The 1153433-nt window shown below is 42.6% G+C and overlaps 1 protein-coding gene across 5 annotated transcripts; it reads left to right on the top strand.

The window, feature by feature from the left end:
• The first annotated feature begins 13069 nt into the window (after positions 1–13069).
• Positions 13070–925589, top strand: DACH2 (dachshund family transcription factor 2). 5 transcript variants are annotated; one of them, XM_029606589.1, is made up of 12 exons: positions 13070–13696; positions 418437–418552; positions 555479–555610; positions 684182–684337; positions 704883–705055; positions 748684–748819; positions 759833–759946; positions 872151–872296; positions 876850–876997; positions 889027–889152; positions 893528–893593; positions 924726–925589. In XM_029606589.1, the coding sequence occupies exons 1-12, from the start codon at positions 13224–13226 to the stop codon at positions 924761–924763; spliced, it is 1824 nt and encodes a 607-aa protein (XP_029462449.1). In that variant the 5' UTR covers positions 13070–13223; the 3' UTR covers positions 924764–925589. The 5 variants fall into 5 exon arrangements, with proteins under 5 accessions (XP_029462449.1, XP_029462448.1, XP_029462450.1 ...); XM_029606588.1 differs by having other exon boundaries at positions 13071–13696; positions 889027–889170; XM_029606590.1 differs by having other exon boundaries at positions 13072–13696; positions 759866–759946; positions 889027–889170.
• The last annotated feature ends 227844 nt before the right edge of the window (positions 925590–1153433 follow it).

Genomic DNA, 1153433 nt, shown 5'->3' on the forward strand with positions numbered 1-1153433 from the left:
CCACTTCCTCTTCCGGGCCGCGGGGGGGGGGGGAGAAGAGAGCACGCCGGTGCCGCTGACTCCAGCTGTCCTGCCGCGTTCCGCCCGGGCTGACAGCATTTTAAGCCCGGGCGGCGGAGGACCGGGGAGCAGCTGGGTCAGCGGGGAACCGCGAAGTATGGCGACACTTGTCTGCGAGCCAGATGCAGCCCTCAAAAGAGCCATATCTGGCTCGCGAGCCATGGGTTCCCGACCCCTGGTTTAGAGGAACCAGTGCTCACCTACGGCTCCTGTTCCTGAATGTACTGAAGACTCTCTGTGGCATAGAGACCACTGCAGACATCTACTGTTGTGAGTGTACCATCTTGTATCCAGTATACCCTGTCTACTCACTCCTTCTAGTCTCTCTCTATAGCTCAGCGACCCAGAAATTATATTCCAGTATCAGAAGGACTTCAGCCCTACCGGACACCTCGACTCACTACTGCCACCTCTGGTGGTCCAGCTTCCAGCTTAATAAAGAACTATTGTGTTTACTTCATATTCTAGCCTAGCCAGTGGTTCCTCTCAGGATCTCCTCCTGAGGGCGCTGTCATCTGCCATCGGCCCAGGGATTCACCATTTCCTCCTAGTGGTCATTCCTTACACTACTATCACTCTGTGGGAGCCAACCACTACAGACCACTAACACCGCTTACGGAAGATTTATAGCTACTTTCTCTTCTATGGGACTTGCCAGCAGCCTATATATAACAGATTGCTACTCCATAGCAGAAGCATGATAGATTGCTATCTCAGTAGCGAAGTACAGTATAACTATTAACTCCTCTCCTCAGAAGAGTGTCATAGAACAGATTGTCAACTCCTCTTCCCTGGGGAGTTGATCCATAACATTGCTATCTCCTTCCCTTACAGGAGCATCTAATAGCAGTTCGCTAACAGATTACTAACTTTGCCCTCCTGGCAGGGTCAGCACTACAGATAGCTAACTCCTCCCTTCTGGAGGAGCAGATCATGACAGATTGCTACTCCTCCCCCTTTCAGGAGAAAAGCAGAACAGTTTGCTAACTCCGCCCTCCTGGCAGGGTGAGCGACAGCAGATTGCTAACTCCTCCCCTCTGGAGGAGGAGAGTGTAACAGTTTATTGCTCAAATGGGTGGGGCAGTTTAAAACAATCTTGGCTGTATGTTTATTACTTTTTCTCTGTGTTGTACTTGTTTTAATGTGTATATTTGCGGTGTCAGCCAATAAAATTTTCAAATATTAAAAAAAAAAAAGTTAAATTTTCTACCTATTAGTTATCTAGTTCACCTGTCCTCCTGCAAGTACTCTCAACTGAAGCAAAAATACGTACAAATAAAGACTAATACTATCTTTCTGATCTATTGTTTATTGAATGTAGTGAATAAAAACAAAGCCCAACCACATATTGTTGTAATTCTGTATTTCACTTTTCCTCCTCTTTCATTCATATTGAACTGACTACATCTGTTCAGAATGGCACCATTCTGCTTATTCACATCTGTTTTCTTATGTTTAGATTTATTTGTCTGATTTTAAACACTTCTGATTACCCAAGAACAGAAATGCTTTGAAAGGTCTTGACCCACCTTTATATAGAAAGTTCATGCCCTGAGTTCTACACTGTGAGTCTATATCCCCCAAAAAGGCTGGCGGGAAAGCTGTTTTTTTTTAACCTCTGAAGATTAAAAATCAGGATATATAGCAACTGTTGCATAAGAAGCCTTGCATGAGATATTTGGCAATTAAAACTGGAACTATTTGTCACTGTAAGATAAAATGTATTTGATGCAAATAGGAGGAATTTCCATAGATGCTCCATTAACACCCCTCATGCCACTCACAGATTCACCCATAAAAATCTTTCCAGCCAAATATCTCTGTACTTTTTATTCGCCTATAAGAGCCCTCAGACCCAAGCACTTTTGTCTCTTTCTGAAGCAAGTTTGACATGTTAAAGCATTTCATCCCTTTTTGAAAAGTAGTAAAGACACATGGAATAAACCTCTTCTTTTCCTCCACCATACTTGGGAAATTGTAAATTGCCGCTGTAAATTACCATTGAACCTGTAAATAGTTTCTCCATTTCTCTATTAGTTGTAAGTTCTTGTATACATAGTTATTGTTCCCTGTAAAGGCATTGCCAGAAAGTTTTAAGTTACTTGTAAACCGATACGATGTGCAAACGGTTGTCGGTATATAAAAATTCTAAATAAATAAATAAATAAATAACTCCTTATGCCCTCCCCCCCCCCCCTCCCAATCTTCCTGCATGTTTAACCATTGCCTAAAATCCTGATTTTGGATAAACTGAGCCCTCAGGTAATTAAAAGCCAGATTATGAGAGCATCAGTCAATAATGTAGGACCCAACTAGAATTTCTATATATTTTCTGTTGAAATATCCATCTGTGTCTCATTTCTCATGTTCTCTGCAGCTTTAATTTTGAATATAATGAGTTAAGAAAGATTTTGAAAACTTTCTGAATTAGAAAAATGTGGAGAGGGAGGCCAGTAGATATAGGAGAAAATGGATGAAGAGAATAGATGAAGAGAATGGAAATGTTAAAACTTATATAAGCAATTGGGATAAATACTTTATCTAGAGGGAAAGGATAAGTATGTGGCACTTTTCTATATAAATACATTTTAATTTCTCTTTGGATTTACTTAAGAAAAGAATAAAATCTTATGCTAGTGCTAATACAGTCTGCTCATGGGCATAAACATAAGATATAGTACATTTTTTGTGACAAGACAAATGGTTATTTCCACAATTTACACATGCCAGTATAGCTCTGGTAATGAAATACTAGCAGTTAGTTATATTCTATTTGCTTTGCAAATTTATTGATAGTCTGTTTTAGAGAGAAGAAGATATTTTCCAATCACAGGATTTTGATCAGCAAGGTATACTTGTGGGCTGGGGATTTTTTTTTTTGACTCACAATCTTTCATTCAAATTTTTATGATTCACCTAAATAGTAGATAAGATGACAGATAAAGACCCATCCAATCAACCCAGTTAGTATGGTTTACACTGCTAAGGATATATCCCAGTTGATAGTCATAGAGCTTGACCAAGTATAGGATATCACTCCTTATGTAAGTCAAATTTGCTGTCTTTCTCCTTGATTCTCTACTATCCTGGCTAGAAGAGCATGCAAGTACCCGCTCCTTGGGGGCCCTCTGCTTTATTCCAGGTGCCTTACTGGGATCAGGTACTCACTCCTTGAGGGCCTGCTCTCCCAGCCTCGGTGCCAGTACCATCTACTTCAGCCTGGTGGAATCGCCAACCTACAGCTATCTTCTAGTGAGTAATCTAGCTCTCAGTCTGTCTCATCTACAGCATTGCCTTGCCTGGGAAACCTACACCAGAATTCCCTATACCAATGTGGTGAGACGGGTTCCCTCTGCCGTGGGTCCCAGGACTGTTACCTCTGGATCACCTCACTACTGCCACCTCTGGTAGTACACATCAAGCTGTATAATAAAAAAGCTAAAATCTGTGTTTGTGCGTCCTGAGTCTTGCCCAGTACTGTGGCTCCCATGGGGCCCCCTCCCCTTGGACGTGGTCATCTGCCACAGTACCCATGAATCCATCCAAACACCGCTAAACCATAACAGACACCAGACTCAGTTTAATCTTGTCTCCATCTGCTGCTACATACCACTGTTTCTGCTCCCAGCTTCAGCGCGGGAGTTTCTCGGATCCACTGCCTACAAACCTTTAGCTGCCTGTCAACGCAGCTCCCCCTAAGCCACGCTGGCTAGTCCCGCCTACCACCAATGTCACCAGGAGGCGTTGGCATAAGGGGCCCGCAGCGACACTAGACTCAGTGTAATCTTGTCTCCATCTTCTGCTACATAGCACCATTTCTGCTCCTAGCTTTAGCGCGGGTGTTTCTTGGATCCGCTGCCTACAAACTTTTAGCTGCCTGTCACTGCAGCTCCTCCTATGCTGCACAGGCTAGTGCCGCCCTACCTCCAACATCACCAGAAGGCGTCGGCTTAAGGTGTCTGCAGAGACACCGGAGGCGCAGCATGCCGAAGGAGTGAGACAAAGGGGCTCGCCCCTTTGTGCAAATCTTATTTATAACATTAGTAAATTTAATTTAATTTCACTTATCTTTTTTCAGTTCTCATCTTTCCAGAGTACCATCTTCAAAATGGACATCCCAGTCATCACAGGCAATGGAAGATATAGCTTGCTTCACCCATCTCGTCGTACATCTCAACCACAGTATCTAACTCCTTTACCCTCAGCTGTCTCAGCATCTAAAACCACAGCCCTTTTACTGACATCAATTTCAATTTTGTTTTTTAATGTACAATCAATCAGGAAGAAAACACCCATAATTTATGATTTAATCTCTGAACACACTCCTGATATTGTTCTTATTACTGAAACATGGCTATATGAACACGACATGATCATCTTAAACAATCTCTGTCCCGATGGCTACACTTTTTTCTCTCAACCACGTTTGAATCATAGAGGAGGAGGTCTTTTAGTAATTGTTAAATCAACCCTATCACCAAGCAAGAAGATCATTCCTCAACTGGATGAATGTATTGAAAGGCTTCTAATCTCTACTTCCATTATAAATATCTGTTTTGTGTACAGTCCGCCTGGTACACTTGCACATAATTTATCCTCATTCCTTGAAACCGTTGTTACCCTTCCTACTGAGCTAAACTAAAACAATATCACAAGTGACTTTAACCTACATTTTAATAGTCAACACACACAATCATCAGTCTCTAATATAATAGATGCCTTATCAGGACTAGATTTCACCAAACTAATCAACAATCCCACTCACAAACATGGTAATACTCTAGATCAAGTTTTTTACAACCCATCTTGCTTCAATTTATCTGCTATTTCCCCAGTACCTTGGTCGGATCACTTTATGATTAAGTTAACAGAAAATATTAAACAACACCCTCACAACTACTCCACTTTGAGTTCCAATAACAAGCCATTGACAAGACGCAAAAGAGTCAACCCAGACTCATTCATTGAATCCATATTACCGAGCATTAACTCTAACCTTCATAAAGATCCTGATTCCATGCTTCTCTACTGGAACTCTATTGTAGAAAATAGCTTGAATATCTTAGCCCTTCTGACACCTTGCAAGAATCTGTCTAAAATAAACTCACCTTGGTATGCTGATTCCCTACATCAAATGAAACGAAAACTATGAAACCTAGAACGCTGCTGGTGCAAGAATCCATTACCCATACACAAACAAGATTACTACACCTACCTACACTCCTATAAAAAAGAAATGACCATGCTAAAAAAATGTTTTATGCATCTAAAATTCATGCAGCCAACGGTAATCCTCATACACTGTTCAATATTGCAAAATTTCTTACATCCACATATCAAAACTCACTCATACCTTATACCAACAATTTCTGCAATAAAATAGCTCAACAGTTCAATGGAAAAATAGAAAATATTTCAGCTGATTTTGCATCACTCCCACTTCCAGCACCTAACTTACCTCAGGCAATCAACTCCTTCTCTGATTTTGACATGACAAATCCCAATACTATAATCTATATACTAACAAAATCCAAAGCTTTTAACAGTCCTTTTAATCCCTGTCCCAGACATTTACTTAAAAGCATTAAAGAACACCTTGCTCCATCTATATCTGATATAGTAAATGCTTCCCTCACTCAAGGTTCAATCCCCTCTACTCTGAAACAAGCATCAATTCTACCAATTCCAAAAAAGAAAAATCAAGACCCCTTAGACATTTCTAACACCCCATTGCCACACTCCCATTAATAGCCAAAATTGTGGAATCTGTCATACTAAAACAACTTTCTGATTACATACATGATAATAATATTTTACACCCTAATCAACACGGCTTCAGAAAGGTTCATATCATGGAATCCCTTTTCATATCATCCTTCGACACAATAATCAGAAGTTTTGATACCAACATGGATTACATTCTGGTACTTTTAGACATCTCAGCTGCATTTGATACTTTAAATCATGAAATTCTTCCTTCAAATCTTGAATGCATTGGTATATCCGGTTTTGCTTTACAATGGTTCCAATCCTTTCTAGCCAATCATCCTCAAAGAGACACTCTTGGTGATACCAACTCTAACTGGTATTTTACTAATTCAGGTGTACCCAAGGCTCATCTCTATTGGCAATCCTTTTCAACATATACCTCCTACCACTATGTCATTTCCTATCTGGTCTTGATCTGAACGTTAAAATTTATGCAGACGACACACAGTTTATAATCTCTTTTTCAAATTCATGGATGAAAATGCTATCTCTGCTGCAACTGTACTTAAAAACAATAAAAACATGGTTATCATACAATGGATTAAAACAGAATGCTTAAAAAATGGAACTGATTTTCTTATCAACTGTTCCAGACTCAATACACTGTCCCCCGGAAAAGTTTACATTTGAAGATCATACAATTCCTATAGCAAACTGTGCTAGAAATCTGGGTATACTCATAGATTCAAAGCTCTCTATGTCGAATAACATAGCCGCAATTGTAAAAAAAATGTTTTCAAATTACAAATTCTAAAAAAACTCAAACCACTATCTGCATCCAATTTCAGATCAGTAGTCCAAGCGTTGATATTATCAGGCCTCGATTACTGTAATTCACTGTAACTAGGATTCCCAACCGCAACCATTCGCTCTTCAACTCATTCAGAATTCTGCTGCTCGCCTACTATACAACATACCTCGCAAAGACCATATCATGCTAACTGCAATTTCTGCATTGGCTACCAATTTCATACCATATTAAATACAAAAGCCTCATCATAATACACAACTTAATCTACAACCCTTCATCAATCTGGCTATGCTCAATGCTAAGACTATAAACCAGCTCGCCAACTATGTTCAATGGAGAAATGCATACTTGAAGTATCCACAATAAAGACAGCAAGATTGGATCTGACCTGGAAATGTGTTGTTTCAGTCGCCGGTCTGGTTTTATGGAACTCCTTACCAGAAGAAATTTGTCTCATTTCCAATATTAAAGAATTTAAAAAAGCTTTAAAAACCTATTTTTGCACTATCGCTTACAACATCACATAGCCTACTATGTCCTCTTCCTCTCTAGCTACCTGATTATGTTATTTTAAGGCTAATTTATATATCCATATTGTTTTTAACTATATAATTGGCCTATCCTCTGATGTCTTTTATTCTCTTGTTTTATTTTGAATTTTATGTACGTCAAATCGTAAACCGCAGAGATCAACTAACCAATTGTATAAGTGGTATATGAGAACGGTTAAATAAATAAATAAATAAATAAATAAATAAATAAATAGGTTATTTACTCTCTCAGATAATAGAAGAACCAGGGGGAACTCCATGAAGGTATAAAGTAGCTTATTTAATACAAATCAAAGAAAATTCTTTTTCACTCAGCGCATAGTTAAATTCTGGAATTCATTGCCAGAGGATGTGGTTACATCAGTTAGTGTAACTGGGTTTAAAAAAGGTTTGGATAAGTTCTTGGAGGATAAATCCATAAACTGCTATTATGGTAATTAATAAGTAATAGTAGCTTGTGATTTATTTAATGTTTGGGTACTTGCCAGGTACTTATGACTTGGATTGGCCACTCTTGGAAACAGGATACTGGGCTTGATGGACCCTTGGTCTGACCCAATATGGCAATTCTTATGTTCTTATGCTCTTATATTTATTTTTTACATAAGTAGGAATAGCTAATAGCCTCATCAACATGAATTTACATGTGAAGAGCGCTATTAGCTACGTGCTGGTTTGGACGCGCGCTTTGGACACGCTAATCCCCTTATTGGATAAGGGATTATGGATGCGTGTCCAAAACGTGAGTCCAAGAGCTCGTTAACCTGTGTGCTAGGCTCAGCGCATGATATTGCATCAGCCTGCTTAAGCTCAAACTTGAAAAGGTAATTAAATCTAAAAATCCAAATCCAGATACTGCCATCTATTTCTTATCATCAAACTTTGCAACTGGGTTAAATTGAATGAAGTCCTTGACTGCAGTTCAGACTTGCTGCTACATTAAGATGAGAGATTACAATTGAAAATAAAAAAGGCTGACTTTTTACCTTCACAGAAATGCTTAGATCAGATTTTTGTGCATATGATCCAAACAATTGGCTCATTTTAAGGCTCTGTGATTTTCCAGTGGAGGCACATTCTATACAACTACTCTTGTCGCTGGACACAGACCTCATGTATAACCTTCCCTCCAAACAATATGGTGACTGTCGGAAACAATGTAGAAAGGAATCTTTTATAGGCAGAGAGACCATATAGCTGTATATAAAACACCCTCACCCCAATCCAGGGTTGCCAACCGGCTCCATATTTTCAGGACAGGTTGATCCAGTCCTGGTTTTACCCCATTGCATGCTAGGACTTATTCTGATTTACCTATTGCATTCCCTCAGAAAATCAAAACTATAAGTACCTGTGTGCAAGGGAGTACAACCAGGACTGGATCAACCTGTCCTGAAAATATGGAGCCAGATGGCAACCCTACCCCAATCTCCTCCAACTGCATACAGGGAAATATAGGGAAATCAGAACTACATATCAATGCATAGGACAGGGTAAACGTCAGGAGAGGCTTGCTGTTAAAAATCATGGCTGCTTTGTTCCAAACACAGTATGTTAACTAAGCCTTTCAACTACACAAAATTTTCATTTCAAATTATTTTTTCCTCTCTGCCTGTCTCTCTTAATTTGTAGAAATAGGATTTTTATTGTTGGTTGTGGTACAGTTTAATGGGCTAATGAAAGAGCAAGTCCAAGATGTTGTAATACAGGAAGGTATGAGACTACACAAGCCTCAGAATGAGTACAAAGAGTGCATATTAGCATGAACTGCTTTTTACATAACATCCAGAGCCTGATGTACTAATAGGGTAATCCCAGTTTTGCGTCTATGGGGAAAAAATGTTTAGTAAGTCCACAAAAAAAAAAGGGATCCATACAGCAAAAGTTTGAAAATTGTGAGCAATAAGAACATAGCCACAGCTAGTGCCCTTGTCAAGGACTATTTAATAATTATATTGTCTCTGAGGCTTAGGTGCCTGGGCTTAATTTAGTGCCATGTCTAGATCAGACACAGAGCTAAACTAGGTGCTTTCTATCCTCATCTGCTGAACAGAAATGTTACTTATTATTCCCATTGTTACTGACATCTATCAAAGAACTCCAGGGCTGCAAAATCTTTTCTTTAGAAATGCATCAAATATGCACTCAGAATTTCTACACTACAGTGGCCGGTGAAAGTATAGTGTGAGGGTAAAGGAGACAATCTGTGTCTGTATTTGGAGGCTGAAAGCAGGACCAGAAATACCTTCTAACCCCACTAGATGGTGGTGCCTCCAGGTCAGGGCTGATAGAGAGCGCTTGGCAGTGGCAGCACGAGAAAGTTTTTGTTGTACTTTGTTACCTTTCGGAATCGGAGCAAAGTTAAAAAAAAAAAAAAAGGGCGGAGGAGGAGGAGGAGGGGCAGCTAATAACTGACACCCCCTACACTTCCTGCGCTCCTGCACACGAAGATACTTTTCAAAAACAAACAAACAAACCCTACAACAGGGATAAGCATTGCGCTCCTTATGGAAGTGTTTGAACTTTGCTAGATGAGTTCGCGCCGTGCCGTCTGTGCAAACACTGACTAGCGTTAGCCCTTCTCCGCTGGGAGATAAGTTTAAGTAAGGATGATTGAAGCCGGATGGTGATGTAATCCTTTCACAGATAATATCCGTGCCTTTTATGAATAAGATGGGCTGGTTAGCGAAAGCTCACGGCACATTTCCAGTCCTTCAGGTTTAAAGTTCAGGTAAAAAGATAGTTTATGTTTTGGCTTGGATAAACATTTTTTTTTTAAATTTCGTCTTTACAACCGCACTTTTTTTTTTTTCTCAAGGCGGTATATAAGGGTTCACGTCCCCGAGGCGGGTCTACCCCCACCCAGCGGCGCTCATTATACAGAGACAATGTGAAAGCAGACTTAGCCCTACTGGACATTATCAGATCGCTGGCATTATTATAAGCACAGAAAGTCAGGACGTGGTTTGTTTTTCTCCGAACCGGGAAACCGGATTAATTTGTATGAATACAATAGGTCAGAAGCGGGGCAGCAATATTATTATAAGACATTTCCGTTTGTAAAGCGGAGGATCGGGGCTGCTCTGCCTTTTGTACTCCGGAGGGAGCACTGACCGCTCGTCCCGAAGCCACATTCTTGGCTCATCCAGAGATCGTCAGGCTCCTATCCTGGCACCACGTGGAAATGCCCCTCTTGGATCCAGCCAGAAGACACGAAGGCTAAAAACTGCTGATCATCGGATACCTCTCTAATATCTTTCTTTTGCTTAATAAGAGATACCGCATCTTTAAAACATTAGGAACAGATGTCACTGCATTACTTCACTGCTGATGTATGTAATATAAATGACACACTAATTAATTTAATGCAGTATAAATGTACTGATTATTTATCATGGCTGACAATAAAATTATGAAAACATTCAATTACGATCAGGAGTAATTCATTATTTATTGATTCCGCATTATGCACACATTAATACAATGCATTTAATTACACAGGAGAGGAGAATAATTTTTTTATTGATACTTAGTCGTTTGAAGTCATCAGTTTTATTTAAAACTAGTAAAAAAAAACTCTGAGGTGCTGGAAGTTGAATCCATAATTTCGGTATAAAAAAAAGCAATAAAGTACAGCAACACATTGGAAGATAAGACTCTGATACCAGTGCCTACGAGTGGACCGTTTCCAAACGCAGACAATTTCGCTCGGGCACCATGCAATATTGTAAACCGAATTACAGCACGTAAAGCAAACCAGATTTTATCTTCTGCATTTATAACCATTTTCTTCTCCAGCCTGCAGTAGCGCCTTCGCGTTATTCTAAAGTTGAGCAGGAGGCCAGTCCTAAACCTATTCTACTTCACTCGTGAGGAGGGATTGTCTTTGAGTTCAAATCCGTACATCAAACTGGGTTTATAGACAATTAATGATCCAACATATGCCACTACTGAACTTTCAGGTCAACTGGAAATAAAGCCCTCTTTCTTTATAAAGCTCACCCACTGTTTTCTAAAGAAGACTGGTAAATCCCCTCCTCTCCCCCTCGTTCTATTTCCCTGTGTTCTTTGCTCTCTTCCACCATTGGTTTAATGGTATTACTGGCTACAGCGACATCTGCCGCTTGTAAAATAGCATTGCAGCGGCCGCTTTCCGCCCGCAAGGGTCCGAAGTTGGCCGAGAAGGCGCTGTGGGATTCCCTTCCCCAAGAACTACTGCAGAAGTCAAAGTACTTAGATTTTCTTTTCAAGCTAGAAGTTTGCTGACAAATTAGTTTATTAAAAGTACACCAGAAATTTACCTACCCGAAATAATAAATCAACGGATTTACTTTCTGGGTGAAAATGGGAAAGGGAACAGTAATTAAAGAATTCAAACGTTATCATTTTCACACTGCTGCTTTAATTTCTGAACAATATGCATGCTGAAATTCTTTTTCATGCACATGCAGTTGCAATTAAATGTAAATTAACTGTATGCTAATAGACAAGGGATAGAACACATACTGAAATAAAAGTTTTTTTTTTCTTTATTTGTAATATTGCAAGGAGGAAATACTGCCTTTATCTAGGCATGTATTTTTTTTATTTTATTTTTTTAATTAGGGTTGCTTGGATTGTCAAAAATAAATTCTAAAACCTTGAGAGTTTTCCTACGGAAGAACTATTTTGTTTTTTTGTTTTTTGTTTTTGTCAAGGGTAGTCGCCTCTCAAGGCAGTCTTTACGATTTGATATTGCCTCCTGCCACTACAGCTCACGGGGTGACACGGCAGGCTTCACCCGGCCTTGCGGAAACAGACTTAAAGACCTATCGTGAATATGTTTAGCTTATGGGTGATTATAATAATAACATATATATGTATGTAGGTATGTATATAATGATCCCAGAGAGATGTGATTCCTTTACTGTTAACCGTGAATTGCCACCTTTTGTGCTAAACTAAAATAATGGCGTATTTGGTGACCTCACAGAAAGACATCTGTAGCACTTCTTTGCAGAGGCCCCCCCGGTCGGGGATCGGTGATTGCGGGTTAAACCCTCCGGTTTCCCAACTTGCAGTCGCAAAGACCTGTCTACCGCACAATCCGAAATCGCTTTCTGCTCCCTATGCACACGTTTCATTACGCAGATATTAATCACCGCCCCGCCAGACAGTCAACCACAGTGTCTGTCTCCTTTTATCCACAATAGTGAGGAGGAAGGCTTATTGTTTTCAGTCGCAAATTGAATTATCTCCCTTGAGAATTCCATCTCTTTTTTTTTTTGTCGTCCTTATTGGGAAATTTCTCAGATTACCTCAACTGTAGTAACCATCTGGTTAAGAGAGAGAAGATGCTGTTACAGTATTATTAAAATAGGTCTGCCCTTGCCTTAGGCTTTTTCTTTGAGTTTGCACCTGTCGTGGCGACCCATTCGCTACCCAGCGGTATTTGTTTGTCCTATAGTTGCAGATAGTCATTATTATTGTTGTAGCAATCATTAGTTACGGTGCCGGAGATCTATACCGAGCCGATCGGTCCTGACAATAATTACACTCATACTGCAGACGATACAAGCTCCTCGAAACTTTTGAGGAAGCTTTGGCTCCTTAAATTAAACAACAATTATAATAACCGCCCGACGGATAGGAAAGAGTGAGGAGGGGCTCTGCATTAGAGACATTGCTGCAAATAGTTTGAGGAAGTTTTGTTTTGGGTTTTTTTTGCTCCCCGTTCCCGGTCCCTTAGAATTTGCCGGTTTTCCCGGCACAGTCCCGGTTCTGTACTGGATTACCCTGCCCGCGTGTGCCTGTGCAGGCAGAGCGCAGCCTTGCAAAAACTCAGGTACTCCGCCAAAGCCTGCGCCCGCCTCCTTCGGGGAGGGAGGAGAGCGAATGGGGAGGCGCGCGCGCGCGGAGGGCGCGTCCGATTGGCCGGAGGGCGCTGTCAGTTTGGCCGCCGGGGGCGGGGACCTGCCGGGGAGCTGGGAGTGCGGCTCTCTCAGTGTTTGCTGTGCGGGACCGTGGAGCCTTCGCCAGCGGTGCCGAGAGCGGAGCGAGAGCGAGCGCGAGACCCCGGAGCCCGAGACCCCCCCGGCACGGAGCGTGTCACCATGGCCGTGTCAGCACCCCCCGCCATCTCTGCCGCCTCCAACCCGGGCTCCGGCGGCTTGTTCCGGGCCGATCCCATTTACACCAGCCCGGCCGAGTCTCCCCGGCTGACCAACAGCATGATCAACAGTTTTATCTCCAGCAACAGTGGCGGCGGCGGCGGCGGCTGCAGCGGAGGCAACAATGAGTGTAAGATGGTCGATCTGCACGGGGTGAAGGTGGCGTCCTTCCTGGTGGACGGGCAGGAGCTCATCTGCCTGCCCCAAGTTTTTGATCTCTTCCTCAAGCACCTGGTGGGAGGGCTGCACACCGTCTATACCAAGCTGAAGAGACTGGATATATCGCCCGTGGTGTGTACAGTGGAGCAGGTCCGGATCCTCAGGGGGCTGGGGGCCATCCAGCCGGGGGTAAACCGCTGCAAGCTCATCACCAGGAAAGATTTCGAAACTTTGTACAACGACTGCACCAACGCAAGGTTAGACAAACTTTTCTTTTCTCCCCTACCAACTTCTTACCCCCCCTCCCCCCACCTCGCCATTTATTCACCCAGATAGCTGAGCAAACTATTATTATTCATGCGCATGCAGAACAATGGAATCAATTTGTTACAGTTTATGCAACCCACAGAATTCTCATGCATAATAATTGCCCATAAAAATGAAACATGCCAGCTGCATAAAAACTTTGGTGCCTAGGGATTTTTGTTTAACTCTCATTTTGTTCCTTCTTGTTAAGTTTAAAATTCTTTCCGATGTTTTAAACGGTTAGGCCTGATGTACGAAGGAGTTTTCCCAATTTTGTATCTATGGGGGGGGGGGGGGGGGAAGCTTTGTACATCTGGCCTTTGTTTGCATTAGGATTTCAGAGCCGGTTTCATCTGTAAGAAAGATCCTGATGGATATTAGTCATGCCAGAGTTTACCTGTAATCAGGCTGCCCGGCTATAGTACCACACACCGCACACTCCAGGACTGGGCACTCAAGAGAGATTTTGACACAGACAGTCAAAGTGCAGCAGGGAACCCATTAACAATTTTCCCAATAGCTGTGTGTTTTGAACGTTCAGACTGTTGTTTTAGTATGTAGCTCAGAGAAATTCTTGGTTTATTTGTTGAGGAATATCACACTGGGAAAGAGGCCCCTGATGATGATCGCCCTTCACTTGAACAAACTGTAAACAGGTTTCCCTTTCCATCCTTATAAGAGCTGAAATCGGGGGGGGGGGAGGTCTGCTGGATAGTTGAAACGTCTTATTAAAACAAGATAAGCCAAAATCACGGCGCTGTTCTTGTAGAGCTAGTACTTGTGAAAAGAGTAATGTATGCTGTCTATAGTATGCATGAGCTCAGAAAATAAAGGTTAATAACTGACCCTGTCCCTGTTTTGAATAGCAGGGTATGGTGGCAAAATAAGATGATAAAGGCAAAAATATTTGCCCTGCTCAGTAAATTATCAGATGTAATGGAAATACATTACATTGAATAAAAACAATCTTGCTGTATATTAGGAAGTGTCCTGTAAACGCTGAAGTGCACATTAGAAGACATTTCAGTAGCATGGCATTGTCTGAAAAGTGGCAAATCTGTTGAGTCCAAAAGAAATAAAAAGAATGCAGCTATACATGAAAGGACAAGACAATTGAGTTTTTGTAAAGTTTGTTGGAAAACCAGGCAACTTCTTGAGCACACCCATTACTGTAAAATACAATTGAAAGAGCGTTTGATGTGTTAAATGTGGAAGCTATGGATTCATGTAGATTTTGTCAGATGATAAGATGGGGAGCAAATGAAGAGCGAGGGCCACAGAGCCCTTCAGTACCTCTGCTGTTGTTTTCAGGCACCAGTCACTTGGTGCAGGCTTGCAACCTGTGTTGCTACAAATAAAATAATGATTCCCAAATGTCTATTTTAAATCTTATAACCCGCCGGTTTCAAAATGCAAGGCTGGCATTTAGTTATTCGTGCCGCAGTAGAATATTCCTGATAGGACATCCTTAAATTAAGAAAGGCTTAACATGTTGGGCTCTTTGCAAGAAAATCACAAATACGGCAGCATTTCAAAAGCCAGGGACGATTTTCAATGAAACTTTGCCCTGCTGTCCTGAAGCTCTTGCTCAGTTTTTCTTAGTTGTATTGGTAACCGTTGTTTATCGCGGAGATAGATATTAGGAGTGGCGATTTCATAATCCATAAAAAAAAAAATCCTTGATTCTATTGTCCTTGTGGCATGATAGTATGATATCATCAACCCAAAATACGATAGAAGCTGGGATGGGAAAGGGAAGGAATATTCCCATTGATAACTATTTATGATTAATAATTAAACTATCAATTTTAGGGAACTATTCTGGGAACAGCAGTTAGGAAACTGTATAAATAAAAAAAAGCCTGCAATAACTCTTATTTTCTAACTTTACGTGAGAGTGTATCTTTCATATGCCGGCCTTAAATATTTTCGGGATGGGTACCATGACTCACTTCAGGCAAGTAATTAATCATCTGCTTTCCATGTTAGAAGACAGGTGGCTCTTGGTCATTTTGTGAACTCTGGTGAAATAGTCTAAGAAAATGCACTTGCTCAGTGTCCTCCGAAATCTTTTACTTACCTGATCCTTTCTCCTGTGCTCTTCCCCTAACCAGAAGAGCATTTCCGTGCCTTGAATTACTTTAATGTACAGTTAAAATGGAAAGGAAAGTGTGTGTGGTGGTGGGCATGCCGGCCAGATCTTCGGCACTGTCTCTGTGTTAACTGAGATCTGTTTCGCTTCTTGCCCACCTGCTTTCTCCAGCTGGTATAGAAGCCTGAGAGAACTGGAAACTGCTTCCACGCACACCAACCAGCTCATAGTCTTCTGCTGGTAACCCCTTCACCTTTCCTTACTGAATGCAGGCACTCCAGCTTACAAACAAATCTAGTGAGCTTTCCATGCCAAGCCTGCTTGTTTATCTTCCCAGTAATTAGTCATCTAGAGATAAACAAAGTCATGGAAGAGGATGGAACTGTAACTGTTGAACAGTGTTCCAGTCATGAAAGGGGATCTTGGCTTTATTTTGGTTCTATTCAAGTACAGGCCGCCAAATAGTTCTTGACTATAAATATAGATGTCCATGCGTCCCATTTATGTGCACACATGTGCTTTGGAGCATGTACTTTTCCCACTTTGAAATTGTATCTGGGGATACAGAGTGTTTGCATTGACATTGGCCTGCGGATCAGTCTGAAATGTTATCAACCCATCTGTAACGTTAAACCTCCCTATGCACCCGTACATTTATCTTGAAACGGGCCAGGACAGTCTAAGCTGTATGAAATATGTGGTATCAGGTTTATGTGAATTGTTCAGAGAGAAACTCAAGATGCAGCTTCAACTTGTTTCTATTCACTGGCCCACAATAATTTACAGCCCCGGTAACATACGATGAAGGGAAGTTGATGTGCAGCGGGGTCCATCTGTCCTTTTTGAACTTGCAGTGCTGTCTCCAGTGTCACGTGCACGCAGCATGCTTGGATGTACTAATACATTTAATTATTAGTTGGCGTGAACGGATTCTGTTCAATCTTCGGAGAGAGCTGAGAAAGAATAACTAAGTGTAATGCCACTGAGCCCTCTGCACATGCATTGTTCTTCCTCGTGACCCAGGGCTTCCATCGTGCTCTTCTGAAGCGCAGCGAGTGCCTTTCACTGCCGCTAACTTAAAATAAAACAAGACGGTTTTACAGCATTTTATTAGACAGACTGGGTGTTCCTTATACCTAAACCCTAGATAGGCGACTTGGGGGGGAAAAAAATAACTTGAGTCCAAAACTTTGAATTTTGCCTTCCTTTTCCCCACAGCTCTTGAGAGAGATTTTGGTAGCATCCTTGTTTCCAGTGATCTCAGGGGGGGTTGCTTTAGGGATGGATTAGAAAATCTCCCTCCCCTCCACAATTTCACTGGTAAAGGACATGAAGCAAATTCAGCTTTTAAGTGTGAGAGTGCACTGCTTTCTCTTTGGTGCGCGTGCTTGCACGAGTACGCAGGCAGATTTGCTCACTCGCAGACACACATTGCGCGCTCAGCCGCACAGAGACACCCACCTTGCACGGTGCGCTTTGTTGATGGGGGGGGAAAAATGATAGGAACAGAAGAGAGAACACAAATGAGAGCCTAATCAAGCTAAATTATTGCACATGTAAAGTGACTTGGAGAAAAGATTCTCCATTTCTTCCTTTACACCACGTTCCTGGACTTCTCTACCATTAGCCATAAATAGATAGTTTATGTTTTTTAATAGGTATAAAATCAGCCGCTCTAGTGCAACAGTTCTGTTATAGCATGGTATTTGTAAGTGTTGTATAAATAATTGTGTATTTATTGTAAGGTGCCCTGGGGCAGGGTGCCATGTAAAATCCAAATGCTCTGTTAATATACTTACTGTGTAATATTTTGAAGAACTGCAGCGTAAAGAAACGCTTTTGTATCAGGTTGTAAGAAATAATTCTATTTAGGAGTTTTAGAAAGGCATGGGCTGATTATTGAAAGGGTTTTTCTGTATTTTATGCCGACGGGGGGGGCGGGACAACCTTAATAAATCAAGCGCTTAGGACAAGTTAGTGTGTAACTGAGAAAACCGAGCATGCAGCTTTCAGCCTGAAAATGCTTTCTTCGGTGTTTATCCGAGAGAAAGTGGGAGTGTGCATCACTCTACCTGTTTGAATGAACTCTTAGTGAACACACTGTAAAGCTCTGGCAGGGGAAGTGTTTTTCAGGAATGCCCCGCTTCCTTTGAAGAGGTTACAGCTGGTACTCCTAGGGACTGTGAAGTTTTAACAAGAGGAAGGGGCCGTGCACAAGTTACCTCGCCCGTCTGAACTGGAGCCTACAGCCAAGGATTAGCTTAACTTTGGCTGGCTCCCAAGTCATAAAATAATTTAGCCCCCCCAAATTTCTGCAGGCAGGTCTTTTCTTTCTTGGTCCCAGGATCTTCCTGTCCTATCTGGGCACCGCAGCCCCATAGTCAACAGTGCTCGGTCTTTTATTAGCAGAATGATGTCAACATTGTAATTAAAGCAAACCAGTCATGTGCCATTGCCCGCTGCTTCCATCTCTGTATTGATTTGCAGTGTGTGCTCCTGGTTTTGCACCCCTGGCCTATTCTCCATTTCTCTAAATGAGAATTTGGTGTGTGGGTGTGTTTGTGTTTTACCAAATGCTTGCAGGCCATGGATATTGTATAGATGAATAAGAGGAAATGTTAATTTTTCCAGGGTGCTTTGAAAAATGCTTCTTTCAAAGGTTGTTTTTCCCTTGAGATTTCGTGGATGCTTTTCAGAGATGAGGGCTGACATTTTACCACTTTGAGAAGAAATTACTAACACCTGTGGAAAGGAGTTTAAGGTTATAGACCCATGAGAGCGAGTTTTTGCAGTTGTTGCTGGCTTAAACCTTGTTTATCCTGTCCCTGACCTTCTCACATATTAGCTAACAGTCCATTAGAAATGGTATTTTTGTTTTTCTGGTCGCAGTGCCTTCTGCAACTTAATGTGTGTTTTATATGCAAACCACACAGGTTCCATTGTCTGTCATTTCCAATTTCATAGTATCGTTTCTGTGTAGTTAATATCACACTGAGCCCACTATATGTTACTGGAACAAAGACAATGAGCCTTTACAAAAAATATGGATTAATGATATTCTCGTTGCATATTCAGAAGGTCTTTGCCTGCAGTTTTCCTCCCGCTTCCCTTTCAGCTTCTCAACCTGCAGAACTCGTCACTGTCAGTTCACATCTCGCAGCTCTGAAAAGATAAAGCAACATTTAAACACATTTGCTCCGGGAGGGAAATTGAGCATTTGCACCCAATAAGCCTGATTGTGGGACTGCATGCAAATTGTGTTTTGATTTATCTCTTTTGCACTTTTTTCCATTTGAATTGATCTTGCATTAATTTCGCCAAGCGGCTCTGTGAGGCTGCAGATGTTGCCCTGTGTTTAATAAATCAATGAGACAGATCTGAATGAATCACTTCAGATGGATTCTCTGCTCGGTTTGATGTCTAGATGTTATTCTTAGCTTGTTATCATGACAGATGCATTAATGTTCCCATACACTGCCAGCAATGTCAAAGAGACTGGAGCTCTTAAAGCGGCGGTGTTGTCTTTTTTTTTCTGTCTCACATTGGAAGGACCAAATTGTCTTTTAGCACCACAGGAAATATATGTACCTAATTAGAAAAGAATTCAGAGACCAGTGCAAATGCTTGAGAAATCCCTGTAATGCATAGTTAGACTATGTTGTATAATTTCACACACAACAACTAATTATTCCAAATGGAAGAAAGTCACTGCAAAATCTAAATGAAATGAAGTTCATTTATAGTGTAGCTACTGATTAGCAGTGACATTTCATTCTAACAGGAAAGAGCAGAGTATGTAATGTATGCGCCTGACACATTGCAAATGTTATTGACGCTAGAAGACTGGCATGGGATAACCAGAACACTCAACTTTCTCAATCTCTTTTAATCACTTTTCTTTTTTTTTCTCTGTATTGTGTTTTGCCATGAGATCCCGCACCTTAGGGTGGTGTAAAGTTGCAGTCTGCCTCTCCACGGTGCATCTCTTGCCGTTCTGACCCTCAGGACGCCCACAGAGGGTGCCCGAGCAAGCTTCTCGTAAGATGGGTGTGTTCTGATCCCCCAGTATTCTAGGTTCGAACCCGTGGACGAAAGACTGCCAACCGTTCTGTGGCTTTTCCTGCTTGCTGGGGGCTTCACCAGAATTTCGAAGCTCCAGAAAAGCACCTAGCAAAACAAGTCATGGTCCTTTTGTTACTGCATATGACCCTTGGCAATGCAAAGTTATTGTAACTTATCTCCAAACTGTCTTTCTGTAATGTTGGTGTATGTGCAGTTAGAACAAGGGAATAATGCAAGGCAATTGATAGCCAGGTAAAAGATAATAAATGCAAACTTCACTTAGTAGAGGTGATGTGGATCTAAAATGGTCTTTTACTCACTCCTGTTCCCGTAATTCCATGGCATTCTTAAAATTGGGCTGCCATCTCAATCCCAGATAGCCATGTAATTGCATTGATTTAACAATTTAAAGTCTACTTTTCAACTTTTATAATCAGAAGTGTGTTTCTGTTGGAGGACAAGAGAGAGTGGATGAGTTTGTGTGTCTATGGGGGAATGCAGGAGACCGTGTGTATTGGGGAGGGGAGGGAGAATACAGGAATTAGATTATAGGTGCATTAGGGGAGGTTTGCGACCGAATAAACGAGTGGGTTACGGTATGCAGAAGAAGGCACTGCATTCGGTGTTTGTTTCAGGTTTTTTTTTTTCAGCTTTTATTTTATTCTGCAAAATTACTGACTAATAGTTCACAAACCAATAAGAAAATATTTGAATGCCTTTAATTTCGTGTTGCCATGTGCTGCATCAGAGTTAGCTGCTGTGGATTACCACGAGACCTCTTGACAATTCAGATAGGTGAAGACACCCCCATATGTAGCAGAAAACTCCAGATTCTGAAAACGAATCAAGCAGACCAGTGAACGTTTTCCTATTTTTCTTTTGTTTTGCTGGTAAATTATGTCCAGGTAGAAGCAGGCTTGTAACAAAGGAGGCTTTAGAAAGTGCTGTTTCAGTCCCTTTGCCGTGCGCGGTAAGGGGAACTAGGATAGCCATGTAAAAGCTACTTAAAATAAGAGACCGCTGTATTGCAGCGAAACGAGGGCTGATTTAGCTTTGCTTTAACATTTCATTGCAGTTGTCCGCTAATTTTGTTTATTTCTTTTTATATTTCCAAACATTTGATATGCAGTCTTTTTTCCCCAAAATGGCCTCAAAGTGGATGTCCGTTGCATTAGGATTTATTTTATTTATTTATCAGGTTTTATATACCGTCATTAAGAAATTTTCCATCATAACGGTTTACAAAGTGTTCAAAATCAATAAAGTAATCATAAAAGAGGAAGATACAATAAAGATACAATAAATACATTATAATAAATATATTGTAATTACAATATTACTTGATAAAGAGAGTTTAAAAGAGTTGGAACTTAAAGTATAAAAGAGAAATAAAATATATATAAAATAAACACATGTATTAATTAAAGTTAAAATAAAAAATAAGAACATAATTAAGAATAAATTAATATCAACTCTGCTGTTCAATTGTTGCTGGAATTGTTTTTTTTCTACTTAATGTTAAGTGCTATATTACTGAGTTTGCTCATATTCAATGTAGGCCTTGTGAAAGACCAGAAAAACAAACCGGAAACCGATCCAATATTGCAGTAGCGACCAATGTTCTGTGCAGAATAAAGAACTCCTGGTGTTCACTGATCCTCTTTTTTTTTGGTCGCTACGGCCTTGTGAAAGAGCCATGTTTTAAGCCCTTTTTTAAATTTTTGTGTGTTTTGTTGGAGTCCTAGCTTTTCTGGTAATTCACTCCATATTTTAGGACCGGCTAACCTTAAAAGGTAAGCATTAATAGAAAGCTCGTATGCAATTCATTGAATCAAGTGTTTGAGCTCTGTGGACATTTCGTCCTCTCTAAGGATCATCCTGGGGGGAGGCCTGGTGGAACAGCCACACTTTTGCTTTATTTCGGGCTTTGAAGTCCTAGTTGAATTAGATTTTTTTTAAATTTGCCGTTTATTTACAGCACAAAAAGAGCAGGTGCGATGCCCCACAAATGATTCCTCCTTGGGGCTCTTAGAAGACCAAAGGCCTCGAGTTTGTTTTAAGTTTATAAAGTTGCAGGTTCTCAGAGATTGTCAGAAGATGGAAACAGAATTTGCTTTCAGTTTCAAACCATCGACCAAAATGCAGTGGCTCTTCCCGTTTTAGACTCTGATTTTTTTGGATAGTGGTGCTTCATTTGTTTGTATCCGCTCGTACGTCTTCTGCAGCCCAGAGATTTTGAACCGCCGGTGTGTACGGTGTAATCTGGAATTAATATAGTACCACAGTGGCAGTCACTGGAAACGCAAACTCCACAAAGGCCTTCAGAAGTCTGAGAAAGGACCGACCTGGCTCCAGGAAGACGAGAGCTCGCAGGAAGGAAAAACAAAGCTCAGACACAGCTGGGTCCATTTTCTACCGCACTCTTTGCAATAGAGTCTGCCGATCACGTGTGGGTCTTGCTAGCCACAGAAGGTGTGAGGACCATAAAGATCCATGGTCTTTTGAAACCCGAGAAGCCTTAGATGAGATAATACCACATATCAAGATATAATACCTCTTATAATAAGTACCATGGGACCAAAACCTGCTCTTATATCTATTGTATAGGGAAATGTATCTGCTATGTAGCGGAGAGAAGGGAGTACTAAGACTGATGTGTGTTGGCAGACTAGTCTTTGGACTTAACAGTACATCACAGATGAAATGAGTTTGTTGTCCTCAGTTTAGTCCTTAATGGACAGTTGGCAGTCTCAGTTTGGGATGGGGGGCCAGGCAGTGAAACAGGAGGCATGTTCTAGAACAGTGGTCCCCAAACCTGTCCTGGAGGGCCACCAGCCAGTCGGGTTTTTGGGATATCCTCAATGAATATGCATGAGAGAAAATTTGCATGCACTGCCTCCATAACATGCAAATTTTCTCTCATGCATATTCATTGTGGATATCCCAAAAACCCGACTGGCTGGTGGCCCTCTAGGACAGGTTTGGGGACCACTGTTCTAGAGGACTGGGCTGCAGTGCAGAGTGGAGAAATTTGGAAGGTGTTTGCCGGCATCATGCCTTATTCCTGCCAAGCACTTTCACTCCTGTCAGTAACAATAGGTAACCTAGCGCTTTCAAGAAAGATCAGATTCAATTAAGCTGGATCTCATGGGTTTTTTTTTTTTTTTTTTAAAGATAGGTGATTTTGCTGTGCCTGTGTTTATTCTGCTACTAATGTAAAAGTTTAAACTACACTGCTTGTTTAGTGAATAGAAAGCCTGGAAGGAGCTTAGCTTCTTTTCTCAGACTTTTTTTCTATTGAATTTTTATTGTAACAAATGTGACTCCAAATACCTAGGGAAGACGCACACAGTCCTATTTATCTTAATATTATAGCACAGTTAGCAGGTGCAGAAAAAACACATGGCAAAGCAACACTTTTTTTCTTAATCAAAATAGCGCTATAAAGTTGTTAAAATATTTACTTAGCACTGGTGAATGTGGAAAGACATTACAATCAAGATGTGAAAATGAATTGGGAAAAAGGTGGCAGATTTTCTTGGAATCAACTTTCTAAAGATGACCTGAAGCCACTTTGTTTCTGTGCTGCGCTGAAGCATGATTTATAAGCCCCAGCAAATGAAGTGCTGGAAATGGGGATTCGTCCTGGCTTGGGTTTATCCTGTTCGATGTTACGGCTGGCCCTGGGATGGGGGTGGGGAGCACTGATTGGGGCGTTCTCCGAGGGTAAAGCCACCTTTTATCTAAAGTGACTTGGCAGGATTGTGGGTTTCTCTCGGCACGAGTATCTGTGAAGTGGAAGCAGATTAAAAACTTATTAACTAGTTCTGCTTGCCAGCGTTTAAGATGCCTGCTTAAAGACTGCTGAAAAGTGGGTTTTGCCGGGTGTAGCAGTGCTCAAGTAGTTCTTGGTCACCCCTAAGAAGGGATAAACTGGCACACATGTTCTCCATTTGTCTTTTCTTTGTTAAACACGTGAGTATGCAGTTTCTCTCGTTTAGTGCTGTACTCGCTGAGCCAGGAGCAGGAAGTAAAAATACATTTATAGATGCGTTTGTGCGTTAGGTCAACCTTAGAGGAGAGGAAAGTGAGGAGGGATGTGAAGGAGACATTCAGATATTTTTTTGGCAGGGGTGGCCAACTCAAGAGCCACAAACAGGCTTGGTTTTCGGATTATCCATGCTGACTATGCATGAGCTAGATTTGCATACAGTGGAGTCAGTGCATGCAGATCTACCTCTTGCATTTTCATTGTGGATAGCCTGAATATCTGGCCTGATTCTGGCCTTTGAAGGCCGGAGTTGGCCACTCCTGCTCTATGGTACAAGTAATGCAGAAGAAGCAAACATATTTTCAGAGGAAAGTGAGGGGGATGAGTCTCAACTAAAGGAGGCAGATTTAGGAATAATCCAAGGAAAAGTTCTGTAACAGAAAAGGGTAGAGAATACACGGAGCAGCCTCCCAGAGGACGCAGTGATAGCAAAATAGTAAAAAAAAAAAAAAGAAGGATCCTTAGTTGCAGGAAATGAGGATAAAGTCTGAGATCAAGTATTGAGACCCTGGAGATTGGAAAGTGGGGGAAATCCAATTTCTCTCTCTACCCCTCAGAGTCCCAGAGCGTCACAGCAGTGTGCCTTGGAAGTGGGCGGCAGGAGCAGTTCTTGGCAGAGTTGTTCTTCTCTTTACCTTGGGTATTTGGGTCTTCAAAATCTGGCGTTCTAGGCAATTGCCAAGGTTGTGTGTGTGCCTAAAGTCAGGCCTGTCTCTGTAGGCTTCTTATCGCCTCTACTTTACTCATGCAAGGTTTTCTTTCCAGATCTTATTCTGTCTCTCTGCAGTCAAGAACCAGACATGAACAACGGTGATGCATGCATGTTTTTACTGCTGCCTGCTGGTGGTAAACAGGTCTTCCGGAAAGCAGCACGTCTAGTGTGTAGGTGAAGATCTCACACGTTCAGTTGCAGTTGTGATCTTTTCAACGTTTCTGGCAACTGATATCTAATATCAGCGCTTAAGCTCCATTTAAGCTAGCTGCTATTTGTGTGACGGGTTAAAAAGAAAAAAAAATAGTAATATTGATCTGCCTCCGGATTAAAGTTTGGAATCGGCAACTGCCTGAACTCAAAAGGCTCCTTTTATGATTTCTCAGCTGGCCATTGATCTCCCAGTTTTATTGCATTCATTATTTATTAAAAGAATTTGCAAGCTAAACATAACGTTAAGCTAGTGTGCACACAGGGACCACACTTAGGAAATTGAATGGAAATTGCATTAGAGATGAACATCTGTGCTGTTTTTCCACTCTTGTGTTTATGGGTTTGGATAAAAGGTGTATTGGATTAACAGTTATAACCATTATAGCTTGCAGCAATATGTTAGATCCTGAGCATTTAGTTCTTATTTAAAAGGATGTGTTTCGCTTGCTTCTAATCTAAAATATATGGTGAGGCAAATACCAGTCATGTAGTATCCCAGTTAAGAGCCCGACTTATTAATGAATTTATTTTGATATGCATGTGTATATGTAGATATATATATATATATATATATTTTTTTTTTTGAATGAGAATACATGTCCTTGTGTGACCAAATTATTTCATCTGTGATGCCTATTTTTGCTGCTTGCATATGTCACAGGCCAAAGCAAGTGAGGCTGCATGTCAGAAATCTGGCATTTCCATAGTTGGCTGAACACCAGCCAGTAACAACAGGGGAGCTTTCACAGCGGCTGATAGGCTGATGATATCCTAAACAAGTGTGCAGCATTCCAGTTGTAGCTGGGCTGGAACAAACCGCGACAGCTGAATTCTCCCTTTCCATGGCATGTCTAGAAATGTATTCTTAGTCCAATTAAAATACATCACTAGATATATATATATATATATATATATGTACATATATTGTTGACCTTTGTTTTTGTGCTTTTCCACTGCAAACTGAAGTGACAGTTTGACTACCAAAATGGCATTGGTTAAAGAAGACGTGTGGTGAAATTCAGAAAGGGTGGGGCGACAGGGTCAGCTACCAACCTGCATTTGAGAATCTGAGCTTTACGTTTTGCTCTTTAGCCACAGCCCCTGTAATCCTTCTCATTGCAAGGCCACATGTGAGGTCAGAAAGGCCATACCATGTCTGCAGCGGCTTGCCAAATCCCCTAATTTTAGTCTGGCCTTTGGATGTTCTGTATCCAGGAGTGACGCGGGGTAACTGACATTTTCATTTGCTAGGCTGCCCAGTGTTCTGTGACACGGGTTGCTTTAAACTGAGCTAACTGAAGTCAGTCCCCTCATGGCAGCAGTGGCTGCTGGTGTGGGCTAGTGTGAGTTGTAATGGGGCAACGCTTTCATAAAACACAATTAACTTATGTTTCTGCTGTATCTTGTATATATAGATTAAGGCAGGGATGCTCAAACTGGTCCTACGGGATCCCCAGCCAGTCAGGTTTTCAGGATATCACTAATGAATATGCATGAAATTTATTTGCATGCACTACCTCCTGTGTATGCAAAATATTTCTCACCCCTGGATTAAGACATGGCAATATAACATCTGGCTCCCTTACAAATGGTGAATCAGAATTCATGACCAGTAAGTAAAATATTTGCAATATTTACTATTAATTGGATACTGCTATCTGCCACTTTTAGCCAAAGAACTCTCAGATGGAATCAAATCTTAGTAACGTATACAGAGAATTGGGATCAATGACCTGAGATGCTGATCAGCCAGCTGAATCCATTGTTTTGTTTTTTTTCCAGGATAGGTTTTATCCAGTCCTGGTTTTACCTCTTTGTATGCAGGTACTTGTGGTTCTAGTTTCCCTGAAAAAAGTAGGACTACAAGTCCCTGCAGGCTGTGGGGTAAAACCAGGGCTGGATCAATGTGAGCCAGTTGGCAGTTCTTTGTACAGGATCACTTGTATTGGCAGCAGAAAAAAGGTGTGTCCATCAATTTTTCAAAAGGGTCCGCTGTGCCAACAGTAACTAAAGGTCCCGAGAAGAGACCTTGCAGTGGGTAACAGAGGACAAACAGTCTGAAACTAAAGTGCCAGAGACAGCTGGGGGTTTAGTGCTCACCTTCCATTGGGTCCCAAGGTTTGGTCAGGGGTTAGGGTGGCAGTCAGAAGGTTGATGTGGCTGGAAATGGAGACAAGCAGTGAGTATTGCATTGGAGAAATCTGAACATGACAGTAGGAGAGCATGTGTAAGTATAATATAAAACAGACTTAGTATGCATATTGGGATTGCTTACTGGTCCACAGTTCCATATAGATAACTTAAGGGACTCTGTTTTTCATATAGAGAAATGACTGAGAAGCATACCCAGCAGTGTACTGCCACACTGGAGACTTGGGTACGATGCTGGACCCGACTTCTTCTCTTGCAGCAATCATAGGCCCAGGGAGAGAGGACATCTTGGCTTTTGCTCAGCAGGGACACCTACTGGCTTGGTTCAGATTGCATGTGTACTAGGATTGGTGATTCCCGGCCAAATGTTGTCACTGCTGTGCCTGGAGTTTCGGGGTTAAAAATGGGTAGCTGTGAATGAAGGCTCATGTTATCACAGGCCCTGGAAAAGGCCAGTTCCGACTGAACTGGAAACCCAAAGGAGCAGGAGGAAACTGCTGAGCCAAGATAAAAAAAAAAAAAAAAGAATGAATCTGGAAGTCGATGGTATTTTCTAGGGTAATTATTTGTACATTGCTTACTGTATATTAACTCCAAAATTATGCTTACCACATGTGTATGTATGCATTACCAATGAGGGGTGGATTACAATTTATGCAGTGTTATAAACAGTGTTGTAAGGCAAGTGTTTTCATGATCTCTTATGTTTTAATTATCAAAACAGAAGATAAAGTGCAAGAAAAAGAAAAGCTTTCTTTACGAAGGTGGCTATGCACGAAATGTTAGCTGTATAAAGTTGTTGCTGTAAAATGTTCTTCTTAGATGGTAAATAATGACATTTAGGCTAATTGGCTGAGAATATACTGCTTGTGCTTCTGTTAAGATTGCGGTGGAATATAACTTTTTTTCTTTTTCAGTACAGTCCATGGCTATAGCACATCTTTACGTTTTGTAGGTCACAGAATTCCGACTCCAGGCACCACAGGGTTAAATGAGGGCACAGTATTAAAGCACTGTCTTGCTTCCCTCTTTAGACAGATTCCCTGTGCATTCCCCTCCCATGCTCGTTAATGCATTATCCATCTAGTCAATAAGCTGTCAGAGCCCGTTTCTAGTTTAAAGCTGCAGGGGATCCAAATTCCAGCTATCACACGGCCCGGTGCAGCCAAAAGTATTAGGCCTCAGCAAGGTGTCTGGAGCGCGCTTAGTGACTCGGTTGTCCAAAATGGATTTAGGTAATGCAGAAAACACCCAGTGTGGCCAATCCCTGCCTCTAAACAGAGCCCATGCAGTTCTGGCAATTAGTGGTAAACAAGAGAGCTGAACTTTCAAATCGCCCTAGGATTCCTGAAGCCCTCTCCTGAGTGAACAGGTGGCTTATGGCCAGCTCTAGCAACCACTGTGTGGTGTCTTTCTAGGCAAAAGTGGCACCTGGAAAGGGCCATTCATTACTTGATCTATTTTTGTGGAAAATTCTGCCTTGTTTATCATTTAGACTTTGTGACACATGTACCCTCCCAGGGCCTAATGACTTGTCTGCAGATGGGCTGTTATTTATTACAGTCATGTAGAATAAAATTGATTGTCTTCTAAAATTAATTTTTCATTTGCCTCTAGCTCTGCTTTAATAGAGGACACACATTTGCCTGTTCACAGAAATACTGTTTAATCACATTAATATCTCGGTTTCCCCCTCCCCCCCCCCCCCCAAGGCCGGAGAAGATAATTGTACAAACGAACAGCAAAATCTGTATCTTTAACTTCTTTTTATGATTAAATTATGCAAATGACTTATCTCCTGCCCTTCCAAGCACTAATCATCTAATTAGGAATGATGTGTTAAAGGGACGGCTGTGAATCAGGAGTTGGGGGGGGGGGGGGAGAGGCAGGGAAATGCAGGAAGCAGAAGATGGGAGCTGACAACGTGATTGCCGAATGCAGCCTGCACAAGATGAATCTGCGCGCTTGGTGCAGAAGCCGTGGGAAGCAGCAGTTGTGCTGTTTCCTAGGCTTGATGTGTGGGGCTTGCACCAAGGTACATTCATTATGCAGTCTTCATGTGCCACTTTTTACTACACTTAGCCGAAGCGCCGAGTCAACACACTGCCATTCATCCACATCTGAACAAACAGGCTGGCGGACCCCCAAGGCTTGTTTACTACGTTTACGTCGGCTCACCTATCTCATGGCAGAAGTAATCAATGCCACTTCTGTAATGTTGTGTCACCAGAATAATCGCCCCCCCCCCCCTCCTGGGAATTCTCTTGTACTATGCAGATTCCTGGTCAGAATGTCTGTGGTAGAAACTTGGTGGTTTGTAGAACTGGATGCATTGAAATAAATGCTGCCATGAATCCCGCTTGGTGTGGAAGACTTGGGCCTGCTTATCTTTCACCCCGGGGTGCAAAGTTCTTGCTCAGATTACAAAGTTAAGCGTGCGTTGTCAGTAGTATGTTAGAGGGCCTGCTCAGTGGGCTTGCAGAGGACCTGGGCTCGAGCCCCAGGCTTTCACTCTCTGCTCCTGTGCTGGCTGCAACTGGGGCAGCATTCCCAGCCCGTGGAGGGTGAGGGACGGGACGGGGGGAATCCTTTGGCATTGCTCAACAGCAGCACTTAGTGGCAAGACTCGGACATCACAACTGCACACTCCTAACGGATCATCACCACAAAGCGAGAGGGATATCAATTTCAAACAAAAAAAATCCATTAGACATTTTAGGCTCTATTGGAGACTAACTCTTGGGTGCTTTTTATTTTTTACAAAGGCTTGAGTGCCAGGATTAATTTGGGCTTGATATGTATTGCTTTCTCTCTTAAGCTTGCTTTACCTACACCACATTTGCTTGGCGCAGATTGGTGACTGCGGTAATTAAGAGTTTGGGCCTGCAGTTGTAGTGATGTGGCATATTGAATACAGGTAGCATTAAAAAAAGCCAATGAAGTTTTTTGGTTTGTTTTTTTTTTATTCTGATTCTCATGAGTTAAAAAGTGATCTTAATTAGTATGTCGAAAGATAAATAATACAAGCCCATATCTATTTATAGCTCTATCTGTATAGAACACCTTTCACCCACATTCCTAATGCCTGCACTACAGAATAGTTCCTAAAGGGGAGATGAAAGAAGGAACAGTGTCTTTGGTATTATTACTCAATTACAGCTGAGTAAATTGACTCACGGGCAAGAAAGTGTCTACTGAAGGTCAAAAAGAGAGTCCCTGGAAGGAGGAGAATATGAATTGGATTTCTCCTGGCCCAGCCAAATCTATAACCTACAAGCTGCATCTCCATGTTCCTCTCTCTCCCCATAGATAAATCCCTACATAGATATACGGGCTGGGCGGCTTTTACCTCTGGAGTGACCAGAAATTGACCCAGCCCCCCCTGTGCTAGGGCTAGAGCTGTGGCCACCGGGGGCAAACACATTTTGTTTTATTACTTCGACGGTCATGGAGGCAGCCTTGACATTTTAGCGTGGGGAGTGCCTTCTCTTTTGAAGTTGCCAGGAAGGGTTGTGGCCCCGCTATTTGAAGGACGGCCCAGGAAGGCTGGTGCAACAAAAGGCCCGGTGCCATTTTGATTCCAGCTCCTCTTTGGTGGTCAGCTGGCGGCACGTGCAGGCGTGTCCTCATCAGAGAGCCGTGCCGGGGGAGTGACCTGCTTCGTAGGATTCCCTTTGCAGGAGCGCCCCCTCTGGAGCCTCTCCAGGACATGCTCTGCCTCTCGCGAGCGTGAAACGGGGTCTGGGACGCACGTTACCCGGGCTAACATGAAAGACGCTGCTTTGTGGAGCGGGGGTGAGGGCAGGAGGGAATCGGAACTGCCAGCTGCATCGGTGGGAATTTCAATCTAATTATTGGCTGTAGAGAGAAGAATTGGGCCGTGGTGGGGGGGAGAGAGTGGTGAACCTGCATTCATCCTCATAAATCGCATAAGTAGACAGGTATCATTTAATTACTCGTTTTATTACCGAAGCCTTTGTCACTGTACCATTTTGTTTTAGAAATGACCATTTGTTTTACTGTAATGAGAGGCAGGAAAACGGAGGGGTAAAAGATACATGGTCCTGTCAGTGTCGTTTACTTGCAAACCATAGTTTGAATTAAAGTTTTATATGCAAAATTAAATTTGGGGTTTCTGTCACCAACAGATTCCCCTGTCATTCCTTCCCGTTTTACTTCATAAAAAAGGACAGGAGGTGGAAAGGAATCTTTTCCTTTGCGTAAAAAACAAATACATTTGTGACTAGCTTTCGAGAGCTATTGCTTCCTTCATCAGGTCACTAGAAAATACGTAGGAGAAATTGTGTATCATAGCTAAAGGAATAAAGAAGAAAATTGTGCTGTGGGGAATTAGGAGTCAGGTATTTTTAAGTAAAATCAACATGAGCTCTTCATTTCTGTTTGTTCATGAAATCCTAAGTCAACAGTGGCCCTTGAGTGCTGCAAACAGGTCTGGTCTTCAGGATATCCACGATGAATATGCATGAGATCTATTGGCATACAGTAGAGGCAGAGCATGCAAATAGATCTTATGCATATTCAATATGGACCTCCTGAAAATCCAGACCCGTTTTTTTCGGCACTCGAGGGCCAGAGTTGCCTACCCCTGTACCAACCCTTTCCTGTATTAATTACAAGGTTTATTGCTAGGAAAGGATCACTCCAGTCTGACTGTGACGAGAGCTTTACGCTTTTTGAAGGTGTTCATGCATCCAGTGTGCGACCAGTGCATTTGTGGTAAGTCCATAGCAGAGAGCAGTTTGCTTTGCAGCATGGGCAAGTGTCATGCTTCTGACTGAAGATCATCACAGTTGCCTGCTGGAAATGGGAAGCAGGACACATCTACTTTCAACTGGGAACAATGTCCTTTGTTGATTTTGTCAGCAGAACTGTAGCTGGGGGTCTAGTTGGGTCTCTCGTCTTCCTGCAATTACTGTACAAGACAAGACGGCAGCAAAGAGGGGCAACACCCGGAATTTACATTACATTGTGATGTAAAAGGAGATGGCAGGAAAGTGTGCATTTGGGGGTTGGGGAGTGGAGGAGAGGCAGGGTAAGGGGCCAAAGCCGGCCCTAAAGACACTAGGAACAATGAGAAGCCGAGGTGCTACCTCCGACCCTAGTAATGCATTAGAGAATGAAAACGGCAGTTGTCTATATTTCCACTGCTACTACCACTTATCATTTCTGTAGCGCTACTAGATGTAAGCAGCACTGTATAGATACACAGATGACATAGTCCCTTCTCTGTAGAGCTTACAGTCTAGTCAGGACAGACATATGTTGGTTGTCTCATGCGTGAATTGTCGCCCTTCTGTTCCATGTTAGTCTGTTATACCTCCGTGTGTGGGCTGAGAGGGAGGGCGTTAATTCTTTTCCGTACTGGCTAGGGTTTGTTGGCTTGGTTGTCTGTGATTCCACCATTCTGCCCCTGCACTCATGTTGCAGAACATGGCACACATTCACTGTCAAAACAAAACAAAGCCATGCAATGCCTGGCTATAAATAAATGTGCTGCCTTCTGATAGCTCATTGCAGTCTTGGCTCCAGTTGTTTTGAGGCACTGTACTTCTGTGAAGAGCCCACGCCCTTTTTTTTCTCTACTCCTAGTGGATTAGTTTGTTGTATCCTGTTTAACTGCATGAAGTAATCGGGAGAAAGCCAAAGTCTGCTGCCTGGGCACAGTTAATATGGGGCAGGTGTGCCCGAACCTTGGCACAACGCACACTGCCCCCTGCTGAGTGCACATAAATCTGAAATGTGAAAGACCGACGTTATCTTTGTGCTCGCTTTCGGTCATCGTTTCTTTTTGAGGTGAGCTGTGGCTCAAAATGGTTAACATTTAAAAGAAAAATCAGTACTCCCAAGGTTAAAAAAATTAAGCCAACAGACCAAAACAGTTGTATTGGATGTGTTTTAGCTCCCTTCATATTTGGTCTCCCACTTTAATTTTTGAAATCAAAGGAATGTAGCTGCCCTTCCACACATTCTGTCCTGGATAGGGGTGCACCATAAAATGGAATATATCAGGTCACCTCCTATTCTGGACAGGCCCTCGTATTGAGGACAGCTATATTAACAGGGGATGTAAATATAACCGGCACCCCAGGCTCCTCTGACTGTGCAGTCATGGGAGAAACCACATAATGAGCTTGTGGCCACATATTGACAACCTGCCACACAATCAGCATTCCACACAAGGCTGGATAACTTTAAAACATAACTGCTTATATTCAGCCATAGCCGGTTAGGTTTTTAAAGTTTTCCTGGCTACATGTATCCGGATAACTTTAGGCAAGACGAGAACGGTAAGGCAATTCAAAAGGGGCGTGGGACAAACACAGAAGATTCCTGTTGGCCAGAGAATGGAGATGAAGAATCGGGGTAACTTTTCTATTACACCCAAGGATTACATTTCCACTTTGGGGTAGCCTTGCTGGGCAGACCAGATGAACCATTTTGGTCTTTATCTGTTGCCTTTCACTATGTGAGCATATTGAGTGGGATGTTTAGGACGTGCTATCCAGCCGCTTACTGGATGTTGGTCCGTTATATCTGTATGTGCATGACCCAGTGCAGTTGCAAACTGTGCGGATGCCATTAACGCCCAGGCTTTACGTAAATTCTCAAAGAGAAACTATCTCTGAATTTGCTCTTTGCACGGGTAGCCAGGTAGGAGCAAAGTACATTTTAAAAAGATGCCCAATACACGCAGAGAAGCGCTGTTTACAAAGTGAGATAATATGTACAAAAGTCGCACGTACGCATGCCGTTTCTTTCCCTGCGCTAAACATGCCCTTTTCTTGTGGCCGGACGTCCCTTGGCAGCCCGCTTGTGCTCTCAGCTGCTCCAAGGAGGGCAATTTTAAGCCGAGCCATTTTCCCCAGGTCAAGCGCTGTCTACCCTTGAAATGGCGTTGAAAATTGCCCTCCTCGTGAGATCATTTAAATGGAGGTCTGGAAGAATCTCTCTGATTTGGGGAAACCAGGGCTTCCCAAATCCTGTCCTGGGGGACCCCCAGCCAGTCGGGTTTTCAGGATGTCCACGATGAATATGCATGAGATACATTTGCATATCATGAAGACTCGGTGTATGCACATTTATTTCATGCATTCGTTTGCTTTTACAGAGGGCGAATAGTTGCTGCAGATGAAAGCTGTTGTATTTTTTGGCATAACAGCAACTAAGTCAAATTGTACCCAAACGTATGGTTAGAAATGTTTTACAACTGGTGTAAAAGAAGAATAGCTTTATGGTTGTACCAAGTATGAAAACAATCAAACTATTAAAGTACGTTGCAGTTACGGCAGGTACTGATTTTGTGAATCAGTCAATGTCTTTGGTGAAAAAAAGTAAAAAAGCCTGGTAGAAAGGCCTCACTCTTAAAGGTGAAGATGCCTTGCTGATGCACAGTAAGATAATGCACACTTTAATAAAATAGAGCCAAGCGCCTGGTGTTACCTTCCTTGTCTCCTTCAGCTGAGGGGAAATGCTGCTTTTCTTCTGATCGAAGGAGTCTTCCTAAGCACCACAGGATCCCCTGGAGTAACTAACTGCTCCCTGCCAAAAACCAAATCCCAAGCAAACTGAGACCAAGCACAACAGAATACAAGAGTATTGGAGAGTGGGAGTGTTTCTACTTGCTGCGACTCTGCTGCCGTCTGTTCCCCCCCACCCCCCCCCCCATCCTCTCTGCCGTTCTTTGCTGTTTTTGAAGCTCTTGCTCTCCTTAGCTATTAGTTTGCCTCTTGATAATGTCTTCACCTGGGCCAGAAGAAAGAAAACTGGCCTGCTGCAGATGGCAGGGTCACTACCAAAAGGGCAAATCAGAAGGGTGTGCCCATTTGTGGGCGCTGCTAGGCTGGGACTTGAGCTTATAGTAATTTTTTGAAAGCATGTATTATGAATTATGTTTTATTTTGTATTTTTAGTATTGTATTTTTATATACTAATATTTTGATCATGTGTTTATGCATTCAGTTGTAAATTGCTTGGATTTGCTGTAAGCCACTTTGCACATCTTTTGACTAGAAAGGTTGAGTATAAGTCAAGAATAGAATATCATAACAAAAAGCATGCAGGTACACCACTCCAGAGAAGGGAATTCCCTTCCCCAAAGAGCTTACAAGCAGAGTTGATGCATCATTATATTCACTTGGTAGAAGTCATAGAGCTGGGTCACTGCTGGCCTTTTGATCATTTTACACAAGAACATCCCCTTGAAAAAAAGAGCAATACAGCTGATAACAGGCTGTTGAATTTCCCTGATTCCAGTTCGAACATATCATTGAAATGCAGTCTATTCAACAAAAAAAACCCAAAAACCAGTTTTAGAAATCCCAGGGTGGGGGGAGGGGTGAAGAAGGGAGGAATGGCAGGAGGGGTACAGCATTTCTGCCCAGGGAACTAATTGAGGATGTTTTAATTATTTGCAGTCCCACTAAGAGCAGCAGCGTGATCCTCTTGCCCTGGCAGTGACCTCAAACAAATCAGATCATTTCTAGCTCTTTCCCAAACAGAAACCTGCCCGTTACAGCAAGCCATTCAGGTATCAGATATAACAGTAATACCATGTGAGCTGGAACCCGAGGAATATACAGCAACACCGTATGTCCTTGACTTTGCGGAAAGCTGTCAATTAGACCTGAATAGTTCTCACTGAGGTGGAAAAACACTCACGAGTTTTTGAAGCAGCAGTACTGTCTAGTAGCCCTGTAGAAATGCTAAGTACCAGCAGATTGCTCCAAATATCAACTTTCCCATCTCTCGACCCCATTATGTCCTATATCGTCTTGGCATTATTCCTCCTCCTTGGCATTATTCCTCCTCGTTTCATTTCTAGCCTTTTTTTTTATGGTGGCAGCCCCCTTCTTTTTAAATATATCACAATGCGCTGTTCAGCTTGTGGTAGTCATTCCTTATATCTTTTTGTGTGCTGGCCACATGGGTCTGTGGCAAGGATCAGCATTAGGGGTGTGGAGGTCTCTTAAAAAAAAAACCAAAGGGGGGTTTGCCCTCCCAGTTCAACAAACGTGCAAAGAATTCCACAGATTTGTCAAATTGGTTCAACCAAATGCTTATTGTGTAACTTGGTTACCCTGAAAACCAGACCTGTTTGTGGCCCTTGAGGAGTTAGAAGCTCCTGTTCTAGAGTTACTTTATGCAGGCTTGCCCCACCGACCACCCCCATGGATTACTATATTGCTAAACTCATGGACCTGGGACTCAGTTTTGTCTTCTTTCTGGTTTTTTGTGGTTTTGGGTGCAGCGGTTTCTTTGTGCTGTTTTGGGCTTCCCGCTCAGTGGAATCTAATTCCGTGAGCTTTCCTTTGCAACTGTGCGGTGATTTCCCCCCAATTTAAATCTCCTCTCAGCTTAGTCCAGTCCTTGCCAAGTCATCAGTTCTTGGCTGGGGACCCCCATGTGCCGAGGCTCCTTCCGGAGCCCTGTAATCTTTAAATCCGGCCACTAGGTGTCGCAGTTGCACGCTGCTTCTGTGGCACTCCCAGCCCTGGCTGACCCGAAGAGTGGGAAACAATTCCAGGTCCTTCCACTGAGCCACACCAGCTGGCCCCATCTCTTCTCTGTGCTTTGAAATTTACTGGGCACTAAGTCATCAGTCCCTGAAAAAAAAAATCCACAAATAAATTCTCATTCTCAAGCTATTTGCAGCAAATCTACATTCTGACTGCAGCAGGATTCGGAGAACAACAGGAAACAAGCTATCCAGCTACCAATAACTATTGTGAAAATGATTAATTAAGAAGGGTAATTTAAATTGCCTCATGATTTAAGTAAGCAGTAAATCGAAGTCAAGGAAAACCTGCAGCATTAACTGCCGTGGGTCTGCACAGTTACAATGTCGAGGCTCAGTGAAAATAAAATAAATTCTGTTTAGCATCCAGAATGACAAGGGAAGTTCATTTAACAGTACTTCCATTGCAGTGTGACCAGCGGCAGGAGAAAGACTCATAACACACAGGGGCCCCTTCAAAAGGAGGTGTGGAGGACTGGCCCAGTGAACCAGCCCAGGGTGGCCCGACCTGTGTGGGATCCCTCGACCTGGCTCCATTTTCCTGGGCTTGCCAGAGGCTGGGGGAAGGAGGTGAGGAGGGGAGTGGGAGAGAAATGAGGGGAGTTCCCAGCCGTCACTGAAGAGCGACACCTGATGTCTGGCTTCAGAGTGCTGCTGTGCAGGTTTCCAGAAGGAACCGTGTGCTGCCGTGGTAACGGTGCCAGACGGAAGGGGAGCAGCATTAAAATCCTGGGGAGCCTGAGGCCTCCATTTTGTAGTATAAAAGACAGTAATTGGATCCGAAGTCTTAAGAGGTAAGAAGAGAATACCTGGCCAGAAATCAAGAAATCAAAGAATGTGTTTTCTTCTCATTGCAATTAATAATAGAAGAGGTTCATATGTAAAACCAGCTAATTGGAACAGACCAATGTAGTGTTCCATATTTAGCCATCTAGATTGTGTTCCTCAGGTCTGTATGCTCATAATAATCAGCTTTTATTTCTTTGAGCTGCTAAATTATGAGGAAAATGTGCATTTTCTCAAATATGCATCTCCCTCCCCTATGTCTGTTTTCCCTCCCTGGCGGGCTTGGCCTTTCACCTCAGCCTAACAGTGTTTCTGCAGGCGGGCAGCCATGGTGGGCAAAGTAAAGCCAGATGGGTTGCCCTAGCTGTTTAGTTACTGGTGCTGCTCAAGTCTGCATTTCCAATGTGTAATAACAAGTCATTAGGAATCCTGCTGGCTTTACACGGTTTCCGGTCAAAGAAGAAATTTGCACTCCAGATTTTTTTTTTTCTTGTTGTCTTCTAGAGTTTCAACATGTGAGGAAACCTTATATCTCTATGCAGGCCCAAAGGGTCAGTTCTGTGCTGTCTATTTGTGCCAGTTTCATGGTGTTGCGTTGGTGCCTTTGGTCATTGTTGAAGAATGAGTACTGAAAGTAGGTTAGATACTCCACTCTGACCTTGTTAATTTCCACCTCTTCACTTGTGCATGGCCGTACCAGCGCTGCCATGCAGTCAAGCTCACATAGGTGCTTTACAAATTGGTTAGTTCTCGGTCACTGCTGCCGAGTCGCCGATTTCATTTTGCTGCTGTCCTCACTAATCCACGAAACTAAAAACATACTAATCTATTAAAAAATATTAAAGTCTATGGATTACAGGCTTCGGAAGCAGGTACTGTATTACATGGCAATTCTTCAAAAATGTTTTCATGTCTTGTAACTAGAATACAAATCCTGTTTCCCTCTTAGCCTATATTAGCTCAGCTCTTTACTGTGATGCTTTTGATACATTTTTGAAGCTGAAACAGACAGGGGTCAGCAAATGAACTAATGCAAGGCCAGACCTTTTTCCATGTCAGTCCTTACTTATCCAGCAGATAAGAGCAGGAAGTGAGTTTTTGCACTGGCGGTAGACAGTTGCACTGTTTTCATTCAGTAGGCAGATTTATCTTGCTCATAATATCCTGATTGTTTGTGCCATTTGACATCCTTGGAAGAGCCATACATAATTTCCACTCTGCTGCAGATAAATTCCCTACAAGTTTCACCTTAGAATTGTTTCTTTCTCTTTCATGCTAGGGGGAGCATCCCTCCCTCCGCTTCTGCGTCATGGCCCAGCAACTTGGTGCTCTAGGCTATAATTTTAAAATCCAATATATTCAAACTTTGCTCTCTGAGCGCATTTCTGATCAGAACATTGGAACAACAAAGTAATAAATATCGAACTTCCATCAAGGAAAAGACTATTTCTTGTCATTTTCATATCGATGCGCAAACAGTGATCTCAAAATATTCACCATGCACTCTGCATTAGAAGGACAACAGAAGCCATGGGTGGTTCTTGTGTTTTTTTTTTTTTTTTTGTCAAGCCCTTGATTTTTTTTCTTTTTTTTTTTTTTAAGACTTCCAACCTGATGCAACTGAAGTGGTGGCACTGTGGGCCTTCATGGCTACCGAAGTTTCTCTCTGTACTGATAATCCTTCAGAGGAGAGGCACAAACAGCATTGCCCTCTAGATTCTGACACACGTGACTTAAGCCAGCCAGTAGGTGTCACCATTGAACAATGGTTGGAACTCCCTTCCTCCTGGGAGTGGTGAATGCTGGTTCTGCAGGGTCCCCAGGTCCAGGAATCAAATCTTTATCGCCTACAGGCTGTATTCACACCCAGGCCTTGCTTTTAAAGTAACTTTGCTTCCTACATAAGACTTTATTCAAATCAACTACAGAAAGACGGTTATCTTTTACTACAGTAAAGATGAAGAATCACCAGAGCATTTTTATCAGAAACTGCAATATTTTAGAACCTCCCCATCTCCACAGTTTTTCTTAAAGTAATTGGAGACTAAGAAAATGTCTGGATCCTCCCGCTCCTCTCTTCTTTTCACCATATTTCTGATGAGAGGTGAGAAAGTTCTGAGGTGGCACATAGACTGTCAGGGTTGTGTACGTGCATTTCTTTCCAGTGAAACTGTAGCAGCATCAGAGGAATAGGATTGGCTCATTCGACTGAGCTGGTTCCTCAGCTCATTCTGAGTTTCTGTTGCTTTGTTTTGCATTCTCTTCTGCTGTACCACGATTGTGACTATATGGCAGCCATTTTGTGCCATGACATAATGCAGCCTTCAGACCCGAACGGTGAATGGGAGTTGGCTAAACCTCAAACAGGGCTTCTCCATTCTTGCAGAGAGGGCATTGGAAGGGGGCATCCACATTCTTGTTTGGGGGATTAGGAGGGGGGTAGCCCCAGAGAGGCTTTCTTGAGTTGTTCTGTGAGGGTTAGGACTTTGAAGGAACAGTCGAGGTCTGCAGCAGAAAGGGGAAGGGGGTTGGTGGGATTAAATACTTCTAGTTGTGTCCTTTCACATCAGGCTAGTTAGCACGGGTGATTTTATGACAGGTAACGTGGACGCTACACTTTTTTGTGTTAACATCTACACTAGTACCTTGGCCATGCTGTTGAGGGTAAGTTTTCGTTTGCCCTTGGTAAAAATTATTACACAGCACATTGTGCATAAAAATGTTAGTCACACTCTAAATCTTTTTCAGCATGAGTTTTATTGCATAGGTCCCATTGTAACTGAAATATCATTGACACAAAGAAATAAGTTTTAATATACATCAAAGTGACTTGAATATTTAATATATACCAAGGGTGAGATCTGTTCCCAGTTTGCCGGTAATTTAATGCAAGCTAATTCTGAATCCTGCATAATGACTGCAATGATCTGGCATATAGCTTAGGGCTCGAAGTAATAAGACGCGAGTAAAAAAATGTTCGCATCTTCTCTACTCATGCACTAAAAAAAGAGCTAAGTCCTGGTTCAGCAAGCTAATGGTATGCTTATGTATCAGGAGTTCATAAAGTGCGCAAACCCCAAATTATGCGCACAAAAAATATGCTTAGCATGCATAAAACATGGTTTGAGTGCATCGTGATGTGCAGAAAGCATGCTTTTTATGCAGGAAAGTTAATAGCACAAAAATTGTACCCTTAAAAGTTAGGAAGTGACGTCTGTGTTCTTTGTCCCTGAAGAGTTCAGATCCTTTCTGGTCCAGTTGTGGAGGGAGTTGCCAGCGAAGGCGATCTGTATTGAGTGCTTTCCAGGTGAAATACATGCTTTTTCTGGGTTTTCTTTTCCCTTTTCTGTCCTCTTCGATTGTTGCTTTTATTCCCTCCCTTTTTCAGTTTTTGAGGTCTAGTAGAGAGATGCTTGTCAACTGATTTCTTCTGTTTTGTGGTTTCTTTGCCTCTGTATAGCTATATTGGTGAACTATCTAGATTTCTGTTATTAACAAGGCATTACTTGTGAATTTTAGAACTTGAAATTCCTATAAATAATTAAGAAAAACAATTAGGAGCACAAAATATGAGTTAGGAGCATACAATTTGTGTTCATAGAGGTTAATATTTAGTGATGAATTGAGCGACAAATTGTTCTGAGGAAATTATGTGCATAACTTGTCCCAGATATTCAGCAGCATTTTCATGCACAGTGTCTTTCTAAATATATTCAGATAAAGTTACATGCATGACGTTGTCTGGGTAAAGTTAGGAAACCTCATCCCACCCTGCTTCCATTTGATGCCTCTATTCGTGTGCATAAAATGTATGAATTTGCTGGGAAAAAAAATATTCAAAGCACAATTGTGGTGTGCATGGCTCGAAAAGTTACACACACGAAGGCTTTGGCTTGATCTCGTGCAAGTTGCGCGCAGAAAATCTGGATCCCAAACTCCAGTTTTGGGATCAACCTGGTATACAGCACCATAGACTAACAAATGCGAGTTAACTTTACTCCCTCCCTCTCTGACCAGGAGTTCAATTGTGAGAATTAAACAAGCAAACAAGAAAACCCCCTGCATTAAGCCTTCAGAGCTATAATGCATCCCTGCAGTGGGGAGCAATAGCTAATGCTTTCATGAACATGGGACAATCTTCTACTACCTCCTTCCCCCACTCCCTTCCCAACCTTCCTTCTGCCAGTGGGAAGTGGAGAGCAGCGCTTTTACCTGCTCTACCTCCTCTGCCCCTCCGTCAGGGCATTGGGGGAAGGAGGTTGTACTTTTTCTCTGGTTTCTATTTCGGAAACTTTCTTAGGACAAAATATGTACATGCTTTGCCAAAGTAATTTATAAATAGGTGAATTTTCAAAGGAGTTAAACGCATGTCAATGTAACATACTATCCTAGCAGTTTTCAAAAGCCATTTAATGTGGGTAACGTGCATATAACACCTGTAAAACCCCGTTTTAAGCATGTAAATGCTCTTGAAAATCAGCCCACAGTGATTAAAAAGAGAAAAAAAGGAAGCAAAAATACATAATAGTGCTAATAACTGTAATTAAAATTGCAGGGTACAGAATGGCTAATAGGATGGACAAGTTCTGGTGCCGCTCTGTATTCTCCCTGGTCAAAGCATACAGGACTGGGGCCCCAATCCTATTGGCCAGAGGCCTGCAGACAATAGCCCTCTGTGTCCTGCACTGTCTGGCCCCTCCCCTCCCAAGCAGCAGAGATCAGGAGGGGAGGGGAGGGGTGAGACCGGAGCAGCTACTCTGCTCCCTAATCCAGCCACTTCCCTCCTGACATTTCCCAGGGGCTGATGCAGAGGGAGAAGAAGGTGGCAATACTAAGTACAGTCAGAAAAAAAAGCCCTGGATTTAGCCGATTAATGTGACTAATTATTCATTTCAGGCAAATATAAACCGAGGCATATGGGCACATATTGGCCCAACACACAAATCAACCTCTACATTATTATGTAAGAGTGGTATCCTTTATGGAAGGATGGATAATGCAATATTTTAGCTCTCTGCTTCCTTTGGGAAACATTTTAATGTGGTGGCCATTTGCATTAATTATGATGAAGGTTTCTACTGTAAATATATTTAAATTATATGCTTATAAATATATTGCTGAGAAAAGCAGCTTTCATTTTAAGCAAAAAATACCTGTCAGATAATTGTTTATAATGAGAAGAAACTGGTAGAATGAAGTGCCATTTTTTGTGATGCAATTTTTCTCCTTTATCCCCCTATTCCCTACCTGACTTCTCCAAGCAGATTTGTTCCCTCGACCACCAAGAGCCAGAGGGAAACTCTTGTCAGAGGCCAAACTCCTCGGTGTCATTCTTTCACTAGGAAGGGTCGGTGCATCATCAGCAGCCGCCACCTTCCCTCCCTCCCTCAGAGCTGGAGTGCATCCTCTCTGGGTTACATTTCAGCCACACAGGTCCTGACACTCAGTCCCCAGTCTCCTCGCCTTGCTGTGTGCAGAAGCGACAGAGCTGGCCAAAATGAATAGCGTTTTAGTGAGTATACAAATCATGTACATTAGGACGCTGGCTTGGAAGATAATCTTCTCAGAAATACATTAAAATGAGTGAAAGAAAGGAAAATGGAGGGAATACTAATGAGATTAAAGAAAATGGTGCTCTGCTAATGGTAAAGGCCTTTCTCTCTCTCTCTCTCTCTCTCTCTCTCTCTCTGTTGTTTCCCAATCAATTTCTCTGATTTAAAGCCACAGCGCTCATTCAGCTGCAAGCCTCAAGCCATCAGCTTGCCAGGTCCTGTGCCCGGCACAATGCCGACCCGGGGTGCTGAGGGGGATCCGCGCGGTCTGCTTAGCTTCAGCATCGCGGCCTGGCTGCTAGGAGGAGGAGCTCTTCACAACTTTAAGCCCAGTATCTCAGCAATAATGAAAAGACAGGGAAATCTTAATGGACGCGCATTTGTTTCAGTTTGGATTGAAAACGAAGTGAAAGAAAAAAGAACAAGGTTTCATTAGATTATTATTATTTTTTTTTTTTTACTTTGTTCTGTTTTAATTTTTTTTTCTCCATTGGTGCTGCAGCCACCACTGCTGCCATCAAACAGCCCCTCTCTGTCAGTCCCGTTTTTCCATATTTTCTTTTCTTCACGGAGCGGGAGCAGTCCCCCGTTGCTCCAGGTCCACCAGTGGTGCACTTAGAAATGGCACCGACAGGCTAAGGTCGGTGCCTTTGAAAATGATTTTCCATACCAACATTTCTGTGCACATGATTTTGCTTGTCTTCACTAGAGGCATGTCAACATTTTTAACGCAAAAGCTAAAAAAAAAAAAAGGGAAAAAGCCAATCTTTCATTTAGAAAACTGTCCACAGGTCTGTAAGAAACTGAACTGCTAGTTGGCTACTGTGGCGTTTCTTCTTTCTTTCCCAACGTGATATATTCTACTCTTGACTTTGCTGAGCAATGAAAGTGAAAAGAGATGCTAATGGAATTTAAAAAAAGGATCAGGTTAAAAAAGTTTTCCACTGACAGTAACCAACTTCTAGCATCAAAAATAATGAAAGCTGCTGCTCTCTGCAGGATCCAAATTCTGGGGCAGGAAAAGGCGAGAAGCTCACCCTTGTGCCATAAAACCTTGTTTACTGCGTCCATCCGTCTTTGAAGAGATGTCCCGCAATGGGGATTTGGTAAAGCCATTACAAGGTGCCGTATGACTTCCATTTGCCTACAGTAAATAGAATGTCAGACGTGTCAGGGGGAAATAAATATCAGGCTGCTTAAAAGGGAGCAGAGATAGCTCAAAGCATCATTGAAGGGATTGATTTATCTGGCGGGCTGTAATGACTGCAGATGTGGATCTGTTATTCTAGATGAGCAATGAATTTGATGAGCTGATAACACAGGGCCGGAGAGGACTGGTTTTAATTACTGATGAGGAATTTATTTGTGAAGCAGGGTGATTCACTGAGGTTTGTTCTGTTATTGACAGGTGACCTTGGGGCTATTCTCTTTTCAGGAATCTAAAACAAACACACAAAAAAAAAAGTTTTTTTTTTTTCTCGCAAAGAAAAATCTGTGTGTTATCTATGCCAGGAGTACTGTGAGGTCATTTCAGATAAAACTTGCCTTTTGCTGTTCTGACCATGTAGTATGTAAAAAACACTTTGGCAATTATTGCAGGTTTCATGCTAACCTGAGTGCCGTGCACTGTTTTCTGGACTAACATAAAACTTCTTGACACATTTTTCTTTGAAAGAGTATTCAAAGGTTGAATTTAGTCCCATAAGACTTACTTTTTATTTTTCATCTAAACTTTATTTTTCATCTAAAGATGTGAATGGTTTCTAAGCTTTTATATATAATTTTAAGTTTGCTTCTTATTAGTAAGCTATTAGTACATTGCATTTTCAGTATTTCCAGCAGCTTAACTATTTTGCCAAGAGACAATGTGTTATACTATTACGCTGACTAGCAGTCACGATACCTGTAGATTATTACTGTTTGGGGAGTGCAGTAAGGTCACGTTATGAAAATTGGAAGCTGTCGGGCGTGTTCTGGTCCCACCTCTTCCTCCTGCTGTAGTGGTCCTTTTCACCCCCGTCTTCTGCTGGTCTGGGGCAAGGGGAGGACCACAGCAACAGTTCCCAGGAAATGCTGCTTCTGGGCTTTGAAGGTGAAAATAGGAAGTGCTGCTGTGGCAACTGTAAAGGCTCAAGAGTGTCACCGCACTTCCTGGTCCCCCGCTAGCCCTGCTGCACCCCCCTGCCCCGGCCCGATGCAAACTCTTCCTCCACCCGGCACTGAAATGCCGATAGCCCAGGCGGAACGCGGCAGGAAAGCTGGAAGAAGCCCTCAGTCAGCTTGGTCTCTTCTTCCCGCCCCCCATGGGCCCAGAAGAGGAAGTGGTGTGCAGCAGCTGCGCGCGTGGGAAGAAGAGAGCGTGCTAAGGTCAAGTGTGTGCAACGTCGGCCCGGAGTGAAAAGAGGAGCAACGTCAACCCCCCCCCCCGGCCAATGGGGGGGGGGGATGACGTTGCCTTTCTCAAGGCCGTGAGGGTTGGAAGAGGAGGAGGCTGTGGCTGCCACCAGCTGTTCTTCCGTGGGGGGCGGGGGGAGAGAGTGAGTAAGTGAGAGAGCATATATGTTTGAGACCCTGTATGTGGGTGTGTGAGAGAGACAGCATGTATGTAAATGTGCGATTGAGAGCTTGTGTGTGCGATTGAGAGCTTGTGTGTGAGAGAGAGAGCACCTGTGTGTGTGTGATTGAGAACTAGTTTGTGTGAAAGAGAGAATGCGTAAGTGAGAGAGAGCATGTGTATGTATGATTAAGAGCCTGTGTATATAAGTGAGGGAGAGCATCTGTGTGTGTGATTGAGAGCCCGTGTGTGTGTGAGAGAGAGAGCACATGTGTGTGATTGAGAATCTTTGTGTGAAAGAGAGCATGTGTGAGTGTGATTGTGAGCCTGTGTCTGTGTGTGATTGAAATCCTTTGTGTGTGAGAGACACAGCATGTATGTAAGTGTGTGATTGAGAGCTTCCATATGTGAGGGAGAGAGTATGTGTATGTATGATTAAGAGCCTGTGTGTATAAGTGTGAGAGAGAGAGAGCGCATTGTGGTGTGATTGAGATCCTGTGTGGGTGAGAGAGAGCATGTGTGTGTGTAATTGAGAGCCTATGTGTGTGAGAGGTTATGTAAGTGAGAGAGAGAGCATTATATATGTGTGTGTGACTGAGAGGAGAAAGTTGGGAGCAAACTCCCACCTCCCCCTTTCTTTCCCCCCCCCCCCTTCTAATTCACAACAATCTCAGGACACCTGGAAATCAAATGTTCCCAGGTATGGAGAGCAGAGCATTTTTTATCCTTATTATTTTTAATAATTGGATCTTTGTGTCTGCTGATTTGAAATATTTTATTGATGTCTGGAAATTTTTTATGTGAGTTTTTAATTATTGGATATTCCATTCATCAGCTGTTTTGAAATAATCTGTTCTTTTTATTGTTATGGTTTTATTGCTATTGATTTTATATTTCTTGATTTGTTTTTATGAAGACTGGTGATGTTACTCTTTTTCCTTTGTTGCACTGCTTACAGAGTCTCTGGCTTGTTGCGATTTCCAGTTCAGTTTTGGCCTGCATGTTTCTGTTTATTTTTTATTTATTATTTAACACTTTTTCTATACCGACCTTCATAGTAGAGACCATATCAGGTCGGTTCACATCGAATAGGGGAACTGAACCAAGAACAGTAACCAAAAACAAAAGGCTGAACATGAAAAAGCAAAGTTACATTTAACAGGGAAATTAAACTTGGAGGCATAGACTGCTGGAAGGAAGGAAAGGCTAGAGATAGCGGAGAAATTATTAGTATAAACAGAGCAGTCAGGAGGCTCTTATTCTGGGCTTAGGGGTCATATGGAAATCCATTGCTCCTAAAGGAAGTTCTGTCGACTATTGTGTGTCATGGGTATCTGAGAAGGCTTGGCGGAAAAGCCAGGTCTTAAGTTTTTTCTTGAATGTTGGTAGGCAGGGTTCCATTCTGAGGTCAGCTGGGATGTTGTTCCAGATAGTTGGGCCTGCTGTTGAAAAGGATCGGTCTTTAGTTGAGATGAGGCATGTGGCTTTTGTAGGTGGGGTCTGTAGGGTTCCTTTATATATTTCTCTAGTCGGTCTGTTGGTGAGGTGGAGATTGAGGGGGAATTCGAGGTCCAGATGCAAGTGTATGCTTTATGGTCTCTTTATTCTTTGCTAGATGAGGGTCTGCACAAGTACTTGAGGTGGGGTATTCTGCTGGCATGTAGTTTCTGTGTAGGGCTCTATAGCAGCCTGGCTTATTCTATTTTCCTAACAGAAGGAGTATTGGTGTTTAAGGCCTAGTGTATTATTTTCAGTGTTGCCTTTTCTTAGATAAGGTGGTTAACTGTTTGAGTATCGGAAGCTGGTGCTGTTCTAGTATGGGAGATTGTACTATTTATGTAATTTCTGTTCAGAGAAAGTACTTACCTTTCCCTTGTGTTATTCTTAACAATATAATAGATAATAGAAAGACTAGGGGGCACTCCATGAAGTTAGCATGTGGCACATTTAAAACTAATCGGAGAAAGTTCTTCTTCACTTAACTCACAATTAAACTCTGGAATTTGTTGCCTGAAGATGTGGTTAGTGCAGTTAGTATAGCTGTGTTTAAAAAAGGATTGGATAAGTTCTTGGTGGAGAAGTCCATTACCTGCTATTAATTAAGTTGACTTAGAAAATAGCCACTGCTATTACTAGCAACGATAACATGAAATAGACTTAGTTTTTGGGTACTTGCCAGGTTCTTATGGCCTGGATTGGCCACTATTGGAAACAGGATGCAGGGCTTGATGGACCTTTGGTCTGACCCAGTATGGCATTTTCTTATGTTCTTACGGGCTTTTTTTTTTTTAAATTTCCACCGTGGTTTGTAATGAGCAGTGTGTCACACATGTGAATGTTGTCCGTCAGGTGTGTCACAATGGGAAAAAAGTTGAGAGCCACTGTTTTAGACTACAGGACTGCGCTTCCTATAAGGTAGATTTTAAGAGCTGCATGAGGGCGCGCAAACATGGATGTGTCTATTTTATAACATATGTGCGTCTCTGCATGCATGTTATAAAATCCACTACCCGCACACTCAAGCATGCACATTTTTATATCAACGCGAGCATAATTGGGGGGATTTTAGTAGATATGCGCGATGACGCATTAGGGTCTGTTTCCCTTTTCCCTCCCAGTTCACCCCTGTAAAGGAGCAGACTTCCTAAACCTCCTGCCTAACCTGCCTCCCTTTTACCCTACTAGCCCTGACCCCTAAAACCCCTCTGACTACCCTACATTGTTTTATTTTACTACTTACCCGCAGTCCTTAGCAGGAGCAGCTTACGCAGTCATTGGATGCCGGCGCGCGCATGTGTGTGACTTGGACTTAATGGCGCTGTCCCGGCCTGCCCCTTTTTGCAAAATCCTTTCTAGTTCATGTACCGGGGAGATTCGCGCGTGGCTGTGGGCCTCTTAAAATCTGCGCAACTCGCGTGCGTCCCAGTTACGCGCGTATCTTCTGGATTTGCCGCGCGTAGGGCTTTTGAAATTTGCCCTTAAGTGAGCCAGGTTCTTTTAGAATGGGAAAAGGCAAGTTTCAAAAAACTTGGCTTCACTTTAGGTCCTTGGAGGGTTTTTACCATTAAGATAGTATTTTTGGTCGCAACTTGCTCAGCCAAGAAACTTAAAATCTTTATTTGTAGGGTCATCTCTTCTGCAGCTTTTCCAAAATTTTGTTCCTAAGGTTAACTCTTTATTTTACACAAAGGGAGGAAATAGGTTTTGACCAATTTATGTTCATAGCCAAAGAAGTGAAATTTCGCTTTCTAAATCTCCAAGGGCAATAAACTATTACTTGGAAAGATGCTAGGTTTTCAGGAATGAGAGCAGTGATTCACCTTGTACAGGGCTGGGAGGGAAAGATTACCAACTTCTGTCATCTTGCAATGTTTTAGAGCTTTTATGACAAGAAAATCTATAGAACTCCTTGGAGTTTTCTCTGAGCCCTCTCAACTAAAGCATTTCATAAGTAGAGAAGTTTTATTCCTCCGTGGAAGTGATATGCAAAGAAACAAATCCTTACAGAATGGAGAAATGGATATCCCTTGATGTGCTGTTTGGGAGGCAGGTTCTCCAAACTGCTGTAAATTCAGCCTTGTGCTCTATCCCACAGATTCCTTCTGCTGGGGAGCATGGCAGATTGGGAATTTTCCTACTATTAACTCTTACAGCAGGCAGCACCGACTCCCCCCCCCCCCCCCCCCCGGACTGCTTTGGGCATGTCTGCTAGACTGTACTGAACTGGTCAGTCTTTGATGTATGATACAGGAAGTCCTTAGGCTTAAGTCAGAATTGGTTCCTGAAAAGCACATCTTAAGTCAGAGCCACGTTTCCCATAGGAAATAGTATTTCATAGGCGATGGGGTTGCAGCTCCAAGGCCCAATATCAGATTTTCACCAGGTATCCCTGAATTTAATACAGTACCAAATGATTAGACACATTTTAATGCCTTAAATTGTTTGGCATACCTTTTCTGTGCTACTACCCTTTAAAGAACAACAACAACAATGGAAAAACTACAGTTGTGCAAGTTGAGGTACCTGGTCCAGCCTACGTCTAAGTGTAACATGCAGCGAAGAGCAGCAGGAAGGAGGAGGATCTCCTTGCACAAGCTGGCTGACTTCACTTCCTTCCCTGTCATGAATGTCTGACCTGAGGAAGAGAGTGAAGGTATCACCTAATTATATATATATTTTTGGTTAACCTTTATTTCTGTATTATCATATCGGACATGTCAAAGAGAGAGCAAGTCACTCTCTCCCTCCAGTGCCTCCTTGGAGCAGCTGCTCCTGTCTGCATTCACTAATATTTGTCCTTTAAAGACCCCACCCCTTCCCCGGAGTAGCGTTTCATGGTGGGAGCTGTCAGCTTTGCCTCCGCCACTACTTCCCGCCTCACAGCACTGACATCAGGACCCAACCTCTTGTGCACGAGAGCGGTAGGGGCCGGGCTGGGACACGCTGATGTCGTTGGACGGCACTGGCAGTGCTGGAAAGTGAATCCCCCATCTTAAGTGTGAAACATGGAGCTCCATGTTCAGAAGCATTTATAGCCGGATAACTCAGACGTTATCTGACTAAATTAATATTTGGGCCCGTATTCGGCTACATTCTAGCCGGATAACTTTTTATCCACCTAAAACTTTGCTGAATAAGTAGGAGCATTCTGGGGGTGCAACTGGGAGTTGCTCAGTTAGCCCAGATAAGTTATCCAACTAACTCCAATATTCAGAGTTAGCTGGATAAGTTATCCGGTTAAGTCTGTTTGTCCTGTAGCTCTGTTACAAAGATAGCCGGATAACATCCGACTAACTTTAGGATAGTCGAATATATTCAGTGGTGCTGCTGCGCCGCTGAATATGTAGGAAAAATTAGCCAGATAAATTTATGTGGCTAACTTGCCGAGCTGCATAGTAGCTGAGTATGGACCTCCTGGGTGCTAATTATAGGATGAGGTGAGTGTGAATTGTCGCAAGTTGGGCAATATAAGAGTGAGTACTTCTGTATTAAAGAACAATATAGAGCTGTGCATTTCAGACTAGGAATTGGTGGAGAAGTGCTCAGGCTAGGGTGGAAAGGATCACTGTAGAGGGAGGAGGTGGGAAAGGAAGTGCCATGATGACAACTTCTGGTTTTACACTATAATTCTATTACCGTGCCTGAGCAATGGAAACTCACAGGTCCAGACTGCTGGAAGAATGGACAGAACAGACAATGTTGCTAAGGAAATTTCTCGTTTGGCAGAACAGAAGGAGGTTGCTGCATTTTGACTTCTTCTCTTCTGTTTGCACTTTTTCTATTTTAATTTCTTTCATTTTTCAACTGTTCTGTACTTTCATCTACATTTGGAAATGGATTGAAAAGATACATCTTTGAGCACATGGTGCAATCACAGTGAATTAGAAGCAAATAGATTAGATGTGGCTTGATTACTGGATATGATTTACTCTTTACAAACTGTGTATTTACCATTGGTTTACAAAGTAGGTACTGTTTTGTTGCTTATAAACTGTTTACTCTTTCCAGGTAACAAGCTAGGAAGTTATTTGGCTTTGGGCTGTAGTTAGTGCATGTGATATCTACAACTGGTTTACATAAAGATTATATCACTTCCCTTCCCCCTCTGCATTCAGTAGGTGTTAACAGTTTCACAGGCTCTCCTTGTTCTGGTTCAGCCTGTTCTGCATCCTTCCCTTTACCAGGGGTCCTCAGCGAGCCTCACCTCCAGCTCTGTCAAGCTTCTCCTCGGTGCTCATACCACACTCAAGCTCCAGCCCTATTAACCCTGCCTTGCCAGAACTTAGGTGCCTTGGAGTCACCCTTGGCTCTCTGACCTGGCTGTTCTTACCTTGCTCCATACCTTGTGGCCTCAGGTCTTCTTGTATCTTGCTCCTAGTCTTGCAGCCTATCTAGGTCTTACCTTGCCTTGTGGCCCCCAGGCCTTCTGTCTCCTTGCACCTTGCTTTGTGGCCTGCTCAGGCCTCTCCTCACCTAGTGGTCTCTGGGCCTTAAGCGTAGCCATCTACAAGCCTTCTATATTGCTGCCTTCAGGCCTCATTGTTCTTTGTTTTGTGTTGTGTTGTCTAGTCCTTGTCTGGTCATGCCCTGCTCTGCCCAGTCTAGTACCTAGTATCCATTCCCTACCTTGCTATTGCCTTGCCCCATTTGTATCCAGTCCCAGTCTCTACTCAGTGTCTTGCCCAAGCCTGTGTTCATGTCCAGTCCCAGGCTCTGCTCAGTGTCCTGTCCACTCTGTATCCAGTTCTTGTCCCTGCTTAGTATCCTGTCCAGTCTTGTCCAGCCTGTTCCAGTATCCAGTCCTTAGCTTCCTGCCTGTTCCAGACTCAGACCTCTGCTTCCAGTCTGTCTCTGCCCACAATGTCCAACCTGTGACAGACTTCAGTCCCAGTTTGTGCCTGCCCTGCCTTGTCCAGCCTAGTCAAGCCTTGTCCAGCTAAGCCCCACTAGTCCCCAGAACCCAAGGACTCAGCTTGTGGGGAGGGGGCTGGTTAGGCAGAAGACCAGCCCAGCTTCCATCTTTGACCAGCTATGAAGTTCTGCCACTGAAGCCAAGCCCTACTGGTCCCAAGGGCTCCATCTGTGACCAGCCATGATGTTCTTCTATTGAAGCCAAGCTCTATTGGCCTCTAGAACCCAAGGGCTCAACCTACAGGGGAGGGGGCTGGCTAGGCAGAAGACCAGCCCTTGTTCAACCCTGCAGTCCAGTACCACACCTGTGGGGGTGTATCTTAACCCCAGCTAGGCACCCCATGGCAGAGCGGTGTGCTCTGGTGTTTATTGGTTTTGAAAGGAATAATACACTTTTTTTTCAGTATTGGACGTGCAATAACACTGTGATATGGAAGCTTTGTTATAGTTCCTTCTATTGCAAAAGTAAAATCTGTTATACTCATTGAAACTGAACCCCAGTGTATATTGAGTAACATATACATTACGATAATGAATAGGCAAAATGCTTGAGTCCTGGGGCAGCGTTATAATTAGACATTTGGTTTGCTTGGTTTATGTACTTCTGGTTTCTGTAGTGCATTATGAAGAGAGAAAAATCAACAAAGAAACAAATTGTAAGTGATCCCTTTGTATTGGGATAACTTCATATTTTTTTGTTATTAATTTTTGTGAGTTATACGCCCTTTTTAGGTCTTGACAGCAAGTCAATAGAAAGGCTGTCCAGCAAAAAGGTACGACTTCCAACGACCTTTACTTTACATAGCTAAATGTACTAACACAGCAAACATATGGCATTATTATATATTATGCAATTCTGAATCAAAAGGTATTGTATTTCAGAGATATAAACCTGTTATGTAATCTGTGAAAGTAAACATTTTTTCAGTGCATAGTTGGGTGTTCAGTAAAGTATTTGTTTAAAGGTGCACTTTTATATCAGTAGGCAAGGATGTTTGGAAAGATCTAGGAATCTGTTGTGCTGGGTATGTTGTAGTGTCTTTATCTAATAGGCCTGGTTCATGCCTCCGTCCCCCCTACAAATCCCAAATCTGAAACAATCACATTAGCACTAGATCGAAGTCTCACTAGGGTACCACTGGGTGGAGTGGTGGCCTGATGCATTTTACCCCTTGAAGAAAACGCCTATGTTTGGGTGCCCTACCACTGAGATGCCTCTAATTCAGCCCCTATGTCATGCAGTGGCTGCGACCTGAACCTTAAAGGACCCGAATGCCAGAACCATGTCCAGTTCCACTTGCAGGAAACCTAATATTTATGAGCTATCCGCTCTCCAAGAAGAATGGTCCTGCTTGACACAAAAGTTCTCAAACACTTGCCAACCCTGACATAGGCCAGAGAGGTGGAAACCTCCCACATCTTTAGCATAAGTTTAAATCACAGAGGCAGAGTACCCTCTCTTGCCCTAGCGCGCCCTCTCAAGGGCCAAGCCATAAGTGAGAATGGAGGCAGGTCTTCCATTGGTACTGGACCTTGTCAGAGAAGAGCCCTGCTCCTTGGGTAGAGCCAGCAGAGCTCTTCCAGCAGCCTCACCAGATCCGCGTAGCAGGGTCTCTTTAGCCAATCTGGAGCTACTAGGATGACCAAGAATGGATGGTTTTCCACCTTCTTTATTGTCCTGCCTACTAGTGGGCAATAAGGGGGAGAATTGGTCACAGTGCTCTGGCAGTAAGCTACTGGCAATGGACAGAACCACACCTCCCTTATTGCCCAGAGTGAGGTCATAAAAGAGGCGTGTCCTCTTCCTCTGTCAGCTGTGGAGGATGGAAATACCATATGTGATGACTGGTCTGGAAGGACAGAAGGAAAGAAAATTATTAGGTAAGAATAATTGAACCATTTAAGTTCAGACTCGACAGACCATACTGGGTTTTTTTCACTGTTCTCACTATAGAGCCCTGGTCCTCTTGGCTGCTAGGGGGTGGGCACTGGGGTGTGTATTATGATGCTTCTCCTTTCAAAGACTAGTTCTGAGAAAACCAAGGAGGGGACTAAATGCCCTCGATATATGCATGCACAATTTTGAAGTCTGTCAGTCCCATTGAGGGAAAAAGATGCAGAACATTAATGCAGATCCACTCACTCCAAGTGAGGTGTTTTCCTGTCTATTCCAGATCCCCCCCCCATGGTGGAGCTGTGCTGCCGCCAGACTTCCTTAGTGTTTGCGAGCCATGCAGCTAGCTACTTATCTGGAGATACGAGGCCGGCGGCACATTTGCTCAGGCTGCTCACAGGGCCAGCTCATGGGGATATTTGGTTCTGTTTCATGAAGATTTAGTCATGAGAATGATTTACATATCGCCAGCTTTCGCAGAATTGAGGCCTGCAAGAATAAGCAGGTCCTTTTTCAATGGTTTTTATTGCACTTTTCCTGTGCACTGTTCAGTATGAGCCCTCTTGGTATTTAATTAGACTTTCCAAGTACTGACCTGTACGCATCACATGTTCTATAACCTAGCACAGAAGATGATTCATGTTAACGGTTCTTTGGTGTGTATGGTTGCTTCCTTGACTGAACTATCCACTTGAATGATTTTTCTATGTGTGCGGATAGCTCACTATGCTCTGACTCCAAACCCCCCCCCCCCCTGAGACATAGTAAAGGGTCTGAATCTCTTGTCAACACAGAAGTATTTTATGGTATGTTTTGTTGTAAACATACCAGAGTTCTTCTGAGTATTACCCTGATATTTAACCGGAGGAGTGCGTAGGTGGTCCTCTTGTTACTAAGACTTTACTACTGCCCGTTTCATTTGACAGCAGGTTTTCTGCAGTTTTTTGGTCAATATCAGTACTGTTTGGTTAATGAAGGGAGCGCAAGGCCTGGAATTCAGCAAACCTCGAGGTCTCTCTTCTTCTGGCAGTGTGCCTGTTAAAGTGGCTTTTCCATAATTTCCCGTGAGAGTGAAAACTGGAATGGAGTCATAACCTTTGAATACATTTTCCTTAATTCTTTCCTATCGTTCTGATTCCCAGATGTCTTTCCAAATATTTGCTTTTGTGACTATTGTAAAACTCTCCACTCTACATCCAGTGCTGAAGTGCAGGCCGGAAAAGTCGGAGTACAAAAAGCTGTAGCACAGCTAAACGGGCAAATTTTCAAAGGCTTAGTTGAGATCTGCATTGGTAAAATAAAGAGTTTTGTGGATAGAGTGAACGAATGAGTCTGCCCAAGTTGAGTTTCAGCTTCCTAAAATTTTGCACATATTTTCCCAACATAGACCTTTAGCTGCATTAAACAAAGGTATTTCTCTCTGACTAGAACCTCATGTCCCCCTGAGTTTTCAAGAGGCAGAGGTTTGCAAATAATTTGAGGTCAAACGTGTGCCAGGTAAATTTGTAACCTGGTTTGTGTTTGAAGGACTTTTCAGATTTTCCCCAAGTTCAGCAAAACCTGTCAGAATTCCCCAAGTTCAGCAAAACCTGTCAGAATTTCTGTATCCTGGTTTAGTAGTTAGATATTACTTCTTCATCCAGAGTAAGACAATTGGCCAGTGTGTTCGCTTCTGGAAATCTATCATACGGTTTCCATCCACCTTTGAGAATATAAATAGGTGTGACTTAGTGTGCTTGGTGTCACAATGTGCTGGGAGGAGTTTTTCCAGTCAGGAAGCACAGGCCTCAGATTTAGATCAGGCTAATAGGCCCAACTCTGCTGTGCAGTCTCTCTGGTTACACAGACACACAAGATCTGTATTTTCCTTCAGTTTCTTTCATGAAAGTATTTGTGGAGCAGAAATAAATATTTTTCGGTGCTTTTGATATCACTATGGCCCGCTATATAGATCTCGCCCCGATTGCACCTTCATACAGATCTGTATTCATGTTCAGTGTGCAGAGTTACCAAGGGGGGGAGCACATTTTAAGAGGGAGATTTTCAGCCCATGGCATCCCGTGCTGCCACTGCCCCTTTCCTCACCTCCCCACGTCCTTCTGGTAAAATACTTATATTTACCCCAGTGATCAGAGGGCTGGAGGAAAAGGACAGATATCAGTTACCCTTTTATCCCACCCTTGACTCAGCTGAGCTGGTTAGCACAGAAACCCTTACCAGACGTTAACAGTTTTTCAACCTTTGCTGTTGTTTGATCTTTCCTTTGACTCTGTTTTCTCTTAGATTTTGGTTAGTTTCTTCCCTCATTCATTCTCTTGTAAAACCTTTCTCTTATTTCTTTAGTATTTCTGTTTGTCCCCCCTCCATGTGTACTCTCTATCTGCAGCCTGTTTCTCTCACTTCCTTCTCGTTTCACACTTTTCTGCCTCTCTCTCCCTCCCTCCCTTTCGCCCTTCATGCTTTTTCCTTCCACCATGACCTGCCTTGCCTCTCACAATCCTTCTTTCAGCTTACCTCCCCTACCAGCCCTCCTTCCAGTCTTACACAGTTCTTCTCCTAGATCCCTCTCTCATAGATGCTGTCCCAGACCATGTCCCCCCTCTCCTAACCTCTCGCCTCAGCTTCCACTTCTTTCCCCGACCCTACCCATGTCACCTCTTTCCTCTTCCTCTCAGGTCCTAACCTTCTCCTTGTCCATGACCCCTCTCCAGCTTCTGTCCACCTTATAGCCTGTGCTCCCTCTCCCAGTCCCTGTATCTGCGTTCTTCTTCTCTTCCAGCCCATGTCCCTCTCTCAATTCCTTGTCCCCTCTCTCAGCCCATGTCCTCTATCTTAGTCCCTTTTCCCCCCCCTCTGCTAGCTCCTCTTGCCCTCACAGCTTCTGTCCCCTCTCCTCCCTTTTCCCCAGCTCCAGTCCTAGACACTCTTCCCTTCACAGCTCCTTTCCTCCTCTTGCATTAAGTAGCCCCTCTATCAGCTCCTCTCCCAGGACCTGTCTCTCTGCCCCTCTCTCCTTATAGCCCCCCCCACGCCCTACGTCACTTTTCTTTTCCCCATAGACCTTCTTTCAGATCCTCTCCCCTTCATCCAGTACATTTCTCAGCTCTTCTTTCCCTTTCTCAGTCCCTCTGTGAACGTCTCTCCTGCTCTCCACCAGCACCACAGGGCAGGTCTGAGGCAGGAAGCATTCTCTCCTGCACTGCTACTGATGCCTTCTCCCCCTGCCGCCCATTGGTCAGATTTTCCTTTGCCAGTCAATAGGCTGTGGTGGGGGAGACAGGAGCACCAGCGGAGGAGACAATCTCATTCTGTCTTCCCTAGTGGCTGCACAGCACTCGGCTCCCTAGCCCCCCTCCCAGACTTAGCAAGAGTTTGCTCTCTGCCAATGGGAATGTGGGATGCCATCGCTGGAGGGCGGAGTCTCCCACTCAGTTCAGAAAATTTGTCAGGTCTGTTACATAGGCAAAGTACAAACACACGCTGAGTGGATTTGTGGAGGAGAATGTGTTTCTTTTTTCTGGTGATTTTGATAAATTGCCATCACTGTGGCCCGGTTTAATGCAAGTCAGCCTGGTCAGTGATCACAGATCTGCACTAACATTTTATGCATATCCTCCAGTACTATAAGCCTCGCATGGCTGATGGTACTACTGACTACACCAGCACCTCTCTGCTGCTGCAGCTTGTATGTTTGTATGACATGAATATTATAGAGTAATGTTTTTTGTGTTATGAGAGAGAGCTAGAGACAGTGTGCATGCATGAACATGCCACCAGAGGTGCCAGTGTAGACTAGCTTATGGTATAGTGCTGCTATATAGTGCTCCTTTCTGATGCAGAGTCTTTGCTTTTTGCATTTCACAGCTCTTTTTCAGGTTGCGGACACATTCCAGATATTGACTTGCATGTATAAATTCTGTCCGTGTGCTGTCTTTGCAGCTTTGTGGGTAAATGTTTTATGAAATGAGGCCCTTCGTGCTGTCAAGTGTCATTGTGGCTGCTTCAGAATAAGCCCCATGCAATCCAGTGAAATCCCAGGTATTTGTCAAACAGAAATCCCGAGCATTACATTTGGATTTTATTTGAAGTGAGTGATGTATCAATATCAAACCCTACCATGAAAACAGAAAGTTTAGAATTTCTAAGTACAATAATGTTGGAATTTGTCTATGACAAGACTTTGACAAGAAGCTCTTCTTACCTTGAAGCACCCCTAGGGAGGGCGATAAAAAGGATGAACACAAATCCACCGTGTGTTATTGTGTTACTAAGCTTGAGGTTTCACGACGGCGTGGGAATGCAAAACTGCTCTGTTTTGTAATCCTTTCACTCAGCCAACACAAAATTCGGTCTTACCTACCATGAACTGAAGAGAGAATATTTTGTCCTAACTTGACTATCACACAAGAATAATGCTCTTTAGCAACAGTTGAAGATTGCATTGCAAATTTAAACCTACAGAAAGTGAATTTGATACGCATTTTCCAACTTTTCTGCCTTAGGGGGGTTATTTTCCAAGTCGTGTTATGGCGTTTTCTCATGCGTTTTCATATGCGTTTTCACATGCGTTAAAGCGTTTTTGCATGCGAAAACGCCTCCTTCAGGCCATTGCCGCTCGCTCACGTATGTATAGTACCTTTTTTACTTGATTTTCTTGTTGCCTCATTTTGTTACTTGTTCATTGTAAAGCTTCTTGCTGCATTAAGTTCCCTGTAAACCGAGGTGATGTTCCCAACGTAACTCGGTATATAAATATGTTTAAATAAATAAAAAAAATAAATAAAAATGTTCTCTCAACCTAGGTAACGTCAAGCTAGGTTGAGAGAACATTGTACAAATCTCATTTTTGTGTGCTTTTCCTTACTCCGAAGGACATCAAATCTTCACAAGAGTGTACTGTTCTGTTTGTACGTCTCACTTTGCATGTCAAAGTGGCCCCTAACCCCTGCACTACTACCTAAACCTCACCTCGAGTTACTAGGTGGGCCTCCTATAGAGATAAAAATAGTTAACTACTAGAAGGCCTTATAGCTAGGTGCTCTCTCTTTCTCTCTCTCTCTCTCCCCCTCCCCCTCCCTCCCCCCCTCAGTGGTTGCAGGTAGGAAATGCAATAATTGTGGTATTACCGCAAAGTGCTCTTCCCATCGCACATGATAGCTTGATGAATCTAGCCCTTAGTCTGCTACTGATGTTTTAGGACCATCACAAGAGGTGCAGCGAGTGTGGTGGTCCCAAAGTACAGGCGACAGACTTAGGCAGTCTTGGCTTTGCCCATTGTCTGGACACTATTAACAAGTTACTATGTTTTACTAAGGAAAACCAAGCTGCAAGGCAACACCAGAACTGGCTAAACCAGTAACCCTACCTGAAATATAGGATTTGACCATTATCACATCGCAAGAAATGAAGTAAACCTTGTGTATGTGTGTGTGTGTGGGTGTGGGGTCAGTATCACACTAATTGTCGTCTTTCGCACTGCCACCATCTGCTGTTAGGAAGTGAGCGCCATTTTGAAATGCTCGCAGGACAGGGCATTGTTCCCGCCAGCAGACAGCAGTGGAGGAAGAGAAAAGCAGGGGAATCCTTTTCTGCCTAGGGGGGGACCGTATGGCTCTATGTCTGTTGGGAGAAGGGAGGGGCAGAATGAGCCCATCCTGGTTGTTTTACTCCATTGCTGTTCGGATTTCCCTATTGAGGTCCCCCCCCAGAGAAGCGGAACTCCATCTCTATGCATGCGGTGGGGTAACATGAGGGCTGACTCGGCTTTTCCCCCTGGAGGCAGAGCTAGATGAGCCCCCCTCTTCCTGCCTCATTCCATTGGTGGATCTGGTGGACCCGCCAGAAGCCACCTGCAGCTTAGATGGAGGCTCGCTGTGCAATTTAAGTGGCAGATTCGGTTTTTTGAAGGGGAGTTGGGGGAAGGTGGAGAGGGTGAAAAGGGCAAAGAAGGGAGGGAGGACATGGCAAAGGGGAGAAAATGATGCCAGGTGGGAAAGAAACACAAGAAAGAGAGTGCGAGGGAGAATAGGATGAGGGTGGGAATAGGGAGAGATGACAGGAAAGAGTAAAATAAGGAGAATTAAAGGCAGAAGATTGAAGAGAAAAAGAAAATGAATACAAAATCTAATAAAATGGACCAACACACAAAGGAGACAGAACCGAGGAGGGAAGAGGCAAAAAAAAAAAAAAAAAAGGGGCAAGAGAGAAATGTTGGAAAATCTTTGCGTGATCACCTTCTCTAAGTTTAAATTTGCTATACAATTCCATCTCTTGGCACACCAAATGATTCTTGGCCCAAAATCTGGCCTCCTCTGCTTATGCTAGGTAAGACTGCATCTCGTTGGGTGAAAGGAGTGTAAACCAGAGCAGGTCTGCCTTCCCACTTCCTCCATGACGTGACACTTCCGCTCCCCATGGGGGGACGCACAGCATTCCTGCTCACAGACCGTTTTCTTTCCCAGTTCAGCAATTACCTTTATGATCCCCCCAAAATGACACCTGGATGGGCACCTAAGAAGGGTGCAGTTCAAACATTTTTGTTTCGTATTTTTTCTTTTTCATTTCAGTGTGTGCTAAAACCATTGCTAAAACCAAATTACATTTCTTTTCTTTGTGTGCGTGTTCTTTCATTTTGAAAATGACAAAAAACGAAACAGCAAATGTCGACAGTGCCATGTCATTTCGAAACAGAAACCTATCCCTATCGGCACATAAAACCTCGGCAGATCAGCAGGCTTACTGTTCATGCAGTGCCCTCTTAAGCATGATTATGCAGCTTTCAGGATAAAGAAACTTTCTACTGAAATTTTGCAGCTTCCCCTAGAAGTCTCCTAGATGGATACGATAAGTCGTGTATTTCACTGTACCTATTGATTTTTCTAAGCATTTACTGTATGATTTTCACATAATTATATTTGTGTAGATAAGTGTACCTAAAATAATTTCTCCTGCTTCGGTCCCTGTATACGGTTGTTCCCCTCCTCCAAGGAAACTGGGTGAATCAGAATGGGCGGCAAGTGATCTCATTAGCAAAATACGTCTGTTGCTTTACTGTATGGCAGGGAAAGGAGAAAACCAATAAATAGCACTTGTCTGGCTTTCTTTTTTTTTTTTTACCCAGCTGTTTCCTCCTGCTCCTTTGGATTTCCAGTTCAATTGGAGCCAGCCTTTGTTGGGGTACAGTATCATCGGTCATTTTTCTCCACTCCCTGGGGGTTTTGTTCATGAGTTATTTGTCTTCATTTTATAATGCCCCCTCCTCCCCCATCTAGCCCAGCCATAGCATAGACACACAGACATTTTCTGGCCAGGGTACCCAGATCACTGCTCTTTCAGGCACCTGTACACATGCACCCTGCTTCTGGCCAGTAGGTGTCGCTGTTGAGTGATGGCTAGGACTCCCTTCCTCCTGGGGCTTTGAACACTGTATCTGCACCAGACATCTCGGAAATCGAACCCTGGTGTCCCGCTTTGGCATTATGCAGCGTTGCTTCTGAGCCACTGGACTCACCTTATCCAGCTCTTTTATTAAGGACTGGTTTGGATACACTCCTTAAAAGAGTGGTTCTCAACCTTTTTTTATATGAGGATCCACCTGAGAGATGAGGCTCACGTGCGTGACACACTGAACACGTGACTGTCATGGGACTAAATATGAGCATATGCTCTGTATCCACAGGAGTCCCCCACTTTTGAGCAGTGGATGCAGAGCAGAACCAAGACATTCCCTGTACAACTCACCATGCAAAAAAGATATTCAGATTCTGGTGTCATCTTAATAACAGCATCACAAACTCCTCTACTACCAGGTGCACTGTAAAATAATACAAACAAACCCCATTCTGTGCACGTCTATCAAACCTGCCATACCTCAGCAGCACTAACTCCAAGAAATGAATCAGCAATGGCCCTACCCATGAAAAGGCAGCAGTTCACCACCAGTGCAATATAATATTGAGAAAATACAACAAATAAGGCTGGTACAAACCTCTAGTAAAATATCTCATCTGAGTCACATACACACAGAACATAGACAGTCTTGCTTTCACCAAATCTAGAATAAAAGATCACAAATTACAAATGTGCAAACAAAACCTGGACTGGAAACCCCAAGAGCACCTTCTGCATGCAGTGCAAAACTGGAGACTAGAAACAAAAATAGTTCCTCCTACACTAAGCAAAGTACAACGAGAGAAGAAATGGATATTCTCAAAACTGACATAGTATGGCCCTTGACCCTGTCACACCCCTCACTTCTCCCAACTACTCAATCATCCCTTCACATGCTCATATCCCTGTCCAACATTCCTGACACCCCCACCTCACATCCTCTTCCCCATGGTCCCTCTCTCCCCTGCTCAACTCTTTCTGCCCTTCTCTCTCCCCTTCCCTACCCAGAATACCTCTGACCACCTCTTTCCTACCCAGCAGCCCCACACTTCCTTCTCTCTCTACTTCCAAATCTCTTCCCTGCACAGCTGCCCCCAACCCCATCCTCCTCCACCTCTCCCTACCCAGCAACCCCAACCTCCTTTCCCCCACCCCTTCTTATCCAGCAGGCTCCTGACTCCCTATCTTCCCACGCCTTCCTGCCCAGTACATGTCCCCCTCCTCCTGGCTCCCAGCCAGCAGGAAAGACTTCAGTCTATTCCAGAGTCTCTCTCCCTCTTTATCAGCAGCAGATGAGGGCAAGAAGCATTGAGGAGAGGAAGATGAGGCAGCAGCAGCAGTGGATCTATACAGCACGCACCTTTCTCCCTTATGCTCCTGCTTTCTCATCCAGGCTCCATGGGGTGAAGAGAGCATCAGCAGACTCACTGCCAGACCAGGCAGAGAAAGATAAAGTTGGTGTCCTACTGGGCCTGTATGAACAGGAGCTGGTGATATAGCACTCTGATCTGGGTGAAGGAGAAGCGAACAACCTCCCACTGGCCCGGAAGAGAAGGAGGAAGCAAGAGCAGCCTCCTGTCATACCCAGTAAGAAAGAAGCCAGCGAACTCCTGCCCAGACTGATGAGGAAAGATCAGTCTTCTGCTGGCTCTGCCACACACTGTTAAGAACTACTCCCTTAAAAGTCAGCATATTCTTCACATAAGAACATATGTTTGAGAGTCAGGCCTCACAAAAGCAAAAAGGAAGGTGCTAGGAGTCTTGCTGTAATACTCTTGTTGTGGTAACTCCATCCGATTTTACGTCTTGCTTACGGTTGGGCAAGCTTTGATCAAGACGCCTTGCGCACCGTAGCAATGATGAGTTATTCCTCTTAAGGAAGGTCCTTAAGGTCTTTGCGGCTCAGGACCTGCTGTTTTCATTTCTGAGAGGCACCTGGTGCAGAACTTGTCCACGTTTTTATTCCCACCCCCACTTCCCCATTCTCCTCTCTTTCTTGTCTCCTGGTCACAGAAGGCCTTGCCTTTGCAAGATTTGATTTGCAACTGCTCTGAGTGGCAACCTGAAGGATTCCCCCCCCCCCCCCCCCCCCAGTCTGGTTCTGAAACGATTTATCTTTTGCTTCTAAACAGATTTCCCAGAAAGAAAGAGAAAAGAATAGGCTGGAATTCCAAAGTAGCCCATTTTGCCTAAAACTTACTAAATGGGGAGGGGGGGGGGGAGGGGAAGGAGAAGAGGATGGTGCGGAATGTTAGGACTCATCTCTGGAACAATCAGCCTTTGTGAGACTTCATTCCAGGCTAATGGCTGGTGAAATTGTTCTGGATAGTTAAAATGAAATGAAATGAATTAAAGAACATGAGGGGAGAGCGAGCGGAATAGTTTATTGCTTCTCTTTGAAGGCACAACAGCCATACTCTGTCCCTTGCTGCTTTTCATAGTCTTATGGCACACACACATATTCACACATATTGGTGGCTAAACGAGAGCTGTAAATCCTCAAATTCTGGCGTTCGCAAACGCTGTAAGCAGAGAAAACAGGGGAAGGGAGTGAGTGTTTTTCAAAAGGAATATGCAAGTTTTTGCAAGTATTACAGAACAGTTAGAATCTTCACCCGTCTACCTTCCACCACACACATATTGATTTTTTTTTCTTTTAGTGAAAGTCACAAAAACTGTACCCTTTATATTATTTCAAGGTTAAAGATTGACATTATACAGTTCTTCCTACAGAGTGCTTCTAAATATATGTATATATGAATCATAATATCATCCTGAAAATGGATTTTTTCTTAAATGACTTTGAGTGGATTTTTTTTGGCCAGGCTATTTCTCTCTGCTTCTTTGTGACTTCCAGCTCCACTGAAATTAGTTTCTGTTGAGCTGCGGTGCCATGCACCTTCATTTTCAGCTGCCCAGAGTTTTCTTCCCCTGTATTTCTTTCCACTTCCCAACATAGATCAGCCATCGCAGCAGCAGTCCTCAGCCAGGGGGCTACAGACTGCAAATTTCTTTGGCATCTAGCAGACGTGGATCCCAAGTCTGGCCTTTAGGTATCACTGTTGAGCAATGGCTGATACTCCCTTCCACTGGAGGCTGTGAAAACTGCCTGGGTAGCATCCCCCAGCCATGGCCGACCAGGAAATAGAAGCCTAGCCTGGGACTTGAACCCTAACTTTACACATGGCAGTGCGCAAGCTATGGAGTTGCGCCAGCTGAAGTGAATTTTAATACTTAAAGAAATATATTTGATTGACAGAGCTCAGCACTGAAATGCTCTTTCTTTCCTGCAGAACAAGTGTGCAAGTCACAGAGTAAAGTACCCCCACTCTATCCGGTGCCATGACAAATGTGCCTGGAGGTCATTTAGGGGAATATAATACCAAGTAGTGCCATCGATGCTGAAGTCCAGTGGCCAACCAATCTCTAGTTATGAAACTGTGACCACCAACTCATTTCTGATAGATCAGCCAACAGATGGAAATGGCTTATGATCACTAAAAACCTGAGCCAGACTTGATTTGTTGATTGCTGTCCTTCTGCCAGTCATTCATTATTTTATTTATATTTATTTAAAATGTTAATTTACTGCACCCTATCACATGACCTGAGGTGGGTCACAAAAGATACAGATATAATTTAAAATACAATATCATATAGACAAATTAATCAAAACCAAATTGCAAGACACTGCAAAATAAGGCTAAAAGCCAATAAAACAGGGCAGCCATTGAATATAAAAGTTTGCTATAGAGTCCAAGAGCCTTCAGGAGCTATGATTTCATTGAAAGTCCTGAACATCCCTTCAAAAGGCTGTTTAAACAGGAAAATCTTTAGTGTTTTCTTAAAGTCTTTTACTTTGGAGATTGCTTGTAAATAGTCAGGAATCGAGGTCCAGAGTTTGGTTCCGGCAATAGAAGAGGCTCAGTTTCGCGTAACACCAAGTCTGGCTAGCCTGGGAGATGGAATATCTAGCAGATTTTTCTTGGCTGATCAACGTGGTCTTGAAGGCTTCTAGAGATGCAAGGTAATGCGTAGCCAAATCGAGTCCTTGTGAAATAACTTGAAAATGGGCATTATAACTTTATATTGTATCGGCTGCACAACTGGACGCCAGTGCAATGACTTAGCATTGGGGGTGATATGATTTCTTAACCTGGATCCAGAAAGAAGTCAAGCTGCGGAGTTCTGGATTGTCTGCAAAGGACAGGTGATAAATTGTGGTAATCCGAAGAGTAATGAATTACAGTAATCTAGGTTAGTTAAAACCAGGGATTGTAGTACAAGGTGAAAGTCTTGAGGTTCAAGAAGGGGTTTTAGGTGGTTTATTAGGTGTAGTTTGTAGAAAGAGGATTTTACAATGGAGGACATGTGGTGTTGCAGTGAGAGACTGGAATCAAGAAATATCCCAAGGCTTTTTGCTTTACGAACCATCGCCATCTGATGACCTTGGAAGTCTAGTGACACAGGAATTACAGAAGATGGAGAAGTAATACTGGAGAGCAATAATATTTTGGTTTTAGCAATGTGGAGCTTTAACCTGTTGTACAGAGTTCAAGCAGAGTGAGACCATGTTAGGTGTGTCTGACTAGGATGTTTTGTATGGAACCAGAAACTATATTATCTGCGTAGGTGACATTGAGGCAAGTGAGCAACTGACAAAAAGGAGCTAAATAAATACTGAAGCTAGTAGCCAAAAGAGTGTAGCCTTGAGGTTCGCCAGAAGAAATTACATTCCGATCTGAACAGATGGTTGTGCTCTTTCAGATAGGTATGAAGAGCACCATTTAAAGTCATCTTGCAGACCCTTGTCATTGTTTTTTATTCTTGAATTAAATATAGACACATGATGGGGCGCCAGTTCAGTTGCTGACCTAAAGACCTATTTAAGCCTTCTTTGACGTCAAATTTGTGATGGCCTGCATAATATGAGTAAAAGAACCGGCTCCATGAGATGGCGTAATGCAGCTCACAAAGCACCTGGGCTTCTCGTGTTGCTACACAGCTGAAAAAATAAGTGTCATATCAGGTTGGGGTCACATTTGTCCAAGAAAAACTAACAGGAGGATTTCTTTTGTCAACACAGGAGATGAGCAGTATGATAAGGGCAAATTATACTCTCTGATCTACCCTTCTGTTATAGAAGTGACTGGAGATTAAAGCTTCGGTCTGGAATTTCATTACTTTTATACATTTTTCATGCAAGGCAGTGTTTGCAAAAAAAGAAAAAAAAAAGTGATGGTTTAAAAAGGGGTCAGTAATTGTTTTCATAAAACCTCTGGCTTATTTTAGAACTGAAAATCTCCTTTCATTATCCTTTTGAGGACTGCAAAAATGTAATGTTATGTGCATGCATATTTTACAGAAGTAGAAGTGGATGTGCTGTTGCTTGTGCATCTGAGTACATGGAGGAAGAAACATCCACATAAGCTGGCAATGAAAGAATCACATTTTTCAGGGACTAATATTTCTGTATTATTTAGAGTAATACTTTTGAACAAAATATGTTCACTTAACCAGGTGCGCGCTGGTGGTGAAGCAGGAAATGATTTTTTCACACTCTGGTTCCACGCATGCTTTTATTAGACCTGACATTAATTACTTGCTGTAAACACAATTTTCCCTGTCAACAGTGGAAATGCATTTTACAATGAAACTAAGGAGGCTGACAGGTTATAGGCTCAATCCATGCCTTTGGTGCGGGTGTGTCTAAGGATGAGCACCCACAGCAAAGGTTAGAATGGAACCTTCTGCCATGTTTATGTGAAACATTGATCTTATGGCTGACCTGATGGCTCAGTTGACATGTGCTCTGCACTGCTATGCAGAAAGTCCACTGTTTGATCCCCAAGTCGGGTCTTCTCTGCGTGGAGTTAGCTGTAGCTGGGGATGGGCATGGTACAGAGGCAGCGTTTGCTGTCCTGGGGGGGGGGGAAATCACTGTCATTGCTTAATAGTGACACCTAGTGGCCAGATTCAGGGCCAATGATTGCAGAGCTCTGGACCTGGCTTAGGACTATCAATGCAGTGACTACACTAGGTATGTTGTGGGGAGGGGGTGGTAGGATGGAATATTAAATTGAGGAAAAATCCCTGGGTAGTTGCAAATGAAGGCTTCTAGTGTCAGATCCCAATTCTGGTTCCAACTGAGCTGGAAGTACCAAAGAGCAAGAGGAACATGTTGGGTCAAAAATAATTGACGTTGTGCAAAAGGGAAGAGTACAAGGTGGCCATTTGCTTCAAAAATAGTGAGAGATGCCATCTGGTGAGATCCCTTAAGGAACAGGCAAAGGAGTTGCTGGAGGAAGTGTTCAGGCTGAGTAGCATCTGGAAAGATAAAGTTATTATTGATAGGTTCATGATTCAGAGAAAGCAGAAGAAAAGGAAGAGATTGCTTCCCATTCACATGAAAACTGGATGATAGCCACTTCTAGCACCAGAGAGCACATCACCCCTGTACACCTATCAGTTCTGTTACAGAACCAAAATGCAGTCCTAAAATCACTGAAGGAAAAAGACATGCAACACACTGAAGACGGAAAGTTCTCTATAGGGCACTACAAACAGAACGAAAAGGATTCTTGTAGTTGATGATTCTTTTCTGTGTGGGTCACAGGGACTCATCTGTAAACAGACATGTCCAGGAAGGCGTGCTGTTTGACAGGAGCCCAAAGGTTGCCGTAACCAGTATGAAGTCTCGGGAATATGTAGAGGAATGCAGTGTTGCGTGTGCTGGCTGCGGCAGGCCCGCGGCCAGGCCCTCTTACCCTCTTCAGCCTGTTCCAGCGTCTGGCTCCACTTCCTTCACGGCTGTGGGCCGCCGCCTCCGACCTCGAGTGGTCTCCGGCACTCCTGTTTCTATGGCAGACACCTGTGCTCCGCGGCGGAGAGATGCCACCGTCCCGTTCTGTGCTCCTCCCTAGGCACACGCACATCTCTGTTCCTTTTAAAGGGGCCGCAGTGGGAATCCAACCCGTGGCCCCAGATGATGACGTCACTGGGCTCCGGTATATAAGGCCGGGCCCAGCTCCTGTTAGTTGCCTCCTCTGGTGATTTTCCTCGTGTTCCTGGTTCTTGTTCCTTCTGTGTTCCTGATCCTGGTTTCGTCTTCTCCTGGTTCCTGTACTTCGTCTTACTCAACTAATTTATGGACTGATCTTCTCCTGGACCCAACCTCTGCTTTGCCTGGCCACGCCATTGATCATTTCCTGGACCCGACCTCTGTTTTGCCTGACCACGTCATTGATCTTCTCCTGGATCCGACCTTTGCTTTGTCTGACCACGCCATTGATCTTCTCCTGGACCCGACCTCTGCTTTGTCTGACCATGCCATTGATCTTCTCCTGGTCCTGACCTCTGCTTTGCCTGACCATGCTTCTGATCATCTCCTAGTCCTGACCTCTGCTTTGCCTGACCATGCTTCTGATCACCTCCTAGTCCTGACCTCTGCTTTGCCTGACCGAGCTACTGATCATCTCCTGGACCTGACCTCTGCCTTGCCTTGCCACTACTCCTTGCTTGCTGCCTGCCCTGACTTCAGCCTGTTCTACGACTCCTCTACAATCTCAACCCTGGACTTGGCCTTTCAGGCTTCAGCCTGCTTTTACTCGGGCACCCCCTGTCTGACACTTGTTCCTTTTGGCGCCCAGGTCTCCGGGACTCCGCCTCATCCAGTACAGACTCTCCATTTCCACTGTTGCTGGTCCCTGGCTGACTTCCTTATCATCTCCTAGAAGACCTCGGATGGAGGCCCACCTAACTCCAGCCGGCCCCGGCATCCAAGGGCTCAACCCGCAGGGAACGAGGGCTGGTATTGGCGAAGCTCCAGCCGGCCTCCGTCAGTCAGCCAGCTCCGCCTTCCAAACGTGGAGACCCATAGGGTCTCCCCTACGGGTAGCGTCAACCTCACCTCAGCCCAAGGGTCCACCTCCTGCGCAACACAGAGTCCCCTCTGTTAGCAGTTGGATACACTGACGCAGTAGAAAATTGAAAGGCATTTAAAGTATTGGATGAATATTGGGACAATGTGAACGGGAGAGCAAGGGGATTTGTCTAGTAGCAGTGGGAGGATTAGTGAAATTTCTCAGAAGGAACAGATAGGGAACAAGAGAAACAACTTGTAAGTCAAGGCCAGGGCTACGCTCTCCCCACCCGGGGGGACCCGGCGGCGAAAACGCGGCAACAGCAAAGTAGGAACTTCTTGATTTTGATTTCCTGCAAAATAAAAAAACTGAAAAACCGCGCCGAAACGATAGCCCGCCCACCGATCCAGCTCCTCCAATAGGAGCAGGCCCTGAGGGGCTTTAAATCTCCAGTCAGCCAGGCGCCGCGCGCCGAGCGTTGCGCGCCGAAGGTGCGCGATAAAGGGGCAGGCCCCTTTATTTCGCCCCTTCGTTTTCGATCCCCGCTTCCCTGAGCAGCATCACACCAAGGCCGCACTAGAACTCAGCCAGCTTCCATCTTGCTTCACGTTCCTCCAGCTCTCACCCAGCAAGCAACTTACTGCACCCAGCCAGTGTCATCTCAGCAAGCTCTCAACAAGCAATTCCTCCTGCAAGCATTCAACAAGTGCTCAGCAAGCAACCATCCTGAGCAAGCAACCATCCTGAGCAAGCAACCATCCTGCAAGCATTCAACAAGTGCTCAGCAAGCAACCATCCTGAGCAAGCAACCATCCTGAGCAAGCAACCATCCTGCAAGTATTCAGAGGCCTGAAACAGAGCACAGGAACTGACGCCGAAATAAAATAAATAAAAAAGGTAAGCCCTTTAAATCAGGGCTCCTTGTGCCAGCCAGCCCTATGCTGCGGCTCACCTGCTTCCCTGCCGGTCTTCCCAACCTCTTCGGCGCCGCCCTGCCTGGGACCCAAGCCCCGCCGACCTTCGCAGCACCAGCCAATCAGAAGGCAGCTATCATCCCTTTAAATTTAAGCGCGCCCGAAGGAGCGCGACCTAAGGGGCCTGCCCTTTACCGCACCCCCTTGGAGAGCCTCAGGCCCAGGCCCAACTCTCTAAGCTGAAGCCACACACCTACCCAGGTGCCATCTTCAACTCTTCCACGTAAGGTGAATTACGCTTTTACTAACCCTCGTATAAGTGACAATCTCCCCTCTCATTGTTAGCACACCAGCACTCAAACAAGTTGCGGGCCCCGAGAAAAGAATACAAGAACTGCTTAAGTCTTAGAGACCCCCAGAATAGGAGCTCAAGCAACCACCCACGCCTACGGAGGACAGAGGACTCATCCAATCAATCCTACAACCTTACAGACACCCCTTCACCAAACATCCAAACCGCCCTTCATTCAGACAACCACCCACCGTCTTCAGACATTTACTTATATTCATACAGACTCTCACCAATTGGCATCCAGTCCCAACAAAAATATCTCACAGACTAAATCTCTTCCGGAACGTCACTCATCATGTGCACTTACAACATCCCAATCATCTACAACCAGAGGAGAATCTCCTTACCTAAACACACCGTCTTACAAAAAAGAATTATTCCAATCATGACGTCACCTCTGAACCAACTTCTAGGCCTCACGCTACTCTCAGTAACCCTCCTCAATGCACAATCTTTAACAAAAAAAACACACATACTCAATGATTACCTCCTGGACTCCAACCCAGACATCTGTGCCATCACAGAAACCTGGTTAAAAAACTCGGACATTGCCTTAACCAACCAACTACCTATCCAGTTATACGACATTTTCACCTTCCATAGACACAAAAAAAGAGGTGGCGGACTTCTTCTAGCCTCCAAGAAAGAACTAAGACTGACCTCTCACACCATCAAAACTGAGTCCAAATTGGAACTAGGATTAGTCAAGTCAAAACTTCTACAAATTTTGTTAGTCTACGCTCCCCCAGGAGTTCTAGAATCCGACCCTTCACCCCTCATAGAATCAATTGCGAAATATATTAACTTAGACCTACCAACAATGATTATGGGTGATTTCAACCTTCATACAGACGCTATACCTCGATCTGCGAACTGCGAAGCCTTCCTCACCTCCCTTACTGCAATGGGATTCTCTCAGACTATCAACAGCCCCACTCACAAAGCTGGTCACATCCTGGATTTAATATTCATTAACTCTAAATTCACATGCACAGTAGATCCCACATGTACCCCAATTCCTTGGTCTGATCATTTCTTGATAGAATCTTCCTTCTCCACATACAAACAGACACACACCTCTCCGCACCTTTCCACCATTCAATTCAGGAAATCATGTCCATCTGATATACTCAGCGAGCAGCTCTCCAAGGAACTCTCCAACCTTGACCTATCTAATTCCGACTCAGCCCTATCATCCTGGCAAAAAATTACTGAAGCAGTCGCAAACAAATGGTGCCCATTAACCTACAAAACAATCAATCCAAAAAAAAAGGGAAACCAACCCTGGTTTAGCACCGAACTAAAACAGATGAAACAGGACTTACGCCAGAAAGAAAATAGATGGCGAAAAACTCCCAACTCAACTACCCTTTCAGCATACAAGGGATTCTTACATCGCTATAGGACTTGCATACTACAAAAAAAAAAGGAATACTACGCCAACAAAATACATCACTTCCAGTACGACGCCCAGGCCCTATTTGCTTACGTAACGCAAATAACTAAATCAACCCCGCCACCTATCCCAGACGAACAAGCTCCATCCAAGGCTAATGAGCTCGCCTCATTTTTTCAACTGAAGATTCGAAACACTCTCGCCCTCCTTCCTCCAAATACAACACCTCTCAAACCAAATGAGAAATTCAATTCCTTTTTTAAACCCAAGTTTGACAGCTTCGAATTAATCTCCACCAAAGAGATTGAATCCCTTCTAAAAAGACAGAAACCATCTAGTCATCCGGCAGATAATATCCCATCGAGACTCCTGCTTCTCATCCCAAACACGATCTCAGGACCGCTGAAAAATATTATCAACAGTCTTCTAATGCAAGGAAACTACCCAGACAGCCTAAAACCCGCTTCTCTTAAGCCCCTCCTCAAGAAACACAACCTAGACCCTAATGTGCTAACCAACTTTAGACCCATCTCCAATCTACCATTCGTTGCCAAACTTACTGAGAAACTGGTGAACACCCAGCTTTCAGAATATCTAGAGGACCATAACATCTTATACCCGTCGCAATACGGTTTCCGGAAATCACGCAACACGGAGACCCTCCTCATCTCACTTACAGGCCATATTATTATGGGGTTAGATAAAGGACATTCCTTTTTACTAGTTCTGTTGGATATCTCGGCGGCATTTGACACCGTCAACCACACCATACTACTGGATTGCCTAAAGGATATCGGCATCTCTGGATCAGCCCACAACTGGTTCAAGTCCTTCCTCAGCAATAGAACGTTCAAAGTCAAAATCAATAATAAGGAGTCACCTATAACAAAATCTTCCCTTGGCGTACCACAAGGATCATCCTTATCTCCAACCCTCTTTAACATATACCTCCTCCCCCTCTGCCAACTACTTACAGACCTCAACCTAATTCACTATCTGTACGCAGACGACGTACAGATTCTAATCCCTATAACAGAATCCTTCTCAAAAGCTCTCACCTGTTGGAATAACTGCCTTTTATCCATTACTAATCTACTCAACAGCTTAAACTTGGTCCTCAACGCCTCAAAGACAGAGCTTCTCCTCATCTCTTCAAATGAAAACAATCTTCCTCCACCTTCACCTCACAATGCTCACATCACCTGTACGCACGTTAGAGACCTTGGGGCAATAATAGACAATCGACTAAACCTTAAAAAAATGGTCAACACAACTACCAAAGACAGCTTCTACAGACTACAGGTTTTGAAACGACTTAGACCACTCCTATTTTTCCAAGACTTCAGGACAGTCCTCCAGGCACTACTGTTCTCCAAAATAGATTACTGCAGTGCCCTCCTCCTAGGCCTCCCCAAATCTACCACCAAACCACTGCAGATGTTACAAAATGCGGCAGCGAGACTGCTGACAAACACCAGCCGTAGTGAACACATCTCCCCCATCCTCAGAAACCTACATTGGCTACCAGTAAATTTCAGAATCATGTACAAATCTATTACCCTAATACACAAAACCATCCACCAGCAACTACAACTCGACCTGGAAATCCCATTTAAACTCCACTCCTCTAACAGACCAATGAGAGATAATCACAAAGGTACTCTGAAATTTTTTCAATAGCAGGCCCCTCTATCTGGAATAACATCCCAGCAAATCTCAGATTGGAACCCTGCCTTTTAACCTTTAGAAAAAGACTAAAGACCTGGCTCTTTCACCAAGCCTTCCCGGATCCACCAGATTTTCACTAGTTTGAGCTTCACTTCTTACAAGGTCGTTGACACACTTCCTTTTGGACATTGGCTTTCCAGGTTAAAGAATAAGCTCTAACTCGTTAAACTATTCGTATCGTTATATTTATTCTACCTGCCTTTATCTTCCTTCCAGCTTGTTTTAAGCTTCCAAGTTCTTCCATTCCTTTGTTGATTGTAACTTTGACTTATTCCTTTTCTCCTTTGTTTATCTATTGTTACCAAATTGTCACCTCAGTTTACCCTTGTTAAAATGTAAACCGATCCGATATGGTTATCTACTATGAGGGTCGGTATAGAAAACTGTTAAATAATAATAAATAATGTGTACAAATACACATAGTCAAATTCACTGCTGGCGCTACCGTGGTAGAAGAGGACATTGATGTGATTGCAGGAACTGAATCATGGTTCAGTGGGAATCAGGACTCGGAAGTGAATATTATTTATTTATTTATTTTTAATTTTTATATACCGAAGTTCTTGTAGGGACTACAAATCACTCCGGTTTACATAAAACGAAGAACTGCTCAACAGAGAGCTGAGCTTTACATGGAACAGTAGAACATATGGAACAGTATAACTGGTTGACAATTTAACATATATATACCATATATATATATGAATATACCAGAATATATCTTCCTAGCTATAAAAGATGAATTTATTTAGCAATAAATAAGTAAATAAGCACGTATTTGATATTTTATCTTTTCCCAAGGCAGATTACATAAAGTAACAAGGGATTGAGTACATACAGATAAGATATACAGATATGGGGTAGATTGGATGTAAATATATAAGAAGTGGGGTTCATTAGGTAGAAATAAGAATGTGGTTGCATCAAGTATAAATTGCACATAATGTAGTTAAGAAGTAGGTTAAATACCAGCAGTAGAAGCGATATTTAGAACTGGTTGGATAGTGGTAGACTGGAAGTGGTACTCTTTTCAGAAAGGATGGAGTAGGTAAAAAAGGGGAAGGAATAGTTTTACAGTATTTGTTAGGGACAAAATAAAAGTCAGTGAGATACCAAAGGAGGGAGAGATTTCTTATTGTTCTTTTAAATGATGAGCTTGTGCCTGACTGGAGGGGAAGGAAAGAGAGAGGGCTGCTGTTTCTTTTTTTTTTTTTTTAAATGACCAACTGGTGGCTGACTGGATGGGTAGGGAAAGAGAGAGGGAGGGATTTTTTTTTTTTTTGCTGATTAACTGGTAGCTGACCTGGAGGGAGAAGGAGGTTTTTTTTTAAAATCTTTTCTGAGGACAATACTGTTGACTGGTGGGGAGGGAAAGATATATATATATATATTTTTTTTAATAAGAGCAACCTTTTATATTTAAACTCTTTATAATTTTCAAGAAACAATGTTCTTAAACTGGCTAGTTACCTTTTTAAAATGACTCAGATCAGCTGCAGCTTGGACCCGCGAATTAAAGAGGGGTAGGAAAGGGAGTATTGTCCTACCCCTCCCACGCTTTAATTTTCTGGGAGACCCCTCCCCTCTCCTCCCATTCGCTCAGCAGCGCTGCAGCCGGGTCATGTAATTTAAGGAAAGTACCGGTAACTAGTTGGTCCCTGGAAAACAAATGGTTGAGAAACAGAGCATAGGCTGTACTTTTCTGATTTGAAAATATGGTGACTTCTTTGAGGTAAATGTTAAAATAAATGGGCAGTAAAACCAAAGCTGTTTTTGTCTGTCTATAGTTCACACTTTTTAATTTTGAAAACATGGCATGCGGCCTCAAAAGTATTTATAGTCTGCTTGCTGAAAATGTTACATGTTATAAACTGAATGCACTTACATAGAGGAAACTACATTCAGACTCTGCTTCTGTTAATACAAGATGCTCCATGCTTTATACTAGTTGTATATTTACTAGGATAAAAGAGCATTCCTATATAAAATAATTGTTTGTAAGCCATAATGAATGAGCCTAACAGGAACGTATGAAGTTGATTAGAATGTACGATTTGTATTTTATTAATATTCCATTTGGTGTTTTCTTTGTTGAGCTTACTTGTTTCAATAACTAACATGACAATAAAATCTAATCAAAAGAATTTTTTTTCCATTTCTATTTTTGGGGTATTTTTATTAACCCATACTTTAAACAAATCAAGCACAATCCATTGCAGGTTATTTTGCTGTGAAGGGAAAGTTGCAATTGGGTGTATATTTATAGAAGATCAGCTCTGACTTTTTGGAGGCAGTGATATGTAACTGGATAGGGAGGCTAAGTGAGAACTCTTCTTCATGGCCTGTAATTTATTTTCTGATGGAATGAGTGGTCTCATGGGTCTTCCACAATAGAGTACAAAAAGTGAGAGCCTCGGAAAACAGCAGCTTTGCTAGTGCACACCCAGCAGTAAAGTTCTGTCCCTGAATGCTGTCCTGTAGAACCTGGAAGGCATCCACCAGGCAGCAACTGGTTTCATGAGCTGCATTTGCTGCTGGAAAAGGATCTCCCCCACAAGCTGCTAGGGTCACACTTTACCACTGTGGCAAATAAACTAACATCTGTTATATTTTCAGATTCTCCTCTGAATAGATTATATTTTCATGTTAACTTTGTGAGGTCCTAAAGCTATAAGACTGGCTTCGCTGTGTCAAACAAACATTCTCAGCTTTTCTTTTCTGTTCTCTGATCATAAGAAATTGCTTGAGGCCATTCTTTTAATGTTAAGAGGTTCCTATGGACCCTCATTAGCAGATAAAATCAGTGCTTTGTAGTAAATTGTTTTGAATGCTTTGTGAAGGCAAGGATAATAACTTCTAGATCGTTATTTTGTGTCCTGGGCTCTCTTTTTCTTTTCCTGCAATAGGGCAGCACCTATTAGGGCTAGGGAGGATAAGTTTCAAACAACTAAGCGCGCGGCACATATGCACCCCTATGGCCATACGTATCTACATAGAAACATAGAAACGACGGCAGAAGAAGACCAAACGGCCCATCCAGTCTGCCCAGCAAGCTTTGCACTTTTTTTTTCTCATACTTATCTGTTTCTCTTGACTCTTAGTAACCTTTTGGTTCTATTTCCCTTCCACCCCCACCATTAATGTAGAGAGCAGTGTTGGAACTGCATCAAAGTGAAATATCTAGCTTAATTAGTTAGGGGTAGTAACCGCCGCAATAAGCAAGCTACACCCATGCTTATTTGTTTACCCAGGCTATGTAATTCAGTTCTTGTTGGTTGTTGTCTGTATATAGATCCATTTTTCTTCATTCCCCCTGCCGTTGAAGCAGAGAGCTATGCTGGATGTGCGTGAAGTATCAGTCTGTCTTTCTCCCTTGCCGTTGAAGCAGAGACCTATGCTGGATATGCGTGAAGTATCAGTCTGTCTTTCTCCCCTGCCGTTGAAGCAGAGAGCTATGCTGGATATGCATTGAAAGTGAAGTATCAGGCTTATTTGGTTTGGGGTAGTAACCGCCATAACAAGCAAGCTACTCCCCGCTTTTTTGTGAACGCAAATCTTGTTTTCCACATTTCCTCTTGCCGTTGAAGCTTAGAGCAATGTTGGAGTCGCATTAACCGTGTGTATGTTTATTGAATAAGGGTATTATCTCCAGGTAGTAGCCGTCATTCCCGCGAGCCACCCACTCTTCATTCATGTCCTCTAGACTTTATGGATTCACAGTGTTTATCCCATGCCCCTTTGAAGTCCTTCACAGTTCTGGTCTTCACCACTTCCTCCGGAAGGGCATTCCAGGCATTCACCACCCTCTCCGTGAAGGATAGTATTTTATAACCACTGCTTATCTTATCTGCCTGTATTATAAAATTCATGTATCTTTACCTTGGAACATACATGCGTAGGTATGCTTACGTGTGAATACATGCAACGCATTAAATGTGAGTTTTTCAATGCATTGAACGCGTGTAGTTTTCCTATCTATTTAAAAAATATTCGTGCCTATATTTTCTGCGTGAAAATAAAGTAGGACTTACGTAAAACCCGACTTGTGCGCGGAAGTCAGCCTATTTTAAAACATTTGCACTTAGTTGAAATTAACCAGTTTACTGCTTTTGCTACCAGTTCTCCCAGTCCTTTTCCAGATCCTTGAAATCCTCCTGGTTCTTCAGCCTGAACTCACCTCAGTTCACCCAGACCTCCCATCCAGCCAATTCTACACAATAAACAAGTCCAGTATCAAATGCTAGACAATTAGCAAGTGTGAAATTAAGCGAGTAGGTTGCCAAATGTATGCATGTAAATGATTCTGCCTTGGAACGCTCCTAGACTGCACCTTTTTTTCGCATGTATATGTGCGCACGAAGCTTAAAGTACACTCATGTTTTTGACTTTTATAAAATCCGAGTACCTGCTTTTTATGCACGTATATGTTGCGGTCCCGACCGCTTCCCTTCTGGTAGGGTCCAAGCCCGCCTACCTCCGCTTCAGGGATCACCGCATTCCGCCCGCTCCGGACCCCGGGGGCTTCTCTCACTCCACGTGGTAGCCACCATTACGTGCCTGCTTCCCGTCAGTCTCGCGCGCGTGAGGACGTCATCTTGAATGCTCAGCTCCCGGAAGTCTGGCCCCGCCCGCGCCGCTGACGTCACGCCCAAGTCCCGATATAACCAGCGCCCAAACTCTCTCTCATCGCCTTGCAACGAGGTTCACAACTCCGTAGTTGTTCTTAGTTGCGTTACTGGTGATCTTCACGTTGCCTGCTTCTGACTCCGGTTTGCTTCTGACCTCGCTTCAGCCTGCTGCCTGCCTCTGACTCCGGTTTGCTTCTGACTTCCGCTTCAGCCTGCTGCCTACCTCTGACTCCGGTTTGCTTCTGACTTCTGCTTCAGCCTGCAGCCTGCCTCTGACTCCGGTTTGCCTCTGACTCCGCTTCGGCCTGCTGCCTGCCTCCGACTCCGGTTTGCCTCTGACTCCGCTTCAGCCTACAGCCAGCCTCCGACTCCGGTTTGCTTCTGGCTCCGCTTCAGCCTGCAGCCAGCCTCTGACTACGGCCTGCTTCCGACTCCGCTTCAGCCTACAGCCTGCTTCAGACTCCGATTTGCTACAGACTCCGCAGCCGCCCGTGCCCTGCCTTCAGCCGGCCCTCGGCCCTGTGCAGCCGGTCCCCTGCCTTCTGGGCACCTTGGACTTCCTATCCTTTCTACTTGCTCTGGTCCCGGCCTACGCCTATCTCAGCCTCTGGACTTTCTGCCTCAGCTCCAAGTCCCGAGGGCCCGGGACCCTAGGGGCTCCTCCCGGGGGGTCCCTGGTTCCTGGGTGAACTCCTCCAGCTTGTGGCTCCGCCTCCCGGCCTACCCTGCATCCCTAGGTAGGTCGGCCCAAGGGTCCACTTATCTCTCCAGCAGTGTCCAACTGCAACACGTATATGCAAATTTTTATGCTTATGACTGAAAATTCACCTCTTAATGTTTAAACTGTAACTCATAGTTTGCTACTAGGAACTTTTTTATGTTTCTGTTTTGGCTTCTAATTGAAATAAAATATCTGGTAGAAAAAGCGTGGCACTAGCAGGTTTTTTTTTAATTTGTTCCATTTTCCTCTTGCATATCCTTTGTTTGTGACTTCTGTTGCTACAACATTCTTTGCACTGTGGCAGGAAGACTGGGATACTAATATAGATTTCCCTACAGTGGATTTCTTTCAAAGCTAGGTTTACTGCTTAGGATAGTTCAGTGATGCCTGGACAATCATCTGTCCTATTTGTCTTTTAGCTATGAAGCTGTCATATGATGGTTGTGTGCAGTAGTCGTATGATTTAAATAACTGAAAGGAAAAAATGTCCACCCAGTACATCTCCTTTAATTGGTAATCCTTGCTGTTTTTAATTTGGGGAACCAAGGACAGGCATAAAATTCTTATCTGTTAAAGGCAAACAGTGTAAGATTTTTACATCAAAATAATGTAACAGCCACATGTGAGGAAGTAAAAAAACCCCCAACACTGATTGAAAAGCAAAAGCAAAAAAATGAACTATGGCACAATATTAGTATGAGCTCAAGGTATCATATTATAAGAGGGGTATACTATTCCACGACAAGTGGATGAATATGTGATGTTCAAGGAACGAATACCTCTGATGCGACTTCAACTCAGTAACCATTAGGAAATAATCAACCATTAGGCCTACGAATGATGTTATATGTGTAATTATTTTAAAGTTGTCAGACGAATCACATCTCCTGGATTAGCAAATAATTATGGATTTGCTAAGTCACTGAAAACTTCTTTCTAAATATCTAGATTTAATTTTAAGTATCCAAGAATTTGGATACTTAAATTTGGATACTTAAAATACTTATACAAAGATATCTTTTCATTATAAGGAGTCTGAATGTCAGGAACTGACTCCATTGATTAGATAAATTGTGAATCCAAATCCCCCAAGAATGTGTATGTGTGTTTTAACTCCTGATGGTGCAATATGACACACCATTCTCTCTTCCCATAGAAACATAGAAATGTCGGCAGAAAAGGACCAAACGGTCCATACAGTCTGCCCAGCAAGCTTATGGTAGCGTCAGCTACTCCATATGTGTCTCTCCCATGATAGTAGCATCAGATGGTGGCATCTGCCGCACCATTCAAGTTACCCCCATACATAGTTTCCCAAACTGTCAAAGTCAGGGCCCTTGTCGGTTGCTTTCCGAGTCCAGTTCCCCATTACCTCTTGCCATTGAAGCAGAGAGAAATGTTGGAGTTGCATCACAAGTATAAGGCTTATTGGTTAAGGGTAGTAATAGCTGCATCAGCAAGTTACTTCCATGCTTATTTGTTTTACCAGACCGTAAAATTCAATGTCCTTGTTGGTTACTGTCTGAAAGTAATTCCCTTTTCCTCTTTTTCCCCTACTGTTAAAGCAGAGAGCAATAATGGAGTTGCATCAACAGTATGAAGGCTTATTGGATTATAGTTACCCCAATGTGCTCTTGTCCTCATTTCCATCCTATAGCCTTTAGGGATCCACAGTGTTTATCCCATGCCTCTTTGAAATCTTTCACTGTTTTTGTCTTCACCACCTCCTTCGGAAAGACATTCCAGGCATCCACATATTTCCTGACGTTGGTTCTAAGTCGTCCTCCCTGAAGTTTCATTTTGTGAACCCTAGTTCTACTGATTTCTTTCCAACAGAGAAGGTTTGTTGATTGTGCATCATTAAAACCTTTCAGGTATCTGAAGGTCTGTATCATATGTCCCCTGCACCTTCTTTCCTCCAGAGTATACATATTGAGGTCCTTCAACCTCATAAGTCATTTGATGGAGCCCCCCCACCATTTTTGTCGCCCTTCTCTGGACCGCCTCTATCCTGTCTCTGTCCCTTTTGAGATACGTCTCCAGAACTGAACACAGTACTCCAGGTGAGGCCTCAACAAGGGCCTGTACAAGGGGATTATCACTTTCTTTTCCTTACTGGTTATTCCTCTTTCTATGCAGCCCAGATTCTTTTGGCTTTAGCTATTATCTTATCACATTGCTTTGCCGTCTTTAGATCACAAGACACTCTCACTCCAAGGTCCCTCTCTTGCTCCGTGCACAACAGCCTTTCACCCCTCATCACATACAGATCTTTTGGATTACCACACCCCAGATGCATGACTCTGCACTTCTTGGCATTGAATCCCAGCTGCCATATCTTTGATCAAACTTTCTTAAATTACGTTTCATTCTCTCTACTCCTTCCGGCGTGTCCACTCTGTTGGAGATCTTAGTATCATATGCAAAAAGGCAAACTTTACCTTCTATCCCTTCCACCATGTCGCTCACAAAGATATTGAACAGGACTGGTCCCAGCACCGATCCCTCTGGCACTCTGCTTAACACTGTTGTTTCTTCAGAGTAGGTTCCATTTACCATCACACTCTGTCTTCTATCTGTCGACCAGTTTGTAATCCATGCCACCACCCTGGTGCTCACTCCCAAGCTTCTCATTTTTTTCACAAGCCTCCTATGCGAGACCGTATCAAAAGCTTTGCTGAAATCCAAGTAAATGACATTGAGCTCTCTTCCTTGATCCAATTCCTTAGTTATCCAATCAAAAATATCAATCAGATTTGTCTGACAGGACCTTCCTCTGGTGAATCCATGCTTCCTGGGTCCAGCAAGCCTCCTGACTGTAGATAGTTCACTATTCTTTCCTTCAGCAGAGTCTCCATTACTTTTCCCACCACCGAGGTGAGGCTAAATGGCCTGTAGTTTCCAGCCTCCTGTATGCTCCCACTCTTGAGAAGCAGGACAACCACCGCTCTTCTCCAATCACTTAGCACCACTCCCATTTCAAGGATCTATTGAACAAGTCATGCAGTGGATCCGCCAGCACATCTCTGAGCTCCCTCAGTATCCCTGGATGAACCTCTTCAGGCCCCTTAGCTTTGTCCACTTTCAGTTTTCCTAGATCTTCCCATATATTCTCTTCTGTAAATGGAGTTTTGTCTACTCCACCCCATCCACTGTCTTGTTAACTAATGACAGTCCTACTCCAGGTTCTTCTTTAGTGAACACCAAACTGAAGTATTTGTTTAATATTTCCGCCATTTCTTTGTCTCTCTCTACACATTGATCCTTTTCACTTTTCAATTTCACTATACCACTTTGGACCTTTCTCCTTTCTGATATATCTGAAAAATGTTTTTTCACCTCGCTTTACCTCTTGGGCAATTCTTTCTTCCAGCTGACTTTTTACTTTCTTGATTACTTTTTTGTCTCCTTCAGTTTCACTTGTGTTCCTCTTTTTAGGATCCTTTTATTTCTTGAACTCTGTTCTTTTTGCTTTTATTTTATCTGCCATCTCCTTTGAGAACCAGATAAGTTTCTTATCTCTTTTGCTTTTGATTACTTTTCTGACATATAGATTTGTTGCCTTTGTAATTGCTTCTTTTAGTTTGGCCCACTGTGGTTCCACCTCTCTAATTTTCACTCAGTCTTTTAGTTCTACCTCCAGTTACCTCCCCATTTCATCAAAGTCTGTATTTTTGAATTTCAAAACTTGGGTCTTCATGTGACTTTTCTGTATCCTATTTGTGATATCAAACCATACTGTTTGAAGATCCCTGGTGCTGAGGTGAGCACCCACCCGACATTAGAGAAATTATCCCCGTTACTGAGCACTAAGTCGAGTATAACTCCCTCCCTAATGGGTTCCATTATCATTTGTTTGAACAGAGCCCCTTGCGGGGCTTCTATTATCTCTCTACTTCTATTAGATTCCGAAGAAGGGATTCTCCAGTCTACTTCCGACAGATTAAAATCGCCAACAATCAACATTTCTCCCTTCTTTCCCACCTTTTGGATGTTTTCTGTTGTGCTTGGAGGTGGACCCTTGTCCTGGAGCAGTGTAGAACGGCTCCCTGGTAGGGACCAGGAAGCACCTGCCCCCAGGGGGAGGAGCACTGGAGGAGACAGAGGCTAGGATGAGCTTCACCAGTGGAAGCCCGCGGTCCCCCCGGATGGAGCCCCTAGGGACCTGGGCCACTTGGACTTAGGTGGGTCTCGCAGGGTCTCCCGGAGAGGTAGTAGAGAGGCATGCCCATGAGCAGCAAGGGAGCACGGTCGGTCACTAGGCTGTAGGTCTGGAGAACCGAGGAAGGCCAGTACAGCGTAGGCGATGATGAGGCAAAGGACAAAGCCAGAATCAGGAGACGTGGTCAATGGCAGCCGGGGTCAGAATTCGAGGATCAGACCTAGGAGTAGTCAACGAAGCTGGAGTCAGGTTCCAGAGGTCAGACGAGGTCACAAGGCAGGCAGAGGTCAGGATCCAGGCAGTGAGCAGAATGGTCAAGGAATAGGCCGAGGTCAGTACCAGAGAGACAGTCCGAGGGTATTACCTGGGGAGACAGGACAGACAGACGCTGGAACAGAAGGACGCTGGACAAGGCTAGAACAGTAGGATGCTGGAACAAGACTGTGAAGGCGGAGGCAAACTAGTACACTTACAGTGCGACCTGATTGCCAAGGCAAGGAAGTTCAGGCAGGGACTTCCTTATATCGTACATTCAATCAGGTGTGCCGTGGAGCTAGGACCCGCCCCTGGCCCTACAAGAGGCCGGGTGGTCCGCGTGCGAGTAGGGGCGTGGCCAACACCATAGATGATGCCAAACTCTGGCGTGAGGCTTGGTGCGCAGTGGAAGGCCCGGCGATCGCTGTCGCTGGACGCCGAGGCCTGGAGGTGCTCGAGGCTGCCATTGGGGAGGCCGACCCGTGACCTGCAGAGGAGCTAGTGAGGTGAACAGGCCCATGTGCGGGACGGGCGCGCAACATTTTCAACCAGATCTCTGTCTAGTTCTTCCATTTGAGTCGGAGGCCTGTAAAGCATTCTAGTAAAAATGGATGCACCATCATCTTTTTTTGGGATGGTCCATAATGCTTCTTCTCTACCTGACATTCCTTGCAGTTCAATTGCTTGGATATTGTTTTTGACATCAGTTTTGAGCTAAAGATGTTAAATATGAAGAGTGATGACTGATCGCTTATCACAGTACTTAAATGTAGATGAGTTGTTTGTTTACTTCTTCTTATCATTGCACCTGGTTCTCCTCATTCCTTTGTGCCTCCTCACACTCTTCCTTTTTCTTGCTGTTCTTTATCATGGCTCCTCCTCTCCTTTCCCAAGTGACAAATCTCATTTATTGTCTTTTAAACTTGTTTTCCTTACAACTCTCAAACCCTCTTCTGAAGCAGTTCATCCATCCCTAACATGAGTTTTAATTTTCTCTACAAGAATTTCACAGAAATTCCGGAAATCTACTTTGTAGACTTCTGCCTTAACATGTGTTTTAGGCTTCAGCTAACATCTGATGTGTAATGTCTTTACTGATGAAATTCCATGATATATTAATGCAATGAATTCATAGTACTTTACCACTGTATAGAAGCATGTAGTATTGATCTTTCTGGATTCCTTCATCTGCTGCTAAAGGTAAATGAAGCATTAACCCATGAGACTACAGCTTTCACCTTGACATTATCACGGTGAAAGCTACAGAGCCACAGGTTTGCTGGGGAGATTATATCCAGAGTTGCCTACTTTTAAATCAGGCAGTTAATTTGCGTATATCCTTGTTGGAATTGAAAAGAAGGGGTTCCAGTGCTTCTGAGCAGAGATGGTTTTCACAAATACTGCCCTGAGAACCCTGTGAGGTTTATGGGAGTAAACTGGTTTTATTTATTTATGTATTTTTATATACTGCGGCACGTTCGGAACATCATCTCGGTTTACATGTAACAATAATGCAGCAACAGGCTTTACAAGAAACAGATAAGGGAAATAATATAGCAACAGGTTTTGTGGTTGGAAACCCATAAAAATTGACCTGTGGGTAGAAACAGAAAATAATGATGGTTGGTAAAGACTACAAGTCCTCTCTAGCTTGTTCATTTTCTCTTCCTGCTTCAGTACCAGAGATCCTACTTGAGCTCTGGCTTCACTTCCTGACAATTAAGAATCCTCTGGAGTGAATTTTCAAAGGAATTGAGCGCATAAAAGTGGCATAAATCAGCAATTTTCAAAAGCCCATTTATTCATGTAAAGTCCATTTATATACGTAAAACTGCTTGAAAATTCAGTGAAATTTCAAAGCAGTTAGGCATGTAAAAGTGGCAATTTGCAAAAGCCCATTTATGTGCATAAAGTCCAGTTAAGTGCATAAAACCCAGTTTCATGTAGATAAATCCTTTTGAAAATTACCTTCTCTGTGTTTGTCATGGTTTTTTTTTTTTTTTTAAATATGGGCCTAGACCAAATGATCTGTTAGTTCAAGATTTCCGCTGTCCTGAAACCCTTCCATAAAAAGGATTCCATATTAAATGTATCCTCTCTGTGCACATTTTTAATAAATAAGAAAGCCAAGCAGTTTGTGGTCTCATTGATCCTTGTGGTCTTATGTGCCTTACAGTGGGAGAAAACCTCTTGCTGAATCAGGCTTTTTGTGTATTATTTTATAGGGAAGTTAGACATTTGCACAATCCTCTATACCAGACTCTCTAGGGCAGGGGTGGCCTACTCTTGTCCTCAAGAGCCACAAACAGGCGTGATTTTCAGAATATCCACAAGAAGTATGCATGATGGTAATAATGTTAATATTTATTTTTACTTATACCGATATTAAATTAAACTGCGCATTGCATGCTGGCTGACAAGAGAGCAATGGGTAAATGCTTTCTTTTCATTAAATGCTTTCTTTTCATTAAATGCTTTCTTTTCATTAAATGCTTTCTTTTCAGTAAATGCACACTTAACTCCTAGATCAGAAGTGAATGTGTGCCCCAAATCTGGAGTAAAATGCGATAGAGACCTGCTGCAAGGCAAGGAACTCATGCACAGACACTTGTAGCGCATGTTTCATTGTATGATGTACTGTAATTGTGAATTATGTTCTCTCTGCTTTTATAATTAATTATGGCACTGACAAAAATGACTTAGGGCCAGATTTACTAAGGCTTTTTTGCTATTCTGTATCTGGGAGGAAAAAAAAAAAGCTTAGTAAATCAGGCTGTTAAGACTGATGCTTGCATTTTAGCAACAGTACTGAGCTAGAATCTTCAAAATGATCAACTTGATTTGCTCTCGACTGTAATTCTTCCTCATCTAATTGTTTTTTCCCCCAGTTTTTCTGGCTTCCTTTTTTTGCCCTAATATATTTTTCCTGCCCTTCATGTCTTAACATGCATCTGCCCCTTTAATCATGGCCACACTCTCAGTTTTAAAAAATATCCTTTCTTGGGTTTACTCCTCAATTCCTTGTGCTGTGCGTGTGCTGCACATGTTCTGAGAGCAGAGCTTGCATAGGGCTCTCATGAGAGTCAGCACAGCAATGGCCCCAGTTCGTACTGTTGGGATAAACTAAAATGAGAGACTTTTAAGAACTGTTAGGTACTTATAAAGCATATGTATAGGCACAAAAAGGGAGTGGGTTTGTAATGATTTTGTTTGCTTTAGCTGCCAGTTAGTTATTTAAAATAAATGTTATTAGCACTTGTGTGACCTCCGGTGATTTTTTTCACTGTTATTGCAGTTTTGCACCATTAAAATACATTGCAAAGAAACACAAGTGCTGGTAAAGCTCACCAGTCCAAGAAATTCAGTACAATAGGCTTCAACCTTTAGATTTTTCATAGAACTGTGATCCTTTCTGAAAGACAGATACAGATGCAAAATACAGACACCTATGGGATAAAGGAGTTCCAAACCCTTTTTTAAAATAGGTTCAATCCACAAGACTTTCCCATAGGGAGGGTAATTTTAAAGGGACTTCTGCAGGGGGAAAGTTGTGCTTTGCTGGCAGAAATAGACCTTGGGAGGGGGTGTTTTCTAACTATGCGCGGTAGGGTAAACTCTGTGAGTATCTTTTTTGCGAGGACTTTACCAGGAATTTTCAAAGCAAACTGTATGCACAGAATTTGGGTTTAAAAATTCATGCATAAATGCCTGTATATGTACACAGATGAATACACGTGAGCATAACTTATGTGGATAAACTTGCACGTATAATCAAAAAGTAATGCCTGTCAGTTTCAAGTCAGCCCCTGGAATGCCTCTCTGCAGGGCGTATACAGATTATGCATTCACTTTAACCCTCACCGAGTCCCAGGCTATTTTATAATTGTCATTTTCATGTATGAAACTGGGGTTTATGCTCATAAATGGCTTTGACAACCAGGCCCAAAAATTATGCGTGTTTAGAGGAGGTAGAGACAAGAACTGAACTGGAAACAGCAAGAAGCCAGACTGAGTGTATGTAGTGCAACAATGGAAAAACAAAAACATTAACTTGATGGTCATTTTATTCTGTATTTGGTGAGGGTCTGTCTGTGTTCTGTGTGTGTGACCCAGGTAAGGGTATTCTGCAAGCTTGTAGTTTCTGTGTAGGGATCTATAACAGCTTGGCTTGTTCTGTTTTAGTAATAAGAGGTGTATTGGTGTTTAGGGCTTGGTTAAATATTTGTGGTGTTGCCTTTTCATAGGTAGGGTTGTTACTATTTGAAGAGTTTCATAATGCAGATGTAACTTTTTGCGCATTAATTTGTGTACATTATTGCAGATCCTGGGAATCTGTTAGGTGCTATATTTCTTCAGTTTTGCACTGAATGCAGAGTGGCTTTTTGGGTTTCCATTCCAATTTCTGTCTCCATATTTATAATTTGTGGTCTTTCTGTACTTGGTGAAGGTTGATTCTATGTATGTGACCAAGATGAGGTATTTTACTAGTATGTAGGCATTTGAATCGATATTATTTTTGTGTTTTATCAATAGGACGTGTATTGGTGGTAAATTCCTGTTTTTTCATAAGGAGGGCTATTGCACCTGGTAGGAGAGAGTGTTTATGTTGCTGATACTGAGATGACACCAGAAATATCTTTTTTGTATGGTAAATTAAATGGGGAATGTCCTAGTTTGGTTCTACACCTATTGTTGGAGGTCGAGGGGTTCCTGTGGAATGCAGAGTGTTTGTTTACATTTAGCCCCGTGACGATCATATGTTCAGTGTGTCACGCATGTGAGAACCATCTGTCAGGTGTGTCCCGACAGAAAAAATGTTGAGAACCACTGCTCTAGAGAAGTCCGAACAAGTGGGTTCTGGACTGGTCTGGCAGGACTAAAAGAAAACAAATTGACAGGTAAGTTTAAATTTCACCTTTCTTGTATTTCCAGTAGGCTGTTCTGGTTTAATTTGAAGTTTATAAGCAAGTTCATTTTTATGAGAACAGGTTACCAGCCTGAAGTGCAACCCACAACTTTCATTGGTATAAACAGGAATTACTAAATTTATGGTTTTACTCTTTCAAAACTTGAGAATTAGTATTTTACAATCTGAGAATTCAGTAATTTTTTTACTTTTTGCAAATAGTACAGAATAATTAAGGAATCACATCATATTCTGCATGAAATCATAAACCAATAATAATCATAGTTACTGAGGATAATTTTATAATTGTACACGTAGAACTAAAGTTTGCGTGTGGAAGATTTTAGCCCGAATTTTCAAAGTGGACTTACATACATTTGCTTTGAAAATTAGGGCAGACTTACATGCTTACAATTATAGCTGCTTAGGAGCAGGCACAAATGTGTGCATGTACATTTATGGGCATACATCTGAAAATAGGAAGTATACACGTAAGTGATTTCCCTGCCCCCAACTCCGCTCCTGAAATGCCTCTTTTTTTGTGTACATAGAAATATGTGTGCAAGTTAAGGGTATACCTTTATGTGCACAACCTCCTGGGCAATTTTCAAAACCCTATTTACACTCATACAACCGGGGTTTACGCATGTAAATCCTCTGGATTAGGCCCAATATGTGTAAAATGTTACCATGAAAAGCAGATCCCTAGTTAGCTTCCCTTGGCAACCTTACATTATTCACACTAGGTTATATTTTATAACCCATTAGATACTGGCGACCCTGAGATCAAGCCATCTCTGTCCTTATTTTCCTGACACCTCCTCTCCCCCTTCCCCTCAGAGCAAGAAATCTCATCATAAAGTAAGGAGGATGCTAAAACTGGCACAAGATGCAGGACCAGCTATAAGTAACCTCATGCAAACCTAACCAAGAGGAAAAAAAAAAAACACAGTAGAAGCTGGATTTTAACAATTTGCTGAAGAGAAGCTGTAAAGCTCGGTGAGACAGAGCTGAAAAATGCCTTCGTGGGTAGGTACTGTTGTTAGCCTCCCTGTTGTGGCTGACAGATCAGCTGGGAAGTGGCATCAGGGCAGGGAGGCATCAGCCTCAGTAATGGGGAGATGTCTGCTGGAGAGATTGCTCTATCACAGTGATGGCTTCCTAGCATGTTATAAATCTGAGATTGTTTTTTCCCCTGCCAGGGAGATGAGCAGCTCTCTCTACTTCTTAGAATGAAATGTTGGACAGAGACAAGGAACAGAAATGAAACAAAGAAGGTAGAGAAAGTTATCTTTTTAATATAAATCTTCTGCGGGGATCATATCAGAACCATTAGTGATATGAAATACTGTATGCCTCTGTGAGTCTGTTGTATCTCCTTGCTGAAAAGAAACACAGTCTTTATAAAACATTTTCTGTTTCTGCACTGCAATAGAGGAAAAGCAATTGCTTCCATAGGAGCTAATCAAATTTTTGGAGTGCTAAGCACCTCACATTCTGTGATTATATGCAAGGAAGAAACATTTCTTTTAAAATAAATGTCTGTATCCCAGCCATCATGTGGATAATAATAGGGTCAATATAGTCCAGTGCATTTCTTATATGTGCACAGTCACAATGTTCTCAAGACGATTGCAAAGACATCTAGGTATTACATAAAAATAGAATATATGACAATGCATAGCACAATATATTTTAGCAAAGTATAGAACTGGGGCAGCCGTTAAATTGCTACCTTGAAATTGTACCGAGCAGACTTTAAATGCATGGAAGTTTGTGGAGGTTTGTTACTTATAGGTGACAGGTATTTGAAAGAGATAAGCAGAATACTCCTGTCGCAGTGAGTGCTAATGGAATACAATTTGGAGTCTGCAAAAGCAATTATAGACTGTTCAACATTAACATAACATATAATGTGATTTGTCCTTATTAGGTCAAGTGCAGGTACCATAGCTTAGTGTTAGATTATTGTTTTAGTTTTCAGTATTGGATTCTGCATGCGTCATATTGTATTAAGGACATTATTATTATTTCATGAAGACTATTGCAGAACCAAATGTTTACCAGTGGTGTTTGTTTCATATTCTGTGTGTATGTTGCATCTAGGTACAAGTGTATTTTGTTTCCCTTTTAAATAGAAACAAGATATAAAAGTACTTTGCAGTGCAAAATTGCATACAGAACCATAGGGATTAATGTCAGCAGTTTGATAACTCCCATAGTCCTTTAGTCATTACTGATGCAAATTATTATGTCTATGCTTGTATGTTTTTAAATACACTGGACATATTCTGCCAGTCTCTTCTTGAGAACTAAAGCCATCTGATGTTATAGTGAAGGGAATCCCACTCTCTTGTTCCAGTGCTAGCATTATTTTATGCTAATTCAGATTGTGTGCAAACACTGTGCATGCTTGAAAGGTTGGAAGAATTGTGGTAAAGGCCGAGGAAAAAGCTGTTTATACAGTTTACCATATTTTAGGTTAATATTTAACATTTTACAGTCTATCGTTTAATTAAACCAATTGCAGTTTGTTCTGTTTGTGGCATTGTCGTCTGGACATTTTAAAGCAGCAGTAGCAGCAGCAGCATCTCATATATTTTTCTTTCTAGATCAGCCACATTTGAACAAAGATCACCCTAAAATTTTAGCCCAACACCGTATTTCTTTTTAAAAATCTACTCCCATGACTTTTGGAACTAATGAGAAAACAAACAAAAAAAACCCAAAACCTCAAACCAAAACTTTGAAGTCTACTGGCGAGAGACTTACTTTGACTTACCCTAGCTCTCTGGCTTGAGATGTCTGTAACCCTGCCGGCCCTTCTGCACTGTGTAGCACCTGCTCCCATTCAGTAAGCTGGAAGGTGGGATGGTCACAGAGAAAGCAGCTCTGTAATCAGTGCCCCCAAGGGAAAGTGAGAAAAGAGAGGCAGGGAATAGCTCTTGAAAGGCCATGAGAAGACACCGTCAGAACTTTTCTAGACATGCTGTTACCACCGCTGAAGGAACTTTCGGAGAAAGCTTTTATCTAATCTGCTCACGGATTAGTGCTACCTTCTCGTGGGCAGCTGTTTTTTTGTTTGTTTTTAAATTAAGTAATAGGAGCATGGTAGGCTCAAGCTAGCCAGGGTACGCAGCTTTGAAGCTGAGAGTTTAATGGAATCATGAATAAATGGAAACAGATTTGTCTGTCAAAAATTAAATAGCAGTATTCTTTGATTAATATCAAAATCTAATCTAAAATAGTTTTAGCCATTTCATACAGGTGACATCTGTGCTTAAATGCAATTTTCTCTCCCTGTTCTGGCATGACTGTTAATTACTTACTCAATGTAGTTCAGCATTTAGTTAATAAATATGTCAGGCTTTTACCATGGTATTCTTTTTGCAGAGTTGTGAATTTGCAATTAGTTTTAGATTTACAACATGGTGACAGACAGTGCTGTATAAATAGAGGTTAAACACACAATTTACATATTAATTTCATGATCCATTTATTCAATGATTTATGTGGATATAGATTGTATTTAATCTCTGTGCTGTAGTTGTTTCAGGCATGACGAACAGAATCACTATACAGGCAGAAAGAAGTAATGATGTCTGTATTGAACTGCAGGAAGCTGAGAAGAAAAATAGGGAAGGTTTGGAAACATAATGATTCATTAGCCTTAATACTCTGTGAAGGCTAGTGAAAAGCAATAATGGATTTGTAAAGGGGCCACATCGGCAGAATTGAAGGAAATTCATACTCCTTCCTGGTTCCCTAATTGTTCAATTGCTGCTGGTTGCATGTTCATGGGAATACAATGGCATAGGGGTCAAATCATTCATTTAACATCTGGAACGGCATTTTTGGAACTTCCCCTCTGCAGATATGCTGTACGTATTGAATACTTTGAAATGTATGTTTCCTGCTCTTTTTTTTTTTTCTGCAGTCATATTTTCATAATGGGTGCCTTTTTACTAAAGGCTTTTTCCCATTTTATTCTTTGGGAAAACTGCCTCATAACTAGGGCCTGAAATATTTTCACCAGCTCGGCATGCTAGCAGTTAGTATTGTGTGACTGTGCTGCCGCAGTCTTTTCTTAAAGCTCTTGCTCCCTATTACTGATCTTATTTCTCAGGTTCGAAATCCTTGAACTTCAAATAATGACAGAAGCAGTAAAATTTTAGTGGAGCTGGTGAAAAAGAGCACAAGAACATTTATTTGATAGGTGGAAAGGTAGTTTGTAGGGATGCAACCTGGGAATGGAAAGAGAATTTAGTGGCTGAACCACACATAGGGTTGCCAACTGGCTCCAGATTTTTAGGACAGGTTGATCCAGTCCTGGTTTTACCCCATTGCATTCCCTAAGAAAATGAAGACTATAAGTACTTGCAAGCAGGGGAGTAAAACCAGGACTGGATCAACCTGTCCTAAAAATCTGGAACCAAATGGCAACCCTAACCATACAGTCTTAGCAAGACTCCTGATTACAAGACAGCTTATTATTTATTACTCTGTACTTGAATACAATGGATATTGCAAAGGGTACTTATGGTTCTTGATTTGTCTTTTAATTTTTTAAATTGAGTACACAGATATTGTCCCATTTCTACCAGCTTTTGCTTGTGGGCACTACAAGTAATCCAACATCTGCATCTGTTTGAGGACTAGAAGGGGAGATTGTTGGGAATGAAACCTTGAAATACTTGTCTTAATGATGGAGGGGGGTCTTCCAAACTATTTGTGTTATACATTCATCCTCCAAGGTTTGTATACATTGCCCTTGCAACCTTTGGTGCAGTTCGTTGATAAAAAAAAATGTGCATCCAAAATTACATTACATTTCTTGCAATTAAATTGCTTCTTTGGGTGGTTCTAGTAGGTAAACCATGCCAGTGCTTAGAAAGTAGTTGTGTGCGATTAGAGAAGGCTGTTGATTGAATGATGGGAGGCATAAAGGGATCAATTTTCAAAGACGTTAGGCTCCTAAGTCAGCCCCTTTGGAAACTGGCTAGGATGGAGTTCCTAAGTTTAGGAGACCAGTTTTCACTAGGCACCTAAATTTAGGTACCTTAGAAGTGGGATACCGCAGAAGTGGAGCTAGGATAGGGAAAAAGTTAGGAACTTGGCATTATAAGAACATAAGAACATAAGAAAATGCCATACTGGGTCAGACCAAGGGTCCATCAAGCCCAGCATCCTGTTTCCAACAGTGGCCAATCCAGGCCACAAGAACCCGGCAAGTACCCAAAAACTAAGTCTATTCCATGTTACCATTGTTAATGGCAGTGGCTATTCTCTAAGTGAACTTAATAGCAGGTAATGGACTTCTCCTCCAAGAACTTATCCAATCCTTTTTTAAACACAGCTATACTAACTGCACTAACCACATCCTCTGGCAACAAATTCCAGAGTTTAATTGTGCGTTGAGTAAAAAAGAACTTTCTCCGATTAGTTTTAAATGTGCCCCATGCTAACTTCATGGAGTGCCCCCTAGTCTTTCTACTATCCGAAAGAGTAAATAACCGATTCACATCTACCCGTTCTAGACCTCTCATGATTTTAAACACCTCTATCATATCCCCCCTCAGTCGTCTCTTCTCCAAGCTGAAAAGTCCTAACCTCTTTAGTCTTTCCTCATAGGGGAGTTGTTCCATTCCCCTTATCATTTTGGTAGCCCTTCTCTGTACCTTCTCCATCGCAATTATATCTTTTTTGAGATGCGGCGACCAGAATTGTACACAGTATTCAAGGTGTGGTCTCACCATTTTTCAGCACTAGACACCTAACCTAGGTGCCTGAATCTAGAGAAGTGAATTGCAGGCCTAAATGTAGGGGGATTTTCACTTGAAAACTTAGGTGCTGAAATTCAGCTGACAATCCTCCCAAATATAGGTCGCTACATGAAGCAGTGAACAGTTTTTGAAAAATGACTCCTAAGTGATTGAACCAAACACTTCAGATGCAATTCTATATTTACTTTTTTATGTAGCATATCCATTGTTAGTGCAAAATATGTTCTTGTGAGAGTTTTCACTAGCAAACTATTTGCAAAAGTATCAATAACTGGTGAGACATGCTTTCTCTTACTCATCTCCAGTTTAAAACTGCAAAACCTGGCATGCCACACATCCTATAGTATCAGCCATTGTAATGTTCTGCAATCCTGTGATATGCGACAAGCTGTTGGGGCAGCTTTCAGTGAAGATCCATTGATGTCTAGAGAATAGCAACTGGTGGGTTGGGATGATCGTGGCTTGCTGGAATATTTAAAGGTGCTTCTCCCACATTTATCCAGATGCCTGTGCTCAGGATATATATAGACTTTCTTCCTTGGAGCAGCGATGGGAGGATGTTCTGAATACCTGACCTGATTTCCTAATACAGAAGCTTTTATTTTGAGTTAATATACATATATGACCTTTATGTTGCTTATTAATGTGCATACTTTTTAAAATTTGCTATTTAAGTCTTTGTGCCCAGATTAGAAGGAAACATTAGAAATGATGCCTCAGAACTTAACCCATTTGTCAAATGTTGTAATAAGAAAAGTAATTTATTTCAGATTGCTTTACCGATAGAGCAATCTGTTACAGAATATTGATTGTTTCATAGAAATAACTGATAATTTTCCTATCGTGTAATGTTAAAAGAATGCTAATTGTATTTTATTTATTTATGGGTAGATAATCAAACTACTCACGGTCTAGGCAAACCCCATGGGTAGTTCTTATTGTTTTGATTATTGCTCCATGAAAAAGGTTCACTGCAATCTAAACCCACCCGGGTATTGCCCCAAAGATACGTGTGTAAATGCACCTGCACTGGTGACATACACAGATACTTTTACCCATGCAAAGGGAGGGCAGTAAGCAAAATGTCCATTTCTGCAGGTAAAGCAATATTTTACCTGTGAAAGGGGATTTCATTATTGCCTTCCCTCTACCTAACTATGGTTGCGTTGGCTGGCTTAAGCTCTCAGAGTCACATTGTGCAACATTTGGAGAAGAATTAATTGCAGGTACAGACTGGGATACCACTTTGGATGTTTGGGCCTGGTGAGGTAATTCTTTGAAGGAGAACAGGGATGATATTGAATTTCAGACGTAAAGCGATAAGCATTTTTTTCTTTAAATATTGAAAGCTAACAAAAAGTAATCTGTTCCTTTCCTCCCAAAATGACTTGTGTAAATCACGCCTCCTAAAAATAGGCCCATACTGTAGCCTGTAACTTAGGAAAACAATGCGATTGCACGTGACTAGTTGTTATGACTAGGTGCTTTAGCAAGCCTGCACTTATCCGATAAGGTGTGCTTTTTGAAGTGAAGGCCTTAATGGAAGCCTGAATTCTGGCACTAGGTGCCATCGCTTCCATCACTCAAAGGAAGTGGTTGTTGAACAACTGTTTTTAGTGAGTTTTGTGATGTAAGACATGCTCGTTGGCTGCGAGTAGAGCACATCAGGGTGTTACTTTTTTTCATTCTCTATAGAAAACAGTTCCCTTTTCAGTCCCCTTGAAGGTACTACATTCATTGTAGTAAGCTTTTTGCGCAGGGACAGAATTGATCCTCACGTGATACAGCTGCACAGACATGGACAGGTACAGGGAGATTCACTCGAAAGAGGCCCCAAATATTCTATTGTAACTTCCGTTAGGATGAAGCAGTCTGAACTAAAAAAAAAATATGCTACATACCTTGACGAATGTGTAATCTTTTGCATTACATGCGATGCTGGAAGTGATCGCCGTTTTCCGCCAGACACATTTTGACGAGGCCGCTCCATGTTTCTGAACGTGCCTGCGAGCATATCGGGGGGGGAATAGCAGCAATTTCACGTTGGATGTTTTCCTTCAAATCTTCCACAGTGCGAGGCCTTTTCTGATAGACGTTTCCTTTGAGCTTACCCCAAAGGAAGAAGTCTAGTGCTGTCAGAGCCGGCGACCGTTGTGGCCAAAGCCCCTTTGAAATTACCCTGTTGTCGAAAAAAGGACTCAATTTCTGCTATACTCTTTGCCGACGTGTGTCACGTTGCTCCATCTCGCAAGCGGAGGTTAAATGTCGCGATGGCTGTCCTGCATCACCTCATCGCTCCGACGCGGGGGGCATCCCGGCTTGTTCGAAGCTCCATATACTGAGGAGCACATTGCACGTTGTTTCGTTCAGATTGCTTCATCCTAGTGAGAGTTATTACAGAACATTCGGGGCCTCTTTCAAGTGAATCTCCCTGGATAACAGCTATGAGCTGTACAGACAATGGACCAGATCTTAAAAGATACGCGCGGGCGTAGATTTGTTCATGCAACCCGGCGTGAACAAATCTATGCCTGATTTTATAACATATGCGCGCTACCGTGCGCATGTTATAAAATCCGGGGTCGGCGCGCGCAAGGGACTGCACACGTGCACCTTGCACGCGCCGAGCCCTAAGGGAGCCCCGATGGCTTTCCCAGTTCCCTCTGCCACCCTCCACCTTCCCCTCCCTTACCCGTCCCCCAAGCCCTACCTAAACCCCCATCCTGACCTTTGTTGCAGAAGTTACGCCTGCCTCTGGGCAGGCGTAACTTGCACACGCCGGCCGGCTGCCGGTGCACCATTCCCCAGCACAGCCGCAACAAAGGAGGCCTCTGTCCCGCCCCCGGACCCCCTTTCCTCCCCCTTCCCGCCCCTTTTTTGAAGCCCCGGGACATACGTGAGTCCCGGGGCTTGTGCACGCCGCCGGCAGCTTTTCAGGGGTTACGTGCGTATCCCTTTGAAAATCTGCCCCATTATTTATAGTTTGTCCTCATTTTACAAACCCAACAAAACTGCTGTTGTCATGCTGGAGATTTAGGGGGCTTCATTCCCTGTATTAATAAGAGAGACTTAATGGAAATGTAAGTCCCATTTTAGACTGATTGCTGTATCTTAACATCTTCACTAAATTAGTCCTAAACTCTAGCGTTTTGTGCATACGCTAAGTGGTAGTTTCCTATAAGTGCCCCACAAGCCAGGCTGTTGAATCTCTGCTGTCATCAGAACTTTGGGACACGATTATCAGCTGCAAACCGCGGCACGGGCATCATATGGCAGGCAAGACTGGCTCCTCACGCTTTATTATACAGAACATGGAGTGGTCCAATTATTGAAATGGGAGAAAGCATTCTTAAGTTACTCCTCAGCATTTCTGTGATAAAACTTTGTAAAGCTGTTGTGTGGATCTTGGAAATATACAGTACATGGTTTCAGAATTTAATTTTCCACCTGCTTCTGTCAGGGTGATATTGTACAAGATCTCCTGCAATTGCTGTGACACTGTGATCAGTATCACAAGGCATCTTACTCTGTGACTCCACCGAGTGCTGCGCACTCAGTTGCCGTTCTTCTGTGTGTCTGAGTCAGCAGTGTTTGCGGTCTGAAGATTTCTCTTTTTTTTTTTTGTGTGTGTGTGCTCTTCTTCTCTGTTTCCTCTCCCACTGACAGAAGAGGCAGAGACTCCCCTCTCCCACTTCAGGGGGTCATTTTCGAAAACCCTGGTTTATGCATGTATATGGCCTGTTAAAAAAAAACCGTGCGAGGGTTGTGTGCACAGGCATTCCCGGGGGAGGGGGGCAGAGTTGGTATATGCTTGCATACTTTACACACACAGGTTGCGCCCTGTAAAGAGCAGGTGCAACTCTGTGTAGGTTCATTTGCACGCTTTGCATCCTTTTTGCGCTGCGTAAGCGACACAGGTCGTTATGCCTAGGGCGGCTGCTGCATGCCAATGCCTTCCATAGCCGAGGCACTGCTCTGACTGCTGCAGCAGGGCGAAGCTAATGACAGACGTAGTGAAGTTAGCCAGAACTGCTGCCGTCCCTCGAATAGTCTCATCGGAGAAAAGTGCACTGCTTAGAATGCACGAGCAAAGTGTTTCATTACTTTAAATGCGAGACGAATTACATCTTGGGGACAAATATTTAAAGGAAGCTCCAGTATTAAAAGGCAGATGGTGAAATCAGTAATTGTTTCCTGCCCCCAAGCCTTTAATGGAAATTTCTGAAGCAGCTGCAAGAAAATGCCAGTTGCTTTTGAGAAATGTATGGTTTTATTGTAGTTTGGTGCCATATGATATATCTGCATGCTGTCTTGTCTAGAGCATACACAAAAGGAACATTCCGGTGCCAATCTCAGCGAGCATGTCATTCGCAATTTGTTTAGAAGGAAGCAATCTTAATAGGTGCATAGAAGCAGATTTTGCATTTGCTTTTTAAGTAAATGAATTAAAACTTCATGAGTTACATGTGGCAGTTTGAGGCCACAGGTTCATAGGATATCTCAAGGATTTAAACTCTCAGCCATCTCCACGTGCATGGCAATGTTTCCTGCGTGTCTCGATGGGCTGGTGCACTCACAGGCTGCGGATTCAAATTCCGCACATATGGATTGTGGTGAAAAGCCATCATCATCGACAGCAGTCTGTGGCAGGCATGAAACAAGCTGATTTCAGCTCTGTTCTCAAGAGAGCAGCAAAGACTGTTGAATCTTCCAAAAATAGGCTCCTATCGGAAAATCTGCAGATTTCCCATAAAATTTGAAAAATCTGAAAATGTGGAGGATTTTCAAAGTGACAGACCGAAGACCAACCTATAAATCTTCTCACAGGTTAGTGGTCTTGTTTCCCTAAAAGTTCGCAATGGATGTAATGAGAAGGTCCGGTAGCAAATCTTCATGAGAGAGTCTGCCCCGGGCTCAACAAAACAAGGTATAGTTATCTTTTTTGCAAAAACCTGGTCTGCGGTGATATCTTTGTGTGCCGGTTTTTGCTGATTTCTGCGTTAAGTTGCTTTGCATAATATTGCATTACAGCTACTCACTAATGCAGAATTGTAGTAAACTTTCATGTATGGTGGACTGTGTATGAAAGCAAAGGGGTAGATCTTAAAAGCCCTGTGCGCCGGTGCGCCTATTTTGCATAGGCTGCCGGCGCACGCAAAGCCCCGGGACGTGTGTAAGTCCCGGGGCTTCGTAAAAGGGGCGGGAGGGGGCGTGTCTGGGGTCAGGGAGCGGTCTGGGGTGGGTCCGGGGGGCGTGGCGACGGTTCGGGGGTAGGCCGGGAGGGCAGTCCTGAGTCCCTCGGCACTGCGGTCTGTGCCAGGGGATGCCGAGGCGGCGCGTGCAAGTTACGCCTGCCTCAAGCAGGCGTAACTTGCACAACAAAGGTGGGGGGGGGGGGATTTAGGTAGGGCTGGGGGGAGGGTTAGATAGGGGAAGGGAGGGGAAGGTGGGAGGACACGGAAGGAAAGTTCCCTCCGAGGCCGCTCCGATTTCGGAGCGGCCTCGGAGGGAACGGAGGCAGGCTGCGTGGCTCGGCGCGTGCAGTCTGCCGATTTTGCGCAGCCTTGCGCGTGCTGACCCCGGATTTTATAAGATACGCGCGGCTATGCGCGTATCTTATAAAATCCGGCATACTTTTTAAAGATCTACCTCTTAATGTCCACAAAGAGGGTAATTGGCCATTTTTCACAAATGAGCCTTATGCAGATTAAAACAAAAGACTAATATGGCATTTTTGTATGTTTCGGTCTGTTTTATACATTTTTGGCCCCCTCCTGTGAAAAATTTGCAGCTGAGTACATTTGTCCATAGCTGTGTAAGCTTTAACTGATTTTAAAATTGCGAGTGAGTTGCAAAAGACTTTGGCAGCCTTTCACCAGATAAGTTTAGGTGCCACTTCAGATTCTTGTTTTCTTTTTTTTTTTTTTTCTTGAGGACCTTTGATTTTTCACAGAACTGCTGGATAGTAAAGTCTGATGGATTTTTCTGGTAGAAGTAGGTAAAAGCCTGTTTTTTTTCTGATGAGCTAGAATGAGTCTCCAAATCTGCCTGGCCTGCGTTCTACACTGAATTGTTCATGCATCACACGAGAAACCAGTTGTCTGTGGTATCAGAAGCACGGTTATAATTGGGAACTTCCACCCATAGCAATGACCACTCCCCTCCAAAATGGGGTTTGAGGCACATAAGGATAGAAAAATCCACCTGACTAATGCTCATTTTCTGCCTGTTCCTAAGGAGGACTGGCAGCCTTGTAGTTCACCTCCTCCGATTTGGCAGCTTTCATGAGCAGTAAGATGCACTCAAACACAATATATATTTTTTAAAAATGAAGTATCATCGTTATCTTTCTTTGTGGAAAATGACTTAGATTTTTAGCAGCCAGCTTTAGTAGGCAGAGAGAATTAAGTCTCTTCTTTACTGTCATTAGTGTATAATGTGCTTGAGTAGATAACTGCAGAGAGTAGGTGCCAAGCAATATTTAAATGACATTCCCAACAAAATAAATATTGAACTGCCCTGTCACTTCAGTGAGAGAATAATCTGCTAAAAAAAAAAAAATCCCATTCATGGTAAGGCCCAGCTGACATTTGTTCTTCAGGAATTATTTGCAGTTTATCTTCTGACTTGGAGTCCTTTTATCGGTGTGGCGGATGAACTACAGTGTTGAATAGAGAGGAAAAAAAAAAAGCAATTGAGTGTTTTATCAAACACTTCCAAGAAAACGGACTTTGCGAGTCAGAAATGAAGATTAAAGCCCACTGTTGGCGGGGACCAGCAAATTGGGAGTGATTTATTATCTTAAACATCAGTGCGTCGCTGCTGAGACAAGAACTACGAAATGGAGAAACGCAAAAAAAAATAAATTATAAAATAAAAGCAGATGAAGCTCTGAGTCGCAGCCAAGCACCAGCAAAAGTAAATTCACCTTTTAATTACTTATTCTAGAGAAGCAGCGAGGAAAAAAAAGTGACGGGAAAGAAGACATCATAATAATGGAACAGCTGTTGTGGGATGTTGCGCGAGGAGCAGGATCACTGATAAAAAAAAAAAAAAAAAAAAAAGCTGCTGGAGGAGAGAAGCTCTGCCTGGGCACTTCTTCACCCCTGATTACAGCAACAGGAGTAAATATGATAAGCGGGGCCAATTTGGTAAGTAAGGAGAGGGCAATAACCTCATGCACTTAACACCGGAGCAGCCAAAGCATTTCAAACTGACTTCTCTCGGTTAGGAAGGAGGATATTAGAATAATGTGAAGTTTCTTTTCATTTGCCTGCAGCTTCCCAGCTCTGTCACAAGCCTCAGGGTCTTTGGATCTTTGTTAATTTGACAGGAGATCTGTTTCGCCGGTGTCCTTACTTCAGGCGTGGTATTGTGTTGGCTGATTTGCATACCTGGTTGTCAGACCAGGGCTTTTGGATATTAGAACCTACCTTTACTTGGTTTTAGGGTTTCTGCTATGCTCCAAAGGCATCTTGCCCTTCCAAGCTGATTGCTCTGCTAATCGGCTGCTTATAAGTCCGTCTACGGGAAAATCCCACTTACTGAATGCATGCCGTGAAGCGGGGAGGAAAGGTGAGGTGGTGGAATTAAGAACACATCTCCTCCCCTCCATACTCGAGTTCAGCAAAACTACGAGAAGATTCTTCGCCACTAGCCGCGGGCTCCCTCAAACATGAGGTCTGTGTTTGTATCCACTGGCCTGGGCCGCAGCCAGGGTTGGTGCCCTAGGCAGGCCCTCAGTCTCGCACCTGCTCTTGCCTCCTGGCGGCAGCTCCAGCACAGCGCTCCCTTCTTTGGCAGCATTGGCTCTGGCACAGCATCCCCCTCGATCTCTTCCCTCCGCCTGTGACTTGCATCACCGGCCTCTTTCTCTTCCCTCCACTCCACGCCTAGCATACCAGCGTCCCCCCTAATCTCTTTCCACAGTGGCCGCATCCTTTGTCTCCACCCCATTCTGCCCACGCCCTCTCTCAGTATTTCCAGCTGCTCAGCACCTTCTTGCTTTCTCTACCCTGTCACCTGCTCAGCACAGTCTCTTTCTTTCCACCCGCACCCACTCAGCATATACACTTACCCCACCCCCACCCACTCAGTACGCTTCCTCCTCACCCCATCAACCTCCCAGGCCTTGTCACTTTATCTCTGCCTCCCACCTGTCCAGTACCCCCCCCCCCCCCCCTCTCTTTCCTTGCCTTCACAGTTACCCAGCATTCATCTCCACCCCTCTTCCCCTCCTACGTGGAAGCTCCTGGCCTCTTCCTGTGTTCTTCAGCTTCTGGCGGGACAAGCTCTCCCCCCAGCAGCCCCGCGCCTCTTTCTCCTCATCAGCCACCGGCGAGAGGCGCTGCCAGTAGCCCTGCCTCCAGAACGCTTCCTTGTCTTTAGCCACTGATAGCTGGGTTTGGCCAGGAGCTCCAGGCACTGCGCTGCCAGTGTTTTGCCGCCCCCAAATTTTGGAGCTCTGGGCAGCTGCCTAGTTCACCTGGCCTTGGCTGCAGCTCAGGTATGCCACTGCTTTCTGGATCTCAAACGAGATGTTTTGTTTTTTTTTATGCAGGAGAGGAAGGCTGAAAATGCTTGGGATGCTGTATTTCACTCATTTCACAGCAACGGATTAAGAGTGCTATTCAGTAAGGGGTCGATTTTAAAAAGGATGCGCGGTTCCCGGCGAGCGCACACGCGCGCGTGGATTTTAAAATCCGTGCGCGCATGTACGGGCGGCCAGCGACTCGCGCCTGCAGAGGGGGGGGGATTTTATAAGCTACGCGCGGCGACGCAATCGGGCCTCCCCCAGTTCCCGCCCAGTCCGCTCCAATTAAGGAGCGGACTGGGCGGGAACTTCCCTATCCCTAACCCTACCCTTCCTCCCTCTTCCCTTCTCCTCCCCGCCCCTAAACCTAACCTAACCCCCAATTTTTTATTTTCATACTTACTGCTCCTCTGGAGCAGAAGTAATTTCCGCGTGCTGGCTAGCTGCTGGTGCACACTTCCCCGGGACAGCGTTGAATGGCGCCGTCCCGCCCCCTCCCTCCCCTCCCCTCCCCACCCGGACCACACCCCCTCCCCGTCCCTTTCTTTCGGCCTGGCACTTTGGTGTGTAATGGGGGTTACCCGCGTGGCTGGGTCCTTTGTAAAATGCACGCGGTGTGCGCAAGGCCCAGGCACACACGTAGCCCCCATTTTTTACCCATGGCGGGCTTCTAAAATTTACTTGTAAGAATTTACCCCGCAAGTGAAACACACACGACTGGAAAATCCTTTGAGGATAAGGCCACCTGTAAAGCTACTGCACTGACTGGAATAGATACTGTAGCTCAAAATATCTCCTTGGTTTTGGGTTGCCAACTGGCTCTATTTCTGCTGATTCAGTCCTGGTTTTACTTCACTTCACTGCCCGCAGTCGCTTGTAGTTCTGATCTCCCACAGAAAAACAAAGCTACAACTTCATGCATGCACCGAATCTGCTTGACTTGTTCAGCAGGAAGGGAGTCCGTTCTTCCAACTTGCTTGTTTTTCGACTCTCCTATATCTGCTTTGATTTATTCTGACTGTATGAGTATATTTTCTAAGCTTTTATTTTTATACTTTTCTGGCATAAAATGAGCGCATATCTTATTAACATCACATACCCCGTTGTTAGAAATCTGCTTCCTACATCCATTCTTCAGCTCTTTCTGCTGTGTTCATGTGTTACACGCACCTGTCTGATACCCGCAAGGGGTTTTTGATGAGGATCACAACAGCAGTTTTGTGATGTACTTACATTCAAAATGGTGGGAGTGGCTTAGTAGGAGGAGTTTTAAAAAACCCCAACACGTGTTGACACCAATATCGCTACATGAATGAAATAAAAATCATGATGATGAATGGAAATCTTAACAACTTTGTTTTAACCGCTAAGATAATTCCTTAAAAGTGTATTTGCTAGTGCTGCTCTTTTAATTTTGTTTCTCACTATCACCAGAGTGTGTTTGGAGCCCCAAGGAATCCCAGTCACAAGGGTCAGTTCCCTGTTGATGTGAGTCACCATAGAAACCAGACTTTTTGGGTGTTTTACATTTGGCTCCTCTATGGTGTAAGGGTCATGTCTGTTCAGCTTTTGTGTTGGGGGGACCTTCTTTTTATTTTTTCACTGAGATAAGTAAAAGTGGAATACCAAAAGCACAGTAATCAGATTTTGCATTTCTCATGAATCTTTACTGTCTTCATTGTGCCACGCCCTGGAGTAGATTTTCCTTCCTACTGACAAAATGGTCCTATTTTTGATAGTCTCACCTCACTTTTTGTTGTTGGGGGGCTGGGAGTGGGGGAATTGTTTGTCTGAGGGGTTCTCAGGAATTCCACAATGCAAGGTAAACATTTTAATTGAAAGCACAGCTTTCTCTACCAGAATGTTTGTATGTTATAATTTTTTTTTTTTTTATAATTCTTTATTTATCATCATTTTCATTTTTAACAAACAATCGGTTTACCTACATATATAACCCACAATTCACATAGCAATGAAAATTATTAATAGCAAACCATATAATCTGTTTACAGTGTATAAGGAAAGAAATGAAGGGCCCATTACAGTAATTAAAATGGGAACAGTACTTTTCAATAGTATATAATTTTAAACAAAGAATATAACAGCTTATTCCTTTATCACCTGTTGGTTTGGTTATCTAGTTCCCTCTTTGTTGTTATCCAAATATTTTTCCATGTCTCGAGGGTCATAGAAAATATATCTGTTTCCTTTATGCCTCATTAGGCATTTACAGGGGTACCTAATGTTAACTTGGGCACCAATATCTCTAGCTACTTTTGCTAACCCCACAAACACTTTCCTTCGGATCTGAGTATCTTTTACTATATCGGGGTATATCCATACCTTTTGACCGTAATATAGTTTATTACGGTTCTTTAAGAAAATTCTAAGAACTAAATCCCTATCTGTAGGATATTTAAAGGAGACTAATAAAGTTCCTCTTTGTTCTATATATTCTTCTGATGGTGCTTCTATATATGCAGTTAAATCTGTTTCTAAATTCAAATTCATATTTACCTCACCAGTTTTTAACTCCTGTGTATTTTTAGGAATAGGAACAAAATAAATTTTTAATATCTCTGGTACCTTATCACCTGATATCATCAAAATATCCTTAAGGTATTTTTTAAACTGTTCCTTTGGGGAGATTAACTTAACACTGGGAAAGTTAAGGACTCTTAAATTTAGATATCTTAATTTGTTTTCCATGGTTTCGATTCTCCTTTTCATAATATTTTCAGATTGTATCATAGTTAATTGAATATCCTGCACTATAGATATTTTATTTGTTACTTCTTTGATTTGTTCTTCTTGAACTTTCACCCTTGGTTCAATAGCTTGTATCATATCTTGTGTTTTATTCATACTAGTAGCTAGCATTGACACTGATTTTTCTAAAATTACAATAGCTTGCCATATGGAGTCCAAAGTTATAACTTTAGGTCTATCTAACTTAGGAAGTTCAAAATCAGTTTTCACCATTCCTATACGACAGGCTTCCGAAATTCTACTAATTTCGCCTGCCGTATCATCCCCCCTCTCACGTTCTTTCGTCAAATCCCTGATTACTCGAAGGGATTCCCCAGTACTCTCCCCAGTTCCTCCCTCTGATTCCCGAGTCCCCTGGCCATTAGCCTGTTTCTCTTGGACGAGGTCCTGGATTTTTCCTGGATTAGGAGGTGGGGGGGTCACAGGTGCACCTGGGCTTAGAGATGTTTGGCAGTCCATAAGGTTTAGGCCTTGTTCCCCACCAAAAACCTCCGCGGACTTTTCACCCGGTGTTGAAGCTGTTACCGGTGAAAAAAACCCTTCTATTTTGAGTTGAGCGGGGGTGTTCGGGTCAGCAGCAGAGGACTCCTGTCTCAAACGTCCTTTCCGCTTTGTATGAGGCATTATACAGTCAGAAGAAATTCAAACGGGCTTACCTCACCTTTTCTTTTAAAATAACAATTACCTGCCCTTCGGGGAGAAGTGGAAGAGAACCGTCCAATTCTTGAGAAAGTCTTGGGCAAAGTTGGAGCTAAGTCGCGCGCGCCGAAGGGGCGCGCGCGGCTTAGGCGACGCGCCAGCGGACGCGATGCGCCGCTGGGATCCGGTTTTCAAGGACCCAGCGGTCGACGTCACACGGGAGGGCGTGGTATGGCAACTCCGTCGGGGCCAGGGACAAACCTTACCCCCGGTATGCAGATAGCTCTCAGCCTCTCCAAACAGTTCTCTTTCACTCCTCAAAGGAGTTTCGAAGTGCTCCGGCTTTCAAGGACCCAGCGGTCGACGTCACACGGGAGGGCGTGGTATGGCAACTCCGTCGGGGCCAGGGACAAACCTTACCCCCGGTATGCAGATAGCTCTCAGCCTCTCCAAACAGTTCTCTTTCACTCCTCAAAGGAGTTTCGAAGTGCTCCGGCTTTCAAGGACCCAGCGGTCGACGTCACACGGGAGGGCGTGGTATGGCAACTCCGTCGGGGCCAGGGACAAACCTTACCCCCGGTATGCAGATAGCTCTCAGCCTCTCCAAACAGTTCTCTTTCACTCCTCAAAGGAGTTTCGAAGTGCTCCGGCTTTCAAGGACCCAGCGGTCGACGTCACACGGGAGGGCGTGGTATGGCAACTCCGTCGGGGCCAGGGACAAACCTTACCCCCGGTATGCAGATAGCTCTCAGCCTCTCCAAACAGTTCTCTTTCACTCCTCAAAGGAGTTTCGAAGTGCTCCGGCTTTCAAGGACCCAGCGGTCGACGTCACACGGGAGGGCGTGGTATGGCAACTCCGTCGGGGCCAGGGACAAACCTTACCCCCGGTATGCAGATAGCTCTCAGCCTCTCCAAACAGTTCTCTTTCACTCCTCAAAGGAGTTTCGAAGTGCTCCGGCTTTCAAGGACCCAGCGGTCGACGTCACACGGGAGGGCGTGGTATGGCAACTCCGTCGGGGCCAGGGACAAACCTTACCCCCGGTATGCAGATAGCTCTCAGCCTCTCCAAACAGTTCTCTTTCACTCCTCAAAGGAGTTTCGAAGTGCTCTGGCTTTCAAGGACCCAGCGGTCGACGTCACACGGGAGGGCGTGGTATGGCAACTCCGTCGGGGCCAGGGACAAACCTTACCCCCGGTATGCAGATAGCTCTCAGCCTCTCCAAACAGTTCTCTTTCACTCCTCCTTGTATGTTATAATTTTTATGTATGTTTCGATGTGATGCGTATTAGACCTAATTGTGGATTGGCAGAATATAAAAACATTAAATAAATAAAAAAAATTGCCAAATCATTTGAATCATCTGTTTACCATCAAGAGATCATAAAGTGTTAACTTTTCTTTTAAAAAAAACAAGGTCAAACCATGTAAAAAAAAAAAAAAGTACTATTTTACCAAGTGAGTGAGCAGATATTAGCAGAAAGTCATCAAGTATCCATAGGTTACATGGGTTTAATTTTTAAAAATCAGATTTTATTATTGGAAACACAGACTAAATAAGAAAGTAAATGATGGTAGAAAAAATGACCAAATTGGCCCATCCAAGCTGCCCATTTGAGATTCTTCCATTTTGATTAGAAAGACATACACCTGTATGAAACTCAACACAAGTTTCCTTCCCATCTTCATATCTTACATTTTCCTACCACTGTCCTCCATAATCTGTTCCAAGCATGCCCAAAATCTGTTAATGACCTGGCTTCTGCCACCTTCCATTTCAGGCCTTGTTATCTTCTGCTGTGATTCTTACAAAACCAACACTCATGTACCCCTCCGTAGATTAGCATCAAGTTTTCTAGCAGTCCATCCTGCCACCCAAACCAGCAAAGCTGTTGTCCACACATATCTAACCTCTGACTGGTGGTCGCTCTCTGTTTCCCGTGGGATCCAAGAGCAAGTCAGGCTCTTTCCTAAGTCAACCTAAGGTGCAGCAGGGCTGTTTCGCGAGGGATTTATTTTGGATTCGATCTCCCCCATTGTACCTAGGGTTTCCCCTTCTGGGTAGCGAAGATTAGAGGTTTTTCCCGAGTGGGAGTAACACTTTTGATACCTGCTGACCACAATGTGTGGTTCTCGCGGATGACCGCTCTTGCCAGTCATTCTCGCAGGCGGGACCCTACCTCAGTGAGGAGGGTTCTGGTCCATTTGCATTCCAGTTGGCAGGTATGCCTTTCAACCTCTCTGGGAGGATGGGAATGAAGGCTCCTGCCACTTTTGCTGTGGTGGCTTGCGAGCTTTACTTCCTCCTTTTAGGGATAGCCCTGTCTGCGGGCAGGGAGGGAGGTCCTGGTTCATGCAACCATTGTTCCACTTACTGGACCGCATGGTTCCTTGGAGAAAGTATATGTAATCATGGCCTTGGGTATTGATACCTAGGCCAGATTATTGGTCAGTCTGTTCCGAGATCGGGCTTGACCCTGCCCTGGTACCCTTCGGGTTGCCAGGGCTGTAAAGAAATCCTGTTTCTACAGGGGTTTGCACTTGCGGCATCCCTGCTTTCTGTCTCTTGGTGGAGAGTTCTGGATTTCTTCCAGGGGAGGTTCGCTCTAAGTTTTTGCTATTCCTGACATGCTGAGAGATCTACCTCTGGCGGGGGTGGGGAACTCCCTACTGGAATCAGCAGTGAATTGTTTGTTGGGGTTCATAAATACAGCCTAGCGTTTTTTTCTTATCCCTTCAACCCTGGGGTCTACCTCCTTGTGTTCTTTGCTTCTTCCGACTTCCGGTCAGAATGTCTGGTAAGGGGAGAAAAGCTAGGGTATTTGTGGTAAAGTGTATACCTGCAGGGATCGGTACACCACCATTTCCCTGTTTTTTCACCAAGTTCTGGCCAGTACTGCTTTTCATACTTCAGTTGATTGACAAAAGTGCCTCCCTGCTGATCTGAGCTCTCCTGTACACAGGATGGATAGGCCTTCCCTTGACAAGTTGGAGCGTGGGTAAGCTTCAGGCCAGCTTAACTCCCTACTCAAAGGGAATTTTTGGATTAGTGATTCTGTTCATCCCCTGACACTCTTGATGTCTGTCCTGGGTGGTCAGAGCTGTCTGGTAACTTTGGCAGGTAAGTTCTGCCACAGACCAGGCCTCTTCTTCCAAGTTTTGCTGGGGCTTTTCTGCCCATTGTGCCTATCATCCAATCATTGGGTGTGCTTCTGCAAATATGTTCTGTCCTTCAGATGCTAGTTGATGAGGTAAACTGGAGTGAAGGCAACTAGCTATACCTTGGTATAAAAAAAAGCATAAATAAAAATAAATAGTGGCCTGCATTTCTTTCTGGAGGACTCTCTGGCCCCAGTTGGATTTTTCGGTGATCTTGTGACACCAAAGGAAACTGTGGTTTTCATCCAAGAGTTCTCTTGGTTGATTTTCTAGGCCCTTTCCTGTAAAAAAGAGGATTTAGACCTACTTTGCTTGCTGATCCGAAACCTTGACTGTAATATTTCTGTGAGGCAAAGTATGCTTCTTGCTGGACTTCACATCCTGACCCTGCCTTAGGCGCCTCTGCTGTGCATAGGGGTTTTGGGTCTCAGTCTGTTCTTTGTTTTTCTTTTGTAGAACCCAACTTCTTTTCCACCTAGACATGTATTAGTTATATCATGGACTGAGGGACTCTGCCTAGGGGGCAGGGTGGTAACTACAGTTGCACAGGCTCAGTAGGGCATGTTTGAAAACTCTAGAATCTTTGAGATCAAAGTTATGGGCTGGACTCCATCTGATGATGTTACCCATGCTTGAGTACTGACATCCTGCTTCCGCGGAAAGCAACTGTTACAGATAAGCAACTCTGCTAAACATGGTCACTCCATGCAGGTTATCCTAGTGCTTTTTAGAAGCCCAGTGCAGCCATACAACTTCTGTTAGGGTCATAACCGTCACTTTGTGCAGGTTTCCCCAATTTGTTCTTGGAAGCTAAACGCAGCCTTACCATGGCTGTTAGGATCATAATTCTTATGTGTGCATATAACCTCATTACTTTCTTAGAAGCCTGATGTAGTGATATCACTGCTGTCAGGATTATAACTGTTGATTTATGCAGGTTAGCCCTGTTTGCTGTCCGAATGGCCTATGGCCATCCTGCTTTATAATGTTAAGGAGCAACTGGCTGAAGAAATGACTTCAAGCTTATATATTTTGACTCATTTTATTGGCAAATTAAAAAGTCAGTATACATTTTGTGTTCTAGTATTATTGTGGGACTAAGGCATATGACCTCACAACTCATAAATATCTTTTGCCTGGTTTTATAAACATATTAGTCTGTGTAATCATATAAATGCAAGGAACATGAAAAAGAAAACCTAACAAAATAGAGAAATTTACTTAGACTACCATGGTGCTTTCCAAACATCTGGATCAGAACTTTAAAAGTAGATGGAGCCAAACTGTTAGTTGAAATTAACTGGCGAGTTCTAATGTCCTCATTATGAACTCAGCTGAGTCATGTCTGGGTTGCATGCTTATTTTTGACTTGCAAAAATATATTATCCAGTAATACTTTGCAGATAAACATTTTTTTTTATGTAGCTGATTACAGCAGCTGCATTATTAGGATTAAATGACTGTTCTCTTTAATCGCTTAATGTTACACTCCTGTTGACTGTTATTAAAGGTCATCATGTTGCCTCTGCTCTGAGATATGTGCAGTGTTTTCAAATTGATTTTGTTTTATAGCAGAGAAACTAAAGGAAGTTCTCCGCTTCAGTCTAGATTATATAAATCTTTCTTAGCAATTTTCAGTTCAGGTAATTTTGCTGTTCCTAAGAGTTATATTTAAATGATTTTTATCCATTGTACAGTTCATCAGCTGTTAACAAGTGTAGCATTACAGGAGGAGATGGATCAGATTAATTGTTCATATCCTGTTAAGTAAATATGGTATGCTAGACATTTGTCTGATATTTTTCTAATTAATATTGATGGAGGTGAGTAGTTAAAAATTCTTTAAAGATCATGTAGATTGTGCCATATTAATCATACAGTGTTTTGTAGCAAAATACCTATTTAATAAAATTCAGGTTTTAAGATAGATATATAAAAGTGAGCTGAGGTATATTAGCAAACAGTAAAAAACCAAAGAGTTCTAACCAAAAATCACTTCCCACTAATTATAGGGATGGGCAAGCCAATTCAGATTAAGTGCAAACTTTAGCCAAACCAGGTGTATAATTAGGATAATTAAAATTGAATATGGACAAGGCCATGGATCTGCTCGGAGAGCTCCAAGTCAGTCACAGCAAGACTTGAATGAATCTAAACTGTATTTGGCTTGACTAAAATCATCAAAGTCAGCTGGATTGGATGCTTTTCAGCTGGTTTGGGTTCACTCTTTTTTCAAGACCAGAAATGACTTTGGCTACTTTGAAAGTTCGACTTAGTGATTTCTTCACATTAATTTGAACCACTCCAAGTAAATTTGCATTTAAAAAAAAGCCTGAATCGTATTTTAACTCATCCTAAGGTGATTCTGATTATGGCCACACTTGAACCTGGATTCTGACTGGATTGAGGAGGTTCATCTTTCACTCATTAATTTTCATTAATCGTAGTTTGTTGTGATACTGTTCTAAGGAAGAAGTTCAGAAAAAGAATATTGAGGTTGATATTCAGTACCACTTAGCTGGTTTTTGAAATTTAGCCGGCTAAATGATGCTGTTTGAATATTCCTCAGCAACTGCCACTTATTTGGCTATTTATTTGGCCAAACAGTTAGCTGGATAAGTAAAGGGTGGGACGGAGCTACTTATCCAGCTGACTTACAGGGTCATTTATCATTTCGCGGTAGTACCCAATACGATACAGGAATGCATGATTTAGTGCCGGAAATACAAATCTACTCCCCTATTTATAGTTTTCATCCATTATAATGCCTGCAATTTTTTAGCGATGTCCATCTTACTATGAATACCTCAGAATGTTTCTGTAACACCATCCCCCTAAACGCCCCCACCTTCCGAAATCCACCCCGATTCAAAGTGCCACTGTACAGTATTAATCAGCATGTGAAGCGAAAAATAGTGCAGGTGCGATAAATTGCCTTTGTGATGAGCAGGGTAATTAGACCCAATCCTTTTTTTTATTGCAGGTGCTATTTCCGTTAGATTTATAACATTTTGATAAATTTAGGGGTTAGCCGGATAAGTGCCAATTTTCAGTCTTTTCTGGGTGTTAGGAGCGTGGAGGCGTGGTCCTGTCTCAAGGGGGGTTGTGAGCCCTTGGATCACGGTGCGGCTCAGGGAGGAACCCCAAGACACACTGCGAGAGGTGAGCAGGAATGAGCACGGGCAGAGCAGAAGCAAGGCTGGACTGAAGCCAAGGCAAGGAACGTCTGGAACAGGAACAAGGCAGGTTCAGCCCTCCACTGAACCTACACGCACCAATGAGACCCAGCAACGCAATGCTGGTCTCGAGAGTAGCCTTCTGGCCACTCGATAGCCCTTCCGGACCTGCTGTTTGGGAACGAAGAGTGCATGAGACCAGATGGAGGCTGAGGGCAGGAACAAGAAGACAGAAAAAGACTCAGGATATTCAGAAGACTCAGACGAGGACTTGGACAACTTAGGATAGTCGGAGGACTCAGGCAAGGACTAAGGATTCAAGAGAAATTATTGGGTGAGTGCAGGAACACAGCGCGCCCTATACAGCCGTCCATGTCTGGTTGCGGACCATGCTGAAGGCGAAGCAGACTCCAGATGAAGCAGTGGAACTTGAAGCCAAGACATGATGAAGATTCAGGAGAGATCTGCACCCGGGCGCGCCCTACACAGCTGCTGGTGGCTGGTCATGGACCATGCTGAAGCAGTGCAGGTTCTGGCAGAGTCTTAGACATGGACAGAAGCAGGCATAAGGAACTCTGAAGACCGGGACAGGATTCTAGACTCGAGATTCAGAAGCTTATCATTAAAAACAGGAGTCTTCCAGAGGCTTGCACCACTGACGAGAAGAAGACCTTGTACCACGAGGCGCCCTACACAGCCCCCCATTGGCTGATCACAGACCATGATGGTGGCATGCCAGGAAAGGTGATCAGACAAGGGACCCGGGAACTGGATAAAGAGCTGAAGAAGAGACGGACGGAGTCGGGAGAGGAACATCGGACATCAGGAACGTGGAACATGGTACCTCTGGACAAGGAACATCAGGACATCTGGACACAGGACATCAGGAGAACTGGACATCTGGAACATCAGGAACACGAAACAAGCGACGAGACCAGGAACATCAATGTGAAGAAGTTCAGGAACATGAAGAAAATGGAACGAAGATCCATCAAGGCACAGGAAAACCACGGAGGACCTGGATCGGAACGAAGACCACAGACCACTGTACTGACCAGATCTGAAGTACCTGAGAGACTGAAGCAGGGCCCTTTTATAGGGCTGGTCCAGGCGAAGACTGATGACATCACTGGTGAGGGCTTTTCCCGTCGCTGGCCCTTTAAAAGCTGTAGAGAGGCACGGCCACGTGCCTAGAGAGGGACAGGACCACAGACAGCGTCGGTGGCGTCCATGCTGCGAAGAGGAGCAGGCAGAAGCGGCACTAGGCCGCGAAACAAGGGCCTGACGTTGGCGGCTTCCTGCCGCAAGAGGAAATCCCAGCGGGGGCTTCCCTGCTGTGGAGGTGGCATCAGTGGCGGCGGCTCCAGCTGCGAAGATGAAAAGAAGACATTGGGCGGGCTTGGGCTGCCGCGAGGATGGCGTCGGCGTCGGCCTGGCTGGAGGTAAGGGACTGCCTGCGGATCCTAACACCGGGTTAGTTAGCTAAATAAGTCTAGGACCGCTATTTGGCTGTCCTATAAATAGCTGGATAAATTTATCTAGCTAGCTGTAAGATAGCTGAGAATATTCAGCGGCATGGCTGCTCCGCTAAATATCTTACCTGAGTTAGCTGGATAAGTCCATTTGAACATTGGAAACGCTATTATTTTCAAAAGTAGCCTTCTAACTATCCTTTTTTTTAGCATTGCCAGTACTGAAGCTAAATCTGATGAGTGCCCTCTAAATGAGTGAAAGTTTTCAGAGCACTTGTACTTAAAATTGTCTTGAGTGTTGGCCTTTTCTTTTGGATTAAATCTTATCTGTTACCAAAGACTGCTCATTAGTCTGTTGATGCAAGAGTGACATGATAGAGATGTTTAATATCACATTACACTCTGCTCCCTTGGGAAATAAGGTACTGGAATTAATGCACATGAAAATGAACAAGGTTTTAGGTGTTAAATAGTGGCACTACTCAAGAAATAGAGGTAGGTTATTTAGGAATTGTAGGGGCTGTTTATGTATCTGCTGAAGTAAATAGTGAATGGAAGCTAACAGACAACATTATTATTATTATTATTATAGCTTGGCTTTTATGTTCATTTCTAATCTGGATGGCTAAATTACATGTTTTTATGTGCTTCCTGCAGTGATCATTACTTTTGTACATCTTGCACTCTGAGTTTTCAAGGTCAGCATTACTGGGAGAATTGTAATAGCCCCAACAGAAAGATAAATATATATTGACTGAGACTGGAGCTTCAGTTCTTTTGGTTGCTGAAAGTTAACAGCCCCTCTGAGGTGCTCTCCAGCCTTCAAATGTTTGTAGGTTAGATCACTGATGACTTACTGCACTTTTCTAAACAGAGGGAACTTAGGAAAGAAAGAAGCAGGTCCTGATTTTGTGCCTGTTGACTGACTTTGAACACATCATGACTCCCCCCTTCTCTCCCAATAATTTGAATTTAGGCCCAATTCCAAACCTTTATGAAAATGTTGGTAGAAGTAGGAATTCTGGTTGATTTAGTAGAGGAGATATGTAGTTGTGTAGTCTGCGGCGTATTACAAAGGCAGTATAGTACCAAAGTGTAAACTATAAGGCACAGATTTAAAGCAGCAATATTGATGATCTGTCCACCAAAATGTTGACTTGTTTTGAATAGTCAAGCTTTGTACTCATTAAGCTTACTGCCTTTCCAGCTGGTCCCATTGCTTTGCTCTGGGCATTTTTTGACAATTGTTTAAAGCGTAGTGGGCAGAAGACCATCAGACCATGACAGCCATGGACTGTTCTGCCGATTCAATTCCCTTTTGAAGCCACATCCACATTTGAGTCTTTTCAAGCTTTGCGGTCATTTGGAACCTGAGGAAAACCCGCCTGTTTAAAGAAAGTCCTTTTTCTTTTTTATGGATGCAGATAATGTTGCATTGCAGCTTTACGTGCACAGCTAAACTCAATTTTCAGAGGAAAATCTAAGTGCAGCTACTCTTAAAGCAGCATTTCAACAGACGAGACCTGCCCTGAAAGTGGACTCTGTTGCAATGCTTTCTCAAGCGTGAACAGCATTAAAATATAATGCATGCTTTACACTTGCCTGGGGAGGAAATAACTTAGATGTTGTTTTCTCTGGGACTTTGAGAGTTAGTGGTGCAGTGCGTCACCTTGTGATAGAGCTTGTCAGAGATCTGATTAGGAAGCATGGAGCTTTCTGGTAGATCTGGTAATGCTTTACAGCACTGTGTGAGTTGAGGAGGACAGATGGGAAGGATAGGGTTCCTGGTATGTGCTAACACTCAAAATTATGATAAAAAATATTTTCTATGACTATTTTTCCAATGAAGGATATATCTTGTTCTGGTCATAGCACTCCATATCCTTGGAGAAGTATCTCCAAGTAGCTGACTTTAGAGCTGGATTTGTTGAAGTGCTAGAAATTGCAGATGTTAGAGCGACAATTGAGCATGAATATAAAATATAAAAGAAAGTTGGTGCTCATCACCCTCATTATCAGCCAAAACACTGTCCTCAAACATTCAACTTCAAATCAGAGTTTTGTAGTTTCCTGAGGTAGTGGTTATGGATCCTCTTCTTAGTGGACTTGGATTATAAGAGACATTTATTATTATAATTACTATTACTTTTTTTTCTAACTTTCGTTTGGAAGTATGTATTTTCTTTTGTCTCTTTGTTTGCAACTCAAGTGTTTTTCTTGAAATGTATATGGTAAAATTTAATTTAAAAAAAATCAGAGTTTTGTTTTTTCTCTCTTTCTGTATAGCTTTTCAGCTTGGACCCCCCAAGCTCAGACAGCATGTTAAAGCAGATGCAGGAGCCTTCACTAGCCTGGGAGCCTGGAGAATATCTCTTCGGAAGCACATGCTCCTCATTGACTTTCAGTGCCCACCATGGGTACTGGCAGTTATCCTTCCTTCTTCCCTAGACCCTGGGTGTGTTGGCTCTGCGAGGTGCCCAGACTTGAGTGATTCTGATGGCAAGTTTCTGATACACGGTAATCCACGCTGCAGGGTGCAGTGCGTTGGATTACTTTCTTTCTTTCTTTCTTTATTTATCATCATTTATGTTCTGCTGATCCCTAATAAGATCTCGGCAGAGTACAATGTGAATAAAAACAGCACAATACAATACACCAGTAAAAATCATAAAACATTATTTAGCTACAAGGGCCAGTCCAAATCAACAGTGTATAATTAAAGCAAAATATACCACAAAAATTCCAGTGTTTCAGTTCCAGCAACCAGAATCTACATCAGGGTGATAGATATCACATACTTGCTGATCACCAGCATGTAGGAGCCTTAGTTTGGTTGGCTTTTGGATAATCATAGCCTCACTTTGAAAATATCATCAGAGAAACAGTTAAATAAAGTAAGATGCCATCTTGAGACCCTGTGTTACTATGAGAACTCATTAAAATGAATATGAATTAGGCATTAATATTGGACTTTATATCTGTGCTGTTAATATCTTCTCATCATGGAGTTATATTTTGTTATATCGTTCCACTCATGCCCAATATTTTCACTACCAACTGAAGTGTGTCAAGTTGTGACATCAGGCACAATTTCAGGAGAGAGGGGGTGCCAGCATGGCCATTTGGCTAGGGCTACAATGTTCAAGGGGCCTACTTTTGTTGGGCAAAATTTTCAAAAAAGCTAAATATATCTATTTCTAACGTATAAATAAAAATTTAAATTGTAATCGAAGAATTTGCTAACAAAAAAGCTCATAAAGCCTTCTTAAATAATTATTTGGGAAATTTAGAAAACGATTTCTCTTATTAAGTATCACATCAGAACCTTACATAGGGGCCTACTTCTCTTAGCTGGCACGGGCCTACTTCCTGCTCTCTCCGGCCCTGTCAGGCACACTAACAAGGGCAGGGACTTTGGTTATTGACTTGTTGATTGTAAAGGTAGATTGCCACAGCCTGATGAAGGCTTTGGTTGCTGGAACTGAAACCTTGAAGTTTTTGGGGGTATATTTTCATTTAATTAGGTACTGATTGATTTATTGCACGGCCCTTTATGTGAAATTTTTTTAATGCAAGTTTGTTGGAAGTGGTGTCTTAAAGCAGCAATGCTCCTTTTTTGTTGCTGTACTTCCTGTTCTGGTGTGCTTAATTTCATGTTTATTTATTTTTATATAAGAACATAAGAGACGCCATGCTGGATCAGACCATTGGTTAAGTCTAGCCCAGTATCCTGTCTCCGATGGTGATCAGTCCAGGGTCACGTGGAAACACCCAGCAGATCCATTCCTTGAAGAAAGTGGTGGAGGCAAATAAATCTATCTGGCTAATAATTGTTGATGTTATTCTTTCATTTAATAAAAAGCAGTTTGCTGAGAACTTGAGCAGAGATGAATTTAGCAACTGTAGAACAACTGTTTGGCTCATATTGAAAAGAATTTTGAGTGCATCCTTACTTGACTTTGCATAATTTGTGTTAAGTTTAGTCAAAAGTGATCTAAGTTTTTAAGCAGCAGTTTAGGGTAGGTGATATAAAAGTTTTGTGTGGTGAAATACTTACAGGAGAGTACGTAAGTTACGTTTCTCTATTTTTCCTTAGAAAAGATCACTTAAAATAGGTTTTTTTTGTATTAATAATTTATTACATTTCAAAATACAACTTTAAGAAATACTCTTGAAAAGAAAACTTGTACATGCTTAAGCAAATATAGGAAATAAAGAAACAACATATAATCTTTAATTATGCACATTACAAGTCACAATCCAAAAAGCAAATAAGAAGTAATCCTATATATAACAGCAGAAACAGAAGCCTAAGGAACGTGCACAAAATTAAAAGAGAGCTAAGTAAACCCTTACGAGCTAATTCTCAAAGTAGTTGCGCGTGTAAAATTAGCATCTACGTGATTAAGGAGCTTGTACTCATGAACATGCAATTTTATAAACATCAGCCATGTGGATTTTCAGTTTCACTCGTGCATTTACCTGCGCAAAAAAGGGGTGTTCTGGGGTGGGGCTTAGAGAAATGTACATAACTTACTGTTTTACGAGATTTATGTGAATATATTAGGCAACTTGTACATGTAATTTTAAACCTGCTAATTATCTAGCGCAATTGATATCAGACTCGTCTCCTGTCTGCTGCTAGTGGATGACAAATCTGGGTGACCTGGGAGGAGTTCAGAGTGAAGTACTAGGCGGGTCTCAATGAGCTGAGATGGACAGAGAAGTATTGGCAAACTGATGATTTCAGTGATGCGCATATTTTTTAAAAAACACCTACTTCTGCATGTAAATCATACGAACAGGATCTATTTTTTGCCATGTAAAATATACATACATATGTTTATAAAATAGGTAGAAAAGTAAATGGTTTCAATGCATTGCTGATATTTATGCATACTGAAACATATGCATGTATGTAGGCTGGACATATGAGCATTTTATAATCTGCACAGACCAGATATGCGCGGGTTATAAAATATTATTGTTGATTGCCGCATGCCCATATGCGTGAGTATATGGGCAGGGCTGGCGGAAGCACTAGGCGAGCCAGGCCTGGACCTAGGGTGGCAACCATTAGGGGGCGCCGCTGCCGCTCGCGAGCCAATGAGGCACGGTGAGGTGGCTGCTTCAGGCGGCAGAATTTTGAAGGGGCAAAAAGTGCCCCTTCAAAATTCTGCCCAGCCCCTGCCTCACCCTGCCTTCCCCCCCGTCGCGCCACACTCCTGACTCACGAAAACCCTTGGTGGTCCAGTGAGGGGTCCGAGAGCGATCTGCTGCTCCCGGGCTGTCAGCTGCCACTAACTAAAATGGCGCCAGTGTTCTTTAGCCCTTACCATGTGACATGGGCTAACTTTGCCATTGGCTGGCCCATGTCACATGGTAGGGGCAATTTGGGGGGGTGGTGGCATGCGGGGTGGGAGAGCAGTGGCATGTGGTGCCCACCCCTGGAGCTAGGAGTCGGGGCGGGATGGGGGCTTTCGTCGCGACTGGAGGGGGGGGGGGGCAGCGCAAGGCAGAAGGTGCCTAGGGGGCACCTAATCCCCTTGCACCAGCCCTGTATATAGGACCATATGAAGTTGTTTGAAAGTTATCCTCTTAGTTATTTTTACCATTCATAGGACCTAGGGAGAAAATCCTAGACCAGGGCACCTATGAACTGACTCAGAAGTCAGAATTTGGTTGCTATTTCAAACTGGCGTATTTAAACCTTGGTTGAGTTTGCAAAAGTTAGTGGATTGTACCGAGGTATGTTGATGCAGAGAGATTTGAAGTTGAATTTGTATGATGTGACAGATATATCAGTCAACTGTGTAGGCCCTCCAACTAGTACCGAATGCTGCAGGACGGGTCTTCTCAGGGACACATACATGAGAACATATTACACCCATCTTATTGAAGTTACATTGGTTGCCTGTTATATGGAGGGTGAAATTTAAATTACTGATTTTGTTTTAAAGCATTAGATGGGCTGGATCCTAGTTGTTTTAATTCTGTTTTAAAAATGTATCAGCCTGTACGTCCTCTGAGATCTGCATTCAAAATCTTTTAAGAGTTCAACTTGATGAGTTTAGAAAGCATCTGTTTTATGGTACTGGTCCATCCCTCTGGAATACTTTACCTGAGAATGTGAAGTCAGAGACTTCTTTACCAGCTTTTTATAAGTCATTGAAGGCTTATTTCTTTTCTCTAGCCGTCAGTGACTTTGCCTCTTTTTTTTTTTAAAGGCATTTGAATTAATTTTACTCATCTGCAAATTTTAAGCAGGTTTGCTGAATAATTTTTTTTTTTTTTTTTTAATAAATTTGCCCAGCTGTACTGGACAGCACATGTGCTGAGTTCCAGAGAATACCACATTCTGTACCCCTCTCCTGGAGGATGGATCCTGCAATAATTGAGCCAGTTGAGACAGAGAGTGGGATCAAAAATAAGGAAAACCCCCCAGGCAGCAATGACTGAAGGCCTACGGACTTCAGCAATAGATACTCCCATGTCATTCTTTTTCTTTTCTATGGCTTAGGCAACTTATAGTAAAAAGGCAGGGGTGGTTAAAGGACTGTGGCACCCATAGGCAAAGTGCCACAGTGTTGCCCTTTTAAAGCTATGCTGTCATACTGCCCTAAAGGAAGTGGAAGCAAGCTCTTCTTTGGCCTGGATATTAGGTATCTTCATAATTTGGCACCCTAGGCAGTTGCTTGTGTTGCCTGTGCCTAAATGCAGGCCTGAGAAAGGTACAGATTAATGAAAGTTGTATGTTGAGGTTCAGTAGTCAGTTGATGTCATGTGGGCTAGCTAAGTGGATTGTTTTAGGTCTTCCATTGTATGTAAGTTTGTGGCAGGAGTTTGCAATGCGGCTCATTGTTCCTCTCCATGCATGCAGTTTGCAGAGTCCTTGATGTTTGTTTTGTTCAGGAAATAGGCAGATTGCAATAAGTGGCAGTGAAAGAAGTTGGGGCAGGTTCTGAGTGAGCTGAAGGCCCAAGAAATATTCTAAGGGGTAGATCTTAAAAGGAGCACGGGTGCGTCCATGTGCGCGTGGTTCCCGACGCGTCCACATGGATGTGCTGATTTTATAACATGCGTGCGCCAGCGCACACATGTTATAAAATCTGTTGGCCGTGCGCACATGCATGCCGGATTTTAAAATCCGCGTACGCAGGTGTGGGCAGCATGCGGGGGGGCGGCAAATGTTTGCTAACTACTCAGCGATGCAATCGAGTCTCCCCCAGTTCCCTCCCAGTCTGCTCCAATTAAGGAGCGGACTGGGAGGGAACGTCCCTACCGTCCTATCTATAACTCCCTCCCTCTTCCCCCTCCTCTCCACCCCCTAAACCCTTCCTTTCAACTTACGTTTTCTTTTGTTTTATTACTTACTGCTCCCCTGGAGCAGAAGTAGTTTGTACTTCCCCATGACAGCAGCTAATGGCTGCTGTCCCAGCCGGCCTCCATCCCGCCCCCACCTTTCCCCACCAGACTACGCCTCATGGACTGCCCCTTTTTCAGAACCCGGCACTTGTGCACGTATCGGGACTTATGCGCATGGCCGGGCCCTTTTGAAAGGCCTGGTCGCACGCATAAAGCCTGATTTTTGCACACATGGGCCTTTTCAGATCCGGCCTAAAGTCTGAATCTCTTCCTTACTCAGTCATATCTTACACCTCAACTACCATAATTTCTGGACTATAAGTTGCTCTGTTCTATTAGTCGCAGTAGGGAAAAAAGTAGGCTAAATTTGTGAAAAGTTAATATATAAGTCGCTGTGTACTATAAGTTGCGATGAACGGCTAGTCTCACTTCATGATTTTCTGGCACCTAAAGATATTAAATACTTTATGGGAACAAAAAAAATCCTTCGCCTGCCATATGCAACCAAAGATAACAAATATATGAGTTGAACACTATAGGCTGGTAAGTAAATATCAGTAAAAAATTAACAAAAACACATTTCGAACCACACAAGGACTTTTATTTGAATTGCTTATGCAACATTCATTCATCACTGTTAGATTCTGCTTCAGAAAATCCTTCAAAGTCCTCGTCCTCTGTGTAACTGTTAAACGATAAAGTGAAATATCCTTCACCCGCCATATGCAACCAAAGATACCAAATATATGAGTTGTACACTATAGGCTAGAAAGGACTTTTATTTGAATCGCTTATGCAACATTCATTCATCACTGTTAGATTCTGCATCAGAAAATCCTTCAAAGTCCTTGTCCTCTTTGTCAGTGTTAAAAAGTGTGACCATCTCTGGAGGTAGGTTGTAGTGATTGTGCTGTTGGCATCGTCGTCATCCTGGTCTTTATCTTCCTCATCGCCACCTGTATCCTCGATGATTTCTGCTTTTCTGAAACCAGCGGTTATTATCCTTGGGCTTATTGAATCCCATGCCTCAACAACCCATTGAGCAATTTCTGCGTAGGTTGTGTGGCGCATCCGACCAGTCGCTGTGAAGCTGAGCTCCCCATCACACAACCATGATTTCCATAGATGTCTCAAATTGGCCTTGAAATGTCTGTTGACTGCTATGTTGAGAGGTTGTAGAACCTTTGTGAGGCCACCAGGAATAATGACTGGAATAGCATTGAGGTTTCTAATTCTCTTTTTCACTTTGTCTGTGATATGTGCCACCATGCTGTCCATTATTAGAAGCGCCTTCTTGGTCTTAAAAAACCATCCGGATGCTTGCTGAAACATCGTTCAAGCCAAACCCCCATCATTTCTTCGTCCATCCATCCTTTCGCATTGGTCTGGATAAAACATTAGATGGAACTATTTCGTGGGGCATTGTTTTCCTCTTAAATTTTATCATTGGGGGGATCTTCTTCCCATCAGCACAACAAGCCAGGACAACGGCGAAGTGGGATTTCTCGTGGCCTATAGTTTGTATATTCACCGTTCGTTCCCCCTTCTGATGTTGAGTCGGAGGTGGACCCTTGGGCCGAGGTGGGGTTGACGCAACCCGTAGGTGAGGACCTATGGGTCCCCACCTTCGGCAGGTGGAGTGGGCTGATAGGCAGAGGCCGCTGGAGCTTCACCTATACCAGCCCTCGTTCCCCGCGGGTTGAGCCTTTGGGTGCCGGGCCCGGCAGGACAGGTGGGCCTTGAGATAGAATAGCAAGAGAGGTTGGTTCAGCCCAGAGACAGCAGGCGAGGGATGGTGTAGTCCTACTCTGGACTGGGTAAGGTTCTGGAACTCAGGCGCCAATGGAACAAAGGCTGACTGAGGGCACTCGAGCAAAGGTAGGCCGAAGCCTAATAAGTCCAGGTCCAGGGAGTAGGCTGAAGAGGCATCCAATGGTAGGCTTGAGTCAGGGCCAGCGGCAATCCAAGGGTTGTGGTAAGCGATGCTGAGGTCTGAACATGGATAGTCAATAGCGTGGTCAATCAAAGCTGAGGTCTGATCACAGAGAAGTCAGTAGCATAGTCAGTCAAAGCTGAGGTCTGATCACGGAGAAGTCGATAGAGTAGTCGGACAAAGTCTGGAGATAGGCTGTAGCGTAGTCAGGTGAAGCGGAGGTCTGGGTCTGGAGACAGGCTGTAGCGTAGTCAGGCGAAGCGGAGGTCTGGGTGTGGAGACAGGCTGTAGCGTAGTCAGGCGAAGCGGAGGTCTGGGTCTGTAGATAGGCTGTAGCGTAGTCAGGCGAAGCGAAGTCAAAGTCCGTGTAATCAATCCGAAGCATAGGCAGGGCAGGAACGAGGAAACAGGAACCAGGAATGAGGATCAGGAACGTAGGGTAAAGACAAATCTCTTAGCAGCAACGAGTACTCGACCAGCGAGGAGACCTGTTGCAAAGGCAACGCTATGGAGCGGGGCCTGAGCTTAAATACAATGAAGAAGTTGACGTCATTATCCGGGGCCGCGGCCAGGTTCCTGCCGTGGTCCCTTCATAAGGATCAGCGATGCGCGCGCGCCTAGGGAGGGGCGTGGCGCAGGTTGTGGCGTCTCTCTGTGGGCCACGCGGAGATGCCCGACGAGCAGTGGTATCCTGACCTGGAATGCTGGGGACTGTGGCAGAGCTGGAGGCACTGGAGGCGGCCCGAGGTCAGAGCTGGCGGCCCACCGCTGCTAGTGAGGAGGAACCAGAGGCTGGAGTTCTTGTAAAAACGTGAGGGGGCCGTGCCGCGGGTCTGCCGTGGACGGCACGCATAACATCTGATTGACAGTACGGCCAAGTGGTATGTCGAAGGTGAACGGTACCTCGTCCATATTAATAATGCGGTTAGGGATAACGCTGTATTTGTCAGTCTCTGAATGTGTGAAATCCCGGAAATTCTGGAGTTTTTCCTGGAAATCCATTGGCAGTTGGCACATTGTGGTCATAGCGTGAATGCTTAGTTGGTGCCGCTTCATAAACCGATAATACCAACTCGGGCCGCCCACAAATTCTTGAATGCCTTTAGCCGAATTTGAACTGTTGATAATCCCCATCCCTGCGCCCTCTGTTCCACACTAAATCTCAATAGACGGACTTCCAGGTCTGGCCATCTAACCTTGTGCCCACGGTTGGCTCTCTTAGTTTGTTTCATTAACAGAAGCTTGTGTTTTGATTTTCTCCAGTCTCTGACAAGCTTTTCACTGATTCCTAACGCTCTTTCAGTCATTCTGTTGCCATTTTCCACAGCGTATTTAATTATTTTCAATTTATATTCAGCATCAAAACTTTTTCTACCTTTAGGTTGTGACATGTCTACAATATTAATATAGAATCTTTAAGTGGAACAATATAGGCTAAGGAAATACCTTACATCTTTATTGTCATTAGCGTATCAAATTCAGATTGCTAAAAACGCAAATACAGTCACTTACCAGAAATTATATGAAATTATCGTTACATGAGTTTGATGACAAGTCCAATACAAACCAGTGCTATGAACGTTTTCTTTGATGGAATTAGTGTCAATTGCTTTACGTGGGGATTTATACAAGGTGTTCGAATTATGTTGGGTGTCATATTAATTAAGGAAACCAGAACCAGGCGCACAGTTCAGGCAAAGCAGCGACTTCCAGGTCTGTATGTTTACTCCCCATATTAAATTAAGGCCAGATACTACGTTTCATTTCTTATAGTTATTTCTCAGAGTTCTCACCTGTAGCATATCATCGCTGCTTCATTGTAAAGATCATAACTGTCAATTTGTTGCCAATTTCTTTTGTGACTGTTTCGTAAATTTTCAGTAAATTCCGTAATTAGGTCGCTCTTTTATATAAATCGTGCCCTTGAAAATTTGTGCAAAAACGCACGACTTATAGTCTGGAAATTGTGTTAGGTAGTGTCAGTGAGCCAGGTTCTCTAAAGTGCCTCCTGAATCAACCTCCTTGAGCAAGACATGATAGCTGGATTTAGGACATCTGGAACAGGCTCTAAAATTACACAGACAATTTTTGGGGCTCAGTAGTTTCTTTTTCTCCTTCATTCTTCTAGCTCAATAGGACCCGAGCCTGAGAACCGGTGCCATGGACTTTCAATTACAATAACTCAGGATATTTTACCCCTATTTTATATCCTTCTGGCTCCCTTTAAGCCGGCCATTGCAGTGATGGTCCTTAGACAGGAGTCTTGTAACCATGCTCCTTTTGGTGCATGGAGTCATGGTCCTGTATTCGGGTTACTAGGTTTCACTTTTGAATGATAGCTGAGGCTTCTTTCCTCTCGGGCTGTGAATTCTGCCTCCAGAAAAATTGCAGTCCTGGATGGCCCAGGGAGCAGACTCCTGGCTCTGTATTTGAACTCCAGTTCCTCTGCATGGCAATATATATGCCATTGAGCTTTTGGTTCAGCCAGAGAAAAAATGTTTACCTTTTTTTTTTTTTTTAAGCCACTAACATAACAACATAAGAAGTTGCCATACTGGATCAGTTCGAGGGTCCATCATGCCCAGCATCCTGTTTACAATAGTGGCCAATCCAGGTTACAAGTAACTGTCAAGTACCTAAAGATTAAATAGATCCATGCTACTAATGCCAATAATAACAGTGGCTATTTCCTAAATCAGCTTAATTAATAACAGTTCATGGACTTCTCCTCCAGGAACTTATCTAAATCTTTTTTAAACCCATCTACACTAACTGCCCTAACCATATCCCCTGGCAACAAATTCCAGAGCTTAATTGTGTGTTGAGTAAAAAATAATTTTCACTGATTGTTTTAAATGTGCTACTTGCTAACTTCATGGAGTGCCCCCTAGTCCTACTGTTATCTGAAAGAATAAATAACCGGTTCACCTTTACCCGTTCTAGTCCTCTCATGATTTTATAGATCTATATCATATCCCTCCTCAGCCATCTATTCTCCAAGGTTTACATTGATCACCCTCCAGTCTTCAGTTACAGTGGATGATTATAATGATAGTTCACCTCTGAAGAGTGCTTATCATATTAGCGCACTGTGCCTGCATAGAATAGCATTGCAGCATCTCAATAGAACATAGAGGCTAATATTCAAAAAAAGTTAGGTGCCTAAGTACATGATTCACTAAGGGTTTTTCCCATAGACACAAAATGGGAGAAAAGCCTTAATGCATCTGGCCCTATTTTCAACCAAACATAAAATCCTAAATTGGAAATTCATGATTTAATTCAGGAGAGAAACCTAAATATGGTTTTTGTTATGGAAACTTTTGGTTAATAAAAATCAGGGAATAGCCATTTCTCAAATTTGCCCAAGGGATACGATCTTATGTTATGTAATAGCGTAGGAAAATGTGGAGGGGAGGGGTAGCTATTATATATAGGAAATCCTTACCAATTAAAAGATTGGTTTTGGATCCTGTTAAAGAATGTGCGTGTTTATTGATGAAACTGGAGTTTTCTACACCAATTGTTTTTTTCTTTGTGGTATTGCCCTCCTGATCTCTTGCCGATATTTTATGAAGAAGTAGTAGAGGTTTTATTGACACAGGTGGTTAAATACCGTTATTTAATAATATTGGTAGATTTTAATCTTCATTTGGATAAATCCTCAGGTTTTCAAATAATGGAATTTTTATCTGCATTGGAGATCTCTGATTTGAGCCAAATTGTACAAGGGCCAACCCATGTAAAGGGTCATATGTTAGACCCTATTTTTGGATCTTGGATTGCATGTGAAACTGATAATTAGAGGTTTATGGGATCTGAAAAATTGACATAGTCACATCATTGGTTGATAACATTTAGGTTTTGCTATGCAGGGGATTTTTTTTTAATAAGGATAAGAAAGGTACAGTAGGTTTAAGTAATTGGGGGAGGGTGGATGAGGTTAAATGTAGAGAAGTTATGGACAGTTCACAGGATGTACTTCTGAAAATGTTACAGCTTACGGAGTCCAAACTTTGACCTAGATATATCATTTTGCTATAAATATATCAAAAATAACACCCTTGATAAAAAATGGGCGTGGTTAGGGTAATTTTTGAGGTACCTCAATGATTGCTGTTTTAGTGCATTGCATAGGTATTTTAGCACAACGCACATAGAGAGAGACTCTTTATAAGGCTGTCATGTAAGTAAACTATTAATACCACTGTAAAAGAGGCAACTAGTAACTCAGGGTGAGGTTTTTGTGGTGGCCTAGGTTTTGGGGGGCAGTTTTACATACACAGTCAGAGGTACAAACAACACAGTACACATCAATGAAAACTTGATGTGATTTGGAGTGATGAAAGGTACACAAAGATGACATTTCTGCATTGTTCTCTTGACCTAGCTTGATAGCAGCTAGGTAGAGAGTGCCCCTCTTACAGTGGTATAAAATGTTGACTAATATGTGTGCCTCCCAGAGGCTCTCTTTCTTTCTCTCTCTCTCTCCTCCCCATCCATCCCCTCTCCCCCCCCCATCCCTCCCTTCTCCCCCTCTTCCCACTCTTGCCCAAAACAGGATTTGCAATAAATATCGCAAATCCCATTTTGGGTATAATGCCAGGAAAAAAGGTGTAGTTATTTCTGGGGTTAAATCATGCGATAGCATATGCATTACGCTATCGCACGCAATGTTAAACACCCCTCATTTTCATAAACTCCACCCAAACTCCTCCCTAACTCCTCCTTCTTGACTACATTTTTAAAATTTGCATATGCATCTCGGGATATGTTATTTCTCGCATGCGTTATGGTATTATTGTGGGCGTTAAATAAGGCCCTAACTTGATTTGAAAAATGACCCTGTTTGATTGAAAAATATCAGTTAAAAAAGGGGACGAATGAGGCAACAGTAAATAGCTATAAGAGATCTAATAAAAAGAGAGGTTAATTCCCTTGGTATTCCCAGGAGTTAGCCGTTTTAAAGAGAGGTTGCCACTGTTTACAGAGGTAGTGGAAAAAAATCCGGAACATAGAAAGATCAAGACGTATGGCCTAGAGCAAACAAAGATTATTTTAAACGAATAGTACTGATGAAAAGACAATATTTTTCCAGTATTATAGCAGTGACTAATAATAGTCCTAGAGTTTTATTTAACATTGTTAAGACTGTTCTTAGGAATAGTAAACATGATCATTTGATTTTTTATGATCTTCCCAATAGTGAACAGTTTAGTACCTATTTTCAAAACAAGGTGGCTTTGCTCCAGGATGGATTGGTTGGGAGAAATTCAGAAGATGTTGTGATGGCTGGGAATTTAGTTAGAGTTTCATTGAGGGAAAATGATTTATTTTTGATAGATGCCTTTGAAAAGATTATTGTGGGAGAAGGTTTGGATACTTTGATGAAATTTCCTTATTTGAGTTGAACTTGTTAAGTAAGATGAAACCATCTAATTGTTTGCTTGATTCTTGCTTGGCTACTTATTTTTAAAGGTCTCTCAGATACAATTTTGGAGTGGTTATTAATTTTTATTAATGCCTCTCTGAATTCAAGTGAAGTATCAGCTCTTTTGAAGAAGGCAGTAATTGTTCCTTTATTAAAAAAGGAGAATCTGATTCCTAGAGAATGTAAGAATTATAGACCTGTGTGTAATTTACCTTTTGTGGCAAAATTGTTTGAGAAGTTGGCAAATAAGGATATGCTGGATGTAGCCCAAGAGGGCTTTAGAAAAGGATGCAGGTCAGAGACTGTAATGATTTCTTTCACTGAGAAGTTGCTTTCATATTTGGATAGAGGAGAATCTACTTTATTAGTTTTGATTGATCTATGCAGTGACTTTGATCTAGTAGATCATTCTGTTTTATTACATTGGTGTGAGCTTCTTGGTATTGGAGGTCAAGTGTTAAAATGGTTGACAGGATTGAGAACAATCTGTGATTTAAGGTTTACTGTCTCATCCATGTGAGGTGAAATCAGGAGTCCCACAGGGCCCTGCTTTGTCACCACTTCTTTTTTATTTATTTCTAATTCCTTTAAGTAGGTTGATTTATTTGATTTTATTTCTTTTATTTTTGCAGACGATATGCAGATTATGGTACATCTAGGAAAAAAATCCAGTGGAAGTAGTTTTAAGATTAAATTTGTGTTTATAATCAGTTGTTGCGTCCGTTGGTGCTAGATGGCTTTGCCCCGTTTGCCTCACCTTATCACGGCTTCTCCCGCTTACCTAGGAAAGATGGCTACCGCCGCGTCTACAAGCCGACCTCTCTGGCGTCCCCGGAATGGCTATGGTGCTGCCTCCCACCTTGCTCCTCCCAGGTACCTACTAGGGTGCGCGCGCGCCACCCGTGTCTTTATTCCAACCTTGGTGCGAACCTCGGGGGCGTTCCCCCTTGCTGACGTCACGCCATCCGGGTATACAACCTATTCTAATTTGCTAGCTAATTGAGTTAGCAAGGACTTGAATCTGGTCTTGAATCCGGACTTGAATCCATTCCTGTCTACGCTAATCTGCCATTTCCGTGCTGCCACTGGAAGCTCTCTCTCTGCCCTTCGGGGTAACTGTTAACCTGGGTACCCACTCCTCAACTTTATTTCAGGTGCTTTACAGGGAACAGGTACTCGCTCCTCGAGGGCCTGCTCTCCCTGCCTCGGTGCCTGCACTTTCTTCTACAACCTGGTGGAATCGCATATCTACAGCAAACCCCTATGAGTACTCTAACTCTCAGTCTATCTCATCCACAGTACTTCCTTGCTGGGAAACCTGCTTCGGAACCTCTCAAGACCAACGGGGTGAGAAGGGCTCCCTCTGCCGAGGTCCCTGAGATTTCAACTCCCAGACTGCCTCACTATTGCCACCTCTGGTGGTCCTCTTCAAGCTGTATAATAAAGAACTAACTGTGTTTGTGCATTCTGAGTCTTGCCTAATATTGTGGCTCCTCATGGGGCTCCTCCCCGTGGGCGTGGTCATCTGCCACAGTTCCCAAGGGTCCACCCAAACACTGCTCAACCATAACAGCAGTAATACAGTAGTTTCATAATAACAAAATGGTTACTAATCTGTAAAAAACAGAGCTACTAAAAGTAGGGACATGTGATATCCCTATTTTATTTAATTTGATAGGAATGGAGTTGACTCCTAAAGATAAGGTGAAATCTCTTAGGGTGTTGCTCAGTTTAGCTTGGAAAAACAAATCGCACAGGTATCATGTAATATCTATTTCAAATTGAAACTGGTAAAGCAATTGAGACCTTATTTGGAGATGTCAGCATTAAAAGCTGTGACCTATGCACTGATCCTTACAGTTAGATTACTGTGATGCAATCTACTTAGACATCCAGGGAAAATTGATTTGCAAGTTACAACTGTTCGAAAATACAGCTGCTCGTATGGTTTTGGGGAAATCTAGGAGATCATCTGCTAATCTCTGTTGTTACAATTCCACTGGTTACCTATAGTGGACAGATGTAAATTTAAGAACTTGGGGGGGGGGGGGGAAAGCAGTATCGCCGGCTTCCGCCTTTAAAAAAAAATTGTGATCATTCTTGTTTGTATAACAGATCTTTTTCAGCGATAATTCAAGGTTTATGGCATAGCCTTCTGTTGGAATTGAGAGAAGAGGTAAGTTTAGTAAAATTCCATAAAAAGCTAAAGACGTGGTTTATGTCTGTTGACAATAAGATCCTTTTGTTATATAGATCTTGGGGCTGAAATTCATCCTAACTGCAGAGTATCCTATCAATAATTGATAACTAGTCTTTGCAGTGGGCGGAGGATGAATTAGATGGGGGTTGGGATCAAATTGGTACTGTTATGTTTTTTTTAATTTTAATTTTATAATTATGTTTTAAATATGTGAATCTTGTATTTGGTTTTGTTGGTTGACTCTGTTCATCGCTTTGGGCAATTGTTTCAATCTGCAAATCAGTTCACAAATGCTGTTAAATAAATAACTAAATAAGGGCAGGATTCATCATTCCTCGCGGAATGATGAATCCCGCGAAAAAGGGGGCGGGGCGGGCTTGCGAAAGGCTACAGCCGTTCGCACCATGACGGGGCAATTTCACCGGCTGCAGTGCGGCCGGCTGTAGCCTTTCACACAAATAGCGCCACCATAAAAGGTGGCGCTATTTGCTGCGCTACTGCTGGCGAGAATGTTCCTCACACTATCGCCGGCAGCGGTGCTGCAGGCGACTCATCCCCTCCCCGCCCCGATTCCTCCCCTCCCGGTCATTTACCTCCTATTGCACACAAAAAGGCCCTTTTCGCGTGCGATAGTGGTTTATTGCGTGTGTTAGGGTCTTGTCACACGTGATAAGGCCCTAATGCATGTGATAAACCTTTACAAAATAACCCCCTAAGTCTGAAGCGGAAAATTCACCTAAATATAGGATCCTAGAATTCAGGAGCCTAAATTTAGGCCTGCTCTTCAGTTGACTAGATTTAGGTACCTAAGGCCTGGATTTATCAACATGCACTAAATATTGTGATAGGAAAAGGAGTGTGTTTTATGGTAATGGGCAGTTTATCACAATTTGCACTAATATCTATGTGAAGTGCTAAGTTACTGCAAATTGCGATAAATTTTTCACACTATGTGATAAGTGCCAGAGTTCTAAGCTCCTGGAGAGCCAGCCTAGCTGTCAGGGCCCTTCTACAACCATATGAGAGAGAGAGAGAGAGAGAGATACATTCATTCATTCAAAATGAGACGTACGAACAGAAAAGTGCTCTCTTGTGAAGATTTGATGACCCAAAGATGAGATTTGTGCAATGTTTTCTCAACCTAGCTTGATGGACTCTCTACCTGGGTAACATCAAGCCACTCACTTTTTACAAGCCTAAATATAAAAATAAAACAAGGATTCTAAATTTAGGGATTCAGCCCTAGTCAATTTTAAAAAGAACTACTTTAGAAGGATAACTCCCAGAGTCAGGCACCTAATTGCTTTGGAGATTTATCTCATAATGTATCTATATTGTAAGGAAGCCTAAAGCTGAACAGTATGATATAAGATAGTAAAACAGGGTAAGACTGTTTTTTTGTTTCTTTTTTATTTCACTACCGCTTTAGTACCACATCAGCCTTATTATATATAATGAAAAGAACAACCTGAAATCAGAGCCAAGGACATACACTTAGAAACGCCACCTCTTTACTAGCGCAGGATCCAGGCTGGAGGCAATCATATCCTATTCAGTACTTGATACTAGCACAGCAGGATAGAGTAAAACGGGATGAGACACTTGACTTTGCAGATTTCTCACTGGTAAGTCTTCCATCAGTGTGCTTGTAAATTCCTGACATCGTCAATGTGCCTGAAAGAAAACACTATAGTTACTGCAGGTGCAATGCAAGGAAACTAGGCTGAGCCAACCAGATACAGTGCCAAGTTCCGAGCATCAATAAGCGATGGTAACTAACGTAAGGCGGATAGACAAAAGAAGAGTTGAGTTGCAGCTAGGCATTCTGAATAATTATGGCTGCTTGCTGGCTTTTCAATAAAGATTGTGGGCAATGCACAGGACAACAGTAATGTAATATACCATGTTACTCTCACCTTGAGAATAAAGTAAGGGGACAAGATTTCAAAGAATATTTAAAACTCTTCTTTATATTCAGACATATTCAGCTGTATAAGCAATTAAACAACTGATGAACAATAGAAATTGAATCCATGCTGCATGCCACCCCCCCTTTTTTTTTTTTTTAAAGGAACAATCTGTTTATTGAGCAGAAGGGTTTAATAAAGTCTAACCCTTTTTGATGTACACAACGCTCCAATCATATTCATTACCGCCATAGTGCACAGCGAGAGCCAAATATGAGCCCATCAAAACATCTCGTTTTTTTTCCAAAACTAGTTTGGTCCCAGAAACTATTAGGGATAGATTTTAAAGGAGCGCGCGCGTCATACATGTGCGCGCGCTACCCAGCGCGCGCACATGTACGCCCAATTTTATAACATGCGCACGCATGTTACAAAATCAGGAGTCAGCACGCACAAGGTTGTGCACAATTGTTCACCTTGCGTGCGCCGAGCCACACTGCCTTCCCCTGTTCCCTTCCCCCTAGCCTGACCTTCCCTCCCTTCTCCTAACCTTTTCCCCCCGCCTAGCCCTACTCTAACCTCCCTTGACTTTTGTCTTATCTTTTGTGCCTGCCTCTGGGCAGGCGCAAGTTGCGCGCACCGGCAGCCTTCTGGCACGTGATCCTCCAACACAGCGGCCATTGCCGCTGTGTCGGAGGCTTCTGGCCCTGCCCTGCCCTGCCCCTGGACCGCCCCTTTATTAAAGCCCGGGAACTTACACACGTCCTGGGGCTTTACATACATCGCCGGGCCTTTTTTAAATAGGCCCGGCACACTTAACCCCCTCTATGCGTGTAAATCCACTGGATTTACACGCGTAGAGCTTTGAAAATCCGGCCGTATTCATTAATTTGCCCAGGGCAGACATCTCCTGTAGTAGATTACAATGTATGAAAACTATAAACCACTTTTTAGCTTATTTTATGAAGGAAAAAAAAGCTTGTGAGATTGCTGTGTGTGTATGGGATTGGGGAGGAGGTGGGACATGAGGCCTCTAACAGGGATGGGGTTTTTTATGGATCTGCTCATATGTGTGGGCTTTGGACACACATATATGAGTATCTCAGAAAGTAGACTCCTTTAGCTCTGGATGGAACTTCTTGTTATAGTACCTTTTTTTTTTTTTTATAAATTATTATTTTACAAAATTATTCTTGATTTTTTTGTTTTGTTTTACTTTTTGTTTTTTACTTTAAGGGTCTGAATTGTGTGGTTTTATTCACTTAAGAATATTTGTATATTTTTTCTCATGTTGGTTAATGCAGAAAAAGATTATTTTGCTCCTGAAACTATACCTTTTATTACAAGATGTCAGTCCTGAAGAAATTAGGAAAAATCCACATTATCTAATTATACTGTCATTTGAAGAGACTATAAGTCTGAATTCAGTCCATGACACATGTGCTCTAATTTTAAACAGGCAAAAGCTAAACACTTGGACTTATGATTGCTCATTCATTCATTCAGTCATTCATTCTGTGGCGACTAGATTATAAAAGAGTCCTAGCACTCTGGGGTATTGTAGAAATGTCACGTGTGGGTATCTGCAATTGATTAACAGAATTAAATCTGATAACCTTATAATACAAATTCATTATTTTTAAGGTAACAATTGTTTACACTTTTGTGAGGTAATCAGTCAGTTTTACTGTAGCAGCATAGGTATACAAGGTTTAATACGGTACAGATATTTCTTTTCTTTGGTTTTTTTTTGTTTTTGTTTTAGTTTGTTACAGTTTCACAGCACAAAACACTGTAATGAAAGATAAACAGAAGGTTTATGTTTTATCTCAAAGCCCAACTTTACACTGTTAATTATGCAATTGCCAGAACTAATTAACCCAGCTGAAAAGTAATTAAATCAGTTTTATCTCACCCTTAACCAGTCCAGTCACACTCCTGTAGGAGTCCAGGTTTCTGTCTCAACACACCACACCGAAATCCAGCAAACCTCGTATGGTGGATGACAGTAAGAAACCAAATGTCTCACAGATGTCTCCATGAGATATATGATGGCAGAAACTGGGTAAAGATGTTCCTAGCTTTACTTTTTTCAAAGGATAGTTGGCCAGATCCCTGCTTCTCAGTTATGGAGCAGTCTGCTGTGTATGAAACTCAGTCTCACTTGCAGGTTCCCAAGTGTAGTGAACTTGCTGCAGTCAAAGTTATGTAAGCAAAGCTCTTTGGGATAATCCTTGTGTAAATCCACAGTCTATATAATTCAGAGTCCTTTTCTCTGTTCGGAACGTTATTGCATATTCAGTTCCATAGGATTAAACATTGATCTTGATTGGATGTTACTACCTTCTGTAGACACAGGACTGGTGGAATGCAAATTATGTCATCTGAGTCCAGATGCATAAGAATATTCTCACTGTGAGTTAATGCATTTCATAAAGTTCATTAGCGGACATGTGCTGGACAATACCTATTTCATAACTGGTCTCATGGTTGGCTACAAAGTTTTTACCAAGGACATGTTCACAGTTATTGTCCAAGGTTCTCCTCTTACATTGGGCCGGATTTTAAAAGACTTATGCGCGTGAAAGGGCCTTACGCACGCCGGGCCAATTTTCAAAGGGCCCGGCCATGCGCGTAAACCCTCGGGACGCATGTAAGTCCCGGGGTTAGTGAAAGGGGCGGTCCAGGGGTGGGGCAGGGCTAGAGGCGCCCAGGACAGCGGCCATTTGCTGCTGTGCCGGGGGATTGCGTGCCGGCAAGGTGCCGGCGCGCGCAACCTCCTCCTGCTCAGAAGCAGGAGCAAAAGGTAGGACAAAGCATTTGGGGGGATTTAGATAGGGATAGGGAGGGGGAGGGCAGGATAGAAGAAGGGGAAGGGAGGTCAGGCTAGGGGATTGGGAAGTTCTCTCCAGGTCCGCTCCTTAATTGGAGCGGATCAGGAGGGAACCGGGGAAGGCCCTGATGCGTCGCTGCGCATAACTGCATATGTTTTCCCCCCCCTTGTGCACGCCAACCTGGTATGCGAAAACGCCATATAGCACTTTGATAAATAACCCCCTTAGCCAGCTAAGTCTGGTCAGGCCAAAGAGCTGTCCTAAAGTTAGCCGGTTATCTTTACGATAGTCTGCAATATTCAGTAGTATGGCTGCACTATTGAATATACAAGTTTTCTGACTATTTTTGCTATCCAGACAGTGACTAATATGGACTTCAGGGTATCCCCCAGGGTTCTATCCCATCACCTTTACTTTTTAATCTGTATCTGAGTCCATTGACTAGTTTGCATAGATAAGGAAAGGTTCAGTTTCATCTATTTGCAGATGATGTGCAGGCATATATTGTGCTAAGAAATGAAAGAATATAAATTGGATGATTTAAACAATGGTCTAGGTGCAATAAATGTCTGGATGATATGTAATCAATTGCTGTTGAATTCTAAAAAATGGAGATTCTTTATGTAGGGTTAAAATCACTAGATCTGTTAACCCTTTTTTGGTACTGGAAGATTTGAGTTTGCCAGTAAATGACTATATAAAGAGTTTGGGAATGTTCCTAGATTCTGAATTAACGATAGAACCACAATTATCTGGAATAATCAGGAGTATATATATTTATCTTTGTAAGATCCAATTATTGAGGCTTGTTTCATATCAAGCACATTTGGTCATTTCAAAGCTGGATTATTCCAACATCCTTTATTTAGGATTTCCATGTAACTCTATCTGTAAAGTACAGCTCATTCAAAGATGGAGGCTCATCTTCTTTCTGGGGTAAAATATAGCGAGCACATTACATCTGTGCTAAAACAGTTGCATTGGCTCCCAGTATATTATAGGATTTTTAGAACCATGAGTTTAACATTTAAATCCCTTCTAAAGCAGGTTCCACATTATCTTAAAGAAAGTTTGACAAGATACAGCGTGAGACAGAATCAGTTGGGAAGTCAGAACTAATTTAGATAAAGGGCCCAATATGGAGTCATCTCGCTGGGTAATGATGACCACAGATGCAAGCACTATAGTTTGGGGTGGCACTTTCCAGGGGCAGACAGCTCAAGGTGTTTGGGCCTAAGAAGGAAGAATATTTTCAATAAATGTCCTGGAGACAAGAGTGATCAGATTGGTATTGACGAGCCTCAAGCAGATATTAGAAAGCAAACTAGTAAGGGTCCTGTCCAAAACTGCCACAGGAGTGGCATACGTGTACAGGCGAGGGGGCACAAAGCGTGGACAAGTTTTAAAAGAAGCAGAGCGACTGATGCAGTGGATAGAGAAACAACTCACGACCTCTCTGCAGCATATATAGTGCGATTGGACAATCTGCAAGCAGATTTTCTTAGTCAACAGATGCTAGACCCAGGGGAAAGGGAGATATAGCAAGCAGGGCCTGCAATCAAATAATAGCTAGATGAAGTCAGCTACAGTGAGACATAATGGCAACACACAATAATGCCAAAGCAAATAATTTCTTCAGCCGAAGAAAGGCTGCAGGATGCAGAGGAATAGACGTGCTGGTACGAGTGTGGCCGCAGGAGGCGCTATTGTACATCTTCCAGCCCTGGCTAATGTTGGGCAGGGTGGTAAGGAGGATTGCAAACCATCCAGGGAAGGTGTTGCTAGTAGCCCCAGACTGGGTAAGGCACCCATGGTATGCGAACATGATCAGGTTCAGCATAGTGTAACTACTAAGGTTCAGTTCTGCAACATGTCTGCTAAGGCAGGGTCCAGTGATCACAGAGGATCGTACACCATTTTCTCTAATGGCCTGGCTTTTGAGAGGAAGAAACTGAACAAGAGAGGATATTCAAAACAGTTCATATCAACGCTGCTAAAAGCCAGGCAAAACTCAACTTCACTCACTTAAGAATCTGGAAGATCTTTAAAAGAAGGTGTGCCCAGCAAAGGATAAGGCAACACAAGACAGATTTGCCCTCGGTTCAGGCATCATTTGAGTCTCTCAAAAAGGCCTCTATTAAAGAACTTACTCTAGAAACAGCATTCTTGGTAGCAATCTGCTCAGTGAGAAGAATCTCAGAGCTGCAGGCATTATCATGCAGAGATCCATATCTATATTTATTGGATGTTCAAAGGATTTCTTTGAGATATCGAGATAACCAACCAGTTCATAAAGTCAGACACTCGATTTCTTATTGTTTGCAGGAGTCCGCAAAGGCCAAGTGGCCTACAAAGCCTCTATGGCTTGGTGGATCAAGGAAGAGATAGCCACAGTTTGGGAAAAGAGTCCCAGAGAGAGACTCAGAGCGCATCCACGAGGGCACAGGCAGAGTCCTGGGTAGAATAAAAGGCTGTGACACCTGCTGATCTCAGCAGAACAGCCACATGGGTATCGCTGCATTCATTTATGAAGCATTTTAGATTGAACCTTCAGGAAAAGAAGAATACAGCATTAGTGATGGGAGAAGCAGCTCTGGGGCTCTCCCATCTGGGATAAGTACTGCTTAAGCACATCATACTTGTCTGGACTGATCTGCAGGATGATGAGAAAGGCGAAATTATGTCTTACTAATTTTCCTTTCCTTGAGTCTTGAAAGAGCAGTCCAGAACTCACCCAAAATAAAAAAATAAATGGGCCATTAGATATATGTATATAAGAAGGGGTATGGAAAACCCAAGTACCTCTTATGGGAAATTGTCTCGAGGAGGGAGAAGAGGGGAACTAAAGCTCAAATTCTCTTTTTTTTTGTGTTATGCTGGATCAATCTTTTTCTTTTAAAAAATAACCAGGAAAAGCTTTATATTTTTTTTTTTATCTGAAGGGAAACTCGCACATCAGCTTGGGCAACAGACTAATGATGCCTTCTCTGCTGCACCATGTTATGTAAAGGGATAGCATCAGGTCAGAGAAATTGCCCTCTGCCTCCATTTGCTGGTTAAACCCACTTATCTGGACTGGTTTGTCTGGACTCAAGGAAAGGAAAATTATCAGGTAAAACCTAATTTCACTATTTGATTGGTATTTGTAATAGTGCTGGTATTGTTTGAGTGTGTTATGTAAGAATGTTAAATGGTATATGCCTGATTTTATTGCATTTCATTGATTTATTTGAAGTTGTTGGATATAAGAGATGTTTATAATTTTGATATGTTGTAAATATTTAGGCGTTATTGGCAGCAAGGCATGAACAAAAATAATTTTTTATTATTTAATGCTGCAAGTTTATCTCTGTATACTATTTTAGTTTTGCCTTTTTTATGGTGTTAGTAAATAAAAACATTAAACTATAGTGCAAAACCAAATATTTTCTATTGACTGGTGAGAGATATTTGGATTGACATGGTGTGAATTTGGCATCCATTACGTCACCTTTATCATTCTGAAGCCTGAGGACTCAGGTCCTGGTTTATCCAAGTTTTATCTTATAGGCACAGAGTAAGAAAAAACAGTCGATAAATCAGGCCTTGTAGTGAGAATTTACCTTCAAGAATATGTTGCTACAAGGCCAAGGGATTTATTGTTGGATTGACTTGAATGTTTTCTTTGTCCAAATTATATGTGGTCTAATTAATCAGCTATATATCTGTACCAGAGCTCTTTCTGAAGCCTTTTAATTATGGGAGCTGAATCTGGCCACTGGGTGTCACCGTTAAGCAATGACCCTGCCTCCCTCCTGCCTGAGGACTTTTAACACTGTGTCCACAGCATCCTCAGCCCCAGCTGAGGAATTCTGTGCACAAAAACTTAAAATTCTGCAAAATTCTGCAAACTTTATATTGGTCAAAATAAAACAATTTACATGACGGTCCTTAAGTAATTACATTTTAAATTAATACAAAAAAGTTATTACTTAAAGATGCAGAATTTTAAATATTTTGAGCAGAATTTCCCTAGAAATTCACTGTAAGAGTGTCCCTTCCACTCTCTCTCCTGGCCACTTTGCCCTCTCAGGCCCCAACTCCTCCACCTGCCAGTATCTCTCCCTTCCACTCTATCTCCATTCCCAGAGTTTGACCCTATTCTCAGTACTGTCCCTCCCTCTCTCACATACATGCTCCCTTTCTCTAGTGCATATACACATACCCTCATAAAAGCTCCCTCACTCTCTCGCGCGCACACACACACACACACACACACACACACACACACACACACACACATCCCCTCATACAGGATCCCTCTCTCTTGCATGCACACTCTCACAAGCTCCTCTCTCACACATACATCCTCACACAGGCTACCTATGTCTCTCTCATGCACTCCTTCACAGAGGCCCTGTCTCACACATACACAATCCCTTCACACAGGCTAACACCGTCACATACACAGGATCCCTTTTTCATATACACCAGCTCCCAATCTCTCACACACACAGACACACTCCTTCACAATCTCCTCATATAGGCTCCCTCTCTCTGGGACCCACACTCAAACCGCCCTGCTCTCTCACCCCCCTGCTTACCCTCGCTGGTCTCTACCACACTCCCCTGCTCTCTCTCACCCCTCCCCCTGCTCTCTCTCACACCCCACCTCATCTCTCATCCTCCCTTCCCCCTCCTCTCTCTCAAATCCTCCCATCTTTCAACCTCCCTCCTCTTTCTCATACCCCTCCCCTCTTCCTTCTCACACACACCGTTCCTCTCCATTCCCTCACACCCCCTCCCCTCTCTCACAACCCTCTCCCCCCTCCTCTCTTCCCTTCTTCCCTCCCCCCTCACACACACACACACACACCTACCTCTCTACATACATTCATGCTCACTGAGGCCTTCATCTTTGCCATGAGTGGAGTGCGTCCTGAGGCACGTGGAGGCCTTCACAAGTGCTGCGAATGGAGCGCGCGGTCCGTTTGTGGCATGCCGGGGCCTTCATGTTCATCACGACCGGCGCACCGGGGGCCTTCATCTTCGCAGCGAACGGTGCTCTCCATTCGTGGCATGCCGGGGTCTCTGCCATTTTCTGTGCAGAATTTGGCAATTCTGCGCAGGGGGGGAATTCTGCGCAAATTCTGCACTCCGCAGTAGCGGAGAATTTCCCCAGGACTAGCCCCAGCTGACCCTGAGAGGACCTTCTGCATGGCAGTGCATAGCACTTGCCACCAGAGCCACTGGGCTGGTACTCATAGCTTTATTTATTTATTTGTTTGTTTGTATTCCACAAATCTCTGAATTTCTATGCAGATTTCAACTGAAATACATAATTATGCATAGACAATATAAAACATACACCATATATAAAACACAGAAAAACATGCTGCTGCATAAGACATTTTTCTTCATCAGATACAAATACGTAGAAATCAATCAATGAAAACGTGATGTTAGATAAATTTATCTCTCTCTCTCTCTATATATATATATATGTAATTATTTCATTTAGATGTTTTTAATTAGAAGTAAATGATTAATATTGTACATTGCCGAGGAGAAGATTTGGGATTGATTCCTGGCTAAAATTTCAGTTGGAGGTCTTTATAGCATGAAATGAGAAGAAAGGGATAAAATAAAGTGAAATATTTCTCTTATGAATTCACTTCGTAGTCATAGAGCAGTCTTTGAGATTTTTCGTAGTAGCTGGAACACAGGAGGTCACTGGATTCTTAGGGGAATTGTGAGAATGACTGTTCACCTGGGTGCTGGTGGTGAAAACCACAGTAAGAGGATTTGAAACAAATTGTACAAAGTTCCAGTGCTCCAAGGTAAGGGAAGATGAATGCTACTGTCCTAGCAGTCGCGTCCTTACACGTGTTTGGCGTGCTTTAATCTGCAGATGCTACAATGCTGTCGTGTATAATTGGCAAGCAACATTTCTCAACCTTGTGAAAAATACAGCATAAGGCATTTCAACATTATCCTGAGCATAAAAATGGACCGTTTATTGATAAGATCAGCACTGTTTCATCGACCTGTGTAGGAGAAACAATCTTTCAGTTGGTTAACATCACTCTGTTACATTATTTTCCAGCTTGGGTCATGTGACTGAGATGGACTGGGTTTCTGAAGTTCCTCTTTTGTGTTCTATCAGAAGGATTTTTTTTTTTTTTTATTTTGCTAGAAAATAGAAATTTCTGCTTGTTGTACTTTAATTTTTTTTTAGGTCAGAGTCAAAGAAATTGCAAGAAAATTACTTGCCTGCTTTGAAACATCTGCTGTTCACTTCTGTTTCTAAGGCCAGCAGTCTGTATCTGTCATCCATATTAGAGCAACTGGAGAAAAACCCCAAGGACAGAATTAGATGAGTAAGCACCCACACTACCTGTTCTCTCACCATTGCATTTAAAAAATAAAATATGATGGGTTAAAATTATTTATGGTGTTAACTTATATCTCTCCTGTGAGCAGCAGGACATTCTGTAGGTGCAGAGTAATATTGATTTGGGCAAAGTCATCTTTTGCTCTGACCTGCTCATTCCAGTCTGACCCAGGGAAGGGAGTGTTAGCTCCTCAAAGCTAATCAAGAAATGTATTAAGTTAGTCCAATAAAAAGGTATCCTCCTCATATTGTTTTTTTTTTTTTTTTTGTTTAATGAACTTTATTTCTGCGATTCTGTATCCAAAAATGTTTTAAATTCTTAATTGTTTCCTTGAACAATGTTCCACCTTAATTTTCCCTCTGGCACTCCGTTTCTGCACACTGGAGTCATGAATTACCTTTGGATGTCACTTATCTGCATTTTTCAGGATTACAGCCATATAAATCTTTGAAGAGCTTTCCTGCGAGCCATGAATCATGAGTGTCAGCCATGACTTTGGGCTGTGTTTTCAGAAAGGAGCCAAACAAATGCACAAGCAAATGGCCCAGCGATGCACAGCGCAGTCGCTTGTGCTGAGCGTACAATTCTGTTTAATGCACGGGCCTGTCTGAATTAAGAAATTGTGCACTTATCCCAAAATAAGTGCGCAAGGGGCCGAGGGCACAGTTCAACCAATTGCTTAATTATTTGTATTGTTTACTTTTGAAAGCAAAGTCCTGGGGGCTAAATGTATTAAAGGATTTCTTTTGTTGTATGCCAATGGGAAAAATGCTTACTACATCTGGTCTTTTGTGTCTGGACCCTATGATATAAGCAAGTACAATACAGCAATAGAGCAGCAGATGGAGAAGGAATAATAATATCACATTTTTAAGTTTCTAATTACTCTAGAGCACTGATAAATTAATTTGTCCTAAGTAAATTAAATTTCTGTAGTTGCATATGTACCAAGCGTTAAAGGTGTATGCAGGGCTAAGTAAAGTCGTGATTTCTTGTAGCAGAGTTTATGGTGACGAATATTATTATTAATGTGTTTGTATGATACTTGCTTAACTATCTGAAACCGTGCCCTGTTTGAGCCTAAACCTTGGTGGTTCTTGTAAGCTAAGCAGCGTTCGGATTAGCAGGCCCATGAATGGGAGGCCACTTAGGAAGGCCTGGTATTCTGGGCTGCTGAAAACACTGGCAAACCATTGCAGTATTTTGCCAAGAACATCACAGTTGCAGGGTGAGGAATGATCACCAAAGTCTGTGAAAACAAGTGAGGCACATACCAGCGTTATTCATTTTTTAACAAAAAATACATGTTTCAAAGGAGCGGTCATATCTGAGCCTAGCTAGCTATTATTATCTTTAAATTTAGTAAACCGGGATTCCTGTAACTCTGAAACATGGGTTATTAATAAAGTTGTAGATGATTATATTCTTATTAGACCAATTTTAATACATTTAGGGTCTGATTTACTAAGCCTTTTTTTTTTTTCTTATAGACACAGAATGGGGGGAAAAAAACCTTACAGGTGAATTTTAAAAGCCTGATGTGACTATGTTGGGCTGGCACGCGCTGAGCGGATTTTAAAAGCCGCCCGGATACACGCGGATCTCCTGCTGCGCGCACAAATGAAAAGTTTTCAAAAAGGGGCGGAGCATGGGCATTCCAGGATTTTAACCTGAAATTTGCGCAGAAATACTTATGCGCACTGGGGCGCACCGGGGTCCTCTTCCACATAACTTTACTTCTGCTATGGGTGACGGTGTAAGTTGTAAAACAGAAATACCTAGGCAGATCAGCGGGGTTTTAAAGGTTGGGGCTAACGGGGGGGGGGGGGGGGGGGGGAGGAGGAAGGCTATTAAACTAGGGGGTTTGGAATTCGGCAGCACGGGTCCCTTTTAAAATCCCCCCACTTAACGCAGTGGAAGCGGGATTTGTGCACATAGGCGCGCGCGGCCAGGCTATTGTAGAAGGTGTGTGCATATATACGCGCATATTATAAAATAGCTGTGGCCTTGGGCGTGGGCCAATGAACATGTGCATATGTGCATCTGCTTTGAAAGTTACCGTTCCTGTGAATTAGGCTCTTAATCCAGTAAGAAAGTATTACCTACACCGTGTTTGTTGCTCTTCATTTCTGTGTATTTTAGTGGATTAACATGGCAAGCATACTACTTAACGCTAAAGAAATTGACCTCATTCCTTGCTGATGGCTGGCTTGTCGGGGTAGTTGCAAAAAAGTGAATCACTGTATTGAAAGACACTGGAATGTTTCAAGAGGCAAGTTGTGCTTCCCAGATTGTGACCATTGCCACAAGAGATTAGTAGATCTGACCTGCTTTCATCAAGTAAAACCCACATACGGCATTCCTTCTGTGCTCCTTTCTGGAATAATGGAATGCAGTCACTTTGTTAGACCACCATAACGCATAAAAATTAAAGGTGCACAAACATCCTTGCTCTATGAACTGGGTTAATTTGTAAATTTTCCTTACTTCTCCTTAAAAAGCTAGACCTGTTTCAGGACCTCAAGAACCAGAGTGCCAAGCTTACACTTTGTGGCTGGACTTCCAGAGCTGTACTCCTTGTATCAGATGAATTTGGTGGTAAGGTATTACTTGCACCTTGTTCACCAACCTTTAGTTCTACTTCTCTGCTCCAAAGAGTTTCAGCTCCTCCTGAAATGCACTAAAATCAGATTATAATGTTATTGTAAAACTTGCAGAATAGGAGTGTGGAGAAAACAAACCTTGTTGGTTTGAAAAATCTCTCATTATTTGTGAACCCACCCCTCTTTGTGTCGGGTGCAGGCGTTGAAGGTCTACTAACAGCAGGATTGATGGACACAATTTTCTAATAGCTAGGAGAAACGTCGTAGACAGTTGCCTATACCAAATCTATCTTCTTTTGGTTTAACTGCCTTGTCATGTCTCTAAGGTGTGCAAGGTTTCCTTGGAATTGGCTGCACTGTCTTGCCTATTCATGGCTGTACATATTGAGTTGAATGCTACAGCTGACTTAGGGCAATTCTCCTCAAATGGTGTAAAAGCAGTTGAAAATGTGCAATGAGGAGGACTAGTGTGCCAATGCGAGGCAAGTAGAGAACTTTTTTTTTTTCCTGTTAGGCATAATGAACGGCACACGATACTGTAAATGTTATCAAAACCAGACCTCCGCAAGCATAAGCAGAAATATTTATTTATTTACTTATTTATTTAAGCAGAAATGTTGCAGCAACCCAACACATGTTTAACACATGTAGAGAGCGGCTGCTTTTAGAGTTCATCCAATGGAAACAGGCTTTAACGACTGCAGTAAACACTGATTCTACAGTTGTTGGTGTCCTAACAAACGTGCATTGGTGAGAAGAGAAAGATATGACAAAGAATCTGTTTCCAGTTAGCAGAGAACGTCATAAAATTCCCTTCATCAATCATTTGAGTGCCAAGGCGTTGGTGAGAAGAGACTGCAGCTCTGCAGAGTCTTCATCGCTTGGAAGAGCCGAGTTTGGATTAATATATACAGTACTTCAAACCATTTTATTTTTTAGCTGTCTTGTCCTTTTCAGCGCTGGGAAATTATTCTTGAAAGAATAAAGGAACTGCCCCTGTGGTCAACGATAGTCTTAACTACCTGTCAGTCAAAAGCAGAAGTTTGTTGAGACATTTAATTACAAGTTAATGTAGTCATCAGAAAGTCGTGGTGGTAACTGACAGCTCATTTTGGACTGAAAAGCATACCGCTGCCTCCCCTGAGGTCAGAGATGTTTGGAGGTTAACTTAGTAATGACAAGTCCTTTATTATCACATTATGGCACAGAAAAAAAATTGCAATTATACTAATAAATTAATAACAGTAATAAAATGACAGTCATAATTGCATAATGTACATGTTGTCAACTGCATTTTTGTTACACGATTGGAATTTTTATTCTGTCAGCACATCTTCCACAGCACTAATGTGTCCTAAAATAGCACAGACAGCTGAGGGCTTTTTGAATTTAGAGTGCCTCGGACATGCAGAGCGTTTGCTCTGAACAGAGAAAGGGCCTGCTAAAGTCAGATTTCTGAGGATTGCAAAACCAACAGGATGCATGCTGCACTGGACGTAAGGGATAATCACTGCACCCGAGTTTTAAGATGCGTGCAGTGAACTCTCATATTGATAATGGTTGTTTCGTGGGTGTGCATGTGACATGAGACATGAGGCTTCAGGTTGCTGGCTGTCTAGTTCCAGTGCTCCTGCGATTTAAAGGGGAACCACCACAAAACTGTTGACAAAATATTTGCTTTTTTTGGCATGGACTTTAAACAGTAAAACTAACAATGTTTTTAATATGCAACAGTTTCCATGTTTATTTTCTTCAGAATGAATATCTAGTGTCACAGCCCTGGAGGTAGGGCAAGTGGACAAATGTATGCACTGAAGAGGATGTAGCAGCATGCTGGCTAGAGAACAGAGCTGCAAAATGGAGAACCTTGTTCTGTTCCTTCTCTACCACTTGCTGTGTGAGACTAAGTGAGTCACTGCAAGTCCCTTGCACTGAAGTGAAGGTCTTTCAGGCAGGATCCATGTAACCATGAGGAGTACTTTGTATAGTGCTAAGTGCAATGGTGGAACTATAGAAATAATGCATTATTTCAAAAGGCATGAAGGGTTAACTACAGGACTATTCCTAAGCAAATAATTTACACAATGCAACAGGATCAGGCCCTGCCCCTTCACACAGTGTTTCACTGATCATACACCTTTTCCTTATCTGGGAATATAATGAATTTTGGCAGTATACTGAGGGGGCAATATGCCTAGAAAGCCCATTTTTTGTTTTCTACTAAGTTTTAGACATTGTTTTGCAAATATTAGAAGTGATAGAATGGGAAACCAAAGCATTTTAAAAACAGCCAAATTTCACAATGAATTTCAGGACCTTTGTATTTATTTGTTTTAAAATTTTATTTGAATAGATTTTTAACCTGCTCTCTATAGTTTAGCTTAAGGAGACATATAGTAAAAACATTCACAGTTTTTGGCTTGTGAACAAATTTGATTGGCACTTCTATCCTATGCTATTACTTGCGTTAGGGCTGATGTACTGTCCAAACTTTAAGGAGTGAATTTTCAAAGGGGTTTCATGAGTTAAAAATAAAAGCATGTATGCACATGAACGTGAATATATGCTATTTTATAAACCTCATGAGTATACGTGTATTTGCAGCATGGCATGTACATTTTTCCGGGGAATCAAAGTTTAGGGGTGTCCCGGGATGGGATTCAGAAGTATGTGTACAGGTTATTGCTTTGTAAGGTATATACGTATACATTGACAAACTTGTCTGAACAATTTTGCACTTGCTAATAGACTTCTACAACTGAAATTGGGCTTAGCTTTTGGTGGCAGTTTTTGGGTGTGAGGTCTGGGTGATCTGGTGGGGATTCAGGGTGAAGTACTAGAGGATCTAGGTGAACTGGAGAAGGACTGAGCAAGCTGGGTGGAGCCTATTAGCAAACTACTGAGTTCAAGTACGTATTTTCAGAACGGTATATGCACAGACTTTATAGAATACCTGCTTCCTTTTTTAAATCAGGGTTATTAAGTGGACCTGTTATATATTTTTACGTGTGAAAAATATATGCACATTCGTTTATAAAATGGGTAGAGAATAAGCATTTTCTGGCATTGGAAATTGGCATTTACCTCAACATACGCATGTACTTTTGGGGCAGAAATACATAAACCTTTGCACACACAAATGGTGTACTGCAGACAGTTTTGAAAGTTAGGCTTCCTGTGTTTTTGTTTTGTGTTTTATTATATTTTTTTTGATATAATGTTTATGTTAATTTTGTTAACTGCCATGGATGATCTTCAGATCGTGAAGGTGATCTACAAGTATAAGTAAATACAGTGGACCCTCGAGTTACAACCGGCTTGACTTACAAACAACTTGGGTTACAACCAAAATTTTAGTTTTCAATTACAACCAAACTCTTGAGTTACAACCTGAATGCCGGCCAAGGCCATGTGTATCTGCTCATGCGTGCGGTTGCTTCTAATTAGGCGTTTTTTTCCTGTCAATCACGTTTTTTTGGGCTTGGTGGGTGGGACTTCTGCTCTGCTGTTGCAGTGATTGGCTGCTGCTGCTGCTGCTGAGGCCTGTCCATTTCAGGCACACCCAGAGCTGCAAATATTCACAGGCAGACCCAGCACGGCATTGCAGCAAGCAACAGCATCACTGGTGACCAAGGAAGCTTCTGTGCTCCAGCAGAAAGGGAGTGTAGCACTCAGCTGGCTACAGCAAGGTATCAGGAGGGGAGGAATGAGTATGCTGGGAGGGGGAAATGAGTGTTTGGGGGCCACAGATGTGCTCTGAGGGGGTGGGGAGGGAGGAATCCTCCCCCTCCTCCCTTCCTGCAAGCCAAAGATGTCAACTTGAATGGTGAGTACAGTATGAAATTGTTGTTTCTGGTAGGCTAGGCACATTTTATAATTTTTTGATGAGTACACTAGGAAAATTATAGGTGTTTCTGGTAATTACGCACATTAGACAACTCTTTTTTATTATGAAAATGTTAGGTAAGGGGTACTTTGGGAGGTTCGGAACGCATTATGGGTATTGCCATTATTTCTTATGAAAAAATAGTCTTGACTTACAACCAACTTGAGTTACAACCAGCCCTCTGAACGAATTGAGTTCATAAGTCAAGGGTCCACTGTACATTTACGAACTTTTATGCTGTATTGTGAAACTGAATCCTGACATACTTTGAGCTAGGAAGGAAGAATTGTATGAAAATCAATGGGTGGGGCCTTTATGTTTGTCGTGACCTCCTTGTATCATTCTCAGCAATCAGCAGAATTTAATTTTGTGTCAGGTTCCTTATTTTTCTGCGGTAGGCGTGAGATTTAATACAGATGGCTGCATTGAACAGACATGGCATGTGTTATATTCTACTGGGAAATGACAAGAATGTGCAGTGTGCAATGTATCCTTTGGAAAAGAAAATTCAAACTTGCTACACTGATGTAGTTGGGGATAAGGCAGTGCATAGCTAATTATAGATGTCACAAAGAGTATTGCAGTAAGAATTGACATAGATGCATGTTCAGAGATGACATTTCCATGTGTCTGCAGGGTGTCTGCTGGAAAAACAGAGAACATTGTACTCTAGCATTTGCATGGTATAATGCTCTTCTTTTACTTGTATTTTACTTCTAAGATGGTATATATTTCCACCATTTTCCGTATAATCTAAAAATGTATTGCATTCTAGAAACACTCAGGAAAGCTGTTAATATACCCGTCTCAATGTCACAGGAACGTTTCTCTGTTTCTGGTTTCCTGATAAACAAAGTAGTGGTAAATGGAATTAACTCTGATGAATGAGGGGTCATCAGTGGTGCGCCTCAGGAATCCATTCTGGAAACAGTTCTGTTCAGTTTTTTTTGTGAGTGATATTGCAGATAGGTTAGTAGGAAAAGTTTATCCGTTTGCATATGACACAAGATCTGCAACAGAGTGAAAACCTCTGAGGGAGTAGTCAAAATGAGGCGTTTGCTAATTAAGTTTAAGGAGTGGTCATATGATTGACATTTCAAATCTAATCCAAAAAAGTATAGGCTCATGCAGCTGGGGTTTAGAAAGCCAAAAGAGCAGTATATGATGGGCAGTGAGTTACTCCTGTCCACCATTCAGGAGAGAGACCGCAGGGTAATCGTATCTGATGATCTGAAAGTAGCAAGAATGTGCAGCAGGGTGGTGTAGAAGCCAGTAAATGGCTAGGCTGAATACGGTGAAGCATGACCAGCAGAAGGGAGATTATACCTCTGTACAGGTCATTATTGGGACCCCATCAGGAGTATTGTGCCCAATTCTGGAGGCTACACCTCTGAGATTGTTACGATCCCCCCTGTTGCTGTGCCACAGGTGGTATCTCACCTTCCACTGGAGGCCGCTTCGAAGCCAGGGCCTCGCCTGTGTTCCATCCAGGATTTGCTCCAGGGCCTGAGAGGCCTAGCTGTTCCTGAGGCCTGCCTGTGGCTTGCTTGGCTGTTTGGACTTCCTGGTTTCCGGCCACGCCCTTTTCCCTAGGGGCTGGCTCGCAGCTCTCCACCTTAGTTATAGGACCAGCGAGGGGCGGTCCAGGTAAACTCCTCCCAGAGAGTTACCCACTTCAGCTGTATAAAAGGACTTTCTTGTCAGTTCCTGCGGGCCTTCGGATTGAGCACTACAATCGTCTGTACCTCTTCCTCGATCCAGGTCCTCTGTGGTCAGCCTTGCTTTGATGGGTCCTTGTCCTGTCTCTGCCTTGATGTCTGTTCCTGATGTTACCTGATGTCTGTTCCCGTTCCAGTGCCTGATCCAATTCCTGCCTTTCCTTCCTGCTTTAGGCTGCCAGGAGTGCAGCAAACCCCGCTTTAGGCTGCCAGGAGTGCAGCAAATCCTGCTTTAGGCTGCCAGGAGTGCAGCAACCTACCCTGCCTTGACTGCCAGGAGTGCAGTACCCACCGCTTCCTCTTCCCTGCACGTGTCCGCTCCCGCGATTGTAGGACAGGGTGGTCCGTGACCAGTCCAGCCGTGCTGGCTGTGTAGGGCGCCTTGAGAGACAGTGCCTGTATCCTGCTTTAGCCCTGCCTTGATGTCTTGTTTCAGCCCTGTCTTGGATGTCTGCTTTAGCCCCCGTCTGATGTCTTCAGTATGCTAAGGACTCTGTCTGCCCTCGCCTCTGTCCGGCCTGCCGCCCTTTGCCGTACCCAGCGGCAGGTCCGAAAGGGCTTGGAACAGTCGGAGGACCGTTCATCAATCAACATCCCCGTATTGGTTGCCATGGGCGTGCAGGCTCGGCTGAGGGTCAGACTCCACTCCTTACTCCCTGCTTCTGTACCCGCCTGGCTCACCGTGCCTGCTCGGCTCACCTCCCACGGTGTGGCTTGGGGCTCCCTAAGTCTTACCGTGGCCCAAGGGCTCACCACCCGCTTGAGACGACCGTGCTCCGCGCGCGCTCGTAACAGAGATGGAGTGGAGGTGGTCCAGAAAAAGGCTATTAAAATGATACAGGATCTGCAGCAAAAGTCCTATGAAATAAGAATTAAGACCTAAGTATATATATTCGTGGGAAGAAAGGGAGGATATGATACATACATTCAGAGACCTCAAAAGTATAAATAACACACAGGAAGCAAACCCTTTCCATTGGATACAGTGTTCTAGAACAAGAGGTCAGGAGATGGGCATATGTTTTTCATTCGCCAATATGTTATATATTTCTATGGAGCTCTAAGGGGTAAAGTACAAGTGTAGCACCATAAAATATGACTTTACACAAAGGGTGGTGGATATCTGGAATGACTTTCTTGAGAGAGTGATGATGGCAATAACAGTGGAAGATTTTAAAGAAGGATGAGATAAATACAGAAGATCCCCTATCCACAAAGAAGTGAAGGAGAGCTTGAGATTCACTGTGTCATGCAGCAGACTGTAGTTTGGTCAGACTGGATGGACCCTGCAGTCCTTATCTACAATCACACTATGTTTCTTTTTTTTAAATTTGTTTCTTTTTCTTTTCCTGATAAATCTTCTCGGGGTCCATGGCTATACTTTTTTCCCTCTGTTTCTGCCCGATATATCTGTGCTAGTCCTTTATCCTTCTCCTTCTCCTCCTTATTTTTAGCCAGTATGTGCTCACATACCTTAAATGGGTGTAATGGTTAAAAATGTGCAAACCAAAAGAGTCTGAGAATTTCTGGGGTAGCTTTATTTCTAGTGGATGCTCCAAATGTATTTTTAGGAGCATTTTTCTATTAATCCTGAAAAAACGTGAAAGTCAACGAACTAGTATGTTGACTAGCTTCAGATTTGATCAAAACTGACATAACTTGCTTTAAAACGTGCAGAGAGAGGTCCGAGAGTAACAGAGCAAAAGGAGGTGTATTAAAAATAACTTAGAAGGTTATGTCTGTATTGAAAACATATTCCTGATGAAATCTGTTTCCATTGAGAGCTAGAGAGAGAGGTAGAGTGAAGCTCTGGGAGAGGAGTGGGAGAGGATAGAGCATAAGAGGGGAAGGTGAGAAACAGAGAGAGGAGTGGAAGGAATGGAGGACTGGGGGCGGGGGGGGGGGTGTGTGAATTGGGAGGGTCTGGAAAGAGTGAGGGTGAGGGAGATGATGGTGAGCTGCTGAGATGAGAATGGTTGAACAGGGGTAGGTGGAGGGATTTGAAAGATGGGAAGGTGAAAGATAAATGGTGATGGAGGGGAGAAATAGAGATGAGTCAAGTGAAATGAAAGAAAGAAAGACAAATGTCATAGAAAGATGCTGAATGGAAAAGAGAACCAGGATAAGATGCTATAAAAGGTGAAAATAGAGCGGATCAAGCACAGTAAGCTGAGAGGGAAAATAACAGAGGTAGAACATTTTAAATGTACCATTTAGGTTTTCATTTATGTGCCTACATTGTGCAATATGTAGCAAGTTGTCTGTGGCACCTCAGGGTTCCCAGTTATGTGGGATGAACACAGATGTTTTGTCTCTTTAAGCGGGTTTATTCTGTGAAAACAGGAAAACCAATTGGGAAAAACCCAAAGAGGAAATGATATGCACCTTGGCAGTTTCTGCATTGCCGGAAGCCAAGCTAAGCATATTAACTCCAGCAAAACCTCAGCACAGTTTAAACTCTATGAACAACCAGCACAGTTTTCAGTTCCCTTTTGGGCTTTACTTGCAGCCTTTGCATTTAGTTTCCTCTTCTCTGTTTAATTCTGTCACTTCCTGTTCCTAGCTCATCCTTTATACCTGGCCTCTCTGGACGGGGAAGTGACTCAGCAATCTCTTTGAGTCAGGAGTGAGCCCTCTAGTGGTCAATGGCCATGGTCCCAAGGACCGTATTCTCCAGTTAGAAACATATACTCTCTCACAGTGGTATATACATGTTACTTTTCATTATTTTAAAAAAATATATTTGTAATACTCAACAAATGGTATTTCTCTCTTTTATCTTTATCTCTTGCATTTATAGTCTGATGTCGATATAGGAAAAATACTTAGTCCTTCTGTCCCTTTATGTAATAACTACTATATGTAATCAACTTACACAACATGATAAGATTCTGTGATGATGTTTAGACTACATGTTGCATGATTCTGTAAATCATTCTGATGGCGAAACCGAATGACGGTATACAAAACATGTTAAATAAATTAAATAAATAAACTAATATGCACTAAATGCTATATTCAGAGGCCAATGTTTAGCGCTACTTAGCCGGATAAGTACAGATTTATCCAGCTAAGTGGCGGCGGCTAAATATCCAGTCCCATTCAGCGGCTGCCACTTAGCTGGATAGTAGTAAATAGCTAGCTGGGTAAGTTGTGGGTGAGTAATGGGTGTTCTAAGAAGGAACTACTTATCCAGCTAACTTAGGGCTTGATTCACTAAAGCTTTTCTCCCATTCTGTGTCTATGGGAAAACACTTTGATGAATTACCCCTCTAGCCGGATAAGTGCTGATGTTCAAACCTATTCAGTTAAGTTAATCGGATAAATTAGACTTGTTTAATGGCAGGTCTGAAGTTAGCTGGATAAGACTTATCCAGCCAACCAGTGACTTATTTGTTCATATTCAGCAACATAGTCGTGCTGCTGAATATCTGTAATAAGTTAAGTGGATAAGTCTTATTAGCTTATTTTTTCAGGGGAAGGAATGGGGATGACCATGGCATTTACTTTTTTCTCTCTCTGCTTTTGTCTCCTTCCCTGCCCTTCACCTCTCACCCCCTTTCCCTCCCATGTCTCCCTAAAATCTGCTTGGTAAACTTGTCCTATCTGCTTTTTTAGTAAATTTAAACCATCCAAAAGCCTCTGAAAAAAGGGGAAATCTTAGGTCTATAAAAATTGTTCTGGAAACCTCTCAGCAAATGGTCTCAGTTACAGTTCCGTAAGGAATCTTTTAAAATTCAGCAAGTTAAAGCTGTGGGAGTTTGATGCGGAACTGTGGAGAACTGTTCTAGAAAGCCATTGAAGTGTGGGCAAGGCCTGAGTGACATAGAAGATTTCTGATAGAGGGACCCAAAATGTATGATCCCTCCCTTCCATATCAGGTCAAGGAGTAATGCCCTGTACCGTTGTGGTTTTTCTTCACTTAGTCCCTGGACGCTAAAGACTATAGGATTTTCCAAGGTGCTAGTGACTATTTATCATCTATTGAGTAGATGAAGAGAGTTTCTTATTTTACTTTTTTATCTTTCATACTGTTTCTGGTATTAGTACACAACAGTTAAACAGCAAATTTAGCCTTTATGCACAATTATAAATCAGTAGGAGGTCTTATACAAAAAAACAACTCACAGTTCAAGGGAGTCAAAGGCATATGAAGAAGATAAAATTAAACATAAAATGATAAAAAAAAAAAAACAAAACCTAGGTAGAATAGTGCAAAATGTCAGAAGAAATAATTGCATCTCAAAAGCATTCATTTGTTCATTACTTCCCAAGTTAATTGCATTAATAATCTGATAGCCGCAATAAATCAAGCTACACAGAGAAACACTTACTTAAATCAACTCCAGTTAGGCCATTTTAAATAACAAAACAAGATCAAATTCTTTTAGCCTTCAGAGACCCACTTCTGCTGTTTTTCTGTTTTGAAAGAGAGTTAAAAACTTGAAGTGGTTTTTTGAAAGATAAAGGCAGAATACTACAATTTGTTTTGTAAGAGAAAATCTGCTAAAAGCAGATAAAAAGATAAGCCCTCCCACAATTGCATCAAGCCAGTGTGCTGTGGACTATGGAGAAATCATCTAAGATTTCAGACCTGGGTTCTCCTGTTGACTTTACAAACATTACAGTAATTATTTTATCTACAGACTACAGGCTCTTGGCGATTGCAGAAGGATAGAATTACATCTTGATTTTCAAAACTGCTCCTTGGAAGATTAATGCTCCTCTTTTATGTTTGGATTTCAAATGTATTTTCTTTTGGCAAGTTTCCTTTCAGATATCACTTTAAAACAATGGGAAAATGGAAGTGAAGGCTTTTTTTGTTTTTTAACTTTACATGGTTTTGGTGAGATATGCCCAGTTTAATTTTTTGGGTGCTTAGGGACTTATTTTCAGGAAAGAGACTTTCCCATTCTTGAGGTAAAGATTGCTTTGAATATGGGACCTATGGTATTGACGATGCTTCTATTTTATAATTAGCAAGTAGAAAATGTGTTTTCAGTCTTTCTGATTCTTATTTTACCAGACTTGGTTCTTCGAATTTACTTCCCTGAATGTGATTTCCAACTGTGTTGTTATGCATCACTGCATGGGATAATGCTAGCTTGGAGAGACGTAACCTGGTACAATTGAATGGCAGTATCTACCTTATAAATGGCCTGTGACCGACGGCCCGCAAATGCGCAGTAGAGACCAGCTCTACCGCGCATGTGCGGGCGAGCACGTCGCTCTGAGCCAGCGTCAGAAAAAAAGAAAAAACAATGGCGGCGTCCAGCGGCAGCGGCGGCGGCGTTGGGTGGCGGCGTCCGGTGGTAGTGTCCAGTGGCAGCGGCGGCGGCGTTGGGTGGCGGCGTCCGGTGGTAGCGGCGGCGGGTGGCAGCGGCATGGCGGCGGCGGGTGGTGGCGGCGTCCGGTGGTAGCGGCGGCGGCGTCCAGCGGCGGCGGCGTTGGGTGGTAGCGGCGGCGGCGGGTGGCGGCGTCCAGCGGCGACGGCGTTGGGTGGCGGTGGCGTCCGGTGGCAGCGGCGGCGGCGGCAGCGAGGGAGGAGAGAGAGAAGGAGGGACTGACAGAGAGGGAGGGACTGAGTGAGAGGGGAGGAGAGAGAGGGAGTGGGACTGAGTGAGAGGGAGAGAGGGAGTGGGACTGAGTGAGTGGGAGGGAGTGAGTGGGACGGAGGGAGAGGGGGGGGACTGAGTGAGGGGGGAGGGAGATAGAGAGGGAGTGGGACTGAGGAAGAGTGGGACATAGAGGGAGGGGGGGAGGGAGTGGGACTGAGGGAGAGTGGGAGAGGGGGAGGGAGTGGGACTGAGGGAGAGTGAGAGGGAGGGAGAGAGGGGGGGTAGGGAGTGAGACTGAGTGAGAGGAGAGGGAGGAGTGGGTGGGAGGTAGGGGGTGGAGGGGAGAGAGAATGAGGGGGAGGTGAGAGACAGAGGGATGTAGCCCTTTTTAACGGCGGTGGCAGCGAGGGAGGAGAGAGAGTGAGGGACTGAGTGAGAGGGGAGGAGAGAGAGGGAGTGGGACTGAGTGAGAGGGAGAGAGGGAGTGGGGAGGGAGGGAGTGGGACGGAAGGAGTGGGACTGAGGGAGGGAGGGAGTGGGACTGAGGGAGAGTGAGAGGGAGGGAGAGAGGGGGGAGGGAGGGAGTGAGACTGAGTGGGAGGAGTGGGTGAGAGGGAGTGGGACTGAGGGAGAGTGAGTGGGAGGAGAGAGAGGAGTGGGAGGAGTGGGTGAGAGGGAGGGAGGTAGGGGGTGGAGGGGAGAGAGAATGAGGGGGAGGTGAGAGACAGAGGGATGTAGCCCGTTTTAACGGGCTTAACGGCTTGTATAATATATACAATAATGTCTTTTTTAAGTAACCTTCTTATCTTTAGGGATGGGAGGATATTTAGAATCCCATGACTCGCATGTAGGTGAGCCATTTATTTTCCTGGATATGATTCAGTATTTGGATCGCATCTTCAAATGGAAAATATGCATTCTCTTCTTTTCTCCAAAAGTTGTTGTGACATCTATTTGCCATATTTAAATTGTGGTAGTGATTTGATTTCCAAAATTCTGACACTGTGAAGCAAAATCAATAAAGCCATGTCCTGCAGGGTTGCGATCCATGCCTTCCAAAAAAATCACCCATGCCCTTGATGACCCTATCCATTTCTTCCAAAATATTCAGCCCCTATCCCTAGGCCACGATTCATACAACCTCCCCCAATAAAAAAAAAAAGACAGTTTAGTTCACCCGGATATTTTCCTCATCTTTTTTTTTTTCCACTCCAACTCTCTGCAGCTCTCTCAGTGGCTGTGTGAAGTCAGCATACCTCAAGAAGAAAAACTGATTGCTCGCTCCGACATTTGGGCATTGCTTTGGAATTCTGCTTTACTTGTTGCCACTAAAACAGACCCTCTTTTTCCCAGCTGCATTGTGTTTGCTGCAGCCGAAGGACTGTGGCAAATGTAAGCATTAGAACAGTGGAATAAAAGTGGACAAAGCTTAGTACCACCAAACAGTCTCATAACGATATTAAGGAACAGAAGCAAAGCTGTCACGTGGCCCAATTTCTGTAGAATGAATTTTGGCCATTCATGGTTTCTGATGATACATTGCAGTGTGTTATGGTATTATAGTCTTAAAAAGTTTCTATTTGAACAGATAACAGGATGCATCAGGAAGGGGTATCTGAAAACCAGGGGTATCCTACTATCTTCCTCCAGAAATTGGATTGCTTGGCAGCTCTGTAATAGGACCGTGCGTTTCTGAGAAACAGAGCAGAAGCCTGTGTGGCCTGTGATGTCCACATGATACCACACCGTACCAGTAAGCTAGAGTCATGTAAAAAGGAGGGGTTCTTGGTGTCCGCTAATGTTTTCACTTTCACATACTCCAGAGCTAAAACACGTACAACTTTTTGTGATTTTAAACTTTGTTTTGTTAAGTTCTCTAAAATTAGAAGCATACATACACACACCAGCAGAAAGAACAAAACCCAGTCAGAATGAAAAATGGCCTATGTTTTCAAAGACCTGAGGCTCCTGCCTGCAAGCATTCTATTAGTTTTCTAATTGTTCTGCTCTCTGTGGTCTCTCTCCATTTGGGATGGAGATTGGAAGATTATGCTTAGGCTTAGCTTTCAAATCATTCACCTTTAATTTCTGAAATGCTATTAGATCTGTACTTTTCATTTTTTTTTTTTGCCCCTGCTTTCCCTTTTCACTTTTTTAAGGCTAAGAATTAGGAAGGGCTGGGCGAATAGGTTACCATTTTATCCATCTCTATTCCTCTGACTGATGGAGCTGTTAAATAAAGGCAAACTGTAATTCTTTATTACCTGCCTGCCTCAGTTCTGCGCTTTGCCCTGGAGAAGAGCTGCATAAAAAATCAGAGTGTTATTGAAAACTCCTGAACAAATATTGAGTAACTTTCCTGGTCATTTAATAATGATGAAATTCGTTAAAAAGAGAAAAAAAAAACCAGGCTTGTATTTCGCAGAGGTAGTTGGGGAGGGGGCAGAAGGGTCAGGATTTGTGGTTATGGTAGAAATTGTTGATACCGTATGCTGTAGTTCTGTTAAAGGAGCTTAGGAAAGTGAGGCTGAGGACATTTGGTATATGATAAATAAGTTTATAATTAGTGAGATCATTAGCATGGACATCATGTACTTTAGTATCCACAAAGAAGTCTTTAAGCTAAGCAGCAAGCTTCACTGAAGAACAGAAACAAAATGAATTATATACAGCTGAATAAGCCTTTCAGACTCTCCAAGGAGGTGACTTGTCTGGTGATGACCAGTGGGGGTCGAAGAGTGAAATAATTACTTAACAACGTGTAAACAATGTGAGATGTGAAGTGCATTTTTTTATTCCTTTTTCTTTTCTTTCCGTTTTTTTTTCATTGAGAGTTTCTTGTTGCGATGGCTCCGCTGGGACAGGCAGCAGAGAAATTTGATTAAATGGATGCCTGGGGTCATGACCCTGTCTAAACATGCTGCAGCTCTCAGCATTAATCAAAGAATGTTAAAAATTTCTGACCTTGCAGTGTGCGAGAGTTGGTGAGCTTTCAATTGAGTTTGGATGCGGAGAGGACTGTATGTGTGTGTGTGTGTGTGTGTGTGTGTGTGTGTGCGCGAGAGAGAGAGTGTGTGCGCACGCAGAATCTGTTTCCATAAAGAGTTGAAGAAGAGCCAATCTGAAAAAACAATAGAAATCGGTCAATGCTGTATTACATCTTCCTATGGGCTAGTGATGTGATAATAGCCTATCAGCCAGTAGTGCAGAATTTGCAGATACCATTAGAAGGTACTGTACAAGGATACTCTGTTATTTAATATCAAGTAGTGTGGTTTCCATATTTGTTCACCTGGTTACATAAAGGTAAACAAATAAGCTGTAGGTGATACCTGTTTATTGGACTAACTTAATGAGTTTGTGACTAGCTTTCACAAGCTGGTTTGTTATTTAATGGGAATTGTCCTTGGATCGTTAGTCAAGTGCACTTCAAGTGCAAAAGGGAAAATCGTCCATTCCGCCCTTGCTGATTATCTTTCCAGGCTTCAGAAGTTTAAACAGGTTTAAGCCCCACTCATCACTGGATATAAGCTCGCTAAAGATGGTGGGGTAGGAATAAGTCTTGATGGTTGAAGATGAGGCAGAACTCACACTGAGCCAGTTCTAAAGCAGTGAGGATGTTTAGAGATGCAGCCAGTGGTTGTCTACTGCGTGAATCTTATAGGCTTCATTTTATAAGAGGAGGGTTGTATGAGTGGTAGTGGAATATGACAAGTGGTCTGTGTTCTGTACTCTCACAACGTTGGTTGAATTTCAGTGGGGCATACAGTAATCTATTCTCTATGTAGCTGAATAATAATACTAATAATAATACTTTCATATCCCATGTTTCTCAGAGTTAGTGAAAAAATACCTATAAAAATAATTTTGGGGAATCCTTTAAACATGATCACCAATGTATTTCTTAGATTTTTTTTTTTTCCTCCCCCTCGCTCCTTCATATTATGGAATGTAAGTTCCTGTTAACTAACCACCAAGGATGAGAAGAGAAGTGGGGAGGATTTATCAGAAGCGTGGAATAGAAGCAGAAGACCATGGAGGCTCCAGATCATGGTGTAACTATCCTGAAAAAGAAAAGCATTCTAAAATTAAAAATGAGAAAAAATGCAAAAATAAACGAAATCAAGGAAGCATGGGAAACTTCCTGGGGGGGGGGGGGGGGGAGAAAACATACAGTTGCTGGATATGCCTGTCAGTTTGTGGATATGTCTGTCAGATGCATTTCTTTTGGAATCAGGGAGGTTAATTACAATACATTGGAAGAGATGTTCCCTGATCTTTCTGTGTATTGTGCTGATCAAATAATGTTTACCCTGGCCATCCTCTGTATTTTGTTGATAGGCTATTTAGCTTGTTTGTTCTCTGTGTGTTGTCGGCAGAGGATTTATATTTGCTACTCTGTAGGAAATGCTTCATGTCCTGTCCACTTGAAATTCCATGCACAATTCAGGAGGGAATAACGTCTCTTAAAAATGGGTCCTGTAAGGAAATGCAATCAGTGTTGAAATTTTTATCATGGCACTACAGCGTATAATAATTATGTCTTATATAGTAAGTTAAAACAATAAAACAGTAATGTGGCATTTCAGCTTGTAAACCTATTTTCCAAACTTTCCAGTTTACTGTGAGTTCACAAATGTCAGTGCTCACAGTTCTGCCTGTCATATACTGTTGATAAAAGGTTGGCTAAGCCATTGTAATCTCATGCTTTAGTGGGTGTTTCCATAGCACTATATATGCGGGCCATAATAAAGTGACAAAAATGCTGAATTTTACTGCTATGGGCCTCGGAAATGATACCAGAGGCAAGAGCTTCCATTATGTTTCCACAAAACCAACCTTTCTTTGCTTTCCACCACCTTTTGCTTTCACAAACCTTGCCATAACCTCTAACTTCCGAGCATTAAATACTGTGAATTGCAGTGAAAATCCCTAAAGAAGCGACAGCATGAACCCTGTCTGCTGACTGATAGCGACTTGCCCTTGTCCTCCAAGCTGACATTGCTCACGTGTAGGATGTTTTTCCTCCTTTTCCTCTGTATTCTCTCTTTATCTTTTTCTGCAACTTCCATTAGCTTTTCTAACTGAAGACAAAATGAATGCAGGTATAACATCAGGCTCCCAGTCTCTTAACCAGTTAAACTTTTATGGTAAAGCGCTTAGGGGATAATTGGATAACAGCCCACCTATATTAGGCAGCAAAAACCTCCGTAAGATGCACTAGTTTGAAAAGCGATGCACATAAGTCCACTTTGCAAATTATGCCACCAAATTTACCCACATGTATTTACCCCTGCTATTAAGTGCTTAGAACATTTGAGGGGCTATTTACACATAGACAAGGTAATTTTCAAAGGAAAATGTAAATGTAGCATACTATGGTAGCAATTTTCAAAACCCCATTTACTCACATTAGGTTTTATCCCCGTTAAGTGCATTTAATGTGGGTAAATGGCTATTGAAAATTGCTACGATAGTATGTTAAATATACATTTTCCTTTGTCCTGATACTTTTTAAAACGAAAATGTGTTCACATAAGTCCAAACCCCCTCCCCTGCTCTGCCACCAGGAATGCCTCTGCTCAGTCCAGGTAAACTTCCATGTGAACAGGCAGTAATGCGCGTAAGTTTACCCACATATTGGGTGGACAGTTTTGTAGAAGTGTTTTACCTCTGTAAATATCTTTGAAAATTGCCTTCTCAAAGGGATTTGCTCTGGGCAAATAGCTATTACCTAGGTGGATCGCCATGGTTGAAAACTCTTCCTCCACAGAGTGGCCAAAAGATGTAAACCACATGCTAATTAGTGATTGCATGCTATGACCAAAAATGTATCTCTCAATCCGGTCCACATGTTAGATACTGATTGCACAAATTATAAAATCCACGCTGGTCAGAGGCAGTTTGTAGGAGAAAATGGAGGCATTTTAGCTGCTGCAATAGGAAATGCACCAAGTATGGTGAAGAGATTGACAAGAGGGGAGAGGAGTAGGAGGAGAGAGACAGAAAAAAAAAGAGGAAAAGAGAGAAGGGAAGGAGAAAGGGAGTAAGTGGGAGAAGAGAAGGAGTTTGAGAACAGGGAAGGAGAAAAAGAGAGGGAGAGAGAGACAGCAAGGGAGAGCAATAAGGTGGGAGGATCCCTAGCTTTTCAGGCCCAGGACAACCTGCTGTTGGCAATAATGCCACCCATCTCCTTTCTGGTTCACACTGTGCATTGGCCTTTTCTGTTTTGTCAGATGTTCATAGGGTGGAAGAAGATGTCAAGGACTGGACCTCAGGTGGAAGCAGGGCAGGCCAGTGATTCATTGGGAAATGGAATGAATTCATTGGGTCCCGGAATACATTGGCCCTACCACCCGGCTGATGGCAGAATCATAAACACTTGAGAAGAAAGGGAAGAGAGATGGCAAGATCCAAGAGAGGGGAAGCAACCTCCCTTTCCATCTCCAAATTTTACACCCTTTCTCTTATCCTCCCTTAAGAGAAGTGGTGATGTGTAAGAAAGATCCCTAAACTCACTCAAAAACAAACATACAGTTTGGGCCGGATTTTAAGATTTAGGCGCGCAACCTGGTGCGCACAAATTTACGCCAGATTTTATAACATGCACGTGCAGCCACACGCATGTTATAAAATCCGGGGTCGGCACGCGCAAGGGGGTGCACATTGTGTACCTTGCGTGCACCGAGCCGCACAGCCTTCCTCCATTCCCTCCGCACCCCCTCCTTCCCCTCCCTTCCCTTACGTATTCTGCCCCCCAGCCCTACCTAAACCCCCCCCATACTTTTAACTTAGAAGTTGCGCCTGCCTCCGGGCAGGCATAGGTTGCATGCACCGGGCCGGCCCGCGAACCCGGGCACAGCAACAAATGGCCGCTGTGCCTGGAGGCTCTGGCCCCTCCCCGGACTTCCCCGCCCACTTCCCGCCCCCTTTTTCAAGCCCTGGGACATACGCGTGTCCTGGGGCTTGCGCACGTCGCCGGGCCTATGCAAAATAGGCTTGGCGTGTGCAGGAGGGCTTTGAAAGGGTTACGCGCATAACATTTTTAAAATCCGCCCCTTTGTTTCCAACACAAAACACTTGTAATGACAAATCTTATAGCAACAGTGTTGCGAATGTTATGCAAAACACAAATGACAAGAGTTAAACAAATAAGATAGGTAACATAACATGACTCTCATTCTCCTGTGGAATAGAACAGTGGTTCCCAAAACTGTCCCGGAGGACCCCCGGCAATCAGGTTTTCAGGGTATCCGCAGTGAATATGCATGAGAGAAAATGTATAAGTTATGGGGGCAGTGCATACAAATTTATTATATGTGTACTCACTGCGGATATCCTGAAAACCCGACTGCCTGGGGTCCCCCAGGACAGGTTTGGGAACCTCTGGAATAGAAGACAATCTGCAAGGAAAGCAGGCTATAGGTGGGATCTGCCAGTCACCAACAGTCAGAAAGTGCACATGACAAGTCCTAACTATTTATTTATCTATTTACTTAATAATACTTATATCCTGTCTATTGTGAAGCAATTGTGCTAGGTGGGTTACATTTTCATAAAATAACAGTCATAAAATACAACAAATAATTAACAATAAAAGATTAAAAACATTAACATACACCATAATCCTTGTTTCATGCCAGCTAGCAATAATAATGTACTTAAATGGCGCATCATGTGGGCTTGTCAAGAAGAGTTGGCCTTTTGTTCCCTGTGAATAGATGGCCAACTCTTGGCTTTCCTCCTATGATCCTATGATATTTAGGCTCTTGCAGGGCTTGGGTGATGTGGACCAAAAGGAAGTGCTAGACAAGGGAGTTGCTACTTGCTGGGTGCCAGCAGCTCACTGGAGAATGAGACAGAGGTCTAAAATGGTTTTTGTTTGTCTGTCCATGCACCAGTGTTTATGCATTATCTTCAGGGCTTTCATATTACCTGTCTGAACTGTTAGTTCCATGTGTTCTTCTCAAGCAGGACTTCTTTATGTCCCATTATCTTCAGTAATCCATTTAGAGTCCCCCAGAAAAACATCATTTAGCTTTCAAGCACCATCTCTTTGGAACTCATTACCTTTTGATATCCATTCCATTTCTGATTACTTAAAATTCAGGAAGGCAGTTGTTGCACAGACAGCTGTGCCAACACTGCTGGATGGTTAGGAAGCAGGAAGGATGTAATGGTTTTGTCCCTCACAACCGCTCAAAAAGATGATTGTCCAGGTGTCAGCAGAATTAGCGCTAGGAAAAAGTTGATGTGATGTGGGCAGCCATCTTGGTTAGTTACCTTGGGAATCCACTATTTAGCAGCATGGAATGTATCTATCTCTTGGGATCCTGCCAGGTACTTGTGACCTGGATTGGAAACAGAGTATTGGGCTTGATGGACCTTTCATCTGGCATAGTATGGCAAGTCTTATGTTCTTATCTCCTCTACTGTGCTGCTGCCAACATTTAATGAGCCATATGGTTGGAAGGACTCAAAGGACGAAATTCAGGATGGGGGAAGATGAGGAGGTATTGTGTGTACTGTGTGTGCCACACAAAGAGGGATCTGACTGTTCATGACCTGCATGCTGCCCATTCATTACAACTCTTCAAGGCTCATGCTAGGAAGGAGAAGCATGCATGATAACAACATGTTCTCAGAAAGGCGCACTAACATGTTTAAGAGCCAATGCTATTGATTCTTGCTGCTCTGCCAAGAGCAGAGCCCAGGTGCTCATCTGGATCGAGTATCAGGCAGTGCTGAATTTTCCGTGGCACATGTGATCAGATGTGAAGTCACAACAGTGTGCCATGAAACACTGATCTAAGAAACGTGGACAGCAAACAAAGCCAAAAAAACCCAGATAAGTTTGTTTTAAAGTCTCTAGCTTTAATATTTTCCTAGAAAAGAAATCTCAGAGTGGACAGGAAACTGTGCTTAATTATTCGTGAGTAGCCACAATGCTTGACAGAGGCCAAGAGGCTGCCCTTAGCTGAGTCATTTATTGGCTTAAAAAATGATTTAGGTATCAAATCTTTGAATTCCAAATAATATTGTTAAAGAATATCCATAAAGATGTCCCTGGAAGTATCACAGGTGTACAGCAGCAGGCTTCAATTTAATCAGTGGCTGCCAAGCATGCTGCACTCATGGTTAAGTGATGATGAGTCATCTACTGTAATTCATCACAAGGATCCATAACCCCCAAATGTTTAGTGTTGAGCTTCTGTGCTCTTAAAGTGCCTTCTGTAAAATGAGATATAGAGCTCTGTGAGCTAAAAATATTCTGTTATATGGATAACACTATTACCTTTAACACTCATTGATCCAGTGTCGATACTTTGCCTGCCAATAAATGGAATATTTCAGCCTATTACCGTAATGTGATGATCATTGTGTGGGACAAGCGCATGTAACAGCAATGCAGTGATGCCATGTTTAATATTCATTTATATAACATACTGCCAACTGATTGATATTCTTATGTTAACCAGTAAATATACTCTTTGACCCTGACCAATAGAAGAACGTTCAACTGAGAAAAAGTAATCCATGCACATATTACAATTAGAGCTTCTATTTTTAGTTGTTTATAAATTGCAAATATAGTTAATTAGATGTTCTTTGAGGGTCCTAAAACCAGTGTTTATGTGTGTTTTCATGGTGCAGGTACTATTGCTTGGTACCTATAGCAAATAAATCAAATACATTTTCATTGCCCAAATGTAGTGCCGTGACAAAACCGTGCTTACATTTCCTCAGCTACCAGCACATGCTTCTCCCACCTAGCACTCTCCCCCATAGTAGCCCAAGTCTTCTTATTCCACATAGCCCTGCCCCCTTAATCTCTCTCCCCACTTTTGTTTGCTCTGTACTCTCACTAAAAGCTCCAATGATTGCCATTGCGCACAGCTCTGTAGTGGAATTGGTGGGAGGAGGAAGAGGAGAATGGAGGTCCATCAGCTGCTAAAGCAAGGAAAAGACACCAAAACAGAATGGAAGATCTGAGGCAGAAGGGGTAGGGGTAGGAGAGTACTAGAGGAAGTAGTATTTTTCTGATATTTACCCAATAAACACCTATTATATTTTATTTTTTTGTGCATTGAGGGAGTTTTATGTTTATTGGTTAAAACCTAAAAACAGAAGCCCTAATTACAATTCAAGATTCCCAAAGCATTACAGATCAATATCATTTTCACTGCGTAAGTAACTTATTTAGAATGCCCCAAAATAATTTCATATGATCACTGAGACCATTTAGGGGGTTATAGTTTGTCTCTTGAGGGCAAGGATCACTTAAACTGAAGGGATGTGATGTAATCTGAACAGTCGTAGATGTTTGAATGTTACTTTTCAGCAGACTATCTTACATCAGTAAGAATCTGTATTAATTCCAGCCTTCTAACTTGTGTTCAATATCTCCGTGAGCAATATTGCGTTGGAGTTAGAAGGAAATCTGAGTTCCTCAAGTCTCATCTCATATGTCTTGTGATGCAGTCCTCGTACCACTATGGTTGCTTTTCTCTGGAACATTTCTTATCTCTATCCTTTTTGAGATACAGCCTAAAGAACTGAAGACAGTACTCCAGGAAATGCCTTACCAATGATCAATAAAGGGACCTCCTTTTTCCTGTTGGTTATGCTTCTTTCTGTGCAGCCCAGCATCCCTGTGGCCCTAGTCACCATCTTATCACATTGCTTCGTTGTCTTCAGATCATCAGACACTATCACCCCAATGTCTCTCTCCTGGTCCATGCACATCAGTCTTTCACCCTGCCCCACCTCGCCCCCAGCCCCCATCAAGTACAACTCCTTTGGATTTCTGCATCTCAAATGTATAACTCCACACTTCTTGGCAATGAATCCTAACTGCCAAAACTTCAACCACTCTTGAAGCCTTCTCAGATCACTTCTCATTTTCCCTGCTCCTTCAAGTTGTTCACTCTGTTGCAGATCTTAGTATCATCCACAAAAAAATACAAACAGATATACCCTAGAAGGGTAAGTGAGACAGGGGATATGATTAAGACTTCTGAAGACCTGAAAGATATTAATAATGCACATGAATCAAACCATTTTCGATGGAATGGAAGCCATAGGACTAAGGAGCACCAAGAGGGTAGACTCAGGAACAATGTCAGGAAATACTTTTCCACAGAAGGGTTGCTGGATGCCTGGAATGGCCTCCCAGAAGAGGTGGTGAGGACAGAAAACAAAAATGGAATTCAGAAGGGCATGTGAAAAACATAGAGGATCCCTAGTGGCTAGAGGGAGGAATTGAAGAACTGAGGTAACGGGGTAATTTTTTTGTAACATTTCTGCCGGGGGGTAATCTCCATGGAGCAGCAGTTACAACTCTGTCTTCTGGACAGACTGGATGAGCCTTTTGGTCTTTATCTGCCATCATTCATTATGTTACTGTACAAATAAAGTATATATGATGTGGAAGAATTACAATAGAACCGTATGATTTGTCTGCTTGCAATTTTGAGGTTTTGGGCAAATACTAAAGGTATATAAAACTCAACAGAACTAACAGCCCCATTGTGTATGATAAATACATTATTGGTGGTTATTTCCTTTAGGAAAGAGTAAAATCAGAGCAGCAGAAGCTAGTTGTGCTTGGCTGGCCATGACCTCTAATGGTGGCATCTTAGAACAAAGAATGTTCGGTGTATTTGGGCTTGCATTGTCATTTGAATATGCATTGATTTATTTGACCATCTGTTGCATTTACTTTCTTTGAGGAATGATGAGACAAGGAAATGTATCTGCCGGGTGGAGATTGTGTTCATGAGCTTTGGGATTATTGTGTTATCTTGATCCTTCTAATGTTTGATGAAAATGGAACTCCATTGATACATGAACTTTGATAAATTGGATCTTCCACCATTTATGTTGTGTGAGATAAGATATTTGAAATTTGGAGCACCATCTTTGAGCGCTCCATCCATTATTGTTTGCAATGGAACGCACTTGAATTTCATAAGAGAGATTGTTTCAATTTATTTTTGATTTATTGTCCTAACAGAGATGTCACGCTAAATATGCAATGTATTTTCTCCCTTGAAGAAGTTTTGTTAAGCAAAACATTTTGAGAGGGATGGAATGTTTTTTAATATATGTAAGAATGACAGTATGTTTAAATGAATTGGGAACGATTTGTATGTATGGTTTTGGGTGTGTCTTAGTAGGATAAGGGTGGTATATGTATTTTATGGGTTAGATTTTTGGATATTAAATTTATTATATTTGTATATTTTTGATTAAAAGATTTTTTGAATTTTGTCTATATCACTTTTGCATTTTTAATTTATTTGATTATATAAATTTCTGAAGCTAATTTTTGTATTTTTTTCTTCAATATTGCTAACCAGCATGGCAATTTCTATACCAGAATGTAGGTAATTGTTTGTTTTCTTATAATGCACGTTCAGCATTTTTGGCATGATGGTATGGTACTTAAAGTACATAATTGAGAATCTTCTCAGATTCTATTTTCATGCAATAATAACATTTATGTTTATATATATGTATATATGAAAAACATATTAGGGGTTGTGGATGAGCATCACAGTACTATACATGTACACATGTGATGATACTTGAAGCAGTGCGAGGGCCCTGAAGTAGCGGAGTAGTGGGATCCGCAGCCACAGTGATTCAGGCAGCAGGCTGGTGGGGTTTCCCAGACCCCACAGCGTAAGAAAAAGAGCAGCAGTGGCAAGGCTGGTGGGAGTTTCCTAGACTCCACCAACAGAAAATAATAAATGTGTGCCGGCAGCAGAAAAGCTTGTGGGGTTCCCAGCTTCCAACTGTGGCAGGGAGGCGAGGCCTGAGCCAGAGGGAAGCAGGAAGTAGGGGACTTTATTTATTTATTTGTCTATCTATCTGTCTATTTACTTATTTATTAAAACATTTTATATTCTGCATCTTTCATAAAAAATTCATAAATATATCAAATATAAACTAACATGTGAAACATAATAAAACAATTAAACATCCACAGACAGTATACATCACTCAAAAGCCTTCATGAAATATCATGTCTTAACCCCCTTCCTGAACAGCTTTATATCTCTCTTGCCTCTCAAATCTGGTGGCAACGCATTCCATAATCTAGGACCAATGTAATAGAATGCCTGAGCATGCATACCTTGCAACCTGTATCCACTGACAGCTGGCAATTGTAATAAGTTTATACCTGAAGATCGCAAGGTGCAAGACAGCTCATATCAGTGCAGCTTATCATCTGAAATACGATTCCCTGAGTACATCATTTTATGGATCGTAAGTAATACTCTGAACTAGGACCTCCATCTTATTGGTAGCCAATGTAATTAATGCAATATTGATGAAATGTGGCCTGTTTTCTTAAGGCCACTGATCAATCTTCTTGTGGCATGTTGAACTAACTGCAGGGCATGAAGTAATGTTGCAGCAAGCCCTACCAACATACTGCTGCAGTAGTCCAAATTACCTAACACCAAAGCCTGACAGAGTGTCCTCAATAAATTAGGCTCCAAGAAAAACCGGAGGCCTTAGCATCTTTAACTTGTAGAAAGAAACTTTAACTGCTGAATATTAAACTTAAATGTTAACTGCTAGTCTAAAATCATACTTGAATATCCGTACCTGGTTATGTAGCGTAAACAAAATCCCAGCATAACTAATTGTCATTACTCCGTCCATTGGGAATTGCCTCCTATGTGATCTTTGTTTTTGAAGCTTTTAAATAGAGTCTATTGTTAACAAGACACCCTCTAATTTCATCAAGAATCAGCCAGATTCCTAACCATGGTGAGACCCTATTGTTAAAGAAAGTAAAAGTAACTAAATATTTTAGGGCAGATTTTAAATGCCTGGCGTGTGTAAATCCCGGCCTTTACACGCGTGGCCGGGCCTTACGTGCGCCTGGTGAAGTTTCCAAGAGGTTCAGCCACTCGCGTAAAGGCCGGGTAGGGAACTGGGGAAGGCCCTGATGCGCCGCCGCGCAAATGTGGACAAAATCAACCCCTTCTTGCATGCGCCACCGCCGATTTTATAACATGCACGCACCGGCGCGCACATGTTATAAAATCGTGCGTCCATGTGTGCGCGCCTTGTAGTGTACACACATGGACGCGCATGCATAGTTTTTAAAAATCTACCTCTTTGTTTTTTATGAAACCCAGACTGATTTCTATTCAATAGAGAATTTGATCAGCTTTGTGCAAGTTAGACTTGGACATGCTAAGAGTAGAACGTTTGCCGATTTGGTCCACATTTAGAATGGTCACCACTAAGGAAGTATCCACTGTAGTTGGCCAGTTAAAGTCCACTTAATAAACAAACATGGATCCAAAATAAATAGTTGTTTTGAACATTTTATTTTTTATTTTTGAAGATATCAAATGTGGAGCTTCACCAGAATTTTTATAGTGAAAAACTCCACTCCATGTCATCATATGCAAGTTGTTTTTGAGGCTTTGAGAAAAGATTCACACATGTCAAGTTACAGAGCTCTTGGGAGAAGTATTGCCATGACTGACATTGGGGGCATCATTTTTAAATTATTTTGCAAATTTCGTTAACAGTTGAAAGCATTTTCACTATCATTTTTTGATTTGGAAAAGAAATGACATGGGGTGGAGTTTTCCCACTATAAAAATTCTTCTAGTGAAGCTCCATGTTTGATGCTTTCAAAACTTTAAAAAGTTTTTTTCAAAACAACTATGTATTTGGTCTCCACGTTTATTTGATCATTTAACACATGTGGTGTGGTGGCTCCTTAATATATTGGAAGTCCACTTATTTACAGTTAGACCCCTGTCCATTTGCTATTATAAAAAGTCTTAAGGCATGAGGGAGGGTTTTTTTGGTGTTTTAAAGAACGTTATTAATGCTTCCCTGACAGATGGTTATCTACCAACTGTGCTGAAAATGAGCACATTGCGGCCAGTAATAAAAGATGAAAAGCTATCAGTGAAGGATTTATCAAATTATAAGCCTATTTCAAATCTCCCAACCCATACCAATTTTGTTGAGAAATGTGTAGTACAACAGTTACAGGATTTCCTTGATGATAATTTGTGATTTGATCTTACTTATTTTCTCAGCAAAATAGTCCGCTAGCTTATTATATCCTAGATAATTGCACACATTGACTTTTTGCTTAGCTTTCAACTTCTGAACAACCTTATACGGTTCTAAAGGGCAATTTAATGACCTTTCTATCTTTTGTTTCAAATAATTAACTCTAACCAATTTACACTCTATCCTGTATTCCGGCAATTGTGTAACGTACTTCATTTAGTCCCTTCTCCTGGATATTTACGCCACTTTCTTTTAGCGCTTCTGAGCATTTGCCATTGGACCAATAAGTCATGCGTGAACCAAGGGGCACTTTTTCTAGGTTCCCAGACCTTGACCTCACGTGGTTTCATAACTTTGTTATAGGTTGTTGATAGGCTATCTTTCTCCCTAGCTACCAACATTTCTTTCTGTAGGTCCATGCAATCCTGGCCTTCAATCTCTTTTCTCCATTGGTCTAGCAAAACATCTGTAGATATGCTGTGCAAACAGTTTCCATTATACTTTGTGCAATTCTCTTATGAGGCATCAAAGACAATAAATTAAATAAAGACAGATAATGGTCAGGCCACAAAATGTTCTGAACTGTCAGTTGAGTCACAGATTCAGTCCACCCATCCAAATAAAACAGAAGATCAAGTACATGGCATCTCCTATGTGTGGGTCTCTGTATAAGTTAAGCATAATTTGCCACGGCCATAGATGACAGCAATACAGTAGCATGGGAGGAAGAATTATCCTCTCATTAAGAAAACAGAAGGGGGAAAGGGAGGGGATGGGATAGTGAGAGGGGCTAGGAGGTGAGTATGAGGAGGGCTGGCTGTCTTGAGGAGGGTAAGAGGGAGAGTAGTGTGGGAGGGAAGATGGGATGGAAGAGTGTGAGTGCAGGGAGAGGAAGACAAAGGAGACTTGTAAGGGGAACAGTATGAGTGGGAAGTGAGGGGTCAAAGGGGAGGTGTGAAAGAATAAGAGTGCGCATACATGCCACACAGCTCCCAACCCCCACATCTCCATGCTCCTCCATACACGTTCAGATCCACAAACCTCCCATAACACACAATCCGCCCAGTCTCATCTGCGCCATGTCCGCCATACTCACCTGCCTCTCATATACACCTGCTTTCCATACATCCCCTCACACTTACACACACACACACATACACACACACACACACACACACACACACTTGCATACATACCTCAACCCTTATCACACACTCCTCCACACCCAACCTACACCTACCCAACCAAACCTACCTTCCAAAACTTGCACACACACCCTCCCATAAACACCCCCCTACTCCTCAATACACCTTCTCTCAATTCTATATATATGGGAGTGAGGGAAGAAGTAGGAGGGGGATGAGGAGTATCCCCATACACCAAACTCACCCCCAACACACTCACCCTCCTTCTCCCTCACTGACACAGACTCCTCACACTACCCTCATAATACATACATAGCACCCACCCCCAGCTCCTCTACGCTCCAGCCCACACACACATAGAAGAGGGAGAGAAAGTGGAGAGTGCAAGGTGGAAAGAGAGCATACACACACACAACACTCTCCTCCAGTCTCTGCTCAACATACGTATACCTACACCACTTATACCAACTCCATAACACATATGCACACACCCTCCCTCACAAGCAGATGGAGTGAGGAATGGGGTAGGGTGGGGAAAGTGGAGAGTTGAGGAGGAAAGAGTGACACACAAACACACAGTCACATTTGGCAGCTGGTGGGAAGACCTGGCAAGCCACCTCTCTCTTACACCTGATGCTGCCAGCTCCTGAAATACTCCTTTGTGGTGCTGACAGTGGCTGACAAGTGGCACGGCAGAACAACACCACCACCACCACCTCCACAAGCTGCTCCCAATGGCCCCTCTAGGCATGTGTGCTCGATGTCACCGAACTTAAAGGGCCGCGGCGGGAATTGGCTGTGGCGCAGCTCGATGACATCATCAACTTCAGCCCTTTATAAGGGTCCCCCTGGATTCCCAGACCTTGTCTGAGCTTCAGGTCCCCTGGTGATTGTTCGTCCCAGTGTGTGTCACTAGACTTGCGCCTTATTCTGTGTCTTCATTTGTGCCTTATCTCTTGTCTTGGTCTTGCCTTATACCTTGCCTGCTTGCCCTGGCTGTCCCTTGTTGGTCTGGTCGTCCATTGCTCTTTACCCTCTAGGTTTGACTTCATGGAGTTTGATCTCGTCCTTGGACTCAACTCTGCTCTGCCTGCTACCTGCCCCAGCCTCTGGCCTGTCTTCTGTTTCTGCTGCCTGCTGCCTGCCTTGATCCCTGGCTCGTCTTCCATCTCAGTTGTCTGCTGCCTGCCCAGACGTACGTTCCACCTTGGACCTGCCTCAGGACTGCCCTAGGGACCCATCTAAGACCTGCCGGCCGCCAGAACCTAAGGGCTCAACCTGCGGGGAAGGTGGCTGGTATAGACGAAGCACCAGTCAGTCCCATCTCCAGGCTTTTCCGCCAACTGACAGTGTGGGCCCACTAGGCGCGCCAACCATACCTCAGTATCCAGAAACCATCCCTGAATACCCAAGCCTCTACCTACCATGGATACCTGCCCGGCAGTCACTTTAACGGGGCAACAACTCTCTTATGGCAAAGGACTCATTACCTCTTGTCTCAAGCAGCTGACTGTTTTATTGTAGGTGTTTTGGTATATGATTCATGGGTCATTTCAATAGTACATTTTTGCGTAAATGCTATTTTATAAACCTCTCACATATACATGCAGGTAATGGTATGTGAATAAATTTGCGGGCGGGTTGAGGCGTTCCAGAGTGGTGCCAACATTTACGCATATAAGTTGCTATTTTATAACCTGCCACAGCAACATGTATATATGTTACCTGACTATATTTATACCTGTTAATTATGTGGTGTAAGTGAGAATAACATTTTTATAGCCAAATAATGACTGGCTGAGAAGCAGGGTAAACTGGGGGAGGTTCAGGCTGAAGAACAGGAGGCTAATGGTGACCTGGAGATAGACTGGGCAAACTGGTGGACTGATTGGTAAAACTGGTAATTTCTTTTAGTCACACAGATTATAACATTTGATGACTTACATACTAAAAGCCAACAAATGCTAAGGAAAGTACACAAGGTAAATCTTTATGTGTAAATGATTAAAATTAGGAGCACAAATTCTCCTTAATTTTGACTTCTTCGGGTTTATGGCGACTTTTCCTGCCACTTAACATAGTAACATAATAACGATGGCAGAAAAAGACCAAATGGTCCATCCAGTCTGCCCAGCAAGCTTCTTATGGTAGTATCTGCTGCGCTGTGCAGGTTACCCCCATATTTCTCTTAAGGGTACAACTGCCGCTCCGTGCAGTTATCCCTAAGCCTTATGATAACCCATAAAAGATTTACTGCTAACAACATTTTTACTGGGTGAGGAGCCTTATTGAAAATTCAGACAGTGCTGCTTGATGTGCTTTGCTTATGGACCTGGCTGCAGAAGCAGTCAGTCATGTGCTTTTTCCATTATATCTGCATATCAGTACCCCAGATCACAACTGTGTTGGTTGTCGACTGAATCCATTTCCTCTTCCATTCTTCCATTCTTCCATCCCCACCCACCCCCCCCAGCGGTGAAATTGGTGAATGATGTTGCAGTTGCATTAAAAGCATCCAAGGCTTATTGGTTAAGGGTAGTAATCCCATGCCTTCTATCAAGGGTAGTAACTGCCGCTCTGTGCAAGTTAACCCCATGCTTGCTTTTTATTTATTTATTTTAAAATCTTATATACTGCAAAATCCAAAAATATATTTTTCAATGTGGTTTACAACATCACATACACAAATATATTAAAAAATCCAGATAAAAACAATATATAAATTCACTAATTAAAATAAGAAATCAACTAAACTCAAAAAGCTTCATTAAACAGTAGTGCCTTAATCTGTCGTCTGAATTCCTTGCTATTCTTCTCTTATCTCAACTGCTCTGGCAACAAATTCCACATTGTGGATGCAACATAAGAAAAATCCTTAGACCTGCTCTTGTGAATTAGGAACTTTTAACAAATGTGCTCCTGACAACCGAAAATTTCTTCCTGGCTTATACCAGCTCAAGCTCTGTTTCAGCAAATAACCCTTATTAAAATTCAACATTTTATGAATAATCACCAGCCACCGAAACTTTGTTCTACTCTTCACAGACAACCAATGCAGCGATTTTAAAGCTGGAATAATGTATTAATTTTGAGACAATCCCTAAAGAGCTGTAGCAGCAGCATTTTATATTAGCTGCAATACTTTAAATAATTTTTGTGGTAAACATGTTGCGTGTCCTGTCCATGCTCGGCCCGCGTCCGGGCCTACTCACCCCACTAAGACTCCTTCAGGACCTGGGTCGTCCTCCCCTGCTTCAGCAGCGAGCTCAGCCAGGCCTCTGCGTCCTGCGGCAGTGGTCGCTGGGCCTTCCACCTCCAGCCAGGCCTCACGGCGGGGCTTGGTGTCCTCCGTGGCATCATCCCTGCCCTAGGCGCGTGCGTGCAGACCGCCAGGCCCCTTAAAGGGCCAGGGACGGATCCCAGCTCCGCAGCATGCCTGATTGAACGCTGCTCAAAAGGAAGTGCCTGCTGCACTTCCTTGCCTTGGCAAGCTGGTCGATCAAGCTGTGATTTCTAGTTTGCCTCTGCATTTCTAGTGTCTGTTCCAGTCTCGTTCCAGCCTCGTTCCAGCCTTGTTCCAGTCTCGTTCCAGTCCTGTTCCAGCATCCTTCTGTTCCAGCATCCTTCTGTTCCTGCGTCCTCCTGTTCCTTCGTCTCCCCAGGTAGTACCTCTCGGACTGTCTTCCCGGTACTGACCTCTGCCTGTTCTTGACTACGTTGATCGCTGCCTGGATTTGACCTCTGCCTGTTTCCTCGACCACGTCTGCATGCTGCCTGGAACTGACCTCTGCCTGACCACTGACCATGTCTGACTGCTGCCTGGAACCTGACCCCTGCTTTGGCTGACTACCCACGGACTGACCTTTGGAACCTAACCCCTGCTTTGGCTGACTACCTACGGACTGACCTTTGGAACCTGACCCCTGCTTTGGCTGACTGTGCTATCTTGACTCTGGCCTTGATTCTTGCCATATATTCAGAGACTCTATTTGGGCCTTCTATGGCACTCTGGACATATAGCCTGAACATCGACTGCGCAACCTTGATCATGGTGGGCACACCTCTGAACTTTCTCTCAAGGAGATCCTGCGAGGCCCACCTAAGACCAGGCTTCCCGGGTAACCAAGGGCTCAACCTGAGGGAACCCCGGGTTGCTATTGGTGAAGCTCCAGCTAGCCTCTGTCTTCTCTTGTGCTCCGCCTCCTGGTGGCAGGCGCTCTCTGGGTCCGACCAGGGAGCCTACCAATCCTGCACTAGACCAAGGGTCCACCTCACGGCGCAACAAAACCTATCCATAATGTGCAACAATAATCTAAATGTCCTAAATCCAAGGACTGAAGCACTGTCCGAAATATTTCAGTAGGTGGGTAATATTTTAATGGGCGTAAAGGTTTGAATTTATAAAGTGCCATTTTTGCCAAATGACCAATTTGAGGTTTAAAACTAAGCTGCGAGTCGAAGATAATGCCTAGACTGCAAATTTCAAACACAGTCGGAAGCTGGTAACCATCAAACTCAATAAATTTAATATCATTCTCAGGACCTTCCTTCCCAACCCACAAAAGCTTAGTTTTCTTAATATTTAAAATTAACCCATTTCTACTTAACCAATCCTGAATATGTCTCATATGACTTTGAGTAGTGCTTATCAGTTCCCCACACCATAAAAGTCAGGGCCTTTATGCTACTTATCCAGCTGTGTTGAAAATAAATGCCATGTGTGATACTTCACACATATCCAGCATAGCTCTCTGCTTCAACGGCAGGGGAGAAAGTCTGATACTTCACTTTCAATGCATATCCGGCATAACTCTCTGCTTCAACGCCAGGGGGAATGAAGAAAAGTGGATCTATATATACAGACAACAACCAACAAGGACTGAATTACATAGCCTGGGTAAACAAATAAGCATGGGTGTAGCTTGCTTATTGCGGCGGTTACTACCCCTAACTAATTAAGCTAGATATTTCACTTAGATGCAGTTCCAACACTACTCTCTACATTAATGGTGGGGGTGGAAGGGAAATAGAACCAAAAGGTTACTAAGAGCCAAGAGTAACAGATAAGTATGAGAAAAAAACAAATTGCAAAACTTGCTGGGCAGACTGGATGGGCCGTTTGGTCTTCTGCCATCATTTCTATGTTTCTATTCTATGTGTCTTTCAGATTGGCGAACCTTTTGTTGGGTAGATTTAAGCATATTTTATGTAGCGTGACATGTTTGCGTGCACTCATCAGCACACTCGCACATATATTAAAGTTATCCTCCCTCTGTTGTCCACTTAGAACAAGCCTTTTGGATTGGTGGAATACATTTTTTTTAAATTAATAAATTGAACTGTGGTTGCTATCTCTAGCTAGCCCATTGCACTGCACACAAGGCAACTCAAGTAATCTTTTTGAGTAACTTTAATCAGATCTCTGGAGTGTTTCCCCATCCAGGATCATTCTCTTTCTGTGTTTTCCTCCTTTGACAAATGCCACTATATAAAGAGGAGCCCCTAAAGTTGCAGCTGTGAGGTTGCTCAGTTTATCCGTTAAACTCATGTTTTTAGACACCCTGTTATCGCAGAAGGGAAATGAAATAGGAAGTCCAGGATGTATCCTTTTCTGTGCTTAATATCATCAGGTCACTATTTGATAATGGAATCTAGCTGTCTGATGACATCAGCTGTAAAAAGGACAGTCCTGAGCTCAGCTGTGCATTTTAGTGCCTGTTTGTAGAATCTGAATTCGTACACACAAGGATTTTAACCTCCGATCTGTGCGGGTCTGAGCTGGAAGGCATAGAGAGGCAGCCTGAAGGACCCAGTTTAGTACAGTGACTTTAATTGTTAGCAGGACACTTCAGAATATTTTCTTGGACTCTAAAGTGTATGAGATAAAGCCCCTTTGGGTCTTCAGCCTGCTGTTTGACCATACAGTGTGATGGACAGGATATTGTAACGTCAGGAAGTGTGGATATACCTCTAATAAATAGACTGTACATTTTTTGCTGATAAAAGTAAGGTAGTGCTTTCTGTTTTTTTTTTTGACCTGGCAGGTCTGCTCTTTTGAGCTTCCAGCTCAGATGTAACCAAGACTGCGATTTGGCACCATGAGCCTTCGTTTGCAGCGACCTGCGGATTTTTCTCCTATTACTTTGGTCGGGTTTTTGCAGCGGCAGTCCTCAACCGATAGCTATGCATCAGAGCTCCTTCCAGACCCCTAAATCAGCCATTAGGTGGCATAGCATGATGACTAGTAATCCCTTCCCCCCACCGGGGCTGTCAGTATTGTGTTTGCAGTATGCCCAGCCCCTGCCAACCTGGGCAGGGGAAGACCCAGGCTGGTCTGCCCTGTAGTACTTTCTTAATACTGGAGTACTGTGATAGAAGACAAGAGCCCTGGTGCAGCAAACTGCGAAGAAATGCACAGAAGTGAGCCAGCACTGTGGGAAGTTTTTCTTGCGGTGCCGGCTCATTTAAATAGTATGCAAATGACAGTCCTGCCCTTCTTCATGTGAACTACCTCTCTCTGAGGTGTAGTTAAGTTCTGCTTTTGTGTGTGAAATTTTGCACCTCCTGCTTTGCAAATGGTAGGGATGTGCATTCGTTTCATCCATTTCATACGTTTCCTATACAAGCATGTAATATGAATGTTAGGAATTATTAGGAAGGGAATGGTTAATAGAACGGAAAATGTCATAATGCCTCTATATCGCTCCATGGTGAGACCACACCTTGAATACTGTGTACAATTCTGGTCGCCGCATCTCAAAAAAGATATAGTTGCGATGGAGAAGGTACAGAGAAGGGCAACCAAAATGATAAAGGGGATGGAACAGCTTCCCTATGAGGAAAGGCTGAAGAGGTTAGGGCTGTTCAGCTTGGAGAAGAGACGGCTGAGGGGGGATATGATAGAGGTCTTTAAGATCATGAGAGGTCTTGAACGAGTAGATGTGACTCGGTTATTTTCACTTTCGAATAATAGAAGGACTAGGGGGCATTCCATGAAGTTAGCAAGTAGCACATTTAAGACTAATCGGAGAAAATTCTTTTTCACTCAACGCACAATAAAGCTCTGGAATTTGTTGCCAGAGGATGTGGTTAGTGCAGTTAGTGTAGCTGGGTTCAAAAAAGGTTTGGATAAGTTCTTGGAGGAGAAGTCCATTAATGGCTATTAATCAATTTTACTTAGGGAGTAGCCACTGCTATTAATTGCATCAGTAGCATGGGATCTTCTTAGTGTTTGGGTAATTGCCAGATTCTTGTGGCCTGGTTTTGGCCTCTGTTGGAAACAGGATGCTGGGTTTGATGGACCCTTGGTCTGACCCAGCATGGCAATTTCTTATGTTCTTATGAAACGTATGAAACATATGAAACGAATGCATATCTAATTGACATATAATGGGAAACGTATGAAACGAATTAAACGAATAAAACAAATGCACATCCCTAGCAAATGGGCTCATTTACATGATTTTCAACCTCACCATACAATTTTTGGATACATTTTGTGAGCAGCTTCAAAACCACATTTTACATATTACAATGGCAGATAGCTTCCTACATCGACCTGTCAAATTAAAAGATAGTGAAACTGGTGGGATTCAGATCTTAGTGACACAAACATATGTGATAGTTCAAGAAAAATTGTGTGCGGTTTTAACCATATTGAACCAAACAGGACTATATTTAGCAAGAAAATCAGAAAAAGGGGAAAGATACAGAAGAAAAAAAGAGAATGTGCTTGAAATGCTGATATGTACTGGGGACATTTAGTAGTTTATATGTATTGGGATTGCTTTATATTATAGCTTTTCTGTCTATTCATTTCTAATTCTATGTTGTCCAAGATCATTTTTGTTTGTTAAAATTTTGGATAAATCTAAATGTAAACCAATATCAAAATAAAGATTGAGAGGTCCATATTCAAAAGCCACTTAGGGGGTTATTTTCTATCCATATCGCACGCGAAAAGTTCCTTTTCGCGTGCAATAGCAAGCAGGGGTGGAGGCGGATGCGGCGGTATCTTCGCTGGCGGCGATAAGGTAAGCCATGTTATTGCCGCCAGTAGCGCACCCAATAGCACCACCTTTCACGGTGGTGCTATTGGGCGCGAAAGCCGGCAGCGATAACACCGCGGTGGTGCAATAGCTGCCGGCTTTCACAGGCCCGCCCCCTCCTTCACCCCCCAGCCCCCCGTTACCGCTGGGATTCACCATTCTCTGTGAGAATGGAAAATCCAGGCCTTAGACAGATAATGTAATAGTTATTGGTCTAAATGGCTTACCTGGCTATATTCAACCTTTATCCAGTAAATTCTAGCTGGCTAATAAGCTAGGCAGCTAGAATTTAGCTGGATAAGTTAGGGGCAGTTCAGAGGCGTAACTGGGAGGAGTTGGGTTAGCCGGATAACTCCCAATATTCAGAGTTAGTTGGATGACAGCCGGCTAAGTCTGGTCAAGTCAAAGAGCTTTCCTAAAGTTAGCCGGCTATATTCAATAGTGCTGTTGAATATGCCTCCAAAGTTAGCCAGATAAGTTTATCCAGGTAACTTTTGCTGTCCGGACTGTGTCTGAATATGGACTTCTGAAAGTCTGCTTTCAGTTTTGGTGCTTTTTTTTGTAGTCGACTGATTTGTGGTACTGACTAGGATAATTAAAATGCAAAATAAATGTGAAGTTTCAGATTGGCAAGTATCCTATAACTTCCAGTGTCAGATAAGATATTTTCATGCAATGCTGGTGCACTTCAGCTCTATGAGAGCCATGCATTGTGACAGTTAGATATAATGGAGACAGAACCTGTGTAAACTTTCATACACATCTCTCAGAGGGTGTTTTAGTTGTGGCTGCCAACACCTCTGCTATTCTAGTCCTCCTGCCTCTTGTGATAAAGTGGATGATGAATTCTTAATATGCTACTTAATTCTGATCTATGTCAGTCTGTGCCTGGGTTTAGAAGGAAAATGCAGAGTTTTCCAGCATCTGATACACTGGACTAGGCTTGAAAGTTAGGATCAAGATAAGAAAATTCAGAAGAAAATATGTCCCCAGAAAGTAACGTTGGCTGTGCTTTAAGGGATGCATTTTCAAGGAAACAATGAGCAGCTATTTGTAGCGAGATATTTGTAGGGTAACTTTCAGTTTGTGGCTGAAAATTATCCTATGGGCAGTTTAGCTGGCAATAATGTATAATTTACCCAGATGGGGTGAAGAACCCTCTTCTTGATTGGTAATTGACCCCCATGCTGCTCTTGTAGGGTTCCGATCCCCTTCTCTCTCTCCCAGTGTCAAAAAGAAGGAGTCTCCCTGCTTAGCGGCCTAAACCCTTTCCTCCTCCTAGTTGTCAAAATGAAGATGACCCCCCAGAATAAGCGACCCAGTACCCCCTCCCTCCCCCTTAGTATGCAAATGAAGAAGTCACCCACCCTCCCATTCTCCCTCTGACCTCCAAAGTACCCCCTGTTCTCTGGGAATTTGTACTTCATGATTCCAGAGGGTCTCTGTCTTCACTGGCTAGAGGGATGCAAGAGCCTTCTCACCAGTATTTCTGCTCCTTGCTGTATAGTATTGCCTACGGATGCCTCAGCACGTGGGTATTGTTAAAGTGCCAGTAGGTGGCACATTCAGCAGTTAGCCGCAATGCCGGCGAGAGGGTCTCTGATGAAGATGGGCACCCCCCAGAGTCATAAACACAGATTCTGGAGGTGTGGTAGGCTGTGGGCCTGATGGATACTGCAGGGGTCAAGGGGGGTTCAGGAGGTGGGGCATTCAGATTTTGGAGCTCCAGATGGAGGCTAGGGGGCTGAATGGGTCCATCTTAATTTTGAAAAGAGGAAGGAGGAAGAGGTGATCAGGCTGCTAATTGGGAGGATTTCTTCATTTTGCTACAATGAGGGAGGAGGGATTGCAGCTCCAGGTGCATGCACAGTGGCTAGATTTAAGTTAAGCAATCCTGTGTATAGATTTGACCAGTTAATTTTCTTCTGTTCTAAACCTGCCCCTGGCTAGTGAAACCAGATTGATTGATTGATTGATTGATTTATTTATTTATTTATTTATTTAAGAGCTTTTATATACCGATGTTCATGTACTGGTACATATCACGTCGGTTTACATAGAACCAAAGTTGGAAATTACATCGAACAAGAAAATTAGAAAAAATTAGAAAAATTACATCGAACAGGAAAATTAAGAAACAAGATAATTACATTGAGTAAGAGGGTGCAAATAACAGGGCTAACTTTGTGAGAACTTATAGATAAAGCTGAGGAAGACTTAAAATTTAAAATATTACCAATAACAAAAATAACAGTCCACAAAATTTAAAATTTAAAATTATAAAGCTCAATTCAGCTGCTCCATGGAGTACATTTTCAAAACCTTATATTTAGACACCTAAAGCTTTTAAAATCAACCTCTAAATTCCTTATGCAGGAACAGAGCAGTATCACCTGACAATTTGTTACAGCTATCGTTAAAAATGTATAGCATTCATATGTATCCATGTTATAGATTAAAACAGAATTTCATTGTAATGCTTATGAAATTCTATCTGTTGCACATTGCGTTTTCTCTGTAATTTTTATAATTTCCAGGCACTCTTTCCTCCAGTTTCCTCTGTCAGCTTCCTGGATCTTCCCTTTATGAACAAGTTATTACCTAGATTGGTAGATTGGCTGGACCTTATGGTCGCGATGTGGTGTCATAGTCTCGGACTACTTTGATGGACTACAGTATTGTGCAATAGTGCTGTATACCTGGACGACTATTTCCGTCTAATAAACTTTTGTTTATTAGGCTGAAGAGCTGTTCTGTTTTTTTTTTTTCAAAAAGCACATTTTCTGTACATAAATGTCGATAAGAAGAAGGAGCTTTCAAAAAGGTGAAACGCCTAACGTGAGGTAAAAGAATGCAAAAGCAGCATCTAAATGACTTTGGTGTGTTTTTATTGCCAACTAAATCATCTCAAATTCTGCCTCCTAGCACATCTGCTTTAAAGCATCAGTGGCAGTGCATGGAGAGGGAAGATAGGATGATGAGGGGGAGTTAAGACTGATAGGTGTACTGTTCATGGGAAAGTTGTTTTGCTGCAAATAGTTAAACATAAGTAATCCTGAGAGAAACAGTGCTATGGTAAATATTTTAATTAAGTTTCTTGGATAACACAATGGGTCATCTAGTCTCGAGTCCCACTGACAGCACTAAAAAGTAGGGCTAGATTTATGAGAATGCTTTGTTTACTCAAGAATGTAGAAATTTCCCTTTCTAAATGGACAGTCTTATCTTTATTATTCCAGTGCTTTGTGGTTTACAGTTCCACAGTAAGCAACGTTTTTAGCAGCCTTTCTTCCCTGAAATAAATGAAGAGGCAAAATGCATTCCCAGCCCGGCGCTGGCAGTCCGCGCGTTACACATTCAGAGACTGAATGGACCTCTTGCTGAACGGTGGCAAAGTGAAAATGACAGTGTCACATAATGTGAATAGAAGAAAGCAAATGATCTACTGCAAATCAAACTTGTGGACCAATATCACTTCTACTAGCGCCGATCAGTTAGGGATTATGAAACTCATGTGGTGAAACATAAGAGAACCAAAGGGGTCTAGGAACATAATAAGATGCAAAGAAGTGCAGATTGTTTTCATTGTAACTCATTTTATTTTGGGTGGGGTGGGAGGGGAGGGGGGTAGGGGGTAAGAGGTATCGTCTTATCTTTGACACCATTGAATACAATGCGGCTAATAGAGAGAACCCCCAAGAATGGTATTTGGGTTAGAAACTATTTGCAAAGTATCATTTTCTCTCTCTGTGGGCTGAAAGCCAAAGGTTTCTTGTTATGTGAAACATTGCACTCCGTAAACAAACAAAATAATCTGATTTAGATTGTATTGTCCAAGCCCCGATGACCACAGGACTTCTCATTTCCATATCTCCTTTTAAAGTCAGGGCCTTGGTGTTCACAGAGAACTGTAGATTTTATTTTCTCGCTAATAATTGGGCCAAGCTAGAGAGACACGGATTATTGTATTTATTTATTTAGCGCGGAGCTCTGAAAAATAAGGGGTTTCCATGTTGTGTAGCCAAACTAGAATTTTGTGAGCAGAACTCGCATTTTGGACACTGAACATGTCTTTAGCGAGAGGCAATGGTACTGATTCTTACAGGGTAGGCTTCTGTATTAATATCCGCGATCACTTCTATCGCCTCTTACCGTGAAAAGCATCAGTACTGCGTGCATTGCACTTCGCAAAATTATAAAATCGAAGCGCTGACATTAGGGAAAATTAGAAATGCGTCAGCATGGATTGCACTCTGCTTGCTGTTCCGCATATTATTACTTGGGGGAGGCACAGGCATGGTGTAGGAATGTCCTTTCATAATACAAGCTTAACCATGGGAGCACTAGCGAGGTGAAGGGTACATTGGTGAAGTGAGAAGAGAGATGAGGTTGGATTTGACAAGGATGCAAGGGGTAAGGATGCAAGAAGAAACACTCTTGAGCAGGCAATACATGTCACTAAGTGTAGCCCCTCCTTTCCATGGTCTCTCATTATTTATACATAGTATATGTATACTGGTTAAATACCATCTATTATTATGGTAAGGTCAGAGACGGTGATGTATTGTGTCTCTTGAAAACCAATATATTAATTCCTACTCCAAGGAAACCAGATGCAGTTTTGTAACCATTTTGTTCAAATCTGCTTATAACTTCAGCCTGAAAGCTGAATGTTTTAGCTCTCTCTTCGTTGCTTTCATAACTCTTAAGGATTTTAAACTAGAGCAGGGATAGCCCACTCTTGTCCTCAAGAGCCACAGACAGGCCTAGATTTCAGGAGATCCACAATGAATGTGCATGAGATAGATTTGCGTACAGTGGAGGCAGTGAATGCTAAGCTGTCTCTTGCACATTCATTGCGGATATACTGAAAACCAGACGCATTTGTGGCTCTTGAGGACATGAGTTGGCCATCCATGCACAGATTCAGTTCCTGTATGTTCACCTTCAGAATTATGGCAGTATTTATTGTTAGTGAAAGAACATCTAGGGATGAGAATAATAATCAGAGATATATGACTTAAGGTTTGCATTTCACATGTGAAATATTAACAGCAGTTTTAAAAAGTGTATACCACAGGCTTGTAGCAAGCAGGCACAACTCTTACCAAAGATTACTATCTAATGCTGTTTGAAATCTCAGCAGATGAAAAAATATCACACAGTTGTGAAAAATGGGAACAATTTTAAAAACCAAGTGTAACCTGATTTTTATAAACATGCATACGGAGTATAGTGAAGGTTTTTCACACAAATTGATATAATAGTGACTAAAAAGTTTTCTCTGATATATAAAAAAAAAAAAAAAAAATTGTTTAGGTAGTATGTATTAGTCTGTTAAAATTTACCATTTTGTTTCACTTTCAACGAAAAAAAAAAAAAGAGTCAAACTGGGATAAACTGATTGAAAGGTTTTTTGCAAGTGATTGGTCCTACGCCTTGCCCCATCCCCTACAGGCCTCAGGTTATTTGGGAATATGTAAAAAAAAAATTTAAAAAAATGCAGTTAATGGTAACAATATAAAAGAAAAGAAAATGAAACAAATGTTTCATTTGCATTGTACTTTTCATTTTGTTTTGAAATAAATACTTATCTCTAGTCCTTATATTACCCTACTGTGAGAACCACTGACCATTGTCCAAGTTGCAGCCTTTTATCTGTGCCAGTTCTGTTAAGGATGTGCTTACTACTTCAAGTAGGCTTTTCAGTATTCTCTGCTCTGCAAGTGTATGAGCAACGTGTGACAAACCATCTCATCAATCCTAGAAAAAAACCCAGTGAGATTAGACAAAGTAGTTTATCATGCTTTCAGTAGCTAGATAGATTCGCTGCAGGGCACACATGCTGTTGGAGGTTAGACTGGCATACTCAAGGGAAAGGGAGTTCCCACTAAGCAATCAGTTGCATACCCAGTCTGAAATCTCAGCAGCCCTCACTGTATATGAAACAATAGGGAAACACTGTCCTGGAAATATAGTTTGTTTGCTTTTTGTATTATTCTTCCAGGCCTTGATTTGCTAAAGCCTGTTTCCCATTCTGTATCTATAGGACAACGTTTTCCAAATGGCAAAGTCACCACTGCCTGATGGTGAAATCCAGGACATGAGCTCTGTTCTCAGCATAGCAGCAGAGTCACCAGCAGTGGCTTTTAAAGATGTAGGATCTCCTTTCTGAGAACATGTGTAATCGTGCATGTCTCCTCTTCAAAGCTACAGCATGAGCTCTGGAGTGTGATCATTAATGGGCAGCATTCAGACCATGGAGAGCTAGGCTCTGCTTGGTTCAGACCCTCAGTTCAAAGAACATCTCCTCATCTTTCCTCTCCTGAGCTTTCCTTGTGGTTCTTCCAGTCTCTGTCTTAGCCCCAGGCTGCATGGGACAGGGAGAGCATGCACTGAGCACTGGATGTGACTCAATGATTGGGAGCAACAGCAGCAGTGGAGGAGCTCTGGCAGCCACATGTGGCAGCCAAGATAACTAACAGAACCAGCTGCCCACATTGTTATGGCAGCCGGCCGCGGGGCCTCACGGCCGGCTACACTCACCGCCCGCAACAGTTCCGGTCTCCTCCGCAGCTCTCTGCGCCGCTGCCGCCCTCTCCTAACGTGGCGGGGAGCCGACAAGGCTGTCACCGCGCCGCCAGCCCCAGCTCCTGCTAGGCGCGCGCGCGGCTTCGCCCCCAAGTTAAAGGGGCTGCTGCAGGAAAGGCCTCCTGTGACCCGGATGCTCTCCAGGGCCACCAGCACTACTTAAGGCAGCTCCTGCTGCCCAACCTTTGCCTCAGCAACAGGTCTCACTCCTTGGAGTTGCTAGTTACTCCGGTTCCTGTTTCCGTGCCTTCCAGCCTCCGTGTCTTCTGTTCTAGCCTCCGTGTCTTTTGTTCCAGCCTCCGTGTCTTCTGTTCCTGTCTCCATGCCTTCCAGCCTCCGTGTCTTCTGTTCCAGCCTCCATGTCTTCAGTTCCTGTCTCCATGCCTTCCAGCCTCCGTGTCTTTTGTTCCAGCCTCCGTGTCTTCTGTTCCAGCCTCCGTGTCTTCAGTTCCTGTCTCCATGCCTTCCGGCCTCCGTGTCTTCTGTTCTAGCCTCCGTGTCTTTTGTTCCAGCCTCCGTGTCTTCTGTTCCAGCCTCCGTGTCTTCAGTTCCTGTCTCCATGCCTTCCAGCCTCCGTGTCTTCTGTTCCAGCCTCCGTGTCTTCAGTTCCTGTCTCCATGCCTTCCAGCCTCCGTGTCTTCTGTTCCAGCCTCCATGTCTTCAGTTCCTGTCTCATGCCTTCCAGCCTCCGTGTCTTCTGTTCCCGTCTCCGTGTCTTCCAGCTCCGCTTTCGTGTGCTCCTGCTCCCTCGGCTTGCTTCTCTAGTTTTGAGTCTTGCCTCATGACTTCAGACCCGCTCCTAAGTCCCGCCGGCCCCGGCACCCAAGGGCTCAACCTGCAGGGATTGAGGGCTGGTAAAGGTGAAGGTGCTGTTGGGTCTCCATCTCCAGCGTCCGCCTCCCGACGGCGAGGGCCTGTGGGCAATCCATCTACAGGAAGTATCGACCTCGTCTCGGCCCAAGGGTCTACCGACTGCGCGGCAGCGTAACACACATCATAGCGACGACTTCCTTCTCTCAGTCTTGTTCATAGAAGGAACTGATCCATTGTGGTAAGTTCATGTGCGTCTCTGCCCCCTCTTTCCTTTTTTTTTTAAATTTGGAAGAGAGACCGGTGGGGTTTTCACTGCTTCCATAGCTTTTCTTTTGGCCATTTGAATCCACTCCATATGTGCATTGCCTGCCCCGTGAACACTGGTGTACCACAAAGCATTTTTGTTAATGTAGGTATGCCGTGGGCTTTAAAGAGTTGGGAAACACTACCATGGGAAAAAGCTTAATAAATTAGGCCCGTAGTCTATTTTATATGTATCCTTGTTAATAGAGTTGCCAATTTATCCCTGAAGGAAAAACAGGCCAAAACTCCTCTTCCCCACCCCATCCCTTCCTCCAAACCCTCCCTACAGCACTTCTGCCCCAATAACTATCACTTCATGCAACTCTCTAAACTCTACCACCACTCTTTCCCCATTTTTCTTTCTCAGGCCACTCATTTTCTCACTGATGAAGCAGTGGCACGACTGACACGTTGTTATCAGTATTCAGCAGCAGCAGTAGCACGCCCTGTGCATGCTCACAGTTCTGTGAATGGAGTTGTTAGGAAAACCTGCCCTTGCAAGCTGGTATAGGGACTGTGATTGCATACCGGGTCCCAGTCCCCACACTGAGGGAATGTTGCCATGGCCTCGCAACTCCTTTCACCTCCCCAAAATGTATAAAAATGTAGCCATGGCCCAGTGGTTCCTCTCCCTACAGGGGCCGCAGGAGGCCCTCGACTATTTAGATAGAAACATAGAAATGACGGCAGAAAAGGAATGGTCCATCTAGTCTGCCCGGCAAGCTTCTTAAGGTAGTAAGTGCCACTCTGTGCAAGTTATTCCCATGTTTCTCTTAAAAGTAGCAACTGCCGCTCCATGCAGTTATCCGCAAGCCTTATGATAACCCATAAAAATTGCAGCTAGCAACATTTTTTACTGGGTGATGCGCTTTCCTTAAAATTCAGACAGTGCTGCTTGATGTGCTTTGAAACATAGAAACATAGAAACATAGAAATGACGGCAGAAGAAGACCAAATGGCCCATCCAGTCTGCCCAGCAAGCTTCACACATATTTTCTCTCATACTTATCTGTTTCTCTTAGCTCTTGGTTCTATTTCCCTTCCATCCCCACCTTTAATGTAGAAAGCAGTGATGGAGCTGCATCCAAGTGAAATATCTAGCTTGATTAGTTAGGGGTAGTAGGGGTAGTAACCGCCGCAATAAGCAAGCTACACCCATGCTTATTTGTTTTACCCAGACTATGTTATTAGCCCTTATTGGTTGTTTTTCTTCTCCCCTGCCGTTGAAGCATGGACTTTGCTTATGGACTTGGCCGTCAAAGCCGTCCTGTGCTTTTTCCCTTATGTCTGCACATCAGTACCCCAGTCCTTAGAAGTTGGGGCCCTCTTGGTTGTTGTCTGAATCTAATTCCCCTTTCCCCCTGCCATCGAAGTGGGGAGCAATGTTGCAGTTGCATTAAAAGCCTCAAGGCTTATTGGTTAAGGTTAGTAATCTTAACCTCCATGCCTTCTGCTAAGGGTAGTAATTTCCGCACCAACAAGTTACCCCCCATGCATCTTTTCTTCATTTCCTTTAGGACTTGACCATAGAAACAGTCCTGTGCTTTTCCCCCTTATGCCTGCATATCACTATCCCAGACCATAGAAGTAGGGGCCCTTGGTTGTCGTCTGAATCCAATTGCTCTTTTTCCCCCCGCCTTCTAAGTGGGGAGCAAAGTCGCAGTTGCATGAAAATATTCAAGGCTTATTGGTTAAGGGTAGCAATCTCCATGCCTTCTGCTAAGGGTAGTAACCGCCATGCCAGCAAGTTACCCCCCAGCATGCTTTTCTCATTTCCGTTGTCTAACCTTTAGAGATCCACAGTGTTTATCCCATGCCCCATTCAATTCTTTGATTGTTTTCGCCTTCACCACCTCCTCCAGAAGGGCATTTATTTATTTATTTGACATTTTTATATACCAACATTAGTAGGGGAACATCACATCGGTTTCCATAAAACTGTAAATTTAGCAAACAGGCTTTACATAAAACTCTGAACTGGATGAAGAACAGCTTAAAACAGGCTAAAGTAAGGGGGAGGAGGGAGAGGATTGTCAGGAAGAGCATTGGTAATAATCAACTGCTTATATTATAACAACAGAACGAAACTAAGATAAACAAGAGGCTCAGGGAATATGAACAGGGAATAATATGGAGTAATAAGTATTATTGAGGGATAAAGAGGCTATTGAAAGATCAAGGCCTAAAAAGTCTATACAGTGAAGCATTCCAGGCATCCACCACTCTCTCTGTGAAGAAATATTTCCTGACAGTTGTGAGTCATCTCCCCTGGAGTTCCATTTTGTGACCCCTTATTCTATTGTTTTCTTTCCAATGAAAAAGGTTTGAAGTTTGTGCATCATTAAAACTTTTTAGGTATCTGAAGGTGTATATCATATCTCCCTTGTACCTCCTCTCTTCCAGAGGAGACATATTCAGATCCTTTCAGCTTCTCCTCATAGGTCTTCTGATACAGACTCCATGTCATTTTGGTCGTCCTTCTCTGAACCTCCTCCATCCTATCTCTATCCTTTTTGAGATATGGGCTCCAAGACTTGAACACAGTACTCCAGGTGAGGCCTCCCCAAGGACCTATTCAAGAGCATTATCATCTCCTTTTTCTTACTGGCTATTCCTCTCTCTGTGAAGCCCACATTCTTCTGGCTTTAGCTATTGCCTTGTCACATTGCTTCACCAGACACTATTACCCAAAGATCCCTCTCTTAGTCTGTGCAGATCATTTCACCTCCATCACATACAGCTCTTTTGGATTACTGCATCCTAGGTGCATAACTCTGCACTTCTTGGCATTGAATCCCAGCTATCAAATCTTCGACCACTCTTCAAGCTTTCTTAAATCACTTTTCATTCAGAGAAAAAAAGCAAGGAGGAGTGGAACAAGGTAAGGTGTGGGGAGAAGGGGTTGAGACAACCTGTAAGATTTGGAGGAGGGAGTAAAATTGAGAGGGAAGAATAGGGTTTGGAAGAATGGGCGTGAGACTGCAGTGTCAGGAGTGTGTGGGAATATAGACTGTTGCTAAGAGACTACTGCTTGGTGAATTACTGGCAATTATATGCTGGTTTAAAGGGCCTGCTAGCTGCTGCCCTCCCTTACCAAAAATCAGTCAAGACAACTAAACTCTGGCTGCTTGGCAACTCAGTTAACCTTCTTCATAAATTACCTTAAGTAGTGATTTTGATTTGCTTTTAAGAGAGATTTTTAAAGATTACTGTCTGTAATTTGGTTCCAGTATTCCACGCTCTTCTTCCTCCATAGTACTGCTGTAACCTTCATTACTTAATACAAGCACAAGAGGATAGAAAAACTGAATTAGGGAAACCAGTATTCTCCAATGACAAGCAGACATGAATTAGCCATAATACATGGGTTTTGTCATCTGATGGCTCTGACAGAGACCCAGCTCTCAGAGCTTCATGAGCCCCTCAGTTTTGTTCGAGCTACCGCATCAGTGTGTTCCCAGTCTCACTCTATGATTTGTTTACTAGCCTCTTTAATTGGCCTTGCTTTTCTGCCTCATTACATTATTTTGCTTTTACAAGCCACTGCCATAGCAGCTCCTCAACAAAGCTTTTCAGTTCTACAAAAAAAGAAAAAAAAAGAGCATGCAAAATGGAGAAGTCCGGGGCCAAGAACATCACGGTCAGAGCTTTCAAGGCCTGCATCTGTGGGTGCTGGAAGTTCATCACAGATTCTTATTAGATTTGCTGTTGCTTCCTCTGTCAACTGCTTCAGTTGTGGTAGGATGTTCCTGTGGGTGCAACAACAATGCACCTGGAAAATGGAGGCCCTGTGGAAGGCACAGTAGAGCCGCTTTTTGCCCTGGTACAAGACGTCAGCAGACTCTTGGCACAGAAATTTGAAGTTGGATGTCTCTCCCTCCTGCTTCCGCAAGTTGGGCAAGACTGCCTCTCATGGCACCAGTTCCCGGACTTGTCTCAGGTCAAGGGTTAAGCCTGGTGCATAGAGCGAGGTGCCAGCTGTAGCACAGAGAAGAGTCTCTAAGACAGTGGTTCCCAACAGGTGAGTCGGGACACACTGTTGTGTTGTGACGTCCTGGGTGGTTTTATTGCAGGTCCAGCAGAAGGCTGCTCTTTCCTCATCAACCTGGGTGGGAGTCAATTGACTTCTCCTTTATCGGGCCTGACGGAGGCTACTCTCACTCCATTCTCCTCTTTCTGGCCCAGTGGGAGGCTGTTTCCTCCTTCACCAAGATCAGAGAGAGACATTGCCAACTCCTGTTATTCTGGGCCTGACAGGACACCAGCTTTATCTTCCCCTGCTGGGCCTGGAAGTGATGCTCTCTTCACCTGGTGGGAAGTGGGGGAAAAGAAGTTGGGGATGCAGGGCAGGGAAAGAGGCAGTATGTGAGCTGCTGTGTAGGAAGGGGTGGGAAAGAGGGGGGTCAGATGTAGGTGGGCAGGGAGGGGGAGAAGGGGGAAGGGCCAAAGAGTCGAGCAGGGGAGAGATGGAGCATAGGGAAGAAGATGCAGGTGGGAGGCAGGAATGCTGAGCAGGGATGTGAGCGTGAGGAGATGATTGAAAAGGAGTAATTGGGAGAAAGGGATGATGGAGGTATGGAGGGGGTATGGAGAGGGTGCAAAATCCATAATATGTCAGTTTTGGGAATGTACATTTCTTCTATCTTTCTGCTTTGTTTCGTGTAGGAGGAAACATACTTCTGTTTTTAGTTCTTCACTTTTGCACTTCATGCAGCGTGGCATTTTGGGGTTTCCATTCTAGATTTGTCTCCACATTTATAATTTGTGGTCCTTTAGTCTGTCTTTCTGTGTGTGTGTGATTGAGGTGAGGATTTTCACTAGCATGCAGATACATATATCAGTCTAATTTTTTGTGTTTTCTCAATAGGACATGAATTGGTGGTGTACTGTTGCCTTTTCAAAATGTAGAATTATTGTTGTTTGAGTCCTTGAAATTAGTTCTGTAATGGTATGGCAGGTTTGCTACACATGTGCTAAGTGTATTTTACAACACACTTGGCAGTAGAAGGAGTTCGTGTGGCTGTTTTTGAGATGACACCAGAATCAGAATATCTTTTTTGTACGGTGAGTTGTATGGGGAAATGTCCTAGTTCTGCCCTGCACCTATTGTTGGGGGTCAGGGGGTTCCTAGGATGCAGAATATATGTTTACATTTAGCTCTGTGATTGACATATGTTCATTGTATCACACATATGAGCATCTAAGAGATGTGAGGGATCCTTTCTGGGGTCTTCTCCCTCAATGCTGAAGAAGCGTATGCTATCAGTGTGGTCCTCTGCTGGATGGAGCTGGCCTCGACCCTTGGGATAGAACCCCTGGTGCAAGTAGCATCATTATTCATGCTGCTGAAAATCCCCATAGTGCTGAATTACCTTTTCTATCTGACCCAGTGAGGTTCAAGGTGCTGTCTCTTTCTTTAGTGCAGAGCTCCTCCATGGTGCAGCCTGCTAAGGCCCTATCCTTATTTGGTCAGAGCATCTTGGTGCTGAAACACAAAAGTCCTGCTAAGACAAAGACAAATGTGTCTGAAGTTGTCTGTCAGACCTGGCACCTGTGGTGGAACCCTAGTTTGAATATAAATGTTATTTATCATTTAAAACACATTTTATTGGATAGCAGGTGGCAGTGTTATATAGTCATTATCAGCTGGTGCTGAAGGGGTTAATCTCAAACGGAGCCAGCTGGTGATATCACTGCTGCTGTTGAGTTTGGAGAGAGTGACATTAAAAACCGTGAAAGAATCGGTTGACAGCAACTGAAAGAGAGATACATGCATCTGGGGTCAGACTGCCAAACATTACTCAGGATTATCACTGTTAACTGAGTGAGGTGACAGTGTTCAGCTCTGCATTGAGGTTCAGTAAATAGTAAACATTAATATACAATCTCTTTTCTTTTTCTTCTGCCTGCTGCAACACATTTTTATGTAGAATCTTTTATGTTCACTGTTCTTACTTTTCAATAATAAAACTTTTTAGTTTATTATTGCTATGCTTGCGACTAAAGGATCCCAGTGTTTTGCATATGTAGTCTGTGAGCATTTCTTTGGGAAATGTAAGATGCCAGGTTTGTGGAGTCGCAGTGTCCCCAGAAAAACCTTAGGAAATAGCTTGTGGGCAGGGTACTTGGTGCAGGCAAAATCTATGCAGTCCCTAGTGGGACCCTCAGGTGGCCACGGGCAAGTGAAAAGACTTTTTGTGGCAGTGCTAATCAAAGAAATGTCTTCATGCATCCAGCATGAAGTGCCCTGGAGCTAGCTAGCTATCATGGATGTAAGGCCTTGGGCTGTGGCGTGGTTGAAGCAACATAGCAGGCGAGCCCACTAGGCCCACACCAATGGCAAATGGACTTAACTACTACTGGGATGGGTTCTAGGGCTTCACCTATACCAGCCCTTTTCCTCTCAGGTTGAACCTTTGGATTCCAGGGGCTGGTAGGGCTTAAGCGAGAGTTCAGTAAGAAGCGGTCAGACTATATCAAGTGACAGGCAGAGCTCAGGGCTGGCAGCAAGGAAACAGAGTCTAGGTGCAGTTTGTTCACACTGCAGGCAATGAGCAGCAGAGTCTGGATCCAGTCCAAGATTAGGGCAGGCAGCGAGTAAATGGTGTCAGGCACAGGCAGCAAGGGCAAGATCTGGGGTTGGCAGCAGGCAGAAGAGTAGTCAGATCTGAAGCAGGGGTCAGAACCAGGAAATAGGCAAAAGGATAGTCAAGTCCGAAGCAAGGGTCAGAATCAGGAGGCAGGTACAGACAGATAGACAAGATGGAGACAAGGCACAAGGGACCAAGACATGAGACGGGCAAGGCAGGCTGGATCAGGAGAGATAAGGCAAGGAAAAATGGAGGCAAGTCAAGGCAAAGTAATGAGGAGGCAGACAGGATAAGGCAAGATAACAAGGAGGCAAGAAAAGGTAAGGCAAGGTAAAGAGAAGGTAGACAAGGCAAGACAAGGCTAGGAACGCAGCTGGGGTTTAGATTCCCAGCCACTCTGACATCATCAGAGGCACTGCAGGACTCCTTTCTGCCACGGGACCTTGAAAGTTTGGGCAAGTGTGCACGCGCACCTAGGGGTAAGTGCGCCCTGACTGGCTGAGCACTTGATGGCAGTGTCCTTGCCATGTGGAACTCTGGCAGTGACTTGTGGGTCTTGGCGACGTTAGGGGTAAGCACAGCCAGTAGCAGGGCCTTCCCATGGCCGGCCAAGCATTACGCTAGCTGCAGCTACATCTACCACTGCTGTCCCAAGCTCCCACTTGGTGCTACTGGCGTTGATGAGTGTTAATGAAGAGCTGATCTGGGTCTCTGAAGAAAATTTCTCACCTCTCATTCCAGCAAAGCGGATCTTTCAGCCATTAGGAGCCCAGATGTCAGAGCTTGTGAAGAGTTTCTTCACCTCTGTAGACCCTGAGCACTGGAGGGGAAGGTTGGAGCCTCTCCTGTCTAAGTTGATGGAAATCTTCCCACATAGGGTGCTACTCAAAACCCTCCAGAGGCTCATGCTTAATCTCAGGGGCTTTCAGTGGTGGGAGTAAGTTCTCTCCCTGAAGTTGTAGATTTGTCTTCTCCAGGGAGTTCCTTCATGGATCAGTTGGGGAAGAAGTGGCATTGGTGCACTTTGAGTTCCTCCTGGAAGTGTCCCCTTTGGAGCAGTGGAAGTCTTCTCCCTAGTCATCATTATTGTTAGGGTCATGTCTAAGCGTACTGCCATGGTCAGGAGGATTCTATCAGCTTTTCTTCAAACCCTTTATCGGACTTACCCCAGTGTATATCGCCCCTGGAAAATTTCTGCTACTCACCTTTCCTGGATAAGCTAGCAAAAATGCTTTCCATCAGTATCAGGATGTTGGATCTGAAATATAGAGGGCAAGCCTCCTCAGGTTTTTGGTTGGCTCAACTATTGCACTACATGGTGGTGGTAGAGTCTGCATTGAAGCATGTGAAGTACACTTGTGATCACTCTAACACACATCCTGGGAAGAACCCAAAGATATTAGTCACATTTGGGAAGTTTTTCCAGGGATCCATGCTTAACCCCCAGATCACGGCTCATCATGGTACAGTATTTGAATGAATGTGTGCGCAAACTGAAACCTACGATTGAATCATCAGACCTGGAACAGGCAGAATTCTGCTGAGCAATAGAGGATATAGAGGAATGTGAGAAGCATCTAATCCACTTCTTACATTCCTTTATATCCTCTCCTGCATTCAGGACTTCAGCCACTTCTAATGAATCTCGAAGGCTTGCATGGTTGAGAGTGAATGGCCTTCATGAAAATGTGCATGACAGTCTAGCAGATATTCCCTATGCTGGGGAGAACTTGTTTAGCTAGAAGGTGAAGGAAATGGTGGCTCTGATTAAGGAGCATCAGTCCACCTATAATCATTGTCGGCAGCCGAGGGGGACCAGCTGGCCCCAGCCCAATGACAGTATTTTTCCTATATGCTTCCGTTTTTCCAAAGATGCCCCTTACGCTCTTTTAAATACTGTTTTCAATGCTCTTATTTGTGCTTTTTCAACAGCAGCCTGCTAGAAGCCAGCAGAGGGAAAAGTGTCAACTGAAGGCCCAGTAGCAGTTGTAGCCTAAGGCTGGGACTAGTTTTGACATTTTTGAGGCTCGTTTCGCTGCTTCTTCCAGTGGGGTGGAGGGTCGACCCTGCTGAAATGGATCAATTTCACTAGGAACCAGTGTATCCTGAAAATTGTGGAGTCTGGTTACCGTTTGAAGTTTCTTACTTTCCTTGACCTAACGGGCTTAATTCTTCAGCTCTGACCCTTTTCAATCTACCCTGCTGCAACTGGAGGTTGTGTTTGTCCCTCCTTGGAAGTGTTGCCAGGGATTCTTCTCCTGGTATTTTCTGATTTTCAGGAAGTCTGGGGGCTTGAGACCTATTCTGGACTTGCAAGGGCTTAACAAATTGTTGGCTTGGAAGAAGATCAAGATGAACTTCCTCCATATGAGTTTTCCCTTCATTCATCCTGAAAGATGCTTATGCACACATCCCCATTCACCCCTTCCATTGGAAGTTCTTCAGGTTTGTAGTGAAGGATGTGCACAAGGAGTCTGCATATTCCCATACCTGAATAATTAGTTGGTGATAGATCCATCTTTGACAGGAATTCTGGAGTCCCTCAAAGCCAAAATTCAACTTCTCTAATCTCTGGAGTTCTTGGTCAACATCCCCAAGATCAACTTGATCCTGTCTCAAAGGATTCAGTTTGTAGGAGTCTGGATAGACTTAGTCATTAATGCACCCTTTATGTCCTACTACTCTCGACAACATGTCTCGAAGGGACAGTAACTTTGGGCAAGTCATTTTGTGCAGTCTGTTCACCCAGTAGTTTACTCCACTGGTGAGATCCAGGTTGCTCGTTTCAGTAATTGCTCTGCACTGTAGCCCTCAGCTTGGGACTCCCCATGAATTATGACTAATTCATGCCTGCTTGTTAACAGAAAAAGCAAGTTTGCATACCTTTAAACAGGGTTGTCTGTAGACCTCAAGATGAATTAATCATATTTAATACCCATGTACCTCACTTGAGAGTCAACTACCTTGCTAATGCTTATGCTCTGGAAGAGACTGAGGGGCTGTCAAGGTAGTGCATGTAGGTTGGGACTCCTGCGCTTGCTCAGTAAAGTTTTTATGGCATCCAAGAGCTGGATTCTATCACGATTTCATTTCTCTGCAGTCTCGGCAGTCTCTCCGTGGCAAGGTTCAGCCTACTACACAGTTGTCCCTCCACTCAGCAGGCCCTGCTCACTACCTTGCCTGTTACCCCCCTCTCTGTTCACCTGATGTCTCAGCCCCACCCCTATTTAACCCAGCCTGTCCAGTACCTCAGTGCCTCTTCATTGAGTCACTTTGGCTCTCTGACCTTGCCAGCCTTTCCTTTTACCTACACTTTGCCTTGCAGTCTTCCCAGGCCTTACCTTGCCTTGTGGCCTCCGGGCCTTCTGCCTGCCTTATTTGTGGCCTCCGAGCCACCTGCCTAACTTGCTTTGTAGCCTCCAGGTATTCTGCCTTACCGTGCCTTGTTGACTTTGGGCCTTCTGCCTTACCTCACTTTGCGGTTTTTGGGGTCTCTGGCATGCCTAGTGGCTTCTGGGTTCTCTGCTTAGTGGCTTCCAGGCTTTTTGTCTCACAGACTTTTGTCCTTGTCCTGTCCATGTCTTGACCTGTTCTTGTATTACCCAACCCTTGTCTTGCTCTGTCCCTGTCAAGTCCTTGCCCAGCCCAGTTTACTCCTTGCCTGTTTCCCTAGCTGTGCCCTTGTCTCCAGTTCAGCCTTTTCTGTACCAGCACCAATTCCAGTCCAGCACTCCCTATATTTGTTCCAGTCCCAGTGCCTCTCTTTTCCTCGCTGGGCCCCTGACTGCAACCAGTACCATGATGTTCAGCAAGAGACAAGTCCTACTGGCCCCCAGAACCCAAGGGCTCAACCTGCAGGGGAGGGGCTTGGCTAGGCAGAAGACCAGCATCAGTCCAGCCCTGCGGTCCAGCACCGCTTCTGCGGGGGTGCACCCTGACTCCAGCTTGCAGCCCCATGACAGGTTCGTGTTGGTGCCATCAGATGATGCCACCCAAGCATTATTGCAAATTCATCCCGCTGTCTACGGAGAACCTGTTTACAGGCAAGCAAACTTGCTTCACTAAACAATGAATTAAGTACACTGGCAAAAGAAAAATTGCACACATTTTTAAATATGTAAGAGCTTAAAATAAGAGGAAGATGAAATATAGATACCAAAATTTTGACAAATTATTCTGCATAAAGAAAAATATTTTATTATTGTATTGCTTTAAAATACTTCAACTTCTGTGAAAGTACTAAGAAAAATCTATCTAGCAAGGCTAAATCATCAATACCGAAAACTGTTTATGTCTACTCTGTTTTGCTTATACAATGTCTTTGTGTGTTTTGCTTTGAATAAGTATAATTTGAATTTTCCCAGGCCTGTAAAATAAGCAATGAATCAAGTAATGTAGAAAAACTGAAGTGCCCTTTGAACTTATTTGGCCATAGATGCCCACCACCCCACCACTGTCTCTCTCTAAATTTAAAGACCATTGTTGGAATGACAGTTTTTATGTGTATTGCCAAAAGTTATTCATTAGGCAGTAAAAGAGAAAAATACACAAGGAAAGATGAGAGGTAGCAATGACACATACTCTCTCTTCCTCCTGTTACATGCCCGCTTCAGATGTTTGTCTTTTTCTAATTAGATACACATAATCCATTCAACCAGTTTGTGAAGTTCACAAGTTGATTATCTCCCTCCTTCCCTTGTCCTCACTGTCTCCAACCAGACAATGAAAACAAAGATACAGTAGAACTCATTTTCTCATTATTGATTTCACGCACCAGCTGCCGGCTGTTTCTGCTGGTTCGTTTATATAACCCTCTGGGCAACTTTTTAAAAGTACTTTTCTTTGACCATCTGCTAAATGCAATTGGTTTAATAATTAAAGACTTACCATCCCTTTCTGCATAAACATAAGTGCTGCTATTACAACTGAGAAAATGCACATTTTTATTTCCGTCGCCGACTGAGTTTCCCATGGAGGTGGTGTGCTCGATGGGACAAAACCTCAGTATCCTTTGAGAGATTGAAATATCACTTTGAGCAAGCAGCGGAGGGGCTGCTGCTGTGCTTTGGACAATGTGGAGCAAGGTTTGTTAAAAACTCGTGAAGCTTGTTCTTCAGTTTGGAGTGCTGGAAACCTACATTTGTGATCTTGACATACAGCCTGCATCCTATGCTAAAGCCAGCCTGTTTTTTTTCTCAGCCCAAACCTGACCGCACTTTTAGCTCACTGATAAAGAAGGGCATGGTATTAGTTTGGGGGGAAGGGACATGAGGAAAAGGCATTCCATGTGGAGACGTACAAGTTTTCTTTAACACTGACATTGGTCTTCCCATTGTTGAGAGCATAAATGGACTTTATTGTTCTGGGTTACCAGCGTCAGCTACTATTGCGGGCCTGTTTACAAACCTGTAGCTTGCCATCTGGCTTCCTTTTTGGCTGGGGAGGGGGGCGGGAGGTTGGGGTGATAAGGCAACATTGCTTCAAAGCTTAACCCTTTCTCCCTCCCGTACAGCAGCAATGGTAGAAGATTCTCGTGCCGCTGTGGTCTAAAAATCATGATGCTTTAAGTTTTGCAGGGGAGGTGCACCAGAGCGGAGAGCTGTTTTCCACCATGTGAAATGGTAAATGGTGCACCAGTGCTTAGTATATTGTGTTAGACTGAATAATGCACTTGTTGATTAAAAAGAATAAATTTAGAAGTTAGAAGTGCTTTAAACGGGTCAGAAGCAAAAGACAATCAGGCTGTGTGATAAACGAGTTCAGTGGGCCCTGCAGTTTGCTGTGTTGTACACATTACAGGCAGGGTTGTGTAAAATGGATCCAATCACAGTTTGTGTTCCTGTTTAGGTTCTGATTAGATGAAAGATTTTTTTTTTTCCCCCATGATCCTCTCTCTATTTCTTGCTCTGGCTTGTGAAGCAGCTGAAACCCCTTTTGTCTCAAATGTGTTGTAGACGTACCTTGGATTATTGTTTTGTGGGAGTGAAAAGGGTAGCTTTTTATAAGCTCCTGCCACCTTTGCTTACCTTGAGAAAGTAATATGTCTACCATGTTAATCCGCTAAGACACTGGTAGAATTTGTTCAGCAAACTAGCACAGGTTCAAGCAAACCATCAAAAGCCACGAACACTGAAGAGTGCTGCAGTGCCTTGCAAAATGTTGAGTGGTCCAGCCAGGGTTGCGCTGGTTTTGTCTTACCTGCAAGATGAGCGCTGCTTTCCCTGGAATAGTTCTGAAACAATCACATTTGCTTAACTAGATGAAAGATATCAGAGTTGTGTTGGCTTTTTCGCGGAACTCAGATTTTGGTGTTTGTTTTGAAAGCATTCCCATTTTTTAAAAATCTTTTTGTCCTGTGCTAAGCAAAATTGCCGTGCAGACAGCTGTGGACTGCGCCCCCCCTGCTGATTCTCAGCATAGACAAGGACAGGGAAAGTTTCCAGGCTCTCCACTGAAGCGGCTTTGGTTCTCGGGTGGAGCTCGAAGAGAACTGGCCTAGAAGTTCAGGCCAGAGGTGCAGAACGTCCAGGGCCGCCGGCAGGAGAAATTCGTCAGGCGTCCTAATGTTTATGATAGCTGGAACGCCTTTCATCATACAGCACCTAGAAAGAGGCTTCATTTTATTTTATTTTTTTCTGTTGTGACCGGTCAGCAGAGTGCAACATGGTGTAAGCTTTTCTACCGCGGCCGGTCTCACTGCATCTTAATGATCCCCCAGAAGCAGTGACTTATCTGTCTCTCATTACTTTTCTCTGTGGTGTGGCTGTCCTTAAGCAGGCGTTGCAGCATCAGCCCTAACGTAAAGGTCGAGAGCGCTGCTTTGTTCAGTGCTCTAAGACTGGGCGCTCCTCCCTCCTTCAATGAAACCCTATTATCTGAAATTCTCCAGGCTCTCCAAGAGAGTGCAGCAGACGGCTGCTGCTTCCTTTTTTTGTCTCACAGAGGAGAATGGGAAAGGTTACCATTCCCATTTTCTGAAAATGAGAATCTGCATTTGTTTAAAGGTTTTGTCTCAATACTGTCCTCTAAGTCTGGGTCCCTCATTTCTTAAAGTTCAGAGCTTATGCGCCATTTGCAGCTCTGCTTGGGAACACGGGGGGTCACTATTTTAGTTAAACCTGGAGTAAACAATTCTTTGCTCAAACAGTTTCCTTTTGTAATTATTTAAAAGATGTTGAAATAAAGTTTTGAGAATTTCTCCTTAGTGTGCACTGTACAGATGGGCTCTGTTAGACTTTCTGAATGTCATATAGCTGTGACCTTTTGCTCCACAGAAGTAGACAGTTGGGACTTACTTTATCAGCCGTGATAATGCATAACCATGACAAATATTTCAGCAAAATGGTGTGGAAATCCTGTAGTGGGCCACAGGGACGACCCATTGCATCTGTTCCTCATTCACATCAGCACTTTTACACATGCACATAAAAAGAGCTATAGATTTTGATTATGCTTAACTCCATATCTGTGCTTTTATCTGAATTTATATATATCTGTATCTAGCTCTGTCTTCATCTTCTTTGTATATTTGTGTCTATAGATATTTCTCTGGGAACTGCATAGCGGAATGTACTGTGTAGTTTCTGACACAGCAAAGTGGTGAATGCAGTAATATCAACTCAGAAAAGCATCAACGAAGGCAAAAAGAGATTGCCGAAACCTAGAGGCAGTGACTTGTTTGAATGCATGCAAGAAAAGGACCGATTTCTTTTGTACACTCCAGGGACTCCTGGCATTCTGCTTAGGACAAAGCAGCCTTCTCACGAAAACAAACAGTTCTTAAGTAACAGTATATTCTTTTATTGGCTGTATTCCAGAACGCCGTTTTTGTTCAGCAGAAACACTTGGAGTTGTGTACGTTGACTGTTTTCTGAGGGGGCTTTTGAAGAGAGCCATCATGTAAACAAACATTAATGAGATGAAACAAGAATAAAACCTGCAATAATCTTTCAAAAATAATGTAACAGCTTGGCTTTTCTCAGATCCATCTGGCTACTGGCTAAGTTTTCGGAAACCTTTTTAAACCATACCTAGCTGCCATATTGGAAAAGAGGAAACAAGCTGTTTTGCATAGTTTTGCATAATCACTTTGGATGCATTGTAGTGCTCATTGTGGGATCTCTCGTGTATTTTCTGGGCTGCCAGTAAAGAGCTACCGTAGTATCAGAGTACATGATGATGGCAGAAAAAGATCATCTGGCCCATCCAGTCTGTTCATTTATTATTTATTGTCATTTGTATAGTGCAACCACACATACACAGCGCTGTGCAGAGACACATAAGAGACAGGCTTGCAGTCTAGTCAGGACAGACAGGTAAGGCACACAGACAAAAAAAAATAAAAACAAATAAGAAGCTTTGAGTTGAAATGGTGAAAGCATGTTTAGGAAGGACTAAACCAGGTGTGGTATAGATGGGATTAATTGAGCATGGTGCGTAAACGAGCGATTACAGTGGCAGGACCAGTACTCTGGAATTCAGTGCCGGAGGAGTGACGGCTAATGGGAGAAATGCTAAACACTTGGCTTTTTAAGGAGGCTGATAATATATATAGGTAAAGAGACAGGGCTGAAGAGTTAAGCAGCAAGAGGGTTTAGAGGGGAAGGTCAAGAGTCGCTTATTCATGTTGTGTGCTTTAAACTGTTTTGTATGGGTATTGTATTTTATTTGTTTTAAAATGTTATGTATGTAAAATTTGTAAACTGCCTAGATTGATGATAGGCGGTATAGAAAAAAAAGAGAAAATAAATAAAGTCGCAAGGAATGAGGCCTCTTAGTTATATAAAGGGTGCGCGTGTGCTCCTGGGAGAGGGTGGTTGGGTGGGTGGAGCCCTAAGTATTTCTCAAAAGGTTTCAGCAGTACTGTGACAGCATTTCCAGTTAACTCAGTGCTGTTCTCTGCAGTCCTAATTCCATGATAAACAAAACATGGAATCCACATGGAATCCACATATTGTCGGCTGAAAATGGCACTAAGGCTATATTCCTGCTGTCAGCCAATGTGACCATGTGTGATAGTTCTCCTTACCCAGGACTGTCTTTTTATCTTCCTCCTTTGCACTCCATCTTTGCTTGAAGAGCATACAGGCTTCTTACTGAATTCCTGCCAAACCCCACTTTACCCATGCCAAACCCCAAAGCTCTGTAATAAACTGAATAGCCCACATATTAGCATAGCTGTTGCCCGAACATCTGTTCTCCTTAGTTCCCTATATTGCCTGCCAGATAGATCTGGCTACGCAAGGGCCTGCATTTCTGCTAGCTACTGCAGAACGTGCAGCCTGCCAGGCAGACCCAGCTGCTAGTTTGATTCTGTGATGACAGCTGATCTAACTAGCGGCCATTATTAGTGATCCGCCTAGATCCCCCATGTAAGCCTGGTAAATATACCTGGCTATATGAGTGCCTACATTTCTGGTAAAACTTCTACAGTTCATATTAACGTCTTTGCCATTCATTCTGTCATGAATACGAGGTCAAGCTTTCTGTTCGCTTCACTTTTAGCAACCAATGATCTGGGGCTTATCCCAAGACCTCTTAAACTGCTTTACTGTTTTAGCCACCAGCACCCACCTGGGACGGCATTCATCACTTTCATTAGTTTTTCCATGTAAAAATATTTCCTGATGTTGTTCCTCAGAGCCTCACTCATATCATGACCCTTGTTTTAGAACTCCCTTTCCTTTAAGAAGAATTTGCTTCTTCTGACTTATTACCTTACAGGTTTAAGTTTCTCTATCATATCTATAACTCCCCTATATTTCCTCTTATCTAAGGTATACATGTTATTTCCTTACAGGTATTTAAGTGTCTCTATCATATCTCCCCTATGTTTCCTCTTATCTACGGTATACATGTTTAGATTTAATTCTCATCTCAAGGGGCTTCTGATGCAGACTCCACACCATTTATCTGCCCTTCTCTAAACCATCTTCTTTCTATCTATATCCTTCTGGAAGTAACGACTCCAGAACTGGATGTGCTTCTCCCAGTGAATTCTGTCTAATGGCCCTGCACAGTGGCATACTTACCTCCTCTTTTCTTTTAGTTATACCTCTTCTCATGCACCCTAGTATCCTTCCTGCTCTTGGCATGCAGAGAGAGAGGTGGATTTTGCCCCAGTACCATTTTTGATGAGTTTTTGTTATGACACTAATACAAATTTAGCTTCAGCAGTTATCTCGAGAAATGTTACTATGTTTTCTGAGATATTATTAAGGGAAGCTTTTATTCATCAATATTTTAGGTTTATCAGTATCTTAAGTGTTGGTACACTAAATGTTATAGGACTTCACACAGCAATAAATGTAGCTTTATTTGCAGATTTAGGTCCAGTTCAACAGCATCTGCTGATCCATAAAGGTCAGTTGTAGAGTTTTTGCAGCTCTGGATTGTGCTCATCAAGGTTGATTTTAAAAGCCCTATGTGTGCCAAAGCTGGGAGATTCTCGCGTGTATTGGGCTGGCGAGTGAGTACATGGGTATCTCCCAGTACACGCACAAATAACGTTTTAAAAAGGGGCAGGGTGTGGGTGTGCTCTGGGCAAAGCATGGGCAGACATGGGCATTCCAGGAAGTTGCCTTGAAACGTGCGCCCAAGTATTTACGCTCACAAATGTGCCCCAGGGTCTCCTACCTTGTAACTTTACTTCTGCTATGGATGGCATGCAGCTATTAAAAAAAACTAGGTGAGTCAGTGGGGTTTTAAGGGTCAGGGTTAAAAGGGTAAAAGGGAGGCTGCATATGGGGGGAGGGGGGGTTTAGGAAGTCCAATCTCTTAACTGGGCAAACTGAGAACGAACTGGGAAAAAGGGCTATTGCATCGGCTCGCTTTGTTTTTAAAATCCCCACCACTTAGGGTGGTAGAGCCGGCATTTGCGCACACATGCGCGTGTCCATATAAAATTGTGCGCATGTGTACGCACGCACAGCCAATTTTATACCATGCGCACATATACACGCATGTGTTGTAAAATGGCCGCGTCCATTCATGCGAGCTGGCATACGCATGTACAGGAACGCCTGCGCAGCTGTTTAAAAGTTACCATCATACTCAGTAAAACGTAATGGTAAATCTTCAGGCTCTGGAATCCTTCTGCTGAATGAGAGTCTCCTGCAGTATTCAGAGAGGTGGTGGAGGGCTCAACTGATTGAGTTCCTTCTCTCCTCAAATATTTGGCTATATTAGATTTCCTGATGTGGCTGAACATTTATTTCTTACATCTGATTTGTAGATTCCTTAAAGAATCAAATGGATGGTACAGAGGTGAGGATCCTTGATTTAGTTGTGGACTTGAGGTGGACTTGGAGAAATTCACTGCTTATCCCTGGGATAAGCAGCTTGGAATCTTATCAACCTTTTGGGATCCTGCCAGGTACTTGAGACCTGGATTGGCCACTGCTGGAAACAGGATACTGGGCTTGATGGACCTTTGGTCTGATCCAGTATGGCAAATCTTATTTCTTTATCAAGGTCCTTAGAACTTGATTTATTCAAATCATTTTTTGATCTCTGGAGGACAAATGGAAAATATTTGGGTTTTGCTGAATAGCAGTGCTTGTAAAAAGAGATAGTCATGAGATATTTGTCATTGCTTGACAAAAGATATTCATGGATGTTATGACTGGCATTTGCAGAAGTAGCGAGGAGTGCATTGGGGTTTTGGGTATTCTGTTGTAATTTTTTTACTTGATTATATGTGTTGTAATTTTTATTTGACTATATGTGTTGTATGTTATAATTTTAATCAGCAGGAGGAGTAGCCACCATAAATGCTTCTTTCCTAGCGTGTAGCAGATGTGCTTCATACATGCCCGCAAACATCTGTTCACATACACAGTATACTTATACCTCTTTTATTTGCCCCAGGAGCTCTCAAATCTGATATTTGATTTTGACATGTTTAAACTGTATCATTTTAAAAAAATAAGTCGGCTAGAATGAACTGTCTTTCTTCATTTTTTACTGCCAGGTAACAAACAAGGGTTCCCTTGTTTTTAAACACTGTGCATGCAAATGTTGTTTTCAGAGGGTAAGGGATGGTTTTCCTACTAGCACACTTCTATGGAATAAGGGATCCACAGGACTGAAGGGAGATTAGAAGATATTACTCAAAGCACTAGATTGCACTGATACATACCCTCAAGTTAACTTACACTTATCCGTACAAATTCAGAGTTAACCAGCTGGATGAGTAAATCTTTTTAGATTTATCTGTCTATCTGACCTAGCCAAAAAAATAGTGTTTTAAGACTTATCTGTTAAGCAGTGGCTTTGCCAGTACTTAGCTGGATAAATCAGAACTTATCCAGATAACTGGGAACTTGTCCAGATAAGTAGAATAATATGTTTGTGCATTTTTTACATGCGCATTCATGTTCCCAGGTCTATTTTTGTGAATATTTTATAACCTGTGTACATTGTATATGCCAGGTTATAAAATACCGAAGTAGATTTGTGTATACCCATATTTGGACGTGCATGCACATGTTTTAAAATTATCCTCTTAACCATGTACATTCTATGTCCTATGCACAGCACTTCTGAAGGCATGGCATTAATGAAAGATATTACAACACAGAGAAGAACTTTATAAAAAATATAAAATATTTATTTACAAGAAAAAAACTCATTTAAACTGCATAAAAAGTGTATTCATATTTCCATGTCTCTGAGCCACATTTCGTAAGACAGGATAGGATGTGACTAATTTTATTCACTGAAGTTGCTGAATATCCTTCTGTGGGAAGCTTTTATAAGTCCCAAACTGGAGTGAATTGAGTCCTTAGTGAATAGTGAAAGCTACTGCGATTTAATATTTCATATTATATTGATTGCACTTTAACATCTTGCTGTCGTAAGCATCCGTATCGATTCTCACTTTATTCTAAATTTTAACATAACAGGCTTATCTGTTATTGCTTTATATGACACCAGTGGGAAGAACCTTGGTGAATCAGATTTTGTTTAAGAAAGGTTTTAATTCCAAAGGGTGTTGCTCAGTAACTTTCTAAAACTAATTCTTCTCCATAGACCTTCAGTTTGCAGAATTGTCTGGTATTAAAGTGCTCATTCTGCTTAGAATCCCCTGTTTTCATAATGCAGTCACTGCCTCATCTTTTATCCTCTGACTTTATTCTGACGATGCCAGCATTCCTTGTAGCAAACTCTTTCAGCCCTGTGGATATAAGCACTGAAGGAAACTAGGAATGGGTGTGCAATAACTGCTCCTAGGGAGGATACATTTCAATAATGTGCATAAATCATCATCTGCATGAATAAGAATGTGCACACAAAGTTATCCCTGTATTTTATAAACTGCGTGATGGGAGCTGCGTAGTTTCTGAAATACCATGTATCTTTGTCCCAAAAGTACACACATATGTTTCAGTATGCATATATATTTTTTTTAAAGCAAGGAGGACGCAGATGTCCCATATCATTTTATAAAAGTACATATACATATCTTACATGCAAAATAGTTGTAACGCGTGCGTATTTGTCGCAGTCTGCAAGGAGGCCAGGATTTTATAAAGTGTGCGCATACGCCGCCTCTGAAAATACCTGTGCGCACACTTTTAATTACCAGTTCGTGGGCACCACTACCACGTTCACCCAAACTTCCATCAGTTTACCTAGACCCTCTACCACTTCAGCCTGACTCCCCCCACCACTTGACCCCGTCATCCCACCCAAAAAGGGCACACAAAAGACAAGCACGTTTTCATTCCCACGACTCAATTAGCAGGTCTTAAAGTGTTTAGTAACGGCCGTGAAAATACCACTTACAAAATTAATTTTGCAAGCTGCCACGATCATGAGTGTGCGTTATAATAAATAATATTCATTACAAAATACTAGCTTGTGCACAAACTATTGAACCCCACCAAGGATGTGACCAAGTGTCCCCACTCTTTTTTGTTTATGTTTGCACACAACACTGCTAGTACCTGCATACTGCAGACTTTTATGAAATACTGTTTGCATACTATTTACACACATAGGGGTGGATTTTAAAAGGGTTACGCGTGTAACCCCGAAAACCTGCTCCTGTGCGCGCCGAGCCTATTTTGCATAGGCCCGGCGATGCCCACAGGCCCCGGGACGCGTGTAAGTCCCGGGGCTTGAAAAAATGGGCAGGGCATGGGCGGGGCGGTCTGGGGCAGGGTGTGGGCGTGGCCAGATGCCGCTCCACTGCTGCTGGGCCCGGGGATCGCGCGCAGGCTGAGTGCCGGCGCGCGCAACCTATGCCTGCCCAGAGGCAGGCATAAATAAAAAAAAATAAAGGGGGGGGGAATCTAGGTGGGGCTGGGGGCGGGTTAGATAGGGGAAGGGAGGGAAAGGGAGGGGAAGGTGGGGCGGAAGGAAAGTTCCCTCCGAGGCCACTCCGATTTTGGTGCGGCCTCGGAGGGAACAGGGAAAGCCATTGGGGCTCCCCCCTAGGGCTCGGTGCGCGCAAGGTGCACAAGTGTGCACCCCCTTGTGCGTGCCGACCTCGGATTTTATAACATGCGCGCGGCTGCGCGCGCATGTTATAAAATAGGGCGTAGATTTCTGCGCGCTGGGTTGCGCGCACAAATCTATGCCCGCGCGTAGGTACGAATATCTGGCCCATAACTTCCAATTTTTCATGTTGATACCTTTTGAAAATTACTCTCCAAATGTTGTGTAATAATTTTTGATCGCTATATTTTTGTTAATATTTTATTTACGAAAGAGACCACGCCAAAACATGAAAACATATTCAATCACAAAGTATCAAATACAGGGGTAGATTTTATAAATCTACGCGCGCGCGTACTTTTGTTCACGCATCAAGCGCAAACAAAATCCGGGGTTGGCGAGCGCAAGGGGGTGCACATTTGTGCACCTTGTGCGCGCCGAGCCCAGTGCGCTGCCCGTTCCTTCCAAGGCCTCAGAGGGAACTTTCCTTCCACCCCCCCCCCTGCATCTTCCCCTCCCTTCCCCTACCTAACCCACCCCCCCGGCCCTATCTAAACTCCCCCCTACCTTTATTCGAAAAGTTACGCCTGCCTCCGGGCAGTAGTAACTTCCGCGTGCCGGCTGTCTGCTGGCGCGGCAGGCCCCGACACAGGCCGCTGTGTCGGGGCACTTGGCCATGCCCCTGGACCACCCACACGCCCCCGAGCTGACATCATGCCCCCTGGCCACGCCTCTGACCGCCCCTTTTTGCAAGCCCCGGGACTTGCGCGCCACCGAGCCTATGCAAAATAGGCTCTGCGCGCGCAGGGGCATTTTAAAAGGGTTACGTGCATACTTTATGCGCGTAACCCTTTTAAGATCCGGCCCACAGTGTTTAGCCAGTCAAATGATTGGACTGAATTGTTCCAGTTTTCTAATTCCATATCTTGCCAAAGGAAAAGGGTCATCATTTTTCAATACTGTGAATAGTTGTAGACCAATGTCAAGAAATAAACTTTATTAAATATTTGCATTTATTTAAACAATTCCTGAGACAGGAATTGCAGGGCCCTTTGTCCTTTACAGTTACATAACCATGGTTAGGCAGAAAATTTCATCCCTTGCTGTGGAATTGCAGGGCCACCCATGAAAATGAGGGAGATTGGGGCAGATCTGGTGGGCAGCAACTGGAATGGATGTGCATGGCTTGCACTCCCCCCCCCCCCCCATGCATACCCTGATTCTCAGACTGTAAGAGTAGGAGAGCTGCAGTGCTTTGGACTGTGTCCTTTTGCTGCCCAGGATCCAACTTGTACTATGAGCTACTAAGTCCCGCATGATTCAAACCCTGAATCAAGTCTTAGGGGGGCAGAAGAAGATGGCGCAGCCTGAAAAACCATCGCTCTCCTCCTCCTCCTCCTGCTGTCCCTTCTGCATGGGGACAAGGGGAATTGGCAGGAAGAGGAAATGGAAAGGACACAATAGAGGGAGAGGAGGGTGAGAAGAAGGGGAGGGGAAGGTAAGAAATGATAGAATGAAGGAGGAAGGTGAGAGAAGGGATGGGGCTGGTGTGTGTGTGTGTGAAAGAAAGAGAGAGGGAAGAGAGATCTGGCACCAGCTGGGAAGGTAGATGCTCTTTATCTCTCCCTCCCCGGGGTCCTGCATCCTCCCTCCCTCCATTCCCTATCCTCTTTCCCTTTCCCTCTCTGGATCCCCCTGCTCTTTCTTCATCTCTCATCCTTCCTTTCTCTGCAAAGGTTGCTGAGATCCTTTTCCCCCGTCCAAAACAACTCAAAAAGAGCACAATAAATTATCCAGACACATAAGAGAGGTTGTAAACTGACCTTATTTAATATGCAAATCTCTGCAAATTTACCACAGAATTGCGGCAGAATTTCAGAGACTTTATTATGGAATTTCCTAACCCTGCTGCAGAATCTGTCCCTGGTTTAGCGTAAGAAACTAAGGGGGTTGTGACTATGGGCCTAATTCTACTCCGGCTTTTTTTGTTTTGTTTTGTGTCTATAGAAGAAAAGCTTAGTAAACCAGGCCCTATATGGACTCAGTGTGAAACAGTTCAACATTTTTCATCTTTTCCCCTCATTAGCTGACTGGTTGATAAGACACTTCTATAATTCAGTTATCGCATACATCAGGAGTCATATAACTTCTTACACTCAGAGCACACATGTAAAGTATTTAAAAAAAAAAATCTTCTTTTTGTCCTCTGGCTGCTGCATAAAATAATAGGCTTTAACTAGGCTAACACATGGCAAAGTATTCTTTTAATTATGTATTTTATTAATTACTAGAAATAACACACACAGACAGTGTCACCATGCATAATGGAAAGAATGGGCCAAAGGAAAATGAAAATGGGCAGACACATGGCACATAATCATAAAACAGGGCAACTCGGTGATGTAATTACAACAGAGAGAGCTTTCAACTAATAAGTGACAATGAACATAATCGGATCCCATACAAAAGGGATCGAGGGATTTGGGGAGCCAAAGAAAAGATGAATTTGCAGATAAATGACAATCAAACCCTGTCAGCCATAGCCACTGAAAAGCCAGCAGTGAAAGGCGATATTTTTTTCTGGCTTAGGAAATAGATAGGTGGTTACGTCCTCTAGGGATACCACTTCTCTTGTCAGCTAAAGCCACGGCACATAGATGTTTGATGTTAGGGCTTTGCTACTAGGCCAGTTCAACACAAGAACCACATTTTGTAGATCAGGAGTACATTGATTTACTCATCCCAGTCCTGGATAAGAGGCCATAAAGATCTGTTCAGGTTCTAGGAAAACTTGGGACATCTGCACAGCATTTGGTAATGGGAGCAAATGCTATGGGCTTAATTCATCTTCATTCTATGCAGTTTCTCAGATGGACAAATGTCAGAAATAGGACCTTCATACAAGTAGCACTTAACCATTTGTACCTCACAGATTAACTGTTACTTATATGAAGTTCCTTTTTCTGACATTTGCTGACCTGAGCAAATGTGTAGAAATAGAAATAGTAGTGGAACTTTATGTGAATGTTCTTTTCATTACTCTTTTTTACATTCACTTTACTGGCTATTTTTGTGACTTTCATTCTTAATTCATTCTCAACATTTCTGACCACTGACTGGAAGGCAAATAACAGAAAGAAAATCCTTATTAGTAACTCTCATAAAAGCAAAAATTTGGGAGGCATTTGGAAATAAAGTAAATATTCATGACAGCCTGAATAAAGATATTTGGCGTGTGCAGCAGGATGAACCAATGTTGCTGCTCCATTAATAATCTCTGCTTTGCTCACAGACATCCACCTAGATACTTTTGTGCCTTTTATTTGTCTCTGACAGCCCTCAGACACATATATTTTTGCCTTTGGTCAAGGCTGGCATAAGAACGGGCTGAAATGCTGCTGTGGATATGTATCTTCCACCAGTTTCTGGAGGACTCTGTTGGATTTGTGGACCTTGGACAGAGGATGGTAGTCCTCACATATGGGTGACATCATCAGATGGAGCCCTGTCACGGAACACTTTTGTCAAAGTTTCTAGATCTTTGACCGGCAGACTGAGCATGCCCAGCATGCCACTAACCCTGCAGCCACCAGGGGTCCCCCTTCAGTCTCCTTTTTTCCGCGTAGCAGTTGCCTCGCGGTTTAGGTGCTCTGTGAGAACTTTCTCACAACTTTCCTTAGGGAACTATTTGAAGTTTATCTTCTCAAAAAATCCCCCACCAGGGTCCCCCATCACACTCTGTTCCCTCCAACGCACGGTAAGTGTTTTTTCCGGTACCTGCGGTCAGTTCCCAGCGGCTTACCGCTTCGGTGTCCAACGGTCACCAACCATGCGCCCGCAAAATTTTAACATGGCAACCGGGTTTAGGAAATGTCCCCGAGAGTCCGAGGACCATGTTCTTAACGAACCCGCATGAAGTCTGTGTTTTGTGCTTAGGCCCCTCGCACGACGTTCGTTGATGCCCTAGTTGTGCACAAATGACCCCCAAAGGCCTTCGCACTCGCCTCGACAAAATGGAGCAGTTGTTTGCTACAAAACATATTGCTTCAAAAATGCCAGTTCAAGCGCCACCAACTTTGGAGGGTCCATCGACCTTAGAGACGATTCGCCAGGAGCATCGTGGACAGGGTGACCGTCCGTCACCAACTCCATCTAGGACATTGGCGTCATCGTCCTTGGTGCTGGGAAAAGACCGGACCGAGCACCGAGGGAAACATCGACACCGACGGGCATTCCCGACCAGTGCCGAAACCGATACCGCAGCAGCATCGACTTCCATCGAGCCACCTGCGAAGATGGCCCAGGGAGAGCAGCCTCCATCCTCCTCTGGACCTGGGATCCCTAGGCATTCCCCACCGATACTGGTGCCGGGCACCAAGCCTCCACGGGCCCCCGTGGAGGCTCCGGTGACATCTAGCCTGCCTCCTACCCTGATCGCCGTGCCACCCATGCCGGCTTCCCGGGAGGAATTGGACCGCATGGTCTAAGAGGCAGTCCTGAAAGCCTTACGAGGCTTCCAGTTGCCGCCAGCGCTGGCCCCCATACCAGCCCCAGAACCAGCTCTCTCGATGATGGCACCACTCCTCGAGTGCCTTGATACGCTCATTGGTGCCTTATCGACTCCTCTGCCACTGGGCACGCTGGCATCAAGTCATCCATCGAGGTTGGATGACTTGATGCCAGCGTGGTTGGATGCCAGCGAGGTTGGATGACTTGATGCCAGGTTCTGATTCCAGTACCGGGTTCCTTGGAGGAGGAAGGATCGATTCCCGGCCATGTCCCTCCATGAGAACTGTTGATGCTGGAGCCCATTCCAGGGCCGTCGGGGCTACTGGTACCCAAGCGCACCTCATCTGCCCCGATGCCCTTGATGCTGGCACCGATTCCATCGATGCCAGTGCCGCATCCATCGATGCCTTCCCGCCCTCTTGGCTTTGGCATGCTTCCTCCATCGGGAGCTCCACTGGGAGAAGGAGAAAGTCCCTATAATCCATGGGATGATGCATCCTCAGATGACTCATCACGGACGTCCGAGGTCTTGCTCTCAGAGCCTTCACCACCAGAGGAAAGGTGAAGATCTCCTCCAGAAGACCTCTCCTTTTTCTGGAAACAAGTCCAGGAATTTGCGGAGACATTGCCCCAACATAACAAGAAACTTTGTCCTCCATCCTACAAAATGGAATGGAAGCAGGTAACCATGAAGTCAGAGCTGCCTACGATTCTTTTGAAACAGCATCTAGAGTCTCGGCAGCGGGCATCAGTGCTAGACACTGGGCCTGGCTTAAGGCCTCAGACCTACGCCTGGAAGTTCAGGATAAACTGGCAGATCTATCCTGTACCGGAGATAATCTGTTCGTGGATAAGATCCAGGATGCAGTGTCCCAGTTAAAGGACCATCATGAGACCCTGCGCCAGTTGTCAACTGTCTCCCCAGATGTTCCCTCCGAAGCCCGCAGGGTCTCGCGTAGAGAACCCAAGAAACAATTGTATAGGCCAAGTAAAAATACCCTCCTGCATCCCGTGCATGACTGGCTCGGGCACCTCAGAGGGGACAAGCGCGCCAAACTAGAACATCTAGACCACAGCCAGCTCCATAAGCTGGCCCCGTGTCTGAATTTTGACTCTTTTCCAGAGAGCAGCAGCCATATTCCACTGGGGGGCCGCCTGTGCCACTTTGCAACAAATTGGCATCCAATCACCATGAACCAGTGGGTACTATCCATCGTAACCCATGGTTACCATCTAAATTTTTCAAAAATACCCCTGGACTTCCCATCCAATCTGTCCTGGAGTTGGGACGACCACACAGGAAAACTTGAGTTAGAGCTCTCAACCCTTCTGTCGGTCAGAGCCGTGGAACCGCTTCCACCGAATCAGCAGGGAAAAGGGTTCTACTCCAGATATTTCCTTATTCCAAAAAAGACTGGTGGCCTCTGGCCTATTCTGGACCCCCGTGCCTTGAATACATTTCTTCGCAAGAAACGGTTCAGGGTGGTATCCCTGGGCACCATGCTTCCTCTACTTCAACAAGGGGATTGGCTCTGCTCTCTGGACCTTCAAGACGCATATGCCCCTATTGCAATCTCCATGCCTCATCGCAAATATCTGAGATTCGTGGTGGGTCAGTCACTATCAGTACATGGTATTACTATTCGGCCTTGTCTCGGCGCCTCAAGTCTTTATGAAGTGCCTGGCAGTCGTGGCTGCGCAGTTACACACAGAGGCGTATACGTTTTTCCATACCTGGACGACTGGCTCATAAAAAGCCAGTCAAAACAAGGAGCCCTCGACTCTCTCGGTCTCACCATAAGTTTTCTAAACTCATTGGGATTTCTAATAAATTACCCCAAATCCCAGTTGACACCATCTCATCTTCTCTCCTTTATAGGAGCAAATCTAGACATGACACTGTCCAGAGCATTCTTACCCAACAACCGTGCGATTACGCTGTCCAACCTTGGTAGCTTTATCCGCCGTCGGAAAAGAGCCTCAGCTGGCCAGCTACTCAGGTTGCTCGGCCACATGGCATCAACAGTCCATGTCATCCCTATGGCATGCCTTGCCATGAGAGTGACCCAGTGGACTCTAAAATCCCAGTGGCAACAAGCTACTCAACCGCTGTTGTCCCTGATACATATAACCAGCCAGCTTCGTCTGTCCCTTGCATGGTGGACACACAAAGCCAACTTGCAAGTGGGTCTTCCTTTCCAGCAACTGGCTCCTCAGGTGACATTAACTACGGAAACCTCCAACCTAGGTTGGGGAGTCCACGTCCAGGGCCTTCTATCTCAAGGGACTTGGACAACAGCCAAAGCGACCCATCAAATCAAATTTCTGGAGCTTCGAGCGATGCGGTATGCCCTTTATGCGTTTCAGGACTGCTTCTCCAACAAAGTTGTCCTGATTCAAACAGACAACCAAGTTGCAATGTGGTACCTGAACAAACAGGGGGGCACAGGCTCTTACCTGCTCTGCCAGGAGGCGGCATAGATTTGGGCCTGGGCCCTTTCGTATTCCATACTTCTGCAAGCCACTTATCTAACGGGCACTCAAAATTCACTGGCAGACCGCCTCAGCCTATGTTTCCAGCCCCACGAATGGCCTCTGGATCCCTCTGTTGCGAGCAGAATCTTTCACCGGTGGGGTCATCTGACCATCGACCTCTTTGCGTCCAGTCAGAACCACAAAGTGAAACGCTTCTGTTCCCTGCACAGAGACCGGCAAGCACCAGCCAGGGATGCCGTCGCCCGTCCCTGGAACAAAGGCCTGCTTTATGCGTATTCTCCGATTCCGCTAATAAGCAAGACTCTTCTGAAGCTACAACAGGACCGGGGCTTAATGATTCTCATAGCCCCATATTGGCTGCGCCAAATTTGGTTTCCCATACATCTCGACCTTTCTGTCCAGGACCCCATTCTCCTGGGCACATCGCCCAACCTCATAACACAGAATCATGGCAAGTTACGCCACCCGAACCTCCAGGCCCTCTCTCTGACGGCCTGGATGTTGAAAGGATGATACTACAACCACTCAACCTTTCAAGTGACGTATCTCAAGTCCTAGTAGCTTCATGGAAGCCTTCCACGCAGAAATCCTACCACTCTAAATGGAAGAGATTTACCTTGTGGTGCACACAGAAGGGCTTGGATCCCTTTTTTTGCCCCACATCGAATCTGTTAGATTATCTCTGGCATCTCTTGGAATCTGGACTACAGACATCATCTATCTGAGTGCACCTTAGTGCCATCTCTGCTTACCATCAAGGAATAGGGGATGCCCTGATAACGGCTCAACCCCTGGTGAATCACTTCATGAAAGGTTTAGTGCAGCTTAAGCCTCCTCTATGGCCACTGGTCGTGGCATGGGACCTCAATGTCGTACTTGCATGGCTCATGCACACTCCTTTTGAGCCCTTGCACTCCTGTGAACTCAGATACCTTACATGGAAAGTACTTTTCCTAGTAGCCATCACGTCTGCTCGCAGGGTAAGTGAGTTACAGGCCCTTGTGACCTACCCACCCTACACAAGGTTCCTCCATGACCGGGTGGTTCTTCGCACTCACCCTAAATTCCTTCCTAAGGTGGTAACTGATTTCCATTTAAATCAGTCCATAGTCTTGCCCATTTTCTTTCCAAGGCCTCACGCTCACCCAGGTGAGCGAGCTCTGCACACCTTGGACTGTAAGCGTGCTCTTGCATTTTACTTAGACCGCACTACAGCCCACAGGAAGTCCACCCAACTCTTTGTCTCTTTTGATAAAAACAAACTTGGGAATGCGGTGGGCAAGCAAACACTGTCAAACAGGTTGGCAGACTGCATTACATTCTGTTACCAGCAAGCAGGCCTTCCACTACAGGACGAGTGAAGGCACACTCAGTCAGGGCAATGGCAATGTCAGTAGCACACTACCGTTCAGTACCGATTGCTGACATTTGCACATCTTCGCAGCTCATTATTGCCTGGACAAGGCTGGTTGACAGGATCCCATCTTTGGCCAGTCTGTCCTACAAAATGTTTTCCCAGTGTAGGAACCCAACTTGTCCTACCTTAACCTGCTGTGAATTTCAGGCTGCCTCATCCTTGCCAACAGTACCCCAGTTGTTGTGCCTGTTGCACATGTTGGGTTCTGATTGGCCTCATATGTATGACTCAGCCTATAGCTTGCTATTCACCCATATGTTGCTTACCTGTAACAGGACAGCAGGATGTTAGTCCTCAAGAAACCCGCCTGCCACCCCGCGGAGTTGGGTTCGCTTACATTTTATTATTTTATTTTTCGCTCGTACTTTTGCTACAAATGAGACTGAAGGGGGACTCCTGGTGGCTGCAGGGTTAGTGGCATACTGGGTATGCTCAGTGTGCCAGTCAAAGTTCTAGAAACTTTGACAAAAATGTTCCATGACAGGGCTCCATCTGATGATGTCACCCATATGTGAGGACTAACATCCTGCTATCCTGGGAGAACACCTGTTACAGGTAAGCAACTCTGCTATTTGGCGCAGTCTGCAGGGAGGAGCCCTGCAGGGGCCCACTGTTGGCAAGCGGATCCGGATGAGGCAGAGGACCAACTGGAGCTTCACCTGTGCCAGCTCACGTTCCCTTCGGGTTGAGCCTTTGGGTACCTGGGTCAGTGGATCTTAGGTGGGGCCTGTGCTGATGAGGTGGAGATTCGTCGATGGTAGAGCAGATATGGCACAGGCGAATCCAGAAGCAAGCCAGGTCAGTGGTAGGCGGCATTCAAGGTGGTCCAGTAAACAGGCTGTGGTCAGTAGCAGGCGGCATTCAGGGAGGTCCAAGAGGCAAGCTGAGGTCAATACTGGGTATCTGTCTGAAGGGAAGGTGGGACAGATAGGCAGGGCAGGAAGGCGAGGAGCAGAACAGGTGGGCAGGAGGAGATGTAGAACATTGAAGAATTGAAGGACTGACCATGAGAACGGAAGACAAAGATACAGGAACTGGAACTGAAGATGAAGACAAGGAACTGGAACTGAAGATCGACGAGGAACTGGAGAACGCAGAAACAGGAACGCTGTAGCAACTCACACAACTAAGGCAGTAGGGAGACCTGTTGCTGAGGTGCTGGAGGGATGTCCTTAGTGGCCTTATATAGGCCAGAGAAGGTGATGTCATCAGATGGCATCTGCCAAGTTTTTCTGCCCTGGCCTTTTAAGACTTGGAAAGTTGGCACGTGTGTGCCCTAGGAGAAGCAGGACCCAGTGGTGTTGGCAGCATCCTACCAAGATGGTTTTCAGCAGTGTCCCACTGCACTTGGAGGAGAGGCAGACTGGCAGCATCCAGGGATGAGGGGGAATGCCCAGCCTAAGGGGTAAGTATGGCGGTTTGTGGGGGAAGACTGCGGACCGCCAAATGCAACAGACTGGTTTTGACACTTAAGACATTGAAGTTATCAGGAAAAGGAATTCTAGCTGAAGCTTCCTTTTTCATTCTATTACGTAAAACCACAAAAATGTAGTAACCTTTCCCTATTTGTAAATACTGATTATAGTTTTCATATGCAAAATCCATTTTTAAAGGGCTAGCGCCTTTATTCCGATGGATATTATGCTACTCACCTTTTAAAAACTGTTTTGACCTACCATAACACATTAGCTTATATAACATGCATTATATCTGTCTTATGCTGTTTTGAGTCCAGATTAATGTAAAGTGCCTATATGCTGGTAATTGCAATGACAGTAACACAGTTAATGCTAGATGAACGAGCAATATATAATGAATGATATAAAGGGTATTGTTATTTGAACTAGAGTTTGTATTTACTACTGTGTTGAACTAGAAAAGTATCAATATGAACCAAATTATATAGTAGCTACTTTGGTATCCTAGAATATATATTACTATGAACTAGAATAAGTACTTGCTGTGGTGTTGAATTAGAAGTTGAATGTGGACTCAAAGTATATGATCAGAGACCATGAATATGAATGCTGTTACTGTAAACCATTGCGATCTTCTTTTGGAATGACTGTATAACATCCAAATAAATATATAAATAAATAAATACATAAATAGATTTATTGCTAGCTACTTCCAACTGAACTGGATTGGCCACTGTTTGAGATAGGATGCTGGGCTCAGTGGATCACTGGTCTGACCCAGCATGACATTTTTGTTCTTAGTTTGGTTTATTGCCCTTAGTTTGAAATGCATTCACAATCAGAGCATGTTCAGAATGCTTCTCTGCCATATTCTAGGCATTGTTGACATCAGAAAAGTGACTGCGTATCTGAAAAGAGATAATGAAAAAGACAGATATATGGTAAGGAAATTGATAGTGGATTACATTATTCAGAGTGCTGGCAGGTCTAAAAATGTACACATGGACTCTGAGGTGTATTTACTGCCAGAAAATTTTGTTAGTCTTAATTTTTGGTCATTTGAACCCTATGTGTTCCTTGGCATTTAGAGCAATTCAGTTGCATCTGAATGGCAGTGTTTTGCATGCTGCACAGAGGTAATATATACTTGAAATACTGTAGCAACAACAGCTGGGTATCTGTATATCTCTTCCTGGATGATATTTTCTGTTTTCTGAGGATTGATTACATATGTCCTTTCCTCAAATGCAGTGTTATGACCTAGGACTATTTTCAACCTTGCTGTCATATACTTGACTTCCGAGCATAATTACAGCATTTGAAATGCATTTGTTTGGAAAAAACATGACTTCAGAGTAGAGACTCGGGCAGCAACAACCATTTAGCTACTTAGTGTTGACATACTTTAAAGTTTAGAAGAAACAGATAAAACCAGGTGTCTTTCTTGATCCACCATTCTAGATGAATGATAGGCATAGTTCTCATATTAAGTACAAAGAGGTAGATATTTAGCAGGCCAGTGAGTAGGAAAGTTATCTGTATAACCATACCCTGATAGTCAGCAGAGCATACCCCATAAAGTGGTCTGCTGAATGTGCCTAGATAAAGTTAGTCTGTTGCAGTTATGTAGGTAACTTTAGGACAGGTAGGGGGTAATATTGAATAGGTCGGTTAGTGGACAAGTTATCCAGCTAAAGTTAACCGGATAATTTGTTCCAGATATTCACCGGGATAAACATCCCGCTTAATATACTTTCCTAAATTTATTTGGTTATATATAGCCAGATAACTTTAACCCTAACCAGCCATGGTTTGAATATGGACGGTTAGGCCTGAAGTTATCCGGCCTTGTGTAGGTGGATAACTAGCTAATTAACCTGAAGTTTTCAAAAGATATTTGTTAAGTAGTAGAGATGTGAATCGTGTGCCAGATCGTCTTAACGATCAGATTCGGCTGGGGGGGGGGGGGGGGGAAATCTGATCGTTAAGATATGTGAATTGGAATCGTTTCCGATTCCAATTCACATCGCTAATTTTTTTTTTAGGGAGGCCCGCGCCGCTAAAAAAAACAAACCCCACCCGACCCTTTAAATCGACCCCCCCCTCCCGACCCCCCCAAAACCTTTTAAAATTACCTGGTGGTCCAGTGGGGCCTCGGGGGGCCTCGGGGAGAGATCCAGGGAGGCCTCGGGGAGAGGAGAGATCCAGGGGGGGCCTCGGGCAGAGATTTCCCATTCCCAGGCATCAGCTGTTCTAAAAAAAAAAATGGCGCCGATGCCCCTTTGCCCTTACCATGTGACAGGGTATCCGTGCCATTGGCCGGCCCCTGTCACATGGTAAGAGCACTGGATGGCCGGCACCATCTTTAAAGATGGCGCCGGCCATCTTTACTCATCAACACCTATTATACTATGGGCTGATGAGTAAAGATGGCCGGCGCCATCTTTAAAGATGGCGCCGGCCATCCAGTGCTCCTGCCATGTGACAGGGGCCGGCCAATGGCACGGATACCCTGTCACATGGTAAGGGCAAAGGGGCATCGGCGCCATTTTTTTTAGAACAGCTGATGCCTGGGAACGGGAAATCTCTGCCCGAGGCCCCCCTGGATCTCTCCTCTCCCCGAGGCCCCCCTGGATCTCTCCTCGAGGCCCCCCGAGGCCCCCTTGGACCACCAGGTAATTTTAAAAGGTTTTGGGGGGGTCGATTTAAAGGGTCGGGTGGGTTTTTTTTTTTAGCGGCGCGGGCCTCCCTAAAAAAAAAAGGGTCGGGAGGGTGGGGGAGGCTAAGGGGGGGTCGATTTAAAGGGTCGGGTGGGTTTTTTTTTAATCGGGCCATCGGCGCCATTTTAATTACTGGCAGCCAAAATGGCGCCGATGGCCCGAGAGCGGGAGATCGCGCCGGGACCCCCCCCCACTGGACCACCAGGTAACTTAACATTTTGGGGGGGTTTGGAAGGGTGGGGGAGGGTAAGGAATTGGTTTTAAGGGTCGGGGTGGGTTTAGGGGTTGTTTTGGTGTGCCGGTTTTCCCACCCTCCCCCAAATAATTCCCGTGCCCTATTTAACGATACAATACAAATGCCCCTGACGATAAATCGGGGGCATTTGTATTGTATCGTGCACTCTAACGATTTAGGACGATTTTAAAATTATCTGACGATAATTTTAATCGTTCAAAAACGATTCACATCCCTATTAAGTAGTGCTCCTTAGACTAAAAAAAAAAAAGTTGCAGGCCTCATGGCCTGATTCCTACCCCCAAAATCACAAAAGACCCAACCCTCATATTTAAAATAAAGAGATATTGTTGTCACCAAGCCCGGCTCTCCCTCCCCACAAAATATACCTAAAAATCTGGCCTTCCTCCCCACAAACATCTCCCTCCCGATTCCACCACTCTCCCTCTGAAGCCCTCCCACTCACGTGGTTCCTGAATCAGGGCACCAGTTTGTATTCTGGGATTGTAGTACAGTGCGATCTTGGGCATTTTCTGCATTACTTTGGTTGTAATGCTGTAAGTGTACTCTAACAGAGAACAACAGTGGGAACACTGAGAGGAGAGGATCACTTTGCTGGTAGCTGAAAAGAATCAGTAAGTACTGCTTGGGGAAATTTTTAAAACTTAAAAGTATTGGGGAGAAGAAAAACTATTGGGGTATATTATTTAGTGTGTTTGTGTGTCTGTATTGGTTAGCTAGTCAGAGGGCAGGCAAAAACCAGGAGTTTTATGTGTTTTGTATTAAATAGGTAGAAAGGCAGGCAAAAACCAGGAGTTTGTGTGTTTTGTATTTCCCAACCCTCCCACCCCTAGCTCATCCTTTAATTTATAGGCAGGAGACATTTTCACACTAAAAAAACCCAATAAAAAATAAAAAAAATAATAAAAACTTAATCAGCCTTTTAACTTAAATTCAGAAATTCACCACACCTTATCAAGAGTTTAATCATTCCCTTGTAGGTCACTACCAGATATATAATGTATACACTAATTCATTTAAAGGACCCTAATTGTATGCAGTCCTACTCCCATAGCAACCTAAAATGTAACTAGGAACTGAACAAATGTAAAATGAAAGCAGCAGTCCAGCAGCAAGAGGGGGGCCTCCCCGTCTTCTGCATAAAGTGTCACATGTATGATTTTTTACCTGCCGGTAAGAAATTGTACATGTATATCCAATACAAAGAGCTCCTGTTTCTTAGAGAACGAGTCCAATCTCTGGAGACTAGAGTGGCAGACCTGGAGGAGATGAGGCAGACAGAGAGATATATAGATGAGACTTTCAGGGACATCGTAGGCAAGTCCCAACTCCAGTCTAGGAGCCCTGGTGCTGCCTTGGAGGAGGAAGGTCTCATGATCAGAGACCTTCAGCATGAAATGATCCTGTAGCAAGGGCCTGGTCTCCAGTTGGTGCATTGTCCTCTCGTACCGAGGATGGGTCTCCCAGGGCTATGCCCAGGAAGGAAGGGTTGGTCGGCCATCATAGTTGGTGATTCAGTTATTAGGAATGTAGACAGCTGGGTGGCTGGTGGGCATGAGGATCGTCTAGTAACAAGCCAACCTGGTGCGAAGGTAGCAGACCTTGCATGTCACCTAGATAGGATTTTAGACAGTGCTGGGGAGGAGCCAGCTGTTGTGGTACATGGCGGCAGCAACAGCGTAGGAAAATGTGGGAGGGAGATTTTGGAAGCCAAGTTTAGGCTCTTAGGTAGAAAGCTGAAATCTAGAACATCCAGGGTTGCGTTCTCTGAAATGCTTCCTGTTCCGCGCGCAGGTTTCCAGAGGCAGGCAGAGCTCCGGAGTCTCAATGCGTGGATGAGACGATGGTGCAAGGAAGAGGGATTCAATTTTGTAAGGAACTGGGGAACTCTTTGGGGAAGGGGGAATCATTTCCAAAGGGATGGACTCCACCTTAACCAGGGTGGAACCAGGCTGCTGGTGCTAACCTTTAAAAAGGAGATAGAACAGCTTTAAAACTAAATCAAAGGGGTAGCGCATGGTTCGGAGATAGATATCTTCGTTGGATACTAATGAAGCATTAGAATTAGGGCATCCCAATAGAGAGGTTCCAATAATACGAAAAGCAGTCTAAGTGCCTATAATTAAAAACTCACCTGAGCTAAAAAATTCCAATTTATCCCCTACAACTGAAAAGCAGAATGTTAATATAAACAAAAAACAAACTTTGAAATGTTTGTATGCTAATGCCAGAAGCTTAAGAAGTAAGAAGGGAGAATTAGAGTGTATAGCAGTGAATGATGACATAGACTTATTTGGCATCTCAGAGACACGGTGGAAAGAGAATAACCAATGGGATAGTACTATACCAGGGTACATATTATATCGCAATGACAGAGAGGTGCATCTTGGTGGCAGGGTGGTGCTTTATGTCCAGGATGGCATAGAATCCAACAGAATAAAGATCCTGCATGAGACTAAATGCACAATCAAATCGTTATGGGTAGAAATCCCTTTCGTGTTGGGGAAGAGTATAGTGACAGGAGTATACTACTGTCCATCAGGCCAAGATGATGAGATGGACAGTGAAATGCTAAGAGAAATTAGGGAAGCTAACCAAATTGGTATTGCAGTAATAATGGGAGATTTCAATTACCCCAATATTGACTGGGAAAGTGAAACATCAGGACATGCTAGAAAGATAAAGTTCCTGGATGGAATAAATGACAGCTTTATGAAGCAATTGTTTTAGAAACTGACGGGAGAGGGAGCAATTTTAGATCTAATTCTCAGTGGAGTGCAGAATTTGGTGAGAGAGGTAACAGTGGTAGGGCCGCTTGGCAATAGTGATCATAATATGATCAAATTTGAATTAATGACTGGAAGGGGGACTGTAAGTAAATCCATGGCTGTGGCACTAAACTTTCAAAAGGAAAACTTTGATAAAATGAGAAAAATAGTTAAAAAAAAAAAATTGAAAGATGCAGCTACAAAGGTGAAAAGTGTGCAATAGGCGTGGACATTGTTAAAAAATACCATCCTAGAAGCACAGTCCATATATATTCCTCACATTAAGAAAGGTGGAAGGAAGGTCAAACGATTGCCAGCATGGATAAAAAGTGAAGTGAAAGAGACTATTTTAGCCACAAGATCTTCATTCAAATATTGGAAGAAGGATCCATCTGTAGAAAATAAAATTCAGCATAAGCATTGGCATGTTAAATGTAAGACATTGATAAGACAGGCTAAGAGAGAATTTGAAAAGAAATTGGCCATAGAGGCAAAAATTCACAATAAAAACTTTTTAAAATATATCCGAAGCAGAAAGCCTGCAAGGGAATCGGTTGGACTGTTAGATGATCAAGGGGTTAAAGGGGCACTTGGGGAAGCTAAGGCCATCACAGAAAGATTAAACAATTTCTTTGCTTCGGTGTTACTGATGTTGGGGAGATACCCGTTCTGGAGACGGTTTTCAAGGGTGAATGTTTCAGATGAATTGAACCAAATTAAGGTGAACCTGGAAGATGTGGTAGGCCAGATTGACAAATGGAAGAGCAATAAATCACCTGGACTGGATGGCAAAAACCCCAGAGCACTGAAAGAACTAAAAAATGAATTTTCAGACCTATGACATTTAATTTGTAACCTATCATTAAAATCATCCATTGTACCTGAAGATTGGAAGATGGCCAATGTTAGCCCTATATTTAAAAAGGGCTCCTGGGGTGATCTAGGAAACTATAGACCAGTGAGCCTGACTTCAGTGCTGGGAAAAGTCGTAGAAGCTGTTATAAAGAATAACACAAAACATTTAGATAGACATGGTTTGATGGGACACAGCCAGCATGGATTTACCCAAGGGAAGTCTTGCCTCACAAATCTACATTTTTTTGAAGGGGTGAATAAACATGTGGACAAAGGTGAACCGGTAGATGTGGTGTTTTGGGATTTTCAGAAACCATTTGACAAAGTGCCTCATGAGAGGCTTAAAACAAAACTAAAATGTCATGGGATAGGAGGCGATGTCCTTTTGATGATTGCAAACTGGTTAAAAGACAGGAAACAGAGAGTAGGATTAAATGGTCTGTTTCCACAGTAGAAAAAGGTAGACAGTGGAGTGCCTCAGGGATCTGTACTTAGACTGGTGCTTTTAATATATTTATAAATGATCTGGAAAGGGGAAAAATGAGTGAGGTGATCAAATTTGCGTATAACACAAAATTATGGAGAGTAGTTAAATCTCAAGTGGATTACGATAAACTGCAGGAGGACCTTGCAAGACTGGAAGATTGGGCTTCCAAATGGCAGATGGAATTTAATGTTGACAAAGTGTAAGGTGATACATATAGCGAAAAATAACCCTTGCTGTAGTTACACGTTTTGGGGCAGTTCTTCAAACCTGCGCCCAGGTGTAGATTTGTTCGCACAACCCAGCGCGAACAAATCTACACCCGATTTTTTAACATGCATGCGCTGCCCCGCGCATGTTATAAAATCCACGGTTGGCACTCTAGGGGGTGCACAATTGTGCAACTTGCGTGCGCTGAGCCGCGCAGGCTTCCTCCGTTCCCTCCGAGGCTGCTCCAAAATCGAAGCAGCCTCAGAGGGAACTTTCCTTCTGCCCCCTCACCTTCCCCTCCCTCACCTTCCCCTCCCTTCCCCTATGTAACCCGCCCCCCAGCCCTATCTAACCCCCCTACCGTTATCGTTGAAGTTACGCCTGCCGGCCATCTGCCGGCGCACCATCCCCCAGCAAGGCAGCTGTTCCGGAGGCCTTGGTCCCGCCCCCGGAACACCTCCGGGCCGGTGCCCCACCCCGGAACACCCTTTTTTCGAAGCCACGGGACATATGTGCGTCCCGGGGCTTGTGCATGTCGCCGAGCCTATGCAGAATAGGCTCTGCGCCCGCAGGGTCAGATTTTCTTGGGTTTCCTGAGTATGTTACATGCGTAGCCTTTGAAAATCTGCCCCTTTATCTTAGGAGTTACCACCCGGGAAAGAATCCTAAGCGTCATCTTTCTTTCTTTCTTTCTTTATTTATTTATTTATTTATTTAAGGCTTTTTCTATACCGGAGTTCAGGTAACAGGGTTACTAATCACTTTGGTTTACATTTCAAACAACATACAGATGACATGAACTATGTCTTACAGAGAACAAGGTACAAGCAACTTGTAAAAAAAAAACACCAATAAATAAAACATGGTAGCAACAGTGAAAGTGGTAGTAACATAATAAGTACATAATCAACTGTATATTGGCTTAAAGTATATAAAAGTATAAAGTCATAGTGGATAGCACATTGAAATGGTTGGCTCAGTATGCTGTGGCGATTAAAAAAGCAAATAGAATATTAGGAATTATTAAGAAGGGAATTGCAAATAAAACGATGGATGTCATAATGCCTCTATATCGTGCCATGGTGAGGCCGCTTCTTGAATACTTTGTGCATTTCTGGCCACCGCATCTCAAAGAAGATATAGTTCTACTGGAGAAAATGCAGAGAAGGGCAACTGAAATGATAAATGGCATGGAACGGGTGCCCTATGAGGTAAGGCGAAGGAAGTTAGGGCTGTTCAGTTTAGAGAAGAGACGACTGAGGTGGTATTATGACAGAGGTCTACAAAATCATGAAAGGACTTGTAAAAGTTAATGTAAATTGGTTATTTACCCTTTCAGATAATAGAAGGACTAGGGGGTACTCCATGAAGTTAGAAAGTAGCTCATTTAAACCAAATCAAAGAAAATTATTTTTCATTCAGCACACAGTTAAGCTCTAGAATTAATTCCAGAGTATGTGGTTACAGCAATTAGTGTAACTGGGCTTAAAAAGATTTGGATAAGTTCCTAGAGGAAAAATCCGTAAACTATTAATTAATAAGCAGTAGTAGCATGAGATTTATTTAATGTTTTGGTACTAATCAGATACTTGTGACTTGGATTGGCCACTGTTGGAAACAGGATACTGGGCTTGATGGACCCTTGGTCTGATCCAGTATGGCAATTCTTATATTCGTATGTTTTAACAGGAATATTGACTAATATTCTTCCATTCTTCAGAGCAGATTCAGATCCATTCTGGATGCTTTTCTGCTCAAGTGAGATACAGATATGTTGTATGCCTTTCTTGTGATTCTGTTGATGTAAGAATGGTACATATTGTACTCAAGGACGTGCTGTCTTATCTTCATTGCTCCAGCTTGGCTCAGGCAAGTGTTGTTCTTTTACCTTGTTAGTTTGTCAGTCTGTCCACCGACTCTGCTAGGATCCAATCTGCCTCTATTTGTTGCACTTTGTCACAGTTGTGAGCCCTTGTGCTGAGGCATGGTTGACGCAGCCTAGTGGTTGAACCCACTAGGCCTATTCTGACAACTGGCAGCTATACCCTGGCAGGGAGCGGTTGAACCTTTCCTTATATCATTTCCCTCCAGTTGAGCCCTTGGGTCCCGGGGGCTGGCAGAACTTAGGCAAATGTTCCAAAGAGTAGTCAGAGTGAGAGAGTCCAGAGCTGGGCTATGGTCAGGGCAGGCAGCACTCAGTTACCAGATTTAGGCCAAGGGTCAGGACAGGCAGCGAACATGGGGAAGTCTGAGTCCATAGCAGTGGTTGGCGCAGGCGGCAGGCAAAAGAGAGATCTGGATACGCAGCAGTAGGTCAAGACAAACGGCAGGCAAGAGAGCGGTCCAAGTCTGAAGCGAAGGTCAATACCAGTGTATCAAGCAGACATGGGGCCAAGAGAGGACAAGACAGGAGTAAGGCTGGTGCAAGACAGGCTGGATGAGGCAGGGCAGGCTGGACGAGGCAGAGCAGGATTAGGAGCAAAACAGGATCATGATGGGATCGGGAGAGCAACATGCACTGCAAGGCTGCAGGGAACTTGTTACTGAGGCATCGGACTGAAGCAAGGCTGGGTTTTAAATACCCAGCTGCGCTGATGTCATCAGAGAGCACCAAGGTTCCCTGCCACGGAGTCTTCTTTATCTGAATTGTGGCATACGCGCATGCATACTTTGGAAGGCCAGCACCAGCAGGATAAGAATGGTGGTGTCTATGCCGCCGGAGCAGAGAACGTGGTGTGCTGGAGTCAGGATGAGGAAAGCCACTTGCAGTGCTGTCCTGCGAGCAGCCAAAAGTTACACACTTATAAAGAGTAGTCCGTTTCTTTGCACCATTTCCCTTATCCAAGTTGGGAATACAGCATTGAGAAATGCCCAGTGTTTGTATCTTACTCAGTGTGTTTGTCATGAAATAGCAAATATCATCCAAGTGTTGAATGATATATAACAATGAGCTGAAGCATAATACAGTAACTCATGCTTAGTCATGGATACATTTGTAAAAAAAATTCTTCCTAGTTTATCCTGTTACCCAGAATAAATATTCCAGATATCTAGTTTTAAACAATACAATGAGCAAAATAAATCACCATTATGACTACCAGGACTCTACAGAAAACGACAATTCTTAGTGTATCATTTAATTGCATGTAAGGTTATTTATTTTTTATTTAGATTTATATTACGCCTTTCAGCCACTTCAAAGCAGATTACATTCAGCTACTGTAGGTATTTATTTTATTTGCCCAGTTATCTATTTTCATACTATTAGACTCGTAATGTTAAAAGGTATTCTATTGCCACACAAATTTCCACACTGGACTTCTTAAAAAGTGTATTATTTCTGAATATTATATAGCTGAGTTTAATCCTCATGATTCCATAACCATCAGTTGGTGAAATTTAATAAGAAACTGCCTTTTTGTAAGGGATTATCAGAGATAATGTCTAATCTTGTAAATCAGGGAATGGCAACATTTTTTGGATAAGTACCAGGGACAAAAGAATGGCATCCTCCTATGATAGAATATGGTAGAGGCAGGGGTTATTTAGTATTTAGTCCCCATACTTATGCCCTAGGCAATGTAAAAATCCTTGCATACATAATTAAAACTGCAAAATTAAAAATACTTCGAACAGTTAGTAAGCACAAAATAACAAGACCAAATATTCTGCATTACTGTGACACAAAATTGTGCAGAATAAGGTAGATTGTGTCATTATCCAAAAAGATAGGTCTTCAATATCATTTGAAATAACTTTTTACAGCCTATCATACGTATCTCATAAGGGAGTGAGTTCCTCATGTTTGGAGTGGCCACAGAGAAAGCAGTGCTTATTTACTGAATTGCACATTTTCAATTTTGTTTTCTAGGGACATGTTTGATTCCTAAGATAAACTATATACATTTGCCAGCAGGTTCAAACTTGTAATAAGACAAAGAGTTCAGTTGAATAGCTGTTCAAGTGATTTAGATTTGGCAGGATATTATACAACACAGTGTATTTAGTATAAGCTGTTGTGGTAAAAAGAAAATGCTCACATTATTGCCTTTCCAATATTAGAATAATAAAAATCAATCAATAAGAGGTTATTGTGTATCTCCTTTTTCATGTATCTCTTTTCTCTTATTGCAGACTTAATAAAAAGTCAAGTTGGAAATCCCCCCCCCCCCCAAAAAAAAATAATAAAATTAAATGGCAACAAAAGAAAACAAAGGAGTGTAATTGACTTGAAAGTCTGGAAGCAGTGAACTTTCTTTCAAGTGATAATGACTTGAAGGAAAAATTAAAAAAAAACAATCTGGTCTCTATAATGGGAGCAGTAGAATACACTTTTCTGCTGAGATTAAACCATTTTCAGACCCTGTTACACCACTGTGCTTAGCTCTGGTTACCACACTTTTTTTTTTTTTTTTAAAAGATACTGCAGCATTTGACAAGGACAATTAGATTGACCTTAGGGCTAAAAAGTATGAGTTGTTTGGCTAGGCAAAAAGATCCACAAGCTCTATAACATTTAGAAGAACAAAGGTTAAAAAGATTTAATTGAAAAATACAAGCTATTAAATACTTAGATAATGTCAAACCTATTTTTAGCATTGCACAAATTGTAATATAGGAAGGCAAGCATAATCATTGAAAAGAAAGTGATTCAGATAGACATTTGATCTATTGCTCTCGATAGAAGGGTCAATTCAATTGGCTTGTGCTGTGCAAACAGCATCACAGTGCTTCTTGGATTCAGAGTGCGCAGAAAAGAACAAAACATTTCCTATGGTGTCCAGAATCAAAGAGACAGTCTGCCACGTTTATCTGAGTGATGCTGAAAAGTGTTAGGGGCTCTTTTAGCAGTTTCTGTGGTGCTGGCTGAGGACCAGGGACCATTCTTTAGTGAACGATTGGTACGCAGCATTGAGAGACAACACAATCCCTTTTAGTGTCGCAGGAGTTCTTATTGAAATATATTTGATGAAATCTGGTGGCATTGGAGTTTTGCATAAGAAATAAGAGTGCATTTAACATTTTTTTTTTCAGCTCAGAGCGTTCCTAAATATTGCATTGGGCTGGAATTGTTCATGAGAAAAGCATCTGGTCACTTAAAAGTATTGAAAGCCAAAGAAAAAGAATGTTAGCGATAGGCTCCTTAAGCATGCTGAAACCTTCATCAGAACAATATGGAAGGGTTTGTACTGCATTGAAGTTGTACTGTTCAAATTCACTTACTGAAACACAGTTTGGCATGGGTTATGGGGAGGAGCTCCCTCCCTTTGTGATCAACATTGACTTGCAAAGAACATTTGACACTGTGAACCACAAGCCTGTGTTCAAGGTTCTTTGTTGTTATAGCACATGTGAGAAAACTGTTGAGGCCATTGAAGTTGCCCCGAATGGATCTAAGAGTGCTGTTTGTGTAAAGGATCATCTGTCAGAAATATTTGACATACACTCTGGCTTTCTGTACTGGTAGGTTTTCCTTGCATGCAAACCTTATAGATTCACTTACAGTTCAGATGAAAATTTGTGTTTGTGGCCTTCTGTGCTTCCTGTTCATATGGTCGTTTAATCCACTGATGGAAGGATACCCTGTTTATCTAAAAGCTTAGAGCGATGTCCCTTTCTGTCCTACTCTTTCTCTCCTTTTCAAATAGAAAAGTCTAAAAATTTTTGCATTTAGAAATTTCAGCTATTCGTTGGTTATACAGAAGAACCAGGTGACAATTTTGCACACTTTGGCAAGATTTTTATTTATTTATTTATTTATAAAATGTATGGATTGCTGTATAGATCTTACAGTAAGATCTTTCTTAATGATGTACAGCAAATTAATACATTATAATAAAAACAATAAAAAAACAAAACAAAATAAACAGTCATAAATCACTTTGTTGCCGGTCAAGATAAATTCATTTGTAAGTCTGAGATCATTAACCAAGTCTTCAAATTACAGCGAAACTGTAGTAAATCAGTCTCCTCCCTCAGATGCACTGGGAGTTCATTCCACTGCATATGTATAGTCATAGAAAAAGATCTTTTTTGTATTTTCACGTGCTGAAAACTTTTTGGCGATAGAATCTGAAGTTGATGACTGTGCTGTGAACGTGAAGCCCTGGTTGATGAACTCCAGAAGAGTCGAGAAAACATATGAGGCGGGGCATATTTTAGCTGCATATTCATCACTCTAGTTTCGTATCACGTGCAATAATTGGTTTGTTTCTATTGTTAACAAAAACAGCAGAGGCCTCTCAACTATCAACTTCTGTCCACAAACAGAGACGTATGAACATACTCCTAAATTAAAACATTCTTTCTAATATAATACTTTATTATTCCAACATGGTAATCATGATATTAGCATCAGATTGTCTCTATGATGCTTCTAAGGTTTTAATCCACCGCCTCTCGTCATGCAATGGGCCTCAAGCGGTATCAGTAATAAGAACTAATCTTAACCAGTCTCTTGCTGGTTCCCATGCTCCTGGTAACCTCTACCCATCTGCAAAATCTTTATTAATGTCAATAATATTAAAAAAACTGGAAAATTGAAAAGCAGCTAAAAATGAATCTTTTTCTAAAGTACTAGATGCCCCGGGCTCTCACTATCACTTTCATTCTTTCAATCCTTATAATGTCACCCGACAAAGGCCCATGTTTTGGCAGCTATAACTTCCTTCCTCAGGGGTTACCCACTCTTGTTTTTCAACCTTCTAGACCCTTACAATATGGCAATTAGGAGTGCATTTATAAGCCTCTGTTTGTTTCTGTTGTGCCATCCTTTTTTAGAATTTCACATTGCTTTAAACTTTGACCGATTGTGTCACAGCTTCTTTCCTTGAAAAGGAATTGGGATAATGCGCCGTCACCTCCATATCACATCAGAGAACCCATACAGCTGGCTTAAGAGTAAGGTTCATTCTTTTCATTCAGTGTGCAAAAAAAGACCTATTTGGAGACACTATTACAAGAAAGCCACAATGCCTTACCCACTAGAAACTGTGTGAACACTATGCTGTCATGGTACTAGAGACTCATGACCCTGCCAGAACTGCAGAGAAGGAAGATGTTGGGATCACCTGGACCCTTCCCTACCAACTGATGAAAAGCTTGATCCAGACTATCAGACATAGTGGTAAAGGAGAGGAACAAAAGAACAACTTTGTTAACAGACTTGTCAGTATCAAGTAACTATTCTGTGCTGTGTATGAAGATTCAGAAGGGCATCAAGTCTGAAGAGGTGTAATTAGAGACCGAGAAAATATGCCAGAAAGATACAGACATATTCAAAATTGTCCTAGTCGTCATTGGCCTCATTAAAAAGAACTTCTGATTTGTTGCCTGTGTATATTACACTGTACAGACTCCAGAAGTAAGCTGTCTTTGGCATAATGCAAGCATGCTGAAGTTTAAGGATGAGCTTCATTTCTTTGATGGTACGTACAAAACAGATCCCTTTAGAGACACTAACCTGGGAGGCAGGAAAACAATATTGAGGATTCAAAAATCAAGGTTGCTAAGTCATTGTTCGACTTGGGTACTGTAAAATAATTTTTTTAATAGAAGAAATTGAAAGTGTAACAGTTTTCATTTCATGCTTTCCTCGCCGATGTCCGGAGGGGGGCTGCAAAAAGTAAGTCGCTTCGTCGCTTTACACTGCCAGTCCCCCCTCCCCTCCTCCCAGAGCAAGGCTGCTTTTCGCGCCCTGCTTCGGGAGGAGGGGAGGGGGGACTGGCAATCCCGCGTGTAGGATTGCCTGTCCTCTCACCCCTCGCTCTCTTGCTACTTTTTTTTTCGCTTTTTTTTTTTTTTTTGCTTCGGGAGGAGGGGAGAGGACTGGGGCTGCCCCGGTGACCGGCACCCATGGACGCGGCCAGGGCAGGAGAGCGGGGGCTGGGGGAAAGTTTGCCGCCTACCCTTACCCCTGCCTCTAACGCAGGGGTAGGGGTAGGCGGTAAGTTAGCAGGTTAAATGCGCGGCAAAACGGCAGGGTAAAATAGTGATAGTCGGGGCGCGCGTTACTGGATGGTAGGGAATAGCTAATTCGATCGTTTACATGCAGTATACATGCCGCGTGCGGAAGGGGTTGCCCGGGGATTTTAGGACGCGGTAGGAGTAGGTTAAAGGGGATTGGGGATCGCAGGAAGGGCTAACGTGGCCGGAAAGTGAGTAGAACGCAAGTTAGGAGCGGGGTAAACGCGGCCGCACTTTACTGGATAGACCTGATAGTGTCTATGGGATAAGTTTTCAAATGCTTAGTTGGTAACCACATGGGTAAAAATGGGGTTTACAACTGGGAGCAAAAGCTTAGGCCCCCCTGGTCAAATTGTATTTTTCAATGAACCTCTAAGTGAACAGAAGTTCACACAACCTCTAAAGTGTAAAAATGTAAACATAACATCTTTCTGCAAATTTCAATGCATAATTAGGTGTAGATTTTAAAACACGCACACGTTCGTGTGCGCATGGTTCCCGGCACGCGCACATGGCCGCGCGCACATACGCACCAGATTTTATAATCCGCTGGCGCATGTGCGGGCAGCACGCGCGTGTGTGTGTGGGGGGGGTGTGAATTTTTGCAAATTTCACACGGAGACGCAAAGGGGCCTTCCCTAGTTCCCTCCCAGTCTGCTCCAATTAAGGAGCGGACTGGAAGGGAACTTCCCTAACCCGCTGCCTAACCTTCCTTTCCTTTCCCTTCCCTTCCCTTTCCCTCTCCTCCCCATCCCCTAAACCTCACCTACCTGTCACCATTTTTTAAATTTTCTTTCTTACTGCTCCTCAGGAGCAGAAGTAATTTATGCGCGCCGGCCGGCTGCTGGCGCACTCTTCCCCGGGACAGCAGCTAATGACTGCTGCCCCGGCCGGCCTCCATCCTGCCCTGCTCCTCCTCACCCAGACCACGCCCCTGCCCCGCCCATTTTTTAGGGCCCGGCACCTGGCTGGGCCCTTTTGAAAATCTGCGCGGCGCACGTAGGGCCTGGCTCCTGTGCGTAAGTGCTGATTTTTATGTGCGCTGGGCTTTTAAAATCCGGTCTTAAATGTTAATTTGCAGTTTTTTACTGAGTCAAATAAGAAAATAATGAATATGGCAAGTGTAAAAGTTTGTGTACTCGTTCAGTTAGCACTTAGTAACACCTCCTTTAGCAGAAATAACAGCTTTCAAATGTTTCCTGAATCCAACTAAGACTTGCTATTCTTGCTTTTGGAAATGTTTCCCATTCTTCCTTGCAGAACTCTTCTAGCTCAGAAATATCCATGGATCTCCTTGCATGCATTGCATGGCTACCACACAATCCCAAAGCAGAAGTAATCTGCTCCCATGCTTGGCAAGGTGTTCTTTTCTTCAAATGCTTCACCCTTTTTTCCCCAGTTGTAGCTTGTGTGGTTGTGCCTGAACAGTTCAATCTGAATTTCATCAATTTTTAAAGCACTTTGTTCCAAAAATATTCAGGCATATAAAGGTTCTGTTTTGCATGTTCTAAATTATGTAATGAGGTGGTGGGAACTCTGACAACTCTCCCATGCAGATCGCAGTGTAATAGCACTGTACTGTGGATCTGTGGATAACTACTCCACTAGTTTCAGCAGTGGTTTCTGGGCTCTGTTTTGTAGATCTAATCAGTTTTCAGGCAGTTTGTTCAGAGATTTTTCTTGTTCTTCCAGATCTTGAGTTGACCTCAACAGTTCAATATAACTTCCATTTCTTAACAATGTTTCTGACAGTTAAAATTGTTTGCTGGCAGTATTTAGAGAGCTTTTTATAACCTTCCCTTGCTTTGTAATAGAGAATTATCTTCATATTCAAATGCTTAGACAGTGGCTAAGGGGCGCCTATGGTTGTTGAAAGCAGACAGAACAACCATCAGAGTCAGAGTATTTATTAAACTGTGGAATTTGACTAAATTGAAGACCTAACAAATCAATCAATGTTTTAGGCCTATTTAACAACTTTTACAAAAATGTATATAAAAATATAAGATATGCCATACTGGGTCAGACCAAGGGTCCATCAAGCCCAGTATCCTGTTTCCAACAGTGGCCAATCCAAGTCACAAGTACCTGGCAAGTACCTAAACATTAGATAGATCAAAAGCTATTATTGCTTATTAATTACCGTCATAGCAGTTTAAGGATTTATCTTCTAGGAACTTATCCAAACCTTTTTTAAATCCAGTTACACTAACTGCTGTAATCACATCCTCTGGCAATGAATTCCAGAGCTTAACTGTGTGCTGAGTGAAAAAGAATTTTCTTCGATTTGTTTTAAATGAGCTACTTCCTAACTTCATGGAGTGCCCCCAGGTCCTTCTATTATTTGAGAGAATAAATAACCGATTTACATTATCTTGTTCAAGTCCTTTCATGATTTTGTAGACCTCTATCATATCCCTTCTCAGTCGTCTCTTCTCCAAACTGAACAGCCCTAACTTCTTTAGGCTTTCCTCATAGGGCAGCCATTCCATGCCCCTTATCATGTTGGTTGCCCTTCTCTGCACTTTCTCCAGTGTAGCTATATCCTTTTTGAGATCAGAGACCAGAACTGCACACAGTATAAAAGGTGAGGTCTCACCATAGAGCGATACAGAGGCATTATGACATCTTCTGTTTTATTTTTCATTCCCTTTGTAATAATCTATTTGCTTTTTTAATTGCCACAGCACACTGGGCCGACGATTTCAATGTATTATCCACTATGACGCCTAGATTTCTTTCCTAAGATATAACCTAACATTGTGTAACTACAGCAAGAGTTATTTTTTCCTATATACATCACTTTGCACTTTTCCACATTAAATTTCATCTGCCATTTGGAAGCCTAGTCTTCCAGTCTCGCAAGGTCCTCCTGCAATTCATCACAATACGCTTGAGATTTAACTACTCTGCATAATTTTGTGTCATTTGCAAATTTGATCACCTCATTTGTTGTACCCCTTTCCAGATCATTTATAAATATATTAAAAAACACCGATCCAAGTACAGATTCCTGAGGCACTCCACTTTTTCCTCTGTGAAAACTGACCTTTTAATCATACTGTCTTGTTTCCTGTCTTTTAATCAGCTTGCAATCCACAAAAGGACATCGCCTACTATCCCATGACTTTTTAGTTTTCTTAGAAGCCTCTCATATGGGACTTTGTCGAATGCCTTCTGAAAATCCAAATACACCACATCTATTGGTTCACCTTTGTCCACATGTTTATTCACTCCTTCAAAAAAATGTAGGAGATTTATGAGGCCAGACTTCCCTTGGGTAAATCCATGCTGGCTGTGTCCCATCAAACCATGTCTATCTAAATGTTTTGTGATTTTACTCTTTATAACAGTTTCCACAATTTTTCCTGGCACTGAAGTAATGAATCTACTAGAATGGTGTCCAAACTTTTGCATATGCCATATTCTTTTATTTAAATTTTCAATCCGTTAAAATCAGCAAATAAATTATAATTTAGCATTAAACACTGCAGAAAAATATTCGGTGAATTTTAAAAGGCCGGTGCGCACCAAAACCGAGAAATGCGTGAATATGTGGGGCTGGCGCATGCTGAGCGGATTTTAAAAGGTGCCTGAGTATGCGCGTATCTCCAACTGCACGCACAAATGAAAAGTTCCAAAAAAGGGACAGGATGTGGGGGTGGTCTAGGGGGAGCATGGGCTTTCCTGGCTTTCAGCTTCAAATTATCATGGAAATAAGGCGCATGCTGGGGTCCATTGTTGTGTAACTTTACTTCTGCTATGGAGGACTTGTAAGTAATAAAATAAAGATAAATAGATAGATCACGGGGTTTAAGGGTTGGGGCTAACAGGGGAGAAGGGAAGCTTTTAAACTAGGGGGGTTTGGAAGTCCTATCCCTTATCTGGGCGAACTGGGAACGAACTGGGAAAACTGATAATGGTGTCAGCGTGCGTGTCTTAAAATCCCCCAGCTTATGCGGTAGAAGTGGCATTTGCTCGCATAAGTGTACATCCACTTAAGACTGCATGCATATGTGCGCGCAGTTAGGCTATTTTGTAACATGTTCGCGGATGTTATAAAATGGCTGTGTCCCTGGGTGTGGGCTGATGAACGTGCGCACATGTATACTTGCGTGCCACTTTGAAAGTTACCATCCCTGAGGCTTTCATCAAGTAAGCAAAGATTTTTTTTTTTTTTTTGCTGACAATGGGGGATTCTTTGGAATCCTCTACCCTGGTGCCTAACAGCTTTTTTGGTAGTCTAAAAGTGAAAAAGACACGTTTTTCAAAATATTTAAAAAATGAGGCAGGAGGACAAAATGGAGGATAGTTGCCCCCATTGACATTCTGATTAGGATTAGATGTATTACTTTAGATGCTTAAGAACATATGATTTGCCATACTGGGTCAGACCAAAGGTCCATCAAGCCCAGTATCCTGTTTCCAACAGTGGCCAATTCAAGTCACAAGTACCTGGCAAGTACTCCAACATTATTTATTTATTTAATTTATTGCGTTTTATATACCATCGTTCGGTATCGCCATCACAACGGTTTACAAGTTTTGATCGGTATAGGACAATTTACATATGTAGAGCAAGGATCATAAGCAGAGTCAATTACACGTACAGTTAATTAATGGTATATGTACAGTAGTTGGAGGGTACAATCATACGTTCAGGTATACATACATAGTTGGGTCTAATGTGACTGAAGATTTTCTTTTTCTATCTCTTGTAAAAGCCACTTTGTTGTTAAATGCGTAGTGGAGCATAGCTTAATATTGACAGCAGAAAAGGACCAAATGGTTCTTCCAGTCTGCCCAGCAAGCTTCTTATGGTAGTATCTGCCCCCATGTTTCTTTTTTACTGGGTGATGAACCTTCTTGAAAATTCAGACTGAGCTGCTTTACATGCTTTGCCTATGGACTTGGCTGTAGAAGCCGTTCTGTGCTTTTTCCCTTATTGTCTGTGCATCAGTACCCCAGACTGTAAAAGTCAGGGCCCGTGTTGTGAATCCAATACCTCTTTCCACCTCCCTCCGTCAAAGCGGAGAGCAATGTTGAAGATGTGTCAAGGGAATCAAGGCTTATTGGTTAAGGGTAATAATCCCATGCCTTCTCTTGAGGATATAATGCTGTTCCTTGCAGAGAAAGATCTCATTGTTAAAGCTTCTTTCCAGATAAAGGATAAGAAATATTTCTCCCTCCTAGTGAAAGTATTTCCTGACGTGGTCCGCCCATGCAGGTTTACAGGCGATGCTTCTTGTCCATGAGTGATTATTGGTTAAACATAGAAGCTCCTTTTTCACTCTCTTATCCCACCAAATGGTGCACTGAGATCCGTACACAAAACCCTGCTTAGCGGCTACGTTACTCAGTTAAAACCCCTTATTTGCTGGTGAATATATTCAGGTACAATTACTCTGGCACCTTTAGGCCTTCTGTTTACCTGGCCAGACATATCTGGGTAACGTTGCCCGGCCAGCATGAAATCGCACCTTGGGAAGGCCTCCAGCTCTGTCCTCCTTTTGCCCGGGCTTTTTCCTTAACTCTTAAACCCGTGAGAGGGGGACATTTTCAGTTAACTGGACAGACCTTTGGAATACGCACTTCATTGTTCGTAAGGGGATGGAATATCTTTTTTTTTTTTTATTTACAGCAGCTTAAAAAGAGAATCATTTAGATGAAGAGGTTTAAGGAATTTTGAGTTTTATTCTGAGACTTCTTCTTAAATAATATTTTTCATAGCCCTGCTGAACTGTGATTTTATGTGGGTGCTTAACTTCTTTTTTCTGTTCCATTTTATATCTGAGGGGTTTCTTTTGTCTTCCCATCTCATTTCTGGTTTATTTTAATTTTGGTTCTTTTATTTGGAATAAGGATGTTTTATATCTTGGGGTTTGTTTTTTTTTTTTTGCTTAATTTCTTGTGCCCTTAGACGGAAGATATCTCTCTTCTTACCTTTTCAACTTGTAAAAAATCATTAATATCAACTGAAAAAACAAAGCAAAACACTTATTAAGAAACGAATACAATATGCAAAAGTATGGATTTAAATTATTATTATTTATGCTTTTTATATACCGTCGTTCCAACAGAAGATCACAATGGTGTACCTAAATTGCATTCGATTACATTGTATGATATTGTATTAACAGGTTCTTATTTAAAGTTAAGGTGTCATTGTAAAAACTATTAATGAATTAATGCATTCAAAGTCAAAATTTAATAGTGATATTTACTATTTCAGTGCTGAGAAGAAGTAATATTTCTGGAATAATTATGTTCATTAAAAACACAGACACAGGGAGGCAGCATCTGTAAAATACAATTTATAACAATCACATCCTAAAATAAAATACAAAATTACCATGGGTGGGCTTCCAACTTGATGTGAGTGTTTAACCTATAGAATAGGCTGAGAACTATAAGTCATGCATGCTTACCAACCAAGCAACCACTCTGACAACTGACCTGTGTTCTGAGGACTTCACCATCTGTTCCTGAGTACAGATTACTGATAAGGATGGACCCCCACCAGGCTCTTCCTCTCTGTCCACAAGCCCTGCAAATGCTGAAGGATGTGCATCTGAAAACGACACTTCATCTTTCTCAGTGCTCAGCACCGATCCAAGAGAAACTGCTCCTGAACTGCTGAGGGCTGTTGTGATGAGGATCCGGAGCCGACTGCCCCCAAAAAGAAAGCGATGGGAGAGCCTTCCTCACCACTCAGTGGTGAGAGGCCCTATGGGGAGATTTGCAATCTTTTCATCAGGAGGGGGACACAGAAGCAGAAGGGACAAGAAGAAGAAAAAAAAAATTGAAAGGTCCATAAGATGGGGGGAAGGCAAAGAGTCCGGTGAAGTTCAGGATGGGGCAGGGACATCAGAAGAGTTCATGGATACAAGAACAGATGAAGCTGAGGAAAATGAGATCAAAGATTAAGAGGATTAAATGGAAGTCACACAGAATGGAAGATCCAAGCTTACAATATCTATTAGAAGAGAAACATGTGAGCATAAACCAAACAAGTTGCAATTTATTTATTTATTTATTTATTTATTTATTTATTTATTTATTTAACACTTTTCTATACTGACCTTCTTTAAAAAAAAGTTTCATATCAGATCGGTTTACATGTAACAAAGGGTAAAAAACTTAAACATAATCAATTAAACCAGAAGCGGAAGTTACATATAACAAGGGTAGATAACTTGGGGGCTAGGCTAGTCAGAGGTAAGGACAGTGGTATGTGGTAAACATTAGATGCACATAGCGCTAGATAGATTTTTCATTCTATTATTAAACTCCAGGGTTTAAATATTTATTTTATTCACTACATGTAGGAAAACAGTTGTCCATTTGCTCTGTAATGGTAAGTATAGCATGCGTGCCTCAGTAGGATAATAAGAGTATACTGCAGTTAGTCCAGAGAAAGTGCAAGAGGTATTTATTTCTGTCAGCAGCATCCATCCAATGAAAAAAAATAAAGGTACTGAAAGATGTAAGATCTATAGAAAAGGAAGGCAAGATATAACAAAGACTTCGTAAAGCACAAGGAAGAATGACATAGCTCATGAAAAGATGGTTATGATACATGGTTCTGCATAACCTACTTATTCAGAAATCTAGTATAGATGAAAATATAAGAAAGATGTACTGACAGCACTGGTGATGGATGCATATAGCAGCACGGCAAATTTGGGTCTGTGTGTGAGTGACACATAGAGAGACGCACATACAGAGAGGTGTATATGTATGAGACTTCTGACACAGCTTATAACATAGCTTGTTAGAGTAAAAACAGACACACGTAAAAATATGTGAACTAACCTGGTCACAGGTTAAACTCTCTTTTCCATGCTATGGGAGACCGAGCGGTGTTTCCCAGGCTGGAAGCAAAAAAAACACACTGACTCCAGTCTTTTCAAGTGCAGATAAAACTTTTATTCAAGTTCATGGCACTTCAAGAACATAATGACTGCCTATCTTTGCAGTGCATTCCCCACTCCCTGGAGTCCGGGTCCGCAGGCATTAACAGGAGCTGCCTCTCCTGGAGACGCGGGCCCCCCCCTGAACACAGGTGGGCTCACTCTCTTATTCTGCCCCCAGGGCTCGCCCCTTCCCCAGCAGGATCTTGCACACAGAGCTGTCTCCATCTAAGGTGGAGCAGGCAACTAGCCTGGTCCTGGTCACACAACAAGGGGAAAATCAGGATCACTCGTTACACACGCATCTGCTTTTCAAGAAGGCCTTAATGCATCTTTTCAAGCTGGCTTTTCAAAACTAATATTGGGTTTCCTATTGTTTCTAGATGTACATTACTTGCTTTTTAGTCATAGTATTAGTTCTCATAACTTGTTTTTATGAATGTGTATGTAATATTATGTAACTTCCAAATGGAACATGTGGGTTAAAATCATTTTTAAATAAATAAACAGTGATGTGTGGATGATATTAACCCATTCTGCCTCTTTCGGCCTTGGCTTTCTTTTTCCAGCCTTTGGGGGTAGGCTGCGCATGTAGTATACCACTGGAGGAGGAGTGCCGGGAGGAAGTCATGGTTCTCAAGTTTGGGGGAAAATAGGATCATCTTTACTAGGAGCAGGTGGTCACTGTATGTTTTCTCTTCATCTCATCCATTTCCAACATCTGTGCTCCTTGCATAAAGCTGGAAGTAGGGGTCACTCTAATTTGTGAGCATTAAACCAGAAACTAGAGACCGTTCTAGTCTCTGTGTTCAAAGAATCTATACAGAAAATCTGGGCACCCAAAGTACTTTTTCTCTGCATAACCAACTGATCTTCCGAAAGACACCATGTGGGTAGTTTGTACTTGAAGATCAGGTAGCTTGTATAGGCCGTTTGTGACTTAGGCGGCCTGTTGAAAACTTTCACAGTGGCGACCGCAGATAACAAATCACATTTGGGATGTATTCTGGAAAAAGTAACAGACACAAAAATGGGACTGAATTAGCACAAGTTTGAAACTTGTGAGCAGTAGCACCAATTGTCAAGGTTTCAACTCTGGCTCCTATATAAAATGTAAGAAATTGTGCCAGTCGCAAAATGTTGCTTTTGTTACTTAAAACTGATGCTTTTCAAATCACTTTGCCTTTGGAAGATTGCAAGTGTGAGACTTTAACCTCCGTGTTCTCAGAGAGATTAAACAGCTTTGCAACAGCTGCTACAGTGTGGTAGTTGGCATATGTAATGGATGAAGTTATCCGTTTCGAAGTACATCTGAAAATCTTCCGATGCCCTCCAACAACGGTGCAGTAGCAGCCGGTGAAGGAGTTAGCTCACATCAAAGTAAAGAATGCAGAGAAGCTTACAAACCAATATTTATTCTACACTTCCTGTTATGGCACATGCAAGATAGGGAGGCTCTGCCTGGATTTTATTGCATCTGTCATCAGTCCAAAGAGCCTTTCCATGCACAGAGGTCCACAGAAGAGGCTTCCAAGAGAAACAGAGCTCAGGACACCCAGGGATTTTCTTTCAATGGCAAGAGAATTTAATAATGGCTTAATAGGTAAAAAAAAAAGAGCAGAGAAAAACACTTGGTTACTATGTCCAGTATATGTAACATGGAGAGACTGTGATATTCTTGTATATATATGTTCTGCCTAGCCACTGGAAAATATGCAGAATGTGTGCTAATTGTGTCTGATCCATTAGTATTCTTAGGTAGTGGACACCACGTGTCTGCTATTGTGGTGATTCAAATGACCCCAAGATGGCGTGCCCATTTTCTGTAATGGGTTGTGTATAGTAACAAAGGTTTTGAGGCAATATTAATTATGAAGTCACTTTGTCCAAGTATTTATTGTGATATAAGAATGATACATCATTTCACACTCTTTTTTTGTGCTGCTTGGACCACTAATTCTTTGAATTATCCTTGGTAGTGCTGGGTCTCAGAGGACTGTTGGGGGCAGCAGGGATATAACCTGCAGTCCCTGGGGTTCAGGGTTGGGGGCTCTGGCAGTGGAGTCACAGGGACCAAGTCCTTAAAGATTCGTAGATAAAGTGAAGTAAAGCTAGGGAGAGCCACATCTGGAGGCACACTATTAGACAAGCATTAGGTATGTACTATGTTGATATATATATATATATATATAAGGATCTCTAGCCGGAAATATCTTTGCTGCTCCAGCAGTCAATACAGAGTTCACTCTGTTATATTCTGTTGCTGGCTGTGTTCCTGGTCCTCGTCTACACTCCAGCTTCCTGCTCTGGTCCTGGTCATCAGATAGTTCCTGGTTTCTAGTTCCTGCTTCTGCCTGGATAATCCTGGTAGCGTCTTCACCCAAGGGCTGAACCTGCAGGCAATGGCAGCTGCTTCAGGCAGAATACAGCAGTACCAGACCACTTGGCCTCTCTAAGGTATGCCCCTGCCTAGATACTGTACCTACTCTCTGTCCCCAGAGGACCAGGCCATGACAAGGACAGGCTGAAGAATGGACCTACAGTTTGCCCTAGAAAGGACCAGAAAAACATATTTGTTAACAGCAGCGAGTAGGTGACTAATGGAACCTGGTCAGTTTGCCAGCTTTAATGCCATATTAAAGAATTATAGTATGAATCTACCACCTTAACCAAATATGTGCAATCCAAGGTTCTATAGCTGAAATAATTTTCATCTTATACAGCTGCTTCTTTAACCTTAATTTACTTCCTCTGTTCCATTCTTTCGCCATTGTTTATTGATATTGTGATATAGGCAAGCCTGCTTTATAACAAGGCGAACAATAAGACTGATATTACTACATGCTGTAGTTACATGGGAGGAACAAGATGAAGGTTGCAGGATTCAGGGAATATAATAATATCAATAACTACAGTTTCTAATTCTGTCATAAATGTTCTAGTGGGCATTTTTTGTAAACTCCTTTATCAGTGAAGCATATGTCTTATATCATTGGAAAACTATGAAGCTCAGCTTTACGATGATATAAAATGGTAGATGTTATTGTGTGACAGAAAGTTATCTGATTATTGTGAAGTAAAGATGATTGTGTTTTATGATGGTGTATCTGTAAAAAATGAAGAATTGCTGGGTTGGCCCCAGTGGCTCAGGTGGCAAATTCTATGCACTGCCATCTGGACGGTTTCTAGTCAGATCCCTGAGTCAGGTTTTCTGCTCCCTGGGTCAACTGGGGCATGCGGAGGCAGCATGCACAGCCCTGGGGGGAGGGGGCGGGCTTTAGGGATTCATGGCCATTGCTTAAGAGGGACATCTAGTGACCAGATCTAGTGCTCATTATTACAAGACTCCAGCAGGAACCCTGGCACATGTTCCCCGACCCAGGCCTGTCATTGTAATGTCAGACTAAATATGTGGGGGGCAGGGGAGAGGTAAAATAGGGTAAATATCCCTGGGTAGTTGTGAATGAAGACTCATGGCGCAAGATCCCAATCCTGGCTCCGATTGAGCTGGCAGTACAAAGGAGCAGGAGGAAACTGGTGGGTCAAAAACAAAAAGGTGACTGTGTGTTACATATGCCACCCACATCCGCGCCCAAGTCCCAATGCGTGAATATCTTGCATCGGGAACAAAAGAGGCGGAATGTGAGCAGGGCATGGGTGTTCTGGGTTGGGATTAAGAGATGCGTGTGCGAGTACCTTTGCGCCTGGGTGCGTGCCCAGATATATTTGAGCGTAAAGTTTATTTCTGCTGCGGAGGAGGTGTAAGGCTAAATAAAATTATTTCCAGGGGACTGGGTTAACTGGGGGGAGGGTCAAGCTGAAAAACCAGGGGGTTTTGGTGGACCTTGCTGTAGACTGGGCAAACTGATGGGCGAACTGGTGAAACTGGTCATGGTGTGGACGCGTGTATACACACACAGTCGTTTGGCTCAAAGCCGACATTACACGATTGTGTGTGTATACTTGTAAAATTAGGAGCACACAGACGCACGCTAGGGCTATTTTATGACATATATATGTGCATGCAGGATATAAGATTGACGCATATCTGGCCGCATGGTCTGTCTGTATATTTGTAGAGGACCAATGAAAGCCTTGCATTGCCAGCAGCTCAAACTTATGCAGTCAGAAATTTTTCATTTGTTTCATTTTGGGATTTAAAAAAATATATTTTAAAATTTCATTTTATCTTTTATTTAGAGCTCATAAATACCGATTTAGTGCCCACTAAATTGATTTAATATTTGCACATTCATTTAGTACATGCATATTCAATTGTGTATACACATATTTGATTTAATATACACTAGATATGTGTAGTAAACAAAATGAAATAGCAAATTCCGAATTTGATTAAGTGTAATATACTTTGGGTTCTTCTTTATTTGTTTTCACCCTTAAATTCCAGGATTGTTGCAAAAGTGAAAAACAGTTTAAGTTGATTTTCACCCTCATTTTAGGCCATCTAAAGCAACAACAGAATACCAGCAGGGATAAGTGGGGTCCGGTCAGTGCTACAGCCATTATAAAGAGGGGATGGGGTATCCTAATCCACAATCCTTGTCCCTGCTTTACTCCTGCAGCCTACTTGAGGGGGTCAGCAAGTGGGGTCAGCAAGGGGTCAGCAAGTGGTACTTGGCTGCGGCTGCCTCTCCTGTACAGGCTTTCCTCTGCAGTTGGAACCACACGGCCATGTGGTCTTATGATACCGATTGGCCCCATGCAGTTCCGACTGCAGAGGAAGCCCACAGAGGAGAAGGCAGCAGCAGCAGGTAAGAAGGACTGATTGCCCAGCTCCTGCTGGTTGCAGGTCGGAGGGAATCACATATAGGCCGATACAGTAAGGACGTGTAAGAAAGAGTGCGGCAGTGCCGGGCGCACCCTCGTTTGCCGCACGCACAATTTGGTTCACATACCGCTCGATACAGTATTCAAATGAGACGCAAATGCAAGCGACGTCCAAAGCGCATCCATGAAGCGGTAGGCATGCGCAATCCATTTTACTGTATAGAGCGGTATACAGCGCCTATACAGTATCCTGGGTGCGCTGGTACCTGTCATTTCAAATGTCATTCCACCAGGAAAGTGGATGGTTCTCCTACAGACCCCGCTGCCTTGAGCGCCCAGCGCCAGCAAGCCCCAGCAGCCGGCGATCGGCGGCAGGGAGCGCAACAAAGCACCTGTGCGCACAGCTTCGATTTTCCGCCTCCTTCGGACGGGCAAGAGAGAGACGAAATTTCACGGGCAAACTTTCCCCCAGCCCCCGCTCACCTGCCCTGGCCGCGGCCACGCAAGCCCCCAGCAGCAGCAGCAGAAGGGCGTCCATGGGTGCCAGTCTCCCGTGCGGGTGCGCTGACAGCTCCGGAGCAGCCCCAGTCCTCTCTCCCCTCCTCCCGAGGTGCGCACCACAGCTCCCCTGCCTCCCGGGGGCAGCCGGCGGCGAGAGAGGCTTCAGCAGCTCAGGTTGCGGCGTGCGTTCATGCACCTTCCCGCTGCCTTGAGCGCCCGCCTGTACGTCCAATTTGGGCGCTCAAGGCAGAGAAGGTGCATGAACGCATGCCGCGACCTGAGCACCCGGCTGGACGTCTGAGGTCACGGCGTGCGTTCATGCACCTTCGCCGGTGGGGGCTGCTGGAAGCCGCCTCACAAGGGGAGCGCCTGATCCGCCCCAGGCTGCTGAAGCCGCTCTCGCCGCCAGCTGCCCCTGGGAGGCAGGGGAGCCGCGGTGCGCGCCTCAGGAGGAGGGGAGAGAGGACTGGGGCTGCTCCGGAGCTGTCAGCGCACCCGCACGGGAGACTGGCACCCATGGACGCCCTTCTGCTGCTGCTGCTGGGAGCTTGCGTGGCCGCGGCCAGGGCAGGTGGGCGGGGGCTTGGGGAAAGTTTGCCGGTGAAATTTCGTCTCTCTCTTGCCCGTCCGAAGGAGGCGGAAAATTGGAGCTGTGCGCACAGGTGCTTTGTTGCGCTCCCTGCCGCCGATCGCCGGCTGCTGGGGCTTGCCTGACGCTTGCCTTCTGTGAAAGAGTCAAGCTGGCAATCCCCGATGCCCGAGCGTAATACAGAAATGATTTTGCCCTGCACCTTGCTTTATTTTTTGTAATAATTGTGACTTCAGACGTCCAGCCGGGCACTCAGGTCGCGGCGTGCGTTCATGCACCTTCCCGCTGCCTTGAGCGCCCACTGGACGTCCAGGTTGGGTGCTCAAGGCAGCGGGAAGGTGCATGAACGCACGCTGTGACCTGAGCGCCCGGCTGGATGTACGAGGTCACGGCGTAGGGTATGTAGGGATAGGGCCTGATACAGGAGCTCATGCCTACTGCAAGTCAGCGGCGACAAGGAGCCCAGACCCATGAGAAGGCCAGAGGAGCCCCCGGAAACGGTGTCCGTTCTTCCCTACGGAACCGAAGTACTCTGAGGTTAAGCGTGGTGGTGCCAGGTTGGGTTACTTTTTTCTCCCTTGTGCGAGAAGCATTTTTTTCTGTGGATTGGGTTGGTTTGGGACTGGGCGGCTAAGTTCACCACACTTACGCCAGGGTCAGGGTAAGCGGTAAATTTGCAGGTTAAAGACGAGGCAAAATAGCTGGTTAAAAAGGCGATAATCTGGGCGCACGTTACTGTATCGGAGGGAATAGCTAATCCGATCATTAACATATCATATACATGCGGCGGGCAGAAAGGGATACACGTCGATTTCAGTAAGCGGTAAGGACGCGTAAAACCGGATACTGAATCGTGGGTTAGACATACGTGTCCAAAATGTGCATACAAAGCGGGTTAAAAACAGGGTAACCGCGGCTGCGCTTTACTGTATCGGCCTGATAGTGAGAGGATGCATGCTGTGGGAAGGGGATTATAGGGGAGGAGAACAGATGATTGCTCCAGTAGCCAACAGGCTGGGTTGAGGGAAGATGATTTTGCCAAGGGGTGTGAAGGAGACTTGATGTTTGTGCTAGAGGTGTGGGAAAGAGATGATGATGGTGGGGAGGGAGAGATGATTGGATCAAGGCCTTTGGGGGGAGATATGATGATTGTGCCAAGATGGTTAGGAAGGGTGTGTGTGTGTGTCTGTGTGTGTGTGTGTGGGGGGGTTTAAGAATGGGAAGGGAAAATTATTATCCTTGGGGGTTTGGAGGGAGAGGGAAGGCAAGATAAAAACAGAAATGAAGGTAGAAAAGGACCAATGGTCCATCCAGTCTTCCCAGAAAGCTTCCCCTAGTAGTATCTGCTGCGCCATGCAGGTTACCCCCATGTATCAGTCAATTTTACTTGATGTGCTTTTGCTTATGGACTTGGCTGTAGAAGCAGGCCTGTGTTTTTTTTCCTTAATGTCTGCGCATCAGTACTCCAAGCTGTAAAAAAAAATCATGGCTCACGTTCATTGTCTCTGAATCCAAATTCCTCTTTCCCTCCACCCTCACCCCCCTTCCTTCGAAGCAGAGAGCAATGTTGCAGTTGCATCAAAAGTATCAAGGCTTATTGGCTAAGGGTAGTAACCGCCACACCAACACGTTACCTCCATGCAGGCTTTCTTTGTTTCCTTTGGGCCTGGGCCGTAGAAGCCGTCCTGTGCTTTTTCCCTTATGTCCGTGTAACTGTATGCCAGACCATGGAAGTTGGGGGCCCTTGCTTGTCTTGTGATTCCAACTCCTCTTTTCCCCTTGCCGTCTAAATGGGGAGCAATGTTGCAGTTGCATGAAAAGCATCAAAGCATTATGGTTAAGGATAGTAATCTCCGTGCCTTCTGCTAAGGGTAGTAACCGCCATACCAGCAAGTTACCCCCCTGCATGCTTACCTCATTTCTGTTTTCTAGGCTTTAGAGATCCACAGTGTTTATCCCATGCCCCTTTGAATTCTTTGACTGTTCTCTTCTTCATCACCTCCTCCTCTGGAAGGGCATCTCAGGCCTCCACCATCCTTTCCGTGAAGATGATTTTGATGCAGGGTGGTAAGGAGAGGGAACGCGATTATGCCAGGGAAAGTGGATGAGTTACGGAAGGTGATACTGTGCTACGATGATGGGAAACCAGGGTTGGGTGTGCTGCAATATATACAAGATTTAGAGGTCTGTATAAGGTGTATTGCAAACCACAGTAATTTCTGTTTAATTAATCAAAATATGAATCTTCTTAATATTTTTTTTTACTGTATTGGCTTCTGTCCACAAAATAGACATTGACAGCTACCTGGAAAAATAATCAGTAATTTGTTCCTCTGACTTTCTCCTGTTGTATTTTCTGGTTGAAATGAACACTGATAAATTCCTGGGAAAAATATATTTTTTTTACCAATGCTTACTCCAATGTGTGATTCACATTGATATCATTTTCTGTGTCTGTAGATTATTTCGGTAGTATTTGCTCATGAGAACAATTCTGGAGCTTTTTTTGGGGACATGTGAAATGGGAGTCCAAACCATTTCACATCTTTAATCCTCCAGATGTTTAGAAAGAGTCATGTAATTTTAGCATAAGTGTTTTGTTAGTGAGAAAGAAATATAAGTAGTTAACCAAACAGAATTGCATTTGATCTGCTGATGTAGATGCATGCAGATAAAACAAGAGCTGGCTATTTGAGATTTTATTTATAAAGCTCAGTTCAAATGATCTTAGAAATCTACCCCCCCAGCTTGCTTTCCTGCCTGTCCTGCCCTAGACCTCAGCACATAATCCCCCACACTGCAGTTCTTTTGACATTCAAGCACCCTTTTCATCAAATGTAATCCAAAAGCATATTTTTCTAGAAAGGAAACAATTAAATTCTAATCTCTTACTCAAAATAAACTTTTCAAGGAAAACATGTCTAAGCAGTCATAGGATCCTGTGTGAAAAAGCAGAGACTAAATCAGATGCTAAGTCTATTTCTTAAGTTCTAAAAGAATTAGAAATAAGTACTTGATGTCTTCATGCCTTAGCCATTAACTACTGTATTTTACTGTAACCTGCCCTGGGCACCTCAGTTAGAAGGGTGCAATATCAACTTAAAAACAATAAAAGAAACATGCTGGGTATAAGATATCTAAGTTGCAAAAAATTAGGCACTCTCCTTCATAAATGTAATCCAGCTTAGACATGACACACAATATTTAGAATCGTATTATACCTAACTTTCAAGCCTGTCTACGGTACAGCGTTTGTGTGTGTAAGTGAACACATGGAGATTTATATTGGCATTTTATAAACTGTGCGGCGGGAGCTGCATAGTTTATCAAATACTGCATAGATCTGCACCAAAAGTGTGTTCGTATGTTTCAGTACATACCCATTTTTCCAATGAAGAAAGCTTTTACTTTCTCTTATTTTATAAACATGCATGTCCGTAATTTAGTCATGAAGACGGGTGTTTTATAAAGTGTAAGCGTATGTCGTTTTGAAAATTCTTGCGTGCGTACTTGAAATCATCGATTCCTCCCTCAGTTCCCCCAGTTCATGTCCAGGTCACCTAGATCCTCTAGCACTTTACCCTCACACCCCACCAGTTCACCCAGACCTCCTTTCCAGAAACTGCAGCCAACAGACAAATCTGATTTCATTTATGTGAGTCATTTAGCATGTGTAAACATGCAGAAATATGTTTGGTGATGTATATGTGTATATCTCTTACAAAATAGCAACTACTGCACGTACTTCTGCTCCCTGCTTTAGAATGCCCCAGCTCGTCTGTTTTTTCTGCCAGTAAAATGTACGCATGAAATGGGAAATATGTGTGTATATCTGCAAATACAAGCTATGTATGCTATTTTTATACACAAACCCCCTTTGCAAATTTACTCCTAAGTGTATCAAAACAACATAAGTTGACTTTTCGAATATCAAATAATTGAACTGGAAACAGATTGAATTTGACAGTAAAATGATATTCATTAAACTGAAGTAGACCTAAAATTAATACCTTATCCCTAAGAAATAAAAAAAACTGTGTTGTAGATATTTTGAATATAAGTGCAGTATTGCATGGGAGACACAGATTTAGGGATCTAATTGTTCATTTCTTTCTCTTAATGTAATGGAGTCATTATCAGAAACGACATTGATGGGGCGGGCGTGATTGAGGATTGTTCCGACCTCTGGGGTGTGGGATCCTGGCTTTAAGATATTATAAAGAGGATTCTGAGACAGCCTATGGAGGGATGAGAGAAAGCCAGTTTGGGGGGGGGGGTGCTTTTGAAAAATAGCAGCCATTTTTTAAAATGGTGATATCACAGCATGAAATGAAATAAAACACTCAGATTGACAGCATAAAGAATAACAAATCACCGGGACCTGATGATATTTACCCGAGTTCTGAAGGAACTTAAAAATGAAATTGCAGACCTTTTTCTGGTGATTTGCAACCTATCATATAAACAACCACATAACCAGAAGACTGCAGAGTGGCCAAAGTGACACCGATTTTTGAAAAGGGTTCCTGGGAAGCGACCAGTGAGCCTGACGTTGTTGGGGTAAATGACTGAAACTATTCTTAGAAACAAAATTACTGACTACATAGACTTGGTTTAATAGGAGAGAGTCAACATGGTTTTTGTAAAGAGATGTCTTGCCTAACCAATTTACTAGATTTTTTTGAGGGTATAAATAAATATGTGGACAAAGGTGATCCATTTGCTATAGTGATTTTGGATTTTCAGAAGATATTTGACAAAGTCCCTCATGAGATACTCCTTAGGAAATTGGAAGGTCATGGGATTGGAAGTAGTGTCCTAGTGTGGATTGGTAACTGGATAAAAGATAGGAAATAGAAGATAGGACTAAATAGTTTTCCAAATGGAGAAAGATTGTTAGTGGAATGCTCCAGAGGTTTGTGTTGGGACCTGTGCTATTTAGCATATTCATTAATGATCTGGAGAGATTAATGATGAGTGAGGTGGCCAAATATGCAGAAGATACAACATTATTTCCAGTTATTAAAATGGCAGTGGATTGTGAGGAACTGCAGAAGGAGCTTGAGAGACTAGGAGACTGGGCTTCTAAGTGGCAGATGCTATTTAATGTGAACAAGTGCAAAGTAATGCACAGAGGGAAAAGTAATCTTAACTACCAGTACATGATGCTGGGTTCTGTGTTAGGCATCGCCACCTAGGAAAAGGACCTTGGAGTCTTTTTGGATACCACTTTTAAATCTTTGGTTCAGTGTGCGGCAGCAGTCAGAAGAGCAACTAGAATGGTAGGAATTATTTAGAAAGGAACAGAGAACAAAACTGAGACTATCATAATGCCTTGAGTATTGTGTGTAATTCTGGTTGCCCTATCTTAAAAAAGACATAGCAGAAATGGGAAAGGTACAGAGAAGGAAAAACGATAAAGGGGATGGAAGAGTCCCTTATGGAGAAAGGCTAAACAGATTAGGGATCTTTAGGTTGGAAAAGAGACTGAAAAGAAATATGATTGAAATTTATAAAATCACAAATCGGTTGAATGGGTAAATAGGGAACAGTTATTTACCCTTTCAAACAACACTAGGACTAGGGGACATTTCATGAAACTTACAACTTGCAAATTTTAAACAAATCTTAGGAAGTATTTTTTCAGTCAACGCACAATCATGTAATTTGTTGCGGAGGACGTGGTCAATTCAACTAACATAAGGGCTGATGCAGTGAAATGTGCCCAGCCTAGTGCACAGGTTTACACGTGGTTGGATGCGCATTTTGGACACGCTAGACTAACACCCGATGCAACAAGGAGATTAGCGCTTCCAGAACACCCCCCGCCCAAACAAATGCATGGCTGATAGTACCCATCACACGTAAATTCCATGTAGATGAGGCTATTAGCTATTACCCCCAATGCAGAAATTCTCTGGGCGCCCAACGCAGACTTTTTAATGTGGCAAATTTAACTCCAGCCCCGGAGGTGGCATAAAGTCAATCTGCGAGTCAAGGGTTCATGAGAAATTAAAAAATACGGTCCTCTGTGTTTCTTCCTACTTAGTATCATGGTGACACTTAAATTTACTGCTTGTGGTGTTGAAAAATAAATGTATGTTGACTTGATTTTAAAAAAAAAAAAAATTCATCTGGACGCACAATTTAGGAAGGGGTGGTTAGCAATGGGTGTCTTCAGGAACTTCAGCACAATTGGAAAGAAGAAGTGGGATAAAAACAGATGCTCGTATTGAGTACTTACTGCAATGGTGGGCACCCTATGAATTTAAGTGTTAGGGATGCACAATTCTCCCCTAGCGCATCCTTTTTTTACACAGCCCCTCATTTAAATACTGCATCTGGTGCCCAGGGGATGTGGCTCATGTGCATTAGGAAAACAGGCGCTCAATATGAGCACCTGTTTTCAACCCGCATCTCATTGCATCAGCCCCATAGTGGGGATCAAAAGAGGACTAGACAAGTTCCTGAAGGAAAAGTCCATAATCAGTTATTATTGCGGCTGACTTGGGAAAACCCTGGGAGTGAGATATAAGAAATAGATCAACTATTGGGGATCTGCAGGGTACTTGTGACCTGGAGTGGCCACTGTCAGAGACAGAATGCTGGGCTCAGTGGACCTTACTCTGACTCAGCATAGCGCTTCTTGTGTTCCTATGTTATGTATTTAGCATGTCTTGCAGTAAAAGCTACAATTCTGAATAAAATGGCTTCCCAAAGGAGCATGTCAAGCAAATGTGCTGTGCCAGAATTAGTGTAGATTTATCAGATTTACTATAATTCAAAATATCATTTTCTCATTTTTTCCCTGACTACAGTGTCATATATTAGTATTTATGAAAATTTGATATTTTGCCTTTTCCCTAAGTTGGTCTCAAGGCAGATTATAATAAATTTAAATGAACATAGGCAATAGAATGGCTGACAGTCAAATCAGAATACTGTTTGTTGAGCTGCTAATAATCCTAGATTATTTTTTATTTATTTATTGACATTTGATATAAAATGTAACGTTCTATTAAATTCACCTATAACCCACCTGGTTTAATTCTCAGTCATAATTTCACTGTTTTAATTCAAAGCTTCTTCGTTTTTTGTCTGTGTGTCTTGTCATTGTAAGCTCCAAGGAGTTCGGATGTTCTGTTATGTGTGTGTAACATGCTGTATACGTCTGGCATGCATTGTACAGACGATTAATAACAATACAAGAAGTTTGCTTTTATCATGAACAAGATGCCCTAAGTTCTTTAGTTCTGTCCTGTAGTAATTAGTAGAACAGTTAGTACTGCAAAATAGGACGAGCTCAGACATTACTATAAATATTTGTTCATGATAGGCAAGACTTTTGAGCCACAAAATATTCCAATTCCAAATTTTTCTTTGCTTTACTGTTGTCTCTTAGTAGTGAGATTTTGGCTCTCATATACCTAGCGCGATACTTGATCATTGGAGTGGCTCACACACCTTTTGCTACTCTTAAAAACCCAGCCTAAACATTGAGCTAATCGTTTACATGATGTTTTCTTGGGATTACCTACATTCCTGTCCATTTTGACCTTGTAATTTTACTCACAGTTGGAAATGTAATGCAGAGTGACTAAGATAATGTTGTTTACACAGGCTGTAAGTGGAGTGACATTATAATCAAGCAAGTGTCACATCACCCTAAGTGAAGGAAAACTTAATTACCATAATCCTGTGAATACTAAAATTCTTTAGCCATGTGTAGCATAATAATGCAGTATTCTGCATTTTATAAGTAATAATGTTAAGGTTCCATGCGTTAATGACCCAGAAAATGCACATGTTTTAGAGCTGGATATTGGCAGTACATGCAGATCCTTGATAAAATATGGGTGAGTGCTTAAGATACCTAGAGTGCAGTCTTTTTACTTTTGTTAATGATTAGTTGGTGTTATAAATGATAGAAACATAGAAATGATGGCAGAAGAAGACCAAATGGCCCATCCTGTCTGCCCAGCAAGCTCTCAAACTTATTTTTCTCATACTTATCTGTTACTCTGACCTCTGAGGTCAGGGCCCTTATTGGTAACTTTTTGGTTCTAATTTCCTTCCACCCCCGCCATTGATGTAGAGAGCACTGCTGGAGCTGCATCAAAGTGAAGTATCAAGCCTAATTGGATAGGGGTAGTAACCGCCGCAATAAGCAAGCTACTCCCATGCTTATTTGTTTACTCAGCTTGTGCAATTTAGTCCTTGTTGGTTGTTGTCTGAACATAAATCCTCTTTTCTTCATCCCCCTGCCGTTGAAGCAGTGAGCTGCACTGTATATGTTTTCAAAGTGAAGTATCAGGCTTAATTGGTTCGGGGCAGTAACCGCCATAACAAGCAAGCTACTCCCACACTTATTTGTTTACCCAGACTATGCAATTCAGTTCTTGTTGGTAGTTGTCTGACTATAAATCCTCTTATCTTCATTCCCCCTGCCATTGAAGCAGAGAGCTACACTGGATATGCATTGAAAGTGAAGTGTCAGGTTTATTTGGTTTGGGGTAGTAACCGCCACAACAAGCAAGCTAATCACACGTTTATTTGTGAATGCAAATCCTTTTCCCCACATTTCCTCCTACTGTTGAAGCATAGAGCAGTGTTGGAGTCGCATTAACCGTGTGTATGTTTATTGAATAAGGGTATTAATCACCAGGTAGTAGCCGACATTCCCGCAAGCCACCCCCATGCCTCTTCTCTTCATTCACATCCTCATGACTTTATGGATCCATAGTATTTATCCCACGCCCCTTTGAAATCCCTCACAGTTTTGGTCTTCACCACTTCCTCCGGAAGGGCGTTCTAGGCATCCACCACCCTCTCCGTGAAGACATACTTCCTGACACTGATTCTGAGTCTTTCTCCCTGGAGTTTTAAATTGTGACCCCTAGTTCTGCTGATTTTTTTCCAACGGAAAAGGTTTGTCGTTGACTTTGGATCATTAACATTATAGGAGGTTATAGGAATCCATTACTCCATATACTAACTACATTGGGAATGAAAAATTATGATAGTGTTGGTTGAGGTATAAAGGGTGAAAGCTGTACATGGTCATATCTTGAAGCTGTTAGAAGTTGGCTTTACATGAACAAATTAAGGGCCTGATTTACTAAGGGTTTTCTCCCATTCTATGTCTATGGGAAGAATGCTTTGTAACTGAGGCCTTAAGTTTGAGTGCAGAGAAGACTGAGGTCTTGTGGGTGAATACCTCCAGATTATACTCTATAGGTAAAACTGGATAGGACCCTTCTATCATTTAAATCTGAGGTCTGAAATGTAGGGGTTTTATTTGATTCAGAGCTATCTACTGTGTATAGGTTCATGTTACTTTGGTTGCCAAGAGGGCATTTTTAAAGCTGCATTTAGTTAGTCTGCTTAAACTTTTCTTGTGGCTGAAGGCTTGAAGGCTGTTATTCAAGAACTGATGCCATCCATTCTGGACTACTGCAGTGTGATGTATTTGGGATGGCCCAGTAAGCTCTTTTGCTGATTACAGATAGTCTAGAACTTAGCCCCTTGTGATTTGGGGCTGTAGCTACAGGGACAGGATCTCACCTATGTTGGAGAAACTGCATTGACTGGCAAGGAAAATTTAAGGCACTCGTGCTTGCCTTTAAGGGAATCAGGAGAATGGTTCAGTTTATTTGGCTAGTTTACTTTCATTATGTTCACCTGCTCGGACTTTGTATTCTTCTAGCTAGGCCCGATTTTTAGGTATCCTATCCTTGAAGAAGCTATGGCTTACTGACTGAAACAGATCCTTCTCATGTATGACTCCAATCCCTGGGAATGCGTTACTGTTAGTTTTAAGTTTGGAAGCAAATTATTTTCATTGTAGAAAAAAGGAAAAAAACATCCTATTTTCTTCTTAGTCAAGTGTTTGTATTAAATGATTCTGATGTTTTGGTTTGTCCGCTATGAGCTTTATTTTTTAGGATGTTGCTACGATAAAGGCTTTTATTTACTTTGAATTTTGGGTTTGATTGTGTTGGTGGTAATTTTTTTTTGTTTAATTATAATTTGTGTAATTTTAGTATGTCTGTGATTATGGCTTTCTTGTTTTTATCATTGTTTATATGACATTGTACAGTGCTGTGGGAAAATATTTATTTAAAGAGTGCTTTATAAATATCTTAAAATTAAAAGAAATAAGAAATGCAGTGTAGTGTCACTGATGTATAAAGAAAATGGACAGATCTTTCAAAGTCTTGACCTAATGGGTAAATGCATCAGCAACTTTGCATGTCTCACATGTGATAAAAGAATCATTTTATAAACATGAAACCTTTATGGTTGCTTATATGTAGTACATTTTGTTAAAATAAAACCAAATCATTCACTAGCTAATAGAAGGCCCCACTTCTACCTAAATACGTTTTTAACTTTCTTTTAACATAGTGTTTTATTGGTAGATCTACATGTCAAATTCCCTGTTTATTATACACAGAGCTGTAACACTTTATTGGGATTTCCTTGCCTACTCTGTACTAGTGTACACATTAGTGAGCTAAACATTTGTGAGTTTCCATAGCATACAGACTTTTAGCTGAATTTGCGAGGAGGTATCCCCGAGGGTGGGTTTAGCCTGGGGGAGGAAAATGGAGCGCATACATGACATTCCCAAAAGTTTGTGCACTATTTTACTGTCCTTGGCCTCCTCACAAAATAGCATGGGCAAAGTATGTGGGTGCTTTTGTAACTTCTCTTTCAAAACATACAGAATGTACTCATGCTCAAAAGCACCCGTGTACCTTGCAGTGATGAGGAGTATTTCAGCATTGCCCCCATAATCTTTGGAGAAATTACCTATGTTGCTAGGTTGGTGATATTTCTGTAAATGTGATAAAATGTAGCTGTGATATATTCTTTTTTTTTTTTCTTTTTTTTAATTTATATTTTATTAATTTATATAATCATTATGACATTATACAGTCACATTACATTACGGATAATCTCATTATAACATACAATAACCATTTTACAACGGTTCAAAAAACATAATCTTTGAGAATTCCTAAATACCATGAAATAAACAGTCATCCAACATTCTAGAAATAGAGCCAAAATATCTCAAGAAAAATTTTAAAACAACTGAAAGTGTAAGCTTCTATAATTCTAAACAGCAACTATTCTTAATCACCTTATTTCCTTATCAACTTCTTCGCTTCTAAAAATGTTTTCAAATCCTCTGGTTCGAAATATATATATCTATTATTTTCAAACCTAACTAGACACTTGCATGGATATCTGATCACAATTGAGCTCCTACTTATTCAGCAAGAGCTCTCATTTCTAAGAACTGCTTACGCCTCATTTGAGTTGCTCTTGTAATATCTGGATAAATCCAGATTTGATGGTCTTGAAATTTCACTGCTCTATTTCTAAGGAACAATCGCAATATCTTGTCCCTATCAGAGGGAAATACAAATTTAACTAAGACCGTTCCTTTTTTCTCAATTACCTCTTCAGTAGAGTTTTCTAACACTTAAGATAAATCTAAAGGTAATGCCTGCTCTTCTATTAAGTTAGTTGATTTAATGAAATATATTTTAGAAATAGGAGGATAGGCCTCAGACATATATTTCTTAAACTGATCTAACAGTAAGGAATATCTTGCTAAAGGAAAATTTATAACCTTTAAGTTTAAATACCTAGCCTCATTTTCTAATTTTTCCAAACTCCTAGTCTGTATCTTTTCCCCCTGTATCAAGTTCCCTTGGATTTTTTGTATTTGAGTCAACTTTTGTTCAATATCAGACATTTTCTTATTTTGTTTTTCTATCTTTTCCTCATTTCCCACAACACGATAGTTCATCTGCAAAGTAATAGTGGTTAAATTGGTTATAGCATTTTCAAGAGTGACAATTGCAGTCCACACAGAGTCCAGTTTTATTATTGAGGGTTTCTCTAGTTTCTTCATAGGGGATATAGTGATTAATTTAGAGACCCCCCAACATCCATCCCACGTTGGAGTGTATTGGGGTGACTATCCAAATCCCCCTTCAAGGATGGAACATCCCCTACATCTGGGGAAGAAGTTACAGATTCTTCCGATAATCCAGTTGGAGTAATAGTACTTGTAATAGCTTGTAACTTATCTTGACAGGGAGGAGATGGAGTTGCTGGTGCTGCTGGACTTAGTGATAACGGCGAAGCAAGCAGATCTAACCCAGGCTCCTCTAGGTGCACTGCAGCGCTTCTCTCGGGAGGTATTTCAGAAGCTACTTTAAAGAATTTCTCGATTTTTCCCTGGGTTGGAGATGCTGAGGGAGGCACAGCTGCCATCTCTCTCAACCTCCCTTTCCTCTTAGTGTGCGGCATTTATTATCAAATTCTTTGAGAAATTCTACACTTTCTCTAACACAATTAATTGGATGCTGTTACAAAACGGAGGAGAGGTAAAATATTTCAATACAATTAATTTTTACTTACTTAAGGAGAGGAGGCGAGGACGGAGTATCAGACAAAGCCGTGCGCCCCTTAGGCGCGCGGCTTGGGCGACGCGTGCCAACGTCGACTGCGCGCCATGGGCGGGGCAATTTTATAGTCCCTCTTTGATGACGTCAGAATAAGGAAATTCTCTTCCCGGCTGGGCAGAACTTGAAATCTCACCCTTACCGGTTCAAAACACAAAGTTTCCAGGTAATATTGAAATTCTGGCGTCTCTTACACTCCCACGGACTGCTTCTCCCTCCATCTCCTCGTATGCAGCCATGGGTGGGGCGATTTTATAGTCCCTCTATGATGACATCAGAATAAGGAAATTCTCTTCCCGGCTGGGCAAAACTTGAAATCTCAACCTTACTGGCTCAGAACACAAAGTTTCCAGGTAATATTGAAGTTCTGGCATCTCTTACACTCCCACGGACTGCTTCTCCCTCCATCTCCTCCAGCTGTGATATATTCTAAGTGAGCTATGGATCGGTGAACTTGTTTGGTTGATATACAAAATCCTTCCTCATCAGAGGTGCTTTTAAAATGCATTTCAAAGCAGGACAGGCTGCAAATGGGTTCAGTTCAGAGAAATCTCAGACATTTGTGGAACAAGATGGGTAAATCTTGAGCATTTTTGACATATGTACTCATTTTTGATAGTATAGCCCAGGGGTGCGCAAACAAAGTGGGGGCACCCCGCAGGAGGCTGCAATCAAGCTTCCAGGTGGCCACCAGCGGCAGTGAGACGGGATGTGTGGCGTACCACAGGAGAAGGTGCATGCGGCCGCCGGTGGACCCGATCCCACTGGCGGATGAAAAATGGGGAGAGCTGCCAGTGGTCCTCATCCAAAGACGGCTGAACAGAGGAAGACACCCTTCCCTTGTCTGCAGGCCCTCTCTATTACAATTTGTGAGAGTAGCATGAGATCAGCATGGAGGAAGTGCTAGCCTTGCCAATTGTTAATATCGCTGGGCCAGCACTGGGGAAGCAGAAGCAGCAATGAGTGATAGTCTCCTCCCCAAAAACCACATGGCGGCAGCGACAACTACAGCGGCAGCAGAGGAGAGAAGCGCCAGGGCTGCCAGCAAAATAAAGAGTCGAGGCCTGCCTTCGGAGTGTGTATGTGTATGAATGGGAACTTGTGTGTGAGAGAGAATTGGTGCCTGCCTGGGGTGGGTCTGTGTATGTGAGAATAAATAGGTGCCTGCCTGGGGCCTGTCTGTGTGTTTGAGAATAAATGGGTGCCTCCCTGGGGGACTGTGTGTATATGTATATGTGTGTGTGTGTGAGTGAGTGAAAGAGACTGGGTGCTTGACTGGGGGCCTGTCTTGTGTGTGTATGTGAGAGAGAATGGGTGCCTGGCTGGTGGTCTGTGTGTGTGTCTGTGAGAATAAATGGGTGTCTGTCTAGGTATGTGTCTGTGTGTGTGAGAATTAATGGGTGCCTGCCTGGGGGTCTTGTGTGTGTGTGTGTGTGAGTGAGAGAATGGGTGCCTGCTTGGGGGTCTGTGTGTGTGTATGTGTGTGTGTAATTATGAATAGGTGCCTGCCTGGGGTTTTGTGTGTGTAATTATGAATAGGTGCCTGCCTGGGGTTTTGTGTGTGTGTATGTGTGTGAGAATGAATGGGTGCCTCCCTGAGGGTCTGTGTGTGTGTATGTGTGTAAGTGAAAGAGAATGGGTGCTTGCCTGGTGATCTGTGTCTGAGTATGTGAGAATTAATGGGTGCCAGCTTGGGGGTCTGTGTGTGTGTGTGTGTAATTATGAATGGGTGCCTGCCTGGGGGTTTGTATGTGTGACAGTGAATGGCTGCCTGCCTGGGAGTCTGTGTGTATGTGTGTGAGAATGAATGGCTGCCTGTCTAGGTGTCTGTCTGTGTGTGAGAGAATGAATGGATGCTTGCCTGGGGTCTGTGTGAGAGAATGAATGGGGTGCCTGCCTAGGGGGTCTATATGGGTGAGAGCCTGTGTGTATATGAATCGGTTATTTACATTTTCGAATAATAGAAGGACTAGGGGGCATTCCATTAAGTTAGCAAGTAGCACGTTTAAGACAAATCGGAGAAAATTCTTTTTCACTCAACGTACAATAAAGCTCTGGAATTTGTTGCCAGAGGATGTGGTTAGTGCAGTTAGTGTAGCTGGGTTCAAAAAAGGTTTGGATAAGTTCATGGAGGAGAAGTCCATTAACTGCTATTAATCAAGTTTACTTAGGGAATAGCCTCTGCTATTAATTGCATCAGTGGCATGGGATCTTCTTAGTGTTTGGGTAATTGCCAGGTTCTTGTGGCCTGGTTTGGCCTCTGTTGGAAACAGGATGCTGGGCTTGATGGACCCTTGGTCTGACCCAGCATGGCAATTTCTTATGTTCTTAATATGGATGAGAGTTATAGCTTTTCTGTGTGTATGTGTATGTGGGGGGAGGGGGGAGAGGGTCTTAGAGCCTGTGTGTGAGAGTGTGTGGGTATGTATGAGAGCATATATGTATGTGACAGTGTATGTGTGAAAGAGAATGAACATGCGAGTGTGTGTGAGAGGGTAAAGTTTGTGTGTCCCTCCAGCCCCCTATTCCTTGACAATCTCAGGGTAACTAGAAATCAAGAGTTCCCAGGTATGGGCAACAGGAGCTTTTTTAAAATCCTTATTTGAATTATTGGGTATTATCTGATATGTGTGTTTTGAAATATTTTATTGATACTTGGGAAATAAAAAAAAAAAGCATGACTTTAATAGAAATTATTCTATTTGTCAGTAGTTTTAAAATATTCTTTTATTAGTATGGTTTTACTATTATAATTGATGCTTTATGTTTCTTGAGGAATAGTGGTTCTGTTTTTCCATTGTTACACACAGAGTCTGGCTTCTTAGGGTTTCCAGTTTAGTTTTTCCATTTTAGTTTTTGTTTGTATATTGCTTGTTGTAATTTGTGATCTTTTATTCTGTATTTGGTGAGGGCATGTCTCTGCTCTGACCATGTGACCAAGGTGAGAGATTCTGCTAGCGTGTCGAGTCTGTGTACGGATCTATAGCAATTGGGTTTTGTTTGTTTCCCCAGTAGGTGGTGTATTGGTATTCTGGGACCCAGTGTAATAATTACAGTGCTGCTTTTTCAGCAGTAGGGTTCTCGTTGTTTGAGTCCTTGGTGTTACTCTGTTACATTTTGGTAGGTTTGCTGTATAGATTTTGAGTGTCTTTTTTGCAGGGTTTTGTGTTAGTTCACAACATGTCTGGCAGAGGAGGGAGTTTGTGCTGCTATGGCTGTGAGGTGCCTGTCTGGATGTGGTATGGTATCAGCTTCTCTTTGTGTTTGTGTGTATCTTATTGCTCCTTTCAGCAACGTGAAGAGAATCAAAACTGGAATTTTGAGCTTCTGTGTGTGTGTGGGTGTGTGTGTGTGTGTGTATTATATACATGATGTAACCCAACTTTGGTGGGAAGGGGGGCCCAGCAAATTGTATGGATGGAAGGGGGGGGGCGTGGCTCAAAACGTTTGCTCCCCCCTGGTATAGCACATTTTGGATCCACAGCTTCACACTTGTGGTGTAAATGTTCAAAGGTTCACATGAGTTTTGAATAGTAAGAAACTGCAGATAGTCACATAAATCAAACCAATGCAACTAAATCAGGATTTGGAAAGAAGATGAGTCAGATTCAAACTAAACGGAGGCAAACTTTGATCCCACTTACGTGAGAACAGTGGTCTGGCTGCCCTTTGTGATATTGCTCTTTAAAGCATGGTTTTCTTTCTTCAGTTATGGTTCCTAATATCCTGGTGAATGATATTGATCTATTTGGTCTTCCTTTGGGCCTTTTGCCCTCTAACTGCAGACTCTGGGTTTTATTTTTCCATTAAGTCACTACAGTGCTCTGCATACTACTTGCAAGGTTACAGTGTATACAGTGAGATCTTAGTCCAGTTGTCATGCTTGCTTAATTCCCTGATCAAGCAGCACGTAGAATATTCTCCACATCCTTAGAAACTGAGATATGTGCTGTAAAGATCTTGTTTTATGAATAGGAAGATCAGCTCATCCCAGTGTCTTGATACTTTATTAACTAAGCCATGTATCATTCAAATATTAAATCCAGAAAGAACAAAATTCATCCAGACCCAACAAAATCAAATGCAGTTTATGCAACAGCTGGAAATGAAATACAGGTCATAGCAATGATGCAGGATCTTTTTAAATTGTGTTTATTTTCAATAAATGAGCTTAAGATGTCTGTGGCTAACTTTATATATGGCGGCAGTCTTCCTTCATATTTTATGGGCTACTGCCATCATGTGTATTTAAACATTTTTTTGTGTTGATACTGGCTCCTTCAGTTTATCTAATAATTAAGTACCTTAGCAATACATTTTTTGATCTTGAGTGTCTGCAAAGTCAGAAGTAAATCATAACTTCTTGTCCCTAATTGGCAGGGAGCATGGCTATCGGTGATACAGCCTGCTGAGCAAGAGATAATCATTTTAAGAAACTAGACCCATTATTCCTAGAACTAAATTAGATTACAATTTCACCCAGTACAGTTTTATAGATAAATGACCCAGGGAGTTGGGCTGCTTACGATCTTTGCAAAATTGAATTTTAGACAAAGGACAGAATTTAGTCAATAGTTGTTCTCCTGTTCCCACCACTTCTGGACCCTGAAGATATACTGATGCTTTATCATGTCTTCTGGTGTATGAATCAAGATTAATTTGATGTCTGACAGATGACATGAGTGAATGAATCAGCGGCAAAGCTGCAAAATTTAGTCACGCTCAAGACTCTTTGGAAGTCCTGTATAGTTTGTGAAAACTACTTCGGTAATACTGAAGAGAGAGAACCAGAGGGGAAAAGTTTTTACATTTTAAAATGACAGCCTGAGATATCCATGACTGTCTCTGTCTGTTTACGTGCTAATTAACAAAAGAAAAACACAGAACCCAGATATTTAAACAGACACCCCACACTGTGCTGTATTATGGCTACAGGGTGGCTAGAGCCTCTGAAACAGATTCTTTTTTCTTGGTGCCTATACTTCGTGACAGGGACAGGATCATTTTGAGACACTTGTGGGACCATAACTCTTGAGTGTTTTGTACCCCTTGTTGAGTTTAGAGCCGGAGTTGGTCTTCCCTTCAGGTGACTGAGAGCACTTGCTCGTTTGGGAAAGGATCACAGCTCTGGCCCTTTCTAAGCTCGCTCAGCTGAACGACGGGAGAGGAGCAATGCCGGCAGCTAGGAACTAAAACTGCTTTATCCAACTCTGGAAATTGCTATATGAAGTTTTCCTAGCAAGGAAAGGAACGCCTTCTGTCTTTTGTTTCGTGTTTTTTTTTAGCTTTCAGAAGTTTTTAGTTACAAACCAGTTACATGCTAAATTATGCCACAATGAATACCAAATATGCGCTGTTCACATAATGGCAAGCCATGCATCACAATAAGCAGTAATTCTCCAAATTATATCTCCTCGGTTCTTTGGCACAATAAAGCAACTTAAAACCTCTCAAATGAATTTTAAATATAAATCCAACAATCTCTCTGCCTTTTACATTCCCTCCCTTTCCCCCAAAGTCTTTGACAAAGTTGCACTTGTCCGTTCATGCCCCGTGTAAGCCCCCCCTGAAACCACTCTTGGAAGACAGGGGTCCTTGGTCATCCAAAGGAAAAATAGGATTTCTCGTCTAGATGACCTACTGAGTTTGGGCAGACAAAGAAACCACTGGCCTTGCAAGCCTGGCTCCCAGTCAAGTGAGTACCTGCTGGAAAGGTTAAAAATGGTTTCCCCAGTTTCCTGACAGGGGCAGGTTTGCTTTTGTAGATTTATTTACGCGTAAACCCCCTCCCCATCTCCCGTGAAAGAGACAGCTGGCCTCAGCCACTTCAACGCTGCTCCCGAGTCCCTCCTGGTTGCTCAGAGCTCGGGCTGCAGCTTGCAAGCATCAGCTCCAAAACGGGGGGAAGAGAAGAAAAACATATCTGTGGCAGCTGGAAATAGAAAAGGCTTTTTAGCATGCTAACTTTGTCTTCATGGAAAGATGTTTTCCTGGCCTTCCTTGCACCTTTAAACCAGAAAGGAATATGTTGGGAATGTAACTGTAGAATTGCTGTCCTTCTCTCTGTCTCTTATCTTCCCTGGCTTTTTACTTCTGGTATTTCTGATCCTAGGGAAGATAAGGTATGAATGAATATACCTAAATCTGCAGATACGGACCGTATCGATGAGGTTAAGCCAAATATTTCGAAAAGGACCTTGCCCCATTTTGTGCATCTGGGAAAAAAAAAGCATCTTTATTGAATAAGGCCTATAATGATAAATTCTCTTACAAAACAGCTGGTTAAGAAATGCCCCTCTTGCATATGGTACTCAAAGATAGCCTGCTTTGTATCCACAATCAGGAATTTCCTATTAAAAATCAAAGACACCTACGTTTTTATTACCCAGGAAGAATCAACATAACGAACTGTGTACAATCTTAGGTCAGACATATCCACATTTGAAAACGCTTCACTAATTTGCCATTACATTCCCCCCCCCCCCCCCCCCTAAATATTCGTTTCCATTTAAAGTGCCAGCTGCTCTGTGACCTAACTGCAGAGCACTGCTGCCTGTATAGGTAATGGGCAAGATTTCGCACGCTGCACTTGTGGCGCTGGGTTTTGTTCCCTCCTACAAAGCTTTATTCAGAGCGCCTCTTTTTTTTTTTTGTTGTCTTGCCCGCGCTGCTGATCGGTGTCTGGCTGCGCGCAGATTGCTTTGCCTTGCTGCAAGCTGACCACATTTCCCTTTGAAATCGGGGCACTGGAGCCTTAACCTTGACACTGTGGAGAGGCGGCGAGCCTGCTGTAAAGTCACTGAGCTGGTGCTGGCAAGCGCCGAGCACCTGTGAGCACAGTCTGTTGGGCTGAATGTGGAGCCCCCAGAGGGTTGAGGCTGCAGCTGCTGGGTTTGAAAACCAGTTGGAAGCGCTTCGTCGCTCCCTCTCCCCTCCCCTCCCCGCCCCCCCTGGAGACCTGCTAAAGGGTTTTGACTTTCTTCGGCTGTATAATTTTTGTTGATTAGCAGGAGTTGCGGGAAGGCGTCCTTTTGTAAAACTGATGATAGGGAGAAGCTGCCCAGGGGCAGGAACTGTCAAGCAATCTCTTTTGTGACTGTGATAGTGCAAATATTGAGCAGGGGAACCCAAATCCCTGATCTCTCATTCTCCCCTGTGACAGGCAGAAATCTTCAGGAATAAAACTGCTCAATTGAATTTTCTCATATAGACAGCTGATTTGCAATCCCCGTGCCTGGATTTGGAGATTTTTTTTATACCACAGCCTGTTTTGGTATAAGCAGGTTGCATTTTTTTTTTTCCTGAAGGGCAAACGGAAGTTTGTTTGCACATGTTTACAGGCGACCACGCACAGAGAAATGGTCGCATTAGCACAAGCTTGATCCCATTGTGCAGTGACACCTTTCCAGCAATATTATTTGGAGCCTTGATTATTTTTTTTGCATATTTACAGGATACAATTCTACCACTTTTTAAAATCTAAACGAAATGCTAGATTAAAAAAAAAAAAAAAAGAGTAGTTTGCCAGTAAACCAGTTTGAAAGATTGGCTTTGGAGCTGATATGTGCATCTGTATCCAGCCCGGCAGCTGTGACGCTTTGACACTGGTTTCGTCTGCCCCATTCAGCGGAAGGTGCCCTGTTCTGGTATCACTGTACTGGCTGCTGGCCACAGGAGTGAGGCAAGTGGGAAGATGGTCTTTTCAAACCAGTGCACCAACTTTTTTTTTTTTTTAAATCTAGAATTTCCCTGAGGAGCTAACTTCTGGCTAGACCACAGAGCTGCAGGCAGAGAAGGCGGTAGAGTTCTTTAAATCTATTCCACGTATATTGAAACCTTTGAATCTGAGGTAATAAGCATTTTGCTCATAGACACAAAATGAAAAATCCCCTTTAGTACCTCGGGTCCAAAGTAGAACTTTAAATTGTATCATGGGCCAAATAATTCTTTGGAAGTGGCCTGTTTTGAAAACCTGGGTTTTCTTTTATGTAATAAAATTGACATAAAATGGTTTTCTCCCAAGGCTTCAAAGACCCATGGGATGTTTTCTGTTTCCACAAAAGTGCATCGGAAGAAAAAAGTTTCTAAATTACTGCCCTTGATAGATATAATTTGCTTTTATGTGATCGCTTTCTTTTTTAAAGAGTTATACCACAAGAAAAATGGTATCTCGGAGAAAGAAATAAAGTTAGGGTGATGTCCTAGACAGTGCAATCTATTCAGCCAGTTAAGCCTTATCAAGATTTATATGTCATTGGTGTTTGCATGAAATCTGATGTTTTTGTATGTCCATCAAAACTATCTAGGCTAGAAGTAGCTGAATATACTGCTATATTTATCTGTTTGTTCAGATAAGTCACAGAAGCAATTTACCAATGTGCATGTTAAAAAGGAAACGGCATTTTTGATGCTCATTCTGCATTTAGAAGGCTACGCTGCTCATCGCATACAGATCTTACTGCACTGGTACTGCAGCTACATTTCTCGCAACTGCAAAACTAATTAGTAAAGTTGAGTTGGAAAATGCTGTAAACAAGTGAAGTTATTATTCATTCTGCGCCATGCTACAAACGTGGGAGGACATGTTAAATGATAAATTGGGCATGAACTGCCTTAATCTGTAAGCTGAACGTGTTAGCAAACGGCCTGCATTTGTAATTAGTATTTACGGCCACAGGAGAGGGCCTTTTTTAAAACAGTGACAGGAAATTGATCAGTTTAAGTTGTCATAGCAACCAGCGGGCCTCCATTTCTTCTGCTGGTTTTCACTGATTATGCCATACTCATGTTTAGAAATATATTTATGAACTGTGAAGATAAACTGCTCAATAATGCAAAAGAAGCAAAGATGCTGAAAGGCCAAAACTGACAGGGCCCAAATGAATGTCTGAATACCTGATAAGAAGCTTAAGTGTACTATGGTTGTCATGACATTTCTATTCCAGAAAACAATTTGTATGAACCCCCCCCCCCCCCCCCCAATCTTACCACCACCACTGCAAAATTAGCCCAAAATGCAAATCTCTTTATGACAGTGTGAGGCTGTCACATTTATAATAATAGACAATAATTGATGATTTATGAGGTGCCACCATGGCAACAAAGTCTCTCAGCACTCCTTGGTTACTTTGATGAAAGAGATTTAAGGGTTTCCAAGAAAAGTTTCCAGCGCAGCCCATAAGGAGAGACCATCTAGTCCCTTAATCTTTTAGATCTTATTCAGTCTGGATGAAAGAGTTACAGATATGCTAAAATCATCGTGCAATAAAAAAGTTTTGTTACGTTGTAGGGAAAAAAGCCTTATTAACCATGGACATATGCTATAAGTAAGAGCAAGCCTACGTGTTTCTGATGCCTGATCTTTAAGTGAAACTATGCAAATCATCCTCTCAAGCTTTTGAACAGCCTGTCCTGTTACATTAAAGCAGTCCCTAGATCTTCTTTGCCAGGACTGCCCTAGTAGTTTGTAACCATAAACTGATTGCTAAGCCTTTCTATTGTAGTGTTGTGAATTGGCCTTTCTGCACTGCATGGAGAGTCTGGAAATAAAATGCCCTTAAGATCTAGAAAGCATTGTAAACTGTGAATTGCAAGATATCTATGGTGTTCGAGGAGTCTGTACACTAAAGGATGTTAATGTTAATACCCACATTAAATGCATGTTAACACTGACGTTAGCCAACATGCTTATTTGCATGTGCACTAGTGTTACTGCTAGTTCTCTGATGGTGATGACAATATGCATGCAAATGAATTAAATTAAAAAAATATTTAAATGACCTGATTAGGTATTAACACTGGCTATACCTAGGACTACTACTACCATTTTCTCCTAGGACAAGCAGGATGGTAGTCCTCACACATGGGTGATATCATCGGATGGAACCCGGCATGGAAAACTTATGTCAAAGTTTCTGGAACTTTGGCTAGGCCCACTGAGCATGCCCAATACCACGTGTCTATGCGGGGTCCCTCTTCAGTCTCTTTTTTTTCCACAGAGCTTTTGCCTCGCGGTTATGTGAGCTCGTGGTTTTTCCTTTGGAAATTGCCTTGGAAAACTTTTTCACCGGAAAATTTCGGAGTTTTTTTTGTGATTCTCTAATGTTGAGTCCCTCTTGGTGCCTCCCTGTAGCCTCCATAGTCAGGCTTTTCAGTGTTTCGCTAAGTTTATTTTCGCATTGTCCCCCCCGTGGTGGCGGTGCTTCGATGCCTGCTGGCTTCGACTGCCCACCGTCACTGCTATCGTTTAACCCTTTCTTTTCGTTTGTCATGGCCTTGTCTGGTTTTCGTCGGTGCCCCCAGTGCCTAAGGACCATGTCCATTACAAACCCTCATGAAGTATGTGTTCTCTGCCTGGGGGCATCGCATGATGTTCGGGGTTGCTGCTTGTGCGCCCAGATGACCCCCAAAGGACATCATGCTTGACTCGATAAGATGGAGAAACACTTTGGGTTGAAAAACTCAGAGCCATCGACATCTGCATTGGCACCAATGGACCTTGGAGCCTCACCAATGGACTCTTCGCCATCGACATCAGTGGGGCCGACAGTCCTGTTGATGCCACTGGTGGATAGGGGTGCCAGGGACTGGCCCCTGTTGGTCTCTTCCAGGTCAAGGACTTCTGGTTTGTTGTCATCGACCTAGGCACCAGGGAAAGACTGGACTGAGCACCGAGGGAAGCCAAGGAAGCATTGGCACCGGTCATCATTGATGCACATTGCCGGGCTTGGGGAGGCACGAGCTCATGCTGTGATGCCCCCGAAGCAACCCCATGGCGAAGAGTGCCAATCCTCCATCGATGCCAGGGGCCTGCGATGGTCTCCACCAGTCCTGATGCCAGGCGCCGATTCACCTCGGGGATCTGAGGAAAATCTGGCCACACCTCCTGCCTCCCAGTCGGTATGGGCATCAGCAACTTTCAAGTAGGAGCTGGAGCGAAGAGTCCAGCTGGCAGTGGAATGAGCGTTGCAGGGTGTCATGCCTGTGGCACCGATGGTACCGATGCCTGAGTTTTCCATTCTGGAACCGCTGCTGGAATGGCTCAGTGTGCTCATTGGTGCATTACCTACCCAGCTCAGGCAGGAGCCACTCGGTCCATGCGCTTGACCATCTGGGTATTGGAGTCTCTAGTGTTCATCATTAACTACCCAAAGTCCCATCTCAGCCCATCACCTCAATTGGATTTCATAGGAGCCCTGCTAGACATGGCATGGGCAAAAGCCTTCTCGGGCAGTCACCTTGACATCTATAGCAGCGGTGATTCAACAGAGCCAGCAGGTGTCAGCTCGGCACATGTTGAGGCTGTTGGGACACATGGCTGTAACCGTCCATGTTACTTCCTTGGCAGTTTGCACATGCGCAGAGCCCAATGGACCCTGAGGTTTCAGTGGCACCAATCCACACAGAGCCTCCAGGATCGTATCTGAATCACCCTATCTCTCTGGGACTCTTTGTCCTGGTGGCGGGTACTCTCAAATTTAGAACAGGGAATATTCTTCCAGAGTCCCCCTACCCAAATGGTCCTGACCACAGATGTCCACCCTGGTGTGAGGAACTCACATAGAGGGGCTCCGGACCCAGAGCCTCTGGTCCACCCAGGAAGCACGTTGTCAAATCAATTTCCTGGAGTTCCGGGCATTAAGGTACACATTATGGACTTTCAGAGATCGACTGTCTAACAAAGCTGTCCTAATCCAAACGACAACCCAGTAGCTATGTGGTATGTCAACAAGCAGGTAGGCATGGAGTCGTACCTCCTGTGTCAAGAAGCAGTCCAGATCTGGTCCTGGGCCCTGTCCCACGGGATGGTGCTCAGAGCCATGTATTTAGCAGGAATGGAGAATATGATAGCAGACAGAATGTGTTGTGCCTTCAGACCCACGAGTGGTCTCTGGACCAGGAGGTAGCGAACTAGATCTTCCACCTTTGGAGGAGCCCAGATGTGAATCTGTTCGTATACCCTCGCAACATAAAGGTGACTCAGTTCTGCTCCCTGTACAGAACAGAAGGGAAACCAGCCTCAGACGCCTTTGCCTGAAAGCAGGCATAACTTTGCGAGCGCCGGCCGGCAGCTCCGCTCCGTCTTCTGGTCCCCGGGGGCTGGTCCGGAGGCCTCAACCACGCCCCCGGGCCGGTGCCACGCCCCCGGGCCCGCCCCCGAAACGCCACTTATAGCACACATCCACACAGGGTCCCTCTTCAGTCTCATAACATAGAATAACGATAAAAATAAAATAAAAAATAGGAGAAACCCAACTCTGCAGGGTGCTGGGTGGGTTTTGTGAGGACTAACATCCTGCTGTTCTAGGAGAACACCTGTTACAGGTAAGCAACTCTGCTTTCTCCTAGGACAAGCAGGATGGTAGTCCTCACACATGGGTGAATCCTTAGCTACAGGCTGCTCCCCAACACAAAAGGGGACAAAGGCACCAACCAACCACAGTGCTACTGGTAACAGAATTGGATTTAGCCTGAACCCAAACAATGGGTCCTAGGCAGGGAGAGTTGGGTTCTACACTTCAAAGAGATTCCTCAGGACAGACTGGCCGAACTTCCCGAAACGCATGCTCAGTGTACTTAGTCAAAGTTCCAGAAACTTTGGCATAAGTTTTCTGTGCCAGGCCCCATCCGATGATGTCACCCATGTGTGAGGACTAACATCCTGCTGTCCTAGGAGAATGCCTGTTACAGGTAAGTAACTCTGGTAAACATTTATAATAACATTTATAAGGTGTATGCAATGCTGGGCAGATACACATAGGGGTTAGTGCAAGACATCATCAATGTCTGCCTCCCCACAAAAATTCTAATTAGGGCCACCCCTCACTTCCAAGTAGCTCAGGGGACCTCTGAGCTCTCTTTTCCCTCTCTGCTGCAAAATAAAAAGGACTTTTGAAGTTGGAGGAAGAAGGGTACTAGAGACCTTGCTGCTGGCTGTGTGAGATATCTGCTTTTTGAGAAACAACCCCCTCAAGCCCCTCCCCCCCCTTAAACCCTGTACATAAAATTACTGCCTCTTCCTAATACATATTCTAAGAGATAAATATTATGTCCGGTTAGGGTTGCCAACTGGCTCCAAATTTTCAGGACAGGTTGATCCAGTCCTGGTTTTATTTCATTGCATGCTGGGACTTATTCTGATTTCCCTATTGCATTCCCTAAGAACAGAAAGACTATAAATACCTGCATACAGAGGAGTAAAACAAGGACTGGATCAACCTGTCCTGAAAATCTAGAGTCAGTTGGCAATTGGGCAATATAGATGTGGCTTTCATGACATCACAGAAAGGCAAACAGGTCTACATAGGACTCTTTATAACCACAGAAAATGGCGGAAACTGAATCTTTTCTTATTGTGACCATGAAGGAGTTACTGTCCCTAAATGAACTAATGACAGAGAATCATAATGCAGCTACAGAAATTAAAAGGAGGTGGCTTCCCTTACAGTACAATTATCGTTGGTTAAAAATAGAATAGATGAATTGGCAGAAAGGGCTTCCTTTTTAATTATTGCTGAACTGAAAAGGGACTTTGAAGAAGCAAACAATAGGAGTCAGAGAAACAATTTAACAATTTTGTAATGATGAACTACTGAAATCTTTGCCAAAGCTACGGGAAATTCAGTTTATGAAGGACTTTGAGATTGAAGGACTTCATACAATGTCTTTCCATAACTCCATCAACAAAACATACCCAAGACCAAGGGTGATTTGTATCTTGCAATACCTTAAATTATTGAGAATTCTGAAGAAAGTCAAGGTTCTATGGGAAGGAAAGAAAACTTTGATTCTCATAGATCTAAATAAAGCCAGAGCACAGAAAAGGAAGATTTTTCTGTCAACTAAAAAATCTGAAAGCAAGGTTCGAATTGCTCTTGCCTGCAAGAATGAAAATCATTGTGAATAATAAGATCAACATATCTGAAGATCCAGAAGAACTACAAGGTTATATTGATTTTCTTTCAGAAAACAAAATAGAGATTTTATGATTTATGTGCAGAAAAAGGAGACAAACGAACAATACCTGGATGATGAAATGAGTTTTATGTACTGTTTTCCAGGCTAAGAAAATATGTGCTGCTCTTTTATTTGTACAGTTATAATCGCTTTAAATATTTGAAAAACTTAGGAAAAGTTATTGTGAGATGGTTCATGTGACGCTTGTATAATTTGAGAGTTTTAGAGCTTGTGGCATGCTGTGGTGCCAGCGGGAGAGCTCCTATGGCCCTCCGGTGGGTGAAGATAAGAACATAAGATGGGAACCATCCGGATTTCTAAGAAATCATTCGAGAGGGGTGAGAGGAGGATCAGGGTGACTGGAGATGGGGGTTAATTTATTTATTTATTTTATTTCTTTTTAAAATCTTATAGCTCCAATAGTTCAATGCAGGTAACAATATATAAAACATTAAAAATAGAATTCAGTCAAAAAATACAAAAACAATAAGCACACAATATAATTTGCTGCTTATCTCATATAATAGTGGGCATCATTCTGTATACGCTTGTAAAAGTAAAACGTTTTCGACTTCTTTCAAAAAACTTTATAATCATTCTCTAAATACAATTCCAAAGGGAGCTTATTCCTCATTTCCAGCCTATTAATTGAAAAAGCTTTTGATCTAGTGCACACAAATCTAAAATATTTCCTAGCAGGAAGATTTAGTTATTTCTGAGCTTGGGAACACAATGATCTATTGGGTATGTACCCCAGTATTCTCTCCGACAGGCAACTGCATTCATCATAAACTGTTTTATAAGAACATAAGAACATAAGAAAATGCCATACTGGGTCAGACCAAGGGTCCATCAATCCCAGCATCCTGCTTCCAACAGTGGCCAATCCAGGCCACAAGAACCTGGCAAGTGCCCAAAAACTAAGTCTATTCCATGTTACCATTGCTAATGGTAGTGGCTATTCTCTAGGTGAACTTAATAGCAGGTAATGGACTTCTCCTCCAAGAACTTATCCAATCCTTTTTTAAACACAGCTATACTAACTGCACTAACCACATCCTCTGGCAACAAATTCCAGAGTTTAATTGTGCGTTGAGTGAAAAAGAACTTTCTCCGATTAGTTTTAAATGTGCCCCCTAGTCTTTCTACTATCCGAAAGAGTAAATAACCGATTCACATCTACCCGTTCTAGACCTCTCATGATTTTAAACACCTCTATCATATCCCCCCTCAGTCGTCTCTTCTCCAAGCTGAAAAGTCTTAACCTCTTTAATCTTTCCTCATAGGGAAAGCTGAAAAGTTCTAACCTCTTTAATCTTTCCTCATAGGGGAGCTGTTATGTAAGACAGTATATAATTTGAACTGTACCCATTGAGATATTGGAAGCCAATGTAGCTGTTTCATATATAGCTTTATATCAATACCCCATTGCAACCCACAGATCAATGGAACTGCCACGGACTGCACTAAGAACATAAGAAGTTGCCATACTGGGTCAGACTGAGGGTCCATCAAGTCCAGCATCCTGTTTTCAACAGTGGCCAATCCAAGTTACATGTACCTGATAAGTACCCAAACATTAAGTAGATACCATGCTACTAATGCCAGTAATAGCAGTGGCTATTCCCTAAGTCAACTTGATTAATAGCAGTTAATGGACTTCTCCTCCAGGAACTTATCCAAACCTTTTTTAAACCCAGCCCTAACCACATCCTCTGGCAACATAAGAACATAAGAAATTGCCATGCTGGGTCAGACCAAGGGTCCATCAAGCCCAGCATCCTGTTTCCAACAGAGGCCAAAACCAGGCCACAAGAACCTGGCAATTACCCAAACACTAAGAAGATCCCATGCTACTGATGCAATTAATAGCAGTGGCTATTCCCTAAGTAAAATTGATTAATAGCCATTAATGGACTTCTCCTCCAAGAACTTATCCAAACCTTTTTTGAACCCAGCTACACTAACTGCACTAACCACATCCTCTGGCATCAAATTCCAGAGCTTTATTGTGCGTTGAATGAAAAAGAATTTACTCCAATTAGTCTTAAATGTGCTACTTGCTAACATCATGGAATGCTCCCTAGTCCTTCTATTATTCGAAAATGTAAATAACCGAGTCACATCTACTCATTTAAGACCTCTCATGATCTAAAAGACCTCTATCTGGGTTGTGGCGGGGGGAAACCTTAAAAGCCTTTGGTGTTAGTAAATGGATGCTGCATCTGTGTCTGGCCCTCTGGAAGGCTAGAAAAGCGAGCAAGGTACATTGCTTGGGTGCAGATATGTGTTAAGTGAAAAAGAATTTTCTCTGATTTGTTTTAAATGTGCTACTTGCTAACTTCATGGAGTGCCCCCTAGTCCTTCTATTATCCCTTTCCAGATAATTTATAAATATATTGAAAAGCACCGGTTCAAGTACAAAGGCACTCCATTGTTTACCACTGAGAAAATTGTTCATATTATCCTACTCACTGTTTCCTATCTTTTAAGCAGTTTGTAATCCACGAAAGGACATCACCTCCTGTCCTATGACTTTTTAGTTTTCTTAGAAGCCTCTCATAAGGGACTTTGTCAAACGTCTTGTGAAAATCCAAATACAGTACATCTGCCAGTTTACACATATTTATTAACTCCTTCAAAAAAATGAAACAGATTTGTGAGGCAAAACTTGCTGGCTGTGTTTCATTAAACCATGTCTTTCTATATGCTCTGTGATTTTGATCTTTAGAATAGTTTCCACTATTTTTCTTGGCACTGAAGTCAGGCTCACCTGGAATATAGTATCCCAGATCACCCTTTTTAAATATTGGGATTACATTGGCTACCCTCCAGTTTTCAGGTACAATGGATGATTTTAATGATAGGTTACAGATTTTAACTAATAGATCTGAAATTTCATTTTTTGAGTTCCTTCAGAACCCTGGGGTGCATATCATCCGGTCCTGGTGATTTGCTACTCTTTAATATGTCAATCTGGCCTACTACATCTTCCAGGTTCATAGTGATTTTGTTCAGTTCGTCTGACTCATCATCCTTGAAAACCATCAGACTTCAGAGCAATCATAAATTTTTCAAAACACAACTCAAAACCTGGCTCTTCAAACAAGCCTTCAAGAAGGAGAGCGACACAGGCAATTAAAGAGAACAATTTAAGGCTAAGCGGCTCAAAGCACCCAGCGCCTTAATTCCACCGCTCAATGGAATTAGTTTCAACTTATTTTTAACTGTAGTCAACCAGCAAGATGAATCTATATTAAACATCCAACCACAATCTATGTCTCTTGATATAAACTCTATGTTACCGAATTCTTATGGCACCACCCGTTATTTATGAACTATATTTTACTTTGTATAGGTGCCCATCTGTAAACCGTTATGATGGTGAATTACTTAATGACGGTATATAAAAATTCTTAAATAAATAAATAAATAAACCATCTCTGGAACTGGTATCTTCCCAACATCCTCATTAGTAAACACAGAAGCAAAGAATTAATTTAGTCTTTTGCAATGGCCTTATCTTTCCTAAGAGCCACTTTAACCCCTCGGTAATCTAACGGTCCAACTGACTCCCTCACAGGTGTTCTACTTCGGATATGTTTAAAAGTTTAATTATGAGTTTTATGTCTACGGCCAACTTCATTTCAAATCTTCTCTTTACCTGTCTTATCAGTATTTTACATTTAACTTTACAATGCTTATGCTTTTTCCTATTTTCTTCAGATGGATCCTTCCAATTTTTGAAGGATGTATTTTTGGCTAAAATAACCTCTTTCACCTCATGTTTTAACCATAATCGTTTGGCCTTCCTTCCACCTTTTTTAATGCGCGGAATACATCTGGACAGCACTTCTAAGATGGTATATGTAAACAACTTCCACGCCTGTTGAACACTTTTAACCTTTTGCAGCTGCACCTTTCAATTTTTTAAACTATTTTCTTCATTTTCTCAAAGTTTCCCTTTTGAAAGTTTAGTGTTAGAGTTGCATATTGTCCCCTTTCCAGTCATTAGTTCAAATTTGATCATTTTATGATCACTATTACCCCACCACCGTTACTTCTTTCATCAAATCCTGCACTCCATGAAGAATTAGATCTAAAATAGCTCCCTCTCTCATTGGCTCTTGAACCCTTTGCTCCATGAAGCAGTCATTTATTCCATCCAGGAACTTTACGTTTCCAGCGTGTCCTGATGTTACATTTACCCAGTCAATATTGGGGTAATTGAAGTCTCCCATTATTACTACTCTGCCAAATTGGTTAGCTTTCCTGATTTCTCCTAGCATTTCATCAACCGTCTCATCATTTTGGCCAGGTGGATGGTAATATATTCCTATCACTATATTCTTACCCAACATACATGGGATTTCTACCCATATAGATTCTACTGTGCATTTAGTCTCTTGTATGATCTTTATCCTGTTGGACTCTAAACCCTCCCAGACATAAAGCACCACACCCCCACCAAGTTGATCCTCTCTATCATTGCGATATACTTTGTACCCTGATATAGCACTGTCCCATTGGTTATCCTCCTTCTACTAGGTCTCTGAAATGCCAATTATGTTGTTCTCATCCTTCACTGCTGTACACTTTAACTCTCCCTTCTTACTTCTGAAACTTCTGGCATTAGAATACAGACATTGCATAACTTTCATTAAGTATGTAGGTAAACCCATGTATAGAGCATTACAGTAATCTACTGAACATAATACTAAGGCTAGAACCACTAGATTTAAATCTATGGTCCCTAAATAATTATGCAAAGGTCTTACTAAGTGAAGTTTATAAAAAGCCAATTTCGACACACTCTTGATATGACTCTTAAATGAAGTTTACTAGCAACTATTAGTCCCAGATTGCAAGGTTCTTTAAAAAGATTAAACTTCTTCAGTCCAGCAATATGTATTGAAGTAGAAAGACGCTGCAAGTGCCTTACCCACAAAATCATGGTTTTACACTCTTTAACTTTCCTATAACTTTTCCGAAATGCTTCTCCTGGAATTTCCCCTAGTTTCACACTAGATGAACTTGGAGTTAGATGGTCTGCCATTAGGATGTTCAGGAGTGGGTGGGGGTTAAGGGATTGAAATCCCTTGTGCTAACCAGCTCTTTTCTTCTTGGACTGGATAGTATGGGAAATTTGAAGATGCAGCTCAAGCACATGTTAAAGGGCCCACGCTTTACCTAATGTGTGTACAGATAAGAACAAAAGAATTTCCATGCTGGGCAGCCCAGTGGCTCATAGAGCCCATTATCCTATCTCTGACAGTAGCAATGCGGCTCTCTTGGAAATACTTGGCAGATCCTCTGCAGCTTTCTCGGCCCCAGTTAGCCTGGGGAACAGAATATGTGGCCTGGGAATCAAACTCAGATCCTCTGCAGGGCAGTTTGTAGCACTGCCACGGCCACTGGGCCATCCGTCCAGGGGGTTTTATTGATAATAAACACTATGCAGGAGTAGTCACCAGTATTTTCTGGAATGATTTTGTGGTGACTGTGCAGTTGTGCTGTATTGTGTGAAACTGTTGCTGCTGCTGCTTTTGTAGTCTCCTGGTAGGAGGCACCCACAAGGTGTATAAAGTAAATTGATTATGCTTCCCTTCTTGCTATCCCACTATGCACAGAAACAATGGTATCATTTAAAAAGCAGGGAAATGTGCTTTCCTATGTTGAATAGTAAGTTAAAGGAACTCATCTGGGTCTCTGTAGATGGGGTGGGGTGAGGGGGATGTGACAGTTTAATAACCATAATTATTGACTGCTGAACATTCCCAGAAGATGAAGAAATAGAAAGTATGGCAGGACTATGATCAGACTAGGATGTACAATTTTTAGTTTAGTGCTAGTACAGCATAATTGGTTTTCTGTGTTCTGACTATAGGGGAGGTGCAAGAAAATGGAGTTTTATCTACAGGAAGTACAGACATTTAAATGATTTCAGACATCCCACTGCCACAGTTCTCTGTGGATAACACATTGAAATCGTCGGCTCAGTGTGCTGCGGCAGTCAAAAAAGCAAACAGAATGTTGGGAATTTAAAAATGTTTAAATAAATAAAATAAATAAATATTAGGGAATGGTGAATAAAATGGAAAATGTCATAATGTCTCTGTATTGCTCCATGGTGAGACCGCACCTTGAATACTGTGTACAATTCTGGTCGCCGCATCTCAAAAAAGATATAATTGCAATGGAGAAGGTACAGAGAAGGGCAACCAAAATGATAAGGGGAATGGAACAGCTCCCCTATGAGGAAAGGCTGAAGAGGTTAGGGCTGTTCAGCTTGGAGAAGAGATGGCTGAGGGGGGATATTATAGAGATGTTTAAAATCATGAGAGGTCTAGAGCGGGTAGATGTGAATCAGTTATTTACTCTTTCGGATAATAGAAAGACTAGGGGGCACTCCATGAAGTTAGCATGGGGCACATTTAAAACTAATTGGAGAAAGTTCTTTTTTACTCAACGCACAATTAAACTCTGGAATTTGTTGCCAGAGGATGTGGTTAGTGCAGTTAGTATAGCTGTGTTTAAAAAAGGATTGGATAAGTTCTTGGAGGACAAGTCCATTACCTGCTATTAAGTTCACTTAGAGAATAGCCACTGCCATTAGCAATGGTAACATGGAATAGACTTAGTTTTTGGGTACTTGCCAGGTTCTTATGGCCTGGATTGGCCACTGTTGGAAACAGGATGCTGGGCTTGATGGACCCTTGGTCTGACCCAGTATGGCATTTTCTTATGTTCTTATGTTCTTATAAATGAATAGACAAGACTGTTTCTGATAACTGCGTGTCTAAGGAAAGTCGAACTGGCCGTTTTTTTAGATTTTGCACTTTTGTGGAGGATAAAAGAATTGTAGGCCAATCCTGAGTGGGTTTTTTGTTTTTTTTTTTTTTACAATTTACTTGAATTAAACTGCTTCAGTTCCTTATATATGACTGATATCACAGCAGCTCATGTTATCCAGTAGCCCAGGTAAGTGCTATCAAGGTAGTATTAGCACAGGGACATTATGTAGAATTACTAACTTGAATGGCGTTTCTGCAGGAAGCCTCACTAGTCCTGCCTGAAGACCAATGTGAAGATTTCCTGTGCAAACACGGAGTGAGCAGGGAATACTCCGGCAGATATTTGCCTACGTTTCCGTGGAGGCTGCAGAAGTGAACATAGGAAATGTGAAAAATAAACAAAACTTTAAAAATTATTTGTTTAAAATCCTTCTACAGATGGAAAACAAAGTAAATTGATGCATTGGGACAGGTCTCCCAGAACATACTGGTAAGTAAATTACTTGGGCAATCCAGCCAGCACCCTGAAATTATGTGTTCAGCTTCCCGAATATTATAATTGTGATTAACTTCACCTTCCATGGACTGTCCTCTGTGATCTAAATACAAAGTTTATGTGGCACACCATGACTTGTAATGACACAGAGGGCCTCATCTTCTAAAGTATCGCAGGCCTGCGATACTTTAGAAGATGAGGGGTGGGGGCCCGAAATGGGGGGAGGGCCTGCGCTAGCCGGCAGCGATCGCACCGTCGCGGTGCGATCGCTGCCGGTTTCGCACCCAGTAGCGCCACCATAGGAGGTGTAGCTATTGGGAGCGAAAGCTGACACGAAAAGGCCCTTACCTTTTCGCTGTCCGCGGCGTCGGCGCAGAGCTGGCCCCGGTGACGCCCCGACTCCTCCTCTTCCGGGGCCGACTCCGCCCCCATCCTGGTATCGCACGCGATAAGGGACTTTTCGCGTGCGAAAGGTCCCTTATCGTGTGCGAGCGGCGTGGAAAATGAGGCCCAGAGTGACATTTTAGAAATACGGATGGGCAATATTGAATGGAGCAGCAAGTGGGAAGTTACTCGGGTTAACTTTAGATGGGATGTTCAGTGGGACTAACTGGGTGAGTCTGCTGCTGAAGATGTCTAGCTAAAGTTAACGCTTTACATGTAGGGCAGCAATCCACATGGCCAGACTTACCCGGCTAGTGTTGAATATCCAGGCTATCCAAGTAAAAGTTATGCACGCCCCCTGCTCTGCCACTTTTTATCTGGGTAAATTATACTTGATTAATAACTTACCTGGTTAAAATTTAGCTGGTCAGTGGGGCAGAAATCTCAGATCTCAAGACCTGTCCGGGCAACAGAAAAGCAAATATTAAGGAGTAAAGTTTCTAAGGAGTCTCACATGTAAAAATAGCAAAACTGCACATACGTAGCATGTACACGCAGATCTACTATTTTCCAAACTAAGAGTACACGTGTTCTTGTAGTATGGTGCACACATTTTGCCGGGAGAAAAAGGGGGCAGTCCATAGGCGTTTTAGAGCAGGGTTCAAAAGTACATGCACAAGTTGCTGTTTTCTGGAACGCATTCCAGAACTTGTCAGAACATGTTTACACCTGCTGCTGGACTTGCGCAGTGGAAATCAGACTTGTCTTTTGTTTGCACTGTTTGGGTGAGAGGTCTGGGTGAACTGAAGAAGGAATGGATGAGCTGGTGGAGGTATCAGCAAACTGGTAAGCCCAGGTACATGCACAAATAAGTATTTTCAGAACCGTTTACGCCCCTACTTCATAAACTGCCCGCTTCCTTGTTTAAATCTGGGTTGTTAGAAGACATGTTCTGTATTTTTACACTCCTAGAATATACACATTACATTTATGAAATAGGTAGAGAAAATAAATACACGTGTTTGCTACAAATAGGCACTTACATTTGGGGCAGATATATGTGGTGGGTCATCCATTACACAGGTTAATAAAATACTTGCATAAATCTCTGTGCATTCATTTATTTGCGTAAATTGTGTACCACAGAGTGGGGCGGATTTTAAGAGCCCTGCTCGCGTAAATCCGCCCGGATTTACGCGAGCAGGGCCTTGCGCGCCGGCGCGCCTATTTTCCATAGGCCTGCCGGTGTGCGCAGAGCCCCGGGACTCGCGTAAGTCCCGGGGTTTTTCGAGGGGGGGCGTGTCGGGGGCGGGGCCGATTGGCGCGGCGTTTTGGGGGCGGGACGTGGCGTTTCGGGGGTGGGCCCGGGGGCGTGGTTTCGGCCCGGGGCGGTCCGGGGGTGTGGCCGCGCCCTCCGGAACCGCCCCCAGGTTGCGTCTCGGCGCGCTAGCGCGCGGGGATTTACTTCTCCCTCCGGGAGGCGTAAATCCCCTGACAAAGGTAGGGGGGGTTTAGATAGGGCTGGGGGGGGGGTGGGTTAGATAGAGGAAGGGAGGGGAAGGTGAGGGGAGGGCGAAAGCGAGTTCCCTCCGAGGCCGCTCCGATTTCGGAGCGGCCTCGGAGGGAATGGAGGCAGGCTGTGCGGCTCGGCGCGCGCCTGCTGCCCAAAATCGGCAGCCTTGCGCGCGCCGATCCAGGATTTTAGCAGATACGCGCGGCTAAGAGCGTATCTGCTAAAATCCAGCGTACTTTTGTTGGCGCCTGGTGCGCCAACAAAAGTACGCGAAGGCGCACTTTTTTAAAAATCTACCCCATAATTTTGAAAGTTGGGCTAAATATATATATATGTATATAAAATTACCAAGAAATACTCCTTTGAATGTCAGCGTCACAAAGAAAAAAACAATAGAAAACGTTTTGGCATTTGAATGCAGTTCTTAAAAACCAGCTATACAAAATATCACAGAAATACATAGGGAGGCTAATTTTCAATAACGTGCGTATAACATCAGATACACGCATAAGGAGTTGTGCCTAAAGTTCCACCTTTATTTTATAAATTATGCAACGGGACCTGTACATTTTATAAAATATTGCATATCTCCGTCTCGAGTATATTTGTCTTTATTTCAGTTTATGTGCATTTTTTTACGCAGTGGAACATGTAAGGGCAGATTTTAAATGCCCGGCGCGAGTAATTCCCGGCCTTTACGCGTGTGGCCGGGCCTTACGCGTGCTGGGCGAATCTTTCAAGAGGCCTGGACATGCATGTAAAGGCCGGGACGCGCTCAAGTGCCGGGCCTTGTGTTTTGGGCGGGGATGGGTGGGACGAACCAGGACTTCGCCATTGTTTGCTGTCCTGGAGCCTCGCGCACTGGCCGGCTGCTGGCGCACGCAAGTTACTTCAGGTTGGGCCCTGAGGTAACTTGAAAAATAAAAGGTAAATAAATTTTAAAATGTTTTTTAGAGGGTGGGGAGGAGAGGGGAAGGGGAAGGGAGGTTAGGGTAGGGGGTAGGAAAGTTCCCTCCCAGTCTGTTCCTAAATTGGAGCAGACTGGGAGGGAACTGGGGAAGGCCCCGATGCGTTGCCGTGTGAATGTGGACAAAAGCGACCCCCCTTGCGCATGCCGCCGCCGATTTTATAACTTGCACGCACCGGCACGCACATATTATAAAATTGCGCGTCCATGTGTGCGTGCCAGGTAGTGCGCGCACTTGGACGCGGGCTTGCATTTTAAAAAAATCTCCCCCGTAGTTTGTACACCTAATTTATAAAAGCATTCACATATTTTATGTGCAAAATAGTTGTAATGTGTGCACGTAATAACCCTCAGTTTAAGCGTGGAGGCAGATATTTAATAAAGTTTGTTGATATATGCATGTATCTCACTTATGAAAATCCTTGTGCATGTAATTCCAAGCACTAGTTTGCCGAGACATCCACTACTTGACCTAGACCCCCTCCCTGAGCAGTTCACCCACACTTTTCACCACCGTCCTCACACCTTCATCCTAGAACTACAGGCAAAAGTGATATCAGATTTAATTTCCCTGATTTGATTGGCACATGTGAAGGCATGGACAAGTTTGATGAGGTACGCGTGTAGTTGACTTACAAAATCTGTGAGTATGTGGGTACTTTCAGACCTCTCTGTAGATTGCTCTTGAAACATCCCCTTTCTCTGAGCACTTTTCTACGTGGCAGTGGAAGTGCTTACATACTTGCAGCCTTCTTAAAATTTGTTTGGCCAGCACAAAGTCATCCATATATGCTGATTTTGCATGCATAAAACCCATGTCAGGCTTTGAAAATTCACCCCAAAAGTTATGTGAAAATTGCATTGTAAGTAAACAGGTAAACAGCAAAGCTGTACCCTAGAGATGGTTTTAGTACATGGTCATTATTTTCACCCCTGCCTGAGAATAAACAATGCTGACAGAAGTAGGGCTGGAGAACGATGATATATGAACGGTGTCAGTACTGTAGGCTGATAACCTATAGCATGACATCCTTATCTATAAAGTTTGAAAGATACGTCGGTCTCTCATTGTCACTTTATTAACTTTGAAAGTGTTACTGACTACTTTTGATAACAAGATACAGTCTCTTTTCACTGTCTGAAGCAGTGGAAAGATGCTATGCCAGGTGAAAGAGTGAGCAGAACTGTCAAATAAAAATAAAATTGGTATTTCTTTGATGGGAATCTTGAATATATTTTCCAGATATGTATTTCACAATTTAGAGTGGCATATGCATTTTAATGTGAGAAAGTCTTTTATCTGCTGCTCACATATTATTCTAAAAAGTGATAATGCTTTGATAGAAATATTGCTTTGGCTTCTAAAAAGAAAATACTGTTCCTTGTTAAATTACATAGTGGTAAATTACGTATAAAGTTTGTCTTATAGTCTCTGCCCTGATAATGCAATAAGGATGATGCAGTATTTATTCTGCATTTTAACCAGGAGACAACAGCTGCTCTTTGGTGGAACTGATTGGTTGGTCTTCTATGGATTGTATAGTACTCTAAGGCAGTCAGAATTCAGTGACATCTTTTCGAAAGAAAAAATGTGTTGCGCTTCACCCTGCAAGAAACCTCTCAATGGAGAAAACATTCCTGCTTGTTTCTGTGTCCTTTGAACCAGCTTTATTCAGTTTGTGGTTTTGTTTTCTTTCGATGTCTATCCAGGCTTTCCGTGGAAATAGACCCCCCCACCTACAGACCCGAGATTTTGCCTGAGAGAATTTTCCTCTGCATTGCCATGCACTGGCCCATTGTAATCTGTTTTTTCTTGTTGCCATAATTCACTATAGCTCAGCTGTTCAACATTAAAGCCTTATCATTCTGAATCAAGGTGGATTCAAGGCATTCAAGAAAAATGAGACTAACACTTAACATTCAGAATACTAGGAACCTCTGTCAACAAGTTCTCAAGCATCAGTTCCCAACTCTGACAATTCAGGTTCATGATATGACTTTGAAGAATGCTAAAAATTTCCCACGCCTCAGAAGACATCACTTGCATAAAGCTAACATTGATGAACAAATTCAACATTGCCAGTAAAGCATTCGATCACCTGAGACAACTGTGTTCAACAATCACAACATCAGATTCAAAATCAAACTCATGGTTTATCTAGAAGTTGTAATCACTACATACCTGAGGTGTGGAAACATAGAGGAGACACTTCAAGATACTGGAGAAGTACCAGTAACATTGCCTTTGGAAGATCCTCGGAATCCATTTAGAAGATTTAAGCATTAGCATTAGCTTCCTCTTGCAAACGCCATGAGGACTGAAGCCATAATCATGCAACATTAATGTCACTGGGCCAGCCACATCATCAGGATGTCTGACCCTAGACTCCAAAAGTATGTTTTGTTTTCGTAATTCAGTTAAGGCATATGCTCAAGGACATTCTCAAGGTCAACATGAATACATGCAGTTTCAACAACAACTTGAGGCAAACTATTGCCTGAGAATGTCCCAGATGGAGGAAGAATCTGCTACAAGGATGGAAAGCATAAGTGACAGTAACAGTGTGTTGTGGACCAGATGAACAGCCCAACTTCACCCATTCCACTTGGAAATAGACTCTACCTCAACCAGGGAACTATCTATTCCATATCAGCTTAATCATCCATTTTCAGACCCACACATAGGACAGTCATGGAAGACAATCATCCTTGAATACAAGGGATTGCTGCTGCTGTTGCTGATGCATCCAGTATGCAGAATCAGTTGCTGTTGAGCAAATATAAGGAATACATCGCTGGAAAACTGGATAAAATATGATAGTGTTAGTCCAAGAAACAGACATTCCACGCTGACGTTTTTGCTTCTTTTTTTTCTACCTCTTTGATAGGACTAATACTACTGTTGCTTTGTTTTGGCTGCCTGACTAATGTAAGGAAGACGACAGTCCCAAAATTGGAAAGTGTGTGGAGGCAGGTTTTAATTATGTAGGTTTTACAGGATATGAGTACAACAGCGGTGGAAATGTCTGCTCTTTTGTCTAGTGATGCAAATTATGGTGGCACTGGGTTAGGTGCTATTTATGACTACCACTTTTTTTTTTTTAGATGCAGTGCCTTATAATGAACGGGAAAATATACATTCAAACTGACAAAGCTCCAGAAATTCTGTCTCAAAATTATGAGTGGGGAATTTTATAAGTACATTGGTATGCATTAAAACTAATTCCTTTCCTTCCATAAGTCGCCTTTCCTACTAGCACACCAGGACATCTGACGTAAGTCAATGGACAGTTTTCTTGTAACAGAACCCACTAATGTGGAGGCTATCTCTTATATAACGGCAGAAGGGTGCTGCTAAATAGGTTTTAAATCTAAAAATAAACTAAGAACATCGTTAAGAAGTAAATTGAACAAAAGTGTTTGGTGCTGAATCTGTTCCTGGAGGTGAACAGGCTGACCCTTTTCCAGTGCAAGCATTTGGAAAACATTTGCTGTGATTGTGGTTTATGCATTGATATTGTAGTCCCAGAATAAGACAGTTTCCTTATGAGCAAAGAAAAACCATCCATCTCCGATGACTTCACTTTCCCTTGATGCACAAAAGTAAAAATTGTTCATTTTTTTGTTAAGTGGCAGTCATCCATACAGCACTTTCTCTTTCTTCCTCTGTTTACTTCAGCCAAATGTACCCCTGGATTCATCATTCCGCTGTAAATAGAAATATATATAAATATAGCGGAATGATGAGCCGTGGCAGAAAAGGGGTGGGGGGTGGTGTGGGGGCGATAGTGAGCAGCCAGCCGCATTGCGGCGCTGTGTTTTTGCCCACGCTGCACACTATCACCTCCATAATTATCGCTTGCAGTGCAACAGCCCCCTACTTTGCCTAAACTCCACCCAAGCTCCTCCCCTTTCCCTAATTTCAATGTTGACATCTCAATGCGGTGGTTATCGTGTGCATTAGGGCTTAATCATGTGTGATAACGCCCTAAAGCATGCGATAACGGTCCATCACGATTTGATGAATGACTCTGTAAATATGAAGAAATAGACTTTTAAGAAATCATGCTTATTTGAAATGCTCTACTGAATTGATATAATAAATTTGAAAATGCTTTACATATACTGGTGCCTCGATATTAGAAAATCCCATGTTTCTCTGTATGGTTTTTCTCTTCTGCCGTGACTGGTACAGGAAATTTATCCGTTGTCAAATAATTAATCATACTTGCATGCTCTTAAAAACTCAGATAGTGTTAGACAACAATGCTGTTACTGGTATACACTTCCTTTGCAAGTTGACTGAAAGAGCATCAACAGTTTGCACCAAGTTATTTGCTTCCCTTGCAAATTTGAATTAGAAACCCATGCATAATAATTAGACAGGATTTTTGAATAATCTTGATGTGCATTCATTCCTGAAGTAAACTGAATGAGATTACAGTAAGTGGTACCTTTTTTTGTCCTATAAGCCTCATGATTTACACATAATCTTTAGAGCACTTTTCTTCTTGAAACAGCTGTTGCAGAAAATACAGCGACGACAAAGATTCCTGTTAGTTTCAGGCACATACTGCAAAACACAAAAGACAATTTCTCTTAATGGGCACATACACTCCCCCTCAAATACATGTCCATTTGAATTTTCCTGGTGATTTACAGTAGCTGGAGAAGTAAAGGGGAGTTGGCATCAACAGGATCCTTGGGATTATATGGTACAGTGAAGTCTATATTGAACATTCTTTCGCTAATGATTGGGAAACTGTTTTCAAACCACTTTAAGGCTATCTTGAAAAGTAACTGAATTGAAAGTGAACAATGGTGATTGCGCCCACATGAGAAATGGTAATGCAAATGATTGCATTGTTGACCCTTGAGATTTAGAAATATTTTTTAAGCAAAATTGATTAATCATGGGGCACTTATCTCCCTATAATGTCTTTCACCAGGATTTGTGCTTTTGATGCATATCCTGGAGAAAGAATATCAGGATTACAAGGTTGTTTTAGATTTCTTAGGGAAAGCAGAATCCTATGCAGAGGGGCAAAACCAGGACTGACTCTACCAGTCCCCGATGATCTGGGGCTATCAAGAAATCTTAACCCCTGTAAGATTAAATTGTCTTGTGCGACTCATAGAAGAAAAGTCTTCAATTCAAGGTTTTTTTTCCTGGGGGTGGGGTGGGGGCAGCCACTAGTTTCCACCTCCATCCTGATCAACTCCTACTGGCGTTAGGGCACCCTTAGTTGTATCTGTCTGGAGCTTATCCTTTTTTTCAGTCTCACCTCTGTTCTACTCGCCCTGTTCTTGACCAAAACTCATGGAACATGGGTCCCTTTAGAGCCCAACATTCATGCAAACCTGAACTTGGTCATTCGATGTTGTGGTTGTACGGCGACTGACATTCCCTCCCAGTTTCTAATTCGTCCTTGGCCTTATCCACTCTGAGAAGCAGAAACTGAGCTGGGGAGTCAAATCCACCTTCCCCACACAATACTGAACAATCACTGAATCACCGAGCTGGCCGAAATACATCTTTTAAATTATAGCCATCTTGGCATGTGTTTAGAAATGGTTTGAAACCAGTGCCAACATACTGGCAGAAGGTTTACTGCTAGTGAAGGCTTACTTGAGGTAATCTATGTAGCTCAAAGTCTTGTCATTGTCATCTGAAGGAAGTGGGAATTAATAGCACCTTCTTTTTAAATGACACTCCATAGTTTATTTTACATAAAGTGCAGTAATTGTCATAGTTTCCACTATCAAGAATCTTGAGGATTAGTCTAACAGTGTTTCCATCTTGATCTGTTTTGTTTCAGGTGCACTGTCTTCTGTTAGCAGTGATGTTCATGTGTGTTTCTGGAACTATTTCTTTTCAGTTTTGGGGGGATGTCTGCACTTCAAGTGGAACTGACTCTCAGGATTTGTGCTATAATGTTCTCTGCTTGTGCCTGGATGTGAATTTACATTTGTTATAATAGATTTGAAATTAGACAAATGGAAGTCATATTATTTGTCCTAGAACTAAAAAGCAAATGTTCTTTTGTGTTGCTGCAATCATGGCTAATAATATTTAGCAGTAAATGCCCACAGTGAAATTTGCTTATGTAGCGTCTTACTTGGTTGCAGGGACCAAAGTCTGAAAATGGTTTCTTAGTAAGTCCTGGAGAGAGAGAAAGAGAGCAAATGGAAATTGCATGCTCATTGCATTTACTTCCTCTGCCTGCATCTTTCCCTCTTAACAAGAGAATGAAACACAACACGGTGTAGGATCATTGAGTCTTTTGCAACTTATTCGACTCCTGTATATAAGATTTATTCATCCTACATGGTGGATACAGGGTGTATGAAATCTCCGAGCATTGGCAAATATTGCATTTGTCTCTATCAATTGTGCTTCAGAATGTGAGCCACTGGCTCTTATTATTTATTTTTTTATTTACTTTACTTTGAATTTCTGGTAGTGGTAGCCCATCTAAGAGTAGGGCTCTTTTGGTGATTTAAGCCGACTGTGGTAGTTGCAGGGTTCCCTACATTTGGCCTCATCAGATGGTAGTGTCAGAGGTTTTGGAGAGGCCCTGGGGGTTGGTCACACCAAACCACTTTTAAAGCCATAGGCTTCAGGCCGTGCAGTGGTAGAGGTGTGCTGCATCCGTACAGCATCGGCAAAGAGGTATTGAGCAGTGGTGGTGGCAGCAAGGGAAGCCTTGTGATAGGAGCAAGAAAGCTGTGGTAAGGCTGGAGAGGCAGTGGCAGGTTTCAGGCCCATGCAGCAGTGGAATACGCTACATTAATGCACCATTAGTGTTGAGGTCAGTGGTGGGGTCATGCGGTGTGTTGGCACTGGACCACATTGGAGACAGCAGGAGGTATGGGGCACAGAGACCACAAGTTGAGCCATGAGTAGTGGTTCCAAAATGGGTAATGAGGGCCTAAGCGAGTGGGTGTGTGTGCTTGGGTAGGAGGAGAGGAAGAGGCATAGCTACAGATAGGAGTGTGCAACACATGAATGACATGGCCCTCAGGCAATTTTAGAGGCTGTGGGAGGAAGACAGCAGATGGCAGCTGCTAATGACCTTATCAGCCTTAGTGGCAGCTCTCAGTATGTCAGCTTTATTTATAGTCTTTAGTGTATGAACATTGCAATGTGAGCTATAAGAATCCAGTTGGAGTGGGAAGAGTGTCATAGGAAAGAACTCATTGAGATCTGTCCAATGATATTGGATTTATGAGGCAGCCATTATGATTTTTGTGTTGTCACTCTCGTTGCTGAAGTCTCCATAGGCTTCCATTTAACTTGGGAATTGGTACCATGTACAGTGTCTATAGAAAGTCTACATCCCGTTCCAAAATATTCACCTTTTATTATCTTAAAGCCCAGAAGTAAAATGTATTAAACTAATGTTTGCTCTCTGTATCTATACATGCTATCCCACAAATACCAAGTGAAAGATATATTCTAGAATTCCTTAGAAAACAAACTAGAAATAAAATCATGCCATAGCTTGGTTGGATAATTGCCCATTTACCTTGTACTTTTGTAGCAATCCTAAATATTTAAAGCTCTGGTGTAACCAATTACTTTCAGAAGCACACACCATATGAAATGGCCCTCCTTGTGTTAAATTGTATTGATTCACATCATGAATGGATAAATTACCAAGAGGCAGTATTTTATTTTGGGGCGGCAGTTGTTATTGGATCTTTATAGTGTTGAGAGAATTCATTGTTCGTATTATGACATCTGTAATTCTGTGGTTTGTTCCGTATTTGTGGAATTATTTTACATTGTTTTATGTGTTTTTGTTAATGTGTTGTATTTTGAAATTATGTATGTTATTTTTGGAACCTGTTTTGAGCATTTGCACAGAAAGGATAGAAAAGTGAAGAAATTAAATTCCACATTTTCAGCTGGTTTTCTCTGAAGGGCAGTGCATTTCAGAGCAATGACCCAACCACGAGTAACAAAAAGTTGGCAAAAAAACCAAAAACAAACCACTCCAGGACAAAGCTGTAAAAAGGCACAGATCTGAAGATGGGTTTAGAAGAATTGTAAAGTCCTTGAACATTCCTTGGTGTATGATCAAGATGATTATTAAGTAGTGGAAGACCCTGCCTAGATCAGGATGTCCCTTCAAACTAGATGACCGAGCAAGAAGGAGACTGATCATGGAAGCAACTGAGGGGCTATTGGCAACTTTGAAAGAGTTACAGGCTTCCATGGCCAAGACTGGGCAAAGTGTGAATGTGACAACAATATCCTGGCATGCCATAAATCTGGCCTGTATGGTAGGGTGGCAAGAAAGGAAGCCATTACGCACGAAAGCCCACCTTGAATCTTGTTTGAAGTATAGAAAGGGACACTAGAGATGCAGCCTAGTGGTTAAACATTGGACTACAAACCAGGGAAACCAATGTTCATATCTCACTGCCTACTCCTTGTAACCTTGGGCAAGACAGTTTACTACTCTCTGTTGCCTCAGGTACAAATTTAGGGCCCTATTTACTAACCATTTTTTCCATAGACACAGAATGGGAGAAAACCTTTAGTAAATAACCCTCTTAGATTGTAAGCCCTTTGGGGATAGGGAAATACCTACAGTACCTGAATGTAACCCACTTTGAAGTGCCAAAAATCAGAATATAAATACTCATAGCTTTATGGCAAAATGCTTTATGGTCTGATAAAAACAAAAATAGAACTTTTTGGCCTGAATACAAAGCATCATATTCTGGATTGTGGACTGGTTAAAGGGAAACAGAGAGTAGGATTTAATGGTCATTTTCTTCAGTGGAGTGCCCAGGGATCTGTATTGGGACTGGTGCTTTTTTTTTAATTATAATTTTCTCTTTATTATTATTTTTTAAAACGTACATACATTTTAATACAGGAAAAACTAGTTTTGCAGTTACGAAATCACTAATCCAAAAATGTCTAAATTCAGAAAATAAGAAAAAATATACCTGCATACCAGACCATATAATCTAAGGAGGAGCATACAGGAAAAGTGTCTTACATGTAAATATACATATATTTATATTTATATAATTTATATATATATATATATATATATATATATATATAAAAACATTTATGCACTATGTTACGTGCGTAACCCCGAAAACCTGCTCCTGTGCACGCCAAGCCTATTTTGCAAAGGCTCGACGATGCGCGCAAGCCCCGGGACATGCGTATGTCCCGGGGCTTTGAAAAAGGGGTGAGAAGGGGGCGGGGCGCTGGTCCGGGGGCGGTCCCGAGTCCTCCGGCACAGTGGCTGTGCCGGGGAATGGCGCACCGGCAGTTGGCCGGCGCAAGCAACTTACGCCTGCCAGAGCCCAGGCGTAACTCCTGAAATAAAGGTGGGGGGGATTTGGGAAGGGATGGGAAGGTGGGGGGGGGGGGAGCGGGAAGGAACGAGGAAGCCACCGGGCTCTCCTAGGGCTCGGCGCGCGCAAGGTGTACAAGTGTGCACCCCCTTGAGCGCATCGACCTGGTGCGCGCATGTTATAAAATTGGGAGTACATTTGTGTACGTCGGGTAGCGAGCACAAATGTAGGCCATGCGCGCAGGTTATAAAATCTGCCCCTATAGGTTTAAATGTAAGAGAGAGAAGCAGAAACAAATTTTACTCATGTCACCTTCTCATTTAATACTAAATTGTATTACCATTCAAAGTACTTTTATCATTCAAAAACGTCTCTAGATGTGAAGGGTCTGTAAACATAAAATTCTTTGTCTGAAGTATAACATAGCAAACACAAGGAAACTTCGAAAAGAAAGTGGCACCAATTGCCAGAGTTTTACACTTCAGAGAAAGAAAATGCTTTCTACGGGCTTGTGTAGCCCTAGAGACATCTGGATAAATTTGAACTTTATAACCACAAAAATTTGCATCCTTATTTTTAAAATACTTCCTGAAGACTTGCTGCTTATCTTGCTCTAACATAAAGGAAACAAATTAAGTAGTTCTTTTATTAATCATATTAAATGACTCTTCCAAAAAAGTTGACACTCCCACACTAACTGAATTGTCAGCAATTGAATTATCCAAAATCTCACATTGTATTTTCCTCCCTCTGCCAGCTCGTCTAGGATAATAAAAAATTTTGGAAACTTGAGGAATACTCTCATCTTTGTATAAAAGTACTTCCTTAAGAGATTTTTTAAGCATTTCGTGCGGGGACAACAATCGGGTCTGAGGAAAATTAACCAATCTAAGGTTTCTTGATCAAATTTGATTAATAATACTTTCCAATTCTCTATGCAATACCAAGCTATTTTTTATATGCATACTTTGAGAGTTTTGTAATAATTGTATTTAGAGGTTAATTGTTTCACCGCTGATTCTATACTATCTATTTTCATAACCTGATTCTCAGTAGCTCTGTTAGTATTTATCAAAGAAGTTAAATGCACATTCATATGAGATACATTCATATCCAATTTAGTAATTAAACTCCACAAGTCCATCATTGTGACGTTAGGTGGTGGTTCAAGTTGACTTTGTGCACTTCCTACTGTTGCCAATGTTCCTCCCTCAGAGGGCTGACAAACCGTAGTCTGCAATATAGATGGAGGTACCACCTGGATAGTTCCAGGTGTATTTACTAGTATTTCACTATTTGATCTTATTACAAGCAGTGGTTGTGGAGGAGAAAGTAGATGTTCACCAGGACTCAGAGTGGTTGAAAAATCATCACTCATACCGTCCTCTACAGGCATATCAGGCGTCCTGATCACATTGACGTCCATTGGGCCTGGGGGTATTAGTTGTTTCGGAGACGAGGTTGTTACCTTTGCTTTTCTTTTTCTCCCCATTCCAGGAAACAAACAAAACAAACTAAACAAACTAAGCCGAACAAAGCTGCGCACCCCTTCGGTGTGTGCGGCTTAGGTGATGCGCCGGCGGCATCAGGGCACTGCCCTGCCACTGGTTTTATGGGCCGGCGGCCTCTCAGTTCATGGCGAGTTAAAGCTGTGCAGGCAGCTATCCAAGATGTAATTAACACGTTCAGCGAGGGGGGAGATAAAAAAGCCCAGCCACTTCCCTCTCTCACCTCCGGAGCTCCCAAATCAAGGCCGCCGTGCTGCTGGTTTTATGGGCCGGCGGCCACTACCCTTTGACGTTCAACCACACCTCCAGGTCTCAGTTCACGGCAGGTTAAAGCTATGCAGGCAGCTATCCAAGATATAATTAACATGTTCAGCGAGGGGGGAGATAAAAAAAGCCCAGCCACTTCCCGCTCTCACCTCCGGAGCTCCCCTGGGACTGGTGCTTTTTAATTCTTTATAAATGATATAGAAGAGGGAACTATGAGTAAAGTGATCAAATTTGCAGATGACATAAAATTATTCTGAGTTATTAAATCATAAGCAGATTGTGAGAAATTGCAGGAGGACCTTGCGAGACTGGAAGACTGGGCATCCAAATGGCAGATGAAATTTAATGTGGAAAAGTGCAAAGTGATGCACATAAGGGAAAGTAATCCATGCTTTACTTGCACAATGTTAGGTTCCATATTAGGAGTTACCACCTAGGAAAAGAATCTGTGTGTCATTGTGGACAATACTCTGAATCCTGGACTCAGTGTGCATCCACTGTCAAAAAAGCAAACAGAATGTTAAGAATTATTAGGAATGGAATAGAGAACAAAATGGTGAATGTCATAATACTTATGTATCATTCCATGGTGAGACCGCATCTGGAGTACTGGATATAGTTCTGGTCACTGCATCTCAAAAAAAGATATAGCTGAAATGGAAAGAGTACAAAGAAAGGTGACCAAAATGATGAAAGGCTAAAGGGGTTAGGGCTGTTCAGCTTGGAGTAGAGATGGCTGAGGGTGAATATGATAAAGGTCTATAAAATTATGAGTGGAATAGAAAGGCTGAAATGAAATTTGTTGTAAAAATTCAAGGACTCTAGGACACTCCATGAAGTTAGTAATTAGCACATTTAAAACAAATCGGAGAAAATATTTTTTATCTCTATGCACAATTAAGCTCTGAAACTCATTGCCATAGGATGTGGTAAAGGCAGCATAACTGGGTTTAAAAACGGTTTGAACAAATTTTTGGAGGAAAGTCCATAAACTGTTATTAATCAAGTAGACTTATCCATAGGCATTAGCAGTATTGGATCTATCTTCTATGTGGGAACTTGCCAGGTACTTGTGTCCTGGATTGGCCACCTTTGGAAATAGAATACTGGGCTTGATGGGCCCTCGATCTGACCCAATATGCAATTCTTTATGTTTTTATGTTGCTTTTGCTGGGAACTCAACATAGCACATCATCCGGAGGGAATCATCCCTGCTATGAAGCATGGTGGTGGCAGCTTCATGGTATGGGCATCAGCAGGGACTGAGGCACTTGTCAGGGTAGGAAAAATGAATGGAGAAATGTACAGAAAAGTTCTTGAGGAAAACTGCTGCCCTCTGCACGAAAACTGAAATGATATGGAAGTTCACCTGTGAGCATAACAACGACCTAAAGCACACAACCAAAGCTACACTGGAGTGGCTAAGCAAAAAAAACTTAACTGTCCTATTGTGGCTCAGAGCCCTGACCTCAGTCCAGCTGAAAATCTGACTTGAAGACCATTTTCCATCAATGCCCCTGAAGGAACTTAAAAGAGCTTGAACAGTTTTGTAAAGAATAATAGTCTAATATTGAGAAATCTAAGGGGCAGATTTTCAGAGGGGTACGCGCGTAACCCCCGAAAAGCTGAGCGTGCCGAGCCTACGTTGCATAGGCTCGGTGGTGTGCGCAAGCCCCAGGGCTTTCCTGGGAGGCGTGTCGGGGGCGTGTTGCGGCCGTCGCATCATCGGGGGGGGTTCCGGGGGCGAGGCCGCAGGCGTGGTTCCTGCCCAGGGGCGTTCCATGGGCATGGACGTGGCCTCCGGACCAGCCCCCAGACCGGAACATGGTGTGCCGGCGCGCGCAAGTTACGCAAGGTAGGAGGGGGAATTAGTTAGGGCCGGGGGGCGGGTTAGGGGAAAGAAAGGGAAGGTGGGGGGCGCCGGAAAGAAAGTTCCCTCCGAGTCCGCTCCGATTTCGGAGCGGGAACGGAGGCAGGCTGTGCGGCTCGGCGCGCGCAGTTTGCCGATTTTGCCCAGCCTTGCGCGCGCCGACCCCGGATTTTAAAAGATACGCGCAGCTACGTGCGTACCTTTTAAAATCTGGCGTACTTTTTAAAAATCTGCCCCTAGGTGTGCAAATTGGAGGAGTCATACGCTACACAGTTGTAATTGCTGCCAAAGGTGCCTCCATTAATTATTGACTCAGGTGAGTGGAGATTTGTCATGGATGTGCACCCTTGGGCTGTGGCGTGATTGACGCAGCCTTAAGGCAAACTTAATAGATCCTTGCTGATAGCAGGTGGGTTCATTCTAACAGGGACCTGTTCTAGGGCTTCACCTATACCAGCTCCATTACCTGCAGGTGGAGTCTTTGGGTTCCAAGGGCCAGCAGGGTTTAGGCGAGAGCCCTGTAAGGAGCGGTCAGATAAACTCTAGTAGTGGGCAGAAGTCAGGACTGCAGCAAGTAATCTGTGTCCGGATCCAGGCCAAGGGCAGGCAGCAGGCAGAAGAGTAGTCAAGTCCATAGCAAGGGTCAAAACCGGAAGTCAGGCAGAAATGGACAGACAAGACGAAGACAATGCAGTGGGGACCAAGATACAAGCAGGGCAAGACAAGGCAAGGCAAAGCAACAATGAGGCAGGACGAGGCAGGGTAACAAGGAAGCAAGACAAGGCAAAGTAAGCACAGAGACAGCAACCAACATGCACTGCAAGGCAGGGGGTCCTGTTGCTGAGGTATCATTGAGCTCTGGTGGTTCAGTTTCCAGCCGCAGGGCCTTCAAATGTTGGTGTGCTGCGCACGTGCAAGCCTAGGGAGACCTAGGGGCATGGTGGCATGGCAGCTTCTCGGCCATGTTGGCGTTGTTTGGGGGTAAGTGCTGCTGAATGTGGGACTTCCCGCAGCAGGCCAAAACATTGCAAGACTTATTCAGTTGTTGGATTTTAGTTTTGTTTATACGTATATGCTTTGTCCCCCAATAATACATTTTTGGCCCTGAAAAGTGTGGAGTATGGCGTGTTGAATTGAAAAAAGTCCACATTTAAATGCAGGCAAGTCTCATGTATTGACAACAAAACGTGAAAAACCATCAAAGAGTGTAGATTTTCTATAGTCACTGTATATGAGAACATATATTTTCTTTTAAAAGGTGAGTTAATTTGTGCGATTTCTCTGCCAAGTATTAAGAGAATTTGGGAGAATAGAACTCCATAGTTTGTATGATTTTATTTTTGTGTTTTTGTTTTTAAATGTGTAAAGTTTTGTAAGGGTCCTTTTATTCTCATTGGGGTCCAGGTTTATCCGGCTAATTAGTGCTGTATGTTCAGCGGCATAGCCATGTCGCTGAATATACCCAGATATCTTAAAATTTGCCGGATATGTATATCTGGCTAACTTTTTGACAAGTATATGGGCCGATCAGAATTAGCTGGATCTGTTATCTAGCTAACTCTGAATATCAGAGTAATAACTTATCCAGCTAACTCAACTCCTCCCTGATCCACCTATTCCTCGCCCCTGAATTAGTAGGCTAAGTACTTAGCCAGATAAGTGACTTATCTGGCTTAAGCGATGCCATAGATGCCTCTTCCTTCAATGCCTCCAGCACCTCCTGCTTTGATGACCAAGCGGGAGTCATTCCCTTTCGATGACATGGAAATGCCTTCATCTTGTATGCCATCTGAAGAGGAGAAGCACACCAGTGCAGCTAGGCCTTCATTATTAGGCCCTCCCTGAGCATCAGCTCTTAGGAACCCCTCTTGCATTTGGAGCTCTCCTGCAGTTATCACTCATTGCCACTGCCATCTGTGTCCATGGTCTCTGAAGGCACTGTCAGTAGTGACTGCACACCTCTGCACAGAAAAACACCAGGCTTGGACAGTCCAAGGGTCCATAGCCACTCTCAAAAGGAAAGGCCGTCTCAGGAAAACATTTTTGCGATCCACAAATATCACCTATCTGTTGTAAATAAATGCTCCTTCACCTTTGACAATTTCTTTTTATCAAAGTGTTTGTTTAATCTGCAGCCCTCTAGTGAGTCTGGCAATGTATCTCCTGCAATTCTTTCTCATTCAGGTCATATGCCTCTCCTCCTCTTCTTTATCATTGGGTCCTTTAAGGTAAGCATCTTGTCTCTCTGGAGGAGGCAGGCCTCAGCCTTTGGCCAGGTTATGAAGCATGCTGCAGGCTAGAAAGATGTCACAGACCTTTGTTGTGTTGTAGAGAAGACATCCTCCTGATCTCTCCAGACAGCAGAAATGTGTTTTGAGTAGGCCAAAGATTTTCTCAATGACTGCGCTGGTGGGCCCTATTGTAGCGGACATCTGCTGCAGTGTGTGGGTATCCCAGCAGAATCATGAGCCAGGTTTTGAGGGGAAATCCTCTATTACTTTTAGGGAAGAAGGCAGAGAAGAACAGAGTGAGATATGTCAAGCTGGTAGGCAGTGAGGTTGTCCCCTGGTAGAGACTGTAGATGCCTTTCTGGGCCAAAGTGGGGAGACCATCTAGAGACAGAGAGAGAGAAAAGGGTTGAGGGTAGCTGCTGTGTTATTGTAGTGAGAGCAGCATACCTACCTAGATGCCAATTCCCATTGATGAGTTCTTACTGGAAGCGGCTATAAATTCCGAGAGGATGTAGGCATTATCACAGGATCCTGGAAACCTGCACACTGCATCCATAATTCTTCCCTTGGCATCACGGACCACATGCATGTTGAAGGCGTTTTCTCTTCTCACCTATTGGAATCCCTTGCAGTTGTGGTAGGCGGCCTCATTGCCCGCAGGTGCCCTTATAGGGATATGAGTGCAATCAATAGCCCCCAGATCAGAAGAGAAATGTGCAATTTAGTAGAAATCAATCATAATTTGTTGTTGCTGTCTTATCTGATAGAAAGATATATCATGATGTGTTTTCCTGAGAAATATAGCCAGAAACTGTTAAGTGGCTGACTGGTGTATTCCAGCCTTGACCCCTAGAGGTGTCTAGATGTCAATGGCCAATAAGGCCAGGGCTGTAATGACCTTGAGGTGTATTGGCAAGGAGTGGGCTTTCTGAGTGGAAGGACACAGGTCCTGTTCTAACTGGAATTAAGTAAATTGTTAAGCTTATAAAATGTTACTTCTCTTTTTTTAGTTGTAAAACATTTTTCCAGCTGGATGTGCAAGAATTGTTCCAAGAAAAGTAAAACATTTTTTAGATTGGCTGTTGATTCTGCATTTTCTCGTGTAATGCAATGTAGCTGTAGTTTTAGTGGATATATAGTAAATATAAACTCGTCCTGCTTGGGTTTACATATTTTATGTAAGTAATCGCTATGCTTTAGCCTTTCATCCCAACATCTGGATGAAACCTTTATTGAAAAAGTAAAGAAACAGACTAGAGATAGGGTTGCCCCATTGTGACCTCCCCCCTCCCATGCAGTTTATTGTGGTTGTTGGTTGGGTGGAGGGTGGAGGGGGAAGTCACAATGGGACTTGAATTTCCACTGCTTTATATAGTCTAATACTAAAAATCCCCTCTGCTTCTATTCTGTGCCAGGAGTGGCACCTCATGTGAATGGGGTTGACTGGGGATATCACTGAGGGCATGGGTGTTTGTGTCACTAGGGCTGCCTGGGGGGGTTGTGAGTGGAAGTGAGTTGACCTGAAACATGATTATTATGGATACTCAGGGTGCAACTTTTAAGGAAGGAGAAAGGACAAGGGCATAGATTTTGAATCTGTCTGAGGAGCAAGTCATGTGCAGGTTCAGCAACGAAACCATACTATACCTATGCCCGCAGACAGAGAGGGATCTGTGTCCTTCAACTCAGAGAGGCCTGCTTGCCAGTAGATCTTTTTGGCCTTCGGCACCTTCCAAACACCTCTAGGGTCACCGCTGGAATAAGCCAGTCAGCCAGCTCCATACATACTGACCAACCCCATCCGATCAGTGCATGGCAGTTCACAGCACTGTTATTGAAACGGGGCTGGCCCTTCTCTATCCTTCCTCCTCAATTTTAATGAAAAATATTTCCTAAAAATACAATCTGAAAACAAAAATATTACTTTTTAACCTTATGGTGATATCTTTTTGTTTAAAGCCATTTGAAATGATTTTGACAAATGTATTACTTAATAAGTATTGTTTTGGGTTTCAAATATTTTGGATTTGTAGTTTTGAGAAATGTTTTTCATTAAAATTGGAGGTTGATGACAACATTAAATCCAGTATGCTCCTCCCTCAATGAAAGGTGGTTTGTTGACATTTTGAATTTTACTCATCTGGTGCGATAAACTGCATTGAGGACAATGTGCCTTTTTTCTGTAATAATTGTAGTGGAAACAATAAAAGTTCAATTTTCCCTCCTTATGGCATCATTTGAAATTTAAAGAGAATTTTTATACTCAGTGGAAAGCAATCTGAGGCACAGAAAGCGATATGGTAATACTTTTGGATTGACAAGCCTACCTAGGCTAAACTGGTGACTGACACTAGAACAGGCCTCCTCAGGACAAGCTACAAAGTACCCAAAGTGAGCTGAATCATTGAATAACACAGAGCATGAGCATCTTGGAACAGTGTGAGTGATAGGATGCAAAGCTTTGGTTTTCTTTTTTTTTTTTCTTTGATTTGTTTATAGGTACAAACAAAAATCTGGCAATTGTTTACATATTCCCATAGTTCTTTCACCAATACTGTTTCAAACAGATTAAACAATAGAATATGAAATAAATACCATAAAAGGAGCTCATGGTTTTTGGTTTCCCCTGGTGATGACTGACAGTAATCCTTTCTGACAACAGAGGGTTATTGCCATTAGTAAATCCTTTTGTGTAGTTCTCTCAATAGCTAGTAACACAAGCTGACAGAAGCTGGGAAATGTAGAATTGTCAGATAGGCAGAGCATTCTGCTGATTATGCTTCACTTATTCAACTATGTCATAGCATATAAGATCTTTATCAGCAGAGGTTTTTCACTTGGTCCTCAAGTCTAGACTGTGAGGATGGGAGTATAGCTTGAAACTTCCATGCTTGCGTTACTGAGAAACATGACCTAACTTTTATCACATAGAGCAAATATTTGCATTCCACTTTACAGTTTTCATACTTCAGCTCTTAATTATCAAGATTATTTGTCAGGAGTAGAAACTGAGAGACAATATTTAATTAAGTAAGGTTCCCATTCTGTTATTAGTAAAAATTGTGAAAGTTGATGTTGTATTGTAATGAGAATTAGAAAGATTGAATGCTAGCATTTACCATACTAAAGAAAATGTACTGTGAGGTCGATATTCAAAAGCCATTTAGACGGATAACTCTCAAGTTATCCATCTAAATGGGTTATATGGCATATTGAGCCATTTATCCGGCTATGATTTAGCTGGATATAAAAAGGGCATTTTTGGGACATTCTGGGGAGGGGTCCCGTTATCCGGCTAACTTAGCTGAATATTGGGTATATCTGGCTAAGTTAGCCGCATACCTTTAGATCTGCTCGGAAGCAGGTCTAATGTTATCTGCCTCCTGTGACCATATAATTTTAGACTTAACCGGCTATATTCAAAAGAATATAGCCAGTTAAGTTTCATTCCAGTTATGTTCCAGTAAAAGAACCCAAAACTCACATTACAGGCCTACAAGCCCTAACCTGTCCCCTGCCTCCCTCCCACACGAATTACAAAAGCCAAACTTTCCACTTCCTCCCCAAAACGGCCCATTTCATGTTTAAAAAAATTTATTAGGGCCAAAAGTTCCTCCTTCCCCACCCCTGCTCCTATTTCCTCCTTTTATTCTTTGAAGCACATTGTGCAGCTCCAGATCCCCTGCCCCAACGCCCACCCTGACCCTTTCCTTCTATGTCCCCTCGCCCATACCTTTCTTTGTAGTCATTCTCCCGGATCGCTATAGCCTCCTACTGCAATCCGGGACTGGTGCTTCTGCGTTGCTAGGCTACCATGATGGAAGCTCCATTCAGAACTGCATGGTGCTGATGAGATTTATGTGACTATGGGCCCCTGTATGGTTTTGATTGCAGAGGAGGCAAAAGAAGCAACAGATAAGCAATGCTCACTGGCTCCCCCTGCTGGCAGGAGGACATCCTGCAAGCCAGTAGGAGTAGGGTGGTGGTGGTTGTGGTGGTGGGGGGATGGATAAAAGGAAGGCTTTGCTTTGACCAGTAGCAATGTAGGTGACAGCGGCTTAGACTTGCCTCAACACCTCTTTGCATTGAGCTCTGGGTAGCGGCAGGAAAATTTAGTGGCACACATGTTTCTGCCATAGCACACTGATTGGAAAATGCTGCATCAGTGGATGGTCAAAATAAAAATCTCAGTTTTCTGGTAAGTTTAAAAAAAAATCCCTTTGTGAATGCTCTTCAGTACAGTCTGATAAAACGGCAAAAACATTTCCCTTAGTCATCAGCATACTTATTCAAAAATTATGTGACTATTGGTATAACCGAAATGCAATGTTTTGACTGGTAAGCTCTGGTCTAAAAATGTTTTGGAAGAAGAGGCCTATAGGCAATACAAACATTGTTTCCTTGCTGCTTTTCTGCATTTCCAAAATGTGTTATTTATTTATAATATTTGTATTAAATTTAAATCTTATGTAAATATGAAGACTTGATATTCTCACCATTCTGAAGACTTAAGGTGATGTACAGTTTAAAACAAAAATGCATACAAATATGTCTTATATTCTAAACTTTTCGTTTTGCTAATGTTCTCTGCTTATTGTTATTCACTTGAATGTGTGCAAACGGTGTCAGTATCTTACTAATTTAAAAGTAAATGGTGTGATTTTAATGTTTTGCTGTTTTGGAAAAATGAGTTTGTGAAACATGAGCCTTAAAAGCCTCCATTACCCTCTTGTGCAGACTAACCCAGAAAGCACCATGGTTTGTAATTCTTCACTAACTACAAGACAAAAATAAGTTCAGACTCCGACTTTCAAGGGTGAGTGCACATTAGGACCCTGAATATTTAACTAGAACAATTCCACACAGAGCTTGAAATCAGGAAATGTCACAAAAATGACTTTCCCATGCTCTTCTTATGTTCTCAGAGATCAAAAGTCATTCAGTAAACACCGAGATGTAATGAAATATGATGAGTGCAGTTCTCCAATATATGAAAACAATGATGGAAAACATTCTCTTCCACTTTATTAAGCCTCTTTTAAAAACAAGAAGTTGCATTCCTTCCTGATTTACAATTGCTAGAATCTAAATCACTTTTGATATTTTTTCACAACTTATTCAGTAACATAAAATGTAATTTACAGTTCTATCAGATAAAAATAAAATGGTGAAATACAGACTCAAAGCATTTGCTTTTTATCTGCGGCACCAAAGTTCGTATCCAGTTTGAAGTTCAGTTTATAATGAGCTTGAATTAGGTCATTTCCAAATTTACTTTAATATGGTCCCCTTTTAACTTTCTGTCATATGGTACGCATCTGAAGGGCACTCTATTTGAGTTTCAAACAATTATACGTGCTCTTTGGAAATGGAATGTATTTCGGTTTCGGCTGAGAGCAGGTGAAATGCACGGCTATGCTGCTGAATATCCCTGTATCCGGCTAAGTTAAACCTCTATGGCAAGACTAATTTATCTGGTTAACTTAATCGGGTAAGGACGAATATTGGCAATTATCTGGCTTAAGGGCCAGATTTAGTAAGGCTTTTCTCCCATTTTGTGTCTATGGGAAAAATCCTTAGTGAATCAGGTACTAAGTTAGCTGGATAAGTAGTGCCTCCCCAATCCACCAATTCCGATTAACAACTTAGCTGGATAAGTGACTTATCCGGCTAAGTGGTGACCGCTGAATGTAGCCGGATATTTAGCGGCTGCCACATAGCCGGGTAAGTCCTACTTATATGGCTTTTGAATATCGGGCTCAAGATCTCCAAATATTATCTGAACACCAGCTAATTGTAAATAACTTTCATAGTGGTCACTTATTGTGGACTCTGGCAGTTTTGATGTACAGTTAGCCAGTGTTCATGTAATTTACAGCTTGAGCTTACAAGAGCTCATGGTGGGGTTTTTGTAGCATTTAATAAATAGAATCACCAGGGTGGCAGTCGGAAGATCTGGGGTTAGGGATGGGAGGAGCAGCAGCTGCCGATGAGGTGTCCACTGGAGCAAGTTGAGTTTGAGTGGTCTGGGTCTAGGAGGAGCAGTGGCGGTTGCCAGGGCCGGGAACAGCTGCTGGTCTGCAGAAGAAGGGAGAACGTGGGAAGGAAAAAAGTTAAGAGAAAAAAAAAATCCTATGAAAAGTTTACAAGTAAGCTATAAAAATCTCTTCCCTGGGTCCTAAGAATTTTGACTAATGCCTAAGTTTTCAAAAACTATTTTCACCCCAGCTAATATATTTTTTTAATTATTTCTATTTTGTCTTTCTCATATAATATTGCACAAGGCAGATTACAACAACATAAAACATCAAAGTAAAACATAGCACATAACAAACCAATGCAACATTAACTGTAAAAACAAATGTGTATGGAATACATGGAAGAAGTATAAAGGAAGCCTCAAATCAGTCACCAGGTATAAAAGTATTAGAGAATAAAAATGCTTTCACTTTGTGTGCATTTGTAATTGCCCCGTCTCAAAAAAGGCATAGTGGACATGGAAAAAGGTGGAGAGAAGGGCAATAAAAATGATAAACGGGATGGAAAAGCTGCCATGTGGAAAAAGGCAAACAGATTAGAACATTTTAGCTTGGAAAAGAGCTGAGAAGGAATATGATTGAAATTTATAAAATCATGAATGGGTAGATAGGGAACGGTTATTTGCCTTTTCAAACAGCATTAGGACTAAGGGAACATTCCAAGAAAATAGCAACTAGCAGATTTAGAGCAAATCATAGGAAGTATTTTTTCACTCAGCGTACAATCAAGGTATGAAATCTGTTGCAGGAGAACATGGTCAAGCAACTAAAATCACGAGTTTCAAGTTCCTAAAGGAAAAGTCCATAACCAGTTGTTATTTGTCAGGTAGACACAGGAAAGCCGGTGCTTATCCCTGGAAGTGAAATATAAGCAATAGATCAACTATTCTACTTCTGACCCGAACTGGCCACTGTCAGAGACAGAATGCTGGGCTCAATGGACCTTGGTCTGACCCAGCAGGACACTTTATATGTTCTTGGCACTAGAAAATAAAAACACTTTCACTTTTTTCTGCACCTCAAAACAGAGCTTTAAGACTCAACATCACATAACATTCGTTTACATAGTGAGGGGAGGTCATGAGCCTTCATCTGGGATCCCAAAATGGCGGGAACACCTTCTACATGTTTCTGTATTCCTTTTGAATCCCCTGAAGACCAATCCAGATCCTCAGGGGCTGGGCCTTACACCAGGCCTTCTGCACTTTGAGCCCAGGTTCCCCAAAGCCGTTCTGTGGCTCCAATCATAGCATATTGACCCTGCTTCAAGGCCAACCATAACATTTTTTGCCCAAACATCAGGTACCTTTATTCGGCTGACGTTCCCACTTTCTAGCTTATCAAATAGTAAATCATAGATATTTGTAGATAAGGGGCACTTGGTCTGCCCAGCCTGTGTACTGTGCTGCCACAAATTCTGCTTAATCTGTGGCCGCCTTCTTCCCTTAGCTTGCCACTAAGGTCTCTATGTGTTTGTCCCAGGGATACTTCAGTACTGCCACTATTTTGGCACCTACTACCTCCTCTGGAAGTCTGTTTCAGTTGTTCACTAATCTTTAAATTATTTTCTCATACTCCTTTTCAGAAATCACCACTTCAGTTTCATATAATGACCCCATATCCTTAGGTACATCAGTGCATGGAAAATGCTACCTTCTGTTCCCTTACTAAAGCCTGCTTGATATTTAAATGTTTGTACCACGCATCATCTTCCCACCTTTCTTCTAGAGAGTTCATCTTTAGCTCCTTACGTTTTTCTATGCATGGCTTGTAGAGCAGGCAGTGAGCAATATTTGTGGCCCTAATCTGAATTGCCTCTACTTTGTCCTTTTGGAGATGGGGTTTCTAAAACTGGACTTACCCTGTGCTAGAGTAGCATAAACTATTAAAGGTAAATTTTAAAAAGGTCGTGCCGATTTTATAACATGCGCATGTCGCCGTGCTCATGTTATAAAATCTGATATCTGTGCGCACATGCTGCCCGGTTTTATATTGGAACGCGCAAGGGGGGGGGGGATTTTATTTAAAAGTGCGCGGTTACACGATTGGGCCTTCCCCAGTTCCCTTCCAGTCCACTCCAATAAAGGAGTGGACTGGGAGGGAACTTCCCCAACCCCCTAACTAGCCTTCTTCCCTTTTCCCCTCTCCGCCCTGACCCCTAACCCCCCCAACTCACCTACATTTTTTTGTTTTAAAACTTACCTGCTCTCACGATGCACGCTTGCCTGGCTTGCCCTTCCCTGGCCCACTTCTTTTTGGGAACCCAGCACTTCCGCGTGTACCGGGAGGTATGAGCGTGGCCGGGCTGCTGGGAAAATGTGTGCGGTGCGCCTGCGCCCTGGCCATGCACGTATCTTCTGGTATTTGCGTGCGCCGAGGATTTAAAATCGACCTGTTACTTTCTTGAACGGTACCAAAGAGGCAGCAATTCCAATTTTTCAGAAGATACATCCTCTGTGTAAATACAGCAGCAGTACAATGAGGTTCACTAAAAAGCTTGCAAATGACTTGCCGTTGTAGTCATCTGATACGGCGGCCTACTACCTATGGGGCCGATGCAATAAAGTCACGTAGAAGGCGGACGCTGAACAGTCAGCGCCTGCTCTCTTAATGCCCCATGCAATATTTAAATGAGGGGGTCGCGCGATCCTGGCGCCTCCTTGCTAACGCGAACCCAATCGGTTTTCGTGACTGCCATACTCCAGTCACGACACCCGACGCCGAGAAACTCGGCGTCGGTTTTCCTTACTAGCAGACAGCCACAGAAACCAACGCCGATAAACCTGGCATCGTTTTTCATGACTGGCGTATGGCAGTAAGGGAAACTGGCGCCGGTTTTCATGATGTGTCCGACTGCTAATTTTTGTTTGTTTTTTTTACTTTTTTTTACTTTTTTTTCTTTTATTTTTCATCTTTTTTTGACACGCACAGCAGGCGTTAATAGATGACAGTTAAATGTGCGTCTGAGACGCACTTTTTTTTTTTTTTCGCATCGGGAGTGAATGCCTAATAGCCTCATTCACATGCATTTGCATGTGAAGAGCGCTATTAGATTCACTCCGCGTTGGACGTGCGTTGAAAATGCGCTAATCCCCTTATTGCATTAGGGGATTGATTAGCGTCTATTCTACCCATGTCCGACAGCAGGCTCAGCGCACTGTTTTGTGACCAAAGCAGTCAATAAAGTCACAAGCAGCAACCTCTAACAACACTGGTGTTACTACATGCAACAAAAAGGACAATTTTGTAGGGTCATCTTTTGTTCTGCATTATGAGTAATGGTGCTGAGCAACACTTACTCATTGGTCTCATGTTCTTTATGGACTTCAGTATCCAGTTAATGTTCTTCTTCAGCTTTACAAACAGGATTCTTATATAGGTATATGCCCTTTCTTGTATACAATGGGGGGAGGGGCTTTATATCAATGCATTGTTGCATATTTGAAAGCTCAATACAATTTCTAGCACTTAGAAGTTAATTTTATACTTGTGTGCAGTGGGGTAAAGTCTGCATGTATCTTTTATATGTAGACTTTACCCCAAATTTTCAAAGCAAATGTATGCGTGCAAGTACCTTGGTACAGGATAAACTCACTCTCGCAAAGGTAAACCTGATCTGTTGAGGGTATAATTTATGCGGGCAGCCTTCCACACAGTTCCACCTCCACCCCTCCAGAACTCCTCTCTCCAGCTCGCGTAAGAGAGCGCGCAAAACCGTGTCATGCGCGGGCTTTTACGTGCACTGAGCCAGGGTCAATTTGAGAAGAGCCGTTTACACGCATAAAACTGTGTCTTCTGCACATAAATGGCAGGCCCTTAATTCTCTCACATTCATCTAATCATCACCTTTTATTTTTTTAAATTAGTTATTTGGATCATATCTTCAATCAGCGTGCCAACTAACCATCTGAACTCTGTGTACTACGTATCCAACCGATCTTTTTTCATTAAACTGTTGTTAGTCAGATCAGCATGCCTACAATAATGCAGATGCATGCAGGGAGAAGAGTACAGTGTTCCCCTGTCTCCTATCAGTAAGATCGCTTCCATCTTCCACAGCTAGAACTGAAAATGAGTACAATGGCCTTTCAGGCAGATAATGTACATGTTTTCCATTAGCATTTGAATTTAAATGCTTTATTTCTTTTCTTTGAACCTTCCCTGCCCCGTCTATGATCTTTGCTCTATAACTATCCAGTAAACAGAAAAGCTTGTTTTCGATTTCAATCATAATTATGTGTTCCTTACCATCAGTGGTCTTATGAATACCTTCTATATTTGCCATCATGAAACATCTGTTTCACAGTAAAATGATAACACTGTACTCTGCAGTCAGCATCACAGGGCTGACCTCACACATGCCAAGTGTCCTCTATTGCTATATTTCTTCAGTCCATTATCTCCTTCATTAATCACATTCCATCACTCCCTGACACTGTGTGGGCAGCATGATTTTCAGAGTGTTACCCTTCAATATTAACAGAATCCTAAGCTAGTCACATTTAAGGAAACAGGATCCATTTTTATTAAAGCTTTGCATTGAAGCAATGTGGGGAACTATCAAGGTTTCAACATGTTGAGGATTTAACTTTATTCATGCTTCTGTCCATTAGAAAACACCTGTCTACAATACACTGTAGTTAGAATATAAAAAGTGCTATGTCTGTTGCAAGCAAACTGTATTCATTTTTACCAATTCTGGCACCACAGAAAAATGACAGTTTACGATATATAGTTTTCCATAACCACCGAACCCCTGAAAGGCCAATACAGTATTATTGTACATTAACATCTGTAGCTAATTAAAAAAAAATGTTAACTTACATTTTTTTGTATAGGTGCTCAGATGTACCAATTCATATGCCTTTTTTCTTTTTCTTTCTTCTTTCTAGATTGTGAAACATGTTATAGAACTAATACATGAATAGCCCAGATGTCTGTAGTAGAGAGCTGGAAGGCTTATTTGAGTGTATGAGCTTTTGAGACCACATAGGTTCCCTTCTTCAGATGACTGAACTATGCAGTCTCATGCCTGCCCAATAAAAGGAATCACAACTTACAAAGAATTCAGATTTCTCTAGGAGAAACAGAATGCTGCCCTTTTTTCACTATACAGGATTTTTTAAAATCAATTTTATATCTGTCAACTTCGAAACAAAAAATGTAAGATGATTAAAGGTCTAGAGTAAAAGATATACCTCATAAGCAGATTGCCTATCCAAGTAGCTGTGCCGAATTTGGTAATTGGGGGACAGTAATTTCTATATTTTTCATTAGCACAGTACCTAGGAGGAATTTTTGATTTGAAAGTCATACTTAAGCCACAGATTTGGATAGTAGTAAAAATAGGTTTTGATAAATTGCTTCTGGTAAGACGCTTAAGATATGTTCTTTGACAAGAGGATTTTTGTTCAGTGATCCAGCTTTGGTGCTAACACCAATAGATTATTGTATACTACATCTGTCAGTAAAAGTTGTGTTTTAAGTCTTGTGCGTGTTTGTCTATGAAGAGAAACTATGATCTGACCTGGACTGGATGTAAGCTTTACCCTAGCTGTGAGTGTTACCTGTTTTATTTGTACCTGCAGAGCATCATAAGTCAGGGGATGTTATGTTATTGCCTTATACAAAAATAAACCAGCACTGACTCCAATATGTTGCGTTCGTGCCTATTCTCGCCCTCGCTCCACCCTCTCTACCTTTGTGGCGACTCCCTTCGGCTCAGACGGACAGATGCAGTCACGACTTCTCCCCGCCTCTTGGTCCCGGTATCCCCGGACTGGCCTGACGCCACGGATCCGCCATGTTCCTGATTATGTAAGGGCGCGCACGCATGCTCCAGATTTGTACCAGCAAGGGCGCGAACCTCGGGGGCGTCCCCCCGTACTGACGTCATCCGTTTTCAATTTAAAAGGTCTTTGTTTGCTAACTACAAACGAGTTAGCAAGGAACTCCAACGGGACTTGCTTCGGCAGTCCACGCTATTTGCAACAACAATCCGGGTCAGCAAGGGGAAATCTTTCTCAACTGCTCGGCCTTTTCAAACTTACCAGGAGTACCCGCTCCTCGGGGGCTCCGCTCTCTCTCTTCTTGATTTCAGATTGTTGGACGGGATCTGGTACTCGCTCCTCGAGGGCCTACGTCCCCGAAGACTCAGAAGACTCCTGTTGCCTGGAGGCGATCGCAGACGTGAGCACAGTGAGTCCTATTACAGACAGGAACCGGTACTCGCTCCACGAGGGCCCTTGTTCCTTAACTCTAAGACTCCCTTCAGTCTAAGACGTTATCGCAGGTACGCAGATCGTGAGTTACCATTGCAGATTGCAGATAGGAACTGGTACTCGCTTCACGAGGGCCTCTGTTCCTAATACCTTTCTCAGACTCTCTTCTTCCTCAGAAGATATCGCATACCTATATCTTATGGATTACTATTACAGATTAACAGATAGGAACCTGTACTCGCTCCATGAGGGCCTATGTTCCTAAATCTCTCCTAGCCTCTCTTCTATTCCAGAAGCCATCCCATACACAGTGATTGTGAGTTCTATTTCAGACTGTCTATAGGAACCAATACTCGCCTGCGGCTCCTGTCCCTGAATACTGAAGACTCTGTTGCATAGAAGACATTACAGATATCTACAATTGTGAGTGATTCATCTACCACTGGTTATGCCCAGCATACCCTGTCTACTCACTACCTATAGTCTCTCCTTACAGCTCAGCAACTCAGAGATCATAGTTCCAGTATCAGAGGGACTTCAGCCCTGCTGGGCACATCAACTCACTACTGCCACCTCTGGTGGTTCTACTTCCTGTCTAATAAAGAACTATCTGTGTTTGCCTCCATACTCCAGCCTAGCCGGTGGTCCCTCTCAGGATCTCCACTTGAGGGCGCTGTCATCTGCCATCAGCCCAGGGATTCATTATTTCTACTAAGTGTTACTCCTTACACTAATAGAGCGGTATCATCTGCCACTCTGTGGGAGCCAACCCACATCAGACCATTACTCCTCTTTCTGCGGAAGCTGATCCATATCTGATAGCTATCTCTTCGTGGGGATCATACAGGTTGCTGGCTCATCTTTCTACAGGAACCAAGCATAACAGTTGTAATTCCTTCCCTCTGGGGGAGCAGAGCACTAACAGACTGCTAAACTCCTCCTCCTACAGGAGCCAAGCCTATCAGATTGCTATCTCTTCCCTTGGGAGGAGCTGATCGATACCAGATCGCTCACTCCGCCCTCCTGGCGGGATAAGCGCTAGCAGATTGCTAACTCCTTGGCAGATTCTGTAACACAATATTAGTGAGATTGTACTGCAGGGGCTTCCAACTTGACACCTGGATAGCTTTAGCCGAATATTCAGTGGAACTTATTTAGATATATGTTCTCCTGAATACATTCAGCTAACTTTAGGCAGGTAAACCTATCTGGGTGACTTTGGTGCTGGCTAGTTTTCTGAATATTGCAAGCTCCCTTTCCAAAAAATATGAAAGAAAGCTAGTGTGGCCTCAGTGCCCCCATCCTACTCCCCAAGAGAATTTAAAAATAGTAGCCTGACCACTCCCCCATCCCCTACTGTAAACCAAGATAGGCTGCAAAAGTCCAACCCCTATCCTCAGCCCCAAGCAGCAGGAGGAGAGGCTCTTAACCTCACACTGGGCTGATTACTTTGTGCCCATTGTGCTAACAATATTTTAGTCATTGCATTTGGTCCATAATTGGTCCATTCACTGGCCATCGTAGGTTATATTAGCTGGTGGGCAGTGAATCAGTAGATAAATTAATACCGAAGTGCTGGTAGTTATCAGAGCTATCGGTACTTAGCCCAGTGGGAAGAGATAAGAGACTAGGCACTTTTGGGATTTGAGGATAGGATGGGCCTTTACAACCTAACTTGCTTTAAAGTAGGGGATGTGGTGGAAGGCAGTCATTCTCTTGGAGAACAGGAAGTGGCAAGCTTCGCTACCATTTTAAAATTCTTTCTTCTAGAGAGCAAAGAGGGGTTAGGCCACCACTCACCTGCTAGGTTTTCTACGTTACTTACCTGGCCAATCTTTAGGGTAGTAGTTTTTCAACCAGAGTTAGGCAGGTAAGTTTATCAGGCTAGTGCTGGATATCAGCGCTAGCTGCATAAATATTGGTCATGCCTCCAGAACACTCCCACTCGCCCTCTTTTCATTTGGCTAAATTTCAGTAAATTTAAAACTTGAGGTTTGCTCTGCTAACTCTCGAAATTAGTTGGAGAAAGCCCTTTTGAATATTGATTTCTGTGTTTCTAAACCAATTTTGGGTGTGCAATCTGGTGCACCTTGGTAAAGGAAGCTTGGTAAATTCCAGTTTTATGTTAACTTCTTTGTATCTGTTGAGTAGCAGAATTTCCACTCTAATAATCTGTCTATTAGGAAATTGCAAGCTATCATCTCACAAAGTGCAGAACTTAGTTCCTTTCATTTCAGTACCTATAAATGATAATTTAATAATGCAACAGCGATTTGCAGTAACCACGTATTTGATTCACCTTGAAAGTAACATCATATTTCATATTCCTTTTTCTCATGGATGCGAAGAGGGATGACTTGGGTAGAACACACTGTAGCACTACAGATGTAATATTTGTCGGTAAAAATTCTGAAACAAGTAAATCTGGCATATTTGAGTGCTTGTGTATCATCTCTATTCTTCCTTATGTTGTATATTTCATCTAGATTTCTGCTAGAGACTAATTTCTACCATTTTCATCATGTCAGACAGATTAGCCATCTGTTTTATATGTAATCTATTGAAGTCTAAGTTACTCAGTAGCTTGCTGTTTGTTTTAAATAGTTTTAATTAAAAATATTTTTAAATCTGACTCCCTCACATATATAGTAACTCTCTCTAAAATGTTTTTCATGTTTGCTGTCTAAACTGTGATTTATCTTCTAGTTTTAAAATAAAAGGTAAATTGTTAAACTTGAAGGTTGAAAAGCCTCTTTTGAATAATCTGTACAGATGTATCAGTGGGGTTTTGTTTATCTCTCTATATAATGTGCTTAGGAGGCAGTGGTGTTTGTTTGCAGTAGGGAGCTGGAAGGCTTATTTGCATAATTTTCCCAGCAGCCCCAGAAGAGGAATCCAGAGGACACTGTGAGTCATCTAGGTTTCATCTTCCATAGCCCTCATACTATCTCCAGCAAAACGGAACTGGAAGTCTCATGTGCATTCTTTTCCAATCAGAGGATGCCAGAGAACACTGTGAGCTATCAGCCCCTGTGCTTTTTCTAACAGCAGAGGACCTGAAGACTCATTTGTATACTTTTTCCTATAGTCACAGCAGAGGACACTGAACTAGCTAGGTTTGAGTTATCACAATTGCTGCATTCTTTTTAGCAGTAGAAGACCAGAAGGCTCATCTGCATGCTTCTTCCCACAGTCCCAGCAGATGATTCTAGAGGTCATTGTTAACCCTTTAGGCTTCAGCTCCCACAACCCAGCACCCTCATCCTTCTTTCTTTCCAGCAGCAGAGGATTGAAAGACATATGTGTAAACACCACTTCCTACAAATTTTCAATGGATTTATTTGTTTGATTCACTAACAGGGAATTAATTTATAACGAGGGTCAATATGTAACTTGGTAGTTATAAGTAGATTAATTGTAGTCTCTAGAGAATCACTGACAGACAAATATAAAATAAACCAATAGATTAAAAGTACTTTAGATTAGTTTGAACATTTCTATTCTCTTAGAAATTTTAAATCACTAACAGCTGAACAAAATTAAAATGCAGACAGTAGTTCAGAAGTGGGAGGAGGCCTATCCAGCTTTTTGCACTGAGTGCCACATGTATGATTATTTATTAGTTAGTGAGAAGTTGTATGTGTGCACTCAGTGCAAAGAGCTGCTAGCACTCACAGAGCAAGTCTGATATCTGGAGGCTAGAATGGCTGGGTCTTGGGCAGGTGAGGGACAGTCTGCACTGTAGCTTGGGAGAGGGGCTCAGCCTGGGTGCAGGCTGTGCTGGTGCTGAGGGGAGGGGCTTGGCCTAGGGAAGACTGACTGTGCTTGGACTGGAGGAGTTCAGGCTATGGGGGTGAGCACAGGCTATGATGGGGCTGGGGCTGCGATGGGGATGGAGGAGGAAGGGCAGGGCTGTGCTGGGACTGGAAGGGGAGGGAAATAAATAAGAGCCTTTGGGGAATTTCCATGGGGGGCTACATTGCTGCAGGAAGTGGGAGAGGTAACCTGGGATGGGGCTTGCAGGAAGGCAGACTGTGCTGCTCCTGGGGCTGTGGGGGTGGGGTGGAGGCTGTGTTGGAGTTGAGTAGGCTGTATTGGAGATTGGAACGGGAGGGCCAGCTGTGCTGGGCTGCGGGGGCTGCAGGGGAGGGCAATTCATATGGCCTCCAGGGAATTTCCATGAGTGTCAGTTTAAAAAAATTCTTAAATGGCTGAAATCTATTGAAATTGGAGTTCCAAGCACAGTTCCGACATCCATTGTGCCATATCTTCCTGCTCTCTGTTGCACAGATTTTGTATTTCTATCTGGTAAATTTTAGCTGGAAGAGCAAACAGCTGGTTCTAAAAACCAGGTGTCTTTTACTGACAGGTGGTCTTAAGTACAATTTTCACCATATATTATTTTGCTTTTCAGGCCGGAAGGATCAGAAGGTTGTATTTCTTCTGCCTTGTTTTGCACCACAAAAATGTTCTATTTATGTCAGTAAAATCTGTCAGAAGTAAAGCTTTCTCCCAAGTTGTGACATATGGCATGTGCCCACAAACTGATGAATGCTTATTCTGCATTTGCATTAACAAATCACAGTGTCGGCATTTCCCTGGTTCTGTGACTGTACATATTCTAGTCGCTTGTTTTATTTCACTTGAGGTCCAGATATCTGTAAGGCAAAACCGGGATATAGTTACTCATCTAGGAGCTGCCTGTTTGAGGCCTTTGGGAGATCTGCTCCTTTCAGCAGATGAAATCTAAAACAAACCAGTTATTTTTCTGAAGCAAGAACATAGTGCGAGAAGAATACATTGTGTGTGCTGATCAGTAGAAGATAGTATTCATTAACGATAAGTCTCTCAAATACAAGAGAAAGGACTGGAATTGTTGATTGAAAGAAAAATTCTCAGTAACTGTGAGAAAATAGATGGTGGGACCAGGTATTTTGCTAAGTCAACCAGCTGCAGCTTCTCTCTTCTTGCAACTCAATCCCATCCAGCTTAACTACGTCGCCCCACCTTTTGGTGTTGCATTTGTTAAAAAAAAAAAAAATCCCTCCTACTTAATGATTAAAAACCTGTCATTATCATGGTGCCAGATGGGATGACACAAGGAGCTAAGAGATGTCCTGGGAGGTCTGCTGAAGGATCTGTTCAATAGATCTTTGGAGTGGGGGTGCGGTCCCAAAGGACCGGAGAGGGCGGATGTGGTCCCTCTTCATAAAAGTAATAGCTGAGAGAAGGTTGGAAACCAGAGAATGGTTAGCCTTACCCCCGTGGTAGGACAATTGATTGAGACACTTTGAAGGAATGGATTGTAAAATCCAAGCAGCATGGTTTTATCACAGGCAGATCATGTCAGACGAATCTGATTAATTTCTTTGATTTGGGTGACTAGAGAATTAGATCAGTGATATATGCTGGATGTGGTTTTTTTTTTTTTTAGTTTTAGCAAAACGTTGATAGTGGCCTGCCTAGGAGGCTCATAAATAAACTGAGCAGTCTGGGGGCGAGTTCCACATTAGAAACTGGTTGAGTGATAGATGACAGAGGGAGTGGCAAATGCAATTCATTCGGAGAAGAGAAAGGTGATAAGTGATTGGTCCTAGGACTGGTTCTGTTCACTATCTTTGTTAGTGATATTGTGGAGAAGTTAGAGGGAAAATTTGCCTTTGTGCAGATGATACTGAGATCCGCAACAGGGTATCCTGAAGGAGTAGACAGAATGAAAAGTAAACTAAGAAAATTTTTAAGAAAACTTTGAGGAGTGGTCAAGTTCTTGGCAGTTAAGATTCAGTGAGACCAAAAAGCTAAACACTGCCTAAAACTGTTTTAAAACTCCAAAACACCTAAAAACAGAACAGTACTAAAGATAAACAAAAATCACTTTTTATTTATAAATAAACTGTTCTATAGAAATATCACATAAACAATCTTATTTTTATGGTTCAGCCAACCTCTAACATCTCCCTTATGACATTCCCTATTTATAATAACCCTCAATCTAAAAGGTACCAAAACCACCACATTTATCCCCCAAAAAGCAAAAAAAACAACCCCCAAAAAGACAAAAGACAAAAACAAACACAATAAAGGAAAAAACAATAATGAAAAATATATAATAAACATATAAAACTAAATAGACTCAAGAATCACAAAGATAGTATGCTAAATTACTATTGTTAACATCTGTATATTGCCATTTAAAAATGACTCACAACGAAAGTGTAGATAAAACAAAGATGTCTAGTCCCATCAACCAAACCATATGAACAGTCTTGTAGAATCAGTATTTCAAAAGAAGTCAAAAGGGGTTGAAGCATCTACTGTGTAATCTCTCAAAATGCTCAGCCTTCAAAGGTCCAATTTAAGAAGCAAATTCATATGTAGCAGAAGAACTCTGGTGTGTAATCTGTCAAAGTCTTTCTTTCTTTGATCATTCCTAGCAACAGGTCCACATCATCTCATACCACCATGGAAAGGCTTTTTTCAGTAATCGTCTGAACAATTTTTCTCCAGACACCAAACAATTATCCCAGAGACTCCATCAAAGTTATAGGTGCTGGCGAGGAACAGAGCCATGATGCCACATCTAGGGAAGGGCACAAAAAGAAAAGGTTGAATGTGTCCCATGCAGCTGCATAGAAAAAGATAACTCTGTAGGCCCAGGCACAAAAACACACAAAATCATTCTTATAAGAAAAGCGCTCGGACCATACAGCCAAAATCCAGGGCAATTAAGTCCACAAACACAAAAAAGAAAAAGAAATGGTGCCTGATATATAGTGATAAACATGTGAGCCAAGGACATAAGGCAATGAGTATACAGAGCAAGTGAATCTCCGTCAAAAAAAAAAAAAAATATGAAAACATCGGCTTTCCATGCCACCAGAAGGAACCAATTGAAGAAAATAATTTCCAAGACCTCGTCAACCTGGGAGCTGATCCAGGAACTCCTTGGCTGCTTGCGCTGAGGTGATTACTTTAGTCTTACACTGAAGAAAAACTCGCAGCCGCGCAGGATATTGGAGGAAGAACTTAATTCCATGGCGGTATAGCTGCGTGCAGTACAGTGTAAGCTCCCGGTGCGCAGCTTGAACTTTAGTAGAAAAAACTGGGAATAGCAGCAGGTTCGTATCATAAAATAAAAGATCTTTTTTATTACGATAGGCTTGCAGGATTCTGGCTTTATCTATGTAATTTAAGTAACAAACGATGACCTGGCAGGGCCCACGCCTGGTCCGTCCCTCCACTGCCAAGTCAATGTGCCCATTCCACCAAAATCGGTCTATCTGACACGTTTAACTGAAGTTGCTCGGGAATGTTCTTTTCACAAAGGCGCACCAGATCTTCCCCGTGCACCGATTCAGGAACTACCAATATGCACAAATTGTTCCTGAGGCTGCGATTGTCCAGATCCTCAAGCTTATCCTCGAGGGATCTGTGCCGGCGTCCTAGCTCAGTTGCAGCAGTCTCCAGGCCAGTAAGGCAGTCTTCATGTGCGGCCAGAGTGGTTTGCACCCTGGTCAAGGCTGTGGTGCATGTGTCGACTTTGTTGCGGATCTCATCAACTGAGGACTGAATGTGCTGCATTTGATCCGCTAACGCAGCCAAAACCGCCCGGATGAGGTCCTTGATAAGTGCCTCAGAGAGCCCTGGCGAGAGGCCCTCCTGATTCAGGCCTTCTGCCGCCATTTTGTCATTACCCCTGGTAACCTTTTCCAGGCCGGTACGCTTTGTTCGACCCGCCATTACCTCCAAAAATTCCGTCTCTGTGGGGCAGACGCCACTACTCCTCTGCAGACAATGTTTGTGATATTTGCGGCATTTTTTAAAGCAAGTTAAATGTCGTAACCCCGCCGGCTTCTAGGGAGCAAGAGGAGAAAGGGTGCAATGAGGCTGGCGACATGGACACGCACCCATTTTAAATCAATTTTAATCAAATAATTTTTTTAAGTTTACATTTATGCCGGGGCTCCAAAGGAAATAATCACAATAAAAAAGAATTGTTTACAGCATGCCATAAGAACATAAGAGCTGGATCAGACCAAGGGTCCATCAAGCTCAGTATCCTGTTTCTTACAGTGCCCAAGCCAAGTGATAGGTACTTGGCAGGATCCCAAATAGTAGATTCCATGCTGTTTATGCCTGGGGTAAACAGTACCTTTCTCCAAGTCTACCTGGTTATAATAGCTGTTTATGGACTTTTCCTCTAGGAACTTGTCCAAACCTTTTTTAAACCCAGCTATGCTACCTGCCTTTATCACATCATCTGGCAGTGAATTCCAGAGCTTAATTGTGCATTGAATGGAAAGAAAATTCTACGACTTGTGCTACATAGTAACTTCATGGAGTTTCCCCTAGTCTTTTTTTACTTTTGAAAGAGTAAACAACTGATTTGGATTTATCTGTTTCACTACACTCAATATTTTATAGACCTCTATCATGTCTCCCCTTAGCCGTGTCTTCTCCAAGCTGAACAGCCCTAACCTCTTTAGGCATTCCTTATAGGGGAACGTTCCATCCCCTTTATCCTTTTGACCACTTTTTTTTGTACTTTTTCTAGTTGTGCCATATCTTTTTTGAGATGCGACAACCAGAGCTACACACAGTATACTATGGAATGATTCAGACGTATTATGATATTCTCCATTTTATTCTCTCTTTCCTAATTATTCCTAGCATTCTCTTATCTTGTTTGACTGCCGCTACACACTGAGCTAAGGATTTCTATGTCTACAATGATGGCTAGATCCTTTTCATGAGTGGTGATTTCTAATTTGGAACCTAACATTGCATCACTACAATTTGGATTATTTTTCCCTACATGCATTGCTTTGCACTTGTCCACATTAAATTTCATCTGGTATTTGGATACCTAGTCTGTCAAGGTCCTCCTGTAATTTCTTACCATCCACTTGTGTTTTACCAACTTGGAATAATTTTCTGTCTGCAGATTGGATGATCTCACTTGTTCTCTTTTCCAGATCATTTATAAATATATTACGAAGCACTGGTCCCAGTATAGGTCCCTAGGGCATTCCACTGTTAACTTTCCTCCATTGAGAAAACCGACTATATAGTTCTACTCTCAATTTCTTATCTTTTAACCAGTTTTCAATCCACAGTAGGGTAATGCTTCCTATCCCATGACTTTTTAATTTTCTGAGGAGTCTCTAATGAGGGACATTGTCAAACGCCTTCTGAAAATCCAAATGCACCCTATCCACTGTCTCACCATTTTGCACGTTTAAGAATTCTTCCCAAAATGTATCAGATTGGTGAGGCAAGACTTCCCTTGGCTAAATCCATGCTGACTTTGCCCCATTAAACCATTTTATATCTATATGTTCAGTAATTTTGTTCTTTAGAACACTTTCTATGATTTTTCCTGGTACTTATGTCAGACTCACCTTCTAGCCCTTTTTAAACGACTGACATTACATTGGCCACCCTCCAGTCTTCAGGTACAATAGATGATTTTCATGATAGGTTAGAAATTACTAGTAATAGGACTGCCACTTTTTTGGAAAATTTATATTTTGCCCTCAAAAGTTCTGGAATAGAATTTATTGATTTTTATACCCACTCCTCAGTTGTAGATTATAACATGCAGTGTTGTAGAATAACTGAGCTGGCTGTAGCTCAGTCATAGGCATGTGTAGCTTGGTTTACTGGGAAATTTGCAAGGTGATAGAACAAATCTTGTTATTTTCAACTAATTAAATGATTCAATTAGCCAAAGAGTTTCAAAGTCAATAATCCATGCAACACAAGTTAATGAGGAAAAGTGTTAAGGTTTTTTTTTTTTTTTTGCAAACGTTGCTTCCACTATTAACTAGTTGAATAAATTCTCATTTAACTAAGATGCTGGCACCCCCATATATGGGTTGAGTCAAAGCTTAAAATCTTAGATCACACCTTCAAGATATTACATCTTTTGTTTGTTTGAAAACAGCAGTATTGCATTCAAAAAAAGCCACTTAAATATCACCCCCAGCCTGCTATAGATATTTTCTTCATTTTGTTCCTGTGACATTTTTGTCTTTTTTCATATTTTATTTTCTTTGTTAGTCCCATTTAGTTTAGGACTACTCAGCTCATTTCTAATATCTTTAAACATTATTCATTATCCTTTTGGTGTAGCTAGTTGGAAGTAATATTCCTTAAAGCAGAAGGAGAGTTTTTGATGAGAATGAAAAAATCTGAGAGTCACAATGGCTTCTATACTTATACAGGCTGATGCAATACCGTGCGCTGGCTGCAGCGCATAGTTCAACACATGATTGTATGCACGTTTTGGACGCGCCTCCATAACCCCTATGCAAAAAGGGGGTTAGTGCGTCCAAAACACGTGTCCAATTGAGCGCGTAGCTAATAGCGCTCATCACATGTAAATTCATGAGCGCCCATTTAATGTGCGCCGATATTGCATTGGTCTGATAGTCCTTAAAATTTCAATTCTGTGATTGCTGAATAAACACTGTGCACCTTGTCATAACCTGCTTAATACTGGCTAGTACAAATCAGTCACTGATGTATAGTACAGAAAGGGGTCTGTTTGAAGGGATCTTCCCAGATCTCTTAAAAAAAAAGCAGTAGTTAGATCACTTGAACTCCTGCATTTGATACAGTGAATCTCATCTTGTTGGTTGAGCGACAGAGTAAAATAGGTTTTGGGTAACAAACATGGAATGGTTTATTTCTTTTTTCTAGGGTAGATTTCAGAAACTGGTGTTAGAACAGTGTTATTCCCAAACGGCTCGATCCTTTTATTTTTTAACTGACACATCATCCATAGCAGAAGTAAAGTTACGTGGCAGGGGACCTCTGTGCACACTGGGGCGCGTAAGTATTGACGCATATATCTCTGGTCCATACCCCGTAATGTCCATTCCCCACTGAGACCATGCCCTGCCATTTTTTTGAAAATTTTGGAGATGTGCGCGCGCTGTAGGAGATACGTGCATATTTGGGTGGCTTTTCCAATTCGCTCGGTGTGTGCGAGCCTGACTTATTCATGCATCCCCTAATTAATGCACGCACTGGGCTTTTAATATTCATCTCTAACAGCCCGATACTGTAAAACCGCGGGAGAGCGGACGAACGCCCGCTCTCCCGGCGCACGCACCGGCCCTTTGCCGGTGCGAGCTATCCAGTATGCTCCAGCATGCAAATTAGGCGACGCGGTGCAAACGAGGGAAAGGAGGCGTTAGGGACACTAGCGCGTCCCTAGCGCCTCCTTTTGGCCTGGAGCGGCGGCTGTCAGCGGGTTTGACAGCCGACGCTCAATTTTGCCGGCGTCGGTTCTCGAGCCCGCTGACAGCCATGGGCTCGGAAACCGGACGCCGGCAAAATTGAGCGTCCGGTTTTCGGCCCGACAGCCGCGGGCCGAATTCAATTTTTTTTTTTTTTTTTTTTTTTACTTTTTTTTACTTTTGGGGACCTCTGACTTAATATCGCCATGATATTAAGTCGGAGGGTGCACAGAAAAGCAGTTTTTACTGCTTTTCTGTGCACTTTCCTGGCGCCGGAAGAAATTAGCGCCGACCTTTGGGTCGGCGCTAATTTCTTAGAGTAAAATGTGCGGCTTGGCTGCACATTTTACTTACTGGATCCCGCGCGCATACCTAATAGGGCCATCAACATGCATTTGCATGTTGAGGGCGCTATTAGGTGCCGCGGGTGGGCCGCGTGTTTTCCTCCCCTTACTGAATAAGGGGTAAGGGAAAACACGCGTCCAGAGCAGGCTGACAGTGCGCTCCGACGGAGCACACTTCACTGTATCGACCTGTAAGTGAGGTACAACAAAATAAAAGTCATCAACTGGTTTTCAGGATATCCTGAATTCATTTATTTCTAACATAAGAACATATTTATTTATAATTTTTTATTTAGGAACTTTTGTTACTTTCTAAAAATACCAAAGTAAACTCTAAGTAATGAATTATCAAAGGAGTTATACGCATAGAAATAATATATATTGTAGCAGTTTTCAAAAATCCATTTATGCGCATAAAGTCTTTTGAAAATTCAGCCCTATGGAGTGAATTTTCAAAGGAGTTCCGTGCGTAAAAGAACCAAGTTTCAAAAGCCCATTTATGTAAGTAAAACTTTTTTTTAAATTACTTCCTAAGATGGTAACTTTCAAACCGATGAGCGGTCGCACATACTTCACCCTGAGCCCAGGTCCATGGCCATTTTATAATTTATGTGTCCCTATCTGCGTTTGTTATAAAATAGTTTAGATGCGCACATATGTGCGCCAAATTTTAAGTGGGTGTGCGCATGTGTGCAAATCCCGCTTCTGTCGTGTAATTCAGGGGATTTTGAAAGGAGTGCATGCCCATGCCATTCCCAGTATACAAGTTTGTCCACCAGTTCGCCCAGTAAACAGCTAGTTCCTCCACCCCCCTTGGTTTGATAGCCTACACTCCCTCCAGTTACCCCAGACCCTTTAAACCCCTCAGAAATGGCTCGATCCTTTTATTTTTTTAACTGACACATCATCCGTAGCAGAAGTGAAGTTACGTGCAGGGGACCTCTGTGCACACCGGGGCGTGTAAGTATTGACGCATATATCTCTGGTCCATACCCCGAAACGCCCATTCCCCACTGAGACCACGCCCACGCCCCGCCATTTTTTGAAAAGTTTAGAGATGTGCGCGCTGTAGGAGATACCTGCTAGGGATGTGAATCAGGTGCCCGATCGTTCCCGCTTTCAGGATCGTCTGGCCATGGGAAAATATTGTTTTCCCGCGGATCCCCGTTTTTTTTTTTTTAGTGAAAAATCGTTTTTCGGGTTAGTGCGCGCTAAATCATGTTAGCGTGCGCCAACAAAAATAGCAAAAAGTAACAAAAAATAACAAAAATAAATGTTTTTTGTTGGCGCGCGCTAACCTGAAAAATGATTTTTATGAAAATTCAGGGGGAAAAGTGATCGTTTCTTTTTTTACCCGATATATTGACGAATTTAGAAATATCGTACGATATTTCAGTTCATTAGAAAAACGATTCACATCCCTAATACTTGCATATTTGGATGGCTTTTCAAATTCGCTCGATGTGTGCGAGCCTGACTTATTCACGCATCCCTAATTAATGCACGCACTGGGCTTTTAATATTCACCTCTAAGTGAGGTACAACAAAATAAAAGTCATCAATAATACAATAAAACTGTATGTGTGTGTATGTCAGCCAGACGCATGGTGGGCCTTAGTCGCGGTGCAGTCTGGCAGAGTCTTTACTACTGTACCAACAGTTTAGTATCTGTGTCCTCTCCTTGCTCTGTCCATTTCTGGAGTTTTGTCAGGTGCTGGCATGACTGACTGAATGCATTCTGTGGGTAATCTGTGTAGGCCACTGAGCCTGGGGACTCGCCTGAGTTCTACCCAGGCAGGAGTTCCATGTCGTTTCACCGATCGATCGGCATCGATGGAGGTTCAGACAGTGCAGAGATCGAGGATGCCTTTGTCACACTGTTCCTATGCACTCCGCTGAGAGTTACTTTAACAGTAGAGCACAGCATGCTCGGCCAGGTATGGCAAGGAATCCTCTCCAAGCGCCTTGGGCGATGGCATATGACATTCTCCCTGTCTGTGTAGTTCTTAGCCTTGCCAGGGTTCTGCCATTGTCACGTCAAGGTCTCAGCTTCCTCGTCAGTTTTGTACCACAAAGTGCTGGGGCGCATGGGTGATGAAGGCGTCATCACACACTCTGTAATTTGCCCTTGGCAGCACGCAGCTACTGACTCTAGCAAGTGGTGCTCAGTCCTTGCTATGTTGTGGGATTATACCCACAAGCACAGAGAGTGAGGTCATAGGTGTGCCGCCATCCATAGGATCGGATACCACTGTATGAGTATTAGTCAGCGTGATTTTACAGCGGAGGGCTCTATTCTTCAGTTACCCTCTACTGTATGGGGGTGTGTGTGTGTGTGTTTCCTTTATGCGAGCACAACAGGTTGTGCGCTGCTGCCACAGGCTGACCTAGGACTGCATTCTTGGTCGAACCCTAAGGGGAGAAGACACCAGGAGAGTAGTGTCGGTAGTCTTCTTCCTTTCTTTCGGGTCACAAATCACCTTTGTGGGGAAACCTCTGGTGCTTCGACCCTGGCAGGTTTATTGTTGAGCGGCAGCATGCGCATGTTATAAAATCGGGTGTAGATTTGTTCGCGCCGGGTTGCGCGAACAAATCTACGCCCACGTATAAGTTTAAAAATCTGGCCCTTTGAGTTCAAAGTTCCGTGCCAGGCTACATCAGATGATGTCACCCATATGTGAGGACTAACATCCTGCTGTCCTCAGAGAACACCTGTAACGGGTAAGCAACTCTGCTTTATTTTCATTTTTACATATATTATTTGACCATATCCATGGTTTTTGTCCATTTTGCATATGAAACAGAAAAGAGACAGCAAAGAAAGGAAAAGATAAGAAACCCAGGACTTTGGGCAATTGTGTACCCCACTGAATGACCTATAATTTCTGTGGAGAACCCTGTTATTAAAGACGTGGACTTCTAAGACACTTCAAAAATCATCTATAGACCATGGTCAAGATCATTGTTGAATAAATGGATCACCTAGTCCTAGTGCTATAGCTGTGTATCAGATATGTCAACAATAATTTTTAAATCAAAATTGGACTGTTGTTAAGCATTTCAGTAGACTATTACAATTATCTGGATTTTAAGTCATGAATAGCTTCATTATGCAGATAGCAATCATGAAGGCAAAGATGAGGCACTGTCTCGTTCTCCCCCAAAGCTGGGACTAAGGATTTCCCATAGAGTTTATTTATAGCCATGAAGGTACAATGTTAATTTATAAGAACTAGTAAAAGTGTGAATTTTACTTCTCACTTTAGTTCTTGCAATACAGCTTAATGGTGTTTTAGAACTGATATTATACGTCAGAAAAGAGGTAATGCATCTTTAAAAGCTAACCTACATCTTCTTTATTTTTATCAAATTCTCAATACATCTTTCATGACAGTTTATTTAACAGAGTGTCATTGAAGCGGTGTGGATGATTGATGTGACCCAAGTAGGATCAACATGAAATGTTTGTAAATGTCAGGAAAATGTGAGTAAGGATGGCGTCCCTGTAAAGTGAAAAGCAAACACAAAAATGTTTAGCTTATACTTTGCTCCTGTTGATGTAATTACCAATTAATGAAGCAAATGTTATGGCTTGCTTTGGCCGTCATACCAGCATAGAGCCCTGGTTTCTTATTGACACTGTTTCACATCTTGAGTTTCTTTAAGCAGATAAAGATATTACTTTCTTAGTCCTTCTGGACAAAACGTTATATAATGTTATTCATTTGGGTAAGTTTACTGAAACAGTAGTACATCCTGTCTGCTGCAAGATTGAATTCCTACTAATCTGAAGACCTTTCAGATCATAACAAAAGAAAAGTTGTAAAAGGCAACAAAAAAGCTTTGCAGCAATTAATAATGTAGGATCTGACTACAGAATTTCTCATTTCCTTTAGAATTCATTAAACTGTAGAATCAAGGCATTAGCACTACATTAGCAAATGAGTTGAAATATAGTAGAACTGGCTGAACATGAATTGAACTGGGTTGAGTGGTTGATATGATGAGAACAATGCCCAATGTCAGTTGGTTTTGTAAAAGTAGACTTGGATCTGAGATTTATAATGTATGGGATTTCAGAAATGTTTATAAAACAGCATTTGTCTCTTCAATACTATTAGAACTTTTATACTAACAGGGAGGTGTTAACATCTTTTATCATTAGTATGGCTGCTTTTTGTACACCCTAAAACTGCCGCTAGCACATTTTTGTGCCACTATGTTTTAGGCGCTATAATTGAAAGGAAACAAATGTTTTTGTTGCACAGATTGATGCTTTGTATTTAGTACAGACAGTAAATCTACCTTTTGTCTATTTATTTCAAAGTTTTGATGGCTAACACCCTAGAACACTTGAATGCACGAACATATGCAACTATATAAGAATTACTTACTATACAAATTAAAATATCTTTTTTTTAACATTTTAAGTGTTTTTACAGGTATTTAATGACATTTTTCACATCGAAATACTGTTTTACTATATTTGCCACAGGCACATTTTTATGCAATTGAGAAGTGTAAAGGCTCACACAATCTGTGTATATGATCATAGGTTTTGGCTCTGTGAATTTTCATCATTTATGACTGTCAATATTGTACATAACCACAATGTAATTCAAGTTGGGCCTATATGTATTTTATGATATACATATACATAACAATTTAATCAGGTTCAAACAGGTGCGTCTGTAAATTATTGCACAAGAAAGTTTAGTGGGAAGCAAGTACTTCTTTGATAAGACATTGAGCAAATTCTAAAGGTTGACAGAAGTGAATATCAGTCAGACTGAAGACTGATGCAATCATCTCAAGCAATACAAAAAGATAAAGAATGATCTATTTACAACCTTTGTTAACAAATGCTAAAACCATCAAGAGCAATCAGCACACAAGAAGACAGATATAGAAAAACATTTTCAAACCTTTACAGAGCTTTCTCACCTGTCTACTCACACCTTCCTCCTTCTCTCTTCCTTTCTAACATGCTTGCACATCTTATATGAAATATTATTATACCTGTCTTTATTTATTCTCTCTGTTATGCACACTCCTTTCTACTGCATCTATTGCCCTGGGAAAGTGAACTCAGGACCTAACATTACTAATAATTATATTTCATGATGATCTTCAATTTCTGAGAATTTTACCCATAATTATGACAAGCAGAAAGAGAGAGACACATTCACTGGCCCGAAAATGTGCCGGTCAGTATATGTGGAGCAAACACTGAAGGGGTTAGAGGGTTAACATTTTCAGAAATCAAAATTAAAAAATTCTGTAAATTCACAGAATTTCAACTCGCTGCGATAATGTACACTGATTGTGTACACTTTTAAAATTTTCACTGGCACAAAAGTGGGCCAGCAAAGGTTCTATTAAGGGGCAGATACAATTATATGATGATAATATTTTTAATATTGAAAGGTTTTTCATTTTCTTAATGCAGGAATAAAGTCTAAAAATGGGTTATGATGGACTGAGTCGATTGTAGCTGAGTTGCACTTTGAAAGAATGATCTGGAAAGATAATGGTAACTCATTGCCTATCTATCTGGTAGCAGATTTAAAACAAATTTAAGGAAGTATTCTTCTCAGTCAAATACAATTAAGCTGTGGAACTTGTTGCCAGAAGTTATGGTCAAGATCAGTAGTAGCTGGATTTAAACACATTTTCAGAAAAATTCTGGGCAGGTTCTTTAGAAAAAAAACTTTTTTCTGCTGCTAACTGGGAGTGGACAAGTGAATGGATTTGTCGACACTTTTTCCAAGTGACATGAGTTGGCTACTGTTGGAATAAGGATGTTGGATTTGATAATCTATTGGTTTGACTGAATATGGCATTTCTTATGCTATAATCAAGGAGTTATGGTCTAAACCACCTTTTTAAAATATAGAAAAATAGCATATGTTGATAGATAAGGCCCATCAGGCTGATTTATTTATTTATTTAGGGTTTTTATATACCGACTTTCTTGATATATATATGTCAAATCAAGTCGGTTTCCATATAACACAACTATCACCGGGGGGGGGGGGGGGCGTTACATTAAACAATAAACATAGTATTGAACAGAGAACGTGTAGCGTTACATTAAACAATCAATAAGGTCGTTACATTAAACAATAAACATAGTATTGAACAGAGAACGTGTAGGGTTACTTTAAACAATCAATAGGTCCTGATGGTCCTGAGGGTATTAGGTTGGCGGTGGACTTTATATTGCGCTATTTTGTTCTTTGTCCTGTGTCGAAGTGTTCCTGCGATTCCAGAAAGGCTTGCCGGAAGAGCCATGTTTTAAGGTTTTTCTTAAAGGTTAAATGGCAAGTTTCGAGTCGAAGATCTGGGGAAGTGAGTTCCAAAGGGTGGGCCCGGCTGTGGCGAGTGCTCGTTTGGCTAGCGAGGTTTTAATCGGGGGAGTGTGTAGAGAACCTTTGTAGTTATATCTGATAGGTCTTTTTGATGTGTGAAGGCGGAGTTGCGAGGTAAGATTTAGGTGGGCGATTCCCATAATATCTTTGTGGATCATTGATAGTGTCTTGAAGGTGATTCTAGCTTTTATTGGAAGCCAGTGAAGGTAGTGCAGAATTGGAGTGATGTGGTCTCTTCTGTTGGAGTTGGTGAGTAGCCTCGCCGCGGCGTTTTGTACCATCTGTAAAGGTTTTATGGATGATAGCGGAAGGCCTAACAGGAGGGAATTGCAGTAGTCTAACTTGGACGATATTAAAGACTGGACTACTAAGCGGAAGTCATAGAAGTGAAGGAGTGGTTTAAGATTTTTTAATACTTGTAATTTGAAGTAACATTCCTTAGTTGTGTTGTGGATGAAAGGTTTAAGGTTGAATTGATTGTCAAAGCGCACCCCTAGGTCTCTGACTGAAAGTGAGTGGTTGATAGGTGGATTTATGGATTGTGTTGAGCTTTGGACGTTGAAGAGTGTGAGGTTTTCGTCGGGCGAGATGATGAGGATTTCTGTTTTATTTGTGTTGAGTATAAGGTTGAGGCAGGATAACAAGGAATTGATGGATAGTAGGCAATTGTTCCAATGCGCCCAGGGTTTTTGGAGAGATTCTGTGATGGGAAGAAGTATCTGAATGTCGTCGGCGAAGATATAGTGTTTTAGCTTGAGGCTGGAGAGTAGGTGGCAGAGCGGAAGCAGGTAGATGTTAAAATATAGTTATGAAATATATAAAATATATAAATATATAAATATATATATAAAATATATAAAATATATAAATATATAAAATATATGTTAAAATATAGTCTTCCCAGTTTCATGGGAAAACTAGAGGCTTACAGCTGATAGAAAATTAGGCAGGTACATGTAGCATCCCCTCCTGGGTCCTTACTGTAAAGGGGGGGGGGGGGGGCTGCAAACGTAGATCCCTTCCCAAGCAAGAGGGAGGATTACCTTCTAGGCCCTTGCAGTCTTTACATTTACTTGAGATGAATCTGCTTCTTCCATCTACACAGTATCAAGTCACACCCACAGGATCCCTATACTTATCTAGCTGTCAGGTTTTGGGACTTTCTGTACTACTTAGGTCGCCCCTGGTACCTGAACTCCAGTGTCTGTAGTGCTTCGCTTCACTGAGGACCAGCCTTGTCTCTTTTTCCTTTAATTTGATTATCATATTGGTATAGACTTTTCTTCCACTGGTATAGCAACGTTTTGGCACTTGGTCACATTCACTGGAAGAAATAGAAAGAAACTCCTTCCTTGAGGAAAGTCTAGGAGACACCTGTATGATTTCCTGATCCCTCCTGGCAAACCAAATGGAATTCTCTCACTCTAGGCTAAGATTATTTCCTTCTTGAAAAAACCTATCATCCACACGTGGAAAGCTCTCACTTTTTTTCTTGTGCATGAACTTGAGATTTTTGAGAAGAAAACATTCCAGCTTACTCTTTCTTTTTTCAACTCTTCAAAAATAAGGGAGAAAGCCTACAGACCCTTGACCTGGGTCTACAGTTACTCTCCTGCACTCAATAGCCACTGCTGCCTGGGTGCCTCCCTGCTTTAGACTGCAGAGAAGCAATACATGGCATGAACTCTCTAGAAAACTATATGGGCCCCTTTAGTGTTCACAGCACTATCAATTCTGACACCCTCCCAAAGTGGCCCTCTTACTAAGGAACATACCAAGTCCTTACTTCACAAAACATGTAAAGTTAAAAAGGGGGACACATTAAAATAGTGGGGAATCTAAAAGTCCCTTCACACATAGCAGCAGCAGAGCCTGAGAAACTGAGAATTTGTGTTAGGCATGCAAATCAAATAATGCAGCTTGCCTCAAAAATCTGTAACTGCGTTATTTGATTTTATATTAGCTACAACCAAGAGTTGGAGCTATCTTCCCCCAGGAGTATAGGAATACTAATGCATGTCCAAAGCTCCTAGGGATCGTGCCTTAAAGGGGCTGACTGGCTCCAAGTATCACCCCCTCAAGTGTGGATAAGACCCTGGGGGTCTCCATAGACCACCCTGTCCCAGTTCACCCCACTGCCCAGGCGGCAGACAAAGTTGCCGAAAAAGAATTTTCATAAATTTGTCTTCACAGAACCTGCCCACCTTGAAGTATTTCTTGTAGATAAAGGTGGATGAGGGCAATAGTAACAGTCTTTATTTTTGGGATTATTTAACTGGTAAAATTTTTTTTTTCTCCAAAATACATATGGTTGTGATTTTCTGTTATAAATGTTATCTTTTCTTTCTTTGCTCCCCTATAAAGTGGACTATAAACTTGGAAGTACATGTTTAAATTTATCTATTTTAGTTTTCTTTTGTTGGAGAGATGTGTATTGTAATCCAAAAATATTACTTGTTTTCTCTCTTCATTGTAAAATGTAATAAGAAATTTAATAAATTATAAATTACAAAAAAAAAAGAATTTTCATTTTTACAATCCCGGAGCACAGACCTTTTCCCACACCCAACCCCCAAAGAAAATGTCACCCCCTGGATGTCCTCCCCAGCCTAGCCCAATTTCTGACTCCCTGACTCCCTCCTTGGTGGTCTAGTGGGGGTCTGGAGTTCCCCCTAGGCTCCATATTTGGTGGTAGCCATTTTCCAAAATGGCACTAGATGGTCAATAACTACTTTGCCTCTATCTAAAGGCAGCTAGCACCATTTTGGAAAATTGTCACCATCGAGTCTGAAGCCTAGGGTGCTCCAGGCTCTTATTAGACGACTAGGGCAAGTTTGGTAAGTCTAGGAGTGTCAGAAAGGTGGGAGGATGGCCTCGGTGGGAGTGAGGGAGTGTCAAAGGGGTGAGGGCAGGTCATGCATTTGAGGGTTGTAAAAATGGAAACTTTTTTTTAGCAACTTTGGTCACCTCCAGGGGAGGTGGAGGTGGGGTCAGGGGGTCTCTGGAGGTCCATAGGATCCTATCCACACTTGGGGGGGGGGGGAGTTAATTGGGGCTGATAGGCTTTTTTAAGGCATGGTGGCCCCACAGTCTGAAGCTGCTATTGCGCAAAATATTTAGGGGTAGCTGAGCTGTGTCATTTTTCCTAGCGGTATTTTACCACTAGAGAAGATATCGCAGAGTTAGTAAATGAGGCCCATTGATATCTTAAAAACTTTTATTGGCATTGAAATGGCTGTGTGAGTGATGAATTATATTGGTTGTGTCAATGAGGTTGAAAAAGATACTTTTAACAGTTTATCCCCAAATCTTTCCCAGTTGAGAACTTCCAGGTTTTCTTCTATTTCTTTCTACAGAACTTTCTATACTCCCATAGTAGACTTATGACCTTTTACTTAGGTGTTTATAAAATTCTGAAGGTGTTCTGGATCACAACTAAAGTTTAACACATAGTTTTATGCAATTTGGAACCAAGTGCAATTCAAAGCAACTTTATATTACTGTTGCTTATACAATATTGTAGTACAAACACAACAAGTGCAGTAAACATTTCATAGTCCATATAATCTCAAAAAGGCTTTATTAGTTCAATAAAGGGCAACTCCACTGTTTTTAGAAGAAACCTCTTTCAAAGGGTCCCCTGACACTGACCCCGTGTTTTGCCAAAGGCTGCGTCGGGAGGGACAACAATGTTTTAAGAACTAACCACAATGATTGTTAAAAAATTGTTGTCCTTGCCGACGCAGCCTTTGGCGAAACACGGGGTCCGTGTTGGGGGACCCTTTGAAAGAGGTTTCTAAAAACAGTGGAGTTGCCCTTTATTGAACTAATAAAGCCTTTTTGAGATTATATGGACTATGAAATGTTTACTGCACTTGTGTTTGTATTATAGCTGCTGAGTGCAGTTACAGCTCATGTGTGTTTATTTTGGATTTATACAATATTATTTATTTATTTATTTATTTAATTTCTTTTACTATACCGATGCTCAAGACTAGGTCTTAACGTACCGGTTTACAATGTAACTGAGGGGAAACCAATTAACATCAAGGTAGAAAGTAAAGTTACATTAAACAGGGAGCGTAAAACCTGGGCAATGGAAGACAGTACAGAATTTAAACTAAGAAACAATTAGAGAGAGATAAATATATAATCAACAAAAACTATAAGATACATAAACATAGATTTATCCTAGGCAGTTATTAGCATGGTATGTCCAGTGGGAGAAGGAAAGGGTGAGGTTGGGTGGGGGGGAAGGGGAGAGGGAAAAGAGGGGGGGTAGGGATTAGGGAGGGGTGGGAGAGTGAGAGTCAGTGATGGTTGAGGAGATCCTTCAGCGGTAGGCTTCTGCGAACAGCCAGGTTTTCAGTTTCTTTCTGAATGTTGAATGGCATTGTTCTTGGCGTAAGTCTTGGGGAAGTGAATTCCAATGTAGTGGACCTGCTGTTGAAAGAGGTCCATGCATATTGTAACCATTTGTAATATTGTGAGGTTTCCAATCCTTATTTCTCTCTTATTTCCCTAAAAATCAGTAATTTACCTTGATGTGGTAAATGTTCAACAAATACCTTTTGACTGCTAATGCATCCAGTTTTTCTAAAAATTATTTTGAACATTGAATTATTCCAAAAGGCAGGGCTTTCCAAAGCTGTTGTGGGTACCCCACAACCAGTTGGATTTTCGGGATATTCACAATGAATATGCATGAGGTAAATTTGCATACATTGGAAACACGGTATGTGCAAATTTATCTCTTGCATATTCATTGTGGATATCTTGAAAACTGACTGGCTGTGGAGTCCCTTGGACAGGTTCAGGAAATCCTCCATAAGGGAATCCTGAATAAATCTACCCATATAATTCATCTACTTTTTCCAAATGAACAACTACTGGGTGTTCCTTAAGGGTAACTGACAGATTCATGTCTGGCAAGTGCTGCAAGAAGAAAAGTGATAATTCTTTTTCAAGATTTAACTAACAAAGTGCATATCCTCATCTTAAACCCATTATCCTCTCTGTCTAAGGAGAGTAGCACAGTGATACCTCTAAAATGTAGGGAAATTAACTCTCCTTTTATCCCTTGGCAGTTTTATGAGTGTCTTATTTCTAAAAAAAAAAAAACCAAACTTGATAAAATATGGTTAACAAATTTGCAAAAGGAATCTAGAAAACGAATTTGTAACTTACTCAGAATATAATTCACCACAGGAACTATTGCCAATTTTATTGTATCTGACCTACTCCACCATGTATATATGGTGGTGACCATTTGGATGCTATCTCTTTTAACCAGTTTAATATTTCTCCACATTTTTATTCGCAGTCATCTCCAAATCAGAACAGTTTAATTCTCCTACATATTTAATTTTCATACTGTTCCATTGCATCAAAGATGGTGACCGTCCTTCTTTTCTGAAATATACATTTAAAGGCAGAGCTGAGATTTTAGCCCAATTGATTTTATACCTGGATAATAAAAAAATGTGTTTGACTACAGCAGTATGGGAATAGCCGCATCTAAGTCTGTTAGATAAATCATCTGCATACATGGAAAACTTAGTTTCTGTTTTACCACATTGAAAACCTTGAATTGATTGATGTTGTTTTATTGGTGAAGTCAATGATGCCTAAGCTAAATTAAAAAGTAGAGCAGACAACAGACACCACTGTTGGATACCTCTTCCTTGGACAAAAGGATCTGTCAAGTTATTATTTACAAAGAGGTGCGCAGTAGGGTCCTTATAAAGGATTGTGATGATATTAATGAATTTCTCACCAAACCCTGACTACTTCAACAAACTTTTACATTTATTTAATATGGTCAAAGGCCTCTGTGTCCAGTGAAAATACTACTGCTGATACATCTAATTTCTTGGCCTTATGTAAAATTCTATGAAAGAGAACCCAACAGCCAAATAAATAGCATACCCAAGAATGAGAAAATTGTACCCAAATTGCTGCACAAAAAACCTATATTATATATATATATAAATATTATATTTAATGTAGATTTTGTGTGCAGCAGCTTATGTAAAATATGGCATAGTAGTCTCACATTCTCTGAGAATGTGTTCCTGCCATAAATCTAATTTGATCTGGGTGAATAAGTCCTTTTAATACTTTCTCCAATATCTTTGCCAAGATGTTTGCATATATTTTACAATCAATATGAATTGAAAAGTCTGGCCTGTAATTTTGGGTATATAATGGATTTTAACTGAATTCACCAGCACAATAATCACAAGTGCCATGAATGTTCCTTCCACTTTTCCTTAAACTACAAAGGTTTGAAAAAATTTTGAAGTCAGTTTGTTATTAAACCTTTGATAGAATTGAACACCAAGTTATGGGCTGAGGGTGAAAGAGGATAGACTCAGGAGTAATCTAAGAAATATTTCTGTACAGAAAGAGTGATGGACGCATGAAACTGCTTCCTGGTGGATGTGGTGGAGACAAAGACAGTATCAACATGGAAGAAAACAAGGGACAAGTGCAGAGGATCTCTGAGGGAGATGATGGGGCCATAGAGCTGTTTGTATGGTCTTATCTGCCATCATGTTTCTATGTTTGTCTGTCTGTGAATGGTGCTTTATGTTGATTTAAAAATTTCACTTCCGTCCCAATTTTTTATTCTGATATATTGTTCCCTAATTTATCCCTTTCCGCAGTAGAAAGTGCTACCATGTAGCTTATCCAGTAATTCCTGTATAGAATTAATGTCATGATTCACCTTAGATTTGTACAGAGTTGTATAGTAATCTGTGAGTTATTTTGCAGTCTCTGAACTATTACTTAAGATCTTATCTTTAGTAATTGTAATTACTGGGATTATTTTCTTGAATCTATTTTTGTTTTCACATACTGAACAAGTAAATGCCCACTCTTGTCAGGATAATATTGTGCCTTTTGGATAACATTGTGATGGTAACTTTCATAAAGGTGTGTGAGCGCACAGTCATCATTCGTACCCGGGGACGCAACCAATTTAGAATCCACATTCGTGTATGCGCACATGTTATAAAATAACCTTGCATGCGTACATGTGTGCTCAATTCTAAGTGAATGTGCACACAAATACCGCTTCTATCACATAAGTGGGGAAATTTTAAAAGGGACACGTGCCGACGCCATTGATAGTTTTCCAAGTTCATTCCTAATGCAGCCAGGTAAGGGATAGGACTTCCAAACCCCCCTAGTTTAATAGCCTTTCTTCCCCCATTAGCCACGACCCTTAAAATCCAGCAGATCTGTCTAGAATTCTTTGTTTTATTACTTACACGTTATCCATAGCAGAAGTAAAGTTACATGGCAGAGGACCCTGGTACGCGTAAGTTTGTACGCGCAGATTTCATGGTAAAATCCTGGAAACTTTTTAATTGTGTGTGCAGCGGTATGTACGCGCGTATCCCAGCGGCTTTTAAAATCTGCTTGGTTTGCACTGGCCTGACATATTTGCGCATCCCCTAATTGATGCATATATCAGGCTTTTAAAATTCACCTTGCTCACTTCAGATTGAATTTTTATTTGAACTGTTGTAATCTCATTAATAAATTGTTCTCCATTCCGTGAAAGTATTGATGTTCTACATGTTTTGTTTATTGTTCTGTTTCAACTCATATTGTCTTACTTTGGTTTTTCCCAACATTGAAATTTATACTGCTTCCTCCTTTTGTCAACATTGTAATTTATAATGATTCCTCCAAGAGTTGCTTTGAATGCATCCCAGTTGGAGCTGCTGAGTCATTGTTTTCAAAGTACTTCTCAATTGCTTTGTCTATTACTGATCTAAGAGGGTCATTTATCAAAATGCGCTAAGGCATTTTCGCATGCGTTAAGGGCTTATTGCATGCGAAAAGCCTCGATAACGCATGCGATAGGCCCTTACTGCATGCGAAAACGTCTTTAACACATGCGATAGCACCATATCGTATCGTGCGATGCAAATTTGAAAAAGAGGAGGAGTTAGAGGTGGGCTTGTCAGTCTGTGAAGTGCTATCGCACAGACTTATTGCTGATTTTAACTACACCTTTTCCAGTAGTGTTAAGCTGTGCAATAGCTTGCGTTATGGTTTTAGTGCATTTTGTGAGGTCTCCTGAAAGGCCTGTTTTAGTAGATTTGAAGAGAGAGAGAGAGTGTGAGAGAGAGAGAGACTAGCCATAATGTCCTCTTCCTCGATAGGTATTTGTATCTCTATGGGTGGCCCACCTAGTAACTCGAGGTGAGGTTTAGGTATTAGTGTAGGGGGTTAGGGGCCACTTTGACATTCAGTGTAAGACATATGAACAGAACAGTGGTCTCTTGTGAAGATTTGATGACCTACGGAGAGAGGAAACACCCAAAGATGAGATTTGGGCAATGTTCTCTCCACTTAGCTTGATGTTTCCCAGGTAGAGAGTCCATCAAGCTAGGTTGAGAGAACCTTGCACAAATGCCCATGCTCCGCTCATGCCCTGTCCATTTCCCACACTCTTATTTATGATGCATGCACATGTATATACGCATGTACTTTGTGGCTTTTTAAAATCCGCATTGTTTGTGCGCGACCCACATACATGCATATATGGGCATTTTTATGCAAGCGACGCATTTAAAATTGACCTCTTAATTTCCTTAGATCTTATCATAAGCACTAGGATTTAGACATGAAAATATAGCTTATCCTGGTATAACTTTGGTAAGGAGCACAATCATAAGTATATTCCCTTTCTTTTGGTTTTATTTATCTCCAGGGTATTATCAGCCCACATTACATCATAATGAATTTGATCAGTTGAGTACAATTTGTCTTTTTGCCTTTAAGTTTAGAATTTCTATCCACTAACAGATCATAACCCTCCCTATTATCAATATTTCTCTGACAACTGTTATTTTATTTGCCAAATCTGGAAAAAGATTTGGAGAATCCATATTAGTGTTGCGTTGGAGGTGGACTCCACCGTCGGCAGACGGAGTGGGCTGATAGGCAGGAGCTTCATCTATACCAGCCCTCGTTCCCCGCGGGTTGAGCCTTTGGGTGCCAGGGCCGGCAGGACTTACGTGGGCTTCTGTATATAGTTGCAGGAGAAGTCGGTTCAGCCCAGAGACTGCAGGCGAGAGATGGTACAGTCCTACTCCGGTCTGGATAATGTCCTGGAAACTCGGGCACCAATGGAACGAAGGCAGACAGAGGGCGTTCGAGCAAAGGTAGGCCAAAGCCTGATGAATCCATGTCCAGGGAGTAGGCAGAAGAGGTGTCCAATGGTAGGCTTGAGTCAGGGCTGGCGGCGATCCAGAGGCAGTGGCAAGCAAGGCTGAGGTCTGAACACGGAGATAGTCGATAGCGTAGTCAAGTAAAGCTGAGGTCTGATCATGGAGATAGTCAAGAGCGTAGTCAAGTAAAGCTGAGATCTGATCACGGAGATAGTCAATAGCGTAGTCTGACGAAGCAAAGGTCTGGGTCTGGAGATAGGCTATAGCGTAGTCAGCCGAAGCGGAGGTCTGGATCTGGAGATAGGCTGTAGCGTAGTCAGGCGAAGCGGAGGTCTGGGTCTGGAGGTAGGCTGTAGCATAGTCAAGCGAAGCAGAGTCAAAGTCGTAGTCAATCCGAAGCATAAGCAGGGCAGGAACAAGGAAACAGGAACCAGGAACAATGAGAAACAGGAACGCAGGGAAGAGACAAATCTCTTAGTAGCGAGTACTCGACCAGCGAGGAGACCTGTTGCAAAGGCAATGCTATGGAGCGGAGCCTGAGCTTAAATACTATGAGTAGGTTGACGTCATCATCCGGGGCCGCGGCTAGGTTCCTGCTGCGGTCCCTACTTAAGGATCAGCGATGCGCACGCCTAGGGAGGGGCGTGGTGAGAGTAGTGGTGTCTCTCCTCCGGCTATGTGGAGAGGCCTGACGAGCAGTGGAAGCAGGACCAGGAACGCCAGGGACTGTGGCAGAGCCGGAGGCACCGGGGGAGGCCTGAGGATGGAGCTGGCGGCCCACTGCCGCCAGCGAGGAGGAACCAGAAGCTGGAGTCCCTGTGGAAAGGTGAGGGGGCCATGCCGCGGGTCTGCTGCGGACGGCACGTGTAACAATTAGAGCGCACACAATTACACACTATATTTATTTTTTTCATGTCAATTTCAAATGCTGTTAGACCACATTGAGAAATCAATTAATATTAAGTGGCTTCCTTAGTAATACTGCTACCCCATTTTTCTATCCCATTGCTGGGGAGAAGACAAAATCTTGCACCCATGCATTTTTTAACTTAACAGATTTCTTATAATCTAAATGAGTTTTTTGCACTAACACTTTGCCAGGAATCTGCTTATAGGATTATTCGTGCTGTTTACATTCAGTGACAATAATTTGATATTAAAACCGACCTTTACTTAATGCAGTCCAGTCCCAAAAGTTTCTTTTCTTTAATAATGAAGTAGTTGATAACTGATACAGTTGTAATGGGGTTCTTATCTTCATTTTAGCAATGATTTTACCTATTGCGGGCATCTTAAGATTTTTATCACCTTCAATACTGGATATTTCATGTGGCCAGTTTTCTGGGACAACAGTCAATGTGCCCTTCCAATTTCAAACTTTTTCACATATTTAATAGCCAACAGCTCCCATTTCTCTGTTAAAGTTACAGGTCATTGCCTTCCAAACCCTCTTGGATTCCCAATATTAAGTTTGTTTTCTCTATTCCTATTAGCAAGATCCTCTAAGTCTTTCATCAACATTGCTGTTACTTTCATTTTGCTTGGCAATTGTGCCATCTTGTCTTCTAAATTTTCTCTTTGTTCACCTAACTGCTCAATTTGCTTTTGAAAGATTTGCAGCTGAGCCATCTGCACTGCTACCTCCACCCTTATCTCCCTTGTTGCCGCATGATTTTTTTACCCTAACTTTCATACCTCAGATCTCTTCTGTAATGGAGTTTCGCATTGCCTCTGGCTCCTTTATCGACAGTGCTTTATAGAGGGAGACGAGATCAAGAATCTGACTTTGGCCAGTTTCCTTCTTGCAAGACCACGAACATTGCTGCTGTTTTACTGGCTTCCCTGGTTGCCATTATTGCTCCTCGGGATTTTGCAAACTTTTTAAATTAAAACCTCAAGTAATGAATAGACTAACTAGAACGCTATGCCTTCCCTATACTGATAGTGTAATACAGAATTAATTGTGTTGAAGGAGTAGGTTTGCATCAGCTGTAACTGTTCAGTGTAACAAGATAGATGCCTACTATATAGAAATTGGGTAGTTAACAGAGCAACTTATTATGTAAGAAAACTATGGACTTATAGAGCAGGTTTTCAAACTGCTTTTAATCTTTATGTAAAAAGAATCGCCACCATCTTTTTCTGAAAAGAAATTTATATAATAGTGATATGATTTTTGTGTGTGTCACCAATAGACAGCAGCACATGTTGAGGTTGTGGTTCCTTGCGAGATAGTTAAACAATATTGGATAACAACCTTAGATCTTTGAAATCAGAGCTTGGATCCTGATGCTAGGAGCCTTCATTCACAACTATCTGGGGCTTTTCCCCCCCAACCTACTTGGGGCCTTATTTACTATGGGGTAGATTTTCAAAGGGGTACGCATGTAGGATACGCGCGTACCCCCCGAAAACCTACCCCAAACCCCAACCCCCCCCCTGCGCGCGCCGAGCCTATTTTGCATAGGCTTGGCTGCGCGCGCAATCCCCGGGATGCGCGTAAGTCCCGGGGCTTGCATGGAGAGGCATGTCGGGGGGGGCGTGGTGTTCGTGACGCGACGTTTCGGGGACGGCGCCGCGGGCATGGTTTCGGCCCGGGGGCATTCCGGGGGCGTGGCCGCGCCCTCCGGAACAGCCCCCGGGTCGGGTGATGGCGCGCCAGCAGCCCGCTGGCACGCGCAGATTTACGTCTGCCTCCGGCAGGCGTAAATCCGCCGATAAAGGTAGGGGGGGTTAGATAGAGCCGGGGGGGGGGGGGGGTTAGGTAGGGGAAGGTGAGGGGAGGGCAAAAGAAAGTTCCTTCCGAGGCCGTTCCGATTTCGGAGCGGCCTCGGAGGGAACGGAGGCAGGCTGCGCGGCTCGGCGCGCGCAGGCTGCCCAAAATCGGCAGCCTTGCGCGCGCCGATCCCGGATTTTAATGGATACGCGTGGCTACGCGCGTATCTATTGAAATCCTGCGTACTCTTGTTCGTGCTCGCACAAAATTATAAAATCTACCCCTATGCGTTTCTCCCATAGACACAGAATAGGGGATAAAGCCTTAGTCTATCATTGCAATGACAGTCCTTTGGCCAGGGTCCATGAGCCAAGGCTCCCTGCAGAACACTGCAGTCATATGCGCGGAATCCAGCCCTTTAGGTGTTGTCCATGCGCAATGCACATGACTCCTATTCTCCCCTCCCGACTCTGTGTTGAATTGCTATTTCAGAATCCTGCAGTGCGCCCTGCTCAGGGTCACGGTTTGTTTTGGTACCTTCTATGGAACTTTTGCATCATGGAATAACAGGTTTAATAAAATGGAAGCATGAAGCAGCACATATTCACCTTTAATGTATATAAAATAGAAGTGTTTTGGTGTTATGGTTAGCTGGTAAGATGTCGGGATATGCAGTCCTAAAAGGGGTGGAAAGGGAAGGAACTGATAACAGGCTAGCAGAACACGCAGGTTTTGTCAATTAACAAACTCAAAAATAACATAAACGTTTCTTAGAAAATGTTTTCAATTTAAAAATGCCTCCCTGACAGCTGGGACTGGCATTTCACCCAAGGCTGACATTGTCCTTGACAGAATTACAGGAGTAATCTTCCGATTAGGATGGATAGTTCTTAATAGGTTCTCCAAAATATTTGTCACACATCTGCTTTTCTTCTACATCAGGCATGATTATCTTCCTGCTCTAACTTTTTTGTAACAAATATATTTATTTTGGCTAACTGACAGATAATTGCTTTCTATATTCATGATTTATTTTTGTTGGTTAGGAATCCAGATAGCCCCTGATCACTATACGTGACAAATGCACTCTATTACAGGATACTATGTTCAGACCAACTGTTCCTTTTGTGGTCTGTTTAATGGTATCCTGGGGCTCCTCATTTGAAATTCACTTTCAGATACTGTATATGGCTCACCACACCCAAATATATTTCCTGCTTTGCATTCTACAATTCTGATGATTATTTTGCAAAACAACATATATTTTAGGTGATTTAACAAATCACTATACCAACCAAGTTGCTTGGTGTGTTGACTCTGGGTTTTATTTCCTATACTGTGATTATGCATGTAGTGTACTACAACTTGGAGTATTTAACTGGGAGCTGTGTGAAATCTTTTGTCCATGGCAGTTGTTTTTAAATAGCAAAGTACTAATTTATCCCTTCACATTTAGCTCAATTCAAATATAAAGTCTGAGCTATGAGCTAAGGTTGCTCATATCAGGAGCCAGTGGGTCTTGAAGTGCAAATACAAGAAAGGCACAGTCAGGATTGAATAAGCTCATATATCTCAAAAATTCAAACCAAGCTTTACCTTTATAGTTGCTCAGCCAAGGAACATTTCCATCAGTGCAGAAGGTGACATACCATGACTGGACTCAGTATAGAAGAAGTACCCAGGAACCCAGTCTGTGCTAGTACAGTTGCAACCTAGGACCTGTGTTTCTGATGCCTTGCTTCTGTGTCTCAGCCTTCCTGGATTCCTGCCTGGTTTGTGCTCTCTGGGATCCTATGGAATTCTGTCTGATATTTGATTCTGTGCTCTCTGGAACCTGGGTGACCTGACCCAGATGCAGATTAGTCCAGTAGACTACAGGTATACTTTTACTTGATCTTACTGGTTGCCCCTGGGTCAACGCGCTTTGATAATTTGTGCCAACTCAACTCTCAAAGAAGACCCTAATGGCTCTGACAGTGGACTTGGCAGATATAATTAGTGCATTAGTCATGGGTGTGCAAGTGATTTAAGTGCAATTACTCCGATTATAACAATGGTTAGACTTCTTGCAGAACTCCAATACTGTTCATGTACAGCCAGGGCAGGTAACTCCAACCTTGGGATAGATTTTCAAAGGGTTATGCGCGTAACCCCCGAAAACCTACCCCAAACCCCCCCTGCGCGCGCCGATCCTATTTTGCATAGGCTCGGCGGCACGCGCAAGTCCCGGGGCTTTTGTGGGGGGGCGTGTCGGGGCGTGTCGCGGTGGCACGTCATCCGCGGGGGTTCTGGGGGTGTGGTTCTGACCTGGGGGCATTCTGGGGGGCGTGGCTGCAGCCTCCGGACCGGAACCTGGTGCACCAGCAGCCGGCCCGCGCGAGTTACGCCTGCCTTGAGCAGTCGTAACTTTGGGAATAAAGGTAGGGGGGGGTGTAGATAGGGCTGAGGGGGTGGGTTAGGTAGGGGAAGGGATGGGAAGGTGGGGGGAGGCGGAAGGAAAGTTCCCTCTGAGGCCGCTCCGATTTTGGAGCGGCCTCGGAGGGAACGGGCAGCACACACAGGGCACATTTGTGCACCTTGTGAGTGCCGACCCCGGATTTTATAAGATACGTGTGGCTACGCGCGTATCTTATAAAATCCGGCGTACTTTTGTTTGCGCCTGGTGCGCGAACAAAAGTACGTGCTCGCGCTTTTTTAAAAAATGTACCCCCTTGGTAGCAGAATGTTGAATGGCATTCTGCTCAAATTTGAAGGAGAAAGAAAAGAACTATTGGGTTTGGTAAACCAATGCCCTCTGTTATTTTATCTTCAGCCTTATACCCTTGGGATAGACTCATTCAAAGCAGGCCTTGGAATCATGATTGCTCTTATATGGGCAACCATGCTATAAAGGGCTACTGTATAGAAGCCAACATATCTCAGGGAACCTATCTATGACTTGCAACCCTCATATCTCCTTTCCCATAAATGGAATGCACTCTGATGCTGCACATTACACCCCTCTCCTCACCATTTGACAGCTTGCTACACACTTTTGTCTCTGTTCACGGACATCACTAGCTCAGAGGAAGAAAAGCACCTGGAGCTATGCTGGTTTCAGGTGGCCAGTAGCCACTGTCACAACCAATGGATGGCCCAGGGCCTCTGCTTATTGAGGCTTAACTTCCCCTCCCCTCTTCTCCTCTGTAGGGCCTCATTCCTGTTTTGCCCCAGAACCTCTGGATGCAAGTACTAAGGGTGCCTAGTCATTGCTGGGTGTGAGGTACGAGCAGCTTGCAGGGCAGCTTCCTCTGGATTCTGGCCTGCACCCCATGGCTGCAGAGCTGGCCTCTGCAGCAGGAACACCAGCTCCAAGCCCAGAGGCCCAGACTCAATTGGCTACAGAGGTTTGGGGTAGATGTCCTCAAGTTGTGCTCTGCTTCAGGAAGCTGATGGATGTGATGAAGTGTCTCACCCAGGTTCAAGAGGGCTTTACAGCTACTCTTCAGCTGGATTAAAGAATAATACAACTCTCAACTACATTATCTGGTAGAATGGAAGGGGTGTACTCCAAAAAACTGCACATAGGAACTGACACTTTCATCAAATCTATTTCCAGAACCCAAGCCTGGGTTCTTCAAGAGTGGTCTCTAGATTAAGGGGATCATATTTTTAGGAATCAGTGGACCTTGAACTGGCAACACTATAGAGGTAGAGTCAGGAGCGTCTAGAAGGCCCAAGAATTTCACAAGTTCAAACCAAATTTTACCTTATGATTCCTGGGAATAAGACCTGCCTAGAGAACATGCTGATTCATCTCAGTATATAAAAATTACCCAGGAACCCATTCTCTACTGGCAAATCAGCATTTTTGGGGACTTGAGTTCCAAATGCCTGGTTCCTATGTTGCCTTTGTGGATTTCTTTCCAATTTGTATCTTGTTGGTGTCCTGCTCAGTTCATGCCTTTCTGAATTCTTGCTTATATTCTGCCTTCTTGGATCCCTGCCTGGTTTCTGTCCTCCAGGATTTTACAGCCCATCTACCTGGTATTAATTCTATGCTTTCTGGACCATTCGTGGCCTAACTGGAATGCCAATTAATATGGCAGAATAAAGGCACACTTTTACTTGGCTTTATCAGTTGCCCACTGCTCTATATACCCTATCTTGCTCCTTTTTGGCCTTTTTGACAGAGATTGAGAGCCTGTACAATATGGGGGAAGATAATGTTATGACCTTGGACAAAGAAGGAGCATTAGACCTCTTATTTAAAAATAAACATCATGGCATTTGTATGAATATAAAAATCATAAGGTAAACATATTCTTGCAATACTAGAGTGTTCCTGCATGGATGATGAAGTTACCACTGCAGGTCTGAAGAATCCCAGAGGGAAAATCAGGGGGTCTTTTTAGGCAGGCCCTTGGGTGAAGTGGATTTGGAGTGTCTGTGATGGCCCTTCTGCCTCAGCAGACAAATAGGGGCAGATTTTCAAAGGGGTACGTGTGTAAGATACGCACGTACCCCCCCCCCCCGAAAAACTGCCCCAAGCTCCCCCTGTGCGCGCCGAGCGTCCCGGGGCTTTCCTGGGGGGGGGGGGGGTGTGTTGCGGCCGGGCCGTAGAATCACGCGCCGGCATCTGGCTGGCGCGCACCAGTTATGCCTGCCTGAGGCAGGCGTAACTTTTATAATAAAGGTGGAGGGGTGGGGGGTTTAGATAGGGTTAGGTAGGGGAAGGGAGAGGAAGATGGGGGAAGGTGGAAATAAAGTTCCCTCTGAGTCTGCTCCGATTTTGGAGCGGCCTCGGAGGGAACGGAGGCAGGCTGTGCGGCTCGGCGCGCGCAGGCTGATGATTTTGTGCAGCCTTGCGCGCGCCGACCCTGGATTTTAAAAGATACGCGTGGCTATGCGTATCTTTTAAAATCCTGCTATTCAAATGCCAGAGACCAAATTTATTTTGGGTTAATCAAGCTGAGAGAGAGAGAGAGAGTAACAGAGCTGTAACTAGAACACACTGAATGGTCTTTTTCTGAACATTCACTTCTTACTCTGAGCACTAAGTAATCTAAACATATGTATGCCTCTGAACAGATTTTAAATATAGCTGATGCAAAGTATGATGAAAAATACTCTTGTGGATTAGCAATGCAATAAAATAGCTCTCTTCCCTCTTTCAGTGAGAAGAAAACAGTTTGTATTATTTTTCTTTGCAATTTGGGGAGAGGAATTCTGCTAAAAAGGAAGGATAGTTTTGGTGATCAGTGCTATTTCCCATATTTCCAACTATCTTCTATACCCCTTCTGGAATGTACCCAAACACAAAATCCAGTCCAAGTCCTGAACAAGGCAAATGAAGCAGTCATTTGAATTTTGTTTCGTCGTATAAGTGTATTTAGTGATAATTGTATATTAGAGCTGTAGTGCCAAGTTTATATTTAAGTGTCGGTAAGTTCATTAATGATAATTTAAGTGAAGAACAGACATTTTGATATTCTTAGTCACTACTGCCACCTCTGCCAATGAAATTCAAATCAGATATACCAGAGACTTCTTTGTAGAATATTCTGAAGATCTATGACATGCAGTTTGAATGTTTTCCCCATCCGTACTGCTTATGATGCAGGATACCCAAACATCAGAAGCATTTTCACTTATACTTGTGATAGGAGCTGAATCTTGCTCGCTCTCTCTCGCTCTCTCACTCTGTGTCTCGATTACTTTTGTGGCCTTGTTGATTTCCTTTGGCCACGTCAAAAGACTGTTTTATTTATTTATTTATTTGTTTTTATATACCAACATTCATCCAGGGTATTTTTTTGAGCAGTCGATCGTGGTTTTGTAATAGCTAGCTTGATTTGATAGCAATTCAGATAGAAATCATAATCCTCAAGATACTAGTTCCCCTTGCAGATAGTCTTAGCAGATGGAGCAATAAAAGACATTGAATAATCCCAAAGGAGATAGCCTATTACTGGGGGAATGTTTATTCCTACCCAGATACATACAGGTGGAACCTGTGCATTCTGGGCGCTGAGACTAGTTCCTGAGGTGGTTTATAAATCAGATCCCTTGTCAGCTTCTTGTACTTTAACTTCAGGAGGTGCATTTCTATTTACCAGACACAGGCCAGTGAATTCTGAGTTCATAATCTATGTTAAATTTTAATTAAAATTAACTAATGATTTAATGGCTATTGTGAGACTGAGACAGTGAAAAAAGAAACCTCTGGAGCAATTGTACATTTTCATTAACTTGTATAAAACCAAAGTGGAGAGTAAAGCTTTTGAAGGTCTCAGCATATTTTTAATGTGGTTTATATTTAAATGCGTCTAGCAAAAGTATTGATATGGCTAGTGTAATAAATATTAGAAAGTTGTTTTTATTGAATCAATAGTGCTATCAATCAGCTGTACAGATTACTTATAATCTTTCTCAAAATGCGCATTAGCTGTAATGTATAAAATATAATCAGTTTCCTCAGGAAGCTAGGCTGCATACAGGGATCATATCGTCAATGATGTGCCATGCATTTTGCCAGCAGGTTTCTTTAGATGCCCCGCACAGGATCAGAGGATTGCACAAAAGTAGGAGACAATTGCAAAATGGCTTGCAAGTTAGTGTGCTTGCAAGATTTTGAGGCTGTGTGTCTTTTAGGAGGCACTTTTCATTAGCCCACCTGTGGATCTTGTAGCTAATTTTCAAAAGGAAATAACCTGGGTGGTTTTCCTTCGAAAATTGCCTACAAGGTGAGTGGGTACAAAATGCCTGTACACTTTGCTTCTGCTTCTTCTCTGTGTGGTGGAACCGAAGTGTGTACATTAAAAAAAAACCCCAATCCCCCCTCCACCATCTTAATTATGCATGTTATTTACTTCCCTATCCTCACGAAGGCTCTTTGTAATTTGGTTAAAAGTATGTATGTTGTAAAAGCTTCTGCACACTTTTAGCTATGCCAAGGGATACAGTTTTCAACCAAGGCAACCTAGCCGGTAGGACAAGTCACCGCTTGTGATCTGTCCTGATCACCAACCGGATCGCCCAAAACAACAGCATGGCTGAGGATTTGCAGCAAATAGTATCCTTATTTTCCTTCATTCTCTGAGCTTAATTATTGTACATGCCCCTAAGACACCAGGGTCATTCCAGACATGTGCAGTAGGCACTTAATCTCAGAGGCAGCTAGAACATCCTTCTGTGCTGTCTCCTGTCCCCAAGCAGGAGGCTCTTCATTTCCTTTATGGGGATATCACCACCTGGAATGGTGACCCTTGGCCCATCATGGACCCGATTCAACTGGCCATTGCGCCTCTGGTTGCTCTCTGCTTCCCTGTCAGTCTCTTGCCCCAGAAGACGCTGTACTCTAAGTAGATCCTTAATTACCCTCAGCAGTATTCTCGAGTTACTGTCACGTTCCTCTGCTGTCAGTTCCTTCCTTTTGATTAATTTAAGACTAGCGAGGACTACATCTCCCTAAAGCCTCGTGTTCTCTGTTCCTCCCCTTCTTAAAACGGCATTACCTCAGGGATTCTCTTTATAGTGCCCTCTGCGTTTCTGGCTGGCTACTTTCTCCCCACCTTTGGGTTGTTCCTGACCATGTGAGGTACTCACCTTATCACTGTTGGGCAATTACATAGCTACCCAGCTAAATGCCTTTGAAAATTGGCTGCCATATGTCCTGCAATTTCTGAAAGAGAAAAGAATTCCAGGAAAAAAAGTAACACAAATAAAAGTTTGCTCATAAAGTACTGTGGGACTTTTGCTTACAAGGTTAAATTTTAAGTATTAGGATACAATTCCTCAGTACAGTTTGCTTTCACAATGTTTTTTTAGATTTGCATGGAATTGGAAAAAAGTCAGAGGAATGAGTTAAATTCCTGTTTGGCTCAATCGAGACTGTATCCCAAAGGCTGCAGAAACTATGCCAGTATTGGTTTGAGAAGATCAACTGAAGAAGGGAAGGTTATTATTTGGCACAGCTGAAACACATTCCATATTCATTTGTCACAGTAAATAGCAACCCATATAAAGGGGTACAAGGAGGGCAGTGCCATTCTTTTTACTTAGTTCTAACTAAGGGGGTCATTTATCAAAATGCAGTAAGTACCGCTTGCAATAGCAAAAGGGGCATGTTTTATGCTAATATAGTATTTATTGCAATAATTACCTTTGCGAAGAGCTAAGTTAGTGCACATTGTGATACCATTTCAGATTCTGCGATAAGTGCCAAACCTGATGTATTTCCTGCATTCAACCACTGGGAGACCAGTTTTTCAATGATCCCAGACACATATGAGAGAGAGAGAGAGAGAGAGAGAGAGAGAGAGAGAGAGAGACTGGCCATAATATCATGGCTCATAGGCAGGTATTTGTATCCCTAGGGTAGGCCCACCTAGTAACTCGAGGTGGGGATTAGGTAAGTGTGTAGGGGGTTAGGGGCCACTTTGACATGCTACGTGACACCTACGAACAGAACAGTGGTCTCTTGTGAAGATTAGCTGGCCTTCGGAGTGAGGAAACTCACTCCAAGATGAGATTTGGGCAAGGTTCTCTCAACCTAGCTTGTGGACATCAAGCTAGGTTGAGAGAACCTTGCCCAAATCTCATCTTGGAGTGAGTTTCCTCACTCCGAAGGCCAGCTAATCTTCACAAGAGACCACTGTTCTGTTCGTAGGTGTCACGTAGCATGTCAAAGTGGCCCCTAACCCCCTACACACTTACCTAATCCCCAACTCGAGTTACTAGGTGGGCCTACCCTAGGGATACAAATACCTGCCTATGGGCCATGATATTATGGCCAGTCTCTCTCTCTCTCTCTCTCTCTCTCTCTCTCTCTCTCTCTCTCTCTCTCTCTCTCTCTCTCTCTCTCTCTCTCTCTCTCTCTCTCCCTCCCTCCCTCCCTCCCTCCCAGGGCTCTGGAGCCTTCAAATTGTCTGAAATACACCTTACGGGACACATCGCAGCAGCTATCACACAATCTAAAGAGGTGTTGTTAAAATCAGCATTATGGCTGTGCATTAGCTCTTCGCAGGCAGGCTAACCCAGCCCACACTCCACCTATTTTTGGAATTTGCATCGCACCATACGATATGGTGCGATCGCATGTAGTAAACACATTTTTGCATGCATTAAGGGCTTATCGCATGCAAAAATGCCTTACCGCATTTTGATAAATGACCCCCTAAGAGGGAAGTGCATTTGAGATACTTAATGGCTATAAGAGTACAAATACTGTTGTGCGCGCTGCAGGAGATGCAGTGATGCACAAGGATTAAGGCAGAGCCCCCTCTTTGACTATATATGTTCTTGGGATCCAGGAGACAGAGTTCTACTGGGAAAATAGTAGAAGCACCCTAGTCTTGTGAGGTGCTGGTGATATCCCCATAACTTCTATTATGCCATTTAAATTCTATGCTTCTGGGTGGTAAATGTTACCTTCTGTTGGCCTTGCTCCTAACTTCCTTCCCTCCTTCCCTCCATCCCTTCTCCGTCTCTGAAGAACAGTACAGCTATGTCATTGCTTTACCAGGTTTTTGACTGAGCACACTGTTGGACTGGTGAAATGGTGCTTTTGCCCTGTAGACCACATCAAGGCTTCCTAACTCTTGGGCCAGTAAAGTGAGCAAGGTGCATGTTATATAAGCTTTGGGTCTGCATTTTAAATTGGCAAGCGGACGTTGCTGTGGAGTCATAAAAGACAGACACAGAGAAGAAGCTGAGGATAAAGAAGGGACTGTTGTGGATGCAGCACCCTGAAGCATTTACATGTCTCCGTGCTTCAGCTAAGAGCTCTTTAGAAGTTGTGTGGTGTGTTAAGTTCTGCTATGACATAGCCCATGCGATTTGTAGATGTTCGGAGTCTTTTTTTGTTGTTGCCCCGCTGTAGTTCTTCTTTGTTCTCTTTTTTCAGGAGTTTCTCTTTTGAAGATGCTCCCCTAGTATATCCTGGAGGAACACAGAGGTCACCTTTTCATTCTGACCCTACTTTTCTGATACTACTTAGCCTTGGTTTAAGCGTGTCCGAGCTGTCAGGCCACCCTCATTTTGGAAAACTGGAGTGGTGCCTCCTCAAATTCATTGCAAGCTACGTTTAAACATCTGAATATGGCATGTTACCCCTTTATGAGCAGGCCAGCTTTTCATCAAAATCAGTGATGGTAGAGATGGATTTGCATATGTTTGCTTATAAAAACTGCAGAGCATGATACCTCATAACTTCTCAACGAATGATAGTAGTTTTTGTCCTGTAATAAGCATTTTTTTCTAGGTGTGTTTGTCTTTGGGTTTTCTCCATTGAATTCCAAGGAGCTGGGGTGAACATGCATGCATTTCAGAATATGTAAATGAGGCAATATGGTGACTGAAATGTGGATATGCATTTTCGGCTTCTTACCCTTAGATTGTGCTCACATTAGAGTCCAAGCATGGTTGGTCTCGTTTCACCCACCTTTTTTGTATGGAGATGTAATGGACATTATCCAATCATACTACCATAAAAGGTATAGAGGCTTATGCATAGGTAAGATGCAGCTATGCATGCCATGGTTTGGAGCAGGCAGACCTAAAATGCTTCATTATGGGGGCAAGTTTGAGGAGCCTGCCTATTTGCAAAGTACACAGCTGTTTTTTTCTCCCAGGTACTTTGTAGCTAATGTTCAAAGGAAACGCTAGCTAGCATAAAATAAGCACCCACATACTTTGCAGCTGCTGTTCTGTGTGGACAACAGAGGGAGGCACAATAATACGTGTGTTTTCGAAATGCCAAGCATTCATGCTGTTTTACTTCCCTAACCTAAACATGCTCAAAGGAGCACCCCTTTATGACGTGGCGAAAAGTACACATGTTGTGAGCCCTATGTGTCCGAGTTAGCTGCTCTGAGGGCAGTTTGCAGGCAGGCCAATTTACCCACTAACTATTTATTCACATAAAATACTTTGAAAATTGTCCTCCGTTTTCTCCAATTTGGACTCCTATGCAGCGTCTTCTCTAGGTTTGGCCTGCCCAAATAGCTTCCTTTCTGGCCTCAAAATGGACTGAATTCACCCCTAAATGCATGCATATAGAGTAATAAGGCCAATACAGTGTATTAGTGGTTTAGTATAATATCTTGCTTCTTCGACTCTTAAGATTCCATTTTTGGAACTGGGGCACAGTGGCTAAAGTTTACTTGCCTATCTACATGTTTAACTTGATTCCTTAACGAGCCACCCTAATATATTTTAGGTTTGCTAGATTAGAAATTGTTATATCATGGGTTAATTTCAAACTGGGCATATTTATTTCTAGGTAAATTCTGAAATACTGTAATAGGAAAAGAAAATAAATATCTTTAACAATACTAAGAAACTGTCCTGAAAAAATATATCAAGAAAATAGATTACTTCCTAGACGTCAAAAGATTCTACATATCCAAATGAGGACTGATTCTTATTTTCTGAATAATCACTATGGTATCTCCTTTCATAAACAAAATAATTTTTGTTTGAATTATTGGCTTTTTGTTGTACTTTATATTTCACTGATTTCTGGTTTTCCGGCAGCCTTTCAGGTGCATTAGCCTTCATTCACTGCTTCCAAGATCTTTTTTTTCCTGCAGTAATGGCCCTTGACCAGGAGATAGGGACCATGAGTCATTTTTCTAGAGCTTGGTGAAAATGTGCTTTTTGCTGGCTAGTGGGTGCTACTACAGAAAGATAGTCAGGACTCCCTCCCTCCCACTCGGGCTGATACAGTACAGTGCGCTCCAATGGAGCGCACTGTTAACCGGCATTTGAATGCGTGTTTTGGATGTGCTAGCTTTACCCCTTATTCAGTAAGGGGAAACTAGCGCCCAAAGGTAGGCGCTAGTTTCTGCCGGCACCGGGAAAGTACACAGAAAAGCAGTAAAAACTGCTTTTCTGTGCACCCTCCGACTTAATATCATGGCGATATTAAGTCGGAGGTCCCGAAAGTTTAAAAAAAAAAAAAATTTAAAATGGGCCCACGGCTGGCGGGTCGAAAACCGGAGGCTCAATTTTGCTGGCGTCCGGTTTCCGAACCCATGGCTGTCAGCGGGTTTGAGAACCAACGCCGGCAAAATTGAGCGTCGGCTGTCAAACCCACTGACAGCTGCCGCTTCCGTCAAAAAAGAGGCGCTAGGGATGCGCTAGTGTCCCTAGCGCCTCTTTTTACCGCCGGCCCTAATTAAAATAAATTAAAATACTGAATCGTGCGCACGGGAGAGGCGCTCACCCGCTCTCCCGTGATTTTACTGTATCGGCCCGATTGTAAAAGCTCCTTCCCCACCCTACTCAGCTATGGCAAGTTCAAGGAGCAGGAACCAGGCTTGGGATTCAACTTGGGCTGCCCCATGGCCACTGGGCCTGCCCTAAGCCTTTTCGTTTCTTTAGATTATTGGAAGTCTTTGACATTGGGATTGAGTGGAGCCCTTTGTACAGTATATTATGTATACTCTAGATATTTCTTGTCTTGTTGCTACTGTTTTCCTGTCAGTACAGTAGAATAACATGACCCATATGTCTCAGTAATACTTGACAGTTCTCTATTTGCGTATCGGCATTAAATAATAATCATCATATCTTGAAGATAAGCAGTGCATGGCCCCTTTATTAAAAGTGACTTCGCATGGCAGATTGAATTGGGTTCTATTATAATCTCTTGTATAGTCCTGTTATTGATCATTCTAAATAGGTGAGCCAATCCATAAGTAGCGTTCCAATATACTGGATGCATTTATTCTGCCTTGAGTGTACCTCGTGCACAGATGAATATGTTTATAAAAATAATCACACTTTTTTCACACTGCTAATTTATAAAATATGAATATTGGCAGCAAGGTATTTCTTGGTTATGGTTACACAGAAGTATCACTTAAGATGTCCTTAGTGAACCAAAGCTCCAGTGTCCACATTGCATACCATAGTTCAAGTGACAGTCTTGCCCCTAGATTCATCAAAATGCTATAAATTTCACATGAATATCGCCCGTGATGAGGAAAAGGGGTGTGGTTAGGGTAATTTTGGAGTTACCACACGCTATTTTGTATCAGAAATCCTGTTTCAGGCATCTCGCACAGCTTAACGCCAGGGAAAAAGGTGTAGTTATTTCCACAGTTATAACGTGCGTTACGCTAAGGCAAGCAACGCTAAACATCCCTCATTTTCATAAAGCCCACCCAAACTCCTTCCCTTTGACCAAAATGAATAAATTTGCATATACGTCTTGAGATGTGATAAATAACGTCGTAACGCATTTTGATGAATGACCCTGTTATTTAAGAGATTCTATAATCCTATATATATATCTATATATATATATAGATATATACACACACACACACACACACACTGCATGGTCTGGAGGAAACAATGGACATTGCAGCTTAGTTATGATAGCTCAAAGACTGACTAAAATGTTCATCAGGCTGATAGATTGAGCTGCAAAGAATCCATCATGATTGAGTCACATTTTTTTTTCTTTGTGGGTGCGTGCTTGGGGCTGTGTGGATGTACAAGAGAAGAAGAGACATATGGATGAGGCTTTCTCCAGGGCACCAGCAGGTACAGTTTGTGTGTCTCAGTGCGCCTGTTGGCACTGTTGGCAGTTCAGCTCCCTAGGAAAGGCATTGCTTTCAAACATGAGTAATTGATGAATTGTATGTAATATGCAAATGTGAATGCATAAATCTCCTGAATGACAGCTTAATTTATGTGAGCCTTTAAGAATGTGGGATTAGATTTTAATTAAATATCTTCAAAGGCACCCTGACTTGTTAAATTTTTTTTGGCTGCTGTGTGTGTGTGTGTGTGTGTGTGTGTGTGTGTGTGTGTGTACTGGGTAGGGAATCATCTTTGTACACATTATTTACAATTGAAATATTTCTTTAATGAAAATTGTTTAGCATATAAGACTTTAAAAGGGTTTTATGTACCATGGCAAAAGTTTATTTGTCAAGTATCATTTCCTCTTCACCTTACTTGTCTGTTTACAGACATCTCAATATATTTCTGAAATAATATCCATAGCTTATTCCTTTGGGACAAGTAATTAGTGCATTAGTTAGTGGATATATGAAAACCTGTATATGGATTTGTATGGTGAGCTAATGCCAAATGTATTTACTTAGTTCATATGTTAAACATTTTGGTGTTTTTATACATGAATTTGAAGAATTATAATATGCTTCAGTTTTAGATAGCTGTTCATATAAGGCTTAAATTATATATCTTAAAAATGGCAAAAACATTTGGACAATATATAATCATGTTGGATTGTCTGCCAGTTTTAAATTTCTAAATATGCTAAAAATAAAGCACTCAATAGTAATATAGTTTATTTACATATACGTGCGCACACACACACACACACACATATATATATATATCTGATATTCACATTGTCCCATTCATCGTAACAACAGTCCTCAACCGGGGTCCTTGCCTCAGGGCTTCTTTTCCGTACTCTGCAGTTATGGGCCCTGGAAAGGAGCCCTAATCGATGACCCCCAGCCAAGGCCTGTTGCTGTGGTTCTTGGGCTTAGGTGAACTGGCGGGGGAGGGGGGAACATAAAATCAGGGGAAACATTCTTTGGGTGGTTGCAAATGAGGGCTTATGGCAACAGATACCGGCCCTAATTCTGTTTGAGCTGGAAGCCCAATGGACCAGGAGGAAATAGTTGGCTCCTTCCCTTCCCACTTAAAACTTGACAATCCCAGCATTCCAGCCGTGCAAACAGCGCCACACAACACCCTCTCACACCCTTGCTCTCCCCCATCACTTTCCTCAGCACAATCTGGAGTCATCACTGTTTTTTCCCTAGCAAAACGGCATTTATGGTGGAATATTATTACTGTAATACACATTTATTATTTTTAGTATTAATTTTTGATTTCCGCAATCTCTAATCTAATTTACTGCCATTACAATTGAGTACCTTATAGTACCATAAACATCATAGAAAGTCTCTGGGGCACATAGTGCCCATTTCTGAGACTCTACAGTGATAGGACCGAACCTGGTCCCATGGCTATAAATATTTTCTCATATTGCCTCAGGAGCAGTCAGTAGACACCGGCTTATTGACTGTGATAGAACAAGCACCGCTCAGTGTCAAAGCACAACCCAGCTGTGCCATTGCACGTTTTGGAGAATCTTTTGCTTGTACTACTATTTTATGGACAAGTGTGCTATTTAAAAATTGTGCAAACAAACCAACTGCAGGCTTCTTAGCCAATTAGGGGTAAATTTTAAAAGCTACTCGCGGGCGTCCATGTGCGCGCTACTTGGCGTGCACACACGGATGCCCGATTTTATAACATCCGCGCGCAGGTACGCGCATGTTATAAAATTGAGGGTCGGCATGCGCAAGAGGGTGCACATTAGTGCATCTTGCACGCGCCAATGTCCATGGCCTTCACCCGTTCCCTTCCCCCTACTCTATCCTTCCTACCCCTTCCCCTAACCTTCCCACCCCCTAGCCCTATTCTAACCCCCCTCGACCTTTATCTTACCTCTTGCACCAGCCTGCCGGTGCGCGATCCTCCGACACAGTGGCAAATAGCCTCTGTGCCGGAGGCCTCTGGCCCCGCCCCAGACCGCCTTGCCCCAGCCCCTCCCTGCCCCCTCCCATCCCCTTTTTCGAAGCCCTGGGACTTAGACGCGTCCCGGGCCATTACGCGCGTCGCTGGGCCTTTATAAAATAGGCTTGGCACGCGTAACCCCCCCTTCGCGTGTAAATCCTATGGATTTACGTGCATAGGGCTTTGAAAATCTGCCCCTTCCATTGTTCTAGTCTTGCAGGAAATTTTACTCTAGACCTAAATCCCCTCTAATTTGAAGTATAATTTTAAGCTATTTTGACAGTACATGGTATTTTAAGTCCAATTTCTCAAGATGCATTTGCTATAGAAATGTTGTTGATGGAGGATTTTTATTATTTTTTACAATTCTTTTATTTTACCTTTTAAATTTGTAATTTATTACTTGTATTTCTGCTAAAGGATGGTAACTTTCAAACCAGCATTCCAGGGAGGCAGCTATTTTATAAATTGTGCGTGCATGCTATAAAATAGTCTGGGTGCACACACGTGCGTCGAATTTTAAGTGCCTGAGTGCATGGGCACGCAAATCCTGTTTCTACCGCTTAAACTGGGGGATTTTAAAAGGGGCACACACTGACACCATTCCCAGTTTTTCCAGTTAGTCCTGTTCTCCCAGTTAACAGATAGGTCCTTCAGCCCTCCCTAGTATAATAGCCTTCACTGTCCCATTAGCCCCGACCCTTAAAACTCCGTAGCTCTGCCTATTTTTCTTTATTTAATAATTTGCACCTAGTCCATAGCAGAAATAAACGTATGCGGCAGGGGTTCTGGGCGTGCGCCCAGGCACGTAAGCATTTACACGCACATCTCTGGTTCATGCCCCAAAATGCTACCCAGACTATGCCCATGTCGAAGCCCCTTTTTGAAAACTCAAGATGTGCGCGCTGCGAGCTGCGAGAGATACGCATGTATCTGGGCAGCTTTTAAAATCTGCTCAGCACGCGCAAGCTCGACTTGTGTGAGCATCCCCTAATTGCTGCGCGTGCCGGGCTTTTAAAATTCACCTTTAAGTTTTTATTGATTTCAACATATTTGTTTAGCTACCTTTGGTGCATTTGATTATTTCTTTATTGTTTAGCAGAAAATGTATGAGGTTTTTTTTTATTCTATTTATGCTCTGCCTGTAGGTTACATTTTTTTAATTGTGAACAATTTTGATGATTGTAAATGACAGTCAATTAAAATCAATCAATAAAAATAATAGTAGTAACTTTCCAAACGGTTGCTTTGCATATGAGCCAAAATAATCATCTCTTAAAAGACAGTAATTGGATTAGAAAGCATTCGGTATTAAACCATAAATTAGTCCGACTGGCACTGACGTTACATTCTGTGTGGCTGTAGTTTTGTAAGATAATTGTTGTTCTGTAATATCCTGCTCTCTCTCTCTCTCTCTCTCTCTCTTTGTATGTAGGTATAGATACATGTGGATATAGTTATATAAAATTAATGATGGCTAACAGTCAGATATGGAGGAATAAATCTACCTTTAGTGCTCCACAAGAAAGAGGGTTATGCCACACAATTCCCAAAGGGATTAGTGCTTTACATCTCCTCCTGTGGAAGAGTCAGACCTTTGGCCATCATTAATTTTCTATAGTACATAAGCATGGTCATAGTCAATTTTTATTTTATTCTTCTTAGCTTTTTAGAGTAGTTGCAAATTTGTGGTTAGACAGTGTCGAGCACCAAGGGCTAAGCAAGCTTGTCAGTCCTGGATTTTGCTCTCTATGTGGTAGTAAATGGTATTAGGTGAGTTTGCAGGTCAAACTAATACTGTAATGGGCAGTTTGTCTCTTTGCTAGGTTAAGGCAATTATCTTTTCATTTTATGGTTTTTGTTGCAGGGCAATTGATTTTTGTTATAGCATAGCTGTGCTTTATGTATATATGTTCTGATGCATTCAACTTGTTTTTTTTTTTATAGATACCTTACAAATAGAATAAGGGTGAGCACAGGGAAATTATATTTGTTTTCCTGTTTTTTTTTTTTTATTGATACATTGTTTAATGTAGTTTTGTTTCATTCTCTAATGTGCGTAAAAAAGGGTTTTTACGTGCATCCAAGTTTGCACATGTGCACAAAATTGATTTCAGGTGCATAAAACTAGGGTGAAAGCAGTGCCTGCTTTCTGCATTATTTCTGCTGGGAGATTTTCACTTCCGAGAATTTCAAATGAAAGGTTTGCTTCCTGTCAGTACACCAGCCTTTCAGCTAGAGCGATAGGGTTGGTGGGCACTGCCAGCTTTCTGTCGTGTGTTTGGCACTCCCAGAAGAGCTCCCCGAGCCTGTATTCTATATAAGGTTGCAAGCAGAATATGACATTTTACGTAGGTCATTAATGCCATTTTTCCCTTTAGTTTCTTTCCTCAATTCCATTTTTATCTTATTGTAGATGTCTGTTCTGTTTTAGGGATGTGCATTCATTTTTGTTCGTTTTGTTACATTATGGACATAGGTTTTTTATGGATGTAAATTTGTAATAGTCACAAAACAGTGTGAAGACTTTAGGGAAAATTCAAACTTCTGATTGTTTCTGTACCGTCAGTAGTTATAAAACGAAACTCTTATTTCATTTACAGCCGGACTTCTCAAACCATTTTTAAGTTTCTTTTTGGTGCAGATTAGTATATATGTTTTAGATATATTGTTTTATCTTCATTATACTCGATCAATCGTTTTACGCTTAAAGGTGAATTTTAAAAGCCCGACGTGCGCCAGAACTGGGAGATACGTGACCATATTGGGCTGGTGCAGGCTGAGCGAATTTTAAAAGCCGTCCGAGTACACGCGGATCTCCTGCCGTGCGCACAAATGAAAAGTTCCGAAAAGGGGTGGGGCAAGGGCGTTCCTGGACTCCACCTTGAAATTTGCGCAGAAATACTTACGCACGCAGGTGCGCGCCGGGGTCCCCTGCCACGTAACTTTACTTTTGCTACGAATCACGTGTAAGTCGTAAAACAAAAAAACGAAACACATCATCGCAGTTTTAAGGGTCAGGGCTAACAGGGGAGAAGGGAGGCTATTAAACTAGGGGGGTTTGGAAGTCCTATCCCTTACCTGGGTGAACTGGGAATGAACTGGGAAAGCTGGTATTGGCGTGGACGCGCATGTATTTTAAAATCCCCCCACTTATGTGATAGAAGCGGCGTATGCACGCAGAGGCGCGTGCCCACTTAAAATTGCGCTCCCACGTGTGTGCAGTCAGGCTATTTTAGGACACGCGCGTATATTATAAAATGGCCGCGCCCCTTGGTGCGGGCCGACAAACCGCGCACGTGTGTGCCCGCGCCCTGCTTTCAAAGTTACCACCTTTGTCCTTCAGGAATCTTCTCGCATGCTCCTTTGCAGCTGCTCCCTTTGCTTTGTCTCAGCATCCTTCTGGTATCCTGCCTCTTTCCGTTTTTACATTTGTTTTGACTTCCCAGGCAACAGTCTTCCAAATTCATAAAAACAACATTTATTTATTTGTATTTAAAACTTTTTTTTATACCGGCATTCGTAAGGACATCACACCGGTTTACAGTATAACAAAAATGCTTGAAAATACATGTAACAGGGAAATAGTAAACTGGGGGCGGGGATATATAGAGACAAGGTGGAAAGATAGTACAGCCGTAGAGAAATTCTTAAGATGTGAGTACTTAACGTAGGGGAACTGTAAAAACATATTTAGATGGGGAAAGTCACAATTGCTAGGTTTATATACAAGGAAGCATAGACATATGAGTTCATGGAGATGGGACATGCTCATATGATAAACACATGGTAACACAGAAACAAAGTTTTGAATTACCTAATCAGCATTTTTATCTGACCTGATCAAGGATATATAATTATCAAAACTAATACCAAAATATCTTGTCAGTTCTATAAAAAGGCGTCACCTACAACATCTTCAGATATCTAAGCGGAATGACATCTTAAGCCCTGCCTCCCTTTCCCATCCACCACCCCCACGTTCACTGTTAAATCTCTGTGAGTCTACTGGGGACAGGGCCAAGAAGGGATGACTCCTGCCCCCACTAGACTCTCAAGGATATTTGGATGGAGGGGTTGGGCTCTTTTAGGCAGCCTTGCAGCTCCTTTAAATCCTGAACCTGGGATATTATTAAGGGAGTTAGCCTGCCGACGCTCTTGAGGGAATGTTAGCTACTCCTCCTGAGTTACAGCTAACGTTTTTGCACCACAGTAAGCTGCTTTGCTCACTTGCATACCTGTTTTGCACCCGATTTGAGGGCCAGGAAATAACGTGTGAAACTTGGCAAGTTCCGCACGTTGTTTCCATTTTTATGGGTTAAGGCAGTTTATTGCTGTTTTCCATGCTCAAGCACATTAGCACAGCTTAGGAACTTGGGCCCTCAGACTCTCTGTATATGGCTTGCTGCATAGTCCAGGGGTGGCCAACTCTGGTCTGCAAGAGCCACAAACAGGCCTGATTTTCAGGATACCCAGAATGAATATGCATGAGAGAGATTTGCATACAGTGGAGACAGTGCGTGGAAATCTATCTCATGCATATTCATTCTGGATATCTGATAACCTGGCCTGTTTTTGGCTCTCAAGGACTAGAGTTGACCATCCCTGGTATTGTCCATGCACCGTTTTTGGAGTCATTTCCAAACTGCCTGTGTGTACTTGTAACCTGTGGACTTCGCATCGAATTTCAAAGGGAAAGTACGCCCGCACTTTTCCTTTGAAAATGTGCATAGGTGGAAAATAATGCATGAGGATTTGAAAATGTACCGTAGATGGTAACTTTTAAACATTCGCGTGGCGCATGGTGTGAAATAGGCTGAATGCGCGTACATGGGTGCACAATTTTATATGGACACGCGCATCTGCACAAATGCCACATCTTTTAAAATCTTTTAAAATGTTACTAAACCCTTATATACTTATCCAAGTTATATCGACCTGTTCATTGTAAGACATTTACTTGTCAATGTTACTGTTAAAATGTAAACCGAATTGATCAGTAACTCTGTTATTGGAAAGTCGGTATATAAAAATGCTAAATAAATAAAATAAATCTATAACGAAAGTGGGGTGAATTTTATAAGGGACGTGCCCCAAGCAATTACCAGTTTCCCCAGTTCGTTCCCAGTTCGCCCCGGTAATGGATAGGACTTCCTCACCCTCTGGTTAAATATCCTCCCTTCTACCCTGTTAGCATCAACCCTTAAAAGCCCCGCTGACTAGCCTGTTTTTTTTTTTATTACTTGCATGCCATCCATAGCAGCAGGGGACCCTGGCGTGCGCTTGTGCATGTAAATCCTTATGCGCACACGTCATGGTTAAAGTCCCGGAACGCCCATATCCCACCCATGCCCTCCCAGACTACACTCACGCCCCACTCCTTTTTTCAACTTACTTATGTGTGTACCGGGAGAATAGCGGCGCACGCGGACGCCTTTTATTTTATTTATTTATTTTTTATTTTTAAAACTTTTCTATACCGTCGTTAAAGCGGGTGCCATCACAACGGTTCACAAGAAGGCACATGACTATGTGTGGTTTAAAGTGTCTAGAATTCTAACAGTTAAACAGGTGCCATCAAATTACTGTAACATAGAATCATAATAAATATTATTTGGTGGGTAATATAAGTCATGTCCAGTTTTCTCTGTCTCAGCTATAAGATAAAAGTACTACTTAAAATCTGCGTGGCGCACACCAGCCCAACGTATGTGCGCATCTCTCGGCTTTGGCACGTGCAGGGCTTTTAAAATTTACCCAATAATCTACCCCCCCCGGGGGGGCACTTTAGAAATCAAACACGGGACTTAATGAACCCGCAGCACCCTAAGCGCATTTTGAAAGCGACCCCTTGCATGGGGTTTTTCTATGGAAACTGGCTTGGTGGTGCACAGCAGGTTCTTCGTACGCTGACATCTGCGCCTGCTTTAAAGTGGTGGGGGCTTACCCGTCCTAAAGCAGGTGCAGTGAAAGTACTTACAGGGGTCTCAAAATGGCAGCCGTGCCCTAACCCCTTCTTCTAACTGGGTAAGGGTATCTGTGCTGTGAACAGTGCAGGTATTTTTACCTGTAGTGGTGGGGAGGGGGATCATTTTTCAGCTGAGTTTTTTTTTAATGCAGGTAAACAGCTGCTCACCTGCTTAAAAAGCTTTGAAAATTGTTCTCATTATTTTCTGATTCTGCCCAAAACATTCCCCTGGGCTGGGCTTCACCAACTATGGCTATGCACATTAAAGTCCCAGCTGGATGGAAGGAAGGCAAGTTTCAGACAGCCAGTAAACACTGAATACTAACAGCCAGCTCTCTCAAAGATACTGACCACCCAGGTCACTTTCTTGTTTGGTGGTCAACAGGTATTTGGTCTTTGGATTTATGCATCTTAAACGCATGCTTTTACTTTTTTTTTTTTAAAGCATAGGAATGGGGGAGCAGCTTAGTGGTTAGAGCAGCGGACTGCGATCCAGGAAAGCCCAGAGTTCCCAATCCCGCTGACACTCCTTGGGATATTGGGCAAGTTACTTTACCCTCCATTGCCTCGGGTGCAGACTTAGGGCCTTGATTTGCTAAGGCCTTTCTCCCATTCTGTGTCTCGGGGGAAAAATGCTTAGTAAAAGAGGCTCGGGATCGTAAACCTTCTGGGGGTAGGGAAATGCCTACTATACCTGAATGTAATCCACTTTGGAAGTGTCACAAAAAGTGGAATATACAAATTTAAAAAAACAAAACATACTTTTCACCATTTTTCCAATTAGAGAAAACCATCTTTTTTTCTTATTTATTGCTTCTGGCATATCGACTCTGCCACACATATTCGTGCTGTCTGCAAACATGCAAATATTCCCATCTAACCCTCCTACAGTGTCACGTCTAAAGATATTGAAGAGGAGTGGACCTAGCACTGATCCTTGCGCCACCTCCGCACTTCCTTTTCACTTCATGAGCGTGGACTGCATTATCACACTTATAATTTTTGCTCCAGCCCATGTTTGCTTTTCAGCACTGCTTTATTGGATTTACTGCTCCTGACAACTTCAGTTACATTTCACTGTGCAAGATGCCTATACATTAAGGTAAAATTAGACATTAGAGCCACTTTCAAATTATACACTTCTGAATGCCACTTTCGTTAAAAGCCAACAACTGACATTGACATAAGGGGCATTTTAGTTCGGCATCATTTAAATACAATTCATGAAACAGACTCGATTACCATTGCTAATTTTATATAACTGCGCTATAGTGATTGTTTAATTTTTCCCACTAATGGATTTATGTGCATTTCCTGGGTTTCCATTGCGTTTACAGGAAAATGACATGAGGACCGTACTAATATCTGGCTTTGCAAATCGCCGTGTCCTGCTAATATGCACAGGATAAAATCCATGACCCAACGTGAAAAGACAAAAATCTTGCACTGAAATGTAATGGGGTACAAAATAATCTGTATTTTCCACTGGAATGCAGAATTGGATTAGAAAAGATCAGATTATGACCAATGGCTTGCTTCAAGGGTGCATGCATGTCATCGAAATTGTAATTGTGTATTTCTGTTTGGTTATTTGCTTTCCAGGACTCAAAACTGTTTTTTATTTTGCGCTTTTCATTCAGGGCAGTCTGTGCTAATTGTGCCCTGCACCTTTTTATTTGTTTTCCAATCTAGCAGGCTTTGTTGAGTTAAGGATGGACTGGCTGAATCAGAAATCCTTGCCTTTGCCAGAAATCATCACAACTCATGATATAAAATGTTTAATCTGCTGGTGCCTGCATGTCTACCCTCAGAAACCAAAATGTAAATATCTGTCTTAGAACGGTAGGGGGACAACTTTCAGACCGTGCGGGGTAGGGTAAAATCTGCAGGCACGTTTTTTTTTACCCACACACATTATCTTTCAAAGGGAAAACGTCCCCTTTGAAAATTGACTTGCACCTGCTACTTGAGAGGTTTCTTGTCCCAGTTGAATTGATGTGAACACTTTTTGAAACTTAAAGATCTGTGCATACATCCCACTTCTCTCTGTAGTCACTCAAATTTGTGGGCTTACTTGCTGCATGCGCATATGCAGGTAGGGCAGTTCTTAAAGAAACCAATTATGCTGGTAAAACACTGCTTTTACCTGCATAAATGCCTTTGAAAATTGCTCTTTGCATGTTAAAATAGTAGCCAGATCCTAGATGATTTTACTGTGAGATAGATTTTTTGCCACCTGTTAACATCTTGTTATTCAAGTCTGTTGGCATGCATTGATGCATCTAAATTCAAAAGGCCAACAGTGTAACTACTGTCATTGAAAGGTGGAAGTTGTTCAAACTAAGTAGCAAAAGAAAATGCATTTTTAGACATTTAGGGCTAGATATTCAAACATAACTGGATAAGTAAGTTAGCTGGATAAGACTTATCTGGCTAATTTACAAAGTATATTCAGCAGCACTGCTATGTTGCTTAATATCCCTGTAAAAGTCACTAGTTAGCCTGATAAGTCTTATCCGGCTAACTTTAGACCTGCTGAGGCCGAAATTCAGTGCTACTTAGCCGGATAAATAGCAACTTATTTGGCTAAGTGGCGGAGGCTTAATATTCGGCTGTGATCAGCAGTTGCTACTTACCCAGTTAAGTAGTTAGCTGGATAAGTGATGGGCAGGATGTGGGCGTTCCGGGCAGAAGCAACTTTTTCGGTCAACTTAGCCAATAATGTCAATATTCGGACTTATCCAGTTAAGTTAACCAGATAATGTTAGACCTGTTCAGTAGTAGGTCTAAATTTAGCCAGGTAAGATTTATGCAACTAACTAGTGACTTTTGCAGGCATATTCAGCAGCACAGCCGTGTTGCTGAATATTCCTTGTAAGTCTTATCTGGCTAATTTACTTATCTGTCTATGTTTGAATATCAAGCGTGCTATTGAGCAGGTCTAACTTATCTAGTTCACATAACCAGATAAGTCCAAATATCAGCACTTGTCTGACTAAGTTAACTGGATAAGCAGCACCTTTCCGATCCGCTCACTTCCTGCCCATCACTTATCCGGCTAAGTGGTGACCACTGATTGCAACTGGATATTCAGCCGCCATCACTTAACTAGATAAGTCACTACTTTTCTGGCTAAGTAGCGCTGAATATTGGCCTCTTCAATTTTAGGAATAAATACACGGAAGTACCCTATGTTGACCAATTCCACCCTCAAGTTTGTTACCTTTATTCTAGATTTTGAAAAAAATACCTTAAGTAAAATTTCTCATTTTATTTTTAGATCAGATTCCTAAAGTGCCTTGTGATGTTTGAAAATTAAATACTTCTGGTGACTGCACTTCTAATGTACCAAAGCAGACATCTCACAATTGTTTAACAAAACAATTTATCACTGACAATAAGAGACCCACCCTCACTGCAAATATCCTAAAAAGTACTGGAAAATAACAAGGAAATTAACTTAGAATTTGCTCTGCCATTAAAGATATTTACAGAAAAGGTCTGTAATCAAAGCCAGGAAGTCATCTTGCAGTCTTTTAATGTGGAAGAAATCTAAAAATATTCTTGCAAAACAACCATTTGCACTATGTTTTAAAATGTGAACATACTGTCAGGTGCAAAGTAGTGCTAGCAAAAGGCCAGTAGCAGAGGTCTTTCAACAGCAGAATAATTGCACACCAAACTATTTTTCCCAGCTGATGAGAACTGAACACACTTGAAAAGAATAGATCAAAATGTAACTTACTCTGAAAAAGATTAGGGTTAAGTAAAGTAATTTTGATTCCATGCTCTAGATTGGATTTTAGTAGGGCTCTGGGTTTTGTTTGCCCTGTTCCCAGCAATCTAAGTATAAGGTGACTGTAGTCTTATTTTAAGGGTTCATTCTTATCTATTTATTTTTGAATTTCTATCCTGCCTTACCATTATAAATAACAATGCAGATTACAAAGCAAAATTGCATAGAACATTAAAGTGTATAATACAGGATATAATCAATGATCAGACAATAAGTAATACATAAAGAGCATAATGATCTCTTACCTCATCCTTTCCTACCTTACATCTACATTTATCGAATTAATAAGAATAATAATCAGCTACTTTCTTGCTAAACCAAATGATGATTCTAAGATCATACTTAGAATTTGATAGAATGGGACTTACAATTAATCGTAGAAAAGTAGTGGGAATAACAAGACTGAAATGAAGTAACCCAGTGCTCTTCACATGATATTTATATTACCGACGCTGCACATCCAAAAGTGTTGTGATAATGACCATCATACTAGGCTTCCTCGTTAGGGCTTACGCCTAAATAACTCGGCCTTATGCTTAATCATAGGTCATAGTTATTGAAAATATTTTTTTTAAAAGGTTTTTCTTTTGCATTTCAAAATCAAGTGATTGACTAATATTGTTCCTTATAAACGATCCATCATTGAAATAATTGAACTTATCTTAAGGTATTTCAGTGTATCTTGTCGAAACTCATGACAGTGTTCACAGCACTGATTAAGCATAAGGCCGAGTTATTTAGGCGTAAGCCCTAACGAGGAAGCCTAGTATGATGGTCATTATCACAACACTTTTGGATGTGCAGCGTCGGTAATATAAATATCATGTGAAGAGCACTGGGTTACTTCATTTCAGTCTAAGATCATACTGTCATATCCACTTTCATTATTGAGATCAACATCCTAAACCTCTAGGTCAGTCTAAAGAATATGGAAGTGTTACCATGGCTCCATTAAAGGCAGTCATGCTAATGCTGCTCTGTTTGGCAGCTCAAGTTTGCCCACATTAACTGGCTCAACCTGAGAAACACCTAAGCTTGGGGAACTTCCCCTGGCTACCCACATTCAAATACAGGCTTCCATGGCTGTCCCAATCCCTTCAATGCTTCTCAAAGACACCATCAGGTGTGTTCAGACCTCCCAAACCCCCCCCCACTCCCGCACATTCAAAGACTCCCGTTGAGACTCTGCAGCCCTCCCATCGCCCGTCATGTTTTATATGATTTTATGATTTGTATGATTCTGTTTGAAGGGTTAAATGTAGATCTGATTATGTTTGTATTGTAATTTGTCCAAAATGATCGCAATAGCTTATGGTGGAATATACATTTTGTAAATAAATTAATAAAAATAAAATGTTAACAAATGGAAGATCCTATGCTTGTGAAAGAGGATGCTTTTTAAAATGAAATATAGATTCACAATGTGACAAAAGGCAATGTTCATGCTCATACCTAGGGAAATTCAGTCATTTGATGGACTTGCCTCATAGAAATAAAACGAGTAAGAAATAATTGTGTTTATGGACTAACTGTGACTGAGGACTTCTACTGAGAACTTTATTAAAATGAAGATGCAGACAATAGTCTGAATAAAATAAAGATACAGTGGCTAGAGAAAGTCTAAACTCCCTTCCAAAATGTTCTTTTGGCTAGATTAGGCTGTCTCTCCTCACCTTTTAACTAAGCCATTAGTCATTTGGCCTTTCTTCCACTTTTTTTTAATGCGTGGAATACATCTGGTCTGGGCTTCCAAAATAGTATTTTTACCAACATCCATGCCTGATGTAAACTCTTGACCTTTGCAGCTGCTGCTTTCAATTTTTATTATTCTAGCATGGCCATGACAATATCGTGCATAGTTAAACAATTCCTGCCCCCCAGTCTAGCACCAAAGTAAAAGGCTCCAAGTTTCAATTTTCTTTCCATCCCCAGATTCATGAAGAAGGGGCCTCCTATGCTGACACCCTCCCCCCTTACCTTCACATGGAGTTCTCCTGCCCTTCTCATCCTATCCATCTGACACTGGCTGGATGAATATGGGAGCATTTGAGAGCTGGGCTCTGCTAATAGTGATTTAAAAATGGTGCTGCTTGGCTTCTCATGCTGCTTTACTGCTTTCATTTGACAGATTAGCATTTGTAGGGAAGGGGGAATTTCCTGGCATTGGGCCCACCTAAAACTTAACACCTGGTTTGACACAGGTGATAAACTGTTGGTGTTAATGAGCCTATGGCAAATAGCATATGAGGAGAGCATGTCACACTGCAATGCATACCATGCACATGTTAAGACCTCATTTACAATTGCCTATGCAGTCATTTTAATGCCTAGGCATTAATGTATTGATGGACAGTCTTAACATGCATATTAAGGCCCTATTGCATAACACACTATTTTTAGCATTCACAAAAGTTCCTTAATATTCATGTTATGTATAGAAACACTAAACAATAAGGGATTAATTTTCAAAAGCTTTTGCTGAGGTTACAATATACTTGTAAAATTGGCTTTTAGACACATAAATAGCCTCTTTATGCGGGAAGCAGATTTTCAGAAGGGCGGGAGATTGCACATACTGTTGCTGCCATGCACCAAAGAATGCATGTTGAAAGAGGGCATTTCAAGGGCTTTTCGAAATATGTGCACGTTTATGTATTTTATAATTTGAGTACACGTGTACTTTATCAAACGTGCATGCTTTTACAAGTGTTCATTTGCAGAACTTAAATCGGGCTTTTCTTTGTCTTCAGTTTTTGGGTGGAGGATCTGGGTCAACTAGTGGAGATGTAGAAGTCAACTGGTGTAGGTCTTGGCAGACTGGTGCTTGGAAGTTTGTGCACAACTATTTTTATAAGCATGCCTCAGCCAACTTTATAAAATACCTGCCTCTGCACATAAACTGAGAGTTACAATTATTTAACATGTAAAATATATGCACCTACGTTTATTTCTAGGTATATAAACTATGTGATCCCTGCATTAAAATAATATGCATGTAATGAAACATGCGCATGTACTTTCAGAGCGGTGATGCATGGTATTTTATAAACTGTGTACCTCCTCCTTCAGTTTATTAAATATCGGTCGAATTTTAAGAGGTCCTGCCGCGCAAATACCTGTGGTTACGCGCGTGGACGTGCCCTGCGCATGCTGCGCCCATTTTTCAAGGGCCTGGGCATGCGCGTAACCACCGATACCTGCACAAGTGCCGGGCCTCTCAGAAACAGTGGGCTGGGGTCTCGGCGGGGTGGGGTGGGGTGGAGGGCAGACCGTGACGGCATCGTTCGACGCTGTCCCGGGGAAGCGCTGAAAAAAATGTAAGAGTTAGATAGGGGTAAGGGGTTGGGGAGGAGAGAGGAAGAGGTAGGAAGGGTAGGGTTAGGCCTAGAAAAGTTCCCTCCCAATCTGCTCCTTAATTGGAGCAGACTGGGCGGGAACTGGGGGAGGCCCGATAGTGTCGTCGTACATGGGCTTTGAAAATTCACCCCCCTCCCCTGCATGCGGAGGAGGCCATCCTCTCGCACGTGCACACGCAGATGTTAAAATCCGTCATGCATGGGCGTGGGGATATTGTATTTTATAACACGCGTGCTTATTAGGTACGCGCAGATTATAAAATATGCTTATATGTACCCCCTGTCGTGTGGGTGTAGGTTTGCTTGCATGTGAATATCTGCAGTGTATTGAAAGCGTGCTCTTTGCCTACCTATTTTAAAAACATACACACGTATATTTTATGTTTAAAAAAAACCATTGGGACTTGCTCATGTAAAACCCTGTTTACAGTCGGAAGTCAGAACATTTTCAAACGTGCAGATAATTGAAATCCCTAGTTTGCTGAAAACTACACCAGTTCCCGCGGTCCTTTTCCAAGGCATCAAGACCTTCCTAGTGCTTCTTTCTGAAACCCCCCCTTCCCCTGTTCACCCAGACCTCTTAAAACATTTTACCTCACATTCTGCTCCACTGCTGAATTGTTGTCAAGGTTTAAACTTCACAGTACGGATGTACTTTCATTTAAAACAATACAGGAAATATAAACAACATTTCCTTTTTCATTTTCTTTCATTTTTTCAAATGAAATAACAGAAAAATAACCCAAATTTTGTTCATTTTTCTGTCATTTCATTTAAGCAGGCCTTTGCCCCTGCTCCAGATTTCTAAAACTTCCTCAGGCTTTCCCTCTGGCCTTTGAACCCCCTTTGATCTCCCTTCCTCTTATCAGTTCCCTGGGGCCATTTGGGGCTGCTATGAGCCCCAGTTGCTCCTAACCCACTGGTACCGTACTCCTAAATGGCCGCCTCCATGTTGGAATTTGGTGCTGATGGGGTTAGGAGAAACTGGGAATCGCTTCTGCCCAATTTGGATCCCAGGGATCTGGAAAGAGGAAGTGGGTTGTCACTGGGTGTAAGGCATGGGATCGTGGCTTTTTTTTTTTTTAAAGTAGGGAGCACAGATTTAATTATCAGAGAGTGGTGAGGGGGAAGGCAGGAGAGGTGGGACTTGCGCTTCCAGTGCATGCTATTGTCAAACACTGTGCACAAGAACAAAATAAACAACGAGAAATCAACAAACAAAACAAAATCCCCCCCAAAATATTTTTGCTTGCACATCCCTACTCTGCATAGCTTACATTCATGAACATGAAGATTTCAACAACATGTTGCCACCAATACATGACAATTTGATTGAGAAAAGTAGAAATGTTGATGCCCTTTCTTCAGGACTCTGCCGTCAGCTATACTGCACCCACTCTGTCTTTCTTGTTGGCATAGCATATTTTTTTCTTGAATTAGATTGCATTAGGCTTTGGAGCATGGCATCATATCACAGGCGTGTTGTACTGTGCTTTCTTCTTAACGGTGAGAGCTAAAAAATGGAGACAAGACTGGCTCTGTACTAATACTAGAAGGCAGAATATAGTTCCTCTTATTTTGTACTAACACGGGGAAGCATGGCCGCTATAGTTAATATGGATAAAAATGATGGGAGATAAAAACTAATTACATTTTCAGATTGCATTTTTTTTGTTAGTTTAACTGGCTTTTTAACTGGGTGGCCTACTGAGCATGAAACAAAGCCACTTTAATAAAGCAGGAAATCAATAACCACATGAAAGCCTAAGGAAAATGAAGGTCCAAAATGTGAGCAGCTGACAGAGAAATGATATGATATGTTATAAATTATATTAATAACAGGCACACAGAATATATAAAAACATGATAGAAACACTATAGAGTACATGTAAAGATTATCTGCTATTTCCTACGTACAAGCAGTGTTCATTTTAGTTTTGCAGATAACTGATGTGGGAAACACACTTTGGACCTTACGCAGTAAAGATATATTTTCTGCTAAACACATGGGAAAAGTTCTTTTTGAATAAGGCCCTATATTTTATTATTTCTTAGTTAGTAATTATTTCTTTTCTCCAAGTTTTTATTTCTCACCCCTTCTTATTCACTCATGTAAGAATGAGATGCTACAGATTGTGCTGGCCTAGAGGAACCAGTTACAAGATGATTCTTTACTGGCCACAGGCTTTCTTCACAGAACAGTGGATGAGAATGAAAGCCATCATAATTTTTGTCTGAGCAGAAGCAAATGCTTGTTGCACAGTCATCTTTGTAGTGTCAACCACTACTAGACACACATGATGCAAACTTCTAACAGCTCTTCAGCCTTCTGTAGATAAGTTACAAATGAGCTATGCTGAAATGTTCCTCTGCGGTTTTTCTAAAGTGAGAATACATTTTTTAAACTGTTTTGGGATAGCATGGAGCAAAATATGACTTGTTTTTCCAAGGAAGCAGACTTCAACCCCTCCCCATGAAGCTGGTAAGAGTGCCACGGGAAATCCAAAGCTACCACTGAAAATGATGGGGAAAAATACATTTTCATGTGCAGTCCTCATAACTTGGCAGCATCACTGTGTGATGGAGGCTTGACATCACATCTTCTGTCTGCTGAGTCTTAGCTAGAGATATGCAAACTTTAAAAAAATCAATTTGTGATCTTGTTTGATGAACCTGCACAAAGTTTGCAGGTTCATCAAATTAGGTAAACTTAAAAATAATTTGATGAAAATCCCTCACACTCACTAATCCATATCCAGGTTTGCTTGAATCAAGTGATATGCAATATGCAAATTCAGTGCAGATTTTCATGAATCAGTGAATCCGTGGCAAATCTACATCTAATGTAGTTGAATTCTCCAGGTTCATTAGGGAAATTTCAACTAGTTTCTTTAGCACATGGGAGAAATCCCGAAATTGCATGGAACTCAGATCAAGCTGAAATTCTCCTTGTTTGAATTCAGCCTCAAATTTCCTGTACATTTCGAGTTGTGGGTGCATTGTGGAGGGGGTGCACTTTCACGGCTGGACAATTGCCTTTGCACTAGTGAATCATGTTGACTCCAGAACGGCACTGAGGGATTCAGAGACCTCCCATTTAGCTTTTGGCCAGCAAGATTACTTGTGTTTCCCAGACAGATTGTGATGAGGAGGTAGAAGAGAAGAAGATAAAAAAAAAAGAAATCTTACATTTGTAAAGTTACTTTATTCATCAAAGGCCAACTAGTACTCCTTTGGAGCTCTCAATTTATGGATTTGTCTTGATTAGGCTTGACCATTGATACATTGTTTTCAGATAGGATGGATTTCACAAGGAAAAGTCAAATATTTAAATACATTGCGAAGGAACAACTTTTGTGTACTGAGGGGCATAAAAAAAATACCAAAAGAAATACAAGGGGAATAAGAAAGAAAAAAATGTTGATTTTTTTTTTTTTTTTTTTTTTTTTAAATATCAAGGGTAAATATTAACGGTATTCAGCTCTCTTTTGACAACAATTTCCAAACTCATATGTTTTGAAGCATTGATATTTCAAAATGAAAACTGCATCTGCATTTTATTTTATTCCTATTTCTGGGCAAAAACATACCCCTGAATATAAATGGACACATGGTAACCTTCACACGTTTGAATTAGCACAGGTTTGACCCTTGTCAGCAGTAGCACCAAGCATCATAGTTTCAACTTCAGAGAACTTCGTGGAAGAGGTTATCTCGGTCGGTCATTGTGCAACGGTGACACCTAGTGGCTTGACTTACAGCCCATGATTGCAGGAGCCCTGGTGTGTGGCCCTTACTGAGAACTGCTACTGCACGGTTTGGGTTACTTTAAGGGGAAACCACAGAGTAGTTCATGAAGGCTTATGGCTCTGTAGCCCAGCAGAAACCACTTCCAATTAAGCTGGAATCTCCAAGGAGCAGGATGAAACTGCTGGGCAATTAAGAAAACATTTCAACCTTGGTTGCTGTTACTGGGTAGAAATTTAGAACCTGAGAGAAATACGAGATTTCTTTTATTGACATCTCACTTTTTTGTCTATCATGTTCAAACTAGCTTATACAGAAAATATAGAAATGCTTATTTAATAATTAACTGTCTACAAACATTTATTTTTTTTATGTGAAGTTTAGTAACATTCTTTACTGTTCAGATATTAATTAAAGAGATGAAGGGGTTGTGTTTATGTGAAATGTGCAGGATTTATTTTTATTTCAGGTCTGTTACATTGGGAAAAGTGAACGACATCCCAATTACTAAAGGTGAAACCAGTAAACTGAGAACAGTACATATTCTGAAGAGTGCTCCTTCCTTCTTCCCTTCTTTCATGCCTGTGCTCACCCCAGCCCTAGACCTGTTGAGGCTTATGACAGTACTGCATCATATAGCAGGAGAGAGATAAAAGAACATAAGAAATTGCCATGCTGGGTCAGACCAAGGGTCCATCAAGCCCAGCATCCTGTTTCCAACAGAGGCCGAACCAGGCCACAAGAACCTAAGTAAATTTCCCCCAAAGCTGAATTAGATCCTGTAAAATATTATTTAGGGTCCACATAATATATTTTTCAAATAAGGTGTTTTCATAGTATATTTCATTATTGTATAATAATGGAAACAAAATGCAGTTGTTGTTAAAAGCAAAGTAGGAGTCCAGCGTGTTAAGCTGCACCAGAACTTGTGAAAGTGTATGTTATTTGGTTCTTAGCTTGTGAAATAGCACATTGATATTACATGCAAATGAGCCCAATAGGTAAACAATGAACATACATTGCCTACGGACTTCATCGCCATTTTTTACAATACTGCTTTTGTAATGCTGTTACCATGCATAATTTTACCATGCATTCATAGCTGATGAGCTGAATTGCATAATTTTGTGTCACTGTCACGCATTAGCACTGATTTTGTGCAAACATTTACAACAGAAAAAATATGCACATTAAAATTGCTGCTGTAGAAAGGAAATAAAATTGCACATGTAGGGAGGGTATTTTATAACAACCATCAGCAGGCTAAAATCTGTGGGTAGAAAGAACATGCAGGCTTTAGCCCGAATTTTCAAAATGGACTTTGGCGCATTTATCCACTTTGAAAACGAACAGGTGTATGTGGTACCTCTAGTACACATGCTCACATTTACATTTATATTCACATTTATATGTGCATGTAGGTTTATACACAGACAGGTGGATTTTCAAAGGAATTATGGGGTAGATTTTAAAAGGGGTACGCGCGTAAGATACGCGCGTACCCCCGGAAAACCTACCCCAAACTCCCCCTGCGCGCGCTGAGCCTATTTTGCATAGGCTCAGCGGCGCGCGCAAGCCCCGGGACGCGCATAAGTCCCAGGGCTTGCATGGAGGGGCGAGTCGGGGGCGTGTCGGGGGCGTGCTGGGAGTGACGCAGCGTTTCGGGGGGCGTGTTGTGAGTGATGTGGCATTTCAGGGGCGGCGCTGCAGGTGTGGTTTCGGCCTGGGGCGTTCTGGGACATGGCTGCGGCCTCCGGACCAGCCCCCGGACCGGAACATGGAGCATAGCAGCCGGCCCGGCTTGCGCAAAGTTGTGTGTGTGTGGGGGGGTGGGTTAGGTAAGGGAAGGGAAGGTGCGGGGGGTGGAGGGAACAGAGGCAGCCTGCGTGGCTTGGCGCGCGCAGGCTGCCAATTTTGGGCAGCCTTGCGCGCGCTGACCCCGGATTTTAATGGATACTCGCGGCTACGCGCGTATCTATTGAAATCCCGCGTACTCTTGTTCACGCGTGTGCAGATTTATAAAATCTGCCCCTGTGTGTATAAATGTAGCATATTTATGTACCAATTTTCGAAAGCCATTTAAACATTAAAGTGTATTTAATCGAGCAAATTCTATGGACAATTCAATGACATATATTGTAGCAATTTTCAAAAGGCCACTTACATGGGTAAAGTGCATTTACACTTGTTAAATCCAAGTTTTACATGTGTAAATGCTTTTGAAAATCAGCCCATACTTTTGAAAATTGAAGGCTTGCGACTAAATGGTTTCCTCTCCTGAACTCTGCTCTCTGTCCTAGAATGCCTCTTTCTAGCATGTGTAAAAATGGACGCATAATTGCCTTTGCACGTATTTTTACATGCACACCCCTCCTGGAAGTTTTCAAAATCTCATTTATGTGCATAAAACTGGGATTTATGAGCAGAAATTCTTTTGAAAATTCAGCTGGAAAGGGCAAATAATACAGTAATTATAACTTGCCTTTGCGAGTTTCAGCGCAGCTTAGCACATTGACCTCTAGATCTGAAGGATAAATACTGTCTACATTTACATTTTGTTTATTTTGTTTCTTCTATGGACGCTACCTAGAGAAACTCACAAAAGGTAAAAACAAACAAACAAAAAAACCCCTCATCATACAGAGTAGACCAAAGCAAGAGCAAAGCTGACGAATATATGTCAGGATAAGCAGGTGAGATTTCACTTTAGACCTGTATACAGAAACAGGTGAATTTCCAAAGGAGTTCTGTGCATAAATGTAACATACTATCGTAGCAGTTTTTAAAAGCCATTTACTTGAGTAAAGTGGACTTTTGCGGGTAAATCCTATGGACAGTTCAATGGCATATGTTGTAGCAAAAGTGAGATGCTGCATGTTTTGCTTGGAGGACTCAGCGGTGCATGATAGTGAGCAAAGGGGGAAAGTGCAGTACAGCGGTGAACCAAGGCAGAGTGGCTGAGAGGCTAAGGACCCTTTTTTTAAACGTGATAACCAGGACTTTGAACTTGACTAAAAGTAAGCGCAGTCAGTGGAACAGCAGAGTTGGATGGACGATGCTGAAGACAGTGGCGGATGGTGGGCAGCAAAATTCTGCAGTGGTTTATGTGGATGTAGTGAAGAATCAGGCAAACCAGCTGGAAAGCTGTTAACCGTAGTCAGACTATGAGAAAAGACAGCTGAATTACAAAGCAGATACAGTTCTGTTAGGAGACCCTTCAGCTTGAAGGTTGGAAGCCCACACCTTTTGTTATGGGTGCATGAGAAAAGTTAAATGGATTGAAACATTTTTGTGCTCATTTTCACCTGTTGACATTTGGAAGGTTCATTTCCTTGTCGGCACTAAAGAGACTTTAATGGATTTTGAAAAATTGTGCGTTCACTGCAATATTGACCCTGGGATTTCACGTGCTCAAGAAAGCACTGGGACTGGGTTGCAGCACAGCTGCCTCACATTGACTTTTGCAGAGGTTCTGTGTGCTGGAGATGGAACAGCTGCGTCTCTGAACAGATTAGAGATCCAAAAACTCTGTCCTGTCATCCAGGGATGAAGCACATACTGCTTAATTCGTTTTGCAGAAGGCAGGTTTGAAGGATAGTGTTTTTGCATGATTTTGAATTGATGCATTTAATAAGTGGAGGTAATTTTTAAAGAGTTACACATGTAAAAATTAGCATATATGTGTGAAAGTAGCCTGTACTCGCACTATCAGTATTTTATAAAAGTCAAAATTATGCACATACTTTGTTTCTTGTGCATATATATATATATATATATATATATATATATATATATATATATATATATATAAAATAGAGGTGGTCTAGGGTCATCTTGGGGCAAGGTCAACATTTATGTGCGTAAGTTGCTTTTTTAAAAGGCACTTATATGTGCACATTCTCGTGTAACCAATGTCATACAGTAAAAGAGGTTTACAAAATAACACACACAATAAAACCACAAACTAAAAACAATACACCATCAACTTGCTTATTGTCAACCCCACAAATATCCCGGTTTACAGAGTAACATTTCTCCATCAACCACTCCTACATCTAGCCCCCACCCACCAATCCATCCCTCCCTCAGGTATTCTTAAAAGGGAATAAGTAGGCTTTAATCAACTTCTAAAATGTTATATAATTTGACTCGCTCCTTATCAGAGTAGGCAAACCATTCTAAGCCTGAGGGGCTGTAGTTTGTAAAATGTATGTTTTGAGACACGGCTAGATCTAAATTTTCAGCCATAAGAAAACTCTAACTGCTCTCCTGGGAAGCTCTAAGAAATCACCCAGGCTTATGCTAAACCCATTTAGCCAACAAATACCGTGAGCCATTAGACCACATGCAATGGAAAGTCAAAGTTAGCAGTTTACATTTTGCTTTCTCAGTGCAGTGCAGACGTGCAGTGATGCAAGCAGAGGAGATACTCTCTTTCCTAGTTTCCCCACATACAGGTCGATACAGTAAGGCCGCGGTAGAAACAGTGCGGCAGTGTCAGGCGCACCCTTCCTCCCCGCACGCACAGTTCTCTTGACCTAGCGCCTGATACTCTCTTCTAATTGCATGCAAATGCATGCCGCGGCTTTAAAGCGTTAGGGAAGGGTTATGCCCGCGCAACCCATTTTACTGTATAGGCGCTTAATACAGCGCCTATACAGTAACCTGGGTGCGCTGGTACCTGTCATTTCAAATGACATTTGAAATGACAGGCACCAGGAAGTGTAAAAAAAAACCAAAAATCCAAAAATATGTAAAAACCTGAGTGTTATAAAAAAAAATAAATTTTAAATACCTGTCACTTTCATGCGGTCAGGCAGCGGCGTGGGTCCAGGCGGCCGGCGGGCGGCGGCGGCGGGAGCCGGGTGTTCGATCGAGGCCGCGGGCTAGGCGCGTGTTCGATTGGGCGGGCGCGGCAGCGGGATCCGGGGGGCGGGTGGGCGCGTGTTCAAACGAGGCCAGGTCGCACAGGCGCGCATTAATTCAGGCGGAGGGAGCCGGCGGCGAAAGCGGCCTCCGGCAACCCCCACCGGCAGTGAATGCGCGCCTGTGCGACCCAGCCGGGTCGTACAGGCGCGCACTGAAGGCAGTCACCGGCATGTGACTGCCTTCAGCGCTGAAATCGCACGGCCATTCCTTCACTGCCGGTGGCCGTGCATTCATCCAGGCAGAGGGAACCATGGGCCGTTTTCGCCACCGGTTCCCTCTGCCTGGATGAATGGCCGTGCGAAATCGGGAGGAAGGGAGAAGGGACTGCCGTAGCAGGCCCGAGCCTTGCTACTTTTTCGTTTTTTGTTTTTTTTTTGCTTCGGGAGGAGGGGACCGGACTGGGGCTACACCGGAGACCGGACGGGCTGGACCGAAGACTGGACGGGACCAGGGCGGGTAAGCAATGTTTTTTACACTACACTACACTAACTCCTACTAGGGGGAGGCGGTAAACTAACACGTTAAGGCCGCGGCAAAACAGCGGGTTACTGAGGAGATAGTATCAGCGCCCGTTACAGTATCGGAGGGGAATAGCTAATTCCTTCATTATACAGCTTTTTCGTTCATTTACATGCTGGGTGCGGAAAGGGTTATGCGTCTGTTTTAGGAAGCGCTAGGGACGCGTGAAACTGGAGACTGTATCGCTGGATGGCCTTACTCGTCTGTATTGTGCGCTCCCAGCACGTTACAGACGGGCAATCTTTAACTGCACGTTACTGTATCGACCTGATAGTTTCCTGGTTGCACTGTTTTGAATCAACTGCAATTTCTCTACCAGGCAGCCTTTCACCCCCACCATTACAATAGTCTAAGCCCCCCAAAACTATCTAGTGCAGTGGTTCTCAACCTTTTTCCCATCGTGACACACCTGACAGACCACGCTCACATGTGTGACACGCTGCTCATTACAATTCACGGCGGAAATAAAAAATAAAGGCCCAGTATTACTTTTATTGTTAAGAATGACACAAGGGAAAGATAAGTACTTTGTCTGAACAGAAATTGCATAAATAGTAAACATCCCATACCAAAACAGCACCAACTTCCAGCACTCAAACAGTAACCACCTTACCTAAGAAAAGGCAACACTGAAAATATTACACCAGGCCTTAAGACATCAATACACCTCCTATTAGGAAAACAGACCAAGCCAGGCTGCTGTAGAGCCCTCCACAGAAACTACACGCCTGCAGAAAATCTCACCTGAATCACATGTGCTCTCTCTTACATACATAGGCTCTCACTCTCACACATATACACATGCTTTTACTCTCTCACTTATATAGGCTCTTAATCACACATTTATGCACCTCTGTCTTTTCACACATTCACACACACACACACACACACACACAACACACACCACACACACACACACAGGCTTTCAGTCATACATTTACATGCTGTCTCTTTCTCTTACACACACAGACTCTCATTCACACACTTACATACATTCTCTCTCGCTTTCTCTCACTTACACAAAGGCTTTCAATCACATACTCACATGCTCTGTCACCTACACCGGCTCTCAATCACACAGACACAAATGCTCTTTCTCTTACTTATACACTCAGGCTCTTAATCATACATACACATGATCTCTCTCACTTACACATACAGGTTCTCAATCATACACTTACATTCATGCTATCTCTCTCACACACAGGCTCTCAGTGACTCACACATACTCTTACACAATCAGGTTTTCAATTGCACACTTACATACATGCTGTCTCGTGCATGCACGCACACACACACACATACACACACACAGGATCTCAGACACATATGCTTGCTTGCTCACTCACTCACTCTCCCCCCAAGAACTAGCAGCAGCAGCAGCAGCCTTCTCCACTTATAGCCCTTGCGTCTTTGAGAAAGGACTCCCATCAGCTGCGGTGGCTGACTTTGCTCCTCTTTTGCTCGGTGCCGCGCTGCTCATTCTGCAGGCTGCGCCTCTGCTCTTCGGGCCGATGCTACCCGCACTAGCCTGGTCTCTTCTTCCCAGGCACGCGGCTGCTCTTCCGGGCCACAGGGGGCAGGAGGAAGAGGCCATGGCTCTCCTGCCACGTTCTGCCCGGGCTATCGTTATTTTAAGCCTGGGCAGAAGATAAGTTTCTATTTCGCTGGGGCAGGGGGAGAGCAGCTGGGCCAGCAGGGGACTGGGAAGCGTGGCGACACCTGCGTGTGCTTGGCGACACCCTGGTATATCGCCACACGCCAGTTGAGAACCTCTGATCTAGTGCAATTGGCATTAGACTTGTTTATTGTGCTTTACTGACTGGGTGGGAGGTCTGGGTGAACTCGGGAAGTTCAGACTCAAGAATCGGGAGGATCTTGATAATCTGGAGCAGGACTGTGTGAACTTGGGGAATAATTAGTAAACTGGTTAATTTCAACAACACCCACATGGTTTTATATGAGGTGGCCCTACCTTTTTTTTTGAAGCGTAAAATATATGCGCATATAGTTTTAAAATAGGTAGTAAAAATACATGCTTTCAATGCATTGAAATACTTGTTTTCGATGCATTGCATGTATTTGTACATAAACATAGATACATGCATATGTTCTGTGGTAAAGATATGTCTATTTTATATTACATACGTGTAATACATATTACATACATGTATTATACACATCTCAAATATTGTTGTAAATCTATGCATGGCTATATACACACGTGTATGCTGCCATGTGTAGTTGTTTGAAAGTTATATTCTGGGACGGTGACTTTGAAACAGCCGCGCAGATGTACATGTACGCTCGTATGCTGGCTCAGACCGAGACGCAGCCATTTTCTAACGTACACGCGTATATGCACATATGATGTAAAATTGGCCGGATGCGTGTACACATGCGCACAATTCTATATGTACATGCAAATACTGGCTCTACCGTGTTAGTGGGGGGATTTTATTGGATACGCTGTCGCAATAGACTTTTTCGCACTTTGTTCCCAGTTTTCTCAGTTAGCAGATTGGACTTCATAACCCCCCCCCAGTTTTAAGGGCTCCCTTTTCCCCTGTTAGACCCAACCCCTAAACCCCCCCCCCACCCCCAAACAGCCCTGATTTTTTAATTTTTTTTACTTCCGCGCCAGCCATAGCAGAAGTAAAGTTACACAGTAGGGGACCCCTGGCAAACGCTTATGCATGTAAACATTTCCGGTCACATCTCTTGGCCTTCCCTGACACGCCCACCCCCCGCCCCCTTCTGGACTTTGGATTTGTGTGCGAGCCGGGAGATACGTGTGTACTCGGGTGCTTTTTAAAATCCACGTGGTGCGTGCCGGCCTGAGAGACGCACGGATCTCTCGGTTTTGGTGCTCCTAGGGCTTTTAAAATTTACCTATATGTCTTGTAGCACATTTTAGCATCTAGTGGCATTAAACATAACATAATGCACTTACAGCATGCTGCGATGAAAGCCCAGTTTTATTCTTTTATCTTGCAAGCCCTTATCTACCATAAGACCTGTGGCGGGAACCCCATCACCACACTACCAGCAGAGATAGAATTGCAATGCTGTAGCAAAAGAGAGTTAAAGGTGTTCCTGCAAGTTCAAAGACATCTATGCTTTCCTGCAAATTATACCAGCAAAAATATACAGCTTATCAATACGGTTTAAGATATTCTTGTTATTTATAAAGCAGGAAGACATCTGGTAAGCATTCTCCCTCTAACAGTCATATTTCCTGAAATCTAAGTAAAAGGGAATTCAGCCAGTGTAAAGACCATTTTAGCTTATGTGTTATTTATCTGTCCACAGCAGTTTTGCAAATTTATTTAACTAAAATAATAAATGAACTCAGGAAGCACCTTAATGTCCTTTGCACTTTTTACAAATACACCCTGTCTGTCCAGCAGGGTTGTTTACACAATCCAAGGAATTTGCTTATTGTGTTCAGGACCCTGTTTTCAAGACAGGATTCATCGTGAGAGCTTTTGGAGATGAATCGGGTCTCAACAGCCCTCCGTAGATTTACCAACTGGCTCCATTGTTTTCAGGTTATGCTGATCCAGTCCTGGCTTTGCCCCTCTTCTCCCTGTCCCCCCCAAAAAAACAAATACAATGCTGCAAAATCAGGCTTGGGCCAGTCTGGCCTAAAACATGGAATCCGTTGTTGACCTAATGCTAAATCCTAAATACCTCTCTGGAGTAGAGACTTTTAAGCTGTGTATGTTTTTATGCTGTTTTTCCCGATTTATAAGTCAGTATAACTGGAGAAAACTGTACTTTGATGTACTGTAATTATAGGACTACCTAGAAAACGTGATTATACAGAACTGTGTCAAAAGAAAAAGCTCTCAATGTTTTTAGTTCATTTTCAACACTCTTTTATTTTGCTAGTAAGGAAAATCAAATGAAGGAAGTAGAAAAGTACCATTTTAGGGAACACAGCAGACACCATAAATTAAAAGCATGAACAAATAGTGCAAACTAACATTTGAATTTTATAGCATAAAACTGTTAACCAAAGCATTGTCTCTATCAGTCACTATCTTCTCGAGAGGGAGTAAATGGATTTCCATTATTGCATATAATTTTATTTATTTATTTATTTATTTTATTTAACAGTTTTATATACCGAAGTTCTAGTAACAAAGTTACTAATCAATTCGGTTTACATTACAACAATAAAATTGACAGTATATAGAATAATGTCTTACAAAGAAGAGGGAAGATTGAACTTGGAAATAAATAAAATAACTTAATGAGAGCAATAAATAACTTCAACGGAGCAAGGAGAGTACAATTTAAATACAATATAATATAGGTGAATATATTTTCGGAATTGACTATGTCGGGCCTGAGGTCGATTGTTGAAACGTTCAGAATAGTTATTGGGATTAGGAGAATGCTTGGTTAAACAACCATGTCTTGAGTCTCTTTTTAAAGATGGGTGCCGATTGTTCCATTCTCAGGTCAGGAGGGAGAGAGTTCCAGAGTTTAGGTCCGGCGGTGGAAAGAGCTCTTTTACTAAGTGAAGTTTTGAGCGGATGGGCCTTTAGCGTGCCTCTCTGGGCTAGCCTCGTTGGACGGGAAGAGGTGTGAAGTTGTAAAGGGATGGTGAGGTCAATTGGAGAAGAGTTATTGATGACTTTGTGGATTATTGTTATAGTTTTATAGAAGATTCTCTGATTGATAATGGCATTATGTAAGTGCTTGCTGTTAGGGATGGTAACTTTAAAATGGGTGCATATATATATGTGTATATGGGCGCACGGCAATTTTAAGTCCATGACCAGTTTCTCCAGTTCATCCATCAGTTTTCCCCGTCTACAGCTAGGCTGTCCACCTCCCTCCTGGTTCTTTAACCTGCATTTCCCCAAACACTTCAGAGACGCCTAGAAATGGTTGTATTAAGACTTCCACCACATCCACAGCAGAAGTAACTTTGAGCTGAAATATAGCTGATTGTGCACCCAGGCGCATAGCTATTTGCGTGCGTAAGTCTCAGCCTCGCCTCAGAATGCCCATGCCTTGCCCACATTCCTTTTTTCTTGATGTGAGATATTCGCATGTTGGTCTTTGTATATGTATGAGGGCAGTATTAGTGTTCGTGGTAGTTGTGGGTGGATCCTTGGGCCAGTGGCAGATGACCACGCCCCCGGGGGAAGATCTCGAGAGGGACCACCGGTCAGGCTCAGAGGTTGGAGACAGACACACACTAGTTCTTTTATTAGACAGTGTATGGAACCACCAGAGGTGGCAGTAGTGAACTGGAAGTGCCTGGCTGGGCTGTAGTCCCTCAGATACTGGAACAGTGATCCTGGATAACTGAGCTGTAGAGAAACTGAATATAGTGAGTATGCAGAGTATGCAGAGTTCAGGAACAGAACCTTGATGGTAACACTCACACAATAGTCTCTTAGAAGCAGCCCAGGAGCTGGAATGAAGTAGGCCCTCGAGGAGCGAGTACCTAGTTCTAGGGAACGCTTTGAGAGAGCGATGGTAACTCACTGGTGTTGTAGGCAGCGATGACTTCCTGGCAGAAGTGATATTCAGTAGCAAGTCCTGGAACGATTGCCCTCGAGGAGCGAGTACCGATTCCAGACTGCAATCTGAAAAGCAAAGAGAAAGCGAAGCCCCCGAGGAGCGGGTACCCCTGGTAAGTCCGAGGAGGCAGAGTAGCAAGGTATGCGGAGAGCAAATCCCATCCGCCGATACCTGGAGGAAAGCCCGTAGTAGTCCTTGCTATCTCGAATCGTTAGCGATTTCTGAGACCTTAAATATCCGGTGAGGATGACATCACCTCAGGGGGACGCCCCTGAGGTTCGCGCCACTGCTGATACTTGAGTCGGGGCCGCACCCTTAGGCTGCTGGGGAACATGGCGGCGTGCAGCGTCCAGCCGGTCCGGGGACACCGGAGGAGAATGGTAAGATGGAAGTTTGGCTGCCGCAGCGTCAACAGGCAAAGAGGGAGTCGCCAAAGAGGTAAGGTGGGCGTAATGGAGACGTCGGGCAGCAACGGTCGCAACAGGCGGCTTATAAATCGGGTGAACACGCATATTTGCTAGATGTGTGCCCATCTCCTGATTTTGGTGTGGGCCCAGTTTTTAAAATTCACCTTTTACTGTACACAGAACCTGTAAGCAGGGCAAGGACTGACTACTTCTAGCTGACTGAGTGATTTATTGAGGATTGTATCTGTTGTATCTGCTCCTTTCGGGCTAATCCAAGGTATAGGTGTACTGTTGGTTCAGTCTAGCTAGTTCGGATTTCTCATCAAGAAAAAGTAGATAGGTAATGAAGATTATCGTCATTATTGGGTGGATTCCTTTGTGCTACAGAAACTGTACAGAAATTTTAAGTTTTGTTTTTTTCCTATTACATTTTTGAGAGCCAGAACCTATAAGTTATTTGCTCTTGGGCAGTTTAATATGTCACTGGCCTCCCAATAGTCAGAAGTCATTTGATTTGTGGGTTACACCTCCTCCTACTCCTTGTTCCCCTTCACTATTTTTGCTTTTCTTAATGAAAGGACAATAGCTGCAGCAGCTCCTGTCAGCTTGCTTCAGATCTTTAAAAATAAAGTGATACTGCCAAGGGACACTGCATTGGAAGCTCAGTAATTACACTGCTTAGAGCTGGCAACACCACTGCAGAGCTGGCTGTAGGCAGCATGCTTACTAAGGCTCTGCTGCAGTGTCCCGTGGCAGTGCCACCTTTCTTTTTCTTGAAGTTGCTTGACAGCTTCACGGGAACTACTGGATCTGCTGCAGCTGCGGTCCTTCCTCACTGAGAGCAGTAGAAAACCCAATGGTGAAAAGGAAGTAGGACCTGAGAATCACATGACTTCTGACTCCCAGAAGGTTGCTGGTCTGTTTTACTCCTCCAGTGGCCCACTTGTTCTGCTGCTGTGGTCATTGATAGAACAGAAACTGGTGATAAGATAATTACTAATTTTGGTGGAGCTGAGCTATTTCCATTCTGTTCTAGTATCTGATAGGCAATGCTGTTGACATCTACTAAAGGCCAACAATAGTTAACTATTTCCTACCATATGAATGTATGTAGTAGCCTTAGTAATGGTTTTTGTCATTGCATTGTTTGTAGTTCACTATGTGAAATATTTATAGCTGCCTTGGCAGTATAGTGACCTTTCTAGTGGCCAGCAGTTGATATGATGGCATTTTGACGAAACAGAATAATTTGACAAGGAATCTGCTTAGAGGATGCATTATTATGTGAGTGCTTTTCAAATAGGTACAATAAATAGTCACAGAACTCTATTGCTACAGTAAGTAAGGATTATTTTGCCCATATGGTAGTATGTTTTTTATTTGTCATGAAGTTTATTGTAACTGTTTTTCCTCATTGAAACCATATACGGTTTGAATACTCGTCAAGGGCAATGTTTTCCCCAAGGTTCAGAAAAATGACTTGGTAATTGGAATTTCTAAAAACTGTGAGAGCAATTTTCAAAGCCATGTGTGTGTGGGGAAACAACAATTTACCTACATAGATTAGAAATGATATAGTAGCAGTAGTACTAGTAGTAGTAGTAGTAGTAAATTGGTTGTCATGAAAATTACTCTCATTGCTGCCAAAAGCACATGCCTTGTTCCAAATTGTGCATGTTTTTAGCTGCATTTAAAGAAGGCATTCCCAGAAGCGTGTTTAGCTTTGGGGAGAAAAAGAACACATGTAGATTGCACTTTCAAATTTCTGCATGTTATTTTATGCAATAAAGTACCCTCCACAAAAAGCAGGTGCAAATGTCCATGTTTACTGTGTACATGTAGCAAGTTTCAAAGTGAAAGCATGCACCTCTGTTCTCTTTGAAAAACCGATGCAAAGTGCATGGACAAAAAGCAACTGTAGGCTCTTTCCCAGTATGGGCAGTTTGAAAATGGCCTCCTGTGAAAATGTTCACTCAGATTCCTTTTTCAGTTCTACAAATAACTGAAAATATTGATTTTTAGCTTTGATCTTTGCTTATGAATTGCCCATAATGAGGGCAATTTTCCAAATATATTCACCAAGAAAAATGGCTCATCACCTAGGATTTTTGAAAATTGCCAGCCCTTCTGTGCTGTTCCACAAGATGCTTCCTTTTACCCTTCAGTGAATGGAGGCCTTCCTGAAGGTGGGGATAGGGCAGAGAATGCAACAAGGCACATGGTTTTAAAGGGCAAAAGTATGCACAGCAAAAAGCAGGTGCAAGTCCCACAGACCTTTATTTATTTAACAGAATTTATAATCCGCACTGTCTACAATTCTAGGCTGCTAATAAATCAAAGTAATAATACAAATAAAGTGCAAAGTTGTCCCAATATTGTGCATGAAACTCGTACTGCTGCAAAGTGTAGGACATACAGCACAGTGGTGAGTGCATGCTGGTTTCAGGTCTGCCTGAAAACTTTTATTCAAAATCCCCTAATAGCTGGATGTAGAAAGAAAAAGCGCTTGCACAACTACATAGAATTTTCTTTTTTGCTCTATAATGTATCTCAGTTTTTCCTTTATTAAGTATGATTGGTGGAATTTTCTGTGATCCGTTGCTATATACCATATTTCACTATACTGCAGGATGTTTGCTAAAGTCTTCTGTGGTTAAATGATCGTCTTCTGAAGAACAAGAAAGCATGTGGTAAACACACGATGTCTGAGGGACTGGTAGAGATTGTAAAGCTGAATAGTAGGTGTGGATAGCACACTAGATAGGCCGTAATGTTCGTTTCCTGTTGTCACATTTCTATGTTTCTTCCATAAAGTATTTTTGATGATGTCAGGTATCTAGCAATGCATCTTCTCAAACATCTTCTGCTCAAACAGGAAAGAAAGCCTAGGAAATAAGGTCTAAAATAATTCATAATTTGAATTATACCTTCTAACTGTTAGGAATCCGCTATCTGATGGGAGGAGCAATCAGATAGGAGTTAGCAATCTGTTATAAATCTGCTGCACGCCGCCATGTTCCCCAGCAGCCTAAGGGTGCGGCCCCGACTCAAGTATCAGCAGTGGCGCGAATCTGGATTTGCTAGGGAGTTAGCAATCTGTTATAAATCTGCTGTTAGTTAGACTGCGGAGTTAGCAATCTATTGTGAAAGCTCTGTGTTAGAGCTGGTGTTTAGCAATCTGTTATCTCTGTTATGAATCTGAGATAGTAGTGGTGAATCCCTGGGCTGGTGGCAGATGACCATGCCCCTGGGAGGATATCCCGAGAGGGACCACCGGCTAGGCTTGAGTATGGAGACACACACATAGTTCTTTTATTAAACAGGTTTTGAAAACCACCAGAGGTGGCAGTAGTGAGCTGATATGCCCAGCAGGGCCGTAGTCCCTCAGGTACTGGAACCGTGATCCAGGATGGCTGAGCTGTTGAGAAACTGTAGAAAGTGAGTAGGTAGAGTAGACAAGGTTCATGAACAGAACTAGAATACAAAACTCACATAAGGTCTCAAGGAAGCTCAGGAGCTGGAAAGGTTTAGGCCCTCGAGGAGCAAGTACCTGGTTCCAGGGAAAGCTCTGAGAGAGCGATGGTAATTCACAATTGTTTGTAGCAGTGATAGCTTCCAGGCAGTAGAGAATCTTCAGAGTATCCAGGATCATGAGCCCTCAAGGAGCGAATACCGGTTCCTATCTGTAATCTGAAAGTAAAGAAAAAGAGCGAGGCCCCCAAGGAGCGGGTACCTCTGGTAAGTCCGAGGAGGCAGAGTAGCTTGGAGGAAACATAGCCGAATCCTTATCCGAATCCTCTCCTTGCTAACTCAGTTAGATAGTGAATTAGAGACCTTTAAATATTGGAAGCAGATGATGTCATCTCAGGGGACGCCCCTGAGGTTCGCGCCCTTGCTGGTACTTCAATCAGAACGCGCGCGTGTGCGCACCCTAGGTCATCAGGCAACATGGCGGATCTACAACGTCGAGCTGGTCCGGGGATGCCGGAGGGAGGCGGCATGGAGACGCCGCGGCAGCCAGCCGTCCATCAGACCCGGAAGGAGTTGCTACAGAGGTAAAGAGGGCAGAGTGAGGGCGTCGAGCAGCGACGGACACAACACTAACCAATGAGTAATCAACCCCTTCCATGATATGTATGTTTCTGTAGAAAATGAAATTCAGGGAATCTGAGAATCCTTGTTTATATCTTCAGGGGATCAATTTTAAAAGGAATTAGCCTGGGTAAATTAGCAGTTACTGAGCAGCTAAATCTAGCAACCGATTTCCACAAGGGCAGTTAATTGAGAGGTTGGGGAAGACAAAGAACATGCAAGAATATTTTCAAAGGTTAAAGGACTGTACCCATGCATTGGTAAACTACCTGCGGGGCTTAGAAATTGCCCCTATATTAATACAGTGGAGGGTCATTTAGCTGAAAAATCTCTGCAAGTTTCACCTGCACAACATAAGCTTTGGAGATCTTCAGAACGCTTTTAAAATTCTATGCATTATCTTAGTATGTTCTGTATTAATCCATGTTCATGGAGCTGTAATGTTAGTTTTGGGTTTCTTGCATGAGCTACTCTAGCTTGTATCCTTCAGTAGGGTGTATCTTTTGCAGCTTGTTTTTAGCTGCTATCTTGAGAGCTATTACAGCCATTATGCAGCCCACATTGCGTTCTTATGGCGCATGGTGCCATGGTCCCAGGTTTAGATAAGCACCGTTTTATGAGGGTTGCTATAGTGACCAGGTTCCAGTTATCAGCTTGAACAGCTTCACATATGATTAATGTTAATTGCCCATTTTGCATGGATGACTTTTTCTCTGCTGCTGAATTGACTGTTGTTGCCTTTGATCTGGTTAGTAATATAATGTAGTGTAATAGTAGTTAGACATGTGATCAGTTTGCTAACAGTGAAAGAAGGCGGAGTTGGGTAGCCCCAAGGTCAATTTGTTTCTCTTCTTTAACATTGAAAGGTCAGGTAGAGTTTAACTACCTATGGAATCTTTGAAATGTAATAAATGCCAGACTAAAAAGAGATTATAATTAATCTATGATGTGATTTAGAGCCATGCTGTGAAAAAAAAAAATAAACTTACTTGATCTAGCGAGATTGCTAGAAGATAATACAAGAAGTCTACGTTTCAGTTTATGCTCAGATATTATTTGGAATAGCACTATTCTAATGTTTGTCATAGCAAAGGCTGTAGCAGACCAACTAAGAAACGAGAAAGCTGGTGGAATAGGAACGGAGGCATAATATGCCAAATTCCAGCTGTTTTGTGGAGGGACGGGGATGTGTGAACCTAACTCCATTTTGAAATACACTGTGGCTATTTGCCTTGTGGGGAGAGTGAGCTGAAGGAGAAAGAATTAAAGGTGGACTAAGAATTAAAGTTGAACATAACCTGTAACTGAAAGCAGAGAGAACACGTTGAGCTTTCCAGTTCTGGCACTGCAAAAACGACATGCCCCATGGTGTTTAAATCACAGTATATTCTAGAAAAAAAAGAAGACTTAAATGAAGATTGAGTTTCATATTCTTGGTGTCATGTGAACAGGATTTTCAGAATATATTAGCATGGACAAGTGTTTCCCAACCCCATTCTAGAGAAGTACCCAGCCAGACCAGTTTTTAGGATATTCATAATAAATATCTACCACAAGCTTGCTGGGCAGACTGGATGGACCGTAGGCTCTTTTCTGCTGTCATTTCTATGTTTCTATGTAATATATATAAGATATACTTACATACTTTAGAGATTGTGGGCCTCATTTTCTAAAGTATCGCAGGCCTGCGGTACTTTAGAAAAATGCGGTAATGAGGGGCGGGGGCCTGAAACGGGGGGGCGGTCCTGCGCTAGCCGGCAGCGATCGCACCTCTGTGGTGCAATTGCTGCCGGCATCGCGCCCAATAACTACACCATAGGAGGTGTAGTTATTGGGCGCGAAATAGGCAGCGAAAAGGCCCTTACCTTTTCGCTGTCCGCGCCATCCTCGCAGAGTCGGCCCCGGTGACGCCCCGACTCCTCCTCTTCCGGGGCCGACTCCGCCCCGATGTAGGTAGCGCAGGCGTGCGCTACTTTCGCTAGCTATCGCAGGCTTGCGCTGTTAGCACAAGCCTGCGATAGCCTTAGAAAATAAGGCCCTTAGTGTATTCCAGCATATCTCATGCATATTCACTGTGGTTGTTTTGAAAATCACTCTGGTTGGGTTTGCTTCCAAATTTGAATTGGGAGAAGCACTGCCATGGGCAAAGTTTCCATCTTCTCCAATACATAAAAAGGACTGTCTCTACTTTAACTGAAATGTTAGTATTTTCCTGATCTCTTTCTAAAAGATCTAGCTTTGGTGTAGCTCAGTGGGAGATTAAAATATTCTCATTGTTCCACCAGTTCTCTCCATTATGAGCTTTCAAATGCTGTCATGTATGCATAGAAATATTCAGAATATTTATGTAGTTACAGTACTTTAAAGGGAACCAGAGGTTTCTTGGACTCAACCTTCTTCTATTGTTTATTGTTTCAAATTGATAACTCGTTCTTATGCCTAATGGTGCACAGGGCAGGGTACAGTTGAACATTAACATAAGTATAGTCACGAATACAATAAAATTCCTCTCACAAACCTTATAAAATATGTACGCAATAGATATCAAACACTATTTAATAGGACATACTGTGTAGAGATGAGGGCAAAAGCGGGTAGACTCGAGTAAACTAGGGAAATATTTCTTTACAGAAAGGGTGGTAGATGCATGGAACAACCTTCCAGTTGAGATGGTGGAGACAAGGAAAGTATCTGAATTCAAGAAAGCATGTAAGAAGCACAGAGGATCTCTGAGGGAGTGGTAAGGATTATAGAGATGAGTAGCTGTTGTGGATGGGCAGAAAAACTAGGCTGTATGGTCTTTTTTTGACATCACATTTCTACATTTCTATATTTAAAAGGTAATTAACATAAAGCAAATACAAATGTTAAAAGACAAGGAATGGAATTTTTAATACGATTGTAGAGAAAATTGCACAGTTCAAGAACTTCTTTACGCAGCTTTATAAATCGAAGATAAATTCTGAAATAGAAGTGTATATGATCGGCTACCACCCTGGGACCTTCTCTGAACTGCTGCCCAATAGCCAGGATCAACTTAATGGCCATACAACATTCAGGAAAACAAATATCTTTATTCTCTTCACATGTCTGATACTTCACTTATACAACACAGTTCCTTTTACAGAGGCAATATTTCACAACCAGATCCTGGAGGCACACCTAACCAGTTTGGTTTTCTGGGTAGACAAAATGAACATGCCTGATATATTTGCGTATCTATTTCATGCCTATTCATTGAGGATGGCCTAAAAACCAGCTAGGTTAAGTGTGACTCCAGAACAAGGATGGGAGATACTGCTCTGAGGCACCAGGGCATTCCAGACATGTAGTGACTTTAAATACAGACTGGCATAAACTCTGTTTAGCAAGCAAAGCACCCCTTTCTACTTGTACCCTGTCAAACTGCTAAACCTCCAACAGGAAACTCATGCAGCCTTTTTGCATGAGTATCCACTAGTAGTGTGGTAACATTCAAGGTATCCTGGCCCTGTCCGTTGGCCTCTCTGGCTGCCTCTTTGCAAGAGAGACTTTGCTTTCTAAATAATCCCTTAATTAATCTCACCTGGGTGTCGGCCTAGATTTTTCAGTAGGCATACTAGGCCGGTGCCTAGAGCAGTAGTTCTCAACCTTTTTCCCATCGTGACACACCTGACAGGCCACGCTCACATGTGTGACACACTGCTCATTACAGTTCACGGCAGAAATAAAAAGTAAAGGTCCAGTAATTATTTTTATTGTTTAAAATGACACAAGGAAAAGATACGTATTCTGTCTGAACAGAAATTACATAAATAGTAAACTTCCCACACCAAAACAGCACCAATTTCCAGCACTTAACAGTAACCACCTTACCTAAGAAAAGGCAACACTGAAAATATTACACCAGGTCTTAAGACACCAATACACCTCCTATTAGGAAAATGGACCAAGCCAGGCTGCTATAGAGCCCTACACAGAAACTACACGCCAGCAGAAAACCTCACCTGAGTCACATGTGCTGACCCTCACCTAACAAAGAATAAAGAGACCAAAATGCATAAATAGAAGCATGCAGACAAAAACTGAATTGGAAACTGCAACAAGCCAGAGTCTCTGTATGCAGTGAATTAAAGGAAAAAAGAAACATCACCCATCCTTATAAAACAAATCAAGAAATATAAAATCAGTAGCAGTAAAACCATACTAACAAAAAGAACAGATTATTTCGAAACACTGATGAGTGGAATATCCAATAATTAAAAACTCATAAAAAATTTCTAGATACCAATAAAATATTTCAAAATAGAAACATAGAAACATAGAAACATAGAAATGACGGCAGAAGAAGACCGAATGGCCCATCCAGTCTGCCCAGCAAGCCTCACACATTTTTTCTCTCATTCTTATCTGTTACTCTTAGCTCCTTGTTCTATTCCCCTTCCACCCCCACCATTAATGTAGAGAGCAGTGATGGAGCTGCATGCAAGTGAAATATCTAGCTTGATTAGTTAGGGGTAGTAGGGGCAGTAACCGCCGCGATAAGCAAGCTACACCCATGCTTATTTGTTTTACCTAGACTATGTTGTACAGCTCTTGTTGGTTTTTTTTTTCTTCTCCCCTGCTGTAGAAGCAGAGAGCCATGCTGGATATGCATTGAAAGTGAAGTATCAGGCACATTTGGTTGGGGTAGTAACTGCCGTAACAAGCCAGCTACTCCTCGCTTTGTGATTGCGAATCCTTTTTTTTCTTCACCCCTGTCGTTGAAGCTATGCAGGATATGCGTGAAGCATCAGTTTATTGTTTTTTTTTTTTTTTTCCCCCTGCCGTTGAAGCAGAGAGCTATGCTGGAAATGCGTGATGTATCAGTCTTTCTCCCATGCCGATGCAGCAGAGAACCATGCTGGATATGCATGGAAAGTGAAGTATCAGGCACATTTGGTTTGGGGTAGTAACTGCCGTAACAAGCCAGCTACTCCCCGCGTTTTGAGTGCGAACCCTTTTTCTTCTCCTTTGCCGTTGTAGCAGAGAGCTCTGCTGGATGTGTGAAGTATCAGTTATTCTTCTCCCCTGTCATTGAAGCAGAGAGCTATGCTGTATATGCATTGAAAGTGAAGTATCAGGCATATTTGGTTTGGGGTAGTAACCGCCGTAACAAGCCAGCTACTCCCCTCTTTATGAGTGCAAATCCTTTTTTCCATTACCTCTTGCTGTTGAAGCTTAGAGCGATGTAGGAGTCACAGTAAGCATGTGTATGTTTATTTAATAAGGGTATTGTGTCAATAGCCATCATTCTGGCGAGTCACCCACTCTTCATTGGCGGCCTCTTGACTTTATGGATCCGCAGTGTTTATCCCACCCCCCTTTGAAGTCTTTCACAGTTCTGGTCTTCACCACTTCCTCCGGAAGGGCATTCCAGGCATCCACCACCCTCTCCGTGAAGAAATACTTCCTGACATTGGTTCTGAATCTTCCTCCCTGGAGCCTCAAATCGTGACCCCTGGTTCTGCTGATTATTTTCCTACGGAAGAGGTTTGTCGTTGTTTTGGATCATTAAAACCTTTCAAGTATCTGAAAGTCTGTATCATATCACCTCTGCTCCTCCTCTCCTCCAGGGTGTACATATTTAGATTCTTCAATCTCTCCTCGTACGTCATCCTATGAAGATCCTCCACCTTCCTGGTCGCCCTTCTCTGTACTGCTTCCATCTTGTCTTTGTCTTTTTGTAGATACGGTCTCCAGAACTGAACACAGTACTCCAGGTGAGGCCTCACCAAGGACCTGTACAAGGGAATAATCACTTCCCTTTTCTTACTTGATATTCCTCTCTCTATGCAGCCCAGCATTCTTCTGGCTTTTGCTATCGCCTTGTCGCATTGTTTCGCTGTCTTCACATCATTAGACACTATCACCCCAAGGTCCCTCTCCTGCTCCGTGCACATCAGCCTTTCCCCCCCCATCGAGTACAGTTCATTCGGATTTCCACTCCCCATATGCATGACTTTGCACTTCTTGGCATTGAATCTCAGCTGCCATATCTTCGACCACTCTTCCAGTTTCCTTAGATCCCGTCTCATTCTCTCCACTCCTTCCGGCGTGTCCACTCTGTTGCAGATCTTAGTGTCATCCGCAAAAAGACAAACCTTACCTTCTATCCCGTCTGCAATGTCGCTCACAAAGATATTGAACAGGACTGGTCCCAACACCGATCCTTGCGGCACACCACTTAAAACCGCTCTCTCTTCAGAGAAGGCTCCATTTACCATCACACATTGTTTTCTGTCCGTCAACCAATTTGCAATCCAGGTCACCACATCGGCACTCACTCCCAAGCTTCTCGTTTTATTCACCAGTCTCCTGTGTGGAACCGTATCAAAAGCTTTGCTGAAATCCAAGTAGATGACATCTAGTGCTCTTCCTTGATCCAATTCCTTGGTTACCCAGTCAAAAAAGTCAATCAAATTTGTCTGACAGGATCTTCCCCTGGTGAATCCATGCTGCCTCTGGTCCATCAATTCTCCAGACTGTAGATAGTTGACTATTCTCTCTTTCAGCAGTGACTCCATTACTTTTCCCACCACCGAAGTGAGGCTAACCGGTCTGAAGTTGCCTGCCTCTTCCCTGTTCCCACTCTTGTGAAGCGGGACCACCACCGCTCTTCTCCAATCACTCGGCACCACTCCCGTTTCTAGTGATCTATTGAACAGGTCACACAGCGGACCCGCCAGAACATCTCTGAGCTCCCTCAATATCCTTGGATGAATCCCATCAGGCCCCATGGCTTTGTCCACTTTCAGGTTCTTTAGTTCTTCCCACACATTTTCTACTGTAAAAAGATTTTCATCTATTCCCCTTCCCTCCAGTTTCTTGTTGTTTAGAGATGGTCCTTCTCCAGGGTCTTCTTTAGTGAACACAGAGCTGAAGTATTCGTTTAATATTTCTGCCATTTTCTTCGTCTCTCTCTACACATTGATCATTACCACCTTTCAATTTCACTATACCACTTTGGACCTTTCTCTTTTCGCTGATGTATCTGAAAAATGTTTTGTCACCATTTTTTATCTCCTTGGCAATCCTCTCTTCCGCTTGACTCTTTGCCAACTTGATTAATTTCTTTGTCTCCCTCAGTTGATACAAATATTCTTCTTTGTGCTCCTCCCTTTGGGATCCTTTATATTTCTTGAATGCTGTTCTTTTAGCTTTAATTTTGTCAGCCACCTCCATTGAGAACCAGATAGGTTTCAGTTTTCTTTTGCTTTTCTTTACATTTCTAACATATAGAGCAGTTGCCTTGGTGATTGCTCCTTTTAGATTGGTCCACTGCTGATCCACATCTCTCTCGTTCTCCCATCCTTTAAGTTCTTCCTCCAGGTAGTTCCCCATTTCCTCAAAGTCTGTGTTTTTGAACTGTAAAACTCGGGTCTTTGTGGTTCTTTTCCCTATTATTTTAGTGATATTAAACCATACCGTTTGATGATCACTGCTGCTGAGGTGGGCGCCCACCTGGACATCTGAGACATTATCTGCATTAGTGAGCACTAAGTCGAGTATAGCTCCTTCTCTCGTGGGTTCCACCATTTGTTTGAACAAAGATACTTGCATGGCATCCACTATCGCTCTACTATTTTTAGTTTCTGCAGATGGGATTTTCCAGTCTACATCTGGCATATTAAAGTCACCCACGATCACCACTTCTCCCTTCTTACCTATCTTATGGATGTCTTTAACCAAACACAAAGACCCAGTAATGAAAAATAAGGATACAAAAATGTTTTTGCTCTGCATACTTGGGAACGTTTGATATCCATCTCTCCTGAGATTGTTTTGAATTAGCAGGAGTAGGGGTGGTTTGCTTGGAACTTTCTCCTCTCTCTCAGTCACATACCAGTGCTCTCTCTCACACTGGCTCTCAATTACACACCTATACACACATGCTCTCAGTCACTCACATATACACATGCTTTTTCTTTCACTTATATAGGCTCTTAATTACACAATTACACACATGCTGTCTATCTTTTCAGGCTTACACACACAGGCTTTCAATCACACACATACATGCTGTCTTTTTCTCTCACACACAGACTCTCATTCACATGCTTACAAACATGCTCTCTTTCTCTCATTTACACACAGGCTCTCAATCACATACTCACATGCTCCCTCACCTAAACCAGCTCTCAGTCACACACAGACACACATGCTGTCTCTTTCTCTCACTTTCACACAGGCTCTTAATCATACATACACATGATCTCTCTCACACACAAAGGATCTCAATCATACACGCATACTCTTTCACACAAACAGGTTTTCAATCACAAACTTACACACACAGGTTCCCAATTGTAAATTTACATTCATGCTCTCTCTCACAGGCAGGCTCTCAATCACAGACATACTCTCTTTCACATATACAGGCTCTCAATCACACACCTACATGCAATCTCTTACATACACAGGATCTCAAACACACATGCTTGCTCATTCACTCTCTCTCCCTCCTACCCCCCCCCCCCCCGGAACTAGCGGCAGCAGCAGCCTCCTCTCAACCCTAACCTCCTTCATTTTCAGCAGTCGCGCGGAGAAAGGAGCCTCATGGGTCGCGGGGGTTGACGTTCTTCATCTTTTTTCTCTGAGCCGCGCTGCTCATTCCTCGGGCCGATGCTGACCAAACTCGCATGGTCTCTTCTTCCCGCACACGCACCCAATGCTCACCACTTCCTCTTCCAGGCCGCGGGGGGGGGGGGGGGGGGGACACCATGCCGATGCCGGTGCCGCTGCCGCCACCTGATTTGCCATGTTCTGCCCGGGCTGACAGCATTTTAAGCCCGGGCGGAGGAGGACCGGGGAGCAGCTGGGTCAACGGGGGACCGGGAAGTGTGGCGACACACCTGCGTGTTCTTGGCGACACACCGGTTGAGAACCACTGGCCTAGAGTACCAGAAATCTGAGGGAAGCAAGTTGGCTGATAATTTGTTGCCTTCCAGCTGTGCTGGATCTGATACCTGATGTATCCCCTCTCCTCTCAGGCAGCCTGATCCTGGAGTAGTTATAGCAGAGCAAGGAAGAGCTACTTTGGTCTCTCCTGTCATTTAGACACAGGGGGGAGGGAGTGAGGCTGGAGCAGATAGAGCAAAGAGGTTAGGAGTGGCTGAGTGGGGATCATTAATAGTGAAAGGGGATCATCTTTAACTTGGATTACAGCAGGGCTTTTGATACTGTCCTATATAGGAGGCTCAATAAACTGTATTGCCGGGGGTAGGTCCCAAAATTGTAGCCTGGATTAGAAACTGGTTGAGTGATAGAAAGAGGGTAATGGTAAATGGAATTCACTCTAAGGAGATAAAGGTGATAAGTGGAGTACCTTAAGGATTGGTCCTAAGTCGATCCTGTTAAATGTCTTTGTTAGTGATATTGCAGAGGAGGTAGAAGGAAAGGTTTGCCTGTTTTGTGGATGACATTAAAATCTGCAACAGAGTGGCCACCCCTGAAGGAGTGGACAAAATAAAAAGCAATCAAGAAATCTTGTTTAATACTTGGCAGTTAAGATTTAATGCCAAAACAGTGCAGAGTCATGCACTTGCGGGTGCAGAAATCAATGGGCGTGGTATGTGGTAGGAGGTGAGGAGCTGATGTGCGCCAACCAGGAAAGGAACCTTGGTATGATAGTGTTGGATGATCTCAAGATAGCAAACAGTCAGGCCAGTACAGAACGGTGCGCTCGGCTGAGCGCACCGTTAGCCCTCATTTGGACGCGCATGTTTGACGTGATATTATTACCCCTTATACAGTAAGGGGTAATAGCGCGTGGAAAACGCGTGGCCAACCCCCCCGAAACTAATAGCGCTCATCACATGCAAATGCATGTTGATGAGCCTATTAGGTATTCACCCGCAATACAGAAATTAACTCCTGCCAAAGTTAAAAACAGCTTTTCTGTACACCCTCCAACTTAATATCATAGCGATATTAAGTTGGAGGACCCAAAAATAAAAATCTTCTAAAAAAAAAATCTGCCCGCAGGTTGGAAAATGAACGCTCAGTTTTGCTGGCATCCCTTTTCCGAACCCATGGCTGTCAGCAGGTTTGACAACCGACGCCGGTAAAATTAAGCGTCGACTGTCAGACCCACTGATAGCCATCGCTTCTGCCAATAAGGAGGTGCTAGGGACGCACTAGTGTCCCTAGCGCCTCCTTATTAGCGTGGGCCCTCATTTAAATACTGAATTGCGCGCGTTGGGAGAGTGGGCGCTCGCCTCGGAGCCCCGGCTCTCTCACGCAGTTTACTGTATGGGCCTGAATCTGATAGTGGTGGCCAGTCAAGAGGATGCTTGGACGTATAGGGAGAGACGTAACCAGTAGAAGAAAATAAGTAATTATGCCTCTTTACAGGGAGTTGGTGAGACCTTACCTTGAGTACTGGGTTCAGTTCCGAAGGCCATGTATTAGAAAGGTTATAGAGAAGCTAGAGATGGTTCAGACAAGGCAAACAAAATGATGCAAGGTTTATACAGAAAGACCTATGAGATGAGACTGAAGGAACATAATGTGTATATCCTACAAGAGAGGAGATAGAAGGAGAATATGACACAGACATTTAAAACCTGAAAGGCATTAATGCACAGGAAGCCAAGCTTTTTCAGTGGAAAGAAAGCTGTAGAACTAGAGGTAAAAAAAAAAGCTCTAAGGGGTAGATTCAAGAACAGTTTCAGGAGGTATTTTTTTCATGGAGGTAGAGATGAGAAGGACAGTAGCAGACTTAAAAAATGCATGAGATAAACACAGTCGGTCGGATTTTCAAAACTCACGTACATAAAACTCAGGGGTTTACGCAAGTGACCGGGCCTTACGTGCACCGGGCCAATTTTCAAAGGGACCGGCCACGTGCGTAAACCCCCGGGATGCGTGTAAGTCCCGGGGCTAACCAAAGGGGCGGTCCGGGACGGTCTGGGGACGGTCAGGGCCTAGAGGCGCCCGGCACGGCGGCCATTTCCCACCGTGCCGGGGGATCGCGCGCCGGCAGGGCTCGCAACTTTCTTCTGCTCAGAAGCAGGAGCAAAATGTAGGATAACAAGTTTGAGGGTGTTTAGGAGAGGGATAGGGGGAGGGCAAGATAGGGGAAGTGGAAGGGAGGTTAGGCTAGGAGGTTGGGAGGAAACTGGGGAAGACCCCGATGCGTCACCATACGTACTTGCAGATTTGTTCCCCCCCCCCCCTTGCACGCGCCGACCTGGCAATTTATGACATGCGCGCGCCAGCGCGTGCATGTTATAAAGTCGCACATCCATGTGTGTGCGCGCCGGGTAGTGCACGCACATGGATGCGCTCACGTAACATTTTAAAATCTACCCCAAAGGATCTTTGGTGGCAAGAGAATGGTAGTCGGGCACTGAACAGCCTTTACTGAGCGATGGTTGCTGCCCAGTGCAGCAGTGATAGGTTGTATTGTGCTTCCTGGTTGGAATGGGGAAACCTGCACGAAGCATCTACCCCTAATTCTGTAAAAGTTGTCCATTGTGAAACTAAAGTTTTACCGTATTTACTTTATAAATAAATATATTTATTTAAAAATGTATATCTCACCTAGCTAAAATACTCATTTGTGTGCGAGTCTTCTTCCCATGAGCTGGGTAGAAAACTTGTGTGTGAACCTGAACTCTGAAGACAGCTGAAAAAATATTACTGAACCTCACTGAGGTGTAGTTTTTTTTTTTTTTCTCCCCCCAAAAACTAGCCAGTGAAGATGTCTTCACTTGCCAAATTTTGCTGAATTGTGAGTAAATAAGCTGCTTTGCTTGTCATTGCACTACAGCAGCTCAGAATTGTAGTAAACTTTTATGCATAGTCTGCTTTGTGTAAAAGTCTACTATTTGCAAATAGGAAAGTACGACATGATTTCTCAAGCGATGGCTTTGCATGAAAAAATGTGCAAAACCTAAAATTTGGAGTGTTTGCATGGTTTGGGGTATTTTGTGGATTTTTTAAATACAAAATAAATGTATACTTTAGTGTATAACCCTCATTCTAACAGTGAGCGTGATACCTGTTTTTTTTCCTAAGGAGTATTCATAAAGCTCCAGAGGATTCCTCTATATATAGCTGTGTATTGAAAAAGAAATAGCCTCTCTTATTACCCTACAAATCTTGTCTAGTATGTATCCCTCAAGGCATATTAGAGAGCACCCAATCCTTGGGTTCTGTGATCAGAGCATTTCTGAACATAGTCTCACAAGATGAAGAGAAGTGGAATGATGGAAGATTAATGCATTACGGCTTAATAAGCAACTAAAACCTCCAGTATGCCATTATGGTTTGATAAATGATTAAATTGGCACTTATGGCAGAAGCATGACATGTGGACTCTGAATCAAATATTAGAGGGTGACAGGATATTGCCATTTACAACTTTGAAAGCCAAATTAAAACTTTCCTCTTCATAATTTAAGTAACAACAATTAAAGAACTGCATCTGGAAAAGTACTATACAACTGGCAAATTTAAAAGCTACTCCAGATTTGGTGGAATAACGGTCTTTTCAAAAATTGTTTCTGGAAGGTACAAGCTTACGGTCACGTTTGGCAGTCTGTGCGTTGCTCCCATGGGCCACTGTACTCACGTCTAGGCCAGTCCGTCCACGTTCCCTGAAATGCGGTAGGACACCACCAGCACACGTGGGAGGATGCTGCTGGCTTCGGAGCTCCGCGCCTCTCCTTAGGTGCTGACTTCACCTCTCTTAAAGACCCCCTCAGCCCCTACTAATGATGTCCACAGTGCTACCCTATATAAGGGCAGCTCCCCAAGCACAACTTGCTTCAGTAACAAGTCCTGCTACACTTCGTAGTGTATGCTGCTTCCCAGTGGCTTGTCTCTAGCCTTGACTTCAGTTCTTCATCCAGTTTGTCTTCACCTTATCTTCAGTCCCTAGCTCAGCTCGTCTTCAGCCTCCATCCTTGTTGCCCGCTTGTCCTTGCCCTTATCTGCCTTTCTCCGCCTATCCGTCCCTCTTCTCCTCTCTCAGATGGATACCTGACCCTGACCATTGCCTGCATCTCGGATACACCTTACCGCTACCTGCCCATGACCCTACCTATCCAGGGATCTTCCCTTCTGTCTATAGTAGAGACCCTACCTAATTCCTGCTGGCCCCAGCATCCAAAGGCTTAACCTGAGGGGAATGAGGGCTGGTATAGGCAAAGGCCCTGATTGGTCTCTACTGCGCCTGGGTCCACCTGCTAATGGTGAGGACCTACAGGACCTCCCCCCATCCCCTGCAGGTGGTACCAACCTTGCCTTGGCCCAAGGGATCCACAGATGCAACACTTGTAGGGAAGGGTGAAAGTTTTGGCCTTGAGTATGGGAAAAGGAATTGGCACAGGTGGGCAGATTAAAAAATAAGGAAACGTTTTGGAGTAGAGCAATGACAGCCTCCTTGTCTGCCTCTATAACACTATCTCTGTGTTTTATGACTCATCAAGCCACTTGGATGCCTATAAAGACTGCAAACCTTCTTAAGCAAATGGATAATAAGTGCTGGTTTTATCATATTGATGTGGGAACTTTTTCACTTATGATTTATAACTGTTCAATTATTCAGAGATATTGGAAAAGGATGTGGGACGAAGTTCAAATAGCCTTAGTTATGTAGTGTATGCTAACTTGTAATTGTGTAGTGTGGAAATCAGTTGATATTCCAAATGAACTAATGAGCTCCAAGAAAAAAAATTGCTTGATTCATTATTGTCATTAACAGTGGAAGCGATTGTTAGAAATTGGAAGGATAGTTCCCAAGGTACAGTGACAATTTGGTGGAATTTGGTTATTTTAACCAGTAGATATGTGCTGTCACCGTCTATTTGTTTTACTCCACCTTGCAGGCACTTTAAAGCAGATTATATATGGGTACTGTAGGTATTTCCCTTTCCCATAGGGCTCACAATCTAAGCTTGCACCCGAGGCAATGGAAGGCGAAGTGGCTTGCCCAAGATCATAAGGAGCAGCAGCATTTGAATCCTGGCTTTCCTGGTTTGCAGCCCTTTATTCTAACCTCTAGGCCACTCCTGGTTGACTTTGCAGAAGTATTTAACAGTACTTGCTGAAATTTCATTTTCCATTGTTGGACTGTATACCATTTTTGAAGAGTAAAATAAATGCCTTCATAATGTTTCCAATTACGTAATTTACTAGCTTTGGTTATGCTGGGTGTTCTACTTTATACATATAAAATGGGTGGAGAATAATAAATTGTCCATTTCTACTTTTAAGCAAAAATATCCCGTGCTTATAAATAGGGAGGATAATTATTAACCAGCAACATGTAGTGGCATCTCCATGAGTATATGACCGTTCGTAGATCTGTGATAATATTTTTGAGCCCATGCTTATATACGCGTGTAAGATGAAATACACGTACTTTTACCCTGGAACATATGTGCTTATGTATGCTTATGCGTGAATACATGCAGTGCATCAAAAGTGAGTATTTCAATGCGTTGAACGCTTGTGCTTTTCCTACTTATTTAAAAACTATACGCATGTATATTTTCTGCATGAAATTAAAGTAGGGCTTACCTAAAACCCGATTTAAGTAAATAAGTTGGCATATTTTAAAACATGTGGGTGTAATTGAAATTAACCAGTTTATCAATTACTCCACCAGTTCCCCCAGTCCTTCTCCAGGTCATCAGGACTGTTGTGGTTATTCAGACTGAACTCCCCCACCCCACCAGTTCACTCAGACCTTCCACCCAGCCAGTAATATACAATAATCGAGTCTAATATCAATTACACCAGATAATTAGCAGGTGTAAAATTACACGAATAGGTTGCCAAACGCATGCGTGTGTCTTTAGCAGCCTGCATACATAACTGTTGGCCCTGCCCGGAAAGTCCCTAGCTGCCCCTTTTTTACGTGGATATATGTGTGCGCAAAACATAAAGTATGCACGTACTTTTGACTTTTATAAAATACAGATTGCGCGAGTACAGGCTACTTACATATGTATAGGCTAATTTTTACACGCGTAACTCTTTGAACATTACTTCCATAATAATGCGCTACTAAGAAATGGGTCTGAGATTAATATCACAAGTTTAGCAGATTACTAGAGTAGAGTTTTGCTAGTGTCTGCTCCTGCATTTAAATATTTTACGGGCTTCATTTTGATAAGTTTAACTCTATAGTTTACTATTGTAGCAAAATATGATATGTTTAACGCAGTTCTACTAAGAAAAAATGCTGGGATATTCTTTTATATAGCTAAAAGATTTAGACACATGCTTGTTGAATATTTCTTGATAAAAAAAAAGTTTGTTAAACTGTTTATTACATGTACACAAGTAATATATTTGGTGAGAAAAAAATATACAAAATCATTTCAAAGCATGAATAGTCATAGAGGTCTATATACTAAATCATGGCTAAAATATTAGGGTATATGCTAAAAGTGCACTTAATGGATGATATGCAAAATATTTAGTGCTCCCCACTAAAGCTTGACATCCATAGAATGTGTGCAAACTAATACAAAAACATTTATATCCAAATTTTAAAAGGCCTGTGCGTGTAAATTTTAGAGGTTACGCGCGTGACCGGGCCTTGCGCGTGCTGCATGCATTTTCGGAAGGGCCCGGCCACGCGCATAACCGCCGTTATGCGCTGAAGTGCCGGGCATCTCAAAAGGGCCGGGACAGCACGATTAGACGTTGTCCTGGGGAAGTGAGCGCCGGCAGCCAGCCGGTGCGTGGAAGATACTTCTGCTCCAGAGGAGCAGTAAGTATTGAAATAAAAGTACTTTGGGGTAGCTAGGTAGGGGTTAGGGTCGGGCTGGAGAGGGGAAAGGGGAGGAAGGTTAGGTAAGGGGGTAGGGAACTGGAAAAAGGCCAAGCACATCGCTGCGCATAATTTGAAAATCTCCCCCCTCCCACGCACGAGAGTCGCTGGCCGCCTGCCCATGCGCGTGGACATCGTATTTTATAACATCCGCATGGTGAGGCGTGCATGTTATAAAATCGTCGCGCGGGTCTTGAAATCGACCCACAGGGTCTGTATGGTATGTCTGCCTGAGTTCAAAATAGTATATGGTTGTTAGAAACATAGTGTACACACCAAGCCGAGCATGCTCACTTTTGTTTTTCTATGGCTCTGTCTCCTTGCTTCAAGCTGTTTTAAAAATTAACTGAGCACATGGATCCAGTTATCAGTGCTTAAGGGCGACATAGGAGAGCAACTGAACCGCAGGAGAAAAGGGTAAGGGAGAGCAGAGTGGTCCAGGAGAGGAAGAAACAAATATTTGCATGGCTTGTGTTCTGTCTTGTATTTTTACATTGATCTTTCTCGTGTCCATTGTTTTAGGTCTGTGGGTAAGAAGGTGAGAGTGTGTGTGTTTCTGTTTGTCAGTCTTCTGTGTCAGAGGAGTCCTGAAAGAGCGGTGAGAGGATTGGGTTGGTGAGGAAATGGAGTGTGGAAGAGGGTGGTGACTCTGCATTTGGGTGGGCACAAAAGGAGCAGGAGAGGTGCAAGATTGAGGAAAGAGGGAAGGGTGGAAGTGGCAGGAGGAAATCGAAGGCTATAGTAAGGAGGTAGAGAGGAAGAGGTAATGCTGGGGGGAGGGGAAGAGGCAGAGCCATCAGAACAGAGGGCGTCTGCATAGCTTCAGTCAGACCCATTAGAGACCGGGCGGAGAAACATAGGACAACACAGCTGAAGAAGGATGGGATAGGGAGAAGGGAAGAAATGTCATGGCAGGGACTCCAAAAAGCTGATAATGGAAAAGTCCAAGGTGTTTTTTAGGGGGATTCCAGAAAAGAATCTGCTTGTCAGTAGCCTTGGGTCGCTCCCAGTACAACACAACATTAATATTAGGATATTTTTCAAAGGTATTTCTGCAGGTCAAATAGTTCTTTACCTGCGGAAATGGCTTGTTACAAAATTGCCTGACCGATATGTGGTAAACTTAGGCATTTATAGCCTGTATGCATGTAAGGTTTACCTGCAGTGAGCAGAGGCATTCCTGGGGATGGGTTGGGGAGGGCTTTGCACTTAAAATGCATACTGTTGCATTTTCAAAAGTATGTGGGTAAATATCCCCCCTCCCCAATACTTGCATAGACATTAGTAGGTGTAATTGTATGTGGGTAGTTTGGTGGTATCATTTTTCAAAGGGAATAGTATGCACAAGCTTTCCCTTTGAAAACTGGTGTAGTTATGCATGTAATTGCCTTCAAATTTATGTGGGCTGTTACAGAATCACCCCCTAAAAAAGGGCATTTCAGAAAGAGCACAAAGATCCGTGGCCATAGTTTTCTCCTTTGCTGTTCCTGGCCTCCTCCTGCTCCAGGACACCTCTAGCCTCCCACTCTTGTCTGTTGCCTTCTTTTCTGTCCCCTCTCCACCACGCCTCCTTTTCCTTTCTTTCTCTCTCTCACTATTCAGTTTCACCGGTCTTCCCTTTCTCTCGCTCTCTCTTTCCTGACCTCTCTTACACTCCTCCACCAGCTCCTGCTCTAGCAGCCACATCTCCTGCATCTTGAAACCCAAAGCTCATCCCTTTGCTGGACCCTTTAAACAGAGTATGAGCTAACAACGTAAGGATTCGTTTTAAAAGCCCTGTGGGTGCCAAAGCTGGGAGATGCGCACTTATCTTGGGCTGGTAGGTGGATTTTAAGAAGCTCCCAAGTACGTGCAAATTGAAAAGCTAAAACAGGGGAGGGGCATAGGCATGGGCAGGGCGGAGCATGGGTGGGACATGAGCATTCTGGGAAGGTGTCTTGAAATGTGCATGTAAAGTATTTACGCGCACAAGCACACACCGGGGTCCCCTACCACGTAACTTTACTTCTGCGATGGATGGCGTATACATTTTAAAAAGAAGAAATCAGGGCTGGTTTGATGGGTCAGGGCTAATAGGGTAAAAGGGAGGAAGGTTAATTAGGGGGGTTAGGAAGTTGGGAGCCTTTACCTGTGTGAACTGGGAATGGACTGGGGAAAACTGGTAATTGCATTGGTGCACGTATTGAATAAAATCCCCCCACTTACGTGGTGGAGCCGGCATTTCCCCGCACAAGCACAGGTCCATACAAAATTGCATGCACATGTATGTGTATACAGCTGATTTTATATCACACACGCGTATCCGTGTGTATGCTTTAAAATGGCCACGTCCATTCTCGCGCGTACATGTACACTCGTGCAGCCATTTAAAAGTTACCGTCTTAACGCCTGATCCAAGGCAGGTGTTAAATCTTTGGTCTTAGTAGAGAAGAGAGCACACTGTGTTGTTTAATGCGTGTCCACTAAAATCTAATTTGCATCTGACTTTCCTTCATTTAGCATGCTTGTTAGGGGACTTAATTCATCGGGTGCTATTTTGAGTGCACACTAAGCTGCCTTAGCCTGCACTCTCAACTCTAATGTAGAGACCCTATAATATTAGGTTTCTCATAAATTACGTCTTGGAATAAATGTATCGCAGAATGTATCATATCTCTTTGACACTGGAAGACATAATGCTTTCTCCTTGTTATCTAGCTAACTGCCAACTCTACAAAGTTTATAGGCTGCTGAGATAATGTGCTGGTGGTAATCCACTTCAGTTTCAGAAGTATGAAGTACTGCTAAAATTTATTTCCAGTTGGTTTATTCTTTGGTCTCAAAGGGCTAGGATACTATTTCAGCTCCTCTAAAGAAGCCCACAGAATGAAAGGCAAAACATCAGGATAAATTATGCTAAATGGTGGAGTAGACCCCAGAGGAAATCATGCTTCCCTGATACAGCATTTCTCCATTAATCTTGCAAATGTTACGTCTATAGTTGAGTCTATAAAAACTGAAACTTTCAAGGATTCACTTGATTATTATTAACTGTTCCTTGTATGAATTGTACCACTCGTGATTATTCTTCATGGCATTTATAAAATGTCACCTGGAGGTATAAAACCAAAAAATATCCTACATGCATTATGTTGCAAAGTCCTGTACTCCTAATTAGACTGAAATAAATTGTCAACAAGTAATAATCATACAACAAGAATGAAATTAGATGGCTGTGTCCAGTAAAATAATGTGCTATCAAAAGTTAATAGAAACAGGAGGCTGAAATCATGGACTTGTAAACTTCTGTCGATGAAGATGGCATCCATATAACTGTTCCCTAGCTAAATTGTTATAGGATTGATTCATTCCATGTTAAAAAAAAATTTCCATCCAAAACTAAAGGAGCCTACGTATACATGGCCCATGGATATACGTGGATCCAAACTACCACCTATGTCCTGAAAATGTATGCATATTTCTGAAAAACATGTTAGGTTAGAAACTGGTCTTTATGCTGAATAGTATAATATATAATCAGCCTCATTTCATTATGCAGGAGGCTCATTATCTCTTTTGGAATATGCAGAGTTGCCTTCATGATATCACCAACATCTGCAGCTGAGGAAACACATTGAGCATTCTCAGATCATAATATCAGCCACCAAGAAGGGCAAAAGACTTGTTCATACTTCAGCCATCATAGACTCGTTCAAATCATCTCAAAAACACTTGCATAGTGGAAGCGACCTATGCCGTGAAATCCTATTAGCATGTGCATCAAACAAAAATCCATCGTTGATATGTCAAATGTGAAGGACATAGAGTCATCTCCTAGGCTTCTGATATTGGCAGCTCATCATTAAAAAATTCTTTATTTCATCATCAGTACCAGTCCTTTCAGTTCCTTTGCAGTGCCATTCTTGTGGTCACAAATGATGCTTTCATGCTGCATCTGCCTGTGATTTTCTTCATTGCCAAATTGATCTCCAGCATACCAGCAACTGGGCCACCTCTGTTGATCCTCTGAGGGCCACGATTATCTCATAATCTCCATCGGATTCTCTGTGGCCATTGCTTGGACATAGATGAGGTATTCTGGAGGGTTCTGCTAATTCCTATAAGGGCTTTGGTTAGTATTGGAATATATGCCCTTAGACCAGGGGTGGGCACTTCTGGTCCTCGAGGGCCACAAACCAGTCTGGTTTTCAGGATATCCCTAATGAATATGCATGAGAGAGATTTGCATGCACTCTGCCTCAGTTGTATGCAAATCTGTGTCATGCATATTCATTAGGATATCCTAAAACCTCGACAGGTTTGTGGCCTTCGAGAACTGGAATTGCCCACCCCTGCCTTAGACTGAAACTAAATAGGCCAATTTTCAAACTGGTTTATGCCGAGTTTTACCTGCCTGAATCGGTTTTCTGAAAATTGTCCTCCGTGCAGCGAAAAATCTGTGCATTGTTCCACAGCGTGCACTAAGAAGAGGCATTCCCGAGAGCATGTGTAAGTTGGGGGGAGGGGGGAACATGCACATCGACGGCATTTTCAAATCTTCGGGGATGGTTTTCCAACGAAAATCTGCCAGCAAGAAAAAGCAGGTGTGAGTTACTGCAAGTGCTTTGTTCTCTCCGGTATGTTTCAAAACAAAAGTGTGCACCTGGTTTGGCTTTAAAAATTGGTGCAAAACTCAGGGGCATAAACAACGTCTGATTTTTGTCATAATATGGACAGTTTGAAAATTGCCCCCAGAGTGTGTGTGATGGTGGTAGCGATGCTGGGGAGTTTCTATGTAGTTGATGTGTCCTATGCGTACATGGATGTGTTGATAGCCTGTGGTGAGAGTTAAGCGTTGCACAGGATTTATTCAGGTAAGATGTGCTTTCGTGTTTCAGAGTGAGCTAGGATCGCTAGGAAGCAGCAGGAGGATCCCTGTACCAGATATCTTCCCTGGCCTCATCTGAGGCCCCTAGGAAAGTACGTCGCATTTGTGGTGTTTTCTGCAGGGTGGTGAGTTCTCTTAATGTTGCATTTTCAAAAATATTGGCATGACTGTATGCCTGTGTTAGCCTGAAGTTATGAATTCACTTGCTGTTTGTAGTGCCTGCTCATATTACAGTATGGCTGCTTTGTCAGTCTTATGCATGTGAGTCCATTTGAATTGTTGCGTTAAAAAATTGACTGTCGTTGTGTCATTTGTGCTACATGCTTGTCATAGAAGGGTTTGGTTGTTTTGTGTGTTTGCTGTGCTTCTTTGGGGATGAGAGCAGGTTTGGTATCGTGCAAAAGCATTCCCCTATGAAATATAATTAATTATTTTTCTTTCTTTGCTACCTGGTTGAATGTCACAGATGTTGCCACTTTGAGAAATGTTCTGAACTCTATTATCATTCTGGTAATATTTTCTCTGTTACTGTTTTTTTGTCTGCTTCACTTCCTTCACCTGTCTGCCTTTTCTTCTTTTAAGGAGGTATTGCTTTTAAGACTTTTATTGTAAATAGAATTTAAAAAGTTAAAGGAGATTACATTGTTCCTCTTCTTTTGCAGCTACAGAATAACATGCAGTTCCTGTACCTATGGGAAGAGCAGTAGAAGGAGTGGAGGTCCCTAGGCCACCAGTGACTATTACAGCAGACTGGGTCCCAACCTCTCTGCAAACTTCTCACCATTCACTCAGTCTGAAAAAAAAAGGGCTAAGGGGTAGACATTTTTCTTTTAATAAATTTTTGGTAGTTGTTATATTTGCAGTGTGTGGCGTCAGTTCCTGTCTGAACTTTTTCGTCTTTTGATATGTGCGCGAGGAAGGATATGAGTGATGGCGTTATGTGTGGAGTTAAGAGAGGCATGAGTACAAAATGTATACACTAGCTTGTACGGTGAAGAAATTATATATAATAATATGTTTGGGTACTCAGTGACAGTTCATTCCAGCAAGTAACCCAAGATGGCACTGTGCTATTATTATAATAGAGGGACAGAGACAGGATGGAGACGGTCCAGAAAAGGGCGACAAATAGTGGGGGGGTCTCCATCAAATGATTTATGAGGAGAGGTAGAAGGACCTAAATATGTATACCCTGGAGGAGAGGAGGTGCAGGGGAGATATGATACAGACCTTCAGATACCTGAAAGGTTTTAATGATGCACAATCAACAAACCTTCTCCGTTTGAAAGAAATTAGTAGAACTAGTTCACTAGTTTCACGAAATGAAACTCCAGGGAGGAAGACTCAGAACCAACATCAGGGAATATTTCTTCACAGAGAGGGTGGTGGAAGCCTGGAATGCCCTTCCAGAGGAGGTGGTGAAGACAAAAATGGTGAAAGATTTCAAAGGGGCATGGGATACACACTGTGGATCCCTAAAGACTAAAGGATGGAAATGAAGCCAAAAGTGCATGGGGGTAACTTGCTGGTGTGGCGGTTACTACCCTTAGCCAATAAGCCTTCATACTGTTGAAACTACTCCAGTATTGCTCTCTGCTTTAACGGGAGGGGGGAAAGAAAAAAAGGAGAATCAGATTCAGACAGCAACCAACAAGGACACTAAATTTTAAGGTCTGGGAAAACAAATCAGATTGGGGGTAACTTGCTGATGCGGCTCTTACTACCCTTAACCAATAAGCCTGATACCTTTGATGCTACCATAAGCTTGCTGGCCAGACTGGATGGACCGTTTGGTCCTTTTCTGCCATCATTTCTATGTTTCTGTGTTTCTCTGTTTCTAGATGATTTTGACATCTTGTGGCTACTGCTGGTACTGCCAGCTATCATGTTTCCTGAACAGCCACAATCGTTTTCTCACAACAGAGTCATCCTTCATATGTTTGCTGGTCATTCTGGACAAATATTTACAGTGAAAAGTGGGCCACACATTTGCTGGCAGCAGTTCAGCTGCATCGGAGCCACAGGCAGGCGCACAGAGAGGGTGTTGATCAGCGATGTAAGCTGCAGGGCTAGAGGCAGGCCTGACAAGAGAAGTGGGCAAGATGGCAGCCACGTGGGGCATCATGCTGCTGCTACTTCTACCAGGGTCATTAGAGTGGCAATGGAACTTAAGCTCCTGCACGGCTGCTTCTGTACAGCCCGAAGAGGACCGTCAGAGGGAGGTTCCCCTCCCCCCCCCCTGGCTTCAAGTCATTGTAGGGGGGATGCCTCCCCTAACCATCAGCATTGCCCTCTGACACCCCTGGCCAGACGCATGTGTGGCTGTCTTGGATTGCATCAGCAGACTTCGGCGGCGGCAGCATGGACTGTCCTCATGGCAAGACAGACAACCTGAGGTTGAGATGGTGGAGGAGACTGTCTTTCCTTGTGGTAATGAAGAGTGGTGAGGTAGGGGGAGGGTGGTGAGATAGCGGAAAAAAGGGGAGGACAAGGGCTCATGGGGTGAGAAGTGAAAGAAAGAGGGGAGTGGAAGTTAAGGTAAAGGGATGGAGGGGTGAGATGGATGAGGGGGTGATGAAAGGGAGTGGGGAAGGGGGAGTGTGTGTAGGGTGAAGAGAGGGAAGAGGAAAAGGAGGGCAGGGAAAGGAGGTGGGGAAAGAGGGATATTTCAAGATAAATACTCATTTGCTGTTTGGATTGAAACACATGTTTTACTAACACTTTTTTGTAAAGCTCACATGTAAATGTGCAGAGTTGCTGTACTACTACTTCTCAGCAGTGATCTTTTACATACATGCATAACAGCGATTTTACAGATTGATCATTTCTGAATTATATTGCAGTACCTCAACCTGTAGTTGTTGGGGGGGGGGGGGTTGTTACTATGAAACTCTCTTATTTTATTGAGCTTCCACTGAGCTCAGTCTAGTGTTCAGAATCTAAATCACAGCTGGAGAGCAATTGTCATTTACATATGGAAGAATGTAGCCATAATAGTTAAAATTCAATCTAGGGCTTTTTTTTTTAGGCACCATAGCCAGTAAGAGTGCTATAGATAATAAATGGTTGTAAGAACTGATTGAATTAAAAGCAAAGCATTCAGCTGGAGGTAATATTACTATTACAATATTTGTTAAATACAGTATATTAATAAAATTCCTGGTGAAAGACTAGTCATTATAATTACTTAACAACTCTTCTGCATTGGGAAGTATAGAGTAAGCCTTCCCAATGCTGCTTCTGTAATCCTTTGAATGGGCATCATACCCCATGCTGCTCTGTTCTTTCTGACCAGTAATACTTAGGGCCTGTTCTTCCATTAAGCCTGTTAGGTAATTGCTAGAGCGCAGCAATTTGGAGAGCAGCAGCAAGAGCTTCTGTGCATGAGTCACAGGGCTCTTATTTGATGACTGTTGTTCTGTGCGTGAATCTTAGGCAGCAGAAGGAAGCAGCAGCAGGAAACAGGAGGGGAGGAGCAGAACCTAGAACAGACAGAGTACAGAGTAGATGAAAAAAGAACCATTCTACTCCGTAATCCAGCCCCTCCCCACCTGTTGTCTCACTGCTCCCTTCCTGTTGTGCGGAGAAATGGGATGGGGGTGCGAGAGGGCAGAGTGGACAGAGCAAAGCAAACAAGAGCCACTCTGCTTCCTATGCTAAACTCTCCTCTCCTATTGTTTTCTCCTTCACTCTTGTTGCAGGGAACAGGAGGGGAAGAGGGTGAGGTTGGAGTTTAGTTTTTGTCTGCATATTTCTATTTATAATTTGTGGTCACTTACTCTGTAGTTGGTGAAGGTTATTTTTTGTGTGTCCCATGTGTGTGACCAACATGAGGTATTCTGCTAACATGCAGTTTCTGTGTATTCTAGCTTGCTTTGTTTTAACAGGATGTGTACTGTGAATAATAAATTTCAATTTTTAGCCTGCCTTTCCAAATAATACTTAAGGTAGCTTAGAGCATTTTTCGAATTCAGATACAATGATAACAAACGAGTTATCCATTTAACTCCAAGTTATCCATTGAACTCCAAGTTATCCATCTAACTCGCAAGTTATTCATCTAACTCCAGGTTATCCATTGAAATGTTTAGTTTTGAATATTGACTTCAATAAGTCCCGTCCCACAAGAGCTTACAGTTAGGGATGGTAACTTTCAAACCAGTGCACAGACACACTTTGGCGCATGTGCTTCGGTGCCACCCCCCAGATACACGGCTATTTCATAACTTGTGCGCAAGTTATAAAATAACCTGGCTGCATACACACGTGCCCAATGTTTTGTGGGCACGCAAATCCAGATTCTACCATATATGATGGGCGTGCATCCATGCCAATGCCAGTTTCACCAGTTCGTCCACCAGTTTGCCCAGTTAAGAGCTAGGGCCTCCAAACCCCCCTCATTTGATAGCCTGAACTTCCCCTAGTTACCCCAGACTCTTTAAGCCTGACAGAAATGGCTAATTTATTTTATTTTTTAAGTTACACCACCTCCATAGCAGAAGTAAAGTTACCGGGCAGTGGACCTGGGAGGGCGCAGGGGCATGTAGGTATTTACGTGCACATCTCTTGGCCATGCCCTGAAAACGCCCATGCCCCACCCACAGAAGGCCCACACCATGCTCCTTTTTGAAATCAAGTGGCATGTGCTTGCAGTGGGAGGTAGGCGTGCCTCTGGGTGGCTTTTTTAAAATTCGGTGGGCGCGCGCGAGCCCGACTTGTGCGTGCATCCCTTAATTTTGGCGAGCCAGGCTTTTAAAATTCATCTTTACGTGACTACCTGAGACAACGAAAGAGAAATCGACTTGCTCAGGGTCAAGTATGACAGTGGGGTAAGTGGTTTCCCTAGTTCTAGGCCCATTACCCTAACCATTAGGCCACTCCTTTCCCCTGCTTGGAAGCTTAGTAATTCTGTTCTAGGGCCTGGTGTACTTATTTGCATTACTGTCTTTTTGTAGATAGGATTGCTGCTTTTAGAGTTCTTGGAGTTGGTGCTTCTTCAATATGGAAGGTTTGCTATATGGGTTCTGAATGCCTTTTTTTTGCAGGGCTTTGTGTTACTACATCTGCCTGATAATGGAATTATAATGTGTCACTGTTACTGAGGTGCCAAAAGAAGTCAAATTTTTTTTGTAGGGTGAGTAGTAAGAGGAAACATCCCAGTTCAGCCCAGTCAGCCATTTCAAAGACTACCTTCATCCAATGCAGTATGGATGTCATTGAATTTATAAATTACATCTATTTTTAATTTTTTTAACTCAGTAGCCACGTAGATGACTTTTGAAAATTCTCCTCCCTAGGTCCAGTTATGTGGTTTTACTGGATTGTTCTGTGGTAGATGAAGGTGGGGGTCATCGTAATTGTTGAGTTTAATTATCAAAGTCTTTGAAGGGGGATTGTCTAAGGATCTGAAAGTTAATGGGGGAGGGGGAGGTGGCACAAGACTGAATGTATGCCTAGGGTGCCTAATACCTCTCCAAGGACCCTGGTAATACCCTCAGACTCCATGACAGCCGCTTATGTTTTGTCTCTACTTGCAGACCTAAATGGAGACAGACTGTGCCATTAAAGCGTTCAAAGAGCTTTTTTTTTTTTTTTTTTTTTTTTAAATCTTGGAAAAGAATTAGAACGTCATTAATTTAAATATCGTCGTATCTGGATTTAGCTCTCCCTCCTCCCTCGCTCTGTGACCTGATGGATCTGATGATCATTTCTAGCAGGTGTCTTAGTAGTAGAGAAGCTCCAGGAAAGCAAGCTGTGAGCATTTCATTCCTTGCCAAGATTTATTACTCCTTCCAGAAGATTAAAGATGGTAGGCATAGGGAAGGTTTTGATACTGAGCAATACAGATCAAGGCAATGCTTTTTTTTTTTTTAATAAGAAATATGTAAGTCAATTTGAGGAAGGGATCTATGTAGTCTTAAGAGTTCATATACATCCACAGCATTGGATTCTTCTTGCTTTGGTTCAATAAAGGTATTGCTACCTGCAAAAGAATCCAATTTTCAATAGGACCAATAAAAATATTTTTCGTGATGTTTAGCTATGATATTGTTGGGGGGGCTTTTTCTACCGTTGGATTTGTTCAAACCTCCATTGATGTGTGACTATACAGCAGATATGCCCCCCTGAGCACTTCAGACCATACTTATAAACTCTGTCAGAAAAGAGGTTGGTGAATAAACATTTCTGGGGGTGCTAACCTTAGTATGATTGGGAAAGAGCCAGGTTATTGAACTAGTGCATATTTTGATAATTCAGCCTTTTAGATTGTTGTAATAAAGGCAAGAGATAGTCCTTATTGTAGACATTATAGTAAAAGGTGTAGAAAGTTGTGGAGTAATACTTTTCCATATAACACATTGTAATGCCATTTTCAGCTCATAAAATAGTGTCAATAGCTAAGCATATCAGTTAAAGAGCTTCCTCCAAACAAGATTATGTGACAGGGCAAAATTACTACTGGTACGTGTGAGATTTATGTAAAATAAAATAATGCTTTTGTACTACAGGAGAAATGAACAGTGCAGTGGTGTCTCTGTAACAATGACACTGATGGACGTTGTCTTTATTTAAACCTAGAAGTTGCCTTCTGTTAATGGAAGGTTTTCCATGACAAAGATAACAGAGTGAGGCATAACATATTTCTTTGTGAGCCTGAGTCGGTTTGTAAATGCCTGAATTTCAGGCATTGTTACCACTTGGTTGTTTTGTTCTCTCATTTTTGTCACCGATTCTGTTATTCAGCAGAGTAGTAGACTATATTCCTCCAAAGGCAGTATATTTACTTTATGCCTTGGAGAGAGTTACTTTAAATATCTTTTGTTGTATACCTTTTTTTTTTTTTTTTTTTTAGAAATGAGATGCCCAGTGCACCAAAAGATGAATGCAGTACATAAATTCACTTCTTTATATTGTGGATTAAAACTTGAAACAGCAACTTATAAGCACTTCAGGCCTATGGAGAAAATGGAAGATTGTGATAGGTCAGGTTAACATTGTTAGCTGAGATCTGGCACAGTAGTCTGAGAAAAGCAATCAGTTTTTGAACGCGAAGAGCCTGGGAATTACATTTCTTTAGCCATTAGAAAAGAAAACATGGCTCCCCACTTGGGTTAAAGTGCCTTGAAATGCAAAAGCAAAAAGACAGCAGAGCACATAGCATTTTTGTTAGTCTCTTATGTTCCTGAGAGTACAGTGAGTCTCAAGTCAGGGAGACTAGGGATGTGGACCAATGCTCTTATTTTGAAAAATATTAAGATTTCTGTACTACTGCATCTAGAAAGCCTGGCAAGCAATTGGCAACAGCTGAGAAGCTATTTTTGCGCATTATCTTACCCCAGTAAGCTGACATAGGCCCTGCAGTCAGCTCTTTGAGTGCCTCATAGCTAGCTCACCACCTTGAATTCTTTGATGGTATGGCAAATCTGGCATGGAAAACCCAAGAATGTGCCTAACTCCTGACTCTCCTGGGACTATTTTTTGAATAGATACTCGCTCAGTATCACTAGTGTTGTTAAAGGTCAGTCAAGAGAAGAATGACAAGTAATCAAGAATCACAACAATATCACTGACATATCACCGAAAACTAATGTAGGATGTTTTGTGAACAGCAGAGCAATACATAGTAACAGTTTGCACAGAAACTGACATATTTAAAATTGAATAGTAGTAATAGTGCATTGTACAACTAACAATATTGTACTGTAACCATCTTTGACTTGAAGATCTTGTAGTTTAAGTAATTATTATTATCTGGTCACATTAGATAGATCAAGAGCCAAATACACTAAAGGGCTTTTCCCATCTTTTTGTCTATGGGAAAATGCTTATTATATATCTGATCCTAAGATGCATGAAGATAAAGGAGATCAGAGTCGTATGATTTTGCTTGGCATCGTGGCAATGTTCTGTATAAGTGACCAAATCCGCCAATCAGATCGACCAGTTTACCTCTTCCAGGCAAATATAACCAGGTTGCAGCTGTGCAAATAGTGTGAATCAGCTCCAAAGTGAGCCACAGAGAACAAAGGGTATTGTCCTTCTTAGGAGCCTTGATTTATTTATTTATTTATTTATTTAAATTTCTTATATACCGGCATTTCGCGATGGGAGTCGCATCATGCCGGTTTACAAATAACAAGGTGTGACAACAGAATAAATACTTAATAACTTAAAAACATTAACATGTGATAGAAGAATAAGGTAGCAGTTACAATAAAACAGGGATAAAATGCAACTTGGAATGAAGAGAAGGCAAAAGAGAGATTAACACTGAGATAACAAAATGTTTCCGTCTTAATAAGAGGCATATCTGGCTTTGAAAATTCCTGTACTACAAACTCTTTTTATGCTGAGCCCATAAAAAGTTTCACGGCTTACCAAATTTTTAGTTTTCTCCAGGACCAATACAGCTCTGAGAACTCTGCACTGACTGATGTTTAGAATTCCAGGGCAACCTTCTAATCATTAATCTTCATCTCTGCCTTCCCTTCCATTTCTAGTGACTGAAAAACAGGTTATGAGAAGCAGTTTTCGTAGAACAAAAGCTAGAAATATGATAATGATGGAGAGAAGATATTTTGCCATTTAAAAGAAAATGTTGTAATTGTATGCTTAATGTATTTCTACAGCTCACGACCAGGAAGGCCCCCAAAACGTTCTCTGGGAGTTGCGATACAAGAAAATGCACGTCTTCTGCCTCATGGAGTTCCTGGCCTCTTATCACCTGGACTTATCTCCCCGACAGGTAATAAACTCCATCAGATGATCAAACCTGTCTCTACGAGCTGCAGAGCAGTTGAAATATACTAATATTGATCTATCTGCCTTGTCCTTCAGGGCTTTTCAAGCATCACCAGAGATTACATTATTGAATTTTGGAGTATTCATAAAAATTGTGTTTTGTTACTACAATGACTAAAAGCCAATGGATTTTTATTTTAGTTCTTTATTAATTGTTAGTTCCTTTTGGACATTCTGTGAAATGTTATAGTATAGTGAAATGCAACGATAATGAATTATCATATAGAAGAATCTTCTCTGCTAATTTTAGTTCTGTGTGTCAGGATTTGGTTTATTTTTGTTTATTAAAGGCCAAGGATTTGATTTGTGTATTTTGAGGTCAGAAAGGAGATGAAGTGAACTGCTATTTGGGCAGGCTGGCAAATAAAACTATTTGCTATTAAAAGCTGAAGCAAAGTCTGCATGGGGACTTGAATAGAGAAGATAGGGCAAAAACTGGCAAAGAATGAGACATTTCAGACCTCCCCAGCTGTGAGTCACAGAATGCATCATCTGTATCATTTCCCTATACAGAAGCTTCATTTTCCCTTTTTTGAATATGCAGAGTTGCTCTAGTGATGTCTATCCCTTATAGTAAAAAGTGGGGAAACCACACTAAGCATGCTGAAGCTATAAGGTCAGTGCTATTCAAGAGTAAAAAGCTCAAAATGCCTTCTCAAACTTTAGTTACAATACTGCCTGATTTGCTTATTTTAAAATACTTATTTACTACAGTTCCATAGTAGTGAAAACCTCAGCTCTCAGACACATGAAAAAAAAACATTTATTACAGTCAGAAGAAAACCCACCAATGGCCTACCAAGCTCCAGGACAGGAAAAATTGTTTGCCTGTGTCCAAATGGAACCCCCCCCAAAAAAAAAATACATTCCTATGTTCACAGTCTTTAATCTGTCTCCTTTACATACAGCTCTCTTCCTCATGAAGGGAAAACATTCACAGGTGTTGTGATTGTGCACCCTTGGAGCGGGGTGAGATTGTCTCAGCCTGCGAGGAGAGGTGCCGTAGGTTATCACTGCTAGCAGGCAGGCCCCGGCATGTCAGAGACTGGAGTGAGGCTTCACTTATATCGGCCCTTGTTTCCCTCGGGTTGAGCCTTTGCTAGGATTGGAGGTGGGCAGCTATCAGGTGAAACAAGGGTCCAAGCAGAGGTTGTGGCAGGCAACTATCAGGCAAAGTGAGGGGTCTGTACCAGGTATCCATCTGAGGAGGTAGGAAAGCAGGAAGGCGAAGCAACAAAAGGCTGGGCGGTCGAGGCAAGACCAGGCTGGGCAGATGAGATAGGAACAGAGTGGCAATCACTACAACATAGGTGGACTTGTTGCTGAGGCTTTGGGAAATGTCTGAGTTGGCCTTAAATAGTTGGAGGCCAGTGACATCTTTTAAGGGTCCTGTTTCCTGCTGTGAGCCTTTTAAGAGTCTTAGCGTCAGTGAGTGTGCCTGCTATGGAAGGCAAGCGGCATCCTGTTGTGCTGCTGGTGATGGCGGCGTCCCATCACGTAGAGGAGAAAGGCGTGGCATTGGGATAAGTATTGTGGCTCATGGGAATCCCCTGCGAGCCACAAAACACAACAATACCCCTCCTCTTAGGCCTCCTCCTTGAGGCCAGGGTTTTGATTTACATTGATTTATATTGTTGATGGAAGTCCTTTAGAAGGATGGGGTCCAGTATATTGGTAGATGGCTCCCATGAATTCTTCTCTGGGCCATAATTTTCCATGAAATCAAGTATTTCACTTTGTTGCCTCTTCTGCAGGAGTTCAGGATCAGTTGGACTTCATATAAAGTGTCTTCTTCGGAGATGATTTCTTTTGGTTCGGGGATCGCACATGTAGGCCAAGAGAGTATCAGCGGTTTAATCAAGGAAATGTGAAAATTGTTGTTAACTTTTTGGGTGAAAAGCAATCTCAGTTGGTAGGTGACAGGACCAAGTTGACGTATCACCGGGAAGGGTCCTATGAAGTGGGGTACAAATCGCAAAGAGACCTATGTGGAGCCTAGGTGTTTGGTTTTTAGCCATACCTTGTTGCCTGCTTTGAATTGAGGAGCTGGCCTTCTTTTGGCATTGGCGACTCTCTTACCTTTCATTGCAGTCTTGTTAATCAGCTGATTGATTTGTTCCCAGAGACTCCAATGTTCTTCAGCAGAGATTGGAGCTGCAGGTGAGGTTTCACTTAGTGAAAGCGGCAAAGGAATCTGGTGTTGCTTCCCATAAACAAACTGAAAGGCGGAGCAACCAGTGGCCGCATTAATGTGATTATTGTGGGAAAATTCAGCCCACGGAAGCAGAGGAGCCCAGTCTTGCTGGTGCTTATTCACATAAGAGCGTAGGAAGGTCTTGTGTATTCCGCTTGCCCATTGTCTTAGGGGTGATAGGCAATTGTGTAGTCCAAAGTGATCCCAAATTTCTTGCAGAAGGCTTGCCAATAGCGAGTGGTAAACTGAACACCCCTGTCTGAGTGAATGCGATCAGTCAAGCCGTGTAGGCGGAAGATATGTTGCATGAAAAGAAGGGCCAATTCTGGTGCTGAAGGGAGACCCAGTAAGGGAACAAATTGTGCCATCTTGGAAAATCGATCTGTGACCACCCAAATCAGTGTGGCACTGTGAGAGGAAGGGAGATTCACAATATAGTCCATGGGCAAGTGGATCCAGGAGTTCTCGGGGCTAGCAATGGCTATAACAGCCCCCAGGGTTGGCCATGCAAAGAAGTCAGGGCACAAATTGAAATAGTCCATAATATCACACTTTATGTGAGGCCACCAGTAGTGGCATTGTAGCAAATCGAGGGTTCGTGCCACTCCAGGATGTCCTGTGACCCGAGAGTCACGGGCCCATCATAACCCCTTCTCGCGCAGTCTAGAGGGTACCACGGTATTCTCGGGGGGAACCTGTATCACAGCATCTAGATGGGAGTAGATGATAGGTCTAGGGACCTCCGGCAGGTGCTTGGTCTGAAAGGAGCGGGACAAAACGTCTGCTTGTTGGTTCTTAGACACCGGGTGGTACCGTAGCTCAAAATCGAAGTGAGTGAAGAAGAGGGACTAATAGGCCTTTCTAGGGTTAAGCTGCTGAACTTGTTCAAGGTACTGTAAATTCTATGATCTCTATATATAGTGACGCAATGTTGAGCACCTTCAAGAAGAAGGTGCTACTCCTATAAGGCCAATTTAATGGCCACAAATTCTCGGTCTCCAGTACCATAGTTGTGTTCCATGGATGAAAATTTCTTCAAGATAAAGGAGCATGGATGGAGGGTACCTTCTCTACTGTGCTGGCTGAGGACAGCCCCCTCCCCCCACCCCCTGGGTAGAAGCATCTACCTCAAGAATGAAGGGCCAATTCAGGTCCGGGTGATGCAGCCAAGGCCCAAGGACAAAGGCAATCTTCAGTTCCTGGAAGGCCTTGAGGGCCTCTGGTGTCCAGTTCTGGGTATCGGCACCCTTACATGTAAGGGAGGTGAGAGGTGCCACTAAGGTGGAATATCTGGGGATAAACTGGTAATAATGATTTACGAAACTCAGGAACCTTTGTATAGCTTGGAGTCTAACCAAACATGACCATTCTTGGATAGCTTTTACTTTGGCTGGATCCATTCCAGGAGAAGATATACCCTAAGATGGGGAGCTCCTCTTGCTCAAAAAGACATTTCTCAAGATTAGCATATAAGTGGTTTTCTCAGAGATGCTGCAAGACCATTCTGAAATGTCTGCAATAAGAGGTCATAGTTTGGGAAAAGATCAATATATCATCCAGATATTCGACCACGCATGTGTAGAGAAATCATGGAAAATTTCATTGACCATATTCTGAAAGACCTCAGGGTGTTACAGAGGCATTCCCAAATATTCATAGTGCCCATTGCGTGTTTTGAAAGCAGTCATCCACTTGTCTCCAGCTTTGATGCGGATAAAGTTGTAGGCACCTTGAAGGTCCAGTTTCCTGAATATCTTGGTGCCCTGTAAGCGATCAAAGAGTTCAGTAATCAATGGCAGAGGTTATCAATTCTTCTTTGTAATGGTATTTAAGCTGCGGTAATCTATGTACGGCCTACGGGATCCATCAAAGAAGAACCTGGCACCTGTTGGTGAGGAGGATAATTGGATAAAACCTCTGGCAAGGTCATCCTTGATGTACTCCAACATGGCTTCAGTCTCGGGTAGAAAAAGTGGGTAAATGTGACCCCAGGGAGGAGAGGTTCCAGGGATGAGTTCCGTGCCACAATCATGGGTGATGGGGCCGCAAAGTTTCTGCACTTCCCTTTGAAAAGACATCCTGAAAGTCTACATACTGGGGTGGAAGCCTGGGTAGCACTGAAGCCACTATCAAGGGAGTAAGGTGCTCCATTGAGGACAAACAGGAATCTAAGCAGGCAGATTGCCAGTGAGCTAATTGCAATGTAGACTTGTCAAGTTGCGGCTGGTGTTGAAGAATCCAAGGCAGGTCTAAAATCATTGGATTAACCACCTGGTGGATGATGTGAAAGATAATACTTTCAGTGTACAAAAGACCAGTACGAAGTTTGAGAGGTAGGGTGATCTGAGTGGGGAACCCGGGAGAGGATCCCTATACACAGAGGAAATCATGAGCGGCTGAGGCAGGGATAGGGTAGGTATTTGTAGCTGTTGCACAAAACTCTGGAGGATGAAGTTCCCCCCAGATTCGGAGTCGATGAAGACCTCTGTGGAAAAAGAAGTCGGGCCCATCTCAATCATGACAGGTACCAGAAGTTGGGGAGCGGGAAGAGTGAGACCTAGGATTGCCTCCCCAGTCAAGCCTAGGTGTTTAAGTTTCCTGACCGCTCTGGACATTGGGCGATCAGGTGACCTCTGGCCGCAGAATAAAGACAGAGCCTCTGTTGCCTGTGATGGAGCTTCTCCACAGGGGCAAGTTTACAGCGACCCAATTGGATGGACTCTTCTGTGGCTACTGGATCCCCTGATGGAGTCTGAGCAGATGTAGGCAAGTGTTGGAAGTGATTCTGAATGATTCTCTTGAACCCTCTCCTGCAAACAACAGATGAGCTTGCCATTCAAGCCAATGAGAGCCTCTGTGAGCTTATCATTTATTTTCCTTTCGAGGCCTTCTAGGAAAATAGTGACCAGTCTATCTTCGCGCAAATTCAGCTTCAAGGCCAGGGTTCGAAATTCCACAGTGTATTCACCCAAGGTACGGGAGCCTTGGCTAATTTGGAGCAAGTCTGTAGCCAGTGTAGTCACTAGACTCTATTCTTCAAATACAGTACAGAACTGTTCCAAGAAGGCAAGAATGTCCAGTAAAATGGGATCTCCTCACTTCCAGAGAGGAGAAGACGATGCCAGAGTGGGGCCATCCAGCAAGGAGTAGATGTAGGTTGTCTTGCACTGATCATCAAGAAAGAGAGCTGCCTGAAGCTGGAAATGCATCCTTCATTGATTCAGGAATCTGCGACATCGTTTAGGATACCCAGAGTAGTGTGAAGGCACCAGTAGTTGTGGAACCGTTCGGTTAATCAGTGAAGGAGGTGTGGGCACGTGCACAGGTGGAGATGGGGCAGATACTGAAGTCAGTGCATCCGGCTGCTGTGTAAGATGGTCCATGGCTGCAAAGAGTTGGCCCAAGATCCCTTGTTGGTCCTGAAGCCTGAGGGCCAAGCCTGGAATTGCTTAGAGCGAAGACAAGTCCGCTGAGTGCATGGTCTCAGCAAACTGTTGTGTCTGTGGACCCTTGGTGAAATTGGCTCAACCTGCGAGGTGAGGCCCTGAGGATTTTCACCACCAGCAGGCTAACCCTGGCGTGTCAGAGACAGGAGTAAGGCATCATCTATACCAGTCCATGTTCCCCTCAGATTGAGCCTTTGGGTGCTGGGGCCAGCAGGACAGGCGTGGGTCTCTGGGTGTAGGTGAAGTAGAAGAGCCCAGGGCCAGGCTACGATCAAAGGCAGGCAGCTATCAAGCAAAACGAGGATCCAGGTAGAGGTCGGTGGCAGGCAGCTATCAGGCAAAATGAGGGTCCAAGCAGGTGTTTGTACCAAGTATCCATCCGAGGAGGTAGGAGAGCGGGAAGGCAGAGCAGGAACAGGATGGGCGGAGGAGGCAGGTCCAGGCTAGGCAGACAAGGAGGAATAGGCTGGGCAGCTGAGGTGGAACAGAGTAGCAACATGCATTACAATGTAGGTGGTCCTGTTGATGAGGTGTCGGGAAGCGTCGGAGTTGACCTTAAATAGTAGGAGGCCAATGACCTAATTTAAAGGTGCTGCGGGGTTTTCCAACCACAGGCCCTTTAAGAGTCTCAGCATTGGTGCATGTGCGCGCTAGGGAAAGCCAGTGGCATCCTGTTGTGCCACCGGCCATGGTGGCGTCCTGCTGTGAAGAAGAGGAAAGTGTGGCATTGAGGTGAGTAGCGCGGCTCCAGGGGATCCCCTGCGAGTCACATAATCCAACAACAAGACACTAGTCACCCACCTTACTCAACTATAGGGATGTACATTTATGTACAGATCATACTTTCTTATATATATGTAGTTTATTAGAGGTCCCACCCATATTGAACCAGTACATTATCTGCATGACCCCCCTGTACCTGGTGACATTATACCCTGGATTTGGAGTCTCTCTGCAGATCAGATTATCTGTCTATAAGTTTACTAAACATATGAAAACACTTCATATAATATAGGATTTACAGTATGAATGCCCCATTCTGTAAATCCTCTTCTGTATTCTCCTCAGCAAGATGTCTTCTATGAATGACATAATCCTGTGTCCAGCAAAGCCTCCAAAGTTCCTCCCAGTATACCAACTTTTACAGAGGGTTGAGATCCTGTGCAAACTCATGTGCCCAAATTCCCTTCTCCTGAGTTGGCCAAAGCAAAGGAGAATAAAGAAAATTTTGGATTAGCAAATAAGCCCATTTTTATACAAGCATGGTAGGTAAAGTAAAAACAGGCTTGCAGTAGCTGGACCATGTTATCAATAACTGCACTGGTGGACTGAAGGACTCTACTGTAGCATGTTTCTAAGCCAGCAGATAGATGGAGAAATGGAGTTAAAATTCAAGCAAGAAGGGACACATATCATCACATAGCAGAATTGCACAATACCTACAAGACCCATGTCACACTTCTCTCACAACACTATGCATAAGGACTCATTTTCTCTCACACTACCCAATGGAATAGCATTATGGAGATCACAATCACATATGTAGCCATGGAGGTGACTCTGCTCTAATAAATGGAAGGACCTGAGAAACGTGGTCACCCATCTGTTATGAAAAAAGTGAAGGTCATAGCACACTTGCATGCTGAGGCTGTGATTATACCTATGATTCAGATATATGCTTCCTGGACCATAAAGAAACCAGGCCCACATGAGTACAGTCAATTGGCCTGATCACAATGGGAAATTTATCCTTTGTAGATCCTGCCTCTCCTGCTGAATATGTGGTTACTGGATGTAGTCATGAATGATAGCTTAAAAGAGTTGACACATATGGACAGAGCATACGTTCCTTTTCAATATTGCACTGAGAAAAGACTATCTGCAGACACACTGCATTCACCTGCTTTTTCTGTTGGATCTTTTTCCATTGAAAATAACTTCAGTTAGTCAGCCAGAGTGACTCACTACTCTCTTGATTAACAAATGTTGGTACCTATTCAAACCAAATCACACTACCTCAGCACCTTTCCAAGGTGAGTAACTGAACTGAACTTTTCAATCTTTTTACTTAGGTATACCCTGCTCCTAGCTTATTTCTAGGTTTTGTTTTTTTTTGGAGGCTTTGGTGGACACAGGATGATGTCATTCATAGAAGACATCATGCTGAGGAGAATACAGAAGAGAGTAGAGTATGGGGCATTCATTCTGTAAATCCTATATTATATGAAGTGTTTTCATATGTTTAGTAAACTTATAGACAGATAGCCTGGCCTCTGGCCCCGCCCCACCCCTTTTTGCAAGCCCCTGGACTTACACACGGCCCAGGCTTTACGCTCATCGCTGGGCCTTTTGAAATTAGGCCCGGCGCACGCAGGACCGGCGTAACCCTTTTTAAATCCGGCCCTTTTTGTGAACATCATAAACTGGTGGACACTAAAACTTGTTCTCTTATCTTTGATTTTCACTGCCATATTGTGGTTTGGGTTTCTCCACCTATATTGTTTGCCTGTATGTTAATGTGAGCATAATTTAAATCAAGCCTAAACAATTTCCTGATCCCTTTATCTTTCATCCAAATCTATTGTAACTTCCGTAACCAAATGCCATTGTAACATGCTTTGTACTCTCTCACTGGAAAAACGTGATACAAATAAACACTGATAGTGATGATAATGATTTCCATGTTCACACAGTTTGAAAGCCTAAGTGACACGTATTTTTATCACTACCAATGTATATAAATAAGTATCAAATACATTCAGTGCAGCTTAATGTTATATGATGTGTTTTTATTTGTTATACCTCACCTAGTGCACTAGTTTGTTATGGTAGATTATGAGTTTAACAAGTAAATAAATAAATATTACATGACAGATGCGGAACAGAGAACCAGAAAGTCCTGTGAACATACAGCCCACCTAAACTAGACAGCTACAACCATCTGTAAGTTACACCAGTTTTCAAAACGGACTGACACATATCATCCCACTTTGACGATTGCTCCCTAAATTTTCCTGCACACAATTACACCCGTTGTTGTGCATGAGGAAAATTTTGGAAAAAAATGAATGCACATACTTCTGAAAATTTAAAAGGATGCACACAAGTCCAAAACCCTCTCCAGCTCTACACTTAGGGATGCCTCTGTCCTGTGTAAATTTTCACAAATGTTATAACACACTAAGGGGCGGATTTTAAACCCCCTGCTCGCGTAAATCCGGCCGGATTTACAAGAGCAGGGCCCTCCCGCGCCGGCGCGCCTATTTTGCATAGGCCGCCGGCGCACGCAGAGACCCGGGTCTCACATAAGTCCCGGGGTTTTTGAAAAGGGGCATGTCGGGGGGCGTGTCGGGGGCAGGGCCTAATGACGCGGCGTTTTGGGGGCGGGGCCGGGGGCGTGGTCGAGGCCTCTGGACCAGCCCCCGGGTCGGATGATGGCGCGCCAGCAGTCTGCTGGCGCGCGTTGATTTATGTCTGCTTTGGGCAGGCGTAAATCACGAAATAAAGGTAAGGGGGGGGTTTAGATAGGGCCGGGCGGGTGGGTTAGGCAGGGGAAGGGAGGGGAAGGGGAGGGCAGGCGAAAAGAAAGTTCCCTCCGAGGCCGCTCCGAAATCGGAGCGGCCTCGGAGGGAACGGAGGCAGGCTGCGCAGCTTGGCGCACGCAGGCTGCCCAAAATCGGCAGCCTTGCGCGCGCCGATCCCGGATTTTATAGGATACGCGCGGCTACACGCGTATCTTATAAAATCCAGCGTATTTTTGTTGGCGCCTGGTGCGCCAACAAAAGTACGCGATCGCGTATTGTTTAAAGATCTACCTCCCCGGAAACAGTTTTTAAAATTGCCCTCTTTGGGGAGAATTCTGTAACAGCATACATAAGTTAGGCTGCAAACATGGGTATAAGTTACACCAGTTTTCAGAGTGAACTTACGTGCATAAACGCAATTTTGAAATTATCCCAGTAAAACTGCACTGTAACTGCTATTTGGTGCATGAGGTTTTGCGGAGAGAATGGATGTGCATCCAACCTTTTTAAAATAAAAAAGGAAGTGTGCAAGTCCCAATTCCGACCGGACTCCGGCCCCTGGAATGCCTCTCCCCTAATGGTTGCACAGTTTTCTCAGGAACCATTTCTGCAGATAAAAATGCTACTTTACCTGCAGATGTCCCTTTGAAAATGACCCTCTTAATGTCCTGCTTACTAAAGCTCTGATGCTTATTAACATTTTCAGTTACTTGTTGTAGACCTTGAATCAAGCCAGGTGTCACCCTTAAGCAAGGACCATGGCTCCCTCCCCACCTCTAGGCCCATTTGCACTACCCCAGCCCTAGCTGACTTGGGGAGTGGAAGAGTGGTGATTTTTCACATCTCAGTGCACAGCACTTGCTACCTGAGCCCAGGGACTGGCCCCATTGTATTTTTTTCTAACCCCCTATGGATCTATTCTTTTGGTCTTAAAATATAAGACAATATTTTGGCAACTGAAGTGAGGAGCAGTCAAATAGCACCAAACACCCGACTGCTGCAAAGACCAAACCTAAACCCAAGGAACAACGAACATCATCAATGTTGTTTCTCCCTGTGTTTTACATTATGCGATGGGGTTCTAATTAATTCTTTCTGTGACTATTATAGTTTAAGAGATAACTCTTGCAACAGACTTTGACATATTGCTGGAGTATTTCTATATCACAATAAGATGCTGATGTTACGATGTTTTTATGTGGTTTATACCCCCTGGGGAGTTTTCCTTTGAAGATTCCTGCTGGTAAAGACCCCACAGACTTTGCACTTGCTTCGCCGCAGGCACAAAATGTGTGTGGGGATTTCAAATTGAATTCCCTGATCCTGCTTTCTCTCCCACTTTCTCACCCTGCCCTGAGCTGGCCTCCATATCCATCCTTTCCCCCATGGCAAAATGTAGCTAATTTAGTTGCAGAAAGAAGGGCGGTTTTCATTCCGGGTGACCACTTACTCACATGGGCCAATTCCTTTGGATACTGTCCTCCCTAACTTTCAAGCCAGTGCGCATATGCACTTTGACACCTGTGCGTAGGCGCACACCCAGATATGCGGCCATTTTATAACTTGCACGCACATCTGCGCGCATGTTATAAAATTTCCTGGCCGTACGATCATGTGCGCGCCTAGGTGTGCAAATCCTGATTCCACCACACGAGCCAGGGTATTTTATGACGGGTGCGCGTCCATGCCATTGCCAGATTCACCAGTTCATCCACCAGTTTGCCCAGTTAAAAGCTAGGTCTTCCAGACCTCCCTGGTGTGATAGCCTGCACTCCCCCCAGTTACCCCAGACCCTTTAAACCTGGAAGGAATGGCTAATTTCTTTAATTTTTTAAGTTACACCTCCTCCATAGCAGAAGTAAAATAATGCGGCAGTGGACCTGGACGCACGCCGGGGCGTATAAGTATGTACGTGCACATCTGTTGGCTACACCTCAAAATGCCCACACCCTACCTAGACCTCATCCCTTTTCGAAATTAAGTGAGATGTGCGCGCAGCAAGAGATAATGCATGCATTTGGGTGGCTTTTAAAATTTGGTGTGCGTGCATGAGCCCAACTTGTGCACAGATCTCCCGATTTTGGTGCGTGCTGGGCTTTTAAAATTCACCTTTAAGATTACCCAGGTTCTTTATGAGGTTCATGTTGTAATAGTAGTTCCCATTATGTGGTAATTTATACATAAGTATGAAAATGTACATGAGATCTTGGTAACCAATCCTTGTTTGTTTGGCCTCAGATTGCTAGATTGGTCTATTAATCATGGCTCTTTGATATAGCATTATAACAATTATTCAGAGAATTATTAAAGCTATTGTCGGTAGTCTTATTGCTTTAAAGTACAAATGTAATAATTATGTTGGGAACAAATCCTTTCATCTGAATGATGCACCAATCGGTTCTGTCACACTGAGAAAAGCTTCGGGAATGCTACACATAGTGGCTTAGAACTAGAAAAGTTATGCCTAGTTCACGGAAACTGCTTTTTAATTGCAATCTTACTTCTAGGAAATAAAGAAGCTTGAATGTTTATAATAGCAATGAAGCCATCTATAAGGGGGTGGGTGCTTCATATTCCAGACTCCATTTGATCTCCAACTCCTCTTCTAAGTTGTCCCTTCACTTTGAATCTGGAATTTCTTGGCCCTCCAACAGTTCTATAAGACTGCTAATTAGCAGGCCAGCGTTAAATGCTGGTGTATCAGAATTTCTTTAGTGAACAGACATCACTGACTACAAAAATGGCAGCAGGTATCATTCAGTACCGATTATGCTTAGTTCAGATAGAATGGTTTTGGGCTCATGTTAGCCATGTAAGCTAGTTTCAGTATAGAATGTTAAGACAAATATCTAAAGATCGCTCAAATATAGTCTTACTAGAAAGATTTACTATTTTGAGGGTTATATCTGGTAGCTGTGGGCTTAATTACGTGCAGGGGTTCAGGTTATACTTACTGCTGTAGTATACAAATGCTAGAGTATTAGGAAGATGTAAAACACCACACAAATGGGGAACCCTACTCTGCCAGTATTGATATTTAACTGGAGCACCTTGTTATACCTGTAAGGCAAAGATGACGAGGCACAACATTTGAAAAAAAATCTGGTTCATTCCAGCAAAGAATTTAGACACTGAATGGAGACAAAAAGATTTATTAATATTTTAAAGAACAACATTTTGACAGGAGCCTGCCCTTTTTAACTTGACTGCTATTTCTGCTATTTTCTGTTTTTCATTTCAGTTTCTGCACAGCCAGATAATGTAAAAAACAGGAAAAGGTATCTTTGTTATTTGTATTAACTGATGAGACTAGGTTTTTTCTCATCCAAAGTAAACATTTTACTCTAGGATAAGTATGACATTTCTTTGTCTTTTGGGAATGCTGAAGGTTATGAATTCTTCATTCTGACAATTCTACAGTGAATTACTTTGATATATAAGGCTAATAAATTAATATGATTAAGTTAATGAGTGGTACAAGTGTTGCCAAACTGCAGTAGTCCAGTTTGAATGCTGCTCCACATTTGCAGTTCCAGCTTCCCTCTGTGTTGAGAGGATCAGTGCTACCTACATACTGTCACTGTGATAAACGACATATTTCTCAGTGCCCTGAATTCCATCTGCTCTGTCCCCAGACCAACCTAAAATGAGAAAATATGTGATAAATATCACATATTTACTAATGAAAAGCCAAATCTGAGTTATGGCAAAAAATAAAAATAAATAAAAAAAATTCATTTTAGGAAAGGATATAGAAATGTGTACACTGTTACTAATCCTTTCATTTTTCTTCCTTAACTAATGCATATTTCCTGGTTTGTTTTTCCCTGGGGTATGAAAAATTAAATTATATTTACATAACACTGTAATAATTTCTATTATACCATAGAATCATTATGTGATAAGTTTTACTATTATAATTTTATTTTAATAGTATTAAAGTGGACAGATGTTGCAAACACAGGTCTTGATTCACTAAGATTTTTCTGCTATTTTTTGTCTATGGGGAAATAAAAGCTTAGTAAATCATGCCCATTCTTATTAATTTAAGCAGATGAAATATTCTGTGTTTTAATTGGTTAAATATTTCAGAAGTCTGAATTGTCAAAGGAACACAGTTGGACAAAATTGAAATTCTTAGAATTGTTTCTAATTAAAAGAATAAAAATTGTGTCCCTCATAACTCAGGCTGTAGCACTGTAGTACAGCAGATTGAGCAAGTTGCTGTCCATTTGACTGTAGTCAGACATGCTGTGAAGACGAAGTGTTTGATCTTAGTAGGAAGGAAAGGCAATTCCATCTATTATGGCATCACTTGCATGCCATAAAATGCGACACTGACAAATCAGCTCAGGGGAGATATTCTTTCAACTCTCTGGGCTTGGCTGTGTTATCCAGGCATGCTGGCTGTTGGGGTGCAGAGGGGGTAAACAATGAAAAACAAAGAAGTAAAAATGAGTCTTTAGAATTTCTGAAAACAGATTCCAAATGTAAGTTTGAACTGCATGCAGGGTGACCAACTTCAGTACTTTGAGAGGCTCTTGGTGACAAAGGAATGAATTTCACAACCGATATTTCAATTAAATATTTCCCTATATATAAATTATATATATATATATATATATATATATATATATTTTTTTTTTTTTTTTTTTTTTAAATTTAATTTTATATACCGACAGCCGTTTGCACATCGTGCCGGTTTACAAGTAACTTACAACCATAAGATATATAGGCAGAAGCCTTTACAATAACAGTATGTTATTTGTAAAGGCTTTATATATATATATATATATATATATATATATATATATATATATATATATAATATATAATATATATATATATATATCTATTATATATATATATATATATATTATATATATATATATATATATATATATATATTATATATATATATCTTATATATATATATATATCTAAATATATATATATATACTATTTACTATATTTCTCTCTATATATTATATATATATCTCTCTCTCTACTCTATCTATCACTTCTGTCTCTCTCGTTTTGTTCCCCTTCTTTCCCGTGCTCTGCTTGTTCTTTGCATCCCTGGCTCCCTTTTCCTGCACTCGTCCCTTTCGCCGCCCCTCTCTCTATCTCCTCTCTCTCTCTCTATCTATCGTCTTCTATCGCGCTCTCTCTCTCGCTATCCTCTCTCTCTCTCTCTCTCTCTCTCTCTCTCTCTCCCTCTCTCGCTCTCTCTCTCTCTACTCTTCCTTCGCTCTCGTTTTTCTGTTCCCCTCTTTCCCTGCTCTGCTTGTTCTTTGCCTCCTGGCTCCATTTTCATGCACTATGTCCCTTTAGCAGCAAATTTATCCCTTACATCAAGCCAGTATAAAATAGCCAGCTACTGCTTTAATATTAGAATATGTAGGGGCCATTTTGCTAAATTGTACTCTAAATTTCCTAGATCTGAGGAGGATGACTCCTCTTTGGCCATGAATATATATCTTGGCTCTTTGCTCCAGCCCATTTTAGAGCAAGATGAAGTGAATAAGTTAGACTAACTTTTTTTTGTGGAAGAAAGTAATCATGCCAATAAGATATTTCATACTAACAAAGCCCCAGGAGCTGATGGCTACATTGTAGAACTTTAGTAGGCATTTATTTTGACTATTTCTTCCAAGTTATTGCTACTTTCTCAAGAGTTTTCAGAGAAGGATTTAACAGCTGAATTCTCTGAACCACTGAAGTTTGAAACTAGGGTCTGTGAATGTAAGCCCGATTTGTGCGCACATCCCTAATTGATGCGCACACTGGGCTTTTAAAATTCACCTTTAACTGTATTCCCTCTGAGGTAAGTGCCCTTATCCCAACTATTTTCATATTTTATATAGCATTCTTGTTTTATTGTAATGTTTTGGAAATATGTAGTCTAGGATATGTAACATAATCATAAATTATACGTCAGCACCTTAATTCCCTTTTTGCTTTGTTTTTTTATAATAATAAACACAGTGAAGTAAGGTTAATATATTTTCATTTGTAAGCCAAATTTCCAACTAGATTTAAAAATGTTTTAAATAAATCAGGCCAGGATTCATTCATATTAAAAGACTGGTTCTTAGCAAGGTTTTATTCAATAAGCCCAAATATCTGAATAAATTACTTACAGATCAAGAAGATAAGATTTTAAAGTTAGGTTTGCAAGGTGTTAACAGAATGAATATAACAGCAATGCCATGATCACTTCCTTTATTCTTTTTCATTTGTCTAGTAATTTTTTTTTGTATCTATTTATAAACATTTGATATTCCACCTTTATCCAAAGTTGGTCTCAATGCAGATTACAATACATTTAAATGAACAGGGGCATTAGAACAGCTTACAGTCAAATCAGAATTTGCAATGAATGCATCATTGGGATCCAAAATAGGAAAATTCATTTGTGAATAGTTTCAAGATGCAGTTGTGTCTATCACACAGTCCCTCGCTGGGAGTTTAGTATGTTGCGCTAAAGATGTGGGTTTTAAGGGAAGGCCTGGCTGACTATGCCTTAGCTTTTTTTTCCCTGAGCTTAAATTAGCATGGCTTCAGGTGCAGGGATAGTGGTACTTTGTTCCAAATTCTTGGTGCCTAACTGCTGAAGGTGTGAAGTCTTGCGCAGGACAATCTGGTGGAGGTCAGAGGAGGAGAGGAAAGCAGAGCTATTTCGATAGACCAGAGTTCCCTTGAGGGCATGTAAGGGGAGAGAAGTCAAATGTTTATTCAAGCATTTGAAGACAAAGCAGAGAATTTTATATTTCATCGTGCTTTCTGCTTGGAGCCAGAGAAGATGATCTATGTATTTGATCGGTTGCTTTTGCACCTACCAAACTTCTTATGGCAGTACTCTGTAGGAGATGGAGATGTTTCAAAATGTATTGTGAGACGCTGTTGTATAGGGAATTGCAGTAAGAGGTGAAAGAAGGAATTTAAATATTTGAGTTGGCCTTGTTCACATTATTTATTATACAGATGTTGTCTGGGTATAATATAGCCTCCAGCTTCTATCATTATGTAGACCCAAGAAAGGCTATATAATTGATATCTCACCACAAAATACACATACTAACTGGCGTGCTGCTGCACAGACAATTAAATTGTCTGCTGAAATTTGCTGAAAATAGCTGGTCTCATTCCTGCAGTAGTGGCAGCAATACTGTGCTGTAAACTGATTGGCTCTCTCTCATATGATCAGATCCTCACAAATGGGAAAAACAGCCCTTATATAAAGCTGAGGGGTGAAAATTCAAAGTAAGGGGCCAGTGCAAAAAGCTGAGCGTTCAAACTGTGCTGAAATTCAGCGTATACTTTCTTAATACTCAGGCTAACTGAGAGCTCCTGAAGCAGTAAGCTAATGCATCGGGAGTTAAAAAATGCACACAGCCTGGAAAATGTGCAGAAAGAAAAGGCTTAGCACACAGCAAAACATGATTTCTGTGCAGAAAGTATGAGTTATGTGCACAAAAAATATTTTCAACCCAGAAAGCAATTTTTTGTGCACATAAATCATATGTTCTGCCTGGAAAATATGCTTTTTTGTGCACAAAGCATGATTTTGTTTGCACATAAAATACAGAGTACAGGTCCCAGCATTGGAATTCCTTTTTCCACTCATAAACTAATAATTGCCCTGGAAAATTTACTCCACCTCTGGGAAAAAAAATTTACCAGTGCTAAGTAAACAGGAGATAAACCAGCACAACTCTCTGCATTGAGAGGGGTAATATCTAATGCCTTCAGTAGCATAGAATTTCCATGCACGCCCTTAAACACACGTTGCTGTACGTACATTATTTGTTGGTAACTTTTAAACAGGCGTATGGGCGCACTGTTCGTCGGCCGCACCCAGGGAAACGACCATTTTATAACATACATGGGTATTTGGGCGCATGCTATAAAATAGCCTGATCGTGTGCACATGTGCGCGCAATTTTTAATGGACGCACGCTTGTGCACGTAAATCCCGCTTCTACCGTGTAAGTGGGGGAATTTTAAAAGGCATGCACTCCGACGTCATTGCCCATTTTCCCAGTTCACCCAGTTAAGGGATAGGACTTCCAAACCCCCTCCTAATTTAATAGCCCTCCTCCCCCCTTGTTAGCTCTGACCCTTAAAACCCTGCAGATCTGTTTAGTTTATTTTGTTTTATGACTTACATGCCATCCATAGCAGACGTAAACCTATGCAGCAGGGGACCCCATTTGCGCCTGTGCACGTAAGTATTTATGCACAGATTTCAATGTGAAATCCAAGAACACCCATGCCCTGCTCAGATCACTCCCACACCCCGCCCCTTTTTTGAAACTTTTCATTTGTATGTGCAACAGGACATATGTGCATGCTCGGGAGGCTTTTAAAATCCACTCTGCTTGTACCGGCCTAAAATATTTGCATATCTCCCAGTTTTGACGCACATCGAGCTTTTAAAATTCACTGATGCGCAAAACTCCTTGCTGCATCAGCAGTAAAGTTTGCACACAAAAGGGTAGATTTTAAAAGGAGTGCGCACGTCCATGTGCGTGAGGTTGCCAGTGCGCGCACATGGCCGCGCCGATTTTATAACATGCGCACGCTGGAGTGCGCATGTTATAAAATCTCATGGCCATGCACATGATGCAATTGGGCCTCCCTCAGTTCCCTCCCAGTCCGCTCCAATTAAGGAGCGGACTGGGAGGGATCTTTCTTATGCCTAACCCTACCCTTCTTACCTCCTCCCCTATTCCCCTCTCCTCCCAGACCCCTAACCTAACCCTAACTATCCCCATTTTTTTTTTTTTTTACGTACTGCTCTGTTGAAGCAGAAGCAAGTTACGTGCCCCGGCCGGCTATCGGTGCGTGCTTCTCTGGAACAGCGGCTAATGGTCACTGTCCCGGCTGGCCTCCGTCTCACCTTGTCCTGCCCCGCCCAGACCACACCCCCAGCCCACCCCTTTTTCAGGGTCTAGCACTTGTACGCGTATTAGAACTTATGCGCGTGGCTGGGCCCTTTTGAAAATGCTCGTAGCACATGCAGGGCCCAGACACACATAAGTCCCAATTTTTACGCACATGGCCCTTTCAAAATACACCCGAAAATTGGCTTGTAAGGGAGCAGTAACTCAAATAGACAGGATTCTCTGCTGACATCTAGTGGCCATAAAGAAAATTGCAAGCTTTCGATGAGATCACAAAATAGGAAAAAGAGGGTTTGAAAAATAAAGGCCAGGGACAGGAGATGACAAATGTACCCATCAGCTTTTGGGAAAGAATACATTTAAACACACTTCTCTTTGTTAAAACACAGCAAACATCTTTGAGGAAATTCTTAAACACGTTCAAGCACCTCAAAATAGTCTGGAACTGGACAGGCTGCAAGGTATTGACATGATACTCGGTATCATTGCTATCATTGCTGTGAGGGTACTTTTCAAAATCATTTACATGCTTAAAGCTGGGTTTTACATGTGAAAATGCACATGTGGGGTTTTGAAAATTGCCACAATATATACCATGAAATTGTCAGTAGGTTTTACATGTGTAAGTGCACTTTAAGTGCGTTAAATGGACTTTTGAAAATTGCTACGATAGTATGTTAAATTTACATGAAAATTACTTCCTGTGGTTGCATTTTTACTACTAATTCTCTTAGTGAAATATTCCTGCTTTACATAAACCTGTTGGAAAGCAAACTGCAGCAAATTCACCAATATGGTTTCTTAAAATTGAACTCCAACTCTTCTTTTGATACTTGCTTTAAAAACTTCCCCACATAGAACAAAGAAGCATAGGAGGTAATTTTCGAAAGGATTTATGTGCGTAAATGGGCTTTTGAAAATTGCTGTGATATATGCTACTTTTGTTATGTTAGGGAACGCTAGGAGAGCGATCCCAACTTGAGGGGATTTCGTGTGCCCTTGGGCCTCGGCACGATCCCAGACGAATCCAAGACAGCACTGAGGGTTGGCGAGGTGTGTCCCCGCATAGGCGAAGACAAAGTCTAACCCTCTGCCGGACCTGCATGCTTCTGGAAGCCAACAACATTATGTTGGTAGTGAACAGTCCTCCGACCATTCCCAGCCCTTTCGGACCTGCTGCTAGGTATCGGCAAGAAGCAGCAGGCCTGACTGAGGATGAGGGCAGACGGAGGCCTTGTGACACAGAAGACTCGAGATGAGACGAGAAGACTCTGGATGTACACCAGGAACTTGGAAGACTCTAGACGAGACAAGGAACTTGGAAGAGTCTTGGACGAGACAAGAAGCTTGGAAGGTTCGGACACTGGCACTGTTTCTCAGGGCGCCCTATACAGCCCACCGACACGGACGGACCCAATGGGCTGGTCGCAGACCACCCTTTCCCACTGCGCGCCCTACACAACCTGAAGAGGCTGGTCACGGACCACGTGGAGAGCGGAACAAGCGCAGGAAGGGAATCCAGCTGAGACGAAACTCCAATGACGAAACAAGGTGTCATCTGGAGAACCACAGGAGCTGGAAGGTCAAGAGGACTCGGAAACACAGGAAGAGGATCCAGCTGAGATGAGACTCCAATGACGAAGCAAGGTGTCATCCGGAGAGCCACAGGAGCTGGAGGGTCAAGAGGACTTGGAAACACAGGAAGAGGATCCAGCTGAGATGAGACTCCAATGACGAAGCAAGGTGTCATCTGGAGAACCAGGAGCTGGCGGATCAAGGAGGACGCGGAATGAGTGAAGGAGGGCGGAACCTCGGAAACATCAGGAAGCCTGGAACATCAGGAAGCCTGGACTAGGAACCTCGAAACATGAAGACATGGAACATCAGGATACCACAGGAAGCAATGAAGACTCAGGAAGCAAGATGAGACATGGAGCTCCAACGAAGAATGAAGACCTGATGGAGCACTGGAAGACGGGACTTCCAGAGAGCAAGTAACTCCAATGCAAGGCAAAGCTGAAGTGGAGAAGCAGCCCTTAAATAGGGCTGGCATAGGAAACCAGAAGAGCTGACTTCCGGTAGGGCCAGGGGGACCCCACCTACCCTGCCCCTTTAAGAAGGGGAAGAAGAAGCGGCCTGCCCCTTAGGAAGGGGGCAGAACCTTAGAGAGCGGCCATGCTGCCACAGAGACACAGACAGGAGCAGGGAAAGCCTGATGGTGGCGTCCCTGCCACAAGGACTCCTTCAGGGGCGGCCCAGGCCACAGAATAGGCCCAGCGGTAGCGGCTCCATGCCGCTGAAGACTGTGGCTCCCTGCCGCAAGTAACAAGGAGACGGGCTCTGGCTGCTGCGGAGCGTGGCTTGATGTCGGCGGCTCCGGCCACATGGGTGGTTGAGAGCACGGCTTCAGGCCGCGTGGGCAAGGCCCCAAGAGGCGGCTCCATGCCGCGGAGAACGTTGGCGGCTCCATGCCGCATTGGAGAAGGCAGCACAGAGGTAAGAGGCCTGCTTGCGGTGAACTCCGTGGGCAGGATTCATAAAAACTTTAATGCATGTAAATTTTTTGGGGAATTACCTCCATTTATTTTGCGTTGTGTGGGTTTCTCTGTCATGTCATGTGATGCTCTGAGCTTTGAAACAAAGGAAATATGTAAGAACAGCTAACAGAATAAAATAATACCTGCTACATGAAAAGTTATTTACTTATTGTAATATATATCTGACAGAAACCTTATTGGCATTATAATATGGTTGAAAGTTTTATCTATCTTAACAGATGATACACTGTGTGTTCTGTAAGACACAACTGTACAGGTCAGGAAGAGAACCGGTTTCTGAAAAGATGATATTGTATTCAAATTATTTAAATACATAAAATGTCAAATTATTTTGAAATTGATATACAGTAGTTTCACATTGAAAGAGAAAGTCTGCTCAGAGAAGGTTACTGTTACTCTTTAACTTGTTGAAAGAACATTTCTGCACCAACTTGCTCAGCTAAGCAAGGTCACCTTTTCATTTTATTAACAGATTAGATTTGACAGATTGTAGACTTTGATTCTGAGACATGGTGAATCATATGTATGTCAAGCAGAAAATAGGTTGAAACTAATTGATAGTTTAAATTCTTTGTTTTTAAGTGAGTTTTCTTTTAACAAAATGCAAAAAAACTTGCTTAATTGATTGATATTTGGAGATCATCTGGCTATACTTTTACATTCAAATTACATTTCACTTCACAGCTAAATAAAAGCTTCTCTGGTATTGCTTGTTCAGTGAAAAGGATTTATCTTTCAGAGGCAATGTATCATTGTTCAAGGAAATTTATTGCAAGTAGGAAGTTACTTTAGTAAGTGGTTTAATATCTACAATCAGATATTTGTGAAGTTAACTATAAACAGACAAGTCAATTAAAATAATTCCAGGGCAGATTTCTCTGTGATTTTTATTGTGTGAAGCTACATTGCACTCATACAAATGCTATTTGCTGTGCCATGGGGAATGTGAAAACTACCTAAAACACTATGGCCTGGATTCATCATTCATCGCAGAATGATGAATCCAGCGAAAACGGGGGGGCAGGCCTGTGAAAGCCTGTGGCCTTTGCACCACTGTGGTGTCTTCGCTGCTGGCTTTCGCACCGAATAGCGCCACTGCTAATTTGCATTATATCACATACCAAAAGGCCTTTTTCGTATGCGATATGGCCCTATCGCACGCGGTAAAGCTTTAGTGAATGAACCCCTATTAGATGGGTCACCAAAGCCAAGTTAATTTCTGAGCAGCCCAAAAAAGTGTACAGAAAAGCAGAAAATACTGCTTTTCTGTACATCCTCTGACTTAATATTGTGGTGATATTAAGTTGGAGGAACCAAAGTTTCAAAATAATTAAAAAAAAAAAAAAAAAAAAAGTGCCGGCAGTCAGGTTAGGGAAAGGGAAGTTTAATTAATTAGCATCTATTTTCCTAACCTGCTGACAGCCACCTCTCCTGGGCGCCCGCTGCCAAGGAGGCGCTAGGGGCGCACATTTGACCTAGTGCCTCCTTGACAGCACGACCCCTCATTTACATATTGGATCACACACCCAGAAGAGGTGCCTGGGCTCAACACGAAAACCTGCTTTCCACGCTTATTTACTGCATCAGGCCCTTAGATTGTAAGCTCTCTGGGGATAGGGAAACACCTACAATACCCAAATGCAATTTGCTTTGAAGTGCCTGAAAAAGTGGAATATAAATCAAATAAATTAGGCTTTGCTTGCACTGTGTTTGATATTGATATACATATACATAACATATATATATATATATATATATATATATATATATATATATCTACAAAAAAAAACAAAACCCCAACATAAAAATGTGGGAGACAACAAGCACTCTTGTGTATTCAATAAATCATTTCAAAATATGATGTTTCTTAAAATTATTATTCTTTTCCTGAAAGTTTTAACATTGATCAAAATTTTCCTTATATCCTTAAATGTTACATATGCACTAAAATCAACACTGAGTCCACTTAATTTTGACCCTCAATCCTTACCTACTGCTTCCCTGAGCCTCACCCTAATAGAATTTTGTACTTCCTGACCACATTGATGTAATTTTAGGTCTTCTTTGGTGGATACACCGCTTACTTCTATAATCTTATTTCTATTAATTAGAAGATGATAATCTTATATATTTTCAATGAACATATATAAGTGGTGTATTCCATTCAACTGGTTCTATCTTCCATCCCAATGTTGATTTTAGTGCATATGTAACATTTAAGGATATAAGGAAAATTTTGATCAATGTTAAAACTTTCAATAAAAGAATAATAATTTTAAGAAACATCATATTTTGAAATGATTTATTGAATACACAAGAGTGCTTGTTGTCTCCCACATTTTTATGTTGGGGTTTTATTTTTAAATATATGCTAGTTATAGCACTGGTAGAGACGATACTGCCAACAATTTTTTGATTGCTATATATATATATGTATATCACAGAATGGGAAAAAACATTAGAAATAACCCCTGTATCTATAATGGTGTAGATATATCTACATTTATATTAATAATTAAGAAGCCTTGAATCCCAGTGGAAGGGAATCACTATTAACATGGTGCCGTGTCCCTCTTTCCCCTCCCTCTGTAGCCCTTTTGTTATCTGAGCTATTCACAGTAAAAAATTCCAAAGCTTATGGGTCAGAGGACATGCTGAAGGACAGTGGGAGATTGATTTATTTATTTGATTTATATTCCACCTTTCAGGCTCTTCAAAGTGAATCACTTTCAGGTACTATAGGTATTTCCTTAATTCCCATAGGGATTACAGTCAGGGAGGATAACTTTAAAACATGTGCAAGCATGTCCATATACGCAGGCATACGGATGCATGCATTCGCGAGTGTTTTATATTATGTGTGCACTTAAGTTTACCTGACAACGTTTGCAAATCAAAACATATGCAGCTAGTATTTTAAACATATTCTAATAAATATTGAGTTATCTGGCTAAGTGGTGACAAATATCTGGCTAAGTAGCACTGTGGTGACTTATCTGGCTAAGTAGAGCTGTTAAGACTTATATAAGTTAGCCAGATAAGTAAAAAAAAAAAGAGCTACGTAGACAAATAAGTAAGATGGACGGATAATTAGAGTTTGAAGAGTTATCCAGCTATCTTACTTATCTGGCTATGTAGTGCTTTTAAAAACTTAGCCAGATAAGTAAAAGGTTATCTGGATAAGTGTTGGACATCTGCTGTGCACGCATAATCATTTACATGAGGAAATGTAATTTGTGTATTTTCCTTAGCACTTGTCTGCTTTTACACGTGTAAATCATCCAAATTTATAACATCTGCATGTGAAGGAAATTATCGGTTTCACCAATTAGTCCACCAGTTTGCCCAGTCTATCTTTGGATCATCAAGATTCCCCTGGCTCTTCAGCCCAAACTCCCCCCAGTTTACCTAGATGCCTCACTCTTTCAGTATGTGACTATAAAAAAGTTTGTTCCGACTTACATCTGATAATTAGCAGGTGTAAATATGCGCAGGTAACAGCTTTTGCTGGTCATAAAATTGTAATTTATCTGGTCGATTTTAAAAGCCTTGCCGTGCCAAAACTGGGAGATATGGTGTGATTCGGACCCGCACATGCCATGCAGATTTTAAAAGGCCCACGGCCAAGCGCGTATCTCCTATAACGCACAAAAACATTTTTTCACGAAAAAAACGGTATAGCATGGGTGGGACATGGGCGGGTCGGGTCTGTAGCATGAATCCAGCGTGTTAGTAGTTACGCGCAGAAGCATGCGCTGGGGTCCCCAGTGTGTAACTTTACTTCTGCTATGGACGGTGTGTAAGTCATGTAACAAAATAATTTACACTAGTCAGTGAGGTTTTAAGGGTCAGGGGTAATAAGGTAAAAGGGAGGCAATTTAGCTAGCTGGAGTAGGAAGTCCTCTCCTTTACTGGGGCAAATTGGGAGCGAACTGGGAAAAAGGGCTATCGCGTCTGTGCGCAATTCCTCCCACTTATGCATGCAAGGCTGCATTTGTGCACTTATGCGTGTGTCAGTATAAAATCATGCGCATATATATGTGCATACAGCTGATTTTATAAAATATGTTATACAATTGTCTCATCCATGTGCGCGCACCAGCAAATGCGCGCACATATGCGCATGCGTACGGGTCTTAAAATTTACTTCTATGTGTGTAAATGTTAGTCCCACCAAGCAACACCCTGGCCCGCCCATTGTTTACACGAGCACATTTATTTGTGCACCAGAACTTGCGCGTGTCTGTGTGAGATTTATAAAATAGCACTTCCGTGAATGCGCTATTTGCCCATGCATCTGTTCTCGTGCATCTCTTTTAAAATTCACCTTTAAATGGCTACAGGTGTGTTACAGAAAGAGGCAATTGCCCCGCTACCCCTGAGGCTATTAGTCAGTTTTTGACAAGACTTGGTCTCCCTCAGATTTCTGACATTCATAGTGAGGCGTTGGTGGCCTCTATTATTTTGCTTGAAATACAGATGGCGACCAAATTGTTGATGGGAGGGAAATGCCCGGACCTACTATATACAATTAAGCCATGGCTCTAGCATGTGCATGGCACACAGCATCTGCAAATTTCAGGTATGTTTCTAGAGACCCAGTAATTTCACTCAAATCCTAGTGTCTCCAGGTTTCATCTGGACAATTCCCAGATATTCCAATAATGGGGTACAAGATGAACCCAAGAGAATTACATGTAACTGCTTTAACAGCTAAGAACTGGCCCCCATCTGTGCATCCCTACTAGCACCCTGGGACTAAAATGCAAGCCTTAAGCAGTCATTCCTCCTTTGGCTAAGTCACATCTGTCCCCACAGTGCCCCACTCCGTGATATGCATAGTTGTTTACCTGTAACAGGTGCTCTCCGAGAACAGCAAGATGTCAGTCTTCACACATGGGTGACATCATCCGATAAAGCCTGGCTTGAAAATCTGACTTCAAAGTTTCTAGAACTTTCACTGTGTCTCAGTGAGCCTGCCCATGTGTGCCATCTTATCACGTGGCTACCTGGGGGCCCCTTCAGTCTTGCATGATACCAATTAAGACTGAAGCCAACTCCAAGGGGATGCAGGAAGCTTTTATGAGGACTGACATGATACTGTCCTCGGAAAACACCCAATACAGGTAAGCAAATCTCCATTCTCTGAGGAAAAGCAGGATGGCAGTCCTCGCACATTGGGAATCCCTATTTACAGACTGCCCCAAACAGAAAAAGGGAAAAAAGAATAACCAATGGACACAATATTTATGTTGTCAACAAGCCTTTTTTCCATTTTATAATTAACCTATGAGGGGCAGCCTGAAACAAAACCAACATGCTCTAAGAGGGAATGGAGTTGGGTTCTACACTTTAAACAAATCCCACAGGAATATCCAAACCTACTGCCACATGGACATCCCTATCCAAACAGTAGTGAGATGTGAATATTTGGAGAGAACTCAGTGTTGCAGTCTTACAGATCTCCTCTATAGGGACTGATCACAGGTGAGGTACCAACATTGCAATGGCTCAGATAGAGTGAACCTTGACATGGTCCACCAAATTCAAGCCCATCTGAGCAAAACAGAAGAAGATGTAATCTGTTAGTTAATTAGTAAAAGTCTGTTTGGCAACAGCTGATCCCAGTATCAAAGGAAACAAAAAGCTGGCTGGATTTTCTATGGACTTCAATCTGCTCCAAACAGAAGGCCAAGGCTCTCTATTACAGTCAAAACTGTAATTCTTGTTCACCCTGGTGGCCATGCAGTCTGGGAAAGAATGCTGTAAGGACAATTGACTGATTAAGATGGAATTCTGATACCACCTTAGGCAAGAAATTAGGAAGGATATGCAGGTCAACCCTATCATGATGAAACCTGGTATAAGGTGGATAAGTTACTAGAGCCAGGAGTTCACTGACCCTATGTGCTGAAGTGACCACCACAAAAACTACAACCTTCCAAGCTGGGTACTTCAGTGCATGGGAGTGTAGTGGCTCAAAGGGAGCTTTCATCAGCTGGGCCAACAACATGTTGAGGTCTTATAACATAGTGGGAGGCCAGATAGGAGGCCTCAAATGATGCAGATCCCACATGAATCGAAAAACTAAAGACTGTACAAAGATGGATTTTCCTTCTCCATGCTTGCGATAAGCACCAATTGCACAAAAGTGAATCCTTACTGAGTTGGTTTTGAGACAAGGCTCAGACAGATATAGATGGTATTCAAGCAGTTTTTGTGTGGAGCAGGAGAAAGGATCTAGGGATTTCTGCTTATACCACAGAGCAAACCTCATCCATTTAAATACATAGTAACATGGTAATGATGGAAGAAAAGGGCCAAATGGTCCATCCAATCTTCCCAGCAAGCTTCTTATAATAGTACCTGCCGCGCCATGCAGGTTACCCCCATGTTTAAGGTTAGCTACTGCTGCTCCATGCAGTTATCCCCAAGCCTTATGGGGATTCCTAGTTGAATCCCTTTTTCAAGTTAACAGAACTCAAGACACAGTCAGTTAGATCAAGTGGTTGCAGGGTCAACCTTTCAACATCCAGGCTGTGAGAGCTACAGACCTGATGCTGGGATGCCGCAGCCTGCCTTGATACTGAGTGATGAGGTCTGGGGTCGTCCCCAGCCTGATCAATTCCCTAATGGGCATCCTGAAGAGGGAGAACCAAATCTGTCTCGGCCAAAACGGAGCTATGAGGATCATAGTCCCCCAGTCTTCTCTCAGCCTCAACAGGGTGGTATCGGAGAATACGAGTATAGAAGCCTTCTCCCACAATGTAGATAGAAGGTATTGAGGCTATTTTGTCCTGTGCCATTTTTATGGAACAGAAGAGATGAGTGTTTCTGTTTAGAGGAGACGTAATCAGATGTACCACTGGGTTCCCTCAATGGTGGAAAATCTGTCTTGCTATCCCACAGTCCAGTGACCATTCATGTGGGACCTGGATTTGGCTCAATATATTCATCAAGACACTCTCCAGGCCTGTCAGATCCATGGCTATGAGAACCATCTCCCGAGAGATGGTCCAGCCCTACAGCTCGATAGTTTCCTAACACAGGGTATAAGGAACATTTTAATAACTTTGAAAATTTTCCTAAAGAAAATTAACTAAAAATGAATGCCAGCCTCTTAGCATCAGGCTTCTCTGTAAATATTCCACTGTCATGGTATCACTATAGCAATGGTTTCAGAATGTTGAAATATAGCTGTGCTGAGCTGATGGACATAATTTCACATTTTTCTTCTTTAAAATACAGCTTACAATTTAAAACCATCATAATATAACAGGAATATAAAATAAAATAATATACATAATAATTAATGCTTAGTATTAAAAGTAAAACACGATTCAATAAAATATAGTATTTCTAGTTTAAAGATAAACGGAACAATGCCTGAACTGCTTCCTCTGGTGACGGATTTCACAGTTAGGTGATGCACTAACAAAATAAAAATAGATATTAAATGCATTCTTTTCTTGATTTGTTTGGGGTTGTTGCTGGTTGATGTGGAATTACCCTGGGCCACTGTCATATCCCCTCTTGATGTCTCATCTCTGGGCAGGGGGGTACTGGCTTTTTGAGCCTCTCTTGTGAGAATCTGATCCATGCCCTTTGTTATCTTTTTCCCTTTTCTGTACCTTTCCATTTCTGCTTTGTTTAGGGATAGGCACTTAGAATGGTACATAGTACTCAGCCAGAGCATGGACCCTGGTCTGGGTCTTGTTCAGTAGATGAATGGCTGTGTTTTGATAACAAGTCCCCATCACTCAGAGTGTGGTGGGCCCTCTCTCTATGTTTTGTCTCTGGGTGGGGGTGCATATGCCAAGCCAGGCATTTCTTTTGTGGGTAGGTGTTCTGTTTCCCCTACCCTCTATTTTTTTTGTCATCTTGATGGTCTTCTCTTTATCTATCCTGTCATCTTGATGCTCTTCTCTGTACTTTACATTTCTGCTAGAACTGTTTTCTGGGATAGCGATGACCAGAACAGCAGAGAATACTCAACCAGTGATTGTACCTCAAAACATTTTACAGGGAAGCTCCTCGTTTCCAGGCAGAACTGGGGCATCTAATATAATCAAAGTTAACCAAGGTATCTTTTCACAAGAGCTTTTCAGAATTATCATTACTTTACAGATATGACAGCATGCTTCCTTATGCATGCTTATCCCTCCTCCCTTTAGCTCAGTCAATTGAGTTGCGGTTGCGGTTTCAGTTGCGTGATACTGTTACACAGGTCATGTGCTCTTCATGAATGCCGAACACCATCCTGTGTCAGATGAGTTGCACCTGTAGGATCTTGAACAGGACCTGTTAACAGTGATTTACAAGAAGAATTGTATGCCTTTTGTAGGCTAGGCAACAAAGTATTTTCTTAGGGGTGCTAGGATAAATTTGCATCTACCCCAGGCTTGTGGAGAGATTCCCGAGCCAACCTGAAGGAGTAGAATAGTCATAGTGAAGCACAGTATCTTATTGCTGAAAGTGTAGTCCCTATCCTAATAGACAATAGGCTGTTTCAAAGACAACCAGTAGGCAGACAATTTCACTGGTGAGAGGGCATCTAGTGTGCGCTAGGTACAACCATGCCCACAGTGGGTACTCTAGCCTACAGAGTCTGTGGGAGCAGCCAGGACTTCTTGAGTGCATCTCAGCTTGGAAGCTTGAGCAGATCATAGATGGGAGTATACTGGGTGCAGTTACACCAATAGAGGGCATCAATTTGGAGACACAGGAGCTTATCAGAGCTCCTGGTTCCTGACTAACTACCAACAAGCGCTCTTGTTTACTAAAGCTAAGTGCTCTTTCACGTCGTCATTTGAGTACAAGCATTCCTGTCTACCTAAGCTAAGTTCTCTTTCACATCGTCATTTTTCTATTGCTTATACCATTAAGCGTTTTTTTTAAGTCGTGTTCACAATTAAAAAGACATTTTTTGCCACTGTTTACAGAACTGTGTGTTTGAAGTTGAGTGGCGGTGAGCTATCCTGTTTAATATTTTTCAAGGATGATGTTTTGAAGGTTTTTTTTTAGAATTTTTTGAACATTTTTTATTAAAGAGATATTAAAAATATGGATTGGGGGGGGGGTTTACATTCATGATTAAAAACAAGAGTCGGGCTAACCTGGATGGGACCTGTGCTCATAAGAACATAAGAAATTGCAATGCTGGGTAAGACCAAGGGTCCATCAAGCCCAGCATCCTGTTTCCAACAGAGGCCAAACTAGGCCACAAGAACCTGACAATTACCCAAACACTAAGAAGATCCCATGCTACTGATACAATTAATAGCAGAGGCTATTCCCTAAGTAAGCTTGATTAATAGCAGTTAATGGACTTCACCTCCAAGAACTTATCCAAACCTTTTTTGAACCCAGCTACACTAACTGCACTAACCACATCCTCTGGCAACAAATTCCAGAGCTTTATTGTGCATTGAATGAAAAAGAATTTTCTCCGATTAGTACTCATTTATGAAACGACCACCGCACATCTTAAAATTTTTTTCTTGTGTTGAATTTGCAGAAATTTGGCAATAAAAAGTGATTATATTTCACATCATAAATAAAAAAAAAAAAGAAAATTACATATTTGTGGGTTTGTGTTGTTTAACCAACAGCATGGCAGGCATGGTGGGATACATACTTAGCCTACCTAGCTAAAAGAGCAGTCAGAGAACAGAGATATGTTTGTGATTCAGGTACTCAACAGATGTTTATTGAAAATAATGGCCTTCCAGATTTGGTCTGATTTTTTTATTCTCCTAGGACAGGATGGTAGTCCTCACACATAGGTGACATCATCGGATGGAGCCCGGCACAGAAAACTTATGTCAAAGTTTCTGGAACTTTGATTGTGCACACTGTTACCTGTAAGAGGTATTCTCCTAAGATAGGTGGATGTTAGTCCTCACTCATAGGTGACATCATCAGATGGAGCTCAGCATGGAAAATTTATGTCAAAGTTTCTGAAACTTTGACTGTGCACACTGAGCATGCCCTATACCATGCGGGGTCCCTTTTCAGTCATTTTTTCGTGGAGCTTTTGCCTCACGGTTAAGTTTTTCACTAATTATTTTTTGGATTTTGCACGTTTCATCAATGCCGGCTCCCTCTTGGTTCCCCTTAGGATCCTCAGTCAGGTTTTTCGGTGGTTCAGTAAGTTTATTTTCGCTTCCATTCCCCCTGTGGCGGTGGTGCCTCAGTGCCCACTGGCTTCGACCGCACACCGTTTGTTTTTTCCCCTTGTTTTTGTTCCTTATGGTTTCGTCTGGTTTCCGTTGATGCCCCCAGTGTCCGAGGACCTTGTCCATCACAGACCCCCACAAGGTGTGTGTCCTCTGCCTGGGGGCATTCCGGGGTTGCTGCTTGTGCACCCATATAACCCCTAAGGGACGTTGCAATTGACTCGATAAGATGGAGAAAATCTTCAGGTCGAGGAAGTCCGAGCCATCGGCATCAGTGGCATCTGCACTGATGAACCTTGGAGCTGCACCGATGGACACTGAGTCATCGTCATTGGCAGGGATGTTGGTTCCATTGATGTTGCCGGTGGATAGGGGCACTGTGGACAGCCCCTGTCAGTCTCTTCCAGGTTGAGGACTTCAGGTTCATCATCAACTTCGGCACTGGGGAAAGACCAGGCTGAGCACTGAAGGAAGTCAAGGAAGCATTGATACCGGTCACCTTCAATGCAAGGTGTCGGGCTTGGGAAGGCACCAACTTATGCGGTGATGCCCCTGAAGTGACCCCGCTGTGAGGAGTGCCCATCCTCCATTGATGCTGGGGGTCTGCAACAGACTCCACCAGTCCTGGTGCTTGTCATTGATCCACCTCGGGGATTCGAGGAAGATCTGGCCACCCCTCCTGCCTCCCAGTCAGTGTTGGCATTGGCAACTTTCGACGAGGAGTTGGAGCGCAGAGACCAGCTGGCAGTGGAGCAGGCGTCGCAGGACATTGAGCCAGTAGCACTGATGGTGCCGATGCCCATGCTTTCCCTGCTTAAACTGCTGCTGGAATGGCTCAGTGTGCTCATTGGTGTGTTAACGACCCAGTTGGCATTGGTTCCTGGGAGGCCATCAATGCTTGGAGGGGCACAGATGCTTCCCCCGACTTATACAATGCTCGTTGTCGGTTCCTATGAGGAGGAAGCTCCATTGAGGCTGGTAGGAACACCGAGGTCTGCAGCCCCTCATCCAGCTTTGCTGGGGCAGGTGCTGGTGCCACCGATGCCCATGCCTCTGGACGAAGGCTGAGCACCTAGGGCCCTATCCCCTGTGGATTATAGTGAGGATGAGGCCCCATATGACCCTTGGGAGGATGACATTGCTGAATCCTTCACTGAGGACTTGGAGGGTCTCCCTTCAGAGCTGTCTCCTCCAGAGGAACGAAGGAAGTCTCCACAGGAGAACTTGACCTTAGCAGGTTTTGTGCAGGCAATGGCCGAGGCCATCCCTTTTCAGTTAATGATGGAGGAAGATGCCAGGCACAAAATGTATCTATTTATTTAATAAATATTTGTATACCGCATATACCGTGGGTATTAGATCTAAGTGGTTCATACAATAAAAACATACATAATTATTTATAAAATAAAAAAGAGAAAACAAAACAAAAGTCACATATTTAGAGATAAAATGTAACTGTTAAAAATTAAAAGAATAAAAACAAATTTAAGAGACATGGAAGAGTAAAATTGAAAAAGATCAGAGATTTATCTTACTAAATGCTAAGGTACATAAGTAAGTTTTGAGCACTTTTTAAAATGTATTAATGGAAGGAATAAGGTGGATGATTTGTGGAAGTGAATTCCATAATGTGGGGCCTGAGACTGAAAAAGCTCGATTACGAGTGATGTCTAGTCTTGCTGCTTTAACTGTAGGGATTTCAAGAAGACATCTGTTGGCTGAACGAAGTTGACGTGGTTGATAGATTCTAAGAAATGAACATAGCCAGATGGTTGTAAATAAGATTGTGTATTATGGCCAGAACCTTATATTGAATATGGTATTGAATGGATAACCAATGGAGAGATTGCAAAATTGGGGTAATGTGAGCTTTGTTTGAGGTTTTGGTGAGTAAACGTGCTGTGGAGTTTTGAACTAGTTGAAGAGGTCAAATGGAGGAATTAGGAAGACTGAGATATAAAGAGTTGCAGTAATCCAGTGATGACAAGATGAGAGATTCCAAGACTAGTCGAAAGTCAGAGAAAAATAGTAGAGGTTTCAACTTTTTTAGTAGTTGATTTTATAGAATGATTTCTTTACAATATTGGAAATATTTAAGTTTAAGGATAATTTGGAATCGATCATTATTCCAAGGTTACGTGCACAATTGGTTATCGGTATAATGTGGTTTTTGAAAGTAAGTGGAGAGGTAAATTATTGGAGATTTGAGGAATTGTAGATAACAATACAAGCTCTGTTTTTCAGGCATTTAACAAGACGATTGTGGGATAGCCAGGTTTTTATGGTTTGCAAGTATAAGTGAATCAATGACAGAGTGTTTTGCCAGGAGGTAGTAAAAGGAACAATGAACTGAATGCCGTCAGCATATATTTTAAAATTGACATCTAGGCTCATTAAAAGGTGACACAGAGGAAGAAGATATATGTTGAACAGAATAGTAGATAAAGCAGAGCCTTGAGGAACACCCGAGTTAGTGTGATACCACAAAGAGGAAAATTCACCAAGGATGATTTTTTGAGGACGGTTAGAGAGAGAGGATTTGAACCATTGAAGGACTGTTCCTGAAATACCAGTGTGAAAAAGTGTAGATAGAAGGATATTGTGATTCAGAGTATCGAAAGCTGCAGCTATATCAAGAAATACAATGATATAGTCGATATTAGAGTCAAAGCCGCGAAGAATAGAGTCAAAAGAGGCGAGGAGAAGAGATTCTGTGCTGTGTTCTTTTCTAAATCCATGTTGATTGGGATGGAACAAATTATTTCATGGAAATTCTTCAGTTTGTGGAGGCTTCTAAAGAGATTGTGGCAGTCCTGGTGCATGAGATCTTTAAGGAGTTGCTGCTGAGGATCTGGGAAAACCCCCTCACGGTATCTCCCGTAAACAGGAAGATGGTTGGGGTTTACCTTGTTTAACAGGCTACCGGATTTGAGAAGTGTTGGCTATCACACCAAGTGGTAATGGTTGAATCCGCTCTCAAGAGGACCAAGTGCTCTCAGACCAATACCTTGGCATCCCGGGAAACGATCACAGAGCGATGGACACTATTGGAAGGAAAGTATTCCAGGGGGCCATGCTCATTGCACACATCGCCTCTTACCAGCTCTACATGAGTCAATACTCGCGCAACCTCTGGAAGCAAGTGCAGGAGGCAGTCAAGCTACTGCTTCAACAGCAGTAAGACACCTGCTTATCACTGGTGTGTCAGGGCCTGGAGTGCGGAATACACAAGGTTCATTCAATCTACGATGTTTTTGAGATGGCATCGAGAGTCTCTGCAGTGGGAATCAGCACCCAGAGAATGGCTTGGCTGCGGGCCTCGGATCTCCAACCGGTGGTACAAGAAAGACTTGCTGACTTGCCGTGTACAGGAAAGAAACTGTTCGAAGATAAGGTTAGGGATGCAGTGGCCCAGTTGCAGGATCACCATGAGATCCTCCAGCAACTCTCTGCTAGCACTTCGGACCTGCCCTCCTCAGCCAGGAGGTCTGTAAGGCAGGGTCAATGAAAGTCTTTCTACCACCAGAGGAAGTACTATCCTCCAGCCACTCACTCCCGTTCGCAGAGGGTGAACTCCTACGGCCGTCCCAGGCAGCAGAGAGCTCCCAAGCTCTAGCTGGCACCCCAGCCAAATCCAGGGATGGGGTTTAGACTGGATTGTAGGGAGCATGAGCCATCTACCTGTATCCGTGATGCTGGACCCCCTGGTTGGGAGCAGGCTGTGATTCTTTGCGGATCGGTGGCCCAGTACAACCTCAGACCAGTGGGTTCGGTCCATTGTCTGTTAAGGGTACCAATTGAACTTATTAGGTGTCCTGCCAAATTGTCCTACTTGCCCATTTTGGGGGCAAATAGTTCATCAGGAGGTACTGTTAAGGGAGCTCTCCTCCCTCTTAATGGCCAGAATGGTTGAACCTGTCCCACCAAGGTAAAGAGGGCAGGGATTCTGCTCCCGGTACTTCCTGATTCCAAAGAGAACAGGGGGACTCCATCACATCCTAGATCTGAGGACCTTGAGCAAGTTTTTAAAAAGAGAAAGTTTCAAGATGGTTTTCCTGGACACACCTGATTCTCCTCTTGCAAATAGGAGACTGGCTATGCTCCCTCGATTTGAAGGACGTGTACACTCACATCGAGATCTTCCCAAGTCATAGGGAGTATCTCAGATTTGAAGTGGGAAAACAGCACTTCCAATACAGAGTGTTGCCATTTGGGCTACCATCAGCCCCATGTGTCTTCGCAAAATGCCTGTCCGTGATGGGGGTGCACCTCAGCAGGCTAGGAGTGCATGTTTTCCCTTACTTGGATGATTGACTTGTCAAGAGAGTTTCTCAGGCAGGGGCCAATCCGTCCATGCATTTGACCATCCAGGTGTTGGAGTCATTAGGGTTTGCTATCAACTACCCAAAGGCCTATCTCAGCCCGTCACCTCAATTGGACTTCAAAGGAGTCCTGCTAGACATGGCTCAGGCAAGGGCCTTCCTGCTGTGATCAAGTCACCTTGGTGTCCATAGCATTAGTGATTCAACAGAGCCAGCAGGTTTTAGTTCTGCACATGTTGAGGCTGTTAGGACACATGGCCACGACCATCCATATTACTCCCTTGGCACGCTTACAAATGCGCAGAGTCCGTGGACCCTGAGGTCGCAGTGGCGCCAGGCCACACACAGCCTCCAGACTTGCATCCGGATCACTCCATCTCTCCAGGACTCTTTGTCTTGGTGGCGGGTTCTCTTGAATATGGAACAGGGAATATCTTTCCAAAATCCCTTTACCCAAATTGTCCTAACCACAGATGCGTCCACCCTGGGATGGAGAGCTCATGTAGAGGGGCTTCTCACCCAGGGCCTAAGGTCCGCCCAGGAAGCACAGTGTCAAATCAGCTTCTTGGAGCTCCAGGTGTTTTGACTATGGCTGCTGTGCAGCCTCCTCACCACCAGAGGTCCTGCATGAGCACGCTGTCTTTCCTACTTATCTGGACTTCCTACTTAACCCTGCCTAGTCAATGCCTCAGTGCTTCGGCATCGAGTTCCCTTGGGCTCCCTGCTCTAGCCTCCTGTTTCCTTCTGTGTGCCTTCGGGCCTTCTGTCCTGCCTTGTTGCCTTCGGGCTTTCTGTCTTGCCTTCCTGCCTTCGGGCTTTGTGTCCTGGTTCCTTGCCTTGCTGCCTTCGGGCTTTGTGTCCTGCCTCCTTGCCCTGCTGCCTTCGGGCTTTGTATCCTGGCTCCTTGCCTTGCTGCCTTCGGGCTTTTGTGTTTTCTGTTCAGTGTAAGTCTTGTCTTGGTCTTGTCTAGTCCAGTCATTGTCTGTCCTGCTCTCTTGGTTCTCTCATTACAGTTCACACATACCTACAGTCAGTCTCACACTTACCTGCACGCTATCCTGAGTCCACCCTTACTTGCACTCAGTTCCAGTGTTCAGACCACGTTTACCTGCACTCACATCCATGCGTACCCCCATGCTGTTCCAGTGTATCACGAAGCTCACCCTTACCCCCATGCACCCTGTTCCAGAGACTCCTTTCCAGCCAGCATCCAGCTGTACAGACTCCAGCTTACACCAGACTCCTTCCAGCCAGCTCCCAGCTCCACAGACTCCTTCCAGCCAGCACCTGGTATCAGAGACTCCTCTAGCCTGCACCAGACTCCTTCCAGCCAGCTCCCAGCACCACAGACTCCTTCTAGCCAGCACCTGGTATCAGAGACTCCTCCAGCACTACCAGAGATTCCTCTCCAGCCATTGTCAGTGACTCCTGTTCTCTCTATCTTGAGTCATTCCTGCAGGTGGTATTCACCACACCTGGCAATCACCCAATCATAACACCAGGCAATCAGGTGTGTGCTCTGAGCTTTCAGAGATTGGCTGTCCAACAAAATTGTCCTGATCCAAACAAACAACCAAGTAGCGATGTGTTATGTCAACAAACAAGGAGGCAAAGGGTCGTACCTCCTGTGTCAGGAAGCGGTCCAGATCTGGTCCTGGGGTCTGTCCCATGGGTTGGTACTCAGGGCCATGTTGGTACTCCAGGTTATTATATTCTCCAAATTAGATTGCTGCAATTCCATTCTGCTAGGCCTTCCCGCTTCCTCCACCAAACCGCTTCAGATGCTACAAAATTCGGCCGCCAGAATTTTAACAAACTCCAATAGAAGAGACCACATCACACCTATCCTGAAAAACCTACATTGGCTCCCAGTAAACTTCAGAATTCTACACAAGTGTCTCACCATCATCCATAAAGCTATCTACAACAGAACACCCATCGATTTACACTACCCACTCATGCTACACTTCTCTTCCAGACCCATCAGAGAAGCATACAAAGGTATGCTACACACCCCCCCAGCCAAATTCACACACCTCTCATCCACCAAAGATCGAGCCTTCTTGACAGCAGCGCTAACCATCTGGAACAACATGCCCCCAGACCTTAGACAAGAACCTTGCACGTAGACATTCAGAAAGAAACTCAAGGGAAAGCAGGGGGGCGTAACCAAGATGGCCGACTAAGAGGCAGCAGCTCCCGGACGCTCTGATCGTTTCTGAATTACTTGGTTATTATTGCCGCTTTTGCTTTGAAAATGCCCCACAAAAGAAAAGGTAAGGTGAGGGTATACCCATCCGAACCCTCCCTACCTTCTGACCAGAGGCTAATCCGGGAGTATGCGACATCCGTGGCGCAGGCGGCGGCTCCCGCGGGTGGAGGGGCTAGAGGAGAGCCCATTTCACCGGGAGAGATATCTTTAAGCCTGCCGAACCCGAAACACGCGCAGCAAGCTTCCTCCCCAGAATCTCCTGAAGCTACTGGTGAACCCCGAGGAAACTCGGTTGGAGGAGACCAGTCGGTGGGAGCCGAAGGAGTTGGTTCTGGGGCAGCGACGACATCAACCCCCATAAAGCTGAACGGAGCAGTTGGAGAAGGTGGAAGAATGGTGGATGTAATTGAGAGAGTGGATTCGACTTCTAGAGCTAATGGGGTGAGTCAGAACGCTTATCGGATTGAAAAACCTGCGATTGTGACTTTAGACTCCCTATGGGAGCTTATGGCTGGAATGGACATTAAGATACAGGAGCAATCTCATAAATTACAAGGAGTTTCTGCCAAACTGGACACTGTAGCCCACGACCACCAGCAAATATTACAGGAACAAGGATCCACTATCCAAAGGATTGAGTCGGAGGTCAAAGATTTAAAAGAAGTTTCAGCAGCATTCTCTAGGGAAAGGCTTGCTACATTACGTAAAATGGAGTTTCTTGAAAACTCTCTCAGACATTTGAACCTTCGTTTATTAAATTTTCCTGTGATAAAGGATGAACAATGCCTAGTAACAATTAAGAAATACCTGGGAGAATTTTTAAAAATCCCCCAGGAGAAAATTCCTGTGATAAAAAAAGATATTACATCTTTCTCAGAGGCAAAGTACACCCAGAATAAGTGTTTTGGATAATATGGACAATTTGACGCAGTATTTAGAGGCATCAGAAATAGAGGTCACCAGAAGAGAGACTCTTTTAGTGACTTTCATTTCAGAAGAAGATATAAACTTGATTATGCGTAATTACTATAAAAATTTACGGGTACCTTTCTGTGGGGACTTGGTAAGGATATTTCCTGACCTTGCCAAAGCCACCCAGGTGAGGCGTAAAGCATTTCTTCAAATGAAACCCAATGTATTATCTTTGGGAGCGAGTTTCATTGTGAAATACCCGTGTAAGTGTGTTATAGGCTGGCGTGGGTCTACTTACATTTTCTTTGATATACCACAGTTGAGAGAATTCCTGAGTTCTAAATGTCCAATGACAGTCGAAACATCTATGGAGGGTTAGTAATTATGAATGTCTACTCTTGGTTGGCTATTGTTTGAATTAGAGTTTCCATATAGATTACTCCTCTGATTACTGCACGCCCCCCAAAATATTTTCCTCTATAATGTGATAGTGCAAAACTAAGAGTTAAAATGTTACCTTTAATGGAAATTGTGTTTTCCTTTGTATTTCATTGTAAATGCACTTAAATTTCTGTATGACAAAGAAGGATTTGTTATTATAATTTGAAAAATTTAATAAAGAATAAATTTAAAAAAAAAAGAAAGAAACTCAAGACTTGGCTATTTCTACAAGCCTTCCCTGATCTATGACCTCCCCAACTGATACAACTCGCCTTGGTCAGCCAGTCGATGCGCCCCATCCCTGACATGGCTTCTGACGTTATATTAATCAGTCCTGAGTTTTATGAACTAATACTATTTAGTCAGGAACATTTGATAGTCTACAGCCCTAAGTATAGGAGACTAAGTACACATTTGATAATATTCAGTCCTGAGTACAAGTGATTATTATAGTCCTAAGTATATGATTAGATATTATTTATTTCTGAGACTAGATATTATTTATTTCTATGTTAGCCATGACTCTGGCTTTTCCTCCTCCCAGTTCAAGTGCCCCTGTTTTATTGTAACTTTCATTCACCTTTTCTCTCTTCGCCTATTGTTCACGTTGATGTTAATGTTATTGCACAGATGTTTATTGTAAACCGATACGATATGATTGGTATCATGAGTGTCGGTATAAAAAAAGCCATAAATAAATAAATAAATGTGTCTGGCCAGAACAGAGAACGTGATAGCGGACAGACTGAGTTGTGCCTTCAGACCCCATGAGTGGTCTCTGGATCAAGGGGTGGAGAACTGGATCTTCTGTCTCTGGGGAAAACCTAGATGTGAACTTGTTCTTGTCCCTCTACAACAGGAAGGTGACTCAGTTATGCTCCCTGTACAGATCAGATGGCGAACCAGCCTCAGATGCCTTTACCCACCATTGGGGAAAGGGTCTTCTGTATGTGTGTCCTCCGATTCCTCTGGTGACAAAGACTCTCTTGAAGCTTCTTGAGGACCAAGGGACTATAATCTTCATAGCCCCTCACTGGCCGAGACAGATCTGGTTTCGACTCCTTCGGGAGTTGTCCATCTGGAGACTGATCATTCTGGGGTCATTCCCAGATCTTATCACATGAGATCAGGGCAGGCTGTGGTAACCCAATCTCCAGTCCCTGTCGCTTACAGCTTGGATGTTGAAAGGTTAATTCTGCAGTCGCTCGATCTCTCTGAGGATGTGTCTCGAGTCCTGGTGGCTTCTAGGAAGCCTTGCACTAGATAGTCCTCCAGACTGAAGTGGAGGAGGTTTTCTGTATGGTGTGAACAGAAGGCATAGATCTGTTCTCCTGCCCCACTCAAAAACTACTTGACTACCTCTTACACCTATCGGGGGCTGCCTTAGAGACCAACTCTGTAAGAGTTCATCTCAGTGCAATTGGTGCATATCACCAAGGTGTAGATGGTATAGCCATCTGTGTACAGCCGATAGTTGTATACTTCATGCAGGGCCTGCTTCAATTGAAGCCTCCCATAAGGCCTCCCACTGTGTCTTGGGACCTCAAAGTGGTGTTAGCTCAGCTGATGAAAGCTCCCTTTGAGCCGCTGCGCTCCAGTGACCTGAAGTATCTGATCTGGAAGGTCATATTTTTGGTGGCGGTCACTTAAGCGCACAAGGTCAGCAAGCTCCAGGCATTAGTGAATTATACACCTTATACTAAATATTGACAGGGTGGTCTTGCATACGCATCCTAAGTTCCTGCCTAAGGTGGTGATTAATTTCTATTTTAACCAGTCAATTGTCCTGCCAACATTCTTTCCCAGGCTCCATTCCACCAAGGTGAACGAGCACTGTACAGTTTGGATTGCAAGAGAGCCTTAGCCTTCTATTTGGAGCAGACAGAAGCCCATAGACAGTCCACTTGTTAGCACCGCCGGCTGCGGCATGCCGTGACCGGGACCGGGTGTCATGGCCGCCGGCCGCAGCGGGCCGCGACTGAGGCCGGGCCGGCGGGTGAGCAGGAAATAGCTTACCTGGGACGCTAGGTAATGCCGAGGGTTCCTGCGGGAGCAGGCAGCCCTTTCCTTCTTTCTGACGGCCGCCACCACTGCTGGGATCGTCAGCGTGGCTCCACAACGATCTGGCTCCTCCTCCCCTGCTCCTAGGAGCCACGCGCGCGGCTGATGGGTATTCTTAAAGGAGCCATGACAGGAAGTGTCATGGCTCCCCCTGAGACTCCTCCCCTGGCTTCCTGTACTTAAGGCAAGGGCTGAGCATTCAGTCCTTGCCTTGGTATTCAGGTTCCTGCCTGAGTGTGTTCCTGTGTTCCTGGTTCTTCGTTCTTCGTCCTATTCTGCACCCCTGCTCCGTGGATTGATTCTTGGCTGCTGACTTCTGGACTGGTGGACGTGTCTTCTTCTGGCTTGATCCTGGTATGGCGTTGGACCCTTCTCCTGGCTTGACCCTGGTACGGCTTTGGACCCTTCTCCTGCTTAGACCCTGGACTGGACTCGGACCCCGCCTGTGTATCGAACCTCGAACCGGCTTTGGACTCTTCTACGACTCCGTCCTCAGACTGCTATGACCTGCTGGAGGCGCCAGCCATCTGGAACCCATGTCCCGCAGGAGGCGCCTGCATCCAGACCTTCCTTCAGTCTTCAGAGGAGTCACCTAAGTCCCAGCGGCCGGACCCCTACAGGCTCCTCCTGGGGGGGTTGCGTGCTTCCAGGGTGAAGTCTTCTATCAAGCCTCTTCAGTCCGAGCGTCCTCGCCCTTCGACGGTAGCTATCTACCTTGAACAGGGGTCCACTTTCATAACACCACCAAACTTTTTATTTCTTTTGACGGGAATTGATTGGGAATTGCCATTGCCAAACAGACACTATCCAGTTGGTTAGCAGACTGCATCTCCTTCTGTTATGCCCAGGCGGGACTGCATCTTGGGGGTTATGTCAAGGTTCATTCTGTCAGAGCCAAGGCAACATTGGTGGACCACTTGCGAGCAGTTCCTGTGGAGGACATCTGGAAGAATGTGACATGGAGTTCTCAGCACACATTCACATCTCACTATTATCTGGATAGGGATGACCGATGTGACAGTAAGTTTGGCCAGTCTGTCCTTTGGAATCTCTTTGAGATGTAGAACCCAACTCTCCCTGCCTAGGGCTCATTGTTTGGGTTCAGGCTGTCTCCCCCTCTATTACCAACAGCACTGTGGTTGTTGTGCCAGTTGGCACCTGGTTGGTGCTTGTGGGTCCCCTTTTGTGTTGGGGCACAGCCTGTAGCTAGGGATTCACTCATGCGTAAGGACTACCATCCTGCTTGTTCTAGGAGAAAGTTGCTTATTTGTAACGTGTTCTTCTAGGACAGCAAGATGTTAGTCCTCACGAAACCTACCTGCCACCCCGCGGAGTTGGGTTTCTCCTAATATGTATTTTAATTGTAATTCTGTGTTACGAGACTGAAGAGGGACCCTGTGTAGATGCATGATATAGGGCATGCTGGGAATGTTCAGTGTGCACAGGCAAAGTTCCAGAAACTTTGATATAAGTTTTCCGTGCCGGGCTCCATCTGATGATGTCACCCATGTGTGAGGACTAACATCCTGCTATCTTAGGAGAATACCTGTTCCAGGAAAGAAATTGTGCTTTCCAGGGAAGCACATAGGGGAAAGGGAGATGAGACAAGGAGTCACGGTTGTTCATGTTAATATATAGATATATGTCATTACAGATACATAAATAGATATAGAAAGATAAATAACAATATACTATTGTAGGCATGGCCAACTCTGGTCCTCGAGAGCCACAAACAAGCCAGTTATTCAGATTATCCACAATGAAAATGCATGAGAGTTATATGCACTGCTTTTGTTGTGAGTGCGGAGGTGCAGTCGCTTGCTCAAGAGGGATTGTGAGCCCTTTGGCCACGACGCGGCTCAGTGAGGAGCCCCAAGACACACACCATGGGAGGTGAAAGTGTTCAGGCATGGGCTGGAGCAGGAACAAGTCTGGACCAGGGTCAGGACCTGGAACATCAGGAACTGGAACAAGGCAGGCTCAGACCTCCACTGGACTTGCACGCACCGGTGAGACCCAGCAACGCAATGCTGGTCTCAAGAGTAGCCCTTCGTCCACTCGGTAGCCCTTCTGGATCCACTGCTTGGGAACGATGAGTGCGTGAGGCCAGACGGAGGCTGAGGGCATGAACTTGACAAGACATGGAACTCAGGAACTTGGAAGATTCAGACGAGGACTCGAGGAACTTGGGAGACTCAGACGAAGGCTCGAGGAACTTGAAAGACTCAGATGAGGACTCAAGGAACTTGGAAGACTCGGACAAGGTTTCAGGATACTTGGGAAACTCAGACAAAGATTTGAGGAACTTGGAAGACTCAGACAAGGTTTCAGGATACTTGGGAGACTCGGACGATGATTCAGGATACTTGGAAGATTCAGACAGGTACTGCCCCTTAGGGTGCCCTACATAGCCCCACTTGGGCTGGTCGCAGACCACCCTGTCCCAATGCGCGCCCTACACAACCTGAAGAGGGTGGTCGCGGACCACGCGGAGAGCGGGACAAGCGTAGGAGTGAAGCTCAGGATGGAAGAGAATCCGGGCAGCATTGAAAAAGAATCCAGCCGGAACAGGGCTCCAATGACCGGGAACAGGACACTGGATCAAATACGGATTTACTCTCAGGATGGTCATCTGGAGGCGGAATCTGGCAGGCAAGGCTAGACAGGAATACCCAGAGCCAGGAACTGGAGAAACCAGGTCATCAGGGCACAGGAACTGGAGTACTGGAACATCAGGAACATGGAACATGAGAACAAGGAAATCAGGAACTTCAGGACATGGAACAGGCGACAAAGGAGCTCCGACGAGGAACGAGGCCAGGGACATCAGACGAAGGAGACCAGAAACATCTAACGAAGCCAACTAGACACAAGAAGACCATGGAGGACCTTGACCGGAAGGAAGACCACAGGCAACTGTGAGATCCATTTTGAGGGCCCTGAGGGGTGAAAGCTGAGCTCTTTTATAGGGCTAGACGAGGCACAGACAGATGACATCATCCAGTGGGGCTGGGGGGCTTTTCCCGCCGCTGGCCCTTTAAATGTTGAACAGAGGCGCGAGCGTACGCTTAGAGGCCCAGGGACAGGCAGGAGCAGGCAGCGGAGCTGGCAGCTTCCCTGCTGCGTGGAGAGGCAACGGCAGCGGCACCAGGGCCGCATGAAGAGGCATCCTGGCAGCTCCATGCCGCAAAGATGAGGCATCCCGACGGCAGCTCATGCCGCAAAGAGAATAAGGACGACAGTGGCTTCCTAGCCGCAAAGAAGATGAAGTCGGTGGTGGCACCAGGGCTGCGAAGAGGCAATCCCGGCAACGGCTCCTGCCGCGAAGAAGATGAGCGGCAGCAGCGGTCCGGGGCGGCCTAGGCCACACGAAGGAGTCCTGTGGCATCGGCCCGGGGCAAGGTAACACTTCATTGTATGCAAATATATCTCATGCATATTCATTGTGGATATCATGAAAACCTGGCCTGTTTTAAGATGTTGAGGTCTGGATTTGGCTGCCCCTGTACTACTGCAAATAATCCCAAATCTTATGGTAGTAAATTGCTGTGAGAGTTGCCATAATAGACCCTCTTCCCATTGCAGATATGATCCCAAAAAATATAGACTGTAATTTTCAAAAGAATTTACATGCATAAAACTGGGTTTTATGCATGTGTAAATACACTTTTTTGAAAATTGCTACTTTTATGAGCATAACTCCTTTGAAAATTCACTCCATAGGGCTGAACTTTCCAAAGGTTTTACATGCATAAATGGGCTTTTGAAAATTGCTATAATATATGCTACTTTTACGTTTGTAACTCCTTTGAAAATTCACTCCATAGCATTTAACGTGTCTATGAAAGTAGTTACTTTTTTCTGTAATACATCACAAACAGCTCACTAGTTCTGCACACACATGCAGAAACCACTCTTGTAGTTACTGACAGCACACACGCAATGCTCAGCAGAGTGCAATTGACTTGGCCCTTACAATCACTGAGAATCGCTGAGCAGGTGACTTGATTACATTGAAATCAGGCAGAAAATGTCCTCTTCTGGCCACTCGAGTGAATCAGTCAAATTATTGAGTGGCAAAACTAATTCCATGCCTTGGGCCATCAGAGCTGCCACTTCCTATAAGTCAAGCCTTCACTTAGTGTGAAATTGTGCTTTATTTTATTCTTTTTCATTTATTATGCTTATTTCAGCTAATCCAGCCAGCGAACGTGAATCAGCCTGAGATGCTAAGGATATTTCACATGCACAGTCTTCCCAAGCCATGCTACTGAAGTTTACAAAGGAAACAATCCAAATCCCTGCAACCCACATTGTTAACAACATTTCCATTTTAAAATTAAATTAAAGAAAAATAATTCTAGTACTAATAATTTCTTGCCCACAGATGAGTGTTTTATTTCAATGTATTATGGTGAAATTAATGCTTTTGGACAATAGTATTCTTAAGAACTACTGATTACCTGTCTTTAACAAACTATTAATTGCCAGTTAATGTGCAAAGGTTTGTGAAGAAAAAAATTCTGTTTGGTAAGACTTAAGTGTTGCAGTTCCATTCTAGAATATATTCCTTCCAATTAATCATTTTTTATTTCATGCCATTTAGGATAGTCGCTTGCTGAATGTGCATGATCAGTAAGGCTGTCAGTGGCAGGTGGCAGTGAGCTGCAGTACTGCCATATCTGAGCTCCCATGGGAAAAGAGCATGTTCCTTGTTGCACTGTAAGACTCACAAAAAAGGACTCATTTACTCTTATTTCCTGCTTTGTTAAGCTGATTCACTAAAGTGCATTGCCTTGCATTAATGTGCGATAATGTGTGTTATTTTCTGTATTTCTCATTATTTCTAATGATGCCTATTCACTAGTAACATGTGGCAATGCTCGGTAATGGGTGGTGCACGTTAGTGAAACAGCCTCTGTAGCTCCCATATAGAGATTCTTGTAGTGAAAAATGCTGAATAGGCCAATCTGAGTATCTGTTTTGGGGTTGTTCTCGCATATGAAGTTCTCTTTCTAGGGAATATATTCCATTGGATCCTAGGCATCTATGAGAATAGTTGTCCCCGAACAACAATTTTTACTGCAGTCTATAATATAATAAATTGTAAGTTATGAAAATGTAGCTTTCTGATGCATAAGATAAAGCATTCAGCTTTTTTTTTTTTTTTGCAATAACATGGCTAAGCTTAGCTACGTGCAGAGGAAATAGAACTGAATGAAAACATTCCAACCGCAGTTTCAAATCTAACAAGGTGAAATGGTACTTAATATGGATGAGCTGTTGTGTCTGTTATCACTCATGTGTCACAAAGGTGTGTTATTGCTTGTTGACAGCTAGCAATATGAATGCCATGTTCCCCCATCTTCCATTTGGCAGTTCACTATTGGGCTTTCATGTGTGTGAACATATCCAGGTAAGGCTCTGCAGTCTCTGTCAGTGAGAAACCTCGGCCTAGATCAGTAAGTCTTTTCTGAAGTTGTGCATTTGTTGGAAACAAAATGGGAAATTTTAATGAGATTTCCGAATTCATTTTGATTTGTTTTAAAAAAAAGAAAAAAAAAAAAGCAAACAAACTCTGTCACCATCCTTGGCATGGAGCCCTCCCCCCACTATAAAATACAGGGCTACAAAAATAAAAAAAGAAAGGCCCCCCTGGATCTTCCCTTATTGTCACCACCCTCCCTGAACCAACTTACCCATCTGAATGGGTCCAGAAGTGTAAATAAGGCAGGAATGATTCCCTGTTTCTCCTGTCCCACTGGGTCCCTAGTTGAAAACGATGCTGGCCAGCCCTGAGATTGGAGCCGTTTTAGGTAGCTCTACCTCTGTACAACAGAATGGCAGCAGCCTCAAGGCTGACCAGTCCCTTTTTCAACCAGGGATCCAGTGAGACAGAAGTGACAGTGCATTTACACTTCTGGACCCTTACAAATGGGGTAAGTGTTAGGTTGGGGAGGGTGATGAGGGGATAGGGGAAGGCCAAGGAGGCTTTACATTTTACATTTTGAATGTACTCTGTTTCTGCAAGGGGGAAGCCTTCCTTTCTGTAATGATATATTTCGTTTTTGTTTTCCATTTTTCTTTGGTTTTGTTTTTTTTGTTTCAAAAGACATGAAACAAACATCAAATGAAATGAAAAAAAACCCAAAACAAAACAAAAAAATGAAGAGGTCACCGTTCAAAAGCCATTTAGACGGACAACACACAAGTTATCAATCTAAATGGCAAATTTGGAATATTCAGTTACTGATCTGGTTAAATTATAGCCGGATACGTAATTATCCCGCTGAATATATGGGACAAGTTTTCAGGCTAACTTTAGCCGCATAACTTGTCCACTAACTGGCTTATTATTATTATTATTATTATTAATAACCTCAAAGTGCACATTCCTGGTCTTTTCTAATTCAACATCCATAATTTCCTGGACCATTGCATTGACACTATGGACTATACATCTCCATGTAAAAATGGAAAAACTGCACACTGCCTGCTTCAAAACACTGGCCCTAAACTAACAACAGTTTTTGTTATCGATTTGAAATGGAAGGAGCCTGTGAGTAAAACTGGCCTATTGGTTCATTTGTTAGAATATCATAAAATATTTGTCAGAGAATTACTAGTACTTACTCTAAGAATCTGTGTGGTTCCTTTATGATAGATCATTAATTAATTTGATGAGAAACAGGTTGGCTACATGAAACTTTATGTATGCTTTAACTCTGCTAACTCACTCCCCAAATTGTAAAAACCAACCCTTATCTTTGGAAATTCATGGCAAGAGCAACAAGCATGATTAAACCTGTAGGAAACTATAGAAAATGAATCTTATTCTTCCTTACAATTGTGTGCTGCAGCCTAAAAGAAGTCACTGCCTTGGCTACTACTGTTTTAGCCAAATATTTAGCAGGATAAGTATCCCGCTGAATATGCTTAAGTAAAGTTATCTGCGTAAAAGATACCTAGATAACTTTAACGCCACCTGGATATTATTCAGAATATAACTGGGTAACAAAAAAAATACCCCTTCCTCACCATTCGGGCAGGTCATTCCCCAGGAGTGGGTTATGCATCTCTGCCAGCAGATGAAGTCAGAGCAAAAGCTGACATCATGGCTACATAGTCCCGCCCCAAAATCAGCCCACCAGTATTCTCCGTTTCCAGAAGATGGGGGATATGCATTTCCCTTTAGGGGATTGCCTGTGAGTAAAAAATAAAAAAGAAGAAAAGAAAAGTTTGAAATGAGATATTGGAAAGACAAGATGTCTATGTAGCACTGCTTGCGGTCCCTCCCTCAGTAGAGTGCCTTTAGTCCGGTAGCCTTGAGTGGTATGTACCTAAGTTTGAATTAGTGGTTGCAGACCGAGAGAGGCTCAGAGGTGAAGGCTTTAACCCTCTTATATGCGCGGGTAATCTAGGCGCAAGCCTTTATTGGTCTGCACACTTACAGCCATGGCATACGTGGTGAATAAGCCTAAGTGCCTATCTATGTGTGCTGCATGCCACATCAGGGCAATTCAGCTGGAGCTTTTTTTTTAAGCCTATTTCAGCACTGCCTGGATGCTTGGGGAGATTTACCTCCTCCTGATTTTGCTGGCGATGGTCCATCTCCTCGGTCTGAGGAGAGTAGGACCGAGGGAAACATGGCAGACGTGTCCTTTCTCTTGATTGATACACAGGTCGAGTCCTCAAGGGACACTAGCTCTCAGGATGTCAAGTTTGGGCCTAAGAGCTCTGGAATGGACCCATCCTCCTTTTCCTGGGTATAATTCTTCCTGAGATTGCAGACATTTCTACAAGGCCGGTCTTCTGAGTCAGCATTACCTACTAAGATAGTTGTGTGCTCTGAGTGCGCTTCTGCCTTTCTTCACATTCAAGCGCCGTGTCACAGTGTGGTCTGACAGAGTTCAAATGCAGGTGGACTATGATGATATGGATGATGATGGGGGTGCCTCTCCTGGTAAGGAAGGGGATATTCCTTCAGATTTGAAGCCATAGAGAACTCTTCTCAATTTCTTTCAGAGAGATGAATTGCTGGGTTTGATCTCTCAGACTTTGAAGACCTTTGGAGTGGCTGGGCTTGACTCCTTGGGGACATAGAAGAAGGATCCAATTTTGGTCACCCTATGCAAGGCTTCTTGTTTCTTTCCCCTCGTGGATGCAATCCAGGAGTTAATTGATCTGGAATGGAGTGCGCCAGAGGCGTCTTTTAAAGGGGGAAGCGTTGGCTTGTTTATACCCATTGGATCCGCAGGCCAGAGAGCAGTTGTATTTCCCTAGGGTGGATGCCTTGATGTGTTCTATCACAAAACTTATCACCATCTCGCTAGAGGGAGGTACGGCACTGAAGGATGCTCAGGATAGGAGGATTGAGGCTATCCTAAAGCAAACCTTCGAGGCATTGACAATGAACTTGCAAATTGCTTTTTATTGCGCCTTGGTAGCTCGGGCTACCTTGCGTCTTTGTCAAGAATCTGGTGGCGCTGGTTGCGATCTTGGACCTATGGTAGACCCGGGGGCTGCCTTCTTAGGGTGATGTGGGCTGTGACTAGGTATGCACAGCTGCTAAAGGAGCTGCTTTAGTTATTGTGGCCAGGCGGCAGCTATGGCTGTGCAACTGGTCCACAGATACTATTTCAAAGTCCAATCTTACCAAGCTGCCCTTCAAAGGCTCACTTTTGTTTGGCAGTGAACTGGAAAAAATGGCAAATAAATGGGGAGAGACCCAGTCCCTTAATTGCCAAAGGACAAGAAACCCATTGCTCGGTGTTTTTGGGCAACTGGCCGCTCTCGAGTCTACAGGCGTTTTTGGCCTTATAGGGGAGGTTCTTCCCAGAGGTCCCATATCTTCTGCAGGTCTCAGTCCTTTCGCCTCTGAGGACCTGAAAAGGATGTGAGCTCTGGAGGAGGAGCTCCTTGGTCTTCCATATGAAGGTTTGTGGGCTCACACACACACATGCACCCTCTATCTCCCACCAAGCATGTGTGTGTGTGAATGAGAGAGAAGGAGCATATTGCGTGTGTGTGAATGAGAGAGAGGAAGCATATTGTGTGTGTATGTGTGCCCCCAGTCTACAACAATCTTAGGATGACAGATATGGAGAATGGGAGATTTTTAAAATCCTTATTAGTTTTAATTATTGGGTGTTATTTGATGTGTCTGCTGTTTTGAAATATTTTATTGATGTTTAGGAAATTTAAAAATGATATATTGGGGGGATTGTGCCAAAGAAGTATCCACCCTAGGTGCCAAATACTCTAGGTACGCCTCTGCTGAGGGGAGAAATGATAGAGGTCTATAAATTAATGAGTGGAGTGGAACAAGTAAATATTAAATTGGTTGTTTACTTTTTCAAAGAGTACAAAGACTAGGGGACACACAATGAAATTACCAGGTGATACATTTAAAATGAATACGAGAAATTGTTTTTACTTAATGCATAATTAAGCTCTGGAATTTGTTGCCAGATGATGTTGTGAAAACTATTAATGCAGCTGTATTTAAAAAAGGTTTGGACAAGTATATTGAGGAAAAGTCCATAAACAATTATTAAGGTAGAGTTGCAGAAATCCACTTCTTATCCCTGGGATAAGCAGCTTGGAATCTTATCTCCCCATTGGGCTCCTGCCAGTACTTCTGACCTGGATTGGCCACTGTTGGAACAGGGTACTGGGCTTGATGGACCTTTGGTCTGACCTAGTATAGCAAGTCTTATGTTCACATGTTGGTGCAGGAGATAGGTGGTCGCCTTTCCCTTTTTTATCACAGTTGGGTCCATATTACTACGGATCAGTGGGTTCTTGAAGTGATTCGGAATGGGTATGCTCTAGAATTTCTTCACATTCCTTCGGATGCCTTCATGGAACTCCATGCAACTCCCATTAGAAGAGAGTAGAAGTGGAAGCAACATTACAATGGCTGTTGAATCTGAAAACGGTGATTCCCCTTCCCGAATCATAGTAAAATATGAGCTGTTTTTCCTTTTATTTTGTCATGCCCAAGAAGGAAGGGTCATTTTGGTCCATACTGATTTGGTCGATATCTACGAATCAAGCATTTCAGGATGGAAACAGTGCTGTCTGTCATAATGGCTGTTGAAGCAGAAGAGTACCTCATGTCTCTGGATCTGATGGAGGTGTATTTGCATATTCCCATCCAGCAGGAGCATCAGCATTCCTCTGATTTGTTATCCTGAATCGTCATTACCAGTTTAAGGCCTTACGTTTTGGACTAGCCATGGCACCCAGTACCTTTTCCAAGGTTATTATGGTGGTGGTGGTGGCCCTTTGCAAGGATGGCATTCTGTCCGGCTTTTCTCTGTATAACTCCAGGTACGGTTCAACTTCGGCAGTGCAGGGGCAGAGATGAAGCTGAGTGCTGTCTTTTGCTTTCCTTGGAAGTCAAGCTTCATTTACTGTGATATTTGGAGATGACTAACGCCGTTCAGACGTCTGATCGCCTTTTTGTGCTTCATGGTGGAGGTAAGCAGGGAGCGCTGGCGACGCGGGCAACGATTGCCTGCTGGGTTAAGGAAGTCATTACAGCAGCCTATGTGGCTGTTGAGGTTGCCTTACTGAAACATATTAAACTGCATTCCACGAGGGCTCATGGGTGGAACTTGGTTTGTTGTCGCCTGCTGAAATTTCCTGAGTGGCGACATGGTCATCTATGCACACCTTCTCCAAGCATTACCACTTGGAAGTTAAGACTAGGGAGCACGCCTTGTTTGCACAGGTAGTATTGACTGTCAGCCTCCTGCCCTTTTCGAGATTAGCTTTGGTACATCTCACTCATGGGGATTGACCTGTCCGAAAGTTGAGGAAGTAGAAATTACTACTTACTTGATAATTTCCTTTCCTCTAGTAAGGGCAGGACAATCCCCGACCCACCCTCGTCTGCAAATGTTTTAATCTGTGGTTAGCCTTTCTTCGGGCGAGCTATGAGGACTATGATTCCTGCTCTTTGTTGAGTACTAGTAAGTGGCTTCTCTAGTTAGTATGTCGGCACATGCCCAGGGACATATACCAGCATGTGTGCATTGAATTTTAAGTGTGTGCATGCGTAGCCACATAAATCGGGTTTCTACCGCATAAGTCTGGGTATTTCATAACCGGCACGCATCCATACCATTGCCAGTTTCACCAGTTCCACCAGTTCATCCATCATCTCGCCCAATTGAAAGTTAAGTTCTTGAAACCCCCCTGGTTTCATAGCCTGCTCTCCCCCCAGTTACCCCAGACCGTTTAAACCCATCAGAAATGGATGGTTTTTTTTTTAAGTTACACCTCCTCCTTAGCAGAAGTAAACTTACGCGGTACTGAACGTGGGAATGCGCCCAGGCGCGTAAGTATTTATGTGCACATCTCTTGACCCTATCCTGGAGAGCCCATGCTCTGCCCAAACCATGCCTCTTTTTGAAATCATGAGATGTGCACGCAACAGGAGATGCTTTTAAAATTCGCTGGGTGCGTGATAGCCTGACTTGTGTGCACATCTCCCAGTTGATGCGCGTGCTGAACTTTTAAAATCTAGCTCTAAGTGCATAAAATTACACACACATACACACTGTATGGGGGTCATTTTGAGAATCATTTACGTGCAGAAAAGGTTTTTAAAAAGTTTCCCCTGGGGTTTTGCACATAAATGTATGGGCGGAATCATACTTGAAAGAGGCATTCCTGGTGACGGAGCCAGGGCAGGGAAATTATTTATACACATACTTTCAATTTTCAAAAGTATGCACAGAAATGTACACATTTGCACCTGATTTAAAACTTAGTCTGCTTTAAAAATTAGGGTTGAAGTCTGTGTTCTTTCTATACCTGGGCTGTTATAAAATGACCCTCCCTTAGGGCCAGATTTTCAAAAGCATTTACTCGAGCAAAACTGGTTTTTGCTCGAGTAAATACACTTTACTCAAGTAAATGGGCTTTTCACAATTGCTACAATATATGCCATTGAATTGTCCATAGGATTTACTCAAGTAAGTGCACTTTACTCGAGTAAATAGCTTTTGAAAATTGCTACGATAGTATGTCACATTTACATGTGTAACTCCTTTGAAAATTACCCCCTTTGAGTAGTTTTATGTTCATAAGGGAGAGGCATTCCAGGGGATGGAATCTGGAAGGACTTGGGATTTGCTTATTTCTTTTTGATTAAAACGTGGGCATCAATTCTCTTGGGAAAACTACATGCACCACATAGAAGGTGTAATTGTGTGCCTGTAGTTTTACTGAGATAATTTTCATGCATAAGTTCGCTTTGAAGACTGGTGCAAACTGAGTGCATAACAGCCCACACATTTTTGAGGCCTCTTATAAAATCACCCCCATAGAGGGTAATTTTCCAAAAGCATTTGCATGGGTAATAGGGTTCTGTACCTGAGGAAATGGCCTTTATAAATTTGCCAGCCTATGGAGATAATTTTAAAAGGAGTTACATGTGTAAATGTAACATACTGTCAGCAATTTTCAAAAGCCATTTATGTGCCTAAATTGCACTTACAAACGAATATCCTATAGACAATTCAATGGCTTATATTGTAGCAATTTTCAAAAGCCTACTTAATCGAGTAAAGTGCATTTACCCGAGTAAAACCCAGTTTTAAGAATATAAATGCTTTTTAAAATCAGGCCCTAAGAGTACACCGATCCTACTGTCTTTTCAATTACTGTGTAGCACCCACTTACGGGATTTCACTGCCAGGAAAGACCAAATTGGTTATTCTGACGGACTAATTCAATCTTTTCCAGAATGTAAAGAGTCTTTAAGTGGGTTATACATTGCAGCTCAGATGGTTTGAAATGGTACCTTAACCTGTTTTTATATCGAATGACGAGGCATTGCACTGGGCAATGCTTGCTTATCATGTGGTGTAGGAAGTGCATGATGCTGTGAAATGTACTTGATAAGATCATTCAGGATTCAGATACTCAACCTGGATAGTTTGAATCAATCTGTGTCATCGAGCTTGCTTTTTTCCCTCTTTTTTATTAAAGCTTTAAATTTGTATTTTTAATTTTAAGTTATAACTTCTTTTTGGTAGACTATAGTTGGATCTTTGGAATTTTAAACAACGCAAAGTAAATGAAGAATAGTGGAACTCCCTGGGACATTAAAAAGTATTGTTGAATGATCTATTGAGAAGAATTAAGCTGTTTTATTTTGGCTTAATGTATTTTTCAACAGAAAATAAATGCAGGCTTTTCCTCTCTTTTGAAATACCGTGGCACAAGTATATGCAAAATTATAAGTTAGACAATGGAGGAGCGTTGTAGTTGTCAGAACTGACGACAGTCGAAGCACCATATATTAAAAGTCAGGTGAGCTCATATCACTTGTGCCCATTTGTTTAACATGTGGGGCATGTCTATTCCAGCACACATCTGAAGGGGAAAAACGTGTTTGCAATATCCTTACACTGGAAAGAAATGGAAGACTGCTTCCTCATTATACAATTTTTTGATGTTTCCCAATAGGTTTTTCAGCTAAACACTTGTTAATCCCAGAGCTCTGACAAGCGAGGCCTACAGAATTAGGCCAACCACTGCTACAAATAGCTAGTGCACGTGAAACAGTAATCATTGCTTTCCACTCTATTATTAGATTAACTTCATAGGGATTGCTTTTTTCTCCTGTGAGTTCATGCATAAATGACATGTTTTACCCTCCAATAAATCTAACAGCAGAGTGCCTATGACATGATGTTCATACCCCTCAGTCCCATGGCAGATTATTTTTGATTGCTGCAGAAGTTTACAGCAGCTTGACACCATTAGAATTTAAAGGCATCACTGAAATTTTTCCAGCTTACAATACCTGACTCATAAGCCCTAGCTTGTACTGGACCACACTGCTAGTGGATCTGCGTTGTATTTTCATGACCGTTGGCTCACATTTTGGGTTACTGAACCTGATAGTAAATGCCTTTTGAGGCTGCATTTGCCATTTGATTCAGCACCTTCTGGATTTTGATGGATTAATTATTATTTTTCTAGTGCAGATGCCTTGTGACTGTTTCCATTGGGACATTCACCTTCAGAACTTTCTCTCAAGTAGGAAATTCAGTGAAAACAATGGAAAAATCTTCCAAATATCTTTATCATGACCAAAATTAAGTGCCAGTTTCCTTGAGAATAAAAGAAACATATTCCTTTGTTTTCAGTGAACATTTGCTTGTAATGGCAAGACAGAGGCAGCTGTTTAGACTGTGGTTTGATGAAAAACAATTCAAAATTTGAGTTTTTATTCCATTCTTTGAACTCCAAGCTCCTTGTTTCTGGCAGTAAGGTCCAAAGCCAGAGCAACTCTATGAAGTCAGAAAATATCTGCTGTTCAATATATTCTGTGCTTGATTTTCAAAATGACTTATATACTTAACAACCATGAGGCCAGCCACTATCTGGCTGAATAAGTTATCCAGATAAACCTATCCAGATAATTTGGCGAGATGTTCAGTGTAATGGCCACACTGCTACATATACTCGGCAATCTTTAGCTAACTAGATAAGTTTATTTGGCTAACTATAGAACAGCCAAATAGCTGTCCTAGACGTATACAGCTAACTAAGCCAGATAAGGCTGAATATCAGCACTTTTCTGGCAAAATGCGAGATGTTCAAGCTCTAACATGCATTAAACAGTGTATATCACGCGATATATGTGATAATTTGTATGGCCCTGCTCAAGTTCCCTCCTCTTTCCATGCGATTTGTATGCATGAATAATGCATATGCATACAAAGGAGGTCATTATTAGGCAATTTCGTGTTAATATTTTATTGTGAAAACAATTGGAGTGGATAACCACACTCAACATGATATCGTAAAGTCAGAAAGAGTGTGGAGAAAATAAGGATTCTTCTACACTTCAGAGCTTTATCTGTTCAATTTATTGTATAGGCAGCTCCTTGTGTACAAAAGATCCAAATTTACAATTTCTCGCCAAGGTCCCACACTCTTCCTAATATTTTATTGTGGCAAACCAAGAATGTGATCAGCCGTGATAAAATAGCAACACCTTCTAGGATTTCAATAAATGTAATGTGGAGCTTGGGACCCTATTGTGGGTCCCCAGGCTCCCGTGTTACATTTAAAGGGTCATGCAAATGATGAAATAAGATGCCTTGGCAAAATGGGAAAGTTGAGCAGGAGTCAGGTCTGACTCCTGCTCAACCTGGGGCCACTGCTTGAGGGGGCCTTGTCTTCTCAAATTAAAACAAATCCTTGCATTTCACATGTCCCCTTTCCCCCAAAGGTCCCGAAAAAGTTCCTAGTGGTGCAGGGTTATCCCCACCCCAATATTAAATGAAATTTGTTGGGGTATGGTGTCCCACCGGGCACCCTTTCTTCCCCCAAAGGTATCACCCAAAATCAGGGATCTCACTCCCTCCCCCTTCCCACAGTATAAAAAAAACATCGTTGGTATTCAGGGACCCTCCACAACCACACTCCCAGGCAACTCACCTCCCCTTCCCACACTCCCCAAAAATAGAAGAAGGTCCTATGATGGGGTCCAGGCACCCTCTAGCACCCATGCCATTTTTCAAAATGGTGCTGACCTGACCTTTCCCCTATCTTTGTTTTCTGACTATGAGAAGAAATAATAAAATCATAATGCCTCCTCGTTTCAGTGAGCAGCATACCACTGGACTATATGGGGTCAGTGATGCAAGGAAAAAGGAACCTATCGGAAACGAAGAAGTGGGTGACTTAATGCATCTGAAAACATTACAGGTAGAAATTCTAAAAACAGTAGAGGTTGATACTCAAAGGGGTTAGCCCAGATAACTTTTAAATTATCCAGGCAAACCCCAAGATTTGAAATTCCTGCCCTACCAACCAGCTAAATTTTATCCAGGTAATCTCTTACACAGGAACAATTTATCTACAGAAAAAAAAACCAAAAACAGGCAGGACATGGAGCATGCTTGGGATGTGCTTAACTTTTTAAACATTAGAAGGGTGAGTCTGATTGCATGCATCACCATCCTAAAGTTACCCAGGTAACTTTACTTGGGTAACTATAGCCAGATATATTGATTACCCAAATAAGCCCTGCTGAATATTCTAGTTATAGTTACCTCAAGTAACTTCCCACCCACTGCTCTTTAGAACTTTGTCCTCATAGTGCATGCACCTGCAAATATTGTGCCTGTGAACTGATGGATGTTAACATTAATGCAGGCATTTATTAATGGTCATGTATACAGCATGTTAATGCACACTATGTACATACATGTTATTACCTCTAATTTCCTGATGGTAGCTTTAATGTGCATGCAAATGACATGAATTAAAAAAACATGTAAATTACTTCATTAAGTATGAATGCTTTGTTGATATTTAAGAGGCTTAGCATATCCCACCTAACACCACAAAACTACATCTCAATTAGTACTGTGCTGCATTAACTCAGGCATCTGGGCCTGAAAACCTTTCCAGGGCCAGTGGAAGCATTAGGCGGCAGCGATAGGGGTAGGCAGTGGTATAGCGTGCCAGAAGTGAGTGGGGCAGCAGAGTAGCCGATAAGGGTGGCAGTTTTGGAAGGACGGACGAGATGAGAAGTGGTGTGGCTGAGGCATGGAGCTGGAGGGCGTTTTCCATTTTTGGTTATTTATTTCTTTGAGAAGCTGGAGTCATTTGTCATGTGCGATTTGAGAAAGAGAGAGAGATCACATGAACAACATCACCGCCTAGAGTAGCTGGACACCCAGCACTTACATGGCCCACTGTCTCTGTACAATGGCCCAGCTGACATCTGGCAAGGGTCTCTAGACCCACCCAATTTCATCCCAAGCTGACAATTGTCTCTGTGGCTTGAAGAATCCCTCTTAACCCCTATCTTTATTGATAAGGGCATCTGAAGACCTGAAGACTCCTCCTACAGCTTTCCTCTCCAAAGGTAGCAAGAGTCTCTGTGACCTTAAGACCCCCATCTGAATTTCCTCACCCCCCTGAAGATCAAACTCACCCCTAAAATCTTCAAAATATTTGCCAGGGGAAGGGAGCTGGTTTCCTTCCTGCCAGCCATGATGCCAAAATATAAATATTGCAAGCTGACACTCTGACCCACATGCAATGTTACTGCCAACATTAAAACCGGCTGGTCATTCACACAATGCAGGTTTTAATGCTGGCTCCATGCATAGACCCCATATATGCATTATTTTCATGAGTGAAAGTTTGTACTTTAGCATAGAAAATGATAATATTTCATGTTGGGTTAATTGTGTATGTTAATGTCTTTAGTAAAGTAAATGACTGATGATGAGAGACAAAGCAAGAGCAATGGAAAATATACTGCTTTCAGACTACTAACCATATAAATGTGCTCACATAGTTGAAAAGTGGATCATCAGCAAGCAGCGTTAGCTTTTATCAGAGTCCAAGAAAAATATTTTTCATAGCTCTTGCTTTGTTTGATTATATAGATGATATTTATTAAATTAAAGCTACCTGATGCTCCACATTATTTAAATACCATTTGTTAATCGGTTGAAGTGAATGAAAAGAATGAATTAATATAAAAATCAAACGAAACATACACACTCCTCATAAACAAAATGTAGCCACAAATCTGCACAACTCACAGGAATTAATCATGATGTGGCCCAGGCCCTAAACCTGGTCCTATGCCTTTAGAAATTTGCTCTGTATTTAGTCTTAAAATTTTATTACTTAGCCTTTACATTTGGGTATGTTGGAGATTTTCCTATTATAGAAAATCATGGCATTGTTTCCTAGAGTCCACTTTAAGTAAAGGACCTGTAGAGGGCAGGTATACTGTTTCAATATAAGCTTGTGATCAGAGTGGGTGTGTGTGATTATAGAATTGACCTGGGTGGGGTCTCTGCAGAGAGACTTGGAGTGGTGGATACTGGTGGGTCTGCTTGTTTTACTCAGCAGACCCACCAGCAGAGTTCCATCTTAACCAGTCACTTGCACAATCTGGATTGTAAGAGGGCTTTAGCCTTCTATCTGGAACAGACAGAAGGTCATAGATAATCCACGCTTTGTAGGCTGACATCGTGATGGGGTAGGGTCTTTGCACCAACTCTGTTCTTTGCGTCTTAATTCTTGTTTAAGTTTTTTCAACTCAAGAGAGAACCAGGGTTTTTTGTTTTTAAAAGACGGGTTAATTTCTTTGGTGGTCACGGGACAGATTTTATTTGCAATAGAATTTGTGATGTTTAGCCAAGAGGTCAAAGCCGAGTCTGCATTAGAAAGGTCTAGGTTTTGTAGGTCTATCGAAAGGTGGGATATCAGGTCGTCCGTAGAGCGTGGTTTCCTGAATTGAATGGTTGTTTTGGGGATGGGGGGAGTCTGATCCTTATTGATCGATAGATCTGTAGTGATCATCAGATGGTCAGAGCAAGGGATAGGGGAGCAAGTGGGGGGGGGGGGGGGAGTTGAGAGCAATAGTAGAGTTTATGAAGATGAGGTCCAGGGTGTGTCCAGCTTTGTGTGTGGGGTTGTTGATGATTTGCTTAAATCCCATGGCTTTGAAGGATGGTAGAAGAGTTTCACATTCAACTCTTGATCCCTTGCTACCTCTAGTTTCCCATTTGCCAGGCCCCTCCTGATCACACACTTAGGTTGGGGCCAGTAGAGATGCATAGGTGTGCCAGCAGTGCCGCATCCTTTTCCACCAGAGATAGAAGCATCATAGGCCAGAGTTCCCACATGACTGCCATTGCCCAGGACTCAGTGTAGCTAAAAGCGGAACTGGTGAATGATTATCACTGCACTTCTTGTGGTAGCGGAAAAGAAATACCATGCTCCGTCAGCAGAAGCTAAGCAGGCTGCCCACAAGCAGCATAGAGTTTATGAAACTCCTCACTGACTACAATGAGGGGGGAAGATGGTGGGGCAGTAGCCATTTTCTGGCCAGTGGTCTGTGGCCTGACTCATTTTCCAGTTATGACCATTCTTCTGACTGGTTTTCAGTTTCTACATTTTCCACTAGTTCTATGTAATTTCCAAAATATGTGGTATGTTACAAGCACATCAGAGGTTTCTGTGGCAAATGAACTAAAAGCTTTTGATAATGCATGCAGTTAGATCAATCGAGAGTTAAAACATTTTCTTTGTAACCTCTGACTTATTTTTCTATACTCCAAAGGAATTTAGGATTAATCTTCTGTTTATATCCCAGATGTAGTCTTATAGCATGTGGGATAAATCTTCTCCACACCTGTAGCGTAACATTTTCCTTATGCTTTATTATAATAACTAATGCCAAAGCAGCTTTCTAATGACTTCAAAGAAAAACCCAAATCACATTCAGGCTGAAGCTATTTTGTTAGTTGTAATTTTTAGTTTTGTATAATTGAAATTCAATAACAAATGAGTTTAGGAGTATAATATGTATTGCCATATGTAAGAAGCACATTAGATAACATACATGCACATTTAGGAATTGCAGATATTTTTTTGTACTTTACTCTGGAGACCATGTGACATTTGAGTAGATAGTTCCAATTTAGGATTATTCTATTATTTGGCATGATGCTTCTCTCAGTATTTGCCTTAGACCTTAATTTCATAAAGATATAATAGTTTGTATTGTTCAAAGGAAAAAATGCTGATTGAACCATGTAGTAAAAATGTAATTTAGCTAACTATTATTTGTGCTTTTTTTTTTACAATTTTAAGTCCATTATTTTTAAAATTACTTTAGTATTAAAAAGGCTATAAAACTGTGCTGAAAGTCAGCAAATTGTTTTTAGATCCATTTTAATTCTCATTTTCTTTTGCTTGAATAATAAAATCTTTATAAATTGGAAACTAAAATTAATTGAATAAAATCCAATTGAATGTTTTTATGTTTTGCTTGCATTATAATGCACATTGCAAACTTTCATAGAAAACTATGGTAGTTACAAGTACCCTTGCTTGGGACATCATAAAAAAATAGTGCTGATGTTGCTAAAAACACGGAAGAAGTAATACAATAAACAATGAAAGACTAGAGATGTTAAAGTAGAAATTAAATAGCATTGGGTAAGTATTGAAAAGTGTCCTGCAAACATTTGTGTGAGGGCATGTTGAGGGTTCATTAACTCCCCAGACCATGGTTCCAGAGGTTGAAACTGATCATAAGAGCATAAGAATATATGATTTGACATGGGTCCATGAAGCCCAGTATCCTGTTTCCAACAGTGGCCAATCCAGGTCACAAGTACTGGCAGGATCCCAGCTAAATTGATTTTCCTCAAGTCCACCTTAATGGTTTATAGACTTTCTTCCAGGACTTTCTTACCACATCCTCTGGCAATAAATTCTAGAGTAATTGTTCATTGAGTAAAAATATATTTTCTCCTGTTTGTCTTAAATGTATTACCTAGTAACTTCATTGTGTGACCCTGGTCTTTGTACTTTTTGAAAGAGTAAACTACTGATTAATGTTTACGTGTTCCATTCCACTCATTATTTTATAGACCTCTATCATATCTCCCCTCAGTCGTCTCTTTTCCAAGCTGAAGAGCCCTGACCCAGGGTTTTTCAAACTGGATCAGGACCCCAAATGAGGTCACAAAACCTTCATCTGGGGTCACAAGTACCTCAAATGGTAGCACTTTTCAAATGCCAGAATCAACTGCATTCATAGTAGAAGGCAGCATGGGGCCTGTGAGCCAGCAGGTACTCACAAGCCTTTCAGTGGCTCTGCCCTTGCATGAGTTTTGTGGTAATATGAAGCCCAGTGTAAGGAGAGATCGGGGCTAATGCAGGGCTTGTTAGCTTGCACGGGTTCACAAGCCCTCTACTGACCTTCATTACTAATGCTGCTGCCACTTTCAGATCAATATTGGGCATAGGAGCAGCCTGAAGAGAGAGGAGAGGAGAGCAAAATGGTTATGGGCCACTGGAGATTGTCACTACTCATCCCTTCTCATTATCAATGACTCTAAGAGAAAAATGTTGCCACTGTTATCAGCCTTCCCTCTCTTCTCACCAGTTCTCATCCACATTTGGCCTGGGGCCCAAAGGAAAATATTGCTGCTGAATCTGGTCGGAGGGATGTTTGGAGAAGGCGCTGTCTGAAGAGAGGGAGCAGATGAAGGCAGGGTTTGAGGGATGGATCAGCCGGAGGAGGATTGAATATAGAGGGTGAGAGGGGAGAATGAAAGTAGATTGACTAGGGGATGTGAGAGGGGATTAGCAGAGGAAGAAGTGAGAGAAGGTGGGAGACTGGGAGGTGAAAGAAAGGGGATGGGGGATGGAGTGAGAGAGAGGGCATGACAGAGGATCCTTTTGAGGTTATGAGAAAGCCACGGAGATTAAAAGGGATCAGGTGGGGGATGCAAAAATGGCTGAAAGGAATGAGAGAGGGAGTGAGTTGGGGAAATGAGAAAAGCTGGGGGATGTTAGAGGTGATCAGCTGGAGGAGCAGAGGTTGAGCAAGAAAGTCCTCTAGAAGGGGTGAAGGTTGAGAGAGAAGATTGACTCGAGAGGGTAGAAGTTGAGAGGAGAGAGCAGCTGAACTGTGGGGAGGGTGTGAGTAGAGTGATTGTTGGAGGGGGACCATACCGCTGATAATTTATTTTGGTCATCATCTGGGGTCATGTGAATTTTCAAGTGTTGAAATGGGGTCACATTGGCTAAAAGTTGGGGATGCCCTGCCCTAACCGCTTTAGTTTTTGCTCACAGGGAATCATTCCATCCCCTTTATCATTTTGGTCACCCTTTTTTGTACTTTTATAATTCTGCTGTATTTTTTGAGATGCGGTAACCAGAATTGCATGTAATACTCAAGGTGTCGTCTCACCATGGAACAATATATAAGCATTATGGAACCCTCTGTTTTGGTCTTCATTCCTTTTCTAATAATTCCTAGCATTCTATTTGCTTTCTTGGCTACTCGCCACAATCTGAGCAGAGAATTTCAAAATATTACCCACGATGACACCGAGATCCTTTCCCTGAGCAGTGACTCCCAATGTGGAATCTTGCACTGTGTAGCTATAATTTGGATTACTCTTCCCAACGTGCATCACTTTGCACTTGTCCACATTACAAGGCGAATTGTAAAAGTGTTGTGCATGTAAAAATGAGAAAATATATGCACAAATTAAAGATATTTAAGCAAGTGCTATTGTAAAACCCTCAAACATACACGTGCAAGTAACAGTGCACGAATACATTTGCTCATATAAAAAAGGAGCGGGCCAGAGGCATTCCAGAGTGGGGCTAATATTTATATGTATAAGGTGCTGTTTTAACACCTTGTTACTATTGAAGTTTTGTGAAAAAATATATATTATTGTTTAAGACATATGAATTTTTCTGACGGGATATATAGATAAATATACTATATTGTCACTGTTGAAATTTTGTAAAATAAGTATATATCATTGTTTTGAAACTCTATAAATATTTAGCAAGAGATATATATACATACTATCTTGTTACTATTTAAGTTTTGTGAAAGTAATATATATTATTGTTTTGGAGCCTCTATAAATATTTGACAAGAGTGGTGCCTTTTGCTGGTTTATTTTGATCGAAAGGACCCTTTAAGTGCTCTTTGGTGTTTTTTGTGCATATAACTGTTACATATGCATATTTCCACCTGCTAATTATTAGGTGAAAGTCAAAATGTAATCTTTTATAGACAAATACTTACTGGGTATGGGGTATGGGTAAAGTGGGGGGAATGCAGGCTGAAGAACCAGGAGGGTCTTTATGCCCTTGAGATAGACAGCAAATTGGTGGACTAATTAGTTTAACTAGAAATTTCTTTCACACACGCATGTTATAAAATTTGATAATTTACATGCATAAAAGCTGACAAGTGCAAAGGAAAATATGCGCGTTATATTTCCTTGTGTAAATGATTAAAATTAGGAACAGAAATAAGCACGCATAGGAGATGTCTGCAACTTGTGTGGATAATAAGTTTTAAAAAGTGCTACATAGCTAGATGAGCAAGATAGCCGGGTAAATCTTCCAATGCTAGTTCTCCGAGGATAAGCAGGATGGTAGACCTCACACATGGGGTGACATCATCAGATGGAGCCAGGCACGGAAAACTTCGGTCAAAGTTTCCAGAACTTTGACATGTTATACTGAGCATGTCCTATACCACGCGTCCACGCAGGGTCCCTCTTCAGTCTGTTTGTTTCCGTGGAGCTGTTGCATTGTGGTTTGAGTGAGCTCTTGACTGTTTTCTCTGAAACACTCAGAGAACATTTTTTCCCGATTTATTTCTTCAGGTTTTTGCATTCCATTGATGCTGGGTCCCTCTCTATCCTTCCCGTAGCCTCCTTAGCTAGGTTTCTCGGCGTTTAGGGTAAGTTTTCTTTCACTTCGATCTCCCCCATGGTGGCAGTGCCTCAGTGCCTACTGGTCATCATAGCCTGCTGCCATTGTTTTATTTTGCATCTCTCTTTTTTCATTTCTGTCATGGCTACAACCGGTTTTCATCGATGCCCCTTGTGCCCCAAGACCATGTCTATCACGGATCCCCATGTATATGTGTCCTCTGCCTGGGGTTATTGCATGACGTCCGGGGTTGTCGCGAGTGCGCCCAAATGACCCAAAAGGAGATGGAGAAACTCTTCAGGTTGGGGAAGTCCGAGCCATCGACTTTGGCATCGGCAGCATTGGTACCGATGGTCCTTGGAGCCGTACCGATAAACATTACACTATTGACATTGGCAGGACCATCAGTTCCGTCAAAGCCGCCAGTAGATGGGGCGCTGGAGAGCAGCCATGCTCAGTCTCCTCCAGGTAAAAGAGGTCAGGTTCCTCATCTTCGACCTTGGCACCAGGGAAAGACTGGGCTGAGCATAAGGGAAGTCGAGAAAGCATCAGCACTGGTCACCTTTGATGCATGGTTCTGGGTACAAGGATGTGCTGGCTCATGCTGTGATGCCACTAAGTGACCACGCAGTGAGGCGCACCTATCCTCCATTGAGGCCTGGGGTCCGCAACAGTCTTCACTGGTCCTGGTGCAAGTCACCGATCCACTTTGAGGATCTGAGGAAGATCTGGCCACCCCTCCTTCCTCCCAATCATTTTTGGCTTCGGCCACTTTTGAGGAGGAGCTGGAGCAGCGCATCCAGCTGGTGGTGGAGCAAGCACTGCAGGGCATCAGTCATGTGCACCGATGGCACTGACGCCGGTCCTATTCACTTTGTAACCACTGCTGGAACTGCTGAATGTGCTCATTGGTATGTTACTGGCCCAGCTGGTGTCCGTTCCTGGGAGGCCATTGATGCCCGGCGGGGCACCGATGCTTCTCCCGACTGATGCAGTGATTGCTGCCAGTTCCTCTGAGAAGGAAGCTCTGCCTAGGCCGGCAGAGACCCCACATCCTGCTTTCCCCCATCCAACTTTGCTTGGGACTGCACCAGGTTTGCTGGTGACTTGGCTTCTGGACGAAGGACAAACACCTAGGGTCCCATCCCCTGTTGATTACAGTGAGGATTAGGGTCCCTTTGATCCCTGAGGGAATGATAATATGGAGTCCTCTTCTGAGGCCTCGGAGGGTCGCCCCTCAGAAACGTCTCCTTCAGAACAGTGAAGGAGGTCCCTGCTGGAGGACTTATCCTTTGCAGGTTTTGTGCGGAAAATGGTGGAAGCCATTCCATTGCAGTTACTGACAGAGGAAGATAACCAGGCACAAGATGCTGGAGATCCTCCAGTTTGTGGAGCCTCCTAAGGAAATTGTGGCAGTCCCAGGGCACTATATCAATAAGGAGCTGCTGTTGAGACTAAGAGAACACCCCCTCACAGTACCTCCTGTAACAGGAAAGCAGATGGGGATCTACCTTGTCCAGAAGGTTACCAGATTTGATAAGCATCAACTGCACCACCAATCGGTGATCGTCAAATTCTCCCTCAAGAGGGTCAAGGGCTCTTGGACCCATTCCTTGGCATCCCCATGGAAGGAACACAGGGTGTTAGATGCTCTTGGGAGGAAAGTGTTCCAGGTGGCCATGGTTATTGCCCTCATTGCCTCCTACCAGCTCTACATGAGCCAATAGTCACGGGAATTCTGAAAGCAGATGCAGGAGATAACCGAGCAGCTGCCTCAGCAGTAGCAATGCTCCCTCCAGTTGCTGGTGCAAAAGGGCCTGGGGTGCAGAAAACACGAGGTCCATACGACCTATGATGTTTTTGAAATGGCAGCGAGGGCCTCTGCAGTGGGAATCAGCGTCCGCAGAATGGCATGGCTGCGGGTCTCAGTTCTCCAATCAGAGGTTCAGGAATGGCTTGCTGATGTGCCATATACTGGGGAGAATCTCTTTGCAGATTGGATGAGGGACGTGGTGGCCCAGTTATAGTACCACTATGAGACCTTCCAATAGCTTTCCACCAGCACTCCAGATCCGTCCTCCTCATCCAGGAGGTCAGCGAGGCAGGGGCAGATGAAGTCTTTCTATTACCAGAGGATATACTATCCTCCACCTCCTCACTCCTGTCAGGATCATGTGAACGCCCGTGACCGCTTCAGGTAGCAGAGAGCTCCCAAGTCCCAGCCAGCACCTCAGTCAACTCCCAAGATGGGGTTTTGATTGGATCAGAGGGAGCATAAAAATTGCCTGTACCCAAGACTCCAGGCAATGGTTCTTCGCGAACCAAATCATAGTGAACGTAGAAGATGTGGTAGGCCTGATTGACAAACTGAAGAGTAGTAAATCACCTGGGCCAGATGGTATACACCCCAGAGTTCTGAAGGAACTAAAAAATGAAATTTCACACCTATTAGTAAAAATGTTTAACCTATCATTAAAATCATCCATTGTACCTGAAGACTGGAAGATAGCTAATGTTAACCCCAATATTTAAAAAGGGTTCCAGGGGCGATCCGGGAAACTACAGACCGGTTAGTCTGACTTCAGTGCCAGGAAAAATAGTGGAAAATGTTCTAAACATCAAAATCACAGAACATATAGAAAGACATGGTTTAATGGAACAAAGTCAGCATAGCTTTACCCAAGGCAAGTCTTGCCTCACAAACCTGCTTCACTTTTTTGAAGGAGTTAATAAACATGTGGATAAAAGTGAACCGGTAGATGTAGTGTCCTTGGTTTTTCAGAAGGCATTTGACAAAGTTCCTCATGTGAGGCTTCTAGGAAAAGTAAAAAGTCATGGGACAGGTGGCGATATCCTTTCGTGGATTACAAACTGGCTAAAAGACAGGAAAAAGAGAGTAGGATTAAATGGACAATTTTCTCAGTGGAAGGGAGTGGGCAGTGGAATGCCTCAGGGATCTGTATTGGGACCCTTACTTTTCAATATATTTATAAATGATCTGGAAAGAAATACGAGGAGTGAGGCAATCAAATTTGCAGATGATACAAAATTGTTCAGAGTAGTTAAATCACAAGCAGATTGTGATAAATTGCAGGAAGACCTTATGAGACTGGAAAATTGGGCATTGAAATGGCAGATGAAATTTAATGTGGATAAGTGCAAGGTGATGCATATAGGGAAAAATAACCCATGCTATAGTTACACAATATTAGGTTCCATATTAGGTGCTACCACCCAAGAAAGAGATCTTGGGTCATAGTGGATAACACATTGAAATTGTCGGTTCAGTGTGCTGCGGCAGACAAAAAAGCAAACAGAATGTTGGGAATTATTAGAAAGGGAATGGTGAATAAAATGGAAAATGTCATAATGTCTCTGTATCGCTCCATGGTGAGACTGCACCTTGAATACTGTGTACAATTCTGGTCGCCGCATCTCAAAAAAGATATAATTGTGATGGAGAAGGTATAGAGAAGGGCGACCAAAATGATAAGGTGTATGGTACAGCTCCCCTATGAGGAAAGACTAAAGAGGTTAGGACTTTTCAGCCTGGAGAAGAGATGGCTGAGGGGGGATATGATAGAGGTGTTTAAAATCATGAGAGGTCTAGAACGGGTAGATGTGAATCTGTTTTTTACTCTTTCGGATAATAGAAAGACTAGGGGGCACTCCATGAAGTTAGCATGTGGCACATTTAAAACTAATCGGAGAAAGTTCTTTTTCACTCAACGCACAATTAAACTCTGGAATTTGTTGCCAGAGGATGTGGTTAGTGCAGTTAGTATAGCTGTGTTTAAAAAAGGATTGAATAAGTTCTTGGAGGAGAAGTCCATTACCTGCGATTAATTAAGTTGACTTAGAAAATAGCCACTGCTATTACTAGCAACAGTAACATGGAATAGACTTAGTTTTTGGGTACTTGCCAGGTTCTTATAGCCTGGATTGGTCACTGTTGGAAAGAAGATGCTGGGCTTGATGGACCCTTGGTCTGGCCCAGTATGGCATGTTCTTATGTTCTTAACTGGTGGCCTAGTATAATCTTGGACTAGTGGGTTCTGTCCATCATCTGTCAATGGTACCAATTAAACCTATTGGGTGTCCCACAAATTGCTCTCCATGCCCATTTTGGGGGCCTGTAGCGCATCAGGAAGTACTGCTTGCAGTGCTCTTTGCCCTCTTAAGGGCTAGGGCGGTCGAGCTTGTTCCACCAAGGCAGAAAGGGCGAGGATTGTACTTGAGGTATTTCCTGATTCCAAAGAGGACAGGAATCCAACCCATCCTAGACCTAAGGGCCTTGAACAAATTTCTAAAAAAAGAAAAGTTCAAGATGGTTTCTCTGGGCACCTTGATCCTTTTTCTACTAAAGTGGGGAATGGCTATGCTCCCTTGATCTCAAGGACACATACACCCATACTGAGATCTTCCCAATTCACAGGAAATATCTCCAATTTGTGGTGGGGAAACAGCACTTCAAGTACAGAGTGTTGCAGTATGGGCTACCGTCAGCCCCACGTGTCTTCACAAAAATGCCTAGCCATGGTGGGACATACTTCCGCAGGCTGGGAGGGCATGTTTTCCCCTATCTGGACAATTGGCTTGTAAGAAGCACATCTCAGGCAGGGGCCATTCAGTTCATGAGCGTTGGGTGTTGGAGTAACTTGGGTCCATCATCAATGACCTGAAGTCCCATCTCAATCCATCACTTCAGTTGGACTTTATAGGAGCCCTGCAAGACACAGCTCAGGCAAAAGCCTTCCTGCCTTGTTCATGAGCTGCCACTCTGGCATCCTTAGCGGCAGAGATCCTGGGGAGCCAGCAGGTGTCAGTGCAGCAAATGTTGAGGTTGTGGGCCACATGGCTACAACCATCCATGTCACTCCCTTGGCACGTTTACACATGTGCAGAGCCCAAGGGACCCTGAGGCCGCAGTGGTGCCAGGCCACGCAGAGCCTCCAGGCTTGCATCTGAGTCACTCTGTCTCTCTGAAACTCTTTGTCCTGGTGGTGGGTACACTCCAACCTGGAATGGGGGTTCTCTTTCCGGCATCCTTCTATAAAAATTGTCCTAACCACAGATGCATCCACCCTGGACTGGGGAGCTCATGTAGAGGGGTTCTGCACCCAGGGCCTCTGGTCCGCTCAGAAAAGCTGTTGCCAGATCAACTCCCTGGAGCTCCAGATGATCAGGTACATGCTATGGGCTTTCAGAGATTGGCTGTCCAACAAAGTTGTCCTGATCCAAAAAGACAACAGGGAAGCAAAGTGGTATGACAACAAGCAGGGAGGTACAGGATTGTACCTTCTGTGTAAGGAAGAAGTCCAGATTTGGTCAAGGGGCCCTGTCCCATGGGATTGTGCTCAGGGAAACGTATCTGGCAAGTACAGAGAATGTGGTGGCGGACAGACTGAGTTGTGCCTTCAGACCACACGAGTGGTCCCTGAACCAAGAGGAAGCAAATCAGATCTTTCGCCTCTGGGAGAGCCCAGATATATATCTGTTTGCATCCCCCTGGAAAAGGAAGGTAACTTGGTTCTGTTTCCTGTACAGGACAGGCAGCAAACCAGCCTCAGACGCTCTTGCTCGTCATTGGGGCAAAGATCTTCTGTAAGCATATCCTCCAATTCCCTTGCTGGCAAAAACTTTCTTGAAGCTTCGCAAGGACAGAGGGACTATGATCCTCATAACCCCTCATTGGCTGAGACAGGTCTGATTTCCACCCCTAAGGGAGTTGTCCATCTGGAAATCGATAAGTCTGGGGATTTCCCCAGATCTCATCACAGAAGATTAGGGCAGGCTGCAGCATCCCAACCTCCAGGCCCTGTCGCTTACAGCCTGGATGTTGAGAGGTTAATCCTGCAGCTGCTTGCTCTTTCTGAGGATGTGTCTTGGGTCCTGGTGGCTTCTAGAAAGTCTTCCACAAGAATGTTCTACAGACTGAAGTGGAGGAGGGTTTCCATGTGGTGTGAACAGAAGGCCCTAGAGCCATTCCCTGCCCCACATAAAAACTGCTTGACTACGTTCTGCAGCTCTTGGAAGCTGGCTTAAAGACCAATTCTTTTAGAGTTCACCTGAGTGTGATTGGCGCGTACCACCAGGGTTTGGAAGGCGTGCTCCTCTCTGTGCAGCCTATAGTTTTATGTGGGACCTGCTTCAGTTGAAGCCTCCCTTAAGGCCTCCAGCTGTGTCTTGGGACCTCAGCATGGTACCAGCTCAGCTGCTGAAAGCTGCTTATGAGCTACAGTACACCTGTGACCTGAAGTACCTGACCTTGAAGGTCATATTTTTGGTGGCGGTCACTTCAGCATGCAGGGTCAGTGAGCTTCAGGCCTTAGTGACATCCACCTTATACTAAGCTTTATCATGACAGGGTGGTCTTGCACATGCATCCTATGTTCCTGCCTAAGGTGGTGAAGGACTTCCATCTTAACCAATCTATTGTCCTCCCAACTTTCTTTCCCAGGCCCTATTCGCACCAAGGCGAATGAGTACTGCACAGTTTGGACTACAAGCGAGCCTTAGCATCTTGAGGGTCATGTCAAGGCTCATTTTGTCAGAGCCATGGCAACGTCGGTGGCCCACTTGTGAGCAGTTCTTGTGGAGGAGATCTGCAAGGCTGCGATGTGGAGTTCTCTCCACACACTCACTTCTCACGATTGTCTTGATAGGAATGGCCGACGTGACAGTCTGTCCTTTGGAATCTGGCTGACGTGACAGTCTGTCCTTTGGAATCTGTTTGAGGGGTAGAGCCCTTCTCTCCCTGCCTAGGGCTCTTTGTTTTGGTTCAAGCTTTCTCCCCTCTGTTACCAACAGCACTGTTGTTGTGCCCGTTGGCACCTGGTTGGTATCTGTTGGTCCCCTTTTTTGTTGGGGAGCAATCTGTAGTTATGAATTCACTCGTGTGAGGGCTACCATTCCGCTTGTCCTCATGAAACCTGCCCGCCACCCCGCAGAGTTGGGTTTCTCCCGTTTTTGTTATTTTAAATATATTTCTATGTTATAAGACTGAAGAGGGACCCAATTCTGGAAACATTGACAGAAGTTTTCCGTGCCGGGCTCCATCTGATGATGTCACCCATGTGTGAGGACTAACATCCTACTGTCCTCGGAGAACACCTGTTACAGGTAAGCGATTCTGCTTTATCTATCATACGTATCCGACTGTGTAGTGTTTTAATTTGTTTATCCAGCTATCTTACATAGCTGGATAAGTCTTAAACAGCTCTACTTAGCCGGATAAGTCCCCTCAGAACTACTCTGCGGATATTTGTCACCACTTAGCCAGATAAGTCAAAATGTATTTTTTTATATGCAAACATGTTGGATGAATGTAAATGACATGTGCTTGTGCGGGCGTCCATATAGCTATGCATTTGAGTGTGCTCATGCATCTTTTAAAGTAACCCTCCCTTTTATTTAGGCAAGCATATTTATAAATCAGCAGTTTGGGAGAAGGTGATGGGCTCAGCCAGAATGAAGGGTTGTTTTATTGGTTTTTAGTTTAGTTTAGTTTCATGTTCTATATTTTTTATTGATTTCTTCTTTTCTTTGTTCACCATCTAGAGCCGTGGCATTGGCGGGTTATAAATACATATAGATAAATAAATAAATACATATGAGGTTAATGACAACATGTACCCAAGCTGGTTAAAATTGGAATGTAATTTGGCATTTCCATTCCTACTTCATATTTTTATGAGAATGAGGTTTACTTAGATCCTTAAAATCTGTTTTTGTCTATTATTGTAAATCACAGAGCTTTTCAAGAATTTGATGAAAAATTATAATATCCATGGAAATGTATTATGCTTTTTCCTATCTGGTATAATCCTTTTCTTAAAATTAATAAAATTTATATTATTTGGCTTATATGGTAATGGATGTTGGACCAAATTTTAGAAAAAGACCAACTATTCATTGCCTTCCCTGTTTTGGCTGAAAAATATGGATCACCTGCTTCTCGGGTTTTTTTTTGAGTGGATACAATTATGAGATTATTTGAAAAACTTTTGATAATGAAAAAATGGACATTCTCTCCATGGTTTCTAAAATTGTCTCTTCGGAATGTATTGTATCAGGATATTATAAACTTCTCTGAAAAGTGTAATTTTCCTAAAGATAAGGGCTTGGGAAGTGCATGATTTCAGTTGCCTGAAAGCTCCATAGATTGGGACACATTCTGGAGTTCAACTACCAGAGTCTCCTTCTCAGCCTGTATAGCTCAAGTCATGTACTTTGTGGCTCATAGTGCTGTATGAAAATTTTCAGAGCAGGACTGGTATCATCAAGTAACTGTTGTTCTTCTGGCACTGTTAAAGCATCTCTATTTCCTATGATGTATTCATGTCCAAAGGCTTATTTTGGGAGAAGGTGCGGGAAATGATTTCTGGTATATTGCAACTGAGCCATTCACTCTCCTATCAATTAATCATATTGAAATCTTGTACGCCCGATTTATGTTTATCGCTACATGCAAAGAAATTGCTAGATTTCCTGTTGTGCTCTGCAATTTACATGATTATGTGTAATTGGAAAGATAATAGTATTCTTGCCGTTAACTTTGGCTGGAGCATTGTGTGCATGCTATATAAGTACGAAAGCATTGCTTACGAGAAAGACAATAGAGGGGTCATTTGAAGAAAACGTAGAGACCTGTCGAGATGTATTTATATTTGTAGTAAACTGAGCTGACGTATATATTGCTTTATTGTTTTCTTATTTGCATAATGGCACCTACTATTATTAATCCCATTGAACATTGTTGTATTATTTGTTTAACTATTTTTTGTATAACTTAAACGTCAATAAAGAAACTTAGATTAAAAAAAAAAAAAGAAAAATGTATCCCATTAAGTTGAATGCTTTTCCCTGATGCAGTGCAAACGCAGTTGCATACACTGTGCTTTGCAGCTGTTGTGGCATTCTTGTCATAGAAAATGTGTGCTGTTCCCTGCACTCTGTACTATAGCTCTGAAAGGAAAAAAAATGTACGTATGTGTGAGTGACTTTCTGGAATTCAGGGGTATGTTGGTAGCACTGATACATTTTTTTTTAAAGAGAGACAGGTAGGATTTTCCATCCAAGCTTGACAAGAAAACAGCCAACTACACATATCCGCAGAAACAGAGGAGCTAAATAAACGTTCTGTAACAATTTGTTGGGGTAGAGGAATCCTTTCTTTCCCTACGTCTTTCTTTTACGACCTCCAGGGGATCCTTCAGCCTCAGCATTACACTCAGCTCCTTGCTTAGGGGCTGGAAAATGCAATATATTTAAAGCAAGCAGGTTGGACTACCACTCTGTCCTGGGACTCACAATCATTACTTTTTAAACGTGAAAAGGGAGAGCTTTTCTTCGCACACATTATTACACCAGACAAAAGTTGTCTTCTTTTTTTTTTTTTTTTTTTTAATCCTAACTGATTTTATATTGTCATAAGCAGCCTCCCTTCAGCTTGTACAAAGGGCTGTTCAAATGATATCTGAGCCTTCCTTCTCCCTCCTTCCAAAACCTAGCTCAAAAAAAAAGAACAAGTCAATGCATATTGACACAAGTTTTCTGTTTGCTATCAGTTATAAATGCAGGGATTACCTGACTGATTGTTTTCTGTGAAAGCCATAATGCAATCTAAAACCTAATACTCCAACAACCATGCACTAATTAAAACTGCAATTATATTTTTGCTCAAACAAAACGACTTAATAAACATTATCACAAACTGTTTACCCTTCCCAAAAACAATTTATGCACACTAATACAATTTCCCATTAAAACTGCTGCCAGGTAAATTAAAAACTCTTGAAATAGTAAGTAAGTGGGAAATTAATTCAACAGTTTAATCTAGAACTAATAACAGTTGCAAGCTCAGAAAAAGATTGCTACAGCGGGGAGTTAATTAACAGCTTATTCCCTATTTGATAAAAGTAATCCACTCTAATTCCAGTGTAATTTTACCTCAATGTAATATAAAACCACAAGCTGCTTCTGGTGCTGGTAATTATTAGCTTTGTCCTGTGGCCACATTGACAATAAAAGTCAGCAGTATCTTAATAATAAGAGGCTGGCAGCTAAATGCCCAAAATGAGAGGCGCAATATGAAATCTTGACGCAGTGGCAATTGAACATTGTACGATACAGGCAGGGGTTGTTGCAGTTTTCACCCGAGTGGATAACTGAACCCAGTTTTTGCAAAGCAGCCGTGAGGCTCACGCAGAAGCTGTTTGCTTTTAGTCTAGTTTGAATCTGAGCTCAGGGAAAGCAGAGGTTGGGGCAGAGCATTCACATGTTAGGAGGCCAGTATCCAAGGATCTAGCGCAGAATGGAAGTGAGGTGGCCTGCAGATAAAATGCGAAACACAATCTCTGTTACCCAGCGCTAAGAGCCGTACCAAGTGCACAGCTTCCGATCCTGGAGAAGTGATGGGAGAGGGAGGTTGTGTGTTAGAGCTATTATTAGGCTTGTTTCCTTTCAGCGTGCACTCAGAAGCATCTGCTCTTAAGCCCTGCACTGCTTACATGTTTCCATGCAGATGAGTCACAAGTAGAAACATTGTTTTTTGATCTGCAGAAACCATACCTTTTCTGGCCCGTACACCTCCTCTTTATGTATTTTAAGGTGTTTATTCTCCTCCCTCATATCTGAATGCCTTTCATTTAGCTTCATGTATTGTTTCTGCTCCACCTTTTAATACAGGCATTGAGTTTCCTGGGATTTGTCATATTAAAGATAAGTGGTTGCACTCTAATAACAAGTTCCATTAAAGAGTACAGAAGCAAATTTAAAGGGCATTATACCCATTGGATCACATATAGTGACTCTTAAAATAGCTGATACGTAGTGTTATTCTTCTCCATTAGATGTCAACAAGGGTTAAGTGTTTTTTATTTCTCTACTATCTTCAATAACATTTGTTTTACCTCATGAGTCTATTCAAATGGGCTCCGTCTGGACCCATAATCAGATTCTCAGAAATAAAATGTCTATAGGGAGGCTCTGCATCAGGCAGCAAAGGCAAATTAGATCATTACAGCACCTTTTTAATGATCTAGCTAGACAAGAGTGCAAGTTTCTCAGGGTTACAAAAGGCTTTCGCAAAGTACAGAAATAAGGTACCGATGCCTCAATTTGTATGCCATTTGTTTTTATGAGGAAAAATTAAGGAAAGCTTTGGTATAGAGTGTAATAATATGTGCAGACCTTAATAATCATCTCCCCATTAATAAGAATGTGCATTTGTTTCTGTCATTTCATTTCAATTAGCGCATACTAAATTTTAGTGCTTACTAAATCAAATTAGCACGCAGTAAATGGGTTTTAGCATGCACTAGAAAAACTTGAATGCACGTTGAAATGTAACTAAATACATGGAATGAAAAAAAAAATATAACCTTTTTTGGCTGCACAAAGTTTTATATTTAAAGGTTATTGGAGGCCCAGGATGCATTGCTTGTGCTTTATTTTAGACAATGGTTCACAAATGTAATTCGGCAGATACTTAAATAGGTCTGATTTTCTGGATAATAAAATATTCAAATTAACGAGGATCTTAGGCAAATATACATGAATATTCATTACGGATGATTTAGAAATTAGAGTTGTTTGGGGGTCTTGAGAATCCTGGATTTGGTAATCAAAGTTTTAAATTCTGGGCTTTAATTTTTTTTTTTTTTTGAAAGAAGAGAAATCCTACGCTCTGTTGTGTTTGTGATCTGCTAAAAGTCCCATTACAGAGCAGGTCCGGCAACATTAGAATGCACCTATTGCATCTGCCTGATGAACCACAACTTGCAAGCATGGCTTAAAAAATGGAAAAAAAAAAGCACAACAAGTACGGTTAAACTTTTCCTGTAATTATTTTCCTTTTATTTTAAGAAAAAAGGGAGGTCTAGCTTGATGGGCACTGTGATACAGGAAACTGGGTTTGATTCTCAGACCCAGCTTCCGCTGAATGGTCAGGCAGGGACTGAGGATGCTACAAAGGCAGAGCTCAGAGAGAAGGAATGCCAGCCACTGAGGTTCAGGGTGCACACATGCCAGGTTTGTGAAGGGACTGAGTGATAGAGGGGGGGTGGTAGATATAAGAAAAATAGGAGAAATTCCCTTCTTCACCCCATATCTGTAAACGAAGTCTCATGTAACCAGAGTCCTTGTTGAGATAGGTTCCATTTGAACTGGAAAGCCAAAAGAACAGGAACAAGCTAACGGGGAAAAAAGCAACAAAAAAAAAAAAAAAAGGGAGATGTCCTAATGGGGTGGGAGATGCTTAAATGATTGTTTTGTAAAACTAATTATATATTTAACAATACAAAGCACACAAACTTTGCATTTCAGAAATACAATGAGAAAAAGGGGACAGAAAAAAAAAAGAAAAGAAATACAATCTAAAAAAAAAAAAGAGCAATCCAGTTTCTCATTACTTCAAGGATCAAATATATAAGGGGGCAGAGAAAAAAAAAGAGAGGAGAATTCAAGTGAAACTAAACATCAAGAAAAACTGCATTAACATGCAGAGTCCTGATTACCAAAGGATCGTAAACTAGAGCTAAGTGGGAGCTGGAGAAGATGTAACACTTCTTCAGGATTGTTCCGGAGCAAAAGAAGACAATAGCCCTCATTATTGTAATTGAAAATGCATTTATTTTAATAAAAAGGATTCACCCACAGCTAATACCTCCTCTCTGAGCACCAAGAATGCCTTTCTTCTCTCCTGAGTTAATCTAGAGAGATCTGGAAAAATCTTAACTTTCTGGCCCCAAAAAGAACCCATATTCTTAAAGTACTTTTTCATGACCATACTTGGATCCTGTTCTGTTATAAATGAAACCAACAATATAGAACGTTCAATAATCTCAGGAGCCGACTGTTTAAAGTTTCCAAATGATGACTCAAGAAAGGCTGTTAAATTCAAGAAGGAGACTGAATATGCCGAACTTGTTGAGAGGCTGGACGTTTAGGTAGAGAATACAGTTTATTTATTCAAGGAAACTCAATTGAAGACATTTGTAAAACTTCAGAAAAATATTTTCTTAAAGTCAGAAGAGTAATTCTCCCCAAACCCTAAGAAACTTAAACAGTCTCAAATTAAGATGTCTGGCCTGGTTCTCCAAAACTTCAGTCCTCCTTGACAAAAAAACGAGTTCAACAATCATATTCACATTAAGCTTTTGAATATCTTTGATCTCCTTTTCCATATGGGAAAGTCTGTTACTGTGCTCCTCCAGGAGTCCTTGATGCCGAAGAGCTAGGGGTCCCAGCTGGCTTGAAATGGAGTCTGCCTTTTTCCTACACAGCTTTAGGGAATTCCTGAAGCTTGACACCAGTTCCCAAATAGTCTCTAGAGTTACCACAGCTGGTTTCATGGGGATGATAAAGGACATCTCATAGGAGGGCTCAGATCTTACCAGTACATTCTCAGAGGTAAGCATCTCTGCATTCCTAAACTCTAATCCTCTATCTGCCAGAAACACATCCACTGGCCCTGGGACGCCACTAATTCCTGAAGAGCCGACCATTCCCACTGAAGATTGCAACTACAAGGACGCCGAGACTCTGTGGGCCCTCTCCACCTAAGGCACGCTCTTGACATCTACCTGCGCCACTTCGCACCCAGCTGGGGAATGGTGTCCAGCTCTCAACACTGGGGATTGATCGCAGCGCTGAGGGATACCGAATCTGCCAGTGAAACTGGTGCTCCACCATTAACATCTGCAACGGAGAATATGCTTTAAGTATTATAACACGTCCATAATACAATTTTTTTGAGAATGGTCAGCATGGGGGATAGGCAACTACACATAAAGATGTATTTTAAAAACCCGACGAGAACCAAAACCAGGAGATACGCAAATATGTTGGGCTGGTGCCCGCCAAGCAGATTTTGAAAACTGCCTGTATGCGTGCATATCTCCCGCTGCACGCACAAAGTTTTTTCCATGGTCTGGGAAGGGCATGGACATTTGTGGATTTCACAATGAAACCAATGCATAAATACGTGCACTAGCATGTAACTTACTTCTGCTATGGATGATGAGTAAGTCTGTCTTACTTATTTATTTATTTATTTATTTAACACTTTTCTATACCGACCTTCATGAAAGAAAGATTCATATCAAATGGGTTTACATGGAACTCAGTGACTAGCTAAGTAACCATATAACAAAACAAAAAAAAAAACCCAAACAGATCAGTGGGGTTTTAAAGGTTGGGGCTAACAGGGGAGAGGGGTTAGGAAGTCCTATCCCTTACCTGGGCGAACTGGGAATGAACTGGGAAAACTGTTAATGGCATCGGTGCCCGTCCCTTAAAAGATTCCCCCACTTATGCAGTCGAAATGGCATTTGCGCGCACATACGCCTGTGTGTTATAAAATGGATGTGTCTCATGTGCGCCCACGCGCCAGTATTAAAGTTACCGCCATAATACAGCAGTAGAAATGTTCGTGCATTAATTGGAAAAACAAAGAAAGATACCTTTCTCTTGTTGGAAGGTAAGGTTTATGTTCTTATAAAGGATTATAATCATGAAGTAGTTCTCGACAGTGCACATACATGATCAACATTATATGGCAAGTATCCTATCCTGTCTGCAGGAAAGCAAATTCATACTCTACAGTGCTTTTGTCATTTATAAAAAGCTTTAAAAGCAAAAACACCATCCACGTGGTATGTTCCTGTGTGTTGAACTGTCTGAACATTTCTATCCTGAAAGAAACCATTTCACCATTGTTTATCACTACTGAGCCATAGGTTTGTAACACTCTTCTAGATTACTTTGCACAATTTGAAGAAAAGAAAAACAGCAAAACCCCACAACCTTTGTATTTTCTAAACCTGGCATTGTTATTTGCCTCTTCCTACGTTATCTCTGACATTACTGGTCCGTAGCGGAGATCTGCTCAATGCAATGACCTAGTTTCTACATATTGAAATCAACAGGGTCCGGTAAGATTAACCAGAGAGAAGCTTCTTTAGGAAGAAAGCTTGGGTAAATTCAGTTATGCCATGAATGGCATTATGCTGCTGCAAACCATAGTGTAAAATTTCATTTATTGAAAAAAAACCACCATTTCATGCTTTTAGAAGGTGCGATAGTAGATTTCCATACTTGAACAGATGTTTGTTTGCTTCGGAAAGAGGAAAACGAAGACACTAATGATCTAAAATTATCTGTTTACTAAATAATCAGTTGATATTGAATTCTTTAGTTCCATTCTTTTCAACGCAAGGAGACAGGGAAAGGCAATTTCCCTGTGAAAACTTATTTTATGTTGATAACCTGACAAAAAGACATGAAGTCAATTGGGTGGTATTTATAATCTAATGAGGCTTGCATTTCAAAATCACAATCACTTTAATTGCTATCTACTGGTCATGAGCTCCATTTTTACATAGCTGTTAATTACGAGGTCATTCAGCTGCTTACCAATACAGCAAATTGTGCTGAAACATTACAAAAAGTACTGCTTTATGAAGCATGGGGTTAAATAAGTTTACACACTATGCATTCTATATATCTAATTTTGAAAGAGATTATTTTCTCCTTGATAGCGTAGGCAGGCTTTGGATGAAATGTGAGTGAAATATTAGTTTTAGTGTTATCCAGGTAATTCACACGGTTATAGTGCTCATGCCAGAGAGAGCATACAGTCTCCAAGTACATAGCTAGCTAGACCCCAGCTTGAAAAAATGTTACTCTGCAAAGCAGCTAAATAGAGCATCACTAGGCGGCTGCATTTAGCTGTTCAAATGTGGGTGTTCCTGGGGGGCGGGGTTGGATCCTTGTGGGAAAGGAAGGAAGGGGACCCAGCGGAGCTTAGCTGTTAGTGTAGATTTTCAGGACTGAAACTTTGTTTTCAAAAAGCTGGCTGGAGCATAGCAAGCTTTCTTACTGCTGAGCCACTTAATGAATATTCATCCCAAAAGGTCTCATTTCTTAAGTGTTCTTCCACTCTTTATCTATAGGGAAGCTCTTGATAAATTAGGCCCTTGGTATTTTAAACTAATAAAAGACTTGAGTCTATTGTATTCAGCTGTCTTCTAGTTATCTATTGCAATCAAGCCATCCCAGAGATACATTAGCTCCTCAGGTCTGCTGGTATCACATGTGCTTAGAAATTATCCCATTTCCCATTTCAGATGCTCACAAATGTTTACATACAACTTTGGTAGGCAGAAGATTGCACAGCCTGATTGCTAGCAGTAAAATAGTTGTTGCATTTTTTGTGATTTCAAATTACATCATTTTATTTCATAGTATCCAAAGTAACATTTTGTTCTATACTGGCTTTTCAAATATTATAATTATATAATTTCTTATTCCCTTTCCCTTTAAAATTAACATTCCAAGCAGCAATTAGTCTTTCTTAATATGTTACAGTAAATGTTCCATTCCCCTTATTTTTTCTGTTTTGTATTCAAATTAGTTATTCTTATTAAAAAAAACAAAAAACTAAATAGAAATAATGGTATAATAGCAATCAATGTCATACCGGTAGCACTGGTTGCATTTGAAATTACAAAATCTCTAAATGTCAGATTACTTCCCTGTAATGCATGGCAAGGTACATGTAATTTACATTTTGAAAAATGTAATCTGTTGTTTTAGAAATAGAATGTACTTCCTCTTCAGGTCTGCCAATGATGGAATAGTTATGGAGCAAGCTGTGGATCAGTTTGCAATGGGCTTGAATGGGGGCTGCCTCCTTACAGAGCACAAAGTGGTTCCTGGTGAAACAGGAGTATGTCCTTGATGGCGTACAGGAGCCTCAAGGTATCTTGGATGGCTCCCATGTGTGTGTGTGTTTGGAAGCAGTCTCTATAGCATTGACAGATTATGTGCTTTCTTGCAATTAAGTGACTGAATTTGATTTCTGTGGCATTAAGTCCTGTGCAAAAGGGCATTCCCAGAACTAAGAGTTGTCCCCTCTTGTGTGCATGAATGCCCTTACGGGATAGCAAAATATGCAGTATCTCTGTGTTGATTGGTACTAAACCACAGCAAAGATAGCTGGGAATGGCTTAGTTCCACGAGCTTTTCATGCCTTATCAGACTAATTACATAAAGGTGAATTTTAAAAGCCTGGCACGCACATCAATTGGGGGATGTGGGTAGAAGTCGAGCTTACATGCGCCGACCATATTTTAAAAAGCACACATATATACGTGTAAATGTCGCGGTGCGCATATCTCAAAAATTTCCAAAAAGGGGCGGGATGTGGGCGTGGTCGTTTCAGGGCCTGGCCAGAAGATACGAGTGTAAATACTTATATACCCCAGCACGCACTGAGGTCCCCTGCCGTGTAACTTTATTTCTGCCCTGAATGATGTGTAAGTCACAAAGTAAAAAGATCGAGCCATTTCTGAGGGGTTTGAAGGGTCTGGGGTAACTGGGAGTGTAGGCTATCAAACCAGGGGGGGGGTTGGAGGACTTACCTGGGTGACCTGGTGGAAGAACTGGTAAACTGGGAATGGCGTGGGTACATGCCCTGTTTAAAATCCCCTGGCTTACGCAGTAGAAGCAGGATTTGCGTGCCCATGCGCAGGTCCACTTAAAGTCTGGCACACGTGCTTGCGACCAGGCTGTTTTATAAAATGTGCATATATATGCGCTCATGTTATAAAATAGCCACGTCCCTGGGCACAGGCCGACGCACGTGAGCACAGGTGCTCACGTGAGTTTCAGTGAGTTTGGCAGTGATTTTCTTCAAGTAAAGTACATGCAAAAGCATGGACTTTACCACAAAAAAAAACGTAACTATACCCTGTGGTGTAGTTATATTTCATGGAAAGTCATCAATATGAGTGATTTTCCATGCATAATTTTGATATACACAAATTACTTGTGAGCGGATTTGCATTATTCTTCAGCTCATTAGTGATTTTGAACAATTTTTTCAAATGCTTTCACAAACACAAAATTACCCATGCAAAAACGGCAAATAGCAACTATGAAGATAAGTTTCAAGAGGATTTATGTGTATAAAAATAGCATATATCATAGCAATTTTGAAAAGCCCATTTACACATGTAATAGCTTTTGAAAATTCATTGAAATTTCAAAGGAGTTAGGCATATAAATGAAGCAGTTTCCAAATGTCCATTTACATGTGTAAAACTTTTTTGAAAATTACCTCCCATGTGTGTTCATGGCCCTTTTTTTTTTTTTTTTTTAGCAAACCATCACATTTTATGAACGCAAATGGACTTTAGTGCCTCATCCTTTGTGCCATTTATGTTATTACTACATCATTTGGAGAAGGAAAAGAGCTCTAAATCCAGCGAAGAAAGTTTATGTGGAGGGAAAAATGCTGATTCCAATGGTTTTCTAGTCAGGCTTTTTAAGAAACACTGGGCCATTATTTAAAAGCCTTACAAATTAGTCAGAATGAATAATGATCGTGAAACAGATCTTGATTGGCTAGGGAACATCAAGCTCAAGGCAAAACAGATGCAAAAATAAGCAGCCATCTAGCATCCACGATTTGAGAGTAACTGCGTTTTTTCTTTATTGAGCCAGATTTTTATATACTGTATAGTTAGTTTTTTTTCACTTTTGTTAAATTCTTTACCGAATGAATTATTCCTTGGCAGAAGACTACTAAAGAAAATCATTAAAGACCTGGCACTGTCCATAAAGACAGGAAGATTAAGTAAAATGTTCGCTGATTGCAAAATTCTAGAGGTTGGGAAGCACAGAAAATGTAGGCTGGGCTTTCAGCACAACAGTCTAACTTGTATTCCTATATCAGTACGGGCTACCAGGGGGTTTTCTACCAACACCATAAAATGACATCTGTAAAACCGCAAACTGAAATTTCACATTTTGGGGGTAATTTTTTTGTAACTGCCTGCATTGGTGCAAAGTCTGCTGCTGTCTTTTACAAACCATGGATTTTGCACTGATTTTCAAACTGAAATGACTTACTACTTTCACTTTGAAAATTACATAGGAAAAACTATCTGCACACTTTTAACGCCTGATAATTTGCATTGGTAATTTTCCCCAGAAAAATTGCATGCATACTTTTGAAAATTCAAATGTATGGAAGAAAATGCAAGCCTCTTTTTTTTTTTGCTTTCATTTCTGTATTCATTAAATTATGCATTCACACATTTCAGAACTATGGTGTACATTTGCAGTTTAGGGATGGACAGATTGGTCATGACTTGATTCGATGTCTGTTCAGATTAATCCCTCTTAAGCATTTTTTTTGCTTCTTTTTCCAAATAGGCTCAATCTTGGCTCACATGAATAGCCGCTTATCTTATGCAGCTAATTCTGGTTGTGCTGTAGGTCTGTCCTAAAGTTGGCTGGATATACTTATCCGGCTAACTTTAAGATAGCCGGGGATATTTAGCAGTGTGGCCATGCTGCTGAATTATTCCCATTAAGTTAGCCGGATAGCTATAGCCAACTAACTTACCCCTAGATTCATCATTCCGCTATAATTATAGCAGAATAATGAGCCATGAAAAAACAAAAGGGGCGGGGGCGATAGTGAGCAGGCAGCTGCATCACGGCGGTGCGTTTTCGCCTGCTGCGGTTGCTGCCGTGCTGTACACTATCTCCCCTGTAGCAACAATGGAATAGCTGTAGCTATTTCCAGCGCCACTGCAGGTGATAATGAGCGATACATTGTTGCCCACAGCAATACAGGCCACTAATTTGCCTAAGCCCCGCCCAATCTCCTCCCCTTTCCCTAATTTACATTTTCAAATCACAATGTGATAACGACCCATTGCAGTTTGATGATTGATCCCCTTAACTAGCCGCTCCACGGCTGAATATCGACTCCGTAAAGTCTTGTACTGGTTTTCTCTGTCAAAATTTTAAAATAAGATTTAGAACATATCCAGCATCAGTACTGATGTATCTCTGTGCTGGTACTGGGTAAGTTCTAAACCTTATTTATTTTAAATTTGTGACTGACAAAACCAGACTAGAACACATATACATAACTCAAGGGTGGTGCATTTTAATTTTTAATCAGCTCATCTATTTTTAATCATAGAAGCTGATGGCAAATAAACATTGCTGGACCCATACTAGGCTGCCTATTTTTCCTACTTACTTCATTTAAGTAAGTTAATAATGCAGTGTGAATGCAAGTGAGTTGAGTTGCAAACTGGTTACAAAATTAGTACATGGCATGCATGCTGAAAGATGACTTGTTTACTGCACATCATGATCACCATAGACAGGAACAGGATGTATAGTTTTTCCCCTCACATGTAACAGGACATGACATAGTGTTGCTAGGCAATGTTGTGACACAATGGACCTGATTTAAACTTTTTTTCCCCCATGGTTACAGAATAGGAGAAAAATCTTTGTAAATGGCCCAGTGCTTGTAGACATTCACACTGCACCCTCTTCAGGAGACTAGAAGAAACACAACAAGACCTCACTTTCATGTTCGTTTCCTACAATATACTATCTGATTTTTGGCTTTACATTTGATTTCCTAGTGCCATGTGTGGTGTCCTATTTTCACTCTTTTTTTTGTAGCTTTGAGGCTCTCTTCTTTTCTTGTCTTGGCACCTGAGAGTTCAGTGTTATTTCAACACCTTTTGGAATACCTCTTGATGGCTAAGAAGATTTGTCTGCATTGTGTATACTGTGTATATATAACAGCACCTTGGTCCCCTATGACCAGAATCTTGTCCAGAGCCAGTCCCAGATAAGGAAATGCTATTAATTACTCTGCTCTGTTTGGAATGTTTGTAGGATACTGGTCTGGCTAAGATCCTGCTCCATTGCAGTAGATGAGACACAGGTAGATAATTTGCTCTCTAATTGTTTCATGTATTACAGGTGTCTTTAACTTATGTTCATCTCTCACCTTCAGGATCACTTCCTCTCTTCTTCCTCCAGTTCCAGGTCTCCCATACTTCACAGGTTTCCTTTGTGTATGGTTCTAAGTTGTCAACTATTTAGTCTAATTAGCCATCTCATTTTACAATTCTCATTGATCAGGTTTTGTACATTTCCTCTGCAAAATGATGGCTTTCTTAATAGGTAAACATAGAAAGCAGGTTTATGGTACATACAGTATATGAACCAACAACAACAACTAAAATCTTCCTTAAATAATATTTCACTTCACTCAAGTGGATACTGCAAATAGCGCTTTAGTTAAGATCATCATACCAAGACTGAAATGCTGGAGTAAAGATGGACCTGTCATGTTTGGATGAGAATTGAGTGTACCTTCATACGATGCAGAGATTCTGCATCGTATGATCTTGTCTGCATCGTCAATCTTGTGCGCGGCACAAGATTGACCAATTGAAACAAGCCTAAGATAAGTGGTGGCTAAGGCCAGGGTTCAAATACCGAAATTAATTTTTTCGAAGAAGCATGTTTATTTGTGGACATTGACATAACTTAACAACTATTGAGGTACCTAATGATTTGCAAGCCAACATAAGGCTCACAGTCACGATAGCAGAATCTCTGCATCGTATGAAGGTACACTCAATTCTCATCCAAACATGACAGGTCTTTGTTAGCTGTATTTAATCACATGTCATATAAATATTGGGTCTGATATTACTGTGGAGTAAAGATGGAGGCATTAAGATACTAACTCTAAGGAAAAGTGAACCGTGAGACATAAGAACGGATTTTCAAAGCACTATGGGGCAGATTTTCAAAGGGGTACGCACATAAGATACGCGTGCAACCCCCGAAAACCTGCCCCAAGCTCCCCCTGCGCGCGCCGAGCCTATGCAAGATAGGCTTGGCGGCGCGCGCAAACCCTGGGACGCGTGTATGTCCCGGGGCTTTGATTAAGGGGCGGGCTGGGGGTGTGTCTGGGGGGCGTGGCGGCAGTCCGGGGGTGGGGCCGGAGGTGTGGCGGCGGTCTGGGGGCGGGGCCGAGTGCTCCGTCACAGAGGCCTGTGCTGGGGCAGGGAGCCGGCGGTTCGTGCAAGTTACGCCTGCCAAAGGCAGGTGTAATTCCACGAAATAAGGTAGGGGGGATTTAGTTAGGGCTGGGGGGGTGGGTTAGATAGGGGAAGGGAGGGAAAGGTGGGGGGAACCAAAAAAAAAGTTCCCTCCAAGCCCGCTCTGTAATCGGAGTGACCTCGGAGGAAACGGAGGCAGGCTGCTCGGCTCAGCGCGCACAGGTTGCACAATTGTGCACCCCCCCTCCGCGCGCGCCGACCCTGGATTTTATAACATGCGTGCAGCAGCGCGCACATGTTATAAAATCGGGCGTAAGTTTTAAGATTTGCCCCAATGCGCATAAATTCCAGCATTTATGCGTGTGCCGGGTGAATTTTCGAAGAGGCCTGGCCACATGCATAAACGCCAGTACACGAATAAGTGTCAGGCCTCTTCGAAAGGGCAGGCCGGGGGAGGGGGGAGGGCGCGCATGTTAGAAAATCAGCACATCCATGTATGCGTGCCGGGAAGCGCGCGCACATGGACAGATGCACGCACGTTCGAAAACTTACCCCATAGTGGCTGTGTCAGGTTATCAGCATTTATCTTTTATTGAATTGAATTTAGGCCACAATTTTGCCAACGTGAGATAAATGCAATTAATTCTGGATTTACGGTATATAGTTTTCTTTAATCCAGAAATATATATAGATTAAATAAGGACCTGGTTATAGACATTACAGTAACAATATGAACTGGTCCTCATGTGAAGACTGATGATTATACTATGGCACATTGAGGCTGTTTAAATGATTACAGACTTTAAGCCTTGGTATGATGGTCTCAGCTAATGCACTATTTGCAGTATCCAGCTACGTGACGTGAAATATTATATAAGGACATTTTTGGTTGTTATTTTGTTCATAAACATATTTTCTAATTATTTTGTTTTGTCTAATCTATAGCTTCTGGGGCACATTGACTAGAGACTCTTTGGTGCCATGAAAAATATTTTATACTTTCTCTGTACTGAATGTTTTAATCTGGCTGTTACATCTGCTGCCTGAGGCGAGGAATGAGATGGCCCCCCCCCTCCCACCTCAAGGAGTGGTCAGGTCAAATCACCCAGCGGACCAAGGGAACCCTCCTTTTAGTGTCTGGCTCTTTCAGTGATTTGAAATGCTGGGGAGCAGGGTCAGTGTACCAGAGGAATGGCAGTTGATTGTCATTGATAATATTTCTAGGAAGCTGGGAAAAAAAAAAAAAAAAAGAAAGGTCTTCCTTTTTCAAGAAGCCTTCTACAGGAGAAATGTCTAATATGAAATGTTTATTTTTCATTGTTGGATATGTATGTTTTATGCACTGTTTTACTGTAATTATTTGTATTTTATACCTGTCCTATTTATTGTAATCCATTTAGCAAGTCTTTTCATCAATATAAGTGGACTACAAATAAATGAACCCTGCCACACTCCCAGTAACCCTACCATCTGCCTCTTACCCTTCCCCAGCATTTGCCCTCTGGGGACGTGGAAGATGGGTGAATGGTGAGTGTCTGTGTGTGGCGTACCCTCAGGGCCAGTGCAAGGACATTAGATGCCCTAGGCAAAACTTACAGAATTGCAGATTCCCCCATCCTCACCACACACAATTAAAAATTATGCATTTATAACAACAGACTTTTGCATAAAAAAGGACATTCAAAGTACAGTCTTCTGAGGTAAAATATTACAACAAAATGCATATTATATTTACATACATTGCCAGTGAGCAAACCCTGCAAAAAAAAAAAAAAAACAACACTTGGAACTCATATGGTATTAGGCCTGTTGTAAAGTGCATTGGGTTTGGGCTTGGCCAGCACTCAAAACAGTAGGAGCCCTACCCATTAAATGCAACACTGCAAATTTTACACCCGGCTCTAAAACACCAATGCACCTCCTGTTAAGAAAACAGAAGAAGCCAGTCTGCTATAGATTCCTATACAGAAACTACATGGTGGCAGAATACCTCAGCTTGGTCACATCTGCAGAACATAGACAGACCCTCACCAAATACAGAATAAAGAGACCATAAAGTATAAATAGAAATGTGCAGACATCTACTGAACTGGAAGCTGAAAAAAAAACAGACTCTATATGCAGTGCAACAATGGAGGTATAGAAACATCATCATTCCTCATAATGCAATAATAAAATGAGGAAATATAAAATATCAATCATAATAGTAAAGCTACTAAATAAAATAAGTATTTCAAAACAGCTGACAAATAGAATAACATTCTATAATTAAACTCATATAAGCTTTTATGGTGAAGAGTGTCATGGTACGTGTACACATATGGGGACACGGGGAAGAGACAACCAGTGTATCCCTTTTTATGTTTTTGTTACTTGCTGACTGATTTCATGTACTATGTACCTGATCTGTTGAAAATTAATAAACACATTTAAACATAAACTTTGTAAAAAAAAAGTCCCAAAAACAATAAATTATTTGAAAATAGCACTTAAATCAAATAACAACCAATAATAATTAAAACTAAAAAGGATAAAATAATTCACTGCTCTCCCTACCTAGGAACTTTTGATTTCCTGTCACCCTGAGATTGTCTTGGTTAGTAGGAGGAGGGGGGTTATATGCAAACTTTGTCCACTATCTCTCATATACACACACTTTCTAATCCATATATTCTCATTCTCACACTCTCAAATGCTCACTCAAGCACACACACACACACACACACTCATGTGTTCTCTGTCGCACACTCACTGACACAAATATACATTCTCTTGATTACTCACTCACACATGCTCACTCTTCTCCTCCTCTAGACCAGCTGCAGCCTCTATCTTCAGCCCACTCAGCTGACACTACTTCTCCTCTTTCCTTGCACTGTGTGGGCTGATGCTGCCTCTGCTTCTTCTGGCCATGACAATTGCACCGCCTTCTTCCCTTCCCATGCAGCCCCATTGTGACACAACTTCCTCTTCTGGGCCAGCGCAGGAGGGAAGAACAAGGATCACAGCCATTTCAGTCTTGCTAATGCTGTGTTATCCTAAAACTATGGCTTTCTAGGCGTCCATCTAGTCCACCTAATGCTTCAACTGGCCCTGTACCTTCTCCCACAGACATACCCTGCAACAGTGTTGCTTCCTTTCTACTTCCCACCCTTTTCCCCTCTTTTCCTCTTAGTCTTCTCTTCCACCTCGCTCACACCCCCTTCTCTCTTACACCTCTCCTCCCCTTCCCTGGTACCCCTTTCCTTCCCTTTTCTCCACTCTCATTCACACTCCCCCTTCCCTCTTGCTCACACTGCTGGGAACCCCCCCAGGCATGTCACCATCCTGTGCCACTGCAGGGTCTTCTTCTTGCCCACGAGGCGTGGTAACCCCGTGGGAATATCACCATTCTGTGCTGCCACGGAATCTTCTTCCTGCCCACAGAGCTTGGTAACCTCACAGGTATGTCATCGTTTAGTGGCACTGCTGCCACAGCCACTTGGATCTTCTTTCTACCTCTGGGCACATCATTAAACTCTGCCCTTGCATTTTGCATCCAGATGCAAGATGCAAAATGCAAGGGCAGAGCAATGCAAGGGCAGAGCAATGCCCCAAAACACCCTTAGGGGTGTTTTGGGGCATTTGCTCTCGTCCCAACATGTTGACGCCTGAGGTATCTTCCTCACTCTATTTAATGATAGAACTTCCTTTCTCTTTTTTTTTTTCTTCTTTTCCAGTTATAATTTCTGTTAACCCTTTCAACAACTACCACATCAATGATCCATGGCTTTTTGAATTGTGGTACTTTTTTTGCCCCAATCTCTGTCACTACTGGGAAGCTATTTCATGCGTCCATCACCTTTTCAGTGAAGAAATTCTTGCTTACATTATTACCTATTCTTTCCTTTTCCAGTCTTGTATTATATTGTGTTTGTGTTCAATGAGATCACACAAAATTGGGGTGATATCTAGGCTCTTCTGATGCGGGTTTGAAGGAAGGGAGAAGAATGGTAAGGGGCACTGCATTCATCTGTCAAATTAGTTTCAAGTCCACCTGAATGAGCAGACTGCCGAAGGAATGCCTCCTTTACCAATCTCACATTCTACCCCTTGTGGTTCAAGTGCGTACAACTTTCATTCATAAGCAATCAAACATGGACAGTTTTGACATTCATGAGTACCAATTGCATAGATTGTCGTGTGTTTCAGTAACACATTCAAACAGAAGCACAGGTTTTCTGTACCATGCAAAAGGAATAAGTTCGAAAAACACCATTCACTGTAATGCAAGCTACTTGTCTAATTTCCTTCATATTTTGTGCTGACAATTTTTTGCTCTGAAGTTTTGTTTTTTTCCAGCATTGTTTTAATTTAGTCCATCTCACCATATAATTCATTTTACCCTATTGCAGAGATGAGCATGGGGGCTGCTCAGAATTCTAAGGCTTTTGGTTAGGACTGTTCGGTTTTAAATAACATCAGCCACGTCATCAACATTCATTAGCGTTTCTAAGGAAAGAACAAGTTACGATAAATAAAAACAAAATAGAGCTGATTGTTATCGGTATGAAAGTTGCTCACTTGCTACTGTTGTTTCCAAATTTCTAAAACTGGCCAGCCAAAATGTTTATTTTAATGCATGTTTTTATTAAACTAGACAGCATTATTACTGCCACACATTAAAGACCTGTAATGCGACTTTAATATTGTTATTAGATGTTAATGTCTTAGGATAGTGCTCTGAAGATGAAATAGTTCTCATTTACTTTTCACTGTAATGAATACTAATGTGCCAGGGGACAGTAGCCATCTTTGCCGTCTGTTCGCTTTGACCAAATAGGAAAGACAGGAACGGAAGACAGCAATTAGTCATCTGTGAGTGAATGCAATTGGAAGTTATGAGCTAAGCCAATAGAACTCCAAGCTTGCACATTCTCCTTCCATTCTTTTGCCTTGACTAAATCAAATCAGAGCAGACAGGAGCTTGTCCAGTTTCCAAGACTGCAGTGGGAGTTCTGCATAATACATTTGTTATTTCTACTGTGGTTTACCATGTCATGTAATCTCATTATTGGTTATGTTATGCCCATTGTATAATGCGTACTTTCGGGAAACCAAAAATAGCTTGCTTCCTCAAAAACTTTGTTTTTTCAGTCTGAAGCAATGATTAGCTGCTTATCTTCTCACAAAGTGGACTAATTGACCAAATTAGGGTAAGTAGTGGTTTAAACCTTAATAGGCAGAAGGCATGACTTAGAAAGGCTGGGGAATACAGCATGCACTTTTGATGATGTCTAGCTTCCGTTCTTTGAAATTCAGAGATGTTCAAAAATTATGCAGAAGAATTCGTCTCCACAGGAAGCAGCCAAGAATCCTCCAAGCCAAACTGAGTATCTTTTTCAAAATTAGATAAAATGCCACAGGCTGAATATCTGTAGACTCAGGAATTTTGCACACTTGAGGCCTCTGTGTTTATAAATTTGTTTAAAAAAAATGAAAGTGTTGTGAAAGTTGCCTAGTTCCCTGTTTTGCTTCTTGTTTTTCTTCATTAATGGGCCTAGAACCAGATCAGATCATGACTCCTGTTCAAGAGAAGGGTACAGAAACATTGCAGTTTATATTAAGATATACTGCGCAGATTGAATACCCAAGCCTAACACCTCAAAAGAACCTGAACATAGCCCTCTTACAATAAACTTCAAAAATGAGACCTATTTCTTCACATGTAGCTTTTAAGAAGTTATAGGTTAATTTCTTCTGAAGTGGCATTATGAGTCTGATCTGTTACGAGCGCGACCTCCGGCGGCCGTTACTCTCTGAAGCACGGAGGCACGGTCGTCTCTCAAACAGGGTTGTGAGCCCGTGGGCCACGGCATGACCCAGGGAGGAGCCCCAAGCCACACCGCGGGAGGTGAGCTGGTGCGAGCATGGGTAACAAGGCAAGACATGGCTGAAGCAAGGACTAGGGAACAAGCTCTGACCCCCAACTGGACCTGCACGTCCCGGACAACCAACAACGCAGTGTTGATTGATGAACAGTCCTCCGACCGTTCCAAACCCTTTCGGACCTGCCGCTGGGTACGGCAATGGGCGGCAGGCCGGAACGAAGACGAGGGCAGACGGAGTCCTTGGAACATAGAAGACATCACAGACAAGGGTTGATGCGATGGCATCACAGATGAGGGCTGATGCGATGGCATCACAGACGAGGGCTGATGCGAAGACATCACAACAAGGCGAGAAGCTGGGGAGGTAGACATTGGCACTGTCTCTCAGGGCGCCCTACACAGCCCACCTTCACGGGCGGACCCAATGGGCTGGTCGCGGACCACCCTGTCCCACTGTGAGTCCTACACAGCCCGAAGAGGCTGGTCACGGACCACGAGGAAAGCGGGATGAGCGCAGGAAAGGAATCCAGCCGAGGTGAGATTCCAATGACGGAGCCGATGTCATCCGGAGAACCACAGGGGCTGGCAAGTCAGGAAGGCTCAGGAGCACAGGACATGAGTCCACTGCAGGCAACTCCAAAGATGGAGATGCGTCACCTAGAGAACCAAGGAGCCGGCAGAACAGAAGGCTCAAGAGCACAGGAAACAAAACATCAGGAAGAGCTGGAACAAGGAACATGAAGACACTGAACATGAAGCCATCAAAGCAAGAGGAGACCACGGAGGACATGGACCGGTCTGAAGAAACAGGCAACTGTGGAACCCAATCCGAAGGCAACCAGGAACTGAAATGAAGATCCTTTTATACTGCTGTAGAGAGGCAACTCCTTGGGAGGAATCAGGATGGGCCACACCTAGCTGGCCCTATAACAGAAGAGAAGTGCTGCGGGCCGGCCCCTAGGGAAAAGGGCGTGGCCCAAACCAGGAAGTCCATGCAGACCCAAGCAAGCCTCAGGCAGGCCCCAAGGACCTCGAAGGCCTCCCAGACCCTGGAGCAAATCCTGGATAGTTCGTAGGCGAGACCCTGGCTTCGGAGCGGCCTCCAGAAAAGATGAGATGCCTCCTGTAGCGCAGCTACCGGAGGAATCATAACATGATCTTTCTTTTGGCTGATGGTAGCTCCTCAAAGAGACAGCTAAGTTTGGCATTCAGTTTAAAAGACTTATATCCAGTGGCTCAAATACGTTTTATGTTTTGGAAATCAGAAAACTCTGTACATACAACTTACATTTTTGGAAGTTAAAATAATAAAGAAACCAAATTTATAAATAAACAGTGGATAAGTGGGTTAGAAATCTTTTTAAATGAATAAAAACATTTTGGAAGTCAGATATCCCTCCCTTCAATCAAAATTAAAGAAAATCAACAATATAGTCTAGAGATGATACCTTTTTAAAAGTAATGACTGTTTAAATATACAAGCATTTAGGATTTGTAAGGCCCCTTCCTCAGATAATTTTATATGCTCTCTGTGTCTGTATGTTTTCTAAGACACACTTGTTATGCCTGTTGGTCGCAGACAGCTGCAACCGCAAGTACTCACTGCTTGTTCCACACTTCTACCCTCCCCGGGTCTGCTCGCTGCACGGGCCTGCCTGCATCGCCGCGTTCCGCGGGCCTCCTCGCAGACACATGGACGCCATTACTTCCTGCTCTGATGTCGGGCCCTACTAGGTGCGCGCATGCGCCACAAGCCCCGCCTTTGTTGCCACTTCGGCAGGAACCTTGGGGGCGTCCCCATTTGATGATGTCATCGGACTCCTGTATTTAAGCTCCTGCTTCGCCCCCAGCAAGCCGACTTGGCAACAAGTTCCGTATGAGTCCTTCGCTCGCATCTTGTTCCTGAGATGCCACTCCTGGCTACCCTGCGGACCCTGCCTGGCACCCGCTCCTCGGGAGTCAGTGTACGCTCTACGGGGACTTGCTTCCTGGCCTACCCCGCTCCTCGGACTGGCCCCGCGCCTCTTGGGTTCCATCTGGCTTCCTGTTCTATCTCTTGGCTCTTCTTGGGAACTACCGCAGCGACTTGTGAGTCCTCAGCTGGCCTTCCCCGCTCCTTGGGGTTGTGCCATATATTCAAGACTGTTTGTTCTTCCCGCTCCTCGGGCCGCGCCCACCTTTCTCTGATCGCCCTGAGCTTTCCTGCTCCTCGGGTCTGTTTCTCTTCTACTCAGCCAGCTACCCTCCGATCTCCAAGTACCCGTTTACGGGAGCTGCTGGACTTGGGCTCAGACCCCCGGCCCTGTGGGTTCGCCTGCACTCTCCCATCTACGCCCACTATGCTGGAGCTCCGCCCTTCGGGGCTGTCCTATCGGAGTGTCACCTCCTCGGCTGTTCGGGCATCTACCGCCCCGTGGTCTGCCAGGTGCTCTCTCTCACCTGACTCTCCAAGTGCTGTCTACAGTCTGCCACCCTACGGGGATCATCTCCTGGTCTCTGGGGTTCTCCCCACGACTGTGCACAGAGCTTCCCTTCACTCTTAATACCTCGCCTGCTGCCGGTGCGGACCTGTGGGGCTCCTCCCCACAGGCTGTGTCAACTCGCACCTTGGTCCAAGGGTCCCCACATTACACCAATCATAACACACACTCATCCTCCTTAGTTGCTTACCAATAGGAATTTACATTCTGTAATACATAAGGAGGGACATGGGTCTAGATTGGAGAAACTAGAGACATATATTTCTGGTTGCTCCTTCATGTTCTATAATATTTGTTAAGGGTATAGTGAGGTGCTAGATAATGTGAACAATAACTAAAAAACTCCAGTGGTTAAGGTGAACATTATAGAGAAATTCTAAAACATAACATGCACATTATCTTGTTAACATTTACCTTATCTACATTCCAGACTTTATTATATCTATCTATCTATACATTATATATCTTTCTGTGTGTGTGTGTGTGTATGTGTTTAATCAGTGTCAGACTTCACCACACAATTAGGAAATTTTGGTGAGCCTCATTTAATTCAGCCAAATGTATAAATATGTAGAACCCTGAGTTTGCATTAAAAACTAAATTTTATATTGGTTAAGTATGACAAATGAAGTGTTTAATGAAATCCATTCTAATAGGAACTAGTTTGAATTTCAATGACCTACTGTCAAATCTGGTCATTTATAAAATGATGTTATGCAGAACAGTGCTGTTAAAGATTACTGATCTGAACATATAGTAGATTATATGTAATAAAAATGTGTCTTTAGGGTATCATACAATTGCTTAAATAAATTTTGCTTTAGTGTATCACCAGTGATATAAAATTATTCTGATAGAAATCACTTATGATGAGGTACTACCCAGTGCATGCTTGTTAATAGCTTACGTTTTAAGAATGAAGCTGTATGCTGTGAAAATGTGTCCCCCTGGACAACAACTGGTATTGATTTCTGCAGCATCATTAGCTTGGAGTAACTGTATTGCCATTTAAAAACAAAATGATTCATTTGGTTCATATAAGTAAAGCATTGACATACTCTGAAAGGAAACGTTGTTGGTTTAAAAAAAAAAAAAAAAAAAAGCAAGCTCTTCCCATGCATCCACCCCATTATCAGGGCCTGGAGCCAACTGATACTCTGCTTTGTTGTTTTCATCAGATAACTTTTATGAACACTACCCTATTGCATTTCAAGTATGAATATAGGAAAGCTAGCTGGAAAGTGCCATCAAGAGAGACATTGAGCCTGACTTTCAAACCTAACCATGGGACAGCATTTATTTGCAAGTATGGGCACCAGAGATCATTCTCTGAAGGCAAGCTGGATGGCAGTCCTCACACGTGTGACATCATCAGATGGAGTCTGGCAAGGAAAACTTATGTCAAAGTTTCTAGAACTTTGAATTTCTTTGAGGATGCCTAGCATGTCATTATTCTATGTATCCATGCGGGCTCCTCTTAGTCTCTTTTTTCCTCAAAGCCTCGTGGTTGTGGGTAATTGAGTCTCTTTTTGTTTGCGTTTTTTCAATGTTTTTCCAACGAGTTGCTGTTATTGACATGGGGTCCGTTGCTCTGTATCCCCTTAGTCATCTTAGCCAGGTTTCTCAGCATTTTGGAGAGTTTTCTTTCACTGTTGTCCTCGGAGTAGCATACTCTCAGTGCCTGCTGGTCATTGTTGGTCACCACCATCAAGTTCTATTTATCATCCTTTTTATTTCATGTTGACATGTCCTTATCTGGTTTTAGGCCTTGCCCCTGGCACTCGAGGACTATGTTGATCACGGATCCCCATGATCAATGTGTCCTCTGCCTGGAGGCATCACATGACATCCAGAGTTGCAGCAAGTGCTCCAAGATGACCACTAAAGTACATAGATCCAACTGGAGAAGATGAAGCAACTCTTCGGGTCAGAGAAGGCCAGTCTATCGATATCGGTAGTGAAGGCATCAGCATCGTGGACACCGAGACATTGACATCGAGAGAGCCATCAGTTCTGACGATGCCAATGGCTGTCAGGGACGATAGATACAGACCATCATCTGCCTCCCCCAAGTCAAAGAAATCATGTTCATTGTCTTCGACCTCGGCACCGAGGAAGGACCGATCCAGGCATCGAGGGAAACAAAAGAAGCATCTGCATTGGTCCCCATTGATGCATGGTGCTCTGTGTGGGGATGCACCAACTTCAGCTGCAGTGCCCCTGAAGTGTCCCCATGATGAGGCCTGCCAATCTTCCAGAAATGCTTGGGGTTCACAACGGTCTCCGCTGACGCTTATGTCTGCCACCAAACCTTTCTGTTGTGAAGAGGATGTGATCACATCTCCTGGATTCTAGTCAGTATTGATGTTGGCAATCTTTGAGGGGGAGATGGAGAGGCATGTAAAGATGTCCATGGAGAAGGCGATGCAGAGTCTGGGTGGCATAGCATCGATAGCCCCGGAACTAGCACTGTCCTTCCTTGAGCCACTGTTGGAATCCTTGCACATGCCCATTGGTGCCATACTGACACAGATGGTGTCAGTTCCCTGCAGGGCATCGGAGACACCACCAACCGATCCAGTGCTGGTTCATGGCTCCTTGGAGGAGGAAGCTCATCCAGAGACCAGACTGGCACCGGTGCTTGAGCCTTCATGGACATCCATATTGCTGGCTGGAGGCAAAGCACCTAGGGTCCTGTTCCTGCTGTCAGGCAGTGAGGGCGAGGGCCCCTATGACACCTGGGGGATGACATCTCTGGTGTCTCCAATGATGCATTGGAGGGTCTGCCTTCAGAACTGTCTGCTCTTGGCAACTGAAGGAAATGTCCTGTGGAAGACTTTTCCTATGCAGGATTTGTCTGGGAGATGGCAGAGACCACCCCGTTTCAGTTGCAAATGGAAGAGGATACCCAGTATAAAATGCTGGATATCCTCCAGTTTGTGGAGCCTCCCAAAAAGATTGTGGCAGTCCCAGTGCGCAAGATCTTCATAGAGTTATTGTTGAGGATTTCAGAACATCCCTTCTCAGTTCCTCCTGTCAACAGGAAAGTGAACGCGGTTTATCTCATCTAAAAGGCTCTCAGATTTGACAATCATCAGCTACCACACCAATCTGTAGTCGTTGAATCTGCTGTCAAGAAGGCCAAGCTCACTCGGCACCCTCAGGGAAGGATCAGAGAGGCATGGATGATCATGGGGGAAAGGTGTTTCAAGGCACCATGTTCATTGCCCGCATTGCAACCTTCTAGCTCTACATGAGCGGGTATATGTGGGACATTCTGAAAAAGGTGCAGGGAGTGGCCAAGCAGCTGCCTCAGTAGCAGCAGGACACTGTTGAGTCTCTGGTGCAAAAGGGCCTGGAGTGCGGAAAGCATGTGGTCTGAATGACCTACAATGTTTTCTGGATGGCAACGAGGGTCTCTGTAGCTGGAATCAATGCCCACAGACTTGCATGGCTGAGGGCATCTGATCTTTGACAGGAGGTGCAGGACAGACTCCCTGACATGCCATGCACCAGAGAGAATCTCTTTGAAGATAGAGTGAAGGATATGGTGGCTCAAATGCGTGAATACCATGCTACACTTCAGCAGCTTTTCATTGGTACCCAGGACCCACCCACCTCTGATAGGAGTGCTTCGAGGTTGGGCCAGAGGAGGCCTTTCTTCCACCTGAAAAAATACTATCCTCCGCCTCCTTGATCCCGTCAGCAACAGTAGGCCCCTTGCAGCCGTCCCAGGCAGCAGAGGGCCCCAAAGCCTCAGCAGATGTCCTAATCAATTCCTGGGAAGGGGTTTGGACTGGATCATCAGGAACATAGTCATATCCACTGTACCCATGACGTTGGATCCCCCAGTCAGAGGGAGGTTACAGTCCTAAGCAAACAAGTGGCCCCTTGTAACCTCTGATTAGTGAGTTCTGTCAATGTACATGGAGGGTACAAATTGAACCCGATAGGGGACTGATGAGCTACCAGTCCCCTATCGGGGACTGGTAGCTCATCAGGAAGTGCTTTTCACGGAGCTCTCCTCCCTCTTAATGGCCAGAGCAGTCGAGCCCATCCCACCAGGGGAAAAGGGTGGGGATTCTGCTCCCGGTACCTCCTGATTCCAAAGAAAACAGGAGGATTCCATCCCAATCTAGACCAAAGAGCCTTGAACAAGTTTCTCCAGAAAGAAAAGCTCAAGATGGTTTCCCTGGGCACCTTGATCCCCTTGTTGCAAAGACATGACTGGCTATGCTCCCTTGATCTAAAGGACGCATACACCCACATCAAGTTCTTCCATGGTCACTGGAATTATCTCTTATTTGTGGTGGGTAATCAGCACTTCCAGTATCGCACATTGTCAGCCCCATGTGTCTTCACAAAATGCGTTGCCATGGTGGCGGCACACCTGTACAGACTAGGAGTCCCTGTTTCCCCTGTTCCTAGACGATTGGCTGACCAAGAGCACTTCTCAGGCAGGAGCTCGACCATCTGGGTGCTGGAGACACTAAGGTTCGTCATCAACTATCCCAAGTCCCGTCTAAGCCCATCACTACAATTGGACTTCATTGGAGTCCTGCTAAACACGGCTCAGGCCAAGGCCTTTCTGCCACGCTCGAGGACCGTCACCTTGATGTCCATCATGGCAGAGATTCAAGTGATATAATTAAATAACCCTGTGCTCTTCACCAAATCTCTTACTTTATCGACGCTGCACAACTGTATGTATGAATATAGAAAATGACCATCATAATAGGCTTCCTCGTAAGGGCTTTCGCCTAATTCAACTCGGCCTTATGTATAATCATCGGTCATAACTGTTCAAGTCTCATAATAATTCCCACCGTTGAGATCCAAAAAACATTTTTTTAAGATTTTTCAATTGCAATTAAAATTGTAAGTCGTTGACTAGTTCAGCCGTCAAAAGACATCACTTATATATTATAAATCATTGAATAGCCATCGCTTCAACCATTCCAACTTATCTTTAAGTGCTTCAGTGCTTCAGTCAAGAGCCTTAGTTCAAGGTGACGGTCCTCGAGCGTGGCAGAAAGGCCTTGGCCTGAGCCGTGTTTAGCAGGACTCCAATGAAGTCCAATTGTAGTGATGGGCTTAGACGGGACTTGGGATAGTGCTTCAGTCAAGAGCCTTAGCGATATTCTCGCTAAGACTCTTGACTGAAGCACTGAAGCACTTAAAGATAAGTTGGAATGGTTGAAGCGATGGCTATTCAATGATTTATAATATATAAGTGATGTCTTTTGACGGCTGAACTAGTCAACGACTTACAATTTTAATTGCAATTGAAAAATCTTAAAAAAATGTTTTTTGGATCTCAACGGTGGGAATTATTATGAGACTTGAACAGTTATGACCGATGATTATACATAAGGCCGAGTTGAATTAGGCGAAAGCCCTTACGAGGAAGCCTATTATGATGGTCATTTTCTATATTCATACATACAGTTGTGCAGCGTCGATAAAGTAAGAGATTTGGTGAAGAGCACTGGGTTATTTAATTATATTGGTTATTCCCAACACTTTTCCACAAAATAAGTTAAGTCCTACTCTAACATTAGCTAAAGAGATTCAAGTGAGCCAGCAGGTCTCAACCTGGCATATGTTGAGGTTGTTAGGTCATATGGCCGCAACAGTACATGTCACTCCCAGGGCACATTTGCACATGCAAAGAGCCCAGTGGACGTTATGGTCCTAATGGTGCCAAGCGCCTCAGGGACTTTGGTACAGCATTCAAGTCACCCTGTCCCTCCGGGATTCCTTGTTCTGGAGGCAGGACAATTCCAATCTGAAATGGGGTGTTCCCTTCCAAAATCATCGGGTTCAAATTGTCCTAAATATGGATGTGCCCACCCTGAGTTGCGGAACTCATGTAGATGGACTCAGCACCCAGGGCCTTTGGTTCATCTAGGAATAGTTGTCATATCAACTTCCCGGAGCACTGAGCAATCAGGTATGCTCTATAGGCTTTCAGAGATTAACTGTCCAACAAAATTGTGTTGATACAAACTGACAACCACATGGCAATGTGGTATGTCATCAAGCAGGGAGGCACAGGCTCATACCTCCTCTGTCTGGAAGCAGTCCAGATTTGGTCATGAGCCCTCACCCAGGAGATGGTGCTCAAGGCCACATATCTGGCTAGAAAGGAGAACACGAGACCAGACAGATTGAGCTGTTCCTTCTGACCCCACGAATGGTCTCTGGACGAAGGGTTGGCGATTTGGATCTTCCACTTGTGGGGAAGTCTATAGGTAGATCTGTTTGCTGCACCTTGGAGCAGGAAGTTTCCTCAGTTCTGTTCTGTTCCCTGTACAGGTTACACAGCAATCCAGCATCGGACGCCTTCACTCGCCATTGGGGCCACATGCCATATTAGTATAGGAACCTTAGGTTTGAAAAGGTTGGGCAACACTGGTCTATGACTCATTTGATAGTTATGTGTATATAAGGAGGGACAATTTGGCCAGATATCAGGCATGCACCAGTTAAGGGGCTGAAGTAGCACAAGTTTGAATTTGTGAGCAGTAATACCAACTGTTCTATAGCAGTTAACACATGGAATGAGATAAATCAAAAAGTGTTTGATAACTTAGCGCAACAAAAAAAAATCATTGTTTAGATCTCCCTGAGGATCTGAAAAAATATTAATGCGAGTTATGAAGGAAGGAAAGAGCCTGGATGACACTAAATTACAAGCTAAGGGCCTGATTTACTAAAGCTGTTCTTCCATTCTGTGTCGATGGGAAAATGCTTAGGGGCGGAGTTTAAGAGCCCTGCTCGCGTAAATCCGCCCGGATTTACGCGAGCAGGGCCTTGCGCGCCGGCGCTCCTATTTTCCATAGGCCTGTCGGCGCGCGCAGAGCCCCGGGACTCGTGTAAGTCCCGGGGTTTATTGTCGGGGGCGTGTTGGGGGCGGGGCCGATCGCTACGTTTTGGGGGCGGGACACGGCGTTTCTGGGGCGGGCCCGGGGGAGTGGCCGCGCCCTCCGGATCCGCCCCCAGGTCGCGTCTTGGTGCGCTAGCGGCCCGCTGGCACACGGGGATTTACTTCTCCCTCCGGGAGGCGTAAATCCCCGGACAAAGGTAGGGGGGGGGGATTTAGATAGGGTCGGGGGGAGGTGGGTTAGATAGAGGAAGGGAGGGGAAGGTGAGGGGAGGGCGAAAGCGAGTTCCCTCCGAGGCCGCTCCGATTTCGGAGCGGCCTCGGAGGGAACGGAGGCAGGCTGCACGGCTCGGCGCACGCTGGCTGCACAAAATCGGCAGCCTTGAGCACGCCGATCCAGGATTTTAGCAGATACGCGCGGCTAAGCGCGTATCTACTAAAATCCAGCGTACTTTTGTTTCGCCAACAAAAGTACGTGAACGCGCATTTTTTGTAAATCTACCCCATGGCAAATAGGGCTGTTAAGTTAGAAGGATGTAGAATTCACTTTGGAAGATTTTATTGTAAAACTTGGAAAGTGATTCATAAATTTTATAAATAAATAAATATCTCTTCTAATCATTAACGATGCCAAACATCAATATTACTTTGAAAAAAAATACATGCCACGAGCTTTAATAACAAGCTGTTACTTTCTACGGTAAAACAATTGACAAATTTCAAAGCCAATAGAGTTGGACACTGCCTGCCTCCATTTAGTTGTGAGGAGTTTGCTAATTTTTTCAATGACAAAGTAATAACAATGAAGCCTTTTGGGATAGTTTCTCTAACATCTCCATTGTGGAAGTATAGCAAGCTATTTCTAAGATAAATTCTTCCTATTGCAAATTAAATCCTATTTCTTTAGGCTTGCTGAAACCAATAAGAAATGAAATTTTCTACTCTCTTGCACATTTGGCAAATCTCTCCTTGCTAACTTACTGAAGTCTTTGTCCTGTCACAACTCACTGATTACTTGGAAGAAGCCACTTTATTGTATCCTAATCAATATGGTTTCAGAAGGAATAGCAATACAGAAACCCTTCTGTCAGCATTAGATACTATATGGCATTGTTTCGACATTGGTTATTCCAGTCTTATTAGATGTCTCTGCCACCTTTGACACTATAGACCATTCTCATCAACCACCTAAAAGAGTATGGCTTCTCAAGAGAAGTCCTCAGTTGTCCTATAGGTGTCCCGCAACGATCAACACTTTCCGCAATGCTGTTCAATGTTTACCTTATGTAAAGTATTTGTTGGCCTAGAATTAAATTTTTTCATCTTTGCTGATGATACTCAGTTTTTTATTCCTAAAAACAACTCTATAACTGAAACACTGAATTATTTGAAAATCTTTTTGGGAGCAATCAATAAATGGATGCACCACAACAGCTTATCACTGAATATCTAAAAAATTTGATTATCATGGTTTCCTGAACTAATGAAACCCCAAAGAATGTAAGATTTGAATTTGGTGAACATTCCATATCCATCTCCTCGACTGCTTGTGATATGGGGATAATTCTTGATCTCAATCTCTCTATGTAGGATCACCTTAAGAACCTGAGCCAGTCAGGATATATGAAATTATGTAGACTGAAATATCTGAAACTGTATTAACTACAGAGGATTTCAGAACAGTGTTGCAATTGCTGATGTTTGCAGGCATAGAATATTGTAATTCTTTATTGTTGAGTGTATCTGCATTTACCTTATAATTCCTTCAGCTTTTAAAAATTCTGCAGCTTGTCTTCTTTCTGGTCAAAAAATGTATACTGGCTTCCAATTTGGTCAAGAATTCAGAGTAAAGTTTTTATGCTGATCTATAAACTAATTAATACCACAAATGTACTATGGGTTGGGTCCACTTTGTAAATCTATACACCGTCAAGAATTTTATGATTGCAAAATAAAGGTCTCTTGGAGATTCCTGCAGTCCGGCAAACTCATATTGGAGAATTAAGGGATGGGGCCTTTTCCATTGTCGGCCCTGCATTGTGGAATTCCCTGGCGGACAACTGAGAATGCTAGCAGACATAAAGGCATTTAAGAAGGCCTTAAAAACCTGGCTATATAAATAGGGATTTGCAATCAAAATCACAGCTATATAACAAATTCTGTCATAGATCTAATTCCAGCAGCCTAATATTGTTTCTTTTGTTAGGTTCTATATATTGTTTTAATCAATTCACCTTTGTAAATACCTAAATTATTTCAGTATGTTATATTTGTAAACCACTACGATCTTTGAAGTAGCTATATAGAAGCGCTTTATAAATAAATAAATTAAATAAATGAACTGTCATACTTCACTCCTGGCCTTGATAATTGGCACTACTCCACAAAAGTTTCAAATTTGTTCTAATTCAACCTGTTGTGCTTCCTGGCCGCGTTGGCTCTGTGGCCGAGCCTGCTTACCTGGCACAACTCTCTACCAGCGCTGCCTCGAGTTCCTGCTCTGTCCTCCACGGGCGTCCCCAGCTCCCTCATGTCCTTTGGCATCGCAGTTCTCCTCGCGCCGGGGCTCGGCATCCTCCTCGGCGTTGGCCCCGCACTTAGCACGTGCGCGCGGAGCCCAGGTTAATTTAAAGAGCTATGCGCGGGAAAATTTTCGGCGGCGCCCGATTCTGATGTCACTCATGCAAGGTATACATACCTCAGCCCGGCCCCTAGCTCGGGGCCTTGACAATCGGGTCGTACACTCCGATGTCTCTAGTTTGCCTTCCTGCGTTCCAGTGTCTTACTCCTGTGTCTCCTGTTCCAGTCTCTCTGCTCCAGCGTCTCCCGTGTCTCCTGTTCCAGCCTCTCTGTTCCAGCGTTTCCCGTTCCAGCATCTTCTGTGTCTCCTGTTCCAGCGTCTCTTGCTCCTTCGTCTCTCCACTCCTGGTAGTACCCTTTGGACTGATCTCACGGTACTGTTCTTCGACTACTCTCTGATTGCTGCCTGCCCTGACCTCTGCCTGAAACTCCGACTACCCTTGATTGCTGCCTGACCTGACCTCTGCCTGATCTCCGATTACTCTTGACTGCCACTTGGAACTTGACCTTCTGCTTGACCTGACCATTCCCGGATTGACCACTGTTACCGACCCTGCCTGGCTGACCATTCTGGACTGATACTCTGGCCTTGATTCTCGCTATACACTCGAATACTCTCTGCCAGCCTCCTGCGGCCTCTGGACTTCCCTGTGTGAACACCGACCATGCACCCTTGTTCGTGGTGGACACTCCCTTGAACTTTCTCTCTCAGAGACAGTGCGAGGCCCACCTAAGACCAGGTGGCCCAGGTAACCAAGGGCTCAACCTCAGGGAACCCCGGGTTGCTATTGGTGAAGCTCCAACTAGGCTCTGTCTCCTCCTGGGCTCCGCCTCCTGGTGGCAGGCGCTCTCTGGGTCCGACCAGAGGGCTGTACCAATCCTGCACCAGGTCAAGGGTCCACACCCACGCAACACAATCCCCTTTTTGTGTCTGTTACCATGTGTCCAGTAAATGTGCACATACTTTTCTGAGGAATTATTCAGAAAGGAATAAAGATGATGCTTCTGTACCGATCTATGGTGCAACTGCATCTTGAGAACTGTGTGCATTTCTGGTCACCGTATCTCAAAAAAGATACAGCAAAACTAGAAAAGAAGCAGAAAAGGGCAACAAAAATGATAAAGAGGATGGAACAGCCTCCTTATAAGGAAATGTTGAGCAGGTTGCAAAAGAGATAACCGAGAGAGGACATGATAGAGATGTACAAAATCATAAATAGGGTGAAACAGATGAATGAAGAATAACTGTTTGCCCTTTCCAAGACTAGGGGACACTCCATGAAATTAAAAGGTAGCAAATTTAAAATTAATCAGAGAAAGTATTTTTTTACTCAGTGCACAATAAGAACATAAGAACATAAGAAATTGCCATGCTGGGTCAGACCAAGGGTCCATCAAGCCTAGCATCCTGTTTCCAACAGATGCCAAACCAGGCCACAAGAGCCTGGCAATTACCCAAACACTAAGAAGATCCCATGCTACAGATGCAATTAATAGTAGTGGCTATTCCCTAAATAAACTTGATTAATAGCAGTTAATGGACTTCTTCTCCAAGAACTTATCCAAACCTTTTTTGAACCCAGCTACACTAACTGCACTAACCACATCCTCTGGCAACAAATTCCAGAGCTTTATTGTGCATTGAGTGAAAAATAATTTTCTCCGATTAGTCTTAAATGTGCTACTTGCTAACTTCATGGAATGCCCCCTAGTCCTTCTTTTATTTGAAAGTGTAAATAACCGATTCACATCTACTCGTTCAAGACCTCTCATGATCTTAAAGACATCTATTATATCCCCCCTCAGCCATCTCTTCTCCAAGCTGAACAGCCCTAACCTCTTCACCCTTTCCTCATAAGGGAGCTGTTCCATCCCCATTATCATTTTGGTTGCCCTTCTCTGTACCTTCTCCATCGCAACTATATCTTTTTTCAGATGCGGTGACCAGAATTGTACACAGTATTCAAGGTGTGGTCTCACCATGGAGCGATACAGAGGCATTATGACATTTTCTGTTTTATTAACCATTCCCTTCCTAATAATTCCTAACATTCTGTTTGCTTTTTTGACTGCTGCAGCACACTGAGCCAACGATTTAAAAGTATTATCCACTATCATGCCTCGATCTTATTCCTTGGTGGTAGCTCCTAATATGGAACTTAACATTGTGTAACTACAGCATGGGTTATTTTTCCCTATATGCAACACCTTGCACTTGTCCACATTAAATTTCATCTGCCATTTGGATGCTCAATCTTCCAGTCTTGCAAGGTCCTCCTGTAATGTATCACAATCCGCTTGTGATTTAACTACTCTGAATAATTTTGTATCATCCACAAATTTGATAACCTCACTCGTCGTATTCCTTTCCAGATTATTTATATATATATATATATATATATATTGAAAAGCACCGTTCCAAATACAAATCCCTGAGGCACTCCACTGTTTACCCTTTTCCACTGAGAAAATTGACCATTTAATCCTACTCTCTGTTTCCTGTCTTATAGCCAGTTTGTAATCCACAAAAGGACATCGCCTCCTCTCCCATGACTTTTTACTTTTCTTAGAAGCCTCTCAAATATACTACATCTACCGGTTCACCTTTATCCACATGTTTATTAAGTTCTGTAATTCATTGTCAGCGGATGTGCTCAATGCATCTAGTATAGCTGGGTTTAAAAAGGGTTTGGGTACATTCCTGGAAGATAAGTCCATGAACCATTATTAGCCTGGTAGTTTTGGGAAGGCCACTGCTTATCTCCAGAAATGAGAATGAAGGAATGGAGCAACTCTTTGGGATATGTCAGATACCTTCTAGTATCACAGACTGGCGACTGTAGGAGAAAGGATGCTGGGCTCAGTGGAGCTTTGATCTGGCCCAGCATGGTAAATCTTACATTCTTATGCTCTTATCTATTCCTATGAATCACCAGTATTTATCAGTATGTGAGATACTGATATAGCTTTGCATGCAGAGGGAGTACTGATGGAGGAACCTTCATCTGCTTGCAGTAAATTCGGACTTGGTGGGAAGAAGTGCTTAAGTCATGAGATAAAATAATTCTTACAAGGGTAAACTGTTATTGGCTGTTTATATTGTATGCTGGTTTTAAGGTTAGTATTTGCCTGTGTTAGAATTGTCTGTGCAGTGGGAAAATAGACTTTAATTGTCTGAGCTAGTAAAAGATAGTATTTGTTTGCCTGAGTTAGAACTGTGAGTTTGCAAAGGTCACTTTTTTGATCTGATAAGGTAAGAATACTGGTTCCTGGGTAACTAGTTACTAGTTTGATTCCCAGCCTTCCACCTAACCCACTCATTGATATATAGATCTGTGCTTCCCAACCTTTTCAAGCCCAAGGCATGCCTACATTAACAAAAATGTTATCTGTTACACCAGCCTCCACGGAGAAAGTTATGTGGACATGTAAAAGACTCATATGGTTAAAAGAAGAGCTGGGGAAGCACTAAAAAATCCCATCAGTCTCTCTTCCAAATTTTAAAACAAAGTTAGAAAGGGAGCAGAGAAACACATGAGCTCATCACAAGGGGCTAGTTCCCTCTATATACAAGTGCAGTATGATGGAGGCAGCTAGCTTGGTTAGTTACCTGGGCTGCTGCATGTGGCTGCCACAGCTTCTCCACTGCTGCTGCTCTCAACACACAAAATAAGTCATATACAGTGCTCGGTGCATGCTCTCCCTGTTTCACTAAGCTCGAGGAAAAGACAGATGGAAGGACACAAAGGGGGAAGATAAGGAAGCGTTGTGTGCATTATGGGGCAGATTTTCAAAGGGGTATGCGCGTTGAATAGGTTTGGTGGCCCGCGCAAGCCCCGGGACGCGCGTAAGTCCCGGGGCTTTGCTAGGGGGCGTGTCTGGGGGCGTGGCACGGTGGCGCGTCATCTGGGGCGGGGCTGCGGTTCCGGCCCGGGGGCGTGGCCGAGGCCTCCGAAACTGCTCCCGGGCCGGGGAATCGCTCAGCCGGTGCGCGCGAGTTACTCCTGCCTTGGGCAGGCGTAACTCTTCAAACAAACGTAGGGGGGTTTTTAGATAGGGCTGGGGGGGGGGTGGGTTAAGTAGGGGAAGTTGCGGGGGGGGGGGGGGTTGGAGGGAATGGAGGCAGGCTGCATGGCTCAGCGCGCGCAGGCTGCCGATTTTGCACAGCCTTGCGATTTTGCACAGCCTTGCGCGCCGACCCCCGGATTTTAAAGGATAAAATAAGACATCTATTAAAATCCGGCGTACTCTTGTTCGCGTGGGCGTAGTTTATTAAAATCTACCCCTATGTGTGCCAAATAAATTGGGACCCGGATAACCATGCTCTGCAAACTGCCCATTAATGACCATACGCCAGAGCTCATGCTTTAGCTAGGAAAAAGAAGCATGAATGATTATACATATTCTTAAAAAGTTGCTCCTACACATTTAAGAACCTCCTCTGGTGATTCTTGTTGCTCTGAGGTGCTGAGAGCAGAGTCCTGGTGCTGGTTTGGATCTGAGCATCAGGCAGTGGTGATTCTTCAATGCAACACCTGATCAGGTCCGAGGGCACACCAGTGTGCCATTGCTTATTGGTAAGGAAACACTGTTGTAGAATATACTATTGGGCATTATTTTTGCAGCCATTTATTAGATACCTGACAAGGGAATCTAATTTGGGAGGGGCCATTGGGTCTTGCCGTGTCTACCTCCTGCTGGTTGTTCCAAGGTCCTGCTTCACTCCTTGGAGACTTGCCAGATAATGATGTCCCAGAAGGGGGCTCAGACTAGTAGCAGGCTGCCACACAACAAGCCTATCAGCCTCCAATCCTATGGTGTGATTCAACCTGCTGGGTGTTTTCCTGCGCCAACCCCTGGGCCATCTTCTATCACACCCCATGGATCAGCTTTCTTGGTTCAAAGGCTGTAATCCAAGTCATGCTTTTAGCTGAGCTCTGGGCTGGCTCTAGGGCAAATGGCACCCTAGGTGAAAATGAGTGCCCTAGGTGAAAATTGGTTCCCCATTGACTCTTCAGGTTAATGGGCAATACCGGCAGCAGCCTTAGCTCATGGCATCCCAGGCAACTACCCAGTATGCCCTATCCAAGGGCCGGCACTGTCTGATCCTTCTGCCCTTCCCTACACCAGATTGCCTGCTCCCCCAATACAATATTCAAGCACCCCGGTACAACATAGGTTGGAAATAATCATGTCTCTGTAATGTGGCTAAAAGTGTGTGCTTTCAGGCAAATGAAAATTCACTTGTGGCGCCAATCTACTCAAGTAACTCCTTATAGTATGTACATAGATCCTGTCTAAATCTTTGAAAATTTACCCTCCTAAGCAGTCAGATGCCATGTGTGAGATAGATTGAAACAATCGGGTAATATTTCATTTCAGCATTTGCTCATTGCTGCTTTGTTACCAGGCAGTAGATGTCACTATGAATGTAGAACCTCTCTTTGCCAAGGGCAAAGATTCTGCCTTTACAGCTCTTCCTATAACCGTCCGGCCAGGAGCAAGGTCCCTGAGCTGGAAATCAAACCCAGGTTTTTCACATATCACTGGGCCAGTAGCTTAGCTCCACTGAAGCAAACCCTTTTTCTGAACAGAAAAGATGTAGTCCTTTCACTTTGCTATAGTCATGGTTCCATCTCACCTAGCAGTTATGGTCATCATAATTGCAAATTCTGATTCTAATTTGCAATCATCAGCGCATTCATTAACTATTTAAATATCTATTCCAAAATATTTTATTAACAAAAGAAGAATAGATCAATTGAAGGAGGCGGAGAGGCAAATTAGTGATACTGCTAAGGTACTGTATTCGCACAATATTCTAATTAGATGTCATTGCAGAATGAAAATTATGGCTTTTTCAGTCTTGTTTTTCCTTCACAGTTTTAAATTGACTACATTTTCAGTCTAGAGTGGACGTATTTTGGTTCATGAAATATATGAGCATTCAGCTTTTTAATGGCTTTATTGTTCTGGGAAGAATTACTGCATACCTTAAATATGTTGGTTTTCATTCACTGATTACAGTACATATGTTGCCAACTTTAAATTAACTCTGATTAACGCTGGAAATGGAAACAGAGGCATGGCTTGGAATGGCATATTTGAAGCAGTTGTGTTGTGTTGCCTCTATCAATAACATTTATTAAAGTGCCAGAAATGTTTGATTACCTATGACCCAGATGGTGAAAAGTTTCTTGTTTATCATGCTGCTTCCCCTGCCTTTCAATAAAGAAAGTAGTTTTAAGCTAATTGTTATTATAAGCTAAGTAGAATGTTGAGCTGGATTCCAAGCAATCCAATTGGCTAGAATGCAGGGTGGTTATCACCTAAAGTGTTATTTCACTGACTTGCCTGTTCAGAATGCATGGGTAAATTGCTTGCATTAAAAATATTGAATGAAACCCTTAAAACATTTTTTAGATTACAGAAGCAATAATCCCTTCTGGGTAGAACATTGATTGTCAGGAATTACATTGCCGAGATGGGAAGGACAATGTCTGAAGCCCTTTACTCAGGCAAATAGTTTTACAGGGGAGGTAAAATGGCTTGACTGTAATGCAAGTGCATGCTTCCACAGCGTGCACACCTTTTAGCGGGGTTAAAAAGAGGTGCTCCTAGAGTTTTGGTCTAGGGAAGAAAACAACAGACATATTTTTGAGTTTTAAATGTATGTGTGCTACTTTGCTCCCTTTTCTTCCTTGTGCACCTACACAAATAACAGGTGGAAAGTGCACAACTTGTGGTTTCAGATTTTCAAAACAGAATAGCATGCATGGCTTCCCTTTAAAAATTTGTTGAGGTGGGGGGAGCTAGAAATGACCTTTGTAAGCACTGTGTGCAGGTAACAATTACAGAAAGAAAAAGTAAATTGTGTTTGCTTAGTGGTGACAGCTTCTTGAGATAAATAATTTGCCGTGTAGCATTCCGTTTTTTGGAGCAGTGTTGACCTCCTGGGTTTGTGGGACTGGCGCATTGGTAGATGGACAATGGCAAAGAGATTATTTTGAATGGCTGTTGAGATCTGCAAAGGTGTGCGGATGTCTCAGCTTTAGATTTGTGAATACATTTTCAGATTTTATCTAAAATCCATCCATCCCTGATTTATGCATGAAACAAATAAGAGCCAGTTTTCTTTACAATGCTGGAATTTGTAGCAAAGTCAACTATAAATGGGTAAACTACTTCATGGGAAAATGTTTCCAATTTTAGTACATTTTAAAGAATATTTGTTGTGGGCTTTGTTTATTTATTTTTCTTTGCTGCATTCTGGATTTCCAGGAAAGCAAAAACAAGCTGAAATAAGACTGATTCACAGAAATCCATAAACTGCTAGAATGATTTCCTTCAATAATGAGCCTTTCAACAAGCTAACAAATCATCCCCAAATTCTCCAACTGAAAAGCCAAACAAAAAAGGGAGTGATAGAATTTGGCAACATATGTGGGAAACTGGGGTTGAGATGAAAGGGCCGTAGAGTGTTATAACAACCATTAATTTAAAAGCCAATTTAGGAATTTGTGAAAAGGATCTATAGTTGATGGGCTTTAGATGTTCCCAAACAAGCTCTTTCAGATCGCTTCAGATGGGTTTTATTTTTCAGATATACTGTCCTGGAGTCATTAAAAGCACTGCATTTTTTTCACGTTGTCTAATGCCATCCAACCGATTATGCTTTAGAAAAAAATAACCCTATCCTTTGACATTTTGGTTTGTATATATTTATTTTACTCTAGTGATCAGTCACTTGCTGAGAAAATAACTTGATTTACTTCCTGACCCCCCCCCCCCCCCCCACGCGCACACACACACACACACACACACACACACACCTCTGTTTTGTAGACCAGTGGTTCTCAACCTTTTTTCTGTTGGGACATACCTAACAGATGATTCTCACATGTGTGACACACTGAACATACGACTGTCATGGGGCTAATTATAAACATGCACTCTGCATCCACAGGAATCCCCTCGACCCCCAACAATAGGTGCGGAGCTGATCTAGGGCATTACCCAGAACAACTCGCCATACAAAAAAGATATTCTGGTTCTGGTGACACCTCAGTAAAAGCAAAACAAACTCCCTTTACTGGCAGGCACAATACCCCTCCTTATGAAAAGACAGTAATTTACAACTAATACATGTCCTATTGAGAAAACACGACAAATAAGATTGATACAAATGCCTACATGCTAGTAAAATACCTCTCCTCGGGCAGACACCCAGAACTGACCTTCACCAAGGACAGAAAGACAACAAATTATAAATATGGAGACAAACTGGAATGGGAAATCAAAACAGCCATTCAGCTTGCAGTGCAAACCTGGAGAAATGGATAGAGAAATATAGCACCTAACATAGTCCCAGGATCTGCAATAATGCATACAAACTAACCCGCACAAAGTTACACCTGTATTATGGAACACACTCAAACAGTAACAACTTTATCTATGAAAAGGCAACACTACAAATATTAAACCAGGCCCTAAACACTAATACATCTTCTATTAGGAAAACAGAACAAGTCAAGCTGCTATAGATCCCCACACAGAAATAATTGTAAAACTATACTAATAAATGTTACAAAACAGCTGATGAGCAGAATGACATCTAACAATTAAAAACTCATAAAAATGATTAAAAATTGTTCAAATATCAATAGAATATTTCAAAACAGCAGACATCACATAATACCCAATAATTAAAATGGCAGTCAATCAAGAAAAATAAACTTTAAAAGCTACCTTTACTTACCCTCTCCAGCAACTCTCCTACTCCTTTCCCTTGCAGGCCAATAGCACACACCAGAAGCAGCAGTGGCTGCTGGAGCTCTGTCCTCATAGTCCTCTTCCTTAGGGCCCGCAATCAGTCACTAACACACAGTCTCTGACTCACACAGACCAGTAACCTCCCTAACCAGTCTCTCTTCCTCACACACACACACACACACACCAGACACCTCCCTGACCAATCTTTCTCTCTCCCTCACACACACCAGTTACCTCCCTGACCATTATGTCTCTCTCTCTCTCACACACACACACACACACACACACACACCAATCACCTCCCTGACCAGTATGTCTCCCTCATACACATACACACACAAACCAGTCACCTCCCTGATGTTATGATTGGGTTAAAGTCCGTGGAATTAGTGAACCCTTGGGCCAAATAGAGGTGGTGATTACCCGAGGGGTTGAGCCCCGCAGGATCCCACTGCCTTCAGGCGGAGCTGGAAGCAGGGAAATGTTCAGGCGAGGCAGTGGTTGGAGGGCGGAGGGGCTCGAGACGTGGTCAGGCGTAGCAGTGGTCATGGCTGGAGAAGGTCGAGACCTGGTCAGGCGTAGCAGTGGTCGAGGCTGGAGAAGGTTGAGACATGGTCAAGTGTAGCAGAGGTTGAGGCTGGAGAAGGTTGAGACGTGGTTAAGTGTAGCAGAGGTTGAGGCTGGAGAAAGGCGAGACGTGGTCAAGTATAGCAGAGGTTGAGGCTGGAGCTGGAGAAGCAACTAACCTGCAGAAAGGAAGGACAAGTTGCTAAGGCGAGCCCTGACAGTCAGGACCCGCCTAATATAGTTCTCTGGGGATGAAGTCATCAGGAGGGGCCGGCAGTCCTGGTGTACCGCGAGCCCTTTAAGAAGGTGGGAGGAGCGTGCACACGCCTAGAGGCCAGACTGGAGGAAATTGTTGGCGGTGGCGTCTCTGCCGCGAGGAGAGGCCCCCTGCAGACCAGCAGGGCTGGAAAAGCAGGGATGGGAACCGGAGCGCTCCTCCCGCCCTGCCCTGGAGCTGAGCAAACTCTGCAGTGGGAAGGGACGGAAGATGAGAAAGGCCATTCGCGAGTCTCGCAGCCGGCTGATGTAACAGTACCCCCTCCTCAAGGACCCCCTCCAGAGGGTCTGAGTGGTTTGGATGCTAGTCCATCCTAGAGTCTTGTATATATGGGGATCGAATCATATCAAAGTGGTCACGGGACTTGGCTGGAGTTTTTGACAGGGTCGAGGGGGCTGTGGGAGGACTCCTTCTCTGCTCCTCTAATTGCTCAGCCATCTTTTGCATCAGCTGCTTTTTCAAATGGTTGAAGACTGCTCCTAAGATGTTCCTCTGAAGGGAGGAGGGTCGGCTCTAAGTCTCCTGTGACTTCTTGCAAGGAAGGAGAGGGTCCGGAAGGACGGTGGCCACAGTTAGAGTCTGGAGGGGTTCCATCGATTCAAGTCAAGATTCCTAACATTGTAGCCCCCAGTGAACTGGATTGGCAGTAACCCAGTCGAAGTGTGGCTGGTGTTTCTTCAGCCACGGCAGACCCAGGATTACTGGGCTCACATAGGCTGTCGATAGGATATAAAAGGAGATTGACTCCATGTGATCTGGTCCTATCTAGAGGTGACGTGATCCCGGTCACCATACCCGGAAGAAGGTCCCCGTGGACTGAGGAGAGAGCCAACGGAGGAGTCAGAGGACATGTGGGAATCAGATACTGGTCGACGAGGTCCTGCTGGATAAAGTTTCCGCCAGCGCCAGAGTCCACTAACACATGAGTGGAGAAGCTGGTTGAGGCAAGTTTCACGGAGGCCAATAGTCAGAACAAGGGCGACTCAGTTGTAGTAAGACCCAGAGTTACTGTCTCCGATGTTTCCCGACGCAGGGTTCATTCTTTCCTCTCCGGGCACTGAGACAGTGAGTGTGTGGGACTCCCACAATACAGACACAGACCACCCTGAAAGCGACAGGATCTCTCAGCAGTTGTGAAATGGCCATGACCGAGTTGCATCGGTTCTTCCGAAGATAACTGGTGATCGCCACCTGAGAAAGGGAATTCTTTGGAATGCCCTGTGGAGTGGAACCATTCTCCTGGGCCCATTCTTGAAGTCTGCGATCAATTTACCCAGTAAGGTCAATAAGCCCCTCAAGGGAGGCAGGCAGTTCCCGAGCTGCTAATTCATCCTTTATTTGCGGTGAGAGTCCATCTAAAAAATTGCCGTGCAAACTGTCCCCTTGCCAGAATTCTATTGCATAATCGTTTAGGGCGTGGGACCCTTGCCGGAGGTGGAGGAGATCAGTCCCCATGGTAGGGAGTCTACCCGGTTCTTCAAAGACTTGCCTGAAGGCCAACACAAACTGCGGGAGGTTCAAGAGTAGATGATCAGTGCGTTCCCACAGCGGGGAGGCCCAGGCCAAGGCCTTGCCATACAATAAGGGGAGGATGAAAGTCGTCTTGACCTGGTCATCAGGGAAGAGTGCCGACTGAAGGGTGAAATGCCTATGACATTGGTTTAAAAATCTCTGACACCTCTTCGGGGCCCCCAAATAGTGAGGTGGAGCCGGTAGGGTAATGACCGCCCGACTGGAGTTGGGGACCGGTGGAAGACCCGCAGGGGAAGGCGGCGGCGTGTTAACCCGTGTCATGGAGTCTTGACGGGCAGCGAGGCAATTCACATCGGCTACCACTAGTTCCAGGGTTGACTGTATATTCTGGAGCTTCAAAACGACGCCAGGAACAGACTTCAAGACTGCCAAATCTGCAGGTTGAGAGTCAAATTGAGCATTAAGGTGTCATATAGAGGTGGCCAGTGCCTCCAGGAAACGTTGCTGTTCTTGGATTTTTTGAGCCAGGCCCAGAATGGCCTGGAGAGTGGACAGGTCTGATGGGTCCATGGCCTTAGCAATCTGTTATGATCGGGTTAAAGTCCGTGAAATTAGTGAACCCTTGTGCCAAATAGAGGTGGTGGTTACCCAAGAGGTTGAGCCTCGCAGGATCCCACTGCTGGCAGGCAGAGCTGGAAGCAGGGAAGAGTTCAGGCAAGGCAGTGGTCGGAGGGTGGAGAGGCTCGAGACGTGGTCATGCGTAGCAGTGGTCGAGGCTGTAGAAGGTCGAGTCGTGGTCAGGTGTAGCAGTGGTCGAGGCTGGAGAAGGTCGAGACGTGGTCAGGCGTAACAGAGGTTGAGGCTGGAGAAGGTTGAGATGTGGTCATGTGTAGCAGAGGTCGAGGCTGGAGAAAGTCGAGACGTGTTCAAGTATAGAAGAGGTTGAGGCTGGAGCCGGAGAAGCAACTAACCCGCAGATAGGAAGGACAAGTTGCGGACCAGCAGGGCCGGAGAAGCAGGGATGGGAACCGGAGCGCTCCTCCCACCCTGCCCCGGAGCCAAGCAAGCTCCGCAACGGGAAGGGACGGAAGGTGAGTCCCGCAGACACATACTGTCAATCACACTTGCATAAACAAGCTCTCTTACATACCTACAAGCTCTCAATCACACACACATGCTCTCTCTCCATCTGGCTCGCTCTCACTCATGACCCCCCCCCTTCCTCCCCAGTACAAATGGCAGCTGCAGTAGCCTCCTCTTCTAGCCCCAGCGGCCCGAGAATGAAGAATCCCTTCAACTGTGGGGGCTAACTTTGTTCTTTCTCCCATCGCTGAACACTGGATTCGTATCATTTTGGTCTGGATCCATGCTGCTGCTGTTACTTTGTGCAGCATGGTCTTCTCTTCTTTCCATGCACCCCACTGTACATCACTTCCTGTTTCAGGCCATGGAAGCAGAAAGAAGAAAGGGCCATGCCGCTGATGTTGCCAGCTTCCACTAACACTGCTGCCATTCCTGCCCGGACGGAACCCAGCAGGGTTAGCAGAAGAATATGTGCATCTCGCTGCGATGAAGGAGAGGGAGGAAAGCACAACCAGGGCAGTGGGAAACCGCGACACACCTGCCAGTGCTTGGTGACACACTGGTGTGTCCCAACTCACTGGTTGAGAATTGCTGTAGTAGACAGTATGCCATCTGAAAGTTTATTTTGGTCAGATTAGGTTCTTATGGCCTGGATTGGCCACTGTTGGAAACAGGATGCTGGGCTTGATGGACCCTTGGTCTGACCCAGTATGGCATTTTCTTATGTTCTTAACTAGTTTGAAATAATGAAACTTTTTTTTATTAGAAAAATATGTGTAAGTAACACTACATACATATTTTGTTCTGGATATAAGTCCTGTTTTCAAAAGGCTTTTCATTATTGAGTTACCATTAGTCCCTGCTTGTTTCGAGAGAGCCTTGATCGTTTTCTTATTTTACTCTATCTCATATTTGAACCTGGGTCCTGATTCACTAAGCTTTTTATGCATAGACACTTTGAGTTCTGATTTTATGAAGAAAAGCTGAGCTATAAGTCTTTTCATGCAAAGGGACAAAACCAAAGCTGGATCAATACACCCGGAAAAAGTAGAGCCAATTGAAAGCCCTAATTCTGTATCTATAACACACCTCTACTCATCATAGACTAAATATATGGTCAGTAAGTAGGGTGACCAACTGCCTGGTTTTGGACAGGACAGCCTGGTTTTCCAGCCCATGGTACATTGTCTGGGTGCAAGGGTAACTGGACACTGTAAAACCCAGCCAGGCAAGGCCAAGGGCCAATCAGCGGTGGCAGCCTGGCAGCGTGGCAATCACCTGCCTGTTTTCGGGGCTCGGTTTGTCTCTCCTCCGCCTCTGCCTCCCCCATAGCTGTTCCGCACTTGTTGCTGCTTCCCGCTGTCTTCCTGGGAGTTGCAGAGGAAGAGGAGAGTCGAATCCGAACCCCAAAAACAGGCAGGCAGAATCTGCCTAGGAAAAAAAATCAACACTTGAAAGGGGAAAAAAAGAAGGGGGGTTACCCCCCCACCAAGTGTCTGGTCCTGCTTCCTGGAAAAGTTGGCAACTCTATCAGTAAGAAGTTTGTCAACAAGTGCGGGCTAACACCCTAATATACTGCTCTGTTCTTGCACTGAACTGTGCCATGTGAGCACCTGGCTTTTTACCACATCAGTACCAATTTCTCAGTCTGCGCACGTTTAAGCACATCACTTAACTTTGTCAGGCTTCACTTACTCTCTTCCTTTCCTTAATCTAGAGTCTCAAACTCTCATCTTGAGGGCTGCAGACTGGTCGGATTTCTAGGATATCCCTAAAGAATATGCTTGATATTGATTTGCATATAATTGAGGCAGTGTGCATGTAGATATATCCCATGCATATTGATTAGGGATATCCTGAAAACAACAGTTTTCCAGCCCTTGAGACCTCAGTCTGTGTTCCTTCTAGATTTTGCTTGAATTTGCCATGTGTATTTTCTGGCTCCTTCATCTTTGACAAAGTTTTCAGGATAGCCACAATGAATATGTGTGAAATGCGAGGGCAGGGCGTACAAATACATCTCATGCATATTCAATGTGGCTATCCCGAAAACTCGGCCAGCTTCCGGCACTCGAGGATCAGAGTTGCCTACCCCTGCACTACAAGATACAGTTTGCATGAGATTCACTATTACAAAAAATTGTTTTAATCCTTTTGATGTTAGCAGCAATCACCATTGTTAAATTAGTGATTTCTAAAACCCAAGTGGAACTTTTTAGTTTATTTTACCCAGCAATTTCACAATTAGTTTTCTCTTAGCTTTTGCATATGTAGCCAGCATGTTATCAATTGTGGCTGGATTCAGTCTAGTGTGAACACTGTGAGGAAAAGGCACGTTGCCAGATAACTGAGGCTAAGAAAGTATGAAACATCCTAGTGAACTCTGATACATAATAAAGTATCACAGATCTACTAAGGCAATCCATTTTAGTCATGATATCACCTTAAACTGAAGTATTATATAAAAGCTAAACAATGCCAAATGGATTTGGCTGAGATCAAAAGCCAAATCTATTCCTTCTCTTTCATCTTCAGAGTTCTATTTCCTAGGAGTATGACCTTAGTCAAACATCTATTAAAGTTAGCTTTTGATCTCAACCCTCTATTTTTGAAAAAAAAAAGTCAATCTTTAAAATTTTCTTCCAGAGACAATCGCACTATTGTGTTTTAATGTTCCAGCAGTGTGTGAGTAAATAGGATTCTCTGATATATGTGATAGAACACTGGTTAAATGGGACAATCATTTTCGTGTCAGAGACAAGAATCAAAAGGAAGCATTCTTCAGAGGCTGTTAACTGGAAAAAAAATCCCCTCAGGTCAGTGGAAACATGTTAACTGGTCAATCTGCTGCCTTTTTCGTCTCCCTTTGATGAGAATGCCTGGTAATTTGATAACAGGTAACTGTTCATTTGTAATGCAATTTTCTCTTGGCCAGTCAAAGCTGTGCTGTGATTAATCAGTGAAAGGGCCTGTTTTCACCTCCTGTGTAGGAAGGTAGTTTAGAAGAAAGAGCAGGTAGGTGAACATGTGCATACTGCATCCTGTTTTATAGATGCAACCTGTAAAATGTTTTCAAAAAATTACTTCCAAGTGACAGCTCGTAATCTCATCATGAATTGTAGCCTTCTCCCAGTGCCAGATTTAAGATTATGACTCCCGTAGGTAGAGGATTGGGGACAGGGGATTTCAATCCTGGAAATCAGAAATCCTCATGGGGAGTCCTAGTTTGTGGGCACTTTCAGAATTTGGCACCCTAGGCACATGCTTCTGTTGCTTATGCCTAAATTCAGCCCTGCCTTCGCCCCTTTCCTTCATTCATCATGGTCTGTTTGTACACCTCTGCTAACAATACACAGAAACTGCAGAGTTCCTGTGAAATATTACAACGAATTCAAAGAGCAGAGCACACGCTGATATCTTTTGTTTTTAATACTTCATAGGTACTATCTTGAATATCACTTTATAAGATGCTAGGCTGCGTCTTTCATACTCTCTTCAGCTAAGGCAGGGATGGCCAACTCCAATCCTTGAGAGCCACAAGCAGGCCTAGTTTTCAGGATATCCACAATGAATATGCATGAGATAGATTTGCATGCACTGCTTCCATTGTGGGCAAATATAGCCTATTCGTATTCATTGTGGATATCCTGAAAACCAGGTCTGCTTGTGGCTCTCAAGGACCTGAAATTGGCTATCCCTGAGCGAGCGCATTCCTGCTCTTTCGTGCTGGACAGTATATGCGATTAAGTGTGACATGGTGTGTGTGTGGCTTTGAGATTACATCCCTCTCCCTACCACCCAAAGTTCGCAAGGGCTATTAAATTTCCTCACCCTGGGTGTCTCCACTCTCATAATCAATATTCCTTCATTCCCCTCTCCTCTGCAAGCATGTTATTATGATTGTATTTTTGTCTTTTATTTACTGACCTCATCTTTTCTTTTCCTTTCCTGTGGTTGTCCGACCAACTGAATTCCTCCCATTTTATAATCTGTATGATAATATCAGCCTTACAGTAACTTGCTAAAACTTTTCCATTAAAATGGGAAACACCACCACCACACTCGGATTTTCAAACTAAATTAAAATGTTTACGTTACTTCAGCAAAAAATATGATCCCCTTGTACAGATCCTTGGTGAGGCCTCACCTGGGAGTACTGTGTTCAGTTCTGGAGACCGTATCTCCGAAGGGACAGAGACAGGTTGGAGGCAGTCCAGAGGAGGGTGACCAAAATGGTGGGAGGTCTCCATCAAATGAATTATGAGGAGAGGTTGAAGGACCTAAATATGTATTCTCTGGAGGAGAGGAGGAGGAGAGGAGATATGATACAGAGCTTCAGATACTTGAAAGGTTTTAATGATGCACGATCAACTACAAACCTTTTCCACTGGAAAGAATCCATTAGAACTAGGGGTCATGAAATGAAACTTTGGGGAGGATGACTCAGAATCAATGTCAGGAAATATTTCTTCACGGAGAGGGTGGTGGACACCTGGAATGCCTTCCCAGAGGAGATGGTGAAGGCAAAAACTGTGCAAGATTTCAAAAGGGCATGGGCTAAATACTGTGGACCCCTAAAGGCAAGGGAGAGGGGAATGAAGTAAGAAGCTTGGGGGTAACTTGCTGGTGTGATGGATACTATCCTTAATAAATAAGCCGTTGCATAAGAACATAAGAAATTGCCATGCTGGGTCAGACCAAGGGTCCATCAAGCCCAGCATCCTGTTTCCAACAGAGGCCAAACCAGGCCACAAAAACCTGGCAAGTACCCAAACACTAAGAAGATCCCATGCTACTGATGCCAGTAATAGCAGAGGCCATTCCGTAAGTCAACTTGATTAATAGTAGTTAATGGACTTCTCCAAGAACTTATCCAAACCTTTTTAAAACCCAGCTACATTAACTGAACTAACCACATCCTCTGGCAACAAATTCCAGAGCTTAATTGTGCATTGAGTGAAAAAGAATTTTCTCCAATTAGTCTTAAATGTGCTACTTGCTAACTTAATGGAGTGCCCCCTAGTATCCCAAAGTGTAAATAACTTATTCACATCTACTTGTTCAAGACCTCTCATGATCATAAAGACCTCTATCATATCCCCCCTCAGCTGTCGCTTCTCCAAGCTGAACAGCCCTAACCTCTTCAGCCTTTCCTCATAGGGGAGGTGTTCCATCCCCATTATCATTTTGGTCACCCTTCTCTGTACCTTCTCCACCGCAAATGTATCTTTTTTGAGATGCAGCGACCAGAATTGTACATAGTATTCAAGGTGCGGTCTCACCATGGAGCGATATAGAAGCATTATGACATTTTCCGTTTTGTTAACCATTCCCTTCCTAATAATTCCTAACATTCTGTTTGCTTTTTTGACTGCTGCAGCACACTGAGCTGACGATTTCAAAGTATTATCCACTATGATGCCTAGATCTTTTTCCTGGGTGGTACCTCCTAATATGGAACCTAATATCATGTAATTACAGCAAGGGTTATTTTTCCATATATGCAACACCTTGTACTTGTCCACATTAAATTTCATCTGCCATTTGGATGCCCAATCTTCCAGTCTTGCAAGGTCCTCCTGTAATGTATCACAATCTACTTGTGATTTAACTACTCTGAATAATTTTGTATCATCTGCAAATTTGATAACCTCACTCGTCGTATTCCTTTCCAGATCATTTATATATATATTGAAAAGCACCGGTCCAAGTACAGATCCCTGAGGCACTCCACTCTTTACCCTTTTCCACTGTGAAAATTGACCATTTAATCCTACTCTCTGTTTCCTGTCTTTTAACCGGTTTGTAATCTACGAAAGGACATCACCTCCTATCCCATGACGTTTTAGTTTTCTTAGAAGCCTGTCATGATGGACTTTGTCAAATGCCTTCTGAAAATCCAAATACACTACATCTACCGGTTCACCTTTATCCACAGGTTTATTAACCCCTTCAAAAAAATGAAGCAGATTTGTGAGGCAGGACTTCCCTTGGGTAAATCCATTTTGACTGTGCTTCTAGGATTGTATTTTAAACAAATGTCCATGCCTGTTGAACACTTTTAACCTTTTGGAGCTGCACCTTTCAGTTTTTTTCTATTTTCCTCATTATATCAAAGTTTCCCTTTTGAAAATTTACTGTTAAGAGTTGTAGATTTACTTATTGTCCCCCTTCCAGTTATTAGTTTAAATTTCATCATGTTTTGATCACTATTGCCAAGTGGCAATAGTGGAGTAACCTGCTGGTACGGCAGATTCTACACTTCACAAATAAGCCTTCATACTGTGATGCAACTCCATCATTACTCATTGCTTCAACGGCAGGGGGAAAAGAGGAAAAATAGAATGGGATTCAGTCAACCAACAAGGACATTGAACTGTACAGTCTTAGAAAACAAATAAGCATGGGGGTAACTTGCTTTTTGCAGCGGTTACTACCCTTAACCAAAAAGCTTGATACTACTCTTCTGTTGCAACTCCAACATTGCTCTCTGCTTCAACAGTGGTGGGGGGGGGGGGGGGGGGGGGGAGGGAGGAAATTGGGCTCAAACTGTAACCAACAAGAGTCCTGGCCTTGGCGAACTGAGAAACTGATAATTATGGGAGCTTGCTGGGCAGACTGGTTGGGCCATAAGGTCCTTTTCTGCCGTCACTTCTATGTTTCTATGTATGTTTTTCTATTCAGGAAACCAATTAAGAGAGTTGAATGATAAATGTTGGAGATTGTTAGGCATTAGTTTTTCATGATCGTTCTTTCACTTTATATCCCAAAGCATTAACTCGTCTTTTTATATATATAACATTTAATCTGGGCACTCATGACTGTTTTAAGTTGATTGTAAAGTGCCTTGGGCAAAAGCACTGTATGGATATCAAAATAAGTAAATACATGCAGCAGAATGCCCATCTATTCTAAACCACATTCTTCTATTTTTAGAAGAAAAACCACACCCACAACACATGACGAAATAGGTGGAAAGAAATGAAATTTCCTTGTTGGGTAGCATGGGCATCCAGGCACTTCTTTTGGACAATAAAAACTAGTGATTTGCTTCTTACTATCTTCTAAAACAAAGGGCATACTCGGTCGGTATCAGAACACAAGTAAATTTAATGGTAAAACAGGAGAAAAATCTGAAACAAACCTGGGAAGTATATGGAAATAAAGAATAAATCTCAAGGCTTTGACAGAAGATGAAAGTTTACTTTTGAGTGGGAATGGCTGTGTAATAGCATAGCACAGAGCTGCTAACCACATGGCATGATGTGGGTTTGTTGTTTAAATATCGCCAGTATGGCAGAACTCTTCCCTACTATACTAACCACCCGGTTAAGTGAAAAATGTTTCATTTACCACTAACATGCAATTTTCAGAAGCTAAATATCATTGTAAAGTATACCTCCATTAATCACTTCAAGCTATTTTAACTTGTACTTGCTTTCTGCTCAGTATTACATTGCAGTATACACACCCCAGAAAACAAATACAAGACAAAATGATGAGGGAGCGGAATGATTAGTTGGGGGGACTGGTTTTCTGGTTGGCTGGGGGGGGGGGGGGTGTCTGGCTGACTGGTTAAGGGGCTTGCTAGAAGGATGGAGGAGGACAGGCTGGTAAGGAGGGAGCAGGGAGTGAAGACTGGTGTGGGGATGAGTTTTCTATTTCCTCAACTCAGAACTCCTCTCACTCTCAGCAGATTGCTGAGCTAAAAGCCATAAAAAACAGGAACCCTAATTATGGTGTGTAATGACTGAGTGACATGGGAGTCATCCATTAGTGCTTTGGCATAGTTGATGCAGCCTCATAGATGAACCAATGAGGCCTACACTGATAGCGGGTCAATGCGCCCTGAAGCAGAACAGATGGAGCTTTTACCTATACCAGCCGCCTCTCCCACAGATTGAGCTCTTGGGTTCTGGTGACTGGCAAGACTCAGGCAGGTCCCTAGGGCGGTAGCGTGAGCAGGGGTCCGAGAGCATGCTGGGATCAGGGCAGGCAGTAGACTGGACATATCAGGAACAGACCAAGGGTCAGGGCAGGAGGTGAGCAAATGTGGTCAGGTCCAAGGCAGTGGTCAGGTTCAGGTGGCAGGCAAATGTAGCCAAATCCAAAGGAGTGATCAGGTCTAGAAGGCAGTCAAGCATGGTTAAATCCAAAGCAGAGATCAAGTCTAGGCGGCAGGCAAGTGTAGTCAGATCCAAGGCAAGAAGTCAGAACCAGGAGGTCAGGCTGCAGGATGGACGAGGACAGGAGAAAAAACACTGGAGAAGGCAAACTGAGTAAGGCAGGACAGAATGAGACAAAATGGGCAAGGAAAGGCTGGAGAAACTGGCTGGGTAAGATAAGGAACAGGAATGCAGGAATACCGGAACAGCAGGAATGCAGAAGCAACATGTACTGCAGTAGGCAGGAGACCCCTTCCTGAGGCAGGATTAGAAAGCTGGCTTAAATGTAGGAAGGTGCTGACATCATCAGGAGGCGCTACTGGCTGAGTTTTTGCCACGGGGCCTTTAAGCTGCGCCCAGCGGTGCATGCATGAGCCTAGTGAGGCTCACAGCAGAGGCAGCATGGTGGTGTCCAAGCTGCACTGGCATCGGAGGGGGCACGGCGGCAGCATTGCCGGTGGAAGGATATCCAGCTGCCCTAGGAGGTGACGTCATTGCCGCATCGTATGATTTTCTCTCTGTCTCTCTCTCCCTGAACCAACCCTTAAACACACACAGTGCACCTTCGCACCTCAATTTGCAGACACAATCTCATCCATGTTGACACAATTGCCTCTTCAGCTTTCTGAAACTTCAAAATTCCTAACCCTGACATCAGCTTACAGAGCTCCACTCACTTCCAAAGCCCTAGGCAACCGCCTGGTCCACCTTAATGGACTCACCAGCTCTGGGTGTTGACATCTCTGCTGTGAAAATGGTTTCTCTTGTGTTGGTGGATGTCTGGAGTAAGTGCGGCCGGTCGTGAGGTCCTCCCATGGCCAGCCAGACATAATGTGGTGCATTATTACAGTGCTGCTGGAGGAAGTTTGCACCAAAAAATTTTAGACTATTGCATGGTTGAGTGTTTTTTTGTGATGCAGTTTAAATTCAGTATTAAAGACAGTGATTGAATTGCCTTATTTTGATAAACAGAGTCTGCAGAATTTTGCAGAAGTTTTATTATTTTTGCACTGAATTCCTCCAGGAGTAATATTTGTTTGGGACGTCATCCAAGCTTCATCAGATTTAAAGTTGTATTGTTGAAAGTTAAACAGGATTTTGACAGCTGCTGCTGCATTGCAGCCTTAACTGCATGTAATTGAAAATGCACATCCCAGTTAGTCTATTTCACAAGAATGAATTATCTAGTGTTATTCTCATTAGAGACTTTTGTTTTCTTAGGTGTTCATGAGTTACACCCCCACAGTGTGTTGTACTTTCATGGATAATTCAGCATTTAATTTTAATGGCTTTCTATTTGCTTCTTCTCTGTTTACAGCCTGAGTAACTAGTTTGACAGTGGGGTGTAGGTAGCCAGTATAAGCATAGAATCATGTGTAGTTCACAGTACCTAAGCAGTGGCTCCAATGATATTTTATATAAGGCATCAGGTATGGTATTACTAGCACACTAATTTCACAGTATGAAGTATATGATGAGCAAAGCATGTCATGATAACATTTCATTTACATACAAATGTGTAACAGGAAAGGAAAAGCTAATTTAGCCTATTAATGATATAGTAAAAGAAATATACACTGTGGGCCAGAACCACTAAATGGTTTTTCCTGTTTTATATTAATGGGAAAAATGTGCACCCGGAGGTCCAGTACCTACTTGGCAGAACCGGGGCTTAGCTTACTTTGCAGTAGAATTGATGCAGGAGGCTTCAGTAGAAGCAGACAAGTAATAGGTCACATTCAAAGGTTATGTGGTACTTGTGAAAGAAGTCCCAATCCTACTGAGGACGAAGGTTAGCAGAGAGTGTGAGAGTACTGGAAACTACCTGACTCTGAATGGAAAGCTACATATGTATACGGGGGATTAATGTGTTATAAGGCAATCCTTCCAATCTCCCAGCCCCTACCCCTTGAAGGTTCCTTTACATAGACAGGGCACGAGTTAACCCTTTGCTGGCTGGTTGAGAATGACCTTCTGCTATAGTATCTTGACCACTTAGAAGGGAATTTTAAAAGCCAGGCGAGCACCAAAACTGGGAGATGTGCGCAGATATAGGACATGCGCGTGTCCATCCAATTTGAAAAGGCGCTTACATGTACACAGATATCCCGATATGCGAGTATCTCACTTTGAACGAAGAAGGGGCATGGGAATTCCAAAGCAGGGCTGAGAGATGTGCGCGCAAGTACCTAGGCTCAGATCCGGTGCTGTGTAACTTAGAAAAAAAAACAGCTTTAAGAGGTCTGGGGTAACTGGGGGGAGTGCAGGCTGAAGAACCAGAGGGGTTTGGAGGACATAACTCTAGACTGGACGAACTGGTGAAAGTGGTCATGTTGAGGACGTGCGCTGTTATAAAATTCCCCCACTTGCATGGCTCAAATCCAAAATTACACGGTTGTGCATGCCCACTTGCACAGTTGGGTGCACACGTATGCATGCTTAGGCTATTTTCTAATAAATACACATGTTATTAAATTGCCATGTCTTTGGATATGCACTATTGCACACATGTACTTGTGCACCCTTGCGCCTTTGAAAGTTACCGTTCCTGTACATTAGCCCGTAGTAATATAGTAGATGACAGCAATTAATGACCAGTTGTCTTACCCAGTTATCTTCCCCTCTGGTTCTCTACCACTTTGGATAGATTAGCATATAAATCCCCCTACATGACCAACACAAGTCCTCCCATAGCCCCTATATTTGTTCCAGGCTTTCCAAATCTCCACCACAGCAACATCCTTCACTCTTCCAGGCATCCTCCCATCCCCCACAGCAAAGAAATTCTCATTTCTTCTGAGTCTAACACATAGTAGATGAAGATGACAAAATATAAGGACCAACTGACTCATCCAGTCTGCCTGCCTATTCCTTCCCTCCTGTTTGATGCTTTAGTCTGTGCAACCAAAAATCTGCTCCATTGTGATGTCACACCCAGATAGCATTTAAGACATGAAACATATAAACAAAATACATATTTTAAGAATGTAGATCAATGATTCTCAACCTGCTTCTCATAAACGAGCTAGCCTGCTTGTTTTTCAGGATATCCACAAAGAATATGCCTCTACTATACACAAATATATCTCATAAGAACATAAGATTTGCCATACTGGGTCAGACCAAGGGTCCATCAAGCCCAATATCCTGTTTTCAACAGTGACCAATCCAAGTCACAAGTACCTGGCAGGATCCCAAAATGTAAATGGATTCCATGCTGCTTATCCCAGGAAAAAGCAGTGGATTTCCCCAAGTCCACCTTAATAATGGTTTATGGACTTTTCCTCTAGAAACTTGTCCAAAGTTTTTTTTAAACCCAGCTAAACTAACAGCTTTCATCACATCTTCTGGCAACAAATTTCAGAACTTAATTATGTGTTGAGTAAAACAATTTTTCTCCTATTTGTTTTAAATGTACTGTATGTATCTTCATTGTACATCCCCTAGTCCTTGTACTTTTTGAAAGAGAAAACAAATGATTTGCATTTACCTGCTCTATTCTGCTCATTATTTTATAGACCTCCAACATATGTCCCCTCAGCCTTCTATTCTCCAAGCTGAAGACTCCTAAACTGTTTAGCCTTTCCTCATAGGGGAATCGTTTCATCCCTTTTATCAAGTTGGTTCCCCTTCTCTATACTTTTTCTGATTCTGCTATATCTTTTTTGAGATGTGGTAATCAGAATTACACACAATACTCACGATGAGGTTGTACCATGGAGCGATATAGAGCATTATGATATTCTCTTTTTATTCTCCTTTCCTTTCCTAATAATTCCTAGCATTCTGTTTGCTTTCTTGGCTGCCGCTGCACACTGAGCAGAGGATATCAACATATTATCCATGATGATGCCTATATCCTTTTCCTGATTGGTGACCCCTAATGTGGAACCTTGGATTTGAAGTAGTTATTATTTAAATTGCTCTTCTCTAAGTGAATCACTTTTCATTTGTCCACATTAAATGTCATGTTCCATTTGCATACTCAGTCTTCCTGTCTTGCAAGGTCATCTTGCAGTTTTTCACAATCTTTTTGTGATTTAACAACTTTAATAATTTTGTGTCATCTGCAAACTTGATCACCTCACTTGTCCCATTTCCAGTGTGGTAACTTGGGCAATAGCAGCTTGGAAAAAGCCAGAAGGAATAAGGAGGCAGACTCTGGCTGTTTCCTTTTGTGCAATTTATTTATAGTGAAAAACACAGTGCAAAGCAAAACAAACAAATGGTGTAGTTCACCTTAAAGTTCAGGTAACACAGAGACATCACACATAACAAGTTTTCTCAAAAAATGGCTTTCTGCCTGCTCCCTGGGACCTGTTTTACCCTGCCAGGCCCTGAGTTCTTATATTCTGGTGAGGTGCTCCTCTTCACCCAGGATTCTTGTGGCTCTGGATCTTAAGGAAGACCACTGAGTTCCTTAAGTTAGTCTGAAGGAGTTTCCTATAGACTCTCTCACATTCAGGGCATTTGTAAATCTGTTAAAAAGCAGTAGTCCCAGAACAGATCCCTGGGGTACTACTCCATTCATCTTTCTATATTGAAAAAATTGACCATTTAGTCCTACTCTCTGTTTTCAATCTTTTAACCAGTTTCCAGTCTACAATAGGACATTGTCTCCTATCCCATGACTTTTTAATTTCTTCAGAAGTCTCTCATGAGGTACTCTCTCAAATGCTTTCTGAAAATCCAGATACGCTATATCAGCTGGCTCACTTTTATCTACAAGTTTATTTATACCTTAAAATAAAAAATGTAGCATTTTGGTGAGACAAGACTTCCCTTGGCTAAATCTATGTTGACTTTGTCCTATTAAATCATGACTATTTATATGTTCAGTAATTTTATTCTTTATGATAGATTTTACAGTTTTGCCCAGCACTGACAGGCTCACTGGTTTGTAGTTTCCTGGATCACCCCTAGAACTCTTTTTTAAAATTGGTGTTATGTTAGTAACCCTCCAATCTTCAGGTACTGTAGATGATTCTAAAGATAATTTAAAACTTACTAATAGTATGTCTGCAGTTTCATTTTTTCATTTCTTTCAACACTCTGGGATGTATACCATCTGGTCCAGGTGATTTGCTGCTCTTTATTTTATCAATTTGCCTTATTACATTGTCCAGGTTCACTGAGATTTGTTTCAATTCCTCTGAATCGTCACCTTTACATATCATGTCTGGCTTGGGTATCTGCCTTACAATCTCCTCAGTAAAGACCAAAGCAAAGAATTCATTTAGTCTCTCTGCTATGACCTTATTTTCCCTAAGTGCCCCTTTTACCCCTAGATCTCTAATGGTCCTACTGACTTCCTCACAGGAATTTTGCTTTGAATGTACATGAAAAATATTTTATTATGCGTTTTTTATTCCATAGCAAGCTTCTTTTCAAATTCTCTATTTGCCTTTCTTATCAGTGCTTTGCATCTATCTTGTCAGTGCTATTCTATTTCCTGTTGTCTTCATTTGTATCCCTTTTCCATTTTTTTGAAAGATGTTTTTTCAGCTATAATAGACTCTTCAATCTCACCTTTTAACCACGTCTTTTGTAATGCATGGAATGCATCTGGTCTGGACTTCCAAGATTGTATTTTTAAACAAGGTCCACGTCTGCTGTAAACCCTTATCCTTGCCAGCTGCTCCTTTCAGTCTTTTTCCTAATCATTTTCCCCATTTTATCAATGGGAATATCTTGAGAAACAGACTTACCCTGTAGTTTTGGGGACAGGTTGAGAACCAACCACTGTAGTAGATGATGTAAGTACGATAGCACCTGTTCTTAAGACTGCTTGCCTCCTCAGGAGTGCATTTTCAAAACATTTACTTGCGTAAAATTAGCATATTCATGCATCAGTAGATTGTGTGCCCATGCATGCTATTTTATAAACAACAAAAGTACACTTGAATTTTTGGTCTTCCATGCACATTTACCACAAAAAAAGGGATGGCCTAGGGACATTCTCAAGTGGACCCAAGAGGGACACGTGCAAGTTGCTATTTTATAAGAGACGCATATATGTTTATCAGCTTATTCACGGAATTTTACATTGGCTAATTATGTTGTACAATTGATATCAGACTCGACTATTGTGTGCTATTGCTTGGGTGGGAGGTCTGGGTGAACTGGGGAGAGTTCAGAATGAAGAACTACGAGGGTCCTGATGACCTGGAGAAGGACTGGGTGAACTGGTGGAATTTTCAGCAAACTGGTGATTCCAGTTACATGAGCATGTTTTAAAATATACAGTGCTAACTTCCACATGTAAACAGGGTTTTACATGAGCAAGTCACAGTTTTTTTCACGCTTAAAATAAATGTGTGTATATTTTTACACTAGATAGGAAAACTATGTGCTTTCAATGCATTGCAGATATTTACATGTAAGGGAACATACACCCGTATGTTAGGAGGTTAATATACAAGTATTTTATAATCTGCACATACCTGATATGTACTGGTTATAAAATACTGTAGTAGAACTCTGCATGGCCATATACGCATGTATATGGGGCTGCACGGAGTTGTTGAAAGTTACTTTCCTTGTTTATTAGAGGTACTGCAAAGACTAATGTATGAAGTCCTTTACAGGTATACAGCATTATAGAGAATATGAGATCTGCATTATTAAACCAGGATTTTATAATTCATAGATGCTGCCAGTTGGTAGGGATCACAATGATACTCATAGAGAGGATAACTTTCAAAACTGCTGCGTGCGCCCATATTTGCGTGCATTTGGGTGCATGGTAATTTATTACTGTATTTTGTAACCTGCATTCAAATGATATGGCAGAATCGGTTAAATAAATAAATAAATAAATGCATGTGCAGGTTATAAAATACGAGTACATATGGACACATACGTGCTCGTATATGTAAAAACCGTGAGCTGAACAAGTTTGGACTTATCTGGAAACATAGTGTTACTTATCTAGATAAGTTCCGATTTATGCGGCAAAGTAGCAGCACTTAGCCAGATAACTCTGAAAAGCACTACTTATCCATCTAATTAGCACTTTTCAGACTTATGCAGATGTGTAAGTGCATAAGCGCATGCAAAATGGCATATATGTGAGAATACATTATTTTAAAAGCTGTAACAGATCGGGGAGTGTGAATACATTTGCAAGTTTAAAAAAGGGGCAGGGCATGGGCATTCTGGGAAGAGCCCAACATTTCCACACATAAATTGCTATTTTGCAGCTCGCTAAAGAGACATGCATAGGTCTTTTACTTGCAAATATTTATTCTTGCTCAATATCTGGTGTCAGTAAACGTAAACATCTCAGAAGCAAAAAAATGACTGGATGGGGAGTCTGGGTGAAATGGGGGGAGACTTCAGGCTGAAGAGCCAGGAGGGACTTCATGAACTGCAGATGGACTGGGCGAACTGGTCAACTAATTGTTAAAACCGGTAATTTCATTGTCACACGCATATTATAAAATCCCCCGACTTAGTGCATGTAAAAGCCAACTTATGGGAGGTAAATGCATCTAAATAAAATCTATTTGTGAATCCCTTTAAAATTCAAAGTACAAATATGTGGGGATATCATTTGCACATACTTATCCAGCTAAATTTCGACTTATCTGGCTAAGTAGCACTTTTCTGCTACCTAGACGGACAAATATGAACTCATCCGGATAATTATTGTTTGTTTGTTTTTTTTACTTTTCTGATTACACATGCATCTTTTAAAAATTCACAGTATACAGATAAGTGACATGCTAACTACTGTCTATTATGGCATATTTCTGTCTGGGCTTAGATGAAAGATGAGAATTTCCTTAGATCTAAGACTCTACAAGAAGTTTACTGTTTCTTATTTAAATATTTTTATGACCTCTTAAAAACAGAAACCTGCATATTTCTCTGGACCCCTGTAGGGAGACTATTGCTACCATACATCTATAAACATTGTTTCTGAAACACAGTAAATGCTGTGGATGAGCTCTGTGTTGAATTTTCAGTGTGAATTGGAATTTCTTTCCCATATATTATTTTTTCTTTTTAATAATATAAAATAAATATTTCTGCCGTACAAAATAAACAAATGCAACAAAAGCGCTATTAATGGGATAGTCCAAAACTGTTTTGCTAACTTGCTGCGTCATATTAGTATATCCTGTCAATAGATGCTGCATCTTTCCTGTTGGCAGTTTTGAACAGAAATAGCAGACAAGCTAATGCACAGTGCTTGATTGTTGAGATAATGTCACTGGGCAAACGTTTGTTTCATTTTTTTTCCTTTGGAATATTATTCAGTTCAGTGTGCCTGTTAATTTAATTGAGTGTTTTGTCTGAAAATGGGCCCATGTTGCTGTGTACTTACTTGTGATTTCATTTCATTAATTGTAAACCTCAAGGTTTGATTACTCTCATCTCCCCTTTTTGTTAATTTACTTGTTAACAATTTTGACAGAAAAGCTTTCAAACTAATATGTAGGGATGGTTACATTGTAAACATTTAGGGAACAAGAAAATATAATTAAAATGTATAGGCTGACTTACTATACTAGATGGAGTCGCACATTCTAAAGCTTGACAGTCTTGGCAGGTCCCAACAATGACATAAGTCATTTATGGTATTATGTATGTTGTGTTGTCACCCACCTAGTATTTTAGATAGGCAAGATATACATTTTATAAATAAATATATTTTATCACCTCTAAGATTTCACAAACTGTTGAGCTACTAATGAAAAGGTATGAGTTGAATATACAATAAATAAATATATTATGATGAAAACTAGCATTTTCAGCATTATCTACTGTAATACTGTATCTGGTGCTCTAAGTCAGTGGTTCTCAACAGGTGTATCGGGTCGCACTAGTGTGTCGTGAGGTCACGGAAGGTATATCTCAGAACCAGCAGAAGGCTGCTCTTTCCTCATCAATCTGGATAGGAGTTGGCTGATTTCTCCTTTATTGGGTATGACAGAAAGCTGCTCTTGCTTCCATCTCCTCTTCCTGGCCCAGTGGGAGGTTATTCCCTTCTCTGTCACCCAGATCAGAACGAGATATCACCAACTCCTATTCATATGGGTCCGGCAGGGCACCAACTTTATCTTCCTCTGCCTGGCCTGGCAGTGAGGCTGCTGATGCTCTGTTCACCCCATGGGGACATGAAAGCAGGAGGTGCTTGCTCTATAGATCCACTGCTGACGTCTGCTGCTGCCTCCTCTTCTCCCTCCTCAATACTTCTTGCTCTCATCTGCTGCTGGTAACGCGGGAGGGAGATTCTGGATTGGACCGAAGGCTTATGCTGGCTGGGAACCAGGAGGAGGGGGAAATGTGCTGAGTAGGAAGGCCTTGGGAGCTAGGGAGTCAGGAGTCTGATGGGTAGGATAGGGTGGGGGAAAGAAGGTTGGGGTTGCTGGGTAGGGAGAGGTGGAGGAAAGAGGGACTGGGGGCTGCTGGGCAGAGAGGAGATGGAAATGGAGAGAGAGAGATGGAGGTGTGGGGCCTGCTGGGTTGGGGAGAAAGGAGATCAGGAGATGCTAAGCAGGAAGGGGTGGAAAAGAGATGATTAGAGGTATGCTGGGTAGGGAAGAGCAGGGAGAGTTGAGCAGGGGAGAAAGGCGGGACAGGGAAGAGGATGCAGGGGTGGGGGTGTCGGAAATGTTGGACAGGGATATGAGCATGTGAAGGGATGATTGAGTAGTTGGGAGATGTGAGGGGTGATGGGGGCATGGAGGGGAGTGACTGGGTACAAGGGCCATACTATGTCAGTTTTGAGAATATGCATTTCTTCTTTGAACTTTGCTTAGTGTAAGAGGAAATATATTTCTGTTTCTAGTTCTCCAGTTTTGCACTGCATGCAGATGGTGGTCAGGGGGTTTCCATTCCAGCTTTTGTTTCCGCATTTGTAATTTGTGGTATTTTATTCTGTATTAGGTGAAGGTAGGTCTGTCTCTATTTTGTATGTATGTGACTGAGATGAGGTACTTTACTAGCAAGTAGGGATTTGTACCAGTCTTACTCGTATTTTCTCATTTTAAAATTGCACTGGTGGTGAACTGATGCCTTTTCATGGGTAGGGCTATTGCTGTTTCATTTCTTGAGTTAGTGCTGCTTCGGTATGACAGGTTTGATAAACATGTACAGAGTGGGGTTTGTTTCTATTATTTTATAATGCACTTGTTAGTAGAAGGAGTTTGCGATGCTATTATTAAGCTGACACCAGAATCAGAATATCTTTTTTGTATGGTGAGTTGTACAGGGAAATGTCTTAGTTCTGCTCTGTACTCATTGCCAGGAAGCGGGAGATTCCTGTGGATGCAGAGCATATTTAGTCCCATGATAGTCATGTGTTCAGTGTGTCACGCATGTGAGCATTACCTCTCAGGTGTGCCCTGATAGAAAAAAGGTTGAGAACCACTGCTGTAAATGATAACTCCAGTTTATCGGTTACTGTGGGAAAAGCCCATTAAAAATGAGAGTATAGAATTTCAACCTCCTCATTCCCCTCCATGCAATCAATGTTTCAACCCTGCCCTTCAGCCAACAATCTACCAGTTCAAGTCCCTCAGCCTCTCCTCACTAGTGTCCCTTAGCCCCCACTGCCATTTACCTTGATAATCCAAGGTCTTACTTCTGCCCTATGGGCTTCTGCATTGTAGAGTACAGCATCTCAGTTGCAGCTCCCCTGTTTTTCTTGGGACAGTCTGCTCAAGTGCTTGAGGGAAATGTATTCATCACAATTAGCATATGCTCTTTGCAGTTAGTGCATGCTGTTTACAATGAGCATATGTTCTTTACAATTAGCACACACTATTTACAGTGAGCATGTGCTTTTTACAGTTAGCATGCACTACATTATGGTGAGTGCACACTCTTTGCAATTAAGGCGTACTATTTCTCTCCAGCGCATGCACAGAACCCACATCAGAAAAACGACTCTGACATCAACACGCATATGATGGGCACAAATTGTAACTGCATTTCTGCGTTTATGTATATATGCAGATAGATACATGTATAGATAGATCTCTCTCTTGCAGAATACACACACAACACACACACACACACACCAGCTGCTGGTTCGGTGCTGGAGCCTCATTTTTATCCTGTAATAAGCTTTTGATTCTAGGAGGAAGGCTGAGAGTTAAGGATTCCGAACATAGTATTTACACTGCGAGAGCCAGAGGTGCATACATCTTACATTAAGTTAATGAATATTCTATAATTGTCAGTTCCTAAATGGCTTCAATGGATTCCCCCTCAGGAAACCGTATTGGCGAAACAGAGGGCCTTACATGTTAGGTTATGTATATCTTTGCATTAAAGGTAGCAAAACTCTTGTAACAGTATTGTATGCGCTATTGTTTGTTTTGAATATATATTATGAGAAGTATAATTTTTGTAAATAAGTTAAAGTTTTTGTACATTACCATTTAGTTTCATTAGTGTTCACATAGTAGTACTTCTTAATGTGTATACATATCTATATATTATCATTGTGCCAATATAGGAAGTCATTTTCAAAAGGATTTCACATGGAAAAGTAGCATATATTGTAACAATTTTCAAAACCCATTTACTTGCGTGAAACCTTTTGAAAATTAAGTGAAATTTCAAAGGAGTTACACATGTAAAAATAGAAATTTTCAAAAACCCATTTATGCACATAAAACCTTTTGAAAATGACCTCCTTATTCTGTTTGTGATCAGTGTCCCTGCATTCTTTTCTCTAACTTCATTTTGTATACTTTTAATTGTATATACTTTTCTTGTGCACTATATCTAGAAGTGCAACATAGCATATCCTTTAAGAATGAAAATTTCGAGACATTGTGTTCAATTCTATTTATTAATGTACAGGGAAGAAACATGCAATATTAGTGAATAGGTACCATTAGAAATAATGGGAGTCTTGTTAAATACCATGGATTACCTTGCAGTCCAACTTAGTAAACAGGCCCTAGGGTTTGATGCTGTCCTACTCCACAGCTGATAGATGTCACAAGTTGCGATGCGAGGCATGGAAGGCAGTGCAGTGAATTCCTTATTAAGGCTTGGGGTTTTGGGGGCTTTTCCAAAACTTTAACATGTTCCCTTCAAACTTGACAAGGAAAAACAAATGGAAATATTACAGAAGGAGATGAAAGAAACATTGTTAAAAGAAAGGAAACATAAACATTCCCCTCCCCCCCCGAAAGAAAGCTTTACCCCAAAATAAATGGAATGGAATCAAGTCAGAACCCCTTCCCCCGGTAATCTTTGGGTTAGATAATGTCTTCCCTTTCTTCTTCACTATAGCAACAGAGAGGCTTATACTGTTTTCCCCAAATTTGGGTCTAACTTCAGTGGAGCTTCTCCATCATGACTCCTCTGAAGCCAAAAACATTCCTGTTGGTTAAGTAGACTGTGATGCATAGTAACTAAGAATTCCATTAAATATGTTTGGCAAGGATTTGAGGGTACAATTAATAATGTTCAAAAGATTATATGTGTCTAAACTTGAAAGTTCTCTATTATTATTATTATAAAACAATGACCACGGCTTTTTTATTTAAGAAAACACAAGTTTGTAGAAGTCAATTATTTTTTTCTTAGTTTTGAGAGTTTTGTAAAGATGCATTCAAAGTGAGGTTAACCAAAAGCCCGATGGAATGAGCTCCTGCTGTGCAAATCCTGGAACGAATCAATGTAAGGACTCTTGTAAAGTAGCAACTGGAAACTGGAGAACAACCGGATGCCAAACTATGTATTAAAGAATTAGTGCAATGCCTTCTCACTTAGGGAAATGATTTCTGTTCTTTTCCATTTGTTCCTGATTTTCTAGGTTTGACAGCAGCTGCCATGGCTGAGGCAATGAAGTTGCAGAAAATGAAATTGATGGCAATGAATAGCCTGCATGGAAGTGGAAGCCAAAACGGAACAGAATCGGAGAACGAAGAACTCAATTCAAATGCAGGTAGATGATTTTTCATTACACCACTAGCTTATTCAAAAAGGATTCCCATTCTTAAGAAAAATCATTGTTGTTTTACTGTGTATGGTAAAATAGACTAAGTCACTAGTTCCCATCCTGGTTCTGGAGTTTCAATTAATAGATCTGGTTTTCAGGATGTTTGCAAAATATTTGCATTATTCATTTTGAATATCCTAAACGCAAACCTGTCAGGTGACATTCCTGGAACAGATTGGGAAACATTGTTCCTGATGCCTACATAAATATGAAAATCCAAAAGTTACTGGAACTATTCATTTTGATTTATTTGGCATTTTTGCCAGCCTCAGAAATTTGTGAAAATAGCATTTTTTTTGGGGGGGACGACGACTGGGAAATCAAAATATACCAATGAAAATGATTTTTCTTCTGAGTACATTTTTTAATCTTAAATGATATTGACAACTGTATTCAAAGAGAGCCAGATTCTGGCATATATCCTCAGGATGGCGAATGGATGGTCGGACATGTAGGGGATAATTCATTCTCAGTCTTTATTGGATAATAACCAAACTATACTACAGGAAGGATACTAGACTTCAGAAGGGCTGACTTTGAAAAAATGAATGATTATATTAAGAAGCCTTGTCATGAGCAAGGGATCTAAGAGATACAGACTGCTATGGCCAAGAATAAAAAGGAGTACTGAAATGCCAGCAAATCATTATGTCAGACACACTAGCAAAGTAGTTTGGTAAATAAGATACCACATATTTGTTAACCTTTTATTTCTATGCATACTAGCAAAGGGAAGAGAATGAAAAGGCCACTATGATTCATCAAAGTAGGAGAAAAAGTAAGAGCTGTAAATATCACATTCAGGAAACGCAAGTAGGCACAGGAGGAAGAAGATGGGCACAATTATCAGTAGGAACAAAGGGAGGAAGGAAAGGCAATAAGGCAAAACCTCAAAACAGAAAGGTACATTGCTCAGTCAGTAAAGGCAGGAGATGAACTTTTCTCTAACTATGTAAGTAAGAGAGGAAGACCAAAAGGGAAATAGCAATCATTACAAAAGAGGATACAGTGGTGGCTTATGTGTTGGTAGGGGTGGTGCACTCCCTCCATCAAAACAAATTAAGAGATCAGAAATGCAAAAAGGCAGTGGAGAAGGATTTTGGCAGGGGTTGATGGGGCAGAGGAATAGGAGTCCAGGACGGGAGGAAGCAATGGAAGGGGAAGGTGGTGAGTATGGGGTGGTGGGAAGAATCAGGGCAAATGGGATGGACAGCAACTGCCACTGGGAGGACTGCTTTAATGAAGAAGATGTTCAAAAGAAAGCACATGTCTGAAACAATTATTTTTCCAATATTCACACTAGAAGGAGAGGATGATGGGCAAAAGGCAGGAACAGAAGAGAATGTGAGGTAAACACATTACCTTTTGCTGAGGAAGTAATAATAATAATAATAATGATAATTTTTTCTTTATATTCTGCCTTTCACTCAAAGTACTGGCACAATTGAAAATATAGAAGACTATGGGGTCGTATTTAAGATCTGCACGCGGTTCCTGGTGCACACCCGTGTTATAAAATACATTTCCCGTGCGTACATGTGCGCCGGATTTTAATGTCCATGTGCGCATCTACGGGTTGGTGGCCTCCTCTGTGCGCAGGGGCGGGGATATTTTCAATTACGTGCGGCAACACGATAGGGCTTCTTCCCAGTTCCCTCCCAGTCTGCTCCAATTAAGGAGCGGACTGGGAGGGAACTTTCCTATCCCTAACCCTACTCTTCCTACCTCTTCCCCTCTCCAACCTGACCCTGAAATCTATCCTCGCCCTCCCTTCTTTTTGTTTGTTTTTGAACTTACTTCGTGCTCCGAGTTGAAGTAAGTTGTGATTGCTGGCTGCCGGCGCGTGAGTCATCAGGACAGCACAAAATGGCGCTGTCCTGCCCCGCCCAGACCACGCCCCTGGCCTGCCCCTTTTGCAGGGCCCGGCACTTCTGCGTGTAAAGGGGGTTACGCGCTTGGCCGGGCCCGTTCTAAAGTTTGCACGGCACACGCAAGGCCTGGTCATGCGCGTAACCTCCGGTTTTTATGCACGTGGCCCTTTAAAGATCGGACTGTAAGAGACCAGATTGGGTACAACCTAGAATAAAGAAGAATCTAAAGGAGACACTGATTGTATCCCTCACAGCACTGTTCATCCTTTCATTTGAAATAGGAGAGGGTCCAAGAGACTGGAGAAGAGAAGATATAGTATTGCTTAACAAAGCAGCACAAACAGGAAGTGGAAAACTATAGACGTATTAGTTTAATGTCAAAGTTATAATGATACTATTGAAGAACAGAGAAGTGCAATATCTTGAATCCAGAGGGTTACAGCATCATTGTCAACATGGTATTATAAGAGAAAAATCTTGTTAAATTAACCATTTTTTGATGAGATGTGACCTTTAGATTTCAGCAAATCCTTTGACTCTGTTCCACTTATGAGATGGGAGAGTAAGTTAACCAGTATTAGATTTGAATTATAAAGTGGTTGAAAAGTTGGTCAAGGAAGAGGACTCAGAGAACCAAACTGGTGAAGGGAAAGTGACTAGTGGCGTGCCATGAGATCAGTGCTAGGCCCTCTTCAATTAGTCCTCTTCAATTCCTTTATAATAAATATTGGGGAAGGAGAGGAAAGGCAAATGTGCCTGTTTGCCGATGATATGAAGATTTGCAGGAAAGTAGACATGTCAGATGTGGTAAATAAGGTGAAAGGTGACTAAAATTTGGAAAAATGGTCAAAGTTGTGGTAACTACACTTTAATCCCCCCAATTACAAAATCTTATATTTTAAGATACAGAAATCCAAAGACCAAATACCTTTTTGGAGGTGAAGAATAAACAAGAAAGAGATCTGAGGGTCAGTATTTCTGATGATCTCAATCACTGTGATAAACCATTTGTCAAACTAGTACTGCAACTGTATCGGGGTGGATGGAGAGACACATAATATTACCTCTCTAGGTCTCTGGTGAGACCCCTCTTGAGAACTGTGTTCAGCTTTAGAGACCACACCACATAAGGACATTGACAAGGTAGAGGTATTTCAAAGGACAGACAGTAACAGCTGCCTGGATTATGTGGCATCTTGGCTCCAAAGGTATAAATTAAAAGTGAATCTGCAGAAGTCAGCGGTATTATGGATCAGTAGGAGAAGTCATGCTAACAAAAAAGCTTCATTAATGACAGGTGATAAAATTCGTGTAAAAGAAGTGGTAAAAGTTGCACTAGATGAGGATTTTCTGATCAAATATCTAATTTAGGGTCATTTACCAAGCTGTGGTATTTTTACTCAGTACCGCAGCTTAGAAACCACACATGGAGGTAAAATTCCATGGAGAAAAATAGCGTGGGCTAAAGGACCTAAAATGCACTCCATGGTGAACTCTTTGCCTGGGGCTACCATCTTCTGAAAGGAACATAGCGGCCCCATAATCCCCCCACCAATGTGTATACCCCAGTGTATTCTGAGACCCTGCCATCTTCCTGCTGCCTCTAGAGGCAGCCCTCATGTCCAAACTCCCCCCTCCAAAAAATCAGTGTCACACAGCGAATGCCCTGCCTCCTGTCATACCCTAGCTCATCGTCTTGGGCATACCTGGTGGTCTAGTGGGGCCTGGAGTGGCCCCATGCTTCGGACATGGCAATCTCTTTTTTCAAAATGGTGCTGCCCAGTTAGATGCAAGATAAGCCCCTGGGGAGGGTAGCTGAATGCTATTGCTGGAGGGCTTGGAGCCGGGGGGGGGGGGGGGGGAAGAGACATTTTTTAAAGGAGTTGGGTAGTGGCACATGGGCTATTAGCCATATGGCTGGCGGGGGTCTCACAAGATCCTTGTGTGGTGGGTGGTTTGCACATGGTGGAGGAGGTTGTGGGCCCACTATGGCCCTTTAAGAAACTACTCAAGAGCATCGGGATGTGTATTAAGGTCCTGATGTTCCCTGGGCTAGTTATCTTCAACTTCTAAGTTGTAGCTAACTTTCAGGAAAATAACATGGCTTGTAATTTTGGAGGCAAGCTGTATTATTTTATTACCATAATATTAGTAATGATCTGCTTTGCATGCATTACCATATCCTTGTTATTTGGGGTAAAATAGCGCACAGTATTTAAAATGCAGTGAATTATTGCTGCATTAGGTGTTTAGAATATGATAAACAGCATGTGATGTGTGGTAAATGCCTAACAGGGCTTAGTAAATGATCCCCTAGAGTCTCATTCTTTTATCTTCAATATGTGAGGTGGTTTCAACCATGAGTCAGGGTGATCTTAAGTCTATTGTACACCAACTTATTCTTAATTGGTTGAACTATTGTAATGATCTTTTGCAAGGTGTATCATAAGAACATAAGAAAATGCCATACTGGGTCAGACCAAGGGTCCATCAAGCCCAGCATCCTGTTTCCAACAGTGGCCAATCCAGGCCATAAGAACCTGGCAATTACCCAAAAACTAAGTCTATTCCATGTTACCATTGCTAATGGCAACATGGAATAGACTTAGTTCTTGACTGCTAATGGCAGTGGCTATTCTCTAAGTGAACTTAATAGCAGGTAATGGACTTCTCCTCCAAGAACTTATCCAATCCTTTTTTAAACACAGCTATACTAACTGCACTAATCACATCCTCTGGCAACAAATTCCAGAGTTTAGTTGTGCGTTGAGTAAAAAAGAACTTTCTCCGATTAGTTTTAAATGTGCCCCATGCTAACTTCATGGAGTGCCCCCTAGTCTTTCTACTATCCGAAAGAGTAAATAACCGATTCACATCTACCCGTTCTAGACCTCTCATGATTTTAAATACCTCTATCATATCCCCCCTCAGTCGTCTCTTCTCCAAGCTGAAAAGTCCTAACCTCTTTAGTCTTTCCTCATAGGGGAGCTGTTCCATTCCCCTTATCATTTTGGTAGCCCTTCTCTGTACCTTCTCCATCACAATTATATCTTTTTTGAGATGCGGCGACCAGAATTGTACACAGTATTCAAGGTGCGGTCTCACCATGGAGCGATACAGAGGCATTATGACATTTTCCGTTTTATTCACCATTCCCTTTCTAATAATTCCCAACATTCTGTTTGCTTTTTTGACTGCCGCAGCACACTGTACCGACGATTTCAATGTGTTATCCACTGTTACACCTAGATCTCTTTCTTGGGTTGTAGCACCTAATATGGAACCCAACATTGTGTAATTATAGCATGGGTTATTTTTCCCTATATGCATCACCTTGCACTTATCCACATTAAATTTCATCTGCCATTTGGATGCCCAATTTTCCAGTCTCACAAGGTCTTCCTGCAATTTATCACAATCTGCTTGTGATTTAACTACTCTGAACAATTTTGTGTCATCTGCAAATTTGATTATCTCACTCGTCGTATTTCTTTCCAGATGTTTAAAAGTCCACCTCAGAGGTAAAATAGTTTATAAGAACAACTCTGATTCTACTTTTGATTAATATTCTTTATTGTAAATCATATGCTATTCATACACAAAACAGATCAATACTCAGGAAGCAAAAAGTACACAGGAAGCAAATATAGCAAATATATACTTACATAATAAAGAGCTCAGCGCTGGGCTCTGCAACAGATACAGAATCCTTGCCAACCCTACTACATACCAGCTTTGCTTATATAGGTTAAAAATACAAAGTCAGCTAATTATCTGATTTCTGCTTGCATGCTTCACACCACTAAATTTTTACGCTGTCTGCCTACAGGCAGCTGTTATTTGTCTCCCCTTATCTTTCTCCCCCCTGCATTCTTTCCCACAGACTATTTGCTGCGTACTCTCTGTGATATCTCCTGCCCCATCCTGTGGCTTAATTTGTTGATTCTCTGGTGTCTGTGAATTCCTGCAAAAACAGTTTTATAGCTTTCTTCTTTGGCATCTGGCCTTCAAGGTCCCAGGTTTGTTTTCTGGGGCCTGCTGGTATTTTTCCATACCAGCAGTATGTTCAGTAATGGTGAAAAGGCCGGGGATTGAACCCGGGTATAATCAACATTCCTCCCTTGAACCAGAGGGGCCTCTGGTTCACACTGGTATTCAAGTCTTCATGTCTTCACACAGGGGACTAGCAGTGAGACGAGAGCCGTTCTTCTCAGTCTGGGGACGAAGCTTTCCTTAACACCTCCCTTTTAACTACTCTTACTTTCCTCAGCCCTTCTATCTTCGACCTGAGTTGTGGTATGTATCATGCGAGCAGTACTCAGATTAATATTGCTGTAGGCTATCATATGGCTCTCAATGGACTGCGGTCTAAACCATCTTTGTAAAGAAACAATTAGACTAGGTATACATTGTACAAAACAGTCTACACTAACCAGAATGATCAGAAAGGTTAAGATATATTGACAAGCTGTTCTAATCCATCCAATCGGGAATATGGACCATATATTGTCCCACATGCTGGACCACGAATGGATTTTAATATCTTGTGCATACTTATGTAATTGCACAATTTGGTTTTCAATGGTCCCCGAGTTATCAGTATTATTGAAACAACACATGTCAGGCATAATCTCACAACCGAATCGATGCTGCAATAATAAAAGATCAATAGCACCACGATTGCTAATGATAGCATTTCGGAGGGAAGCTTGCTCTTGGTTTAATAATGCGAAAGCCTTAGATGTAGTATTAATAGATTTTGCCAATGTATAGGTGAGTTTTGTGACTTCTATGTCGGCATGCATAGCCAAAGCAGGTACACTAATCAAAGTTAATGCTAATGCCAGTGATTCCTGCTTACTAAATAATGAAACATTTCCATCACATGTGGGTTCTAAGGAGGACAAATCACGTGTCTGTCGATGTTTGGAATCTAATAGTTGTGGTTTCTGGGGCAACAGGTATGATAGGGTGTAGGAGCCAATTTAACATAGCGGAGCGACTGGTCATCAAAGAATTCGTGACTTAAGGAATGAAGATGTTCAGCTACAAATAACATGTGCTCTAATTAATGAGAGGCAGTGTGCTAATCTATATTTACATAGGTCAAAACAATATGTAATTGAACATGCATGAAACGCTGGTCCTCTCAGGACTAGCAAACAGAAAAACAAGATAGGCAAGAAAAAGCTCTTTCTGAGTAATGGGTAACATAGAGGAGCGACCGGTCATCAAAGAATTCGTGACTTAAGGAATGAAGATGTTCAGCTACAAATAACATGTGCTGTAATTAATGAGAGGCAGTGTGCTAATCTATATTTAAATCTTTTCTGCCCGTCTTCTGTTCTTTCTGAGGCAGACTTCACACAGTACTAAACACACACACTATGATACAAGATAAGAGATATACAATTATGAAAATATAGCTTCATGTACAATACACATAGATCATTTATAAATATATTGAAAAGTAAGGGTCCCAATACAGATCCCTGAGGCACTCCACTGTCCACTCCCTTCCACTGAGAAAATTGCCCATTTAATCCTACTCTCTGTTTCCTGTCTTTTAGCCAGTTTGCAATCCACGAAAGGACATCGCCACCTATCCCATGACTTTTTACTTTCCTAGAAGCCTCTCATGAGGAACTTTGTCAAACGCCTTCTGAAAATCCAAGTATACTATATCTACCGGTTCACCTTTATCCACATGTTTATTAACTCCTTCAAAAAAGTGAAGCAGATTTGTGAGGCAAGACTTGCCCTGGGTAAAGCCATGCTGACTTTGTTCCATTAAACCATGTCTTTCTATATGTTCTGTGATTTTGATGTTTAGAACACTTTCCACTATTTTTCCTGGCACTGAAGTCAGGCTAACCGGTCTGTAGTTTCCCAGATCGCCCCTGGAGCCCTTTTTAAATATTGGGGTTACATTTGCTATCCTCCAGTCTTCAGGTACAATGGATGATTTTAATGATAAGTTACAAATTTTTACTAATAGGTCTGAAATTTCATTTTTTAGTTCCTTCAGAACTCTGGGGTGCATACCATCCGGTCCAGGTGATTTACTACTCTTCAGTTTGTCAATCAGGCCTACCACATCTTCTAGGTTCACCGTGATTTGATTCAGTCCATCTGAATCATTGCCAATGAAAACCTTCTCCATTACGGGTACCTCCCCAACATCCTCTTCAGTAAACACCGAAGCAAAGAAATCATTTATTTTATTTTTATTTTTATTTATTTATTTGTATTTTTCTATACCAGCATTCACGGAGTTCGTATCATGTCGGTTTACGTAAAACAAGGGGTGAGAAATACATTTAATCTTTCCGCGATGGCCTTATCTTCTCTAAGTGCCCCTTTAAACCCCTCGATCATCTAACGGTCCAACTGACTCCCTCACAAGCTTTCTGCTTCGGATATATTTAAAAAAGTTTTTACTGTGAGTTTTTGCCTCTACAGCCAACTTCTTTTCAAATTCTTTCTTAGCCTGTCTTATCAATGTCTTACATTTAACTTGCCAATGTTTATGCTTTATCCTATTTTCTTCTGTTGGATCCTTCTTCCAATTTTTGAATGAAGATCTTTTGGCTAAAATAGCTTCTTTCACCTCCCCTTTTAACCATGCCAGTAATCGTTTTGCCTTCTTTCCACCTTTCTTAATGTGTGGAATACATCTGGACTGTGCTTCTAGAATGGTATTTTTTAACAATGACCACGCCTCTTGGACATTTTTTACTTTTGTAGCTGCTCCTTTCAGTTTTTTTCTAACAATTTTTCTCATTTTATCAAAGTTTCCCTTTTGAAAGTTTAGCACGAGAGCCTTGGATTTGCACACTGTTCCTTTTCCAGTCATTAAATCAAATTTGATCATATTATGATCACTATTGCCAAGCGGCCCCACCACCGTTACCTCTCTCACCAAGTCCTGTGCTCCACTGAGAATTAGATCTAAAAATGCTCCCTCTCTCGTCGGTTCCTGAACCAATTGCTCCATAAAGCTATCATTTATTCCATCCAGGAACGTTATCTCTCTAGCGTAACCCGATGATACTTTTACCCAGTCTATATTGGGGTAATTGAAGTTTCCCATTATTACTGCACTACCAATTTGGTTAGCTTCCCTAATTTCTCTTAGCATTTCATTGTCCGTCTCACCATCTTGACTAGGTGGACGGTAGTATACCCCTATCACTATAGTCTTCCCCGACACACAAGGGGTTTCTACCCATAAAGATTCAATTTTGTATTTAGTCTCATGCAGGATGTTTATCCTGTTGGACTCTATGCCATCCCGGACATAAAGCCACTCCAATGCTGAAATCTCTGCATTGGTTACTGATTTCCCACTGCACCATCTTTAAAATCCTGGTCTTGGCCTTCAGAGCCCTCAAAGGCCTGGCTCCACCTTACCTGGCCAACTGGCTCTCTATATACTTCGTCTCGCCTTTTACACACACATGTTTGATGGTCCCTGCTTCCAAGGAAAGGCAACTCATCAGCACAGGGCAGAAGACATTTGCTGGCTCTGTCCCAACCTTTTGGAACTCCCTGCCATTGGACATAAGGTATTCTTTGGATCTCCTGACCTACTGGAACGAACTGAAAACCTGGTTATTCTCTGAGGTCTTTGGCCCCTAGCCGGGGAAAGAATCCATTGCATCTGTTGCAATACTCTCTGATTATTGTTAGACTGTTATTGCTATTTGTGCAGGCCCTACATTTCCATCCTGTAACACGCTCTGATCTCATCTGCTGAAAGAATATGTAGTAAATAGTTGATTGATTATTGAAGACTATTAGACCAAGGATAAACCTAAATAAATTTCAGAGAAATTGAAAACAGTCTTTTGAAGAGTCAGAGGTGAGAGATGTGACAAGATTAGTAGATAGGTATATGCTACTTTCATTGACACTTTTATAATAAAGTAGTCCTTATGAAAACTATTTTAATTTGGAAAAACAAAACTGTTATGCTTATTTCTCATATGATTTAGTTAAAAAGCGACAGGAGCTCTGTAACGCTGAGGGAAAATAGAATAAGAACATTAGGCAAGATAAAAAAGAAAATTATTTGTCAGCTTTGAAAGTATACAGAAACTGTGTTCAGCAGGCAAAAATGGATGATTATACTAATCAGACAAAGAATGCTATTAATCAATCCAGAGAATTGATTTATCTTAGAAAAAAGATGTTAAAGAAGCCAGATAACTCAGACTTTTCATCTATTAATGTTGAATGTATTGCAACATATTTTGAAGACAAGGTCATGAATTTGCAGGCATCATTACCTGATTGTAAGATAAAAATTTCTGTGACCTCCCTTGTCTGTGTGTTTCCTTGTTTTCCTGCTCCCTGTGGGTCTCTCAGTGGCCCTTCTGCTCCCTGTCGACCTCCCTGTGCCCATGTTTTGTATCTTGTCCAGGCCTTCCAGTGGCCTGTCTTGTAGGTGTATATTCCATGCCCAGCCCTTTCCTTGCAACGTTAAGTATAGAGCAGACAGAGCAGAAAGATTCCAAATCACCCCTGTCAGCTGATAAGCAGGTTGCTAATACAAACATAAAAAATACTTTGAAATGTCTGTATGCAAATGCTAGAAGTCTAAAATATAAGATAGGAGAGTTAGATTGCATAGCACTGGGTGAAGAGGCAGATATAATTGGCATCACCGAGCCCTGGTGGAAGGAGGACAACCAATGGGACACTGTGATACCAGGGTACAAACTATATTGAAATGATAGGATGGATCAATTTTACTAATTTGCCTACCAGATCGCCCAGTCCATCTGTAGCTAAGAAGGCCCTTCTGGCTCTTCAGCCTAAAGTCTCCCCATTTCACCCAGAACCCCCACCGAGTCATTTTTTCACTTTTGCTTACTCTAGATATTGAGCAAGAGTAAATATACACGAGTACGGTGCAAAATTTGCATGCATAAATTGCTTTTAAAATAGCAACTTACATAAATATTGGCCCCTCCCTGGAATGCTCTGGCACATTTACTCACAGAGCCTGATTTATGCGTATATGTTGAGGTTTCTAAAATAGTTAATACTTGTGTATATGCAATTTTACACGTGTAAGTGCTATTTTTTTTTACTCATGCAGTTTTTGAAAATTCACATTTAAGTGGGTGTTTTTGCACACATTTCATTGCATACATCCATAATTGATCTCCTACGCACATATTTAGTACGCATTAAAATAATGTATGTGCACAGAAAGAAAGAAATGATAGCACATCCCTTGTTTAATTCAAAACCTGCTGCTTGTATTGACTATGTTTAAAAATATCATTCCTTATTTGCATTAAGTCAAATCTTCACTTCTTGCTTACATTTCCAAGCCTTAATCAATCAGTACATATTGACTTGATTTAGTGGCATTCAGGACTTTTTATTTTCAAAGTTCAAACAGGCATTTCCATAAATTTCATGCAAAGTTCTACCGCTGCTTCGCTTTCATTGGTATGGATTTTCAAAAGAGCAAAAGGGGAAACCAGAATGACAAATGCAAATCAAGTTTCCCAGGTACTATGACCAGTTATTAATCTTTCCTTGGAATAAATATCTTCGCTGTTATAAGACTTTTCAAAATGTTAGGATAGCTGTATTAGTTTTTAGTCTTTGGGGCCTATGCACTTAAATTTAGCATGTATACTAAGGCCATTTATGAGGCCCAAAAAAAAAAATAACATGCTATGTGTAAAGGCCTAATGGTACACTTACTAAAGTGTTCTGAAAAGATTTGGCATATACAAGCTAAAATTAGCATGAAGGAATGTCAGATTCAAATGAGGCTTTAATGTGCATGTACTAAATGGTGTAATATGATCCTCTCCATGGGTTATTCAACTGACACTTGCTAAGGCAATTTAACATCTGCCTTCACTTGTTAGTGTACACACTGTTTCAGAGGCTTAGCTAACTGGATACATTCAGGGTCACTGATGTAGTAGATGGGGCTGGTAAAGTGGAAGATGTTGTGAGAGTTGAGGAGTAAAGGAGAGGAGAGATATGTAGGTGAGGAAGAGCTTAAAACAGAGAGAGAAAGAGGCAAGAAGGGAGATCACCAACACATACTTGAGCACATAAAAAAGAATCCACGTTTATGTGGACAAGAACATTTTTTTTTCAAACCAAATGTTTACTGATGATTGCTGCTTTTCAAACATTATTGTATACTATGCAGTGTGCAAGGCAAATTGTTCTAACCATTGTGAATAAAGGTCCATTCCATAAGCTCCAACCAAATGCCACAGTTGTGCTGCAGTGTTGCTCTATATATCCTGTGTTGAACATGGTCTCAGATGGTACAAAGAGTCTGCAAGATAGATGCTGCAGTGCAGAGAAAGTCCCTCACACTAGGCATTGACCAGGCATTGACCAGATGGTACAAAGAGTCTGCAAGATAGATGCTGCAGTGCAGAGAAAGTCCCTCACACTAGGCATTGACCAGGCATTGACCAGGGAGCTAGGAGGGATGCTCATGAAGCAGCCTCTTCATCCCCAAGATTGGGCCCCCTCTTTCCAGCCTTTCCACCTATGGTCTATGGCCCGTCTGAGACAGCCACCCCTGCATGGTATGGATGAAGCAAATGCATCAGAAGAGCGGGAGATAGGGGTACACTATAATGTTGTCAGTCACCTGAACTCACTCTGGTAGCAGGCGGCTGTCCAAAGACCACTGCAGACATCCTGAGGCTTCACCGTGTACAGTCAGTCAGCATACCATTGCTGTCCCAAAACTACAAGGTTCTTGTAGAGGGGGTATAGTCAGATGCCTCGGTCCATCGGACTAAGGGTTGGCACATTTCCTTCCCTGATATCAGTGAGGTAGGCGGGACAGGACTGATCAAGGCACCATTCATCTCTTTGGCAGACATCTGAGGTGCCTGTTTTTTGGTCTGTTTTTTTTCTTGGCTAGCAGTCTCTTCTTTCACCAGTTTCTGTTCTCAGCTCACAGCCCCCTGTGCCTTGCTTACTTTACACAGACTTGCAGCAAGAGGGTTTAGCCATGAGGAAAAGAAGACTGTGCATGTTCAGTGTAGCTTTTACACAATATTTTGAGGCAGCTTCATTCTATTTAGCATGCAAACACTGTAAGCTGAATGTTCCAAAGAGTTATGCGCATAAAAATAGCACATATCATAGCAATTTTCAAAAGCTCATTTATGTACCATAAAACATTTTTAAAAACTCAGTGTCGAAGGAGTTACATGCATAAAAGTAACAATTTTCAAAAGTCCAGGTTTAAGCAAGTACATCTTTCTGAAATTTAGTGTGGAGATGCTACAGTTTTATGCGTTAGTGTGCATACTAATAGCATTTGATCACTCTGAGGACAATTTGTTTTGAAAGCATGAGCTAAATCTGCTCAGGCCAGTAAGTGGCATCCTTTCATGCACAGTAACAGGTGAGTTTTCTAAAGAGTTATGTAGATAAATGTAACTATCTTAGCAATTTTCAAAAGCCATTTACCCGCACTAAGTGCATTTATCGTGGGTAAAACCTATTGACAATCCAATGGCATATATTGTAACCAGTTTTAAGAACCAATGTACATGGGTAAAATGCATTTACATGTGTAAAACCCGGTTTTAAGTGTGCAAATGCTTTTGAAAATCAGGCCCTTAACTTCTAGTTCATGGAAATAATTGTTTTAGCATGAGTTTTAGTACATAGGCCCCCGAAATTGGCCTATGCTAAATTCTGGCGGTTAGAGACAACGTGCACACAATTTTGTGCTCTACAGCATTTCTATGCAAAGTCCCTTTCTCTTCTTATTATATTGTTGTTATTACATGTGTTTTAGTGGATCCTTGGGTGCTGTGGAGATGACCACGCCCACGGGGAGGAGCCCCGTGAGGAGCCACAGCACTGGGCTCTTATACACAAAACACCGGAATTGAACTCTTTTATTATACAGCTTGAAGTAGTCACCAGGTGGCAGTGGTGAGTTGTAGTCTCAGGGACCTCGACAGAGGGAGCCCTTCTCTCCAAAATGACATCAGGAAGTTCTGCAGCAAGAAGTTACTGTGGATGAGACAGATGAGATATTAGAGTACTCTCTCGGTGTTAGCTGTTATGGATGCGATTCCACCAGATAGTTGTCGTAAGTACAGGCACTGAGGCAGGGAGAGCAGGCCCTCAAGGAGCGAGTGCCTATTCCCTGAATAGCACCTGAAAATAGAACAGAGGGCCCACGAGGAGCGGGTACCCAAGTTAGTAGCAAACCCCGAAGGGCAGAAGGAGAGCTTCCCGCAGGCAGCATGGAAGTGGCAGAGTAGCGCAGACAGGAACAGTTCGAGCCTTTCGAGCCTTTGCCAACTCAGTGAGCTAGCAATCTTGAGAAGTAGATATACCCGGATGGGCGTGATGTCAGATGAGGGAACGCCCTCGAGGTTCTCGCCACTGGGCGTACTTAGACATGGGTTGCACGCGCGCACGCACCCTAGCAGGTACCTGGGAGGAGCAATGGCATACGGCTGCACCATAGCCATTCCGGGGATGCCAGAGAAGTCGGCTTGACAACGCTGTGGTAGCCATCTTGCCCAGGTAAGCGGGAGGAGCCGAGATAGGGATGCATTAAGCGGGGCGAAGCCGTCGAAGACCGACGGACGCAATATATATATTATGAGGGCATTTTTCCAATAGCATGCATAATTACAAACTATGTGGAAATATTTAATGTGCATACTTTAGAAACTTTTTCAGAGAATCAACCCACATTATTTCTTTTTGCAAATCTGCATCTGCAAAGTATGCAAAAGTGACCGGGTACTTTGCACCTACTAGTTCTGTGGACGGCAGAGAGGGCAAAATTGCATGCATATATTTGGAGAAAAATGTACACACACTCTCTTCGTTCCCAGATCTAAACACACACAGAAGAATGTCTCTTAATATGGGTAAAACTAATCATGCGATGCAACCCATGCATACTTTTAGCCACACATGAGGAGATCACTTTTCAAGTCAGGCCATTTTAGCCAAGTAAATACTGATTTACCCAAGTAAATGCCTTAGAACATTACTCTCACATTTTGACTTCCTGTTTCGGCCGGGATGCACTAAATGGATGTTCCCATTTTGTGTCTATGGGAAAAATGCTTAGTGCCTGGGCTTCTTAGTGTTGAAATACTTATATGCAATTGCAAGCACGGTAGAAACAGAGGAAAGGCAAAAAGCCAACTAGAAGAAGAGAAACTGTCAAAGAAGAATGGAGACAGCAGAATAACAATAAATATAAAAATGCAAACACTGACAATAGTAGTTAATATTTAACACATGGTACAATAAAACCAAACTTAAAAATGTGAACATAAACCAAAAAAATGATAAAGGAACTCTAAAATCTTGACATGACCATGTTTCTGCAACATGCCTGCTTCGGGGGTTTAAACCTATGAACATTAAAAATACATCTAGGAAAACGGCAGTGAATATATATATATATATATATATATATATATATATATTTTTTTTTTATTTATTTAATTAAAGGTTTTTATATACCGACAACCGTTTGCACATCTTATCGGTTTACATATAACTTGTGACTATTCGGCAGTGCCTTTACATGGAACAGGAACTATGCGTACAAGAACTAACAAAATAACCTGGAAAAACTAGTAACTATTTACAGGATTCAATGGTATATCATCCATAAACTGATTAGAAAAGGAGTCCATAAACTGATTGAGGATCTGGGTAGGCAAAGAAAATTACAGGATTTGCGATTGAACAATATGGTAACAGAAGGATGTTCCAAAGGTTTTAGTAGAAGGGGGGAGAGAGGAGCGGGATGAGTAGTTTAACTAGGCATTAACACGAGGGGAGGTAGAAGCATATTGTAAAAGGTAATACAATGTAAAGGTGCTAGCCGCAGCTGAGTGGGTCGTCAGGGGGGTGGTTATCGTAGGAAGGGTAGGCCTGTAGAAACAGCCAGGTTTTTTTTTAATTTGGGTGTAGAGGTTTCAGTGCGTAAATCTGGGGGCATGGAGTTCCATAGGGTGGGGCCAGCCAAGGAAAAGTCTCTGTAAAATAGAAGAAATTTTAAGATAAATTTGATGGAAATGTCCTTTGAACAGTTTCAAATCTGTGTAGTATGTATAACAAGGTAGTGAGGGTAAGTCCAAAAAGATAGGGAACTGGATCCCTGTTCGTAGATTTAAACTGGAACTGGATCCCTGTTCGTAGATTTAAACTCCTGATGTAGGCATAACTTGCCGAAACTGTGTAAGAGCACTAATTGGATCTGTGATAATCATAATTGTATCTGAAATTGTTTAACATTGTGGGAACTTGTAAAATGTCCCTTTAAGAAAAGATAAAACCATTACCCAGTAATCCCCTCTACCAAGTGTCCTTTCTTTAACCAATTTCTCAAACCTGTTCTTATCACTGTCCTCTATTGAGCAATTTTTCGAAAGGGTTATGCACGGAAAAATAGCATACATAAGTGATATTCAATTACGGATATGCTATTTTATGAACATCATAAATGTGCGCGCATTTTCGGTTTCACGCACACAGTTACTGGTGCAAAAAAGGAGGCAGTCATGGGACTTCTGAAGCGGGGCCACGAAGTACATGTAGAAGTTGCTATTCTATAAGAAATTTACATGTATAAATTATTAAACGATTTGTAAAGTTTTAAACCTGCTGATTAACTAGCCCAAGTGAAATTGTTCTTGTTTCTTGTCTGCAATTTTTGGGTGGGAGATGCGGGGGAATGGGGAAAGTTGAGCCTGAAGTACTAGAGGGTCTATGTGAATTGGAGAGGAACTAAGTAAACTGGCGATATCAAATATTCGTGCAAATATTTTCAAAACTGTATATGTGCATACTTTAAAGATATACCTGGCTCCACATATAAATCAGGGTTTTTACATGTACATGGTTTGTTTGTTTTTTTGCACGTTAAATATACATGCATATGTTAAAAAATAGGTAGAGAAAGTAAATGCTTTCATTGCATTGCAAATATTCATGCGAAATGAACCATGCACACGCAGTTTCAGAGGGTGCATGTGCATGGCGCACAGTTTATAAAATACAAGGATACATCTCCATATGTCCACTTGCGCATGCAAATCCAGTACTACAAATAGCTTTGAAAGTTAGGCTGTCTATGTCTATGTCTCAAGTTAGGCTGTCTATGTCTATGTCTCAAGCATGCTTAAGTGCTGCTACAGTATTGGTTTCCACTACCTCTGCCATTAGGTTATTCCAAGCATTTATCACTCTCTCTCAGTAAAGAAATATCTCTCTACTGTTATTCTATGCATGTTTGTTTAGCAAGATGCTGCAGTACCAGCAGTGGCCACAAGGTGTCAGTATGAGAGATGAAATAGTGACTACGATACTAGCGGCGACCACAGGCTGTCGGTAAAAGGGTATAATAGGAGGGAAGTTACTGCTGCGCCCAGGCTTGACCAGAAAAGGAGCCCCTGCTGTAATCAGGTTGTCCAGGAGAGTAGTCTCCACCATGACATCTTTTATGGATTTCACTAGTTTCCTCATATAACCCATTTAAAAAACCCGTGGCAGGTTCTTCGTGAGTGCATGTTAATGGTATGCAAAGGAGGCGATTATCTAATTATGGGCAATGCAGGGAGCAGCGCTAGCAGGGAGATCAGGTTAGTGCGGGTTTTTTAATGCGGAATTTTAGCACCTTGGTCAGGGCAGGAGTTAAGTCAAAGCGCCGGTGTGAAGATTGTTTTTTGATGCTTTTTTTGTCAGCCAAGTGGCGGACGGAACTGGTAGAGAGAAGGCAGTTTCTCAATGAGGCAGATTCGCCAATCTGCATTTCACACTCTCGCTGGCGGTCAGAGTTTGAGCATGAAGGGGTTAGGTATTGCTCTACCCACCTTCACAAGAACTTCCAGACCACTAATTTATTCATTTTTTCAAAAGAGAAAGGCTTTAACCCCAAGAATCAATAGCGGGTGTTCACATGCCAGTGGGTGTCCGCGCTGGCTTCTGCACGGATGTCCGCACGATTTACTACATAGGTCCATGAACGTGCGTTACGATTTACTACATAGGTCCATGAGTGCGCGATACTGCATGCATTATGGTGTATATGTTTGGTATACGCAAAATTTTATGTGCGTATCTAATTAGCATGCCGGCCATTATTATATCCCACGCTGCTGCTGGATTTGCCATACGCGCCAAAAAGATCTGTGCAGAAAAATCAGCGTGGATTTCAGCAAGGGTCTTGTTACATTGGCCCAAATGTCCTTATGATGCTACAGTGTTCAGAATGAATACTAAATTGGGGTCCTGCAGGAAGCAGAGTAAGAATGCAGGATGAATGTTACATTGATAGCTACTGGGAAGCATACAAGAAAATATGTGCTGCTTAATAGGGCTCAGTTTATCACGCCTTTTCTCCAGAGGCACATTGTGGAAGACAGGTCCTGATAAATCAGGCGCTATGTTTTTTTTTTTTGTTTCCTCACAAAGAATGTCATTGTAAGCTTTGCTAAACTAGAGGGAAAATATGCAAAGCTCACTGTTTAGTGGACCTCCCTTAAAGGTAAATTTTAAAAGAGATGCGTGTGCACAAATTAGCAGATGTTTGCACAAAGAACGCATACTCACGCTAGTGCTATTTTATAAACCTCACACATACGTGGACAAGCACTGGTGTACACATACATTTTCACACATGACAAAGGAGCAGGCTGGGGTGGATCAGGGACGTTCTGGGGCGGGGTCAACATTTATGCATATAAGTTACGATTTTATAAACTGCGTACACGGCGCACGTACAGCTGTTACCTGCACTTAATCAGAATAGAATTCTTTATAGCTAATTACAGACTGGGTGAAGGGTCAGGGTAAACTGGGGGAGTGCAGGCTGAATAACCATTGGGGGTTGGAAGACCTAGAGTTAGACTGGACACACTGGTGGACTAATTGGTTGTACTGGTAATTTCCTTCATGTGCATGTGTAAAAGCCGACACGTGCTAAGGAAAATATGCTAACATTTCCTCATGTAAATGCTTAAAATTAGGAGCACACATATGCATGAATAGGCATATTTTATATAATGAGCATGCACTTACATGCACAATATAAAATGCATGTACACTTATACCCACATAGGCACTTATATGGGCATGCTTGCGCATGTTTTAAAGTTACCCTCCCTATGTTCAGCCTAGGCGTAAAAATGACTTTTTGGTCTGCATTGCCACAGTTAAGGTTTTTCAGCCTTGACAGCGCTTATAAAACTCCACATTGGTTAGGGTCATGTGAGACATATGGATGGAGCTTCCAGGTGCAGGTGCTGTTAATCTCTTTCCATTAGCAACTTTCACTTATATTAATTCATACGTGTACTTTGCTGGTCTCAGGATCGAACTGCCCGCGATATGATTTTTAATTTTTCTGGTTAGGTTCTGTTGCAGCAATTTGTGCTCCTTTCTCATTTTCAAAATGGAAACGTCTTTATGACTTATCAATCTGTAGTTTGAGGAGCAAGACAATTTAAATATGTTATGGCTATGATTTCTGAAAAAAAAAAAAGATAAATAGATGAAAGCTCTTTAAAAGAAGAGCTGTAATTTGGTGTATTCCTTAGCTTGCCCTTACAATACAGTAAATCTATTTGATATCTGTTTAATTTGCTTCTTAATAATAACCAGAGAATATACAGTGGCCACATAGAAGATTATCTGTGCTTCCTTATGACCTATTAACGGTTGAAGGATGGCTGAAGAAGAATGATGGGGGGAAAAAATCCAGAGCAGTTTTGTTTGTCTCGAAGAAAACAAAACCTGTGACGCAGGAAGACTGTTAAGTAGGAAAAAAACTTAGGGCAAATCTACAGTACCTTTGATTTGAGTTTGTGTTTAATAGCTCCTGTAATGGCTGCAACATGACTCTGCATCTTGATTTCAGCATGAATAACAACCTGTTCGTGTTTCATTTAGCTCCAAATGAGAAACTCCGTGTTTTATTGTTTTAGGAAATTAGTCTGTGTACTATTGCTCTTGGAACTTTATAATTCATCACTAAAGGTTATGGCTGTGGAGAGTGTGTGGGAAATAGAAGCCTGAATGATTATAATTGTAGCTGTCAAGCTAGAGATGTAGTTATACAGCAGTGGGGATTTTACCACTTAATGTGCAGCCTCCATTGACTCCATATCCAAATCAGTGATTTGTGTGTCTAATTGTGAGAAAATGCATCTACAAGTGCATGCAAAGAATGATAGGGCCAGCAGAGGAGGAGCCGAATAGGGTGAAATGGCCCATTTTCGTCTCTCTCTCTCACTTCTTCGCTGGTGTTACAAGGCTAACGTGGTAACTGTTTACAAGGTATGGCTAATTCATTAACTGCTCACTACATAATAAGGCAAACAGAGGGAAAACCGAAAGCAAAATAAAGTATATGGACAGTGTTTCCCCAACCAGTGTGCCAAGGCACTTTGCTGTGCCTTCAGTCCAGATCAGGTATGCCACAGATAAAGTCACCACTGCCTGATGTCCGGATCCAGGCCAGCATCTTGACTTTATTCTCAGCACCTCTTACCGACGAGCGACACCAGTGGTGGCTCTTAAACATGCAGCAGCTCCTTTCCAAGAACATGTTATTGTCACTCAGGCCTCTTCTTCCTAGCTGCAGTATAAGCCTTAAAGTGTGGTAATTAATGGGCAGCATTCAGGGCATCGATAACTGTGCAGCACAAGCATTGCGTACAGCACCTTTTCATCTTCCCCATCTTTGAGTACTTCCAGCCTCTATTTTTCCTCCATCTGAATGAGATGGGTACTGTTTGCACCGAGCAGCGGATATAGCTCCCTCTGACTGTTGGGAGCAGCAGCAGTGGAGGAGCCCCACATGGCAGCCAAGATAACTGTCTAGGCTGACTGCCCGCAGCACAGCGCCTTTTCCTTTCTCATGCCCTCGTATGCTGGTCCATCATGAAGGATTTATGGGTGGCATTGCCCCCTCTTTCCCTTTGTTTTAAAATTAGAGAGATTGATGGGAGCTTTCAGTGCTTTCCTAGCTCTTCTATATCTCCACACCAACTGCTCTGTGGAGGTTGGTCTGGATAAAAGTGTGACGGAATTTTGGCCCAGAACAGCTGAATTAATAGGAAGATAATGGGGCCTAAATAACAATTCTGACTATAACCCTAATAGGACAAATCAGAAACATATCTGGCTTGGCCCTTAATTTTCAGAACCAGTCAAGCAAAAGTCAGAAGTATGATTTTGGCAATGTTCTCTTTATCCCTTTTGCGGAGAACATTAAATATAGACTTACAGTAGATGAGAAAGGGCAGAGAACTCAAACTCTAATTAAAGTGCTGCTTTAAATTTTCAGACAAGTTTTGTTTTGCATTCAATTTAATATAATTTAACAAACTTCTAAACCACCTTTCAACAAATAACTCAAGGTGGAGTACGGTACAACGTAAAATCATTAATATCAAAAATCCCTAGTTCATCCTAAAAAACACAACGGTGGCCAAACGTTACATTAAAAAAATGACAAATATGCACAGCACCAATGACAAAAAAATAACATATAATGCACTCATTATATAAAAACGCGCAACAATGATGATTGAATGTAGGGGCCTTTTCTAACTACAATGCAAGAAAAGACAATCTTTTCCGCTGGGTGATTCTGAATGATATGCCTGGTATTTTCTGTTAATATCTGCCTGGACTGCTCCGTGTTATGGGATTGCTTCTATAGGACAGATATTCATTCTTAGTCGGGCAAAGTGATTTGTATCACATTATCAAAACACTCCCCTACCCTCACTCATTTAAATATATTAAATAATTTGGTTGCTAAGACTTCATGTTGAGCCCCAAATCACCTGCTTCTTGACTGCTTTGTTTCACTGCTTAATGAGTAATTTATTACTTTTACTGTATTGTGCCTTGCAAAAATCATATTTTATCAAATGCAGAGTGAGTTTTATTTCTAACAGATCATAAATCTGATTTTAAGATGTGGGCAAAAGAAGAGTAAGAAAGTATGTTAAAACGGCATTTGCAGGTTGGGACTGCTGAAGAATCAAAAGTCCGAGGTTCCCAATCCCACCCGTGCCTTCTCCTCACCCCCATAACACACACATAATCCCATAATGCAACAGCAGAGTAGAGGTAGAAAAGGCCACAGCTTTATTATACAATTATTTTATCAGACAAACATAATAAACATTCAAGCATTGAAATTTATACGAGATTGGATTAGGTTAAGCACACTGCAGTGAGGTCATGGTTCATAGTTTTGATACTTCTTGGCAGCCTGCTAGTCAGAAATCGGCCACCTTCATTCTGTCACCTGGGACCCAGATATTTGGCTCCATTGAATACTGCTTAACCCTGCCAGTCAAAACTCTGGCAATTGGCTTGTTTGTCATGTGAAAGGGTCTGTTAGAAATTGACACTTTGCTTTGTCTTGTCTAACTGGATCCAGACAATTCTGTCATTGTGAATCACTTGTCAACCCAGCCTGAGAGCAGTCCCATGTAGCCCATGCATGTTCTCCAATAGTTCTCAGACCAGTGTTGATCATGGTCAACCCTAGCACATTGGCCATATGGTCACCACATCACTGAGCTATGGGGCTTCTTCTATATACTTGCAAGTTAGTTGGCTTACACAAGCTTGAAAGAGCACATCGTTTATGTAAGGATTTTATTTTGTGTATCATCAGAAAATCTGTGGAAAGATTTATTGTGTAAACATAATCCTTTGCAAAATGCACCGATTTCGGAGCAGCCTCAGAGGGAACAGGGAAAGCCATCGGGGCTCCCCTAGGGCTCGGCAAGCGCAAGGTGCACAAGTGTGCATGTTATAAAATCGGGTGTACATTTGTGCGTGCCGGACAGCACGCACAAATGTACCCCGCGCGCGCAGATTTTAAAATCTGCCCCATGCGTGTTTTTCAGAACATGTGTCTTTTTATTTGGATAAAACCTAGGCATTCCTGGATGCATTTTTAGGTCTGGGGAGAAAATATGCATGCACATTAGATTTTCCAATGTAGTTGTGTCATTTTTCACGTCAGTCAACGTGCTGAAGTATACTTGGCGTCTTTGCACCGGCATAACTTCAGGCAGTTTTACACAGGGTGGGTAATTCTAAAAGCCATTTCATGCATGAAACGCTGTTTAACCCATGGAAACGGGCTTTCAGAAAATTGCTCACTCTTGATGCAGGCAGATGTGCATGCATAGATTCACTATCTTCTTTCTTTTACCCTCAGTAGGAGTGGGGGCTCTTGGGGAAGGGGATTAGGGGTGGGTTCTCCTATATACATGCTTTTGTGTTTTCCATATTAAGCATGCAGGTTTTGTTGGCAAAAGTACCTGCACAAAATTAGCAGGCGCAAATGTGTGGGGATACTTTCCCTTGGGTAATTTTACAAAATTAAAGTATGCTCATACTTTCACTTAGAAAATTAGTACAAAGTCCACCAGTAAAAAGTACCTGAGACTTTGCACGTACAGTATGCGTCCAGTCTTATAATCATCTCCAGTATGTGCATTATACTTAATCCTAAAGCAGATTGGACAGGAAAGCTAAGGGCTTTCATTGCCTGAATACTAGATCTACAGTATATGGGACAGGGGAGAAGGTGAAACATGCCAAAGTAGTGGCACATTGTGAAGACAAGGCACATCTGAAACTTTCTACTTGCCTTCACCATCTCCCATAAAAATACTCTGTGCCACAGCAGCACAAACAGAGCAATACCAGGGAGCCTGCTCATACCGCATAAAGATTCAAGCAATTGTCCCTTTGTAGGCTTTTGGAGTTAACGTGCATGATTTAATAAATGGTTTTTTCTGGTCTCAAGAGAGATATCAAGCAGCACTGAGCGTTGCGGTGGCATTTTCTTAGGAAGGCCAAATGTAATGCTGCATGTAAACTCAGTTCAATTTCCAGTTCAGAAGATACTTCATGGAAAAATAAAAATAAAGTGTGAAAAAACCCCACAGCTTTTTGGCCTTTGAGTCATTGGAAGAAGTATTTATAGGAAAAATCTTTTTTTCTTTTTCTTCTTCCTTTTCTTGTATAGTATCTGCCATGCAGTTTACTTGTCAGTGCAAACATCCTTCACAATCTGTTTAAAAAGCCCACAAATACATCACTCAGAGGAATATTTAAGGAGCCATCAGGAGGGAAAAAACTCATTGGTTTAATGGAATGCTGTCAAGGAAAATCAGCATCACAAACGACATAGGGGCAGAATTGATACTTTTGCTCTGACATGTTAAAAGAAAATCCCATGCATTATTTAGAAAACCCAGAAATCTGTCAGCTGTGTGATTGCCGAGTTAGCAGAAGCAGGAGGATGCTGCTCCAGTTGAAAAGAAACGCGTAGGCACAGATCCATATTGTAACCTTTCATGTTCTACACCCACCATGAATACCCAGCTATTACACGGTCAGCATTTTTTTTTTTTTTTTTTTAGTTTTTCTCTTTTAAATTTTCAAGTGCTTCAGATGTCAGAAGAGGTAGGTATTTTATTCTAGCAAGGCAGGATGCCTAAGCTGTTATTTTATTGTAAAAGGAAAGATGACAAGCCCAAGGAACAGAATATTTTTCATCTTTTTTTGAGTGCTATGCAGGTTTTGTAAAGTCAGTGTGGTTGCCTTTAAACTTTTTTTTTTTCAAACAAATATATCCTATATCATGTACAAAGCATCCTTATTTCAAAGCAGATAATATCCATACTGTAACTGGAAAATTACATGACTGTATTTCTGTCATGACCACTCAGGATCAATATTGATATTCAGAGGAACAACTGTAAAGAGATATGTATTTTATCTTTTATTACACTATGTCAAAAAAGTCAAGGGCAGAAAGTTTTTAACCAAAGAAAGTCTAAGTTATAGTTTCTTTGTAAGACAGAAATCACAATAACCCTTTATCTGTCTGCTTGAACAGTTCTTCTAAATAAAACCCTACAGTAGTAGGTCTTCCTTTGGAAAGCCACAGATGAGGGGCAATCCTTTCCCTTGCATTCTAACTGTTCATTATTTCCCCTGGAATACTGTTTCTATAAATTAAGAAACTTCCCATGCAGGACTGGATCAGAATTTAGCTTAATCAAGCTAGAGTTTGACAGCATGCTCACTTGGCTATAGATGTAGAAACTTAGATCATATTTGCCTTTTCCACATTCTTGATCAAGGATACTGAAATTGACCTTCCAAGCTGCTGAGTATTTGGCAGGCTTTAGTTAAGCTGGTTTGTTTCGATGGCACTGTGCCTCCTGACAAGGTGATACATCAGTTTCACTGAGCGCAGGTTCCAACAAAATATAAGGTTGGATGGATAACTTGAATTATGCTGCATGTGCCCTCTCTTTGTTGGGAAGTCCTTTCCTGTGGTAGAAAACACATATGCTATGATGGCATTATGCCGGATCTAAGGTGGCGTGGCAAGATTTTTCAGCGACCAGAGATGGGTCTGGATAGGCAGCTTCTATGGCACTGCATGGGACAACTCTTTATGGGGTGGCCCTTTTTTCATGACAGCAGGGTCACATGTGAGCCCCAGTCCTGCAGCTGTTGATGTATTGGTGCTGCTGTAGAATACTTGAATGATGAAAGACTGCATTTTGGTTTGTGGGCAGATGGGGGGCTGCCAAAGAACAGGTTCAATTGTAGCAGATGCTTGAGGAAAATGCATGAAGTGATATATGTGCTCCTAGCATATAGTGACATTAGGGATCCATGTAATAGAGTCAAGGTGACATAAGACTTGAATACATGTTCTGAAATTGCTTTTAATTAGAAACAGAATAATGAGCAAAAGTCTGATTACTAATATTTTTGTTATTATCCTCCAATCATGCTGGTAGCCACCTTTAGGATGGAGAGTATAAATACTGACATTTACACCACATAAAATCTTTCAGAAGAGGATGAGAAGAATTATTATAACCATTAATATTGTTTTATTATTTTTATTAAATTGTAGTTGGTTAAACAGCAAATGGAAGAAGACACTTGATTTGCCTGTTGACACACCAGAGCACTAGCAAAGCTGACTTTTATAAAACTGATTCCCATGCTCTTTGTTAGACCTTCTCAAATGATGTGATTCAAAGGGGAATCCACCATGATAAGTTGTGGGTTCTTTGTATGCTACTATAAATTCTCGTACACATATAGGATGGCGTAGCTCTTAAGGAAAATAAATTTTTATTGTTTATTAGATTTGAAAGCAAAAAACTCATTAACCTTCTGCAAATCCTTATGGACTTTCACTATTAATAAAATTTAGCTTCATAGAAACAGAGAATGTAACAGCAGAGACTATGCAGCCCATCCAATTTGCCAATCCACACCTCCTACTCAGCCTTACAGTCCCTTACTCTCCCTCAGAGATGCTCTGCGCGTGTCCCATGCATCTTTGAATGCTGGTATTGTCCTTGTTTCCGCCATCTCCACTGGGTGACTGTTCCATGTGTCTTCCACTCTTTCTGAAAGAAATATTTTCCCCTTGATGCAACCAGGTATATTGGGAAGTCAGTATGTCTCTTGCCCTATTCATTCCTACGGGCAAGGCCAGTTATAGTTTATCTGCACAGCTACTCTGGTATCTTGGGCCGAATGGGTATGCATGGGAGATCTGGGAGAAGCAATGCAAGAAGCATGGAAGATGGGTTACCATATTTTAGGCTTGTCAACATGCATTTCCTGTCCCCTGCTTGAGATATCAAAGCTTGTATCCTGCAGTTTTTGCAACCTTGTACTCAGCAATGTGGTAGTATTATCACACAGATTATGTGTTCATCATTTTTCTTTACTGAGTTCTAATTTTGCATCACATATGTGTCATGCATCCGCTTCTCAGAATTTACATAGCTGGTGGGGGATGGCTTTAGTCAGTTTTCTTCGCAGCCTCCATAGTGCAGGTACTCCCAGTTGCTCGCTTCAGCCCCTTGGTACGGCGCACTACTCACCTATGTTTGAGAAACGTGCTTGGTGGACCCCTGATAGTTTGGGTGATTTTGGGGATACCATATTCCCCTTCAATCATTACTGCATGCAGCACAATCTGCATAATACATCCTGTGATTTTCAGGATGGGGGCCTTGATGGCACTCTTCTCCCTTCTTGTAAAGGCATAACTTATACATAAGCAACTAGGGAAGGATTTGTTCCAGATAAGGCAAAACAAGCAATGATAAAATCTACCCTAAAAAATAAATCTGGGAGAATTGATGATTGGGATAATTATCGTCCAATTTCCAATCTATCTTTCCTTGCAAAGGTTCTTGAAAAAGCAGTGTTATCACAACTTGAAAACCATTTGGAAGACCATGATATTCTATACCCAAACAATTCAGATTTAGGAAAAATCACTCAACTGAAACCTTACTCATCTCTTTAATGGACTCTGTCCTAAGAGGATTTGATAATGAAGAATCCTACCTCCTTGTATTAATCGACTTAACAGCCGTATTTGACACTGTGGACCATACCTCTTATGCCACCAGCTGAGCAAAACTGGAGTCAGTGGTATTGTTTACAATTGGCTCCCTTCCTTTTTATCTAATAGGACATTCTAAGTTAAACTCGGCAACAAAATATCAGAAACATATCATATTGATACAGGTGTTCCACAAGGCTCCGTACTATTGGCAACACTGTTCAATATTTATATACTCACTTTGTGTAAATTGCTAGTGGGACTAGGAATCACATTCTTCTTATATGCTGATGACTTATAGTTTTACGTCCCATTCACCAAATCATTTGAAAAGACAGAATCAAGACTCTCAATATATATGAAAGCTATACAGCAAGAATTACCCATCTCAAACTAACATTGAACACCAAAAAAACTGAAATAAATTGGTTAAGCAGAAACACTTTCATAGCTAAACCTTCTACTATAAACCTGGATAATATTAATATCACCTTCTCAAATCAAGTATGGGATCTAGGTAAACAGATTGACGAAAACCTTACAATGAAAATGCACATAAAGAAGTTAATTAAAACAGGATACGCCAAGCTGCACATTCTTTATCAGCTGAAACCCCTACTAACTTTCATGGACTTTCACACTGTATTACAAATACTAATCTTCTCAAACATAAACTACTGCAACTCCCTATTACTAGGCCTTCTGACAGGGCTTTTAAAACCTTTACAGTTATTACAAAATCCCGCAGCAAGATTTCTTTTAGAAACAAGAAAATTTGACCACATCACCCCTTTTCTGATATCGCTGCACTAGTTGCCAGTACAATCCAGAATCCATTATAAATTATTAACACCAATTCTCAATATTATCCACTCAAGTAACCCCTGCCTGATTGGTGTGTCTCCACAGCCATACACGCCACAACGAGCACTAAGATCACAAAATAAAGGATTATTGACTGTTCCAACAATGCGGAGTATACATCTGTCACAAATAAGAGAAAGTGTATTTTCCATAGTGGACCCAAAGATGTGGAATTCCCTACCTGAGACATTATGCCTGATACAAAATAGAAATAGTTTCAAATGTGAACTGAAAACCTGGCTGTTCAAAAATGTGTGTGACCTAACACAAAAAACTTCAGAAGACATACAACCACATTGTTAAGGTCAAAGATAGAACAACATTGTTAAGGTCAAAGGTAATACTAGAAGAATAAGTAACAAGCAATGAAAGAAATAAAGCATGCTAAGACAACTCACTGATTTTTGAATACCACTTAATGATTACATTCTTCTATTCTAGTCTATTAGTCTTTATGAACGAGGAAATCTAAGTAAATGTAGATTTTATCAGTCTTGATATGTTGACCTTTAATATGTATTTTACTATTGTAAACCATTGTGATCTTCATTAGGAATGATGGTATATAAAATGTATAAATGAATAAATAAATAAAAATAGGGTGATGGCAACAGAGAGTTGGCAATGATCATTTGAGGAAGCATCCATTTGTGTGGTGACTATGTATTATTTGGATGGTAGTATGTCAGATATGAGCAGCAATGGGACAGAATAACCCAGTAGGAGGGACCTCTTCTCTCCCTGTGTGAGAGGTGCAACTGGCAAAAACAAAATTGGAGGGGATGTGGTGATAGTCATTCAATATGTCCTCCTCATTGGTGTTGGTTTATCATTGGAATTTTCAGTGTTTCAGTTAAATGTTATTGTGAGGTCACAGAGGGTATCAGCTTTACCAGCATCAGGTTTCAAGACATGGCTGCAGCTAGATTGGTGGGAATCCCTTGGCCAAGCGAGATTTCACTGCCATGGGTTGTGGCAGGGTTGACCATATCCAAAGGTTTACAGCAAGTACTGATTTAAAAGCTGGTATGACAAGGAATACAAAGAAACTGATATTTCTGTGTCTACATGGCTTGGGTGGGGAGAGCTGAGATGAGTTGCCTGTCAGTCTTCGGCTTTGATGGCCAAGACTGGCCTACTCACTACCCAAAGAATTATGTTGCAAACTCTTAAGTGAATCCCGCTCTTTTATGGACCAGGAAAAGAACATAAGAACATGCCATACTGGGTCAGACCAAGGGTGCATCAAGCCCAGCATCCTGTTTCCAACAGTGGCCAATCCAGGCCATAAGAACCTGGCAAGTACCCAAAAACTAAGTCTATTCCATGTTACCGTTGCTAGTAATAGCGGTGGTTATTATCTAAGTCAACTTAATTAATAGCAGGTAATGGACTTCTCCTCCAAGAACTTATCCAATCCTTTTTTAAACACAGCTATACTAACTGCACTAACTACATCTTCTGGCAACAAATTCCAGAGTTTAATTGTGCGTTGAGTGAAAAAGAACTTTCTCTGATTAGTTTTAAATGTGCCACATGCTAACTTCATGGAGTGCCCCTTAGTCTTTCTATTATCCGAAAGAGTAAAAAACCGATTCACATCTACCCGTTTTAGACCTCTCATGATTTTAAACACCTCTATCATATCCCCCCTCAGCCGTCTCTTCTCCAAGCTGAAAAGTCCTAACCTCTTTAGTCTTTCCTCATATGGGAGCTGTTCCATTCCCCTTATCATTTTGGTCGCCTTTCTCTGTACCTTCTCCATCGCAAGTATATCTTTTTTGAGATGCGGCGACCAGAATTGTACAAAGTATTCAAGGTGCGGTCTCATCATGGAGCGATACCAAGGCATTATGACATTTTCCATTTTATTCACCATTCCCTTTCTAATAATTCCCAACATTCTGTTTGCTTTTTTGACTGCCGCAGCACACTGAACCGATGATTTCAATGTGTATCCACTATGACGCCTAGATCTCTTTCTTGGGTAGTAGCACCTAATATGGAACCTAACATTGTGTAACTATAGCATTTGTTATTTTTCCCTATATGCATCATCTTGCACTTGTCCACATTAAATTTCATCTGCCATTTTGATGCCCAATTTTCCAGCCTCACAAGGTCTTCCTGCAATTTATAATAATCTGCTTGTGATTTAACTGCTCTGAACAATTTTGTATCATCTGCAAATTTGATTACCTCACTTGTCGTATTTCTTTCCAGGTCATTTATAAATGTATTGAAAAGTAAGGGTCCCAATACAGATCTCTGAGGCACTCCACTGCCCATACCCTTCCACTGAGAAAATTGTCCATTTAATCCTACTCTGTTTCCTGTCTTTTAGCCAGTTTGTAATCCACGATAGGACATCGCCACCTATCCCATGACTTTTTATTTTTCCTAGAAGCCTCTCTTGAGGAACTTTGTCAAATGGATAGGCATTATGGTCAGATTTATTTGCTTTGCTATCATGCAGGCTGTAGCATTTTGTATGAGTTTCAGACTGCAGTTTAAAGCATTGGGAATCCAAGCATAGAGGGAGTTACAGTAGTCAAGATGGGAGATTACTGAAGCCTGAATGATAGTTGCAAAGACTTGGTTATCTAGGAGGGGATTAGACCTGGTGGAGAAGATAAAAAGCTTCTTCAGACACTGCTTGGATCTGGGCCTTAGTGGTGAGTTGGGAGTCTAGAATGACATCTAGACTCTGTACTTGGGTACTGAAGGTTAAAGTTGTTCCATTGAGGTTTATTTCTTGAAGTGAGTGGCTAGGCTCTTTTTTCCATATCCAAAGAACCTCTGTCTTAATTGGGTTTAGAAAAAAATTGTTGTGATGTAGCCAACTTGCAGTTTTTCTTTGGCAATTTTTGGGGTTGCTAATGGTTGAGCCATGATTTGTAAGTGGGGTCAGAAGTTGTATGTCTTTGCCATTGGAGTAGTATGTAATTTCACAGTTTCTGATGAGTTTGTGGAAGGATGCCATGTAGATGTTGAGTAATGTAGGTGATAGGATGGAGCCTTGTGACATTTCAGAAGAGCAAACATAAGGTTTAGAGAAAGCTATTCCCAGGACCATAGAGAGAAAGACATGAACCAGGTCAGGGCTTTGTGTCTGCCACTCTTAGATCATACAACTTGGAGATGAGCTTGTGGTCTATTGTGTCGAAGCTGCAAAGAGTCCATGATCTAGGTGTAGTTTGAGTTTGTCCTTCAGTCTGATCATTATGGGGTAGATTTTCAAACCTGCGCGCGGGCGTACATGTGTGCGCACTACCCGGCGCGCCCACATGTATGCCTGATTTTATAACATGTGTGTGCGGGCGCAAGCATGTTATAAAATCCGGGGTCGGCGCGTGCAAGGGGGTGCACAATTGTGCACCTTGTGCGCGCCAAGCTGCACTGCCTTCCCCCGTTCCCTACCCCCACCCCACCCCCCACCTTCCCTTCCCTTCCCCTACCTCCCCCGCCCTTTCCCCCCTACCTTTTTCTTTGTTTTTTTTTATTTCCAAACTTACTTCAGCCCTGGGGCTGAAGTAAGTTGCGCACACCGGCCAACTGCCAGCGCGATCCCTGGCACAGCAGCCACGTGGAGGCCTCTGGTCATGCCCCACCTCCCGGACCGCCCATCCCACCCCCCTCCCCACCCCTTTTTGCAAGCCCCGGGATTTACACACGTCCCGGGGCTGTATGCACATCGCTGGGCCTTTTGAAAATAGGCCCAGCACGCGTATGACCGGTTACACACATAACCCTTTGAAAATCCGGCCCTATGGTTTCAGTATTGTGTGTAGTTGGGAACCAGATTGGTAGGGGGGGTCCACTTCATTGGTGGTGTTCAAATAATTGGAGAGTTGCATTAGTACCTCTTTCTCTATGATCTTGCTTGAAAGGAATGATTTAAGATTAGGCAATAGTTGTCTGGGCCATAGGGATCCGGATTTGGTTTCTTCAGTGAAGATCTAAATATTGCTTTTTTAAAGGCAGTTAAGTAGATGTGCCTCCATTAGTGATATGTTGATAATGGTCTGGATATGTTGAAGTAGTCTAGTTTTGGCTTGCTTGATTAATCATGAAGGGCTTGACGGATGTGAGAAGGGCATCCACATCTTCTAGCAGTGGTCGAAGTTAGAGTCTGGTGCGGTGGGGACTTTCAAGTTTGTAGAATACTTCCAGCTGGTTTTCCAACTCTGATTCAATGCATGCAATGTTTGAGAAAAATTCTGCTAGTTTATTATAGTGGATCTCAGTTGAAAGAGTACAGGGGAGGGAAGGATTGTTCCCAGGTGTTTGTTGGTGGTTTAAATTAGTTCTCTAGGTGTGCTCTCTGCTTGACTGATTTTTCTCATGTAATAGTCTCTTTTTGCTTCTGATGTGGCCTTGTGGTAGGCTATCTGATACTGTCTACATTTGGTATTATCTCTGTAAGTCTGATCTGCACCATTTCTGTTCCACTTTTCTGTCAATTTAGCTCTTTTAATTCTGTTGTAAACAAGAAGGTTAGTTTGGAATTTTAGATATGGGAGATTTTCCATGGGATGATTTTATCTAGGGCTAAGGTGAGAGAGGGGGAGAGTTTTGCTGTGGATGGGAGGGCTTACATTCAAGATGTTGGGTTAAAGAATGCTAAAATGATTTCAGGATTGAGGATGATGGGTTTAATTCAAAGCATTCCATGTAGTAGTCCGTCCAGGAGCATTTGGTGGTTTGTACCTTCCTGACTGGTCATTTGTTTAGAAATTGAAGTATGGCAAATATCAAATCCAGGGTGTATCCAGCTTCCTGGGTTGGTCCGTTTATTAGTTTGGTTAATTTGATGATTTCTAGTGGTTAGGAATTCTTGCGAGATGTCCTTTTGTGGTTCATATACATGGATGTTGAAATCTCCAGGAACAAAGTCCTTGGATAATCCAAAATGAGCTCAGATATAAATTGCATGAAATCGTGGTTGGTGGGCGATGTACTAGGAGGATCCCCATTTGTAGGGACCTTCATTTTCATTTTGTTTTGGGTTTTTTTTTCCCCAGGAATTTATCAGGGTTTATTATAACAAGAACAAAAATAGGAGAAAAATCACTGGAAAAATATTTCTGGGTAAATAGTTTATTTTGATGGACAGAAGCCAGTACAATAAAACAATATTATGTAGATTTTCCCATTCACCAATTCAGCAGCATCCCTATCTCTGTTGCTATCCCCTAGAGTCTACACTCCTGAGAATGTTTTTGTTTATTATTGCATGATTAATCACAATTAATTACAGTTGTAAAGCAAAGCGATATGCAAACAAAATCAAATAAGGCTAACAAATTAAAGCTAAGTTATAAAAGCATAAAAAAGACCAAAGCAAATAAAATTACAGTATAATATACAGGAAACAAATTAAAGGGCTAGATTTTAAAAGCCCTGCGCGTAAATCCTTTCAGATTTATGCGCGCAGGGCACTTGTGCGCCGGCGGCCTATTTTGCATAGGCCGCCGGCGTGCGCGAAGCCCCGGGATGCGCGTAAGTCCCGGGGCTTCATAAAAGGGGCGGGAGGGTCGTGTCTGGGGCGTGTCCGGGGGTCAGGGGGCGATCCGGGGCATGGCAACGGTTCAGGGGCAGGCCAGGAGGGCGGTCCCGAGTCCCCCGGCACTGCAGCCTGTGCCGGGGATGCGAGGCGGCGCGCGCAAGTTACACTTGCTTCAAGCAGGCGTAACTTGCCCAACAAAGGTGTGTGTGTGGGGGGGGGATTTAGGTAGGTCCGGGTGGTGGGTTAGGTAGGGGAAGGGAGGGGAAGGTGGGGGGATGCGGAAGGGAACGGAGGCAGGCTGTGCGGCTCGGCGCGCGTACTTTTTAAAGATCTACCTCAAAATGTTTAAAATATGAAAATAATAAAACAATGACATAATATAAGTGAGGTAAAAATAAAACAATAAAATATAACATAAAAAAGGTACATAAGGTAATCAGGTGGAGAAAAGCCAGTAAAAACAGATGTGACTTGAGTGCTTTCCTAAATTTCACAAACTCTTTCTCAAGATAAATATTAAGGGGTAAAGAGTTCCAGAAACAAGGAGATACATAGGAAAAGCAATTTGCTTTCAAATTTTCAGAACAAATATTTCTAATGGAAGGCAACACTAGAAGTTCTTGGTGTGAGGAACGCAGCTATTGAGAGGGGAGATGGGGAGAGATCACAGATGCAAGGTAAGAGGGGGTACTGCAACGCAGAGCTTTGAAAGAAGGACAACCAATTTTAAACTGGATGCAAAAGGACACTGGGAGCCAATGTAGATCAACTAAAAGGGGAGGGAGGGTTACATGATCTAATTTAGATTTATTGAAGATGACTTTTGCTGCAGTGTTCTGTGCTAGCTGAAGTCGTTTGAGTTGAGTAGTGGAAAGGCAATGTAATAAAGCATTACAATGGTCTAATCTAGAAAGTACGAGAAAATGAATTAAAGTTTTTAAGATCAAAGCGTATAGATCTAAGAACTTAGAAATATGGTGAGAGAAGTTAAGCTGATTGTCAAAAGTTATGCCTAAGGGGATCATTTTCTAATGGGATCATGTGTGATAGGGGTGTGCATTCGTTCCCTATGAATTGGGAATCTGCAACGTATAGGGCCCTATTCGTTGTATTCGTGGGGAAGCGAAACGTATCGCGATTCCCCACAAATACAACGAATCTTCAAATTATTCAGCCGCCTAGGAGCCAATTTAAACAAACCCCCCACCCTCCTGACCCCTCCCCCAAGACTTACCAAAACTCCCTGGTGGTCCAGCGGGGGGTCCAGGAGCCATCCCCTGCACTCACATCCTTGGCTGCCAGTTTCAAAATGGTGCCGATAGCCTCTGACCTACTATGTCACAGGAGCTACTGGTGCCATTGGTCAGCCCCTGTCACATGGCCATCGGCGCTATCTTGTGCTCCTACCATGTGACAGGGGCTGACCAATGGCACTGGTAGCCCCTGTGACATAGTAAGGGCAAAGGCTATCGGCGCCATTTTGATTACTGGTAGCCGACGGCCCGAGTGCAGGAGATTGCTCCCAGACCCCGCTGGACCACCAGGGAGTTTTGGTAAGTCTTGGGGGGGTCAGGAGGGTGGGGGGTTGTAGTTAATTTATTTTAGCGGGGAAACGAATAGGAATCATCGTATCGGGGTGCCATACGGCCGAATGCAACGTATCTGTCCTCGACGAATCCGAATCCCGAATGCAACGTATGGCATCCCTCTGCACATCCCTAATGTGTGATACCTAGATCAGGGCGGAGTCGGGGTGGTGTCAGCACCGGCAGGGGAGGAGTTGGGGCGGCACTGGGGCAGACGCGGCGGAGAAATCGCTGGCGGCGAAAAGGTAAGAACCCTTATTGCCGCCAGTAACGCGCCCAATAGTACCACCTTTCATGGTGGTACTATTGGTTTGCGAAAACCGGTAGCGATACCACCGCGATAGTGCGATCGCTGCTGGCTTTCGCAGGCCCGCCCCCCGCTTCACCCCCCCCCCTCGCCCGATTCTCAAAGGCCTGCGATTTTAGAAAATCCAGGCCTAAGATGGTGACTGTATTCTTAACTGGAATGGCATAGCCTGCCATAGTGGGAGCTGGAAAAGAAATGGTGGAAGAGGAGTTATGGGTAAACCAAATGGCCCATTGCAACAGCATTCCTCCTTACTATTGGTGGATCCAGGCTTATCCTTTCTTCTTTATAAGCATGCTTACTGAAGCTCCTGTGCTGTGTAGCTCTGGACCTCTGCTTTTGTGCGGAGCCAGGGAGCCTGCCAGGAAGTGCCCCTGATAGGCATGGCCCATTTCAAATGCTGCATTGGTGGCAACAGGCAGCAGGCACTTTGGGGGAGAAGGAGGCAGGTGTTTGCTCTCCAGTGCCATATCAGTGACACTGGAGAGTAACTTTCCCTAGTTGGCAGTGGGACTTGAAATGCTTCAGGTGCTTTGGTCCACACTGGCTTCCAGCAGTTATTATTATTATTATTATTATTATTTTATATACCGACATTCAATCTGAGATATCACATCGGTTTACATTCAGGTACTGTAGGTATTTCCCTATCCCGAGCGGGCTTACAATCTTAGGGGTAGATTTTATAAATTTACGCTCACCCGTACTTTTGTTTGCGCACCAGGCGCAAACAAAAGTACGCTGGATTTTATAAGATACGCGCGTAGCCGCACGTATCTTATAAAATCCGGGGTCGGCGCGCACTGCCTGTTCCCTCCGAGGCCGCTCCCTACCTAACCCACCACCCCCCAGCCCTATCTAAATCCCCCCTACCTTTGTTGGCAGGCAGGCGTAAATCCCGCTGGCACGCCATCACCCGATCCGGGGGCTGGTCCGGAGGCCTCGACCACGCCCCCGGGCCGGCGTCACGCCGCCCACCCGACACGCCCCCTTTGCAAAGCCCTGGGACTTACGCGCGTCCCGGGGCTTGCGCGTGCCGCCGAGCCTATGCAAAATAGGCTCGGTGCGTGCAGGGGCCTTTTAAGAGGGTTACACGCATAACTTAGGCGCGTAACCCTTTTAAAATCCGGCCCTAAGTTTGTACCTGAGGCAATGGAGGGTAAAGTGACTTGCCCAAGGTCACAAGGAGCAACAGCAGGACTCAAACTGTGGTCTCCTGGTTCGTAGCCCACTGCTCTAACCACTAGCCTATTCCTCCTCCCTCTGGAGGCCTTGAGATACTGCATTTGCAACTCTGGAACTGTTTTTTAATCAGTTAAATTAGGTTAAAAATCAGTTTAAACCGAATATAACTTGGAAAAATATTGGAATTTATGGATGAAAATTGGTTTAAAACAAAAAACAAAGGACTCTACCCATCTCGTATGAGCAGCTGGTTGGAGGAAGATGGTTTTGATTCCTTCTATTTCATATGTGGGACAGTGTGTCAGACCTATAGTGTTCTTGAATGTGGCAGCTACTCTTCCACCTGTCAGGTTTTTGTGGGAGGTATGGATGAAGGAATAGCCTCAGGGGCAAATTTGATTGAGCTGGGTGTGTGTCCCCATCATGAGTCAAGGTTTCTGTAAGGCAAACAATGTCTGTTGGGTTGTTTGTGATTTGGTCCTATAGCATATTGGTCTTTTTCTGAATGGAAAGAATATTCAGGAGTAGCATTCTTATTTTGTGGGGGTTAACTTGTCTGTATGGTGGCTGTCTAGGTTTTGGGTATGTACTGGTGAGTGGATAAGGGATCTGTGGGATTTCCTTTGAGTGCATGGTTTATGCACAAAGTGTGAGGAGTATTTACCTTGTCCAGTGATACTGATAATAGACAATGTTGGGGTGGGGAAGGTACTATGGCACATTTTGAGGGTAGGGTTGGTGCCATAGCATAAAAGTGGTATGGGTGTCAGTTTGCAGGGCAAGGGTAGGTTATGGTTGATGTGGTTAGTGTTAAGGGTTGTACAGTTGACCTTTAGAGTCCAGCATTAGAGATGGAGGAGCCTGAGTGGCATAATCATGATGCAGCTGGTGGGGGGGGGGGGGGGGGGAGGTTAGTCAGGTCTGAGATGGCTAAGGGTTTGGACAGAGGATGGGTTCAACTGCCCTCCAAGAATGTTATTTATTTATTTATTTATTTATTTATTTATTTTTAGATTTTTATATACCGGTGTTCCTATATGAAATAAAGATCACATCGGTTTACATTGAAACAGAACATGAAAATTGCCAAAAGGCATTACATAGAACAAGGTTATGAAACTTGGAACAGTGTACATAAGTTCAAAATTTAATAATAACGTTGTAACATTGATGACCAAAAGATAAAGGAGAAAAAAAAAAAAAAAAGACTTAAACAATTAAGTTGACAGGTCTTATTGAGCATAAAAATTATAACGTATAAGTGAGAAAGTCTCAAGTGTCCTGCAGCAAGAGATTAGATACCGAAGTAGGTAGTGGTATGGAAAATGGGGGTTTGTGAAGAAGATATGTTCTTGCTGGTTGGAGGGGAAAAAATGATGATCATGGTCCTGGAAAAGCTTGGCTAAAGAGCCAGGTTTTAAGTTTTTTTTTGAATGAAGAGTGGCAGAACTCAAGCCGAATGTCTGGTGGGAGCGCATTCCATTGAATGGGGCCTGCTGTAGATATGGCACGTTTATGATGCGAGGATTTTGTTGAAGATACATAGAGTGTGCCTTTATATGCTCCTCTGATGGGTCTAGAGGAGGAGTGAGGGCGTAGTTGGTTACATAATTGAAGAGGAGAGATATTGTGAATGGATTTATGAATTACGGTGAGTACTTTATATAGGATCCTTTGCTTTATAGGCAGCCAGTGGAGGAGCTTGAGAATGGGGGTGATGTGATCTCTTTTATTCGTATTGGTAAGGATTCTGGCTGCAGAGTTCTGTAGCATTTGGAGGGGTTTGATGGATGAATATGGAAGGCCAAAGAGAAGCGAATTGCAATAGTCGACTTTTGATAGAATAATGGCTTGTAGGACAAAAAGTTATCACAAAAAGACTTAACTGTTATCACAAAAAGACTTAACTACACCTCCAGGAGGTTAATTATTTCATGTAAAATTGCTGCTTTGGGCCATTTTCAATGTGTAATTTTGCTACAAAATCATTAATGAGGTAATGTACATGATTCTTCAGCTCATTAGTGATTTTGCATAATTGCAGCCTGAATTTTCAAAGCAAACATATATGCATAGGTCCGCTTTGAAAATTCCTAGGTTGTCCTGGTACACATATAGGTGCAGAAAATTAAACATCCTCATGAGCAGGTATACGTTTTTTCCTGTATATTTATTTGAATACATTTGAAAATTAAAAAGAATGCACAAAACGGCTTCCCTTCCCCTACATTACTCCCTTGTACCCATCCAGAATGCCTTTTGCTAGTACAGATAAAAGTATGCACGAAATGGGGTATGGTGAGTACTTTCACATGCACAACTCCCTAGTTGATTTTCAAAGTAGCACTTGCATACATAAAATAGTGTTTTTTGTGCATAAATCACTTTGAAAATCATGCACTAAATGGTTAATTTAAACATTTGTCAGTGTGCGTATGGGAATACTGATGAACTGTCCCCTCTGTGTCTATGGCAATAGGACCTTTACTTGAAAAAGATGCTGTGATTTTGCCCTTGGTTGTTTTTTATTTACAGCATCCACAGTTATCTAAACACTTGTGAAAAATAGAGTTTGGCATATACTGTAGCTCATGGATTAATGATTGCAGATTAGATAAAATGCTTGCATCTGGACTGGATGACAGACTGTTCCATATAGAGTTTCCAGCAGGATTTTAAGATTGCTTCAGTGTGAAGATCCATTCTTTGTATAGGCCATAACTGTGAGGTTAGTTTTACTTTGCAGAAATTTTGATAGGCCCTTTTTAAAGAACAGACAAACAAATTTGTACTTTCACTAAATCTTTGAGTAGAGTAGATCTCAGCTGCTAGAATGGAGTGTTTGTTTTCATGTTTGCTATGACTACCTTCTCTCCATCAGTATCAATCTACTTCTGTTACACATGAACAAGTACATGACATAATCTTGAAACTAGGGGTCTAATTTACTTAAGGCTAGTGAATTGAGGCCCTTGTATGACCCAGTTTCTCTCTCAGAAAAAGGAATTGTGGTTGTGTGTGCTATGTGTGGGATACTTGCATGTAGCATGTATTGTAGGTATATAGAATTGCAAGATGTCATATTTTTCTTACGTTACTATATTTACCACTGGATAATGCTCAACGCAGCCAGGCCTTGAATTTTTTCTTGAAATGCCTCTGTTGTACTGAATCAGGGAGACCTAAACATGGAATAGAATTTATATCCAAAAACCTGAAACCTTTTGCAAGAGTTTAAGCAATTTCTTCCCTTCTCTTTCCCCTTCCTTGGCAGGGCACTTGCAAAAAATTGTGATTCATATCCCAATTTAAAACAAAAAAAGGAAGAAAAAAATGTCTGGTGCTGTACAGGGTGCATGGGCAGTGATGGTAAGGAGGTGCTTTTGCACCCATCAGGGGGAGAGTGGGAAGAAGGGTAAAGAAGACCCTAGACCTACCTGTGGGTGGCGTGCTGCTCGCACCTGGCAGCTGACTGCATGGCGGGATCAGTGAGGCATTCTGGGTTGTGCGGCCACTGAGCCTCGCTTTCAGGCTCTCCAGCCAAATGGCATACTGGGTATGACACACACTTAAAGGTGTCCCAGAATGTGCACTTCACTTCCAGGTTCGCTGGCTGCATGGTGTGCTAGGCCTGATATACCCTCAGCTTCTGATCTCCCTCTGAGGGGAGAGGGTATGAGCGCACTCCCCGGGACATTCAAAAGAAACTGGGGGAGGAGTGGGGGCTAAGGGCATGGGGGCTCAAAAAGGCTGCTCACTGACTAGTGGTCTATTCCTCCTGCCTCTCACATGATAGTACCAAGTTTCTTCTCTCTGCTTCAGTCTCTGGATAAATGCAGCTCCCCTCCAACTACTGCTACTGCTGCTTTTCTGCCACAAAAAAAGAAAAGGAAGGGCTTTATTTATTTAAATCCACTGTGACAGGTGGGCACCTTAAAAGAAAAAAGAAAGGGCTCCCTTTAAAGCTTTTGCTTGTAGAACCTAAAAAAAAAGAGCCACAAGCTTGAGAAACCCAGGAACAAAGCTGACCTTGCCCCATTGGTCCAAACCCCTGACCCCAGCTTATTGTAAGTGCTGTCAGGGGACAGCTATATCCAGTAGAAACATTCATTCATTCATTCATTCATTCATTCATTCATTCATTCATTCATTTATTTATTTATTTATAGGCTTTTCTTTGCCGACATTCGTAAGGCACATCATGCCGGCTTACATTGAACTGAAAAGGAGGAAAATACAATGAACAGAATAACATATATAGTTAAAGCAAATGGTGTAAAATATGAGCATGGTAAAAACATTATATGATATATATAATAACATAAAATGAACTGATAGGGAGGGTAGAAAAGGTAGAAAGAGAATAACTTTGTACAATCTATAGAACTTTATCTTTATCATTGTGTACGTAAATCAGGGGTTACAAATGTGCAAATGTTACATGGCCAGTGACAGAATGGGTATCATGGATATGGTGGCATAGTTGACATAGCCTAGTAGGCAAACATACTGGGCCCACAATGACAGCTGGTGGACACGCTTTTATTAGGACTGGAGCCGGGACTTCACCTATACCAGCCCCATTCCCAGTTTGAGCCCTTGGGTTCCAGGGGCCAGTCAGGATATGGGTAGAGGTCAGGGATGGCAGTAGGTAGGCAGGGTCCGGGTCCAGGCCAAGATAGGGGCAGGCAGTGATAATCAGTATCCGGGTTCAGGTCAAGGTCACAGAGGTAGAAGTTCAAGGAGTAATTGGTGTCCCCAGCAGAGGGTAGTACCAGGCAGCAGGAAAGAAAGTAGTCAGATCCAAAACAAGAGTCAGTACTAGGTAGCATGCAAGAGAGTAGTCAGGGACGAGGCAAGGGTCAGAGCCAGGAGACAAACAGACAGGACACGACAGGGCAATGGGACAAGACACAAACTGCACAACCAAGGCAGGGTAAGGCAAGGCAGGGCAACAAAGAGGCAGGCAAAGAAACAGTAAGGCACATCAAGCAGACAGGAAGGCAAAGCACAGAACAATGAGAAGCAACACACACTGCTAGGCAGGAGGACCTATTGTGGCATTCTGCTGGTAGCACGGCTGGATTTAAATATCCTGCCACGTGACATCACTGAACGCTAGCAATCTGTTTCCCGCTGCAGGGTTCTTAAGTGTTGGTGCAATGCACGTGCCTCAGGAGGCCCAGCGTCAGAGTGGCCTGGCAGCATTTCAAGCCATGTCAGCGGCGTCTGAGGCTTTTGGGGGTAAGTGCAGCTGGTTGAAGGGCCTTCCCATGTGTAAATTCAGCCACAAAACAGTGTTGTTACCCTTGTGACTTCTGCTGACATGGGCATGTGGAACAGGGTGAAGAAATAGGGCTGGGTTCTGTGCCGTGGCAGCTGTTGAATGTGACAGATGGTTGGATAGAGGATGAGCATGTAGGGCAGGAGATGTTCGCCTTTCCAGGAAGTATCATGGTCAGCAGTGGTGCTGTAACTAGGAATAGAGCATCAGAGTGCCCATCCAAGTAGAGAAAGGGGCATGCCCCATTATGGTATGAGCAAACTTCTACTATTCAGATGAATTGGAATGAGTGACAGTTGAATGAATGGCACTTCCCTATGAGGGTGTTGTGAGCTAGCAGTCTGCTAGGGAGTTAGCAATCTGTTAGGGACTGCTATCTGTTGGGAGTAGCAATCAGATAGGAGTTAGCAATCTGTTCTTATTTAGGAGAGTTGTGGGTGGATCCTTGGACTGGTGGCAGATGACCACGCCCCCGGGGGAAGATCCCGAGAGGGTCCACTGGTCAGGCTCAGAGTTAGACACACAGTAGTGAGCCGGAATGTCCGGCTGAGCTGTAGTCCCTCACACACTGGAACAGCGATCCCTGGAGGCTGAGCTGTAGAGAAACTGAAATATAGTAAGTAGGCAGGGTATGCAGAGTTCATGTACCGAACCTGATAGTAACACTCACACAATGTCTCATAGAAGCCCAGGAGCTGGAATGTATAGGCTTTCGAGGAGCGAGTACCTGGTTCCAGGGAAAGCTCTGAGAGAGCGATGGTAACGCACTGATGTAGTTGGCAGTGATGACTTCCAGGCAGAAGAGAATACGGAGCAAGTCTGGGAATGAGGGCCCTCGAGGAGTGAGTACCGGTTCCAGACTGTCACCTGAAAAACAAAGGAGAGAGCAAGGCCCCAGAGGAGAGGGTACCCCTGGTAAGTCCAAGGAGGCAGAGTAGCTTGGAATCCGAAGCGATTCCATTCCATTCCTTGCTAACTCGATCTGTTAGCAAATTGTAAGACCTTATATATCCGTCGCAGGTGACGTCATCTCAGGGGGACGCCCCTGAGGTTCGCGCCATCGCCGGTACTTCAGTCGGGGCCACGCTGTGCGCGCGCCCCTAGGCCTCCAGGAAACATGGCGGGTTGCAGCGTCTAGCCAGTCCGGGGACGCCAGAGGACTTCGGCAGGGGGATGCCGCGGCAACCAATCTTCCCGTGGTCGAAGAGGGAGGCACCAAAGAAGTAAGGAGGGCGGAGAGAGGGCATCGGGAACCGACGGACACAACAGAGGGAGATCTAGTTAGAAGGCATTAGTCCTGCTGCAAGTTCTGCCTTGGAGTCCTTACTGAATCGGTTTTCCTTTCAGCCTGACCCTTCAAGCTTAACACCAAATCATGGTTTAATCCCAACACAATGGCAGCTTGTAGTTGTTCAGGCTTCTAGTGATTGGGGGCAGCATGGGAAGAGAGGTTAGTTCCAGACTCTAACTCCCATGCTCTGTTGGGCAATGACAACTGCCAGGCATGGTGAGTCAGCCCCAAGTGAGTTTTTCAACATTTCCCACAGTTATCCTGGGGGTGTGAACTCTAGAGGCATCAATCAAACTAACAGCGGAATCAGTTGGATAACAGGACATGAACAAGCCACATTCAGTAGCACCAGTTGACATTACACTGGGGGGAGAGCCCATAGTGGGGGTTCACAGTGTAGATATGAGGCACTGACAGCAAAAGAAAAGTGCAATCACATTGGTAGGAGGCATTCCTACAGCTCAAGGTCCTCAAGGGGGCAAAACACACCTCTAGCTCCACTGCCTCTAGAGGACATTTAATGGCTAGAATGGAGACAGCTGCTCCTGCAGTAACATCTGGCCTCCCACTACAAGGCCAGATGTTGCTACTGGTAAGTACTTCCCAGGTAGTTTACACACTGAATCAGGCATGAACAATATGTAGACATTTTCACTGTATTGGAGGGACACAAAAAGTGGGACAATGGAAATAGGCGAAATAACATTAACCTCCTAGTGGAGATAGGATGATCCCAAACAATATCGATTCATTGATTAGATTATTCACAAGGTTGAAATCCATCCTCAGCAGGCCAGACCCTTCCCAACATCTGACTATGTAATCCTATTTAGATACCACTGTGAATGCCCATACTTATGATGGATTTGCATGGATCAACTATAATGAGCAATTCAAGGAAAGAATGGCAGATACCCTGGTAAGTCTGGGGGCTCATTTGTTATGAATTGTGGTTGACAGACCTGACTGATAGGCCTTCAGAATGCCAGACCTATGGTCAGCCATTTTGAGGTACCACCAACACCCAGGCTCAAGTGAAAACATAAGAATTTCCATTCTGGGTCAGAACACAAGTCCATTAAGCCCAGTATCCTGTTTCCAAAACTGTCCAATCCAGGTCACAAGTACCTGGCATGATCCCAAGGAGTAGATTTCATGCTACTTATCCCAGGCATAAGCACTGGATTTCTACAAGTCCACCTTAATAATTGTTTATGGACTTTTCCTCTAGGAACTTGCCAAAACCTTTTCTGAACACAGCTACACTAATAGCTTTCATCACATCCTCTGGCAATGAATTCTAGAACTTAATTATGCATTGAGGAAAAAATATATTTGCTATTATTAGTTTTAAATGTATCAACTAGTAACTTCATTGTGTGTCTTCTAGTCTTTGTACTCTTTGAAAGAGTAAACAACTGAATAAAGTTTACTCATTCCACTCTATGCATTATTTTATGGACCTTTATCATGTCTCCCCTCAGCCTTCTCTTCTCCAAATTGAAGAATCCTAACCTCTTTAGCTTTTCCTCACCGGGGAGTCATTCCATCCCCTTTATTATTTTGGCTGCCCTTCTCTGTACCTTTTCTAATTCTGCTATATCTTTTTTGAAATGTGGGAACCAGAAGTACACACAGTATTCAAGATGAGGTCACACCATGGAGCAATAAAGGGGCATTATGATATTCTCTATTTTATTCTCCATTCCTTTCCTAATAATTCCTAGCATTCTGTTTGCTTTCTTGGCTACTGTATACTGAGCAAAAGATTTCAACATATTAACAATGATTCCTAGATCCTGTTCCTGAATGATGACTCCTAATGTGGAACCTTGCATTGTGTAGTTATAATGTGGGTTACTCTTCCCTATGTGCATCACTTTACACTTGCCCACATTAAATGTCATCTGCCATTTGTATGCCCAGTCTTCCAGTTTTGCAATGTCCTCTTGCAATATCTCACAATCCTCTTGTGATTTAACAACTTTGAATCATTTTTTGTCTGCAAATTTAATCACCTCACTCATTCTCATTTCCAGGTTATTTATAAATACATTAAAAAGAACTCCACTATGTCAAACATGTATTGGCAATTCAGCAAAAATGGGTGCTTGGTCCATGACTGCAAATACAAGCATATATGTACTGTTTGTGCTGCTCACCACCCAGCCATTTAATGCTCTCAAAAAATGGGCAGGCAGAGAATGTAAATAATGACCTCATCTTTACCTCAAACCCTCTCCAATCTCCTTGAGCAATATGGAACCCAATAAGAGTAAGCCCCAATAGGGAAGCAGCTGAGACACTTTTATAGGATTTCAAATACAGTTTTAGGATACCTTATATAGAATCATGATGTTCACTTCCTGTCTGAAATGCTCATTTGGCTTCACATTTTGCAAATGTCTTTCAGCATAAGCTAATTGCCAAGTTGGGATAGGGATATGTTGCTGAACCATTTCCCAAGATGCCTTTTGCACAGATGACTCTGTCTCCTTTGGCAGTGGTCCCAAAGAAACAGCTGGGTGGATAGGTACAAATTGATTTACAACCTCTTTTATCTGGCTGGGGAGTCGGTCAAGGACTTTATCCCTCCACTGAAGTGTTCTGTGCAATACGCCTCATATGACAGTGATATGGAAATGCTTAGAGAAAGTGGCACGTGTGCTAATGGCCAAGGTCAACATAAGAATCAGCAATTTGATTGTTCCCTGTGCACACTGACAGTTTACTGTTATCAGGCTTTCAGTTTGAAGGAGCATATACTATTTTGATAAGTACATGTCGATGGATTGCTCTATCTCATGTGTTTATTTCGAACTGTTTAGTACCTTATTACACTGGGAATTGGAAAGGTACATGGGAATTCCAAATGTTGTTCACTTTCAGGACAATTATTTAATTCTAGGTTTAGGTGGCTCTATGGCATATCAGATGCTCTTCTAAGAGTTTCAGGCTTTGATTGGTCATTTAGGTGTGCCATTGGCAGTTGACAATTTTGAGGGCCCTACAACTACCCTTACATTTCTGGGTATAGAACTCAACTCAACAGTGATGGTCTTGACAAGTTGAACAATTTGTCTTTCTTGGTTCGAGAGAAATACCTGGCTAACAAAGTGTTTTTGTGACACATGCATTCACTTATCGGGAGTCTGGTTTTGGCTTGCAGACTTATTCCCATGGGGTGAACTTTCTTGCTCAGGCTGATTCTAATGACAGTGGGCATGATCATCACCATATCTTTTTAGAAGGACCTGGCAGTTTGGGAAGCCTTTCTAGCTTGTGTCAATGAAACAAGTTTATGGCTTCCACCTCCCTCTCCTGTTCTCAGCAAGGACCTCAAGACATAATGTTTCTTTGGGCGATATTGGTTTTGATCTCTTTTGCCAGATCTCCTGGAGCATGGTGGGCTGGTTAATATATTGTGCTAATGTTTTTTATTCCTGACTTATTGTAGATGCTGACTGGCAGCAATGGATGGTTTGGATCATGTGTCACCCATTCATCTTCTGGTCAGGAAGATGTGTGAGAGATAGCAACCTGAGCTAGTCTTGGGCCTGGCAGCTGGGAACATGTGGGTGTGATAGCTTAGCAAGAGAAAAATATGCTGGGATCAGCTCATCGCTCTTAAAACAACTATTAGTTTGGTCACCTTTTCCCCGCTTTCCCCTCTCCCCCCAAAATATTAATCATACATTTTGGTATCAACAACCTTGGCCACATTTTGAGCCATCCACTGCTTAACATCTTCAGGAATCACATTGCACTCATCACCTCCTGGATGCCCGTGACCAGCATCCTGTGGTCCGAGATTGTCCCTCATCAAAGATGCTGCAGTGCTCATCCTTGTAAGTGAGGCACATTCAGGCTTAATGAAAAAGTAGGCAGTTTTGTGGTGGCTCACTTGTGGAATATGAATGGCCACTCCCCAAGGTTTGGAGTTGTTTTGACCTAACAGCGTCCACCTTTCTGACAAGAATCAGGATCTTTTCATTCATACCTTTAGAACAGCTATTCAGCCAAGCAACTGAAATACAGTAGTAGTATGTATATGTATAGGGCCACAGCTTTTAGATTTGTTGGGCCTGGGCAAACCAGTTTATATCTGTGTGAATCCTATGGTAGCTACCCAAACCTGGGGCAGGGGAAACTTTAATTAGGGAAGGGAATGGCACTACTTGATTATAGAATTTCATAGCCTGTCCATGGTTTGTCTGGTGTCTGGGCCACCCAGCCCCAGTTTGCTAGCAGATCAGCAACCCCCAGTAAGGTCATGTGATGGCCCTGAGGGTTGACAGCCTTGCTTACCTGGTGTGGGCTGCCCAGTAATGCCTGGCTACTGCTCCCTTCCGAAAGCACCATGGGCTTCCAGGCTTGTGATGGGCCTCCTAGGTAGGGCTGTTTGCTAATGATTTGTCTCCTCCTTCCTTTTCTCAGCACACATTAGGAGGGCTCAGGTACATAGTTTGTTGGTTATGATACTATTAATAAACTGCGGCCATATTTTACTCCAATTCAATTCTGTGTTGAGTGTCTTCATTGAGTTGGTGTGTTCATATTCAGATCAAGAAACCCCCTGCCTTCTTCCACACATGCTGAGCTGGTTGTGGCTGCCCTGGTTAATATTTTCATAGTACATAATGGGCGACAATAAAATAAGCTCATTTTCAAGACAATGACAAAATACAAAATACCCTGGTCCGTGTGAAGACTGAAGAGCCTTCTTGTGTCTGTCACCTTTCAGATCCTTTAAAAATTTATGGTGTGTGAGTGCAGAGGTCTGAATCTTCAAAGCTGGAAAAACAGAGGTGCAGCATGAACTGATCTTCAGTTTTCCCCTATCTTCTTACAGCAGCACTAATGGAAATGTATTTTGTTTAATGACTCTGAAATCCTGTTTGTAATTAGATGTGGGAATTGGTCTTACTTTGTAACAGATGATACTGGAATAATAATATGAGAGATGCTACGCTGAGACCACTATCCTCCTAAATCTATATCATTTTTCATTTTATTGACATGAAATGTGTGCATGAAACAAAGAGGCTGATTAAAATAAGCAGGAAAATAACATCTAATAAAAACTCCCAATCAAAATATTTTAGTATTACTTTAAATGCATTACAGAGGAAGCCAAAGTGCATTTTTCTGTGTTACAGTAATTTTAATAAATACATTGAGTTTTTTTTTTTAACTTGTCATGCCAGTGATAGGATCTGTGATTTCCACTGCATAAACAGGGAGAAAACTTTAATTAAAGAGCACATGGAATTAAAATGCATGCCCATATTTCAGAAGGCTTTTTCCAAATGAAATATTTTTTATATAACTTTTACTGTAACAAATCTAGTAATGAAGAGGTAGTCTTAGGGTCCTCTGTAATTTCAGGCTTTCTTCAAAGTATTATCCTTGTAGATTTAGAGGTAATAAATCAACCTGGCCATTGAAGCTGTAGTACTGATTTTGTGCTTGAGTATATAGCTTTCATGTTCTGTAAAGATTAGGGAAGTGGTGTATATTGTTGCAAGCATGAATAATTTGAAATGCACGATCATGTGTTCTAGACAGGACCCCTTTACCCAAAAGGCAAAAGGGACAGTTGCCTAGAGCTTATTTGCTGCAAATTTCTTTTCTTTAAAAAATATTTGTGTTCTTTTTATATTTCCTTCATTTTTGTATGATTAATAAATGTTGTTTATTAAAGTATTTTTTTTTTTTGTAAAGCAAGGGGGCCAACTAATTTAATCTTCGCCTAGGTTTCACCAGTGCCTTAACATGATCCTGTTTATAACTCTAGTTTTAAATGTTATGGAGGAAATTTTCAAGAGTTACACGCATAAATGTAACATACTATTCTGGCAATTTTCAAAAGCCATCTACTTGAGTAAAGTGCACTTGCATGAGTAAATCCTGTGGACAATTCAATGGCATATATTGTAGCAATTTTCAAAAGCTCACTTGAGTAAAGTGCTTTTTAAAATCAGGCCCTATATGTATTTATATATAGATATAATAGTTCCCTATTTACTAATGGTTTTCAAATTAAAAATAGGAAAACAGTCCCCTGTAATCCTGAATACACTTTGCTATTACCATCTCTTTTTTTTTTTTTTAAGAAATTGTTTTTTTTTAAAGGTTTCCTTTGTTAAATCAACTTTTAAAATCATTTTGAATAGAAATATGAGAAAACAGTTTAGCTTCCAAACAAGAAGACAGAGTTTAGGGGATTTTTTTTTTTAGTTTCCAAGCTGGTAGTTTTTGATCTTTGTTTTTACCTTGCCAGAATAATTATTTTTCTTGTGACCAGTCACTATGTACCACAGCAATGCTACCATAAAGCAGCACAACAGGTTTGCAAGTTCCCCGTGCCACTGGTGTATCTGTACCTACTTCAGCAGCCACCTCTAAACGTAAGAGAAGGAGAGGTAATCTAAATATTATGCAAATTAAATGCTCATGGCTTTTAATAATAAATGCTTTACATCAGCATCCATCATTACCGACAACCTAATATAGATGATAAAATACAGTGATTCCTACTGAGGATGATGTGGTTGATTATTTTGTAAGCAAGTTAGAAAGTAGATTTCTTTCTTTCCCTCAGAGGCAGCCACAGATGGGAGTAAAGACTGATAAGCATCAAAATTGTTTTCACTCACCATCTATCAAGAACTTGCCCACTGATGGAATGATTTGTGACTGAGCTGTGCATGCAATATAAGAGTAAAATGTAATATATTGTACAGTATGTTATGCAGTTTAGGAAATTAACTTAATAAACAAATGGAATTTTGAAATTCTGTGTGAATCTAAACGCAATGGTAAAATTGAAGCCAATGAAGCTAAATCCAGGCTATAACTGGGGGCATGTTCTATTTCTGTGGTTTACACTAAACTGTTCCCCCATTACATTTAGTAAGCAGCTTGAACCTTAATATGCCACTCATAAATCTCCATTATCAAATCAACGCATTGGGGCAGGTTGGAGAGAATGAAGAGAAGACAGCAAGAAAGAGGAGGGAGGAATATAATGTAGGAAGAGAGGGGACAGGGACAAAAGAAGGAAGTGAGGGAAAAGAGAGAGAAAGGAGAAAGTAAGACACAAGGTTAGTATAGACAAACAGAGATGAGGGGAAAGGCATAGGGAGGGAATTAAAACTACTGCAGTAGCATATAACTTTAAAAAGGGAGACTGATTAAATGAGGAAATTAGAAAAAAAACTAAAAGGAATAAGTATAAAGGTTAAAAGTCTGCATGAGGTGTGGACATTGTTTAAAAATACCATCTTGAAAACCCAAATGAAATGTTTTCCATTCATGTAAAAAAGGTCAGTGGAAGATCAAACAACTGCCAGCTTGGTTTAATGGTGAGGTGGACGAGGCAGTTAAAGCCAAAAGAGCATCGTGCATAAAATGGAAAGCAGCCCAGATGAAGAAACTAGGCAAGAGTATAAACACTAGCAAGATAGATGTCAATCAGTAGTAAGACAGGCCAAGAAAGAATTTGAGAAGAAGCTTGCCAGAAAGGCAAAAACTAATAATAATACAAAAGCCTGTGAGGAGTCAGGTGGGCTGCTAGAGGACTGAGGGGCAAAAGGGAAGCTCAGGAAGGACAAGAAAATAGCAGAAAACCTGAATGCATTTTTTTGCCTCAGTCTTTACTGAGAAGGATGTTGGAAACATTCCCTCACCTGAAACTTTCTTTAATGGTGATGATGCTGAACAACTAAAATACATCTCTATGATAATGGAGGATGTAATAGATCGAAATGAAAAGCTGAAAGGTAACAACTCTCTAGGACCAGATATTATCTACTCCAGAGTCCTGAAAGAACTCACACATGAATTTGCAAACCTGTTACTAGTAATCTCTAACCTGTCATTTAAAACAGCTAAATACCTGAAGACTGGAAGGTGGCCAGTGTGACTCCAGGGGTTGATCCTGTAAACTATAGACTGGTGAATCTGACGTCAGTGCTGGACAAAATGGTGGAGGATGTTCTTAAAAGCAAATCTCTGGCCATATAGATAATTATGGCCTAATGGGAAGAATTAACAGGGTTTTAGCAAAGCGAAGTCTTGCCTTACTAATCTTGTAGATTTTCTTGAAAGTGTAAACAAACATGTAGATAAAGGTGAGCCAGTTGATATGGTAATGGATTTTTAGAAGGCATGTGACAAAGTTCCCCAAGAGACTCTTTGTGTAATTAAAAAGTAATGGGAATGGAGGTAGTGTCATATTGTAGATTGGTAAGTGGTTAAAAGACAGGAGACAGAGGATAAGACTAACTGGTCAGTTTTCCAGATGGAGAAAGGTTGTTAGTGAAGTACCATTATTTTATTTATTTATAACGTTTTTATATACCGTTGCACAGAACAAGTTCCATCTCTACGGTGTACATTAATTCATATTATAAAACACGATAAAAGGAATAAAATGAAACAATACAATATCAGTTAAGATCAAATTAAAATAGGAATTAAATTAATATTAAAAGATAAGAGCAGAATAAGAACAAAAAGACCCAGATTAACCATCACTGTTCAATTTCAAAAGTTTGTCTAAAAAGCCATGTTTTTAGATCTTTCCTAAACCTCTTCAGATTTTCTTGCAACCGTATTTCTGAGGGCAATTTGTTCCAGAGAGTCGGCCCAGCGATAGAGATAGGGATCGGTACGCTTACCTGTGCTGTTTAACATTTTCATAAACTTTCTGGAAAAGGGAATGATAAGCGAGGTGAATAAATTTGCAGATGACAAAACATTATTCAAATTTATTAAAACAGCAATGGATTGCAAAGTACTACAGAGGGATCTTGTGAAAGAAGGAGACTGGGCATCTGAATAGCAGACAATATTTAATGTGGAAAAGTACAAAGGGCCTTATTTTCTAAGGCTATCGCAGGCTTGCGCTAACAGCGCAAGCCTGCGATAGCTAGCGATAGTAGTGCACGCCTGCGCTACCTAAATCGGGGTGGAGTCGGCCCCGGAAGAGGAGGAGTCAGGGCGTCACCGGGGCCGACTCCGCGAAGACGGCGCTGCCAGCGAAAAGGTAAGGACCTTTTTGCGTCCTATTTCGCGCCCAATAACTGCACCTTCTATGTTGGTGCTATTGGGTGCGAAACCGGCAGCGATCACACCGCGGCGGTGCGATCGCTGCCGGCTAGTGCAGGACTGCCCCCCATTAGCGCAATTTTCTAAAGTGTCGCAGGCCTGCGATACTTTAGAAAATGAGGCCCAAAGTGAGGTATATAGGGAAAATTTATCCCAACTGCACGTATATAATTCTGGGGTCTGTATTGGAAGTCAACACCCAGGAAAAGGGCCTTGGATTCCTTGTGGACAATACATTGAAATACTAAGTTCGGTGTGTGGTAGCTGTTAAAAAAGCAAATAGAATGTTAGGAATGAACCTAAAAGGAATGGAGAGTTAAACTGAAAATTGTATATTGCCTCTGTATCGATACATGGTGCGACTGTACCTTGAGTATTATGTGCAGCTCTGGTCACCCCATCTCAAAAAGAATATAGCGGAACTAGAAAAGGTGCAGAGGAAAGCGACAAAAATGATAATTGGGATGTAACAGCTCTCCTGTGATGAAAGCTATGCAGGTTAGGATTCTTCAGTTTTGAAAAGAGATGGGCACATGATAGTTTATAAAATCATGAGTGGGGTGCAATGGGTAAATAAGGGTTAGACAAATCTTCCTAGAGGAAAAGTCCATAAGTTAAGTCTTGGGGGAATTTGCACTACTGTAAGCCCTCTGTGGATAGGGAAATACCTACAGTATCTGAATGTAATCCACTTTGAAGTGTTGAAAAAAGTGCAAAAAGCGAAATTTAAATAAATAAATACTATGGAATGCAGAATTTGCATAGAATCCCCCCCCCCCCTTGCGCAGAATTGCCAAATTCTGAGCAGAAAATGGCAGAGGAGAACCTGGCATGCCACGAATGGAGCACACCATGAAGACCCCCAGTGCGCCGGTTGCGATGAAGATGAAGGCCTTTGATGTGCCATTTGCGTCGAAAATGAAAGCACCCAGTGCGCTAGTCACAGCGAAGATGAAGGTCCCGGCCTACCACAAATGGAACGTGCACGCCATTCGCGGCGAACATGAAGGTCTCCTGTGTGCTTTGGGACGCACTCCACTCGCAGCAAAGATGAAGGCCCCAGTGAGCATGAATGTATGTAGAGAGGTTTTATGTGTGTGTGAGAGAGGGGAGGGGAGGGGGAGGAGGTTGTGAGAGAGGGGAGGGGGAGGGGAGGGGCTATGAGAGAGGGGGAGGGTGAGAAAGGGGGAGGGAAGGATGAGAGATAAGGGAGGAGGGGGGAAGGGGTGAGAGAGAGCAGATGGAGGGGTGAGAGAGAGCAGGTGGGAGGGGTGAGAGACAGAGGGCAGGGGGGTGAGCAGGAGGGTATGAGAGAGACCAGGGAGGGTGAGCAGGGGGGTGTTTGAGTGTGGATGCCAGAGAGAGGGAGCCTATATGAGGAGATTGTGAAGGAGTGTGTATATGTGTATGAAAAAGGGATTGTGTGTATGTGAGGGTGTTAGCCTGTATGAAGGGATTGTGTATGTGTGAGACAGAACCAGTGTGAAGAAGTGTGTGTGAGAGAGAGAGACATAGGTAGTCTGTGTGAGGGTGTATGCGTGAGAGAGAAAGGGAGCTTGTTAGAGTGTGCATGCAAGAGAGAGGGATCCTGTATGAGGGGATGTGTGTGTGCGAGTGAGGGAGCCTGTAGGAGGGTGTGTGTGTATGTGTACTAGAGAAAGGGAGCATGTGTGTGAGAGAGGGAGGGACAGAAGGAGCCTGTGTGAGGGGCAGTACTGAGAATGGGGTCAAATTTTGGGAGTGGAGATAGAGTGGAAGCGGTTGAACCTAGAGATGGAGGGGAGAGATACTGGCAGGTGGAGGAGTTGGGGCCTGAGAGGGCAAAGTGGCCAGGGGAGTAGGGAGAGAGGATGGAAGGGACAGTCTTACAGTGAATTTCTAGGGAAATTGTGCTAAAAATATTTAACATTTTGCATCTTTAAGTAATAACTTTTTTCTGTATTAATTTAAAATGTAATTAAGGACTTCCATGTAAATTGTATATAAAGTTTGCAGAATTTAAGTTTTTGTGCGCAGAATTTTAAATTGCAGAATTCCCCCGGGAGTAATAACTGAATTACCTAGGTAGGCTAAAGAACACTATTGCTATTCTTGGGAGTAAGTAATAGGAAATAGATCTACTTTATGGGATCTGCCCGCTACTTGTAACCTGGACTGGCCACTGCTGGAGACAGGATGCTGAGCTTGATGGACCTTGGTTTGAGCCAGCATGGCATTTCTTAAGTTTTTATGTAAAGGGAAATTGACGGAGAGGAGAAAGGACGAGAAGAGGAATCAGAAAAAGGAATGCTAAAGATTTTTGAAGTGTCAGAGACCTCAGCAAAATGCAGGCGACTGAGGACATCTGATGGAGAAGGAAAGTGAAAATAAATAAAAAATAAAATAAAATATTTGGGAAAGGAAGATAGAATCAGTAAATATTAGCCTAGAAGAGGACGAGAATTGCCAGACAAGAGCTGTGTCCTACTGGCCTGGTAGGGGAAGCAGTCTATCTCACAGGGCCGGTGCAAGGGTATTAGATACTCTGGGTGAACTGTACAGTCTTGCACTTCCTTCCCCTTGCACCCCCATACACAATTCAAAATTATTCATTTATAATAGATTTTACCTGAAAAAAGGCATTCAAAGTACAGTATAAGGTAAAAAAAAAAGTAACTTACAACATATATCAGAAAACCCTGCAAAAAAATAAAAAAATAAAAAGACACTTGGAAACCATGTGGTATTAGGCATAGTGTAACGTGTTTTCAGCCTGGGCTTGGCCCTCAGAAAGCCATGAGTTAATTGAATTATAATTATAATATGGTAAACTTTCCATAGCAAAACACTAACTGCCAGCACTCAAACAGTAATAACCCTACCTATGAAAAGGCCCTAAAACACCAATACATCTCCTATTAGGAAAACAGAACATGCCAGGCTGCTATAGATCCCTACACAGAAACTACATGCTAGCAGAATACCTCATTCTTGTCACACATGCAGAACACAAACAGACCCTTACCTTATACAGAAAAAGAGGCCATAAAGTATAAATAGAAACATGCAGACAAAATCTGAACTGGAAACTACAACAAGCCAGGCTCTCTATGCAGAGCAACAATGGAAAAACAATCATCATAAAACATAAAATAATAAACTCAAGAAATAAAAAATTAGTAGTAAAATTATACTGATAAAAAGAATGCATATTTCATAACAGCTGATGAATAGAATAATATCCAATAATTAAAAAGTCATATAAAAATTTTCCAATAACCAATAAAATATTTCAAAACAGCAGACACAAGACACCCAATAATTAAAATTAATAAGGATAAGTTCTCCATACCTGAGAACAAACTTTCTCCTCTCTCTCATATACACTTACATGTGCTCTCTTACTCCCATGTGCTCAGTCTCCTATATACACACACATGCTCTTGCTTACTCTCACAGGCTGAGTCACATACACACATGCTCAGTCACATGCATACTCTTCACTTGCTTTCACATGCTCAGTCAGACACACATGCTCACTCACTCGCGCTCATCTTCTCACTCCTCCAGCCAGAAATTACAAGTAACAGCAGCAACTTCAGCCTATCCTCCTCCAGCTTCCTCGGCCGATAGGACTCTTCCTTTTTTCTTGGGGCCACAGGGACTGATGCTGCTTCTGATCACGAACTACTTCTCTTTCTACTCTTGGCTCATACTATTCCTCTTACTGTTGAATCAGTCCTGGCACAAGCCCAGAGCCAGTGCTGCTCCCCTTTCTTCTACTTATGACAGCAATATGACATCTCCTTCCTAAGTGGGCCCATCCCTTATCCATTCTCTTCCAGGCTACACAGGTGTAGAGAAAGAGAGGCCATGACAGTCCCACGCCTTTGTTTAGTGCCTCTACCCACCTTTAGGCTTTGTATATAGTACTTTTTATGTTATCAACCCACATATTACTTCCAAGTTATTTTCTTCCTGTTCCTTGTAAGACATTTACTTGTCACTGTTGTTATTGTTCAAAATGTAAACCGAATTGATCAGTAATTCTGTTACTGGAAAATCGGTATAGAAAAGTTCTAAATAAATAAATAAATAAATGTAACTGCTGCCCTCTTTCCCCCTGTGTGGTTGTTGACTGTGCTGCCTGTGTTCGCCCAGGTGGGGAAGCAGATCTCTCTATCCTGTTGGAGGGGAGGGAAGAGTAGCCAGACCAGTGGTGGGAAGGACAAACCTCCAAGGCCCAGATTATTATATAAGTTATGTTGCTCTGAATGCCAGTAATGAAGCTGGATATTATGATGACATTCCAACATAAAACATTACTGAAGAAATTGTCCAATGTGGATGCACATGATAAGTTTCTCTGATAATATCCATAATAAGAACATAAAAACATAAGAAATTGCCATGCTGGATCAGACCAAGGATCCATCAAGCCCAGCATCCTGTTTCCAAAAGAGGCCAAACCAGGTCACAAGAACCTGGCAATTACCCAAACACCAAGAAGATCCCATGTTACTGATGCAATTAATAGCAGTGGCTATTAGCTAAGTGAATTTGATTAATAGCAGTTAATGGACTTCTCCTGCAAGAACGTATCCAAACCTTTTTTGAATCCAGCAACACTAACTGCACTAACCACGTCCTCTGGTAATAAATTCCAGAGCTTAATTGTGCGTTGAGTGAAAAAGAATTTTCTCCGATTATTTATTTATTTATTTAACACTTTTTTATACCGACCTTCATAGTAATAACCATATTGGATCGGTTTACATTGAACAAGGGTATAAACTGAAGCGACAACTAAAGTAATTAAACAATAGAGGTGAAAAAGGCAAAGTTACATTCAACAAGGAGTAAAGAACTAGGAAGCTTAAATAGCTGGAAAGAAGTTAAGGCAGGTAGTAATTATAAATGTGCTACTTGCTAACTTCATGGAGTGCCCCCTGGTCCTTCTATTATCTGAAAGTGTAAATAACCAATACAAATGAAAGGGGTAAATCTGTAAATTTGTGGTCCCTTGATCTATCTCTCAGAATCCCTTCTTTATCCTTGTTTGGAATGTGAAGATTCCCTGGCAAACTGGAAAAGGTCCTCCTATTCCTATAGGGAATTCCCTTAAAAACTCTTGGATCTACTACTTGCTCTTGAATTCACTAATTTTCTCCTTTCCTCTCTCATATACTTTGTGGGCAACTTTGTAGCTGTTTGCTCTTTGGGCGCACCTATGTGGTGGATCTTTTTCCTCCTTTCTCCTCCTGGTTATGGTGCTAGCTTGATATTCATCCCTTTACAGCCAATTGCTGGAATTGCAAAGGAATCCTTTGGACTGAGGGACACTTGGATGACTTGAAAAACCTCAATTCTTCACTCCTAACTCTCTCTTGGGTAGGAAGGATGGGTAAACTTATCACACAATAAGTAAATAGCTTAAAATAGAAATAAATTAGTCACTGAATGTGAGTTGTTAATAAATCTCTTAACTGATTAAGACTCCTCAGCCAAGGCTTTGGCTCTGAACTATAAAAACTTATGGAAACTGAAAGGAATCAGTCTCTGAAATGCAAACCAAAAAATCCACACAGACACTAAGGATCACTTGCTAATATGCAAGCAGAAATAAACTATTGCAGCAGCCTCCAGTGGGGGAGCTATAGAAAAGGTGGTACATTCCTTAACTCCGTGCTGTATGACCTAACTACTATGCTACACTACTCAGTAGGGATCCCAGTTGGGGAAGTGACAGTTGGTGAGGAGAACCTACCTGGCAGAAGCAGTGATATTAAATCACCACACCTTTTTAAATAAATTAGACTGCTTTAAAGGAAATAGAAAACCTGTCTTACAGTGAAAGCAGGAAGCTATCCTCATTCTTAACTCACTATTGGAGTGAACGAGCAAAAATATAAATGAGATTTAGCAAACTTTGTTTAAATTATTTGGCAAAAGTGAAAGGAATTCAAGTTAAAATATTCCTTTTCTGAAAAAATGAGAGGAGAATAAAAGTGATTGCCAGTTGCCTGAAGCAAGTTTAAAAGTAATCAGAGTAAATGGAATGTTCAAAACCTGACAGTTTAGCAGCAGTGACTGTGTGCAGACGTATGCCAGTGTGTGAACGAATAGTGACAGGCCTACATCAAATATTATAAAATCCATATTTCCCTTGAGTGACTAAATAAGAGGATTTTGCCCGCAGAAAGAGATTCCCACTAAGGAGGTAAAATAAAGAAAACAGGTAAGAGATTACTAACAGTGGTAACTAGCAGAGCTAAACAGGGAAACACATTTATTTTTATTTTTCTTTTAATATACAGTAGCAAATTTCTCAAAAGCATTTAGGTATTTGGCGAATTAGATAAATACTTTCGAAAGCTTTGCGAAAGACAAGGATGTGTAAGATATGTAGCATTTTAAGAAAATGAGTGATCAGATAAAACACGTCTGTTATTTTTAATGTGTTTCAGATTAAACTGTTACGCATCACAGATTAGCACAATCATTAAACAATAGCAATAAAGGAAATAATACAATGGTCCTGTTCAAACGTTTGCATAGCCTTGAATTTTTGAGCTGATAATATACACTCAAGTTGACACACACAGGTTGAGATGGCAATGGAGGGTAGGTATCCACACTTGGCCTTGTTTGGTATAATTAGTGTCTGTGTATAAATAGTCAATGAGTTTCTTAGCTCTTGAGAAACCCTTGTGCATTTCATCCAGGACTGTACCGACTTTGGTGGTTACTGAAGCATGCAGAAAGCAAAAGATCTGTCAAAGGATCTGAGAGCAAAAGTAGCTCAACTTTATAAATCAGGAAAAGGATATTAAAAAGAAGTAGAAAATTATGGGTTCTGTTAAGCCACGGTCAGGTAGACCAAGAAAGATTTCAGACACTACTGCCAGAAAAATTTGTCAGGATATAAAGAAAAACCCACAAGCAACTTCTGCTGAAATACAGGCTGCACACTAAGAGGCAGATTTTTAGAGGAGCGCGTGTGGGGTACATTTGTGCGCACTATCCGGCGCGTACAAATGTACACCCGATTTTATAACATGCAAAATAGGCTCGGTGCACGCAGGGGTAGGTTTTCGGGGGTTACACACGTATATTACGTGCATAACCCTTTGAAATTCTACCCCAATGGAAATACTTGAACAATAATGGGGTGCATGGTAAAGTTGCCAGAAAAAAGGCATTGCTGCACCAAATTGTCTACTTACAAAATGCCAAACAGCACCCAGAGAATCCTCAAAACGTACAGAACAAAATAATTTGGAATGAGACCAGAATTGAACCTTATGGTCACAACCATAAATGCAAACTGGCTAATTTTAAAAAGAATGCGCGTGTGCTCATTGGCACACAAGCAGAGATATGTTGCAATTTTATATTGTGGGTTATCATTTAAAATACCCCTTCCATGTGTGATCTTAAGAGGTGGCTTGAGTAAATGTCCCATGCGTATTGCCACCAGGGCTTTAGTGGCTTTTATGCGAGTATGCTTACCCAAGAGGAAAACCAGTTTTTTTGTGTCCTTACAGGAGGAGGGGGTAGAGAGAGAAACAATATGACATTATATATATCAACCACTGTAAGAGGGGCACTTTTCAACTCGGTGGCTTTGGATGGGTGCGGTATTAAATTGGTGCGCTACAGACTCTTATACCCTGGCCATAGGGGAGGGAGTGAAAGGCTGGAACAGGTAAATGTAAATTGGTTATTTACTCTCTCAGACAATAGGACTAGAGGATACTCCATGAAGTTACAAGTAGCTCATTTAAAACAAATCTGAGAAAATTCTTTTTCACTGAATGCATAATTAAGCGCTGGAATTCATTGCCAGAGGATGTGGTTACAGCAGTTAATGTAACTGGGTTTAAAAAAGGTTTGGATAAGGTTCTTATGATTCAAAACCTCTCTCTCTCTCTCTCTCTCTCTCTCTTGTTCTCCTTAAGTATATATAGAATTAAACCCTCAAGCTGTGCTGGAATCCATAAAACGCGAGATCTTCAGATTTGCTCGTCATCAAGACTAGCAGTAAAGTTATGTGTATAACAAGCTGATGCATACCATGGTCAGCTTCTCTAAAATTCAGAGTTATGAGTGTAACTCTTGGCCCCACCCAGGAATGTCCCATTGTTCTTGATACGTGCACCGGTATGTACGCATGTACTTCGTGGCTTCTTAAAATTCATGTTGCTCGAGCAAAGCATTTAAAATCTACCTCTAAATTTGGAGAGGAGTCAATAAGGCCTATGAAGAGAAGCACACTATCCCTGCCATGAAGCATGGAGATGCATCTCTGCTGTTTTGGGGGAGTGTGAGCTATAGTGGCACAGGGAATTTAGTCAAAATTGATGGAAGAAAATATTGGAGGAGAATTTCCATTCATCAACCAGGAAGCTGCACATGAGGCGCACTTGGTCTTTCCAACATGACAGTGATCATAAGGCCAAGTTGACCCTTCAGTGGGTGCAGCAGAAGAAAGTGAAGGTTTTGGAGTGGCCATCACAGTCTCCTGATCTCAACATCATTGAGCCACTTTGGGGAGAACTCAGACTTGCAGTTCATGCTAGACAACCAAAGAATTTACAGGATCTGGAAGCTTTTTTGCCAAGAGGAATGGACAGTTTTACCACATGAAAAAGTAAAGGGCCTCTTTCAGAACTATTACAAAAGACTGCAAGGCATCATTAAGCAAAAGGGGGAAGTACACGATATTAAGAACTAAGGACATGCAAACCTTTGAACAGGACCGTTGTATTATTTCCTTTATGGCTATGGTTGTTTAATCATTGTGCTATTCTGTGATGCATAATAGTTTAATTTGAAACACATTAAAAATATCAGGCATGAGTTTGGTCTGAACAATCATGTTTTCTTAAAATGCTGCACATTTTATAAATTCTGCCAAGGGTATGTAAACTTATGAGCACAACTGTATTCCAAAAAATAAACATGCAAAATAGACCGAATTATAACACATACAAAAAGTTCAGAAAAATGTTTTAATCAACTATATGAAATTACATACATACATCTCTAAATTGCTATGTGTTTCTTTTTTTTTTTTTTTTTTCGTTTCATGGTTTGGTTTGGGTCCCCCACTGGGTAATTTAGTTTTTTCTGCGGTTCAGGGTTTTGTTTTTTTTTGTGGTTCCCGAATTTCGTGTTAGCTCCCACTAACACAAAATATGAATTTTTTCATAAATTTCAAAAAAATTTCCTTTGTTTTTGAGCGCTCCTGAACCATGATGAATTAGACAATTTTGTTGAAATTGTCTAATTCTTTTAAAACGAATGCACATCTGTAGAAAGCATACACATATGAATACACAAACCCTAAACTGCAAAATGCTGTTACAACTCTCTTCCTATATAATAATCACAAATATATATACATCCATATATTGAAAACATTCTAAAAAGTTCCAGACACAATAAATTTGTCACAAATTGACAAAGAACCCTTGTCTCACTGTAAAAACAGCTTCCTCAGGGGACTATAATCCACATTATTACATTAACATGTTGGTAAATATAATAACATGTGTCAATATAGTACAAAAGATACACAAAGTATTGACATAGTGTGTGACGTTGTCCCAGATTATCAAGTAAGCTGTTTATAAAAGATCAAATATGCTCTTTATAAGATGACACTCACAATGTAGTTCAAAATGGGACAATTTAAAAATTTAACACATATTCACAAGAGTGGGAACAGAGAAGAGGCTGGTAACTACAGACTGGTTAGCCTCACTTCGGTGGTGGGAAAAGTAATGGACTCACTGTTGAAAGAGAGAATAGTGAATTATCTACAGTCCGGAGAATTGCTGGACCAGAGGCAGCATGGATTCACCAGGGGAAGATCCTGTCAGACAAATCTGATTGACTTTTTTGACTGGGTAACCAAGGAATTGGATCAAGGAAGAGCGCTCGATGTCATCTACTTGGATTTCAGCAAAGCTTTTGATACGGTTCCGCACAGGAGACTGGTGAATAAAATGAGAAGCTTAGGAGTGAGTGCCGAGGTGGTGGCTTGGATTGCAAACTGGTTGACGGACAGAAGACAATGTGTGATGGTAAATGGAACTCTCTCTGAAGAGAGAGCGGTTTTAAGTGGTGTACCACAAGGATCGGTGTTGGGACCGGTTCTGTTCAATATATTTGTGAGCGACATTGCGGACGGGATAGAAGGTAAGGTTTGTCTATTTGCAGACGACACTAAGATCTGCAACAGAGTGGACACACCGGAAGGAGTGGAGAGAATGAGACGGGATTTAAGGAAGCTGGAAGAGTGGTCGAAGATATGGCAGCTGAGATTCAATGCCAAGAAATGCAAAGTCATGCATATGGGGAGTGGAAATCCGAATGAACTGTATTCGATGGGGGGGGGGAAGGCTGATGTGCACGCAGCAGGAGAGAGACCTTGGGGTGATAGTGTCTAATGATCTGAAGTCGGTGAAACAATGTGACAAGGCGATAGCAAAAGCCAGAAGAATGCTGGGCTGCATAGAGAGAGGAATATCGAGTAAGAAAAGGGAAGTGATTATCCCCTTGTACAGGTCCTTGGTGAGGCCTCACCTGGAGTACTGTGTTCAGTTCTGGAGACCGTATCTACAAGGAGACAGAGACAAGATAGAAGCCGTACAGAGAAGGGCGACCAGAAAGGTGGAGGGTCTTCATCGAATGACTTATGAGGAGAGATTGAAGAATCTAAATATGTACACCCTGGAAGAAAGGAGAAGCAGGGGTGATATGATTCAAACTTTCAGATACTTGAAAGGTTTTAATGATCCAAAGACGACAACATACCTTTTCCGTCAGAAAAAAATCAGCAGAACCAGGGGTCACTAGCTGAAGCTCCAGGGAGGAAGACTCAGAACCAATATCAGGAAGTATTTCTTCACGGAGAGGGTGGTGGATGCCTGGAATGCCCTTCCGGAGGAAGTGGTGAAGACCAGAACTGTGAAGGACTTCAAAGGGGCGTGGGATAAACACTGTGGATCCATCAAGTCTAGAGCTCGTGAATGAAGAGGGGGTGGCTCGCGGGAATGAAGGCTACTACCTGGAGATAATACCCGTATTCAATATACATACACACGCTTAATGCGACTCCAATATTGCTCTAAGCTTCAACGGTAAGAGGAAATGTGGAAAAAAAAAAAAAAAGGATTTGCATTCACAAAAAAGCAGGGTGTAGCTTGCTTGTTACAGAGGTTACTACCCCCAAACCAAATAAGCCTGATACTTTACTTTCAATGCATATCTAGCATAGCTCTCTGCTTCAACGGCAGGGGAGAAAGTCTGATACTTCACTTCAATGCATATCCAGCATAGCTCTCTGCTTCAACGGCAGGGGAGAAAGTCTGACACTTCACTTCAATGCATATCCAGCATAGCTCTCTGCTTCAACGGCATGGGAGAAAGTCTGATACTTCACTTTCAACGCATATCCAGCATAGCTCTCTGCTTCAACGGCAGGGGAGAAAGTCTGAAACTTCACTTTCAACGCATAGCTCTCTGCTTCAACGGCAGGGGAGAAAGTCTGATACTTCACTTTCAACGCATAGCCAGCATAGCTCTCTGCTTCAACGGCAGGGAAGAAAGTCTGTTACTTCACTTTCAACGCATAGCCAGCATAGCTCTCTGCTTCAATGGCAGGGGAGAAAGTCTGATACTTCACTTTCAACGCATAGCTCTCTGCTTCAGGGGCAATGTAGAAAAGAGGATCTATATAAGGACAGAATTACATAGTCGAGTAAACAAAAGCATGGGTGTAGCTTGCTTATTGAGGCGGTTACTACCCCTAACTAAGCTACATATTCAGTTGGATGCAGTTCCAACACTGCTCTGTACATTAATGGTGGGGTGGAAGGGAAATAGAACTAAAAGGTACTAAGAGCCAAGCGTAACAAGTAAGAGGAAAAAAAAAGTGCATAGCTTGCTGGGCAGACTGGATGGGCCGTTTGGTCTTCTTCTGCCATCATTTCTATGTTTCTATATATCTTCAATAACTTGGCATCCCATACTTCATCATTCACTTGAAATAACCTATGTCTATATAATGCCAAACACACATCTGTTAAACAATATAGCTGGTTATGAGTCTAACTCACCTCTCCACTGTTTCCAGTCAAATAAATGCTGGATATGCAAGGCAAATGAAATTATTTGTCTATTCGCCATCATTAAGAAATGTTTTTGAGGCATTTCTGAGCCAATGCTTCAAGAAGTGAATGAAGATTTTAGAGATAATTCAGCGGATAGCAACAAAAATGATACTGTAGCAGGACTAGGTAACAGGTAAGGAAGGTTGGAGCTGGATTTATTTAACTTAGAGAAGACTGGAGAGAGAAATTTGACAACATTTTTTGATTATATAAAGGGGAATGATAAAGAAGATGTCAACTGGTAATGCAGTGTCTCCCCTGGTGATACTGCAGAACATAATGTAATTAAATGTCTACAGGAGAGTTTTACGTTAGTCATGAAAAAGACTTTTCTAACTTTAAATATATTTAAGGACTGAAACAAGTGTTATGGTAGGTGGTGGAATTTCAATCATTGGAGTTTTTAAACATCTGAAAACATCTGTTGGGGATGGACTAGATAAGGTGTGAGTCCTTCCCTGCTCTGTCTTTCTGTGAATTCTATCTTACATCATGTGTGTTGCAGTTCTGGCCGCGAGCGCCGCGACCAGACCCTTACCTCCGTGTTTCTGGACCTGTTCCCGCTTTCACCGGCCTAGTTCCTGTCTTGTTCAGTGGCGTCCCAGCGAGGGCCGCACTGCTGGGAAGCCTTCCATGGACGCCCTATCTCTAGGCGCGTGCGCGCGCGCCACTTGGGCGCCTTTCTAGGCCGTTTCCCACCAATGGTGACTCCGCCCAAATCCTGACGTCAGACGCCGCGGCCTTGATAAGCTGGCCGCGGCCACCCAGTCTTTGCCTTGCAACGGGCTTACCATCCGGTTCCCTGTTGCTCTGTGCCCCGGAGTGAGCTGCCTTTGGAACTCGCTCCGTTCCTGCTTACCACCAGCTACAGTACCTGCGTGGTCCCTGCTTGCCAGCTACAGTGCTTGCTTGGTTCCTACTTGCCAGCTACAGTTTCTGCCTGGTGTTCCTGTACCCGAGCCCTGCCACAGTTCCTGCCTGGTTCCAGTACCCAAGCCTTGCTACTGTTCCTGCCTGGTTCCAGAACCTGAGCCCCGTTACAGTACTGACCTACTGTCCTAGTCTGGTTCCAGTTCCCAGTCTTGATCCACTACCGCCTAAGTCCCAGCGGCTGGGCCCCTACGGGCTCCTCCCGGGGGGCTTCGGCCTCCAAGGGTGAAGCCACCTAAGTCCCAGTGGTTGGGCTCCTACGGGCTCCTCCTGGGGGAGTACCAGCCTCCAGGGTGAAGAGCACCTCTACGTCCAGCCTGAACATCTGCCTCCCGGCCTGTGGTATACTAGAGACTTTTGAATACCTTTCCCAGTCTCCTGCAGGTCAGCCCAAGGGTCCACTAAACTGACATTCCCTAACAATGTGTCTGGTAAAATGAATGCAGTTGTGATTGTTGGTATTGCCTTTTTTCTTTAAACAATGCCTATTTATCTTTTTTTGTGTAAACTTTCATATTTTCAGAATTCCTTAAGTCAAATTTGTATGGCACATAATATATGTGCCATACAAAGATGGATGGTATAAACTTGATACAACTAAATATGGATAAAATTACCTTTTTCAACACCATAGTGAAATCCTGCACTCTTAATTGTAGATATCGGATACTATCTAATTTAATTAGGACTAACTATATTTCACATTAGCCTGTCTGTTAAAATCCACGCAGAGTGCTATAAAAAAGTCATTAATTTGGTAATATCCATTTAACTGGTTTTAGCTCATTAACCTTGACACCAACAGTGCTAGAAAAAAGAGGTTTTGATATTTCTGTTCTCAGAATAAAGCTATGGTGGCCTAGTTTAGTCCCTGGTAATTATATTAGACTACCAGTAGTTATACTGATTGACCATACCTTTGGTTCTTATTGGATGCTTGGTAGATTACAAATCACCTTATTCTCCATGGCCAAGCAGGACATGAATCAGCCACACAAGTGGGTAACATCATCTAATGGCACTAAGACAGAAAAGCTGTCTCAGAGCACAGAAAGGCTGAGAAGGTTTTCTGAGCATGTGCAGTCTTTCCTGTGAGGCTGCTGCTGATGAGTCTGTTCAGTCTTTTTTTGTCTATTCATGCAAAAGGATATGATTTTGCTGTTAGACCTCAAGCTGCTTGTCAAATTGTTTGCTTTCAAGTTTTTCACTTTATTTTCTTTTAAGTGTTTTTAATTTCTTGTTTTCGTGAGTATTCAAAATAAATTTTTGAATAATATTAATTTATTTAATATTTTTTATTATTATTATTATTATTAATAATTGTTTGATCTAGCATCAGCTCTGTTCACAATGGTGGATAGCAAGCAAGGGTTCAAAAGATATTCATGTTACTTCTAAAAGATGACTTTATCTTACCAGCATGATGCTGTTTTCGATACTTTAGATGATTCCACGATATATCTAACTGCTCCACCTGTGCCTATATATCCACCAGAGTCAGGAGATACAAGAACTTACCTGCTGAAAGTATTCTTAAATTCTCCTCATGCCTTCTGCAACACATTAAAGAGGACACCATCTATAGCTGAGGGACCATTGGCTAAATAAAAAAAAAGCAGAGTTCTCTCATGCTAGGTGTAATGAATCTGAATAGTCAAGTAGAGGCTCCTTTCCACCTCTAGCAAAGAGGAAGTAAGCATTGCTCCATGGTGCTGGGACATGCAGATGTCAAGTCAACCCCTTTTGTCATAGATAATATGTCAGCCCATAAAAAGATGCCTCTGGTGCTATCACTCTTTGGTGCAGAGGTTTGCTGGTGCCATTAACAAGTAGAGGAATTGCATCTCAGTGCACTTCTCAGCACTGAGAAACAAAAGGCAGAGGAGAAAATAAAAATGCAGGTCATTCTTAATCTACTCTTCAAAACAACCTATGCCAATTCTAGCTCCAGAATCGGATAATTCTTCTACTGTTATTCATCCATAAAGGAACATCCTCCACCTCATCTTTCACAACTGATATAAATGTCTCCTATTTTGGACTCAGTGGCTTCTAATGTAGAAGTTCAATCGACTATTCCACCATATAATGCTGACAAGAAATAGTATAAACTAAGTCATAATCTAAGTCTCATAGTTCATCTTCTTTAAAGGATAGAACATCCACAGAAGATCCTCCAATAATAATATCTAATTCATATCTGACTTCTCCATTTTACCATTCTGATGGTGATGAGTCCATTGGTCTTCCATTGGACCACTCTTCGCAACTTCCCAGAAGTACTTCCAAGGCATGAATATATGTCATATCTATTTATTTAGTTAATTATTTTAAAGATTTATAGCCTGCACAAGTCCAAGGTTCAAGGCTGGGAACAGAAATCAAACATGCACAAATGTTAAAACAATAAATAACAGAGACATAACAACTGTACAGCACCAAAATAACAGCAATATATAGAGACCATAGAAATAAAATATCCATTTGAGTAGGCTGTATGGGGTAAAACAAGGAGAGACTGGGTGGGCTGGCTACTTAGTGGAGTCTGGTGAGAAGGCTAATAGAAACAAATGTGTTTTTAAGGCTTTCTTAAAGGACTGAGTGTCAACCAAGAGTCATAATGCATCAGGGAGGCTGTTTCAAAAAATGGGGCCAACAATAGAGAAAGCCTGTTCCTGTGTTTCAGAAAGTCTAGAAAGACAAGGGGATGGAACACCTAATAGGGCAGTCTTTGCTAAGCTTAGTGCTCGACAGAATTTATAGATTCATAGCATGGCACTTATCCAAAGTAAAAAATGTTGACTTAACCGTTTGTGTAGTAATACAACAACCTTAAATTTAATTCTCCACTCCACTGGCAACCAATGCAGGGAATAAAAAATCGGAGTGATATCTACACAGATAGCTTTACCAGTTAGTCCAAAATTCAGCTGCTCATATTCTATGTGGTAGGCATGCAAAGCATTAACTTGGAGTCCAAGAGGTATTGAATTGCAGTAGTCCAAATGTGTGAGAATAAGTGCTTTTAATATTGTCCGAAGGTCAGATAAACTCAAAAAAAGTTTTAGTTGTCTTAGAATACACAGTTTCTAAAATGCAGACTTAACAAGAGTCTTTATTTGTGGGTACATGGTGATATTGGACTCTAGTATAATATCAAGATTCCGAGCCTGTGTTGTCACCAAAATGCTGTGACCTTCAAAAGTAAACAAGGAGGCATCATGTGGAGGAATCTTTCTCAAAATCATAATTTCAGCTTTCTGGACATTAAGGGATAGCTTATTAGCAAAAAACCACTATTTGATATAGGATAAGCAAACAGTAAGAAAATTAAATGTAGATTACTAGGAAGATTTGAAGTGTACGAGAAACTGTATATCATCAGCATAGAGTTTATAAATAGCATCCAGTATGGCAAGTAGTTTGCATAAAGGAAGAGGATAGATGTTGAATAGTGTGGCTGATAAACCCAACTCTTGTGGACCCGAAAATAATCGCTGCTAAGTAGACGCTGCTGTACTAATACAAATCTGTTGTACACAGTCAGTTAGATAAGAATGAAACCAATTAAGGACAAGACCAGAAATTCCAATACTGGCCAGTTGTTCCAAAATATAATAATTCAAGGTGTTGAAGGTCACTGATATGTCCAGGAGAACCAAAATGTATATGATGCTGTCGTTAAAACCACAGTGAACCTTGTCTAAGGTTGAAAGCAGAAGTTTTCAGTACAATGTTGCCAACGGAAACCAAATTGACATGAATCCAAAAGTGCATGGTCATCAAAGTGTTGCGCTGGGAGGTGGACCCTTGGCCTAGTGCAGGATTGGTAGGCTCCCTGGTCGGACCCAGAGAGTACCTGCCACCAAGAAGCAGAGCATAGGAGGAGACAGAGGCTAGCTGGAGCTTCACCACTAGCAACCCGGGGTTCCCTCGGGTTGAGCCCTTGGTTACCCGGGCCGCCTGGTCTTAGGTGGGCCTCGCAGGATCTCCTTGAGAGAAAGTTCAGAGGTGTGTCCACCACAATCAAGGGTGCGCGGTCGATGTTCAGGCCAGAAGTCTGGGATGCCTGTGAAGGCCAGAAGAGTGTCTCTGAATGTAAGGCTAGGGTCAAGGTACCGTGGTCAGTCAATGCAAGGGTCAATGCCAGTTTTCAGTCCATGGGTAGTCAGCCAAAGCAGAGGTCAAATACCAGTAGTCAGTCCGTGGGTAGTCAGCCAAAGCAGAGGTCAGGTTCCAGGAAGCAGTCAGACGTGGTCGAGTTCAGGCAGAGGTCAGTTCCACGCAGTGAGTAGACGTGGTCGTACAAACAGGCAGAAGGTCAGAGGCAGGCAGCGATCAACGTAGTCAAGAACAGATCGAGGTCAGTACCAAGAAGACAGTCCAAGAGGTACTATCTGGGGAGACGAGGAGACAGAAGGACGCTGGAACAGAAGGATGCTGGAACAGAACTGGAATGAGACTGGAACAGGACTAGAACGAGACTGGAACAAGGCTGGAATGAGACTGGAACACAGACTGGAAACAAAGAGGCAAACTAGAAATCACAATGTGATTGACCCGATTGCCAGGGCAAGGAAGTGATGGCAGGAACTTCATTTTAAGCTGGAGCTAATCAGGGCACGCCGCAGAGCTGGGATTCACCCCTGGCCCTTTAAGGGGCCGGGCGGTCCGTGTGCGTGCGCCAAGGGGCGGGGCCAATACCATGGAGGACGCCGAGCCCCACCCTGAGGCCTGACTGGAAGAGGAAGGCCTGGCGACTGCCGCCGCTGGATGCCGAGGCCTGGCTGGATTCGCTGCCACTGCTGGGGAGGCCAGCCCGGGACCCGCAAAGGTCTTAGAGAGGTGAGCAGGCCTAGGCATGGGCCGAGCGCAGATGGGACGCGCAACACAAAGTAGTCAGACAATTGATTATAGGCTGCTGTTTTACCAACCTTGGTTAAACAAGAAAGTGAGGAAATGGATCGGTAGTTAGATAATATAGAAGCATCAAGAGAAGACTTCTTTAGTTCCAGTCTCACTGAAGCCTGCTTTAATAAAGCAGGCATAGTGTCCTTAGGAAGCAACAAATTAAATGATTCAGATAGCCTGCCTTTGTCCAAAAAATGGCCAAAGAAATTCTATTCATTTTAAAGGAAAGGACAGAACCTAGAGAACATTTTAAAGGAAAGAACTGTATAAAATATATTCAAACCTCAGAGCAAGTAATAGCTGTTCCATTTTATAGAGTACTTAAGGAGCTTTAAACAAGAATATCGTAAATACCCTTGTCTACTCTTCTAGTAGTAAGGAAGTTGGTTCTCAGATACAGAGTTCAACCTTGTCCTAGTCATCAAAAGGTGCAATTTCCTCATGAATCTGTAGCAGTGGAATAAATTAAGCATTCTAAGACACATTCTAGCACTTCTAATGGAAAAAATGCCAAGTTGCTAGATAATGAGGTGAAAAGGTATTTCAGACAACTACGCTAATATTTTGGATAGCTGCTCATCAAATATATATAGTACAATATATGCATAAATCCTTACAGAAGCTGCAAGATATGATGTAACACCTTCTTTCAGGCTGTCTAGATTGCCTTTCACCTATATTTCATTTAGAAGAAAAATATGGAAAATGTCTAATTCAATTGGTTTATGCTGTTTATGGTAATTCTTCCAGGAAGTCTGCAGTAGCTGTTGGAGCCACAAAGTTAGCATAGCTTTCGACTTCAGGTCTATGAGAAATTGTTCATGAAAAAAAGTGGTTCTTAGTAAATATCATTGTTCCACTCTCCTTACCCTGTCAGCAGCCACAACTTACCAGACATCTATAAGTATAAAACATCAGTTTCTGCACTGCAGGAGATAGTACTATTATTCAATAAGTTACCAAATTTTTTCTTTTCAGTGGCTTCACACACAACAGTAGAAAAAACAAAAATAAGAGCAGAGCAGGCTATGCACAAGACCACAACCCACATCTCTGTGACAATTTAATCCTAGCTTTTGAATATGAAGCTTCCCTAGTAGATTTAAATAGCCTCCCATTGGGGGAAAAGCGCCAGCATTTCAGCCAGCTATGGTCTTTGATAACAACAGACCGTTGGATATTAAAAAACTTACAATAGGGACACTGTTTGAACTTCAAGTCATCTCCCCTGAATAGTCCTCCGAGGAGCCACTTCATAAGTACAGAACAGCTTCAACTTCTCCAAAAAGAGGTATCAGCTCTCCTTGCTGCAAAGGTGGTACAGCCTGTCTAAATACGACAAAAGAACACAGGGTTCTACTCCAAATACTTCCTCACTCCAAAGAAAACAAATGGTCTCTGTCCCATCTAGGACTTCAGAGTTTTCAACAAACACCTGAGGAAGTTAAAATTCAGGATGGACTCTTTAAGTACCATCCTCTCTCAATTAGAGATGAACAACTTGCTAACCACTCTATCAGGGATGCCAACACATATATTTCAATTCACAAGGCCCATAGGAAATTTTTACAATTTACCATAGCTATCATTGCCAGTATTGTGTTTTCCTTATCAAGCTGTCCACGGCCCCTCAGGATGTTCACAAAATGTCTTGCAGTTTTTGTTGTTCATCTAAAAATAAACAATGTCTTTGCTTTTCCATATTTGGATGACCGGCTCATATTGAGTTATACCTTTCAAGAAGATTGTTCCTCCATTTTCTATATGATGAACACCCTTCAATCCCTTGGATTCATCATCAAAATCCAATATGGAGCCAGCTCATAAAATAGACTTTATAGGAGCCCACCTGGATATATGAATTGATTAAAATAATCCTAATTCCTTCAGACTAGAAACAAGATTTCTGCCCATTTCTTCATGAAAATGTCGGGTCACATGGTGGCAATAGCCCATGTTATTCCTTTTGCCTGTTTCAACATGAGACAAGCTCAGTGGCACCTGAAGTTTCAATGGAACCAATACTCACAGCCATTATTGCAAAAGTGAAGATATTTAAAGCTCTTATACATTCCTTAATAAACCAAAAAATACCGCACAAATCCTATTGAGGGATCCATACTATATTAAATCGATACACAATAATATCACCTCATTCATTGAAATTTTTTTTTTTATATATTAAACTTTACTGATAATAAAAACAGTTCTCATGCCATCTTTATGCTATTTCTAAAAAGGCAACAAAATTTTTGGATGGAGTGGAACGTTTCATACTTTCTTATGTTTCCAATACCAATCCTCAGGTAATGGAAATTCAACGTTTAATCATCAATGATCCACTACCAACCTCTTTATATCTATATTTTATGCATGCAAGTATCAAATAACTGCGTCCTCATTGAACTTATTGAAAGAAATCTCCCATTTAACTTTTTGTCTTCAAGAGATCATTCACTGAACGGTCAAGCACTGAAATCAACTTAAGTGAATTAACGACGTGAATCGCCAATGTTACCAAATGCCCAACGGGGCCACGTTTCAGACCAATTCAGGTCTTTCCTCAGGGTTTGTCAATATCCCACGACCATCATCTTCTTTAACAGCTCTATTCAGGGCATCTGTTTCATCGTGTGTCAGCGATACTATTCAGGCTTGAATTGCTAAACGTTTAACAACCATTCTCCCATCTCTGATGCCTTTATAATCATGACGATAATTCAAATCCGTCCAATCATCAATCACGTCCCAACGTGACAACGTCAGACTAGAGCTGTTCAATCAAGTTCCTCATTTAAACCCCCAGGGGACTGCGCTTTCAATGTAAAGATCCAAAATGCCTCTTGATAGTTTAATATTTGTACTCTGTTGCCCCCCCTCACTGATGTTTGCACCTGTTCAATGATGGTATATATATATATATATATATATATATATATATATATATATATAAAATTCTTATACATTCCTTAGCATGGTGGTTGGATCCCTCACCAATCTCAATTTCAAATTATAGTATCCATAGATGCCTCCAACCAGGGATGGGGAACTCATCTAAACAATCTTTATTCTCAAGCTGCTTTACAACTCCAACAAGTTCACAGTTCCATAAGAAAGGTTACTTTTTATGGAAGTTAAAGTTTCTCTTTTTGTGGATGATACTAAGATCTGCAACACAAGGGACATGCCTGAAAGAGTAGAGAGAATGAAAAGTGATTTAAGAAAGCTTGAAGAGAGGTTAAAAATTTGGCAGTTGGGATTCAGTGCCAAGAAGTGCAAAGTCATGCATCTGGGGTGCAGTAATCCAAAAGAGCTATAGGTGATGGGGGCAGAAAGACTAATGTGCACTGATCAGGAGAAGGACTTTGGGGCAATAGTGTCTGGCAATCTGAAAGCAACGAAGCATTGTGACAAGGCAATAACAAAAGGCAGAATGATGCTGGGCTGCATGAAGAGAGGAATAACCAGTAAGAAAAAGGAGGTGATAATGCCCTTGTACAGGTTCTTGGTGAGGCCTCACCTGAAGTACCATATCTCAAAATGAGGAGAGAGGATGGAAGCAGTCCAGAGAAAGGCGACCAAAATGGTGTGAGGTTTGTATCAGAAGAATTATTAGGAGAGACTGAAAGATCTAAATATGTATATCTTGGAGAAGAGGAGATGCAGGGGAGATATGATATAGACCTTGAGGTATCTGAAAGATATTAATTATGTATGAACCTCAAACCGATTTTTTTTTTCCGGAAAGGAAACTATAGAACATGGGGTTTTGAAATAAAAATCCAGGGGGGGTGACTCAGAACCAACATCAAGAAATATTTCTTCACAAAGAAGGTGGTGAATGTCTGCAATGCCCTCCGGGAAGAGGTGGTGAAGACAAAAACAGTAAAAGAATTCCAAAGGACATGGGATAAACACTGTGTATCCCTAGAGGCTAGATGACTGAAATGTAGAAAGGGGTGGATGGGGGTACCTTGCACAGTTACTACCCTTAACAGATGGCATGGGGGTAACCTGCATGAAGTGGCAGTTACTGGCCAACAGAAGGCTTGGGAGTAACCTGTACAGAGTGGCAGTTACTAATAGCAACTTGCTGGGCAAATTGGATGGACCATTGAACTTTACTTTCTGTCATTACTATGTTACTGTGTATACAGTTATCATGTAGAAAAGAGAACAATCTTTAATGCTGTGTCAGTCCCTGGTTAAAGAAGTGTTGATCAAAAGAGACAACCAAACAGCAATGTTCTATATCAACAAACAAGGAAGATGTTGTGCTTTGTGGGTATGTGGGCCCTGGGCTGAGGTGAGAGATGGTACCGCCCATGGGGAGGAGCCCTGTGAACCTCACCATCGGGAGGCGAAGCCTCAGCTGTAGGGTGCGTGGAACAGCAGGTACTGAAGAGAGAGCGAGAGCAGCACTACCCGTGGAGCGGGGAGTGTAGCAACAAAATCACAAAATACCGAGGTGCCACGAGGTCTGTGCAATGGGGTATTCCCAAGAGGAGTCCTCTGTAGAGATGATACGACAATGGTCCGCAGAACGGGGTACACTGATAAAGGTTCCTCAGTAGAGATGGTACGGCAATGATCCTCAGAGCGGGGTACACCAATGAGGGTTCTTCAGCAGAGAAGATATGGCAGTGGTCCGCGGAGCGGAGTACTCACAGTGGAAGAAGAGAAGGTCCCAGAGGAAGCCCCGGGGAACAGGGCAGGCAGCGGTCCTAGGCACAAGGTCCTCTGCGGAGTGGATAGCCAGAGACGAGAAAGGGTCCCCGAGGAGCGGGTACCCGGGACGTCTCACACCAAGAAAGCAGGAGCTGGAATGGGAAGTCCGTAGTGAACGAAGCGGATTCAGCAATGAGGGAACTCGTTGCCAAGTCGTAGGCAGACAGGGCCAGCCAGCTTAAGAGTCCTTGATGAATGACGTCATCTGGAGGGGACGCCCCTGAGGTTCCTGCCATGATGTGCATAAGACTGGCTTGAGAGCGCGCATGCGCACCTAGGGGATTCTGAGGGCAAGATGGCAGTCGGCTGTGTCCATGCCATCCAGGGAGGCCTGGGAACAGAGGCAGGCAGGCCGGCGATAGGGGGCGGAGGCCACGAAACTACCCATGAAAGACAGAGCAGGGAGACATGATGGGCGTAACGGAAGAACAGGCTATTTCAATCTCTGTCAGGAAACCTTCAGGATATTGAAATGCCCAATTACCAAATTATATATTTTATAGCTATATATTACCCTGAAAACCAAAATCAGATACAGCTGGACATACTAAGTTGCCAGTTACAACCACAGGAATAGTAATTGGACAATAATATAACTTGGGAACTATTTCAACTTTGATGCACTCCACAAATATTGGAGTGAAAACAATAGGAATCGGATGATCACACGAAGCCCTTTATTATGTGCCCGACTCTGGCCGAGTTTCGCTCGTAGAGCTGCCTCAGGGGCAATTCAATCGGCAGGATTTAAAAAATGCCTGCTGGGCTGCTGTCACATGTCACACTGTTGCAAATTCGCGTAAAGATATATATTAGTTCCTGCGTATCCAACAGTAGAATGATGTTGGATACGTTCCGCAGGAACTAATATATATCTTTACGCGAATTTGCAACAGTGTGACATGTGACAGCAGCCCAGCAGGCATTTTTTAAATCCTGCCGATTGAATTGCCCCTGAGGCAGCTCTACGAGCGAAACTCGGCCAGAGTCGGGCACATAATAAAGGGCTTCGTGTGATCATCCGATTCCTATTGTTTTCACTCTAATACAGCCAACTGGATCGGTTTCCGATTTGCTTTTTGGTTCCTCCACAAATATTGTAAATCTCTTTGTGACACCTTTGAACAATAAAAGTCCCCACCTACTGCTCCAGGAGACCAGCAAGGTACTGTTTCATGATGGATGATTTTTCAATCCCATGAAATGAAGGGCTTCTGTATGTGTTTCCTCCAGTTCCACTTATAGCCAAGACAATTCAGAAATAAAGAACAGAAAAGATTCTAATGATTTGATAGCCCCGCTTTTCCCACGTCAAATTTGGTTTCTATGGCTTCACCGCCTAGCTGTTCAGCATTCAGTAAGACTGAGAATATTCCTATCTCTAATATGCAGTATAACAGGAAATTTCTTCAGCCCAACCTTCAGACTGGCTCTGACCGCATGGATGTTGAAAGTCAACTAGTATCTTCTATGCAATTGCTTTCTGAAGTAAGTTCAGTTCTTCTAGCATCAAGAAAATGCTCTAACAGAAGATCTTAGAACTTGAAATTGAAATGGTTTTCTTTCTGGTGTTGAAGTTTCTTTTAAAGTCTCTTTAAGTGTACTGATCCTCTTTTACATCAATATTTCTTAATCCTTCCTCTTTTAGAACTGAAAACTATTTCAGTCAGAGTTCATTTCAGTGCTAAAGCAGCATACCACAAAAATATGGGAGGAGTTCATATCTCCCATCAACCTATAGTTGTCAGATTCATGAAAGACCTAACCCATCTTAACCCATTATGTCCCAGTGTCCTTTTTAGAGGATAGCTTTTTAAAAACATTTCGGACATAATGGGTTAAACCTTCAATTAAACATCCTCCTGCTTCTTGGGATCTCAATGTTCCATCTCAGCTCATGAAGGTTCATGCAAGCCTTTGATGACAGCATAACTAAAATTAATTTCTTGGAGAATTTCATTTTTTACAGCAGTTTCTTCTGGGAGAGTAAGCCAGTTGCAAGCCCTAGTCTCATATGCTCCTTATATCCAAATTTTCCACAATGGAGTGGTTTTGAGAACTTATCCTAAATTTTTGCCAAATATCGTCTCTCAGTTTCACTTAAATCAATGCATTCATTACCAACATTTTTTTCCGAGTTCATGCACCCAAAAGTGTGAATAGGCTCTTCATATGTTGGACTGCAGAAGAAGAACTTTATTGTTCTATTTGGCGAGAACAAAGTCTTGAAGAAAGTCTTCACAACTACTTATCTCCTTCAAACCAGTCAAACAGGGTTTTTCAATTATAAAAAGGATTCTTCGCACTTGGATGTCTGATTGCATCTCTTATTGTTATAATCAATCAAGACAACATCATCAAAGTAACATAGAAACATACAAATGTGATGGCAGAAAAAGACCATATGGCCTTTCTAGTCTGCCCATCCACACCAAATAATTCAGCTTTACAAATCCCTACCACGTCTTCAGAGATCCCCTGTGTTTATTCCATGTTTTCTTGAATTTAGACTGTAAGGTGAAAGCCCATCAAGTCAGCACTACCACAGCTTCCTTAGCCAATCTTTGTTCAACATCCATAGAAGATATTTGCAAGGATTCCACTGGCCTTCTATCTATACATTCAGAACTCACCACCTAGATCCAGGATGCTCAAATGGGTGCTTGCGACCCCCAGCCAGTTGGCTTTTCAGGATATCTGTAATGCATATGTAAGAGATGTATTTGCATGCATTGCCCCCAATGTATGTAAGTATTTCTCATGCATATTCATTACAGATATTCTGAAAATCTAAATGGCTGGTGGTGGGGAGGCAAAGGTTGGTTTGTTTTTTTAACTTTGTCAGTATCCAGTTTCCAGTGTCATTATGGAATGATGAAGTGCTTCCTTTGTGAAGCTGCTTTTCTGGAAGCGTTTAAACAAAAATGACTGTAGTGTTCCAAGTAGATGGTTATTGGAAATGTTAATTCATAAAATTTAAGAGTGAAATGATTCAAATGCAAAATATAATAAAGAATGTAGAATTTATACATGAATTATGACTTGTTTCTATTTTTTTACAATGCAGAATCACTGCATTCCCCCAGCTGAAATTATACTGCATTGTCTTTCTTCATAAATGAAGAGTAAAATTTATTTTTAGAAATGGCCAGATGTATAACAACAACTGGTCATAGGACAAAGGGCAATAGAGACAAATCTTTAGTTATACAAAAATTTTCTAGAGGAAAAGAATATTAATATACTTCCTTCATTATTTCTTTTTAACTGGAAATCCTAGAAATGTTGATAGGCAGTTAATACAATTTCAAATAAATAAATGAATAAATATAGTCTCTCTAATTGACATCACACACATCTGGAAAAAAGGGTAGATGAATGCTACTGAGCATGGTCTAAGTGGTGATATCAACATGGACTTTGGCTATGAAAGTATTATATTAAAAATTAAGGATTAAATGTATACTAACAAAACAAAAGGGAAACATGTCAAGCTAAACTTTTACATTAGTTTTGTTCTCTGTATTTAGAAGCTACCTGGTCGATTTTAAAATCCCTATGCACTCCAAAGCCAGGAGATACGCACATGACTCGGCCCGGGGCGCATTGTGTGGATTTTAAAAACCACGCGATTACACACTTATCGCCTGGTATGCGCACAAAAAAAGTTTCACAAAAAGGAGCAGGGCATGGGCATGGTATGGCTTGGGCATAGGCGGGCCGGGTCTGTATCATGAAGTCTGCACATAAGTCTTTACGAGCGCAAGTGCACGCCAGGGTCCCCTACCAAGTAACTAACTTCTGCTATGGACGGCGTGTAAGTTGTGAAATAAAAAAAATAGGGTAGTCAGCGGGGTTTTAAGGTAAGGGAGGCGAGTTAGCTAGTGAGATTAAGAAGTCCTCTCTTCTACTGGAACAAACTGGGAAAAGAGGTAATTGCATCGGTATGCGTGTCTAGTAAAGTTTCCCCCACTTACTCAGTCGAGGCGACATGTGCGCACATAAGAACATAAGAAAATGCCATACTGGGTCAGACCAAGGGTCCATCAAGCCCAGCATCCTGTTTCCAACAGTGGCCAATCCAGGCCATAAGAACCTGGCAAGTACCCAAAATCTAAGTCTATTCCATGTTACCATTGCTAATGGCAGTGGCTATTCTCTAAGTGAATTAATAGCAGGTAATGGACTTCTCCTCCAAGAACTTATCCAATCCTTTTTTAAACACAGCTATACTAACTGCACTAACCACATCCTCTGGCAACAAATTCCAGAGTTTAATTGTGCGTTGAGTAAAAAAGAACTTTCTCCGATTAGTTTTAAATGTGCCCCATGCTAACTTCATGTATGTGCGAATAGTCTATTTAAAAACATGCACATGTATACACGCAAATATGCACATATGTTTTAAAATCTCTGCGTCCATGTGCGTGAGCCAGCAAACGCGTGCACATATGCGTCCGTTCTCAGGTCTTAAAATTTACCTATATGCAAGCAGCACCTACAACTTCACACATAAGACTTCTGTAGACACTGAAGGGCTTCAGAGACCTCATTCATTAGGAATGTGCACTTATTTTATTTTGTTTTCTTACTTTATGTACAGATCAATTTAACACATATAAGTAACAAAAAAAAAACAAACACAAAATTAAATGTAAAAATGCAAGGAAAGCCTTCCCCCAAGAAAAATAAAATAAAACAAATATATTTCTTCCTGTGCACACCCCTAATATTCATAGTTTTTGCTTCCATAATTGGGTTACTGCTGGTCTTTTCCATCACAGTGATGGTACTTATGTTTAAACTTCTGGTAAGATGAGTACATTCCTCATTGATTTGGTTTTGCAAGGACTACATAGAATGGAGTCTTTTTTTAGCCCAGGATGTGAAAAACTGCCTGCACACAGGATCTGTTTCTGTTATGTTGCTTGTAATAGCTTATTACGTGGTGTAACTGATTTCTAGTCATGGCAAATAATGAATGATAGGTAAGAGAGGTTAATTATCACAGTAAAACAGCAATAATTATTTTAAAACCAGGTTTTCTGCATGCACTGGTCAGACAGAAATATTATGAATCTGGTATCACTACACATTGGTTACTTTTTAGTTGGTCAGCTGATTGGCTTTTTTAGTTTTACCAGCACATAAAATTTCAGTGTGGCTCAATATATATGTGTCTGGACTACATGCTAACATTTTTGCATGAGGCATAAATTTAAAAAAATTACATACTGAGTATGGCCTTCTATAAAAATAAATCTACATGGGATTACACATACAGGAAGTCGCTCTTCAAGTTTTTAAATTGCAAGAGTTTTGGGAAGGGTGAATTTGTCATTATGGTTAATTTGCACGTACCTTACTGAAGAAAAGGCCAGGGGAACTAGGCCGAGAACACAGCTGTACAGGCGGCTCAACTAATTGCCTCTCCATCCTCAACCTCATTTATCTTCATTTCTTTCCAATTATACCAAATTATCAATAGTCTCTGTTGCATCAGAGTCTTAATCCCCTTTATTCAGGCAGCATTAGGTAGTGGCAGATGAATTCTTAGAGGGAGTCAGGGTAAACAGCCATGAAATGCCACCTCTGGCAGATGGCATTGCTCACAAGAAATGTGACAAAATATTTGGAATTTGTTACTGGGCATTGGTATGAGAATGCAAGCTGTCATTATTTTTTTAAACGATAATCAAGGTGGCAGATACATACTACATAAAAAAGTTACACCTATATTAATTAAAAATTTAGAGAGAAGGTCTATAAGACTAAAATATCAAGGTGTGGGCATGCTGGATAATACTTACTAGCTTTTGGGGAGTAGGAATCACAGTATTCTGTTTTCCAGTTACATTTTGCATAAAAGAGAATATCTATTATCAAAACCAATCTCTCTAAATTAAAATTCAAATCTTTTCTGTGGTCAAGCAAAAACATCTCCTTTTGGACTTAAAATATATTAGTAATAAGATGTTTGAATTTCGGTGTAAAAAAGCATATTAAAAGAAAATCTAGCTGTAAGAAATTTTAAACCCCCCATTCAGTTTAAAGTGGATACAACTACATCAACTGTGTTAGGTCATCAAAAGTTCAGATATTTGTTGTTATATTGTAAATACTTCTTTAGTTAAACTACTATTTTACTAAAATTCACCATAAATGGATTCTCTTTCTATGAGTTATATTCTATAGTACAAAAAAGAAGTTAATAAAACTTAGTGCATAATTTTTAGCATGGGCATTATTCATTAGTTTTTACCATAGATGTAGTAAACTAATAGCTTGCCTAGCATTCAAGTGATATGAAAAGTGCACTATTAAAGCCCACCAAGCAGAATGTTTGTTACCTATACATATTCCTATAATTCAGGGGACACACCTAGCCAGTCAGGGTTTCAAGATATTCATAATAAATATACAGGAGATTGCATGCACTGCCTCCATTTTATGCAAATCTATCTTATGTATATTCATTGGGGATATCTTGAAACCCTGACTGGCTAGGTGTGTCCTAAGAATTGGGTTGAGAACCACTGCAAAATAGTATCATTCAGTAAATCACTCACCTACCCAATTCAATTAAAACAAAGAGGCAGATTTTCAAAGGCCTATGCACGTAAATCCAGAGGATTTACGTGCGTGGGGGGGTTAGACGCACCGGGCCTATTTTTATAAGGCCCGGCAACGCGTGTAAAGCCCCGGGACGCGTGTAGGTCCCGGGGCTTGCAAAAAGGGGAGGGGGCGGGGTCAGGCTCCCCAGCAGAGTGGTCATAGTTGGCCGTCACGCGCAACTTCCACCTGCCCAGAGGCAGGCGCAAAAGGTAAGACAAAGGTCAAGGGGGGTTAGAGTAGGGCTGGGGAGGGAAAGGTTAGGGGAAGGGGTGGGAAGGTTAGGTTAGGGGGAACGTGGAAGGCAGCGCGGCTCGGCACGCGCAAGGTGCACAATTGTGCACCCCCTTGCGCGCGCCGACTCCTGATTTTATAAATTGCGCGCACAAGTTATAAATCGGGTGTACATGTGTGCGTGCTGGGTAGTGCGCGCACATGTACGCCCACGCGCATGTTATAAAATCTACCCCAAAGGGCCGGATTTTAAAAGGGTTACGCGCGTAAATCTGGAGGATTTTAAAAGGATTTACGCGTGTCGGGCTTATTTTAAAAAGGCCCGGCGATGCACGAAAAGCCCCGGGACGCGTGTAAGTCCCGGGGCTTTACAAAAGGGATAGTCCGAGGGCAGTCCAGGGGCGGGGCCAGAGGCCCGCAAGACAGCGGCCATTACAGTTGTGTCAAGGGATTGCGTGCCAGCAGCCTACCGGCGTGTACCACTTGCCCAGTGCGCAACTTCCACCTGCCCAGAGGCAGGCGCAAAAGGTAAAATAAAAATGTTTTGGGGGGGGCTAGAGTAGGTCTAGGGGGAGGAAAGGTTAGGGGAAGGGGTGGGAGGGTCAGGTTAGGGGGAAGGGAAGTTCCTTTCCAGGCCGCTCTGATTTTGGAGCGGCCTGAGAGGGAACAAGGGAAGGCAGCGTGGCTCGGCGCACGCAAGGTGCACAATTGTGCACTCCCTTGCACGCGCCGACCCATGATTTTATAATTTGCGCGCGCCTGTGCGCTCAAGTTATAAAATCAGGTGTACATGTGTGCGCGCCGGGTAGCACGCACACATGTACGCCCGCCCGTACTTTTTTAAAATCTACCCCAAAAGCCTTCACTTCTCCATCCCTTTTCCACTACCCAATCAAGTAACCCCTCATCTTTGATCCCTCACCCTGGTCTACGAATAAAAAATAATTCCTCCCCCAATAAACCAAAAGGATCCTCCATTTTCACAACCCTTTCTCCTCATCCACCAAAAAAAGAATCTTCCAACTCCCAGAATCCTGCAAATATTACTAATGCCAAACTAACTGAAGGAGAAAATTTACCTCCTGCTGGCCTGGCATTTAGTGATGCTTGTGGTGTTATTTAAGCTTATAGATGGCAATTTTTAGATTATGTAAAATAGAGGATGCAGCAGCCATTTCCATAAACTTGGAGAATGGATGTATGAGGTCCTAAGGGACCAAGGCTCTAGTCTGGTAATTCATTCAAGATCTGTGAGTGGGCAATCCCATCTTGGTAAAACAATGGATAGTGTGGGGACTTGAGAGAACAGACTATTGATTGATTCACAAGATCTGTGACTGAATGATCCACTCAAGAGAAACAAAAGGATTCATTTTATTAGAAGTTGGAGGGAGTATTGTGAGCAGAGTGTGATTTTACTGGTTATTGAAGAGGATTTGTAAATATTGCTTTTGAGGAAAATTTAGTGATTTAAAGCTTGTGGCAGAGAAAGTATTGTGGCGTAAATTGATATTCTGTGTGTATAATTTAATAGAGAGAATGAGATAAATTCTTACTTTGTGTTAGGGTTAATAGTGAAAACTAGATAAATTCTTAGTATGCATTAGATTTAATAGAGAATGCCAGGTAAATTCTTACGAGTTAATTTTCCAAGGAGTTACGCACATAAAATTGGTATATATGTGCTTAAGTTGCTTCTATTCTCATATATGTTATTATATAACCATCAAAAGTAATGTGCGAATTTAAAATCGCCCACGCATGTCAAATACAGGGGCTACCCATGCAGCTGGAACTTGCGCGCATTTTAGAAGGGGCCTGACCACACGTGTAACACTCGTTACGTGCACAAGAGCCAGGCCAAAGAAAAGGAAAAAAAAGGTAGACGGTTTTCAGGGGTCTGGGAGGACAGGGGAAGAGGGAGGCAGTATGGGCGGGGGTAGGGAAGTTCCCTCCCACTCTGCTCCTTAATTGGATGTGCATGTCACTTTCAGAAGTTATAAAATAGCTCCTTAATTGGAGCAGACTGGGAGGGAATTGGGGAAGGCCGCAAGGCGTTGCCGCGCGGATTTTGGAGAATTCCACCCCCCCTTGTGCGCACCGGCCCTGAATTTATAACATGCGCACACTGGCGCACACATCTTATATGCATATATTGGGGCGCATGCGCTCATGCTCATGTATTTTATATCATGTACACAAATGAGTCCACACTATATAAAATACACTTAAATCTACCCAACAGCATGCTTGCATATGTAAAAGATACGTGGCATATATTTTCAAATTAGACAGATAAGTAGCATTTTAACATTTATCCAGCTTTTGAGATTTGTCCGGTTTGTGAGATTTGTCCAAAGCTGCCATTTACCTGGGGAATTCAAAACGTATCCGGATAAATGGCAAAAATCTCCTATAAACAAGTATTTGTGCTCCTAATTTTAATCATTTTCATGTGGAGATTAAACTCATGTATTTTTCTTAATACTTGTTGGCTTTTACATGTTAATTCAACAAATTTTGTAACATACACTCGTGAAGGAAATTAACAGTTTTATAAATTAGTCCACTAGTTTGCCCAGTCTATCTTGGTCATCAAAACCCCTCTGGTTCTTCAGCACGAACTCTCCCCAACTTACCCAGACCCTCACCCAGTCAGTATTTGGCAATGAGGACTTTTATTCTCACTTATACCGGATAATTATTATGATTTTTATTATTTATTGGACTTTATATACCACTTGAAAAGCAAGTTATTCAGGCAGAAGTAAATATACACAAGTAACAAACTTAACACGTCACTTTCAGAGGGGTAGATTTTTAAAAACTGCGCGATCACGTACTTTTGTTTGCGCAGCAGGCGCAAACAAAAGTACGCTGGATTTTATAAGATACGTGTGTAGCCGCGCGTATCCTCTAAAATCCTGGATCGGCGCGTGCAAGGCTGCCGATTTTGGGCAGCCGGCGCGCCGAGTCGCGCAGCCTGCCTCCGTTCCCTCCGAGGCCGCTCCGAAATCAGAGCGGCCTCGGAGGGAACTCTCTTTCACCCTCCCCTCACCTTCCCCTCCCTTCCTCTACCTAACCCACCGCCCCCGGCCCTATCTAAACCCCCCCCTATCTTTATCCATGGATTTATGCCTCCTGGAGGGAGACGTAAATCCACGCGCACCAGCGGGCTGCTGGTGCGCCGAGACCCGACCCGGGGGCGGTTCCGGAGGGCGCAGCCACGCCCCCGGAACACCCCGGCCCGAAACCACGCCCCCGGGCCCGCCCCCGAAACGCTGCGTCCCGCCCCCGAAACGCTGCGTCCCGCCCCCAAAACGCTGCGTTGTTCGGCCCTGCCCCCGACATGCCCCCGTCCAAAAACCCCGGGACCTACGCGCGCCGGCGGCCTATGGAAAATAGGCGTGCTGGCGTGCAAGGCCCTGCTCGCATAAATCCGGGCGGATTTACACAAGCAGGGCTTTTAAAATCCGCCCCAGAGAGTATAAAATAGCAATTTATATGCGTAAATGTTGACCCTGCCCTGGAACACACCTGGCCCATCCCTTTTTTATATGAGCAAATTTACTTGCACACCATTTACTTGCACATGTATGTTTGAGATTTATAAAATAGTATTTATGCAAATGTCTGCTATTTGCATGCACATCTGATCATTTGTATGCATGCAACTCTTTGAAAATTCACCTCAGATTTTATAATCTCTGCAGAGCAGATACATGCAGGTTTAAAATTCTTTAATGATGTCAGGTTTCTCTAACACCATCCCTCAAATGCCAACCCACCTCCCAAAAACTCACCCCGAATCTAAGTGCCCCTTACAATGGTGCATATATTTTCAGGTTGAGCCTGATAAAGTCTCTCTCTCTCTCTCTCTTATGTAAAGTGTTGTGTCCGTCGGTTCCCGACGCCCTCTCTCCACCCTCCTCACCTCTTTGGCGCCTTCCTCTTCTCCCGCGGGAAGATTGGCTGCTGCGGCGTTTCTCTGCCAAGGTCCTCCGGCGTCCCGGGATCGGCTTCACGCTGCTAACCGCCATGTTTCCTGGAGGGCTAGGGGCGCGCGCACGTGACACGGCCCCGACTGAAGTACAGGCAATGGTGCGAACTTCGGGGGCATCCCCTGAAGATGACATCACCCGTGACGGATATTTAAGGTCTTAGAATTTGCTAACACGGGGGTAGAGTTAAGATGGCTGCCGAATGAGAGGTGTGGAAAGGTAGCTGTGTGAAAATTGCTTCAGAATTATTCGCAAATACCTGGAAGAATGCCTCATATGAAACGTAAGGCTAGGCTCAGAGAGAGCCAGTCAATTTCTGAACGAGTGGATGTAACTCAACCAACTATACCTACTTTCTTTGCCTCGACACCGACGCCGAGAGAGCCAGGAGCGAGCGCTGCGATGGACAGAGGCGCTGAGCGTGCTTCTCAGTCCAAGGCAGAGGAAATCTCGCTAAGTCCCGGCGCACCCGAGACTCCGTCCCCACCCCAGCGGAAGGGAGAGAGCTACGAGATGGCGCAGGCAATTCTACTGGGAAACCCTGAAAGGTCTAGAGACTGGAGAATGGATGACCCGGAGGATTCATCTCTGATGGGAACACACTTGGCAATACCAACATTGATGCTGGATTCTGAAGGGGACATTGATACTGGAGCCGCAGATGGTGGTGAGTCTAGTCATCTTACCTCCTTTCTAGTAAAACCTGAGGTTATAACAATGGAAGTTATATGGGAAGCTTTAGCTTCTATAGAGATGGCAGTTATTAACCTCTCTAAAACAAGTGTGGAATCAAACAAAAGCAGCAAAGAGAATGAGAAAAGAATTGTAATACAGGAAAAGAAAATACAAGAGATGGAGGGGAAAGTTAAAACTATGGAAGGTTTTCATCAACAAACAATACAATTTGAGACTGTGACAAATAAAAAGATAGAAAACATTGAAAATGCGATTAGAAGTACAAATATAAGAGTTCTTAACTTTCCAATTATCTCCCAAATTCCACCGGTAGAGCTGTTTAAAAAGTACTTAAGTGTAATATTGAAGATTCCACCAGAGGCACTTCCTTTGATTACTAAAGCGTATTATTTACCGCCTAAAAGGAGAGAAGAACAGGAAAATCAAGACCAGCAAGCACAGCTGAATATTACAGAACTGCTGGAAATGTCGCATGAAGATATGGTCTCCACGAGGGGCATACTTTTGGTGACATTTGCTTTTCTATCAGAGAAGAGTAATGTTTTAAAATTGTTTTTCTGCAATAGATTAGTAGAATATTATGGCCAAAGAGTGTGGATCTTCCCCGATATTACCAGGTCGACACAGGAAAGGAGGAAGAAATTCATTCAAATGAGAACCGAAGCGAAGCGATGGCTGTTTGTTCCAGGTTCACTTTACGCTACCCATGCAAATGTGTAGTTAAGTATTCTGATTCGGTGTATGTATTTTTCGAACCATCGCAACTTCGATTCTTTATTGACTCCCACCAAATAATAGCGTACAGAGGGTATGAATAGGCTTGGAATTAGCAGCCTTTAATTTTCCTTTTACATGTTTGGACTTTGAAGTCTTTCGCTCCGTAGAGTTTTCAATTCACCCCCCATGTATTTCTTAATATAATTTAGACTGGTTTGCAGAAATATAAGAATTGCTTTATTGCATATTTTCCACCTAAGGGCCTCATTTTCTAAGCAGCTCGCACGCGATAAGGGACCTTTCGCACGCGAAAAGTCCCTTATCGCGTGCGATACCAGGATGGGGGTGGAGTCAGGGTGGAGTTGGCCCCGGAAGAGGAGTCGGGGTGTCACCGGGGCCGACTCTGCGCCGACGCCGCGGACAGCAAAAAGGTAAGGCCCTTTTCGCGTCCTATTTCGCTCCCTTTACGCACGCCGCCGGGCCTTTTGAAAATAGGCCCGGCACGCGTAACCCCCCCCATGAGCGTAAATCCACCTGGATTTACGCGAATAGGCTTTTAAAATCTGCCCCTTAGAGTAGGATACCACGTGCAAATTCTCTGATAAGGAGTTTCAGAAAATGGGGGAGGCTACAGAATTGGCTTAATCTGTGATCTCTGAGAAACATTGCCAGAGAGAGGGAGCATCAAGTAGACCATGCTGTGATGACCAAAGGGCATGAGTTAGATTGTGTATTTGCAGCGTTGCATTTGCCCATAGGAATTACTTCAGGCCTGTCAAACTGTGAATCTTCAATGCAATTTTGTATTTTACGCTCAACTCAACCAGTAACTACTGTAGTTCAGACAGCACTGTGGAAAAATGATCCCTCATTTTCTTTCCAGTAATCAAACGAGCAATGGCATTCAGGAGACATTGTAATGCTCAGATGGCTTAAGCTAGAAACCCATTATAAATAGATTTAAAGTCGTCCAAGAGAGTCAAAACCAACACCTGGACCATAGAACGGAAATTATGATGATTCAACAAAGGTTCAAGCCCATGGACTTACCACCATTTAAAGAAACCAGATCTAACCACTGACTTGATATGCTAGGAAAATAACAAATTGGAATCAATTATAATGCCTATGCTTTTAACGCATGACTGAATTGGCAGATCTATGTTCCCTTGCAGATCATTATCAAACTAAATACATTTCAAGGATTTATATCAGATTAAGCATCCCTACTCCCTTAACAACCTTTATTAACTAACACCTTCACAATATTAAGATGCATTCATCAGTCCAGCAGCGAGATGGGGGCATTCCAGTCTCTTGTCCTGAGTGCCAGATGTATGGTAATCTATTAGTTGGTGAAAGGTTGTATGTGTGCTCTCTGTAAAGAGCTTTTGGCTCTTAGAGAATAGAGGTATTCAGAGGATACCTTAGAAACATAGTAGTTGAGTCCCAACTCCATCCTGGCAGTCCCTGTGCTGCCATGGAGGAACAAGGTCACCTGGAAGGAGAGTATTACCTTGGGGTTCCACATGCAGAACTCCAAAGGCAGGTAGAGCTCCAGGGTGTCAATGCATGGATGAGACTATGGCGCAGGGAAGAAGGTTTTAGAGTTATTAGGAACTGGGGAACCTTATGGGGAAGGGGAAGCCTATTCTGAAAGAATGGGCTCCATCTTAACAAGGATGGAACTAGGCTATTAGCACTAATGTTTAAAAAGGAAATAGCACAATCCAACGCACTGAACTATTACGTTGTTCAGAGGGATCTAAAATGTATTATGCAATTTCACCCACAAATCACCTCATAGAACAGTATTTTCTTCTGCTTGATCTTTCAAATATTCAATTAAATATCGCAATTGAGTAAATAAAAGTATGAAACTTTCCTCTCAGCTATAAAAAATGTTTTGAAAAAAATGTTTTGAGAAAAGGTTGTGTTGATGATTTTTTACAGATTTACTCAACTGCGTTATTTAATTGAATATTTGAAAGATCAAGCAGAAGAAAATACTGTTCTATGAGGTGATTTGTTGGTAAAAAGGAAATAGAACACCTTTTAGACTAAAACTTGGGGGAAAGCTGACAGTCACTCAGCAGTTCGTGGTTCAGAGGGTGGTATTTTTTTAAAGATACTAACAAAACAGGGGTTAGAGCATCTTGATAGAGTATTTCTAATAAATGCAAGAGTAGCATACATGCCTTTAAGTAAACAGTAGATTGAGTTAAAAGATTTCAAATCATTCCTGTCAACTGCAAACATATCTCAAAATATCTGTAATAATGGGGGATTTCAATTACTTTAGTATTGACTAGGCACAGTCGCATCAGGACATGCTAGGGAGGCAAAATTTCTAGATGAAATAAATGACAGTTTCATGGAGCTGCTGGTCCAGGAGCTGATGAGAGAGGGAGCTATTTTATACATAATTCTTAGTGGAACGCAGGATTTGGTGAGTGGTAATGGTAGCAGGCCACTTGGTAACAGTGATCATAACGCAATCAAATTTGATTTAATAACTGGAGGGAGAACATTAGGGAAAACTACTGCTCTAGCATTTAACTTTCAAAATGGAGCCTGATAAAATGAGGAAAATATTAAAAAAAGAAAAACTAAAAAGTGCAGCTGCAAAGGTTAAGAGTTTACATCAGGCATGGATATTGTTCAAAAATACTATCTTGGAAGCCTAGACCAGATATAGTCCATGTATTTAAAAAGGCAGAAGTAAGACAAATGCCATCATATTAAAAGATGAAGTAAAAGAGGCTATTATAGCCAAAAGAAAATCTAACAAAATGGAAGGAGGATGCAAATGTAAAAATAGGAAAAAGCACAAGCACTGGCAAATTAGATGCAAGACATTGCCAAGGCAGGCAAAAAGAGAATTTGTAAAGAAGCTTGCCATAGAGGCAAAACCCATAATAAAACCTTTTTCAAATACATCTGAAGCAAGAAGCCTGTGAAGGAGTCAGTTGGACCATTAGATGATTGAGGGATAAAAGGAGCACTTAGGGAAGACAAGGCCATAGCAGATATATGAAATGAATTATTTCCTTTAGTGTTCACAAAGGAGGATATTGGGGAGATACCCATGCCAGAAATGGAATTTAATGGTGATGATTTGGAAGAACCGAAACAAATCATGATGAACCTAGAAGATGTAATAGAGAGAATTGACAAACTAAAGAGCAGCAAATCACCTGGACCAGGAGATATGCATGCCAGAGCTCTGAAAGAACTAAAAACATAATTGTCTATAGTTCGTGAAGATTGGAGGGTGGCCATTGAAATGCCAAGCTGTAAAATAGGCTCCAGGGGTGATCCTGGAAACTATAGACTAATGAGCCTGATGTCGGCGCTGGGAAAAATTATAGAAACTTTTCTAAAGAATAAAATTATGGAATATATAGATAGACATGGTTTAATGGGACACAGCCAACATGGATTTACCTAAGAAACGTTTTCCCTTACCAAGCTGCTAAATTTGTTGAAGGGGTTAATAAACATGTGGATAATGATGACGAGCCGGTGGATACAGGGGTAGATTTTATAAATTTGCGCGAGGGCGTACTTTTGTTCGTGCACCAGACGCGAACAAAAGTACGCTGGATTTTATAAGATACGCGCGTAGCCGCCCGTATCTTATAAAATCCGGGGTCGGCGTGCGCAAGGGGGTGCACATTTGTGCAACCTGCGCACGCCGAGCCTGGTGCGCGTTGCCTGTTCCCTCCAAGGCCGCTCCGAAATCGGAGCGGCCTTGGAGGGAACTTTCCTTCGCCCTCCTCCCACCTTCCCCTCCCTTCCCCTACCTAACCCACCCCCCCGGCCCTATCTAAACCCCCCCCCCACCTTTGTTACCAGATTTACGCCTGCTGAAAGCAGGCGTAAATCTGCACGCGCCAGCGGGCTGCTGGCGCGCCATCATCAGACCCGGAGGCTGGTCCAGAGGCCTCGACCACGCCCCCGGGCTGGCGCCACGCCCCCAGTCCCGCCCCGAACCCCCCCTGACCTCGGTCCCGCCCCGGACACGCCCCCTCCCGCCCCTTTTACGAAGCCCCGGGGCTTACGCTCGTCCCAGGGCTGTGCGCGCGCCGGCGGCCTATGCAAAATAGGCGTGCCGGCCCTGCTCGCGTAAATCCGGCTGGATTTATGCGCGCAGGGCATTTAAAATCCGGCCCACAGTGTATTTGGATTTTCAAAAGGCATTTTAAAAAGCCCTTCTTGAGAGACTCCTGAGAAATTTAAAAAGTTATAGAATAGGAAGCAATGTTCTATTGTGAATTCTGAACTAGTTAGAAGATAGAAAACAGAGAGTGGGCCTAAATAGTCACTTTTCTCAGTGGAGAAAAGTAAATAGTGGGGTGACTCAGAGATCTATTCTGGAACTGGTGTTTTTTAAATATATTTATAAATGATCTAAAAAAGGGATCAATGTATGAAGTAATTAGATTTTCAGATGACACAAAATTATTCTGATTTGTTAAATCACAAGCAGATTGTGGAAATTGCATGGGGACCTTTCGAGACGGGGCATCCAAATGACAAATTAAATTTAATCTGGAAAAATTGAAAGTGATGCACATGGGGAAAAGTCAGTGGCATACTTAGGGGTGGTGCAGGGATTCAGTCCACCCCAGGTGAAAGCCAAAGTGGGAGTGCCAGCCGGGAAGGGAGTGCCATCAAAAGAAAGGTCGGCGGCCGCAAGCAGAGCTCATCTCGTTCACGGCAGAAGAAGAGGAAGGCCACCAGGCTGCGAGCAGTAGAAGACAGTGAACAGAGTAGCCGGATAGTCGCAGGCAGCTGAAGATGGAGAGAGCCAGAATGACTGCACATGATATGTGATTGAGAGAGGAAAGGGTGTGTGAGTGTATGTGTGTGAGTAAGAGATTGGGAGTCTGTGTGTGTGTGAATATGGGAGTGAGGGTGCGTGTTTGTGTGTGAGAGGGAGCCTGTGTGAAGGAGTGTGTATGTGTGAGGGAAACAAATTGAGGGAACCTGTGTGCAGGGATGTGTGAGACTGTGCAAGAGAGAGAGAGGGAGCATGTGTGACAGAGAGGGGAACTGGAGATCACGGGGGGGGGGGGGGGGGGGGGGGGGCGGAGCGGAGCATGAACCTTGGGGAGGTGCCAAAGGAAGTATCCACCCTGGATACCAAATACTTTAGGTACGCCACTAGGAAAAGTAATTCTTTCTGCAATTAAATAATGTTAAGTTGCATATTAGGAATCACCAGCCAGGAAAAGGATGTAGATGTCATTGAAATACTTGGCTTCATGTGAGGCAAGAGTCTAAAAAACAAACAGAATGTTAGGAATTATTAGGAAAGGAATGGAGAAAAAAAGCAGAGAATATCAAATTCCTCCATATTACTCCAAGGTGCAACTGCATCTAGACTAGAGTACTGTGTGCAATTTTGGTTCCCACATCACAAAAAAATAGATATAGGGGAACTGAAAAAGGTTCAGAGATGAGTGACCAAAATGATAAAGGGAAAGGTTAAAAAGGTTAAGTCTCTTCGGCTCAGAGAAGAAATGGCTGAGGGGGAATATGATAGATGTCTGTAAAATTCTGAGTGGAATAGAAATGGTAAATGCAAATCTGTTGTTTACTCTTCCAAAAAATAAAAAGACTAGGGGACCCTCCATGAAGTTATTAAGTAGCACACTGAAAACAAATCGGAGCCAATACTTTTTTAGTCAATGCACAGCTGAAATTTATTGCCGAAGAATGTGATAAATGCACTTAATGTATCTGGGTTTAAAAAAAGGTTTGGACAAGTTTCTGGAAGAAATTTATTTATTTATTTATTTTTAATTTTTATATACCGGAATTCCTGTATACAATACAAATCAGTCCGGAAACTGTTATTAACCAGAAGTAGACTTGAAGAAAGTCACTGCTTATCCCTGGGCGTAACAACCATGGATCCTGTCTACTATTTGGAATTCTACCAGGTTCTTATGGCCTGGATTGGTCACTGTTGGAAGCAGGATACTGGGCTTGATGGACCCTTGGTCTGACCCTATATGGCATTTCTTATGTTTTTATGCTCTTAAAGCAATTCAGATAAGATTTCCCTGACTAAAGAACAATGCTGGATCTCCTCATGTAACTGCAAGAAGGATGTATGTTTGGTAAGACTGTAATTTTGGATGCTGTTATTGTTGGTTTCATATGTAGTTAATAATAAAAGTGAGTGAGGATAACTCATATTTTGTGATGATTGTGCTTTTGTTTAAGTGATTTTAAAGTCCTGGTAAAAGACATACTATCCCCTCACAATACTAGTGATGGTCTGTCCATGCCTACTGGGAACCTTAAGTTCAGAATCCTATAGTCCTGGCTTTAAATTCAGTCGGTAGTTATTGCTTTTGCATAATGACTTTGACTGCTCTTCCTACTCCAGGAGCTGTGAATACTGCCTCTTCTGCTTTCCCAGCCCTGTCTGATCGCAGAAGTGGAAAACCTGAGTCAGAAATCAACCCAGCTACCTCTACATGTTAGTGAGCAGCACTGCCACTGAGTCACTGGGCCAGCCCTGCTCATGTGAAAGTTAATGCAATGGCCCTTAACATATCAGACTGATCTATTATTTATTTATTTAACACTTTTCTATACCGACCTTCATGAAAAAAATTTCATATCAGATCGGTTTACATGTAACAAAGGGTATAACTTAAACAAGAACAATTCACTAGAAGCGGAAGTTACATATAACAGGGGTAGTTAACTTGGAGGCTAGGCTAGTCAGAGGTATAGGACAGTGTAACTGAAGAGAACTAGAAAAGGCAATGAAACAAAAGAAACGGCGGCTTAATTATAATTATATTGTTTATAATATAATTATATTGTATATATTATTATACATTATATTATATATAATGTATAATAATATATACATATATATATATATAATATACATATATACATATATATATATATTATGGGGTAGATTTTAAAAAGCATTTACTCGAGCAAAACTGGTTTTTGCTCGAGTAAATACACTTTACTCAAGTAAGTGGGCTATCTATTAGTATACAGCAACTGAGAACACTCTGTTTTACTTGCAATGTTCATGGTTATTTAGCTTAAGAATATAGTTGCTCATATACAACCTCTGTCTAATTAACAAACGGGCCAATACAGTACAGTGCGCTCCGTTGGAGCGCACTGTTAACCCGCCATTGGACGCGCATTTTCGACACACTAGTGTTACCCCTTATTCAGTGAGGGGCCGAAAACGCACGTCCAACCCGCCGAACTTAATAGCGCCCGCAACATGGAAATGCATGTTGATGGCCCTATTAGGTATTCCCGCGCGATTCAGAAAACAAAATGTGCAGCCAAGCTGCACATTTTGCTTTCAGAAATTAGCGCCTACCCAAAGGTAGGCGCTAATTTCTTCGGGCACCGGGAAAGTGCACAGAAAAGCTGTAAAAACTGCTTTTCTGTGCACTTAATATCTTTTCTCTGACTTAATATCATGGCAATATTAAGCCGGAGGTCCCGAAAGTTTCGAAAAGTTTTTGAAGTCGGCCCGCGGCTGTCGGGTTGAAAACTGGACACTCAATTTTGCTTGAGAACCGACGCCGGCAAAATTGAGTGTTGGCTGTCAAACCCTCTGACAGCCGCCGCTCCGGTCCAAAAGGAAGCGCTAGGGACACTTTTGCCTGTTTTTACTGCCGGGCCTTATTTGAATAGAGAATCGCATGCACAGGAGAGTGGCCTGTGCTCGCGCCTCTCCCACGGACTTTACTGTATTGGCCCGTATGTTTGCTGGATATACTTATCCAGTTAAATTTTCAGGGATATCCTAAGTTAAGTTTGGCAGCTATGCTAGAAGGATAACGTTGAAAATCATCTGACTAACTGAACTGGACTCTACCCTGGATCCCTCTTCCCCCTCCAAGTTAACTGGATCACTTTTTAGTTTGATAAAAAGTTAACAGACTAACTCGGAGCAGGTCAGCGTGGCAAGATTTTAAAATCCCACTATTTGTCCAGCTAAGTCTGAACTTAGACAGATGACTCTGAATATTGACCTCCTAGCTCGGATTTGCAAAAGATAATACAAATGTAAGTAATTATTCCACACTTGTGTTGGGTTTCAAATCCAGCAGCACATCATTTCATTTTGTAGTGCCATTTTACGCTACTTTACAAAATATTACATACTTTTTTGTACCTGCCTTGGGACATTGGCATTTGAAAGCCATTGGTGCAAGAAAAACGTAATGCCTTGGGGTGCCTCAGCCTTACTATAGCGGCACCTAGAAGTGCTGTAGTATATACCTACCTTGGCTCATTAGTGCAGTGAGGTACTTTGTACATCAGCACTAGAAGGCCTTCTTTGCCTCAGTAAGTTGGTGATTCAGCGTGTTGATGTACCTGGCCTATCAGTGTTGGGGAGCATTCAATGTATATTCACCTCAACACTTGAAAACACTTAGTAACACACACCTGAGCATCCACGATAGCATCTGGAATCACTGTAACAACTTCTGCACTTGTATCCTCAATACAGGATTCTAATTAGATTGCACCAGTCATTCATTGATTATCGAGCCACTAAGCGGTAAATATTCAAAGGCATTTACCTGGATAACTTAGTATCTAGCTAATTATTCTATTTATTTATTTATTTAACATTTTCTTCTAGCCCGACATTCATTGGGAACATCACATTGGTTTACAAGGAACTTAACAGTAGCATTAAAGGGCTATACAGGGAACTGAGAAATAAAACTAAAACAATCTAGTAGCTTGCAACAGGGGTAATAACAATATAGTAGCTTGGAGAAGAAAATATAATAACTTAAGGCAGAGATAATAAACAATATAAAATATAGTACAATGGAAACAGAAGATTAATTACAATAGTCCTGTTTATACATTAACAATGTATCAGAGATGATAGATAATGAATATTAGAACGAAATTGCTTAGGTTTAAGATGAGGTAGTAGCAAAGGTGTGCAGTGTGCAGAAAGAAATTATAATTTGATTAGATATATAAGAAGGAGAATAAATAGGAGGAGGAAATTGAAGATTAAGAACCAGGGAGAAAAGAGGGGTGAAATAAAGAGGCAAGGGGGAAAAGAAGGGGGTGAAATAGAGAGACAGTAAAGGAGTAAGAGGGTGGGGAAGTGAGTTAGAAACAGGATTTCAGGTATAGGCCTGTTTAAATTAGTCAGTCCTAAAGCTTTACATTAATTAGTCCTAAAGCTGTCTGACCTCATATGGCCAGATAACTATAGATTAAACTGACTATATTCAAAAAAATATAACCAGTTAAGTAGCCATAATGTGAGGAAAAAAAAAATCCATGTGGGCCTGGTGGTCCAAATCACAGCCCCCTCCTCCCCCTCCAAGCCAATGTGCCACACACAGACTCTGCAAGGTTGAGCCCAAATCCCTCCATGTACTCAATTAACAAAATATGGGTTGAATCACCAGTCAAACTCCCCTTCTCTGCCCAGTTAGGCCAGTATTACCCAATGCCCTCTCCCCTTCCCTCCCCTCTGCTCCCTCCACCCTCCCCTCATTGCAATTCTTACCCTTCCACCCATCCAGTACCTTTGTCAAGGCCCTTCTGCCCCCGAAAGTGCTGTACATTTCTATGGCAATCCCAGCAGCTGCCAGTGTCCCTGGTGGGTGGGAGGGTCTGAATCAAGTGTTAAATTTTAAATCTTAGCAAATGGATGCCAACTTGCACATGGATGAGCATACCATGCTATTTTCTGCATGCCTGCTACAACCTAATTTACATCTGACATTCCTTCATTTACATGCATCTACATGTTCATTTTAGTGCAAACACACCATCGTCAGAGACCAGTTTAGCATGCCTGTTACAGATTTAGTGTGTTGCATCTAATGCCACATGCTCATTAAACAGCCTGAGCATGCACACTAATCTTGATTTCATGGGTCCCTGGTCATGAAACATAATATTTTATGAGTTCATCCAAAAGAAATATGTAATATTAGTTATATTATGATACATCTGTTTGAAGACCTTAATTCAGTACAATTCAAGGGTCCTGTTTTCAAAGGAATAATGAAATAAAATGATTAGCAATGGAATCTGATCTTCCTTTAGCATGGTGACGAATGTCTCATTTTTTTTATCTGTTGTACAATAAGGCAACACCTATGAACTGCTGCCCTACAGGCTACTGTTAAATAACCTCATAAAAACTGTCTTTACTCTTTTGTGCTTTTTGATACAGAGGAGGCATAGAATTTCTGACTCTTTTTTTTGCTTTAGAAAATATGTTATGGGAGATTTTAACACTTTCATGGGAGGTGCTAGCCATGATTTGGCCTGACATATGTTGCTCACAAAAATTGATCAAGATGGGAAACATTGTGGCATAGTTAAATTACGAGGTCTATATCCAGTCACAGTCTGGATAGTAAAATTAACCAGATAAACTTATATGGCTACCTTTGAAGGCATATTCAACAGTGCAGCCACACTATTGAATATAGCTGGCTATCTTACCACTAGATTCATCAAAATGTTATAAGTTTTCCTGGATAACACTGGCAATAAGAAAAAGGGGTGTGTTTATGATCATTTTAGAATTACCACACCATGTTAACATTTCGTATGGGTAGCATTGGAAAGGAATGTTAAAGTATTCACACCCCAGAATACTTGTTTTTCATGAGTAGTGAAATGCCCAGACAGGCAGAGGAGGTGGGGGGGGGGGGGGGGGGGGGGGGGGAGTGAGAGAGAGAGAAACTTTTTATAAGGCCTATAGTAGTCAACTATTTATATCATTATAGGAGGGCCAGCTAATAACTCGAGGTGAGGTTTTGGTGGTGGTTTAGGTTTTCAGGCCAGTTTAACATGCAGAGTGAGATGTACGAACCGCACAGTAGACCTCGGTGAAGATTTGACATCATTTGGAGTGAGGCAAGTCTCACAAAGTTGAGATTTCTACAATGTTCTCTCGCCCTAGCGTGATGGGCTCTATACCAGGGTACTATCAAGCTAGGGCTTGTGTTAACGCTAATGAACTTTAGTAAAAAGACCCCTATGTCTGTTCTGTTAAAATAAATGCACAGAAAATCTAGCTTTTTGCAAGATTCTAGGTAATTCTGAGTTAGAAGATATTAAGGACATATCAACTGTTGAGAATGTAGTATCTAGCTAGCTAGGGTAACATGCTATGGCATAGTTCCCGCATTTTTTTAAATCTGAATTTACTTTATAATAAGGTGCTAATGTATTTTTCAAGAGAGGGCAAAAATTGGTGAAAAAGGAATCAAAATGCTGTATAAAAATTATAATAATTATCATGATTTTAATAATGTAATTCACTTAGAACAAAACATTTTTAAAGAAATCTTTGCTGAACATTCCTTGAAGCCAGACAGCTTTATTCAGCTGGTATAGATATTGGCAGTGAGCTAGAATGCTGTCAGATGATTTATATGGAGATATCATGGCCTAAAGCTGGTTCAGCACAGCAAGAAAATACCTCAGAATGGAAGCTTAAATCAGTGCCCTCCATGCCTTCCCTAGCATTGCAAGAATCCCAGTCCTGCCAAAATATGAAAAACACTGAACAGACTTAATTAAAATGAAAACAGGTGCTGTTCTGTTTTAGGCATTTTTGAGTGTTCAAGGTGGCTACCGGACAAAAATATTAATAGATTTTGACTAGATTTTTTTTAAATTGAGAATATGGTGCAGTTTGCAAGGGTAGAAGAACAGGGGCATGATATTTCCTTTTTCTTCCTTGGATATAGATATAAAACTGCATCTTTTAGCATGACATACCATGAATTACGGACTTTGACCTCTATTATCTATCTTTAACAACGAGATCCAGGACTCATGGTATACCCTTTGCTATCAGGTATGAAGACATATAGTAAATAATAGATTTTTTCTGGTTGCATATCATATCAGGAACTGCCATTTCTTTGAATCAAGGTCATAAAAATTCCCAAATCATTTGTTTCTCAGGCATGAAGAGAAGACACAAATTCCTTGTTATACTTGAGTCTGTGATGGTCTACTGAGTTCATTTTAATGTACTTTAGAACATCACATACTTCCAGGGCTGAACTCATTTGTTGTATACTGGCTCGTTTATTTTTTACATTTTATTTAAGACTCCTAAAATATTCTGAGGCATCGAAAACCACTAGCAAGAGATCGACTTATGCTATAGTGGGCTTGGGGATTAATTTAAGCTGGAGAGCTTGTTGTACCCAGTTGTCATAGGTAATCAGGTACCAATATGACAAAAAGAATAAACTGTCAGTTAACTCCAGTACAGTAATAAGCCTTTTGAGGAACAAGGGTTTATTAAAAATGAATAAGGGCCACTTGTCCACATTAAATGTCATCTGCTATTTGCACATCCAGTCTCCCAGTCCTACGAGGTCCTCTTGCAATTTCTCACTAATCTCTTGTGATTTAACAACTTTGAATAATTTCACATCATCAGCAAATCTGATCACCTCATTCGTTGTTCCCTTCTCTAGGTCATTTATGAATATATTAAAAAGCAGCAATCCTAGTATAGATCCTTGGAGAACTCCACTATTCATCTTTCTCCATTGTGATAATTGGCCATTTAGCCCTACTCTCTGTTTTCTATCTTAATCCCAAAATAGAACATTGCCTCCTTTTCCATGACATTTTAAATTCTTCAAGAGTCTCTCATGAGATACTTTGTCATACGCTTTCTGAAAAGCCAGATACACTATCTCAACTGGCTCACTTTTATCCACATGTTTATGCATGCCTTCAAAAATATGTAGCAAATTCATGAGGTAAGATTTCCCTTTGCTAAGTCTATGTTGGCTTTGTCCCATTAAACTATGTCTATCTATAGGTTCAGCAATTGTGTTCTTTAGAACAGTTTCAACCATTTTTCCCAGCACTGATGTCAGGCTCATTGGTCTGTAGTTTGCCAGATCATCCCTAGAACTCTTTTTAAAAACTGGCGTTACATTGGCCACCCTCCAGTCTTCAGGTACCATAGATGATTTTAATGTTAGTTTACAGATCACAAACAGTAGGTCTGCAATTTCATTTTTCAGTTCTTTCAGCACTCTGGGAGATATACCATCTGGTCCAGGTGATTTGCTACTCTTTAGTTTGTCAATTTGCTCTAGTATATCTTCCAGGTTCACTGAGTGCTCCATCAAATGAATCAACTCCCTCCACTAAACTGCATCCATTTTAACCATGCTATAACTGAGCATCCATTATCACAGGGTCATGCACGAATGATGGAAAAATTGGATAGCATCCAAGTTTGTGTAGGAAGAAGCTGCTTCCTGACCATCCTTCATAGTTTGCTCTTGATATCTTCTGTGAGGGCTTACTGCTCAACTGCTGCAAACATTTCTGTGACCTCACTTTTTTGCTTTAACATCTGTCTTACAGACTGTTAGTACCTTTCAGAACATAAAATGAATACTATGAGCAGTTTATATACAATCATGCCATTCTGTGCAAATTGATGGGATGACCCCTTATTTTTATGAGTTCAAACCATGGGACTGATGATATATTCAGCTTTGTTTTCCTTTAGATACAGTATGGGAAAAAACCTTTTGCAATTTGGGCCCCATATTCCTTATGCATTGTGAAGTACAGAACAAAGTTTGCCAAACGTTCTCTTCAGTGAACCTTTGCTTTGAAAGTACCTTTTTGTAATATAAATATATGCTTATATTTTCCAGTGATAAAAGATGTGCTGTTGTCTTTTCCATTTCAGAAGACAAGTGCAGGAAAGTGGGTTAAAACTGAAGGGAAGGTCTGGAGATAGAGCGCTGATAGCTCATGGTTTGGGTTCCTCTAGTATTCAGGCATGTCACGTGTTAAACCCTATGAAGTGTTTTCTATAGAGGTTTGTAGCATCATAGCAAACTTCTATGCTAAAAGATCTTCAGCAATCCTTTGGTTTCACTCATAAAGCACACATTATCTTAGGCAAAAGTAGGATATTCTTATCTCTCATCTGTGAGTATATCTGAAGAAGTCAAAAAAGGAAGGCCTATGGGACAACCACACTCTGTAAACTGAAATACAGAAAGGAAATCTGAGTTAACTAAATGGCATCAAAGATCCAATAAAATAGAACTTTCTTTCCTACTTTGGCACCTCATACAGGAGAAGTAATCCACAATGAAACTGTTTGTGGGCTGTCTTCCCCTAATGGTGCTATCCCAATATCTAGCAGGGTATAACAGAGATCCTGGGAGAGGTGGATATTAATATCCTTTTATGCAATAATTTGTTGCTGTATTGTAAATAATGTAGCAGGTGAGGACAATCATAGCCACTTTTTATCTCATATACTCCTAAGCTCAACACTCTTCCTCTTTCGCACTTTCCTCCCGTGCCTCAAAACACTAGTATATCCATGCAGTTGGCCAAACTGGTCCTCTAGGAGACAACTTTCAGGGTTGTCACCTCAGTACAACAGACATTACTTGCTTCCAATTGAATAGGGGTTCAGGAGGGACTGAGATTTGACAGGAAAGACACCCTCAAAGGAAAACCAACATGTATGATGACCAGTCAATACTTTCGAACCTCAATGTTGTTCAGTTTCTCTGTGGCTTCCTCCTCTGTGATAAAGGACATGGTCGTTGGCTATGACTCTTCAGTCCATTCCAAGGATTCTAGAAGACAGAAGGTACAACTAGGTTTCCATGTCTGTTCACAACAGACATTCTAAATGCCAAAAAGTTACTTCAGGTGTTTGATTGTGCAGGTGAGGCTTTACAATACTTCCAGAAAGGATTTCTTACCTGGCAGCCAACTGCACAAGGAGGTCAGAGTATCACAGGATTTAGGAATCATTGTAATACCCAGCATTTTGGCCACTACATGCAGTATTCTCATGTGTGCATCACACATCACTTGCACATTCAGGGAATTAAAGGGTTTCTTGTTCTGCTAAGCCTCTTCTCGTTCATAAGGTGGCTTAAGTGCTGCATGTATGTAATCTGTTACATCCCTTGCATTAGACAAATTATGCTAGAGAAATCCCTTTTGAGTTCCAGCCATTCTTGTCTCTGATTGGGATAGTGAATAAACATCCCAACTGTAAAATAGTGTACATGGAAATTCCAAAAAACTTATTTCCAAATTCCAGTTGGTATAAAATGCTGTGTCCTTGGTAGCCACAACTGTGGATATAACAGAGCTGCACTATTTCTCATTACCATGCACTAGCTACCATTCAGTTTACATGTTAGCTGAGTCTGACCTTCAAGGCCTTGAAGGTTCAGAATCTCTTTGGTTGAGTATCCTGGTACATCCCATAAAGACAACTAAGATTCAGTTGGGAAGTTCAGCTAAAGGAGCTTCCTATCAAAGAAAGGAGTTTGGTGAAATCAAGGTAGAAATTATTCACAGATACAATCCCTCTCTGTGGAATTTGTTCTTAATGGAATTGTGGCATGAATCGAACTATTAGACCTTCTGCCAAGGTCTAAAAACCATGATTCAATGAGTCAGGTTTACAGCCAACATCTGCTTGCCCAAGCTCCCACTATGACTATCAGGTTATATTCAAGAATATGGAGCCCAGCATGATTCAACAATCCATTTCTCTTCTCCCTCAGATGTTACTTCTCTTAATATACTCCCTCAGGTTATTCATATTTATTGCCAACTCTAAACTGATTTATCTTTGTTCCTTGACTATAATATATAATATTTTATATGGTTCTATGTACCCCTCCCAACCTTGTTATCCATCTTGAATGGGTTTTCAACCCTCATTTGTCATACTTCATTCACATGTACATATGTGCAAATTATCTACATGAGCACCTGTTGCAAAGGCAGTTGTAATAAATCAAAGCAAATAAAATGTCTTTTTGTAGCAGTTTAGCATGTCTGCTAGCACTTTACTGCATAATAATCAATGTGTAACATGCAGCACACATACTAAGCTTTAGTATATTGGCCCCTATGAAAGGTTAGAGAAATTATATCATCATCTTAAAATATAGTAGTGGCACATGCTCTTCTTGTTACTTTTTTGACAGAGAATGACATAAGAAAATTCAGAACAGACAGCTAGTGCTAATGTAGGTTAAACAGCCTCTTTTCTGCCTTTAGCACTTTTAGTTGATTGCTTTGAAAACATATTTTTCATACTTCAGAACTTTCCAAAAAGTTTTAAAATGTCATTGTTCAGATTTTTAAATTGCATTTTATTACATGATTATTAGTAGACTGCTTTACCTTAGTTTTGACAGACATGTTTTTTAAGTATGACTGACTGATGGACAAATTGGGAATTGCTGAATTAATGGGCACATTGCAGTGCTTTGGCAGGGCTAAGCAGTAATTATATCTGCTTGAACTATTTGATCATTTTTGGAAGTTACCCAGTAAAACATTTGCTGTAGATTTTTTTGTTTTTAACACTTTAACCTGCTTTTTTCGTTTTACTTCTGGAGCACAAATTGTAATGAAGTGCCATCAAACACAGAGTGGCTAATTTACTAAGGCTTTTTCTCCTGTTCTATAGCTATAGGGAAAAAAATCCTCAGTGAATTAGTCTCAAAGACTTTACAGCTATAGAAATTGGTAATTCAGACACTAAAAGCATAGACCCAATGACTTAGTTTTTATCATAGCTTTGATTTGCATTACAATAATTTCAAACATATGCATGGCAAAAATTCTTTTATCAGTCATAATGTGTCCATTCTTTCTGGGAATACTCATCCATAAACTTTATTGTTTAACATATAAGTTGTATAATTATTTTACATTTCTTATTTCTTAGAGCTACAACGGGATGTTGTGAAATTTTAGATTATTATAATGTTGAGCTCATTGTATACTGTATGTTTTTTATTGAGGTATAAGATAATTGACTCACACATAAAGGCAAGAAAATGTATATCTTATCTCAAAAGTATGGACACCGTAGCTGTATGAGTGGTAAGTGGGTGAATGATAAATTCATTGAACTAGAGTTATTACATGCTAAATCAGCCAGTTATTTCCATCTGTAGGGATTTAGCAAACAATAGAATTTACAAAATAGGTTACATCAAGAGTTAATTATTTGAGGATTGAGCTTTTCGAGGATCAATCTCAATGGTTTTAATGATATAATTAAACTATAGGATGAAATATTGATCCTGGGATTTAAGATGATTTCCACATGTAGGATCAACAGAAGAAAATAGGAAGAAGGATCCAACAGAAGAAAATAGGATAATGCATAAACATTGGCAAGTTAAATATAAGACATTGCTAAGACAGGCTAAGAGAGAATTTGAAAAGACGTTGGCCGTAGAGGCAAAAACTCACAGTAAAAACTTTTTAAAATATATCCAAAGCAGATTAAACCAAATCAGAAAGCCTCTAAGGGATATTCCGTTGGACCGTTAGATGATCGAGGGGTTAAAGGGACACTTAGAGAAGATAAGGCCATCGCGTAAAGATTAAATGATTTCTTTGCTTCGGTGTTTACTGAGGAGGATGTTTGGGAAATACCCGTACTGGAGAAGGTTTTCATGGGTAATGATTCAGATGGACTGAACCAAATCATGGTGAACCTAGAAGATGTGATAGACCTGATTGCAAACTGAAGAGTAGTAAATCACCTGGACCGGATGGTATACACCCCAGAGTTCTGAAGGAACTACAAAATGAAATTTCAGACCTATTAGTAAAAATGTGTAACCTATCATTAAAATCATCCATTGTACCTGAAGACTAGAGGATAGCAAATGTAACCCCAATATTTAAAAAGGGCTCCAGGGGCGATCCGGGAAACTACAGACCAGTTAACCTGACTTCAGTGCCAGGAAAAATAGTGGAAAGTGTTCTAAACATTAAAATCACAGAACATATAGAAAGACATGGTTTAATGGAACAAAGTCAGCATGGCTTTACCCAAGGCAAGTCTTGCCTCACAAATCTGCTTCACTTTTTTGAAGGAGTTAATAAACGTGGATAAAGGTGAACCTGTAGATGTAGTGTACTTGGATTTTCAGAAGGCATTTGACAAATTTCCTCATGAGAGGCTTCTAGGAAAAGTAAAAAATCATGGGATAGGTGGCGATGTCCTTTCGTGGATTACAAACTGGCTAAAAGACAGGAAACAGAGAGTAGGATTAAATGGACAATTTTCTCAGTGGAAGGGAGTGAGCAGTGGAGTGCGTCAGGGATCTGTATTGGGACCCTTACTTTTCAATATATTTATAAATGATCTGGAAAGAAATACGACAAGTGAGGTAATCAAATTTGCAGATGATACATAATTGTTCAGAGTAGTTAAATCACATGCAGATTGTGATAAATTGCAGGAAGACCTTGTGAGACTGGAAAATTGGGCATCGAAATGGCAGATGAAATTTAATGTGGATAAGTTCAAGGTGATGCATATAGGGAAAAATAACCCATGCCATAGTTACACAATGTTAGGTTCCATATTAGGTGCTACTACCCAAGAAAGAGATCTAGGCGTCATAATGGATAACACATTGAAATCATCAGTTCAGTGTGCTACGGCAGTCAAAAAAGCAAACAGAATGTTGGGAATTATTAGAAAGGGAATGGTGAATAAAACGGAAAATGTCATAATGAGACCGCACCTTGAATAATGTGTACAATTCTGGTCGCCGCATCTCAAAAAAGATATAATTGCGTGGAGAAGTTACAGAGAAGGGCTACCAAAATGATAAGGGGAATGGAACAGCTCCCCTATGAGGAAAGACTAAAGAGGTTAGGACTTTTCAGCTTGGAGAAGAGACGGCTGAGGGGGGATATGATAGAGGTGTTTAAAATCATGAGAGGTCTAGAACGGGTAGATGTGAATCGATTATTTATGCTTTCGGATAATAGAAAGACTAGGGGGCACTCCATGAAGTTAGCATGTGGCATATTTAAAACTAATTGGAGAAAGTTCTTTTTCACTCAACGCACAATTAAACTCTGGAATTTGTTGCCAGAGAATGTGGTTAGTGCAGTTAGTATAGCTGTGTTTAAAAAAGGATTGGATAAGTTCTTGGAGGAGAAGTCCATTACCTGCTATTAATTAAGTTGACTTAGAAATTAGCCACTGCTATTACTAGCAATGGTAACATGGAATAGACTTAGTTTTTGGGTACTTGCCAGGTTCTTATGGCTTGGATTGGCCTCTGTTGGAAACAGGATGCTGGGCTTGATGGACCCTTGGTGTGACCCAGTATAGCATGTTCTTATGTTCTTATCATAAAGGAATATTTTTCACTGCATTGCAAAGCTGGCCACAGATTATGTCCATCTTTTATCAAAGAGGTGCAAGAAAGACTGCATGACAGGTAAAATATGGCATTTGGGTAATGATTATAATATTTCTCATTCATCTGCAAAAATTAGGGGATAATGGAAGTTTGTAGACACTGGAAGCTGCTACATAAAATACAAGCTATCCAGTAATTTTAGACAGTTTCCTTTCATTTCTCCAAGATTAAGAAGAGTGATAAGGTAAGTCCTCACCAGTAGGTAACATTGTCTGACAAAGGCCAGAGTGTCCGATTTACACAAAAGCTTCTAGAAACTTTTGGTATGTTCATTTGAGGTTATGAGGTATGACCCACTTTACCATGTCACATGGGGCCACCTCAGTCTTCATTTTTCTACACAGCCCTATGGTTGCAGTTCTCATTCTTCCTGTGAGATACATTTCTTAAAATCTTATTTTCTTCTGTGAGGCCTCATGGTTCTCTCAATTCCATCCCTCTTGGTCGCACTAGATAGCTTTGACAATCAATTCCAAGTTTTTCGCTGTCTACCTGGTGCTCCTGTGTTAGTTAGCTTTTTGGTTAAAATCAAGACATTTGATTTTGTATCCTTAAGTTTTTAGCCAATGCCCCAGAAAGTGAAGAAGGCCAGCAGTTTCAGTAAGTGCCCCAATGCGACTGTATTATGCCTATCTCAGATCCCCATGATGTGTACTTTGTCCTCAGATCCCAACATCTTGGGGTGTTCCACATGCACAAAGATGACCCCTAGAGGATGCCTTTCTCAAAGAGAGTTGATGGAGAAGACAGACAACAATGTTCTACATCAATAAGCAATAAGGGACAGGTTCATACTTTCTGTGTCAGGGAACTATTTAAGGGTGGAACTGGACCATTTTTCACAGAATGTTACTGAGAACCATGTACCTGGCAAGGAAGGAGAATCTTCCTGCAGACACTTTTCAGGTCTGGGAACCTCACTAATAGTTCCTGGTCAGGGAAATAGCAAACCAGATATTCCACAAGTGGGGTAAATGCATGGTAGATCTGTTTGCCCCTGTCAGTATTGTTATGTTTGAGTCACAGTTGGGCAAGCTGAGATCAGGGTTCACCCCTACTGGAGCAGGGCCAGGTCTTCTGCCTGAACCAACCACCTACCCCACAGGTTGAGCCCTTGGGTTCTGGTATTCAGCAGGACTCAGCTGGAACACAACACAGGCTGGGAGCTGAAACACGGCATAAGCTAGGCTGGAGACATGGCACAGGCTGGGAGCTGGATAAAGGCAGAGCTGGAGGCAAGCCTGGTACTGAGGGCTTGCAGCAGCTAGATACAGGCAGGGCTGAAGACAGGGCAAAGCTGGTGCTGAAGACAGATAAACAAGGGCTTGAAATGAGGGTAAGACCTAGATTGGAAACAGGGCCTGGACTGGACAGGACAGGACAAGAACTGGACTAGACAGGACAGGACCAAACAGCACAAGACAAGGACTGGACAAGGACAGGACTAGAACAAGCAACAATAAATAAGAAGGCACAAGACTGGGCTAAGCGAACCTAGAAGACTCAAAGTCTGAAAGGTAGGACAGAGAGACCTAGGAAGCTACTGAGCAAGTCAGGGAGGCTTGGAAGGCCACAGAGCAAGGCAGGGAGGCCTGGAAGACCACAGAGCAAGTTAGGGAGGCCTGGAAGGGCACAGAGCGAGGCAGGAGGTCAAGACAGGAAGCTAAGGTAGGTCACAAGGCAAGGCAGGAGTCTGAGGTAGGCTTCAAGGCAAAGCAGAAGACCAAGGTAGGTCACAAGACAAGGCAGGACTCCAAGATAGGCCCCAAGGCAAGAAAGCATGGCAAGAATGGCCAGGACAATGAGTCAAGGTGACACGATGAAGAAGCAAGGAGGCAATGGACAGGCTGGATTAAGTAGGGCTGCAGAATCTACCTCATGGGATCAACAATAATGCAGCTTAGAGCAGCTGTGAGGGAGGCTTGCTGATGATCTCTGCTGGTGGGGGGAGGGGGAACTGCATAGCAGGCAGAATCGTGACAGTATGTTTTCTCCCTTTTTTGTTGGAGGCAGTCTATAGCTAGGGATTCCCCAATAGTGAGGACATCATTCTTCTTGTCCTCAGAGAAAGCAAAGTTGCTTACCTGTAACAGGTGTTTTCTGAGGATAGCAAGATATATTCCTCACAAAATCCTCCTGCCTTGGAGTTGGTTCTTCACATTCACATTAATAACTGTGAAAGAACGGAGGTATTCCTGTGTGACATAGTGATGCGAGTCAAGCTGCACATGCTCAGTTGAGCTTGTCAGAAGTTTCTAGAAGCTTTTATGTAAATATTTAGCACTACACTCCATCAGATGACATCACCCACTGGTGAAGACTTACATTCTACTGTCCTCAGAGAACACCTGATACAAATAAAGAACTTTGCTTTACTTTTTGTAGAGAGATAAAATGAAATTGAAGTAAGAGACTAGAGGCACTTATTGATGTTTCTTTTTGTGATTCATAGCATTTTTACATGAGCTATAAATGAAGACTATGCAATAGATGTGCTTGAAACTCAGATTGGCTTCAGACATTCTTGAATTACATGTGATTTAATTCCCTGTACATCTGAACTAATCTTGGAAACTCAATAACAGTGATGCGCAAGCTTTTGCCACCGTGCCATGAAGTGGCACTCAGGGAATACTTACATCTCACAGCGTTTTAATTTAGAAGTGAATGTACAGGGATTCACTGTTTTAGTTTTACATTTGCTTAGTTGAACATGTCAGCCTAATTCCTAGATTGATATGTGATTTATGCAAAAGAATGCTTCTTTTAAGCCAGTGGTGAGTACTGAATTTTAATTACAAAATATATTGTAATTGAGGGTTTCCTAGTAAATTCAGCCAAGTAAGTAGCTCCAGTAAACATTTCCTTGCACCTGTCCTGATCATATATTTCTGTCTTTGCTGTCATACAGCATATGGACAATAAATAGCTTTGTTGAATTGTTACAGGTCAGACTTAAACAAAAGTGAAGTTAGGAAAAAGTCACCTTGACATAATTTATGTGGATGTGTAATGCTCTTAAAATTAAACTGTGCTCTCATAGGCATTCTGTTTCTATCTTTAATAGTTTAAAATATTTTGTACTGCTTACTGCTAAGCATCAATATACTTCAATATCTTAACCATATAAAATAATTCAATATCAAACAGGAGAGGCTAGGAATTGTGATTCCTAGCATCCCTATAGTGCAGTGTTTCCCAGCTCTCTCCTGGAGGCATACTAGCCAGTCTGGCTTTCAGGATAACTATCATGAATATGCATGAGAGAAATCTGCATACAGCGTATGCAAATCTGTCTCATGCATATTTATTGTGGACTACCCTGAAAACCCAACCCTCTCCTTAGGGGTGCTTCAAGGAGAGGGTTGGGAAATACTGCTGTAGAGAAAGGGTCTTACAAGTTACAAGAATGACATCACCATACCCAAGAATTCTCAGCTAAGATGCCACTCTTGTGAACTTGATCACTTAAAAACATACCCTATACATAGGTGAGAGAGATTTTAAAAAATAGTTCAGTAGAGATATCCTGTAATGCAAATATCAAATATGTTAAACCCCCTCTGATTTTGCTGCTGTAATAAAGATAAATGAATAATAATAATAATATTGTTTAATTTATAGATCACCCTTCCAACCTATTGCCACAACAAAGCTGTGAACAAAATAAATATCAATAAAAACATAAGCAAACATACACACACAGCATAAAAACACCCACAAATTCTAAATAGTCAGCCTGACTTTAAAAATATTGAACTATTGAAAGATACTGAACAATTAAATCTTCAGATCCTTCCTAAAAGCCCAATAATTCTGTTGCGCTGGCGGTGGACTCTTGGCCTGACGCAGGCCCAGAGGGCACCTGCCGCCAGGAGGCGGAGCACACGAGGAGACAGAGGCAAGCTGGAGCTTCACCAATAACCCGTCCGGGTACCCGCGGGTTGGGCCCACCTAAGCCCTGGGCTTAGGTGGACCTCGGAGGGTCTCCCGGAGAGGTAGCAGAAAGGTGTGCCCACCACGAGCAAGGGTGCGTGGCTAGTAGAGAATAGGTGAGCTAGACCGGAGCAGAGTATACCGGAGACCACTGGAAAGGAACCAGAACTGGAGGTCCTCTGGACAGGATAGGCAACGCCTAGTGGTCTAGTGTGTAGAAGGCCGCGGTTAGCGTCAAAGCAGGCGGACCTGGTGGTCACAGGAGAAGCAAAGAGAGTATCCGAGTGGAGCGCAAGGGTCAAAGCCAGGGTATCCGTCCGAGGGTGGTCAGCCAAAGCAAAGATCAGTTCCAGGTATCAGTCCGAGCGTGGTCACTAGCAAGCAGAGATCAGTTCCAGGCAGCGGTCCAACGTGGTCAGAGGCAAGCAGAGGTCAGTTCCAGGCAGCAGTCCAAAGTGGTCAGAGGCAAGCAGAGGTCAGTTCCAGGCAGCGGTCCAAACCTGGTCAGAGGCAAGCAGGGGTCAATACCGTGAATCAGTCCAAGCGTGGTCAGAGGCAAGCCGAGGTCAGTACCGAGAATCAGTCCGAGAAGGTACAACCTGGGAAGCGGAACAGGAACAGACGCTGGAGCACAGGAAGGACCACAGGAACGCAGGAGCACTGCAAGACACAGGAACGCAGGAACACAGGAACAAGTACTGGAACAAGAATGCAGGAACACTGGAACAGGTAAGGAACAAGGAACGCAGAAACACAGGACGGCAACTAGCTTCTCAACAATGAGATGACCCGTTTGCCAAGGCCAGGAACTGGAGCCTGAGCCCTGCCTTATATACAGGGCTCAGGTGACGTCATCGTCGTGTGCCGCAGAGGAGTTTCCCGCGCTTGGCCCTTTAAAGGCTCGGGTGTTCCGTGCGCATGCGCCTAGGGGCAGATCCGATGCCAGCGAGGATGCCGAGCCCTGACGTGAGGAGCAGTGCGAGGTCGAAGGCCCTGAAGGCCTGGGATAGGCTGCGGGATGCCACAGGCTCCAGGGGCTGCCTGCAGCTGCGAGAGAGGATGGACCAGGTCTTGCGGAGGGGAGCCCGAGGTGAGCTGGGCCGGCTGTGGTACCAGCGCGACCGGGACACGCAACAAATTCAACTCAAGCAGTAGAGCACAAGGTAATTTATTCTATGGTAGTAAAAGCCTGACCAGTGGAATATGTAAAAATGATTCTTGGCTAGCAAACGGCAACATCCTGGGGTATGCCAAGCTAATTTCTCTGTCAGATATGAAGTGCCAAAACTGCAAAAGGTTTAAAGGTCAGCCCCAGAATTTTAAAGTGAAAAAGTGAACCTTGGAAGAAACGGGCAGCCAGTGGAGCTCTATCAATAATGATGTAGCTTTCTTCAGGTCTTTTTTGTTCCGAGTTAGTTTACCTGAATGTTTGTAATTTATTTTGCCCAGCAGTTTCTTCCTGCTTTTGTGGGCTTCCATCTCTATTGGAACTGGCATCTACTGGAGTCATGGTGTCATGAGTCTTCGTTCTCAGCTACCCACGGTTTTTCTGTTTTCCCTTCCATCTAGAACAGCAACTACAGTGTGAGTCCTAAGCCAGAGGCCACATACCACAGTTCCCTCTAAACCTGGTACACATGCAGCTTAAGTCTGGCCACTTCTTTAGGGGATTGTAAATTCTGCCTCTACAGCATTCATGGCCCCGGTCAGCCTAGTGATCACTAGCTAAGCATGGGAGTCAAATCAAGTCTCCTGCATGAGATGAAACAGCACTTTTGAACCATCTGAATGACCCAACAGCTTGTTTTATAAAGTCAGAGCATGGTTTTGCATTGTTTTATTGTCTTTTGGCCTGATAGTTCTTCTCTTCTCCTTTTTTTTTCCATTTAGTTGGAGCCAGTCCTGGGAATCTGATACCATGAGTCTTCATTCACCACGACCCAGGGAATTTTGCCCTATTATTTTAGACCCACCCTCCCACTGTGCCTAGTCTGACATTGTAACAACAGTGCCAAGGCCAGGAAACATGCACTAAGAATCCTTCTGCAACCCTGTATCATGGGCTCTAAACCTGGCCTCTAGGTATTGCCCTTAATGATGACTCTGACTCCCTTCCTCACAAGAACTGATGCTGACCTCTGTGTCTCACTTAAGAAAATCTCTTGAACCAGCCCAGTGGCTCATTAATGCATAGTGCAATGCACAGGACCTGAGTTTGAGTCCCCTTGTACAGGTCCTTGGTGATGCCTCACCTGGAGTACTGTGTTCATTTTTGGAGACCATAGCTCAAAAGGGACAAAGACAGTATAGAGGCAGGCCAGAGAAGGGTGACAAAAATGGTGGGGGGTCTCTATCAAATGACTTATGAGGAGAGGTTGAAGGACCTAAATATGTATAACCTGGAGGAGAAGAGGTATAGGGGAGATATGATACAGACCTTTAGATACCTGAAAGATTTTAATGATGCACAATTGACAAAACTTTTCTGTTGGAAAGAAATCAGTAGAACTAGGGGTCACTTGATGAAACTTCAGGGAGGATGACTTAGAACTAATGTCAGGAAATATTTCTTCATGGAGAGGGTGGTGGATGCCTGGAATGCCCTTCCGGAGGAGGTGGTGAAGACAAAAACGGTGAAAGATTTCAGAGGGGCATGGGATAAACACTGTGGATCCCTAAAGGATGGAAATGAAGAAAAGAGTGCATGGGGGTAACTTGCTGGTGTAGTGGTTACTACCCTTAACCACTAAGCCTTCATACTGTTGATGTAACTCCATTATTGCTCTCTGCTTTAACGGCAGGGGGAAAGGGGGAATTAGATTCAGACAGCAACCATCAAGGACATTGGAGTTTACGGTCTGGGAAAACAAATAAGCATGGGGGGAAAACAAATAAGCATGGGGGTAACTTGCTGGTGTGGCAGTTACTACCCTTAACTAATAAGCCTGTTACTTTGGATGCAACTCCAACATTGCTCTCTGCTTCAGTGGTAAGAGGTAACAGGGAATTGGACTCAGACAGCAACCAACAAGGACCCTGACTTTGACGTTTTGGGAAACTAAGTAAGGGGGTGACTTATATGGTGCAGCAGATGCTACCATAAGCTTGCTGGGTGGACTGGATGAACTATTTGGTCCTTTCCTGCCATCATTTTCTATGTTTCTATGTATTTTCCTCCCTGGGCTGACTGAAACTGATGATGCAGTGAAGGCACTGTTCATAGTCCCTGGGGCGGGGGAAGAAGGAGTTTGTTATTGTATATCCATTACACCAAGTGGCTAGGCATAGGCTCCATGTTCTAGGAGAAGCTATAATTTGTGGCTTCAAGTTGAACACTGTGAAGACAGAAGTGAACTAGGGAGAGGGAGAATAAATTAGAGGGAAAATCTGTAAGTAGTTGCAAATGAAGGCTTAAGGCACTGTAGCCCAACAGAGATCAGTTATGATTGATCTGCATGTTCCAAGAAGCAGAAGGAAATTGCTCGAACAACATAAAAAAATGTAATATGGATAAATCTTAAGATTATGTGTATCTCCCCCTTTTGAGCAGATTTTTGATAAGTTGGTGACTGCAGTTTCAGCTGCATCTTCATTAAGTCATTGTTGCGTCAGAGGTGGACCCTTGGGCCGAGGTGGGGTTGACGAACCCCATAGGTAAGGACCTACGGGTCCCCACCATCAGCAGATGAAGTGGCCTGATAGACAGAGGCCACTGGAGCTTCACCTATACCAGCCCTCGTTCCCCACGGGTTGAGCCTTTGGGTGCTGGGGCCGGCAGGACTTAAGTGGGCCTTTGTGTGTAGTCGAAGTAAGAGCTGGTTCAGCCCAGAAACAGCAGGTGAGAGGTGGTGCAGTCTTACTCTGGACTGGGTAATGTCCTGGAAACTCGGGCGCCAATGGAACGGAGGCAGACAGGGGGCGCTCGAGCAAGAGCAGGCCGAAGCCTGAATAAACCACGTCCAGGGAGTAAGCTAAAGAGGCATCAAAGAGCAGGCAAAGAGTCAGAGCTGACGGCAATCTGAAGACAGTGGCAAGCAAGGCTGAGGTCTGATCACGGAGATAGTCAATAGCCTAGTCAGGCGAAGCAGAGGTCTGGGTCTGGAGATAGGCAATAGCGTAGTCAGGTGAAGCAGAGGTCTGGGTCTGGAGATAGGCAGTAGTGTAGTCAGGCAAAGCAGAGGTCTGGGTCTGGAGATAGGCAGTAGCATAGTCAGGTGAAGCAGGGGTCTGGGTCTGGAGATGGCAAGCAAGGCTGAGGTCTGATTACGAAGATAGTCAATAACGTAGTCAGGCAAAGCAAAGGTCCGGGCTTGGGGAGAGTCAGTGGCGTGGTCAGGCGAAGCAGAGGCCCGGGCTTGGAGAGAGTCAATGGTGAAGTCAGGCAAAGCAAAGTCTATGTACTCAATGCGAGGTATGAAGCAAGGTAGGAGCAAGGAGACAGGAATCAGGAACAACGAGGAACAGAAATGCAGAGATGAGATGAATCTCTAGGAGGCAACGAGTACTCGACCAGCGAAGAGACCTGTTGTAAAGGCAACACTAGGGAGCGGAGCCTGAGCTTAAATACTGAAGCTGAGCTGACATCATCGGGAGTCGCGGCTAGGTTCCCGCCGCGGTCCCTATTAAAGGATCAATGGTGCACGTGCGTGCAGGGAGGGACGCAGCACGAGTAGCAGAGTCTCTCCGAGGGCCACGCAGAAAGGCCCGATGAGAAGTGGCAGCAGGACCGGGAACGCTGAGGACTGTGGCAGATCTGGAGGCTCCAGGGAAGGCCCGAGGACAGAGCTGACGGCCCACCACCGCCAGCGAGGAGGAACCAGAAGCTGGAGTCACTGTAGAAAGGTGAGAGTGCTGTGCCGCGGGTCTGCTGCAGACGGCACGCGTAACAGTCATTGCCGTTGGTATCTTTTTGGGTAGACTTTAGAGTGTGCCAAATCCCTGAAACAATACTTGTGAATGTGTTGGATAATCTTTTCTGAGAGATAGTCAAAGGTCAGTTGTCTAAGTCAGTGGTTCTCAACCTTTTTCCCATCGTGACACACCTGACAGGCCACGCTCACATGTGTGACACACTGCTCATTACAATTCACAGCGGAAATAAAAAGTAAAGGTCCGGCAATTATTTTTATTGTTTAAAATGACACAAGGAAAAGATACATATTCTGTCTGAACAGAAATTGCATAAATAGTAAACATCCCACACCAAAACAGCACCAATTTCCAGCACTAAAACAGTAACCACCTTACCTAAGAAAAGGCAACACTGAAATATTACACCAGGCCTTAAGACACCAATACATCTCCTATTAGGAAAATGGACCAAGCCAGGCTGCTATAGAGCCCTACACAGAAACTACACGCCAGCAGAAAACCTCACCTGAGTCACATGTGCTGACCCTCACCTAACAAAGAATAAAGAGCCCAAAACACATAACTAGAAGCATGCAGAAAAAACTGAATTGGAAACTGCAACAAGCCAGTCTCTGTGTGCAGTGTAATAAAGGAAAAAAAAAACATCACCCATCCTTAAAAAACAAATCAAGAAATATAAAATCAGTAGCAGTAAAACCATACTAACAAAAAGAACAGATTATTTCGAAACAGCTGATGAGTGGAATATCCAATAATTAAAAACTCATATAAAAAATTTCTAGATACCAATAAAATATTTCAAAATAGCAGACACAAAGACCCAGTAATGAAAAATAAGGATACAAAAATGTTTTTGCTCTGCATACCTGGAAACGTTTGATATCCAGGTGTCCTGAGATTGTTTTGAATTAGCAGGAGGAGGGGTGGTTTGCTTGGAACTTTCTCCTCTCTCTCAGTCACTTACCAGCACTCTCTCTCACACTGGCTCTCAATTACAACCTATACACACATGCTCTCAGTCATTCACATATACACATGCTTTTTCTCTCACTTATATAGGCTCTTAATTACACATTTACACACATGCTGGCTATCTTTTCACGCTTACACACACAGGCTTTCAATCACACACATATATGCTGTCTTTTTCTCTCACACACAGACTCTCATTCACATGCTTACAAACATGCTCTCTCATTCTCTCACTTTCACACAGGCTCTCAATCACATACTGACATGCTCTCTCACCTAAATCAGCTCTCAATCACACACACACATGCTCTCTTCCTTACTTATACACTGTGGGGTAGATTTTCAAAGGGGTACGCGCGTACCCCCTGAAAACCTACCCCAAACCCCCACTGCGCGCGCCGAGCCTATTTTGCATAGGCTTAGCGGCGCGCACAAGCCCCAGGACAAGCGTAAGTCCCGGGGCTTGCATGGAGGGGCGTGTCGGGGGCGTACCGGGAGTGACACGGTGTTTCGGGGGCATGTCTGGAGTGACGCGGCATTTCGGGGGCATGTCCGGGGGCGTGGTTCCGGCCCGGAGGTGTTCCGGGGGCGTGACAGCGGCCCCTGGACCAGCCCCCGGACCGGAACATGGAGCGCGGCAGCCGGCTCGACGTGCGCAAAGTTACGCCTGCTTCTAGCAGGCGTAACGTTCGGGATAGAGGTAGGGGGGAGGTTTAGATAGGGCCGGGGGGGTGGGTTAGGTAGGGGAAGGGAGGGGAAGGTGGGGGGAGGGCGAAGGAAAGTTCCCTCCGAGGCTGCTCCAATTTCGGAGCGGCCTCGGAGGGAACGGAGGCAGGCTGCGCGGCTCAGCGCACGCAGGCTGCCGATTTTGGGCAGCCTTGCACGCGCCGACCCCAGATTTTAATGGATACGTGCGGCTACGCGCTTATCTATTGAAATTCCGCGTACTCTTGTTCGCACCTGGTACGGGAACAAAAGTACGCGTGTGTGCAGATTTATAAGATCTGCCTCCCAGGCTCTTAATCATACATACACGTGATCTCTCTCACACACAAAGGATCTCAATCATACACACATACTCTTTCACACAAACAGGTTTTCAATCACAAACTTACACATATAGGTTCCCAATTGTAAACTTACATTCATGCTCTCTCTCTCTCAAAGGCAGGCTCTCAATCACAGACATACTCTCTTTTACATATATAGGCTCTCACTCACACACATACACACATGCTTGCTTGCTCATTCACTCTCTCTCCCTCCTCCCCCCCCCCCCCCCCCCGGAACTAGCAGCAGCAGCAGCAGCCTCCTCCCAACCCTAACCTCCTTCATTTTCAGCCCTCGCAGAGGAGGAGTCCCATCGGCTGCAGGGGTTGACGCTCTTCTTCATTTTCCTCCGAGCCACGCTGCACATTCTTCAGACCGCGCCTCTCTTCTGTTCTTCGTCTGATTCTGACCACACTAGCATGATCTCTTCTTCCCGCGCACGCACCCTATGCTCACCACTTCCTCTTCCGGGCCGCGGGGGAGGAGGGGGGGCAGCGGAAAGAAGAGACCATGCCGATGCCGCTGACTCCAGCTGTCCTGCCGCATTCTGCCTGGGCTGACAGCATTTTAAGCCCGGGTGGAGGAGGAGGACCGGGGAGCAGCTGGGTCAGCGGAGGACAGGGAAGTGTGGTGACACACCTGCGTGTTCTTGGTGACACACTGGTGTGTCACGACACACCAGTTGAGAACCACTGGTCTAAGTTAATGATGTTACAATGCAGGCCTTTTGAAAGGGATATACAGTCACACATTTAGGTACAGTAGTCAATATACATGGCTCTCTTAGGCAATTTCATTGATCTTAGTCAGTTTGTCCATGAGAACTGGAAGATCTGATTTCCTATGCCAGCTGTTGTTGATCACCTCCAAGTGTCTGTCATAGAGTTACTTCATTTAGTTTTATTTTATTTTAATTTTGTGATCGAGATTTTTAATAATACTTATATAGTAAATCAACAAGAAAATACAGGCATACCACAAAATCACATAAGAACATAAGAATTTTCCATACTGGGTTAGACTGAGGTTCCATCACGTCCAGTATTCTGTTTCAACTGTGGCCAATCTAGGCCACAAGTACCCGGCAAGATCCCAAACAGTAAATAGATCCCATGCTGCTATCGCACAGTGATAAGTAGTGGCTTTTTCTTAAGTCTGTCTGCTTAATAAAAGTTTATTGACTTCTCCAGGAACTTGTCCAAACCTTTTTTAAACCCAGCTATGCTAACTGCCTTAACCACAATCTCCGGTAATGAATTCCAGAGCTTAATTGTGCATTGAGTGAAAAATAATTTTCTCCTAGAACAAGCAGGATGGTAGTCCTCATAGATGGGTGACATCATCAGATGGATCCCGGCACAGAACACTTTCTAGAAACTTTGACTGGCACACTGAGCGTGCTCAGCATGCCACTATCATGCAGCCACATAGGGTCCCTCTTCAATCTCATTTTTTCCACAATGCAGTCACCACGTGGTTCTTGGTGCTCTCTCCAAAATTTTCAAAAATTTCTTTTTATCGAGGATTTCTCCTCTGTGTTTTCTCGGCACGGGGTCTCTCTTCGCTGTCTGTTCCCCTGGTGTCTCGGTAGGTGTTTCCCTCTTTCTTTATGGTCGATTCTTGAGCATGTTGCCTCCCAGTGGCTGCCGGCCATCGACCGCTTGCCAGCTTATTTCCATGGTGTCTTCTGATTTTTGTAAGTGTCCCCAGTGCTTGCGGACCATGTCTCTCACGGATCTGCACGAGCTCTGTATCCTCTGCCTGGGAGCTTCCCATGACGTCCGCAGGTGCCCTGACTGTGCTCAGATGACCCCCAAGGGCCATCGCTCCCGGCTGAACAAGAAGGAGCAGCTTTTTGGCACCAAAAAGTCAGCTCCATCGACTCCGGCATCGGGTTCTTCGACACCGAGGGGTTGCGGAGACCCTTCCAACTCGGCATCACCTTCTACGTCCCATCCGATCCCTCCTCATGAGGAAAAGGACTCAGGGGACCGTCCCTCTCTGTTGTCTGACTGTTCCAAGGCATCTGGATCATTGGCTTCCTCGGCGTTGGAGAAGGACCGGGTCGAGCACTGAGGGAAACACAGACATCAGCACCGACAATCATTGTCACACGGTGCCAGTGCCAATTGCAGAAGGGCACTGGTCCATACCGAGCCTCCTCCGAAACGACCACGTAGTGAAGAGGCCACATCCTCTTCCAAACCCGGGAGTCCCAGGTGTTCTCCACCAAGTGCGATGCCGGGCACCGAGCTCCTCGGCCCCCCATGGAGGCTCTGGTGACACCTCGTCCTCCTCCTTCTCCGTCATCTGCATTCTCATCACCGGACTTACAGGAGGAGTTGGACCGCAGGGTGCACCAGGCGGTACTCCGAGCCCTCTGGAGCATTGAACTGCCTCTGGTGCTGGCCCCATTCCAGCGCTGGAGCCAGCACCTATCCTGCTAGTGCCCCTGCTGGAGCATCTCGACATCCTGTTGGACATTCTACCAACTCATCCGGTGCCCAGGGCCCCTTTGGTTCCCCATCGGCCACTGAGGTCCCCCTCCAGAGCGATACCGATTATTGGATCCTCCAAAGAGGAAGATACGCAACTGCACCCGAGTCCCTCAAAGACACCTGCACTCTCCAAGCCCGTTCCCAGGCCATCGGGAGTCCCAGGGTCATTGGTTCCCTCAGGGGTCCTCTGTGCCTCTGGCACCATCGATGCCCTTGAGGCCTTCAGCACCAAGGTTGCCATGACAACCCTTGATGCCTGTACAGAGGGGAATGGACACTGGCTCCCTCACCATCCTCTCAGGAACGTCAGTGAGGAGGATGCGCCATACAATCCCTGGGGGGATGATTCATTGGAGTCCTCTTCTGCGGATTCTGGTGACTCGCCTTCCGAGCCTAATCTGCTGGATGAGAGGTGTTGCTCTCCCCCAGAAGTCCTCTCCTTTGCTGGCTTTGTCAGGGCTATGGCGGAAGCCATTCCTTTTCATCTTCTCACAGAGGAGGATGCCGGTCACAAAATGCTGGAAGTCCTCCAGTTTGTGGATGTCCCGAAGGAAATAGTTGCCATCACGATCCATGAAATTCTTTTGGAATTTCTATACAGGATCTGGGAGCACGCAGGGTCTGTTCCCCCGGTTAACCGGAAGATAGATTCCCTTTATCTAGTCCAACAAGCCCTAGGCTTCCAAAAACACCAGCTCGCCCACCAATTTGTGGTTGTGGAGTCTGCCCTTAAAAAGGCCAAGAGATTTCGTACTCATTCCTCCGCCCCTCCCAGCCACAAACACAGGGCCTTGGATGCTCTTGGAAGGAGAGTTTTTCAAGGGGCAATGCTCATTGCCCATATTGCCTCCTATCAGTTGTATATGTCTCAGTATAGCAAGAAACAAATTCAGGAGCTAGCAGAGCACCTGCCTCAACAGCAGCAAGATGCACTGGAGGCAGTGGTACAGAAGGGCCTGGTAGCTGGGAAACATGAGGTGAGGGCAATCTATGATGTCTTCGAGATGGCGGCCAGAGTATCAGCTGCGGACATTAGCGCCCGATGCATGGCCTGGCTTCGGGCCTCTGACCTTTGGCCGTAGGTTCAGGAAGGACTGGCAGACCTACCCTGAACCGGAGAAAATCTATTTGGAGATAAGGTCAGAGACGTCGTCGCTCAGCTCAAGGACCACCATGAAACCTTGCAGCAGCTCTCGTCCAGTGCCTCAGATCCACAGTCTTCTAGGCTCAGGACCCTGCATCAAGGTCCTCGCAAGTCCTTTTACCACCAGAGGAGATAATACCCTCCGGCTTCACATACCAGGGCATTATGTGCCACAACCAGGGGCTAACCTCCTCAACAGCATGCCCCCCACGCCACAGCCAAGTCCAGCTGCGGGCTTTTGACTGACAGCGAGAGAGCAGAAGGCAGCTTCCTTGCCCACCGGTTGGAGGCCAGCTATGACTATTTGCAGACCGCTGGGCCCCTATTACCACTGGCTGCTGGTTTATACCCATCGTGCAACATGGTTACCGCCTGAACTTCAGAACAGTCCTGGCAGATTCCTCATCTCTCTCAACATGGGGCCCCTCAGGACATCGGGCAGTCCTAGAGTCGGACCTCTCAGCCCTGTTAAAAGCCGGAGCTGTTGAACCTGTACACCGCTCTCAGCAGGGTTGGGGATTCTACTCAAGGTATTTTCTGATACCAAAGAAAACAGGCGGCCTCCGGCCCATTCTCAACCTCAGAGTCTTAAACAGGTTCTTACAGTGAGAACATTTCAAAATGGTCTCTTTGGACACCCTGATCCCTCTCCTTCACAAAGGAGATTGACTCTGCTCTCTTAGTCTGAAGGATGCTTATGCCCATATAGCCATATTCCCGTCTCACAGAAAGTATCTCTGCTTCCTAGTGGGCCTCAGGCAGTTCCAATACCGGGTGCTGCCATTCGGCCTTGCCTCAGCCCCATGGGTCTTCACAAAATGTCTGGCAGTAGTGGGGGCACACTTGCACTGCAGTGGAATTCACGTGTTCCCCTACCTGGACAACTGACTCAAAAGGAGCATCACGCAGGAGGGTGCTCTACGCTCCCTCTGATTCACAGCCAAAGTGCTGCAGTCACTGGGATTCGTGATCATTCTACCCAATTCTCATTTGAGCCCTTCCCAGCAACTGTCATTTATTGTGACTTTGCTAGACATAACTCTCGCCAGAGCATTTCTTCCCCGGGACTGTACCCAGATCTTGGCATTCCATCCACCAGCATCGGGCGGTTTCTACCCAGGTACTGCTCCGCTTGCTGGACCACATGGCAGAGTCTGTTCATGTCACTCCACTTGGCTGGCTAGCCATGCGGGTAGCGCAGTGGACACTCCGCTCTCAGTGGCTCCAGGCCACCCAGGACCTCTCAGCTCCAGTGCAGGTTGCCTCCCTCTCCTAGTGGGAGAGTCTGACCAACTTGGAAAGAGGCCTTCCCTTCCAAGCGCCATCCCTCAAGGTGGTACTGACCACCAATGCCTCCACCTTGGGCTGGGAAGCATATGTGGGCAGTATCCACACGCAAGGCATGTGGTTGGAGCAGGAGGCGTGTTGTCAAATAAATTTCATGGAACTGCAAGCAATCCGGTATGTACTCTCAGCGTTCCAAGATCTCCTGGCCCAAAGATGGTTTTGATCAAGACCAACAATCAAGTCGCGATGTGGTACATAAACAAGCAGGGAGGCACAGGCTCCTTCCTGCTTTGCCAGGAGGTGGTACAGATTTGGGCCTGGGCCCTGTCCAAGGACATGCTCTAGCGAGCAGTTTATCTTGCAGGAATGGAGAATGTGGTGGCGGACTGCCTGAGTCAAACATTCCACCCCCATGAGTGGTCACTCAACCCGACAGTTGCGGACAGTATCTTCCGCCTGTGGAGCATTCCGGACGTGGATCTCTTTGCCTACCCCTGGAATTACAAAGTGATCCACTTCTGCTCCCTGTACAGAGAGGGCAAGGAACCAGCCTCGGATGACTTTGTCCGGTTTTGGGGCAAGGGCCTACTGTACGCATATCCTCTGCTCCCGCTGGTGGGGAAAACTCTCGTGAAGCTCCAGCAGGACAGGGGCACCATGATTCTGATTGCCCCATACTGGCTGCGACAAGTCTGGTTCCCAATCCTGCTCGACCTGTTGATCTGGGAGCCCATATGTCTGGGCACCTCCTCCGACCTGATCACACAGGATCAGTGCAGATTGCACCCCCCGAAACTCCTATCGCTGGCCCTCACTGCCTGGATGTTGAAAGGGTAGTCTTGCAGTCCCTCAACCTCTCTGATACTGTGTCACAGATACTGATGGCTTCCCGAAAGCCTTCCACCAGGAAGTCTTACTGGTTGAAATGGAGGAGGTTCTCTGTTTGATGTGAGATAAAAGACCTGGACCCTTTCTCATGACCCACTCCATGACTGTTAGACTATTTGTGGTCCCTCTACGCACTCACCCTACATTTCTGCCTAAGGTGGAGACTGATTTCCATCTCAATCAGTTCATCGTTTTGTCCACCTTCTTTTTGAGACCCCAATATAATGTGATTGCCAATATCCAACACGGTTTAGATACATGACGTTGGAACATGTGATTGACGTTGACGTGGACGTCAGTTCCGCTAACGGAAGTGTGCTTTGGCACATCCGGTATGTAAACCGTATTATAAAATATTTCCGAGAATTATGAGCGATGATGAAATTGGAGAAAAAGCAGATGTATAAAATTCGTTGAAGTTTTGGATATTGGCAATCACATTGGAGAATTATATTGTGAAATTCAGCCTTCGCGTGCTTATGACACAAGTCCCTGAGGAAGCCCCATGAGGGGAGAAACAAAGATCTTTTGTTGGACAGTGATGTGAATTTTGTTATTGGAACAGAACAACGATTACGGCGAACATTATATAATGAAGACAAAGTTATTGTAATCTTACACATGATAATTCTGTGTTTGTATTTTGATATATTGACTGTTAAAAAATTTCAAGAGAATTTCTTGCAATCACTATGTTTTGGAAATGGTTTTAATATGTTTTTAGGTGCGTGTGAATGTGTTTGAATGTGATAGTGAGTATTTTATTGTCTAGATAGAGTTAATATTTAATAAAGTTTGCACATTATTCTAAAAGTGTGGTAGTCTCTGTCAGATATAGTTAAACAAGGCATAAGCATGATATTGAGCGATATTTGATGCCCCTTTCCCGCTTTGTAAAAAGTGACTCCTCCAACATACACAGTTATAAAATTACTCTCCCTATGTGCACATTTTTTTCTGTGTAAACCCCTATGAAAGATGAAACCATATTTGTGATATCTGAATTGATATAAAGCTTTTGACTAAAAGAAAAATATATATTGAATAAATTGAAATTGCTAAGAGGTTCTTTAACTATATGAGGGATTGAAGATATAAAGATTTAAAGTGTGCAAATTAAGTACCCAACATATTCAATGATCGGTTTTCAAACTCATATATTAAGTGATTTCAGTATATTCACTTTTCCAAAATACTTGATGGAACTCATCCACATTAGTTGCTTAGGAAATCTTTTACGGTGGTGGAGATTTGCCAGTGAATAGCTCAAAAACAGCTTAACGAATGTAAACAAGGGCTTAGAAACATATCCATCTCTGTCAATGTACTGTTCATCATTGTACAAATTATAAATCTGTGACAATAATTTATATCCAGAACATTCTGTTAAAATGATGGAGTGATTCATTTTTTCTTGGCCACTAATCTTTCCGAGTCTTGCATTTGCAAGTTTTAATCTTATTAGCTGAATGTTATCAGAAAGAATTCTGAATATCTCCATTCTGGTGCTTAATTTTTTCTTTAATCAAGACTGGTTTTATATCTGATGCTTCAGTCATTTCTGCTAGTATGTTTCTGACAAGGTTATAAATATCTGGTAATGTGGATGTGTCAAATCTGTATCGTTTAATAGCTCTTTACCCTAATCTAAAATATTCAGCATTGCCCTCTCCTTAACTAGATTAACTATGGATATGTTTTCCATAGACCAAATTGAAGAAATTCAATTATATGTTGCCCTAAATGTCTTAAATTTACTGTGTTCCCAAGACCATAATATTGCTTTATTCGTTTATTGCTAAGTACATTTATGAAAATTCATACATAACTTCTTGGCTCGATGGAATTGAACTGCATTTAATAGAAGTTTAAAAGTTAAATGAATGCTTTTTTTTTTTTTACTTTTTCATACTGTTGAGTAAATTATTTAATGCTTGGAGAAGAGCCTTTTTATCTTCTAGTCAACAGGCAGCAGCTCTTCTGATCATCCAAATGGATGTGTTCCTATTCAACAAGCAAGAAAAGCTGTGGGGCCGATATTCAGCCACCAAGCGTCTAGTTAAGTTACCCAGATATAGCCAATTAGCTAACTTAACGGGGTACTCAGTGGCTCCTCCGCACCGCTGAAGATCCCCGGCTATCTTAACGTTAGCCAGATAAGTATATCCAGCCAGCTTTAGGACAACCAGAGTTAGCCCCATAACTTATGTAGATAGCTCTGGCCCTCCCCAAAATGCCTCCTGCCCACCCCTGGACCACCCCCGAATTATGTGGCTAAAGTATAGCCGCATACAGTATTAAATATAGCCGGGTAGCCATTTAGACAGATAACTTTTCATTTATCTGTCTAAATGACTTTTGAATATCAACCTCTGTCTTTTGTCAGATGCAGTTCTTATTGCCCACCACTGGAGGGAATTCACTAGAAATCCTCACTGTCTAATTATCTAGCATTTTCTAGGGCAGTTGGGAAGCAGCTGGGTGATGGATTTTGTGTCCTTCGGGGGTCCTCACCATATTGCAACAATAGTGGGTCCAGCCAGGTCAGAGTAAACACTGTATATTTTTGTTTACATTTTTATCTACTTGCTGCCTGAAGTACACTAAACACTGATAGCATGTGCTACGCACTGCTATTGCACCCTAAAACCCAATTGCGCACACTAACTACCTTTAACAGCTCAAGAGCACGCACTGCTGACGGGACCATAGAGCTAAGGCCACTTAAGCACACAAAATGCAAAGTGCACTAAAGGTTACAGAGTTGGAGTGCAGAGCAAAGAAGTGAGTGCATGCGACAGACTGTGGATGAGCCAATGAGTGCATGCGTGACAGAGAAGGATCACGTGTGTGACACTGAGCAGGAGCGCAACTTTGACTTTCTGGGAAACATAGGCAGTGTCACAAAGTGAAGCAGCGTCATAGACGAGGAGAGAGTGGGACTCTGGACAGGAGAATGTGAAGACATTGAGAGAGAGAGAGAGAGTGCATGACAGAACTTCTTCAGCCCATCATTTTTGAAAGGCTCTTTCAGTTCGTTTCTTTATGTTTTGCATATGCTATAGTAAAGATGTTACCTCATTGTTTTGAAGTAATCTCACCTCATTCTCTGGATATATCAAGCATATGTTCTTATTCCAGGACAAGGTAGAAAGATTGCATTTGAGTAAAATTTGTCCTCCCCTGTTGGAAACATCGCTTCATGGTAACATCTTATTCTGTGATCTGCAAATTAAAGAGGAAACACAAAGGCAACACAACAGTGTTTGCTTTCATTTCACTGTTAAAATGTACCATCTGACGTAGATCAAAACTGTGACTGTGTTGCATGTACTAACCCAGGAGAATTCCCTATGGTTTAATAGACTTTGGAAGATAAGAACTCAGGTGCCACTAATGTGCAAGGATACAAAAGATTGTAAGTGTCGGTCAGTTCGCATTGCATTTGCTATTTTATGGCTGAGCTGAGGACTCCAAAGCACTGTAGCATACTTTTTCCAACTGGAGACCTGAAGCCCTCACACTCCAAATCGCTGGCCAGAGAAAGAGTTCATCCGGCTGAGTTAGCGGGAGATGTTAAACTAGTTTGCTCATGGTCTTGTCTTTATTACTTCATCCCACGCTTTACTGCTCAAAGGAGAAATACATTTCCTGAATATATTCCATTTTCTGGAGTTAGATTCCAGATCTCTCTATTTATGGTAGTTTCACAGTCTGCTGCCATCAAGCTGAGCACTTCTGGCATGAAATTCTCCTCTTTCCTCCCCCTGCCCAGCTTGGGATCTCAAGAATCAGGCTTGCAGCTAACCAGTTCCAAACCAAAGACATGGCTGATGAACTTAAAAAAATCTTAGAATTCTTAAATTAAGTAAACAGGAAATTCTAGTTGCTCATGTCACTATAATTGAATCCACCCTATGTATTTAGCATGTGTGATAAACGTATTTACCACATTTCCTAAATATGGCACTATTTATTAAGGCCCTATTGTGGGTTGCAGCCAACGTGCATATGTGGGCACGTTAAAAGCTAATGTGCCCATTTATGCAGAACATTAAAATAGCATAGCAATGAGTTTATCAGTCGTTATCAAGCTATTTATGTAGCCCGCGCTACCTAAAGTTAAATACATGATCTAGCTTATGAAATTTAACAAACGTCCTGAGCCTATAGTCAACTGCTAGTATACTAACCACAGTCCGGTGGCCCCTTTTTTTCTCTCAATTTTTAGTATGCATGCTCCTTAGTTTTTAATTCCCTAAAGGTCAGAATCTCCTGCTCTAGCTACAAGCCTAATAGTGAGGGATTACTCATGATCATTATAAACCGTCTGGGGATAGGGAAATACCTACAGTACCTGAATGTAATCCGCTTTGAAATGCTGAAAAAAGTGCGAAAAGTGGAATATAAAAGTCTAAAAAATAAATAAAAAATAATCTGTTTGTTTATTTCTCTCTTCCTCTCTCTCTATATATATATTAATGTGTAGCTGTTTCAAACCTTATTCATCGCTGTATATAAGGATGATAAACTGGGATTTTATTTCTATATGAAGACTAAACATATGGGGCAGATTTTAAAACATACACACGCATTATATAACATGTGCGTGCAGCCGCGCGCATTTTATAAAATCAGGGGTCGGCTCACGCAAGGGGGTGCACAATTGTGCACCTTGCGCGTGCCGAGCCGCGCTGCCTTCCTTCGTTTCCTACCCCTCACTCCACCTTCCCTTCCCTTCCCCTAACTCTCCCGCCCCTCAGCTCTAAGCTAAACACCCCTAAAAATGTATCTTTACGAGATATGCCTGTCTTGGGCAGGCGCAAGTTGGAATCCCGGGCATAGCGGACTTAACACACGTCCCGGGGCTTTGCATGCGCCGCCGGGCCTTTTGAAAATAGGCCCGGTGCGCTTAGGGCTTTGAAAATCTGCCCCATAATATGGATGAATGTAATATATTTATTGAAAATTCTTATCAATAGTCTGGTTACATTATAGAGCTTTCACCAGCGTTATTGTTCTAAGTTTTAAATAAGGTCTTTACTGATTACATATATTTGTACTGCAGTTCTGCTCAGCAATGTAACGTCCAAATGAAACATATTGTGCTTACTGTTTTTCAATATGGATTTGCAGGTGGCAGTGAATCATCCTGGGATAAAGAGAAACTTCAGTCTCCAATCACCACAGGATCACAGCATGGTGTCAGTCATGCCACGCTGCCAAGCCAACACAACCTTGGAAGTGCACATCCACTCAGTCCACTCCAGCAAAATCACCTGCTAACCAACAGTATGTATGCAAGATAGCAAAGCAGAAAAAATATGCCAGGAGTATTCTTTCAGAATACAAGAGATATGTGTGCCATAGGCTGGAATAGACTTCCTGAATCGGTGCGTCATGCTCCCTCTCTGACCAAATTCAAATTCAGTCTAAAAGCTCACATTTTTGAGGCTGTTGTAAAATCTTAGCCATTACTTTAGAATAAATGTATTTCCCATAGTCTCTTCTTTGTCAAGTATATTTGCCTTGCCTAGATTAATAGCTCCATGAAGCACTGCATATGTCTAACAGCACTATAGAAATGAAAAGCACTAGTAGTAGTAGTAAGATGTATCTAATTTAAAATACAAAATGTAGTTCCTTTTCTACAAAAAAAATGCCACTAAAGATATTTCCTGAATTGATAGCAGATTTAGCAGAATGGTTTCTGAGCATACAGGCGCATTCTGAAAGAAACAAGGAAGGTTGAGGTAGTATTGTTTGTCTTTTATTATGATCAATCTGGATAGATTAAAAACCTGCAGGGATATTTTTCCTGCGGACCTTGCACCCTTTCTCAAAAGGAACGTACAGGCGTACTTTTCCATTGTCTTGGAAAAGGTACTGGCAGAGATCTGCACCTGCTTTTTCTGCGGATACTTATTCCCTGCAAAATATTGCGCGTGGTTGCCTCCCCCTGACCTACCTCCCTGTCTGTGAGCCCACCTAGTTTTTTCATGGTTAAAGGGACGCCCAATGTTGATCCCCACATCTACTTTCATCCGTGTACAGGGTGGGTAATCTTATTTACCCAAGAAAATAACAAGTCTTTATTCTTGATATATCAATGCACTTTAGCAAAGAAATGTAAACACTACTTCATGATTCTTTCACCAACAGACATATCATCAAAGAAATGCCGTATTAAATTAGGAGCAAAGGGTAATTTAACAAATTTTGACATTGTTGTGTTTTGCTATTCTCCTGAAGAGGGCACAGTGTGAAATATTAACAAGCATTGTGTCATAACATTGCCTAGCAACCCCATAGCATATCCTATGGAATGTGAAGAAAAAATATTGTGCATTTTGTTCCTGTCTATAGTGATCATCATAGGCAGTAAACTGGTCATGTTTGGGGAAGCGTATCACATGTCTCTTTGGTAACCAGATTACAGCTCAACTCATTTGCCTCAGCTGTTTCCACGGCCAAGGCTAAAAGCAAAGCATTTTCAAGTAGCATTGTCTGAATTATCAAGAAGGCTGCTCACCCAGTAAAAATGTTACTAGCAGTAATTTGGTATGGGTTTTACAGTTGCTTGATTTTAAGTGTAAATATTACTATCCTTAATATAAGGCTTGTGGAAACCTGCACGGAGTGGCAGTTACTACCCTTAACATGAGGCCTGGGGAAACCTGCATGGAGTGGCAGTTACTACCCTTAACATGAGGCCTGGGGAAACCTGCATGGAGTGGCAGTTACTACCCTTAACATGAGGCCTGGGGAAACCTGCATGGAGTGGCAGTTACTACCCTTAACATGAGGCCTGGGGAAACCTGCATGGAGCAGCAGTTATTATCCTTAATATAAGGCTTGTAGAAACCTGCATGGAGCAGCAGTTACTACCCTTAACATGAGGCCTGGGGAAACTTGCATGGAGCGGCAGTTACTACCCTTAACATGAGGCCTGGGGAAACTTGCATGGAGCAGCAGTTACTATCCTTAATATTTGGCTTGTGGAAACCTGCATGGAGCAGCAGTTACTACCCTTAACATGAGGCCTGGGGAAACTTGCATGGAGCAGCAGTTACTACCCTTAACATGAGGCCTGGGGAAACTTGCATGGAGCAGCAGTTACTATCCTTAATATTTGGCTTGTGGAAACCTGCATGGAGCAGCAGTTACTACCCGTAACATGAGGCCTGGGGAAACTTGCATGGAGCGGCAGTTACTATCCTTAATATTTGGCTTGTAGAAACCTGCATGGAGCAGCAGTTACTACCCGTAACATGAGGCCTGGGGAAACTTGCATGGAGCAGCAGTTACTACCCTTAACATAAAGCCTGGGGAAACCTGCATGGAGCAGCAGTTACTATCCTTAATATTTGGCTTGTGGAAACCTGCATGGAGCAGCAGTTACTACCCTTAACATAAGACTTGGGGGTGACCTGCACAGTGTGTCAGTTGCTACCCTAACAGAATAGGGGTAACTTGCACAGCGGATGCTGCCCTTGACAGATGACTTGGGGGTGTTCTGCACGGAGCAGCAATTGCCACCACGTTACTTCTGCTGACTGTTACTATGTTATTATTGCATTATTAACATATAAATGTTTATGGATCCAGGATGTGCAATTCCATTGTGCAGCAATTAATCCAGAATAATGCACTAGAATTCGCACTGAAACTGGTTCCAGGGCAATTAGCCTTGTTCTGTTTAATCTACATTACCTGCCCAGTTTTTGGCAATTCCAATTTAAAAATCTCATGTTAGTCTTCAAAGCCCATTATTTGAATGACCCAACATAATTTAAGCTTGTCTTGTTCCTTACTTCCCTGCCAGACAGGTTGAGGTCCATATTTAAAATTATCTTTCATCTGCATGATTTTGGCCTTTTAAACATATCTCCCCTTTATCTAAGAAAATTTGTGGGTACAAAATGTTTTTCAGTCAGTGCACATTCAAGCTATGGAATCTGTTGTTAGTGGACATGATCAACACAACTGACAAACAGGCCGATACAGTACAGTGCGCTCCAACGGAGCGCACTGTTAGCCTGTCGTTGGACATGCATTTTCCCTTACCCCTTATTCAGTAAGGGGTGGAAAACGCGCGTCCAACCCGCTGAACCTAATAGCGCCCTCAACATGCAAATGCATGTTGATAGCCCTATTAGGTATGCGTTCGGGATACAGAAAGTAAAATGTGCAGCCAAGCCACACATTTTACTTTCAGAAATTAGCGCCTACCCAAAGGTAGGCGCTAATTTCTTCCGGCACCGGGAAAGTGCACAGAAAAGCAGTAAAAAACTGCTTTTCTGTGCACCCTCCGACTTAATATCTTGACGATATTAAGTCATTAATATCATGGCGATATTAAGTCGGAGGGCCCGAAGAGTAAAAAAAAGTTAAAAAAAAAAAAAAAAAAATTGAATTCGGCCGCGGCTGTCGGGCTGAAAACCGGACGCTCAATTTTGCCGGTGTCCAGTTTCCAAGCCTGTGGCTGTCAGCGGGCACGAGAACTGACACCGGCAAAATTGAGCGTCGGCCGTCAAACCCGCTGATAGCCGCCGCTCCTGTCAAAAAGGAGGCGCTAGGGACGCACTAGTGTCCCTAGCGCCTCCTTTGCCTGTTTTTACCGCCAGGCCTAATTTAAATATTGAATCGCGCGCACTGGCAGGTGGCCAGTGCGCGCGCTGGGAAAGCAGGCATTCGCCCGCTCTCCCGCGGACTTTACTGTATCGGCCTGATAATGAGGTTCAAAAGAGAGGTTGGACAAGCCTGATGGAAAAGTCCATAAATAGTTATTGGCCAGATAGACTTGGGTGTGAAGCAGATTACTATTTGGGATCCACCAGGTAGGTACTTGTGACCTGGGTACTGCTCCATGGGTACTGACAGAGACAGGATCCCCTCTCAGTCATTTCTTCTCATAGCAAAAGAGCTCTATGCTGTTTAGCCTTCCTCCATTAATATAATTTAATGGATACAGTTCTATGTATATTATATGCAAAGGTCTGCCTGAAGAGCCAGGTCCTGATGATTATTTTGAATTGAATAATATCTTTTGTAAACCTAGTCTAGCATGGCACTTCTTATGTTCTTAATGTAATATTTTCATTGATGCTATAGTTATAATTTTACTTATAGGCCCCGATATTGAAAAATGCTGAATGCTACTTAGCCGAATAAGTAGTAACTTACCCAGCTAAGTGGCAGCCGCTGAATATCTGGCTATATTCAGCGGCTGCCACTTAGCCAGCTAAGCCACTTATCCAGCTAATCCATTTGCCAGATATCCAAATGGGTGGGCAATGGGCAGCTCTACTTACCCGGATAACTTAATTGGATAAGTGCCGATATTTGGAATTAGCCAGTTAAGTTATTTGGATAAGTTAGAGCTGCCATAGAGCAGGTCTAACTTAGCTGGATAAGGCTTATCCAACTAAGCAGCACTGAATATTGGGATATTCAACAGCATAGTTGTGCTTCTGAATATCCCATATAAGTTAACTGGATAATTATTAGCCGGCTAACTTACATAGCCAGATAACTCTGAATATTGAGCCATAGCGTTCTGCTTTATATCTATAATTTTTGGGTTCTGTTTATATATCTTGCTTAAGTTACTTCTAATTATTATATTTTTTAATGTTTATGTTTATTAGTAAACTTAACATACTGCTTTTTCATAAAAATGTATACCAGAGTGGTTTATGAACTCATTTTGGTTATTTGATATCATAACTCTGTATACACTATATAGTACCATGCTTCAAGATTCGTTTGAAAGTGTGTAATAAACTGTTAATTTTTTGAGTAAGATATTGTGAATAAGATGTTGGGGAATACATCTGAAATGAAATCTGAAACCCGCAATAAATTGACTGGCCTAAACTATGCCGCGTGGAACTACCAGTCAAAGTAGAGTTGATGGGATGCAACTTGCGGACATACCTATGAACTCTCCAGATTTCACCATAAACTCCTGGATTTCATTCAAATCGCTGGAGTTCCAGACATGCCCCAAATCTCTGGGAGTTGGCAGTATGGCAGAGACAAGTGCACAGGTGCACTTTCTGACTTACTCTCTGCCACATTTGGGACATGAATTGGAGCAGACAGGGTCAGAATGAGGAGCAGAAGGCCCATGTTGTTTTGTTAATGCAGCTACAGTGTGGGGGTGCAGAACAAAGAGGAGTCAGTTAGCCAAGAAGATAAAGAGACAGTAGGCATGAGTTGGGGGTCTAGATCAAGGCCTTTAGATGAAAGGGAACAGTAGCTTACAGTGGTCTAGAGGAAATGGGCTGGTGGATGAGACGATTGTGCAGGGAAGAGGGATTCAGTTTTGTAAGGAACTGGGGAACCTTTTGGGGAAGGGGGAGACTTTTCCGAAAGGATGGGCTCCACCTTAACCAAGTGGAACCAGACTGCTGGTGCTAACTTTTAAAAAGGAGATAGAGCAGCTTTTAAACTAGAACAAAGGGGAAAGCCAACAGTTACTCAGTGCATGGTTCGGAGGAATGTATCTTTGAAGGATACTAATGAAACAGGAGAGTTGGGGCATCCCAACAGAGAGGTTGCAATAAAAACAAACATAGTCCATGTGCCTATAAGTAAAGAATCACCTGAGCTAAAGAATTCTAAATTATCCCTATCAACTGAAAAACAGGTTGTTAATACAAACAAAAAACACACTTTGAAATGTCTGTATGCCAATGACAGAAATCTAAGAAGTAAGATGGGAGAAGTAGAATATAGCAGTAAATGATGAGATAGACATAATTGGCATCTCGGAGACCTGGTGGAAGGAGTATAACCAATGGGACAGTGCTATATCAGGGTACAAATTATATCACAGGGAGGATCAACTTGGTGGGGGTGTAGCACTTTATGTCCGGGAGGGTATTGAGTCCATCAGGATAAATATCATATAAGAGACTAAACTCTCAGTAGAATCTATATGGGTAGAAATCACATGTGTGTTGACTAAGAGTTTAGTGATAGGAATATACTACCGTCCACCTGGCCAAAATGGTCAGACAGATGATGACATGCTAAGAGAAATAAGGAAAGCTAACCAATTTGGCAGTGCAGTAATAATGGGAAATTTCAATTACCCCATTATTGACTGGGTAAATGTAACATCAGGACATAAAGTTCCTGGATGGAATAAACAACTGCTTCTTGGAACAATTGGTTCAGGAACCAACAAGAGAGGGAGCTATTTTAGATGTAATTCTTAGTGGAACACAGGATTTGGTGAGAGAGGTAACAGTGGTGAGGCCACTTAGCAATAGTGATCATAACATGCTCAAATTTGAACTAATGACTGGAAGGGGAACAATATGTAAATCTACAGCTATAACACTAAATTTTCAAAAGGGAAACTTTGAGAAAATGAGGAAAATAGAAAAAAACTGAAAGATGCAGCTGCAAAGGTTAAAAGTGTTCAACAGGCATGGGCATTGTTTAAAAATACAATCCTAGAGCGCAGTCCATATGTATTCCACACATTAAGAAAGGTGAAAGGAAGGCAAAAATTGGAAGAAGGATCCATCAGATGAAAATAGGAAAAAGCATAAGCACTGTCAAGTGTAAAACACTGATAAGGCACGCTAAAAGAGAATTTAAAATGAAGTTGGACATAGAAGCAAAAACCTTTTAAAAATATATCCGAAGGAAAAAACTGGTGAGGGGGTCGATTGGATCATTAGATAATCAAGGGATTAAATGGGCTGTTAGGGAAGATAAGGCCATTGCAGAAAGACTAAATGAATTATTTGCTTCTATGTTTACTAATGAGGATGTTGGGGAGATACCAGTTCCAGAGATGGTTTGCAAGGGTGTTGAGTCAGATGAACTGAACCAAATCCCTGTGAACCTGGAAGATGTAGTAGGCCAGATTGACAAATTAAAGAGTAACAAATCACCTGGACTAGATGGTATGCATCGCAGGGTTCTGAAGGAGCTAAAAAATGAAATTTCAGATTTATTAGTTAAAATTTGTAACCTATCATTAAAATCATCCATTGTTCCTGAAGACTGGAGGGTGGCCATTGTAATCCCAAAATTTAAAAAGGGCTCCAGGGGTGACCCAGGAAACTATAGATCAGTGAGCCTGACTTCAGTGCCGGGAAAAATATTGGCAACTATTCTAAAGATCAAAATCACAGAGCATATAGAAAGACAAAGTTTAGTGGAACACAGTCTTGCCTCACAAATCTGCTTCATTTTTTTGAAGGGCTTAATAAACATGGATAAAGGTGAACTGGTAGATGTAGTGTATTTGGATTTTCAGAAGGCATTTGACAAAGTCCCTCATGAGCGGCTTCTACGAAAACTAAAAAGTCATGGGATAGGAGGCGATGTACTTTCGTGGATTACAAATTGATTAAAAGACAGGATACAGTGAGTAGAATTAAATGGTCAGTTTTCTCAGTGGAAAAGGGTAAACAGTAGAGTGCCTCAGGGATCTGTACTTGGACCGGTGCTTTTCAATATATTTATAAATGATCTGGAAAGGAATACGATGAGTGAGGTAATCAAATTTGAAGATGATACAAAATTATTCAGAGTACTTAAATCTCAAGCTGATTGTGATAAATTGCAGGAAGACCTTGTGAGACTGGAAGATTGGGCATCCAAATGGCAGATGAAATGTAATGTGGACAAGTGCAAGGTGTTGCATATAGGTAAAAATAACCCATCCTGTAGTTACACAATGTTAGGTTTCATATTAGGAGTTACTACCCAGGAAGATCGAGGCATCATAGTGGATAATACATTGAAATCGTCGGTTTAATGTGCTGCGGCAGTCAAAAAAGCAAACAATGTTAGGAATTATTAGGAAGGGAATGGTGAATAAAACGGAAAATGTCATAATGCCTCTGTATCGCTCCATAGTGAGACCGCACCTTGAGTACTGTGTATAATTCTCGTCACCGCATCTCAAAAAAGTTATAGTTGAACTGGAAAAGGTACAGAGAAGGGCAACCAAAATGATAAAGGGGGTGGAACAGCTCCCTATGAAGAAAGGCTAAAGTGGTTAGGGCTGTTCAGCTTGGAGAAGAGACGGCTGAGAGGGAATATGATAGAGGTCTTTAAAATCATGAGAGGTCTAGAATGGGTAGATGTCAATCAGTTATTTACTCTTTCTGATAATAGAAGGACTAGGGTGCATGCCATGAAGTTAGCAAGTAGCACATTTAAAACTAATTGTAGAAAATTATTTTTCACTCAACACACAATTAAGCTCTGGAATTTGTTGCCAGAGGATGTGGTTAGTGTAGTTAGGGGCAGATTTTAAAAGCCCTACGCGTGTAAATCCAGCTGGATTTACACGCGTAGTGGGGTTATGTGCGCCGAGCCTATTTTGCATAGGCCCGGCGACATGCGTATGTCCCGGGGCTTTGTGAAAGGGGCGGGGCGGGACCGAGGCCTCCGGCACAGCGGTTGTGCAACTTATGGAATAAAGGTTGGGGGGGTTAGGTAGGGCTGGGGGGCGGGTTAGTTTGGGAAAGGGAGGGGAAGGTGGGGGGGGAGGGGCGAAGGAAAGTTCCCTCCGAGGCTGCTCCGAAATCGTAGGGCTTTTAAAATCTGCCCCTAACTACACTAACCACATCTTCTGGCAACAAATTCCAGAGCTTAATTGTGTGTTCAGTGAAAAATAATTTTCTACAATTAGTTTTAAATGTGCTACTTGCTAACTTCATGGCATGTACCCTATATATTTATTTATTTTTAACATTTATATACCGACATTCTTGTATAGAATACAAATCACACCGGTTTACAGTAAACATAATTTTGCATGGGAGCATTACATAGAACAGTCTGGTAAACAGTGAACTAAACAACGCCTAGGAACATTACATGGAACACACGGGTATAAACATAACTGTGGTACAAATAACAGGGTGACTGGGACTTCAGGTTGCCCTTTGAGAGACAAACCTGGGGGTGAATAAGCGTTCAATAAGTATTTAAATAAGTGTTCAATAAATATTTAATAAAAGCTACTTAAATAATGAGTTAACCAATATCTGAGCCAGAGGGAATAATGAAAGATCATGCGGAGAATGGGAGGAGTAGAGCTTTAGATAGCCATAGGACTTGGGTAGTAGTGAAATTAGTAACGTGAACTTCAGTAGAGGGTCAGGCTCGGTGGATCTAAACGCTGAACGGTGCGTAAAAGTCTTTAGAGAACGATTTTTGTGCTGTAGAGCTTGCATAAAAATTCTGGGGTTGGGAGGAATTAATAAAAATCTGATGCTAGGAGGGAACAAGGAACCACTGGTGGAAGGAAATATAATAACTGTGAGGGAAGGAAGATTAAGACTGGTTGGCAGGTCTTCCGTCGGCAGGATCCTGAAAAAATAGAAGGACCCTAGTCCTTCTATTATCAGAAAGATTAAATAACTGATTGACATCTACCCATTCTAGACCTCTCATGATTTTAAACACCTCTATCATATTCCCTCTCAGCCGTCTCTTCTCCAAGCTGAACAGCCCTAACCTTTTTAGCCTTTCCTCATAGGGAGCTGTTCCACCCCCTTTATCATTTTGGTTGCCCTTCTCTGTACCTTTTCTAGTTCAACTATAACTTTTTTGAGATGTGGTGACGAGAATTATACACAGTACTTAAGATGCGGTCTCACTATGGAGCGATACAGAGGCATTATGACATTTTCTGTTTTATTCACCATTCCCTTCCTAATAATTCCTAACATTGTTTGCTTTTTTGACTGCCGCAGCACACTAAGCCAACGATTTCAATGTATTATCCACTATGATGCCTCGATCTTCCTGGGTAGTAAATCCTAAAATGAAACCTAACATTGAGTAACTACAGCATAGGTTATTTTTACCTATATGCAACACCTTGCACTTGTCCACATTAAATTTCATCTGCCATTTGGAAGCCCAATCTTCCAGTCTCACAAGGTCCTCCTGCAATTTATCACAATCTGCTTGTGATTTAGGTACTCTGAATAATTTTGTATCATCTTCAAATTTGATTACCTCACTCATCATATTCCTTTCCAGATCATTTATAAATATATTGAAAAGCACCGGTCCAAGTACAGATCCCTGAGGCACTCTACTGTTTACCCTTTTCCACTGAGAAAACTGACCATTTAATTCTACTCACTGTTTCCTGTCTTTTAACCAATTTGTAATCCACGAAAGTACATCGCCTCCTATCCCATGACTTTTTAGTTTTCTTAGAAGCCGCTCATGAGGGACTTTGTCAAATGCCTTCTGAAAATCCAAATACACTACATCTACCAGTTCACCTTTATCCATGTTTATTAAGCCCTTCAAAAAAATGAAGCAGATTTGTGAGGCAAGACTGTGTTCCACTAAACTATGTCTTTCTATATGCTCTGTGATTTTGATCTTTAGAATAGTTGCCACTATTTTTCCCGGCACTGAAGTCAGGCTCACTGATCTATAGTTTCCTGGGTCATCCCTGGAGCCCTTTTTAAATATTGGGATTACAATGGCCACCCTCCAGTCTTCAGGAACAATGGATGATTTTAATGCTAGGTTACAAATTTTAACTAATATATCGGAGGGAACAGGGAAAGCCATCGGGGCTTCCCTAGGGCTCGGCACGTGCAAGGTACACAAGTGTGCACCCCCTTGCGCGCGCCAACCCTGGAGTTTATAACATGTGCGTGGCTGCGCGTGCATGTTATAAAATCGGGCGTAGATTTGTGCACGCCGGGTTGCACGCACAAATCTACGCCCGCGCGTAGGTATTAAAATCTGGCCCTTATTGTAGCTGGGTTTGGATACGTTCTTGGAGGAGAAATCCATTAACTACTATTAATCAAGTTGTCTTAGGGAATAGTCACTGATATTACTGGCATCAGTAGCATGGGATCTACTTAGTGTTTGGGTACTTGCCAGGTACTTGTAGCCTGGATTGGCCACTGTTGGAAACAGGATGCTGAGCTTGATGGACCCTTGGTCTGACCCAGTATGGCAGTTTCTTAAGTTCACCATGAAGCTTACTAGAAGAAGAACCAGTGGAGTGATTGTTGAGGTCAACAGGATCCCTTTGAGTAGAGGAATTGTAGGAGAAGGACAGTTTAAGGTTCAATAATACAACTGCATTTTAACTGTTTTTCCTTATATTTGCTGTTCTCAAGAACAGAGTACACTACAAAATGTTTGTAAGCACTGTGCTATAACATTACCTAACAAAATGATATCATCTCCTGTTGCATATGAAGAAAAGAACATTGCATCTTGTTCCTGTCTTTGGTGATTGTTGATCATGGTGTTCATGTTTGAGAAAACATGACATGTGCCTCTTTTGCAACCAGTTCACAGCTCAACTCACTTGAATTAACATTGTAATAAAAATCTACATAAATTAATTTAATTTTAAAATGATTTGCTTAAATGCAAATTTATGCAATTTGATGAAATAACATTTTCCTGAATTAAAATTTATTAATGTAGAAACAATGATTCTGTATCAGATAAAATGAATGACTTCTTTACCTGAAAGTATTGCCATGCATTTCCTATCGACTTGTCTCTCTCTCTCTGCTTTCCTCAGAAAGCATGGTAAAAACTATCAGAATATTTGTGGTTCAAAATATTAGTTATGGATTTCAATTCAGTTCAGGGCTATGCGCCTTCTTTGAATCTGATCTCTTGGTTTCTCTCACTGTATTCCCCATGCTCTCTCAACAAGATTACAGCTGTCCACATTCACTCTGCACTTACAGGGTCATTCTTTATTCTGCGATGTGCCAGTATCGCATGTGGTACGGCTTTATTGCATGCGATAAGGTCCTACCGCATGTGATACTGGCTGCATCGCAGAGGTATTATTCTAATTAGGGGAAGAGAAGGAGTGTGGGTGGGGCTTGGGCTGAGTTATGTCCCGGCAGCGCTGTGGGCGATAATGTTATCCATATTATCGCCTGCAGCACCGTGGGAAATAACTACACCTTTTCCCGTGGCACTATGGGGGCGATAGTGTGCTGTGCGGTTGCACCGTGGAAGGCAAAACTGCACCGCCGCAATGCGACCATAGAAACATAGAAATGATGGCAGAAAAAGACCAATCGGCCCATCCAGTCTGCCCAGCAAGCTCCCACACTTATTTTCCCATACTTATCTGTTTCATCTGCCACCAAGTTCAGGGCCCTTGTTGGTAATTGTTTGATTCAAATTTCCTGCCATCCCCTGTCATTGATGCAGAGAGTAATGTTGGAGTTGCATCAAAGGTGAGCATAAGACTTAATGGTTAAGGGTCATAACCTCCGCATCAAGCAAGTTACCCCGATGCTTGGTTACCCAGACTGCACAGATGTTGGATGTCTGAATGTAAAACCTATTTTCCACATTTCCACCCTACCGTTGAAGCAAAGAGCAGTGCTGTATATGTATTCAAAGTGATGTACCAGGCTTAATTGGTTTAGGATAGTAACCGTCGTAATAAGCAAGCTACCCCCACTCTTATTTGTTTACCCAGATTGTGAAGTTCATTCCTTGTTGGTGGTTGTCTGAATGCAAATCCTGTTTTCCACATTTCCCCCTGCCGTAGAAGCAGAGAGTGACTCTGTATATGCATTCAAAGTGATATCAGGCTTAATTGGTTTAGGGTAGTAACCGCCGTAATAAGCAAGCTACCCCCATGCTTCATTGTTTACCCATATTGTGAAGTTCAGTCCTTGTTGGTTGTTATCTGAATGGAAATCCCCTTTCCACATTTCCCCTTGCTGTTGAAGCAGAGAGCAATGTTGGAGTTGTGAAGGCTTATTCAGTAAGGGTAGTAATCATCAGGTAGTAGCCTCCATTCCAGTACTCACCCCCATGGCTCTTCTTTTCATTCCCATCCTCTAGCCTTTATGGATCCACAGTGTTTATCCCATACCCCTTTGAAATCCTTCACAGTTTTAGTCTTCACCACTTCCTCCGGAAGGGCATTCCAGGCATCCACCACCCTCTCCGTGAAGAAATACTTCCTGACATTGGTTCTGAGTCTTCTTCCCTGGAGCTTCAAATCATGTCCCCTTGTTCTACTGATTTTTTTCCAACGGATCATTAAAACCTTTCAAGTGTCTGAAAGTCTGTATCATATCACCCCTGTTCCTTCTCTCCTCCAGGGTGTACATATTTAGGTTCTTCAATCTCTCCTCATAAGTCATTTGATGAAGACCATTCACCTTTCTGGTCACCCTTCTCTGGACCGCCTCCATCTTGTCTCTGTCCCTTTGGAGATACGGTCTCCAGAACTGAACACAGTACTCCAGGTGAGGCCTCACCAAGGCCCTGTACAAGGGGATCATCACTTCCTTTCTCTTACTAGATATTGCTCTCTCGATGCAGCCCAGCATTCTTCTGGCTTTAGCTTTCGCCTCATCACATTGTTTCGCCGACTTCAGATCATTAGACACTATCACCCCAAGGTCTCTCTCCTGCTCCGTACACATCAGCCCTTCACCCCCCATCAAATACTGTTCTTTCGGATTTCCACATCCCGTATGCATGACTCTGCACTTCTTGGCATTGAATCTCAGCTGCCATATCTTTGACCACTCTTCCAGCTTCCTTAAATCCCACTCCTTCCAGCGTGTCCACTCTGTTGCAGATCTTATTATCCGCAAAAAGACAGACCTTACCTTCTATCCCATCCGCAATGTCGCTCACAAAGATATTGAACAGGACCAGTCCCAACACTGATCCTTGCGGCCCTCCGCTTAACACTGCTCTCTCTTCAGAATAAGTTACATTTACCATCACACATTGTCTTTTGTCCGTCAACCAGTTTGCAATCCAGGCCACCACCTCGGCATTCACTCCTAAGCTTCTCATTTTATTCACAAGCCTCCTGTGCGGGACCGTATCAAAAGCTTTTCTGAAATCCAAGTAGATGACATCGAGTGCTCTTCCTCGATCTAATTCCCTAGTCACCTAATCAAAAAGGTCAATCAGATTTCTCTGACAGGACCTTCCCTTGGTGAATCCATGCTGCCTCTGGTCCAGCAATTCTTCCGACTGCAGATAGTTCACTATTCTTTTTTGCAGCAGCGACTCCCATTACTTTTCCTACTTTTCTGTAGTTTTCAGCCTCCTCTCTGCTCCCACTCTTGTGAAGCAGGCCCACAACCGCTCTTCTCCAATCACTCGGCACCACTCCCGTTTCTAGGGATCTATTGAACAGGTCACGCAGCGGACCTGCCAGCACATCTCTGAGCTCCTTCAGTATCCTGGATGAACCTCATCAGGCCACATGACTTTGTCAACTTTTAGTTTTCCAAGCTCTTCCCATACCCGTAATTTTCTTCAGCCCACCCAGCTCCTTACTCAGATTATGAACTCTTTCCCAACCAGTTCATGATTGATATATTATTGAACCCTGTAAATAGTTACCCGGTTTCCATGTTATCTTGTTAGTTTTCTGTACCGCATAGTTATTGTTCCATGTAATGGCACTGCCAAAATGTTTCAAGTTATCTGTAAACTGATACGATGTGCAAACGGTTGTCGGTATATAAAAACCTCTAAATAAATAAATAAATAAATAAATACCTTCTCTTCTGTAAACAGAGTTACATCTACTCCACTCCCCTTCAGTTTCTTGTTAACTCCAGGGTCCTCTTTAGTGAACACCGAACTCCGGAGCGCACTATTAACCCGCATTTGGACGTGCGTTTTCGACGCGCTAGCTTTACCCCTTATTCAGTAAGGGGTAATAGCGTGTCGAAAATGCACGGCCAACCCCCCCCGAAACTAATAGCGCCCGCAACATGCAAATGCATGTTGATGGCCCTATTAGTTATTCCCGTGCGATTCAGTAAGTAAAATGTGCAGCCAAGCCGCACATTATACTTTCAGAAATTAGCGCCTACCCAAAGGTAGGCGTTAATTTCTGCCGGCACCAGGAAACTGTACAGAAAAGCAGTAAAAACTGCTTTTCTGTACACCCTCGACTTAATATCATGGCGATATTAAGTCGGAGGTCCCAAAAGTAAAAAATAATTAAAAATTTAAAAAAAAATTAAAAATCAGCCTGCAGCTCGTGGGTTGAAAACCGGACGCTCAATTTTGCCGGCATCTAGTTTCTGAACCCGTGGCTGTCAGCGGGTTTGAGAACTGCCGCCGCTCCTCTAAAAAAAAGAGGCACTAGGGACGCGCCCTCATTTGAATACTGAATCGCGCGCACAGGAGAGTGGCCTGTGCGCATACCGGGAGAGTGGGTGCTCGCCTGCTCTCCCACGACTTTTACTGGATCGGCCTGATTAATCCTTTTCACCTTTCAATTTCACTATACCACTTTGGACTTTTCTCCTTTCTCTGATGTATCTGAAAAATGTTTTGTCACCTCGCTTTACTTCTTTGGCAATCCTTTCTTCCGCTTGACTTTTTGCCATCTTGATTACTTTCTTTGTCTCCCTCAGTTCCATCAGATATTCTTCCTTGTGCACCTCCCTTTCGGATCCTTTATATTTCTTGAATGCTGTTCTTTTAGCTTTTGTTTTGTCAGCCACCTCCTTCGAGAACCAGATAGGTTTCATTTTTCTTTTGCTTTTCATTACTTTTCTAACATATAGATTAGTTGCCTTGGTAATTGCTCCTTTTAGTTTGGTCCATTGTTGTTCCACATCTCTCTTGTTCTCCCAGCCTTCTAGTTCTTCCTCCTGGTACTTCCCCATTTCATCAAAGTCTGTGTTTTTGAACAGCAAAACTCGGGTCTTCGTGCTTCTTCTCTGTATCCTATTTGTGATATGAAACCATACCGTTTGATGATCACTGGTGCTGAGGTGGGCACCCACCTGGACATTAGAGACATTATCTCCATTGGTGAGCACTAAATCAAGAGTAGCTTCCTCCCTCGTGGGTTCCATTACCATTTGTTTGAACAGAGCCCCTTGCAGGGCATCCACTATCTCTCTACTTTGGTTAGATTCTGAGGAAGAGATTCTCCAGTCTACATCCGGCATATTAAAATCTCCAACAATCACCACTTCTCCTTTCTTTCCTATCTTTTGGATGTCGTCAACCAGATCTCTGTCAAGCTGTCAAGCTCTTCCATTTGATTTGGAGGCCTGCAAACCACTCCAATAAAAATGGATGCCCCATCATCTTTTTTTTAGGTCGGCCCATAGTGCTTCTTCTTTGCCCCATCTTCCTTGCAGCTCAGGTGCTTGGATATTGTTTCTGACATAAAGAGCCACTCCTCCCCCTTTCCTGTCCTTTCTGTCCTTCCTTAATAAGTTATAGCCTGGTATTGCCATATCCCAATCATGAGATTCCGTGAACCACGTCTCCGTGACAGCAACAACATCCAAGTCCCCTCTACCATTAGGGCTTGTAGATCTGGGATTTTATTGCCCAAACTACAAGCATTTGTACTCATAGCTTTCCAGCTTTTCTCGTTCAGTTATTGCTTTTTTTGGACTCCTTTTGTGCCTTATTTAGTTGAGTTTTGTTATCCACTTCACCCTTTTCCATTGCATTTGTATTTGGGGGGTGACATTCTCATTTCTTTCTGCCACCTCCAGCTTCTAGTTTAAATGCTTTATGACATAGGATTTGAATTTATCTCTTAGGATCCTTTTACCTGCCACAGACAGATGTAAGCCATCTTTGGCAAATAGCTTTTTATTGTTCCATGCACTGCCCCAGCCCCCAATAAATCTAAAACTTTGTCCCTTACACCAGGATTTGAGCCATACATTGAAGTTATTAATACGGCTTAGCCTTTCCTTCCCCTTTCCCTGAACAGGTAACACTTCTGCGCCTCATCATGAATCTAGGGGTTAGTTTGGGTTCCACTCTTTTTTTTTCTTTTAACTCTCCTATGGTACTCAGAGGTTGATCTCTAGTGCTCTCTTACGGAGTAACATTTTTAAGACCAAAACTTCTCTTTTTAAAGAGCCTTTATCATATTTAGAACTGAGCTGCCTTCTCTTTCTTATTTGTTCTTCTTTATCTGTCTTTCTCTCATTTTCATCTTGTTGTCTGCTGTTGATTTAGAATTGTTTGGATTTGTTGGTACCTTTAAATTATCAAACAGTTTCCTTTAGCAATATCCCTTTCCCCATACTACTTTATAATCTCACCCAAAGTATTTTTCTTTTGAAAGTTAATGTGGTTGCTCTTTCTACCTTTGAAAACAAACGCTGATGTTGTAATTCAGTCTGCGATTTATTTCTATACCGACATCACCATCACACTGATCTGATGTATAATTCTTGAAAACTAGTCACAAATTTATTAAGTTAAGTTCAATAAAAGGTATGACCTTCAACATGATTATCAGAGTTCCCACCTTCCCAGAAACAATCTAAGTCCATGTCATTTTCTACACACTCTCTCCTTCATCTGGAAATTACAGTATGGTCTATTTACTTATTTACCGTTGTTTGTTAACTGTTTTCCCCATCCAAAATGAATCACCCAAGATGGTATACAAAAAGAAAGTAAGCATTTCAAATATGCATAATAAGAACATAAAAATATGTATAAAATACAATAACAAAATAAATGTTTGAATAGAAATTAACACATTACAAGACTACATACTGTTTTATAGAATAAGAACTGACAGCAATGTTAGCAGCATGGTACAGACATTAGCGATTCCTGCCATGGCCTCAGGGATTTGAGGGCTTCTGGGTGGGGCAGATGTGAGGGTGAGGGTGAGGGTGTGGAAGAGGGAGGAATGAGGCCTGGAGTCATTCTTTCAATTTTAATTGCTTAGGGCAGTGTCAGGCGCTATGCCTCACAGGTCTTTTGAGATAAGAGGGGAGCCAAGATTGGGCGCTATGCTCCCACAGATGTTTCATTCTTTTGGTTGATGGAGTGGTGGTGTGTGAAGGGCCTGCTGGTCAAGGGATTATTTTTCATTTGTGTGTCTTACATATCACATCGGTTTACATTTAAACAAAATTTGCAGGAACTCATGCGTTACCTTTGTCAAATACATTAAACATTTAAATATGGGGATTGTTAACAAGGGATATAAAAGAACATGGGGAATGGCTAACACTACGGGATGCATGAAGGGGTGCACAAAGGGGAGTGCCCCTTTGTTGCGCCCCTTCAGCGCACAGCGAGCGACGCCTGGAGTTCTGGCGCCGTTTAACGTCCATCACAGTCCTCAGTGACATCAGAGGGGGCAGGTCTCCCGATCGAGGATCACTCACCGCCCCTCCCCTCTCAGTTCCAGATGGATTCTTTCACCTTTTTTTTCTTTCTTTCTCATCACTGTTAGTTATTTCAGGGAGCCCTCTGGTGATGGTGTGTGGCATCCCTGTGCGCAGGCACCCGGTGTCTTGGCGCCGTTTAACGTCCGTCACAGTCCTCAGTGACGACAGAGGGGGCAGGTCTCCCGATCGAGGATCACTCACCGCCCCTCCCCTCTCAGTTCCAGATGGATTCTTTCACCTTTTTTTTTCTTTCTTTCTTTCTGTCTTTCTCATCACTGTTAGTTATTTCAGGGAGCCCGGTGGTGATGGTGTGTGGCATCCCTGTGCACAGGCAACCGGTGTCTTGGCGCCGTTTAACGTCCGTCACAGTCCTCAGTGATGTCAGAGGGGGCAGGTCTCCCGATCGAGGATCACTCACCGGCCCTCCCCTCTCAGTTCCAGATGGATTCTTTCACCTTTTTTTTCTTTCTTTCTGTCTTTCTCATCACTGTTAGTTATTTCAGGGAGCCCGGTGGTGATGGTGTATGGCATCCATGTGCACAGGCACCCGGTGTTCTGGTGCCGTTTTTCACCTACCCAGATAACATAGGACTGCTTTCCACCACGACTAGACTTAGCCAAAAAAATTTAGCTGGATAGCTCTGATATTCAGCACTTCCCTGCTGTTTAAGCCCCACTCCAGAGCATCTCTGGTCCTCCTCTTTTTTATCTGGCTAAAACTTAGCTAGTCAGTGGGGAGAAATATTTAAACCGAGACTTATCCGGCTAAGTCCTGAACTTAGCCAGACAAATCCTTTTAAATATTACCCTCATAAATATTTCCTCCAGAGCTTATCATTCTATTTTGTCTTATGTTGTTTATTTTGCACCTGGACTAAATGTTGTGCTTTTAAACTTTTGATTTGTTCCCATTTTCAGTTCAAAAATATTGTGCCAATTATTTATTTATTTATTTATTTATTTATTTATTTATTTAGCATTTTTCTATACCGAACTTCATGGTTAAATACCATATCAGATCGGTTTACATCGAACGGGGGATAGAGAAACTTGTAACAGAAATGGAACAGTACAATATAATCAGAAGAGAGCAGTAAGTTACATTAAACAAGGACTATAAACTTGGAGGCTTTACAGCTTAGAAGTAAGAAGAATAAAAGGCCCGAGAAGGGCAATAACTTAAACACAAAAGTTGTAATGGATTCAGATTAAACAGGAAAAAATATTATCTGAGGAGTTAGGATAATCATAATAATAGGCAACATAAATAGTAGCATGGTTCCGTAGCTCGTGAATAGGTTGTTTGTCTATTGTGAGTCTGAAGGATCCGAGAAGGCTTGTTGGAACAGCCAAGTCTTAAGTTTTTTTTTGAATGTTAGTAGGCATGGTTCCAGCCTGAGGTCTGCGGGGAGGCTATTCCAGATGTTTGGACCTGCAAAAGAAAAAGCTCGGACCCTAGTCGAGACGAGGCGAATAGCTTTGGTTGGAGGGGATTGTAGCGTTCCTTTGTGGATTTCTCTAATTGGTCTGATGGAAGTATGGAGTTTGAGAGGGAATTCAAGGTCAAGATGAAAATAGTTATGGATGGACTTATGTATCAGGGTGAGAGATTTGTGAAGGATTCTGTGGTAGACTGGTAACCAGTGTAGGTTTCGGAGAGTGGGAGTAATATGTTCTCTTCGGTTGGACACTGATAGAGCTTTTACATGTTGCTACACATAGGGGCAGATTTTTAAAAAGTACGCCCGACCGGTGCAAACAAGAGCATGCCGGATTTTAATAGATACGCGCGTATCTTTTAAAATCCGGGGTCGGCGCATGCAAGGCTGTGCAAAATCGGCAGCCTGCGTGCGCCAAGCCGCGCAGCCTGCCTCCGTTCCCTCCCCCCCCCCCCCCACCTTCCCCTCCCTTCCCCTACCTAACCCCCCCCCCAGCCCTATCTAAACCCCCCTACCTTTGTTTGAAAAGTTACGCCTGCCTTGGGCAGGCGTAACTCGCGCACATCGGCCAGGGAGCAGTTTCGGAGGCCTCGGCCATGCCCCCGGGCGAGAACCATGCCTGCGGCCCCACCCCCGGATGACGCGCCGCCGAGACACGCCCCCCCAACACGCTTCCCCAGGAAAGCCCCAGGACTTACGTGCGTTCCGGGGCTTGTGCGCACCGCTGAGCCTATTCAACATAGGCTCGGCGCGCGCAGGGGGAGCTTGGAGCAGGTTTTCGGGGGGTATGCGCGTATCTTATGCACGTACCCCTTTGAAAATCTGCCCCTAACAGTATATATTTAAATAATCATCAGAGAATTTTTCATCCTTTTTGTTTGGACTGATTCTCTTTAAGTATTAAAGGCTCAATCAGCCAATATATATTACACCCTGTAGAGGTTACTTTGAATCTGGCACTCTGGTAGGCCAGTTCAGAATTTATAGGAGCATGAGCCAGCCAGCATGGTCCCAAATGTATTTTTTAATATAGAGCTAAGCATCAGCTTATGGTTTCACTTGCATTTTAACATGTGCATTTGTGTCATATCGCCTAATCATAACTGTCTAATGGCATTTTATACACCCATCTGCATGAAGTAAAAAAAAAAAAAATAAGAGATAGATAAGACATACTTGAAAAAAATTCCAGGAGACTGTTTTTCATTTGATATTCCCCAACATTTCTTTTAGGACTAGATTTACCTTTTATGATGATGCCCCACCCACTTCTTCCAGTCAGCCTACCTCCAGCATCTGTTGCCATGGCAATGAATCAGATGAACCACCTCAATACAATAGCCAGCATGGCCGCTGCTGCCCAGATGCACAGTCCTCTGTCCAGAGTGGGAGCCTCTGTTATCAAGGTAAGAGAAATTCACAAGAAAAATGATTCTATCTTTTGATGTTGAAAATAAGAATGCAAGTTAATTATTCGTACATACTGTACATTCTTACAAAATGTTCCTACATCATATGATATCATGTGGTTCACATTAAACTTAATTAGTGGTTATACTTTTTATTAAATGGTACTAATGACATTGTAAATGCTATACATGAAAGCAACACTGTTTTATATATATATATAGTAGTTTTAATGTTTCTCATTTTTCTATTTCTGAAAGATATATTTACTCAACGTCCACCTAATTCAGGCTTAAACAGCACTGCCAGGGCCAGATATATATATATATATATCTGTATTTCCCTGTACATACCCAGATCAGTCCAGACTCCTGGGTTTTGCCTCCCCTCCAGCAGAAAGTTTTACTGACACTGACACTTAACATGAGGTGCCACCTGCAGTCCCTCAGTATTTCTCTGTCTCCAGCAGATGGTGGAGGTGCAAAGCCTCGAGGGAAAAAAAAAAAAGGAGAGATCTCTGCAATTTGTCCTGGCCTCCCAAGGGGCAGTTAGGTCCTGGCGGGACTATCCCCCCTGGTATTCAAGGCAGACGAACAAGGGGTCGGGGACCCTTTCTTAGCTCACTCTTGTTGACCGCTGACCAGGGCTGACAGCTGGGGGTCCTGGTTCACTCACCTTGTGGAGGATTTCCAGAGTCTGTCATTTCTCAGGGAAGTAAATCTTTCCTTTTACTGTTTAAAAAAAAAAGAAAAACAATTAAAAAGAAGAATAACTACTCCAACAGGGTTGTTGTTTTTGTTAGAGTCAGTGCGCGGGGAGGTAGTGTCGCTCGTGGTCACGGCTCCGTTGCTTTGGGTTTTTGGTGGCTTTGCTCTCTCTTCCCTTCTCCTCTGCGCTTTTATTGCCCAAGGTTCGCTGCTTCTACTTTCTCTGGCTTCCCGATGCCTGTTCAGCGTGCAGAGATGTGCGTTGCTTTCTCACAGTGGGCTCTGTTCCTGATGCCTCCCCGGGGGGGAGGGGCCTTCGGAGAATGCAGCAGAACAACAGTCCTCTCGTCGCCGGAAGCCTGGGAGGCTCTCTTCGGCACGGCAGCCCTCAGCAGATCCCTTCCCCCTCAGCACAGAAACCGAGGCCATTTTAGCAACTTTCAGGTCCCCCACGTGAGCTGTGGAGGGGGAGGGGGGATATTCTTCCTGCTCTGTCACTGCAAGCAGGAACTTCCGGAGTACATCGGATCCTCAAAGGCCCGACTGCGGCAGCTGCAGGGGAGTCCCAGGCAAGCTCTGACTCTTCATCTAGCTTTTCCTCTGACTTTGTTCTTTTACTCCATAAGGCCTTTAAAGGGCTTTCTCCCAGGTTGGCAAAGAGGCCCAGGGCCCCAGAGGATGTGGGGGCCACAAGATTTAGAAGACTTAGCAGGGCGGCGGCTTCCTAGCTGGCAGCTGACAGCTCCTCCGAGACTTTTGAGCCGGAGGATTCTGCAGAATCCGGTCACCCAGGGGTCCGATCCAGTGGTTGGGGACCAGGTCCTGGACCCTGGTCTAGCCAAGTGCCCTGCGGTTGAAGGGGACGACCCTAAGGTAGTTTGGTTGTTCCATAGGGAAGAGCTGGCCCCTCTTATCCTAGCAGTTCTGGAGGAACTGGGGATTGAGGCTCCCAAAGAAGATTCCAATTTGGGAACAGTGGATCCTGACATGGTGGGCCTTCGGGGTCCAGCCAGGTCTTTTCCCTTTCATGATTCAGTTAGCGCCTTGCTGTTCTGGGAGTGGGATACTCCGGACATGGGTTTTTGAAGGTCAGTAGGGCTATGGATAAGCTTTATCTACTACCAGAGGAGGCTCTGGACCTTCTTAAGGTTCTGAAGGTGGACACTACAGTTTCGGCGGTTACCAAAAAGACATCCATCTCAGTCACTGGTGCAATGGCTCTTAAGGACCTTCAGGATAGAAGACTGAAAGCGCATCTCAAGAAGATCTTTGAGGGGTCGGCCTTAGGGGCCCGGGCGGCTATGTGTAGCAGCTTCGTGAGCAGGGCTTTGTGGGGTGCAGCATTTGAAGATGGATAAGTCCTTTTCTGAATCGGAGGCTCTTCAGGATGCGTGGCTGGAGGTCGTGGTGGCCTACAGTGCAAATGCATTATACGATCTTCTCAGGACTTCTTCCAGGGCTATGATGTCAGCTGTTTCCGCCCGCAGACTCCTGTGGCTAAGAAATTGGTCAGCTGACATTTCCTCCAAAGTGCAGCTGAGCTCTCGCCCTTTTAAAGGGAAATTACTTTTCGGTAAAGACCTGGAGGAGATCATCAAATCTCCAGGTGAGAATAAGGTGCATAAGTTGCCAGAGGATAAGGCGAACTAGAACACATTTTCTCCTCATTCTCGATTTCGGGGAAACTGAAAATTTTGGATTTCTAGGTCGGTGGGTTCCTCAGCGAGGCAGTTCTCGAGTAGACAACAGATCTGGAATCAGTCCTTTTATGGCTGAAGACCTGGTAGAGATGGCCCTTCTCAGGGGGCAGGCAGTCTCCCAATGAGGTGAAGCCAGTCCAGTCCTCCGTACCTGTGATAGGAGGCCGGCTGGCTCTTTTTTTATAAGGAGTGGGCCAAGATTACGTCAGACCAGTGAGTCTTAAATGTGATAAGTCAAGGTTACGCGTTAGAGTTTGCTCGGCCCCTAAGAGATCGGTTTATGGTATCCCCCTGCTCTTACGAAGAGAAGAGGTTAGCAGTACCAGACACCGTTCACCGCCTGCGAGATTTAAGGGCCATTGTCCCGGTGCCCCTGGAGGAGTGAGGGGTGGAACGTTATTCCATTTACGTCATAGTGCCCAAGAAAGAGGGCACGTTCCATCCCATACTCAATTAAAAGATGGTAAATGAAACTCTCCAGGTTCCACATGGAGACCCTACGTTCTGTGATTGCAGCCATACACAAGAGGGAGTTCCTTGTATCCCTGGACTTGATGCAGGCATACCTGCACATTGCGATCCGGTCCAATCATCAGAGGTATCTGAGGTTTGTGATTCTGGGGGAGCATTTTCAATTTTGTGCTCTCACCTTCGGCCTAGCGACAGCTCCCAGGACTTTTTCCAAGGTGATGGTAGTGGTGGCGGCGTCACTCCAGAAGGATGGGATCCTGGTTCACCCCTACTTGGACGACTGGCTAATTTGGGCGAAGTCGAATCCCTTAGTCAAGCGGCAGTAGACTTGGTCCTTCGGCGCCTGAGATCGTTGGGCTGGGTAGTCAATCTGGCCAAGAGCCACCTTGTTCCATCACAGACGTTGGAGTTCCTGCGATCCTGTTTCAACACCAGGATGGGGAAGGTTTACCTCACCAAAGTGTGGATATCAAAATTAGAAGCGCAGGTCCGGAGGTTATTAGCCAAGCGTTCACCCAGGGTCTGGGATTACTTGCAGGTTTTTGGATTTATGGCTTCTACATTGCACTTGGTGCCTTGAGAGTTTGCTTGTATGCGACCACTTCAGTCAATGTTGCTTTCCTGCTGGGGTCCGAAGTCCAAACAGTTTCAACTGCCTCTCCCTCTTCCACAGTTGGCTTGGTCCAGTCTTGCTTGGTGGCTCTGACTGAAGAAGCTACATTGAGGTATGGACTTGGATATTCCGACTTGGACATTAGTGACCACGGACACCAGTCTCTACGGTTGGGGAGCAGTTTGCCAGGAGCGCTATGTGCAAGGCCAGTGGTCAGCGGAGGAGGCCTCCTGGTCGATCAACCACTTGGAGACCAGAGCGGTGTGGCTAGCGCTACAGGCTCTTCTGCCCCGGTTGCAGGGGCAGGCTGTGAGGGTGCAGTCAGACAATGCGACAGCGGTAGCGTACATAATTCGCCGGGGGGGGGGGGTACCAAGAGCTGGGCAGTGGCTCAGGAAGCCTAAGAACTGATCAGCTGGGCAGAACTACACCTGGAGAGGCTGGTGGCCTCCCACATTGTGGGCTCAGGCAACATTCAGGTGGATTTTTTGAGCCAGCCAGGGAATGGGAACTATCGGAGAAGGCGTTTCGCCTTATTTGCCGCAGGTGGAACACTCCGTGCATGGATCTGATGGCGCCTTTCACAATGCCAAAGCTTTGCAGTTCTTCAGCCGGCGGAGGGAGCCAGGGGTGGAAAGCGTGGATGCCTGGTTCTGCCTTGGCCGTCAGATGTTCTCCTGTACGTGTACCCTCCATTGCCATTGGTCGGCAAGGTTGTCCAGTGCATAGAAATCCATTCAGGTGACATGAGTCTCGTGGCTCCAGAGTGGCCAAGGCGCCCGTGGTTTGCAGTCCTGATCAACCTGGCAGTCGACGGTCCATTGTGGTTTCATCTCCTGCCCAATCTTCTGCATCAAGATCCTGTTTGTTTGGATCAGGCAGATCGCTTTTGTCTAGCGGCCTGCCTTTTGAGAGGGAGCAGTTAAAGAATAAGGGTTATTTGGATGGAGTGATTGCTACCTTTTTGCAGTCCAGGAAGAAATCCACTTCTCTGGTGTATGTCAGGGTGTGGGGAGTTTTTGAGAATTGGTGTTTGGAACGCAAGGTGGTTCCTATCTGGGCCTCAGTGGGGGATATTTTGGCTTTCCTACAGGATGGTCTCGTTAAAAGTTTGTCCTTTAATTCCTTGAGGGTTCAGGTGTTGGTTCTAGGCTGTTTTCGTGGTAAGGTTCGTGGATTTGCCTTGTCCATGCATCCGGACATAGCGCATTTTCTTCGGAGGGGCGAAGCATATCCGGTCCCTGGTCCGGAATCCTTGCCCTTTCTGGAGCCTTAACGTGGTCCTGAAAGCCTTTTGTGCGCCCCCCATTTGAGCCTTTGAAGCGGGTTACTCTGAAGGACTTAACTTTGAAGGTGATTTTTCTGGTAGCTATGTGTTCGGCTCGGCGGGTGTCAGAGCTTCAGGCATTATCATGCAGGGAACCCTTCTTGAGGATTACCGATACAGGGGTTTCCTTGTGAACCGTTCCCTCCTTTCTACTTAAGGTGGTCTCGTTCTTTCATTTGAATCAGACTGTGGAGCTACTGACCTTTCCAGATTTGGACTCCTCCGCTTCTCAGTCCCGTGACTTATGGAGGTTGGATGTCAGACGGTCCTTATTGCGGTATTTGGAGGTTACGAACGGCTTTCGTCTGTCGGATCACCTTTTTGTGCTGTTGAATGATCCCAGAAGGGGGCAGAAGGCTTCTAGGGCCACTATTGCTCGGTGGTTGAAGGAGGCTATTGGCTTGGCATACATAGCTCAAAGTCACCTGGTGCTGGCTGGTCTTCGGGCACATTCTACTCGTTCTCAAGTGGCCTCCTGGTCCGAGTGTCAGCAGGTTTCCCCAAAAGAGATCTGCAGGGCAGCAACCTGGAAGTCTTTGCACATTTTTGCCGTGCACTACCATCTGGATGTCCAGGACCCAGAGACCATGGGCTTTGGATAGAGTGTGCTTCGAGCGGGACTCTCACAGTCCCACCCTGTTTAGGGAAGCTTTGGTATATCCCAGGAGTCTGGACTGATCTGGGTACATACAGGGAAAGGAAAATTGATTCTTACCTGCTAATTTTTGTTCCTATAGTACAACAGATCAGTCTAGAGTCATGCCTGGTCAAAGGAAGGAGAGTTGGAGAGTCCGCTCGATAAGTTGTTTTTTTACTCTGCAGAATGGCACAGGTTCTTTTTAGTCCTACACAGGGTTCTTGTATGGATAAGGTTTTCTTGTATTTATAAGGTTTTCCTCTTCCCTCTGCTCGTTTGGGGGTGAATATTGTTTGTTTATAGTATTGTCAAATTTTTCATCTGGCTTGGGTACAGTTTAATACTGAGGGACTGCAGGTGGCACCTCATGTTAAGTGTCAGTGTCAGTAAAACTTTCTCTGTCTCCATCTGCTGGAGGGAAGGCAAAATCCTGGAGCCTGGACTGATCTATGGTACTACAGGAACGAAAATTAGCAGGTAAGAACCGATTTTCCTATACACACACACAAGTGAAAGTGAAAATATGGAAGGTGCTTTTAAGTCTCAATATCATGGAAATTGTAACACTTTCTGGTTGGAATTAGGATATGATGGGCTAGCAAAGTGTAATGAATTACCCAATTGACTGTCTTGCTGCCATTGTTGTTTAGGCGGTATACAAAAAATATTTTTAAATAAATAAATGTATGAGCTTGCAGAAATACAAGTTTTAAAGTATTGTTTTATTTTGATTAGATGAGTAAGGGAAACTTTATTAAAGATTTGCATGGTGTTACAATGTAATTGGGATATGAGAACCAGTCTAACAAAAATATGCATGATCGGCAAAATTATTTAGTTCTCAATAGAAATATAACAATTAAATCTGATTTCTTCTTGACAGGATCACTGTGTGTTAGGCAGTATATATTAACCAAACTTGGAAAGCTTTCCTTAGCAGTCATCAAATAATCTGTCTCTCCATCTATGTTTTCAAGAACAAGAACTGACAACATGAAGCATAGTATATGATCTCTGATGTCTAAATTTAAAATATCGACAGATGTGTTTCTTAGGCCCTGACATCCCAACCTTCTATTTTCTCTAGGCACTGATAAACAGTCCCTTTCTCTATTTCTTTCTTCACTGTTCACTTGTATGGGATCGTCATAGCCATTATATCATTTACATATCTAGATATAGATATGTAAATACATATACAAATCTATAGAGAGCCTAAGCACTAAAACATATGGTAAAAATATATCAGCGTGTACTTGCTAAAAATTTGAATTGCACAATAAAAGATCATTCAACCTGCAATGGACATTTTTTAGTACATGTGTTAAACATTAGCCTCACTAGCATGCACATGTTACTAATGCATGGCACTGCACTGAGTACATGGACACTCCAGATAACATGACATCCATGCACCTAGCTGGTGCTCACAACACTTATCTTCTGAGCAGGGGGTAGGGAGATAGGATCTTTGCCACAGCTACATAGACTGCATTGCGGCTTACTGAGACACTGCCACGTGGTCAGCCATGGCACTGGTCTGGGTTTGTCCTTCCTGCAGGCCACACAGTCCTCGTCAGCCTGTGTGTGCATTCCCATGGCCAACCTGTGTGAGAAGAGGCCGCATCACTAGGAGCAGGGCATATTGCTGGGAGGTGAGGTGCAGTGTCAGTGGAAGAGAATATAAGAAGGGCTATCTTGCCTTCTGTGCTGCTGCCTAGGTTGCATGCTTCCTCTGCCTTTGGTACTTTACATTTTTGTAGGGTATCCCGGGGGAATTCAGCAGTGAGAGGTTTTGGGTAGGAGAGGACACCTTACTGGGGTGCTCACAGACAGAGTGAAGCTTTTCTTTCTGAAAGGTGGAACTGCAGCCCAATGTGATTTATGGACCAGAGTATGGATTACCTCCCTTTCTGATTTGTGCTATTCTGTGCTAGTTCCAGATTTAACAACTAGATGTATTTGCTAAATTTTACACTCTGTTTATTGTAAGATACTGTGTCATCAGATTATGCCAAAGCACTAGTAGTGCTCATATGTTACCAAGCTATCTGGGGGAATGCCTCCAGGATCACCAGAGATGGATTTATGTTGTGCTGATGCTCTTTCAAGCGTGCTGAGGCAAATGGAATGATATAACCACCATAAACTTTTATGGTGGATCAAACTGTATTGCAATAGCATCTATTCACAAAACTGTGATACTCCAGGCCCTAAAAGTTATTTTCATCATGACTCTGAGGATACCTTCCCTAATGCATATCTAGGTGCTCTATAACCTCCTGCTGGGCCCCATCAGGAAGCCACTGTTCAGTTCAGGAGTAAACAAATATTTGTTTGGCCTATGCAAGATCTTAAATTACTGAATAAAAGCCTTTTAATTCAAAGTTACATTACTTTCTTTTGGTTTGTTTTGTCACACTATATTGCCGTCCATTCATGTACAACAGTTGAAGGATATTTTCACAACAGGCTTCTCAGATGACTTTCTGGCTATTCTTTAAATTGTGTTTTTGTTCATCGACGTGTCCTTGGTACCCATGCTGAGACTTTTAAATAATGCGTATATTGAGGTCACAACCTAATGAACATCGTTCACTACTTAGATGATTTTCTTTCATAGCCCCGGAGATTCTTTGTGACTTCAAACACCTCCTAGTAGTTCTAATTCTCTTTCCCATTTCAAGGGGTCCCTTTTCAGATAATGAGCATTTGCAGCTGATGAGCAAGAAACAGCAATACTGATTCATCTATGGAAAACTGAAGCCAATTAGCATGGGATCTACATTAAAATATCTAGCTCCAGATAACTGGGCAGCTTATAGATTTTGAAAGCATAGATTTCCTTTTGTGATTGATGTGGGTTCTTGGCCCTTGCCAAATGAAGGGAGGCCAGGTGGTACAGCTTCTGGAGCAGCCAACAACACAGACCTCAGAAGTACCCCTGCAGCAAAGCATTTTACTGCCAACCTCATCAGCAAAAGCAAAGGAGGTAGTCCTTGTTGATGAAATTCACACCTGGAGCATATGCAACTGGATACACACTCCCAACACAACTATTGTGTTTGGGACCCTGGCATCATGGAACATCCTCATGAATTTGCTTCCCCTGGTACTTGGAAAGCTTTAATATGGCAGCGGGGTAGGTTCTGAGGATATCTGGTAGTCAATTACATTGTGTCTGCCAGGTGGTGAGACATCTGCAGAAGAATGGTACTTACTTGCTTAGCTGGGTTGGCCTTCTTCACAAAGGAGCAAAGTTAGACCAACATACTTTCAGGCTTCATGGTAAAGAAGGTCATGGCGTGGTGGGCACAGCTAGGGGTGTGGCTGATGCCAGGACTGCTTGGCTTTGGTGAGATGACAACTTGGTTGATGCCCTATGTGGTCATGGTTTGCAGTTGTAAGCTGGCAACCTTTTTTGATCTTGGTAGGTTGCTTGGCAACAACACCCAGTTATGGTTAGAATCACTAAGAGGACTGAGATGGAAGGGGGAATCTGGGAGATAAGAATATTTAGAAAGGGTTTGTGCACCCAGTTAGATTCTCTTGTTAGGTTATTTAATAAAGCTTCAGCCTTTATTCATTCTACTCGATTAAATGTGTCTTGCTGTTTGATGACTTGGTATTGTATTTATTTATATTTATTTATTTCAGATTTTTATATACTGGCATTCGAGACAGCAGTCACATCGTGCTGGTTCACATAAAACAGGGGTGCATAGTAAACATAACTATAACAATGGTGTTGAAAAGGCAGTTACATATATGTTACTGTTTCTTGTTAAAGGCTAAGAGGATGAGGCCAAGTTAACATGACATTACCTAAAAAGTATAGAATCTCAGTGCTATATTACCTGATTGCTAAATAGTGTTTAGATACTACCAAATTAGGATGTACATGCTAACCTGAGCATGCATAGTCCTTTTTTCCCTCATACCTCAACTACCTTGCTACAAACCTGTATAAAAGAAAGTCTGGCACTTAGGGCTGACAAGAAGCAGGGGAGTTTCTGAAATGCAGGAGAAGAAGTGAAAGAGGAGAAGAGACTTCCAAGAGAGGGAAAACCAAACCAAAGACATTCAACTCACTTGTCTGTCAAGCAGGTAGAGGAGGAACAAACTGTAGAGAAATTGGCATAGGGAGGTGATAGCATCATTCAGGAGGCTGTGCCACACACACCTAACCAGGATGACCAATTCATAACCTCACATGACATATAGGCAGGAAAATCTTCAAGGAGGAGAAGGACTGGCATCAAATCGTGGTACGGCTTGTCCTCACACATTCACCCTGTTGATGCTAGGAAAGGAAATCTGCCTGCCCTAACTCCAGAATGCACAGATATCTGGCAATCCCTCCTCTTCAGTCTCCCTGTAGTGATGCGACCAGGACCAACCTTTTCCCTGTTCAAGCAATCTCAAGATATCGGGAGGGTTGCAGTTGCAGCCCTGGTTGAGGCTACAACACCTGGAGTGATACAGTTTGAGAATGTCTCAAAGAAAAATCTTTGCAGTTAAACAAAAAGAATTATTAACTTCTGTGGGGTCCAAAAGGAATTTCTAGTGAGATTCCCTAGTGTAGTGATGCATTATAACTGGCAATGCTTAGACTGCACAGAAGAGCTTTACTATCCCTTTATAGTTTGGAGTAACAACAAAATCTGGCATTTCAAAGAAACCCTCAGCACCCAGACGGCTGTTCTGGCTCAGAATGCTTCTAATGGTCTTTGAACTGAGCAACTAAGGCAAGAGCAAGAACATGGCATCATAAACATGCCATTCTATAGGAACTTGTGGAATGGCCCTTTATTAGAGACCATCTTTCCAGTGTGCCTTTTACTTGTGACGTGTACAACAACGTTTGCACGCACATTTTCATGTGTTAATTTTTTGTTTGAAAAGGTATTTTCATTCCGTCAATAAATATGAATTTGTGTAGAAAAGTCTAAAGCGTTTGTTGGTTTCTGTTTCTTTTCCAAAGAGAAGTGTGATAAGATTTGTTATAGTACAAGGGCCTGTTGGTAAATATTTACTGCAGAGATGGGTAAATTATGGGCCACATCTTACCAGCGCAAGGTTTCAATCTGGCCACCGCTCTTCTGCTTGGAGCTTATTAGCTCCCCATATCAATTGGATCCTCAGTCTAGCCCTGTTGCGTCCGTCGGTCTCAGACGGCTTCGCCCGACATGCCTTACCTCTATTTCAGCCTTCTCCACCAGCCTCGGGAGAATGGCGTCCATAGCGTCTCCTTGCCACACCCTCCGGCTTCCCTGGAGCGGCTCTGGCACAGCGTCCCTCCATGTTGACCTGAGGCCTCCTAGGGCACGCGTGCGTGGCTCACGTAGCAGTGTTGGCACGAACCTCGGGGGCGTCCCCCTCATGTGACGTCACTGCTGCCGTATTCAAAAGGTTGCCCATTTGCTGACTCTCGCCGAGTTAGCAACAGATTGGATTCACTCCGGTCTGAAGCTGCTGTGCCGCTTCTATTCTGCTGGAAGCCACCTTCATCCTCCAGGGTTCTACTAACTTGGGTACCCACTCCTTGGGGGCCCTTTGCTTATTTACAGGTGCCTATCTTGAATCCAGGTACTCGCTCCTCGAGGGCCTGTGTGTCTATCCTGGTGCCTGCTACACTGCTGGAACACTACCTATCAGCTACAGCGAGTGAGTACAATTTCTCCCAGTCTGTCCATCTACAGCTCCTCGCTGCTCATCTGCATCGGGCCCTACACCACCATTGTGGAACGGGTCTCCTCTGCCGAGGATTACAGACTACTAACATCTATCCTCTCTCTACTGCTCATTGGGAACTCTATCTACTCAGCTACCAGAGAGTGTGTTAAAACATCTGTCAGTCTGTCTCTCCTACAGTGCCTTACTGGACATCTGCATTGGGGCCTTACACCACCATTGTGGGATGGGTCTCCTATGTCAAGGATCACAGACTACTACTACTCTCTACTGCCACCTCTGGTGGACTACAATAGCTGTATAATAAAAGATAGAATCTGTGTTTGTGCATCTGAGTCTAGCCCAGTGCTTCAGTTCCCTACGGGGCTCCTCCCCGTTGGAGATACCATCACTGTTGCCCCTGAGAATCCACCAAACTCCTCGATATCATAACAAGCCCTTTCGACCAAATGTTTGACCACTCCTGGTTTACAATATCATCTCTTGTACATGACCTTCATCTTTCAGCCCCAGTACTTGCTGGTAGTTGAACTCTTTAAATCAAGGGTGAACATTATGGCCCTTGAGAGCTCCCTAACCGATTGGGTTTTCAGTATATCCCAAATAAAAATGCACATGATAGATTTGCATGCACACTGCATTTCCTATATGCCAGTTTACTTTGTGAATATTCATTAAGGATATCTTGAAAACCCGAGCAGTTAGGTAACCCTCGAGGAACAGAATGCCCATCCCTGCTTTAAACATCGTACACACCCTAATCCTGCCCCAGGGAAATCCTCCTTTCACTGTGGGTAAAGTTGTATGTGTGCAAACAGGGAGGGCAATTTTTAAAGGCATTTTCACAGGTAAAATAGTGATGTACCCACAGAAATGGGAGGTTTTAAAAATTGCTTGCCTGTGTATGCATAAAAGTATGCACATGGGACTCAGTAACACAGAAATAGGCATTAGTAGAAAAAATGGATGTGGTGGTGTCATTGTGATTGTTGTTGCTGAGATCCCACATGCAATATTGTGTTCAGTTATGGAGGCTGTGCCTCTCAAAGGATATAGACAGAGAAGGGCTACTAAAATGGTATGGTTCTGCACCCAAAGCCCTTAGAGATGAGACTAAAGGACCTAAATTCATAATATATCAGGCTTGGTAGTGTGTCCGTCAGTGCTCGCGCATGTTCCCCGGCCCGCCGATAGATGGCGCTATAATATATCAGGCTTGGTAGTGTGTCCGTCAGTACTCGCGCATGTTCCCCGGCCCGCCGATAGATGGCGCTATAATATTTCGGACTTGGTAGTGTGTCCGTCAGTGCTCGCGCATGTTCCCCAGCCCGCCGATAGATGGCGCAGGTGGCTCCCTGGCTGCCTTCGAGGCTCAAACACGCCGTACAGCGGCCATGTCACAACACCAGCTACAAGAGGTACTCCTGGGGGAATTCAGCACTACTGCGGAATGCGGATTTTGCACAGAATTCCTCCTTCCCACAGATTCCCTCCCTCACCTTGCCGATTTCCTCCCTCGCCGGAAGACTATTCAAAACTGGAAGGACAGCGGCCATCGCGGGACAGGCAGAAAATAGCAGAGGAGACCCCGGCATGCTGTAAACGGAGCATGTCCCACAGCACACACTTCGTTCACGGTGAAGATGAAGGCCCGGCGCGCCATTCGTGGCGAAAAGGGAAGGCCCCCATGTGCCATGATCAGCACGCCCGGGCCTTCATCTTCGCCGTGAACGGAGCATGTGCCGTGGGACGCGCTCCGTTCGCAGCATGCCGGGGTCTCTGCTGCTATTTTCTGCTCAAGGTGAAAATGGAAGGCCCCCGTGTGCCGCGAACGGCGCGCCAGGCCTTCAACTTCGCCGCGAACGGCGCAGGTCCCGGTGAGAGAGAATGTGGGGAGGGGAGGGTGAGAGAGAGCAGGAGGGTGTGAGAGAGAGCATATGTGTGTGAGAGAGGGGGGTGACAGAGAGCATGGTTGGTAAGAGGGGGGTGGGGAGGGTGTGAGAGAGAGCATGGGAGGTAAGAGAGGGTGGGTGGGGGAATGCTTGAGTGTGGGTTTCAGAGAGAGGGAGCCTATATGAGGGGAGGGGGATGCCGGTGAGAGAGAATGTGTGTGTGAGAGAGGAGAGGCGGTGTGGGGGAGTGTGAGAGACAGCTTGGTAAATAAACTTTGCCATCCTGGCTTTAGCAAATGTGCTTCCACGTCCCTTGCTCTGGGTGAAAACAATTTAGATTTTCCTTTTCAGCTAACGCTTCCATACAAGAGCATATGTGCCAATAAAAAGGCTTGCCACCCGGGCATAGAACGGGTACAGTTGCTAGTATGTACATGCTGTAGGAGAGGGAGCTGGAAATATGATAGAAACATTCAAATACCTGAAAGGTATTAATATAAACCATTTCCTGTGAAATAAGGGATCATGATGACAGGCTACATATTGATAGACTTGGGGACAATGCCTGAAAATATTCTTTCATGGAAAGGATAGTGTATGTAAGGAACGCACTCCTGGTGCAAGTGGAGGAAGTTAGAAGGGTAACAGACTTCAAGAAGGTCTGGGATAAACATAGAGGATCCCTAGTTGCAGAAAAGTAAATGAGGTAACAGAAACACTAGCGATGCTGTGGGCCATCGTGGTGACTGAGTTGTGCCGAAAGACTAAAACTTGAGAATAATAATGAAAAAACAGAGCAGTAGCTGGGTTGGTCTAAAAAGCTAAAAATTGGGGGGGAGGGGGGGGAGGTTTGTCAGCTGGGTCTTCTGGCATGCTGCATAGATCTAGTAGTGATCTGTCTACAGGCTGTTAATTAGGGGTTAGGCCAAGTCTTTCTGGCAGGTGGACCACAGGTCTGTCTGGCATGCTGCTTACAACTAGTAGTAATAAATTGGACTTAAACTACAAATCTGCAATGGCGAGTCATTAAGTGTGGGTTCCTGTCCACTATATATAGATGTAATATGATGAAATTCAATGATTATTGTTATTGATGATTGTTTAATTTTCAATTATGTAAATAAAACTACAACTCCCTAGAGACAGACTTGTCACTACAACAGGTTGTTGTTGATAGGGTTCTATCTGGAAATCCCACAAGGATCTAGGAGCCCAGATGTACAGGGAAAGGTCATGGTAATGTTGGCTATTTAGATTATTACAAAGCTTTATGGTTAGACATGATAAGTGAGGGTGCTGAATGGGATCTAAATAGGGGATTTAATTTACCCAATATTATTTTGTATTTATTTATTTATAATTTTATAACCTGCCTATCTGCAATTCTAGGCGGGTTACAAGAAACATACAGAATCAATTAGATGATGGGGGTACAGAAGAGGATGGTGACAAATTCTGTCTTTGAAAGAGACTGATATTGTACAAGCAGCATCCTTTATGGCTGGTATCTAGGATTTATCCTTAGCAGTGTGGACAGGAATAATTTTGCAGATTCGGCAGGTCAGTTGGTCTTTTTCTACTGCCATCTAAAATGTTACTTTGTTAGTCATTTCCCTAAAGAGCATACAGACTTAAAGGTGAAATTTCAACTGCTAAGAACATAAAACTTACTGTACTGGGTCAGACCAAAGGTCCATTAAGACCAGTATCCTATTTCCAGCAGTGGCCAATCCAGGTAATGTTGTGGCTTAGTAAATGATCCTGTAAATTTGTACCCAAGTTAATGTAAGGTGAAGTGACTTGTGCAAAGTCACCAGGAGAGGCACTGTGATTTGTACTCTGGTTTCCCTTGTTGCTAGTCTACTGCTCTAACCATTGGACTACTCCTCTACTACACAGGCATGTGTAAACAAAAATAGCAGTTGCACATGTAAAATAACATATACAGAAGTGTATGAAATTTTAAAACCTCAACATAAATCAGGGTCCATGAGTACATTCACACATGTAAAAAAGGGGCGGGCCAAGGGCATTCTGGGGAGGGGCCGATAGATAGAGATATATAGAGATATATATATATATATATATATATATATATATATACATATACAAGTTGCTATTTTATAAGCAATTTATATATGTAAATGTGGCTCCTTACTTGCATATATTTATTTCTGCTCAAAAGAAGGCAAATTTTAAAAGTCCTATGTATGCCAAAGCTGTGAGACAAACACAGAAGTTGGAGGGGCGCACGCTGCACAGGTTTTAAAAAGCACACGAGTACACTCGTATCTCCTGGTACTCGCACAAAAAAATTGTTGCAAAAAACGGGTGGGGCATGGCATGGCCTAGACAGGGCATGGGCATTCCTAGATTTCTCAATGAAATCTGCACATAAGTATGTATGCTTACAAGCGGGTGCCGGGTCCTCTACCACGTACCTTTACGTCTGCTGTACATGGCAGATAAGTCCTGAAACAAAAAAACTAAAGAGGTTAGTGGGGTTTTAAGGGTTGGGGGTAAAAGGGAGGCTTATTAACTAGGGATGTTAGGAAGTCCTATCCTTTAACTGGGCAAACTGGGAACAGACTGGGGAAACGTATTTGCGTCCCATCAAAATCCCCTGACATTTGCAAGCACTTGCGTGCGTCCATATAAAATTGGTGCATATGTACACGTGTATAGCCTATTTTATATCATGCATGCATGTATGCCCGTATGTTATAACTGGCTGTGTCCATTAGTACATGCTGCCTTACACGTGTACATGTGCGCACGCGTGGCTGTTTAAAGGTTACCATCTATCAGTATTATGTTTGCACATCGCAGGAGGCTGCCATGACTGGCTTCATTCACCCTGACACCACCGCAGTCCCAGAAACATCGTGGCAGCTCCAGACACCTCTGATAGTCCCAGGCTGCCGCCTTCCCTTAGGCACACATGCACGCATTATATAGGCCCTGCAGTGGGAAATGCTGAGCAGCACCTTCCGATGACTTCAGGCTGACCGGTCTATTTAAGCAAGGGCCTTGTATCATTACTTCACCTCAGCACTGGGTCTCCTGCATCTTGGTTCCTGATTCCTGTCTGTGTTCTCAGTTCCTGTCTTGCTTCATCCAGCCTTACCTTGTCTAGCTGTGCCTTGTCCTATCTGTCTCATCCAGTGTCTTCTGTGTGTCTCCATCCACCCTTGGCCTGACTTCTGGATCTTGACCTCTTGGCTGAATCTGACCATGATTGCCCACTGCCTGGACTTGACCTTTTGCTTACACCTGACCATGTCTGTCCACAGGCTGTCCCAATCTTGGCCTGCCTTCTCCTCAAGTCTGCTGCCTACCCTGACCCCAGTGTGTACTTGTACTCTTGTTTACCTAACTGCCCTAGGGACTTGCCTAAGCCCTGCTGCCCACCAGAAACCACAGGCTCAATCTGTGGGGGAAAGCAGCTGCTATAGTTGAAGGTCCAGCCTGTCCCACTTCAGGGCATGTTCTCCAGCTGTCAGCATAGGCCTTGCAGGTTCTCCTTCGAGGCTGTATCAACTACACCATAGCAACAAGGGCTCACACCCACGCTATCATAATCAAGAGTGATTTTAAACATTTTAAAAGTGGAAAAATGACTGGGTGGGAGGATCTGGGTGAAATGGGGGGACTTCAAGATGAAGAAGCAGGAGGATCTTCATGAGCTGAAGATGGACTGGGCAAACTGGTAGTCTAATTAGTAGTCAAACAGAAAAGAGACCTCTTTGGTACAAAAGTGAACAAAATATAAATGTACCCAGAAAATGATTTTAAAATCACAATCAGATCAGATCTGTATGTAACAAGAAAATATTTTTGAAAAAATGTTTAAAAATAGAAGGAAAAAGACTTCAGGTGCTATAAATCTCCAGTCAAAAAAGCTTTCAAGATGGATACATCAAGCCAGGAAGGCTTTTAAAGTGAACACTAAATGCACCATCATTAGTAAAAAAAAACTTTGTTTTTTTTCTGATTGTTCAAAGTGAATGAATGATCACAAAACAAAGTCTAAATGACTCAGTCAAAAAAATGTGTTAAGAGCATGCAAATATTCTTAACATTATCCACTTAACTTGGCAATGAGTCTTCAATTCTTATACTCCCAGTTGTTCCTTCCTTATTCTGACACTGTCAGCGATTCGCCTATTGGCTGCATCAGGTAAATCCAGTCTACTTGTACAATAAAGCCAAAGATAAGCATGTGTATTCTCAATGTCCATCTTTTTTTTTTTTTTTACTGTTGAGATAATAAAAGAAAAAACACAAAACATTTCAACACTTGTGATAAAATGTCAATGTTGTGCTGTACTTTCCAAAACAACAAAACTTACACATAATGCACACACCTATCTTAAATATATTTTAAACAAAAAAGGCAAAAGTAAAACGCAGCATGCAGCCTGGTATCCCAAAGGCATTGTTTAAGAAACAAATTACCCAGTCCATGTTGTGTTCAAGGATCAAAATGTAGTGCAAACATCTTCACCTACTCTGTCAGCTTTTCCAAAAGAAAACTGAAACTTTATTTTACAGTCTGGCTTCTTACAACAGCCAATCAAAGGATGACATGTGCTTCACGCTGGTTGGGTAGAAAATGCTGACCAATCAAAACTGATGGTCAGAATCCATGGCTGATCAAGTTTGTGTCACCTTTTGATTGAACATTGTCTTTCAAAGAAGTTGAACTTTGGAATAAAGTTTCATCCCCTCTTCAGTAATGCTAACAGATTTTAATTGATCAGTCAAGGATTGTATTCATCAGTTTTGATTGGTTAGCATTTTCTACTCTTTGATTGGCTGTTATCTTTCAAAAGGAAGCCAGACTTTTAAATACAGCTTCAGTTTTCTTTTGGAAAAGCTGATAGAAAGCATTTGCGTCTAAATTACGCATGTAAAATCTATTCGCATATCCCTTTAAAATTGGAAGTAATGATGCAGATGTATATCATTTTCGCTCATTTATCTGGCTAAATATGACTTTACAGCTAAGTAGTGCCTTTGCTGCTGCTTAGACGGACAAGTTCGAGCTTACCTTGCTAAGTTCTGACTTATCTGGCTAATTGGCAGCAAGGCATTACTTAGCCAGCTAAGGGGGTCATTTTCAATAGCTTTCGCACACGAAAAGTCTCTTTTCGCGTGTGATAGGGTGATTGGGGCGGAGTCGGCACGGAAGAGGAGGAGTCAGGGTGGCACCAGGGCCGATGTTGCAGAGACATCGCTGGTGGCGAGAGGTAAGGACCTTTCTCGCCGCCAGTTTCACGCCAAATAACTACACCTTTTATGGTGTAGTTAAATTCGGTGCGAAAGCCTTTAGCCAGCGCACCACAGTGGTCCGATGGCTGTCGACTTTCGCAGGCCCGCCCCCTGCTTCACCCCCCAGTACCGCGCGATTCACTATTCTCTGCGAGAATAGTGAATCCAGGCCTAAATCTGAAAAGCGCTACTTGTCCATCTGAGTAGTGCTTATCAAACTTATCCAGCTAAGGGCCAGATTCATTAAGGTTTTTCTCCCATTTGTGTCTATGGGAAAAATCCTTAGTGAATCAGGTACGAAGTAAGATAGCTGGACAAATTGGGAAAAAGCGCTACTTAGCCAGCTATCTGATTTAGCTGGATAAGTAATATTCTTTTTACTTATCTGGTTAGCTGGATAAGTAGCATTTTAAGACTTGTACATCAAAGTAGCCCCTTTTTTCAGACTTATCCAGCTAAGTCTCGCCTTGCTGCTACTTAGCCGGATAAGTCGGAACTTCCAGGACACGCAGTTTGTACATATGCAAGCATGTTTGCACATATATGTACTCGTATTTTATAACCTGAGCATGTCGTTTCTGCACAGATTATAAAATACTGTAGCAGCTTTGCGTGCACACACATGCATGTGTATATGGCCTTGTGCCTGCAGCTTTGAAAGTTATCCTCTAAAATAGGCACTGAGGCAACAGGAACTAAAGTGACTTGGCCAAGCATCGGTGATAGAGATAGGATCTGAACTCTGTGGTCCTGTTTCTCAGCCAGTTACTAGTCACTAGGCTACCTCTTTCCCCAAATTATTTATGTGTCTCAACTTCATCAGAAGAAATGGAGAAAATATACCATTCTAAGGCTGCTACTGTAAAACCCTACAAAGGTCAGGATCATATTCAAGTCTGTTATAACTTGCAGAATTGTAGAGAAATACAACGTTAATTGGAATAAAATAAAGTAACTGAAAAATGAATATATTTCTTTGTAAACTAGCAGACACCCACGACAGATTTGTGGTAAAATATTGGAGCAAATAGAGCAAAGATTTTATTAAGAAAATGATCTCTCCCTCCCCCCCCCACTTCTTTTCACCCTCCTTCCCCTCACCCAATCCCTCCTCCCTTATTTACTCCCCTCTCACTCTCTATTTTAGTTATATTCTACTTTTCAAGCATTGCAAAGTGGATTACATTTAGGATCTGTAGGTATTTCCCTGTTCCCAGAGAGGGCTCACAATCTAAGTTGAGAGAGTGAAGTGACTTGCCCAAGGTCACAAGGAGCAGCAGCAGGATATGAACCCTGACTTACGAAATAGCCACTGCTATTACTAGCAAAGGTAACATGGAACAGACTTAGTTTTTGGGTACTTGCCAGGTTCTTATGGCCTGGATTGGCCACTGTTGGAAACAGGATGCTGGGCTTGATGGACCCTTGGTCTGACCCAGTATGGCATGTTCTTATGTTCTTATGGTTTTCCCTGGTTCACAGCCTGCTTCTCTAACCATTAGGCTATGCCTCCACTCTCTTTTTTTTTTGCCTTCAACCTGCTCTGTCCTCACACTCCTCTTTTCCCTGCCCACTGTTTTTCCTCTCCACCAGCTCTTTCAAGGTCCCTCTGAACGGACCCTCATTCCTGCTGCATCAGGAGACAGGATTGTTCAGGCAGTGGCTGTCTTTGGTCTGTTGTGGCTGCATTGGAAGACAGCAGTTCAGCCAGCAACTTTCTTTGTCTCCAGTGATCACACTGGATAAAGCTCAGTCCTCACAGTGGCTGTTTTGGGCCCCTAAATTACATCAGGAGTTGCAACAGTCCTGCCCGCAGCTTTCTTCAGCCCCCAAGCAGCTGCATCAGGAGTCCTGCCAGCAGCTGTCGTTGTCCCCCACAAGCTCACTGGGAAGTGAGGTGGCTCAGTCAGCGATAGACTTTGGCTCTTGGGGAGGCAGGGCAGTCTGGGTAATGGCAGTTTTTAGGTCCTGCAGACACAAGGAGAGGTGGGGGGTGGGGGGCCTTCAGGGACTCTTTGGCCCCTGCAAATATAATAGGCAGCTGTTTTCTTGGGCCTCAGCAATTGTAATGCAACAGCCTAACACCGCATGCATGCGCTTGATGCCCTGTTCACGTGCACATTTCCTGAAAATGACAAACAATGGGTATTATTATATAGAATTGTGCCAAAGCCATGTCAAGAACTAATTAACATTGACACTGACAAGCGATTATAGGTAGCAGTTGGCATATGTGAAAACCTCCTTAATACAGACTTTATTTCGAAGTCAATTGGATCCGATTAATGAATTAGCACATTCTATGATCTAAGAGACAACTGTGAGGAAGAGCTGTCAGCACACACCCCGCACATTGTACATGCTGCAAAATGAATGTTCCACGATATAGAACTGCTGACCCTTCTTCCAGGAACAGAAAACACCCTGCAGACACCTTTAGCTTTCAAGAGCAGCATGTAGCTTTTAATAGGCAGGAATCTGGCCAATCAGGCTTTAGAGACCAGAGGAATGCAAAGGTTTCTCCAGCTGCTGGCAAGTGGTGGATCAAGGACAGGCTGAACAGAAAAAAGCTTCACAAGGCCAATTTTCATCTTTTGAGAATAAAGACAATCATAATTTTCTAAAATAAAGGAACTGGTTTTCCAATGGGAGAAAGGAAACAAATTCAAAAAGGTTCCAGTTCAGCAACCTGGCATGACCAGGTAGGAAGATCATCACTAAGTAAAGGATTTGGTCTTTTAGGTATTTTCACATTTCCTACAGCCCTATGAGTAGCACTCTAAATCCATTCATAATGTTTGGAAGCAGCAGATGGGATTCAAGGAACTCAAACAAAAGAGGAGAGTGGTGAGGTCACAGGTGACCTGTGAGCCAGTGTGAAGCATCATGCCAGAGATGTCACCTTGGAACAATTAATGCCACTAAAAGAAATGATCATTTACTAAAGCATTATTGAAGAGACTGTCTAGAGACTGGAAGCTGGATTTGACTTTCATCCTGGTAAGATATAATCCTATATGAGTAATGTATAACTCTGTTGTAATATTATTTTATAAGACTCATTCCAAGGCTACATGCAAGGCATTGGTCAGAGTGAATGGCTTTATAATAAGTGTTATTGAGCTAGACATCAGAAATGTCATGTTGTACAGACAATGTAATAGGAAAAAAAAAACTCTATACTGTACATAATATGTTCAGTTTTTATACTTAATGCTAATCTGTAACAATAGTGCATGGTGACATTTTTCTATGCAGGCTTATACTTGTGGGGCCCCTGCTCCCTGGAGGAAATCCATAACCCAAGTCAGCATCCATTTCCTTCCCCACACAATCCTCACCATTCTCCAAGGAGCAATGGGGCACTCTGCAGGACTCTGGCAGGAAAGCATTCCAGATAGGGTGAGATACATCGTGGGCAATATAAATGAAGCTGGATGAAGGCACGTGAGATTTAAAACTAATACTTTAATTGTAAAGAGTTACATGATATAGAATAGAAAAGTGTTGCACAGTGTAATGTAGGTCTAGAAATGCTAAATCATATCTACCTTGTATCATTACTTTCTAGTCCATGAGGATGACTAAATTCATGACCTGTCTGGGGCTCTATGCAGGAGTGCAAGTCCTCCGAAGACATCAACGTGGCTGATGAAGTGATTCTTCTTCTTATTTTTCTAATCATTTCCAACACTCTTTGGTCAGATCTCATGTACTACACAGCCCCTCTTTCTTGTATATCCTTCACGTCCCTTCATTTTCCATGCAAGTGAAGAGGGGGGTTTAGAGACGTATGTCCAAGGAATAACACTCCCTCCTGCCCTACTGCCACTAGATGATGAGGAGGAGAAAATGGAATCGCCACATCTCTGGTGAGAGAAGGTGCTCCAGTCAATCTTTTCTTGTTGCATCTCCTGAGTGTATGTGGAAGGGGATGGAGTGGACCAAGAGAGGAAGTTCATGTAAGACAGTAAACCCTTGAGCATACTCTGGAACAGTTATTGGATTTGGAGAAGAGAAACAAGAACATTTGCAAACTAACCTGGACCAACAAGCTGAACTATTACATATTTTTGTGACTGGTCAAGAGCATCAGCAAGTTCGGCATGTAGCTGAGATATGTTCTCTTCATAAATTGCATGAGACTGATATGGCATTCATATGTCATGTATGAAGTGCATTTGACCACCATGAGATAAATGTGTCAAACATTTCACAGGCACGAAGGAAGTGTGGCATAAGACATCCACTGAACAGCAACATGCATCCTTCCTGAAGAGTGTCAGCTGAGAATTTGAATGTAGTTAGTGGAGTTGTGCTTCTTACTGTGTCCTGATCCTTGGCAAATAGTTGTGTATCACTGGAGAGGACCCATGATTGCCATAAAGATATGTACAGTAGTTGATGCTGAAGTGGTTTTAGTGATACATCAATCCTAGTGGGCCTCCTCTTGTTTGGACAACTTCCATGAGTGGAATGTTTTGTCTTAAGAGCACTTTTCAGAGATAAATAATAGGTATCCAGGTTGAGGTTCGACTTGTAATCCAGGGTTGTAAGAATGTGTAGAGATGGAGGGCAGCTGGATTTGCCATATTTAACCCCTGTTTGAGAGTTTTTTAGGGTTTCTTTTCATAATTATGTTTTCGGTTGTTTGTCAGGTTTATAGTCCCTATGCTTTCTAAAACTGCTCGATTTACAGCTCTGACATAGAAGAGAGGAGAGCTGATTATGAGTTGCTATTGTGGAAAGAGTAAAGCATCAAAAAAAGACAAATAATATTACAAACTTTACAAAAGGATATGAGACATTTTAAAAACTGTAGAGCAACTTTTGTTGCACATTCAGTAGGAAAGTACTAAGCTGGAGTACTGCTGGTACTATTTTTAAAAAATGGTAGTAGAAATGTACGAGTGTTTAAAACCATATAGCTGCTGGAGTGAACCTCAAACTAGTAAATATATTTCAGTCTGCGGTCTGCCAGGGGCAGATGAAATGCATATATGATTTAAATAAATGGGTGTCGGTGTCTTTCTGATTAGCATGGAGGGTGTTAATGGAGAGCTTTTAGAGGCTTCTCCTTATGTCCTTTTAAAAAAATGAAACTTTGATGAATATATACTTTTTAATCCTGATATCAAAATACTGATTAGAAGGTTTTAAAAAAATGTGTCATACATTCAAGAAAAGATTACATGTAACCACGAGAATATGCTACAGCATATTTATGATACAAAAGTTATCATGTGGATATGTAAATAGAGATGATACCAAGCATATACTGTTGTTTTCTTTAACTCTGTTAAACATATTTTTAAACCAGCTACCAAATGTGTTTTATATTAAAACAGCTTGAAAAGGATACCTAATGAATATTCACTTTGTTTCTGTAGATAGAAAAGATACAAGTTGCAAACACAATTGCTTTTTTTCAGAATATTGTGAGGCTAAGCACATATTAGCCTTTAGTTCTGGCTCAGATCCCTTTAGTGTTGGCTCAGCTATTAGCATTTGTAGCCAATAACTAATATAGCTACAGTATAACATGAAGGGAAAATAGTATTATGATCATTAAGTCTGAGAGAGACTATTTATGGCTTAGCTACAGCAGTGGGTACAGAAAAATCTAAAGGGTGAGGAAATTATATCCATAATACTTAACCTGAAACAACCACAGTGTCCTAAATATTGGTCAGTGTTGAAGATTAAATTATTGATCATCAATACATTTTGTATGAATAAGAGTCAATGAGATTTTCTCCCTGTCTACTAATTTAGCAGAACAAAAGTGAGAAACTGTTTGGCTGTTTACCAATATAATCCAATTAGCCCTGTTCTTTTGTTAGCCTGAGCCACTGGCAACTAATGAATTGATAAGAAATGGTCACAACAAGGCAAAGGAATTAGCTTGGGAACATCTGGTATTTAACCTTTATAAATACAGAAGAATTTGTTTTGGTGTTTTCTCAAATTCAGTGCACAGAAGGTAGTGGTTGATCATTTTTTTAAAGGCCTGGTCCACTAAGGCATTTCTCCCATTCTGTCTCTATGGGAATAAAGTGGGAGTAAAGCTTAGTGAATCCATCCCTTGAGTGCTCCATGAAGAATCTGTAAAAAGGCTATTTGATTTTGTTTTCAGTTAATATTACATTGAAATGAAAACATTACTCAAGACACAAATCAACATAAAACCCAAAGTAAATCATGACACATACTGCAAATAATGCCAAGGAATATTTATTTGATATTTGTGTTTCGAGTTGACCATTTCAGGTACTGTACAAAAGCATATGCTAGTGCATTCTTTTCTTACTTAAAACACTGCATTCTCTATTAAGAGGATAATTTGTGAAGCCATTTATCCAGGTAAAATAGGTTGGCTGAAAATTACCTTCCTCTAATTGGCTAAAAGTATTCATAAACTTCTATAGCACACATAACTTTTAGCCAGGTGAAGGAGAGATGTTCCCGAAGTTACTGAGTACCGGTGCTTTGTCAATCACATGATAAAGACAAAAGTATGACAACAGCTGGCTAGCACCACTTTCAAAGTGGTGGCACCAGACCCAGAGCCCTAGGGGCTGCTTTGGGCCTCATTGGCCCACCAGGACTAGCTAGTTAAGGTCCAAGGGATTGAGGATGGGCTAGGATGGGGGCAGAGTTTAAGGTCTGGGGTTTCAAAAAGGAGAAGGAAGCAAGGGGAGGGAGCAGGGCCTGCGCACGGGGAGTCTACACATTGATTTTTTTTTTCTTTGGCTGCCTCAAAAGGCAGTGTGTTGGGGTGGGGGGGGGGAGGGTCAGAAGGTCTCTGAATATCCCCAAAGGTTTTACAATATTTGGGTAGGGGGCAGAATTCTTTGGGCTAATCATGCCCTTTAAATGACAGCCCTGAGAGCATCAAGATGCATGTTAGTATTCTAGTTCTCCTGGTGAAAGTTAGGTACAGCTGTTGAGGTGTAGCTAACTAGATCAAATAATGCTGCTTGTGAATTTTGAGGCAAGCTGCACTATTTGATTTACATGATTTTGTCTAATAATGTGTTGATTTGCATGCAAATAAGTTCATGACCATTCCTGCGTTGCACCAGGTTTTTTGGGAAGAGATAATGTGTGTTAAAGCCCCAATACAGCTTCATAAATGATTCCCTAAGTTTGAAAATGGAAATTTTGCTTCATTTATTTTGCTTCAAAGTTGATATACCAAATTACACTGGGGCAGTGGTAAACATAGACCTTAAGATCATAAGATATGCCATGCCGAGTTAGACCAAAGGTCCATCAAGCTCAGCATCCTATCTCCAACAGTGTCCAATCCAGATCACAACTACCTGGCAGATCCCAAAGAGTAGATCCATTTATTGTTGCTCACTTCCAGGGCTAAGCGGTGACTTTCTCAAGTCTACCTGGCTGTTAATGGTTTCTGAACTTTTCTTCCAAAAACCTTTTAAACCTAGCTATGCTAGATGCATTTACCACGTCCTCCGGCAACAAATTCCATAGCTTGAAATTGTGTTGAGTGAAAAAATACTTTCTCCATTTTGTTTAAAATCTTCTATCTATTAATTTCATGGTATATCTCCTATCCATATTTGAAAGGGTAAATAACCATCCCTTAGTTACCTGTTCCACCCCACTCTTGATTTTATAAAACTTTTTCATATTCCTCCTCAGTAACCTCTTCCCCAAGCTGAAGTTACCTACCATATTTACCCTTCCTTTGTAAGGGATACGTTCCATCTTCTTTATCATTTTTGTTGCACTTTTCCACTTTATGTTTTTTGAGGTGGGCAACCAGAAGAACTGCATACAGTACTTGAGGTGTGGTCATACCATGGATTGTTACAGAGGCACTTTGGTAGTTTCTGTTTTATTTTCCATTCCTTTCCAAATAATTCCTAACATTCTATTTGCTTTTTTGACTACTACCATACACTAAGAGGAAAATTTCAACATGTTGTTCATATTGACTACAAGATACATTCCCTGAGAGGTGACTCCTAAAACAGGATTATTTATTTATTTTATTTAAAAGGACTTGTTGCCCATGCCCTCCACCGTTCTGGGGGTTACAAATAAATACACCACAAAGAGTTGAAGTTAGTCCTGCATACAAAATGCCAAAAAACAAACAAAAGGACTGTCTCAATTAGGTTAATAATCCTGCTGGGACCCCACAAATGTCAAAGAATCTATTAAATGTTCAAACCGCATCAGCAAGCCTGACGGCATGCTTTGATGTATTCAAAGCCGCCCGAACCTGTCAATCATTTGCAAATAAGGGGACACCACAGTGTTTAAAAAATGTGTGTACAAAAATATATTTTATTATTTATTATTTATTTTATTTATTAATTCTTATATACTGATGTCTCATGAGAACATATCACATCGGTTTACATGAGTTAACAAATATTCATTTAAAAATATTTGCATTTCGAAATTAAAATGAAAAGAAGTAAATACAAAGTTTCATAAATAATTACTAAAAAATTACTAAACATTTAAACAGTTAACGATGCAGAACAGTAAGAGCAGAGATAATATATGTAACTAAGTATATAAAATAACTTATTGATTATATTTCCCCTTTAAGACTCTTGGAAGGCTTGTTCGAATAGCCATGTTTTAATACCCTTTTTAAATATTTGATAATAAATTCTCTGTCTGTGCCCATGAATAATCTTATTGTAGTGGACCCGACAATGGCCGGTGTTTCGCAACGAACAGTTGCTTCTTCAGCAGTCTCTTCATAGGAAGATGTTGTAATAATATTTCTGCAATTCTGTAAATAAACAACGAGCTGTCAGATACAAGTGAAAAGGAAGACAGAAACAATTTACTTAACTTAATGTGGTAGGACAGCAAACCTCTTCTTTCGGATGCGTAGTCTCTGAAAATTTCAAAAGTCAGGGACAGAGACTGTATCAATACAAAATGGTCTAAAATAGCCCGCTCTTTTGGTGCTGTAGTGACCTCATCCAATGTGCATATGTCATCAGTGTGAAAAAACAGCAGTTGAATGTCGCTGTAGTATAACCAATTTGTTGGAACAAGGAACCTTTATAGGAAAACATTAAGGGGCAGGTTTTCAAAGGCTATGCACGTAACATACACGCGTAACCTGAGAAAATCTGCCCCTGCGCGCGCTGAGCCTATTTTGCATAGGCTCAGTGGCGCGCGCAAGACCAGGGATGCACATATGTCCTGGGGCTTTGAAAAAGGGGTGGGAAGGGGTGGGTCCAGGGGCGTGGGGCAGTTTGGGGGTGGGTCCGGGGGTGGGTCCGGGGGCAGTCCCAAGGCCTCCTTTGTGCGGCCGTGCTGGAGGTTCGCGCACCGGCAGCCGACCGGCAAGCGCAAGATACGCCTGCTTCAGGCAGGCATAAGAAATAAAATAAGGTAGGAGGAGGGGATTTAGGTAGCGCTGGGGGGTGGCTTAGACAGGTAAAGGGAGGGGAAGGTGGGGGGAAGGTGGGGGGGGGGGACCAAAAAAAAAGTTCCCTCCAAGGCCACTTCGATTTCGGAGCGGCCTTGGAGGGAACGGGGAAAGCCATCGGGGCTCCCCTTGGGCTCGGCGCGCGCAAGGTGCACATGTGTGCACCCCCTTGCGCGTGCCGACCCCGGATTTTATAACATGTGAGTGGCAGTGCACACATGTTATAAAATTGGGCATAGATTTGTTCGCGCCGGGTTGTGCGAACAAATCTACACCCACGCATAAGTTTTAAAATCTGGCCCTAAATTCAAGAGCAGCATTAAGTCCCAAAGGATGGAGTGTATTGAGTCGATGAATCCAGTGCTGTTCAGCTTTCAATAGATGGTTGTCAAAGTCACCCTTATCTAAATTCGTGGACCATTTTTTAGCTCCTTTTGTGACCTCTCTACCATCTTATATCAGAGATTCTCAGGATATGATCAGTTTTCTCGAGGGACAACATTTGGACACTACCAACCTCTTTTTGGTCACGCTCGACGTCGAAGCTTTATATACAAACATCCCCCAAGATGAAACTTTGCAAATTGCTAATGACTTTTTTTGAATTACGTCCTAGACCTCATAGAATTCCCTCTTTCTTTTTACTATCTTTATTGGAGTTTGCCTTGACCAATAATTTTTTCGCTTTTGAGGGTCAATTTTTTCAACAGATTTACGGCACCATGATGAGAGCCACCATGGCCCTGGACTTAGCCAATCTATACATGGGTCATTTCGAGGAACAGTGGATATATTGCAATAATCCATATACAGAACTTATGTTGGTCTGGAAACGTTATATAGACGATGTCTTCATTTTGTGGGCTGGCACCATAAATTAATTCAACCAGTTTTTAGCTTGGTTAAATACATGCAATCCTCATCTTCATTTTACCGCAAATATTCATAAAGAGCAGATTAACTTCTTAGACATCAAGATTATTAAAACTACAGAGGGCTTTATAACTACTCTCTATCGAAAACCAGTGAGCAGCAATATTTTTTTGCATTTTACCAGTGCACAACCACGTTCACTAAAAGAAAATCTACCAACCAGTCAATTTTTTAGGATTCATCGACTCTGCACATCTCTTACAGAGTATCAACAACAAGCGACAACACTGACAGATTTCTTGCATGCGGTTATCCAAAACGGTGTGTTAAACATGCCTTTTTGAGAGCTAAACATACCCATCGCGAATGGCTGTTTTTACATCGCCCTGCTGACACTGAGGACATTTTGACATGTGTTTTTTACCCTTTTCGTCAATGTCACATAAGATGAAACAGGTCATTCATAACAACTGGCATATTCTTCAGATACATGATGAATTTCACAATACACCTAGATTTACCTGTACTCGTGGGGCAAATTTAAGGGATCAATTAGTCCATTCCGATTCCTCCATTCATAACATTGCACATTTAACAGGTTCTCATGCTGCATGTGCCTCCTTCACTGTGTGTCACATTATGATACAGACAGCCGCGATATATTTTGTGAGACTACTGTACATGTTTTATCTGAAGAGTAACACGAATTGTCTTTCTACAGGAGTGATCTACATTATTCAATGTCCCTGTAACCTGTGGTACATAGGTAAAACCAAACACTCCTTAAAAACCAGACTAATCGAACATCGTTCATGTATCAGCACAGGTCGGGTGTCAGCCCCTTTGGTGTCACACTGCCTGGAATTCTCCCATACATTTGATGATCTGAAGGCTTGCGTTCTTGAGCAATTAATACCTACATGGTGAAGAGGTGACTTTGACAACCATCTATTGAAAGCTGAACAGTGTTGGATTCATCAACTCAATACAGTCCATCCTTTGGGACTTAATGCTGTTCTTGAACTTAATGTTTTCCTATAAATGATTCCCCTTGTTTAAAGATCCCTTGTTCCAGCAAATTGGTTATACTACAGTGACTTTCATCTGCTGTTTTTTCACACTGATGATGTATGCATGTTGGATGAGGTCATTACGGTACCAAAAGAGCGGGCTATTTAAGTAGACCATTTTGTATTGATACAGTCTCTGTCCCTGACTTGAAATTTTCAGAGACTACGTATTTGAAAGAAGAGGTTTGCTGTCCCACCACATTAAGTTAAGTTAATTGTTTTCTGTCTTCCTTTTCACTTGTATCTGACAGCTCGTTGTTTATTTACAGAAATATTGTTACAAAACGTAACTCGTGAAGAAGCAACTGTTCGTTGCGAAACACCGGCCGTTGTCGGGTCCACTACAATAAGATTATTCATGGGCGCAGACAGAGAATTTATTATCAAATATATTTTTGTACACAAATTTTTGAAACATTGTGGTGTTCCCTTATAACCGCAAATGATTGAAAGGTCTGGGAGGCTTTGAATACATCAAAGCACGCTATCAGGCTTGCTGATGTGGTTTGAACACATTTAATAGATTCTTTGACATTTGTGGGGTCCCAGCAGGATTATTAACCTGATTGAGACAGTCCTTTTGTTTTTTGGGTTACAAATAAAACATTCATAATAAAATTCAAATATATAAGTAAACAGAATGAAACAAAGCAAAGACATAAACAAATACTTATGAAGCACATAAGACTGTACTAAGCCTGCATATTAAGAGACCTAATCAAAAAACAAGGGTAGAGTCCTTAAAAGGTAATGGACTGGAGAGTGCTAATAAGGCCTGAAAGAAGACTTAAGGCTTTCTGAGGATTTTATAAGCTTGACTACAGATGATATTTCAGGGCTTTTTTGAAATCCTTAGCAGTTCACAAGGATCTTAAGTGAGGCGGGATAGAATTCCATATAATAGGTCCGGTAATAGAAAAGGCCCGCTCACGAGTTACTGCCAACCTGGTGAGTCTTGGAGAAGGCATTTCTAACAGAAATTGATTTTTTTAAATTTTAAATTGCATGAAGGAATGTAGAAGTGAAAAATTGTTTGTAACCATGAGCTGTTGACATTGTATATCAAATTATGTATTGTAGATAGTATTTTATATAATATCCTTTACTGAACTGGCAACCAATATAAGGAATATAGAACTGGTGTAATGTGATCGTGGGGTTTTGCATTTGTAAGTAATAGGGTTGCAGAATTTTGGATGAGCTGAAGGGGCCTGATTGTGGACTGAGGAAGACCGACATATAAAGAGTTACAATATTCAATCCCTGTGAGCACTACCGACTGAAGGACAATCCTAAAGTCATCAGGTTCAAGTAATGGTTTAATGTCTAAGAAGGCAGAGCTTTTGTAGACCTAATTTGATCTTGTATTTCATGTCAAGTTTAGTGTCAAAGATGACTCCGAGGTTCCGAGTAGACTGGGAAATATGAAGATTAATATTATCAAATGAAAATGCCTTAGAGATGTCAGAAAATGCAGAATAACCAAGAATCATGATCTTGGTTTTTGAGAAATTCAGACAAAGTTTGTTGTGAGATAGCCACTTGTTAATGAACGATAAACAGAGGGTGATGTATTGGGCTGTGGATTGCCAATTCTGTTGGATTGCAAAGTAAAACTGAATATCATCCATGTAAAGATGGTAAGAGAGCCCTAAGGTGGAAAGGAATGTACAGATGGGTGAGAGAGATATATTAAACAAGACGGCTGAGAGCACTGAAGCTTGGGGAATGCCAGTATTAATTGGGAACCATGAAGAGGTAACTGTATGTGTACACATTTGCTGTCACCGGTCCTCTAAGTAGGATTTAAACCAGGAGTGTACTGTACCAGCCAGGCCAATTCTAGTGAGGCAAGAAAGAAGTATGTCATGATTGATAATATCAAAAGCAGTGGAAAGATCTAAAAAGATCAGGACATAAGAGATTCCAGAATCAAATCCATAATGCATTACATCAGTGCTGGATAATAGCAGGGTCTCAGTGCTGTGATGGCATCTGAAACCAAACTGGTATTGGTCCAGTATGGAATGGTCATTGAGGTAATTGGTAACTTGTTTTAAGACCACTGATTAAATTATTTTGGTAAGAAAAGGGAGGGATGATACAGGATGGAAGTTACTGAAATCAATGCTGGTAGCTGGTGGTTTCTTTGGAACTGGTACAATAGAGCCAGTTTTAATGAGCTTGGAAGGGTCCCAGCTGAAAGAGAAGAACTGGCAATTTGAACAATTGGTAGGGAAATGTCATCCCTAATTAGTTTTAACAGTACAGTTGAACAGCGTATTAAGGGACAAGTTGATGATTTCATTTTGGAAATGATGTGAATAATTTCACTACTTGTAACATCTTCAAACGTACCCTAGACGTTGTCAGGTGTGACCTCATGTGCTTGCTGGTTTCTTGTTGGAAGTGAATTTACAATTTTCATGATTTTTGAATTAAAGTAATTTCCAAAGGCATTACATAATTCAAAGTGAGAGTTGGCCTTGGGATATTTGGGTCCATTATTTTGATATTTTGTGAGAAATTTCACAGTGTTAAAAAGAACCTGAGGGTTATTATTGGAAGCTTGAATATATTCAGAATAATAATAATTCTTTTTTGCTAGATTGACTGCTGTTCTATATTGTGTGAGCTGATGAGTATAGAGATCTTGATTCTTAAATGTTCTACATTTTTTCTAATCAGGCAAATACAACATGTAGTGCCTCTGAAAATGTCTTTAGGCATCAATACAGAGGTCCAATACAAACACACTATAGACAACTTATGCTTTATTGTACAAAACAGTTTCTCAAAACTGTACATTTTTTTATGCATTTTCAGATTTGCGAAGAGATTTCTTTAATGTCAACAGGGTATATGAATACCAGGGAGCGTATGATTTTGTACAACCGGATACCTTTTTATGTACCTAGTCTTAGGATCTTTTTTCCATATGTGCATCACTTTGCACTTGTCCCCTATAAATTTCATCTGCCATTAAGATGCAAAAACTGCAGTTCCTTTTTTAACCCCAGATATTTTTTTATTAATATTTATAACTCCGAAAAGATCTGGAGAAGGACTGGATGAACTAGTTAGATTAATTGATAAAACTGGTAAATTCACTTATTTTATTTATTTAGCATTTTTTATATACCGAGGTATAGCAGAGTTGCCTTCACTCCGGTTTATGTGCATAAGTCCTGATTTACATAAATCCTACTTTATTTTCACACGTAAAATAGTCACGTGTATATTGTGAAGGCTCACCGCCACTGCTGCTGTGGGTGCCACGCTTCTGCGCTTGGTTCAGGCCTTCCGCGAGTCCCAGATATCCCTGGAGTCCGCCAGCCACACGTAACTCCCTGGGTTCGGGTCCCCGCAGGCCCTGGCTTTGCTGGGCTTCTAGGTTCTCCTCACACGGAGTTGGGGGTAAAACAGCCCCCAATCCCCAAAGATAGCACAGAGAAAGATAGTTCCTTCAAAGCAGTTTATAAAGCAATAGATGGGTGTATTTATTTATTATTACATTCGCTCTGCCACCTCCCCCATCCAACTCTGCCAGTCCCCGGTAGCTCAAGGCCCAAACGAATGGCCCTGCCCCTGCCCAAGCCCTCAGGCTTCCTCACAACCTGTGCTCTAGCAGAGGTACCTTCCAGGTCTCAAATCCTCTCTATTAGAACAGCAAACACACCCTGCTCTTCCCCTAAGGTATGAGTTACACCTTTCCCCTTTCAGGCTACTCTGTTTCCATGTGCGAGCTGGAGGTTTCGTCTCCCCCGGAACTTACCTCCATCTCCTCTTCCTGGCTTCTGGCCCTGGCTTTTTCTGGCCATTGCCACCATGTAGCTACGCCCCTCTTCCTACCAATCTCCTTGGTTCACCTGTGACTGACTCATTAGTCTCTAAGTCCGCCACCTGCTCGCCTCCAGGCTCTCCCCACAGGTCAGGTGGTGGTTCTAGGAACCTGGGATTTGTAGTTTTTCTCATCTTCACCTGTGCCCCCTGCTGTCAGACTCTAGCATTGCCAGCCGCCTTATGGTATCTTGTCTGTTCCTGCCCCCGGCAGCGCTGCACTACATTACAATATATAACCCTTTGTTGGGAAGTTCTGCTTCCTAAGGGTACACAAGCTAATTTTCCAATTCAGGGGCTGCTCTAGCTAACGATTCTCCCCTCTCTCTTTGTCCCAAGGGGTGGGTCTTTTCAGTGGGGGAAGCTATCTTAGCACGTCACATAGGTATGACCATGGTAAGTGCCACAATTGTTGTAATTCCTACCTACAACTGAGAGAGAGAGAGAGAGACTGACTATCTATAAGGCCTCATAGTAGTTAGGTATTTATACCTCTATAGGAGGCCCACCCAGTTACTCGAGGTGAGGTTTAGGTATTAGTATAGGGTTAGGGGCCACTTTGATATTCAGAGTGAGACGTACGAACAGAACAGTACACTCTTAAGATTTGATGTCCTTTGGAGTGAGGAAACTCTCACAAAGATGAGATTTGTACTCCGAAGGACATCAAATCTTCACAAGAGTGTACTGTTCTGTTCGTACGTCTCACTCTGAATGTCAAAGTGGCCCCTAACCCTACACTAATACCTAAACCTTACCTCGAGTAACTAGGTGGGCCTCCTGTAGAGGTATAAATACCTAACTACTATGAGGGCCTTATAGCTACTTTCTCCCTCTCTCTCTCTCTCTTCTCCCCCCCCCCCCCCCCCCCCCCCCGAATAAAAATGCTATGTGTGAAAACATCGCAAAGTGCAATAAAGCCATGTCACTCAGCTTAATGCAAATGAAAGAGATGGAGTTATTTACTGTGTGATATGGCTTTGCAAATTGCAAAGCCAGCCCACTTGGCCAGAAATCCTGCCCCAAACTCCACCCATTTTCTAAATTAGCATCGCACCATGCGTTATGGTGCTTTTCGCATGCAAAAAGCCCATAACACAGCTTGGAAAATAACCCCCCTAGACAGCTAATGCAGAACAAAATAAAAACATAGTTTCTGTTGGTTAAATAAAAGTTATCATAGGCTGCAATGCATCCATACAAACAAATACTTCTTCCATTTTATGATAAATTTGAATCTGGAGCTAGCATCTAAACTTTCTCTGTTAGCAGTGTTCAGTTCCAAGATATCACCATTCTTGTCACTTCAGAACCCTGATGACAGTAGAGAAGGAGCATATCAATTAAATATGAAATATCAAGACAAATATATGAATAAAATATCTAGCATTCAATCTTCTAGAAACACCCATCCGCAGTGAAATGTCATTAAATCCTTTAGGATCTCATTAAAAGATTAACATTTGGAAGAGTAATTACTGCTGCAGCAGAATTGAAATTAAACAAATAAAAAGGCAAATCCTATAAAACGTTTTTTCAACTCCTAAAATAATGGAGACAATATTGTAGAATACCTGAGACAGAAAATCGAAATTAAGCCCACTATATTTGTCTAAATAAGCTATTTAGAAATTTAGCTAGATGTATTCCTCACTGTACTATTTGGAATCAGTTATCATTCAGTGCTTTATATACCGGCTGTGCAATACCACTTCTCAAATGATAGAAAGAGATTGTGAGCTGAAATCATGGATGTTCCTAAACACTGGACCCAGGAAACAAATCGGAAGCCGATCCAAAGTGCTGACAAGCAAGGGAAAACAAGCTGATCGGTGAAAAAACAGCCTTTATTGGAAAAAGCCCGACTCTGGCCGAGTTTCGCTCCCGCAGGAGCTGCCTCAGGGGCTATTGTGTCTTCAATGTGATTGAGCATACATCAAAATCATTTGATCCAGGCTGGGCAACTTGGTGTAGTAAACATATGCCAGAGAATTTGCACACATTCACTATATGTTCCCATCATGTGTGTACAAGGAACACAGAGTAATTTTTGAACACACATGCAGTGAGTCCTTACCACGGCTACATAAGGATTTCATTGCACCAGTTTTGCAGAATACATATGTTTACTACACCAAGTTGCCCAGCCTGGATCAAATGATTTTGATGTATGCTCAATCACATTGAAGACACCCATTAACAATAGCCCCTGAGGCAGCTCCTGCGGGAGCGAAACTCGGCCAGAGTCAGGCTTTTTCCAATAAAGGCTGTTTTTTCACCGATCAGCTTGTTTTCCCTTGCTTGTTCCTAAACACTGGCAGAGTTGATGACTTTGATGCCATTAACCTACCTCAGAACTAAAATTAACAATGTCAAGGTTTGTGGCTACAACGTCTGAGCCAAAGACACTGTCCTATAGTAAGGCACAGAGGTAGGCAACCTTTCAACAGAATTTTATACTGAGGCAACCCTTCACAGAAAATATTAAGAGTGGGTACAGAAAAAAGTTTTGCTTTATTTTGTTTTTTCCATTTTTTTATTGCAGTTTTTTCATGTTTTATTACATTTCTATGTTTTTACACGCATAACATTGAGTTCATGCAAATAAAAACAATTTAATACACATTAAAAATGTACACGCACAAGAAATGAAATAAAATGAAAGCACATCTCTAAAATATATGTTGAGTCTCTGCTCAATAAAGAGACGATGTGCATTAATATGCTTTGGAGTGAATTTTCAAAGGAATTAACGTACGTAAAGGTAGAATATTTTGTAGCCGTTTTCAAAAGCCCAATTACATGCATAAAACTTTTTGAAAATTCAGCCCTATGGAGTGAATTATCAAAGAAGTTACACGCATAACAGTAGCAATTTTCAAAATCCCATTTAAGCTTGTAAAGTCTATTTACTTGTGTAAAACCCAGTTTCACGCATGAAAATCCTTTTGAAAATTACCGCCATAGGTTTTATTAAAGCAGAAACCCAGATTCTTATTTTTTTTAAGAGCTTAATTTAATTGAGATAAATATTATTTAGAAATATCATTAGAGTGTAATATCTTTCTATTAGATGTCCTCAAAAGTTGACTGCTCTGCATTGTCCTGGTGCAAATGCAACATTTTTAAAAGGAAAAAAAAATATAGAATATATGGACAGGAACACTGCAATAAAATTATAAATGGCTGTGAAGTCATCAAGGAGTAAAAAATTAATGTTAATGCTTTATATTTGCAGTTTTCATATTTAAATGCCTTCATTGATTTCTTACAAATACTGTTAACCCTGTGTTTGGCAAATGGTGAGGACATTATCACTTGTGTTCTCATTTGTAATAAAATAGATTAACTTGCTGTGAAATTTTAACTAGGCTGAGACACAACAGTAGCTACCTAATGAACCAAGGCGCATTACTGTTAAGTAGCTAAATAGATGCATACTGATTACAGGACTGAAAAATGGGTCTGTTTACTTGCAAAGAAGAAACTGTTCATGGAGCTATTTATTATGTTAGGAGAAACTCTGTGTTACATTGCAGAATAAACACTTAAAGGTGGACCATTTCTGAATCAATAGCAAGGCTAAAAGCAATGACTCTCCATCTATGCAGACTCAAGTTAGAGAAAAAAATATTAGCCCCAGTGTATACCAAAAAAACAATGTTCTTCCTCTGCATATAAAGTACTGTGTAATGCCATTCTTAATGGTCACAGAGTGAATTCTTTTGTCAGAGTTAGCAGATTGTGTTGTGTATACAATATTAAAGCAGGAATGCTGGGTAGTGTGCATTAAATTGTAGAAGCTGATATTCCAAGAAAAGCTGAGGTACCAAAGTTAGGCTACTAAGTTAGATTTTATTTTTTTGTCAAATTTAAGTGTCCTAAAATTTTTGGCTGAAAATTCACCCTCATTTAGGAGTCTAAATCTTAGGAACCGAAATGTAGACTTACTATTCTTTTGCTTAGATTTAGGCTCCTATGTTAGGTGCCTCGTGCTGGAAAACAGTGCTTAAGACCTAAGGGATAGATTTGCAAAGACGCATGCTTGCAGCTATGGGGTAGATTTTCAAACGGTTATGCGCATAATCCCGAAAACCTGCCCCTGCGAGTGCTGAACTTATTTTGCATAGGCTCAACGGCGCGCATAAGCCCTGGGACGCGCGTATGTCTCGGGGCTTTGAAAAAGGGGCGGGAAGGGGCAGGGCTAGGGCGGGGCAGTGGTCCGGGGGCGGTCCTGGGGTGGTGCGGGGGCATCCCGAGTCCTCCAGCACAGAGGCCGTGCCGGGGGATGGCGCACCGGCAGCGGGCCGGCGCATGCAAGTTACGCCTGCCTCAGGCAGGCGTGAAGAAGATAAAGGTAGGGGGGGATTTAGGTAGGGCTGGGGGGGCAGTTTAGATAAGGGAAGGGAGGGGAAAGTGGGGGGAGCGAAAAGAAAGTTCCCTCCGAGGCCGCACCGATTTCGGATTTCGGCCTTGGAGGGAACGGGGAAAGCTATTGGGGTTCCCCTAGGGCTCGGCGTGCGCAAGGTGCTCAAGTGTGCACCCCCTTGCGCACTCCGACCCAGGATTTTATAACATGCGCATGGCAGCGCTCATGTTATAAAATCGGGTGTACATTTGTGCATGCTGGGACGCGGCGATTTTATAACATGCGCGCATCGCCACATAAGAACATAAGAAATTGCCATGCTGGGTCAGACCAAGGGTCCATCAAGCCCAGCATCCTGTTTCCAACAGAGCCAAACCAGGCCACAAGAACCTGGCAATTACCCAAACACCTAGAAGATCCCATTGCATCAGTGCATCCCATACTGATGCACTGATGCAATTAATAGCAGTGGCTATTCCCTAAGTAAACTTGATTAATAGCAGTTAATGGACTTCTCTTCCAAGAACTTATCCAAACCTTTTTTGAACCCAGCTACACTAACTGCACTAACCACATCCTCTGGCAACAAATTCCAGAGATTTATTGTGCGTTGAGTGTAAAAGAATACGATAAAATATAAAATACGATTCCTGCACGCACATGCACACGCCCGATTTTTATATTGGTGTGTGCATGTACGGGTGGGTCGCGACTCGAGCGCACAAGGGTGGGGGATTTTAGTTAAAATCCCACGGCTACACAATCGGGCCTACACCAGTTCTCTCCCAGCCCGCTCTAATGAAGGAGCGGACTGGGTGGGATCTTTCCTATCCCCCTTACCTTACCTTCTTCCTTTTTTCTCTCTCCTTCCTAACTCCTAAATCCACCCTAACTAATCTCTTTTTTTTTATTTGTGAACTTACCTGCTCCTTCGAGCAGCAGTAAGTTCTGCGCGCCGGCTGGCTGCCAGTGCACGCTTTCCCCGGGATAGGGCTGCTGTTCCAGTCGGCCCCCACCCTGCCCCTTTCACAAAGCCCGGCACTTCCGCGCGTATCACCTGAATCGCACTTGGCCAGAATGCTGGGAAAATGCGCTCGGCGCGCGCAAGGCCAAGCCCTCCTGGTATTAGTGTGCGCCGGGCTATAAAAATTTGGCCTTCATTGTTTTTCCATGCACTAATTCCAACCCTGTAACCACCAACCTTGCTTGAAATATGCGCGCGTCAAGGAAATTACCAGCTTTACTAATTTATTTATTTATTTATTTAAAATTTTTATATACCGGCATTCATGTTGCAAACACATCATGCCGGTTTACATATAACAGGGGTGTAAAGTGAACAATTCAATAACCTATTTGTGTAGAAGGAAGCAGTTACAAATAACAAGGTAAAAGAACTGGGAGGAGAGAAGAAAAGGGAGAGAATAACATTAGGTATAGGTATTTACATTAGTAATAACATTTTTACATGTGGAAGTGGTATCACTTCCCCATGTAATTAGTGCCATCAGTTTGCCCAGTCCATCTCCAGGTCATCGAGACCTTCCTGATTCTTCAGCCTGACCCCCTCCCCCCCCCCCCTCCCCGTGCACCCAGACCTCCCACCCAGTCAGTACCACACAATAAACCCATTTAAAATCACTTGAACCAGATAATTAGCAGGTGTAAAAATACACAAGTTGGCAAATGTGAACATTTAAGCAACTGATGCACGTAAGTGTTGCTGTTGCCCAGCAATGCCCTTAGACTGCTTCGTTTTTACATGTGTATATGTGCACATGAAAGTAGAAATATTCACTTATTTTTTACTTTTATAAAATACAGAATACACAAGTAGATGCCACTTACACATGAATATGCTAATTTTTGCATGTGTAACGTTTTGAAAATTCACCCATAAATAGTCTCTCTGTCTAAATGTTGTGAGCACAAAATTTCTAGGCATATATATATTTAGCTGAGTAGAAAAGAGACTGAAATGGGACATGACAGGATCAGGCTTTTCAAATTTACTACGATTTTCAAAGGGTTACTTGTGTAGCTTGTGCGCATAACCCCGAAAACTTGCCCCTGCGCGCACCGAGCCTATTTTGCATAGGCTCGGTGCGCACAGGGGCAAGCCCCAGGTCGCGCGTATGTCCCGGGGCTTTAAAAAAGGGGCAGTCCGGGGGCGGGTCCTAGGCCTCCGGCACAGCGGCTGTGCCGGGGGATGGCGCACCCAGCGTGCACAAGATACGCCTGACAGAGGCAGACGTAAAAAGTTTAACGAGGTAGGGGGGGATTTAAGTAGGGCTGGGGGGTGGGTTAGATGGGGGAAGGGAAAGGAAGGTGGGGGGGAGCGGAAGAAAAGTTCCCTCCGAGGCCTTGGAGTGGCCTCGGAGGGAACGGGGAAAGCCATCTGGCCTCCCCTAGGGCTTGGCACGCACAAGGTGCACAAGTGTGCACCCCCTTGCACGCAGGGGGGGGGGGGATTTTTTTTTTTTTTTAATTCACACTTTATTAAGTTTTCATTAAAGTAATCAATACATCTTACTTTAGTATAGAATAGATGCGGCCATGCACGCATGTTATAAAATAATCTTGCCGTGCGCATTTGGGTGCTGAATTTTAAGTGGGCGTGAGCATATGCACGCAAATCCCACTTCTACTGCACAAATTGGATTTTTAAAGGGGTGTGCGCTGTCACTTTCCCAGTTTTACCGGTTCAGCCGGTTAAGAGATATGTCCTCCAGACCTCCCTAGTTTAATAGCCTTCGCTCCCCCTCAGCCCCGACCCTTAAAACCCCTCAGATCTACCTAGTTTGCTTTCATTTTTAACTTATACAGCATCCATAGCAGAAGTAAAGTTATGTGGCCGGGATCTTTGGTGTGCACCCGGGCGTCAGTATTTGTGTGCACATCTCAAGTTCACGCCCTGAAATGCCCATGTCCGCCTGACCATCCCCTCCCCTTTTTGAAATCTTTGGAGCTGTGCGCACTCTGGGAGACGTGCGCACATCCGGGTGGCTGTGAAAATCCGCTTGGCGCACACAAGCCCAACCTATTCGTGCATCCCCTGATTAATGCGCGTGCCGGGCTTTTAAGGTTCACCTCGTAGTTTTGGTCTGAAAAGGTGTCCGCATAGAAAGGAGGTGCAAAACTCTGAGGTAATTTTTCTGGGGGCAATTTTCACGGTAGATGTGCGCATTAACCTTTCTTTGAAAGTCAGTGGAAAGACTTGTGGACTTTGTAGCAATGCAGGCAGTTAGAAAATTGCCCCCCTTAAAGTGCTGCAACAATACAAGCTAACAATTGTTAAGGCACACTTTGGAGCTGAATTTTCTAAAGGATGCATGTGCGTAACACCCAGTGTTATAGGCGTAAATGGGCTTGGTAAATTTTCCTGGGGTTGTGTACATACAGTGAAGACGGTTGCAAAATTACCCGTCCTGTGCAGTTTAGTAAATCGGTCTATATGGCTTGTTCACCCTTTCTCCTGCCGTCCTGCATACCCCCCTTTCCCAAGGAATTGCAAGGGTTTATAGTGGGATAAAAAAAGAAATGGAACAAAGTAAGGAGGTGCATGCCCTATGCACGCAAATACTGCTTGTACTGCATAAGTGAGGGGATTTTCAAAGACACGCGCGCCGACGCCATTACCAGTTTTCCCAATTCGCCTAGGTAAGGAATAGGACTTTCAAACCCTCCCTAGTTTAATAGCCTCCCCTGTTAGCCCATTACCAGCTATTAATTAAGTTGACTTAGAAAATAGCCACTGCCATTAGCAATGGTTACATGGAATAGACTTAGTTTTTGGGTACTTGCCAGGTTCTTGTGGCCTGGATTGGCCACTGTTGGAAACAGGATGCTGGGCTTGATGGACCCTTGGTCTGACCCAGTATGGCATGTTCTTATGATCTGTCTATTTGTCTTTATTTTATAACTTGCACGTCATCCATAGCAAAAGTGAAGTAATGCAGTAGAGGACCTCGTCACACGCCTGTGCGCATAAGTATTTACATGCAGAATTCAATGTGAATTCTAGGATTGCTAATGCCCCGCCCAGACCATGCCTACTCCCCGTCCCTCTTTTCATTTGTGTGGGTAGCGCCAAGTACACGCATATGCGTGTGGCTTTTACAATCCGCTCGGCGCACCTCGGCCCGACTTGGGTGTGTATCTCCCAATTTTGGCGCATGCCGGGCTTTTAAAATTCAACTTTTATCTGATAATATGATTTAAAGACTGCGGGGCGGATTTTAAAAGGCCCGCGCGTGCCGGCACGCCTATTTTGCATAGGCCGTCAGCGTGCGTAAAGCCCCGGGACGGGCGTAAGTCCCGGGGCTTTCGAAAAGGGGCGGGAGGGGACGTGTCCGGGGGCGTTCCCGAAACGACGCAGCGTTTCGGGGGCATGCCCCGGCGTTTCGGGGGCGGGCCTGGGGGCGTGGCGCCTGCCCGGGGGCGTGGTCGAGGCCTCCGGACCAGCCCCCGGGACCTGAGGACGGAGCGGGGCTGCCGGCGACGCGTGCAAAGTTAAGGGGCGGTTTAGATAGGGCCGGGGGGGGTGGGTTAGGTAGGGGAAGGGAGGGGAAGGTGGGGGGAGGGCGAAGAAAAGTTCCCTCCGAAGCCGCTCCGAAATCGGAGCGGCCTCGGAGGGAACATGCAGCTCGCGCTGGGCTCGGCGCGCGCAGGTTGCACAAATGTGCACCCCCTTGCGCGCGCCGACCCCGGATTTTATGATACGCGTGGCTACGCGCGTATCTTATAAAATCCAGCGTACTTTTGTTCGCGCTCGCGTATTTTTTAAAAATCTGCCCCTGCATGTTTTGTTACACATTTTTAGTGTTAAGCAGATTTCTGAATTTCAATCTGAGACTATTCTGCTCCCAGAATAAAGAAAATCAGAAAACTAGGAAATGACATTTGAGTACTTGCGTTTTCATACAGGTAACAGAGACAACGTTTTCCTCCAACATATTACGTTTTAGGTGGCTAGATTTTTGTTAAAAATACATTATGTGGGCTGTGCATAGTTTCTTCAATTAAGGTCGACTTCATGCATTTAGCAGGAAAGCCCTTACATCAGTGATAGTCATTGTGCGATAATTCTGTGTCTGCAAGGACCTGTATAAGCAACCTCAGTCTCTGCAGCATCTTGATCAGAACGGGGCAAATTTTCAGGTGGTTCATGCCTTGGGAAATTTGCTCCTCCAGTGTGGGAGAAAGTATGTGCTCTATCCATCTCCAGGAGTGTGGGGCAGTTGCAGCTCCTAGACCATCCCAGCAAAGTTCACCTAAGAAGTTTAATTTTTCCATACCTGCTTCCCAGCAGGAGGTTTGCGCCTGTCAACTCTGTAGGTACATATGTAATTGTGGTGCCTTCCTTACAAGAGATTTTCAAAAGGTTGCTTTGCAGGTATTTTCTCTTTGAGAATGAGGTTGTAAGCCATGGTTTAATTAATTATTTTCCTCCTTATCTGATTATTCTTGTCTTATTTAGTGTTTCCAGCCACTGGTGAGAAAGCGTCTTCAAGCCCTGTTTGAATCTTCCGAGCAGACACACACAAACTAGATCTGATGCTAATAAATGTGTCTATGTCTGAACTGCAGACATGGGAATGTTTGTTTCCCCAAGGAAAATATTGGTTAACAGTGTGAAATGTGTATTGCTTGCCTGTGGAACTGAAAATGAAAGACTTGACCTTCTCCTGTACTAACGGAAGTGATGTATTTGTGGCTTTATGTTTTAAGGAGAGGATTCAGGACAGCCCGTCTCCGTCCCCATCTCTGGAAGATACTCAGAGGCCAGGGAGCCACGCTTCTTCACATCAGAGCAGTAGTGTATCCAGCTCTCCATCCCAGCGTGACAACACACCCGACAGAATTGGTTGGTGCTACTATATTTTCTTCCTTTCCACTTAGTGAATTTAATTGGTAGGTGGTAGGAAAAAAAAAAGAGCTTAGTTCCTTCTGCAAAACTGCACAAATGAAAATTGGTGCAGGAGAATTAAATACATAAAAGTTAAGACTCTATCTGGTTTTATACGTTCTATGTTAAATATCACACAAAGTCTAGCTATTGAGATGAAAAAGGACCGAGTACATCCCAAATCACTCTTGTGGTATACTCCATCCTTTGTAAAATAGCAGACACCTGTCACATGAAAAGGCCTTTTCAACTGGAAAGACTAACAGATAAAAGCTTTTAAACAACTGAAATTGAAAACTGACACAGATGTGCAATAATGGAAGGGATCAGTTAAATTTGCTTCAAATATACTAGTTTAAATCATAGCAATAGTGTTAAAAGCAGGCGTTTTATTCAGTCTTTTTCACAATGGAACCAAACCTTTTTTATGTTGAATGATCCTCCCTGTGCACGGGTTTCTAGTCTGCAAAATGAATGAATTTTAGAAATGTGAGGAAAAAAAGTTACTTGGTCCAACTTGGGAGACAGTTCACTCTATTCTACAGTCCACAGATATTTGTTCCAGTGTATAATTTTATGCACAGCTCCAAATTTTTCAGGATGGAGACTACAGTAAGCAACTTAGGACCACTCAGCTCAAATATCAGAATGTAAAGTTAAAGGATTCAAGTGACTTTATATTGAATCCTTGCCTAGAAGCCTAAGGTTAATTAGACTGGATCTTGCCAAGTACCATAGAGATTTACATCCATTGTTTTATAGACAACTTATTGCAGTTTACCTCTAAATGAAATTAAAATTGTGAACTAAACATAGCCAGATTTTTAAGCTTTTACACAGAATTTCTGCTGCTCAGATTTGCTTTAAATGAGTAAAGGTTCACAGAATATTGTTTTAAAAATATGAGTGCTTTAACTGGGCCATCTATGCTCAGCTGCCTTCCTCCCAAAGAAACACACAACATAATAATGACAAATGCAAACTTGGCTATAATAACTACAGCCATATATAAGATATCCTAACAAGGAAATCTAATCGGGTGGCGAATCATATTTGCCTGTTCTAAGACCCTATGAGGTGCCATCAGAATTGTGTCTCTGCGATCGCCCCAAGATCTTGTTACGCATTGAGCCTTGACAATTGGTACTGTCCAAGAGGGACCAATCCTGAGGCCCAACAACAATTTTGCACTGAGGGAAGAAAAGAAGGAGAGGGTCTGTCTTGCCGCTGACTCTCCTTTATTGGCATCTCCACTAACTAGCAGGTCCCACCTCTTCCTTCCCTCCCCTCCCTTTTTAATGGATTCAGTCATCCTGTGTATCGTCTGGATGCAGTGATGCCTGGGATGGTACATGAATTCCCCCAAAGCAGACTATACAATGGCCTATTAACTTACAGGTCGATTTTAAAAGCGTTACTTGTGCAAAAAATGCCCACATAAGCACGCATGTGAGCTACGCGAGTAACGTGGATTTTAAAAAGCCACAAAATACGTGCATATATACCTGTACGTGTGTGAGGAATAAAAGGGAAGAAACGGGGCAGGGTGGGCCCAAGAAATATGTGTGTAACTCCAGATTCTAAAAATAAAACCCGCAGTGCGCATATACTAGATATCCACGTAACTTTTCTGCTGCTCGTAATCAGGAGCAAGTCTGTAAATCTCAAGTTTTAGAGCTTAAAGAACAGGGTGAGGGGTCCAGGTCAACTGGGGAGCAAGTAGGATGAAGAACTAGAGAGGTCTGAAAGACCTCGGTATTAACTGAACTAATTGGAAAACTGGAAATGTGCCTCATGCGAGCATGTTTTAAAATTCGCTGACATAAGCTGTTATGGTCTTATTTAAGACACGCACGATGGCTGTGCTTGAGTAACCTCTTAAAATTAAGAGCATACTTACTTGTGGTTGTTGTATTTTAAAACATACACGCTTAATTGTGCGCACAATTAAAATTTCTAGCATATCCTCGCTCATGCACTCATACGCATATGTATGGGTGCATGCGCTTGTTTTAAAATCAACCCTTTAGGGAGCAGACTATTTTCTTTAACACTTGCAGGAAGAAATCATTACCCCTGTTCAACAAATGAACTCCATCTCGCTCTTAGAGGTTGATTTTAAAACAAGCTTGCGTGCGCCCATACACGCGCATATCGGCACACGAGCAAAGGATATGCTAGAATTTTTAATTGTTCTTGCAAATGTTTTAAAATGCACCAACCACACATAAGTATGCTCCTAAACGTTGATAAAACTGAAATCATATTGCTAGATCGGAGAGCAGATTACATTAAACCCCCAATCCTTATATTAGAAGATAAAAAAAACTTGTCATAGGAAACAATGTGCGCAATTTAGGAGTCATAATTGACTCCAAACTTAGTTTAAAAAAACATATAACCAATAAACTAAAAGAGGGTTATAATAAACTACAAATACTCAAACTTTAAAACCTTTACTAGATCCAAGTAATTTTAGAACAGTGCTTCAAACCCTATTGTTTTCCAGCATCTATTATTGCAATGCACTACTTTTAGGCCTCCTACATTCAACAATTCATTCTCTACAAGTTCTGCAAAATACCGCAGCAAGAATGCTCACTAACACAAAAAAATATGATCACATCACATCTGTCCTGGTCTCATTACAATGGCTACTGATAAAATATCGTATAGAATACAAATCACACTGCATCATACACAAAATAATCCATGGTGAAGAGACAGAATGGTTTAATGCAGCTATAAGACTACATACACCTCAAAGAAATCTTAGATCCAGTAACAAGGGTCTTCTTTCCATTCTGACAGTACAATCTGTACATCTAACAGAGGTTAGAAACAGAGCCATTTCGCTTGCTGGACCAAAAATTTGGAATGCATTACCAGTAGAATTAAGATTGCAGCAGAACCAGAAAACATTTAAAAGAGAATTAAAAACCTGGCAGTTTTGCAGAGCTTATGACGAGAGTGACCATAGTAAATAGCAGTCAAAGTGATTTACAATGAAGCATAGTGTCCTTCTCAATGTTTTTTTTAGATTTTTTAGAATGTTTTTTTCAGATTAGTTTCCTTCTTAATGAATTTTTAGAATGTATTATTGAATATTTTAATTACAATGTCTTATTATCTTATAATGGACTTATGATATATTTTACTCTTCTTATCAGTTGTATTTTTATTCATATGTTTAGGTAAACCATTGTGATGGTACCCTCTAAACAACGGCATATACAATTTTATAAATAAATAAATAATTAATTAGAAAAGGTTACTCAAGCAAAGCTTGACCATGTCAGCGAATTTTAAAACATGCTTGCGCAAGGTACATTACAAGTTTTCCAATTAGTCCACCAGTTTGTCCAGTTAATATCGAGGTCTTTCAGACCTCTCTAGTTCTTCATCCTAGATGCCCACCAGGTGGAGTAGTAAAGTTACGTGGAACTGGTGGATGTGGTGTATTTGGATTTTCGGTGGGCGTTTGACGAGATTTTTCATGGAAGGCTTCTAGGAAGACTGGAAAGTCATGGAATTGGAGTTGATGTCCTTTTGCGGATTGCAAACTGGTTAAAAGACAGGAAATAGAGAGTAGGATTAAATGGTCTGTTTTCACAGTGGAAAAAGGTAAACAGTGGAGTACCTCAGGGATCTGTACTTAGATTGGTGCTTTTTAATATATTTATTAAAGATTTGTAAAGGGGGATGATGAGTGAAGTGATCAGATTTGCAGATGATACAAAATTATTCAGACTAGTTTAATCGCAAGCGAATTGTGATAAATTGCAAGAGGATCTTGTGAAACTGGAAGACTGGTCATCCAAATGGCAGATGAAATTTAATTTTGATAAGTGCAAGATGATGCACATAGGGAAAAATTACCCATGCTGTAGTTACTCGATGTTAGGTTCCATATTAGGAGTTACTAACCAGGAAAAAGAACTGGGTATCAAAGTTGATATTGCATTGAAATCATCGGCTCAGTGTACTATGGCGTTCAAAAAAGTAAACAGAATATTAGGTATTATTAGGAAGGGAACGGCAAATAAAATGTAGGTTGTCATAATGCCTCTATATCACTCCATAGTTATACCGCACCTTGAATACTGTGTGCAATTCTGGTCGCTGCATCTCAAAAAAGATATAGTTGCACTGGAGAAAGTACAAAGAACGGCGACCAAAATGATAAAGGGTATAGAATGGCTCCCCTATGAAGAAAGGCTAAAGAGTTTAGGGCTGTTCAGCTTGGAGAAAACACAGCAGAGGGGGGGATATGATAGAGGTCTACAAAATCATGAAAGGACTTGAACGGGTAAATGTGAATCAGTTATTTACTCTTTTGGATAATACAAGGATGAGGGCACTCCATGAAGTTCGCAAGTAGCACATTTAAAACAACTTGGAGAACATTCTTTTTCACTCAAAGCACAATTAAGCTCTGGAATTCATTGCCAGAGGAAGTGGTCAAGGTAGTTAGTGTAACTGGGTTTAAAAATGTTTGGATAAGTTTCTGGTGGTGAAGTCCATAAACTGCTGTTAATCAATAGGGAATAGCCACTGCTTGATACTGGCATTAGTAACTTGGCATCTATTTAATGTTTGGGAACTTGCCAGGTACTTATGATGTGGATTGGACATTGTTGGAAACAGGATACTGGGCTTGATGGACCCTTCGACTGACCAAGTATGGCATATCTTATGTTAGCATACATGCGCTGAAGATTTTGTTTTTAAAATTTGGAGTTACGTGCGTAAGTCTTGGACCTGCCCCGGAACGCCCATGCCCCACTCTTTTTCCACCCTCTTATTCTTTACGTGCATAAGTACATATGTGTATATTTTGCGGCTTTTTAAAATCCGCGTTGCTCACTTGTACCTCACAAACGCGTTTATGTGGGCTTTTTGCACGAGCAACAGTTTTGACATCAACCTGACAGAGTTCCTGACACTGCATCTTTTCCCATTTGTGGTGGATGTAAAGTCCCCCACTATGGCATATGGCCTTGGTGACCTGCCTGTTCTACTTGGCTTGGTACCGCCCCCACCAACCATTTCCTGCCATCCAACTATAAGGTATGATAATGGACCTACAGATGCAGGTGTAGGGTCATTCCACTGCGAGCTGGTTCAAGTCATCTTCGGTTCTGTTCAACAAGGATAAATCCTCCATTTCTCCAAGGTCATTACCTTGTAGATGTATGATAATGAGGCCCGGAGAGGAGGAATCCCTTCTTTTAGAATGCAGGAGAGGCCACAGCAGAGACCGCGCATACCTCCTTTTCCACTCTATCAGACCATCCATCTCTTTGCTTCCAAGTTGAGATCCTGACTTAATTTTCCATGAATGACCTGTCATTGTGCATATGTCATAAAAGAGTGTCCAGCTATTCCAGGATATGGGGTCATCAGATGGTGTCTGCAAGGGAGGAAGCAAAATGTTATTCATTCTTGTGCTAATGTAAAAAATATATGCTCTCGAACGCCAGCTTTCTAAGAGCTATATAGCTATTCTGGGCAGGCTGGTGATGGCAGTGCATGACACAGCTCCTTTACAAAAGGAGGTTGTTCCATAACATTCATTCTGTAACTCATTTACCTCTAGGGGCGTCTTAAAGGTAACTGCAAACCTATATCAGCTTAAAGGGAATGCGTCATTTTGGCCATGTATGCCGTCACCCTTTTAACTAGTCATGTCACTAGCCCATGTAATTTTCTGACCTTGGGTAGCTTGATCTGTTTTGTACTGCCTGATGCACAAAATCAGCCGGTTCCCCAGGATTTTAATGTCAGAACCATATGAGCCTTAGATATTGATGCCCTGTGTAAGAGTGCGATGAACTTACCAACCAACAGGGTGCCAAAGAAGCCCACTGAAAAAAACAACTCCAAACAAGGTGGTCTTGAACTCATTGGCAACAATGTGAAGTAGCACATGCCATAGTTGTTCCAGCTGCTCGTGAGAAATAGGTCTGTGGGTGTCGTATTGGAGTGCTTTCTCTCTAGATCATTCTTGCATGATTCTTTTAACTGTGCAGGAGTAGATTCCCTCAGACCCAGATTACATTTTAACAAAGAAAACCAGCACCGTGAGTTGTAAGCAAACCATGTTCCTAGACAAGCCTTATTGTCTAGGATATGATACAGACCGTCAGATACCTGAAAGATTTTAATGTTGCACAAACTTCAAACCTTTTCTGTTAGAAAGGAAACAGTAGAACTAAGGGTCATGAAATTAAACTCCAAGGGGGAAGCTCAGAACCAACATAAGAAAATATTTCTTCACGGAGAGGATGGTGGCTGCCTGGAATGCTTTTCCGGAAGAGGTGGTGATGATGAAAACAGTAAACGAATTCAAAAGGGCATGGGATAAATACTGTGGATCCCTAAAGGCTAGAGCATGGAAACGAAGAAAAGGATGCATGGGGGTAAGTTGCACAGAGCGGCAGTTGCTACCCTTAACAGAAAACATGGGGGATTACTACCTTAACCAATTAGCCTTAATGCTTTTGATGCAACTGCAATATTGCTGTCCACTTTGATGGCAAGGGGAGGGGCAAGAAAGGGGTATTGGATTCTGATGTCAGCCAGCGCTAGGCCCTGACTTTTATGGTCTGGGGTTCTGATATGCAGAAATTAGGGAAAAAGCACAGGACTGCTTTTACAACCATGTCCAAAAGCAAAGCATGTTAAAGCAGCATTGTTTGAATTATCAAGAAGGCTGCTCACCACATAAAAATGTTTCTAGCAGTAATTTGTTATGGGTTTGACAGTTGCTTGGTTCTGATTGTAAATATTACTATCCTTAACATAAGTATAACATAACATAGCAGCAGTTACTACCCTTAACAGATACATGGGGGATAACCTACACGGAGCAGAAGTTACTACCATAAGAAACTTGCTGGGCAGACTGGATGGACCATCTGGTCCTTTTCAGCCGTCAATATTATGTTACTCCATGTTTTGCGTGCACAGTGTAATCAATCATCAAGTCTTCTGGAACTGGTGGCCCCATTCATCCATGTTTGTAGAGGAAGAGTGTCACTTTGATATAACTCCTTCCATTGGCATTCCCTGATGAAGGGGAGCATGATCTGCACCACAGTTTGCATGCTGCTTAGTTCCTAAAAACAAGAGGTGTACCAGTACCAGTTGTCTAACTGCGTCCATTTGAGGGACCATTCTCCTGAACAGGAACCACTTTCAATGAGAAAGAGAATCCACTATCTTATTGCTAACTCCAGGAACATGTTTTGTGTGCACTATAATATTCTTGCACAAACAACTTAGTACGGACTCACACAGCAACTCTGAAACCAGGAGGCATTTTGAATGTTTGCTTATCAATCAACTGAACAGCTATCTCTTTGTCACACCACAGAAGCATTTGCTTATGCAGTGACCCTACCCATATATGCAAGGCAACAACTATGGGGAACAATTCTAGGAAAGCAATGCTCCTTGTCACCCCCCTCTCTCCACCAATTCTGGTGGCCATTGTGCTGTGCACCATGAACTCCTGAAATTAATCTCAAAACCGAGGACCCCTGATGTGTCAGAGTGTAGCTGTAGCTTGTTGGTGCTAATGGGCAGAGACACCATTGAAATTGGTGAAGAAGGCCTTCCAAATAGCCAGGTCCTCCTTTAAGGACCTGTTGATTCGCAGGTAGTGATAGTCCTGAGAGATGCCCATTGTCATCCTGATCAGGTATCGCAAAATATTCTACCCATAGGTATGACTCTCACTGTGAAAGCCAGACTGCCAGTTAAGGATCTCATGTGTCTCAACATGACTTTCATAAATTGAGATCACCAATATTGTCAGCTTCTCTCATGACCCGAAAGGAATGGGTGCTTCCTTTTGCATCATAGGTCTTGTCCGTCATCTTTGTAAGCCCATGTCATAGTACTCTTGTTCACTATTCATTCTCGAAAAACCTCCTTGTACTTTAACCATGAAAACCCATTGTACTCTCTGTAGGTGCCCAAGATGGCATCAAGGAAACTCTACTAGCATGAGGTCAATGCCGACAATCACGGAGGGCACACAAGCAAATACACAAACTCAATTAATCTCTCTTTGTGGCGATTTGCTTGCCTCCATCTCTCTCTTCCTCTCTCTCTCTCTGTGTTTGGCCCCTATGTCTGTGACCCTCTAGCAGCTTAAAACTATATCAATGTAATGGTAGTGCCTACTGCAATGCCAAAGCAGCCTTTGCACTGTTTCCCAGAGTTTGTTTTCCACTCCAATTGACCCTAAAGAGGCAACATAGCTATACTATCCAGGTTACCAGTAGCAGGCAATGACTGAGATGTACTGGAAGTGGAAGATGAAGTCTATGATAAAGTACTGGAAATGTTATTAGAAAATTACCTGTGACTCCTTCGCTTGTCTGTACCCTTTGAATCAAGACCAGTCAAGAATCAAGGGTAGGTATATCAAGGAGGGCAGACTCACCATCGATGAAGTTGATGGAGGTGCTGCATGCTCTGGTAGCAATGAGGCAGAAATACAGCTTGGATTCTGATTAATGACAGGGGCACTGCTGCTTGTCCCTGTGGGGAGTACAACAGTGGAGCAGAAGACCGCAGAGCAGGGGTGTGTAGCTGAAATTTGGTGCACAGCTGTAGAGGGGAATCTGTGATGATAGTGAGACTCCCAAAAATGGCTGTGAGGATGATATGGTGAACGCCTTCTATGATTAGGTGATCCAATATAATCTCTATAGGGGGAGTAATAGTGGTAGGGGTACTGCATAGGGGGTGTTGGGATGGGGAATAATAATGTTCCCTGCAGCGTTGGAAGAAGGACCAGGGACTGTAACTGGGAGATCACCTCCAGTATGCATAATCATAGTATTTGTCAGGGAAGTATCTTCAGCAGGAGCATCTCCTGTGATACCTGTGTGACAAACTAGAGACACCCCCCCCCCCCCAACATTTCTTGGAGGGTGATCAAGAGCCAGGAAGGGTTGGAGGTTTGATCCTGACCCTGTCTTGCCAATCCAGAGGGCAGCTAGTGTCAGTTCCTTCAAGGGCACTAGATTCTGGACCAGCTTTTGCCTGCGCCACCCTGTCATTATCCACTGTCCGAACTGCATCACCAATGAACATCATCTCATGCAGAATCAGTGCCCCAGAAGGCTGATCAAGTGTCCTTCTCAAGTCACGACCCCCTGCTTTGGTCCTTCCTCATCCTCTTCTGCTCTGGCCCTGGACTTTGCAATGGGATTACTGGGAATCTGCTCTATGGGAGGCTGGATGGTCATATGTCCCCCTCCTGGACTGATTACATGTGACCATGGGCTCTGATAGTGGCACGAATGCCCTACTCTCTCCCGTTAGCTTGTTGCTCCCTGCTGGTCAGTCGTGCCAACAAGCGAGCTGATCGTAGAGTTGGAGCATTCCTGTTCCAGACTGTTGGGCATTGTGGGAGCAGGGACCACTAATGTCCCCACTGTGCACTTTACTAGGGCCTGCCAAGCTACAGTTGAGAGATTCAACCAATGGGGCATTGCAAGATACAGCTGATCACTCTGTGAGGCAAGGAGCCTCTGTACCCCCTACTACCCTCGCGTAAGCATGCACCCCCCTTTTTTTTTGCCAATTAAGTTGAGGGTATATAAGGCACAAATATTCACCAAAGCAGGAGTCATGCAGCTGTGAGTCCAATGGGTTCAGAATCATGGCCTGAGGAGGGACAGATCTCCCTAGGACCGTGCTGTGCCCTTTAATGCTCCCTCTATCCTTGCTCCTCCTTGCCCTCCCCCTTTTTTTTGTAGCAGTCAAGGGTCCAGAGGAGGTATCCTGCCCTCTCTGCTGCTCCTGGCTTCTATCCCCAGAGTGCACTTAAAACGGTTCCCGGGTGGCCTTCCTTGTATTTTGTTTTAATGCTCCAGCTGATGCCTCCTTTTGGGCTAGGGTTGAAGGATCCGTTAAACGGGCAGGAGCAGAAGCTAGTGAACGAGAGGGGGCAACTTAGCAACTGTAAAAGGGAGCTGCTTAGAACTAATGAAGCTATCCTGGGACTGGCAGCAAAGAAGGAGGGTTGTGGGAACCACCGGGCTTTTAAATTTCCCACCGACTCCACCCATCTCTGAGGCATCATCACTCTGGCTTCCTGGCGAGCGCCAGCATCGTATCTGGATGATGTGCGCACTAGGACCTATCCTGAGAGCAGACATCAATTTTGTGTCGAAGGAAGGAAGGAAGGAATGAGGAGGGGCCTGCCGGCTTCTTGACATGCCTAAACCCATGTCTTGACATGCCTAAACCCCCCCTCTCCCAGACCCCGACGAAATCTAGCCTGCAGTGAGTAGGTCCGGCAGCCTCAGCCAGGTGCTGGGTGCCCATTGTTAGTGGCATCCGTGCTGGGAGCCCCCCTTAAGTCTTTTGTAATTAAAGCATTTCCCATACTAAGATCCACATTTTAAGAACATTCTAATATCTTTCCTTAGCTGAAATAACTCTGGGTTTTTCTGTGTATAACTTACAGAAAAATAAAAATGCTCAGAATAAATTAATTACATTTAGTGTCCCAAAATGTGTGGCAAAGCTCATCAAGACCACATTAAAGTCAATTGTTTCTCTAATACCTGTCTATTATATTTCACTATACTTCAGTCAACTGACTTCATTTTTAAGCTAATTATTCCTTAAAAAAATATATTTTTGTTCTAGAAAGATCTTTGACAATATTCAATGTGCTTTCAGCTGTTTCTTTAAAAATCATATTAATAGGTCATTCTTATGCATGGATCACTTTCCTACTTGTTGCTGCATGACGGCAAGAGTTATGCTGTGCCTGTGTTTAAATCATTCTGCTTTAATTGGATGCTAATGAGTAAAGTGCCCCTTTAGCTGATAACAAAAGAGGATGCATGAATGTCCCCACTTTGTCCAAGAAGAAATATTCCTATTCCTTTGTAAGGTGGTTTATCTTCATGCTCTGTTTTTTGTACATTATTTTACCAGCTATGCCATTTAGCTGCGATCTCTTGTTCATAGCTATGCTGCCTAACACCCGAGAAGGAGAGCTCACTGATCAGGATACTGGGACCACTCTTAAAAAGATCCAGAAGGAAAAAGGTGTAGTAAGATTTTTATTATGTATACGAAGAGCACAGTCATATCCTATACGCCTGGGCTCAGGTTTGTCCAGTAATATATTACTTTAGGATTTGTTGAGTAAGACACTTTGATCTTGTACTGTTTTTGGATATTTAGGTTTAGGTTTCTTTTGCAAGGGAGACCAGATACTACAGAAAATGAAATGTAATTCTGTATTACCAGAAGGCTTTCTGTTTTACAGTCTTTATTGACTGTGGTGTTGCTGAATTGAAGCCCTGCAAACAAGATGGCAGATTTGTACAGTAAGGTGGATGTATTTGTCGGTTAGTTAAAACTGTGCAAGTTTGAGCTAAGTTCAGATTCTGCTTTCCCACTAGCTTTCAGCATGAAATTGGTCAGTCACTTTATTTCTCTGTGCTTCAGCTTTGGTACCTATAACTGGATAATAATGTTGTTCCCTGCTCCCTTTAAGAATTGTCATAATAATTAGGTACCAACAGTTGGTAAACAGATTTTTTTAGCCAAAGAGGATAACTTTCAAAACAACTGCGCGGGGCAGCATAAACATGCGTATATGGCCATGCGTGATTTTACCTTGACATTTTATAACCTGCAGGTATCACGTACATGCATATAATAAAATACATGTACCTCTACCCCACAGCATACACGTGTATGAATGCTTACTCGCAAATACACACGGGCAGATTTTATAACCTGCGCGTGCGGCCTACATTTGTGCGTGCTACCCGGCGCGCACAAATGTATGCCCGATTTTATTACATGCGCGCGCAGCCGCGCGCATGTTATAAAATCCGGGGTCGGCACGCTCAAGGGGGTGCACACTTGTACACCTTGCACGCGCCAAGCCCTAGGGGAGCCCCAATGGCTTTCCCCATTCCCTCCGAGGCCGAAATAGGAGCGGCCTCAGAGGCGCTCCCCCCCACCTTCCACTATCTAATCCACCCCCCCAGCCCTACCTAAATCCCCCCCCTACCTTTGTTTCAGGAGTTACGCCTGCTGGCCAGCTGCTGACACACCATCCCCCGGCACGGCCGCTGTGCCGGAGGACTCGGGACCGCCCCCGGACCGGTGCCCCGCCCCCTTCCCGCCCATTTTTCAAAGCCCTGGGATATATGTGCGTCCCGGGGCTTGCATGCGTTGCTGAGCCTATGCAAAATAGGCTCGGCGCACGCAAGAGCAGGTTTTCGGGGTTACGCGTGTAACCCTTTGAAAATCTGCCCCACAGTGCATTAAAAGTGAGTATTTCAATGCATTGAACACGCGCACTTTTCCTACTTTAAAAATAAATGTGTATATATTTTACGCATGAAAATAAAGTAGAATTTGCGCGCGTAAATCGGGATTTATGCACGTCTATATATTTTAAACAATCGCACATAAGTGAAATTATCAGTTTTACCAATTATGATCAGTTTACCAATCCTTCTCCTGATCATCGAGACTCTCCTACTTCTTCATGCAGAACTCTCCCCAGTTTACCTTGATATCGCACCTGGCCAGTAGTACACAAACACATTTAATATCCCTTATGCAAGAAAGTTATGTGAGTAAGCTGGCAAATTTACATGCGTAAGTGTATTTTGAAATAGAAACTTATGGAGGTAATTTTCAAAAGGATTTACACGCTTAAAACTGGGCTTTACAGAGTAAATGTACTTCACCCATGTAAGTAAGCTTTTGAAAATTGCTACAATATAAGCCGTGGAATTGTCAATAGGTTTTACCCGCATTAAGTGCACTTAACATGGATAAAAGTATTTGGAAAATTGCTATGATACTGTCTTTCATTTAATTGTGCAGGTCTTTTGAAAATTACCTCCATCATGAGTAAATGTTGGCTCCACACTGGAATGCCCTAGACTGTTGCCTTTGGGGTAGATTTTTAAAAAATGCGCGTTCGCGTACTTTTGTTGGCGCACCAGTCGCAAACAAAAGTACGCTGGATTTTAGTAGATACGCGCGTAGCCGCACGTATCTGCTAAAATCCAGGATCGGCGCACGCAAGGCTGCCGATTTTGGGCAGCCGGCGCGTGCCGAGCCACGCAGCCTGCCTCCGTTCCCTCCGAGGCCGCTCCGAGACGCGACCCGGGGGCGGTTCCGGAGGGCGCGGCCACGCCCCGGACCACCCCAGGCCAAAACCACGCCCCCAGGCCCGCCCCTGAAACGCCGCGTCCCGCGTCCCGCCCCCAAAACGCCGCGTCCTGCCGCCAAAACGCCGCGTCGATCGGCCCCGCCCCGACACGCCCCCGACAAAAAACCCCGGGACTTACGCGAGTCCCGGGGCTCTGCGTGCGCCGGCAGGCATATGGAAAATAGGTGCGCCGGCGCGCAAGGCCCTGCTCGCATAAATCCGGGCGGATTTACGCGAGCAGGACTTTTAAAATCCGCCCCTTTTTATGCATATATATATATATATGTGTGTATGCGGAAAAGTACAAATATGACACATCTTTGATGTTTATAAAATAGTAGATGCTGCTTATTCATGCATGCATGTCTTTGAAAATGTACTTCTATGTGTAGCAGTATACTTATTTCTGTATTTGTAAATATTAAAGTGCATTTTAATGCAGGTTGGATAAAAGACACTAATTCTAATTTATTGTCAGTAATGTGATCTCCAGAGTACATTGAAGCAATTAGAATTCTCATTTGTAAAATATCCAGTTGATAATTTTCTCACTGATTGTCATTATGTGGTAAATATTAAGGAGTACACCTAATCGTAAGGGTATGTTCATACTTTTAAGCCCACATAAAATAAGCTGATTTTCAAATATATGATACCCATTACATTGGATTTTTATACAACTAAAATTGCACTTGAAACTTTATATGTTTTAAAATGATGGTGGACCATCAAACCGTGATGTGGCGGTATCGCAGTGAACAATGCAAATAAGGGGAAGGGGAGGAGTGTGGGCGGGGTTTGGATGGCGTTATGTCCTGGCAGCGCTGCAGGCGATAATGTTTTCAACCTTATCACCGACAGCACCTTAGGCCTAGATCCATCATTCTGCTCTAGTTAGGAGCATTAACGGCATGCCTACAATGTGCCTATGGGTTTTGGAAATTAAACATTTTGCATGGTTTCCAGATATACTTCCGAAATGGCTATTGGAATGCCTCTTTTCTATGTGTCCAAAAGCATCTCACTTCTAGGGAGGCAGCCCAGCCAGGGTAGTGGCCCACCCTTCACTGCCTCAAAGTCCCGACCGAGTCTCTGCTAGGTTGGGATAGGGAAAGAAAGAAGGCAGCGTGCATTGCCAGGGCCCCTGCAAGGTTAAGCTGTAAGTCTGGGTGGAGTCCCATTGCTGGTTGGTTGATAGGTTCATGGGGGCATTGTTTGGGATCGTAGAAGTACATGTTGCTGGCTTTCTTTTTACTCCATATCTTTTAGGTGACACAAACTCCATATATGGCTAACTTTGGCAGTTTAACCTATTTTTACCCATGAAAAAGTGTCTTTAAGTCTTTGAAAAATAAGTTTTATAACTGGTCACATAATCACAGTTTTGCTTCAGTCTTACGAACTGGATTAAGGATTGAGTAAAAATCTTGGCAGCTGACCATTGTACATTTTCCTCAAATATTTGTCGTGTGATAAATGTATGATTTAAGAAACGTTTGCCCTGTTTCAAAATGACAAAGCCTGAATTCCGTTATTTTGCAGTGTTTCCTACAGAATTATAAATTGTAAATTCATAGTTATTTTTTGAAGGATGTGTGTTGCAGGATGTTTATTAAAAAGGGATGTTTCTGCCATAGTTTTAAAGATCAACACTGAAATGAGATTCAAACTTAGAATAACGAGTTGGGTCGCTGGTATTGTACCCTAGCTTTCTCCTCATGCTCCTTTCTGCTCCATATTTATGTATGTTTTTGCTATGAAAACTTCTCAGAAGTTCAATTCAAGTGGATGTAAATTAACTTTTTTAAAATGTTTTATAGGAACACAATTTTTACAACCAGTTTTTAATATCTTAATATTGTGGGATTGTCTGTGTGTCAGCAAGACCTCCAAGCATATAAGTACTCAGTTCTCCCCTAGATTGATTACAAATTCAGAATTGAAATTGGGTGATTCAAATTTTTGGTCGCCTCAATGAAAACTAAATTATCATTTTTTAAATCTGTTCCTACTGATTTACACATTGAAAATGAGCATGCTGCTTTCTGAAAAGTAACCGCAATGAAACAACAATGATCCATGAATGTAGGGATTTACTAATGCACATTTCACTCTGCCTCAGTGCCATGGGTTGGACATCTCCTGTGACAGACATGTGGACAGATAGCCATATTGAAATACAAATTAATATAAAGTGGAATTAACAAATAAATAGTGTTTTCAAATGTTCAAATGCAACAAAAAGCCAAATTTTTTGTAAGAATTTTATTTCCAATATGCTAACTGCCAAAACAATCCTCTAAAGCTCGCAGAATGACACATGCTAAGTTTAACCGTTTGCAGTGAAGAAACAGCACGGTTTCATGCTAATATACTTTTGTGTAGATATGGGATGTTTATGTTGTTGTATAAGCCCCAACATTAGTCTATGAAAAGAAAATTATTGTTCTTGAAGTTGTTCATAATTTTGTGGGTTGTTTTGTGATTTTACTTATTCAATCCATAAATTTTTACTCCTGGGGGAATTCTGTGGAAAAACATTTAAAAATTCTACACCCAAAAACTTTAAATTCTGCAAAATTCTGTACACTTTATATTGGCCAAAATAGTACAATATGCATGACAGTCTTTAAGTTATTAATTTAAAATGTAATATGAAAAACGTTAATACTTAAACATGCAGAATTTTAAATAATTTGAGCAGAATTTCCCTAGAAATTCACTGTAAGAGTGTCTCTTCCACTCTCTTTCCCTACTCCTCTGGCCAGTCTCATTTCACTTTGCTCTCTTAGGCCCCAACTCCTCCACCTGCCACTATTTCTCCCCTCCCCCTCTAGGCTCAATACCTTTCTCTCTATCTCCACTCCCAGAATTTGACCCCTCTCTCAGTACTGCCCCTCACCCAAGTTCTCTCTGTCCATCTCTTTCTCTCTCTCATACACACACACACACACACACACACACACACACACACTCCCTTTCTCTAATGCACATCACACACCCCTCATACAGAATCCCTCTCTCTCTCTTGCACACACATCATCTCATACAGGCTTCCTCCCTCTCTCTCATGCACACACACACACACACACACACACACACACACACACCCTCATACAGACTCCCCCTCTCATTCTTGACACAGACACACACCCTCATACAGGCTCCCTCTCTCTCTTGCACACACCCTCACACAGGCTACCTATATCTCTCTCACACATCCTTGCACACTGGTTCCCTCTCTTGCTCACCTCCCACACACGTAGGCTCCCTCTTTCTCTCTCACACACACACATCCCTTCAGACAGGTTCTCTTTCTTACACATACACACATCCTCACACAGGCTCCATCTCTCATACACAAGCACCCTCACATACACAGTTCCGTTTTCACAGACACCAGTTCCCAGTCTCTCACACAAATACACACTCCTTCACAATCTCCTCACATAGGCTCCTTCTCCCTAGCACCCACACCCACGTATCCTCACACATGCTCTCTCTCTCACCCCCCAGGCTTGCAGTCTTACACATACACAAACGCACAGACAGACTCACTCTCACCAGGGTCTGCTCCATCATCTCCGCAAGCAGGACAAACTCCGCTTGCAGCACACCTGGGCCTGCTTCACCTTTGCCAGGAGTGGGTTGGGCTCCGCTTGCGGCACGCCAGGGCCTGTTCCATCTTCGCCACGAGTGGAGACCATCCCACTCATGGCGAAGATGAAGCAGGCCCCAGCACGGGACGCCAGGACCTGCCAAATTCTGCACAGGACTAAATTTTACTTGTGAATAGTGGAATGTGGTCTGATACTGTTCAAAGATCTATCTTTTAAGTCTGATGTTGCTAGAATTTAAGATTTGCTTGGTTCCAATAAAATCAACATATCCACAAACAGAACTAGTAGGAAAGATTTTTATCTAATGAACTGGTATCATAAGAACCTGTTTAGCTCCACTGTGGTGGGCTAAAAAGCTTCAAACTAGTGTGCATGCAGGTGTGGGTCTAATCATATACCAGAAACTGTGCAGTGATTACAGATGATTTTTATCAATTTTTGAAATGCAAATAAAAATTTCAACCTAAATCATAGCACAGATGAAATTTAGATATTTCAATGTGCAGCCAGTTTTAGGCTAAAGACCTACAGCTTATAATGATTTAACATACCATTTAATTTAGAATATGACGAGCCTGCAGCAGATGAAAACGCTAATCCAGGGAAAGCTCGATGGTATGCTGAACTGCCCAGAACTGCCCCCACGAACATGCGGTGCACTACAAGAGAGGGGGCCCCCTTCTGTCCATGATCAAATCCCAAGGCAAGGGACTCTGGTATATGATTAGACTCACACCTGTATGCACACTAGTGTGAAGCTTTTTAGCCCGCCATAGTGGAGCTACATAGGTTCTTATGATACCAGTTTATTTATTTATTTAATAGCATGTATTACCCACCCCTCCAAAAACTGGCCAGTGTGGGGTACAAGAGAAACATACACAAGTTTAAAAGTAACAATAAAAATAAATCAAAGTGTGTTCAGATGAACGGTTCAGCAGATTGGATTACTGGTATGTCTTGGAAACAAATGAGTTTTTAATTGTTTTTAAATTGTCTGGGATCTTGCAAAAGTCACAAGAGTAACAGGAAGGTATTTCAAAGTAAGGGCCCAGAAATAGAAAAAGAGCATTTGCATGCTACAGAAGGACAAGCAACTCTTGGAGACGGAATATCCAGAAGAAATTGGTTTGAAGACCGGAGGATGCGAGCTGGGGTGTATATCCATAGAGATAAGTAAGGCAGGGTGATTTGACATTGTGAAGGAGATTATGGATAATAACTGCAACTTTTATTTGATTCGTAAGGAAATGGGTACCCAGGTGTAAGTCATTCAGAATAGAAGTGATATGATCATAGATTGGTGTACCTGTAAGTATGTGAGCGGCAGAATTTTGGACAATTTGCAGAGGTCTTAATGTGTGTTGAGATAGTCCAAAATATAGATAGAAATCTTTCCTATTAGTTCTGCTTGTGGATATGTCATTTGGATATTGAACTTGGTCGCTTTGGGTTCTTTTGGGTGTCCAATAAAATCAAAACATTTCTGGAAATAGTAGTCTACCTTGGAATTTATTTTATTTTATTATTACATTTCTTAATCGCTTCTGTCAATACAAGTCAAAGTGGTATTTACATCCTGGTTAAAACAAAACAATTATATACATTAAAATCAACAATCATAGGAACACCACATTTATAAGTGAATTTTCAAAAGCTTACCCACACAAAAAAGCACATATGCGCATGTATGTGATGCATCCACGCGCAATCCATATTTTATGAAAGAAGTCACATATGCGCATATATAAGCCTTCATGAGTAAACGTCTGCGCAAGAAAACGGGTCATGTTAGGAGCTTGTTGGGTCATAGTTTGTGGTTAATGAGCTATTTAAAAGTGATTTACCACAAAGGTCATCAAAACTACACGAGTACATTTACTTCTGCTCATTTACTCACACAACTTCAGTCAGACTTTCATGCTGTTTACCATTAGGTGTAGGGCAGGCTGGCTTCTCTGGGTGAGTGGACAGGGTGGCAATGAGTGTCCCTGGGATTTATTGGGCTACACTGGGGGATTAACTGGGACATACTAGAGGGTAAGAGTGAGTGTAACTGGGACTAATAAGGCTATACTGTGAGTTGGGATTCCATGGTGGTGAAACTATATTGAAAATGACTCTCATGGGCTTTTGGGTACTCATATCACAATGGTTGAGGAGAGAAAGAGAGCAAAGGAGGAGAAGATACCTCTTACAAAAAGTATATACGACAAGGGCACAGATTTTAGATCTATCAGAAGAGCGAATCATACTCAGGTTCATATTCAAGATGGAAACCATACTGTACCTATGCCAGCAGTTAGAACATGATTTGCACTGTTCCACCTACAGAGGCCATGACTTGCCAGTACACATCAAGGTCACTACTGCCTTGCATTTTTGGTCACTGACATCTTCCAGAAACCTCTAGGGATCACAGCTGGAATAAGCCAGTCTGCCTACTCCACATGTATAGATCAGTTCCTGACTTTGATTTTCAAGAAAACACACCAATATATCTCATTTCTTCAGAACGGACAGCAACAAAAGCAAATAATAACTTATTTCTACCAATTTGCATGCTTCCCCTCTGTCTTGGGGCTATCGATTGCACTCACATCCCTAAAAGGGCACCAGGGAATGATGAGGCCACCTACTGCAACTGCAGGGGCTTCCATTTCCTCAATATGCAGATGGTCTGTGAAGCCAAGGGCATAATTTGGATGTTATGCCAGGTTTCCAGGATCCCTTTATGAAGTCTACATCCTCTAGCAGTCATGAATTCATTATAGCTTTCCGGAAGAGCACATCACTGAAGACTGGCTTCTAGGTAAGAATGCATTTACCATTATCACCACACTGCAGCTAACCTCTTCTTTTTGGTCTCCCTCATATCTAGGTGGACTGGCAGCATTGGACCAGGAGGACTGTTCCAGTTTTGATCAGGGAACTACTCTCTTGTCCAGCAATAAATGATATCTAACTCTGCTATTCTCTATGTTCTCCGCTACAGGTAATAGAGTATATCTGCTCAAAACCAGGCTCATTTTCCTGCTAGCTAACCCACAGACTGCTGCTCACTACAACAGGGCTCACTGGCAGCTCAGAGAAGTCATTGAGAGAACCTTTGGTTCTCTCAAAATATGTTTCTGATGCCCATACAGATATGGGAGATGCCTTCTCTACAACCCCTTGAGGACTGTGAGATCTTTCTATCCTGCTGCATGCTTCAATAACTGGCCAAACCCAGAGGTCTGCCTTCACACTACAGAGAGACTACAAGATCATCTAAAGAAAGAGGAGGAGGCACACAATATGAATCAGGAGCAGTTGCAGGAGATCCAGCGCCAGATTCAACAGCAAACTATACAGGAAAGGAACATTCTGATACAAAGACATTTAAGATGGTGAACATGCAGTTATATTCAAAATGTGATAGATTAATTAGAAGGTGAAAGCACCTTTATTTACAAGAAGTGCTCAATGTGTGATGATGATGAATAAAATCAAATAGTTCTGGGCTTCCTTGACCAGTTTTATTTCTCAGGGTGGAGAAAGCTTTATTGCCTTGGCCTGGCCAATTCTTGTGATCCCCCACAGCAGAGATCTATCGCAGATAATGCTGCCCTTGGAGGACCTAGGACCTGGGAGCAGTGGTTCATGGGGATAGCTGCTGGAAGGGCCTAAAGGACAGCTGCAAAAATGGGTTGGCAGCAGTGGTAGGCCTATGCTCCTCAACCACCTGTGCCCTCAGAGAGGGGGGGAGAATTTCTCTCTGGTGGTGGTGGTGATGCTGCAGGTTGCCTCGCTGTAGATGGTGGTGGAAGAAGATGAGGTTGAACCAATGTGGGCTGTGGTGGAGGAATAGGTGGAGCTGGCTATGGGGCAGTTGGAACTCTGGCCTGGGGAGGCACCATCAAGGGTGGCGGTGATACTGCTAGTGCTGGTGAGGGGCTGCACCCAGAAAGACATCATGTAGTATGAAGCTGGTAGGGGCTGCGGCTGCCAGGGAGACATCCTCTGTGGCATCCCATTCCATCCTGCTGTCTGGGCTTCTATCTGTTCACAAATGCCACTTAACTCCTGCTGCACACCCGGCATCTTTTTCCACATACACTGCATCTCTTCTTTCACCACATGCCTCAGACCCTGCAGCTCATGCCAGGCCACTGATCTCCACCACCACTTGGGCATTCAGCTGCATTTCACACCTCTCCGCTGCAATAAAGTTGTGTAGAAAGCGGGCGCTAAACAGTTAGCGCCTGCTCTCTTAATACACCCCAGGCACCCCCAAGGGGCGCCATGCAATATTTAAATTAGGGTGTCACGTTAGCAACCGAATCAGTTTTCATGATTCGGCGTACAGCCACCAGGAAAACCGATGCCAAATTTATCAGCATCTGTTTTCCTTACCGGTGAACAGCAGTCACAAAAACCGACGCCGAGGATTCAGGAAGTGAACGCTTGTCAGTCGAGTGCTGTTTCCTGAATCCAACTGTCTTTTTTTTCTTTTTTTTTACTTTTTTTGTTTCTTTTGTTTTTCATCCTACTTAATATCACAACGATATTAAGTAGGAGGCAGTACAGAAAAGCAGTTTTTTCTGCTTTTCTGTACTTGTTTTTGATGCGCTCAGCTATTAACGCCTGCACCAGGCAAGCGTTAATAGATGACAGTTAAATGTGCGTTCGAGACGCACATTATTTTTTTTGCATCAGGAGTGAATGCCTAATAGTCTCATTCACATACATTTGCATGTGATGAGCACTATTAGATTCACTCCGCGTTGGACACGTGTTGAATATGTGCTAATCCCCTTATTGCATTAGGGGATTGATTAGCGCCTATTCTTCCCGCATCCGACTGCAGGTTAACAGTGTACTCGGCTGAGCGCACTGTATTGCATCGGCCCCTAAGCTAGTTACATGTGTGTACTCGGGGGTACATAACTCATTTGAGCATCAATTCCAAAATGAATAACTCCTTATTGCTGTTTAGCATATGATTGTTACCAAAGAAAGATAAGTAGACAAACATATCAAGAAATTTACTTGTTTAAGTAGATCGGCAACTGCATGATCAAAGAGGTTAATATACAAAGGAGAGGAGGATACATTTTGATGGTTTGTGAATCAAGATGGCATTTTCAAGTGAAAATGTTTTGATAATGAGCACCACTTTAACTCCTTCATCCTTATTCGTTCTTGCTCCTTATAGCATTGCCTCTTTGGATGGAGGGTTATATAATTGAGCTTATTTCCTGGTTCTCTCTAACTTCCAGCCTCAGAAATCTGTTGCCATGGTTTGGTTGCCATGGCTTGGTTATTTCTTTCTGAAAGAGCTGGTGGGTCCTCCAGGTTACCATATAAGCACAATGGGATACTGATAGGCAGCACTAAAAGTGCCATATGCAGCCTGTGTATAAAGTGGAACGCCTTCATTTCCAAGCCTGTCATTTTTATTAAGACAAAATACATTTACTTTATAAAAAGTTTCAAAAAGAAAAAAAAAACAGTGTAGTTGAAGTAAAGTATCAACATTTATTAAGTGTGACAAGTAAGCAGTTTATACAACTGTGGCAAACATATGTTTTCACATCTGTTTTGAGTAATATCATCATAATTTAAAAAATGATTTATAGCTCTGAACACCATTAAATACAGGTTTTAGTGTTACTTGGGAAATGTTATCCAATGAAGATATTATTGCAAGTGAATATTATATGATGTGTGTCTCTATATATGCAACGACACACCGGAGCACCACTTGCACTCAGAATTTATCAGCATACACAACAAAAGTGCAAGAGAAAGTGAGTTCCTGGTAGAGCATTTGAACTGTTGCATGTAATATTTTTTATTTCGGCAACTCCTTAGTTCACATACAGACACTGGCTGAAGGTCCCCCAACACGGTCCCGTGTTTCGCCACCCGGCTGCTTCGGGGAGGATTAATTTTAACAACGATCTGAAAATACACAAAAGTGAATAACTACCAGGAACAAATTTGGTACTAGACAGAGAATGTGCGACTGAAGGTGCACTGACCAAGATATTATTATTAAGTAGTATTTTCCTAACATACCTGTATTAGTCTGACATGGTTTTCAAATGGAGTGCACCCGCGTCAACTAATTCCAAAGCCTTTAAACGTTATATTTAGGCGCGAAAATCACAACAATGGTTAACCAGACGTGTTGCCCAATCGGCGTCGGCCTAACGTGCCGACGTCATTGACCTTACAAGAAGACTGTAGCGGAAACCCCCGCTTGCGTAGGAATAACTCACCCTCGCTCTGATGTACGGGAAGTCTTAGCTGTATTAGCCTGACATGATCCTGCAGGTCAAAACGTAAAAACTTGATTTCTATAGGAAATAGCTCTACTGTTTCCGCTACAGTCTCCTTGTAAGGTCAATGACGTCAGCACGTTAGGCCGACGCCGATTGGGCAACACTTCTGGTTAACCATTGTTGTGATTTTCGCGCCTAAATGTAGCGTTTAAAGGCTTTGGAATTAGTCGACGTGGGTGCACTCCATTTGAAAACCATGTCAGACTGATACAGGTATGTTAGGAAAATACTTCTTAATAATAATATCTTGGTCAGTGCACCTTCAGTCGCACATTGTCTGTCTAGTACCAATTTTGTTCCTGGTAGTTATTCACTTTTGTGTATTTTCAGATCGTTGTTAAAATTAATCCCCACCGAAGCAGCCGGATGGCGAAGCACGGGACCGTGTTGGGGGAACTTCAGCCAGTGTCTGTATCTGAACTAAGGAGTTGCCGAAATAAAAAATATTACATGCAACAGTTCAAATGCTCTATCAAGAACTCACTTTTTCTTGCACTTTTGTTGTGTATGCTGTCTCTATATATGCACATATACACACACACATATATGCACAAAGAGGTCTTTTGACAGCTTGGACCTCATACAGGTTCTAGAGCAGAGATCTCAGAAAGAGAGGTTACCCAGAGCAGTTGTTCTCAACCCAGTCCTCGGGACACACCTAGCCAGTCAGGTTTTCAGGACATCCACCATGAATATACATGAGATAGATTTGCATACAGTGGAGGCAGTATATGCACATTTATTTATTTATTTATTTATTTATTTATTTATTAACTTTTATTTACCGACATTCGTGGAGCACATCATGCCGGTTTACAATGAACTCAGGTGGGAGATACAGTATAACAATATGACAATAAAACAGTATGAAAATACTAACGCAAGAGCAAAAAAACAAACCAAAACCAAATACAACAAAATAAACAATAAATGAAACCAAGGAATAGAGATTTGAGGGGGGTAGGGGGGGGGGAAGGGGAGGAGGATAGGCTGGGGGGTAGGGCGAGGGGAGGGAGGGAAGGGAAGGGGTAGGAGGTAGGTGGGAAAGGGGGATAAGGGGGGGAAGGGGGGAGAGGTATAGTTAACAGGGGTAAAGGGAGGGAATAAAGCGGAAAATTCATTGTGGATGTCCTGAAAACCTGACTGGCTAGGTGTGTCCCGAGGACTGGGTTGAGAATCCCTGACCTAAAGGAACTCTGATGATGACATTTATATTACAACTAGAGAGAAATTGTGACTTTAAAAAGATTTTTTTGTACACAAAGATATATAGAGATCTATACTCAGCTATCCTAAAGTTATTCAGATAAGATGATCTGGTTAACTTTAGGACAGGTTTACAGGACAACCAGACTTATCAGGCTAACTTAACTCCTCCCATTTACATCCCTGGAACACACATGACTTATCCGGCTAAATTATAGCCGGATAAAAAGTTATCCGGCTACAATTTAGCTGGATAATAGTATAAATGAAATAAAGAACAATAATAAATAAGTGCTCAAGTATTCATTTAGCTGGATAACTTATGAGTTACCTAGCTAAAGACTTCTGAATATGGACCTCATTGTTGTTGGGCCAGAAACCAAGAATGTTCCCTGTTCTTTGTAAGGTGAAGCAAAATAAGACTAAGACATTTTTAGGAATGGCAGACAGAGCTGTGTCCATTGATGCTGAATTCTCTTAAAATTCCCTCACAAATGTTTAATGGTGCATCAGAGAATGTTATACATTCTTTGATTATTTATATCTAGAGTTCATTTTACAGGAGAAGTCCGGTCAGATAGCCCTTACTTCCTTTATTTGCATAGGCATATTCTGGAGATAACAGTCTCTTTAATATTAGAAGATATTTATATGTAGATTTGTTTAAGAGATTGAATAGTTAGAAATTTACTTATTTCTTCTGTTTCTTGATTTATTAATTTGAATCCTCTCTCTGTAGAGAGGGTTTTGGTGTTAGAATGTCCCTCCTTTTTACAGGCTCGTTGGTTGTTGCACCATAAAACCCATTCTCTTTTAATTTTCTTTCTCATTATGGGATTAATTAAAGGTAAAAAGCCATGTTCTATTTCCGAACTATTTTTCTTACTTTGGAAAAAAGAATGTATCATATAAAAATAAAATACAAAATGAAGGGCCAGTAGCCATCATGTATGCCTCTCTTGAGTAGATTAAACTTAGATATAGACCTGCTTTACTATCTGCTATAGTTAGGTACAGATTGCAGTGTTGCTAGTGTGCTGGGAGCAAGTAGGACTATACCGGGCTCCTGGTTGGGGTTTGGGGAAATCCAGGAGGGGGTGGGGAGGATGGCATTGAGTTTCCAGGTGGATGGAGGCAGCTTGTAAATTTGAATGTAATATCATGGAGGGAAAAGGGGCTGTCCTCATAGCTTTTAGTTTTAATTTTGGTGGTTAGGGGGGTGGGCGGAGGGTTGGGTGCTAGCCCCTGATACCCTTACGTATTTTGGGGAACGAGGTGGTGAGCTAAGGGGATCAAACGGAAAGTCCCTAAGTAGGTTATTTTTAGATATAGCTGGTAGTGACTTATAAATCTTCCATGCTTGTAGGTGCTTATGTTTCTGACAGAAACAGCTACAAAAGGCTTGAAACTTAGAACTGCAGTATTATCTGTTTTTCTGAAATTATAAATTCAGTTTGCAGACCGTGGTCTTTTACACATTATAAATTAATCATTTCCAGAAAGAACTGTTTATCAAAAATAAAAAAAGAGAGATACAGACAGGTGCAGGATACCTGAAATAACAACAGAGGAAGCATGTGATGTGGGAATCTGCTCAACTGAGATCTTACTTTTTCAAGTAATTAAACTGCAATCAAGTAGAAGGGGTCATGAGGAAAAAGCCACAGGTGAAGGGCAGGATACTGTTGATATTTGCAAGGTATGCAGTCTGTAGAAGGTACAGTAATTAAAAACAAAGATCCAAATGTTTCAGCTTACTAAGTCCTTTGGCTCACGCAGTGGCTGTTCTGTACACAAACACCGTTTCAAGCTCATGCTGTATTCAGAAACAAGCAGCACAATATTTACATTCTTACCTCACTGTATTCATCCTGTGATGTTCTAGTGCCCCATAGTTAATAGTAATAGTTAAAAAAAAAACACAAAATGTACAGAAGAGAACCCTAGAAAACCACACAGCTAAACATGTGAAGCAGTGATACTAGTAATTTAAAAATATTTAACAATCTAGTGAGGAAAATGCTTTGAAAAGCAAAAAAGGTGAATATGTTTTGATCCTCATCCATTTAACTAAGGACTTGAAAGTTTCAGACTAGGAAAAATGCAGTGATATTTGTTGAAGGTATAGATAAGCTCTGAAAAGAAGGGAACTAGGGAAAAGGGAAAACCACCTGTGTTACCATGTGGACGTTACATTTGTACATTGGAAAAACTGTGGGGAAAATTTGCATTCATTTTCGCCAAATATATTCCATGGCCTCAGAGCAATTCCCTATAAAACTACGATATGATAAAGCGAATACAAGGATATGTGCCACAACATTTTTGCAGATGTGACTTCCTTGTATATGTCTATCAATCCAGTGAATTGTTATGAAATTGCATTGGTTGAAAAATGTATCAATGTGAGCATTCTCCTTGACTTGTTTACAGCATGGAAAATATTTTCCTAATAAAAATGAGACCCTAATTAATGTCTTAAACATTACAAGCAAGGCAATAAAGAATTTCATGCCAAGTTTGTTATATCAAGATTCTACACACTACATGCTTGTTAATATCCAGCTATTAAAAAAAAAATTACTCGTGGATGAAAATTTGATTTAAAACTATAAAAGATGTATGAAAATATATAGAGGGCCATAATCAAAAGCAATTTAGATGGATAACGCAAAATGTATCCATCTAAATGGCAAAACTGTCATATTAAAAGATTTATGTGCTAAATTCTAGCCAGAGAACTAGTTATGTGGATAGAATTTAGGCACATAAGTCGGGGGCATTCCAGGGTGAGCTGGAGGCATTTCGGGGAGGAGTTTATGTTTAATGTTGTGTGCGATAGCATAACACATCAGAAATAACTACACCTTTTTTCCTGGCGTTATGCTGTGCAATATACCTGAACCTGGATTTGCGATAAAGATCACAAATGCCGTTTCAAGGGGAGAGAAAGAGAAAGCACATCTGGGGTGGCATACATATTAGTCAACTATTTATACCACTGTAGGAGGGTGAATTAGTAACTCGAGGTGAGGCTTTGGTGGTGGTCTAGGGTTTGAGGGGCAGTTTTACATGCACAGTCAGAGGTACGAACAGCACAGAACACATCAGTGAAGCTTTGATGTGATTTGGAGTAAGGAAAGGGACACAAAAATTCACTCTGCAGGTGAATTTCTTGCGTTTTCTAATCACAGAAGCAAAAATGTTGAATTTTGTACTCTTTTTATTTAGCTTGTTTCTAGCTATATATAGTAGAGTTTAGGCTATGTCTCATGCCATCTCCCCCCTCACAATCCCCATTTTTCATTTGTTCTTTGCCCCTCCCAAACCCCACCATAAACCTCTTACTCGTCCTAGGTCATGCTGTTCCACAAATCTCTCACTTAGGCCTAGATTCATCATTTTGCTATAAAGTTCGCATGAATAGTGCCCGTGATAAAAAAAAAAAGGGGTGTCGTTAGGGTAATTTTTGAGTTTACTGGAACACACACTATTTTACTGCTTTGCATAGGTATTTTACCACAACATGTGTTAAATTTATCACACTTGTGATATTTTCACTTTGCTGCTTGTGAAGTGTCCAGAGAGATATTTCCATGTTTTGGGTGGCTCCTGGTGAGAGAGAGCGAGAAAGACCCTCTTTATAAGACTCTCGTATTAGTCTCATATTGATGTGATTTGGAGTGAGGAAAGGGACACAAAGATGAGATTAGTGCAATGTACTCTAACCCTACCTTGATGCACTCTCTGTCTGGTTGGTATCAAGCTATGGGGGGTACAGTATTGCAAATTTTGCGTGGCGACACATCCTGGCCTTCCCCAGTTTCCTCCCAGTCCGCTCCAATTAAGGAGCGGACTGGGAGGGAACTTCCCTACCCCCTACCCTAACTTCCCTTCCCTTCCCTTCCCCTCTCCTCCCCAACCCCTAATTCCTACCATTTTTTTTTGTTTCCCAACTTACTTCAGGGCCCGACCTGAAGTAAGTTGCACGTGCCGGCTGCCAGGACAGCGATCAATGCCCCTGTCCAAGCCTGCCCCCCCCCCCCCCCGGCCAGAACACGCCCCTGGGCCTGCCCCTTGCAGGAAGGCCAGCACATATGCACGTACCGGCCTTTACGGGCGTGGCCAGGCATTTTTGAAAATAGGCTTGGTGCGCGCAAAGCTGGGCCACGCCCGTAAAGGCCGGATTTTATGGGGGGGGGGGGGAATTTAAAATCCGGCTGTAAGTGCATAAAATTTTAACATTTCATTGACCTTTTATTATCTGCTATGGCAGAATCTTGTTTATAAAGACAGAAAACTAATCTAGTAGTTGCAAAATTTAAAGTTATAATATGCATGACAGTAAAGTCTTTATTAAAACTTAAGTAAATATAATAATTTGCAATCAAGTATGTTACATAAAATTCCCACCAGTACTGATTAGAAAAATCTCACAACATTAAAAAAGTTACAAGTATGCTTTTGAATTTGTTTAATGATAATACAGGAAGGGGTAGATTTTATAAATGTACGCGCATGCGTACTTTTGTTCACACACCAGGCGCGAACAAAAGTACGACGGATTTTATAACATACGCGCGTAGCTGCACGTATCTTATAAAATCCGGGGTCGGCGCACACAAGGGGGTGCACATTTGTGCAACTTGTGCGCGCCGAGCCCTGCGCGCGCTGCCCGTTCCCTCCGAGTCCGCTCCGAAATCAGAGCGGCCTCGGAGGGAACTTTCCTTCTACCCCCCCGCACCTTCCCCTCCCTTCCCCTACCTAACCCACCCCCCGGCCCTATCTAAACCTTCCCCCTACCTTTGTTGTTAAAGTTACGCCTGCCTCTGGCAGATGTAACTCTGCGCGCGGGGTTGGGAGGGAGTGAATGCACAGAACAGGGATCGCAGGAGAGGGAGGGAGTGAACCATGGGAAGGGGGCAGTGAGTGAAGTGGGGAAAGTGGGTGCTTTACAGGGTGGGGGAGGCAGTGAACTGGGGTGAGTGGGGAGCTTGTTGGAGTGGAGAGGGCAGCTGAGGTAAGTGAGAGTTTTGTGTGGTGTGGGGAGGGAGTGAACTGAAGTGAGTTAGAGGTTTGTTGGGGAGAGGAGTGCAAAGGGCATACAACCCCCGCAATCTCAATTTCACTCCCTCCCTGTCCCACCATCATTTCTGATGACAGCAAAAAAGTAGTAGAATTAGGAGGGCAGGCTTGTAGGATCTTTGGTGCAGCCTCCCTCCTCCCTGAGCATCGTAACACACTTTGAAACACATGGCAAAAAAGTTCCTGGCATTGCTTGGGTTGTCTGGTGAGTACCAAATATGCAGATTAAAACTGAACAAAAGTGAAGCCAAGAAACCCACTCCCAAATATATTATAGACAGTGTTACTGGCACTGCGGATGATTATGAATACTGCACTTCTTCATTCAGACTTTTATTTCATTCTTGAGGTAATAATAGAATTCAAAGATTTTGAAAGCAGTCCCTTCTTAGCCTTTTCCAGTTTGCTGAATTAAAGTAAATTGGGATGCTGCTGTATTAATTGTCATTGAAGCCCCCTGTAGGAAGCACAGAGATGCACCATCTAAAAAATGAATGAATGAATGAAGAGCAGGAGCAAGAATTGATATTGAGACTGGCTCTAGACTAACTGGCACCCTGTTTGAAAACTAAAATTTAATGCCTTCCCCCTCCAGTGAAATATCAGGCTTACTCATGCCACTATCTTTAGCCTTGCTCGTAACTTCTATCTTCATTTTTTACTTCCAGCCCTGTCCCCCCCTGCAACTTTCAACTCTATTTTCCTCCTTCCATCCTTCTCCGCAAAACCTTCCATCCCTGCCCCAGTTCTTATGTCTTCCCCTTCTTCAGTCTTGCCTTCCATTTCTGCCCCTCATCTTCCATCCCTGAATACCCCCACATCTTTCATCCTCCGCTCCTCACTCATGCCTTCAATCCCTGCTCCCTTGTTTTTATCCCTATCTTCACCTCTTCTTCCATTTTCCCTTCACGCTGTTACCTTCCACTCTTGCCCCAGCCCAGCCCCACCAAAAGGAGAACAGTGATAGAGTTGCTAGAGTTGACTGGAGGCGCCAGGTTATATTGTGCAGTGGATAAGGGTTCCATTGCTGCTCTGCTTCAGGCCTCATATTTGAAATCAGGGCTGATTATTTTTTTCACAGTAGTATTGCTAAATGAAGTTGCTCTTTTTTGTGAACATATACAAGGGAAAGCAACTTTGGGGCACGAGGCAGTGCCAAGAAGTGAGTAAAACCAAGGTTTAAAAATAAGATTGGTTTATGGTATGATTTGTTAGTTGTAGGGATTATCAAACTGCATTCCCTTAATACAATTTGTTAGGCATCACTGCCTGTAAACATTTTGTTTTGTTTTGTTTTTGTGTGCTTAATTTGTAAATTGTGCATTTAAAATGCAAACAGTGCCCATAAAATTTATTTTGCATGCACTGTTTATGTATTGCATGCTCAGTTTGCAAACTGTGCACACAACATAGAAAACAAAACAAAAAATAATAATTTTTGTTGATTTTTTTTTGTTTATTATAAAACACAAAATGAAATTGCCTGTTTTATTGCCTGTTTCATGTCATTGTAAAACAAATGCACATCTCTAATAATTTTTAAGCTGATTCTGTAGGTTCTAAGCTCCCACAGTGGACATGCAATTTACAATCATTGTATCCCTTAATATTATTATTATTAGTTAAGAATATATCTGGTGATATCAGACTTTAATTAATATCGTATAATACTGAAAGTTGGTGTAGCCTGTTATTTCCTCTGCACATCTTCCTTTCCTAACTACTGCTTGCTTGTCAAATGATCCTCATGTAGGCAGGCTAATATAATCACATCCAACAATCTTAATCTGCCTGTATCATGGAGTGATTATACTGATCTGTCTGTGTCAATGTCATGGCTTATAACAATCCTCCTGTGTCTTTCCTGCTACTTCCCATCACTGTTCTCAGTTTTCGGTCCAGCAGCTCCTAAAACTCTCTACCAGGACTCGAGATCTCTGCCCCATGCCTCCCTACATCTTTCCATTTCCCTCTGAGCCTGTACATTGTACAAAACCATTAATGGCCTACCAAATATGGCAAGTCAGATTTGGAGATTTGGTATTTATTATTTAAATTAACATTATACTAACATAGCACCTTTATCCAGAATATTTTACAGGTAGAGTACATCATTTTCAGTTTCTGCTGTTGAGTAAAAGGTGTGGGGTCCATATTCAGCTGCTGAGCAGCTAGATAAATTAGCTGGATACACCTATCTGGCTAACCTAACTGGAATATTCAGCAGTGCAGCAGCACCACTGAATAAAGCCAGCTATCTTAAAAGTTAGCCAGATAGGTGTATCTGGATCACTTTAGACCTTCCTGCAGCACAGCCAGAGTTGGTCGGGTAATTCCTAACTGGCTAACTCCACTTATTCCCAGAATTTCTACCACCCGGCCCAGGAATGCTTCCGACATATGCAGCTAAATTCTATCCAGATAACTCTTTATATGGATATAATTTATCCAGAAAAGTTGCCGAATATCGCAGATATCTACCCCTATGAGCTTTGATCTCATAGAGGGTAACTTTCAAACAACTCTATGTGACAACATATTAACACATTTAAGGCTGTGTAGAGATCTACTACAATATTTTATTACCTGCACGGGCTAAACACGCTGATCACGTACGTTTTTAGCACTACTAAGAAAGTAATACAGAAGTGCCCAGGTTTTAAAACGGGCCCAGCACGCAAGTACTGGGTGGGTAGGAGGCCTTTGGGGGCAGGGTGGCTGTTAGGGAATGTCAGTTTAGTGGACCCTTGGGCCGACCTGCAGGAGACTGGGAAAGGTATTCAAAAGTCTCTAGTATACCACAGGCCGGGAGGCAGATGTTCAGGCTGGACGTAGAGGTGCTCTTCACCCTGGAAGCGGGTACTCCCCCGAGAGGAGCTGGGACTTAGGTGGCTTCACCCTTGGAAGCCGAAGCCCCCCCCCCGGGAGGAGCCCATAGGGGCCCGGCCGCTGAGACTTAGGCGGTAGTGGATCAGGACTGGGAACTGGAACCAGACTAGAACAGTAGGTCAGTACTGTAACAGGGCTCGGGTTCTGGAACCAGGCAGGAACTGTAGCAACACTCGGGAACTGGAACCAGGCAGGAACTGTAGCAAGAGTCGGGTATTGGAACCAGACAGGAACTGTAGCAAGAGTCGGGTATTGGAACCAGACAGGAACTGTAGCAAGAGTCGGGTACTGGAACCAGACAGGAACTGTAGCAAGTGTCGGGTATTGGAACCAGGCAGGAACTGTAGCAAGAGTCGGGTATTGGAACCAGACAGGAACTGTAGCAAGAGTCGGGTACTGGAACCAGGCGAAAACTGTAGCAGGCAAGCAGGAACCAAGCAGGCACTGTAGCTGGCAAGCAGGACCCACGCAGGTACTGTAGCAGGCAAGCAGGCACGGAGCGATATCAAAGCAGGACGCTCCGGGGCACAGCGCAACAGGGATCCGGTAGGTAAGCCCGTTGCAAGGCAAAGACTGGGTGACCGCGGCCGGCTTATCAAGGCCGCGGCGTCTGATGTCAGGATTTGGGCGGAGTCACCACTGGCGGGAAACGGCCTAGAAAAGCACCCAAGTGGCGTGTGCGCGCGCCTAGAGACAGGGCGTCCACGGAAGGCTTCCCGGCGGCACAGGCCTCACCGGGATGCCACTGAACAGGACAGGAAGTAGGCCAGTGAGAGCGGGAACAGGTCCAGAAACACTGAGGTAAGGGTCTGGTCGCGGCGCTCGCGGCCAGAACCGCAACAGTGGCAGCATGGTTGGAGTGTGTGAGGGGGTGCCAAGGAGGCCTGATTTTTTTAAAGTATTTACCAGGGAGGGAGGGGAGGAAGGCTGGAGGACTGGTGCACATAAAAGTTTTTTATTTTTAATTTAGAGGAGTTTGAAGGAGATCTTGGCCAGCAAAGGAGGTTGTGATACTTGTGGTGGTGGGGTGGGAATCAGGCTGGGAGTCTCACACTGTAGTTTTATGGGTTTTTTTTCTTATTATTGAGAGGATCACCACTTAACTGAATATCTTTTGAAGATATCTGGTTAAGCGGCAGGTTATCCAGTACACAAAGCCAGATAACTAAACCTGCTCTGAAGCTGTCTAAAGTTTTCCAGCAAACTTAAGCCGGTTATAGCTGAAAATCAGCTAAGTTAGCTGGATAATTTTGGCATGCCCCAGAGCACCTCTTTTTTTATCCGGCTAAATTTTAACCGCATAATATCTTATCCAGCTATAACTTAGCTAGATAAGTTGCTGAATATCTCAGAATTTGCCATTTTTGAATATTGACCTAATAGATGTTAAATAAGGAGGCCATTCAGAACACTCGCCATTCATTCACCCCTGCTGCGACCTTCAGACAATTAAGACATGAACAATGTTTAAATTGTTCCAGATATCCCATATACTCTCACCTGATAAAGAAGGATCTGGTGGTCAATTGTATCTAAAGCCACAGAGATATCTTACAACACTAGCATACATTTCTTTCTGTTATTAAGGCCTCTTCTGATTGCATCTAAACTGGAAAGTAATGTCTCTTCTAAAGCCGAATTGGATCTGGTCAAGAACTTTATGGTCATGCAAGAACTTATCCAACTGATGCAGGACCTCTGATTTCATGACTTTGGCAATAAAGACCAGAGACAAGATTGGGCAATACTTTGAAAGAATTTACAGATCTGTGCTATGTTTTTGTTTTTGTTTTTTTTTTTAACAATGACCTAATAGAGGCTCGTTTTAATAGCATAGAAACAGATTCTTCTTTCAGAGAGAGATTAATTATTGTGGTTAAATAAGGTGAGATAATATCTCTCATGGATTTTAGAATGACCAAATTACAAGGATTTAGATGTAAAAAAGATGGATTAATTGATGAAATAATTTGAATTAAGCGCATAACAGTAGGCATATAACTATCAAATTTTCTGGAATATTAGTGAACCAAGAATTTATTGGAGTCAGCTCAGATGAAATCTTAAGGATTTTGTCAGAGAAAAAAAATTCATAAACTTATCACAGATCTCTCTCTCTCTCAGTTGTCATGATATCTGAAAACTATGCAGCCACTTTTGTGAGGTTATGCATAATTTGAAAAGCTCACGAGGATTATTATCTGCTTGTTGTATTTTTTTTAGAAAAAAGGATTTCATTGTATCAACAACCATTTTTTATATTGAATCTTATAAGCCCTATAAGCCTAAAGTGAGTCAGCAGTTTGATAATGAAGCCAGTGATGCTCTTGCCTATGGAATAAACGTTGAGCCTCACAAAATTCTGGAGTAAAGCAGTTTATCATCTTTATCTGGTGTTGGTTATAGGGCTTAAGTGAAGCAACTCTGTCCAAAATTCATTGCAGAGTCTCAGACCGTGTCTGTAAGGCAGAGTCAACATTTGGCGGAGAGGGGGGGGGGGGGCAAAGGTAGTTAATCATATGTTAAGGCTTCCTCAAAATGTTCAATATCTATGTGACCCCTCTTATAAAAACGCTGCTGTCAACCCAAGCAAGATATACAATTCAAAAATTGTTCACAAATCAGGGACAACAAAATATCAACTACATGTAAATTAAAATATCTAAGAATGAGCATTTTATTCAAATCTACCTTAGAATGAAGCAGCTCAAAAATGGGAGAAAAATGACCATGCAGTAAACTTGGTTGGGCAATAGGTAAGATTCAGACTAAATGCCTTTGAAAATAAAACCAGCATCTCATATTGGGTTCCTTCACCCAGGTTTTCCACAATCATCTTCCAAACATTCTTATATATAACAAGCAACTCGCCATCCCCCTAACCCTCCCACAAAGCTGTGTCCAGCACAGTGTCAGCACTAGACAACCAAGCCTCAGCTTGTCAGGAAAACACTAAATTACATAACACTGGAAAATTTTTCTTCACTGACTGTGCATTTAGCAAGACAATTTAAGACCTGGTTTCATAGACCGCCATTTAATAACTTAATACTTCATGAAGAAAAGACAAGATGGCCATCACTTGTTATTCACAGATGCTTTAAACCCCAGCTCACCATACCTGCTTCGTCCATGTATTACCAAAATCTTAGACAAGAAGTAACAGTCTCTGGCAATTGTAAGTACACACAGATAGTGCCATTACTTTGCATAGAGCCAATCATGGCCAACATGGAATGTCCAGATTCCCACAACAGTGTACTACATTGGTACATTCTGTACGCTACAGGGCAGCTGTAGGATACCTTTAGAATCAGATAATTAAAAACATACATGATCATTTGTTAAGGATATGGAAAATCCACAATGTTGTACTCATTAGACGTTTGACTTGTTATCTCTTGAAATATGGTTAGACAGCTATGACCTCTGCTTTTGGAAGCTTTATTAAGTGTCCATGCACAGTTGCCCCTTTCAAGAAGGTAGCATTGTGTAACATATAAGGTAGCTGCTTTGAGTACCATTAGTCAAGAAGCAAAATGTTTTAATGTAATAAGTTTATATTTCAAGAGATTTTTCTCACAAATACGAAATGGAGGAAACCATTTTGAAAGCAGAGCTCAAACCAACAGAGATCTATTTTGTATTTTTGTATTTCAGCTTTTATGATATACAAATCAGTTAATCATTGGGAAGCAGATGTATTTAATTATTTATTTGTTTCCAAACTTTTATATATCACACAATCAGAAATACTGGCCAGAGCAGTTTATGGAATAATAAAATATAAACATAAAATAAAAAAATAATCATACAATAATGATACAATCATAAAACATAATAAAACACTTTAGGTTGATACCTAACCATTCTACACACCCAAAAGATCACTTGGGTACAGCCTTGCTTTCACCTTCTTTCTAAATGATAGGTAGTTGGTTTCCAATCTGATCTCCAACAGTGCTGAATTCCAAAACATTGGCCCAAACACTGAAAACACCCTATTTCAAAAAGATGTCCTTCTATCCTCTTTAAGGCACAGAAAACAAAACACCATGAGCTGAGCATAGTTTATGGCTTGGAAAATATCTCCTTACTAGCTTCTGTAAGTGTCTTGTACCTTCTTCCTGGGCCACTTGAACATTAATGTCATGAGACTTTCTCACTTATACGTTATAATTTTTATGCTCAATAAGACCTGTCAACTTAATTGTTTAAGTCTTTTTTTTTTTTTTTCTCCTTTATCTTTTGGTCATCAATGTTACAACGTTATTGTTAAATTTTGAACTTATGTACACTGTTCCAAGTTTCATAACCTTGTTCTATGTAATGCCTTTTGGCAATTTTCATGTTCTGTTTCAATGAAAACCGATGTGATCTTTATTTCATATAGGAACACCGGTATATAAAAATCTAAAAAAATCTAAAAATAAATAAATGTTCTTTAAACTTGATCCTCTCCCTAATAGGGAGCCAATGTAATTCATTCAATAGCGGCCTAACGCTCACTCTCTGTGGACAAGCAAAGATTAATCTGGTCACCATATTCTAAATCACTTGAAGCCACTGAATGTTTTTCACTGGCACTCCTACCAAAACAGTAATCTAATTCTGGTCCCACTAATGCTTAAACCACTGTTCAAAATGCTGAAAGCTCAACAAATTCTGGATTTTCTTAGCTGGTGAAGGTTTCCCTCGTGCAAATATCATTCATGTTTATGAGTGAAAATATCCCATTATTTTCAATGGGAAAAGTACTGGAATAATTTTGGCAATGAAGAAAATCTTTATTTATTTACCTCAAAATACTTCAGCAGTTGAATCCTGGGCTGTACAAAAAATACTCCTTAGTTATCAAAGTCACACCATGTGATCAGTCTATTAGTATATCCATGCCAATAGTTTGAGACCAGCTGCCAGGAAACAAGGGGGAAAGGGAAAAATGAGTGAGAGAAAAAGCAAGAACAGAAGTAGAGCAATAAATGCAATGCAAGGTAAAAGGCAAAACCAGAGATTAAACCTCAATTTTCAATCCCTTGAGTCCACTTAGTGTTATATAAGCAGGCAAGAAGGTACTAGCATCTGGTAGCAATCAATGTTTCCTTTTCTCTGTTTCTAAATTAGCTGTGGGAAAATGATTAGAAATAGTGCATAATGATTTTTGATAGTACTGGGCAACCCTGCATGGGCTTTGAGATAAGAACTCAACAAATGTGTAAATTAAATGCAAAACAGTTTTTTTTAAAGGGGAAGAGATTAACATTCTGTGTGCTGTGTGCCAAGATTTTGTGCATTTCAACTCTTAGCAATTGGCTGGTTTTCAAAACTGATAAATAATGATGCTTGCTGGGGAAAACAGTTAGCTTTAAAGTAATTTAAAAGTGACCAGATACCTTTTTGTTTGCTTGTAAAGACAACATTCATTTTATTGAAAGCGGATTGCATATGGGCAGAAAGAGCTCTACTAACATCTATAAAACAGTTCTTAAATCATTATAAATTATTGATGTGCCCAAAGAGCTCTCTTTGCTCTTTTTTTTCAAGTTTTATTTTTGTGACATAGTGCTTTCTAATTTCTACTTTAAACTACAGTGCTATCTGCCATAGCTGATTCAGAAAAGCATTAAAAACAAAACTTGTCAGCATGATCAGGCATATCTTCAGATAAAAGAGACAGTTCCATCCTGGGAGGGCAAAATAATTACTGGGCAGGAAAAGTTCGCACATGGGGCCTTAGAGTTCAGTGTTTTACTGTTTTGTGATAAGCTATTTTGTACCATGCCAGCATCTATTCTAGACCAGTGACAATCAGGCCAGACCTTGAGCTCCCACCTCCTACAGTCAGTCAGGTTTTCAGAGTATCCCTAATGAATACGCAGGGTATGAATTTGGAGATCCATGCATATTTATTAGGGATAGCCAGAAAACCTGACTGGCTTGTGTGTGGGAGAGGGGGAAGGGGGAATTCAAGGACTGATTTGAGCAGCACTGTTCTAGACAGTGTTATTATCCAAGTATCTGTGCTTCAGCTCAGGAACTGCAAAGTATTAACATATGTCATCCATGTCTCATGAGGTAATCTATTATTATACTCTTGTAAAAAGCACTAGTAAGGTACTTCTAACTGAACATGCAGAGGTGACTAGTAGATGGAAGACCAAAGCAAGGGGTCTATATATGAAAGGTTTTCTCCCATTTTGTGTGATTGGGAGAAATACTTAGTTCACTTGGCCCTTGTATTGTAATCTGCTGTGTCCAACATGATGTGCAATTAGCAAGGAAGGATAAAGATGAAAACTGCCTTTAAAGACCTGAGATGGAATTCTACTCAACATAAGTTATCCGAGAACATGGTGGCATAAATCTGTCTCTCACAGATACTTTGCTTAACTGCAACCTCATTGGCATTGTCATTATTCAGAAGCTATCTACAGGCAAATAAATATATAAGAAAATTATTTGCACTTCCTTTCTTTACACAGAATACATTCTTAAACGCAATTGACAGGTGGTTTGAATACAAAGTAGTTGAGCATGAGTATGGTCTGAATTAGAAAATATCTGCAGTCTTTATAACAGTTAGTTCATATAGTTGACTCAATCAGATTCAGCCATAAGAGGGGAAATGGCTTTATTTAAATTGAATTTCAGTTCAATTGTTTTCGGCTTAAGACAAGAATTCAGATCTAATTGACTGATAAAATGGTCTAGTATACTCACATGGGTATATTTTCAATGTGGTATCTAACTGCAAAGATAGACATGTAATTTTAAGCCCAAACCAAGCTAATTTTCAGAAACAAGATACTCGTATATATTGTGCTTGCATACAGGTCAATTTTAAAAGCATTGATCGCGCAAATACAGCCACATACGCACGTACATACCCATGCATGCATCAAGAATAAGGGGGTGGAAAAGGGGCAGGAAATGGATAGGCATAGGTGTTCCGAGGCAATGCTATGACTTACGTGCAGAACTCCAAATTTTAAAAAAGCTGACCATGGCGCACGTCCGTGTGTTATCCTCGTAAACTTTTCTGCAAGCCCTGATGAGGAGCAAGTCTAGAGATTTCGTGTTTTAGGGCTTTCAGCACAGCGTGAAGGTTCGGGGGTCAAGTGAGGGCCTTATAGGATGAAGAACCAGAGGGGTCTTGAAGACCTCAATATCAACTGGACAAACTGGTGGACTAATTGGAAAAACAGGTTTTTTTTCCCCTCGCGCGAGCATGTTTTAAAATCCGCAAGCATATATGCGTAAAAGCCAGTAAAGTTCTAGCAGAAATATGCACGAGAGATTTACTCGAGCTGCCTCTTAAGATTATACGCACACATACGCGCGGTAGGGTGATTTTAAATGAAACGCGCGTACTCGCATGCACAATACAAAATCGCAGTGTATCTCCACTCGTGCACCGATGTGCATGTTTACAGGCTTAAACACATTCCTTTTAAAATACACCTGATATTGAGTTGCTATGCAGCTAAAAATATGCATCACTACAAAATAATTTGTTTACCCCACTGATTATAATAACAAATGTGTGTAGAGATCACTACTTTATCTACTTTGTGTGAAAAATTGAAAATGATAGATGGTGGTGTTTCGTAAGTACCCTATTTCAGGTACCATTCTGGTTACCCTTTAGTCATTGAAATATAATAATTAACTGCCCACCGGCCACCCTTGTCTTAATAATTGTAGTTCCATACAAAAAATTTTTTTTCAAAAATATTCTTGTATCTGAAAAATGTACACCACATGTGACTCCTAAAATCAGTCCATTGAATTTCTTGAATATATCGCCATTAGCAGACTGCAATGTCAATCCGCTGCTGCTCTCTGATTGCTCACTCCAATCCAAGTATTGAAAAAAGTCATCTGCCTAGACTTAAATTTTATGTGTCTTAGCTTTACCTATAGTTACTTAACTTATTGTTGACATGGCCAGGTTTAAGAACACGTCCTTCATCAGGGGAACAACTGGGATGATAACATCTATATGTTGTTAAATAAGACTCTTCCACATATCCAGCAACTTACTTCTTCCTGTAACTTCAATAGTCTTTTATGAATTAATTAAGGAGCGGACTGGGAGGGAACTTTCCTTTACCCCTATCTACCCTTCCTCCCTTTTCCCCTCTCCTCCCTGGCCCCTAAACTAACCCTAATTAATTGTTTTTTGTTGTTGTTTTTTAACTTGCCTGCTCCTTTGCAGCAGCTGACAGGTGCGTGTAACTTACTTCTCCTTTGGAGCAGAAGTAAGTTACACGCACCTGTCAGCTGCTGGCATGTGCTTCCTTGGATCAGAGCCCAATGGCCGCCGTCCTGGCCAGCCCCCCCCCCCCCCCTTCCAGCCCCTTGTTAAGCGCCAAGCCATTCTTTATGATGCTTATATCCAGGGATACAAGAACACTTAGATTTTGTAGAAAGTATAATTTTTTATTGATCAATATAAGTATACTCTTGGGAGATGCTGGATGCCTTTTCTCTGACAAACAGACTACCAGCATCTCCTTGTATACGTGAACTGATCCTTCTTTTATAGGTAAAATACAATATAGTACTAGGTTAGAAATTCTAAGAGTGCGTGACTACCCAGAGAATAATTTACATAGATTGTCATGTCAACAACATGATTTGATTATCCCTAAACTACTCTGATTATTTCTCCAAGGTGGGGCCCATTTACCATCACTCTTTAAACAGTCCTTTGTTCTGTTAGAATCTTGTTGGTCAGGGCAATTAACACATCTTAGGCTGTGTTTACAGATGCCCCTGAAAATAGTGCTCCTGTAGTGACAGTCTAGCCTGAAGTTCCAACCGTTTCCATCTGCTTTTGTGACCCTATAATTAGGCATCACAAAGTGTCGCCAGCTTCAACTGCTGTCCAGGTGTCCTTGGAATTCCTCCAGGTCAGGCTCAGTAAGGTATTTGAAGTTCATATAGCCAGGAAGGCTAAGATAGTCTTTCTCCATGTTGGTCTCCAGCTCAGGCACTCATATCACCCTTTTAGCTGGCCTGGCATTTCTGCGCATATGGGGGGTTACGTGCGTGGCTGAGCCCTTTGGAAAATGCGTGCAGTGCGCTCAGGGCCCGACCACGCACATAACCCCCGAATTTTATGTGCATGGGCCTTTTAAAATTCGCCTGACAGATTAGAAAATTCTGGAGCAGTTTTGTACATATCCGTATATACGCATTATATGGACATGCACATACACGTTTTAAGTTATCCTATATGTGCAAACTGTGCAAAAAAAATTACATGTATGCTTGTAGTTTCCAAACGCTCCTCAAAAATGCCCTTGGAACAATTCTTTTCCATGTACCAAAAGTATACCTATCCTGTCGAGCAACTAGAAATTCACTCATGTAGAAGTGACTTACTTTGGTTGGTTAACTCTATTTTTACTTACGAAAAAGATGAAAAAATAACCTTATTATTTTTCAAGAATAGCACTAAGAGCCTGTGTGTACTGTAAGGCTATCTATCCATTTCTGGTTTTATTATGTTTTTCTAGTACGTCTTTCTCAGGCTGGTATGTCTGGGGGCAGTTTCTTCCTTTCTTTCTTTCAAGCTGGTGGGTATTTCCCCGGCTTGGGTTTCTTGTGGCAGCAGTCTCTCTCTGTCTGGCTGGTCACCTGGTTTTTTGTTTTGTGTGCATACAGGACTGAAAGCAGCCTGCAGCCAGCTTGTTAAAGGAGGCATCATGATAGACTGGTGTACTGGGTCTAGAAATGCACCATCTCCCCAGGCTGGACCCAGCGCCCTCCTGCTACTGTGTCGGAAGCAGGGGTGGCCTTGCAAAGGGCAGCATCTGCTGTTGATGCAGGACAGAGCCAGGATCATGACAGCTCCTCCGTAAGGCAGTAAAGCCCAGAGATTGTGGCGTGCAGGTTTAAAAAGATATGCTAGAGCTCAATGCCAGACAGCTCTGGATAAATTAAGATAGTCACCCACTTTACTATGCTGAAGTGAAAGGAGGCAAAAGGGAAGGGAATAAAGGACTCAGGAGTATTGTACAATGAAAGCAATTCAATTTCAGGCACAATGGCATGAACAGACTGCATTGCAATGGTAGAATGGCAGAGGGTGGCAATGATCATCTCCGTGACCCCCCCCATAAGTAGAAAACCACAGTGTTTTGTTCTTATTCCTTACCCACTGAGGAGGGCCACCTTTGTAGCTAAATGATACATATACAATTATGCTTGGATAACTACTGTATAAAGAATAGGGTAATTTTTAAATTTTTTTCTGACTTCACTGCCAGAGTTCTGCTCGTCTGCAGTTCCATTTGTGGAACAGTACAGTCTCTCAGTGGTCAAGCACCTGTGGTTTTGGAGATACTACACAAAATCTTTTGTGTATAAGGTAACATTCATTTGAACAATTAAATGAGCAGCTGTCTCTCAAAAAAGACATTGCAATATGTAAAATTATTTCTTGTACAGAACCAAGATAAACTCGAAGACTGGCATTGCTCCTTTAAGATGAAAAGAATAGGAAGTGATCACAACCCAGTTTGACGTCTGTTTCTCAAGAGGCACCAAGAGAGCTGATTAAATAGGAATTTGAAAATCTCTAAAAGATGTCATTGACTCTTGTAAACTGTTGCTATTTATATAGTTAACTTTGCATTTCTTTCTGCCATATTTATTAGCTTTTTAATAAAAGTGTGAACATTTTAGGACTACTGTGTATCACACCGCTATGGCTGATATCTACTGAGAAGCAGAGGTGTAGCAGGAAAAATAAGCAAATGGAAGCAAGAAAACTAGGAGCACGTCAACAGGAACTGGTTTAGCAGGATGGGTCAATCTAGTTGCTTCCATTTGCAATGTTTTACAGCTGCATCACAGTTGATAACAAATCAACAGCTTTTAAATTCCCTTTTTATCAACCTTGATAGTATATCCTTAAATAAAAGAATATGCATACTCTATTTCTGCACCTGTGCACAGCTAAAATTGACTGGCTGACATCTTGACAGTCAATACACCAATTGCGCTGCCTGTAAAAAGATACTGCAGATAAACTGGAAACAGCAAACCATTAAGTACTAACTTGGACATTTTTTTGTATGTGGCTTTAAGGACTTTGTAGGCCATACAAATGTGCTTTCCTCCTGGAGACAAGTTTACCTCAAGTGACTTTTATATGTCAAGAAGAACTTTTTACACAGTTAAATCTAATGTGTGGGAAGAATGACATTCAGAGGTTTATACTAACATTAACAGGACTTTCTCCGAGGAGAAAAGATTAACACTATTAGTTTGTATAGAGAAGACGCAGGCTTACGCAGTTTGCTGCTCAGAAAATGAGCCTAGCTTTGCTTACAAATCAGCTTGACGATGAGACTTTTGAAAGGCATATTTTCATTGCATTCATATTGAGTTTATTAGCTTCTTGAATTTGATTTTGGTTGTCTTTTATTTGCCATTGGGCTAAAGTCAGAAATAAAATGATAATACACTGCATTTTTCCAACTCATCTTATTTTATTATTATTATTGCTTACTATCGTTCCAGAATGGAAGAAACTTGGTATATTTTGAAAAAGAGATATATGGCAGAGTGTGTTTCATTCTCCTTATTAACTGGCATAAGTTTAGGTAAAAATAGTGTCTGTCGGCCAGGACTTTTAATTCAGTGCCTGAAAATTATGAGCTCCATTTACATCAGTAGTTTATAGACATTGAATTGCATTGTTATGCCTTTTTATTTTTGGGAAGAGCAATGGAAAGTTAATATCAATGCCTCAGTATTAAAGTGATCAAGTAGTTATCTCTGGCAAAGGTAATGTGAAGTCAGCAGTATCATTTTTTCTGATCTTTGTTTAAAGTCTTACAAAACTAGATTGTAGTTTGATTGACAACCTTGTCAGAGAGTGAATGAAGACTGACAGTGTAATATTGAAAATGCAGCGTCCACAAAAATCTGGAGTCCAAGTTTTCTCATGACACTGCTTCTTTTGGTGGAAGAGTGCATTTTACTTATATTTTCCAATAAATGCATACATTGACTTTTAGAACAAAAAAAAAAAGATTTACTTTAGACAGTTGCCTTATAAAAACACGCTCCCAACCAGACATCTGTTTCAGTCATGTTCATTCTGCCTGTGCACCTTCCATGGTTTGAATTCTTGCAACTGTACAGCATAATGAAGTTAAACAATTAAGGGTTTTATTAATTACACCGAGGAGGAGGAGGTGTGATAAAGGCATACATCTTCCAAGTATAGAGGTTATCACAGCTCCCGTCTTATCAATTCTATCCGGTAGGATAGTTCCTCAAGGGTTTTCCGATAACCGCAGAATATGTGCCCCATTCAAAACCTATCCTTCAGACTGCACAGCATTTATTTGGAAGATGTTGGGTCTTACGGGACTCAGCTCCTTCCTAAACACATTCATTCCCTTTGCTATAATGAAATAGGCAAAATAGTTTTACTGTCGAGAGGCTAATTTTTTAAGTTGAATATTTTGACTGAAAAAACAAAATTATGGATTTATTACTCTTCAAAATGATTTTTAAAGTATTTTATAAGCTTTCTATGACTATCCTGCACATTGTACAATGGGAGTCAGTCACTGATTGCTATGTAAGGGCTGGCCATTGCTTACTATAAAGAAATGCTTTGATCTGAATGAATTATTGAAAGTAATTTGTTTTGCATGATATATTTAGCCTCATGTAATTTTCCTCCTCAATATGTTGCTTCTTTTAAACAGCTCAGGCCATGAAACTGTATTTTCTCATTAAAAAATAGTTTAGTAATCTCTGTTTTTTTTCCTCTGAATGTATCCTTCAAGATAATGATTGCTAATGAACTGCATCAAATTAGTTTAAGCTTCCATGATTTCTCAATAAACTGTCAAAGTACTCTGTTTTTTTTGGTGTTACATTGCTGTTGTTTTCCAACCCGTTTTTAAGAAATCCTTGTTCTAACAGTCATGGTGCCCCCCTCACCCCCAGTAAAAATCCACAGAGACACCCACTGGTGGCACAGAGAATTACTAGTGAAGCAGGGGACAGGAGGGCTTGGAGCTGTTTTCTTAAGATCAAAGAACATGAAAGCATTTTTATATGTTTTATACTTCGTGCTTTGTCTCCGGTCTCCATTATTTCTTTCTCATCTGATAAACATCAGAGAAGCCATTTATCTTTTGTCCTTTCAACCAATCAGCCTGATGATTGGTTCCTTGGACAAAAAAAAAAAATCACAAATTAATTATATTATTAATAATGGGCAAAATTATGTTTTCTTTTGGCCACAATTAAATTCATGAATCCCTTAGCTTAGGTTGCATGAGAGCAGCTCTAAAACTGTTCAATACCGTTTTCTTAAAGCAGAAATTGTTTTTTTAAAGTCAAGAAAAAAAATCTTTTCAGCATAAAATCATTACAGTGATTTTAGCTAAAAATGTTTACTTTAAAACAAATAAGTTGCTGGTTCTCTCTTAAAATAAAGAATGTTAATTTACTGTTTTCTTTCAACTATTGAAATAATTACTTTTTATCATTTTTTTTTTTTTTTGCCCCCTCAATAGTTTGTTCTGGTCATTAACTTTTCTGTAAAATTAAGTTTGAAAAGTGGTTTTAATGTTCAGATAGAGTGCACTGCACATTTGGCTGTTAAAATCAACCTACTTAAGGCAGAACTAATGTTTTAACATTCATAGCTATTTGAAGTAGTTCAATGCCTGGTTTAATGGAACTGCCGAGGGCAATGACCAAACATATATATAGATATAGATATATATACACACACACATATATAGATAGATGCACACACGTTCACACTTTCAGTTTTGTTATACAGGCTGCAGATACAGCCTATTGAGATCATTTTCATAGGAGATACATGCATACAATTTGCATATGTGCGTGTAAGTAGCCGGTTCTCGCCTATGTGCTATATTATAAACATTAAAAATACGTGTGCATTTTTGGTTTCGCATGCACATCTACCTGAGCAAAAAGGGGCAGTTTAGGGGAGTTTGGGGGTGGGCCAAGAGGTATGCATGCAAACAGCTGTTTTATAGGGGATTTACACAAATACATCAGGCAATGTATTCCTGCAGTTTTATACCTGCTAATTATATCGTGCAATTGGTATCAGACTTGTCTGTTGTCTGCTATTGTTGGGTAGAAGGTTTGGATGAACTCTGGGGAGTTCAGCATGAAGTACTAGGAAGATCTCAATGAACTGAAGATGCACTGGGTGAACCGGTGAAGGTATCGGCAAACTGGTGACTTCAATTACACGCACATGTTTTAAAATCTACTAACTTCCTTATATAAATCAGAGTTTTACACAAGGAAGTTCTATTTTTTTTGTACGTATGTTTATAAAATAGGTTGGAAAAGTACATGCTTTCAATGCATTGCAAGTATTCGTGCCTAACCACACGTATGTCCATATGTTGGAAGGGTAGATATACGCATATTTTATAATTTGTGCAAACCTAATAAGTGCAGGTTATAAAATACTGCAGTAGATCTCTGACATTTATTATAATGTAGATTAACAATCAATTCATAACTCACCATTCCATTAACACGTATTAAGGCACTGTACACATTACTTAGCGATACCAAAGCCTATTTTTCTGATAAACATTTCTCTTATGAAGTCATTTCTTCTTGATTTTCTACAAAAGCTGCCTAACATCTATCTATCGCTTTATTGGATAGGGCACTCTAATTAAGGTCTTTTTGTATTTATAAGTTGTGACTGCATTTTCTCATATTTCAAGTCATAAACAAATTATGCCTTTATTAGCATTTAATGAGGAAATGCCAAGATTACATGTACAGAAAGTGGAGATGAATGAATGGTGTTCTTAAATTATACAGTACTTGATTTGCTGAGGCATTTCTTTCATTTTGTATTTACAATAAATGGCTTGCACGGTTTTCTAACTACACATATACTAGGGAAATAATCTAATTTTCTGCAACTTTACTGTAATTAAGATCAGCCAAATATGTACTTTGAAGAAATGTATGTTCACAGAGATATTGTCAAATTTGGTGGGGGGTACAAATTTTACTTTGGCAAACTTGTTTATTAGTACCAAGCCAGGTATTTGTGCAAGACTAATGCAAAATTCCCAGTGGACCATGTGTTGCGTGTGCCGGCCACAGCAGGCCCGCGGCCCGGCCCTCTCACCTTCCGTTGCTGAATCTAGCGTCTGGTTCCACGTCCCTTTGTCCTCAGGCCACCCCTGGTGCTCTAGCTACTGTGACAACCTCCTGTGTTCCGCGTCGGGTCTCTCCGCATGGCCCGTGGAAAGACGCCGTTGTTCAGTACTGCGCCCCTCCCTAGGCGCGCATGCGCGCATCACTCTTGGTTTTAAAGGGCCCGCGGCAGGAACTTGGCCGCGGCCCCGGATGATGACTTCGCTGAAGCTCCAGTATATAAGGCCGGGCTCAGCTCCTGTTAGTTGCCTTTGCCACAGGTCTCTATGCTGGTCGTGTTCTTCGTTGCCTCTTGGTGATTTCATCATGTTCCTGTTCCCTTCAAGTTCCAGTTCCTGGTTGTCTTCTCCGTTCCTGAGTTCCTGCTATCTAACTTTCCTTATGGATTGATCTTCTTCTGGACATGACCCCTGCTTTGCCTGACCACGCCGTTGATCTTCTCCCAGACCCGACCTCTTCTTTGCCCGACCACGCCATTGATCTTCTCCTGGACCCGACCTCTGCTTTGCCCGACCACGCCATTGATCTTCTCCTGGACCCGACCTTTGCTTTGCCTGACTACGCTATTGATCATCTCCTAGTCCAGATCTCCGCTTTGCCTGACTACGCTACTGATCATCTCCTGGTCCAGGCCTCCTCTTTGCCTGACTATGCTACGGATCATCTCCTAATCCAGACCTCAACCTTGCCACCGCTCCTTGATTGTCGCTGGCCCTGACTCCAGCTTGCTCTACGACACCTCTGCTGTCTATGTCCTGGACTTGGTCTTTTCAGGCTTAGTCTGACTCTGATTCTTTTGGCACCTGGGTCTCCGGGACTCCGTCTTGTCCAGTACAGACTTTCCAGTTCTGCTGTTGCTGCCTCTGGGCTGTCCTCTCCATCCTTCCACCGTCAACAACATACGGATGCCCCCCTAAGTCCAGCTGGCCCCGGTACCCAAAGGCTCAACCCGCGGGGAATGAGGGCTGGTATTGGCGAAGCTCCAGCCGGCTTCCGTTAGTCAGCCCATTCTGCCTGCCGACGGTGGGGATCCATAGAATCCTTCCTATGGGTAGCGTCAACCCCACCTCGGCCCAAGGGTCCACCTCCTGCGCAACACCATGAAATGTGAAATGCACAAACTTCAGCATTTTGGAAGGGAGCAGTAGCAAACACCAAAAAAGAGAGATCTCAGGGTGATCTCATCTGATGACCTAAACTTTTTAAAACACTGCAACATGGGCAGTGAGCAGAGCCATAAGAATGCTAGGGTTCAAAGGAAAAGGTTTAACCAGTTGAAAAAGGGGGTGATAATGCTTCTGTATAAGTCAATGTGAGGCCTCATCAGGAACTCATACCTCCAAAAAGATACAGACAGAATAGGGGCAACCCAGTGAATAGCTACCAAAATGGTACACAGTTTGCACCTAAAGTCCTATGAAAGGAGACTTAAGGACCTAAATAGAGAGGGAGTAGTACGACAGAGACATTCAAATACCTCAAAGATATAAATAATGCACAGGGCACAAATATTTTTCAGTGGAAAGGAGATTTTAGAACAGGAGCTGGCAAGCCCCCGACACCATGTGTTTGCCCTAGTGTGCAAAAACATTTTTGCTTGGTACACAGGACCACAGGGAAAGACTGGTGAGAAGAAGAAGGCAGAACAGGAAAGGGTTTTGGGGGGGGGGGGGGAAGAAGGAGAAAGAGAGAGATGAAACTGCACAGTGAAGGACGGTGGGAGGGAGTGAGGAGGTTGCACAGGGAAGTTGGTGGGAGGCAGAGAGAAGGCAGCACGGAGAAGTTAGTGGGCGGCAGAGAGGAAGCTGGACAAGGAAGAGTGAAGGACCTCTGTGGTCATTCAAAACAAGTTATAAACATTCAACTTCTTAATCAAAATTTTTAACCCCGCAACATTTACTACCACAGTTTATTCCAAGAAATTGTCAATAGACCCCTGCCTTAAACTATAATCAAGATAAACTATAGGCCTGTTGAAATAGCCATGTCTTAATGGCTTTTCTAAAACTAGATAGGTCCTTTATGGATTGAAAATCCTTTGAAAGGCGGTTTCATAACATAGGGCTAAAAGCAGAAAAAGTCCTTTTCTGCTTACAAACAAACTTAATCTCCCATGGAATCAATCAATGCAATAAAAAAAAAAAAAAAGGGACCACATAACTCCAATCTTGAAGAATCTTCACTGGCTCCCTATAAAATATAGGATCCTCTACAAAACCCTCTCATCCATCCATAAATCCATTTACAAAGTCTCACACCTCGACCTCAGGATCCCATTCCAGCTACATTCATCCTCCCGCCCATTGAGATCAGCACAAAAAGGCTCTCTAAAAATCCCTCCACTCAAAATTTCGTCAAACAAAAGAGCCCTATCCACAGCAGGTCCTTTCCACTGGAACTCTCTACCATCAGATCTTAGGCTTGAACAATGCCCCATCACTTTCAAAAAAAGACTTAAAACTTGGCTTTTCTCTCAAGCTTACGCTTGAGCTGATCTTCACAATATCCCCCTTCCTGGACAAGTTCATTTCATACTACTTATTTTCAAATACCAGATACTCAATTGATTCTTTCTTATTGCCTTTTAATAAGATTGTTGTTATTTATTTGTTTTCTTATTATGCCTTATTTTTAATTCAATGTTGTCCAAGTTCACTCGCCTGTTCTATGTAAGACTCATATGTTTAGTCATCCTTATGTTATATGTAAACCGAAGTGATTAGTAACATTGTTACCAGAACCTCGGTATATAAAAAATGTTAAATAAATAAATAATAAATAATGCCATGGGGTATATTGAGTTTCTTAGCATCCAGTCAGATAAATCCAAACAAGTGGGTTATGCACCTCTACCAAAAGATGGAGACAGAGTAAACTGACATTATGTATATATACCCCTGCAGTGATATCAGCCTGCCAGTATTCTCTGTCTCCTGCAGATGGTGGACGTCCAGTAAATTTGCCCAGCTCTCCTGTGGTGATATCAAATGGTCCCTGCCCCAGTTGAGAATTCCTGAGCTGATTTCCGTGGTCCCTCAGATGAGTGCCTTGGTCCGTTAGCAGAGTTTTCGCCGGCATGGACTTATCTGCTTGAGCAGCTGAAAGGCAGCGGGTGCAGGAAGCCGAGCTCAGCTTGACAGAAAATGCCCTCTCCCCCTGCAGCCAGAAACCATCTCTGTACTCAGCCACGTAAGGCTGAGCTCCGGTAAGTTTAAAAAAAAAAAAAAAAGATTATACAGAGACTTACAAGGAGGGTTTTTGTTGTGCAGGGCTTCCACCTCCCCCATGCTTGTCTTGTTGGTCTGATGTTCATTCCGCTCCGTAGGAAGTCGAAGGACGTGGGCAGCCTAGTGGGTTGAGCAGCCTCCTTAGGCTAGGCACTGCTCCGAGGCTTTTTGCTGCTCACCGTGTGGTGTGCCGCAATGGCATTTTGCACGCTTTCTAAGTCTTCCCTCTACAGGATTGTCAATCCGGCTTGAATAAAGGCTTGGCTCTCAATTCCTTAAAGGTAGAAGTAGCAGCTCTTGCCTGTTTCAGGGGTCAGGTAAATGGTGGATCCTTGTCGGCTCATCTTGATGTGGCCCGTTTTCTGATAGGAGTGAAACATCTTTGTCTTCCTTTGAGGTTTCCGATACCCCTATGGAGTCTTAATTTGCTTTTGAATTTTTTGGCAGACCCTACGTTTAGACCGCTACGCGGTTACAGACCTTGAAAACAGTGTTCCTTGTGGCAATTTCTTCTGCGTGTCGGGTTTCCGAACTGTAGGCTTTGTTTTCCCAGGAGCCATTTCTCCAGGTGACTCCAGGGGCGGTACAGCTGTGTACTGTTCCTTTCTTTTCACTGAAGGTGATCATTGAGTTTCACTTGCATCAGTCCATCTCTCTGCCATCTCTGGATGGAGAAGAGATGCAGAGGAGTATCGTCTTTGCGACCTTTGGATGTGAAGAGACAAAGTGTCAGGTATCTAGATGTTACTGAGCCTTTACATAAGAACATGGCATATTGGGTCAGACCAAGGGTCCATCAAGCCCCCAGTATCCTGTTTCCAACAGTGGCCAATCCAAGTCACAAGTACCTGGCAAATACCCAAACATTAAATAAATCTCAAGCTACTATTGCTATTAATAGCAGTTTATGGATTTTTCCTCTAGGAACTTATCCAGACCTTTTTTAAACCCAGCTACACTAATTGCTGTAACCTCTACCTCTGCCAATGAATTCCAGAACTATGTGCTGAGTGAAAAAAAAATGTCTTTGATTTGTTTTAAATGAGCTACTTGCTAACTTCATGGAGTGCCCCCTAGTCTTTGTATTTATCTGAGAGAGTAAATAACCGATTTATTTTAACTTGTTCAAGTCCTTTCATGATTTTGTAGACCTTTATCATATCCCCCCCTCAGTCATCTCGACTCCAAACTGAACAGCCCTATCTTCCTTAGCCTTACCTCACAGGGCAGCCATTTCATGCCACTTATCATTTTGGTCGTCCTTCTCTGCACTTTCTCCAGTGCAACTATATATTTTTTTAGATGTGGTGACCAAAATTGCACACAGTATTCAAGATGCAGTCTCACCATGGAGCGAATCAGAGGCATCATGACATCTATCGTTTTATTTGCCATTCCCTTCTTAATAATACCTAACATTCTGTTTGCTTTTTTGATCTCCACAGCACACTGAGCCGATGATTTCAATATATTATCAACTATGACGCCTAGATCTCTTTCCTGGGTGGTAACTCCTAAGATAGAACCTAACATTGTTTAACTACAGCAAGGATTATTTTTCCCTATATGCATCACTTTGCACTGGTCCACTTTAAATTTCATCTGCCATTTGGAAGCTCACTTTTCCAGTCTCACAATTATCACACTCCACTTCAGATTTAACTACTCTGCATAATTTTGTGTCATCCACAAATTTGATCACCTAACTCGTCCTACCCATTTCCAGATCATTTATAAATACATTAAAAAGCACCAGTCCAAGTCCAGATCCTTGAGGCACTCCACTGTTTACCTTTTTCCACTGAAAACAGACCATTTAATCCTACTCTCTGTTTCCTGTCTTTTAATCAGCTTGCAATCCACAAAAGAACATCGCCTCCTATCCCATGACTTTTTAGTTTTCTTAGAAGCCTCTCATGCGGGACTTTGTCAAACGCTTTCTGAAAATCCAAATACACCGCATCTACTGGTTCACCTTTGTCCACATGTTTATTCACCCCCTTCAAAAAAATGTAGATTTGAGAGCCAAGACTTCCCTTGGGTAAATCCATGTTGGCCGTGTCCCTTCAAACCATGTCTATCTAAATGTTTGTGATTTTATTCTTTATAACAGTTTCCACGATTTTTCCCAGCACTGAAGTCAGGCTCACCGGTCTATAGTTTCCTGGATCATCCCTGGATCTCTTTTTAAATATCAGGGTTACATTGGCCATCTTCAGATACAACGAATGATTTTAATGATAGGAAGTCAGATCGCCTGCTTGTCCTTCACAGCGGTAGTAGACAAGGAGAGCCAGCCTTGTGGGCTCCAATAGCTCACTGGATTAAGGAGACAGAAACGGCTGCATACGTGGATGCTGGGAAGCCATTAACTAGTCAGGTAAAGGCTCATTCCACTAGGGCTCAGGCAGTGTCATGGGCAGACGTTAGATTGTTATCGCTCGTCGACATTTGCCGAGTTGCGACGTGGTCCTCCTTACACACCTTTTCCAGGTATTATCGTCTGGATATTCAGGCCCAGGAGGAAATGGCCTTTGCAGGTGCAATTTTGACTGGACCACGGGCAGCCTCCCACCCTATTCGGAAGTAGCTTGGGTACATCCCACGTGTTCTATTTTCATCTGTCAGGAAGCTGAGAAATTAAAAATTACTACTTACCTGATAATTTCCTTTTCTTTAGGACAGTCAGATGAATCCAGCTTCTCTCCCTTGGCTGTCAACTGATTGATTATTGATCCTCCTGTGTGCTTGCTGGTCAGGGATTACTAGTAAGTGTTACTCCAGTCCCTAGACTAGTCTTATCTCAGCTCTCTGTTGCTGTTAGCTGAGAATTGAAATGGTTATCTGTTTTTAATCACGTTGTTTGCTAGTCTGTCCACAGTTGCTTTTGAAGACAATACTGGCAGGCTGATGTCACTGCAGGGGTATATGTACTGTGACATCAGTTTGTTCTGTCTCCATCTGCTGGTAGAGGTGCATTACCCACTTGTTCTGGATTCATCTGACTGTTCTAAAGAAAAGGAAAGTATCAGGTAAGTAGTCATTTCTCATTAGATGATCCCTCAAATAAAATGGGATTTCTGTTGTCCAGTTTTAACAATGAATGTCAGCATTTTAAAAAGAGAAAAACTCAAGTGGTAACCAATGTAAAGATTGTAAAATTGCTGTAATTCGCTCGTATTTCTCAGTATTTGTCAAAAGCTGGGCTGCTGCATTTTGAACCAGCTAAAGCTTATGTACAATTCTCATTGGTAATCCTGCATAAAGAGAATTACTTTAATCCAAACAAGATTAGACCAAAGCATAAATTGCAGATTTTAACGCTTCTCTATCCAAATAAGACAAATTCGTTTAAGTCTAGAAAGATGGAAAATGCTATTTTTGCAATATTTTGCACTTGATGTTCTAAAGATAGCTGAGAATCTAAATTGCCCCCCCCCCAACTTTTCACAGTTTAACTAAAACACATTAATACCTTATCGAAAGAGATCAAACCATCAGGCAATTCAAATGGTTTCTTTCCAATCAATAAAGCTTCAGTTTTCCCAGGGTTTAATTTTAATTTATGTACTCTCATCCAATGCAGGCAGCTATTTAACTTTTGAATGGCTTCTAATGGATCTAAACCTACTTAAATGCATAGCTGAGTACCATCTGCAAACATGGAAATCGATTTTAAAAGCAGTGCTCGTGCAGAAATGCCCACATACGCGCATTTATGGGCTGTGCATGAGCAACGCGGATTTTAAAAGGTTGCGAAGTACGCACACATATACTCGTGCACACATAAAAGATAAGAGGGTGAAAAGGGGCAGGGCATAGGCATTGCAGGGTAGGCCTGACATTTATTCGTGTAACTCCCCCCATTATAAAACCGGAAACCGCAGCGTGCTTTGGCTTGTTATCCACATAACTTTACTACTGCTGCAAATGAGCAAGTCTGTAGACCTTGAGTTTTAGGGCTTATAGGACAGGACAGGGTGAGGGGTCTGGGTCAGCTGGGGGGTGTGTGGGATGAAGAGCCTTGATATTAACTGGGAAAACTGGTGGCCTAATTGGAAAAACTGGGAGATCCCTCGTGCGAGCATGTTTTAATAACGCGCAAAGACCGGCAAAGTCCCGGGAAAGATATGCAAAGTCCATTTTCTCAAGCAATCTCTTAAGATTAGGTACATATTTACATGCGGGAGGTGTATTTTAAAACAATCGCAGATAAGTATGCGCACAATTTTAAATAAAATTAGCCTGATAATATCTAACCCCATATTTGCAAAACACTATCTGATGAACTAATGTAAATGTTAAACAGTAATGGTGAAAGGATCGAACCCTGGCTCTGCATTTTGTTTTCCAAAGAAAAGATTCAAATTTGCCCACCACCACCTTCTGAGTACAATTTAAATTTTTTTTTTTTTTTTTTTTTTTTAAAGAGTGTAACCAACTGAGCAAAAGATCCCTGACACACAACACAGATCATATAAGGAATATAATAATAGAGTTAATCTAGGATGTCAAAATCCACAGTAAGTTCCAGCAGTTCTAAAATAGCTGCATGCTCTCGATCCAGGATCCCTGAATGGCACCAGTCAGACCTAGTAGTACTAAAACCTTTTCAAAACCCTAATTGGTATTCACCTAACTTTATTGTTTCTAAAAAATGTTTCCAGTTGCATAAAGGCAACTGGAAACAATAATCTTACCCAATAATCTTACCCAATAAAGGAACATTTGAAACTGGTCTAAAATTTGATACTTCTTCCACGAACATTGAAGATTTTTTTTTTTTTTAACATTAGCCTAACACAAATCTGTTTAAGTTGAGATGGAAAAATACCTTCTCTTAATGATGCAGCCACAATACAAACGAAATACTCCACAAGAAAGCTTTTTGCAGTGCTAACCACTCCGGCCATGGATCCCATTTACAAGAAGTAATTTTGATGGCTTTTAATAGTTCACTTGTCTTTTTTTATATTAGGGATGTGAAAAGCTGGCAGCAAGTCAGAATCTTGCTGAATCAAGCTACCTGGCCCTCAACAGAAGGAATTAAACTCTCATTAATTTCCTCCTAAGGAGTAATCTCATTTAATTCCTTACTTACAAGCCGACACAGCAATCTGAGTGTTTAAACCCTGTGCGCTGGTTTTCAGTGCACGGTTTTAACGCTCAGATTAAACATTGTTATAACTCTTGCAGCAAGCTAATAATATGATAATGCGTTGGGAGTTTTAAAAAGCACTATTTATCCAGCTAAGTAGCGGTGAACCACACCAAATAACCAAATAAGTACTGACTTATCTGGCTATCTGGGAGCTATTATCCGGGCAAATGGAGGCAGCACTACTTAGCCAGATAAGAACTGACTCATCCAGGTAAGTGGCAGCAGCCGCTAGTTAGCTGAATAAGTACTTATCTGCGGACATTTGAAAAATTTTTTCCCCTTTTTTAGGGGTTTTAATTGCCAGTACAGTAGCGCTGGAACCTTAACTCCAGCTCTAATCCAGGAATGAAGTTACCAGCACTAAGAAAGGCGCGCTGACCAAATGCAGTCTGTCTGCATTGAGGAGTACTGCATAATGCCCTCATTTGCATGGGATTTCCGTGCGAGGGTGCTAAGCAGTACCCCTGTTTAGGTACAGACATTTTGGGGTACATTTTAAAAAAGAGCGCGTGCGCGTACTTTTGTTCGCGCAACCGGTGCGAACAAAAGTACGCCGGATTTTAAAAGATACGCGCGTATCTTTTAAAATCCGGGGTCGGCAAGCGCAAGGCTGCGCAAAATCGGCAGCCTGCGTGCGCCAAGCCACGCAGGCTGCCTCCGTTCCGTCTGAGGCCGCTCCAAAATCGGAGCGGCCTTGGAGGGAACTTTTTTTTTGTCCCCCCCCCCCGGCCCTACCTAAATCCCCCCCTACCTTGTTCGATGGAGTTACGCCTGCTGCTGGCAGGCGTAACTTGCGCGCCGGCTGGCCAGGCCCCGACAAGGGCCGATGTGTCGGGGTACTCGGCCACGCCCCGGACTGCAGACCCGCCCCCCGGACCGCCCATTTTAGCAAGCCCAGGGACTTACGCGCATCCCGGGGCTTTGCGCATGCCGGCGGCCTATGCAAAATAGATGCGCCGGCGCGCGAGTGCCCTGCACGTGTAAATCGGACAGGATTTGCGCCCAAGGCTTTTAAAATCTCCCCCTTTCTGTGTGCAAACCTCCTTGCTGCATCAGCAGTAAGCTTTGCACCTAGAAAATGTGCGTTCAAGCACACGCCAAAAGGTGCGTTCAACTGAACACACCTTTCTGCATCAGCCTGTCAATTTGTGAATTTTAATCTGAAAAGATTAGCTGAATTTTTACACTGAACAATCGATTCCTCAACCTGAGCCATTGGTTATAGCTTTAAGAAAGTCTTTAACAATTTGGAACAATTCCGTAGGCCTATTTTGATCTTTTACCTCGCTGGATCAGAAGTGCCTTCCGGGTGGGCAGGGCCCAAACTCTCCACAGCTGCAGTTAGTCCAGAAAGCAGAGGAGAAAAGAGTCAGAAACTGTTGTCAGCTGGGCTTTGGAACAAAGCGCAGCCAGGGCTGGATTTAAGATTATGGCGCCTATAGGCAGAGGACTGGGGGTCTGAAGGGTTTTCACACCTTGAAAATCAAAGACCAGCAGAAGGGGCACCATCAGAATTTGGCACCCTAGGTACTTGCCTATGCTGCCTAATTCTAAATCTAGCCCTGAGCGCAATAAAACTCTTAATAGCGGATGGAGAAGTTTGGGTTGATTTACTGGTCCCAAGACGAGCCATCTTACCTCACAAGACCAGAAGTGACATGAGGGTGTGTGGGGCCAAGACCCTCCTCAGCTGTAGTTAGTCCAGAAAGCAGATGATAAAAGAGCCAGGAGCTACTGTCAGCTGGCGTTGGAACAAAGCATGGCAACTTTCTCATAGTGGCTGGTGAAGTTTACCCCCTATCCTGTCAAACTGTTCAAACAAGGTTGATTCTGCCTTTTTTTTGGCTTGGGATCAGTGATTGGATCAGTATTCCTGATCCTGAGCATGAAGTCGGACAAGTTACAGCTAACGAGATAAACTGTTCATTCAATGGGGACTGGGTTCCTGACTTGTTTAGATTTACTTTTTTGGGTTGACTGGTGGTTGGTAATTCTGAGATTTGGGCAATGGTTAATAGGTATTGTCTCCATTTCTAGTTGTTTCCGGTCAGGTGGGCCAATTGGGTCATCGCACAATGGAGCCCTAGCTGCAAAGAAGTAAAGTGAAAGCCAAAGATAACAAATGTTTACCATGAACTGGGTAGATTAGATAGGCTTTCTGATTCTTATTTGCTGTCATATTTTATGTTTCTGTGAAGTGCTGTTGGTTATATAGAACACTTTCTCTGGTATTTTAAGACATAGCAAACTTATCTTTTACCTAGTCCAGTACAAAACATTAGAAAATATTAATGATAGCTCAGATTTTCAAGGCCATTAACTTGCCAGCACAGCAACTTTTGTATTCTGTTTTTCACCTGGGTTTGTTGGTTTATAACATAGCACAATCTAATTTAGAGGGCATGGACCAGTGCAAACTTTTAATTCTGTACATTAAATGGTTCTGTCTTATGACTGAAGAAATGCTGCCCCATATTCTCTGCCAAGTGGACAGAGGTTATATAGAAACACGAGAGCAGAAAACGTCTATGTGGCCTAACTAGTCTGCTCAGTCACAGAACTACTGAGCTTTACTCCCTCAGAAATCCCCTGTGCTTGTCCCATGCTCTTTTGAATTCAGTACTGTCCTTGCCTTCCCCACTTCACCTGGGAGGCTGTTCCTTGCATCCACACCCTTTCTGTAAAGAAATGCTTCTTTCGATTACTCCAGATTCTACTTTCTTTTACTCTCATCCCATGACCCCTCATTCCAGAGTTTTCTTTCTTGTGAAAGAGACCCACCTCCTATGCATTGATAACTCTGAAGTATGCAAATGTCTGTCATATCCCCCATTTCTAGACAAGTCTAAAAAAAAAGTTGTGTCCCCCCCCATTTTACTGTATTTGCTATTCTTTTCATTTGTATCTTCGTGTTCTTGACTACTTTCGCAGCTTCTCTTACCTTTTCCATATATTGTTGCCTGTCTTCTTCTTTCTGTGGTCTCTTCTAGCTTATTTATCTATTTATTTAAGATCATTTATTACCCACCCTTCTTACATTCAGAGCGGGGGTACATTAAGAAGACAAATTATTGCAACAAGTTAGATAAAGAAGCTGTTAAGAATTAAGGCTGCAAAAAGACTTTTCTGTTTTTAAGAAAGGACTGAAGACTTGGCTTTTTAAACAAGCTTATGAGAACAATAAGGCGATTTCTTTATTTCAGCCTGCAAGACGTTCTGATTTTAGACTAGGAGTGAGTTTCTTCCTTTTTACTTTCCTTTTATTTTTTTATTTATTGTATTTTAACTACATCATTTTGGGGTGTTATTTTATCTCATACTATTTTATCATTGCTTTGCCTGTTTTTATTTTTTAATATGATTTCACTTTGTATTATGTGAATTTTATGTACCTGTTATTATGTTATTCAATTCTACTTTGTAAACCATTGTGATTGACGTCAGAACAACAGTATATAAATACTATAAATAAAGAAAGAAAGAAAGAAAGAAAGAAGAGAATCAACAATATGAGTAAAGTCGAACGCCATATGGCAAGGGTACACAAGGAAGTAACAGGCATACAGTAACAACTAGTCAATAAAGTCATCATTAAGTGGTTAAGACATTATTTATACTATCGAACATTGGCTAGTATGAGTAAAGGGATGGTAGGGAAGAATTTACAGTTTATCAGTCACATAACATGTTTAGTTGTGTAGCCATATTTCAGGCTAAAATTGTTGACAGTTCAAATACATGAAAATGTACATAGCCAAAAAAATGACAGAATCTCTGCAAAACTATCAAGTATTGTTCATTCAGTAAGTCTTTCTCTTTTGAAAGGGTGAAAGTAGATAATTTTTTATTTTAGTCTGGAAGCTCCTCCATATTGTTTCGGGCTTTCTGCTCCATAAAAATCAGTCTCTGTTTGGGCTATGGCTCTTGAACCTTCATTTACAGCTACCCAGGAATTTTCATCGCTTTTAACCTTCTCCCCCTCCTGTCTAGCCCATCCCTGACAGCAAAGATCTTCAGATAGGGGCCACAGACCTCAGCACCTCCAGAAACCTGATAGCTATGCACCCTAAGTCTGTGCACTGGATGTCACTGTTATGTGATGGTTGTATGCCCTCCTACTCAGGATGTCTGCATACTGCATCTGCAGAATCCCCAGTGAGCCTGAGGAGCAGAAGCCGGGCCCTAGTTCTTCATGGCAATATGCAGTACTACCACCAAACCAGCAAAGCAGCCCAGGAATGAATTTCTTGCCTGCAGCCATTTTGGTTTTTATTTCCTCTTTTGCTTCAGAAAATGATTCTTAAATGATTGCAAAATAACATTTTTGAAACATTTTCACAAAAAATCTATTTGTCATTGAAAAGCTTAAGAACTAAGCTACACTTCAATGCAATGAAGGCTAAAAAGAGTGCATGAAAAAGACTGTAGTCAAGAAGCAACATTTGGGATTTAACTTGACATCACTGAGTTATGGCAAATCATTCAGAAGCAAGTTATAAATAGTAAAAACTTTATTGATTTATTGTCAGTTAATAACTCTGGTCCTGAGTGCATAATAATATTGCTGTTATTGGTTCCTAAGCTATCATGTTAGATGAACATTAGCTCTACAAAAAATTAAAGGATAAAGTAGTAAACAGTATTTCATGCAGGGGTAATTTCCATGAATAAATTATTAATGCTTTTATGCAAGATCTGAAAAACAAAGTTCACCATTCACACAATGGTCCAGATATCAATCAAACTGGTAATCAAGGGTTGGCTTCACGGCTGATGCCATAGCACTGTGCCCTGAGACATGGGGGGTTCAGGTTTGAATCTCCCAGCAGTCAGGACTGGGCACACCATGGAGGTGGTGCACTGAGTACCAGTAAGAGATGTAAGAAAGCTGCTATTATTGTGGCAACCCCCACTGGAAAACAGCACCGAAGGTGTCCCTCCAGTGAGTCCCCTGATTCACTTGGGTATGCCTCATGGAGGGAGGGAGAAAAAGCAGTGATTACTGGGAATTTAAAGGGAAAAGGACCAATATCTCCCCCTCCCCCTCCAAGATGATCCAGGTATCTAATTTACATTCTTCTTTGTGGATATTTTCGCTATGCGTGTGCTTTTGTTATGTTTGCTAGGCCAGAGTAAGATATACAAGAAACAAATATGCAGTAAATGAAGGAAAGATTAAGTAGATTCAGTTATATTCATTAAGATAAGATGGAGCCCTTAACTGGTTCTGTGCTACTAAAATACTTAAAATATATACCAGTTGTACAGAGAGGTGGAACTCATATTAGCACAGAAAAAGATGTATTCCTATGAAGGAAAATTTTCATGTTGCTTAACAGAACAGATCTAATCTCCATTCATTGTGAAAACCTTCCTGATTGAACACTAGTTAATAAAGAAGATGATTTGCTGTCCTAAAATAACTATATTTACCATTTGAAGATTTAAATAAACATGTGGATAAAGGTGAACTGGTTAATTTAGTGCATTTGGATTTTCAGAAGACATTTGACAAAGTCCCCTGTGAAAGACTAGTCAGGAAATTAAAAAGTCATGAGATGAGAGACAATGTCCTATTGTGGATTGGTAATTGGTCACTTTTCCAAATGGATAAGGGTCATTAAGTGGAGAACTATACTGGGATCTGTGCTCTGGAAAAAGGAACAATAAATTTGTAGATGACCCCAAATTATTCAAATTTGTTAAAACAGCAAACGATTACGAAAAACTGCAAAAGAACCATGTGAGAATAGGAATCTGGGCAACTGAATGGTATAGAAATTGAATGCAGAAAAGTTTAAAGTGATGCACATAGGAAAAATTAATTTCAACTACAAGTACAATACACCAGTGGTCCCCAACCCTGTCCTGGGGGCCCTCCAGCCAGTCAGGTTTTCAGGATTATCCATTATGGATATTCTGAAAACCCGACTGGCTGGTGGGCCCCCAGGACAAGGTTGGGGACCACTGCAATACACAATGGGGTAGATTTTAAAAAGCATTTACTCGAGCAAAACTGGTTTTTGCTCGAGTAAATATACTTTACTCAAGTAAGTGGGCTTTTCAAAATTGCTACAATATATGCCATTGAATTGTCCATAGGATTTACTCAAGTAAGTGCACTTTACTCGAGTAAATAGCTTTTGAAAATTGCTACGATAGTATGTCACATTTACATGCGTAACTCCTTTGAAAATGACCCCCAATGCTGGGTTCTATATGGGAGTCACCACCCAGGGAAAGGACCTTGGAGTCCTTGTGGACAGTATATTGTAATCTTAGCTCATTGTGTGGTGGCAGTTAATAAAGCAAATAGAACATAAGGAATGATCCAAAAAGGAATGGAGAATAAAACAGAAAATATCATATTGCCTCTGTATTGATCCATGATGTGATCGCACTTTGAATATTGTGTACAGCTCTGGTCGCACCATCTCAAATAAAGCATAACAGAACAACAAACGATGCAGAGGAGGGAATGGAATGGCACCCCTATAATGAGAGGGTATGCAGGTTAGAGCTCTTTAGTTTGGAAAAGAGAGGGGCATGACAGAAGCTTAAAAAATCACGAATGGGGTGGAACAGGGAAATAAAGGATGGTTATTTATTTTTTCAAAGATAACGAAAACAAAGGGACAGTCGATGAAGCTGACAACCAGATTAAAGCAAATCATTGAGTACTTTTCTTGGAAGAAACTGATTTCTCCTGATTTGAAATTGGCATCTACAACATTTTTAAGGTGATTACCACAGGCTTCAGAAGCTCAGAGTGACCTGTGGTTTCCAGTCAAATGGGGGGGACAGGTACATTGCCTCCCCTAACCCATCACGGAGAGAAGATGGGGGGTAAATATCTCAATGTCTCTAACTCCTCTCGAAGGATCACCAATTGACAAACCCTGCGATGGCAAGGGGCCATTAGGACTTAAAGAGACCAACATTTCTTGAAGAGCAGGGCAAACAGCTTCAAGCTCCATAGGTCCTGGATGACTTTATGTCTGAATAAAAACCTTTCGGAGTCAGCTGAGAAGCAGAAGGAGCAGTGGACTCAAATGGGAACGTTCTTATACTGCCTTTTCTCTTCTTTCACATGGCAGTCCAAAGATATGCAATATGAAGAGACAGATCCATAGCTAATCTTGACCTAGGGGCACACCCCTTTGACATGCTTGGCAGTGGTGCACCGCAGAGCTCAGATCTTAAATAATGCTTGCCTCACCCAGTCAGTGATGTGACCTCTACCGTGGGAACAGCAGAGCTTTGGTATGGCCAGTGCTGAGGCTCCTCCTCACTCTCCCGGGCTCACCCGGATGATGTTGGCAATGCAACCTCTGCTGCGGGAACAGCAGAGCCTTGTAGTGTCCAGTTCTGCCAGTGCTGAAGTGGCTCCTTGCTCTCCCTCATGCTATCTTTAAATATAGTGCTGGTTGACCCCCCCAAGGGTCCACCTCCGACGCAACAGCACGTGCATATGGATGCAGCTATTTTATAACATGCGTGTGCCAGTGCACGCATGTTATAAAATAGAATTCCCACACACATATTTGCCAGATTTTAATATCCGTGTGCGAGTGGGAGGGCTCTTCTGCATGCAGTGGGGAGGGGATTTTTTTAAATTATGTGCGGCGTTGCAATTTGCCTTTTTACCCAGTCTGTTCCAATAAAGGAATGGACTGGGAAGGAACTTCCCTGCACCCCTATTTGGCCTTCCTATCTTTCCCCTTTTTTCCCTGACCCCCTAAACCCTTCCTAACTTTTCTAAATGTTTTTGTTTTTTTTACTTACGTGCTCTAAGGAGCAACCGTAAGTTCCACGCGCCGGCCAGCTGCCAGTGCGTGCTTCCCCAGGACAGCATCTAATGGCGCTGTCCCAGCCCGCCCCCTGTCCCACCCAGACCCCACTCCTCCAGCCCGCCACTTTCTTTTGGCTCAGCACTTTGGCGCATATCGGGGGTTACACGCATTTATTTATTATTTATTTATTTATTGGTTTTTATATACCGCCGCTCATCAAAGATATCACGTCGGTGTACATAGAACAAAAATACGCAGTTGCGTGTACATATAACAGAATAATAATAGCTGAATTCAACAATAAATTAAAACAGTAAAATACAATATAAAGAAAGAACAACTTATTTAACGGAATATTAGATAGTAATATAGAGTAAAATAAATGTGATTGCATAAATGAATCTAGTATTAAGGCTAAAAAACTAGGGGTATGGGAGGGGTGGGGAGCAAAATGGAACAGGAGCAAAAAAGCATGGCCGGGCCCTTTCGAAAATGTGCACCGCACACGCAGGGCCCAGCCACGCGTGTAACCCCCAAATTTTACGCGAGTAGGCCTTTTAAAATTCACCCAATAGATTTTAATAACATCATGGCAATACAACAGAAGGGCAACAAAAGAAGGGCGTATGGAACCAATGACCAGTTGATGCTAAATAAGCCATAATGACCCGTGAAAGACAGGTCAAAACCTTAGCTTTTGATATTACCCTATGCTCATCGATAATAAATTACCTTGAAATGTACAGAGTGAATATTGGATTGATTGAGTATATCAAGTTAACAATGAAAATGTGGCAATCTACCCTCCAATGGATTTTGAAGATGTTCAATATGTTGTCCCTAATATCAAAATCCAGCAAGGAATATTTCAGGAAGATTCCCTTTCACTACCGGTTATCCGTCAGCTACTCCAATATTTCCCATTAGCATAGCATTCCCCTAAGTTCATTTTGAGGTTTCATCCTATATAGCCCTATGTTTATATTATACCTTAGTATTATTTTGAGGTTTCATCCTTTATAGCCCAATATTTATATTATACCTCAGTATACTTCTATTGTACCTAAATGTTCTTTGTTGCCTTTTTTGTTCATTATACCTCATGTTCTTTGTACCCGCCTCACAGCGATTGTTCAGTTTATATGTAAACCGGTGCGATATGTATCATACACGGGAACATCGGTATATAAAAATTAAAAATAAATACTCTTGTTTTGCTGGTACTGAACCCTCTGAGTAATCTTATCATATCTTTGGGCTATAGATTTCGCCTGAATTCCAGACATTTCTAATGATCCACAGACACTGCACCTAATGTTTATAGATTATTTGAAGCTTTACAGCTCCTGCAATCATTGTTTAGCGGAGCAACTCAAAGTAGTGAAGAGTTTCTCAGACGACATGAGGATGACATTCAGCCTGGATAGATGTGCGAAAGCAGCCTTCTCTAAAGGCAAATTAAGGAAAGCTGAAAACATCTCTCTATCTGAGGGCATATATGAACTTGAGCAGGAAGGCATACATAAATATCTAGGGCTGGTTGAAGGTACAATAATTCAGCACACATTACTGAGAGAAAAGACCAGTAAAGAATGCTAGAAGAGATTGAAATTGATTTTGAAAAGTGCTTTGACAACATGAAAAAAGATAAAATCTATCAATCAACTTGTAAATCCCTCACTCTCAAATAGTTTTCGAATAACAGACTGGCCCAATAAGGATCTTAAACAGTTGAATGTACAAACAAGAAAACTTCTCAATGCCCATCAAGTAATCTATAAGAATCAGTGTATGCTAAGATTATACATTCCAAGAGCTGAAAGTGGTATGGGCCATATAGAAATAGATTATACATATAGAACTGCTATTACTGGCTTTCAATATATCTAACAGCAAGAAGCACTGAAGTATGAAAGCAATGGCTGAAATTGGTCCCCCATTTTTAAGCTTGGACCATCATTTCGACAAGAGGAAATATGGAAAAAAGGATTTGCACTCACAAAGAGGGGAGTAGCTGGCTTGTTACGGCGGTTACTACCCCAAACCAAATAAGCCTGATACTTCACTTTCAATGCATATCCAGCATAGTTCTCTGCTTCAACGGCAGGGCTGAAGAAAAACTGATACTTCACACATCCAGCAGAGCTCTCTGCCTCAACGGCAGGGGAGAAGAAAAAAGGGTTCGCACTCACAAAACAGGGAGTAGCTGGCTTGCTACGGCGGTTACTACCCCAAACCAAATGTGCCTGATACTTCACTTTCGATGCATATCCAGCATGGCTCTCTGCTTCAACGGCATGGGAGAAAGACTGATACATCACGCATTTCCAGCATAGCTCTCTGCTTCAACGGCAGGGGAAAAGAAAAACAACCAATAAGGGCTGTATAACATAGTCTGGGTAAAACAAATAAGCATGGGTGTAGCTTGCTTATTGCGGCGGTTACTACCCCTACTACCCCTAACTAATCAAGCTAGACATTTCACTTGGATGCAGCTCCATCACTGCTCTCTACATTAATGGTGGGGGTGGAAGGGAAATAGAACCAAGAGCTAAGAGAAACAGATAAGTATGAGAGAAAAAATGTGTGAGGCTTGCTGGGCAGACTGGATGGGCCATTCGGTCTTCTTCTGCCGTCATTTCTATGTTTCTATGTTTCTATAAGTGGAATGATTGAGTGATTATATACTAGCACAAGGGAAAAGTGATAACAGAATTTGCAAGGGAAAAACTCTTTGAAGGATCTGACCAACAAACAAGGAAAATGAATTTGTAGAAGCATAAATATAGTGGGGAAATATAGAGAGTTGCTTCAGAAACATCATGTGAATCAAAACCAGACTCAGGAATGGCTAAAGAAAGGTGAGCTTAGACCTAAAGATGAGAGATTGATGATTACAGCACAGGATAGTAGTTACAAACAAAAAGGTTCGCAGCCAGCATAGAAAAAGACAGTAAAACAGATAAATGTAGATTTTGTAAAATATAGCTAGAAATTGTTACGCATCTTGTCATTGGATGTCAAGTGCTCATGTCAGAAGGCCTCTATACAGAAAGGCATAATAAGGTGGCAGAACTCATCTACTAGAAACTGTGCAAATATTATAGCATCATTATATCAGAAAAGCCCTGGGATCATGACACTGAGAGAATTGTAGGAAATGAAGAAGTCGTGTTTCCCTGGAAGATTCCTATTCCAACCGATAAAAAGTTTGATGCAAGAAAACCAAACATTGTGATAAAGGAGAAAAGCCCAAGAACGGCATTGCTGATAGAAGAGTCGGTACCAAGCGACTATTCTATGGATTGTACCAAATGATGCGGAGACCAAGAAAATGTGGCAGAAAGATACAGAAATAGTCCAAGTTGTATTGGGCAACATAGGTCTGATTAAAAAGAACTTTCTGACACATTTAGACGTGTTATCTATACATATTACACCCTATGAACTCTATGGTGCTATGCAAATATTAAGAAGGGCATTAGCACTAAATTTGGGAGAATGAAATCATATTCAGCAGACCCTGGCTTACAAATGAGTGCACTCCTGTCATAGTATGTGCAAAATTAACCCCTTTGGAGACATTACTCTGCGAGAGGCTTAACAACTAGCTAGAGGCATTAGTCTTATGCAAGGAATCAAAAACATGGTCAGTTTATTTACACCTTTCAGCAAAATGCGGGATTGGCTATTCCTGCTACTGGAGTGTGCAGTTTAGGAGTATGATTTTCTACTATGTCACCAGCAAACTACCTTTAAAAAATTACAAAATACAAACAGTATCCTGCCAGGATGGTATTTATATTTAGCAGTACTCAAGGGCTGCACTTTGGGCATCATGAAAATCCTTCTTTAATGATTAGAAGCAAGTTTATTTGAGCAAATATAAGGTAGCTCTACGCACTAGAAATAAACTTTGTCTATTATGACTGCCAATTTGCCTCATATCATAAGAAATAGGTTAATCCACTCCTACCTTACTACATGCATGAATTGGAATAACATGCTTCTAATGACTTGGACTCACATGGCAACCCTTGTCTGTATTCTCCTTTATTCTGATGATCATTTATGTGATAAAAAAGAGGAATCTTTGAAGAATAGTAGAGGACAGAAAAATATTCTCTTCTCACTAAAAAAGGATCTGTAAGTACTTAATGGGAACAAAATATGGTAATGCATCTAATTCTGCAAAATTATCTTGCTATGTTATTATCTGACATGCTACAATGTTAATGCTTCAAAGATGAATGCTTGCTTGGGTTTATATAAAGGTTAAAGATTAATTCTAAAGTAATAATTTGGTCTTGTTTGTTTGTAAATTTGGTCACATTAAACATTCAAAACATAATTATGCGTAGATCTGCAATATTCTGAATATCAAATTTAGCACATCACTACTAAACTTTTTTTGGTATAATATTTTATTTAAGTAGATTGTTCTTGTAACTTAGGCTTTTAGTACAGAATTCCTGAAATGATGGCAATACATGCATGCATAATACATAAACAAATATATTGCATATAAAAATAAAGTATTAGAAAAAAGTTAAATTTCCAATACTTTAAAATACTTGTTTATGGCATGCATCTAGTGCTTAAAATATGGCTAATGCCTGTCATTGTAAAATAATGATCCCTCCTTAAAAATGTTTTATTGTTAAATAACATATAATTTGGGTCTCTAGCACCCCTATTTAATGGAATCACAATTGGTGTTCCTGAAATGTTTTGGCCTGCAGCGGGATGTCCCACAACCAACCGCACTTATCTTCAAATGCCACTGATTCCACCAACACAACTAAGATGCTGCTATGCCACTTCTTCCCTGGGTCTCCCTCAGTACATTGTTACCTTGCCTGTCTTGCCTCACTATTAACCTGCTTGCCTTGTTTCATTGTTACCTTGCCCTGCCTTGTCTTGCTCTTACCTTGTGCTATCTTGTCCTGCTTGTGTCTTAGTCCCCAGTGCCTTGTCTTTGTCCTATCTGTCCATCTTTGCCTAACTCCTGGTTTTGACCCTTGCTATGGACACTGACTTCTCTATTGGACTGCCACCTGCCCTGACCTCAGCTTGGACCTTTACCTGCCTGCCCGCTGCCTGCCACAACCTTGGCTTGGACCTGGATACCATTTGCTTGCTGCCTTCCTTGACCTTAGCTTGTACCTTGACCTGCCTGCCTACAACCTGCCCTGACTTTGGCCTGGACCCGGATGCTGTTTGCTCACTACCTTTCCTGACAACTGCCCTAGTCTCAGCTAATCTGATTGCTCCTTACAGAATTCTCACCTAAGCCCTGCCGGCCCCTGGAACCCAAGGAGTCAACCTGCGAAGAACAGGGCTGGTATAGGTGAAACCCATGATCCATTCCTAGTAAAATCATAAGAAAACATAAGAACATAAGAAATTGCTCTGCTGGGTCAGACCAAGGGTCCATCAAGCCCAACATCCTGTTTCCAACAGAGGCCAAATCAGGCCACAAGAACCTGGCAAGTACCCAAACACCAAGAAGATCCCATGCTACTGATGCAATTAATAGCAGTGGCTATTCCCTAAGTCCATCTGCTGTCGACATGGGCCTATTAAGTTCACCTGCTAGGTTGCGTCAATCACACCATAGCTCAAGGGCTCACATTCATGAAAGTTCCCATCTGTACTATAGCAATTGCAGGACTCTAACCATTCCTAAAAGATTGCTTGAATTTACTATCATACGCTATTTTATTTGCCTTTTGTTTATTTGTGTCACTTTGCTTTATGCAGGCTATATTCCAAACTAATATTCTGCAGTGACTTTCAGTCCCCATTCTAATTTCAGAAATTCCATCAAGTCTTTATTATTGAGAAATCATATGTGAAAAGGGGGAGATAAATAATGTATTTGTCCATAGCCAAAAAAGTACTGTGGTCCCTTAAATTCATGCAGTTGTAGTATTGGCAAACCTTGTTTTAGTGCATTCATTTATTTATTTATTTATCTAATTGGCTATTTATTTATTTGCTGGGCACTTATATGCTACTAATCCAAATATCTTGCTCTTAGAAGATCATACTGGCTAATATAAATGACAGACTCACCATAGGATCTGAAAGCCCATTTAAATGTTTTGAAAGGTAAAATGCCAGACATGCACCTAAACATGCAGGTTAATTGAAGTTTTATCACATCTAATAGGTTCAGGTTGCAGTTTCCACCCTCCATGAGGTGTTATTGTCACTTCCTTTCGCCAATGCTTTTAAACATATTAGGATATTTGAACAGTGTAACTGTTTTGTTGCGCCGGAGGTGGACCCTTGGGCCAAGGTGGGGTTGACGCAACCCATAGAAAGGGTCCTTCGGGTCCCCACGATCGGCAGGCGGAGTGGGCTGATGGACGGAGGCCGGCTGTCGCTTCACCAATACCAGCCCTCGTTCCCACGGGTTGAGCCTTTGGGTACCGGAGCCAGCTGGATTTAGGTGGGCCTCCATATGTCCTCGTCGATGGAAGGGTCGAAATCAGCCCAGAGGTAGCAACAGAGGAATAGTACAATCTGTACTGGATGAGGCGGAGTCCAGGAGACCTGCATGCCAAAGGAACAAAAGTCAGACAGGGGGGCACCCGAGCAAGAACAGGCCGAAGCCTGAATAGGCCACGTCCAGGACGTAGACTGAAGAGGTGTCATAGGGAAGGCTTGAGTCAGGGCTGGTGGCAATCTGGAAGCGGTGGCAAGCAAGGCTGAGGTCTGAGCGAGGAGATAGTCAAACGTAGTCAGGCAATTCAGAGGTCTGGGTCTGGAGAGAGGCAATGGAGTAGTCAGGCAAAGCAGAGGTCCGGGCTTGGAGCGAGTCAATGGCGTGGTCAGGCAATGCAGAGGTCCGGGCTTGAAGAGAGGCAACAGCGTGGTCAGACAAAGTAGAGGTCCGGGCTTGGAGAGTCAAAGGCGTAGTCAGGCAAAGCAGAGGTCGAGGTCTGAGGAGGCAATCTGAGGATAGGTTGGAGAACAAGAACACAGGAACGAGAAACCAGGAACAGGAGTCAGCGAGGATCAGGAACACAGGAACAAGGGAAATCTCTCAGGAAGCAATGAGTACTTAACCAGCGAGGAGACCTGTTGCAAAGGCAATGCTAGGAAGCGAAGCCTGGTCTTATATACCGGAGCTCTGCTGACGTCGTCATCCGCGGGGCTGTGGCTCGGTTCCAGCCATGGGCCCTACTTACACCACAGTGATGCGTACGCCTAGGGAGGGGCGCAGCACCGAGTAGCAGCTGAAGAGAATATCTGGAGATAGATCTCCAATAGCCCCTAGGGACCAATTCACTAATTACCACTTTGGTGTGATATATCTCAGATCCTGTGAGATGTTTCCAGTAGAAAACTGTAGTGTCACAGCAAAGGCCTATATTCATGGAGGTCGATATTCAAAAGCCAGATAGCCAGCTAAGGTTACGTTCAGCAACCACTAGATAGCCGGATAAGTAACTTATCTGGCTATCTGGTTAGCCAACTCACTTGTGAGTGGGCATGGGTGGATCAAAGTAGTATTACTTAGCTGGATAATTAGCTAGCTAAGTATTGGTATTGAGACTTAGCCGGATAAGTTGTCCATCTAAGTTAGATCTGCTCAATAGGAGGTCTAAACTTAGATGGATATAACTTATCCGGCTAAGTAGCAACTTCTGTACAGATATTCAATGACATAACCATATTGCAGAATATTTATGTAACTTAGCAGGATAAGTTATATCCGTCTAAGTAACTTACCCAGATAGGCTTTGCATATCTACCCCATGGTTTTCAGGTAGTTGTTGGATTCACTCTTAAAGCACCTCTTTTCTTTGCCCAGAATCAGATATTTTTAGTTCTCATCTTGGAATATACCTAAAGAAGTCAGCTAAAGCTGGTGTATGGGGACAGTCATACTTTTATGAACAGAAATTCATAAAGGAAATTAGAAGGGGCTCATTTTCCAAAGGTATCGCTCCCGCAAAAATTGACTTTTCGCATGCGATATCTAAATCGGGGCGAAGTCCGCACCGGAAGGGGAAGAGTCGGGGCGGCCTCGGGGCAGACTCCGCGACGACTTCGCTGACGGCAAAAGGTAAGACTCCTTATCACCGCCAGTATCGCGCCCAATAGCATCACCTTTTACAGTGGCTCTATTGGGTGCGAAAGCCGGCAGCGATCGCACCGCGGAGATGCGATCGCTGCCGGCTTTCGCAGGCCCGCCCCCCTGTTACTGCCGGATTCTCTAAGGTCTGCGACCTTAGAAAATCCAGGCAGAGTTATCTAATTTGAAGTAAGCCACTAAGTAAAATATTCTTTTCTTCTCAACTTTGGTGCCATTTGTAGGCGAAATAATGCACAGTGACTTGGCTTGTGGTCTGCCTGCCCCTCACCATGTTATCCTGATGTCTAGCAGGAGTAGTGAGGACTTGGCAGGAGGTAGAGATTAATGTCAGCCCCTATGCAGTACCTTACTGCAGTGTTTTAAAGAAAGTAACAGTTGAATACAATGAAAGCCCCTTTTTATAGGGAGTGTAAGACCCCCACCTGAGTGATCCCAATATTGAAGTGCCTTTTTAACACTCCAGATATCCACTCTATTATGGAGTGCATGGACATTTGGAACTTGTACCCTCTGTCTGCCAGAATCTTTGGGATAGTAATTGAAAAGAGGAACCATGATCAACAATCATGTCCTGCATAACCTAGAAGGAAGCCATGGAGAAAATGAGCTGCATTCCTAGGTGTCTACTGTCTTATCACAATATGTGCTACTTTCCTTTTAAAGTGGCTTTCCTACTAAACCGCCCATCCATGGTAGTGACAGCAACTGATTTGTATGTGTGTGTATGTATATATATATATATATATATATATATATATATATATATATATATATATACATACATACTCCTAACACAGAACTCTATTGTGTACCTGTAGTTGCAATTATTTTTCCCTCTGTGCATTACTCTACTTGTCCACATTAAACAGCATCTGCCATTTAGAAGCCCAGTCTCCTAGTCTCACAAGATCCTTTTGCAGTTCTTCACAATCCACTGCCATTTTAACAACTCAAAACAATTTTATGTCATCTGCAAATTTAGCCACTTTACTTTTTCTTCCTTTCCCCAGATCATTTATGATCTGTACTAAATTGCACAGGTCCCAATACAGACCCTGGGTGCTCCACTCTTTCTCCATTCAGAAAACTGACTATTTAATTCTACCCTCTGTTTCCTGGTTTTTTTCCAGTTACCAATCCACAATAGGATCCTGCCTCCAATCCCATGACTTCTCAATTTCCTGAAGAGTTTTTCCTGAGGAACTTTGTCAGATGCCTTTTGAAAATCCAAATACACTATGGGGTAGATTTTCAAATAGCGCGCCTTCGCGTACTTTTGTTGGCGCTCCAGGCGCAAACAAAAGTACGCGGGATTTTAGTAGATACGCGCGGAGCCGCACGTATCTGCTAAAAACCTGGATCGGCGAGCGCAAGGCTATTGATTTTGTATAGCCGGCGCGCGCCGAGCCGCGCAGCCTACCCCCGTTCCCTCCAAGGCCGCTCCGAAATCGGAGCGGCCTTGGAGGGAATCCTCTAACGCCCTCCCCTCACCTTCCCCTCCCTTCCTCTACCTAACCCTCCCGCCCGGCCCTGTCTACACCCCCCCTTACCTTTCTCCGGGGATTTACGCCTCCCGGAGGGAGAAGTAAATCCCCGCGCGCCAGCGGGCCTGTTGCGCGCCGGGACGCGACCTGGGGGCGGGTACGGAGGGCGCGGCCACGCCCCCGGACTGCCCCGGGCCGTAGCCACGCCCCCGTACCCGCCCCCAAAACGCTGCCAACACGCCCCCTAAACGCCGTGACGACCGGGCCCGCCCCCCCCCCGACACGCCCCCTCGGAGAACCTCGGGACTTACGCGAGTCCCGGGGCTCTGCGCGCGCCGGTAGGCCTATGTAAAATAGGCTCACCGGCGCGCAGGGCCCTGCTCGCCTAAATCTGCCCGGTTTTGGGCGGATTTAGGCGAGCAGGGCTCTGAAAATCCGCCCCTATATCAATCGACTCACCTTTCTAAGCATGTTTATTTACACTTTCAAAAAAGTCTAGTAAATTGATAAGGCAAGACTTCCCTTTCCAGAACCCATGTTTACTCTCCCACATTAAACCATGTCTATTTGTTATGATGAGTAATTTGTTTTTTAAGAACAGCTTCGACCGTTTTGTCCAGCACGTACATCAGGCTCGTGGTCTATAGTTTCCTGGATCGCCCCTGGAGACTTTTTAAAAAATTGACATCACATTGAGCACCCTCCAGTCTTCTGGTACCATGGCTGTTTTAAATGATAGTTTTCAAATCACAAGAAACAGGTCTGCAGTTTCATTTATGAGTTCCTTTCTGGGGTGAATACCAATCTGGGCTTGGTGATTTGTTATTGTTTAATCTGTCAATCAGAATTATTATGTCCTCCAGTTTAACAGTGGTTCCATCTAGTCACTTCAGATTCATCACCATAAAAAAATGTTTCTAGTGTGGGTATGACAGTATAATTTCCTCCTCAGTAAAGACAGAGGAAAAATTTAATTTAATTTTTCTTCTCTATCCTTGCCCTCCCTGACCACCCATTTTTCCCTTCAGTCATCCACCAGCCCAACTGACTTCCTCATAAGAACATAAGATCTGCCATACTGGGTCAGACCAAGAGTCTAACAAGCCCAGAATCTTCTGTCTAACAGTGGCCAACCAAGTCACAATTACCTGGCAAGTACCAAACATTAAATGAATAGATCCCAAGCTACTGATCCTTATTGATTAATAGCAGTTTATGGACTTCTGCTCTGTGTACTTATCCAAAGCTTTTTTAAACTCAGCTACAGTAACTGCCATAACCACATCCTCTGGCAATGACTTCCAGAGCTTAATTATGCATTGAGTGAAAAAGAATTTTCTCTGATTTGTTTTAAATGAGCTACTTGCTAACTTCATGGAGTGCCCCCTAGTCCTTGTATTATCCAAAAGAGTAAATAACTGATTCACATTTACCCGTTCACGTCCTTTCATGATTTTGTAGATCTCTATCATATCCCCCCCTCAACTGTCTCTTCTCCAAGCCGAACAACCCTAATCTCTTTAGCCTTTCCTCATAGGGGAGCATTTCCATCCCCTTTATCATTTTGGTAGCCTTTCTCTGTACTTTCTCCAGTGCAAATATATCATTTTTGAGATGTGGCAACCAGAACTGCCCACAGTATTCAAAGTGTGGTCTCACTGTGGATCGATACAGAGGCATTATGACATCCACCATTTTATTCGCCATTCCCTTCCTAATAATTCCTATCATTCTATTTGCATTTTTGACCACCATAGCACATTAAGCTGACAATTTCAATGTATTGTCCACTGTCGCCTAGATCACTTTCCTGGGTGGTAACTCCTAATGTGGAACCTAACATCATGTTACCACAGCAAGGGTTATTTTCCCTATATGCATCACCTTGCACTTGTCCACATTAAAGTTCATCTGCCATTTGGATCCCCAAGCTTCCAGTCTCACAAGGTCCTTCTGCAATTTATCACAATCTGCTTGAGATTTAACTACTCTGCATAATTTTATGTCATCTGCAAATTTAAGCACCTCACTCATCATGCCCCTTTCCAGATCATTTATAAATATATTAAAAATCACTGGTCCTAGTACAGATCCTTGAGGTACTCCACTGTTTACCTTTTTCCACTGTGAAACCAGATCATTTAATCCTACTCTCTTTTTCCTGTTTTTTTTTTACCAGTTTGCAATCCACTAAAGGATATCACCTCTTATTCCATGGCCTTTTAGCTTTCTTAGAAGCCTCTCATGAGGGACTTTGTAAAATGCCTTCTGAAAATCCAAATACACCACATCTACCGGTTCACCTTTGTCCACACATTTATTCACCCCTTCATAAAATTGTAAGAGATTTGTGAGGCAAGGAACCAGACTGCTGATGCTAACTTTTAAAAAGGAGATAGAGCAGCTTTTGAACTAGAACAAAAGGGAAAGCCGACAGTCGCTCAGCAGCACATGGTTTAGAGGGAGGTATCTTCAAAGGATACTAACGATGCATTAGAATTAGTGCATCCTAACAGTGAGGTTCTACCGGGGTGCAAATTATATCACAATGACAGAGAGGAGCATCTGGGAGGCGGGGTGGCGCTTTATGTCCGGGATGGCATAGAATCCAACAGGATAAAGATCTTGCATGAGACTAAATGCACAATCGAATCTTTAATGGTAGAAATCCCTTGGGTGTTGGGGAAGAGTATAGTGATAGGGGTATACTACTGTCCACCTGGCCAAGATAGTGAGACGGACAGTGAAATGCTTAGAGAAATTAGGGAAGCTAACCAAATTGGTAGTGCAGTAATAATGGGAGACTTCAATTACCCCAACTGGGTAAATGTAACATCGGGACATGCTAGAGAGATAAAGTTGCTGGATGGAATAAATGACAGTTTTATGGAGCAACTGGTTCAGGAACCGACAAGAGAGGGAGCAATTTTAGATCTAATTCTCGGTGGAGCACAGGATTTGGTGAGAGAGGTAACGGTGGTGGGGCCGCTTGGCAATAGTGATCATAATATGATCAAATTTGAATTAATGACTGGAAGGGGGACAGTAAGCAATCCATGGCTCTAGTGCTAAACTTTCTTGGATATAAAGCACCACCCCACTACCAATTTGCTCCTCTCTATCATTGTGATATAATTTGTATCCCGGTATAGCACTATCCCATTGGTTATACTTCTTCCCCCATGTCTCTGAGATGCCAATTAAGTCTATGTCATCATTCTTTTAGCTCAGGTGATTCTTCACTTATAGGCACATGGAGTACTTTTCTTAGTACCAGAACGTCTCTGTTGGGATGACCTAACTCTAATACTTCATTAGTATCCTCACAGGCTTTTTGCTTTGAATGTACTTGAAAAAGGTTTTGTTACTTGTTTTTACTTCTATGGCAAGCTTCTTTTCAAATTCTCTCTTAGACAGCTTAATTTCTTTTGTACATCTAACCTGCAAGTGCTCTTCCCTATTTTCCTCATTTGGGTCTGTTTTCCATTTTAGAATGATGCCCTTTTGGCTAATGCACAAAATATATTTTGCCTGGGCCTCAAGGATGGTAATTTAAAACAGCATCCATGCCTCCTGCAAGTTTTAATCTTATGGATTGTGCCTTTCAGGGTTTTTCTAACAAATTTCCTCATTTTATTATAATCTCCTTTTTTATAGTTAAATGCTATTGCAGTAGTTTTCCTTAGTGTTTGCCCTCCAGTGATTTTGTCAAATTTTATTACATTATGATCGCTGTTGCCAAGCGGACCCACCACCTTTATCACGTTCACCAAGTCCTGCTTTCCACTGAGAACTAGATCTAATATAGTTCCCCCTCGCATTGGTTCCATGACCAACTGCTGCATAAAGCAGTTATAAAAATCTCTTTTGAGATTCTGCTGTTTTTGCTCTGATTAAAATATAGAATGAATATCCCAGTTCATCTGTGCAGGCGAGCAGTACCTGGTGAAAACATCTGGAGAAAGAGTTTAGCTCTATTTTACCAGCTACAACCACTGTGGTTTGAAAAGACCAAAGGCAAGATAAATGTAATGAGATTTTAGGAAGTACAGAAAAAGTCATCAACTGGGTAGTGTCTATGGAAATTGAATTCATAGCATCCATACATTTACTTATAAGACGCAGAACACCAGTTCAGGGTAGAAAATTACACCACCAGTCTGCTGGTTAAGAATACCTATGTAGGATCAGATGATGTCCTTGTGCTACATTTTACAGCACATATTATCACCTGGACAGGTGTTGAGAAATATGATCTGTTATCTTCTGAACAAAATTACATTGTAAAAGGTCATAGCTACTATAGGCTTGTGAATTTATATTTTAGAGTGCAAGATTGTGTACCTTTTCTGAACATAGTTAATCTCCTGTGATCTTATTCCTAAAATGGCTTAGTTGAGTTGATATATTTTCCATGGTCAACTGTTAACTATTTTATATTAGAAGTTTATTTCCCTGTCAGTATAAGGAATCTTTAAAAAAAGAGGCTTTCTGTGAATTGTGGAAGATGAGCAAAGACATATTCCATGTCTTAAAATTGTTTAAGCAGGTGCTGTGGGAAGCCATTGCTTTTATAAGGCTCTTTAGATGTTTACAGCAAAACATATTTTCCCAGTGATTGAATTTTTCAAAGTACTAAAATACCATGGAGAAATATGTTTCCCACCAGTTTTATGACTCCCTGGATGCATTCTGTCCAAATCTTGTATCTACTTGGACACAAACACTGTATTGCTAAAAAAAATATCTATTCTTGCAGCTTAACACACTGTGCTGCTTTAAAAGGATACACTAGCAGTACCCATAGGAATGTTAGTATCTTAAGAGTAATACAGCTTTAAGGGCACTATTTTATTAATGTGTACCACGGTAATTTTCTGCTGACTGTTATAGGCCTTTTTTTTTTTTTTTTTTTTATAAAGACTATTCTTACATCCATGAAAGAGATTACTGCTACTATTATTTTCCTCACTGCTTGGTTTTAATGGATAGCAGGGGACATAATATTTATTAAGTCTAAGCAGGGGAGGACATCATCTCAGTATTGTCCTTTATAACCTGTTTATACAGTTATAAAATAAACCTTAATAAAATGAGAATAATTACTCAAGGGCAAGGAGCTTAGATTTTTGCCTGTTAAAATATATTATCAAGGTTTGGCTTTTATGAAAAATAAACTAGCATGCATGATATGACAATAGCACACATTTATATATATTGCATTAAAGGATAGATTGTATGGGAATCATAGTTGCTGTATCAATATAAAACTGTATAATGTAGGGGTTACTGAAAAGACATAAAGGTATCAGAAAAAGTCAGTTTATGTCAGATGTTTTATTACCTGATAGTCATTTTGACCTTCCTGTGTATAGCAGTACTTCTGGATACAGTGTTTATGTTACAGAAATGTCGATTAGTAAACTATAGGATGTTCTTTCTGGATCATTCCAATACAGAACATTTTTTTAAATATGCAGTATGTCTCTTTAATTTTAGAAATTAAAAATCATAGAACTAGCATCTAACTAAAAAGAAGAGAATATTTTCGTTAGTCTTATCAATAGACAACATATTGAGGTGTTTTCCAATCTACCATAACATTTTATATGAGTTTATTGAATTAAAATCATACAAAAATGTACCCAGACAATTCCAAGAACTGGTTTTATTCTGTTGCATATCACCATCTGAGATATAGCAGTTCCAACTTTGCCAAAACGTGTCATGTCCAAAGCAGTGGTTACTTTGCCATACAGAAATCAATTTTCCTGAATTACAGTTCTCTAGCTATTGATCAATCATCTTTCTCTCAGACAGGTTCAAACTAATAGAGAAATATCTTCAGTCATTTGAACACTATCGTGGGCCTTCAGCTTTAAGACAAACAGGCTGGATTCTGGCCAGGAGCCTCCACTGTTGATCAGATTTCTTGCCTCACTCACTGAGGCTGCTTTCTAGGAAGGGGAATGATGTGAGCCTTTTTCATTGACCCATCTGTACCTTATAACATAATATGGCATCTTGGCCTTATCTTGAAACTCCTTCTGATAGTACCCGGTAAGCATATGATACACTTTTTTTGAGAACTCATTTTTAACCATTGCTTCATTCTGCACATTGGTAAAGACAAATCTAACAGCTATCCACTGAAGAATATTGTACCATAAGGATCAGTTCTTTCACCCCTTTTAATATCTACACTTTGGACTTGCCTTTAACCATTTCCAAAAAGTGCATTTATGCTAACTTAAAAAAAAATCCAAAGAAACTTGAACAAATTTTGTCCAATGACCTTATCTCTACTTTAATAACTACTTTATATCTACTTTAATAACTGGAAACAGATTTAATATCACAAAGTCTGATACCAGCACTTTCCATCTCACCAACAGATATGCAAACATCCAGGTGAATGTCAACTGTGGCACTAGCATCATCCCGTTTGTAAGCCCTAGAAATATCCGAGTATTACTTTTGATTTCTCCTTTGCTTTCAAGACACATCTCAATCAACTGGAATGTAATTTCCATGAAAGAATCTGCATCATTAAGTAGCTATCTTCAATGAGACACCAGCTTTACTACACTTTGCACATCTGTTCTAGCACATGGTTACTCTCCAGCTGGATATTATTCCCCAATATGGTGGAGAAGCACCCATATGTACAGGGTGGAAATGACTTTCTACAAAATCCATACATTCAGCTTTTGTCTGGCTGTAAATGCTTAACACTCCATACAACATCTTCTAGTTGTTAGTGCTATCTCTCACCCTTACATTCATCTTAAATAGCAATCCCTTCACCTCATATGTCACACTGGCCTCACTGGCTTCCCAAGCAGACAGTGTCTTCAATCCTGATCTCTCATCACTCACTTCCATCAGTTGTAGTCTATCACAAAGGGCCTGGGCCATGCATGTGCCTCTGGAAAGAGAGCTGGGACTCTGGGGAAGCCAGGCTCAAGAACTTTGTAACAAACCTTTTCACAAGAGAACCCAGCTCCAAGCTTGATAAATTCCCCTGGCTCTGTCTTAACCATCTCCGGGCTATGCACAGTTGCTTCTGAGGCAACCCATTTTAGATGGGCCTGTTTATTAACTGTGCCTGTTACTGTGGTGCCCCTTTAAAGACTGGAAACATTGTTACAGAATGCTCTGTTTTTTGTTGTCCTGGTGAAATCTCTGCATTCGATGACCTGTTCTGATCTTGGCGTCGTTCTGTTTCCTACGAAAAATGGCAAGGTGCACTGTGTAGTAATGTTTCTGCTCATGAATATTAATCAAATTTGGTTCATGTAATAATATGCAAAACTCCAGCTACCGCTGTCGTAATAATGTAATAGTGTGTAATAACTGATGCCATATCCTGAGTTAAAAAAAGATGCATGTGAATAAGTACAGTATATAGAATTGAACCTTGATAAATCTAAAAGTCCATGACCACATACTTCTTCTTCCAGCTTTTATATAAAGAAACATTTGCAGAATATTGCCTATGATGTGCTTTGTGTAAAGTACATGACAAATATGACCAGCATCTGACAAATAATTACAAACGCTTTTCCAGATTTATATTTTTATGAGCTTACTGGCAAAGCCGAAACTTTCCATTGCTCTACTAAAGTCATGCAAGACAGTACTTATAATTACATGAGTAACAAATCTTTGTAATTATTATTATTATATAATTATTATTTTGGCAACACCAAAAAAAATAGGGTTTGTTAGTGATGGAGACACTTTCTATGGTGGAAACTCCAGATACAGAAAAATGAGGAATGAATTAAGAAAACTTGATAAATGATCATGAGTTTTAAAATTAATGTTTAATTTTGATTACAGAAATCCAAGGGAGCAGTACAAAATGGAGTGAGGTGATAATTTATTTATTTAAAACAATTTATAAACTGCTTTCCTATATGAACCATCCAAAGCAGTGTACAACATTTCATAAAACAAAATGAGACAATAATATCTTCCTAACAATAAACATTAACAGTAGCTTGGTGCCTCGCAAAAATGCTAGCATGGGATTCTTATTACATGTCATTAAGCATAAACCAGGTTTTTAACTTCTTTCTAAATTTTAACAAATCCTGCTCTTCCCTCATCATTAGAGGTAATTCATGCCCTATTCTGTATTCTAACTTGTCTGAAGGCCTTAGCTCATGGGAATTTCAGATGATAAAGATGCTGACATCTCTGTAATCTACTTGTTACTTTCCAGGTTAACCTATTCTTCAGGTAGAGCCAGGTTACTATTATACAGTGATAAGTAGTGGCTGTCCCCTAAAGCCCTAATTTTTAAAAACCCGAGCGCGTAAAATCCGGGAGATACGCGCGTGGCTGGGCCGTGCACACGCCGAGCACATTTTAGAAACGGCCCAGCCACGCGCATATCTCCCGGTATGCGTAGAAGTGCGGGGCCACCCTAAAGGGGCAGGCAGGGACTGGATGGGGTGGGGCAAGGGCCGGCCAGGACAGCGCCATTAGACACTGCCCCGGGGTGGCGCGCGCCGACAGCCGGCCAGCATGCGGAAGTTACTTCTACTCGGAAGGAGCAGTAAGTTTGAAAACAAAACAATTTTGGCTAGCTAGGTAACGGATAGGGGTCGGGGAGAAGAGGGGGAAAAGTAGAAAGGGTAGTTAGGGGGACAGGGAAGTTCCCTCCTAGTCCGCTCCTTAATTGGAGCGAACTGGGAAAGGCCTACTTGCATTGCCATGTGTATTTTTTTAATTCCTCCCATTGCGTGCGTTACATGACACCCGCCCACACATGCGCGCACCGATATTAAAATCGACCACGTCCCTGTGCAGAAACTGAGAACCGTGTGAATATGGACGCCTGTGCACTAGAGTTCCAAAGACATATTATTTGTAGCACCTCTCTTTTGATTGAAAATCAACCCATTGGTCTACTTGTTTAATAATTAGTTTATGAACGTCTCCTCCAGGGGAAACCTGGAGGAGAAATCCAAACCTTTTTTAAACCCAGATCTAGTAACTGCCATAACCATATCCTCAAGCAATGAATTCCAGAACTTAATTGTGCATTACGTGAAAATGAATTTTCTCCAGTTTGTTTTGAATGTGCTTCTTACTAATTTCAAGGAGCGGCCCCTATTCTTTGTATTTCTTGAAAGAGTAAATAAGTAATTTACACTTACCTGTTCTATTCCACTCACGATTTTATAGATTTCTATCATATACCTTCTCAGCTGTCTCTTCTCCAAGCTGAACAGCCCTAACCTCTTTAGCCTTTCCTCATAGGGGAGCCTTTCCATCCCCTTTTATCATTTTGGTAATCTTCTCTGTACTTTTTCCTATTTAACTACTATATATTCTTCCATTTAAGCCTATCCACATATAAGCTAAACATGATTTTTAACATCCTAAACCAGGAAAATGTGAAATCCATGTATAGGCCAAGATTCAAAATTATACTCAAAGGGGTAGATTTTTAAAGTTATGCGCGGGTGTAGATTTGTTCACGCAACCCGGCACATACAAATCTACACCCACGCGCATGTTATAAAATCCAGGGTCGGCACGCGCGGGGGGGGGGGGGGGGGGGTGGGGTTACAATTGTGCAACCTGCACGTGCCGAGTAGCCTGCCTCCATTCCCTCCGAGGCCGCTCTGAAATTGATTTGTCCTTTATGATGCCTAGATCTCTTTCCTGGGTTGTAACTCCTAACATGGAACCTAAAATTGTGTAACTACAGTGTGGGTTACTTTTCCCAATGTGCATCACTTTGCACTTGTCCACGTTAATTTCATCTGCCATTTGGATGCCCAGTCTTCCAGTCTTGCAAGATCCTTCTGCAGTTTTTCACAATCTTCTTATGATTTCACTACTCAGAATAGTTTGTGTCATCTGCAAATTTGATCACCTTGCTCGTTGTTCCTCTTTCCAGATCATTTATAAATATATTGAAAAGTACCGGTCCAAATACAGATCCCTAAGACTTGCCACTGTTTACCCATCTCCACTGAGGAACCTGACCATTATTCATGCTTAATCTTTTATTTATTGTTTGATGTATAAATACTTTCTATATCAATGAGTTTTTCTTATTGTTTTACAGATTACAATTTTCTTATTTATTTATTTATTATTTATTTATTGTTTTTTATATACCGCCGTTTATCGAGATATCACGTCAGTGTACAGAGAACATAATAACATATGCCTAAGTGTTATACATAAAACAAGATAGTAAAGGTTTAACTATAAGCCTAAAAATTATACATTACATGAGTTAACAATGGTAAAACTATTATAAAGAAAATCTCAAAGTTGGGGGGCAAACGTTGGTTAAGCTAGTTAAGTATGCGTAGCAAAGTGTAATTAATAGGATAAACAACTTAGGATATTAATTAAGAGTAGCTTAAATATTTACATTGGAGAAAATTCTTTAGTAAGACGGGGAAAGATAGGGAGTGGAGAGGTAGGGGGAAAGGGTAGAAAACTGGGATAGAAGGGCTGAATCAGGCTTTTCATGTAGGGGGGGCGATATATGAGAAACAGGAGCGTATCCAAAGGGGGAAGGTGGCAGGGAAATATAGGGACAGGTGGTACCTATAAGATCGTATAGGGCTATAAGGAGGTGAAAAGGAAGGGTGGGAGGAAGGATAAAGAGAGAGAGGAAAGGCAATTGGAAGCTTTGAGGGAGAAGATTAGAATCATGTGTAAGCTTGAGTGAATAACCATGTCTTGAGTTTTTGTTTAAATGAATTGGTGGATGGTTCTAGACGCAACTCAGAGGGCATGGAGTTCCATAGTGTGGGGCCAGCAAGGGACAGGGCGCGGGCTTTAGTGGAGGAGTAAATAAATGATTTTGGAGATCTTATGTTTATGTTTATCCTTGTAAACCATTGTGCAGGCATATACCAAAGAATGGTATATAAAAGTCTACAAATGAATAAATGACAATTTTTTCCCTGATCTTTGTTTCCTATCTTTTAACCAGTTTGTAATCCACAGTAGGACATCACCTACTATCCTGTGGCTTTTTAATTTTCTCAGGAGTCTCTCATGGGGGACTTTGTCAAATGCCTTCTGAAAAACCAAATACACCATATCCACTTTCTTACCTTTATCCACATGTTTATTAACCCTTTCAAAAAAAAGTAGCAGATTGGTGAGGCAAGATTTCCCTAGTGTAAATCCAGGCTATGAAATATTAACCATGTCTTTCTATAGGTTTTGTGATTTTTGTGCCTTAGAATAGTTTCACAATATTTTCTGGCATTGATGTCAGACTCAGTGGTCTATAGATTCCCGGATCATCCCTGGAGTCCTTTCTAAAGATTGGGATTACATTGGTCACCCTCCAATCTTACTTACTTAACTGCGTTAGTGGTTCTTTAACATCCGGATGTCAGTCCTCACAAAACCCTTCTGCATCTCCTTGAAGTTGGTTTCTTCAAGTTTTACCTTTATCATGGTCTGAGGGGCCCTGCCTGGGAAGTAGGAAAGTAGCTAGGGCTGTGCATGCTCAGTAGAGCATATTCAAATCAGATGATGTAAGCCCCGTCAGAGGACCGACATTCTGTTGTCCATCAGAGAACCATTATTATAGGTAAGTAACTTGAAGGAAGACAGTTTTCAAGGCGCCCATTTCTGTGTGTAAAACACTGTTTTACATGTATAAATGGCTTTGAAATAGCCTTCAACAAGAGCTCTACTTTTGTAAAGTAGTGGGTTTCAACCCAGTCCTCAGGACAAACCAGTGCCACTGTATTCCACAGTGGCTCTGCTATTTTGAAATACCATACCAGCAAGGCAGGAGCAACTTGGACTTGCTCCCGCCCCTTTTTCACCCACAGATGGAGTAAGGTTTTTAGGGGGAGAGCTAGAAGATCTGGTAGGGATCCTGGGGGAGAAGGGATATTTTTCAAAGTTTGGCAGCATGGGAAGAGAGTGAGGCCAGACATTATATATCATTCATACATATTGGATATATGTGGACAATCTACAGTTTTCGATCCCAGTAATGGCCATGGTTCAATGAAGCGCAGGTTCCTAAAGCTAATTGTCTTGACTCTAAAAAGTTGGGTTTGCTAATAAACTAGCACTGAATGCAAACAAAACAGAAGTAATGATGCTCTTTACATTCACCAGCATCAATATCCCTCCCTTTTTTCAGATGGGGAAATGGATAATTCCAATTTCAGCACCAGTGAGGAATCTGAGAGTCATTTTTGACTCCTTGTTGTCCATCCACCCTCAAATGAAGGCCCTAGTGAAGAGCACATTTTACAAGCTTCGCCTGCCATGGTAATTGAAACAATTTTGGAGCTTGAGGATTTTTGATCAGTACAGCAGTTTCTAGTGATCTCTGGATTAGACTATTACATTTCCCTGGATATAGAGCAGCCATTATTAAAGGTGCTCCAGGTAGTGCAAAATTCAGCAGCAAGTGTGTTAGTTGGTGCTAGGCAGAGTGATTGTATATTCTATGCATTACACTGGTTATTCGTTCAATAGTGTATTAAGTTTAAGATACTTTTGATTGATTGATTGATTCATAAGGTATTAAATGCCAAACCATCAGCTATTATTGGATCAATATTAAGGATACAGTATATGTACCATCACATCCACTACAATCCCAAGGGAAAAGTCTGTTGGATGTTCTATCAATAAGACCAGTATGTTTATGTGAGATTCACAGGTGAGTGTTTTCAATAGCAGGTCCCCAGACAATCCACAGGCAGAAACTTGTCTCAAGATACTCAGTCAAATAGGATCTTCCCATATTTTGACTGATATATATAGGAAAATGGATATCTGAATTGTCATTTGATAGTCTTAATGCAGGATGGAGTAATGTTAGTACTGGTGTTGTGTACATGTAGTCTATTAAAGTTTTTTTTATGAATGTTGTTTGCACTTCTCTTACAATATCAGATTAAGATATTCATCAATTTTAATTTTTCTGAGAATGCAGCCATAAAGCTGAACCAGTGATCCATTGACAAATGTTGTGCACTGCAGAACAGATGACCTGGGTTCAATTCCCAGGCCATGATTCTTCTACCGAGCTAGCCAGCATTCACTGTCAGAAGGATGCTGTTGCCTGGTTGTGTGGACAAGGTAACAACACCCTCCTGGGCTGTGAATGCACAAGCAAGCCCAAACATCTCTAGGCTGAGTTCCCAAGGGAATGAAAGCTCAGAACATAGATCTTTGGGCTTGTTTATCCCTCGTAGCTTTGTCATGGACCTGATGCCATCAGCCACAGCATGAAGCTACCATGCTTCTTCAATCACTTTAAGTATGACAAGGCAGTGACAACTCTTGACCTAGATTGGAAAAGAAATTACCAATATATATTTTTCCTTTTCTATTACTAGAAAAAATAAGATCTTGAAATTAGAAATAATACTTTTGTCACCTTTATGGCAAAGATGTCCTTGGTTTCCAGACTTGCTGAATTTGAAAAACCTCTCCAATTATCATTTGAGGGTTGTAAGACAAGGCTCCATTCTTCATACCAATCCACAGTGTCAGAAACTGAATGCTTGGAGGTTGAGATTAAAGCCTTGGTATCTAAGGACTACTCCGCTTTAGTATTTTCAGATATGCTAGGGGCAAGGTGGCTTCTACCAACAAAACATATTGTTTGGGGATGGTTTCCCTTACAGTGTGAAGGCAAGCATATCAGGGCATCAAATGCCAGGTTTGGGATTTTAGGATCTTGACTTAGGCGTAATGTTGATATTCTAAGGAGTTAATTTCAAAAGCCATTTTACTCACCTACTTGGCTTTTGAAAAATACCCAGGGGGTTGTACATGTAAATGTATGTGTAGAAGCAATTTCACACATACTTTTACATGTATTTGAAAGAGACATTTCTGGGGGTGGTGTTAGGAAGGGCAACTCATTTGGGCATGTATTTTATAAAATCAAAAGTATACACATAGGGGCGGATTTTCAGAGCCCTGCTCGCCGGGAAGCCTATTTTACATAGGCCTACCGGCACGCGCAGAGCCCCGGGACTCGCGTAAGTCCCGGGGTTTTCGGAGGGGGCGTGTCGGGGGGCATGTCGGGGGGCGGGCCCGAACCGCACGGCGTTTTCGGGGCGTGTCGGGAGCGTTCCGGGGGCGGGCCCGGGGGCGTGGCTACGGCCCGGGGTGGCCCGGGGGCGTGGCCGCGCCCTCCAGACCCGCCCCCAGGTCGCGTCCCGGCGCGCAGGAGGCCCGCTGACGCGCGGGGATTTACGCCTCCCTCTGGGAGGCGTAAATCCCCCGACAAAGGTAAGGGGGGGGTTTAGACAGGGCCGGGCGGGTGGGTTAGGTAGGGGAAGGGAGGGGAAGGTGAGGGGAGGGCAAAGGAATGTTCCCTCCGAGGGAACGGGGGTAGGCTGCGCGGCTCGGCGCGCGCCGGCTATACGTAATTGATAGCCTTGCGCGCGCTGATCCAGGATTTTAGCGGATACGCGTGGCTCCGCGCGTATCTACTAAAATCCAGCGTACTTTTGTTTGCGCCTGGAGCGCAAACAAAAGTAGGCTATTCGCGCTCGTTTTAAAATCCGCCCCATAATGTACATATAATTAAGGCATTTATTATTGACACTCAAATATGTTCACAACAAATTGCATATTGTTCTTATACCTGCTTTACTTAGGAATATTTTATGTCTGTTTTGTTAATTTTGTATTTTATATTTGTTAGCTATTTATATTTTTAAACTTTAGTATTTGTTCTAGTATTTTAATATTGATTACTTTATTATATTTTATGAATGTATTTTTTCTGTAAGCCATCCAGAACATGGGATGGTGCTGCATATACATTTTTTAAATTAATTAATTTACATCTGCTCATGTGTGCATATATGCTGCTCAAGAGTTGATGCGTACCTGCTAATTTTTAAAGCAAACTTAAGTGCTTAAGTTCTCTTTGAAACTTATGGCTCAAGTCCCACTGTATTTTCTACTCAAGGACTTCAACCCTAAGCACTATGTTATAAAACTGAACGCTATGAGGCCAGTATTCAATAAACCAGCTAATTAAATGGCTAAATGTAAATGGAATAAAAAGAGCATAAAATTTCAACCATCAAAAACTTGTCTAGCTAAATCTAAATATCTGAGTGTAGCTAGCTAGAAATATAAATGGTCAACACTATATATGATTATCACCTGATAACTGGATAACTTGGTTATCCAATTCTATGTGAATATCGCTGATTAGCTGGATAACTTAGTTATCCGTCTATATGTGAAGATCGCCGGTTAGCCAGATAACTTAATAACTGTAAGGCACAACTCTGATAGTGTGAATCATGCCTTCTACTGGCTGTACAGTCATATTCCGAATTGGCTGCCTGCAGTAGGAAAGAATATTTCTTGCCCAAAGAAAAAGATCTGCTGGCCTGCCTGGTGCTGACACAGGAAGCAGGGGCAAAATAATGGTTAGGATGGCTGCCTGTGCTAATATACAGGTCGATACAGTAACGTGCGGTTAAAGATTCCCCGTCTGTAACGTGCTGGGAGCGCACAATACAGACGAGTAAGGCGATCCAGCAATACAGTCTCCAGTTTCACGCGTCCTTAGCGCTTCGTAAAATAGACGCATAACCCTTTCTGCACGCAGCATGTATATGATGTGTAAATGAACGAATTAGCTGTATAATGAAGGAATTAGCTATTCCCCTCCGATACTGTAACGGGCGCTGATATTATCTCCTTAGTAACCCGCTGTTTTGCCGCGGCCTTAACGTGTTAGTTTACCGCCTCCCCCTAGTAGATGTTAGGACTGTGAGTCTAGTAACAAATCCATCGACACCGCTTAAGATACTCAAAAACAATAAAACACAATAAAAAAAAAAGCGATACAGAGATGATCGAGAAAATGTAATGCTGTGGGACACATAAAAACCTGTCAGAAAAAAAAATAAAAATTTTTAAATACCTGTCGGAGGGCCACGTGGGTCCAGGCGGCCGGCGGCGGGAGCCGGGGGGCGGGTGGTCTTTACTAGGTAAGAACACTCTATCCAGGGGTTATAGTCTGCTTTCCAGGCTGAGGGCTGGGTAGAAGTTGTAGGAGATTTCTAGTACAGGTATTACAGACAGCTGGTCCTCATACCAAAGGCCTTGCAAAATATGGAGCTGGGGCTGGGAATGGCTCCCTTGTCAAAAGCAGTGGCATCAATGGGAAGGCACTAATTGGGTAATAGGGCACTCAATAATCACAGTGCTGTCATGGCCTTGCCCCCGACATGTGTGTCTTTGATCAAAAGTGGATCACCATTGAAGCAAGAGTGTGCCAGAGGTGAAGGTTGCATTTAAGGTCAGGTCTGGTGGCAGATGAATGTAGGAAATTTACTTTATGGCTATCTAGAAATAGCCATCACGCTAGCCTTTTGACCAGTTACTGTCCAGATGACCTAACAACCTGTTAATGCTCATCCTGGCCAGGGGGTACCCTTGAGGAGGGGTGAAGTAAAGACTAAGTTCCTGGTGGTGTCTGTGAAGAGAGAATAGCTGCATGGGGGAGGTTGCAGGAAGTGTTTACAGTGTCCAGCAATGTGGGACTATTTAAAATTGTTCGTATACCATAGTCCTTCCCCCAGGCAAGCCTCTACTCCTTGGATATAGAGGTACTTATTCTGGCAAATCCAGAGGAAGGATCCAGAGCTGCTGCAACCAGTGTGGGAGGAGCTGCAGGCTGCAGAGGGTAAGTGTTTACAAGAGATACTGAGCCTGTTCGTAGGTACCTAAGTCTTGCTAAATGAGGGTTTTTTTTAATATTGTCGATTCTGCGACAGTGTTGGCCACTTGTACATTAAAACCATTTATGTGGGAATTCATGTAACAGAGGAAACATGTCCCTTTTTTTCCTTAGTTAACGATTTATGCAGGTATGTACTGAAAATGTCATAATTACTCAGAAAAGAAAAGGAAAGTGATGCGAAACAGCAAGAAATATATGAGCAGGTACATAGGCATTAAAGACAACATACAATGCATGGGCTACATGCATATACAGCTGTGGGGATCTCTCAGCTGTGAGCAAACACTCACTCTTTATTATACACGGTCAGTTGCCTAAAGCACCAACATTTGGGGGCAGCCAAGATACCTTTCTTCGTGTGCGCAATCACTCCATGTCCCCCTTTCCTTGCTCTGGAGCCTGCCCTGACAAACCTCCTCCCCCCCCCCCCCAAAAAGAAATCTGCCCGCCATCTCCTTCCTCAATAGTGCCTGCAAGAGCTGAAGAAACTAAGAATCGCTAGTGGTCAATTTCAGGGCTGAAACAAGAAAAAGCTGCCAATGGTAGTTGCTGCCTCATTCCTCTCTCCTGACAGGAGACATGCTAGGCTGAAAGAAAAGTTGAGGGGCTGGCCTCTGCCTTCCCATCTCCCTCCCAGTGTGGCCTGGGTAGGGGAGGAAACCCCATTGGTAGTGCTGAGATTATGGGGTAGGGGGATGGGAGAACAGAAAACATACTCCGGACACCATCCGGACAAGATGGCACCGGCCATCCATTGCTCCTGCCATGTGACAGGGGCCAACCAATGGTACCGGTAGCCCCTGTGACATAGTAAGGGCAAAGGCTATCAATGCCATTTTGAATACTGGCAGCTGACGGTCCAAGTGCAGGAGATCACTCCGGACCCCCACTGGACCACCAGGGACTTTTGGAAAGTCTTGGGGGGGGGGTTGTAGTTAATTAAATTTAAAGGGTTGGGATGGGGACAAAAAAACATTGGTTGTAGTTAGGTTTTTTGGGTTTTGTTTTTTTTTTTAATATTCGCTCCATAAAACGCACAGATAAAACGCACAAAACCTGACTATATCAAAAACATATAACAAAACCATAAAACCATAAAAAACATATAACAAAACCATAAAACGCACAAAACCTGACTATATCCTGTAAATAATTAATAACACTATCAGGCATTCTGTTGTAAATAGCTTGGTTCTTAAATAAGATGTTATATTGTATCCTGTTATTATGTAGTTAGCTATGTTCTCAATTTTAAGGATGTTATACTGTACTATGTCATTAAGGCCAGCCTTTGACATTCTGTTTTATGTAAACCGATGTGACATAACATATCGAATGTCGGTATAGAAAATCAAATAAATAAATAAATAAATAAGATATTTCCCCCCCCCCCCCCTTTTGGGGAAAAAAAAGTGCGTCTTATGGAGTGAAAAATACGGTAGCTATGAGTAGATAGAAGCAGAGAAGAGAAGCTTGAGATGAAAGGAAAAGATCAGTATAAGAGATAGATGCAGGTGAGGAAGTGAAGAAGACAGGAGAAGAATTAGAAAATAGAAAGGAGACACTGGAAGAGGAGTTAGAAGATCACAATGAGGAAGGCAGAACAAAAGAGGCCGGGATTAATAAATGCCATGCCCAGGAAAAGGTAGAAAAAAAGCATTTTATTTTCAGTTTATTTATTGGAAAATGTCAGCTATGGGAATGTACATCTCCGATATCTTTGTGTTTTGCACAGCACAGGAAGGAATGCATTTCTGTTTCTATTTCTATGGTGTTGGACTGTATGCAGAGTCTGACTTCTTAGGGTTTCTTTTTCTAATTTATGGTCCCTTCTGTATTTCGGGAGGGTCTGTTCATGTTATATATGTGAGCGGGATGTGGTAGATTGCTGGCACATAGTTTCTGTGTAGGGATCTGTTGCAGTCTGGCTTGTTTTCTTTTCCCAGTAGGAGGTGTATTGGATTCTAGGGCCTGGTTTAATATTTCTTATGCTGCCTTTTGCTAGGTTATTGGTGTGTGAATTGTGGAAGTTAGTCTTATTTTGGCATGGCAGGTTTACTACATAGGTGCAGAGTGCTTTTGCAGGGTTTTCAGTAATTGTTTTGGTTGGCATTATAGCAGTACATGTCAGTATAATATATATGATAATAATACAATTATGTAACTATTTTATTTTATGTTTGAAAAAACTCTCACAATAAACTAAAACCTTATGATATAGGATCGGTATAGTCAAAGGTATACACTGCCATTACAGCAGAAAGGAAACACAATGAACCGAATCAGAGTATCCTTTAGCTCATCATTGTCAGCCGATACCTTTTACCTACAAAACTTTTATTAATTTTTTCTTAAACAAAGACACAAGTGTCCAACTAGCAATTTTCATACTGCTTGAAAATAAGTTCCCTCTTTGAGTCCCACCTGCCTAAGGCTTTATCAGGGGGTGTGTAAATAATAGGAGAACTTTATCTTAAACATCGATGATCATCTTCTTAAATGGAATTCGGTTGCTCACTTCTGCATCTGGTCAATGTTAAGCATACGTTAAATACAAAAAATCTGTGCAACAGACTGACAAAATTGTCAGAAATACATACACACTTAATTAACAAAGATCATTTCAAAAAATCTTTTTCAATAACAAAAATTATTATTGGCCCACAGTATACTCCAAAAACATTCTTTAAAATGTCTTACATTTTAATTCCTTACTGAACTCTTAGGGGGTCATTTATTAAAGGCTTTTCGCATGCGATAGAATGCAAATTAGGGGGGGAGGAGTCGGAGCGGGGAGGGGAGGAGTTGGGGTGGGGAGGGGCGGCGGTGTCTTCGCTGCCGGCAATAATGTTACTAACATTATCGTCGGCAGTAGCGCACCAAATAGCACCAACTTTCACAGTGGCGCTATTCGGTGCGAAGGCTGCGGGCTTTTGCAGGCCCGCCCCCCGTTTTCGCAGGATTCATCATTCTGCGAGGAATGATGAATCCAGGCCTTAATTAGACAAAAAAAAATAATTAAACGACACTTAATACCAACAACCGAATATTGATTGATTTAATACATGGAGTGACCAGGTGCAAAACTGAGTAACCATTTCCATTTGAGAAGATGAGTTTTTTTAAAAAATAAAATAATTGTTATATAATTTCCACTTTGTATTAGTATCATTTTATATTTGGTAGTGGTGTGTTTTTCTATATCTTTTAGTATAATATATATATCACAATAAGTGGTCATGTCACCTCAGACTTTGAATGTCTCTTTCTTTGTGTGCTGTTTTTAATTATCCACTTAAATTCTTCTTTTAACTGTACAATAAATGTGATTGGCTGGTTAATTTCCCCCAACTTTCCATCCCCTACTCCTGTGATTCCTTCTGCCTTCACGTATTTAGGCCTCTTACTCTCGTCCTGTCTGTGACAGGTGCTATGTATAGTAATGGTAGTCGCAGCCCTCAATCAAGAAACTGCAATTTTGAGGCTTTTCTCTTATTCATCACGTCAGTGTTTTGTCATAGCACTTAACAAACATGAATTATGGGCCCAGGCTCATAACTTCCTTGATTAGTGACAAGCTGTGGTCTACTGAAACTCAGTAAATAAACCTTGCAGAAGTAAACCATGCAGAATAGGTTCTCAGGTGCATCATACAGTCACATGAGTTTCCATATGCGCACTGTATTGACAAGCATGTGCTGAATCACAGCAACTTTATGAGCACTGACTGGTTTTGGACTAGGCAGTGTATGATAGGCACACATGCAGGAGTAATATTACTGACTCTTGGCAAAGTAGGTTATTAGACCCTCAGTGTGTGCACATTGGAAAAAGAGCTGTAAAATAGTGGAGTTAACACCATTGATACCGTATTCTGCTCTCTCTAATTACCGCTCTTCCTGTTTTGTTTCCGTTATGCAGGAAGTTCTTCCTCAGGTGCACCAGGCTGAGGTGGAGGAGGAGGAGCAGATGGTAGAAGAGAGGGAGACAGGAAGAGGAGGAGGCGAAGAGCGAGCTGGAGGAGGAGGTGAGGGAGTGGAGGAAGATAGCAGAGAGGGAAGAGGAGGCAGAGATAGGTGAGGTGGAGGAGAGGGAGCCACTGGAAGCTGCATAGTCTTCAGCAATGGCCCATCCTTCCTACCTGTCGTACCCACCAGGGCACATTATCCTGCTGGAGGAGCTGCAGTGCCCTGGTGAGGGAGGTGGAGGGATGGAGCTCCTGCTTTCGTGCCCTAAGCAGGGACGATGAGTCAGAGGGCAGAGTAATTGTCCATCATCTGCTCATTAAATGCCTCAGACACCAGCCCATAAGTGTGACTGTGTTAGCAGGCCAGAATATACTCAAGATCAGGGAAATATGTATATAATTGTTTATACACCCTTGTAATGTTTGATATTGTTTATTAAAGATTTAAATGTTGTATGTTGCATCATGTGCCGAGTCTTTATTACCCAGAGCAAAAATTACATTACATCATAGACATATACAGTATGTCCACACTTTATCACACAAACATTATAAACTGTATATGATGTCCACACGCAAAGTCATTTCCCCTATCATTCATAAAGATTGCGCAAGGAAGCAGAAAAAGAGGATCAGATGGTGAGAGATTTAGAGCTTTCAAGAAGCAATGGTGCAGTGAACAGCCTTCCTGGGAACATGCGAGAAAACATCTTCAGGAATTTAAAACAAATAGGAGGAAAATGTTACTCTACATATCACAATATCTGTGCTCCTTAGCTGGTATCAAACCTCTCTTCATATGTTACAAAGTAAACAGCTGTGCAGCTTTGCCACTGAATATATTTGGCTCTTAGTTAGCTGGATACATGTATCTGACTAACTTTAAGACAGATCTAGAGACCGACCAGACTTATCTGGCTACTATGAATAGCCAAGGTAGCCAGATAATTTATCCGGCTAAGTCAGCCCCTCCCCAAAACACCCTCACCCCCATCTGCCACTTAGCCGGATATCTAATTATTCGACTAAGTGGCGGTCGTTCAGTGGGGTGGATATTAAGTTGGCTTAGGGAATAGCCACTGCTATTAATTGCATCAGTGGCATGGGATCTTCTTGGCGTTTGGGTAATTGCCAGGTTCTTGTGGCCTGGTTTGGCCTCTGTTGGAAACAGGATGCTGGGCTTGATGGAACCATCTGACCCAGCATGGCAATTTCTTATGTTCTTATGAGCAGGAACAACTCTGCATAACCAGCTATTCCCATGCACATCATATTTGCTATGTGCAAGAAGCAGATGTATATAGCCCTCACAGATGGCACCCAGGGACAGTTTACAGACAGTGATTTCTCACATAGCATACACAGAGTTATATAGAAGATGGGCAGAGCTAGATGGTAGGCAACATGCAGGGCCAGTGAGCATGCAATGGATGAACAACAGAAGTAGCCATACCTGCACTAGTTTGCCAGCCTACGCTACAAAAAAAGACCTGCAAAATACACTAGGTAAGGCAATACCGGCCTGACAGTGATCTGAAGTCTTTGTATTGAGAGAGGCCGCAAAGAATACTCGGCATTATGTTTCAGCAGTGTACGGCACCACAGCCTCCTGAAAGGTTAAAACAAACACCTGCACTTGCACTCATAGGAGGTCATTTTCAAAAGGATTTATGCATTTAAAAACTGGGTTTTTATTTTATTGCTACTTTTACACACACAACTTCTTTGAAAACTCACTCTTAATGTTCAGCTCTTCATAACAGTTAGCGCTGTGGTCACAGAGCTCCAATCCACTGTGAGGTATCAGTCAAGAAGCTGAGACAGAGTGTGTTCACCTTGTGCCTTGTATTACATTTGAGCCCTAACAGATCTCTGGCAAATGTACTGAAGCCCTTCCAGTGAGTGGCTGCAGAAGGAGTTCTGATCACCTTCCTGTTCTATGGCCCTAACAACTGAGTCATCTCTTTCTTCTTATTAGGATCCAATAAGTTAGCCTATACAGGTTTCACCTGGGCTCATATCTAGTCTGGGAGTTTGCACACATCTCTCCAAAATAAAAGCCTTTTAGCTTCACCAATCTGTTGCCAGTCAAACACCAGCACCTGCAAGAGCTAGATCACATGCCCAAGTATTTCAGCCACCACAAACTACATTCTCACATTGTTCCATGAAAAGGAGGATGAGTTTACTCAGCAAAGTGCCTAGGTTCTAACAGTTACCCAGGGTTGGAGTCTAAGGGACTTTTGTTTCTTTACCTGCAGTTCTGATATGCAGTATTCAAAAAAAGCCACTCGGTATACTTGTCCAGATAGGTTTTAAATATAATCGGCTAAGGGCCTGATTTACTAACAGGCCGCCTGGGCGCGCGATTTTGTATTTAAATTAAGACATCCCTAGCGCCTCCTTATTTGCGGAAAGCGGCGGCTGCCAGTGGGTCCAACAACTGACGCTTAATTTTACCGGCGTCGGTTTTCGAACCCGCTGACAGCCTCGGGTTTGGAAATCGGATGCCGGCAAAATTGAGTGTCTGTTTTCGAACCCGCTGACCGGCGGACAGATTTTTTTTGTTTTGTTTTGTTTTTTTAATTTTTCTAATTTTTGGAGCCTCCGACTTAATATCGCTATGATATTAAGCTGGAGGGTGTACAGAAAAGCAGTTCTTTCTGCTTTTCTGTACTCTTTCCTGGTGCTTTATATGGTTAACGCTTCTCTTAGGCAGGTGTTAATTTCTGAAGGTAAAATGTTCAGCTTGGCCGCACATTTTACTTTCAGTATTCCGGGGAAATATCTAATAGGCTCATCAACATGCATTTGCATGTGATGAGTGCTATTAGTTTCGGGGTGGTTGGCCGCGCGTTTTCCGCACGCTATTACCCCTTACAGTATGAGGGGTAATAGTAGCATGTCTAAAATGCGGGGATAAACGGTGTGCTCAGCCGAGTGCACCGTTATGTGTCAGCCTGTAAGGCTTTTCTCCCATTTTGTGTCTATAGAAAAAATAATTAGTAAATGAGGCTCTAAGTGCCTTAACTGGCTAAGTGCTCTTTTGCATTGACATTACTCACAATTTCAGTTTCCAACCAGATAAAAGTTATCTGGCTATGTAGCAACTATTTATCTGGCCATAATCTCATTTAAACGGAGATAGCTGATCATTTTTTAAAGTTAACTAGCTATATTCCTAACTGCTTCTCAAAGCTTGCAACATGGGCATGAAATCAGCATTAGACCTTTCTTTTTCTATGCTGACAGCCTGCTGATGATGCATTTCTATAGCTTGAAGGCACTCAGCCATATGGGAAATAGCGGGGGGGGGGGGGGGGGGGGGGGGGGAGAGATCAGTGTAACATAGCACCATCCCTGTCTGTGTACTGTTTACATAGCCTTACACTGTTAATACTGTACATTGTCATTAATCACCTAGAAACATTCTTGAATCAAGCTTTTCTAATAGGTAGGGCAGCAGCAGGCGTATGGCTTTGTACGTTTTGCTCAGAGTCTGAATCTGTTGTGTCCGTCGGTCCCGACACCATGTCTCCACCCTCCTTACCTCTTTGGCGACTTCCTCTTCGCCCACGTGAAGATTGGCTGCCGCGGCGTTTTTCTGCCGAAGTCCTTCGGCATCCCCGGATCGGCTACACGCTGCAACCTGCCATGTTTCCTGGAGGCCTAGGGGCGCGCGCGCGGCGCTGCCCCAATGTAAGTACCAGCGATGACGTGAACCTCAGGGGCATCCCCCTGAGATGACGTCACCAGCGACGGATATATAAGGTCTTAGAATTTGCTAACACATCGAGTTAGCAAGGAATGGAATGGAATTGAATGGAACAGACTCGCTTCGGATTCCAAGCTTCTCTGCCTCCTCGGACTTACCAGGGGTACCCGCTCCTCGGGGGCCTCGCTCTCTCCTTTGTTTTTCAGGTGACAGTCTGGAACCAGTACTCACTCCTCAAGGGCCCTTGTTCCCAGACTTGCTCTGTATTCTCTTCTGCCTGGAAGTCATCACTGCCAACTACATCAGTGAGTTACCATCGCTCTCTCAGAGCTTTCCCTGGAACCAGGTACTCGCTCCTTGAGGGCCTATTCATTCCAGCTCCTGGGCTTCTATGAGACCATTGTGTGAGTGTTCTATCAAGGTGACTTACCTGAACTCTGCATACCCTGCTTACTCACTATATTCAGTTTCTCAACAGCTCAGCCATCCAGGGATCGCTGTTCCAGTACCTGAGGGACTACGTCCCTGCCGGGCACTCCAGCTCACTACTGCCACCTCTGGTGGTTTCTTATATGGTTTAATAAAAGATCTAGTGTGTGTCTTTCTCCAAACTCTGAGCCTGACTGGTGGTCCCTCTCGAGACCTTCCCCCGGGGGCGTGGTCATCTGCCACCGGCCCAAGGATCCACCCACAAATATCCCTATCTGTTTGCTACTCCCTAACAGATTGCTAACTTCTAACAGAACTCCTAACAGATTGCTAACTCCATGGATCCGGCACAACGTAATGCCTTGCAGGCCATTCCGGGCCTGGCCCAGCACATTACTGAGCAGCAAGACGTCTTGGAGAAACTTACTTCAGCATTTCATCAGCTACACACACAAAAGGTTCAAGGCACAGCCTCCAACCAAGAAGGTCAGTTACAGGAGGTAACTTTAAAGACTGCTGTACCAGTGGTGGCTCCAATCCGCTCTTCCGGAGAAATTCAGAAGACCCGGAGCTTTTTGAACCAGTGCTGCATGAACTTTGCCTTACAGCCGTCTCTATTTCCTACAGCTCTCTCCAAGACTACCTACATCCTTGGAGAGAGCTAGATGGTAGAGCCTTGTCTTGGGCATCCTGGATGGTAGAGCCTTGTCTTGGGCATCCACCTTGTGGTAACACAAGGACTCCATTTTTCAGGACATAGAAGGATTTATGGACTTGTTTAAATCCGTTTTCGATGACCCTGCTTGAACTTCTGTAGCCGGTTCTGCTTTAGTGGATTTGAAGCAAGGCAACAGATCATTGGCTGAATTTGCCATAGAGTTCAAAACTCTTGCGGCAGAATTCCGCTGGGACCCCAAATGTCTCAAGACTCTCTTTTGCAGAGGCCTGGATAACTGAGGGATGAGCTGGCCGCTCGCCAATCACCTGACTCGCTTGACGAATTAATAGCCTTGGCCACTCGGATTGATCACCGACTACGGGACAAGGTGAAGGAACTCCAGACTAAGGTGTCACCCAGATTAAAACAGGCTAGTGCTGTCTATGCACCTCAGATGGTTCCAGTAACCCCTGTTAATGATAAAGATGAACCAATGCAACTTGGTCATGGACGCTTGACCTCCAAGGAGAGAAGATTTCAGAAGAAGCGTGGCCTTTGCATGTACTGTGGTCAGTCCGGCCATGATGTGTCTACATGCTCCATTCGTTCAGGAAACAGACAGGCCTAAGTCCTGCAGGAGGACTGTTCTTAGGCCATACTGCGACATCTCCTCCGCTCTCTCTCCCAGTCTCTTTGACCTACGGACCGATCACGGTTCAGACTCCTGCCCTGGTGGACTCAGGGGCAGGAGGCAACGTCATTCTCAGACGTCTAGTCGAAGACCTGAGGAGTCCTCTCATCAAATTAGAAGATCCAATATTGTGTTACAACTTGAAGTGGGCTTTGGACGTTCCCCAACTTCGCCACTTCCACTGAAGATCTCAGTGAGGTCCCCAGCAGCATCCATCGCTGCTGACATCTACAACATACTCAGCGAATTTTCTTCCAAGACTTAAGATCTACCTGTCATCAATGCAGAAGACAACTTAGAATACAAAGTTGAAGAAGTCCTGGATGTTCGTAAAAGAGGCAAGACTTTTGAATACCTTCTTAAATGGGAAGGTTTCGGCCCCGAAGAAAACTCTTGGGAGCCTCAGACCAATATCCTGGACAAAGACATGCTTCGTCAGTTCCACCTCGCGCATCCTTCAAAACCTAAGCCTCGTACCCGAAGAGGAAATCACCCTTTGAAGGGGGGTACTGTTGTGTCCGTCAGTTCCCGATGCCCTGTCTCCGCCCTCCTTACCTCTTTGGTGACTCCCTCTTCGCCTGCGGGAAGATTGGCTGCCGCGGCGTCCTTCTGCCGAAGTCCTCCGGCATCCCTGGACCGGCTAGACGCTGCAACCCACCATGTTTCCTGGAGGCCTAGGGGCATGTGCGCGCGGCGCGGCCCCGACATGAGTACTGGCGATGGCGCGAACCTCAGGGGCGTCCCCCTGAGATGAAGTCACCCACAACGGATATATAAGGTCTTAGAATTTGCTAACACATCGAGTTAGCAAGGAATGGAATGGAATCGAATGGAACGGATTCGCTTCGGATTACAAGCTACTCTGCCTCCTCGGACTTACCAGGGGTACCCGCTCCTCAGGGGCCTCGCTCTCTCCTTTGTTTTTCAGGTGACAGTCTGGAACCGGTATTTACTCCTTGAGGACCCTTGTTCCCAGACTTGCTCTGTATTCTCTTCTGGCTGGAAGTCATCACTGCCAACTACATCAATGAGTTACCATCGCTCTCTCAGAGCTTTCCCTTGATCCAGGTACTCGCTCCTCGAGGGCCTATTCATTCCAGCTCCTGGGCTTCTATGAGACATTGTGTGAGTGTTACCATCAGGTTCTGTCCATGAACTCTGCACACCCTGCCTACTTACTATATTTCAGTTTATCTACAGCTCAGCCTCCAGGGATCGCTGTTCCAGTACCTGAGGGACTACGGCCCTGCCAGGCACTCCAGCTCACTACTGCCACCTCTGGTGGTTTCTTATATGGTTTAATAAAAGATCTAGTGTGTGTCTGTCTCCAAACTCTGAGCCTGACTGGTGGTCCCTCTCGGGACCTTCCCCCGGGGGCGTGGTCATCTGCCACCGGCCCAAGGATCCACCCACAAATATCCCTATCTGTTTGTTACTCCCTATCAGATTGCTAATTCCTAACAGAATTCCTAACAGAATCAGATTCACTGTTTTCTCTATTCTACTCCTCGGGTGCTGAGATCCCTCATTGTGTAGCAATGTTATAGAGAACACATTAGGTCAAGACCTTGTCCGAGCTGTATAGTAAGACTCCCCCTGTCTTATTCAGATATCTAAAGCAAGTCTTCAAAATACCAAAGGTTTGCTCTTTGACTAACCTGGTGTGTTGATGAGAACTTTTTTCTTGAGGAGTCTCTGTACGTCTAAGGTGGGGAGGGGAGGAATTAATAGCTAAGTTTTTAGTAAATAGCCTTGATCACCTGTGCAGTGGAGAAAAAGAGGGATACAGTACAGCAGCTGTTCTTTAAGGAGATTAGCTTGGTTTACAGTACAGCGGCAGAAAGGAGTATCAGTCATGTCAGTTTCAAGAACCTCATGTCTGTATTATGTAGAGTAAATGTATATTGTATACCGCAAGAAGCTTGTGCTTAGATTGGAAGTGACTATGCCCCACAGAGTACACTAGGTAACTGCATAGTTATATACAAGAGAAAAGAAGGCCCTGGGGGTAAGGGCAAAGGATGAGGCAAATAAGCTGGATATGGCGCATGATCCCCAGGATCAAATCCCTGACTACTAAAAGCTAAGTGATGCCAGGACCTTGGAAGAAAGGAATGTAGGAAACAGTGACATACTTAGGAGCCAAGCCCTTGCAATTTGACCACTCTCAAACTTGACTATGAGAGAATGTATACATCATGGCCCGATCCAGGATATTTGCCTACAATGACTGTGATAATCCCCTTGGCATTACACAGTACCTGCATATTCATGCAGTAGAACTTTTTCCTATTCCTATAAACTTTCACACTGCATTTCTGGAAATGCTTTATGGGTGCAATCTGTAACACCAAGCAGAGGGAAACTCACAGTGTCGAAGACGTCCATCATAGTTTCCTCTCTCTGCTGTCTTGTGCAAGGAAATGAAATGTAGTCCTTTATTCTTGAGCAAGAGCTGTAATAAATTGGTGTATGCAATGGGAAGTGACTGACTGGGTCAGTCACTTCCCATTGCATACACCAATTTGGAACCTGCCAGGAGCTAGGAATGCCAAGGCAGTGGTGGCTTTAATAGGCCCAGGCAGATCATGACTTCTTTGTGTGATACTTTTCAGATCTCCTTTGACCAGGTCACACAGATCCAAAATAGACAACTTATTAAATCAGAGCTTACTCTTCAGAGAGGTCTAAAAAATTAATTTGGTCCTGAACACACTTTGTGGCCACTGTCTCCTTCTTGTTTGCTCTATCTGATGCTGAGCCCATGTCCTTTGCTGCCACCAGCTCCACCACCACCACATTGGTAGCATGTGTCATCTTTTAAAGGCACCACGCTGTTGTAATGCAGTCATAGCCAAGTAAAACACTATCTAGACAAAAATATTTAGGTATTTTTAAAAAGTCCTGCTCTTCAAGATGTCTCAATAACAAGTGCCTTTTTTTTAGCTGGATAAAGGGCATTCAAGGTTTTGAATATCAGCCTCCTCGAGTTAATCATGCTGCTGTTTTTAATATCAAATATTTGGTGATGGTGTGTTTTTTTTTTAGTAGAGAGATTTTTCAGAGCCCTGAATTTGCAGAGCCATAAGGTACCATTTTCATCTTGGAGTTTGAATATTATGTTGAATATTTTTATGAGGCCTTCATTTGAACTTATAGATTCAGCCTTTGTTTTCTGACCATGTACTTGATGAGGAAAGTAAGAACATAGTAAGCCCTATTCTCAGTGTCACATTTTTTTGCAAGGGAGCCTATTTACCACAGTGTGATAACATGCTAACATGCTTTCCTACTAATTAAGTTACGTTGAGATTAACAGGACTTATTTACTAACTATTCACGTTAATTTACAACAATGCACACTGTCACGCTTTATTGAAATTTTGATAAATAAGCCCTAAAATGATATTAAGCACTGTACCAAGATTTGTTCCTAAGATTAATTATCCTTTTCACATTAACCAAGAAATCTTTTTCCCAGAATCCTAATAAGGTGAAACTTCATTTTTTGGTTCTCTAGAGGCCATTAAAGTATTACCTGGAAAAGACAAATGTCTTCAGAGAATCTGAACACTTATTGATTGTGTCTGGCATGAGTAAAAAATGGTGTACTCACCCTCTAAGACTGTCATCTCAAGAAGGACTAAATCTTGTATTACTGAGTCATACAAAAAAGCCCATAGAACTACTATGAGTTTTTTCCAAGCACTCTCAAATAGAACATTCTCTGCTTCCTAAATGGAGGTGGGTAGTGGCACTCAGAAGGTAATCTGCAAAAAGGTAACATGTGATTGCCTTCATACCTTTGCAGAACACTACAGGGTGGATATCTAGCCATCAGCTAGCTCATAAGCTCTGCCAAATTAGCTGTAAAACTTTAATGAAGCAGGCCAAGAGAGTACATTAGTAAAAGGTAAAGAGTTTACATCAGGCATGGACATTGTTTAAAAATACAGTCATGGAAGCCCAAACTAGATGGTATTCCATACATTAGAAAAGGCACAAGGAAGACAAACAACTTCCAGCATGGTTAAAAGATGACATGACAACCTTACAAAAATTGGAAAAAGAATCCAACTGAAGAGGAAAAAGCATAAAGCATTGACAAGTTAGATGTAAAACATTGATAAGCCAGGAAAAATGAGAATTTGAAAAGCAGCTAGCCATAGAGGCAAAAACTCATAATAAAAACTTTTTAAAATATTTCTGCAGCAGGAAGCCTGTTGGACTATTAGATGATTGAGGGATTAAAGGGACACTTAGGAAGATAAGGCCATAGAGTAAATTAATTCTTTACTTTGTGTGTTTACTGAAGAGATACGTGGGGGTGGGGGAGAGAGGAAGGGAGAGGGAGAGAGAGAGAGAAAGAGAGAGAGACTAGCCATAATGTCCTCATACTAGTTAGGTATTTATACCCCTATATGAGGCCCACCTAGTTACTCGAGGTGAGGTGTAGGTATTAGTGTAGGGGTTAAGGGCCACTTTGACATGCAGAGTGTGGCGTACAAACAGAACAGTGCACTCTTGTGAAGATTTGATGTCCTTCAGAGTAAGGAAACTCACCCAAAGATGAGATTTGTGCAATGTTCTCTCAACCTAGCTTGATGTTACCCAGGTAGAGAATCCATATGCTCTACCTGGAGGTGAAATTGTTGTTTCTGGTAGGCTAGGCACATTTTATAACTTTTTGGTGAGTACACTAGGAAATTATTGGTGTTTCTGGTAATTTCAGACATTATACAACCATTTTTTATTATAGAAATGGTTAGGTAAGGGGTGCTTTTGGGAGGTTTGGAACGCATTATGGGTATTTCCATTATTTCCTATGGAAAAAATAATCTTGACTTACAACCAGCCCTCTGGAACCAATTGAGTTCGTAAGTCAAGGGACCACTGTAGTTGACTACTATGAGGGCCTTATAAATAGTCTCTCTCTCTCTCTTTCTTTCTCTCTCTCTCCCTACCCCCCAACCCCAGAAATGGTCCTCCTATAGAGAAATAAATAGTGGACTACTATGAGGGCCTTATAAATAGTCCCAGTCTCTCTGTGTTATGCATACAGTCTCTCTGTGTTATGCATACAATATGATAGCATTTTGATGAATCTAGGGGATAGCCAACTAATAGGGTCATTTTCAAGGTGCGATAGCCCATTATCGCGTGTGTAAGGGCATTATCGCATGCAATAATGGGCTTATCGCGGCAGTAAAATTAAAATTAGGGGAAAGGGTGGAGTGGCCTTATAAATAGTCTCTCTTCTTTCTCTCTATCTCTCTCTCTATCTCTCTCTCTCCCTCCCCACCAAGCCCAGAAAAGGCCGAAATGCAATTTGCAAAATTTATTGTGAATTGTGTTTTGGCAGTTTTGGGAATATCGCAAGGCTTAAAACCAGGAAAAAGGTGTGTAGTTATTTCCGGCATTAAAACCGTGCGATATTGCCCCTCATTTTAATTAAAACCCTCTCTAATCCTGCCCCTTCCAAAAATTTGCATTCACCATGCGATAAGACGATTATCGCATGTGTTATGATGTTAACATATGCGTTAACGCGTTATCTCATGAGTTAACGTCATAACGCATATGGAGGGGAAAACTCTGAATATGTTGCACTGCGATGGAAGGGAGTGCTAGGGGGTGCTCCCCAATGTCGGACAAGAGGTGTGTGCCCTTGCGGTGAGATGGGTCCATGTCTGGGAGCGAAGCAAGACTAAGCCTCTGCCAACCTGCGCAGCCTCAGTGAGACCAACCACGCAAGGTTGGCCTCTGAGTAGTCCTCTGACCACTCCAAGCCCTTTCGGACCTGCCACTGGGTAACGGCAGAGGCGGCAGGCCAGACATGAGGCAGAGGTGGATGAGGACTTGAATGTGGATGCTGAAGACAGCGGAGCTGATGAAGACACATCAGGGAGTAACGATGACTAGGACAGGTTAAAAGCAGACAAGATAAAAGTCCAGGAATCCAGGAGAGCAGAGGGCCTCCCGCCTTCAGACATTCACTGAAGAGCAGCAACGAGCACAGAATGGACGACGGCCCACAAGGAATCCAGGAGCAGCAGACGGACATCTGGACAGAAGGAATCCGGACAACTCCCAGCAGTGACGTCCTGGATGGAGCCTCGGGACCCAGCATGATCGACGCACCTGACAGGTCAGTAGATGGATGATGAAACCTCCAACCCGGCGTGGAAGACGCAACAAAGGAATCCTGAGGTTGGGTTGAAATCAGCCACTAGGGTTCAATCCGGAACCCGGAACGAGACGAGGACATCAGGACATGACGGACGAGGAGGATCTTCGGCCCCGTGAGATGGAGGAATCCCGCCAGCGCCCTACACACCCCAGCGTGGGTGGTCACGGACCACTGGGCCACTGTGTGCCTTACTCAGCCCAGCGGGCTGGTCGATGACCACAAGGGACGGGATGACTGAGCCTCAGGAACCTCTGGCAGAAGAACTTTGGGAACATGGATGAAGACATCAGGACACATCAGGAACAGCAGGACTTGGAGACATCAGGAACAGCAGGACTAAGAGACAAGATGAGATGAGACGAGGCGAGGCCAGGAACAATGATGAGGGATCCCACGAAGAACACCAAGCAGGAGTGGAGAGAAGGAAGTCCAGGAAGGACCAATTCTTTGCGAAGGCAAAGCATGACTGGCAACTGAGCCCTTTTATAGAGCTGAAGAAGGAAGACGCCCAGGGAGGAGTTCCAGGTGGAGCCAGAAGGACCACTCCCTCCTGGCCCTTTAAATAGCAGAAGGAGGCGTGGCCCCACACCTAAGGAAGAGGAAGGAGGAAGTGGTGCAGGACCCTGGACAGCAGCCATACTGCCACTGGAGCAGGAGAAGGGCCGCAGGCAGGCCCCGACGTAGAAGGCAGCGTCCTGCCGCGGAGGTGGAGCTACAGAGCGGCCTCTAGGCCTGCAACCAGGCCCAGGAACCTCAGTGGCTCCATGCTGCGAAAGGGAACCCCGGCATGGCTCCTGCCGCACGGGCAAGTTGGCGGCCTCCGGGCCACGGAGGAGAGAAGCTCGAGCCGCACTCTGCTGCGGCGCAGCCTCCGAGCCACGTGAAAGGATGTTGACGGCCTCCTGCAGCATGGAGAGGTCCGCGGGTGGCTCCAGCCGCGGGAAGAACAGGCAGACACCGGTGGCCTCTGGGCCGCGAAGGTAAGAGGCGGCTCGTGGCTCCAGCCATGGCTGAATCGCAACAGAATATTGAAGTTAGCTCCTCCTAGTTACACCCTCAGAATGCCCCTAACTTAGTTGGCCAAATTGTAGCCGGCTGTCTTTAACTTATTAGCTGCTAGAATTTAGCTGGATAAGTGCCCAAATATTCATTTAGCCGGCTAACTTCTGAGTTAGCCGGCTAAATACTTTTGAATATGGACCTCACTATCTTTAACTGATAAAATCTTAAGAAATTGATTATAAATAATTCTTCCTTTATGGCATCAGTTTTCTTTAAAGAAGTATCTACTCACTTAGAAGCTTTTTAAAATGTATTGTACAGTATAAAATACATTTTAAAAGAGATGCGCACACACAAAATAGCAGATGCATGCGCAAGTAGCACTTATTCACACTAGAACTATTTTATAAATATTGCACATATGAGCTAGTACCAGTGTGCGAATAAAATTTGCACGTATAAAAACAGGGCAGATTAGGGGCGAGTCAGGGGCATTCTGGGATGGAGACCAACTTTTACGCACACGAGTTGCGATTTTATAATATGTGAAAGCAGCATATTTATTTTTTCTATTTATCAGGTGTAAGTCTGAATAAAATTCTTTATAGCGAAATACTGACAGGGTGAGGGGTTTGGGTAAACTGGGGGGAGTGTAGGCTGAAGAACCAGAGGGGTCTTGATGACATAGCGATAGAATGGGCAAACTGATGGACTAATTGGTAAAACTGGTAATTTCCTTCACGTGCACACGTGATAAAACCATGTGCGTGTAAAAGCAGACAAGCCCTAAGGAAAATACGCAAATAACCTTTCCTCATGTAACTGCTTAAAATTAGGGGCACAAATACAGGCAAATATGCTGTTTTATATAATGTGCAGGCACTTACGCGAACAGTATAAAATGAATGCACGTATGGGCACAGGCATGCTTGTTTTAAAGTTACCATCCCTCTGTGGATCCAAATAACTTATCTGTGCAGGGGACGATGCATGACATAATATTTTTTATCCAGAATAGCTGGAACCGAGGCCATTCCAGATAATAGTTTTTTTCTGGGAAAATGGGTGTTCACTCCATATATTAAGAAAACAAACAGGGAGCAGTACAGTCTGGGGTTGAAATTCTCCAAGGTATCATTGGACAGGAAGTGGGATCTCTTTCAATGGAAAGGAGGCTCTGGAATGATGGGTTGAAAGTGAAACAGGGGAGACTCAGAAGTAATCTAAGGAAATATATCTTTACAGAAAGAGTAGTGGATGCATGGAACAGCCTCCCAGTGGAGATGGTAGAGGCAAGGACAGTAGATGAATTCAGGATAGCATGGCACAAGCACAGGGGATTTCTGAAGAAGGGGTAGGGACTGTAGAGTTAAGCAATTGGTGTGGATGGGCAGACTAGATAGGCCGTATGGTCCTTTTCTGCTCTCATGTTTCTATGTTTCTAAACAATGCTTCTCAAAGAAAAGTTGTTTATTGATCTCAGACCAGTAAAATAATAACCTATACTGGAAAAGCTGCACATGTAGAGTGCCTAAAAGTCCACATTTGTGTAAAATTAAGGACTAGTGCGTGTGTGAGGACTTTAAGCTGCCTGGTGTTCAGCTAGAGAAGGAAGGTGTTGACTTCAAGGGTGATACTACATCAGGATTGATGATGCCTCAGAAACAGAAGAGCACAGAGTACTTTACAGAGAAGTAGAAAGGTCTCGGTCTCCAAACCATACCAGATATATTACAGCACATCAAGACAGCCAGTCTGTGAGTTGTTAATCTAGAAGGCAGAATTTGTGTCCTTACTCCTTGATCAATTGGCAAAAAAAGAAGTACCGAAGGATGCATAACAGAGTTTTTGTGTCTTTACTGCATTTCTATGTAGAAAAACTTGGCTTTCTCCATTGACATCGGCCCTGATAAAGGCATACCTTCATTGCAACGCTGGAAGAGCCACTCATACAACACATTACCCACATCCAAATTCTGAGGCCCATTACAAAATCAGTCTCCACAAAAAACTTCAGAATCTTGTCTTTCTCTGCACTTAAATCATAGAAATCATTCATTTTCATGTTTTATTTTATTTTTCCTGGGAATTTATGAGTATTTATGACAGCAAGAACAAAAAATGGGAGAATTCAGAAAAAAATGACTCATTTTTCCAGGTAAATATCATTTTTGCTGTTATTGTAATAAACACTGATATATTCCTGGGAAAAGTGAAACAAAAGCTGAAAATAAAAGTCTCTCGTGATGGCTTACCATTTGCTCAATAGCATACTCTTGCTAGAATTTAGTAATGCTCACCCTTAGACATAAGAACATAAGAACATGCCATACTGGGTCAGATCAAGGGTCCATCAAGCCCAGCATCCTGTTTCCAACAGTGGCCAATCCAGGCCATAAGAACCTGGCAAGTACCCAAACACTAAGTCTATTCCATGTTACTGTTGCTAGTAATAGCAGTGGCTATTTTCTAAGTTCTTTAAGCAGCTCCACTTTCCGCTGCGGGGACAGCACGTGCCTTTTCCTTCCCTTTCCTGTGCTGAGATTTGATTTTCCAGGTTTGACGCTTATGGGCGGTCGGGTTCCTTTTCTGCAGGCTCTGCCAGAAATGCTGGGAACAGGTGCGAGGATGTTGATCTCTTCTTTGCTGCAGGTGCAGAGGAATGGCTTACAGTTAGGGAGCTTATTTTTTGTTTTTTATTTTCCTGAGAATTTATCAGGGTTTAGAATGACAAGAATACTCCAGGAGAAAATCAGTAGAAAAAAACACGACACGACTTTTCCGGATAAATATCAGAGTTTCTTTTGATGGACAAAAGCCAGGACACTAAAACAATATTAAGCAGATTCTCCCAGCCACCCACTCAGCAGCATCTCCAACTCCCCTCCCTTTCTTTCGCCACTCCCTTGCCAAGAATCCCCCTCTCTCCCCCTTACTGCATTCTTCCTTACCAGTGGTGGCTACCGGCTCCTCCTCACTCCTTTTTCAGCCACATGCTTGCTGTGGCTCCCATGCTCTGCAGCTCTGTGTTTCTGCTTTTCTTTGGGACCAGGGAGCCTGCTAGGAAATGCTTTCCAGGGGGGTGAGGGTGGAAGCCCACTTCAAATGCTGCATCAGTGGCACCTGACAGCAGTTGGGAAAGAGGAGGCAGGACTTGAAATGCGTTATCTGTGACACTGGAGGGCAAATGTTTTCACTGCTGGGAAAGGGTAGGACCTGAAATGTAGCACGTGCTTTAGATATCACTGGCTTGCAGTAGTGGCAGGAACCTTTACAACATTGCATCCATGGATCTGGAGCTGCTGCTTAATCAGTGTAAAACTAGGGTGAAAATCAGTTCAAACCAATTGTCACCTTTGGAAAAATCCAGGAGTTTATGGGTTTCAACTGAAAATGAAAGGCTCTAAAGTAAATTCAAATCCTTTGGCCCTTTTCTCCCGGAGGGCTATCCACTGAGAGGAGAAATGCTGCTGATTTGCCAGGGCTGAGAATGAGGCTGAAGCACTGACTTATGACATCCAATGGTGCTCAAATTCTGGATGATCAATGTTTTTCTGGATAATAGATCACAGTTCAAGAACCACGATTATTTATGGATAATGAGAGTTTATGCTTAATAGATCTTTGGATAAACGGTGCTGTGGTGTACTATGGTTAAAGGGGACTAGACATGTGAAAGGTAAATTAAACAGTAACAGAAAGTGATAATTTCTTTCCAGATAGAGCAATGAAAGTTGAGTTGAAAAAACTTGATCCTCAACTCTCATCTATAATCCATGATCTTCCATGCAGACAAGGTTTATCATATCATAGATCACGATCAAGGTGAAACAATAATTAATAGAACCATTTTCTCTAGGTTTCAGAACTCAGTATTAACCATGTTGCACTGTTGCTGTAATGTAGGCCTTTATTGTGGATTATGCCTAAGACTCAGTTTAAATATACTAAAATTATTCATTCATATATTGCTGATGTTGGATATGTAGCTGCTTGGTTAGTTGGAGCATCTTCTGTTCTTCAAAACATTAGTATCTTCCAGGGGTGGTGAGCCCTGGTACATCAAGGAGCAGAATATAAGCCCAGGATCTTCCACCTGGCACTGCAGAGCACTAACTACTGGGCCATCAATCTGCCCTCATTACATTATATCCTTCATGCAATAAGCCTTAAGAAAACGCAAAGAGAAATTGTTTAGTTTGCACTGCTTAGAATATAGTTTCATTAAACTTCTCTATTGCTTGTTAGATTGAATATTTTTTTCTATCATGAAAATAATTAAACGGTTTTGCTTTATAGTTTTTTGTTTTCATTAAATTCAAAATAAATTGGTTTTGAATAAGTAGATAAAAAGACAATTTGAAAAGAGTGCTTCTTTTATGGCATTTTAGTATTACATACTTGCAAAGCATTTACACCTTTCAGGAAATTATTCAGATGTATTGACTTAATAATATTTTTATGGTAAGATATTTTTATTACGGAGACTGGTGGTAAGAATGCTATTGTAACACAAAGCAATGTTCTGTGATTTATATTTAAAATGAATAAAAGTAGGACTTAGAAACAGTGTGCTGGATTAATCAGCTACTCCTCAATTGCTTTCATGGGCCCTCTGCATTCAGAGACTGTAATTAAGAACAGAGGCATTGACTTTAAAGATGGCACCTGAATTGCAAGGTTAAATCAGTAAATTTTCTGTGTCTTAACTTATGCCAGGTTAGGAGAAAGAATCCATTTGCTCACTGATGAAAATAAGTGCACAAACCCCTAATGGGAGAGAGAGAGAGAAAAAGGAAGAGATATGTCATTCTGTTAGGAGTCAGACATGATTCATAAATATTGCATCTGTACTTTTTTTTTTTTTTATGGAAAATATGTTCTCCAAAACCAAGGGGTCTGTGTACTAAACTGTGTTAAAACCATTTTAATGCCTGATGTACAAAACTAATGATATGTAGAACATGGTATTGGTACCATGGCCATGTTGAAGACAACATGGCCATGGTAATGCAGGCCGCACTTTGCAGATCAGTTTTCTCATGTTGACCAAGCCAAAGTGAAAGGGCTAGGTCAGCTACGATGGGACACACCTGTTCTCAATGGAGACAGGAGCAGGAGACTCCAGTCTTGCACATTAAAATAGGCCATTGGCAGAAAAGTTAATTACACTTTGTCATGCTGCAGGAAGATGAGACCTTGGGCCACTGTTGGGTTGACATAGCCTAATTAATGCAAGCATGGACTAGGTCCAGACAGGCGATGGCTGATGTATAGCAGGCAAGGGTCAGGGCTGGCAGCATTCAGGCAGAGACGAGAAAACAAGCCAAGGTTAGGTTAACAGCAAATGAAGCAATGTCAAGGGCCAGGCTGGGTGAGCAACAAGAAGTCAGTCTTAAAGCAAGGAGATGCAGGACAGGCAGGAACCAGGACAGGCAAGGACTGGAGCAGAAGCAGGAACAGGAGTCAGGAACCAGCACAATGATAACACCTTGGCAGAAGAATCCCAAAAGTACCTGCTGCTGAGGTGCTGGCTGAGTACACTGAGCTTCCTTATATATTCATGCAGTGATGATGTCATCCTGGATGCAGGGCCTATATAAAAGATCAGGAGCTGCAGTCTCATTCTAGTTAGGGTCACTGGATGAAGCTCGGTACTGAGAGCTATGTCGGAGGAGCCTATGATCAGAGGGTGCTGCTGAGGAGGTAAGGGGTGTTACACATTTTCTCAATGGCCCATGTTAACCCATGTAAGAATTAACACTGAATGCAAATTATGTGCCTTGTACATGTGCATGAGGTAACTCCTCGTTAACACTAATGTCTTTTAGCATATAGGCCCTTAAGTATTTGGTGACAAGCATAACTAACCTGGAAAGAATTGTCCAAAATGGAGGCTTCCTTAGAAACTAATAGTATAATTAGCTTTAAGAATTTGAAACATATAGGACTTGTTTGTTTTATTTAGTTGATCTGAAATGACAGTGACTTTGCTGAGGTTGTAGCATTATTTAAAGGAATACCTTTTAAAGGAATGAAAATGCTATAAAGGCTCACGCCTGTCCTATGTACCAAGAGGATGTGTTCACTTTGTTTTCACTACAGTTCACTATAATGTAACTCTAATTAGTTTTCAGTGATCATATCCTGCTCTTAGTTTCCCTCTGAGAGCCTTGGAAAGGTTTTATCAGGCCTTACATAGCTATGTGCTGAATTTGTAGTGAGTATACATGTTGGATTTATTTATTTATTTATTTATTTATTTATTTAGTGTTTTTATTATACTGGCATTCATGACAAGAATCACATCATGTCGGTTTGATATATACATATAACTGAAACTATAACAAGTGCATGGTTAGAAAATTGCAGTTACAATAAAACAGGGAAGTGTACAACTGGATGTAAACAAAATTCAGTTCAAATATGATGAACCTTATTTTGAGTGCAGTGGCAAGCCCAATTTTGGACTTATTTTTAAAATTGAAATCCTTTTACTTATTTGTCACACACAGACAATTCTTAATTTAGTATTTCACTAAAACATTGATTTTACTTCAGTCCACAAATGTATGCCATACGTGCCCATATGTGTTAAGAATAATAACAATAAGGATCCAGGAATTATGACACGTACCTAAGTGCCTCTTTTTCTTTTGCAGTAGATCTTCAGGTAAACAAGTAGCTCTGCTTGTACATGAAATACCACACAAGAAAGCTTTCCCAAACATCTACAGATGTTTTTTTCTTGTTTTTGATGTGCACTATCAGTTTCTCCATTTGCAGTGTATTCCAAGATATTGGAAATCAATCATAGAAGGGGAGGGGAAGGAGTTGGATTACTCTTCCTCCAATCTCTAGTTGTCGCCAGTCTTCCTGACAGCAAGCGACAGTATGATTGGCGTGCACGTCTGTTCAGGGTTTGGAAATTCCCTGCCTAAAAGCGATACCTATCATCGTCTATAGCTAGGATCCCTGTAGAATCGTTTACCGCTCCTTGCTGTAAGCCAAGAGGGCTTTGTCACTGGCTAGTTATGGAGATGTGTAATAATGGGCCCTATTTATCCTAACCCCCCAGCACCTGTTATCAGGGAAGCTCCTTGTTCTTTGTATATTAGGAAGGTGCTCATGATGATAAATACATCAATAAATAAATGTGTCATTTCCTATCTGAAGCAACACAAAAATACAGCATTTCATTTTGTTTCTGCATTTTAGTACATGCTAAACTGATTTAGTGTGCATTAAAACAATTTAGCATGTGCTTAAATGCAGAAAAGAAAATAGCAATGTTTAATGAAAGTTTTTTCCATGCGCATCCTATATTAGGTATCATATGTTGCCTAAGTTAAATTTTGTATTGTTGCTCAGCCAAATGGCTAGACATTGATCTCTTATGTACTTTGTCTAAAATTTTAACCTAGTCCTCTTCTTTAATGAGGAGTAGAAGTTTTTAGCCTGTTTTATTTTGTACTAGTTAGAAAGCCCATCAGAAATGACAGGGTACAATAACAGGATACCTATTGGCCCCCATCTGCCCCATCACTCCTCTCTTTCCCAGCCCCCGCCCCCCATAAACACAACAGTGAACCCTGAGCCCCACCCAACTTTCCAAAACCTGAGGTTCCCCATGTTCCCAGCCCTCCCTCCCCCCAATGAATTCCTGGACCCCGTTGCCTGTTTGATTTATGATGATACCATTGGAGCCATGATTCCTGTGTATCCCAGTGTCCTATTCGCACCTGCGCTAATGGGAAACAGTGCACACCGTTTGCTATTAGGGCACGTTCTTTCCATCCAGCACAGGCACAATCTGGCTCCAGTGAAACACACAAACACCATGGACACCTGCTGAAGTGCCTTTTATGTCTATTAAGATTGAGATACTTTAGAGCAGGGCTTCCCAAACTTGTCCAGGGGACCCCACAGCCAGTTAGGTTTTCAGGATATCCAGAATGAATTCATGAACTAAATGTGATTATACCGAGTCTCCATGATATGCAAATTTCTCCTAGGAGAAGCAGGATGGTAGTCCTTACACATGGGTGACATCATCTGATGGAACCCAGCACAGAAAACATATGTCAACATGTCTAGAACTTTGATAAGCACATTGATCCTGCCCAGGATGCCCTAATCCATGTGGCTACATAGGGTCCCTCTTCAGTCTCTCCTTTTCCGCAGAGCTTTCTCATCGCGGTTTGTGAGCTCATTCTATTTAAGCTAAAAAAAAGCATCAGTGAAAAACTTTTGTTGATTCATCAGTGGTTTTTTTTTTGCTAGGGGGGCTTGTCGGGGGGCGGCGTGACGTTCGGGGCATTCTGGGGGGTGTGGTGCCGGCCGGGGGGCATGACCGAGGCCTCCGGACCAGCCCCCGGGTCGGGTGATGGCGCAGCAGCGGACCATCGGCGCGAGCGAGTTACGCCTGCTTCGAGCAGGCGTAATTTGTGCAATAAAGGTAGGGGGGGGGTTTAGATAGGGCCGGGGGGGGGTGGGTTACATAGGGGAAGGTGCAGGGGGGTGGAAGGAAGGTTCCCTCTGAGGCCGCTCCGATTTTGGAGCAGCCACGGAGGGAATGGGCAGAGCGCGCGCAGGGCTCGGCTCGTGCAAGTTGCACAAATGTGCACCCCCCTTGCGCACGCCGACCCCGGATTTTATAAGATACGCGCGTAGCCTGGTGCGCGAACAAAAGTACCCCTTAGTATTTTAAAATGTACCCCTTAGTATTCAGTCTCAGAAAGGGTAATACTTTTACTTTTCTTAAATGACTAGAAAGACAGCAAGGTTCTTTGAGCACTGATTTTGTCATGCTTCTTTTATCCCTAATTTTCCCAGTTTAATCAATCTCTTCACCCCAGAAGATGTGCCTGGTTAACCTTGGCCCTAGGGCTGAAAAGAAGTCTTTTCTGAGACAAACCTTCAGTGTCACTCTGTGGCCACCAGGGATAATCCTGTAATGCAGCCATCTCCCTGCCCTTCCTTGGCTTCAGCGTCTCACTTCCATGGAACTCCTAAGTCCTGCTGGCCTCATTGGACAGGAGACTTAAATATGAGTCCCTGTACCTCAGCACACAATGCTATGACAATCCGCAGAGCTGGCTTTTGACATATCGTTTTATAGTCATATTTGTTTGGATTGAGGTGTTATGCATGTAAGGAGAAACTGTAAAATGAAAAATGCTTTAAACTAGTTTGTACTAAAAAATGTTGTGTCTAACTTTATGTACAGTAAATATATGCTCCTAACATTGGCCCATTTTTAATTGCTTTGGCATTTAGCTTCTCTCTTGCTTTGCTGGTGTGTCCCTAAAAATTCACTTACAAGAATGTGGCAAAATGTAGATATCATTCAGATTGAAGGCCTGTTACAAAACTGAGATAGGTTTCTGATACATTTATCATTCATCTTTTCAGTGTGTGATTTTAATCGGGAAAAAACATGATGGATGGTTTGACAGTTCCACTCATATACACAAAACATTATATGCGTCTACTAGATTTCGGCTATTAGAGACCTTAACATGCAATGTGACCTTGGTCTGCAAAGCATGTTTGGTTAGCGCAAAAACTTAATCATAAGAAGTCATAAGTAGAATCCTTCTTTTTTACTGCCCTTTTTCTGGGACTAGGAAATTTATTGCTCGTGGGACAGGTAGGATATGAACAATGGGCCAAATAGAGTCCAGGGTTATCTCATCTGTGTGAAAACTGCTGCTGAAAATCGATGTGACCTCTGCTATACTGTCATCCCAATTCCCACCCTCTGTGTCCTATTTGTCTTTTGGTAGAAGCTTAGATCTGTGTGCTGTCTCTGTGTGTCTCTCCTGGGCCAGATTATCAAAATGAATCATTGCCTGCATGCCTCTTATATTTCTATTTATTTTCCCGGTGTTGACTAGGTTTGATGAAATATGAGTCTTTTTGCATTTGATCCTCGCTGCAGCAAGCAGCAACTAATTTAGCTGTGTCTATCTCTTTAAAGAAGAGTAATACTATTTTGAAACTTCAATTTACTGTATAGCAACATTGCAAACCATAGACCATGCTGCCTGTCTTTATAGTCAATAGTAATTTTCCTTTCAGCCAATTTAATAGGATTACTTTCTTCTCCAAATTGTGCAGAATTCTAGACATTGTAATATAATAGGAGATTTTATGATATACATATAGAAAAAATACTTTCCTTTTCAAAGGTCGGTTGTAACTCAGAATTATCTCTTCATTCCTTAAAGTGAAAATTTTAGGAATAGACAGCACTATTAATTTAAGGAACACTTATCTTTTTAAAAATAAAGCAGCAGAGCAGGAAGGTACATTTTAGAATCTGAGAAAATAGCAAAATAATGGTATACTAGACCAAAACATATATTTAGGTTGTTTAAATATTACAGGCTCACCCCTGCTGTAAATATTTCAAAAGAATTTTGAAAAAATTCCATTTAAAATAAAAAAGCAAAAACAAACTCTACTTGTTACACATACTTATCAGGAAACCACTACTATTCTAACTGGCTTAGTTTCCAGCATTTTGATTATAGAATTATAAAAATTCTCTTCTGTCTTAAAGATACCTCAAGACTTTTTCTCCCTTTATTATATTACAGATGTTATGATTCCACAGTGTACTTGCATTGTAAATTGATTTGCTGATTCCCTCTAGAATTATAAAATGGAAGAAAATAATATGTTTTACCTTGTAAAATTTGTGGGCCCTTGCTGCTGTGGTGAGATTGACATAGCCTACGGAGTAGGCCCCCATAGGTTCTCACTGACAGCTGGCAGATCTGCACAAGGAAGAGACTGGACAGAAGCTTCACCTATACCAACCCCTTTCCCCTTGAGTTGAGCTCCTCAGGTTCTGGGGGCCAGCAAGTCTTAGGCAAGTGTCTCTATCGAAGTAGCGAATGTGCAGGTTCAGGGCCAGGCCCAGGTCAGAGGCGGGCAGCAAGCGAGAATAGTCAGTGTCCAGGCGAGGTTCAGAACCAAAAGTCGGTCCAAGGACAGGCTGGGGAGATGAGGAGAAGGACTGACACAGCAGAGCAGGCAAGAGGGTAAGAGTTGGAGAAGTTGAGGCTGGGCCAGACTGAGAGAGAAGGCAAGACTGGGCTGAAGAGACGAGGCAAGCAGCAGAACCAGAAACACAGGAAGCAACAACAAACACTATACTCCGGGATGTAGGAGCTCCATTGCTGAGGCGAGGTGTGAGAGTCAGAGGGGTCCTTTTATAGGACGGAGGCACCAACATCATCAGTGGGCATCGCTGCCCTTTTCCTGCCATGGGCTCTTGAAATCTGAGGACTTGGCACGCATGCACACCTAAGGAGAACAGGGGGAGGGGCCAGGATGGCATCATCTATGTTGCACAGGAGAGAACTAGCTGTCCTCAAAGGCCCGGCCATAGAGTGCTGCTGTGGGCATTCGGGGTAAGTGTGCAGGGGCTTCCCGTGAGCCTGCAATCATAACATAGCTTAATTGTAAATCCTGGAGTTAATATAACTAAGGCATGTACAAAAATTAAGTTTCTGGGTCAGGTTGTGCAACATTCTTTAGACAGCACATGTACCAAGAATTGATGGTCAATATATTAGTTTTAATAATTACTAAAAAAGCACTTTTGGGGCCACTATTTGTCATAACTTCTGCCTGTGTCCGAGAATGTAGAAACAGGACTAAATAATGGTTTATTTTCTAGTGCTTTATGCAGGGATATTTTCAGAATTTTGAAAGCCAAAGAATCTTTACGGTAAATTTTGAAACTGGCACGCAGGCACACGTGTGCACACATTCGCTGGCCCGAGCGCAGAGACACTGCCACTTTACAACATACATGCGTATATCTGCGCATGTTATAAAATAGTCTGGGCGTGTGCACATGTGTGCTGAATTTTAAGGGGGTGTGCACCTGTGCACGCAAATCCTGCTTCTGCCGCATAAGTACGGGGATTTTAAAGGGACATGCGCTGCTTCCATTGCTAGTTTTCCCAGTTTATTCCTAGTTCGTCCAGTTAAGGAATTAATCTTCCCAACCCCCCTAGTTAAATAGCCTTCCTTCCCCCTGTTCGCCTTGATTCTTAAGACCCTGCTGATCTGCCTAGGGTTTTTTGTTTTATCACTTAAACATCATCCATAGCAGAAGTAAAGTTACGCAGGAGGGACCCCGGCACGTGCCAGATTGCATGAGTAGATAGGCGCAGATTTCAGGTTGAAATCTTGGCATGCCCATGCCCCGCCCAGACCACGCCCCTGCCCTGCCCCTTTTTGGAAGCTTTTCATTTGTGTGCACAGCAAGAGATACACATATATCCAGGCGGCTTTTAAAATCCACTCGGTGCACGCCAGCCCAGCTTATTCACACATCCCGTGATTGATACACGCATCTGGCTTGTAAAATTCACCTGTTTATGTATTAAACAAAAAATATTGAATAGTCAGAGGATTATTTTAGTTTAGAAAGTATGCTGTTCCAGTAAAAAGTCACTAACAAGCCAAAAACCAGGAAAATATGAATTCAATGCAAATCAGTTTCCCAAGGAAATTTTAAGACATAATAAGTATTGAAAATTATTGACTGTATTTAGGACCATATACACCAAACTGCCTAATTATAAGGAAACAGGACTGCATACAGAAATTCAGTTCAAATTGCTATATTTTTTTATATTTTTGTAATCCAATGCAATTAAAAATAAATGAGTAACACAATCCAAACCAGACGTGGAACAACAAACATTCAAATCCCAATGGAACCAAAAGACAGAAAAATGTAGCTTCCTCCTGGAAAATGTAATTCAGTTTCAAATTGAAGAAAAACACTTAGCATAACTCTGTTGATAACACCCCGACATGGTGCCATGTTTTGTTGAAAACTGCCTCAGGGAGTATAATCCAGAGCCATTGTGGACCATAACATCAAACCAAGCCATTGTGGGCTTGGTTTGATGTTATGGTCCTCCAATTTTACTTTTCTTTAGTGTTTTTCTTCAGTTTAAGATGGAGTTATATTTTCCAGGAGGAAGCTACATTTTTCTATCTTTTGGGTCTGTTGGGATTTGAATGTTTGTTGTTCCACATCTGGTTTGATTGTGCTACTCATTTATTTTTAATTGCATTGGATTACAAAAATATTTAAAAAAAAATAGCAATTTGGACTGAATTTCTGTATGCAATCCTGTTTCATTATAATTAAGCTGCTTTTTAAATATGGTCCTACATACATATAATAATTTTCAGTATTTACTCTATCTTAACTTTCCTGGGGAAATTGTTTTGTCCAATAAAAAAGTAACATTCATTTTAGCTCTGTGATAAATATGTAGAAACAGTAATTTCTAAAAATGCAGAATACGTGACTTAATTTCAAGAACTAGTTTAAAAAGTAAAAACAGGTACTTGCCAGATTCTTATGGCCTGGATTGGCCACCTTTGGAAATAGGATGCTTGGTCTGATCCAGTATGGCATGCTCTTATGTTCTTATGATCATTCAAAACATACAAAGGCTTTTGGAAAGAGAAGAAGAGAGAGCAATATTAGTAAAAACTAAAAAAGAGGGCATGGAAAGTAGTCCGGATGGCATAGCTAGAGAGGTAAAGGGAGCCCTGAGATAGATAGGAACATTATTACATGGCCAAGCCCCTTCCCATCTTATCAGGTGCCCACTTATGTCAGTTTTTCATCTTCCCATCAGATGCGTGAGGCTCATGCTGGGAGGAAGGCATCTGTGGGGCATGAGTGGTATTTAGTTAATCACTGCTTCCCACAAGGACCTGCAGGCATTGACGGGCTTCAAGGGTTTCAGTCAACTGCAAATCCACTTTGTATTGGGCATTCTTGTTGGCATTCCCACCCTCTCACCCTGTTTATGGGAATTGTGATGGGAACTATTATGAAGGGACATTAATTGAGGAAGGGGTTGGGTTGATTTTCTTTGTTGCAGCTTAGGGTTAAAGGGATACATGACATCATTTCTTCCAGGTATTGGCCTAAAGGAAGTTCCATATTATTCCAGCCTGGGCTCTGGAGGAATCAAAGCTCTACAAGCAATACCACTCTCAGTCTTGGGGTTTTCTGGAGCTTTGCATTGCTTGGCAGAAACTTGGGTATATGTATAGCCTAGTGTTATCACAGGTGGTGGAAGCGATCTGCAAGGTCAGATCATCACTGACTGGTTGGGTAGCCAAGTTATGCAGTGAACCCTAGTTTTGATCTTGTAGCTCTAAAGTGGCATACTTCAACTAGTAGACATCAAAGTATTAGAAGATCCTAAGAAAGAGCCCTGATTGTTGATCAGGGTACATTTGATAATGGGATAGATGCCACATTATTTACAGGACACAATATTTTTATAAAACTAGAAAAACTAAAATTGGACAAAGCCACGTGACTGGAAGGATATGTCCTAGGATAATAAGAGATATAAGAGAGGTTCTAGCAAGCCCACTGAAGGACCTGTTCAATAGATCATTGGAGACAGGAGTGATTTCAAGAGACTAGAGATGGACGGCTATTGTTCCAGTTTACACAAGTGGTAATAGAGAGGAGGTTGGAAATTACAGACTGATTAGTCTGACTTTGTTGGTGCAAAATTAATGAAGACTTTTAAGGAAAGGATAGTAACACATCTTGAATTCAGTGGGTTTCGGGATCTGAGACAGCATGGTTTTACCAGAGAGAGATCTTGTCAGACATATCTGTTCAAATTCCTTGCATGAAGTTCCTGGCCATGCCAAAATACAGTTTTGCTGCAGATGCTAATGACTTCAGAGCTCATTAGCATCCCTAACAAACGTTTATGCAAACAGGTCTATAACCCATGATAAACACCATGGATTAGTACATTGGCCTCTGTTGGTACATTGCATGCATTTTGACCATTCAGGCGACTTGACCAATACATTTTTACAGCACAGTATATTTATCATGGGGAATAAGACTACCAATTTTGTTTAAAATGCTTATATTCCATTTGTTTAACAAAGTCATTCCAAGTGGATTACATACATATGACATTACCTGTAATATAAAACATAAAGGGGCGGATTTTAAAAGGCCCGCGCGCGTAAATTTTGCATAGGCCGCCGGCGCGCGTAAAGCCCCGGGACGCATGTAAGTTCCGGGGCTTTCGAAAAGGGGAGGGAGGGGGCGTTTCCGGGGGCGTTTCGGGGGCGTGCCCGGCGGCGTGGTCGAGGCCTCAGGACCAGCCCCCGGGACCGGAGAACGGAGTGGGCCTGCCGGCCGACGCGCGCAAAGTTAGGGGGGGGGGTTTAGATAGGGCCGGGGGAGTGGGTTAGGTAGGGGAAGGGAGGGGAAGGTGGGGGGAGGGCGAAGAAAAGTTCCCTCCGAGGCCGCTCCGAAATCGGAGCAGCCTCGGAGGGAACAGGCAGGCCACGCTGGGCTCGGCGCATGCAGGTTGCACAAATGTGCACCCCCTTGCGCGCGCCGACCCCAGATTTTATAAGATACGTGCGGCTACGCGCGTATCTTATAAAATCCAGCGTACTTTTGTTCGCCCCTGGTGCGCGAACAAAAGTACGCGATCGCGCAAGTATTTAAAATCTGCCCCAGAATGCATATTAAAACATAATCAGTATACAAAATATTTAAAAGCATCTTCCTGAACAACTTAACATCCTGAACTTGCTTTAAAGCATCCAGAAGCACTTTCCACAGTGTTGGTCCAATTACTTGCTGATAAGGCTCATTGATGGGTTGGTGTAAATGGGCTTAACTTAATATTGGGAACTTCCACTGGTTGTCGACTGGTGGACCTTAATGCACACACTTAAAGAGCTCTGACAAATGTTGTGGAGCATCGTCATGAATGAATTTGTTTACGAGCATGATGATTTTAAATCTGATACGATGGGTTACAATTACAAGTTCTTCCCCCTAATCATGTAATTGTCATTGCTTACTGCAGAAATACTGTAAGTCAGATGCAAGAAAAACTAGTTAACAAGAATGTAATATATGTAGAATAGAGTCCTATATGGGCAATAGTGACAAGCCTAGATGACAAATGTGCCACAGTATAGTGAAGACACAATTTTGGTCCTTGAAAAACAAAAAAAATTTTCCTCGTTGATGTAACCTTTGATTATAGTAGATCAATTGGACTTTCAAGCTGTGAGGGTCTGAGTTACAATGTGGTATGGTCTAAACAAGGTATTTCAAAACTAGTACTCAATCAAAGAGTCTTGCTGCTTTTCTGTTAGTTGAAGCAAAGTAAACAATTTATAATGAAAATAACACATTCTGGTATGGATTACTGTCACTAAAACTGAGTTGATTTTACCATTATGTGAATACACTTAATTCAAAATGAAGATTCTAGAATTTGTTATCAGAAGCAATTGAGTAACATCTGCTCATAGTTCCTTGGTGCTCATTTTAACATCCAGCTGTTAAATACTGAAGTGTAATGCTTCAGCAGCATGTAGCTACTCATATGCTGAACCTTACCAACAAAAGATAATTATCCTATCCTTAACCTACAATAGGAAGCTGTTGGAGATAATAAAATAACTATGCTGTTTTCTCACTTATCTTTACAGAAGAGATACAAATTGCCATTCCAGTAATGAAACCAACCTTAGATAAAGTTCAACTGGCTGGACAATCCTTGCCACCTGGATTCCCAGCACCCTTTTTGTTTGCTGATGGGCTTTCATCAGTAGAAACTCTTCTAACCAACATTCAGGTAATTTTTCCTTTTGTTATTAGACAGACATTCATTAATGAGCAATTTTCAAACTGCATTTTGGGACAAAGTTGATGGGCCCATTTACCCACGTACTTTGCCCCAGGTTCCAAAGCAAAAGTATAAACTTGCCATGAGTACAGAGTTCCCATGGACAGGACTGGTGCATCCCAATAAGCAAACTAGGCGGTCCCCTAGAGCGCCAGCCATTAGGGAGTGGCAAAGAACAGCTTGCGGCCTAGAGAAGCAGCGACTCAGCGGGCCACAAGCAGCGTCCATCCTGCTTGTGGTCAAGAGAAGCAGAGTCTCAGCGGGCCATGAGTGGTGCCTCTGTTTGTGTGTGTGAGTGAGAGGGATTGTCTGTGTACGAGAGAGCAATGGTGTTAGTGAGAGAAAGGGAGGGAGCCTGTGTAAGGGTGCATGTGTGAATGAGTCAAGGAACCTAAGTGTGTGTAAGAGAGGGGACCTATCTGAGTGAATGAGGTCAGGGTCTGGACGGGAGGGGAGGGGAGGGGGGGACAGGCAAAAGGCAGAAGGTTCGCCTAGGGCACATACTACCCTTGCACCAGCCCTGCTCATGGACTATTGCACTGACTTTTTCTGTGAGTAATTTTTTCCATGGAAAATAATGCAGAAGGATTGGCACATTGAATATAGACATGTTTTATTCCCTTCTGCGACCTAAACAATGTGTAGTTTTAGCCACACCATGGAAGGACATTTTTAGACTGCCAAGTTATGCATGGGAAAATCAGCTTGTATGTGAATCCCATCGTATGTTCTATGTACCAGAAATTCAAACACGTGATCAGAAAATACAACAGCGTGTCAAAAAGTATCTTGGCATTTATGACAAAACCAGTGAAACAAATTAGCCCATATAACAGGTTCTTTCTTACAGGTTCTGTCCAGTAGTAAGTAATCATGAATGCATTCTCCTAAAGCCTTAGAACCCAATTCCCCAATCCCTCCAGGCAGTTCTGTGCTTATGTGCTCAGAACATACCATGTATAGCTTGATCTTTACTGCTGTATGGACTTCATTGTGAAATAAAGTTGACTAGTGTACATATTCCCCTAATATATTTTTACATTTTATTCTAGTTCCCATATGAATGTAAAATCATATTTTCATCTTAAAATGATAATAAAATTACATGGCCAAGCCTTCATTTCTAATTTAATAGTAAAACACATTCTTGCAGTGTTATTTTCCTGCACATGCATTCATATATTCCAGCTTTATTATCAAAATTGTAACCTATTAGGCCTTCTTTGATAGCTAAGAATTCTGCTCTACAATTTTATTTTTATTTACAAAATTAAGTTTAAATTAAAATCTGTGGATTGAAATCAATTGAAAAAATCATATCCCTTTGAAAGATTTGATATAAAATGTATAAAACTGGTTGCTTGTATGTAGTCTCAAGATGGTGATGCAGGGATACTCTACTTAACTGCAGTTTTATATCATGAAAATTTGTAACTAAATCTCCTCACAAGGGTAAAATTAGTGTGCTGAAACACATCCTTGTTAGTAGGACACAAAAAAGTAAGTAACACAATTATATAAAATCAAATATTTTAATTGAATATGATTACTGATGTTTCAATCTTGTAATCGTTGTTTTCCTATTAATTTGTTATTTACTTGGTATCATTATCTTAATAATGGAGTTACCATACCAGTTCAAGAGCAACTAAACTTTTTTATTTAAGTAGTACCTAACAGCATGTTAGGTTTTGGTTTCTTTTCATTATCAAAAGCAGGTCATCAAATCCCAAAATGGGAGGAGTTGAAAAATGAGAACTGAATGAACATGCCTTTCTGTTGTTCATGGAGACGGGAGATGAAAGAATAACATGGGCATTAGCAGTGTGTATGTGTCTATTACGCTCCCCCATTCTCTTTTAACCACTGTCTCACCCTTCTTTCACCCTCTCTCTTGAAACCTACCACTGGAGGCAGGAATAAGTGAAAGCATCACATTGCAGTTTTGTTATTTACATAATTTATTTGCATATTGTTATGCCCCCAATTCCAATTTACAATATCACATCCACAAAATCAATTCCAATATAAATTAAACTCAAAACATGTAAAGAATAACCAGAAAAATATAAAACACTTAACAATAAAAACAAAGTCTAATTTATAATAAATTAAAACTAATTAAATGCTTGCTTAAAAAGCAACTTTTTCCTAAAGCTGAAATATTCAGCATAATCTCTACGTTCACCAGGTAAGGTGCTCCACAGTAGAAGACCCACTATGGAAAAGTTCTGGTTCTAGTTTCCTGTAAGCAATATACATGAAATGAAGGACCTGCCAGCAGCTTTTGTCCAGAAGAACGCAAGGTCTGTGGTGGAATGTAAAGGAATAGCATATGAGACAAAAAATGTGTTTCCCCATGGCACACTATTATAGGGATGATCGTCAGTATCTTAAACTGTTTGACAAGGAGCCAAGTAATGTTAAGTATACATCATACAGTCAATTAATAAACAAATTTACATAGGCTAATTGGACCCTTTTCCCACTGCTGATTCAGCCTGTCATTTCAAATGTGTGTTCACTAGTCTTTGTCTCCTACTGTACAAATTTGACTGCAGTCGACCTGCTATTGCTATGCAGTAGGATCTGGTAGCCCTTAAAACAATACCACTAGTTCATATGCAGTTTACTTAGACTTGTTTTCTTTTTCTAGCCGCTCGGCTGCACTGCCATTACTGGCACAACACAAGGCAGAGAGTGCCTGTAGGTGACTAGCTCAGTCATAGGGGTGATACTCTTCTGGATGGGCCATCTGGTCCTTTTCTGTTGTCATTATTAGTATGTATGCTACTATGAAGTTTAAACTCTGCAGGGACAGTGAGTCCCTCAAGACTACAGGACCTTGTGTGGTTCAGACTTCATATGAAGCTAGCAGAGGAAATGGCAGATGCAGATAAGAAGTGCTGCTCTCGTCCTGCTGGAAGGAGGGCAGTAAGAAGGTGGGAGAGGATCATGTGCTACTCATGGGAAATGGAGGTGGTAGAATCAAACAGGGTGGGTAGGGAGTGCAAGCAACCCTTGATTCAGCCCTACCAAAGGGGATGCCGCTGCATATAGCTCAGTCTTACCCAGCACACACTGTGACCAGGAAGTGGAAGATTGGTTGGGCATTCTATCAGCCAGCTTGCACCTTGAGCATGTTTGATTCACTCCCTTCTAAGCAGCAGGAGCATTTACAGAAATGTTGTAGATTTCCAAATTGCCTGTGATTTATTAGTTGCTGATCAAATTCAGAAATGTTATTTGAAAATCAGAAGTAAAAATCTGACAGCAATTTGTTCACATGTGGAAATGCTGTAGATTCAGTGATGGCATATGTGTTATTAGTTCTTCAAATCCTTGCAAGGTTCTATATTGTAGAGTTTTTTAAATGCTTTGTTAGTTTTACAAAGGCAGTGAAATAAAGTCATGCTTAACTAAGAATGATCTCTTACTATCTACCACTCATGAAATATTTTAATAATTGTAGAACTGGAATGAATCACTTTTTATTTTAGATGTTTATCGCCGAGTAGCATTAATTGACCTCCCCTGTCTCCCCATAACCCACAGAATTCAATACAAAGCCCTAATCCTCATGCACAAATCCATCAACAATGAAAAGACAGACTGGCTAAAAGACACCCTTCACCCATACAACTCACAAAGAAACCTTCGATCCAAAAACACCGGACTACTTTCTATCCCCTCCAACAAACAGGCCCACCTCACCTCAACACGAGAACGCGCAATCTCAATAGCAGTCCCCACACTGTGAAATAAACTACCTTCAGAACTCAGAACTGAGCCCTCAACCCAGATCTTCAAGAAATCACTAAAAACCTGGCTATTCCAGAAAGCCTTCCAGCCAACAAGTTAACCCTGCGATTCTGTAAAACAACCAGAAAACCAACACCACCCATAATTCACTAAGGGAACTTCCTATTAAGAAAGACTACAATAAATCTCACCCCCGACTTCTGATTGATCTAAACAAGTCCCCATCCCCCCAGAATATCTGTATACCTCAAACTTAGAGCTCACAAACACCTCAATGATCTAACGCAGATACGTTGCCATATTATATTCCAAACGAATTTTCAAATTGTTTATTAATGTTATTCTGTTATATGATCTAACACAGTTGCGTTGCTATATAGTATTCCAAACGAATCTCCAAACTGTTTATTAATGTTATTCAGTTATACTGTTACGATAATAGGACACTGTTGCTGTTACGATGTAAAGATAATACGACCTGTTGTCCATGAGTTACCATGTAAACCGATGTGATATTCCTTATTGAATGTTGGTATAGAAAAACAAATAAATAAATAAATGGAGTCAGCACTAGCAGTCCAGTGTTCTGCAAGTGAAATAGGAAATTATTTAAACAATATATTTTTCAGCAAACGCTTGGGGTAGTTTTCATACACTAGAACAGCACGATAGATAAAAATGTTCAAAATATGATCAATGGTTATACGGTAATTTTAGAATGAGCTGTTCTTTTTGCACAGGGCCTACTAAAAGTAGCAGTGGACAATGCCAGAGTCCAGGAAAAACAGATACAGCAGGAAAAGAAAGAATTAAAAATGGAACTGTGCAGAGAGAGAGAACTGAGAGAAAATCTGGAAAGGCAACTTACAGCTGAGTTACAAAGCAGAGGTAAGTCTGAGCAGAAAAAAAAGAAAAAAGTTCATGGCATATCCACTAGAGAACTCAGATTCAATACACATTAGGTTTGAGCCTTGAGAGCTCTGGACAGTTGTATTCTGGTGTTAACTGATAGGCAAGCACAGATAAATGCATTGCTCCATATGAGATTTTTATGGTTATTTCACATTATCTTCCCTTTTCTGTGTATTAATTTGCAACCCTGGTTTTTGTAGATTGTGTTTTGGTTGTGTTTCTTGATCAGATCATCTGTAGGGGACATATTAACTGATAGCTTTGTAAACAGTTTCTGTGTTCCCAACACAGGCACAATTCTCTAGTGACCAAGACTACATATACCAAGATTCATTTATTTGGTATGCTTTCTGAACTCCCATCATAAAGCATTTTCATAATCCTGTATACCATGTTTAGGTACAAAAATGTCTTACAAACATCAGAATATATCCCAAGGATCAGCATTTCAATGGAGGACTGGAAAACATTATCTTCGAGTTCCTGGAGTCATCAGGTCATCTTCCCAGATTATCTGTGAATTTGACCATATCCACAAAGTAGGGAAGGTGTTCATGAAAGCAGCAATACTTATGATATACTACTCAAAATAGCAGCTTGAATGATTCTTTAGCTTATTTTTTCTTTCTTTGATCATCTTATTACTAGCACTCTTTTCTTTTCCATATTTCATTTCTTGCATGTTAATATTCATTGTCAAATATACTAAAGGTGTCTCCAAAATTAGGCCAATTTTCAAAGGGTTTAGGACCCTAAATCTGGGAGTTCTGCTCCTAATTTGGTCCTTTTGAAAATGTAATAGGTCTGAGTTCCAAAATTTGGGATCCTGGTTTCCCTAAGCACCTAAATTTTGCCTCCTAAAAATGGGTGGCAACGGAGGGCAGATACAGAAAGAAAGTTAGGAGCTTGTCAGCACTAAGTAGTTAACTTAGGAACATAATACTATCTGGTCTAAATTTAGAAGATTTAGGTACCTACATTTATGTGAATTTTCAGCTGAAAAATTCGGGCCCTACCTTAGAATCCTAAATTTAGGAGTTCAGCTTTTTTGGAATATCGACTTCTTTGTGTCTATGTGAAAACTCAGTATTTAATACATCTGACTTTTAAAGCAAAATAAAGGTGTCTTTTTATTATGCACCGTTCTTTAATAATATCCCTCCCTAACCTTAATTTGTAGTTGCTTATACCTTATTCATAGTTAAGATATGTCAAATTAATGAGCACTGTAGGACTACTGATTTACTTATGACCAAATATGCTAAAGAGATTTTGTGGCTATAGTTCCCTAATGGTGAGGGTGTCTTATTAGGAGGAGCTATCAAACACTTCAGATACACATTTCATTTCAGGAATGAAATACATAACAGAAAGGAATAATACAATTTTTTATTTTTTTTTTGGCCCAGCAGTTTTTTTCATGCTTCTTTGGACTTCCAGGACAGTTGTTAGGGCTGGAAAATGGTATCATAAGCCATCATTTGGAACTACTTGTGGATTCATCCCACCTCCCCCCATTTTATTTTCTGTTCTCTCCCAATTTACTTAAACCAATGATTGCAGTGACAGTTCTTGACCGAGAGCTATGCACCAGCAAACACTGCCCAAAATCCAGCCACTAGGTGTTGCCATTGCACAATGATTATGACTCCCCCTCCCCCCAGACATGAGGGACTGATGTAATAGTGTTGTGCTTGACTTAGTACACAGTTTAACCCACAGTTCTGCACACATTTTCTGTATGCAAACATTACTGTTGTTGCGGCAAGGAGTTTTGTGCACACCAATGTGTGTACAGGTTAGTGCCCTCTCTTGCAAATCCCATGCTAATGATAGCATTAGCTATTACCTCCCAGTACAGAGAAGTGCACTGGCTTAACTCATGTTTTCTTGGTGCTGGAAACTTAACTCCTAGTTAGAGGTGGAGTAAGGTTTCCCAAACTAATGTTAGATTATGGACAGAAGCTGGACTTCTGTAGTTAGGATTTATGCAGAGGATCTGGCTTTCAGGTTACTACAGTACCTAGAAGCCTATGCTTAGCCTCCAGAACCTCTCTTCTGCACCTTCCTATATAATTGGTACACACATGTGCACAGCCTGCTTTGCCCCAGAGCTCTCTAAATTCCTATTTACTTGATGCATAAAGTTCATTCACATCAGAAAGGCAAGTTACCAAATGATCCTCTTGTCTACCAGCCACACAGTTATCTAGTAACTTAACATTATTCCATTGTACCAACTGGGTTTTCAGCAAATTATACATAAAATTTGAAATCCATCTAAGTCTCACCAGGTTTCTTACTCAAGAGTTCTTACTGCCATACATAAAGATATTAAGAATTAAATTATAATAAATGCCCAGAATTTCTAGACTGGTTGATAATAGATTTTCCTTTTATATGTTCAAGAACTATTTGATTAAATTTGAAAACATCATTAAATTGCATTAAGAATGAATTCCTGTACTACAGTCTTTGATCATACGGAGAGTAATATGCAATATATCATCTGCAATTTGTTGAAGTGCATCAAATGAACATAATTTACATTTTAAATATGCAATTTATTTTGGTTGCAAGTTCTTTTTATATTTATCTGCTACAATGGAAATATGTATATTCAGTTTTTTTGGCAGGGCCAGCCAAGCTGGGTCCATGGCTGCCTGGAATACCATGGACTAAAACTTATATTTCCTTCTGACATGTCTGCAGGTGGGAAGGGGTGGGGGGTTAATCTGATGAGGAAGGAGTCACATGGCAGCAACAGATCTATGTGGTTTGATCTATGTAGCAAGAAAATCCCTGCCACTGGTTGGTAGGGTGTCATATGGGCTGATGAAACAGGGAAAGGCCAGGCAAGGGAATGAGATGTTCTCACTCCTTTTGTTCCTGAAGTGGTTGACATTTCTCCCACTGACCTTCTTTGTGCTATATGTGCATAATGGCACTTTCTTAATTTGCTAAATGTCCTAGATTTTTAAATAGGTGGTAGAGTACCCAAGTCATTTCTTGTTAGTGTAGCAGTGATCTGATGTGCCCAGCTGATGGAGAGCACAATGCTACAAGACCCTGGGAAGCCTTTGGTGTAATTGAGTGCATCTCCAGAAAGTGGCCTTACTGGGATATGGCAGTCTCCAGACAGTGGCTTCAGTTGGTTCACCAATGCTAAACGGCCAGGGTGGCCTTATTGGTTACCCACCTAGCTGGGATATCGTTGATGGGTTACCTAGGTATTGGGTAGGGGGAGAGGGCTTGATTGATGCAAGTGAGATCATATGTCTGTATTAATAATAATAAACCTGTGACCCTTGAGTTCCAAGTTTTGTATCTATATTTTATAGTGAAGCCAGAATTATGGGAAAGATTTGTGAGGAGTCGGGTGGAGAAAGGATGAACAGCCCAGGGTGCTCATGTTATAAGAAAAGTACTGTAGTTGATTAATGCTTTTGTAAACATTTAGCATGGTTAAATTGCTTTTGATTATATTACATGGCATAATTAGTAAACAGGGTTTTTAAAAAAGATGTCTTTCAGCATATCCAGAATGCTATGTAAGAAAATATTCTTCATTTTGATATTAAAAATATTTTACTATGCTGTTCTCTTCTGTTAATCTATGATGGCCCCCATAGCAGGGCTTTCCAAAGTTCTCCTGGGGACCCCACAGGTTTTCAAGATATCTATGAGGAATATCCATGAGATACATTTATTTCTCCAAGGATAAGCAGGATGGCAGTCTTCACCCATGGGTGACATCATTGGATGGAGCCTGGTACGGAATGTCATTGTATCCATGTGGGGTCCCCTCAGCTTCTTTTTTTCTGCAGAGCTTCATGGTCACAGATAATTGAATCTTTTTCGCATTTTTTTTCACTGTCCAGCAAGTTTCTGTCATCGATACAGGGTCCCTTGGCCTTTATTCCCTTAGTAGTCTTAGCCAGGTTTTGCGGCATTTCAGTAAATTTTCTTTCACTGATGTCCCCAGAATGGCAGTGCCCTCGATGCCTACCAGTCACTGTTAGTCGCTACCATTGAGTTCAATTTGTTGTCCCTTTTATTTTCTGCCAACATGTCCATGTCTGGTTTTAAGTCGTGCCCCTTTTGCTGAAGGACTATATCAATCAGGGATGTTCATGAACGATGTATCCTCTGCCTGGTATCGCATGATGTCTGGGATCGCAGCTAGTGTGCCAAGTTGACCCCTAAAGGACGTAAGATTCAACTCGAGAAGATGAAGTAACTATTCGGGTCGGAGAAGGCTGGACCATTGATGTTGGCATTGGAGGTATCAGCATCATGGAGCCATACCAATGGACACCAAGGCATCTACATTGGGGGAGCCATCAGTTCCGTCGATGCCCATATCTGTCAAGGATGCCAGACCATCGTCTGCCTCCCTCAGGTCAAAGACATCAGGTTCTTCTTCTTCAGCCTTGGCACCGAGGAAGGACTGATCCAAGCATTGGGGGAAGCCAAAGAGGCATTGGCATCAGTCCCTGTCAATGCACAATGCTGGGCGAGGGGATCCACCAGCTTCAGCTGCAGTCAGGGGCGGACTGGCCTATCGGGGGATCGGGCATCCCCCGGTGGGCTGGTCGCTCCAGTCACGTGGTCTGCCATGCGTGGCCGTGATGGAGCCGCGCTTGGCAGACCACGTGATGTGTCCTGGGCCGGCCTGGGCGGCAAATACCCGGGCCAGTCCGACATCGTGAATCCACCGCTGGCTGCAGTACCTCCAAAGTATCCCTGTGGCAAGGACCACCAGTCCTCCAGTGATGCCAGGGGTTTGCGACTGTCTCCACCAGCTCTGATGCCCACCACCGACCCTCCTCTTGGTTCTGAACCAGATGTGGTCGCACCTCCTGGATTGCAGTCAGTATTGGCATTGGTGACCTTTGAGGAGGAGTTAGAGAGGCACACACAGATGGCCATGGAGAAGGCAATGCGGAGTCTAGGTGTTGTGGGTGTTGCATTCGTGCCTGCTTTTGCCCTCGCTCCACCCTCTCTACCTCTGAGGCGATTCCCTTCGGGTCTAATGGACAGTTGCTGCCGCGGCTTCTCCTCACCGTTCTTCCCGGTGTCCCCGGGCTGACCTGATGCTGCGGATCCGCCATGTTCATGATGACGTAGGGTGCGTGTGCGCGCTCTGACGTTTGTACCAGCAAGGGCGTTAACCTCAGGGACGTCCCCCCATAGTGACGTCAACCGCTTCCAACATAAAAGGTCTTTACTTACGCTTACGAATCGAGTTAGCAAGGGATTGATTGCGGGGATTATCTCGACCCACTTCATTCACCGCTGCTCCGCCTCTTCGAACTTACCAGGGGTACCCGCTCCTCGGGGGCCCCGCTCTCTCTTCTTGTTTTCAGATTGCTAAGACGGGATCCGGTACTTGCTCCTCGAGGGCCTATGTCCCTGAACGCTCAGAAGACTCCCTTTTGCCTGGAAGCAATCGCAGACGTGAACATTGTGAGTTTCTATTCCAGTTGCATATAGGAACCGGTACTCGCTCCTTGAGGGCCCATGTTCCTAAAACCCTCCGAAGACTCTCTTCTATTTTAGAAGCTATTTCATATACAGATATTGTGAGTTCTTATTTCAGTTTGCATATAGGAACCAGTACTTGCCTAGAGGCTCCTGTTCCTGAATATACTAACTATTCTCTATTGCCTAAGAAACCATTACAGAGATAGATAACTGTGAGTTACCATCGTTCTCTCAGAGCTGTCCCTGGAACCAGGTACTCGCTCCTCGAGGGCCTAACTCTCTCCAGCTACTGAGCCTTCTTATTAATCTATGTAAGTGTATCATCTACTTCTGGTTATGTGTCCAGCATACCATGTCTACTCACTATCTATGAATCTCTCTCTACAGCTCAACAAACCCGGAGTTAGAAGTTCCAGGATCTGAAGGACTTCAGCCCTGCCGGGCACATCAGCTCACTGCTGCCACCTTTGGTGGTTCTACTATCTGTCTAATAAAGAACTATCTATGTCTGTCTCCATACTCCAGCCTAGTCAGTGGTCCCTCTCATGATATCCTCCTGGGGGCACTATCATCTGCCATCGGCCCAAGGATTCACCATTCTACATTAGAGTGCTCATCTCTCACACTTCAAGAGCTGAGTACAACAAACTGCTACCTTGCAGTCTAACTCTCAACTGTTGCTAACATTTCCTTCCTCAGGAACTGTATCATGACTAATTGCTACTTCTTAGCAGGAACCATACAGATGGCCAACACCTCCCTTCAGGGGAACTCTCGTATATCAGGTTGCCACTCTGTGCGGAGATCCATAACAGATACTAACTCCTCCCCTCTGGAAGAACAGTTCTTATATGGTTGCTGACCTCTCCCCTCTGGGGAGCAGCTCTATAACAGTTTGCCAACAGACCTCTAACCCTAGCAGAGTTGCTAACAGATTGCTAGCTCCTCCACTCTGGGGGAGCAACGCTCAACAGGATTGCTAACTCCTCACGGAGATTCCTAACAGACTGCTAACTCCTCCCCTAGGGAGGAGCAATCCTAACAGTTTGCTAACTCCGCAGTCTATCTCATAACAGATTGCTAACTCTGAGCAGCAAATCTAACAGATTGCTAACTCCAGTGAATCCAGCTTTAAAATTTTGGAGAAGTCACATCCGGCCTTAAAATAGGTGAAGTTAACTCCAGTGATTCCGGCTTTAAAATTTGGAGAAGTTAACTCCAGTGAATTTGGCTTTAAAGAAAATAATTTGGAGAAGCAGCTAAGTATTGGATGTCAGTAGCCCATGGACCCAGCTCACCTTTCTTCTTTGCAGGCTATTCCGGGCCTGGCTCAATGCATCTCAGAACAGCAAGAAACCTTGGAGAAACTTACTGCAACCTTGTGGGAACGCAAGGACCCTATTTTGCAGGACATAGAAGAATTTATGGACTTGTTTAAATCCGTTTTTGATGACCCTGCTTGTATATCTGTTGCCGGGTTTGCTTTATTGGGCTTGAAGCAAGGCAACAGATCCCTGGCTGAACTTGCCATAGAGTTTAAAATTCTTGCAGCGGAACTTCGCTGAGACCCCAGATGTCTGAAGACACTCTTTTGCAGAGGCCTGGATACCTGCATGAAGGACGAGCTAGCTGCTCGTCAGACACCTGACTCACTGGAAGAATTGATAGCCTTAGCTACTCGGATTGACTGGCGGCTCCGAGACAAGGTGAAGGAACTCCGGCCTAAGGTGTTACCTGGGTTGAAACAAACCAGTGCTCCTGCACTACGAATGGACCCAGCACTTCCTGCTGTGGAGAAAAAAGAACCGAAGGAACCTGGCCATGGTCACCTGACCTCTAAAGAGAGGTTGAGGGCGCTATTAGGTGCCGCGGGTTGGACGTGTGTTTTCCTCCCCTTACTGAATAAGGGGTAAGGGAAAACGTGCGTCCAATAGCAGGCTAACAGTGCGCTCCGTCGGAGCGCACTGTACTGTATCGGCCTGTATGTTAGAGCTATGGTAGCATTGGTGGCCCACTTGCGAGCAGTTTCCATGGAGGAGAAGGTCTGCAGAGCTGCGAGGTGGGGTTCTCTCCACACATTCACATGCAGTACTGTCTGGATAGTGATGGCCGACATCACAGCAAATTTGACCAGTCTGTCCTTCAGAACCTGTTTGAAGTGTACAATCTAACTCTGTTCCCACTTAAGGCCCATTCTTTCTTTTCAGGCTGCCCCCTCCCCTTGTTACCAACAAAACTGGTTGTAGTTGTTGTTGTGTCTTTGGAACTTGTTTAGTGTTTTGTTGGACCCCTTTTATGTTGGGAGGAAACCTGTAACTAGGGATTCATCCATGTACGAGGACTGCCATTTTGCTTGTCCTCAGAGAAAGCAGAGTTGCTTACCTGTAACAAGTGTTCTCTGAGGACAGCAGGATGCCAGTCCTCACAAAACCCACCTGCCACCCCGCAGAGTTGAGTGTCATTTTGTAGGTATTGTTTTTAATTAAATTTTATTTCTCAATTTGGTTATAAGATAGAGGATCCCCGTGTGGATGCATGGTATAATGGGATGCTGGACATGCACAGAGAGGCTCAGTCAAAGTTCTAGAAACTTTAATATAAGTTTTCCATGCCGGGACTCTATCCGATAATGTCACTCATATGTGAGGACTGGCATTCTGCTGTCCTTAGAGAACACCTGTTACAAGTAAGCAACTCTGGGGCTGTTGCAATAAATTTGTGTAGAAAGCGGGAGCTGAACAGTCAGCACCCACTTTCTTAATGCGCTCCAGGTGCCCCAAGGGGGGCGCCATGCAATATTTAAATTAGGGAGTTGCGTTAGCAAGGAGGCACTAGGGTCGCTTGCGCGCCCCTAGCACCTTCTTGCTAACGAGAACCCGATCGGTTTTCCTAACTCGACTGTCTGCTGGTTAGGAAAACCGATGCCGAGTATAACGGTGTCAGTTTCCCTAACTCGGCCGTCCGTCAGTTAGGAAAACTGACGCCGGGGGTTCAGGAAACGGACGCTTGTTAGTTGAACATCCGTTTCCTGCACCTGACTGACAAGTGTTTTTTGGTTTGTTTTTTTAGACTTGTTTCTTTAAGGTTTTCCTCCTACTTAATATCACAACGATATTAAGTAGGAGGAAGTGCAGAAAAGCAGTTTTTTCTGCTTTTCTGTACTTGTTTTAAATGCGCTCAGCTATTAACGCCTGATCCAGGTAGGAGTTAATAGCTGATTGCTAAATATGCATCTGAGATGCACTTTTTTTTTTTGCATCTGAGTGAATGCCTAATAGCCTTATTCACATGCATTTGCATGTGATGAGTGCTATTAGATTCACTCTGCATCGGATGCGCGTTGAATAGGCGCTAATCCCCTTATTGCATTAGGGGATTGATTAGCGCCTATTCAACCCGCGTCCAAATGCGGGTTATATAGTGCGCTCAACTGTACGCACTGTATTGCATCGGTCCCTCTGTTATACATTGGAGACCCAGTATATGCTAATTTATCTCAGAGTGACCAACTGCCTGGTTTTGGACCGGACAGTCCGGTTTTCCCGTCAGCTGTACAGTGTCTGATTATACAATAGCAGGGACCAATCAGATTACATTTTCCTTCTGGCTGCTGCACCAATCGGTGGCCTGGACACATGTAGGAAACAAAAAAAAGCTTCTGTACATGCTCAGACTCACAGCCTATCGGAAAGGGGTGGTCCATCGGGGCTATGGTCCCACCTACCCCAGCAATTAGAGAGCTGCTGCCAGTCAATGAATGACAAGGTGAGCTTTGATCCTTCCCCTGCCTGCAACTTGCTACAATGGAACTTACATTAAGATGTAATGTCCACTGCAAGCAAGTTAAAAATAATAGCAATTTGCGTTTTCACCCTTTTTGCTGGTGCTGCTGCTGCTGGTAAGTCTCAGCCTTCCCTGATTCCTGCCATGGCATCTGTGTTGTGTCCCCGAGTGCACGCTGTGCAGCACAGGAACTGCTGCCTTAGTTTTGCCGTGCTGCATGTGGGACTCAGCAGGACCCTGCTGCCTGCATCATCACGTGGGGATCTGCTGCTGTCCAGCTCAGGCTCTCCTAACCACTGTCTTCAATCCAAGCCGGACTTGCAACCATCAGGACAGGGGACCATAGGTTAGGAAAATGGATGGATGGGAGGATTAGGAGAGCTGGTGTCTGGGGAGCAAAGCAGGAGCAATGAGTTAGGGGTGGGGGGGTGTGGGGGCATTAGAGAGAGCAAGAGGACTGAAGAGGGAATGGGGTGAAGATAAAATAGAAGAGAGACTGAAGAGAAGAGGGGGAAGAGACAGAAGACAGAGAGAGAGAATGGGGGACCAAATGGGGAGGAAAGCAGCCAGGGAATTGGGCAAGCGCAATTGGGGGGGGGGGGGGGAGGAGCTGAAGGGAGAAGAGGATTTTGCTGAAGGAGGAAGCAGCTTGAGGGGAGGCACTTTCTTCCTCCACAGCCTCCTCCTCTCTCCCCATCCTCTTCTATCTCCTCCTCTTCCTGCTGCCTCTTGCCAGGGCCAATGCAAGGGGATTAGGTGCCCTAGGCACCTTTTGCTTTGTGCTCCACCTCAGTCATGCCAACACACCCTCCTGCCCCCGGTCGCCGCCCCCAACTCCTACCTCTCGGTTTTTTGGGTAATGAGCAGTGGCAGCCCCACATGGCTCACACCCCCTAATGGTCAGCGCCCTAGGCCCAGGCCTAGTGCTTCCCCTCCCTGTCCTTTTTCCTCAGCAAATTTATGCAAATGAGGGCTCCACCTCCTCTGCCCTTGAGTGTCCATCCTGGTCTGTGGAAAAGTTGGCCACCCTATATCTCATGCATATTCATTGTGAATATCCGGAAACCCTGACTGGCTGCGCGGATCTCCAGGACAGCTTTGGGAAGCCCTGCCCTATCAATCTCCTGCAGCTCCATTAACTTCAAGGAGCAGACCATGGACTGCCATGGTTACCACAGGCAAATCGACAGTATGAACACCAATTGCTGGGAGATTAAAGACGACGTCATTGGAAGAGTCCAACATACACGCTTTTGAAATGTGTTTGTCGGTGAATAAAAGTTTTTGAAAGATTATACTGGCAAAGCATGGAAGGCCTATCTATTGAAGGATTTTCAGACAGGCACAGATTCAAGAAACCCTTTGATAAATCAAATCCTTTGTCTTTTATGAGGCTGTGCCAGCACAACATTTTGAAGATAAATGCTAATAATGCCTATGTTTTTTTTTATTATAAATTTGTGATTCAAATTATTAAATAAATATTCTCATTTTAATTAAGTGACTTAATACATACAATTTTTACAGTATGCACACAGTATCAGTAATTTTGCCTTTTATGTGCAAAGTCAGCAAATAGAAACTTGTCAGTTTGCTCTTTCCCACGATTAACACCGTTTAAATCAATGAACTTGCAGTAGGTTGCTATGGCAATGTGCAATAGATCTGCAAGATGACAATGAATTGCTAAAATTTTATAACTGCTGGTGCTATAAGTATTTAACATGTCATAACTAACATGACTTCAGGCTCTAAGAAATAAACCTTCTCCCCCCACACACACACAATTTTTAAGATGATCATAATAAACGAAATCTAAATTGGCACATTTTTATTCCTTCCTGTTTGATCATTCTTCCACAGATGGCATGCCCAGACAACTCTGCGAGTCCTCAACAGCCCAAGGGCTGGAGGAAGGCCTGCTACAAGATGCACTTTCAGTGCTTTTGTTGACAAATTGGATCCAAAGCACGAGGAGTGGCTTTGGATCCAATTTGGATCCCTGGCTAGAGCACACTACCTCAGTAGGATGCCCAAGACACTGGCTGGCCCTGACCCATTTAATGTGGCCAATATTTTGATTAGCTTTTTGTTTTATATATTTTGTATATTTTTCTGCTCTAAACTGAATGTGTGAGTTCTTTTTTTTTGTTTTGCCTTATGAGAATGCTCTTTAAAATACTTGAAAAAAGAATCTTGATATCAATATCTTGTTTATTGCGAGGGTTCTCAACCAGTCCTCGGGACACAACTAGCCAGGACCAGTCAGGTTTTCAGGATAGCTACAATGAATATGTATGAGAAATTGGCAATGCACTGACTCCATTATATGCAAATCTGTGTCATACATATTCATGGTGAATATCCAGAAAATCTAACTGGCTAGGTGTGTCCCGAGGACTGGGTTGAGAATCACTGATTTATTATGTACTTCTCTATGGGCCTGATCCACTAAGGCTTTTTTCCCTTTCTATGGATTTGATTCCCATAGACACAGAATGGGAAAATAAGTCTTAGGGAATCAAACCACATTTGAACTATTATGTTCTTAGATGATAGTAATCTGTTCTAATTTCATTCTTGTTATCTTCCATGAAGATAACGTACCAGGTCATTTAAAAAGTTAGTTCTGTTATGCCAGCAAGCAAAGATTCCTTTTTTGTTTTTTTGTGAATGTAAAAGCTGGAAGAAACATGACTTATCGTAGTGGTCACATTTATATTTCTGTATTTTAGCAACAATCCAGAAGCGCTTGAAGAAAGAGAAGAAAGCAAAGAGAAAATTGCAAGAAGCTCTGGAATTTGAATCAAAGAGACGAGAGCAAGTGGAACAGGCCCTTAAGCAGGCCACATCAGGAGAAGGTCTCAGGATGTTAAATGGTAGTATTTGTGTTGGATTTGAACTACCAATTTATAGCAGTATTTATCTATTTAGAGTCTCATTTACTAAGCATTTTCCCATAGACACAGAATGGGAGAAAAGCCTTAGTAAATCAGGCCCTTAATTTGCTATAAAAATTATTGAGGCCCATATTCAGACACAGTCTAGATAGCAAAGTTACCGGGTGATTCATCAAGCCGCGTCAGGGCTCTAACATGCATTATATCGCGCAATATACGTGATATTTTATATCTTCTCACCCAAATACCCTCCCCTATTGCAATGACCTTCTATGCATGCATTTGCATGTATAAATAATGCAAATGCATGCAAAGAAGGTCATTAGTAGAGAATCTGATGTAAATATTTTATCGCAGCCGACAAGAAAGTGGTCAGCCACAATAAAATATCTACACCTATTTGAAATGCGTTAGATGTGTGGCAGGAGGCTCGGGATCCTAACGCGGGTCTGGAGGCTCCCGCCACAGATTTAAAGTGGCAGAAAAATAAAAGAAAAAATTTGTGGCCAAATGGGGAAGTTGAGCGGGGGTCAGTGCTGACACCCCCAAAATGTTTAAAAGTTATAAAAAAAAGAACTGTGTGGCGATGGCCCCAGCCCTCCCTTTCCCCAAAGCTCACAATAAAATGTGGCCCCATCCCCGATACTATTACCCCTTCCACCCCCAAGTCACAACCTGAATGCCCCCACCCCCGGCCCTCCCAAAGACATTCTATGAATCCTCCCGGCCCCCCAAAGTCCCCACATGTTTCCTCCCACCTCCCCAGGCCCCCACCAAAGTCCCTACAGGAAACTTTCCACCCCTCAAAAATATAAAGGCTAGGACTCCCCACCCTCCAGAACTCTCCCCCCCCCCCCCCCCCGTATCTAGAAAGGGATCCTGTGTCAGGGCCGGGTGCACCCTCACAACCGACCAGGTTAGCATCATTTTCCAAAATGGCAATAATCTGACCAGACATGTCCTGGATCTGATCACCGGACCTTACCCTAGTCACATGACTGGGGCAAGGTCAGGTATGGGGTAGTTTTGGAGGGGGATTGGGGTGGGGGAAGGGTGTGGAGGATCCTGCACTTTTTATTTTGGGGGTAGGGGGTTTCCTGTAGCAACTTCGGGGGGCAATGAGGTAGGGGTTTTGATTGAAGTGACTTCGAGGGGGGCTGGGGGGAGAGAGGATTCATGTGGTGACTTTGGGGGCGCCGGTGTCGGGGGATTGATTGAAGTGACTTCAGGGGGGTGTGGGGGGATTCATGTGGTAAATTCGGGTTGGGGGGCTGGGGTTGAGGGGATTGATTGGACTGACTTTGGGGAGGAATTCATATGGTGACTTGGAGGGTGAGAAGTATTGGGGGCCAGGAGCCAGGGCCTCTTTTTATTGTGTACTTTGAGGAAGGGGGAGGGGGCAGGGTGCCACGCAGTTCTATTTTTTAACGTTTAAACATTTTGGGGGTGTCGGGACAGCTTTGACTGGCGGCCCCAGGTTTTTACGGGGATCAGCACTGACCCCCGCTCGACCTCCCCGTTTTGCCGTAACTTTTCTTTTTGGGCCAGCAGCCCTTTAAGGCGATGGCGGTCCCGTGAAGTTGGGGCCTTCCTGCAAGAAAACATAACGGCTTAGTGCATGTAGGGGTTAGCCAGTTAAACTTATCCAGATAACTTTGTAGGTATATCCAATAGTGCTGCCGTACTATTAAATATAGCCAGTTATAAAAGTTAGCCTGCTATCTATACGCCGGCTAACTTTAGGGCAGCTATCTGGGCTGACCAGACTTAGCTGCTAAGTCTTCTGGCTAACTCTGAATTTCGGACTCCTCCCAGCTACATCCCTGGAATGTCTCCTAACTTATCCGGCTAAATTCTAGCCACCTAACTCATTAGCCGGCTAGAATTTAACTGGTTTCTCAAGTTAGCCAGCTAAATGCTTTTGAATATGAACCTTACTGCTCAAAACAAAATCCTATTTCAAACAAAACCATATGTATAATCCAAGGATAACATGAAAGATATTTAAGCCAAAGAGATGCTGTTCAAGGAAAATATAAACATTTTGGAGACATTCCAATAATTCATAAAAAGTCTGCAAATGCTTAGAGAATAAGGCATTATTCATAAGAGAAGATTTTTGCCCAGTTAGAAATCCAGGATTTGAGTATGGTTAATCCCATACAATTTCATGCTATTCTTGTAGGAGATTTTGAGAACTAACTATTCCTCCTTACTAATTTTATTTCAGTTTTCATAAGACTTCTTTGTCCTTAGCTAAATGACTGCAATCAAAATGCTATAAAGTCTTCCACTTTCCTAGTCTTCACAGTTTTTTCACTTTAAAACAATTTTGTAATATAAAGAGCCCCTTTCTGGTGCACAAATGGCTCTGCATCCTCGGCGTGTTTGTGTGTAGGAAGATATCCATTCCCTTATACAGCAGTTCTAAGAAGGGGCTAGCACTCACATAATGCACACAGACATTTTCTGGATGTATTGTATGTAAAGTTGCATTATTTATAGTGTAACTCAAACACTGGAGCAACTTGCTGCAATTATAAAATGGGGAATAAGACATAAATATATAATGGATAACAGATAGAGTCCTATCAGTGAAGGGACAGTTATTGATTTATGTTGTTCTGCTGATGCCCTTAAAATTCAAGAGTGAATCTTGAGTTGTTTAATCAGGTTGGCAGAACCAGGAGAGTCAGTTACTGATGCTGCCTTGCTAATTATGTTCTGTAGTTAATCTCTTAGAAAAAAAAAAATGATCCCATGATCTAATGACATGGTGTAGGACAATAATTCATTTCTTCACCTCTCATTGTACACATTCTTGTACAATGAATGAGGAAATCTATCACGTAGTTACAATACACTGTATATTCTAATATTTTTAATGTTTCCAGTAATAGTTTGAATTTGTATGTTTAACTGCAGAGTGTAGAGCTGCTGCTTTGTAAATGATCCATTGCCCTTATCTTGCTTTGAGCCCTTCCTCTCTTATGTAACCACTACAAGGCCATGCCTCCTGTCTATAGAGAAAAGACCAGCACAATGGAAAACTGTTAGATAAAGCTTGGCAGGGTCCCTTGTTATTTCAGTAAAAATTAGAATTTGCATGAGATGTAGTCTCAGCAAGAGAGAAGGAAAGCTTGGGAAGGAAGGAATGATGAGGCTTAACCAATAAGCCTTGATATTGTTGATATAACTTCCATCATTGCTCTCTGCTTCAGCAGCAGGGGGAAAAGGGGAATTGTAGTCATAGAGCAACCAATGAGAGCCCAACTTTTATGGTTTGGGGAAATAATGGGGTAACTTGCTGATGCGGTGGTTACTGCTCTTAACCAATAAGACTGATACGTTGATACAACTCAAACATTGCTCTCTGCTTCGACAGCAAGGCATAACAGGGGATTGGATTCAAACAGCAACCAGTGAGGACCCTGACTTTTTACGGTGTGGGAAACTGATAAGCATGGGGTAACCTATAGGCGCAGCAGATACTATTATAAGCTTTCTGGGAAGACTGGATGGTCCATTTGGACCGTTTCTGCCGTCATTTCTATGTTTTTATGGAAAACTAAATGTAGAACTCTGTGAAAAGGGGTTAGAACACGTTTAAAGAACCTTTTGTTTACTGTATTCTTTTTGGTGGGAGGTTTTTGAGCTGTGACCGTGTACAGTAATATTCCACCATATAATATGACATTCCATCCATTTTGTAATATGCCAAAGTATTAATTACTGTATATGTGAACCCAATGAAATGTTAACATGAGAAATCTGATTGGTCTTCATAATATGGGTATATGCTGTATTCTGCTTCAGAAAATAACAGAAAATGCATCTTTTCTATCATCAGTTTCACTGTTCCAGTTTATAATAGGAATAAGAACCATTGGATAGGAAATTTCTTGTTTATAATTCCCAGACAGTTAAATCAAGTTGTTACTGAATGGAGAAAATGCTTAGTTCAGAATTCAATTTGCTGAAGTACTTGTGTTGTACAAATCACTACTTACTCACTGAAGTTTGTTTACCTATTGTCTCTTTCCCCCATTGCATTTACTGAGTGAATTCTGATATTTCAAAAAGTAATGTTATTTGCATGCAAAGATTTCACACAAATTCAGTGAATGGTGTCTTGAGAGCATATGAAAAAAGGCACTAAGCATTCATTGAATGTCCAAAACTACCTTTGCATTGTATTAAGTGCTTACTACTGAAAATCTATGTAAACAACCTTGTATCCATTATAGTGTTTTATATGTAACCATGATCAACCATGTCTGGCTATTCTACCAAGGGGCAATCAGGCAGTCATTAATCCTTGGTGTCGCATTTTCAGATGCTGGAATCCCAGAGATGGAAACAGAACACAATGGGACCCAACATGACAGTGCAGCAATGCAAGGTACAGTAATTTGATTGTCTTTTTATTCTACTTAGATTCATGTAGAGATCAATTAATAAGTTGAAAGTGGTACCTTTTTATTGGACTAAATACATTTGTGATTAACTTTCAAGACTTAAGCCCAGATTTTCAAAGGCCTGCATGCGTAAAAAACGGGTTTTATGGGTGTGGCTGGGCCTTGCTCGCACCGTAAACCCTGGTACACACACAGGTGCCAGGCCCTGAAAAAGGGGCGGGCCGGGAGCCAGGGTCTGGGGGGGATGGGGGGGACGGAGGCCGGCCGGGACAGCGGCCATTTGCTGCTGTCCCGGGGAAGCGCACGCCGGCAACCGACACACGGAAACTACTTCTGCTCCAGAGGAGCAGTAAGTAGTGAAATAAAAAAATTTGGGGTAGGTAGGTAGGGGTTAGGTGTTGGGGTGGAGAGGGGAAAGAGAAGGAAGGTTAGGCAGAGGGTAGGAAAGTTTCCTCCCAGTCCGCTCCTTAATTGGAGCAGACTGGAAGGGAACCGGAGGAGGCCCGATTACTTCACCACGCGTATTTACCGAAAATTCGCCCGCACATGTGCGTGCGGATTTTAAAATCTGGCGCACGCATGTTATAAAATCAGCCCATACATGTGCATGCGCCAGGAACTGCGCGCACATGGTCAGCCACGGGCTCCTTTTAAAATCGACCCCTTAACTTTTTTTTATCTCTTTGACATGCCTTACTTGTCTCTAAATCTTGCCTTTTAATTTAAAACTCTTTACAGCTTTGAAAACCAACATTGTTGCTGTAATCCAACTTATGGTTTTCTTGCATATTCAGACGTCATCATCCATAGATTTTGTATTGACCTGATGAATGGAGTATAACTCTTGAAAGCTAGTCCAACAGAAAGTATTGTTAGTCCAACAGAAAGTATTGCCTATAACTTGTTTATTGTTTATTCTTCATTTTTAAAGTACAGTCAAAATTACTTTTCACTTTACTGAGAAGGTAGTTGATGCTTGAAATACCTACCAACAGAACTGGTAGTAAGCAAAACAGTGACAGAATAGAAGCATGCTTGGGCAAATGCAGAAAGCAATGGTAAGGGTTACTGAAGAAGACAAGATAATATAATGAATACAGTAACACAGTAGGTAAGGGGCAATTGAGCAGAGCAAGAGAGCTAAAAATTGCTGCTTTTTTATGAACAGAAAGCTGAAATAAAAGCTGTTACAACAATTATTGTTGCTGGTTTGTTTCAGCTTTACGTTAACTTTTCTCCTTGTCAATTGATTCTTCTTCCTAACAAATGTACTAGACGTCAATAAATGTATTTGTTGCAGAGAAGATTTGTAACATAGGAAGCCAACAGATATAACATATGTATAAAAAGTTATTTTGGAGGAACAGACTTCTGTTTTGTTTTTTAATAATTACAAGTTGTTACAAAAGGGTTTGTAATGCAGAGGAATCGCTATTCTCCCAGGACAAGCAGGATGGTAGTCCTCACATATGGGTGACTTCAACAGGTGGAGCCCTATTACGGAACACTTTGCCTGGCACACTGAGCATGCCCAGCATGCCATGATCCCTGTGTCCACAGGGGTCTCCCTTCAGTCTCTTTTTTTCTGCATTGCAGGTTGCCTCGCGTTTAGGAGCTCTGTGAGTCTTTTCTCACAACTTTTCCCATGGAAACACTTGAAGTTTTACTTCACAAATAATTTCCCTACACGGGTCTCCCTTTGCAGGGTCTCCCTTTGCATACATTTCATCGACACTCATTGAGTACTGTGCCCTGTTCTCGGTCGGTTCCTGTCACCTCACTATCGGTTCCCCCGGGTTACCAACCGAATTGCACCCCTCTTTTCTCCCTATGCCTATCACCCTTGGTCCGCCCCACAATGCCCGCAAGTGTCCTTGCTGCGATCTTCCATTGGGGCTAGAGGGATTGGGACATCCACGTTTCCTGTTGCCTCCAGGGCCGCCATTGATGCTGTCGATGCCTCCATCGATGCCCCCGATGCCTCCATTGATGCCATCGATGCCCCCATCGATTCCATCGGTGCATCCGTCGAGTTCATCGGTGCTTCTGTCGATGCCATCGGTGCTTCCGTTGATGCCGCCTTAGATGCCATTGATACTATCGAAGCCACCATCGATACCTCCATCAATGCCCTCGACTAAAGAAAACGATCCATACTTCGGGTTCTCAATCAGAGCCCTGTGTAATCTTTGGGCGACAAACAATGCCAGGAGCAGTAGCGGCACGGTGACCGTCCATCACCAATGCCATCCGGGACAGTGAGGGCATTTTCCTAGGTGCTGGAGAATGACCAGGCCGAGCATCGAGAGAAACATCGTTACTGCCACGGTAACTGTCTGCCGACGCCATTCTGGACATCGTGGCAACTTCCTCGGTGCTGGAGAATGACTGGGCCGGGCACCTAGGGAAACATCATCGCTGGCACCGACGTGATCCCGTGTTCGTTGCTGGCACTGGTACTGCACCGGCATCAGTATCCATTGAGCCAGTTGCGAAGCAGGCCCGGGTACAAGAGTCTCCATGCTCCGAGGCACCAAGGCGTTCCCCACTGACACCAGTGCCAGGTACTGAGCCATCACAGATTCATGTGGAAGTGCCAGTAATGCCTAGCCTGTCTCCCCCAGTAGCTGCGCTACCTATACCAGCTTCCAGGGAGGAGCTGGACGTCCTCACCCATCAGGCTATCCTCAATGCCTTCTGGAATCTACTAACACCGGAGCCATCAATATTTGCAGGGTTGTGGCACCACCTTGTTGTGGCACTTACCAATGACAGCCTAAGTCATCGACGCCGACTCTTCCTTCTGAGCTTCCACGGACCCCTATACCTATCCCGGGATCCTTGAAGGGCGATGGGCACTGTAATCCTGCTTCGGCACCGATCCCATCGAGACCTAAATAAAGGACGTGTCTGAAACCATCCCTTTCGACCTGGACACTAAAAAGGACCAGACGTTTTTGAGAGGGTCTAGGTCGTAACATCTTCCAAGGACCATATTGGTATCACATATTGCTCTTTACCAGCTATGTTTGACACAACACCAGGGGAACCTCTCTGCCATCCACATGAAATTCAAGCAACATGTGATTGCTTTGAAATGTCCTCCCGTTGCCAGCAACAGGACTCTGTACTAGATGGTAACCTGGCTTACAGCCCCTGATTTACAGCCCGAAGGCCAAGATAAACTAGCTGATCTGCCATGCACCGCAGATAATCTCTTTGTGCACAAGGTCCAGCAGACAGTGGCTCAATTGCAAGACCACCGTGAGACCCTGCGACAGCTCTCTACATTTCTTGCACAGCAAAGAGGGATGCTAGAAGAACCTTTTACCGCTCACGCTCCCGCGTGAGACCAACTAATATCCAGATCACACCAGGTCCGCCAGTCGGGCAGGCTCCTGGATTTTTCAACCTTGCCAGACAACAGAACGGCCATCCCACTGAGGACCAGGACTCGGGATACCGTTCCCCCTGATGCAACAAGGCAGAGGATTTTAATCTCGCTATTTCCTACTTTCAAAGAAATCAGGCGACCTCTGCCCATCCCGGACCTCAAAAATCTCAACAAATTTCTCTCAGCACCATGCTTCCCTTACTACAACAAGGGGGTTGCCTCTATTCTCTGGACTTTCTATACGCTTCATAGTGAGTCAACAACATTTTCAATACCAAGTTCTGCCATTCGAACTAGCTTCGACAACTTGTGTATTTCACCAAATGCCTAGCAGTGACTGCCATTCATCTACAAAGAACAACAGCATTCACACATTTCCTTACCTGGACGACTGCCTAATAAGGAGTCAATCCAAACAAGGAGCTCTAAATTCTCTAAGACTCACTATAAATCTACTAAATTTGGCTGGGATTTCTGATCAACTACCATAAATCCCAAATGGAGAAGATCTGGGCATTACAGTCGTAACGGCCTTCCTGCCCAACAACCGCGCAGACATCCTATCAAATTGTCCACATCTCTGCGCGCATGCAACATAGCCTCAGCCCATCAATTCTTCCATTGCTGGGCCACATGTTTCCACGATCCACGTCACTCTTATGGCCAGACTAGCCATGAGAAAAACTCAGTGGATTTTAAAATTTCAGTGGCTCTATGCCGTTCAACCACTTTCATTCCTGATCCATATCACCGATCCAGTAACCAAATCCTCAGATGATCTTGGCCACAGTCGCACCCAACTTGGGTTGTAGAGCTCATATCAACACCCTCCAAACCCAAAATGCGTTGACTCCACTCCATGAAAAGTCTCAGAACAACTTCCTGGAGCTTTGAGCCATGCGTTATGCCCTTTATGCTTCAAACACTGCGTCTCACACAAAACTTTGTGGATACAGACAGACAACATAGTGGCAATGTGGTAGTCGAACAAACAGGGACACACAGGCTCTTATCTGCTCTGCCAGAAAGCCGCGCAGTTCTGGGCCTGGGCCTTTGCACACGCCATGCATCTCCGGGCCACTTATCTAACAAGCATACCAAACATACTAACAGACCATCTCAATCGATTTCTCCATCCCCACAAGTGGTCTCTGAATCCATGTGTAGCAAGCAAAATCTTCTATCGCTGAAGTCAACCAACCATCGACCTCTTGCATCCAAATGGAACCACAGAGTGGACAGATTCTGCTCCCTACACAGCCATCGAAATGCATTAGCCATGGACGCCTTTGCTTGCCCCTGCAACAAAGGCCTCCTATATGCATCTCTTTCGATACTGCTCTTAGCCAAAACTCTTGTGAAGCTACAGCAGGACAGGTTTTCAATGATTCTCATAACCCCGTACTGGCCTCGACAAGTATGCTTCCCCATACTTCTCAACCTATCACTCCAGTAACCAATTCGCCTGCCCACAGGTCAATCTCATAACACAGACTCACTGATATTCTCAGGTACTTGTAGCTTCAGAAAAACCTTCCACACATAAATCTTACCATTTGAAATGGGCAAGATTTACCAAATGGTGTGCACAAAAACGTATTGGCCCCTTTTTCCTGCCCCACTCCATCTCTATTAGGCTATCTAGGATACCTTTCGGATTCTGGACCCCAGACATCCTCCGTACAGGTACGCCTCAGTTCCATCTCAGCATACCACCAGGGAGTAGGGGATGCCCTGTTAATGGCTCAACCCCTTATGAGTTGGCTTATCATGGGTTTTCTACAACTTAAGCCTCCTCTATGATCACTGGTTACAGAATGGGGCCTAAATGTAGTGCTTACAAGGCTCATGCATTCCCCGTTCGAGCTTTTGCATTCCTATAACATTAAAATTCTAACATGGAAAATTCTTTTCCTCGTAGCCATCACCTCTGCTAAAAGGGTCAGTGAGTTACAAGCCCTTGTTGCATACTCACCCGACACTAGGTTCCTCTGTGACCGAGTGGTCCTCTGTACTCACCCTAAATTTCTTCTTAAGGTGGACACAGCCTCTCACCTTACTCAGTCTATAGTCTGCCCACTCTTCCCAAGGCCTCTCTCTCTCACCAGGCGAGAGGGTTTTGCACACCTTGGATTGTAATCGTGCACTTGCATTCTATGTAGACCGTACTGCACTCCATAGGAAATCCACCCAACTGTTTGCTTCTTTGACAAAGACAAGCTGCGAATTCCAGTGGGCAAACAAACTCTCTCCAACCGGCTAGCAGACTGTATCGATTTCTGCTATGAGGAAGCAGGCCTTCCTCGCCAGGGGTGAGTGCAGACACATTTTGTAAGGGCCATGGCAACATCAGTAGCACACTATCATTCAGTACCAATTGCCAACATCTGCTAGGCTGCGACATGGAGCTTTCTTCACTCATTCACAGCCCTCTACCGCTTAGATAAGAAAGTCCGTCAAGACTCTGCCTTTAGCCAATCTGTCTTGAAAACCTTTGTTCCAGTATAATCCCCAACTCCTTCCCCAACCCCCTGCTGTGATTTCAGGCTGCCTCATCATTGCCAATAGCATCCCAATTATGGTGCCTGCTGCACAAGTTGTCTGCTATTGGCCTGTTGTAATATGAGTCAGCTTGTAGCTTGCTAATCACCCATATGTGAGGACTACCATTCTGCTTGTCCTGGGAGAAACCAGAATTGCTTACCTGTAACAGGTGTTCTCCCAGGACAGCAGGATGTAGTCCTCACAAAACCCACCTGCCACCCTGCGGAGTTGGGTCTGCTTACGTTTATTATTTTATTTTTTCAATCACGCTTTTTGCTACAAACGAGACTGAAGGGAGACCCCTGTGGACACAGGGATCATGGCGTGCTCAGTGTGCCAGACAAAGTTTCTAGAAACTTTGACAAAAGCGTTCCATAATAGGGCTCCGCCTGATGACGTCACCCATCCTGCTGTCCTGGGAGAACACCTGTTACAAGTAAGCAACTCTGCTTTCTGCAATGTAGCACTGCACCCTTAAATTCTCCTCCATTTCACAATACTGCTAGAGCAGGGACTTGCATTGATGGCCAAATGGATACAATTTTCCTCTACTGCTAACAATGTACAGCTCCCAAGATCCATTACAGAATTCTGATATCTCATGAAATATTGGTGTCAATGCCACATCCCCATGATCCATACTGCATATTTCAATCAAATGGTATTACCTCTTCTGTCTGATCTAGGTTATGGCTGCAATGGATTAAGCAAATACATCTATTTTGTAGATTTATAATAGCGCATTATATGCCCCCTTTCTTACTACCGTCATGAGTAAATCTGTTTATGAGGATCTGAACTTCTGCACCCACTTAAGCAAATCTGCTGTTAAAGCACATCTTTAAGCAAAGCAGAATAGACTCCTTCAATGGATGATGAGTTGTTTGGACAGAAATTTACCATTTACAAAGGACCTATACTGGGAAATGTAATAATATAGGCCTGATTTTCAAAAGATTTTACACGCTTAAAACTGGATTTTACACATGTAAATGCACTTTACCACGTTAAGTGGCTTTTGTAAATATTGCTACAATATTGAATTGTCCATAAGATTTGCCTGAGTTTGATACACTTAATGCAGGTAAATAGGCTTTTGAAAATTGCTACAATAGTATTTTACTTTTACATTTGTAACTCCTTTGAAAATTTACCTGCTAATATTTTGTAGTTTTCCATCAGCTTTCCAGTTTTAGCTCATTATGGTTTACAACATTGTTTCAGATACGCTAAGCGCCTGCCTCAGAGAGCTTAGGGGTAGATTTTAAAAGATGCGCGCGTGCATCCTTGTGCAGGTGGCGCGCACGAGGGGGGGGTGAACTTTAGCATATTACACGTAGCGACACAATCAGGCCTTCCCTAGTTCCTTCCCAGTCAACTCCAATTAAGGAGCGGACTGAGAGGAAACTTCCCTACCCCCTTACCTAAACTCCCTCCCTCTTCCCATCTCCTCTCCTCTCCTCCCCACCCCCTAAACCCTACCTATCTATCCTTTTTTTTTTGTTTTTCAACTTAACTTCAGGGCCAGAACTAAAGTAAGCTGCGCGTGCCGGCTGGCTGCCTGCTCGCAAGTCATTGGGACAGTGTACAATGGCGTTGTCCTGGCCTGCCCCCACCATGCCCCGCCCTCCCCACCCAGGCTCCGCCCCCAGCCCATCCCTTTGAAAAGGCCCGGCACTTGTGCGTGTACCGGGGTTTTCATGCATGGCCAGGCCCCTTTGAAAATTCGTACAGTGCGTGAAGGCCCAGCCACGCACGTAAACCCCGGATGTTATGCGCACAGGCCTTTTAAAATTCAGTCTTTACAATCTAAGTAGGTACCTGAGGCAGCGAGAAATAGAGTGACTTGCCCAAGGTCACAAGGAATGTCAGTGGGAGAAGCAGGATTTGAATACTGTTTTTCCTAGTTTTCAACCTATTGCTCCAACCAGTAAGTAGGCCAATCTTTCTAAAACCTATAAACATTCTCCTTGAGAGCATTTCAAGTAGAATTCAATTTATATGAAATTTTCATTGCCACTGTCCAATGCATTTCAGCAATAATTGTAGCTCATGGTCTTGTTTGTAATTAGGTTTTTACTTAGAAAGTCTTTCTATGCTAAATCTTGCACACCCTGGACCCTACACACTAAGTATGCGTATCCACAGCCTTGGAGAATCAGGCTGTGTAAGTGATTTTTATCTAATATTTTACTTTTTTTTTTCCCTGTGGATAGTTTTGATTAATGTATACTAATGCACAGTAGATTTTTATGTAAGGTATATGCAATGCCTTCCGTTTACCTGCCGCTGTCAGCCCAAAGAACTACCCAATATAAAAGCTTTTTCCAAGTAATCGATGAATAAATCAATAATTGTTCCAATAGAGAGATCCACTTTGCAGTAGGAAGGAATAGGAAACAGTGATGCATGTGCACTAACACCTGCCCATTGCCATAACTCAGTTGTAAGCAAGGCAGACAGTACATTAACCATTTTATCAACCAATCTCCGTTTCACATAAAATAAACATACAGGGTGTCATTAAGTGCACCTTCAGATCAATGAGTTTTGCAAATGACATTCAAGTACCATTTGAGCAGTGCATTTTTGCTGAGAAAAGCAAATTAAATTAGCACAACTTACAAGTGCGTTGATAAAAACTAAACTGAACAGCAGCACCATTAGGCAACAAAGTAATATTTTCTCTTTACTGCTTTCTGCCATTTAGTTATTATCCTATTGGAAATCTAATTATAATCCTTTTACTCCCTAGTCAAACTTCACAGTTTTTGCAAGCTTAGCACTGACAAGTGATTTCATTATATTTGATTGCCCGCGCCCAGATTGACTTAACTTCACTCGGAGACCTAAAAGCCCTCTCAGTTTCTCAGATTCCCTGTTTGCACATTACAGCAACAGCTCCTTTAATTAATTAGCATGAACAGCAGTAACATGAACTGCTGAACAGAAAATAACATCATTTTATGATCACAGAGAGACTTCTCCTGCTGCATGTTTATACCTTAGTTAACTTTTGTATTATTTCATTGTTAGGCACCACTGGTAAAGCCCGCACTGCATGTTTTAAAACTGTAAAAACAAATATAATAATCACATTACATGAGCCAGTGCCAAAGCTACAATGGTCCTCAATTTCGGTAATTGATTTGGCAGACATTTTTCATAATAAAAAAAAAATGGCTCAGCGCAGAAGACACCATAAAGTACAGTGGCAAGGTGACACACAGCCTCTGCATTTGTTTCTACGAGAGCCATGAGCAGATTCACCAGAAGGAAGGTCGGAGGTGTGAATAATGTTTTCTTTATTTGCATATATGTCACCGATAAGGGATGACAAACTTTCAACCACATTGCTTTCTCTTTATCTGTAAAGCTGTTTGGGCCTTCCAACAATTTAACAAAATTTCCTTCCATTTAAGACTCTAAAGGCAGTAATTAATTTCAGCCTCTTAAGAGAAAGGGACAGTACAGGTACTACACTGGTAAAGACAAATAAATATGATGATCTGATTTTTTTTTTGCATGTTCTCAATCCTCTGCCAGATGGCCATCTGTTAATCGGCATGAGGTACCGTACTGGGAAGAATTAGGCTTTAGTGCAACACTGCTGTAAAGTATTGCTCAACATTTAACATGCTTTTATTTAGTATATCTATTTGCAAAATAGTAAATGCATGCAAAATGATTGTGCATGCAGCACATGGATTAGTAAGAAGCACATGATCCGCATAGCTTTGATTGAGATCTTCATTGCACTCCTTTGAGGGTGAGGGTCAAAAATAGGGTCTGGTTTTCAGAGCAACCAAAATATGCAAATTAATCTGGTTCCTTCCTTGTGAACTCCGTTCATCAGGCAGGTTGCTCTGATTTGTGCCCTTCTCCTCCATCACCTGCATCCGTCTCTGTGCTTTCCACACTGCTGTGCTCTGTGCCTGGAACAGACTTTCTGTGTTGGTGCGTCACGCTCCATCTCTGCCCCTATCTAAATCCAGTTTAAAAACTCAACTTTTTTAATCTGCTTTTAAATCCTAGGCACTCTCCATTATAAATACCCTTTCCACAGACTCTTGTTTGCCATGTATGCTCGTCTTGATTAGATTGTGGGCTCCTTGGAGCAGGGACTGTATCTTATGTGTGTCTTTAAAAATTATAAAAAGTAGTAGTATTAAAAGTAATAGTAGTTCATAGATCAAATATATACAGATAAAACTGATGAATATTCGCAGAGGATATATCCTGAAAAACACATCAGTTTTTTTGACCTGGAGGATGAATTCCCTGCTTTAAAACATGAGTCCCTCCATTGCCAAGAGTTACTTATTAATATCTCCACTTACTGGTTGTCTGTTCCATGACTTGATTGAATACCTATATAGGGAGTCAGTGCTCCTTAACTCAGCACTGTGGGACTTATTTTAAGAGATATTTCTCACATTTCTTGGCATAGGAACTGAAAATACAGCCCTTGTACCTTTCTGCTAATGTCCAGTTTCTCACTTCTATCGTTATGGTGTTCTTGCTCTATAATCACTGTCAGGTTTGTCCTAACAGTTTCAAAATTTAATTAAAGCTTCTGTTTCACTAATTCTTTTCAGGTTTATTGCTTTATGACTTCTCTCTGCTCTTCTAATGGGAACTGTGTGGCTTTCTTATGAATTTAGGATATACCAACTAACTCCTTTTCTCTTGATCTTTTAGGGCTGTAAATGTTATATATCAGAGCTTCCCAAATCTGTCCTGGTAAATCCCAAAGCTATTCGGATTTTCAGGGTATCCACCATGAATATGCAGAAAATAAATTTGTATATTGGAAACCCACTATTTATTTATTTATTTACTCATTTGATTTATATTCCACTTTTTGGCACTTCAGAGTGGATTACATATGCTAATGCTAATTTATCTCTTGCATATTCATGGTGGATATCCTGAAAACACAACCAGCTGTGGGGTCTCCAGGACAGGTTGGGAAGTCCTGTTCAGAGGCTTAACCTTGGAGTCATCTTTGTCTGACTGAGATCTGTTCACAAAATAAGAAGAGGAACTCTGGGATATTTATCTTATGAGACACTGCTTCAAGGAAAGTGCCAAGTGTATAGTAAAATATCTATAGAACTTCCAATAGTATATTCTAAGAGAAAGGCATTTGTACTATGAAATGAATAGGGAAAATCCAGCATCTTAATTGAGAAGGCTGGATTATACCCAGATGATTTTCTAACATAATGATGCAGGTCAGATATAGTTTGAGAGTCAAAGTTATATCATTATAGGCAGTCCTTTACAACCGAAAGTCATTCAACAAGAGATATCAGTTTCTCTCCCATATGTGTATGTATGTATGTATTAGGGAGAGGAGGAAGAAACATTTTCACTTCATTTTTCAGTTTGTTTATGGGGATTTGATGTTCCACGAATTTCATTTTGTCAAATGTTTATTTTCTTTATTTCATTAAAAAAACCAAAATAAACATTTAAACAAAAAAAAGAAAGCACCCCCCCCCCCCACCTCAAAAAATAACCGGGGTCAGGATCCTCCCAATCCCCCACTTACCCAGAATGGGGGGATCTGAGGCCTAGGCCCAGGCTATAGGATGAGATCTAGGCTTACGCAAAACTAAGGCTTCAGCCTGGGCCTAAGCGTCAGGTTGATTCCAATGCCTAGGCTCATACTGAAGCCTCTGGCCTAGGCCAAGGCCCTTGAATTTTGTTTTAAAAATGAAACATGAAAACCAACAAAATGTTGTCAGATTTTCAGTCATTTTGCTTTGATAACGAAATGAAACAAAATTTTGTCTAATTTCCTATTTCATTTCTCCCGAATGCCCATCCCTAGTATATATGTATGAATCATAGTCATTCAGTGAATTTTGGTCACAAGCGTCCAAGCTGGGACTCCTGGTTTGTAGCAATGTGCTCTACTATAACAAGTCACCTTCCTTTGCATTTTTCTATTTTGCAGTTAGAGTCTTTCAGACTGTGATTTAATCTATTGACAAAATCTACCTGCAGCAGATCTGTGGTTTTTAAGTTTGTAATATTGATTGAATAATAGTTCTAAGATACGAGTTGTACAAGGTATCATAGTAAATGCTATGATAGCATGAGATCCTCACCATATAATTACATTAACTCTTTGGAAATATGTTAGGAACTACAACTATATCCCATTCATATAATGGGTGAAATTGCCATAACTGTACACTGCTCCTTATAAGTCAAAAAGACTCATTTTAGTCAGCATCTTGAAGACTATAATGCTAATACTATATTAAACAGCCTTTTTGATGATAGCATACAGGTAGTGTAAAAGTCCTGCATTAGATTACAACTGTGGGTTAGATGTTAGATCATATTCTTCTGTGCAAAAGGTTCCATATTCAGTTGATGATGTTTTGGTCACCACCCTCATTGTTTTTCTTTTTCTTTCTAAATTTCAATATCCAGTTGCATAAATGTAAAAATAGTTCAGACTTCCCCAAGAAAAACAGGGCATATGCATGCGTGGCCTGAGGTAAATCCAGGATTGGATCAACCTTCTGTTTTGACATAGAGCAATATGATCACCTTAAACTGCCTTAGACTCTGCAGGGGGGCCAATTAGAATATATGTGTGTGTGTGTGCGTGGGATGTGGGGCAGAAGGAATGCCGAAATTAGAAAGAGCAGAGTTAAAGAGAGAAAAGATTAAGCATGAAGCAGGTAACACTGCTTTTGTTCTGTTCTTTGCTAGTTAAGACTTCTGCAAAAGATAAAAGAATGTATTTGCTGCCATTAGAAAAAAAAGAAAAAATGCTGTTTCAGGAAGGCAAATCATCCTGAGAGAGTTACAGTCATTCCAGATCTTTGACTCAGAGAATTTGTGAGATCTTTCTTCTTTTTTATATTGTTGAAAAAAAATGTTCCAAGTGTCTTGCTTATTAAGCTAGTCATGCATTCCAGGGTAGGTTGTAAAGCAATATAACATGCACAGGGGGCTCATAAGCATATTTTAGTGTTACAGAATAGCATTTATACAGTTTTTATATAGTCAACATTACCCCTAGAGAATGAGATTAAGCTTTAAACTAAATCTACAGTTTTGCTCACCTTTGTGTAATTTCTTTTTTAATGGAATGAAACCCATATAAATGAATATTTGATTAAGGGATAAACCTAATAAAATAATACATTTATTGCATTTAGATTCATACAAATCTTGAATATATGGTACAGTAAAATGCTGAAAGACTGCTATATCATTTGCAATGAACTGCACTGAGGGGACTGGAGACCTTCTGGTGTGAAATTTGTGTGTGCATCACACCGCAGAATTTAGGTAGCCAGAAGACAGATTGTACTAAGACACACTGCAGCAGAGAAGAATTTCTAAGACTGTTGCCTTATGGTTATGTAAAATGAGATTTTGCAGTTGTGTCCTGTATCACATTGCAGCCTGAATCTCACAGATACATGCCTGGCTAAAGGACAGAAAGGCTTTACAGAGCACACATTTTTTCAAGCAGTTTTCCAAGCAGTAGAAGTAGCATCCATGGCATCCAGGGTAAAGGATTGGCGTTTGAGAGTTGGACCTTTTACTCTCAGATAGATCTTTCTTCCCCCTCCGTTTTAACGAAACTCAGTATAATTTGCTTCCAACAAGGCACACATTTGGCCCTTCCTGAGTAAGAACCTCAAATCATTAAATCAACAGGGTAAGATCGGGTACAGAATGAGATAAATTTCTAAAGCAGGTACTGATGTCGGTATGCGTAATAGTCCGCCCCCAGACTTCTGTCCAATAACTGGCCAGGCTACGAACATGCCGCGGGTCTCGGCATCTCCGCCCCATAACACTCCATCCCCTTATAGAGTTTTGATGAAAAGCTGTGTCAAAAAACCGTTGGGCGAAACTGGACTGAGATCAAAACAAAGTCCAGACTTGATCTCCACACATTAAAAGCAGTACATGGCTGTCTATTTTTCTTGTCAGTGGAACGCCAATATGGAGCTTTCATGTCGCGGTACTCGTAGAACCTTTTAATGTATTCAACACTGGGATACTTTTATATTTCATTCTGCTTCAGTCCACTTTGCTTGATCGTAGCCCTGAGAGGAAACCAGAAGCTAACGTGTTGTTTTCATCAAAATAAGGAGTCAATCTGCTTAACAGTTACTTACATTCACCAGTGTGCAGATATAAACAAAGTATAAGAGGTGGCAGCTCCGTGAGTTCAGTGGGTGCCTAAGCACCCAAAATATTGAGCAGACTCCCTCATTATATCCAGGATGGGGTAATTTCATTGAGCTTAGCACTCCCTAATCATTTTGTAAAATTGGTTCTTATTGTTCATTGAGCCCAGCATTCTTTCTTTGATAGTGGCCAATCCGGAAGTACCCAGCAGATCCCAAAGAGTAGATCCAGTGCCTTGTTGCTCTCTCCAAGGGATAAATGGTGAATTCCCCCATGTTCATGTGGCTGATAATTGTTTATAGACTTTTCCTACAGGAAGTTGCCCAAACCTCTTTTAAACCCAGCTGTGCTAGATACCTTGACCACATCGTCTGGCAACAAATTCCACAGCTTGATTGCATGAAAATATGACTTTCTCCCATTTGTGTCAAAACTGCTACCAGCTAGTTTCATGGAGCAAGCCCTAGTTCTAGTACCATTTGAAAGGGTAAATAACCGTTGCCTATTTACCTGTTTCGCCCCATTCATGATTTTCAACTCTCTCCTATATCCCTTCTCAATCATCTCATCTCCAAGTTGAGGATTTGTAATCTGAGCATCTGTCAGCATGACTAAATGGTGCTATTGACAGAATAAATTGAACAAAACAGGAAATATGTAATTAAGAAAGACAGAGAGGTAAAGAAACCCCACAATATGAGAAAAAAAGGATAGGCAGGTAAACCCCCTCCCCCAGCAAAATATGGATAAAAACCATGTTTGAATGTTTGGATTTAATTACAGATCCATTCAAATTGACAAATTTAAACATCACTCAGATTATCTGAGTCTGTCAGATTGAGGATTTCCCTTCAATATTCAAGTCAACTCTAGTCCCAGGTACGCTGTATGAAGCGGTTTATTCAAAAGTTTTTAAGCAAGGCAAATATAGTAACCTAACTTACATTTCTGTGGAGTAAACAGTACAGCATAGGATTAAAGCAACAAAGCCCAAGATCCAGTCCAGGTGAGTTAATTCAATTATCAAATCTTCTACGTATTGGATACAGACAAACTTCATGATACTTTAAAAACACTTTACAGTACTCTTCTACTTACAGAAACAGATATATCAGTTTGAGAACTCACAGTGCTCTGTGGGTCCAAGGGCTCAACTCATCTCAGCCTCTAGCTCTCGTTGCAGAACACTGGACTGTTCTCAGCAGTCCCTATGAGCCAAGCTATCAGTATTCTGATCCTGGCTTTATATAAGCTATTCTGTTGCTCTATATGCAAGATGCCAGTCTCTGACTGAGGCCAGCCAGATCATTTTCTGCTCTGTCTGAGTTACAGACACTCCTGTCCTTAAATATTTCAAATTAAACCCACATTTTCTTTCTTCCATTACCAGAATCTTAGTCAGACCTCACTCAACTCCGGTCCTCTTGTGTTTTATTTTTTTAACCTGGATTTTGATTTTTGAAAATGTTGATTTATGAAGTTGATAATCATTTATCGCTGACTGTTGTAATACTGCCACAGAAAGTCATGAGTAAGGTGAGACCTGCAGAGATTACAATAATGATTCCCAAACAGACATAAAATTCATGCTGAAATTCATGCACAAAAAATCACTGCCTGATCCATTTCAAATTCCAAGGTGATCTAACCCAGGCAAACACTAATCAGCAGACATTTTGGGCTTTGATGCAAGCTGGGTTAGGGCATGCCTAGAAAACTGGACAGTATTTGAGCTGGGTTGCCCTAATCTGAAGTCTCATGGCTGGTTTTTTGGGGGGAGGGGGGGTTTGTTTTTTTTTATTACTGGGTAGGGATCGTAGTCATGGGCAGACAAGACAGGCAGTATGGTCTTTTTTAGCCATCATTTTTCTTTATTTCTTTGTATATATGTGTTTTATGTTCTGAAATTTGATTTTTATTTTTTCATGTACACATACAGTATTATAACCTTTGGTCACTGTACATTATTTTTTATATAGTGTAACTTGAGATATCTCACATGTTGACCATTTTAATTGTTACAATATTTAAAATGTCTATCATGGGTTTGATATAGATTTCATAGTAGAGCAATATTGTTCATAGATTATGGAACCTATGTACTAAGAATTTTTATGGGAAACACTATAGTATCTATGCAATAAAACACACTAAAATCTGTTAGTGTGCTAGTCAGTAACAATTTAATGTAAATACTAAAACTCCATTTAAAATATGATGCAATTAATTTTAATGTGTGCAGTAAAACATTCCCCCAGTCATAAGTCCACATTATTATGCATATTAAACCCTAAAATACAATTACTAAGTAGTGTGAGAATGTTCCATAGCATCAGGAAAGCCAAATGACATCTGCTTATTAAACTGAGCATGCTCAGTTGAGTTTTCCTCTTGACTCCAGCTTATAGCTTCAAAACTGGATCAAAATAAGGCTTTTCAGTGCTGAGGGACAAAGAGGAAGAGCCAGGAGAGGAGGCTAAAAGAGAACAGAGTTCCTGCAGAGGAAAAATCAGACATGAGTGCATATTTCTGGCCATCTGTCTTCTGTGTCAGTATGATTGAAAGAGCAGTGTGAGAGGATATGCTTTGTGAAAGAAGGATGTATGGAAGGGAACTGTCCAGAGATGGATCTGGCAGCTCTGACTGAGAAGAGCGGTATCATCACACCATTCACCCTTCTATAAGCACCCTGTAGTGTAGGTTTCGCAATGGCTCATGGCACAGACTGCCAGAGTTGCAAAGCTGAAAGAAAAGAGCTCTATGTTCAAACGAAAATGATTGGTGAGCTCAAAGATGCCCAGATCACAGTTTGGCCAAAAGCTTTGGAATGCCTACTGTAGTCTTTGATTGCTCTAACAAATGCCAATGAAAGCAAAGACCTTTTTCCTCTGTTAACCTACTGCTTGGAAATACATTTGCATTATGTAAATTAATGCAGGTATATTTTGGAAGTGCTTAAGTATATGCTGGTGTCTTTCTTCTGTCACATCCTCTTTTCTTTTTGTCATTCTCCCCCTCCTTCAATTCTCTCCTCTCCTCTACTCCATATCTCCCATAAATCACCTGGTATAGTAGCCACATCTCCTCGATCTGCCACCCCCAAATCATCCCAGCCCCACCACACCAGGTAGGGAAATCTGCCAGCTCTGCCTCTAGAGCACACCCACGTCTGAGCATCCACCCTCAATGAGCCCTTTGTGATGTTATAACCAGGGGTTGCCTTGGCACCAGTACTGCCCTGTGCAATGATAGCAAGAAATTGGGCCTCTGTGAAGGGGGAGGGCCCACATGAGAACATAGAATCAGATGGCCCATAAGTGGTGCCAGCCCTGCATGTTGGTAGAACAACAGGATATTTTATTCTGGGAGAGCCTTAAAGTTTCCTCTAGAGAGCTCTGTAGTCAACCAGAATGTTGGCCTCAAAGAAGCTCTCAATGCCCAGGCAACTGTTCTGGGTAAAGATTCGGAAAGCCTGCAGCGTTCTTTGAATGTACTACCACATCTATACAGCAGTAATCATTGAGCTCATACCATTCTGTCTGACCTTGTGTAATTATTAGACTCAGGAAAAGTCTTGTGGCTTCTGTATTGTGGAGCGTTACATCACCTTAATCTTTTAGCCACTAAAATGTGTGTCATTTCAATAATGTATGCACTAAAAAGTTAATATCTGGTCTTAGGTAGATGTTAAATTTTTAAATGTAGTGAGTGATTGCTGAATAGCAGCTGATGGAGAGCATACAATGCTATTTCCTGTGCAAGCCTCATTTGCATGTGATGTCCATTCATTTACATATGCATATATGATAAGTTTAGCATGCATAATAAACCATTATTACATAGCGCACTATTTTTAGACCATGCTAAACAGCTTTAATGTACACACAATGGGCAGATGTAATATGGCATGCTGACATTGGTGCAAGTTTTCACTCTTGGTTTAGCTTGCATTTTTCTGCAGTAAGTTAGCCCTGGTATTTAACAGGGAGTTTTAACACCCAAAAAATATGTACTAAAATAGTAGTAAAAGCTGGCATTAAAATTAGCACGGTTACAAGCATATCCTATTTAAAAAAAGACATTAGCTATTCCCTAGCAATGCTGGAATGTGCCTTAAAGGGCAATTTAACTCCTGGGTTTTGAGCAGGAGTAAAACTTAACTCACATTTCTGGTGGCCATGTTATAATATTAAGGTGTTCAATGTGGTAGTAACTAACTGCTTCGACCACACTGGCACATCAATAGAATAACTTTGGCCATCAGAAATATGAATTTACTCCACCTCGGACCCAGGAGTTTAATTTCCAACATAAGCACCCAGAACTGATTTGTACACCAGTGCTGTGCATCCTGACTTTGGTTTACTGTTTAACTCTTCAGTGCCTGCCCTAGGAAGCTTACACTTTGTTCAGCTAGCAGTAAGTGCCAACCCCAGAGTGCTTTTGCTTTGATTTCATTTGCCATGCCTTGCCAAAATATTTCCTGTGACATTGATGCTGTGCATCCAACTTTTGTGCACATTCTCACATCCAAGACTATTTTGGCAAGCATGACCAGTAAAAGCAAAGCAAAAGATCTCTGGGGCAGACACCTACAGCTGAACGGTACACCAAAGTGAGGATGCACAGCGCCAAAGTGCATTCTGTACAGCTGAAGGTGTCTGCCCGGAGAGCTTATATTTTCTTCAGCTGTAGGTGCCTCTGAAGAGAGCTTATGCTGAAAATTTCACTCCTTCCTTTGTATGAGATGGAGTAAACTCACATTTCTTGTGGCCAATGTTATTCTATTATTGTGCCAGTGTGGTAGAAACGCACTATAACATAGATATAACAATGGCCACCCGAGATAACTCCACCTCATATCCAAGAGTTAAATTTCCAGCATTGTGCCAGCCGCAGCAATGTTAATTGCCCCAGCAATACACATGCACATACACCTAACACTTGCCTCTCCCAGCCTTGCCAACTGGCTCCGGATTTTCAGGACAGGTTGATCCACTCCTGGTTTTACCCCATTGCATGCAGGGATTTATTCTAATTTCCCTATTGCATTCTCTAAGAAAAGGAAGACTATAAGTACCTGCATACAGGGGCATAAAACCAGGACTGGGTCACCCAGTCCTGAAAATCTGGAGTTAGTTGGCAATCCTAGCCTCTCCCCCCATAAAACTCACACCCCTATGTGCAACACAGACCTGAACACACACAAACACACACACAGGGGAAGGGGAGAAAAAGGGCTATAAAGTGGACAGTGTATGGAGTAGAGAGAGAGTGTGCACACACACCTCACACCTGCATCCCCCCCCCCCCCCCCCCCGAGGTACAGTGCCAGTCCTGCATGGAAAATCATTGTAGCACAGTGCAGATGTGTAATGTTCAGCTGCAGGTGCCTGCCTCACTGTGGCAAAGCATGGCAAGTAATACTGAAGTGTAAGTGGGCATCTTCAACGAAACAGTATAAACTGGCACTGTGGCACAATGGCCTTGCATTCAAGATTGCATCTCAACTTGGGCATATTCTTGCATGCAAGGCTATTTGAACAAGGCATGCCAAATTAAATAAAGGGTAAGCTGTCTGGAGAGGGCACCTAAAGCTATACAATTTGCACTCTTTGGTGCCCTAGTCAGGATGCATAGCGCCAGAATGCATCCTATTCAGCTGAAGGTGTTCAAGTTGAAATGCCCAGCTCCAGTGTCACATGCAAGGCCATTTTGGTCACACACTTTTCAACTTTGAAGTATTTACCTCCCCAAATAAATTCACAAATAAATAAATAAGGCCTTTTTCTGTATTGGAACAGACTTTTCAGGTTAACTCACATTTTAGCGTTTTTTGTTTTTGTTTTTCATTTGGCCCCTTATTTTTAATCCTGCTCATTTGCATGCCATTAGCTTACTGCATCCCAAAGTACTGCTGGTATCTACCACAGGCATTAACCAAAACTCTTGCTAAAATGTAACTCCTGTTTTAGCACAAGTTTTATTACATCAGCTAAGTTTTATTGCATGGTCTCTAAAATGAGGAAAACCATTTAGTGTGCGAGGACTAACCTTTCAATGCTTAATATTTGTGTGCAAATATAGGTCCACTCCTTCTCCAGTTATGTGTTCAGACCTAGTGAAAGGCTATCCCTATACATGCCCTCCAGGTCACTAAGATCCTCACTCGGATCCTCGATGTGAATTCCATTGTCAGACACCTGCAACAGATCATGTATGGGAGCAGTGCCTATTCTCTGGAATACCCTTATGGAAAAGCTCCAACAAATACATGACTATTCATACTTTAAGAAGCAAATAAAAGCCTGGCTCTTCTATCAAGCTTTTTAATGACCAACCCAGAAATCTAAGATGCTAACCAGAGTTTGGAAACTATCTGCTATTATCTTAAATGTGCTCCTTCAAACTAATATTTTTGCTGCTGGATTATTTATTTTCTGAGTTAGCTACTGATATCTCTGCTATGTTGTTAGCAGAGGTTAGTCAATGTGCTTTGATCTATCAAAGTTAATGCTAAGGCACACCTTTTTATTGCCAAGTTAGAATGTGATTTTTGCTCCTTTCTAAATTATTTACACCTTTCTTATTATGGCACTGCAGTTAACCTTTTTTTATTTTCTTCTATTCTAATATGCTGTAAACTGCCTCGGGTGAATCATATCAGAAAAGGCGAAGAATAATTCCAAATAAATAAATAAATAAACAATAAAATATAGTACTTTGTATAAGAAGGATCCTCATTCTGTCTCTCACATACATTTTTCAATTGATAGATGTGTCCTTCACGCAGAAAGCTTTACTTTGATACCTTCAGAATGCATAGAATGGAGCTGCATTTTTACAAGAGCATCACAAGTGTCAGCCCCTATATGATGGGTAACTTAAGAACAGGCGCTCTTGAAAGTTAGTTAAAGAGACATTTATGTGAGGAAAAGAAGAGGGCAATGCGGTAGAGCTCCTCAGCCTTCTATTCTCACATACAGACATGAAATGAAGAAAATGCAATTTTTTTGAGAAAATATGATTTTTTTTTTTTTATGTAGAGCTAAATATTTAAATAAAGATGAATAGCCCATAACCCCAAAATGTTGCCTTCTGAACTAGGACTATTAATACTCTTTAAGTATAAGGGCATTAAAGGACTACATATTAAATAATGGGTCCTGAACGTTAAGTAACTAAAGATAAATACCGACCTGTGTTTGTGGTTATGAAAACTCTAAAGATAGCAATAATCAGGCCATTCCCCAAAAGTTGTTTTTGGTCACTCTCCTTGAGGTTCTCAGGCCCCAAACATTCCTCTGGAGATGTTTTGTTCTTTGCTCTTCCTGATCTTTATTCTTGTTTACATCAAGAATATATATTAGATCATCTTTGTTTGGAATTGAAATACAAATGTTCTTAAAACATGAACCATTCACTTACTAATTAGCTGTTTCCTGTTCCTAATGAAGCAAGCATGCTGGGGTTTGGATTAAAATTCAGCCATTGCTCTCCTCTGTTTATAGTTCCAGATGTTTTTGTTTTATCTAGGAGTTTACTTTGACAGTTACTGCTAAATGATAAATCACTCATATTATAGCTGAAATGCATTTTGAAATTGAAATGTGGCAAATTTTGAGATTGCTCCAAGGATCGGTGTCAGTTAACAGGTCAATACTGGTTCTTTCCTTATGAGTATTCAGTATTGGCATATGTAAAACAGCAATGGGATAGATGTCAACATTTTACGAAATACTACTCAAGATTATCATTTTGCTATCATCAACAAAATCTGCAGGAATAGGTTTTAACTGTTTCAGTTCTTGATGCTATATGTTATGGGCAACAAAGCAGATTCATATTTCTATTCTTTGTTCATTTTTAAATTAGATTCAAAATAGTTTTAATAATATATCTCTAATATAGATGTTAGTAAGACTCATTTGGTCATACTCAGACCAATGGTGGCACTGCTCAGTTGGACACTCTATTTTGAATAAGATGTTAAATTAGGTCCTCATCTATTCTGAGCACATTAAGGATCTTATGTCTATTTTTTGCAAGCAATGAATGTAACCTTAATGGGTAAGTTTCCAACAACTCCACACAGCCCTATATATGCACATATGTGGCCATGCATAGATTTACTACAGCACTTACCTGGTATGTGCAGATTACATAATACACGTATGTCTGCCCCCAACACACACATGTATATCTTGCAATGTATTGAAAGCGTGGACTTTTCCTACCTATTTTAAAAACATATGTGTGTACATTTTATATGTGAAAAAAATTGTACCTTGCTTGCATAAAACCCTGTTTGCACACAGAAGTCAATATATTTTAAAATGTGCGCATAATTGAAATCACCAGTTTTCCAAAACCTCCACCAGTTCACCCAGTCCAGGTCACTGAAATCCTCCTAATCTTCACTCTGAAATACCCCCAGTTCACCCAGACCTCCACCCAACCAGTAGTAGATAATAGATGAGTCTAATATTAGGTGTGTAAGATAATTAACAGGTGTAAAATTATATAAATAAGTTGCCAAATATAAGCATGTAAGTCTCTTAAAAAAGCAACTTGTACGTGGACCCCAGACCACCCTTTTTTCTCGCATAAATCAATGTGTGAAACTAAAAATACGCACATACTTTTCATATTTATAAAATAGCATATATATGAGTACAAGTTACTTATGCGTGTATATACTAATTTAATGAACTTAAATGTTTTCAAAATTCACCCCTTATTATACATGACTGCCAGATACTAGGTTCCCTTTCCAGTGGTTATGCAGACTGCTGGTAAGTTATTTACTATAGCATTCCATCCAAAATATAGCTATATGCTTAATAATTATTACTGTGAAGTACACTGAAGTCTGATCTTTGAAGAATGCTATGGTGTATCTCTGTAAGTTATCATCATCATTGTTCATAGGACCATTAGATTGTAAGCAGATATGACTGTATGGATAATATATGTTAATGTCATAGAAACATAGAAATGACAGCAGAAGAAGACCAAATGGCCCATCCAGTCTGCCCAGCAAGCTTCACACATTTTTTTCTCTCATACTTATCTGTTTCTCTTAGCTCTTGGTTCTATTTCCCTTCCACCCCCACCTTTAATGTAGAGAGCAGTGATGGAGCTGCATCCAAGTGAAATATCTAGCTTGATTAGTTAGGGGTAGTAGCCGCCGCAATAAGCAAGCTACACCCATGCTTATTTGTTTTACCCAGACTATGTTATACAGCCCTTATTGATTGTTTTTCTTCTCCCATGATGTTGTCCCATGATGTCCCCTGATGAAGCCAAGTATTTGGTGAAACAAGGGCCCATTGTTGGGAATATCTGAAAATATTTGAAAAACCTTTTTGAGAAAAGGAATATTTGGGAATATCTGGGAATATTTTAGGGAATTGGGATACATTTTTTTTTCCAAAATTGTTTTATTGGTAGCAAGAACACACAGCTATACTTTACAAAACAGTAATTATATATCCAATGCCAACAGGGCATGTTAGTATAGAAATAATGTATATTCACAGTACACCAATGATGGGAAACATTCAGCAAAGTGACAACCCAGCAATTCCTGATACTGTTATTTTCTTTTATCACCCCAGTTCCCCCCCCATCACTGCAGTCAAAATGCTACCATGCATTCCATTCCCGCAGACGTCCAGCGTCCCATGCATCCTATTTTCCCATACATACCTCATCCATCTTCCACAGTAGTAACCCCATTAAACCCCCCCCCCACACACACACACACCCCGAGACCAAGGAATTCAATGCCAAGACACAGTGTAGCCTAATGCAAGTAGATCAGCTTGTGTGTCATGTGCTAAAAGTGTAAAGAACACCTGCCAACATCCCTCATATTGCTTATCCCCATTACGATTACCAGCAAGAGAGTCCATCCGTGCATGAACATAGTCATCCTGTTATGCCAGGCCACTATGGTAGGAGATGTTTCCTGGTCGACCCACACCGATAATATCGCGCGGCAGGCCCAACAGGACCGCTACGCTCCCGAATTTTACCTTAGAGGAAGTACCCAGAAGCGGTGCCAAAAAGGGGTGAGTCAACAAGGCAGTGCTGGAGGCTTGAGTTGCCATACCTGTGCAGCGAGTAATAGTCTAGCACCTCCACCCAGAACTGTGTGAGTTTCAGACACTGCATAAGATGATGCATCAAAGTGCCCTCCTCCAGCCCACTAAAATTCTCTATGTACTTCACATGCTCCCATGTTGGCTTACTGTACGGGATACTTTTTTAATGGGAGAATATTTTGTCTGATGTGAATGTACTATATGTTTTAATGTTAGAATTGAAGAAATAGTCTTGGGTACTTTGGTTGTATTATTAGATTAGGTACTCAGTATTATACCTTCATTTTTGTATTACCACAATGGGAAATGACAGTTTCAGGAGGTGGGGGCAGGGAGGTGAGCCGAGAGGCCCAGGAGAGTTGTCAGGAGAGACTTGGGGATACTGGCATCACTTCATGGCAGGGGGAGGGGGCTGCTGCAGGGAGCAATCCTAAGGGTTTATTTTTTTGCATTAGCATGGGTTACTGGCGGGAAACTTAACTACACATTCTGCAGTGTAGCTTCTTATATGACGTGGCCACATTTACATACAGTGGAGCAATTTGTCAAAGGGATTTCACACACAAAAATAACATATTCCTGAGTATATACTGTTTTATAAATGTTGTCTATGTTTTACTGAGGGAGAAAAAAAAAGGGACAGGCTTGGGGCATTTCGAAGTGAGGTTCAAAAGTATATGCAGTAGTTGCTGTTTTGTTAGAGAGATACACACATATATATATACATTACCAAATGTATTCTTATATTTTTACACCTGCTAATTGACTCGAATAAGCAATTCTGTAGTTTTTGGGTGAGAAGGCAGGGTGAATTGGGGGTTCAGGATGAAATGCTATAGGGTTAAGGTGAACTGGCAGAGATATTGGCGAACTGGCGATTTCAAGTACGCGCGCAAGTAAGTATTTTCAAAACAGTATCCGTGCCTAACAGCTTCCGCATGTAAAGCAGGGCTGTTAGGCGTACATGTTATATTTTATTATTTGCCTAAAATAATTGCGCGTATTTTTATAAAATAGGTAGAGAAAGTATACCTGGTTTTTTTTGCACTGGAAATATTCACACATACTGAAACATGTGCATGTACTTTTGGAGCAGAAATATGTGGTATTTTATAAACTGCAGTTCTTGCCGCACTTTATAAAATACTACCATTAATCTTCACGCGTGCCCTTACACATGTAAATGCTGTACTGTGGATATGTTTAAAAGTTGGGCTTTAAGTTATTGACACTGGATGTACTGTCCAGTGTTAAAGCCTAAAGAGGCAATTAGCAGAATGTTTTCTGCTAATTGGCTCATTTTTAAGTGCGTTATGTTACTGTGTGATAATTTACCTCTTTACATTCCTACTGTGTTACAGTTTAGGAGATTTGAGAATTCTCATCTCTTCTCAAGTTCGCAACTTGGAGGGTGATTATCGATCCTTCTCTTTTATTGCTTCTCCATATAAAATTGTGCCTTGTTAAAATTGCAGTTAGTGTGTAAAATCATACCATTTTTAACACCTAACGATTTTAGGCTGGTGTTACAGGCTTTAGTGTTATCAAAGCGAGACCACTGTAATTCACTATACCTGGGACTGCCACTTACCACTCTGAAAGCCCTCCAGGCAGTCTAGAATACCGTGGCACTAGTGCGGACAGGTGCATGCTGAAGAGACCATATATCTCAGGTTCTATGTGATTTGCATTGGCTGCTGATTTTCTGGAGGATTCGTTTCAAAATCCTCATGCTTATCTACAAGGCGGCAAATGATAATGTCCCGATTTACCTAAATGTGGTTTTGAGGATTTATAGACCTTCACTGTTATTAAGATCTTCTGGGAGTAATTAGCTTGATGTATCCTCGACTCATTTAATCAGGCTTGTGGAATCCCAGGTATGAATGTTGTCCATGGTAGGTCCATTACTGTGGAATTCTTTGACAATCTCCTTAAGAATAATACTTTGCACACAAATACTTAGGAAGCAATTGAAGGTTTTATTTTTTAGCTAGGCCTTTGAAGTAACTACCAGTTAGCTGGTTTGTAATGATTTAACATTGACAGTGTACTGACAGTAGCTGTTGTATGCAGGCATGGATGGTTAGTGTTAGGATAAGGCTTTGTACTGCATTAGATGATCACTTTTTCTTGTATGATGTCAAATGATAGCACAATTTATATGAACATTGAATGTCTGAATATTCACATAAATAGTGCTGTCCCATGGATTTTGGTTTCACATTTTGGTGTGAGTGTGTTGTTAAAAGCAAACAGGGAGCATTTTCACAGTATAAGTGCTTTTGAACAATACATTTATTCATTTGATATTTGCAGTTTTGATTGCTCTGGATGATGTTTGGATGTTTGTATAATTATTGTTACCCACCTAGGACCATGGGTAATGTGGTATATACATCTTTCAAATAAACAATTCATGTGCATGCAAATAATGCATGTTGGTTATCGGGATTAGGTAACACCTGCATTTTATACGCATTAAATGCTGGCATTGACCCTAACAATGGTTAGTACTTAATCCCCTGAGAGCTCTGTATTCAGCTGCATGGAGGGCAGAAAAACACCTTGGTTAACTTTAGGTGAGAAATTCAGCAGGATTTACCTGGGTAAATCTGCCACTGAATGTGCTCACATAACGTTGCCCGGGGATTTTTCGAACTAGACTGGCCTGGTAAGTTTAGACAGGTAGAGCTCAATATCCATGCTACCCAACTAATCCAAAGCCTCCGCTCTCTTTTACCTGGCTACATTTTACCTAGGGAAAAAGTTACTCCAGACAAAATTTAGCTGCCGAGAGTGAAGAAATGTTCAACTTAAGGTTTTTTCCAGGGAACTGAGAAGTTACCCAGCCAAAATCCTTTAAATATGGACCTCTAGTAGGTCCATATTCAAGAAGTATTTAGCCAGTTAACTCAGAAGTTGGGCACATATCCAGCTAAATTCTAGCCAGCTAGTAAGGTAGCAAGCTAGAATTTAGCCAGATAAGTTCAGGACATTCTGGGGATGTAACTGGGAGGAGTTGAGTTAACCGGAGAAGAGAATATCAATTTTGAAACATTAAGCTGCAGTTTGTAGCGCAGAGTCTATGTAGATGTAGCAGTGTGTAAACTAAACTGGAAAAGAGGAATTAGAGATGGAAAGACAAGGAACATCTGAGCATTGAAGGTAAGCAAGTGAAATAACATGTCCCAGATGCATCACTGGGACATGGAGTGAGTACATCATAATACAAACACGTGGAAAATAGGTCAATTACACACTTAGGGGTAGATTTTCCAAAAGTGCGCCCGCATGTACTTTTGTTCATGCACCAAGCGCAAACAAAAGTACGCTGGATTTTATAAGATACGCGCGTAGCTGCACGTATATTCTAAAATCCGGGGTCAGCGTGCGCAAGGGGGTGCACATTTGTGCAACTTGCGCGCGCCGCCCGTTCCCTCCGAGGCCGCTCCGAAATCAGAGCGGCCTCGGAGGGAACTTTCCTTCGGCCTCCTCCCACCTTCCCCTACCTAACCCACCCCCCCAGCCCAATCTACACCCCTCCCATCTTTGTCGACAAAGTTACGCCTGCCAGAGAGCTGCTGGCGCGCCATCACCCAACCCAGGGGCTGTTCTGGAGGCCTCAGCCACGCCCCTGGGCCAGCACCACGCCCCCCGGAATGCCCCGAACGTTGCACCGCCCCCTGACACGCCCCCTAGCGAAGCCCCAGGACTTACGAGTGACCCGGGGCTTGCGCGCGCCGCCGAGCCTATGCAAAATAGGCTCGGCGCCCGCAGGGGGGTTTTAAAAGGGTTAGGCGCATAACTTATGCGCCTAACCCTTTTAAAATCTACCCCTTAGCAGGCAATTTTCAAAACATTTACGTGCTTATAACACGGTTTACTGTGCCTAAGTGGGTTTTTGAAAATTGCTCCAATAAATGCTATTGAATTGTCAATAGGTTTTATGTACGGAAGTGCAATTTAAGCATGTACCTGGACTTTTGAAAATTGCTACAATATCTGCTACTTTTGTGTGTGTAAATCCTTTTGAAAATGACCGCACAGGCGTATATGTGCGTGTGTGTGGCAGCCTGGGCCCAGGGACGCAGCTTTTTATAACATAAGTGTGTCATTGCGTGTATGTTATAAAATAGCTTGGTCGCACACACAAATGCGCCCAATTTTAAATGGCCGTCAGGTAAACAAAAAAGAAAGAATAGATGCCTTGATCTTTTCCAAATATTTATTAAAGTAGAGACGTGTTCATAAATGGACACGCGCCTGTGCATGTTAAAGCCACTTCTACCGAGTAAGTGGAGAAATTTTAAAAGGGACGCGCGCTGATACCTTTGCATGTTTTACCAGTTCCTTCCCAGTTTTCTCAGTTACCAGCTAAGTTTACTGTACATGTTTTTTTATTTTTCTTAGGTCTAGTTTACTTTTATGTGGTAATATATTGACTTGAAGATGTTATGTCTTTTTATCTAAAATTTTATGTGATTTTATTTGTATTTATGTTGTGAGCCATTTTGATTGTTACCAGAATATTAGTATATAAAATCTTATAAATAAATAGGTCATCCCAACCCCTCTGGTATGATAGCCTGTACACCCCCCAGTTACCCCACACCCTATAAACTCCTTCAAAATCGCCCATTGTTTTTATTTTGGACTTAAACACCATCCATAGCAGAAGTAAAGTTACATGGCAGGGGACCTCAGTGTACATTGGATCGTGTAATTAATTTCTGGTTAAAATCTTGAACTGCCCAGACCACACCCACACCCTGCCGTTTTTTGAGAAGTTTTGATATATGTGCGCAGCGGCATTTACGCACGCATCAGGGCAACTTTTAAAATCCACTTGGCACAAGCATCCCCTAATTTCGGCACGTGTTAGGCTTGTAAAATTCACCTTTTATTGTATAATATAATATATTGTATAATAATAATGTATAAATTCTAGAATTTTGTTTAGTCTAACCAAATAGTAAACCTTCAAAAATGCTGTCCACACAGCATTTACTTAATTTGGGCAAAACTGAAATTATGATCTTAAGTAGGTTTTCTTCTAGAAAAGCACCTTATTATTTCAAGTTTCAGGTCCTTGAAGTCCCGGAGACATCGCAACTCCAAAATTTGAGCATTGTTTTCAATTCTGATTTATCGATGAGGCCTCATTTAAAGGCGATAGTTAAGGCCTGCATGCATATGTCCCGGGGCTTGCAAAAAGGGGCGGTCTGGGGGCATGGACAGGGGGCGTGATGTCAGCTTGGGGGCGTGTTCGGGGGCGTGGCGGCGGTCCAGGGGCATGGCCGAGTGCCCCGACACAGCGGCCTCTGTTGGGGCCTGCCGCGCCAGCATACAGCCGGCGCGCGTAAGTTACGACTGCCCGGAGGCAGGCGTAACTTCCTGGATAATGGTTAGGAGGGGGATTTAGGTAGGGCTGGGGGGTGGGTTAAATAGTGGAAGGGAGGGGGAGGTGGGAGGAGGCGGAAGAAAGGTCCCTCCGAGGCCGCTCCGATTTCGGAGCGGCCTCGGAGGGAACGGGCAGTGCGCGCAGGGCTCGGCGCACGCAAGGTGCACAAATGTGCACCCCCTTGTGCGCGCCAACCCCGGATTTTAAAAGTTACGTGCGGCTATGCGCGTATCTATTGAAATCCGGCGTACTTTTGTTTGCACCTTGTGTGCGAACAAAAGTACACACTCGCGCTTTTTTAAAAAATGTACCCCTATATTTTTTGCATTTTTCGACTGGTCTTGTTGTATTGCGAGCATGCAGCACTTTTGTCATCCTGTGCATTAGAGAACTTAATTCAGTGGATCTTTATAGGGTAGATTTTATAAATTTGCGCACATGCGTACTTTTGTTCGTGCACCAGGCGCGAACAAGAGTATGTGGGATTTATAGATACGCGCATAGCCACGCATATCCATTAAAATCCGGGGTCGGCGCACGCAAGGCTGCCCAAAATCGGCAGCCTGCGCGTGCCGAGTCTCGCAGCCTGCCTCCGTTCCCTCCAAGGCTGCTCCGAAATTGAAGCGGCCTCGGAGGGAACGTTCCTTCGGCCTCCCCCACCTTCCCCTCCCTTTCCCTACCTAACCCACCCCCCCAGCCCTATATAACCCCCCTCCCCCACCTTTGTTGTAAAGTTACACCTGCTCGAAGCAGGCGTAACTTGCGCGCGTTGGGCTGGCTGCCGGCACGTCAGGGTCCAGTCCAGGGGCTGGTCAGGAGGCCGCGGCCACGCCCCCGGAACACGCCCGATGACGCGCCGGCCATGACACGCCCCCGGAACGCCTCCCCCAGGAAAGCCCCGGGACTTACGCCCTTCCCGGGGCTTGCGCCCACCGCCGAGCCTACTCAACATAGGCTCGGTGCGCGCAGGGGGAGTTTGGGCCAGGTTTTCAGGGGCTACGCACGTACCCCTTTGAAAATCTGGCCCTATATGTATAGCAGTTTCTGAACATTACATGGCATTATCTTGTTATGCAGCCTTGTGACGATCTCTTTTTACTGTATTTTGTTTTAGTTTTGTGTTGTGTTTCTTGGTTTGTGTATGTTCTTATGTGTTCTGCTGTGCACTGTGGATATGAGCAGAATTCAGATTTTTAAAATAAATAATAAATACAAAATGATTATGTAACACCCCACTTTAAACTGAAATCAGATCTCTGTAGAAAAAAACAATGGATATTTAGCCTCCTGAGTCTGTATTTGAGCTAGAGATAAAAGTATGCTCTCATAGGCCTGTACAGTGATCTAATTTGGTTTTTGCATTGTATTCAGTTCAAAGTTCATAGAAGCAAAGATTCAAATTTACATAATAAGTTGTAGTTTATGCAGCTTTATAAACCCTGAATTATGAGTTACAGTATTTAACTTGATTTTACCTTCTTTTCCCCCAGAAAACAGGACATACATAAAACCTACTATTATGTACTGAAGGAGACCAAGACGATTGACAATATACAAAGATGGCTATTTGAAGACTCCCTTTTTCAAGAAAAACATCCCTTCCAACCTCTGATGCCTTCAGTACTGATTTGAAGAACAGAATTTGTAGCATGAAACTTGACAAACTATTTCCAGCAATTTAAATTGTTGTTCCATCGAAAACTGCCGTATTGTCATTAAGAGATACTAAAAGGCTTCTTATAAGCTTTCCTTACCATACCAGGCCCGTAAAATCTGACAGTTTATAAGCCCCACAGAATAAAATGTTTTAAGATTTCTAAGCACATACAGAAACTATCCCTCCAAACAATTCACATTTTTATTTGATTTTAAACTGGAGAAGGCTGTTATTGTATAGCTACGGCACAAAGATTCTGTCAGGCCAGGAAGATCCTTGCTGGATTTCTGTAACACAAGGTCTAGTTATGACTGAAACTGTTCATCAAGGAGCTGTTTCAATTGTGTTTATAAATTTAGCTTTGTTTACTGAAGCTGATACTCAATATATATTATGTTTTAAAAAAAAGAAATGTGTGTACATTTTTTTAAAACAATGATGTAAAAATTGTCCTTTCATTAGATGACCAATTCAAGAGCGTGAGCTAAACCCTAATATCATGAGGAATATAAATTGATGCTTTTTTAATGCTCATTTCAGCTTGGCTTTTGGTCTTTTAAGATGAAAAAAAATATGCATTAGAGTGATAGATAATGGAAACTTTTAAGTATGGTTTCTCTGTTGTACTATATTAAGTTAAGTACACCTTTGTTAAAATGTTCTTGCTAAGATACAGTATTAAAAACTTTTTGTTTGACTTTGGAAATCTTTTCAGATTCTTTTGCACTCAGTGTTAATTTACTGAGAATACTATATTTCAAAAAATGAACAAAACCATTTTATAGTTTCATACACTTCCTCTTTGGGAGCCAATTAAAGAGAACTGTATTTCTTCACAATTGTTATGCGTATGTCACCAACTTCAACTGTATTGACTTTTGTTGCCTTAGCAAAATAACAGAGAAGAGCTATTGTACCAACATAATGAAGCAATGCAACATGAAACAAAGGATATGCGCCATCCCCATGATGACTGTAGCAAGTTGGACATGTCTTGTCACCAAATTCATAATGTTAGTAGCACATGACTGTTGTACAAGGGTCTATTTATAAGTATAAAGGCCTGGAACGTATGAGGAGTTTTTTAAATTTGTAATATGACATATAAAACAAACAAGTATTTATGACTCTAAGCTTCAGTGGGCATGTGCTATAGAACCTTATTCCTGATTGCTCAGATACTCATCCGTGGCATATATAATTTTGTAGTTATCTCTTGTTTTAGGTGTTTGGCTATTTTACTAGTAAAAGCAGTTCAATGTTTTTCTCCAGACCACATTATTGAGCTAATATTTATTTTTAATGAGATACAGATGTGCATATAATATGTAAAGAATAAGGTTGGTTAAAAAATGAATATATATAGTGTGCAGCATTAACACTAAAAGAGTATTGGGAGGCTTATTGGTAATCTATGTATCTTTTTTATCAAACAGCACATTGAGCACTGTATTAGTACTGCAAAAAATGTAACCTCCTAGAACTGAGACTTTCAAAAATAGTGCAGCGATGGCAAGCTCTCTGACTTATGTTCTGACATTCATTTCAGTTTACAGCTAGTGGTTTGTACACAGCATTTCACTTTATCATGCTGTCAGATAATCTAGGGTTACCCACAGAAAGTAAAGATTTTGAGTCCAACGATTCTGTCCAGATGGTCTCTCTCCTCAAACCTTATACAATATCTAAGCAGATTTTTTTCATGCAGCAACCTTTTGCTACTTACTATAAATCATTTCTAAAGCACTGCTAGATGTATGCAGCACTATTAACCAGCCATTAGAGGATGCAGATAATTCACAACCCTGTCTAGCTGGACTCACAGGCCCAGGGCTCCCATCTTCCCTGCCCCTTGCATCCCAGTGGCTGGGAGCAAAGAAAGATGCTGTGTTTGTGCTCACCCGGTCCCTTTAAACCCAACCACTATCTCCACCCTGGCCTGCTCCTCCCTTACCTACCATAGGTCGCCCGTGTCTGTCCGACCCCCACTCCCCCCACTCCCCCCAAACCCCATGCTAAGCACACCAAGCCATGGTTGGAGGTCAGGCCACCCTCTTGCGTCCCCCCCCCAAGCAAGGGGTCTGTACATGTTTACCATCTTCCCAACACTCAAGCTCACCAAGAACATTTAACACAAACAGTATTGAGCTCAAACGAGATTACAGTAATTCGGAAATGGAAATGTGAATATTTTTGCATATTCGTCAATTAGTTTAATCTTTACCTGGATTTTTGTGTAAACCTTGGTTTAAATGCATTGTTTTCTACAGCCTATTGTAAGCATGATGAGAATTTCACTAATATTTTGTGTGGGCTACCAAAGAAATTGCGGATATCGAACTATTAGCAAATATAATGGAAGTCAGCAATATGGCTCAAAGAAGTCTGCTGTTACCTTTTTAACTGGCTATCTGATAAGGGCATGGCAAACCAAGCCAAGAGCTTTTCTGTTTCAACCCAACCCAATGAGCTACCTCAAAACTCATCTATATCTGCTGAAAGATAATACAGTGCTGTGTAAATTGGGATCATTAACTGACTGATGCTGATTATTAGAGTCTGTATACAGCATTGCAGCGTCATAAACTCATACAATTCTGATTAATGGAACATTTTATAACTACTGTAGCAACTAATAATACTCCATAGTCAACAGTATTTTTCACAGAGTATAAATGAGTAAGTAGAAAATAATAAAGTGAAAATGTGATTTTTGTCATGAACACTGAGTTTTAGAAATAATCTGCATTCTACTGGTGGGTGGCTAAGCTTCAGGAAGCTAATACATGAGGAGGTTCCTCTCTTCATTAGAGGAAATACTTGCAGGAAAGGTGTTAACCATAGAGAAATACAATCTATACACATTGCCTGCATGCTTGACGTGTTCCTACCCAGTGCAAATAATTAAAATTGGCATGCAGCAAACATCTCTTTTTGCAAGCATTGCTTTAGATCTCATGTGCAAAATGCTCTGACACTTAGAAAGCATATTGCCAGATGAAATGTTTGAATGGAGTCCCAATCATTGGACTTGTTTTACTTTTTCTCTTTGATTTCTGTGTCAGCTGTATTTTGCATTTCAGCTTACTAGCGAAAACATCCTATCAAAATCAAGTTGTATTAGCACAGAAAGCAATATGGAAATGAATAGTGAAAGCCCAAAAAAGGCCAAGTTCCCATTGCAAGCTTTCATAACAACGATATTTTATACAATAGCAGGATCAGGCAGTAACAATCATTATTTGAAATGTCTTCTTTGTTCACAATGAGGGGGAACAATTACCAATGAGGAAAAGTAGGGTATATAATATTGTAAGCAGAGCAAAATGTTTAGGTGAATGAGAAGCTACCATGTTGACTATTGTAGGAATCATTCATATAGACTAGGCCGAGGATCTAGTATAGTAAACAAATGGGAATTACCCATATAAGATGTTCTAAGTTGCTGAAAATATCCCAGAATTATTCTGTTTTTAACTTAAAAGACTGAGCATTTGCCAAAGAGTAATTTTGGCGAGTGTCTAAGTCACTGGTGGCCAACTCTGATCCTCAGTAGCTACAAAAAAGTCTGTTTTTTAGGATATCCACAGTAAACATGCTCAACCATTTCAGGTGCATACTCGCATATGACATCTCTAACTCCACCCTCCCCTCCTCTCCCCACAAATTTCAGTTTGAATGAAGCTCTCTGGCACAATATAAAAAACTGCCAAAAGAAGAGGCTGGTGGGAGGCTGTTCCTGGCTTAAAATGAGCTCACCGGCCCTCCCTCCAGCCTCTGAACCCCTCCCGAGGTGGAGCACCTCCACTGTTTTGGCCTTCTCCCAAAACCTGGGATGGGAGTCGGCTCCTTGAGATGGATTTGTGTGCACTGCCTTCACTGTATAAAAATGTATTTCATGAGTATTCATTATGGATATCTTGAAAACCAGGCTTGTTCGTGGTTCTTGAAGACCAGAGTTGGCCACCCCTGGTCTAAGTCCTCCTCCATCTTTACTTTGGGTCTTTCAACTCCTCCCCAGTTATTAAGTGCATTTTAGATATTTGTTCTTCAGAAACCTTGCCTAATTATATGATACTTGTTTCACCTCAATAAACTGGAACAAGTTTGAAAAAAGAAAGTCAAAATATTAAAATGACTTTTACTTGAGCATATCAGAACTAGACAATTAAACTAACAAGAGCAATTTTCAAAGCCATTTTCCCAGGCACTGGAAATAGCAATTTACTCAGATAAATTGGTGTTTGTGGAAATTGCTTTCCTCCACCACCCTGCTAAAAGCACATGCACTTTGAAAGGCTGCCTGTACTTTTGGCTAGTTTGCAAGGAGGCGCTCCTGGGTAGAGGGATTTAGGTAGAGGGAGGGAAAACCATGCATGTGCATGACATTTTCCAAAGTGCGCACGCTATCTCCATCCCGCCCATCCTTAGCCAGCCACATAAATAGCACGGGGAAATTATGTGAGGAGCTTGTAGCAAGTGTACTACCTCGCTTGTTTCACTCTGAAAATTTAGCTTCAGGTCATGTGTGTTGGGTCCCTGCACTTTAGGGTCAATTTTAAAAGGGACGCGCTGATTTTATAACAAGCGCATGCCGCAGCGCACATACTATAAAATCCGATACCCGTGCACACAGGCGCGTTTGATTTTATATTGGAGTGCGCATGTGCGGGTGGGTGGCGACTCGCGCACGCAAGGAGGGGACATTTTTTTTTAAGAAACGCGCGCTGACGCGAGACCTTTCCCCAGTTCCCTAACCTCCTAGCTAACTTTTCTCCCTTTTCCCCCCTCTCCGCCCCAGCCCCTAAACCCCCTCTAACTAATGTATTTTTTTTAAATTTTAGAACTTACCTGCTCTCACGAGCAACAGGAAGTTCCGCGTGCTGGCCGGCTGCCAGCGCACGCTGTCCTGCTTAGCCCCTGCCCAGCCCCTGCCCCCTGACCTCTCCCGGCCCGCCCCTTTTCCGAAACCCGGCTCTTCCGTGCATACCAGGAGATATGCGCGTGGCCAGGCCACTTTGAAAATGCGCTCAGCGCACGCGTGGTCTAGCCATGCCCATATCTCCCGGCATTTGCACATGCTGAGATTTTAAAATTGACCCTTTTGTATAAGAACATAAGAACATAAGAAATTTGCCATGCTTGGTCAGACCAAGGGTCCATCAAGCCCAGCATCCTGTTTCCAACAGTGGCCAATCCAGGCCACAAGAACCTGGCAATTACCCAAACACTAAGAAGATCCCATGCTACTGATGCAATTAATAGCAGTGGCTATTCCCTAAGTAAACTTGATTAATAGAAGTTAATGGACATCTCCTCCAAGAACTTATCCAATCCTTTTTTGAACCCAGCTACACTAACTGCACTAACCACATCCTCTGGCAACAAATTCCAGAGCTTAATTGTGCATTGAGTAAAAAAGAACTTTATCTGATTAGTCTTAAATGTGCTACTTGCTAACTTCATGGAATGCCCCCTAGTCCTTCTATTATTTGAAAGTGTAAATAAACGATTCATATCTACTGAAACTCGCATCACTAAGACTTGGAACCAATTGCTGGGCAATTGCAGACATTCTGTGGAGGCTTGCTGGAAAAAGGAAAGATGAATAGGCAGCGTCAAAGACCTTTGCAATAATAAAAAAAAAAAAAAAGAAAGAAATCAGTGGCTTGCAATCATGATTCCAAACGGAAAAATTAATTATAAATAACTGGAAGTCAATTAAGGCAGGATTCTGCCGGGTAATGCAAATCTTTCATAGTTTTGTTTCAGTTAACTGCCTCATTAATGATTTATAGATGTGTATACAGCTGTGGGAACCATAGCATTATCTAATGCACTCCGAGAATAATTACATATGAAAAGAACTACACAACTCAGGGGAAAAGCTCTAAAATTACTGACTGCCTCAGCTTCAAGCATATTAACATGCAAAGCATTTATAAATGAATTGTGAGGGGTTGTTTTTGAGACATTGCAATGACAATTTCAGAAAAAATAGTCTTTAAATAAGAAAAAAAAAAAAAAAAAAAAAATATATATATATATATATATATATATATATATATATATACGCATAGCTTTCTGGTATATTGTAGAGTTTTGTTTTGGAATTGCCTGCTGGGAATGTTTGTTTTTTATGCAGTTACTATCTAATTGTGGTAATGTTTTCCAATAATTCAATATTATTTAAATGTGTACACCTTACTGATACAAAGCCCTTCTAATTTTAGCACACGCCATCAGGATACAAATTGTATTCGCTAAGCTTTTCTTTTCATCTTTTGCTGTGGGGAGTTCAGGTTTTGAACCGGATGGCATGCCTTACAACTAATAAAAGCTCATATCCTTCAGGCTATGAAGGATTAATAAGCCTCAAGATTATCCAATCACGTTGTGTTATGAAATAACCAGGGCATTCTTGCTAATCAAGGTACTCAACTGATAATACAGTGCCTTTCGTTTAATTTCAGTCGTTTCTCAAAGAAAGTAATGAGAGCATACCATATCGGTGCACTTTGAGTGGGAAAGAGGAGGCTGAAAATCAATATCATCTTTTGAATAATAGCACAAGCTTCACGTGTGCTTTCACCAAAATATGTTCATGGTAGTCATGCATCTATCAATTATGTGCCTCCCTTTGTATTCAAAAAGAAATATCCCTAAGTGTATATTAACAGATTATAAAACATTGGAGAGATAGCTTTAAGGTTCTGTTCATACCTTCTGAAGGTCACAGGTTCAGATCTGGCATATTCAGTTAACCCCACAATTCGATTGATGTAGATAAAATGAATGCCAGTTTTAATTATACGATTAGAATTGTGCTGTCTGTACAGAGCAGAATAGCATTCTAAGAATACATAAAGTTGTATGCACTTAACTATAGCCCTTTTCACTTTAACTTGTTCAGGCTCTGTTAGCATAAAACATAGAAGCATAGTTAGGGGTCATTGCAAATATATGTAAGAAAAATGTGTCAACAACATTTACGTGCTCAAATATAGCTTGACAAGTTTAACTAAACATTCTTTCAATCAATGTTTTGTAATTAAATTATAGCCCCTGTAACATGCTATACTGCAAGCTAATATTTTTTGACCTGACTCAGATGTTGAGAGCTAAAGGGGAACATATTTAATGGAGGTGAAGGGCATTTAATGTAGGTCATCCCCCATCTATCAAGGAGACCATTGCTTTTAGAGAATGGAATGGGACATTTTTTTTAATATACCATTTCAACTGTATGTCCTAGCCAGTTTCTCCTGACAAATATATTCTGCTGGATTTACAGCTGTTTGGGTCAGATTGACTATTTTTTAAATTTACTGATTTTTTTTTTTTGGTAGATCAATAACCAATAAAACTTAAAATTCTTATTCATTAAATCCCACTTTTTCCTCAACCATATCTATAGTTGTCAGGCTATTTCCTAACATATAAAATTCTATCAGTATGATAAAATTGATATAGACGTTTGGGCTGTAAATACCACATGCATAAAAGATTTTTATTGTGCCTTAAGCCAACTAGAAGTTCACCTGATGAATTTAATACCCAGAGAAAACTTGCAGTGTTTTGTTTGTTTTTTTTGTGAGCTTTTAAACTGTTCTGAATTGGTTATATTCTGAGAATTTCACTAAAATATACTTATTAGAGCAGAAGTACGCAATTCTGGTCCTTGAGTGTTGCAAGCCAGTTGAGTTTTCAAGATATCTAACACTATGTCATCAATCTCATTCACGATATCAATTCCACTACATTGGAATTAATTTTGCATCTCTGTAAATAATTTGCTGTCAGTTAATCTCTCTTTTCTTCTTCTTCCTCCGCTCCCAGTTGTGTACTTCCCTGTTTTATTGTAACTGCAATTCCTTTAACCACGCACTTGTTATAGTTGCTCGAGTTCTCTGTATATTGCACACCCTGTTAAATGTAAACCGGTTTGATGTGATACCTGTCATGAAAGCCGGTATAGAAAAATAGTAAATAAATAAAATAAATAAAATATCTATACTGAGAGGAGAATTTTCAAAAGAGTTACACATGTAAATGTAACATACTATCATAGGAATTTTCAAAAAGCATTTATCCACAGTAAGTTAACTTAATGCAGGTAAAACCTATTGACCATTCAGTGGCATAGGTTGCAGCAATTTTTCAAAAGCCCGCTTACATGAGTAAACTACATTTACACATTTAGGGGCGGATTTTAAAAGGGCTATGTGCGTAACCCTTTTAAACCCCTCCTGCGTGCGTCGAGCCTATTTTGCATAGGCCCGGTGACGCACGCAAGCCCCGGGAAGCGTATATGTCCCGGGGCTTGAAAAAAGGGGCGGGGAGTGGGCGGGGCGGTCCAGGGGTGGGGCGGGACCGAGGCCTCCGGCACAACAGCCGTGCCAGGGGATCGCGTGCCAGCACTTGGCTAGCATGCGCAACCTACACAGGCGTAAATAAAAAAATAAAGGTGGGGGGATTTAGGTAGGCCTGGGGGCGGGTTAGATAAGGGAAGGTGGGGGAAGGTGGGGGGTGGAAGGAAAGTTCGGAGCAGCCTCGGAGGGAAAGGGTAAAACCATCGGGGTTCCCCTAGGGCGCTGCACGTGCCTGTTATAAAATCGGGCATAGATTTGTATGCGCCGGGTTGCGCGCACAAATCTACGCCCGCATGTAGATTCGAAAATCTGGCCCTTAAAACCCAGTTTTAAGAGTGTAAATGCTTTGGAAAATAAGGCCCTTGATATGCATTTTATTATGGAAATCCTGAAAACCTGACTAACTTGTGGCAGTTGAGGACTGAAATTACCTACCTCTGTATTAGAATAGCTGTGGTTAAATTTGCAATAGAGCCAAGTAGAACCTTTCTTTGGCTATGTTCCAACAATATACATTCAAAACAGGTGGATCAACCAATCTTTAGACTTTTTCAAGTGTGGACAGCCTTTTAAAATGAGCAATGTGTAGCTATATTGGCTGGGAGAAACTGGAATCTTAAGAAGTCATTTTAAAAAGGATTTATGTGCGTAAAAGTCATATGTATTTTTGCAATTTTCAAAAGCCCATTTACACGCATGAAGCCCATTTATGCATGTAAAATCCTTTGAAAATTCAGCCCTGTGAAGTGAATTTTCAAAGGAGTGTAGCAATATTTAAAAGCCATTTATGTGCATAAACCCCAGTTTTACCTGCATAAATGCTTTTGGAAATTGCCTCCTTAGTATTTAGTGATATTTTTTACAGAGCCAATAAATAAAATGTTATAAAGCACATGGACTTTCGTAAGAGCAGAGGTCTCTTCTTCAGATCAAATTATTATTTTTTTAAGTTCATATATTGCAGCATCTTTTTATATTGAGTAAGTAAAAGATAACATATCCTATGAGCAGGGCCAGTGCAAGGGTATAAGGCACCCTAGGCGATCCTTCTCCTTGTGCCGGCCCCACCCCCCAGTCGTGCCACCCTGCCCCGCCCCCCTCGGTGGTGCCATCCCCACTGGTCTCACCCCGACTCCTACCTCATTCGCGCCACCGACTGTGTGCTTCTCAGGGCCGCGAGCAGGTTGGGTGCTGCTCGCAGCCTGACAAATCTCTATTGCTCTTTGCCGTGAGTGGGATAGGCTCCGCTTGCAGCACCACATGGCCGCTCTTTGGCGCCCCCTACTGGTCAGTGCCATAGGCGACCACCTAAGTTCACCTAATGGACATGTCGGCCCTGCCTGTGCGGCTCCCAAGATGGCACCATCTGATGATTCTTTGCAAACTCCTTTGAAGTTGCTTATTTTTAACAAGTGAAAATTTGTACAATTGGTTAATGAATTCAGTTTTTCTTGATAGTTAATTTAAAATTTCACACATTCACCCAGCTCTCGTAAGCAATACATTCTTTTCCCATTAAGAATTAGGAGCTGATGTATTAAAGTGCGCTAAATTCTGTTCAGAAGTTGCAGTTTTCGGTGTGCAAATTTTCTTCTGGAATTTTTGTATGCAAATAAGCCTGATAGAAAACTTATATGCAGAAATTTCCTATGGACAACCCTGCAAAAATGATTAGAACATCTCATTGCAGTGTACTTATCTTCTTTTCAAAAACCAGCCTGCAAAGGCATTTTGACACACCTGTCAGCGCAGGAACATAAGCTGCTTTGCATCATGACAGTGCACTTTGCTACATTGGCCTCTTTTTGTGCTTTGTCACTATAGATGAACTGTGGAAAGATCTGCTTGCACAATCATTTAATATATTGAAAAAAAGGACAAGATAGAAGCATAAAGGCAAGAATATTTAGAAGTACATAGTTTGTTTTGTAAATCATTTCTGGAGATATCACCACATTTTGTCTTTTTGCCACAGCATTTAATACCAAATCTTCTGCATGAATAGTTAAAAGTTGTCACACCAAAAGAGAAAAAATACAAACAGCAAAAAATGGCAAGTTCTTGCAAAATGAATGGTAATTTCTCATGAACATTTGCAAACTTAGGGAAAACCAGTACTTCTAAATTTTGGGCTAAAAAATGAAGGTAAAAAATATTTCACAAATAATTCATTGGCGTGAAACTTTTGAACATCACCAGATTAGGGAAGAGAAAGTATTGTATGCCTATAGCTCTAAAACCAGTTTAAAAATAACTTTATGTAATTTATATCATGGTTTTCATCGTATAAGTTGAATGATACTGCTAGGTCCCATATAGATCATATCAAAAGTGACTTCATGGATGTGGGAGAGAGGGTAAAGCAACCGGATGCACAGGTGGTTTTCCCCTTCATCCTCCTAGTCAAGGATAAAGGCCCAGAAAGAGAATCTCACATTCTGGAAATGAATGAATTGTTGAAAAGATGGTGTTGATGACAGCATTTCCAGCTTCCTGGACCATGGGATGATGTTTCAAGGACTGCTGAGCAATAATAGGAGGGTCCACCTGTTGAAGATGGGGTGCAGCATCTTCCGAAACAGATATGCAAATCTACTGAAGAGGGCTTTAAACTAGGATCATCAGGGTTGGGTGAACAAAACTCTAAAGTAAGTAAAATAAATACTTGTATAAAATTGGGAAAAAAGGGCAACATCTGGAAAGCTATTTACACTGATGCTCATAGTATAGGAAATAATGTCCCATATCTAGAGGCAGTCATGGAAGAAGCTGATGTGGATGTGGTGGAGACGTGGCATATAAAAAATAATATTAAAGCAGCAGAATTGCAGGGCTTACGAGATAAGAGGCACTGTTGTATAATCTGGAAATAGGGAATGGAATATTTACATTGGTGTAATATACAGACTAGATATTCACAAAAATGCTATGAAAGGGGAGGTGCTATTGTTAGGGGATTTCATCTGCTGCATGTTGATTGATACATCCCAGCTGTGATGTTTTTGGAAGCAGGGGAACCCTGGATTTTCTGCAGGGAGAACTGTTCTGTAAACTGGTAATGGAACCCACATAGGAGGAGGTAACACTGGACCTGGTGCTTACCAATGGAGACAGTATCTCTGATGTAGTGGATGATCACTTGAGATCCAGTGATCACCGGATGGTGCAGTTCAGTATTAGCGTGCATGAGATGAAGGTTCATTCAAAAACAAGGAGCCTAGTTCATGAAAACTAACGTTCTTAAAATGGGGGAGTACCTCGATGAGTCATTAGCTGGATAGGAACATCTAGGGGAAGTAGAAGAGCAGTGGGCAAAACTAAAAGGAAATTTAAGGGCAACTAATATTTATGTTAGGAAAGTAAATAAGTGAAAGAGGAAAAAGACACTAGGATTTTCTAAAAGGGTTAGCATTCATAAACTACAAGAGATCACAGAAGAAGATAGTCGACAATATCTGGAAAAGGCAAGATAAGCTGGGATATCAAAATCTGCAATAAGAGTAGACAGCCAGGAATGTGTGGAAAACATTAGGAGGGATCAAGTAAAGCCTGAGGAATGGTTTAGGGTCTTATCAGCTAAGACTGAATGCTAAAATATACTATGCATTTAGGGTGCAAAATCAAAGGGAGAGGTACAGTATTGGGGATGAAATTCTAAGCATGAAAGAAGATTGCCATCTGAGGGTGATTCTATCTGATGGTCTTAAGGTGGCCAAACAGATGGATAAGGCCAGAAAGTTGCTTGGCTACATAGGTAGATGAATGGTCAGCAGAAAAAGGGAGGTAATATTGCACCTATATACCATATTTTTCACTCCATAAGATGCATTTTTTTTCCCCAAAAGTGGGGAGAAAATGTCTGTGCATCTTATGGAGTGAATATTTTATTTATTTATTTTATTTATTTAAAAACTTTTCTATACCGTCGCTAAGTTATATACCATCGCAACGGTTTACAAATAGGCACATAGACTAAGGTAAGTAAATGTAGGATATCTTACATTCTAACAGGTGCCAATAAAGTTCGGTTACAATTTCATAAATAAAATCATTACTTGAGTAATGTTGGTCAAGTCCAGGTATATTATTGAGTTACTATCGCTTTGAAATATTACTTCTTAAAAGTAGGATTGATTAAATTCATTCTCATCTGCATTACCTTGTACTTTCATTCTCTACCCTCCATAGTGAAGGCTTTTTTAAAGAGCCATGTTTTTAGATTTTTCTTAAAAGTTTTGAGATTATTCTGTAATCTGAGTTCGGGTGGCATCGTGTTCCATAGTATGGGTCCAGCCAATGATAAAGCCCTTTCTCTCACTTGGGTTAATTTTGCTGACTTTACTGAAGGGATTGTTAGTAGTGCTTTGTTTGCTGAGCGGAGGTTTCTTTGTGGAACGTGTACTCGTAAGGCTGTGTTTAGCCAGTCTGCTTCTTTATCATATATTAGTTTGTGTATGGTGCATAAGGCTTTGTATTTTATCCTGTATTCGATGGGTAACCAATGTAAGTCTGCTAGAGTTTCGGTTATATGGTCCCTCCTCTTTTTTCCCGTTAGTATTCTGGCTGCAGTATTTTGAAGTATCTGGAGTGGTCTTATCGATGTGCTTGTCTTATCGAATATAAAAAAAAAAAAAAATTAACTACAAACCCCCACCCCCCCTGACTCCCCCAAGACTTGCCAAAAATCCCTGGTGGTCCAGCGGGGGTCCTGGGAGCGATCTCCCCCTCTCGGGCATTCGGCTGCCAGTAATCAAAATAGCACCAGTAGCCCTTTGCCCTTACCATGTGACGGGCTACCAATGCCATTGGTCAGCCCCTGTCATATGGTAGGAGCAATGGATGGTCCATGCCATTTTTTTAGATGGTGCCGGCCGTCCATTGCTCCTACCATGTGACAGGGGCCGACCAATGGCACCGGTAGCCTCTGTCACATAATAAGGGCAAAGGGCCACCGGCGCCATTTTGATTATGGCAGCCGAATGCCAGAGAGGGGGAGATTGCTCCCAGGTCCCCTGCTGGACCACCAGGGACATTTGGCAAGTCTTGGGGGGGGGGGGTCAGGAGGGTGGGGGGGTTGTACTTCATTAAATTTGAAGGGTTGGAGTGGGAGGGTTTTTTTTCCACAAAATAGCATGATAAAAGTTTTCCAATCCGGGGAGTGGACCGAAATGTCCCTCCCCAGACCCAAAAATGAAACAGGGACAAAAAAAAATGGTATGCACACCCATCGCTCCATAAGACGCACAGACGCCCAGGAACGGAGCCGGTTTGCACACCTTTTTTTTTTTTAATTTTCCCCCTCTGAACCCTAGGTGCGTCTTATGGTCAGGTGCGTCTTATGGAGCGAAAGATATGGTAGGTCTCAGCTGAGACCTCATTTAGAATACTGTGTACAACCTTTGAGACCACACTTTCAAAAGGATATAAATCAGTTGGAGTCAATCCAGAGGCAGGCTACTAAAATGGTCAGTGACCTTCGTTCTAAAGCATATAGGGACAGACTTAAACATCTAAACATGTATACCCTAGAGAGAAAAGGCGAGATAGGGGAGATATGATAGAGACATGTAAATATCTCCCAAAGTTTCCATGCAGAGGAGGCGAGCCTCTTTCAATGGAAAATAGGTTCTAGAATGAGGGGTCATGGGATGAGGGCAAAAGTGGTAAACTCAGTAATCTTATGAAATATTTCTTTCCAGTGAGATTATTGGATGTATGGAACAGCCTCCCCATTGGAGGCGATGGAGACAAAAACTATCTGAATTCAGAAAATAATGGAATAAACAAAGGGCCTCTGAAGGAATGATAGGAACTGTAAAGCTAAATTAGTTGGGCAGCTAGGCAGGCTAGATAGGTCATACGGTCTTTTTCTGCCGTCACGTTTCTATGTTAACATTTCTATGATGTAATTAATATGCTTTTTCCTATGTAAGAGCAGATATACCTTTGAAATATTCTTCTGCCTTTGTTGATATCAGCTCCACCTGGTATTAGGTTGCTTAAACTGCTGCAGGAGGATTAATTCAGTTTCATTTGGGGCTTGTTAATGTAAATGTAAGTAGCTAGTAGGAGAGGGAGAGCATCTTCTCTTCTGTTAAGCAGTTCAAGTCTTGCTCAGCACTTAAGGGAATTCCGGGGTTTATCATGCTAATAGCATAACTTCCTATTGTTAAAATAGACCTGTGCTAGCCACTTTCACATCCTCTAAAAAAAAATTCACTTTCATGTGCTGTTAATTAATGAAGCAGTGGCTTCATATGGATTTCACCATGGAAAGTGAAAATTCAGTGCCTTACAATTTTGTGGTTATATTAAACTTGTTTCCCAGGGATGAAGATGAAAATTGATTTTGGAGGAAATAAAATAGGAATTCAGAAGCTATTGAAAGCTCTACACGGTAGTCAGAGATGTGCAGTTACATGTATAGGTATGAGTGCATTTCCCAGAAAGTCATCTTTTAAGTGAGCCCTTTGTGTAGCATCCTATTGTAAGAAGTGCGTGGAGGAAATGGGGATAGGACATGACACTGCACAAAAATAAGTGCATTTGAAACTAGCTATGTTGTTATTGATTATTTTAACCACAAATAGATATGCAATAAAAAATAAGTAAAATATGTAGTGCAAATTTCACACCACTACATAATACAGAATTTTACTTTTGATTGAATTTGTCTCATTGCCAGCTGCAGTTGAGTTTACATAGTAACATGGTCTTTATCTGTTGTCATTACTAAGAGATAATTCAGTCATGGAGCAGCTAGTTAAATTAGTAGGATGTAGCTATCCAGCTAACTTAACGGGGATATTCAGCAGTGCAACCACACCGCTGAATATACCCAGCTATCTTAACATTAGTTGGTTATGTCAAACCAGCTAATTTTAGGACAGCTGTATGGGTTAGCCAGAGTTAGCCGCATAACATGTGGCTAACTCTGGCCCGCCCTAAAACACTGCTCTGCCCACCCCCATAATGCCTCTGACTTATCAAGATGTGCACCTAGAATTTAGGCGCATATGGCGCTGAATATCCCTGGATAGCCAATAAGACAGATAACTTTTCAGATCAGTTTTCAGTTATCTGTCTAAATGGCTTTTGAATATCGACCTCCAAATGGTCTATGTAGTCTGTCCAGCAACTTGCTTATGGTAGTAACTGCCCCCATGCATTCTGTTATGGATAGTAACTGCCTTTTGGTGCAAGTTAGCCCCTTGTGTTATGATAAGGGTAGAAACTGCTGCTCTGTGCAGATTACCCCCGTGGGTAGTAACTGCCTTTTGATGCAAGTTGCACCCATGTATTCTGATAAGGGTAATAACTTCCACTCAGTGCAAGTCACCCCAATGCGGAAATGTTATGCCATCACTTTCTTCAAGCCTTTATGCATCCGCATTGTTTGTCCCATGCCCTTCTGTATTAATTTACTGTTCTTGCCTTCACTGCCTCTTTGGGGGGGGGGCATTCCAGGCATCCATTACTCTTTCCATGAAGACATTTTTTCTGATATTGGTTCTGAGTCATCCTTCCTGGAGTTTCATATCAAATTCTTGGGGGGGTGGGAGGAGCAGTTTACAGGACAACATTATGCTTTCCTATGGGAAAGGATGTGCTGCAAAATAAAAATTGAAAATTGTGTCTGAGAATAAAGAGATAGGTAAAATACCTCAGTCTGATTATTTTCTAGTTGAACTGTTGACTCATAGAAGAAAACCTTTGTTGGTGTTTGCCTGTGCCAGGATTGATGAGTCAACAAACTATCTGCGCTTACTTCTACCCATCCAGGAGGACTGTGTGCACAGTCAGAAAATATACACTACTATTAAAGAAAAGGGAATGTTTAAAATTATTCAGTAAAAAAGCAACAAAAACCAAGGTAAATCATCAATCCTATAAGCGAACCAAGGTTAGATTAATAATTGCAAAACATACCTTTGTTTAAAGGTTTTTAAGGAAACCAAACCATCATCATATAGAGCCTTGAGTCACAATTCTGTATCCAAAGCATCCCCTCATTATCTTTTAATCATGGATTTCCAATTGAAGAGTCAAAACGCATCGTGCATCGGGCTCCTTCATGTTGGCAATTAGAGTACACACTGTCTTTTCCGTATTGAGAATTGAGATCTGGTTTATTGTATGGGATCTATTTTTTTGGGGAACTTATGAAGACATCTAAAGTGTAAGTGTACTGGAGATTTTTCTCCACTCTATGGACTCAAGCTAAATTAAGATAAGTCCTGAGTTTATTGATTTTAAATCAACATTTTTTAATTCACAGTTTATACAAGACACAGGGGGTCATTTTCTAACGCTATCGCACGCGAAAAGGGACTTCACGTGCGATAGCTAGCTCAGGGCGGAGTCAGCCCTGGAAGAGGAGGAGTCGGGGCGGCACCAGGGGCCGACGCTGCAGACATATCACTGGCGGCGAAAGGTAAGATTCCTTATCACCGCCAGTTTCGCTCTGAATAATATTCGGCGTGAAAGCCGGCAGCAATCTCAGGACCGCTCAGGAGAGCAAAACAGCATATGTATGTCTCAAATAAGCTCATGCTATTTTGGCCTCGCTCAGGTTTTTGCTCAGATAGGAGTGCTCAGATGTTCGCATGCAGACTTTGCATCTGCTATTTTCCATAGAAGGATAACAGCTCTTTTCCCTTTGAAAATTAGCCAAAATATATGCGGGTTAAGAGTGCCCATTTGTTTGCATCTGTGTGATGACAGCCTCTCTCTCTCTGCCGAATTCCCAGGCTTGGTTCTCAGCTCTTCCCAGCTCTGGCTGGGAGGGGGGGGGGGCCTCTGAAGTCCCTGCCCTTTTTCATTTTTGCCCCTAGTAAAACACTGCTAAGGAGTGCGGGATGGGAGGCTGTTGTTGGGTTGACCATTGATCTGGCTTTTCATTACTGAACTTCTTCGGATTTAAGAGGAACGGTGCTGGCATCATTAGATGGTGAAAGCTTGGATACTACCCACTGCTTCAATCGAAAAAATCCTGCCTCTGATTATTGTGACAGTGCTGGATGGTGCTGAATATTCGCTGCTCCACAGGGGTCACAGAGCTCCAGAGTCATGTAGTCTGTGGTAGTGACCAAAGTTTTGCACGCAGCACCTCATGATGGTCAGTCTATGGTGTGGTGGGTTGGTGAACTGCTTTGGAGAATACCTTAGGACCTCTAGCTGTAGTTCTGCGAAGGTCGGTAGATCAGTAGTGATGCCACACTTCATCCCAGAAAAGAAAGGAGCAGTCCTTTCCTGGGCAAATCGTTTATGGGGCCATTGTATGATGTTTGTTTCTCGCTCCCATTTTGCCATGTGCACTGGAAAAATTGCTCGAATAGGCCTTCTTCTCTGGTCGTTCTGCAGCTTACTGCTTGGGGAGGGAGGGATGGGGGGGATCGGAGGGCAAAAAGGGGCCATACAGCCGTGCAGTGACGTGGTATGCTCTCAAGAAGTCTTATCCTGTGCTGAGAGTTTTTTTCTTATGGAGAACAGAAAAATTATAAGAGCAATATTGTGCACTATTAGTGCACATATTTATTAATTTCTAGAATGATTTTCATATTAAAAACATTTCTCTTTTTTGCTCCTAATTTCTTATACCCTTACAAATTTCAGCCATGATTTATGCTTATGGGGGCTGCTTAATAGAAAACAACATTTTCCAGCTGAGGTGTAGCCTAGTTTCAGCTCCATGCTTCATTGCATTGTGCTCCCTTTGAGAGGATGAAGGGAATAAAAATAGCCAGGTTTCCTAAAATGTGAGTTCTCACCACATGTCCCATTCCATTGTCATCGTCTAAAAGTTATGAATGATAAACCTTTTGCTGTGCGCACACACACCACTTTAATGCATATACTCAAAAATCTTTAAATTCTATAGAACTAAAACATCTTTTACATCTGAACTTGCCATAGTTTTACATTTCATACCGATAAAAGTAAATATGCAATACCCTTGTACTGTGTGGTCCGATTGTTATTAGCAGTAATGTTCATTTTTATTAAACTATGGCACCAGTTTAAGGGGGTAATTTCCAAAGGATTTACACACACAAATTCTGGTTTATATGTGTAACTGGCTTTGAAAAATGACCTGCATGTTGCACAGGAAAAATATGCGTGTAACTTGATTACGTGCGTACTTTCCTCCCACACTTGTGGTAAGCATTCTGAGGAATGGAGTTGGGACAGGGAAAGCATTTACATAGACCCTTTTGATTTTCAAAAGAATACACATTAAAGTACATACAGAGAGTTGCACCTGCTCAGGAGCAGGGGTAATTTCCTGCTCATATGTGTACATATATATACTGGGGAAACCAGCATATTTTCAAAGCGGACTTATTCACCTAAGTCCTCTTTAAAACTTAGGGCTTCTGAGAATTACCATGTATTTATTTTAAAACTGTATAGCCTGCAACTCAAACAAAAGCAGGTTTCACTGGTCAAATTATTTTTCATTTATATTATAACCACTTGTGCAGAAACACACATATATTGTTTGTAGGACCCACAACTCAATGAGTTTGTCTATCATTCAAACTCATAATACAGGTTAATGGTCCATTTGCTTTATTTGTCTATTAACTTAATTTTTTATCTCAAATTTTTTTTTTAAATAGCTGATGACCTGAAGCTGCCACACTAAAGTATTTGTCCCCACATAGGTATATCGTGGCAAAAGATTCAATAAAGCAAAACACATCTGTGGTAGGGATGTGAATCGTTTTTCAACGATTAAAATTATCGTCCGATAATGTTTATATCGTCTTAAATCGTTATAGAACACGATACAATAGAAATTCTAACGATTTATCGTTAAAAATCGTTAAATCGTGTTAGTGCGCACTAACTCCCCGTTAGTGCGCACTAACTCGATTTAGTGCGCACTAACTGAAAATGATACAAATAAACACTTTCCAGGTCACTGAAGGTCAGTTAGGAATGAATATGTGTTCCTATTGGCTGGCTGCCCTCTTATCTATTGATATTACCAAGGTTACCACTGAGGTGATGGTTGGGGGGATGGGAAATGGAACTGGAAACTAACGAACACCAACAGAAAATGAAACAAAGTGTTCACACTTCCCAGGTCAGTAAAGGTCACTTAGGAATGAATATGTATGTATGTATTCCTATTGGCTGGCTGTGCTCTTATCTATTGATGTTACCAATATGGTTGGGGGGATGTGAAATGGAAACAGTTGGAAGCTTGACAAAAAAAGTAATGTAATGATCAGCACTCACGTGACTAGAACTTGTTTGTTTATTATTTTTGTTAGCAGGCACCTGAAATGCTAGTGCATGTTGAATTTGCCAATCACTGTGCATTTTAGAAAGGTGGTCCTGGCTGGAACTGTACACAGTTCAAATATATGTAATTGATTGTTGGTAAGTGTATTTTTTAAGTAGCCACACTGGCACCAGTATGTTTACTTTTCCTCCTACTTAACTCACTAGCTCAGCTTTGTAAGAAGGGCTTCTCTGCTTGTGTGTTGTTTTTGTTTGGTGTGAGGAGAGCAGAAACATCAGATCTTTATTCAATCTACTACAGTCATCTCTTACAGTGCCCTATCCCTATTAATACCAGGAGTGTTGTGATCTTCCTGCACACAGTGCCCTAACCCTGATACCAGTCTGAGACAGCTCCCTCCCTGCATTACTAGTGAGAGGCTGGCTTCACAGACAGGGGGGAGCTGCCTGACCCTCACTCCTGACTTCCCCCATGTCCCAGCTAGTGAATGGTGTGTGGGTGAGGGGGGGGGGAGGATGGTGAAGTCTGAGACAGCTCCCTCCCTGCATTACTAGTGAGAGGCTGGCTTCACAGACAGGGGGGAGCTGCCTGACCCTCACTCCTGACTTCCCCCATGTCCCAGCTAGTGAATGGTGTGTGGGTGAGGGGGGGGGGGAGGATGGTGAAGTCTGAGACAGCTCCCTCCCTGCATTACTAGTGAGAGGCTGGCTTCACAGACAGGGGGGAGCTGCCTGACCCTCACTCCTGACTTCCCCCATGTCCCAGCTAGTGAATGGTGTGTGGGTGAGGGGGGGGGGAGGATGGTGAAGTCTGAGACAGCTCCCTCCCTGCATTACTAGTGAGAGGCTGGCTTCGCAGACAGGGGGGAGCTGCCTGACCCTCACTCCTGACTTCCCCCATGTCCCAGCTAGTGAATGGTGTGTGGGTGAGGGGGGGGGGGAGGATGGTGAAGTCTGAGACAGCTCCCTCCCTGCATTACTAGTGAGAGGCTGGCTTCACAGACAGGGGGGAGCTGCCTGACCCTCACTCCTGACTTCCCCCATGTCCCAGCTAGTGAATGGTGTGTGGGTGAGGGGGGGGGGGGAGGATGGTGAAGTCTGAGACAGCTCCCTCCCTGCATTACTAGTGAGAGGCTGGCTTCACAGACAGGGGGGAGCTGCCTGACCCTCACTCCTGACTTCCCCCATGTCCCAGCTAGTGAATGGTGTGTGGGTGAGGGGGGGGGGGGAGGATGGTGAAGTCTGAGACAGCTCCCTCCCTGCATCACTAGTGAGAGGCTGGCTTCACAGACAGGGGGGAGCTGCCTGACCCTCACTCCTGACTTCCCCCATGTCCCAGCTAGTGAATGGTGTGTGGGTGAGGGGGGGGGGTGGATGGTGAAGTCTGAGACAGCTCCCTCCCTGCATTACTAGTGAGAGGCTGGCTTCACAGACAGGGGGGAGCTGCCTGACCCTCACTCCTGACTTCCCCCATGTCCCAGCTAGTGAATGGTGTGTGGGTAAGGGGGGGGGGGGAGGATGGTGAAGTCTGAGACAGCTCCCTCCCTGCATTACTAGTGAGAGGCTGGCTTCACAGACAGGGGGGAGCTGCCTGACCCTCACTCCTCCGGGGTATTGTGATCTTCCTGCACACAGTGCCCTATCCCTGATACCAGGGGTGTTGTGATCTTCCTGCATGCAGTGCCCTATCCCTATTAATACCAGGAGTGTTGTGATCTTCCTGCATGCAGTGCCCTATCCCTATTAATACCAGGAGTGTTGTGATCTTCCTGCATGCAGTGCCCTATCCCTGATATCGGGATGTGTGCAAGAAGATCACAACACCCCCGGTATCAGGAATAGGGCACTGTGTGCAGGAAGATCACAACACCCCCAGTATCAGGAATAGGGCACTGTGTGCAGGAAGATCACAACACCCCTGGTATTAGGGATAGGGCACTGTGTGCAGGAAGATCACAACACTCCTGGTATTAATAGGGATAGGGCACTGTGTGCAGGAAGATCTCAATACCCCTGGTATCAGGGTTAGGGCACAAGTTCTAGTCACATTGACTGATCACATTACTTGTTTTGTCAAGCTACCAACTGTTTCCATTTCCCATCCCCCATATACTGTCAGTAGGAAACTTGGTAACATGAATAAATAAGAGGGCAGCCAATAGGAATACATATTCATTCCTAAACTGACCTTAACTGACCTGAAAAGTGTCAAATTGTATCATTTTCAGTTAGTGCGCACTAACTCCCAGTTAGTGCGCACTAACTCCCGTTAGTGCGCACTAACTCGAGTTAGTGCGCACTAATCGGAAAAAACGATTTTTAACGATTTTTTAACTAAAAAATCGTGCCTAAGACGATTTTCTTGCCCTGCCACACGATTTCTATCGTTAAGACGATATGGAAAACGATTCACATCCCTAATCTGTGGTACTTAAGAGACAGTCCAATATTCCTCACAAATTCTTTGAAAACAGACTCCAAATTTGTCATGAACAGATATATAGAAACAATACTCATCTGTATAGTTGGAAAAAGAGTCCAAGACTCTTTTATATCTAACTATCCAACTCTTTTATATCCAAGGACAAATACTTTACCAAATACGAATATGATTGATCCTGGCTGAGAAGGGAGTAGATTGCCTTATCTACACTAGAGATGTGAATCGTGTCCTCGATCGTCTTAACGATCGATTTCGGCTGGGAGGGGGAGGGAATCGTATTGTTGCCGTTTGGGTGTGTAAACTATCGTGAAAATCGTTAAAATCGTGAGCCAACACACTAAAACCCCCTAAAACCCACCCCCGACCCTTTAAATTAAATCCCCCACCCCCAAATGCTTTAAATAACCTGGGGATCCAGCAGTGGTCCAGAACGGCGGCGGTCCGGAACGGCCCCCTCAATTGAATCCTGTTGTCTTCAGCCGGCGCCATTTTGCAAAATGGCCACCGCAAAATGCCGGCGGCCATAGACAAAAACGATTCGACGCAGGAGGTCGTTCCGGACCCCCGCTGGACTTTTGGCAAGTCTTGTGGGGGTCAGGAGGCCCCCCCAAGCTGGCCAAAAGTTCCTGGGAGTCCAGCGGGGTTCAGGAAGCGATTTCTTGCCGCGAATCGTTTTCCGTACGGAAAATGGCGCCGGCAGGAGATCGACTGCAGAAGGTATTATCCTCAGTAGATTTTCCAGACCCTATCAACCACAATGTAGTTGTAGAATTCAGATTGTGGATAAAGTGAAGAATTTGGGTATTGTTTATGAACGTGAATTATCATTTCACCCACAGATAAAGGTTAACCGGTAGATGTAGTGTATTTGGTTTTTAAGAAGGCGTTTGAAAAAGTCCCTCATGAGAGGCTTCTAAGAAAACTAAAAAGTCGTGGAATAGAAGGCGATGTTCTTTCGTGGATTACAAACTGGTTAAAAGACAGGAAACAGAGAGTAGGATTAAATGGTCAATTTTCTCAGTGGAAAAAAGGTACAGTGGAGTGCCTAAGGGTTCTGTACTTAGACCGGTGCTTTTCAATATATATATATATATATATATATATATAAATGATCTGGAAAGGAATACAATGAGTGAGGTTATCAAATTTGCGGATGATACAAAATTATTCAGAGTAGTTAAATCACAAGCATATTGTGATACATTACAGGAGGACCTTGCAAGACTGGAAGATTGGGCATCCAAATGACAGATGAAATTTAATGTGGACAAGTGCAAGGTGTTGCATATAGGGAAAAATAACCTTTGCTGTAGTTACACAATATTAGGTTCCATATTAGGAGCTACCATCCAGGAAAAAGATCTAGGCATCATAGTGGATAATATTTTAAAATCGTCAGCTCAGTGTGCTGCAGCAGTCAAAAAAGCAAACAGAATGGTAGGAATTATTAAGAAGGGAATGGTTAATAAAACGGAAAATGTCATAATGCCTCTATATCGCTCCATGGTGAGACCGCACCTTGAATACTGTGTACAATTCTGGTTGCCGCATCTCAGAAAAGATATAGTTACGATGGAGAAAATACAGAGAAGGGCAACCAAAATGATAAAGGGGATGGAACAGCTCCCCTATGAGAAAAGGCTGAAGATGTTAGGGCTGTTCAGCTTGGAGAAGAGACGGCTGAGGGGGGATATGATAGAGATCTTTAAGATCATGAGAGGTCTTGAACGAGCAGATGTGAATCGGTTATCTACACTTTCAAATAATAGAAGGACTAGGGGGCATTCCATGAAGTTAGCAAGTAGCACATTTAAGACTAATTGGAGAAAATTCTTTTTCACTCAATGCACAATTAAGCTCTGGAATTTGTTGCCAGAGGATGTGGTTAGTGCAGTTAGTGAGCTGGGGGTCAAAAAAGGTTTGGATAAGGTCTTGGAAGAGAAGTCCATTAACGGCTATTAATCAAGTTTACTTAGGGAATAGCCACTGCTATTAATTGCATCAGTAGCATGGGATCTTTTTAGTGTTTGGGTAATTGCCAGGTTCTTATGGCCTGGTTTGGCCTTTGTTGGAAACAGGATCCTGGGCTTGATGGACCCTAGGTCTGACCCAGCATGGCAAGTTCTTATGTTCTTAAAGATCTCGTAAAAACATCATTATTTAAATTATATATGCATCAGAAAATACAATATTTACTACCATCTGACTTTTGTACAGTATTACCATCATTGATATTATCAAGACTTGATTACTGTAAGTCAGTCTACATCTGTCTCCTGGAGAAGGCTATGACAATGTTACAGCCAGAATAAAATGGAGCTGCACAGATGATTGTAAGAGTGCGTCTTTCAAACCACATTATGCCATTTTGGAAGCAACTACACTGGCTTCCAATTAGATGGCAAATAAAATCTAAAGTGATAATGATTATGTATAAAGCTTTAAGCCAACAAACATCATTATATTTACTAAACTTCACGGAACGTAAGCTCAAGTAACCAAACTCCATCCCCTAAACTAGTACATTTGACTGAGGCCAGGAAGCGAGCATCCTCTGTTTCCGGACCCATTATGGGGAAACGTTTTTGACTGTTTCTTATCTTCAAACATTTCATAAACATCTAAAAATATATTCATTTAATCAGGTATATGATATTACTAAAGGTATTTAGGGTTACAAGGTTATTTGGAACACTCTTGAAAATCCCTGGATTTAGATATTTATAGAAACATAGAAATGACGGCAGAAAAAGACCAATCGGCCCATCCAGTCTGCCCAGCAAGCTTCCACACTTATTTTCCCAAACTTATCTGTTTCACCAACCACCAACTTCAGGGTTCTTGTTGGTAACTGTTTGATTCAAATTTCCTGCCATCCCCTGTCATTGATGCAAAGAGTAATGTTGGACTTGCATCAAATGTGAGCATAAGGCTTATGGTTAAGGGTTGTAACCGTCTCATCAAGCAAGTTACCCCAATGCTTGTTTACCCAGATTGCACAGATCAATGCCTTGTGGATGATGTCTGAATGTAAATCCTGTTTTCCTCACTTCCCTCTACAGTTGAAGCAGATAGCAATGCTGTATATGCTTTCAAAGTGATGTATCAGGCTTAATTGGTTTAGGGTATTAACTGCCGTAATAAGCAGCTACCCCCACGATTGTTTACCCAGATTGTGAAGTTCTGTCCTTGTTGGTTGTTGCCTGAATGTAAATCCTGTTTTCCTTTTTTCCACTTGCTGTAGAAGCAGAGAGCAGCACTGTATATGTATTCAAAGTGATGTATCAGGCTTAATTGGTTTAGGGTAGTAACCACTGTAATAAACAAGCTACCCCCACGCTTATTTGTTTACCCAGATTATGAAGTTTAGTCCTTGGTTGTTGTCTGAATGCTAATCCTCTTTTCTACATTACCCCCTGCCGTAGAAGCAGAGAGCAACGCTGTGTATGCATTCAAAGTGATGTATCAGGCTTCATTGGTTTAGGGTAGTAACCGCCGTAATAAGCAAGCTACCCCCTCGTTTATTTGTTTACCTAGATTGTGAAGTTCAGTCCTTTTTGATTGTTATCTGAATACAATCCTCTTTTCCACATTTCCCTTTGCCGTTGAAGCAGAGAGCAATGTTGGGGTTGCATTAACCGTACAAGGGATTTTTTTGAGTAAGGGTAGTAATCACCAGGTAGTAATATTCCAGCAAGCCACCCCCATGGCTCTACTCTTCATTCCCATCCTCTAGCCTTTTTTGGATCCACAGTGTTTATCCCATGCCGCTTTGAAATCTTTCACAGTTTTAGTCTTCACCAGTTCCTCCGGAAGGGCATTCCAGGCATCCACCACCCTCTCCGTGAAGAAGTATGTCCTGACATTGCTTCTGAGTCTTTCTCCCTGGAGCTTCAAATTGTGACCCCTAGTTCTACTGATTTTTTTCCATTGTAAAAGGTTGGTTGTTGACCATGAATCATTAAAACCTTTCAAATATCTGAAAGTCTGTATCATATCGCCTCTGCTCCTCCTCTCCTCCAGGGTGTACATATTTAGGTTCTTTAATCTCTCCTCATAAGTAATTTAATGAAGACCATCCACCTTTTTGGTCGTCCTTCTCTGGACCACTCCATCCTATGTCTGTCCCTTTGGAGATACGGTCTCCAGAACTGAACACAGTACTCCAGGTGGGGCCTCACCAAGACAAGGGGATCATCACTTCCTTTCTCTTACTAGATATTCCTCTCTCTATGCAGCCCAGCATTCTTCTGGCTTTAGCTATCGCCTTGTCACATTGTTTCGCCGACTTCAGATTGTTAGACCTGTTGATTCCAGGACAGTTAGCATTGGATACTGAATATTTTTTGTTTTGTCTGATGGTTTTAGAATTTATGAATGTAGTTTTGTAACTTGCTTCAAACTTGAAGAGTGCCAGAAATGTATTATTAATATTATTATTATTATTAATATGTTATTATTAGACAAGCAGCATTTCACTTCTGGGCTTTCTCTTTACTAGTACCTGCTCTTTACAACAAACTTCCCTCTCATGTCAAAGATACCTGTCTTTAGGGGTTTTCAAGTTATATGTGTTGGAAGTTGATTTTTATAGGATTTTTTTTTATTTTAAGAGGGTGCTCATTTGTATATTTTGTAATTTACATTCTGTTCACAACCTATGGCCAGTTTTGTTACTTGGCGAGATAGTATATCAGCAATAAATAAGCCTTTTTTGTATATTGATACATGCTTCCTATGTTTTGATTTCCTTTTTTGAGAGGCATTTTTAGACTCATTAGCCTCCAATATTCTTAAGAACAAGTTGGGATCCCTGACTGGCTAAGTAATTTTGGATTCTTAAAGTATCTTCAACTGTTTATATCTTGTCTTCAATTTATTTGTGTCTACTTTGAACTTGCATAGTTTATGTTACCAGAGGTAGCTCAAGTCTAGTACTTTCAGTGATTTAAAATGCTGAGGAAGGAGGGAGGCAAAGATCAGGGTTCCCATAGGCATGGCAGATAGTGTTTGTGATAGGGAGAATAACGTTAAAAGAAGTGCATGTGCACTCATATTTGCAGCTATATGGACATGTGCACACATGTACATGTATTTTATATTGTATGCGCAAATACGTGCGTACTATATAAAATACGCTTAAATCTACCCAATATGTTCATGTTTCTAAAAGATGTATGCACATATTTTCATCATAGCTGGATAAGTTTTGACTTGTCCTGCTAAGTGGTGGCTAAGAAACACTGTTTAAGACTTATCCAGCTATCTTACTTATCTGGCTACTTGGCTGGATAACTAGCGTTTGAAGACTTATCTGGCTATCTTACTTGTTCGGCTAAGTAGCATTTTAAGACTTATCCGGATAAGTGGCTTTGCTGCTTTGGCTGTATAAGCGGTATATAAGTAGTTTTGAAATAAATAAATAAAAAGATTTAGCCGAATATGTTAAAACTTATCCAGATAAGAGATGCACATCTACTATGTGCACATATTTGTGCTCCTAATTCTAATCATTTATATGAGGAAATTTAACTTGCATATTTTCCTTAGCTCTTATTGTTTTTTACATGTTTACATCATCAAATTTTATAACATGCGCGTGTGAAGGAAATTACCAGTTTTACCAATTAGTCCACCATTTTGCCCAGTCTATCGCTATGTCATCAAGACCCCTCTGATTCTTCAGCCTGAATCCCCCCCCCCCATTTTATTCAGACCTCTCACTCCGTCAGTATTTAGCTATAATGAATTTTATTTTGACTTACACCAGATAATTATCAGATGTAAATATATTCAGTAACAACTATACATGCATCACTTTCCCAGGCTATAAAATGGGAACTTATACATGTTAATATTGAATACACCCTGGAACAACCCTGGCCCACTCCTTTTTTATATCAGCAGATTTATTTGCGCACCACTACTTGCATGTAAATATTTGAGATATATAAAATAGCACACAGATATGCGTGGTTTGCACATGTATGTGCTAATTTGTACACCCGTAACTCTTTTGAAATTCACCTTAATATTTCTAGGAAGCTGGCGACCCTATCACACTCTGAGGACCCCTACCACCTGCCTTCCATCCTTCCCCAGCATTTGCCCTGGAGGAAGTGGAAGATGAGTTAATGGTGGGCAGGGGCGGCTCAAGGCAATCTGCCGCCTGAGGTGAGGGATGAGATGGCGCCCTCCTGCCCCCCTCTACTCCCCATAGGCTCCTTCTCTCTGGCATCTACACTTAAGCACCCTCACACATGCTCTCCCCCCCCCCCCCCCAAGCACCCTCACACATGCTCTCTCACAACCCCCAAGCACCCTCACACATGCTCTCCCCCCCCCCCCCCCCCCCCCGAAGCACCCTCACACATGCTCTCTCACAACCCCCAAGCACCCTCACACATGCTCACCCCCCCCCCCCCCCCCCCGAAGCACCCTCACACATGCTCTCTCACAACCGCTGTCATAGCAGTCTAGGAAGCTCCATGCGCTGATAAACGGCTGCTCCTAGCGGCTCCTAGGAGCCGCTAGGAGCAGCCGTTTATCAGCCGTTTATCAGCTGTTTATCAGCCGTTTATCAGCACACGGAGCTTCCTAGACCGCTATGACAGCGGAACAGTCCACATTTGATAAACGAATTCAGCCATCACAGCACAGTTATACAGTGTTCCACAAGTCTCTCTTGAGAATATTCAGCCCTTGAAGAAGGAGCTTGTCTCCGAAACATCTAGGTGTCGACTGTGTAAGACTGACTACAGAAGAACATAAGATAAGTGTCGTTAAGGCTTCATTTCAGCCGTCTTCAATGAAATAATTTACAAGTGGACATTCTGTCACAAAGAGCTGCATCACTGAGGTACCTAATGATTTTTGAAGCCTAATTCCTGGCTCACAGACACGATAGCTGAATCACTCATCAGCATCGTATGAAGGTACACTCAGACATCAATTGACATTCTTTACATATAACAGGTCTCATATCATCAGTCTTCAAGATCAGCATCACTGTACCTAGTGTACTGTGATATGTCTGATTGGCAAATTGCTTTGTTGTTATATGTCATCTCTGTTGTCTCCTGGAAAACACGTCCATCCTGCCTAGGTCTTCTGACTGCCTGCTTTAAACTTTGTATTAATTTCTAACTGAATACCTGTTGCCCTCCCTATGATTTCTGAGTCAATTGACTGTAATGGCTCATAGAAATCATTGCATTTTAAACAAATGAAACAAATAGGCTTAATTTAATTCATGAGGCCCCTTCAATTTGTTTCGGGTCCCCACAAAAGAAATAAATTAGCCCCTAATTGTTTCATTTTTCTATTTCATTTTAAATTAATGCACATGAGTATGAGAAGGTATGGGGTAGATTTTATAAAGTGCGCGTGTGCGTCCATGTGTGCACGCTTCCCGGCACTCACACATGAACATGCCAATTTTATAACATGTGCGCTGGCGTGCACATGTTATAAAATACATGGGCCGTGAGCACATATGCGCCGGATTTTATAATCCACGCGTGTATGTGTGTGCGGTGCACGCAAGTGGGGAGGGGGGGGCACTTTTACAAACACTGTGCGACGATGCATTCTGGACTTCCCCAGTTCCCTCGCAGACCGCTCCAATTAAGGAGCAGACTGCGAGGGAACTTCCCTACCCTCCTACCCATACTCCCTCCCACCTCTCCTCTCCTCTCCTCTCCTCCCCAACCCCTAAACCCTACCTTTATTTTTTTATTTCTCTTTGTTTTGCGACTTACTTCAGCTCCTGAGAGCTGACGTATGTTGCGCGCTGTAGCCGGTTGCCGGTTGCGCAAGTCTTCAGTACCACGAACAATGGTGCTGTCTCGGCCCGCCCCTCTCCACCCACCCGGCCTGCCCCTTCGAGAAAGCCCGGCACTTGGGTGCGTGCCGGACTTTACCCGCGTGGCCGGGCCTCTTTGAAAATTGGCTCAGCGCGCACAAGGCCCGGCCACGCGAGTAAAGCCTGGATTTTATGCTAGCAGGGCGTTTAAAATCCTAGCTTAAATGTTGGAAGTTCTCAAGATTCCCAAAGAAGTGTTACTACCTACTGCCAGGATTTATTATTTGCCTCCTCCCCCCCAAAAAAAAGTGGTTAAGGATGAGCCTGAAGAATTATCTCCTTGGATGTAACAGCACTACTGGAAACCTCTGACACTGCAGTGGCCAACCCTTCCATTTTATTGGTTTCTCTTATTTTGGACTCTGATAGAGACTGGATTCTTAGAATGTATTTCAGACATAATGGCGCTTTCTTTTTACAGTGAAGGGTTATAGCATTCCCAGATGTTGCTAGATCAACTGAGAGTACATGTAAACAGTTTCTTTTGTTGAGGCCCAGGGTATTGCAGTTAGGGGCACAGTTATTTCTTAAGTTCCCTTGTAAATGTTGTATTAAGTACAATGCTACTATGCATGATTATTTTTTTAAAGCCTAGCCAACTTTCTTTCTTTTCTCAATGATAAGCCTGTACATTCTGACCCTCCTGATGAGCCAGAATAATTTGTAATCTTGCATTTTTATTAAATAGCCGTGGGAGTTAGCTGCCATGTCTTTATTTGCTGTGAATTTTATTTCTTTCTGGATTGTGTTCTTGGATCCCCCTGATATATGGTGGACTTGATCTTTGAGAGCTGATTATTATTATTTCTATATTGCATGTTATAATTTATTGTTTTTCTTATTTTCTGTATTAGCTTCAGATTTGATTTTCTTTCTCAAGTTAATCTTGATGAATGTAATTGAAAATCTATATAAATCAAAATTAAAAAAAAATATACACACATTTAAATAAAAAGAATAGAGAAAGTATACATGTTCATTATAAATGTATGGGCATACTGAAATATATGCACGTATACGTGGTGCAGAAGCACATGGTATTTTATATATAAGGACCTTCATTTTCAGCTTTTATTTTATTTTGCCTGGGATTTTCAAAGTTTTAATAAGAAAAGTCAGTGGAAAATAATTTTGATATAACACACAGAAGAAAAATCAGTGGAAAAGTTACATTTTCAGTGATTTTTTTGGTTCTAACATTGAAATTCCCAGGTAAAACAAAATAAATACTGGTAATGAAGGTCCCTATTTATAAACTATGTGGCGCCTGCCATACAGTTTATAAAATACTAGGATAAATGTCCACAGGCTTGCTTATGCGCACAAATAGTGAATTCTGAACTGTTTTGAAAGCTGGGCTTTGCTTTTTGACTAACAGTAGAAATGGTTAGAGAAAATAATCTGAATGTAGATGACTATTTAGAAATTGTGGCAGGAAGGCTCTCAAAATAAATGGAATCATATGATGTAAACACAACACAGAATAAACATGCTCATTTGTAGGCAAAGATAAGGAAATGTTCATGGTAAAAGGATGATTTTGTAAATATTGTGCCCTGCAATATGTTTTGCTTCAATAAGATATAAAATATTTGTGTATGTATGCCATGGTAATTGATATGACTTTCCATGAGCATTCCTTGTCTTTGACTTTTTTATATGAAACATATATTTATTTTGCATTGTGTTTTATTTCTGTTCTCTATTAATAGAGAGATCTCTAAATGAAACAGCTTGACAACTGAAATGTTAAACACTGATGTACCAGAAAAAGCGTTGCCCTCATACACTCAATGTAAAATATCCTAACAAGTGCTCAGTAGAGATGCATTTGTTTCTTTTGTTTCGCTTCATTTACTTCACATTAATTTTTGCAGTGTAAACATAAAAGTGAATTTTCAAAGGAGTTACGCTTGTAAAAGTAGCATATATTACAGCAATTTTCAAAAGTCCACTTATGTGTGTGAAACCATTTGAAAATTACCTTCTAAATGTTTTAGTATGCAGTAAAACTTTTAATGCATACTAAATGTTATTAATATTCACTAACACCATTTTAGTGCACGTTAACATGTTTGAACATGCACTAAAATGTTTTTTGAGCACGTAAAATAAAAAAAAATAACATCCACTAAAATGAAATTACATTGAATGAATGAATGAAACAAAAGCAAACCACTAGCCCTCAATATGTGGAAATCCCAAATTACAAAGACAATCAGAAAAAGTGGAGGGAATAAATAGAAAGTCACCAGCTATATATTAACCTAATCTAACAACATATATAAGATCAAAACCATAAATTGGGGTCGCTCCCCAAAACAACTCTGCAGGACTGGGGCCAGAAATCTAATCTAATGTTGATCCCTTGTCTGTCTTATCCTTGAAAAAGGATCTGGGCTAGTGAAGATCAGATAATATATAGTGCACCACTGAAGTGCAATCAAACATTTAGAAGGAAATTAATATGTTTTTATGTCTCAATTCCTTTAGTTGCAGCCTTCTTCTGCAAACCCAGTCATCTTATATCAGGAAGAACTGTTACACTCTGACCTCCAAAAAAAGGTGTTCAAGAGTATGCCAGGCTCCAAAATAAAAGAGACCATCAGTTTGCCCTGAAAGATATTCTGTCTCTCTGCAAGACTGCTCAAATAAGTGTGTTAAGCACCACATTACTGTTAGCAAAAACTCCAGTTTTGTGGATCTAATACTATACAAATGGCATTGAAGAGATAATATAATCTTTTCATCATAACCAATTTGCACAGATAAAAAATCGGTTATGAAAGAAAATAGTATAAGCAATTCCTGTATACGGTTTTACATCAGTTGACTTTTCATTAGAGTATAGATATTCTTTCCATATCATATTCTTTCCCTTGTCTGACTGGGCAAAAGATGTCTGCCACGAAGTATAAAGGTTTTTTTTCTTGTTGTCCTAATCCCTGTGATGTAACATGATTAATGAGATGAAATTCCTGTTTGGAGTTGTCTACCAATCAATAGACAGATGGGCAGTAGTGTATGCAGAACAACAAGACAGAAGGAGATGCTTAAACTCTTGCAGCGTTCATAGACAAATTATATTTAGTGCTGTCATTTAAAAATGCAGTTTGCCAGTTCCCTCTGATTGTATCCACTGTCCATCTGCAATGTCCTGTATAGAAATAATGTCCCATGGTTTTCCTGTAACTTTTACAATATATATATGATCCTGTGCATATAGTAAGGTGAATTAAACTGAGCAATAATCCTTGATGGATAGGGCATTTACTAGTAGTTAGTACCTTCCCCAAAGGAGCTCACTGTGTGAGGCAAGACAGATGATGAGGGATGTGAAAATCTCTAAAAGAGGTTTGTTGGGCTGATCTGATGGCTCAGTGGCACTGCTGTGTACTGCCATGTGAAGGGACCTATGTTAAGTTCCCAGCTCAGGTCTTCCACTCTCTGGGTCAGCCAGTGTTAGGGGATGCCATGGAAGCATCATCAGAGCCTCTGGAGTGGGGGAAAGAGTCATAGTCATTGTGAAAAACTAACACTCAGTGGACATGTTTAGGGCTCATGACTGCAGGGTCCTGGAAGAAGCTCTCAATGTTATTTGCTAACTGCACACTATTCAGAAATAATGTGCACTATGAATGAAAGAAACAAAATTTTGTGGGTTTTTTCCTATTGAAGTGGACTCTCTCCTCAAAAGCTCATGCCTCTATAAATTGATTAATCTATAAAGTGCCACCTTCCTTTTGACATCTATACTCTACAATAGGGCCTGATACTGTAGCCTGTGAACCTTCCCTGCCAACCACTGTTAATTTCCTTCTAATAGAAGGCCAATGCACAGCAAACTCAAAGTATCTAGGGTGCACTACTCCATAAAATGAACAATTCCTCTTGTCCCCTTAATCCCGGCCCTAAGCCCCTGTTGAAAATCATCCGTGAAGACATTGTGGATCTCATTTCAATGACTGTCCACTTCTCTCTAATTGGGAACTCCCAGCTTCTTTAAAAAGGGCCTCGGTTCACCCTATTTTAAAGAAATCTACATTAGATCCTACTGATTATGCAATTTCAGGCTCATTTCATCCTTCCCTTTTTTAACAAATGTTACGAGCATGGAGGTGCGGTCATTTCTATAGTGGGTATTATGAGCCCTTGGGCCATGGCACGACTCAGGGAGGAGCCCCAAGACACATTGCGGGAGGTGAGCTGGTGCGAGCACAGGTAGCGAGGAACAGGACATGGCGGAAACGGAGTCAAGGAAGCTGAAAGTCTGCCCTCTACCGGACCTGCACGCCTCAGGATGACCAACAACACAATGTTGATCAGTGAACAGTCCTCCGACCGTTCCAAGCCCTTTCGGACCTGCCGCTGGTTATGGCAATAGGGGGCAGGCTGGACAGAGGATGAGGGCAGACGAAGGCTCTTGAACATAGAGACTCTAGACGAAGACTTCAGGAGCAAGATACTTGGGTGCACAGACGAAGACTCAGGAACGAGGTGCTTTGGGTACACAGACGAAGACTCGTGCAGGGACTTGGACAAAGTTTCAGAAGCTAGGTATTGCAGGCAAAGGATATTCAGAAGCAAGGTCGAGCTGGGTTGAGACTGCAACGCAGCGCGCCCTACACAGCCACTACCAGTGAGCTGGTTGCGGACCATGCCGAACATGAGTCAGGCTCCAGACGATATGTGGAGTAGATGAACTGGAACATGGCGAAGATACTGTAGAAGCCTGTACCCAGGCGCGCCCTACACAGCCCCTCCTAGGCTGGTCATGGACCACGCTGAAAGGCAGAGGTTCAGTCAGAGTCTTGGGCATGGACGGATGCAATACAAGAGACTCCGAAGACGGAAGCAAGCAAGAACTGAAGCAGAAGTCTTCCAGAGGCTTGTACTGTGCAGTTGTAGATGGCCAAGTACCATGAGCGCCCCACACAGCCACTACCCATGGGCTGGTCACGGACCACAACATGGCACGCCAGAAGGTGGACATCAAGGATCCAAAGGCAGGGGCAAAAGCGAAGACATCAGGGTGGAACATCAGGACTGGATCACGACACCAACATGAGACATGGAGCTCCAACAAAGAACATGAAGACGAGGCCGTCAAAGTGGAAGCAGACCACAGCAGACCTGGACCGGTCAGAAGACACAGATGACTGTGGAACCCGATCCGAAGGCAACAGGAACTGAAGTAAAGATCCTTTTATAATGCTGTAAGAAGGCAACTCCCTGGGAGGAGTTTAGATGGGCCACACCCGGCTGGCCCTATAACTAAAGCGAAGAGCTGTGGGCCGGCCCCTTAGGAAGAAGGGGTGAGACCCAAACCAGAGAGTCCAGGAGGAGGCAGAGGAGGCCTCAGGCAGGCCCAGATGGCAAGCAAGGCCTCCCAGGCCATGGAGCAAAACTGGGATAGACTGTCCAGGCAAGGCCTCGGCTGCATGCATTTGAGAGTGTATGTTTTAAAATATACCAACTGTGCATTAAATATGATCCTAATTTTAGGGGTTACTCGAACACAGCTAGCGCATGTATGTCTTCCATATGACTTTTACGCACTTATGTCAGTGGATTTCAACACATGCACATGAGTCATATTCCCAGTCTTCCAATTAGTCCTCCAGTTTGTCCAGTTAACATCGAGGTCTTTCAGACCCCTCTGGTTCTTCTTCCTGCTCGCCTTGCCAATGCTCCTCCCCTTCCTACGTCCTCTTTTCTTTAGGCCCCGCAAGCCCAGCCAATGCTGCTGCTTCTTCTTCTTCAGGCTGCCTGGGCTTGGTGTACACTGTGCTGCCTCCTGAGTCCTCATTATTTTGACCCTGTGGGCCCAGCCAATGTTCCTGCTGCTTCTGCTCCCTCAGGCCATGTTGGCCGGGCGTCTTCTTTCTTTCATCCCTGTGAGGTTAATGATGATTTGGGTCAGTGGAAATGCTAGGCAATTATTCCCAAACTTGTGGTACTCTAGGTGGCCACTTGTTATGCCTAGTGCTTCTAACAGCCCTGCCCTGATGACTTTCAGCTTTTCTTTTACAAATGTTACAATTCTGAATGCCTTAGCATTGGCTGAAAATTTCTGTCTGCCATTAAAAGATTGTTAAGATGCAATAAATTAGCTCTAAACATCTGCAGAATGGAATTCATTATACTAAGATTTTTTTTCTCCAATGCCTAATGTTCCCCTGAATTTCAGTTTGGAAACTGCTTTATCCCTGTTGTCAGCCAGGTGAGAAACCTTGGAGTTCTCTTTTCAAGCCCAAATAAAGTAAATTGTTCACAGTTTATGCTCAAACCATATTTAAATTATCGAGAGTTCCACACTGTTCTACAATCTCCTGTTTTAACTTGAACTGATTATTATAACTCTGCTTACCTGCCTGCCTCTGCTATAAAATCATTACAAATGATCCAGAACTCTACCACATGGATCCTTACTGGTACCACACAAACCAATCATATTATTACCATTTTGAAGTCCTTCCATTGGTTTCCGTTCCAGTGAAGGATTAAATTCAAAATTCTGACTTTGATCAAAAGCTTTAAGCAATGACATTCCTTTGTGTATCAACTCTTTGTTCAGAATTTACAAATCTGCTTAAGGCTTAAGATCTACTGGCCGGTGCCTCCAGGACATTCCTACAGCTTGATCAATACACTTAGCTGAGTTTTGTGACAGAACATTCACCGTCGCTCATCCCTTATTATAGAACTGCTTGCCAGAGGCACTCAGGAAAGAACCATATATTAATACTTTTAAAAATCATTGAAAGCTTTTTTCTTGAATGAAACCTTCAGAACACTATAAACTCCCCACAGTTCACGTCCAACATGGCTCGCAGCTTGATCAGAATTATTCACTCCCTTGACACAGACTGAGGGATTTTTATTCAGTCAAATTGTTGTAGTTTGCCAAAGTCTCCAGGATTGTACTACATACGGCTCAATATGGTTCCTGTAAATGGAGTTTCTGACAGCTGCTGTCAGCTGAGTAACTAGCATTCGGGTTTGTCTCTGTCTTATTATTTGTTTTATTGTATCTGTGTAAACTCTTACGTTAACCGCTTAGAACATGGGATTACGTGGCATACACATATTTTAAATGAAAATAAAATAAAGGCTGTTGCAAGAATTGGAAGATGGAGCCCAAATGCTGCCATTGGTGCTGCTGCCCAGGAAAGCCACTTGTGCACCGATAAAACGTTAGATGCCACTGCTGCTCAGGTAATTTGCTGATTCGCCCTGTGCCACTGGGGGAATAGGAGGGACGGTAGCTCTCTCTTCGCCTGACCCTTTAGAATCTCTCCTGCTTTGGGTCCTCCTCCCTCATCCTGCTCTCCCTTGTGACCTCATGGACCACAGACAGCTCTTCTGTGAAAGGTCACTGCAACAAAGTCCACAAAGTGGGCAGCGGCTGCAGGAACGGTGCCATCTCACAGGCAGTGCCGTGCATTTCGGTCTGAGACCTGTGAATTTAATTGCTGAAAATCTTTAAAGAACGTAAATCGCTTTAATTCCCAAAGAGTCTATGTCAACCAGGGTAAGAAAAAAAAAAAAAAAAGATTAGCCTGAGAGGTGAGCTGAAGGTTGGTCACTGGTCCCATTCTTTACTCTCCTAGTCGAGCTAGAAAATATACAGCAGTTAAAAAATGGTTAAACAGCAAGCAAAAAGGACAATAAGCAACCGAGCAACCAAAGTCCTTTAGAAAATCAAGTCCTAAATGTTTGCTCCCAATTTAGAAGGATTTTCCCAACTGCTGCTTCTGGTTTTGTTCTTTCATTCACTTGTTAGATTCAGGTATCAGCTTGGCTTTTGTGTTACAGAAATGCATACCTCTGTGCTGTTTTCAAAGAAATCAATCTGTTGTGTAAATAAGGCCCACCAGATGTAGAGAGTTCTTTTTTTCCCCTTTTTATGTCAGCTTTCTACAGGCAGCGTCCATTGCTCCATATTTTAATCACTGTCTGTCTCACTTTCCTGGCCGTAATCCCAGACTCTTCTTTTATTTTATGGATTTATTAAGAGGTGTTTTTGTCTGTGTCACTTTCTCAGCTCTGTTTTTAATTCCTTTGCTTCCCCTAGGTTAGGGAGGAATATAATAACCTCATTTGTTGAAAAGGCACTGGAATTGTGAAAAGTCGCTTGGGCAGTTGGTGTTCTGTCTTTGCTCTGTCTACAATGAAGGGTTTAAAATAAAAGAGCTAAGGTAAAAAAAAATCTTTTATTAAATTTAGCTGCTTTCCAACTTTTGCATCATAAAGCACCGGGACATTCAGCCAATCAAATTGTTAAATTAACTGACACATACACTTGCCTGTATTTCCGGCACAGTGTTGGTATGCACAGTGGTACGACAATCAGGACTGTTCCTTTCTGTTGCTCCTTTTTAAATTAGAACAGTCTGCAAATCCTTATAAAATTCCTGCAAGTATCTTTGCACGTACTTCATAATGAGATTTGTGCGGCTGACAGTTGCTTCTTTCACAAAAGAGCATTACTGCACGCAGGGCCGGTGCAAGGGGATTAGGCGCCCTAGGCACCTTCTGCCTTGCGCCACCCCCCCCCCCTCGGTTGCGCCGATACCCCCCTCCCCCAGTCGCAGCCCTGGCTCCTACCGCTCACAAGTCTCCACTCCTCTTTGCCGCCGCAGCTCACGCCCCCTTAATGGTTGGCACCCTAGGCCCAGGCCTAGCTCGCCTAGTGCTTCTGCCGGCCCTGACTGCATGGACACACATGCTTGATTTGCTAGAAAAAGTCACCTCATGTCACTAGCCTCAGGACCCCATACTCATACATGGCACAAAAGCAGAGGTACAGTCAATTGCTGTCCCAGGTTGCGAGCCCTAGGACTGTGGCGTGATTGATGCAGCCTACCAGAACATCCCACTAGGCCCATGGGACAGCAAGCAAGACATACTCTGGGTCTAGATTGGACTTTCACCTGTACCAACCCCTTTCTCCCAAAGGTTGAACCCTTGGGTTCTGGGGCTGGAAGGACTTAGGTGAGGACCCAGTCGGCAGAAGAACATAAACTAGAAGCAGGCCAGAAGTCAAGGCAGGCAGAAATCAGGCAGATGAAGTTCGGGCCGAGGTCAGGGCAGGCGTAAGAAAAACATGGTCAAGGCCCAGGCAAGGATCAAAGCACAGAAGATCGAGGAAGGCAAGGTAGGGCAAGGTGGGAACAAGGCAGGATGGATAAGGCAAGCCAGGTGGGACAAGGCAAGAGAAGCTGAACAAGGCAAGTAACAATGAGGCAGGAATAGGCAAACAATTTGCACTGCAAAGCAGGAGAATCTGCAGAGGCGCTGGCTGGGAGTGCAGCTAGGTTTTAAATAACCAGCTGCACTGATGTCATCAGAGAGCGTCTGGACCACTGTTCTCATTACGGGGCCTTGTTAGCATAGTTGGTGGTGGGCATGCACCTCTAAGAGGCAGCAGAAAGGAGGTACTTGCAATGGCAGGAGAAATGGTGGCATTGCAGCCGTGGCCCTGGCTCTTGGCGTCTTGGGCTGAGTACAGCCGGTCATGGGACTGCCCCACGGCCAGCGAACATTACAGTACCCCTCCTCTAAGCCCCTTCCCCAGGCTTCTGAGTTTAGGATTATGAGGAAAGAGCTGATGAAACTCCTTGGTGAGTGGAGGAACTTGAACTTTGGAAGCAGGTTCCCACGTATTTATTCGGGGCTGAAGCCCTTCCAGGAGATGAGGTAGTGTAACTTGCCTCTGATGCACTTGTAATTCAGGATAGTGTCCACTTCATACTCTGTATCTTCTTCTGTGGCCATATTGGAAGATTCAGGGATGGAGCAGGATGGCCACGACAAGAGTAAAGGTTTGAGTAGAGACTCATGGAAGATGTTGTGAATCTTAAGTGTGGGAGGTAGCTTGATTTGATATAGACAGATCTCGTCACAGGATTGGAAAAGGTTCAATAAACCTGGGTGAAAATTTCATGGATGATGTCTTCAACTATAGATTGTGGCTGCTCAACCAGATTTTGTCACCAGGCTTAAAGCAAGGTGCTGGGCGAAACTTCTTGCCAGCCTGCCTCTTGTGTTTATCTGCTGTTATGGTCAAAAGCTGCTGGGTCCTTTGCCAGAGTTCTCAGAAACTCTGGCTCATGGCATTAGCTGTGAGGGATGGTACAGCTAACAGGAATGGCAAAGGATGTTTGCCATTCACAATCTAAAAAGAGGAAGACCCTGCAGCCTCACCCATATGGTTGCTATGGCAGAATGCAGCCCAGTATAAAAGAGATGCCCAATCATCCTGATGCTCATTCACATAAGCTTGAAGGAAGCCTTTGAGTATCTGGTTAGTTCTTTTGATTTGTCCATTGGTTTGTGGGTGGTAAGTCAAAGGAAATTCTTAAATGTCTGGCAGAAGTTCTTCCAGAATTTGACTGTAAATTGTGTCCCTCAGTCCGAGAGAACATATTCCAGTAAACTATGCAGCCAAAATATATGCTGAAAAAAGAGCCGAGCCAGCTCCTGTGCCAAAGGAATTCCAGGAGCGGAAGACAGTGGGACATCTTTGAAAATTGGTCTATGACTACTCAAATAACAGTCCATCCATTGGGACTGGAAGATCTGTGACAAAGTCCACGATGAGATGTGACCAGGATTTTTCAATTACTGGCAAGGGTTGTAGCAGACCCCAGGGATGGGCATCAGACAGTTTGTTGACTACACAGTTGGGGCAAGATTAGACATAGTATTATAGATCATGCTTTACTTGTGGTCACCTATAATAGTGTGAAAGTAAGTCCATAATTTTTTGAATTCTGGGGTGACCAGCAAGGTGAGAGTCATGTGCCAGTGCAGGACATTCTCATGAAGATGCTTCAGAATAATAGTTTTTCCAGGAGGCACAGTACAGGTAACAGCTGCAAGAATTCTTGCTGGGTCAATAATGTGTCTCGTGGTTCCTGCACATCTTCAGTTTCAAAGGACTGAGAGGGAGCATCAGCCCATTGGTTTTTTCCTGCTTGCCGCTACTTTATTTCAAACTGAAACCAATTGAATTGCAATAAAACACCTAAGGTGGTATATCAGGGGCACAGCAGGTAGATATGTAGCAGCAAGACTCCTAAGATGTTCTATAAGGATCATGGCAGGTAGGTAGAGTGGCAGCAAAGCCTTCAATGTGCTTTCAGTCATCTTGCCACTTACATGAAACTTCTGGAAACCCAAGCAAAGACAGATTGATTTTCAAAAAGACCAACTTTTCTATCAACTCTGGTGCAGCCTTGAGTGATGAGGGATCACAATGTCTCCTGTTATTGAGAAGAGACGCTCACTGGACACGCTGGTTGGTGGTCATAAAAGAGTGCTGAGCCACCCTAGCTAGGTCTAGCCAGACTGCAAACTTGAGTGCCCAGTGTGCCAGCAATTCTGTGTCCATATCCTCGATGGGCTGTGTTAGATTGTAGGCAGGTTTTAGGGGTGCAGGGACATTTCTGCTACAGGACACTTCCAGTTCCCCTCCCACTTCATCTCACAATCTTAAGTTCAGGAAAAGACAACGTGTTCTCCACAGAATTACTTTTATTTATCAGATTTGGCAGGATTAGCATTTAGAAGATAACAATACATATCTTTAACATCCTGCTACTGAGCACCAGTTTACCCTAATGAAAGTTCTGTAGATGGATGGATTAAAACATGCCATAAACCTTAGCCTGCCTAAGATATTAATACGTATGCCTAACTTACTTACCCCTGGCCCCAACTTCAGATGATTTCCCTCTGTTTACCTCTGAAGCAGGCTCTGTTTGGAGGTCTGGAGAATGTGGGCAGGGGAAGAGGTTTGCTTCTGGGTCTGGTACTGGCAGAGCTGCCAGGCTTTTCTCGACTTCTCACCGCCTCAGACTCCATGCCACTATCCAACCCCAGGCATGGCATTTCCTCTCTCCAGTCTCCTGGCCACACCTAATCTTCTCCCTCCTCAATAGCAGGGGTGCCGGGGCTGCTTCGGGTCCATTCTCTTTCTCCTTATTTGCCCCGTCTTATACTTTCCAGCTGATAAATATGCATAAGCTCATGCATAATCATGTAGTAGGTAGAGGGTCTTTGTTGCATTGCAGGTCTTTTCCCCTCCCCTTTTATTTGGGGGGGGGGGGGGGATTCCTGCCATGTCTGGACCAAGGCTGTCTGCCAGTGTCAGCATTTTCTCCATGTCTGAGTGCTCCTCCTTCATCCAAGGATGGGGCCCCCTCTGACTTCTGGACTTCCCTTGGCTGGTCTGTGACTTCAGCTTATGAGCCAAAGTTGCTGCATTGTCCCTCTGTGTTGGTTTTATATACACAGGATCTTAAAACAAGCAGATCTTAATAAATATCCTTCAGTTCTGGTTTAAAGTTCTCATCTGGGCAAGGTTTCTTTTCCTTAAGAACATAAGAACATGCCATACTGAGTCAGACCAAGGGTCCATCAAGCCCAGCATCCTGTTTCCAACAGTGGCCAATCCAGGCCATAAGAACCTGGCAAGTACCCAAAAACTAGGTCTATTCCATGTTACCATTGCTAATGTCAGTGGCTATTCTCTAAGTGAACTTAATAGCAGGTAATGGACTTCTCCTCCAAGAACTTATCCAATCCTTTTTTAAACACAGCTATACTAACTGCACTAACCACATCCTCTGGCAACAAATTCCAGAGTTTAATTGTGCATTGAGTGAAAAAGAATTTTCTCCGATTAGTTTTAAATGTGCCACATGCTAACTTCATGGAGTGCCCCTAGTCTTTCTATTATCTGAAAGACTAAATAACCGATTCACATCTACCCGTTCTAGATCTCTCATGATTTTAAACACCTCTATCATATCTCCCCTCAGCCATCTCTTCTCCAAGCTGAAAAGTCCTAACCTCTTTAGTCTTTCCTCATAGGGGAGCTGTTCTATTCCCCTTATCATTTTGGTAGCCCTTCTCTGTACCTTCTCCATCGCAATTATATCTTTTTTGAGATGTGGGGACCAGAATTGCACACAGTATTTAAGGTGCAGTCTCACCATCGAGCGATACAGAGGCATTATGACATTTTCCATTTTATTTACCATTCCCTTTCTAATAATTCCCAACATTCTGTTTGCTTTTTTGACTGCCGCAGCACACTGAACTGACAATTTCAATATATTATCCACTATGATGCCTAGATCTCTTTCTTCTGTAATATCAAACTGATGAATATGATGTAGAAAAATCCTAAATTAACAAAATAACATCATAAATTAGTTTCCAAACATATGATGTTATTTTGTTAATTTAGATCTCTTTCTTGGCATCTTAGTTGTGACAGTGTTTTTTGGCCTGTCAGCATACTTGTCAGCATCCCTCTTTAGCTATTATGATTAATATTGAGTGCTTTCAGGGTTAAACATGGGATATCATCCTGCATTTCCCCCTTCTTAAGCAAGATGAGCCAGTAAGGGAGCTTATCACTGCTTAAGCCTATCAGGCTATTATACAGGCCTCAGTTGTATGACATGTATGACCACCGATGATAACCATCAATATGAGGTATGAATAATGCAACAATAATAATAGTCATGGTACTTATAAGGAATCATAATAGTAATAATAGAATGTGAATAATGTAATAGATATAATAACAGTGAATAAAATCATCATTATAATTAGGAAAGACAAAGTGGTAAAAGTATAATGAAGGAAAATAAATGGGGAATAGTAACGGGAAATATATAAACACATAATAAGAAATAAGGAAATAATGTAGTTCTCACGCGGTGCATAATGTATAAATATGAGGTAGAGTCATCATCTCTGATGTGAGGTAGAATATATGTGCGTGCCACCCTCCTTTCTCTAGTCTGGAAAGTGATGAAGTGTGATCACTGATTATCTGGCACCTCATATAGTTCAAGAGATGGGGGCTGTGGGAGGTCTCAAGAGCACATAGCTTTATGGTGAAACCTTTCCCGTGTGTGTCTTATTAGCATCCTTACTATTTTAGAGAGGGTGATTGAAAATAGGTGGGTCACAATCATCATGGCTAGGGCAGGTAAGGTATAAGCAGTATATAGTCAGTTTGTAAAAAAAACCCTTCATCTCTGGAATAATAGTTATAGTCTGCAATTTCTGCTGCAGATAGTTCCTCAGTGTGAGAGTCTTTATAGCCTAAAAAATATACCAGGTTTTCATCAAAGTTGATTTCATGGCCCTGAAACATGTCCATGATTTCTCTCTCTGTGGGAACAGGATCTGGTTCTAGGTAGTGTAAGGACACACCCCCTACAGTAACTATTGAGTTCTTAGGTACTGTGACTAAAGAAATATTACTGGGTAGCGTCAAGCTTGATAGAAATAGCAAGCTCCTTCAGAGGGGTGCTAGCTAACCAAACATTATTTACAACAGCAACCTTGGTTTCGGAGAATTCATCATATTTTGTCATGGTAATCTTACATTTCTCTTGGACGTTGTCCGAGGACAAACCACACAGAGGTTCTGAAGTATCCATTAGGAAAGGCTTACTGGGACATAATTAATATATGTTCTTTGTTGGCATAGGCCTAAATTCTGAACTACATATTGCTGTGGGTTGTCTCTCTGATAGGCTATAAGGGCAGGAGTGTCTACACGCAGGTATACATTTTTTGTCCAGGTACCAAGGTAATTACTTGTTTCAATTGGTAAACATTATCAGATAAAATGAAAGGCAAATTTAAAACATATGCAGCCTCCATATTCTCAATGTCCACATGACATTGCCCATATTATAAGCAATCTGGACCTGGATAGGCTCGTTGTTACTTCGGGAAATTTTAGTGAAAGCTTCTGTAATGACATCTGGAGAGACTAAATAGATTGGAATCTGTCCTTTAATTAAGTTATTCATGCTGTTGTCCAGCTCTCTAAACAAGTCATTAGTGAGTGCTTGAAGGGTCTGAATAAAAGTGCAGTCCTCACTCAGCACTGTTTTAATAGTTGCGGGCAAAAGCATGTTAGTGAGGTTAAAATGTTTCTGGATCACATGTTGGGGATCCAGTGACAGAAAGACTTTCTGGGTGACAATCTGGGACTGCATAATGAGGAAGCCAGGGGTTTCTTGCATCACGATGCTGGAGGAAGGACCAGGCTCAACCAGCTTGGCAGTTTCTGCTCCTGTCATCAGCAGCACTAGGACAATCGCCCTCAGGGACTGGCTCTTCATCTGAAAAACAGTAGAGAACTCCTCTTCTGCTTTATTGTTAATGTCAGTGTCACTAGGCACAGCATTTTGATCCACAAATTTACGAGGGTGACAAGGACTGAGCTGATTAATGTGGACCCACTTATGGACTTCTTCACCATCAGGATTTGTCTTAATTAGAATAAGATACATAAATGGTGAGACTTTATCCACAATTACAAAAGGTCCTTTCCAGCTTGGCAAAAATTTCCTTTCTTTGGCTTTGTTTTTACTGTAATTATAGTAAAAGACCTTGTCTCCAATTGTATACTTTTTAGAGGCAGCTTTTAAATCATAATAGGCCTTTCTACCTCTGACATTCATCTCTAAATTCTTCTGGGCAAAGACAAAAGTGTTTTGCAAATGTTCCTGCAGATGGGTAATATATTCATGCGCAGTTGTAGCACTATCCAAATTAGCATCCTGCGTCCTGTAAAGCAAATGCATAGGTAAGGTAATTTCTCTTCCAGTCATCATTTCAAATGGGGAGAACCGCGTAGTGCGGTGTGGCATGGCTCAGATAGCCATTAACACCAGGGGTAATTTGACATCCCAATCCTTACCTGATATGGACACATACTTCTTTAGAATGCTGATTATGTTTTTCTGTGTTCTCTCTACTTTCCTGATGATTGGGGGTGATATGATATGTGGAGCTTACTTTTCACACCCAACAGTTTCTACATATGTTTAATTACCTGTCCAGTAAAAGTGAGCCTTGGTCTGAGTCTACTTTCATAGGCAGACCCCAGCGACTGAACACGTGATTCAAGAGTAGGATGGCTGTGGTCTTAGCAGTAATGTGATGGGCAGGTATGCACTCTACCCACTTAGTAAACAGGCAGGTCACTGTGAGCATATATTTGTTACCTCTAGAGGATCTGACAACAGGCCTGACCCAATCTATTTGAATATCAGACCAGGGCATGGTAATACCTCGGGTCTGTCAGGGCACTCTGTGTGTGGGTGAAGTGGGCTGGAACCTGCAGCAGGTGAGACAATCTCTTGTGTATGATTTCACATCCTGGTACATGTGTGGCCAATAGGCTACTTGTTTCAGGGCATCATAAGTGATCTGATGGCCTTGGTGCCTGGCGCATGGCTCATCATGGGCATGCTGTAGCACGATCTCCCTATGGGATGGCGGGTCTACCCACTATATGATTCCCTTCCTACTGGTCCATATCAGTAAATCTTTTACTATCTGAAACTGATTTCGAGAAGCATAGAGGATTCGTAACTCCTCATCTGTCTGACAATCTGCTTCGGTGAGGGGATTCGCATCAGGAGCCTGAATGAAGGCATAGAACTCTCCCAGGGTAGGATCTCCTTTCTGGACATTCACTAGGTCAAAGGTAGGCATTTTGCTACACCACTGGTGAGTGGGGATAATGGCCCATGTCACTTGATGCCTGGTGACTGTTTTTACTTCTATTGTGGGAGATTCCTTCATTTGCCAGAGCCTATCTGATGTGGCACCCTCCTTGGCAAGTTGGTCTGTAAGGTCATTGCCGGCCTCATCCATACCCATGACTTTACATTGGCCTTTTACCTTTTTCCAGTAGACTGTCATTTATTTTTCTTACACTAACTAATCTAAGGCTAGAATCAATTCTCAGTGTTTGACATGTTTCTTTTTAGAATTAAGCATTTGATTTGCTTTCTAGTTAGGCAGATATGTCATGAAGTTATGTTTGACGTAGTCAGAAGCTGTGCAGGTTACAATGGTCTGCAAACCATGCTGTACAGCTGTATGCACAGCTATCAGTGCTGCTTTGATCTCCGCATACTGATTTGATTTGGATCCAGAGCACAGCTGAAGGGGCCCCCAAGGGTGATTCTTCTCCCATGCTGTTCCTACTCCAACTACTAATTCATGGTCACTATCCCTGTGGAAAGCACAACTGTCAACTTATGCTTTAGGAAATGGTTGCACGTTTCTTCGTTATAGGCGTAATGATGGTGGGGCTCTGTTATTTCAGTCTCAGGTTCTGAGATCAACTCCGGTTCTCCTTCAGCAATGCAATCATGTAATTTGGCTAAATATTTAGCCACAACGCTTTTATGTCCTTGGGCATATCACACCTCAAGCGGCCAACCTTGAAGAGTGAGTGTCCAGGAGGTGATTTTGCTGTTGGAGACCTAACCGGCTTTGATTCGGTCACTGGCTAAACATTTTATGGACTGATGGCAAGTCTCTGCTATGAGTTTCTCCCCTTCCACATCGCTTCTGAAGTGTTGAAGCACCCATATTGTGGTTAGCAAAGATTTCTCACACTCCGAATATTTCTTTCCACCTCTGTCAGAGCTTTACTTGCATGTGCTATGACTCACTGGTCGGTATCATATTTCTGGTACGAGAAAGCACTGAACTGTGGCGTGAAGGCTAATTCCAGGAAAAAGCTCCTCCCACTTTTCAGATAAATGAAACCGGGAAATTTCCTCAGGATTCCCTTCAACTCGTCCATGGCTGCTTGTTGCTCAGATTCCCACTGCCAGAGTTCATTCTTCATCAAGGGTTTTACCAGAGGCTGTGTGATCTCAGCATACTGATCTATGAACTACCGTGAGTAATTGCATATTCCCAGGAAAGAACATAACTCTTTCAGAGTGGTGGGTGTTTTTATTTTTTGTAAGGTTTCTATTCTTTTCTTTTGTGGACATAGTCCCTCCACTGTGACTTCATATCCTAAGTAGTTAAGTGACTTTCTTACACTACTGCCCTTTAGAGAAGGACAGTTTGGCTCCCGCCACCTGCAGCTGGGCAAAAACATGATCAATCTCTTACAGATGCCCCTGGAAGTTGGTATTCTTAATTAGGATATCATCCATGTTCATTAAGGTGCCCCTAGCATGTGCATCAGGTAATGCCTTGTGTAGGAAAATGTTGAAATCTGTTGGTGAATTCAGATACCCAAAGGGTGTTCTGCTTCAGGTGTATTGTTTCTCCCCCCCCCCTCCCCAAACAAAAGCCAATTTACACTGATCTTTAGGTTCTACAGGGACTGTACACAATCCTGAGGCTAAATCGAGGCTGGTGAAATATTTGACTCCCTGAATTCTGGTTAAATTCTGATCCAGGTGGGCCATGGGCACCTGGACAGGGGCACAATTTTTTCAGTTTCCTGTAGTCTATAGCCAGTCTTCATATGCCATTCTTTTTCAAGATGGGCCATAAGGGACTGTTAAAGGTACTGTTACACTGTATGATAAACCCTCTTTCTTGAAGGGTGTTTAAGATTTCTTGCACTGACTCGTAGGTAGCTAGCGGTATTTTGTATTGTACAAAAAGTAGCTGTTGTGTTTGTGACATAGTGGACCCTTGGTCGCTGTGGAGATGACTCCATCCACGGGGAGGGGCCCCATGGGGAACCACAGCGATAGGCTAAACTCAGATAGCAGACACGGAATGAATGGAAGGCTTTATTATACTGCTGTAGATAGATGGTATGAAGCAGGAAGGTAAGGCACTGAGGTCCACGAGGTGCCAATACCTTCAACAGTCTCGGATATAGAATCTCACCCAGATGTTCAAGAGAGGTGGGGGCCTGCGGTGCGGGAAACGCCGAGCCTGGTGGGTGGAGTTGGAGCACTGGATCGTAGAGGTACTCATAGGAGTGTAGAGGTCTTCCTGGTAGTGAGATGGTGGGACCGAAGGTCTGTGGTACAGGATACATAGACTGGTAGGCCCTTGAGGAGCGAGGAGGAGCCAATGGTCAGCCCCTGTGACATACTGAGGGCAAAGGTGATCGGTGCCATTTTGAGTACTGGCATCCAATGGCCGGAGTGCAGGAGGTCGCTCCCAGACCCCAGCTGGACTTTTGGCAAGTCTTGTGGGGGTCAGGAGGCCCTCCCAAGCTGGCCAAAAGTCCCTGGGGGTCCGGTGGGGGTCCCGGAGCGATCTCCTGCCCTCGGGCCATCGGCTGCCAGTAATCAAAATGGCGCTGATAGCCTTTACCCATACTATGTCACAGGGGCTACCGGTACCATTGGTCAGCCCCTGTCACATGGTAGGAGCACAAGATGGCACCGATGGCCATGTGACAGGGCCTGACCAATGGCACCGGTAGCCCCTGTGACATAGTAGGTCAAAGGCTATCGGCACCATTTTGAAACCAGTACCGAGGGTGTGAGAGTGCAGGGGTTGGCCCTTGGACCCCCCGCTGGACCACCAGGGAGTTTTGGTAAGTCTTGGGGGGTCAAGCGGGTGGGGGGTTGTAGTTAATTTTAATTTTAGCTGGGACACGAATAGAAATCGCCGTATTAATGCATTGGGGCGCCATACCGCCGAATGCAACGTATCTGCCCCCCGATGAATCCGAATCCCAAATGCAATGTATGGCGTCCCTCTGCACATCCCTAGCACCGAAGTCCCTTGCCACGTAACTTTACTTCTTCTACGGATGACGTGTAAGTTAAAAAAACTAAAGAAAAATAGGCAGATCTGTGGAGTTTTAAGGGTTGGAGACAACTGGGGAGAGTAAAGGCTATTAAATCCAGGGGGGGTTTGGAGGACCTATCTCTTAACTGGGTGAACTGGGGACAAACTGGTAAAACTGAGAATAGTGTCAGCGTGTGTCCCTTTTAAAACCCCTGATTTATGCGATAGAAGAGGCATTTGTGTGCACGTGCGCTCGCCCCCTTAAAATTTAGCACAGGAGCCAGGCTATTTTATAACATGCGTGCATATGTGTGCATAAGTTAAAAAATAGCTGCTTCCCTGGGCTGGGCGGATGTACGTGTGCACATGTACGTGTGTCCATACAGCGGTTTAAAACTTACCGTCCCTGCATGTAATACAAGGAATAAGGATCTAAGTTCGGTTTTACAGGCTGACGAGAACTTATGTTAACTTCTGTGACAACTCATTCTAATTTTTGAACCAACAAAATTGCAAGCTGGAGGAAACTGGAAAACTACTGAATTGGCAGACACAAGTGAAGAACAATTTTCAACAATGTTTGAATTGCAGGCTCCAAGGACTCCTAAAGTCACTTGTTTTTCACTGAACCAACAACAACTGGGGACATAGACCATTGCTGAAGACACAGCAATAGAAAGATATACAATCTCACTCAGTTCGATTGTTCGAGGAAACGGAACACATGGGATATTAAAATATGACCTTCATATAAGTGTAGGTCTGACAAATTCCTCTGTGTTCTAAATGTCCACTAGAAAATTATTAACATCGGTCTTTAAATAGCCAATGTGATTCCCATATTTCTCTCTATATATTTTTTAAGCATTTTTTTCTTGATGCACTTAAAACCATCGGCAAGTTCAAGTGGACTGCAATGACATCTACAGCGGCATTTATATACAGAGTCTGTTAAGCAACACTTGGGATTTTGAAAAAATTATATTGCCTAAGCTGACCGACCCCTGAAGAAGGATGTTTTCCTTCTAAAACATTGCAATGTGGGCTGGAAGCAAGTAAAAGAACTATAGACAACAAGAATCAGGCTGATTCAGTACGGTGCGCTCAGGCCGAGCGCACTGTTAGCCCCTGTCTGGATGCGCATTCTCGACGTGCTATTATTACCCTTTATATAGTAAGGGGTAATAGCGCAAGGAAAACGCTTGTCCAACCCCCCCAAAAACTAATAGCGCCCGCAACATGCAAATGCACATTGATGAGCCTATTAGTTATTCCCGTGCCATACAGAAAGCAAAATGTGCAGCCAAGCCGCACATTTTACTCTCAGAAATGAACACCTGCCCAAAGGCAGGTGTTAATTTTGGCCGGTACTGGGAAAGTGTACAGAAAAACAGAAAAAACTGCTTTTCTGTACACCCTTCGACTTAATAACATAGCAATATTAAGTCGGAGGCCCCAAAAGTAAAAAAAAAATAAAAAATCGTAAAAAAAAAAAAAAATCAGCTTGCGGGTTGGAAGACAGATGCTCAATTTTGCCGGCATCCGTTTTCTGAACCCATGACTGTCAGTGGGTTCCACAACTGACTCCAGTAAAATTAAGCGTCGGCTGTCAAACCCGCTGACAGCCGCCGCTTCTGCCAATAAGGAGGCACTAGGGACGCGCTAGTGTCCCTAGCACCTCCTTATTACCGCAGGCCCTCATTTGAATACAAAATTGCGAGCCCAGGAGAGTGGCCTGGGCGCATTTCGGGAGATTGGGCACTCGCCTCGCAACGCCGGCTCTCCCGTGCATTTTACTGAATCGGCCCGAAAGCTGGCTCATTGATGCGCACAAAACATTGCTGCCCCAGATTTTCAGGCACAAAGATAAATGGTTTTACATGCATAAAGAAATAAAATGCTTAAAAATGTATAGCGAGAAATATGGGAATCACACTGGATATTTAAAGTCTGATGTTAATAAATTCTAGTGGATATTTAGAACACAGTTGAATGTGTCAGTTCTACACATATATGAATGTCATATTTTAAGATCCCATGTGTTCTGTTTCCTCAAACAATCGTATGAAGTGAGATTCTATATCTTTATATTGTAGTGAAGATTGTTACCTTTTCTTGGGATGACTTGTTTTAGTATTGAAGACACAATAATGGCATAGCATCTCCAACCCTCATGCAAACATTGGCATGTATACAAACCGTACATGATATAATAATGACCCCAGATCATGAGACTACAGAGTAGCCACCATCATCACCACCATCATAAAGCAAGCATGGGTGCAGGCTGATCATCTGACCTCGCTGCCCATCTGCTCTACAAGAAGCAGTTTGGCCAACTTCCAGTAAGTCCTAATGTACTGCTTGCAAGAATAATAAGTAGCAGAGCCTTGCTTTCTGTTTACATATCCTGTCTCTACGGATCCCTAGTGAATGCAAAATGTCTACATTTCTGTATAATCATATACTATAATCTGATTTAGCTCTGTCATTTGTAATATTTATAGTCCTTATAATAAATTATTTGGGTGACTATCTGGTCTCCATGAATGATTTAGTTTCATTTGCAGGTCTGATTGCATATTTTGGCAATGTTACCAGCCTTAGAGCTAATTTCCCTCAAAACAAGTAACATACTCATTCTATGCTGTTTTCTTACATTGGTAAAAGTACAAAGCTGTGCTCATGGATTAGAATTTGACTGATCAAAATAACATTGAAGCCTTTCTCATAAATTAAGTCTCATGAACAAGAATAAAGCAAGAGCACTTAGGGTTCCATTTTCAGCTTCTGTGTTATCCAACTAAGTTTTATCCGGCTACCTATTTAGCTGGATAACTATAAAGTGGTCAGCCAGTGGGGATTTTCAAATCCTATAATTTGTCTGGCTATGGCACTTAATATCGGCCTCTTAAAAGTTTAATTATTGTTCATGTTCTTTCTGCCTGCTGCAGTTTTGCAGACAGGTTAATAACTCACTGTTGGAGTTGAGCGATGAGTAATACAATCAAACAATCAATACAATCAATACAATCAAGAATAGTCAGCCAAGCCAGGGTTAATACCAACGGTTCAGATGCGCAGTCTAAGTTGGAGCCAGGCTGAGGTCAAATTCAAGAAGTAACTGTGAATGGACTAGGCAAGGAAAGAATAGGACAAGAACAGAAACAGGAATGAGTCGGGAACAAATGAAGGATTGAAGCAGATGGGAAATGAGGCTTGGAAACAGGACTAACAATAAGTTAGTCCAGAAGTATTTGGGACTAGCCTGATAGGATCAGGGGCGGTTCTATAATGAGGCAGAGTGAGGCGGCTGCTTCAGGCGCAAAATTTAGAAGCGGCAAAAAACTGCCCCCCCCCCAAAACTCCTCTAGCGACCGCCTCACCCTGCCACCAAAACAAAACATGGCCTGCAGGCCTCCACTGGCGGAGCAGCCCTGGGCAAACATAGGAGGAAGAGAAAGCAGCAGCCACCACCTCCGGACTCTCCCATATGTGTGTGGGCTGCTTGCCAAAGGCCCAGGCACCCCCCCCCCCCCCCGGGCAGGGAAAGGAAGAGGAGAGGCCGGATCTGTCTCTTTTCCTCTCCCTTCCTCGTGATTTTGCTGGGTTTATTTTGGCTCTCACCGCTGCTCCTCCCCCTCCGCACCAGTCGCCTGAGAAAAACAAAAAGCTGAAGGGGGCTGAATACGGACAATAAAAGTGACCTGAAGCTCCTGCCAGAGCCTATGGCCAATATGGCCTTGGCCATAGGCTCTAATGCTCAAGGGCGCCACTAGCCCATCACATGAATGTCAAATCCATCACGGGGCTGGCGGTGCAAGAGAAGTGCGTTCTTCCCCTTTCCCACCCTGACCTTGGCAGCTGGCGCCTCTTCCATCCCATGACTAAAACCTCAGCCCCACTATTTGAACTGCAGGGCTTTCTGTCTCTGCAGATCCCTATAGGGTTCAAACATCAGCAGTTTAACCCCTGTAGTTCAAACTGTTGTTGTCTGAACCACATGGGGCTCTGTAGAGAGAGAGCCCTGCGGTTCAAATAACGGGGCTGAGATTTCAGCCACGAATCAGAAGAAAAGGTGTTGTATTTGAAGTAGGAGCCTGCCAAACAAAAGATGTGGGGATTTGTGGGAAGATAAGGTGTGGAAGGGAGACCAGGAGAGCAGGGCAGAATGCACTGTCACATGGGGGCGGGAGAGCCGGGAACGAACGGGGACTGGGGTACTTGGGGGTAGGAAAACAAGGTAGGAATGGGGACCGGGGGGGACAGGTTACGTGGGGACTGAGGTTCTGGGGGTGGGAAAACAGGGCAAGAAAGGGTACTAGGGTAGAGTTCACGAGGGGACCGGGGCACTGGAATGTGGGCGAAGTCAGGGGAAGAATGGACTGGAAGGGTGAGAGAGCAGAGGGAGAATGGACTGTGGATGGGAGAGCAGGGGAGAACAGGGATGTCACTTGGAGACTAAGGAGGAAGAACAGGTGAAGAACGTGGACTCAGATACTGGGTGGTGGGAGAGTGGGAGAGAACAGGGACTTGGAGACTAGGGAAAGACTGGGGACTCTGTGACCAGGGCGTAAGAGCAGGAACTCAGTGACTGGGGATCTGGGGACCCAGGAGGGCAGGGAATCTGAGATAGAGTGGGGGGGCAGAACACGGACTTGGGGGGGGGGGGGGGGGCAGAACACGGACTTGGAGATGCCGAGAGCAGGGACACAGACTGAGTAGTCATTTGTGGCAGACTGTAGGAACTTGGCAGTTGGGTGAGTATGAGTGGGGCTGTGTTAGATGAGATGGGGAAAGTATGAGTGAGGGTGTGAATGATCTGGAGTACAGGAGAGAGTATGAGAGGCAGTGGAAAAGAAGTTGGGTGTTGTGAAAGTGAGAGAGGGTGGAAAAGGGGCTCAGAAGGCAATTAAACAGGAGCAATAGAAGGCTTGGTAGGGGGCAAGGGACAAAACAAAGGGGCCAAGGAAGGACAAGTGTGAGAAGGAAGGGAGCTGGAGCTGAGAGAAGCAGAGGAAGGCAGATAAGGGTTGGGCTGGGTATGAGTACAGAAGGTGGAAATGGGGAACTAAGGAATGGATGAAAACAGAAAAGGAATAAGAGTTATATAGTGAGCGCTGTGCACGGGGGCTTGGGCCCACTTATTTACAGCTGTTTATCTAACAACGAAAACTCGGCATATTGCCACAACATAACACACAATGTCATTGTATCTGACCCAAAATCCAATCTTCTCGTGGAAAGGGGAAGAATTCACTCATTGATTTTCAAAATCTAACATGTACAAACTAGCGAGGGAGCCATTGTGGCTCCCATGGCTGTTCCCCTAAATTTATAAATATATTTGTTTCTGATTGAGAAAATAGTTTTCTTATAACGCTAAACTGGCCAATTTCAAATAAAAGATAAAGGAACCGTATGTGGTCTAAGACATAGAGGTAACTGTGAATGCTTGATTTTGAGGTATACTAGTATATAAAGAGCATACATCTAATGTTGCCAAGATAATGCCATGCCTATTATCAGTAAAAGAGTCCAAAATATTCAAAAAAATGAGCCATGTCATGGACATTTGTAGGCATGTCAAAAACAATATGTTACGCTTGGAGATGGACCCTTGTCTGGAGCAGTGTGGAATGGCTCCCTGGTAGGCTCCCAGGGGGAGGAGCACAGGAGGAGACAGAGGCTAGGATGAGCTTCACCAATGGAAGCCTGCGGTTCCCCCCGGGTGGAGTCCGTAGGGACCCAGGCCGCTTGGACTTAGGTGGGCCTCGCAGGGTCTCCCGGAGAGGTAGTAGAGAGGCATGCCCATGAGCAGCGAGGAAGCGCTGTCAGACTCTAGGCTATAGGTCTGGAGGAGCAAGGAAGGCCAGTACAGCGTAGGTGATGACAAGGCAAGGGACAAAGCCAGAATCAGGAGACATGGTCAATGGCAGCCGGAGTCAGAATCTGAGGATCAATCTGAGGAGTAGTCAACGAAGCAGGGGTCAGGTTCCAGAGGTCAGACAAGGTCACAAGGCAGGCAGAGGTCAGGATCCAGACCGCGAACAGAATGGTCAAGGAGAAGGCCGAGGTCAGTACCAGAGAGACTGTCCGAGAATACTACCTGAGGAGACAGGACAGACAGATGCTGGAACAGAAGGATGCTGGACAAGGCTGGAACAGTAGGATGCTGGAATAGTAGGGTCGCTGGAACAAGACTGGAACAAGACTGTGAACGTGGAAGCAAACTAGTACACACTGACCCGATTGCCAAGGCAAGGAAGTGCAGGCAGGGACTTCCTTATATCGTACGTTCAATCAGGGCGCGCTGCAAGAGGCCAGGTGGTCCGTGCATGCGCAGAGGCATGGCCAATGCCACTGGGGACGCCGAACTCCGGCGTGAGGCCTGGTGCGCAGTGGAAGACCCAGCGACCGCCGCCGCGGGAAGCCGAGGCCTGGAGGAGCTCGCGGCTGCCGCTGGGGAGGCCAACCCATGACCTGCAGAGGAGCTAGCGAGGTGAGTAGGCCCATGCGCGGGTCAGGAACGGACAGGGCGCGCAACTCAATAGGCTTAAAAAAATGTGTCCACATAAATGTACAATGGTTCAAAACTGAATCATTAGCAGACACAATGGGTTTCGGCTACCCATTTATCAAAGGAAAACTACCTACAGAGATTCACTTTGATTGGTGCAAACCCCATGGGTAAAAACTATCCATAGACTTTGCACCAATGCAAGCACTTTGATTATTACCCCCTTAGTAACCGCAGTAATATATTCTAGTGTAAATATTAAAGGAGTCTAATGTGTTGCTCATTTGCTTGCTGCCGGCAAGTGTCCTTTGGTCTTATGCCTCATAATGCAGCTGGGTCTACATCAAAATCCCTTATTGCAGAACCTGTAATGTGCTATTGCATTTGTGAATCAGTGTTTGGCACACTAGATGGGGCCTATAATTTAATATATTAACATCCTATTTTGGAATCTTTACATGGAAGCACTGAACTGTATTTATTAAACTGGATCTTCAAGCAGGCTATTGGCAAGTTACATAATAACCTTCCAAACCTATAATGAGCATCTTATTAGTTTTATGCATAATATAAATGAAAGCATAACAACTGTAGGAAATTAAAATAACTGTGGAAGATTTGTTTAAGGCACAAATGATACAGCACAGCTGTGAAAAACCACTATTTGCAGATAAAATATTACAGGTTTTTCTACATCAGAGAATTTATGTCTTGTCTGTCAAGAAACATGCCACCCATGTACTCTTAATTAAGCATTCCTAGTGAGTTTAAGCATTTCAGCACACTCAATGCCTTATATTTGTGTGCTTACTTGAAATGAAACTACGGTATAATAGAATTAAAATATTGCTTATATTCCATAAGAATACAAATGGCCAGATTGTTTGGCTTTCTACCTTTTAAAAATCACAGATGCAGCCTACAGTTGTTGTCTTGTCACTTCCAGGGAGGCAGCCAGTCCAGGTGCACAAATGCCGAGAATAACCTGATGCTGGGCTCAGCCTCTGACTGCCGCATCCCTCGGGGTTCATGGTGTGGGGAGAATGGGAGTAAGCAGTCCCTGCAAAATTTAAACCATGGGGGTAGAAGACTTCCTGCTGTTGGTTGGCAGACTTGAGAAGTAGGAGTTGTCAGGTTGTGGGGAATAAAGGAAGGAGTTGCGCAGTGCGCACTACCCCTCTACCACCTTTGTTTCCCCACAGTGGTTGGAAAATCCTCTCACCTACCCTGTTAGTTGTTTGTTGCTTTATAATTTTCTTGAGGATAATTTTATAACAGCCCACATAGGTTGTTCAAAGTGGGCATACACACTCAAGCCTTCTTTGAAAATTACCTGGGTGTATGGGAAACCCTGCGCCTCATACATGCATAGATTGACACCTTCTTGGGAGCAGATGTAAATGTGTACGTGCGCATTAATATCCATACTTATGACAAGCAAAAGCATGCACGCAAATGGTTGTATGTTTTATGTAGTAGTTTTGTAATAAGAGATGGGATACCTGTGCCATTTATTTTCAGGCAAAAGTGGCTCTGTCTTGCCTAACTAGCAGCGGATAACACTAGGATGGTAACTTTCAAATTGGCGAGCAGGTGCTCATTGGCGCATGTGTGTTGGCGTGCACCCAAGGATGTAGCGATTTTATAACTTGCGTGTATGTTATAAAATAGCTAAGTGTGTGCACATGTGCACCTAATTTTAAGTTGGCATGCACCTATTTATTTTTTAAATATACCGACATTCAATCTCAGTCGAGATATCACACCGATTTACATTCAGGTACTGTAGGTATTTCTGTATCCCCAGAGGGCTTACAATCTAAATTTTTGTACCTGAGGCAATGGAGGGTAAAGTGACTTGCCCAAGGTCACCTGATCACCTGGTTCATAGTCTGCTGCTCTAACCACTAGGCTATTCCTCCTCCCTAGGAACCTAGGCGCATAAATACAGTTTCTACTGTGTAACTCAGGGTTTTTTAAAACCGGAACACATCCACACCATGACCAGTTTCACCAGTTCATCCACCAGTTCACACACAGTTGAGCTAGGTCTTCCAGATCCCCCTGGTTTAATAACCTGCACATCCCCCAGTCAACTCAGACACTTTAAACCCCTCCAAAACGGCTGGTTTTTTTTTTTTACTACTTATACCTCCTCCATAACAGAAGTAAACTTAAGTTGCAGTGGACTTGGGCGCATACCCGGGGCACATAAGTATTTACGCGCAAATCTCTTGGCCATGCACTGAAATACCCATGTCCTACCCACACCATGCTCCTTTTTGAAATCGAGGGAGATGTGCGCGCAGTGGGAGATAGGCGTGCATCTGGGTGGCATTTCAAATTCGATGGGCTTGCAGATGCCCGACTTCTGCACTCGTCTCCTGATTTTGGCATGCGCTGAGCTCTTAAAATTCACCTTTAAGAGATCTTGTGGCGCTATTGATATGTTTGGGGATACTCACACTGCTTGGCATGTTGGTGCAACTGGATTCAATCCCACTGGATGAGGGTGATACAGCTGGACTGTGGTGGCAGTCCGGATGGTGGTGGCTCTCTTTTGGTTGATGCCTCAATACCAGACATTAATCAAAACATGAACCATGATAATGAGAGAGAATATTTCATTAACAAGATGATCTCACCTGTTGATATGTTTGGGGATAGTTACACTGCTTGGCATGTTGGTGCAACTGGATTCAATCCCACTGGATGAGGATGACACAGCTGGACTGTGGTGGCAGTCATGGTGGTGGCTCTCTGTTGGTTGATGCCTGAATACCAGATATTACTCAAAAAATGAACCACGATAGTGAGAAAGAATATATAATTAACAAGATGATCTCACCTATACTGGCACACAAGTTTTATAAATAATTATTTTGAAAAGAAATGTCAAGTCTCTCGTCCTCCTGCAGTGCATTAAGAAAACGCCGCTGATCTTGTTTTGGTTCAAATGGAAGCCTTTTCCTTCTGGTGACTTCAAGCATGACAATCTAACACTGAGACACCCTTGATGAAGAAAAAACTCCTCGAAATGCTGTAGCTTGGGTTGGTGTTATGAATGACATCACACTGAATGCTGTTGCATTGCGTTAGCCCAGACTGAGGGCTATCTATCAATGAGATAAGTAATTTATGCTTAAAACAATAATTTTACAAGTTTGCAGTTTGAGAGGACTGTCTTCTGATTATATGCACCACGTTCTTGGATTACACATTTAATAGAAATTCTATGATGTTTTGAATGAACTTTATTTGCATACAAAAAAAACCAAAAACAAAATTAGATGCCAGCAACTCAATTTTTTCACTATTAATGACTGATGATTATAACCTCAGAGAGCACGATATTGAGCATAAGTAATTAGATTATTTCATGCAGTCCATGTGCCAAGATATAAAGGTCATTCCTTTTCAAAAGAAATACATTTTTTTTTATAAATAGTGTGCCAGTAAAGGTGAGCATCATTTCAATTCCAGACAGGCCTGAATGTGCCATACCTTGCTGGGGCAGGGTAAAGATGCTGCTCAGGCAATGGGTTTGAGAAACAGGTGTTTGGGGCATTATGGCTGGCTTATGTCTTGTTACTGCTAATAAAGTTGTGTTCCTTGATACCCAACATTGTGTGCTTGCACCTCTTTGTCAAATGGTTGTGTCAACATAAGTCTGTGAATGAAGGAATGCATGAGATAAAGGTTGAACATTTCCAGCTGCCCATATTAATAATACTATGTAATATTACATGTGCCTTAAAGCAATTAGCTAAATTAATGCACGGCTTAAATCAGCTGCTCCATTGCTTTGGAATTGCACTGGTTTTCTATTGCTCTGCAGTGCAAATTCAAGCATTTAGTATTGGCTTTTAAGATTTTGAAAGGGGGGAGGCATGGAGAAATGGTGTAAGGAACCTGGAGGGGCTGGGAAAGTTTGAGAGGCAATGGAAAGGGAGGGAATGAGCGACAGGAAATCTGGGAATGAGCAGAGGAAAATGATCTTCCTGCTATTTCCAAAAGACCCAGATTGTGCACTCTCAGAGGCGGGATGCTGGGCTTGATGAACCATTACCATTGGCCTGACCTGCATGGCACTTCTTACGTTGAGAGGGACAGGTCTGTCAAGGAGGTCAGAGATGGTGGAAATGGGGGAACTGGGGAGGAGGTGAAAGCAGGAATAGGAGGCTGGGTAGGGGCAGAAGAAAGGGGACGAGTGAGGGAAGGAGCTGGAGCTGATGAGGGGATGAGAGAGAGGTAGGAAGATAGATGAGGGGTGGGGAGGAGTGGGGAGTACAAACAGAGGGAGTAGGGAGTGGATGAAAGAGAGAAGGTTGAGAAAGAAGGGAAGGGGATTGAGAGGACTGGGGAGGGGTGAGAGTGGTAGATAGGTAAGAGGTAAAAATAGGTAGATAGGGACAGGAGGAGGAGAAGTGAAATCTAGCTATGAGAGGATAGAGAAGCAAGGATGAAAGAAATGGAGAAAGCAGATGAATGGGAAAGATCAATGTCAGAGACAGATATAGGGAAAGAAGAGAAGACAGGAGAAAGGAAATAAAAAGGACTTCAAAGATCAACAAAAGGAAAGTGAAAGAGAGAGACCAGGACCATCCTGATTACAAAAAATAAAAACCTCCTAAAAGATAGGAAAAAAATGCATTAATTTTCAGTTTTTAGTAATTGGATTATGTTGACTTTGGCAATGTGCATTTCTCGCATTTTTGTATTTTGATCAGCACTGGAGGAGTTTCTGTTTCTCTACAGTTCTGCTGCATGTTTCTCTTGTGCTGCATGTTTCTCTTTCTAGTTCATGGTGGTCCCTTTTTCTGTATTAGGTAAGGGCCTTCTGTGTGTGTGACAAAGGAGAGGGATTCTGCTGCCTGTACTAGTTTCTGGGTAGAAATCTATAGTGATCTGACTTCTATTTTTCCAGTAAAATGTGTGGTGGTGGTCAAGGGCCCAGTGTGATAATTGCAGTGCTACCTGTTCATAGGTAAGATGGTTGCTCTTTGAGTCCTAGGAGTTAGCGCAATTATGGCATAGTAAACTCACAAATGGCTTCTGCATGTTTCTTTCTCCAGGTTTTGAGTTATTTTATAAGGTGTCTGGCAGAGGAGGGATGTTGGGTTGCTGATACTAAGGTGACCACGTAATTTGAATATGTATTTTGTATGGTGAGTTAAAAGGGCAAAATGCTTAGCTCTGCTTTGCACCCATTGTTGGGTGGGGGTAGAGGGGAACTGAGGCAGGGGCAATGTGTGGACATGAGGACTGAGGGGGGGGGGGAAGAGTAGCAACAAGGGGGATTGAAATGGGGGAATGGGGACAGGGACAATAGGAGTTTAGGGTTTGGGCAGTAGAATGGGGGAGAGATTGAGTGAAGATTGGGAGAACAGTGGAAACTGGGAGATTGGGTGCAGGTGTGTTGGGCTGGAAAATAGGTGTAAGAAGGGTGGGGAGGAGTTGGGAGGTAATGTCGAAGGGGGTCAGGTAAGAAAGTGGAAAGCCTATATCTCAATTGCCCCTGTATCTTCAGTTTAATTATCAAAGTTTGTGGGGCGTGGAGGGTGTGTGTGTGTGTGGATGGAAAGGATCTCTGGGCCAGTGCCCTGGGGGGCAGAGACTCCTGAATGGTGGAGAGCCGGGATTTGGTGGAGTAATTGGCACTTGGAAATTGGGTGGTTACTAGTGTGGGGGGGGGGTGTTAGATTGGTTTGGGGGGGAGTATGAGTGAGGGTGTAAGATAGAGGTAAGATAAAAAGACTGAAGGATGTGGAAGTACTGAGAAGTGTTGCAAATGGCTTGGATGACTGGAGAGCTGGTGAAAGACAGTGGGAAAGAATTGGGGGGCTGTTGAGTGGTGTGGGGAAAGGGATGGGTCTGTGAAAGGGGTGATAGATGGTGGGAATGGAGCTGGGGAGGTGGTGAAAGACGAAGCCGGTAGGGGGTAAGCAAGAGAAGAATGGGCTGGAGACCAGGGAAGGAATGAGCGGCAGAGAAGGAGCAGGAGCTGGTGAGGGGATAAGGATAGGGTAAGTGCAGAGGCTGGTGGAAATGGAGAATTAAGGAATGTGTGAAAGACAGAGGGGAAAAGCATGCTGGAAAAGGAATGAGAGACTGGTAATGGGAGGGCTAGAGGGGGGTTGAATAAGAGATGGAAAACTGGTAGATAGGTGAGAGGTGAAAAGAGGGAATCTGAGAAGAGGGTGAAATTTAATTATGAGTAGATAGAAAAGCAAAGAAGAGAGAAATGGAGAAAAAGATGAAAGAGAAAGAACAATGTCTGAGACAGATGTAAGGAAGGAAGGGAAAAAAGACAGGAGGAGAGAAAAAATGGAAAGTGGAACGAAGAAGACTCAATTACAAAAATAAAATGCCCAGACAGCGAAGGCAGAAAATATTTTTACAGTGTGGAATAGGTCAGCTTTAGGAATGTGCAGTTCTTACATCCACATTTTGCTCAATTCAGGAGGAAATGCATTTATGTTCCTTTTTGTCTGGTGTTGCACTGTATGCAGAGTTGGGATTTCCATTTCAATTTTTATTTTTATTTATATTCCCTTTTTTTTGGAACTTCATAGCAGATTATATTCAGGGACTGTAGGAAATTTTGTCTGCTTTTTCCTGTGTTTAATTTATGGTACCTTATTTTGTATTAGGCAAGGGCGGGTTTGTGCTCTATGTGTGATTGGGGGGAGAGATTCTGCTGGAATGTGTGACTGGCTTTTCTGTTTTTCCAGTAGAGGGTGCACCGGTGTTCTAGGGCCTATGGAAATATTTGCCGTGCTGCCACTTCCCAGGTACAGTTGCTGCTGTTTGAATCCTGAAGTTTGCTATAGTTTGGCAGGTTTTCTATGTAGGTTCTGAATGTCTTTTTTTAAAGGATTTTTTGTTACTTCAAAAGGTTTCTGGCAGTGGAAGATGTTTGTGTGGCTATTAGTGAAGTGGCACTAGAATCTGAATTTTCTTTTTTGTATGCTGAGTTGGTGTGGGCCTTTCTCTTGGAGAGAGTATCCTTTTGGGTACCTTAGCAGGGGCGGCTGGGGAGCACCCATCCCTCGCCTCAAGCAGCAGGTTGCCTTGAGTTGTTCCTGACTTTCGGTACCAGTTACCAATAAAGTAAAACTGCTCCTGCTCTAGGCTGTCAACACTCTGAATTGCCTCCCACAGCCTGACATGCTTGTATTAGCATGTTAAAAGAGATATTTTGGGCCTGGTCTTTATTGATGATGTTAGGCTGGGGAGGCAGTTCAGAGGATTGGTAACATGGCAGCAGCAAGTTTTCTGATGCCCCACCAATTTCAACAGTCACCCTACACTCCTATTGAAATAGATGCCAAAGTCGAGCTCCACTGCTCATCAGTAAATAATTTAAACTCTGAATTGTAACATAGTGAATCTTGCCAATTTTTAAACTGTAAAAGGTGTGTATGAAGGATTTCCAGACCTCAATGTCCTGTCTGATCCCCTGGTGACCCAAATATGATGGTGCCTTCTAGTTATGCATGTCATGGCCATCGCTAGCTGGTGAGTGAAAATCCTCCCCACTAGCATGATCCAGCAGGCAAAATTTAAGAGTCCAGTGAGGGATTGAAACTGCACTAATGTGACCTTCCTCACACTATGTATACTCTCCAGGGCTTCAGATAGTTTGCCAACATTTTCTTATGGGAGCTTGGTGAGTCTAACACTGACATCTATCTCAATACCCAAGAATGTGATGATATCTGTCATGCCTTCGGTCTTATCTCTAACTAAAGGGATTCCAAACTCTCTGGCCAACTGTTGGCAGGATGCCAGGAGGTGGGAGCATTCATCTGCATCTTTGCCAATGAACAGAAAGTCATCCAAATAATAAACGATGAAGACTGGAGGTGGGAGCATTTGCCTGCATCTTTGCCAATGAACAGAAAGTCATCCAAATAATGAACGATGAAGACTGGAGAGTGGCCAATGTAACCCCAATATTTAAAAAGGGCTCCAGGAGGAATCCAAGATGGCTGCATGCTAGTCACAGAGCTCCGGACTCCTCTAAGGTTTTCCTTAAATTCCTGTTTGAAAATTGACTTTCTTTGAAGTAAAATGGGTAAACGGAAGGGTAAAGCTAAAACTTACCCTGAAGTTTCAGAATTTCACCTTTAACAGGACCTATGGATCATATTATCCGGAATCCCGAAAAAACCTCCAAAGCAACGTCCTTGGGCAACGAGGCAGGTGGTGATCTACCGCAACCTGTTCCAGACTTGGAATCCACTCTTTCTCCGGAACCGAGTCGGGCCCCTCCACAACCTGCCCCCCCTCCCACAGAGAACTCTGAGGAAAACAGCCTTCTCCTGTCTTGTGATGAAAATCTATCTCAGTCAGCTGAGTCGGCATCGGGTGGAGCTGAGAGAGAGGGGCAAACAGCGGGAGTGATTAGTCGGACAGGTTCTGCTGACCTACAACCAATAATGGAGAAATCCAGGACTCCTCAACAACTGGAGATGGAGGTATTGACTGCTATCTTAAATAAACCTTCTTTGATAACGCTTGAAAATATTTGGGAAGCAATTACAAATCTCACCATACAGCTTTCACTTTTTGTTACTCAACAGCAGGATCTAACTGTTCAAGTAAATGAAGTAAAAACGCAAGTTTCAGAAATAGAAAACAAAAAGGAGATTCAAGATATAAAGGATTCAAAAACTCAAAAATCTGTGGATACAATTATCACTGGACACACTTATTTGCAAAATACGATTGAAAGTTTAGAGAACAGTATTCGTCGCTGCAATATAAGGATCTTGAATTTCCTAAAAAGAAACTTGTGACACCAATTGAAATGTTGAGAAAGTATTTTGTAGAAGTACGACAAATAAAGGAAGAGATGATACCACCAATCTCTAAAGCATATGTGATAGCTAGAACTTCATCTGTATCATCAGTGAAGGTAAGACCAGAAGTTTCTCCCATAATAGACATGTCACATTTGTCCTCAATTTTAGAAACATCAATTGAGGAAGAAGAAATTAAAACCAATACACCGATTGTGTCGTTAGCCCTGGATTCAGATAGGGAATTTATCCTTAAAATGTTTTTTAGAAGAAAAGATGTTTTGTTTCTTGGGAAAAGAATTTGTATATTTCCGGATGTTGCAAAAATAAAGCAGGCTAAAAGAAAACGTTTCCTTCTGATGCGCCCAGCAGTGATTGGGCTGGGTGCCACTTTCTGGCTATATTTCCCATGTAAATACGTTGTTAAGCATGCTGGAGTAAAATATGTTTTATTTTGATCCCATACAATTACATTCTTTTTTGAATAGTAACGTTAAAGCTCGTCCTTCCCAAGCTAGAACTAGCTCTGAATAAGCTGTGCTGACTCATTATAGGAATTGTATAACTAATGTGTATGTCCAGTAATTTTGAAATATATTATATTTTATTTTTCCTTACGTAATTTCATTGGATTCCCCCACTGTTTGGGGTCTGACACGATGGAACAGAGGCAAATTGTTAGTTTCTAACATTTTTCTTAAGCTGTTTATTTCTTAAGATATAGTATTTTGTAAACCTCTATCAAAAATTATAAATAAACAGTTAAAAAAAAAAAAAGGGCTCCAGGGGCAATCCGGGAAACTATAGACCAGTGAGCCTGACTTCAGTGCCGGGAAAAATAGTGGAATCTATTCTAAAGATCAAAATCGTAGAGCTTATAGAAAGACATGGTTTAACGGAACACAGTGAACATGGATGTACTCAAGGGAAGTCTTGCCTAACAAATCTGCTTCATTTGTTTGAAGGGGTTAATAAACATGTGGATAAAGGTCAACCGGTAGATGTAGTGTATTTGGATTTTCAGAAGACATTTGACAAAGTCCCTCATGAGAGGCTTCTAAGAAAACTAAAAAGTCATGGGATAGGAGGCAATGTCCTATCGTGGATTACAAATTAAAAGACAGGAAACAGAGAATAGGATTAAATGGTCAATGTTCTCAGTGGAAACGTGGAGTGCCTCAGGGATCTGTTCTTGGACTGGTGCTTTTCAATATATTTAATTGATCTGGAAAGGAATACGACGAGTGAGGTTTTCAAATTTGCGGATGGTACAAAATTATTCAGAGTAGTTAAATCACAAGCGGATTGTGATACATTGCAGGAGGACCTTGCAAGATTGGAAGATTGGGCATCCAAATGGCAGGTGAAATTTAATGTGGACAAGTGCAAGGTGATGCATATAGGGAAAAATAACCCTTGCTGTAGTTACACAATGTTAGGTTCCATATTAGGAGCCACCATCCAGGAAAAAGATCTAGGCATCATAGTGGATAATACCTTGAAATTGTCAGCTCAGTGTGCTGCAGCAGACAAAAAAGCATACAGGAATTATTAGGAAGGGAATGGTTAATAAAACAGAAAATGTCATAATGCCTCTGTTTCACTCCATAGTGAGACCGCATCTTGAATACTGTGTACAATTCTGGTCACCGCATCTCAAAAAAGATATAATTGCGATGGAGAAGATACCGAGAAGGGCAACCAAAATGATAAAGGGGATGGAACAGCTCCCCTATGAGGAAAGGCTGAAGAGGTTAGGGCTGTTCAGCTTGGAGAAGAGACGGCTAAGTGGTGATATGATAGGGGTCTTTAAGATAATGAAAGGTCTTGAACGAGTAGATGTGAATTGGTTATTTACACTTTTGGATAATAGATGGACCAGGGGGCATTCCATGTAGTTAGCAAGTAGCACAATTAAGACTAATCGGAGAAAATTCTTTTTCACTCAACGCACAATTAAGCTCTGGAATTTGTTGCCAGAGGATGTGGTTAGTGCAGTTAGTGTAGCTGGGCTCAAAAAAGGTTTGGATAGGTTCTTGGAGAAGTTCATTAACTGCTATTAATCAATTTGACTTAGGGAATAGCCACTGCTATTAATTGTATCAGCAGCATGGGATCTTCTTGGTGTTTGGGTACTTGCCAGGTTCTTGTGGCCTGGTTTGGCTTCTGTTGGAAACAGGATGCTGAGCTTGATGGACCCTTGGTCTGACCCAGCATGGCAATTTCTTATGTTCTTATGTTCTTATGATATTCCGAGACCCAGATACTTTCTCCACCACTCAATACATGGTGTTGAAATTTTCTGTATACACACTGTATGGCACACCCCATAGGGATGCACCTATAGAAATAGTACTCCCCTAGGAACTGAAAACCCACAAAGGAAGTAGGAAGTATTGGGAGAGGACGGAAAGCTGATTCAATATCTGTCTTAGCCAAGTGTGCTCTCCAGTCCAAGTTGCAAATGATGTCTAATGCCTGCTCAAACGACCCATAGGTGAATGAGCACTGGTGAGGCTCTAGCCAGTCACTTACTGACTGACCTTCTGGATAGGATAAATTATGAATTAATCTAAATTTCCCTGGCTCTTTTTTGGGGAGTATCCCTAGCAGGGATATGGTCAAATTCAGGAATGGTGGGGTTTTAAAAGAAAATGCAATAAATAGTCTTGTAGTCCCAAAGAAATTAATTAGTACCCAAAAGAGGAGCACAACAAAAGTATATAAAGTGGTAAACCAGCAGTAATACAAAATGTATATATCTCTCTCTGTTTATCTCAACTCAATAAGATATAAGGTGTCAGCAAGCCAGCGGGCTGGTTGCTTCTGATATGCTTGATACTATGGGAAGTACAAGATCAATCCCAGCACCATGGAAAGTGGGCAAACTCTCAAGTGAACCTCACAAGCTGAGTGGCTTGTTTGGAGGAAGACTAGAGTACTGCTCAGATTGCTTTACCCATACATTCCAGTTTATATTATGAACTATATTGAAAGATACCACGAAGAGTGGATGTGGGAATATGCAGACAAGTATATAATAAAAGATAAAACTGATTATGACTTTGTTTACAGTCACCCAGAATACAGCATCAAAAATGACCAAATGAATAAAGGACATGAAAATGGGAAGGAGTATTACATGCAGTCATGTAAATCACAACAAAACAGCATGTCTGCTTCCAAATGGAATGATAATCAAGAAGCCCCATCCTGAACATTATGACTCCCTGCCAGTGGAAAGTGATGATGAAGAAGAGTCATGAGTGACTGGTTAATTTTGAGCCATTTCCTCTTTAAAAGGGTGGTGTGAATTGAGTTTAATACTGCTGATTTTCTTTTTGATTTTTTGAAATTGAAGGAAAAATGATTGTTGAATCGTTTTGCAGTTTGCTATTTGTGGGGAAGTTGTGTTTTCTTTTCTGCTGGGTTTCAGATTATCTATCTCAGTCAAGCCTCCAATCAACAGGCATCTCATCTGGTAGAGGTGAAGGTGATCACAGAGAGTTGCTGTTATTCTACAATTGATTAGGGGCACTAATATTGGTCCCAAATGAGAGTGGGACCAAACATTATTTGATGTTGAATTTATTGTGCTTGTGCTTTGGTTATTCCTAAAAGTATGGAAATCACTGATGGTGTGTTGGGATATTGTATGTTGTTTTCTATAAATTAATTTGAAACTTCCATAAGGAGAAGCCCCCCAGGCCAGAGTGCCTGGCAGGTGAAGATAGGTGCAATAGACCACCTGATGAGGTGAGGGGAAGGGGCTCCCCCTCCTTCCTTCATCTGCGAGGGTCATTTCCCCAGACACAATGTGAGGGGAAAAGTCTAGTGTAGGGTCTACAGGTGGAGGTTGGATAGCTAGGGGATATAAAAGGGGGCAAACCAGGTGACACACTCTCTTTTCTCTTTCCTGCTTCTACCCTCCCACCCTCTATTATATTAGTATTAATGTTAGATTTGTTGTAATGCTGAAAATATCTGGAAAGAGGTAACTGTTGCTTATGTTGCAGCTTGGGGGGAGGAGGTTACCCAAGCCAATGAGTGCATGGAGGAGCAATATGGCAAGGTTGATATTAGACGCTGAGTGGCCAGTAGGGCCAAAGGTGTGGCTATTGCCTGGTCTGGAGGACTGGAGAGCAGTGGCTTGGGGGTGCGGGCTGGTTTTGAATGGCCGTGTCAACTGCTAACACAGTCTGGCTGGTCCCAGATGGCAGGCTGTGGGGTAGTGGAGGAAGAAGAGGGCTCCACAGTGGAACAAATCAGAGCTGGCTCAGAGCCCATAATGTCACACGTATAAATATGCAATAAAACTGTTGCCCTATTATACCAATGAACAAAGGGGTAGATTTTCAAACCGCGCGATTTGGCGTACTTTTGCTGGCGCATCAGGCGCTAGCAAAAGTACGCGGGATTTTAGTAGATACGCGCGTAGCCGCTAAAATCCTGGATCGGCGCGCGCAAGGCTATCAATTCCGTATAGCCGGCGCGCGCCGAGCCGCGCAGCCTACCCCCGTTCCCTCTGAGGCCGCTCCGAAATCGGAGCGGCCTCAGAGGGAACTTTCTTTTGCCCTCCCCTCACCTTCCCCTCCCTTCCCCTACCTAACCCACCCGCCCGGCCCTGTTCTAAACCCCCACCTTACCTTTGTCGGAGATTTACGCCTCCCCGGAGGGAGACGTAAATCCCGCGCACGCGGGCCGCTAGCGCGCGCCGGGACGCAACCTGGGGGCGGGTCCGGAGGGCGCGGCCAATATCCCCGGACCGCCCCGGGCCATAGCACGCCCCCGGGCCCGCCCCCGGAACGCTCCCGACACGCCCCCGAAAACGCCGCACGGTTTGGGCCCCGCCCCCCCGACACGGCCCCCCTCAGAAAACCCCGGGACTTACGCCAGTCCCGGGGCTCTGCGCGCGCGGTAGGCCTATGTAAATAGGCTCACCGGCGCGCAGGGCCCTGCTCGCCTAAATCCTCCCGGATTTGGGCGGATTTAGGCGAGCAGGGCTCTTAAATCCGCCCCAAAGTGTGGGTGTGTTGTTTGATGATGGGTTATAATGGTGATGAGTGGGCTGAAAAGGGGGATCTTAAGGCTGCCTAAGTTATCAGGGTGCTCTGTGGAGCCCTATCAGACCCTCTCAGACTAGGTTTATTAGACGGTAAATACACCTAGTGATGCCAGTAATATTTATCTTTATTTACTTCATATATGGAGACAGCACAAATTATGCTAACCTGAAGAAATTGGGAAATAGAGACCAATATATAGTTTCAATTGCTCAATATTAAACAGTAGCTCATTACTTAGTATACAGTTATTAATTGGAGCTTTGCATTTTGGGTAATCTTACTCACAACACGATTTCAGCTTCTCTTTTTAGAATGTAATTTTTATTGAAGTTTAAATCATTCATAATAATGGTAAAATTACAAACATTATTTGAATAATGCATAATTAACACAAGTATGTATAAAAAAAATAACAGCAGTCAAATACTAGTCCCCTTTATCAAGAAATAAGGGAGTGGGTATAAAGAAAAAAAAGGTGAAAAGAAAATCACTCAAAGAATAATCTAACTAGCTGAGATTACTATTTAAACATCATAGTCTATCTTATATTAATTAGAATGTGTACTTCCAATAAAATTACACAATTGTACAACAGAATTAGGTAAGGACTTCTCCAAAGTGTCACCACCCTCAAGGAGTGTGACATTACCTATGATCTTCCATGTCTCCAACAACGTCAAAAGAAGGAGGGATAACTGGTAGAATTGGAACCTTTGAGATTTTTAAAGAGGAGGTATCAAACCTGGGAGAAGAAACATTCAAAGCAGAATTAAAAAGACCACTTGATATGGGGTTAGACATGACCTGTACAGGAGAATCTATCGTGTACCCCAAAGATTGACTTGCTATGGCATCTCTCTTCCCCAACCTCCTGAGTTTTCTCAACCACATCCATGATGGGGATCAAATTAGCCCCAGCTGAATTGGAGGGGTCTGATGAAATAACTCCCCCAAGATTGAAAAGTGCAGTTTGTTAAGAAGGCAGCAAATTAACTCCTGGACTAAGAGAGGCACCAAATACTGATGTTGCACCACATGAGTTACCTTGGGAATGCTCAGCAAGATGCTGCATGTGGAGATCTATAGGACCACGAACCATATTCAAACATGGAGAAAATCTTACCCTTCCATTTTCTGCCTATCTAAAACCACAGATATCTGCCTATCTAAAACCACAGATATCTTCAACAAACACAAATTCTTGCCTAGGGGTGTGCCTCTTTGGCAGTAAGCTGGCGGCTGCATGCCGCAAGGCAGGAGATTTATAGGTACTTCAGCTCCTTCAGATTATGTCACCAGGAGCCACCAGGGTGGGAGAAGGACAGGTTCAGCAGTGCTGGTAGGTTTTTCTCATAACGCTCACCCCAGTTCCACTATCTCAAGGCAGGAGATTTATAGGCACTCTGGCTCCTTCAGATGATGTCACCAGGAACCACCAGGGTTCAGCAGTGCTGGTAGGTTTTTCTCACAAGGCTCATCCCCACAACTTGATAGCAGCTTCTGACTAATATCAACTCCATTAAATATCTATGATTCTAGTAGTTTCTGGACCCATATGAATAATAATTTTACCTAAGTAACTATTTCTAGAAAAAACAATTTTTCTATGTGAGAAACAATATCCAGTCTGAAGTGGCTGTGACTAGCTGAAACTTATTCCCAGTTTCTTCATTGCTAATGATCACTACAGGTCAGAGCAATATAAAGCAGTATAATATATTCTAGCTAATTCTATAAAACCAGTGCAGAGGTTAGCTAGACTGTAAAAGAACACTTACTCTTGCCAACTGGATCTACTAAGATTTGACAATTATGATAGTTTACAGATGGTGTTGGGGAAGCTATATTATTGATGTTATTGATTTTGGGATATTGTATTGGGAATTTATTATAAAATATGAAAATCTCTAATAAAATAATGTAAATATCTTTAGAAAGTCATGAATAACTGTTGTTCAGTATATTCCTTTTTGACATTTGATAACTGACATGGGACTTCATTTCAATGTTTCCATTGCATATTTTTGCTTATTGTTGCTTAAGGTGTTGAAATCTTGTCTGAGTGTTTCAAAGGTTTATTATCCGTTGTTGCTTGTCTAAGGGCTCAGCAGACACAAGTTTGTAGGGATGTTCTTTCACCACTTCTCTACACTGAGAGAACATGTGGGTGGTGACTTAGATCCTCTTCCCTGCCACTGGAATCCCAGTGTCCAAGGTCACAAGTTTGAATGCATAAGGACTGGGACAGTGAGAAAGGCTCTGGGCATTGCTGTAGCCTTTGGATTAGGTGCTTTAAAACCAAGAGGAGTTTGTATTATACATTACCCTGAATTTGGAAAATGACTCTTCAGGACTCTGAATAGGCAAATATGCTGATAATGTAACTTTATTACAGTATACATGATGCTCATGGTTCCTTTCTGGATATGCAGAGTTGCTCTCATGACTTGTCCCTCATGAATAAAGAGCAAATTCATTGAGCACGATCAAGAAGTAATGTCAGTGTTATCAAAGGACAAGAAAACAAAAACTCTTGCCCTTTCTTTCGTGATAACTGCCTCATTTGCATCTTTTCTATAACACTCAGGGGATTGTGCAATAAAACTTGTGGTAAAAACGGTTTTGCTTGCAAGTTAGTAAAAATGTATATGTGCACACTAAAATGTCATTTCAGGAGCAATTCATTAAAGTTTACCAAATTGATGCTAAAAAAATATCCTCACTAGCATGTAAACAGCATTAACATAGATGCTAACACAAAAAGTGTAACATCTACATGCTGCCTCTTAAAATCTCCCTTTGCCAGCCAATTTACTTTTGGTCAGTTGGCACAGGGGATTTCATCACCCTGGCACACCAATCAAGGATTGGGTTGCCGTGAACATAAAATTGATCGGCTTTTTGCATCAAAGAAAGTAGTGCTCACAAGGTAATGTAGGAAGGTGGACTGTGTTCTAAGGCACCTGGCAACAGCAAATTTTCTGGTGCACCATCAGCAGTCACCCTATGCCCCTGCACCTCTAGGCCTTGTGCTGGCAGAATTTTGCCCCTCTTCCCCCCCCCAAAAAAGCGTTGGCACCCTAAGTGATCACTTAGCTTGCTTAATGGAAGCACCAGTCCTGCTCCTTCCCTGCAAGGCTTGGCTGAACTCACTAATGAGACAGCTAGCTTCACAATGTCTCCCCATTCCCCATGACCCTGGTAGAGCATGCAACATGCCACTGGTAGCAAATACCCTATTAACCCCACCCAGCAGCTACATATTCCCTACTCTTTCCATCCAGCAGCCAAGTGTGCACACATGTACAGGGCAAAGCAGTACAAAAACAGGGCTGGTGCCATTTTGACAGTCACCATGAACAGAGCAGGAGCCTTGGGGATACACTCCAGCCCTGATCTTTTGAGGATCTCATTTGAAGGGCTGGGGGAGGGAGGTCCTGTCTGTGATTGTAACATGAGGTACCTTGATTTAAGGGTCTGGGAGGGTCATCAGGCTGCCTTGGGGGTGATGATGGGGCTATAAAATCCTTGCTATCATTCTATTCTAGGAGAAGGATATTATGATTGAGAAAATCACCATTGTCATTCTGTTGTTGGAAGGGCCATAATGATGCTCGACCTTTGTAACTTGTATGTCAGAGAGTGGGCAAACCTAGGTAGGTCCTTTTTCACATCCAGACAGAAAGACAAAACACAGGTAGACTCCCCATTGGGTCCAGAAGGCCACCAGTGGCCGAGAAGAAGAGCAGACTTGAGAAGCCACTGGCAGCTGAGAAGAGGAAGGAATCTAGTCTCCCACTGCTCCTCGTGTGCCTGCACCACAGTATTCAAAACTCATGGGGCTAGCATTTCCTCTATGTTGATCTTGCGATGCACGAGATCAGCATAGAGTACATATGGCCACATGTGGTTTGAAGGCTGGCACACAGAGAAGCAGGAGAATGGGCTTCTTCCTCTTCTCAGCCATCAGTAGCCTCCTGGGCCTTTTTATCTTCTCAGCAGCCAGCAAGATGGGGTCCGTCAGCGGCGTCCCTGGCCTCTATATCTTCTTGGCCGCCAGTGAGATGGAGTTTGCCGGTGGCCTCCTGGGCCTTTTCCTCTACTTGGCTGCCTGCAAGATGGGGGTCTGCAATGGCCTCCCGGGTCTCTTCCTCTTCTCGGCCACTGCTCTCCTGGATGTGCTCGCAGTTGGTGGTGCACAGTACACCCTGTTTCAAAGTTGGTGTTGCCTGTGCACCACTGTGCACTATGGACGCTACACCCATTCAGAGGGGTGCTGTGCCAGAACTAATACTGTCAAAGAAGGGAGCACTGTTCTGGCACTACTTTCACTGGTAGCAGGGAGTGCTGTGCTAGAGGTTAATTGGAAGAGAGTGCATGACCAAAGGTTCGCCTAGGGTGCCAAATACTCTTGAACCAGCCCTGGGAAGGAGGACAGAATATTGGCAGGTGTATTAGTCTGCAGATACTCTTGTGGAACATTAACAACTCTTCTTGAAGTGTAGTTAACTTTCCCATATTTGTTGTGGATTGTGTGCTTTAACGCAATCCATATTAAGTGATTTTAATATTAATGAACTGTTTTATGTGCATTTGCATGCAGTATAACTCATTAATATATCCTGCAAAATGCCATGATTCTTTCAGCATGATTGATAATGCTTAAGTAAGTATTGCTACTAACGCATGTTAACACAATTTTGTCTTTTAATGGGCATTATCGTGTTAATGCACTTTAGTAAACAGACCAAAATCATTAATCGGAGAAAACACTCACTCAGAGGCCATAACAGTTAAAAAGTGTCCTTCACACAGCCAGCAGTCCTTCTACCAGCAAGTACAGCAAAAAATGTAGTTTTACATCTGAAAGGTATTTTAAATATCATGGAAGATTTGTTCACTTATTCTGATAACTTATGTCAGTAATCCAAACGTTTTTAATATTTTACATGTATATCTACTTGGTGTCTATACCTTGGTAGGAGTCTAAAACATTACACTATTGATGAAGGTAAACCAAGCATTTTACCCGTCTATTAATTTCAGTATTGTGAAACAGAAACATGGATAGCTCTGTAGCACTATCTCTGTGGCTTATTTTTGTCAGAGAGAATTAAAAAATGTATACCAACAAATCTGACATTTTCATACTGCTCAGTAGAAAGCATGGAAAATGACTCCATGTTTTAAAACAGCAGGGAAGCTTCCAGTGCTACAATTAACTGGTAACATATGCCACCACTGCCAAGAGGATTTTTAATCCCTTTAAACATTAATGTAGCATTTTTGCTTCTGTCACAATAAGGCAGCCATCTGTGTTTGGACCTGCTGGGAAACCAGGGATATGTTTACAGAGAGAGATGGGGCTGACAATTGGGCTTCTAGATCCAGCATATAAAATTACAATTGAAACCTTTCTCAAAGTGTTATTATTAACTTGTATGGCTGCATGTATTGTACACAGCTTCCATTATCCTAGACAATGAGAAACCTTGGAGAAAACATAACAGTACTGCAGTTATTTTGGGGCGATTTTACTGATACTTAGGGTCAAAAGTATTAGGCTAGCTGCAACCCCAGTACATTCACAAAAGTGAAATTGTGGGATTTTTGTGCAATATCATCTACACAAAATTTAAGATTTATGCAGCAAATCTTGTAATTTCTACCACTCTGCAAAGCAAATATTGCATAAAAGCATTTCAGACTGCAAAAAAAACAAACAAACAACAAACTTCCAAAAAAAACCCCCTAAAACAAAAAGTTGCTTTCATAAAAGACTAAATCTGGCTCTTAGTTTTTAATTGTAGTCCTTTCTATGTAATGATCCTCCTTTCTGATTATTTAGCATGAGGCTGAAAAGTTGGAGTACAGCATTGATACTGGCTCATTTGTAACTTTGGGGCTGATGCAGTTGGACGCGGGTTGTAGAGGCACTACCTAATCCCCTTATGTGAATACACAGTGCCTGCTTTCAGTGCGATTTTTTTGCATTGGCCCCTTTGTGTGCTGGCTCATTTACATGTGGCTTATTCTTCTCTGTAGGTCCCTGTTTTGATTTTCAGCACCTACACTTAGGGCCTCATTTTCCAAGGAGTTACCGCGGGAGATAAATTCGCAAATCACGCTAACAGCCGTTAACGTGATTTGTGAATGCAAATTTGTGATTCAGGGGGTGGAGTATATGTAAAGCGGGAAACAGCCGCAGTGTTAGCGCGGCTCCTAGCTACAACCCTTTCATTTGTGTTACATTGTGCGCTAGAGGCCAGTAAAGGTTTATCGCAGTGCACGACAATTCCGAACAGCTTATGAGAGAGAGAGAGAGAGAGAGAGAGAGAGAGAGAGAGAGAGAGAGAGAGAGAGAGAGAGAGAGAGAGAGAGAGAGAGAGAGAGACTGCCTTCCTATAGTGCCTATGCCCTAGACAGGTATTTGTATCCCTATGGGAGGGCCACCTAGTAACTCGAGGTGGGGATTAGGTATGAGCGTAGGGGGTTGGGGGCCACTTTCACATTCAACATGAGACCTACGGAAAGAACAGTGGTCTCTAGTGAAGATTTGCTGGCCGTCGGAGTGAGGACACTCACTCCAAGAAGAGATTTGGGCAACGTTCTCTCCACCTAGTTTGTTGTTGCCCAGGTAGAGTGTCCATCAAGCTAGGTGGAGAGAACGTTGCCCAAATCTCTTCTTGGAGTGAGTGTCCTCACTCCGACGGCCAGCAAATCTTCACTAGAGACCACTGTTCTTTCCATAGGTCTCATGTTGAATGTGAAAGTGGCCCCCAACCCCCTACGCTCATACCTAATCCCCACCTCGAGTTACTAGGTGGCCCTCCCATAGGGATACAAATACCTGTCTAGGGCATAGGCACTATAGGAAGTCTCTCTCTCTCTCTCTCTCTCTCTCTCTCTCTCTCTCTCTCTCTCTCTCTCGCTCTCTCTCTCTCTCTCTCTCTCTCTCTCTCTCTCTCTCTCTCTCTCTCTCTCTCTCTCTCTCTCTCTTCCTCCCCCCCCCCCCCGCTGGGCACTTTCATGTACTGTGAAGATTCATTGGATGTTTGATCGCAGTGCACAATGTTTTCGCAATTTGCGAATCCAGTTCCGCAAATGTTACCCCGCTGCACGAAAAACACGCTGATGAGATTCAACAACTTTGGAAGAAGACAAAGAAGATGCTCATCACAACTGGAATTCGAGCAAAACGAGACTATGACATTCATCATGGCAAGGCTCCTGAACTCAAGCTTGGTGATAAGGTCTGGTTTTCTACAAAGTACCTTAGATTGAAGTTGCCATCTGCTCGCTCCACTCTATGTCGGACCATTCCCCATCCTCTGAAGTCTGGGCAATCTCTCCTACAGTCTCAAACTTCCTCCAGCAATGAAGATCCATAACGCGTTTCATGTCTCATTACTGAAACCGCTCATTCTCAACAAATTCAGCAGCAAGACACCAGATCTCCCCCCTGTTGATGCAGAAGAGGACATTGAGTACAAAGTAGACGCTATACTTGATGTAAGGAAGAGAGTCAGAGTATGGGAATACCTCCTGTCATGTGAGGGCTATGGACCAGAAAATAACTTGTGGGAACCTATATCTAACATTTTGGACAAGGAGATGCTGAACCAGTATCATCGTTCACATCCTCGGAAACCAAGACCAGGTAGGGGGTCTGGAGGAGGTCCTTTGAAGGGGGGTACTGTTGTGTCCATCGGTCTCAGACAGATTCGCCTGACATGCCTCACCTCAGCCTTCTCCACCAGCCTCGGGAGAATGGTGTCCGTAGCGACTCCTTGCCACACCCTCCGGCATCCCCGGAGCGGCTTTGGCACGGCATCCTGCCATGTTGACCTGAGGCCTCCTAGGGCGCATGCGCACGCATGCCTCACATCTTATAGCAGTGTTGGCTGGAACCTCGGGGGCATCCCCCTTGAGTGATGTCACTGCTTCTGACTACAAAATATTGCCCATTTGCTGACTCTCGCCGAGTTAGCAATGGATTGGATTCATTCCAGTCTGAAGCTGCTCTGCCACTTTTGGTCCAGCTCCATTGGTTGTCAGTAACATCATGTTGTAGATTTAAATGTCTAGTAATGGACTTTAAAGCCTTGCTAGGAATGGGTGTAATTGTTGATACAAACCTATCTATGCATCTTCATATTAAACCTATGGTAAAATCCTCTTTCTAAAAGTTACATATGCTTTGGAATCTAAACTGCATTTTAAGTTGCAAGACTTTTGAATAGTAGTTCAGGCACTTGCACTTATGAGTTTAGATTGCTGCAACTATTTGTACATAAGCCTTCTAGCTAAAGTCATCCGGTTGTTGAAGACTGATTAGAATTCAGCCACCTGAATTCTAATTTGTGCAGGGATGCACAATCACATCACTCCTGTTTTCTTCTCCCTGCATTGGTTGCGAATTCAGTGATGTGTCTATTTTAAACTGGCTTCTTTAATCCATAAACTGTTATATAATGTTACAACTCCTTGGATTAATGGCGTTTTATGTGTAGACAAATCCTCATGTTCTTTAAGATTGTCAAGTAAGAACCTTTTAGAGATTCCATCACCTAAACTGGTGCATCTGTTTTTTTAATGGTAATGGGGCCGATGCAATAAAGGCTGTAGAAAGCGGGCGCTGAACAGTCAGCGCCCACTCTCTTAACATGCACATGATGCCCCAAAGGGGGGCGCCATGCAATATTTAAATTAGGGGGTCGCATTAGCAAGGATGCGCTAGGGTTTTCGTGACTGCCACACGGCAGTAAGGGAAACCGACGCCAATAAACCCGGAATTGATTTTAAAACCCCCTAATTTAAGCATCCCAAGTGACTGAAAGGCTTTCCTGCTTGTCCGAGGCATCTCATTCATTCATCTCCTTGCTGCAGATGAATGTTTTTTGTTTTTTTTTAAAGAGCCCTGCTGGGTGTCGTGCAAAATGCATTACTTTCTGGTCTGCAAACATTTGAATCACAGGCCAGGCTCGAGTCTGTCAATGAGGCGGGGAAGGGAAGAGAATGAGTGAGGTAGGAGGAAGTGAAGAGACAGTGCCAGGAAGACCCGTGGTAGTGGTAGTGGAGTTCCTGGGCTGTGGTGGGCGGTCCCCGGGAGAAAAGGCGTCAAGACACTCCCTTAGCAGGGACCCGAGAGAGGGGGGCAAGGCAGCCGCTGCTGCTGTGTTAAACAGGAAGCCCCGGACTGCAGGAAATCGCCATTGCAGAAACTGTCAAGAGAAGACAGGGAGGGCAGGCGCTGCTGCTCTGGAAGGAGCGAGGTAGGAGGAAGTGACGATCGGGCCCATCACAAAAACTGACACTGAGTTTATCAGCGCCAGTTTTCGTGGCTGCCTGCCGCTAAGGAAAACAGACGCCGATAAACTCGGTATTGGATTTAGCAATCACGAAAACCAATGCTGGGTTTATCAGTGTTGGTTTTCCTTAGCGGCGGACAGCCACAAAAACTGGCGCTGATAAACTTGGCGTCGGTTTTTGTGATGGGCCTGATCGTCAATTTTTTTTTCTTTTCTTTCTTTTCTTTTTATTCTTTTTTCGATGCACACATCTTTTAACGCCTGTTCCTGGCAAGCGTTAATAGATGACAGCTAAATGTGTATCGGAGATGCACATTTTTCTTTTTGCATCGGGAGTGAATGCCTAATAGCCTCATTCACATGCATTTGCATGTGAAGAGTGCTATTGCGTTCACTCCGCGTTAGATGCGTGTTAAATAGGAGCTAATACCCTTATTGCATTAGTGGATTGATTAACTCCTATTTTACCCACGTCCAACTGCACATTAACAATGCTCTCGGCTCAGCACATTGTATTGCATCGGCTCCTATGTGAATGGCTATTATTGTACTCTGCTCCGAATGTCTTGAATGAATGGATAACAAAGTCTTATAAATAAAAATAAATAAAGAACATAAGAACATAAGAAATTGCCATGCTGGGTCAGACCAAGGGTCCATCAAGCCCAGCATCCTGTTTCCAACAGAGGCCAAACCAGGCCACAAGAACCTGGCAATTACCAAAACACTAAGAAGATCCCATGCTACTGTTGCAATTAATAGCAGTGGCTATTCCCTAAGTAAACTTGATTAACAGCCGTTAATGGACTTCTCCTCCAAGAATGTATCCAAACCTTTTTTGAACCCAGCTACACTAACTGCACTAACCACATCCTCTGGTTAGTTGTCTTTCCCCAGTTTCTGAGTCTAGCATTCAAACTTGTGTGCCGCTTTGTTTATTAAAATACATATACCCGGACTACACTTCAGTTGCTGCAGAGCATTCTCAAAATCAGTGTGGCTCTAGAATATTGTGGGGGCAGAGTAACCTGTAAGATTTATGGGATGACACTCAGTCACGCAAAAAAAAAAAAAAAAGTCAAAATACCAAATGTGTTCCAAAACAAAATTAATTTTTCTGAAGGCAAGAATAGTTCAGAAAACCAAAAATCAGTTTCTTTAACAAGTTGAATAGAATACTAAAGGCTGGGACTCTCCACTTGCTCTCCACAAGGTTCTAGCTCCTCTAGAAACTCCAATGGAAACAAGAAAGTTCTCTTCTTTCACTCAGGAGTAAATTGTAAGTATCTTGATATTGGATATAGTCAAGACAAATTCCTTTCTCTGAGACCTACGATCAGAGCATGTCTAGATTAAATTCCTCCAATGACAGAAGAGAGCACCTTTCTCCTGTCAGGATGAGAAAGGCAGCTATTCTTTCCCTTCTTGGAGCCTGAAGAGCACAGACCCTTGGGTGCTTCTCATATACTCTTTGGAAGATGTCTTTTCCCAACTCCTCTTTGTAAGTTGTTAAGACATTTATATAATCTCTATTGACTCACCCTTTTGGAGATAGACTAGGGATGTACATTCGTTTGTAATGAATGATTAAAATGTAATAAATGAGACCATTTCCAATTAATTCCAAATGGAACAAACTGAAAATAGCCTCCTATAAAAATACTTGAAAATTTTGGGGTATTTTCATATTTGTGGCATTAAAAAAAGCAAAATGGACTCTGGTTGCCCTAGCTGGGTCTTTCTGGAAAATAATGAGCAGGTAATAGGTCCAAACCTCACCACCTCGCCTAGGCCTAGCCTATCACAGTCTTAGGCCTGACATTGATGTTGAGTCCTAAGACTTGGTGCTGGGCTTAGGCCTAGACCTTACCACCAGACAACACCCAGGCCTAGGCCTCAACATGGGGCCTAGGCCTCAGTGCCCAAGCCAGAGTCTCGACACCGAACCTGGCCCTGTTCCAACCCTCAGTACTGGGCTTGACTTGGGCCTAGTCCTTGGCATCATGACCAGGCAGTTTTTGGCCCAGGAAGGCCCAGCCAGGCCCTTTTAAATATTTTTTATTGGTTCAGGATATCATTCATTATAACCATTTCAGCCATGGAATCTCCTATTGCTGGAAATTTTCTCTCTATGCTATGGTAGATCCTAGTGGGCTTTACACACAGTTAAGGAAAGCATATTTTCTATTTGCATAAAAACTCATCAGGTCTGCTCTAGAGTAATATTTATCAATGTGCTGTGGCAGAGACAATTTCTGGAAACAGGTCTCACCAATCCAGGAATTTTAGGAAAGGTGTTCCTCGAAGCACCCTCTAGCTTAGAGGCAGACATTTCCATCCCTTCATACTGCAGCAGCACCACCTCCTGGGATGATGTTTCCACACTGACAGCATTCTCAGCTAAGATACTCAGCACTTATTCTCCTTCTGACTTGCATCCCTGCTACCAACAGTTCCTAAATCTGAGATACATTGGGTATCAATAGGCACTAGAAAAATTCAGGCAGATCTGTGGTACTAGCAAAAGAAGAGGGTCCTGTTGCAAGGAGGCTAAGTGTCACATCTAGCTCAGAAAATAACTGTGCTACTTCTTCCCACTGACTTCCCATGTTAGCTCATGTTGTGCTGCATCAGGATTGTACAAAGTCATCCATGGGACCTTGGGTCAGTGTTGTGGGCTCCATCAAATGTCAAACTTTCTCTCCTTTTGACCTTAGCAACAATTAACCCAAGTTCTGGAACTCAGCGTCTGCCTGCAGCTGTCATCTTGGTTGTCCTCCCAGAGAAATTCTATATATATAGACCTCCAGTACACAGACCTCTAGCACACGAGAAAAAGGGTGGTTTCAGACGTAAAAAGGCATCAATGGGATGGCATACAAAGAGAAGGTCCTGCTTGTTGGTGACTTCAGTCATCCAGATATGGACTGAAGTCTACCTGCTGCAGTATCATCTAAAACCGGAGAAATCCTGGACATTCTACAAGAAGTATTTCTCAGGCAACTAGTGGAAGAACTCACCTTGAAGGGAATATACACCGTATGGAACTGACAAATGGAGACAGTGTTGCTGACCTCATAGTAGAAAATGTAATGGTTGATTTTAAAAGCCCTATGCGCACCAAAGTGCGTGATTTTAAAAAGCAAGCGTGTATGTACATATCTCCCGGTACGCACTCAAATCAAAAAGTTTAAAAACGGGGCATGGCATGGGCGTGGTCTGGGCCAGTCATGGGCGGGACATGGGTGTTCTGGGAATTTACCTTGAAATGTGAGTGTAACTTTACTTCTGCTATGGATGTTGAGTAAGTATTAAAAACTAGGTGAGTCAGAGTGGTTTTAAGGTCAGGGTTAAAAGGGTAAAGGAGGCTAAATAACAGGGGGGGGGAGGGGGTTAGGAAATCCAATCGTTGTACTGGGAGCAAACTGGGAAAAAGGGCTATTGCATCAGCTCATGTTTTTAAAATCTTCCCCCCCCCCCATTTACATGGTAGAGCTGACATTTGTGTGCACGTGTGCATGTCCATATAAAATTGTGCGTACATATATACATGCATATAGCCAATTTTATAACATGCGTGTATATACGCTCATATGTTACAAAATGGCTGCATCCACTGGCATGAGCCAGCATACGCACATACATGTAAGCCCACGTGGTTGTTTGAAAATTACCATCCCTGTGTCCAATGATTTCTATATAGTGTGGTTCATCATTAAACTCTGCTTTTGTTAATTAATTGGTACCTATATTGTTACGATCGTGGATCCCTGGGCTGAGGGGGCGTTGGCACCACCTGTGAGGAGGAGCCCCACAGGTCCCCACCGTCAGCTAGCGAGGCCAGGGAGAGCCTGAGACCCCACTGGGGCTTCACCACTACCAACTCTCATTCCTGCAGGTTGAGCCCTTGGGTACCGGGGCCCGCTGGACATACGTGAGGTCTCAGGTATGGTGAGTCTCATGGTCCGTAGTCCAAGCATGGGTCAGGGCAGGCGGCGAATCTCGAGGTCAGTGGTCCAGGCAAGATTCAAAGGTCCAAGCAAGGATACAATGGATCAGGGTAAGAACCAGAACAAGATCCTCCAACTGGAGCAGGAGCCAGGAAGCCAAGGCAAGGTCTGCAAGCAGGCCTTGCCTAGATATAGGCCAAGGTCAGGGGGTGGAGAGCCGGGGCACCTCCCAGCAGTGTCCCTTTAAATGTAAATGAGTGGTGCGCATGTGCGCCTAAGGCTGCTGGGGAGCAGAGGAAGCCGGACAGCCCCGGCCGTGCTGGGAAGGTTGCGCTGGTGGTGGAGGCTTGGCGCGGGGCAGGATGCATCCGCCGCGGCCCACAGCCGCCACCAGTGTCCCCCAACCGGCCGGTTCTTATAACATATATTTCCCTTTAAATGGGATCTATGCTGCAGTTTTCAAATGATGGTTTTTAATTTGTTCTTTATAACATAGAAACATAGAAATGACAGTAGAAGAAGACCAAATGGCCCATCCATACTGCCCTGCAAGCTTTCGTACTTATTTTTCTCATACTTATCTGTTACTCTGACCGCTGAGGTCAGGGCCTTTATTGGTAACTTTTTGGTTCTAATTTTATTCCACCCTGGCCATTGATGTAGAGAGCAGTGCTGGAGCTGCATCAATGTGAAGTATCAAGCCTAAATGGTTAGGGGTAGTAACCGCCGTAATAAGCAAGCTATTCCCACACCTATTTGTTTACCCAGCCTGTGCAATTTAGTTCTTGTTGGTTGTTGTCTGAATATAAATCCTCTTTTCTTCATTCCCTCCTGCCATTGAAGCAGTGAGCTACGCTGTATATGTATTCAAAGTGAAGTGTCAGGCTTGATTGTTTCAGGGTATTAACCGCCGCAACAATCAAGCTACTCCCACGTTTATTTATTTTTCCAGCCTGTGCGATTTAGTCCTTGTTGGTTGTTTGAATATAAATCCTCTTTTCTTCATTCCCCCGGCCATTGAAGCAGAGAGCTGCTTGGATATGCAATGAAAGTGAAACATCAGGCTAATTTGGTTTGGGGTAGTAACCACCGCCGCAACAAGCAAGCTACTCCCTCGCTTATTTGTGAATGCAGATCTTTTTCCCCACATTTCCTCTTGCCGTTGAAGCATAGAGCAATGCTGGAGTTGCATTAACCTTGTGTATGTTTATTGAATAAGGGTAGTAGCCATCATTCCCGCAAGCCACCCCCATGCCTCTTCTCTTCATTTCATTCCATTCACATCCTCAAGACTTTATGGATCCACAGCATTTAACCCCACGCTGTTTTGAAATCCTTCACAGATTTGGTCCTCACTACTTCCTCCAGAAGACTAATGTGAGTTTTATGAAGTGTATTTATTATTGTAGTATATATTTTTGTTTTGTGATTATTTGTCTGTATCTTGCTTTGAGGGTCTCAGAACAGAAGGCAAGGAATCAAATTGATAAATAAAAAAATGACATTAACTTGTCTACACTAAGACTAGAATCTGGAATTCACAAGGACAGGCTATAGTATTCAGCAGACTGCAATGGGATTCTGAGAGCTGATGGGTATGGATGAATTCTGGTTAGCAATAAATAGGAGAAGCAACAAATCTTTGTGTAATGAACGTTATCAAAGGTAAACCATAGACACCAATATAGATTTCTAAGAAGGTAAGATACAAAATTATTCAAAGTTGTTAAATCACAAGAGGATTGTGAAAAATTGGAAAAGGACTTTGCAAGACTGGGAGACTGGGTATCCAAATGGCAGATGACATTCAAAGGTGAATTTTTTTTTTTTTGTTTAAACGATTTTTATTAGCATTTTTCAAACAAATACAAACATTTAGGAGGTGGTTGGTTCTTAATCCCCTCCTAGTCAAGCAAAAATAGTCAAGTTATAAAAACTTGCAAACCTCCCCCACCCTTATCTCATCACCCTTCTTCACATCCCTTGAGTTCCTGATAAATGCGACACAGGCAATTGGACAGTACCACTCCGTTGATACAAGCGTTGTATCAGTCAGTGCCTGAATCAGTCGACAAGCAGTCTAATAGTTAATCATTCAGTAAGCGGCTGCGAGCTCTATGCAGCAAAGATTGAATGTAGGGCTCCCACACTGCCAGGAATTGTTGACGTTTGTGAGGCGATCCTCTGGAAGAAAGAGACTCCATATGCATCAGGGAATAAAAGAGATTTCTCCAAACCCAGAAAGAGGGTGGATCCATCTCTCTCCATCCCATTAGTATAACCCTCTTCCCGACCAGACAAGCCTTCTTAATCAATATACAGTTATCAGGATCTCGATAACGAGTTGAAGGGATATATCCAAACAAGAGCCACGAAGGGGCAAGCGGTATAGAAACCAACAAAATAGTGGCTAAGTATTTGGCTATCCTCGCCCAAAAACCCTTGATAACTGGACAACACCAAAAAACATGGGCCAGTATGCCCAAGACTGCCTGACAACAGCCACAGACCATTGACAATGAGCCATCTGTGGTGAAATATAGGCGCACCCTAGAAATTTGTATTGAAGTTCTCGATAATAACTATTATATGAGATCCTGGCCACCCCCCCCCAAATCCAGCCCGTATCATGGCTGGAGTTATCACAAAATCCCCATCTCCCATCCAACGATCTGCCAAAATTGTGAAGATCTCCAATTGTCTCTCCTTCCGTAAATATTTATAAAAATACAATAGAGAGGGCACCTTGTTCCCAGATAGGAGGAGGGCAGCCTCTAATTTTTGGAATGTACTGCTTTGCAGAAACGCCAAAGGCAGGGCTTTCAAATAATGAACGACTTGAAGATATGGAAAAGTTGAAGCTCTCCCCTGCCCATAGTATTCCCGGAATTCGGTAAAAGAGAGCGGGTGGCCCTCTGGCGTTAATAAATGTCCCAAATAGGTAATACCCAAATTCTGCCATGTTTGGAAAACCAGTTGTTGAGACCCGGGAGAGAATTCAGGATTGCCAACCACTGGCAGTAAATAGGCACATACTTGTGGTAACTGCAATCTCTTAGTAAGTTGTGTCCATGCATATCGTATTGGGCAAAGGTTGGTAGAGTGAGCAAAAAAAACCTGATAGTTTGGTCAGTTCAACCTGAAGTGCATAGGTAAGAGCAACCGGGGCTGTCAATGCTTGGTCTGCAGCTAAATTAGTGTATATGGCCTGGCTCAGGATCCAGTCGCGAATGATGCGCATACAACCCACTAAATTATGGCAACAATCGGGGAGATCGATCGTATCTACCAAGGGTTCATTGTTAGAACCATTATCCATCTTTGTGGATAGATTTCTATCCCCAATGGTGAAATTGTTGCCATCATACATTAGAGATTCTTCTGATTTAATTTTACAATTGGAATCTTTGACTTTACAGTTATTTCCTAACAATTTGTTGGCATTAGCCACTATTGACGTGGTATCGTTATATACAAATATCCCACAACCAGAAGCTATTGAGATCATTGAGGAGAAATTGATTGGTGTATCGTCACGGATTCCATCAGAATTTTTATCATCTTTGGCACGGATTGCTTTAAGAAATAATTTCTTCATGTTTGATAACAACTTTTTCCTCCAAAAAAAGGGGTGGCTATGGGCGCTACAATGGCGCCAGATGTAGCAAATTTATATATGGGGAACTTTGAAGAAAAATATTTGCATGACATTCCCTTTAGCAGCCATATCAAGCTATGGAGGTGGTACATCGATGATATTCTGGTGGTGTGGGAGGGGGAAGAAAGTGAGTTTGCAGCATTCATGTCTTGGTTAGAAAGTTGTGATGTAAATCTAAAAATTTACCTACAATTTTGATAGGAAGAATGTAGCCTATCTTGATATTTCAATTACATTACAATCTGGAGGATTCAATTTTTCCATTTACAGAAAACCAACAGATCGAAATACACTACTAAGGTATGATAGCTGCCACCCACAGCATTTACGATCTAATCTACTGTATGGGCAATTTCTGAGGTTGAGGAGATTGTGCTCCAATGTAAAAGATTATAAAACAAAGGCACAGACTATGATCCAAAATTTTCAACAAAGGGGTTATCCTTTACAGATAATTAAGAAAGCATATAAATGAGCCCGATGGGTTAATAGAGATTTTCTCTTTCTACCCGGTAACCAACAACTGGATTCGAATATAACTGTGTGTGTTTTGCCATTCTCCCCCCAGGTGTACAAAGTGCAGAATATTATTAAGAAATACTGGCATGTGTTGATGTTACATGATGGTTTACATGATTTGCCAAGGTTTGCTTTAAAACGGGGTAAAAATCTTAGAGATATGATTATTCACTCCGATTTTGCAGAAGAGAGGGTGCGAGTGACATCTGATAATATGAAAGGACATTATCCTTGTAGAAAATGCACTGTTTGCACCCAGTCGTTTGCTGGTGAGGTTTTACCGTTTTTTGCAAAGGGTAAATTTAGACTTCAGACATTGACAAATTGCAATTCTAAGGGTGTGATATATGGGCTGTGGTGCCCTTGTCCCCGTTTGTACATTGGTAAGACCAAACGGAGCCTTAAGATCAGGATGATAGAGCACAGAAGTGCCATTGTGCGAAATAAGGTTGAAGCTCCAGTAGTACAACATTGCCTGCAGTATCAGCATACTTTTGACGATCTAAGATTTACTGTGATAGAAAAACCAGTACCTTGTAATCGTGGTGGTGACTTTGATGGGTACCTATTACAAAGAGAACAGAAGTGGATATACTTCTTTGATACGGTTGATCCTAAGGGATTAAATAAAGACATTGATTGGTCTGTGTTTTAGTTGGTTGTTGATGTCCCCTTTAAATTAAGGATTTTGGGAGATGTAGTTTCCACATTGAGCATTTGGGTCCGGATTTCCTGTGATGAAGTTTTGAGTGGTGTATTTAAATTAGTGTGGTCAAGTTTGAATTTGACATCAGAGACGCTGAGGCGCCATGTTCCTATCCTTTCAGAGACGCTGAATGTGTGTCCGGGTGAGTGTTTCTTGGTTCATTAATGAAGAGTGGCATGTTTGTAGTGTTTGTTGCACAAAGATAATGGGGTTAGAAATTTACTATCGTGGCTGTGGTGTCTAATTTGATTGTTTTTAATTTGTAGGATTTACAGAATATTTTGGCCTAGATGTATCTAAAAGAATTCCCCTGAAGAAGACTGAGATTCAGTTGAAACATGATTCATGTTGGGAATATTTGAAAACAGTTGGATGATTGAACAGCATTGTTGGCTAAGTATTCCTTTTATTATTTTCCATGAAAAAAGTAAAAAAGTAGAATATTTGGATAATATAACTATAGTACAGAGTTGATTAAATTTTAAAATTAATAAAGTAATTGTGGATAGATTCAAATGACAGTAAATGATTAAAAAGAAAATACTCTAAAGGCTGAATACAGCCTGCGGCCCATTGCGTGGCGAGAAGCTGCGGATTAAAGCATTACAGAGCTTAAGATCTATGATATTGTCATTTGATGAGATTGTGTTGACGTGTTTTGTGGAGTTAGAGATTTTAGTTCGTCTCCTCTCTCCTTGTATTTGGTTGTGATCAATTGGAGAGGTAGCTGTTCCTTTTTGTTGGAGGTGTAAGTTGTACAAAAAAAAGCAGCCTGCCATTTTGGAGGGGTTTAAAGGATCTGGGGAAACTCTGGGGAGTACAGACTATTAAACAAGGGGGGTTTGGAGGTTCTAGCTCAACACTGGGTGAACTGGTGGATGAATTGGTAAACTGGTCACAGCATAGATATGCAGTGGTTTTAAAATACTTTAACTTGCACAGTAAAAACGGGATTTACATGCCTAGGTGCATGTCAACTTAAAATTTGGCACATGTGGGAGTGCTCAGGCTGTCTTATAACATGTGGGCATATGTGTGTGCAAGTTATTAAATTGCTGCATCCTTGGGTGCACGCTGACGTATACATGCCAAAGTGTGCTCGCACCAGTTTGAACTTTACTGTCCCTTTGTGGTCAAGTGCAAAGTGATGCATGTAGGGAAGAGCACGTCAAAATGTGGCTACACAATGCAAGGTTACAAATTGGGAGTCACTACCCAGGAAAAGGATTTCTGTGTTATTATGAATAATATGTTGAAATCCTCTACTCAGTGTGCATTTGTAGCCAAGAAAGCAAATATAATGCTAGGAATTATTAGAAAAGGAATGGAAAATAAAACAGAGAATATTATTATGCTTATGTATCAGTCCATGGTGCAACTGCACCTTGAGTATTGTGTGCAGTTCTGATCACAGCATCTCAGAAAAAGATATAACAGAATTAGAAATCTACAGAGAAGGGCAAACACATTGATAAAGGGAATGGAATGATTCCCCTATGAGAAAAGGCTAAAGTGGTTTCCAACAGTGGCCTATCCAAGTCACAAGTACCTGGCAATTACCCAAATATTAAATAAATCTCAAGCTACTATCATCTTATTAATTAATAGCAGTTTATGGATTTTTCATCTAGGAACTTATCCAAATCTTTTCTAAACCCAGTTACACTAATTGCTGTAACCACATCTTCTGGCAATGAATTCCAGCTTAACTATGCACTGAGTGAAAAAGAATTTTCTTTGATTTGTTTTAAATGAGTGACTTGCTAACTTTAACTGAGTCAGTGCATTGCAGGGGGCAATTAAGTCCTCAGTCTGCTCTGAACTTGAAGGAGACAGCTATAGTACAAATTCTTGGGGAGAGCTAAGGAAAAAGCTTAAATTAGCTAGCCAAATCTGGGGGAGGGTCTGTTCAAAATCAATAGCAGATAAAGTGTCCAGTGAACAGCCCTGGCCAAGTGTTAACTGTTTGCTCCCTCCCACTCTGCCCCTCCACCTACCCACCCCTAGGTTTGTTTTTCTGATATAGTCTGCCTAAATATATAATTGGCAACAAGATAAATTAGAAATTTGGTATTTCCTTGGTGTTATCCATTCCCCTTATCATTTTGGTAGACCTTCTCTGTACCTTCTCCATTGCAATTATATCTTTTTTGAGCTGCGGCGACCAGAATTGTACACAGTATTCAAGGTGCGGTCTCACCATGGAGCGATACAGAGGCATTATGACATTTTCCGTTTTATTCACCATTCCCTTTCTAATAATTCCCAACATTCTGTTTGCTTTTTTGACTGCCGCAGCACACTGTACCGATGATTTCAATGTGTTATCCACTATGACACCTAGATCTCTTTCTTGGGTTGTAGCACCTAATATGGAACCCAACATTGTGTAATTATAGCATGGGTTATTTTTCCCTATATGCATCACCTTGCACTTATCCACATTAAATTTCATCTGCCATTTGGATGCCCAATTTTCCAGTCTCACAAGGTCTTCCTGCAATTTATCACAATCTGCTTGTGATTTAACTACTCTGAACAATTTTGTGTCATCTGCAAATTTGATTATCTCACTCATCGTATTTCTTTCCAGATCATTTATAAATATATTGAAAAGTAAGGGTCCCAATACAGATCCCTGAGGCACTCCACTGTCCACTCCCTTCCACTGAGAAAATTGCCCATTTAATCCTATTCTCTATTTCCTGTCTTTTAGCCAGTTTGCAATCCACGAAAGGACATCACCACCTATCCCATGACTTTTTACTTTTCCTAGAAGCCTCTCATGAGGAACTTTGTCAAATGCCTTCTGAAAAACCAAGTATACTATATCTACCGGTTCACCTTTATCCACATGTTTATTAACTCCTTCAAAAAAGTGAAGCAGATTTGTGAGGCAAGACTTGCCCTGGGTAAAGCCATGCTGACTTTGTTCCATTAAACCATGTCTTTCTATATGTTCTGTGATTTTAATGTTTAGAACACTTTCCACTATTTTTCCTGGCACTGAAGTCAGGCTAACTGGTCTGTAGTTTTCCGGATCGCCCCTGGAGCCCTTTTTAAATATTGGGGTTATATTTGCTATCCTCCAGTCCTCAGGTACAATGGATGATTTTAATGATAAGTTACAAATTTTTACTAATAGGTCTGAAATTTCATTTTTTAGTTCCTTCAGAACTCTGGGGTGTATACCATCCGGTCCGGGTGATTTACTACTCTTCAGTTTGTCAATCAGGCCTACCACATCTTCTAGGTTCACCGTGATTTGATTCAGTCCATCTGAATCATTACCCATGAAAACCTTCTCCATTACGGGTACCTCCCCAACATCCTCTTCAGTAAACACCGAAGCAAAGAAATCATTTAATCTTTCTTCGATGGCCTTATCTTCTCTAAGTGCCCCTTTAACCCCTCGATCATCTAACGGTCCAACTGACTCCCTCACAGGCTTTCTGCTTCGGATATATTTAAAAAAGTTTTTACTGTGAATTTTTGCCTCTACAGCCAACTTCTTTTCAAATTCTCTCTTAGCCTGTCTTATCAATGTCTTACATTTAACTTGCCAATGTTTATGCTTTATCCTATTTTCTTCTGTTGGATCCTTCTTCCAATTTTTGAATGAAGATCTTTTGGCTAAAATAGCTTCTTTCACCTCCCCTTTTAACCATGCCGGTAATCGTTTTGCCTTCTTTCCAACTTTCTTAATGTATGGAATACATCTGGACTGTGCTTCTAGAATGGTATTTTTTAACAATGACCACGCCTCTTGGACATTTTTTACTTTTGTAGCTGCTCCTTTCAGTTTTTTTCTAACAATTTTTCTCATTTTATCAAAGTTTCCCTTTTGAAAGTTTAGCACGAGAGCCTTGGATTTACACACTGTTCCTTTTCCAGTCATTAAATCAAATTTGATCATATTATGATCACTATTGCTAAGCGGCCCCACCACCGTTACCTCTCTCACCAAGTCCTATGCTCCACTGTGCTCCACTGAGAATTAGATCTAAAATTGCTCCCTCTCTCGTCGGTTCCTGAATCAATTGCTCCATAAAGCTATCATTTATTCCATCCAGGAACGTTATCTCTCTAGCGTGACCCGGTATTCACTAAAGAGGACCCTGGGGTAGGACCGTCACTAGTTAACAAGAAACTGAAGGGGAGTGGAGTAGATGTAACTCTATTTACAGAAGAGAATATATGGGAAGAGCTAGGAAAAATAAAAGTGGAGAAAGCCATGGGGCCTGATGAGGTTCATCCCAGGATACTGAAGGAGCTCAGAGATGTGCTGGCGGTTCCGCTGCGTGACCTGTTCAATAGATCCCTAGAAATGGGAGAGCTGCCAAGTGATTGGAAAAGAGCGGTGGTGGTCCTGCTTCACAAGAGTGGGCGCAGAGAGGAGGCTGGAAACTACAGACTGGTTAGCCTCACCTCGGTGGTGGGAAAAGTAATGGAGTCACTGCTGAAAGAAAGAACAGTGAACTATCTACAGTCAGAACAATTGCTGGATCAGAGGCAGCATGTATTCACCAGGGGAAGGTTCTGTCAGACAAATCTGATTGACTTTTTTGATTGGATGACTAAGGAATTGGATTGAGGAAGAGCGCTCGATGTCTTCTACTTGGATTTCAGCAAAGTTTTTGATACGGTCCTGCACAGGAGGCTTGTGAATAAAATGAGAAGCTTAGGAGTGAGTGCCAAGGTGATGACCTGGATTGCAAACTGGTTGACGGACAGAAGACAATGTGTGATGGTAAATAGAACTTACTCTGAAGAGAGAGCGGTGTTAAGCGGAGTCCCGCAAGGATCGGTGTTGGGACCGGTCCTGTTTAATATCTTTGTGAGCAATATTGTGGACGAGATAGAAGGTAAGGCCTGTCTTTTTGCGGATGATACTAAGATCTGCAACAGAGTGGACATGCCAGAAGGAGTGGAGAGAATGAGACGAGATTTAAGGAAGATGGAAGAGTGGTCGAAGATATGGCAGCTGAGATTCAATACCAAGAAGTGCAGAATCATGCATTTGGGGTGTGGAAATCTGAAAGAACTGTATTTGAAAGGGGTTGAAGGGCTAATGTGCACGGAGCAGGAGAGAGACCTTGGGGTGATAGTGTCTAATGATCTAAAGTCGGTGAAACAATGTGACAAGGCGATAGCTAACGCTAGAAGAATTCTGAGCTGCATAGAGAGAGGAATATCTAGTAAGAGAAAGGAAGTGATGATCCCCTTGTACAGGGCCTTGGTGACGCCTCACCTGGAGTACTGTGTTCAGTTCTGGAGACCGTATTTCCAAAGGGACAGAGACAAGATGGAGGCGGTCCAGAGAAGGGTGACCAAAAAGGTGGATGGTCTTCATAAAATGACATGAGGAGAGATTAAGAACCTAAATATGTATACCCTGGAGGAGAGGAGAAGCAGGGGTGATATGATACAGACTTTCAGATACTTGAAAGGTTTTAATGATCCATGGTCAACAACAAACCTTTTATGTTGGAAAAAAATCAGTAGAACTAGGGGTCAGGATTTGAAACTCCAGGTTGGAGGACTCAGAACCAATGTCAGGAAGTATTTCTTCACGGAGAGGGTGGTAGATGCCTGGAATGCCCTTCTGGAGGAAGTGGTGAAGACTAAAATTGTCTAGGATTTCAAAGGGGCATGGGATAAACACTGTGGATCCATAAAGGCTAAAAGATAGGAATGAAGAGAAGAGCCATGGAGGTGGCTTACTAGAACGGAGGCTACTTCCTGGTGATTACTACCCTTACTCAATAAGCCTTCGCACGGTTAATGCAACTCCAATATTGCTCTCTGCTTCAACGGCAAGGGGAAATGTGGAAAAGAGGATTTGTATTCAGATAACAACCAACAAGGACTGAACTTCACAATCTGGGTAAACAAATAAGCCTGGGGGTAGCTTGCTTTTTATGGTGGTTTCTACCCTAAACCAATTAAGCCTGATACATCACTTTGAATGTATATACAGCGTTGCTCTTTGCTTCAATGGCATTGATATGTGCAGTCTGGATAAACAAGCATCGGGGTAACTTGCTTGATGCGGTGGTTACTGCCCTTAACCATTAAGCCTTATGCTCACCTTTGATGCAACTCCAACATTCCTCTCTGCATCAATGGCAGGAGATGGCAGGAAATTTGAATCAAACAGTTACCAACAAGGGTCCTGAACTTGGTGGTTGGTGAAACAGATAAGTTTGGAAAAATAAATGTGGGAGCTTGCTGGGCAGACTGGATGGGACGATTGGTCTTTTTCTGCCATCATTTCTATGTTTCTATATATGTTTCTATGTTTATGCATTGCCCCTTAGTCCTTCTATTATCTGAGAGAGTAAATAATAGGGATGTGCAGACCAAAAGTTTATGTTCATAAGTCCATAAGTCGAAAGGGGGGGTCAATTTCGGTCAATATGGACATATGGAGAATTCCATAAGTTGAGTCTATGTCCATACGTGCAAATAAAAATTTAAACCCCTCACCCTCCTTAATCCCCCCCCCCAAGACTTACCAAAACTCCCTGGTGGTCCAGCGGGGAGTCAGGATGCCATTTCTGAACTCCTTTGCGAGGAGCACGTGACGTCGGCGTCACGTCGGAGTGACGCGGCGTCACGTGATTCCCCGCGCGTTCGCTCCGGGACCCTCATTGCACCCAAAAGGAACTTTTGGCCAGCTTGGGGGGGCCTCCTGACTTATTCAACATAGCTATGTTGAATAAGTTGGAAATCCGATCGTTTTCGCCTCATCACTTTTTTAAGTTAAAAAAAAAAAAAGTTGCGTTTTACATTTAAGTTCAAATCGAATGCACACCCCTAGTAAATAACCAATTTACATTAACCTGTTCAAGTCCTTTCATGATTTTTTAGATCTCTATTATATCCTCCCTCAGTTGTCTGTTCTCCAAACTGAACAACCCTAACTTCATTAGCCTTTCCTTCTAGGGCAGCCAGGACACCCTATACTTGAGCACATTGTATTTATTACATGTGCTGAAAACCCCCACATCAGAATATTTGCACAAAAATATTTTAAACATGTCAGAAACAGATTCTTGTATTTGAAGCCACTGTATGTGGGCAGTGCTTTTGAGCATCTGTTCATTTGATTATCAGTTAGGAATAGATTTCCCCTTTCTGATGTTAATGCACAGTTAAAGCTCCAGTTTTACTAGTAAAAATAAAGTAAAAGGACAGGTCGACCTTTGCAGGTATTTGAACATAGTTCTTTCTTTTAAAGTAGAAAACACTTCTAGCTTAAGTCTGTGGTGGATGCATCTTGTACAATTTATTCAGATTTACTTAGTATTCCTTGTAAACAGAAATAGCCAACTCGTGTCTCTGGCCACCAACAGTGAAAGTGACATAAGACTGCAAATATGTTACAACTGCCAAATCCCAAGACTTGTATCATTTCCAGAACAACTAGTTCAGGAAACCAAGATCAGTATTTCCTATCAAAGATTCCTATATTTTGCTCCAAACATTAACAAAGCTTGATCAAGCCCAACAAAAACGTATCCTTCCAGATGCCAATAAATGTTGTCAAATGCTGCAGAAGAACACAATGGCTGGCAGCCTTTCAAACTTTCTTTTTTTATTTTCTTTTCAATATTTTACAGCCTTGACAAAAGTGACCTTCCTCTCGGCAGGAATGTCAACACAAATGTTAAGTAAATCAACACTTCTGCTTCTCCAAGATATAAAAATACTTTCAAGCTTAACACACACAAAAATCTCCTTACCAATTTAAAAAGAAAATTAAACATGAAGCACCTAAAACTCTGTAATCTGTTATTAAGAATTCAAAAGAAGAGTAAGTTTTTAAGAAGCTTGTTGTGTAACTGTTCATTAATGTAAGTGGACAACGTTCAGTATCTCCCAGAAAATAAATAGAAAGAGAAACATTATTAGTTCTACATAGATTTTGTCATTTTTTTTTACTATAATCAAACTTGCAATTTTTTTTAGTATGGCAATCAATTATATGGTAAAATTGAACAAATCTATTTCAGCCTTAATTCTATACATAAGATGCTTTCATGTTATATATTTGTATTAATTGAACATTGCTTTTTTGTATATCTTTAACAAAAGGGGACTAAAATCCAAGCCATTTAATTTGATTAGTGTTAACAGACATCCCTGTGACATACTATAAAAAAATAAAACAGTAAGCATAGGTCTCAATATCCAAAAGGAAGAAAATCAATGATCAAGCAATTGATTGAGCTACTCATGTACCTTATTTGTACACCTTTTTCGATATGTGAACTATGCATCTGAATTTAATTGTGCAGGTAACAAAAAATAAGGCAGGAAATGATTTCCACTCTCCAGGTTGGCTAGGCCCGGTAAAATTGCAGAGGCAGCCTTTAGACGGGAGGGACTTGTGTTCAGTGCTTAAGGGTGATGCTACAGAGCATGAGGACTCTCAGTCCTCTAGGAAAGCATTGAAGACATTACTATTTCAGAAGGCTTTCTCCAGAGAATGTCAAGAGGTTAATCAGATGGGCATACTTCAGAATCTTGGACAGTCCATAGAAGGCATCTGATCATTATGCTTATGATGGTTTAGGATTTTTTATGACACAATGTACATTAGCTAAGTCAAGTTTTAGTTTGATTTTATATGTGTTTTGTTGTTGTTCCCTGCTTTGAACCCTGGATATATACGGGATACACATTTTTAAATAAATAAAATTTTAATTAAATGCCCATGAGAAAGCCTGAATGCATGGCCTCTGTAATGGCCAAACTAGTTATTTTATTTATTTATATGTTTATTTTAAAACATTTGTTATCTGCATTATCTTTCGATTCTAAGTAGAATTGAGATCAGTAGTTTTGTTGGGGCAGGCAGGATATAAAATAGGGTGACCTCCATCCTAGCAGATGCAAATAAAAGCTCGTGGCAGCAGATTCCAGTCCTGGTTCCAGTTGAATTGAAAGCACAAAAGAACAGGATGAAAAGTACCATGTAAAAAAGAAAGACAGGAAGTCATGTGCACTTAACTCAGTTAATTGTTTAGGCATATATTTGCTTTTGAAATCAGAGCTCACATTGTATATATTTATATTGTCTCATTCAATTCAATTCAAATCCAAGACTTATATACCACCTTCCCAAAACAAATGTACAAGGTAGGGTATAACAACAGAAAACAAATATATGATAAAAACATTAAACAAAATAACCATGTAACATCATAAAAGCAATCAGCAAGCATAAACATAAAAACGTTATTGAAAATGAGGATAAATACATAAATAGCAGTAAGTAGAATAAAAACTATTTATGTTTCTACCACAGTTTGTTCCTATTTTGTAACTGCTGTTATGGAATATAAAGTCCAGCAATAATAATGTGTGATATGCCATGACTTCTTGAGCACTACAAAAGTGCTTGTGTCAATATATGCCATTTCATTCTGCTCCAATTTCCAAGTATCAGATAGCTAATACCAAATTGCTCTCTGTACAATACAATTAGCCTATCAGATTGATTGATTCAGTCTTTTGTGATACATAAGCTTGCTTTCAGGGAGGAGATATGTGCAGGCCAATACAGTTACATTAATGCAAACTAGATCACCACTCACTGAAGCCAAATTAAGCATACGGTATTATCATACTACCACCACGTTTTTTCATTATAGAGTATTTCTATGCTTTATTTGCTCAAATTCATCCATTAGCCAGGGGAAGACCTTCAAAGGATTGACATGGTCAGAGCTTTAGAAATGGAGATGATTTTGGCAGCAGCAGCATTCTAGGTTGACTGCACTAGAAAGAAGAAAGAGAGAGAGAGGGGTCAGAACACAATAATAGAGTTCCTTTATGCATTCATGGCAGATTGCTTTTGAGGGCATATTATAATCCTATTTCTTGTGGTATCTAGGAGTCCCCTTACCCCTATCAATTTATTTAGTGGGATATATTGCTGTTTTGCCTCCAGGTGTATATGTTGTATAAGGTATGCTTTTAAAAGAAATTTTATAGAGCAAATGCAAAGAAACTTGAAATGCAAAACAAGTTCATCCAAACAATTTAGATGGAAGTAGCAAGTAACATAATCTTTTCCATTATCCCTCTAACAAATAAAATCAACAAGCAGAGCTGCTCTGAGTATAATCTACTACATTTTGTACTCTGCTGACAAATATCTTGAGCAAAGCTTTGTGTTAGAAAAGTGGGGACTAGGTAGTGTTTTCAATATTTACATTTGATGAACAGAATTATTTTGTTTGTGAAAAAATAAATCTTTCCTTAATAGAACAGTTGAGAAGTTCAAAGTTAGTCCACTGCACATTAACATTCTTTATGGCAAACAGGACCCGGAGCATTCAGTCAGTTCAATGAGCCAAAAACTTGCTAAACTCTACTCTGCAATTTTGAAGCTACTTTCGTTGTTAAACACTGTACTTTATATCCAGCCCTTCAAAGAATTTCAAGAGCCTCTCCTTTTTAAGTGCCAAAGTCATCAAATGTTTTATTCTAGTGGAAAGAATCCTTAAAGTCCACTGCAGACAAAAATCTCAGGCAATTTTAAGGAATTTCCATACTTAGAGAAGGTAAGGATCTTTTTCTCTGCTGTAAAATTGACTATAGATGGACTCTATTTTTTTCAGTTTCCTCTGCATTGCCATACAGAGAAAGCCACTGACCATGGCCAGCCCAAACACCCGCATGGCATTGATGTCCACTGCCTTGTGAGAAGGCCCCATTACGATCTCTGAGTTGCATCTTCGATCCCCAGGTTGGCTGGGGCTGCGAATGTTGTGAAGATAGCGCTCAAAGTTCCTGGGTGGAGGGACTCGTGGTCATCATTGGAGATTGAGAGCAAGTGACCAGATTTAGGGTCCTTGAGTTCAGGGATCCGAAAGTAGCACTAATGCCTAGTGCCTGGCCCCTGGCCTTTATTTGATTGGCTAATCCAGGATTATTGCATGTAAAATAGTCCTCTGCTTAGCCTAAGATTTATTGAACCCCTTAGTAAACGCAAAGTTTACTTTGCAATTGATCAAACTAGGTTTTCCATTTGTACAGTGTAAGTGACCCTCCATGACCTGAAATTTCTTGTACCATTAGTAATTCCATGGGGGTTAATCATCTAGTTAACATGATCAATTATCAACTATTATCAACCACATTGTACTGTACCAGTTCCTTTTAGAATACCTTGACTATTAAGGCTGGTATACAGGAAATAACTTTATCAACTTGGATTGCTTGAATTCATGTATGGCAACATAATATAGAAATGTTTGCTTGTACCTAATCTGAAACTGTGACCTTGCTACTATGTCACTTTCAATTGCTAAACTCCATTTGATTTTTCTCTATTAATATCTGTGGTTGGTATCATTGTTATCCTTCCCTCCCTGTTTTCCAGAGCCTCAATAACTATGGAAATTTTATATTTCTTTCAGTAGGTTCTCACGAGATCCCCCCCAAAAAAGTATTCATAGAAAGCAGTTGTATTTGGTTTTAACATTGTTAGCATTTCCTCTCATGAGGGATATTAAATAATTTCATGCACAACTGCTCAAAATATTTTTTAAACTTCTGTAAACATAAGATTGCCAAAATCTAGCATATGTTATGTGGTATTTAATTCTCAAGAGGAACTGGAGGAACAAAACACGTCTGCTATAGTAATTAATAAGCACCATACAGATACTTAAAATCTGTTCTATAAAAATGAATCATATCCTTCCGCAAAACCCACCCAACATTTAACAAACTATGATTTCACTGCAAAAAGACCTTTCAGTTTAAATGTTCTCTGTAAATTTTCATCACCATTCATTAGCATTTATAGGTCTTTCAGACACATTTTTCTTGTAAAATAAAAGTTAAAAACTATGACTGTTCCTGAGAAATGAGCTTTCTTTTCAGGAGAGAATAGTCCAATTCATCTGTGTTTAATAATCAAGTATGCAAACTTTTAAAATATTCAATGTGTACCAGTAATGATGGTAATTTGTAATTGGCTTATTCATGTCTGGAAAGATAGGACACCTAACTGGTCACATGTTATATAACATTTGTTTATTATGTGTGCTTTTTAAATTTCAGATGCCTAGCATTAAAGGGCAGAAAACAAGTTGCAGGTGCTTCCTTTTTATCATACCAGTTTAATGCACTTATGACAAACATTTTTCTGGGAATGTATAGATTAGTTCAAGGTAGTCCAGTAAAACAGTAGCACCTGAATCTTGTTTGCTGATCTTTCTAGGACAGGGGTGGGCAATTCTCATCTTTGAGGACCACCAACTGGTTGAGTTCTCAGGACACCCCTAACAAATATTCATGAGGTATATTTGCATACAAATGAGGCAATGTGCATGCAAATCTGTCTCATGTATATTCACTAGGAATATCCTGAAAACCTGATTGGTAGGTGACCCTAGAGGACCAGAAATGCCCACCCCCATTCTAACTAACTAACATTTAGGGGGTAATTTTCAAAAGGTTTCAGGGCATAAAACTGGAAACTTAAGGGCGGATTTTAAAAGCCCTGCTCACGTAAATCCGCCCGGATTTACGCGAGCAGGGCCTTGCGCGCCGGCGCGCCTATTTTCCATAGGCCTGCCGGTGCGCGCAGAGCCCTGGGACTCGCGTAAGTCCAGGGGTTTTTTGTCGGGGGCGTGTCAGGGGCGTGTCGGGGCGGGGCCGATCGACGTGGCGTTTTGGGGGCGGGATGTGGCGTTTCGGGGGCGGGCCCGGGGGCGTGGTTTTGGCCCGGGGCGGTCCGGGGGTGTGGTCACGCCCTCCGGAACCGCCCCTGGGTTGCGTCTCGGCGCGCCAGCGGCCTGCTGGCACGCGTGGATTTACGCCTCCCTCTGGGAGGCGTAAATCCGTCGACAAAGGTGGGGGGGGTTTAGATAGGGCCGGGGGGGTGGGTTAGGTAGAGGAAGGGAGGGGAAGGTGAGGGGAGGGCGAAAGAGGGTTCCCTCCGAGGCCGCTTCGATTTTGGAGCGGCCTCGGAGAGAACGGAGGCAGGCTGCGCGGCTCGACGCGCGCCGGCTGCCCAAAATCGGCAGCCTTGCGCGCGCCGATCCTGGATTTTAAAATCCAGAGTTGAATTTTCAAAAGATACATGCATAAAAATACAATTGTGCATGTAAAATAGGGCATATGCGCATATATCAGGGACTGCAAGTACATTTGTGACTATAAAAAGGGGACATTCCAGGGAGTGGCCAACATTTTTACACGTAGATTGCTATTTTAAAACCTGCAAAAGTGATGCGTGTAAGTTTTATTCGTGCATATATTTATTACTTCTGCTCAATATTGTTACTTAGACAGACAAATGTGAATAGCATTTTTTTTTTAAAGATTTTTTTGACTAATTTACATACTTGGATACATCTGAAAAGTTCTACTTAGACAAGTAGTGCTTTTCAGAGTTATCCAGCTAAGTGTTGCTACTTAGCTGCCTAAATCGGAACTTAACTGGATAAGTGACCCTACTTCTTATGGATAAGTCAGAATTTGCATGGCTCGCAGCTCTTACATACAGGAAAGCATGCTTGCACACATATGTACTTGTATTTTATAACCTGTGTATAACATGTGCGCAGTTTGTAAAATACAATAGTAAATTTCCATATGCCAATTTATAAACATATATGGGCGCATTCAAGAAGTTTTGAAAGTTATCCTTCAAGCATGTAAGAGGTATGTACATATTCAATTAGCACTGTGCAAAACTTGAAGTATGCACACATTGTTATCTAGATGTTTCCCTAGGTTACTACCTGCACGTACGTCTACCTCTGTTTTCATTATTTATTTATGAGTGTCTAACCTGTACACCGTTATGCACTAGTGATTTTCACATGGAATGCCAGTATATGAAACACACACACATTAAAATAAATAAATCAATTAGTGTTATGCTTAAATGCTAAAGGGAAAAAAAGGCATAGAGTAAGGGCATTCTGAGGCAGGTTTCAGAAGTTTTTTTCACAAGTTATTATTTTGAAAGCAGTATACGTGCATACATTTCTGAACTTATACTCATGTTTTTGCCCTGCCAGTTGAGTCATGGAACTGAAATTGTACTTGCCTTTTGTCTACAGTTTTCGGGTGGGAGGCATGGGTTAAGAGATGGGGGGGGTTAGGGTGAACTGGTGGAGGTGTTAGCAAACTGGCGATTACAAGTAGGTGCACATGTAAGTAGTTTTCATAAGTGGATTACTTGCAGAAATGAGCGTCTCCCCAAAACAGATGTGTGGGTGCCACAAATACCTGGGCATCCGAAGCACCTGGGCAGGCAGCTGCCCCATCTCCCCACTGCTGATATACTTACTTGGTGCGTGTTGGTGGTCTGGTGTCCTTAGAAATGACACCGGCATTGTGGCAAAGTTGGGCATCCTAGGCGTGCACTCCTGCGTGTATGGGGGTGGCTAGCTTTGATGCAGCCCCTCCCGATTGTCCAGCATTGGACACGGTGAGATCATCTGTATGCGACCTGACGCCGGACCATCTTAACTGGTGGGTGGGATGGAGCGGTGACATCGGGTTGAGGGCAGGCTGGTGGGGGATTTAAATCCTGCTGGCTTCCGCTGCATGACCTCTTCCTCCTCGGCCCAGCAAAGCAGCAAAACCCACCCAACCCACCCTGCACAGTAGTCATGACAAAGATGTTAGATGGCATGCATTTACCACTTGTTAATCTGTCATGGCAGCAGCGACCGAGTCCAGGAGAGGGAACTGGAGGCAATAAAGGGATCAGGGAGGTGCTGGTAAAGAAGAAAGAGGCTAGGGCCACACCTTGCAGCGGATGGCCAAGACGGGGAATGTCAGGCCCAGGGATTGGGTCTTGATGTGTTCACAGTTGGATGCAATCTGGTAGGGCTCAGATAGGCCTGCTGCATCCTGCATGGGGCCCCTCACGGGAGCGAGACCCCACACTATCCGCTTGGGCGGAGGAGAATTGGAGTTATTGGCACCTGCCATGTAGTTTACAGGAAGATGTGACAGGACTCTGTGCCTAAATTAGTCTATCCTATTAGGGTCATCTAATAAACAGCTGTAGCCATTATATCCAAAAGTTATAGTGCTACGTTTTGTTTGTTTCTGTTTTCTTGGTTGCTTTACCTGAGCGGGGAGGAGGGGGGGGGGGGGGAGGGGGAGAGAAGCCATGGGTGTCTGGGCTGCACCAGTTATTTATAAAATATCTGCTTCCATGCATAAACTCCAGTAATTACACACACATTGCAATAATTTTGCATGGAAAATATTTGCGTGCATGTTTATAAAATAGGTATAGAACATATGCAACTCCATGTCATTTCTATGGCAGTATGACAATCACTCCATGTAGCATGACACTTTGTGAGAGCACAAGCATTTTCTGCACTGCATAGAATGATATTTGCAAGTGTCCTGGTCTACAATTGATCTAGAGTCATAGAATTTACAATTAATGAGGGGTCAGAAACTGACCAGTAATAATCCATGTGAAACTATTTCATACTGTCAATTATTTGACTCATGTGCTTGAAGTTAATGTTGAGGATAGAAAATCTGTACTATATCTTACAAATTGTGATGAGTTTGCTAATTTCTTTACCAATAAGATTCAGAGAATTTGTGAGGTTTTTCACAAGAAGGCACTGGATCTATATGCTCATTTGAATTGTCAGGGACATTTCTTCATTTATATTTAAGGTGAAGGTTGTTAACAATATAGCTTCAATGAATTCAGCTTCTTGTCCTTTAAACCCATGAGAGACTGTCCTGCTTGAAGCTATTCAGGAAGACATCAGTAGAACATTGTTAATCTATCATTGAAGAGGTTTTCCTATTTCTCAATCTCATTGGTGCTTTTAAATGGCCAATTCTGAAAAAGTCAACTTTGGACGTAACCTGTTTTACAAACTATAGTCCTATCTTATCCCTTCCATTGCTAACAAAGGTTATTGAAAATACCATGTTAAAGCAACTTAATGAATGCATCAAGGAACATTGCATTCTTGATCAGTACTAGTTTGGTTTCCGTACAACATTTAGTATGGAAACCTTTCCACTATCAAGCCATTTTACAATGGTCTGAAGTACATACTGGTTTTGTTAGCTATATCGGATGCTTTTGACACTTTCAATCACACTATATTATTAACATGTTTGAGGGAGATTGGCATATCTGATACATTTTTAAACAGTTTTTCTTCATATCAGGTCAATTTGAACTGATCTTAAATAATGCTGTCTACACTTACACTTCATCGCTACTGCTATGATTCTGTTTAAAGGAGTAGGCATGCATATTGGATTTAACAAGAGAGTGATGCAAGGGAGGGATGATAGTCAGATAAGTCCAGATCTTAGTAGGATAATGCTCGGCTATGGGGTTTGGGGAGGATTACTCTTTGGTGAGTGCATCATTTTGTGGCCAAATTGTTGGCTGGTAGCATGGGTAATCAGGAATTTTGCACTTTGGGTTTTTATCATTAGTCCAGGTAATGGTAAATTGAGACCATTGCAGTAACATAGTAAATGATGATAGAAAAAGACTCATCCAGTCTGTCCAGTTATCCTGTCATGCTGCTAAGGATACCTTCTAGTTGCCAGTCAAAGAGTGTCACCACCTGTAATATTTTGCCTTATCTAGGACAGTCTTTTTTTGTTTTCTACTTTATACGCCATCATCTTGGATAGAATAGCTTACAACATTTCTACTTTTTTCTCTCCTGCATCTACTTTTCCCACAACTAACCACAAGGCTCTGTAGCAATTTAAATAGCCAACAATACTATAGTGGCCATTGCCCAAACATCCAAGGTCTCCTGCCTAGCCTGCCAGACAGATCCAACTCTATGATTGCCTGCATTTTTGTTAGGACTTCTAGACAATTACAGAAATTGCAGGAAAGCAGTTAATACCTTAGGACAACCATGGAGTGGCTGAGGGATTAAGTGATTGATTGGGACATCTGTTGGTTTTGGAATTATGATGAAAATTTGTATTGCAGTGTTCCTTATCATCCTGCTAGACCAGTCATTACAAATGGGATTTCCCCCCTCCACCACCAACACAGACAGAGAACACAACTTTTTCATGACCCCACTCAGGGGTTTAAAGGAGGTATGGCCCTAGCCAAACCAGTATTTCTTTGTCTCCAGCAACCATGGACATGTGAAGAGGATGTAGCTCCCAGAGGCAGCGTGTCTCCTGGGCTGCTTGAGTTCTTGTTGCTCCTGGGATAACTACCCCTAGGGGTTACTTCTCCTAGTGGAAGCAGTCTCCCAGGCCCTGTCCTGGTCGAGCTCCTGGGTCTTCCCAGTGGTGGCAGTTTCCCAGACCTTTCCTGAGATCCTGGGGATCCCTTCCGGTTGCTCGTGGGCCTGCAAAACCACCCCAGAAGTCTGTGCATGGCCCCAGTACCCTGTGGGAGCTGTAGTGTTGCCAGAGCATAAAAACGGTCACTTATCTGCAGAAAGTGATCCTGGATTCTCAGGAGACTTGCAAGACACTCTCTCTTTCTCCACCTCTGCTTCTCTCTCAAGGTGAAGGAGCAGCAGAAGTACATAAGAATATAAGAACATAAGATATGCCATACTGGGTCAGACCAAAGGTCCATCAAGCCCAGTATCCTGTTTCCAACAGTGGCCAATCCAAGTAAGTAGAATCCAGGTCAGTCACCAGTTGAAAATGGTAAGTAGTGGCTGAGCTGGTCTTCCTTATGGATTTACACATGCAGGAGAGAGAGTGGTAGCATCATGCTCAGCTACTGCAGGGGAAGGTACAACTCCCCGCTAGAGATGTGCACTGATTTTTTTTTTTTTGTCGTTTTTGTTTCAGGGCATTTACTGTCAAATCTCATTTTTGTAACGGTTCGGGAGGTAGTTATTTCGTGTTTCCCTTGTTTCGGAGTTAGTGCGCTCTAACGGGGCTTCCTCCCACCCCCAAGAACAATCCTATAAAAACACTGAGAGGTAGATTTTTAAACACGGGTTCGGGCATCCATGTGCGCGTCATGTGCACGTCGATGCACGCTTGTAATAAAATCAGCTCCCTGCCCGCACATGCATGCCCAATTTTATATTGGCATGTGCATGTGCCGCGAGTACTGACTCGTGTGCGCAAGGGGGGAGAATTTTCCTTGAAATGTGCGGCGACATGATAGGGCCTTCCCCAGTTCCCTCCCGGTCCACTCTAATGAAGGAGAGGACTGGGAGGGAACTTTCTTAACTCCCTATCTACCCTGCCTCCCTTTCCCCTCTCCGCCCCGACCCCTAAAACCCTTCTACTGAGCAGTAGTAAGTAGTGCGTGCCGGCCAGCTGTCAGCATGCGTTTCACTAAGACAGTGCCTAGTGGTGGTGTCCCAGTCGGCCTTTGCCCTGTCCGGCCCCCCCGCCCAGACCCCGCCCCCCCCAGCTGCTCCTTTCAAAGAGCTCGTACTTCCACATGTACTGGGGGATATAGGCGTGGCCGAGCCATTTTTAAAATGCACTTGGTGCACACGGCCCTGCCACGTGTGAATCCCTTGGTTTTTGTGTGCACTGGGCTTTAAAAATGTGGACATCACACAAATGATCTTTGTTCTATGTGCCCATGCAGCTGTCATTAGGGAGTTATCCTATATGACCTGTGTTGAGGAAACAACACTGTTTGATCCTGGTGGGGTTCACCAACTCTTTCCATACCCACCTCATACCAGATTCTGTCCATGCAGAGACAGGATACCCTAGTTCACGGCTCGATACAGTAAAGTGGGGCTGCGGTTACCCCGCTCCTAACCCGCTTTCTACTCACTTTCCGGCCGCGTTAGCCCTTCCTGCGATACACTATCCCCTTTAACCCATCCTCACCGCTTTAAATCACCGGGTAACCCCTTCTGCACGCAGCATGTATATTAGATGTAAACCATCGAATTAGCTATTCCCTCCCATACAGTAACGTGCGCCCCGACTATCGCTTTTTTACCCTGCCGTTTTGCCGCGTGTTTAACCTGCTCATTTACCGCCTACCCTTACCCCTGCGTTAGAGGCAGGGGTAAGGGTAGACAGCAAACTTTCCCCCAAAAAGAAACCTAAAAACATAAAATCCCCTCCTCCCGAAGCTACTCGACATGTTATCAACTTACTTTTTGTTGCTTTCAGCCCCTTCAACCTTCTCTGCCGTGCTCCGGAGGGGGCAGCCAGCGGCGAAAGCGGCTTGCAGCGGCGCGGCCCCCCCCGCCCGCGCAGGTCCCGGTTCTCCTGGCTCTCGATGATGTTCCCGCAGGTACTCCAGATCGACTTCTGGTTGACAGCTACCCCCACAAAAAAAAACTGCTGAGTTACGGCCTTGGAAGCGAAGCGAACTTTCATGGGCTTGAGCGTCCAAATTGACGGGCGCTCAAGCCAATGAAAGCACAGGGACGGCGAAAGCGGCTTGCAGCAGTCCCCCCCCCCCCCCCCCCCGCGCGCAGGTCCCGGTTCTCCTGGCTCTCAACGATGTTCCCGCAGGTACTCCAGCTCGACTTCTGTCTGACAGCTACCCCACCCCCCTCATTGGCATGAGCACCCAAATAGCCAATGAAAGCACAGGGACAGGCGGGCGTGATGTCACAACATCACGCCCGCCCGTCCCTGTGCTTTCATTGGCTTGAGCGCCCGTCAATTTGGACGCTCAAGCCAATGAAAGCACAGGGACGGGCGGGCGTGACGTCTCTCTCTCTCTCTCTCTCTAACACACACACACACATATACACATACACACACCCTTTCTCACACAAATGCACATATACTCTCATACACACATATGCTCTTATTCACACACTATCTCTCACACACTCATATGCTCTCACTCTCTCTTTCTCTCACACACCCACACATATATTCTCACACCCACACTTTCTCCCTTTCTCTCTCACACACATATATACACACACATATGCTCTCTCTCACACATACACATATATGCTGTCATACATACTCACACTCTCTCTTGTACACATATATATGTTCTCTTTCACACACTCCCTCTCTCTCTCATACACACACATGCTCTGTCACACTCCTCTCTCTCTCTCTCACATACACACACACACACACACATTCTCACATACATACATGCTCTCTCACATACTCCTTCCCTCTCTCTCTCTCTTATATACACACACACACATGCTCTCTTTCACACACACTCAGTCTCACATACACATATACTCTTACTCTCCCTCCCTCCCACTCTCTCTCACACACACACACATTCCTTCCTTCTATCATAGTGGGTCTCCCCCTCTTTTCTGGGCCGCTTCTCAGAAGAGGGGGAGGCCTCTTTGCCACAGGATAAGGTTGTGGTGACCCTAGAAGGCTTCTTCTTGTGCCACTGTGAGATTGGTTCCAAGGCAGCTACACCGGGTCTCTTGGGCTGCCACAGGACGGAGTCCATGGCATATTGACCTCTTTTTTGGATACCTCATTTGAGCCGCTGTGGGATTGGATCTTTAGAAGCTCTGCCGGGGTACTACAGGATGAGTCCATGGCATCTTGGCCTCTTTTGTGGATAAGGGCTGCTTTGGGTTCTGCAGCAGCCCTGCAGGCCTCTTCTTGGGCCACTGCAGGATGGGAGTCTATGGGAACTCTACCTCTTTTTTGTTGGTGACTGCTCACCAGGCCTCACTTTTATCTGCAAGCTCTGGGCTCACCAGACTTCTTTTTTATGCCTGACAGCCACCAGAGACCTGGAGCACCAAGAAAGAGGCTTGGAGCATAGGCCCCAGGGGCCCAGAGCTAGCGATGCCCTTGTCTTGTAATGGGAGGAGGAGAAAATGACATTTGTTCTGTGTAGGGCTGCTATCTGGTTTCATTCATCAGAAAGGCTAAGTCAGTCCTGGTTTAACCCCATAGCATGCAGGGACTCGTAGTTCTGATTGTCCCAGTTAAATCAATGGGGCAATCGGACTACAAGTCTCTGCATGCAATAGGGTAAAACCAGGACTGGATTATTCTCCATTAGTTTCTTATGACACGGAGTCAGTGGCAACCCTAGTTCTACGGTATGGCTGATGGAATACCTGTACCATTCCTTCTTTAGGGAAGGATGGGAACAGCTGGCTGTGGACAATAGTAGGATACTTGGAATCATCAATGTAACACAGCGGCTATTGCACTGAGTGATGGCAATAATATTTTTTGAGTGTGCAGTTGGCTGGAAATGTAGCCCAACATGGTGGAATGTGGTGGATGAACTTCTCATGTGATACCTGAAGGCCTAGCTTGTCTGAAGTGTAACCAGTCTTACTTGGCTTTGGCAGATGGGTACCTGTTATACTGTTTGCGTGGTTGAATAGCCGAACCATTATTACCTCAGAACAGTGCAGATCTGTTTTTGGAACTGGACAAATACATCAAAAAAGAAAATACATTATTTTCTACATTCAACCTAAAAGGTTTTAATTCCTTAACTCATAAATACAATACATTTGTCTTATTATTGGTAGCTTTATATTTATTGAATTTAAGTTATGGTATGTATGTATTTTTCTATGCTCATTGTGTTTCGTATTTTAACATGTTCACCATGTATTAATTGTTTGAGTATTGTTGTATACTCTTTTGGACAAACTTCTAAAGGCTGGGGAGGTAGTCTATAAATGAGCAAGATAAATAAATACATTTCTTAAATTTCCATCATGCATAATAATTTTATTTTTTCTAAATCCACAAAAAAGATGCTTCCTTCTGAACAATTACTAAAATGACTTAGATTCATTTGTTTTCTGATAGCTGCAAGTTATTCCTGCATTCCCAGCTTTAATCTGTGACCAGTACTGTTGTGTTCCGCGCTCATGGAAGGCCACAAGCGAGGCCCCCTACCTTACCCACAATGGTGAATCGCCACGGGAACTCCAGGGGAGTCCCCTGACCCGATGCCCATCACTTCGGCGCGGGTCCCCGCTCTGGCCACCGGGTGGGGAGCTGACCTTGCTCCTCTTTCACGAAGACCTGCAGTATTTCCTCCGTGGAGGAAATCCAAGATGGCCACCACCATCTTTAGGCACGAGGCCGCATCTCCTCATTAGATTTAAAGGGACCTGATCCCTTTAACCAGGTTCAGCAGTTCAGAGCCAGAGCAGAGGAAGTATAAAAGGAGACTTCCTCTGCTCATTCCTCGACTTGGCAACTTTTGGGTTAGTCAGGTCTGAATGCTTTGGTGAGTTCTACTTCGGATCCTGGTTCCTGTCTTGTCTTGGTGTTCCTGGTTCCTGACTTCGGATCGGCTAGCGGTGATTCCTGGTGTTTGACTTCGGATTGACAAGCAGTGATTCTCTGGTATGTGACTTCGGACTGGCAAGTCTTGATCCCTCGGTGTGTGACCTCAGACTGGTAAGCGACGACCCTCTGGCACTTGACCTTGGACTTCCTCTTGACCATCGTTTCCAAGGGCCCACCTATGTCCCAGTGGCCCGGGTCCCTACGGGCTCCTCCCGGGGGGACCACAGGCTTCCAGGGGTGAAGCTCCAGTCAGCCCTTGCACCGAACTTCTTGACCTCTCAAAGGTCCACCTAAGTTCCAGCGGTCCGGGTCCCTATGGGCTCCTCCTGGTGGGACCACGGACTTCCAGTGGCGAAGACACACTTCCTTCTTTGATGTCTCGACACTTTGTCTGCCTCCACAGTCGCATTTGTCTTCAGTGTCGAGGGTCAGCTGGTCACGTCTTCTGTTCCTGCCTCGCCACCCGATGGGAGAACCTACGGATCTTCCTCCTAAGGTATACCATCCTCCAGTCAGCCCAAGGGTTCACAAGCCTGAGCATAACAAGTACAGCCAGCATATCTAAGACCACACTTATGAGATATCAAATACACCACATACCAGGTTCTACAATTAATATAGTGCATACTAACAACATCAGGCCCTTTCAATCTGCTCCATACTCATTTATTTGTAGTTTGGATATATCAGCAAACATTACGCTGGTCACGTGTGAAAGGCACTAATGCAATGCCTCAAGCAAGGATTAGATGTTTCATACATATTGATAAAATATAGGATATATTGCCTTATCTTTCCCAAAACCATATCTGTCATCAAAATTCTCAATTCTTTCAAAGATGGATCTCATGGTACAATGTTGATAATTGAAGTTAGTGGAAACCCTCTCCCCCCCATCAAAACAAAACAATAACTATCAGGTTTAATTAATACATTTTCATACCACTTATCAGATTTCCTAAGTGGTAACTGTACAAAAACCTGTTAGGTCTTGCTTTTAGTTTTTCCCAAATGGGTTGAGTGTCCTATCCCAAAAGGCCTATTACATATCCATACCATATCCCTCACCAAAAACCTGTCCTTCAAATCTCTAACTTGATTAACAAAAGCATTCTCACTCAGGCCTCTGGTGCCAAATTTTGATAGGCACTGGATCATTGCCAGGGCTACCACTATCTGGACCTGCTGATGATTTCCTCATTATCTGGCCATACAAAGAATTGCAGCTAAACTCAGCATGGGTCCTATAAGCCACAATACCTGGTCATGGACCCTAGGGTGCCTCTGCACTCTGCTCCGGCATGGAGTTCCTGTTACCAGGGAAACCTGTGCATGGGACAAAACACTGCATGGTCTGTGAATAGGTGCACTGGCCATCAGGCTCTCTGCAGAAATTAACTGGCGTTCTTGGTGTGGCCAGTTAAAGAGGAAATCATTGGCAGGGCCAGAGGTGAGTGGAGATGGAGGCGGGATGCCAAGGTGAGAGGAGAAGATTGGGGTATAAGTACCATACCCTGTAATGATTCCTAAGGGGGAGGGGAGACTCCTTCCATTCCCCTTCCCCTTCTCCTCTGATGATTTATCTGGGGAGGCTGAAAGGGAAGAAGGTGGATTATAGACAACCTATAGATCTTTCTGACTATCAGATACCATTATTTATTTATTTCCTAGATTTATAGGCCATCAATCGCACAGCTCTAGGTGGCTTGCATAATTCACATTCACAATTTAAAACAAAAATTAAAACAGAAACACTGATCTTTAACCTGCTCAAAAAGAGATTCAAGCTTGTAGCATCATCACTCATTGAAAGCCTGATGTAAAATATCTTCAAAAGCTTTTTAAAGGTTTTTGTGCACATTGTAGTCCACAAGATGAAAGGCAAAGAGTTCCATAGAGCCAGACCAATGACCGAGAGAAGCCTCTTCTTGATTCAGAGTTGGACCAGACATACTGGTGATACCTCCAAAGGTCCTTGCTGAGGTTACTGTAAAACTCGCAGGGGTTTATGCTGTAAATCCGCAACATGTGATTAATCAATGGCAGAGAATCAATTTGCAGCATTTTGTGTATCAATAAAGCAGTTTTGAACTGAATCCTCTGCTCAATTGGCAGCCAATGCAGCTCTTTCATGAACCGGTGCATTCTCCTCCTCAGCCCAGATATTAATCGTGCAAGCAGAATTTTGTAACAGTAGCAGTACTAGTTGGGGGGGGGGGGGGGGGGTTAGAAAAAATGACAAAAAAGGCAAGTAAGCATACAGGACTCACTGCTCCAACCTCCTCCTCTATCTCTGAGACTGCAGTGCACGCTCTCTCAGGCTTATACCTGCAGGGAGAGACTGCACTATGTTCCAAAGCAGGATTCACACCCACAGGAAATGTGTAAAAGGCAAAATACATCTTAATTGTAGTTCTCTTTTACAGCATGATTCACTAAGGAATTTTTTTCCCATTCTGTGCCTATGCGTATTTTATAAAAATGGCCATGTGCGCAAGCTGGCATATGCGCGAACATCTACGCCTACGCACCTGCTTGAAAGTTACCATCCCTGTAAACCTGGTTCTTAATTACAATTCCCAAGGGGCAATTTTGTGTCAGACACTGAGAGGAGAGCCTAAGAAACCAGCTTCAAGCAACATATGGTCCAAAAGTTCAATAATAATATCTCTGAGTGCGCCTTGACAAAGCGTTAGGGCAGGATTTACTGAGGCTTTTCCTCTACAGCTATAGAATGAGAAAAATAAGCCTGAATAAACTGAGCCCCAATACTCTTGTCAGTGGCACTCAAAAATACATTTCTACTGCCTTTTCAGGCCATTTGATGCTTCATTCTGGTTCCTCAGGGTTTCCTCTCAACACGCCACCCCAAATTGTCCCTCAGCAATCAGAATTAACAGGCTGGTTAATTAAAGTGTTCTTCCATATTAGCGCACAATAATTCACATTATTTACCATTATTCCCATTATTTCTAATAGGGCCTATTCGCTGTTAACACACATTATCACACATTACTCTACGCTAACATAATAACGCCTTTTAGTGAATCAGCCTCTAAAGGCTTTATTTACTTAATTGTTTTCCCCAATTTATGTCTATAGGAAAAAGCTTAATAAATAAGGTCCTTAATTATAATACCTAAGGGACAATTTGGGCTCGACACTGCGTGGAGAACCTACGGAACCAGAATCAAGTATCAAATGACCTCAAAAAACAGCAGAATACATAATTTTCAGTGTGATGGACAGGGAAACCTATACTTAGATGATGCAAATTATAAATAGAAGTCTTCTTATCAAATGCAAAAATTAGCCATTAGGAATATTAATAAGAGATTTATGATGGTCATAGAAGTATGGAATTAGGAATTACAAATATTAGGTTTATGAAAAACAGTAGTATGAATGGCATTTGAGATATCAACATTAATATGTGCAGGGTACAATATTAATGGTGTGGAATGGTGATAGATCTGATTTGGATCATTTTTGTTTCATGATCAATGATAATTCTTTCAATCTGTATTTTGTTATGAATGACAACTCTATTTCAATGGATTTTTTGATATTAATATTAATGTTGATACCTCAAGTGACATTCATTTGGCTCATGAATGTAGAGATTAATTTCTCTTCTTTTTGATTAATCTATTTATATCTACATATGTCTATATATATTTATTATGGGTGGGTAATAGGGTGTTATTTTGCTATGACATGGTTGATAATGACTGATTGTATGTAAGGACTAATAAGATGGTGATTGATTAGTTTAATTATAATAAAGATTTATATGTGCTGTTAGTGATATAATAATGAATGATTGCTATTTGGATTAATTGCAATGTCAATTAGTCTGTATTTACAGTAAGAATGGTTTATATGTACTGTTGGCAAATCCTTGAAAAAGAATAGTTTTGTGAGAAATGTTGTGGATATTTGATCTTCCTCTCCTGTAGTAGGTTACTGTGGCAATATTTTAATTATTGATTAAAAGGAAAATACATGTTAAATGCAATAGTCTTCCTAAGGCTATGTATAGTAGAGTTTTAATTTCTTCTTTGAGACAATCTTGGAAAGAGATTTCTAAGATATTAGTGTGTCACCCAGAGGTCTCAGCATTATTACCTATATAGGGGAACTGGGACTTTCCTGCAGGGGACCAAGTTAGCAATTTCTATCAATGGGATGATTTAGGGATCTCTTAGCTAAAACATGTACTACATTCTGATGGTAAGATGCTGTCCTTTCAGCAACTAAAAGACTCATACATGATTACGAATATCCTACTTACGATGACGACACTGTGTTCATTCACTGTGTACGAGATTCCTTACTTCGACCATTCATTTAAAATTGGAGGGATTTTTTTATGACTGAAGAGGTGGACAAATTATCCATTTCAAAAATATGTAAAGCTGATAAGAATTTGGATCAGACAAATTCTTGTACCACTCGGGCTGTTTCATGGACTAGACATTTGTCTTCATTGCCTGCCCAAGACAACTTTTAAAATGTTTTGCCTGGTTGAGGAACCTCACTATCAATGGATATTTGAGAGAAATGCATTTCAAATTTTTATGGAGAGCGTACGTGACTCCAGTTAGAGCTCATAAGGTGCATCTGGCAAGTTTGGAGCTTTGCCCTAAATATCAGGGTGCACCTTGTTCTTTTTCTCATGTGTTTTGCTCCTGTCTTTTAATACAACAGTTTAGGAAAAAAAAATGGCAGTTTTCTTGGACAGATAGTGGGTGGAGCAGTTCCTTGCGAGGTTGAATAAGTATTATTTGATGCTACTGCATCTGGGCGCAGTAACAGTAAAGGTGAATATTTATTGATTAAAAGGGTTTTCTGCTGAGGAAAAATCAATTCTAACTGTGTGGCGAGACTCAGAACTCTTTTTGCATGTGGTGAAGCCACTTTCATTCTTTGATGCAAATGGAGAACATGGCGAATCTCTCATCTTTGAACAGCAGAAGATCTTTCTTGATTACCAGGGACGGTTATGTATATTCAGTGTTTATTTTGAAAAGCACAGTGCTGGATTTTGGCTAAATGATTTGAGAACCCTGAGTTTGTTTCTTAACTTGATAGCCTCCAGGTGAAAAATAGTTTGGGAACTTATTGGGGGGAGGGGAAGGTAAACAAAGAACTGGGAGGGGGTAGAAGATAAAAAAATTGTTTTATATGTCAAAAAGTGTTCATGATATTGTCTTGGAACATGATTATCTGTATCTAGGCAGCACGAGACTCCACACTTTCTGTTAATTGACGAGAGAGAGAGAGAGAGAGAGAGAGAGAGATTGATACCTCTTTATGAGGCCCACCTATTTACTCAAGGTGAGGTTTAGATAGGAATGTAGGGGTTAGGGGCCACTTTGACTTTCAGAGTGAGACATACGAACAGAACAGTGTTCTCTTGTGAAGATTTGATGACCTTCGGAGTGAGGAAACTCACCCAAAGATGAGATTTGTGCAATGTTCTCTCAACCTAGCTTGATGTTACCCAGGTAGAGAGTCCATCAAGCTAGGTTGGGAGAACATTGCACTAGAGATGTGAATCGTGTCCTCGATCGTCTTAATGATCAATTTCTGCTGGGAGGGGGAGGGAATCGTATTGTTGCCATTTGGGTGTGTAAACTATCGTGAAAAATCGTTAAAATCGTGAGCCGGCACACTAAACCCCCCTAAAACCCACCCCGACCCTTTAAATTAAATCCCCCACCCTCCCGAACCCCCCCCAAATGCTTTAAATTACCTGGGGATCCGGCGGTGGTCCAGAACGGCGGCGGTCCGGAACGGTCCCCTCAATAGAATCGTGTTGTCTTCAGCCGGCGCCATTTTTCAAAATGGCCGCCGCAAAATGGCGGCGGCCATAGACAAAAACGATTCGACGGAGGAGGTCGTTCCGGACCCCCGCTGGACTTTTGGCAAGTCTTGTGGGGGTCAGGAGGCCCCCCCAAGCTGGCCAAAAGTTTCCTGGGAGTCCAGCGGGGTTCCGGGAGCGATTTCTTGCCGCGAATCGTTTTCGTACGGAAAATGGCGCCGGCAGGAGATCGACTGCAGGAGGTCGTTCAGCGGGGGTTCCGGATAGTTCTGGACCACCGCCGGATCCCCAGGTAATTTAAAGCATTGGGGGGGGGGGGGGTTCGGGAGGGTGGGGGATTTAATTTAAAGGGTCGGGGGTGGGTTTTAGGGGGTTTTAGTGTGCCGGTTTTCCTGCCCTCCCCCTTCCCCCGATTTACGATTTTTTAACGATAAATCGGGGGAATTGGTATTGTATCGTGGCCCTAACGATTTTTTGACGATTTAAAATATATCGGACGATATTTTAAATCGTCAAAAAACGATTCACATCCCTACATTGCACAAATCTCATCTTTGGTTGAGTTTCTTCACTACTAAGGTCATCAAATCTTCACAAGATAGCACTGATTATTTTACATTATTTGCTTTGAATTCAATATTTTGTTTTAAACTGCTTAACAGTTTTTTTGATATAGGTAGTATTAAAATATCTGTAAGTAAATAAATAAAAAATTAATGTGTCCAATCTATGCAAACTTTTTTTCTGTGTAATTACAACTAGGTGGATTTTGCATATGTGCTGAGGTTTCTCTCTGTACAGATCCTCAGAAATAGTTCCCCTATGCAACTAAGATTGTCACTTGACTCTGAGTGTGCCAAGAATACTTATAATTAATTTGGACAGTCTAAAAGTCTAAAAAGAATTAAACAAGCTTTGAGATGTATTTAGGGAGAGAATGAGGATTGTGGTAGGCTCAGTGGCAATGTATGATTCTTGCTAAATTTAAGTGATTTTATCCTCAATTTGCAAGTAAGTTTAGGGGTGCAGAGTCCTGCTTGCTACAGGACACTTCTAGTTGCCCTCCCACTTTACTTCATGATCCTAAGCTCAGGAAAAAGACAATGTGTTCTCCTTAGAAATAGACTTTTATTTATCAGATTTGGCAGGATTTAGTATTTAGAAAATAACAATTCCTGTCTCTAACATCCTGGTCACTAAGCACAAATTTACCCTAAGAAAGTTCTGTACCATGGGTGATTTCAAACATGCCATAAACCTTAGCCTGCTTAATATGTTAATACTTATGGCCAACTTACTTACCCCGGTCCCAACTTCAGGCAATATCTCTCTGTTCACCTCTAAAGCAGATGCTGGCTGGAGGTCTGAAGAATGTGTGCAGGGAAAGAGACTTGCTTCCTGGGTTTGGTACTGGCAGAGCTGGTGGTGATCCAGGAAGGAGACTTGCTTCTGGCTCTGGGGGCTGTCTGGGGCTTGCTCTCACCCCTCACCATCTCAGTTTCCGTGTCACTCTCCAAACCTGAGCAGCATCTCCTCTCTCTCCAGTCTCCTGTCCCGGTCTCCTGACCACACTTAGTCTTTTCCCTCCTTGATAGCAGGAGGTGCTGGTCTGCTTTGGACTCCCCTTTCACTCTTCTGGTTCCTTTTCTTTCAGTGTGATCACTGATTGCCTGGTGCCTCATACAGTTCCAGAGTTGGGGGTTGTGGGAGGTTTCACAAGCTCATAGCTTTACAGTGAGACCTTTCCTGTGTGTTTCTCATTAGGACCCTTCCTCTTTTAAAGAAGGTAATTGAATATAGCAGATGGGCCACGATCACCATGGCTAAGGCAGGTAAGGCATAAGACAGTATATAGTCAGTTTGTAAAATATCTTTATCTCTGGAATCATAATTGTAGTCAGCAATTTCTGCTGTGTCTTGGTCTACAGATAGTTCCACAGTGTGAGAGTCTTTATAGCCTAAAAGATATACCAGGTTTTCACCAAAGTTGATTTCATTGCCCTGAAACACATCCAGGATTTCTTCCTCTGTGGGAACCGGTTCTGGTTCTAGGTAGTATAAGGACACACCCCTTACAGTAACTATTGAATTCTTAGGTACTTTGACTAAAGAAACATTACTGGGTAAGGGAACCTTACTGGTAACCTCATGCTTGTTAGAAATAACAAGTTCTTTCAGAGGGATGCTAACTTACCAAACATTATTTACAACACATGAACCTTCATTAAAATACTTGTTTCAATTGTTAAACATTCTCAGGTAAAATAAAAGGCAAATTTAAAGCAAACGCAACCTACATATTCTCAACATCCACATGCAGAGCTATAGCATTACCCGTATGATAAGCAATCTGGACCTGGATAGGCTCGATGTTAATTCGGGTAATTTTAGCAAAAGCATCTGTAATGACATCTGGAGAGTCTAAATAGGTTGGAATATGTCCTTTCATTAAATTACTCATGCTGTTGTCCAGCTCTCTAAACAAGTCATTGATAAGTACTTGAATGGGCTGGATAAAAGTGTGATCCTTGCTCAGCATGGTTTTAATGGTGAAAACGTCCTTTCGGTTATGCTTAATTGCTTGAGAATGTAAGTTAACCAAGGTGACAGTGTTTTACCTTGAGAAGTTAATTGTTCTTGTTGGTGGTGTATCTGTTTAGAGATACTTTTCATATCATCCTGCAACTCTTTAACAGTGATCTGCAAATGTTTTATGGACACTGCATTTGTAATGGACATGGATGCACTAAAGAGGGAACCCAGGGCAGAAAAGATAATGGATCCAGCAATTAGTCCAATAAACATTTTGGGTCAGTCTAAGTCTTTTCTAATGGGCTGGATCATAATTTTGTCCAATTAGCTAAGAATGTTCTGAACGTTCTCAGTAGCAAATTTCAGGTGATCCATGAACCAAGCTTTAGTTGCAGGCAAATGCATGTTAGTGAGGTTAAAATGTTTCTGAATCACATATTGGGGGTCCAGTGACAGAAAGACTTTCTGGGTGACAATCTGGGACTGCATGCTGAGGAAGCCAGGGGTTTCTTGCATCACGATGCTGGAGGAAGGACCAGGCTCAACCAGCTTAGCAGCTTTCCTGTCACCAGCAGTACTAGGATGATGGCCCCCAGGGATTGGCTCTTCATCTGAAAAACCATAGAGAACTCCTCTTCTGCTCTATTGTTAATGTCAGTGTCATTGGGCACAGCATTTTGATCCACAAATTTATGAGGGTGGCAAGGTCTGAGCTGATTAATTTGGACCCATTTAAGGACATCTTCACCGTCAGGATTTGTCTTAATTTGAATAAAATACATGACTGGTGAGACTTTATCCTCTATTTCAAAAGGTTCTTTTCCAGCTAGGCAAAATTTTGTTTTCTTTGACTTTGTTTTTACTGTAATTATAGTAAAAGACCTTATCTCCAATTGTATACTCTTTAGAGGTAGCTTTTAAATCATAATAGGATTTTCTACCTTTGACATTCATCTCCAAATTCTTTTGGGCAAAGGCAAAAGTGTTTTGCAAATGTTGCCGCAGATGGGTAATATATTCATGTGCAGTTGTAGCACTGGCCAAATTATTATTGTGTTTTACTGCATCCAGTTCTATCTTACCTTTCACCTTGTGGAAGAGTGACTTGATCATGAAGGAGTCCTTGCTACTGAGCATTAGGGTACCTGTGTGTTCTGTGTGTCTGCTAGCTGGACATATCTTGAAATGGCATCTCAACTCCAGTGTATGTCAATCAGCTTCCTGGGGTGTACCAGGTATGTGTTTTTGGTTAAAGGTGGTCTTACCTCTTGAGCTCCTGGTGGGTTTTGGTTGAGACAAATCTCCATTCGATCACTTTCTGAGTATGATCTCCTTTTTCAAGAGGATAACATTGTCATTATTATCTACCCCTTCTTCTGGCTATCTGTACCAAAGTACTAATAGGGAGGGATCTGCTGCTCTGGAAATTTATTCTGAGAGCAGTCTCTTTCTGCTCTAAGGAGCATGAACTAGGGGTCTCTTTCCCCCTTTGAGCTACTCTTCCATACTGGAGTGGGTACCTGATCTGAGTCCACATGACCTCATTTACATAATAAAGGATGGGGGACAGTCTCATGAGGAGTTCATTCCCAATTAGGACTTCCTCACCAGGGGTCTTGGTGATCAGAACTGGATGCTTCACTTTCATCTTCTGTATCTGAAGGGTGAGCCATGCATTACCTCTGACCTCCACAGGAATTCCTCCATATGCCCCTAAGTCCACTTTGCATGGGACTACTCTTGGAGTGGACCTACTCTCTAAGGGAGCAGAGAGCTTATCAAACAAACTCTGCATGATTAGGGTGACCTCAGAACCTGTATCTAGGAGCCCCTCTCAGATGAACACATCTTGTATTCTGATTGGGACCATGTAGTGGAGCCCCTGAGGCTTTAATTTTTCTAAGAAATACTTATGCTTCCTGACAGAGTCCACATCCAGAAGAGGCGCAGGATTCTTCTGCGGCTGGATGTCACCTAGTACTGTAGAGGTATGGGCATCTCTGGGTTCCAACAGGGAAGGCTCCCGGGCACTTATGGTAGAGACCTGGGGAGGAAAAGCAGGATCAGGAAGTGAGGTGACCAAATGAGATAAAATTGTTTTGAGTCATTAAAACAACATTGGATTGTGAGAAAGTATAAAAGGAACTTTTGAGACTAAATGGTAGATGCAATTTAATGTGGACATGTATAAAGTAATGCACAGAATGAAAAATAAAACCAACTACAGGTACATGATGCTGGGTTCCATGTCAGGAGTCACCACCCAGGAAAAAGATCTTGGAATGCTTATGGACAATACCTTGAAATCTTTGGCTCAGTGTGTGGCAGCGGTCACAAAGCAAATAGAATCTTAGGAGCGTTGGAAAGCAATAGAGAACAGAACTGAAAATATCTCAATGCCTCTGTATAGATCCATGACACGACCGCACCTTGAGTATTGTGTGCAGTTCTGGTCACTCCATCTCATTAAAGACATAGGGGCGGATTTTAAAACGAGCGCGAATAGCCTACTTTTGTTTGCGCTCCAGGCGCAAACAAAAGTACGCTGGATTTTAGTAGATACGCGCGGAGCCGCGCGTATCTGCTAAAATCCTGGATCGGCGCGCGCAAGGCTATCGATTTCGTATAGCCGGCGCGCGCCGAGCCGCGCAGCCTACCCCCGTTCCCTCCAAGGCCGCTCCGAAATCGGAGCGGCCTCGGAGGGAACTTTCCTTTGCCCTCCCCTCACCTTCCCCTCCCTTCCCCTACCTAACCCACCCGCCCGGCCCTGTCTAAACCCCCCCCTTACCTTTGTCGGGGGATTACGCCTCCCAGAGGGAGGCGTAAATCCCCGCGCGTCAGCGGGCCTCCTGCGCGCCGGGATGCGACCTGGGGGCGGGTCCAGAGGGCGCGGCCACGCCCCCGGGCCGTAGCCACGCCCCCGGAACGCTCCCGACACGCCCTGAAAACGCCGCGCGGTTCGGGCCCGCCCCCCAACACGCCCCCGACACGCCCCCCTCCGAAAACCCCGGGACTTACGCGAGTCCCGGGGCTCTGCGCGCGCCGGTAGGCCTATGTAAAATAGGCTTCCCGGCGCGCAGGGCCCTGCTCGCGTAAATCCGCCCAGTTTTGGGCGGATTTACGCGAGCAGGGCTCTGAAAATCCGCCCCATAGTGAACATTGAAAAAGTACAGAGAAAGGAGACAAAATGATAAAGGGGATATAACAGCTCTCTTATGGCAAAAGGATAAACAGATTAGGGATCTATAGCTGGGAGAAAAGATGATTAAGAAGAGATATGATTGAGATTTATATCATGAGTGTGACTGAACTGGTAAAAAGGGAAAAGTTATTTATTCTTTCAAAAATTAGGGAGACATACCATGAAATTAGCAACTGCCAGATTTAAAACTAATTGTAGGAAGTATTTTTTCACTCAGTGCACAATTAAGCTATGGAATCTGTTATCAGAGGATGTGGTCAAGGAAACTAACATTATTTATTACTTTTTTATTTATATTCCACTATTTTCAGGCACTACAAAGTGGATTACATTTAAGTACTGTCAGCATAGTGGGGTTTGAAAGAGGGTTGGAGAAGTTCCTGTAGTATTAGCCAAGTAGACTTGGCAAAGCCATCACTTATCCCGAGACTGAAATAGATCAGCTATTTGGAATATGACCTGGACTGGCTATTGTAGGAGACAAGGTGCTGGGCTCGATGGACCTTAGTCTGACCCAGCATGACACTTCTTATTTTCTTATGACTTTTGTGCTGTAGGCTCAGTATAAAGTGCTGGATACTTACAACTAATATGTTTAGCAGCTGTGCTTACAAATGTATGTAGTTGCAGTAGTTGAAACAATCCCATTGAACTGAGTGGAACTGGTCAATGAGTGTCCATGTCTGGAGTTACCTGCTTTTGCAATATTTGGGTTAGGTGGTATTCATTGTGTGCATGCCAAGGGTTCATGATACTTGTTGAAATTAAGATAAAGTTAAACTAAGTGCATATAGCACAGATCATTTGCCATAAAATATCTCATTCATGTGTAGGAAATACTAGGGCAATATCAAAGAGGGTGACAATTTAAAAGTTGCTGTTATTTTCTATTTCCATAGAATTGTAGTAAAAGGGCTAGAAATGAATTCAATAGGTCATTTAGTTAATTCATCTGATTCCAGCTAGGATTCAAATAGCAACTGTCATAAAAGCAGATATTTGGGAGATATTTGGTAAAAAGAGGTAATATTTGCAACAGCATGAAAAAAAGTCATTTGGATGGAGTAAGAGTTGCAACAGATGCTCTATAACGCAAGTACTCGGGATCAGTCGTTCAGGCACGCCCATCAACATTTCACATCATTTACAAAACAAATTGAACACAACAACAGATTGGAATAAATAATGGCCGCAGTTTATTAAACCTAACCCGAGCCAAACTTAACATTGATCAAAATTAAACTCCCCCTCCTCCACCTCCCGTGCCGCATGCCGTTCTTCGCCTACCATCGCGGCCCAATGGTAAGTATCTTGGGACCCACCCCCCCCTTTGACCTACCCCGCCTCATCCTCGGCGAGGGTAAGTTTGCGGCCTGAGCATCGGCCCCCTCTTGCTCTTTAGGCCTTCTCGTGCAGCGGCCCCAAACTGCACGAGCATTACCACTCCCTACAACGTGCCCTTCCCACATACAAATAATACATAATCCCATAGGGCTCGGGTTTACCGCCTACTGCGACAATGCAAAACCAAAAGCACACCGGGCGCAGAACAACTGACAGGGCGGGAGGGAGGGAAGCAAAATCGCCTCCGCTTTCTTCGCTGCCGAATGCCTCACTAACTGCCCTCAACTAGCCCTGCGCCTTGCCTACTTCCCCCGTCCAATGGCAGCACTGCTTTTCAAAAAGCCCGCTGCCATTGGCCCCCTATCCTCCGCTCTCCTAATCGCCCCCCCCCCACCCCTTCCCTTCTGTCTGCCTATTCCTCCCACCCGATCCCGCGTTATTCTCGGCGACCCGCGGGACAAGCCCGGGTCGCCTTCTTTAACGCAAGTACTCGGGATCAGTCGTTCAGGCACGCCCTTCAACATTTCACATCATTTACAAAACAAATTGAACACAACAACAGATTGGAATAAATAATGGCCGCAGTTTATTAAACCTAACCCGAGCCAAACTTAACATTTATCAAAATTAAACTCCCCCTCCTCCACCTCCCGTGCCGCATGCCGTTCTTCGCCTACCATCGCGGCCCAATGGTAAGTATCTTGGGACCCACCCCCCCCTTTGACCTACCCCGCCTCATCCTCGGCGAGGGTAAGTTTGCGGCCTGAGCATCGGCCCCCTCTTGCTCTTTAGGCCTTCTCGTGCAGCGGCCCCAAACTGCACGAGCATTACCACTCCCTCCAACGTGCCCTTCCCACATACAAATAATACATAATCCCATAGGGCTCGGGTTTACCGCCACTAACAAGGCAATTAATTGCCGCCACCAACCCAGCAATTAACTGCCCTTGTTCCCCACTGTGGCCAAGATTGCAACTGCGAATGAATGGCTTCTTCCAAGGCATTATTAAAGAGGTCCAAGCCAACATCAGAAAGATGAACCCCGTCACTCAAGAAATACCCCTCCAGGACCTCCCAAGACCAATCATGTCTGATCCAAAACCCTCCTTCCCGCACCAACCATTTGCCAATTTGGCGATTCAATTTTTTGACACCGTGGCGCCACATAGGCTCCGCCCGGTTGCGCAAGCGAATGATGATGTCCGACCATCCCAGTTTAGTACCAGGTAACCGATTCAGAAGAAACGCAAGGTCCTTGCGTATAATTTTAATGAACTCACGGCATGTGAGTCGCCCAATGTCGTTCCCACCCAAATGAATAACCAATAGGCGCGGGAGGCCAAATAATTCTACCTCGCCTTGCAAGAAGTCACAGAGTGCATCCCATTTCAAACCCCCTTTTCCCAGCCATCGCACCACGCCATACTCAGGTGCAGCCACGCGCAGGTTCTCCCCGTAAGGGCGCCGCCGAGCGCGGCGCTGAGCCCGATGTACGAAAGAGTGGCCCACGATCCAAGCACAATCCTGGGGCAACGCAGCAGCCATGAAACCGGTCGGGTCTGAAAGAGAAAAACAGATATTACCACCCAGGGCCGCTAACGGCTGTCCCCCACCCCTGTATCGGCGGAACACCGGCGACTTCCACCTGCCCAAGGCTTGAATGCGGGCCGGCGCCCACCCCAACTCCGCCGCCACGGTTGCCGCACCGATACGAAAGGAATGCGAGGTATAGCGACCCGCGTCCCACCCTAGGAAGGTCACGACCTGCCGCAGGACTGCCATGAACTGGTAGCGAGTGAGCGGAGTCCCGTCCGCATGCACTAAAAAATGCCGCTCGGTAGGAGGCCGCCACACCACATACCGCAGGGCCGCGCCGACCGGACAGACCAGGGCGTGGGAGGTGCGTGGTAAGGAAACCCACGCTCCGAAACCCGCTTGATCCGTTTTGGAGCGCCTAAGGCAGAGCGTAACGCAATGCTCGTACAAACGGACGTCCTGAACTAACAGACCCGCCTCTCCCCTATCTCCTTTGGACCGCGCCACGAGCTCCCCAAGCCGGAAAGCTCCAAAGAAAGCCCACGCGAAAGCTAGCCGGAACAATGCTAGCTCGCATCCCGAACTGCAGATCCTGGGCAATGCCACAGCAATTTGTAGCAGGTCAGGGAGGCGAATAGGCCAGCGCCGATCCCGCTGGCGGCCCACCCCCTTACCCCACCCGGCCAGGAGCTTGCGCACCAAAAAACTACGCAATGGGCTATCGAACCCCGCCAGCTTGCGGAAGAAGGCAAAGCCTGCCAACTGTCGCCGCACCGAAGCGACCGAGAATCCCGCCCGCTTAGCCCAGAGGATAAAGCGGACGACATCGCCGTCCCGCACCGCACCCCCTTGCCACCCGGCAGAAAACAGAAAACTGGTCACATATCGGTTGTCGGAGAGATACGCCGTCCACGTAGCAGGAGCCACAGAGCGCTGTAGGAGGTCCGACGTCACGACGTGCCAAGCTTCCAAAGGGATGGCGGAACCCGATCCCCAATAGGTCGGGCGTGTGGAGCCGCCGCTCGAAAGACATCCCACTTAAAACGAGATAAAGCATCAGCAATGATGTTTAGCGTGCCAGGCACATGTCGCGCTTTAACAGCAACATTCCAGCGGAGGCATAACATGACTAATTCCCGCACTAAGGCCGACACTTTCGGACACCTCGCCGACAACCTGCACTACTCCCAAATTGTCACACCACCACACCACGCGTTTGTTAGCCAAGTCTTCACCCCACAGCGTCAACGCCACGAGGATGGGGAAGAGTTCCAGAAAGGTAATATTTTTGACGGTGCTGTCCCCCACCCAACTCGCCGGCCACCGTTCAGCGCACCATTTACCCCGGAAAAAGAGACCAAGACCCGACGCGCCCGCCGCATCCGAATAGAGGGACAGTTCCACATTGGAGACCTCCGGAGCTTGCATAATGCATACCCCATTAAAGGAAGCAAGGAATTCATCCCAAATAGTCAACTCGTCGCGTACCGCCTTGGTAACACGGATAAAATGATGACCAGCCCGAACCCCCGCTGTCCGCGCAGAAAGGCGGCGAATAAACGCACGGCCGATAGGTATGACCCGGCAGGCAAAATTGAGGGAGCCGATTAAGGCTTGTAGCTGGGTTAACGTGACTTTCGCCGACCCCTTAACGGTAGAAACCAAACCCTGCAGCTGCACCAGCTTTTCAACCGGCAATCGGCAAGCCATGGCCACTGAATCCAACTCTATACCCAAAAAGGTCAGGCGGGTGACCGGACCTTCCGTTTTGTCATGTGCAATAGGGACGCCCAAGCGCTCCGCAGTATGAAGGAAACCGTTCAGTTGACGCTGACAGGCATCATCGTCCCCCGGGCCGACGAAAAGAAAATCATCTAAATAATGAACGGAAGCCGTGCAAGCGTTGTGCGTGTTCGTAGCCCAATGGACGAACGTACTGAAGGTTTCAAAAAATGCACAGGATACCGCACAGCCCATGGGCAGGCACCGATCCACAAAGTAGTGACCGTCAAAGTAAAAGCCGAGAAGCGGAAAACTAAGTGGATGAATGGGGAGCAAGCGAAAGGCTGACTCGATGTCAGCCTTTGCAAGGAGAGCCCCAGGACCCGCAGTGCGGACCAATGCGACCGCATCGTCAAAGGAGGCATACGTAACGGCACAGGCGTGCGGAGGGATAAAGTCGTTTACGGACGAACCGTCCGGGGCCGATAGGTTAAGAATGAGCCGGAATTTGCCCGGCGCCTTCTTGGGTATAACCGCCAAGGGTGACAGATGCATGACCTCGAAAGGCTGGCTGGCAAAGGGGCCAGCTATACGGCCCAACGCAAGTTCGTCCGCCAGCTTGTCCCTAACCACCGAAGCCAACCGATATGCCGAACGTGAATTCCTCGCCCGCCCCCCGTAACCGGGACCCACATACGGGATACAAAAACCATAACGAAAACCGTCAGAAAGAAGCCGAGCCGCCCGACGGTTCGGGTAAAGTCGTAATGATGCAAGAACCGCTCCCAAGATGATCGGAGACTCGGCTTTGCTGAAGATGGACCGATCATTTGGCGCCTTTGCCGGCCCCAGCGCTTTGCCCCTGGGTGCATCGCAGAGCGGAATGAGCCCCGCCACACGTGGTGCTCGCATGCCGGAATTTGCAGTCGGGAAATAGACACGTGAGCTTATTGAACCGCCAGCATATGTCTGCTCCCCCTCCCGAACTTTTAATCCCAGGGTCATTTGATTTTTTGCCGGGGCCGGTCCGAAAGGACTGCGCCGTCGCGACAACCGTGGAATCTTGATGCGCCGGAGCACCCGCCCCTCCCACTCTCAGGCCACTCCGGTTGGACTGCACGCCTTTGTTAGTCATTTGCGTGAGCCATAAGTGGATGTCCTGGGACCCCCAGGACATGAACCTGTTGCCCGCCATTTTGTCACGGAACTTCTCGTCGTAATTGAGCCAAGCCCAACCATCGTAGTCCTTGAAGGCACCGAGGATACTATCCGCATAAGATAGTAAGGGGCCGTACTGGGAAGCATCAAAATGACTAACCACGCTGGCGAGCCGAAGGAAACCGCGTACCCAGTTAACAATATTTTTGGCAATCCTAGGTCCAGTACCTCGCTGCCTGGTCCGTTTCTTGGCTTTCTTGGAGCCTTTCTTCCCCCCCCTACGACCCTCCAACAACTTGAAAATGTTCACAAATTTCCGTTTTCGTATGCGTTTGACCAGCCGCCTGGGCACCTCTTCCCATAATTCGGTTAAGGATGCCAAAGCTGGGTGGCCAACATTGCATTTCGGACCCTCGTCCACAGCTAACCGCGGGCGCACCGAGCGGTCACTAGAGCTAGAGGCCGATGAGGAGGAAGGGGAAAGAGAGGTGGGACGGGACCTCTTACTCCGGACACGGACCCCGGAAACCCTAGGGGGGGTAAGGGCCTTACCTGCAGCCACCTCGTCGTGGGCGCCAGCACCGGTCCAAACGCCTGGGTTCACTCCTGACACACCTGCCGATGGACCTCCACGAAGAACGCTGCCGTCGGGGTGCAGGGGAGCTGCAGCCGGCTCATGGTCCCGCCCGGCCTCTCGGCGGGACGGACCAGGGCGTTCGTCCTCCATATGGACCGCAGCCCCAGTGGCCCGCGCATGACGGCCATCCCATCTCCGGCTAACTCTTTGGGAACCGAGTCCATCAACAGCTTCGCAGGGAGGAAACAAAAGGCCACCCGAGGGTGGGGGGGCAGGTCCAGCGTGCCACGTCCCGAAACCCTGTTTATCCCGTTGGGGAGGCTCAGTGACAGGGACGAACCCATATCCAGCCCTGGCCATCCGCTCTAGAAAGGCGGATACCGCAGCAGCCTCATGCTCGCTGGCACATGCCGCAGGAAGCAAGGAGGCACCTGAGGCCTCGGACGCCCCGGGAGGGAGGGGGGCGCTGATGGCCGGAAACCCGGCCAGGAGCAGGGGGGTGCTGGGGACTGTGAGCATGTCAGGGGGCAGGGGGGCACGTGCAGTGGCCCGGGGAGGGGGTAGGGCGGGGAGGGGCGGCATCAGGTCGGCCGTGCGGTCACGGGAGCGCCGGGATCGCGGCCCTGCACGCACCATGCTGCCTCTGCGCCTGCTGCCCGGCACGGCAGTGTTAGGCGCCCGGTGGCGCCACGTGGACGCACGGGGGGGGTAGGAGGGGGTTGAGCGCGGGATGCAGAACCGCGAGCAGCTCCGCGACCACGCGCGCACGTGGGCGCGGTCGGTGGCCGGTGAGAGCGCGTATGTAGAGGGTGGAGCGGACCACTTGAGACCCGCGGGCCGTCAGGAACGGCCGGAACAGAAGTCGCACGCACGAGTGGGAAGGCAGCGCAGCCGGCAACCGGACTGGACAGAGCACCTTGCTCATGGTCCAGAAAAGAAAAAGTTAGTGCGTTCGCGACCGGTCCGGGGGGGGGGGGGGGCGGCGGGACGCAGGAAAGAGGGCTGGGGCAAGGCCCGGCTTCCGCCTCCGGCCCGCTCTCACCCGAGTCGGAGAGATACGGGAGGAGCGCGGCAATAGGGGGCCCCGGGAGTGAGGGGGAGGTCGAGGTGCCCTGAGACACCGCAGTACTCACGCGGATGGGGCTGGAGATAGCAGTCGCAGCCGCGAGTCGCGCCGACCGGGACCTCGCCGGCGGGTGTGCCCGCGATCCCTTCGGCAGCCTGCTCGCCGCCCTGGACTTCGCGCGCCGCATGGTGAGAGGAGCCAAGCCACGAAACAGCTATGGGACCTCCGGGCCTACTGAGTATTCGGATAGCAAACAAAGGGGAAGCAAAATCGCCTCCGCTTTCTTCGCTGCCGAATGCCTCACTAACTGCCCTCAACTAGCCCTGCGCCTTGCCTACTTCCCCCGTCCAATGGCAGCACGGCTTTTCAAAAAGCCCGCTGCCATTGGCCCCCTATCCTCCGCTCTCCTAATCGCCCCCCCCCACCCCTTTCCTTCTGTCTGCCTATTCCTCCCACCCGATCCCGCGTTATTCTCGGCGACCCACGGGACAAGCCCGGGTCGCCTTCTTTTAATACCGCAAACTGTCGAGGTTCAGAATGGGTTGAATCATCTATTACTTCCATATACTGTGTCCCATAATTTGCAGTTCAGCAGCAAGAATTTATTGGCAGCTCCTTATTTTAATAATTATAAATTACCAACTACCAGAAACAGACTTTTGCATTAATGCGTTTACTGGTCCTCAATGGTGGAACTCGCTGTCTGACACTCTACAGGGAGAAAGAGATTATTTCATGTTTAGAAGGAAGCTGAAAGCTTTTCTTTTTTACACAAGTATGGGGATTATTATGAGCTTCTCTGTATTTTTGGTTTTATTTGTTTTGTTTGTTGATGTTTTATGTTGTCTGTCTTAAATTTATGAATGTAATCCGCATTAGTTTCTTTGGAAAGCATGGAATACCAGTAGTTTTAATAAAATAAATCAATTAGTAAATAAAGACAAGTATACCTACAAAGATTTATTCACCCAAGTACATATGTTTGTTTCATTCACCTTTGACAGCCTTCAGACCTGAATATATTTAATCTTGGTTAAGGCTGTTGTAAGTCTAGGTCAGAACACTGTGGCAGCTGCACAGCTGCCATTATCTCCTAGGGGAGTGAATTTGGCTGTTTAAAATTTGATTACACTTGTACAAAAATAGGAAATCTAATCTGAACAAATATCTCTCTGTAATCTATCAAAGAACATCCCAAAAAATATTTAATGATCTTCCCTATTTTTAAGCATCGAGTATTGTCAATTTAAAACTACTGCATGTCATATTTCTCACCAGGGATTGTGGCATGCACTTTTTAAAAAACATTTTGGCCTATCCTAACCTCTACATTAATTTATGCAATAATCATACAGTTTCCCTTTTCATATTTGAGCTGTGTTTTACTTTAATACACAAATTTACCCCTCTCTCGCTCATTTAGTCAAACTGAACATACAGTACTTAGTTGAACACATACTACTACTTCTACTACTTCTTATAATTTCTATAGCACTACTTGATGTATGCAACACTATACAAAAAACACATAAGAGACAGTTCTTACTCAGTAGAACTTACTAATAAAATCAAACATATCAGGCAAAAGAAATTTGGGGAATTTCATTTATTAAGAAAATGGTTAAAATCAGTAAAGCTGTAAGTGGGATAATCAAAGGTTATAATTTAAAAGCAGTCTCAAAAAGGTGAGCTTCTAGACTGGATTTGAATATGGAAAAAGATGGAACTCAGGAAGACTATTCCAAGCATATGGCGCAGTAAGGTGAAAGCACAGAGTTGGGAACTGGCAAAAGAGGAGAAGGGCAGAGAAAGGAGTGACTTGCCTAATGAGTGGAATGCACAAGGAGTGCAGAGAGAGATAAAACAGAAGTGGTAGTGAGGAGATGCAGAGTGAAGTCTCATGTAAGTGAGAAAGAAGAGCTTGAAATGAATGCAGACATAGATAGAGCACCAATATAGTAACTTGAGAAGAAAGGTTACCTAAGATAATGCTATGCTTGCATCTCTTAATTAATTAATTAATTAATAACTTTTCTATACCGAAGTTCAAATAACAGAGTTAATTATCACTCCGGTTTACATTGCAACCATAAAAAACAGTGACAAAGTTGTCTTACATAGAACAGGGGGAGAGAAAACTTGGATACAGCTTAATCATGGGGAGTAACGTGTCAAAACTGGTAAGAACTGATAAGAGTTGGCTTTTTGGGGTAACAAGGTATTCCGAGGGAGGGGGTAGGAATGAAGGATTGTAAGGGGGTTGGAAGGGGGGTTGCAAGGTGGGGAGGGGAGGGTAGCGGAGGGTTACCATAGATTTAATGAAACTAATATAGATATATTAAATAGCTTAGGCAGTGGAAGAAAAAGTTCTTAGGCATCTGAGCTTAGGAAGAAAAGGTCCGTGGAGGATGAGGCAAGGACGAGTGTTATGGGAAGGCTTGTCAGTTGGTGGAAACCCAAGTAGACTGGGGAATCCTTTGAAGCAGCTGAGAAAAGTGTACAGATGTGCTGCAACCACCATACTACCCATTCAGTGCTGGAGGACCATGGGGTAGGAGTAGTCAAGGATTGAGATGAGTTGTGGTGATTTCCAAAGTCAACAATCAACCATGGCAGCTGGGAGAAGTATGCAGATGTACTGTAACCTCCCTAGTACCTGGCTAGCTGCTTGAGGACTGCATGGTGGGAGCAGCCCAGACTCAAGGTGGGTTGTTGTGACTTCCAAAGTCAACCACTGTGGCAGCTGAGAGCAGTATTCAGATGTACCAAGATAGGTGCCTGCTGGACTGGCGCTGAAACTTACTCCTGCCCTGTTAGAGCTTCCCCTTTGTAATGACAGCAGTGGAAATAAGCTCCAGTGCTGTCATTCCTGCATGGTTGACTGAGACATCAAAGGGGTGCCATTTAGCCCTGCGCCGGTTCTGACTGCAGGGATATTAATAGACACTGAAGTCAGGCTAACTGGTCTGAAGTTTCCTGGATCACCCAGGAAAAATAGTGGAAAGTGTTCTAAACATCAAAATCATAGAACATATAGACATGGTTTAATGGAACAAAGTCACAAATCTTCTTCACTTTTTTGAAGGAGTTAATAAACATGTGGATAAAGGTGAACCTGTAGATGTAGTGTACTTGGATTTTCAGAAGGCGTTTGACAAAGTTCCTCATGAGAGGCTTCTAGGAAAAGTAAAAAGTCATGGGATAGGTGGCGATGTCCTTTTGTGGATTGCAAACTGGCTAAAAGACAGGAAACAGAGAGTAGGATTAAATGGACAATTTTCTCAGTGGAAGGGAGTGGGCAGTGGAGTGCCTCAGGGATCTGTATTGGGACCCTTACTTTTCAATATATTTATAAATGATCTGGAAAGAAATACAACGAGGGAGATAATCAAATTTGCAGATGATACAAAATTGTTCAGAGTAGTTAAATCACAAGCAGATTGTAATAAATTGCAGGAAGACCTTGTGAGACTGGAAAATTGGGCGTCAAAATGGTAGATGAGATTTAATGTGGATAAGTGCAAGGTGATGCATATAGGGAATATGGGGTTACATTAGCATATAGGGAATATGGGGTTACATTAGCTATCCTCCAGGTACAATCGATGATTTTAATGATAGGTTACAAATTTTTACTAATAGGTCTGAAATTTCATTTTTTAGTTCCTTCAGAACTCTGTGGGGGGGAGGGGCAGTAAGGCCCTTTTTAATTTTTTTAAAGCTTTTTTTTGGAACAAACCAAAAATAGCCAAAAATGTCTGGATAAATTTGGCAAGTCTTTTTTTTTTTAGGTTCCTTCGTTTATAACAAACCAAAAATAGACTTTTTCATTCTGAGAAATCATTCATGCAAAGATGAATGCACATCCCTAGGTGGTACCAAACTTTTTATTCAAAGTGGGGGAAAGCAAATTAGGTCAGAATAAAAATATGAACCTCTTCTGACTCAGAGACGGGTTTGGATAATCAAAGATGTATCAAGATTAGATATAAGGACATATGAACCAAAGTGCAGCAAGACTGGATATGAACTTCAGCCATTCATGGCACAACTCTGATAAACTCTCATAGTAATCATGGAAGGAATCAAACCTTCACATTTACTTAGGGTAGATCTTTTTCAGTTCCTAACATTTAAAGATTTTTCTGAATCTTGAAATGTTTCAAATCTGGTTGAATATTCATGGAAATATGAAACAATCTTGAATTTTATGGAAAAAAATCAATCAGATTAAATCCAGATTGAAGTTTCTTTATTATGCAAATTAATTTCAATCAAATATTTACAGACTGAATGTGGATTTTAAATAGGTCATTGAAGGTTTTACCCATACTTCTAACAAAATATGTTTTTTTTAAACAAAATATCCTAGAAAAATCAGTGCCATCTTTTTAATTCTTTATTTTAATATAGTGCTGTGAAAAATAGAATGCATAGAACTGGAATGGCTCCATGAGATTGACAGTTACATACCTTATGATTCAACCAGTCCATGTCACCTTTTTTATTTATTTAATTTGATTTATATTCCACTTATTTAGGCACTCCAAAGTGGATTATATTCAGATACTGTAAGTATGTATCCCCAGAGGGCTTAAAATCTAAGAGGTCAGTATTCAAATGTCATTTAGATGGATAAAAGTAAGCTATCTAGGGTTGGGGTGAGTGGTAGGGCGGAGGGCTGGAGAGAGTGCGATATGCTCTTAAAATAAAAGGGGAATCGGTCTCAGGTAGTGAGGGAGGAGGGGACTACCGCCTCAAAAACATTTTTTTGAGCAGTGAGATGGGCCATTTTAAGGCGGAGGGGTGCAGTAAGTTTGGCCCAGTGGGCCTTTGGAACTTGGGTGGAAGGGAGGCAGGGACACATTTGGGCAATAAGGCCTGCAGTTTTTTTTAAAAAAAGGAACATAGCTTAACCGGCTATATTAGAATATAGTCCGTTAAGCGTAAAGTTGTCCAGCCACAAAAGGCTGGACAACTTTAGACTTGCTCTGTATCATGTCTGAAGTTATCCGGCTAACTAGTAGGGTCATGCATCAAATTGTGATGGGCCATTATCGCGTGTGTTAGGGCATGTGATAACGCCCTATACCAAATAGCGATTTGAATATTTAGATTAGGAAAAGGGGAGGAGTTTGGACAGGTTTTAGGAAAATTAGGGGCCTGTAGCGCTGCAGGCGATAATGTATCACATATTATCGCCCACAGTAGCGCTGGAAATAGTAGCTATTTCATTGCCGCTATGGGTGAAAACGTACCGCTGCAATGCGGCTGCCTGCTCACTATCGCCTTTCGCTCCTTTTTTTTGTAGCAGAATGATGAATCCCGGCCTTAGCCAGATATATGTGATATTCAGCTAAGTTAGCTGGATATCTTAAATGCTCCCCAGAATGCCCCATGAATGCCCCTTTTTTTTATCCGGCTAAATTATAGCTGGATGAGTGGCTGAATATGCTTTTTATGCTATAATGGTGGATAATTTTTTTTTTTTTTTGTTATTTATATTTATTGTTTTTCAAATAATCACTTACATAATGAACATTCCAAATATAAAATTTGAAATACAATTTCCACATCTCAACATATAACATTAAACATGAATGGGAAATTATTTCCAAAATGAACAAATAATCTTTATGTTGAAACAGATAAACTGAAATTTTCCATCAGGAGTATATTAATACAACATCTGAGAGTCATAGGGAGGATATAAGGAGATAATAACCTTGATATTATTACTAAGGATCTGGTACACTGGTACAGTATTTATTTATAGTGCCTGACACCTAGGTTACCACTGGGGAGGAGGTGATTGGTTCTCTAGCCACAATAAATTGGGTCAGTTGCTCCACCGAAGTAAAAATAAAGGACTCATTTGCTCTTTTAATTGTACATCTACATGGATATTTTAAAAGAAAAGAAAAGCCCAAAGATATAACTCTGGGTTTAAGTATCAGAAATTCTCTACGTCTACTACGAGTTGTTGGTGCAAGATCCGGAAAGATCTTAACATCTTGTCCCATATACAAAATCAGGAACTTTTGGAAATAAATCTTCATCAATTTAGTAATATCCCCAGTAGTTACAAATGATACAATTAAGGTATTTCTATCTAAAACCTGTAATGTTGAGTCTTCCAGAAAACCAGTAAGGTTCTCTGGAATAGTCACAATCGGATCCGAAGATCTCTTCTTCACAAAAAAACATGTATTCACAGAAGGAGTATCATTTTCAGAAAATCCAAGTATTTCAGACATACCGTATTTCCACGCATATAACCCGCGGGTAATGTGCGTTTTTACCTACCCCGCATGCCCCCCGCGGGGTATAAACGTGGGCGGGTTATCCAGAAAAAATTTTACAACCAATAAAGTTTCCCGACTCTGAATAGGCTGCAGCTGAGAGGAGTCCGTCCTATCCCTGCGCCCGGCCGCTTCCTGATTGGTCGCGTGTTAAATCTAGGCCGCAGGCGGGTGGGCGCTTGTTCCAGGCGGCGGCGGGTGGACGCGCGTTAGTTCGAGACGGCCGGCGGGTGGTCGCGTGTTAAATCTAGGCCGGGTCGCACAGGCGCGCATTCATTCACTGCCGGTGGGGGCAGCCCCCACCGGCAGTGAATGAATGCGCGCCGAAAGCAGCTTGTTCCAGGCGGCGGTGGCGGGTGGACGCGCGTTAGTTCGAGGCGGGTGGTCGCGTGTTAAATCTAGGCCGGGTCGCTCAAGGCAATCTAGGCCGGGTCGCTCAAGGCAGTCACATGCCGTGACGTCACGGCATGTGACTGCCTTGAGCATCGAATCGCAGGGGTCGCATTCATTCACTGCCGGTGGGGGCTGGGGCAGCCCCCACCGGCAGTGAATGAATTCATTCATCCAGGCGGAGGAGCCGGCTGCTTTCAGCTGCCGCTGCCGGCTGCTTTCGGCGCTCAAGGCAGTAGCGGCGAAAGCAGCCGGCTCCTCCGCCTGGATGAATGAATGCGACCCCTGCGATTCGATGCTCAAGGCAGTCACATGCCGTGACGTCACGGCATGTGACTGCCTTGAGCGACCCGGCCTAGATTGCCTTGAGCGACCCGGCCTAGATTTAACACGCGACCACCCGCCTCGAACTAACGCGCGTCCACCCGCCACCGCCGCCTGGAACAAGCTGCTTTCGGCGCGCATTCATTCACTGCCGGTGGGGGCTGCCCCCACCGGCAGTGAATGAATGCGCGCCTGTGCGACCCGGCCTAGATTTAACACGCGACCACCCGCCGGCCGTCTCGAACTAACGCGCGTCCACCCGCCCCCGCCTGGAACAAGCGCCCACCCGCCCGCGGCCTAGATTTAACACGCGACCACCCGGCTCCCGCCGCCCGCCTGGACCCACGCGGCCCTCCGACAGGTATTTAAAAATTTATTTTTTTTTTGAATTGCGGGTTATATGAGGAGGCGGGGTATATTAAAACTTTTTTTCATAAATCTTGAAAACCTGCGGGTTATGTGTGTGGGCGGGTTATATACGTGGGCGGGTTATTGTCGTGGAAATACGGTAAATCTCTTTAAGGAAATAAACACAGTTTCACCAACAATTTTGGGGAAATTAACAATCCTTACGTTTAGTTGTCTAGCAGTATTTTCCAAATATTCTAAACGTTTGGAACTGATTAAATAATCTCCAATCAACTTATTATTCACAGACTGTACCACTTCTATATTTCTTTCTATTTCGTCAACTCTAGTAGTAAGTCCAACTACTTGATTTTGCATCATGGATACTTGTTGTTGTAGATTAGAAGATACATTATCGATTTTCCCTTCCAACCTATTTACTGTGGCATTCAGGCCATTTACCAAGTCCCAAATGGCTCCCAATGTAACCGTCTCAGGCCTAGTTGTTAATGGCCGTGCTTCCACGGGGTTAACGGATTGAGGAGATCATTGTTGTGGACCTTCCAACGAAATTGAGGGCTCCCCTACTCCAGAGGGGGGCTCTTCAACTTCCTTCTCTTCCGATATCAAGGCGGGACTTGTTCCCTCAGATGCAGTGTTTTGTTCTACCTCTTCGGTGGGCAAAGATGCAGTTCCTCCGCCTGCGCCCCGTTGGAAGGGAGACGGATGGTAGACAGGACTGAGGGAAGCCTCTTCCTGGGAGGTCACTTGTTCTCCTTCCAAAGGGCCTCCAAAGGTTTCATCGGCATCCTCCTTCTTATACTGTGTTATAAAGCGGTCAATCTCTAATTGTAAAAGGGGAGGTAGGGGTTCTGAAGGGAACACCCTTACCTTCCCCTTCCTCTTAGCTGGCATGTTAAACACTTGAAACTTCACAAAATCAACCAGGGATCAAAACACTTTAATGGTACCTGTTATTCCTATGTTCTCAGTCTGTGGAGTCCAGAGCAAGACCTCTTCCCTCTATTCCGTCCTATTCCGGACTAAGCCGGACAAAGCCGTGCCGACGGCGGTGGTGCACCGCTGCCGCGGCGATTTCATAGCACACGGCACCTCCCACTCGCTGACATCCGACTGGGGCAGGGAGCTGTTCCGGTCTGGAGGGGGCCCAGCAATCTGGCTTCCAACTTCCAAAACGCCGCTGCTGCGATTTCGTAGCACGCGGCACCTCCCACTCGCTGACGTCCGACTGGGGCAGGGAGCTGTTCCAGTCTGGAGGGGGCCCAGCAATCTGGCTTCCAACTTCCAAAACGCCGCTGCGGCGATTTCGTAGCACGCGGCACCTCCCACTCGCTGACGTCCGACTGGGGCAGGGAGCTGTTCCGGTCTAAATGGTTTTTGAATATTGACTTCTCTAAATATAGGCCCAGGGCAATAGCGAGTTACTCTATCAGAAAATTTATAAAAATATCATAGAGCCAGCTCACAACAAAGGCCTTATAAATTACAAATGAAGAATCCTGTTGAATCATTGCTCTGCATTTGCCCTCTCTGCTGACTATAGTTATAAAATATGAAAAATAAATAATTAATTTAGTGCTCAGTTCATCCAAAATTGGTAGGTAGAACATTTTCAAGCAGAAAGTTATTTTTTGATCTTGGCAAATAAAAATAAATTAATTAGCATGACAAAAACAAAAGAAACCCCAGCCTGTGACTCAGAGATCTATATATCTTGTGAAAATAGAATAACTTCCTTTGACATATGTTTTGGACCAGTCACAATTCAGAATCGCATAATACATCATTGGCCTCATTATAAGGTAGATTTTAAAAGCCCAGTGGGCAATAATTGGGGGTTGCGCACATAAGTCGGGCTTACGCTTGCGACCAAATTTTAAAGGCCACCCAGACGCGTGCGCATCTTCCGTTGTGTGCACATCTCACTTTATTTCAAAAAAGGGCGTGGTATGGTGAGGGCAGGGGGGTGTTCCAGGGCATGGCCAAGAGATGTACACTTAAATTCTTGCCTGCTTGGGCATGCACTCAGGTGCAGTGCCACATAAGTTTACCTCTGCTATATGGAAGGTGTAACTTAAAAAATACACCAAACTTACCATTTTTAACGGGTTTAAAGGGCCTGGGGTAACTGGGGAGAGTGCAGGCTATTAATCAGGGGGGTTTGGAGGACCAAGCTCTTAACTGGGTGAACTAGTGGACGAACTGATGAACCTGACAGTGGCATGGATGCGTGCCTGTTATAAAATACCCTGACTTACATGGTAGAATCGGGAGTTACAAGCCTAGGCGTACACCCATTTAAAATTGGGCGCACATGTGTATGCATCCAGTATATTTTATAACATGCACACATATGCGCATGCAAGTTATAAAATCGCCACGTTCCTGGGTGTTCGCTGACGCACATATGTCAGTGTGCACGCACACACCCGTTTGAAAGTTACTGTCCCTATGTGCAACCCCTGGTCTGATTTATCTTGGATAGTGGATCCAGAGGCCATATCTCAAATACAGTCACTGATAGTAAACTTCCTTGCTAAATCTAATATGTTATTAAGCAGGATTCCCTGAGTGGGAGGAAAGATAACTTTCAAGGCCCTTTGCATTGTAAGGTAAGAGCTTATGCATACAGCAGTCTCTATACCATAAGAAGCACCCTGGAAGCTTACTTGGTTTCCAGCATTACTTCTACAGAGATATTATGAAATGCTGAAAATCATCTTTACAGCTGTTTGGTTCACGTATCGATGTTACGAATGCTTCTGAATAAATTAGTGAATTAGAGTTATTAAACTTTAAGATGGTAAAGACAATTTTCTCTTCACTGACTTTATATACTAGAGGAACTTACCAAATATTCTCTTCCACATGAGGGAGCTATCTGCCCACATTTCTATTATGTTTCCTCCCATATCCTGTATGGTTCTTGGTAGAGATCTAACAGGATCTCCACATATGTGACCCTCGTTATTTCTTTTTAGATATGCAGAGTTGATTTTCTATTGCTGTTTCCTACCTAGCCCACTCTTACTCTGTCTGCAGTGTGTCCTTCTCTGAGGGCATAGTGGTTAAGATGATGTAAGATTGGTCTGAATTTGCCAGGTTTTGTGCATGCGGATTTGTATGCATACTTTCAAAAATCAAAAGTACTGTATGTGCATAAATCTTGATCCCATCCCAGCTCTTTCCTACTGTATTGTCTATTTAGGATGTACATACAAGGATACATGGAATGGTTTTCCATGTACACATTTTTGCACATACCAACCAGGACTATTTTCAGAGCCGCTTTATGCACATATATGCCTTTGAAAATCACCCCCTAAATGAACCAAAGCATGAATAAAAAAAAAAAAAAAGAAATGCCCAAAACAAAACATTTCCCCCTACACACTGTTAGTTCTTGCAATCAATCAGGATCTGACTGGTGAAAACAAGCGATCAGAAGGCGAGATAGAGATGCCACCTGGAAGCTGGTATGGGGAGTTGCCACCAAAGAGATAGGAAGCCACGGTAAGCTTGGACATTTCTCCTATCATTCCTTTGCCACTGAAGTTTTGGAAGTAAAGTGAATACCATCAGCCCATGAGGAAAGTAAACTGCGAGGTGAATTTTAAGACCTGCGTGCGTGCACATATATGCGCGTGTTTGCCGGCTCTCGCATATGGATGGTGCAATTTTCTTACATACATGTGTATATGTGCATATACGTACACCTGTTATAAAAACGGCTATAGGCACTTACATGTGCACATGACTTTACACTGACACGTGCATGTGTGCGCAAATACTGCCTTGATTGCATAATTGGGGGGGATTTTAGTAGATATGCGCACCGACACAATTATGTTTCTCCAGTTCATTACCAGTTCGTCCCAGTAAAGGACTGGACTTCCTAAACCCCCTAGCTTACTTGCTTCCCTTTTACCCTATTAGTCCCAATCCTTAAAGCCCCCTGACTTACCTAGTTTTTGTTATTTTATTACTTACTCGCTATCCATAGCAGAAGTAAAGTTGTGTGGTAGGGGACTCTGGTGTGTGCTTGTTCGTGTAAATACACTGACCCACCCAGGCCCGACCCCTGTTTGAACTTTAGGATTTGTGCGTATACCAGGAGATATACGCGTGCTTGCATAGTTTTTAAAATTTACGCGGCGTGCGCCGGGCCGAGTCACGTGCGTATCTCTCGGCTTTGGCACACATGGAGCTTTTTAAAATCAGCTGGTATGGTTTTCTCCTAAAATAAGAGTTGAGATCAATGGAGCCAATCACTCAGAATCATTTCCAATCAGTAAGCATTGCAGATATGCTAGAAAAGCTGAGGCAGAAATAAAAGCAGCTGCTTGCCTACAGTGTTTTCTACAGAAGCAATTGCACTGCAAATTTCACAGAACAGTAAGGTATTGTGAAATTTTGTTTTGCCTCAGGAGTTACACCTTGGATCTATGTTTGCTGCAGATGGAACAGAAGGAAGTCCAGGCCTTCAGAGTTGTGAGTGAGGGCAGCTTCCCCTCTCATAAACCTCACCCCCATATTTAGTCAGATACTGATATTACATCTCTGTTTCTAACAGTGATTGAGAACACACAGATTTAGCCAACTGACTTCAGCACTTGAGAACTGATTGTCGGGAGTAGTGTCACCTCCTGTTAGGACTAGGAAACATGGACAAGTCTTGCTTGCTGATATAGTTTTGCAAAATTCCATCACCGTATGTTTCTTCTGATATCCATGCAGTTCTGTGGATCTGTTGTCTCAAGGATGTGTTCTGTGTGTTAGAGAACATGAGATGTATACATGTGAAAGAGTTGCCATACATCTGTTTGCTTAGGTGCATGGGTATTTGTGAGTATATTTCTAGAATATCATCTTATTCAACAGTAGCTATTCAGATTTTTTCCCACTGTTTCTCCTTCAAGGTCAAAAAGACTTTGGGTAAATTAATATTGTGGATAATATTAAAGTAAAACTTTTTCAGATATTCAGTTAGCTGAACAGTGTAGCCTGTAAACAATATTCAGTTACTGATTTTTTTTTGTGCTAGAGCAGCATTATCTTTCACTGTCTATATTTCTGATGTCTCATTTGCCATACTTGCCAGCAGTAATGATGGTGGTGGCACTTGAGAAAAGAACAAAGATGGTTTCATTATGTAGCCAGTAGACTACTTACTCCCTGCTGACCATTTAAACAGAAAAAGAATAACAACAATAAAGACTGATTGCCAGTTAGCTCTTCAAATAGCAGTAAATATATAAAAAAAAAATCTCATCACATGGACCCCATCTTTCACTTCTATTATTTATCCTCAGAAATAACCATTTACTAAGTAAAATGGCTATTCTGCACCATCAAGCTTATAAATTATAACACACAAAAGGACAAAGCTGACACAGTTGGCCATTGGCCCTTCACATTTGAACAGCCAATGGACAAATGACTGCCAGTTTCATATTAGTAATAAAAAACAAAATAAATCTGGCAAGGAAAGACCCTTTCATTTCCTTCCCCCTGCCAGAGATCAGCCATTTATTGGCCAAAGCTATCATTTCTGCACTGACTATTGTGCAAATATTAATTACAAACACTTCACACATGTGGCCAACCAACTTTTAATATTCGACGGATACTACCCAGATGGTTAACTCATAGTCATTCTCATTAAAAGAACACACACATTTAGCAAGTGAACAACCTTCATTTTCGTAACCAAAAAAATCAAAAAGTATATGGTGCAGGGTTTTAAAGAGCAGCAGTCAGAGATTTTTAAAAGTCTACGAGTTGTGGGTGACCCCATACAAAAAGAATGACATTACCTGTAAACACCTACTGGGGCCCAAAAGCCCATAAAAGCAGCAATTTTCAAAAGCCCATTATATGAGTCTAAGTTCATTTAGATGCATAAAACCCAGTTTACGCATGTAAATCCTTTTGAAAATGACCTCCATTATTTTTAATTCATAAATGATGTCTGAAAAACACAAAACTAGGAAGAAAGAATGCTTTTGTGTTTGTGTAACTGAATACATTTTTTGGGTGAAAAGATTGATTTTATTGTTGTATTTTAAACTCATTTTGAGTGTAAGGTGAACAAGGAATGTAATTAAATGAAATGAAACTCTGAAAATATTTGTATGACAGCGTCCAGCAGCATCCCCTGTTGCATGGGTTTTCCCTTTACCGGCTGATGAAACGCCTCTCTCTGCAAGGAAGTCCTAAGCCACATCTGGCAGATTTATGTCGCCTGGCAGCAGCACCTCCCCTTTCACAGCAATTTTGTCGATATTCTCCATTAAATCTCTATCCATTTCTTCTGCTTGTGATGGAGATCTGTAATATTAACCAATATAAATAATGTTCCATTCCCTATTTCCAGATTAACCTACAATTTCTATCATAACAAACAGAGGCACATTAACTATTTAAAAATGTTTTCCAGGATTGTGCTGTAGTGTGAACAGGTTCAAAATGTCCTCAAAGAAGTACACTCTCTATGATTATTATTTATTAAACTATGTTTATGGAAAAAGCCATTTTTTGCAAATATCTATTTCATGTGATTTAGTTGGAGTAGAAAAAAGAGCCATAAATAGAATTTTACTTTTTCTCAGAACATTTTTTTTGTTGTTCTCTCAAAGAAAAATAATTTGCTTTCATATATACCTCTTTTTTCTTTTAGTGCTAAGTGTGAGACCTAGCAATGCATTCTTTAAAAATATAAACAAACTACCATAACTATCCTGGAAACTTTAGTATTTTACCTTGCAAATCTTCAAATGTAGTTTCCTCACAGTGGGGCCAATATTAAAATATATCCAGCTAACTAACAAGGGATATTCAATAGCACGGCAATGCCACTGGATTTACCGAGATACGTATTAAAGTTAGATAGATAAGGCCACATCTAATTTATATGATTAACGTAACAGAATAAGGCTGATTATTGCTACTGATCTGGCTAAGTTAGTAGGGATGCTCATTCATTTAAAATGAAATAGACAATGCCAAAGACATTGTCTATTTCATTTCATTTTGTTGGAAAACGAAAGAAGAAAGAAAGAAAAAAATGCCAACATTTTGATATTTTTTTGGTTTTATGTTAGTGCACACTTAGGGGTAGATTTTAAAAAAGTACACCTGTGCGTACTTTTGATCGCGCACCAGGTGCAAACAAGAGTACGCTGGATTTAAAATCCGGGGTTGGCGCGTGCAAGGCTGCCCAAAATCGGCAGCCTGTGCGCACCGAACCGCGCAGCCTGCCTCCGTTCCCTCTGAAGCTGCTCTGAAATCGGAGCGGCCTCGGAGGGAACTTATGCCCATAGCTCACCCACTGATTATCCAGCTAACTATTTAACCAGATAAGTGACTTATCAAGCTAAGTAGTGTAGACGGATATTTAGTGGCAGATACTTAGCTGGATAAATTGTACTTAAGTGGGTAAGCAGCATGTCAATATGGACTCCATTGTATCTAACACTGTACTGTACATATTTTACATTAGCAACAGTTTGATTACTGGCCTGAATATGTTCCCTTTTACTTACTGTAAGTGTTTATACTGAATATTATGCTGACGAACTTACTGTATATACTTTATTCATTACCTCAAGTGATGATAGGAATATTGGATTGTATAATGCCTTTTTTGTTCATACATCAAACCCTAATACAGTATTTATAGAAGAAACATCTATAAAATAAATTTATTTCCTTGGTTCAACTGGAAAATATGTCATTTTGATGTAATTCAAGAATGTTTATTTCTGAAAACATCAATTTTGCTTTTATTAAATTGCTTTTGGAAGGGATGGCATTTAGTTTAAGTAACTGAATCAAGAGAGGTCCATGACTTAAAGGACAACAGACTAGTCAATAAAACCATATGTTGCAGTGTTTTCATGCATCAAAGAATGCCCATCGGGATGTGTGAAAGTGAAAAGATCCCTAAATTGTGTTCTCCTTTTGGAGTTTTAAAGTCAGGATCTGTGTTTTTCATTTCAAGTGAAAACTTGAAACTGTTCTTCCATGGAATTATCTAGAAAATAATATTGGTGCTAAAATATTTTGCTCTTTTCTAAATGAGGTAGATATTCAAAGAGCTGAAGAGTGAACAAGATAACCAACTAATTTTAGCTAATTACCATTAGCCAAATTTGCAGCTGAACTAGCTGGCTAAATTTTCAGCTGAAAATTCACTTAAATGTAGCAGATGAAAATTTAGTGTGTTTGGGTTCCCCTGCTAAATTTAGCTAGCTAGTGCTAAAAATCTGCTGCTAACCAGTTAAGTCCTCTTTTAAAAAGGAATAGCAATCCCTTCTGACATTTTAAATTTAAAACAATGCTCCCACCGAGGTGGGCTGCCTTCCTTTCCTCCATCCCCACTCTTTAAATATAAAACAATGGTCCAGTGGAAGCAGGACCCTATCTCTACTTTCTCTCCCTCTCCTCGAAATTGAAGGAAAAATCCTTTTTTTGGACAGCAGGGAGGGAGAGCAATCTCTAGTAGGTACTCTCCTATTTTAGGCCAGCAGGGATATAAAGAAGGAGGAGATCAGCCAAAGTACTTTAAAAAAAATTACAGGGAGGAGGGTCGGAAGGATGGAGAGTCCCACTGACCCAGGGGCTTTTTTCAACATTTACAGAGTCAGGAGGGAGGAAGAAAAGGTCCATTTGCCTCAGACAATCCTTTTTTATTCAACTATCAGACAGGCTGAAAAGGGGTCACTGCTAAAGGGGGACCACTGCTGTGGGACATTATCTTCAATGTCAAGGACTGGGAAGCCTCAGGTCCCAGCCATGAAGTCCCAGGTCACAGGAGTGCAGCACCAGGTCTCAGTGGCCCCTTTCTGATGGATGCCGAGACAAGGTGGACGGCGGAAGGACAAGGAGCAGCAGCAGCAGCCATAGCAGCAGCTACTTGAAGATCTTGTGTCGCCCATATCCCTTGACACAAGCCTCAACCTGTTCAGCTTAATGGAGGGCACTGCCCTGCCATAGGAAGAACATGCACGGTCACCAACTGCTTCCAACACCCTATGTGTCCTGCGGGATCTTGAAGAAGACACCCAGCAAGCTCAGCCCATGAGCCCAGCAATGCCAGCATTGCAGCCACAGACATCACCTCAGCAACCTGCAACCCTACTACCAGCAACACCAGCAGTACCACCAATGGTGGATCTAATTCTGCATAACACATTTGACCACAACGAGAGGAGGCATGGGTTGCAGATACACTATATTCGGGCAGAGCTTGCCCGATTGAGGAGGACTCAAGTACAGCACAACTATTTTGTAGAGCAGCAAACTGTTGAAATTACACAGGGCTATGCCACCATGGCTACATCAATCAATAATTTGACCATAGTACTACTGTAGATAATTCAGCACCTGCCTCAGCCTGCACCTATGCCATCCCATCTTCACAGTACTCCATTCTGTGGAGCAGTCCCTGGCTCTCAGGACAGCCCAGGTCTTTAAAAGAAATGCCACCCACAGGTAGCAAAAATTTCTGGGGAGGAATAGGGACATGAAGCACACTGGTACAAACTCTCAACAATTGCACTTAGTGATGACATTTCCAAGCAAGCCAGGCCTGTCCTTTCTACAGAGCTTCTATGCTGGTTAGATGGAAGGAGACTGCTGGGCCCATCCTGTGTAAAGAGTTCTTGAGCCAGCAAGATGCAGGAAGACTGCTGGGCCCATCCTGTGTACAGAGTTCCTGTGCCAGCTAGATGGAAAAGACTGCTGGGTCCATCCCCTCTATAGAGTTCCTGTGCTGGCTTGTTGATTTATTTTATTTTAAATCTTTTCTATACCGTCGTTAAGATGGATATCGTCACAACGGTTTACAGTAAGGCATATAAAAGTTATGATATTAAAATCTATCAGTTAACATAGGTGCCATAAAGGTTCGGTAACATTGTTTGTAATCGATATTAATTGGTAAAAGTAATAACTTATGTCCAAAACTCTCAATATCAGATTTGAGTACAAAACTAGCTTTATAATTGTAACTTATCCTTTAGTGATGAACTATAAATAAAAAAAACTGCACACTTAATGATTACTTCAGTATGTGTGGTTCAATTTTTCGTATCTTGCACTTCCCTGGGTTCTATTCTCCCTTCTCTTTTTGGAAAAGCTTGTTTAAAGAGCCAGGTTTTTTAATTTTTTCTAAATGTTTTGTTGTCTCTTTGTAATCTTAACTCCAAGGGCATGGAATTCCACAGTATGGGTCCATCCAAGGATAGCACCCTCTCTCTTACTTGTGTTAGTCTTGCTGTTTTGATTGATGGAATAGGTAGGCGTGCTTTGTTGGCTGATCTTAGGTTTCTGTTGGGGATGTGTACGCGAAGGGCTGTGTTCAGTCAGTCTGCTTTTTCGTTATGTATTAACTTATGTATGGTGCACAGTATTTTGTATTGTATTCTTTGCTCAATGGGGAGCCAGTATAATTCAGCCAGTGTTTCAGTGATGTGGTCTCTTTTACTTTTGCCGGTCAGAATTCTTGCAGCTGTGTAGTGGTCTACAGTCTGCCAATGTTGTCCTGCTGCTTCCTTCTTATGCCCTCCTCTATGCTATGCTTGTAGTCCTGCCTCCTTGCTGTAGTCTCCAGTCATGGTCCTGCTGGTGTCTCTTCTCATCATGTCACATCTCATCATGCTGCTGGTATCTCATTTCATCATGCTGGTGTCTCCTTTCATCATTTCTCCATGCTGCCTTCTCCAGTCCTGGCCCTGCTGCCTCCATGCTGTGCTCTCCAGTCCTCATCCTGCTGCCTCTATGCTGCACTTTCCAGCCCTGGTCCTGCTGCCTGCTATGTCACCTTTGTTGCAGTGGCTCTTTGCAATCCCTTTTGAGTGTACTCTCTCAACTTGGACTGTCAAGGCCTTCTCTGAACTTTGCTGCCATGACCCTTTGAAGTCCCATTTGAGTGCACTCTTTCAACATGGACTGTCTGGACCTTATCTTGACATCATTTTGTTGTGCTGGAATCAGCTCTAACATCAGAGTTGTAGAGATTGGGTTGTCACTTCTACTTCCTAGGTTCTTTGCTGTAATCATTTTGCCTAAGGATAATATCATTTTTCTGTATATGTAGTATTGTCATTTGTAACAATGTATGTACATGTATCCACAAAATGTACTGGTTATTTCAGTTACAATGTCATGGGCTATTTGATATCTTGTCTTTGCAGAATATTTCTGTTCTGTGTTCACTGTGGAAGGGCCTGGAACAGGACTACATAAAACAAACTCAAACAAGATTGGAAGTGAGGTAAATCTCAATCAATTTTTGGAACACTGTGTTCATGAGGAGCTAAGTAAACTTAATGTGGATAAGATGATAGGACCTGATGGGATGCATCTGAGGGTACTAAGGGAACTTAGAGATGTCCTAGAAGTTCCACAGACTGATCTTTTCAATGCTTCTTTAGAGTCAGGAGTAGTTCCAGAGGTCTGGAGATGGGTAGATGTATTTCCTATTCAAAAAAGTAGAAGTAAGGAGGAGGCTGGGAACTACAGACTAGTTAGACTGAGTTCTGTGGTGAGCCAATTAATTGAATCACTGCTAAAACAGAGGATACTGCAGTTTTTGGAATCCAATGGATTGCAAGATCTGAGACAGCATGGATTTACCAGAGGTCAGGCTTGTCAGATGAATCTGATCAATTTCTTTGAGTGTCCAGAGAGCTGGATCAAGGGAGAGCACTAGATGTACTGTACTTGGATTTCAGTAAGGCCTTTGACATCCTTCCACATAGGAGACTGATTTTTTTTTTAATTCTCTATTTATTCATTTTCAAAGTATTTCAAGACAAACACTCTTGAAAAAGCAAAGGAGCATAGTACAACAAATAAATAAACAATATACAAGATACTATTTAACATAATAACTATCTCCATAAAGTCCACTATCTGGGATCCAATAGACAGCAATAAAAGCAAAGAAAAAAAAAAGATCATGATATTTTCATTATTTAGTTTTTTCAGTTTTGCTGCCCTTTGTCTCCGGCTAACTTAGCCCCTCAAGTTACTACCTCCTTGTTATATGTAACTTTCGCCTCTTGTTAAATGGTTGATTAAGTTCTACCCCTTGCTACATGTAAACCGATTTGATTTGAATTTATTCATGAAGGTCGGTATAGAAAAGTATTAAATAAATAAATAAATATTATAGAAATAGTAGAGCATGTCGTAACTGAGGAAAACATATTACTGACAGGTATTTAAACCCTGCAGCTTGACTAGGACGGGGCCTTGCAACGAGGTTCACTCAGTTCCTGAGTTTCTAGTTGCTGCTTTGGATCTTGGATCATCTCTTCTGACTTCTGGCTTCTGACCCGGCTTCGTCCATTTGACTCCGTCATCAGCTTCCACCCCTGGTCTTGGTTTCGGACTTCTGACTTCTGGCTCCTGACCTGGTGTCCCTGGACAGGCACGACGCTGTGGATCTGCCATGTTGACTAATGATGTAGGGCACACGCGCATGCGTGCTCCGATTGATGTAGCAGCAAGGGCACGAACCTAGGGGTTCATCCGCTTCCAATATAAAAGGTCTCAGTATTTGCTAACGAATCGAGTTAGCAAGGAGCTACTCTGCAACGGGATTGCTTCGGCTTTATTCCCAAGCTACTCTGCCTCCTCGGTCTTACCAGGGGTACCCGCTCCTTGGGGGCCTCGCTCTCTTTTCTTTATTTCAGATTGCAGATAGGAACCGGTACTCGCTCCTCGAGGGCCCTTGTTCCTGAACACTCTGAAGATTCTCTACTGCCTGGAAGCTATCTCAGATACAGACATTCGTGAGTTACCATCAATTAATAAAAGGATTTTTGAAGGACTTTCGGCTATTCCTTGTTTTAATTCCTCACGGCTTTGTTAGACTGTTTTCCTCTTTGTTTCTTGGGCCAGTACCTGAGGGACTTCAGCCCTGCAGGGCATATCAGCTCATTACTGCCACCTCTGGTGGTTCTACCAACCTGTCTAATAAAAGAACTATTTGTGTCTGTCTCCATAATCAAGCCTGGTCGGTGCTCTCTCTCAGGATATCCTCCTGGGGGCGCTGTCATCTGCCATCGGCCCAAGGATCAATCTTCCTACAGCTGAGTGTGCTCTCTAAGCATGCTGCTGGTAACAGATTGCTACTCCTTACCCATCAGGAGTCTTCAGCTACTGATTCATATCAGATTGCTACATCCGCAGTCTATACCTTAACGGATTGTTTACTCCTCCTTTCTTGAGGAGTAGAGCATACAGATTGCTAACTCCTCCTTCCACAGGAGCCGATCCATAACAGATTGCTAACTCCTCCCTCTACAGGAGCTGAGCATAATGCCTATCTGATTGCTCCGCCCATCCAGCATCAGATTCACAATAGATTGCTAACTCCTCCCCTTTCAGGAGCCGAACCATAACACTTACTCTCCCATCCTCTGTAGGGCCTCCTTTCTATTTTGCCAGGGATCTCAGCACACAGGTTCTAAGTGTACCCAGCTCTTGCTGGGAGAAGGAGGTGAGCAGCTTGCAGGACAGTTTCCCCTGGATTCTGATCTGCATCCTATGGCTGCAGAAGTGGGCTCTGTGGCTGGAGCACCATCTCCAAGCCCAGAGGCCCAGGATCCTAGTGGCTATTGGGGATAAAGTACAGAGGATGGGGGAGGATATCTGTGAGCTGTTCATTGACTTCAGGAGGCTGGGGGATATGGTGGAACATTTTACCCAGGCACATAAGGCTTTCAAGGCTGCTCTTGAGCGGTTGAACATGAGGCAATCACCACAGCCACCAGTTCCCCAGCCTATCAGGACCTATCAGAGTTTCCTGGAGCTTTTAATTTATGTAAATAGCTTTCTCCCTAGCTTTCCCCATCCCCCTGCCCATTTTGCTTTAAATATGTTTGTAAATAAAATAGTTAAAATTTATATTCTTTTATATGTTGTTTTAAAATTTAACTTTTTAAATGTATCTTCTTATGCATGTTGTGTACCATGCGTAAGAGTCTAGCCCCTTTGAGGACAGCGTACTGCACTCATTTTCACACCCAGTTTTGGCTAGGCATGCAACTCTTTTCTGTATCGCTCTAGAATAGTAGAGCGGAATACAAATAAATAATCTCTTTCACCTCCACTCATCTCCCTTACAGCTGCCTCATTTTCTCTCCAGGTTATTTGGCTCAACATTCTATAAGCTCCCCTGAATGTCCTTGCTGTAATGGGCACAACATATCAGAGCTGTATGACATCACCTTAGTGATATTCCGTTTTTCATTCCTCTGGGTACTAATTGGGCTGAGAACTCAAATATGCTTGCCATTTGTCTGTCTGCCATTAAACAATGGCTTAGTCATAATAAGACCTGTTTAAGCCAATCAAAATGTGAGATAACTGTGCTACATTATTCAAATTTGGATAGCATCCTCCTCTAGTTTTGGATTGAGACTATCGAGATTCTAATTGTCTCTCATGTGAAGTTTAGGAGTTGTCATTGATTGAAACCTGACTTTTCATCAACAGATTAAATCAGTTGCTTGGGCGAACTTTTTCAAATTGTGATTACTTAGGGGCTTAAATCCTTTAAGGTCAATTTTCAAATGTTGCTTGTGTAAATATTAGCTCTTGCGTGCACAAAATAACATATACGTGAATGCATACTATTTTAAAACCCGCAACATATATGTGTAAATCAGGATCTGCAAGAAAATGTTTGTGTGTAAAAAAGGGGCCAGTATTTACGGAAATTAAGTTGCTATTTTACAACCCGTCAAAGTGACGTGCTCAAGTTTTTTAACTTGCATTTATATTTACTGCTGCTCAATATCTAGTGTAAGTGATTACAAACATCTTAAAAGAGAAAAAAATGACTAAGTGAGGGGACTGGGTGAAATAGGGGGACTTCAAGTTGCAGATCCAGGAAGGTCTTCATGAGCTGCAGGTAGACTGGGCGAACTGGTAGACTAGTTGGTAAAATAGTTTATTTCATTGCCACGCATATGTTATAAAATCCCCTGACTTACGCGTATAAAAGCCGACTTACAGGGGGTAAAAAGTCTAATTAACAAGAGTAAAATCTATTTGTGTATCCTTTTAAAATCTAAAGTAAATATGTGGGTATATCATTTGGGCATACTTATCAGACTAAATTCCAACTTATCTGGCTATGTAATGCCTTTGCCACTATTTAGACAGACAAATTTGAACATATTCAAATAAGTAGCAGCACTTATCTGGCTATATTCTGATTTATCCAGATAAGTAGCAGCAGGCACTAGTACTTAGCCAGATAAGTCTGAAAAGTGCTACTTCTCCATCTAAGTAGCACTTTTCAGATTTAGCTGGAAAAATTGTCAATTATCTGGATAAGTACAAACTTGTGCGGCTCACAATTTTTACATGCGTGAGCATTTTTGCATGCATGTGTTCTTTTATTTTATAATCTACACATATCATTTCCGTGAAGGTTATAAAATACAGTAGCAACTTTGTGATTACTCATATACATGCATAAGAACAAAGAATATGCCATACTGGGTCAGACCAAAGGTCCATCAAGCCCACCATCCTGTTTCCAACAGTGGTCAATCCAGGCCATAAAAACCTGGCAAGTACGCAAAAACTAAGATTATTTCATGTTAGTGTTGCTAGTAATAGCAGTGGCTATTTTCTAAGTCAACTTAATTAATAGCAGGTAATGGACCTCCTCCAAGAACTTATCCACATGCAAGCAGTTTTGAAATTATCCTCTATATTGAATTTCTCTGACTTTTGCCCTATAGTTCAGGTATTAATACTGCCATGCTAGGATTATTGCAATTTGATCTCTCTGGGTTTACCTGCATATGCCTTGAAAGCTTTCCAGATACTTCAGAATTCTGCAGGATGTGTTATCATGGGATGCAAAATTAGAGAGCATATTACACGTGTGCTTTATGACCTGCATTGATTGCCTGCAGCATGGCATGTTAAAAACAAGATGGTGTTATTAGTTCATAAACCACTAAGTCTGGACTCCCTTCCTTGGGCCAATGTGATGATATGGGTCTATAATCAATCACATTCATCACAACGCAGATGATAGATGTACCATTGGTGTGGATGGCTCAACTGGCAGAGACTAGAGAGAGAGCCTTCTCAGTTGCACCTCCTATCATTTGGAATTCTTTTCCTGAAAGTCTTGTTTCAACAGTCATTTTGCTGTTGAGGATTCAGTTTTGATTTATACAGAATCATTTTTTGTTCATATGTTGATAATATTTTTTTTCTGTAATTTTTTATATATGTTTTATCTGTTCAGTGCTTACAGCCTTGAATATTAGGTGGCTGACAATTGCTTAAAATAAATAAATAAATAAACAAACAAACAAATAAATAAATAAAATAAATAGGTCTTACCTCCTCAAAGTGCTTGACCTGAAAATGCAGTCCAGCCATAAACAATGTTATAACTTATAGAGAGAAACACCAGGTCTCCTGCACCACAACTAATATCACACAATGAGAAGACAAGAAGCTGACAGAACATAAGAACATAAAGCTTGCCATACTGGTTCAGACCAAAGTTCCAACAAGCCCAGTATCCTATTTTCAACAGTAGCCAATCCAGGATAATGAAGGGTATATAGATTCCAAGCTGTTTATCCCAAGAATAAGCAGTGGATTTCTGCAATTCTACCTTAATAATGGTTAATGGACTTTTCCTCCAGGAACTTGTCCAAACCTTTTTTAAACGCAACTATACTAAGATGGTAACTTTCAAGCAGCTGCATGGGTGTACATATATGCATGTATGCTGGCCTCCACCCAGAGACACGGCCATTTTATAATATACACAAATATATGCATGTATGGTATACAATCAACTGTATGCCCATACATGTGCATGTAATTTGAAATGAACGCGCACATGTGAGTGCAAATGATGGCTCTACTGCATAAGTGTGGGGATTTTATTATTTAAGTATGCCAGTCCGTTCCCAGATCACCCAAGTAAAGGATAGGACTTTCTAACCTCACTAGTTAATATGCGTCCCTTTTGCCCCCAACACTTAAAAACCCGTTATTTTTTTGGTTTCATTACTTGCACGCCATCCATAGCAGAAATAAAGTTATATGTAGGGGACCCCAGGGCATTTGTGTGCGTAAGTATTTACATTTCATATTATATATCCGGACTGCCCATGTCCCATCCATGCCTTGCCAGACCCTGTCTCTTTTTTTGACTTTCCCATTTGTGCGTGTACCGGGAGATGGACGCATACCCAGGTGCTTCTTAAAATCTACATGGTGCGTGCCAGCCTGAGATATTCACATATCTCCCGGCTTTGGCACACATTGGGCTTTTAAATAGTTATCATCACACCCTCTGGTAATGAATTCCAGAGCTTAATTAAAAGTTGAGTAAAAAATTATATTCTTTTATTAGTTTTAAATGAATTACCTAGTAACTTTGTTGTGTATCCCCTGGTCTTTGTACTTTTCAAAAGAATAAACAACTAACATTTATTCTTTCCATTCCACTCATTATTTTATAGACCTCTATCAAATCTCCTCTCAGCTGTCTCTTCTCCAAGCTCGAGTCCTAACTTCTTTAGCCTTTCTCCATAGGGGAATTGTTCCATCCCATTTGTCATTTTGGTTGCCCTTCTCTGTACCTTTTCTAATTCTGCTATATCTTTCTTGAGATGTGGTGACCAGAACTGCACACAATACTCAAGATGAGATTGCATAATGTAGCTATACAGAGGCATTATGATATTTTCTGTTTTATTCTCCATTCCTTTCCAAATAATCCCTGGCATTCTATTTGCTTTCTTGGCTGCTGGTGCACACTGAACAGAAGACTTCAGTCTATTTTCAATGATAACACCTAGATCAGTGGTTCTCAACCCTGTCCTGGGGACCCCCCCAGCCAGTCGGGTTTTCAGGTTATCCACAATGAATATGCATGAGAGAAAATTTGCATGTTATGCTTGGAGAAGAGACAGCTGAGAGTAGATTTGATAGAGGTCTATAAAATAATGAGTGGAATGGAAAGAATAAATGTTAGTTGTTTATTCTTTTGAAAAGTACAAAGACCAGGGGATACACAACAAAGTTACTATGTAATTCATTTAAAACTAATAAAAGAATATAATTTTTTACTCAACTTTTAATTAAGCTCTGGAATTCCTTACCAGAGGATGTGATGATAACTATTATAAGTGAATTTTAAAAGCCCAATGTGTGCCAAAGCCAGGAGATATGTGAGTATCCCAGGCTGGTACACCCCCCAGCCAGTCGGGTTTTCAGGCTATCCACAATGAATATGCATGAGAGAAAATTTGCATGTTATGGAGGCAGTGTATGCAAATTTTCTCTCATGCATATTCATTGTGGATAGCCTGAAAACCCGACTGGCTGGGGGGGTCCCCAGGATAGGGTTGAGAACCACTGACCTAGACCCTTTTCTCATGTCAAGACTCCTAATGTGGAACCTTGCATTCTGTAGCCATAATTTGGGTTACTCTTCCCTAAGTACACAATATTAAATTTCATTTTCAATTTGCATGCCCAGTTTCCAGTTTTGCACTGTTCTCTTGCAATTTCTCATAATCCTCTTATGATTTAAGAACTTGGAATAATTTTGTGTCATTAGCAAATTTGATTACCATTTCCAAGTCATTTGTAAATGTATTAAAAAGTATCCCTGGGGTACTCCACTATTTACCTTTCTCCATTGGGAAATTTTACCTACTTTCTGTTTTCTATCTTTCAACCAGTTGGCAATCCACAATAAGACACTGCCCCTTATCCCATGACTTTGTAATGTCCTAAGAAGTCTCTCATAAAGGACTTTGTTAAATGCTTTCTGGAAATCTTGATACACTATATCAACTGACTCACTTTTGTCCACATATTTATTTATGCCCTCAAAAAATATAGCAAATTTGTGAGGCAAGATTTCCCTTGGCTAAATCTATGTTGGCTTTGTCTCATTAACTTATACCTATCTATATGTTCAGCAATTTTGCTCTTTATGATAGTTTCAACCATTTTGCCTGGCACAGATGTCAGACTCACTGGTCTGTAGTTTCCTGGATCATCCCTGGATCCCTTTTTAAAAAATTGGCATTATTTTGGCAATCCTTCAATCTTCAGGTACCATTAAGTTACTGATAGTTTACAAATTTCTAATAGGTCCACAATTTCATTTCTTTCATCACTCTGGGACATATACCATCTGGTTCAGGTGATTTGCTACTCTTTAGTTTGTCAATTCTCCCAAATACATTTTCCAGGTTCACTGAGATTTGTTTCATTTACTCTGAATCATCATCTTTGAATATCATTTCTTGCATAGGTATATATGTTACATCTTCCTCAGTGAATACTGAAGCAAAGAATTAACTTAGTGTCTCTGCTATGGTTGTGTCATCCCTAAGTGTCCCTTTTATCTCTTGATCATTTAATGGTCCAACTGACTCCCTCGCAGGCTTTTTACCTTGAATGTACCTGAAAATGTTTTTATTATAAGCTTTTGCTTCCACAGCAAGCTTCTTTTCAAATTCTCTTGCTGCCTTTCTTATCAAAGCTTTGCATCTGACTTGCCAGTGCTTGTGCTGTTTCCTGTTTTCTTCATTCAGATTCTTTTTCCATCTCTTGAAAGATGTTATTTTAGATATTTTAGCCTCTCTCACCTCACATTTTAACCATGCCTATAGTCATTTAGCCTTCCTTCCACCTTTTCTGTGTGGAATACATCTGATCTGGGCTTCCAAGATGGCATTTTTAAACAACGTTCATGCTTGAGCTAAACTCTAAACTTTTGAAATTGCTCCTTTCAGGTTTTTCTTAACCATTTTCCTCATTTTATAATAGTCACCTTTTTGAACATTAAATGCTGTTGCAGTAGATTTCTTTAATGTGCTCCCTCTAGTTATTAAGTCAAATTTGATAATGTTGTGATCACTATTGCCAAGTGGCTCCAATACTGTTACCTCTTGCATTGAATCCTGTGTTCCACTAAGAACTAAGTCTAAATTAGATTCCCCCACTTGTTGGTTTTTGTACCAGCTGCTTTATTTCATCTAGGAAATTTAACTCTTTAGAATGTCCTGATGTTACATTCACCTAGACAATACTGGGGTAATTGAAATCATCTATTATTATGGCTGATTTTGTTAGCTTCCCTAATTTCTTTTAGCATTTCATTATCTGTTAGTTCATTCTGGCCAGGCGGATGATAATACAACCCCACTACTATTTTATTCCCCTTTTCACCTGGAATTTCTACCTATAAAGATTCACCATTGCATTTTGTTTCCTGCAAACATTTTATCCTGTTTGACTCAATGCTCTCTTTAACATATAGTGCCATCCCTTGATATAATTTGTACCCTGGTATCAGTGTCCAGTCCTCCTTCCACCAGGTCTCTGAGATAGCAATTATATCTACCTCTTCATCCAATGCTATACACTCTAACTCTCCCATCTTATTTTTAAAATTATAGCATTTATATACATACATTTCAAAGTATGCTTTTGTTTGTATTAAGAACCTGCTCGTCAGTTGACAGGGGTAATTTGGAATCTTTGTGTACTTTACTTAAAGACATCTGGTCCACTTTGGCATTTATTGCAACCTCTCTACTGGATTGCCCTATTTTCCCTATTCTCTCAGTATCATTCAAAGATACATCATTCCAAACCATATGCTTCTGAGTGTCTGTTGTCTTTTCCCCATCATCTAGTTTAAAAGTTGTACTATCTCCTTTATAAAGGTTAGTGTCAGTAGCCTGGTTCCACTATGGTTAAGGTGAAGCCTATCCTTTTGGAAAAGGTCCCTCTTCCCTAAAATGAAGCCCAGTTCCTAACAAACTTAAAACCCTATTCCCTGTACCACTGTCTCATCCACACATTGAGACTGTGGAGTTCTGCCTGCCTCTGGGGTCTTGCAAATGGAATGAGGAACATTTCTGAGAATCTTACCCTGGAGGTTCTGGATTTCAGCTTTCTACCTAAAACCTTCCAGAACCTCCCTCCTTACTTTCTTATGTCAATGGTACCTACATGTATCAAGACAGCTGGCTCCTGCTCAGCACTATCAAAAATCCTATCTAAGTGATGCATGAGAACTGCCATCTTTGCACCAGGGAAGCAAGTTACCAAGCAATCCTCATGTCCACCAGCCATTCAGCTATCAACCTTCCTAATAATCAAATCACCAACTATAATCGCCATCCTAAATGTTCCCTCCTGGGCATATGCCCCTGGAGAGTTATCCTCGGTGTGAGAGGATGCTATATCACCTTGAGGGCAGGTCCTAGCTACCGGATTGCTTCCTGCCTCATCAAGCTGATGCTCTCCTTCCAGGTGATCTTTCTCCTCCAAGGCAGCACAGAGGCTACCAGATTGCTAGCCTCTATTATGTCCCAGAAGGTCTCCTCTGTATACCTCTCTGTCTCCCTTAGGTCTACCAGATCTGCCCTTCTACCCGCCAGACTCATTCTCTGAGCGCTATGAGCTCTTTGCACCTGGTACACATACAACCTTTTGCCAGCTAGGAGATAATCATACATGTAGCAGTCAGTGCAAAAAACTGGAAAGCTAGGTTTAGAGCTGCAGGGATCTGTCTGCTACAAGACACTGCCAGCTGCCCTCCCACCTTACTTGCGATCCTAAGTCATGGAAAAGACAACGTGTATTCTCCTCAGAAATAGACTTTTATTTATCAGATTTGGCAGGACACAGCATTTAGAAAATAACAATTCCTATCTCTAACATCCTGGCCACTAAGCACCAGTTTTCTCTAGAGAACATTTTGTATCATGGGTAGTTTCACACATGTCATAATCCTTAGCTTGCTTAAGATATTAATATTTATGGATAACTTACTTACCCCTGATTCCAACTTCAGGCGATACCTCTGTTCACCTCTGAAGCAGGGTGTGGCTGGAGAGCTGGAAAATGTGGGCTTGCTTCCTCTGCTTGGTGCTGGCACAGCAGGCAGGTCGTGCAGGAAGGAGGCGAGCTTCTGACTCTGGTGCTTGCTGGCTGTCTGGGCTGATTCTCACCCTTCACCGTCTATGACTCAGTGTCACTCTTCGCACCTGAGCTGGGGTCTCCTTTCTCCAATCACCTGGCCACACCTAGTCTTCTCCCTTCTCAATAATAGCAGGGCGTGCTGGTCTGCTTTTGGCCCCCCTTTCGCTTTCAGGGATGCTTCGGCACAGGTTTCAGTGTCGCTCTCTGGATCCGCTCTCTGGGTTTTCTTCCAGGCTTTGCGTTCAGGTTTTGTGCCTTCTCTGTTCTTCTTCGCCCTCCTGTCTTATACTTCCCAACTGATGAATATGCATGACCTCATGCATAACCTTGTGGTGGGTGGAGGGACTTTTGTTGCATTGCACATCTTTTTCCCCCCTCCCCATTACTTTGGGAGGGGTCCTGCCATGTTGCAGGTGCTTTTCCCCCTCCCATTCCTTCAGGGGGAGAACTTCCACGTCTCTATGCCAAGCTGTGTGTCAGAGTGTTTTTCTTCATCTCAGGCTGCCCCCCCCCCCACTAAGGGTGAGGGTCTTTCTGACCTCTTCTTACCTGGCCATCCCTGACACTTGCTTAGTCCTTGCCTCTCTGTCTGCTTTATATTTGCACAGTGTTATTATTTGTGATATTTGTGGGTGGATCCTTGGGCCGGTGGCAGATGACCACGCCCTCGGGTGAAGATCCCAAGAGAGGCCACCGGTCAGGCTCAGAGTATGGAGACAGACACACACTAGATCTTTTATTGAACTTTACAGTGAACCCCCAGAGGTGGCAGTAGTGAGCTGGAATGCCTGGCTGGGCTGTAGTCCCTCAGGCACTGGAACAGCGATCCCATGATGGCTGAGCTGTAGAGAAACTGAATATAGTGAGTAGGCAGAGTATGCAGAGTTAGGAACAGAACCTTGATGGTAACACTCACACAATAGTCTCTTGAAGCAGCCCAGAGGCTGGAATGAAGTAGGCCCTTGAGGAGCGAGTACCTAGTTCTAGGGAACGCTATGAGAGAGAGATGGTAACTCACTGGTGTTGTAGGCAGCGGTGACTTCCTGGCAGAAGTAGTATTCGGTAGCAGGTCCGGGAACATGGGCCCTCGAGGAGCGAGTACCGGTTCCAGACTGCGACCTGAAAAGCAAAAGAGAGAGAGCGAGGCCCCAAAGAGTGGTTACCCCTGGTAAATATTACTACTACTACTTAACACTTCTATAGTGCTACTTAACATATGCAGTGCTGTACAAAAACATTTAAGAGACAGTGCCTGTTCAGTAGAGATTACAATCTAATCAAAAGTACAGGTCAAAAGAAACTGAACATTTCATCTATTAAGAAAATGGTTATAAATTAATGAGGCTGAGAGCGGGACAATCAGGGGTAAAGATTTAAAGCAGCCTCAAAAAGATGGGTTTTTAAATGGGATTTAAATAAGGCAAGAGAGGGAGCATGACTTACCAGTTCAGGAAGTCTATTCCAAGCATATAGTGCAGCTTGGTGGAAAGCACAGAGTTGGGAACTGGCGACAGAGGAGAAGGGCATAGAGAGGTGTGACTAGCCTGATGAGTGGAGTGCACAAGGAGGGCTGTATAGAAAGAGATGAGAGGAGAGGTACTGAGATGCTGCAGAGTGAAGGCTCATGTAGGTGACTAAGAGGAGCATGAACTGCATGCGGGAATGGATAGGGAGCCAATGTAGCAACTTGAGAAAAAGGGTTGTATGGTTGTAGCAACTTTGGTGAAAGATAAGATGTGCAGTTGTATTTTTGATGGATTCTAGTGGAGAGAGTGATGGCTCACTGGGAGACTTGTGAGGAGCAGGTAGCAATAGTTTAAGCAGGAGGTAATGAAAGAGTGGATAAGTATTTTGGCATTGTGTTCAGAAAGGACGGGAAGGATTTAGGTGATGTTATAGAGGAAGAAATTGCACATTTTAGAAGCGTTTTGGATATGAGTAGAGAAAGAGAGATAGTTGAATTTTACTCCAAGGTTCTTGTAGCTTAGACACCAAAGGGAATGTTAGACTAGAAGTTTGTTGAGTAGCTGGAGGTTGTAGAGTGGGGACCATTTAGCAGTTCTCCATGCCTATAAGTAAGGTCAAATGGGTGAGAAGAGAGAAGTTGAGATAAAAGAGTTAATAGTGACAGTTTATACACTTTACCTTCTTGCAGGGGATGACATAGAACATGTCTCAGATAGGCTGGAACCCCTGTGTGTCCAACATTACCTATCATAATACCTCTATGTCTCCATCACCATACCTGGAATGTCGGATTTCCACCTACCCTTAGATTGTTGTGGATTAGTTGGGGGAGGAATGGGGATGGTGGTGGCAGCAGCGGCATGTGCACAAACTTTCTCCCATACACACACTAACAGACTCACATGTTCACTATTATACTCACACACATACATGCTCATTTTCACACATACACTCACACTCCTCTTTATTCTCCTCCACACATTCTCATTCACTTTTCTTCCTCTTTCATACACACACACATACTCACATACATGCATGCATACACACATTCACTTCTCTCACTCTCACTACCATACTCATCCACCCATACACACACATTCTCTCTCCTCACATAGCACCCACCAGTGACAGCCTCCACCTCCTCCAGGCCCACGAGATGATGGATCTCTTTCTTCCTTCTGTTGTAGGGGGCCCAAGCCCTTCCTCCTGACCCGACGGATCTCTTCTTGCTGCTTTGAGACTCAGACTCTCCTCCTCCTCCTTTGTGCTTCATGGGACCCAGGCTCCTCCTCCTTCCAGTTGGATGGTCTGACAGAACTCCTCCTTCTTCCTTCCCCAGGGTAGGCCTGACATTGCTTCTCTTTTTCAGCCATAATAGCCAGCCGTTCCTCCTCCTTCCTGCTCATTCATGTGGCCCTGCTTACTTTTTCTTCTGGGGCCTGCTTCTGCTACTACACCCAGAGTTTTTCCAGTGTTGGCCCAAAAACATTACAATTCTTTTGAAATTCCTGAGTCTGTGTGCCAAATCTGGAGAATTCCCAGGTGTGTCCACAACCTCAACAGATGCACCTTCTACAACACCTCCAGCATTGCAAAGGAAGCTCTTCCCTCTATGATGATACAGATGGGGACATCCTCCTTTCCTTACATGAGGATGGTCTCATTGTGTGCAGCAGCTGAAGAGATTAGGTATACTAGTGTTGGCAGGCATTCATCCTCTGGACCTTCTCCCAAAATGCCACCTCTCAGAAGAACTTCTCCTCTCCAGAGCCTCCTTGCAACTATCATCCCTTGCCATTGCCTTCAGCGTCCATGGATTCTGAAGGCACTGTTAGTACTGACTGCACACAGTTGCACAGAAGCACCAGACTTGGCAATTCAAGGAACCAAATCACCCTGCAAGAGGAGAGGACAGTCCAGGAAACATTAATTTTTTTTGTTATGCCCATATCATCTTAATGTAATACAGGGTATAAACAGAGGGCTAGAAGAAATAAGAAAAATGTAAAATGACCTGTTTGGAGGATCCTTTGCCCCTGTATTTTTGGGGGTTGGCGTGGTGTGTTGGCGGTGGTCATAGCTACTGGTTTGAAGGAGGCCCGAGGCTAGATTGGGCAGGACAGAAAGGCTGCCATGAGAAAAGGGCTGTCAAAGCTCAGATGTGGTGCTGCATTTGCAGGGGAGTTATCGGGGACTGTTCTGCGTAGAACTACAATTATTTTTCAAAAGGCCAGGCTGGGAGGAGGATGAAATGTGAGCAGCACTAGGCTGCTGTCAGACTGCGGGGGGTGTTGGTTTCTGTACCTCGAGACATTGAAACTGGCACAGTGGTTCAGAGCCCTTGGCAGCAGAAAGTAAATGGCCCAGCTCTGTGTGGTGGTGGTGGTGATGGGGAGGAATGGAGCAAGAATCAGCATTGCTGCTGCTGCTCCTTTCTGCCTGTTATGGCAGGCAGGGGAAAGCTTGCTATACCATAGCTCAGTTATATTTTAGCAGCAGCATTGCGAAGCTGCTGCTACTATAGCGAGGCTTGTTTCAGTGTCCGGGGGCATTAGGTCCTGAGAAGATATGTAGGCTTCAGTTTTGGTGACATTGCTTCTCAGTCTTGGAGCCTGATTGAAGGAAAATAAAACAAGTACAAAAAGGCTAAAAGAGGAAAAATTAAAGTAAAAGGCACCTGAATGTAGGTCAGAGGGTCTAAACAGACCCTGGATGGGGTTTGAAAAGCATAAAAAATATATAACATTTGATAATTCCAGTGTTTTCGTAAATTGCATAAAAAAACACTCAAAATAAATAAAATAGTGGAAAAGAGATTTAAGAAGCACATGTTGAGAGGTCAGGGACCTCTGATGGGGCTTTTGTTTGGTATAAAATTGTAAAAGGAGACAAAATTGGCAACATTAGCATTGCTGTATTTTTTATACCTATAGGGCTAAACCTGTCACTGCGATTGTTGATACCACCCCACTACTTTTGTTGCTACCACTGCTATTGCCCTCAGGCATTCTTCCCCTTGCAGAGGTATGCAGTCACTGTTGAGGAGAGCAAAGAACAACATTGTACTGTGTGTAGGACCATGGACAAGCAAAAAAGATAGCTTTTGCAGAGATGAATTGTATTTTGGCTGTGCAATATTCTTCCTAGTTATCCTCGGTGTAGGACCTGTATTCCTTATGATCGCAAGAATATCACTTGTGAGGGTTAGTGATAAGGTACCATCTGATAAGTTTCATACAGCTGACAATGTTAATGGGTGGTTTGAGACTATGGAGGAAAGCTCTTAGAGCTACAACTCCTGTTTCCTTCCTACTCCTCTACTTCCTCCAACCTTAGTGTTGTGTTTCTTGATGGTATTCTGTTAATGAGCAAAGCTTTTCTGATGGGAAATAACCAGGTTTTTTTTTTTCTCTCTACCATTAGCCTGCTGATTGTAGGGCCCTAATAGACAAATTGAAAGTTTGTACTGATGAACAGCTCTTGCTGGAACTCCAACAGATAAAGACATGGAACATTGGCAAGGTAGGCTAACTTTCTGCAGGTGGGGAGGAAATGTGTTTTTTTGTATGTATGGCAGATAGCTCTGGACTGCAATTGAGAGAGAGAGATCTTTCTCTGTCTTCTTCTCAGTGTGAGCTGTATCACTGGGTAGACCTGCTAGACCGCTTTGACGGGATCCTAGCAGATGCCGGGCGGACAGTGGAGAACATGTCATGGATGCTGGTGTGCGACAGACCAGAGAGGGGTCAGCTGAAGGCCCTGCTGTTGGCGGTGCTAAACATCACTGCACTTCTTATTGAATACAGCTTCTCCCGTCACCTGTACAGTTCTATTGAGGTAATAGCATAAGGAGAAAGCGCTTTATCTACTCTCTTCCCTTATAAATCAGTCCTTGTACAACAGAACTAGCAGAATGGAAATGTTCAAACAAAGGAAATAGTTTTGTTCATTCTGTATATCTCCTTTTAATACCACGTCCTCATCAAGTAGACCTGTGTGTTATTGGATGTAATTAATGCATTGATAGTTTTATATGCTGTGGTTATACAAAAATGCACCAAAGACTGTTCACAGCTGCAATGTTGACCTTAACCATATAGAACAGTCAAAATTCAAATAGTGTATCTATAACTCTTTATTAAACTCATTTCCTGTTCATACCTGGATCAATCCAGACTCCTGGGATTATGCCTCCCAGCAGATGGAGACAGAGAAAGTTGCACTGGCACAGAACCTGGAGTGCCACCTGCAGTTGCTCAGTATTTCTCTGTCTCCAATAGATGGTAGAGGAAAGGAGAAAGAAGGGGGGAGAGAACAAAGAGTTTTGTTAGTGACCATCCCGGGAGGTTGTTAGGCCCTGGTGGAGCTATCCCTCCTGGTGTTGAGGGGAACAAGCAGGGGGTTGGGGACCCTTGTCTGTCTTGTCTTTTCACCATCGGGAGGTGAATAGCTGGTGGGATCCGGCAGCTCTTTGGTCAGGGAAGAACCTTTTGCATTGTTTTTTCCTTCCTCTGTCTCATTAAAGTTAAAAGAAAAAAAAAGTAATTGAAAGGAGAGGAAGAGGTGACAGAGGCAAGGGTGCTAGGGACCAGGAAGACTGCATTCAAGCTTGTAGGGCTGCTAGGAGGTGAGTTCTTGGGCAGTGCTGCAGTTCATGTCACAGCGGGACTGCTTCTAACATGCAGCTAGGCCTGGTTGCAGACGGCGTAGCATTCTTTTGTGATGGCGTGCGGCAGTGTGAAGTGGCACATTTAAAACTAATCGGAGAAAGTTCTTTTTTACTCAACGCACAATTAAACTCTGGAATTTGTTGCCAGAGGATGTGGTTAGTGCAGTTAGTATAACTGTGTTTAAAAAAGGATTGGATAAATTCTTGGAGGAGAAGTCCACTTTCTGACGGTAACAAGTTGACTTAGAAAATAGCCACTGCTATTACTAGCAACGGTAACATGGAATAGACTTAGTTTTGGGTACTTGTCAGGTTCTTATGGCCTGGATTGGCCACTGTTAGAAACAGGATGCTGGGCTTGATGGACCCTTGGTCTGACCCAGTATGGCATGTTCTCATGTTCTTATGATATGATTAACATGCTATGCTCTAGGGGGTTAAAATTAACTGGACAGGTATTAACTACCTCAAAAATGTCCAAAGAATACATTTAGGGCCAATGAATTTTTAAAATACAAATTTTTATTTGTATTTAGAAATACAAAAGTTTATTAGTCTGGTCCAGGGTTTTGGCACTTTAGAGCATGGCTTGGCAGGATTCCATGCTGTTTCACTTAGTTATAGAAGGCATCACCATGGTAACCAGGTTGTCTCATGCAGACACTGGAAAAACAACAGGGTAAGATTGCTGACCTAAGCACATCTAGGATGTACTGAGACTTTCTATGTTGGGTTTTTTGGGGGTATCCTACTTAAAACTAATGACATAAAAAATTCACACCTGTGGCAAGGGGTTGCCAGTGGGTATATACCATCATAAGTACAACTTTAAAGTGTCTTATAGGAACTACTTTCTTCAGTGACATCAGGAGAGTAGGGATCCTATTGTATGAAAAATTTAACAATTATAGAACACTGGGAAAGTGATGGTTAGCACTGAAAGGAAAAGAAGTGCTGTATAAGCTCTCTGTCACAGAGGCTGCTCCAATGTCACCTTTTACTGTAAAAGCAAAGGGGTAGATTTTAAAGAAGCGCGCGGGCGTACATGTGCACGCGCTACCCGGCGCGCACACATGGACGCCCAATTTTATAACATGCACGCGCAGGTGCGCACTTGTTATAAAATTGGGGGTCGGCGCGTGCAAGGGGGTGCACAATTGTGCACCCTGCACGTTCCAATGCCCACGACCTTCACCCATTCCTTCCACTTACTCTATCCTTCCCACCCCTTCCCCTAACCTTCCCATCCCCTAGCCTTATTCTAACCCTCCCCCTCCCCGACCTCTATCCTACTTTTTGTGCCTGCCTCTGGGCAGGCACAAGTTGCACAAGCCGGCAGCCTGCCCAGAGGCAAATGGCCGCTGTGCCAGAGGCCTCTAGCCCCGCCCTGCCCCCTTCCCGCCTCTTTTTCGAAGCCCCGGGACTTAGACATGTCCCGGGGCTTTACGTGCGTCGCCAGGCCTTTATAAAATATGCCTGGTGTGCGTAACCCCCCCGGATTTATGGGCGTAGGGCTTTTAAATCCAGCCCATAGGGAATAAGCAGGCACACTAAGGAGTGAATGAGAATGTGAAAGTGAAAATGATTTAAGGTTGTTTTATCTTTCCTGAAAACAGAATCCTCAAGGTAAAAGGCAGAAAAGACCTAGTTAACGGTATAAAGAGCTGAAAATTTGGGTTTTTACACTCAGCTTAATAAAACAAATGAGTAAGTGAAAATTGTGATATATGTATTGCTACTTCAAATTGATATCATCTTACTTGGATGGAAGTATAATAAAGTGTGTAAAACTTTCAAAGTAAGAGAAATGTAGTTTATTAGGGAAAAGTGCTAAGGAAAATTAGATAATCACCACTAGTCCCAGCGCAGAAATAAATTGGAGTTCAAGGAAATTTCAGCTCTGAAAGCCAGATTAATTGAACCATTTCACCATGATTGTAAAAAAGTTTAAAATAAATCGTTTTAAGCAAACATCATCATAGTTAAGAAAATATCCTGGGACTACATTTGACAGCTTGAGAGATTTATAAAATAAAGAAACCTGAAGAAACCACGACATTTAAAGAATCTGCAAAACATTTATACAACTGCTGTACTAATTTATATGGACAGAAAGAAAGGGAGTGAAAGGGAAATAGAGAGTATATTATATTATTTACTAGCTATAATTTTACATGTTCTACCTTATTTCCTTTCATCATTATAAAATAGGGAAAAATCGATTATCTGTTTCTTTTTCAAAACTAGTTAGCCAAAGTTTAGCAAGCTGGCGTAGACAACACTGAGAGAACACACTAGTTTCTTTTCTGGAAGATACTCGTGATTTGCATAGTCAGGCTCTCACCATTTATTTTAATTAAAGGACAGAATGTTAGGTCCCAAAGACAAAAAGAGAGGGAGGCAGAAGGACCCAGAAAACTCAGGGGGAAGAGAAAAGTGTGCTTACCAGTTCCTCGAGCAGTGTATAACCGGTGGGGAGATGAACTGACGATCACTAGGCCTCAAACTTCAACTGTGACCCCAAGCTGCATATTCAGTTAAACCACAGCTAAATATACGTACAAACTGTGATACAAATCTAGAGGAAAGAGTCTAGCTAGAGAGAAGTATAAACAGGAACAGAGTCAAACACAGGTGAAAGGACAATGCACAGACACAAATATGGAAAAGGTTAGAGGAAACTGAGAAAGGAGAAACATGCAGACAAAAGACACAAAGAGAGGGACAGAGACAAACAATAACATAGAACATAATTACCTTCCATTCCAGTCAGTGAAGGTCAGGAGCATCTGGGACAGAAAATGTACATGAAGAATCAAATTCTCCACAGAAAGTTAACAACATAACATCTTTGCTCTAACAACAGTGACAAAGAAAAGTAAATTATATTGATCTAATAGTTCATTTTGCAGAACTGGTTCTGAGCAAAGGTACAAAACCTAAAAAGAAAGAGCTCTTGTTTTTTTTTTATTTGTTTGCATTTAAACTCATCTTATTTATTACAATTCATTGTTGCCAGCTTCAATACTATGTATATAAAACTCAATTTTAAATTTTGAAATTTGTATAATTATTCTGATTCCAACTGATTTTGTTTTCAGAAGGATTCAGAATAAATAAGCCTGCCTTTGGTCTTTGCCTCTGGGAGACTTGCCAGAATCTGGATCCCTTTTTCCTTGTAGGAGACCTGGTAGGAAGGGGGACTTTCTCTAACTTCCACTTCTGCACAAAAACCATCCAGTGACGCAGCTCATTTAGATAAGGTGTGGTCTTTCCAAGTGGAAGGGCGCAGGTCCTGCTCTCACTGCTAGTATGACTATCCTGTTGAACCTGAACCCGCATAAGATTTGCTTCTCAAACAGATCCAAAAACTGTGCCCTGGTCCTGTATATTCTCTGCAAGGGGTAACTCTTCCCTGTTCTCTCTCCCACCTCAAGTGTTGCATCCTGAGTATCCATACATTTATAATACTCGTGTTCAACTTTGACCACCACTCACTCACCCTCTAATCTTCCCCAGTGACACACACTCTCCCACCCACCAGTGTACCTTGTCTGCCCCAGTGATACACACCACATCCTTAGTCTTCCCCAGTGGTATACACTCACCTCCCACACGACAAAAAGTTTTTTTTACAGGCAAACATGCTTCTGGGCAAGGTCTACATTTTCTCAGTTAGCTCCTTCCCTCTCTGCTCCTAGCCAGCTGTACAATTCTGGTCACTGCATCTCAAAAAAGATATAGTTGAGATGGAGAAGGTACAGAGAAGGGCAACCAAAATGATAAAAGGGGATGGAACAGCTCCCCTATGAGGAAAGACCAAAGAGGTTAGGACTTTTCAGCTTGGAGAAGAGATGGCTGAGGGGGAATATGATAGAGGTGTTTACAATCATGAGAGGTCTAGAACGGGTAAATGTGAATCAGTTATTTACTCTTTCAGATAATAGCAAGACTAGGGGGCACTCCATGAAGTTAGCATGGGGCACATTTAAAACTAATCGGAGAAAGTTCTTTTTCACTCAATGCACAATTAAACTCTGGAATTTGTTGCCAGAGGATGTGGTTAGTGCAGTTAGTATAGCTGTGTGTAAAAAAGGATTGGATAAGTTCTTGGAGGAGAAGTCCATTACCTGCTATTAATTAAGTTGACTTAGAAAATGCCACTGCTATTACTAGCAACAGTAGCATGGAACAGACTTAGTTTTTGGGTACTTGCCAGGTTCTTATGGCCTGGATTGGCCACTGTTGGAAACAGGATGCTAGGCTTGATGGACCCTTGGTCTGACTCAGTATGGCATGTTCTTATGTTCTTATTTCCAATCATCTGGAGAAGCCAGCATACCAAATACCAGGTTGATAAATATAATGCAAGTTTGAAACTGGCACATTAAATAGCAGGTATAAAAGTGTTCACGCATTCTTGAGGTTCATGCGTGCATTCTTCATTAAAATAGCAAATTACACATGAACTTACAAACTATACCCCCAACATGCCCTGTGACATTGTGAGGGCAAAGGTAGCGCCGGCGCCATTTTGAATACTGGCAATACGGCCGGAGTGCAGGAGGTCGCTCCCGGACCCCCGCTGGACTTTTGGCAAGTCTTGTGGGGGTCAGGAGGACCCCCCAAGCTGGCTGGGGGCGATCTCCTGGACACGGGGGCGATCTCCTGGACGCATGATGTCGGGAACCAGGAACCAAAATGGCGCCGGCGCTACCTATGCCCTGTCACATGATAAGGGCAAAGGGCCACCGGCGCCATTTCTCTCAACGCAGTCGTGGCCAGAGAGAGGGAGATCACGTTGGGACCCCCCCACTGGACCCCAGGTAATTTAAAACATTTTGGGGGGGTTCGGGAGGGTGGGGGATTTGTTTTAAAGGTTCGGGGTGGGTTTTAGGGTTTTTTGGTGTGCCGGTTTTCCCGCCCTCCCCCGATTTACGATTTTTAATGTTTTTTTAAAAAAAATCAACACGACGATAAGATTTCCCTCCCCTCCCCAGCCAAAATCGATCGTTAAGACGATCAATCACACGATTCACACCCCTAATCCACAGATCTATAAGTGACTTTTCAAGGGTAATTCTCTCTATTGCTTCTCTTTGAAAAATTGAGTGAGGAGGTATTGTGTGGGTGCAAAAGTGTCATCAGGCATTGTCCTTGTTTTACAGCAGTTGCAAAGTACCCACAGTAAGTTTAGGTGGGGATTTCAAAATGAAATCCTTTCCCCACCCAAACATCTCCTCTTCCTGGTCTTTGTTCCTCTCTGGCATTGGTAAAACGTATGCACACTGGGAGAACAGCATACATAACTTTCATCTGCATTAGTGGGGAGAGGGGATGGGATGTATCAGATGGCCGACCCAAAACACCACAGAGCAGAAGTACTGCACTTCAATAATATCCAAACACAAGAGTGCAGAAAGGAGTTAGTCCAAACCACAAGGTAGTTCAAAAAGCTCTAAGGAGCATGAGATTTTTATTCATTTTTTCAAGCGGCAACTCCACTGACTTGCAATCACACCATAGTTTAGACCGCGTCCCCCACGCGTCCCCCACGCGGTCTAAACTATGGTGTGATTGCAAGTCAGTGGAGTTGCCGCTTGAAAAAATGAATAAAAATCTCGTGCTCCTTTTGAACTACCTTGTGGTTTGGACTAACTCCTTTCTGCACTCTTGTGTTTGGATGTATCAGATGGCCCCCATCTAGCTGTGTTTATCCGTTTTAATGCAGCTGGATCCATTTGAAAATGGTCCTCCCTGTGCATTTGCACTATAATATCAAAAACATAAAAACAGATCATTGTTAAAAATAGTAAATTGAATCAGTCTAAGCACTGAAAACTGATGGACCCCACTCATCATCTTTCTGCAGCTGAAACATATGCTGTCATTAGTTGATGATCTACTTGTGCCAGTTCCTTACTCGCAAATAATATCTTCAAATTCCATCTTTCATCTGGATTTAAATTTTATTACAAAAGGGAAAATATGAATCATTTATCACAAGGTATGCTCAACACACAAGATTATTAGAACATTTGGGTTTCCTTTACAGCCTAATAAACTTTAGAATCCAAACAGTGATGTGCAATTAATAATCATATTTCTCTGTCTAATCACATCTGTTTCTATGCTGTTAAACATTTGTTTTGAGAAAGGACATAGGAAGCTAGTTTTTCTAAGCCTGCTATTATTTTTTTTAGATTTGCTTTGATACTGTATGCAAAAAGCTACTGAAATCTTTATCCTGCCTAGATAAAATAAATCTTTTGGCTAGTAAATGCATTCTTAGTTATAACATTAATAGGAGTGAGCAAAGCCAGACAAATGCGAGATTACAGATGTCACTGTCCAGTAATCGTGTGAACTGTCGCACTGTTGGATGCTGCTTGTGCGTACAATTTCCTGTAAATGATTGACCCATACTGATGGAACTGCCAAGCCAGAAGTATGTTTGTGAAGCTATTTGATAACTTAGTAACAGATTTGAGGCACATGACCAGCTGATAATTCATGAAGGTTAATGCCACCGAGTGCCATCAAACAAATTAGAATTTAATGATTAGGTGCTATGCTGAGGAAACTCTTGACATTTCTTCAACTGAAGGTGAAGAATGGGAAATATGTCACAACTTTATCTAAAGTTATTTTGCTCTGGCTGATCTAGTGTATGGAAGTTGGCTAGAATACAGACTTACTAAATAGATTAAGGAAACAAATAAAGCTAGACTACAGTGTATTTTTAAATGCAAACACTTTCCTATCTACAAAAGGCAATTAGTAAGTAGTAGTAGTGTCCAGAGTGCTTGATTCACCCAAACAAAACCTGGAAACATTTCTGGCAGAAAATTATTTATTGAGATCCATATTGAGCAAGCCGGTGAGTGGGAAACTTATCTGGGTAAAGTTACCTGGATAAAAACATAGAAACATGACTGAAGAAAAAGAACATATGTCCCATCTAGTCTGCCCATCTGTCCAATTAGTTTAGCATTATAATTCCCATCACCTACTTAGAGATCCCCTATATCCCATGCTTTCTTGAATTCAGATGCTGTTTTTGTCTCCACTACCTCCACTGGGAGGCTATTCCATGTATCCACTTTCCTCTCTGTAAAGAAATATTTCCTAAGATTACTCCTGATTCTACCCTCTTTCAACCTCATCACATGACCCCTCGTTCTAGGGCCTTCTTTCCATTGAAAGAGGCTCACCTCCTGTGCATAGAAACCTTTAAGATATTTGAATGTCTCTATCATATCTCCCCTATCTCACCTTTCCTCCAGGGTGTACATATTTAGATCTTTAACTCTGTCCCCATATGCTTTAGAACGAAGTCCATTGACCATTTTAGTAGTCACCCTTTGGACTGACTCCCTCCTTTTGAAGGTCTGGTCTCCAGTTGGCCAGTGGAACTGACCAGGATAATTGTACCACTGAATATACCAAGATAAAGTTATCCTGATAACTTTAGGACAGGTATGTGTATGACAAGACTTTGAGCCTGATTTTCATAAGTATTTACATGCTTAAAACTGGGTTTTACAAATGTATTAATTCATTTATTTATTTACACGGACAAAATCCATCTCGACGATTTACATTCATTTTATCATCAAAAAGAAATAGAGTAAAATAAAATAACAATCCTTTGTAATAACATCTAAAATCAGTAAAGCATAAATTAGTAAAGATTACTACACATTCAATTAATAACAGTCTAAAAGCCATAAATTTATTAAAAAGTACAAGCATAAAAGGATCTATACAAAGCTAAAAATAGGTTTCAGTTTTGGGCTTAGCTCTCACTTGGGTATGCCTGTTGAAATAGCCAGGTTTTTAAATCTTTCCGGAACTGTTTCCTATCAGATTGCAGCCTCAATTCAAGTGGCAATCTATTCCAGTGTTTGGGTCCTGCAATTGAGATGGAATGGTTTCTCACTTCACATAGGTGGGCAGTTCTTACAGTGGGTATTGAATGGGTAAATGCACTTTCCGTGTGTAAGTGGGATTTTGAAAATTACTACAATATATATCCTTAAAATGTCAATAAGTTTTACCCACATTAAGTGTACTTAATGCTGGTAAATGGCTTTTGAAAATTGCTACAATAGTAACAATTCCCCTTTTACTGGTTAATTTTGTCTGGGCATTAATGTATACCATAGCCAAACCTATAGCTGATATCATCAGTTGCTCCCTCTTCTTAGGCATAGTCCCCAATACTCTCAAGCATACAGTGGTTAAACCTTTGCTCAAAAAACCATCGTTAGACCCTAAGGACCCAGCCAACTTTCGTCCCATCTCTAATCTCCCTTTCATCTCAAAAATCATGGAAAAGGTAGTCAACTCCCAACTAACTGACTACCTCGAAAATAACAATATACTTCACTCCTCACAATTCGGCTTTTGAAAACATCTGAACACAGAAACCCTCTTACTCTCCCTATCTGATTACCTCATCAGAGGCATGGACCAAGGACATTGCTACATCCTTGCCCTACTGGACATTTCAGCCACGTTTGATACTATAAGCCACAATCACCTCCTCTCCCACCTATCCAACATCGGCCTCTCTGGCTCTGCACTTAAGTGGCTCACTGCCTATCTCTCCAACAGGCAATTCTCAGTCAAAATAGGCAATGACAAATCCACCCATCATGCACTCCCCCAAGGAGTTCCGCAAGGTTCCTCCCTCTCATCTACTCTATTCAATATCTACCTCACCCCTCTCTGCCAGCTCCTATCTGATCTCGGCCTCAAATTCTATCTTTATGCTGATGACATGCAAATCATCATACCCATTCATGACTCTTTAACTAATGCCCTCTAACTCTGGGGGAACTGCCTTGCCGCCATTAATACCCTACTCATAAACCTCCACCTTGAATTAAACACTTCTAAAACAGAACTGCTCCTCATCTCACAACATCTGCCCCTTAAACCCGCCCTTGCAAACGATCCTGCCTACAACACCTTTCTCACTCAGTACTGCGCTCGAAACCTTGGGGTTCAGATTGACCAGCAATTGAACCTAAAAAAACATATCAACACAATCCTCAAGGAAGGTTTCTACAAACTCAATGTGATGAAAAAACTAAAACCCTTACTGCATGCCAGTGACTTCCACACAGTCATCCAGGCCACCCTCTCAACTAAAATGGACTACTGTAACTCCCTCTTCCTAGCCCTCCCCTACTCCTCAATAAAACCCCTCCAAATGCTGCAGAATGCGTTAGCCAGAACCATTTCCAACACCTGTAAATACGACCATATCGCCCCTATCCTCAAAGACCTTCACTGGCTGCTGATCCCTTCCAGCATCCTCTTTAAAACCCTTACCACGATCCACAAAGCCATATATACTCACAACTCCAACTGGCTTGATGAGCCTTTCTGCCCCACACGTTCTAACCGTCCCACCAGAACCTCCAACAAAGGGATCCTTCAGGTGCCCTCCATAAAGAAGGCACACCTTTCATCCACGAGGGATCGAGCCCTCTCCATTGCCGGGCCTACGCATTGGAACTCATTATCTACCAACCTCAGGCTTGAGCCAATCACGACGAAATTCAGATCTTACTTAAAAACCTGGCTCTTCAAACAAGCTTACCCTCAATAGCCCCGCTGCTTCCTCCTCTGCCCTGCTACCCCAGCAATTACCTGAAACTATGTACAAAGTTATGTTACAATTGTATTTGCTGTTTACTGGTCTGCCATTGTTTCCAAGCAGCCCGTTGCGTTTGTACTCTCTCGCTCTTTGCTATCGCTTAGTTCTTATGTAATCCCCCCTCCCCTTTTACCTGTTTATTGTAATTTCCATCCTGTAGTTGCGCTGTAAACCGATATGATTTCCCCAATAATATCGGTATAGAAAAATTCTTAAATAAATAAATAAATAAAAATATCAGTGGTGCTCAGACAAATTAAAATTGTTTTCCGGGAATGCCCTCAGTGCTGCCTTTTTTATCCAGGTAAAATTTTGTGCAGGCAACAAGTCGCCCAGTCAAAATTTATCTGGGAGTGGGGGAAAATCTTCAAATCTTGGGATTTGTCTGGGTAACTCCAGAAGTCAAACCCATTGACTATTGGCTTCTTATTGCCTTTGTTGAATACAAATTATCACATGCTATGCTTAAAACACCCCTATAGCTCAGAGACCTGCATAACCCAGGAAAACTAAATAAATCTCCTTTACTAAGGTTTTCTGATTAGCTCCATGTGGAAGTGTATAATATATTATCATTTTTCTTAAAATATGCATGATCCTCATTATCCTTTCCCCAATATGCAGAGGTGCTCTTTTAATATGACCAACAACTAGAATTGCATGGAGGAATCACACTGAGCCTGTTTCCACCATGATGTCAGCTCAAACTAAGGGCAAGAAACCTAAAAGGCATTTCAGTCACAACAGCGCATCATATATATCAAAACTCCTAATAAATAGGACTCAGTGAAGGCAAATGAAAAACAAAAATTTACAGGTACTGATAAGCAGAAGTTCTATATTTAGAAGGAAATAAATATTGCTGTATAAGAGTTAGGGAAGTGCCACATCTATGTTAAGGTTTGGGGAAAAAATACAAGGGTCTTATACACAATGTACATTATCACTGGTCTCTATCCCTAACTAGATGCAATGTACATCAGAAAGTACCATTTGTTTTACAACTGTGATCCAAACCCTAAATTATGGTTCTTTGCCACTAATGTCTTTTATCTTGGTCCAATAATGTCACTTAATCTCTACTTTTCATTACGTTATAATGCTGGTGTTACAGAGGTATGATACTGTTTTGTTTGCCTATCTTTTTAAGTAACAGTGTATAGGGAAGACCTATAGGAGGTTTGTTCCCTGTCGTATATGACTGAGCTCTAAGAGAGAATCAGGGAACTTTGAAATACAATTTTGAGGAAACAGACTGAGTGGGGTCTGGGGAGTCTTTGTGGGTCTTCTGGTCCATCCAGCCTCGCAGGGTCTTTATCACCACGGATACTGTAGAGTAAACAATATGGGGTAGATTTTTAAAGAAACGCGCGAGCACATGGACGTGCGTATTTTATAACATGTGAGCGGGTTTTAAAATACGAGCAGCGCACGCACATGCGCGGCAGATTTTGTAATCCACACGCGCATGTGCATGCGGCATGTGCAAGGGGGGGAGAGAATTGCAATTTCTGTGTGGAGACACTTTGAAGCCTTCCCCAGTTTCCTTCCCCCTACTCTAACCTCCCTTCCCCTTCCCCTCTCCACCTAAATGTTGCATCCGTCGGTCTCAGGCGGCTTCGACCTCTGTGCCTCACCTTTCTTCCTTCTCTCTCCTCAAGCCTTGGGAAGATGGCTGCTGCCACATCTTCATGCCGCTCTCTCCGGCGTCCCCGGAACAGCAAGGGCGACGGTGTTCACCATGTGTCTCCCGAGGGTCTCCTAGAGTGCGCATGCCACCCATGTCTTTATCCACATCAAGGCGAGAACCTCGGGGGCGTCCCCTCCGAGTGACGTCATGCCATCTGGGTATTTAGCCTGCCCTTCGTTTGCTAACAAACTGAGTTAACAAGGATCGTGAATGGATTGGAACGCCTCTGGTCTAAGCTTTTCTGCCGTTTCCTTGCTGCCGCTGGAAGCTCTCTCTGCACTTCGGGGTCTTTCATCTCTAACCTGGGTACTCACTCCTCGGGGGCCCTTATGCTTTCTTTCAGGTGCCTATCTGGGATACAGGTACTCGCTCCTCGAGGACCTGCTCTCCCTGCCTTGGTGCCTGCAATTCAACTACTTCTGCCTGCCAGGATCTCCATCAATACAGCTATCTACTGTGAGTAATCTAACCTTGTCAGTCTGTCTCACTGACAGACTGACAAGTCTGTCAGTGAGACAGTGAGGTAGTAGAGGAAGTCTGACTTCCTCTACTACCTCACGCTGCCTACCATCTATTCAAGTGTGGGACTGGTCTCCTCTGCTGAGGACCCCAGGACTGCTTCCACTGGATTACCTCACTACTGCCACCCCCTGGCCAGTAGCTCCAAGCTGTATAATAAATACAAATCCTCTGTGTCTGCATGTATAGAGTCTAGCCTAGTACTGCGGTTCCTCATGGGGGCTCCTCCCAGTGGGAGTGGCCATCGCCGCAGGACCCAAGAATCCACTCCAATACCTCAAAACCATAACACTAAACCCTTTCTCCTACCTATATTTATTTTTATTTTGTTGCTTAGTGCTCCAACAGAGCAGTAGCAACTTGCATGCACCTTCTGATCCTTCCCTGGTACAGCATAAAATGGCTGCTGTACCGACTGCCTCCAGCCCTGCCCCTCGGGACACCCCTTCCCGCCCTCTGGACCACTCCTTTAACTGGGCCCAGCACTTTGGCATGTAACGGGGTTACACGCATGGCCGGGCTCCTTTGAAGATGCACGCAGTGTGCACAAGGCCCAGCCATGCATGTAACCCCCATTTTTTGCATGTGGAAGGGATTTAAATTTGGCTGTATGATCCTAGGCATTTTCTAAGAGGTACCTGAGGGGAAAGGAAGGATCTATGGATAACAGCTACAGTTTGGTAGTCTTGTGGTCTTATCTGGAGTTCTTTCTGAGAAGAATTTACTGATGGGATTGTAGGATTCTGTAACCTGTGGATTTCCACCTGCTTCCTCCCCCCTCTCTCCCTGTCTCTTGGGGAGGAGCAGCACTACAGAAACTGACCACTTATTACCTTTTATATATGCAATCCAAGCAGCTCAGGAAGGACACTGTTGGTCTCAGAATTAGACTTTATTGGTCAGACATTTCAGGCTTACCTCTTAGAATAAGATAGATAACACATGCCTCTACAGTCCTTAATACAGCATAGGCTTATACTGAGTAAAACTTTGCATCGTTAGTGAACTCAGGGCAAACATATCAGAAATGTTGACTTGCTTAGCGTGTATTAATAAATGTAGCTAGCTAACTACCCTCATAACTTTAGGAGATTACCTTCAGTCTCATTCTGGAGCAGTCTCTGAGGCTGGAGGTTTCGGAGGCAGTCTCTGCCGAAGGGAGCATGCATTTTTGTCCCTTGTTGCTAGTGGGCTAAGGAGGCTTGTCTGAGCTCTGGAGATTAAAAACAGGTTCAACACGAGCAGCTAGGTAGCATGTAGGACATTCAGAACACAGGAGCTATTCTGTTTCATTACAGGGAGAGGCAGTGGTGAAGTCTCGGGTGTTGTCTTCTGCTGGTGTGAATGTACTTCTTCCACTAGCCTTTTCCTGAGTTCTCTCTCATGCTGCTTTTAACTGGCAGCACATGCATATGTAAGAGCTCACGCACAGTCAAATAGAAGCATGAAAAAAAGATTTCTCTTTCATTTCAGTGAGCTGTAGCCCCCTTCTGATGCAACACCGCTCCTGCCATGTGACAAATCCTGACCAAAATGTGTGATCTTGGTACTGTGACATTTGGACTAGAGAGCTCACCTAGTCACAGCAGTTCATTTTCCTGATAAACTCATTCTTCTTGGATTGGCTGTTCTCATTTCCAGGCAGATTTGGGACCTGTCCCTGGCACATGCACCTAGGCTGCCTTCTTAGGGCAGTGTATATGGAGAGAAACTGTATTTCTATGTTAAACAGGCAGATCAGATAACTTAGTCACGTATTGTTATTCTGACCAAAGCTCCTCATCTTTGTATTTTTGCTGAAATATATATCAGTGTCCATCATGTGAATCAATGTCCATCTTGTGGAGCAGTATTCATATTTTGCTGCATAAAGTAGTAAAACCTGGTATCTCCTTACAGGATTGGAGTACTAATGTCCTTGTATATGAAGAATGAATAAGGCATAAGGTTGTTTAAGAAGGAAGTTAAGACAAAAATGCTCTGTTAGAGGAAGAATAAGTATTATTTGTATTTATTTTGTTGCTCTTTCTTTTTGGTGATTTTTATTGTGAACTGACTGCAGGTACCCCAGAAGAATAAACGTTGATAATTTTTCAATATAACTAATGGAGTGAGGTACTATTTGTCAAAACCTAGGATTGTGAGTTTGAGGAGTGAATCTGTCAATGTAAGAAAGAGCAGATTCAAGGTTTGGGGTGTAGGAATGCAGGTTGATATTCACAAAGGGGAAACAGTAGATGTTTGATATTTCCGTTGACAATCCTTAGAAAATATGGCCCTTAGTCTTTGTGTCATGTTCAGTTTACCAGTCACAATCTACCCAACTATTTGTGCTTTTGAATTCACAGAGGCTAGTTCCAGGACTGCAAAAAAAAACAAACAAAAAAAAACTGCATCAGACATCTCATTTTATGTACCCTATCTAAGGATTACTCAAACATGTCTCTGCATGCCACATATCTGAAGTTTAAATCTACACAGCACTTCTCCTAGCATCTCCTATTCAAAGGAGAGGTTAGGGAAATTTTGAAAGGGGTGATATCTGGATAAGATTCCACTGCCATCTTCAAGCTAGCTTCTCAAACAGCAAGTGACCTATTTTATGGAAGAAAAATTGAACCTTTTCTATATCATGTAAACTATATTCATATGTGATATTCTAGGAGACAGAAACCAAGCATGCCATGCACAAAGAACACATTTGTATACACAGGATGAACAAAGGACATATCTGCACACAAGATACACTAAAGCAATTTGTGTCTCTATACCCTTTCCTAGTAGCCAGTAGGAAACAAACATATGCAAAGCAAAAATCAATCTCTTTCTGATTGAAAGATAACATAAAAGAGGGTCATTCATCTTCTACAAGCATATTTTATGTATGTATTTATTTATTTCCAGTTTCTTATATACTGCATTCTCAGGTAAAACCTTGCTGGTGCGATGTACAGCAATGAAATCATGCAAAAACCCCCAAAACAAAACATATGAAAGCAGCATAAAAATAAATAAAATAAGTAAAATAAAAGAAAAAATATGAACTATCTGTACCGCACATGACCCCCAAAAAAGCTAATACTTAGAGACTAGGAAACAACCATGCCTTCAACTTTTTTTCTGAACTCTAGATAATTGGTCTCTAGCCTGATATCCAGTGGGGCAGAATTTCAAATTTGTGGACCAACCACAGAAAAGGCCCTCTGCCTACAAGATGCTGAATGTACGTCCCTAACTGATGGAACTTGTAACAGCACTCTCTGTGCTGAGCATAAACTCACATGAAGAGAACATATATTCAAAGCCATTTAGATGGATAACATAATAGTTATCCATCTAAATGGCTTACCCGGCTACATTTAGCCCTTAACTGGCTAAATTCTAGCCAGATAACTTGTTACCTGGCTAGAGTTTAGCTGGATGAAAAAGGGTCATTTTGGAGACGTTCCGAGGAGGGCTTAAATTATCCAGCTAACCCAGCTGAATATCGAGTACATCCAGCTACGATAGTCGGAAAAGTTTACACCTGCTTCTGAGCAGCCTTTAAACGTTATCTGACTAAGTAACGCTGTGATCATTACTCAACAAAAGGTACAAACTAGAGGGCCAAACCCTTCCCCCCACCCCCCCCAAAGCATGTTACTAAAGACCTGCCAGGCCTAACCCCATCCCCTGTCTCCCTAAACCTTTTTAAAACTTGAGGAAGTGCCCGTCCCCGGTCTCAATTATAAAACACTCTGATTGGCTGGCTCCCCACCTTCCCCTCCCCCCACCCACAACAAATAGTCCTGGCACCTGCCCCTCCCCTCCCCATCCCAGCCAATACCTTTTTATTCGTGTGCTGGGAGCAAGGGACCCTCTGCCCCGCACCAGGCGTTTCCAGCGCTACTCTGACACGGCAGCACTGGAAGCATAAACTTCAATGTAAGCTTACGCTTCCAGCACTAGTACTGTCAGAGCAGCGCTGGAAGCACCGGGCGCGGGACAGTGGGTCCTTCACTGCAGGCACAGATAAAAAAAAATGTATTGCCCAGGATGGGGAGGGTCAGGGGGATGGTGATATCCCCCTTTAGGTTGGTTCCAAAGAAGGAACCCAGGAAGTTCAGGCTCATTCACTGACCCCTCCCCCCTATCCGGCGAGGGGGTGTGTGTGTCAGTGAATGACTTGATTGACCCTCAGCTGTGCGCGATATCATATGCATCCTTGGATTTAGCCATAGCCACATATCAAGTAGGCGGGCGACCACGTGGAACTTGCAAAGGCAGAGAAAAAGTTAAGCCTTTCTCCTCCTACTTGTCCACCCCGGCTCTTTCCACCTCCTTGGTTTTAAATTCAGGGGTCATTACTACTTCAGCAAGTGCATCCCAACAGGTTCTCGATCTGATTTGTGCACTTTGAGTTGTTCAGCTCTTTCATGATTTGGGTAGTCGAGTAGGGAGCAGGATCCACAAACATTGTGCACTACTTGGATGATTTCCTTTTTGTGGGTGGGCATGCACAAGATTGTAAGCACCTTCCTAAATGTAGCCGCTGAATTTGGCATTCTGCTGGCCAGCGAAAAAAACTGAGGGGCCATCCAGAGCATTAGCTTTCCTGGGTAGAGAGCTAGACATGGTGTCCATGTTGCCAATAGATAAGATATTAAAGCTGTGAGAAATCATTTGTGACATGTGCAGGATTAGGAAGGCAACGCTGTAGCAGTTTCAGTTTCTCATCGGGCTGCTCAGCTTTGCCTCCCAGGTAATCCCGATGGGTAGGGTTTTTCTTCACAGGTTTGTCTTTGTCATGGCGGGCACTGCCAGAAAGCATCACCATATCAGGTTACTTGTGAAATCAGGCAGGATATGCAAGTATGGAACCTTTTCCTGCAGGATTTCAAAGGGGTGGCTTTCTGGCAGGACCTTCTGAGGGGAAGTAATGAGCTGGAACTGTTCATGGATACTTCTGGTGGTTTGGGATTCGTCATATACATCAGGGTAGCATGGTATGCCGAGCCCTGGCCGGCAAAATGGCATGACAGTAGGGCCACAACTTTTTTGGAGCTTTTCCCAATTGTGGTCGCTCTGAAGCTATGGTGGAGGTCTTTGTTTAAGGCTAGCATTGTTTTCCATTCTGACAAAATCTCCATGGTGTATTCAATCAATGGGCTCCCTGACAAGACTCTGGGTACAAATGTGTTCCTCAGGCAACTTGTGCTTATCTGCCTACAGCATAATATAACATTCCGTGCAATGCATATTCTGAGAATAATGTAGCCGATTCTCTTTCCTTCTTTAAGTGGGCATCTTTCAAGTGCTTTGACCAGAGGTGAACGGTCGGCTACTCCAGTGCCTGCGGAGATGTGGCAGCTTGGCCCTCCAACGTTTGGGAGCTGATCCTGAGTTCATTGGCAGAGAACATGAGAAGGAGCTAATGCCAAGCTTAGTGTGACTTTTAGGCATTCCTTTCCGAGGAGGGCAGGTGGGGGTGTGGCCCATATCAGTTCACACACTCATCCAATACATATTGCGCTGTAAGCACCAGGGCATAACCAGATTTTCAGTGGCAATCCATTTAGAAGGCCTGTCATTCTTCTCTAGGGTTTCCATAGCCCCACAGCTCAGTTCTTATTTAAGAGGCTTATGATGGGCTGGGCCAGAGAGAAGGGCAGGTCTCATGACATGAGGCAACCCATCACTCACAACTGTCTGGTGAGTCTGCTAACAGCATTAGATGGTGTTTGTTTTGACAGTTACAAGGCATGCCTTTTCTGTTGCATCTTTTTCCTTGCTTTCTGTGCTGCGCTATGAGTGAGTTGGCAGCACAGTATTCAATAAGGCTGGGTGCATCAAGTTTGTGGCTAGGCGATGTAACATTTTATTGCATGACAGGTTAGTGCTGGCGATTCGGAGATCCAAAACTGATCACACCAGGAAAGGTACCAAAGTAGTCTTGTGCAGGTGGGCGGGGGAGAGTACATGTCTGATCCATTGCATGCAACAGTGAGGCGCCCTTCCATCATTGAGGGGCAATTGTTGATGCATGCCGATGGTAGCCCCTGACTTGGTAGCAGTTTGCAGAGGTGCTACAGTTGGCCTTGCAGTTGGACGGGGTGGCCAATTCAGGTTTCAGTATGCATTCCTTCCGCATTGGTGTAGCCATGACTGCTGAGGAGATTGGTTTATGCCCAGGGGCAATAATGTCTAAAAGGTTCAGTCTTTATGTAGACTGGATGAATATTTCTTGACTTAGTCACTAATCGATCTTCTCTGTTCCAGGTCTGACTTCAAGAATGTGCTTCGCCTGGATATTAGGGCATTCCTCTGTACAATGGACACGTAAGAGACCCATGGATCGGCCACTGGATGAGCACCTGAGCAGGGCATCGCATCACCTGACATTGATTTTGAGAGGTGTCCTGGGGATGAGGTGATGCCAACCATTCTGCACATGAGTAAGGCTTTCCTGGCCCTCTTAGCAATAATTATCCATCTGGGGGGCAATGACTTGGCATCCACTTTTAGCGTGGAAATAGTTCAAAAAGTCCAAAAAGAAATCATTCAGATTTCAGGATGGTTTCCTGGAGTTAGTCATTGTATGCTCCTGCATTACTCCAGGTGGATTTGGAGGGGAGAGCGCTTTAACCAGGCATTGGATCGGGCGAGGAAGAAGATAAATTGATGGATGCACAGGTCATGCCCATTGTGCAAGGGCTGTACATCCCTCATAACTTAATAGATGAAAGCCTGGGAATGTTTTGTCCAGATGGGGTGCATTTATCTGACATGGGCTGGGATATTTTCAACAGTGACTTATAAGATGTGCTGGAGGTACTTCTTGACAGATTTGGCCACAGTGTTTAAGGTGGGGGTCCCTTGGAAAACAGGGAGTGTTACTAGGGGGCAGTGGCATAGTGACCAGCAAACTATCGGGGCTGCCTTCTCCTCCCATTTACTCAGGTCTTAGTACAAGGGCAGCTGCCTGGGGGAGGGGGGGGGTGCAATGACAACTCAGGGCCAGCGGCCCGCTTGTCAGCAGTCTGGAACCCTGGTGCTTCAATGGCAGTCAGGGGAGAAAAAAGGCGCAGGGCACGAGCAGCACTCAGCTGAGATCAGGCAACTTCTACAGTCCAAATCTCCACCTGCCAACAATAACCCCTTCAGCGCATTGGCTTCTATGGCTGTGGTTTTTAGGCTATCAACAGTTTGTTGACTAATGACTTTGGGCACTGGTTACCTGGGGGAGAGAAGTTTATGATGTTCATTGATATGTCATTGCAGTTTTGTTGTAATTGGTTCATGCAATGCATTGTAGCTTTCTATTCTCTAATTTTCTATGCTGCGGCCATAATCTGTCCATAAAAAAGCATTTGAATTAAACCTAGTCTCTGTGGCTTATTGGAGGGGAGGGGGGGGGGGGGGAGAGGGAGGGAGATTATAGATTGCTTGGAAGGGGAGTTGGGGGTCTATCCTCTGCCCATGTTTTGGTATCATTCTGTGAATATTAGCTTTGTTGACATTCTTTCTTGACCACTCTCTTCATAAGTCTGCTGTGTTGGTATTCTTTCTTGACCATTCTTCTCATAAGTCTGTTTTCTTATCTGTAGATAAGATGCAAGTTGCTGGTGGGTATGTAGATATTAAGAAAGATATTGAGCACAGTACTTGCTATGGAGTCAGTTTTCAAAAGGTTTAGGTACCTGACTTTGGGGCCTATTTACTAAGCTGTATTAATGCATTTGTGTGCAGAAAACCATGCTTACCGAAATGAAAAAATGTTATCACATGGTATTTGGGAATAATTATCAAAATGTGTGATTAATGCAGGCTTTTGCTTGTTATTTCCTGCCCCCAAACTCAGACCTTATGCAGGAATGCTAATAAGCTATATCACATGGAAATGCATGTGGAGCAGTTCATTGTCATACTAATGAGTAGTGCAGTTTGTGAAAAATCTTCATCAATTGTGCTATTCAGGGTAAGTTAGTTACACAACCAGGAGTGTAGCTAACTTCTCCACCAGGAACATTATCAGGCTAAATGGGTTAACATTTTTTTTAAAAGGGGGGCTTAAACAATGAAGTTTTAAGGACCATGTATTGGGAGGAGGCTGAGGACTTGGCCTAGCCCTCACAAATCACCAAGGATTTTTCACAGGCAGGTTTGGGGAGCATGTTTCAGTGCCTTGTAGCCCCTTTAAGATGGTGGTCCAGAAATAGGGGTCTGCTACTGTGAGTAACATGAAATTCCAAGTTGTGGCAATGCAAGTAAAAACTCTGCAGGATTTATTAAACTCATTACTTGGGTACTTCCAGACACCATCCCCACCAAACACCTACTGACCATACCTAATATAATAGCAAAACCCCTATCTGAAATCATCAATTGCTCCCTTACACAAGGTCACGTCCCTTCAAACCTAAAACAAGCTGTTGTCAAGCCTATACTCAAGAAACCCAACCTCGACCACTCTGACCTCTTCAATTTCAGACCCATCTCAAACCTGCCATTTCTAGCCAAAATCACTGAAAAATTAGTCAATCTCTGCCGTTCTGAATACCTAGACAACCATAAAATACTGTCCCCTTCACAATTTGGCTTCCATAAATTCTACAGCATGGAAACCCTCCTGGTATCTCTAACTGCCTCCATCCTTAAAGGCATAGACAATGGTCACCCCCACCTCCTAGCTATGCTCGACATCTCTTCTGCTTTCTAAACCATAAACCACAAAACACTATTAAAACTTCTCGCTGATATTGGTATAGCGGGAACAGGACTACTCTGGCTTAAATCCTACCTGAAAAACAGACAATTCAAAGTCAAACTGGGAAATAACGAATCTGACCCAATCATAACAAACCATGGTGTTCCCCAAGGTTCTGCGTTATCCTCTACACTCTAGGGATGTGAATCGTTTTTTGACGATTTAAAATATCGTCCGATATATTTTAAATCGTCAAAAATCGTTAACGGCGATATATAATAGGAATTTCCCCCGATTTATCGTCAAAAATCGTAAATCGGGGGAAGGGGGAGGGGAAGGGGGAGGGCGGGAAAACCGGCACACTAAAATAACCCTAAAACCCACCCGACCCTTTAAAATAAATCCCCCACCCTCCCGAACCCCCCCAAAATGTCTTAAATTACCTGGGGTCGAGGGGGGGGGGGGGGGGTGTCCCGGTGTGATGTTCCACTCTCGGGCCATGGGTGCGTTGATAGAAATGGCGCCGGCGCTACCTTTGCCCTGTCATATGACAGGGCAAAGGTAGCACCGGTGCCATTTTGGTTCCTGTGCCCCGACGTCACGAGCATAGGAGATCGTTCCTGGACCCCTGCTGGACCCCCAGGGACTTTTGTCCAGCTTGGGGGGGCCTCATGACCCCCACAAGACTTGCCAAAAGTCCAGCGGAGGTCCGGGAACGACCTCCTGCACTCGAATCGTGTTGCCGTAATGCAAAATGGCGCCGGCCATACAGCAATACGGCCGGCGCCATTTTGCAGTACGGCAATATGGCCATACGGCCGGCGCCATTTTGCATTACGGCAACACGATTCGAGTGCAGGAGGTCGTTCCCGGACCCCCACTGGACTTTTGGCAAGTCTTGTGGGGGTCAGGAGGCCCCCCCAAGCTGGCCAAAAGTCCCTGGGGGTCCAGTGGGGGTCCGGGAGCGATCTCCTACGCTCGTGACGTCGGGGGACAGGAACCAAAATGGCGCCGGCGCTACCTTTGCCCTGTCATATGACAGGGCAAAGGTAGCGCTGGCGCCATTCCTATCAACGCACCCGTGGCCCGAGAGTGGAACATCACACCGGGACCCCCCCACTGGACCCCAGTTAATTTAAGACATTTTTTGGGGGGGGGTTCGGGAGGGTGGGGGATTTATTTTAAAGGGTTGGGGTGGGTTTTAGGGTTGTTTTAGTGTGCCCAAGAGTGGAAGATCACACCGGGACCCCCCACTAGACCCCAGGTAATAAAGACATTTTGGGGGGGTTCGGGAGGGTGGGGGATTTATTTTAAAGGGTTGGGGTGGGTTTTAGGGTTGTTTTAGTGTGCCAGTTTTCCCGCCCTCCCCCGATTTACGATTTACACGATATTTAAAAAAACAAAACTGCGACGATCCGATTCCCTCCCCCCCCAGCCGAAATCGATCGTTAAGACGATCGATCACACGATTCACATCTCTACTACACTCTTTAATATCTACATGCTGCCACTCTTCAATCTCCTAACAAACCTAGGCATCACCCATTACCTATACGCAGATGAATTCCAAATTCTCATCCCCATCGCTGACACCCTACCTAAGGCCCTCAAGAAATGGGATGACTGCCTCGCCTCAATCAAACACCTCTTCACAAGCATGAACCTAGCTCTAAACACCAACAAAACAGAAATCCTCGTTATATCTCCCAATGCCTCCCACATTTCCCTCACAAACCCCAATGCGTCCCCCCCATTCCCCTCTCAACACAAGCACGAAACCTAGGCATTACCTTCGACGACCAATTAAACTTAAAAACCTTCATTAAACACACATTAAAAGATTGCTACTTTAAGCTACATGTATTAAAGAAATTAAGACCCTTCCTACACACTAATGACTTTCGCACTGTTCTGCAGACCATCATATTCTCCAAAATCGATTATTGCAACTCCCTCCTCCTAGGCCTCCCAGCCTCCACCATCAAACCCCTACAATTACTACAAAATGCTACGGCCAGAATACTCACTAACACACGAAAGAAAGACCATATCACCCCCACCCTAAAAAAACCTACATTTGCTCCCCTTCTCTTCAAGAATTCAATACAAAATGCTAACCCTTATCCACAAGACACTATTCAACAAAGACATACACTGGCTACAAGACTCCCTATGCTTCAATACTTCCAACAGACCCACCAGATTTACATACCAAGGAATAATCCACACACCCTCTCACACACCTCTCCTCGACAAGAAATCGAGCTTTCTCGATAGCAGGGCCATCCCTCTGGAACACCATGCCCCCCTACCTCCACACCAAGCCATCTACACAGACATTCAAAAAAATAATTAAAAACAAGGCTCTTCAAACACGAGTTTGAATAACCCCCTTCTTCTACCAAGTTCGCCATCAAACAATATCGATCTTTATTCCACACCCCCCTGCCCCCCCCACTGCCCCCCTCCCCTATTTCCCCCTCGGCCCCCCTCTGTCGTCTTAATTATCACCTGTCAATTATATACCTTTCCTCTTGTACATAGTTATGATATTTTCTAAATGATTTAGTTACTTTTCTCCCTGCTAAATTTATATATTTGCTACCTCCGGACTGTGTCCACCATACATATGTTAATACCTTTCTCATAATGCTTTATTTTTTCCCCACTGACTACTAAATTTATTTTCTTTCATGTTAACTGTATATCATAACAATTGTTCCATGTAAATGTTACTGTTTCTTGTAAACCGATACGATGTGCAAATGGTTATCGGTATATAAAAGCTGTTAAATAAACTATTAAATAAATACATATTTTACTGTGAGTTTGTAAACAGGCTGCTTTGAGAATTAATTTACCTAAGTCACCTATGGAGTTACTACCAAAAGCAAATTGTTCGACAGACTAGATGGACCATTTGGTCTTTATCTGCCATCATTACCATGTACCTATATATTTAAATGACTAGGGCTGACTTTGGGGCCTGACTACTAAATTTAAGAGGCCTCTAACAAGTAGGTGCCCAAAGGGTAGAGTTAGGGAAGAGAAAAAGGTTGGCACATAGCAATCATGTTCAGTACTAGGCACATAACTTAGGGGCCTATTTATCAAATAGTGCCAATATATATATTTTATTTATTTATTTATTTATTGGTTTTTATATACCGCCGTTCATCCTAGGATATCGCGTCGGTTTACAGTAAATTCGTCATGGCTCAGGAGCACTGAAAAATGAATGGAATTTTTCCGAAATTTCAGAAAAATTTGCAGTTTGTGATAGTCCTCGCTAACGGGAAGGAACAGGGAACGCCATCGGGGTTCCGCTAGGGCTTGGCGTGGGCGTGCACAAGTGTGCACCCCCTTGTTCTCGTTGACCCCGGATTTTATAACATGCACGTGGCTATGCGTGCATGTTATAAAATCAGGCATAGATTTGTGCGTGCCGGGTTGCGCGCACAAATTTATGCCCGCATGTAGGTTTAAAAATCTGGCCCTATCTGAAAAGGAATATGACGAGTGAGGTCATGAAATTTGCAGATGATACAAAATTATTCAGATGTTAAATCACAAGGGGATTGTTATAAATTGCAAGAAGATCTTGCGAGATTGGAAGATTGGGCATTCAAATGGCAGATGAAATTTAATGTGGACAAGTGCAAGGTGTTGCATATAGGGAAAAATAATCCATGCTATAGTTACACGATGTTTGGTTCCATATTTGGAGCTACCACCCAGGAAAAAGATCGAGGCATCATAATGGACAATACATTGAAATCGTCAGCTCAGAATGCTGCGGTAGTCAAAAAAGCAAACAGAATGTTAGAAATTATTAGGAAGGGAATGGTGAATAAAATGGAAAATGTCATAATGCCTGTTGCGACCGTCACTGCCCGACATCTCCACTCCGCCCACCTTACCTCTTTTGCGACTCCCTCTTTGGTTGATGGAAGTTTGGCTGCACCGGCGTCACCTTGCCAACCTCCTCCGGCGTTCCCGGACCGGCTAGACGCTGCCTTCCGCTATGTTCTCCTGAAGCCTAAGGGTGCGCGCGGCGAGGCCCCGACTCAAGTACCAGCTGTGGCGCGAACCTCAGGGGCGTTCCCCTGAGATGACGTCATCCTCACCGGATACTTAAGGTCTTCATTTTTGCTAGCTATTCGAGTTAGCAAGGGCTTTCTCCAGGTATCTCTACGGATGGGATTCGCTCTCTGCATACTTTGCTACTCTGCCTCCTCGGACTTTACCAGGGGTACCCGCTCCTCGGGGGCCTCGCTCTCTCTCTTGCTTTTCAGGTCGCAGTCTGGAACCGGTACTCACTCCTCGAGGGCCCACATTCCCGGACCTGCTACCGAAAACTACTTCTGCCAGGAAGTCACCGCTGCCTACAACACCAGTGAGTTACCATCTCTCTCTCAGAGCTTTCCCTGGAACCAGGTACTTGCTCCTCGAGGGCCTACTTCATTCCAGCCTCTGGGCTGCTTCAAGAGACTATTGTGTGAGTGTTACCATCAAGGTTCTGTTCCTGAACTCTGCATACTCTGCCTACTCACTATATCCAGTTTCTCTACAGCTCAGTCATCCTGGGATCGCTGTTCCAGTGCCTGAGGGACTATAGCCCAGCCGGGCTCTTCCAGCTCACTACTGCCACCTCTGGTGGTTCACTATACAGTTTAATAAAAGATCTAGTGTGTGTCTGTCTCCCAACTCTGAGCCTGACCGGTGGTCCCTCTCGGGATTTTCCCCTGTGGGCGTGGTCATCTGCCACTGGCCCAAGGATCTACCCACAATTATCACAAATAATAACAATGCCTCTGTATCACTCCATGGTGAGCCCACACCTTGAGAACTGTGTACAATTCTGGTAGCTACATCTCAAAAAAGATATAGTTGCAATGGAACAGCTCCCCTATCAAGAAAGGCTAAAGAGGTTAGGGCTGTTCAGCTTGGAGAAGAGACAGCTGAGGGGGATATGATAGAGGTGTTTAAAATCATGAGAGGTCTAGAATGGGTAAATGTGATTTGGTTATTTACTCTTTCGGATAGTAGAAGGACTAGGGGGCACTCCATGAAGTTTGCAAGTAGCATATTTAAAACTAATCAGAGAGACTTCTTTTTCACTCAGTGCACAATTAAGCTCTGAAATTTTTTGCCAGAGAATGTAGTTAGTGCAGTTGGTGTAGCTGGTTTTAAAAAAAAGTTTGGATAAGTTCTTGGAGAAGTCCATTAACTGCTATTAATCAAGTAGATTTATGGAATAGCCACTGCTATTACTGGCATCAGTAGCATGGGATCTACTCAGTGTTTGGGTACTTGCCAGGTACTTGTAGCCTGGATTGGCCACTGCTGGAAACAGGATGCTGGGCTTGATAGACCCTTGGTCTGACCCAGTATGGCAATTTCTTAGGTTCTTAATAAAATGTTAGTGATATGCTTTTGCTTTAAAGTGATGTGAAAACATCAATTGTGAATTGCTTTTTGGCAAACCACACTATTGATCAATTAAAATAGATTAAGTATTATTCTCTTTGAGACATTACAGCTTTTATTAATAAAAATGAGCACCACTGGATTTACAGGTTAAGCATTATATGCCACAGTAATTTGCATGAGAAAATTGATTGGTATAAACATTTTTTTTGCATGAGAAAATTGATTGGTATAAACATTTTTTTACGTATCACTTTTCCTGAATCGTCATTGTTTTCCCACTAATGACAATTTAAAATTTGCTCCCTCAAGGGCACCCATACATGACAAGACACTGAGCAGGAACAGAAGCCATTCAGCTCCCTGGTAAAATTCTTCATGTGTGGACAATATAGTCATTTATTTCTTGTTGCTCTGGTTTAAAGATTTCCTTATGAAGTTATTTTGTGTATAAGGCAGTTTGATTTCACTTTTTGAAAAATTCCTAAAATGGTTTTTTTCTTCCCTTTGTGCAGTAAAGAAGTGCTGAGTCTAAGTTACAGTGTCCTCCTACCCCTGCTGCAGATCCTTTTGAGGTTTTGAAATCACTGACTGTCTAGTGTTTTTTGTTCAATACAGGAACTTTTTCAAGATAAACTGCTTAAAGACTTTTTATTTGCAAACAAATAAGGTATAGAAATTTGTCTCATTGACCAATGATTGTACTCCACGGCTTGCCACATGGTGCAGAAAAGATTTTATCTTGCACATTAGGGGGTAGATTTTCAGAGGGTTACGTGCGTATGTTACGCGCATAACCCCCAAAAACCTACCCCAAACCCCCCCTGCGCGCGCTGAGCCTATCTTGCATAGGCTTCCGACGCACGCATAAGTCCCGGGGCTTTCCTGGGGGGGGCATGTCGGGGGTCGTATCGTGACTGGCGCGTCATCGGGAGTGTGTTGGGGGGGGGGGGGGGCATGATGCAGCCGGCGCATCATTCAGGGGCGGGGTCGCGGGTGTGGTTCCAGTCTGGGGGCGTTCCGGGGGCATGGTTGTGACCTCCGGACCAGCCCCCGGACCGGAACATGGCACGCCGGCAGCCAGCCCGGCGTGTGCAAGTTAAGCCTGCCTTGAGCAGGCGTAACTTTTGCAACAAAGGTAAGGGGGTGGGTTAGGTAGGGTAGGCCGCTCCGAAAATTGGAGCGGCCTCGGAGGGAACAGAGTGCGCGGCTCAGCGCGCGCAGGCTGCCAATTTTGGGTAGCCTTGCGCACACCGACCCCGGATTTTAATGGATACACGTGGCTACGCGCGTATCTATTGAAATCCCGCGTACTCTTGTTCGCGCCTGGTGTGCGAACAAAAGTACACGTGTGCGCAACTTTATAAAATCTACCCCTAGGTGCCATATGATGGTCATTTTTCAAGATATGATTTTTATCTCAGCAATATTACTTTACATTTATTATCATTTTCCATATTGGAGGTTCTTTTCTATTGTATGAAAACATCAATGACATGTTATGTCATTTTGTATCATTTAAGATTACCAAAACGAAAGAAGCTAGGCAGCTCTCACTGTACCATTCAATTATCATGAAAAAGAAGCATGAAGGAAAACAAAAATTGTATGTCACTTCACCATAAAAATAAACACAGCTTCAATAACTATTCCAAAAAGTATAGTATGCATGGTATCATACGAAGTGCTGTTTCTTTGTCAATACTTCACATACAGCACTGAACTATAATCATCTTTCATGTTCTCAGTTCTTTGTGTTTTTTTTATCTACATGTAAAAACATCATAGTTATCAATCAAAAAAAAAATACAGATCCTCTTGTCTTAAATAATTAACATTGACCATAATCGAAAGGAAAGGGTGAATTGTCTTAAAAGATTGATATATATCTGAATCAAAAGTCAGTCCTTCAATAATTGATTTGCAGCCAAAATTGAACAGATGGAAAGATGCCCTAAAGTCAGTCCTTTTGTTGAAACTCTGCCAACGTCGATTAGATGGAAAAAACAGGCAGGAAAAAACAGTTTTACCATCCAGTGTTGTAAGGGGGTAGTTTTCTAAGTCGTTAATATGCATAGAACCATGTTTAAGTGTATAAATTGCTGTTCTAAACTTGACTCTATCTCAGTGTGCGTAAAAATACCTAGTTATGCACTTACTTTAACTTGCACTGAGGAGAGGCATTCCGGGAAGGTGGAGCAGAGCTGGAGCGAAGTTGGCACTTATGCTTTCCAAAGAGGAGGTGTAACTAGTGCAGTGATGGCCAACCTTTTGAGCTCGGTGTGTCAAAATTCATTAAACAACCGAGCATAACTCGGGTGGTGTGTCACTTCTAGAAAAATCCATAATTTTGTGATATTTGTAGCTCTAATAACAAAAAGTTATAATTTTAATATATGTACTGTATTTATTAATAAAGTAAAAACAAATAATTCTTTACCTTACCTGCTTAGTGACTTTTTTGTTGCTGAATTTCATTGGCTAAATCTTCAATTGAAGGTTGGTATTTCGTACACTTCAAGCCCAAGCAAGCGCTACTAACTTCATCCGTCCGTCGGTTTCTTTTATTGGTTTTAATATTATTTAACGCTGAGAATAAGGTCTCACAAAAGTACATAGAGGGAAAAATTGTGAGTAAAGCCATCGTTAGATTTTTCAGAGTGCTAAAAGTGTCCGGTAATCGGTTCTAAGCACTCCAAATTTCCTGTTAGTAGTGGCACTCCTCTTCATTCTCCAAGCGATACCTTTCCAGATTCTCAAGCTTTGACCTCAAGTCGACAAACACCTGAGCCCAGATGCTGTCTTGAAATTCTGCAAGTTACATCTCCAAATCATCAATTTGCAGCCATTGGAAACCATTTAATTCCAAACTACTGTAGACTACTACATCCGGATACTTAATTATTTTCATTGTCTGTTCCAGGCGTCTAAATTGATTAAATCTTTCACTGAACTGGTCAAGTAACAAGTTTAAAATATGCTGGTTCTTTATATGCAAGAGCTCCATTTCATTTTGTACATTTGCGCTGGCCTTCTCAAAATACTTTGTTACTCAAGGAAAATACTTACCATATAAGTTTTAGTTTCTACATCTCGCTTGGAAATTTTAAGTTTATTTTCAAAAGCTTTTTTTTTTTTTCATTCTTTATCATTTTCAAGTTACAATTTAAAGACATTACTTTAGGTAGTTTACAAACTTTGGATATAAATAAAATAAATACAGGTGAGAAATAACCTCAAAAAGAAAGAAATAATCCAATATCCAATTACTCTAATGGAAAAATATTTATACAATATCATAATTGTAAACTCTACCTATTAATTTCTAAATACTAATCCAAGAAAATCAAAGCTAGGGTTAAAGGCATTAGAAAAACAAAGTGGGAGTTTCTAAGGAATCAAATGATCAAAATAGGCTTTAACATAGAACAAACTGGAGCCTAACCTAAATGCCCCTTAGTCAGCCGGGGAAGATGTAATAGGCCTACGGGCATCCAAGAATTGCCGGAGCTGCTCTATTTGAAAAAAAATAAAGAATTCATCTCCTTTTTTTAAACAGCACTTACAAGGATATCGAAGTGTAAACACATATCCTAGAGCTATAACATCCTGCCTTAAAGAAAGAAATTCTTTCCTTCTAATCTGTGTGATTTGAGCTAGATCCAGATATATTCTAACGGCTTGTCCATAGAACATTAAAGGACATTTTCTGAAGAAATTCCGCATCACACCATTCAAATCTTGGACAGTGATAAATGCCACAAGTAAAGTATTTTGTTCTAGCACTTCCGTTTCAGAATTTTCTAGGAAGCTGGTTAAGTTCATTGGAATAGATGAAACCGGAGCAGTCCCTGTAGTGGAAGGTCTGTTATTTAGAAACCTGCAAAAATTTATTGAAGGCATATCAGCATCTGTGTATCCCAGACCTTCCCTAAAGAGTCTCTTCAGAGTAATGAAAGGAATTTCACCAGCTACCTTTGGAAAATTTAATATACGTAGGTTAAGATGCCTGATGTTATTTTCTAGGTTTTCCAAGCGTCGGGAACAGGCCATCTGTTCTCTTATTACTGCTGCGTTAACAGCCTGAAGAGACTGAATTTTACTTCCAGCCTCTGAAATTTTATTATTAGTCTCTGTGGCCTGTTCTTGTATTCCTAGTATCTTTTGCTGGAAATTGTAATTTAAGGAGTCCATTTTCTTTTCCAGCCGTTTCATAGATTGCCCCTGTCCTACCATCAAGTCCCACAGTGACTCCAGGGTTACTGCCTCCGGTCTAATAGGTGGACTGAGGGACTCACCAGATTCGCCGAGTAGCGTTGTTATCGGGGCTTTGTCTACCGACGCCTCCACCTGCTCTCCTTCCCCTCGGGAGGCTTCCAGGCTCGCGGTCCCCACAGCTATCACACCGGCAAAGCTCTCTCCTGCCTGTGCATGCTCCTCTGCTCTCGGCGTTCTCCCCGAGCCACTTTCCACCCCCCCCATGTGCGCTGGCCGCATCATCAGCCAGCGTCTGGGGAGCGACTCGGTCGGGGTCTCTCTGTGCCGGAGGCGGTCTGACGTCGGGGCTGAGGGACGCCTCGTCTGTAGGAGCACCCTGCTCTCCCCCGCAGGGGCTCAAGTCCGATTCATCGGCTCCTTCCTCCTGTTCCAGCTGTTTCATGAACCGTACGATGTCCAACTGCCCCGGAGGAGGTAAGGAATCTGGTGGGAAGATCCTCACCTTCCCCTTTCTTTTGGAAGGCATAACTTATGATGAAGCAGAAAAAGAAGAAAAAGTTCGGGGGAACAGTGTTCAGCGACGCGTTCAGAGACGTGTCTATTAGCTTTTATGTATCCAAACATAATGTCAATGCTTTTGCCAAAACCTTGTAACTTTAAGTTCAGTTCATTAATATGAACAGAGAGATCTGTAAAAAACATCAGTGTGTTGACCCACTTACGATCATTGAGCTGAGGAAAGTTTCCCAAATCCTTATCCTCAAGAAATACCTTAATTTCTGCTAAGCACTCCACAAACCGCTCCTGAACTTTTCCTCGGCTCAGCCATCTCACAATATTGAACATCAGCAGTCCACTGTAGGTTGAATCAACTTCCAGTAAAAGTGCAGAAAATTCTCGCTTGTGAAGGGGTCGAGCAGCTATTAAATTCACTATTTTTGTTACAACTGACATTAAGTCGTTTAATTCGGTGAATCCTGCCTTGGCACATAACGCCTCCTGATGGATAATACAATGAAAAGGCACAAGTGGATGTCCAATAGCTTCCATAAACAATTTTACAAATCCTACTTTTTTCCCTACCATGTTGGGTGCCCCATCTGTCATCACTGACACAACTTTAGAGATATCAATGCTTAGGTCACAGAATGTTTGTATAACAACCTTACATATTTCACTTCCTGATGTACTTATTGGCACTGATTCTAACTTTATTAACTCTTCTCTCATTGTGAGATCATCAGAATATCGACCAATAATGGCCAACTGAGCATTTATTATTATTATTATTATTATTTATAGATTTTTCTATACCGGGGTACGTAAATAACATCACCTCGGTTTACATTCAAACAGTAATTCAGCATTGCGCTTTACAATTTAACATGGTAACTGAACAAATACAATACAGTATATAACTATGTATTAAAAGAATATAAGCAATATATGAGAGATTGTGGCGGATAGGAAGAGTAGTTGAGGATACAGATCATTGATAGTAGGCTTTTTTAAATAGCCAGGTTTTAAGGTTTTGTTTAAATTTTTTGTGACAGAGTTCCTGGCGTAATTCAGAGGGCATGGTGTTCCATATAGTTGATCCAGCAATGATGAAAGATCGTTCTTTTGTACTAGAGAGTTTAGTCAGATTGGGTGCTGGGATATTTAGTTTGGCTAAATTCTGGAATCTCGTTGGGCGGGAAGACATTTTGAATTGCAGTTGATCTGTGAACCAGAGCATTTCTCTGTTTTGAATGGCTTTGTGTATCAGCGACATAGATTTATAAATTATCCTGTAAGCCACGGGTAGCCAGTGCAAAGACTGAAGAGCTGGAGTGATGTGATCATGGCGGCTTGTGTCAGTGATAATGCGGGCAGCTGCATTTTGCAGCATTTGCAAAGGTTGAATGGTGGCTTTAGGTAGACCCAGTAACAGAGCATTGCAGTAATCAATTTTTGATAAAATAGTTGCTTGTAAGACTGTGCGGAAATCATATTGGTATAATAGAGATTTAATACGTTTAAGAGTGTATAGCTTAAAGAAACCATTTTTTACCGTGTCCGCGATGAATTTTTTAAACGTGAGATTGCTGTCAATGATGATACCAAGGCTGCGTACTTGTTGTGAAATAGAGGAGTTGTTTTGAGAAATATCAGAGTTGATGTGACATCAGTAGTTTCATCAAGAGAGATCGAAAAATATTTACAATTATTTGTCTCTTTTTAATTGATGCTGTATGTTTGTGTTCAGTCTCATTTTTCTGTCTTTCATGACATTTCTACTGAGTGGTAACTCAGATATTCGCTTAATAATTGCATCTTTATTCTGCATATCGTGAAATAGAACTGATGCACATCTTAGAAGAGTTTCTTTAATAAATTCTCCTTCACTGAAGGCTTTTCCATGCTGAGCTATAGAGTGAGCAATGCTGAAACTTGCAGATGTTAAATTTGTAGAGCCTCTTACAAATTTAAGGATGGAATTTGATTGATTCTTATAGAGGTGTAGCTGCCTGGAAATGTATTCTTTCCTTATATCCTCACTTTTTTTCAATAGCTGGGAATGATTAGTTTCAAAATGTCTATTTATATTTCACGTTCTGCTTACTACCGTTTTGTTACACCAGGGGTCAGGAACCTTTTTGTCTGAGAGAGCCATAAACGCCACATATTTTAAAATGTAATTCCATGAGAGCCATACAATATGTTTAAAACTAAATACAAGTAAATGTGTGCATTTTATGTAAGATCACACTTTTAAAGTACAATAAGTCTCTGAAAATATTACACCAGGCCTTAAGACACCAATTCATCTCCTATTAGGAAAACGGACCAAGTCAGGCTGCTATAGAGTCCTACACAGAAACTACACGCCAGCAGAAAACCTCACCTGAATCACATGCTGTCCCTCACCTAACATAGAATAAAGAGACCAAAACGCATAACAAGAAGCATGCAGAAAAAACTGAATTGGAAACTGCAACAACGCAGAGTCTCTGTATGCAGTGTAACAAAGGAAAAAAGAAACATCACCCATCCTTATAAAACAAATCAAGAAATATAAAATCATCAGCAGTAAAACTGTACTAACAAAAAGAACATATTTCAAAACAGCTGATGAGTGGAATATCCAATAATTAAAAACTCATATAAAACATTTCCAGATACCAACAAAATATTTCAAAATAGCAGACACAAAGACCCAGTAATGAAAAATAATAAGGATACAAACATTTTTTTGCTCTGCATACCTGGGAACGTTTGATATCCAGGTGTCCTGAGATTGTTCTGAATTAGCAGGAGGTGGGGTGGTTTGCTTGGAACTTTCTCCTCTCTCAGTCACATACCAGCGCTCTCTCTCACACTGGCTCTCAATGACACACCTATACACACATGCTCTCAGTACTCACATATACACATTTTTTTCTCTCACTTATATAGGCTCTTAATTACACATTTACACACATGCTGTCTATCTTTTCACGCTTACACACACAGGCTTTCAATCACATAAATACATGCTGTCTTTTTCTCTAACACACAGACTCTCATTCACATGCTTACAAACATGTCCTCTCTTTCTCTCATTTACACACAGGCTCTCAATCACATACTCACATGCTCCATCACCTAAACCAGCTCTCAATCACACACAGATACACATGATCTCTCTCTTACTTATACACACAGGCTCTTAATCATACATACACATGATTTCTCTCACACACAAAGGATCTCAATCATACACACATACTCTTTCACACAAACAGGTTTTCAATCACAAACTTTCACATACAGGTTCCCAATGGTAAACTTACATTCATGCTCTCTCTCACAGGCAGGCTCTCAATCACAGACATACTCTCTTTCACATGTACAGGCTCTCAATCATTCACATACATGCAATCTCTCACTCACACACACACACACACACACACACAGGCCCCCCCCCCCCTGCGGCCCGGAAGAGGAAGTGGAGAGTATCGGGTGCCTGCGCGGCAAGAAGAGGCCACGCTGGTGCGCTCGGCATCGGCCCGAAGAAAAGAAGACTGCAGCGCGGCTCGGAGGAAAATGAAGAGCTTCAACCGCGGCCGATGGGACTCCTCCTCCGCGAGGGCTGAAAATGAAGAGGTTAGCGTTGGGAGGAGGCTGCTGCTGCCGCGCGTTCCCGGGGTGGGGGAGAGAGAGAGTGAATGAGCGAGCAAACACTGCTCGCTCATTCACTCTCTCTCTCCCCCACCCCGGGAACGCGCGGCAGCAGCAGCCTCCTCCCAACGCTAACCTCTTTATTTTCAGCCCTCGCGGAGTCCCATCGGCCGCGGTTGAAGCTCTTCATTTTCCTCCGAGCCGCGCTGCAGTCTTCTTTTCTTCGGGCTGATGCCGAGCGCACCAGCGTGGCCTCTTCTTGCCGCGCAGGCACCCGATGCTCTCCACTTCCTCTTCCGGGCCGCGGCGCGGGGGGGCGGGGGGCAGGAAGAAGAGAGCACGCAGGTGCTGCTAACTCCAGCTGTCCTGCCGCGTTCCGCCCGGGCTGACAGCATTTTAAGCCCGGGCGGAGGAGGACCGGGGAGCAGCTGGGTCAGCGGGAAAGTGTGGCGACTGTCTGCGAGCCAGATGCAGCCCTCAAAAGAGCCATATCTGGCTCGCGAGCCATGGGTTCCCGACCCCTGTGTTACACAGTACGCAAAATGATCTGCTGTTTCTGTCAATAATGCCATACATCTCAGTCCATATCTCCTGACAGGGTCGGCTACTGCTACTACCACTTCCTTTATTTAATCTTGTTTTTTTATTTTTTGGGTTCTCTATCAGGGGGGCGGTGACAGGAGATAGATAGCCTGTTAGCCCTGCAGGCAATTAGGGGTTAACTAGACTAGAGTCTCAGATGAGGTGTTCCCTTCCCCCAGAATTGCTGAGCAGTAACTGTGTTGGGGTACAGTGGGGTACAGTGGTAGCACAGTGAGGTCTTGACAGGGTTAACTGTCTCTGATGGGGTGTTCTCTTCCCCCAGTATTGCTGAGTGGTAACTGTGGTGGGAACACTGGTAGCACGGTAGATTTTGGTACCTGCTTTAAGATAATGGCATGTGTGTAAGGAGCACACATGCCTGAGATGACTCTCCTATCCCCCAGGAGCCATCTGCCGCTTACAGGGCAAATGTTCCAGTGTTTCCAGCTGCCTGGGTGCAAGTCTGCGGATGAGAGCTCTGGCTTCACTACCTTCACTAACGGAGGTAAGATGGCGCCGTTCGTGCCACGCTCTCAGTAGGAGGGTTGCCCCGCCTCCGGATGCTGACACTGTCTGCTTGCTGCTCTAGCTTCACTGCCTGACAGCATCCGGAGGCGGGGCAACGAACGGCGCCATCTTACGAACGGCGCCATCTTACCTCCATTAGTGAAGGGCACTGTGCCGTGTGTGTCAGCAAAAATGTCTTAGCGTGTCATCTCTGACACGTGTGTCATAGGTTAGCCATCACTGAACTAGTGAATGCTTGTTTTTACTTGGCCAATTACCCAAGTGTTTTCAAACTGAACTTATGTGCGTAAATTCACTTTGAAAATGCATTATTGCTAAGCAGACTGATTGAAAATTACCCTCTAAATGTGTGATACCAAAATGTATGTTGAAGTATACAACTATTGTTGATCAAATTATTAGTAGGTCGGTAAAAGATTTCTTGAAGTCAAAAGTGTTCATAGAATGACATATCTTAGTTGATATAAAGAGTACTTGGCCTATAAATCAGCCTTTAATGGGAATCAGCTGTCCAGCTTTAGAGCAAAGTCTGGGAGTGATATGCTGACCATGGCATGTGGTTGTTATTTAACATCAAGTGTCACATATTGGTTTTCATTCTACCAAAGTAATATAGTGATTGCCATAAAGTTATTACATAGTTTATTGGGAACATTATTAAATAGATATACAGTTTTTGGTACAATAGTCATGCCAATTAAATTTACCCTGCCAATCAAATTTAATGGAAGATGGATCCATCTGTCTGGATCTGAGTAGGTACAATCCATCAGTGGTTTGTAGTTAATCTCATAATAGACTTAAAGCTTTTTAGAGATCAATATATCCAGATAATGAAAATGTCCTAAAGTCATGGGTATTGGTTTTGTTTTATTTGGTAAATTATCCACAAATGTGTTTCCAAATGGATACATTTCCAGGGGAGGAGGTTTTATTTTATTTACTGGAGATATAAAAAATGCAGTCCATTATATACAGCAGTTTAGTTAATGATTATCTTGGTCAGTCATGTATATATTAATAAGTCACTTGCAAATCTAAAGATCAAATGAGCCTTGCCTGCAGTATACATGATTTCCTTACTCTACAGTTCTCAAAATACATGCCAACAGGTTTTGTTTTTTTTAATTAAATAAAAATCCACTAGTACAAAAAATAGTGAAAGAATGCTACAATCTTTCTGACTTATAAGAATTTTTCTTGGAGCTCATGTAGTCAATACACCACAAAGAAAGAAGCCAAAATATAGCACCATGCCTTTCTTATGCATTACACTTCTCAGTTTCAGAAATAGTTGAGTTTATAATGGATTTTACTTAGGTTCTTTCAGAACTTAGTTGAATTTCATGCCGTTAGCATGATAAACCCATCTCCTATCCCAGATCATTCTGCGATTTCCTACATTATAGCAGACGGGAGTTGCCACCATTTTAAGTACAGAGAGGACAATTTTCAAAGGCACTTATCTGGTTAAAGAGGTAGTGACTTAAGTAGACTTCCCTGTAATCTGGCTAAAAGTGTGAGTGGTCATTCACAGCACACATACTTTTTGCCAGATTAAAAAGAGACTTTCCTGACGGAATGTTCAGGAGGAGGAGAGCATATACATTTATTTGTATTTTCAAATGTATATACACTTTTACTCCCAGTTGTTTATCTGCAGAAGCAACAGGTTTAAATGTATGCGGGCACTTTGAACACAAGTAATTGTAGCTAATTTCAAAAGGGTAATTACCTGGGTTGTTGGATCAAGTAGTTTGGATGGGGGAGTGAGGATTAATCTGACATTTGATATTGTGCTCATATTCTACAAAGTGTTACTACGGGCTATCAATTTGGGTGTCATATATGTTAATGTAGATGTCTTGTTTGACAGTAGTGTACGTACTGAATCTTGCAATGCTCATGTGAGGCTGAATAATACTCAATTCACCACAGTCCTTTTGGAATTTGGAATGCATATGGTAAGAAAAACTTTATTTGTCACTGTTGGAAAGATAGATCTGCTACATTACATTTTTATATCACTCTCAGTTTACAGTTTTAATCTACAATGTTGGTTGTTAAGAACTAGTGGGAAGTTGTGGGAATTCTTTCACAGAGATATCACTAGTTGCTGCAAATTGCATACAGAAACAGAATATAATGGCAGATAATGAGCATAAGAACCAACTAATCTGTTTATGGTCTCTACCTTGTTTTAAACCACTCTACACATATGCAGTATTAATACATATTTATGACACGATGTATATTTGTACTATGTAAGGTCCAACATGTAAGAGACTTGGGAGTCACCTTAGACAATAATCCAAACCTAAAAAAAATTAATTAATTCCACTACTAAAGAAAGTTTTCACAAACTCCACATACTTAAAAATGAAGACCACTTCTTCACCCCTATGACTTCCGCATGGTCCTCCAGGCCTTACTCTTCACTAAAATTGACTACTGCAACACCCTCCTCCTCCTAGGCCTCCCCACCTCCTCGATCAAGCTGCTCCAAATGCTCCAAAATGCGGCGGCCAGAATCCTCACCAATTCCCGCAGAAGAGACCACATAACCCCCACTGGCTCCCAATACACTCTAGAATCCTTCACAAGACTCTTACGATCATCCATAAAACCCTGCATACCCAAAACATCGAATGGCTAGATAACGCCCTACACTATAACAATTCAAACAGACCCACGAGAACTGCTTACAAAGTAACCCTCTACACCCCTCCCCCAAATCTTACCCATCACATAGCCACAAAAAAACAGGCCCTGTCCATCGCTGGACCAGCTATTTGGAATTCTATGCCCCCACACCTGCGCCAAGATCACTGCGCACAAACCTTTAAAAAAAACCTAAAAACTTGGCTTTTCTCACAAGCCTTCACTTAAACCAGCCACCTTCCAACTCATAGTTCCTCCCATAGCTCCTTCCCCCCCACCCCTCCATCTCCATAACTATATAACCTTCACTTTGAATTCATTCAAGTAATTGCCCCACGAACTTTATTCTGTACATTCTGTACATATTTTAAATTTTTTTCTTACCATTTGTAAATACTGTATATTTTTCTTATCATCATATATCATTAAATAATTTGTTAAACCTCCTTGTTGTAACCATTCCTCTTCGGTTACCTGACACTGCTACACTAGCCCTTTCTCCCCAGTATAGTTTCCTTATGTTAATTGTAACTTCTTTTTTCCAAAGTTATTGGTTACCCTCGTTTACTGTAAACCGATGTGATAGTCCCATGAATGTCGGTATAGAAAAGTTTTAAATAAATAAATAACATGCTAACATTATCTTTACTTCAATCACTCTACAGTCTGAGGTTAGCACAAGGAGAACGGTAAGTGCTAAGTTCTAAGTGGTGCGGGAATCAAACCCAGGTTTTCAGGTCCCCAGCAATTTGTGCTGTAATTTATATTTCTACTTCAGTTTGGGTCACACCGTGCTATAGAAAAAATCCTGTACTCAACAAGTATTATAATAAAATACATAAACATACAGTAGTACAGCACTGAATAAAAGACATAAATTCAATTAGATAGCATAAAATATAAAACATTACAGCAAAAATATAACACATCAGTTTAGAATATATAACACAATATTCCTAATAAACCCACATAATCTCTCAAATCTTATACTAACCTGCCCTCCTCTAAGTTCTCTCTTTCACAGATGGATTGGAGCTACTCATGCACAAATGCAATAACTCACGAGCATAGTCCCGCTACTATGCTCTTGTAACAAAACTCAGTAGCCCAGAAAAACACAAGACCCCAAAACTCTTCACAGTACCCAAATGGACTCCCAAAGTGGCAACATACTTGGGAGGTGACCAACCAGTAGCAATCCACTGACCCAGATGCAGTCAGCATTGAAGGGGGATGATGCTGATGACAAGGGGCAAGGCTTGAATCCAGGCTGCCACAGTTGACAGAGGAGAGCGAAAGGTTTCTGCAAAAATCTCAGCCATGGAGAGCCAGCGAGCACAATAGACAGGTGAAAAAAAGCCTTTGACTCAGTCCCATTACTTGAGAGGGACGATGCTCTGGTCTCCATGATAGAAGAGGAAGAGGGTAGTTAACAGTTCCCTCATTCTTATTGGTGTCTTCAGCTATGCCTTCTTCTTCACTAGCTTCTGCTATGCTTGTCCATAGGGATGACAGTCAGTCTGTGGAAGTCTGCTTGGACCCAAGCAGCAGCAGCAGCAGCAGTCACAGCCCTGTAAGCCCTGTGCTCTTGGCCTGTGCAGACTGTTGCCAAGACACTACTTCCTCACTCCTCCTCCCTTGTTGTCACACAGCAGCTCACACTCTGTTACAACAGTCAGCAAGAACACAGCGGTTTCAAAAAGAAAGGATGGTTGGTGTAGAAGTGAAGCGCCTAAAGTGCTAAGCAATAGGGGTGTGAATCGTGTGATCGATCGTCTTAACGATCGATTTTGGCTGGGGGGGGGAGGTAAATCTTATCGTCGTGTTTTTTTTTTTTTTTTAAATCGTTAAAAATCGGGGGAGGGCGGGAAAACCGGCACACCAAAAAAACCCTAAAACCCACCCCGAACCTTTAAAACAAATCCCCCACCCTCCCGAACTCCCCCCCAAAATGTTTTAAATTACCTGGGGTCCAGTGGGGGGTCCCGACGCGATCTCCAGCTCTCTGGCCACCAGTTTCTCCCAATCACACACATGCTCTCAATCGCACACAGGCAGGCTGGCTGCTTCTCTCTCTTTCTCTCACTCACTTCCTCTTCTCCCCCCCCCGAGCACAAATGGTAGCTGCAGCAGCCTCCTCCTCCAGCCCCCGCAGACCAAGAAAGAAGAATCCCATCGGCCGTGGGAGGCTGAAGCTGCAATCTCCTTTCCCGATTACCGGCTGCTTCGATTGCTCAGGGCCGCTGCTGCTGCCACCGCTGCTACTTTTACACGTGGCATGGCTCTTTCTCCTTCCCACGCACCGCGTATCACTTCCTGTTTTGGGTCGGGGGGGGGGGGGGGGCAGGCGCAGGAAGAAGAAAAGGCCAGCCACGGGTGCCACAGCTTTACCGCTAGCACCGCTGCCGTTCCCACTGGGCTTGAACGTGCCGATAGCCCGGCGGCAATGGCAGCAGGGAAGGAAGAGCAGCGGGAGAGACCGGGAGCACGCGACACACCTGCCGGTGCTAGGCGACACACTAGTGTGTCGTGACACATCGGTTGATAAGCGCTGGTGTAGAGTGAGATTATGGAAGACACAGCAGAGCAGCATTGTGGGGCATACATTAAAACTCCACCTGTCTTGTCCAAACAGTTAAATTGGCTTTTGAGAATGCCAAAGGTTCATTCGATGGCACACTGGGTAGCACATAAGGCCTAATTGTACCTTATCTCTGCGGTGTTATGGGAATGGCAACAGGGGTGAGAAGCCAGATCCTGCAACTGTACCCAGAATCTCCTGTGGTAATGACAGATTTAAGCCATTATTCATAGCATTTTCTTTGCAGATCTGGCTGGCAAACCACTGCATCCTCTAAGACTGATTAAGTAGCCTGTACCTTTCCCTGAGCCTTAAAGTCCAATTGGCCTAATCTAAGTGCATATTGCATAGTTGTAGGCCAGTATATGTGCAGGCTAGCAGTAGACAAAAGTAGCTTCAGCTGTTCAGGACTACTACATCACATCTGGATATTCTAACAATTGTGTGCCAGGCCCTCACCACAGATCTAAGGCTACTGGTGTGTAGTAGGCTGCCAACCTTGCAGCAATAGATAAGAGCTGCCACACCTGTGTTAGCTACAAATACCGTACCTGACTGTGTGATTGCAAATGTCCCTGCTGGCTCTGCAATATATCCTCAATAGAAATGCATTTGTGAGTCCCGATACAGGGAATATGCCACACCAGCAACATGCAGCTTCGTGTTGAGGTGTGTGAGGTTCAAGACAAACTGTGGGTGACAATTTGGATGACGCCTCACTAACTGGCCACACGTGATCATGCAGAGCCAGCAGTGTGTAAACTTCAAGTTTGTCATTAACCAGTGAGATTTAAATAGCTCCCAATGGGAGGATAGGAACAGGGCCCTTTGTGACAATGAACATGTAGAAAGCGTATAATGCCTGCTCATACCTCAAGCTTTAGGGCTGGTGCATTGTTTACTGTCACTGGATTTGCAGGTGTCTGCAGCATGGGGAGAAAAATCCAGGCCCTGGGCCAATGGCCTGCTGACGTAACTGTACAAGCCAGTGAGGCTTTTCCTCCCCTCCAGCCACCTCTGATTTGTGGTCTATTTGCCACAAACTCATAGCCTGAGATAGCATAAAGGAAGAAACGTCTTTCTTAACTACGAGCCAATCATCACTGATTACCTAAGTATAAAGGAATTGTGCACGGCTCCCGGGAACCTGGCCACCATGTTGAGGATGCACATTTGAGTGTCATAGATCACTTGCACGTTAATAGAGTGGAAGAGCTTTCTGTTGCGGTACATCTCCTTCCTGTCACAGGGTGGATTGATGGCTATGAGTGTGCAGTTGATAGCTCCCAGAACATTGGGAAAGGTTGTGAAGGCATAAAAGCCTCTCTTCGAGTCCATCAAGTCCTGACTGTCACGAGGAAATGATATGTAGCGAGGAATGTTAATAAACATGTGGATAAAGGTGAACCGGTAGATATAGTATACTTGGATTTTCAGAAGGCGTTTGACAAAGTTCCTCATGAGAGGCTTCTAGGAAAAGTAAAAAGTCATGGGATAGGTGGCGATGTCCTTTCGTGGATTGCAAACTGTCTAAAAGACAGGAAACAGAGAGTAGGATTAAATGGGCAATTTTCTCAGTGGAAGGGAGTGGACAGTGGAGTGCCTCAGGGATCTGTATTGGGACCCTTACTGTTCAATATATTTATAAATGATCTGGAAAGAAATACGACGAGTGAGATAATCAAATTTGCAGATGACACAAAATTGTTCAGAGTAGTTAAATCACAAGCAGATTGTGATAAATTGCAGGAAGACCTTGTGAGACTGGAAAATTGGGCATCCAAATGGCAGATGAAATTTAATGTGGATAAGTGCAAGGTGATGCATATAGGGAAAAATAACCCATGCTATAATTACACGATGTTGGGTTCCATATTAGGTGCTACAACCCAAAAAAGAGATCTAGGTGTCATAGTGGATAACACATTGAAATCGTCGGTTCAGTGTGCTGCGGCAGTCAAAAAAGCAAACAGAATGTTGGGAATTATTAGAAAAGGAATGATGAATAAAACGGAAAATGTCATAATGCCTCTGTATCGCTCCATGGTGAGACCGCACCTTGAATACTGTGTACAATTCTGGTCGCCGCATCTCAAAAAAGATATAATTGCGATGGAGAAGGTACAGAGAAGGGCTACCAAAATGATAAGGGGAATGGAACAACTCCCCTATGAGGAAAGACTAAAGAGGTTAGGACTTTGCAGCTTGGAGAAGAGACGACTGAGGGGGGATATGATAGAGGTGTTTAAAATCATGAGAGGTCTAGAACGGGTAGATGTGAATCGGTTATTTACTCTTTCGGATAGTAGAAAGACTAGGGGACACTCCATGAAGTTAGCATGGGGCACATTTAAAACTAATCGGAGAAAGTTCTTTTTTACTCAATGCACAATTAAACTCTGGAATTTGTTGCCAGAGAATGTGGTTCGTGCAGTTAGTATAGCTGTGTTTAAAAAAGGATTGGATAAGTTCTTGGAGGAGAAGTCCATTACCTGCTATTAAGTTCACTTAGAGAATAGCCACTGCCATTAGCAATGGTTACATGGAATAGACTTAGTTTTTGGGTACTTGCCAGGTTCTTATGGCCTGGATTGGCCACTGTTGGAAACAGGATGCTGGGCTTGATGGACCCTTGGTCTGACCCAGTATGGCATTTTCTTATGTTCTTATGTTCTTATGATGACCTGGTTTATTCAGCGTGAAAAAATGGTTTGGGACATTCCCCCCATGACCCCTACTGTCGTTTGGAAGGAGCTGTTTGCCATGAAATGAAAGGTGGCCAACGGTTTGGTGAGGCCAGGCACAGTGTGGGACCTTTCAGTGGCCAGATCCAAATCCCCTCAGATTTCTTCATATAATTACAGGATAACCCGAGAGCTGAGGCAATGCCTGCAAACCACATAGTCCTCTGGCATTCCCAGCAAGGATGTTCGTGGAGGAAAGATGCGCTCTCTGTGGCTGCCTGCATGCCAGGTGCTGCCCTGGGCCATGACCCTGTGGGGACCATGGCTCTGCCTGCAGTGCAGAAACTTCCCTAGGAGGACTTGGAACTGGCCTTGCCTGTTCTTCAGGTTGTTCCACTCGTTGTCGTCTGTGGCAAGCCTGCTGATGCATGCAGTATCCTGCAACAATTAAACTCATACTAAACTGATTATAGTCCTCTTTCTCTCATTTCTTCTTTCTTGCTTGCTTGTAAAAAGGTAAGCTTGGTTGGAACATGGTGCTTGTTGTTAATGCTGAGAGGAGGAATGAGGGCATAAATGGACTCCAGAAGAGGAGATTGAAGGAGAAGTTGAAGAAAGTCGAAAACAGACATCTGTGTGGTATTTTTGTGTCTTTTAATTCTTTCAAATTCTTTGTCTTGGATGTGATGATGAAAGGGTTTGTGGCTGTTTCTGTCCACCACTCATCTGTGTGAGAAAAGGTCTTGAAAGAACAGAGTGAGAAGACATGGTTTACATAAGAACATAAGAAATTGCCATGCTGGGTCAGACCAAGGGTCCATCAAGCCCAGCATCCTGTTTCCAACAGAGGCCAAACCAGGCCACAAGAACCTGGAATTACCCAAACACCAAGAAGATCCCATGCTACTGATGCAATTAATAGCAGTGGCTATTCCCTAAGTAAACTTGATTAATAGCAGTTAAAGGACTTCTCCTCCAAGAACTTATCCAAACCTTTTTTGAACCCAGCTACACTAACTGCATTAACCACATCCTCTGGCAACAAATTCCAGAGCTTTACTGTGCATTGAGTGAAAAAGTATTTTCTCTGATTAGTCTTAAATGTGCTTCTTGCTAACTTCATTGCATGCCCCCTAGTCCTTCTATTATTTGAAAGTGTAAATAACCAATTCACATCTACTCGTTCAAGACCTCTCATAATCTTAAAGACCTCTATCATATCCCCCCCCTCAGGAATGAAGCCTGGAGGAAACAATGAGGACCATATTCATAAGATTTATCTGGGTAAAATTGTTTTTTAAAGATATCCCCCCTTTGTCCAGGTAACTTTGTCCACACAGTTACTCAGGGCTGGAGACATGGTGAGGACAGGCTAATATATTTAGCCAGATAGAACCACATTGAACACTTTCCAGATAGATATATTTGAGCACAAAGGTCAGTCCTTGAAAATAGCTAGCAAAACGTTATAAAAATAACTTTATTCAGATATTCAGTGGGATATTTAGCCAGATAAGTTCTGCTGAATATACAGATAAAGAGAACCAGATATCCTGTTATCTTACCTATTCAGTGGGTTTTTTAATATAGGGCTCAGTATGATTATAGATGGACAGAGAAGAGACATAAGAGGTGAAAGTGTAAGTAGGTATAGTAGGGAGGAAAGGAAGAGAGGTGAGTGTGTCTGTAGGAGAGTAGAAGTTATAGGGTCCGGAATCGTAGCCAGAATCGGAATCGTACACGAATCGCAGGGACATTTTCGTTCCCGCGATTCGTAGCATTCCGTTTCGTAGCGCTTTAATCGGCTGCGCCCGAGCCCCGACCCTTAAAATCGAATTCTTTAGAATCCCCCACCCTCCCGACCTCCCCAAAACTTAAATTATATTTAAAGGGTCGGGGTGAGTTTGGGGGGGGGGGGGGGGTTTGGGGTTTTTTTTTATGTGTTCCCTTTCTCCCCTACCCCTAAAATAATAAGAAAACCACACAAACCATTCGTGGGGTTTCCTATCTGTTTCAGGGGGGCTCCGAAATCTGACGAATTTTGAAATATCATATACGATATTTCAAATCATCAGAAAAACGATTCACATCCCTAATTAAGAACACAAAAAAGCCATGTAATATTCCTTTGCAGAGATGTCCTACTGGTTCCAAACTGTTTATAGAGCCTTTAGGAGGTTATAGGCCTAGCAACTGTGGGACCACTTGGGAAGGATGAGAAGAACCAAGGTCATACCCTTTTAGAAATGTTGGAGACTTGGAAGGACACTAACATTCCAAGACAGGGGAGTAGCAGGGTAGGTGCCTTGCTGTAGAGGAGCCTGACTTTTCAAATAGTAGCAAAATGAATACATGTGCTCTAACAATACAACTTACTCATCTTTGTATATTTTCCAGTTCCACTAGTTTTGTAGAGAGCAGGCTAAACTCTGAAATGCAGAGAATCCATGCCAGAGTATGCAACTGCTGTAACGGGGGACAGAAATCAGAGCAGGCTGTGACGTAGATGCTGTGCCATGTACACTGTGGATGATAGACCCCTACTCTCACATGACATCCAGTGTAAAGATTCTGGAAGGAGGAGGATTGCTCTTAGTTGAAGACTTGGCTAGCCCTGGTAGATCCATCCCATGTGCACCTGGAAACAGTCTGGCTGCCTTGAGTCAGGAGGACACTGGCATCTGAACACCCCATCTCTATGATCATTCTGTTGTACTGGAGTATCAATGGCATGATGGTACAGTCCATGAGGGCCTCACAGAAAAATGATGGTTGACATCAAAGAAACCATACATGCCCAGACAGTTGTTAATGTTGAAGCTCAGAATGTCTTCAGTGGTCTTTGGATAAACTAACCACAATAATTACAGTAATGACCATTGCCATACTACAGTCACGTGAATTCAAGCAACCAAGAACACCACGGTGTGTGCCCCATCCTTCAAATACCATTCTTTCCTCAGCATCCAGTCCAGCCATGTCACATGGGAACAACCATCTCAGGAGGCCACAGACCAGAGGTGAAAATAGCATGAAATTTCCCTTTGAAAATTCAGGTCAGTGTGGGAATGTGGGCACTTTTTACCTGCTTTGAAACAGTTGCAATGTGTGCACATGAAAGTATGGCTGGAGATTTCAAATTGAAAACCCAATGTGTACTTGCTCTCTGCAATCTAACTCCATTCTTTTTCCCTCCTGGGTAAAAGGATATGCAATCCATTACTGCACTGAAGGGGCAGGGTACAATTTTCAGACAAGGTTCATGTGGTTAAACTCCTGTTTATCCATGCAGAAAGTTTTGAAAACTACCCTCATAAAGTTCATGGATAAGTTGTGCATTAAGAAATTGAGAAGAAGTGGATGACTGCTGGAATATGACAATGTTAACACTGGTTGAAAAATAAATGTAAAACATCTTTAAAATGATATTCTTTCATTCATTTCCTTATTATCAGGTAGCGAGGTCTGCAATTTCTAAGGGAAATGAGGCACAGCCCTATAAGTAACCTTGACCAGCAATTAACACTCTAGCCTTCAGCCTCAGAAGATAACTACAGTCTGAGCAATTACTTCTACAGCCATGGTAAGCATTGCATAATTATAGTGTTTATCATACCGTGGGTCACTGTATATTCTAGGTTTTTGTATACAATGACATGCGGAATTGATTATTTTCTCTGCAGGAATAATTTAGCAAAATTCATTAACATCTTTTTCCCAGATGAAAAATGTCTTTACACTGAATAAGTAAAGTTGGATTTAATTAAAGTAAATTTGGGACCATAGGACAAAAAGTAATTCATTGCTGTAGTATTACCTAGTTCAGTGATACTTTCATAAACTTGTTCATAGTTCAGCACCATCGTAACTAACAAATTTCAGTGTATTTCTTATATTGACTTTAAATTAGCTCTGTGCAAGGTCCACAATTAGTTGAACAATTACCATTGAAATGGCGTACAGCGTACTGTTAGATGAATTCAGATTTCTTCTACTATGAGTTTCTAATTAGTAGAAATACATATAATTGTAAAACTTTTGGAACAACTTATGTAAGACTTCCCTCTGGGTAGTTAAGCCAGTTATGGAGAGTAGATCGCTATAGAAAATAAATGTTCTAATGCTTTCTAATTCCCTGGTAACAATGCAGATTCTTTTCCACAGCTGGGGGCTGGGGGCCTAATCTAAGATTCTAGTTCCTCTTTTCTAGATGCTTATTAATAAACTCTTAGCAAATTATCTGATTTCACAAGGCCATAAGCACAGAGTTATAACATACCACTCCTTGATTTCTCCCATTCCTGTTCCTCCCCTCCCTCTATAGTAAATAACAAAAAACCAAGAATACAGTTCAAACAAGATATAATTAAACATGAATCATGGGTATAATTTCTATCTATCTATCTATCAAGATACAAGTATATAATTATGGAGAAACAAAAAAATCAAACTATCAAGCTTCTTTAACCTTATCTAAATGGTCACTGTGGAAAGCAAGCAAAAAACAAATCAGGATAGTCTTAATAAAAGTTTTGAATGGGTTCAAGCTAAAAATTAATATTAAGAGCTCTCTTGTTGGTGCACTTTTTACTCTTAGTAAACTTCCAGTCCTTGGGTATAGCTTTAGATTTTTTTTATCTAACATGATTTTCATGTTTGTAGGTGAAACATAGAAATCATGGTTTTTATCATTCTCTGGAAACAAGATTCCCTACAGTCCAAGGGCTAAAGATACTATTTCCTCTCTGATTTCTTCAATCAGGCCCAGTTCAAATAGGAATACATGCAATACAGCACAGGTTATTTCTACCCTTCATTCCAGGGGAAATGAACACAACAGGGTCAATATTCAAAGGAATTTAGCCGAATAATTCACAAGTTATTTTGGTAAATGCCTACTTTTAAATATTGAAGCCACTAGTCTAGCTAAAATTTAGTCAGAAAACAATGAGGTTTTCTGAGAGCATTGCTAGGTCGGGTAAAGTTATCCTGCTGATTTAGCTGATTTCAGCTGAATCTGGCCAGAGTTCCATGTCATTTGCTGACTGTAAATCTCTCACAGGTGAGAGTCTAATGGCTTTACCAGGAACCAGGCATTTTGTCCATGGCCATATCTTTATGGCCTGTCTGGCTTTCATCTCTTCTTTTCAGAACAACACAGAGCATATGTTTTCTCCACACACCGAACTCTGAATGCACATACTAAACAAAATATCTCCATCTAGACCATGCTTAAAGTATAGGAATTCACAGTTCCCTGCAAGATACCATGAAGCCCAGATTTACTTATTTGGAAGGGAGTTTTCAAACTGTCTGCCAAGGTGCAAAGTTCTCATGAAATTTGTATTCAGGACTTTTTACCTGATTTTCAACGGGAAAATACTTTTCCTTTGAAAATTGCCACAAGTATAAAATACCCAGGGAATTTGCATTTGTTTTATTTCACTGGAAAATTATGCAAAAATTACCAGGTTACCATCTGGTGATTGTGTTATGTTATGATGCAATTGTAAGTCTTGATTTAGGTTAAATTTTATTCAATAATATTATGAAGCTAATTTAATTGTTTTAAATTTATCGAATTATCATATTTTTGGCATGTAGTTTGTTTTATTACTGATGTATTTCCTGCATGGCTCATCTAGGTGATCATGCAGTTTACAAAGCTGAACTAAATAAAGATCAACCTAATAAACGAAGGTTGACCGACGTGCCGCAAATGCGCAGTAGAGAGCAGCTCTACCGCGCATGCGAGCATGTCGGTCACAGTGTGCCTCTTAAAAATAAAAATGGTGCTGTAGGAGCGGCGGCAGCGGCGGCCCGAAGACCCGGAGCGGCGGCCCGAAGACCCGGAGCGGCGGGAGCGGCGGCGGTGGCACCGGCCCGAAGACCCGGAGCGGCGGCCCGAAGACCCGGAGCGGAGGCGGCACCGGCCCGAAGACCCGGAGCGGCAGGAGCGGTGGCCCGAAGACCCGGAGCGGCGGCGGCCCGAAGACCCGGAGCGGCGGGAGCGGCAGCGGCGGCCCAAAGAGCGGCGGCGGCGGCACCGGCCCCGGCCTGAAGACCTGGGCAGGAGCGGCGGCAGCGGCGGCCCGAAGACCCGGAGCGGCGGCGGCACCGGCCCGAAGACCCGGAGCGGCAGGAGCGGCGGCCCGAAGACCCGGAGCGGCGGGAGCGGCAGCGGCGGCCCGAAGAGCGGCGGCGGCAGCACCGGCCCGAAGACCCGGGCAGGAGCGGCGGGCCGGAGTGGCAGGAGCGGCGGCCCGAAGACCTGGAGCGGCGGCGGCATGCGAGGGAGGGACAGACGGACGGAAGGAAGTCTGTCCCTCCCTCGCGCGCATGCCGCCGCCGCTCTGGGTCTTCGGCGGAGATCGACTGAGGGGAGGAGGGAGAGAGGAGTGACTGAGGGGAGGGGGGAGGGAGGAGGGGAGGAGTGACTCAGGGGAGGGGGGAGGGAGGGAGGAGGGAGGAGTGACTGAGGGGAGGGGGAGGGAGGAGTGACTCAGGGGAGGAGGGAGGGGGGAGAGAGGAGTAACTGGGGGGAGGGGGGAGTGACTGAGGGGAGGAGGGGGGAGTGACTGAGGGGAGTGACTGGGGGAGGGGGAGATAGGAGTGACTGAGGGAGGGAGGAGGGGGGAGTGACTGAGGGGAGGAGGGAGGGAGGAGGGGAGAGAGAGGAGTGACTGAGGGGAGAGAGTGGGGGAGGTGGGAGGGAGAATGAGGGGGAAGGAAATGATCCAAAAAAAATGTTAATGTAGCCCGTTTTAACGGGCTTAACGGCTTGTATAAACTATAATCTATGCTTGTTATTTTCCAGTCCCTCCCAAAATACACCCCTGGTAATGCTTCTCTTAAATATGGCTAAACATATGAGCCTTGTGGGCAGGTAGCCAGTTTTTATCAAAATATCACATGCGATAGGAAAAGGGGCATGCTTTATGGTAATAGCTTATTTATCACAAAGTCTGCTATCTTAGCAATTCACAGAGGGGTAGATTTTTTAAAAAAGCGCGTTCGCGTACTTTTGTTGGCGCACCAGGCACCAGGCGCCAACAAAAGTACGCTGGATTTTATAAGATATGCGCGGCATCCTGGATTGGCGCGCGCAAGGCTGCCGATTTTGGGCAGCCAGCGCGCGCCGAGCCGCGCAGCCTGCCTCCATTCCCTCCGAGGCCGCTCCGAAATCGGAGCGGCCTAGGAGTGAACTTTCTTTCGCCCTCCCCTCACCTTCCCCTCCCTTCCCCTACCTAACCCACCCCCCCGGCCCTATCTAAACCCCCCCTACCTTTATCCATGGATTTACGCCTCCCGGAGGGAGAAGTAAATCCAGCGGGCTGCTGGCGCGCCGAGACCCAACCTGGGGGCGGTTCCGGAGGGCGCGGCCACGCCCCTGGAATGCCCAGGGCTGAAACCACGCCCCCGGACCCGCCCCCAAAATGCTGCATCCCGCCCCCAAAATGCCACGTTGTTCGGCCCCGCCCCCGACACCCCCCGACACGCCCCCTCAGAAAACCCCGGGACCTACGCGCGTCCCGGGGCTCTGTGCGCGCCGGCGGCCTATGCAAAATAGGCGCGCCGGTGTGCAAGGCCCTGCTCGCGTAAATCCGGGCGGATTTACGCGAGCAGGGTTTTTAAAATCCGCCCGATAGGTATTACCACAAAGTGTGACAACTTTTTCACACTTTGCGTTAAGTGCCACAATTGATGAAATTCTTACCTACAACCACTGAGAGTGACTGAGAGAGTGTGTGAGAGTGAGAGAGAGAGGGAGAGAGGGGGAGAGAGAGAGAGAGAGACTGACTAGCTATAAGGCTCTCATAGTAGTTAGGTATTTATACCTCTATAGGCCACCTAGTTACTCGAGGTGAGGTTTAGGTATTAGTGTAGGGGTTAGGGACCACTTTGACATTCAGAGTGAGATGTACGAACAGAACAGTACACTCTTCTGAAGATTTGATGTCCTACGGAGTGAGGAGACTCACCCAAAGATGAGATTTGTACAATGTTCTCTCAACCTAGCTTGATGGACTCAACATCAAATCTTCACAAGAGAGCACTGTTCTGTTTGTACGTCTCACTCTGAATGTCAAAGTGGCCCCTAACCCCTACACTAATACCTAAACTTCACCTCGAGTAACTAGGTGAGCCTCCTATAGAGGTATAAATACCTAACTACTATGAGGGCCTTTTAGCTAGTCTCTTTCTCTCTCTCTATTAAAACACTATGGGGTGGATTTTAAAAGGCCTGCGCGTGTGCAGGGCCCTCACGCGTGCAGGGCGAGGGCCCTGTACGCTGGATTTTATAAGATACGTATCTTATAAAACCCAGCGTACGCTTGTTCGTGCCTGGTGCGCGAACAAAAGTACGCAATCGCGTATTTTTTAAAGATCTCCCCTATGTCCAATAAAGTCATGTCACACAGCTTAATGAAAAAGGTGTGTTTATTTCCCATGTTAAAGCTTTGCAATGCCAGCCCACTCCTCCCCTTTTCTAAATGAGTATTGCATCATGCGTTATGGGGCTTTTTGCATGCGAAAAGCCCATAATGCATTTTTGAAAATAACCTCCTTAGCTGGGTAAATTGCTTTGAAAATTACACTGTAAATCTTGGTCAATCATCCAAATTTAAGGTGAGGATCTTAAAATCCCACCCATTATCTATGTATTTCCTGTGTAAAAGACTTAGGGGAAGATTTTTAATCTTACGCGCGCAGGGTACATTTGTGCACGCTATCCAGTACGCACAAATGTACACCCAATTTTATAACATGCGTGTAAAATCCGGGGTTGGCGCGTGCAAGGGGGTGCACACTTGTGTACCTTGCACGTGCCGAGTCCTAGGGGAGGCCCGATGGCTTTCCCCGTTCCCTCTGAGGCCGAAATCGGAGCAGCCTCGGAGGGAACTTTCCTTTCACCCCCCCCACCTTCCCCTCTCTAACCCATCCCCCTGCCCTATCTAAATCCCCCCTACCTTTATTGTAGGAGTTTTGCCTGCCTCTGGCAGGCTTAACTTGCGTGCGCTGGCCAGCTGCTGGTGCGCCAATCCCCGGCACAGCCGCTGTGCTAGAGGACTCGGGACTGCCCCCGGCCCGCCCCGACCCCACCCCCGGCCCACTGCCCCGCTCTGGCCCTGCCCCTTCCCGCCCTTTTTTCAAAGCCCCGGGCCATACACACGTCCTGGGGCTTGCGCACGTCACCGAGCCTATGCAAAATAGGCTTGGCGCACGTAGGGGCAGTTTTTCGGGGCTACGCACGCAAGATATGCGCGTAACCTTTGCAAATCTACCCCTCTGTGAATCATGATCCTAATTTAAATTAAAATAATTCACATGCGTGAGGGAAAAACAATAAGATCCCTAATATGAACTGAGACTATTATTTTTTCCTCATTTTTTTTTTGCATATGCTCTATTATGTGATCCAGGATTGCAATCCACTAATCACTGCCTGATGGGAAATACCAAGATAATGAGCGATATTTAGGACTAGAAACCTAAAACACCATATGGGTTTCCTATGAATGATAGAAACTTCTGGCCTTCTTTCCTACTCTATTCCTGTGAACATGCCACAGACCTAAAAATGAATCAAATATAGGGTAAAAAAAGATGTAATATCAGTCTTTGAGTTTCAAATAGGTATTTCAGGCTCTTAATGCAGTCCTACCAAAATAACCCATCTTGAATCGTTTCCTTAAAAGAGTCTTTTTCACTAATACTATTGCTCCCATATGCTCATAAATTGTATAATTCATAAACATATAACTGTTTTCATCTTTGGTTTGTAACCTACAAATGCCATCTATATTGTCTCCTCATAGCTTTCTCTAGGTAGATATAATTTTGGAAGGCAAATTTCAAAGCTATTTATGTAGGTAAATTCCCTAAATCTGACTAATAGCATATGCTCTGTACCACAACGCGTGTACATTTAACTGCATTTGGGGGAGGTGTTCCTGCTGTCGTGTTTTGGGCCCACAGCGAAAGGCAGGTGCAAACGTCAACAATTTCCAAGCAAAAGTATGTGCAGATCTTCCTTTTGACATCTGGTGTGAAGTCCATGGGTAGAATGTACCTGTGGACTCTGCGAGAAAGCGGACAGATCGAAACTTACCTGTTAAGATGTAGGGTGCATGGACAATATCAGTGTGCACCATGAAACAGAAGCACTGAAGTTTGACAGCACAGAAGGAATTCAAACACCAGGAGAAATCTATATAGCTTCTTATATATAAAAAGAAAAAGAAAAAAACCTTAGCCAGCAACTAGAAACTGAATGCCACGTTCAACAATATTTCTCTGAGTGTGTCAACTGTTTCACACAGTGACTCTATAAAAGGATCAGGCAACTTCTGTACAGTTAACTTGTGTGCATTGCAGAGCTAAGGCATAAATGCTGGCATGTCCTTTAAATCTTCAGCATGGAAGTAAATTAATGGAACACGGTGTACAGTGCATGACTGAGTCAACTCGAGATGGAGTGTTAGGCTGTGTATTTGCCTAAAAGCTTGCTCTGACAGCAGAAACAATGTACTAGAGTATGTTTTCCCCCTTATCTAATGGAAAGAATAACACACAGAGACTCAATTCTTGTAATGAAAACCCCCACATTAATTTTATTTTTTTTGATGTGTCATTGTAATTCAAGAGATGTTTTTAATCTCTGAATTGCTTGAGCACAATAAACCATTTAAAAAAATAATTTGGCAGACAGCCCTGTGGTTTGCAACAGCTCCTTTCATTTACAACTATGTGTTGTTTTTTTTTTTTTTTTAATCCATCCATTCAAGGCTTTGTTTCACTTATTAAAATAAAGTATCTTACTTCAAACAAGTATTTCAGAGAATGTAATCAAGAGAACAGTAAATGAATACAATGCAGAGGAAACATGAAAGGTAACAGTATGGAAGAACCAAGTTTACGTATTCTTAGTCTTCATTAAGGAAGGCATTTAGATACAGCGGACCTTAAGTGGGTACTTTTATACAGCTTGATCAGGTTATCCAATAATTCCCTTTTCCCATTATAATTTTTAATTTACAGTTCAATTAAGATTGTGATAAAAAAAACATTCAGTACCAAAATGCAATTAAGGTATGCAGATGCTTTTTTTTATATGTACATACACACTTGTGCATGAAGAAAAAAGTCTGCATTTATCTCAATTTTCTTTTTTCTTTCATATTCTAAAATGTGAAAGGAAAAGTGAATTTTAACTTAAAAGAATACATTGCCTATATTCTCTTTTGTCTTATTCACATATTTTGAATGCACCATGTCTATTTTGGCATGCTTGCATGTTGCTTCCTTTTCTATATATTTCCTTCTAATATACCTAAGTAATAATCCTTCTCATGGTAGTCAGAAATGTAACGCACAGAAAACTACTTTGAATCATGTGGCAAAGATGAACATTTTCAGCCCTGACGAAGGCTGCAGTGTACCTAACCAGAAAACCTGAACGACAGTAAGGTATTTGGCATTCAGATACTAAAGAATATGTTTTAAAGAAAATAAGAGAGTTCAGAGAAAGGTTTGAACTAAAGTCCATCTGGAAAGTGGCTAATGCTTCTGTCATTCAACTGTTCACAAGCATAATAGTTCTTATGCATAACACACCACTTGCCTTCTAATATGCTATATATGTGGATTAATTTATTTTCATTTACAGTTTTACAGAGTTACTTTTTTGGCATATTTCTATATATTTTTGCTATGTTTCACCTTGGTCATCAGACTATCAGAAAATAATTCTATGGTGGGTTGGAAACTTGATAATGTGGCTGTGTCCATATTAATAAAGTTGAAATACACCAATATTTAAAAATGAGTGATTTTTATGGTGGGTTTTTGATTCCTGTTCATCTGAGAAAATAGACATGAAAACATTTCAATGATTCCATATATCTGGGCTTTGAAGAGAATGCTTTACTATCAAGAAGTACCTAAGTCATTGAAAAGAATAAAACTGTCTTGACTTATGCTTTGTTAGTGCTTGGGATGCAGGTTACCTTAACAAGAATTCCTACCCTAGAACAGTGCTTCCCATCCTTTCCGTGCCCAAGGCACACCTGTATTAACAAATATTTGGTTTGATACACAAACCTCTATGGACTAGGCAGTATGGACATGGAGCAGACTCCTATAAGCCAAAAGAAGAATTGGGGAAGCACTGAAAGCCCCACCAGTCTTTCTTCTAAATTTTAAAACAAAGGGAAAGAGTGAGTAGAGACACACACAAACATATCACAATGGAACAACTCCATCTGTATGCAAGGGCAGGAGAAGGGAGAAGGTGTACAGTGGGCAGCTGGCTTGGTAAGTTACCTTGGCTGCCATATATGGCTGCCACAGTTCCTCCACTGTGCTGCTGTCAACACTCGGTGAGTCATGTCCAGTACTCAGCGCATGCTCTCCCCATCTTCCCCAGCCTGAAAGGATTTAGAGGAGGAGGCTCAGGAAGGGGAAGACAAAGAAGGAGCTGTGTGCAATGTATGTATTTTTGCAAAGTGGGGCCCAGAGATCTGTGCCCTGCAAGCTGCCCATTAATCACCACGCTTTTGGGCTCAGGCTATTAGGAAGAAGAGGTGTGCATAATTACTTACTGTATGTTCTCAGACAGGAGCTCCAGTGTGTTTGAGACATTGCTGGTTTCTTTTGTAACTGCGAGGTGCTGAGAGAAGAACCCAGGTGCTGTTTTGATCTGAGCATTAAGCAATAGTAACTTTTCTGTGGCATACCTAATCAGATCTGAAGGCATACCGGTGTGTCATGGCACACTTGTTGGGAAACACTGCCCTAGGAAGACTTTTGAAAATTCCAATTACTACCATACTATGTGGATATAACTGTGGAAACAACTATTACCATGCCACTATTATATTGAAACCTTCCATGTACTTGTATATTAGGGCAACATCATGCATAGTTCATGTTGCACTGACATGTTAATGAAGTCTAACTCTCAATAGAGAGATTGTGCCTTCTCGGTGACTGCTCCAACCTTGTGGAATTCTTTTCCAAAAGAAATGCATTTATGTGGATGCTTTAAATTGTTCATAAAGTACTACTGAAGACTTTTCTCTACAAGTGAGCCTTTATAATATAAGAGCTGGCTAATTAGTCTGCATGCATTTATTTATTGTGATATGTTTATATTTGTTATATACATCGAAATATGTATATCACAATATGTACATCATTTAGGTTATTGTGTTAAGTAATCAACAAATATTAATAAACATAAAGATAAATTGCTACTCATAAATGTATTAATTTAGACCAATAAAAAATATAACCTATAGCTTATTTGGCAACTTTTATTTCTAAATATCTAAATCAGATATACAAATCTGTACTACAAAGCATCTGACATCACATTTTTTGGAGGGAGCCAATGGGATGGATGAGTGGGGATACTAAACTTTACTAACCAAATCATTACGTGGCAAAACACCATTTGCTGCCAACTTGCTAAGCAGGGTAGGGACTGAAGTTGTTTTATTATTTGTTTGTTATACTTTACATTGATAACCACACCCATTTGACTCAGTCACCCAACAAATAAAATATCGAACAAATAAAGTGGAATCATTAGGGCCACATATTACAAAAAATTCAGTTACGAATAACACAAAACAAAATTAATGTATCCAAAACTTCTTTGCAAACCCCAAATCAGTAAAAAACCACATATCTGAATGTAAATAAATATGGCTACCAGCCAAAAACCATGTCCATTCAAAGGTTTACTATTACAAAGACTGCTACCAAACTTGGCCACCTGACTGGTCAGTAACAATCTTACTATGATGAGGTAACTGTACTTAGTGGCTTGCTTTAATCTGAACTCCAATATCCTCGTGTAAGGGGCAATCAAGTGATGCTGTGTTCCTAAATTCCCAGTTATGTCATAGTAGTATTATTCATAGAGCTCTGAATATCCTTGGAATCAGCGCATATTCTTGAACTGATATCTGAAAGGGGGTGAAATGTTTATTCCACGATTAGTGAGGACAGCAACTCACTTGTCCTCACTCATTGTACAACAGATATGATGACTCAGGAGCTTCCAATACCCAATTGAATAACATCCTGAAATGAACTTAGCTAAATATTTAAACCAACATCAGAAAGATGATTTCCATCAGGTCTTTACAAACCTGGAAAATTAGCTGTGATCAATTCATGAGGTAATGTTAATCCTCCTAGATGATATACACATTTGGAAATTTCCAAGTAAGTTGTCTATGAGTCTAATCTACATCTTGCATGTCCTGCACATTCTTCCAAAAAGGCCTTTGAATTATATGAGACCAAACTGATGTAACTAGGCCTGACAGGGTTTACTATAGCTTGGCCTAGTATAGCCTCCAGAAGAGGGCTTCCTCTCTCCTTGTTCAGCCCTTCTCCCTTATGAGATGGGCTTTATGATCATATTTAAGGATGCATGAGCATGTGCAAAAGGTTTTTGCCACCCAGCTGGACTAGCCAGATGCTGTAAAGTTTGTTTGCGTCACAGTGGACAAGGTCAAAGGAGACAGAATTTTTGGAGTTTAGTGTTGGGGAAGAAGATTTTGAGATTTTTGAGGATCAGTTACTTCCAGTTAATAGTGGGTGTAGATGGTTCAGGGCTGGTATCCATGACCAGTTAACAGTGGGTGGCAATTACTCTGAGGACTGCTTTTTGGTTATATAGCATTTTGAAGAACGGTTCTTGAGGAGTCTGGGATTTTTGTTATTCAGAGGAGAAAGAGTGGCGATTTTGGGACTTTCCCCCTCTGGCTTATGCTGCCACGACAGGATTATTTCCTTGCCCTCTTTGGAGAGGAACATATGAACATAAGAACATAGAAAATTGCCATGCTGGGTCAGACCAAGAATCCATCAAGCCCAGCATCCTGTTTCCAACAGAGGCCAATCCAGGCCACAAGAACCTGGCAATTACCCAAACACCAAGAAGATCCCATGCTATTGATGCAATTAATAGCAGTGGCTATTCCCTAAGTAAACTTGATTAATAGCAGTTAATGGACTTCTCATGGGCAGTCCACTGAAAACAGGGCAGACTTCCCGATTCTTCTCTACAAAGCACATAATCCCACCGGCACTCCCTCTTCCCCTCTGCACCGGCTTTATTCAGATTCTCCTCTGTTGTCCCTGTTCCAGTACCTGCAGGACGAGACGGGCATCGGCTATGTGCTGAATGGGGCTGGCAACTTCACGGAGTGCTTGCTGAAGCACCGGAAAAAGGTTTCTGAGGGCTACCTGCGTTTCTACTATGCTGAGCTCGCCTCCAGGGGAGGGTTCGCCTACCTGGAAGCCACCCCTACAGAAATCTCCATTACCTGCATTCAGGCCGGCGGGAAGAGCCTCTTCCAGACCTCCATGACCAGGCAGTCCCAGGGCAGAGTCTCAGGATAAGCCTTCTCGTGCCACACTCCATGAACGTGTGCATCCTACCTCTCAACACCTACAGCCTTCTTTCCTTAGACCTGGTTTTTGGTTGAAAATGTCTTCCATTATGATTTGCACTCCTTTTTATTTTTCTCAGATTTTACCTCATCTTCATCCTGCTAACAACTCTCACCCCCCCCCCCCCCTTTAGACCAATCAGAAAGCAAAAATGCTTTCCCCTTGTCATCTGTCTGAATTTCTGTAGTTTATCTGGTGGGGCCGAGGGAGAGCAAATTCCTGACCTGATGAAGAGAGGATAAATCTCAAATCAAGCTAGGTTGAGAGAACCTTGCCCAAATCTCATCTTGGAGTGAGTTTCCTCACTCCGAAGGCCAGCAAATCTTCACAAGAGACCACTGTTCTGTTCATAGGTGTCACGTAGAATGTCAAAGTGGCCCCTAACCCCCTACACTCTTACCTAATCCCCACCTCGAGTTACTAGGTGGGCCTACCATAGGGATACAAATACATGCCTATGAGCCATGATATTATGGCCAGGCACTCTCTCCCTCTCCCTCTCCCACCCTCTCTCTCTCTCTCCCTCCCAACACATACTAAAACAGGCCTGTCCAGAAACATCATGAACCACAATAAACCTTTACTGGCCTTTAGCACACAACGTAACACAAATGAAAGAGGTATAGTTATGAGCCACACTAACCTGCAGCTGTTTCACGGCACACAATAAATCCTCCCTACTTTACATTTGCTCCACCCCCTGAATACAAAATTAAAAATTTGCAATCACGTTAACAGCTGTTAGCGGAATTATCACCTATGGTAATTCCTTGGAAAATGACCCCCATAGTCCTTAAACATATCCACTGCAGGAATTAAATCTTGTTTAGGGAAATTCAAGACTCTTAAATTAGAGTACTTTAATTGATTTTCTATATGTTTCAATTTATTTTGATTAATTAATTCAGATTTGACAAGATTCCTCTGAACATTTTCCACTTTTTCTAATCTCCCTTCGTATTTAACCAGATTATTTTGGGAAGCTAAAGCCATATTTTCTACATTCGATATTTTGAGTTGTGAATTAGTAGTGATCTGTGTTAATTTATTAATAGCCAGTTCCAATGATTTAATAGCTGTCCATAGTATATCCATAGTTATTTCCAAAGGTTTCTGAGGTAAAAGTATGTTCAAATCAGGTTGTGATTCAGCCCCTCCCCCTATAGCCAGGTCTCCTCTCTTTTCTCGATTTTTAGATGACATTAGAATTCCATCTAGATCTACATCCTCAGTAGAACTAGCAGATATTTTTCCTTTAGCTAATGGTGGGGAGGGAGTTTTATGAGCGCCAGGGGTCAAAGATATATCACTGTCCAGTACCGTTGCTTCTCGCTCCGAAGCCTCATGTACAGCGGCCACCTCTCCCGGCCTATTACCATCTGCAACATTAAAGAAGGAGGAAATTTGTGGCTGTATAGGTGTTAATAAGGGAGATGACATCTATATCTCCCTTATTCGAGCCTTTCTTTTTATATGAGGCATATCACTGATCTGAATTATTAAAGGTGGAATTCAAAATCTCCTTCTTTTATGTTCCTCCGATATCAATTCTTATTGTTCCTCTGGCTCGGAGGGAGTCAAGGAGAGAGATTCAGAAGAGCTTAAGAATAAATAGTCACTTACAATTGGCTGAGATGCCCCGTTATTGTCCAAAGTAAAAAATCCACTGCTGAGTAAACTCAAGCTAAGCTGCACGCCCCTTAGGCGCGCGTGGCTTGGGCGACGCGCTGGTGGCACCTATGCGCCACAAGAGGGGCCGGCTTTTAAAACGCTTCTGGTCCCTCCCTGATGACGTCAGCGAGGTTGCTTGGCTCCGGTCAGACTCAGGCACCGTATTCGGGGATTAGACAAGTCTTAGTCCCCAGGCAAAAATCATTCACCAAGGCGGGAAGGTAATTGCTGACCTGCTCGGGTTCTTCTCTCTCCACTCCCCCTTGAATTTTTAAATATGAGAATTTGGTGATATTTTGAAGTTTTGGGACTTTATGTAATCTTTTTCATTGTTCTAGTTTTGTATATGTGTATTTATGAGCTACTTTTGTTTGTGTTGTGTATTTGATGCTATTTTGTTTTATGAGTTTTCCTGTGTTGATTTATGTAATGTGTTGGGGTCCCAGAAGTGTGTGTAAATTTGATAAAATTTGGGTAATTGTTGCCTTTGAATTTTAACCATATTTAATATGTAACAGGTGATTTGATTTATTGTTTAAGGCAATAGGAGATTTCTCAATGCTGTCAATAAGAATTGATTCAATAAAAAACATTTTTAATGTAGTTTTAAGACAAAGGCATGGTGCCGGGTTGGTGCACGAGTGCTGCCGATAACTCAGCGTCACACCTGGAGCAATGCGTCAGCTAGGGGTGTGCATTCGGATTGACCGCATTAGTAAAACGCAACTCATATTTTTTTTTTACTTAAAAAATTGATTCGACATAAACGATCGGATTTCCCACATATCGAACATAGATATGTTCGATATGTGGGAAATCGCGATTGTTGAGCCAAAATAAAAATATAAACCCCCTCACCCTCCTTAATCCCCCCCCCCCGACTTACCACAACTCCCTGGTGATGGAGCGAGGAGTGAGGACGCCATTTCTGCAATCCTTGGCGAGAAGCATGTGACGTCGGCGGCACGTCGAGTGACGCCGGCGTCACGTGATTCCCGGCTCGTTCGCGCCGGACGGCTCGTTCAGCCCAAAAAGAACTTTTGGCCAGCTTGAGGGGTTCAGGAGGCCCCCCCAAGCTGGCCAAAAGTTCTTTTTGGGCCGAACGAGCCGTCCGGCGCGAACTCGCCGGGAATCACGTGGCACCGCGTCACTCAGACGCGACGTCACGTGATTCCCGGCAAGTTCGCGCCGGACGGCTCGTTCGGCCCAAAAAGAACTTTTGGCCAGCTTGGGGGGGTCAGGAGGCCCCCCCAAGCTGGCCAAAAGTTCTTTTTGGGCCGAACGAGCCGTCCGGCGCGAACGAGCCGGGAATCACGTGACGCCGCGTCACTCGACGTGCCACCGACGTCACATGCTTCTCGCCAAGGATTGCAGAAATGATGTCCTCACTCCTCGCTCAATCACCAGGGAGTTGTGGTAAGTCTGGGGGGGGGGATTAAGGAGGGTGAGGGGGTTTAAAATTTTTTTTTGCACATATGTACATATACCCAACTCATTGGATTTTTTTTATGTCCATATTGGCCGCAAGTGGGACCCCCTTTCGGACATAAAAAATATGAACATAAAATTTTGCTCTGCACATCCCTAGCGTCAGCAGTGGCATTGCTGGTGGGAGCGTTGTCGGTGCCACTTGATGATGCCACCGACAGGCTAATGTCGCCTCCCATTTGAAGCCCGGGGACTGTCCCTTTTGGCTACTGCTCTCCTTGCTGCTGCGAGACATCCAGGAGCAAGTAACTCCAATGCAAGGCAAAGCAGAACTGAAAGAGAAGTCCTTTTATAGAGCAGGAAGCAGGCAACTCCCTGGGAGGAGTTTAGATGGGTCACACCCGGCTGGCCCTATAACTAAAGAGAAGAGCTGCGGTCCAACCCCTTAGGAAGAAGGGGCAAGGCCCAAACCAGAAAGTCAAGGAGGAAGCAGAGCAGATGGCAACGGCGGCTCCCAGGCCATGGAGCAAAACCGGGATAGACTGTCCAGGCAGGGCCCCGGCTTCGGTTCGGCCTCCAGAGAAAAGGTGAGAGGCCTCTCGTGGCACAGCTACGAGAGGAATTGTAACACATACATCTTAGCACTACTGTATCTGACATTAAATTCTTATATCCCCTAAAGCAGGCATTGCCAAAACATTATCATGTTGGGACATTTTATTTTATATTTAATGTTTATTGACTGATGTAATTATTACAATGCATTTATATATTTTATACAATTTTATCAAAATTTGTTTTCCTACATGTAACATTGCACATATTTTATAGATGGTTATTTTATTTTATTGATGCCTAATTCTTTTACAGTAGTGCTTATTATTATTCCTAGTTCAATTTTTCATATTTGTTTTTGAAACGTGCCACTCTTCAGGTGTTTTTATGCGATTTTTAATGTCTGAAGTTGTAATTTCCTGGATCTTAAAGGTTTTTAATAATTCTTTGAATTTGTCACACATCATTCTAATCTTTCCAGAGGAAGATCTCTCCAAGGCCAAGATACCTTCCCATATAGTTTCAAAGTTAAATGTATTAGAGATAGCGGAGGACATGCAAGCAGGACTGTGAGCTGTCATCAAGAGCTACATTCATAGTGAAGCATAAGGAGAAGCTTTGCACTTATCCTGTGGCTGCAGTTACTGCTCCATCCCCTGGTCGAATGGATGCTCATATTGTCAGACTTGAGCAGCTTTTAAACTCTGGAGCAGTGTCTTTGGAACCTCTGCCGGTAGAGAAGGTATGGTGGAGTCTTCAAATCTAGAGGCTTCCCTTAGTCCAGAGTTGCGGCTTGCTCCTGTTGTCCCAGTCCTCGAGTGGAGCTCCAGTGGAGACTTGACTGAGGCACTATTTGCTACCCAGAGTTGGCAGGAAAAGGACCAGCTGGAGCTGAGCCACTACAATTTCTCAGCTTGTGCAATGCTGGGAGGTGTATGGGGAACCAATCAAACTTGGAAGGGATTTTGAGGGACATTTCCCAGGTGTCTCTTGGAGCCAAGATTTGGAAGAGAATGATGGTTTGGTAAGAAAAAAAGCTGTGACACTTGAAAGTTTATCCTTTTCTATTTTGAGTATGGAGAGATCATTGTCAGGCCAGATACAAGCTTTGACTTCACAGTTTTGGGAAATTTCATTTAAGATTCAAAAAATGGTATCTCATTTGACTAATTTTAGTTTAAACTAAAACTGGGGAAATTCAAGAAGCAGATTATTCCTTGGTTAAGTATATTTTGACTTTGTATAATAAATTAGAGCGTT

Source organism: Rhinatrema bivittatum, chromosome 6 (assembly GCF_901001135.1).
Source record: "Rhinatrema bivittatum chromosome 6, aRhiBiv1.1, whole genome shotgun sequence".
Classification (NCBI taxonomy): Eukaryota; Metazoa; Chordata; class Amphibia; order Gymnophiona; family Rhinatrematidae; genus Rhinatrema; species Rhinatrema bivittatum.

Coding starts and splice junctions, on each gene's coding strand:
- DACH2 (XM_029606588.1), top strand. CDS start 13,224: ATGGCCGTGTCAGCACCCCCCGCCATCTCTGCCGCCTCCAACCCGGGC. Junction 876,998..889,026: donor AGCTGAGTTACAAAGCAGAG/GTAAGTCTGAGC, acceptor TCTGTATTTTAG/CAACAATCCAGAAGCGCTTG. Junction 893,594..924,725: donor TGACAGTGCAGCAATGCAAG/GTACAGTAATTT, acceptor CTTTTCCCCCAG/AAAACAGGACATACATAAAA.